This window comes from Saimiri boliviensis, chromosome 1 (genome assembly GCF_048565385.1).
Source record: "Saimiri boliviensis isolate mSaiBol1 chromosome 1, mSaiBol1.pri, whole genome shotgun sequence".
NCBI classification, from domain to species: domain Eukaryota; kingdom Metazoa; phylum Chordata; class Mammalia; order Primates; family Cebidae; genus Saimiri; species Saimiri boliviensis.
Genome location: NC_133449.1, coordinates 238,376,841 through 239,530,273, shown reverse-complemented (window position 1 = coordinate 239,530,273; position 1,153,433 = coordinate 238,376,841). Strand labels below are relative to the sequence as shown.

At 40.3% G+C, this 1,153,433-nt stretch overlaps 2 protein-coding genes, 1 long non-coding RNA gene, 2 other non-coding genes and 4 pseudogenes across 13 annotated transcripts; 4 read left to right on the top strand and 5 right to left on the bottom strand.

Moving 5' to 3' along the window:
* Window positions 1-190,688: 190,688 nt before the first annotated feature.
* Window positions 190,689-190,794, bottom strand: LOC120365688 (U6 spliceosomal RNA). Its single transcript, XR_005580570.1, has one exon. It is a non-coding gene; the product is annotated as a U6 spliceosomal RNA (small nuclear RNA).
* Window positions 190,795-223,781: 32,987 nt separating this feature from the next.
* Window positions 223,782-226,650, top strand: LOC101028048 (eukaryotic translation initiation factor 5B pseudogene; annotated as a pseudogene).
* A 21,179-nt stretch (window positions 226,651-247,829) lies between these two features.
* PIK3R1 (phosphoinositide-3-kinase regulatory subunit 1) lies at window positions 247,830-333,108 on the top strand. Of its 7 annotated transcripts, none has more exons than XM_039465926.2 (16): window positions 247,830-248,026; window positions 259,865-260,584; window positions 306,352-306,444; window positions 306,890-306,964; window positions 311,225-311,356; window positions 312,161-312,362; window positions 312,555-312,634; window positions 323,939-324,041; window positions 324,767-324,865; window positions 324,970-325,150; window positions 325,379-325,504; window positions 326,223-326,365; window positions 326,598-326,774; window positions 326,870-326,938; window positions 327,619-327,789; window positions 328,867-333,108. In XM_039465926.2, the coding sequence occupies exons 2-16, from the start codon at window positions 260,251-260,253 to the stop codon at window positions 329,054-329,056; spliced, it is 2,175 nt and encodes a 724-aa protein (XP_039321860.1). In that variant the 5' UTR covers window positions 247,830-248,026; window positions 259,865-260,250; the 3' UTR covers window positions 329,057-333,108. The 7 variants fall into 7 exon arrangements, with proteins under 7 accessions (XP_039321860.1, XP_039321780.1, XP_010334855.1 ...); XM_039465846.2 differs by having other exon boundaries at window positions 259,865-260,593; XM_010336553.3 differs by lacking the exon at window positions 247,830-248,026 and adding an exon at window positions 248,954-249,122 and having other exon boundaries at window positions 259,865-260,593.
* A 43,594-nt stretch (window positions 333,109-376,702) lies between these two features.
* On the bottom strand, window positions 376,703-1,052,433 carry LOC141581078 (uncharacterized). Of its 2 annotated transcripts, none has more exons than XR_012513564.1 (5): window positions 1,052,245-1,052,433; window positions 998,477-998,624; window positions 651,105-651,137; window positions 570,155-570,236; window positions 376,703-376,947 (listed from the first exon to the last, which is right to left on the bottom strand). It is a non-coding gene; the product is annotated as an uncharacterized LOC141581078 (long non-coding RNA). The 2 variants fall into 2 exon arrangements; XR_012513566.1 differs by lacking the exon at window positions 1,052,245-1,052,433 and adding an exon at window positions 1,012,358-1,012,649.
* Window positions 482,704-482,806, bottom strand: LOC120365697 (U6 spliceosomal RNA). The gene has a single exon (XR_005580578.1). It is a non-coding gene; the product is annotated as a U6 spliceosomal RNA (small nuclear RNA).
* Window positions 598,347-599,365, bottom strand: LOC101027735 (receptor-interacting serine/threonine-protein kinase 2 pseudogene; annotated as a pseudogene).
* Window positions 821,837-823,721, bottom strand: LOC141581075 (ferritin heavy chain pseudogene; annotated as a pseudogene).
* Window positions 1,052,434-1,110,016: 57,583 nt separating the features above from the next.
* On the top strand, window positions 1,110,017-1,110,442 carry LOC101053605 (small ribosomal subunit protein uS8-like; annotated as a pseudogene).
* Window positions 1,110,443-1,110,866: 424 nt separating this feature from the next.
* SLC30A5 (solute carrier family 30 member 5) lies at window positions 1,110,867-1,153,192 on the top strand. 2 transcript variants are annotated; one of them, XM_074385198.1, is made up of 16 exons: window positions 1,110,867-1,111,209; window positions 1,117,505-1,117,627; window positions 1,120,312-1,120,378; window positions 1,121,887-1,121,972; window positions 1,126,579-1,126,666; window positions 1,132,049-1,132,136; window positions 1,133,339-1,133,415; window positions 1,134,427-1,134,597; window positions 1,135,089-1,135,377; window positions 1,135,572-1,135,780; window positions 1,136,567-1,136,724; window positions 1,138,109-1,138,238; window positions 1,141,643-1,141,844; window positions 1,144,682-1,144,884; window positions 1,148,851-1,148,979; window positions 1,151,195-1,153,192. In XM_074385198.1, the coding sequence occupies exons 1-16, from the start codon at window positions 1,111,127-1,111,129 to the stop codon at window positions 1,151,363-1,151,365; spliced, it is 2,274 nt and encodes a 757-aa protein (XP_074241299.1). In that variant the 5' UTR covers window positions 1,110,867-1,111,126; the 3' UTR covers window positions 1,151,366-1,153,192. The 2 variants fall into 2 exon arrangements, with proteins under 2 accessions (XP_074241299.1, XP_039326699.1); XM_039470765.2 differs by having other exon boundaries at window positions 1,144,658-1,144,884; window positions 1,151,195-1,153,190.
* Window positions 1,153,193-1,153,433: the final 241 nt, after the last annotated feature.

Here is a 1,153,433-nt window from a genome sequence, read left to right as displayed (position 1 = left end):
TACGTGATGGGTACCGAGAAAAATGTCTGCTGAATGGACATAAGGCTGTCTGTGTTGATCACTGAGTTAGCAAAGGATTGGGGCTTCATTCTGAGAAATGGTTACACTTTGCACCAAATAGGAAAAGCACTGAGCAAAATCTACATCTCACATTGTTTCCTTAATAACTTTTTACATTTTATATTCAAGTTCTCTGTTTTTATCCTAAATCAATTCAACCCATGAGCAAGTGTAAGTTTTATGGAAGAATAAAGAATCCAGTTTTCTGAATTATTTTCTGGCCAGACACAAATGAAGCACACGATACTGGTGCTGTTAGTGTTAAGCTGTGCCATCAATGCTGGAGGAAAACCTGAGACAGTGGCGTCTCTGGAAGCTTTAGTGATAATTAAGTTCCCTGTTCTCAGGTTTCTTGTCATCTTCCTTTTAGCCGCCAGCACAGCGAGTTTCAGTCCTGACTGCTGAAGAACTAACTGAGCAGCTGGTTTTGTTCCTGTCCCTTCCCCCTCTCCCCGGGCCCCACCTCCTTTTCAGTCGCTCCCTATAATTTCTGGTCACTCTGCAGCTTCCCCAGGGGCACTGGGTTGAACAGCGCTGGTATCTCTAAGCATATTCCACCATCTCCAAGGCAACATTTGCCTTCACAATTGTGTGGCTTCCGGTTTCTGAAAGATACATATGCTGGATGAGATCTGGGAGAATAAGATTTCCAAAGACTAGAAAATGTGCTCCTTTTGGGAAACTGAAATGAGAGTAATTATCACCTTCAACCAACTGACTTTCAAGAGGCTGATGCCCGAGGAGTAAAGCAAATAAGTGAGGAAGGTGGAAAATGGCAGGCCCAGGGCCAGAAGCCCGGCCACCTGGCTCTGGCCGCAAGTGCCCTGCCTCCTCCACCTACATACTTACTGCAGCTGTTCTCCAGTCTTGCAACACTGAATGTACAAACCTTGCTTGAAATTGAGAATCAGAAGTTCCATTTCAGTTGGTCACAACTGTAATTTTACAAATATTATGGATCATCTGTCAAATGCATGGATACTATTAGTTTTTTTTTAAATCAATAAAAGACATAGCTCCTGCCCTTGAAAACCTCACAATAGGGAAAGCAATTTTAAAGCTACAGTCTCATTATTTAACAAAGGAGGAAAGGGTCCTACTGAAGGAAACATGATCTCCAAGTTGAATAGCTCATTGGAGGAAGAGCTGAGACTAAACCTCAGTCTCCTGACTTCCAGCCTGATGGGTATTCTACAATATCCTACAGGCTATGTGAAACCACAGTGAGAACCATGTAGGGAAACAGGAGCTGGGCCTTGTGGTGCTGCACACTGACTACACCTAAAAGGAAAGGGGATGAAAAATATGGCAAATATTGGGGTAGATCCTGGGAAGAGGTGAGTCCTGAGCAAAGATTTACATGAAGGTTGCATTTGGAGAGGAGACACACACACACACACACACACACACACACACACACAGAGAGAGAGAGAGAGAGAGAGAGGAGAGAGAGAGAGAGAGAGAGAGAAAGGGATGGAGGGGGATCATTTCAGATGGACGCAAGAGCATGAAGTCAAAGGAATAAACCAGATAACTTCCAGGGCTGCTACAGAGATCCATGTGCCTGGAATTGAAGTGTTTCAGGAGAGTACAGAAGTTGCATAGAACGAGTGGGGTCAGCTCAAAAGTTCAACACATACAACTGAGTACCCTATGTATGCCAGGCACTGCATTAGGCACTGGGGATAGACAGATGAATGAGACATGTCATCCTATCGTAGTGGTTTTACCACTTTGGCCACTAGAATCTTTATTCTAAAAGCCAGGTAGGGTTTGCCAAATCTACCTGCAGAAAAACAAAACCCAAAGGGAACTTTAAGAACTTTATGAAAGATGACAGGATGGTGTGATGAAAATGGTTTTGAAAACATACCTTGATATAAGATCAGATAGTTCTTGATCTATACCTGGGGACAACAACATCTAAAAGATAGACATTGATGCTGATGGCCAGGCACCAGTTCCTACTAACCCAGGCAGGCAACCACCCTCAGCCAGTGGAAATCAAAGAACATTTTCTGAGCTAGGCTCTTCCTGCCTCTCCCCTGGCTCCCCTTGGTTCTGATCACATCTGAATGGGGATGTTTATTCCTTGCTTCAGAAGCCTCATTCCTAAGAGGTACTTTGCCTGATTTTTCTTTGCTTGTTCTTTAATGCACTTGCTTGCTAGTCAGTTGATTTTGTCTTTCCAGGGTACTCTGCAAACTGCAGTGAGTGTGTGATACCAAGCTACATCTTTTCTTCTGGCTGCCAGATACTTTACAAAGAATTATCATTATTCTGTCTGCTGTGTTGGTGGGAGGTTTCTCGGTTTTTTGTTTTTAATTCTTGGAGAAAATGTCACTTCCTGTATGAAGGACTAGATTAAAACAAATGCCACAATAGCCTTTTTGCTACACCATTTAGCATCCACTGTATTCAAGACAATGTGGTGGAGATTAGAAAAATCAGTTGAACTCAGTGATTTGTTGGGTATGAATGAAGAAGAGGAAGGGATGGAAATGATCGAACAGTTCAAAACATATGTCCTGCTAGTTTCTCAGGCCAGATAAATTGTGACTTTCCTCTCCTGTTTCAAACTCTACTCTCAGATGCACAGGACACGCACTCCCCCGAAACACTCAGCAAAGGACACAGCTGCCTGGGGGAGCTTATGAAGGTGCCCTCTTCAGGAAGTCAAAGCCATCTGGCATGATTAATTGAGCTCTGTACATTCAAGTTAGAAAACAAAGAATGTGCCACAAGTCATAAGAAGTATAAAAAGGAAAAGACTTATTTTTAATATTTTTTCTCATTTATTTTTTTATTATGGAAAAATTTAAATATAAAAAAGTAACAGCTTAGAAAATAAAGTTCATGTACTCAAATATATTCATTTTTATTTCACTCTTTTTATTTATTTACTTTTGAGACAAAGTCTTGCTCTGTCACCCAGGCCGGAGTGCTATGGTGCAATCTTGGTTCACTGCAACCTCCGCCTCCTAGGTTAAAGCAATTCTCCTGCCTCAGCCACCGGAGTAGCTGGGATTACAGTTATGCACCACCATGCCTGGCTAATTTTGTATTTTTAGTAGAGTAGGGGTTCCTCCATGTTGGTCAGGCTGGTCTTGAACTCCCGACCTGAGGTGATCTGCCTGCCTGGGCCTCACAAAATGCTGGGATTACAGGTGTGACCCTTTTTATTCTATTTCACACTTTATTTATCTGTTCATTTATTTTAATAATTTTAACTTTTATTTTAGATTCGGCCAGGGTACACGTGCAGGTTTGTTACATGGGTATATTGTGTGACACTGAGGTTTGGGGCACAAACGATCCTGTCGTCTAGTGATCATAGCACCCAATCTTTTTTAATCCTCTCTCCCCTCCTTCTCGCCCTGCTCAGTCATCCTCATGAGCACCCAGTGTTTAGCTCCCACTCGTAAGTGAGCACCTGTGGTATTTGGTTTTCTGTTCCTTCGTGCATTACTTATAATACAAACAATACATACAGTAATCCATTAGATAACTTACATCAGGTGTCCCCAAACTTTTTACACGGGGGGCCAGTTCACTGTCCCTCAGATTGTTGGAGGGCCGCCACATACTGTGCTCCTCTCACTGACCACCAATGAAAGAGGTGCTCCTTCCTGAAGTGCCGCGGGGGGCCGGATAAATGGCCTCAGGGGGCCGCGCGGGCTGTAGTTTGGGGACGCCTGATTTACATATTATATATATATTTGAGAAATATGCTCAAAATGTTTTATAAATAGGTTTATTATATCAACAGTATTTGAAGACAGTTGTGTTAACAACGGTCAGTAGGCATGTTTAGGAGCTCTAATAAGAAATGGTAAAACGTGTTGATGCTTACCTGCTCCAGGCTCAGTGTAAATGGCTACCCTGTGAGGCAGTGTCAACTAGGCCTGGACTGTGCACTTTTCCTCTAACTGGTGTAGAAAATCTGAACTGATGGCCTCAAATTAGACATTCAATATTACCTCCAAAAACCAAGAATCATTCTAAACACAAGTGCCAACCTTCTCAATATATTTTTTAAAAATCTAAGTTCATATAACATTCATATTAAATAAATAAATAGTACCTTGGGGAAGGCACTGTATATTTTTAGAAACTGTGTTAGAATCTGAAAATAAGGGAGCCAGAGTGTCTATGGTATTTAATATTCCTCCTAGCCCTACCATTTTACTAGCCATTTCTCTGAAGCTGTGAATTGCAGGGGCCGAACAGCCCAACCAGTGCATTAGCTATTATTATTATTATATTTGCTTTTTTAGCAGGAGGCTTGCACCTGCAGCATGCTGTTATGTGAACCTTTATCACAATTGTCAGCATTTATTGAGGGCCTCTGTTCTCTGGCAAATGTCACCAAACATTACCAAGAATGAAAGTGAAGGCCACATTTTACAGATTCCGTTCATAACTCTGGCAATCTCAGACCATACACAGCCTGCCAGTGCCTGGTCATGCCATTGTCCTCCCCGGCACCCTCTCCCCTTGGTAGGAGTTGCCTTGACATGTGGAGGCTGGCACCCTGCTCAGCTGGCTAGGGAGCCTTGTAGCACTTAGAGGGATGGGCATGTGGGCTAGATTCCTTTGGGTAAAGTGATAGGCATGTCACACTCTGGTGTTCAGGCTCTGACATGCCGCAGATTAGCAGGCGTGCCTCTGGTAAGAGGCGTGTGACTGACCTTTCAGTCCATGCCCTGAAACCCTTGAATTCTCCCTCACATTCTGTACAGCCATGTCTACCCAGTTAGAGCCTTTTTTTTTTTTTAATGCTTCAAGTGCAAAAAATGAAACTGTGTAACAGTGACTATGGGTCACTGACTTTTGAATGCCATATTTCCATTTTTCCATTAGACGAAGCTTAGAGAAGCTGCAGAGACTGAGAACAGTGATCTTAGGAATAAGTTCAACGTGCTCAACATAGAAGACCGTAGAGCATAGTGGTTTTTAAAAATGGGCTTTGGTGTCAAGCAGACATGGGCTTGATTCTCATCCCTACCATACTCACTGGCCATTTTACCCAGGGCAAGCTTATTTTTTATAAGATTAGAATAAATACTTATTTTATGGGGTTGATGATAGAATTAAATGATTTAATACATGTAAGTTACTTAGGAGAATACTGGTATCTGGTAAGCATTAAAAGACTAGAATTAGTTGCCACCATCATTGATAAAGCCTTTACTGAGTTATAAAGCCAAAGAGTCTCCCAAATGTTTCAGTGGCAAATTCATCTTAAATATTGATTGATATAATCAATAATTGCAAAATGAACGGTTGGGTGCCAGATGCATATGGCTTGTCCTGCTCACCTCTGAGCACGTCAGCAAACAGGGACCACTTCACCTACAGCCACTTAGACCTCACACAGAGCTGATCGACTTGAGGCCCAGCTGCCACTCGGTTCCCCTCAGTATGACCCAATCAATACTACCTGTCATCACATGCCACCTCTCCACTAAAGATATAATGCAGATTTATAATAGGATTGTTACAGAGACCTCTAAACTCAATAGTTCAGATAAATGTCCTGAAAGAAGAGGCAGAACGAATTGCCTTTGCAACATTTTCAGTTTAAAACTGTATTTTCGTGTGTGACCCAGGGTCTCTTAATTGACCAAGAACTCCTGTCTATAATCTTTTTGCTCTTCCATTCTGTTCAGATCAAAGGAATTTTTAATTGACACCTAAGAAAAACAATCATATGCTCTAAATAAATAATTGGTCTGCCAATCTTTATGAAATACTCCTCTACCAAGTTCATCTCTTGACAGCTCATTGGATAACGGGGGGGGGGGTGGTTCTCATTATATATGACACGGTACCTACTTCATTGGAGAATTGAACATGTTCAGTAGAAACAGACAGAAGACCCCACTGTTCTTTAATTTGTATTAACCATAAGCATCTGGAGAAAATTTCAGCTGAAGCAGTGGGCCTGATATCCTACTGGCCTTTTGCTTAAAATAAGAGAGACAGAGATGACTGTGGGAGTTAGTCCAGGTACAAGTCGTATCATCTTCTTGTGCAAAGAGATTGCCTGGGGAGAGGTTTCCAAGCCTTTTGGTTTATAGAAAATGCAGAAAAATGATATAACTGTATATATAATACATAGGCAGAGAGATGAGGCTGCTCATGAGTGAGGTGGCCATCCTGGGAGCTCTCAGCTTCTCAAACCTGAAAATTTTGGCACATTTGTAACCAATAAGAGGTACCTTGGGTGAAAAGCTTAGGGGTTTAGGTTAACACTAAATCCATCTACTCTGGATCTATGCATAACCCCAGGAGAAATGTTTAAAAACTGAGTTATTTTGGGGTACATTAAAAAATTAACGGCCGGGCATGGTGGCTCACGCCTGTAATCCAAGCACTTTGGAGGTCAAGGTGGGTGGGTTACCTGAGGTCGGGAGTTCAAGACCAGCCTGACCAACATGGTGAAACCCCATCTTTATAAAACAAACAAACAAACAAAAACTAACAAAAAGAAAACCCAAGCAAAGAGAAACAGGTTTCCCTGCCCCCTGTACCCTGCCCCCAGGTGTCTAAAAGATAAAGGAGGTGCACTATAATGCTTAAAAGATTTGACTCTGGACTGAGATATAAATTTATATCCCATGTATGACACCAATTAGCTTTGAGACCCTTGTGCAAATGACCTAATCTTGCTAAGCCTCAGGTTCCTGTTCTTTAAAATGTCATGTGAACCTCAGTGACATGTTAAAAAAATTAAATAAGATAATGCGTGCATAGTACTTAGTACAGCAAACGAAGTTAATCAAGTTCTGCTTTTCTTACGCATGTCATTCTGAAATAATGATTTCATGGGACTTTTGCTTTACACCAAGATAAGCATAGGTCAAAGGAGATACAAAGCAAAGAAACAAAGCAGTCACTGGCTTTGCTCACCTTCGCCTCAACCAAGAAATGAAAGCAGGGTTAGTTATCCTTCATATTCTGACTCTGTTTTCCTGATCCATGCATCAGTTTCAGTTCTAGGCATGGACACGTGTGGACAGTTTAGTTTGCAAAGGTAAATCAGATTTGCATTCAATTCTAATCCCACATGTCTAGCTCCAGAATCAGAGGCTAAGGGACTTTCTGGTTTTGTTGCCAATGTGCACAGCAAATTAAGTCCAAGGAAACACGAGGTTGCAGCAGAGAAAAAGGTTTAATTGTAGGGCCTGCTGAAGAGGAGGTGAGGGAACCCTCAAATCCCTCTCCTCAGGAGTTTGAAGCTGGGGGTCTTAAGGGTTTTGAAGTGGGCCAATATGTGGAGATTGTTGATTGGTTGAAGAGTGCAGGGTGAAGACACGGGACAGAAAGATTAAGACATGGTATTCTCAAGCTGATTCTCTAGAGGGATATTCAAACTGGTTGCTATCAGCTGTTTCTGCTGTTTCTCTAGAATTTAGAATCTGCAAGCCATCTGAAGCAACTCTTAAATAAAAGTCTTATGATTCTAATGTCAGGAATCCTATCCATCCTAAACAAAAGCCTCATGACCCTCTTGTCAGAAATCCTATCGATAGGATCGATGAGCGTGCTCAGGGTCAGCATGTAGTGTTATGTGACTTTCGGTTCCAAGGAAGTAGGTCAATGTGCAGCCTGATTATTGTTTAGTTGTCACTGCATTTCTATCTAGAATTCCCGTTAGCTCTGTGAGGATGCTTTAGTTTGAGGTTCTCACAAGAAAACCTGTCTCACAACATGGTTTTGATGGCACACTGTCCTCTCCTGACTTTAAATACCTTATGACACTCCACTTGTTTGAACCAACACCTGTCCAGCCTCCCAGGGGACAACCCTTCTGCCCCCCAGTTGCTTGAAAGGAGTAGAAGCTCTGCAGTCCTGCAGCTCCTTTGCAACGTCCCAGTGCATACCCCTTGGCAGCCCACATCCCTTACCCAGGGCTGGGCTGAAACAGGCTCTGATCCAATTTCTGCCTTCTGAGTGAAAACCGGACAAACGGGTTCCTTGAAGCTCCTGTTTCCTCCATCCATAAGGATGTTTTACTCTGTTCTTTGAACATGAGAGCTAGTTCTTTGGAATTTACAAACTAAAAATTATCTGAGATAGGTCTCAATCATTTTGCTTATTTTGCCAAAATTAAGGACATGCCTAGAAGAAAAGAACATGGGTCACAAAAACGATGTGTCATCTGTGCCTTTCTCTAAAGATGAATTTGAGGGCTTCAGTATTTAAAGGGGAAAAGCCGGCTGGAGGGGAAAGACGGAGGGTGTATAATCCACACGTTGCAAGAGAAGAGGAGCAGGTAAGGGAACAGTCAGCTATGTATTCCTCTCATGCTCAGTAAATTGACACCTTATGTTAAGTAAGGTGAACATAAGAGCTACACTTGTGGAGATATTTAGCCTTTTATCTGTAGCTATCTGCTTAGGGACAAAAGGAAAGGCAGTTTCTTGCATGATTCCGTGTTCAGCTTCATTTTTTCCTTTTGGCATAGCCAGTTGGAGTCCCAAGTTTTTACCTTCCTTTTACTAAGTGCATTGCAGTTTCACATGGTTCTATAACAGCCACATCAGTACACTTTTGATAACCTCTCCACATTTGTGGTTTTATTGGAAATGACCCTTATGGAAAGAAACTTCTCCCCAGCTGGCATGAGACTGTGTGTATCATGGGACAGGCATGATCTTCTTGTCCCTTGTGAGCCCTCTTGCCACAAAGTATTAGGAAAGAGATTTGGTTAGCAGGAATTTATTGTAGCAGATTTGACACAAGTTGGAAAACAGGTATGCGAGAATTGCCACATTTGATTACATCTTTACATCTTTATTTTTTTAAAGTTTTTATTATTACTTTTTTTAGAGACTGAGTCTCACTCTGTCACCCGGGCTGGAGTGCAGCCATGCAATCTCGGCTCACTGCAAACTCTGCCTCCCAGGTTCAAGTGATTCTCCTGCCTCAGCTTCCCAGTAGCTGAGATTACAGGTGCTGGCCACCACACCTGATTAATTTGTTTATATTTTGTAGAGACAGGGTTTTACTATGTTGGCCAGGCTTGAATTCCTGACCTCAAATGATTCTCCAGCCTCAACCTCCTGAAGTGCTGGCATTACAAGTGTGAGCCATTGCACTCAGCCTGGTTACTTCTTTAAATCCAATTAAATTCTACTCTCCACCCAGACTAGGACAACATTCAAAGGCAGTCATCACTGAGGCTCCCTTCCCCTCCAACATACACCTCCCCAAAGAGTCTTATGTATTCAGAGAAATCCCTCTGGTCTCTAATCCACTCCAGGCACTTTAGAAATGCAAATTCATTCAGTTGGCATGTTTCTTTGAAGTCCAGTAGCCTGGAGCCTCTGACTCCACCAACTGGTTGAGCATTGCTAGCTGCCCCTATTCCTTTCCCACCCCAGGGCAATGTGCAGGAGCAGACCAACACATGAGACCCACAAAGCCCTGTGTCCTCTCTGGTGGCCTCCCCATTTTGCTGCTCTGATTCTGTCTCACTTTCTCCTCTCTGGTTTAACCACTTCAATATGAACTCACTTTCCAGAAAACAAAAGCCAAGGAAGACAGTTCTTAGGTGGCAACTTCTGCTTCCTGTTGTACAACACATACCTCCCCTAAGGCAAGGAAGCCTGCCCATTTTCTTGGAACAGGCGATAACACACAAGGAAAACAGAGCAAAATACCTCAGTGAATTACCATGCTACAAGATAGAAGAAATTTAGGCTGTTTCCAGGTTTGGGTTGTTCATTTGGTTGGTAATGGCTATTATATAAAAGGGTAATGAACATTCTAGTACATATATTTATCTATTTATGATGAACTCCTTGAAGTAAATTCTTAAAAGTGAGATTGCTGAGTCAGAGGGTATACACAAGGAGCATTTTAATGAATATTGTTAAACTAAACTTTCAAAAGTAGTAATTTTCATTCCCACTAACAAGGCATGATTGCTCATTCCCCAGGATCTTTATCAAACCAAGTATTGCCAAGCTTTATCTTTTTTCCTTTGTTTTTTTCTGAGCTGGAGTCTCGCTCTTATCGCCCAGGCTAGAGTGCAGTGGCGTGATCTCGGCTCACTGCAACCGCCGCCTCCTGGGTTCAAGAGATTCTCCCGCCTCAGTCTCCCAAGCAGCTGGAATTATAGGCATCTGCCACCACGCCCACTAATTTTTGTGTTTTTAGTAGAGACGGAGTTTCACCATGTTGGCCCGGCTGCTCTCAAATTCCTGACCTCAGGTGATCTGCCCACCTCAGCCTCCCAAAGTGCTAGGATTACAGGCGTGAGCCACTGCACCCGGCCATTCATAGACATTTTTAAAATCTTGATTTTGTTTGCATTTCTTTGATTGTCAGTGAGGCCAAATACTTTTTCCCATATAGTATTTAGTCATACTAATTACCTATGTATATCTTGTTTGTCTGATGGGGTATTCTTATTATTGATTTGGATGACTTTTGGTATATCAAGGCTATTAGCCCTGATTTAGTGCCGTTCCCTAAAGTATAAGAGAGTCCTCTAAAACTCCGTAAAGTTAGACATCTTCCTCTTCAATTAAAATGGGGCAGTTACTTTGACAGAGCAGTGATACCTGTATTCGGTGAAGAACTTCAGCTACGGAACCTGGACCTGCCAAGCTCAAAGGAGACTCCAGTCACCCAGGAGCCCAGGCCCTACCTGGCTTTCTCACCACTTGCTGTGCTCACCTTCAGAAGGGAAAACGTTCTGTGTTGTTCATAGTGCTAAAACCCTCTACACTCACCTAATAAGTGTAGAGCTTTGGGTGGGGAGTGCTGGTAATAAACAGGCGGTGGCTCATGCCTGTAATCTTAGCACTTTGGGAAGCCAAGGCAGGCAGATCATTTGAGGTCAGGAATTCAAGACCAGCCTGGGCAATATGGTGAAACCTTGTCTCTACTAAAACACAAAAATTAGCTGGGTGTGGTGGCACACACTTGTAATCCCAGCTACTCGGGAGGCTGAGGCAGGAGAATCGCTTGAAATTCAAAGGCGGTGAGCCGAGATTATGCCATTGCACTTCAGCTTGGGCAACAAGAGGAAAACTCTGTCTCAAAAAAAAAGAAAGAAAGAAAGTAGTGCCAAAAATCACAATTTCTTTTGCATCAACCCAATAGTTTGTTTCCTACATTCATAATGGAAAGAAATGCCAAGTTTTATTTGGAATTATTGGAGGCTAAAGAAAATAAGATATAATTTTTTTCCTAACCAAGTTTATGGTCATTCTGAATGCTGGGGGGTAGGTTAAGAGCCTTTTTATAAGAGGCAGAGCAACTAGTGTTAGTTCAGAGGAGAATTCTGCTTCAATGCTTCCCTTGAGAAGGCCCTAAAACTTGTACTTACAATGTTTTGTGCTGTGCAGATGTTTTACATTTCTAAAGATTCTAATTTTAACTTCATAGCTTCCATTTTTCTCACATGCTCCTGCTTTTTTGGTAGATGGATGCTTTTGCTCCAAGGTAAGCAAGGGCAAAGCTGAGACAGAGCTTCAGGAGCCTCTGTCCAATGGCGTCATTGAGGCTTACAAGAACAGGGCATGAGGCAGTCTTCTGGAGAGGTGTCTGCAGCATTGAGCAGAACACGACAGCTGAGCAAAACTGGAGAAGTTATAGACAAGGGCTGATACTTAATAAAGGCTCTCCCCAACCAACAATTATGTGTGTCTTTTTCCATTGGACAGTCACTTCTGGGTCCTTGAAGTTTCTCTTTAGAATCTTCCCAAGGGCATTTCTGACTGTACTATTGTCATAAGATACCCTATTCTCAATCTTATGACTAAGCAACTAGTCCCCTACCTAGAATATGGTCTAGTTATGACCATCTTATATACATAAGCATTCTAATTTTATTCCATATTTTGAAGAAAGTATTATTAAGAGAAATTATGCCTTAAATGTGGTCATTGTAAATTCATTGGAACAATGGAAATTACCAGGTTTTGTCTTTGACAAATGTTCCCTCTGACCCCTTTTCCTTGCTATCTCATATGATTTCTGATCTCACCTTAAATGCCACTTATTTCTAGAGTGAATAGGTCCGCTATTACACTATGAGGACTTATCATATTTTAATTATATGATTTTTAATTTAATGATCAGCCCAACGTTGATCCCTTTTGCTAGATTCTAAGTTCCATGATGATAGAAACAATGTTTGCTTTGCTTGCTTCAATATCCTCAATGCCTAATTTGGAACCTGGCACGTGGTAAGAGTTCCATAAATCTTCCTTGATTAAATAATAATTATTGTTATCTCTAAAAAGAGAAACAGCATAATATCAAGTCAAAAGCTTGGTTTGAAGTCAAAATGCCTGGATCTAAATCTTTCTATACCACTTACTAGCTGTGTGACCTTGGACACATTATTAAGTTAGTCAGTACCTTAGTTTACTTGTTCATAAAATGGGAACAACAGTAGCAACAGCATAAGTTTTTATGAGGATTAATCATACAATGTGACAACAAAACTCAAAATCAGCTATTATAACAATCATCATTGGAGGAGGGTTATTTGAAAGAAAATAAAGATAAGGCATTGAAAACATTAAAAATCTCACTTCACATCAAGTTCTTTCTGAAGATAAAAAAAAAAAAAAACTAAAAAATAAAAGCTTCAAGGAAGTCATGTTTGGCAAAGATTTCTATAAGCATCAACTCTCCAGTAAGTGAGAAGAATTAGACCTACACCTTTTTCATACATGAGATTTTATTATTTTAGCCAAAAATTCTCCCATTGGAAGAAAGTTGCATGCTCATAAATGGACTTCTAACAATACCAGCAAATTCTCTGATGTAGCAGCTCCTTTCTGCCAGAGTCATAGCTAGACTGAGTAAGAGAGGTGTTAGGACAATGGTTATCAGATGCCTTGCATTTGCATCCAAACTGCTGGCTGGCAATATCAGTCATCATTTCCAAATTCATGCCATATGCAACAGTGTGACTTTTAAGAAGCATCATCTTTGTTCCCATCATTGCATCTCAACTAGTCATGTTTACCAGTTGTTAAGCACCTGCCAGTTGAAACATCATGAAGTTTATTTCATGACCTATGAGCTCTTTCTGTATCCCAAGGTATATCTGATTCACATACCTGTGCTTGGCTTGGCAACATTTCTGCGACCAAAAAATAAAAGCCAAAAATATCAACTCTTCAACCACTAAAGAAATGAGCAGTTTATGACCACTGGAATAAACAACATATATATCATTCGGATGAAAAGATAACTACCTCTTCTCCGATGTATCTTTCTATTACATCAAAATTCTTCAAAAACTAAAAGTAACAGTCCTCTTACTGTCTACCTGAGAAGCCACACCTGTTTCTTCCTGCAAATCTACTCAAGATGCTTCCAGAAGACTGAACTGATCCTGTAAGGATATCAGAGTGACTCAAACACAGTACTCAGAAGACCTAGTTCTTCCTGATGGCTTTCAGTGCCTCAGGCATTTCTTGTAATAAATGGTTTCCACACTCAGAAATAGATAAAAGCCAGGTCTTGCACCTTTCTGGAGTCAGGAAGAGTGATTACAACAGGTATAGATAAAAATTCAAGACCATAAAAGGAAAAAAAAAACAAAGATGGGTAAGCACTGGAAAAAGCAGTAGAGAAAATAAAACGTAGAATACCTCAGAACAACAAGAACCTGGTTTTGCTTAAAAACATAGAGTGGAAGCAGTTTGAATGACGAGGCAGTAAAAATAGGAGACAAGCCCTCACTGCCATTGAATTTGCCCTTTCTGTTTGTGTTTGCACATCAGCCGAATTCAAAATGGCAGTGAGCAAGGCTGTGGAGGCCTCCAGAAAGCCAGACAAAGCCAGCTTCCTGCCGCAGGGAGCCGCGATGAGCTTCCCCATTCGAAGGACTCATTGACACCTGAAAACCATCATCCTGCAGGGGTGACCCCCACTTTATACAGAACAGCCCTCCTGGAGTACCTCAGAGAAGAGGTTCTTTAAGTGGCAGCAACCAAAATATATCAAGATGACAAATGTCACCCTTCTCAACTGTGACCTGCCATTCCTAGAGATACAGATTTGGAGTCTCTCTTGTAAGACAACAATTGCTATGACAAGTGTGATTCCATACATCTACAGTTCTTTGATGGGAAAGAAAGGATAACTGAAAGAAGTTACGTGCCTGGATTTCTTATGACTTCAGAAATGTAAATATTTGAATGACTATCCAGGATCGGTGATGCCAGCAGACAGCTTCACTGTGAAGAACACAATTTTGCCTTTAATTTTGTTTGAGCAACTTAGAAGTTTAATAGTCTTTTTACGAACTGATTTCAACATTTGTTAATTATTTGTAGGTGTTAATGCAGCATTGAAGAAGCTATTGATTTTGAAGTTGTGGTTTTTTTCGTGAGTTGACTCTTTTACATCATGATGCAGAGGTTGTAACAACAAATACATGATTTCATACACATTTACTTCCACCTTAGTGGATGAGAAGCTCAAATCTAAAACTTTAAAAAAACAAGTAAGGAGGAGGAGGAACAGGTAGGTATAAGAGAGGTCTCTACCAGGAAGGAAAGGGGTGTATTTGAGGACAAGGTAGTACAGGCTACTTTTGGAAGGTGGGTGAAGGAAGTGATATTGTTGAGAAGAACAGACATATTTTCCAAGCAAGCCAGCTGGAGGAGGACTTGACAGGTTGCTGTGAATTTACTTCTGGCAGCACCAAACCTTAGAACAAGAATTTCTTTGGTTGCCTTTGGGTAAAGAAGCTACAGCATGACAGAGCTTAGTAACTAAAAAAAAAAAAAAAAAAAAAAAAAAAAAAAATAGGAAAGTAGTCCACTCTTCTGAGCCAGGCCCTGCAGATAGCAGTCCCAGTGAAGAGCGTGACATCTCTGGGCAAGAAGCCAGCTTCATGCCCCCAAAAGTCACCAGCACTCACTAAATGTTAAAAAACACAAATACTGGAATCACTTTAAAAATATCTCACTGTTTCTCTTCAATTGGGTTGAACTTCATTTCGCAATATGAACTACATTCCTGCCAATTTTAAAGTTTACAGCTCCAGCTGTTAGGGAGTTATGTAAGAGCAAAAGTGATCAAAGAGCCTCAAGAGTGGAAAATGCATTTTTCCCCCTTGGTTACATAACTCCTCGAATGGAACGGGCAATGCAAAATGCAATAGAAATATCATCTGCCCACTCCCCTGCCCCTCATTACCACCTTCCCAAGAAGAAAAGAATTCACCTTGGAGAGACTGAAGAAGAACATGAGAGATGTGGTTGGACTCAAATTTAGCATGCCCAAGCATTTTTTAAAATAAAGCTACAAGTAACTGAAATAGGTTTAACCTGAAACGAAACTCCTCTTAACTCTAGGCACATTCCCTGAAAAAAAAAAAAAAAAAAGAACCTAGTGCATTAAAGAATATAGTTCTTTATAGCCAGCACAATATTTTAATGCTGTTATTTTATGAATGTCTCTCCTCCTATTAGTCTTTTAGTTAACAAATGTTGAAATCAGTTTGTAAAAAGGAAACATCTTTTTGTCTTTGCCTTCCCAATTTCTGGCATAAAATAAGATCCAATAAATAATAAATATATGAATAACAGTTATACAAAATGTGGCTTTAGCCATATATATAGACTGACTACCTGCAGAAATCTAGAGACATGATGCAATGACAACTTTTGGAAGTAAGAGTCAGAGACTTGATAAAGGCCAAACGTGCTTTCTTACCCATTTTTCCCTTTTCCTTCATGGCTCTGATTGCAAAAAGAATAATACTAAAAGCTAGGTTAAAGTCAAATTGATATGGCTTTGATCTGTGCCCCACCCAAATCTCCTGTCAAGTTATCATCCCCAGTGTTGGAGGTGGGGCCTGGTGGGAGGTGACTGGATCATGAGGTTGGATAGTTCGTGAATGGTTTAGCATCGTCCTGTTGGTACCGGTCTCATGATAGTGAGTGAGTGAGGCTTACAAGATCTGGTCATTTAAAACTGTGTAGCATGTCCCCACTCTCTCTCTTGCTCCTGCACCCAACATGTGAGACGCCTCTGTAGTAGTTTGTTCTTGAATTGCTGTAACGAAATACCTGAGACTGAGTAATTTATTTTAAAAGAGGCTTAATTGGCTCATGATTATGCAGGCTATACAGGAAGCACAGCCGCATCTGCTTGGCTCTTGGGAAGGCCTCAGGAAACACGATCTTGGCAGAAGGTGAAGGGGAAACAGGCATGTCATAGATAGCCAAAACAGGAGGGAAAGAGAGTGGTGGGAGGTACCAAACTCCTTTCAAACAACCAGATCTCATGAGAACTCACTCACGATACGGTACCAAGGGGAAATGATGCTAAACCATTCATAGGAGCTCCAGTCCCATAATCCAATCACCTCCCACCAGACCCAACCTCCAACACTGGGGATTACAACTCAACATGAGATGTGGGTGTGGACACAGATCCAAACCTCCCCCTTTGCCTTCTACCACAAATAAAAGTTTCCTGAGTTCTCCCCAGAAGCTCAACAGATGCCAGCATCATGTTTTCTACACAGCCTGCAGAACTGTGATCGAATTAAACCTCTTTTCTTAATAAATTACCCAGTCTCGGGTATTTCTTTATAGCAATGTGAGAACAGACTCATACACAGATGACAGAAGTGGACAAAGGTAGAAGTTTCTGTAAGCCATTAGCAACAATTTCATAATGTCTCTGGGGTTTCAGATGCCAATGGTCCACCTTATTCGTTTCTAAAAATGTCAGCTACCATACCATCATAACCCCTGCCCAGAGCCAAGATAGGTATGAACCGTGATAAGCTCCAGCCTGAAGATCCCACATGCTCCAAGAACGGCCCAGTAACCACTTAGCAAGTGATATTCCCAGATTCAGGATATACTCAGTCATTGGACAGTGTGATTCCAATTTATAACACCTCCTACCAAAATCTAGGGAGCTACAGCCTCAATAGATAGATTCTACTCAAGTAGGAGAAATGGGAAGCTAGAGAGAAATTACAAAGAACTGGCCAAGGGTATGGGAAGCAGCAGGACGAGAAGACAGGATCATCCTTGCTCACTTTAAAAAGACACTTCTCACTTTTTTATAAAATTCGCACTCACTGCATTCTTGGTGTTTCCACTCCATCATCCTTTTTTGGAACTTCCATTTGTCTGGTCTTTTTATCTATCAAAGAGAGTAAAGGAGGATTCATGCACTGGAAAAATGTTGAATTAGAGAATTACTAAGACCCTTTCAGTTCTCAGACACTTTAGTGTACATATATTTTGGTACCCTTCTCATGCGTCTCTATCTGCACTTTGTTTCCCTTAGGCCTCCTCCCCAGTATATAAAGTCATCAGGTTACTTTCAGTGTTTGACAATGTCCTGCCTACCTTCTCCTAACCTCCTGAAAGTCTATACCTCTTTGCCTTACGATCAGAACACCTCAAACTGTGGTCTAGCCCTTCCTCTTCTGCCTTTTCTCTGTTGTCTAGAAACATTGGTCCTTTCTGAATCCAGCCCATATTTTAACATCTAGCCCTAGTACTTTATCTAATTTCTCTAGGCCATAGCAATCTCTCAGTCCTCAGAGGTCCCAGGGGATGTATGGTTTCATAAGGAGGCTCAGGTGCTCGGTTTTCTCTTCCTTGCTGGCACCATGGGTCAATTCTTTATGTGTAAGCCACAGTGGCTTCTAAATGTTGTGGAGCTTGAAGGGATCTCCTATAGTGAGAAGAGCACTGATATGGAATCACAGGTCAGAATCTCAGAGCCAATTTGTCTATTTAATGGCCCTTCGGTCTTGCACAAGCGATTTATAGTCAGGTGTAGAAAGGGACAGTTACACTGTTCAGTAATGTGCCAGAAATCCGTGATCACAGATTGTTTTTAACCATATATTAAATATTGTAATTTTATGTTTTAGAACACAAATTATTTTTGTAACAAACATTACAGAAAGTAAGGTTTGACCAGGTCTTGGCTAAAGAGTGCCTTTAGAAATTGACTTTTTTTTGAAGTATTGATTATTAATTAGAGAGAAAAGGCTTGTTTCCTTCAAGGAATGGAGTAGATTAGAATTTCTAGGGGACATGAGATTTTTGTGGTTATTAAAAGTGTTAAAAGTTTCAGAAAACTGGAAACTTACTGTATCTTAAGTATTATTTTATGTAATATGGAAAAAATAATCATGGGGTTCTTGTAAGAATTAAGTGAGACAATGTCTGCGAAAATGTTTGTAAACAGCCAAGTGTTATTTAAAGGAACATATGAGCCTATATAAGAGGTTCTTATTACCTGAGGTTTCTGGTTAATACCAGAAAATGACAGCTTAAACTGAATCAGTTTAAAACAGAGACAAATGTGGACATAGGATACAGTGGGGAGAAATGAAATATTTCATTTGAGTATGGCTGTGAACATTAAAACTAAGAGTTACAAAGATGATTTATTTCCCTTGTACTTAATAAACTTTAGAATATTATCATGCCTATGCATTAAATCTTAGGACAAATAATTCACATAATTTATCTATTAAAATTGTATCATGGCACAACATAACTAATTTACCCCATTTGGGTTTTTTCAATATGCTCATAATGAGGATGATCTTTGAAAAAGCATCACTTTTCCTGAAGAAAATTTGCTTTCTCTTTAGAAGCCACAACATGTTATCACGTTTGTCAGTTTTTCTTCAATAATTGATAAAAGCCTGCCAGATTTTAATTGTCAATAGCATTATACCTGATTGAATATGTCTCCAACATCAATTTCATCATTCTTACCAAATACTATATATTTTCTGAATTTGTCATTCGGCTTCTTTTGTTGCACTGTTTTTCCAGTGTATTTTTCCGCCATTTATAATAGCAGTCATCAAAAAGCTATTAACAAATACATTGATATTATGAATGGAGGTAGACATTAGAGTTAAAGAATTCTGAAGTAGATGGGTTCGTTTTATACATGGTCTACTTATGAGTTTTTATGTTATGATAATTTGCTTTGCTCTGCCACCTGGCACCGCTAGGCCTTAGATGATGAATTGTTAGGTTAGTAATGAGAAGGTTATCTCATAGTTTGCATTTCTAATAACGCCACCACGTTGCCTTACTGAGATAGGCTCTTGGTTGACTGAATAAGTAATTGATTGATTGAGAGGGTGAGTGAGTGAGTGAGTAAATGAAGAAACTGGAGAAAGAAAGAAACAGCCAACAGCTCTAGACTCCTACTATAGATTTACATTTTAGCAAAAAAAAAAAAAAAAAAAAAAAAGCAACACAAAAGAATAGCTAATCTCAGTAAATTAAGATAAACACAACACGGGAAATGAAAATGAATGGAAACAGACCAATTTGTCTAGGGTTCAGGAGCAAAGTGTGCAGGTTCTCACTAGGTCTATCCCGAAGCAGGGATGTAAATAAATAATATCTACAAAAATGACAATAATTGTAATCAAAGCTGCCACCTAGCCTGTGTTGCGCAGCCACTTTGTACCAGAGGCCTTATATGCGTTATGTTCAAGATTCTTCCATCAGGGAGTCCCAAGGGATCTATAACGTTATAGGAAAAAGACAATCATCTCAAGGCAGAATTTTACTTAAATATTTGCAAAGAAGAATTTTCATATTCTTTTTATCTTAAACACAAACATATTTTTGAGTAGACTAAAAATGAGCCTTTCATTTTTGCAATAAAACTTGAGTTTCTCAGACACTTCACTTTTGCGGAAGGTCTTGAGGCTCTCTCTGCAGTGAGCATCCCGCCATGCATCCTTTTGATTCCCCCGAAGTACATGTTGATGTTCAGCTGTTAGGAACACCTGGGTGGGAAATTTTAGAAAGCTCTTTATCATATCCTGCCTTCTCCCAGCAACTCCATGACACACGTCTTTGTGACATGAACATCATATTTGTTTTACATATGAAGAAAATGAGCCCCAGAGAAGTTATGAATGAAAGCCTGCAAAACTACATTGTCCAGGAGGCAAGACGGTCTTTCATTTTCTCCTTTTTGCACTTCCTTCCTTTGACTAAACCTCCTTTCCAGATGCCCCATCTCTTTGATGTCTCATTACCTAGATTCATAGACGAATACAAGCTGATGATTTGTCTTTACAAATCAGGGTTCTAAAGGGGTTAGGCAATGGAGTAGTTGCTTTTCAGTAGAGAACTGCTAGAATAGAGCAGTGCTTATCCAGAGAGCTGAATTGCCCTTAGTGGAATCTCTAGCTCCTCATAGACCAATTAGGGCAATACATTAGGTGCCAGTGTCCTTTCCAGTACTCCTCAAATGACACTGAATGAACAGCTTCAGACATGCCAGGACAGTTCTTTCTTAGAGGGCTGGCCAACGAAGACATCCATGAAGTAATGTCATAGCCCGCCGTGCCAGCTTTCCAGAGGGGGATGGCAAGAGGTACGAGGTCTGCTGGCAGTGGAGAGTGGAAGTTTGTCTATTGTCTCATTCAATCAACTCATCACGAGGCCCATTTGACAAGAAACAGATACTCTTCCAGCCACCAGAGTGAAAAAGGGTGAATCCGTGAAAAAAGATGAACTGTATTTTTGAATAGTCCCAAGGAAAGTCTTTGCCCTGAGGGGGAACTGAGATCTGTTTCAGAAACTTGTGGCCGTCTGTCATCACAGCATTCTACAAAACTGACAGAAAACATAGTCTTTCTCCAACATCTCTGTGATATAGAACAGAGAGTCATTACTTTAGGAAGTTGGTCTGTCTGTCATTTGACTCTTCTAAAACACAGAAATTTATGGGTTGAAAACAGTCTTAGAATCTTCAGGATTGGCCCAGAACTCCAACTTGTGGATAAGCCACAACAGGACATAATAGTCTTTCCTGTTAAGCTTCTATATAATTCTGGTTTGAATATGTCCATACTTGTGGTTTCTATTTCTGCCCCAGTTTTGCTTCCTAAAGTTCAGAATGTCTGGTTCTCTCTCTCTCTCTCTCTCTCTCTCTCTCCCCCGCCCCCCTCACTCTGTCTCCCTCGACACACACATACCACATTGTATTTCTTTCACTGGGATTTATTTTTCTATGACAATTAAAGAATTGCAAAAATCTAAGGCCAGAGGCCTTATCTGACTAGTTAACTAAAGCCTTCTAAGGAAAATCTGACAATATTTTATGATCTGAAGTTTGTCAGTATAATTAAGCATGTGTGAGACTAAACTAAGGCAATAAGATAAAGCACAAACTACAATTTGTAAGAGGAACTGTGAGAAAAGAGCAAAATGATCAACAGAAAGCATCAGTACATGACAGGTACCTTCCCATGTGTTTTAAAGAATCTCGCAAGCAACCTCAGTATATTCTAGGGACTATTGTTATCCCCATTTTACAGATGAGAGAGTTGAGGCACAAAGAAGTTAAAAAATTTGCTTAACACATAGCTAATTAATGGTAGAGGCAAATTTGAGCTGAGGCATTCAGGCTGCCTAGTTTATGCTTTTAACCACTACAGAGACCTGCCTTCTAATAATTGATAAAACTGTATTTACTTCTTCATTCATCCTCTATTCTTTTTTCTTCCCTTTCTTTCATTCTTTCCTTTTTCTTTCTCTGTATCCCACTATTTGCCCCAACATGAAACCAGTCCTTTTTAAATGCATTTGCCGTAGTTAAGATAATATGGCAAGTTGTTCCTCATGCATTCAGCAGATAGAGGACACTTCCATTGGAGAATACTCAGAGACAGAAACAAAGTTTGCTTGCTTAGAACACACACACAGCAAATAAGCATTTCCTTCTCTTTGTGTGTCTCAGGAGAATTTTTCTTCTTAGGGTTAGTAGAAACCTCCCTACTTTGTTCTTACTCTCTGGGTTGCAACAGCACCCTTAAGATTTTGTCTTTATCAGTCCTCCTTAACATTTTAAGTGCTTTGAGTTTGATCCATAGGTTTCTTAATGGCTGGGATCAATCCATCAGAAATTCTGTAATCCACATGTAACCCATTGAGCTAGAGCCATTGCTGATTCCTTATTTTACTACTGAACTGTAGTTTCTATGACAATTTTCTCATTATGTGGTATGGTTTTCTGAGATTCTGTTTTTGAGTTTTCCATCTAACGAAAAGCAGATCTATCTTTTCCTATTCTAGCCCATCCTGTCCTTTTAAAGAGAGGGTCCGTTCTGAGGTGGGGCTAGTTTTCATCCCCTGCTAGACTGTCAGCTTGCTGAAGGCTGAAACTTACGATAGCATATTTCCCTGCAGGTGCCTAACAATATCTAGCATGTAACAGCTGCTTAGTAATTGCTGGTTACATTAATGAAACAATGAAGACACACATTCTTTCCCCTATTTTGGTCATCTCTGTATCTCAGACTTTGAAGAAAACATCCCTCCTCCTCCAATTTACCCAAGAATTCTTTCCCAGTGTATATTTCATTATTAAACAGAATCCTGAACGACAATGGGTAGATGATGTAAATCACAAACTCCTTTATACTTTAAGATGTCCTCTGACAAACCATTCCATCAAAAATCTGTCCCAAAATGTTGCTAACTGCTAAAGCACAGTGATAGGTATATAACAGGTTATCATATTATTTTCTAAACTTTTGCATACATTTGAAAATTTTCTTAACTTTTTTAATCTGCCTACATGAAATGTTACAGTTTAATTAAGATAATAGTACTTTAAAAGTAGTTTAGTTAGAAAGCTAGTAAAACCATTTTAATTTAAAACTGGATGGCTCCTCTGGAAATAATATTTATTTTTTCTCTTTCTTATGGAAAGTGGTATTTGTCTTACCACAGAGTGACCTATCAGCTCTAAGATGCAGAAGAAATCTAGGTAATAATGCTAACATTTTCTGAGGACTTAAATATAAAATTGTACCAGCGAGAAGATAAACTAGAACCTTTAATCATGTAAGATGACTATCTGTATGCATGCTGTCTATAGATATAGACAAATATTTATACTGAGAGATACTTCCACTAAAGGTAAATGAGAAAATTCTGGCTATAGCAATTAACATTAATGGCTCAGAAATATAGAAACAGCAGGGGTTTGTTTCTAATAGACTGTTCTGTTTCAGTTAGACATTGCTATTATACAATTGTGTTAACCAGCTAAAGGCATTAGCATACCTTATCAATGGAAATATATCTATTTCAAACAAACTAGACTACGGCTTTTTATGGTAGTGTCCATCTTTGGTATATTAGAATGTTTTTAAATTTATATAATTTCTACATAAGAAAATGAAGTAAACTTAGGCTAGAATTATTTGGTATTTGTAATTTTTAGAAGTTGAGATTCAGATTCAACACACTGGCCTAGAACCTGACACTCAAATACACTCGCCTTTCTCCCACTGCACATGTTTCTGACGTTCTCTGGTGTCTCATTTTCCCAGTTTGTTTAATGTGCAGAGATTATTCAAGTTAGAATTGAAATTCATCAATTTAGAAATTCAAAGATTGTTCTTAACTTTTTCATTTGGCGTTTCTTCTCAAATATACAATATCTGAAGAAACTGGTCCAAACTCCTTAAGACAACAACAATTATTTCTACTTGAAATTTAGTTCCTGCTTTTTTGTTTAAAAAGGCTTGTCTTCGTTTGATAGCTCTTCTTTTTATTTTTATTTTATTTTTTTACCATTTGAGCTTCTTTGGTGTAAATAATGTTTAAGAAGCTTCTGAGATTCAGTATTAGCAAGAGTACATGAATACCTACCTAACTCTGAAGACTGTGGCATCAAAGAAGAATCTGTAAATTAACTTAGTTAAGTTATGGTTGGCAATAATTCTGGTGAGACTAATACTGCACTTAGGGTCCAGGTCCTTGACAGAGAATACACCTGAGAGAGCCACAGCCATCTCTTTAAGATTATTCTTTAAACAGGGAGTTTCAATTCTCTCCAGAATAAGAGGTTGGCAGAGTTTGGGACCAGCAAAGTGAATAGCTCATTTTCAGACACTGCACACATCCTACTGGATCTGAATTGATTCAGTATGGTTTATCCAAAAGAGCTTAAACACAGTAAATATTAAGCTGATCTTGTTGGATGAGCCAAACCCAATTAATTTTGGTCAGTGTAATCCTAACAAACTAGGATGCTGTCAATGGAACATTCTGAATTCTGCTGAGACACTTCAGATGAAAGTATTTGCAGCTGAAGCCAATGCTTGACTAGCTGGGCATTGTCAGAATTATTTGTTTTAATGTTACTTTACTGTATGTCTCCACGTTAACCATATGCCCAACTGTCTTTGGTCAACTAGTCTGAGGCTATAACATGCTAAAGTACATCATTCAACTGTTGGTCTTTGAGGCAGGGCAACCTTTGATCACAAATCCCTTTGGCCAGCCACTCTATTTTACCAGATCAAAAATAGAGGTATTTATTTCATTTGGCCTGGATTGGAAAATTAAATCAACACATCACCAAACACAAGCTCTCCAGAAGATGTGTCTCAGACAAGGATCCTAGAGCAGTCCCAGAAAAATTTTTATGGCACATAAAGTTTTTATTATGCATAAACTCTAAATTTACTTTTAAATTTTTTTCAAGGCTGTCAGTGGAAGGATTGGTGAGCCTATTGCAAATTGCAGATTATAAAAATCTTTCCACAATGAGGCAACATCTTTTTCCACAGTGACTGTGATCCAGGTTCTCACAGCAATGTTCTTAACACACTGGGTCCTGGCCAACTACCTTGGAGGTTAGACAAATCCAGCCAACTAAGGAAATCCTAAATGATAGTTGTGTCCCAATGTCCTTTGCCATCCCCCTCCCAGACACCAAAGCATTGGCTTCCTTGCCACTGGGCCAGCACAGAGCCTCCTCTCCTGCCCCACTTTCTTGCACAATGGCCAGCATTCTGCATTGCTCCTGGCCCAAGGTTTGGCCCATGCTCCCAGGGCCTTGGAATTCCTCTAGAAGTGAGGCTTTCATAACTCAAACTTCCTGTGCAGACTTCAAACACACACACAAGCACCAGGACCAGCTCTCATTGAGTGAGAAAACAACACAGAATACACAAACCTGATTTCATACCTGCCAGCAACATCTCAATAAATCCTCCACTGTTGTCTTAGGTGGAAGAAACACTTCTGGGATCACTTCTTCTCTACTTGGGGAATGAAGCATCCTCCAAACCCCAAAAATGTGGCCTAGATTCTTTGGAGGCAGACTCTTTAGTAAGCTCCAGATAGTTTCTGAAATAAAAGGTCACTTTCTGAAGCTATTAGCAGGAGTCTCCCTCTTTTTATAAGCACTCAGAATTCATTCTCCCTAAACCCATACATATATATTACAGAGGAAATATATATGTACAAACAATCATAATATAAGGCTTCTTTGTATTAGAAAATAAATTTGTAAGACTCAATTCCTTCTGACAATTAAGCACTAACCATTAAACTTTCTGCTAAGAAACAGAAAAGCTTCCTTGAGGAAGTAAGATTTTAATTAAATCCTAAAAGCATGATGGATTCAACCATGAGAGTCCAGGAAATGTTTCTCCTCCCCCCTCCCAAATCATCCGAGGAGAAAGTATAAACTTTGCAGAAATTGCAAGAATTTGTAGCCGAAAGTCAGCCATATGAAGAAGAAAGAAAAGCTGAGATTCCACTAGTCCATACTGTACAAAGTGTTTGAATGCCAAATCTTGACCATCTCTACTGATTTCCCTTCTTACCCATATGTATTTTGGCAACAGCTTTGAGTTCCTTGCACAGTTCTGTTGAATAGATCTAGCCCAGGCTGTAGGCAGGAGAAGTCAAACAGTCTTCATTTTCATTTGTCCTATTCATGTTTTCTGTTCAAGGTAACTGAAGTGACAAGTCTATGGGAATGCTCCCACTTCCCCCTAGGGTCAAGAAACGTCTTTATTTTGTTCTATGGGGAATTTCTAACCAAAGACCCTCAAAGATTTCTTCAATTCTGGACCTATCTTGTGGCAAACATGAAATTCTTCCTCTTTCTCTAGAATTGAAACTTATGATATATTTAAAAACAAATGAACTCTGGCTAAAGTAAACACACTTTCTATTTATGGACCAATAACAGAAAAAGTCATTGAAACCCAAGTATATCTAAGAAAATTAAAACCCTGAGGCAGCAGTTCCTCAAAATGACACAGTATGCAGCAAACCACCATGAGTCATACTTTCCATCAACAAAAAGTTTAAAAAACTCATGTACAGTAATTGCACAAAGGATCATACAGCTCCAGACAATTAGAAGAGCACTAGTTCCCAGACTCTAAGATAACTAGAAAAAGATGAATACATTTGAGCAAGCTTCTCAGAAGTGTGCTGAACCAAGCATGGTGTTAAATCAAGTTTAGTCTAAAACTACCTCCTTACATATTTTAAGTTCAGTCAAAAGGTTTCTCTGTACATCAAGAACTATAACCTAAATGGAACTGTAAACAGACTATAGCCTACTCTTGTGCCAATCAATGAGTTTGGGCCAATCAAATGTGGCCAACTCCTCAAACCATGTACCAATTAGGCAAACTTCAAGTTGTAACCAATCCAGCTGTTTCTGTACCTCCTTCTGTTTTTTGCATATCACTTTATTTTTTCTGTCTGTAAATCTTCCACCACAAGGCTGCACTGGAGTCTCTGGGCCTACTCTGGCTAAGGAGGCTGACTGATTCGTGAATCCTCCTTTGCTCCGTTAAACTCTTTTAAATTTAAGTCAACTGAAGTTTTTCTTTTAACTATGGTTAACAACTAGGTGGTGTTTTTAAGGCAACACAAAGTGTGTGTGTTGCTTAGGACCAGAGACCTCTCATGGGTCTTCTTAGGTAGCATGAATTAGGAAGACCTAATTTAAAAAAACAAAACCCTTTAGCATTTCTACCAAGATAAATAAAATTCTTGCCATAAGAGACACATTACTTGGGATTAGGATTTTGGTTATCCACTCTTTCTTTTATAAAATGTAAATACCTCTGAAAAGCAGCATGACGTTAACACATTAACAACCAGATGAAATTGCAAATTATTATCTTCCATGAACAGTGAGAAAATAAATCAGAAGATACACATTTAAAAAGAAAGATTATTTGGCTCTGTGTCAGAAAGGGGTTTGGAAGTGTTAAAACCAGGACCATCTAGAACCAGTTTAATAGGACTTCTGGATGGCCAAAATTCTAACACAAAGTAATAAATCTCTAATGATATGATTTCATCTGTCCTTCCATTACAATACCTAGACACAGGTCTCCTCCAGCAGAGGACGAGCACAGATGACCTTTGAATAACATGGGAGTGGGGGGCACCAACCCCACCATGCAGTTAAAAATTTATGTATAACTTTTTTTTTTTGAGGCATGGTGTCATCCAGACTGGAGTATAGTGTCACACTGCAGGCTCACCCTCCTGGGCTTCAGCAATTCTCCCACCTCAGTCTCCCAAGCAGCATATCACCACACCTGGCTATTTTTTGAAGAGATGGGGGTTTCACTGTGTTGCCCAGACTGTTCTCAACTTCCTGGGATCAAGAAATCCACCCACCTTGGCCTCCCAAAGTACAAAGATTATAACTGTGAGTCACTGTGCCCAGCTTCTTGTATAACTTTGGACTCTGAAAACTTAACTAAAAGCCTAGGAATTCTGTCGATCATAATCCTTACCAATAACATACATAGTCAATTAATACATATTTTGTATGCTATATGTATTATATACTGTATTCCTGGAATAAAGTAAAAAATGTGATTAAGAAAATCATAAGAGAAAACATATTAACCATTTATTTTAAAAAAATGGATCATCACAAAATCTTCATCCTCATCTTCACATTGAGTAGGCTGATGAGGAGAAAGAAAAGGAGTGGTATGTCTGGCTGTTTTAGGAATAACAGAGGCAGATAAGTGGAAAAGATGGAAAGGGAGGCAGGAGAGGCAGGCACACTCATTGTAATTTTTATTGAAAAATGTCCTCATGTAAGTGGACCTGCACAGTTTGAACCCATGCCGTTCAAGGGACAACTGTAACTGCAATTGGATTTAAAAATATATATATATATATATATATATATATATATATATATATATGATTTTTAAAATATATGTATATACAGGGTTTCACTCTGTCCCCCAGGCTGGAGTGCAGTGGCCTGATTGTGGCTCAGTGCAACCTGGACCTCCCAGGCTGGCGCAATCCTCCCGCTTCAGTCTTCCAGGGTAGCTGGGGCTACAGGCATTCTCCACCACGCCCAGCTAATTTTTGTATACTTTGTAAATACAGGATTTCACCACAATTTCACCACATTTTCCCAGCTAGTCTAGAACTTCTGGACTCAAGCCGTCTGTCCACTTTGGCCTCCCAAAGTGCTAGGATTATAGGCGTGAGCCACCACACCCACCCTGCAATTGGAATTTTTAAAACGGGGTGTGTGTGTGTGTGTGTGTGTGTGTGTGTGTTTGTGTGTATGTGTGTGTGTGTTGCTTTCAACACGTAAGCCTGCTGTCTCCTCTTCAACCAGCAGAAGAGGAGACAGTTTCCATCCTACCTCATTCCAGCCAAAGGTTAAGATAAGCAACTGCACTGAAGGTACCTCAGACATCAGAGGCCTGTGGATAGCAATTACCTCAAACCTTCTCTTTTCCCTCCAGGCCTTGCTGCTGCTTCTTGTTCCTGCTGTCTGCCAGTTCTGCTCAGACCTGATCCTCTGGCTGTGTCTACTCTCGCCCTCTGGATTTTAAAAGTAGATTTTGTTTCTCTGCTTATGTTTCAGACCTGGCTTGAGTTTACCATCTATCAGTTTTGATTCTTGAGCTCTGGATGAAACTGCCACATCACTGGCTCCAGTGCTGCCCAAAGGCACCTGGGGAGGCAGGGTTTGAGGGGTTCTCATCCACATGCCTTGGGTACTGGGATCATTGGCTGCCCCACATTACATATTCATGACAGCCTCTCCTCCTGGTGAAGGAATAGAGAAATGTTGGCTCCCAACTAACATGAGCACTAAGAAGCCTGGAGAATATTATAGCAAAGTAGATTACAATGACACTTTTATTTTTTGTGCCTTTCTTTACCCTAATTACAAAAGTAATGTACTAGTGTAGAAAATTTGGACAATAAAGTTAAAAACATAAAAAAAAAAAAGTTTAATTATTCATCACCCATAACGTAATTTGTGTTAACATTTTGATTTATAATCTTCAAATACTATTTCTTTTTTTGTTTGTTTGTTTTTGAGACAGGCTCCCTCTTATTGCCCAGGCCGGAGTGCAGTGGCATAAGCTCGGCTCATTACAGCCTGTGCCTCCCAGGTTCAAGCGATTCTCCTGCCTCAGCCTCCTGAGTGGCTAAGATTACAGGCACACACCACCACACCCAGCTAATTTTTGTATTTTTAGTAGAGACTGGGTTTCACAATGTTGGTCAGGCTTGTCTTGAACACCTGACCTCGAGTGATCCACCCACCTGGGCCTCCCTAATGGTTGGGATTACAGGTGTGAGCCACCTCACCCTGCCTACTATTTCCTATATATGAGACATGTTTACAAAGCAAAATTAGTCACAGTAGTCATTTTATTTTGTCATTTTATTTTTACTTAATATAATCAATGAACATTTCCCAGGACTTTAAGTGGTTGTATTAGATTTGAAAAGGCTTTTACAAAAAACTATGAATTCAACACAAGTAAGTCAACTAGAGACGACTATAAAGCACAATTTAAACATGGTGATCTAATGTTCTTGGTGATCTAAACTTAAAATTTACTCTGAGTCAGCATCACTTAGGAGTAGTGACTCTCCACAGAAAACCCAGACCAAAAACAGAGACAATGTCACTCTAGAGCATTGAACTTGAAGTCAAAAACCCTAGTTCAGGTTTAAATCAGTAGGACATTCTTTAACAATTAGGCTGGCCTTTCTTAGACTGTCTTCCAATCTTTAAAATAAAGTTTATAATTGTTACTATTTAGAATTACTGTGAGGATAAATGTGATAATGCTTTGTAAACTGCGAAGTGCTGACTAAATACAATGAATGGTTCCTTGTGACTGGAGTGTAAAGCTGATTAAGAGTGTTGCCATTGAATTTCTATTAAGTTCACCTGAGTGCTTTAATAAGGTAAGAGAAAGCTTTCCAAGAACATCTCCAGATCTCTGAATTCTCTCCCACCTAAATATCACCAGCATCAGCGTGGTAGATAGTTCTAATTTTCTCCTCACTTAGATCAGCAGAGTGGACATGTCCTAACCTTTCTTTCCTTCTCCAAAGGTCATCTTTCAAAAAACCAAAAAACAAACATAAAAGTAAAATGAAACAAAATAAATTTAAAAACACTAGTTGAAAAATCTTATATGCCTCCACTAGCTCAATATCCAGGATATTAAATGTAAAACTCTCTACCTAAAAAACAAAAATAAACTTTTATTACAAGGCAGATTTAAGAAAATGACCTAAAAGTAAATACTCCCCAATAACATGGAACACAAGCCTCTGAATTGTTACCTTATGTGTGAAAGTGGGGGTGGAGGGCTGTCTAGAAAACCATAGAAGTGTGAAAATGAGCAATTTTTGACATTACTCTGAGTAATGTCCTTCTCTGCCTAAAGGACTACAAAACACTTTTTTTTGAAACAGTCTTGCTCTGTCACCCAAGCTAGAGTGCAGTGGTGTGATCTTGGCTCACTGCAACCTCCACCTCCTGGGTTCAAGCGATTCTCCTGCCTCAGCCTTGGGAGTAGCTGGGACTACAGGTGCCCACCACCATACCCTGATAATGTTTGTATTTTTAGCAGAGATGGGGTTTCACCATGTTGGCCAGGCTGGTCTCAAAACCCTGACCTCATCATCTACCCACGTTGGTCTCCCGAAGTGATAGGATTACAGGCGTGAGCCACCACGCCTGTTCTAAAACACATTTAAAGTGGGATTTCATATTAAACATCACAAACTAAAATGAATTCACTGATAGTGACCAGTTACCTCTGGTCTTGCAAGTTCTGTTTCATGTGTATTAATTTTTGGTCCTGATTCTAGCCTAAATGAGGAATGTAGTGAGGACAGGGTACACTTAGAACACTCTGTGGCCCCCACAGCTCTTGTCACCACAGAAGCAGCCCATTAAAACCTATTGATCCAACAGGGCACGGTGGCTCATGCCTGTAATTCCAGCACTTTGCGAGGCTGAGGAAGGCAGATTACCTGAGGCCAGGAGTTTGAGATCAGCCTGACCAACATGGTGAAACCCTATCTCTAATAAAAACACAAAAAGTTAGCGGAGCAGGGTGGCAGGCACCTGTAATCCCAGCTACTCAGGAGACTGAGGCAGGAGAATCACTTGAATCCAGGAGGGGCATGTTGCAGTGAGCCGAGATCGTGTCACTGTACTCTAGCCTGGGTAGCAGAGTAAGACTCCATCTCAAATAAAAAATAAAATCTGTTAATCCAAAATATACCCCCAAAGATCTTGAAAAGTCAACAATTAAAAAAAACAAATATCCCAACTAAAAAATAGGCAAAAATGGGACTAGTCAATTAAAAAGCACCAAAAAATTACTGACAAGATGTACAGAGGGCAAATAAGCATATAAAAGATGTTAGTGCTGGTGCAGTGGTGCACGTCTGTAATCTCAGCTATGCAAGAGGCTGAGGCAGGAGAATCACTTGAACCTAGGTGGCGGAGGCTGCAGTGAGCCGAGATCGTGCCACTGCTCTCCAGCCTGGGTGACAGAACGAGACTCCGTCTCAATTAAAAAAAAAAAAAAAAGTTAAATGTTATGCAACACTAGGGAATTACAAATTTAAGCAATGGATACATTATACACCTACTAGGATGGCTAAAGTCCAAAACACTGACAACACCAAATGCTGACAAGGGCATGAAACAACAAGAACTCTCATTTCCCACTTAGGAAAAAACGGTACAGCCACTTTGGAAGACAGTATAACAGTTTCTTAAAAAACTAAACATATTCTTACTATATCATCCAACAAATACACTCCTCGGTATTTACTCAAATGAATTGAAAATGTGTGTCCACACAAAAACCAGTGCATGCGTGTTTATGGTAGCTTTATTCATAATTACCAAAACTTGGAAGCAACCAAGGCGTCCTTCAAAAAGTATAAGCAAATCGTGATATGTGTACACAATGGAACATTATTCAGATATAAAAACAAGTGAGCTATCAAGCCACACAAAAGCTGGAGGAATCTTAAATGCATACTGCTAAGTAAAAGAAGCCTGTTTGAAAAGGCTGCATACAGTGTGATCCCAATTATATGACATTCAGTAAAATGATCAGTGGGTACCAGGACTCAGGGAAGAGAGGGAGAGAGAAATAAATAGTTGGAATGCAGGGGAATTTTAGGGCAGTGAAACTATTCTGTATGATATTTTAAATGGTGAAAACATGACATGACATAGTTATCAAAACCCATAGAATTGTACAAGGCAAGGGCTGAACCCTAATGTAAACTACAGATGGGTTAATAATAAAGTATCAATATGCATTGGTCAATTGCAACAAATGTGGCACACTAATGCAAGAGGTTAATGATAGGGAAAACTGGGTCTGGGGCAGAGGAGGGAATATACAGAAGCTGTCTATACTTTCTGCTCAATTTTTCTGAAAAAGTAAAATTGCGCTAAAAACTAAAGTTTATTAATTAACAATCTTTTAAAGCTCCTATTGATTGACTATTTTCCTTTAATAGTGAGAAATGGAGCACCTCTGAGGGTCTATATCCTGTTTCTGAACAGGAAATGCTACTGATGATTCTTTGATAAAACAATGAGAACATCTGGACTCAGGGAGAGGAGCATCACACACAGGGGACAGTTGAGGGGGTGGGTAGGGGAGAGACAGTGGGGGAAGGGGAGGGTGGGGAGGGATGACATGGGGAGAAATGCCAGATACAGTATGCACCTAAAGTTAAATAAATAAATTTAAAAAGTAATAATAATAATAAATTGGAACCGTGAAAAATCTTCCTACTGCATACTAACTGCAGTCAATATGGAATATAAATTTATGGGGCTGTTTGCCAATCAAGCCTCTTTCTTCCTCTGAGCCTTGATCTTTTCTAAAATAAAATCTTCCAGAAATTTCACACGCATAGAAGCAGAATGGTTCCTCCCCACAATCCCATGAGGGAATTGCCCTTGTGGCCTTGAGCATAAACACAGACAGGGAAAGGCAGATTGAATAGCTCCCTTGCTCTTCTCCTGGGAGTCCCTGTGCTGTGCAGAATCATGAGTAACTTCCCAGACAGCTGAAAGGGACTTTCTACTAAGCCAAGGGCAATTTAATGTATTCGCCTTATTAATCTTTGAACCCTCATTAAATGGAAGATGTGTTAAATGGACCTGAGATGTGGAAGCTGAGAGAATATTCTGGGCTATGTGGAGTCACACTGGAAAAAAATAAATGAGGGAGGGAAAAGAGGGAGAGAGAAAGAAAGGCTGGGATGGCAGGAGGGAGGAAGAGAATATCTTTTCCAAAATCTTAAAGCATCAATGTTTAAATACATCATGATGTCTCTGAATTTACATGTGGCAGAGTAAGGTCACATGCATGTATGAAAAAAACATAGCTTCCTGGGAGTACTGATGCATTAGCCCATTATTTTTACACTCAATCTCTTATTTTCACTTTTTCTGAACCATCTCCTTCAATCTAGGGTGCTTTTCTAACATTTCTTTCCTGTGATGACTGTAAAGTTATAATTAATTAAGAACCACCTTCCCTCCCTCTTATAAACTTTTTCTCAGTGTTCATGTTTTCCATAAACACTTCTCTAAGAAGGACAATTTTCTATTATGTTCATTGTAATATGAAAGGTACCTGATAAGGTAGCTAATAGACACAAGGCATCAAAATAAGACTTCAAGATTCAAAAGCAAGTAAGAATGTCAAAGCTGAAAGAAACATAAGGGTCCTGGAAACTTGTTTTCTTTTTTTTACAGGTACGAAAACTGGGACTTGAAAGGGTTCAGTAGCTTCCTTTGTGTCATATAGTGTCGGATCTAGGATTAAAGCCCAAGTCTCTCAGAATCTGTTTTATCTATAGAGCAATACACTTTAAGCTGAATACAAATTTTTTCCAATACTTTAAGTAAAACATTATTTTAACTACAAAGCAGCAGTGATTTATTTATTCATTTTCTCTACAAATATTTTTAAGGCATATCCTGCTTGAGCCCTGAGATAAAGAGACCAATAGAACACACACGGAGCCTGCGCTGTCCAGCAGATGACAGGTTCAGCATTTTCAGTATACTAAGCGGGGTGGTGGATAAATACATACATGGCATTCAGATTCAACCCTCATGGAAACTAGGATCAATCAGAGGGCACATAAAGGGATACAGAGAAAATAGAATTCAAGGTTCTAAAGAGGTTAAAAATAGATACCATAAGATTTAATTGCCTTGTTGTTGAAGGTGGGTTTCATTCTATTCAAAACAAGGAATCATTGGAGGGTTTTAAGCAGAGAATACATGTACTAAATTCTCTACAGTGAGAGAAATGAGAAGGGCCTGGAGCAGGGCAGCCACCACTGTGTGCTATACCAGCCCTCCCCTAGGCCACACCCTGCACAAGGCTAGCCCTCTGCATCAGAGCAGCAGAGAGCTGGGCAGTTACTTCCAGAAAGACACAGTTCCTATGCTCCAAAACCTCTAAACCTCTATTACCTAAAATGGCCACCACTGGCATCATCCCAGAAAAGAGTCATTTGTAAGGTAGAGTCATTTCAAACCTCAAAGCTACTGAACAAGTAGTAAAAAAAAAAAAAAGCAGAATTACAGATACAGTGGCTGCATCCTTTAAATAGTAGGGTCAAGACCCAGGTCCCTACTGATTACTTAAGTAGAAAAGAGCTTCCAGACTCTTCCCAAAACAGGACACTCTGATTTGGAGGATGAAGCGACGCAAATACTAATTAAAAGAATGCACTTTGATTTCCTATCGCAGGGGTAGGCAAATTTTTTCTGTAAAGAGCCAGAGAATAAATATTTTAGGCTTCGAGGACCATACCATTTCTGTTGCAGCTATTCAATTCCGTTGCCATAGACAAAATGTAAATCAACGAATGTGGCTGTGTTCCAATAAGACTTCGGTTTCCAAATAGGAAATGGGCCAGATTTAACCTACAGGCATAGTTCGCCCCCACCCTTCTATCCTATAAGAAATCACTTTCTCTGTAATTTTCCCACAGGACATGTTTGCTTTGCTAATTCCTACTCATCCCCAACAAGTAAAAATATAGTATCTCAGTAAGTTGTTCTTATTATTTCATTCCCTGCTTCCTTTTTGCAAAGCTGATAAACATTACATTTCTTTTTTAAAAACATAAATTTTTACTTGATTTAAAGCATTTGTAAGCAGTGGAAAATAACGGAAAGTCATAGCATTAGAAACTGAGAAAGGGTTTAGAGACCCAATCCCCTTTCTCAGCACGATAATCTGAAGCTAATGAGGCGAAGTGACTTGCCCAAGGTCATACAGTCAGTTTGGTGCATAATCTCAAATAGTTGATATGAATTGATGGAAATACTGTGTAACAGATGGACTGCTTAAATTGCCCCGTTGCAGGTCGGTGGACACCATGTCTGGAGTTTTCTCCCGCTATGCAACCACACTCATATGTACATGCTCGCTCTTCCTTCAGTTACTTTACTTAATTTTGAAAAGCAAAACAAAAATAGTCTTTCCACAATGAAGAAGCCCACCCGACAGCAGCCCAAACCAGTCGGCAAACCTCCCACCTTGGGGCTGTGGTCAAAGAGGTACCATTTGCCAAGCAGAAATACCCAGATATCAGCAGGAGCCTGAGACCATTCCTGAAGTTCCTGTTCTGGCAGGAGGTTGATTTTCCTGCCATGTGCAAAAGGAGCAGATTTGTGTTACTCTGTTCAGGGGCAGCCATTCTTCTCTTCTAGGATCATCAAGATTAATTTGACTATTATTTTAAAAGCCAATATTTCAGACAAGACCTTCAATGCCATTTGAACTTGCTGAGCCCTCTTATTGGTGGTGGAAATACCTATAAATTGTCCAGAAAGCTGTGAGCCCTGTTAACATCTGTTAGAATGGGGTGAACCCAAAAGGTTAGGGAGGAAGTGCCAGGAGCAGGAGTCTCCGATGACATTTCCTTTCCTCTATCTCCACCTTCTCTCTAGGATTCCCAGTTTGCAACAAGGCCCAGGTGGGTATGAGTAGGAATACCATATGCTAGTGCTGAATTTAGATGTTCGAGGAGGAACATTTAGACTTGGACTGAACATTTCCCTTGAATGCAAGCCATAAAAATAAATTGCACAATGTCCATGACTGACTCATTTGGCAGTGGTTCTCACAGAGAGATCAGATTAACTGTGTTCATTCCCTTAATATACTTCCACTCAACACTATGTCCAGTTGGTATCTGCATTTTAAATGTTCTGAAATCTTTTTCATGTACATACTGTTCCATTGCACAGAAAGATCATAAATTCTTTGTCAGTTGATAGTGTCTTTTATTTGTTTTCCTTTGTGTTTTTCTTTCCCTCCCTCTACCAGAAATAATTTAGCCACCAGCCAACCTAGATTAGTATCGACTTGCACTCAGATTTCTGGGGCAATTTAAGAGAGTAAGCTCTTTTGAGCTAGAGATGGATGGTCCTAAAGACTTCCAAACTCAATTAGATCCCTGAGTTTCTACTCCCTAATTTTGCTTGCTATATGCCAGGCTCTGTGTGAATTATCACATTTAATCCTCCAACAACCCTATGAGATAAGCACATAATTTTAATAGCTCCACTTCACAGAGAGAGATTAATGTTTAGAAAAGTTAAAAGAAAATTGCCTAAGCTCACAAAACTAATAAGTGAGGAACCAGGGATTCTAACCCAACTTGTCAGCCAACAGAGTTCACCTCTCAAATACCATGCAAACTCTTCCAACTTGCCAAATAATGCCACAATCCTTTTTTGTAACATGTAAAGCAGATAATATTACTCTTGTACTCTGAAAACTTGAATAGCTTTTTATGTCTACAGGACATTATTCAAAATGTATTTTCCCTAGAATGGCATTTTGGAGCCCCCCTCTGCCCTCCTGTCTTTCTTACCTTATTTTTATTCCACCTGTTCTTCTTCTCCTGGCTTACATTCTATGTACCAAGCTGCTCGCGTGTGAATAAGATGGGCTACCGCACTTCTGCTTTGCTCAAACTGCTCTCTCTGCCTAGAGAACTCTCAGCCTTCCTGGGAGGTACCTGTTCATCAGCATTTGGTTCACAACCATCTCCTCCTAAAGACTTTTATAAACTTTCTCCCAACTGCCTTCCTTCGGCTCCTATCTTACTTTGTGCAGATTTTTGTATATATGTGTATATCTATATATGTGCATATGTACATGCATGGTAGGTTCAATTAAGCCCTTGAAGACACAGAAGCTACTGTAGCTTGATTGTTGCTCAGAGAGGTTATATATGTTGTCTAAAGACATGAAACAGGAAAATGACAAAGTGAGAATTTGAACTCAAATTTGACTTGACTCCAAAAAGAAAGAAGGTGAAAGGAAAAGGTGTATAATCTCAAATCAATGATATGATTGATAGAAGTGCTGTCTATCAGATGGACTGCTTAAATTGCCCCATCAAAAGATGAACAGTGTATTTTGCAGATGCAGACAGCAGCATTGGAGGATTTGTGTTGGAGGCTTAACTGGTAGTATCCTTTCTGTGGGAAAAGAAAGGATGTTTATGCCTGTTGCCCTAAAACCATTTGCACAGTCACACAGCTAAGAAGAAAGCAGAAAAGACAAGAGAGAAGCTCTTTACAAGTATAGTCCTTTCTCTGCAACTGTCATTCTCTCTCAACAAATTAAAAAGGAAAACCCTATAGCAAATTGAACTAGAGAAGGAGTTTCCTAACCATTTTAAAAAAATGAAAACTTGCCTTCCACTTTGTAAAGAATCCCTCCTTAAGTTAGTCTAATTTAAGTGTATCATCTGTTTCCTGCAGGTGTCCTGACTGATACAGATAAAAGCATCTAATTCCCAGACGAAAAAATCTAAATGGACAAAAAATATGAATATGTAAATGCATATTAAAACAACCAATGGGAGAGCATGTCATGACTATTAGACTGGGAGTAATTTCCAAGCTTCACAAGAATTTGGGGAGAAGGGGAGTTGGCAACTCTTGCTGAGAGTATTAGCTGGTACACTTGCTTTGAAGAGCAATTTGGCAATACATCCCAAAGTTGAAGATGTTCTTGCACTATATCTCAGAAGTGCTTTAGGGAAATCCTTGCACAAATGGACTAGGAGACACGCACAAAATGTTCGTAGCAGCATGATTTGTTATAATTATACATGGAAATAACCAATGGATGCATAATTAAATAAATAATAGGATATTCAGATTATCAAATTTTGTATAATACTTGAATGCATTAGATCCATATGGATAGGTCTCAAAATTATGCATTTAAGGGCAAAAAGCAAGTAGCAGACTGATAGAAACAGTTTGACACTATTCATGATAGGAAACAACACTATTTTGCTAATGGCTGCATCTGTAGGTAGTTAGCTCATGATAATATAGACAGATCTAATATTCACCAACCTCAAGGTAGTAGTTCTCTCTAAGTAGGGGATAAACAACTATAATGTTTTGTTTTTTCATTTGAAATAAATAATGCGAAAGGTTAATCTTTGTTCCTTTGGGAAGATAAGTACCCGGAATGTTGTTTTATGAATACCTGTTACAGTTTGTTTGAAAAAATTTCAAAATAAAAAAACGATCATTAAAAAACCTAATCCATGAGCCCAGCCCTGTAGGAAATGTTATCTGGACATGTGTGTTCATACCTGTAAAGCGCAATAATGCATAATGAATGCACGCCAGAGGAGCTCAGGGGGGCTGCAGGCATCCCATACTCACCCATGAGAACAGTGGAGTCAGCCCTTGGATTAACTATCTAGCTACACATGTTGTTAAGAAACAAGCCGACTCCACAGAAGGTGGCTGGGCTGCTAGGTAGTGATACAGCAGCAGCCTCGGTCTCCAGGGTTCTTCCATGATCCTGGGCCCTCCTCAAAATCAAAACCAGGGGAAGGAAAAGTACTTAGGGCTTGCTTAGTGAGTGTTCTTGGTGTTTTCTTTTCCTTTTATGAGGGTCTGATGGTATACATTACTGCTTATTTATTACTTTGTAACATTTATAACAAAAAAAAAAGGAGAAATAAGTTGACATAAAACCATCATTCCTGTTCCTAAAGGAGAAAAAAATTCTTATTTTGTAGAAAGAAATCCTGAACTGAATGACAAATCCCAGTCTCCAAATCACCTTATCCTTTGGGATTCTTCCCAGCTGAGTCTGGAGGACAAATGATTTTTAAAGCTGTTGGGTCACTAGCAGACACTCTTCATGACTTCTCTCACACACTGTTAATTTCACATACCAAATATGAGGCCCTCTGATGCAGGATAACGGTCACAGTTTCCTCCACCTCACACCCAACTAAGCCAGCCGGAGGCTGCTCCAGGTTGCCCGACTGCGGTGACCAGCTCCCCGGCCTCCTGGCCATTCTGCTCTGTTGTCCCCTCTGCCTGTGCTGCTTCAGGCCAGGTGCTGTTTGGTTTCTCCTGCCCACTTCTGTTCCCATTTCTTCATCACTAACCAAAAATTGGGATTCTGTCCCAAACTGTAAGTGGAATGGGGGACCCTAGAACCAATGGTGGGGAGTCACTGCCCCTTCTGAGAGCAGCCTGGAAGGCCAACTCAGAAGGTTCTGCATCTCTGCCATGGACCAGGCCTATGCTATGGGTCATTCCGTGTCTTGGAAGAAAGCCAAAAAGCAGCAAGGCCTCCTGGGCTACAAGGCCAGTGTTTAAAGAGAAATGTCAAACCCTGATGTGATCAGGGCTGATGACACCTTGAGGAGCTGCTGAAAGATGGGGGTAGCAGGGCCATGAGTTAGGAAGGTTAGCCCATTTTGAACCAGGACAGCAGTCAGAAGCTGGAATATTGGATACAAGTCTATTCCCTCAGAGGATGAGAGTGATCAACTGTGTCACATGCCAAGATGGCTTGCAGTAACAGCATAATTAACCCCCAAGAAGGAAAACAAAATGCAGTTCAGGAAACCAAGGCAGAAGAGGCTCATTTGTATGGCCTGGAACATGGTTCAGGAAGGGCGGGTGATTGCAGAGTGATGGCTGTAAGATGCCAAGAGTTCATCCCTGGCATGCGAACTCTGGGCTCAGGGAAGCCAGGCTAATTCCAGACCCCAACATGTAAGGACTGAGCCAACTGCCATTTGTCCACCTGGGTCAGAAATCGCAGGACTAGGCAGGGCTGAGCTTCCAGGGTAAGGATTCTCAGGGCTGCAGCCTGAGGGGCTACGGAAGGCACATACTGACCATCATGAATCTTCAAAGCGTGGGGAACCTGAGTTTCCTTCCTGCAACTGAAAAATAAATTTATTCTACTGTGAAGGTCGAACCAAGTATGCCTATTCTAAATTAAAAAAATAAAGACCCCATACATCTTACACTATGAAAGGTAGAAAAGACAGTCTCCGTTGTTGATAATTTTATGTTGGAGCTATGAAATTGCTATTTTTATACATAAAAATGTGTCAAATATTGGCCATTTCATAGGATTCCATCTTAGTCCATGTCCTACAAGCCTTGGACAGTGTGAATTCGTTCAGTGGGAAATACAGTGACCATTTCAAATTGTCTGGTAGTGAACTTTTGTGGTGGCTTCATTTTCTCCACCGTAAAATGAAGCCAGCAACCCACACTGCTCAGCCTTCAGCAGAATTGCTTTAAAAACATAATAATAAAAATAATAATCAGTCCTTAAAAGGGAACATGAGGTCATGCTAGAGAACACGAGGCTACTGCCATGCTACCTTTATACAGTGAACATTATATAATAACACTTCCGTATGTCATCATAATTAAGATTAGTGTTAATGAAAACAAGCCATCAAAGTCATGTCCTTCCACTCTTTTCCCCAATTCGTTCTACTTCTTAGCATCCAGGTGCTCCTGCTCTGGGTGCAGGCTAATCATTTTGGAACAGAGGTTACTCAGAACCAGGCTTGTCTCTAATGGCCACCTGGGTGTCTTGTGTCTGGTGATCCTGGGTACCCTGCAGCCTTAGCTCACCTTTTGTATCACAAAGACAGGGCTATCAAAGGGCAAAGGGGTAAGGTCTAAAAGGAAGCTCTTAGAACTTTCCAGGCCAGAAAAGAATCTCCCTTCTGGGCAGGACCAAAACCCTGTCCTCATATGCTGTGTTCCCTGCTTAGGCAGACTCTGGGACATTGGAAAGGCATGTTAAAGCTGGTGGCCCTGTGTGGATTATTCTCCCCATTTATTTACATTACCCATGACAGATGCCAAGTCAAGCAGTGGAGGAAGAGCAGCCAGGACAGAGTGTCACTCAGACAATCCCTTCCCTGCCCTTGCCTTTTCCACTTTCCATGAGGAGGCCAGCAGACACTGTGGGGCTGCCGTCAGCCTTCAGTTAAACAGCAGCTCAGTGACAATGACAGCAAAGCTGCATTCCCCCTGGCAGACACACCATGTGGGCATTTCCTCAGGTCTGCTGGGAAAACCAGAGCATCATGAGCAGACCCTGCCAGAGTCACAACAGGAAGTGACCAGGCGCAGGCTGGGCAGTCCTTCTTCTGTCCCTGAGTCACTGCCACACGTAGAAGAAGGGAACTCAGTCCAGGCTAGATAGAAAAGGCGGAGGCTCAGGCAAGAGGATCAGGAAGACATTTAGATAAAGAGGATGACTAGGTTAACACAACACCCACAACCCCACGCACACACAGATTTACACTCACACATGCACTTGGCATCTGTCCTCAGTGCAAGGCAATTAAAGACACACACCCTCAGATTCAAACAAGCAAGGATTAAATGGATTGCAATTATTCTGGAACAAAAATAACTCCAATTTGTGTTCCCAGTATCTATGAAGCAAACCTGAATTTCCTAAACTACCACCAACTTCCTTTTTATTACACCCAACCCACTTTCCTATTTCAATACGGTCCCCGAGATACATGGAATTTGGATATATATTGATCCCATTCTTTCCTCCTTGCATTTGCTTTTCCCATTCCTCCCAACCTTCCAGAAAATATTTGACTTGTCTATCCAAATCTATTCCTGGATTCATGCAGTATTTTTTGAGTATAGTGAGCAGCTATTACATGCCAGGCTCTAAGCTCTAAGGATGCAGCAATATTCAGAAGATACCAGAGCCCTGCTTCCACAGAGTCTGTGATCTTAATGCGAATTTATTTATTTTTTTTTTTTTTGAGATGGAGTTTCATTCTTGCCCAGGCTAGAGTGCAGTAGCGCAATCTTGGCTCACTGCAACCTCTGCTTCCCGGGGTCAAGTGATTCTCCTGCCTCAGCCTCCCGAGTAGCTGGCATTATAGGTACCCACCACCATGCCCAGATGAGTTTCACCATGTTGGCCAGGCTGGTCTCGAACTCCTAACCTCAGGTAATCCACCAGCCTCAGCCTCCCAAAGTGCTGGGATTACAGGCGTGAACCACTGTGCTTGGCTGCAAATTCCTGTTTCTACTGTGTCCTCTCTCAACTCTTAACTCATCGCAAAATTCCCATACCAATATTTGCCGATTAATACTCTGCTTTATTTTTGTTCATTGTTCTATTGTATTGTTATTTAACACTTTGTGGGTATCTACATGGTCTTATTAAATGAACTCTTCAAGATCTACGAGGACAGTGACCTCATTTAAATTTTTCTTTGTATTTAATAGATGTTTTGGGGAGCATGGTGAAAATAAAAATATGTAAAAAGATAGCAAGAAAGAATGGAGGTCTTATCATTCCTTATTTCACTAGCCAAGGCTTAACCCAGGGTTTCTCAACCTCAATGCTATTAATATTTTGGACCTAATAATTCTGTGTTGAAGGGGTCTCTCCTATGTATCACAGGATGTTCAGCAAAGTGCCTGGCCTCATTCTATTAGATGCCAGAAGCACTCTTTCCCCGTGTCACAACCAAAAATGTCTCCAAACATTGCCAAATGTCCTCAAGGGTTGAACGGGAACAACACTAACCACTGGCCTACAATATGTCTGATATGTTGGGCTTCCTTTCTTGTTTCTATGTCATTAAATTCATATACATATGTGATATTGACATTGAAACAAACACAAATTTAATTTTATGTGTGACATATTTTCCCAAGCATTACAAAGTGATTGAGTAAGCTCAGTACACTAAAAGGCAGCCCCCAGGACCTAAGAGTGAGGAAGGCAGATCCAAAGGGCCAGAATTTGCTCCCCAAATCTATTTTGTGTCTTTGGAGAATTTCTCTAATATTCCAATGGCTGTAAGTCTGTAAAGCCCACGAGACAATCTCCTGGGATAATTAGTGCCTGTCTATTTAACTAGAGATAACTGGAATTCATGGTCAAATTGCCCTCATCACATCCTTCCTACAGTTCGTAGTTCTAAATTCCCATCCCCCATGACGGCAGCAGTGCAGCCTCCTCCTCACATGATATGGGAGTAGACTAGGATCAAGAAGTCAAAGGGAATGCCACCTTTTCCCTTCATGTGGGTTTGCTAGAGAGGCAATGTCAGCTCATGCTGAGGTTGAAAACTCTGCCTCTGAAAGATGGCCTTTCAAATTTGCCTTAGGAATCACTCTTTTTCCTTTCCTTGAAACAGTCTTGCTCTGTGGCCCAGGCCAGAGCATGTTGGTGCCATCTTGGCTCACTGCAACCTCTGCCTCCCAAGTTCAAGATATTCTCTTGCCTCAGCTTCCTGAGTAGCTGGGATTACAGGCATGCACCACCATGTCCAGCTAATTTTTGTATACTTGTATTATTAGTAGAGATGGGGTTTCACCATCTTGGTCAGGCTGGTCTCGAAGTCTTGGCCTCAAGTGATCCTCCAGCCTCAGTCTCCCAAAGTACTGGGATTACAGGCATGAGCCAACAAACTCAGCCAAGAATTACTCTTAAATAAGATCTGAAATTACAGAATATGTCTGTCCCTGGCATTCACCATTTAATAATAATGTTTTTAAACATTCTTATAGATTTTTTTAAAAACTTCCTTCTGGATTTTTTTCAAAAGTAAGAATGAAGTCACAATTAATTGGAACCTAGAGACATACACTTACAGGCTTGTTAGGACACTACTGGGTGGTTTTTATGAGGAAGCAGAGAGAGGACTGGGAACTGTGAAGCCTACTTGATCATAAGGTCCCTGAAGGCAGGGAGTGTTCAAACCCTCCCTCTCTCAGTACCTCCAGCACTTGGTACAGTGGTGGGCTTTTATAGGTAATATTCAGTTCAATAAATGTCTGTTGATTAAATCACTTCAATAAACATATCTAATTTTTTGGTCCTAGTTTGAGATGTGATTTGATATAAATAAATTTATATTATAAAACATTATACTTTATACTTTAACATACAGTATATTTATATTATATAAAATAAATTTATTATAAACATTTGACTAAATTATTTTTATATTTTAAGTACATAATTTAATATAAATGGAAAAAGAAATCCACATTGTGTCTTACTATGTGCCAAGCATTCTACTAAGTTCTTTCACATATGTTTCATTTCATTTAGTTTAGATTTCTGTATACATTCCCTCTTAGATCCTGAAGATGCATAAGCCAAAAAATTAGTGATTATTTATAAAGCATCTGTTCCTCTATTTATTCATTTTTTATATTCATTTGGCAACTAAACACTTACTGAATACCTGCTCTCTATAAGCCCCTTATTGAGACCTGGAGAGAGATTTTTTAAAAATGAGATAAAGCCCTTACCCGCAAGAAGCTTCTGGTCTAGAGTAAACAATAAAAATCTAAACAGATCATTAGAGTGCAATGCAGTGCACAATAAGGATATTCACAGGTATTACAGGCCCCTAAATGAGCCAGGAAGAAGAGGGAAGATGTCAGAACAGGTTGCTGGTGGAAGAGGCAACTGAAATGAGTCATTCAGGGGCAATAGAAATTAACCAAGTAAAGGGAATAAGAGTAAGGTGGGTGTATGGAATTCAGGCTAATGTAACTACCAAAAATAAAGGCATGGACTCAAAAAATATGGATAGGAGATTGCAGTAAGTCTGGAATTTCTGAGGCATTGGGTATCAGTCAGGACCTGATTTAAAGTGAGGATGGGGAAGCAGAGCTAAGGACCAGGCCATGGGGGCATCTGGGCTTTATCCTGTGAGTGGAGAACCATGATGGGATGGAAGCAGAGGTGTGATGTGCCCAGTTTGGGTTTTTGATGGTTCACTGTGGTTGCAGTGTGGCTGGGAGGGCTCAGGCCCACCTAGGGTTTTATGGGTGAGGAGGCTGTGATAAGAGTCAGTTACAAGGTGAGAAGAGCTATAACAGAATAGCTTTGGTAGGGCTGGAGAGGAGAGAGTTGAGTCAGGATATATTTGACATTAAAATATTAATCTAGGCTGCAAAACCCCATGCAGTGGTTTCTGAGACTCCATGAATCCCGACACTGAAGCATGAAGCATGTATGTTGCGTGTGTTTTTCAGTAGGAGACCATCATCTCAACAGATTTTCAAGATTTACAATTCGTAAGCATGTTCTGGAGCATAATTTTACCTTATATACAAAGCTCCTGGTTCTAGTTTCAAAATAGGATCATCATTTTGGCTAGCCACTGGTATCTGCTAGCAGCTAGTGTTTAAGATTCAGATAATTGCAGAAAATTAATTTTATTTTTACCAAGGAAGATAATCCTGTTTAGTAACACAGCAGAGAGCTGAATAACTGGGGGTCCAGTGTAGACCACAGAGTATTTATCATCACTCTTGGGTTTGCTTCTTCCACCTTTATATCATCTTCCTCAGAGAAAAACAGTCTGGCCATGCATGGTGGCCCATGCTTATAATTCCAGTACTTTGGGAAGCCAAGGCAGGAGGATGGCTTGAGACCAGGAGTTCAAAATCAGCCTGGGCAACCTAGCAAGACCCCTGTCTCTACAAAAAATAGATTGAAAAATTAGCTGGGTATGGTGGCACACACCTGTAATCCCAGCTACTTGGAAGACTGAGGCAGGAGGATCACCTGAGCCCAGGAGTTGGAGGATGCAGTGAGCTATGATTGCACCACTGTACTCCAGCCTGAGTGACAGACTGAGACCTTGTCTTGTAAGAAAGGAAGAGAGAGACACAGAGACACAGAGAGAGAGAAACAGAGAGAAGCAGGAGCAGGAGAAAGAAAGAGAGAAAGAGGAAAGAAGGAAGGAAGGAAAGAAAGAAACAAATGGAAGGAAGGAAGGAAGGAAAGACAGACAAGACACAAATAAATAAATGAAGGAAAGAAAGATCTGGTCATGTCATGGGTTCTGTTAACCTCACCTGCATTGTCAGGCCCCAGTGTTAAACATGTTACTTCATCTTTGTTCTCATGGTTTTTCACACAGATACACCATTTTCAGTGGGAAACGGTCATCTGCCTAATTGTGGTGGTGAATTATTTCGGTGAGTTCTACTCAGCTGGCAGAGTTAGTTGTGGCCCAGTTTATCAGCTCTGCCTTTTATAATCTTCATCATGGTAGATAATGAGAGACAGACAAAAGCAATGACGTATTTGAAAAGGAGCTTTGGGAAGAATATCAAGGTATAACTTTTCACTAATCTGAACAAGAGTAATCTAAGGACTCTAATTTCTGCTCGAAGGAGAGAGCATACATTGTTCCTTCCATCTCTTTCCACGCCTTCCCTGAAAGTTCTATAACCAATTACACTAACCAATGTGTAACCTTGTGAAGATGCACCCAGATCAATACGAAGGCAGCCCCATAGAATTAGGTCACTGATGGAGATGGCCCACCCACTTGTGAAAAAAACGTTCTGCTAACTGAGTCAGAGTCACAGAGCAGTCTTCAGTTTCCATGTTGGGGGAGAAGAGTGGCGGTGCAAACCACGGCTCGTCCAACACGCCCACGAGCCAGCTGATACATTCACAGGCCCCTTCTCTCCATTGTTAGTGAGAAGTCTATGCACCTGGGGGAAGTGTGCTTGCACAAAAATTCAGGGTAGAAAATAAACTCAAGCGTTTTCACTAACCATTCCACATGTAGCCTCTTGTCCATTACGGGCAGGAATTTTATTTGTGTTTGCTATTGATGACCACATCAGGCTCTGAGACCTTTGGCAGAGGGCATGATGAGGAGCGAAACACTGGTCTGGCTTAGAAAGTAACGTTATGGTCCTACCTTCTTTCTACCTACTGTCTGCATTATGCAGTCTTTTCCCTAAGTGTGTATTCAGGTTATTTCATACTTGGCTTTCCCTGCTGACATCATCTGCAAAAGTAATGGGAAGTGGCAAAGTTCCAGTTGATATTTTTAAACAAGATTACAAGTGACTTACCATTTTTGAGTGTCTTACAAACTCATTTCTTACAAATCTTAAGTGTTAGAGACTTTGTGGGCCATTTTCATCTTCTTGGAGAATCCTCTAGTTCCCCACATCTGTAATGACTCTACTTCCTAGTTAGGAGGTTGAAAAATATTTTTGAGTATAGTTATTGTTATAAAGCAGAAAATTTTTGAACTGAGAATGGGGTGTGTGTGTGTGTGTGTGTGTGTGTGTGAGAGAGAGAGAGTTGTGTGTATATATGGCATGGCTTAAGTTCCTCTCTGCCAAACTGCCTAAAAGAGCAAAGTAAGTTACTAAGAGTTTTAAACATAAGTTGAGGGCTGAGATGCTGCCTGGAGGTTGCACATGCACCCACACATGCTCACCAATATCTGCATGTGTACAGATTCATGCACATATGTGTATATATACAATTCTCCATTCTCCATGGCACACACACTATCCCTTTTAACAGTTGTCCAATTGCTATTCATCAAAGCAACTCAGTGTCTCCATTCCAAAGCTGACCAAGGGGAAAATCTTTGATTCTCTTTTCCCCTGGGCTTAAGGGCCTCCTTAAGAGCGAATTAGGATCTCAGTTGCATTACCTTCTCAGAAAGTGATGAGCTAAATGTGACCCTAGTGACTTAAAAGAGTGTGCATTTCCAAGCATCATATTCACTCTCCTGCAAAGATGAAGAACCAGATGCATATACTCAGTCTCCCCCAAACTTTTAAAGAAGTTCCTTTGGGATTTGCAGTTAGTGGGCTGAACCATAGGTTACCTTTACATATTCCTACCAAAACAAGGGCATGTTTAATCTATTAAAATTTAGTGATATTACAATACAACTGGGTTTATAGTCACCAGGCCTGGTTTGAGTTCCAGCTCTGCTCCTCACTGTAGCTGGGGAGGAGTGTCTATCTCACTTCCAAGAGTGGCGCTGAGGGTGAGAGAAGACGATGAAGAAACGAGGGCTGTTATCAGCTGAATTACGTCTCCCTGTTCCCCCACCCAAATTCATGAGTTGCGGCCCTAACTCCAAGTACCTCGGAATGTAACTGTATGGATATTCGGAGATAGGATTTTTGAAGAGGTAATTAAGGTAATATGAGGTCATACGGGTAAGCCCTAATTTGTTATGTCTGACATCCTTTACAAAGAGGAGATTGGGCCAAGTACACGTGGAAGAGACCTGGTGAAGGCAGAAGAAAACGGCAGCCATTGACATGCTATGAAGAAAGGCCTCCAGAAGAAACTGACCCTGACCATGCCTTGTTCTAGGACTTCCAGCCTCCAGAATTGTTAGGAAATGAATCAGTGCTAATTCATCAGTCTGTGGTTCTTTATTATGGCAGTCCTGGCAAACTAACACACCTACCAACCTGTAAAACTCCATATAAGCGGGAACATGAGAATCCTACCACTGACAACAAATTGTTGTCAAATGTTTTGTTTCCATACAAATACGTATGTCTAAAATTCTAATTATAAGTAATTCACATCTCTTTATTTTGAAAAGCAACTCTGACTTAAAAGATCATTAGCTCTTGCCTTCTTTCCTTTAAGCTTCAAAATAATGACAATTGAATGTAGAGTTTTCAGTGATTAACTCTAGCTTTTCATCTAATTTGTCTGAATTATTTTTGTGTGTCTTGTATGTTAGAGACAATGGGAATTGTGACCTTATTAAAATGCCACATAAATACCCAAAGTTGTGGGTGGTGTGAATTCTTGAGTTCTTGTTTATTGTATTCATATATGTGTATTTGGAGCTCTTTGTTTTTTTAAATTCTATACGCCAAGTCAATTTTACTATATGTCAATATAAAAATTTTTCAAGGTACACAATACTGACAACATAGAACACAAATAAAGAATGAGTCACAAGGGCAAAATATATATTTTATATATAAATATTTTGTATTTTAAAATATATATTTTTATGCTTAAAAATATATATTTTAAAATACACACACACACACACACACACACACACACAATTAGTCACTAATGTTTGAGAACAACCAAACAAATATATGTAGATTTTGTCACAAGAAAGAAAGCATGTAAAATGTGGTTTGGAAAGGCAGAAGAGTGAGTCATCAACCTCCAGAATAAAGGGCAGTGGTGGGCAAAGGGAGTGCGGAGAAGTCAGAATGGACCTCTTAGTCTGCTGTGGCTGCTATTGCAAAATACCACGGACTGGCTGGTTTCAGCAACAGATGTTTTCTCACAGCTCTGAAGGCTAGAAGTCTAAGACCAAGCTGCTGTCAGGCTTGGTTTCTGATGAGGCCCATCTTCTACCTTCTTATTATGTCCTCATAAAGCCTTGCTTCTGTGTATGGTATCCCTTTTTATTCTTTTTTTTTTTTTTTTTTAATGGAGTCTCACTCTGTCACTCAGGCTGGAGTGCAGTGGCATGATCTCAGCTCCCTGTAACCTCAGTCTCCTGGGTTCAAGTGATTATGCTACCTCAGCCTCCTGAGTAGCTGGGATTACAGGCATGTACCACCATGCCTGGCTAATTTTTATATTTTTTGGTAGAGAGAGGTTTCACCATATTGGCCAGGCTGGTCTCAAACTCCTGACCTGATGATCCACCTGTCTTCACCTCCCAAAGTGCTGGGATTACAGGTGTGAGCCACTGTGCCCGGCCCCCTTTTTATTCTTATAAGGAAGTCCTTTCAGATTAATTGTAACCTCATTTAACATTTGTTACCTCCTTAAAGGCCCTTTCTCCAAACATAGTCACATTGGGAGTTGGGACTTCAACAGACACATTTTTGGAGAACACGACTCAGTCAATAAAATTCTGCCTTATACCTTTCTGAAACTCATCTTTCTTTTGCGTAAAACATTTTTACTTCATCCTAATATCCCCCAAAGTTTTAAACCAATCCAGCATGAATTCCAAGTCCAAAGTTTCACTAACTGTCATCTAAATGAGGTATGGGTGAGACTTCGGGTATGATTCTTTCTGAGACAAAATTCCTCTCCAACTGTCTATCTGTGAAACCAGACAAGTTACCTGCTTCCAAAATACAATGGTGGGACAGGTATTAGATAGACATTCCCATTACAAAAGGGGGAAATTGAAAAGAAATAAGGGATGTGGGTCCCAAACAAGACCAAAACATAGCAAGACAAATTCCATTAGGTTTTAAGGCTCAGGAAGAATCTTCTCTGGCCAGATGCTCTGCCTTCTGCCCACTGAGGTAGCAGCAGTCATTACACTGGCACAAGGTGGTAGCTCCACCCCCTCAGTTCTGTGTAGCACCCCTTCAGCACCACACTGGGCAGCCTGGCCCACTGAAATTGAGGGAGTAGAGAGATGACCTTACCCGCCAAAACCTAGGAGGACAGCCTTGCCCCCAGGGTCAGTACCCTCTAGGCCTGTGGTGGGAATTGCAGCCCTGATGATTTCGAATCATCTTCAGAGTCAGTCTTCCCCTTCTTTCAGGGTAAAGCTTATTTGCAGCCAAGTAGCTCTACTGGAAGATCAGAATTCTGAAACCTTCCTTCTGTCTGTCTACTTTTGTTCATATGTGACAGTGTCTTCGCTGCTATCATTCCATTTCTCTTCCTGGCTTCTGCTGAAATAACTGATTAAAATCACAGAACTCTCCTTGTGAAGTGATTGTCCAGCCCATCCTTGGTGTTCTCTCTAGAACATGATTTCTACTTTTTGCAGTATGGATAGCCTGAGAATTCTCCAAAGAGTTCCTTCAAGTTATCTCTCTTCTCTTGCATTTTACTATAGGCAGCAAAAAGAAAACTTGGAAACTGCTCAGAAATCAACTCAGGTAAATATTCAACTTCATCACTCACAAGTTCAACCTTCCACAAAGCACTAGACCACAATTCAGCCAAGTTCTTTGCCCATTTATAACAAGAATTGTCTTTCCTCCAGTTTCCAATGACGCATTTCTAATTTCTGTCTGAGACCTCATCAGAATCACCTTTAATGTTCCTATTTCTACCAACCCTCTGTTCATGATGATATATGTATTCTCTAAGGTGATGGAAGCTTTCACTATAGCTCTCCTATTTTTCTTCTGAAGCCTCACCAGAACTGCCTTTAATTTCCATATTTCTTTCTACCAACAGTCCTTCGAGGAAATCTAGGCTTTTTCTACCATGTACCTCAAAACTTTTTCAACTCTACTCTTTTCCAAAGCCACTCCCACATTTTTAATTGTCACAGCAGCATCTCATTTAACAATACCAAAATCTGTATTAGTTTGCTAGGGTTGCCATAACAAAAAAATCACAGACTGTGTTACTTGAGCAACAAAAATTCCTGTTCACCTGATATCTAGAGGCTGTAAGTCTAAGGTAACAACAGGGTTGGATTCTGAAGAGCCCTCTCTTCCCGGCTTGCTGAGAGTTGCCTTCTCACTGTGTCCTTCTATGGACTTTCTCCTGTGCACGTGTGAGGAAAGAGGAATCTTTGGTGTCTCTTCCTCTTCTTAGTTGGACACCAGTCCTGCTGGATTAAGACTCATCCTTATTACCTCATTTAGCATTAATTACCTCCTTAAAGGCCCTATTTCCAAAATAGTCAAAAAAGAGGTTGGCTTCAACAAACTGATTTCATGGGGACACAATCCAGTCCATATCAGGACCCAAAGAGTGTATTTAAGAGCTTTGCTTAGGTATAGAGAGAGAGAAAGGATGGGCCAGAAATAGGGCTGGAATCATAACCACCTGAAACTAGAGAGAACTTTTAAGAAGTCATGTCTTATCATTTGGCTTCAGGAAGTAAATTTCCAGGAAACCCAGAAGAGATTATTTTCTATTCTCTTTCCAATTTATCTGAGTGTGGACATGCTACAACCACATTTGATGGTCTTTCTAAAGTATAGGACTTCCTTGTGCTAATAAAAATCTTTCCTCTTCTCATCCCCCACAATCATCAAGAATGATTCACACATCATGCACACAATAGGAATTCATATCAATTAGTTCCCACAGTAGAGGATTATGTAGAAGGAAAAGCCATGTTTCCTATCCTAAAGAAACCAAGGCAATCATCGAGAGGATAATAATAGTCATACAGATTGATTCATCCAGAAACATCTGTCATCAAATCACCTCTTTTGCCTTAGTGGAAACTGCATCAGATCAGAAGTCAGGAGACCTGGGATCTGGTCCCAGGTTGACCATCGCTTGGTGATGCAGACATGATGAATTTGACCCTTTTTGTATCTGCATTTCCTTGTATATAAAATGGAGGTAGTAGGAGAAAGTGGTGGCTGTGGAACTAAAAAAAAAAAAAAAAAAAAAAAAAAAAAAAAACCTCTAAATATGTTTCAATTCTTTAGGCATTTCTAATAATACACAATTGTCTATTTAATATTTTTTAAACCTCTCTGCCATAGTCTTATAGGCTCTATTGTCCAGTACTTCAATTATTTTTGTGTTTTATTTTATCATAAAGTGCAAGGACTAAAACTGGAAACTGTGTTTTAATAAATCTTCAACTAATGTTGAATATAGCAAAAAAAGTATTCCTGGCCTTGGATATAATACTTCTTTTATAACTTCTCAGTATCACGTCTCTTTTTTCCCACAATAGAAATTTGGCTGAGAATTTTGTTACCCAAAATAAGGTTGAATATAGTATGACATAAAAGCATGAAGAAACAGTGGAGAAGCCAATAATGTTTGCAACCAATCCAAAACTAAAAATGTTCATTTTTACATAAAGCAAATTAATTGAATAATTGACAATATCGCTTTCACATATTTTCTATGAAGGGGCAATGTTTCATTTAGAAGGAATTAGATCCTCTGAGGCATTTGAGAAAGAAATGAGACATGTGTAAATTATGATGTATGACAACGATCCTAATATCTGCTTCCATTGACTCTGAGCATCAGACCCAGCACAAGTAGGGAAGAGTGTCATGCAGAGTGTAACCTTTCAGAAAGACTTGTACATTACTGCATTTCTGAGGTTAAATCTGTTTGCCATGGTATGTGGACCTATGGTGCCTTGAAATTTGATTCCAAAATTTTGCATACTAAATAATATTTTTTGTGATACAGATTGTCTTTGTTTAATAATAGTAGTTCCCTATTAGAAAGATCTTCAGATGATGTAATTGCCATGTATCGTAGTGCAAGTTGAAGAGGATGAGGTTCAAGTCTCAAATTCTTAGACACTGGGTAAGGAGAGGCTAAGAATGTTACAGAAGTGATAAACCTTGGTCTTTTGGAAAGAGATCTGCCCATTTTACCTTTCAACACCTTTTGTTGGTGGATTAGACCCCCTTAATATCAAAAAAAAAAAAAAAAAAAGCTGCCTACATTCCAAAGACTGAGCATGATTAATGAAAAGGAAATCCAAAGTATTTGACAATGATAATTAGCTGATACATAAATACTATTGATAACTCATTTAAAAGTGTAAATGTGCATTTATTCTCTTCGCACAGGATGAATGCACAGGAGGACAGCATGAAAAGGTAAGAAAATCCAGAGGTAGCTCACTCAAAGTACTGGTGAAATGAACATTAGTCTTAAGTACATTATTTCAGAACCCCAATTAGACAGTAGGGAAATAAAGTTTGACAAGAGAGAACAAGAGAGTCAAGAAGCCCACCTTGGGAAGCCTGACAGAAGAAATCACCTATTTCTTACTTTTATCCTCTTGGAGTAGAATTCCTCGCAGGGGCTTCACATTCCTGGAGTTCAGACATGATTAAACACTGTATCTTTAAAAATGCTATCCTATTCCAAGCTGAGGAACATATAAATAACCACTTTCCAGCTACCACTTCTTGGCCTGGAATTCAAGCTGAGTCCTTCTGGGCTTCAGTCTGCTTTGACCAGGCTCCTTAAAGAAACAAAGACAAGAGGTCACCTTGCTGAGTCCCAGCGCATCCAGCCTGGGAATCTGCATGCTGGATGCACAGGAAGGTCGTGGTGAGCAGCAGTGGAGGCCTTGTTTTCTCGTGCCTTGACGTGTTTTTAAAGGAACAATGAAGCTGTAGCCACAAGGTAAAGTAAAGGAGGTTTGCTCCAACTCACATGGCGAACGAAGCTTCTAAAATCCCTCTCAGTGGCTAGTGTTGATGGGGACACAGGGCTTTCCTGAGCAAGCAGATATGAAGACTTTTACGTCTGTCAGAGTCAGGATGCATCAGAATTCACATCTAACGTCTTCATAGGTCACCCCCAACTGTGATCACTATGGAGAAGTTGGTATGCCAGGCCTTGCTTGGGGAGGGAGGACCGCCACTTGCCTCACCTAGTCCAGTCCTGGCCTGCCTCTCCAGTCTTGTCTCCCTCTACTACCCAGCACACCAGCCAACCCGATGACTTTTTACTCTAAAGGGGTCAGCTACATTCCTATATCTATCTTTTCCTCTCACAGTGAAGGCCCTGCTACCCCTGCTTCCTCCCTCCCTCCCTCTCTCCCTCCTTCCTCTTTCTCTGCCTCCTCCATTCCTCCTCCCTCCTTCCTCCCTTTCTTCCTTCTCTCCTTCCTTTTCTCCCTTCCTTCCTTCCTTCATTTTTTCTCCCTTCCTCCCTACAATCTTCCTTCCTTTTTTCCTTTCTTTTCTCTTTCTCTCTCTCCCCTCTCCAACCACCTCTCTTCTCCCACCCTGTCTCATTTAAGCTTCATTACTTCCTCAAACCAAGTTACAGTGTCATTGTCTTCCAAAACAATTTTCCTATAAATCATAGACCAATATTTTAAAAACTATGTTCCTCAAACTATCTGGCTTAGAATGAAATGCCAGTTTCTGAGCTCCCACCCTAGACACATAGAGTAAGACTTTCTTGTAGTGAGAACCAAGGCCCTGCATTTTAACAAGCTCCCCAGGTGATGCCAATGCTCACTAAAGTTTGAGAACCTCACCCACACAGTCTTCATGACGAAGGTCTTTGTATTTTTACCAAATTTCCCCTCGGGCTTTTAGTTCACACAAAAATTCGAGGCTAGCTGTCTTCCATTATTTGTTATTATTTTCTGACTATGGTCTGGGTCCTCCATTGAATTAGAAGTCCATCGAGGATGAAGACACAGCATATGATTTCCTGGATGCTCAGTTCAGAACATCCTGGACATAGCTGGCACTCAAGAAACAATGGTTTTGATACAACTTCAACAAAGTCTCAGGATACAAAATCAATGTGCAAAAATCACAAGCATTCCTGTACACCAGTAACAGACTTAAAGAGAGCCAAATCAAGAACAAACTGCCATTCACAATTGCTACAAAGACAATAAAATACCTAAGAATACAACTAACAAGGAATGTAAAGGACCTCTTCAAGGAGAACTACAAGCCACTGCTCAACGAAATAAGAGAGGACACAAACAGATGGAGAAACATTCCATGTTCATGGTTAGGAAGAATCAACATCGTGAAAATGGCCATACTGCCCAAAGTAATTTACAAATTCAACGCTATTCCCATCAAGCTACCAATGAGCTTGTTCACAGAACTGGAAAAAAACACCTTAAACTTCATATAGAACCAAAAGAGAGCCTGCATAGCCAAGTCAATTCTAAGCAAAAAGAACAAAGCAGGAGGCATCACACTACCGGACTTCAAACTATACTACAAGGCTACAGTAATCAAAACAGCATGGTACTGGTACCAAAACAGAGATATAGACCAATGGAACAGAACAGAGGCCTCAGGGGAAATACAACATATCTACAAACCATCCAATCTTCGACAAACCTGAAAAAAACAAGCAATGGGGAAAGGACTCCCTGTTTAATAAATGGTGTTGGGAAAACTAGCTAGCCATGTGCAGAAAGCAGAAACAGAACCCCTTCCTGACACCTTACACCAAAATTAACTCCAGATGGATTAAATACTTAAACATCAGACCTAACACCATAAAAACCCTAGAAGAAAATCTAGGCAAAACCATTCAGGACATAGGCATAGGCAAGGACTTCATGACCAAAACGCCAAAAGCAATGGCAACAAAAGCCAAAATAGACAAATGGGACCTAATCAAACTCCACAGCTTCTGCACGGCAAAAGAAACAGTCAGTAGAGTGAATCGGCAACCAACAGAATGGGAAAAAATTTTTGCAGTCTACCCATCTGACAAAGGGCTGATATCCAGAATTTACAAAGAACTAAAACAGATCTACAAGAAAAAAACAAACAAACCCATTCAAAAATGGGCGAAGGATATGAACAGACACTTTACAAAAGAAGACATACAAGAGGCCAACAAACATATGAAAAAATGCTCAGCATCACTGGTCATTAGAGAAATACAAATCAAAACCACATTGAGATATCATCTCACACCAGTTAGCATGGCGATCATTAAAAAATCTGGAGACAACAGATGCTGGAGAGGATAGGAACACTTTTACACTGTTGGTGGGAATGTAAATAGGAACACTTTTACACTGTTGGTGGGAATGTAAATTAGTTCAACCATTGTGGAAGACAGTGTGGTGATTCCTCAATGACCTAAAAATAGAAATCCCATTTGACCCAGCAACCCCATTACTGGGTATATATCCAAAGGATTATAAATCATTCTACTATAAGGACACATGCACACGAATGTTCATTGCAGCACTGTTTACAATAGCAAAGACCTGGAACCAGCCCAAATGCCCATCAATGATAGACTGGATAGGGAAAATCTGGTACATATACACCATGGAATATTATGCAGCCATCAAAAACGATTAGTTCATTTCCTTTGTAAGGACATGGATGAACCTGGAAACCATCATTCTCAGCAAACTGACACAGAGCAGAAAATCAAACACCGCATGTTCTCACTCATAGGCGGGTGTTGAACAATGAGAACACATGGATACAGGGAGGGGAGCACTACACACTGGGGTCCGTTTGGGGGAAATGGGGAGGGATGGGGGGGTGGGGAGGTGGGAGGAGATGGCATGGGGAGAAAGGACAGATACAGGTGACGGGAAGGAAGGCAGCAAACTACACTGCCATATGTGTACCTATGCAACAATCTTGCATGTCCTTCACATGTACCCCAAAACCTAAAATGCAATTAAAAAAAAAAAGAAACAATGGTTTTGGTAATAGAGTTATTGGTGATAAAGAAGATAGTGATGTGATATATTTGCTTCACTTTACGTCCTTAAATTCCTGGGCTTTTCATTCTTCTTTGTGCCCCGCAGTAAACCTGTTACCCAGTCTTCGTCAGGGCCAGCTTCATGGGCACGCAGTCTGAGCAGTTGTATGGGGCCACATGCTAACAAGAGCCTTAAATTTGGTTTAATTCCCTGCTGTAATCTCAGTAAAATTCTTACTAATTTTTAAACAATAGACCCGCATTTTCCTTTCGCACTGGGCTTTGTAAATTAAACAGCCGGTCCTAGTCTCATGACTCATTGTTTCAGATGTGCTGCTTTCTCCGTATTCTGGCTGCATCCACTCCTCCAGCCCCAGGTGCTGTTATCTCATGCCCAGGCAACTGCATCATTGTTTACCCTTCCTTTAATCGCTTCTCACCCCAGAGCACACTCAGCATGCCAGCTACTGGCCCTGAAACAACCGATCGATTCTCATTGCTGTGAAAAGTAATAAGGGACATAGGTAGTGGGACTGTAAATCGAGGCAGACAATTGGCAATTTTTACTAAAATTCTAAATTCACATACCCACGAGCCAGCAATTTTATCTTTAGGAACTTATCCTGTAAGAGCAAATTGCTTGAGGTCATACAGATGTTCACTGCATTGTCTATTAAAGCAAAAGATTACAAGCAAACTGAATGTCCATAAATAGAAAACTAGATAAATTTATATATATACAGATACATCTATATCTATATATGCTTGTGTACATGCATAAAACACTTCAAGAAGAATATGTAGGAAACTGGGAGCAGCTGCTGTCTCTGAAGAATGAGAATTGGGGCTGGGTGACGAATCACCTGTTATTTTATATCTTTCTGCTTTGTTTGAATTTGTCCTTATTTTGTCACATATTATTTTTCAGTCACAAACTTAAATTCAGTTTTTAAAACAGTAGGGCTTGATTGAAACCTCTTGTGATAGGCTGGTAAACAACCCCTCAATGATATCAGGTGCAAATTCCAGGAACCTGTGAATGTTACCATTCATGGAAACAGGGTCCTGCAGATGTAATTAAGCTAAGAATCTTAGCTGGATGCAGTGGCTTACACCTGTAACCCCAAAACCTTGGGAGGCCAAGGCAGGATCACATTTTGAGCCCAAGAGTTTGAGACCAACCTGGGCAATATAGTAAGACTCTGTCTCTCTTTTTTTCTTTTAAGTAAGTTATGAATCTTGAAATGGGATGATTATCCAGAATGGTCACAGCAATTCTACTTATAATAGTACTATCTTGGTACATTCTGTGTTGCCATAACAAGATACCAAAGATGGGGCAATTTAGAAAGAAAAGAGGTTTATTTAGCTCATTATTCTAGAGGCCAGGAAGTTCATGACTGAGGGGTGGGCACCTGGTCAGCTTTTAGTAAGGGCCTTGTGCTGTGTCATACCATGGTGGAAAAGCAGAAGAGGAAGTGAGTGCATGCAAGAGGGCACTCCGGCTTTACAACAACCTGTTCTCATGGGAGCTAATCCATTCTTGTGAGAATTAACACAGTCTCTCAGGAAAGGCATTAGTCTATCTTAATGATCTACCACCTCTAAATACCACCACACTGGGGACCAAGACTCAACATGAATTCTGGTGGGGACAAACCATATTCAAACCACAGCAAATATCCCAAACTGGGAGTTACCCAAATGTTCATCAATAATTGAATGGATAAATACATTATGGTGTAGTCATATATGGAATGCTGTAAGCCAATGAAAATAAATAATCTACCATTAAATACCACAGTTATTTATTTTTATATTTTTGGACCTGCTTAAATTTCATTTTTTAAATTTTGCCATATATATTACTTTTTCTGTCACAAATTCAGTTAAAAACTTTAAATGTATTAAGCCTAATTGATTGTTCTCAGAAACCTGAAAGAAAGCAGATATGACAGAATATATATTGTGTGATTCCGTTTATATAAAAGGAAAAATAAAAGTCAAAACCTATATGTAGCAGGGGCAGTGACTCACACCTGTAATCCCAGAAGCTTGAGAGGCTGAGGCAGTGGATGACTTGAGGTCAGGAGTTTGAGACCAGCCTGGCCAACATGGTGAAACTCTGTCTCTACTAAAAAAATTAAAATTAGCTGGGTGTGGTGGCAGGTGCCTGTAATCCCAACTACTCAGGAGGCTGAGGCAGGAGAATCACTTGAACTCAGGAGGTAGCAGTTGCAGTGAGCCAAGATTGCACCACTGCACTCCAGCCTGGGTGGCAGAGCAAGACTCCATCTCAAAACAACAACAAAAACAAACCCATATGCTTTCCAAGAACCTGAACAGACAATTCTCAAAAGAAGAGATACAAACAGCCAACAGATATATGAAAAAGTGCTCAACGCCTCTAATGACTAGGGAAATGCAAACTAAAACCATAATGAGATATCACCCCATACCTGTTAGAATGGGTCATATCAAATAATAACAAATATTGGCAAGGTAGGGGTATAAAGGGAAGCCTTGTACATTGTTAGTGGGAATGTAAATTAGTACAGCCATCTTGGAAAACAGAATGGAGGCTCCTCAAAAAATTAGAAATAGAATTACCATATGATACAGCAATCTCATTGCCAGGTATACATCCAAAAGAACTGAAATAAGTATGTCAAGGAGACATCTGCTCTGATTTCAGCATGATTCACAATAGCCAAAATATGGAAGCAACCAAAGTGTCCATCAACAGCTAGGTGGAAGAATACAATGTGGTACATATATACATGGAATACTATACAGCCTTTAAAAAGAAAGAACTTATGTCATTCAAGACAACATGGATGGAACTGGAGGACATTGTGCTAAGTAAAATAAGCCAGGCACAGAAAGACAAATTTATTTGAGACTGTATGATCTCATTCATATCTGAAATCTTAAAAAGTCTTTCTCATGAAAACAGGGAGTAGAAAAGCAGTCATCAGAGGCTGATGGAGAGGGAGAGAGATGGGGAACGGAAAGATGTTGATCAAAAGGTACGAAGTTTCAGTTACTGGAGGAATACATTTTAGTGATCTGCTGTACTGCATGGTGACCACAGCTGATAACAATGTATTGTATATTTCAAAATGGCTAAAAAAATATATTTTTAATGTTCTCACCACAAAAAAATAAAAAGTTGGTGAGATTACATGCTAATTAACTTGATCAACTCATTCTATAATGTATATATAAATCAAAACATCACACTGTACACCATACCTATGCACAATTATTATTTGCTGATTAAAAATAAATTTTAAAAATCTATATGCTGTCAGAAGATTGGAAAAGGTACCCTAGAGGGGGACCATGTCAGGGACATGGGGGTACCTATTGCAGAGGTGTGTTCACTGTGTGAAAATTCAAGCTGTACACTTACGCTATGTGCAGCTCTCTGAACTATTGCATTAAATTTTTTGAAAGATCCAAAGGTCTGATAAAAGACTCAGACACATGTATGTAAGAATGTAATGTATGTATGTGTGCCTATATACCACACACACAGAGAACATCATTTTTATTGGGGGCCTAATAAACGTAGCAAAAATATTTTATTTTATTATTATTATTATTTTTGAGACAGACTCTTGTTCTGTCGCCAGGCGCCAGGCTGGACTGCACTGGTGTGATCTCGGCTCACTGCAACCTCCACCTCCTGGGTTCAGGCAATTCTCCTGCCTCAGCCTCCTGAGTAGCTGGGACTACAGGCATGCACCACCATGCCCAGCTAATTTTTGTATTTTCTAGTAGAGACAAGGTTTCACCATGTTGGCCAGGATGGTCTCGATCTCTTGACCTCGTGATCCATAAAGCTGAGCACTGAAATTCATTGTGTCCTCTGTGCTGACTTGCCCTTTCTCATAATGTTATTTGAAGTCACACAAAATTTAGTATTTTGGTATTTCAGCACATTTCTTTTCTCTTGGTAGATGGAAAAAAGAAAATGTCACATGAATACATATACTTCAAATGCAATTCTGCAAACAGTTCTTAATTATCCCCAGTTTTCATCTCTGAGCTATTCTTCTTGACTAAGAGGGCTTATTTTTAGATAGTTGTGCAGTTGACAGTTGAGGATCAGCCTCTCCCCTCGCCTGCCCCACCTCTCTTTCAGATCCTGCTCAGTTGGGAATTTACATTTTCAACTGTCCCGTAAGGTTTTTTAATGATGTTGGGAATGAGCTGACGTGGAAAGCACTAGCATAGAATTGGACTAAAACTGATGTTTGCAATAGAACATTTAGAACCTAAAACAATGACCATTTAATTTAAAACTGAGGCATCAGAAATGAGAAACGAGCTATGAAATTTTCACCTCTAAGTCACTAGATCAAGTTATAATTCTTAGCCATAAGAAATGATTAGTCTCCAAATTAAGTATCAGTTTAGAAAAATCAAGCACCCAGCTCTGTACTATACATCAGTGGCTCCCAAAGCATGTTCCTCAGACCAGCAGCAGCAGCTGCAGCTCCTGAGAACTTGTTAGAAATGTACATTTTTAGACCTACCCTGGGCCTTCTGAATCAGAAACTGTAGGAACTGGAAAACACTATTGAGGAACAATATGAAAATAAGTGAGCGTATCAGAAACCGCCCCACAATGTGTCTCAACATGCCCTTGAGGTGATGATGATGCCTGCTGAAGTCTAAGAACAACTGCTGTAAATAAGTGTTTGTTCATAAAGAGTTAAAACAGAACCATTGTGTTACATCATGCAATTGCATTTTCCACATATTTAAATAAGTATAATAGACATTCACTAGCATTTCTTTTCCTGAATTTCCCAATAGGCCAGGCATAGTTAAAGAATTACCTGGCAACCGAAACTTCCTTTAAGCACTACAGCAGGGATGCAAGTGGATAGGTGGCGTGTCTCCATGCACATGTGCATGCCTGCACTGGGCCAACAGGCCATAGCAGCCTGCCTCTGAACATGCTGGTGTCCACTGCAACCTGCAATTCTTTCATTTGCTTAGGTTTGAAAACTGCTTTAATTTTTCAGAACTCTGCCTGTCACCTAAAGACTTTTGAGAATACCCAAAATTAGGCCTATAATTCCATAAATATGGTCCCATTAAATTCAAGGCAGCAGGTGAAAGCTTAATTTCTTTTTTCAGGGGAAATTGTGAATGCTAGAAAAAGCTCCCAGATTGGGTTTCGAAGATAATCAGCACAATGCCATTGAAGAAACCCAACTTGGGCTAAAGAGAGAGAAGCACTGAATCTAATTCCCCATGGAAAAAGCTCCACCATTTAAGTTTAAAGTTAAGCATGTACTGAGGATCTGTATGTGTAAGGATCTGTGATAGCATTTTATGCAGAAGAGCAGGCTTCTGATGGGACAGTACATCCCGACCTCCTCGGAAATATAATTCCCTTGTAACAGGGAGGCTGTTATGGTAAATGACAGAAAATCAGCATGAATTTGCTTAAGCAAAAACAGTTTAAAAAGAAAAAAGAGAGGAAAGAAAGGCATTGAGATTGCGTTGGTTCATCAAACCAAACTTTGGAGAGATCAAGGGTGGAATATACATAACAAAAGTTTAGAACCAGCAACTCAAAAACATTCGTCTGCTTCTGTTATGGCTAACATGACTCTATTTCTCTCTCTTTTTTAACTGCTTTATTGAGATATAATTTGCATGCCATACACTTGACCTACTTAAAGTGTACAATTTAATGACTATAGTATATTCACAGAGTCTTTCATCTGTCATGATAATAAATTTTAGGATATTTTCATTACTCCATAAAGAAACCTTCCATCCCTTAGCCATCAACCCTCCCCAAAACCTTACCATCACTCCCATTTCTAGGTAACCTCTAATCTATGTTCTATCTCAACAGATTTGTCTTTTCTGACTATTTCATATAAATGGAATCATAAAATACATGATCTTTTGTGACTGGCTTATTTCACTGAGCATAAAGTGTTTAAAGCACATCCAAGTTGTAGCATGTGTCAGTAATTCATTCCTTTTAATGAATAAATAATATTAATTATTATGAATATACCACTTTGTATCTATTCATCAGTTGGCTTATTTTCACTTTTTGACTGTTATGAAAAATACTAGCAGTACTTTCCTAAAACAGTTTCTCTAGGTGACAGGAATCTAGTCATCACCACTCCTACGTTCACACCAAGTCCCAAAAACTTCCCAATCAGACAGAAGTAAAATCTTCCTTACAGATTTCAGATTAAAAAAAAGAAACAGGCAAGTCATGGTGGCTCACACCTGTAATCCCAGCACTGTGGGAGGCCAAGGTGGGGAGATCACCTGAGGTCAGGAGTTTGAGACCAGCCTGGCCAACATGGCGAAACCCCATCTCTACTAAAAATACAAAACTTAGCCAAGCATGTTATGGTGGTGGATGCCTCTAATCCCAGCTACTCCAAAGGCTGAGACCTGTACTCCAGCCTGAGCAACAGAGTGAGACTCTGTCAAAAGAAAAAGAAAAAGAAAGAAAGAAAGAAAGAAGAAGAAGACGAGGAAGAAGAAAAAGAAGAAAGGAAGGAAGAAAGGAAGGAAGGAAAGAAGAAGGGAGGGAGGGAGGAAGGGAGGGAAGGAAGGAAGGAAGGGAGGGAAGAGAGAGGGAGGGATGGAGGGAAGGAGGGAGGGAGGGAGGGAGGAGGGAAAGAAAGAAAGAAAAGAAAAGAAACTAAAAGAAACAAAACAGGGAGGAAGTATGACTAGGCTGACGCAGTGCAACTCTCAACCAACTTAACTGAAGGGCCAGAGAGAAGGAGCCACCTAAAAAGACAGCCACTCCTATTCAGATCACTTGTTTAGAGCAGATGAATGCTGTTTCCCGAAAGGAGCAGGAGTAGCATAGACATGATTACTGTGAGAACTTTTAGCTGGACAGCTTCTTCCATTTTTATCTAGCTCTTTTTTGCACATTGCCTGAACTGCAGGGATATAAAGTCCACAGACTCAGCATCTTGAAATGTGAAACCATCCGGCTCTACAGTCCTTCAGAAAGACCCTAGAGCTCTCAAGAACAAAGTACACAGCCGGGTCCAGATTTAAAAGCAAAGACACTACGTTAAGAGGAATTCATCCAGTTAGTCAACTATGAGATATTTATTACTTATTTATGTACCATGAGTTAAACACCACTGTAGGTAACAAAGCCAATAAGACCCATGAAATGGTTTCAGGACTGAAGTGATCTTGCTAAGCGCTTCTTTTCTTTCTCTCTCTTTCTTCTGCTTCTCCTTTTAACTCATGGTGGCCTGAGTATAGAGGTTTAACATAGTGTGAATGTGTTCCACTGTCCATCATCCAGTTTGTTCTGTTTCATGGTATCAAAACGCAACAAGCTTCTCAAGACTTGGCTTTGGACCAGGAGAGAGAACAAAGGATTCTCGAACCTGGAACAAATCTATGCTGGAAAACCATGCAGAGGTTACCAGGCACTAGGATTTTTGTTTTGTTTTGTTTTTATCAAAGGTAAGGATTGAGCTTAGGAGGAATTTCAAAAAAGGTAAAGACCTTAGAATATGTGGTCCTGACTCCACACTGCTGCATTTCCCTTGGGACTCCATTACCACCCCCATTATTCCCCTGAGAAAGAGTCCTCTTTAAAAGTCTGGATAAACTCAGACAAAACCATTAATAAAGGTGGGTTGGCAAATGCTATTTCAGAACAATATGAAAATAAGTAAAAGTATCAGAAATAGCTCTGAAGCTCGTCAAAACTGTTGTAGCACTTCTGATTTGTGGGATCCTGGAAAATTCATTTATACTCATTTCAACTATTTCTTCTTTTCTGGAAAATAAGGTTAGTACTTATCTTAGGCCAGGTATGGTAGCTTATGCCTATAATTCTAGTGCTTTGAAAGTCCTAGGTGGAAGGATCACTTGAGGCCAGGAGTCTGAAACCAACCTAGACTACATAGAAAGACACCATCTCTGTAAAAAATATATATGCATATATATGTTTATATATAAATAATTTATAACATATATTTTAAATATATTTTATAGATAAATACAAATATATATATTTAAAATACATATTTTAGTCCTAGCTACTCAGGAGGCTGAGGCAGGAGGATCACTTGAGCCCAGGAGTTCAAGGTTACAGTGAGCTATGATCATGCCACTGCACTCCAGCCTAGGTGACAGAGCAAGACTCTATCTCTAAAAAATTTTTAAAAAGAAAATATAATACTCATAAGCTTATATCGAAGGTTAAATAAGATTTATTCACTTGACAAATGTATACTGAGCGACTAATAAGTGTCAGACACTTATTAGTTTTAAATATAGCAATGACACACATACATACACAAAAATCATAACCTGATGGAGCCTATATTCCAGTAAGGGAAGACAGACAATAAGCAATTAAATAGATGGAAGATTTGGGCTACATATATTTTACATAATATTTGCTGCTATAACAAATCACGTGAGACTGGGTAATTTATAAAGAACAAAAATTTATTCCTCACAGTTCTGGAGGCTGAGAAGTCCAAGATCATAGTGCCAACATCTGATAAGGACTTCTTACAGTGCCTTCACATGGCAGAAGAACAGAAGAGAGCAAACCCACTCCTCCTAGTCCTTTATATAGTGGCATTAATCAGTTTATGAGGACAGATCCCTCATGATCTAAACACCTCCCACTGGGTCCCACCCCCCAACACAGTTGCAATAGAAATTAAGTTTCCAATACATAAATTTAGGGGGACATATTCAGATCATACCAATGTGTGCAGACATGTCTAAGAAAAAATATAAAGAGATATAGATATAGATCTATAATTACCACCTGAAAGCCACCTGCAATTTGTACCTGTTGCTCAAGAATGTACTGTTGGAAGAAGCTGATGCTTTTGTCTGTGAAGAGCATTTCAAAGGAGATTTTGCTATCCGAAGGAAAAGACCAAATCCCATTTTACAACTACGACACTTTGGAGAATGAGGAGCTAGACAACTGTGCATAATGTGAAAGGCTGGTCTGGGACATTCAGACAGGTTGAAGGAAACTTGGCCTAAATCCAGTGAGTACAGAGTTGAGGGAAAGGGGACAGCCCCTGAGCAGGGTAGTAGACTGGGGCTCAGGAGGAAGCCACCAATCACTGATCCTTTGTGAAGGAGCTTGGTTTGTGTTTCCGAGAGTAGGAACGTCGGATATATGGTCTGAATTTTCCATTTTGGCATTGTAATTGCCCTCTGTTAGTCTCAAGCTATTTGTAAAGTATTATCATATATGAAAAATTGGTAGGTAGTAACCACCACAATTTCTAAGAAAAGGAGAAGGGTATTTGTTCACACTGAGAGTGTCTCAGGGTGAGGCGAAGCCAGAGGGGTTTACAGAAATCAAGAAGTGTGGAGAGAAATGCCTGAAAGAGAAGTTTAATGTGAGAGATGACGAAAGCCAGATCAGAAGGCTGAGGGGGCATTTTCTAGCAAATACCAGGATTACTAAGGGGAAACTCAGGAAGATGAGAACCTGTGGAATGGAGCTTTGGGTTACATTTGCTGAGAATTTAAAAGAAACTCCAAAGGCAAGAGAATTTGGGAACTTTATGGGCACGTATGTAACACTCTGGACACATAATAGACACTCAATAGATGTTCATTCCCCTCCCTTCTTCCCTCTACTTTATTTCCATGTTAAAATGATAGGGAAAAAAATCAAAGGTGTGACAAACTATTCACCCATCAAAGTAACAAGGAGATCCCAGAGTTAATTTGGCTACAAGGCAAAGTCGATTCAAAGGTTTACAGAAATTTTCAAGGATTCTTGCTTCCTAGTTTTTATCTTGCTTCCCCATGACAAATTCCATTTTCCTTTTTGCTACATAAGAGTCAGTGTCCAAACGGTCTTTTTCTTTGTCCCTATTTAGGCTTCAAGCGAATTCTCACTGGTCAACAATTTCAACATCCTAGCTCAGTTCCTGTTCCTGGCTGTAAATGTCTTCTCTCCACATAATTAAGCATTTTATGTGATGAAATGCATGGTCTTATCTCTAAGACCAATCTTGCTTTTTAAATACAGGGTAGCCTGACAATATGACCTGTATCCAAAGAATACTTCAGTAAACACAGCCATACAGCTAATGAGCCCAAAATGCTATTATCAGGGTAGTTGTTCTGACAGATGTAGTGAAAATTGTATTTTCTTTCCCGGAGCTTCTCGTGGCTCTTTATCCCTCATTTCAATGTTTCTCAGTGAAGCAACTTAAAATTTGGTTTTCTTTTCCTTCCAGTATTTCTTTTTCTGCTCCCTGTGGTTGTAAGTTACCATTTACAGGTAAGACAGTAGACAGAGTTTGGCTATAGTGTCATAATTTCATCTGTTTAGCCTCATTAGGAAGCATGCTGGAAAGATCTTAAAGGTGGTGCACATTTTGCAGGCTAGTAAATACCTTGTGGTGCTTTAATTTACTTTATAGCTTTTTTCCAAGCCTGGTGCTTGTCTGCAAGGGAAGAGTCAGCTCTTCCTTTAAGTGACGGAAATAAGCCATTCTCAAGTAGAAGGAATGCGTATTTAAATTTATGATAGCTGAATTGGCTGCAGCAGCCACATTCTTGTTCTACTTTGAGCTTGGCAGGCCACCCTAATATTGTGTTTGGTCTGTAGACGAGGGAACTCTTTATTTTTCTTTGTTGGGATCTTATAAAGCTCAAGAATATATTCTTCATTTGAGACTTTGATAAACCATGCAAAGATTATGTGAACTGTCAAGCTTTGACCAGCCTGACAAACCAGTAAACAGACTGTATTTACAGTATGTTTCTGTTTCACCGCCATGAAACTAGAATGTCTGGCCAACCACCTTCTTTATACAGAGGCAGATTTACAGTCAAACTCTAACAGCAAATTATTTTATTCTAAACTATCCGTTCAATTGGTTCAGTATGGAAGTCTGGTTTTAACAGAAATAATATTTTTAAAAGCATATACGCCCATGGTATAAGTGGTCTAGTTTAAAATCTAGAGATATTGCACTTATTTGGCTCAAGTCCACATCCTAAAACCTGGGGCAAAGTAGTGAATTATACCAATATTTCCTTCCATCTACCTCCACATATTCAAACACACTCACAAGAATGTTGTCACAACATATCAAGAGGAAATTTTATTATAAGAAACACACGAGTTATCAGTATTCTGCAACCTATCAAGAGAGCACTGTTTTTCAGACTTTAATTCATTTAATAAGTAATCACTAAACATCTATTATGTACGAGATTTGGGGGATACATGTAGCAGTAAGCCAAAAGACAAATTTTATATAATCCTGGAGCATTCTACAGGGAGGGCAAGGAGTGGGTGTAAAGAAAGAAGATAATAATCAGATGACTGTGTAATATCAAGTTAACTAGTGGTTACAACTTGGAAGAAAAGTCAGTTTCCACGAGAATCAAATGGGCACTTGTTTAAGATGCAGATACCTGAGTCCACCCACACTGAACTAGGGTATTTATTCTAACACCTCCCACTGTAACCTGGGAAGTGTCTCCAATGCCACCTCCAGTCTGGGGAAAGTTTGGTTCATTTAGACAGCCCTGGCAGGGGAAAGTAAAGCATTGTTCATTGCACCCTGCCCTCCACATGGCCACCTATGTCTAGTGGGTAATGATTAGTCAGAACTGATGATCAACCAGTAGACTTTCTACCAGCCCCACACAGCTGCAGTTCTGTCTGAGACAGCAAACACCTCTGAAGTTAACTGTGCCCTGTGCCCACTCATAAGTTTGCTGCAGGCAGGGGTCCCTTTAAAGAAAAGAAAGCGCAAGATGTTAAAGAGAAGCATTTATTATTGGAGGTGGGGAGGTGGGAAAGGTCAGTTAGATTCTCCTCCTAATAATACATGACCCAGATGTCCCAGATATCAGATCTATCCCAATCAAATGGCAAGGCTTCTCGAAAGGGAAATTAAATAGCTCGATCCATTATGTGAGCCTTAAATGGTATATGTATGTGAGAGAGAGACAGAAAGAGAGAGAGTAAAAACTACAGAGCCTCTTTAAGAGGGAGCAGCTTGTATCCCTAGAAGGACCACTGAGGTCAATAACAAGAAGGGTGAGAAGCTTAAACTTTTTATTTTTTGAGACAGGGTCTTGAAGCTTAAGCTTAAACTTTTGAGACAGGGTCTTGAACCTTAAACTTTTTATTTTTTGAGACAGGATCTTTTTATTTTTTTTGAGAAGGACCACTGAGGTCAATAACAGGAAGGGTTAGAAGCTTAAACTTTTTATTTTTTGAGACAGGGTCTTGCTCTATTGCCCAGGCTGGAATACAGTGGTACCATCACAGCTCACTGCAGCCTTGACCTCCCAAGCAATCCTCCCACCTCAGCCCCCCAAGTAGCTGGGACTATAGGCATGCACTACCACACCTAGCTAATTTTTTAATATTTTGTAGTCATGAGTTCTTGCTGTTGCCCAGGCTGGTCTCAAATTCCTGAGCTCAAGCAATCCTCCCACCTTGGCCTCCCAAGGTACTAGGATTATAGGCATGAGCCACCATATTCACCAGCAGCTTAATTTCATGCATGCTCTTATAACTTACATGTGAGCAAATGAAAATGGCATCTGTAATTTCATAGGTAAGTCAGTTCTGGAGGGAACTTTAAACATTTACCCAATATACAAGCAAGGAAAATGAGGACTAGAGGGGTGAATGATGTCTCCAAGTGTTCATGACAAGTTGAAGAAAAAGCCCGTAGAGCATGTGGCCTCCCAGTGCAACCTAGTCCATTTCATATGTTAAAGGTAAATGTTATAGCTTACCCTATATAGCCCTTTTTAAAAAATCTAAGTTTTCTGCCAGGTGTGTGATGGCTCATGCCTGTAATTCCAGCACTTTGGGAGAGGGGGAGGAGGAGGAGGAGGAGGAGGAGGAGGAGGAGGAGGGGGGGGAGGGGGGAGGAGGAGGAGGAGGAGGAGGAGGAAGGAAGAGAAGAAGAGGAGGAGGAGGAGGAAGGAGAGGGAGGAGGAGGAAGGAGATAGAGGAGGAGGAGGAGGAGGAAAGAAGAGAAGAAGAGGAGGAGGAGGAGGAAGGAGAGGGAGGAGGAGAAAAAAGAGGAGGAGAAGGAGAAGAAGAAGTGTCTCCAAAGCCACCTCCAGTCTGGGGAAATTCTGGTTCATCTAGACAGCCCTGGCAGAGGAGAGTAAAGCATCGTCCATTGCACCCTGCCCTCCAAGTGGAGGTAAGAATTAAATCAGGTATTGAGTGTTTAAAAAAAAAAAAGAGGATTTTCTAATTCAGTGTTCAGGACAAATACTTCCCTGTCATCCCAGGTGGTGCTAGGTGGAATGCCTAGCCTTACCATTCTGATCTTCCTCCAGGCCTTTCTTCTTCTTTTTCTTCTTCATCTTCATCTTCATCTCTTTTTGAGACAGGGTCCTACTCTGTCAGGCTGCTGCCACAAGCTTTCATTGTGTTCCTAAATTTTGCTGCTTCCCATCAGAATTCCCTACATATGTGTTTCTACCAGCTTGTGAGCCAGATCTCATCTTATTCACATTCATATGTTCCTCCAGAGCCCAGCCACTTGCTTGCCTTTGTAGGAATGCAAAAAATTTATTTACTGAGTTGGATATAGAATCACACTTAAAGGCTTAAAATGTTAAGGCTAGGCGTTCCAGCTAGCACCAACTGGGATTGCAGAGAAATATTGCTAAATTGTCCTAAACTCTGAATTAGAAAATCCTTTTTTTTTTTTTACAAGACCCTATTCAATTCTCACCTCTATGAAGATGTTTCTCATTACATTACTCCAGCATGTGTAGCCAATGTGGCTACCATTCACTGTGCCGAGATTCTCTGCCTTCTGACATCTCTTCTATTTTTGTCCTTTATAGCTTTTCAACTCTAATATGTTTTATTATTATATATCACAGAGATTAAGAACACAGATTTTGCTATCAAATAGATCTGAGTTCAACTTCTAAGTTGACAGTAATCAAGCTCCCTTTGACTTGCCTTCTCTCTCAGTTTTCATATCTGTAAAATGGGAAAATAGTAACACCTACTCCATAGGGTTATTGTGACCATTGAATAAGTCAATTGTGAAGTGCCTAGCATGAATCTTGGCACAATAATAAATATTATTTATTTTTACTATTAATATATAATAAATAGCTCCCAGGTTATTAGACATTTTCTTAGGAAATGGGTTCTTTTAAATATCTGATTTAAAACTCTTACAATTTGGCCAGGCACGATGGCTCACATGGGTAATCCCAGCACTTTGGGAGGCCAAGATGGGTGGATCACCTGATGTTAGAAGGTCGAGACCAGCCTCGCTAACATGGCAAAACCCCATCTCTACTAGAAATACAAAAATTAGCCAAGCATAGTGGCACATGCCTGTAATCCCAGCTACTCGGGAGGCTGAGGCAGGAGAATCACTTGAACCCAGGAGGTGGAGGTTGCAGTGAGCCAAAATCGTGCCATTGCACTCCAGCCTGGCAGCAAGAGTGAAACTCCACCCTCTAACCAAAAAAAAAAAAAAAAAAAAAAAAAAAAAAAAAAAATCTCTTGCTGTTCTCCCCTGAAAAAAAAAAAAAGATATATACAAAATTTTGCACATAATTATAGGAGAAACATGGAAGCCGTAAATCCATCCTTTTGCCTCAGTTTTGGTATAGAATGTACTTCAGTCTTCAATCATAGTATATGATTTTTGAGGGCTGAAATCATGTCTTTTGAGTTTTCTGCTCCCTATAGCACCTGTAACAGTGCCCAGGGTTGGAAAACACTCAATAAATATCTGATCATTTGTTGATGCCAAATTTCAATTCTCCATTGAATGCTGGAATTAATCTCTAAAAATTTGAAGTCATTCCCCTTATTAATAGGGGAAAAAATGAGTTTTGCTTTCATATTCTTTGGAGGACTTGATGTTAGTATTACTTTTGCCCAGAACATGAGTTATCCATTCCAAATGGGACTCTCAGTTTCCAAAGTTCTGTGGCCATTTCCAAGGAAGGACATTCAAGCTCCTAAGCCAAGTCACACTAGTTGGGAAGAAAGGGCCTGGCTAGCCAGCGTCTGAAGCAAAAGTTCTTCACATCTCCTCTCACGGCCAGATGTCATGGTAGACTACTGCAATCGCTCGTATGAGGCCACTGGCAGCATGTCAATTTATACCAAGCCTAACATTTGCAAACTAGCCTAGAAATTGAACCAAAAATTAAACAGGAACTCTGTCAATAATTAACTCACATGATTGAACACCTTTGTTAATGTAGATACATTATAAATATATATTTATTCAAAAGAATTGATAAAAGGTGTGTTTGTCAAAATGTAAATACAGTCATATGACATAACCTGGATTCTATGCCCTTCCCTCCCTTTTTCTTTTTTTTTCAGGATTTTTGATATTTTTTCTTCTCTTCTGCTTACCTCTGAGTAATAGCTGTAGCATGTTTTGGGGCTAAATATGCAGAAATAGCATATATTTTCTTGATCTGTTATTGGAATTAGTTTCTACCTTTCTTGAAGTCATCTGTTAACTAACTGTGCACTCTTACAACAATAATGTGAACTGAAAATGCAATAACAATAGCTAAAGAAGATAAAAGAAAAATTAATCTCTTTTTATAGATCCTGTCAGTATGAAAGCTCAGACTTCAACATTTTTGTTCCTTTTTATTTTCCTAACATATGTGTGGCAGATACTAAGCAGATTCTTTTCCTTGAGCTTTTGTGTTCCTTGAACTGACTGACTCTGGCACCCTGCTCCCAAGAACGCAGAGCAGGCCCGTGGGCAAGTGTTGACTGGTTTAAAACACTGTTGAGAGAATGAGGAGGGTTTACACAAGGAAATGGGAGCAGATTTTGCTAATTCTGACATACTGTTCTCCACCATCTTCTAGCCTGGAGGCACAGACTTCGTCTTCGGATCTTAACACACAGAAATGCATACAAGGCAGTCCTCTATCCCCAACAGGGAATGTGGGTGCGCGCGCGCGCACACACACACACACACACACACACACACTTCACAGTTGACTACCTAAAATACCATACACACTGTATTTGAAAGCATACTTAAAAGAAAAAAAAAAGAAAACAGGCCAGGCGCGGTGTCCATGCCTGCAATCCCAGCATTTTGAGAGGTGGAGGCGGGTGAATCACTTGAGGTCAGGAGTTAGAGACCAGCCTGGCCAACACAGCAAAACCAATCTCTACCAAAAATACAAAAATTAGCCTGGTGTTGTGGCACACATGTGTAATCCCAGCTACTTGGGAGGCTGAAGCAGAATCGCAAATCAGTGGAACCCATGAGGCAGAGGTTGCGGTGAGCCGGGATCACACCACTGCACTCCAGCCTGGGTGATAGAGCAAGACTGTCTGAAAAAAAAAAAAGAAAGAAAGAAAGAAACTAAAAGGAAAAAGAAAAGCAAAAAACAAAAGTCAAATTGTAAGCGCAGCACTTGGTTTTTCTACTCCCACCTACAAGCTAATTCTCTCTATCCTAGTTCTTCGGGACCCTTTGTGAGTGGAACTCAGAGGTGCCCCACAGACACAGCTTCCTAAGTGACTTACAGAAGTGGTCAGAAAAAGCTCAGCTGCCCCGAGCCTTTCTTCCCGTGCCCCTTGTGCGCTCTTTCTATTTGAATGCCAGCAAGAAAACCAGTGCCTCCTCCAGTGCATTCCTTTCTCCCAGACTTTGAGTGATCTCAAAGGCCCACTCTGGTTACTAATGAGTTAAACTTTCTGCCTTCTTACCCTACCCAACCCGTTAATAATCTTGCTAATGTATAACTTATCTTTGAAGACAGAGATAAGAAGACCTGATCACTCAACAACTTGTGTTTAGAACAGAGCTTTGGCTTAATAACTAGAACCAGGAGCAAGTTAGAGCAAAGAGGGAATCTGGCTTAGGCCAAAGTCTGGAGCCCCAGTTGAGGCCAGGGGAGTGGGCTTATGAGTGGATTCAAAGTATGTGAGTAGAGAAAATCAGCCCTGCTTCTGACTCCCATTAAGAGAATTAGACTCTCCACTTGGCATTCCCTGCGTAGCTCTAACAAGCACGCCAAAGCTCGGCCACAAGCCAATAAGACTTGGCCCCGCTAGCGATCGAGATACCATTTTTTCCTGGTTCACAATGTCTCCAAGTTTCTAGATAGGAACTTCCCTTCTTCCAATCCATGAGAATTACATTTGCAAAGTGAGAAAGCCTTTACAGACAGCAGGGTGGACAAAGTGCCCTGGTAGAATCTGGTGCTTAGATAGAACCTGAGCCTGGTTCTATTCATCTTGGTCCGGGGTCTCCTTCCCACCATGCTGCCCATGTGGAGCACAGTAACGCTGTGCTGGCACCAGTCTGTGTAGGTTTAGATGCAGCTGCCAGAAGGAGCTAGATTCAGGTGCCCAGGCCTCTGCTGCCTGTCTGGGGGTTTAAATGACCAAATCATGTGACTATAGGGAGTCATTCTCTTTCCCGCTCATTTCACAGCCCCTACAATTTAGTACGAGCTAGACTCACCAAAGAATTTATTTTTACTTTGGAAAGTGGAATAGTGTTATTTTGGCTAATTATCAACATGCAAAAAGACTCATCATGAAAACAAATTCACAGTGTGAATGGAACCTATGGGATTCAGTCATCGTGTTTTATATACCAAAAAAGGTGTTGTCTCCTTGGACATAGTTTCTTCAACTAGTCAGAAGTTTAATACTTTAAATAAGAGTTCATGACATTTTTGTTTTCTAATATCCTCCATGGTGGTAGGTCTGTACTCTTTCATTGTGGATTTGGTTTTTGGAGGCAACCAGAGGTCATTTAGACTTCACTCTGAAGACTACCATTGGTTTTCCAGTTGGTTACAGGCAGCTACTCAAACGGTCCCTGGAAATGCCTGCCTCCTTGTTTACATGCTATTGGGCAATCTCTTCCCCTTGAGCGAACTCACTTTTTAGAAACAGTATATAGCAAAAATGACAGTGCACCACTTCCAAGGTAAGGTTACAAAGAGTGTGTGACTTCCATCTTGCTCACACTCTCTTCCTATTCCTTAACCCCTTATTTGATTTCTGAGGGAAGCCCCTGCAATGGTGTGAGCTGTTCTGTGAAAGGCAAGAAGCTGGTGTCTCCAGCTGGCAGCTACAGAGAGCCAGAGGCTGGCTTAGAGCTGATAAGGAGTGAATCTGAAGCACATCTTCCCCCATTCAAACCACCACGTGTCTTTGGCCCCAGCAGTCACTGTGCTTGCAGCCTCGTGACAAACCCTAAGGCCAAGACCCACGTAAGCTTCACCCAGATGTCTGACCCACAGAAATGAAGAGGTAACAAATGTTTGTTTCAAGATGCGCTATTTTGGTGGTAACTTGTAACACCGTAATAGATAACTAACACAGATCATGTTATCAAGGTGTGACCATTGAACAAGAAGAATGGTTTTCTTTTTCTTTTGTTTTTTGTTTGTTTGTTTGTTTTTTAGATGGAGTCTCAGTCTGTCACCCAGGCTGGAATGCAATGGCGCGATCCTAGCTCACTGCAACTTCCACCTCCCAGGTTCAAGCAATTCTCCTGCCTCAGCCTCCTGAGTAGATGGGGTTACAGGTGCATGTCACCATACCTGGCTAAATTTTTTCTATTTTTAGTACAGACAGGGTTTCACTCTGTTGGTAAGGCTGGTCTTGAACTCCTGACCTCGTGATCCACCAGCCTCTGCTTTCCAAAGTGCTGGGATTACAAGCATGAGCCACTGCGCCCAGCTAATATGATTTTCTTTTGTTCCTCAAAACTGATGGCTCCAAATTAACTCTCATCCTGTGTTAACACGCATCTTACCTCTGGGAACCCCAATCTTCAAGACGACAAGTCTGATATCTTCCCTCTCTGCCTGACAGTGAGCTTAGGGTATGGGCCAACAGACCAAGGCTGACCTGAGTAGAAGGCTACCTAGCAGGGTGCTTAAGGAATGCCTTTGAGTCTTCCATTCTTTTCCTTTTTAATTCAAATGACTACCCTGTCCTCCCGCCAAGGCCAGGATGGGGAAATGTGTTTAAACATAGCTTCAGGTACAAGAGCAGTTCTGTCAAAGAAATAAGCAGACCAGTTTAAGTAAGCAACGAACTGAGTTCTAGAGACGGTAGGCTGCAGGGCACCAGCGCTCCCTGCCTCCCCACCCCTAGTATTAAAAATGCCCACCACCCGACCCACCTTGTAAGCAATCCCTTATCATCTCCACTCCTTATAACCAAACTCTTCTTTGTCAGCCTTCTCCAGAACGAAATCAGAGAAAACAGGTCATTCGAACTGCTCCAGAGGAATTTCTTCACACATTTAGCCTTCTCTTCCTGCCTCTTAGGAAGCTGCTGTGAGGCACATTCCGCTCCCTCAGGATAAGAGATAGAGGGAAGATGAAAAGCAAGACAGAGGCAAAATAGAAAGTCAGGGAGAAAAAAAAATAGAGGCCACCCACCTGCCCTGCCCTGCCGTGCCTGCTCCAGTACAGCCACTTCTTTCTCTGACAATGGACGGGGCAGGTGTGTGCCTGATTTCCTTGTCGTGTGTTTGATATTACATGTCACATCAGTTAGTCCAGAGAGTGAAAATTGCTCAGAATTGTGGTCACAATATATCTCCATTTCTACTTTTGTCAACAAGCTTCTCGACAAAACTGGCCAACTTTTAAGTGTCTCTGCTATTCTTTGAGTGGGAAAAGTAAAGACTTCTTTAAAATCTGGAATCACTGTCTTATGAACTCAACAAAACATTATTTGAAAAAAAAAAGGAGAGTGGGTGGGGATTGTAATTTCCATGGTAAGCCTTCCGGCCAGTAGGCCAAGTCTAATTTCTTATCTTAGGTGTTGCGTTTATATAGGTAACCTTCTAACAAAGCTATATGTGGCTTCTGGGCTCAAAATTTTATGGAAATAACTTGTGGGGTTTATTGTTTGTTTGTTTTGTTTTGTTTTCAGATGTAGTCTCACTCGGTCAACCATGCTGGAGTGGAGTGGCGCAGTCCCAGCTCACTACAACCTCCGTCTCCTGGCTTCAAGCATTTCTCCTGCCTCAGCCTCCCTAGTAGCTGGGATTATAGGCATGCACCACCACACCCGGCTGATTTTTGTGTTTTTAGTAGAGACAGGGTTTTATCATGTTGACCAGGCTGGTCTGAACTTCTGATCTCAGATGATCCGCATGCCCCCTCCAACCTCCCAAAGTGCTGGGATTACAGGCATGAGCCACTGTACCCGGCCAGTAACTTGGGCTTTGTGTCCTTTTTTGTAGTTGTTGAATAATTATGGAAAAAATGCATACTTATATTTCCATGTGAAATATTTTGCCTAATTTTAAGACTATTTCCTCAACTTGCTGTACAACAGTCTCTTTCTTTTGATGCCACCAACATAGCTCTTATCCAGAATGCTCCTTTTGCCTACTGGCAATCAGGAGATAGAAAGCCCCTGCTATGCTGTCACATGGCAGAAAGGATGGGGGAGAACCAGCGAGCTGTCCTCCTTGGACTGTGGAAAACAGTTCTCTAGAACTCAAAAAAAAAAAAAAAAAAAAAATCCAAAGGCAACTCTGATGCAGGGGAGTTTTCTTCCTGGCCCCGGTGAACATAGTGCTTTTGATGGGAACTAGGAAGGTGATGTGTCCCTTTCTCTCCTTACTGCAGTGACTAAATTCTAAATAGAGCAAGAACTTCTGTGATCTCACCCTTCTCTCTTCATCTTTCTTCCAAATTTGCAATTCTTTGCCAAGAACAGGAAATCATGTAGTTAAGATTTGCTTTGGCTTAGTGAGTTTGTGAAGAGGAAGTAGATTTGGGGTATTAGTATGAGTGTATGCATTAGAGACTCTCTCAGGTCTCCTCGTGGGAGGAACAACCTGAAAGCAATGGTAATAGCATTTTAAAACTTTAGTGTCAGGACTGCAGAGAGATGATGTTAAATACCCTTCCAACCCCATCACCATCCTGCTCCTCACACCTTCAGCAGCACTTCTTGTCTGGGTTTCTGTTTGCAGCACAGGCTGGATGATACTCGCACATGCCCCTGTCATGGGTACACAGACAGCATGTGCAAATGAAGGTTCTAAGCTAAACTTCCCATCAGGGGGAAAGCATATTAGTGAGTGGGGAAGATGTTATTAGAAGGCTGACATTGAATCTGCTATCGCTTATATTTTTAAAAATAAAATAAACCATTCACATGCCAGTATTTTCAAACACTACTGGTAGCCAACTGCCCGCTCCCCATTCCACCAGCTGGTGCAGTGCAGTGTCCTAGTATGCATGGAGGCTCTGTGTCTCAACGCTTCCTGTGTAACTTGGTGAAGCTTCTTAACCCTGAGCCTTGGTTTCTTTTGAAAAATGAGGATGATAATAATTCATAGTTCATGAGGTTGCTGGGATTGTAAAGTAAACTAATCCATCTAAAGCTTTTGGAGTTACATTAACTTTAGGAAAGCAATAATATGAATAGTTCAATTACGGAAAATGTACCAAAGTGTTCTATGCGTGTTAAGACAGTAGAATGCTGCCCACCTCACCTATTTATCTCTTAGACAACTTAGTTACCTAAGATTAAGAACATTTGTTTAGCCTGGGGTGTGACAAACTGTAGTACTGGGGGCACAAATGCAGCCCCCTTGTTTTTGTAAATAAAGTTTCCGAAACTCACTTCCTTATGTATTGTCTATCATTCTTTTCAAGCTACAACATCAAGGTTGAGTGATGAGGCAAGAGACTGCATGACCCACAAAATCTGAAATACATATTCTTAGCTCTTTGCAGGAAAAGTTTGCCAACCACTTATATAGCCTGCTGTGAGACATTAATTATATCTCAGCATAGCCTGTATTGATACGGCTTTTTTGCAGGACCAACTACATAATTTGTGGAGCACATTGCAAAATGAAAATGTGGAGCCCCTTGTTCCAACCCTCTTAGGAATTTCCAGACAGCAACAGTTTATCATTAAACCAAGCATGGGTTCTCCTGAATTGGAGCCCAGTGTGACTGACGACAGAGGTAGCACACCATGAATCCAGTCCTGCCTTTATGTTCTCCAGAGTTTACCCCTAGTGTAAATTTTATTTTCATTCTCAAAGTACTTTTGAGGCAAAATCTAGAACAGAAAAGAGAAGCATTACCAAAGTTATGCCATGAAATAATTCCAGACAAATTGGGTTTGGAGTTATCTATTGAAGGAAGAATTGTTCATATGAAACACTCTTCCTTCTCATAGCACAACGTTTTTTCTCTTGGTTCTTTGTAGTAAATTATTTTCCTGGGTTTATTCTAATTTCTTAAAGTTTCTTAACCATACTATGTACTCTATCAATACTGGCTAGCTGACCCAGGGAGAGTCATCATATTTGGTATTTGGAGTCTGACAACTATTAATGCAATTTTCCTTGAATAATAAAGAAAGCATTTGTTATTTTTAACCTTGTAGAAATAGAAAATGTGTCCTAAAGAGCAACTCTAAGCTTGTTATAGGCAAGAGTCCAAGATAGAATAAAAGTAATTACTCAAGTTTTCTTTTTCTCATTTTTTTCTGTAAGATATCACCTCCCATTCAGTTCCCAATTTATATTATTACTTTTTAAAAATAGAAATCCTATAGCTCTTTTAAAAGTATGTGCTTTTAATGCATTTGAACATTTCTGTCCCATCAATGTCAGGACTTAATCTTCATAATCCAAGATCAACTAGGAAATAATTCTGCTTCCTTTCTTTGCTGGTTATGCTGGTAAATGAGGAACAAAATAGACTCTCCCACCTCTTCATGTCATTTATGCTACAATAACACATGGGTTAAGGCACAGAAGAATTAAAAAGGTAAAGCTGGATAGACCCCTGCAGATCAGCATCCTTTCCAGACCCAGACCCCTGTTTTTTCTCTTGGATTAGCAGCATGACAGAGCCAATGGGAGCTCAGAGATGATTCTAGAAATTAGCCGAGCATGGTAGTGCCCGCCTATAATCCTGGCACCTTGAAAGGCTGGGACGAGAGGATTGCCGATGCCAAGGAGTTTGAGGCTGTAGTGAGCTAGGATCAAGCCACTGCACTCCTGCCTGCATGACAGAGTCAGTTCCTGTCTTAAAAAAAAAAAGAAAAGAAAGAAAAAAGAGTGGGTCTCTTCTCAGGCAACACTTTCAAAACCCCTTTATCCACAAGCTTTCCAAAGTCAAGAACAGGAACAAGGGGTGCATAAGGCCAGGCACAATGGCTCATGTCTATAATTTCAACTCTTTGGGAGGCAAGACAGGAGGATAGCTTGAGCCCGGGAGTTCAAGACCGGGACAACAGAGAGAGACTTCATCTATATGGAAAAAAAAAAAAAAAAAGTACAGATATGTGTTAAGTACAGGACAAGACCCTGTCTCTCCACTCTCCCTCTGTTTGCACATCTCTGGGCCCCACTCTCACACCTGAGATTCCTTGTTTTTATCCCCTTGAAGTAAGGAGATTTTGTGCAAGTTTACAGGAAGTTAGTCATGCCTTTGTATTCCTACTTCCACAACCTGTTGTGGTCTTCCACCTGCCACCAACAAATGGCCTACTCTCAGCCAAGCAGACCGCATGTCTTCTGAAGAGAGTGACCCTAAGAGGCAGCAAGAGCTGGAGACATGTCCGAGAGCCATGTGCTTGAGAGCCGGCAGTGTCCTGGTCGCGGCTGACTGGGCTGGCCACCCCTGCCATGGTCTCCCTGCAGCATGGTCTTGAGAGCTCCTCTGCTCCTAGCCTCTAGCCGTCCAGCTCATATCTTTTTTTGCCCCTAGACTTCCTACCCACTTTGTGAGATCTCTGGTATCCTTCTAGTCATTAACTTTTCCACTTTTGTTCACCGGAATTGGTTTCTGCAGTTTGTAACCAGGAGCCCTAACTAATACCACTAATCTTTTTAAAAAGCAGCATAGCAAAAGAAAGAAAAAAGAAAAGCCCAATTGTTTAGAATGGGTCACAGCTTCCGAGGGGGTTGAGGATATCTGTGCTGGCTTCCTATAAAAAGTACCTGTGGCCTGCAGTGGCTCACATCTATAATCCCAGCATTTTGGGAGGCCGAAGTGGGCAGATCATCTGAGGTCAGGAGTTCAAGACCAGCCTGACCAATATGCCGAAACCCCGCCTCTATTAAAAATATAAAAATTAGTTGTGCATGGTGGCCCGCCCCTGTAATCTCAGATACTTGGGAGGCTAAGCCAGGAGAATCGCTTGAACCTGGGAGGCAGAGGTTGCAGTGAGCCAAGATTGTGCCACTGCACTCCAGCCTGGGCAACAGAGCCAGACTCTGTCTCAAAAAAAAGAAAAAGTATCTGTAGCTCTAGCCAGTGGAGCATCTTGGGCTCAGTGCTCTGTGCAAATAGGAGTGTCTCACACTTCTGCCTGGCCACCTCAACCTCTCAGGACTACCCCTCAGGACTGAGCAGTCTTCAACTGGTAGTCAGAGAGAGGAGAGGCATCTTTAGGATGGAAGGAATTTGACTGACCACACCCTCCTAATCCTTTTTGCCTCCCTCCCCTCCCCTCAATGGTCATTACCATACCCAAAAGGAGTTTAGAATCAGAAGTAAAATGGTATCAGATAAACAAAACAAAACAAAACAAAAAAACTCTGTTTCGTTTATTTCTATTGTTCCTTCTTCAGGATAAGAACACATAGAAATTACAAGTAAGGATTTTAAAAAGTAGATGACTTGGGCTCAGATTCCAGCTCCACCATTCACTTGTTCCCTTAAACTCTTTGGGCCTCAGTTTCCTCATCAATAAAATGAATATAAAAATGATAACTACCTCAAAAGGGTTGTGAGAGTCCCACATAAAGCATTCAGAACTGTGACTGATACATTAGGTGCTCGTTAAATGTTAATTACTGCAATCATTATTGTATTATTTCAATCTCATCACAGTGCTTTGCTGCCTAGTATTTTTTCCAAGGTGGGGCAAGGTTATATGAGTGGAAAAAGTATCAGCTGATTCTTTTTAAATGCAAAGGAAATACATGTTTTTAACATCACAGTAGGATTTCACTTCATCAGAAACCCCAAGCAGAACATAACTAACTGTTTCAGGAAGTGGTGTGGGTAATTATAACTCAGTCTCATTGACAATGTGAAATAAGGCCTTTGTTTTAAAGGGCTCACTTGGCATTTTAAATGGCTGGCTGCTGCCCCTCCATTCCAAGTTTAGTTTAATCTGCCATTCTGGACCCAAATAGAGATCACCAACATATTCAAATAGACACATCTTTCTGTTTTAAATAGATTTTAGTGCATTTTGGTACAAGCAAAAGAAGTTTCACAAACATGTGGTTTCTAGAACTTCAGCCTAGTGGACCAAAATCTGCTGCCTAGTGGACCAAAATCTGCTGAGTAATCACATGACCTCAGGCTGAGGAACTCTTTAGGCTCCTAAAAAAATGACTTAAAAATGAAATTGTTGCTCACGCCTGTAATCCCAGTACTTTGGGAGGCTGAGACAGGAGGATCACTTGAGCCTAGGAATTCTAGACCAGAAAAAAAAAAAAAAAAAAAAAAAAAAACAGGTGTGGTTGTGCATGCCTGTGGTCCCAGCTACTTGGGAGGCTGAGATGCGAGTATCACCTGAACCCAGGAGGTCAAGGATGCAGTGAGCTGTGATCTTGCCACATACTCCAGCCTGGACAACAAAATAAAGTACGGCCCTTCTCAAAAAAAAAAAAAAAAAAAAAATTGAATTTTTTTCTAGAAAGAACCATCAACTGCCAGGCTTCTTTTTACCATTTGAATAATATCACATGATTGGTTCACCATGCTGGAGTGAAGCCTTCCTCTCTGGAGAATATGAACCTGCAATCACAGCCCTGCTGTGGCCAGGGAAGCATGTGGCCTTGTGTGTGCCACGGGAATTATACACGGGTTCTCTGGAAGATTTCCCTGTGAACAAAAGCAGAAACCCACCAAGAGGACAAAGAAGTTAGATTCATGACCCACAAAAGGGGAGACTGGGCCTGAGGAGTGCGTGTAAACAGAGTGATGCCATGTAAGTGGAAAGAAAGATCAGGTGCCAGGAAGGCCAGAAAGAGTCAAGGGCAAGAAGAGGGCTTAGATTGCCAGGGTTTGGATCCTGGCTCCAATACTTATAAGCCGTGTGAGTTCAAGCAAGCTGGTTGGATTATCTGTACTTCACTTTTCTCATCTGTAAAATAAAGATGAGAATAATAGTATCTGTCTCACAAGGCTATTGTGTGGATTAAACTTGTTAATATACATAACAAGCTTGTCCAACCTACAGTCTGTGGGCCACGTGTGGCCCACGATGTCTCTGAATGTGGCCCAACACAAATTTATAAACTTTCTTAAAACATTATGAGATTTTCTGCGATTTTTTTTTTTTAGCTTATCAGCTATCATTACTGTCAGTATATTTTATGTGTGGCCCAAGACAATTCTTTTTCTTCCAGTATGGCCCAGGGAAGACAAAAGTTTGGACACCCCTGATATATAAAGTGCTTAGAACATTGCCTAGCACATAGTAACACTGTGTGAGTATTAGCTGTGATTACCAACATTTGCAATGATTAACATACTGATGATGGGTCGATGGGTGCACCTAACCACCAAGGCACATGTTTATCTATGCAACAAATCTGCATGGCCTGCATATGTATCCTGGAACTTTAAATTAAATTAAATTTTTAAAATATTGAAATGCTGGCCTGGTGTGGTGGCTCATGCCTTGTAATCCCAGCACTTTGGGAGGCTGAGGCAGTCAGTTGACCAGGTCAAGAGATCGAGACCATCCTGCCCAATATGGTGAAATCTCATCTGTACTAAAAACACAAAAATTAGCTGAGTGTGGTGGCGCGCACCTGTAGTCCCAGCTACTTGGGAGGCTGAGGCAGAAGAATCGCTTGAACCTGGGAGGCAGAGGTTACAGCGAGCCAAGATCACACCATTTGCACTCCAGCCTGGTGACAGAGTGAGACTCTGTCTCAAAATATATATATATATAAATGCTTTCCAGTGTACAAAGTAATATGTGCTAGATTGATCAATGTATGTGTCTGCTAGGGCTGCCCCAACAAAGTACCACAGACTGAGTGGCTTCAACAACAGAAGTGTATTTCCTCATAGTTCTGGAGGCTGGAAGTCTGAGATCAAGGTAGTCAGCAGGGCTGATTCCTTCTAGGATCTCTCTCCTTGGCTTGTAGATGACCATCTTCTCAATGCGTCTTCACATGGTCTTTCCTCTGCCAGCCTGTGCCCCAATCAACTCTTCATATAAGAATACCAATCATATTGGATTAGGGCCCGCCCTATGAATGTCATCCAACCTTAGTTACCTCTTTGCATCCTTTCTTCAAATATAGTCACATTATGAGGTACTAGGGGTTAGGACTTCAACATATGAATTTGAGAAGATGGGAAGCACTATTCAACCCCTAACAATTGGTTATCAGTTTGGTTCATCAGGAACTGTACTGCCCTCATCTAAATGTTCCTGGTGAGAATTGGCCAGATGTGTTGAGATTTGAGACAGCAGAACAGCAGCAGTCACTGTTTTGGTGCTCATGGTGGTTAGTAGAAGTTGGCAGACAGATTCAAAGATGTCAGTGAGATCCAGCTTCTCCTGGCTCTCTTCTGCTCCCCAGCCCTTCTTCCAGATTCCTGACCCCACTGACCAGCAGTAGCCCTAAGCCTATCACCAGATATTATGCTGAGGACTCACAGACATTTCACATCCCCCTCACCATCACACTTCAGTGGCTGAATGTGCCTGGCTCCTTGGATTGGCCAGCTGGTGAATCCTCTGATCCTTCAACTGCCCCTCACCTCCCACAGCTGCACAAAATCTAGCCATGAAGTACATCTCTTATACTATAACACTCATAGTGACTCGGCTCCCATGATTGGACCTTGCTTAGCCAGAATAATATTGAATAATCATGTTCCTATTATTGTTTTCTGGGCATGCTATTACTGAACCAGAAAGAAGTCTCTGCCTCACTGATAAGCATACAAAGTTCTAATTATCTCAAGCCAGAGCTCATTCCAAAGTCCTCTGAATTTGTTCTGCTTCTGGCTCCTGGCTCCAATATGTCCCACAAGTGGATACCAGATAAAATTTCTTGAGTCACATTTATGTCATCAAGCAATGGTCAAGGGAAGTCCCAAGCTGACAGCTGAGTAGCAGGCCTAGAGGGCAACACAGTCACACTGGAGCAAAAGAACCAAGCTATGGAGGGTTCCCGACAGTGGCGTCCAGGAAAAACCAAATGGAATGAATGCACTCAAAGTATGAGAAGCATTAGAGGGTGGTTTACAGTGCAATTGGGTCACTGCGGGGAAAAAATAGGAAAGAGGCATAGAAAATTATGCAATTTTTTTTAAGGTCATTACAGTTGTCTTCCTTATCCATGGGGAATATATTCTAAGACCCTCAGTGGACGCCTGAAACCACAAATCATACAGAACTTGATTGCTGTCAGTCAGAATACATTTCTGTTCATGTCTCCCATCCACAGATTTAATTCCTTTTCCATCTTAACTAAGCACTTATGCACGCTGGTCATTATGACTTTTGCCGTTTGATATGTGACAGCAAAACTAGCATGAGTTTCTTTTTCCTTCTTCACAATTTGATGGATGAAAGATTGGTTCTTACCTTAGATCTTAGCAACCTCAACGTATGATTTTTTTTTCCTTTCCTTATTAAAATTTTCACCTTTTCACTTAAAGGAAGTACTTCGCAGCTTTCTTTTCTTTGGCGTATCCAAATTGCCAGCATTACAACTTTTTTTTTTTTTTTGAGATGGAGTCTCGCTCTGTCTCCCAGGCTGTAGTGCAATGGCACAATCTCAGCTTACTGCAGTCTCTGTCTCCTGGGTTCAAGCGATTCTCCTGCCTCAGCCTCTCAAGTAGCTAGAATGACAGGCATGCGCCACCATGCCTGGCTAATTTTTGTATTTTTGGTAGAGACAGGGTTTCACCATGTTTGCCAGGCTGGTCTCGAACACCTGACCTCATGTGATCCACCTGCCTCAGCTTCCCAAAGCAGTATCACAGCTCTTGTACTTAGGACCATAATCAAGTAGATCAGATTTACTTGGACGCAAGCACTGTAATACTGTGACAGTGAATCTGATAGCTGAGCTGGCTACTAAGTGACTAATGGGCAGGGAATGTAGAAAGTATGGGGACGCTGGGCAAAGGGATGACTCACATCCAGGGGAGGACGGAGGGACATGGTTAGAGATTTCATCACATTTCTCAGAAGGGCACGCAATTTAAAACACATGAGTTGTTATGCAGCCATAAAAAAGAACAAGATCATGTTCTTTGCAGAAACATGGATGGAGCTGGAGGCCATTATCTTTAGTAGACGAACACAGGAATAGAAAACCAAATAGCACATGTTCTCACTTATAAGTGGGAGCTAAATAGTAAGAACACATGGACAAAGATAACCAAAGAGTATTTGAGAGGGCTAAGAGGATGGACTTGAAGCCCAAATGGAAGATTGGGGTTTCAATAGGAACAGGGGTTGTGTCTTTCATTACATCAGGGGGAAGAAGACAGGTCCAGGCACAAGAAGGCTTTTGTGTCTGAGTTGAGAGGAGAATGATTTCCTTTCTCCTCGTCTCCACCTCCACTTTCTTAGGTGTGGAGTCTCAATGCTCTTCCTTAGAGCTGCCTCTTCTCTCTACTAATTGGGGAGGTCATAGGGGAGTAAAAAAGGCTTAAGTTGATGTCGGGGAGATCGTAAACCAATGCAGAGATGAACCAACTCATTGGAGTCACACGGCTAATTAGTGACAAAGCCAGAACTAGAATCAAACTGGCTCCTAGCCTAGTACTCTTTCACTACCAAATTACCATGTAATATTGAACAGATGGGAGTGATTAAGGTTTAGAGCCATTACAAAGACTAACAGAACCCGAGTTACATGAAATAAGGAACCAAACAGAAATACAGCTGAGATGTTTAAACTTCGCTTCACAGGAAGGGGTAATTTTTACCCACTGTGAGACCATGATTAGATCAGGGTGGATTCAACTGAACTGTAAACTTTTTCAAGGCACTGCCTTTGCTGTTCTCTAATCCTGCAGGACTAGGAGAAGCCCTCACTGTATTAGGTGGCGCTCAGAGGATAGAAGGGAGATAAATGTCAGCCAATAGTATTTACCAGTTAATTTACCCAAATTAACTCTTTAAATTACATAGAGCCTCTGGCAACCTTTGCCTACTCCATTCAGAAGTATGCATTAAATATGCTGAAAAGTAGAAAGTGCCTAAAAATAACAGGTACTGTTTCACACCCATGCATGTGGAGCCCCTGGCATTTGTAACTTCAATTAGAAGAGGTTTTTCTTCAAAATATTCTTTCCATAAACTTCTCTGTCATGGCATTCATGTGGCTCTTGTTTCATTTACAGCAAAAGTCCTGCATTACTGTGTATTTGAATGTCCAACATAACCTTGGACCTTGGTGTTTATTTTGATTGATATTTGGTTATCTGTCATCCAAGTATTATTTTTCTCTCAACATCAGATTGTGATATATGTTTGATTATGAATGTTGGCATTGGTCAGGTAGGTTAGTTTTGCTATTACATAACTTTGAGGATGAGGGGCAATTTGTTAATGCCCACATTGACAAGTTACCATCAGGTTATGCTAATTTGCAGTACCCTTTACAATTAAAATCCTTCTCGCTGAATATTCAGCATTTATAGTTAATAGTGACTTTTAAATATTCAACCAATGTTCACTTTTTCCACTATGGTTGAACCCCAGTGCCCTGCCCCATAGCCCAAGACAGAGCTCCTGGGCCAGGGGAGATCTGAAAGAATTCCATGGGATTCCTGATTGCTCCAGGTGTCAGAGGGAAAATACTCCAACTATTGAGATGCATTCTATTAGATTCCTACTCTTACTAAATTCTCATCATCTCACCTCAGATTGGATTAATATAATTATATGTCCAGGTCTCACTCGCACCTCACAGAAAGGCTCTGGGGCATCTAGGGACAAATGGTACAACAGACACTAGACAGAGTCCCATTCCACACCCACTTCACCGGGATGGAGTGTAATTTCCAATGGGGAAGTGATAAGATTATAAATGCAGAAGCCTTCTTTGATCAACCTATATAAAGAAAATATCACTCATATCTTTCCTTGTTATTCTGTTTCAATATCCTGTGCATTGTCTTCATTGCACTTACCATGATCATTTGAATTTCTGTTTTACTTGTTTATTATTATCTTCTTCACTAAAATGTAGGAGTCCTAAGGGCAGAAGCCATGACCATCTTGTTTCCTATGGAATCCCCAAGTGCCAGGAACAATGCCTGGTGCAGAGTAGGTACCAGATAAATATTAACTGGATGGATAGATGGATGAATAGAAATAATATGCTCTCTTCTCCCACAGTGAGTATAAGATGGGGCCCAGTGAACCCCCTGTTTAAGAGGCACCCTAGGTCTGGATAACTAGTGGGTTTCAGGTGAGTGTAGAAGAAAAGATGACACTTGCTCACTCTTTTGATCCAGTTGACACTTAAACTTGAAAGAAAATAAATAAAACCCCATAGGGAGTTGGGGGGAAACCCAACACTATAAGGAAGAAAGAAAACTTTGTAACAGAAAACTACCTGTGTCATGTCTTGGAAACCTAAGTGAAACACAAAGGTAAATTGGACAAAAGATTAGGAGATATTTAACATATACACATTGATTGACTAGTTAGCTGACAAAACAAAAGAACAAAACATAGACATACGAATTATATTCCAACCTGTGAGGGTGGAGTCTTCCGTACTCTTGAAGAGGATCTACCCTTGGTGTGAAGCAGGGAAGAGTCCTCCTTAGAGTCCACTCCTCCTCCCTGCACCCCTCACACACACAGTACTCCCACCCACATCCACAGGTTCATGTTGACATCCTGCTAATTCTGCCACCCACAGGCTGCATTCTCCATCAGCCTGCCATCATTCTGCCCACATTGCAATGTATTCGAAGAATCTGGATTTTCTTTCCCCCATCAAAAATATTTGTCCTGGATTTTAGCCACTCAAAATCCTAATGATAAATAGTTAACTGAAAACCCCTCAATAGTCGGTCATTTCCATCAGGGAAAAAAAATAATTTTTTCAACTTAAAAATAATAATTCATTGACCTCATCTCCCCTCTTGACACAGCTCCATCTGGTCCCCATTCCTCTGCTCCTCTTTACAATAAAACTCATTAAATTGTGGTCTACACTTGCCACTTCTAATTTTTCTCCTCTCACTATCTTTTGAATCGACTCTAGTAAGAGTTTTATCTCAACCATTTCTCTGAAACTTCTTTCATCAAGGCCACCAAGAGCCTCCAAGTTGCTAAAGACAGTGGCTATTTTCAATCCTCCATTTCCTTAACCTCTCCGTGGCATCTGACATGATAGAATGTTCCCTCATCCTTGAGAGGCTCTCTTCTCCGGCCTTCCAGGACATGCCCTGTCCCAGCTTCCTTGCGGTTCACTGGTCACTCCTTCTCAGCCACCTCTGCTGATCTCATCAACGTGATCTCTCAGCTCAATTCTTGGTCCTTTTCTTATCTGCTCTCACTTCCTCAGTGATCTGTTCTAGCCTAGGGGCTTTCATGGCCATTTAAAAGCTGAGGAAGTTACATTTCCAGCCTGAATTGCACTCCTGAACTGCAGATCCATAGATTCCACTGCCTAACTGATTCTTCCACACAGGTATCTACGCCTGCAGAATTTCCTCCCAAATCTGCTGGTCCCACATTCTTCCCCACATGAGTAATGGCAATTCCACTCTTCAGTATGTTTAGACTCAAAAACATCAACATCACACTTGGTTGCTTTTTTTTTTTTCCTCTCTCATATCCAGCAACCAAACACTAGTAAATATTTTAGACTATGTTTTTCAAACTATATCCAAATTTAGATCATTTTTTACCACCTCTTTGGTTCCAACCTGGTCAAAGTCATCAATACCTCATCCCGATTAGAACAGAAATTTTCTAAGGAGTCTTCCTGCCTCTGTCCTTGCCCATGTACAGTCTATTCTCAACACAGAAGCTATAGGATTCTTGCAACAGAAGGTCAGATGACGTTACTACTCTGTTCAGAACCTTCCTACGGTCTCATATCTCACTCAGAGCAAAAGTCAGAACCTTTACCATAGCCTGCCTAACCTACACAACCTGGCGCCTGTTGTCTCTGCTCATCTCTTACTGTTTTTCTTGTCATCACTTCTCTTGCCATCTGGTCTTCCTGGTATTCCTCAATTATGCCAGACATGTTCCCACAGTCTTAGCACCTACTGTTCTGCTCTCCTGCTGCTTTTCCCCCAGATCACCTTGAGGATTCCTCCTGTGTCTCCTTCAGGGCTTCACTCAAATTTCATCTTCTCAAGTGAGGCCCTCTCTGACTACTCCATTTCAAATCACGTCTCCGCTCCTACCACATCTCATTCTCCCCCTCTGCTCTATCTTTTTCTCCACAGCACTTATTATCAGCTATTTTATAACTTTTTTAATATTATCTGTCTTCCCACATTATAATGTAGGCTCCATCAGGATAGGCGTTTCATCTTGTTTGCTCATTGTCTTATCCCCAGTGTCTAAAACAATGGTAAGCAATCAATAAATCAATACAGATTTGTTGATGCAATGGAAAAGCATTAATGATTTCTAGAATTCTAATGGGAACAGCCTAGACTCAATTTATTCCCCCAACCATATATGTCTAACTTAAAGGAGTAACATAAATGGAGGGATATCAGACCACATAGAATGAGCCCATAGCACTAAATAGCCTAGTAAAGAGCTATGTTGGGGTGGCTGGGCTCTTGTGGTATCCCTCAAATTATACTGCATTGTTGACTGCTATGTGAAAATGACCTAGGCCACATGCTCAATATGAGTCACAAGAGTGGTATAGATGCCAAAAAAAAAAAAAAGAATGCAATTGTTAACTACATTAATGGTGGTATGTTTTAATGGGTATCACATTCCCATTGTTTCCTGGTCTAGTCATACCACACTGGGAGTACTGTGTTCAACTTTGGGAGTTATAGTTCAAGAGGAATGTTTGTTCAGAGGAAATCAAACAGGATAGTGAAGTAGCTAACCATGATATATGAAAATAAAACAATTTAGGCGACCAAAGGTACTGAAGGATTATATTACATTTAAGGACAGTCTAAAGAGGTGCACCATCCTTGCCACCACTCTCCTCCTCTGTCCATGGAAGACATTAATAATCAATCAGAGTTCTCTGCCTACAGTGTTTGCCCAACTCATAGCCCTCCCGGCAACCACTATGCAATCTATTGGATTGGACAACTAAGACAAAATTTATTAGTTATTCCAGCTTTAAGGCAGGTATAATTTTCTCATTGAAATATTTTAATGCAGCCAGGCACAGTAGCTTGTGCCTGTAATCCCAGTACTTTGGGAAGCCGAGGCAGGCATATCACTTGAGGCCAGGGGTTCAAGACGAGCCTGGCCAACATGGCAAAATCCCATCTCTACTAAAAATACAAAAATTAGCTGGACATGGTGGCAGGTGCCTGCAATCCCAGCTACTTGGGAGACTGAAGCAGGAGAATTGCTTGAATCTGGGAGGCAGAGGTTGCAGTGAACCGAGATGGCACCACTGCACTCCAGCCTGGGCAACAGAGCAAGAGACTATCTCAAACAAAACAAACAAACAAAGAGAAAGAGATATTTGAATGCATATGCTGTGAAATAAAACTGTTTAGTTTTTTTGTTCAAACTAGTCCCATCTAGTTCTAAAGGGTAAAACTAGAACCTCTGAGTAGTAAAAATTCAGGATCAAGAAGAATATTCTAATGGTAATAACTGTCCAAAGAGAGGTATTGAAAGGTAGGAAGTCTGGAAGACCACCTGCCAAGGAAAAGTGGATGAAATCTCCTATCTTAGGTGGGAGATTGTACTGGATAACCTCTAAACTTCATCCAGCTCTAAAATTCTGCAGATTTTTTTCCTACTTGGCTCTGCTAGGCATGGCCAGGGTCTTTTCCCACTTGGATCTGCTAGGCAGTGGAGGTGGCTGGCAAAAAAAAAAAAAAAAAGTCTGCAAAGCAAAACCATTCACCTTTAAATTGCAGTTATCTCACTGAAGAAGATAACAGAAAATCAGAATAAAAGAGATGATGGATTCAGCACAAAGAGATAAAGTGATTATGTCTAAGCTTAATAACAATAGAAACAAAAATCTTTTTGTTAGCTTTTGGACACTCTTGTCTTCCATTTATCTTAGTTCTTCCTTATTCCCAAATTTGTTAACCTCATGCCCTAATCTTTTTGGTGAGAAGCCAATTAACTCTATTATAAAAACTTGGGTAGCTGATGTCAGAAGCGTGGCTCACTGTGTTCCAAGACTTGGTAATTCCTTCCCTAATGACATAGCAGAAACTCTGTCGCCACAGTTAAGAGCAGGCTAGAGACAATTACTATATTTAAGCTGTGCTTTGCAGGTTATCATACCCACATCTGCAAGCTATTCCCTTTGTAAGGCATTTGGATTCATTGGCCACAGAAAACTCATTGCAAAAGGCCAGAAAGCAACTACATGAGGACCAAGGACTGAGACTTATTCCATGTGGCTAGCAAGAGAGAGATGCATAACTTCCTTTCAGTGACTCCAAACGCACTTCTGCTTCCTGGAGCCAGGTTCCTCTTATTGAAACAGGACATCTATAGAGGTCCAAAGAAGGGCAGGTGAGGAAAAAATGCTCTAGCAGACACTCACCCAGTGGTCTGTGAAGAGACAGAGACCAATCCAGCACGCTGGCCAGCTGGAGGGTTACTCGCTGAACAATCTCCCTGAAAGCACAGGACGCCTGCACAGGATGGCATTATCTGAAAGAAATCACAGGACTTGCTGGGTCCTTCTGAATGCTGAACTGCCGCCATTTCTGAAATGGAGCAATTTGTGGCCTGGAGTTAACAGCTGCTCTGGGCCTTGGCCTCTTCATCTATAAAATGGGAATATCAGTGCTTAAATGGCACTGCTCTGGGGAAAATGGAAAGATTAAAGTAATAGATGTGAAAGCAATTTCAAAAGCATTTTAAGAATTATCCAAATGTCAGTATTAGCATTATTTTGAGCCTGTCATGATAATTATCTGTAAGACTTCATATGATGATGATTACCCTAATACCAAAATAAAATCAAGGCCAGTGTCACGCTAATGTTTTGACATAGGACCTTTGACTGAGTTCATCTTTTCTGAGTTCATACCTTTCTAGAATTTTCAGGCCTTCTCTTGGTTAATTCTTTCAATCATCACCTAAAAATAGAGTCAGCTATCATTTGAAAGAGTGTGTTGGAGCTGAAAGTGGGGAGACAGATGGAGCAGCTGGGCAGGCATGACCCGAGAGAGAGGAGCTGAAAGCAGGGAGACAGTGTGGCCAGGCAGGTCCCTACCCTCCCCCACAAACCCCAGAGGACTGAAGCACTAACTCTAGCGGGTTACGCAGCCAGTGCCTCAGTCTGAGCTGAACCCTGAATCATCCAGCTCCATGGAGAAGGGTGTAACCCACCGTTAAAGAGGTGGGACTAGGCTTCATGTTTTAACAAAAAACACAGGAAGCCTACATAGCAACGGGAAGGTGTTCTTGACCACCCAGCAGTGCCTCCAGGTCAGGGGAAGAGGTGGGCCTAACCTTCCAGTGTAAACAAAAAAGACACAAGAAGCTTACCTAGTAACCTGAAGGAGTCCCTGGAAACCCAGTAACACCTCCACAGGCAGACAAGTGACCTATCAAACAGCTCCCTGAGATCAGAGCCAGGTAAATCCATGAAGATGGGAAAAAAAACAGCGCAAAAAAGATGAAACCATCAAAGACCAAAACACCTCTTCTAGTTCAAGGGATCACAACTCCTCATCAACACGGGAACACAACATGACCAAAAAAGAGTGCAACGAATTGACAGAAACAAGCTTCAGAAGGTGGGTACTGACAAACTTTTCTGAGCTAAAGGAACACATTCTAACCCAAAGCAAAGAAACTAAAAACCTTGAAAAAAGGTTAGATGAAATGCTAACTAGAATAAGCAGCTTAGAGAAGAACATAAATGACTTGATGGAGTTGAAAAACACAGCACAAGAACTACATGAAGCAAACACAGGTTTTAATAGCCAAATCAATCAAGCAGAAGAAAGGATATCAGGGATTGAAGATCAACTCAATGAAATAAAAAGAGAAGGCAAGACAAGAGAAAAAAAGTAAAAAGAAATGAATAAGGACTCCAAGAAGTATGGGATTATGTGAAAAGACCTAATCTACACTTGATCAGTATACCCGAATGTGACAGGGAGAATTAATCCAAGCTGGAAAACACTCTCCAGGATATTATCCAGGAGAACTTCCCCAGCCTAACGAGGCAGTCCAACATCCAACTCCAAGAAATGCAGAGAACTCCACAAAAATATTCCCCTAGAAGAACAACCCCAAGGCACATAATTGTCAGATTCACCAGGGTTGAAATCAAAGAAAAAATGCTAAGGGTAGCCAGAGAGAAAGGACAGGTCACCCACAGAGGGAAGCCCATCAGACTCACAGTGGATCTCTCGGCAGAAACCCTAGAAGCCAGAAGAGAGTGGAGACCAATATTCAACATCCTTAAGGAAAAGAACTTTCAATCCAGAATCTCATATCTAGCCAAACTAAGCTTCTTAATGGAAGGAGAAATAAAATTCTTTATGGACAAGCAATTACTGAGAGATTTCATCACCACCAGACCTGCCTTACATGAGCTCCTGAAAGAAGCACTAAACACGGAAAGGAACAAGTACCAGCCACTGCAAAGGCATACCAAATGGCAAAGACCAAAAATGCAATGAAGAAACTGAGTCAACCAATAGGCAAGAAAACCAACCAGTAACAAAATGGCAGAATCAAATTTACACACAACAATATTAACATTGAATGTAAACAGCCTAAACGCCCCAATCAAAAGATACAGACTGGAAAACTGGATAAAAAGGCAAGACCCATCAGTGTGCTGTATTCAGGAAACCCATCTCACATACAAAGACACAAATGGACTCAAAATAAAGGGAATGGAAGAAGATTTACCAAGCAAATGGAGAACAAAAAAAAGCAGGGGTTGCAATCCTAGTCTCCGATAAAATGGATTTCAAACCAGTAAAGATCAAAAGAGACAAAGAAGGGCATTACATAACGGTAAAAGGATCAATGCAACAAGAAGAGCTAACTGTCCTAAATATATATGCACCCAACACAGGAGCACCCAGATACATAAGCAATTTCTTAATGGCGTAAAACGAGATTTAGACTCCTGCACAATAATAGTGGGAGACTTCAACACTCCACTGTCAATATTAGACAGATCAATGAGGCAGAAAATTAACAAGGACATCCAGGACTTGAATGCAGAGCTGGATCAAGCAGACCTAATAGACATATACAGAAAGCTCCACCCCAAATCCACAGAATATACGTTCTTCTGAGCACCACATCACACTTACTCTAAAATTGACCACATAATTGGAAGCAAATCACTCCTCAGCAAATGCAAAGGAATGGAAATCATAACAAACAGTCTATGAGACCACCATGCAATCAGATTCAAACTCAGGATTAAGAAACTCACTCAAATCCCCACAACTAGTTGGAAATGGAACAACTTACTTCTGAGTGTTGACTGGATAAACAATGAAATGAAGGCAGAAATAAAGATGTTTTTCGAAAACAATCAGAATGAAGACACAACTTACCAGAATCTCTGGAACACCTTTAAAGCAGTGTTGAGAGGGAAATTTATAGCAATAAATGCCCACATGAGAAACAAGAAAAGATCTAAAATCAACATCCTATCATCAAAATTCAAAGAGCTAGAGGAGCAAGATCAAAAATCTTAAAAGCTAGCAGAAGACAAGAAATAACTAAGATCAGAGCAGAACTGAAGGAGATAAAGATACACACACACACACACACAAAAAAAAAAACCTACAAAAAAATCAATAAATCCAGGAGCTGGTTTTTTGAAAATATCAACAAAATAGACAGAGTGCTAGCCACACTAATAAAAAAGAAAAGAGAGAAGACTCAAATGGATGCAATAAAAAATGATAAAGGGGATATCACCACCAATTCCACAGAAATACAAACTACCATCAGAGATGGCTATAATCAGCTCTATGCATATAAACCAGTAAACCTGGAAAAAATGGATAAATTCCTGGACACTCGCACTCTACCAAGACTAAACCAGGAAGAAGTCAAACCTTGAATAGACCAATAACAAAGGCTGAAGTTGAGGCAGCAATCAATAGCCTACCAACCAAAAAAAGTCCAGGTCCAGAAGCATTCACAGCCAAATTCTACCATATGTACAAAGAGGAACTGGTTCCATTCCTTCTGAAACTATACCAGATAATACAAAAAAAGGGAATCCTCCCTAACTCATTCTAAGAGACAAACATCATCCTGATACCAAAACCAGGCAGAGACTCAACAAAAAAAGAAAACTTCAGGCCAGTATCCATGATGAACATCGACGCAAAAATCTTCAATAAAATACTGGCAAACCTGATGCAACAGCACATCAAAAAGCTTATTTATCACCATCAAGTAGGCTTCGTCCCTGGGATGCCAGGCTGATTTAACATATGCAAGTCTGTAAACGTAATCCACCACATAAACAGAACCAAAGACAAAAACCACATGATTATCTCAATAGATGCAGACAAGGCCTTTGACAAAATTCAACAGCCTTCACGCTAAAAACTCTCAATAAAATAGGTATTGATGGAACGTATCATAAAATAATACAAGCTATTTATGACAAACTTATAGCCAATATCATACTGAACGGGCAAAAGTTAGAAGTATTCCCTTTGAAATCAGGCACTAGATAAGGATGACCTCTCTCACCACTCCTATTCAATATAGTATTGAAAGTTCTAGCCAGAGCAATCAGGCAAGAAAAAGAAATAAAGGGTATTCAAGTAGGAAAGGAGGAAGTCAAATTGTCTCTATTTGCAGACAACATGATTGCATATTTAGAAGACTCCATTGTCTCAGCCCAAAATCTCTTCAAACTGATAAGCAACTTCAGCAAAGTCTCAGGATACAAAATCAATGTGCAGAAATCACAAGCATTCCTGTACAGCAATAACAGACTTAAAGAGAGCCAAATCAAGAATGAACTGCTATTTACAAATGCTGCAAAGAGAATAAAATACCTAAGAATACAACTAACAAAGGATGTTAAAGGATCTCTTTAAGGAGAACTATAAACCACTGCTCAACAAAATAAGAGAGGACACAAACAGATGGAAAAACATTCCATGCTCATGGGTAGGAAGAATCAATATCATGAAAATCGCCATATTGCCCAAAGTAATTTACAGATTCAATGCTATCCCCATCAAGTTACCAATGATCTTCTTCACAGAACTGGAAAAAACCACTCTAAACTTCACATGGAACCACAAAAGAGCCCACATAGCCAAGACAATCCTAAGCAAAACAAAACAAAGCTGGAGGCAACACACTGCCAGACTTCAAACTATACTACATGGTAACAGTAATCAAAACAGCATGGTACTGGTACCAAAACAGAGACACAGACAAATGGAATAGAACAGAGGCCTTGGAGATAACTAATGCCACACATCTATAACCATCCGATCTTGGACAAACCTGGCAAAAATAAGCAATGGGGAAAGGAATCCATGTTTAATAAATGATGTTGGAAAAACTGGCTAGCAATGTGCAAAAGGCAGAAACTAGACCCCTTCCTGTCACTTTACACTAAAATTATCTGATGGATTAAAGATTTAAACATAAAACCTATCACCATAAAAACTCTAGAAGAAAATGTAGGCAAAACCATCCAGGACATAGGCATAGGCAAGGACTTCAGGACTAAAATACTAAAAGCAATGACAACAAAAGTCAAGATAGACAAATGGGATCTAATTAAACTCCAGAGCTTCTGTACAGCAAAAGAAGCAATCATTAGAGTGAACCAACAACCAACAGAATGGGAAAAAAATTTTGCAATCTACCCATCTGACAAAGGGCTAATATGCAGAATCTACAAAGAACTAAAACAGATATACAAGAAATAAACAAACAAACCCATTCAAAAGTGAGTAAAGGACATGAACAGACACTTTACAAAAGAAGACATATATGAGGCCAACAAACATATAAAAAAATGCTCATCATCACTGATCATTAGAGAAATGCAAATCAAAACCACATTGAGGTATCATCTCACTCTAATTAGAATGGTGATCATTAAAAAATCTGGAGAAAACAGATGCTGGAGAGAACGTGGAGAAATAGGAACACTCTTACATTGTTGGTGGGAGTATTAATTAGTTCAACCATTATGGAAGATAGTGTGGTGATTTCTCCATGATCTAGAAATAGAAATTCCATTTGATCCAACAATCCCATTACTGGGTATATATCCAAAGGGTTATACATCATTCTATTATAAAGATACATACACATGTATGTTCATTGCAGCCCTGTGTACAATAGCAAAGACCAGGAACCAACCCAAATGCCCATCAATGATAGACTAGACAAAGAAAATATGACACATATACATCATGGCACACTACACACCCATAAAAAATGATGAGTTCGTGTCCTTTGTAGGGACTTGGATGAATCTGGAAACCATCATTCTCAGCAAACTGACACAAGAACAGAAAATCAAACACCAAATGTTCTCACTCATAGGCAAGTGTTGAACAATGAGAACACATGGACTCAAGGAGAGGAGCATCACACACTGGGGGCAGTGTGGCGGTGGGGCTAGGGGAGGGAAAGTGGGGAGCAGGGAGGGTAGGGAGGGATAACATGGGGCGAAATGCCAAATATCGATGAAGGGGGAATAGAGGCAGCAAACCACCTGGTTATGTATGCACCTATGCAACAACCCTGCATGATCTGCACATGTACCCCAGAACCTAAAGTTAAAAAAAAAAAAGAAAAAGAAAAAGTGTGTCAATTATTCAGGACAGGTGCTTAGCAAAGCCCTCTTACATAGAAATACCACACTTCCGTCTGCCAACCACTAGGACTCCCACTTCGAATTTCACTCCATTTTACCCCTTGTGTTACCTCATACCCATCCTCCCTCTCCCAATGAATTAGACCTAATTAGATGTGCCCATGTTTTGTCACTGCTACCAAATAGATGAGTCTGCAAGATACATGGGTACCTCCATTTTTTGATTGACTGATGATTCTAGTAGTTTATTGAAAAGATCTAAGACTTGGTTTTCATTTGCATTCATCTCTATAAATTTTAATTTTACCCCAGAGGTAGATAGAACAAATAAGATTAAAAAAAATAAACTGTTTAACAAGTACTTAGAAACGAACAGGGAGCTGGAACAGATGACAAGGAAAAGAAGTGAGAAAGCAGGATTGAACCACTGGCTAAAAGGATATTTATAGATACCATTTAGAATAACATTGATGTCGCCAATTATCACGTGTGTATTGGCTAAATCTGTGTCAAGGGAACTATTCTCAGAGGTTCTCCAAGACTTCCCAACACAAAAAATTAACGATGCTAGAGCATGATTGGTTTTATGCCTGTGAGATACAATCGTGCAATATTTATTGAACATTAGGTTCTTTACTTTTCAGTTCACTATTTTCAGTTCAGTCATGGAATTGTAAGAAACAACAAATAAAAATGAACACTAACACATTTCTTAAAGTAGTTTAACAACTAACAAAGGACAAATTTCTGCATTATCTAAAGAAACATAAGCTAACCCTACTTTTACTTTATAGGACCAAATAGAATATATAATTCTAGTTTGTGTTGCATTCAATGTTTCACAAGAACATATATATGCTAATATATTTTATTACAATAAATTGGAAGAGAAAAACACAGCAAATAGACAAATTTACAACACCTAATCTGTCACTTTAAACATCCTTAGTTTTCTTCTTGTTATAAGCATGGTGTGTAACTTGATATGACCATGTAAGGTTATGACAAATGTATCTTCGTGCATGTGTCTCACATTGATTATTCTAAATAGCAAATGAATCACACAGCATTAACCAAGAAAGGACCAAACTTTGAATATACAGAAGGAGATACATATGTATTTAAAAAACTATGATTCCAGCAATCAGTCACTAAATAGTTTCTTTTTCTTGGTCTTTTTCTACTCCTTCCAATCCCTCATTTAGCTCTGGTCAAGATCTTAAAACTTGCAGGAACTCTATAAATAGCTAGTCCCCAGGTCCATAGAAGTCTATAAAGGTGGCGATAAAAACTCATAAATTATTTTCAGTATTTCAGAAATTCTAACAGACATTATATATTTGATATAGTGCTGAGTGGTAGTTGTAGATGTCTTTTGTAAATAAAATATTTGAAACAAATAAGTAACAACTTCTCAGTAAATGTTTCTAGGTAAATTTGTGAAAAGATAGGATCCAGGTATATGGAAAACACTCCTAAAAAGGGAAACACTCCTAAAGCAGTCCTGCACTGGTGATGAAAACTTCAGAAACTTCTCAAGTAGCAACTTCTTGAGAGTAAATTGTGCAGCAGATAAGAAACAAGAATTATTGTAGGCTGATTTGACCTTTTGATACAAGGCATTCCTATCTTCCTGAGAGGGCTATTCACATACTTAATTCTTTCTCACTAATCCAGCAGCAAACTCACTGGTGATAACTATATAAATAAAATGATAATCTGCACACGGATACACAGGTAAATTTTCAGAGGAAATCTAAAAAAAAAAATTAAAATGAAAATGATCATATCTTATCTGATATAAAACATGAACCCTTGGCATGTTGTATATAGAACATGTGGAGAATCTTGGAAATAAAGTATTACTGAAGTATGGCTCCTAAAGAGCAGTTCCTTTAAGAGAATCTGTTAAAAAAATGATGTATTCCCTATTATTTGAAGGACCCAAGGTTTTCTTTATAAAGGAAAGGATAGCATGGCACAGTATCTGAGGGAAAAGTAAGAATCAGGCCCTAAAAGAAAATCGAAGAAGCCACCAGTTCAGATTTGTAACTGGAGTCCAGGCTAGTTTGCTTATTCAACAGTGATGATCTATTTCTGATGTTAAAAGTCTATCTTTGTTTTATTCATTCGTGTATTTATTCCTTTATTTTTCACTCATTTTTCTTTTTACATAATATTCAGCAAATATTTCTGAGCACCAATCATGTACTAATGTAAGTTGCAAAACTATAAAAATGAATATATTATGATCCATACCACCAAAGAGCTTACAGTATAACAAAGAATGCAGTAAAAAAAAAAAAAAAAAAAAAAAAAAAAAAAAAAAAAAAAAAAGTATCATTGAACAAGTGTCTACTGAACACCTGCTAGGCACCAGACAATGTTCTAGGTGCTGGGACACAGCAGATCAGAGCAGACACAAAGACCAGCTCTTGTGCGACTTATTTTGTAGAGTGAAGCTTGCTATGATAAAGATACGCCCAATGTGCCATGGGAGTAAGAAGCTAAGCTAACCAATCAAGATTTGGAGTCTGGAGCTAGAGTAAATTCAAATTTGTGACATCCTTCCCTCGTACCGCACAACAATCCCTCCCTTCCAACCCTCCCACAGCATAAAGCCTCAACCTGTTGAAATATCAATGGACACTTTTTGAAAAGAAAGTCATGGTGAATAAAAAATAGGTGTTACATTTTACAACATGCTTTGAAGTATTTTGATAAAGTTAGGTCCAGCTGTCTATAGCTGTTATTTCAACACATACTATTTAATCCATTCAACTGAATGTGATCTTTTCACAACTTTTTAGAAATCTAGAAAAATGAAAATTTATTTGTTTTCACTGTGCTTATCTTCCTGGAGGATAGAGTTGACCTCTGCTGTATCATCAAGCCTTAGTTTCCCCTAAAACAAGAGGTACTGGGAGGATGATGGCTGTGATTCTTTCAAGGTCATACATGTTGAGTTTTTCAAAGATTACGCATAATCTAATATGATATTGTTTATGTGTCCAAAAATTTATATGTACACTTTTATATATGTTTGCATGAAAATTAATTCAATATTTGAGAGCTATACATATCATATCAGCAGTGGTTGGCTCTGGAGTGTAGAAATAAAATTGGTAAATAGAATATTTTAATTTTTAAATGATTACATAGTTATGTTATTTGTAAAATTTTTAAATGATTTTATTAAGGTATGATTGACACATAAAAAACTGTATATATAATATATGTATAACTTGATGAGTTTGGAGATAAATATATGCCCATGAAACCATGATCACAATCTATGCCACAACCTATCCATCATTTTCAGATGTTTCCTTTCACCTTCTTAGTTTTTATTATTATTGTGATTAAAACACTTAACATAAGGTATACCTTCTTTAAAAATTTTTACATGTAAAATACAGTATTATTGGTTGGGCACGGTGGCTCACACCTGTAATCTCAGCACTTTGGGAGTCCAAGGTGGGAGGATTGCTTCAGTCCAGGAGTTCGAGACCAGCCCGGACAATGTAGCAAACCTCTGTCTTTATTTGCAATATATTAAATCTTAAAAAAAAGAAAAATACAGTATAGTTAACTATGCTGTACCATAAATCTCTATGACCAAGCTCACCTACAAATAACACCTTTTTTAAAAATAACATAACAAAATGATTATAATTCCTTCCTCTCATCCCCATATCATTGCTTCACTTATTTTAGTTATATATATGCATACATAGGCACACAGAAAATATACATAAGCATACAGAATCACATACATTGTTGCTATTATTATTATTTTGAACAAGTATCTGTTAGATCAATTAAAAGTAAGAGAAATGAAGTTTTTCTTTCTTTATTTTTTTGAGACCTAGTTTTACTCTTGTTTCCAGACTGGAGTGCAGTGGCGCTATCTCAGCTCACTGCCACCTCCGCCTCCTGGGTTCAAGCGACTCTCCTGCCTCAGCCTCCCAAGTAGCTGGGATTACAGGCACCCACCACCACACCTGGCTGATTTTGTATTTTTAGTGGAGATGGGGTTTCTCCATGTTGGTCATGCTGGTCTCGAACTCCCGACCTCAGGTGATCCGCCCACCTCAGTCCCCCAAATAGTTTTTATTTTACGTTCAACTACACCTTCAATGCTCTTTCTTTTTCGTGTAGATCCAAGTTGCAGACCTTTATTATATTCCTTCTCTCTGAAGAATTTATTTTAACATTACTTGTAAGGCAGGTTTACTGGGAACAAATTCTCTCAACAAATTACTACTTTGTATGAGAAAGTCTTTTTTACTTTCACTTTTAAAGGACAACGTTGCACGCTGCAGAATTCTAGGTTGAGTTTCTTTTTTTTTCTTTATACTACACTTTAAACATTTTACTCCACTCTCTTCCTGCTTCCGTGTTGTCTGAGAAGTCAGATCCAATTCTTTGCTTTTTCATGGGTCAGGGAATTTTTTCCTCTGGCTTCTTTCAGTCTTTACCTTGACTTTCTATAATTTAAGAATAATATACCTAGTGTCATTTTCTGGTTTTACTTTCTGTTTTTTGCTTTTTTGGGGTTTTTTTGAACGTTTATCTTGCTTGGTATTCTATGAGCTTCCTAGATTTGTGATTTGGTGTCTGACACTAATTTGGGGAAATTCTTAGTCATGGTTCCAAACACTTCCTCTAGTCCTTTCTCTTTTCTTATATTTCATTCTCTCTTCTGGTTAATCCTCCTGGTATTTCCATTATACATATGTCACAACTTGGGTAGCAGTTCCATAGTTCTCGAATATTCTGTTCTGTTTCTTCTTAGTCTTTATTCTTTTTGTTTTTCAGTTTGGAAGGTTTCCACTGACATATCCTTAAGCTCAGAGATTCTTTCCTTAACCATGTCCAGGCATTCATTTCATTACAGTTGGTTGTTTTTGTTTTTGTTTTTGAGATGGAATCTTGCTCTGGAGTGTAGTAGTGCAATCTCAGCTCACTGCAATCTCTGCCTCCCAGGTTCAAGTGATTCTCCTGCCTCAGCCTCCTGAGGAGCTGGGATTGCAGGTACATGCCACCATGGCTGGCTAATTTTTGTATTTTTAATAGAGACAGGATTTCGCCATGTTGACCAGGCAGGTCTCAAACTCCTGACCTTGTAATCCGCCCACCTTGGTCTCCCAATTACAGGCATTAGCCACTGCACCTGGCCTGTTGTTTTGCTTTTTTCGTTTTTATTTTTGTTTTGTTTGTTTGAGATATAGTTTCACTCTTGTCTCCCAGGCTGAAATGCAATGGCACAATCTTGGCTCACTGCAATCTCCACCTCCTGGGTTGAACCAATTCTCCCTCCTCAGCCTCCCAAGTAGCTAGGATTTACAGGCACCTGACACCACACCCAGCTAATTTTTATATTTTTAGTAGAGATGGAGTTATGCCATGTTGGCCAGGCTGGTCTCAAACTCCTAACCTCAGGTGATCCACTCACCTCATCATCCCAAAGTGCTGAGATTACAGGTGTGAATCACCGTTCCTGGCCATTACAGTGTTGTTGTTGTTGTTGTTGTTGTTTTTAACTCTAGTATTTATTGTTGGTTTTTTCTTAGGATTTACCTCTTTGTTTCCATTGATGCTATAGTTCAAATGTTGGTACCCCCCAAAATTCATCTATTGTTACCTAATACTCAATATGTTAGTATTAAGAGTTTTTGGCAAGTAACTAAGTAGTGAGGACCCCCACCCTCATGAGTAGATTAGTGCCCTTATGAAAGAGGTTGGAGGGAGCCTCTTTGCCCTGCCTGTCATGTCTGGATGCAACTAGAAGGTGCCATCTTTGAAGCAGAAAACAAGTCTTTCCCAGACACCACGTCTTCTGGTCCCTTGGTCTTGGACTTCCCAGCCTTCAAAATTGTGAGCATTAAATTTCTGTTGTTTATAAGTTACCCAGCCTAAGATATTTTTTTTATACCAGCAGGAATGAAGACACTTGCTCATCTGTTCCTGCATGCTATCTACTTCATCCACGAGAGCTGTTAGCACATTAATCACAGCTGTTTTAAATTTTCTGTCGGATCATTTCAGCATCCCTTCTATGCCTAGTTCTGAAGTTTGCTCTGTCTCTTTAAACTGTATATTTTGCCTTTTAGTAGGCCGTGTAATTCTCTCTTAGTAGCCAAAAATGATGTACCGGGTTAAAGGAATAGGCCTTTACTAATGCGATGGCAAGGACTGGGAAAACGGAAAGCATTCTACAGTCAGTCCTGTGATCTGGTCTCAGTCATTTTAGTGAGCCCGTGCCCCCACACTGTGAACTTCACAACTGTTTATCTTTTTTCTCCTCCCTTAGGTGATACAGGATGACTCGAGTGGATGGCGGTGTGTGTCCCTTCTCCTACGTGGAAGGCTAACTGGAGCTGGATATTTGACTTCCCTCAGGTGAATCAGGCTCTGATAAAACCTCAGCAAGTTAGACTCTGGTTAAATCATTCATCCTGATGGAAGCCTGATAAAAAAAAAAAACAAAACAGTGTTTGAAGGCCAGATGCTATGGCTCACGCCTGTAATCCCAACACTGGGAGGCCGAGGTGGGTGAATCACAAGGTCAGGAGTTCAAGACCAGCCTAACCAACATGGGGAAATCCCGTCTACTAAAAACACAAATCTTAGCCGGGAGTGGTGGCACAAGCCTGTAATCCCAGCCACTCAGGAGGCTGAGGCAGGAAAATTGCTTGAACCCAGGAGGCAGAGGCTGCAGTGAGCCAAGATCATACCACTGCACTCCAGCCTGGTCAAACAGTGTTTGACAATATTTCTAAATTGTTTATTTTCTCCTCCTGCTTTCAGAAGCATGCGGGGATTTTTCTCCAATTTTTACTGTAAGAACCAGATTGGGTTCCTAGAGGTAAATTCACAAAAGTGTGGGCCCCTGACGACTGGCTTCTATGGAATTTTTAACTCTCGGACTTGTCCACATTCCCTCCAGCAATTCATCAAGTACAGGTTTTCCTACTCAAGCACAGGTTTCTGCAGAAGTTTCTACTCCAGTAAGTTGTGATTCTCTATATACACCTATCTCTTCAATTTTGAGGGCAGAGGTTTGCCCTGTGACCTCACTTCTCTTAAATATTTAAGAAGAGTTGTTGATTTTTCAGTTTGTTCAGCTTTTTACTTGTGGTTAAGATGGAATGGTAACACTTAAGCTCCTCACATGCAGAACTGGCAACTGAAAGTCCTTTGTCTAATTTTTTAAAAACATATACAATATGCATAATGAAGGGGTTAGCGTCTATTTAAAAACAAAAATAAAGTACTACCTAGAAGTTAATTCATTTATCAGAACCACTAGGTTTTAATTGTCTAATGACCATTTCTTGTTCTCAACTGAATAAGATGTGACCATCTATTATTATTTACCCAGAGACCTTCCTGACAAGATACAAAAGCATCAGCAGGCACTTTGGGGTTTGCAGGTGTGTCAGGAACAGTGAAGCAAGGGAAAAGGAGCTCATAAGAGGATCTCTTTCTCACCCACTCAGGTTTGTCCTGCCTTTCCTTTTTGAATAGGAACAGGCAAAGGAAGTCAGAAAAATATAAAAATAAATTAAAAATGTAGAACTAGAAGAGACTTTACGGGTTATTTTTTTACCTCTAAAAAAATAAGGCTGAAAACTTTTCAATGAGTTACCCAAAGTCAGGCACTGAATAAGTATGATAGTGTGATGTTGAAATCTACATCTTTTTATGTCATGCTTTTTATACAGCACATCCCTGTCTTTTGATCTCCAAGTGTCTCATAATGTCTAATTGCAAAAGCTTTAAGATGAAAGGTTTACACAACTGCAGTTTCTTACATATAGACACCAAATCAGGAGATCCCCTCCCGTCTTCACTAATATTTCACCCCAGGTTTACCAGAAACAGGTTTTTTAAAGCATCTCTGGAAGTCCAGGCTACACTTCAACTTTAAATCCAGATGGTTGTCTTAACTGTTGGATATTTTCAGCTGTCAGGCTCTCTGGAGAGCCCACATCAGTGTTGTAACATTTGTCTTTCAGTTCTATTTAAACTGCGCCCAGTCGGGACCTGCACACTTTCATGCCCTGATGGGGTTGGCCTGGAGACTTCCACGTCCTCATCTCTTTTCCTTCCTTCTACTTTTCTCCAAAACACTGGAGGTACAAAGACAAAATTTCAATCCCTTAGTCCTAAAGACCCCTTTTAGATGACTTGGACCCCTAACCCAACTATTTAAGGGTTTATTTCTACAACTGCTCACCAAAAAGTGACAAAAAGAGGCAAAACCCAACAGCAAATTAAATTCAGAAGTGACAGTAGAAAACAAACCAAATATTTTTATAGAAAAGGTTTGTCCATTTGGGAAGTGAGAAAAAAGACTGGGATTGCTCAAGATCCCTTTCAACAGGTCCAATTTGGGACACAGAAATTTAATAATGAAATGTGGTGTTTTGAGGGACATTAAAGATGTGACATGCTGTTTTCATCAGGCACCCTGACTCAAGCACTGAATGTATTTTCTAACGTCAATTGTCAGAACCCTTAAAGCCAGTGCTATTAACAACAGCAGAGGGGTCCATGAATCACCAGCTCCAGCCTGCAGGAGAATGCCGTGTACAAACTACGTTGACCTAATTGGACTGAAATTCAGAAGCTACACATTGACCTCGGAAGTAAGTACATTAGTTGTCCTCCGGAGTCGACCCTCAGTTAACAAAGATATGCACTTGGACTAACGCACATGCCCTTCATTTCTTTGAGTTCACTCAAGCGAAGGCATTTTTAAAGATGGTCATGAACAATGCCCATTGAGCAGCGTCCTGAAATCAGCTGAGTGACCCTAAGGGCGATTTTCTGACGTCCTCTTCTGTGTCACTCATTCTTTCTCTCCAGTCAACCAAACACCATTTTCCTGAGCCCCGTGGGGATCTTTGGCTTGATACCTAATAGTCTGCTATATTTGCATCCTGCAGGTGGTTGCAAGATGGAAGATAGGGATACATCTATTTCTCAAATGTAATTTATTTTCATTTTTAATTTGAATTTAATTTTTTTTTTTTTTTGAGATGGAGTCTTGCTCTGTCGCCCAGGCTGCAGCGCCGTGGTGCAATCTCGGCTCACTACAACCTCCACCTCCCCGCTTTAAGTGATTCTTTCACCTCAGCCTCCTAAACAGCTGGATTACAAGCACCTGCCGCCAGACCCGGCTAATTTTTTGTACTTTACATTAGTAGAGATGGGGTTTCACCATGTTGCCCAGGCTGGTCTCAAACTCCTGGCCTCAGGTGATCCGCCCATCTCGGCTTCCCCAAAGTGCTGGGATTATGAGTGTGAGCCACTGGGCCGGGGCTAATGTAATTTATTTTAATACCGGGTGTAAACACTTGAAAACTGAAGAAGTCTGCAAAAACAGACATTTCTGGTCATACCATACTCCAAGAGATATTTTATAGTTGGAGTTTGTTTCTGAGCACCAATGGTAAGTATACCAGTCTCAGGAAAAAGTGAAGACTTATCACTCTTCCAAAGCTTCACCTACTTAAAAAAAAAAGCATCTGTATAAGGAATTCATTTACAGTACAATTGTCACATTGTATATTTATTTTTCTACTTGATTTTGTTTTTCACTTTCTTGCTCTTGAATAAATTTTATAAATCTACATAAATAATGAATCTTCAAATTTCAGGTTAAGATATGTTTATGTATAAAATACCCTTTTTAAAAATATATTCATAATAAATGCTATAAAAATAGCCTACAATATTTCTAGTTGCATTCAATTTGCCTAGGAGTTTTAAACTAGCAGAGATTTAAAATAAACTTAGACCAGAAAAGGTTGTTACCTTTATCAAAGTTGGGCTTTAGTAGAACCAGCTAAGTCTGAATACCAGATCCCATAACATTTGACCAAGAAATATTTTGGTCCATATAGTCAGTGTCTCTACATCCTGGTTATTATTTGAAAACTTGAGCACTGGTTGCATTCCTATTCTCAGAATTCAGAAATACACTTAAAATTATTAAAGTCTCATTGCACTCATCATATACATGGAGATGAAAATGTCTTGTAATGGGTTGTAAATTTAATCTAGTTTCCACTAAGACATTGGGAATAAATAAAACGGAGAACGTTTCTGTTCTCCCCAGTGACACTAAAGCTCTCTTTTGATGCTCATTCAGCTTAGCCTCCTCACGCTAGCTTTATTTTCATTTCACTTTTCAACTGTCTAGAGATACCAGTTATTTTCAACTTATAATCACAGTAACGTTGTGAATGAAGTTCCATTTTCATTTTTTTCTTTTTAGATATCTTACAATAAGTGGAACAAATTAAAAATGTTGAAGTTCTAAAATTCTGGTTTTTATTTTATCCAATTGTGCATCAGGCGCATGCTTTTGAAAACTTAAGATGACACTGCAAAATTCCCTTAGGGACTTTCTAAGATGACTGTCCCTTAGCTTGGTTTTGCTAGCAAATTGCTGGTCTTCTGAGGTTGCTGTAAAGCTCCATCTGCACAACAGCAACAGAAAAAGATGCGATATGGGTGAGCTCATGCGACTGCACACACACTTCCTCTCTGGAGATAGGCCTTCAAATGACAGCAGAACCAAAACGTTTCCAAATATGATTTAACGAAACCAAATATTTGAATTTTTTTAATGAATACTAAAATACTGACTCAATGTAATAGCACAAGCCAAGATGACAGAAGGTGACTAGTATGACTACAAGTCATGAAACCAACAAGCAAATAAAATTTCTGTTCACAAAAAGATATCCAAAATGTGGTCCTAGTGCACAATTTAGAATAATCCTAAGGAGCGAAACTATATTTTTTAACAGAGTTACAGATCCATGAAGTCGTTTAGCCTCCAAAAATCTCAGTTTACTACACAGATGGATTTATAACAACCTCTAATGGGTGTAACTTAAGATGGAACAGATGACTCTACCAGTGGATTAATCAACCTCTTCCAAACTGCAAATTAAAAAAGAAACAAATCAAACACTGCATTTTCCTTGCAGATGTTTAGCAAAACATATTCAGTCTTACTCCTATAATTACAGCATTAGGAGAGATTTACCAGCATCAAAGTAAATAAAAACATACCAAATGAAAGCTGATGAAAAACTAACAAGAGACTGAATAATAATTTTTAAAAATCTCACAGCCAGAGAATCTTATTGATTTCAATTACATATTCATTACTTTCAAATGGGGAACCCTAGAGTAAGAAAGAAAATGTGACTCTTGTGGGGACCTGAGCTATGTTCTAACCACAGTATCCAGCAAAATTCATCTCCAACATCTGCAGTTGATTTAAAAAAAAAAAAAATGCTTTTTTTTTTCCAGCCAAGGTTCATTTGAGCTTTTTTAGCACCAGAGGGAGGGGGGAAAAAAAAAAGAAACCAGTAGAGATACCCCAAATCCGAGATATTCAAAACAAATATTATGAATTTATCTTCACATTCAATGTTAACATTGAGTACAAAATAGCAAATTTTCACAGGTGATTTTCTATTAATGACTCTTCTACATGACTTCCGGGAAATAAAAGAGTCAGAAAGGACTAACCTCTCAAGAGATTTATTAGCATCTCATGCCCTCATTTCTTCATTTCCTAATGCTCACGTGACTTAACCACACGAAATCATGGTAGTGTTGCCTACAAGCAGACCAAGGCTGGACATCAGCTGCACTATCTCAATCTCTGAACAGCAGCCAATCAACATGCTCAATACTCTCAACTCTGCTCAAGGCTCTTGGAAGACAGAATGATAGAGGGGCGGTCAATCAAAGCTATAACTACTTCAGCTCCCGCCAGTCTGTCTCCACTCAAAGTGTCCATTTAGCTGGGAAGCACAGCAAAATTTATAGCCTGTACTTTTATTGTGCAGAGCTTTAACACTGTAAGGAACCCTATATTCATGCCTGAAAGCCTTTAAGGAGGGCAGACCCTAAATTTGTTTTAACCAATAGGCAAGTTCAATAGCTTACGCAGTGATCGGCCGGAATTTAATCAGTTTGACATTCACAAATCTCCCAAGCTATTACTTTGCATTTTATATCTGATGGTGCCAAAGGTTTAAAAAAAATAAAGCATTCATTCCATTTTTTAATACATTTTCTTTTTGCACAACATATCTGTTGAGACTTCCAGATAATGACTGTTGTCTGGAAAACACTTCTAAAAATGGCAATCTCTCTCTTTTTTAAAATTAATTTTGTGTGTGTTTTGTTAATGAGGCTAATAAAGAGGCCCATAAAAAACAAACCCACTTCTCTTCACTCCAACTTCTTCTTTCTTCTTTTTGAGACAGTCCCACTCTGTTGCCCAGGCTGGAGTGCAGTGGCACAATCTTGGCTCACTGCATTCTCTCTGCCTCCCAGGTTCAGGTGATTCTCCTGTCTAAGCCTCTCCAGTGGCTGGGACTACAAGTGTGCACCACCACACCTGGCTAATTTTTATATTTCACCATGTTGGCCAGGCTGGTCTTGAACTCCTGACCTCAGGTGATCCACACGCCTCGGCCTCCCAAAGTGCTGGGATTACAGGCATGAGCCACTGTGCCTGACCTTCTTTACTCCAGCTTCTCAGGAGTCATGCCCTGGTTCACCTCATGAAATGTCAGTGCTTTCTCCAACCCCCAAACACATGTACATCATATCCCACTTCCCATCTTTATTTTTTCTCCCTAGTAATCATCACTATATATACACTATCTTATGTATTACTCTTACTTATATTGCTTGTTTTCTGTCTTATTTGGTGGACTCTAAGTCAGGATTACCTGCATCAGGACTACCTGCAAACACCTCTGCATTGCCTGTCAATAGATTGTGATGTGGCTATGCACTCATTCAACAATTTGTTGAGCACCCACCCTGTGCCAGGCCTTACACTAAATAAACAAAACAGACAAAATTTCCTTTTCCTGACTTTTCTATCAATGCTAATGAAGCCTGTGCCTCACTGTGGGATTATTGGCAATGAAAGCCATTTTTAAAAAATTATATTCTTAGCTTGATCTTTTTCATAGGCAGTTGATCACAGGAGACAAGCTGCTTGGAAATTAAATTGATATAGGCACAAGTCAGGAAAGGGTATTTTTGTATTATGTTCATTGCTGCATCTCTAGCACCTAGAGCAGGGCCCAGCACATAGCACATGCTCAATAAATATTTGCTGAATGAAAGCATTTGCAATCATCATAATTTACTAACACAGGAAATGATTACTCTATTTCATCTACTCACTCTTAATGGATTTCTAAGCTAGAATCCCAGGGCCCTCTCCTGAAGCATCAAGCTTAGACCTCGGCTTCTCACCCCACCCATATCCCATATCCCTATCCTCAAATCTCATGAATCTAGTCCTGGTAGCTAATCTGATAAACGAAACCTGCCAAATAACAATAATTGAATATGTCACCCTTTCACATACAATTAAGGATCACTTTAACTGTGATTTAAAGCCATTGCCTCAAGCAGTGACTATTGTGGCAAATCAAGTTCCAAGTGTCCTACTCTTATCCCTACCCCTCTCCCCACCATTATAACAACATGGGTGATCATCTGGGCCAGAAGGAGTTTTCAGAGGCTTCTAATTAATTCCACAACGGTCCTCAGGTTGGGCGTCAGGCCAGTCACATACAGGGGATAATTAGAGGGCAGTTATTATACTATGTAAGTGTTTGGTAGAAAAACCCACAGTCCTCCATTTTGTCCCTCACTTCCTGGAGTCCGCCTGCAGACCCTATTCTGCCTGGTAGCACAGGGCGACCAATCACTGCTCAGCCTTAACCCGCCAAACCTAAAGCCAACCCCCATCCCCCACCCCTTGGCAGTTGCAGTAGTCTGCCTAGAAACAAGACAGCCAATAAAATTCAAACCTAAGCCCGCCAAGAGGTGACCAATCCCCTTCTGGCACGCAGAAAACCCTCCTCTGCTCTCCCTTCCACCAATCACTCCGCAACACCACGCCTAAACAGGCCGCCGCCCCTATAAATACCCTCTCCGGCAGCTGCTGGGTGCAGCTCAGCTCCCCTCCCGCCTGGGTTGCCCGCAGATCCCAATAAACCTGGACTCGGCTTAACAACTCCTCGCTCTCATTTGCTTTGGGAAGGGTCTCTGCGGGTCGCACATTTGGTGCCGAAACCCGGGAGGTGTGGGCGGCTGGTCCACCAGCGGCCCCCTCCCTTTGGCGACCCCCTTCCTCTGAATTGGCCTCCACACTCCGGATAAGGTAAGTCCATTTACTTGCCTATCTTCCCCGCGGTGCGTGTGGTGGCCTCTTTTCCTTTTGCGTCTCCCACTCCACGGATCCCTCGCCAAGCGCCGGCCGGCCCGAGAGTCAGATCCTCCAACCAGGCTCCAGGAGGCTTGGAAGTGATCAGACGAGGGATGCCTCCTCTGGTCCTTCCCCCACTTCCACTTCCACTATAGGAACGGTCAGACGGGGGGACGCCCTCTCTGACTCTTTCTATCACCCTCTAGAGGGCCTGTGGGACAGATGGGACGCCTCTTCCCACACCACTCTAGCCCAATCCCGCTAAAGGAAAGGTCCTGCCACACGCGCCATGGGGAACACGGAGTCTCAAATTCCTAACAACACCCCTCTCGGGTGCTTACTCCTCAACTTTTCTCAGCTGGGCTACTCCCAAATCCTCCTGTCCCAAGTGGCCTGGCCACAATACCAGCTTAATAACCGGCCACATTGGCCTCCGACTAGTACTTTCGATTTCAACATTCTACAAGACCTAGACCATTTTTGTCGCCATACTGGCAAGGATCGTGAGGTGCCGTACGTCCAGGCTTTTTGGGATTTGCGTTCCCACCCCGACCTCTGCTCCTCCTGCTCCACTCACCAAGTCCTCCTAGCTCAAACCCCTCCCCTTCCCAAAACCCTGCCGCCTTCGGCCAGTTCTCCCCCTCCCTGCATACCACAGGAGGAATTGTCTGACCATCTATCGTCTCCTCCCACCAACCTTGACCCTCCTCCACTTCCGCCTGCCGCAGGGCCTACCCCCCCCAAAGGTCAGCTCTCCCCCTCCTTACGAACAGCAGGAGGAGCTGCCTAACCACCTATCCCATCCCCCTCCTGCTCACTCCAACTCCCTTCCTCCGCCAGTTGCAGACCCTGCCCCTACTCCCACAGCTCCTCCTCCTCCCTCCTCGTCCTTCTCCTCCCTTCCAATTGTTGCGCCAGTTGCAGACCCTGCCCCCACTCCCACAGCTCCTCCTCCTCCTCCTTCCTCGTCCTCCTCCTCTCTTCCAACTGTTGCGGTACCACCTCCTTTAAGTTCTCCAGTTGCGGCCCGTACTCGTTCCCACCCACCGACTGTCTTGGCGCCACTTCATGAGGTGGCCGGGGCGGAAGGACTCGTCAGAGTTCACGTTCCTTTCTCCCTCCAAGACCTGGCTCTCAGCCGACCCCTCCACCTATATTAAGGAGCTTCAGTACCTCACTCGGGCCTATAGTCTCACTTGGCATGATATCCATGTCATTTGTACCTCCACTCTTTCCGCCGAGGAGCATGAGCGCATCCTAGCAGCAGCTAGGCATGCAGCTAACAGGGACCATGCTATAAACCCCAACCAGGTCCCCGTTGGAGCTGAAGTTCTCCCTAGCACAGACCCCCAGTGGATTTATCAGGAGGGACCAGGATCCCACATCCCAGCTCGTGATCGCATGCTCCAATATCTCCTACGGGGCATGGATACTGTCTCAAATAAGGTGGTAAACTATGACAAACTCAGAGAAATAACTCAGAGGCCAGACGAAAATCCCGCTCTCTTTCTCGGCCGCTTGCAAGATTCCCTTGTTCGCTTCACCCGGCTAGACCCCGCGTCCCAAAACGGGACAACTGTTCTCGCCTCCCATTTCATCTCACAGTCTGCCCCTGATATCCGAAAAAAAAAAAAATAAAAAAATTAAAAAAGGTTGAGGATGGGCCGGAAACCCCCATACAGGACCTGGTGAAAATGGCCTTTAAAGTTTTTAACGCCCGGGAGGATGCGGCAGAGGCAGCCCGCCAGGCTCAAATGATGCAGAAGGTCACTCTACAAACCCAGGCCTTGGTGGCAGCTCTGCGGCCGGCAGGAGGTGGGAAATCTGGTGGCAGTCAGCGCCCCCCCCCCCCCCCGCCGGGAGCTTGCTTCAAATGCGGAAATGAGGGTCACTGGGCCTCCAACTGCCCACAACCCCATCCGCCCACTAAGCCTTGCCCCCTTTGTCAGCTCACGGGACACTGGAAGTCAGATTGCCCCAATGCGTCCAAGGCCTCAGCCACCCTTGGCAAAGGGATTGAACCACGCGGGGCAACCCTGGATGATCCAGTTTCCGGCCAGAGCGCACAGAAGTCGGATTCTTCCTGGAGTTTCTGTCCCGAGTTGCTGGGGCTCTTAAACGACTAGAGAGGCCCTGGCTCCTCAACCCCGGTTACCCTTGCCTGGCCCAGGGTGTCACTTCAGATAGCGGGTAGAGTGTCCCCTTCTTACTTATCACAGGGGGGAAGGGGGGCTGCCCGCCCCGCACCTTTAACCGTGGCACAGCCTGTCCTTCCCAGGTTCCTGTTATGGCCGCCATAGTTCCCGCCCACCTCCAACCACCCTCTGTAACCACAAGCACCCCTTCTGTCTCTCCCTCTCTCTCTCTCTCTCTCTTTCTCTCCACTTCCCCCTTCCTCTACTCATCGTTTAGCCCACCATCTAATTTAAAACATTACCTCCCACCATCTAATCTAAAACATTACCTCTTGTTTACTCCCAAAGTCACTAATGCTGCCTCTATCTCCCTAGGAGTCCAGTAAAAACTCCATGCTGCCTACCATCCTCAATCTTCTGGTAAGGTGGAACGAGCCAACGGGCTCATCAAGGAGCAGCTCACCAAGCTCTCCTTAGAACTCCGACAGTCGTGGATCACCCTGCTTCCCCTAGCCCTTGCCAGGTTGCGGGCACGTCCACGGGGCTCATCACAGCTCAGCCCGTTCGAACTCCTTTACGGGCGCCCCTTTTTGCTGTCCACCCCTCCACCTCCAAACACAACCCCTCTAGAAAACTATCTCCCCTACTTCACCCTCCTCAGAAACCTCCTCAGGGAACACGCCAACTCCTCCTTACCTCACCCTTTTAATCCTCCTACCAGTTCCAAGGGTATCTCCCCCGGTGACTCAGTCCTCATAAAAACCCTTACCCAAAAGCCCCTAGTTCCTCGGTGGGAGGGTCCTTACACAGTTATCCTCGCCACCCCTTCAGCCATTAAGGTCGCACAAATCCCATCGTGGGTCCACCTGTCCTAAGTAAAAAGGTGCCCTGATGGCTCCCTCTCTCCCCGCTGGGAGTGTACTCCTACTGGCCCTCTATCTCTCAAGCTTACCAAAACTTAGCTCCTCTCAGTATGTCTGGAGATTCTTCCTTACTGAAAACTATACCAAAACACAACATATCTGTAACCCCCCCCCCTTACTCTCACAATCCTCTTCTAGCCACCACTGACTGCCCCACAGCGGGGTGCTCACGCCCCATACAGCTCAACTTTTCTAGGTTTTATAATTCCAAAGTCACCCACCCTGTACTCTGCTTCCATTACAGACAGCCTTCAACCTGTCAAACCTCTTCCTGGTACTCTTGTCTGGGCTGTGTCTGGTCAACCTGTAACTTGGAAAAAACAACGCCATACCCAACCAAGCCCAAGCGGTCAAACCCATCACTCACTTTTATCCAAAACTCCCACCACTGAGGGAAAAAACCAATTCACTCTAACCATCTCCGACCCTTGGGACCAAAGATGGACCAGTCCTCAAAAGGCAGCCCTTTATGACTTCCCAAAACAATCGTACCTGTCCTCACACCTGTACATATGGCACGCCTACGTCCTCACCTCTTCACCGATTCGTTCCTCCATACAAATCCAGGAGCAAATCCTAAACACTCAGCTCCAACCCCGCAACACCCCTTTTCATGGATCGCCCTCCTCAGGGAGGGATTGGCACTTGCTAACCAGTCCGGACTTACTAATTTAACCTCCTGCCTTCTGTGTGCCACTCTTGGGCAGACTCCTCTCGTTGCGGTACTGGTTCCCTTTCCGCGTAATGCTCCGGAATCATCTAACCCCTTTACTCCCATTCCTAACGTACAACTCTATGCCTTACCTGAGTCTCAGCTCCCGGCCTGCTACTCCCTAGGCCACAATTATTCCTATTGTAACCACACCAGGTGGGTTTCAACCAGCCTAACCACTCCACGAGGCATCTTCTTCTGGTGCAATGGCACCCTAACCAAAAACCTGTCCTCTAGCCAACCTCCAACCCTCTTATGCCTTCCAGTCACCCTAGTACCTCGACTCACTGTCTACTCCCCGGCTGAGTTCCTCTTATTACAGGTCCTGCAGGCTCCATCTCATCGCGCCCTAAGGGCGGCCTTCCTCCCGGTGGCTGTGGGCCTGTCCCTTACAGGCTCCGTGCTGGCCGCTGGGTTGGGAGGAGGGGCATTGTTCCATTCTCACCAAGCTCTGGCTCGCCTTTCCTCACAACTTCAGGCAGCCATCGAGGACTCAGTGGCATCTCTAGCATCTCTCCAACGACAGATCACCTCGGTCGCCCAGGTAGCCCTACAAAATCGGAGGGCGCTGAATCTACTTACGGTGGAGCGTGGAGGAACCTGCATCTTCCTACAAGAGGAATGCTGCTACTATGTCAACGAATCTGGACTGGTAGAAACACGAATTGAAAATCTCCAAAAAAATCAAAACCAGCCTCCAAAATTACAAGTTTTCAACAGAGGCCTCCGCATGGTGGTCGTCTTCCATGTACACCCTCCTATCCCCACTACTTGGACCCTTACTAATAATCTGTCTTCTTCTACTTATAGCTCCCTGTTTTTTCCAGTTCCTCCAACGTCGGTTTCAAGAACTAACCCGAGTTACCATCAACCAAATGATGCTGCAGCCGGTATCCAGCCACCCAACACCAAACTACACCTACACCCCTCTGCCAATCTCCCAGACTCCTTAAGATGGCCCCTCTTCGCCCAAGTCCAGCAGGAAGTAGCCAGAACGACTTCGTCGCCCTTTTTCCTTTTTAAGGAGTCGGGAATGTTTGGTAGAAAAACCCACAGTCCTCCATTTTGTCCCTCACTTCCTGGAGTCCGCCTGCAGACCCTATTCTGCCTGGTAGCGCAGGGCGACCAATCACTGCTCAGCCTTAACCCGCCAAACCTAAAGCCAACCCCATCCCCCACCCCTTGGCAGTTGCAGTAGTCTGCCTAGAAACAAGACAGCCAATAAAATTCAAACCTAAGCCCGCCAAGAGGTGACCAATCCCCTTCTGGCACGCAGAAAACCCTCCTCTGCTCTCCCTTCCACCAATCACTCCGCAACACCACGCCTAAACAGGCCGCCGCCCCTATAAATACCCTCTCCGGCAGCTGCTGGGTGCAGCTCAGCTCCCCTCCCGCCTGGGTTGCCCGCAGATCCCAATAAACCTGGACTCGGCTTAACAACTCCTCGCTCTCATTTGCTTTGGGAAGGGTCTCTGCGGGTCGCACAGTAAGGAGTCAGCAAACTTTTTCTATGAAGGGTCAGAAATCATGTAAATATTTCAGGCTTTTAGGGCCATATTCTACTCTGCCATTGTAGTGCCAATGTAGCCATACACTATATAGAAAAATATGTTCCTGGCTGTGTTCTGATAACACTTTATTTACAAAAAAAACAGGCTGCGAGTCAGTCTGATTTTGTCCACAGGCTATAGTTTGTTGACCCCTGCTCTAGACCCAGGTGATATGTAAAATAATCCCAAACCCTACTCTCTAGGCCCTTAAAATTGAATATGATCCTGTTGCTTAATTAATTACAACTTAATGTATCACATGTATCTGCATACCTAAGTGGTTATGTTTCATAAAAGAAAAAGAAAGATAATAGTAGCTTCCTGATGAAAATTAAGTTGTCTCTCTCTCTCCGCCCTTCTGTATGTTCACCCACCCATTCCCCAGCATTCACCCCTACCCAGTGGCAGCTATAGTACCTGCTTAGGCCTCCCTCAGGAAAGCAACTTGCCATTCACCTTCAAGAGTACTGTTAGGTGACAGTCTCCTGGGACAGTGCCATCAGGATCTGCCACAGTGCCACTCTGAGCTGTGGTCTTCCCAGGCAGCTCCCAGCCAATGACTGAGCACGGTGGAGCACCAGGACCCAGCCCTGGCCCTGGCTGGTGGTGGGCTCCTCACAGACCAGCTTGGCACCAAAACTCCCTATGGGGTTGGCCAAGCTCTGTCAGGTATGAATTGCAGCCAAAGAATTTCCCAGGCGGGTTCTGCTGTCCCCTCCTTTCCCTTTTCTAGGCATTGGCTCTTCATCACAGTCTGATCTCCCCGGCCCAATCTGGTTTTCTATCTTTTTATCTTTCAGACATTCTACAAAACAACAACTTCTACAAAACAACTTCCCCCACCCCAAGGGAAAAGAAAAGAACCCTGTACTCTTAATTCCTATAGATGAGTGCCTCACTTCCGCTTACCACGACCCCCTACTCACCTCCTATTCTGTTGAGATCCTTATATGTTCATGTTATTTTAAAAATCTCAAAGTGCGTCTGTGAATATTGCAGTGAAAACAAGAAAAAGAAAGTTCTCCTGCTTCTCAGTGATGACTTTATGTAGTTTTGGGTTTTTAGACTTATTCTTCCAAATGTTCCTCAAATCACTGTTAGGGACTCGGGGTGTAATCACAGTACCTGCTCATGTCATCCAAAGTGGACAGAGGGTCAGGGCTGTTTTAAAGGGCTGCACTGCTGAATACAGGACACACCCAAGCAGTAATTATTGTCCAGGGACCCTGAGTTTCAGTACTAGGCCAAGACCCATACAGCTAGCACCTCCCAAGGTCTAGAAGAGATGAAATCCATAGGTTGCAAACCTATTCAGATGAGAGCACCAATTAAAGGGAGGCTCTGTCACAACCACTCTGAAAACTATCTGTAAGCACAGGGGACAGAGTGTCCCTAACTTGAGTCCCTGAGCAGTAGCGGCTATCTATGAACCAGTAGAAGAAGCCAGGGCTCCCTTCCCTATATCCTGCAGGCAGAGTGCATTTCATTAGAAAGCAGGACTTGAAGCCTACTTTAAGGAGCTCTGCTCAGCTCGCATAAAAGACAGAGCGAAGTCCACAATGCCTGCAATGACACTGACAACTGGTCATAGGGGCGTATATGTGTCATTGTGACTAATAATTGGCCTTCTTACACATAGCTGACAATATAAGAACAGGAGGAAATAGGAGGAGGAAGAAGGAGGAAGAAGGAAGAAGCAGAGAAGAAGGAAAAATATGAGAAAAAAGAAGAAAACAATTTAAAGAAAGACGCAAAACAAGGTAGGACCTGAGATTTGTTGTTCAAGGCACCTGCAATTAATGAATCATTGTAATTGATCATTAACTTCCGTTCTGAGCTTCCTGATCACTCAAGGCTTAGTGGAAAGGCAAGTCTTCTGATGAGGTGAACTCTTTGTGGGCCCAGAGTTCTGGGAATCCATCCATTCATGAGAAGTGTAGCCAAGTCATTTCATTTTCCTGGGCCTCAGTCTCCTTTCCTCAATAAAAGTAGGGCTCATATTAGATGAACATTGGCTCCCATCACTGCCACAACTCTGTGATTGAGTCCAGAAAAGTAAGAGAATCCCTCAGGACTTATCAGTCACTCTTTCTCCTCCTATTCCTATAAACATATGGGAGGTTTTAGGGTCCAGGAGTGGACACGGAATTTATATTGAGTTCAAGCATATCCTTACCCCATCCGCAAGAAAGGCTGAAATAGAATTCAGCTGTGTGCCCAGGAAGACAGAACCAGTCTGGTAAGTATCTAGTCTGCAATCATTGAAGACTCTGCTTCCGCATTAACCAGTGAGAAGTAACCACTCTCCCTTTGAGCCTCCACTCTCCTTCCTTCGTGTTTCTATCACAATACCTTTAATAAAAGACTGCACGTGTGTGTCTCCTTCATCTCCTCTCATTGACTTTAAAAACCTTGAAGATAAAGCACATACCTTATTTACCTCTGAGCTCCCAGCGGCTAGCACTATGCACAGTGCCTGGTGCATGCCAATTGTTCAGTAAATACTGGTTTAAGAGAAAAAAGACAGGGGCAGCGGAGTGGGAGAGAGAGGGTGACAGAGACAGAAGTAAAAAAACTGTGTAGGTAATAAGAAAATTCACCTCTTTGTTTAAAAACTTTTAATAGCTCTCCATTGCCCAGAGGATTACATCCAAATTCCTCATTATGACACTCAAGATAATCCTTTCTTACTTCCTCAGTCTTAATCACATTACTCAATATCATGAAAACGCTTAAGTTATTTTGTTCTTTCCTTCCCTCTTATTTTCTTTTTCTTTTGAGACAGAGTCTCACTCTGTCACCCAGGTTGGAGTGCAATGGCACTGTCTCAGCTCACTGCAACCTCCGCCTCCAGGGTTCAAGCGATTCTCCCACCTCAGCCTCCCAAGTAGCGGGACTACAGGTACACGTCACCATACTCAGCTACTTTTTGTATTTTTAGTAGAGACAGGGTTTTACTATGTTAGCCAGGCTGGTCTCGAACTCCTGACCTCATAATTCATCCACCTCAGCCTCCAAAGTACTGGGATTGCAGGCATGAGCCACTGCGCCTGTCCTCCCTCTTTCTTTCATTCCTTTCTCTTTTCTCTCTCCCCTCATCTCCTTGCTCTTTCTTTATCCTACTTGTGCTCATTGACTTGACACTTCAGCACCTGCTATATGTCAGGACACTTGCCAGCTACAGGAGATACAAAGAGAAGCTGCCTTGAGAGTCTGCTGCAGATAGACTTGGTGAGAGGCAAGTGCAACGTGCCCTGCAAGCTGAGGTAGTTCCGAAGCTCAGAAGAAGAGCAACTATGCAGACTGAAGACGAGGGACAGAGAGCAGAGAAGGCTCAGAAGAGATGACAGTCTCTTATTGGATTCTTAAAGACTGAATGGGCTTATTCAGGCCCAAAATGGTGAGAAGGAAATTGCTGGCAAGAAGTATGTACCCAGGTATGGAGGCGTGCACAAGCACAGCACATCTGAGGAGCTCTAAGTACTTCCCTTATCTGCAGAATGAAAGCAGAAAGCTTTTGACAGATGGGGTAGGTCAGGAGCCAGCTCACGAAGGTAACATTATGCTAACTAAGTTTTGTGCAGAGGTGATGGGAGGTGAGGAGATGGTCCAGAGGGAGGAGTGCAGTGACGGGAAGATATCGGCCTGCCCTGAGGCAAGGGCTCTGGGACCAGAGATGCAGGTCAAGAGATATTCAGGAGAGAAAAATGGCCAGATTTTGTGATTAATGGAACAAAAGACGGGCAGATTATGGTAGGAAAAAAGGAAGGCAATTAGGTTAGCTCCAGTGGCTTTGCTCCTGGATGGCCAGCTGGACAATGGCTCCCTTCACTGTGCCGGAGGACAGGAGAAGACTAAGTCATAGGGACAATCGTACAAGCCAGTGAGGTCAATCCTGGGTCAGGTGAAACTGAGCTAGGTGAAATATTCAGAGGTGGAGATGGCAGATAGGACTTTAGGGGCGATCTTTTTCAAACAGGGCAACTTATGGCCGAAGAGGTGACGTGAATCAGTCAACTCCACACAGCCGATGAGTGGCAGAGAGTAACTCAAGGCTCGACTGTGCCCAGGTGTGCTGCTCTAGCCAGTGCTCTTTCCACTACGCCTTCTGCCTTCACCTTCCACCTTCCTCCCTTGCAACAGCATCTCAAGATGAGGCCTTCACCACTCAGCCACTGGTTGGTAAGTTACTCTTCATTTTGTTGTTGTTGTTGTTGCTACCCATTTGAAGGAAGCCCTCAGGAAACCTCATCAAAAATCAAAAATCATTTTAGATTGTAAGCACTTGAACTAATTTTTAATTGACATAGGTTAACATTCAATAATTTGAATGATAGATTCGTTCCATTTTGAATGCAAAGTATGAAGACTCAATCTACTAAAAAAAAAAAAAAAAAAAAAAAGATTTGTTTCTAATTTCTCAAAAGTCCGAGTGAATTGAAAATATCCTCAGTGGGACTCAAAATGCCAGTTTCAAGAAAATGTGGTAATAAAAACATTACTGTAGCTTTGCCTGAATAGCCTGCCTTTCTGCCTCCCTAGTTCAACTACAAAACACATGCAAATGGAAAGACTGCTCCCAGAGACAGATCCTTGCTTACTCCTATCTCCAGAAAGATGGCCTATGGGAGGTGGTGGTGGGGTTCACTTTATGGGAATTCATTGATCATCAGATTTTCCTCATAGTAAAGTCAGAAATAACAAATGTCATGAGGAAAGTCACATTTTCCAGTGTTTTCCCAGAATATCTCACACAATAACTATCCCCATGAAACGATTTTCTCTCTAAACTCCTTAGAGAGTTGTGCTCAGTGTGTGAACTTTTAGAATAATCATCTAAGAACTGAAAGCATCACCAAAATGTGCTGTATTTTACCAGTCTCTGTGTTCCAGGTCTGTCTGTGAGATTACCACTGATTAAGTGGTTAAACAGAAGCTTGAAACTGTGAGAGGTACACTCGCAAGAATTTCTCAGCCTACCTTTCGAAAGGCCAAATTTTCAGTACACTTGCTCTGTCCTTTTTTTTTTTTTTTAAGTGCTTTTTCTGTGGAGTTCTCCGGCAAAACAGAAGCATTTTGACCTTCAGCTAGAATTAAAAACTTAGTGGGCAGCAGGAGGAAAAACACCGCCTCATCCCCCCGCCACCGCCCCCCAAGCCCTTTGCGGAGAAGAGCCTGAAGTGGCTGCTGGAGGGGTTGACACTACACTCAGAGTAGAAAGAATTGGCAAATACTGAAAATAATTGGCTGTGTGTGAACCTTAATAAAAAAGATGGCCTAATGTTTACACAGCGCCTTCCACTCTGAGAACTCCAAACATGACCTCCCCTTTTCAGCAGGCCACCTTGGATTCATCAACCCACCCCTTTCCTACCAGCAGTGAAGTTCTCACCAAGTCACACTCTGTCGGCTTCCTCCTCAACATCCCAGAGCCGAGTCCTGTCTGTTAACACTCCTCACACCCTGTTGGGTTTCAGTCATTTCCCAACTCCTGATTTCTTTTGCCTCTTAGAGAAGCACAGAAATAAATGGCCAGTGGCTTGAGATTTCATTCCTGGCACAACTGTATCTCAAGAAACAGATTGACAAGTACTCCTAGGGACAATCTCCATACCTTCTGTCAAGAACCCATGAAGTCTCCACAGGCTCCCTTCAAGGTGTTTTCTCCTAAATGTTACCAGTCTAAATCACTATTGTTTCAGATGTGTCCTACTTTTTATTTACATAGGCATGAGGTCACATTATGTTGCCCAGGGCTAGTCTCGAACTCCTGGCCTCAAGAGATCCTCCTGCCTTGACCTTGCAAAGCATTGGAATTACAGACGTGAGCTATGATGCACAGCTACATGTTTGTTTTTTTTGTTTGTTTGTTTTTTTAAATGAAGTCTCACTCTGTCACCCAGGCTGGAATGCAGTGGCACCATCTCAGCTCACTGCAACCTCTGCTACCCAGGTTCAAGTGATTCTCCTGCCTCAGCCTCCCCAGTAGCTGGGATTACAAGCGCCTGCCACCGCGCTAGGCTAATTTTTCGTATTTTTAGTAGAGATGAGGTTTCACCATGTTGGCTAGGCTGATCTTGAACTCCTGAGCTCCTGATCCACCCACATTGGCCTCCCAAAGTGCTGGGATTACAGGCATGAACCACTGCGCCCAGCCACCTATTTTTATTATTATATAAGACGGATAACTGCTGGTCACCAATTTTGTGTGATCTACCTTTGTAGAATTATCTGTAGAAAAATGTTCTTATTTTTTCATGTTTCCTCTCCAAGCCAAACACCTTTGGTTTCTTTAACCCCTTTTCATATACTTGCCAGATACCATTTTCCACCATCTTTATCAGGCTTTGCTTTCCCTCCTCTCTTGAACAGTGAAGGTGTTAACTGAACACTGTCCTCTCTGAAGAGTCTGACCGTTGCTAAATATGTCCAATGTCCGCTTGGCTGCTTCATTTCACATGCCAGCCTTGAATTGGTCTTTCAAAAACCACTTTTGGTACATTTCTGATCGATGTCTAACCTTTGAGACCGATTTGTTGGACGCATGTGAAAAACAAGTGTCGCACTGGTGTAGTTGATTTTGCTCTTTGTTCCACCGTCACCCTAACCTACCCCATTCATTCAGCTTCCTACAGTTTGCCCAAGTGGTTTTGAGGTCTAATATTCCCTTTCCCTGTGGCTTTTCCCTGTTTGGGAATGTGAGCCTGGCCATGGAGAAGCAATACCCATGAAGTCCCCATACATTTTATGCTTTTCTGTGTGCCATCAGCATCCCCCAGCCAATACTGCCTGCTTCCCCACTCTTAGCTTAGGAGAATTTAGGGCCCTAAATAGAGCTGTATAATCCAAACCAGATTCTCAAGCCTTACATGTGTATATCTTTAAAAAATTAATAAGGTACACATGGTGTCTTTTTTTCTCTTCAAAATTGCAAAATGAGAGGTGAGGTCTCCTTCTGAGGTTCACAGAAAACATGATGCGAGATTTGAGGAGAGCTGAGATTAAAGACGGAACGGCCAGCGTCCCGTAATTTGTGTTCTTATCTGTCCCACACCTTGCTGCTAGAGAGATACTTCTAAAATGTGGATCCAATCATGACGCTTCTGGGCTCCCAGATTCCCACAAGATAAAATCCTATCCATAGCGTATTCTGCGGATACGCTTCCATAGTGCAGCTACCACTCATCTCAAGACTCATCAGCAGCACCTCCCCACCCCAGGTTCCAGCACCATCATTATCCAAACATGTCACACGCCAGAACTCCCTGCCTAGAATTCCCTCAACCTCACTTCTCTGCCCCAAAAATCTCTAACCACCCTACAAAATTCAGTTTAAGCATTTCTTCCGGTCAGGCGTGGTGGCTCACACCTGAAATCCCAGCACTTTCAGAGGTCAAGGAAGGATTGCTTGAGGCCAGGAGTTTGAGACCAGCGTGGGCAACATAGAGAGAGACTGTCTCTACAAAAGAAATTATAATTTTAATATTCTTGTTTTTTTTAAAAGTATCTTTTTAGTCTGGATATATCTTACTTTTTAAAATCTGTTTTCTCTGGGTATGGATTTTATTTATGTATGCACTGATTTATTTTCACTCTGTCTCTCTTAGGTATTTTTGTATGGTGTTTTAAATCCCCTTGAGAGAAATGTTTCTTCCACTAATTTAATTAGCCAATGAACATGTATTCTGCAAAATATAATGTATAACTTTAAGGAACTCCAAGGAAACAAGCAGCCATAATTCAGTGTAACCTGTGCTGTAAAGAAGGTTTGACGACGCTGCCACAGGCTTGAAGTGGAGAGAGTATGAATGCGGATGGGGTAAAGGAGGCCACTGAAGGCTTCCTACATGCATGTTTGTGCTTCTGTCTCCCACAAGGAGTTCCACAGTGAGTTCCATGAAGTCTAGGGCAGCGCCTTGTCCAATAGGGTGTCCCTGGATGCAGCACATTGACTATTACATTGTGCCTGCTCTGTAAGGTTAAGCAGGTGCTTGTATTGAGGAAGCAATTGTATAGCTTCCTACTTTCAGGACCTTACGGACTTCTGATATAATTACTTTCAGCCGGAAAGATTAATTATTCTTTCTAACATTTTGCCGCTTCTTAAAATATCTGTTCGGCCGGGTGCCATGGCTCATGCCTATAATCCCAGCACTTTGGGAGGCCGAGGAGAGCAGATCACAAGGTCAAGAGATCAAGACCATCCTGGCCAACATGCTGAAACCCCGTCTCTACTAAAAATACAAAAATTAGCTGGGCGTGGTGGTGCGCACCTGTAGTCCCAGCTACTCGAGAGGCTGAGGCAGGAGAATTGCTTGAACCCAGGAGGCGGATGTTGCAGTGAGCCGAGATCACGCCACTGCACTCCAGCCTGGCGACAGAGCAAAACTGTCTCAAAAAAAGAAAAAAAAGAAAAAATCTGTTCATGGCTATTGAGAGAAAAAAAAAAAGCCCTTTTTGATGCCATCTGAAAGTCCGGTCATACTGCTGTCAGTGTGGCCATCTGTTTCTTGCTCTGGTCTCGTTTCCCTGAATCCCTGACTCAGCTTCTCCGCTATCACGAGGTCCCTGCTAAGGGCAAATTCCTCTTCTGCAATCACAACCAAAGATTCGGCTTCTTCCTTCCTTCAATTCTTTTGTCTATGCTAATCATTTGTTGTTAAGTTGCCTGAAAAGAAATGGATGTGATCATTGTATAGGACTTTTTTTTTTTTAATAAAAAGAAAGAAAGAAAATGTTCTGCTTTCTCCTTGCACATCACTATGTGGTGCTCAATCTAGCATGACTTCTGCTTTGTATATTTGGGTTGCTAAACAAAAGAGTCATTGTTATCCGCTTAATTTGAAATCATGGTTTTTCTGTGAACCATTCTAATCTCAGCTTTTCCAGCAGATGGGCTTACACCTAAAATAAGACCAGCTTCCCGCCTACCTATTTCGTCTGCTTAAATCCTTTTTTACAGGCGTATTAAAGGGTAGGGTTGAAATTTTCACATGTTCTGTGACTACTCGTTGCAGAAATTTCCAGACTTGGAATATGCAGCTGTGAAATATACAACTGCAAAGGCCGCAACAACGAGTCCCACAGCTGTCAATGTCTTGCCAGGCCCTGGCAACGTCTACATGAGGTCTGGCGGTCCCAGCCCTGTCTTACCTGTCTTAGTACAGTGGCTGGTGATGGTTCTGGAGTCCATCTTTTTCTCCAGGTGGGAGTCATACTTTCTCCTGCCATTTCTTTCTGAACATTCAAATCTTTCAGATTGTTTATATATTCTCTTTTCCCCCCAAGAGTCATTTCTAGCAACAAGCAACTGTTCTGTTAAAATTCCTTTTATCAAATAGGAGTACATTTGGAATGGCGATATTCTTTGGAATAGCAATATAGCAATAGGGGTCTATTTGGAATAGCAATAGTACACTATTGGAATAGCAATGGTGAGGAGGTGAGAGTCAAAACTAATAGAGTCACAGTAGGCAGTCCCTGGGGAAGGTGGGTTCAATCAACTGCAGAGTTGTTGTTTTGTTTCCTTGATAAGGGTATGCAACTTCGGGATTAAAGAACGTCTCAGGACAACAGAAGATGTTAGAGCTGTCGAAGACAGTAGAGCTGCGCCTTCTTGGCTCTTTGCACAAGCAGCCTTAGGCCTTTCCTCTAAATAAGTGTTTAGCTAATACTGTAACACTGTTCGAAGGGGTGCCAAATGATTAGCCCCTCCAGAGAATCGAATGTCCTAGTTCCCTTGCTTGCTAGTAACAGCTCGGGACTCATCACCTCCTAAAACCAGCCTCTGCTGCATTTTCTCTAAGGCTCGCTCTTGTCATTGCCAGGACACAGACTCCTTGGTCACATCTTTGATGACATGTACCCTACCAAAGTTTTCTTGAGTTTTCCCTTTTTTGATTGGTACTCTATTTCTGAGGAAGATTTCATTGTGAATTCTCTTCCCAAAATTGCTAAATAAAACAGGTGTGTACCCTTTTGGGGTTCCCCACAATATGACCTGCCTGTTCACAGAAGGGCCCTATTTTCTCTGGGCGGAAGGTTGTAAACATATGGAACTCATTACTAGAAGCATTAGTTCAGGCTGTTTCCGATCCCTAAGCCAGTTCCCTCACCATGACAAAACATACCCCACAATCTCATCATGACTCATTTTTATTTTTAAATAGCCTCTGGTGTGGAACATTGTCAAGGCTTTTGAAAAGTTTAAGAAATGTTGTCCACATGCTTATTGACAACTTCAGAGAATTCTAGTAGATAAAGCATATTGTCTCCTAACAGAAATCACTGGCCGGGTTTGCAGAATAGCCCATGACTGCCCTGGAACTTAAGAAGGTGAATTTATGTAAATCCTAATGTGTGTTCATCATTGTGTTCAACTCTGGGAGGGGAGAGAAAGAAGTATAAAGGCATGGTCTTGGGTACTAAAAACCTTAAAATCAAGTCAGATGGGTTAAAGGAAGTCACAAAATGATTAGTAAAGAAGAAGATATGTGAATGTGGTGAGGTGACTAGAATTATAAAAGGAGTTCAGGAAATAAAGAAACAAGTATATTCGAGCAAGAAGGACAAATCTTCAGAGAGAAGAGAGCCCTTGAGTTGAGTCTTGAAACCTAAGTAGGCTTTACAGAGATGGAGCAAAGGGAAGACTGCAGAGAGCTTCCAGGCATTCCAGAAATAAAAGGGAAATAGCATGAGAGAAGACTTGTAAGTAGGACCGCCTGGTTACAGCAAACATGGAAAGGAGTCTGAGAAGTTCAGGATGAAATTAGCGAAAGCCTAGAACAGTAAGCCAAAGGAGTGAGAACTTCATAAGATACAGGATAAATAGTTTTTAAGGGGCTTTACAAAATATTTAGGAATTTAGTATTACAAAGAAGAGAAGGTGTTTGGAAGTGAGAAATGGAAACAGTTTATTGAAGGACTATCAAGACAATCCAAAATTGAGAGCTATTTTTAAAAAATATTTAAGGCCAGGCATGGTGGTTCATGCCTGTAATTCCAGCACTTTGGGAGGACAAGGAGGAAGGATCACTTGGGCCCAGGAGTTTAAAACCACCCTAGGCAATATAGTCAGACCCTGTCTCTACAAAAAAATTTAAAAAGTCAGTCAAACGTAGTGGCACACACCTGTGGTCTCAGCTACTCAGGAGGCAGGAGGATTGTATGAGCCCAGGTGGTTGAGGCTGCAGTGATTGTGCCACTATACTCCAGCCTGTCTCAGAAAAAAAAAAAAAATTATATTAGGATAGAGCGAACATGAATGAAGACAGAAGTGAAAGAGCACAAGGAGAAATTGAAGGTTCAAGGAATAGTAATAATGGATGTGGAGTTCTAAAGGAATCACTACTGTTATTAGAATCTGTACAAGTTTCCTGGGACTGTCCTAACAAAATGTCACAAACTAAGTATCTTTAAGTGACAGAATTCATTCTCTCACAGTTCTGGAGGACCTAAGTCCAAAGCCAAGGTGTTGGCAGGGCTGTGCTCTGTGGGCCCTAAGGAGGAAACCCTTCCTTGCCTCTTTTGGCCTCTGGTGGTGGTTGGCAATCCTCAGCATTCCTTGGCTAGTAGCAGCATCACTCCAGTTTCTGCCTCTATCTTCACACGTGTTTCTTCCAGCCATGTCTTGTGCCTCTGTATGTCCTCTCCTCTTGCAAGAATGGCAGTCACATTGGACTTAGGACACACCCTAATCTAGTATGTTTCTTCTTAATTAATTGTATCAGCAAAGATTTTATTTCCAAATAAAGTCACATGCTGAGGTTCCAGATGGACATGAATTTGGGGAGATTACTATTGAATCCAGAAAGCATATGAAGGGATTAACCTTACAGGTCCTCGAGGGAAGAGTCTCTTCCTCCAGGATTCTAGGGAAAATGACAGGCGATTCAAGGCCAGTGAGTATGAGAATGAGAAGAGAATCTGATCATCTGTAAAGCAGAACAGGCTTCTGTTGAGAGCGGACTGTGCTTATGGGAAGCAGAAACAGCAGTTTAAGAGGAAAGGAGTCTGGAGTAGTCACAGTGGAGAGTAAAGGAGAGAGGCACAAAGCATCCATGAGTTACCAGTGTCAGAGTCGGTCTGGAGGCTATGAGTGTTCAGTGAATCAGGTCATCACAATGTTTTTACTTCCTCTGACATTGTTTTCATTTTTTAAAATTTTTCATAGATTGTATTTTTTAGAGCAGTTTTAGGTTCACAGCAAAATTGAACAGGAAGTACAGAGTTCCCGTGTACCCTCTGCCCACCCCACACACACCAGCCTCCCGCAGTATCAACACCCCCACCAGAGTGGTATGTTTGTTACAGTCTATGAACTTACATGACTCATCAGTCACCCAAAGTCCGTGGTTTATATTAGGGTTGACTCTGTGTTGCACATTCTACATGTGTTGAAAAATTTATAATGACTATTTTTAAATTTTATTAATCTATCAGTTTTTCGTTACAAGAGTTAGTCTTGGTCTACAATTCCCATAGTATTCTCTCGAGCATTTCCTGTGGACAAGGGTCACACTGGGTTTAGGGGATAACAGGTTTCACATTTTGGCCAGCAGATCATACACTTGAGTCCTTCACATTTTCTGACAAAATCCTAGTCAGTGAAAATGACCTCCTTTGGGCAAATATATTTGTTTGGAAAAAAAAAAAAAAAAAAAAAAAAAAAACACCTAAAGTACATGGATAGTTTGTTTTTGTTTTTGATTTTGTTTTTGTTTTCCTCAAATGAGGTTTTAATCTAAACAGGGTACTCCAGTTTACTGTATGTATCTACTGTGGGCATTCAATGTTTCATATTTTAAGAAACACATTTATTTTTTAAGTAAAAAATACACATTCAATCCAAGAACACAATATTTTTCACACATACACACTCACATACACCAGATAATTCTGAAAGATTTAATTGAGCTCCTAAAAAATAAAATAGGAGCCGGGCACGATGGCTCATGCCTGTAATCCCAGCACTTTGTGAGGCTGAGGCAGATGGATCATGAGGTCAGGGGTTCAAGACCAACCTAACATGATGAAACCCCATCTCTACTTAAAAATACAAAAATTAGCTGGGTGTGGTCCCTGTAGTCCCAGCTACTGGGGAGGCTAAGGCAGGAGAATTGCTTGAACCCCGGAGATGGAGGTTGCAGTGAGCCAAGAGCGTGCCATCGCACTCCAGCCTGGGCAGCAGAGCAAGACTCTGTCTCAAAAAATAAAAATAAAAATAAATTAATAAATAAAACAGGACTACAAGGTACTTAATTAATTGAATTATTTTTATAAAATTTGATAATGCCATCTTGAAAAGGGTTGGGAGGGTACTTTAAAAGTTTTTTTAATGCCTACCTTCTGTTTCTAGGGTCAGAACTCCACTCAGCTGACCTATTGATTCATGGAAAGAAAACTTAAGAACCAAAATGTAGATTCACAGGTGGAACCCTACTATAGGAATTGCCTTCAAACATTGTACCCATGAAAAGAACAGGGCCTTTGGAGCCAGAAAACCTGAGTTAGAATTTAGACTTTGATCTTACTGACTCCATGACTTGGGGCAAAGCACTTAAATTCTTTGAACTTCAGTTTTTGCATTTTTAAATAAAATTAATAATCCCTACCTGTTAAGTCTTTTGTGAGAAGTCAATAATATAATATATAATATACATTTAGTTAGTGTCAATAAACTATAGCAAGAATTATAGTAACTATTACCACTGTGATTCCTCAAGACTAAGTCACATGGTTTTCTTCACATTCTGATGTTTCTAAAATGCAGATATTTCATTCAATTGATGTCAAAAAAAAAAAAACCTTGCCAATTTCCCTATCAAGGAGACAGTTTTTGCCTACATATATGCAGAGCGAACCACGTCTAAATGTTATTTATTGAATTGATATCTAACTTAAATTATTCGCATTTATGGCATCATATAGAATTGAAATTTAATCTAAATTTTGATTCCAAATTGTTGCTTAAAGCATCTTCACCAAGTTAAAACCGTGATGCAGCGTTGAGGGTCACTTGTATTTTTTTTTTATGTTTTACTTTGAAATAAGATGTGATCCCTGAGTGACTCTGCACTTGCATGACCCTGGAAGTGAGGGTGTCTGTAAATTTTGTATCCAATGAGCTCTATGCACCACAGCCTAGTCCTAGTCTTGTGTGGAAAGGAGAAAAAAGCAAGAGTGGGCAAAGGGAAAAGTTAGGCTGTCACGCAGATCTCAATGAAATCCTTGGCCTATCCCATGGGCAGTCATGAAGTGAGAAAAGAAATAGCTTTTCAGCACAGGCTCCTGCTGACCAGAGGTCAGGCCAGGACTTCTAGTCCTAGATCAGTCATTGGATTTGCACTAGACAAGGCAGCTCTCTGAAGCTGAGGTAATCCCTATAAGGACTAAAGTAATCTGTGGCTGCCCTACCAGCAGCCATCAGCAGGTTCTTCATTGAAGGGAGACCTGGGCAGGACATCACGGCATCCTTCACACTATCTAACATATCACTTAATGTATGTCTTTATCTTAGTTGTTATCTAGAATGTTAGCATCTTGAGGGCAGGGATTTTGGTCTCTTTTGTTCACTACTATATCCTCAAACTTGGTAGTTCCTGATACATTGTGGATACAAGACAAATATCTAAGAATATTCCAAATTCTTTTATGTACTGGCTCAAAAAGGGAAAAGAATTCATTTCCCCCAGCTGCTGGCCAAACTCTCAACTCAGAACTAAGATAAATTTTCTAATGGGTCAATTCTCAATCTTGAAAACTCACATTTCCTATTGAGAAACATAAATGTCTCATACTTTTTCTAAATGGTGTGTCATAAAAACATTTAAATGTTTTACAATAATTTTACTTAACTATTCATTATATACATATTTTTAATTACTCTCCCCTCATCCTGTTTCTGCTAACTTGGGGGAGAGGGAGGGAAGCTGACCTCACTCCCTTCAGCCCCTTAACTGAAGTCACGAATCCTGTCCTACCCCTTCACTAGGGGAGTGAGGAGATTGGGCAGTAAAGTACCTGCCAGAGAACACATCTCGTCAAGCAAATGGCAGTCAGGAACCCAGGCCTTTCACCTTCTCTCTGCCTGTATAATAGCCAGCTTGGTTTGGAATTCCCAGTCAGTCTCAGTAAATCATTACCATTTTTCACAGCTATTTCTGCATTGTTTTAGGAACATTCAGACAGCTGTTGTTGGTATTTTAAAGCCTCCCATGGCAGTGAGAACACCAGGTCTCCTGACGGTGTTGTGTAAATTCACTAGAACAAACAGCTGGTTCACTCGTGTTTTCCTCGTGATACTTTTGAATCTAAACTAGCTGGAACAGGTTGGCCCTGCTGTTGGCTCTGATTACTGGCACACAAATGTAAAGCCACACCAAATAACTATGTCACTGTTGAATCCATTGTGCCATCACTATCTGCCAAACACCTAACCCAGGACCCAAATTCAAGTTGTCCTGTAAGTTTTCGGAACTAAACTTTAAAAAAACCTCATGAGTTGTGGACTTTATTGCATGCATCTTTATATGTGTATAAAGTGAGGTTTAAATAAAATCTGTAGATTAACTGCCTATGTCACATATAAGCACTAAGAACAAATGGAAAACCACATGTCATTTGAGTGGAGAACCTAGATTTCTTGCATCAAATAGGAGTAGACATTTAGTTCAGCTTAAAAAATCACTCACTTCCACTGCCTTTGACCCCCAAGGACTAACATTTGATGTTTTTGATATTTCTAGAGATTTATCCAGGTCCTTATTTTTTATATTAACAGGCTTCAGTAATATTTTTTCCGGTTAATTCAGCTGATCCTAGACTCAAAAGAAAACTGTAAACAAAAGAAAAATATACAGTGAATATTGAGAAAAATCCTAAAGATAAACTTGTATCTTGTGCATGCTTGTAAAAACTTGTGTGTGTATAATTTCAGGGAGGGGGTTAGTAAGGTGTCTTGAAAATAACATTGCTTTCACTATTCAATTCTTAAAAACTCAACTATCCCAAGGTTATATTCCAATGTATTGGGCATGAACCTTGTGCATACAAGTTAGAGCACAAGCTTTTGTCAGTCCATCCAGGTTAGAAATTCTGCTGTGTCATTTACTAACTCTGACCTTGGAAGGTTAATTAACATTTGTGCATCTCAGTTTCTCATCTTTAGATAGGGTGATAACATCTAAATCACGGAATGTTGGCAATAATTAAATCAGATAATTTAGATAAATCATTTAGCACAGCCATATCTGGTACATCATAGCATCTTAGTCACTCAAATATTTTTGTTATCATTATCACATCATTACTTTTCATAATTATTACATATGCTTCTCCTTTTATCTAAAAAAAATGTTTTCCTCAAAAATAATTTTCATAGCAGTTCCAGCAGTAACTAGCAGGGTTCTAGCGAAAAAGCAGGTACCCCTCATATACTTCTGTTTTATAAACAGAACACTGCATACTACTCATTTATTCCACAGCTACTGATTGCATTTTATTAGGTATAAGGCAATGCATATGTATGTCCCAGTCCAGAATACCTTTCCCCACTTTCAGCTCGCTTTTTTCTTAAGGGATGCCATGTAGCTAAGCAACTGTGGCCTTTTATCAAAGGAACAGCATAACATTGGTATAGTTAATATACAACTGTCACATGTGTGACCTTAAACGGCTCTGCTCTCTCAGGACAAAGTGTAGTAATAGCATGTTAGAATGGGCATCAGGAACCTAGGAATGTAATCTATGTTATGCAACAAGCAAATTAGTTTTGTGATTTCAGGCAAGTCATTTCACCTTTGTTGGCTTTCATTTCCTTGAAAAATGGTCCTCCAGTTAGCCTGGTGGCTTTTAATCATTTTGGCGAACAGGACGTATAACTCAATCTAAGGATATCATTAGCTTCTCTCCAAACAAGAACATACACATGCAAACTCCTAATTCACATTCAATTTCAAAAAGTTCCTAGCTTTTCTTGAAGCCCATCTGTGAACCCTGAAGGTCCATGGATGAGAGGTAAAGAATCCTTATGCTAGAACAAGACTCTCTTCTTTACTGTCTTGAAATTCTACCCCACTACCCCCACTACCAACACATGATCTTCTATTCAAAAATAAAGGATTAAAGTCTCATCCTAGATAACATATCATTTCATACTTCCAGGATTATAACTCATCTTTCTTCACTTTCTCTAATGATCTTTTATCATTCCAAATATGCTGTTAGGAATATAATATCTCAGGAAAAAATATTGGCAATCAAAACTCTGTACAGATCTTAAATAATCACTTAACTTTAATTCCATGGAAAACTAAGAAACTTCCCTTAGGCACTCCAGCTTCCAAAGGGATTATCATGAAAATAAATTGTGCTCATATTCTTAGGCCTCCAATTTTTAGACCCAGTTATTTCCACAAGAAGAAATGTATGATTGTCTTCTTATATGAAAAGACAGCCAAGGGAAAAGTGAAAGCCTTTCAGACCACAAAATATTTTAAACTGGGAAAGAAAGAGTGGTGGGTTAAAAAAAAAAAGAAAAAGAAAAAGAAAAGCAGAAGCCATCCAAGAGCCAGCAATGAAAGTATATTCATATTTTAAAATTATGCCATTGGAGATGATCTTTGGTTTATGGACCATCTGAACTGACCTCAGAGGTCAGAATAATCCAACCTCTCACAAACTCTTACACATACACCACACCCCCAGCCCCCCACACACACACCCTCACATACACACACTATTGATAACACCTGAGCTCAAGCCAGAGCCCTGATATAAGGCAGTGGAATAGGCAGACTTCTAAGAGGATATTCAATGAATCTTATCCTATGTAATCCCCTCCCCTCAAGTGTAGACAGAGTCTGTGAATAGACAGTCATGCATCGCTTAATGACAGGGATATGTTCTGAGAAATACTTTGATAGGTGATTTCCTCCTTGTGCTAATAACATACAGTCACACAAACCTAGGTGGTGTAGCCATCACATAACAAGGAAAAGTACTATATACCTACCTATATGGTATAGCCTGTTGTTCCCAGGCTATACACCTATATAGTGTGTTACTTTCCTGAATCCTGTAGGCAACTGCAACACAATGCTAAGTACTTGTGCCTCTAAACATATCTAAATATAGAAAAGGTATAACAAAAATACAGTATTATAATGTGATGGGACCACTGTCAATATGCAGTCTACTGTTGACTGAAGAGTTATGAGGCACATGATTGTCATGAGATACCACTCCTATGACTATGTTACATATATGGCAAAATGGATTTGGCAGATGTGACCAAGTTCCCAAATCAGTTGACCTTAAGAGCCACAAATTATTCAGGTGGGTGTGACCTCATCAAGAGCCCTTTAAATCTGCATCTACAGATGAAAGACAGAAGAAGTCAGAGACTTGAAACGCAAGAAGAATTTACTGTACCATGTCATTGCAGGCTTAAAGATGGAGGGAGCCACGTGGCAAGGAAGTAGGTGACCTCTAGAGACTAACAGCAGCTCCCTTCTGACAGCAAGCAAAGAAATGGTGACTTCAGTTCCACAAACTCAAGCAACTAAATTCTGCCTATGTAGATAATGAGTTTGGAAGTGGATTTTCCCCCAGAGTCTCTGTTTGAGAACTCAGCATGGACAATATCTTGATTTCAGTCTTCTTGAGCAGAATCTAGTCATGCTGTGAAGGACATTCTGACCTACAGAGCCAGGCTAATTAATGGGTATTGTTTTAAGCCTCTAAAATTGTTATTTGTGACCCAGCAATAAAAAACTAATACAGGGAAGAAATAAAAAAGATGTTTGTAATTGGATTCTCCATAGTTAGGTACATGGAAAAGCAGACTTTCTTCCTCCCTCTAAAAGCCAAATTCATACAATCTCATGCTATACCTGATTTGCCTAAGCAGTCAAATAAAGCTATTTTATACTTTCAACAAATATTTATCGACCTTCAGGTGATACCTTGGAAACTGTGTATGTAGGAATGAGTAAAATTATTGGAATTTGATTTTTTAAAATATTTTAAACTAGTTGGACCAATAGAGAATGAGTAGAGGTTCTTACATATAAGAAAAGAAAACCTTATGGCAGCAGTCCCCAATCTTTTGGGCACCAGGGACCATTAGAGAAGTAGAGGTATAGCATTTTAAATGACTTAGTTTAAAACTGGCAGCAGCATCATAGTGTATGTCTGCCTACATTTTAATATACATGCATAATTTATTTTTATAACAATGTTTATAATTTATCAGCAGTGTGTGTGTATTTGATAACTGATATGGTTTGTCTGTGTCCTCACCAAAATCTCATCTTGAATTGTAACTCCCACAATTCCCACATGTCATGGGAGGAACTCAGTGAAGGTGACTGAATTATGGGGGTGGGTCTTTCCTGTCCTGTTCTCATGATAGCAAATGAGTCTCATGAGACCGATGGTTTTAAAAAGGGGAGTTTCCCTGAACAAGCTCTCTTTTCTTGTCTGCAACCATGTGAGACATGTCTTTCACCTTCCACCATGATTGTGAGGCCTCCCCAGCCACATGAAACTGTAAGTCCAATAACCCTCTTTCTTTTGTAAGTTGCTTAGTCTTGGATATGTCTTTATTAGCAGCATAAAAACAGACTAATACAGTAACTTTCATCATAAGTGGTTTCAACTAAATCAGTTGAACAATACACTGAACTGTGTATTGAATCTTGAGGTTATTTGGAGCATGCTCATTCACTCACCAAGTATTTGGTGAGCATCTGTTATGTGTCAAACATGCTTTTAGGCCTTCAGTGTATAAAGATTAAAATGAAAAATAAATATGGCTTGAGCTTACAGTGTAATGGAGAAGATCAACATGAACAATTATACATATATTATATACATATAATTATATATATGCACATACATAATTATATATGTATATATTCATATATGCAATTAAACTATAAGCTTCTTCATGTATATGTATATATATGAATCTCTTTTTCCTCTTTAAGGACAGACATATACCCTCTGCAATAGTGCTGTTGTAACATCAATGACCTTTAAAGACAGATACCAGAGTTTACTGCAACTAAAGACTCAAGACTCTGATCTCAATCCTAGGCCTGCTACAGGGCTCATCAGGGCAGCAATGTCAGCAGCCAGTCTCAGCCAGTCTGCTGCCTGTGTTCCAGCCAGCCAGTAGCCAACTTCCCCACCAACTCCTTGCTACCTAGGCACTGGAAGAACATCTGAATCACATGCTCGGGAGCTAAGATCACCTGCCAAAGAAACTGGCAGAAACTCTAGGGTTTGAGAATATAGCTCTAAGTGTCCCACCATCTGAGGGCCTTTTTCTTCCTATTCCGGAAGCCAGGCCCTAGACCATCAAGACTCTGCTGTCCCAGCAAATCAGAAATCAGAAAGATATGGACAGCCTACTTGAGAACACCACACCTGGGATCCTCTGGCACTTGACATATACAATATTCCTTTTATCGAATTTTTTAGTTCAAAGAAATCATTTGTTTTCTTGCTCAAGCTCAAATGACTTGGATTATTACCTCCAACGACTCCACGACAAGGAAAAATACATGCACTTGGCCTACTGGGTGGAAATATGTGAAATGGAAGAGCCATGAAAACTGAGATGGGTCAGGGGAAGAGACTTGTGGTCTGCAAACGTCATATGCAGAGCTCAAGAAAGAGGCCAGAGGTTTTTTCTTACCAGAAAAAAAAAAAAAAAAAAAAAAAAAAAAAAAGCATGCCTTATGGCAGCAGTTCCCAACCTTTTGGGCACCAGGGACTTATTTCATGGAATACAATTTTTCCACAGACCAGGGAATGATTTCAAGATAAGTCAAGCACATTACATCTATTGTACACTTTACTTCTATTATTACATTGTGATATATAATGAAATAATTATACAACTCACCATAATGTAGAATCAGTGGGAGCCCTGAGCTCATTTTCATGCAACTAGATGGTCCCATCTGGGGATGAGGGGAGACAATGACAGATCATCAGTCATTAGACTCTCATACAGAGTGTGCAACTTAGATCCCGCACATCTGCAGTTCATAATAGGGTTCACATTCCTGAGAATCTGCCACCCACTGATCTGACAGGAGGCAGAGCTCAGGAGGTAATACCAGCGATGGGGAGCAGCTGTAAGTACAGAGGGATGAAGCTTCACTCACTCACCTGCCCACCACTCACCTCCTGCTGTGTGGCCTTGTTCCTAACAGGCCACGGACCAGTTCATGACCTGGGGGTTGGGTACTCCTGCCTTATGGCACAGAGAAGAGAGCAACTTGTGGAATTTGCCAAAACCCAGTTTTCACTCAGTATTATCAATATTGATCAATTTGCCTGTTTTTCAGTTTATCAAAAACTTAATTAACTTTCTCCAAATACTATAGCAAATCATTTCCCTTAAATGGTTGCAACGGCCTTTAAGATTTTTCTTTTTTTACCATTTAGTTTATAGTTAAAGCAATTTGAAATTCACAAGAAATCTTCATTCCCCAAATCATAAATTTTAAGTACCTAAAATTCAGAACTCTGAGTGACTGCTGATAACTGAGTAAATTGACTTCGTGAGGTTAAACTAACTGAAAACTAATGAAAAGCTGTGTTTCTATGTGGTTTTAAATCACTTTACCTTTTGGTTTTGAGGGAATGTGTTCTCTTTCCGGTTCCATGAGGGGGTGTAGCTTTAAAAGCAAGAATTTCCCGGGCACCATGCCCCTCTCCCATCTCTCTCCATCAGGGAGATTCAACGGTTTAAATTTCGTAGGCACCGGAAGAAACTAAAAGTCAATCACTCCAGCGGAAGTTCTAAGAAACTCCTTTCATTGGTCCAGGGTCTTAGAGAAGGTGGGGTTTCTACCAGCATAAAAGTCCCTGCCGCCTCACCTGCGCCGGATTTCCAACTTTCTGGAATCTCCTCCCACAGTGGGAGCTCCCTCCAGGATTTTCCCCTCTGGAATCCCCTTTCACACTCTTCGTGGAAGCCTTTCTCTTCTCCTTTCTTTCTCTTTTCTCTACCTAAATAAAATCACCTTTCTGCAACACTTTTTAGGTCCAATATTCACTTTACGAGCACACGGTCCACCTGCAGTTGCCCCACCGCTTATTCTTTAAAAAGTTAAAGGTCAAAAACCCACAATCACCTGCATCCAAAAAAAAAAAGCCCAATTGCAGTTTCCCCTGTTTATCCCAGTTGCCACCACGTTGACATTTATTATTCTTTGGCAACTTATATCTGAATCCTGTTTCAATGGGGATGGCTCACAGTGAGAGAGAACCTGCCTCCTGCTAGGAAAGCTAAAAATTCCAGTTACTCCATTCTCTTGCTTTCCTTATAGCTAGGGCGGGGCTGTGTGAATTACTGTAAAAGGTATCAAACGCTACAAACATTACATGTTAAATCTCCTTAAATTTTATCAAACAGTTGGAAACATTCTTCCCCTAGAGCTTTTCATGGCTGGCTCCTTACCAATATTGTTCAGCTACTAGAGATCTTTTCCTAAAACCCCCAATCCCAGTACCACCACACACCTCCCACACCCTTGCAATGAAAAGCTGCCTCTCCTCATCCTGTGCCATATTAAATCAGTACTTAATTAATCACAATTGTAAAATTGAATTTCAATGCCCTAAAATGCTGCTATGAAAACAATGAAATGAAAACCAGTTAACTAAAGCATTGCAGAAATCATCAGAAGTTGCTTAAAAATCTCGTCCAATAGAAACCAACAGAAAGTATAGTGTATATTTTTTGGAAAATTCGTGTTTGGAGTATCTTTAGGATAATTGATTTTTTGGTCAAATTCATTTCCAGTGAATCGATGTTTGGTAACTGATCTGGAAAGCAAGAGATGCTGGATACAGCCATGTGCAAGGATCAGTTCATGGCCTATCTCAGCCAGGCTAAGGAATCCGAACTTGATTCTTAGAATATCTGAGAATCTCTGAAGGAAACTGACTTGGTCTGACTGTATTTTAGAAAGATCTGAGTGTAGTTGGATAAACTTAACAGCAGTTATATGGGGGTGGGAGGCGAGGACAAGGGAGGTACTGGGAAAATGCTAAATTATCTTTTTGTTTGGCTTCTCTAGTTTTCCAATAGTGATCCTGCAATGATTTGGTGGAGGGGAAGGAGGGAGAAAAGTAAGACAAAGAGCCTCAGTTTTTCCCTGGGTCTCGTATACAAAGAAGTGATGCTGGCTAGATACCAATTTGTACCTTTTTATACTTGTTTCTACATATTCTTACTCTATCTTCACTAACAAAAGCAAAAATTGATATTCCATTATCAGAAAGAGACTTTTTGCATGATTCTTCTAGTAATTTTGAATATTGCACTCAGCTACAGAAATACTCTCTCCTATTCATCATAACCAGCATTAATCCAATAGCTGCTCAATAATTAGCTGCTGTGGCTAAATGCTGGTTAACTGCTATCTGCAGTGTTTCTCAAAGTATGTTTCTTTGGCTCACTAGCAGCAGTTTCACCTGGGATGCTCATTAAAACTGTAAATTCCTGGACCCTGAGCCAGCCCCACTGAATCTGAATCTCTGGGGTTGGAGCTTAAAGGTTTTCATTTTAATGAACTCACTCTGTGATTTATTGTGATTCTTAAGCACAATAAAATTAGAGATCTGCTACATAGACTCTCTGGGCAGTGATTCCCTAACCAATAGCAAGCTGGGATCACCTGTATTGAAAACACAGTCCTGGATGTCTCCTAAAGATTTTCATAGGTCTGGCCTAGGGCTCTGGATCACTGAGAATCCTCTGAAAATCAGTGGATTCACCTGGTACAGTTGATGTCACTCATACAGGTGGTCCAAAAGAAATGTGAGCACTTCCCACAGAGGCCCTCTTCACTTTGACACACTGATTATCTAATCTTTTAATTATTCACCGCTACAAGGAGATTCGATGTGAATCCACAAAACATCTGTCTGCATGTCAACTGAGTATTTCTATGTATGTGAAAAACATTAATGGTAACGACAGTGAAGGTGAAATAAGCTCCAGCAACTAGAATTTTCCAAGATCCAGATGTGAATTCTCCTTGTTCACAGATAGCCTGACATACACTGTAAAATTCTTGCAGTCTTCGATCTAAGCGTAGTCTTTACTTGACCAAATTTTTTTTCAAAAATGATAACCAAAATCAGTTACAATGAATATAGCCCTAAAATATCATTTTTTCCAATGTGTCAAGGTGACGGTTAACCTAATGACATTTCAGAGGTAGTAGTCATCTTCATAGCATTAAAATGGATTTCCAGGTAATTTACTATTTGCTGGCATGAAAAATAGATAAAATTCTGGGTGGCAGATGAAAGCCAAAGCTTGAGAGGGGCCATAAACCATGGAGAGATTGGTATCAGTGAGCCATGATTAATTCTCATAGAGACTAATAAATAAAGGTAACAATATGTTTTATTATGCTTAGCACTTCCGGTACTTCAAAACTCATAATCACAGCACAAACTGAAATTCAAGTCAGCCGTCCTCACTGAGGAAGTTACCTCAGAGGTGACTCTGGACTGCTTTTTCATGAAATCAGCACTGCATGGGACGTAATCGCTGGCCTTCAGCTCAGGACAATGCAGTAATTGCAGGTGGTGAAAGGGGGATTATCAGCTTTCAGGCAGCTAAAGAGTCAGGTGGCACCAACTTTGTAAAGTGGGTCAATATTTGGACAATTGATTTCTCTCTCTTTCCTTGGTCTTCAAATGTTAAAGTGTCAAAGGAAAGCGTAAAAAATGTATTGCAACTTAAGAACAAGGGCACACTTCTGAGTCACTTTTCTTAAATTGTCATCATGAAATAACCACATATTAGTTATTAAAATTGGAATTTGAGAATTGAATGGGCAAACTAAAATCCACTTAATCCAACTTACTTCCTTTCTGGAGGTAGAAACATAAGATCTACTGAAGTGAAATTATCATTTTAATGACCATAGTGTTTATTTCTTAAATACAAGTTTTATTGCAGCTATCCTCCTGATTATTTTTAGGATTTCTTTCATTGAGATTCCATCTTTATATAAAATTCAACTTTTTTACCTGAATATATGCTGTATGCTTAAAATATAACTTTTTTAAGAAAGGAAAATGTTACATTATCAGGAAGAGACATAGAAATGACTATTTGAAAAACTCCTAAGCCATGTAAAATTCTCATGAGACATTAACTGATCAAATTGTTCTTAATCATCACCTATGTGGCTGACAGTGGGTTCACTGCCAAACCTAAAGGAACTAATAGCCCATAAAAATAAAAAAGACACCTGAACAAATATTTAATAAAGTGTTTCAGTAAAATATGGTAAATGTTACAATATTGGTACATAAATGCTGTGAAAAGAATTGGAAGTAAAACATCTTGAAAGAATAGTAATCCGTGTAATCTGGAATATTCTGTGGCACCATTTCCAAGGAATGGTATTAATAAATCACTTGAATTGCCCTTATCCAAGTCAAGATGACAAAAATAAATGCTTTATATGAAATGGTAAAAAGCAGAAAAAATTAAAGTTGGGGGGAATTTTTTATTTCATTGACTGTAATTTCTAGATTTTACTACTGCAAAAAATATTTCATGGTAGCAATAATTTATGAACAGCATAGTACTTAATGTAGAATTATGCTGGCTGCTAGAGAGACAGAATTACTGAGTTCTGTTCTTGAGAAGCTCAGCCTTCAGAAAGAGGCAGGTAAATAAATAATTATAACTGCTACCATACCTAAAGTACAGAGAAATGTTTCTCTTGAATCTGTTTGACTACACAAGATAAATCTCTTTGAAGGATACCAAAGAAAGGAACAACCATAATTAGGAGCAAAATCCAAGCCCTGTAAATAGGAAGCGAGACAGAACACACATTCTGTTGCCTATTCTGAGCTAGAGCAAACCTGGCAGGTGTGGATTTGCATCCAGGTAACCACCTCAGATTCGCACAGGTCAGCACCTGCAGCCACAAACACAGGTGGTAGTTGGCGGCATTTTTTAAACTTTAGCTACTAAATTACACTCTCCTGTTTCTACCTTCGAAATACCACCATATGTTAGTCTGGCCTTATTTTCTATCCTCCTTAAAGAGAACTAGGAATTCCAAACCTTCCAAAGGGCCGTGAAACCCAAATAAAATGAATTCCCTGCTCCAGTAGTTCTCCAACTCTGACCATCAGCTTTTTGTTTTGTTTTGTTTTGTTTTTTTAATGCAAATTGCTAGGACCATCCCACATCTGTCAGATTAAGTCCACTGGGAGTAGAGCCGGGGACACTGGTGGTTTTTTTTCAGGTACCTCAAAGGGATTTTGATATAGGTAGTTTATAAGCCTCACTTTGAGGAACACCACCTTACGTTATACGAACATGTACATGCTAGTCAGATACAACCAAGTATTTTGATCCAACAGTGAGATGATAAAATGTCTCAGTCACATTTTTTAAATGATTAAAGTTATGACAGTTTTAAGTTATATTCTGCAATTAACATGGCCATTTATCCTTGTTATACACATTCACGAATGAGGAATTACATAAAATAGATACTCTCCCCCTCCTCCTCCTCCCGCTAGGCCACTTCCCACCCCAGAGGTGAGCCCTTGGTCACTGCCTGCAGATCCTTCCAGGCCTGTTTCTATACAATTGCATATCTATAACTATGATGCAATTAAGATTTACTGTGTTTCAATTTTATAGAAATGTCAAACATTTTTTCATTTTCTACTTAACAATATATAGAGATCTATCAAGTTAGAATTTATGAATATATTTCATTATTTTTATTTATTCCAGCATATTCTAGCATAAATATACCAGAAGTTGCTTAATTATTCTCAACAGATGTATATTTAGGTTATCTCTTTCCTTTGCTATTACATAAAGCATTTTAGTGAGACATCTTTATGTTTGGCTACTTGTGCAAATGTGCAAGAATTTCTTAGAAATAGCCACATAGGTGTAGAATTTCTGAGTCAAAAGGTATATACATTCTACGTATTGATTGCCTTCAAACACTACCCTTTTACCACCGCATAATGAAAGCTAAATAAGCCTGGTATCATGACTTGAGCCTGTAGTCCCAGCTACTTGGCTGAGCTGGGAGGATCCCTTGAGCCAAAGAGTTCAAGGCCAGCCTGGGCAGCATAGCAAGACAGGTCTGGAAAAAAAAAAAAAAAAAAAAAAAAGACAGACCTCTCTTTTAGCTTTCTTTGGACCTTTGTGAGAAACAAACTCATTAAATACACGTTTTTAAACCAACCTGATGAGTGTAATTATAATTTATGAGTTTAATCTGCATTTCCCTGATTATTGACTCAATTGAGATTCTTTTTTGAGAAGCATATGGGTCATCTGTGTTATTTCTGTGAATGGCCTGCTCATATCCTTTGCCCACTTTCCCATTCATCTGTTTATGTTTATCTTGTTGATTTATGGGCATTTTAAATAGTCTTGGTGGTAATTCTATCTATGAAATAGTGATGAGAAAAGTAGAAAGAAAACCAACAATCACACAATAATGATAGAATTGGGGCTATAAATATGAAATTAATATTATAAACAATATTTCAGTTGGTCTATTACATGTGCTTTTATTTTACTTATGACGCCTACTGTCAGACAAAGCTGTTTTCTATTTTTATTTAGTCCAACCAGTCCATCATCGTGTCTAAGGGGCCTAGATGTACGTACTGTCTCTGTTGTTTCTGGATGTGCATGGGGGTGGCTGCTGGGCTGAAAAAGGGAGGCAGAGTAAAAATTGATCAGGGCTTTTAGCTTCAGTGACTTCACAGTCAGTGGTACCATAAACAGACATAGGGGATGGAGGAAGAAAAGCAGACTTGAGAAGGAAAAGCATTGTTGAGTTCTGTATGGCGTATGTTAGGTTTCTAATTCCAGATGAAGATCTTGATTGCAATACCCAGGACAAAGTTGAGAATATAGCCATCACTCACCAAAGAAGCAATCTTTTTATGGATGTTTGCAGACCTTGCCTGGTGCTCACATTCTAGTTTTGCTGTGTGAGCCTACTTTTGTTTACATGAGCTTGGAATCCAGCCATCAGCTCAAAGCACATGATGCCAAGCTTCTAAAACCACATTGACTAGGGCCTGCTGATGAGCTCACTCTCAGGGTCTATGTTCTTGCCTGGAAATACGATACTGCATACATTTTTTAAAATAAGCCCTTTGGGGCAAAAATTATTCCTAAGCTCCTTGCAATGGTTACTCCCTGTTTGTTCTAATTTTCACAGCTTTTAAGCCACTGGATAAACAGAAAATATTGGTGTTTCAGCAGCTATCAACTCTTTCTTCTTCAAGGCTTTTTACATTTTATGAACATGGACAATCTATACCTATGCATAGGCTGTAATTATCAACATGTTATTGACTTACCAGCTTGATATTTACAAACTTTTCCATAGCCTTCAAATTTTACACTGAGGCACTGAAGCTTAGAGAGATTGAGTGCTTTGCTCAACATGGTGCCACTAGTAAAGCTGTTCCTTCAGTTCTGGGAATAGTGATTAAGCCCTGAGCTCAGAGAGAGGTCTAGGCTAGAAATACAAACCTGCAATAAATGTCCCTGAAGATCTGGAGTTGAATACAGGTTTCGCTTCATGGATGTGCAACTTGCGCAGTTATAAAGGAATGCTCTAGTTTGGAAATGGTTTGGCCTCAACAAAACTCATGTGAAAATTTGATCCTCAATGTGGTGATGTTGGGAGAGGGGGCCCAGTGAGAGATGTTGGGTTATGGGGGCAGATCCCTCACGAATGAATTGGTGCCATTCTTACAGTAGTGAGCGAGTTCTCTCCCTACTGAGACTGGATTTGTTCTCCAGGAGTGGATTAGTTTCCATGTCAGTGGGTTGTTATAAAGCCAGCATGCCCCTCCGATTTCGTTTATTCACAATGTATCTGCTTTCCTTTTGACCTTCTCTGCCAGGTTATGATGCATCACAAAAGCCCTCTCCAGAAACCAGGGCCATATCCCTTGAACTTCCCAACCTACGGAACCATGAGCTAAATAAACCTCTTTCCTTTATAAGTTTTATAAGTTATCCAGTCTCAGGTGTTTCATTATAGCAGCACAAAACAAGCAGATGAGGCCATGACTGACTTAATGTTCTGTGATTACCATCTTGAAATTCTTAATAATTGTTAAGCAAATGACCCCGCGTTTTTATTTTACACTAGGACTAGGTCTCAATAATTATACAGCTAGTCCTGGGTGATTGAGGTTGTTTAAGGGATGTAAATAAATTAAGACTCATGACAAGACAAGAGACAGAATCCTAGCAGACTCAACTTGGAAGTATTGGCAGAAATAGAATTGTCCATGAAGGGAATTATTAAATAAAGATGCAAAAAGTAGAAAGAAAATCAGTGGGCAAGGGTGTGGTCATGGAGTGAAGCTGGTGTGAATAGACTATCCAGGGAAGAATTTCGGGAAGCAGTTTGGAGGTTATGCAGAGACAAGGGACAGCAATTTTTTTAATGGGAGAAATCGGAAAATGTCTATGCCTCAGGGAAGAAGAAAGAAAGGGCAAATAAGTAGAAATAAAAGAATGTATGATTCAAGAGAAATTAGTATTATCATGAGGTCTGAAGTCATGTGTGAAAGAATGAGGTAGATGATGGGCTTGCAGTTGGAGAGAAGAAGTAAAAGAAAAGAGAATGGGTACAGATAAATGAGGGAAGGGGGAAGGTAAGGAAACTTGAGGAGTTTATGCTGCAGAACCTCTGGTTTTTTCTAATTACATAGGAACAAGACTCCAAATGTGAAGATAGAAGGAGAAAACACAAAAGTCATTTCTAGTTGGAAAGAAAGCCAACCATGCATGAGTAATGGAAAAATCAGGCTTTGGGGCCACCAACTCCCTGAAATTTATGCCAGACCACATGCAACATACTCTATTTCATTTACATGGTTTCCGGAACAGTTCTGCAACAGAATTAAATGAGGAAAGTCAGTTATTCCTCAAAGGGCCATCTTTCATCTCTTCTTAGTTTGAATGAGTGGTGATAGCAGAAAGTTACCAGAATAATCAGCAGCAGTACGCAGGAATGCACCTTTTACACACAGGCTGCCTCCCTGGCACCTGTGGTATCTCATAGTGATCTATTCACACTCCCAGTGGTTTTTGTGTGACCTCAGAATCTCTTCCAAGAGCTTCACTCCAGAGTTCATGTGGCTTCTCCCACCAATAAATATTGACCTCTTGCTCCTCCTAGGTCTGGCTCTGCAAGCTTGCTAAATCAATGTCACAAGTTTCTCATCAGGGGTTAGTAACTTAAAGTGACAAGTTGCTCAGATGGTCATTACTAGGACAATAATTATGACCTTCAGTCTTATTGGAGCAAGAGAAAATGTCTAGGTTTATATATGTAATTCTGGGTATGAATATGTGTGTGTGCACATATATTTACACACACACACACACACACACAGTGCAATCTGAAATAAATTCCCCAAAGGCATGATGAAAATTGAAAGCTTCATCAAAATAAGATGGCATGAGTATTGCATGTTACCAAAGCCATGAAAATGAATGAGATAGTTACGCTCCTAGCACAGGGCCACAGGCTTAGGCTGCAGGACTATCGCAGCCCTGCTGGCTAGTCAGCAGCCCTCCAAAGACAGCTGCTATTTGATCGGTTAATGCATTTCTGTTTGGCATGTGTCCTGGCATTGTTAAATACCTGAAGCGTGTGGTTTAGCAAAGCGGACACAAAAGGATTATATTCCTATGACATGACTGCAGACATAGCTGACTAGTCATAATTTTTCTTTAGAAACCTTAGCTTGTACTATTAGCAATATTTAATCCAGCATATTTTCCATTCAAGTAATTTACCAAAAAATCAAAAATAGGTGTTTAAAATGTTCAGAGTAGCAAACCACTTTGGAAAAGAGTTTGTCAGCACCTTAAAAAAGTAATTGCAAATCTGCCATACAATTCAGCCATTCCTCTCCTACATGTTTATTCAAGAAAAATGAAAGCATATGTCCATACAAAGATTTATAGTATGAGAGTGTCCACAGCAGCTTTATTTATGATAGCAAACATCTAAAAGCAATACAAATCAGCAGATGAATAGATAAGTAAATTGTGGTACATGCAGGCAATGGAATATTACTTGGCAAGAAAAATGAATGAGCTGTTGATACAGTGAAACAACATGAACAAATCTCAAAATAATTATGCTGAGTGAAGGAAGCCAGACCAAAAAAATACATATTGTCTGACTCCATTTACATAAAATTATAGAAAGTGTGAACTTATCTATAGTGATGGAAGAAAGCATATCAGTGGTTGTCTGAGTACACAAAGAAACAAGTTCATTAACTTGATTGTGGTGATGGATTTATAAGTATACACATATGTAAAAACTTACCAAATTATACAGTGTTAAAGATGTGCTGTACCAAAACAGAGATATAGACCAATGGAACAGAACAGAGGCCTCAGAGGAAATACAACATACCCACAACCATCTGATCTTCGACAAACCTGACAAAAACAAGCAATGGGGAAAGGACTCCCTGTTTAATAAATGGTGTTGGGAAAACTGGCTAGCCATGTGCAGAAAGCAGAAACTGGACCCCTTCCTGACACCTTACACCAAAATTAACTCCAGATGGATTAAAGACTTAAACATCAGACCTAATACCATAAAAACCTTAGAAGAAAATCTAGGCAAAACCATTCAGGACATAGGTGTAGGCAAGGACTTCATGACCAAAACGCCAAAAGCAATGGCAACAAAAGCCAAAATAGACAAATGGGACCTAATCAAACTCCACAGCTTCTGCACGGCAAAAGAAACAGTCAGTAGAGTGAATCGGCAACCAACAGAATGGGAAAAAATTTTTGCAGCCTACCCATCTGACAAGGGGCTGATATCCAGAATCTACAAAGAACTAAAACAGATCTACAAGAAAAAAACAAACAAGCCCATTCAAAAATGGGCGAAGGATATGAACAGATACTTCACAAAAGAAGACATACAGGAGGCCAACAAACATATGAAAAAATGCTCATCATCACTGGCCATCAGAGAAATGCAAATCAAAACCACATTGAGATACCATCTCACACCAGTTAGAATGGCGATCATTAAAAAATCGGGAAACAACAGATGCTGGAGAGGATGTGGAGAAATAGGAACACTTTTACACTGTTGGTGGGAATGTAAATTAATTCAACCATTGTGGAAGACAGTGTGGCGATTCCTCAATGACCTAAAAATAGAAATCCCATTTGACCCAGCAATCCCATTACTGGGTATATATCCAAAGGATTATAAATCATTCTACTACAAGGACACGTGCACACGAATGTTCATTGCAGCACTGTTTACAATAGCAAAGACCTGGAACCAACCCAAATGCCCAACGATGATAGACTGGATAGGGAAAATGTGGTACATATACACCATGGAATATTATGCAGCCATCAAAAACAATGAGTTCACGTCCTTTGTAGGGACATGGATGAACCTGGAAACCATCATTCTCAGCAAACTGACACAAGAGCAGAAAATCAAACACCGTATATTCTCGCTCATAGGCGGGTGTTGAACAATGAGAACACATGGACACAGGGAGGGGAGCACTACACACTGGGGTCCGTTGGGGGGAAATGGGGGAGGGGCGGGGGGTAGGGAGGTGGGAAGAGATAGCATGGGGAGAAATGACAGATACAGGTGAGGGGACAGAAGGCAGCAAAGCACACTGCCATGTGTGTACCTATGCAACAATCTTGCATGTTCATCACATGTACCCCAAAACCTAAAATGCAATAAAAAAAAAATATTAAAGAAATTCAAAAAAGAAAATGTGAACGTGAGCCAAAGATTTTATATTCAGTAAAATCAACCTTCAAGTGTGAAGAATACAGTTATATTAACATAACATGTAAGAACTCAGAGAATATTGTTCCCAAGATTCCTCCTTCAGGAATCTGCTAAAGAATGAATTTCAGACAACCAAATAACCAGAGAGACATTGACATAAACCACTGGTGAGCATTAAACAATATTAAGTGAGAGTTAATAGGAATATACTATGATCTGACAATATAGATACAGTATTGAAAATGGGGAGATTAGAGATGGTATATGCAAAAGTTAAACTTTAAAAAATGTCTTTACAAATTACTAATTTTTGTGGGTACATAGTAGTATATATATATTTATGGGGTACATGAGATACTTTGATAGAGGCATGAAATGTATAATGATTACATCATAGTAAGTGGGGTATCCATCCCCTCAAGCTTTTATCCTTTGTGCTACAAATGATCCAATTAAACTCTTTCAGTTATTTAAAAAAAAAAAAAAAAAAAAAAAAAAAAAAAAAAAAAGATGTGCTGTTTATTGTATTTCGACTATATCACAATGGATTTTTTTAAAAGTAGAGAGTGCATGTGGGAATGCAAAGTAAACAAGATTGGCAAGAATATCCTTGCTCTATAGGAGCTGTTTGGTTAAGAAGGCACTACATGACTAACACGTAATAGAAGGTGAGGGAGAATCACATATATGCTTATTTTGCATTAGTTATATATTTCTTTTCATTATCTCTTCCTCTTCTTCTCACCTCCTGCCCCCAATTCTCTGGTTGCTTAGTAAGTGCTATTATTAAAGCAGAGGTATTTTGGTTCATTGTTAGGAATTTCAGCTTCTGTTAATATCTTTCTTCCTCTTGACTTAGGGTAGGAATTTGGCATTACAACTGTAAAAAAAAAAAAAAAAAGAAAAAAAAAAAAAAATTAGGGGTAGATGTTGAAAAAGAAGTTGAGAGAGAATAGTTAATAGAGCAGTTTAGTAGTAAGTAGAAATTAGAATTTGGGAAGTTTGCCTTGGAAAGAAGGAAGGATCCTTTTTTTAGGGAAATGGGACCAAAGGAATAAAGGAGATGGAGGGATACTAAAGGAGTTGGAGCACCACTTAGCAAACTTTTTTTTCTGGCATGTTAATGGAATAGTCTTAAGATAAATACAGGGAATATAATGAAGGGGCTGGGATTTGAGGTGAAAGAAGAATTTGGGAATAGTCCCACAGGAAATCAATAGGAGTCAACAAGAGATGGGGGGGAGGGGGGAAGGAAAACCAAAGCTTTGCTAAATAGCACAGAAGCAGCACTTGAACTCTCTTTGCATGACTTTCTGTGGAGTGCTCTCAGCATGGTTTGTAAAATTTTCAACAATATTAGTGGTATTCGATTAGAGGCACAATCAGCCTTCGTTGTCAGAAGGGGAAAAAAGTGTTTGTACCTTTAAAAAAATTAAAGTCCATTCTCAGCCAGGTAAACTATTATATTAAGAAAAATTGAGTTATGCTTTTCAAAATATTTGCTCACAAATTTTCAACTACTTTTAGTAATGTATCATATCTCTCAAACATGTACTTTATTGCATGTGGTAACTGAGTATTTTTACAACTAACTAAAAATAAACCTATTGTAACCAGCTTATCTAACATTTACTTCCTGGTTTCAATGTAGTAGGCACTATTTTAGGCATTTTAAAAATATTAACTTATTTAATACTCATAACAATGAAACTGCATGCTTCACAAAGGAGAAAAACTGAAGCACACAGAAGTTAGACATCTGATAAATGACAAAGCTAGGATTCAAGAATTTGGCTCCAGGGCCCAGTTTCTACCTATAGAATATAGTCCCTTGCATACAATTATTATATTATGTTAGTCATGTATGTCACAATTATACAAAATAGGCCAGAGTCATGAAACACAATCAGAAAGCAACGTTCTTTTCATCTCCCACTGTTCTTTCACATTTATTCAGTAGGTCTAGTTCATCCCTATTTCTGAATGAAATTTAGGGCAATCTCAGGACTTTTAGAGTTACTCTTAATAATTTAAGATCTTGTAATCAGTAATATACACATTGAGTCCAGTGCAATAACTAGCATTTAAATTTCATCAAAAGCTGATTCTTTTTTTTCCAGTACAGGCCTAATCAGCCTAGTAGCCTATGAAAATGGTAGTAGGAAGGAAGTTTGATTTTCTCTCTCTCTTTCCTGCCTTGCACTTTTATACTTCTTGGCCTGCCTTGTTGACTGTGGTTTCTGATCCCTACTTCCACTGTCAAAGGGGGAAGAGGAGCTAAAGTGGCAGTAAATGTCCCACCTAACTAACAACACCGTGGTATTAGTGCCTTCTAGTTATGGGTTTAAAGCTGACCATCTCCCAGAGGCACTTCAGTGGTTTGTTTGCAATTCCTTCCCTACTACTAGGGATTCCTCATTTGCAGTTCCCTTGAGTAAGGCAAGTCCAGCTGATCATTAGCTACTTTCTGGACTTTCTAGGTAACTGAGAGTTTCCTTCTGTTGGGGTTTTCAACCACGTAGACAGTTCTCTTGAATGAAACTTAGGTGGTCCTGTAGAGGCATTCTCTCTCACTGAACCATAGGTGATCCATGAGAAACATTCAAGCATCATTTGTCCTGACCAACTCCAGTGATCCAGGCCATCAACACAGCCATCTCCCCTTTGCTCAGCCATGTCTTTTACGTTTTCCACAAAAGATTCAGGAGCACAGTGCACCTAGAACTGAAAACTGTAGAGAACAGTTTATTCGGTTCTTTAAATCACTCATATCTTGACTTCAGGTGAAGGAAAAAGTAGCTCCCACTCAACTTTTCCATTTAGGATAAAGAACTTATAGCACACCTCTAGCTGTCTCCAAAAAATTCTATTATAATCTTTGATCCCATCTCCTTTTATTTATTTTTGAAAGTGCATTAAGAGTTACAAACCTAAATTTCTAATAATCAAATTCAGCAAGGTTGCTGAATATAATAGCACTAAACAAACTTAATAGTGTTCCTAGGTTATCAATAACCAAATATATAATATTTATAAGTATAATAAAATATAATTTAGAAACTATTCACAATGGCAACAAAAATTACAAGTCCTCTAGAAATAAATTTACTCTATGTAAGATGGTTACGGGAAGGCACCACATCGTAAAGTGAATTCCTCCAACATTGTATATAAATGCAATAATTTTCCAGAATTTTTTTTTTTTTTTTTTTTTTTTTTTCTTTTTTTTATTGCATTTTAGGTTTTGGGGTACATGTGATGAACATGCAAGATTGTTGCATAGGTACACACATGGCAGTGTGCTTTGCTGCCTTCCGTCCCCTCACCTGTATCTGTCATTTCTCCCCATGCTATCTCTTCCCACCTCCCCACCCCCCGCCCCTACCCCATTTCCCCCCAACAGACCCCAGTGTGTAGTGCTCCCCTCCCTGTGTCCATGTGTTCTCATTGTTCAACACCCGCCTATGAGCGAGAATATACGGTGTTTGATTTTCTGCTCTTGTGTCAGTTTGCTGAGAATGATGGTTTCCAGGTTCATCCATGTCCCTATAAAGGACGTGAACTCATCGTTTTTGATGGCTGCATAATATTCCATGGTGTATATGTACCACATTTTCCCTATCCAGTCTATCATCGTTGGGCATTTGGGTTGGTTCCAGGTCTTTGCTATTGTAAACAGTGCTGCAATGAACATTCGTGTGCACGTGTCCTTGTAGTAGAATGCTTTATAATCCTTTGGATATATACCCAGTAATGGGATTGCTGGGTCAAATGGGATTTCTATTTTTAAGTCCTTGAGGAATCGCCACACTGTCTAATTTTCCAGAATTTTTAATAACTACAATAAATGTTTCATGTCATTTAACAACAAATGAAAAATATATACAAAAGATTAAAGGATGGGAATGCTAAACAATTCTGAAGAAAAAAAAAATAGTGGGAAGCCTCTATGTACAAGCATGAAGGACTTTTTTTTTTCTTATTTTATTTATTTATTTATTTTAGAGACAGGCTCTCACTCTGTTTCCCAAGCTGCAGCCTTGGCCTCCTGGGCTCAAGCAATCCTCCCACCTCTGCCTCCTGCATCATGAAAACTATGGGTGTGCACCACCATGCTCAGCAAAGGAAACTATCAACAGAGTAAACAGACAACCTGTAGAATGGGAGAAAAATTTGCAAACTATGCTTCTGACAAAGGTCTAATATCTCAAATCTATAAGTAATGTAAACAAATTCACAAGAAAAAAACTATTAAAAGGTGAGCAAAGGACATGAACACTTTTTAAAAGAGGACACCCATACTTGTTGTAACTCTCTCACTTATTTCTCTCTCTGTCTCTGTCTCTCTCTGTCACACACACACACACACACACACACACACACACCACTCCCAAGAAGACGCTGCACTATTTTCTAAAATTTCTGGCTCATAAAAGTAACCCAGAAGGTGTACAAAAGTCAGGTGCCTAGCTCTACTTCAGAACTGTGGAATCAGAATCTCCAGGGAAGGGGCCTCAGAACCTGTATGATTGGCTGGACATGTGGCTCACATCTGTAATCCCAGCACTTTGGGAGGCTGAAGTGAGTGGATCACCTGAAGTCAGGAGTTCAAGACCAGCCTAGCCAACATGGTGAAATCCTGTCTCTACTAAAAATGCAATAATTAGCTGGGCATGGTGACACGTGCCTATAATCTCAGCTACTCAGAAGTCTGAGCCAGGAAAAATGCTTGAACCCAGGAAGTGGAGGTTGCAGTGAGCCAACATTGTGCCACTGCACTCCAGCCTGGGCAATAGAATGAGACTCTATCTCAAAAAATAAAAAACAAAAATAAAAGCACCTGCATGTTGAACAGCTGAGTCTTAAAAGCAGGCAAGTTTGGGAACCAGGAAAGGAAACCACATCTGAGCAAGTTCGCTAGCACCTGACTTGAGCTGATGAGGCAATCTGAGCCAAAGAAGCTCAAGCTTAAGCCCAGTATTATAATACTGATAGAATCATGTTCAAAGAAGCAAACAGACCCGGGGGGAGAGTTTCATCCGTGTACCATAGCAGGGGAGGACAAAAGGCAATAATAACACCTGTGCAAGGCACTAAAATAGTTCACAGAGGTGGGAGGCTGTGAAGACCACAAACCTCCCCTCCCATTTATCAGACTGTCCCCATTTTATTTTATATTCATTGCTTCTGGCCTTCCTAAAAGGCTCTACCTCTCCCTAGGCCTCAAACCACCCACTTGACCAAAACCACTGGAGGAGTGGGGCAAGAAGAGGCAGGAAGGGAGAGGAATCGCTGGGTGTGTCATCTGTGCCAAAGTCATAACCACTTTGTGTTCTATCACTTCAGAAAGGTGGTGGTGTTAGAGGAATTTTCGGGTAACAACAGAGGCCTGTTGCTAGCCCTCAGGAGCAATGATTTGTGTTGGAAAGCTGCCATAAGTTTGGAAAACTGCTCACATTATGAGCCTTCAAATCTCAGGGAAAAAATCATAAAGGGATGGGAGTTAGAGGGATGGGTGAACCAGAAGGACTTAGAAGCTGTTAGTTTATCAATCTGCAAATCTGGGGCCAGGCCAAATTTGGTGGCTGTCAAATCAAGTATGCACCTAAATTAGAAAGACATATCCATCTGTCATGATTCATAAAATGGCCCTTACAGAAGTTCAACTTATAAAAATTCAAAAGGATTGGCCAGGCATGGTGGCTCACGCCTATAATCCCAGCACTTTGGGAGCTCAGGTGGGTGGATCATCCGACGTTAGGAGGTCAAGACTACCCTGGCCAACATGGTGAAACCCCATCTCTACTACAAAACAAAACATTAGCTGGGTGTGGTGGTGGGCACCTATAATCCCAGCTACTGTGGAGGCTAAGGCAGAAGAATTTCTTGAACCCAGGAGGCAAAGGTTGCAATGAGCAGAGATCATGCCATTACACTCCAGCCTGGGCAGCAACAGCAAAACTCTGTCTCAAAAAAAAAAAAAAAAAAAAAAAAAAAAAAAAAAAAAAAATTTAAAAGGGTCTATGTAGTCATTTTATGCTACAAATGGGAGAGGAGTTAACTCCTAATCATATTTCATATGGCACCTATTTATAATATGTATTTTAAAGTAAATTGTTATTTTAGAAATTGAGGATAATTTTGGTACTATTGCTAAACCTGGGGAACATATAATTAGTAATATAATAATAACTAGCAATGCAGCATAGACACTAGGATAATTACGGTATGTTTGTTGTCTTATTCAGTCCTCAGAACAGCCCTCAGAGAGAGCGATTATCTTCATGTCCAGTGTACATACCAGCAAACTGGTGCCTGGAGATGTTAGATTACTTTCCCATGCAGACTGCTGTCCAGAGTTAATACAGTCAACTGTGTTCTTCATCAACTCTAGCTGTTTCATTGCTGCATTTCTTGGAGTTGTATCCCACTTCTTCGAGGTGCTTTCCTCAATTCTGTGTATAACAACATCTCCTCCACCCATCTTATCCTGATATTCACTGTGACTGTCTTTCTGCTCCTTAGTCAGACACACTCAAATGCTGCTATTTAAATCATGCTTTGTTGTTCTGTTATACCATCTTCACTAGATCCCAAGCTACCTGGGGGCTGAGATCATGTCATATTGGTTCTTTTTCTTCTTTCCTGATCTCTATACATAGCAGATATTTATCAGACAATTATTTAATACATGTTACATCACTGGCGATTATAACACTTGTTATTGTAGTGGAAAGAATAAAAAAATTACTAATGAAAAATTTTAAAAACGAACCAACTTATTTCTAGATTAAAATCTGATATTCTCAGCTGAGCATGGCGGCTCACACCTGTAATCCCAGCACTTTGGGAGGCCAAGGCAGGCAGATTACCTGAGGTTGGGAGTTTAAGACCAGACTGACCAACATTGAGAAACTCCATCTCTAAAATACAAAATTAGCTGGGCATGATGGTGAGCACCTGTAATCCCAGCTACTCAGGAGGCTGAGGTAGGAGAATCGCTGGAACCCGAGAGACAGAGGATCCAGTGAGCTGAGATGGTGCAATTGCACTCCGGCCTAAGCAACAAGAATGAAACTCCATCTCATAAAAAAAAAAAAAAAAACTGATATTCTCAGTGAAACAGTTTTCAAACATAGAGTATATGGCTCAAGATTATTTTTTTCTTAGGAGAAATAAATTTAAAAGAACCTACAAGCTTGATGGCCCATATGTAATGAAATATACATTTTGTAAATCACTTCGTTGTCAATCTCTGCTTGGTCAACCTCATCTTGCCAGTAGTTAATGGCAAGTCTATTAACTCTACTAAGAAGTAATGATTTGAAAAATGAAGATTGATTGAGCTGCAGTATCTTCAGCTATATCGTTTATCATCACTAATTACACTTCTGACTTTGTAACCATTTCAAAGTAATTTATAGGAACTACATTCATTACTCAAAAAAACAAGTGACAGATGTCAAGGATAGAGGGTTACAGCCCAGCAAGTCTCACCAATCATCATTTCCTTTCTCCAGCTTGCCTGTTGCTCAGTTTATGCCCGATCTCCGTGATCTTAGGTAAGCATTATTCATAGTAAGTCTTAGAAAAAGAAATCTGAAGGCAGTGTTCAGCAAATCACAAAAAACCTCTATCATTCAGCTCTTTCAAATAAAATATCAAAACTAAGTTTACTTGCTTTACTTCAGTTAGAAGAATTTTTCCCAAGGTATTATTAACGAAAGAAGTAACATTACCTAAATGGGCAGCTAAGCTCCCTATTATATCATTAATGACCTATGCAGTGAGATGTCCCTTTTAAGAGCCGCCATTTAATTTTTCCGAAAATGATTCTTTCTGTATCTTACATAGGATGCAGTAATTGTCTTCAGTGGAACACTAAAGCACGTGGCTTTTTAATAAGCTAGAATCCAGTCTTTTGCCATTCCAGCCCTACTTCTGTGGACTCTACTTTGGTAGAGGTTTTAAAAAGTCATAGCTTTATATGTATATTACACCCTGAGTGTCGCTATTGTATATGTTCAACTTGTCACTTAATAAGTCACCTTACCTCGATTGTCTCTGCTACATTAAATCAATTTGATATGCAAAGATGTCACAGGTTTGGCCCACTGAAATGTGAGTGTGTATGTGTGTAATTTTTTAAGAATATTTATTAGATTAAAGTGTATTTTCAAAAAGCACAAAATATATAGAGGAAATCTAATTTTGTTCACGAGAATAGTACACATGAAAATATATCTCCTTACTACAGACAGAAGTAAGTCATGCCATTTTTTTTTTTTCAAGGATGGCATGGGGAAAAATTGTGCAGGAACAGTTAATCCCAGAGAAACTGTCTCTGTAGGAACACTAGCAAGGTCAGTGTTAGTTATTCGTTGCCAAATGTCAGTCTGGTTGCAAATAATAGATTAGTCTTATATGTTGAAGGTCTCCACATATCTCTTTGTATCAAGGTTGTTCCCGACTCTGTATAATCTAGGCTTGAAGAGCAGATGCCAAAGCAGTGCATGTCTCTTAAAATCACTTCTGCTGAAAAGAGAATTCCCCTTTTTTTAATGTGTCCCTAAAAAAAGGTTTTGGGTAATGCTGCTGACACTGTGATTTTGTACGTCTGGCCTCCAGAGCTGTGAGAATAAATTTCTGTTGTTTTAAGTCACCAAGTTTTTGGCAATTTATTACGGCAGCCCTAGGAAACTACTACAGGTCAGTAACAGTGTCTTTATAATAAAGTGTCTATAAGCATCATCTCCACCATCTGATAACCAAAGGCTCCTCTGAGGATGGCTACTTTATCAAGAATTTGTCCAAAAATTAAAAGTCAACTTCTCCTCTTAAGGATTCATGACATCAAACCTAAAATAAAATGTTTATGTAATTCATGGAAAAAAGCAAACTTCAGAGAAGGGTATCATTTAGGAGAGAGATGCATTAGAAACCAGTCACACCTGGGCCACTCACTATCTGCACCTAAGAAGTCAGCACAGAGAGAAGCATAAGTACATCTTAATCCTGACCGAGGATAACTGTTCTTAACTCCTTTCCTCTACGTCAGATGTGAGGGCTATAACCGCGGCACTTTCTGATGGATTTGCAGGGCACTGAGGCGATAGCCGTTTTTCAAATTCTAGATCCTTAACAAAATGTGAGTTTAAAAACCAAATCTGAAACAGCAAATGTCACAAGGGAGGGGAATGTGGCCTATGAGAGGCTACTGAGCATTAGGATGATTTAATCCATTCATCACCCTTTAAGTAAGCATTTTGACTCACCTGTGCTGTCCCCAAACACGGTTTCCTCTAAAGTCCACTAGAGTAATCAAATGTATTTCATGTTTTCCTAGCGTTACTTGATACACAGATGAAAAAAGAGCAAGGCTGTCAGGTAGGCAGATGCATACAGTATCTCTGGAGTCCGTATCTTCCAGTGCCTGATTTATGACATGGTTGCTTATACAAACATGTGGAACCAGAATTCACCTCTCCTTTAAATTCCTCTGGTCCTTTGTATCTTTTCATAAGGCTTTGTTGTGTTCATTCATTTAACATGTGTTGTGGGCTTCTATTCGTTAGTCAGTGAGCTAGACCTTAGAACAAACAAGGCACACACTCTTCTCTTGAGGAGCTCACCATCTAGTGAGAGACACAGGAGGGAACATAAAAAAATCACAGAGCTGGAGGGTGAGAGTCATACCAGAGACATGCACACAGTGCCATGAAACAAAGAAGAAAGGGTGGCAAACAGAAGTGGAGGTGGTATCACAGAGGATACGTCAGCATCATTCGGTGAGAAGCAGCTAAGGGTGCTCTAGCAGATGCAACAGCATGAGCAAAGAGGTAGAGACAAAGTGGGTAAGAGGGTCGTGGCATACTCAGGAACTGGCAGAAAATTCTAGCTGGCTTCAGGTGCAGGTACAAAGGGTGGGGAGGGGAAGCCAATGGCCATCTCTTTCCTGGTAGTCTCTGCATCAGTCCCCTACACCCTGTTTCTGACTCAGATGAGAGCTTCACTATCCCCTGCCTCGACCTCCACAACAATCCCAACAAGCCTCAAGTCTTTCACACTGCCACCGGAGCGAGGTTTATAAAATGATTGTCGGATCATACAACTGTGCAATTCAAAGCCCATCAGTCCATTCCTAATGCCTCTGGCATCCAGGCCCAATTTGACCTGGCCCTACCAAATCTCTACAGGCTTGTATGTGTCTGCTAGGGCTGGCAAAACCAAGTACCATAGGAAAACTGGGTGGCTTAAAAACCAAATCTGAAACAGCAAATGTCACGAGGGAGGGGAATGCGGCCTATAAGAGGCTACTGAGCATTAGGATGATTTAATCCATTCATCACCCTTTAAGTAAAAGCATTTTGACTCTCCTGTGCTGTTTAAGTGTAAGTAATTGTTTCTTAGTTCCTGAGGCTGAAGCCCAGGATCAAGTTATTGACAGGGTTGGCTTCTTCTGAAAGTGGGGAGGGAGAAATCTATTCCAGACCTCCCTCCTGGGCTAGTAGATTGCCTCTTCTCCTGTGACCTAATTTCTTCTTCTTCTAAAGACACCAGTCACATCAGATTAGGACACACCCTAATGACCTCATTTTACCTTATGACCTCTTTAAAGACTCCATATGCAAATACAGTCACATTCTGAGGTCCTGGGGGTCAAGATTTAAACATGTGAATTTGGAAAGATGGGTGCATGATTTAGTCCCTACTATTGCCCTCACTCACCCCATTCACTGTTTGAGTCAATGCCACTCACACTTCCCAAAACACAGCCTATCAAGACCTTATCACACCTTGCTGAGAGGCAGTAAAATGTAAAGGTCAACAGCACTAACTCTAGAACAAAACTCCAGCTTCCAATCCTGGATCCGCCATTCAATTGTTGTGTGACTTTGAATTTATCATGTAACTTTTCTTTTTTTTTTTTTTTTTTTTTTTTTTTTTGAGACAGAGTGTCGCTCTTGTTACCCAGGCTGGAGAGCAATGGCGTGATCTCGGCTCACCGCAACCTCCGCCTCCTGGGTTCAAGCAATTCTCCTGCCTCAGCCTCCTGAGTAGCTGGGACTACAGGCACATGCCACCATGCCCAGCTAATTTTTTGTATTTTTAGTAGAGACGGGGTTTCACCACGTTGACCAGGATGGTCTCCATCTCTCGACCTCGTGATCCACCAGCCTCGGCCTCCCAAAGTGCTGGGATTACAGGCTTGAGCCACCGCGCCCGGCCTCATGTAACCTTTCTAATCTCAGTTTTTTCTCATTTGTGCAATGGCAATCATACTAACTACCTAAATTTATAAAGACAAAATTAGGAGGTGGGTTTGGTGGCTCATGCCTGTAATCCCAGCACTCTGGGAGACCAAGGTGGGTGGATGACGAGGTCAGGAGTTTGAGACCAACCTGGCCAACATGGTGAAACCCCATCTCTATAAAAATGCAAAAATTAGTTTGATGTGGTGACACACGCCTGTAATCCCAGCTACTCAGGAGGCTGAGGTAGGAGAATCGCTTTAACCTGGGAGGCAGAGGTTGCAGTGAGTCAAGATCATACCACTGCACTCCAGCCTGGGTGACAAAGCAAGATTCCATATCAAAAAAAAAAAAAAAAAAAGAAGGAAAAGAAAAGATAAAATTAGGAAATATGTGTAAAGAACTTAAGACAGTATCTGGCATATGGTGAATACTGTTTAAGTATTAGTTATTCTAATTATTGTCTTCCAGTTAACTCTTATTTGTCATGAATGATTGGGTCAAACATAGCTTCTGTAAAGCCTTCTCTGACCTCACACCCTGCTTCATGTTCTCATTGGACCATTATACCAGTTAATGTACGTATGTTTCCTCTCCCACTAGTCTGTGACTCCTTGAAACCAGAAACCTCTCTTCTTAAATATGAAAAGTTCAGTCTCTACAAACAGATAGCCCAGCCTCACAGCTAACGCTAACAAGCACTACTGTGTACCTTTCAGCAATTTTATCCAATCTTTCTAATCCTTGATTTTCTCATCTATAAAACGGACATAAGACTAATACCTACTTCATTCGGATATTTCTGAAGATTAAATAGTAGACATGTGAAGGATATATCTGTTACAGAGTAAGGACCTGTGATTATTAGCTATTATCTGTTATAAACTTTCCATATCCAGTATTTAGCATTCTTCTGAGCAATGAAAAGGTGCACAATAAAGTTTGGTTGAATGTAATCAGAAAACACTTGGATAGAGTTGAAATAGGCTGAAGCCAGATTGGTAAGGACTGAAGGTGGTCCAAGAAAAAAACGAAGGGATGGATGGTGAAAGAGGTAAAATCTGTAGAGAAATTTGCAAACTTGAATATGCTGACTGGACATGGAGAACAAAACAAGGAGGGGTTAAAAGTGACTTCAGTGATCGCAATTAGTAGACGTATGGTAATGTCATTGCTCATGGCCAGAAACATGGGAAGGAAAGCAAATCTGTATGGGAAAATAAAGAATTCCACACAGAGCTTTCCAAACATCCCAGTTTCAGTTGTTTTGAATTTGAGGTGCCAGTGAGATAGCAAAGTGTAAATGTCCACTGGGGCTAATGTATGGGTGTGGAAAGCGAGGTTATGCTCTGGTAGCCAGAATTGTATTGGAGCTGGAGGAAGATTGCCTTCAGAGGGAGACCCAAAGACAAGAAGAATAGTGAAGCCCTTGGCTTCCTGCTCTTTCCATCACACCTGCTGCTGACCCTGTCTCCAGTGTGAGGCTCGAACATTTTCATAATCAGAGTGAAGGATTCTGCACAACACATCAAAGTGAAAGAAAAATTTCTTTCTTTCTAGATCTGTGCCTATTCATCCACATCGCCATAATAAAGCTTCCATGCCTTCTAGATTTGAATCGTGGCCCAAATATTAACCTGAGAAATCCAGGAGACACACGGCCTAAACATTTACTATCAGGAAGCTAGTGACTTTACCCGTGTGGGCAGCACATTTGAGAAATTAAGATGTTTCTTTTTTAGATGTCCTATACCTAATTTCTTTTTGAAAGACCTCATTTAAAATCCACTATCTGAATTTATCGAGAGTCAGAGGAATCACATGAATGAATTAGCTTACTGCACCACTGCCACTGAAAGTATGGAGGTGGGGATAGAGAGGTGAACAAAGTGGCCAAACCAAAGCACTCTTGGTTTGACTTTAATAATGAGCTGGATTAGGTAGAGCATAACCTGGAAATAAAATCCCAAGAAGAAAGCTGAGAAGTGAATCCATGAGCAGATTGAGGGGACTTTCCTTAAGCCATCTGTGTATAATCTAAACCAATCTGACCCTCCTCACTGACAGCACCCTGCTTCCCCCGTCTTCCCGGTGCCCCCTCTCAGGAGAGGTGGAAGGAAGTTGACCAAGGCTGAGATTGCCCCAATATTGTTTTCTTTCCTTCCAATGTCTTTCTCATTTATTTTTATTTTTTATTTTTTTTGAGACAGAGTCTCACTATGTCACCCAGGCTGGAGTGCAGTGGCACAATCTTGGCTCACTGCAACCTCTGCCACCCAGGTTCAAGTGATTCTCCTGCCTCAGCCTCCCCAGTAGCTGGGATTACAGGCATATGCCACAACGCCCAGCTAATTTTTTATTTTTAGTAGAGACATGGTTTCACCATGTTGGCCAGGCTGGTCTCAAACTCCTGACCTCAAGTGGTCTGCTGGACTCAGCCTCCCAAAGTGCTGGGATTATAGGTGTGAGCCACTGTGCCCAGCCCCAATGTCTTTTTCAAAATTAATGTTCTATTATGGTCTTATCTTGTTAGAAATGGGGGATATACTCATCAGAAAACACAGCAAAAATAAATTTCTTAACATCCATAATCCTATATACCCAAAGATATCCAATGTAAACTATTTTATAGACTTTGTTTTTCTTATAAAGATCTAGACAGATATGTATAGACCTAGATCTAAATAACAAATTATAGCTATAGATACAGATGTATGTATAGATATAATTACATTTATCAATATAGACATAGCTATGTTTATAGATACAGATACCTGTCCATTTGCAGGGCTAACTCATGCAGCAGCAGAGGGTGCTTAGGGTAACAACACTTTACTGGGTGGACGGGGCATATTTTGACCCATAATCTGCCTTTTTCATTAAGACACACTTTGTTTAATATCAAATTATTTCTAAATTCTTGGTTGTTCCCCACCACTCCCAGTCCAGCTTTTCCCTCCCCAGCTAGAGTCCGTCCTTAGCTGTGACCTCTCCAGTGAACCCAGCTCTTCTGTGGGTAACCCAGTCCAGGGAGTCCTAAGATTTTCCTACCACAGAGAACTGGCTGCTCCTGTCATGTCTGGGATGAAGGGAACAAGGCCTGCTAATTTCAAGCCAGTACTTTCAAACAGCAGCTCTGGTTTCCTCTTACCCTCTTGTACACTGCACGATCCTTGAATATGTTTTCCAATAGCAAAGATTCTTTCCAAAATAAGGCTGAGTGGAGTCTTAGATGTAATGACGGTAATACTAACAATACACTAAACATTTGGTGTTATCTATAAAGCTGAGGGCTTTATAAGTAACCCTTAAAGCAACTTCTTAAAGCAAACATTGCTATTATCCCAGTTTGCAGATAAGAAAACCAAAACTTAATGATCTAACATTTAATTCAAACCCAGGATTGCCTGACTCCCTAACATGAATCATACTACACTGCTCTGTCTGCGGGAGTGTCTTGCAGGAGATTTAGCAAACGCCCACGACATGGACTCTAAGTGTGAAACTCCGCTTTCCCAAGGCTTCAGTTCTTTTTGGCTGAGCAAGAGCAAGGTCTGCAGCTATGCAGGAGCATCTTGGTGAAGGGAGGTAGGACCCCCGCTGAGCGATCATACATCCACCACAGAAGTGCTGGTGGTGCCGGCTGAGTAAACTTAAAGTTACATCCTTCTCCCTGAGATGGCTCAGAAGTTTGGCTTAGTGATCATCATTTGAATGATAGAAATCCTGTGTACCTGATAGTTTGGGTAATCCTTTTCAGAGTGCTGAATGCCAGGCTTGGCACTGAACCGGATGGGACTTTACCTAGGCTAGCTTGACTCAGGGCAATCTTTCTCCGAAGAGCATTCCTCTAGGGAAGACTTAGCAAGTACACTGAAAAACCCCCAGATCAGGCCTGTTTGTATATATAATTTAACATTGCCAAAATAGACTGATTTGGAATGAAGAGCTTCCTATTTCTGCAGATCATTTTCCTTTGTTTAGGATCATCTGAAGCTCCGTTTTTATTAACTTCCATGAACACCTTCTCTCCCCCTCTTTTCCTGTCAACAGATTGTTGACAGACTGATATCGGTCCTGATTGTTCCATGTATGAGTAAATGTGAACCTTGTTCTCTTAAATCCTAGTTTGATAAGAACAGGAAACAAAACAAGAAATTTAATAAAAAGCACAAGTCCTGGGTAGGTTAGCAATGCAGAATCCAAAATAGAATATGGAATAAGGTATTCAAGAAATTAACACATTTGTATCTCATCATACAAATCTTATCACTTGCCCCCAAATTTTTAAATAATGAGCCCATGAAGGAGATCCTAGATTTAACTGCGAGACCCAATTATAAAGAGAGATAATAGGACATAGTTACCCAAGTGATGGCCTTAAAGGGAGAGGTTGCAGAAGCACAGATTCCAGCTGACACACGGAAACCTCCTTTTTCCCCATGTTACGGTCCTATGAAAACTGCTTGCAACCCACAGGGATAAACTTCGTTCAGGGAAGAAATACCTTTTCTACTACAGCTGAAGGTGTGGAGGTAGGGATAGTGAGAAGGCAGATATTTCATAAAAAAGAGTCCTTGGGTTTCAGAGATATCATACATGATGGTTTTAATTTTTCCTATGAAATAAGGGGCAGAAGAGATGGTACGGGTGGCTTCAAGAGAGTAGTGAAAGTCTGGGCCCTGTAGAAAAGGAGTGAAGGATCTGAAAAGGGCAACTTTTTAAAAGACACAGAATACTCTGAGGACTAGTCTGGGTTTGGAGACCCTGAATGTACAGGGACAGCAATGAATAGTCGAGTGACATACAAAAATAAGAGATAGCAGGGAATCAGGCTGATCCACTTCTGGACATTGGAGACACAGGTGCAGCAGACAGTGGTTCAAGTCACATAGCCTATATTTAGTTTGGATAAGGAAGGAAAAAAGCCACAGGTGAGGATATTCAATGGAAAGAGAAAGAAGCATTTGAAGGGTAGGTATATTGAAATAGAATGAGGTTGAATAACAAACACATTGGGAATATGACAGTCAGAGAACAGAAAGGATAGGAAGTTGGTAATCAATTGATAAAGGAGACCTTAAGATATCAGAGAAGGGGAAACTCCTCTTGGTAAGACCAAGGTTGGATCTATCAAGGACAATAGACGACTGAGACAGAGAGAGCATAAATGGTTACAGATGCCAGAATCTTGAGAGGCTAGTTTATTGAAAACGTAGACCAGTAAGATTTGAAGGCACCTATAATGATGGCAATACTTTCTTTCTTCTAGTAATATTGTATCATTATTTTATTGCATGTCTTCTTGTTATAAGCCATTTCCAATACTTGTGGAGCAAGGAAGAAAACAAATAAAATAGGTAGAGAGCCAGCGAGATGAGCAAAATATAAAAGTCATCACTAGATACAGGAAGTGCCCAAAACTATGTGAAATAGGTAGTTGAGGAACCTTAATTTCTTAATATTTTAGGGATTTACAAATCTGCTTTTCTGAGCTATGGATTCATTGAAGGGAGCTCTAAGACTTATCATCTGTGCATCCTATTACAGTTCTCAGCACAGCTGCCTACACAAAGCTGTTGTTCAATAAAACTTCATTTGTGGAATTAATAGTTTGCAAATGGTTCTAATGCACCCTTAGATGTACATATACTTTATTTATTTATTTTTTGAGACAGAGTCTCGCTCTATCATTCAGGCTGGAGTGCAACGGCACTATCTCAGTTCACTGCAACATCTGTGTCTCAGGCTCAAGTGATTCTCCCACCTCAGCTTCCTGAGTAGTTGAGACCAAAGACATGAGGCACCACACCCAGCTCATTTTTGTATTTTTGTAGAGACATGATCTCCCTATGTTGCCTAGGCTGGTCTTGAACTCATGGGCTCAAGCAATCCGCCAGCCTCAGCTTCCCAAAGTGCTGGGACTACAGGCGTGAGCCACCAGGCCCAGCCATACTGCTTTGATAAATACTTATATTAATGCTCAAGTGTTCACATAATGATTTCTACATGTGCAGCTGTAGCCCACTTGCATAGTCTGAGGGTTCCAGATGGTGAAGAGAGCAAGTGTGGATGCTGTTGAAGACAGAAGATCTCCTAGAGCTTCTAGACTCCCCCCACCCCTCGAGTACAGGGCTCAAAACTTAATAAATGCCAATGCATCCAAGATTAGAAAGATGACTCTCCACCTTACAAAGATTCTGCTTCTAATGAACCAGACACTGAGAAGCAACGAATATCAGTATGACCAGGAGCACAAGCTCAACCAAGCATCTTCTGTACTGCCCACAGACTCAGGCTCAGACGATGCTTTTTTTTGCTCAAGCCTGTAATCCCAACACTTTGGGAGGCTGAGGCAGGTGAATTGCTTGTTCATAGGATCTTGCAACTAAGCCCAGGAAACATGGTGAAACCCTGTCTTTACGAAAAAAATACAAAAATTAGCCAGGTATTGTGGAACATGCCTGTGGTCTCAGCTGCTCCAGAGCCTGAGGTGGAAGAATCCCTTGAACCCGGGAAGTGATGACAGTAAACTGTGATCATGCCAGTACACTCCAGCCTGGGCGACAAAGTGAGAGACCCTGTTTTAAAAAAAAGCAGGGGTGGGGGGGGCAGAGTTGATTAACCTATTGTGTATCTTTTCTTTTGAATTATTTTATAAGTAAATAAATAAATTCCTGGGTGGGAGGTATTTACTATATTGCAGGATAATATGTTCCAAATGCTGGTGATTTCAAGTCCAGTAATGTGGTTTTGATACCATTCCACTGACTTTCTGTTCCTAACCAATCTGTGAAATTGTTGGTGGGTCAGGAATGCTTCAAGTCAGTGAAGGGACGTTATGACAAAAAGGCAAAATTCTTATAAACACTGGAGGGACAGTCCTGAACTGGGCTGGGCCTGGCCAGGCAGTCTTCCCCTTCATGAGCGCTGTGTTTAGAAGCAGCAGAACTGGAGAAGCAAGGTGTGAGCCAGGTCTGAAGCAGTGCACCAGGGTCTATAGTTTGTCAAGGCACATTTTTTGGTGACCATCTGGGGATTAAATTAACATATTTAAAGTTCAAAAGGGAATAGAAATTCATTACCAGAAAGGGAGAGGTCATTTTTTCCCTGGATCACTCCCAAACAGAAAATTGTGAACAGGATTTGTTGCAATAAAAACCCAAAGGGATTGGTATTTTCCTTCAACAAAGCCAGCAGATGTTTTCATTCTTTTTAGAGCCAACTCTCGATTAATCAGCACTTGGTTGTTCAGTTTTCAGTTACTTAGTTTTGCTTCTCTTTTTTACGTCCTCAAGCCTGAAAATAACGTCTCTCTGGTCAGTAGTTGAAAGATTCTACAGTGTGTTAGAATACCTACTACCGGTTGGACAGAGCAGAATGACAAATGAAGAGCAAACAAGGTTTACTTTCCCATTTATCAGCATTCTGGCCTCCTTCATTCGCACGTTCTCATTTTTCCTCTTTGCTATCATAGTCTCCCACCATCTCCTTCATGCCAGCATGTGGGCAGGTCCCTGGAGCCTCACTGCGCTCCTGTCCTCTCCCCAGCACCCAGAGCCTTCCCAAGAGACCTCACAAGCACCTCCTCCTCAGGTGGCATGACATGGGATAATTAGGAATTTAGGGCAGGTCCAAAAATTTTTAAATGCTGAATAACACTGCAGTGAATAACCACTGGACACCTCATTTACGAAAGTAATTTTCTGTTTTTCAATCTAAAGGTTTTAAAACATTTAGCATCAAACACACGTTGCCATTTGATTGCAGTATTAGATTTAAAAAACTGAATGGCAAGTTCATGGGCCTCTGAATGAACCCATCTTATAATCTATGCCTCTGTAATCTAAGACAGAAGAAAGAAATGTGTGCTGTACCTGCCAAGCCCTTTTAGAGCACTATTTTATTTAATTTTCTCAACAATACACTGGGATCTCAAGAGCGCCATTATACAGATGAAGAAACTAAAATTTGAAGAGATTAAGTAACTCGTCCAAGGTCAGGCAGCCGATAAGTGTCATCAGCCACCATTTAAGCTCAGATCTGTCTGGCACCAACATTTGTGCCATACCTTTACTGCCTAATTCAAGAGAGGACATATGACAATTTTAAATATAGTCCAACCTGATTTGTTTGCAAGTGTATTATCCTTTTTTCAGTGACTGTGGATCTTAGAGGCCATCCGGTTGATAAGCTCTTGAACTGATGATATCAGTACCGATTTCAAAAGGAAACTGGGAATAAATATAGAAAAGTGAAATGTGTGTGGGTGTTACATGAGTCAGGGTTCTCTAGAGGAACAGAACTAATAGGATAGACATATATATAAGGGGGAGTTTATTAAAGAGTATTGACTCACACAATCACAATGTAAGATCACACAATAGGCCATCTGCAAGCTGAGGACCAAGGAAGCCAGTCTGAGTCCCAAAATCTCAAAAGCAGGGAAGCTGACACTGTAGCCTTCAGTCTGTAGTCAAAGTTCTGAGTCCCAAAGCTGAAGAACTTGGAGTCCAATGTTCGAGGGCAGGAGGGATCCAGCACAGGAGAAAGATGGGGGCCAGAAGACTCAGCCAGTCTAGTCTTTCCATGTCCTTCTGCTTGCTTTTATTCTGGCCCAGCTGGCAGCTGATTAGATTGTGCCCACCCAGATTGAAGGTGAGTCTGTCTTTCCCAGTCCACTGACTCAAATGTTAATCTCCTTTGGCAACACTCTCACAAACACACCCAGGAACAACAGTTCACATCCTTCAATCCAGTCAAGCTGACACTCGATATTAACTATCACAGGGGTGTTTATATTTGACTATCCGAGCTAAAGTGAATATTGCCTGACATCCAGAACTGAAAAAGCAGTGGGATTTTTTTTTTTTTTTTTTTTTTTGGTTTTTGTTTGTTTGATTTTTTGCTTGCTGGCCTGAAGCATGGATAATTACAAGCAGAATTTATGACTGAGCCCAGGGTCACAGATGTTAAGGGTGATAACTATAATGATCTCATGGAAAGTACGAGATGAAAGGGATGTTAAAAAACAGCTAGTTAACCCTATCATTGTGCAAAGGGGAAACTGAGGACCAGAGGTGTTGTGACTTGTGATGTCTCTCAGAACACCTTCTGAGTAATTAAGAGTTGAACTGAATGAGGAAGTTGAAGACAAGAGCGATTAAATGAACTGCCCACACCTACAAGGCTAAACCCTGCTCACTCAGCCTGGACCAGGTCTCCATTTATTCTTGCTCATTTATTCCTTCATTTATCTGTTTGCTTGCTTAAGATACCAGTGGCTGGGTGCATATTCTGTTTATCAGACACTTTGATAAACAAGTTTATTGGGATTATCTCACTTAATCATCACCACAACTCAATGAAGCAAGCAACATTATTATTCTAATTTAACAAGGGAGGGAATTGATTCTTAAAAGGATTAGGTAACTTGTCCAAGGTCAAAAGTAAATAGCAGAGTCAGCAGCAAACCCAGGTGCATCGACCCTATCCAGAGCTCTGAATTCTTGCAGTATTTCAGAGAGAGACGGAGGGCAAGCTATTGTCACATACATTTTTTTTTTTTTCCCCTGAAGAACTGAGATCTTCAATTGGTGTCAGCAGTCTCCCCCGGAGCCCACAGAAAGTGGGAAAGCCACAGCCAGATTCAGGTTCTCACAGCCCTCCACTCAGAGCTCTTCCCTCATGCCTTGGACTAGAGGTCCACATTTTTTATATCAGTATCTTAAAAGTCTCACCCAGGCAAAGGAGCTTCCATGGACAGCCTCTGCTTTCACCCCTAAGACAACCTGAAACCATTCTCAGCCATTGAGTAAGTCCCTCCGAAAGGTCCTACCTCATAACGCAATGAAAAACATCCAGCTTTTACTGAAGCCTGAAGAAAACCAGAAAATCACCCTCCACAGAGTAGAACTCATCAGAACATACAACGTTCTTATTTTTTCCTGGAGGATTTAACCTGCTTCTAGCTGATTCTTCTATTGTCTCCCCCTGCCTCAGATCTGCCTACTGACCTTTTCTAGTGGAGCAGTTCAACTCTAGCCTTGCCCACGACCCCTTCAACTCCCCCACCAGTAACGTGAAGGCCTAGTAGTCAGCAAAACAGTACGAAGCCTGTCTCCAGAGATTCAGTTCCCGTCACTACAAAAGCCTTGCCTGGCCGACCCTGAAATCCACTGCTGTTGTACCAACAACCACCCTACATGGTCACCCCTTTTCTAACCCCCTTTCTCTCTTCACCTTCTCCTCGAGGAGGAGGAAAAGGAGTCAAGGAAGTGATTCCGAACAAGAAATTCATACATCCCTTCCCCCACCATACTCTGCCCCTACACACACACAAACACACACACATGCACACTCACACACACTTTCATGCCAGGGATACCTAGCCTTCAGAGAAATTTGAAGTTGTTTCTCCAGCTAAGCATTTTTTTCTGTTGCCAGATCACAAATAAACTAGATTTTAATGTTAAAAACTACAAAATGAAACAATGCAAGAGAAACGATACCCTCCATTCCAGAAACTGAAAGATTCTTTTTTTTTTTTAACTTTGGGAAAAAAGAATAGGTCAAATCAGAAACTGAAAAATGCAGATAATAAAACACAACATAGCAGAATCTATGGAATATAATTAAAGCAATGATAAGAGGAAATTTTATACTTACCTGGTTAAAAAAAAAAGTTTAGACAAAACAAATTTAATAGAGTTTATTCAAGCATTAAGTGATTCATGAATCAGGAACACTCAAAACCAGAAGAGATTCAGAGAGCTCCACTGAACCTGCATGAGCTGCAGGCCTTCAAAGTAATCAAATTACTTGATTGGCTATAGCTCAGCATTTGTCTTATTTGGGTATGATCCAGTGGAAAGTCCCTACTTAGAGGCAGGTTGGCAGTTTCTGACTGGTTAAGTGTAACTTTCATTTTACTATTTACATGGATTTTGGTTTGTCTACATAGGAACCCAAGGTGCTGGAGTCATCTCAACCTAATGGCCTCCCAATTAACTGTTTTAACAATATTAATAAATAATAAAGAAGTATATAATTCAAAAATTTAGAAAATGAACTACAAAAGAAACCCAAGAAAAGAATAAATGAAAATAAAAACATGAGTCAATTAATTATAAAACCAAAAGTATTATGCAATCAATAAATAAAGCCAAGATCAAGAAAAACAATAAAAGAGATAGCCCATTATCTAGTCTTTTGTTTTGTTTTCTGAGACAGCCCCATTAGTTAGTCTCATCAAAAACAAAATAGAGGCCGGCATGGTGGCTCAGCCCTGTAATCCCAACACTTTGGAGGCCAAGGCAGGAGGATCACCTGAGGTCAGGTATTTGAGACCAGCCTGGCAACATGGTGAAACCCCATCTCTACTAAAAATACGAAAATTAGCCGGGCATGAAGAATTGCTTGAACCCAGGAGGTAGAGTTTGCAGTGAGCCAAGATTGTACCACTGCACTCCAGCCTGGGAGACAGTGAGATCCTGTCTCAAAAAAAAACAGGAAGTCCTATCCAAAGGAATCAGACAAGAGAAAGAAAGGAAAAGAAGTCAAATTATCTCTCTTTGTGGATGATATGATTCTATATCTAGAAAACCCTGAAAAGTCTGTCAAAAGGCTCCTGGAACTGATAAATGACTTTAGTAAAGTTTCGGGATATGAAATCAATGAATAAAAATCAGCAGTATTTCTAAACACCAATCACATTCAAGCTGAGGGCCAAATCAAAAACATAATTCCATTTACAATAGCCACAAAAAATAAAATACCCCAGAATATATCTAACCAAGGAGGTGAAAGATTCCCATAAGGAGAACTGTAAAACACTGCTCAAAGAAATCATAAATGACACACAAAAAAATTGATAAATACTCCATGTTCATGGTTTGGAAGAATCAATATTATTAAAATAGTCATACAGCAATCTGCAAATTCAATGCAATTCCTATCAAGCTAACAATATCATTCTTCACAGAAATAGAAAACACTATTCTAAAATTCTTATGAAACCAAAAAAGAGCCCAAATAGCCAACACAATCCCAAGCAGAAAGAACAAAGCTGGAGGCATCATGTTACCTGACTTCAAACTATACTACCAGGCTATGGTAACCAAAACAGCATGGTACTGCTATAAAACAGATACAGAAACCAATGGAACAGAATAGAAAACTCAGAAAGAAAGCCACATACCTATAGCCATCTGATCTTCAACAAAGTCAACAAAAATAAGCAGTGGGGAAAGGACATCCTATTCAATAAATGGTGCTAGGACAGCTGACTAACCATATGCAGAAGAATGAAATCAGACTCCTACATTTTACCACACACAAAAATTAACTAAAGATAGATTAAAGATTTAAATGTAAGATCTCAAACTATAAGAATCTTAAGGCCGGGCACGGTGGCTCAAGCCTGTAATCCCAGCACTTTGGGAGGCCGAGGCGGGTGGATCACGAGGTCAAGAGATCGAGACCATCCTGGTCAACATGGTGAAACCCCGTCTCTACTAAAAATACTAAAAAAATTAGCTGGGCATGGTGGCGTGTGCCTGTAATCCCAGCTACTCAGGAGGCTGAGGCAGGAGAATTGCCTGAACCCAGGAGGCGGAGGTTGCGGTGAGCCGAGATCGCGCCATTGCACTCCAGCCTGGGCAACAAGAGCGAAACTCCTTCTCAAAAAAAAAAAAAAAAAAAAGAATCTTAGAAGAAAACCTAGAAAACACCATTCTGGACATTGGCCTTAGGAAAGTATTTATGACTAACTCCTCAAAAGCAATTGCAGCATAACCAAAAATTGACAAGTGGGACTCAATTAAACTAAAGAGCTTCTCCATAGCAAAATAAACTATCAACGGAGTGAGTGGACAACCTACAGAATGAGAGAAAATAATTTGTAAACTAAGCATCTGGCAAAGGTCTAATACCAGGAATCTATAAGGAACTGAAACAATTGAATAAGCAAAAAACAAATAACCCCATTAAAAAATGGACAAGCATCTACTATAAAGACACAGGCATACATATGTTTATTGCAGCACTATTCACGATAGCAAAGACTTGGAACTAACCCAAATGACCATCAATGGTAGACTGGATAAAGAAAATGTGGCACATATACAGCATGGAATACTATTATAATGAGTTCATTATACTATTATAATCAGTTCATGTCCTTTGCAGAGACATGGATGAAGCTGGATACCATCATTCTCAGCAAACTAACACAGGAACAGAAAACCAAACACCGCATGTTCTCACTTCTAAGTGGGAGGTGAACAATGAGAACATATGGGCAAAGGGAGGGAAACATCACACACCAGGGCCTGTTGGAGTGGGGAACTAGAGGAGGGATAGCATTAGGAGAAATACCTAATGTAGATGATGAGTTGATGGGTGCAGCAAACCACCATGGAACATGTATACCTATGTAATAAACCTGTATGTTCTAAACATATAACCCAGAACTTAAAGTATAATAATATAAATAAATAAATAAATAAAAATAAAATGGGTAAACAACGTGAACAGACACTTCTCAAAAGAAGACATAGAAGTGGCCAGGTGAGGTGGCTCATGCCTGTAAACCCAGCACTTTGGGAGGCTGAGGCAGGTGGATCACTTGAGGTCAGGAGTTCAAGACCAACCCAGCCTAGACGGTAAAACCCCATCTCTACTAAAAATACAAAAAATTAGCTAGGTATCGTGGCAGGTACCTGTAGTCCCAGCAACTCGGGCGGCTGAGGCAGAATTGCTTGAACCCAGGAGACAAAGCTTGCAGTTAGCCAAGATCCTGCCATTGCACTCCAGCCTGGGATGACAGAATGAGACTCCATCTCAAAGAAAAAAAGAAAAAAGAAGAAGAAAAAGACGTAGAAGCATCTAAGAAACACATGAAAAAATGTTCAACATCACTAATCATCAGAGAAATACAAATCAAAACCACAAAGAGATATCATCTCACACCACTCGGAATGACTTAATTAAAAAGTCAAGAAACAACAGATGTTGGTAAGGCTGCAGAGAAAAGGGAATGTTTATACACTATTGTTGTATAAACATATACAACAATATGTTGTAAGTTAGTTCATCCACTTGGAAAGCAGTTTAGAGACTTCTCAAAGAACCGAAAACAGAATCACCACTTGACACAACAATTCCATTACTGAGTATATATCCAAAGGAAAATAAATTTTTCTACCAAAAAGACACATGCACACATATATTCATCATGGCACTATTCACAATAGCAAAGACATGGCTCAACCCAGGTGCCCATCCATGGTGGATTAAAGAAAATGTGGTACATCTACACCAGGAAATATAATGCAGTCATAAAAAAAACTAAACCATGTTCTTTTCAGCAACATGCATGCAGCTAGAGGCCATTATCCTAAGTGAATTAACTAGGAATAGAAAACCAAATACTGCATGTTCTCACTTATAAGTGAGATCTAAACATTGGCTACTCATGGACATAGACAGCAACAATAAAAACTGAGGACTACTAAAGGGGGGGGCGGGGACAAAAGTTGAAAAACTAACTACTGGGTATAATGATTGGTACCTGGGTGATGGTATCATTCATACCCCAACTTTAGCATCGCACACTATATCCAGGTAACAAACCTGCACATGCACCCCCTGAATCAAAAATAAAAGTTGAAAAAATAAAATAAAAATAGAGAACAAAATAAAGCAAGCAAAAATATATTTAAGAACAAATGAATGGAAAATAATCAAACTACAAAGGCAATACAAAAGATAATAAACTCAACCCTAGGCAAGTAGAAATAAAAATCTGGATCAATTGTATCATTTTCTAGAATTGACTTCCAAAGAAAGCGGAAAAAATCAAAGAGACCAATTTCTGAAAAAAAAAAAAATAGGAATACATGTGAGCTACTCCCTAAAACATCCTTTTACTGTTACGGTATTTTTTTTCCTGTTCAGATGAGTTTAATAGTATTGGGGTTATCTGTTCCATGATAGTTTAGTAAAAATCAGCTATAAAGCCTAATCTGTATATATTATATCCTTTAGGCAATCAAATTATTATAAAAATAGCATTATAAATCAGTGTGGAGGAAAATGAAGATTATTTCAGTAATGGTGTAAGGAGAACTGGGTAGTCACTTGAGGAAAAAAGTTCAGTCAATGCCTTGCTTGTTACATTAAAAATATGTTTAAGAATAATCAAATATTAAATGTAAAAACTATCATAAAAATACTAAAGTAAATTACAAAATGTTTTTATAATCTCAGAGCATTAATTGCTTCACTATGAAACGAAACCTAGACTCTATTTTTAACTGAATACATAAAAATCAGAAAAATTAGAATATATAAAAGTCAAAATTTTTATATAAAATATACCATAAAGAAGAGGAATAGAAAAATTATTAACTGGGTAAAAATACTGATCAAAACATAACAAACAAAGGACCAATTTTCTTAATATTAATATTTAAACAGCTCCTAAAAAATCAATTTTTAAAAATCCAAATACCTATCAGAAAAACAAAAACACAGTTCCAAAAAAGGAAATACATGTGGCTCTTAAACACATATCATTCATCATGAGAAAAGTGTAGATTTAGGCCAGGCACAGTGGCTCACACCTATTAATCCCAGCATTTTGGGAGGCCAAAGAAGGAAGATCACCTGAGTTCAGAAGTTCGAGACTAGCATAGCCAACATGATGAAAGCCTGTCTGTGCTAAAAATATAAAAGCGAGCTGGGCGTGGTGTCGGCAGCATGTAATTCCAGCTACTTGGGAGGCTGAGGCAAAATTGCTTGAACCTGGGAGGCAGAGGCTGCACTAGGCTGAGATCGTACCACTGCATTCCAGCCTGGGCTAGAGAGTGAGACGCCATCTCAAATAAATAAATAAATAAACAAATAGAAAAAGGAAGATGTAGATTTAAACTATTAATCAGCTATAAAATTGGCTATTTTTCTTTCTTTACCTATCAAATTGGTTGTTGTGAGTTTGTGGGGAAATATGCAGTCTGTAATACATTTTTGGGTGGAATGGTAAATTAGTGCAACTGCTTTGGATGGCAATTCATGAATAACAACAAAAATTGAAATGAGGCCGGGCACGGTGGCTCACACCTGTAATCCTAGCACTTTAGGAGGCCAAGGCAGGGCAGGTGGCTCACTTGGGATCTGGTGTTCAAGATCAGCCTGGTCAACATGGTGAAACCCCATCTTTACCACAAAATACAAAAATTAGCTGGGCTTGGTGGTGAGTGTCTATAGTCCCAGCTACTTGGGAAGCTGAGGTAGGAGGATCTCTCAAATCTGGGGGACAGAGGTTGCAATGAGCCAAGATCCCACCACTGTTTTCCAGTCTGGGCAACAGAGTGAGATCCTGTCTCAAAAAAAAAAAAAAAAAAAATTGAAATGAATGTCCATATCTAGATTATGTTTAGACATGTGAAATTGACACTAACAGTTCAATTTAATAGGAAAATCCTGGTAATAACCTAGATATCCATCATGAGGGAACTCGTTAAATAAAACATGGAATATCCAACTATGGAATACCATGGAATTATTAAAAGAGTGAAAGGTCCCCTAATCTGTCAGATGTGGAGTAAGCTCTGAAGTATATTGTGTTAAGTGGGAAAAGTAAAGAGGAGTAGGATGTGTAAAATGCTACACCTTTGTGGGATTTTCTAAACCCACAAATTTAAAACTAACATACTGAATAAGTATGACTCATGGAGTGAAATCACAAAGCAACTTTTTTGTGCCCCATGGACCCACTAAAATGTACTCAGTGGGGAAGTTCTTCTGATTCTGAATGAAAATTCAGAACGTTGCATAACTTTTCTAATCACTTGAGAAATATACACTTTTATATCACTTTAGATCACCAACTTCATCTCAATTAAGAAATCAAAATGCCCAGTCTCCTATCATAGTCAAAGCTGCCAACTCAAAGTTACTCTTTTTTTTTAAGATGGGGTTTCACCATGTTGGTCAGGCTGGTCTTGAACTCCCGACCTCAGGTGATCCGCCCGCCTTGGCCTCCAAAGTGCTCGGATTACAGGTGTGAGCCAGCACGCCCGGTCTTTTTTTTTCTTTCTTTTTCTTTTCTTTTTCAGAGTTACTCTTACACTCCTCCCCCAGGTAAGGTTTCTAGCTGGACTATGCTGCTGGTTGTTTCTCACCATTCCAGGGTGAAACAAGAAGTAAGAGAGCCTGAAAGTAAGAATTTAACTGTCTTAAGATGGCTTTACACTCTGCAGGTGTGACACGTATTTAAAGCTTACATTTTTACTTAGCAGTAGGATGATCAACTTACCCTGGGTTTCCCAGGACTTTCCTGGTTTTAAAACTGAAAGTCTCACGTCTCTGAAACCCCCTCAGTCCTGGGCAACGGGGGATGGCTGGTCTTCCTACCCGAGGAACACCGTTGTTGCTTTTTGGAGGCATCTCTCTCACCGATGGAGATATTTCACCTGCATTCCCTTGATGCATAGTACAATGATGTACTTTTAGGAGCACTGCCGATTCTTCCTCCAGGGAAACTTGCAACTCACCCTGAGCGTTTAACTGCTAAAGTCTCTGGCCCAACTGTATAGACTATTGTGTATGTGCATGCCTGCTCTGGTTTGAATGTGTGCTCCCTCCAAACTTCATGTTGCAACTGCATCTCCAGTGTGGTAGTGTTAAGTGGTAGCATCTTTTGTGAAGTAATTAAGTCATGACATCTCCTCCCTGACTAATGGGTTAATGCCCTCATGAAAGGTTTCAGAGAGTGTGTGAATCTCTTACCTTCCTTTTTCCACCATGTGAGGACACAGCAACAAGGCACCATCTTGGAAGCAGAGAGACCACGCTCAGCATACACCAAACCTGCCAGTGCCTCGATCTTATACTTTCAGCCTCCAGAACTGGGAGAAATAAATATTTATTGTTTATAAACGACCCAGTCTCAAGTATTGGTATTATGGCCGCACAAATGAACTAACAACCTTACAAAACTCTCTCTCTCTCTCTTTCTCTCTCTCTCTCTCTCTCTCTCTCTCTCTCTCTCTCTCTCTCTCTCCCTCTCTTTCTAGCTCCCCTGCATGGCCCACATCTAACTGCAGGGAAATCACTCATACATATTTTGCCTTGACAAACTGAGATGCAAACTCAACTCACATGGCCCACACTCCCATGGCTTCACTATCAACAGCCCATCTGTTACCCCTGGTTCCCAGGAGATAGTGAAACATTGTTTCTTGGTGTCTGTCACTCAGTAAGGCCATATATCAAACTCTCAAAAGTACTACTATGGAAAGCTCTTCTCTCTAGGCCTGATGTTGGTGGGAAATGCAACATATAGCACAGTTTTATCCAAAGAAATTATCTTAACAATCATAGATCTATTTCACTTTCTCTTTTTTTCTTTTTTCCCACAGCCTGCCATTGCATATCCTCAAAGTTTAGCTAAGAAATATAAGGATCATGAAAATGGTTTCTGAGCATTTCCATTGAAGATTTCTATTTTTATATGGCATTCACATTGGTATCTGAATAATATCTGTCATCTTAGAGTCTTAGCTGAAAGTGTCATCTTAATATCTTATTTCTATGCTTACATCTGCATAGAATAGCACTAGAAAGATATATGAAAAATAGCGATTGCTCCCAGAGTAGGAAAGTAACTGGCAGAGAAAATAAAGGAAGAAGACTCACTTTTCACCTTCTACATTCTCGTAACATTTGAATTTATACACTATGAATATATTACCTTTGAAAACACTTAAGTTAGTTAATCTTTCTAAAAAGGGAAAGGTAGAATACCCATTATTAAACCTGTATAAATACAATTGTCAAATTTTTATTTAAAATACCCACTAGATTTTTTCTTGAAATGAATATGCAATACATAGCAACAGACTTATTTTAAATCACATTGAAAGTAATGAGTGATGGTTCGACAGTCCAAAGACTCACTATAGAAAGCACATTTTCCAGTAAAATGTAAAGATAAAATACGTTTGCTCAGGTAAAGGAAATGTCTTTTTTTTTTTTTTTTTTTTTTTAGACATAGTCTGGCTGTGTTGCCCAGGCTAGAGTGCAGTGGCTTGATCTCAGCTGACTGAAACCTTCAACTCCTAGGTTCAAGCAATTCTCTTGCCTCAGGCTTCCCAGTAGCTGGAATTACAGGCATGTGCCACCAGGCCTAGCTAATTTTTGTATTTTTAGAAGAGACAGGGTTTCGTCATGTTGGCCAAGCTGGTCTCGAACCCCTGATCTCAGGTGATCTGACCCATTGCAGCCTCCCAAAGTGCCAGGATTACAGGCATGAGCCACAGCTCCCAGCCGGAAATGTCTTTACAGCAGGTTATTTATCCCAGTGGTCCTATTCCAAGGGCTTGCTGTTTCTCATAATGGAAACAGAACTGAAACTTGAATCCTTTTATGTGCTTACTCACTTTGAGCTGACGTTAATAGAACGATATCCACAATGAAACTTGAGACAGGATCTGTTGATGAACCTGAAATTGGAAGCTCTGGTGTAAGCGCCTCCCAACAAAATGCTGTTGTGATGGGAGTATGCACTCTAATTTATTTATTCTTTCACACCCAGGTTCAGTTTTTCTAATTCCAGCCTTATAGAAGAGGACAAGAGAGATATTTTATCCAGAAAGTCAGAGAAGGAGAAAGGGTGATTGTCCTACTTTAAGTGTCAGCATCTTTCAGTAGTCAGAAATTTTAGCAAATACTATATTCACAACAGTGAAGTAACCTATGTGATAAAGTATGAATAAGGACCGCAAAACCAGTATGAACATGCTACATTAATAGTAGTGACAGTGACATTTACTGAGTGCCTATTATGTGCCAGCTGCGGTGCTATATGACTTATAAACGTTATCCTTAGCCAGAAGTAACTTTTTAAAAACAAACTTCTTCACTGATTACTTTTCAAAAAGATAATTCCATAAAAACTGATTTTTGGCCTGTCCATCATATTATTCTGAAAATTATTGCTGATGAGTACAAACATAAAGAATTACCAAGGTCCTAATATCACTTATAATTTCCCTAAGGAAATCGGGGGCTATAAATGAAGATCTTTAGGACTATGTAGTTTTCCATAGTGAAAACAAAGGGGTCAAGCACTTAGATTCCTACAAGGGGCTGGGAGATGATGATGGTGATGGTGATGATGATGGTGATGTTGACAATAACGATAATGCTAGCTAGTACTTAAGGAACAGTCACTGTATGTCAAGCACTGTTCCAAGTGTTTTACATGTATGGATTAATTTAATCTACCCAACAACTCTGTGAGGAGCTATAACCATTATCTGTTTTAAGAGAATGGAACTGAAGATTAAAGAAATGTTAAGACTTATCCAAGATCACACAACTAGCAAGCGATGATGTGAGGATGCTGGTAATTGAATGCAGGCAACCTGACTCTAGAGTCCTTATACAATACACTGTGCCAGCCAGGCACGGTTGGCTCACATCTGTAATCCCAGCATTCTGGGAGGCGGAGGCACGTGGATCACCTGAGGTCAGGAGTTCGAGACCAGCCTGACCAACATGGCGAAACTCCATCTGTACTAAATACAAAAACAAAAAATAAAAATAGCTGGGTGTGGTGATGCATGCCTGTAATTCCAGCTACTTGCAAAGCTGAGATGGGAAAATTGCTGGAACCCAGGAGACAGAGGTTGCAGTGAGCCAAGATTGAGCCATTGGCCGGGCGCGGTGGCTCAAGCCTGTAATCCCAGCACTTTGGGAGGCCGAGGCGGGTGGATCACGAGGTCAAGAGATCGAGATCATCCTGGTCAACATGGTGAAACCCCGTCTCTACTAAAAATACTAAAAATTAGCTGAGCATGGTGGCGCGTGCCTGTAATCCCAGCTACTCAGGAGGCTGAGGCAGGAGAATTGCCTGAACCCAGGAGGCGGAGGTTGCAGTGAGCCGAGATCGCGCCATTGCACTCCAGCAGCCTGGGCAACAAGAGCGAAACTCAGTCTCAAAAAAAAAAAAAAAAAGATTGAGCCATTGCACTCCAACCTGGGCAACAAGAGTGAAACTCTGCCTCAAAAAAAAAAAAAGACACTGTGCCTTGGAGTCTGACCATCCCATCTCAGAGTCCAATGCGGTGGTGGGAAGATCTAGTTATCAGAGTTTTAGAAATAGATCTTCCTCCTTTTACTAGCATATCAAAATGAGTAACTGAAACAATATTTAGACAAAATTACCCCGCACTCAAATGTGGAATTAAACAAAACTTGGGTGGGGCGTGCCTAAGTTGCTCAGGTAATTGCCTTGGGGTTTTCTTAGCCTCTTCTAGAGGACACTGACCTAGACGGGCACAATCTCTTGAGTACCTACTTTCCCTGTGACTTTAGGGCCAGATTTTCACTTTCTGTCATTGTTCTTACGCTGAAAAAGCTACTTTGCTTCTTGTCTAAATCAGTAAGGCGGTGACTGAAATGATAGCACTGTAAAACTATCTAATATACACACTAGTATACACGGAGAAATAGGAATTTCTCCTACACACCTGTATGATGTCTCCTAAAACACAGCTGAGACTCTGCAAGGTAGGCTTTGAACGGTGGCCCTCAACTTATTAGCTCTGCGATCTTGAGGAAGTAACTTGATCTCCCAAAGCTTCAGTTTTCCCATCTTCAAGATGGGGATAATACATACCTACTTCAAGGAGCTGTTAAGAGGGCCAGAGGAGACAGTGTATCTAGTTCCATTACTGGAGCATAGCGCGTGCCATCGTTGTTAGCTGCTGTTATTTTCATGGTCATCGTCTTCAGCACCTTCGTTATAATTAGCCAACACCTGCTCTCTTGTCAGCATTCTTCCATATTCAAAGTGACTGCTAGTGTGGCTGTCGTCCTTGCTTTTCATTATTAACTAGAGCTGGCCCTCGGTATCCAGGGAGTGGGATTGGTTCCAGGATCCTCTCAGATACCAAAATCTGGGATGCTCGAGTCTGTGATATAAACTGGCATGGTGTTTGCATCAAACCTATCCACATCCTCTCGTACACTTTAAATCATCTCTAGATAACTCATAACTATCTAATACCGTGTAAGTGCTATGTAAATAGCTCTTACACTGTATTTCTTTGTTTGCACTCTTATTGTTGTATATTATTTTTTCCTTGAATATCTCCACCCACTGTTGGTCAAAATCTTCTGAATTTGTGGCTATAGAGGGCCAAGTATAAAAATAATGAGAGGTCGAGATGCAAAACAAAACGTCCTATCAGGCTATTGAATTTTCCATCTAAAGCACCTTGTAAATTTGAGGGAACAGAGAAAGGGAAAACAAGACAAGATGATAGTAAGGAAAGCTCATCCCACAGAGCATCCTCGTGGCCCAAGCTCTTGCAATAAATGCAAAGCACATAAAATGGAATGTCTCCTTATGTCACAGTGAAAAACTGTAACGTAAATACTTTTGTCAGTTGATTGTATTCTACAGATATTTTTGAGAATTTGTTGTTGAAACAGCCAATTCACTCCTGAATAAAAAAACTTTTGGCAGTACTCAAAGTGCCAACTAATTAGATACAAATTATAGCAGAATATTTTGAAATGTATGCATCGCCCACGTGAATACTGAGTGAATTTATTATAAATAGAATTTCAATTGCCATGAAAGGATACAATGGCACGGGAGTAAACTAATTTGTGAGCTTCTATGAAACACCTTATGAAGAGCTCCCTTTGCAAGGGACAGTGTACAGTGGATTAAATGACGATTATTCCAATATTGTGCTCAGGGAAGGCACACTGTGTTAAGTCACAAAGCCACTGGAGGTTCTCTTTCATATGGAACTGGATTCTAATCCTATCTTGGCTGCTAACTTGGTAACGCTTGGAAGTTGCTTATCCCTTTTATTTTTTAAATTTATTTTTATTTTTATTTATTTATTTATTTATTTTGAGACGGAGTTTCGCTCTTGTTGCCCAGGCTGCTGGAGTGCAATGGCGCGATCTCGGCTCACCGAAACCTCCGCCTCCTGGGTTCAGGCAATTCTCCTGCCTCAGCCTCCTGAGTAGCTGGGATTACAGGCACACGCCACCATGCCCAGCTAATTTTTTGTATTTTTAGTAGAGACGGGGTTTCACCATGTTGACCAGGTTGGTCTCGATCTCTCGACCTTGTGATCCACCCGCCTCGGCCTCCCAAAGTGCTGGGATTACAGGCTTGAGCCACCGCGCCCGGCCCATCCCTTTTATATAAATTGGGCCCCTAACCTGTGGGCCTAATTCTCTCTGCAAACTTTTAAAAAACTGAATGTGAATGATTTGAGGTGATGCCACCCATTCTCATTCATGGTAGTCACAGTTTTTCCTTTGAGCTCAAGGAGTGACTTCACCCATTTGAGCTACCTGCTGGCTTTGAAGATGGTCAGTAACCAGAGTCTCGATGTGACCTTTCAGGATTTCAGCTTCTGTCTTTGAACAAGATGAACTTTCAGTGAGTCATTTGCCAAAGTAGATCACAGTATGTGTTACAGATGACAGAATTCTAAACTGTTCAGAAAAATAAAACAATGTAAACAACCAAGCAGACATGTCTGTCTGTTCATTATAAGGAAGAACTCTATAACTTTTAAAAACAGCCAGCAATGATTCTGCCTGTTCTGTTAGATAGTGAGTGCCCCGTTATTGGACTCTCTCATCCCAAGACCACTAACCTATCTGCAAAAGGCTTGAAGAAGAGACTTTGGTATAGATTGGGAAGTTCGTTAGTTTCCTAGAGCTGCTGTAACAAAATACCACAGGCTGGGTGGCTTAAAACAACAGAAATGTATTGTATTACAGTTCTAGAAGTCTAAAATTGGCAGGGCCATGATCCCTCTGAAGGTTCTAGGAAAGAATCCTTCCCTGCCACTTTCTCATTGCTGGCGGCTCCTGGAAATGCTGGGCATTCTTGTCTGGTAGCTGTTTCACTCAGTCTCTGCTTCTGTCTTTAAGTGGCCTTATCTCTTCTGAGTGTGTGTCTCCAAATCTGTCTGCCCTTATAAATACACCAGCGATTGGGTTTAGGGCCCAACCAGTATAACTTCATTTTAACTTGATTACATCTGCAAAGACCCAACTTTCAAATGAAGTCACATTCATAGGTATCAGGGATTAGGACTTCACCATATTGGGGATGAGGAGTAATAGTTGGAGAGATAAAATTCAACCACGCATCGGTATGACTAGTTGACTGAAATGATGATCCCACCTACGGTGAGATTTTTAGGAGTCATATAAATCCTGTCTTACCAAAATGATGTCATTAATGTGTCCAACAACCATGAACTAGCTTTATTCTCTAGTACTATTCTATTTTTCAAAAACATGACATCTTACTAATGCTTTAAGTCTTGTATTTTATGAACAATTGGGGAACCTTAGAAGATGCCTTGAGTTGTCGGCCAGGCACAGTGGCTCACGCCTGTAATCCCAGCACTTTGGGAGGCCAAGGCGGGTGGATCATGAGGTCAAGAGATCGAGACCATCCTGGCCAACAGGGTGAAATCCCAACTCTACTAAAAATACAAAAAATTTAGCTAGGTGTGGTGGCACACACCTGTAGTCCCAGATACTCGGGAGGCTGAGGCAGGGGAATTGCTTGAACCCAGGAGGCAGAGGTTGCAGTGAGCCGAGGTCACGCCACTGCACTCCAGCCTGGCGCCTGGTGACAAACTGAGACTCTGTCTCAAAAAAAAAAGAAGAAGAAGATACCTTGAGTCAAAGCCCAGAGTACAGGGTGCTAATTACTGTGTCTTTTATTTCATGTTCATATTCACTGACCTCACATTTGCTTCAGAAACACAAATGCAGATTACAAAACCAAACATGAGTTATATGTTGAACATGAGATAGAATGAACTTCGAAAACACTGTTAGTTTTCGTGATAAACCAGAGCTCAAAAGTTAGCCCTATATTTTCCTGTAGAAAATTACAGATGGAGGCCAGGAGCAATGGCTCATGTCTATAATCCCAGCAATTTAGGAGGCTGACGCAGGTGGATCATCTGAGGTCAGGAGATTGAGACCAGTCTGGCCAACATAGTGAAACTTCTTCTCTACTAAAGACACAAAAATCAGCCAGGTGTGGTGCCTGTAATCTCAGCTACTCAAGAGGCTGAGGCAGAAGAATCGCTTGAACTCGGGAGGCGGAGTTTGCAGTGAACTGAGATCACATCACTGCGCTCCAGCCTGGGCAACAGAGCAAGATTCCATCTCAAAAAAAAAAAAGAAAGAAAGAAAGAAAAAGAAAATTACAGGCTGTTCTCTCTGGTGAATCAGAAAACAGCTTTCATGACTTAAACCTAGTATCTTACGCTAATCTGTATGTGTCTTGATCTAAATATGTAGCATTTTGGATACACACACTTAGGTGATTTGGCTTCATTGTTTTGTTTTGACAGGCAGCTTTTGTGTCTCTCTTCTATAATTTAGTCTAGGGCTTCTCAGCCTCCACACCAATGATGTTTTGTGCTGGATAACTCTTTGCTGTGAGAGCTGTTCTGCGCATTATAAGATGTTCGGTAGCATCCCTGCCCTCTACACACAAGATGCCAGCAGCACCTTTCCTGCTATCTCCACCCAGTGTGACAACCAAAAATGTCTGTGGATATTGCCCGGTGTCCCTGGAGGGGAGGTTGGGTAATATCAAAAATTAGGAATTACTGCATATTTTATGAGAGTTAACTATTTTTTAAAATAGTGAGAAAATTAACATTGTTACATCATTGCAGAAACTTTGATGTCTGCATGCACACGTATGTTTATTGCAGGACTATTTCCAATAACAAAGACTTGGAACCAACCCAAATGCCCATCGAAGATAGACTGAATAAAGGAAATGTGGCACATATACACCATGGAATACTGTGCAGCCATTAAAAATAATGAGTTCATGTCCTTTGCAGGGACATGGGTGAAGCTGGAAAACATTATTCTCAGCAAACTAACACGGAACAAAAAACCAAACACAGCATGTTCTCACTCCTAAGTGGGAGCTGAACAATGAGAACACATGGACATAGGGAGGGGAACATCACACACCAGGGCCTGTTGGGGTTTAGGGGAAAGGGGAGGGAGAGCATTAGGACAAATATCTAATGCATACAGGGCTTAAAACCTAGATGACAGGCTAAGCACAGTGGCTCACACCTATAATCTCAGCACTCTGGGAGGCTGAGGCAGGTCAATCATGAAGTCAGGAGTTTGAGACCAACTGGCCAATATAGTGAAACTCCTTCTCTACTAAAAATACAAAAATTAGCTGGGCTTGGTGGCATGCACCTGTAGTCCCAACTACTTGAGAGTCTGAGGCAGGAGAGTTGCTTGAGTCCGGGATGCAGAGGTTGCAGTGAGCCGAGATGGCACCACTGCACTCCAGCCTGGACAATGGAGCAACACTCCATTTCAGAAACCTAGATGACAGGTTGATGGGTGCAGCAAACCACCGTGGCACATGTATACCTATGTAATAAACCCGCACGTTCGACACATGGATCCCAGAACTTAAAGTAAAATTTACATATAAATAAATAAACACCTCAATGTCTGGCTTAATAGAAGACACCTGGATCCTCATGTCTATTACTTCTTTCATTATGCTGATATATGTATAGTTGGAAAATGAAGGAGTATTTTAATAGATTTTCAAACAGTTGTGGATATTTTTCTTTACTGTTACCCCCAAATCACCAGTCGTTTCTTAAATGTTGCTTGTGAAATTAAAATTCTTCCATTTTTCACTTTGAATGGTTCTTTTACCTGTGCATTAATCATTTGGAAAATACTGGTTCACTGAGTTATGTTGCTTTTCCGAAATTTGACATGTTTTATCATCAATGTTATTATTTTAATATCAAAAAAATATGATTGTTAGCTGGGCACAGTCAGGTTCACCTGTAGTCCCTGTCACTGGGAGGCTTAGGTGGGAGAATCGCTTGAGCCCAGGAGTTCTAGTCCAGCCTGGGCAACAGAGTGAGACCCTTTCTCCAAAAACAATTTTATTTTTCTAAATCACAATTGTTAACATCATCAGCAATCTCATCAGCAAAGCCTTAAGTATTAGGATATTGTCAAGCCAGCAGCGGTGAATACGAATTTTCCAAAATTCTAATTTTCACTTGAAAGCTAAATTTTATCACTGGCAGCAAATACCGCCAGTTGTTTTACTTGAAGTGACAGACTCACTTCATTAATTTTTGAGAAAATGTCTTACAAATTCTCAAGTATGAATAACTATAATTTGTCTGTCAGTTGTTCTTTCAAGTTAAAAAAAAAAATGTGTATTGTGCAAAACGGCTCTTCAGCTTGTATCTCATGCAATTAAACGTGCACTTTCCCTCGCACCGACCGACACACTTGAGTATGCAGCCACAGCGTTTTCTGTGCAGATCCCATTTTGTCATACAGAATATTTTTAAAGTGTACACAATGGTTGAGATTTCAGAAGTGTTTTAAATGCTGTTTCAAAGACATTATTTTTTGAAAATATAGAAGGCTTCACAAATGTGTATGTCATCCTTGCATAGGGGCTGCACCAATTTCTCTGTATCATTTTAATTTTAGTATATGTGCTGCTGAAGCGAACACTCAAAGACATTCTTAAGTGGAACAATGAAACTGGCTTTTTTTTTTTTTTTTCTGCAAGAGCCTTGTGGTGAAGTGTGGGAAGTAGAAAAGTTCCTTTTTAAAGTTTCCTTTCTTCTTAAAGAATAAGTGTGCTACTAACTTTGTTAAACTCTGTCTTATGTAGCTGTTAGACATGCCATGCTTACAGGCACGTAGTACATTCTATGTCCTTGTACTTTAACTGAGATATCTGTGCCGGACGTGCTCACAGGCATGCCCCAGCTCTCCATTGCTTTTACCTGTTTAGAAAAGCTTCAAGTTATTAGCCAATCGGGTTTTATTTTAGATTGTGAGGGCTGGCTCCAGCCAACAGAGATCAGACACAGCAGTAAGGACAACCCTCAATGCATAATAAAGAAATATGTCTGTTTGCCTTTGTTCTCTGTACTCTCATGGCAAGATGGTGAGTGGGAGTACCCTTCCTGCAGTCCAGGAAGTAAAAATTGCATTGCTGAAAGATCCTTTGTCCCAGTGCTAATTTTTCTTTGCAGCACCGAGCATCTATTTCCAACATCTATTTCCAACACGAAGAATACAGCATCTGCTGGCATAGTTTTATGCTAATGTCATTGTTTATGCTAAAACACAAACACCATTGTTGTAAATATCAACACGATAGAAAAGGCTATTGTTAATAATACTAGTATTAATAATACTAGGGCAAACAATGTCTTAGTATTACTATAAAAACTAGTTGTAACCTTGGGGATCCCCAGAGGCCCAAAGACTACACTCCACATATAATTTGAATAATATAGAAAATATCTGCTGACAGATATGCACAATAGTAGATACATTTCATCAAAGTAGGATTTAGTATACTCTAGGAGCTGCATGTAGCATTCCAGGAACATACCTTTCACTACCAATCAAAATTGTTGAAAGATGCCCTGGCACAGTGGCTAACACTTGTAATTCCAGCACTTTGGGAGGCCAGGGTGGGTGGATTACTTGAGATCAGGAGTTCAAGACCAGGCTGGCCAACATGGTGAAACCTTGTTTCTACTAAAAACACAAAAATGAGCTGGGTATGGTGGCAGGTGGCTGAATCCCATCTACTTGAGAGGCTGAGGCAGAAGAGAATCACTTCCACCCAGGAGGTGGAGGTTGCAGTAAGCCGAGATTGCGCCACTGCACTTCAGCCTGGGCGAAAGAGACTTAGTCTCAAAAAAACAAAATTGTTGAAAGATGTTTGCTCTCTTTGTCAAGAGTCTCAGGGGTTAGAAATATTCGTACAACACTTTAGTTTGTCTTGATGGAGCTGATATTATAAATTTTCCTACATTTTTTTGAAACTGTTTCCACATTTGGCCTAGACCCTCTTGGAGTAATGCATTTTAAAACCTTGTGTGTGAACACTACTTTCTGAGATTTGTAGAAAACTTGACTCTTTTTTTTTTTTTCTCTCTCAAATAATAGGTCCCAGTTCCAAGGAATCTGGTAAAGAAGTATGCCTTCTTTCAATTTCTAACACATAGCCTTTTTCAAATTAGGCACTCAATAAATATTTGTTGACTATAAAATTTAACTGATTGACCTCTTTTATGATCTTGGTAGTTTTATGATGTGATGATATGACTTTCAACCTCATCCATCTAGACTGGAGAGGAAAGTTTTTTAGACCCCTGGAAGCTTTGAAGGTAAAAGTCAGGTTCTTTATTGAAAACAGAGGGATGAAGGAAACATCTGCATACTGAAGAGCAAACCCGCCCCTTCCCCAAGGCCTTTCCAAAACGCTGGCTGCCAGTCTTGTATGCATACCCCTACCTTCAGGCAATGGAATGATTCTGTCTGAGAAAGCTGATAAGCCCAAGAGATAAATCTTAAAGATAACTGGCCTTTGGGATTCCACAAAGAACCAGATGGGCCTTGCGTACAAAAAGGCCTACCATCTGACAAGCCCCATCTTAAGCACACAGGAGAAACAAGGGAGAGGGTATCTCATGGAAGAAAGAGGTGATGAGAATTTCTAGGATGATAGTGAATGAACTCCTGGGATAACAACTCTTTAGTAAGCCAGATTGGAATAAGAAGCTGAAGTACTCCGAGAGGGGTGTCTTCAAGGGGGGAAATGGAACATAGAAATTGCCGATTGAATTTGACAATACTGAGGGGCATGTTAGACACTTGAATGGAGAATTCGAGTATAACTTATTGATATGTAAATAGAAAATCATAAATACAAAAGAAGCAATTAACTCTTGTAAAATTTAGAAGTTATACAAGGAAAAAAAATGTGTTCACAATGTACCACATGGCTCAACTGAGAACAATACTTACAAAATCAAAATAATGTAAATGCTATACTCTGACTTGGCCAAAAATTGTGAAAGATTTATGTTGGGAACATGAAGAAGTATTTGTGTGCAGTAAAGTCTAAGGGTCATAGTTATGAAATCACTAAATCCTAATCTAATAGAGAAAATCATGTCTAAATCAAGAAGTAGCAATATAGGTATGTTTCTTCAAAAACGGAATGAAAATCTGAAGAGCCTATAAGTTCAAAGTAGTTCTTCTAGGTGGTGGAACTCAGGAATGGGCAGGGTTGGACAAGATTATTTTTTCTTGTAAATCTTACAGAGTGATCAAGTTAAAAATGCATACATATATTACCTCAAATTATGTATAAAAATTAAAAATAAGTTAGAAAGTCAAAGATGTTTTACTTTCCACATGCTGGATCTGACTGTGTAACCAAACTTTTGCCTAAAAGTTTGTGGTAAATTAACTATACTCTTTGAATTTTTTCTGTGTAGAGACAGAAAGCAGCCACATGTCAGACCTTCTTTGACCTACTCCCATAAGAATGTATCTGTGGTGTGCCCTGTCTTCTCAAAATTCCTATATAGATAATTGAATTAATAATTGGGACCAGGCACGGTGGCTCACACCTGTAATCCCAGCACTTTGGGAGGCTGAGGCAGGTGGATTACGAGACCAGGAGTTCGAGACTAGCATGGCCAACATAGTGAAACCCTGTCTCTACTAAAAATATAAAAAAAAAAAAAAAATTCCACAGAGAATTGGATTTTGAGCTATTATCAAAAATTAATAGGCAAAGTTCTGTAGGGATAATGGGAGAAAGAAATTTTAACTTTGGCCAAATGGCATAATCAAGCCATAAGAAGTAGACCAGTCTCTTCAGAGAGAATTGTTCATATGGTATTTATCAGGCAAATCAGGTTGGAAAGGAAGTTAAATCTATTTTTTTGAGACGGAATCTTACACTGTCACGCAGGCTGGAATGCAGGGCACCATCTTGGCTCACTGCAACCTCTGCCTCCCGGGTTCAAGCGATTCTTCTGCCTCAGTCTGATGAGTAGCTGGAACTACAGGCATGCGCTACCATACCTGGCAAATTTTTGTTTTTTGTTTGTTTTTAATTTTTGCATTTTTAGTAGAGACAGGGTTTCATCATTTGGCCAGGCTGGTCTCAAACTCCTGACCTCAAGTGATCTGCCCACCTCAACCTCCCAAAGTGCTGGGATTACAGGCATAAACCACTGCACCCGGTTTCAATCTGGGTGTTAACAAGCCATCAAGGTGATTTGCTCACTGAAGTGTGAGAACTGAAGATCTAGTGTGACAATGGATTAGGCATGTCAGTTTCTTCCTATAGTTCTTTTGATATTTATTTTATATATTTTGAAGCCATATTATTGCACTATATGAACTAGAGTAGCTATATCTTCCTGATTAATAAAACTTTTATACAAATATACTATTTCAGTATATTTGGTAATGCTTTCAGCCTTAAAGTCTACTTTGTCTGATACTAAAATAATTTTCCTAACTTTCTTTTGATATCTGCTTACTGTCTAGTTTTTCATCTTTTGACTTAAATCTTTCTCTGTCCTTAAGTTTTGGCTAAATGTAGCACGTGTAAAATGGAAATTACCTTTATTAAAAAAAACCCAATCTGATAGTCTCATAATTAGGGATTTTAGTCCATCTACCTTTTAATTCATTTCTACCATCACGCTTTCACAGTCTATATACTCCAGTTTTTCTGTTTTGTTTTGCTTTTCCCCATTTTAATTTTTTTGGGTTGTTTCAGATTTAGTTTTTCTTTATTCCATTTTTTCCTCTGTAGTTTTTGTGGTTATCCTAAAAATTTTAACCAGCATATTTAATTTTCAAAAGTCTAAATTTAATTAACACTTCTAATCTACAGAGTATAAGAAGCTTATAATGTTTTAATATTAAATGACATTCCACCTGACATATGATTTCTTAATTGAGCATTTTATTTTGAAACTTTTTTGCAACTCCATAAATTAGAGGTCATTGTTTTATTCCATCTTTGCATTTAGATATTAACATATTATTATTGTTGTTGCATATTGTTTTTTTCTTGAAATTGAGAACCTCTTAGATACATTTTCTTCTTTACAAAATCTATCATGTAGGAGTTCATCAACTCTTTTAAAATTTCTTGGTGGTAAACTTTCTCAATATTTGTACGAAAAACTCTTTATTTCATCTTACTATTAAATGATAGTTTTACTAGGTGAACAATTACATGATTGCAGTATTTTATCTCCAACAATTTAAAAATAGTATTCCACTGTCTTCTCACTTCCATGTTGCTATTGAGAAGTCAACTGTCAAATTAATTGTTCTTCTTTGGTAGTAAACCCTTCTTTCTTATTCTTTCTAATGGACTTTTTTTTTCTTTTTTGTTTTACTTTCATAGTTTCTCTACAAGCATCTAAGTATAGATTTCTATTTAACTCGCTTGGGATTTGTTGGGATGTCTGAATCTAAGAATTGACCTTTTAATACATATAATAACTCACTTAACATCTGTTAAATTTATTGTTTTCTTTTCAAATATTATCTTCCATTCTTCCTATTATCTTTTTAGAAATCTACTTACATTAGATTATCTCACCTCATCCTCAGTATCTCTTGATCTCTGTTACATTTTTGTTGCTTTTGAAGTTTCTCTATTTTTAACTATATTTTTATCTGATAATTCCAATATCTACCATCTTTATGGGTCTGTTTCTATAGTTTCCTGTTTTGCTAATTCTTATTCATGGTGGCTTGTTTCTCCAAGTTATTATTTGTGTGTGTGTGTGTGTGTGTGTGTGTGTGTGTGTGTGTGTACAGAAAGTAAGAGAGAAAAAATGTTCATGCCAGATGTACCATGGAATTCGACACATAGAAGTTCACTTGAGGTCTGAATTTAAGGAGCAAAAATACCAATTTGGAAACTTACTTCGTTTTTTTTTAATCATTACAGTGTCTCACTCTGTTGCTGGAATTTTGCTCTTGTTGCCCAGGATGGAGTGCAATGGTGCAATTTTGTCTTACTGCAACCTCCGCCTCCTGGGTTCAAGTGATCCTTCCAAGTAGGTGGGATTATGGGCATGTGCCACCATGCCTGGCTAATTCTGTGTTTTTAGTAGAGACGAAGTTTTTCCATGTTGGCCAGGCTGGTCTCAAACTCCTGGCCTCAGGTGGTCTGTCTGCCTTGGTCTCCCAAAATGCTGGGATTACAAGCACGAGCCACTGCCCCTGGCCAGGATGTTTTTAAGTACTATACAGATATTGGCAATTAGGGTCCAAAACCCATGTGGTTAGAAATTCTCAGAGGAAACATTTAACCATATTTTGTCCATCTTTATCTGTTATTTGTATTTCATACATTGCTTGATAGTCTATTGTACTGGGAGGCATCTTATGTCATCTTTGAGAACAGTTTAAATTGTAACCAGAAAATGAAAGGAATAAATTGAAGAACAACTAAAGGCTAGTTGATTACAACATTGGATTCTTTTTAAATAAAACTTTACTAGGATCTCAAGGAACATGATTCAATGTGCTTTGCTTTATAATAAGTGTCAGGGCACTGCTTGAAGCAATGATAGCAGAATGAATTGATTTTAAAGAATGTTAAGGCAAGCTCAAAGTCTGAGCTAGGAAAACATGGAAGTTCCAATTCAATATTAAATATTTGCATGGCAGTTAAAATTTAAAGACTTAGAAACTCAGACCTGGGTTTACTTGCCAATATGAATGGGTAGGTTGGAGTTGCACAGACTCTGTGTAAAAGAGAGTGATGAAGTTCCAAAAAATGCTAAGTGAAAAAAACGTAAATGCAGAACTGTGTGCCTAGTATGCTGCCTTCCATGTAAAAATAGGAGGAGGCCAGGCATGGTGACTCATGCCTGCATTCCCAACACTTTGGGAGGCCAAGGCAGGTGAATTGCTTGAGGTCAGGAGTTCAAGATTTGCCTGACCAACATGGTGAAACCCCATCTCTACTAAAAATACAAAAATTAGCCAGGTGTAGTGGCAATTGCCTATAATCTGAGCTATGTGGGAGACTGAGGCAGGAGAACTGCTGGAACCTGGGAGGCAGAGGCTGCAGATTGTGCCACTGCACTCCAACCTGGTTGACAAAGCGAGACTCCATCTCAAAAAAAAAAAAAAAAAAGAAAAAAAAGGAAAAAAAAGCGGTGAAAAAAAAAAAGTGGGAGAAGGGAGAAGGATCTGCAGTTACTTCTATGTGCATAATATATCTACAAAAGGATACCCAGAAAACTGAAAATATTGATTGCCTCTGGGAAGAGAAACTAGATGGTTGGGACAGAGGTAACAGATTTTTCCATGTATACCATTTTGAACCTTTGAGTTTTGAGCCATGAGAATATATTATCTATTCAAGTAAGTAGATATGTAGATGCATAGATTCATGATTATAAAGATATATGAGATGAAAAACCGGTGAATAAGTGAATGAGTGGGGGAATGACTGAATGTGCCCCTGACTGGATGTACCACTTGCTAGCTGCTGCATAACTCTTCTCTTCCTTCATTTCCTAATCTGTAAAATGGGAATAATAGCAACTACCTCAAAGGGTTATTGTGAAATTCAAATGAGTTAAAACAAGGAATTAGATGAAAGTCTAGCCATCATAAGTACAAAAAATGTTAGCTATCATTATTTTATGACTATTACCTTTGCGACTTTGGGAGCTTACTTACCTAACTAAACACAGGTTTTGTACTCAGCTATATTTGGACTTTAACCCAGGCTTGCCTCTGTATCTTCTGCAAGATATTGTGCAGGATTTTAAACTTCTCTTTCCCTCCATTTTTGTATTTATAAAGTCTGAATAATAGTAATATGACAACAATAATAATAATTCAGAAAGCTGACTCACTAACTTGATATTTGTTGATATTAGAAAATTCTTGATTTTTTTAGGTGTAATAATCATACTGTGTTTATTTTTGTTTTTATCTTTTAGAGAGAGGATCTTGCTCTGTTGCCCAGACTGGGGTGCAGTAGTGTAATCTCTAGGTTTACTGCAACCTCTGCTCCTAGGTTCAAGCAATTCTCCCACTTCAGCCTCCCAAGTAACTGGGACTACAAGCATGTGCCACCACACCCTGGCTTTTTTTTTTTTTTTTTTTTTTGGTAGAGATGGGGTTCTGCCACAGTGCTCAGACTGATCTCCAACCCCTGGACTCAAAGGATCTGCCTGCCTCAACCCTCCAAAGTGCTGACATTACAAGTTTGAGCCACTGTACCTAGCCTATTGTGTTTAATTTTAATGAGTCCGATGTTTTATAACTACAAACTAAAATATTCATTGATAAAAATATATAAGATTTGCTTCAAAATCATAAAGGGAATAATGGGTGGGGTATGAATAAAATAGAAGTGGTCACGAATTGATATTGCCGGGAGCAAGTGACAGGTACATGGGGCTCAATCCTTGATGTTCTCTGTTTTTGTGTATATTTGAATTGTTCCCAGATAAAAAGCAGTTTTTTTTAAGAGACTACAGCAAAGTGAGAAAACACATTATATAGTAGCAGGAATGCAATAATAACTCAAAAATGGCTGCTGGTAGCCAGGTGTAGCAGTAGTTGTAGTATCGTGATCATCTTTATTAGCTTCAGTTAAACAGTCAGGAACAAAGGCTGATAGGTGAGGAAATGGATTAACTGATATGTGAGAAGAATCATCCCTTTTTAAGTTCTCCTAACACAGATCTCACTTTTCTGATCTTTGAGGGAGCATCAACCCCCACAGGTACAGACGTTTGCAGAGCTCTGACATATAACATTCATAGAACTGGGCCACAAACCAGACCCTGAAACATGCTAGAATTTTCTCTCCATTGTTAAATATTAGCAGCCATTTTGCCTTCACTTAGAGCTTCAATTAAATGCATCAAATAGGGCAGGTATTTTTTTTTTTCTGCAAATATATCTTTACAATCAAATACCTCATTTTTAGTCATTCACCCTTGAAAGACTGAAAGTGAATTTCAAATAGTGATGTGTGGCCAGTTTTAACTTGGACAGTCATCAGCATTAGAGGAGTGGGGATTTGAAAATACTGCCTTAAGAAAAGTTTCTCCCTTAACTTATTTTTTACCCTTCCCACCTCTGTCTCCATGGAAATAGGGTCAGAGGCCTCCGGGAGCTCCCAGGGAGCCAGCAGCTGGGAATGAGAATTCTCACTTAGAGATTTTAGCTGAAAGCCATAAACTCCTTTACAAAGACCAGCTGAGTCTTTTGGCCAACATAGTCTCTTTTTTATACTAATAAATAGATGGCTTTTTTAAAAATTTTGTCCTTTTCTTTAGGTGTATGCATGGAGGAAGAAGAGGTGCCCTAAGTAATAACCATTTTTGCATTTATACTTGAACTTCTGAGCAATAAATCAAGATGGAGATATTCCTTAAGAATTTATTTCCAAGCTAATATGTTTAAATGATAGTGTACATGTGGAATTAAGCAATTATCACTTGCTTGATCTCTGTCCTTTCAAGTTTATGATAACACCAGATATTTGAAGACAAATATATGTGAAGTTATTCATTACATGCTTATCAGTTATAAATGATTCTAACAGAATGTCATCATGACATAATTCAAAATCAGTTGGTTAAAAGAAGAAACAAATCTCAAGATATGAGCAGTTGGTACCATTCCACACAATGTTTTATGAATTAAAGTATAATTTACTATTGGCACCTATTTTTGTTGAACTGTTATCGCTAGTCCATATTTTTTGCACTTTAAGTATTCAGTTCGTTTTCTCATAAATCATTTAAAAATATCTGAGAAGGGTGGCTACTCGACTATGACAAACACTTTGTTATTTTTATATATTATATATTATTATTTGATAGCTGAATATTTATTAAAACAATATGAAATGTGAATTTAGATTTAAAAAAAAAAAAAAAAAAAAGACCTAGCAAATTCTTTTGAAATTTGGAGCTGCAGGAGTCTGTGTTTCAAACAATTTTTTTATTTATGCCACACTTTTTTTTATGGTTCAAGGTTTATAGACTCAGTAAGGTTCAGCATTATTTCCAAGAACTTTTACAGAATTTCATCACTACTCTTACATAAAACACTGAGTTATTTTTTTTTAATCATCCATCACACAACTGCTCGGAGTTTTCCAGAACTTAGCTTCAGCAAGCATCAGAACCACAGCACCTCTCTTAGACGCTTTCACATTCTTTTTCTCTCTCTTTTTCCAGTGTTGTGGTCAGCAGTCTAATGATGTCGAGCTTTTATTCTTCAGCCTTTCCTTTGTCTTTGGGCCCTTTCGCATGTCCCTGCTGAGCTCTCTCTCTCTCTCTCTCTCTCTCTCTCTCTCTCTCTCTGTCCTGGGTTGAGCCCTTATTCCATGTTCCCCTGCTCTCAGAAGTGAAACAGAACATCGTGTTCCGAAGCTGCCCAGCACACATGCTTCATGACGCTGCCAAGTTTGCAGCTGACCAATTGGCCTACTTTAGAGGACTCACATTTATAAAATTTACAAGTCTTCATTTCCACCAGCCCATCACCTCCTCCCCACCCTGTCGAAAAAGAGTATGCCAAACGCACTGATAAATCAAGGGTTTTTTGCTGTTGCAACAAAATGAACAGTCATTTATTTGCCCCAATAGCTAGCTCTCCGCCTTGCTATTCCCTCCTGAATCAATGGAAAATATGGGTTGGTGTGTGCTACAAAGACATTCAAAAGTGGTTGCCCCTGTATTAACTAATTTCAAAAGAAATATACAAACAAAATGATACGCTCTTCTATTTTTTTGGGAGATCGGCATTTCTAAAATAATTCTCTTCCAAAAACGGATCCAGGCAAATCTGTCTTCTTCCAAATTAGGAAGACAGAGTTAGTGCCTTGCTTTTTCAATGAGATCAGGTCAAGCAAGTCTTATGGATTTAAATATTTTGAACACTCCTTATTGGCATTTGAATCTTCTAAGATTTTATAATAGATTCAAGGTCAAGTAGGAGAGGGTAAAGATTTAATGGCATAAAGAAAAGGTATAGGAATTGGTTTCTTGTAATTTTAGTGATTCCTGTTCCACTCTTCAAGAAAAGGAGCTCAGTCAAAGGTAGATCCAGGTTATTGCAAAGCTTATAAAATACAAAGCACTCTCTATGCAAAAGAATATGAAATTAAGCCCAAGATGAAACCATAACAAATTACAAGCTAAAAAGCATCCAGAAAAATTGCATCATTGCCATTAGTATTAAGAATTATGGTTACTATTATAACTTCACTGTTTGACCCACCTATATAACACTTCTTTTCCCTACTTTTTTGACTTTACCATCTTTAACCATTCCTCAAATATCCAAAACTTTATAATACTATCTTGTGTAAAGAGAATACAAAGATAATTTTGTTTTTCTTCTGGTATGGCAGATAGAAATATGGTTTTTGTTATTGATGGTTTCTAAAAGATTCTTTCGGCTTGAGAACTATTGGTCATGCCACAGCTGCAACCTCTCTTTCTCCAGAGGTGCTTTATGCCCTGAGAAAAGGCCTCAGAGACTCCAGACCTTTGATCTTGCTGGGCAGGGCTCCAACTGACCCTTTGGCCCTTGCCTCGGCAACTGATATAGCATCACATTTGGTGTCCTGGGTGGAAAGAACAGGGATTGAGACACTGGTGATGAAGCCTTTGTCTGGAGAACCCTGAGCAGAGAGTGGTGAAGCATCTCATTCCGAACCTCCTCTTTGGTGCCAGAGTTGGATTTTAGATACCTGGGGAGGCTCCACATGGTACAGGGTGTCACTGGAGGTCAGCAAAAATTGAGAGTGCATTCATCCTACCAGTCTTATCCATAGACCCAGAATGTAGAGATTGACCCTCTGGCTGGGCTGGCTCTCCATGCCTCCAGCTACACTTTAAATCCCTGAGAAGGACGCACAGGACCTTGGAAGGGGCCTGGGAAAGTAAGCAGCTGTGAAACTAAAAGTTCCTTAACTTTATGAAAATCCTTCTCTCTCTTCAGTGCTTATAATAGAGTGAACAGTTGCCAGGTGCAGTGGCTCACACCTGTAATCCCAGCACTTTGGGAGGCTGAGGCGGGCAGATCGCCTGAGGTAAGGAGTTCGAGACCAGCCTGGTCAACATGGCGAAACCTCATCTGTACTAAAAATACAAAAATTAGCTAGGTGTGGTGAAAGGTGCCTGTAATCCCAACTACTCAGCAGGCTGAGGCAGGAGAATTGCTTGAACCCAGGAGGCAGAGGTTGCAGTGAGCCAAGATCATGCCATTGCATTCCAGCCTGGGCAACAAGAGCAAAACTCCATCTGAAAAAAAAAAAAAAAAAAAAAAAAAAAAAAAAAAAAAAATTATATATATATAAATGAATTATCTGGCTAAAGTGATCCCTATTGAGTATTCTCAAAATGTTAAGCTCCACAGCTGGGGATTTTGTCTGTTTGGGTCACCACTGGATCTTCATCTTCTTCTGAATATTGGAGGGGACCAAAACTAGTTGGCAATGCCCTTCACTTTCTAGAGTTAAAATAGGGTGGCCAACTGGAAGCTACTGGCTAGTGCTCATTTTTAATGTCTTCATATGCCCTTGAGATACTTGTTCTGACATCATCCGAGCTCCTCTGCTCCCCACTTCATTTGTTGTGGGGGTGGGTTTTAAAGCATAGTTTAAGCATCATGTCATCCTTTTTTCATTTTGAGGGCATGCTCTATTGCTGCCCAGATAGTCAAATGTCAAGGCTTTTTGGCTGGGACTTTTCCAGTTATATTACAATGCTGAAACTTTTTTAAAGTAGAAAGCCTCCTTACCCTGTTTTTAAATATCAATTTAAGATATTAGAAGAAGATTTTTGAAAATATGAACATATTTTCTTGTTTCTTGAGGATTCTGAGATGCTTCTTTTGGTCTGTGGGGAGAAAATAAGGCAGTCAGTTTTGTCAATGTGAGATTATTTGGGGTCTCTTCATTTCTTAAGCTTGCGAGTCACAATATGGTATATAAACCTTCAGATAGTGAGTCAATAAGTTCTGTTCCTCCTCACTATTTGTACATTTAGAGGGCAACATTGTGACTTTCAGACTTAAGAAATGAAGAGAGCCTGAGACAAGGCATGGTGGCTCAGGCCTATAATTCCAGCACTTTGGGAGGCTGAGGCAGGTGGATCACTTGAGGTCAGGAGTTCGATACTAACCTGACCAACATGGTGAAACCCAGTCTCTACTAAAAAAATACAAAATTAGCCTGGCATGGGGGTGCATACCTATAATCCCAGCTACTTGAAAGGCTGAGGCAGGAGAGTCGCTTGAACCTGAGAGGCAGAGGTTGCAGTGAGCCAAGACTGCACCATTGCACTCCAGCCTGGGTGACAGAGTGAGATACTGTGAAAAAAAAAGAAGAAAGAAGGAAAGAAAAAAAGACATAAAGAAAGAAGGAAGGAAGGAAGGAAAAAAGAAAGAGAGAGAGAGAGAGAGAGAGAGAGGGAGAAAGGGAGGGAAAAAAAGGGAAATGAAGAGACCCAAATTAATCCACACATTGACCAAATCAACTGCATTATTTTCTTCCATGGGCCAAAAGAACTCATATATTACACAGAATATTAGGGCTGGGATGACACAATGTCTCCTCCCCTTTACATTGCTAGTGAAGAAACTGACCCTCAAGAGGATTAAATGAATTGCTCAAAGTTGTAATCATGAGTAGCATCAATTAGAAGTTCTATAAGGGAGGCATAATAAAGTTATTCTTCCAAATAAGTGTCTTAGTTCATTCAGGCTGCTACACCAAAATACCATAGACTGGATGGCTTAAAAACAAGGAAAATTTATTTTTCAAAGTTCTGCAGAATGGGAAGTTCAAGATAAAGGCAGCAGATTTCGTGTCTGGTTAAGGCCAGTGTTTCCTGAGTGCATACAGAATGCCTTCTCACTGTGTCCGCACATGGTGGAAGGGCAAGGGGTAACTTTTGGGCCCCTTATTTATTTTTTTAAGAGTCAGGGTCTCACCCTGTCACCTAGGCTGGAGCACAGTGGTGCAATCATAGCTCACTTGAACACCTGGGCTGAAGTGATCCTTTTGCTTCAGCATCCCAAGTAGCTGGAACTACAGGCTCACACCACCATACTCGGCTGATTACAAAAATATTTTTTGTAGAGATGTGGTTAGAGGGTCTTGCTATGTCGTACAGGATGGTCTTGAACTCCTGGCCTTTAGTGACCCTCCCACCTCAACCTCCCGAAGTGCTGGGATTATGGCTCTTAGCCACCACACCCAGTGGTGCCTCTTTAATAAGGGCACTAATCCTATTCATTAGGGATCCACATTCATTACCTAATCACCTCCCAAAAGCTCCACCTCCTAATATCATCACCTTGGGGGATAAAGACTTCAATGTAAGAATTGGGAGGTGTATGATGTTCGTTGTGGGCTTGCAATAAAAAAAAAAAAAAGAATTGGGAGGTGGTGGCAGGGGGGACTTGCAAACATTCAGACCATAGCAGTAAGTTTTGAAACTTCTTTCCTTATCTCTTATTTTCATTTTTCCATCAGCTCTTATCTCTAATACCATGATAACTGTGATTAACGATGTCTGAGTCACTAACATCTGAAACCCTAATACCTATATATTATGATAAGGAAGACAGGGAGTCCAAGAACACCAGAGACGTTATCTTGGACTGACTTGACATTGGCATGGTGCTGGCCACTGGAAGAACAGTTTCTGAAATTTTCTGAAATAAATTGAGGACGTTTGAACCTTGTCTTAATTGCCTACACAGTACTGCAAATGCAGGACTTATTCATTTATTAATTTATTCAACAAACATTTATTAGAGCATTGCTCTAAGCCAAGCACTTTGCTCAGAGAGGCTTATATAGATAAAATAGACATGGATCCTGCTTCCAGATCATAATTGAGTGGAGAAGCAAACACACAATGTCCTGTAATGCTCCGCAAAATAACACTTTGGTCAATGATAGCCTGCATATAGGACATAGGCATTATAAGATTATAATGGAGCTGAAAATTTCTATTGCCTAGCAATATCATACCCACTGTAACACTGCAGTACAATGCATAATATGACTCAAGTCAAAGTGTTAAAAAAAAACTAAGTTCATAACATAAAAGTGTTATAGCAAGCTAAAGTTAATTTATTTTTGAAGAAATAAAATTTTTTTTTTTTTTTTTTGAGACGGAGTTTCGCTCTTGTTACCCAGGCTGGAGTGCAATGGCGCGATCTCGGCTCACCGCAACCTCCGCCTCCTGGGTTCAGGCAATTCTCCTGCCTCAGCCTCCTGAGTAGCTGGGATTATAGGCACACGCCACCATGCCCAGCTAATTTTTTATATTTTTAGTAGAGACGGGGTTTCACCATGTTGACCAGGATGGTCTTGATCTCTTGACCTCGTGATCCACCCGCCTCGGCCTCCCAAAGTGCTGGGATTACAGGCTTGAGCCACCGCGCCCGGCAAAAAAAAAAAAATTTTTTTAATAAACTTAATGTAGTCTAGGTGTTTATAAAGCCTACAGGAGTGTATAGTAATGACCTCGGCCTTCACATCCACTCACCACCACTCGCTCACTCCCCCAGAGCACCTTCCAGTCCTGCAATCTCCATTCATAGTAAATATCCTATACAGGGTGTACTGTTTTTGCTTTTTGTTTTTTGAGACAGACTCTTGCTCTGTTCCCACACTGGGAGTGCAGTGGTGCTATCTTGGCTCACCACAACCTCCACCTCCCAGGTTCAAGTGATTCTCCTGCCTCAGCCTCCCAAGTAGCTGGGACTACAGGTGTCTGCCACCACACCTAGCTGATTTTTGTATTTTTAGTAGAGACGGGGTTTCACCATGTTGGCCAGCCTGGTCTCAAACTCCTGGCTTCAAGTGATCCACCTGCCTGAGCCTCCCAAAGTGCTGGGATTATAGGTATGAGTCACTATGCCCGGCCTATTTTTAAAATATTTTATGCCATGTTTTTACTATACCTTTTTAATATTTGGATACATAAATACTGACCATTGTGTTATAATTGCCTACGGTAACATGCTGTAGAGGTTTGTAGCCTACAAGCAGTGGGCGATACCATATAGCCTAGGTATGTAGTATGATCTACTATTTAGGTTTACATTAGTACACTCTATGATGTTCACAGGTCAAAACCACCTAATGATACATTTCTCAGAACAGATCCTCCTTAAGCAACATATGACTGTATTTGTTTCTACTGCTGTGATGCAAATTACTAAAAATTTAGCAGCTCAAACCCACACTTGTTTTTAGCTCACAGTTCTGTGGATGAGAAAGTCTGTGTACAACACAAATGGGCTCTCATTCAGGTTCTTACAGGACTAAAATCGAGGTGTGTCAGGCAGGCTGCATTCTCATCTGGAGCTGGGATCCCATTCCAAGCTCCTGTTCTTGTTACAGAACTCAGTTCCCTGAGGCTGTGGAACTGAAGCTCCTTGCTGGCTGTCAGCCAGAGGCTGCTCTCAGATCCTAGATGCTGCCCGCCTTCCTTGCCACATGGCCCCCTCCATCTCACACAAGCAATGGCTTACCGTTCTTGCATGGGATCCCTCTCAGACTTCAAGTCTCTTTTGAAGAGCCTTATCTCTTTTTAAAGCTGACCTGATTATGTCAGTCTCACCAAGGGTAATCTCACTAACTTAAGGTGAGATTTGGCATGTTAATTACATCTGCAAAATCCCTGTCATATAATATAACATCATCATGGGAGCGATACCTCTCTGGCCCTGTTCACACTCACTGGGAGAAGATTTAGGGAATCACCGGAGGTCATTTTAGAATTCTGCCCACAGCCTACAGCACATAAGAAAGAGTAAATTATAGGCCGGGCGCGGTGGCTCAAGCCTGTAATCCCAGCACTTTGGGAGGCCGAGGCGGGTGGATCACGAGGTCGAGAGATCGAGACCATCCTGGTCAACATGGTGAAACCCCGTCTCTACTAAAAGTGCAAAAAATTAGCTGGGCATGGTGGCACGTGCCTGTAATCCCAGCTACTCAGGAGGCTGAGGCAGGAGAATTGCCTGAACCCAGGAGGTGGAGGTTGCGGTGAGCCGAGATCGCGCCATTGCACTCCAGCCTGGGTAACAAGAGCGAAACTCTGTCTCAAAAAAAAAAAAAAAAAAAAAAAAAAAAAGAAAGAGTAAATTATATAGTGAAGGCAGCTACAAAGAGCTAGGGGAATGCAGAGATGGGTAAATGTAACTCTGTCTAGTGGCAGGATAGAGTTAGGGTAAGCGAAGAGGTAGCGTTGAGCTGATTGGGAAGAATGAGTAGGAAAAGAACAGGAAGGAAAAGGGCAGGCTCTGCCACGTCACTTCCATGTGTCTGCTTTATCTCCACCAGTACAGCTGAGGCCCTTGGGTAGGTGGAGCAGGCCACCTCTGGGGACTTTCTTCACCAGTCCCCAACATACCAACCATAGTCATGGACTCCTACGTAGTGTTCAAGAAATATTTTGTATTGATTTCATATCTAATTAATTTTTTAAATGTTATTTATTTAGAGGCAGGGTTTTGCCATGTTGACCAGGCTGGTCTCAAACTCCTGGGCTCAAGCAATCTACCCCACTCAGCCTCCCAAAGTGTTAGGATTACAGGCATGAGCCACCATGCCCAGCCACTATCTAATTGATTTGTGATAGTCATGTAATCATGAACCTCTTGCCTAGCTTATTCTTACTCTCTCTGCATCAGAGGTTTTCCAAAAATAAAATTTGAATTTTATAAAACGTTTTCACACACACACACACACACACAGGAAATACCTAGCTGATTTTTGATGACTGACTTCTATTAACCTCTTCCACTGTTTTCTTTCACTCATCCTACCCACTTTGCTCACCTTGCCCCAGCTGAGTCATCCCTGATCAGATGTTGTCTCAGGATTCTTCAGAGAAATAGAAACAGTAGGAGAGAGACAGATGGACAGATAGAGATAATTTTAAGAAACTGACTCATGGCATTGTGGAGACCAGCAAATCTGAAGTCTGGAAGTGTAGAGCCCACAGGCAGTCTAGAAACTCAGTCAGAAGTTAACTCGGCAGCCTTGAGGCAGATTTCATCTCCAGAAAAATCTTGACTTTTGCCCTTAAGAATTTTCAACGGATTGTATAAAGCCTCATTCCCGTTATCAAAAGTAATCCCCTTTACATAAAATCAGCTGCCAACAGATATCAACATCTACAAAATATTCTCACAGCAACATCCCAATTAGTATCTGACTGAATAACTGGGTAATACAGCCTAGCCGGGTTGACGTATAGAGCCAGCCATAGCAGATGTCTTCAGCCAAGCGTGGGCATTCCAGACCAGTCAAGCCCCCCGGTGACCGAACCCCCAGCCAACACGTGGAGTAGCAGTGATACTGACCAGCTGCACCCAGTCAACTTGAAATTCTGTGAAATAATAAAATGGTGGTTGTTTTAAGCCACTAAGATTGAGGTGGTTTGTCGGGTAGTGATAGAAAACCAAAACACCTACAGATTAAAAGGAGGCCTTGAAACACAAATCCTTAGGTACAGATATAAGACGGAATAGCTCTGCAGACAGCAGCATGATTTTGAGGCCCAGCCTTTGGAGCAAGACCATTCATGTGACTTAGCTCCAGTGAGCTCAGAACCATGTTCAAAGTTCTTCAGGTGTCCAACAGACATGTGTTTATTACCTTCCCCCTTCTTAAGAATACATGGTTTCTGTTTGGGAATCCAACAACAACAACAAAAAAAACCATCTCCTTCCCCTCAAAGATGAAGCATATGACCTTGACTAGGCCGATCAGCATCTCCTTGGATGTAGTGATTGATTCAAAGATGGACATATGACCTAAACCTCTTCAATCAGGGTGACTTTCTGAGCTTTTGCTGAAAACGGTGGCAATGATGCTCTTTCTGCCTTGCTGGTTGTCAGTTTTAAAGCACACAGTTGCTTCCAGGAACTGCTGGCAGCCAGTTGGTGACCTTGAGGGGAGTTAAGCATTAATCCAACAGCCTGGAAGGAAGAACAGAGAGAGAGATAAAGATAAACCATGTCTTTAGTCCTACCACTGAGCTGCTGGAGTAAGCATCACCTGAAGCTTACTTTCTGCTGCCTTTTTGGCAAATTTCCTTTATTATTTAATCCTACTTAAGGTGTATGTTTTTTTATTTGCATCTGAAAGCCTGTATGTATCAGGGCCATTCTTAAAGGAGAGAGAATTGTTATGAGTTCTGCAAAAACCTCAAGAGGTGTCTACAAACAAAGCTGTAAGTCCTTTTCACCTCTATCAAGAGTTGTTTTGAAAGCAGGACAATGGAAAGAGCTCCCATGACATCGCTACTGACATCAGGACTCTGGACTCTGCATGTCACCTGTTAGGAAGGGAGAATGATGGATGATGAAACTGGAACTAAAACTTACTGAGCACCTACTGTGAGTCAGGCACTGGCCTAGATCCTTCACGTACATTATCTTACCAAATATCTACAAAATGCCTTTGAGTGGTTATTCGGATCTCTGCAGATGTGGAAGCTGAAGCTCGGAGAAGATAATTAAATTGGCCAAGGTCATGCTGCTATTTAGTTTCAGGCAAGTTTCAAAGTCTTGCTTGAAGAGTTCTTTCTGATTCCAGTGCTCCTTCCCTCCTGCAAGAGTCTTTAGACTCCTACCAGAAGCACCCTCTCCTATCAGTTCTGTTACAATCCCATCCACAGTAACTAAGAGTGAGGATAAGGAAAGGAAGGCATAAAACCTTGGAGGCAGGGGTGTGGGTGTGGGGAGGAAAGAACTCTACCCTCAGCCTCCCTCTAATAGTTGCACAGACTGTCAAGCCTCATAGGCAGATGTGTTCCATATAGATTCTTCAAATGTCAGAGCAGAGTCATCTACTCCAACTTTCTCCTTTTATAGTTGAAGGAACTGAGTAAGGCCAGAGAAATCCACTGACCTGCCCTAAAGCCACACAGCTTAAGGCTGAACTAAAACCACACTGTGCTTTTGCCCCACCTCTGGTTCGTAGCATAGACTGTTGTTTGAGATTTGGAACCACATGTCCTGGGTTCTTTGCTTGGCCCTGCCACTTACTGAATGGTTTGGGCAAGTTATCGAATCATTCTGGGCCTTGATTTTCTTCCCTGTTAAATGTGGAATTTTAACAGCCTTATCTCTTGGATATAAATCACATAAAATAGCATCAGGGAAGCTAGTGAGTGTTGTGTTAACTTCCACGGATAGGCTCACAACTCACTGCCTCATTGGCACTGATTCTCTTCCCATCCAGCCTCATCTTCAGCATCTCTCAGGTGTCTTTTTACACTTTGGTTACCTCCAGTGTGATCTAAATTACACTCTGTCACTACTCTGCCTGTATCTGCTCTAGAAAAGAACTTACAATGACTATACCATGAAATCAGGGAGGGAATAGGGCAAGAGCCCTAATTTTAATCTTAATTTGTCTAGCCATTAGTTTTCCTTTTTTCTGACTGTTGGTGGAAATAGGAAGAGAAAGGTTCCTGTTTCTCTTTCCATCCTCCCACTATTGAAATCTGCCACCATGATAGGATCTGATAAGCTCATTCAGTGGTAACTTACTGATAAGGCTTAACCGGTGACTTTTGTTTTTAAGGGCATTTGCAAGTTTCATCCAAGGTCAAAGCCTAAACCAAAGGATCGCCAACGTTAAGGTTTTGGTATCAATCAAGAGTGGGACAGGTTTGCATTTTGGGTTGTTTTTGCTGGTGTTGGATCAGGGAGAATGAAAGGAAGGAAACCCAGAAGATTTTTAATAAATCCAGGTCCCACCTTCCAGGCTGGGAGTGAGCAAACCAGGTGTGCAAGTGGGAAAGGACATGTTGACTATTTCCCAGGACTTCCTGTTAGACAATCAGAATTGTCTTTGAGGGAACCTAGGGGTGGGGGTGGAGGACAGATCCACCAAGAACCCAGGCCTTTAGTGAGGACCAAGGAACCATGCGTCATATCCAAGAAACCAGAAGGGGACAATGTAATGCGTGAAGAACCTCTGCTAAGACTGAATCCAAAGCTCACACCCTTCTTTCCCTTGAGCAGGCTCTGTGCTGTGGGGTGGGGACACATTCAAGGCTTGGAGATGGATGACACTCCCTACTGTTGCTGCCCCTCTTGCCACCCTCTACTCTCAGGGTTGACACACCTTCCAAAGAATTGAGGGGGCGGGGGACAGAGAAGGCAATAACCAATGTTACCAAGAGTCTCTTGGACTTTGGAAGAACACCAAAACTCCAGCCGGGTCAAAACCATCAGCTCACGTGGTGTTCTCTCTGCATTTCCTTCTCACATTCTCTGAAGACCTGAGGAGGAAGTGGGAGTCCAGGTAGAACAACTCCTCTCCTAGAAGAGAAGACCTAGGCCAGGAACACAGGGCTGGGCATGGGAGCACAAGCTGCAGAAGTAGCAGCACATGCCTTCCTGGTGGGGAGCCCCTGTGGTCCCAGGGCTTACTACAAGGCTCTATGCAGCAAGCACTCTATACAGATTTATCAGAGTCAAAATCATGAATGTCTTCACACATATATGCCTCTGGCTTTTCAAATGTGTTCAGAAGGCTGTAGTGTGATTATGTGATTAATATCATCCTGAATTCATAATTTATAATTCTTAGTCAATAAATGGACAGTAAAAAACAACTGCTCTTGTAGGGGGACCCATAACATAATTTTGACTTTCTCTTTTTTTTTTTTTTTTTTTTGAGATGGAGTCTCACTCTATTGCCCAGGCTGGAGTACAGTGGCAGCATCTTAGCTCACTGCAACCTCCACCTCCTGGGTTCAAGCGATTCTCCTGCCTCAGCCTCCTGAGTAGCTGGGACTAAAGGTGCATACCACTATGCCTGGCTAATTTTTTGTATTTTTAGTAGAGTTGGAGTTTCACCATGTTGGTCAGGCTGGTCTCAAACTCCTGACCTCAGGTGATCCACCCACCTTGGCCTCCCAAACTGCTGGGATTACAAGCGTGAGCCACCACACCCGGCCCAATTTTGACTTTCTAAAGGGATCCTCACTCTTGAGAAGCTTGGACACATTAGGCTACATCATTGCCTTTTCCTCTCCTCTCCTCATAACCGTAGTGTGTGCCAATTATAGCTTTATGAATGGGAGTCCTTTGCCCAGCCCATTCACCACCAGAAAACAGCTATTTGTTGTCCTCTGCTGCATATTGCATTAAATTAATGAAACAAACATATCTGTTTAAAACTTCCTTTTTAAAAAGCATCAGTGTATTTTCCATTGAGAACTATCTTTTACGTTTTTCCCTGGGGTGAATTTAGCCTAATCCATCCTTCCTACCAGCTCCTTTACAATATGTTGATTTGGGAGCAGATTCTTCTGGGGAAAAACCAAAAACTGAACTCCACTTTCTGAATTTTCCCACTCACAGAAAAATTTAGCTAGATGTGACCTACAGGCAAGATATGCCTCAGTTGTCTGGGGTTGGCACTCAGATTGTTAGTTAAATATCAGTTCAAGGTCAATGGCACACTGCTAACTTTGTTCAGTTTTGTTTCCACTAAAACAAATTGACCACCAGACAATTTTTGGTTATATTTCTAACATAGCTTTTAGTTAAGTGACAAAATGTTTCAATTTACAAAAGTGTACTTTAAAACATTCAAGCAAAATAGAAAAGTATTAAGAAAAATGCCCTCATTAGCCCACAGACAGAAGTGATTACAATTTGAAATGTTTAGGAAGATGACAATTGTGCTTGCGTCTAAGAGATTATTTTATGTGTCTTTGTTTTTCTTCTCTCCTATAAATGATGTGGAAGTACAAACAAATGCATGTGTGTAAAACACTGAAGAAATGATACTATCTCCAGGTTAACCTTCTACCCCTACTCACCATCTTTGCCTTCCTCCTCCTCATCATCAAAGAATCAGCTACCTTCTGTGTTTTGTAGGGACATCTATGCCTGTTCCACTTTGAAGCAAGCAGACTATATATCCTTGGAATACAGCTCTGTGGCCTGGGACAACTCACTTTCCCTCTCCAATTTCTCTACAAAATATGAGGGGTCCTTAGAACTTTGATACTAAAACGATTACATACCTTTTATATCATTCAAAATAAAAATAAAACTAGACCCTAAAATAAATGTCAGGATATCCAACAATTTGATTTGCCCCATGATGACTGTGTCCTTGCTTTGGGGAAATATTAAATAGAACATTCTTTCAGTACATGTATTTCTGCTTCTTCTGGCTTTGGCAATTGAACCCCAAAAGAATAAGGTGCCATACATTCTCTCTGAGCTCTGCAGGTCTTTGATTTGTCAGTTATAATTTGGACAAAAGAAGTGGAGGTGGTGAGATTGAAAAACATAAATAATATCAAATGAAGCTAAATAAGAATAGATCATTTTGAGAGGTTGGGAGAAATGAACAAGAGTATTGCTAATGAGAGCCCTACTTCTTAGATGTGGTATCTACATAGTGAATTCCAAAGTATACAGTATATAAAGGGGCAAAAAAAAAGTAACTTTACAGTAGAGAAATCTGACAAACACTACTCGGTCAGGTGATCAAGTTCAACATCAACAATCATAAATCATGTTGGTAGTATAAACCCTTGATCTGATACGATAAAGTGGTATTTTACCTCTGTGGTCTTCTAAAATCCATTACCCCTAGTCTAATCACGAGAAAAACAGCAGACAAATCTCAATACAGGAGCACCTGCTTACCTCTTTCAAAATTAACCATCAGTAGTCCTCAAAACTGTCAATGTAATCAAGACTAACAAAAGTCTGAAAAACTCTCACAGCCAAGTGGAGCCTAAAGTGACGTGACAACTAAATACAATGTGGATCCGGGATGTGATCCTGGAGTGGAAAAAGAAACTGGGTAAGAACTAAGGAAATCTGAATCAATCATGATCTTTAGCTAATAATAATAGGTCAGTATTGCTTCAATAATTATAAAATATTTCATCATTAATGTCAGATGTTAATAATAGGTGAAATTGATTGGAGGGTTCATGGGAACCCTGTAGTATCCTCAATTGTTCTTTAAATCTCAAGCTGTTCTGTTTCACCTCTTCACCCAGGCTAAAGTGGCATGCAACATCCACATCACTGCAACATCCACATCACTGCAACATCCACCCTGTCCCCTGCCACCTGGGTTCAAGCCATTCTCCTGCCTCAGCCTCCAGAATAACTGGGATTACAGGCGCCTGCCACCACTCCCAGCTAATTTATGTATTTTTAGTAGAGACGAGGTTTTGCCATATTGGCCAGGCTGCTCTCAAACCTCAGGCGATCTACCCGCCTTGGCCTCCCAAAGTGTTAGGATTACAGGCGTGAGCCACCACACCTAGCCTAAAACAATTTTTTTTTTTAATGAATAAGCAATTATTTAAAACAAGAATGACAATGGCCTGGTGGCATTACACATTTTTGTACAGGCTCACCCCTACCCAGGCTAGGGTTTTTTTCTTATTCTTTACATGTTGAAAAGGGAGGCTTTTTCAACTCTGCCTAATGATTTTACTTTAACTGAATTTTTCCTGACGTTCTCTGCAGTGAAAAGTGCAGTTAGAGCAGATATTATAGTACATGTGAATTATTAATTTACTTGGCTTTTCCATGGCCAACTCACCTGTTCTAAGCCACAGCCACCTGGCGCCTTCAATTTGAAATGTATAAGGCATAAGCTATATGTTCCTCATAGAAAGAGTAAAAGTTAGTCATAACAAGATTGGCTTTCGGGTATGCCGTTTATAAGCTGTGTAATAGCGTTGGACAAATTACTTAACATCTCTGAAATTCAATTTTCTCTTTTATTAAAAAAAGAAAACCAGCAACAAAACTGTGCAGGATTGTAGTGAGTGAATATAAAGTATGTGATACCTGGAGCATAAAAGTTCTCAGTAGCAAATAATGATCAGCCCAAACCAAGAGAAGATCATCTCCTTCGGCTGCAAGGAAATAGGACTTAAGCAGCTCTTTCCTTCCAATCCGCCGTCCCACTTTCACAGGCCACACTGCAGCGAGCATTGGAAGGCTCTCTGCCAACCGCAGCGCCGGTTCGTTATCTAAGTGAGTCTTGGTCATTAAGCAAAGTCAGGGTCTTTGTTACTGGTTTCATCCCCACTGGCCTTGCAGAGAAAGCCCAAGCCACAGGGTACATCTCCGCCTGCCAATGCCCTGTATGCCTGAAACAAAAAGGCAATAAAAAACACGACAGTTAGTGTCAGACGCGGAGCCCGGGCTTGGGAGCGGGCGGGGAGGGCTCCCTTTTCTCCTTGTTCCGCAGCACCTGTCACCGAGACGGGAGATGGGGGCCCGGCCCAGGCTGGGCAGAGCCGCTTCCTCCTGCCCCCGCCGCGCTCCCTCCCGAGCGGCTCCGGCCCGGGCTCCCGGCAACGCGGCGGTGCGGCCGGCGCTGGGACTAGAAAGCGCCCATTGAGGGCTTGCAGCTGCCAGTGCCGCTTGCCCAAATCCGACATAAAGCCTGGACTTCAGTTCCAGTGAAGAAGACACTACTGTGTTCTTCCTGAGCCCCAGTCACGGCTATAAAACATTAAAAGCAAACTGGTGATTGTTAAACACTGCATTTGTTTACACCCCGAATCTTGAATCACAATGGGGCAGCTTGGGCTGCCAAGGCCCGGCTAGGCCCGGCTTTCTCCTGGACACTGGAGTCTATTCTCCGACCCAAGGGACACAAGAAAAGTTGAGTAAATATAGCACATCGCTTTTCTTTTGTTAGATGTTTGCTGACGAAGACTTCAATTGGATATTGGGGGGCTTGGGTTGAAGGACAAGTACTTGCAGAATCAAGATGCTGTCTCACGTTAGCTCTGAGGCTTTCTAAAGTATCCTGAAAGAAGAAGAAAAAAAAAAGCCGAGCTACATAAAATATATCCGGCCGAATTAAGGCGTAACTGGCATCCTTAAAAAAAAAAAAAAAAAAAAAAAAACCTACTTGGAAGAAAAAATGGGAGGGGGAAATAAACGAAATGATAATGGCAGTGTGGTTAATTGGTTAAGCCAATGGAACCTTAATTCACGATTCTACTCCTGCAAATTTGAAACAATGTTTCATTTAAAAATTTTCATTTAAAGAAGTCCCTCTGCGCTCCCCTTTTCCCAGGCTACAATACATAAAACAGATTTCCTTTTAAATGCCTCTATTTCGTTTTTAAATTTTTTAGGGTTTTTTATTTCTTGTAAATATCGTGTAAGAATTGTGTGTGTTTGTGTTTTTTCTGCTTTAAAAAGTACACTATAATTTGGTAAATTGAGAAGATGTAGAAAAGAAGTATAATGAAGAAAGTAATTATAAGTCCCATGATTTCAATTAGCAGTTGCTTATATTCTTATGTATTGCCTTTCAATCTTTACGTACACACTTGCACAGACAGAAAGAGAGAAAGAGAAAACAATGAACATACCTAAATGGAATTCAATTCTATTTAGCTTTATACCGTGGCTTTTTTTTTTTTCCCTTCTGGTAACCATTCCCCATGCCATTAGATGTTCTTAAAAGGATGGTTTGTACTGACTTTGGAATATTTCTAGGCTGTTTCTTTACACTAGAAAAAGTTCAGGCAGTTTTATTTACACCATGCCATACTTAGAAACGAGAAGAGGATGCTTATAGTTAGAGATTACAAGGAAATGTATTTTGCACTAGTATATATGCTACTTTCTTTAGAATCATTTAAGAATTGCAGCTGGATTCAGCATAATATTTGGCAAGTACAAATATAGTAGTACGATGAAATTTTCTCACCTTCAGATGTACTCCAAAAAGAGAAATGAGAAGGATGAAAATAGAGTGTGAGGATGGAGTGTGGACATGAGAAGTAGAGCCAGAGAAAGGGAGACAATGCTCAGCCTACCCCCCCCCGACACACACACATAAACACACATGCACACACACACACAAACACACCAATTTCTATAAGCCTCGAATCAGCTGACATGATCTCTGTTTCTTAAGAACCTCAGAATCAGGCTGGACATGGTGGTTCACGCCTGTAATCCCAGCACTTGGGGAGGCGGAGGTGGTGTGGCGGGAGTAGGGTGGCAATCACTTGAGGCCAGGAGTTCGAGACCAGCCTGGCCAACATAGCAAAACCCCCATGTCTGCTAAAAATACAAAAATTAACCAGGCATGGGGGTGCCTGCCTATGATCCCAGCTACTCGGGTAGCTGAGGCATGAGAATTGCTTGAACCCTGGAGGTGGAGGTTGCAGTGAGCCACTATATTTCAGCCTGGGATACAGAGTAAGACTTTGTAAAAAAAAAAGAAGAAGAAGAAGAGGAAAAAGTAGAAGAAAGAAGAAGGAGGAGGAGGAGGAGGAGGAGGAGGAGGAGGAGGAAAAGCAGCTCAGAATCAAAACTCAAAAGAATCCAGCGGAAAAATCACAAGGATTAAAGGGAAGACACATATTACATATTAGAAATGCACAGCTAACGATGTGACAGCAGACAGGGCCAATACGGCATTGCTTGAGTACGTTTTACACAGAGGGATGGACGCTGGACATGGAAACATAGAGATGAATAGATAAGTCACAGGTCTTGATCCCTTGGAGTTCACAGTCTAATGGGGAAGACAGGATATAAGCAAGTGGTTTCGGCACAGCTTTGGAATTACATGGAGAAGTGAATGAAGTGAATGAAGCGAGTGAGAGCCCAGCAGAGGAGAGACCAGTATTCACAGAAAGAATATTCCAAGATCTCAGAGATGAAGGAGGCTTGGAGCCAAGTAGAGAAGAATGAGACCTTACAAACGTAGGGGAAAAGGAGACATAATGGGAAAATTTTTAACAGTTGAACTAATTTTTAAAAAAAGACAAGTGTATTTTAAAATGTCTTTTCTTCATAGGCTTGGGAACCAATGTTATTGGATACAGACTTGGCCTTGTTTTTGTAACAAGAGATATTCCTTAAAAAGTTTGGTATATGGCAAACTGTGATATTTTAAGCATATTTCAAAAAAGAAGGGACTCACCATTTAAAGAAACTGAACTGTGAATTTGTTTGTCATCTAGATAACCACTAATTTGTCTTTTTTTTTTTTTTCTTTTTCTTTTTTAGACAGAATTAGTCTTGTTGCCGAGGCTGGAGTACAGTGACATGATCTTGGCTCACTGCAACCTCTGCCTCCCAGTTCAAGCAATTCTCCTGCCTCAACCTCGCAAGTAGCTGGGATTACAGGTGCCTGCCACCACACTGGGCTGATTTTTGTGTTTTTAGTAGAGACGAGGTTGCACCATGTTGGCCAGGCTGGTCTTGAACTGATGACTTCAGGTGATCCACCCACCTCGGCCTCCCAAATGCTGGGATTACAGGCATGAGCCACCGTGCCTAGTCTATTTGTCTTATTTCATATGGACTTTACATACCACCTGTAGTTAATGCAGTCATGAAAATAGCATCTCCCCACCTGTTCCACTCGTTAGTGTCAAACCCAAAAGGACCTTGAATGAGTTTTAGGTTTACTTGCTTAAGGCCACCCCACAATCCCCACCCACACACATTCACTTACCCTACGTATATGTGAATATTGCAATTAACATGGCAAAAGGCAGCCACAGCACAAGCACATGTGGCCATGGTGAATGCAAATGTTAAAGATTAACCTTTTTTTTCCTAAGCAAGTGTAATTGATTTTGAAAAGTATTATGTTTGCAAAGCGAATTTAGTATTGTTAATTCCCACACTGATTTTTCTTAACCAGTTTGCAGCCCCACAATCTACACGGTGACGACTTTTATTTATTTATTTATTTATTTATTTATTTATTTATTGTAGTTTAAGATCATTTTATCTAAGATCAAGAGGCTGGGAGAGGGAGGGGGCAACTACAGCACCCACCAGCTCTACCAGGGGGAATGGACCCCTCCCTACCCACTGCCCTCTAAGTAGCTCCCCTTGTATTATGGGAGGGGACTTTGTGCAAACTCTGCCCTGAGGGGGTCACAGTGACTCTTAAGGTTGGTCAGGGCTGTAATTACAATTTAACAAACAGAGAAACCAAAATGAAGAGGCAATTTTAGCTACTCTCCCAGGTTGGCCCTCAAATTGTCACCTGTTAGAATATATTTTCTGCAGGGACTGGAGCCTTCGTCTTCAGACAAGCTCTCTGCCCGTGGAGTCATGAAGCTGTCATCCTTGGGAAATGGATCATGCTCCACCCTTTAACTGAATAGAGCACTTGAATTCTTATGGTATTGAAAAAAATCTATGAATTTAAAATGCGAAGAACATGTGCCACACAATCTGGCTGGAGGGGTAGGAGGCAGGAGTCTATTCTTATCTTCCTGTATTTTTCCTCTGATCACCAGACCAGAATGTGTTTCACTGTGGTTAGAGTAAATAAAGACACAGGATAACGTTTCTTTTTTCAAACAAAAACAAAAAATTTAGTCGTCCTGAAAAGCACTGATAATGTGAAATAAGACAACTGTAGTTGTTATTTAATGGGTCATCTTGGCTTTATTTTTCTTAAATTGAATGTTGTTTTTTCAGAATACTCATGTTCCATGGATATATTTCTAGTTTGAAGAAATTTAAGCTACTTTTCAAGGCTATGCTTAAAAAAAAAAAAGTCGCTTTAAAGGTTGCATGAGGGTCTTAGGTCAATTACACTATTGTTATCTTTCTCTTCCTAACCATAGACTGTAACTATAACCATTGTAAAAAAAAATAATAATAATTAATGTTTCTATGTTAACTTTGATTGTAGATGACTTATCTTTTTTTTTTTTTTGAGACATGGTCTCACTGTGTTGCCCAGGCTGGAGTGCAGTGGCACGATTTAAGCTCACTACAACTCCATCTCTCAGGTTTAAAGGATTGTCCTGCCTTAGCTTCCCAAGTAGCTGGGATTACAGGTGCCCACCACCACACCTGGCTAATTTTGTACTTTTAGTAGAGATGGGGTTCTACCGTGTTGACCAGGCTGATCTCCAACTCCTGACCTCAAGTGATCCACCCTCCTCAGCCTCTCAAAGTGCTGGGATTAGGCGTGAGCCACTGCACGGGGCCTGGATGACTTACCTTAAAAATATTACAGTGGCTCGCACCTGTAATTCCAGCACTTTGGGAGGCCGAGGCTGGAGGATCACCTAAGGTTGGGAGTTCAAGACCAGCCTGGCCAACAGAGTGGAACCTTGTCTCTAAAATAAAAAGAACTAAAGATATTGTACTACTTATAACTACTACATAATAAATTACTCCCCCAAACCAGTAGCTTAAAATCCTCATTTTATTTTGTTCACGGTTTTCTGGGAATTCAGGATGTGCTCAGCCCAGGCAGCTTGGGTTGTCTCATGCAGTTTCAGTCAGATGTTGACTGGGGTTCCAGTCACATAAGGATCAACTGTCATAGGTCCAGCAGTTGAGGCGCAGCTCTGTCATAGGTCCACCAGTTAAGGTGTCTGCTGTGAGCCTCGCAGAGGCTAACAAGGGCACCTACACCAGCATGGCTGTCTTGGGGTAATCAGACTTCCTACATGGTGGAAGGCTTTCTCCAGAAAGGCCCAAGAGAATCAGACAAGGGCTTTTTCCAGCCGGCCTCAGACACCACAGAGCATCACTACAAGATTCAATTGGTTCCAGTGGAGTCACTAAGATTGGACCCTTCTAAATGGAAGGAGTATCAAATAATTTGCAGATGCATTTTTAAACTTTCATCCATGTGCTTTTGTGGGTTTTTTTCACAAACAACTCAGCATGTATTCTCTTAAGCTAAAGACTCCAGAAGTTTTTGAGTTCATTTTGTCCTTCCAGAACATATCACAGGGTATGTGTTACAGCAAATGAGGCCAAATATTTGTTAAACTCAACCAAAGGCTGACAAGCCATGAACTTCTGCCATCCACGTGAAGGAGGAATTTTGTGGCTGCCAAATTTTTCTTTTGATACGTTAGAAGGCTTATCATGCTGATAATGGTATTATATATATAGATAATATATTTTTTAAAAAACTTGTTTTTTTTACAAGGTAAAGGAGTCTCAGTAATCCTGTAGTCCCACGCTTTACCTTGTACCTCCCAGCCCTCCTCACCCTACCCCAGTTTAATAGCTGAAGCCTAGAGAAGTTAAGTGAACTAACCAAGTGATAAAGGTATGGTCTCTAGTTGTATTATGTTGAGGCAAAAATATTTGTGGTTTTTGCTATCAAAAGCAATTTCAGGCATCGTTTCTTGTCCATTACAAAATATTGTTTTCTCACTTACTATTTGGGGTTATGACTTTATCAAAAATTGCAGGGACATTGTGGGGGTTAGATCCTTTTTATACATAAGGGTAAGGTCTGCCAACCTGTTGATCTCAGCAAGAATTCTTTTCCTCCCTGACCCTTCTATTCATTCCATCAGGCAGATAAAGAAAAGGCCCAGAAAGATCTCACCAGGACGCCATGGGACTCCAAGTTGCTCTCCTCAGGTACAGGTCAAAAAAACTAACTTCCTGACCCTTTCTTCATGCCTTGCAATAAGATCTTGTAGTTTCTATGTGTGGGGCAGTGCTGAGTCTAGAACCCTTCCTTTGATTTACAAAAAGCTTGTGAGGAAATGGAGATGCCCCTGAGCCTGCCTCAACCTGTAATAGTGATCCACTGTATTTCCAGAAGGTGACCCATCATACTGTGATGTAAGACAGGGCCCCAGCCCTTCGGGTTCAGCAATGCAAAATGTTAAGTTATCTATTTTGCATCACACCGATGCTGTTTTGTCAGGAAGGATAGTATTTTTAAAGTGATCACCCAGTTGATTAACAATAGGAAAGAAATCACTTCTTCTCCTTTGAAGTTTGCAAGGCTTCCCTTAGCTTGTTCTAGGACCATATTCAAGACTCTTCCAATTTAGAAAATTTCATATTAAGAAAGGCAAATAATAGAACTAGCATATAGAATTAATTTCTTAGGTCAATCAACATTTCTTTAAGTCAATTCATTGAATTGATATTTGTGTGAATGACTGACTGGCTTATAGTGAGCACTCAGTACATGTTAATTTCCCTTCTTTTTCCAACAGCATTGTAGGGGGAATGACTCATGCTCACAATGTTTAGTATTTGTCTAAAATACTCTGAGTCTTCATTACCAAAAAAAAAAGTTCAGTAACATTTGACCTCCTAATTTACTAAGTCAGAAAAACCTTCTAAGCTTCTTGTATGAGTCAAGGTTCTCCAGAGAAACAGAATTAATTTGTGTGTTGGGTGGGGGCAAGAGACTTACTTTAAGGACTTGACTCATGTGAGTGTGAAAGCTGGCACATTACAGGAGCTGCAGTGAGCAAGGTGGAGATCCAGGAGACCAGCCGGTGTAGTTCCAGTCTGAGGCCAAAGCCTGAGAAGCAGGAGAGCCGATGGGGTAAGTTCTAGTCTAAATGCTGGCAGGCTGAAGACCCAGAAAGGGCCAATGTTTCTATTAGAGCTTGAAGACAATGGGGGTGGAAATCTTATGTTCTAACTCCAGATAGTGAGCCAGAAGGAAATTCCCTCTTACACGTGGTAGCACCAACCTTTTTGTTGTATTCAAGTCTTCAACTGACTGGAGAAGGCCCATCCACATTAGGGAGGGCAATCTACTGAGTCAACTGATTTGAATGTTAATCTCATCCAAAAGCACCATCATAGACACATCCAGAATAATGTTTGACCAAATACCTGGGCACCCCATGGCCCAGTCAAGTCAACACATAAAATTTACCATCATACTCCTTTTCCGTTGAGCACTAGCCAAATTGAAATGTCAGAGAATTTGTGTGGTTGCAATAGAAATGATTTTCCGGTTAACACTGTTTTACCAAATATGTGTAGTGTATCCAGTTCTCTCTAGGTTTCACTCTTTACTCACAGCATTTCATTTTAGGGCATGCAAATAATTGGAACGCCCCCTTCTGCCTGCCCCCTTCTGGCTTCTCCCTATCCCTGTGTGGGAATACAATGTTCACTCATGACATTGAACCAGAGGAGGATGTTCTATGTAACATTATTGATTCTGTGACCATCCTAGGAAGGAATGCTAGTGAGAGCTCTTCATCTTTACTCCAGAAATTAACAGACTTGTCATCAGAGGTATTACAGGGCTTGGAGTTACAAGAAAGCTTCACAACCATTCTCAGACATCAATCACATTTTGGTGCTTGCAGTTCAAAGGCAAATCATCTGTACAATTATGACATATGAAATTTAGGAATCATGAATGTGCTTTACTTTGGTCTTATTCAGAAACCAGTAGCCTTTTCTCATGGATGGTAGCAAGTTTGGCTTGCACAGTGGAGGCTGTGTGCTGTGCAGGTTAATAGCATGCAATTACCAAGGCTCCAACGGCAGCTCTACCAACACAGAAGCGAAAGTGGAAAGCATGGCAGAGTTCTTAGAGTAGAAATAGAACTATAATACTGAGGATACTGGATTGGATGATTGGGAAGCTATGGCCAGTGATGAAGAGACAGAAGAAGAAGGAAACACAGTTAATAAAGACGTAAAAGAAAACCCTGAAGAGGAGGAGGAAGAAGAGGAAGAGGAAGTTGAAGAAAGTGAAGAAGAAGAGGAATAAGAGGGAGAAAGTGAAGGCAGTGAAGGTGAGGAGCAAAATGAAAAGGGATCAGATGAAAAGGAGTCAGGGAAGACATTAGATAAAAAAACAAGTAAAAACAATGAGCTCAGATTCTGAATATGACTCTGATAATGATTGGACTAAAGAAGAAAGGGCTGGCTGGGCGCAGTGGCTCATGCCTGTAATCCCAGCACTTTGGGAGATCAAGGCAGGCAGATCGCCTGAGGTCAGGAGTTCAAGACCAGCCTGACTAACATAGAGGAACCCTTTCTCTACGAAAAATACAAAATTAGCCAGGCATGGTGGTACATGCCTGTAATCCCAGCTACTCGAGAGGCTGAGGCAGGAGAATCACTTGAACCCATGAGGCAGAGGTTTCAGTGAGCCAAAATTGTGCCATTGTACTCCAGCCTGGGAAACAAGAGCGAAACTCCATCTCAAAAAAACAAAAATAAATAAAATATAATAAAATAAAATAAAGAAGAAGACAGAGCTTATGACAAAGCAAAACAAAGGGTTGAAAAATGGAGACTTGGACATAGTAAAAATGTAAATACCAAAAAGTTAAGAGCCCTCGTTGTCTGCACACTTGGGCATGTGGATACAGGGAAGAGAAAAATTCTAGATGACCTCCATCAAATTAGTACAAAATGGTGAAACAGGTGGTATCACGCAACAAATGGGGACCACCAATATTCCTTTTGAAGCTATTAATGAATAGACTAAGATGTTTAAAAATTCTGATAGACTGTACAGATTCCAGGAATGCTAATTATTGATACTCCTAAGCATGAATCTTTCAGTCATCTGAGAAATAGAGGAAGTTCTCTTTGTGACATTGCCATTTTAGTTGTTGATATTATGTATGGTTTGGAGCCCCAGGCAACTGAGTCTATCAACCTTCTCAAATCTAAAAAACATCCCTTCATTGCTGCACTCAATAAGATTGATAGGTTATATGATTGGAAAAAATGTCCTGACTCTGATGTGCCTGCTACTTTAAATAAGCAGAAAAAAAAATAAAAAAGATGAATTTGAGAAGCAAGCAAAGGCTATTATTGTAGAATTTGCACAGTAGGGTTTGAACGTTGTTTTGTTTTATGAGAATAAGGATCCCCACACTTTTGTGTCTTTGGTACCTAGGTCTGCACATTCTGGTGATGGCATGGAAAGTCTGATCTACCTTCTTGTCGAGTTAACTCAAACCATGTTGAGCAAGAGACTTGTGCACTGTGAAGAGCTGAAAGCACAGGTGGTGGAGGTTAAAGCCCTCCCAGGGATGGGTACCACTATAGGTGTCATCTTGATCAATGGACATTTGAAGGAAGGAGATACAGTCATTGTTCCCGGAGTAGAAGGGCCCATTATGACTCAGATTCAAGGACTCCTGTTACCTCCTCCTATGAAGGAATTATGAATGAAGAACCAGTATAAAGAAGTAAAAACAGTTCAGGGGGTAAAGATTCTTGGAAAAGACCTGGAGAAAACACTGGCTGGTTTAGCCCTCCTCATGGCTTATAAAGAACATGAAATCCCTGTTCTTTTCTTTCGTTTTTTTGAGACAGAGTTTTGCTCTTAATACCCAAGCTGGCGTGCAATGGTGCAAAATCGGCTCACCGCAACCTCCGCCTCCTGAGTTCAAGCGATTCTCCTGCCTCAGCCTCCTGAGTAGCTGGGATTACAAGTGCCTGCCACTACATCCAGCTAATTTTGTTTGTTTGTTTTTGAGATAGAGTTTTGCTCTTTTGCCAGATTGGAGTGCAGTGGCAGGATCTTGGTTAAGTGCAACCTCTACCTCCCGGGTTCAGGAGATTCCCCTGCCTCAGCCTCTGAGTAGCTGGGACTACAGGCTTGCACCACCACACCCAGTTAATTTCTTGTATTTTAGTAGAGACGGGGTTTTACCATGTTGGCCAGGATGGTTTCGGTCTCCTGACATTGTGATCTGCCCACCTTGGCCTCCCAAAGTGCTGGGATTACAGGTGTGAGCCACCACATCCAGCCTAATTTTGTATTTTTAGTAGAGACAGGGTTTCTCCATGTTGGTCAAGGTGGTCTCGAACACCTGACCTCAGGTGATGCACCCACCTCGGCCTCCCGAAGTGCTGGGATTATAGGCATGAGCCACTGCACCCAATCAAAATCCTTGTTCTTAAAGATGAATTGACCCATGAGTTAAAGCAGACACTAAATGGTATCAAAGTAGAAGAAAAAGGAGTCTATGTGCAGTCATCTACACTGAGTTTTTTGTAAACTCTACTTGAATTTCTGAAAACATCAGAATGCCCTATGCAGGAATTAACATTGACCCAGCACATAAAAAAAATATGTTATGAGGGCTTCTGTGATGTTGGAACATGACCCTCAGTATGCAGTAATTTTGGCCTTTGATGTGAGAATTGAATGAGCTAGGTAAGAAATGGCTGATCGTTTAGGAGTTAGAATTTTTAGTGCAGAAATTATTTATCATTTATTTGATGCCTTTACAAAATATAGACAAGACTACAAGGAACAGAAATAAGAAGAATTTAAGCACATAGCAGTATTTCCCTGCAAGATGAAAAGCCTCCCTCAGTACATTTTTAATTCTCGAGATCTGATAGTGGCGGGGGTGACAGTGGAAGCAGGTCAGTTGAAACAGGGGACAACACATGTGCATCCCAAGCAAAAATTTCATTGACATCGGAATAGTAACAAGTATTGATATAAACTGTAAACAAGTGGATGCTGCAAAAAAAGCACAAAAAGTCTGTATAAAAATAGAACCTATCCCTGGTGAGTCGCCCAAAATCTTTGGAAGACATGTTGAAACTACAGACATTCTCGTCAGTAAGATCAGCCGCAGTCCACTGATGCACTCAAAGACTGGTTCAGAGATGAAATGCGGGAGTGACTGGCAGTTCATTGCGGAGCTGAAAAAAGTGTTTGAAATCATCTTACTTTTCCACACGGAGCAGGGACTAGAGTAAATGCAATACTGTGTTGTAACATCCCGAGAAAAACAAGACAAAAAACGGAACAGATGTATCTAAACACTGATGAACTTAAGTAGGGAAGGAAGAAAAAAAAGTGTATAAAGTGTTTTCCATGAGAAACTAAGAAACTTACACAGGTTTGACAGTGGGTCAATTACATGTCCCCACAGTTCCAATGTGCCTATTCACTCACCCCTCCTTTCCCCAAACCTTCTCTATCTGGCTGCTGTTTTAAAGTTTGCCCTTCCCCAAATTTGGATTTTTACTACAGATATAAAGTTCTTTGGATTTTATACTGATTAAACAGTGCTGCAGTATTTGATTAACCAAAACAAAATATAAATAGAACTATAAAAACAATGGTTGAAGAGGGATCTTTGTGCTTGTTTTAGATAGAGTTCATTACATTTTTAATTGCTATGCTAAACAGACTATTATTTCCATATAATCTTATAATCTTTAGACATGCAGTGAGGTAGTTACCGTTATCACCATGCTAAAATTTGAAAACAGAAACAGAGAGAACAAATGTAACTTGTCTTAAGGTCACTTTGATTTGAAAGTAGGGAGTGTGACTCCAAGGCTAACCACCAAACTAGGTGTCCTTTTGTTAGGTGAGACCCCTCTCTGTCATCGAAGCAAACACACAGCCCGCCTCAGTGATCCCATAGGGGTGCTGCCTTGCACTGCCCAGTCCTTTGGAAATACTGGGCAAAAGTTCCTTTCTGCTTTCAGGCCATACTCCTTGAATCTCAGGTAGGAGACTATGGGGGATAAATGGAAGTCCAGATCCAGTTGGGTCAGAGGCCTGTCCTCCAGATCTTCCCCTCTCCAGAGCCCTTAATTGTACAACACACCATCAACCACATGTCCCTTAGAGTTTTATACTGTCCATTCCACTCAAGACTTGGATTTCCCTTTAACATTTTTGTTGGTTTTGTAATAAACATCTTGGTGCTGAATTTTAATTCCACAACCAGCTGGGCTACCCTCAGTAACACCCTCAGTAATCATTATCCTCCCCCTCACCCACTGCTCACTTGGTCACTCAACACATAGAGAGAGTCTCCTCCATTCCCAATGTAGACTATCAGAGAGGAGATAACAGTGGCGAACAAAGGCATCATGGTCCCTGCCCTCACAGAGTTTACAGTCTAGTGGGGAAGACAAACATTATTCAAAGAGTTACATATCAATATAAAACTATACTGTGACAAATGCCACAAGGAAAAGATGCAGGGTTTGATGAGTCCAGGACCGGGAACTGACCTAGTCAGGGAGGTCAAGGAAGGCTTCCCTAAGGAAGTGGTGCATAGCTGAGAATGGAAGAAGCGGGGACGTGCTCCACAGGAAGAGCACTTTCAGAAGCCCAGTCAGCAGCAGAAACGAGTGTGGTGTGATTTTGAGGAACTGAAAGAAGACCAGCATGGCTGCAGAAGAGAGGGTGGGGGTGTGATGTGTGACGAGCAAAGAGAAGTAAGCAGCAGCAAGACTGCATGGGCCTGTGATCAGGATTCTGGCCTGTATGTCTAGAGCAGTTCTTTTCAATTTGGCTACATGTCAGAACCACCTGGGAAGCACTTTCAAATACTGGTTAAAGTATTCCATTCCAGAACCATCAAATCTAAATTTCTGGAAGTGAGAACCCGGCATAAGTTGTTGTTTTTTTGTTTTGTTTTGTTTTTTTAAAGCTTTCAGGTGATTTTACTGTGAAAACAAGAATCATTGACATATAGCAATAAGTCACTAAAATGTTTGAAGATTATGCATATGCTGTGAATCTTTAGAGGGATTTGGAAGCCACCATCATCAGATTTACATTTCAAAAAGCATTCTCTGGCTAGAACCATGGAGTTAGCAATACTAGTGATTGAGAGTTCAAAAAGGAGACCAATTCAGTGACTACTATTTTTTTTTTTTTTTTTTTTTGAAATGGAGTTTTGTTCTTGTCATCCAGGCTGGAATGCAATGGCATGATCTCAGCTCACTGCAACCTCCACCTCCTGGGCTGAAGCAATTCTCCTGCCTCAGCTTCCCAAGTAGCTGGGATTTCAGACGCCTGCCACCACGCTGGCTAATTTTCATATTTTTAGTGGATACGGGGTTTCACCATGTTGGCCAGGCTGGTCTCAAACACCCGACCTCAGATGATCCACCCACCTCGGCCTCCCAAAGTGCTGGGACTATAGACTTGAACTACTACGCCCGGCCAGTGACTACTATTGATAAACGGTGCAGGTGTGGATTAGGGTAGCATCAAGGGAGATGAAAAACATATGTACATTTACAAGATTTCTAGTGGGTCAAATCACTGAGACTGCAGAATGATGAAATGATGGAGCCTATTGAGGGAAAAAAAGAGAGTGAATGACCACCAGGGTTCTGCTCACACAATAAGATGAATAACTGTGCCATCTGCTTAGACAGGGACAAGGACTAGAACCGGAAATGGTTTGAGTGAGGGTGGGTTTTCATTTGGGCATCTGAGATTTGCTTTCATTTTGTCATGCATATTCTTTACCTCTTTTTTGTAGGTCATCCATGTTTCATTCACCAGTCCTTGCTATGTATTATTCATTAAAACAAACAACAGCAACACGATTAAACTCACTCAATCTTGAACTATTGAACATGTTAAGTCCATGTCATTGGCCTACTTAGCCCTCGATTGTAACTTAAAGAAGCTTATTGATAAGAAAATTAACTTCCCATGAAGTATAACTACTTTCTTAGCAATACTGTATCTGTTTTATCACTTTAAAATTTTTGATATTATGTATTTCTTTTTTTTTTTTTGGAGACAGAGTCTTAATCTGTCACTCAGGCTGGAGTGTAGTGGCATGATCTTGGCTCACAGCAACCTCCACCTCCTGGGTTCAAGCAATTTTCCTGCCTCAACCTCCCAAGTAGCTGCAATTACAGGTACCCACCACCACCCCCAGCTAATTTTTTGTATTTTTAGTGCAGACAGGGTTTCACCATGTTGGCCAGGCTGGTCTTGAACCTGAGATCACCTGACCTCAGGTGATCTGCCTGCCTCAGCCTTCCAAAGTGCTGGGATTACAGGCTTGAGCCACTATACCCAGCCTATTATTTATTTCTTAAGACGTATAATGCCAAGTAACAGAAACCACACTCCAGTTAGCTTAAACAAAGAGAACATTATCATAAGAATATAAAGGTTTCCAATGGAATATAAGAATAAATCTGTGGCTAGAGTTCAGGAAAAGCTAGAACCACGAACTCGTGACTTCACAGTTCCCTCTCCCCAGATCTTCCTCTCTTGCCTATCTGCTTTGTTTTTCTTTTTCTGTTCTCAGAATCTAGCTTCCATCACTTTTCTTCTTAACATGAACGAAAATATGACAAGTGACAGCTCTTGAGGTTTAAGCCCTAGAGGTCAGACATTAGAGGGAAACACTCTTAACTCTTTCAGTACAAAAATCTAAAATCCTAAGGAAGAAGCTCATTGGCTTAGGCAGACTAGCTGTCCTTCTCCAGGCCAATCAACTGTGACAGGATGTAGGAGCTGGGGGAAAAGCTGTGACTATCACACGTTAATTCATGTACCCTACTGAACTGTTGCCAAATTGGATATTTCCATGATAGTCTGAGGGGATTCCTTTAGGACTTGATTTGCAAGCCCCAAAAAAGCAGGGGCTGAGCAAAACATGCAAGTTTGCCATTACAACCCAACTAAGTAAATTAACATATGTGATCCTCAAGATCTAACTGAAGACAATTCTAAAAATGCTGATAATTATGCAAAATATTTCATCTCCCTGAACTAGTGGTTTTTTTTTTAATTGTTATGAAGGCACCTGAAATTTCCAAAATTTTGGAAGTTTTATATTTGTTAATGATGTATCCCAAGAGATTTGCGTTTGTCTATGATTTGAACTATGATGTTTGAACTGATTCTTTCAACAAAGCAATGCACTAGTTCTGAAATTATCCTAATTTTAAATATCATTTGCATTTCTGTAGATGGAAAATTATGTAACAAATTTTAGTTCTTTTCATTTTCATTTGATTAACACTAAGACTCCCCCAAGCTCTAAAAGAAATAGCAGGAGTTGAAATTTCAGTTGCATTTGGGAAAATATGTACTTTGTTCTTTTGGAAATAAAGGAGAGCATGTTAGATGACAAGTCATAAAGATGCTGGTCTCAATATGTATCCTTTTGAAGCTCTAAGATGAAATGAGGGCTATGCACATTACTGGTGATGAAAATGATCATAAATAAAGATCTCTTATGAGCCTTCTTATGGAAGGACATTGAAAAATAGAAGAAAATAATCAGGCCAGCACTTCCCTTCTGACTTCTCAGTGAATAGTCTTCTCTGCAGGGAAGAGAGACAGACTCTACACCCCATTTGGTCATGACTTATGGACTTTTCCTCAAGCAATTTGTAATCTAGTTAGGACTGAACGTATATATGGCTAATGATGTTTATACAATAATCCATTCTTAAGTATTCAGTAGGCAAAGAACATGAGTGTAAACAGAAGTCAGAGACCAGGAGTCCAAGTAGGCTTGAGTGGTCCTGCCACGTCTGGCCCTTGATGAAGCTGAGAAGCAGATATAGTTTGCCTTGGGAGCCGTTGTGCCCCAGTTATCAGCACAGACTCTGTTTCCTTCCTTTTGGCCCCTCTGTACTTAACCTTTAACTTCATTCTTCGTTTGCTGGATGGTACCTATCATTCTTTCCAGTTTTACTTCTAACTCATTTTCAACAAATCCCCGCCATGGTGCCACTTGAAACTTGAAATTCAAATGCAACAGATCTGTGGGTTGGAGAATCGAGTTCTAGTCCTGGCCTGCTCCTCTCATTCAGTGTAATTTAGGGCGATATATGTATTAATCCCCCAGGCATCAGTTTCCTTATCTTCAAAACCAATAGGGAAGAATTAGATAGATACTAAACTCTCTTCCAGTTATTAACTTGTTAGTCTATAAAACAACAACTTTTAGATGCACTTTTTTTTTTTTTTTTTTTGAGGCAAGGTCTTGCTCTGTTGCCCAGGCTGGAGTGCAATGGTGTGATCTCAGCTCACTGCAACCTCCGCTTCCTGGGTTGAAGCAATTCTCCTGCCTCAGCCTCCTGAGTAGCTGGGATTACAGGCACCCACCACCGCACCCAGCCAATTTATTTTTATTTTTTTATTTTTAGTAGAGATGGGGTTTCACCATGTTGGCCAGGCTGGTCTCAAACTCTTGACCTTATGATCCACCTGCCTCGGCTTCCCAAAGCCCTAGGATTACAGGTGTGAGCTACTACACCCAGCCCACATCCAGCTAATTTTTGTGTTTTTAGTAGAGATGTGGTTTTGCCATATTGTCCAGGATGGTCTTGAACTCCTGAGCTCAGGTGATCCACCCACTTCAGCCTTCCAACATGCTGGGGTTACGGGTATGAGCCACCACACCTGCTCTGCATTTGTATTTTTTTAAGTGAGAAAAGTACAGCCCCCATTATTCTCCAGTATAATTTACTGCAAGAGTCAGCACACTTTTTCTGTAAAGAACCAGATAGTGAATATTTTAGGCTTTGTGGGTCATACAGTTTTTGCTGCAACTACTCAGTTCTGCCATGGTAGCAGGAAAGCAGCCACAGACAACTTCAAAAGTTGTTTAAGGCAGGTGGTGGGCCAGAGTTGGCCTGCAGGGTATACTTTACAGACCCCAGGTTTAGAGGATGCTGTCTAGTGCCAAGTTGCTTGAGTTCAAAGCTCAGTTCTACCTGCTTACTAATCTCTTTGTGCCACAATTTTCTTATCTGTAAAACATCTACCTTACAGGTTGTTTGTGGGGACTAAATGAATTACTATGTATAAAGCACTCCTCTATTCATGAACTTTCTACCTGTGATCATAGATATTGTCAAACCTTTATACCAGAGCAAAACCACATAAAAGTGGCCAGTCTCCAACTATTGACTCTAGTGGCCACTTGCATGGTATTACTTTGACTCTAACACCAAATGATCTTGCAGCCTTCTGCAGCGTAACTTCTTGATAAGCCAAGAAGTTTCTGAAGAAAGCATGAAAAAGAAAAACTTGGCAAAGTCACCTCTGCTGAAGTACTGAGCCTCATGTTAGGGAGAATACTAGGTTTGGGATATTTATTTATTTATTATTTTTTGAGATAGAGTTTCACTCTTTCGCCCAGGCTGGAGTGAAGTGGTGTGATCTTGGCTCACTGCAACCTCCGACCCCCGAGTTCAAGCAATTCTCCTGCCTCAGTCTCCTGAGTAGCTGTGATTTATAAGCAGCTGCCACCATGCCCAGCTAATTTTTGTATTTTTAGTAGAGACAAGGTTTTGCCATGTTGGCCAGGCTGGTCTCAAACTCCTGACCTCAGGTGATTCACCCACCTCAGCCTCCAAAGTGCTAGGATTATAGGCATGAGTCACTGCGCCCGGCCAGTTTTGGCTATTATATAGTAATACTAGGATTGTAGTATTACATAGAAATTGGCAAGGGAATTAGGGAAATATTAAGACATCATTTTAACGGGACCCAATATGGATTGGAGAATGGAGGTGGTGAGGTGGTAGAAATGAGGGTGTGTGCAAACATTCCCGGACAGGTAAAGGGCTTTGGAACAGATGTATATTCTCTTTTCCCTCCAAATTCAGTGACTGAAAAAAGAGCAGTAATTACCAACTCCTCTGCCACAGTTCTGTGGTAAAATTATGTGGTAGAGTATTTTATAGCATTTCAGGTTTGAGTTTTGCCTTCAATTGCATCATCAGCCTGCCTGGTTCCTCCTGTTTTTCACATGACACAGTGCCCAAATTTTGTACAAGATTATTAATCTTTTACAAGGGCATTGTTGACAGTCCTGTAATCATGTATACAAGTCATAAATCTTTTCTTCAATAAGTCAATGGTGCCTGTTATATTTGGCAAGTATCTCCCCAGCATTAGCTAAACTAGAATGATAACAATGAGGCCATGGGCTAGAAAAATGAGGCCTGGATTTATTTTTTATATTACTATATTTTTTTCAGAGACAGGGTCTCACTCTGTTAGGCTGGAGTGCAGTGGTACAATCATACCTCACTGCAGCCTAGAACCCCTAGCCTCAAGCCATCCTCATGCCTCAGTCTCCCAAGTAGCTGGGACTATAGGGTATACCCTGGACATGGACTTACACTTAGATTCTTATCATGGTTTTGTCACTAGCTGTGTGACTTGAAGCATTAACTAACTTTGTATCATAGAGATAATTATCAAGCTTCCCTGGGTCTTGGCTTTCTTATCTGAAAAAACAGAGTTAAACTAGATGTACGCAGCACCTGCCAATTCTATAGTTCAATATTCCTCAAATAGAGATTAGGTGATCCCAGAGGTCTGAAACTCTGTGCTAATGATCCCAAAGCCTTTCTCTTTCAAAATTTCTCCTCAGTTTGTGGTAATGATAGATCAGTGAATAATTACAGAAGTTAGACTGAAACCTGCCTAGAAGTGACATAATGTAGAATAAGGAGCACATTAACCCAAATGGATGACTCATCAGAGAGTGAGGTAGCACATGCTGCTCTCCAAGAGTCAGAAGACCCAAGGGGAGATTTGGTTCTGTTGCTTACCACCTATGGGATCTAGGACAAATCACAGAGTTTTCCCAAGTCTATTTCTTCATCTACAGAATGAAAATCATAATATATACTCTGCTTACAACCAGGACTGGTTCATCAAATAAAACAATTCATGTAAAAGCCATCTTTTTTTTTTTTTTTTTTTTTTTTTTTTTGATATGGGGTTTCACCCTGTTAATCAGGCTGGAGTGCAGAAATGCCATCTTGGCTCAATGCAACCTCCACCTCTTAGGCTCAAGCGATCCTCCCACCTTAGCCTCCCAAGTAGCTGGAACCATAGGCACATCCCAGCATGCCCAGCTAATTTTTTGTAGTTTTGGTAGAGATGGGGTTTCACCATGTTGCCCAGGCTGGTATCGAACTCCTGAGCTCAAGCAATCCACCCACCTTGGCCTCCCAAAGTGCTGGGATTATAGGCATGAGTCACCACACCCAACCTGTAAAAACCCTCTTTAAACATTAAAATTTAATACAAAAATCATTGTAAGTGTGGTTCCCTTCTTAAAACAGAAAACATAAACTACCTTTTTCAAATACATTAATGGTTAAAGAATCTAATAACCTATAAAACATCCTAAATTATCCGTAGTCATTCCTTCTGTAGTCATTCCTTCCAAAGTAATTCTTCCAAATACAAAGTTGTTCCTTTTTGTTTATAACAACAGAAAGGAAATCCTTGTTAACATTGTAATGCATCTATCAGCAACGAGTTTAAGTGTTTCAGTGAAAAATTCTAACCCTTTAAAAAAAAAAAAATCAGTATTGTCAGAATACAGCCTTGCCTGATCCAAAGTGTTTTCTGGCACACAGCTCAGCAGGATTCAGAGAAAAGTCTATATGACAGGAGCTAGACTGGGGAGGCTGATGGAAATGTGTCTTTTTTATTCTGAGCTTGTCTGAATGCTAGGGGCCAGGTTCTGTTGGAGCACTGACAGCTCTGGGTCCCCTCCAGAGGAGGCAACAAAGGCTGGGGTTTCTTTTGAAAAATTATTTCTGAGCAGTGAGATTGTCCAACACAGTTTCCTTGATAAAGGGCTCATTATCTATCAGTATGACTTTGCCTTTAATTTTTATGCTGGCAGTGCCAACATGAACATACTCAAGCAAATCCTTTCACCCAGACAGCTGTAACAGCATCCTGATAATTTAAGCCAGTGCTCAAGGCCTGGGTGTGGAATATAATCAACCATGGGCTAAATTTCCTATTAGTCGAATCTCCAAGAAATATAATTTATTAGCTTGCTCTTCATCATGTTTATGTTCCTTGTCACTTTTCAAACGCGACCTCATTTTCAGATATGCATCGTAGAATGTTTCAGAATTGCATCTTTAGTTCAACTAATGCATTCCTTATGGATCTAAGGGAATTGCTTTCGTTGAAGAAAGCTGGCTTCAAAACTTTGGAAAAAGTAACCTTCTGAGAAAGAAATTAATACAACAATGAACTCATGATGAATCAGTCTGACAGAATCTTTAAATGGTGGTGAAAATCTGGTGTCTCCCAAATCTGAACACAGTGATTAACTTTTAGTCTCTAAAAGGTGGGACCGGAATATGATGTTAACTGAAGAAGCTGAATGCTAAATGTACTGTAAGCGTTGTAACACAGCTTTAATCAAATGGAGTGGCTATGTAGAACCTACACAAAAGGAAGCCAGAGAGGAAGAGTGAGTTCATGTTTATTAGGCAGTCCAGGGGAGAAGGTTTCTGGGATGGGGATGAAACATTCTGCTCACTAGGAAGATGGACTCCATTGGGCGACTGAGACAATTCCATAAGGTTTTCCAAAGCCAGGATGAAATATCCCTCAAGACTCTCCACCACCATTTATTCTGAATGTATGCTCATTAAAAACACTTGTCAATGAGTAAGTTCTGCCTCCAGGTTTTCCTAGTACTGGGAAGGAGGTTCTGTGAACATGATTGCAGGCTGCTATGCATGGAGGTACAGGCTGTGCACTGGACAAGAGCATCGTATGAAAGGCAGCATCAGCCACAAGACAAACCTTGTAGATTTGAATATTTCTTATTACAACTTTCTGGCAGATACCAGAAAATTCTCATTGTATTTAACAAAATCAGTATTTCCTAATAATTTTCTGACTTGATGAAATTAGAACACCATGAAGAAAATCCTTATACTTTTCTATTTTTCATATGACTTTATTGAGATATAATTGATACATAATAAACTACACATATTTAAAGTGTACAATTTAATGAGTTTTTACATATGCCAATAATCAGGAAACTATAGCCTTCACCTCCAAAAGCCTCTGCATGCCCTTTATAATTCAACCATCTCTCCACTCCTGCATCATCCCAGCAAGGTGGCAGAAACCCACTGGACTACTTTCTGTTACAGATTGGTTTGGATTTTCTAGAATTTTATAAAAATAAAACCAAACTGTATGTATACTGTTTACCTTGATTTGCTTCTTTGTATTAACATCGTAATTTTAATATTCATCCATGTTGTGTGTATCTATAGTTTGGGGTTTTCAGGGCCATGGTTGTGAAGAAGATAGAGACCTGTGATGGGAAGCTGGTGCTGAGTCCTCTGATGTTCTGTTCAAGTGCAGCCATGGCAGCCCCTCCCAGCCTACCCTTCCTGCAGCTGCCCCAGAGCCTATGAGAAAGTCCACTGTGCAAGGAGCACAGGGAACAGGAGACACACCTGAGGCTCAGCCTTAGCCCTCAGTCCACCCGGGGTGGGGAGAGGGGAAGAGTTTACTGCCTGGAGCGACTCCCTTGCCCATGCCTCCAGCCACAAAATAATTGACATGCTGCTTTTTTTTTTTTTTTTTTTTTTTTTTTTGGACCAAAATAAAACCTCTGCTAGCTCTGCAAGAAAAAAAAAAATAGTTCAGGTTTTTTCTTGCCAAGTAGTATTCCATTGTATGAGAATACCATACTTTGTTTATTCTTTCACCTGATAATGGACATTTGGGTTATTTACAGCCTGGGGCTACTAAAAATAAAACTCCCATGAATATTCAGCCACAAAATTTTGTATGGACACGTGTTTTTATTTTTTTTGGGCAAATACACAGAATAAGAATCATTGGATCTTACAGTGGATGTATGTTTAACTTTTAAATAAATGGCCAAACTGTTTTTATAATTTTAGCCATTCTAATGGGTAGGTGGTGGTCATATCTCATTGTGTTTTCTTTTTTAATTTGACAAGTATTTATTGAATGGTAGAGAATACAAATTAATGTCCCTAATGTGGTTTGGCTCTGTATCCCCTACCCAAATCTCATCTCAAATTGTAATTCCAGAATGTTGAGGGAGGGACCTGGTGGGAGGGGATTGGTTCATGGAGCCGTTTTCTCCCATGCTGTTCTCAGGATAGTGAAAGAGTTCTCTCTATATCTGATGGTTTAAAAGCGTGGCACTTCATTTGTGTGCTTGCTCTCTCCCTCTCTCTCTCTCTCTCTCTCTCTCTCTCTCTCTCTCTCTCTCTCCTGCTGCCTTTTGAAGATGTGCCTAGCTTCTCCTTTGTTTTCCACCATGTTTCTAAGTTTCCTAGGGTGAGGCCTCCCCAGACATGTGGAACTGTGAGTCAATTAAACCTCTTCCCTTTATAAATTACCCAGTCTCTGGTATTATTTTTATAACAGTGTGAAAATGGGCTAATATATTTCCTTTAAATATGTTTGGCCTTTAATAACTTTTTAAATTTTTATTGGGGTAAAATATATAAGATAAAATTTGCCATCTTAACCATTTTAAATGTACAATGCAGTGGTATTAATTACATTCACAATGCTGTTCAAACATCACCACTATCTATTCCAAAATTGTTCACCGTCTCAAGCAGAAACTGTACCCATTAAGCAGTAAGTTCCCACTCCCACTCACCCAAACCCATAGTCTCTATTTTCTGTCTCTATGAATTCATCTATTCTAGATATTTCATGTAAGAAGAGTCATACAATATCTCTCCTTTTACGACTGATTTACTTCATTTAGCACAATGTTTTCAAAGTTTATCCATGTCGCAGCATGTGTAACAACTTTCTTCCTTTTCTATGGCTGAATAATATTCCTATGTATGTATACACCACACTTTGTTTATCCATTCATATGTTAATAAACTCTTGGGTTGTTTCTGGCTTTTGTCTATTGTGAATACTGCTGCTGTGAACTTTGGCTTACAAGTATCCGTTTGATTGCCCTCTCCTTAAGATTTTAATTTGCATTTCTCTAATGACTGAAGATGTTGAGCTTCTATACATGAACTTCATTGCCATCCACGTACCTTTTTTTTTTTTTTTTTTCCAGAGACAGGGTGTCAGTCTATGGCTTATGTTGATGTGCAATGGCTGAATCCTAGCTCACTGCAGTCTTGAACTCCTAGGCTGAAGCAATCCTCCCACCTCAGCCTCCTAAGTAGCTGGGACTACAGGTGCATACCACCACACTCAGCTAATTTTTAAAATTTTTTGGAGAGACAGGATTTTGCTATGTTGCCTAGGCTGGTATTGAACTTCTGGCCCCAAGCAATCCTCAAGCTTCTGCCTCCCAAACCTCTAGGATTATAGGCTTGAGACACTGTTTTTGATTATTTGCTTTGTTTTGTCCCCCCAGCACTGGAGTGCAAGTGGCAAGATCTCAGCTCACTGTAGCCTCTGCCTGCCATGGTCAAGCGATCCTCTTACCTCAGGCTCCTAAGTAGCAGGGACCACAGGCACGTGCCACCACTCCTGGCTAATTGTGTTTTTGGTAGAGACAGGGTTTTGTCATATTGCCCAGGCTGGTCTTAACCTCGTAGGCTCCAGCACTTCACCAACCTTCTGTTCGCAAAGTGCTGGGATTACAGGTGTGAGCCACTGCACCCAGTCCTATATATCTTCTTTGGTAAAGTGTTGTTCAAGTCTTTTACTTATAAGAGTTTCTAAAACACAAGTCCCTTGTTGCATATGCATTTTTGAAAATATTTTCTCCTAAGATAGGGCTTTTCACTGTCATGACAATGTCTTTTGAAGATCAAAATTTTCAATTTAAATGAAGGCCAATTCACTGATTTTTTTTTTCTTTTCTTTTATAGTTCAAGCTTTTTCAGTCCTGATATTTAGAAAATATTTTCCAAACCATTTTTTTTTTTCACTTTTTGAAGTATTGTGTTAGCTCTTAAATTTAGGTCTAGAATCCATTTTAGGTTAATTTTTTTTATGGTAGGATATGAGGGTCAAGATTCATTTTGTCTTGCATATGACTTTCCAATTGTTTCATGCTCACAGTTTTTTTGGGGGATGGGGGAATGAAGTCTCACTGTCACACAGGCAGGAGTGCAGTGGCACAATCTCCACTCACTGCAACCTCCACCTTCCAGGTTCAAGTGATTCTCCTGTCTCAGCCTCCTGAGTAGCTGGGACTACAGGTGCGTGCCACCACACCCAACTAATTTTTGTATTTTTAGTAGAGATGGGGTTTCACCATGTTGGCTAGGATGGTCTCAATCTCTTGACCTCGTGATCCTCCCTCCTCAGCCTCCCAAAGTGCTGGGATTACAGGCGTGAGCCACTGCACCTGGCCTCACAGATGTTTTAGCACCACTTGCAGATTGGCATAATGTGTAGTCCTGTTGATCTGTTCTGAAATATGGCTGTCACTTACCAGACCCTCAGAAGGATAATCTAGATAGCACTTGCATTCTATTGCTTCAACTGCCACAAATACAAAAAACTGCTGTCAACCTTCCTTTCACCCTTTAGACCTTTCTCCGTTACTGAGGGCCCATGGTGTACGAGGAAGTCTCTTAGCTGCTGGAGTTATACAAAAATAAAAATTCACTCTTGCTTTCAAGAAAATAACTGCACAAAAATCTGTTTCTATGTTTCATATTTTATCAACTCAACTGAAATTATTGTATTTTAATTTTTTTAAGGTGAGTTTCTTTTTGCAGGTGATTTTGGGATCAAATACTGAGCAAAACTGAACTGAAAGTATCACTTAGGTGGCTCATTTGTACTGGTTGACTTATTTTCAGAGTCTTATCCTGAAGTATGAGGGCTGAAGAGCTAAAAGAGAAGAATCCCGAAAGCATATATTATGATCAGAGACCTCTGAGTGTAGGTGATTATGACCTTGCTCTCTGGGATACATTAAAGTTCTCACTCCTAATGCTTCAACATCAATAACAGCTTGTACAAGCTCAGAAACAACAGAATGGGCATTACAGTACTGCTGGTCTTCTAAATTCTTTCTCTTGTAGTATATTAGTCCATTTTCATGCTGCTGATAAAAATGTACCTGAGACTGGGTAATTTATAATGAAAAAGAGGTTTAATGGACTTACAATTCCATGTGGCTGGGGATGCCTCACAATCATGGCAGAAAGTGAAAGGCACATCTTACATGGCAGCAGGCAAAGGAAGAATAAGAGCCAAGCAAAAGGGAAAACCCTTTATAAAGCCATCAAATCTTGTGAGACTTATTTACTACCATGAGAACAGTATAAGGGAAACCACCCCATGATGCAATTATCTCTCACTGGGTCCCTTCCACAACACATGGGAATTATGAGAGCTACAATTCACCATGAGATTTGGGCGGGGACACAGCCAAACCATATCATTCCACCCCTGGACCTTCCTAAATCTTATGTCCTCACATTTCAACACCAATAGTGCCTTCCCAAAAGTTTTCCAAAGTCTTAACTCACTTCAACAGTAACTAAGAAGTCCATAGTCCAAAGACTCATCTGAGAGAAAGTAAGTCCCTTCTGCCTATAAGCCTGTAAAATTGAAAGCAAGTTAGTTACTTTCTAGATTACAATGGAAGTACAGGCACTGAATAAATTCACCCATTCCATATGGGAGAAATTGGTCAAAACAAAGGTGCTAAAGGCCGCATGGAAGTCTGAAATCCAGCAGGGCAGTCAAATCTTAAAGCTCCAAAATGATCTCCTTTGACTCCATGTCTCACATGCACCTCATGCTGATGCAAAAGGTAGGTTCCTATGGTCTTGGGTAGCTCCACCCTTGTTGGCTTTGCAGGGTACGGCTTCCCTCCTGGCTGCTTTCACAGGCTGGCATTTAGTGTCTGTGGCTTTTCCAGATGCATGGTGCAAGCTGTTGGTGGATTTACCATTCTGAGGTCTGGAGGACAGTAGCCCTCTTCTCACAGCTCTATAAGGTGGTAGCCCAGAAGGAACTCTGTGTGGGGGCTCCAACCCCCCACATTTCCCTTATGCACTGCCTTAGCAGAGGTTCTCCATGAGGACCCCACCCCTGCAGCAAACTTCTGCCTCAACATCCAGGCATTTCCATATGTCCTCTGAAATCTGGGCAGAGGTTCCCAAACTTCAATTCTTGACTTCTGTGCACCCGCAGTTCCAACCATGTGGAAGTTGCCATGGCATGGGGCTTGCACCCTCTGAAGCCACAGCCCAAGCCGTACCTTGGCTCCTTTAAGCCACAGCTGGAGCAGCTGGGGCAAAGGTCTCTGGCAGGCCCTAGAGACATTTTCCCCGTTGTCTTATTGATTAACATTTGGCTCCTCGTTACCTACGCAAATTTCTGCAGCCGGCTTGAATTTCTTCTCTGAAAATGGGTTTTTCTTTTCTTTCATGTCAAGTTGCAAATTTTCTGAACTTTTATGCCGTGTTTCCCTTTTAAAACTGAATGCTTTTAATAGCACCCAAGTCATCTCTTGAATGCTTTGCTGGTTAGAAATTTCTTCTGCCAGATACCCTAAATCATCTTCCTCAAGTTAGAAGTTCCACAAATTTCTAAGGCAGGGCCAGGATGCCACCAGCCTCTTTGCTAAAACATAGCAAGAGTCACCTTTACTCTGGTTCCCAAGTTCCTCATCTCCATCTGAGACTACCTCAGCCTGGACCTTATTGTTAATATCACCATCAGCATTTTTGTCAAAGTCATTCACAAGTCTCAAGGAAGTTCCAAACTTTCCTACATTTTCCTGTCTTCCTCTGAGCCCTTCAAACTATTCCAACCTCTGCCTGACACCCAGTTCCAAAGTCACTTCCACATTTTCAGATACCTTTACAGCAGCACCCCACTGCTGCTGTAATAATTTATTGCATGAGTTTGTTTTCATGCTGCTGATAAAGACATACCTGAGACTGGGTAATTTATAAATGAAAAGATGTTTAATGGACTTAAAGTTTCACGTGGCTGGGAAGGCCTCACAATCATGGCAGAAGACAAAAGGCACGTCTTACATGGCAGCAGGCAAAGAGAGAATGAGAGCCAAGAGAAAGGGGAAACCCCTTATAAAACCATCAGATCTTGTGAGACTTACTACCACAAGAAGAGTATGGGGGAAACTGTCCTCATGATTCATTATTTCCCACCAGGCTCGTCTCACAACATGAAAGAATTATAGCTGCTACAACTCAAGATGAGATTTGGGTGGGGACACAGCCAAACCATAACCGTCAATAATTTTTTTCATGTTTCCTCTTTTTTCTTTGTGTCATGATTTTGGCTCACTTCAACCTCCACCCCTGCCAAGGTTCAAGCAATTCTTCTGCCTCAGCCTCCCGAGTAGCTGGGACTACAGGGTGCGTGCCACCATGCCTGGCTATTTTTTTTGTATTTTTAGTAGAGACGGGGTTTTACCATATTGGCCAGGCTGGTCTCAAACTCCTGATCTCATGGTCTGCCTGCTTTGGCCTCCCAAAGGGCCAGGATAACAGGCATGAGCCACCGCACCCAGCCTCATACTTCTCTTAATATGTGTTTAACCTGGCTAACTCACAAGAGCTGCAGATGCAGATTTTAAGCTAAGTAATTCAAAGATTGGTTCCACTTTCCCACCCCCAACACATCAGTTACCAGGCAGAAAAAAGAAAAAAGAAAAATATTGCATGGAAGACCATAATGTTTTGCCCCAGGGCTGCAAGCATTGATATCTCACCTATTACCACTTCCCAGTCGTTGAATGCCTATTGTTCCATTCTGTTAGAGAACAGAACATTTAAAACACTTGAGTCTTAAATCATCAGGCTGACATTTCAACAACCCAGTGCTCTTCTTGGGTGACTATTTTTTCCAGCCCACTTTATTTTATGATGTACAGCATCATAAATTCCCATGAACCTAACTCACATTTCAAAAAAAAAAAAAAAAAAACACACGAATGTGGTCTAACCCATATTTCAAAAAATGTTGAATTCATCGTCAGCATTCAATAATTGGAAAATTGCCCATAAAAATCTGGATTTTCAGCTTCTCTAGGAAAATTGGAAAATCTGGGCTCACATTTCTCTAAGGTAACAACCAGCTAAATTCTAGTATCAGCTGCCCTCTTTAAGACCAGCCATTTGTACTCTACTCTACCCAGAGGGCTTTTCTAATGGCACCTTTCTTAAGTGGCGCCTCCAAGGCAGTGGTTCCTAAAACCTGGCTTCGTATTAGAATAATATGAAGAGCTTTAAAAGTTACTAATGCCTGGCCGGGCGCGGTGGCTCAAGCCTGTAATCCCAGCACTTTGGGAGGCCGAGGCAGGTGGATCACGAGGTCGAGAGATCGAGACCATCCTGGTCAACATGGTGAAACCCCGTCTATACTAAAAATACAAAAAATTAGCTGGGCATGGTGGCGCGTGCCTGTAATCCCAGCTGCTCAGGAGGCTGAGGCAGGAGAATTGCCTGAACCCAGGAGGCGGAGGTTGCGGTGAGCCGAGATTGCGCCATTGCACTCCAGCCTGGGTAACAAGAGCGAAACTCCGTCTCAAAATAAACAAACAAACCAAACAAAAGTTACTAATGCCTTTATTTCACCTCGGAGATTTTGATATAATCCATCTGAGGTGCAGACCAGGTATTGAGACCTTTATAAGGTCTTCAGGTATTTGCAAAGTGTAGAGAAAATTGAGAAACCCTGTCTGAGATAGAGTTTCTCAACGTTTAACTTGCATAAGAATCACCTGAGTATCTTGTTAAAATGCAGATTGTGATTAAGTATGCCTGGAATAGGGTCGGGCTTCTGCCTTTCCAGCAAACTCTTACATGGTGCCAAAACTGCTGGTCTATGGGCCTCACTTAAGAAGGTAAAGGTCTAAGCCAGGCGTCCCCAAACTTTTTACACAGGGGGCCAGTTCACAGTCCTTCAGACCGTTGGAGGGCCGCCACATACTCTGCTCCTCTCACTGACCACCAATGAAAGAGGTGCCCCTTCCTGAAGTGCGGCGGGGGGCCGGATAAATGGCCTCGGGGCCGCATGCGGCCCGCGGGCCGTAGTTTAGGAACGCCTGGTCTAAGCCATTTGTATTTCACGTTGGTTTTTTTTTTTTTTTTTTTTTTTTTTTGAGACGGAGTTTCACTCTTGTTACCCAGGCTGGAGTGCAATGGCGCGATCTCGGCTCACCGCCACCTCCGCCTCCTGGGTTCAGGCAATTCTCCTGCCTCAGTCTCCCGAGTAGCTGGGACTACAGGCATGTGCCACCATGCCCGCCTAATTTTATTTTTTATTTTTTAGTAGAGACGGGGTTTCACCATGTTGACCAGGATGGTCTCGATTCCTTGACCTCGTGATCCACCCGCCTCAGCCTCCCAAAGCGCTGGGATTACAGGCGTGAGCCATCGCGCCTGGCTCACGTTGGTTTTGAAGCCACCCTAAGATACATTCTTTTTTTTTTTTGAAATGGAGTCTGGTTCTGTTGCCCAGGCTAGAGTGCAGTGGTGTGATCTCGGCTCACTGCAACCTCTGCCTCCCAGGTTCAAGCGATTCTCCTGCCTCAGCCTCCAGAGTAGCTGGGATTTAGATGTGCATCACCGTGACCAGCTAATTTTTGTATTTTTTTTTTCCACAGAGATGAGGTTTCACTGTGTTGCCCAGGCTGGTCTCAAACTCCTGACCTCAGGTGATCTGCGCGCTTCGGCCTCCCAAAGTGCTGGGACTACAGACATGAGCCACTGTGCCCTGCCTGAACCCTAAGATACATTCTTATGTTTCAAGTCTAATGAAAGATAATTCTAGCACTCACAGTATTGATGTAAATGGAATGATGATGCCAAATGAGTATCCTACTCTACTTTGGGGGAGGATTCTTTCTCAGCTTGTGGCCAAAGTCTTTCTTGATATTGTGGGTGGCGGCGGGGGTGGGGGGGGGAGTGTTCTTGACTTCCTATTTCTGACTTCCAAACGACCTTCACCCTTATGCCTTGTATGTGACATCACTGTATCACCCCTTTTGTTGAAAATTGTGTATCTTCTGCTATTTCGAGCTCCTTGCTGGTGTCACTACCTGCCAGCCAATAGTTTGGCCATTTGGCCATTACTGACTGAACCCTCATGTTTGGGTACTTACACAAGCATTTTATTGAAGAGGTTTTCAGTCAGTGTTTCTAGAAGCCCTAGAGCAGCCGTTCTGAAACCAAAACATGCATCAGATCATTTGGAGAGCTTATTAAAACACAGATTGCTGGGCTCCACCCTCAGCATTCCTGATTCAGTGAGGACAATTTGAATTTCCAACAAATTCTCAGGAGATGCAGATGTTTCTAGTCCAAGGACCCTGAGGTTCTAGACAGAAGAAAGGAAGGGCGGTGGTGCAATGGGCCTCTTGGCCTTGCTACATGACTTCGTACCTTAGAGCAGTCATATTTTGGGATTCTAGACTAGATTTTATTAAATAAAAATATTATTTTTTAAAAAGTTTGAATACTGCTGTTTTGTTGCCTTTGGTTTTGTTTCATAGAAATCAATTGAAAGTGAAAATAAAAATGCTAATAATAGTGATATGGAAGGGAAATATCAGTTTAAAACAAATACTCAATTTATTCAGTGTATGAAAAGAGAGCCTAATTTTCTTCCATTGGGACACTCTTTAGACTTATGTGTTCAAATTTGATGAAAAAACTTAAAAGATGCAACATATGTTGGAAATAAATTACTAAAGACTGTTTAAATGAGGAGGTGCATTTGGGACTTTTACTGTTTTTAGGTTTGGGGGTGAACAGAACCCCACTGTAATAGTGCATAAGACTCTTTCCAGCTATCTCCAAAAGGAGGGGATAACTGGTAAGGTTTTCACTGTCATTTTGCTCAGAGCAGAACCTAAAGGAAATATTGTGAAGGTCACAGCAGTTTCATCTCAGCTTACTGGATTGGATCAAAGTAATTCTACTAGAAGGCAAAATACTGCATTTCATTTACAGAGAATGCATGAAGTCGTTCATTTCACACAGTAGGTGTGAAGGAGGTACCTTGGTAAATTTCATATTTGCTTTTAGATAAAGTGTACTCTTAAACATGATATGGGTAGCTGCCCGTTGTGTCCCTCTTCAAGAGACGTCTTGGAACAATAGAAACACCAGTGCCCGAATAGTCTAAAGTGGAGCTTACTTTTCTGTTAGAAGGTGAGTCACCTTTAGAAATGACATTTTTAAAGGATAGGCGATGAATTTCAGGACATTCTTCCCTCTACCTCCAACTACCACAGGAAAAAACCACCAAATTCAAAGTTTTACAGAAGCCAAGTGCTTAGGTTTTGTGTGTTTGTTTTTAAAAAGAGTTTTCTTGCAAGGAAATTGGGAGGGAGCTATAAAAGGGCTTTAGGTCAAGTAGGGTAGGCGGGCGCAGGTCTTTAAGCTGCGGAAAGCAGAATCGGGAAAGACTTTTAGGAAGCAGATTCTCACGTTTTCAAGTGAAAGAGCGGAGCACGGGGTGCTGGCATTCCATCTTACCATCGGTGGAAGGTTTGAACCAACATCCAATTTTTCTGGAGCAATTTAGGAAATTTGAAGAATTTGCATTTGAAAACGGACACCTTTAAGAGACAATGTAATTCACCTGAGCTTCCCCCACCCGACCCCGCCGACGACGCCGAGGGACCCGCGGCCTGCCTGAGTGCCCTCCATTTGCTCTGTCATCTCAGGACTGGAAGGCATCAGCCAGCGTACGTCCGCAGAAGACTCGCTTCCCTTCTCGCGGGCCCGCCTGGCTCCCGGCGGCGGCGGTGCCAGGTCCCGGAGTCAGCCAGCGGCAGGCTGCGGGCGCCCGTCCCTCCGGTTCACCTTTTCACCCCTCCTTCACCCCGGAGCGCCAGGCGGGGCGGCGCGGGTTTTCCGCCCACTCGGGAGGCTGTGCCGGCGAAGCCAGGCATCGCAGGGCCTCCCCGCTTTGACGAGCCCTGGAATCCGAGTCCTCCCCACCCCAGCCACTCAGGGCGCTAGGGGCTCGAAAAAGCCTAGGGTTGGCTGCAAGGTACTCGGATTAGAGACGCAGCCAGCCTCCACGGAGGTCTGAACTTGTCTTCGACCTCCCCGAGCCCCTGCGCCTCTGCGCCGGGAGACGCCCAGCCGTCAGGCCGGCCCGGGACGCGCAGAGCCAGTGCGCGCCACAGCGGAGACAGCCCGCCGCACTGCCGCCCGGGGCATCCCCGCGGCTGGGGGCGGAAGGCGAGGGCGGAGGCAGGAAGGGTCCGCCAGGCCGGAGCTCGCGCCCCCACCGCCGGTCGCCGGCTCGGAGGCCGGAGCGGTGCGGGCGGAAAGGGGCGGAGCCGCGGGCGCTGGTTGGTGTGGGCTCGGGGGCGGGGCGCGCGGGGCCGGGCCGGGGGCGGGGCCGGTGCCGGGCTCCGGAGCTGCCGGCTCGCGGAGAGGAGTCGCGAGCAGCTGGAGCGGAGTTGGAGGAAGCGGTGGCCGCGGCGAGGGCGGTAGGCCAGCGGTCGGAGACGCCGGGCACGGCCGGCGGGTCGCAGCCGGGCTGGAGGCGCGTCGGAGCCGAGCGGGCAGGAGGCCGTCGCTGCAGCGCGGGCCGGCAGAGGAAGGAAGCCGGCGGGCGGGGGAGGTAGGCGGTGGCGGCCCCGGGTGTGTGTGCTCGGGCGGGGGAGGCGGTGCTTGCGTGCGCGGCTGCCGGCTCTCTTCCTGTCACCGGCAGCCGCTTCGGCTTCTGCAGGGACCCGCCGGGGAGAAGCGGGCCGGCCACCAGCCCTCCCGCCGCCGGCATCTCTCGGCCGCGGGGCAGCACTACCCCGCGCGCGGCCGGCGTCCTGCGCGGTCCCGGCCACCCTGGCTCCGTTTCCTCCGTCCTCCTGCGAGCCGGTCCCGCACGCCGACGGTCGCGTTCGCCCCCGGAGCTGCCGGCGAGCTCGGGCTTCCCCCCGCCCTCCGTCGGCGCACAGTTCCGAGGGTCCCCGCTGTCGCCTTGGTGCAGTTTTCCGGGGCCGCTCACCGGGCGAGAGCGCCCTGGCCGCCGCCTTCGCGTAGCGGGAAGCAACGCTCTCTTCCCGCCGCCCTCCAGCTGCAGCCAGGGTCGCTGTCCGGGCCCTTCCCCGGGGCCGGCGAGGCGGCGGTGGTCCCCGGAGCTCGTCCCCTCACTCCCGCCTGCCGAAGTTTGCCGCACTCCTCTTCCGGGGTGGGGGAAGTGCGCCTCGGGGCGGTTGGTCGCTGGGGCCCTAACTCGGCGTCCAGTGTCAGCCAAGCTTGGGCAGGTTGTTGGAGGCTTATTGAGTGGGCTCTTGGAACCGCCCGGAAATCCAGCTTTTTGGAACGTGGGGCGAGACGGGAGGGACCTGCCCAGCAATATGGAGCCGGCTGGGGAAAGCCTAGGAGCTAGCAAGCCGGAGCTAAAATACCGTGGGCAATTCTCTGGAAACCACAGCTTTAACACTCACTTCCCAAGCGCAGAAACTGCCCCTCAGATCACAAGACAAAGAGAACAGAAGAGCCCTGGCCAGGCACCCCTGTGCAGAAACATACTTTGGTAACCAGAATTGGAGCCTGACATGCAAGGGTGTGCGCAGAATGGCTGTTACATGTTGAATGCAGAATGTGTGTCAACTGGATTTGGGGGAATTCTTCTGTTTCCCGGGGCGCTATTAATATCGGACATGTCTCACTTCCACCGCTGATCTCTTGAGCTGCAGCGCTGTTGGTGTCTGAGTGTGAGTCTGCTCTTTATTTGGGGGTTTCATGGTTTTAGGTTTTTTTTTTTTTTTTTTTTTTTTTTTTCTATTCTTTCCCTCTTTGTCAGCCAGTGCCAAGTACGAATGGATAAAGCAGTTCCGGGTTTTGAATGCAACATAAAATTGTCATTTCGGTGTGAGCGAGGCTCAAGTTTTAGTATTCAGGCGGGATATTCACAGAGCTTATTGGTCAAGGCTTGACGTAGTTATATTTTAATATTTCATTAGTTGTATTACGTTTTGGCAACCTTAAAGATGGTTAGATGTTAGCTAGGAAGGGTTAGAGTAGGCAGACAGGTTCATTTCTGAAGCAGGCTATTAGAGTTACAGATCTTCACAGTTTGAATCACTAGGAATTTGGTGACTTCTGCACAGGGGAAGGCCAGAGTATCTTTTAACATTGAAAAAGGAAGAAAAAGCAACTTATTAGCTTGAACTTTTTGACAGATTACACTGTTCTTGAACAATCGTCTAGAAGCAAGCAGATAAGTTTTTCTAGGTGCAAAAGTTGCTTAAACTTTGGGAAGCAAGTTGTTTTGACCATTATAAATAAAATAAGAGTAATGTGGTGTGTGTGTGTGCACGCGCGCGTGTACGACTAAAGTTGGGTAGAAATGTTGGTTCAGAGTTAAGGTTTAAGTTGAAAAGGCCAGTGGAGGAGGCTCCCTGCCTTGCAGAACTGCTGGGTAATGTCAATGCTTGCCGCTTAAGCTTTTATATGCAGGTAGGTACTGAGGATCATACTACTTTTTCCATGGAAGTGTGTAAGTTTTTATGATTGGAAGAAAGTTTAGTGTACGTGATACTGGCTTGCAAAGTGTTATGTGCATTTGCTTTTAACTTTCTTCTTGACTTGGGACCTGTTCTGAGTTGCATAACAGAACTCTGCAGTGTACACACTGCTGTCTGCTGTTCTATCTACTTTTAAAGAGTGATGATATAAGTGAGTCTTTTCATATCCATGATGCTATATAGTCAGCATAAAAAGCATTTTATTTCCCATTTATTAAATATGTTTTTCTTTAGCGATTTCTTGAGTTTAACTGTGTTAAGTGCAGGAAATCCTCACAGAATAGAGTTGGTTTTGGGAAACAGAAGTGGAATAGTAAGTTACAGAAAAACATATTTTGATTATTGACAGTGATGATGGTGGCTTGCTTATATCTTCTGGCAATGTCAGTTTTGCCCAAACTGACTTTTGAAGGACTTTGAATTATAAATGGAAACCTAACCCAAATTTTGTACTGTTAAAAGTACATTTCTTTAAATTTTTCCATGAATGTCATGTAATTTTTTTAAAATTGCATTTTAGGTTTTGGGGTACATGTGAACAACATGCAGGATAGTTGCATGGGTACACACATGGCAGTGTGATTTGCTGCTTTCCTTCCCATCACCTATATCAGGCATTTCTCCCCATGCCATCTCTCCCCAACTCGCCATCCCCTGCTGTCCCTCCTCTATTTCTCCCCGACAGACCCCAGTGTGTGATGCTCCCCTCCCTGTGTCCACGTGTTCTCATTGTTCAACACTCACCTATGAGTGAGAACATGTGGTGTTTGATTTTCTGTTCTTGTGTCAGTTTGCTGAGAATGATGGTTTCCAGGTTCATCCATGTCCCTACAAAGGACACGAACTCATCATTTTTGATGGCTGCATAATATTCCATGGTGTGTATGTGCCACATTTTCCCTGTCCAGTCTATCATTGATGGGCATTTGGGTTGGTTCCAGGTCTTTGCTATTGTGAACAGTGCTGCAGTGAACATTCGTGTGCATGTGTCCTTATAGTAGAAAAATTTATAATCCTTTGGATGTATACCCAGTAATGGGATTGCTGAGTCAAATGGAATTCCTATTTCTAGGTCCTTGAGGAATCGCCACACTGTCTTCCACAATGGTTGAACTAATTTACACTCCCACCAACAGTGTAAAAGTGTTCCTATTTCTCCACATCCTTTTCAGCATCTGTTGTCTTCATATTTTTTAATGATCATCATTCTAACTGGCCTGAGATGGTATCTCAGTGTAGTTTTGATTTGCATTTCTCTAAAGACCAGTGATGATGAGCATTTTTTCATATGTTTGTTGGCCTCCTGTATGTCTTCTTTTGTAAAGTGTTCATATCCTTCGCCCACTTTTGAATGGGCTTGTTTTTTTTCTTGTAAATTTGTTTTAGTTCTTAGATTCTGGATATCAGCTTTTGTCAGATGGGTAGACTGCAGAAATTTTTTCCCATTCTATTGGTTGCCGATTCACTCTAGTGACTGTTTATTTTGCTGTGCAGAAGCTGTGGAGTTTGATTAGGCCCCATTTGTCTGTTTTGGCTTTTGTTGCCAATGCTTTTGGTGTTTTGGTCATGAAGTCCTTGCCTATGCCTATGTCCTGAATGGTTTTGCCTAGATTTTCTTCTAGGGTTTTTATGGTGTTTGGTCTTATGTTTAAGTCTTTAATCCATCTAGAGTTAATTTTAGTGTAAGGTGTCAGGAAGGGGTCCAGTTTCTGCTTTCTGCACATGGCTAGCCAGTTTTCCCAACACCATTTATTAAACAGGGACTCCTTTCCCCATTGCTTGTTTTTGTCTAGTTTGTCAAAGATATGGTCATTGCAGATGTGTTGTGTTGCCTCTGAGGCCTCCGTTCTGTTCCATTGGTCTATATCTCTGTTTTGGTATTGAATGTCATGTAATTTTTAGGTTGGTATGTTGATTGAAATTTCCTTTTTTCTCTTAGGTCATTCAGGGGAGTATTGTAAAAAGGCATCCACTCTGAAAGATGGTTCACAGGGTCATTAAAATAGGAACAATTCTAGTGCAGCTTTTATTGTGTTTGCATGTTGTGATTTGCAAAATACGTGTTTTATTGAATGAAGAGATGGTGAACAAGCAGGCTGAAAAAAATGGATTTTTATGCTCAAGTAGAATATAGCCAGTTGAGATAATGTTTGCGTTGGGTTTTAGAATTCTCTCACGTTCAAGGCATACACAATGCGGAAAAAGTGGGAAGTGCTCAGGTACCAGTGTATTGTATGTTTCATATGGGCTCCTCTAGCTCTCTCCCTTTGGCAAGGGCACAGGGTTTGCAAGTGAAGGCAAGAGATTGAAGCATTTTAATGAAGCCCTGGAAGACTAGAAAGTTAGTTATCAATGGAAGGGATTATATGGTTAGTTTTTACTTTAGAAAGCAGAATATAAATTATGTCACAGCTTTTTATCAAAAAAAAAATCTAGGTTTTAATTAATTTTTAAAGTATTCATATCATTGACTGCATTTTTCCCATGCCTCCTTTATGTACACCCTAATGTGATTACTTGCCATGATTCTGCCAATACTCTTATTGAGTTACTTGCTTAAAAGAGTGGCAATTGAAGACCATTTCATGTACATTAAGCCAAATAAGCTGAAAAAATAGACTGTATAATTATAAACTTGTCTGTTTGGCTTGTTAGGTGTTTATTTGAAAGGCTAGAGTGATTGTAGTATAGCACTACTGGGAAAAAATCTACTGTAGAAACATCTTTGGAGATTTTATTCTGCTAGCATTGTTTTCCTTAAAGTAAATCAAATACTACAGGCACCTGTAGTCAAAATAGTTGTCGGGTTAATGATCATCCAAGAGAGCACTAAAGTCATAGGAGTCTAGCCAAAGTATGAGGAGACTCCACCAGTGGGTGTAGTGAGTTAAAGCCAAGACTTCTGGGCTGGTCATTACTTGCCTGTTGTCTTCCTCCCTGGATGTCCCAGTGTCCCAGCCTGGGGTTCTGCCCCAGGATCAAGGGCTGTCCCGTGAGGACACAGCTACTTAGCTCTAAATCCTGGGGATGCATACACACATAGAAACATCCCTGGGCCCCTCCCAGGGCTCCTTTGTCCTGACCTCTGTAGAGCAGTCCTCTAACTCAGGTAAGGAGAGAACTACATGAGCAAAGTCCACGTTCAGCCTTTATCTATTTACTCCAAAAAGGGTTTAAGACAGCAGGGAGTTTTATTTTAGCTTGATTCAGGATTCACTTAGAATTCTTTGCAGAGTTAAGAGGCAGCGCAGAAGAAAATTTTTTGCAAATGTGTGTTCCTCTTTTCAATCTGAATTGTATAAATGGCAGTAGGTGACATTCAGTACTAAGAGTAATAATAGTAATGGCATAGTTGCAAATTACTAGCTATGTAACTTTAGGCAAAGTATGTAACTTTTATCCGCTTCTTTTCTCATCTGTAAAATGGGGATAATAGTTGTACTTAGAGTGGTTGTAATGATTAAATGAGTTGATACATGTACAACTCTGAGAACTGTGCCTGGCACAAAGTAAGTACAATGCTCGTGTTAATTATTCTAAGCTCTTATGAAGTATGGAGCTAAGTGCTTTATATATGTCATTTTGTTAATCCTCATAATGACCCTGTGAGGTGTAGGTTTGCTTATATCTGTCACAGATGATAAAACTGTGCCACAGAGAGGCTTAAGTAACTTTCCTGAGGTTACATATTTAGGTGCTGATTGGGGCACCTGCTTGAATCTGAAGCTCAGTGTTCATACTAACCTTGCCAAGAAGTTTACAGAATAGCAACTTTGTTTTGAAAAGAAGAGAGACTTAAAATCATCCTCTTCAGTCCTCTTATTCCACGGCTGTCCCCTCATGTCCTCTCCATTGTAATGATGCGGAGAACCGGAATGGTCAGCCTCATGGCCTTTTCTGGGTGATACCATCTGTTCCTCAGGTCCCAGAAGCTACCTCACCTTTTCTCCCAGCCTCCTTGTAATGACCACTGCGTGCCTAAGCATTGCCGTCAACCGGGCCAGGGTCATTCCTCTCTGTCTCCTGCAGTGCCTTCCCACCATGATGGCTGCTTTTTGGAGAGCCCTGTCTCCTTGTTGTGTTACCTGGGCTTGTGCTGCTGCCTGCTCTTCTTTCCCTCGCCCCACAAATACAACACTAAAAGGGCTTGTAGGCAAGAATTACAGCCTATACACCGTATTTACCCCTTCACACACCCAGCCTTGAGCATGGCAGCATGCAACACGTTCTATTTAGTTGGTTGGTTTTTAAATGAATTTGATGTCTATGACTTTGGGGTTAATCTGAGCCCATTATTTTCATTTTATTTTAATCGATAGAAAATCTGCATACCATAAAATTCACCCTGAGTTCATCATTTCAAATTGAAGGCAATTTATTATGTTTACTAGGTGCTGTGGGTTGAATGTGTCCCTCAAAGTTTACATGTTGGAATACATAATCCCTCATGCAATGGTGTTGGGAGGTGGGGCCTAATAGGAGGCTGTGCCCTCATGAATGGATTAATGATATTATGGCAAGAGTGGTTAGTTATCTTGGGAGTGGGCTTGTTATAAACTGGAGGTTGGTTCCCTCTTGCTGTCTTGTCTTTGCAAGAGGGCATAGGATGAAGGCCTTCACCAGATGCCAGTGCCATGCTGTTGGACTTTCCAGCCTCCAGAACCAAATATATTTCTGTTTATAAATTAGCTAGTCTCAGGGGTCCCATTGTAACAACACAAAACAGACTAAGACACTAAGATATTTGAATTTTGTTTAGCTTGATTTTCATGATTTCAGGGATACCATGATTTGGAAGGTAAAACATTTTTAATGATTTTTTAAAAGACTATGAATTTAGGTGAGGAGCTTGACCTAGACTCTGAGCTAGCACACTGAAGTGGAAAAGATGATACGTAGAGAGATGGGCTGTGGGACCAGGAACACTTCCATACCTCCTGTCTTGGTTGACGACCCATTTTGTGCCGCCATCCAGTGCCAGTCTTCTAATTTTCATTGCAAGAGAGAATCACATGACTTGAGTATATTCTTGACGAATGTGATTTTAAAATATCCTTTATCCTTCCTCTCCATCAAGTTTTCCAAATTCTTGTCATTTCTAAAGGCGGAGTGTAGTAACTCAACAAAGTCAGAGGGCTTTTTTGTTTGGCTGTTTGCCAAAATGCCTATAGGTTAGAGGGTTACATAGAGAATCTACTTTAAAGCAGTTGTACATTACGTATCTGTGGATTGCTATTTGTCAAACATCAGAAACACTTTTGGGGAATAGAAAGAGAATTGTTAAGTAAATATGCTTCTGATTAATGGGATTACCGGCATTCATTAGAAGGATTGAAAGACAAAATCCCTTAAACAAAATTTTGAACTGTTAAATATGATATTATATAAAAATATCTTAGTTTATTTGTTACAGTAACTTACATGCATGCACTAGCTTGGAGCCTATATCACAAAACTGCCTTGGTTATTTGAAAATATTACATTGTAGATTATGTTATCCATGTATAAAAAACTTTTGCTATGTGAATAATCATGTCCAAACTGGGTAAAAATAGTTCAATGGGCAGGTATATGTAACAAAAGAGAATGGAGGTATAAGTGCGTGAATCTGAGGATATAGCCTGTGGGTCTGGATAGCTGAGGCTCCTCCAGATCGATCTCGGGGGTGGGGGGTTTACACAGGTATTGCCATATACCTCAGGCTGCTGGGTCTTCTGAGTCCTGGGAAGAATTTGAGGATGAGAGAAAAGAGAACTTGCCAGTTCTCTAGATGTGTCAGTCCTTGTGGCAGTGCCATATCCTCCCAAAGAGGGGCTGATTTGTTGGAAATTGTTCAGTGGAGGGGCCTGGGATAGTGGCAGGAGGCAGAGGTGCTAAGAGGGATACAGGTGGCAGAAGCTAAGCTCATAGAGCAGAAATAGGCAGGATTCCAGAAGTGGGCAGCCTTCCAGAAGTGGTGTGCCCAGTATTCTTTTATTCACTAGTTTATGGACTTCTTTGGCAGGGACACATTTTAATGAAGTCTCTTTGGAGGAAAATTTGCATGGCTGAGATGCTGGGTTTTGGACTTGATGGAACTGCTGCCGAGTTAAAATAGCTTTTTTGTGTGTGCAGGTGGTGTGAAAGAGCCAGATACACTATCAGCAAAACCTCTGTCTGAGAGAGTTAAAAGAGGCAGACGGACAGTCAAGATTAACCGGAGCAGTCAGCTTGTGCAGACCAGAAATCCGCATCATTGACACCAAAGCAAGTTGAGCTTGGGCAGTAGATGCTAGAGGTGTTAAAAATGGGACTTGGCCGGGCGCGGTGGCTCAAGCCTGTAATCCCAGCACTTTGGGAGGCCGAGGCAGGTGGATCACGAGGTCGAGAGATCGAGACCATCCTGGTCAACATGGTGAAACCCCGTCTCTACTAAAAATACAAAAAATTAGCTGGGCATGGTGGCGCGTGCCTATAATCCCAGCTACTCAGGAGGCTGAGGCAGGAGAATTGCCTGAACCCAGGAGGCGGAGGTTGTGGTGAGCCAAGATTGCGCCATTGCACTCCAGCCTGGGTAGCAAGCAAAACTCTGTCTCAAAAAAAAAAAAAAAAAAAAAAAAAGGGACTTAGGGAGCCAGACTGCCTGGATCTGAATTCTAGTACCTCTTCACAATTGCTGAGTATTATCATGGCAGAGATAACCAATTCTCTGTCCTTTGTTAAGTGAGACTACTGATAGTACCTGTTTTATATCGTTATCTACCTATCCATCTGTCTGTCAGCATCATCATATCATCATGTAATACTAATTTGTAGATATATGTGTACAAACTCAATTATTATCATCATCACCCAATACTTAACCAGAGCTTTATATGTATTAACCCATTTAATCCTCCAGAATGACAGACATCAAAATGGATATGGCAGTCAGGAGAAAGTGTACAATGTGCAAAAGAGTAGGGGTGCCTGCCTTCTCTGTCTAGCTAAGGCCCCTCTACACCTTATCACCATGCGATCCAGTCCCCACCCCAATAACTTGTCTGCCCTCCTCTCCTTTTTTTACAACATTGCTCTCAGACCACTTAATTGGCACTGACTAATGGCTGGCCTCGAATTAATGTCTACATCAATGGATGGATGCCCTATTTGTATCCATCTCCCTGGCCTTGCTTTGGGGTCTCAGAAGACAGCCGTGGTGTGTTCTATTTACCATCCTAAAGTCAGAGAAGATTTGTGGTTATTTTTTTTTTTATCAGATGAGGACCCAGAGTTATGCACAAGGTTCTTCTTAAACACAAAGTTAGTTTCTTCTTACAGGGGGCAAGGGAGAGAGAATTTGTAGAGACCTTTCGTTTTCTGTCACTTTTGACAGAGATTGCCTCTCTAGTGTCTAGCCTCTAAAAAGGCATCATGTTCCTCAGGTTTCTTTTTCCCTTTGCACAAATTTAGCCTCAGGCAGACTCAAGCACAGCTCTTAGGTTTGTAAAACCTTGACAAGACCTGGAGCCTTTACTTAATACAGAGCTTCCTGGCAAGGAACAGCTTCAGAGGTAAGCTGTGAGCAGGGGCTTGTTTGACGGTTCCTGGGGGATTGGAGATGGGGGAGAGTTTGTTCATTATACTTCCCATTCTATTAAGAATCCCACCAAACTGGCCCACTGGGTGGCTAGAATAGAGGAAGTGCTGGGAAGCAGCTGGCATAAAGATCTACCCAGCCTACTGGTTGAGGTTTTTTTCCCCCCAAAAGACATACATTGCCAGGAAAAGCTAACAAAAATTTCAAGGCAGATTTGGAGGAATTAAATTATTCTTAGGCATATTGCCTGGTTTCTAAGCATTTAGGGATATGTAAATGTTCGTGTTCTTTAGAGGTCTGTGTCTCTTTTGTGCAGAGTACATTAGTACTAAAAATGAGATTTGCTAGTTCTACATTTTCATGTGAATTTATGCAGTGAATATTTAATTTGATTCTGGATCTTTCACAAGGAAAAGCTTTCTTCAAACAAATAATATAGCTTATTTTCTGATAGACTCTACTGGTTGCTGTAGTTTTTTTCTCAGACAACTGAAAGGCAAAGTAGAGTACTATCTCCAATTAATATTCTTGCTCCACAAAGACTTCCAGTGTTTGTTTTTGCTTCTTTTAATATGTAACTCTCCTAAGTGTGTTATTGTATTACAGCTAAGAGGCTTTAACCATGTAAAGTTGAGTACTTTACACTTCTGAATGCCAACATAACAATTAATTTGTGATTAGATTTTGCTTCTTAAGATGCCTCCACTGAAGAGTGCCTATAATATTAAACTTCCAGAGTGTTCCACTCTTAAAGACTTATGAAAGCTGTCTTTGATATAGCCCACTGAAATGGTATGGCTATTGTTTTTATTGCTTTATTGTGCAGCCCGCTTAACTGAAACCTTTGGGTGGCTTTTACTCTTTATAATAAAGATAACATTGAGAAATGCCGGGAGTACAAAGTGTATATGTGTGCCTGCTCTTCTCAGCCATCTACTCTGACCTGGTGACTCTCTAATTCCCTTGCCTCCACTATGTTTAAGAATAAAAAAGAAAAAGAAAAACACTTCCATTTCCCATTTCCTCCATCGAGCTCTTTATAGCGTGATCTGCAGCAAACATTGCCACTTCCTCTCTGATATTTTTTAACTCCTTAAGATGTGGTTATTGCCCTCATTATTGGACTGGAATCTGCATCATGATTCTGTCATGGGGAAAGTTCCAAATTATTTAGCCTTGACTCAGTCTCTCCTGTCTGGATGCCTCTGTAGGATTTAGTTTTAGGAATCACATTTTCCTACTTGAACTCTTGTTCCTTGATTTTGGGATGTTGTCTATAGACCTTGACTTTCCCTCAGTTACATACATTGCACTTCACTATTTGGCCCTCAGATCATTTTTTTGACTTTTAATTTGTCCTTGTGAACATTCCCATTCCATTGAGTTCAGCCTTGCCTAATTGTGGCTGATTGCCAAATCTCTGGCGTGTTTCCTCTTCTGAATCACAGACCAGGATTTCAGTCAGCCACTAGCACACTTGCACGGGGGTACCCAGAATCCCCGTCAGCCCATCAGGTCACCAGGTTTCTCTTTGCCTGATAGTGTTACAAACTGTCATTCATGCAGGATCAGGCACCCTTTGCTCCTCTCATTCTTGCCTCACATTTAAGCATTTGCCGCATCCCACATGTTCTTTCTCTGGAGTGTTTATTTCACTCCTCCCCTTTCCTCACCTGCTGCTGCCACCTTGGTTTGTGTCCTCACGGTCTCTTGCCCAGACCTCGGCAGTGCACCTCTTTCATACACTGTGGTTAGGTTTGATACTCCTCAAGTGCAGGTCTAATCCTCTTGCTCACTTTTCTCCAAGCCCTTTCAGTGTTCCACATTGAGGGCTGAGTTTCTCACAAAAGTCAGCACGGGCGTATCTGATGTCTGACAGCCCCTGCCTAAATCTCGGACCCAAATCCCACTGTTCCCTCTTTGACTTCAGGCGGATTGTACTGCCTGTTCTAGCTCTTCTCAGAATATGACATTTTCTTAGTCACTTCCGTGACTAGCATCCCACCACACATTCCATTCTGTCTTCAGATTCCTGCAGTTAGTGTGGTTTCTCCCTCATCTGAACCCCAAATGTTTAGTTTCTGCCCCTCTTATGATATGTACTAGTGCAGTGGCTCTTTGTGTACCAGTCTTATCTCTGAGACATTGCCACGTGACAGCACTCCTCCCCTCTGCCCCCGCCCAGTGTTCTTGGAAGGCAGAGACTGCCTTACTAATTTTTGTTGCGTGTACTGTGTCAAGCAGTAGCACACTGGCCTGTGTCTGTCTGCCAAATCGATTAAGTACTTGTTGAATAGAAGTAGAAATTCCAATTAATAGAGATAGCAAAGTTTGTTGTTCATTCTTAAGTCTCGTTTTTTTTCATTCCTAGGTGAAGCTCGTGTGTGGAGTGCCACGGTACAATTAGATGACAGATGGACAGTGTGACAAAAGTGCCAGAAAGGATTGGGCCTCACTGTGAGAGTCAGCCTGGATTCAAAGTGTTGACAAGTTGCTGAAAAGGAAGCCAGTGGGAGGACTGTGGCACGCAGAGGAAGTAGAACCCTGTCTTCAGTCACACCATTGATGGAGGACAGATGGACAGCCGCATGGCCATTCACCTCTCCTCTTAAACCTTTGGAGAGTGGTCCTTTGTCTTCTGCTGGACACATCATAGGAATTCTGACACACTCTTTGAATTCACTTTTCATAAAAACGTAAAATCAGACTGCTCTGTACAACCAGGCTCAACTGTTTCATGGTAGCAGATTTGCAAACATGAGTGCTGAGGGGTACCAGTACAGAGCACTGTATGATTATAAAAAGGAAAGAGAAGAAGATATTGACTTGCACTTGGGTGACATATTGACTGTGAATAAAGGGTCTTTAGTAGCTCATGGATTCACTGATGGACAGGAGTCCAGGCCTGAAGAAATTGGCTGGTTAAATGGCTATAATGAAACCACAGGGGAAAGGGGGGACTTTCCAGGAACTTATGTAGAATATATTGGAAGGAAAAAAATCTCACCTCCCACACCAAAGCCCCGGCCACCTCGTCCTCTTCCTGTTGCACCAGGTTCTTCCAAAACTGAAGCAGATGTGGAGCAGCAAGGTCAGTATGGTCAGTATTGATAAGTGGCTGCTTAATGGCTCCGTTTTTTCTTCTTTTTAATGAAAAGTCTTAAGTTTGGGTTGGGTTGTTAACGTTCCGGGTGGAAGTTATCTTGACAACTGTACCCAAATTGATGTATGGTGCATAAAAGCTTGGTCAGTCATTACACAGCTGGAAATTTGTGTTTGTGGGGTTGGAAATTGTAAAAGTAGGGACACAGCATCTGAGAACCTGTTTAGTAAGTGTCTTTCAACACTATTATAGTTGTCATTGAATTAAACATCTACTATATTTCTTATTTTTGTAATTGGCATTGTAGGTGGTATTCCTAGTCCAAAAATATGAAATCTAAAATGCTGAAAAGCCCCAAACTTTTTGATACCCAAAGGAAATTTGCACTGGAGAATTTTCAAATTAAGAGTGGTCAAGTGGCATAATGCAAATATTCCAAAATCCTAAACAGCATGAAATCTAGAACACTTTTGGTTCCAAGCATTTCAGATAAGGAATACTCAACCTGTGTATATCTAATAATAATTTTGGGAAAGTGGAGGGTAAGTCTAATAATAAGTTTATTTAATATGGTTTGTATGGAAAAATGTAAAGAGTAATAAAGTGACCACAGAACTCAGCTGAGAAGAAACCATTGTTTTTATAACCCGGTATCTACCTCTTGGTTTCCTCTCCAGGACTGCTGGGGCCAAAGCTGAAACCCAGTCCTATAGTTAGTATAAAAGTAAAGGGATTTTGCTTCCTTTGTGGGTAGTGTCATTTGTAGCATTAATGCCTATAGTCTGGTTTGCCTTCATGAGGGGAAAAAAAAAATTCACTGAATACTTTTCTTAAATGGAAACCACCTTCATTCAAAAACCGCTTATTGCTTATTGGAGATGGTCCATACTTGCATTTCGGGCACATTAAGGTTTATCTTCTGTTCTGTTTCACGCAGAGACAAGCCTCATGCTCCGCTTTGCTGTTACCAGCTTTGTCAAATACTGGTTTCCTCACTAGTAAATCACAATCATTTTTCTTTTTTCTCTTGTGTAGTCTTTTTTTCTTAGGGTCTAAGAAAGGAATAGGAAGGAATGTTTAAGATGGGTGGGCCTAACTGTAGTAGTTATATATTGGGGAGATCTGACTGGCATCACAGGGTATATGAAAATTCTGGAAGAGATTGTGATACTGCTAGTAATCTATTATGCCTTCTTTAATGTTGCCTTATTCCAAAACAAGTAAATGAGACAATGAGAATAGAGAAGCGGAATGCAAGGGTAAGAGCTGCCTTTCAGTACTGAGTAATAATAGGATTGGGAATATTGTGCTATAGTCAAGGAATTTATTAATGATACCTGAAGAGCAGCTCTTTTCTTTCCTATCCCCAGTCCAAAAGGGATACTTATTTCATAAATGTTATACTTTATAATGTTCAAATAATATCTTTTATTATATTGTTCAAAACCCAAGGTTAATTTTTCTTTGCAGATGAATAAAAAAACTGTGACTCTTTGCACATACATAAGTGATTTCATCAACCATTGCAGCACTTAGCAGATTGAAGATATATACGTATTTGTTTTTCTCCACCAAGTTATGTATTTTTGACTTTTTATTTTTTTAAGTTAAAAACACTTTCTTCAGTAGGCTAATTCAAATGGAAAAATGATTTAATTTGTCCCAGAATACAGAGTTATACAGAATCATAAAAATATCTCAGTTGAATTACAGAGGATTATTTAAAAGGTGGAATGGGGCACCTCGTCAAGATTGGTTACAAAACAATTTTATAAAAGCAGTTTCTAAACAAAATTCCGTTTGATAATTGCTATCAGATGTAAGTTTCTTTGGATATGGTGTACAGATAAGCAAGTCTTTCCTTATAGGAAAAGTCGCTCTCTCTTTTTATATCCTAAACTATTTTATAATGCTTGCTTTTTCATATAATGTGATTACAATTGAGAATTTTAGCAGCTTTTTCATTTTTCTTTAATACATGGAAAGGTGGAGTGAAATGAAAATTTTTAGCTGAATTCAAGAAAAAGGCCCATGATAATGTGCATGAAAGTATTAGAGCCTGAATATAAATGAGAAATTAGGAATAACTGAAAGGTTGAAAAGAGTGTGTTGGGGGGTCGTGTGGGGAGTGTAATAGTAAACATTCAATTTTCTAGAAATGTTGGTCTTGTATTCTCATTTAAATATTCCTGTGAAGTGAGAATTCAGTAGCTCCTATGAGTTGCATGTTGAATTGATATGGAATGTAGTTAAAAGGACACACTTCATATGTTGGAAGCTATGAGACTGGTTTCTTTTGCCTCTGTGTTTCTTTGAAAAGCTTTTGCAGTGACAAATTGTGTGGAGGCAAGAAATGATAGTTCTGTTCTATTCTTACTGTAATTGAATTATTTAGTCCTTTTCTCTTTTCTTTTAACACCCTCCACCTGACTTAGCCAGTTTTTCATGTCATGCTGTGTTGATTGCATTTAGAAGGTTATTCCTCACCAACCCCCAACTCCAGGTCTAGGAACCACATGGCAGTTTTGTTTTTGGACTTGGCACACCTCGTGAATGGGCAGCAGCTTAGATAGAGGGGGCGAGGACAGCCTGCATGCCTGTCATGCGTCTGTGTCCTGCTGAGCCTTGCTACCCTCTCTATTTTAAAAGGAAATTGTCATTAGACTCTGGTCAAAAGTACATTCTGTGAGAGACTCCTCCCTGTACAATAGAGTCTACTTTTCTTCTTTGCTTATATGTTCTTAGAAATAAAGCTGTGACATTTAACTTTTAGGGAGAAAGAGTCAAAAAAAAACCCATTAGAAAATCTTACATGCAGCTCTTCTCAGGAACATGTGCTTTTTTCCAGTACATTTTGCATGCAGTTTTTTAGGAAGCGCTGGCATATAGATTGAATGAATTGTTTTAATTGGATAATCTTGGATGTTTTTGGACTTAAATACATTCAGTAAGCATGGCCTGAGTCCTTGTTTTGTGCTAAAAGATGAAATCAAGACCGAAGAGCCAGTGTGCCCTGAGATGCTCTCTGATGCCTCCCTCCCACCTTAGGGTTGTACTTTGTACCCTCTGTTCAGACAGCTCTTCCCCTGGACATCTGCCTGACTGATCCACTCTCACTTCTCTGCTCAAATCTTCTCATGGAGTCCGGCTCTACTCATGCGACTCCATGCTGGGACCTACCTCTCTGCCTTTGCAAATCATTGATTACTTAACCCACAGTATCATTTACTTACTATATTTATTGTTCATTGTCTGTTTCCTGTTAGATTTTTCAGTTCCTCAAGGGGAGGGATCTTTGTGGCCCCCCTATTATCCTAAGTATCTAGGACAGTGGTAGGTTCCCAGCATGCTGGTAAACATGTGCTGCTGCAGCTCATCATCTTAGCTATTTCACTTTCTGCGTTGCTTTTGAAATTGGCCGCATGCTCTGAGTGTCATGTGCAGTCATACAAGGCTTAATGGCCCATCGTGTTTTAGAAAATAACAGCTTATTTGTTATCTACATCCTCCACATCTGAGGCATCCTGTCTTGACCTTAACCATTGCCTGGTATGTCTCCAGAACTCTTAAATTTTCTTCACCAGGGCCTGGTGCAGGTAGTTCTGCTGGTGGGGAAGCGGGTTAAGCTGACAGTGCCTTCAGTCACTGAAGCCAAGTCTGTAGAGGGTCTGTCACGGTCAGCGAGTGTCCTCAGGGCAAATTCTGTGTCCTTTCTCCCATCCTTTTATCTCCTTCCCTTTGCATGGGGGCTAAAATTGCCAATATGAGAATCACATTTTATTTCATTTTTCTCTGAGCCAGTAGAATCCTATGTTATGTTCTTTGGAGAGAACTTCTTCCACGTTTCATATAGATAAAGAGTGTGCTGAGTGTGCAAGGTGGGTGTTACATGCCCTTGGGTGAGACAGCTATTGAAAGACAATCTTCTGGCTCTTTCTGCCTTAGGCTGCTCAGATCCTGGCATCCCATTCTGCCACATACAACCCCATTCAGCCAGGGTTCTATATTTTCTCTTGCACACAAGGAAATGAGTTGATTGAAAGTGGGGATATAGGGATATGGGAATAAAAATGTATTCCTCTGTCATATGTAAGCCATCCAGTGGGGCTATTTCTCAAGACAGTGGTTTTAACTCTTACTTTGAGATCCTTTAATTAAAGTTGTGCTAATGCAGAATATTTAGATGAGTGAGAGTCTGCCCATGTTAGTTTGTGTAGTGCATTGAAACCTGCTAACATGAGAGATTACTTATGAGTGTGAGTCCATACCCACCTCCATCCTGACCTACATAACCCTCCCTGGCTGCCCCTGCAGACTCTGACAGTGGATTTCAGCTGGTTTCAAATCTAAAACATAAAGCATGCATTTGGCATGGCTTATTTTAAATCTTGATCAAAATCCCTCTAAACTGAAAAAAAAGCCTGCAATTGGTGTTGGTTTTCATGGTTTCCCGAGGCATGCTGTTATTACATTTTTCACACTCAGCATTTGAGTGTCCCTTCCTGGTGGTTGCTCCCTGTCTAGAAAGCAGGGCTGCAATAAATCACAAACATTGACTACACTGTGCAGAGGTCACAGAAAATAGTGACCTGATACCAGATTACATACCTCTACTGAGCCCGTTGGTCAGAACCTACGGCTGTCTCCTTGTGGCAAATAGTACTAATGCAAGTAATTTGCTTTGCTTCACAAATTCCTGCTTTTATGAATTCTGTTTTCTTTCAGAATGTACCTTCTCATAACATTCTTCACCTTCCTCCCTGCTTAAATAAGCTTTTGCTGTGAACTTGGAGGTTTGTCTTGTTAAGCCCCAGAGTGATGGGGTAAACCATCCAATTTATGGTGCTGACTTCTCATTCTGCATCTATCCACCACTCTGTTGTTGTGAGCTAGTTGGGCCAGTTATGGGATCCTAGAAGGCCTTTGAGATCTGTCATGAACTTCTGACCAATCCAAAAAGTTCATCAGGGCATTGTGGAGATTTTTTACCCAGGCGTAACAATTTAAGTGTTTGTCCTCTGTGTTTTAGTAGGAAATGAAATATTTCTAAAAGATGTAATCAATATAATTGATTAAAGAGGTGTCTGGAAAAAGCAAATGTGCTAACTGTTTAAAATCAGATTAGCCTAACCACTTCTCTTATGGTCACAGAATATATCATTTGCATATTAAATTATATATTGTAACACAGTTCTCCCTCTCATGAGCATTTATATTCTCAATAAATTATTGATTTCTTAAAAACATTTTTTCTGTTAATTTTGGTTATTAACAGAAAATGTGTAAGAGAAAGTAGTCCTAATTAATAATTTATGTATCCATGGTTTTTTTGAAAATGAAATTGACAAAAAGAGACAGGATTCTCACCTTTCTTGCTTTTTTAGCAAGAGGGTTCTGACCCTGAGCTGGCCTGGCCACTTTAGGAATTCAGAGGCACGCTCTGAGGGGCCCATGAGTAGGGAGGCTGCCTTGCCCAGAGTGGAGAGGAAGGCTTTTCTCCCTCCTTCCCCTAGTCTGTTATTTGAAGGGAATGACTTGATCTTCTCTCCTAGAGCTGCAGTGACAGTGAAGTCCAGGGTTTCAGAATAAAACATTATTTGAGGAGAAGCTTTCTGCCAAGTGTCTGTTTCTGCCTCTGTCCTCTAGAATCACAGGGCTATGGTAGGCAAGTTATATTTTCTTATTTAAGTGACATGTTTGTTCAGATGCCTTTGTTAAGGCTTCTGTCTCTATACACTTCTTTGTGTTCTCTTTTCAAAAATGGGAAAAGGGTCCAGTGTCTTTATATGTACATACTAAGTAAAGCTGTCATATACCCCTGATTCAAACAGGAGTTATTTAACTAGAGGGAGGGTATTTTGTTTCCTGGCAACTAAATTAATGTTGATATTCTAGTACAGTTTTCTTTGTCATAAATATGGAACTCTTCTATTTAACTTGTCAATAGATTCTTTGATAAATTTGATGTCAGTCTTCTCTGGTTTCTACGTGAATGCATCTTTGTCTACAGGAGGCATTCAATTAGTAAGCATTTCTTCTCTGAGTTAGGAAAAAAAAATTAGAAATTCTGAAATTCAACAACAAAGGGTGCCTTCACATCTGCTAAGTAGCACTCAAAAAGGGGACAGTTTTTTACCTGTGGCAAATAAGAGTGCCAAATATGACATCATTTACATATCCAGGTTTTGATCAGTAAAAAACAAAACAAGCAGATGTTAGCAGTACAGCTGGCTCTTGCATATATGTGTATCTTTGTTGCTAATGAATTTCCGAGGAGGGATGTAGCATTGGTCTGAAGGCTCAGATAGGAGAAAATGACATGGTCTGATAGCTTGAAATGAGAAGCATAATTGCGTGATGGATTATATTTTAATGTTTTGAGGTCTTGAGTTTATAGCATTCAGTATCAAAGCAGTCCTTAGGCTCTAAGTGGAGGAGGACACAGGGAGGGGATACAGTGAGCTAGAAATAGGCTTTATTTCAATTACTTGGGTATAGTGTACCTAAAACGTCAAGTTGTTTAACAAAATATTATCAGAATACTTTATAAGTGTGTTATTCCTTCTTACCAATTTACGTAAAGGACCACAATATTTTTACTATGAAAATTCCACACAGTATACAAACAGTGTGTGGAATTATTGTAGTAGAAACATTGTTAAAATGTAACTTTGAATTAAAAACAAAACCCGTGTAATATAATGGATAACATATTATACATTGTTAAAATATACCCTTGCAATTAAAAACAAAACAAGCAGGAAACCTTTGTTTAATTATGTATGCAGAACTTGCTCCCAATGACTTTATGCCACCTAAAGCATGGCTGCGATTTTCAGGAATACCTGGTCTGGAGTGTTTCTTGCTTGGAGGTGTTTGCGCTGTGTTTGTATTCATCTGTTTATCTATCCTCAGTTGGTGGCTTGTATTATGTAATGCCTATATGTTATTCTGTCCTGTCATAGTTTGATTCATATTGAAGTTGTAACTGAATTTATTACAGTGTATTGCAGGAGACTATTTGTAATTTGATGATCAAATCTGATATCCAAGATAGTAAAGAATGTAGGCATAAGTGAAATATAAATCAGAAATTCCACATTGCTTTGTCTTCCATATATTCCTTAACTTTCTAGTCCCAGTGTTCTCTGATTGTAAGGTGAAAGTTAAATGCGGCCTGTTTTGAGTTTTGCCAAAGTTTTTATTTTAGTCCTATTCCTAATCAGAAGAATCGTTGGAGAAATAAGACCCAGAAAAGTTGGTTCTCACTAGTAGTTTTTCCCCAATAATTTGATCCAGAAACCCTGTATAGGAGAATAAGGGAATGCAGGGAGACGACTATGTGGATAAACAATCTAGGATGGTTAGAAAGATGTACTTACGTGACCTCATTGCACGATCTGATTGGAGACTGGTCCATGGATTGTATGGGATTTTTGCTTATCAGAGTGCCCACCTGGTATCAAGTTTTTGCAAATCCACATCGTGTATGGTTTTAGGATATGTTTCACCAGCGTGAAAGTTTAGGCTCCACCTCTGTTGGTGGGCAGTTAGCAATTGCTGGTATCTAAACTGGTTTGAGACTTACTACCTCCTTTGAACGGTCTGTGCAGTAGAGCTAACGTCATTGACATGATCTGTGCTTGGAGTTCCTACAGATTTTTTTCATAAATTTTTTTTTTGTTAAATTTTCGAAAGTAAGTAGAAGTGCTGGTTATGACATTTGTTTATTCAGACCCCTCTAAATCTACCTAAGAGGTAACATGTTAACATAGGCATTAGACAAGGCTGCATTGTGAAATCAGAGTGACTATCTGGGGTTGTCATTGTCATCCTCCCAGCTTTCTCCTAAAGAAGAAAACTGACATGATGCTCTCAGACTTAGCACATGGGACCAGTGCCACAGCAAGCACTGGTTCTAGCCTGCTACTTTTTCTTTTTTATAAAAAGCAGTTTTCAAAATTACTCAAGGGCATTAATAAGATTAATTTTTATGATGTTAGATATTATACTATGTTAACCTTTTAACTAGTGTGAATCCTAATTAAACACTGATGGTTTTATTTTTATTCTATTTTAAAAAATAATTTTTGAGGTCAAGTGCAGTAGCTCACACCTGTAATCCCAGCACTTTGGGAGGCTGAGGTCGGCGGATCACTTGAGGTTAGGAGATCAAGAGCCTGGCCAACAGGGTGAAACACCATCTCTACTGAAAATACAAAAATTAGCCAGGTATGGCGGTGAATTCCTACTACCCTAGCTACTAGGGAGGCTGAGGCAGGAGAATCACTTGAACCTGGAAGGCAGAGGTTGCAGTGAGCCAAGATTGTGCCATTGCACTCCAGCCTGAGTGACAGAGTAAGATTCTGTCTCAAAAAAATAAAAATAATAAAAATAATTTTCGATGCTTAAGATTTTTAAAAATTAGTAAACAATTCATTTGAAGTTTTTTTTTTTTGGATTCTTGTGTTCCAGCTATAGAAACATAGCTAAATATTTGTGGCATCATTAATGTATAATTTCAAAGGATGGCTACTTAAATCTTACCATGTTCTTTCAGGTAGCAAAAAATAAGTTTTCTTATTTTTGATTCAGAGGTGTTTGAAGAAGTTAGAAAAAGATGATTTTATTGCTAAATAAGAAGGAATATCTGTGGAGTACCAAGGAATGGGATATAATGAATTTGTTTAGAATATATCAAAGTATATATTATAGTTTTGTCTAACACTTCCCTGTGGGGCTGTTTAACTTTTGAAAATACCTTCTTCAAAACAAACCTAAACATTTGCAGACCTACTCTTTGCTGATTATTCTGCCAGGCGTTTTTTTTTTTTTTTTTTTTTTTTTTTTTTTGAGACAGTCTCACTCTGTCGCCGAGGCTGGAGTGAAGTGACACAGTCTCAGCTCACTGCAACCTCCACCTCCTGGGTTCAAGCAGTTCTCCTGTCTCAGCCTAGTGAGTAGCTGGGGCTACAGGTGCACGCCACCACACCTGGCTAATTTTTGTATTTTCAGTAGAGATGAGGTTTTACCATATTGGTCAGGCTGGTCTTGAACTCCTGACCTCAGGTGATCCACCCACCTCAGCCTCCCAAAGTGCTGGGATTATGAGCATGAGCCACTGCACCCAGCCCTGCCAGATATTTTATAGACATTTTTCAGTTGACCCTCACAACCACCTTGCAAAGATGCCATATGATAACTTTTTGAGATTAAAAAACTGAAGCTCATTTGATGTTGTAAATATTTAAAAAGAAAGGGGACTTCATAGTGAAGGCGCATTCACAAGATTGAAGAACATTCTGGGCAAGGCAGGCAGTCGTGGGGATCTCCTTAAGTGGTTCTTTGTGAAGTGATCGGTAACTGAATTCTGCTTTTTGGGTGGTCTTCAGTTACGTCTGCTTTATCTGCTAAGTTTCACTAGTTATTACATTCATACAACTCCAGAAATTTGCCTCAAATTTATATGTGACTTAGAACATTTTCTTATCATAAATATTTGAAAGGATTGAATTACAAAGAGATGGATAAGGCCTTGAAACTAAGACAAAGTTTGGGTGTATGCGCGTAAACGCAAAATTTTCTCAGGAAGAAATACACCATGATCTGATAACTCAAAAGCCATATAACATTGATAAATAGATTTACCTTCATTCCTGTTACTTTTGAAGAAGTTTAATGTCTTGCCTTAAATGTTTCCCTGAGTTTCAAGTTTTCTTATTTTAGACTCATATCATTTTGATTAAAATGGGGTGCAGACTGGAGTTATTACTTGCTTAAAAGCCAAAAATTTGAGGGTATCCAGCATAAGAATTGTGTGTTTTGGCATGTGGATAGCGGCTGCTTGAAATTTGTGAGAGCAAGAAACCTGAAGTTGACTCAAATGAATGTTGAAGTCTTATACCTGAATTATGTCGAGGTTAGCAGTAAACGCCATTTAAAAAGACTAAGTAAATTGCCAAATTCCTTTGAATGTCAACCATATTTCTCAGGAAAGTCGGTCACTTCCAAATTTATAACATTTGTGTTTCTGTTACCTGAATTCCAAGGGGAGAGGGGTGGATGAGGGCATAAATGAAAGACACAGGTGATTTTATTTTCAGGTGTCTAGTAGGACAATGTGACGTCTCTCAGAGGCAGTTAGTGTCAGCAGAACTTCTTGAATGCGTTTATTTTTGCTTATTTATGCATGTTTTCCCACTGGAAAAAAATTTTTTTTAAATGTTTCCGAGTTAAAAAGGCCTCTGACTGGTAGTCCTGACACAGCTTCTCGAGAGTTCCTGAGGGAGCCTCTTCTCACTACAGTCCCTAAGAAGATAGGAAGAAAACAAATTCTAAACACATACAACTAGAATTAGTGGGGAGAAATGCTTACTGTAAATTCAACAGAACCGGAGTGAAAAAATATAATAGGATGAGTTTTGACCAACTAAAAATTGCGGGACAGACCCATCTCCTCCCTAACTCTCTCTATAATTCAGAAAGGGCCCGTGGAACTGTCCTCAGGAATTGCGTACCCGCCGCCCCAAGCCCCATGTCCCTCCCCACTCCATCCCATACCTCTTCTCTCTGACAGGGCCTTTCAAATTCGTAAGAGGTCACAATTCAGAAAATAACCAGAGAGAGCTAGAATGGTAAGTACATCCCAAGAATCTGATCCATGAAGATAAAGTACTGGAGGTGGTGTAGAGTTAGAAAGACTTGCGTTCACTGAGGGTTTTGAGTATTACAGGCTCTGCATCATTCAGAGCCTCAAAAAGCCAGGCGGTGAACGCAGGAGAATTTTCTCTCAGACTCACCAAAACTAGGTTGAAATGAAAACCACTTTGGGATTGGCCTGTTCATCTCAACCTGCCAACTGTAGGTCTAAAACCAGCACCCAGTGGATCCCTTGGCTCAGAGCAGTCACCAGGTGTGGGTAGATCTTTCCTCGTTTAGTGAACGTAACCAAGCCTGCTTAACTAGATCCATCTATAAAAGAAAAAGGGAGACCATATTGGAGATTTGAAAGAAGAGCTGACCTCCAGAACTGATTTATTATGATTTATTTCTGTTACAATATTTCTGTTTTTTATTATTATTATTCGTTTTTGTCCCTCATGAAAGGGACAGAAAGTAGAAGGTTATGAGTGGAAAAGACAGTAGGATAGGATGAAATCGGAGTGAAACAATAAAAAAAGACTAAGTTAAAACTGTAATAGCACATTAAAATTCATGTGAGGGGGGTAATGAGCTGAAAATAAATTCTGTGTTGTGAGGGAGAAACAAGAAAAAGCTCTTTTAGAATCTAAAGGATAAAAACATAAAATGAAAGAGAAGATGTACAGAGAGAATATCTAATAGGAGAATTACAAGTGTTTATAAACAGGAAACCACCTCGAGTGAAATAGAACATCATTATAATAAGTTTTCATGCATGTGTGCATTTTTGAAAGCGTTCCCCATATTTCTGATGTGAAATCAATGAAAAATAGGAGCATTTCTTTTTAATAATACTAAAGTACTTTGCCAAAATAACTGGCAAGCTATTTGCTGCCAGGGAACAAAGTTGTTTTTCTTCTCCTTTCTAGCAATAAATGCCAAAAAGATAGTGCATTGAATTTAGTAGAGCTTTGAGGAGAAAAGAGGGTGACTTAAGAACTTACTGAGCTTCCTCCTTATATTTTATGTGGAAAGGCAAATTGAGAGGCATTCGCTGATAAGCAGGAGCTCATTTTCAGATGGGAGGACCTAAAGGTTGCCTTTTTATTGTTAAGTTTTGTGATTTGAAAAGGTATAAATTTAAAAGTAATTCATTTTGGTTAACTTAAAAAGTAATTACCAAAATAATAAAACAATAAAGTATATGTCTTCTAAACACCTAGAAATATATATTCCAAAAGATAGGCAACAAAGAAAGCATAAAAATATTACAGACAGGGAAAATGTTTACTGTGTATGAATATTAAAGAAATACAGACATAAACATAGGCATGTACATATATACACATACATACACACATATAAAATTGACCATATACCTATATTTCTTCAGCACATTATTTTTCAGGTACTGTGCTAAACGTTTACTCCATCGACTGGTTACTTTTTCTAAGAATTCGATGACACTGGCCTTATCATACCTGTTTTAAAGATAAAGTTTAGTTAGATGCTGGCCCAAGGTCACACAGCTAGTGGAGGAACTGGGATTTGACTCCAAACAGTCCGACTCTCGAGCTAGTGCTCGTAGGCAACTCTGCAGTACAGCGAAAGGGGCGGCGGGGGTTAAGTTCACACTGCTTGATGTTGCTGACTTCTCAGCAGCCACAGGGCACCCTGGAGCCAAAGGCAGATGACTCCCTGGCTTGCCAGTGACGTATGATGCGGTCTGATATGACAAAGTGAGTTAAACAAGCAGATTTTTCCTCTCAGGAAACAGACCCAAGAAAAACTAAAAAGAATAAAGCAGATGTGTGAGTTACTATTCCTTACAGCAAAAGAACCTCATAAGAACCACAGGCTGGAAAGAGATGATTCCTTTTAAAGGGCAGTTCATTTCTTCTGCATGTTGAAGCCTATGGCGTTTCACTGGCTAAAACTGTAACCTTCGGTGTAGCCCTCACTCGGCTTGCACATCTTAATGTTGTAGATAACATTGTAGATCTATATAATATTCAACTTTTATATATATATCATATATAAAAATACGTATCGTGTATTTGTATATGATATGTAATATGTGTTTGTATACGATAGTATAGAATATGTATTTAATATATACATGATTTTAATATATATGTATATAATATGTATTTGTATATGATATATAGTAAATGTTATATTTGAACCATATCTGATAGTAAGGCAATATAGAAAAGCCATTATTGGGTGCACTGTACAAATCTGCCTTTATAATTGAATGTGCTGTTTCACTAAAAGCAGTGTTAGAGAAAGGATTGAAAGCTAGCTCTAACTCGCCACTTCACTAGCCTTCATTGTTTGGATTGGCCTTACATGTACAGTTATATTGTAACTGTCACTTGTGGTCTAATCTTCCCCTTAGGGGAAACTTGAGAAACCTGGTCAGCTTTAACATTTAGAGGAAGTTTAAACATAGTGGAGCATAAAATTCACAGTTGTTTAACCAAAGCTCCAGTTCTTGTCAGACCACATCTCTCCAGCCCTTCTGTGATTGGAATCATCTAACTTTGGCCCTCACCAAGGAAAAATTTGACAAGATGCAAACAGTGATTACTCTTGTTTTTTCTTTGCCAGGATCCTGAGTCTGTGCAACAGACTCTGAGACCTCTTTGCCTACCCCAGTATGGTCACGGAAGTGCATTGTCACTGTAACTGTTCTTATTCCTGTAACTACTTTCAGTGAATTCCAACCTAGTCATTAACATCCCTTTAATATTTGGGGTAATTATGTTCCTTAACTCTAAAAGAATGAAAATATTTTTTCCTTCCCTCCTGTCTTCTTTCCTTCCTGGTTTTGTTGTGGTGTAGCTGTGAGACTAGTTGCCTTTCATATCTTCTAGAAGGAAGGGGTGAGTTTCACAATGGTCTTTTTCCAAAATACAAAACCACTGCCCCTCTCCACCTCCCAGGCAACCCCACTCATTCTGTTTTCTAGAACACATTAAAAATATTGTTGAGGGTTTTGTTTAGATGATGACTAGTCTCTTGATTCAGTGAACTCCCAAGGGACCATCTTTCACCAGTACCAAATGCTGTTTAGTTCACATATTGAAATGTTTTAAATTATAACTTAGCAAATGTGTTAGTAATCTTCAGATTATTTGGTCTCACATTTAATGTATAATTTCCTAAGAGAAGGAAATGGACTGGGTGGAGTTTAATAGTTATAGTAGCTATTAATAATACTGATGACTACTAGTTAATAGTAATTGAAGCCTCCTAAAATGAGAGGAAAAAAATCTTTTGTTTATAAGGGTTAAAATGAAGAGTTGATACTTAATATTTTTTGTAAAACCAGTGCATGTTTGATTAATTTTGTTACCTTATTCTGAGCCTTTCATTTATGGATATGTAGTTGAATCATTCTGAATTTTTGATTTGCTGAAAAGGTGGAAGTTGCAATTTTTTTTTACATTACTCTTTTTAGTTCATTACATCTGGTTGCTACATTTTCCTTTTCTTAAATACATGCAAGGTGAAATGTTTGACCTCTGAGATGAAAAATTTAAAATTTCTTCCACGTGGCTCCTTACTCACACATTTGCAGGCCTGCATCGAGCATTTGCTTCGTGCCAGGCACCATGCGCTTTCTGCTCTACCTGCCTGATCTCACTTAGTCCACTTAGTCCTGTTTACAGGTTGAGGCTTAGAAAGAAAAAGAAACTTGCTCTAAGTCCAACACTAGTGGCTGGTGAAGAGTGTGTCTTTGCATGCAGACTCTCTCACTGAAGGATGGTGCTTCTCAGCCTCACACTGTACCACCCTCAAAGTGAATTGCAGGAGGAAAGGACCCTCTAGCTGTATTAACTAAATCTTAGCAAGTAGTTGCCTGTAAATTGTAGATTTTTAAGTACAATCTTGCATTTCTGTGATCTTTACCCATACACCAGTTGCCTTCAAACTAATTTAAGAATCTTACAGATATTAAAAATGCTTGACTGACCAATATCTCATTTCTGTCAAAATCGTGTCCTAGAACCACGTATCAAATCAGAGACTTATGTGACAATTTGCATGCACATTTGGACAAAATGCATCAACTTCTTTCAAAGTTTATTTGAAATAAAAACGGAAGAATATGAAGTATTACAGGTTAAAGCAATGCCCTCATTTCATTTAGATAAAAGTCTTGTGCTATTTGGATATTGTTAGTTTGGAATATGGAGTCACACTTCCGCAATTCCAACCTAGAAAAATGTTTCTGTTTTAATTGATGGGTTAGGCAAAAATTTAATCTTTGCATAGAGGAAAGAAACAGCTCTTGGAGCACTCGGAGCTACAACATGCATCAAGTATCTGAAGTTTTTCATGTGGCCTCAAGTTGAATCTTGCTCAGAGAATACACAGTGGTGAAACTTTACATCCTACTCATAATGTATGAAGCCAAAGAAAAGTCCTAGTTGCTGAGTGGTTCCGTTAAATCATCACATGTTTAATGATTTTTTTGCAAGCATGACTTCCAGTGAGGCAAGGCAGCCGGCCCTAAAAGAGGTCTTCCATGGGTAGATAGGCACTCAAATGCTTTCCCAGGCTGGACCCGGGAGACGGTGTAGCTACCGTGATATGGCTTACCGCCAGGCCAGATCATTCTACCCCTCTAAGGAGTTAGGATATCCCCGGAGCTGTGATGGGGGGTGGAAAGTCACACCTGTGAAATGGAAGGTATGCTGGGTTGAATGGATAGTCCAAGGCCTGTCCATGTGCTGAGCCATGGCCAAGGATTTCTTAATTCTAGAGGCCTCCTTCTTGAGCTTACCTTCTTTTGAACTTGGCCTTCAGTGTCTTGGTAAGTTGGAGCGTGACTACCCAGGGAAAGCCCCTGGTTTGTGTTTAGTCAAGTTTGGCAGAGAAAACTGGATCTAAACGGGAATAAAATTTGCTGAACCCCCATCTCAGAGGTTAACGTTTTCATTTATGTTTTGCATGACTCATTTTAAATTACAGTGCTCTACAAGTATAGAGAGAAGCCTTCCTCTTCCCACCTTCCCCTAGACACCGCATAATGGAAAAAGCAAGAATTTTCTGCATAAGCAAAGCCTTAAAAAAAAAAAAAAAAAAAAAGCCAGCCTCTGATGGGACTTCTTTCCTGTTAGAATTCCCACTGGTTCACTGTCGCAATTTTTACGAAAGGCCACGATGAAAGAGGAAGGCCCATTTGAGCCCTTCGCTTCTGCATTATGTGAAACATACGTTGTATTTCTGTTCTTGGTATCAGAAGCATTGTTGTTTTGTGAACATGTAAAATCTAGGCTCTCTGACGGTTCAAGTATAATTTTGATTAAGAAAAGATTAGTTTCAGCGCTGTGATTAGACACATAAAACTTTGAAAGGTTTTGATGTTCTGTTTCCTGTTTTAAAAAAAAATATGTCCTCTCTTTTGAACTCTTAACTATATGAGAGGATTTTCCTCAGAGAAAATTCAGCCCTGGGAAGAACCATCTATGGAGGTCATAACCTAGAAAATTCTTCATGGGAAGTTCCAGTGAATTACAAGAGGGTGGAGCTAGAAAGTTCTGTCTACCAAATTTGTGTGAATAGTTATACCTTTCTTTCTTTCCCAGAATGGTCACTGGAGAAAATATGTGTAAACCAACTGCAAACAAGTATATCCATTGCAGCCTTTCTTTTCCTTTAGTGGCAGTTCAACTCGTTAACAAAAGAAGCTACTGTAGCATCAAGACTACCTCCCAGCCCAGGGCTTCAGCATAAAGTAGCTGCTCAATTAATTTTGGTGGATCAGGAGCAGAAATAAGTTACCGTTGGGATGCAGATTTTGAATAGTCTGCCATGAAACGATTAAATGAATGAGAATAATGAGGAGCTACTTAATTGGAACTATGTAAAATGCCTCCTTAAGCTTCATGGACAATTGAGTAACTTCAGTTTCCTCTCTTCACTCTTGTTTACTTCCTGCTCTTCTAGAATCAAGTGTTAGGTATTCTGGTCTCTTACAATGAGAAGATTAAACAGCTGTAGTTTAAATTAAAGCATGAATCTGGAGTGTTCTGTGGCTGCATGATATTCTCTACTAAGATTAAATTGCCGATGCATATAAGCAGCAATATATGTTTATCCAGGGCAAACCAGAATTCTGTTAACCAGCCATCCTTAGTGACTTTTTATTTATATATAAAAACGTTTTTAAATTGACATAATTTAACTGATTTTCCCCCCCAGTTAGGTAGAAGAAAAAAAGAATCGGATGCAGAAAACAGTTGTATGGAGTGTATTTGTATAGGTACAGGACTTGAGTGACGGTAAATTCTTTTTTTTTGCCCCAGTGGGATTTAGCAGAAAGCATATGTTTGAAAGTCTCTTGACAAAATGGGTCATAATTAAAGACTTTGGGATTTATTTATGGGTATTTTAATTAGAAACATTAAGTTTACTCAGTGGTTCTTGTGAAAACTTTTTTCTAACTACCTATTTTATATCAAGTAATAACAATTTCTGTGTGTATGAAGATGAGTTTTAGGGCCACCGGTTTCTCCAGGACCCCTCTCTGCTGCAAAGAGCTTTTCTCTTTCTTTTGCGTATTAAACCTCTGTTCTGAACCTAAACAAAACAAAACAAAACAAAACAGGAGTTTAAGCTATAACCACATTGTAATTCTTGCTGAATGTATATGAATGCTGCTGTTCACTAAATAGTTAACTGCTCACATCCATTGCTAATTTGGAGTATTCTTCCTTTGCTTTGGAATAATAGTTATAAGACAACATGCGTTTTGGAAAAATGTACTTGTTCGAACTTCTCAGATCTAATGTGACTCTCTGGGACTAGATGTTAAGAAACCATAGCTTTAACCGAACATCATCTATGATATTACATCTCATAACATGTCCCATTGGTTTTATGGACAATTTCTAAGAAATCCAAAGTAGCATGGAGTTTTATCAACCTCTCTGCATCCCTTTGCATAAGGAATAATTTTTCTCTTATTGATGGGGCAAAACGAGGTGGGGGGGGGTGGTAAAGGGACTCAGTTAATTGCCAGATTAAGTCAGGGATCCAAGTCACTCTGCTTTGGGTTGATTCTCTGAGACTCAGCTGCTGACTTCAAAAGGAAGAAATCGATTTCAGCATTGGAGAAGAATACAGTGTGGAATATGTGATGGGTTGCATTAACTGTCTCTTATTTTTTAACCCAAAGAGCCTCTTAGTTGGAGGAAAAAGATTATATTTTTATAATTCTTTATTGCATTATGTGTAAATATATTTATTGGTGGTTGTATGCCTTAGAAAGTTTAAGAATTTAGACAAATATGCTTTAAAAAAGCTGGTTGAGTTTTGAATATGTTGTTTGGATCCTATGAGCATGTGAGAGATATACAGGATAAAGAGTTGTTACTGATGTTATGGTATCACCAAAGCAGCATTGCACTTTTGTCCTTTTCCATTCATTGTTCCTGCTTACGTGGAGCACTTGCAAACAGACTGGACATCTCAGAGCTCTGAACAATGCCCTTGGCTAACCGTTAGTCCTAATTGCTGTGACTAATGTGCTGTGTGACCTAAAGACGGTAACATATTTAACCCTGGTTTTCTCATCTGTAAAATAGAATTGATGACCTCTATCAAGCCAAGGATTTCAGTGAGGCACTCAGAAATAAAAATTAAAAAAAAAAACAAACATTTGAGGCAAACAAGAAAAAAGGTTGTTTAGACTTAAATGATGCATTTAAACCTGAAGAAAAGGAAAAGAAATTGTTTAGCCATGGAAAATAAAGACCAAGGACCAATTTAAACAGTTGAAAATTATATGAAGCAGTGTTTTATGGAGAGTAGTGATGAACTCTTCTTCACCTTCTTTGAGGCTGTCCAAAGAAGAAGTTAAATTATTGCAGGATTACATAAGTTAGTAAACATGGTAAGACTGATTAGTTTTTTCTAAGACACATACTTGAGTGTCTTCTTCAGTTGCAATGAAGGGGAACAGTGAATTTGCTGAGCAGCTGTGTACATGTTTCCCCAAAGAGATCACTGGAATAAAGTTTTGTTTCTTGAGACAGAGTTTCCATTGCATTTATACGTCTTGTCCCTTGAAGGATGTTTTCTGGTAAACACCTGTATTCTTTTTACATTATGTCTTCACTACCCGTGCAATTTGGTTGTGAACCATTCAAGTCTTTAGTATGCTGTATGAGTGTATTCTATACTTTGTCTTATTTGGAAGTCATAGTACTGTCAAAACCATGCCTAGCCATCCCCTCCCCTGCAGAGTCTCTTTTGCTTTGTCCACTTGGTGTGTGTCTTTTTTTCTTTTTTTTTTTTTTTTAAGACAGAGTTTTACTCTTATGGCCTAGGCCACAGTGCAGTGGCTTGATCTTGGCTCACGCAACCTCTGCCTTTCAGGTTCTAGGTATTCTCTTGCCCTCAGCCTCCCAAGTAGCTAGGATTATAGGCACCCGCCCACCATGCCCAGCTATTTTTTGTATTTTTAGTAGAGATGGGATTTCATCATGTTGGCCAGGCTGGTCTGGAACTCCTGACCTCAAATACTCCACCTGCCTCAGCCTCCCAAAGTGCTGGGATTACAGGTGTGAGTCTCTGCGTCCAGCTGTGTGTGTCTTTTTAAAGAGATTTCTGGGACTTCTTTTTCTTTAACAAAGACAAAATTGCAGTAGCTTAATAAATAACAAATATCTTGGTTTTGTGATTACTATCAAATAGCTCATTAGTAAGAGAAAAAAAAAATGCTGAGCCTTAAAAGGAAAGAGGAAAGGCAGTTTTTCTGAAGCTGAATACTTTGCCTAAATTGTCTTAGCAATAAAGATTGCCACCTATTGGTAAAAAGGAAGAACTAAAATTAAAAGGTGTTTGCCATTCTTACAGGTGTAGTAAGTAGTGTGATCGAAATAGAATTCTTTTGATTGTACTCTTGAATAAGGTACTTGGAAATATGTGATTTGACAAGGAACTTTTACCTGTGCTTTGAATTGATAAATTCAAGTATTCTGTTCTCACGACGCTCTTAAAATTACTTTTTTGAGCTAGAATTCTATCTTAATGGGTAAGTGGATTTTAATTGGACACATTTTAGAGGCTTCATGATTGATTTTGAAAATATTTTTTCTTTCTTTTTTTTCTTTTTTTCTTTTTTCTTTCTCTCTCTCTTTTTTTTTTTTTTTTTTTTTTTTTTTTTTTTTTTTGAGATGGGGTCTTGTTCTGTTACCCAGGCTGGAGTGCAGTGGTGTGATCACGACTCACCACATTCTCAATCTTCTGGGCTCCCTTGATTCTCCAACTTTAGCCTCCTGTGTAGCTGGAACTATAGGCATGTACCATCATGCCTCGTGAACTTTTCTATAGAGATGGGGTTTCGCCATGTTGCCCAGGCTGGTCTCAAGCGATCTGCCCACCTCAGCTTCCTAAAGTGCTAAGATTACAGGTGTGAGTCACTGTACCTGGCCTTTTTTTTTTTTTTTTTTTTTTTTGAGACGGTCTTGCTCTGTCACCCAGGCTAGAGTGTAGTGGCACGAACATGGCTCACTGTAGCTTTGACATCCTGGGATCAAGAAATCCTCCTGCCTTAGTCTCTGGTGTAGCTGGAACTACAGACTGAAAACATTTTTCTAACTCTGTTGTTAGTTCAGGTTTTCCTTCATTCTAGCTTCTGAAATCCATTATTTCCTGCCCAACTGAAATAGGACAGGCCAGTGGTGACACTGGGCTTTGGTGCCAGGGCCTGTTTTCCCAGACCATGGGCACCATACAAAGACCACTGCCCTAAACACCATCATTTCTCCAGTCATTGAATGTCTTTAAGGTGCATTTGATCAAACAAAAAAGGTTTTTGTTTTGAAAATTCTCAAGTATTTCCATACTGGGAAAACGTTCTCTCTTTTTTTTTTTTTTTTTTTTTTTTGACAGGATCTCACTCTCGCCCAGGCTGGAGTGCAATGTCATGATCTCGATTCATTGCAACCTCTGCCTCCTGGGTTCAAGCGAGTCTTCTGCCTCAGCCTCTCCAGTAGCTGGAAGCACCAGCACATGCCAACAATCCCAGCTAATTTTTTTTATTTTTAGAGATTGGGTTTTGCCATGTTGGCCAGACTGGTCTGACTCTTGACCTCAAGAGGGATCCGTGGGCCTTGGCCTCCCAGAGTGCTGGGATTACAGGCATGAGCCACCATGCCTGGCCAAAAATGTTCTTTTTAATGGGGTTTTCTGCACTAATTGAATGGCTATGTAAATTCAGTTATTAAGATGACTTAGATTTAAATATAAAACCCCAGCATAGCAGTTTATGATTTTTAATAATATATTATCTTAAATCCACCTCCCCTCATTGTCCCTTGTATCTAAATACTCTTCAATTCTTGAGAAAATTAAGATTTCCATTTATTAGTATTCTGTTTGTGATTGTGTGTGTTGGTAGATACCCTAATAAATTTATGAGTAAAGCCAACATGGTTTTGTATGGTGCCCTTATTTTTTCTTTACATCTGTTCATATTTGGAATTCTAAGCTTTTTTATATGAGGCACTACCCAAATCATTTGATACCCTTTGTTGACATTACATGTTTGGTCAATTGTTTTGGCAAAAATTATTTGTCTGCCACTGGTAACTAAGCACTGTAACAGCTAAAGAAAGAGGTGGTGCAGGAGAAATTGGAAGACCCATATGTTATTTGTTTCAATTTTTACGTAGTACACCTATATATGTGTGCACAAAAATGTAAACTGTTACAAAGCAACATATTGATGAATTTAAATGAGTAGAGCATAATAAAAGCAAAACCCAAACAGAAGAGTGGTTGGAGTGAGGCCATAATAAACCAAGAGATATTTTCTGAAGGAAATGAAACATGTTTGTATTTTCTGGCAGACTGCTATGGATGTCAGCATTAGGCTCATACCTAGTATTGCAGCATGATTTGAAAAGGTGAGATAGAGGGGAAATACGATAGCTTTGTAAATATTACCAAGGAATTAAGACATGAGCATTTTTATGTAGGGAAGTTGAAATGCATTGTTATAATCAGGTCCTGTAATTTCCTTCTGTCAAGACCTGCCCATTTACCAGTAATGATACCTTCTTTCTCTTCTATTTTTGTCTCTTCCTTTAGGAAAAGGAATATATGCTTACTCATTATTTAAAATTCAGAGTCATTTTCCTGTTCCAGTTGGTTTTGTTCTTACCACTAAAGAAGAGTAGAATTAGGTGCATGTGAAATGTATCACTCTTTCATTTCTGCTTTTTCTATTCATTCAACTTTTATCCCTTTTTAATTTTTTAGTCTGTCAACCATCAGTTCTATATTATGGTAGCTCTCCGTGGTCTTTTTGTATTGTATTTCTATAAAACCAGATGTACAGGGTTTTAAAAATACTGCTTAGACATATTATCTACCCTGGCACTAAGTGGTTCTGTCACGAAATCCAGTTAAACACACATTGAAGTATTTACATTCTTTCTTTCTTTCTTTCTTTCTTTTCTTTTCTTTTCTTTTCTTTTCTTTTCTTTTCTTTCTTTTTTTTTTTTTTTTTTGGAGATGGGATTTCACTCATTTTCCCAGCCTGGAGTGCAATGGTGCAATCTCAGCTCACTGCAACCTCCACCTCCTGTCCTGGGTTCAAGTGATTCTCCTGCCTCAGCCTCCCAAGTAGTTGGGATTATAGGCATGAGCCACCATGCCTGGCTAATTTTTGTAATTTTGTAGAGATGGAGTTTCACCATATTTGCCAGGCTAGTCTTGAACTCCTGACCTCAGGTGATCTACCCACCTTGGTCTCCCAAAGTGCTGGGATTACGGGTGTGAGCCACTACACCTGGCCTAAATTGTTTCATTTTAAAATAATATCATATTGGGCATTGGACTTCGTAACTAAACAATTTCTTTCATCAAACGACGTTGGTTAATTGAACAAGCCATTGTAGGAATTCTGTTAACCCAGTAGCATCTACCACTGTGCTACTATGGTAGCTTCCCATAAAGCTGCATTTTAATAGGTGTTTATAGTCACCACTTACCAGATATTTCAACTACTCTTTGAAAGGAGACTGCCTGTGGTGGGGTGGGGGTGTTAACATAGATACCCTCTCAGTCAAGCAACCATTTGAATTTTTTCTCTTAGAAGACCGTTGATGGACTATTTGGTGAGTGAATGAATAACTGGGTGAATACCCATCTGGAAATCCCTAAAGAACTGGAGATCATTTCCTGTCACCACTGTTCAGCCACCTATTATGTGCTTACTCTATGCCAAGTGATGGTCTGGATTCTGGGGTCACCAAAGGGAAGAGAAAATCTCCACTGCCTTGAGGGTAGCTAAAAACCTAATGGAGGGAAGCTGAGAGCATGAGCGAGTGTGCCACCCCAGCTGGGTAAGCAGCACACCTTGGGAACAGCCGGGTGACACCCAGTGGTGCGTGTCTTCCTTCGCCCCCAGCCCTCGTTCTTCTCCAGCTCACTACATTACTCTTCTCTGGGATCTAAGAAACTTGGGCTTCATTACCTGCTCCTCAGATTGTTGGAGCAGAAGCAGGGAGTGGGTGCCTCCCACAGGACATGGGGTCCTAGAGACAGGCCCCAGCATGGGAATGCAGTAGAAACCCAGGCATTGTTCTCTGGCATTGCCACACCTCTTCTGCCGCCTGCCTCCCAGCCCTTTGCTTTTCCCCAGCTCCGTCAGCTCCTTGCCTCTGACATCAATTATGAAAATCAGGGGTGGAGGGATGAGATTTTTCCATTAGTCTTGATAGACTTAGACATAAAATAGAAGCTATCATAAGTGAGTTAGGTTTCCATGTTTGTTTACTAAAGTTTATATTACCCTTTATGTTACTGAAACATGCCCGTTTGCAGTCATCGCCAATGTAGTCATTCAAAAATCACTTGAGTGAAAGAGACTTCAGGGGGTCTAATCTGGGGACCTAACCACCACTTATAACGTTTTTTGAGGGAAAATGTGTTCTGGATTTCGCAAAGCCAACTTATAAATGAGCTTTGGAAACGCTATCCACATGCGAGTTGGAGACTTCTATTATGAGCATTCAGCCCTGGGAGGAGAGCCCTTGCTTTGTCAGCACGCCTGTGCGTCCTCAGCCCTAAGTTCCTAAAATCAGCGTTGCCTGAGGTGCTTGAATGGGCGCTCTTGGAGTTCTTTAGATTAGTTATGAGACTTCAGAACCTGCATACCAGCAGTACCGAACTTTTGAGGAAACCTAATTCATATCCTTCAGAAGGTCCTTTTAAATCATAGGAAAGTTAATCTGGTGCTCCGTGCCTGTTTTGTGACTCCCCAAGGGAGAAGGGAAGGGAGGGAAATGATTGATTTCCAGATAGGATTAAAAACCTGTCAGCACACAATGGGTTACTGCCACTGCTTTCTGATAAGGACTCTACTTCAGCTATCTGAGGAGATTCTTCAAGGTGGAGGAATACAGTGGTTATATGAGTTACTCTCACCCTTGTTATTGTGGAAGGTAAAATATGTGGATTCTAGATTTAATTTTAATATAGCAATTTAACAATGGTGGAAACTTCTTGAAAAAGAAAAAAAAAATCGCAGCACATCTGTGGTAGTCCTGTGCTTGAGATGACATTTAGGCTGTCAGTTCAGAAGGTGGAAGATGTAAACTATGTTTATGAGTTGTTTTTTTTAGTGTACCCTGTTAGGTTCATTTTAAAACAAAAATAAAAATTTTTATAATGAATATGTCTTTATGAGCCCTAGCAGCCCTCGAAGCTTTTACTTGTTTGGCAAAGCTAAGGGCACTGGACATTTGTAAGCCGTTCACTGACACAGGAAGGGCATCAAAGGGTGCTCAAGTCAGTCTGTAGGTGGCGGGGGTGGGGTGGAAAGAGGGAATTCCTGTAGGCCTGGATGAATCAGCCACTGATTTCTGATGGTAGCCCTAGCTGCAAAAAAGTAGGAAGCTTTTTTTGTGGACAGAACTACAACTCCTTTCAAGTGTTTCAGCTTTTTCACACTTTTCCGTTCTTCAGACTTTGCAAGCTTTTAAACAAAGTCTTTGTATATCCACAAAGGAAGGTGCACCGTTGACTGCATTATGAGAGGGACAGGCGCAAACTCTGTCTCATCTGAGGAGGGGCTCAGATCAGGAGTTGCTTAGGGCCCTGGCCCGGTTGGGGGTGGTGGAGCCTTGGCTGTGTGAAGGAGTGACTGTTCTTGGAGATGTTCTGGTTGGATCATGAGTTTGGGCTTGGAAAGCACTGCCTCAAATGCACTAGCAGGAATGAGGCGGAATTCACTACTTGCTGTCTTAAGACCTTTCTGTCTGCCAAGTGTTTGAGCAATCACTCACATCTCCCCCTTGAACTAAAGAGCAATGACTGGTCAAGAGCCCAGCAGGGATGAAAAAGGTTGGCCTCTTACATCTCTCATCTGCTGTTTAGACTAAGGGCCGCATTCTAGACCACTCTCAGCCACGCTGTCCTGAACCCGAGGATCAGCAGAATTACAGGCCCAATTTCAGGCAGACGTGAGCTTGCATCTGATGACAGGCAAGTACCTACATGTGTCTTTCATTATTCTGTTGCCTTAGGAGATGCTGTTTAAGTTGGCAGATACACTTATTGAAAGCAAAGCTTGTTGCTGGTGAGATTACTGAATTTACAGGAAAAAAAAAAAAAAAGATCAGATGCCAAGGGAGAGGGAGGGGAGTGTGTAGCATTTAAAAGTGTGGTGAAGCCATCAAGTTAACAAGAAAAAGTAGAATAAAATGTGGTTTTAATTTGTTGTACTGGGCTCGAGATGATAATATTGCAATAGTAAACTGTAGGGATGTGTGCGTGCAAATGTGAGCACGTTTGCTTGCTTTCTGAATTTCAAAATCCTAGACGTTATTTAGGAGTTCTAATTTTAGTTCCCAATTTAATGTCCTCTGATAGTAAATTAGTAATTTTCAAGGGATTTAATGATAATCAGAACAAAGGTTTGCAATTTCTAGGCCAGAGATCCCCAATTTTGAGGCGGGGGAAAGAGTTACTTTTTATTTCCCTGAAACCTTGAGTTACTGGGGCCGAGTATGTAGGGCGGATATTGAATGACCCATCCTAACGCTCTTGGCAACTTTGCTAAGTAAAACCCCGCTGCCATCCAGTGGCAATTGGTTATACAGCATGGTAGCTGTAAAATATACCCTTTTCTGCCTTTTCTTTCTCAGATTCCACCTTTCTCAGATGCTCCCAGTTTTGTCTTTTCCCAGATGGCACCTGACACAGTACTTCACAGGAAAAATTGACTCTATGTCTGGCTTAAGTAATTCAGGGCAATGTGCATTTATTCACCTTGCCTCTTCTCCTAGCAATGCTAATTTTTATCTGCATTGCTTTTTTATTTTCTCCTCTGATATGTCATAATACACATACTTTTTTCCTTGAATATTTTTGTTACCTAAAGAATAATGCTTGGTGGTATTTCTGCTTGCCATAGTTTTACTTTAGAGTGGATTTTGCTTATATCTTTGTATTTATGCTTTGAGATGTGGCTTACGAGCTTTCTAGCATTTCATGACACTTACCCTACATTTCAGACAAGGATTTATGTGTCCCATAGGGTTCAAGCTGGACTTGGAGAAAGAGCCAGCTAGCAAATGGAATTATTCTGACTTGTGAAAGGTTCCAGCCTTTTAAAACTAGGCTCTGAGAAATTAAAAAAAAATATATATTCTTGGGAAGAAACTAGGTTTGTGAGTACTTGGCTAGAAATTTTAGGAAAGGAAAGAACATTTCCTCTGGGCTCAGGAGCACATTCAATGTGAAATACTGCTGCCTTTAAAAGAGCCAAACTTAAATTTCTCTTTGGGTTATTTATTTGACTTGAAAATAAACGGATCTAGTCCTTTTTTTTCTTTTTCTTTTTTTTTTAAGGTTCAGAATCCTATTTTAAATAAAATGACATTCTAGTAAGTCATGCAAGATGCCCCCAACATGAGCTATTAATTAAAAACAGCCAGAACTTCTGGAGGTGTTTGCAAGTACCTACCATGAGCTTGGGGATTGGCAAATTCTGGTACTAGTTAGTTCCAGCTGCACACATTTACCTTATTACAGTTCTTTATGGTAAATGAAATGCATACTTCATACATCCTTTGGTGTAGTCATATTCTCTTACCACTTGACTAAGCAGGTGGAAAGTTTATTTAGTCAGAGGGTGACTGAAAACAGTGAACTATAAACCCATCTAGATCCACTACAAGAAAGAGCTAATAAATGTCATCTTTTTAATTTTCCCATGGATCTCATTTTTTTGTTTTGTTTTTGTATTTTATAACCTTTCCAGAATCTTGAGTGATTTTTAAATGTTTGCCATTGGGTCATAAATGCAGCAAGTAAATGTGAGTCTGCACACTCGAATGTTATATAAATCAGTTGACCAGTCAGTGTTAGAGCAAACTTCTCAGGATTGCTCTGTGAACTCCCTGTTCTCTGGTATAGTTGCCAGATACAAAGACAAACCAGGAGAGACTTACTCCCAAGAAAAGAATGATTCTGCATCCTAAACTTACATGTAAACTGTTGAGATGTTTCCTTGATTTGTATGGTCAAGCCCCTTCTCTTGTTCCCTGTCTTCATCAGTGAGTATGGAAAATTGGAAGTTTACCGAAAAGAGTTTTGAATCATGGGATTTTAAATTTGAAAAGGACCAGAGAGATCATCTACTCCAACTTGCCAAAAAATAAAAATAAAAAATAAAACCCCACAAAGAATGAATGATACATTGCTGGGACATTGGAATCTCTCTATAAAGGAGAAATCATATTAAGGTATTTTCATCTTAGGCCTCTAACCCCAAGGGTATCTTTACAAAGACTTTATTTTAGTGAAGGCTTCCATAAAAAATGACCTCATGTCAAGAATTCTAAAGAGAGGGTTATGGAATATTGGCTTAATATTTAAGTCATTCTTATCTTGGAGCTGGCCTGAATGGACTGATAAGTGGCCAGTCACCAGTTGTAACTTACTTTTACAATTTTAATGTGATTTAAGGGAAGACACTTTTGGAAATGCTTAGTTATTGTTCATGCCCATAATCGTATTTCTTTTAGACCTTAAAATTTTATGTAATACAGGGGAGTAGATTGCATCAGTATAGTCTTTTTTTTTTTTTTTTTTTTTTTTAAATGAGGCAAACAAAGTAGTATCTTAAATTAAATCAGGGTTTCCTAAGGTTTGAGATTCTTATTCCTAAATTTTCCACTGAGTAACCTCCAAGTTCTTCTCCTGCCTTTGTCCCTAGTTGACACGTCAGGTCACAATTTTTTTTTTTTTTCCTGCAAATAGTCAGATGCTGCTCAGAGGCTATACTTACTGGTGAGAGATCCTTCAGGGGAAATGAATCAGGAATGGCCTGGAGCATTTTTCGTTGGGTTGATCCGGATCTTTATGAGTGCTTCTGAGATTTCTAAAGTAGGTGATGAAATTTAGCAGCCTCTGATTTTCTAAAATGATCAAGAGAATTGTTTCAGTCCCTGATTTGCAAAGTATACACTTTTTGGTCCTCTCAAAATTTTTGTCAGATTAAAATTTTTCCATGCTGCGGATGTAAGGAATAACCCACTCTTACTGATAAAGGGAAGTTAGTGTTGTACAGGAACAAATGGTAATTCAGGGCTCTTGGGAGTCTTTGGAGGTATTCATTCTCGACTGAGCTATATCCCAATAGCATCATTATCTGGGTCAGCTTCCAATTCAGCCTCATCCTGTGCTTCAGCAGTGGGATAAACAAATGTCACTTGTTAGCTGCTTCTTCATGACCTTTATAGACTAAGCATTAATTTGAAGCCCTGCCCCCAAATAATAGTCCTTGGGGAGAAATGAGTTAGTGATTTTATGAAGATAATGGGAGTTGAGGAAAACACTGAAGTTTGCTTTTCTGAGCTCTAGCTTCATTTCACTTCTCAGCCTCACTGTTTCATAGTCTCCGCTGTTTTTCTCACTTGGAAGGAAATCAGATGGCAAAAGTGAAACATACTGGCTGTCAATGCGAAAATGCTACTCCCTATAGTACTGGAATTCTCTTGTCATTAATTGCCCTTATAATGGACAGATTATACTATACAGAGTCATAAATATTCTTATTGCCATTTGGAAAATTACAAATTCCCAAAAAGTGGCGATTATTTGGGGCTTTGGGTCTGCAAGACGTTTCACATTAAAATGCTGATAGTATCTTCAAAAACCACAGAGCCACGGGCCTTGCAGGCTTGGTAACTGATTGCCTTTGTCGTGTGGTTTTCTTCTTTCTCCTGAAGCACCTGGTTGCAAGGAGTGGGACGCTGAATTCATAGGGGTGTGTTCGCAAAAATCCTTAACACCAAGTATCTGTTTATTCAAAATAGTGCATAGTTCAAAGCAATGCTTTTCAAAGTTGATTCTTTCAACTAGATGTTTATCTGTTCTTTAATGAAAACAGCCTCAATGTGGTTATTAATCTGGGTCTTTCTCCATTTTGACCACCTGATTCTGCTTTCTCTTTGAAAGAATTATAAAAGAAGTATAAAAAGAAGTATAAAAACATTTTGAAATTTTTTAATGTGCTACGTAAATTCAAGGTATTATTGGTATATTTCTTTTCTGTTACCTTATGAAGTTGATTGTTGTTGAAGCACCAACAGTATGCATGCATGGGTATCCGGAACAACCACGTAGTCTCAGCTGTGCAAAATCCACTACTCATGCTGGGTGCAGTGGCTCACGCCTGTAATCCCAGTACTTTGCGAGGCTGAGGCGGGCAGATTGCTTGAGCTCAGGAGTTTGAGACCAGCCTGGACAACATGGTGAAATTCCATCTCTACAAAAGTTAGCTGGGTATGGTGGCATGTGTCTGTAGTCTTAGCTACTTTGGAGGTTGAGGTGGGAGGATCATTTGGGCACAGGCAGTTGAGGCTACAGTGAGCCATGATCATACCACTGCACTCCAGCCAGGAATGACAAGAGCAAGACCCTGTCTCAAAACACACACACACACACACACACACACACACAGACATACACACACCAAAATCCACTACTGGCTGGAGCATTTTAATGATCTTAAATAGACCCATTCTGATGATTTATTCATAGCAAAGTACTAAAGAGCTATGTTTTCAAGAAAGATTGTCCTTGAAATTCTACAATTAGAATTTGGCTTGAGGACCTGTTAAAATCAACAACATCTCTGTGATACAACACATAAAGCGTCATTGGTCATTTTTCCATTTTATTTTTTTCATTTCAGTGTGATTGCATTTAACAGACTCTTCCCTAAGAGGCTAGCTTTTGACTGGAGCAAGACTAGAGAAGACTAAGGCACTACATAGTCTCATGGATTGAGAAGGGTAATTAGCAAGAGTGTGAGATAATGGAGAAAGAAAAACAATACCAAGCTGGGTTAAAAACAAAGTTTGGAAAAGGAAAAACAGGTGCCTAAGACAAGCCTCATATTTTTCAGTTTGGCCTAGCCCTATTGAAAAGGTTAGTACATTCACCTGGCCAGTTGTTGCTAACTTGATCACCTGGCAAGTTACGGAGATACAGTACGTTAATACTTGTCCTGTGGCACAGAGCATGCTTCTCAGGGTGTGGTCATTCCAGGGAGACGGAAGACATGCTTTATGGGACCTCCTCAGTCATCACTGTGATATGTGCCACCAGGAACCCTGCACGGTCCAGTCTGAGGTGGGAGTACCACAGAGGCAAGAGCTGCCTGGCTCAGCCAAGTCCAGATTACCCTAAAATCTTAGTGCTTTTTTCCCTTCAGCATTTTACATTATAGGAGCAAGTATAAGGATATGTAACTCAGGGCAATATGAACAGGTGGCTGATAGGAGCTGCTCCATCCAGAGGAGGAGTCATGAAGTTCCCTATGCCCCAGCTTGTCTACCAAAAAGCCTGCAGAAATGCAGACATAACCATGGAGGAGTAACCCATGAACAAAGGGCTGGTAATTACAATTTAATGTTTGTTTTACCCCTTTGGCTGGCTGGTTTAGCAAAGGCAGGCCCCGCTGGGGAGTAATGTATTTCTGACAGCCAGTTGGGGTGGGGAGAGTTGGGCTGTACTACACACTGAATTTATTATGTTCTGTTAATACTTAGACACATATGCTATAAAATTATGTTTTCCTTTTTTTGTTAGACAATTTTTGCATTTTTAAACATTGACTATGTATAGCATTTTTTAACATTTGCTATATATTTAACATTTTCAAACATTCACTATATATAGCATTTTTTAAATCTAGGAACTGCCCTTTCCAAAGAAGATTCCATGTCTGTAATATTAATTCCCTGTCCTCTCCTCATTGCCTTTTCCAGACATCCACTGTAGATAGCATCTGTTCCCCAGGAAGTAACATTTCTAAAAGAAACTCCCTTGTCTATAATTCCCTGTTCTCTTCTTATTGCCTCTCCTGAATAATAATTTTTGATTCAGTACCTTTTAGCTATTTATGTTACCGTATAATCTGAGTTTGGGAACTGCTTGCCACTTACAGTTTCTGATACCCAAAACACATTTTATGTTTAGAGAAAACAATGGCATCCCGACTTTTTAGAAGACATAATTTCTCTTGGGTATGCAAACTGGAAGCAGATATTTGAGCTGCGAAACACATTTTTTCTTGGAAGAGTCCATTAAGAGCTGAGTTGAAGCTTCACAGTCTGTGCACTTAGAGTCAGGTTTTAGGACTAAGAGCAAGCAGCATGGGCACCTGTTGCAAGAAAACATCTGAGAGCACGAGGTGTTTAAATTATTTCAGTCTCCATAGCTCCTGGGGATGCTGCCTTTTTAGCAGGAGTTTGAAGCCCAGAATGGACTTAATATTGTAACCAACACAGTTGAAAAATAGGTTCCATGTTCTGTAAGAATGGCTTCATTAAACTGCATGTTCTGGAAGAAGAATGTATTAGAGACTTTGAATTTGAGGACTCTGTGTTATATACATCTCTGAGCCATCTTATCAGAAAGAAAAGCATCTTATTACGGTGTCTGCCTCTGCCTCTAATACTAGGTAGGTATTTCGACCTCTACCCTCTTTAGTTTAAGTTCTGTTTATTTGTCTTGTAGCCAGTATCAGACACGTTAATGACCACTAACTTTATAAATGAAATTATTGCAACTCATAATGTCAAGAAGTGAACCTAAGCAGACCTTAGGTTTTCTGACTTAATAGCCGAACCATACCAGTCTTTCCCTGAAAATTAAACCTTCTGTCATCTGCAGTCAGCAGACAGTCTCTAACGGGAGGTGCACAGACACTTTTGATGCTTATTTTAAGGGAAGCCAGTGGCAGATGGAGAGGCATCAGATGAAACTGTTATTAATCATGGCATTTCTGAAGATGTTCTGACTCCTCACCCTGCATTGTGCCAAACGCCAGGATACCAAGTTCCTAGTATTCCAGCAGGTTCTTAGTATATAACAAACACTTTCGGTGCCCCCAGCCCCCTGTCAACTCCGACTAAATGCCTTCCAATAGAGTTAAGCTGTTTTTATCTAATACATGCTAACAGTAAAAGGACACAGAACTCTTATTTGACCCTGTTAGCATCTAAGGAATATGGTTCTTTTTTTTCTTTATACTTAGCTTTGAATTTAAAGCTAACACATTCTCCACATAATCAAGTTCACACTAAAGAAAAATTGAAGGTCATCTTCTACAGCCATACTGCTCAGTGTAGAAGCCACCAGCCACATGTCAGAGCCACACTGAGCCATTGAAAGGTGGCTGCTCTAAATTGAGATGTTCTATGAGTGTAAAACAAGAGAAGAATGAAGACTAATATATCTGCTTAATAATTTTTATATTGATTACATGTTGAAATGATCATATTTTGGATACATGGGGCTTAATAAAATATTAAATTTCACCTGTTCTTTTTGCATGTAATGTGCCTAATAGAAAATGTAAAATTACACGTGTGGCTTACAGTGAGACCCCACTATATACTGAGCACTGAAAGTCATTCTTCCTCTTTATTCCTCATCTAAACTCTACTCATTCACTATTTAGTGTATCTGTGTCTTTTCTTCCAAAATGAACGATCAACTGTTAGAGGGCAGGACTGTGGAAACAGTTTATCTCCTACTGTGATTTTTCAAGAGTGAGGAAGGTTGCTTGTCACCATGAGGGGGAGGTGCTTTGTTCTCATTTGGTACACATTAAGTATGCTAAACATCCCATAGAATATCTTAGAAAATTATAGTAAATAGAGAAATGAGGCAGAGAGCAGCTATTCTTCAACTCTGTACTTTCTAGGTCTTTTCGGCTAGCAAACTCCTTTTCTAACTTTTTGCCTGGCTCTTCACAGTCAATTTCCAAAGTAGTACACTGGGCTGGCCCCCAAAAGGGGTACAGTTTTTAAGGAAACCATATGCCCCATGGGACCTCATGGGATGACACTCAATTAGTACAGAAGGATCTCTCAGAAGGGAGCTGCCTTTATGCCCTCTAAACCAGGTCATCTCTTATCAGTTCAATCCTGGTGCTGACTAGTACAGCTGTGTGAGCCTGGACAAATCACTTCTGAGCCTGTTTTTCCTCTCTGTACAATGAAAATGATGATAGAACCTTTCTTATATGTTGTGAAAGATTATATTTTCTGAGATAATTTTAGTAAAGTAACTTAGCTGACAGAGCCTGATACATAATTAAGTACATTGTGTATGTTAGTCATGATTATTATTGGCTTCTTGGTAATGAGAGCCTCAAATACTAAGGGCATTTTTAGTATATTCTTTCTGATCTTGTGTGATTTGGGATTATTTCCCACTACCACGTTTTTAAGAATGTATTATTTTCCAAAGAATTAAGTAACTCTCAGAGGGGAATGGATAAACTCACAGAGGTTTTGGGAACGGAGCAGTTTCCTCTAAGTATCATGACTTACAGTTAAGCCCCTTTCTCTGTTTTATCCCTGACATTTGTACTCACTGTGTGGATCATGAGCTAATTTTGCATGGACTATGCCCCCCTACATATCTTAGAGCCCAGCAGTGCTGTGCATGCATTAGTTAAAAATCTCCAACTGTCAAAATGAATTGCATTTGTTAGCAATTTAATGCTGAAACTCAGGGAGAAGAGGGAAAAAAAAAAAAAAAAAATCAAAGCCGAGGTGGAAAGAGAAGGGCCCTTGGATCCAGCCAAACAGGGGTTGTAATATCTGCTAAAAACTAGGTAAGTCATCTTGGTGTAGTCACCAAACTGAGTCTCTTTCCCACATACAAAATGAGGTTGATGTATTTCACAATGCTGATATCATGACTCAAGGAAACAACCTAAGTGACTAGGGCAGTGACAGTTCACCTCGCTCTCCTCATGCTGCTTTCAGTTTGACGATCTCCTCCTCCCTGCAACCCTATGATTTATAGAAGCAAAGTTACAGTCTCTGATTTATAGCTGTTGTAACTTTGGAATACATTGTCTTTTGTTAGACACACATACAGAAGTCACGGAAATGTTTTCATCCTTTTGAATTTTACTGTTCATCCTGGCAAAGTGAAAATTTATACCAAAACACTACTTTAAACCACCCACCACCTGGGTTAGAAATTATAAGTTAGTGTGGCCCAGTGAAGTATAATTAAACGTTGCCATTCTCCCATTTATTTAACTTCCTCCCCTCCATATTTGAAGTAATTTTTGCTTGGTGCCAACTTCAGTCATTCTCCAGATGCCTGTAATTTCTTCCAGGTTTTCAACACATAGTGGCTAAAGAGAATATAGAGTTATTTTTTAAGTAATTTGTGATTAAATGTAAATTTAGTAATTTTAAACATGCAATCTCCTTGACATGTTCTTCAAAACACAGAATTTAAGAACTAGAAATGATTTTAGAACATCTAGCTAAACCTTTACCACTTCACTGTTATGACAGTGAGGCCCAGAGACATTAAATGTTTTGCCCCAAGTTACCAACATGTTGTTGGCAGAAAAATCTGAACATATGGCTTCGCCCATTGTCTCCTTTTTTTCTACTAGTCCACAGTGGCTTTTCAATTGCTTTTCATATGATACAGTGACAGTCATGAATAGGTAGGGCATTTAATGAATACTCTTAAAAAAAAAAAAAAAAGAAGTCACAAAAAGAAACAATTGTATTGAAAACCCCTTTCTAGTTTCTCCGGGAGCATTAAATGGCCCCAAAAAGTAATTTATGGGCTAAAATGGATGTCTTCAGAAGGCTAATATAAAAGGTGACCAACAGGGGGAAACCCAAAAATGGTTTTAGATAATTTGCTTAACTTGTAGCCCCTTTTAAAAAAATTACTCAAACTCCTATTAGAGCCAACAAAAAACATCTGTTGTTTTATTTATAGTCACAATTTCTAAGAAGCATATTCTATAGCAGATGAAAAAGTGGTTGACAGCTCATAATTCATAAAGTTACTGAAGCCTAATCTGATAGAACAAAATGTACAAACTCCGTCCCGTGGTTCAGGCCCTATCACTTCCCTTTCAGCTGAAGACCGAAATGGTGCAACGGAGAAGTGGAGCATAGGTTGTTACGGTTGTTAAGAAAGAGGCAACTCTGAGATAATAATGTAGAAAGGAATACCCCGCAGTGATAAATGATTGCTTTCACCTCCGGACCATCCAGCAGCCTGAGTCACTGCTACTTTTTCATTAACAGCATTGTACAGATTTTCATTATAGAAAGCCAACAGTTTGCCCTGTTCAATCTACCGCCTGTTAACAATGTATTTCCATCAGGAATCTAAAGTGTTAATTAAAATGACTGATTGAATAGTTCCCTCTCTGAGTAAAGCTTTTATTTTGCACCTTTCTTTCACCAGTTAGCTCTAGTCTACATTGACATAACTTTCTCCCTGCTGACTCTTAGGCAATTATTAGAGTTCACTCACCACTCAAATATCACCTTCTCTGTAGCTGTTGGCTTATTTCTGAGAATCTTTTTGAGAACAAGATCAGGCTTCTTTCTATAATCAGTATATATATATATATATATATATATATACATATATATATATATTTCTATGTTTTGGTTCTGCTCTATCTATAGGGCTTTCTGTATATCACAGAAGTGTGTATGTGTGTGTGTGTGTTTGTGTGTGTGTGTGTGTAAGTGCATTGGCTTGGCACAAATAACTATAGTACTATTTATTACCCTGAGCTTTTTTGAGAATGTAGTGATAGGGTCCAACATCTGCCCAAATTGACCCATCTAAAATTATAATTCTAAAATCATAACCGGAAGAAGCCCATTAATTTCTTTAGCAGAGAGGTGAGTAGCCTCTGTTCATTTCCCTACTGATCATAGTCTGTTGTGAGATACGAAGATTTATCAGCCAACCAGAATTAATCACCTTTGTCTGAGGTAGTGAAAGTATATTGCTTCACTTTGTTAAACTCTGATTCCTTACACAATTGTTAAGAATTGTGTTTATCTCAAAAATTGTTACCTTTTTATATATATAGCCTTATATCAGTGATCTTTTCAAACTTTTAAAATGAAGTCTGAATAAAAGCTATCTTTTGTTCTTATGCATTTCTTCTGCACCAGCTGATAGGGAATTTTCTGTACAATGTTTTTGGGCCTCTTGCCTTTCTTACCTTTTTCTTCCCAATTCCACACACAGGTCATTGCTTTCCCTTTCTCTCCCTCTTTGATCATGGGTGCTTTAATCCCCTTCATATGTTTGTTAAGCATATTTTACTAAGATTTCACTTTGGGATGCTTGCAAATATACTATATATATATATATATATATATATATATATATATATATATATATAAAAAGTGATTTGCAGGGCCCTTGCTCCACCTGATGATTCACTGGAAGAATCTGTTATACCTTGCTAAAAGTGATAAGTTAGCCAGCTATATTTAGCTGCATAAAACCCATTACATCTTTGGAGAAGAATGTGCTTTGTTTAGTTTTATGAGAAAATATTTAATAAATGCTGTCTTGAAAATATTTAGCCTGGCTGAGTGGGCTGGCAAGGCTTCAGTCCTGATAAAAAAGAGGTGATGGTGAGAAGCTGGCCTGGCAATCCAAGCTGAAGTTGAAAAACCGCACCTCTTGTCACTAAGGGTTGTAACTGTTGCCAAGTGCTTGTCCATCAGTGTCATGTAAAGATGTTTTAACCTCACAAATGGCGACATGCAGTGTGTCTGCCTAAAAAGGCAACCTAGATTCACAAAGTGGTTACAATTGGCTTTGAAGTCCCATCTTTTCTTTAAAATCCTAGTTTTATTTCTTACTGCTGGTATGACTTTAGGCAACTTGTTTAACTTTTCTTAATCTCAGTTTTCTCATCTGTAAAATGGGGACAATGATAATTCCTTAGAGCATTGTACAGATTAAATGAGATAAAACGCTGAGCACAGTTTCTTATGGGGATTATCTGTAGTAGTAGTAGTAGTAGTAGTAGTAGTAGTAACTTGTACTTAGCCTTTCTAACAATTCCTGTTCTCCCTTAACTCCTCCTTCCACCCCACAGGAAATAGAAAGAGCAACGTCCTCTTGAATGTGGCCAGATGGGAAAGGCTCTGGTATGCACATCAGGAGGCCTGGGACCTTGGCTTGGACTTCCTGTGGGACCTTGGGCAGGCTGGGGCTCACATGATCCCTCCTCATCTGTACACAATGAACAGAGCAGCAGAGCTTCCGACTGCTAGTCTTTCTCTTTTGATACTGAATTCTGTGTGCTATCACACCAAATTTGATTTGACAGCTAGACCCTCTAGTCCATCAGCATCATCTGGGGTCTGGTGTAAGACCAGCCTGTAAAACTCAGGCATGTAGGCAACAGGTTACCAGTAAGAAGGTCAGTCATTGGGATTCTGTTTCCCACAGCGATACGAATTTTCTCTCTGTGGCTGGTGGGCTTAGCCTCAATCCCTGCTACTCAAAGTGTGGTTGTGATCTGAGGACCAACAGCATGGGCATCATCTGGGAGCCCACTGGAAATGCAGAGTCCCACACCACACCCCGACCTCCTGAATCAGGCTATTCACATGTACATTAAAGTTGGCGAAGCACTGCCTTAGGAACATTCTGACATGCAGAGGGTATTTAGTAAATACTTAAAAAATTTGTGTTTGACATTGACATTTTCTAGACAAGGTTCCGTTCCTCCTTTTGGGTGTAGTGTACTGATGTGTTAGATCAGGGTTACCGTAACAAAACAGTGGTGTTTATGTCTGTACCACCATAGACATTTCGAAATCTGTTTCTCACAGTTCTGGAGGCTGGATGTCTGAGATCAGGGTGCCAATGTGGTTGGGTTCTGGTGAGGGCCCTCTCCCTAGCCTCCAGGGTGCTGCCTTGTCACTGTGACCTCACATGGGAGGGGTGGGGAGAAAGCTCTCTGGTGCTGCTGCTTATAAGGGCATGAATTCCATCATGAGAACACTTGCCCCCATGACTTCCTCTAAACTCAGTTGCCTCCCAAAGGCCCCATCTCCAGATACTACCGCATTGAGGGTCAGGGCATCAACATGAATCTGGGGGGAAGGGACACAATTCTGTCCGTGGCAACTGACTTCTGCATCTGACTTTAAAATGCATCTTTTTAAAAAAAAGACTGGTAGATAAATATGTAAATAAAGCAAATATGATAAAATGTTAATCGTAGAATCTAGGTGAAAGATAATGTGGGCGTTCACTAAACAATTCTTTTAACTTTTTAGTATGCTTTAAAATGTCAGATTTAAAAAACCCTACTCTCTGTAGTTATTGGAATAGAACCTGGTGGTGCTTTTTTCTCCTGATTTCCATCCAGGCTTTGTTAAGAGTGCCTGTTCGGTCTAGCTGGACAAACTTGCCTTTTTGGCAGTTCCTCTTTCTCTCTTTCCACTCACTTTCTCCTTGGTCAGCCAGTGTCCTGCTTCTGCACTGTCGGTGAGTTCCCAGGCTGGATCCAAAGCTGCTTTCTGGTCTCCAGTCTGCCAGCAGCATCTTCCTGTCCAGTCGCTCTCCTTCCCCTGCCCTCTTCTAATCAGGGCATCCTTTAGTTGCTTGTGACATCACGGCTTGTCAAGTTACATTTTAAAACTCTGCTTTATTATTTTTAAGCATTTCTAACGTGACATTGTATTAGTTTGACTCCGAAATGTATCATCACATGTAAGTAGGAGAGAAGGTGTCTCCACAAGTTTGCCCTCGGTCAGAGATAGTGTGGTTCATCTGGAATGCCCCTGGCTTTCTCTGGTTATTAACACGGACGACTCCTATTGCTTTTCTGTTTACAGTGTTAATTGTCTGCATTTCAAAGTAGTTCATAATGAGAGAGAGAGAATATACTAACTTGCTATTTGGGAGGAAGTACAAAAACTGTTATTATCAAGATCATTTAACTTGAACGTAATCAGAAAGTATTAAGGTTATTCCCTTCTGAGATATCTGTGTGTCACACAACACTTTTATTGCAGATACCTTTTAAAGTAGGGAGGCTTGCGGGAAGTGTTGGGGAACTTATTATAAGTTTCTTTCCTTGATTGGCACGTGTACACTCTGGCGCAGGGAAGGCAAGCCCAAACTAAATACATAGACACTACTTAAGAGCTTTGTAACATTGGCCAAATAATTTCTCAAAGTCTCAGTTTCCTTGTCTTTAAATTGGGGATAATAGAGACTAAACACTTTTGAACTGCTCTGAAAAACAAATGAAAATATTTTTGTAAAATACTTACTGTGGGAATGTGGCTCCTAGTTGATGTTCAATACTAGTCATTCATTCATTCAATCAACAAACAGCCTAGCACCCACTGCATGATATGACCTGTGATTTTTCTTCTTTCTTGGGGCTTCTGGGTCATACTTCATATGAAATCTTTCTTAGCACAGCGAAAGACCAGCTTTCCTTATAAATCATGGGCTTCAAAAATCCTGTGGACTCAAGCATAAATTATTTTTCTGGTGAGGAGAGGAGGAAGTCCATTTCTTCCCCATTTACATCCTGCCTAGCGTTTTAATTTGCTGTACACTGTAAATTGTAATCTTTAGAATCAGACTCCAATTTAGGTGATAAGAATCACAATTAATTAGGCTAGCCCATCAAAGATTAAATGTAATCTTGCATTTCAGTTACCTCTTAACTCCGAAGCTTTAGCTAAGGCTGTCAGAAACAAAGATGTTATGTCTGCTTATGTTTAATAAGAAGATCTTTGCCTGAAGTTTGTTTCTATACCAGTCTGTTGTCTAGAAATAAAATGAATGGGCAGAGGACCTCAAATCCCTTTCATTTGTCTTTAGCTGTGCAGCAGGAGAGATAAATGGGAGAAGATAAACTTAACGATATTAAAGACTAATTAGGGTATCTGAGGAGATTTGCAAACTTCGAGTTTAAATCTGTTGGCAACTCTTTTAATTCCCTCCTGCTAGTTATCTCTGAAAATAATGTAGTTATGGCTGAAGATTTATTTCCACATCAACTCTTTGTACTCTCATTTTCATTGCCCGTAGTTTTTTTCTCTCTCTTCCTCCAAAAAAGGTTTTTATTTCCACCAAGCTCAGTATAATTTAGTACACAGTCGTTCCAACTTCGTTTTTCCTTCACATTCAGAAAACTGAAGTCTAATAACTCAAATATATTAGTATTGTAGTCCTTTTGGGGGAAAATGTGATAAATTGAAAATATTTTAGTTTTGACTTCTGAAGATTTTGAGTATTGTTTATATATAGAAAGGCAACATGCAAGTGTTTACCAAATATGCTTCCATAGAAAAGTATTGAGAAGATTCGGTCTGTCTTATGTATGATAATTTCTGGTCTTAAAATCTGCTTTGCAATGAGTATTTCCATAATCTAAACAATAATAAAGATGACATTACTAATTCTAACAATAATAACTACCTGTTAGTTTGTGCTTTCTACATACTGGGCATGATGCCTGTCATGTTCATATTTATTCTTCATTTAATCCTTATTACCATACATAATTATTCCCATTTTACAGATGAATAAATGGGATTCAGGTTAATTAACTTGCCCAAGATTACTGAATTCAGTAAGTGGCAAAGCAAGGATTAAAACCTAAGCTTCTTTGGCTTTAAAGCTCTGCTTCTAATCACTTTTTTACTACTGATTAAGCAGATGTGTCCCAAAATTCAGGAACTCATCTCTGGATTTTTCTTTGCCTTTGCTTTTAGCTGAATTATCTTAGTAAAAGAGCCAGGACATCATTCGTTGCAGTGTTGCCCATAAAGCTTAAGAAGTTTAAATCAGGGTGTTAATCATTATAGGCGTAAAGTATGAATATGCCTAAAAGGTTTATTGAAGAATTGGAATTTATTAGATTTGCCCACTAGAATATACATTTTTCACTTGAAGTCCTGAGAGAGAGTGTTTCAGACAGAAATAGTTTTGACTCAGCAGCAGTTAGACAGACTAACATCTTGACAGAATATTGATCCATACCCTGCATATACGTTTTCTTTTCTTAGTATTGCATTTTTAGAGGTAAGTGGCAGCTTTTCACACATTTCCAAGCTGCTTCCATCAGTAATAAAATATTTGGCTTGGGCGGCCTCTGGAGTCCCAGTGTTGTCGCTTAACTTTCCACTCGGCCCTGCCAGGCACTAACTTCAAAATACCTTTTTTTAATGGAGAATGCCTCTTGAAGGTGCAGCTGTGTGCTGGTTTCATTTTGCACTTCATAACGGTGTTGGCACCACTTAGCGAAGAATGCCACTGTCTCCCACACACCGCTGGTGCCCAAGGACTGTCGAGGCCTGTCCATGTTAGGGGTTTGGGAAGGGCTGAAGTTTGAAGAGAAGCCTCTTTTTCTGTTCCATGTGATTGGCTGTCACCAGGGCAAAAGGGGAAAACTGAAACTAGTGGAAAATGCAGCATCAGATGTGTCACCAAAAATTCTTCCTACAACCTGGAACACCTAGTTCATTGGTGTCCTGGTCAACATCGAAGACTGATTCTTTTGAAGTCATGCGTGTCTTGGATTCACTACTTTTAAACTTTCTTGCTGATCTTTATCCTTTTCTTTCTAAGCAATACTGATTTCTTTCAATGAAAAATGATTCAGCTAGTGAAAAGCCAGGATTGGATTGTAGTAAAGGAATCAACAAATTTGCCCAGATTCTTTAGAGTGGACTTGGTTCTCCACACTTATACCCTGTGCTACAGCAAGCTCCACAACCAAAATCCATTACTTACTCAGGTATAAAAAGCAAAAGATGAACCCCAGTGAGAATTTATATGTAAACTGTGGGAGGATGGTGCTCTGTTCATTTGTGTTTGCTCCATACCCCACTCTATATAATTGATAGTTTTTGCATCTTTTCGTTTTTCATTCTATTATGTTTTGGTTTATCACACTTTGTAACGTACTTTATCATGGACTTTTCAAAGAACAACTTGCCAAATTTGATAATTCCTAGCAATTGCCGTTTCCTGTTGGAATTTCTTAAAATGGAATCTAATGGAAAAGTAATTCTTGACTTTGTGTATTTAGTAAAATTAAAGGCATAGTTGATTTTAGGGTTGCTGTAAAAATTAATACTTTGTTTTAAAATACTTTTTAGACTTTTGATGGTAATTGATCCTGTTGCTGGAAGTAGATGATATAAACTTTAAAGCTTTTGGGTAGAACTTTCACATTCCCCATGTCTAAATATTTTAAAGAGGAAATGGATTGACTCACAGACATTTTGTACTAAGAAATGGGAAATCTTTGAATTGTTATTTTAAAAAAGTCCTTGTAAAACTTACCATTTTAAACTCCAGTTGCAAAATCCTGATCAGCTGTGATGATTCATACATTTGAGTGATAAGGCTTTTTGGTAAGTCACTCAATATATTACAAAAAGATTACTTACACTTCCTGGTACATATGTGTAGCTTTTTTTTTTTTTTTTAAAGCAATCTGGTGTGCATTTTGAAAAAAAATTTGTGTTCTCACAGATACCTAACTGGTAGCACAGTGCTTTTTAGAAACTTCGTCCAACACCTGAATGAGTAATAAGTAAAACAAATGAAATTTTGTAGCTCAGGATACTGCAGGTAAACTAACACTTTTTGCCAAAGAAACATTGAAAAGACAAAAGAAAATAAGGAGGTTTTGCCTTTTTTTTTTTTCCTCAGTTTTTTTCAAGCTTAGTAAAGAAAGAGCTGGAAACCCTTTTGTATGGAGCATTTGCCAGCCCAGCAATATAACAACTGTTGGGTGCGTATTTCAATCACAGTTAGATGAAATCTTTAATTATCATTTAATTTAACTTTCATATTTGCCTGCAGAAATGATTGTGTTGATAAGACTGGAATGAGACAAACCTTTATTAAGTAATTCCATTTTCAGAGCCAACATTAAAGGTTTTTTTTTTTTTTTTTTTTTTTAATTAAAAAAGCCTGTGTAATTTATGAGAAAAGGGGAAGAGGAATTGGCATGTTGGTTGCATGAGAGTTGCATGGATATGTATTTACTATTTCATCTTTAGCTTTCTGAGATTTGGGGTGTGCTAAGTCCTATTAGTTGGACAAGCCTAAGGAATGACACAATAGTGGATCTTAATTAATAATGATTTTCTACATAATTTCTCTACTTTTATATTTCCCTTCTGTTATACATGCTGATAGGATGATATTTCATTGCGTTCAGTGTAGAAGGTGTTTGTGAGAGAGGATACTTATGTGAATTGATGTTAAGGCAAAGAGAGGTAGCTTATAATTTATCAGAGGAAATGAAATGGTATGCTTTCATTTTATAATATTCAAAAATTTTATAATGCTTTTAATAGACTGAAACCTTTAAGATGTTTGTATTTTAAGTGCTTTTCAGATATATTTACATTTTAACATAGAGAGATTTGAGAGATGTCATTGCTAGACTTTTTCATGGGATCACTCACATGAATTTTCTTATCAATAGAGTATGTTCTATTGATAACCGCAAACACATTATTAACCCCAAACAGATTACCAGCCCATTCCTGGATGTTCTGATTCTGAGGACTTAGGGTGGTACCTGAGAATCAGTATTTCTAGCGAGTTCTCCAGGTGGTGCTGAGCTCTGGCAGGTGTGGGAAGCACTGGAGGGAGATGAAGTTCCCACCCAGCCCTCTGCACAGTGACTGGAAAGGACATGGCCAGTTGTTTATGCTTTTATGAAATCTAAAATATGTTAGAGTGATGTTGCAGTAAGACAAAGTCACTCAAGAAATTGAGAGGTAAACACTGCAGGGCTTTGAGTTCAAATATTGATTAGCTCTATGTCAAGATGCCACATCTTCAGGGATAGCTTTAGATGGAGTCTCTAATAACACAAAGCTGACTCGGGTATCCTTCATCTTCCATTGACAAAATTTGCCCTTATGCTGGCAAATAAGACTGTGGGCAGTAGCCGAATATGGTTATTTCTATTTAAATCAGCTAAAATTAAAAAAAAAAAATGGCTGCATTTTACTCAATAGCCAGTGTGGCTGGTCGTTGCTTTATTGGAGAGCACAGCTGTAGAACATTTCTATCACAGAAAGCTCTCATAGACAGTGCTGCTATAGGGTTTTCCCTCAAAATTTAGCTCTTCTCTTTTTATCCTGAGTTGTTGCTATGGCTAATAGAGTTAAGTAGCAAGATCATGCATCCATCTACGTACTGCACATTCCATACTGCAATCTGAAAGAGTGTTTTTGCAAAACAACTTAATCATACTTTGTTCTCCGAGATCACAATTTAATTACATTACTTTTATAGTGTGTTCTATGTTGACTTTTAGTGCTTGAAATACAGGCTTAATTGAAATTTGTTGGCCACGTGCAGTGGCTCATGCCTGTAATCCCAGCACTTTGAGAGATTGAGGTGGGTGGATTGCTTGAATCCAGGAGTTCAAGACCAGCCTGAGCAATATGACAAAATCCTGTTTTTACTAAAAATACCAAAAGTTAGTTGGGAGTGGTGCTGTGCATAGTAGTTCCAGCTATTCAGGAGGCTGGGGTGGGAGGATCACATGGGCCTGGGAAGTCGAGGCTGCAGTAAGCCATTATCATGCTGCTATACTCCAGCCTGGGTGTCAGGGAAAGACCCTGTCTCAAACAGAAAAAAAATTGTTTACTGTAGTATATGGCTTCTAATAAACAGCTATACTGGGGAAATCTCACAGAAACAAAATTGCAAATATTTAGCCTTTCTTGGATTACATAAATTATTCCTACAAAAGACTGTAAGCAGTGAGGGTCATACACAGGTTGTATTTATATTTTCATGATGACTTTTCATTTACCTTTATTTTGCAGTTTCACACATTTAAGATGAATATATTTAGCTCCCTCTTCTGGCATAAATTGAGAATTTTTTGCCTACAATGGTTTATTTATTTTTGGACTGAGAATAAGGTTATCAATGTAATGTTGAAGAATGTCATCTTATGAGTGTCATCCAGTTAGGTTTTTTGGTATCGTTACAAATGGTAGAACACATGGAAAAAGTTTATGAAAACACCACATTTTTTAAAATTACTAACTGACCAAAAATATAAGCAAATAAAGGCTTTGAGAGCAGTTACACAGAAATTTAATTTGATATCAAATGGGCAGCGATCATTTATATTGGCTTCTGGATCTGATGCTCAGCCCACACCTGGCATTTGTGAGGCCTGGGACAAGAATGCAAAAACAGGCCTAAGTACCCTGTGTCTATATATTTTTGTTATAAATCATGTCAACAAACTGTTCAGTAAAATCTGTCTTATCCTTTCTGGGCAGTTATTTCTTCCTAATGACCAGGAGGACAGATGTGAATTCAGATTCTTGGGCTCCTGAGAGTTCTGCCCTAGAGTTTGGTATTATGGGGAGAGCTGGATCCTGATTCATCCCTTCCATCCCACCCCTTTCTTCCGCCACTTTGGGGCCCAGGGATATACCTAGGCAGTGGGGGTTCGTCCCGGGGAGGATGGACTTCGGGGAAAGGCCGTAAGAGGCCATTTAGCAGGAAATTATGGGGCATTATTCTGAGTAGGCCCTAAGTGAGAAGAAGTAGGCATGTCACTTTGACCTGGAAAGGGCAGAGCCCAGAGTAGGAGTTCTTGCTCTGGCCTGAGTTTGCAAAGGTCAGATGTAATTAATTTACTCTGTATGTCCTTCATTGTGTTCTTATGCATTCAACTATCCAAGTTAAATACCATGGTGCAATTTTGTTGTTTGCAGCTTTGACTCTTCCGGATCTTGCAGAGCAGTTTGCCCCTCCTGACATTGCCCCACCTCTTCTTATCAAGCTTGTGGAAGCCATTGAAAAGAAAGGTAAGCAGACTTCTAGAGGGCATCAGTTCCTTCCTTATACCCTTATTTCATGGCTGTTATTATTTATATTTGTCTCTTGTGCATTCACTAAGTAAATTTCCTACCGCCAGCTATGTGCAGATACTGTGCTGGACACAAACTGTTTGGGGCTGAGTACTTGGGGAAAATGTCTTGGTCTATAATTTCTAAATCTAGATTAGATTTATGTAGTTTCTGTATGGAAACTATTAAATTCTCCATAATTTAATAAGTACGATTAAAGGCCAGATGGTTTTGCCAAAATCATTGACATGCCAGATAAGATTAATAGTAGGAGTTGATTTCCAAGAATATTTGGTACACATCTAGAACAGATACTGGATGGAAATTGGAATGTCTCTGGCAGCAGGCTCGCAGGTTCTCCAGAGAGCTGTGTTTTGCATACATGGTCTGTTTTGTGTCCTAGGTCTGGAATGTTCAACTTTATACAGGACACAGAGCTCCAGCAACCTGGCAGAATTACGACAGCTTCTTGATTGTGGTGAGTGTCACAGAGCTAGAAATACAAATGGGATAGACAGGTCTTGGCTTTCTGTTTCATGTAGTGCACACAAAAAACTGAATTTAATCTATGCAACGTTCTAAGTTTAAAGGAAACTCAGAAATCATGCAGAGTTTCCCCTGCCCTGTTACGGTAACAGTGCAAACCTTTGACATTTGCCTCCTGAGTTGGGCTTGTAAGTGTGCGCATGCCTGCCTGCAGGCATGTTGGTCTTCACAATAGCCATCAGGCCCTGAGTCCTGCAGAGGAGAGAAACCACACTCTGCATATCTACCATCTTTCTTTGACCCTGAATTTGGCTACATCTAATTCATCTGAATCAATTAAAAAATATTTTTAAGCCTATGTCACTTAAGAAATGTCTCTTCTGACATCCTTTTCCTTTTATTACCTTTCCATTCCATTTTCCTTTTCCCTTTCCTTTCTTTCTGGCTTACTTTCTTTCTTGCTTTTTTTGTGTTGAGTACATTCAGTAACATCGTGATACTGTTAGGTTCAGTGGTGTGCTGATAAACCAACTCTCTAGGAAGAAAAAGCCCCTGGTTTGTAGTGTCTGCCCATTTTTGTGGCATGAATATTCTCACCAGGATTTGTTTGAAACTAACCAACATGATGTCACTGGATGTGGAATTGGGAAGAATTGAGGACAGTTTGGTTAAATGACACTAATTAATTTAGCCAAGAGGGCTTTAGTATCCCACACATCCACCTCCCTCCTTTGGCATAGAGAAAAAACTGCACAAATCAATGTACTTGCCAGCTTTCCAGCAAATCATCTTCTAGATTAACTTCTAGAATCTCTCAAGATCCTTCATTCCCTAACAATACTTTTTTTAAAAAAATTATATACTGCCTCACATCACTTTCACTGAACTTAGCTGTTTAAACTAAAAAGAGCAAAACCTAGTTTTGGACTCATTCGGAGGTATAATTGCACAAAGAATACCTACATGATAGTAAACGAGAGTTTGAAGCATGAGGCAGTTTCAAAATGAGGCAGCTTCTGAGACTTTCTAGAAAACAGGTTTTTTGGAGAAAAGGAGGAGACTAGACCTTTATCAGTAAATTCTTAACTTGAAATGTTCTGACCAAATGTTTTAAAAATTAAAAAAAAAAAAAGGTTTAAGTTTATTTTTCCTTTGTACATGGAGATCAGTTGCATGCGAACAGGGCACATCCTGTCTGCTGCTCTGCCTCCTGGATGTCCCACAGAGTAGGCCATTAGAAGTGAACATGCAGAACACTCAAGGTGAAAAGGCTTGTTTTTTGGTATTTGACAGCTTTTATCAGGGTGTTAAGGAAACGCTGGATTTTGTCCTTAGCCAATAGAAATAAAGACACATGCTTTGGTCAGGAAATCGGTCAAATTATGAACATGTGTAGTCATAGGAAATGTTTAGACATCAGAGTCTGATGAAGTGGAAGTTATTTGAGAAATAGTGGTTAGGTTTATAATGTGACCAACACACAGTGATGCAGTTTCGCTATTAAAAAAAACTCTTCACACCACTTGTGAGATAGTCAACAACCAAGATGCACGTCAACAGTACATTTTGACATTTTACTTCCTCAATGAGATCAAAACATATAGAAAACTGGTTTCATTTGGAGTCTGTGCTAAAAAAGTGAATTTTGTGGCCAAAAAATATATAATGTTGTCCAGACTTTGGAATCGATCTGCCAGGGCTGTTTCTAACTCAAATATTTTTCAGTACATAAAAATATTGTATAATATCCTGGAGGAAGCTCCAAAATAGTCACTTCCACCTAAAAAAAATATATATATATATATATGCACTTTAACCAACCTTGTGAATTACCAGTGTTTGAAAAGGACAGACATGGCAGTCAGCAGCCCACTTTTATTAGCACCTGCTAAGCTGTTTTATCCACACATTTACCTTGTGGTGTACATCTTAGTAACTTTAACTCACCAGAAGAGAAAGCTGAGCCTCATAAATGATTTCTTTCACATTTTTCATTGGCTGGGGTGGCACCTTTTTCTGATTCCAGGAGTCCTTGATTTTTTTCTTTTTTTATTTGGCCCCAAGATGAACTGTTTCTTTGTCTCATACAAATTTTAATGATTCAGATTTTCTCCTGATAGTTTTTGGTTTCTTTTAACTTGACTCTGGTTTTCTCAGCCTTGGCTAGCTAATTCTTTGCTGGAAGAGTGGGAGCCTGCCCCGTGCATTGTGGGATGCCTAGCCACATCCCTAACCTCTACCCTCGAGGTGCCAGCAGCATCCTCCCCCAGTTGTGACAATCAGAAATGTCTCAGAAATTGCCAGATGGCTCATGGCGGAGGGCAGATCACACCTCCATTGGGAACCACTAACCTAGGGAGAGACCCGAAGAAGAGAAGACTCCAGGGAGGCAGGGGGTGGGGCAGGATAAGTGAAGGGTTGGAGAGTTTACTGGGTACCTGTCATGAGTAGACTCAGTGAAAAGTGAGGCAGGAGAGAATGCAAACTCCTCCAACCCAGTCCTAAAGATTATGCAGCTCTTCAAAAGTCATCACATGGTGTGAATAGCTAGTGGAAGAGCTTGTTAGGCCAGTGTCAGCACAGAAAGGATTCTTAGAGACCTATCATACTTTGCTCAAGGGTGTCTAGGGTACCACCTTCTCCCACTCACTTATACTCAAACACTTTGCAGTAAACTTTTATACCTCCTCATTCTCTCCTAGGCCACACAGTCCAATGTAATCAATCACCGAGTTATATGAGGTTTCAATAATATCTTGCACATGTCTAACTGCATTAGAATTCAGACCCCCATCAGCTTGATTCAGAGAACTAAAACTGGTATTTTTACTTCTAGCAGCACTCCTTTCTAGTTTATTCTTAACACTGTCATTAGTAAAGCTGTTGCAAATGTAGTATCTTGCCCATCAGCCCACCTCTTCTCCACTGAGTCCACAAGTCCCCAGATCACTTTCCTCAAGTTATCCTTCACAGTGCTAGTGTACAACCTTCAGCAGCAGCCAAAGACCTCTCCTTTTTTAAAGGCCTGTGGTCACCCCTGCCCCCAGATCTTTGTTTCTAGCATCCTTTCTTTACGCTGGGCATTGTGTCTTTCTAACCCAAGTACTCAGAGTGCCATGCATGGTGAGTGCCTGGCAGGTGGTTTTGATTAATATTGCCCCCATTATTGAACTGCTTCACCTGTTTCCCAGCTGAGGGATTTGCTGGGCAGATATGCTCATCTTAATTTTCTGAGACAGTCTGATGTCCACAGGTTAGGTTAGTAATAGTCAGCCAGAATCAGGGAGAAACATTCTAAAAGTGTTGAAATTGTTTTCATGGATATTCTTGAGATTGGTTTGTGAAATTCTGTAGTATCTTACTGTTGAATCCATCACTCTGTTGGTGACATTTACATGAATTCTGAGATATATCAGCTCAAGTCTTAGGAAATATGGGAATATGCATTTTAAAAATTTTCCTGTTGAGGTTTTAGGAAATATTTGCTATATGACTAACCATTCCTAGCTAGAGCCCTTCTCAGTCAGGGCAGAATCCCCCTCAGAGTGTGTTAGGAAATGTTTGGGCTCTGTATTTGTTGGCTTGGGCAGTTACAACAAGCTACCACAGACTGCGTGGCTGAAAAAGCAGAAACTTACTTCTTGTGGTTCTGGAGGCTAGGGGTCTGAGATAAAGGTGTGGGCATGTTCGGTTTCTCCCGAGGCTTCTCTCCTTGGCTGTGGGTGGTTGCCTGCTCACCGAGTCCTCACATTGTCTTTCCTCTGTGCCTCTGCATCCCTCGTGTGGCTTTCTGTGTCCTCATTTCCCCTCCTGGAAGGATATCAGGTGGGATTAGAGCCCACTCTGATGGCCGCGGTTGAACTTAAGTGCGGCCACTTTCTGAGGCACTAGGGGTTTGGGCTTAGAGTGGGATATAGGGTGGGGTAGGTAACCACGGAAGAGGCAGCCCAGTTCAGCCCACAGCAAGGGCATTATTTTTTGTTGTCCCATTGTCTGGAGTTCTGCTACTGACATCGGGGGCAGGGGGTCAGGCAATATATTGGAAAGACCTCCACAGGAAAAATGGTTCTACCCCAAATGCTAGGAGCAACCCCTATAAGAAATATGGCTAACAAATACTTTGTGTCTTATATCATCATATTGCCTTTTTTTTTTTTTTTTTGTCATACTTGAGTCAGATGCTCAGAAAATTGGCCCAACTGTTGTATTCTATAAAATAAATGTCTGAAATATTTCTTAAAATGTTTCCTAGATGCGGCCTCTGTGGACTTGGAAATGATAGATGTGCACGTTTTGGCAGACGCTTTTAAACGCTATCTCCTGGACTTACCAAATCCTGTCATTCCAGCAGCCATTTACAGTGAAATGATTTCTTTAGCTCAAGGTTTGTTTTTTCTCTTCTGAGAACCTCATTGAACATATGTGGAGATGTAGATGTGCTTGTATATGTGTTGCATATAGAGAGAGAGTGGTTAGAAAATAGTAGTAGTAACCTGTCCCTCCCCCCGACACTGCCACCTCAAATTTCCTCCTCCACCCAAGCATCCAATAGAAGACCCAGATTCTCATTTGCTTAGGAAGCCCATCTGCATGTCAGAATCAGAAATGGCTCTTTGTCAACCTTTAAGCTATCGGTCTTAACAAAGTTTGCTACATCATGAAGGCCCTGGTTCCAAGTACAAGTGTGGGATTCAGAGAACTGGGACTAGGATCTAGTGATGGGGGATGTTCTTGTCATCTTCCCTGGGTGGCTGTAACAGAATGTGTTGAGGGAAGAAGGCTCTCAGTTTTAGGAGCTGAGGCTTAGTTAAGTGCTCTGGGGACAGGAAACTGTGGTTCGTAATCTTCAAGGTTAAAAACTGTTATACTTATCTGATTCTCCTCTGAGTTAGCCAATCACACTTGAAGCTGCTCAATACTGGGTAGGTTGCCACCAGCACACCCTGAACAGCTTGTGGTTTTTTTACACACTGAGCTTCTTGCATTTCCATTTGACCTGAGATTTCTACTTTCTCATAATGCATTTTCTAATGAGAAGGACATATGTACTGTATGCTTCTCTCAACAACTTTTTAAATTACTCCTGTAGCTTGAGGAAAGAACAGAACTTTTCTAGATGTTTATTCACAGATACCTAGAAATAGTCTCTTATTCGTTTCTCTCTCTCTTTTTTTTTTTAAACTTGTAGAAGTACAAAGCTCTGAAGAATATGTACAGCTATTGAAGAAGCTTATTAGGTCACCTAGCATACCTCATCAGTATTGGCTTACACTTCAGTATTTGTTAAAACATTTCTTCAGGCTCTCTCAAACCTCCAGCAAAAATCTATTGAATGCAAGAGTTCTCTCTGAAATTTTCAGCCCTATGCTTTTCAGATTCTCAGCAGCCAGGTAAGTGAAAGGAGACAAACATGTATTTTGGGGTGATGAGGGTAAATGGATTGGTCATTAAAGTGTATTCTAAATATACTACTCCAGAGGTGCATGTGCAGATGCTATCATACACATTCACTTGAGTGTATATAAATGAAAATGAGTGTGCTTTTCGGGAAAATGTTTCTAGTAAAACTGTCTTTCTTGCAGCTCTGATAATATTGAAAACCTCATAAAAGTTATAGAAATTTTAATCTCAACTGAATGGAATGAACGACAGCCTGCACCAGGTAATGCTTTTTGAACATTTAACATTCTCTCATTGTTCATTTTTTAGAGCCTTAAAAAATGGTGGCCATAAACTTCCTCTGAAGTAACACCAGCTTCTTATGGAATTACAATTGGTAGTGATATGTTACCTTGTGATTTAAAGAAAAAATAACTGAGTGGTAGTGTATGTATTAATTATTATCCGAGTTTCAAAATTTGTGGATTTTAAATTACCTTGGTTTTAGGTGAGAGTTGGGGGAGAGTTCCCTGTACCCTTCAAAGTTTATGCTTCAGGTTGTTGAAGAAATTTATGGAGTTTTTTAGTTGTTGACATTTTTGTTTTTCTTTCTAATACTTATAAAGTAGGGGATTTATAATTACTATATAATTGAAAGTATTTTAGAATGTGTTTTTTGGAAGTGGGTATGCTGAGAAATGCCTGTCAAAATAAACACCTTCAATAATGCGAGCAGTATGAAACCAGAGTGTTCACTGCAGCAGGTTCGAGCAAGCCAGACACTTCTTTGAAAGCAGGCTGCTGTTCAATTAGCCATTTAACAAAGCAGGAAATGTAGACCATGTTAGCAATGCATTTAATTTAAACTGATGTATTTTTCTTCTGTGGAAACTCTAAACAACCTCATTTTGCTATATGCCAGTTAAAAGTTAGCTAATTGACACTGGTCATGTAGAATAGTGATTAGAGTCCTATACATGAAGTTTCAGCACCAGTAGAAGGTGTTGCTTGTAGTCTTAATTTCTGCCTGGAATTTACATGAAACTGCATGAATATATTCTTTACTATAGGTAATCCACGCAGATTATGTATGAGCAGGCATGGGGACTCAGTTTCATTATCGTGCAATGGAGAATTCAGTTTTGCTTTTTCTTAATTGGGTATTGCACAGCCAGGCTTGGTTACTTGCATCTAGATGGGGCAGACAGAGAGGTCAGGGCCTAGATTCAAAACCCACCTGCAGTGGGTGGGATAGAGAATGGGGTAGGTAACCACTGAAGACACAGGTATTGAGAAAGGCTTCTGTGGACAGACCCAAAATATGTTACCAAAGGTGAGAGAGGTATCAGGTATAGAAGATAAGGCAAGTATGGGATGTTCCAAATCACAGCAAGCAGAATGTTTAACAGGGGTCCCCAGAATTCTAGGTAGACTATGTTAAAGAAGACTGTCACTAGGACTTCAGTCCAGGGGTGGCCAAAAGGCTTCATCTCATGTGAGTACACAGGTCACTGTGAATGGATTTGGGAGCTCTGTGCTGGTGTTCAGAGGCTGCCTTTGGACTCAGTGGAAACAAATGGAGGTGGGGTGTGGTACGTGGCACTTGAGTTGAGGTTTATGTTAGAGACTAGGGGGAGCTGGACCTTGCTTTCAGTGGAGGACTAGTGGGGGTAGTCCTGGTCTTTTCAGTGGCCACCTCTCTAGAGAGAGGAGACACATGGAAGCCAAAAGCCAGAGAGGGTTTGACAGATACCCATAAATGTATTTATCACATGGAGTTTTGAAAAATTTCTACTACACAATGTATAGTAGAATCAGTGGTAGAGTTTCATTAGCCTGACTGGTGTCAACTGGTTAAATGTCTTTGTTAGTTTCAGCCTAATTCCACCAAAGTAAAAACAGATATCTGCACTATTTTCATAATGCCATCCAGAAAGCTGTTTGATATGTCAAAGGACCCTACGTTTCTCTACTGAGCAATTGGTGCGCCAGTTTCTAAGGAGGATTAGTTCCATCAGCTCTGCTAAAGAATGACAAAGCCTTGAACATTTGCTAGATCATCCCAGTATTTATGTGGCCTCTTCAAAAAAATTAAATCCAAGTACGTTTTAAACTCTAGTTTGAGCTGTTTTCCTGGGAACTTTGTATGATTTGTATAAGCCCTTTGGAATTAAATGGATGTTTTAGTATCTCTCGTGCGTGCATACATTGTACTGCCCATGCCAGGAACAAAACATCCCCATCCAGAACATCTTTGTATTCAGGAATGGGTCCAGTGCAAAAGACTGGTAGGGCAGCCTGTTTGAAGAAATTATTCTTAGGCTTGGTTTAAAAAAAATGCAGTAATTTCCTAGAGTCCTTCAGCATTGCCACAGCATGCGCTAGTACCAGGCAGAGAACTTTGAAAGCACAGCACCTTCCATCTCCAGCGAATGGCCATCAGTCAGTCACTTAACGCCAACATTGCTGTTAACACAAATGCGTACCTGAATGATATTTAAGGGAGAAAAAAACAAGACTCAGTTATGGGGCAGATAAACAGCGTTTCTAATTATTACCAGGTAGAACTTGAAATGATAAAGCTCATGATTTTTGAGGCAAAATATCAGTTTAAATAAGACCCATTAGCACATAGTATCTAATTAAATGCTAGATGGGAGTACACATACTCTTAAGTACAAAAAGAACTTTAGAGTTGCACTTGGTGACTTTCTAGGGTAATGGAGTAGACAGAAAAGGTTTATGGAAGAAATAGGGCTTGAAATGAGTCTTGAAGAATAGGTACAGTTTGAATAGGGAAAGGAGAAATAGTATTTTGATGCATGGAGTTTAAAAACATTCAAAATAAATTGCAAAGTACAAAATAATGGCTTGGTATTTTGCAAAAGCAGTAAATATTTTAAGTGATAGTATCACAAAGAAGCATCATTTTAGAGTTGCAAGCATTATCCAACTTTACCAATTTGGACATGGGGAAACTGATAGGCTCACAAATAGGGGTTCAGTCTGTGCTCCCCGGGCAGTATGGGCCAAAACCAGGTCTGCTCAGGAGCAGCCCACTAGACTTCAGCCCGGTCTATCTGCCATGCCCTGCTGCCTGGGTTTTCAGAACCTTTGTGAGCAGTGAGACTGCTTTTAGTTTCCAATCAAAAACTCCTCTCAAGTTTCCAGCATGCAATAAACTAAAAATATGTGAAATCAGCCCCTGTGGTTCACATATAGTAAACAATATCAAGGCAGTGTTATAGTTTTCATGATAAGGCTCCAAATCACTCCATGAGATATGGAGTGGAAAAAACAGTGGGTTTCTTACTCAGGTGGATCTGGATGGGAATCTCAACTCTTGAGCAACTCCACTTTTCCAAATTATTCTCCATACTGTGGAATGGGGAAAATGCCTCTCTCCTGGGGTTGGTATGAGATTTAATGAACTGATAATTTCTACTCTCGCATCAGTTCTAGCTTTTGAGGCCTTATGGGAGCTGGCCTCATTTCAGCAGGTCTTACTTCTTCAGGCCATCCATTCCTTGTTAGTTGTATGAATCCTGTCAGGCCATTTTCCCTACTGACACCCCGTTTCCAGCCAGCAGAGCTAAGGCTTCTAAGAGCCTGTAGGGGCTAAAAGTGACACTCTGGGAAGTTGCCACCCTGAGGTGGGTACATTGCTTGGAGGGAGGAAGGTGCCTTTGTATGAAGCCCTTCCTCTCTCTGTGGCTTGGTGACTGGAGCAGCCTAGATTTCAGTACCACTGCTGCATCTTGCCCAGGTGCCTCTGCACAGTGCATGAAATATATGACCATATGTATCTGCCCCAAGCAGTGCCATCCACTTTATCTGCACTCAGGCAGGTCCTCCTCCTGTTTTATGTGCAAGTTACATCTACCTATTCAATATGTTTATGGCTTTAAGCCCCTTGTCATCTTATATTTAACCGTATATAGTTTTTCCTATTAATCTACTTAATTACATTTCTAAAGTCAGGGATAAAGGCTTTTTCTCCTTTTGAGCTCTTCCTAGCAGAGAACTAGGTACAGCATAATAATTATCTAAATAATTTATTTTTTGATGAACTTCCAAAGAATAGTCACACATCAACACATCTAATGCATCCAGCACTCCTGTGAAATAAGGATTCTCCCCATTTATGGAGGGAAGCTAAGATTTGGAAAAGGTAGGGCACAGAGTAAGCTCTCTGAACTTTCTTGATAGTTCTGTTTGTGACTAAAAAGGACTGAAAATGTTTAAAGCTAAACAAGTTTTCGTGAATCATTGTGTCGTCTTTACCCAATTAATACTTAGGTAGGTAAAACAGATTTCTGCAGAGCAACCAAGGTAAAACCAAGTCTATTTAACACAGGGTGCCTTTGAACGAAACTTATTATAGGTGTATTTACATATTTCAGATTTCATGGATATATTCAGAAATATTAATGTATAATTGAAGTCTAATATTGCACCCTCATGCCCTGAGTGGAAAAGAAATGACTCTTTCTCCCCCTTGCCCTTCTACACCTGTCAAAGTTAATTTTTAACCACTGGCACATTGCAAAACATTCATCCTGAAGAGCCTGATTCATAAATCTTGTTTTAAATGCTCTGGGTTTGGTTCTCAACCCAGACCAAAGGCAAGCACTAAGGTAGATGGAAATGACATTCAAAGAGTTTTACTTTTCTCTCATTTAATTTTTATTGAGTTTAAAATGTGGCCTCACATTAGAGGGTTGTTTCAAAGGTGAGAAATAAAACTTTGAAAAATTACATGTTTTTTTAAGATGTGTAGAACAGGCAGGCAGGCAGGCAGGCAGGCCACACTAGGGTTTTATCAAACAGTAGTTTTATTTGTGCTCTGAAAGAGAGACACAGGTATTTTGGTATGTATGTGTTGGAGGAGTATAGTCAGTTTTACTTTTGTTTTCACAGTGCAGACTTCTCTCTGTCTCAAGGTACAAGAATCTGAGGGAGAATTTCAGGGGAGGAGTTCTTTATTTCACTAAGCAATGGGTATGCCTTTTCAGAAACCTTGTAGAATGTGTCAGATTTTATGCACATATGTAAACCTGGGTTTATTTATATACTTATAATGGACGTTTTCCTTAGTACAACATGAATTAAGACCAGTGGATATGGAGCAAATACTTTGAATTACCCTAACAGGCCCTCTGTTCTAAGTTGTCTTAAGTTAAAATTCTGAAGGGAGGTATTCATTTAACCCTTAGATGAAGATTTTAGTTCATGAATTTTTGTCGTCTATTCTTCTCTTCATGGTCTTTGTTCATAAATGATGTCTCGCAAAAACAAGAAGTTTTCTAGGCTGAAAGCTATTTGTGGGACATTTGCCACTTGACGGTGATTTGCACATATGAAATATAGGGTTCAGTTTGTAACTTTTGAACAGTTTAAGGATCAAAAGACATTTTCCTGACTAGACTATATCTGCTGAGAAGTGAAATAATGGCCTCTATTTTCCTCTGAAATGAGTTTCACAAAACTTTGAGGAAAGGAACAATGATATTCTTTTAAAGAACTCAGAAGATCAAGTTAGTTTTCCAGTGTTTCTAGGTCTTTGAGGTCCCAGAAAAATGCTTACATTAAAATACAAGTTTTCCTAAAAGACTAGCAGCTTTGTGAAAAAATTTCCAAGTTATTAAGACATCTGTACTTTTGATTTACTAATTATTTGTTAGTCATATAGATCAAATGACAGTAATACAACAATGTGCATTAGCTCATGTCAAATTTAGACAAACGAAATATACAGAAAGTTGGTTTTCTCCCGAAGCAAGAATTACTGATTCAGTTCTACCAGCAGAGGGCTCCCTTTTTTAAGCTAATGAAGAGCATGTGTCTTGCAGATCACTCTTCAAACATGAAAATTCAACGGGAAAAAGATTCAGCCCACACTTTCGTAATAGGACCTCTGTGGTAGATGATTGTACATATTGTGAGAAATTTGTTAAAGGCAAAGTTTTTCCAATCTATTTCAAGACTGACTTTCTGTACGTTGAGAGAGTACTGCTTTCCAGTGGCTCATTTTCTTCTGAAACAGAAATATACTGTTGGACTTAACAGAGCATTTTAATCTTAGAATGTTTTGACATGAAACATCATGTGGATCCAGACAGGTATGCTTAGGAGACTGATGTTCCCAACGTTTCTAGCTTTAGAAAGGCTATTTTTAAAAGTAGGGCAAGATTATGCAGCTCAGGATGCAAGGGTATTCTCTGAACTAACCATATGTCCCTATGATCAGATGGCAGATTCACTTATAGACTGTTATTTCCATTGGGAAAGTTTTTCAATATATCAGTTGCACGAAAGGAAAGTTTGTAAAATCACTTTCATCATGGGTTTAACAGCACCTGCCAGCTATTTCAGTTAACCCTGAAGGTGGTTTCTGCTGTTGGCCTGTGTGGACTCCATATGACCGTTGGATCTCTTTCCCATGTGGAGTATGAGGCTGTTACTGAAAAAAACCCATGTCTTCAAAGGCAATGAAATGTACTTGTTTTGTTTTAATTTAAGCAAGCTAAAAATACAAAACAAACCAGAGTTTTTTGAGGGGTGTGAAATTTTGTGCATGTGGCTTAAAAGATTAACTTCAGTTTTGTCCATTTTTTTATTTCTCTAGCAAAGGGAAGTGAGGAGCAGGGACAGTGAGCAGAGAAGGGCATTTGAAACCATCTGAAGATTGGGTTCTAGTCTTAGGGCTATAATCTTGTGCAAACCACTTCACCTCCCTGGGTCAGATTTTTCCCCCTTTGTAGCATGAAGGAATTGAGTGATCTCCAAATTATTTTCTGGTGTAAAGTTTGGTGATTGGTGATTTCTATATTGTGTTACAATTCCCTGGATAACCTTAAAGCTATCTATGCTGATGCAACTGAAAATTCTCTTAGATAAAATTCTAATTAGTTCAATAGTAGTCAATAATCACAAGTCTGGTCCATTGCCACTTTCTCAAATAAAGGGCAAACATCCACTAGAAAGGTATGCCCTTCTCTGCCCTTAAATCCTTTACCTCATTAGCTGGCACATAAACCTAATGTAGACACACCTTTTAAAAAGCAGGTCATATGGACATTTAAATGCGAGTTGCAATCGACTTCATAAAAATAGCAGCAGTTTTTTTTCTGAATCGTCATATGATTATGGCGTATAGTATGTATGTGGTGTGGAGTTGAATAGTCGTCCTGAGGATGCGCTCCTACTACTTACTATTGAATATTTTTGTCATCTGCTCCCTCCCCGAGTTGCTCACAAGGGCTTTCCTGTTACACCTGCGGGGCTGTCTGTCCTGGTTTGAGAGGAGGTGCAGGAGGTGGACACACGAGCGAGGCACTGGGTTGTTCTGAGAGGCTCAGGCCTTTACAAGCGAGGCTTTGATTCTATTTTTTGCTGAACTGGCTCAGCCACTTCCTGTGTTTGGCTGTGCATAGTGCCTCGCTTCACTGTCGGCTGCTTGAGCCCCGCGAGCCAGCCAGCGCGCTCAGCAGCCAGTGAGACTATTTTAGGTCCCTTCACAATGGCCTTCTCATTTCCCAGGCGAAAATGAGCAAGTTGGGCTTGCATTGGCCACTTGTCAGCCGATGACAAGTTTGACTGGGGCTCCCCTCCCCCTCCCGAAATCCCTAGCTCAGCAAATATTTGAACCTGCCCAAGTTAATCATGAAGCTGCGATCTTTATCTAAGGGAGACGTGCGAGCGCCTGGGCTCCTTTCCTCCCCAGTACAGTAGCGAAATCCAGTTGGCTTCTCAGTGAGGAGCCGGCAGTGAGCAGTGGTGGTGGCCCGGACGGACGCGCTGCCGGGCGGGGCGTGGGGTGGAGGGACGAGCCCAGCAGCGGAGCTGGGCCACCGTGCTCGCCCGGAGGGTCCTAGCGGCGCCCCTGCTCCTGCGCGCACTCGCGGGCACTGGGCACGAGCACTGGCCGCAGGGAGCCGGCGGGGGGGAGGTGCGGGGGGCTTGGCCCACTTGGTAGAAGAACGGCTTTGGGGATTTTTTTTTTTTCACTGTCGGATACAGGCACTTTAAAGGGAAACCGTTGAAATGCATAACCTGCAAAGTAAGTTGCTTTGAATTTGTGCACTTCTCTGTTCCTTCCCTGTGGTTTATCTGAGGGGTCCCTTTCTGTAGTTTGTCTTGGAGTGCGTGTGTGCGTGCGCCCCTGTAAGCGTTGCCTGGGGTGAACAGATGGGAGATTAAGGGAGACACTCCCCCCCCCCCCACCCCCGTCCTCGAGTGGGCAGTGGAAGGGAAAGATAGGGTTTAGGTTGGAAGTTCAAGAAGAAAGTACTAATTACAACGTGCTTGGTTCGAAGTTGGTGCCAGGCCAGGGCTTGGAGAGACCATGGAAAATCACCTGTCTCCCTGCCTTCTCCCTGGGTTAGTTTGCCACAGGAGATACAGCAGCCAGACTGGTTCGCACCAAGGGTTCCCAAATGCATGGACTGGCCCTCTGGGCTGTTACACCGGCCACAGCTGCTCAGAGAACTTGTCTTCTTGCTTTGGGGGAGGGGTGACATTTTTATTAAACTAAAAAAGAATTTTTTTTCTGAATCTTATCTGAGAGCATACCACCACTTTTATCATTTTTATTTGAATTTGAATTCAGGTTTATCTAAACTTAGGCAAATAGAAAAGTGTAGGTGGGAGAGGGTAGGAGGGGACAATAATGGGAAAATGAATTAGACTAGACAGGGGATGTCAGAACAGAATGCCTTGCCTTTGGTCTGCTTTTTAAATATACTTTATGATCTCAAATTTTACAGAAAGTCTAAATCTCAAAGGTTTCTATGTTTTTTTAAACGGTCCTACAAATATGTGACATACACCGCGTACCTAGATCACAGAGCCCACTATAGTTTTTTAAATGAGCCACGTTTACGTGGGAGAAGAGGAGGTACCCCCATCATAATATTGTGAATGTAAAGAGATTAGTTCACAGTGACAATGTACAGTAGGCTCCTGTAAGGGTGACAGGAATTTATGCAGAATGACTTTGAAGAACCAAAATTGATCACTAGATTTATAAAGAAATTGACTTCCTTATATTAAGTGGTGCTAAGAAGCAATATTTGTCCCCAGAGCGAGGCATTTGAGATAGAGGGGAAAAAGCCAAAAAAAAAAAAAAAGTGATTACATCATCTTCCCCTTCCAGCAGTATTAGAAGTGACGATGGGTTCATTGGTGAAATATTTTGCATAGATAAATATACCTCTACTCTGCATTCTGACCTATAGCCCCCTTCTTTTTGGAAGAAGCATTTTCTTTGCCCAGTTTTATTAGGGAATCACATTAAAATTTTCATAATGTTGACAATTTATTATTTCTACTAACAGGCATCTGCATTCCTATGTCGAATTTTCATTGTTTATATAAAGTCTAGTTTTAACTTTGGAATGTTTGGTAGAGGAGGACATTGTATCTCTACATTTTCTTTTAACTGTCCTTTCTAATGTGGTACATTTGTGACAGTGTTATTTAAATTCTGGGTTTTCAGTGAATTATGGAGGACTGAAATTAAATGCCAGGAGTAGTCTGTTCTACTTTTATTATATATGAGAGATATCTAAGGACTATAAAATACAGCTTAAGTATACCCTTTTGATACCTTTTAAGATTGTTAAACCAAGGAATGACTGGGCTATATACCCAGATGCACTAGGAGGGGGAGAAAAAGCTCGGAGCTGCAGCATATCAGCTTTTGTCAACCTGCCAACGGCAGAGCGTACCATGCTGCAAGGAGTAATAAACAAGGAATTAGAAAACTCGCTGCTGGAGGAGAATAGTCAAACACCTTTTTGAAAGGATGAGCATGTATATATTGCAGTTCTGTTAAATGTAGCTTCTCAGGAAGGTTGGGATTATGTTAAGGCTGCTATAGAAGAGAACTGATGAAGCAGGAGTGGTCTGGTGACATTTTTCTGACTTGATTGGCTGGGGCGTGTGATGTAATAGGTTTCAGTGCAGCCCCTTATAGGTTTTAAAATGAATTCCAAGACACCATTACAAAGAAAGCCGGACTCTTTTCTTATAACTGAGCTCAGCCAAGGAAACTCTTGCACAAATGTACAATACTGTTTGGAATATGGAAGACCTGGATTTAGAATATGCCAAGACAGATATAAATTGTGGCACAGACTTGATGTTTTATATAGAAATGGATCCACCAGGTAATACTGCGGTATTATTGTAGAGAGCTAGTTAATTTCATGGCTAATTTTTTTAAAGCTACTGTAAAATATCCTTTTTAGATTTCTGTTTTTATTAATTTGTCTCATTGATAAAAATTAGTTTGTTCATGGCTTAAAAATTAAACAGATTGTTTGACTGCCTGTGGAAGCACGCAGCTCAGGCTGTGTGTGGTAAACGCTTATTCTTACTTGAACGGATATGAATTGAACTCCAGTTTTTCACTGGTGTCTTTTGTTAATCAAGATCCTTCCCTAGGTGAGTTATATTGTGGTATATTGTCCCTGTAATTAAAATGATGCCTCCTTTGTGCTGCTTTTCTCTGTTGCCAGTGGATGAGAACAGTGTGGCACTTTGTAGTGATAACACTTGGTACTTTAGAAAGCATGTAAAATGTAGCAGTGATTACAACTCAGTTCTCTAGATGTTGAGACGTTGCTTGCTGTCTCTTATATTAAGATATTATAATGAAAAAAGAAGTTGACTTTCCATTATCGAGTGTTGGTCTTTGTAAAATATTCTTGGTAGATACCTGAAAGCATTTTTGCGTAAGTTAAAATAGTAACAGTGCTTTAAAACTTATGACAGGATTTATCTAAAAATCCTGGATTTATTTGTTTCCTAAGTTGTTTTATTCCAGTGTTAGCTCTCCCCCCCATTTAAGATATTCAGGAATATTGCATTCTTTTATTTGTCACCAGTTTGTATATATGAATACTGATTTGACATTGAGGGAGGGGGATATGATTTTTAATCAGACCTGGCATATAGAGCATAATTTATCCAACAGAATATTAACACTAATACTAAAGAGATTTAGGGCACAGATGAGTTTCTTAAAGTGGCTTTTGGCAGAACAGTGCCTGAAATACTAAGATTGGAGAAACCCAATTCCTCCTCTTAAAACATATTGCTGTAGATGAGCCTTTTTATTACTGCAACAGCATTTGTGGAGGACACAGACCAAATTTGTCTTTTATAATTAAATAAGAAGAGGAAATTAAAGCCAAGTCATGTTATTCCTGCTACTCATATGTTCATAGTTTCTTTGGATGGATTTTACCAGGCATGAAACTTTAACATGTCTAGAATCTAGAAGTACCGAATGTCATGACTCTGGATTTACTTTGAAATTTATTCACATGGCCAGTCCAATTTATTTGTTAGTTTCTAAGGCGCTCTCTCTTCTTTTCAGTTTCGTTTCTTTTTGAGCCGTGCTCTGAAAAAAAAATTTTTTTTTTAAGAAAAGTTTCTTCCATGTTGCATGGAATTGTGAATTAATGCTATATATTTCAGTTACTCTAATTTTTCTGTTTTTTAAAAGTGAAAGTATTCATCTAAAGAAATTTAGTTCTAACGTAGTTGGGATTGCAAACTTTTTCTTTTTCATCTGCAGCACTGCCTCCTAAACCACCAAAACCCGCTACTGTAGCCAACAACGGTATGAATAACAATATGTCCTTACAAGATGCTGAATGGTACTGGGGAGATATCTCGAGGTAAGGCTATAGAAACTTCGTTTTCACTAGATACAGAGAGTTTTAGATTAAGAGAAAGAAAAGCACCAGCTTGCTAAGTTCCATTTTTAGGATGTCATCCAACATAAGCATGAAGCATAGTTGGTTCTCTTCCAAAGACGACCAGAAAAAGTCACTGAGCACTGAAAGACTGTGGGTGCTGGATGCCACAGGAAATTAAATACCCGGGAAGTTTCATTATTGACAGAGATGTCAGTGAAGCGCCAGGGTGAAGTGGCCCTGCCTAAGAACAGCGTGTGAAGGCACTCTCTCTATTAAGCACAGCTCTGAGAATTCTTGTCTTAAACACAGACAGAAAACAATGCCATTTTATGTTAGCTTTGAGAAGGGGAAGGCTGGAGAAACCTTTTTGAGATCATGAGTTTCTGTGCCAATTTGTCAGATTGCAATGTTTGGTTTAAAAAATAAAAACTCAGTTCCACAGATACACCAATAGTGAAAGTGATATGCACCTTTTTGTAATGAGACTGCAATTACTAACATTTCTATTTAAACAAAATATTAGTAATCTCTTATTAGCCCTGAAAATGCAATTACTTAAGTCTATGTGGGCAAGAGGAATATGGGCACTCACTGTACTTTCCACTTGATTTTGCCGTGAACCTAAAACTGCTCTAAAAAATAGTCTGTTTAAACCTATGGTCACTAAACCTCAGGGTGAGCATTGTCTTGCATTTTTATTTCAGGGAAGAAGTGAATGAAAAACTTCGAGATACAGCAGATGGGACCTTTTTGGTACGAGATGCGTCTACTAAAATGCATGGTGATTATACTCTTACACTAAGGTAAGCCAGGAAATATAGCTGAAATTAGGGTGTTTGGGCTGATATTAAAACATATTTCTTTATTAGAAAATGTTAATACATTTATTTTTATATTGTTTTTACAGGAAAGGGGGAAATAACAAATTAATCAAAATATTTCATCGAGATGGGAAATATGGCTTCTCTGACCCATTAACCTTCAATTCTGTGGTTGAACTAATAAACCACTACCGGAATGAATCTCTAGCTCAGTATAATCCCAAATTGGATGTGAAATTACTTTATCCAGTATCTAAATACCAGCAGGTAATAAAAACTGAATTATCCAGTTATGATGTTTAGACAAGATACTTTCAATGCTGAGAGAACATTTGAAATAGGTGAATTGCATGTAATCAAGTCTAAAAAACTTTATACTTGTGATCACATAATTGCAATTTTAAAGATGCTTCCATGTCAGGTATTTTGTTAAACAATTCTTAAATACCTTATCTATTGAATTTATTTTTTCCCTCTGATTTTTAATCTTTCTAGGATCAAGTTGTCAAAGAAGATAATATTGAAGCTGTAGGGAAAAAATTACATGAATATAACACTCAGTTTCAAGAAAAAAGTCGGGAATATGATAGGTTATATGAAGAATATACCCGTACATCCCAGGTGAGTTTTCTGTGAAAATCAGATTAAAAGTTTAGAACTCTTAGTTTTTAAAAGACTAACATGGAAAAAAGGATTTAAAAGATTGAGAGTTTTTATGAATGCAGTGGGGGCAAGATCATTTATTTATGAATCATTGTTGATTATTTTAGCATAATATAGCAGAACCTTTTAACCAAAAATTATAAGTATCAGAATAATTAAGTTCACATGATAACCACCGAAACAGCCATTGAGTTTCAAGTTAATTTAGTTACTGATAGAAGGATCCTATTTAGATTGGAAGTTAGTAATAACTGGAAGTTTCACAGACTTCTCTAATCCCTGAAATGGAGATTTAGCGATTAGCACATATCCTGCCATGAAAAGGAGTAGCTACATTTACTGCCATATTTTTCTAGACCATTACTCTTTGCTGATCATTCCTGTATCTGGAAATGCCAGAGGGAGTAGAGGACAACAGGGATGCTATAAACTACAGTAGCTTCTTACACTACCTTTTAAGAAGACAAAAACTGGAGGAAATTGCCAAGCAATCATTTTTCATAGATTGAGAAAATTCTCCAGAGGAAATACTTGTTTCTGGGATACTATTTTAATGGGTTTTATGAATTCAAGTCCCATCCTGCTAATAAGACAGATCAAATGTCCTGGTAGTGTCTTGCAGTAAGAAATTGTTCTGTGAATGGTGTGACATTATCTTTTTAAAATTATGTTGCAGGAAATCCAAATGAAAAGAACAGCTATTGAAGCATTCAATGAAACCATAAAAATATTTGAAGAGCAGTGCCAGACCCAAGAGCGGTACAGCAAAGAATACATAGAAAAGTTTAAACGTGAAGGGAATGAGAAAGAAATACAAAGGTTAGTGAACCATGAGTGTTTCTCTTGTTCTTGAGCTAGAGATAACCAAAATCCTCTAAAACCATTTAAAGATGATCTTTCTTTCTGTGCTTTGAATGATTTAAAAATGATGGGAAGCGAAGCCACGCTTCACCTGAGGAAAACTGCTGGGAAATCGTAGTGAAACTTTTTAACAACTTTGGGGACCGTTTGTGATGTACCCAGGTAATAAATACATTTCTCTTGCCTGTAGGATTATGCATAATTATGATAAGTTGAAGTCTCGAATCAGTGAAATTATTGACAGTAGAAGAAGATTGGAAGAAGACTTGAAGAAGCAGGCAGCTGAGTATCGAGAAATTGACAAACGTATGAACAGCATTAAACCTGACCTTATCCAGCTGAGAAAGACGAGAGACCAATACTTGATGTAAGTACTTGAAATGGAACCCTATACAAGAACAATTGGTGATTGCTACAGTTCAGGATGAGTTAATGCGTTTTCTTTTTAAAACTGTTTTTCAGGTGGTTAACTCAAAAAGGTGTTCGGCAAAAGAAGTTGAACGAGTGGCTGGGCAATGAAAACACTGAAGAGTAAGTAGTTACTAAAGATGGTGATAGAAGATTTTTCTCATTTTAGGAAAATGCATGACTTGCTTTGTTTTTAGAACAAGTGAGGAATTTTACTGAGTTTGGAACATCTTGTAGGAGAAAATGTATAAACTCTGCCATTATCCAGAATTTAAAAAAAAGAAAGCTTAGCTAAGGAGGACTAGGATTTATTTTTTACTCATAATGCTGTGAAACAACTCTCTGTCTGTAATGATGTCCATGAACATCTGAAAAATCCCGAGATATTTTTGGAACAATCAGAGACAAAATAATTATGCTTAATATATTTTAAAGCTTAAGTATATACAGTGTTTGAATTATTCAAAAACTGGCAATCTTCCTAGTCAATTTCCTGATCTAAACTGGATCAACAAGATTGTTTTAATACCTTCCACTCAGCCCAGGTACCTGAGTGTGGTTGCTTGAAAACAGAAATAGTACAACTGATTGCTAACTCTTTGTCCTGGGAGGTTGCGCTGGAGGCCGAATACCAGGAGAGGAAAATTCAGGGCAGGCATGTGATGGCCAGTCTGACTGGCTTTGTAGGGGACAGGCAGGAGCCAGGAGGAAAGTGAGGGAGGTATGGTATGCCTAGGGAAGGCAGCAAGGCAGACGAATGGCTCCTGCCCTTGGTTTAGAAACTCTCTCTCCTGTTTGCCTAGCCAATATTCGTTGGTGGAAGATGATGAAGATTTGCCTCATCATGATGAGAAGACATGGAATGTCGGAAGCAGCAACAGAAACAAAGCTGAAAACCTGTTGCGAGGGAAGCGAGATGGCACTTTTCTTGTCCGCGAGAGCAGTAAACAGGGCTGCTACGCCTGCTCTGTTGTGTATGTATCTCCAGCAAACTTTTCTTTACAGCATCTCATGAAGAGATGTTTCATTCACTCGTTGAGTTTTGGAGGCAAAGATTGGAAATAGTTTTAGCCTTGAATAAGCCTACAGTACATAATGTAGAAGAGCCAACAAAGCAAACATGCCATTTTAAAGTCTAGCCAGAAGTAGATGTTAATACAGTCTAATAGAAACCTGTTTCGTTGGAAGACTAGGCTTCGGATTCCAATTCAGTGCTAATTAATCATGAGAAGTCGCAAAGTCTTTTTCTCCTCTTTAAAATGGAAGTGGCAATGCCTGCCTTTTTTGCCTCTCAGGGCTACAGTAGTTAGAATCTGAGGTACATTGAGAACACAACCGACAGGAAAAATACTCATCAGGAGCAGGTCAAAAAGAAAAGATTCTGATCATTATCCTTGAGCTATGTACACAAACATTAGATCACCGACATCACCATTTCAGAGAAATAAATGTCCTCTCAAAGGGAATGGTTCTGTAAGTATGTTATACTCCATGATCACCTTTCACTGAATGAGAGAAATATTCCTACAGCAAAGAAGGCTACTTTGGTCCTTACTTTGCATAAGGGGACATGCAGAGATGGAGAGTTGTGCAGCCAGAAAGAAGGAATCCTGTGAATAATCATTAGGGGAGTAATAATAGTAATACTGCTCGTCATGGGGCAGTGCTGATAGTTGTCCTCATGATGGCTGGAAGCTACCATTTGTTGCATGCTTACTGCATTCCAGACAGTCTCTCAAGTATATTGCAGGCATGGTCTCATTTCTCAAAGTAACTGTATTACATTTTACTATTGTCTTCCCTTTAAACCATTTAAAAAATGAAAATACAGTAGGTCAGTGAAGCTGGGTTACCTACCCAAGGCACTTGGCCAAATGTGTACAGCGTGACAGGGCCAGGAGTCTACAGTAACCTAGGACCCTTTCCCCAAGTTGAGGCTGGCCTGTGTAGAGTAGTACTGCACAGTGATGCTTTTTATTAAAAATGCCCTGTAGAGTTGTGAATTGTCTTGGACAAGCTCAAAAGCCAGTTTTTCCTTCTCTCCTCTCTAGGGTGGATGGCGAAGTAAAGCATTGTGTCATAAACAAAACAGCGACTGGCTATGGCTTTGCCGAGCCCTATAACTTGTACAGCTCTCTGAAGGAACTGGTGCTACATTACCAACACACTTCCCTCGTTCAGCACAACGACTCCCTCAACGTCACACTAGCCTACCCAGTATATGCACAGCAGAGGCGATGAAGCGCTTACTCTCTGATCCTTCTCCTGAAGTTCAGCCACCCTGAGGCCTCTGGAAAGCAAAGGGCTCCTCTCCAGTCTGATCTGTGAATTGAGCTGCAGAAACGAAGCCATCTGTCTGCGGATGGAACTAGAGCTTTCTTTCACAAAAAAAGAAGTAGGGGAAGACATGCAGCCTAGGGCTGTGTGATGACCACACGTTTCTAAGCTGGAGTGCTTATCCTTTCTTTTTTATTTTCTTTGGTTTAATTTAAAGCCACGACCACATACAACACAAAGAGAAAGAGAAATGCAAAAATCTCTGCCTGCAGGGACAAAGAGGCCTTTAACCATGGTGCTTGTTAATGCTTTCTGAAGCTTTACCAGCTGAAAGTTGGGGCACGGGAGACCAGAGGAGAGAGAGGCAGAAGAACCCTGGCCTGAGAAAGTTCGGTCCAGCCTGGCTTAGCCTGGATGTTGCTGTGCACGGTGGAGCCAGACACGTCGCACTGTGGATTATTTCATTTTCTAACAAATGAACGATATGTAGCAGAAAGGCACTTCCACTCGCAAGGGACACTTTGGGAGAATGTCAGTTAACGTATGTTCAGAAGAAATTGTGTCATAGAAAGTGCCAGAAAGTGTTTAAACTTGTCAGAAAAACAAAAACCCAGCAACAGAAAAATGGAGTTTGGAAAAGACTTAAAATGACATTCAGTATATAAAATATGTACATAATATTGGATGACTAACTATCAAATAGATGGATTTGTATCAATACCAAATAGCTTCTGTTTTGTTTTGCTGAAGGCTAAATTCACAGTGCTATGCAATTCTTAATTTTCATTAAGTTGTTATTTCAGTTTTAAATGTACCTTCAGAATAAGCTTCCCCGCCCCAGTTTTTGTTGCTTGAAAATATTGTTGTCCCGGATTTTTGTTAATATTCATTTTTGTTATCCTTTTTTTAAAAAAAGAAATGTACAGGATGCCAGTAAAAAAAAAAAAAAATGGCTTCAGAATTAAAACTATGAACTATTTTACAGTTTTTCTTGTACAGAGTCCTTGGCTGTTAGCCCAAGGTTAAAAAGTTCCTAACAGATTTTTTTGGACTGTTTTGTTGGGCAGTGCCTGATAAGCTTCAAAGCTGCTTTATTCAATAAAAAAAGAAATGAAAAATATATATGAATATGACAAAGTATTGCTGAGTCCAACAATGTTGATTTAAGACTCAAAATACGGTACCTGGCAATGTTTATTTCATAAAGAATTGTGAACTTCTTGAATCTAGGGAGGGGGGGATGTAGTGAAGGGATGTATCGGGTGGGGTGGTGGGCGGGGGAGGCAAGGTTGTATGCACTTTCTCTTTCTCATGATTTAGAGAGGTGAATAACTGCAAAGTGAAGTTGCTTCTACTTCAGTCTTTTCTCACTTTGATTTGCTAGTTGTTATCAATTAATTAATGACAATTACAAACCTACTGTAACTCTAACACAGTGTGGCTGGTCAGGTATTTCAGTTCTTATGCAGGAAGTGCCGAGTTTGTTTAGAACACTGGTTTAAAGGGATAATCTCTGTCACATTAGACTCTCCATTATGACCAGCAGATACTCATCTTAGGAAAAGCATGATCTGAAATAATACTTGTAGTGGGATGTAGGTTACTTTCCTAGCTTTCCATTCGGTTTAGAACATAAAGCAAATAGACACAATCGTACTGTCACTGCTCTGGGCTGTGGAGCTTGCTAACGTCATGGCCATTGCAGGAACCCAAGGCAGTCCTCATTCATCCAAATCACTGTATGTGCTTCACCATGGGGAAAAGGAAGCGTTAGCCTAATCCTTCCAGTTTAGGGCAAGAGAGGGAGGTCTCTCTCCCTGATTTAGATAGGCAAAAGCTGGTATGTTCAGTAGGAACTGTACATGTGTTGGGATAAAGACTAATTAGCAACTGTAATCATGCTCACTACCCTAGTAGGTTAAATGAAATCCTGCAATTTCAAATTTCCCTTTCTCCATATTAGATGTACCCACAGCTATGTTTCTGTTCAAGTACTAGGGTGAGGGTTTTCTGTTACTTTGTTTTTTAATGTTGTTTCTTTTGAAAGGATCAGTCTTGGAGCTGAGTGAATCATCTGTAGAATGTATTATTTTTCCTCTTTATATGAAGCTACTCATACTTAAGCAAGAGTCAGTCTTACAGCAAGACAGTCCTCAAACTTGACTTTACTGATCTGACCATCTCCCTCTCATCGCTGGACAACTGACGATTTCCCTGGTTTTAGTCTGTGTCTCTGCTCTAAAATTATTGTGGTGATATCCTTCCAGATCACACAGAAGTCTAACAGTTAATTAGTGGATAGTTTTTAAACTAGGTTTGTGGGTATATTTTTTCTTTTTTGGTAGCAAATGTATGCTATTACATACAAATATGTTTTCCAAAATATAAGATCTGGGATTGAATATTTTTATTAAAAGCTACAGTTTTGTGAGTGTTTTTGCTTCAACATTCTTTGCAAGATGACATAGTATTTAGGCAGTTGCCTTAGTTTTAGGCAGTTGCCTTACTCACAAACGCAAGTGCAATAGATCTTTCATTGAACAGCAAAGTAGGATCCATCATTCCATGCGACTGAGTTACACCAGACCTAGCCTGCCCAATGCCTTGGTTGCAGTGTAGCTTGCCCACAGCATTTGTCTCTTTAGCTATTTGGCCAGCCGGGCACTCTGGGTTTTATCAGACAGCCCTCCTAACAACACCATCTGAGCGGCTGAGTATGAATAGACACAGCAGAGGCACTCCTGATACATGATTTTATCCAGGCATCAGTTTTTCCACCCAGTGTAGCATCCTAAAGATAAAGCCAGAAGCTAAGCTGCCGTGAGGCTGTGATAGGGCATAGAAGTAGGAGCATTGGAACCTCACGTTACACACAAAGAGATCATAACCACGTGAAAAGGCAAAAAGCATGTGTTTGCAACAACTGACAACTTCACGGCCTTTGATATCTGTATATATGTATATGTGCATGGACTGTGTTTCCAGTACACCTTTCAGCCAAAACAGATCCACAGTAGTTGAGTTCAAGTACATAACAAGCAAATGTCTAGTACAATTCTTATATATGTGTATGGGCTTTTTTCCCCTTTGAAGTTGCTTTGTTTTGTCTTACAAAGATGAAAATTGTTTGCAAGTGAAGTGAGAAGTTTGTATTTCTTTGGCTTTTTTGTGTTTTTAAAAGCTACTCCTTTTAGGGAGCTGGTCTGGATGACTTGCTTAGCTTGGAAATCCTTGTTCTTAGTGTGTCGAGTCAAAATGTGTTTATGTGAGCTGTCACTGTGGGGAACCAATTGCTTTGTCATATAACTGGTTATGAACTGGTAACATGTTTGGGAAGTCCTACTGATGTTCCTCTGAAAGAAAAATTCTGCTGGTTTAAACAACTGTGCTTTTGCTATGCATGGTATCCAGGTTAGTTGAAAAGCAGACCCTGAGATCTGTTTTCAGTTTAGAGTCATTTTAGAAAGGGGCAGTTTAAAGCACAACGTCTCACATGGGACAAAGTTCCAAAATGCTAAATTCTTATTTTTAAAAAATCTAGTGCTATAAAATATTGGTATTATGGGTGGGGAGGAAATGGAATTGAGTCAATTAGAATGACTATCCAACTTAACATGAAACTTGTCACCATGAGATAGCATTAGCTGCCCAGGATGCTGCTATATATATATATATATATATATACACACATATATATATATATATTTAAAAAAAAAAGCAAAACAAAAAAACTCATTTATACCTGTGTATTTTTTAAAGCTACAATCTGTTCAATGTTTTTACAAATCTGTTTATATGACATTGTTAAAATAAAGTTGGTCTTTTGACGAGAGGGAGGATGTCACGGTCAGTTGTAATTTTGCCTTCACAAGGCAACTGGGGTGGGGGGTGGGGGTAGTGTGCCTCCTTGACATTTCGTTCAAGTTATAGATTCAATGGAGCTACGTCTTGTTTTCAGTTGCTTTAATGCATTGTATTAGATCTTCAAACAGAATAAAGGTTGTTTTGAAACTTAACTTTTGGGTTGAAATTTCACCTGTCACCTAAGAAATCTTTCTGAAACAGTTCTGTCTTTTGGCTTATAAATGTTGCTGCTATTTCTATTGTCTCCTACCCACCCTCTTCTTTGATTGCTATTACAGTATCTCATTTTTTGTAAAGTGAAAAGGACATTGGTCACATGTAAGTAACATTGACCTATTCATAATTTCACCATCTTAAATGAGGAAATACCTCTGGGTGATATCCCTTCAAAGTATGTTCTTGCTACAGGAAAACTAGAATGCCCATCATCCCTCAATTCTCCCCTCCTCCGCATTCATCCCCAAACCTTGAGAATCATCCAATTATGTCTCTGTTGTGTGGTCCGCATATTTTGAATACTCAGAACAGGGACGGTAAGTAGAGGAATGACATGGGGCTGTAGACAGGGAGCTGAGCTACACCCCAAATGCAGCTTTTACTCTGTATCACCTAGTCAAGATAGACAAGTCTTACTATGGATAACTTCCCCATTTGTTTTTACTGCTTAGTGGACTTAAGGCAATACCGCTTAGCATGTATATGATGCTCAGTTTACATGTAGGCACAGTGAGGGCCTAGGCCTGAAGACACGGTCTGGTAACAGAGGGGAGAGGGACGTCAAATAATTACTGTCAGGGCAATAATCACTAATATTTCTCAGTATGGCGGTAGCTCCAAGACTGATTTTCTGCTTTCGCCTGCTGTGTTTGGTACCACAGAGAACTGTATTCCCTGGATCTTTTGCCCTTGGCTTAGGTGTCTCACCCTAGGCTCTTGCTCCTGCCAGACAGACCCTCATTTTCAAATCTGTGCAAAGCCCCTCTGTTCTAGCTCTCAGGAGAAGGCTCTGGAAACATTGCTTCCTCCCATTTTTACTCTAGCCCAAGAAGTGGTTGCAACTTTATGCTGTTGCTAAATCTCCGGTTTCCCTCACCCCCAGAGAGGGCGGTTTCTGAGCCCTTCCCTCCCCCAAGTAGTTCATTCTTATCATTCAACTCTTCCTGTAAAAGCTAGGGTAATGTTTCTCCACCACTACCCCGCCGCCCTCCCACCCCCACAACTGGTCTCTGACATATCAAGGGATTCTTGTCTATTAAACTCTTTATATTTCTTACTCTTTCCACAATTACACAGGTAAGATAGTGATATTCCCATTATTTAGATGAGAAAACAAGCATAGATGTGAAAAGACTTGCTCAAGATCATGCAGCATATGACAGCAGAGTTGAACGCGTAGGCTTCTCACTCAAGCCAGAGCTCTTTGCCCCTGTGCTGTCACGTAATAGCCTTTCAATGGAAAATGCACAAGAGAATGCAAAGAAAAGTTCACCGGTGACTTTGCTGGGGAGGTACCCATGTGGCTTTCAATTAGTAGGCAATGCACAGGTGGCCAATGATGAATGGCAGGAAATAGCCTGGGCTTGCTTTAAACCAGTGGTTCCCAAAGTGTGGTTCTCAGGCTAACAGCATTCACATTAGCATCACCTGGAAACCTGTTGGAAGTACAAATTTACAGGCCCTACCCCTGACCTACTAACTGAGACTGGAGCCCAGCAATCCGTTTCAACAAGCGCTCTGAGTGATTTTAATGGATACTAAAGTTTGAAGGTCACAACTTTAGATCACCTGCTTACTGAAACAGTACTTCTAGTATTTTAACTAAAAACCATTACCACTAGTGAGTGGAGTGATATGTTACTTTATAATTGATGTTCACCATATAAACCATAGAAAAAATAGATTGATTTGCCGTTTAGCGGACCCAGCCTGGTCTTTTTATCTGTCCTTAAACAGCTGTGGGAACTGGGCCAATTCAAGGCACCTTCCTGGCCTCAACTCCTTATCTGCGAGATAAAGGTCTGGGCCTCTGGGACTCCTAGAGCATGTGCTGTGATTAAGTAAGCTGAATGAAGCTTCTCAGTCCCCCAATTCTGCATTTACAACTTGACCACCAATTTTAACCCACAACTGCTGGTCCTTTATGTTGCCAGTGACTAGGGCCAAGTGAAAGCATGCCCAGAATTGGGGTATGCTTTTCTTGCTGACATCTTAAATGTGACACTTGAGGTGAATCTAAATTGACAGCCAAGTTCTTGACTGCGGAAAGGAGTGTATTTGGAAATGACACTCTGCCCATCTACCTGGAGCATGAAGCGCTAAGAGATTGTGGCCTACCAAACCCTCTGAGACACGATGGGAAGCAGACAAGCAGAGCCTGTTAAGACCTGATACAGTGTCAGCCAATTTAAGAAACATTTTTTTCCCAAACCTGTCCCTTAAAAAGTCTATTTAAAAATACAAATGAGTTGCAATATCTTAAATAGATAGAATTGATTATTCACTATCCAAACTTCAGATTATCTTCTCAAAAGATAGCACTCTGCAACCTCCAGTTTGGAATTGATGTCATAAATCAACTCAACAGAAAACCGCTGAGATGCTTTGGGGGAGGGGGTGTGTGGAGGATAAATGAGTAATCACCAACATGCTAATCTGCATTTTGCTTTCCAGAAGGAAATGAGAAATTCCCTTTTCTCTCTAGCACTCAATCATAACAGTCTGAAGCATGACCTCAGGCTTAACTTGTTAAGTAAAATATTCTAAATCTATACCTGTCTTGACAGGTGTAAAGGTTTGGCCTATAATATGAGAACAGGACAGTCAACCTCTAACCACCACCACTAATCACATTAGGAAGAAAGTTACAAGAGAGCTCTATTCATCACCGGGACTGCTCATTAGAATTATAGTTTTGACTGTAAAACATACCATACATTGTAGGACCAGCTCACTGGAACCAATTTATTTATGGAGCTCTCATTTCAGAGCTTGATGATTTATAGTCCAGCCCTCACAAATGAAAAATTATGGATAACTTCATCACAATGGAGACGATGTGCTGATCACTTTATGTCAAAATTTACTGTCCTCTAACAGAGGCCCACTGCCATATGCTTAAAACTATTTAAAATAGTTTTGTTGACAGTGGTGATGATCTGTTTCTTTGGACCTGCAAGGATAAGACATCCGAAGAAATGTCTAATGTATTTAGAGCTTTATTGAGCACCTACTATTTGCTGGACACTGTATTTCCCTCTGAAGATCCAGTGATGAGACAGGTGAAATCAAAGATTACAGTCTGCTGGTGAAAGCAAACTCAAACAACTGCTCTCTGTCGTAAGAGATAGAGAGGAGTGAACACTGAGTCTCAGGTAGGCCTGCATTAAGGAGCTAGGCAAAGCTTCAGAGAGCAGTTGACCTTTCACATGCTTCCTAGTCTAGAAAAACAGGCCCATATACTCCTGGTAGTTGCTCCTCCCACCAGCCTACATGGAAGCTGGTTCTGTTGAGACTAGACCATCGTACTTCTTTAATATAATCACTTTTCAGGTGACATGTTTGGTTTTTCAATACTGTCAAAGGCATTATCTCCATTATAAGTTCTCTAGAGTTGAATGTTCCCAGCTGCAGGCAGATCAGACAGCTGACATCACACACCTCAGCTTCAGGCATGCCACTTTTCTCCCTGTCCAGGGACAGATGCCAGGGCTTCAACTGGCTCTTTGCCTTGGCACATTAGATGTGATCTGCATGCAACTGTGCCTTTTCCTTTTATTTTAGATGAGAAATTCTCAACCCCTAGCTGAACATTAGAATCACCTGAGTATCAATTTAATAGAAAACCTGACTTACTGGAGTCTCTAGGGGTGAGGATTAAATAAGATGTACAGAATGCACCTGCAACACGGCTGGCATTTAATAAATGGGAGGCAATACATACGGTTGTTAGTAAGTCTTGCCTATTAAGGTTAGATTCCCCAAAACTATTGCTTTCGATTTACTGTAGTTCTTACTATAGGGCTGGCTGGACATATGGTAAACCACCCAAAATCTATTAAGAAATTTCTATTTATTCATATCTGTACCTACTTCCAGAAAGTATTTACATTTATTGGCTCTTAGGTACACAGCATTGATTTACTCATCATCCAGTGGACTAAAAATCACTGACTTATGCATGGCTGGCTGTTCTATTATTCTAAAATATCATACAGCATTAAATACAAGTATGACAAGATAAAAAAGTAACCCCTGCAAAATAGACACAAAACAAGTAGCAAAGGAAGAAAGGAAGGGAGATGTTATTGAAAATAAAGACAAATTATGTCTAAGGAATGTTCCAATAATTGAAAGAGAACAAAGCTTCCTATTAGCCAGGCAAAAGATGGGCCACACAATGGTTTCATAGTTCCAGTGATCTAGGAGGAGGAACTTGTCAGTTCAGTGTGAACTAAACGATCCTCTTGCCCTGACAGTTGAGAGGAATCTGTAAAGGGACCTCTGTAAGTGGTAGTGCCTCTTACACAATGTTCAAATAGAAATGGTTCTTCAGTTATATTCTCCATATGGCGCTTTCTTATTCAGTCTCTGGCAGAAACAGAATATTGTTCTAGCAAGGAGGTTCTGTGGCTTTGGCTCCAGAACTCTGCTCGAGGTGCATCTCGTCTGTTTCCCAGCACTCTTTGGGCTGCACCCACTTCAACACGCCTAAGAAAGCTGCCCTGCAAGTTGTACAGAAGGAAAGGCCAACACAATCAGGGCCGCTGCTTATTTGCTAGACTGTTCCAGGCCAGCAGCTCAGTGGTGATTCTGTTTTCGGGAAGTCCTTGTGACATCTCAGGCAGTGCCAAGTCTCCAAGCTGTGGGGGACTGAACACTCCACTCTCTCAGACAGCCAGCAGCTCTGTCTGGTCTAGAGCTCAGCTTCATGTGGCACTATGTTTCGTTCATTTTCCCCACAGAATATACTAGTTCTAGTTCATTTTACTATTTTTTAAATTTTATCTCCCAAAGATAGATTCCAATGATATGTTTTAATAACACCCCATGAAACTGGAAGTTCAAGTTTTCTGGCTTTTTCCAAAGAAGAAGTGTTATCATAAATATATGGAACTTTTGAGGAATTTCTGCAAAAGTCTGTAATCACAGTAGAATGCAGGAAGTTTTAACCAGCCTATAATATATAAGGGAAAGTAACTCTGACATGTGACATGTGACTGTAAATCCTTAGCGGAACTGCATGATGTATTCCCACATCTCCTTAGTTTAGAGAAATTGACGCTAGGGCTGAGGGTGAGCCAGCAAGGGCACACTAGAAAACGTTCAATCATTAGCTCTTCTGCATGTCACTGAACACAGAGTTGGGAGGAAGTGCACAGTAGCACACCGATATATAGTATTGCCACCATCCGGATGCAATTGATGAAAAATAATCTCCAGTGTTGATAATAAAGTAAAACAATTTGGAAGTGATGAGTTTTTAGTATTTTATTGTATGCTTATGATTTAATTTTTAATGATGCCTCTAATTATAATTTATGTGATTAAGCTTGTATCATTCAATATTTGATAACAGCTGTGTATAACAACCAGCTCACAAAATACAGAAAGCAAGAGAAAAGAGTTGAGCATGGTAAGTAAAGAGATGACCTAGAGAATAGATTGAAAAGATCTAATACATGTACAGTAGGAATTCAGGTGAGAACTGAGCAGGTGAAGAAGTACTAATCAAAGAACTGATAGAAGAAAATTTTCTTGAGCTAAATAAGGATTGAGCCTACAGATATCAAGGACCCACTGAGTAGCATAAAATAATGACTCAAATTGCTTGGTAACTTTTCTTATGGTTCAAGAAAAAAAATTATAAGTAAACAAAAACAGGCTACTATTAAAATTTTTTAAGCTAAGTACAGTGGCATGTACCTATAGTCCCAGCTCCTGGGGAGGCTAAGGTGGGTAGATCACTTGAGCCCAGGAGTCCAAGTGCAGCTTGGGCAACAGAGCAAGACCCCCATCTCTTAAAACTTAAAAAAAAAAAAAAAGGTTAATAATGACTTTCCTTTATAGCACTTAATGATAGAAAAAGGACTGTGACAACAGCTATTTGATAAGTTAAATAACTGTTTATGTTTGGAGGCAACAAAAATTTAAGACATAATGCCAAAGAGTACTCACTTTTACCTTTTCAGAGAAAAAAAAAAAAACTAAAAATCTTCCAGCCAAATGAAAAGCAAATGAACACAAGTATAAGTTGTCTGTTAAAAATGGTAAAGAATAATAGCAGTAACAGAATATCCAAATAGTTAAAATATTTCTAAAAAATAATGAAAGACAAATTATTGAATGAGAATATCCTAAGATAATTGTAAAAGTTCAAATTGTTCCAATAGTCCTGAGAGCTGGGAGAGAGAATGAATAATTAGGCAAGTGTATGAATATTTAGGGGCAATAATGCTTATTAGTACATTCCTTTTAATATTGAAATTAATCTAAATGATTTGTTGAATAAATAATAGTATTAGAAGGAAACCATCAGCAGTTAAAAAGTTATACATTCATATCCTATTTATTGGCATGTAAATTTATATATATACAAAATATATATTTTTAAACAATGAAAAAACATGCCATTTTATTCAACATATGTATATACATCTGTATCTCATAGAGCATGTTTATGACAATTCTGGAAGTCTATTGGGTTCAGTTAATAAAATTACATGGTTGATTTCTTTTTCAATGTATGTTTTTCCTCAGTGAGCATGCAACACTCACAGAATTTGAAAAGTTAAAAACAAGTGTCTAAGGAGTGGTAAACTTTAGTTGGAGTGTCAGAAAGTCTTTTATGAGGTCCCATAAATAAGTGAGGGAAAAAATTTTGAAAGGCAACCAGACTGCAGCAGGAAAAAAGGTGTGGAGGTATGCATGTGTGTGTGTATGTGCACATATGCAGCCTCAGAGGTCCAATTGCTTACCTGAGGAGCCAGTAACTGGGTTAGTGTGGGGGAATTTAAGAGTTCAAGAGCACATTCAGATGATACCTTCCACATTTCTTCTTGACACTCTATCTTTGTCCTACCTCAACCTTCCCTTGTAGTCCCCATCCTTTGCTGATGATAGAGACTGAGCACAAAACAAAATGGTCTTACCAAAAAAGCCAGTTTCTTGCCCTTGAGTTTTCCACAGTGTGCCTTCAAGTCCAAACTTCTTTAGAACTTGCCAAAGTCCAAGTCAGTTTACTCCAGACAATGGCAACCCTGAAACCTTCACTGAGTCTAAAGGTCATTGTTTAAAGTTTTCATCTTCTTCCCTTAACATAATTCTTGTATCTTCTGCTGGGGGTAAGGGTTGGAAAAGATCACAGTGATTCTTAGCTCAAAAGTCTACTAAAAGAGCTTAAAAAAATAACAAAATGCTGTAAGTTATTTGCACACTCCAGGCAAACTCGTTTCAAAAAAACTTTCTCAAGGATCCTCCTTAACATGTAATACAGCTTTGAGAGATGACATTCCCATTTGATTCTAGAGGTAAGCAGGCATCCTTATGGTGGCATGTAAAAATGGATATAATAATTAATATCTGATCACAATAATGATAGTCATAAGCACCACTCAGGCTACTGAATGCTTACTATATACTAAGCACTTCACATATGTCACCTTGTTCAATTTTTATTGCCCCCAACTTACAGATGAGGAAGCTGAAGCTAGGTTATGCAGCAGGCTCAAAGTTATATAGCTCTTTTGTGGCAGAGCTGGGACTCAAACATAGGTCTATCTAGCACAAGAGCCTTTTCTAGGACATACAATGTTCTGCTGCCCTCAATTATGGAAAATGGCCCAGCCTCCTGTCACATCTTATGGATCAAGGACCTGCAACAACCTTGTCTTCAGAGGTATAGATTCAGTGATAAATTATTGGTGCATCCACTTTGGAATGCTATTCTTCACCACATCTACTACATTTCCATCTATTTAAGCACTCCCCACTGACCCCAATTCCACCAACCAAGCCCTCCCACACCTCTCCAGCTCTTGCTGAATTGAGCTCATTGATCTTTCAGTGATTTACTCTCTAACACTCTCATTTGGCCTTACATTTAGTCTTCAATGGGAATATATCAGCAAATACAAGGAAAAACCACCTAAAAGTGGCTTAAATGAATACTACTCAAAGTCTGGAGGTAGACTTGCTGGAACTGGTTTGGAAGTACAACAGTGCCACCCAAGACTGTGGTTCCTTTTATGTTTTGCTCTGTGTATGGGATTTTCAGCCAAATGTTTGCTTCGTGACTGCAAGGTGACTGCCCCGCTCCAGTCATCACATTTGTATTCAGGCAGGAAGGAGAAGGAGCAGTGCCAGTGAGCTTTCCTTTCACACCTTTCTCTTTTATAAGGGAAAGGAAGCTTTCCCAACTGCCTCCAGCAGCCTCTACACTTCACTGACTGGACGGGTTGATGTAGTCACTCCTAGCTTCCAGTGAGGCCAGGAAAGCAAATAGCTCACTTCTGCGTCTATACTGGGAGGTGGGTACTGAATGCTGCTGGGCCAGACTGTCAGTAGTATCCGCCACTGTTGTATTTTCAGCTCTTTTTCTTTATATATATATATATATATCTTTACAAAGATATATATATTAATAAATTTATATATTATATAACTATATATATTTATAAAGATATATATGTATAAGTTTATATATAATATATATATCTTTATAAAGATATATATTTATAAATTTATATATATTATATATCTTTATAAAGATATATATTTATAAATATATATATATATTTATAAAGATATATTTATAAATTTATATATATTTATAAAGATATATATTTATAAATATATTTATATTTTTATAAATTTATATATTATATATTTATATATATTTATAAAGATATATATATTTATATATTATATATATTTGTAAAGATATATATTTATAAATTTATATATATTATATATAATATAAAAATATAAATCATAAATATATAAATATATATATGTATATATATATATATATATATATATAAAGAAAAAGAGCTGAAAAATACAACAGTAGCAGACACTACAGTCTGGCCCAGTGGCATTCAGTACCCACCTCCCAGGATAGATGCAGAAGAAGTGAGCTATTTGCTTTCCTGGCCTCACTGGAAGCTAGGAGTAACTACATCAACCCGTCCAGTCAGTGAAGTGTAGAGGCTGCTGGAGGCAGTTGGGAAAGCTTCCTTTCCCTTATAAAAGAGAAAGGTGTGAAAGGAAAGCTCACTGGCACTGCTCCTTCTCCTTCCTGCCTGAATACAAATGTGATGACTGGAGGGGGGCAGTCCCCTTGCAGTCACGAAGCAAATATTTATATAAAAAAATCTATATAGATATAGATATAGATATATGTATATATATATAAAGATATATATCTTTTTATATATTTATAAAGATATATATCTTTATATATTTATAAAGATATATATCTATATATTTATATATCTATTTATAAATATATATATATATATATATATATATATATATATACACAATTGCACTTTAGGTTCTGGGGTACATGTGCAGATCATGCAGGATTGTTGCATAGGTACACACATGGCAATGCGGTTTGCTGCCTCCATCCCCCGTCACCTGTATCTGGTATTTCTCCCTATGTTGTCCCTCCCCGACCTCTCTACCCCCAGCTGTCCCTCCCCTATTGCATCCCCAACAGACCCCAGTGTGTGATGCTCCCCTCCCTGTGTCCATGTGTTCTCATTGTTTAACACCCGCCTATGAGTGAGCACATGCGGTGTTTGATTTTCTGTTCCTGTGTCAGTTTGCTGAGAATGATGGTTTCCAGATTCATCCATGTCAGCTCTTTAATGCTTTATCACCCCTAGTAGACTCTTCATCATGCCCCTCTGCTTCTCACCATTACCTCAGTGTTCTGGGACGCATTACTGGTATTGTATAAATATCTGTAAAATTTAATTAAGCGCAAAATACATATCCTAGAAATATAAGGAGCATTCTTTTGACATTATTTGATAGTCTTGATTGAGACACAATCTTTGAGTTGTGAAAAAACACTGAGAAAAGCTCTGAGAGATTGCATCATGACTTCATTGTATTTCCCCACTGCAGAAGAAAAAACTACAATGAGTGGTGCAGAAAGGAGGTTGCCCAGCCCAACACCTTTTGTTCTGGCCACCTTTTCTATCCATTTCTGGGAAGGCTGACCCCCTTACAGAGACTGGGCAGAAAAAGGCAAAAGAAGTCAGGCTTACATTTGCTTTTTGTTGGCAAGGTTGCTTAAAGGTCTGCTGGCGTGGAAATTTTAAACTATTGACTCTAACTACTTCTGTCATATAACAAGCAGAGTGAGGGCTGGCCATGAAGCTGCTGCCTTAGAGCACCTGAAGCTTTTCTGAACCTCTGTACTAAATTCACAGCCTGTCCTTGCCTCCTCACACCTATTACCTGCATTCATCCTGCTCTCCTAAATGGCCTTCAGAAAAATGCATTTTGGAATCACCCTCAGAGAACAGAAAGAGATACTGGACTGAGAAACCACCTGAATGTCAGCCGAAGTCTTTTCCTAAGATAGTAGTTCCAGCTTAAAGCAACATTCTCAGAACAATAAGTCTAATGATGACACCTGCAGTAGCAGCTTATCAAATGGCCTCTAAGATGGCTCCTAATGATTCTGATTTCTGGTATTCATGTTCCTATGTACTGTAAGGGGCTGACTTACATGGCCAAGGGACGGCCTGCTGAGGGAAGCCTGTTATAAGTCATGAGAACACCAAAGCAGCTCTGTAGAGAGGTCCACATGGTAAAGGACTGAGACTTTTTGCCAAAAGCTAGCATCTACCTGCCACCACATGACCACACCATCTTATAAGTGGATCTTCCAGCCCAAGTCAAGCCTTCAGATGACAGCCCTGGCAACCATCTTGACTGGAACCTCATGAGAGTTCTCAAACCTAAAGCACTCAGCTAAGCTACCCCCAAATTTCTGAACTAATGAACCTGTGAGATAACATATATTTGTTATTTAAAGCCACTAATACGCTCATTATCTCAGTGTTCATTACATCAGCTGATCCTCATCAGTACCTAATATGAAGCAGAAAGAATCAGTGTAACAATCTATACTCCACGGATGAGAGCACATGGGCTGAGAGAGATGAGACAACATGGTCAAGATCATATTGCTAATACATGATGGGGTCTGGCCAAGGACCCTGGTCACCTGATTTCTAGTTTGGAATGTTTTCTACTGTGGCCCTCTGCTGCACCAGTGGGGCATAAGGAAAATGGCAGAGTCTTCATTTAATTCCCTGCCCCAGCGTAATGGATCACTATCTTAATAGACTGACACCAGCTTGGATCTCTATTCCCTCAATGGGATCAAAGATATAGTCTTCTCTGATCATCTTTCTCTCCAAAGAGGGTTTTGAAGTAACAAGGGGAAGATGATGACTCTAGATGCTTGGTCTCAGCCCACAGTTACATTTGTGGTATGTCACTCTCACATGGTTCAAGACCTTCTCAAGTATTTGGAGTAAAGTTTTCTGTTTTCCATAACTCCCCCTCCTATTCTTTCCCCATCAATACCACCTCCACTTCCAGAAGATCTCCGGTTTCAGGAGATAAGAAATACTATGTGGCCACTAAATTATGTTCACAGTTTAAATCCTCTGCTTAGAGAGCACCTCTCCAGGTTTTAAATGTTGACCATATTTACTCAGCACAGACTGCATCAAGGAAAGGACCATAGACATAAGAGCTTTAAGCAATCCCTTTCTTCAGGACAATAAAACAGGAATTAAGTTGGGCATGTAGGTGATAGCAAACTATTCTGGCCACCTTCCTGCAGCTGAGATCTGCCATTGTGGTAGAAAATGTCCAGCTAAAGCCTGCTGGACAATAACAAGTCAAATCCCCCACTAGTCCACTTTTCTAATAGGTAGGTTTGGTTTCATATTCACACACAGGAGCAGAGCAAACACCTAGGGTCAAGTAAGGTTTCAACGTTTCTAATGCACATTGCTTTGGATAATTATAGCTGTCACACTTGGAAAAGTTCTTAGCAGTATAACTCAACCATTGCATTTTACAGATTAAGAAACCCAGGACTAAAGAGTAAAAAGAAGCACCTAGGGTTAAATGATAGAACAGGACTGTAGTGTTCACACATCACATAGCCTCACCTGTAACCTATTCACTTTGCTAATACACAACTCAGAAGACTTTCTCTTCTACCATCCCTCTACTTAAAGCTCAGTTTGAGAATTGCCTGCATCAGGGGTTTGGGAGTAACCTGCTCTTGGTCACTCCTTGATGGAAATCAATGTATGGCAGATGCATCTTAATAACTTAATGTAAGCCTACCTCAAGAATGACCCTATAGTCAAGAAGAACGTGTGTTTGGAGTTCTAAGTTAAGGAATCTAGGAATGACCAACCCAGAGATTAATTTCTTGTCTAGGAGAAACATCTGAACCTCTAGCCCATCCCCCAGAATGCAGGCCATAAAGGGGATTGAGGCGCGTTTTAGGTCAAATGAAGGTTGTCAGGGGCAGTTTGCTAGGTGGAAGGTCCTAAGTGAAAATGCTATATAAACTGCAGGCTTTTTACAAAGAGTAGTGGTTCTCCTTTGCAGATCGCTGCCACTGGATCACCCTTTACATAATCCCCTCAATTAACCTTATATCTTGTTCACCAGCTCCAGGTCGCCTCTTCAGGCTCATGAACCTGGTGCCATTTCTACTGAACCCAATAAGGGTCTGGCATGAAAATCAGCTTCAGTATTCTGGAACTACACTTATTCTGGAAACACACACTTTTACTTAACCCCTCTGTGACACACCTTATTCATCTATAAAATGGGTACAATAATAGTGTGTTGAAGTTTTAGAAGGATTAAATGAGAAAAAAATCTGTAAAGAGCCTGACACACAGAAAACTCCCAGTAAATGTTAGCCATGCATAAGAATAGTCACAAAGAAAACTTCCTAGAGAGTAGCCAATATTCACCATGAAGGAAGGTGGTTTTAGGAGGGCATTAATCTTTCAGGGGAACAGCAGTTCTCAAACTTTGGCCAAGTATCAGAATCACCCAGATGCCTCACTACAGATTGATGAGTCTCACCCTCAGAGTGTAAGGTTTAGTAGATCTCAGAGTCCAAGAATCTGACTTTCTAATAAGTTCCCAGGAAACCACACATTGAGAACCTCTGGTGTAGAACATTAGGAAACAGGAGAGAGGTGTTTTGAGACAAAATTTTGCTCTTATTGCCCAAGCCAGAATGCAATGGTGCAATCTCAGCTCACTGCAACCTCCACCTCTTGGGTTCAAGTGATTCTCCTGCCTCAGCTTCCTGAGGCTCTGAGATTACAGGCACCCACCACCCGGCTAATTTTTGTATTTTTAGTAGAGACCAGGTTTCAGGAAAAGCCTGTTGGCCAGCCTGGTCTCGAACCCCCGACCTCAAGTGATCCACCTGCCTCGGCCTCCCAAAGTGTTGGGATTACAAGTGTGAACCCAGTCCATGAGAGAGTTTTGAAGATGTATCAGACCATACAGCAAACCATACCATACTGCCTTACATGGGCTTCTGTCACTCAAAAATGAAGCCCTCATCAAAAGCTGAGCTGGCCATATTATATTTCCAGATGGCTGGATCAGGCCAAGGGGAGGAGTCAAGGATGAAGCAGCAAACAAGTGGGAGAAAAACGGTGGACAGAATGAGCAAGATGGGAAAACGAAAAGGAGGACTAGACCCAAGTGTTGCGCTGCGTTCTCCCGCACAGTGAAGACAGCCTTTACCTTCCAACGCACCCAGAAAAAGCGGCCCTAGGTCCGCTCTGTGACAAGGCAGACATGAAGGAAATGGAGACGGCAGGGTCAGCGAGCTCTCGGGGCTACCCACCTATCACCAGCACTCCCTTCAAAGTAGACACAGGGCTGGGGCGGGCCCTGAGGCCCTGGCACTTCCCCAAGGCTGTGTCTCAGCCTTGGCCACGCCCTCCTCCGCAGGCCTGCTGGACTGCCTCGGGGTGTGGCTGTGGGCCCCCGCCTGGAAGAAAGGGTGCGGGAACCGCCTTTATTCCCCGCAGCCCGCTGCGAGCCCCACCCCAGGCCTGTCCGCCTCGACTTAGCTCTGTAGCATTTTTTTTTTTTTTTTTTTTTTTTTTTCCCCAGGAAAACAGCTGAAGCAAGCCGGTCTGAATCCACGGCTTTTTGTTGAAAAGCTGCGGGGACATTTGTGGGTAATGACCAGGTCTTAGCACCAACTAAGTAACTTTGGCAAGTAGGTTAGCCTCAGATGCCACATCGGTAATGTGAAGTGAATAAGACCCTGCTGTTATCCCAGGGAGGGGGTATGGATCAGTGAACTGTCCAGAGAAATTCCCTTGGGGTAACAGGTGTTGGTTAAATGCCAGCCATGAGTGATTCACCTGCAACTCTCCAAGAGAAGTGAAAGAGAGGGAGAGGGGAAGGGAAAAAAGGAGAAAGAAAGAAAATAATTTTGTAAAAATCTAAGTTACTCCACATATAAGTGGAAGTCATTCCCACTCTCTCCAGCCTCAAAATCAAGGCTTTGGCTTGCTGCATGGCCGACACACCTGGCGGGAGTCACTGACGCAGACCCTGAGGATGGCCCTGCACAGCAGATGTACCTGAATGTGTGTTTGGAGTTCCAAGCTAAGGAATCCAGGAATGGCCAACTCAAAACGTCATTCCTGCTCTTTGAGGACCACCTGAACCCTGTCTTGTCCCATGGAACGTGGGCCTCACAGGGGATTGAGACCCTGTGTTTTGGGGCAACTGAAGATCATCAGGTGAAAGTTGTTTGAGGAGAGTGTTAAGTGAAAATGCCATATACACTGAATGCTCTCTCTTTAAAAATCATTTATTTTAGGGATAGTCTTCCTCTGTCACCCAGGCTGGAGTGTATGGCGTAATCATAGCTAACTGTATGGGCTCAAGCAATCCTCTTGCTTCAGCCTCTGAGTAGCTGAAACTACAGGTGTGTGCCATCACACCTGGCTAATTTGCTGTGTTTTAGATATAAGGTTTTGCTATGTTGCCCAGGGTGGTCTCGTATTCCTGGCCTCAATCAATCTTCCTACCTTGACCTCCTGAAATCCTAGGGTTTTGGGCATGAGCCACTGTGCCCAGCCTAAACTGCATGCTTTCTGCAGGTCGTGGTGGTTCTCCTATCCAGCCTACCACCACTGGACTGGTCTGTATGGAGGTCTGTTTATGGAGGTTCAAGTGGTTGCTGTATAGCAGACACACCTGGCAGGAGTCACTGACGCAGACCCTGAGAATGGCCCTGCGCAGCAGATGCACCTGAATGTGTCCAGGAGGTTCTCCTATCCAGCCCACCACCACTGGACTGTTCCCCTCCATAAACCCTATGTCTTACTTGCTGGGTCCAACTCTCTTTTTTGGCCTCTTGCAGCAGGTGCCATCCCTAGCAAAGTTAATGGGGGTCTGGCCCAACCCTTTCTGCTCCCAGGAAAACCCTCCGAAGAGTAAGGAATCCTGAAGGATTTTAGAGGAGCAGCCAACTTGATTCTGCCCAAGAGGCATCTGCACATTCTTGCTCTCAAGACAATCTCCCTCTCTGGGTAAAAGCAACTACTTTTAGGATGGTGCCAAAGAGTTTTGGGTGTGTCAGTCCAGCTGTTTGCTTGAGCGACCAACCAGCTCAGTGGAATGGAGAAGCCAGCAGGATGGTACCGTTGACCCCAAAAGAACTGACTCTCAAAATTCTTTCCCACTCTCTAATGTTCTACACCAGTGGTTCTCAAAGTGTGATTCCCTGGGAACTTGTAAGAAAGTCAGATTCTTGGCATCTACTGAGACCTACCAAATCTGAAATTCTAACAAGCCATCCAGGTGATTCTGATGCTTAGCCAAATTGTGAGAAGTACTGTTCCACCTGAAAGCCCAGTGCCTTCCTGAAAGACCACCTGGAAGGCCCAGTGCTCCTCAAACTTTCACATGTCTACAAAGCCCCTCAGACCTTGTTAACCTTCAGGATTCAGTTCAGAAAGTCTCGGTGGGTCCTGAGACCTGATAGATCTATCAAGCTTCCGGATGTTGCGCATGCTCTAGACTCTTATTCTCACTCTCAGGAGCAAGGTCCACAGCAGCGAGTCACATGAGAATTCACGGGACACTTACCTGGGGGGATTTTCAGAAGTTATCTGGCATTGCATCCCAGCATTGGCAGTTAAAAAAGAATAAATTCCCAGGTGATTCTAAGCTGAGTGAAAATGGCTGCCTGCACTTTCAGCTTTACTGCGCTTAGTTCGCGATGCTTCGATTCCTGCTTTCACAGTCACTCAGTATATGCATTTTAAAAAGTTGTTACCTGACCACTGTAAATGCCTATCGATGTGGTAGCTCCCTCGTGATGGAGGGGCAGAGAGAACACAAGGCAGTGAAGAAGGATGGAAACTGTGCTGAGGTGGAAGGCTGCAAAGAAGGAGGTCTGAGGATCCAACGGAAGTTCTTAGTTGTAGAAGGTATCAGGAAACATTTCAAAAGACTGAAAGGGGCAAAAAAACGATGCCTGGTGTCTGGGATGGCAGACTGGGTTATCTGTTTTTTGATAAAACCATAGCTCTATAAATTGTAGAGTGCTGATGATAGTAATGCAAACTATTTTGTTCATAAGAATGTGAATTGTGTGACGTACTCAATCAGTGTCCCATATTGACAAATTTACATCTGTCTGTAAATTCTTTCAGCATTTCTGATGGTCTTCAGATGTGTGGGAATTTTTAATTTTCCTTTGAAACAGTTGTATCATTTTAACAGTTCCTTAATGAGTTAAACTAAATCTGTGACATGTTTGTTTTATATGTATATGCAGGTTGTGGCTTTACCACTAAAAACAAAAAGTTAGCCTTTAACAAAGAGCATGAATTTCATTGAGTAGTTGTAGTAGGCTGCATAATTACCCCCCCAAAAAGATGTCCATAATCATAATCCCTAGAACCTCTGAATATGTTACTATTTTTGGTAAGAGATTTTTTTAGATGTGATTAAAGATCTTTAAATGGGAGGAACATCCTGGATATTCGGTAGTAGGGGGGAATGTAATCACAAGAGTCCTTGTAAGGACAGGAGGACCATAGTCAGGAGATATGAGGACAAAAGCAGAGGATAGAGTGAAGAGCGGTGGGGCCACAAGCCAAGGGGTACAGGAGGCCTTGAGAAGCTGGAGAAAGCACGGACACATTCTCCCTGAGAGCCTCCCGGAGGAATGCTGCTCTACTCACACCTCGCGTTTAGCTCGTAAGAACCATCTTGGACTTCTGACCTCCAGACATTAAGATGATAAACTTGTATGATTCTAATTGGTTGCAGTAGAGATAGAAAACTACTATAAGAGTAATCAGATATCTGCTTTCCATGCCCCCTAGAGGTGGTGGGTTTGTGTGGGCACGTTCACCATTGTCTTTAACACAGAATGATACTTCAAGCTGTGCTCCTGCTTCTGGCTTTCTATGGCTGACAGAAGCCTTGGCTTATTTACTCTGACTTTTCCTCTGGCTTGGTGTTCCAGGTTCCAGACTGACCCAGTAAATGCCAACCCTCCTCTGATGTCCTTGAAGTTAATCACCTCTTCTTCCCCTCTCAGTCACGCTTACCAAACTGACACTACAGTACCGAGGTTTAAACTCTCAATTCTTAGAGGCTCTCTGAAGCCTTTCTCAGTCTTATCTCACCGCTGTAAAACTCACTATTATTCTTGCCATTTTTAAATAAGGAAATCAAAAGACCACAGTACAAGTGACTCACCAAAGGTCAACAGGTGAACCTCACTCATCCTCCCTAGAAGTTCAGCAGCCTCGGACTCCTTGTTTAATGAGTGACTCTCCACACAGACTTCAGTCTTTGAAGGAATGAACTGCAAAATGCTGCTTGGTCCCTCAACTTCACCGTCTCATTCTCATGTCCCAGTCCAGATATTTCTCTTACTTTTCCAAATCCTATTGGAGCTTTAGAATTCTTCACTTCTTCCTCACTTAGGAAAGCAGCTACAGAAACGCTAATGTGTTTTGTCTTAGCTTGATAGGGCTGCTGTAACAAAACACTTGGACCAGGTAACTTATAAACAGGATTCGTTTATCACTCACAGTTCTGGAGGCTGGGAAGTCCAAGAACGAGGTGCCAGCAGAGTCAGTGTCTGGTCATCTGTCCTCACTTGCCAGAAGGGGAACGCAGGCTTCCTCGAGCCTCTTTTATAAGGGCACTAATCCCATACACAGGTGTGGACCCTCGTGACCTAATCACCTCCTAAAAGCCCCACCTCTTAATACTACCACAGTGGGGATTTGGTTTCAACATGAATTTTGGAAATACATAAACATTCACAACATAGTATTCTGTATGAAACGCTACAACAAGAGAATCGTGAAGAAATGCAACCCTTAACCCTTGGGCGTTCACAATTTAAAACATGGACAGGATAGGTCACTGAGCCTCAAATAAACATTAAATGGCGAAGAGACAGGAAAGAATTTACCCATTTAGGTCACGGGTAAGTGCGCAAAGGGCAGGGAGCCAGGCTAAATGAATAGCTGGGGTGGGGAGGGAGGGAGGGAGGGAGGAGGATCTCAAAGTCCCAAGTCCAGGCAAGTAAGGAACTAATCTATCCTCCAGTGGTCGGTGCTGGGTATAGTTTTGTGGCAGGGGTGACATTTCAGGGACATCAATGAACACCTTCTGAGGGAGCAGTAAGAGAAGCTCTATTCCAGACACCTGGAAATTCAGTGGGTCCCCAGGAGGCCAGCCTAGAGGGGTGCTGGCCTGAAAAGCTTCAGAGCAGAACAAGTCAGCAGATGCTATGTGCTAATAGGAGCCCTACAGACAGCCCTCTCCAAGAGAAGCACAATCAAGTTCCAGCTGTATCACCTATGATGGCTAATTTTCAGCCAATTGCACCTAGAGTGAGCTGGAAAAGGTACCAGTTAGCTATTTTGATTTAGCAGCACTCTGAAAAGCAAGCTGAGTGAGCTCTGTGTATCTCCAATCCCAACTTGCTGTTTTCCTCATCTCGATGAGTAGAGAGATGACAGGGCTGCAGGAAGCCTCATCATCCTCAGGCCTGTCAATCCACACACTCTCACCACAAAGTCGCCAAGAGGACCATGCCAAGACCTGAACAGTTCATCAGGAGAAATCCACAGGCTGTGCTCTTGCCCACCTTCCAAGAAACAGGGCTAGAAGCAGGACTATTTCTACACATCTGAACACAGGAAAGCTAATGACAATGTTATTGAAACAGACCTGTTTTCAATAGCAACATTAATTAGGAAGCTTCAGTCAGTCTCTCTCTCTCTCTCTCTCTCTCTCTCTCTCACACACACACACACACACACTCACACACACACACACACACACACACACCTTTGTTCCCTCCCTCTAACTTCACAGGAACTACAACTCATTTAGTGTCTTTGTCTAGGCATGGTGAATCAGAGTGCAGCTTCAGGACTGGGTAGTTAGAAAGCCTCCTGAAAGCTCTCTTGTCAGAGATCTCTGTTTGCCTGACCTGCTTACTCGCTTACTCTCTCCTTTCCTTCCTTCCTTTCTTTCTTCCTTTCTTCCTTCCTCCCTCCCACCCTCCCTCCCTCTCTCTCTCTCTCTCTTTCTTGGCTTTCTTTCACTGCTTACTGAAGTCTTTATTGACTTCCTGGCTCAGGTGATCCTCCTGTCTCAGCCTCCCAAGTAGCTGGGATTGCAGGTGTGTACTACCACACATGACTAACTTTTTTTTTTAATTGCATTTTAGGTTTTGGGGTACATGTGATGAACATGCAAGATTGTTGCATGTTCATCACATGTACCCCAAAACCTAAAATGTACTCTTTTGTAGAGATGAGGTCTTCCTATGTTGCCAGGCTGTTTTAAACTCCTAGGCTCAAGTGATCCTCCTGTCTCGGCCTCCAAAAGTGCTAGGATTACAGGCATGAGCCACTGCTCCTGGCCCTGCTTTCTTTTAAATCATGTTTTTTTCTTATCAAAATAATACACGAACATCATCTAAAAAGTGAAATGATAATGGATAAGATGTATCAAATATCTCCTATGTGCCAGACACTGAACTAAATGTTTTACAAGGATAGTCTCAGTTAATTCTCAGCACGCCCCAGGAGTTGAGTACTATCTGTGTCATCCCCACTGTACTGATGTTAAAACTGACTGAGGCACACAGAGACAATCGTCTACTTTCTTAAGGTCACAGAGTTAGTAGGTTAGTAAGTAGTGGCATTAGAATTTCAACTCCAGCAGTTTTTCTTGGGTGTGGAAGTACACACCTGTGGTTCCAGGTACTGGAGAGGCTGAGGTGGGAGGATCACTTGAGCCCAGGAGTTCTAGGTAGCACACTAACAGCATACCTGTGAATAGCCACTGCACTTCAGCCCAGACAGAAAAAGCATGACCAAGTCTCTGCAAAGAAAGAAAGAGAGAGACATGGTGTTATGATATTCTCCTTCAAGAAAGTTTACAATAAAACTCTAGATTCCAAGTGCACACACACACACACATACACACAAAACGCACACACCCTTCACTGTCCCACTCTTCAGAGGCATCTACTTTTGATTTTTTTGAGGTATGTACCACTCTAGTTCTAAAGAATATTCATAGACTGATATATCTTAGTTTATAATTTTGGCATAATTTATTTAATTCTTGTTATAGTAAATGAGCATTTTAGCTCTCATATCCTTCAGTATAACCATAATTTTTTGTTAAATTCATAATCAGTATTTCTATTATTTTAGATGATGGTTCATTTCTAAGTTAAGTGATGTACACTGTCGACATTTCCGATCTTATATACGTTTTTGTTTTTCCTGGACTTTTACTAATTTTGATTTGTTTAGGTTATTGTTTTTTAAGTCTATAGCATGTCTTCCTATTGCTATGTATGATGGCTTTCCATAGAACTTTTTACATCTTCAAACTCATCAGGTAACTGTGCTTTAATATCTTTTTCTGAGCACATTCCTCCCAGAACCCTCTGTTCTGCTCCACTTGGGGCTGATAGGTCGTTTTTTTGTTTGTTTGTTTGGTTGGTTGGTTGGTTGGTTTTTTTGTTGTTGTTGTTTGGTTGGGTTTTTTTTGAGACAGGTTCTCACCCTGTGGCCCAGGCTGCAGTGTAATGGCATGATCTTGGCTCACGGCAGCCTTGACCTCCCGGCTCAAGCAGTCCTCTGACTGTTCTTTATTCTTGCTGCACAGCTGTTGTTTGGGGACTTCCCTTTGCCATCATCCTGGGATTTCCCTTCATCTCCTTCCTGTGTGAGCTCCTATTTTCTGAAATCCCTGTCTTCCTCTCTGTTAGGTTATTCCCTGTTTTGGTCAGGACATCATCCAAGAGTTTCCTGATAAAAGGGATGGGAAGGTAATTTGTTTCTCTGGAAGTATATTTTTCTGAGTGCAGGATGGGGGTGGAACTCAGGCTGTGTAAGTAGTTTTTATGTCTCTTTTAACCACAGCCTCTCCAGCGTCTCCTGCCCCCAGTCTCCTCCTATATTTTACAAAACTTGACATTACCAATTTTGATGACTTTCTAGAGTCCCGTGGATGAATTTATTTATTTCAGTTCTTCCTCTGTTGATTCCTAGTTTTTTTCTTGTACTGTTTAGCTAAGTCATTTAGCAATCTTTCAATTGCTTTTTGTCTCCATATCTCGTGTTTTAGGGTTTTATTTGGCTTCTAGTATCATGAAATAGAAAGTGATGCTGATGTTTGTAATTCTTGTTATTAAGGGAGTGAGTTTTGAGCTGAAAGTGGGCTTTACCATTGTTACTCTGCTGCTGTTAAACCCTATGCCCTTTGATCACCGGGTGTTCTACGGAGTTGATATCATGCAAGGTTGATCCTAAGATGAAAAGTGTTCTTTACTCAATTTAAATGTCATACAAAGCCACTCATTATTATCTCTCTGCTCAGTTGATGTCCTGAAGGCCTAGGAATTAGAATTGTCTTATCAAACCTCAACATGCAGGCTTGCTTTTGTCTAGCTGCAAGTCCGCTTTGATCCTAGAGGGATGCTCTTTCTCAATCTTTGGATGGATGCTAATCAAATGTTCAAGTGCCTAATAATCACTTAGGGTACTTATTCAAGAAGAAAGAAAGAAAGCAAGGAAGGAAAGAAGGAAGGGGAGGAGGAAGAAAAAGGAGGAGAGAAAGAGGAAGAGGAAGCAGAAGCAGAAGAAGAGGAAGAAGAGGAGGAGAAGAGGAGGAGGAGGAAGAGGAGAAGGAAGGAGAAGGATAAGGAGAAGGAGAAGGAGAAGGAGAAGGAGAAGAAATAATCATCAATTTCCAGGGCTTCTGAATCAGTAGGATTCAGGCATTTACATTTTTAAAAGTGCCCGGGCAAGCGGTCCTCAGACTTCACTTTGATCAACACTTCTGATAACTTTATTCACATGCAGATAACGGGCTGCTGCACTCTCTCTGCAATTCTGTCAGTCCTCGCATTTGCTTTACTTCCTATTTGATTTTTTTTTTTAACTAAAGTTGTAGCGTAATAATAACATGGTAGTTTCTTTGTAAAATAGTCACTTAGCTTATGCCTGTAATCCCAGCACCTTGGGAGGCCGAGGCAGGAGGATTGTTTGATGTCAGGAGTTTGAGGCCAGCCTGGCCAACATGGTGAAACTCCATCTCTACAAAAGATACAAAAATTAGCTTTGTGTGGTGGTACAAGCTTGTAATCTCAGCTAGCTGGGAGGCTGAGGCACGAGAATCGCTTGAACCTGGGAGGAAGAGGCTGCAGTGAGCCGAGACCATGCCACTGTATTCCTCAGAGTACAGTGAGACTGTGTCTCAGGAAAAAATTATGTCTCAGTCTTGTTCTATAACCATGTTACAATTTGTTCTTATATATAATTATCTATTATTTCTAGTTGTAGCTTGACTCTAGTCCCCAATATTTCCAATGAACACTTGAGAAGTTCTGGAAACAATAATAAATAAACATTGATTGAGCATTTACTATGTGCCAGGCGTTGTTCTGAGTGCTTTAATATTACTGACATAATTTCACAACCCTACAAGGTAGGTAACTATTATTATCCTGATTTTTTAGGTAAGGAAACTGATGGTTAGAGAGTTAAATAACTTAGCCAGATCACACAGCTAGTAAGATGAAGCACTGGAAGTGACTGAGCTGTGAAGAGCTGCAGGACCTTTTGACGATGGCACCAGATCCAAGCAGAAACGTCTCATCTGCTTCTACAGACAGTCGGCTTCCTGACTATCACACAGGTGTTCCCCTGCAAAACAGGCGGCAGGACTGGGGGCCATGCAGGAAGTACTAGCAGCCGTGGCTGACGGAAATGCTCAAACAATACAGGTAGATCAAATCTGGGACAGTTATGATGGTGTGAGACACCCAGTACCGAATCTGCACCGAGTGCCTCTGAACTCGCTCCCAGTGGGAGCGTAACGATCCCAGCAACTGAAGCTAACTAAACGTAAGGCTATCAGTCTCAAAAGCGTGGTGGAAGTGGCCACAAAAACAAAAGAAATGACAGGTGAGAGTCTAGTAATGGGGCAGTAATAAAGCTTCCAGCAATCCTCTGAGAAATGGCCTCTTTCCAAGCCTCTCTTTCCCCATTTGTCAAATGAAGATAATATAGTGTACCTAATTAACAGCTTGTAAGGATTAAATAAGCTGATATGTAAATGGTGTACCATAGTACCGGACACCAAATAAGTGTTCAAGAAATGTTAATTATTCTTAAATCTCTTTGCACATTCAGGTCTAACGTGCATAAGAGCCAAAATATAAATAGCATTTTTGAATTTTATTTTTGTAATTTGGTCTCCACTTCAACCAACTGTGGGATTTTTTTCTCTCTAAAAATAAAAACATCTCAATTTATAATAAAACAATCAAATCAGGCTCCTATAGCCACTGCAGGCTGTAGGAAGGTCTTCTTGCCTTCCAGTAGCATACTTTACCCACCCTATTCACTGGAAACTTACTGAACAACAGGAGGCCACATATTTGGCCTTCTGAGCAAATGTCTCTTCCCAAACACTGCTTCTCCCTTCTCCTCATCCTGATTTTGAGATCCTTAGGGACCTTAGATAACTTTTTTTAAAAAATTTCTTCTGAATGTCCCCAGCCCAAGTAGGTACCAGATATTGTTTTGTGATGAATAAGTACTGTCACTCTGAGAATATTCTTGTCCAATATGAAAAATAAGTGCAAGCACTAGTCACTTTATTAAGACCTCTCCTTTCTAGTAACCCAAGCCGGACCTTGGCCTCTGTCCTTCCCTGCGCACTAGAAGGTCCCTTGGGGTCAGTCAGCACATGTTGAGTAGAGACATTTCATATCAGGCTGAATCAACAGGAGACTTTTTCTTCTGGCTGCCTCCCGCTAGTCCAGACCCTCACACTTGACCTCTACTATAGTGCAAAATGCCCAGTACAGTTGAGCCTCATGTCTAGGTCTCTTTCCTCCATGCTGGCGTGTCCCTGCCCAATATATTTCCAATGGCACAACTTGCACGAATGCACAAGCTTGTCCTAAAATCCGTAAGTGGTTAAAATCTAAGCTTATCACAAACTAACCCCAAACCACCTCTCTCTCACTTCTCTCCTGCATGAACCCAATGCTTTCAGCTGGAAGGGCTTATTTATTGCATCCCCTTCTCATATGAATGTGACACGCTTGCATCCTGGCCTTGCTAAGATGCTCTTAACAACCACCTCTCCTCCTCCATGCTAAGACTGGAAAAACCCCACTGCCTCCACAAGGAAGAATTCCTCCTCTAATTCACAGTGATCTTTTCCCCTGTAATTTGCCAGTTACCATTTCATATTCATGATATGCTACCTGATTTGGACAGTTGTGTTTTTATCTGCAGATTTGTTTTTCCTCCTAACTGTAGTATTTGGGTGCTTGCTCTATGCCACTCACTCTACAAATGCTTTATATGGATTAACTCTCACAACAAACCTGTGAAGAAGGTCTTGTCTTTAGCCCCACATTAGGCTGGGGAGCTAGGACAGAGAAAGGTCAGTTATTTGAGTGTAGTAAGTGGTAGAGCTGGTAGAGGTAATGCCCATATGTTCAGCCGTTGTGCTGTGCCCTGTACTTGGTAGCCATGCAAGAAATATTTGTTCAACCACTTACACACTGTGGGTGGGAATATAAATTAGTTCAACCTTTGTGGAAAACAATGTGGCGATTCCTCCAAGACCTAAAAACAGAATTGCCATTTGACCCAGTAATCCCATTATTAGGTACATACCCAAAGGAATATAAATAGTTTTATCATAAAGACACATGTACGTATATGTTTGTTGCAGCACTATTCACAATAGCAAACACATGGAATCAACCTAAATGTCCATCAATGGCAGATTTGATAAAGAAAATGTGGTACTTTTATGCACCGTGGAATACTCTGCAGCCATAAATGATTATAAATCATTCTGTTATAAAGACACATGCACACATATGTTCACTGTGGCACTGTTTACAATAGCAAAGACTTGGAACCAACCCAAATGCCCATCAGTGATAGACTGGATAAAGAAAATGTGGCACATATACACCATTGAATACTATGCAGCCATAAAAAAGGATGAGTTCATGTCCTTTGCAGGGACATGGATGAAGCTGGAAACCATCATTCTCAGCAAACTGACACAAGAACAGAAAACCAAACACTGCATGTTCTCACTCATAAGTGGGTGTTGAACAATGAGAACATATGGATACAGGGAGGGGTACATCACACATCAGGGTCTGTTGGGGGGGGACTAGGGGAGGGATAACAGGGGCTGGGGGTAATGGGGAGGGATAACATTAGGAGAAACCTAATGCAGGTGACAGGGGATGGATGCAGCAAACCACCATGGCATGTGTATACCTATGTAACAATTCTGCATGATCTGCACACGTACCCCAGAACTTAAAGTATAATAATGAAAAAAAAAAAAAAAAAAAAAAAAGGAATGAGATCTAGAAATACCATTTGACCCAGCAATTCCATTACTGGTATATACGAGAAGAATTATAAATCGTTCTATTATAAAGACACACGTACATGTATGTTTATTGCAGCACTGTTTGCAATAGCAAAGACTTGGAACCAACCCAAATGCTGATCAATGGTAGATTGGATAAAGAAAATGTGGCACATATACACCATAGAATACCATGCAGCCATAAAAAAGGATGAGTTCATGTCCTTTGCAGGGGCATGGATGAACTGGTAACCATCATTCTCAGCAAACTAATGCAAGAACAGATAGCCAAATACTGAATGTTCTCACTCATAAGTGTGGGTTGAACAGTGAGAACACACGGACACAGGAAGGGGTACATCACATACCAGGGCCTGTTAGGGGTGGAGGGCTAGGGGAGGGATAGCATCAGGAGAAACACCTAATGTAGATGACGGGGTGATGGATGCAGCAAACCACCATGGCATGTGTATACCTATGTAACAAACCTGCATTTTCTGCACATGTACCCCAGAACTTAAAGTACAATTTTAAAAAATGAATGAGATCATATCTTTTGTAAGAATATGAGTGGAGCTGGAGGCCATTATTCTTAGTAAACTAATGAGAGAACAGAAAACCAAATACCACATGTCCTCACTTATCAGTGGGAGCTAAATGATGAGAACACAGGGATACATAGAGGGGAACAACACACACTGGGACCTTACGGAGGGTGGAGGATGGGAGGAGGGAGAGGATTAGGGAAAATAACTAGTAAGTACTAGGCTTAACACCTGGTTGATGAAATAATCTGTACAACAAACCCCCACGGCATGAGTTTACCTATGTAACAAACCAGCACGTGTACCCCTGAACTAAAAATAAAAGTGAAATTTAAAAAAGAAATGTTGTTCATCAAGTGTTGATTTCCCCACCCCTCTTCTGACCCAGTCTTGCCTATACTACCTTCTCAAAGAGAGCCCAGCTTGGGAAGATGGTCAGACATCTCTATTGTGTTGACCTCCTCGGGAGGAAAGAATTTGATAAAAACAGTTGAAACTGTTTTATTTTGATTCTGTATTTTTTCACTATGGTTTGTGATTCTATTATGATATTCTTTGTAGACAGAACTCCCAGATATACAGCCTCCTGCAAAGTTATTATTTCTGATATCAGAAGGGTTGGGTTATTTCTGTTTGAAACATTGTCTATTTACATTCTTCAGTTTAAAATAGTCTGAAGTGTCATTATTATGTCTTCATGTTTCTAATACAATTTTATGATGTTACATCAATATTCACAAGTCCCCATGAAGTATTTTTGCCCTCTCGGGCTTTTGGGAAAGCGTATTATGATAATGACTAAGGTCATGTTTATAAAGTGATGCCAGTATATCTTTCCTCAGCATGAGAAGGAAGATAGAGTGTGTATGGAATTAAGTGCTTCGCATTGTGAAAGAATAATCTGCCCCCATTAGAGCAGTAGTTCTCACACTTTCTCCTCACAACTTTCTCATGACAGCGTTGTGGTTCAACCCACCACTTCTGATTTTACACTGGCCCCCAAAAGAAAACCAGGCCCCTAGTCAAGGCCATTCCTGTGGGCCTGCAGAACCCAGAACACGCTATACTATGTAAGCTCCTTTATTTTCTCCTCACATTATTATTGAGACAAATCGTAGTTACAGTAAATATATCAAGGACATTCTGCAGGAGGAAAAATCATAAAAACTCATTCTGACAGTGTGTGAAACAAAAGGAGGGTGCTTTGTTGCCAGTCACAGTCAGATCACAACTCTATGGCCTGCTGTGTGTTCATGAATTTATAATAAAGCCAAGGAAAGTGTAGAGGGTGGTTTATCCGAGTATTTTTAAAAGCAAACATATCAGAACTTATACATTTATGTCAATGTGTTCTTAAAAGTAGTCACATTAGCAAATTGAGTACTAATCCCAAAATCCTATCATTGTTTATATATTTGTTACCTCTTTTTCAGAATTGCCGTTAGGATAGTATATAATAATATATCATGCACATTGGGGCACTTTGAGGAAAATGGTGGGTGCTATTCATAAATTACATTGGGATAATCATCAAAAACCCAGACTGGGTGGCTAGGATGCGTGATTACTTTGCACCACAGCTATGTACGAAAATCAGTTTTAGTCCCTTTTTGATCAGAAATGTCATTCAGGTGATAACTTCTAAGACTTGACTTATAATTACTTTTGGTTATCTTCAAAATAAGCCTTTTCTCAAAAGGTGACTTCCCTGCTCTGATGATAGTCAAAAGAATGTGCTTTTGGTTTTAATATAATTTTAGAAGTATTTTCATCAAAAGCAGCATCTTTGTTATACATCAACTCCAAAGGGAAAGCATTCTGGCTGCACCTGTTCTATTGTACATGACTTATACAAACACACACATACACATACACACATGCACATATACATATGACACACACCCTGGGCTTGAGAACCTCCAGGCCTATTTTGAGTCAGCTGTCAGGGCCACCTCCTTGACCCCCTAGCCAACTCTCCTCCCTGAAGTGATGGTTCTAATTTCCCTTTTCCTGGAGACAGCTCTTCTTTTAGCACATAGCCTAGACATCACTGCTTCAAACTCCTCCCTGGACTTTTGTGGTGCTTTCTCACCTTTCTCTTAGTTATCACTATAGACCTTAAAGCTTTCAAACTATGAACTTGTGAGGGAGTACATACAAGGGCCAGGCCTTGCAGACAGAGGCCAATTCCTCCATTCATATGTAACCTGAACAAAGCTGGGCTCCCTTAGGATCAGTCTCAGCAAGGGTTATATCCAAAATAAAGACAAATCTCACTCCAAAAAGACCTCAAAGAGTAAAAGAGGAAAATAAAATGCTGCTGTAGATGGATTGTCCAGAGAGCTCTCACGTGAGAGCACCAAAAGAAAGATATATATATATGTGGATATCAACTGCAACATTGTTTTAGTGACTGTGATACACATAATAATGGCTTCCCCAAAGAAGCCAACATTCTTATCCCCAGAACCTGTAAATATGTTATGTTACATGACAAAGGGGAAATACAGCTGCAGATGGAATGAAGTTACTCAATCAGCTGACCTTAAAAGAGGAAGATTATCTGGGTAGGCCCAATGTAATCACAAGCGTCCAAATTAAAAATGAACAAGGAGGCCGGGCGCAGTGGCTCACACCTGTAATCTCAGCACTTTGGGAGGCCAAGGCGGGCGGATCACAAGGTCAGGAGTTTGAGACCAGTCTGGCCAACATGGTGAAACCCATTTCTACTAAAAATACAAAAATTACCTGGGCGTGATGGCACATGCCTGTGGTCCCAGATACTTGGGAGGCTGAGGCAGGAGAATTGCTTAAACCTGGGAGGCGGAGATTGCAGTGAGCTGGGATCGTGCCATTGCACCCCAGCCTAGGTGACAAGAGCAAAACTCCATCTCAAAAAAAAAAAAAAAGTGAATAAGGAAAGCAAAAGGAGAGAGTCAGAGAAAAAGATCTGATGATGAAAGTGAGTCAGGGAGCTGTCATGCTGTTGCCTTTGAAGATGGAGGAAGGGGAGCATGGTCCAAGGAATGAGAACAATCTCTAGAAGTTGGAAAGGACAAAAATAAAAAAAGATTTTTTCCTAGCACCTCCAGAAAGACTTGTAGCCCTGCCAACACCTTAATTTTAGCCTAGTGAGACCTGTATTGGACTTTGAAACTACAGAGCTGTAGGAGAATACATTTCTGTTGTTTAAGTCACTAAGGTTGTGATCATTTGTTCTGGCAGTAATAGAAAACAAATACAGTATCTTAGCCCAATAAAGGAATAAATAATATGTATAGTATTTGTTGAAGACATGTAATATAGCAATTAAAAACCAATCAGCTAAGACAGAAAATGAAATAGAGATTACCAAGGGCTAGAGAAATGGAGTAATAGGGAATTACTTTTTAGTGGATACAGAGTTTCTGTTTAGGGGAAGTGAAAGTTCTCAAAGTAGATAGTGGTGATGGTTACATAATGTGAATGCCTGTAATGCCACTGAAATGTACACTTAAAAATGATTAAAATGATAAATGTTATATATCTTATACCACAATAAAACTGAGATTAAAAATGTGCTACAGCCCTATTTCTTGTTTTTGTTTTTGTTTTTTTCCTCTAACATGGATCATAGGAAACAATATTTCTTGTTATGGATAAATTTGAAAATTATAAATCATAGAATGGTAATTGAGCTCCATGGCGTTGCTGACAGTGCGGGTCCACAGACCATACTTGCAGTAAAGAGGCTTGACAAAGTAAGGGTTGGGTAAGTATGGGAAGGGCACATAAGTGCCTACAATTTCAACTTTGTATATTTTCCCTGCCACACCGACACACATCACCTGCCACTCAGTGACCCAAATGTGGCCATTGTGGCCTCTCAGTCTGATTTTTTCCACTTTCTTGAAACTTACTTTCTATACTTGCATATTAAATCTAAACATAATGTTAGGCTCTGTATCAAAGGGAAGCAGGTGTATCAGTCAAACATTTACCATAATAAACTCAGGTTGTCAGGAGTTTAGACATTATATTCTGATGATATTTATAATGCTGCCTCTAAAAGGAAAAGAATTGAAAAGGTGAAAATTATTGCATTAAATAGCATTTTATTAGTATTTTTATAACAGTTAACTGCCATTCATTTAGAGGTATTTTTAAAATAATCTCTTTGCCTCATCACTGTTCTTTACACTAAAGCACTAAGAGAAGAATTTCTTGTTTCTGATGGTCTTCCTACTAAGCCAAAGCCAGGCCTAGAGGAAATGACTTACAAAGTGACTTAGGAAACCCGAGTAAATAGTAACTCATTTCCTCATTTCAACCAGCTGAGCTGCTGTGACCTGAAGCTGTTGGCCATTTCTGTTCAAAGGATGAAATTTATAGGATGACGGATTTCACCTCACCATAAAGAGAAGTTCTGAAACAATGGCCACTATCTTAATATAGCTAACATTATTATCCCCATTTTATGACTGAAAAAAAGTAAGGTACAGAGAGGTTTAGGAAACTCGCCCAGGGTCACAGAGCTAGTGTCAGGAAGCTTATTTCCAAAGTCCACTTTCTCACTGACTGCAGTGGAATAGACTGTATTTTAGTTTGGGTTCCCTCAAAGTTAGGGCCTGAGGTAAGGGTTTGAATGCAAGCCACTTATTTGGGAGGTGATCCCAAGTAATGAAAAAGAGGGGACGGGGGAGTATGACAGGAAAAGAAGAACCCACTGTAAGCATGCATTATCTAGAGACCTCTGAGAATCTTGCAGAAGGCCTCCCAGAATCACCCCACTGAGGGAAGGTAGACTGCCGTACCGCCTGGAGGCTCACAGATGGACGGGTTACTTCCGGGCTACACTTGCATGGTAAGCAGTTTGGGAGAAGGTCTTAGGCAGATGTGGACATAGTTGGAGCATCCAGCAGCTGATGTCAGACACTATCAGCTCAAAGTGAGTCTGGTCTGGGCTGTGGCTGAAATCCAAGGTGTGCAGGGTGATGTTTGGGGGCACTAGCAATGTCTGCTGCAGATGGTCTCTGGAAGAGCAGCATTCTAGGGTGGTAGACGGTAGTGGAGAATGTTGCCAAGAAGACTGGAGCATGTAGGCTAGAGAATTTCTTCACATGGATTTCTGTAATTCTCTAAGTAAAAGTACATAGGGACCATCACATCTTGTCAACGAATACATATATTGTTAATATTACAATTATCAGGAATAATGAGAAGTATAATTTAAGGAAATATTGTCAATAGCATCCTACTCCTTTCATCCAAGTTAGACATGAGCCCAACTTAGTAGTACTTAAAAGGAAGAACTGAATTCTTTTGAAATGAGTGTTCAGGTATTCCAGCTTTGATCAGTTGTATGGGGAAAGCTGAAAACTCTTCACCAGAGGCTATCAGGACTAAGAAAGTGAGATTGGCAATCTTCTAATTACAATTTCCAGGTCAACAATACATATTCACACAGAAATATGTATGTATGCTCCCTTGGTAAACAGAAACAATCAGTTAATAATAGGTTTTTTGGAAAGCTGAACTTAATATTCTGTGCCATCCATCTTAGAGAGCTTGCTGAATTCCTGAGTTGGTATTAGAAGGATACTTGACAAAGACTCAGTTTTATCCGCTGACTCACAGCTGTGGTCAAAGTTGAAGAAATTCTGAATCTGCAGCCTACAGGCCACTGGCTGTTTCTAAGTTTGGAGGTTCTGTTTGGTCGACTCAGGGCACTCTGAGGAAACATGTGTTAGGATTTGTCGGGGGTGGGGGTCAACTCAGCCTAGAGAGCTGGTCAGAACTTGGCACAACTGGTTAAAACTTGGCTCTGAGATCAACTTTGGTGGTTTGACCCCTCCGTGGACCTTTTGTCCTGTAATTCTACCACCACAGACTCTAACCTCTTTCCAAGAAGTGGTCTCCTATATGCCTCCTTTTGGGTTCAGACAGGGAACAAGAGAGATGCTGTGGATGAATCAATCAACATTCATCATCCCTTCAGGGGGGAAACCCCAAAACCTTTGGTCTTTTCCCAAAGGCACAAACTAATGGTTGGAAAATGCATAAAGGCAAATTAATGCCTAGAGAGAGTATTATAGTGGAATAAGGGCAGCACCAGTTTCTCTGTATTGTTTTTCTTTTCATTTCTTTTTTTTTTTTTTAGAGATAGGGTCTTCCCTGCCATCCACTCTAGAGGACAGTGGCATGATCTCACGACTCAATGTAGCCTCCACCTCCCAGTCTCAAGCAATTCCCCTGACCTTAGCCTCCTGTGTAGCTGGGACCATAGGCACATGCCACCATGCCCAGCTAATTTTTACATTTGTCTTGTTTTGTTTTTTGGTAGAGATGAGGCCTCACTATGTTGCCCAGGCTAGCTTCCAACTCCCGAGCTCAAGGAATTCTCCTGCTGTAGCCTCCCAAAGGGAGGGCTTAGGTGTGAGCCTCCACACCTAGCCTCCTTACTGTTTTTACTTGCATGTCAAGATCATCAATATTTATTTTCTTTTTGTTTTATTTTTGATTACTGGTGAATTTTTCCTTCAATGATTTGGTAATTAAAATAAAGCAGGAACAGTTTCAAGTCCCTGCTGCTGGCTGTTAACACACTCTTCCTTCTCAGGAAATGGAAAAGTGGAATGTAATTACACGTCTACAGGGGGAACATTCATATAGAATATAGAAGAATTATAGCCTCCGGGGCAACCAAATGTGTTAAGGGCCCCAGTCTGATATGCAGGAGTCTTGCTTTCCATGGGAAGGAGTCCCTGAGAAGAAAAAAGATAATTCTAGATTGTCACATGAGCCTGCAGAAAAGGCTATGATTGCAAGGACTCTTATTGCGAAGGACAAAACATACCTGAAATCAGCTCAAGCAAAAACTGGAATATCTTTCTGACATCAGTGAGAGCTTCAAAGGGTCATGCAGGCTTTGTGTTCAAATACATCCAAGGATTCAAATGAGGTCAACAGGATTCTGTTTTCTGATTCTCTTGGTTTTGCTTGCTTCTGAGTGGCTTCATGTTCAGATAGGCCCTCTCCTCATGTAGGCAAGATGGCCGCCAGAAGTTCCACACTCAAAATGCCTTTACCGCTTGCAGTGCTAGAGAACAAAAGAGGTGGAGTCTTTCCTGAGAGCTCTGTAAAGTCTCAGGAAGCCCTCTTACTGGGTTGGCATTAGTCAGAGTCACGGGTTATGTTGTGGGCACAATCGATCCCAAATCTCAGGCTTACCACGCCAGCCTCTTTCTCACTCATGTTACATGCCCAATGTGTCCTTGGTCATTAGGGACTTGGGATGATGAACATGCCACCATTTGTAGTTCCACCATCTGGAACTTAATATTTTCTTTATTGCTATAGTAGAGAAAGAAAAATACTATAGAATTAGACGTGGATTTTCACTGCATCAGTCCAGAGTGACCCACAGCACTTCCTCATACATTTTATTGGCCACAGCTAGCCACACAGCAAGATGAGTAGGAATGGGAGGGAGGATTTAGAATGTTAGACTGGGATTACTGCCTCTGCCATACCTGGCTTGCATCATATGTTCGTCTTTAGGTGAGGACTGTGGCCAGAGGATTGAATGCTTTGATTGTTGGTCCTAGGACATTTGCCATCCCTAGGACTAGTGAGGGAAGCACAACCTAACCACTTTAGACTTATCAATAACTCCTAGGTCTAAGGCTGATAATCTTTTTGGAGCAAACTAAGGAATCCTTAGAATCAAATTGATTCCCCCCTCCCACCTTTGGCATGCTACCCATGTGCAGGTAGCATACCAATAGGGTCAGAAGAATGAGGTTTCAATCACTGGCTTCAGGCAATTAGATGTTTAAAGCCTTGGAAAAAGTTGTTCACCCATGTGTCCCCCAAGCGAAATTTCCATACAAGGTAGAGTTTGGTGAACTGGTCACAGGATGATTACTGAGAACACAGAGCATGTGTCAGCTGAAAGGGAAAGGACATTAGAATCCCTGGAAGCTGATTCAGACCACATGCCTGGGAAGGCAGCCAAGGGAGGCTGATCGCCATCGTTTATCAATGACCAGAAGGAGAGAGTTCAATGGGCAAGGCTGCCCTAAGTCCAGCATGTGACCAGCCCTGCTTTCAACAATGGTCCTATGCAACCTCTTCCTCATGGAAAAAGTATGAATGTGTATGGTATGCAAAATCATGACCCCCAAAGGTGTCTACCATCTGATCCCCAGGACCTATAAATATGTTAGGTTACATGGCAAAATGAATTAATGTTGCAGATGGAATTAGGGCTACTGATATGCTGACCTTGAGATGGGAAGAGTATCCTAGACTATCCAGGTGAAATAAATGTAATCACCAGGGTCTTTATAAATAGAAGAGAGAAGCAGAAGAGAAAGAATAAAAGAGATGGCAGTATAAGGCCTCAGCCTCACCCTGTTAGCTTTGAAACGGAGGAAGGGGACCATGAGCTATGGAATGTGAGTGGCCTCTAGAAGCTAGAAAAGACAAGAAACTAGATTCTTCCTTAGAGCCTCCAGAAGGAATGCAGCTCTGCCAACACCTCGATTTTAGCTGAGTCTTTTGTGAGGCTTCTGATCTCCAGAGCTACAAAATAATAAATCAATTTTGTTTTAAGCCACTAAAGTTATTTTAATTTGTCACAACAGCCTAGGAATGTAACACACTGTGGCTCAGGCTTCTAGTACGTTCACCCCAGGAAGCACAGGGACAGAGGTGTTTAGACATGACTGAGGCCTTCAAGTTGAGGACTGGGCTGGAGAGACCTCCTAGACTGACTCCCAGAGATGAAAAGGGATACTGGGCAGACAAGGCAGGCAGATGACATGGTTTCTATAACGGGGGAGTAAACCAAACACAAAGAAGGTACCAGAGAACAAAGAACAAAGCCTTCTTGACCCCTTGTGTCCTTCCTGGAGTCAAGGCAGTCCAGACTTTGGGTATCATTTGGCTGCCATTCTCGCCTGAAATATAGATGTTGATTTAGAACATGCTAAAACCAAAGTAAAACACATGAAAACAACTGGATATTTTTTTTTACCAGGACAAGTTGGGTGGGGCATTGCAAGAACTCAAACTCTGCAGGCCAAGAAGTCAGGACCAAACCCACAGACCTAGTAAATGAGCCCAAGTTGACAGGCACGCACACAGCCTGGACTTGAGAATGGAGGTTTTTCTAACAGTCTTCACATGAGTTGACTCATGGTATGCTCCATATCATGGTCGTATAGAGGGAGACAATTATGAGAACAGTACTCCTTTAGGGGTAACTTATGAGCTTGCATATATACCCATGTACACACGGACAGAGAAAGCTAAAACTTTCTAGTCTCTTCAATTACCTTGTCTGCCAATAAGAAGTGAGCACTAGCAGGAAAGTCTTGGCTCCTTAGAATCAAATGGATTCCCCACTCCCACCTTTGGTATGCTTCCCATGTGCAGGTAGAATACGAATAGGGTCAGAAGAATGAGGCTTCGATCATTTGTAATGGGACCCACAACTTGGTGTTGTCTGAGAAGCACAGTGACTGAGTGTTGTGATCCTTTCCCAGAGACTTGGTAGCCCTCATACTGTGAGCTAATGGCCCCGGTCTTGTTCTTAGGTGACCATGTGTTCACATTAAGCTTGAACTTTAGTGCTCCCACATCTATTCGTTATCAGCATCCAAGTCATTCAAAGCAGACAAACCACTCCAACATTTGGACTGAATTAACACCCTTACTGGCAAACCTTACAGTGGGAATCAATCTCTCTACAAAGGCGAAAGTATTTTCAGTGCCCCTTCTAGGAACAGCTCTGCTTTCGGACAGCTGAGGCTGAGAACTGCTGAGATGCCTGGCCACCCTGCCAAGTATCCACTGACCCTAGTTTGTGGGCATGAGAAGGCTTCATGACCCCAGGGCTTTGGTTACAACTTTGTCAAGTGCTTATTTGTCAAGCTAAGGCATGAAGCAAAGGAAACCCACATCTATTGAACATTGATTTGCCAGGTGCACATCTATTATTGAATTCAATCACCACAGCAGCACTATGAAGTTGACACTGTTATTCTTAATTCAGAACCTGGGAACTTGAGAAGCTCCAGCCTAAGAAGGTTAACTTGCCCAAGTTTCACAGCCAGCAGCAGGAGAGCTCACATCTTTTCATGATCCCCTTGGGCATCCTAGTTGGTTATGCATTCAAGTCTCCTTTTACAAATTCCTATCCCTCTTGCTGATTTTCTGTATGGTCTGAATAAACTTTCTTTCCATCTCTGGGATACATTTTTTCTAATAATTGAATATGGGAGAAGGCAAGAGTATGAATTTTCATTGGGCACTTCAAAGATGACGGATATAGATTCCAGTGTGGTTGGGTAAAATGAGCTGTGAATATAGTTTAGAAGACTAAACTCTTCTCAGCTCTTCTCTTTACGAATTTTAAGGGTAAACCATTTAACTTTGCTAACCTTTAATGTAATCATTTTTTAAATGAGGAAAATAATATCTATAATATACTATGGGACTATTATAAGGATCAAATGGAATGGCAGATACAGAATTGCTATTTACCTGTAGTATTTTGAGCTCCCAAGAGCAGGAATATAGACATCAAAACTCTATTATTTTTGAAATCATACAGACCAAAAGTCTATACTTTTTATATAACTAGGTTCATCTTTAGACATTCCAGTAACTTTTGGAAATGAGTTCTAGAGTAGTTATCATAATATTAGCTACCTTTTTTTTATTTAAAAATATATATATATATTTGTTATTGCATTTTAGGTTTTGGGGTACATGTGAAGAACATGCAAGATTGTTGCATAGGTACATACATGGCAATGTGGTTTGCTGCCTTCCTCCCCATCACCTATATTGGGCATTTCTTCCATGTTACCCCTCCCCAACTCCCCACCTCCTGCTGTCCTTCCCATCGTTCCCCCCCACAGACCTCAGTGTGTGATGCTCCCCTCCCTGTGTCCATGTGTTCTCATTATTCAACACCCGCCTATGAGTGAGAACACGTGGTGTTTGATTCTCTGTTCTTGTGCCAGTTTGCCGAGAATGATGGTTTCTGGGTTCAACCATGTCCCTACAAAGGACACAAACTCGTCATTTTTAATGGCTGCATAATATTCCATGGTGTATATGTGCCACATTTTCCCTGTCCAGTCTATCATCCATGGGCATTTGAGTTGGTTCTAAGTCTTTGCTATTGTAAACAGCTACCATTTATGGAGAGCTTCCCCTGCATGCATTATTTCTGATCTTCACATCTCATTCTTTCAAGCAGATATTACTTCCCACAAATAAATCTTAAGAAACTGAGGTCCAGAGGTTAAGTAACTTGCTCAGAGAATTGGCAGAAGCAGGATGGGACACCAGGTATGACTAATCCAAACTCTGTCTTTCCTGTCTTACATTTTGAAGAAAAAAGAAATACTAAGAGGTTATTAATTTATAATGAATTTATTTAGTACTATTCATTTACACATTTACTAATTTATGTAGAATAAATAGCCTGTGGGCCTGTCACAAAGAGTTTGCACCAATTTCTAGGAACTGTTGTATTTACTGCTGATTCTTCATTTCTGTTCTCTCTCTTTTTTTTTTTTTTTAACTTGGTCACAGAGACAAACATTACATACAGGATGACATGGATCAGATCCTGCCAAAACCAACATATCCATGAGGTGGTCTGTGCTTGTGTTCTCACTGAACCTTGCCCTGGTCAGCCCTGGCGAGGGGCTGCCTGTGCTGCCCTGAGGTCATGTTGGGGTACAGGGCAAAGGGCAAATTTCATGGCAGGCAGGCAGGCTCATTCAATTTCATTAGTAAATTCTCCAGCTTCCATCCTCCCTACCAGACTTCCTACTTAACCTTCATTCCAGTCCTTTGAACAAATGGCTGAGGAAGGAAAAACATTCCAGCTAGATCACAGGATGGAAATACAACGTACGTAGAGGATAGAATGTCTTCAGGTAGAGGGTAGCGCTGAATTGCCTTACTCCCCAGCCCCGGATCGGTATGATTTCAATGGGAGAGAGCATAGCAGAGTGGTAAGAGGAGGATGATCTGTGAAACATGGCTTATCCCAACACAGCCACTTTCACATTGTGTCTAGACAAATTCCTTAGCCTCTCTGGATATTTTATCATCTCTATGAAGGAAATAACCTCATCAAGTGATTGTGAGGATTCACTGACCCATGTTAGCCCCAACACAAGAGCTGATACATAGAAAGCATTTAATAAATGCTGCTATTAGTAGTTAGTAGATGGAGTGGCTGGTTGGAGGATGGACCAGAAGCATCATATTCCCACAGAAGTGTCCTGGTATGAACCAGAAATGCCTTTCTTAATTGTCTGCTGAAGGGCAACCAGACCCGGCATGACTCACATTTGAGAGATTCCCCCCAGGAATGGTACCCACTGCCCTGCATGCCATTTCTGTTTTCTCAAATTGTGGTATAAGGGCCACCTGAGTTACAATCACATTGGTGTCTTTAAAAATACACGTAGCTGCACTCCACCCAGATCTACAGACCCAGTACCTCTTGAGTAGGGGGGTGGGTGGGAATTTACTCCTGTCTTTGTCCAGAGCCAAATGGGATTGACCACGCTGAAGATGGGCAAGAAGAATGATGGAATGAGACTCCAGAGCAGTGGCATAGCTGAGCAGACTGCTGAATGCCTCCTCCACCTCCCAGGGGTGAACTCTTGCCTCTGAATTCCCAAGGACAGAGTTAGCCCATGGTCTGCAAGCTTTTTCCTCCACAGAAGAGAATCCTGGAGGATAGGGTACTTTCTGACAAAGAGAGGAATGTTCCAGGCTTCTTTCTTAATACTCCTTGGTTATTCTAATAATTTTGTTAAATAACATTTATAGGAGGTCATTGGTTTGGACTGAGCCCCAGCCCTAAGCCCCACAGACTAAACTGAAAAGAGTTTCTCTTGCTGAAGTTTCATACTACCAAGCCTAAACTAAGATCTTTATCTGACCTTCAAGAAATGAGAGAGATAGTAGCCAAACCACCAAATAGGCAGCTTTAATCTACAAAAAGAAGTCTTTTCTGCTTTAACCTTTACAAGAAAAGTAATTTTGAAATGACAAATTTGTCATTTGTTTCCTGTTTCTGCTCTCCTTAGATGTTTTCTGTCTATAGAACCAAACTCCTCACCAGAACATTCATTTTATTTTATAGAGTGAGTGCTGTCCAATTTTAGAATCACAAGTAAAAGCCAGTTTAAGATCTTTAAACTAAATTTGTTGTCATTTGCCTTTGGATAATTGTAAGTAAACATTTAGTGTTTCAGGTTCTCACTTAACATCTTCATGTCTTCCATGAGTTGCAATTCCAAGGACGAATAACACACAATCCCATATCTGAAATGCTTATAGACAGGTGATCAGTTGGCAAGACAAGGAAGTCCTCACGAAAGCAATTTTGGAGAACACAGATTGCAACCAAATTGTGATTGGCAAAAGTGGCACCAATGCAAGGTACAACACGGTCTCTCTCCCATGTGGTTCACCCCATGCTTGCTGATAGCCCACTTCTTTAACATTTAAACAAGAGCAGTGAGGATGACCTGGCCAAGGTAAAGTCCTGGGATCTAGGGGTATGGGTTTTTTTGGAAGCAGGGTGTTTTAAAGGTCATGAGCTTTGCATTAGAAGACTCTGTGTCCATTGGAGAATGAAGGACCATAGAAGGAAGAAGAAATGGATTGCAGATGCCTCCCACAAGCCAGATACACGCACACAGGATTCTTCTAGGTTAAGGGGTAAGGGCCAGGGAAGAGCCACTGTCCATTTTCTCCCCAGCGCCCTGGACACTGTGCTGAAGAGAAAAAAAAACAATGTTTCAGCTTAATCCCAAATCCACTTCTAGACACCTATTTAACTTTGAAAAAAATATCCTCGCCTCTTTGAGGTTCATTTTTCGCATCAACAAAATGCAGATTATATATCTATCTTTTACCTTGCAGGTTAGTTATGAGTAACCAACGTGCATAATTTACATGAAAGTGCTCTGTAAACTCCAATAGGCCATACATATTTGTTCCGAAGGAGTTCAGGAAATCCCACCCCAAATATGCTGCTTTGGTGTGCTGCTGACTTCAAATTGTATTTGGGGAACAGCTAATGCAAGGAGGGGCTTTCTCTGAACTTCCCTTACCTGCCCAAAGACAGATCCTTCGAAAGAACTCAGTCATCATGAATCCTGCACTTAGCCTGCCCACTACTGCCCTCGAACCTCATCTACCACCCATTCATCTTTCCCCCAAATCATTTACTCTTCCCTAAGTTACCTACATTCTCCCTCCCCTACAATGAGCCATGTAGACTTCTAGATTTCACTGGGTTTTGCAAGATTCCCTTTTCTTTTCTGGGATGCTGTCATGTACATAACACATTTGTATGCCTGTTCTCCTGTTAACGTGGTTGCTGTCAGTTTATTTTATAGACTCAGTTATAAAATTCTCAGAGGGTAAAGGGAAAGTCTTTCCTCCTCTGCGGTTCTTATTATGAAAAAAATCTATTATTTAAGAAGCCAGAATATATAGCTCCTATTCCACATCCGATGATAAAGGTTTGAAGTGTCATTTTCGTTATTGCTCACAGCTTTTAACACAATGTCGTACCCCTAGTGGATCCTCAGAATATGTTACCAGCCAATACTGATCATCCTCTCATATGCTATTCTTTTCTTTTTTCTTTTTTTTTTTTTGTATTTTTAAAAATATATATTTTATTGCATTTTAGGTTCTGGGGTACATGTGAAGAATATGCAGGATTGTTGCATAGGTACATACATGGCAATGTGGTTTGCTGCCTCCATCCCCATCACCTATATTGGCATTTCTCCCCATGTTATCCCTCCCCAACTCCCTACCCTCCACTGTCCCTCTCTTAGTTCCCCCCACCAACAGACCTCAGTGTGTGATGCTCCCTTCCTGGTGTCCATGTGTTCTCATTGTTCAACACCCACCTACGAGTGACAACATGTGGTGTTTGATTTTCTGTTCTTTTCAACACTCCAAAGAAACATTCTGCTCTGTTAATAGCTCTAGGCCAGGAGCTTGGTGTTTGAGAATACTTTCCAGAGAAGTAAACATTTCAGAAGACCTGGCATCATTAAAACCCGTCTCTAATCACCTACTCATAGTCTCTTCAGTCAGAAGGAACCCTGCCTTGGAAGAGGTAGCTCTGAATTGGAATGGTCAGAGGAGAATAAAAGTGTGTGGTCAGGTTGGGGGGCGGGGGGTGCATTTTCAGCGAAGAAACCTTTTAAGTCATCTGCTTCCAACAGAGAACCCAATCTGGGATCCTGATGCATGGACCAGCCCTGTGATACCTCGAGTGTGCAACTGTTTACAGTGTAGGTCCTAATCCACTGAGCCACAGTGAAGTATCCCAGAGAAATGGGTCTTTATCTGGCTTCAGAGACTCCCTCCACCTCACCACTCATACTCGTCAATGCATGGGGCTTGGGCCAGAAGCAATAGGGACCTGTGACAACCTGATCTGGTTCTCAAGCCCACAGGAAAGGCCATCCCAGGCGTAGTTCATTGTGCCACCTGACCCTGATGAATGAGCTCAAGCCAGCTATTGCTGCATATCAGAATGTTCTTGAGAAAAGGCTTTCCCTCTGCCAGGCAGTGACTGGCTGCCTGACTAGAGCTAGAGATAACTCCTGGCAACTGTGAAGGCTGATGAGTCACCAGAGAGGTTTCCAACCTATTCTTATACCCTGAGAACAGCAGTGATCACTGATTTGCATCAGCACACCTCTATTTTGGGTAGGTCTTTCTTGAAGTTGGGGTTTCCTCTAGTGTACCATGAGCTCTCGGTCTCTCTTGACATACCCTTCTCTCAGATTTGGCATCTTGGGCCTGTTGAGTTGCCTTAGCAACATTACTTACTCATGATGTCAGGAAGGGGAGGGACTCACAAACCAAGTTTTAAGTAATCACTTTCTTACTCAAGTTGTTCAAGTTCTCATCAATGGGATAATAGAATTAAATGTTGACAGCTAGGCATTGTGCCTGGGGTATAATAAAGACTCTGTCAGTGGTAGTTCCTTTTCCCTTCCCTATTCTAGGGATCAAACGTTTGAAAAAGTCCAATGGCACATGCACATCTGCTCTCCTATCTGCTAATGGTGGCAGGTTGTCATGAAACTATGTGCTCAGCTTGGCTTAGCAAGGTTCTTGCTATTCAAGGTGTGGTCCATGGAACAGCAGTGTCTGCTGGAAATGCAGAATGGGCAGCCCAATCCCAGATCCACTAAATTCAAATCTGCATTTTAATAAGATCTAGGGTGGTATATATGAATGTTAATGTTTAGAAAGCACCAAGCTAAGCCACTTGGGTGTGTCTACCCATAGCTCCAAAAGGAGCAGCCCCGGGTTCCATGAGTTGGCACTAAACTATGTATAATACCAAACACTGTGCCTATAGTGTTCCACAGGGCAAAGAAAGAAGGGCCTCTTAAGGCAACCTTCTCTCATTCATTAGAAGCCTCAGACAAGTAATATGATGCCATGCCACTTGACCGACCATCCTTGGCATAACTGATTGAATAAAACAATAAATGCCCACCCAGAGCCCTGCCATGAACCCCGGACATCTGGCAGTCTCTTTGCTGCAAGAGGAGGTTGATCATTGCACTAACACAGCAGATAGAGTTTGAACTTGCTGAGTCATCACAGATGCCTAGAAGCCATGTCCTTGTTTTAATGACACACCTACAGAAACCACAGAACTGTTTGAAGCAGTATCAACTCAGTGAGAAAATGAACAAGGGCCCAAGAAAAAATAAAGGAGAAGCATGGATTGGGAAGAAATAAAGGAAAAGGGTCAAAATGTTGTGGGCGAGATTGCCTCTCTTTTTTAAAAACCGAACATTTAATTTCCTTTTACATTTTGACTGCCTTTAATTTGCAGGATGTGACTCCCATTTTCTCAATGGTTTTCTTAATTATCATTCAGCTCATAAGATGCTTTCTCACCCATGCACAGAAACTCAGCCTCATTGTGTGGGGGAAGGCACAGATCTGGCTGCTGATGTCATCAAGCAGCACTCTTCAGACAACACTGTGAAGAAAGACTTACTATTGTTCAGATGTGCTGAGATTTCCCATTTTCTTCTAACTGCCTATCTCACAGGAAGACCAAGAATAGAGATTGTGTATTGTGAAGTACTCTCAGCCCAGAAAAGAGAAAGTGAAATAATAAGTGTAACAATGACATTGTCATAAAAGCAGATTTGTGTATTATTCTTCCTGGTAACCTACCTGTTGCCACCAGCGGTGATCTGAGACTGGGTGGACTGTGGCTCAGCAATAGAGGAGCCTCAAGCTTCTGGTACACATTGTTCACTACAGCTCACGCTAGTGGAGTCACAGCTCTGAGGGGAATGCACAGACATCCCTGATTCATCCTCTTGACATCTATGGAAAGATAAAAGGAGATAATGTTATTTTATGGGTGACTGGTATCAAATTTGCTAAATAACGTCTTCCTCCAACATCATCATGACCATCATTGCTATCATGGACAACGCATGTTTTTTGAGGGTTGACTGTGCTGACAGAATTCTCATCCTGAAGGAGTTTATATTCTGGAGATCTGAATTAAAATAGTTCCTTCATCGGTAGATTAGATTGGGCAAAATTCCAGAAGGAAACAAGTTATAATCTTTAAATGTAGCAAAATCTATTTTCTGATAATGGTATTTGGCTGTGCCATTTTTTGTTCATATAATTACAAGTCCACAGATAACCAAAGAAACCAAATCTCTCCTTCGGGTCTTATCAGCCTGACTTGAGTCGTGTGTCCTTTCCTGGGACTGTCTAACTGCAGCCACATAAGGAATGTGCCTGGTAGAAGCCTACTTCCATGAAACAGCCACGTGGTAGGGGAAGAATGAAGTTCCCAAGATGATGGAGCTAGGAACACAACCTAAATACTACATCCAGACATCCAAGGGAAAGGCTGTCAAGGGCTAACTGAGATTGGTCTTTTCCTTTTCCTTCATGTTTATCCAGTGGAAATTCATTCTTCTATACCCTGCACCATACCCCCACCACAATTTCTCTTTTAATAATAGACTTTATTTTTAGGAAAGCTGAAACTTATAGAAAAACTGAAAGCAGAAAGTAGAGCATTACCATTACCCCGTCTTCCTCCTATGCATAGTTTGCCCTATTATTAATATCTCACATTAGTATGTTACATCTGTTATAACTGATGAACCAATATCAATATGCTATTATTAACCCAAGTTCATAATTTATATTAGGATTCACTCTTGGCATTGTACAGCTCTGTAGGTTTGGACAAATGTATTGTCAGTCTTCTGCCAATACAGTATCCTACTGAATAGTTTTACTGCCCTAAAAATCCCCAGTGCTTTCCCTGTTCATCCCTCACTACGCTGGTGACCACTGATCTTTTTACTGACTTCATAAGTTTTACCTTTCCTAGAAAGTCATAGTTGGAAGCAGATAGTATGTAGCATTTTCAGACTGCCTTCTTTTGCTTAGCCATATGCACTTAAGTTGCCTCCATATCCTCTTGTGGCTTGATAGCTCATTTCTCTTTTATCACTGAAAACATCTCATTCACTGTATGGATATACCAAAGATTGTTTATCCACTGACATATTAAAGGACACCCCCATTTCTTTTTTACTTCTCTATTCTTGGATTAATCCTCAGGACTATTATACTTCAATTTGGTACCTTGAATAGGCAACCATACATTTCTCGCTTCTTTATATTAGCATATTCAACTACTATTTCAACATAAAAATTGCAGAGCTTACAGAGTGTTTGGTTGGCAGCTTCAATATTCAGGTGGTATAACTGTATTAATTGGCTCGCCTGTTTACCTGGCAAGTGATACTTGAATATGTACCTGAAGTCAGCGGAATATATTTTAAATATGTCATGACTGAGCAATGTTGACGATAAATATGCAATTTTATTTGTCATTAAAATTTATAAAAATGATTTTCTTAGAGGCATGTTATGAACATTTCTTTCTTCTGCAAATACCCTTGTCTCATCCACCATGAAGCAGATGCTGGCACCATGTTTCACAGTCTGCAGGACCATGAGCCAAATAAACCTTTCTTCAAGTTACCCAGTCTCAGTTATTCCTTTATGGCTCTTTTGTGGAGTGAGCTTCTTCAGGCATTTTTATGTGACCCTATTGCCCTGGCTGCTATTGGATTGGTCTAGAAGAGGTCAGAACTCATAATGGGTCAATTAAATGCAGAGGAAAGATTCAGTCTTTTTGAGTGTGACCAGATTTGGAACAACTATGCTTTCATGCTTTTGCAGGCCATATTTTATGCCCTGGGCATGAAACAAAGTCTGTCTTTAAGTTGAAAAAAGTAAATATATACGGAAAATAACATGGTTTGGATATTTGTTCCCTCCAAATCTTATGTTGACATGTGACCCCCATTGTTGGAGGTTGGGCTTGATGAGAGGTATTGGGTCATGAAGGCAGATCCCTCCTGAATGTCTCAGCGCCCTCCCAATGGTAATGAGTAGTAATCAGTTCACACGAGAGCTGGTTGTTTAAAGGAACCTGGCACCTCCTCCTCTATCTCTTGCCCCCTCTCACCATGCAAAACACACCAACTTCCCCTCCACCTTCTGCCATGAGTGGAAGCTTTCTAAAGTCCTTGCCTAAAGCAGATGCTGCACCATGTTTTACAGTCTGCAGGACCATGAGCCAAATAAACCTTTCTTCAAGTTACCCAGTCTCAGGTATTCCTTTATAGTGGTACAAAATGGACTAATACATAAAATGGGTACTGAAGAGTGAGGAGTTGCTGTAAAGATACCTGAAATGTGGAAGTGCCTTTGGAACTGGGTAAAGGGCAGAGGTTGGAAGAGTTTGGTGGGCTCAAAAGAAGACAGGAGTTTGGAATTTCTTAGAAAATTGTTGAGTGGTTTTGACCAAAATGCTGAGAGAAATATGGATGGTGAAGACCAAGCTGAGGAGGTATCAGATGGAAATGGGAACTTATTGGGAACTGAAACAGAGGTCATACTTGTTATGCCCTAGCAAAGAATTTGGCTGCATTTTGTCAATGTCCTAGGCCTCTACTTATGGAGGGCTGAACTTATGAGTGATGACTTAGGGTGTCTGGTGGAAGAAATCCCCAAGCAGCAAAGTATTCAAGGGTTGGTCTGGCTTCTTTTAACAACCTATGATCAGATGTGGGCAAAGGAGTGACTTAAAGTTAGAACTTATAATTAAAAGAGAACAGAGGGTAAAAAATTGCAGCTCTCCCTGTAGTAGAGAAATAAAAAGTGTTTTCAAGAGAATAATTCAAGTGGGTTGTGGGGAAAGCACCAAGGTGAGCCAAGTGCTAATATCTGAGATAATGGGAAAATGGCTTTGAAGTTATTTCAGAAATCTTTGAGGCAGCCCCTCCAATCATAGGCCCAGAGGCCTAGGAGGGAAGAATGGTTTCTGGGGCCAGACCTGAGGTCCTGCTGCCCTGCCCAGCCTCTGGACACTGCTGCTCATATCCAGGCTGCTCCAGCTCCAGCAGCAGCTCAAAGGGCTCCAGGTACAGTTCAGTCTGCTGCTCCAGAGGGGATAAGCCATAAACATTGGCAATTTCCACATGGTGTTAAGCCTACAGGTATGCTGAATTCAAGAGTGAAGGAAGCTTGGCAGCTTCTACTCAGATTTCAGAGGCTGTATGGGAAAGCCTGGATGCCTAGGTAGAAGCCTGCTTCAGGGAAGAAGCCCTCACAGAGCATCTCTACTAGGGCAGTGCTGATGGGAAATGTGAGGTTGGAGCCCCCACACAGAGTTCCTACTGGGGCACTGCCTAGTGGAGCTATGGGAACAGGGCTACTACCCTCTAGCACCCAGAATAGTAGAGCCACCAATAACTTGCAGCCTGATGAAAAGCTGCAGACACTCAACTCCAACCTGGGTGAGCAGCCAAGGTTTCTGCACCCTGCAAAGCCACAGGAGCAGAGCTGTGCAAGGCTTTGGGGTCTCACTCCTTGCACCAGTGTGCGCAGAATATGGGACATGGGATCAAATATTATATTGGAGCTTTAAGGTTTAGTGTCTGCCCTGCTAGGTTTTGGACTTGCATGGGGCCTGTTGCCCCTTTCTTTTGGCTGATTTCTCTTTTTTGGACCAAGAATGTTTACCTAATGCATATACCACCATTATATATGGAAGTAAATAGTTTGTTTTGGATATTACAGGGAAAGAACTTACCTTGAGTCTTAAATGAAACTTTGGACTTTTGAGTTAATGCTGGAATGAGTTAAGATTTTGGGACTCTTGGGAAGGGATGGCTATAGTTTGCAATGTGAGAAGGACATGAGATTTGGGAAGTCAGGGGTACAATGATATGGTTTGGATATTTGTCCCCTCTAAATCTCAGCTTGAAATGTGATCCCCAATGTTGGAGGTGGGGCCTGGTGGGAGGTGTTGGGTCATGGGGGAAGATCTCTCATGCATGGCTCGGTGCCCTCCCCAGAGTAATGAGTGGTAATGACTTTACACAAGAGCTGGTTGTTTAAAGAAGCCTGTTATCTTCTCTCTCGCTCCCTCTTGCTATGTGACCCACCTGCTCCCTCTTTGCTTTCTGTCATGAAGGGAAGCTTCCTGAGGTCCTCACCTAAAGCAGATGCTGTCACCATGCTTCTTGTATAGTCTGCAGAATCATAGCCATGTAAATCTTGTTTCTTTATAAGTCACCCAGTCTCTGATATTCTTTTATAGCAATACAAAATTAATGAGTACAGGGGAGAAACACAGAATCTTCTTCTGTTTTCTGGGTTCTGTTTCTAAGCATTTTTAAAGAAGTGTACATTGTGGTTGTCTCCTCAACATTTGTCTTTCCTTCTTTTGGGAACTGCCTTGGTTTCCACTCTGATATCTACAGCTAGCTAAGCAGGCTTTGGAAATGAGCAAATGACTGCAGCCTAGATTTTTTATAATCCTATTCCCTGGGCACAAGTGTTGGTTCAGAGACAAGTTGGGCTACTAGGTAGAGAAAAGGAAACTGGGTTTATTAGTCTATTTTCACATTGCTTTAAGGAAATATCCGGCACTGGGTCATTTATTTTTTAAAAGTTTAATTGGCTCATTGTTCTGCAAGCTGTACAAGTATGACGCCAAAATCACTCAGCTTCTGGGAATGTCTTAGGGAGATTTTACTGATGGCGGAAGGTACAGCAGAAGCAGGCATATCACATGGCAAAAGCAGGAGCAAGAGAGCAAGGAAGGAGGTGCCACTTGCTTTTAAATGACCAGATCTCACAAGAACTCACTATAGTGAGGGCAGTGCCAAGAGGCATGGTGCTAAACCATTCATGAGGAACCACCCCCATGATCCAATCACCTCCCACTGGGTCCCATCTCCGACGTTGGGAATTACAATTCAATATGAGATAGGGTTGGGGACCTACATCCAAACTATGTTACAGAGTAAGATTATTGTTGGGGGATTCCAGGAAAGACCTCTTTGCCTTGTCCGACTGCCTCTGGAAAGGATCCCCCACTCCAGATGGGGATGATGCATTGGGCTCATTTTTTTGTTTTGTTTTGCCTTGAATTGATTTTTTGAGATGGAGTCTCACTCTGTTGTCCAGGCTGGAGTGGAGTGGCTCGATCTCAGCTCACTGCAACCTCCACCTCCCAGGTTCAAGTGATTCTCCTGTCCTCATCCTCCTGAGCAGCTAGGATTATAGGTGCCTGCCACCACGCCCAACTAATTTTTATATTTTCAGTAAAGATAGGGTTTCATCATGTTGTCCGGACTGGCCTTGTACTCCTGATCTCTGGTGTTTCACTCGCCTCGGCCTCTCAAAGTGCTGGGATTACAGGCATGAGCCACCACTCCTGGCCTGGGATCAGTTTACATGCCATCCCAGATCTATGCACTTGCCTTGCTCATAGCCCAGTCAGGTACCAACAGTCTTGCTGTACCCAGGATTATGGATCTCAGCCACCGTTGCTGCCACTGCAATTGCCAGAGATGGAGAAGTTGGCAGAGAGATTGCTATGCTTCTGTACTGCCTTCTCAGCTTCTGTAGGGGAGCTCTGGCTTTCCCGAAAGCTGCCTGGAGAAACCTGGGGACATAACTAGTAGGAATCAGGTTCCATGGGGATGACTATAATTAGTGGAAAACCAGGGCCAGAAAGTTTCTGGTAGATAAATCCTTTTCTATTTCTACACTCAAACAGATGGTCCTGGGATACAATAGCTTATGCAACCTTTCTGCAGGCTCCTGTTTTATTTGCTTTCTCACCTTTTCTACCTCATTCTCCTTTTCCCTCATCCTATGTCTTTGAATCACACTCCAGTTCCTAATAAAATGTTAACACATCAGCTTTTGTCTCAGTCTCTAAGAACTCAGGCCAAGATGGACAAGGAGGCTTTAACCTCGCAAACTGTTAGGAACTCTCCTGTGACCAGGGAACATGGAACATAGTATAAGGATGAAGCAGGGATTGTGAAAGCCAAGTAGAGAACTGAGGGACACTTGATCCCATCACTGACCTGCTTAATCAAAGCAACCTAAGAGCACTTCCTACCCCTGGTCTTCCAGCCAGGAAGAAGTCCATTATACCTAGTTTTCCATGACTGGCAACTGAATACATCATAACTGATAACCTTCTCTAGGCTCACCTGTTTTTGAACATTCTGGGAGATTCACCTCCCTCCCCCACCAATTTGCACCATAGCCTTATAATAAATTCTCTTTTTAATCTTAAGTTAACGTAAGTTGGTTTCTGGTACCTGCCATCAGTCTAATCCTAACCAACACACCTTCTCTCGTTTTTGGTACTAATGAGATACCTTTAGAGCCCTTTGTTGGAATTCTTTCCTTTTTACCGTTTAAAAAATCAAAATTAGTTAAAATGTATGGAGTGTATAGCCATGTTTAAAACACAGGTTATTCCTGTTTTAAACTTTAAAAACAAAAACATACAATGTTCTTTAACAATTCTTAAAGTTCTCTCAAATAAAAACTAAAACCACAATGCCCCCAAATAAGAATAGTTTAAGGATTAATCTCTAGCAAGCCAGCTTTCCCCCAGATGATGGATTTGTTAGTTAATAATTCTGAAGCCAGGATTACAGCACAGTCAACAGTTTAATAAACCATTCATTTCCTACACTACTGAATAGTTTTGTGGGCTTTTTCTCTTTGCCATAAACAGGACTATAAATTGTATTAGCAATTGTTTTTAAAAAGGATGTCAAGGCTTCCGTTCTAAGACGCTGATTTAAGCCTGCATATTTAACTGTTCCCTTTCTTCCCAAGTTCCTATAGAAATGGCCAAAAACATATTTTAGAATATAGTTAAAAAATTATTCTGAAAAACAGTGAAGCGTGCTATCAATAGGCCAGTAACTAGAAGGAATTTGGCAAAACAGTATACATAGGTGCAGATAGATGGAAGAACCGATTATCTTAAGATTTAGCTAGAATAATGCAAGAAAAAAGCCCACCCGAACGTGAGCAGAAGTGTCTAGCAGAATCTTGAGATATCCTAGAACAGGGGAAAGGCTGGCGGTAATGGAATATTTGGGGCTGCAATGCAGGATGGTCCCTGAAGCAGTCTTTCCTTGGAAGTCACTCTGTTCCTTTGAGGAGAAGATTGAGGCCCAGGTAACTTCAAATCACCACAGTAAACACAGGAAAAATTAAACCATAAAAATAAAACAGGAAAGAGAAGAAACGAACAAGGACCTGCAGAGAGTCTGGGCTTCTCCAATTGCACTCACTTCCTGTGGTCATTGTTGGATACAGGAAAACACTTTCTAATCATTTGCCAGGGGTTGCTGAGCAATTTTCTTCAATCAGGAAGCAGTTTGAGCTTTGCTGATTACATGAAAAAGACAAAACCATACTAGACCTGCAGCTCTCAGAAACAGAGAGCCCTTTTGCCATGCAAAAGTTAAAGTAATAAGATCCCAGGAGTTGATTGAAGTTTACTGATTTTCAATTGATGAAACATTGATAACTGCATCTGGTGGTGAAATTCCACCTTTTAGCTCAGAGAATATTGTTTCTCATCCCAGATTCATTGTCAAGGTTGACAAGTAAATCGGTTTCTGGTAAACATTTATTCTATTTTTCAATCTGGACACTAAATTGGTATGTAGCAATAATGTCAGGGTAATTATAGGAGTCTGAAGGACCTGAAATCTTGCAAAAGCCTAAGTGTTTTAGAAAGCCGGCTGTTCCTTTTGCTTTTGAATTGGCATTAGACTGTTCAAAAGGAAAATGCATACCAATGGACTGGATTCAACTCAATTCAAAAAATATGCACGTGGGTTTTCTGTGAGGCAAGGTACAGTGCTTAAGCTCACTCTGATAATGTCATCTTTCTCATTATCTCCCTTATCCTCCTGTTTAAATACCTTTCCATTAATTCTATAACATCCACCAGAGACTTCTCTGCTCCCTGGGGACTAGCCTTTCTCACTTCATTTGAAAACAGCTCTTCACAACAGATGATTAAGTTTTATTTCCCCATGCTGTTGGGGCAGGGGTGAGGAGGTAAGGAACTCTTGCTCTGAACTGATTTCTCAGCATCCCACGTTGTCTTCCTCCTCCATATTCATGAGCCGCCCCTTCCCGTCTCTCCTCAAGAATGTTCTGTGGCAAAAGTCTAGAGGGTACCATACAAACAATAGTGAGCCTTCGACCTCTGAAGCTCAGTGTCCGTAGCTGCAGAATGGGGTTAATAATTTATCCTCAATGGGTTTATGTGAAGAACTAAGAAGACAATGAATATCAAAACATGTTTTAAAGCTAGCATACTGTAGAGAATTCAGAGAAAAAATGAAATCTGAATCCGGCAGCCCCATCTATGGTGTGACTCTAGGCAGATTATTTAACTGCAATCTTTGTCAACCACCCTATCTTTAAATGGGGATATAAATGCCCATCCATTTCATACAATGTGCATGAAAATTAAGTAAGTTACTGTGTGATAAGTTCTTAATATACATTAGCATAAAACAAAAGACATTGTTATTTTAGCATAATCTTATACACAAGAGGTTTTCTACGTCCTCTAGAATGTGATAATGTTTAATGTAAGCAATGGCCCATTTGGAGGGGGTTGTTATGTGGAAGGAAATGCAGGTCAGACACAAAATCCGGTCTCCGCATTCAGGAGGGGTCTGAGTTTCACATTGATGTGAGGGGAGAGCTCTCAGGTAAAGTACGTGAAATTAAGGAAAAGGTATTGAAACTGAAGGATGGAACCAACTGAATGTGCACACAAGAGCAGCTCTAGGCGATGGAGAGGTGGATGCCATTCACCACCCATTTTAGCCCCTTCTTTCTTGTCCTGAGCTCCTGTTGGCCCCAGGCCCTTATCTTGTATCTTGAAAATTCTTGTGTGTACTATCATCTCCTATGCTGGGTTAACTACTAAGAGACTGTTACCATCTTAGAGATACGAATATAACTTCTTACCCTTTCAAAGAGGGATCTCTATCATTGGGTTTAGGCACGAGGATAGTCCAAGGGATTTTATGTGAGCTGGAGGGCTCATAGGATAGGAGGATATGCAGGTGTTTGAGGCCAGATTTGGACCGGAGGTCCCAAACACATGTTCCTCCCCATCCTTCCCATGTAATTCACAGTAAACTTTATGCAGGACCGTAACACACAAACACAAAGCGTACATGTATGCTGAAACTGAAATAAATTCATTTTAGATTTTATGGTTTCAAAATTCTGGGTAAGTTCATCCAAGCCAAATGAATCACAGTCTCCCTGGTCCTGCTTTCTAGTGCCATCAGCTGCTGTCGGGCATTGAAGGTGTTGAAGCCCCACCACCTTCACATCCCTCTGCTGTGGTCACCAGCCACGTCACCTCCCCCAGCTTTCTGAGAAGGCTCGTCGGGCCCTTGCCAGGCTCTGCCACCAGGATCATCCTACCTCTTTCCCCTCATGCAGAACTTGTGGCTCTCTGTGCCACTGACTGTCCTTCACTTTGCTGATGAAGCCTAGCTCCTTGAATTCTCACCCCAGGGAATCATGACAACTAATACCTCTCTCGCCAAAATGTTGTCCAGAGTGTGTTCTGAACTGGGGAAAAAACAGCAGAGTGGGTTTCTGCCTCTTTTGGAACTGTGCTGGGGCATCAACCCAGCACGGGAGAGGGAGTGTAACCCCCACACACCCAGATTCTCCAACAGTGACAGCAGAGAAAACTGTGTGGTGGTGAAGGATATAGGTATTGGAGCCACAATCTCGGCGACTTCACCTTTGCAGGGCCTATTTCTCTGACGATGAGCATAATGAGAACAGGATGATGCAGTGATGCTCCTTAAAGAGTAACTGCAGTGATGCAGGTTGACACAATGCCTGGTTCAGGGCAAGCATTTAAAAGCGGCAGCCTTGACTAGTCACAAGGTGGGTTCCTGTGACTTTCAGAGGCAGAGGCCACTCACCCAGTGCATGTATCCTAGTGATTCCTGTTTCCCTCTCAGTGAACCCCCTGGAGAAACAAAGGTAGGACTGGGGACTGACAAGCACCTTCAGAAAGGGAGCCCCCACACTTTCTACAATTTGTCGCCAAGTCAGAACTCAATCAGAATACATACCTGTCGTGTAGCTCAGGAGGAAACAGAGCCCTGCCCTGCCCCAAGCTCCTAGAGACCACTTTGCTTTCCAAGGCCAAATAACCTCGGAAAGGAGACAACGATGCCCTCCAGCCTTTCAAGCAAGATTTTCCAGCTGAATCCATTGCATGTAAAGAATCGCTTGAAATTTGACTGTCTGGGAGAGTAGAAATAGCCCCTCTGGCAGTTTTGGGTCTGTGGCTTTTGCTGAATTTTTTTTTTTTTTTTAAGAACAGTTTAAAACCCAGATAATATCCTTCAGCATTCGTTTCTACTTACAGTAGTCCCCTACCTATCCCAAGACCGCCAGTGAGCAGATACCTAAAACCATAGTACTGAACCAAATATATGTTATGTTTTTCCCTTCATATTCAGACCTAGGATAAAGTTTAATATATAAATCAGGCACAGTAAGAGATTAGCAACAATAATTAATAATAAATAGAATAGTTTTAAAACTATACTGTAATGAAAGTATGTGAATGTAGTTTTCTTCTCTCAGTCAAAATATCTTATTGTACTTACTGTACTCTACTGAGTAACTGAAACCAGGGAAAGTGGGACCACACGTGAGCAGTCAGGGAGAGCCACTGTAATTGCCAAGTGTCAAGTCCACAGTCAAGTGGCTGCTTAAGGAATCGGCATAAAATGGATTCTAGAACATTTTGGGTCCCATAAGATCATAATCCAAGAACTAGTCTGGTCCTTACTTTCTTGATTCCTGATTCCCTCAAAACTTTACAACCATAACCCCAGTCAGGGCCTGCTTCGGGGTGAGTGACCGAGGCGGTCACATAGGACCCAGTACTTAACTATGTCCCCTTGCTTGGTTTAATGTTCTATTGTCACTTGCTTGACATTATGAATAGTTTTTGTTTTTTTGCGACAGAGTTTCGTTCTGTCACCCAGGCTGTAGTCCAGGGTACAATCTTGGCTCACTGCAACCTCTGCCTCTTGGGTTCAAGCAATTCCCCTGCCTCAGCCTCTCGAGTAGCTGTGATTGCAGGTGTGTGCCAGCATGCCTGGCTAATTTTTTTATTTTTCGCAGAGATAGGGTTTTACCATATTGACCAGGCTGTTCTTGAACTCCTGACCTCAAGTGATCTACCCGCCTTAGCCTCCCAAAGTGCTACGATTACAGGTGTGAGCCACTGTGCCCAGCCCTGAATATTTTTTGAACAAGGAACCCTGCTTTTTCATTTTTCATTAGGCCCTGCAACTTATGTAGCTGGTCCTGGCCCCAGTATCTGGCCTGGTGTCTACTGTATAGTAGATGTTTGTTATTGGAAGAACATTATTAATGTATAATATGCTTCCTAACTCTTCATTAGTGGTACACTCAAGCCATGGTCCATAAGGCGTTTCAAATCCTCCTGTGTGAGACAGCATACACAAAGGCAACATCAAGCCTAAAAACTACTTTAAACTTAGAAACCCAATTTGAGCCATTAAATAACAACAATCACGAGATTTCTTCTCAAACAGGAGCAATTTACAAATCTTCCTTTTGCTTGATAGTGACAGCTTCTGCTATTCAACGTCTCAGGGGAATAACGGGTCAGAAGTGTTGAGTACAGACAGCTGTGAAGGCAATGTGCTAAGGTGCTGAGGCAATGCTATTAAATCCTGAGAAACAGATATTCAGATCTCATTCAAATGAGTTCTCAGGGGAAACTGCCCTTTATGTAACAATTGATTTTTTTTTCTAAACTGAATTATCAGTTGCAGGATATTTACTCCGGTTTGTTATTTGGGGACTTGGGGACACATCTGAACTACATTTAAGGAGAGAGAGATGAAAAAGCAGGGCAGCAGGCAGAATTGCAATCAGGTGGTTGATGATAAAGCCATTAAAAGACATGAGGCAGGCTGGCAAGGTGGCTCACGCCAGCACTTTAGAAGGCTGAGGCGGGTGGATCACAAGGTCAGGAGATTGAGACCATCCTGACTAGCACGGTGAAACCCGGTCTCTACTAACAATACAAAAAATTAGGCATGGTGGCGTGCACCTGTAGTCCCAGCTACTTGGGAGGCTGAGGCAGGAGAATCACTTGAACCCAGGAGGCAAGGCTGCAGTGATCCAAGATAGTAGCATTGCACTCCAGCCTGGGTGACAGAATGAGACTCACACACACACACACACACACACACACACAAATAAATAAATAAATAAGAGAATTCAGCTAAAAGTACAACACAAAAACCTGAGAAGTAAATGAGATTGGGAAGATGTAATGAATTGAACCTCATCTTCCATTCAAAAGGATTAAATTAGCAAGGACACTATTGGTGTATGTTACAATAAAAATAAAATATTCTTGTTAAATAAAATATTCTTGTTAGAAAACAAGGTGGTGATGGTGGGAGGTGATTGTAATATTCTACAACAAAGGATAGTAGGAAAAAGATGCAGTGTTCCTTCTGAATGTCTTTTCTTGCATCTATCTATGGACTTGTATCATTGACTCTTTCCAGTCTTCTTTCTCTCAGCTCCAGGCAGCAACTGAAAGGTTTCAGAGAAAAGGAAGGCAAAGGCTCGCTAGCAACAGCAACTGTAGGGACTGCAGCATAAATACAGCCAGGAATAGAGGAGCCAGATAGGAAAGGAAATGAGAGTCTAGATTGTAAGAACTAATTCAATAATTATTTTGGAAAAACTATGTCCTGTGCTCATGAGACCTGTGCGAAGGATTGCAGCCAGGGGAATATCTGATTGTGCTTCACCAGAAGCATGAAGTCAATAACTCCTGAAGGAGTCTTTTTCAGGATGGATTTAACTCCGAGGTTGTTTCCTCCAGCCACAAGCCAAAGGACAGAATATAATTCCTCTCAGCTAGAGCACGTGCACAAGTAAGAGAAAAAAAATAGAGAGATTATTTAAAGCAAAATGCTACATTTTGTGAAGCCTGAATGATTGCAGATGAAAAGACAGAGTTCTTTGTAACTGGTGTTACAGTCTTAGAATAAGGAAACTATATGACCGTAAAGATTAAAAATAGGAAAGGAAAGAAGAGAGTCAAACACTGAGGAGGGTAAAACAAAAGAAAGCAGGTCAGTTGAAGGCCGGACAGCAGTTCAAATACCAGTTGGCTATTTAAAATGATATTCTTCTACTTTACAAATTGCTTTATCACTGAATATTCTTCCAAAATAGTATTTTTAAATGGTAGCATGTAATTCAATACCATGGATGTGACACTTTTACAATGCAGTGTCCTATTGTTGGCTGTTTAAAATTAATTAATATTATTGCCAATATTTTACTATTCTAAACTATTATAAACTATTTACTATTATAAACTATTATAGGGCTAAGCCATATTTATATTTGTATATTTTAATACACATGTGATTGATTTTCTTATAAATACACTGAAGTCAAATTACTATATAAGAATCACAAATGTAAGGCAAAATTGTGCAGCTTTTTGCATGTATTTTTTGTGACGCGCAGAAAGCTTTGCAGAGGTTTAACATGCCTATGTTCTTGCACCCTTAGTCACTCTGGGTAGCACAGTTCTTCTTTTTTCAGTGATGAAGTTAAAAAATATATAGTATTAGAATTATTAGAGATTGTCATAAAAATAAGTAAATTATCTGATAGCTGATAGTTTAATGATCATAATTAATGTCAACTGCTGAAAGTTTGAAGAAAGAAACATCAAAACTTGACAACAGAAATTCCCTTAAGCTTTCATCAATGAATCATTCCAAGTTCATACCTTGCTGTTGATATCTGTGACTGAGCATCAGCCTCAAAGTAGCAGTGATTTGACATATTTTATAGGTCCGGGTAGAATGGTCCAAAAAGTAAAAAACAAAGATATTGAAAGCGTTTCAATATCAAAAAAGCTCCAGTTGAGCTTATGGTCTCATTCATTTGCATCAAGGCAAGAGGATTGTTTTGAAGAACTGTGGGTTAACAGTGACTATAAAATGACACTTATTATATTTAAAAGGCATATCCACTACTCCCCTATACTCATGTTTTGTTCTAGTCAGGCTGGTCAGATCATGTTTACCAAATGTTTGGGTTTTTTTTTCAATTTCACAAAAAATGTATTAATACTTACCTTTAAAAATACTAAAATTTACAGATAGGAGACTGTCACTTCCAGCTACAATGAAATAACTAGTATCAGATTAATTCTACCTTGAAAATGTATAAACCTAGATAAATTTTAAAATGCAAAAGTGAAGCTCTTTGAAAGAATCAGAAAGCAACCAAGGCAACTAGGACTTCAAAGACCAAAGTCCTGGATAAAAGGTAAATGCACTGACATGAGTCAATATGCTTCACTCACCGAAGCTTTATTTCCCTCCAGATATTTGCTGAAGAGAAAGTACTATAACCCAAAGATTGCTACAGTCTCACTTGCTGGAGAGGTGAAAATTTGGAATTCAGAGCTACCAAGAGTATATGTGCCAAGATCCCAGAGAAAAGGCACACAGAAGTGAACCCAATATTTTCACCTGGTGTCCTTTGGAAACATTTACTGATTATGAAGCTGATTACTAAGTACATCGTCAGGGCCAGAACTGAGAAACCAAACAGAACGCAGCTTCTAAGACACCAAAAAGCTAAGCAGCAGTTTTGAAAGCATCACAGTATAGGAGAGAGGAAAACTTGTTCAGAGCCTGTTGAGGAACGGTCCCAGTAAAAACCATACATTTTCCATTATAGTCCCTGAAGAGCTCTGCCTGAGAGTTACACAAACTAAACTAGCCAGGCTTCATAAAGCCTGAAAATGTGTTTGACTGGATCAATGTGATCTTCCTGGGCTATCTTTGGCTGCCAGAAGAGAAAGAAATTTTTTCTAGAGGAAGATAGCATCATCCAGAGTCCCTACAATTTTTTTATATAATTTCCAGAATGTAATAACATAGATTCTTTAAAGCAGCAGGAAGAAGAAAAGGAAATAGACGCATTATTTTCAGAGAAATGATAAAAAGACTAACAACTGTTTCTTACGCAGAAATAACGTAAACCAGGATATAATGATATGGTTTTTTTAAAGGGTTAAAAGAAAACAACTGTTAGTCTCAAATTCTATACCCAGTAAAAATATTATTCAAAAATTAAGATGCTATGAAGACAGTTAAGAAAAAAACCTACACTAATTTATCAGTAGCATACCTACATTAAAAGATATACAAAAGGAAATTCTACAGGCAGGAGAAAATGATTCCCAATGAAAGAATTGTAATGAAGAATTCTTCATTACAACGAGGAGCACTCTAAAAGATAAAAACCTCGGTTAAATCTGAATGAATTTTGACTGTTAAAAGCAAATATAATAATCATGTTTTGTGTGATTTAAATTCTGTAGAATTAAAATACATGGCCAAAAATAGCACAAAAAGCATTTAAAACAGAGTTTTGTGTGTTGAAAAGCCTTCACATTGTTCTGAAATCAGTGAAAGTATTAAGTTATATTACCTTAAAGTAACTCAAGAAATTGTGTGTAATCTCTAGGCTAATAACTAAAAAGAAGTTAAAAGAATGTGTAACAATGAAATAACAAAGAACAAAAATGAAATAATAAAAATGATTAATTCAATAGGGACAAGAATGTAGATTAATAATATGCTAGAATAAACAGAAAACAAAAAGATGGTCAATTTTGACAAAATTGCATTAAAAATTATATATAGTTAAATGGCTAAATATTCTAATTAATTGACAAAGATTGTAGATAAAACTACAATTAAATATTGCTCATAAAAGACACACTTTATTTATCAGGAAAGAGAAAGATTGAAAGAAAATAAATGAAGGAGTGAAGATAAACCAGTTAATACCAAATAAACTGGTAGCTTTAATTATATCACATACAATAGACATTAAAGGAAAAAAATGAGATAAAGGCATACATTTGTATCCATCTAATAACATGTTATTATATATTCACATGTAATACACGTGAGAAAATGATAGAAATAAAAATAGGAACAAACTCTAAACTCTCAAAATAAAACGTATAACTAGTAGTTTAAAATATCAGTGAAGATAGAGAAGATTTTAAAAACACGATGATATATTTAACCTGACTGACATATAGAGAATCTTGCACCTAATAATTGCAGAATGAGCACCCTCTTCAAGTAAATATATTTGCTAAAATAGACTATATCCTAGACCATAGTAAAAATCACAACACATTTCAAAGAACTGAAGAAAATAAAAATTATATTCTTTGATTTTAGGAGAAATTAAGCTAGAAATCAGTCATACATGCACACAAATCACTAAAAAAAATCTAATGTTTGAAAATTAAGCAATAATCTACATATTGCATTGATGAAAATAATAAATCGCAATGGAAATTAGAAAGTGTTTTTAATCAAATGATAACGGGATTATATTTCATATCAAAATTTCTGGGTTATAGCTAGTTTTAGCTAACTTTTGCTATACAACAAACCATCTTCAGCTTTAATGGCTAAAAAACAACGATTTTACTTTTTTCAGGATTCTGTGGGTCAGCTGGGTGGTTCTTCTGTTCTGGCTTGGCTGATCCCTGCTGGGTTTTCTTGTGTCTGGGGTCTGCTGAAGAGTTGACTATAAGCTAGGAAAACCTAGGATGGTCTTATTCACATATCCTGTTGCTGGCTGGCTTTCAGCCAGGGTGTCTTAGTGCTTCTCCACTGGCCTCCAGCAAGCCAGCTTGCTCTCATTCACATAGTGTTTTCAAGTTTCCAAGCACAAACTGAGAAAATACACTCCTCAGTGTGCTTTCTGCTTTAAAAGCTTTCCAAGGCTCTGTTTGCTATGTATTTGCCAATATCACATGGCCAAACCTAGATTCAAGGGTAGACATTTCTAGATGAAAGAAACTGCAAAGTTCTATTACAGTAAGGAATGGAGACAAAGATAGGAAAAATCTGTAGCTATTGACAATCTACTACACAGTAAATATTCTGCTCACAGTTAATATTGTACATAAATATATATATTAGAAAAGAAGAAAGATCTGAGTTTTTATTTCAAGAAGCTAGAAAAGAAATAGCAAATTAAACCCAAAGAAATTAGAAAAAAGGCAATAATAAAGAATAGAAATAATTGACATAGAAAATATATAATAGACAAATTCAAAAAACCAAAAGTTTGTTCTTTAAAAATATTGGTAAAATTGATCAACTTTTATTTAGCAAGACTAAGAAAAATTAGAGAGAAAGCACAAGTTTTCAATAAAAAAGATGAAATAGAAAACATTACTACCAATATGTCAAACCTGAGAGTATTTATGAAGAATTATATTCCAATACATCTGAAAGTTTTGATACAATGAAAAAACTCATTGAAAAATACAGTGTATCAAAGCTGACAATAGAAGAAATAGAAAATTTTTTATTTATTAAAGCAATGGTATTTATTGTTGTTGTTGTTGTTGTTGTTTTGGTTTTAGTTTTGAGCAGTCTCACTCTGTTTTCCAGGCTGGGGTGCAGTGGCTAGATCTTGGCTCACTGCAACCTTGGTCTCCTGGGTTCAAGCAATTCCCCTGCCTCAGCCTCCCAAGTAGCTGGGATTACAGGCCTGCACCATCACACCTGGCTAATTTTTGTATTATTAGTAGAGATGGGGTTTCACCATGTTGGCCAGCTTGAGACCTCCTGACTCAGATGGTTCACCCTCCTTGGCCTCCCCAAGGGCTGAGATTACAAAAGCAATGGTATTTGTAATGATTTTTTTTTTTTTTCATAAAGAAACCTAGACCCCCGTAGCTTCACCAATAAATTCTTCCAAATAGTTAAGGAATAATACAAATCTTACACAATCATTACCAAAGAGTATGAAAAGAGGTAACTAGTCTTTATACTCTTCCCAACTACTTTTACAAGGCCACCAAACCCTCATGCCAAACATTCAGGAGAACACTGAATTTATGGCTAATCTCTCTTATGAACACAAAAGAAAAATCCTAAATAAAATATCAGCAAATTAAATCCATAAGCCAATTGGGCTTGTTTCAGAAAGGTAAGTTTGAAAAAACTAGAAACTCAATCAATAAAATTAATGAAAGAAAGAAGGAAAATTATGTGACTATACTCTTGCTATACACAAAAAAAGAATTTAAGATAACTTAATACTCAGTTGTGATTTAAAAATACTTTTGGTAAACCAAGAATAGTAGGGACTCCTTAAATTCATAGAGGGTATCTTTTTAAAAACCTACCTGATAAATACAAAATTACAGCTGGATAGAAGGAATGAGTTCTTGAGTTCTACTGCACTAAAGGGTGAACATCGTTAACTGTAATTTACTATCTGTTCTCAAAAAGCTAAAAGACAGAATTTTTTTCTTTTTATTTTATTTATTTTGTGGCAGAGACAGTGTCTCCCTGTGTTGTTCAGGCTGGTTTCAAACTTCTGGGCTCAAGTAATCTCCCACCATAGCCTCCCAAAATGTTGGGATTACAGGCATGAGTCACCATGCCTGGCTTAAATTAATTTTTAGGTTCAATATATCCCAATCAAAATCCCAGCAGACTTTTTTTTGTGGAAATTAACAAATGGATTCTAAGATTTAAATGGAAATGAAAGGACTAAAAATAACAAAAGACAAACTTGAAAAATAGGAAGTTGGAGGACTTCAGTTACCAAACATCAAGGTATTACAAAGCTTCAGTTATTTAAAAAGTAAAAACAACAGTATGGTATCGGTGTAAGCATTAAAAAAAAGAATAAGAAAGAAAAGCAGTTTTATATATATATGAAAGCCATTTTTATAATAAAGATTCCACACCACTGAAATGAGAGAAAAAGGGAAATTTTTCAAATTTTTCAATAAATGATGCTTGGTCAATTGCATATTCATAAAAAAGAGATGACCCCGACCTGGACTACACATCATACACAAAAACCAGTTCCAGACAGATTACAGATCTAAATGTGAAAGGTAAAAAATTAATTAATTTTAAAAAACCTGAAGCTTTTAGAAGGTAATAAATCAGAATATCTTCATAACCTTGGTAACAGAAAACTGGACTACCACCCCTATTTAAATATCTGGCTCAGATGTATATATCTGATCTATTTACACAGTCTTCTCCATTTATTCCAACCTATTCTGATTATGCTCCTCTCTTCTATTTATTTCTCTTAAAGTTACCATCACATAGTTTTGGTTTTGGTTTTGAGTAGTCTCAAAACCAGGGGCTATTGTAAATTGCACTCAACATTTTATCAGGGGCTATTGTAGATTGTACTCACATTGTGGATTGCCCTTACTTTTTGTCATGTGTGGTGCTCTTGCAAGCTTTATCCTCTGATTGTTACGTTCTACTTCTTTTTTCAGTAGTGCCCGAGTTAACGCTGGAGCTGCACAAATAATAGACCCTTCATTAGCAGTTGATAACTTCAGATGCTCCCAAATCTCTCTGAATATCTGCTCTGCTCTTTGCCCTTTCAGTGACATTGTACTCTAATCCCTGCATTCATCCAAACATTTAATAATAAGTCTAACTAAATGATGCCTGAAAACACTGTGCTTACGTCACATATGCTGCAAATTTGTGTAGGTCTCATTTTATGATATAAAAGAGTTTGTAGCCTCTTAGAGGAGGTATATGAACAAGATAATTATTTTATATTTCAATGAAATATGGGGTGAATGTCATGGAAATGACCATAGTATGAAGTTCCTAAAGAAGAACGGATTATATCTGCCTTGGCTAATCTGGAAGGGCCTTTTGAATAATTGGCATCTGAGATGGGTTCTGAAGATTATAATAGGGCATTCCAGGCAAAGCGAAAACCAAATGAAATTGTATGAATTGAGGCAGTATATTTCCTGAATAACTGCGCAAACAGATTTCTCCTGAAATAGTTAAACTGACTGAATAGCCAGAGAAGAGAGCTTGTCAAGACCATGAGGCGGGTGCTGCTGAAAGAACAGAATGGATGAAGTGGTTGCTTCTGCGTGAATTTTATGGCTTTTAAACTTTCCGGAGGATTATGTTAGCAGAAATGCTTATCTTTCCTATATGTGAGATGTCTTTTTTTTGCTGGTCCCTTCCAGCTCAGGGGAAGAATCTGCTTTTGTGTTTTTTATGTCTTCTGCAGACTTCGAGAAATTGAATAAAGAAGTTGCATTGTATTTTTAAAAGAGTTGAAAGAAGAAGTCAGAGCAATAAGAAATCCAGATTAGCCTTAAGAGTCATGTCAGAGATTAGCAGGAATTAGGAAGAGATGGGAAGTCCCTGAGTCCCTTGCTGTTACTATAGTGTAGGGCCTGGGCTGCAAACTCAAACGGAGCATGAGGATGAAAGAAGTGGGTGGGTGAGTGGACTAACTGTAAAAGTACCAACAGCATTAATGTGATGAGAAATGGCAACTAACTCTTGGACTGTAAAAAACCAAATTCTCATGCCTTACCAAAACCTACCAAATCAGAAACTCTGGGCTGGGGTTCAGCAGTCTCTAAATGGTTCCAGTCAACAGTAACACCTGAGAACTATTGCAGTACGGAATAGTGAAATAGGCAAACTGGTGTGCTCATGCCCCAGGCAAACAGCAGGCAGACATTTTTTAGCTAAGTTGATTTTTGCCTTGCAGGATATGGAAACTATGTTGTCGGACCTGCCAAATGTTGTAAAGAAAAGTCACACATCTGAATTTTTATGTTACATCTTATAATTTTTAAGTATTAGCCATTGTTAAAGATGTTCTGGGCTGGGCATGGTGGCTCATGCCTGTAATCCCAGCACTTTAGGAGGCTGAGGTGGGTAGATCCTGAAGTCAGGAGTTCGAGACCAGCTTGGCCAACATAGTGAAACTCCATCTTTACTAAAAAAAAAAAACAAAAAAAAAAAACAAAAATTAGCCATGCACGGTGGTACACACCTGTAGTCCCAGCTACTCAGGAGATTGAGGCAGGAGAATCGCTTGAACCTGGGAGGTGGAGGTTGCGGTGAGCCGAGATTGCACCACTGCATTCCAGCCTGGGTGACAGAGTGAGACTCTGTCTCAAAATAATAATAATAATAATAATAATAATTTGGTGACCAAATGTAAATGCGACCAACACTTTACTGGGGCTATTAATTTGCAATCTCTAATTTCTAATATACTGACTGAAAGCATAAGCTCCAGATTCAGTGAGTATTCAGTTCAAATTCCATCTCTTCTTGCTACGTATGTGTAAATGGGCATAATAAATACCTACTTCGTTGGGTCTTGGTGAAGGTGGAGTGGGGTGATGCTTACAAAGCACTTATTCAAGGGTCTGGCACATACCACGTGCTCAAGAAATGATACTTTTATAATAGTCAGTTCAAGCACAGGATATGCTGGATCTGCTGGGGAAAGGAAGGGATCTGAGACAGGGGAGTAGGGAAATAGCTGGTTTCTTTAGGCAGAGCTAAGTGATCCTACACACAGTGTCCAGAGCATGTGGCATGGTAGCCTCACACAGGGACCAGGCTATGCGAGTAGTATGAAAGAGATTAGTTTGATGGATGTGGTCCAGTAGTAGAAGATTCACATAATCCTCAATGTCATTATGGGTAATGTGCTCATATATGGCCAGAACCCAGCCTGGGCAAGGAATAAGAAACCTGCCAATTCTTAAAATCCTGGGAGCCTCAATAAGTAGGTGATTTTCAAAGCATGAATATGAGAGCAGACAGGTAACTTGTGGCAGCAGCTCAGACCTGTCCATGGGCCAGTATGTCTGAGGATACCAGGAAGAGCGAAATGAGAAAAAGATAGCAAGAGGCACATGTGACCTGGAGGCTAAGTTGGCACCCACAGCTTATGTGAGGCACAGCAGATACCAAGTCTGTGGGCAGCCAAGATAAACCCCAGGCCCCACATCTGGAGGGGTTGAGGCAGCTGATATGCTTCCTATCCTAGCCTAGACTAGCTCAGCTCCTAGGCATGAATGAGCCCAAATGCGGAAGACATTGGAGGCTCTTGCTGTGAGTAGCAAGAAAGACAAAGCTTGACAGATGCTGGTGCCAGCAACCTGGCATCACTTATTATTTAGGAGGCAAGGTGTCATGATGCTACATTAAAAGTGTCAACTTTGGGTCACTGTATAGCATGCATTGAAAGAGGAGTCAGGGAAAAAGCAAGACTGTTGCATTTATCTTGGCCAGAGATGACAGAATCTCAGCATTTGGACCACAGCTACTCTTTCCTATACCCATGACAGACACCTGTGATTGATTAAAATATGCTCTCCTGCTGATCCTAGACAAGGCACTAGAATTTTTTCAAAACTCTATTCTGCCTAGACAGCCACTCTGACAGATAGAAACTGGCATGCAAAGCCCCTGGTCTAGGGGTCAGCTGCTATGAGCTGATGACAATTGGGAGAATTCTGTGAAAATAATCAATAGGAGTCAGCGCCTAAATTTTTGGTGGGGACAAAATAGGGCAAGTATGAAGAAAGTCAGGCTCAAAGATCATAGTAAGGCTTCACTGAAGTCTTAGGATGTAGGAGAAAATGTGCCATTAAGAAAAGTGTCCTTGGTGAGGTGTGGTGGCTCATGCCTGTAATCTCAGCATTTTGGGAGGCCGAGGCAGGTGGATCACTAGGTCAGGAGTTTGAGACCAGTGTGGCCAACATAGTGAAACCCCATCTCTATTAAAAACGCAAAAATTAGCCAGGAATGGTGGCAGGCACCTGTAGTTCCAGCTGCTCGGGAGACTGAGGCAGGAGAATTGCTCGAACCTGGAGGCAGAGGTTGCAGTGAGCCGAGATCGTGCCGCAGCACTCCAGTCTGGGCAACAGAGCAAGACTTCATCTCAAAAAAAAAAAAAAAACAAGTACCCTTTCTCGAAAGGCAAAATCACAAACCACCCCCCACCCCAAGAAATTCAGAAAAATGAGCTGGTTGGTGGAGAAAAGATGATTTTTTAATTCCTGAGGCCCTGGCAACATATGCAGGGAGAGGTATCAGCCCAGCAGTTCAATCTGCTGGATATTCTTCAAACAGTAACTGCTTTTAAACTTACTGTCTCAGCGTGTGGATGGGTGCTTTGGGAAGACACAAAGAATGTGTTGGATACTTTGTCCTTGAGAAGTTCAGAAGATAATAGCAACATAGGGACACCCACACATGACTAATAAGGACATGTAAAACCAAAACAAATCAAACAGAAACCACAGGCCCATACTTAGGGAAGGGATGAGTAAGTGGGGAAAGGGGGCAAGTCATGGAAGATGAAGGTAGAACTCAAAGAAGCTCTGAGCATGAACACACCCCTGAAGCCAGAAAACGACCTGGACTACTCCGTGTGCTTATCTAATTGTCCCAAAAGGCCATTCTCATCTTGAGAATGCAAAAACCGTCACTAATGTCATTATATGACGGTCATTTATTATCAGCCATATTCTGGGCATTACGGCAGTGGTCAGAAACCCTTTGCTCTTAAGGAACTCACAGGCCTGTGGGTGAGAGAGACGTACCAAGTTATTACAGTAGAGCACAAGAAATGCTGAGATATGAGTATGCAGATGCAGAGAACAATAGAGGTGCACATAGCAGGGTCTAATGCAGCCTGAGGGGGCAGGGCAGGTATCCTGCCCCCTGGAGGAGGCTGGAAGTTGTACCGTCAAAGCAAAATAGAAAGATTGATTCATTTGTCCATCACTCTCCATTCACATGCCAAGTTTCCCAGGCCCCTTGGGCAGTGCCAGCAGAACAGAGAAGTGTGTAGGTGTGGAGTACCACTCAGGGTGGGCACTTTAATGCAGCTCCCCAGGCTTGATTCTGGAAACAGGCCAGAGAATTTTGAATCACCTTTTATTTATTTAGTCATTCATTCTTTTTTTTTTTTTTTTTTTTTTTTTTGAGAGAGAGAGAGAAGCATAACAGAGCACTTATATCTCAACTGTTGTACTTTTTATATGCCGGCTGGCTTCCAGAATAACCAGACTAAATAGAGTCACAAGCTTTTAGAGCAGGCACTCCAAGGAATCCTTCTCCTGTGTTGATGTTCCTGAGTCTTCTCTACCAGGAAAATAAAAGGGAAAGCGATCTCATAATGTTGTTAAGATGAGGGTTTGTTGTTGTTGTTTGTTTGTTTCATTACTGTTAAGGTCTCCTATCTTTAAGAAATTAATATTTTGTAATTTTTAAAATGTCTGATTATGGTAAAAAAAACTGCACACATAACAAAATTTACTACCTTCACCATTTTTAAGTGTATAGTTCAGTACTGTTAAGGACATTCGCATTGTTGAACATGCCATTTTTTGGAACTTTTTCGTTTTTCAAAACTGAAACTCTATGTGTGTTAAACAACTCCCCATTTCCCCCTCCTCCCGGTCCCTGGCAAGCAGCATTCTACTTTCTGTTTCTATGAATCTGACTACTCTAGGTACCTCCTATGAATCATACAGTATTTGTCTTTTGGTGATGGACTTCTTTCATTTAGCATGTTTCCAAGGCTTAACATTTGTCATAATTTCCTTCCTTTTTAAAGCTTAATACTATTCCATTGTATGTACATTCCCCCTTTGGTTTCTCCATTCAATTTGCTGATGAATATTTGAGTTCCTTTTGCCTCTTGTCTCCTGTACGTAATGCTGCTGTGAACATGGGAGGCAGATGTCTTCTCAAGATCCCGCTTTTAATTCTTTTGGGTGTATAAAAATTGGAATCGCTGGATCACATAGTTCTCTTTGGATTCTTTGAGGAGTTTCCACAGTGCTTTCCAAAGTGGCTACACCATTTTCATTTAGGGCTCCCTTCTTTTTAAAGGAGGAGCTCATAACCTCTGATGTCAGTCAGGGCTGAGCGGACTCTGAGTTTCTGAACCCCCTTTGCTTCCAGGCCCAGTCCTTCCATCAGTCCTCAGTGGAGAAGGAGGCAGCTCACCTGTAGATACCATTAATGGGTGGAGTAACAATCTTGCAGAGAAATTGAAGCATAATGTGAGGTCCAAGCATAGAATGCGCCCACCTAGCAGGCACCATTTCTCCTGCTTGATTGCCAGCTGATCTCTGGTTCTGCGGGACAACAGTCTGTCCCTGTGTCTGGGAACCCAGCTCCATTTGAGAGCTTGCTTCAGCTCTGTCATGCCCTTAGCACTGAGGACACCATGATCCTTGATTTCCAGTAGGATCTCATTAAATTTCCTTTTTGCTGACCCTCCAAGGCTGAACCCTACCTATCGCTATTCCTACTGCCACAGCACCTGTGATGACATTAATGTCCCTACAGGGAGATTCCTCTTTGCCTTAGAAATGCCGATCTAGAAACCCTTGAGCCAATCTGTCCCCTGGGAAGGAGGAAGGAGCTCTGCCATCAGGATGAATTAGGCCTTCCTCACCTGGGGTGAGGAGAGGCAAATGAATTAAAAGCTAGAGAAACATGAAATATTTTTACCCAACAAATGTCAAAAGGCTGAGGATCTCAAAATGTTAGACCTCTTTTAGAATGGGACAGAACAAGGAATTAAATGTAAACACTTAACCTGACAACTTCATTTGCATGCAAGAGGTTTTATAGGACAATCCAGGGTTTGGGGGCTTTTGAAAATGGCACATTTGCCCATGTAATCTGATCAATGCAAGAGGAAAGAGCAGACCTGGATGTTATGCTGAGCTGCCAGAGAATATTGTACCTGGGTTGCTTAAAGACATCCCAGTCGGGCCTACCATTCTGACAAATCAGACCTGACAGTTCCCAAGATACCTCATCCTTCAGTTGAGGCCTCATAAAACTAGGTTAGAAACTGACCCACTCACACAATCTTTTAGAACTCACAGCAGCAAGTTTGAAAAAGGCAAATTGTTATGTTTTTCCTGATCCTGGGGGCTCTGTACACTATATCTTACAATGACTGAAAATCCCTAGCATTCTGCTTTCTGCTCAGGGAAGGTATAGGTCCTAATGTGAGTGTGGGATGGGGAGGTGTATCCACCAGTTCTGCTTCAGTTTCAGTTCCCAAATGCCTCTGACAGGGTCAGCATCTTCCTATAGCAAATGTGCTTTTACATTTAAAGATATGTATTTTTTATTTAACCTAGCCCCTGAAATGCACTGAGGAAAGAGTCATTGGTTCCAGTACTGGAAGAAAAGCTGTTTGTGCTGGATTTTTCAAGAAAGCATGTGTCAGTCTCTAGCACGGAGCCCTCTTAAGGGGATGTAAGCATAAATTTCATGTGACCTCTGCCTGCTGATTGGACTTTAGAACAGATGCTCCATGTTAGTTACAACCCTGCTGAAATCAGCTGTGTGACTCTCACTGTTACTTAGTTGTCCTGATGCTCAGTTTTCTAATCTATGTATGGAGAGTTGCACCAGGTGAGCTCAGCTATTCCTTTAAATTCTGTGATTCCACTTGAGTAGAGGAGGAGCCATAGGCAGTATCAGTGCAGGGGCACTGCTGAACAGCGTCTGCCCTTTATTCCCTCCTTACATATGCCTTCTAGACAAGCAAGAGGGAGAGTCCCCAGTGAGAATACACGCTAAATAGCTTTAAATTTGGGGTCAAGGAGTCTTCCAGCATCTGCAGAGTCTCACTGTTAGATGGTTCATTGTTCTTTCTGTTAGAAAAAGTCTTCTTGACATTCATCTTGACTTGCCCCCCGTTCCCTTCACCTCTTCATCTAAATCCTCTCCGCAAGGATTCTGTGGAACTAACCTACTTGCTCAGGGTGCATCTTGGTGTGGTATTTTGGTACCGAGCATGTGTGTTTGTGCACACACTAGCACCTTCATATTGCATCCCTGCTTTGTCATGAGGTCAGTCTCAATGCCTTGGTGTGTTTTACAACACCAGAAAGACCAGTGTTGTGAGTGAGGCTGATGTAATTTGGTGAAGTACGATTTATGCAAACTATTTACAGGTTAAATGGGAGAATGAAGGAAATGGTTAGCAAAGACAAGTAGTCAGTGCACACATTCTTTCTTTTTTGATTGACTCATAATCAGCCACACATTTATTGCAAAAAAATGTTCATTTTCTCCATAGTAGGAAAATTTTTCCCCAACTCTCTCTCTCTCTTCTTTCTTTATCCTTGTTCCTCTTCCTATTTTTAGATCAGGCTTTGGCTCAAAGCTAGTCTCAGCCCCACTACCAAGTAGCCATGTGACCCTGGGTAAGTTTCTTAACCCTTCTACTCCTTTTTTTTTTTTTTATTTTTTATTTTTTATTGAGAGAGAGAGTCTCACTCTGTCGCCCAGGTTGGGGTGCAATGGTGTGATCTTGTCTCACTGCAACCTCTGCCTCCTGGGTTGAAGCAATTCTCCTGCCTCAGCCTGCTGAGTAGCTGGGATTACAAGCAGCCACCAGCATGCCTGGGTAATTTTTAGTAGAGATAGGGCTTCCTCATGTTGCCCAGAGTGATTTTGAACTCTTGGCCTCAAGTGGTCTGCCCACCTCAGCCTTAGCCTCTCAAAGTGCTGGGATTACAGGCCTGAGCCATCGCGCCTGCACTCCTCCTCCTTTTCTATGAATGAAGGCAGAATAATGGTACCTCCACGTGTCACATTTGGAAACTGAATATGTGAGGTGACATGGCAAGTGGAAATTAAGGGCACAGATGAAACTAAGGTGCTGGCTTTGAGATGGGGAGATTATCCAAATTATTGATGCGGACCCAACTGTAATTGAACAATGCAGTTCCTGATGCTCACCATTTGCAGAGTCCAATTAACAAGAGTGAAGTCCGGTACAAAGAAAGTGAATTTATTAACCAAAACTAGTAAAGGGGAAGCAGCTGTGTTCCTATCCAAAGTGACTGCTTCGATTTCGAGGGAAAGGCAGGGGTTTCAAATGGGAAGACTTGGTCAGGAAGGCATGCAAGCATCAGGCTGAGCACAACGTCTGTATGTCTTGTTCTGCCGGCTGCCTTGGGTCCCAGTCCACCTGGTACCTAGGACCTGGGACCTCAGGTTGACATCACAACAATGGCCAGGTTGCTAATGAGTCACCTTGAAGTAATCTCTGGAACTTTGCAGCTGGGTCTCCAGACTTGGTCTCCCTGTTTCCAGATTAGCCCCTGGGACTTCTGAGAAGACACTTAATTAGATACTAGCGTAAGTGTGATAAATGTGAAGGGAGTATAGAAGGTGAGAAAAACATGGAGTCTATTTTAAGGCTAAGGAAAAAGGCTTCTGCTCTTTGCCTCAAGGTTATATCTTGAAACTCAAGTGAAAGCGAACAAAAAGTTAAGAATCCCTTATGAAGTTAAGCTGCCCAGTTATACAACGTAATCACTCACATTCTTACAGGTGGAAGAGGGAAGCAGAAAAGGTCAGAGTGACGTGATGTGAGAAAAATTCAACCAGCTTTTGCTTCCTTCGAAGATAGAAGAAGGGAGCCACAAGCCAAAGAATGTGAGTGACCTTGGCTGGGCGCAGTGGCTCACGTCTTTAATCCCAGCACTCTGGGAGGTCAGGAGTTTAAGACCAGCCTGGCCAACATGGCAAAACCCCGTCTCTAAAAATACGAAAATTACATAAAAATACAGTGTGGTGATGCATGCCCGTAGTCCCAGCTATTTGGGAGGCTGAGGCATGAGAATCACTTGAACCTGGGAGGTGGAGGTTGCAGTGACTGAGATCACACCACTGGACTCCAGCCTGGGCAACAGAACAAGACTCTGTCTCAAGAAAAAAAAAAAAAAAACCCAGGAATGTGAGTGATGTGAATGGCCTTTACAAGAAAATTCTTCCCTATAGCCTCCAGAAAGGAATGGAGCCCTTCTGATGCCTTCGCTTTAGCCCATTGTAGTCAGTATCAGACTTCTACAGAATCATAAGATAATAAATTTGCTTTGTTTTAAGTCACTAAGTTTGTAGTAATTTGTTACAGCAGCAATAGAAAATGAATACAGAATCTATTAAATGTCAATAATAGTACCACAGAATGGTCACTGAGACAATGCAAGTAACATGCATTACTTAATACTTATCGAATACTCAGTATTTAGATGCTATTATTTGCAATCCTCCTCCAACTTTCAAAGTCAAGAGTGATGGTACATTGGTGGTCCCACTGCAAATCCTTCTATGAATACGCCTGCCAGCAGTAACTCTCCTAGAGCCAGTTGACAGCAGGAGAAATCACAGGCCTTTCAAATCCATTTGGCCAGGGCGGAATGTCTGCCAGTTTTCTAAAGGGATTTTCATTTTTAAATTAAAGTGATAGATCTACCTGTCTGTATCTTTACGACTGTGGAAGCAAGCTTCTGACCAAAGAGCCAACTTTGCTTTTTCTATGCATTCATTTCTATTTTAATTTTTATTTTACAGAACAAGCCATGAGTACCGCAGCTTTAAAGCAATGCCTTGTCTTTAAAACTGCATGGGGAGAACAACAGCTCATATCATGGACAAGGTTAATGAAAAGCAATGGCATTTCCAGGACGGTGGAGGATAGATCCAACAGTTTCTGGGAAACCTCTGTCTTGGCTCTGAGCCTAACCACCAGGCTGTCTACCTACTCCCCCTCTTTTTGCAGTTACCCCAATATTACAAGAAATTGCCCAATTCTAAGGACTTTCAAAACTTTAATTCCAAGTCTAGTTCCATGCGCCTTAGGTATAAATAAACAAAAGGACTAAGTCCTTAGAAGAATAACTTGTCTCCCACGAGTTACACAAAAAAATATTGATGTAACATTTATGGTTAAGACTTTACATGCATAAAAGTCAGAAAAGCTTTACTTATGTCCTGCACAGCGGTTGTGAGGTCTTGTCTCTTTCTAGTTGTTTGGAGATGATCATACAGGCAGTTAACCTTAATGCTATGCTAGCACTTACTTGGGTGCCTCTAATACCAATTACACCTCACCATTTGCATTTGTTGTCTTTGGCACAGATAATAAAAAGAGAAAGAGAACCATTGTTGATTGTACATTCCAATTAACACAGCATTCACATGGACTTGGGTGTGGTGGCAGATGCAAATCAAAAAGTCTGGTTCCTGATGGGTTGGGGATAGAAGGGGAGAGCGGCAAACTAATTTATGTGGGGGGTTTCTTTTTTCTTTTTGGATGGGTCAAATGTTTCAGTTCCTTTCATGCTACTGATGCACGCAGGTGTGTGTTCGTGCAAGATCAGCATTTCAGAGAGTGGTGCAAATTTTACATTTTATTCCTGTTTCTCTTTTTCAATAAGGAGAAGCAATAAAAAAAAGTCTCTCAAGATCATTTGCTTCTTTCCCCCGCCAGCAGCCAATTTAGAGGGCTGTCAGAGTCACAAGGGACTCCTCATCTCTAGTCCCAGTCCATGGAATCTTTATTTGCACAACGCGTTCCATATCTGGGACGTATAGAGAAGGCAGGATGGAGCCAACTAGGACGAGCCAGGGAAGTAGATAGCAAAAGTGAGGAAAGACTTTGGAAATGAGCCATACCTGGAAGGAACATGGGAATGGGATGCAATTGTATAGAAAGAGAAGAGCTTTTGTGAAGAAGCCTAATTACAAACTGGAGGGAGAAGAGGGTGCTTAGTGTGTATTGTCTGAGTGGCAGGGCATACTCACGCTCACTCCCCCTCCAGGAGACCCAGCCAGAAGAAAAGGATTTCCATGGCAGGAGAATGGGTGGAGAGTTGAGACATAAAAACTTTTCTGACCATATGGATTGAGAAAGATTGTTTCAATTCTTTTTCCAGACCATTAATATACTGTGTATTTTAGATGAGCAGTTTTCTTTCCATTCTGTCATAATGCATTTCAGACTAGATATAAGCAATGAATTAGTCTCTCAATTGCCCTTCCAAACTTTTCAGCCACAGCATGCACTCCATCATGTTTAACTTTTTAAAAGATTCCATATATATATATAATCTATAGTTATGATATATATAATATATATTTAATCTGTAGTTATGATATATATAATATATATACAAATATATACAATCCATAGTTATTATATATTATATAAATACATAACCTATAATTATGATATATATTATATATATAATCTTTTAAAAAGTTAAACATGATGGAGTGTATCATGTTTAGAAACATATATATAAACTAAAGGGAAGTAGGACAGTTTAGCAACACAACATACTGAAATATTTTATTATCTTCATTTTAAGAAAAGGGAAAGCAAAACCTTAAAAGCTTAAATATTCTTCCTGCTGCCCCTACTTCAACATATAAGCAGAATAATAATAATAAAAAGCTGTGTGCAGGCATAGAATTTTCTGTTATTGACTCTGGATTTGAGCTCTGAAAGTGAAGGCAAATATAACTTGAATTTTAAAATTACCATACCTAAATGATTCTTAGATATAATCACCTCTTTATCAAATTATTTTCTTTTGCTAAGAATGAGTAATATCCAAGGCAATCTTATAGCTAACCATTTCCTATTTTCCAAGACCTATCACAATACCAGAGTGGCAAAATCAATATTGTTCATTTCAATCACGTTGCTGACTATGGAGAGATATAAGATAGAGGGATAGGTTCTGAGATGGTGGGAAGGCTGGTAAAACTTGAGGTGGTCAGAAAAATCATGTACCTAGTGTAAGATAATATAAAGGGTTTGTTTTTAAAAGTGGCTGGGCTTCAAAATCAAGTCAACACTTACTTATTAAGTCCCTATTGTGTATTTTAGACAAAAAAAGAAAAAATACAACAACAAAACCAATATGGCAGCTGCTATTAGAAATTGCCGTCTGTGAAACAATTGAAGGCCAATCCAGGATTCAATCCAGGGGATAGGTTGGCAGAATTGCCTCTTCTTCCCTCTCTGCACTCATAACAACGGTGTTACAACATTATATAGATTTGCCTCCCTGCCATGAAAGTCGGAATGCAGTGGACCTTTGCTTCCAAAACAAACATGAATTTAGTTTCCCAGCATTTCCCATCTTTTCCAGGAGCTCGGTTTTGAGCAAGATTAAACATGCCCACAGCTGAAATCAAACTGGCTACTATGGAAATGTTGAAAGAGTGTACTTAAATCCTAGCTCCTCAGGACAGTCTAGATTCATTCCTCAGCAAATATTCCTCACAGCTGCTGCTCTTCTGGTAAACAGAAGAGAGAAGAAGAAATAAGTTATGATCTGCCTATTTAAATTGTCCCAAACTGAGAGGCCAACAGGTAGTATGGGTGACATGCAGCATGAGCTTTTTTCTACAGGTTTTTTATTTGTTTTTGTGGGTTTTGTTTGTTTGTTTTAGTTTTACCTGACTGGACCTTGCCTTCTGGAAACCTTAAGCTCTAAATGAAGAAAAAAATAATCTTATTTATTAAAAATCCAGTTTTGCTTCTCTTTGGACACCTCTATAGCAGAATTAAGAGTTTAACCAGGGTCCCTTTCTCCAACTTGAATTCCCCATTCACCAAGATTCCTTGTATGTACTATTGGCCACTGTCATATAAGAGAACCATTTTTATATCTAGCAAGACCTCTTTGTCATCTTTAAGGATAAGATTGATTTGGAGAGAAGAGAACCAGGCAATGTGCATTTGGGAACTTATTATTATCCTCGAAGTTCTGGTTGTCTAAGCCTCTGAAAGATGACTGATGCCCTGAACTCAGCTCAAAATACAGAGATGGTGTGTTTGGCGGGAGACACCTCAGAGATCTGCTGACTAGCCTCTTCATTTATTATAATTGAGAAAAGTGAGGTAAGGGAGGCATCATGTTCTTCTAGCATTTTCCTTAGGGTGATTTAGTTTTGCTTCTCAGCATGGGACTTAAATGACTCAAGAAGTCTTGCAAACAGATGTGCCCAGGTAGCAAATCCATGACTAGCCTGGCTACCGGCACTGACCACAGAGCCACAGAGAGGCAGACAAGGTGGTCATCGTTGAATTCAGCTTAGACGTAGAATAAGGGCATTCTTAGCACAGATTGCTGCAGGAAAATGATTTATCCACAAAGTCACTACTCTGCAATAGGTTATTTTTAAGGGCCCTGTTTGAAAAGCCCATAATTTAGAAACAAGGCTAGATTAAGAAGCACTCCTATTTTCAGATGTTCCCAGGCATTTGGTGGTGGTCTCGATCCCCAGACCCTGGGTTTTGAATGATGTTTCCCAAGCAAAAAATTGACTTGCCTTCATGTGTAAGCACCATACCTTTTCGGCCAATAGTCATATCTACTGTTACTGCAGGACCTGAGATTCAAGCACAATCAGAGTCTATTCCAGGCTGACAGAGAAGGACAAGAAGTGGCAGTCAAGAGACAGCCTGTGCTGAGATAGCAGGAAGCCACAGAGTGGCAAAAGAGTGGGGTCTTATCTGGCCTTGCTGTTCACTGTGACTTCTACAGACAGCATCTGCCTCTTCTGGGAGCTCCTTAGAAAGGCAGAACTTGCACTCTGGCAAGCTTTTCAGGTGATTCTTATGCATATTAAACTTTGAGGGGCAGTGCCCTGTCCCACTCCCAGAGAGTCTGATTTAATAGGTCAGGGTTTGTGGCCTGGGCACAGAGACTCTGAAAGGCTCCTCAGGGGATTTTAAAATGCAGTCGTGGTTGAGAACCACTGCCCTGGATCTCGAGGTTATGGCCACAAGCCCTGGATACGAGAAAGCAATGGGCAAATGAGCTTGACCTGAGCAAGGGCAGCTTATATTTTTGTTCTGTTTTTGATGCAGAAATCTCCATAGGAGTTTAGAGAAAGGGCTTTTTCAAAAGAAAATAATGGAGAGACAAGACAGCAAATCCAAGAAGAACTGGGGAAGGAGGTAAGGGAAGGTGTCTACAAACAACAGTAACTGAGATTCAGTGAGTTCATACCTGCAAAGCAGTTAGAACAGTGGCTCACGCATAATAAAGGCTTTATAAATGTAGGCTTGTTGGCCAGGTGTAGTGGCTCATGCCTGTAATCCTAACACTTTGGGAGGCTGAGGTGGGTGAATTGCCTGAGCTCAGGAGTTCAAGACCAGCCTGGGCAATACGGTGAAACTCCATCTCTACTAAAATACAAAAAATTAGCCAGGTGTGGTGGCATGCACCTGTAGTCCCAGCTACTTGGGAGGCTAAGGCAGGAGAACTGTTTGAACCCGGGATGCGGAGGTTGCAGTGAGCTACTGCACTCCAGCCTAGGCAACTAAAAAAAAAAAAAAAGAAAAAAAAAAGAAAAAAAAAAAGGCACGTTTTTGTTATTGGTATTCATGGAAGATATGAGCTTGAAGACAGAGATGCTAGACAATACTGGTCTTCTTTTAGTATCTCCTAAGTGCCCACCCCTTTATATTCATTATTTCATGTAATCCTCGTAACAGTCCTTTCAAGAGAGTATTATTATACCCATTTGGCAGGTGAGAAAACTGAGATCGTACTACCCAAGGTCACAGTTCAAACCCAGATCTTCTTGAGTCTAAAGCACCACTTAACTTCAACCAGGAGGAAGGTTATCATCGCCATCTTCAAGAATGTGGAGACCACCATGTGGCTGGAGAGTAGAAAATGGAGGGGAAGTAGGAATGATCTTGATAAATCCCAAATGCTATGTGTTTACTAGGTCCTGCTTCCTCCCCATTCCCAGGCTGTCACCAAGACTGCTGCCCAAGAAGCAGTTATAAATTATTGCCTTTGGAATAAAGCAAAACTTGGTCATGCCAGCAAAGCTTGGTCATGCCAGCAAAGCTCATCACTCCATTCAAGGGAGACATCTTGCCCCTCCCTGGCTTAGCACACGAAGGTTGGGATCCAGCTAGTGAGCGTCCCCAGACAATTACAAAGGACGGTGGAATGCTAAGAATTATAAAGGGGTGAATACTGAGCTCAACACATCTTATTACCCAACTGTTAGAATTAGAAGAGGGTGTATATCAGATGGGCTAAGAAAACACTAGCAAGCACTTGGGCTGCAGAAGTGCAACAGCATTTGCAGTAACAACAGAGTCTGATAAGACTTAGCTAGCATGAATTTGTGAGGGCAGCCCTAGCTTGAAAAAACTGTTTTAGTTTTTTTTTTTTTTTTTTTTTAGAGGAATTACTGTTACAGGAGACAACAGGAAAAAAGGCTAGGATTATATTTACCTAAAATTTCAAGAAGTTATTTGATAAGGTTGTACCTTAAAGTCAATTGCACCAGGTAAGAAATTCTGGTAGGGGGAAACTTAGCTTAATGGTAGGATAAAATGTTTCCCAAACAGGAAACAAAAAAAGAGGTGATAAAAGTAACATCTTTGGCTGGAAAAAAAAAAAACATCTACCCATGAGCCTTCTCCTTCCCAATTCTTCCTTCAATAACTATTTATGGAATGTCTCTGTTGTGCCAGGCACATCTCAATGTCATAGGCACTGAGCTAGTCAGTGAACCAAAGAGACAAAACTTCTGTCCTTCTGTAGTGGGCATACAATAAGTTGTGCACCCAGTGCTGTTCAATTTGGGACATGAACTTCTATGTCATAAGTGCCACTGTACCCCTGAAATGTTGCCACAGTTCACTTAAGAAAAATCAAAGGGAAATCGTTGGACAAACTCTAGGACCATTTGTCAGAAATGTCTCCTACCCCACCAGAGGCTACATGGCAAGTAGGAATTCTTGAATTCCTTCATTTCCAGGTTATAATCAAGGGATACTTAAAAATATAGTTGTCCCTTGGAATCCTCGGGGAATTGGTTCTAGGACCTTCCACAATACCCAAATCCAGCGATGCTCGAGTCCCTGAAATAAAATGGTATAGTATTTGCATATAACCTACACATTCTCTCCTATACTTTAAATCATCTCTGCATTTCTTATAATACCTAATACAATATAAATGCTATGTAAATACTTGCTATACTATTTTGTTTAGGAAATAACAATAAGAAAAAAAAAGTCTGTACATGTTCAGTAAAGACACAAATTTTTTCATTTTGTGTGTTTTTGATCTGTGGATGGTTGAATCCTTGGATGTGGAACCCACAGATAGAAAGGACCAATGGTATTTAGTCCTTCACATAGTGTATTCCTGCATGTTTGCCCCAGTAGAACTTAAAAGTCCTTGAAGACAACAATTATGCCACCTCTTTTGTTTCCTACATCTCTGGGCTTGTGGGAAACAATGGATTCTCTACCCTGCAAATGTCATTGACTCAGTCACCGGTTTCCATAAACTAGAGGAAACCACAGAAATAGTCACAATAGCATCTCTAAGCACACGAAAGATTATTATGATAAGACTATGGTAAACAGCTCTCCATCTTCATGGAGGCCAGAAATGGAGAAAATGGATGTGAAGGTTGCTCTGTGCCAACAAAGGTCTATAAGGACATCAGTAGATTTTTTTTTTTTTTTTTGTCTACAGATGCTTAAAATGAAGAAAATTTTCATGAGCCGTAAAAGGTTTGGGGATGGAGGCTCAGGCTCATAAAAATAGATCATGGTAATAATTTCTCATGCCAATCCAAACTTTTGATAACTACTTTAAAAAGGTGATTCTAGCACCAGGAATTTGAGTTTACGGCAGGTTTTTTGGGAATTAAGTCCTCTAAAAAGGAGCCTTGTCAAGGAGGCAGGTGTGACGTCTGTCTGGGAGATGGAGCTATGGCATGACTGAGCCAGACTATGCAGCTGATTGAGCGACCGTTGATAAACTATAGTGACTCTGAAGCCCTGTTGGCCAACATAGGATGGCAACTGTAATAGGGTTCTAAAACCATCCTTAAAGTTAGTCCTGAGACTATTGAGTCTTCACTTTGGGAAAAAGTATCCAAAAGAATGTGGACATGATCCATCATTACCCTAGAAAAGTAGGCAACAATACATGGTCTTCAGCTTAAAGCAAACCAGATGAGTGCCCCCAAAGACAGAGAGGATTTTCCACCTAGCATGCGTATAGGCTGTGATGGTGGAAGACACACAAGACTTCAAGTGATGCTACTTAGTTCTGAGCCAAATGTCCAAAGGCGTAACAGTCAAATGTGTGCCTTTCTTCTCTCCCTTCATCCCTGCTGAACTCTTTGTCCTGCCAAGCAACACACACACCCAGCTGAGTAGCGGAATCCTTGAGAAACTGACATTTCTTCGTTCAGTACACTCAAGCAGATTTCCTGATCAGTTATGACACTCTGATATCTGTTTACGTAATACTTCAAAACAGCAAGTCTGTCCATAATGATCTTGTCTTTGAAACTGTCCACTGTAAATATTACTGTATAATTTCCTTGTGTCTACTTCTGAAGACTGAAAACTTCCTAAAACAGGGTATGGAAAGTACACTGCAGTTATGATTGGTGTGCTTGCCTAGACTATCAGTGCAGAAGTTACTTCTTGAGGCCTCTCTTCTGGGCATCTCATGTACCATATCTTCCATATATCAGAGGATGAAATTGGAGCCCAAGTCTTGTAACCCGATGGCTGGTATTCTTTCTACAACATCATAGTGCTTTCAAAGTTAGCAACATTCTCCTTAAATTCCCTGCTAAATCATAGTGTATTTCTTAGTTATGTCATCATGAATTTAACATTCTCCTCCCTCTACATCAATTTTTTTCAGTCTACATTGGCAAGCCATCCTCTGCCCTCAGCCCTAAGAGCCTAGAATCTCATGGCATTTTACCTTCACAGGATTTTCCTTGTGTCATTCTTCCAGGCCAGGAACAACGATCTCTTTGGACCTTTCTGTTCATGAAGTCACGGGATGCCTGGGCTGGTGAGTTCCTCAGACATCATCGTGCCAAATGACCCATTTCACATTGGGTGGAAATCAAATACAAGGAAATACTCAGTTGCACATGGTCCATGACTCACAACTTACATACTTTCTACTTTACCAGGCCATCTTTTACAACTCCAGCCTCAACTTGAAATTATCCAGAGTACATTCTCTGTACTCTGTTCTCTGATTGCCACGATAAAGGTAAAATACCCAGAGAAAAATTCTAAGTGGTACATTTCCTCCATAATATATTGTCACTCTGAAATGACAATATCTTAACCCAGTAAAATGTGCTACTGCACAGATGAATAGTGTGATTAATATTAGTGGTAGGAATTCTGGGTCCCGAGGCCAGAATTGTCTATCTGGAAGAGAGTCTACAGGTTAAATGGCTCTTTTCAATCCTTCATTCACACCCTTGGGACTCACAGAGTATTGCTAGAGACCCCTAAACAAGAGGTTTCTGTGTTATTTCTTTCTAAATGTAGAGAAGGCATGATGTGCTAGGAAAGGGTAGTCAGCCCAGGAATCTCAGCTTCTCTTTCACCAAACATTTTCTGTAGGCTTTAGATATGTCTCTTAATTTCTCTGGGACTATATCACTGGACTCTGGACTTCTATGATGAACTTCTATAATGAACATTAGTTTATTATAGAAGTCCAGTGTTGCCAGATCTTCTGATATTTTTTTCCCGAGAAAATCCCCCAATTCAAAGTGAACGGTGTTGATTTTTAATGTTGGCAATTCAAATGTCAACAACAACAACAGAACTTGTGGGACACAAAACATCTCTTGCCCTCAGGCTGTGAGCAGTCCTGACTGAACCAGGAGATCCTTATATGACCAGAGTAGTCTGGAGCTCTATGACCAAGGGATGTTGGCAGGTGCACAGAGGTGTTACAGAGAATGTCAATGTGCACCTTGGAAGTATGTTTCTGTGCAGGAACAAAGAATTACTATACCATAATTTCCCTTGCAGAGGCTGGGGACTCCTGGGAGGGCTCAGAGATTTAAAATTCCTTACCTGGGTAGCCCAAAGATCTCAGAGCAATTGGGCTCTTCCACGTGCCCCAAGGTTCCTGGTGCCCACAGTTCAAAAAGTGCCTGCTGTTAGATTATAGCTCTACTTGGAGGAGTGTGAAAGTGCCTAGAGGTTATCACTTTACAATCCAGAGAAAGGAAGAGGACACCATTCCTTCACTGCTTTTTAGGGGAGAAGCCGGCAACAGCCTAGCAGTGAAACCTGGGCACAGAGAAATCTGTTCAGAGAGGCAAAAAGATACTGATGAGGTGGGGTCCATAGATAATTAAGGCACCAAGGACCAAGCCCAATAATAATAACGACACTAATCACAGCTACAATTTATTGACCACTGGCTCTGAGCCAGATACTGTGAGAAGTATTTTACAGGCATGTTCTCATTTAATTCCTACAGAGACTCAACAGAGATTAAGTAATTTGCCCAAGGTCACCCAGTAAGTGAGAGAGCCCAGAGGCAAAACTAAGCGTGCTTAATTTCAAGCCCAGGTGAAGAGCTAGTGGCCAGTGTAATTTAGAGGAGCAGAGATGGGCCAGGTACCATGGGCTGCTGTCTCAGTAAGGAGATGCAGGCTGCATATGTTTTCATAATATTCATTTTTCTTTTTCCCACAGAAAAGACCCCCATAGATTTCTTTCTGACCAAGTCGAGGCTGTTCTCTTTTCAAAACTCCCATAGTTCTCTTGCCTCAGAAAGTAATATTTAGTGAAACTTTTGAAAACTGAACTTGTGTGTCTGTTTCCTCAGATCTATGAGGCAGTGTTTTATTACATGTGTATTTAGTGACATGATTCCAATCATAATAAGAGAGCCATGGCCCATAGAACGACCTGATTTTTCAGAAAAGCTTTTGCCGATACAGTAACTGATTTTATTTTCCTATTAAAAATGAAATTGAAAGTCTCCTTTAGCAGATTGCTGCATGGATGACCATCACCTTGGTCCTACTCAACAGCCATATTGATCAGAGAAAACAGTTCCAGTAATGACTGCAAATGAACCCAATAGACAGGCCTGGTACCTAATGGTATATTAAATTATTTGACATTGCCAAGGTCACCACTTCCTGCCATAGAATCAATCTTTCTCTTAATCAGAAAAGGCATAAAGGGTCACAAGTTCCATTCGAGACAATGGTTACTTGGCCAAAGGAAGGAAAGGGGCAGATGATTTATCTTTATGTGCATTTATTAGATAGAAATTTCCATGCATTTGCTGTTATTAATCCACAGTGCAGACAGACAGAGGAAGGGGAGGCTTTGACGGGGAGGAAAAGAATGAGGTGAATGGGACTTATCTAGTAAATACAGCTTAGCCACAGAGGGCAGTAAAATAATTCAGCGAGTCCAGGAACATGATCAAGCATCAACCCTATAGTTAGTTTCCAGTGTTCTGGCTTTGATTGTTTAAATGTGGGGCCTGGAATCTCAGAACTTGTACACAATCAGGGAACCTTCACCTTTGAGTTTGGATGGGCTTATGCATATGGGCTCAGTCCTGCATTGAGCTGATTCCTTGTTAGGAGCATTCTCACTGAAGTCAATACTGCAAAAGCAGGTCAGCTCATCATTGCAAGTGCCCAGTGACCACTTAGGATTGCACTAGACCCTGTGTGACACTGTAATTGAAAGGAAAAGGAGTTATAAAAGCATTATATCCGATCCCTGCTTTCAAAAAGTTTATACTCAGAAAAAAATATCAACACAGGAAACAGCCGGAAGAACCCATTCAGTGTTCTGAGGATATGGACTGAAGATTGGTATTTACACAGTAAATGCTACCAGCCAGAGGAAGAAGGGAAGATGTATGTGTGTGAGCCTGAGCAGTCCCATAGTCCTGTTGGCTCAGCAACTTAATGTCTAGTGAAAAGCTCAACATTCCATCTTTTTTGCCTTTTCCCCAGGCCTATCATGAGGCATTTTAGAGTATGTGGAAAGAGTGTAAAGACCAAGAGGTTCTAAAAGTAAAATACTTACTAGTTTTCTACTGTGAGTTGAGGAGCCAGCAGCTAGTTACTGACCTGCTGCTGTTTGTAGTCATGCTAGTTATTTGCAGAGAATAAAAATTTGGGATCCAGACAATACATGATTATTCGGGTCTTCTATCTTTCATCATATTTTTAACAGACTTCTTTAAAAGTCTTTTAAGGCCGGGCGCGGTGGCTCAAGCTTGTAATCCCAGCACTTTGGGAGGCCAAGGCGGGTGGATCACAAGGTCAAGAGATCAAGACCATCCTGGTCAACATGGTGAAACCCCGTCTTTACTAAAAATACAAAAAATTAGCTGGGCATGGTGGTTCGTGCCTGTAATCCCAGCTAGTCAGGAGGCTGAGGCAGGAGAATTGCCTGAACCCAGGAGGCGAAGGTTGCGGTGAGCCAAGATCACGCCATTGCACTCCAGCCTGGGTAACAAGAGCGAAACTCCGTCTCAAAAAAATAATAAATAAATAAATAAAATAAATAAAATTTTTAAAAAGTCTTTTAACATATGTTTTGCTTTTTAAGAAAAATGTTAAATAGTACTCTCTATAGAGATTATCTAATCTAAGAGTTGTCAAAACCTGCACCTACAGGAATCAGGCAGTTAATATGAATGAATCATGATGGTAGGCACAAGGAGGACAATAGGTGGGACTTCTAGGGTCCTGGAGAGGAGGGCAGGATCCACCCAAAGAGGCACCTACTACCCAGGAACACCACTACTGCCATGTAGAGATATGGCCCAGTATTGCCAGTGTCTATGATCATGAAATGATCATTTCTATGTGAAATTTACTGATTACTATGGCTTGAATGTGTTCTCCAAATATCATTTGTGGAAACTTTATCCTCAGTGCAACAGTCTTGAGAGGTGGGACCTTTGAGAGGTGACTAAGAATGGATGAGTGTCATTACCTCAGGAGTGAGTTAGTTATCATGAGAGTTTGGCCCTGTCTTACTTGTTTGCTCTTGTGCTCTCTTGCCCTTTTGCCTTCTGTTACAGAATGATGCACAAAAGCTTTTTCAGATGCTCTTGGACTTCCCAGCCTTAAGAATCATAAGTCAGATAAACTATTTTTTTAAAATCAATTACCCAGTCTGTGGTATTCTGTACAGCAACACAACACTGACTAAGACACTGATATTTAAGTCATTGTCTAGCTCTTATACACAACTTACACATGCATACCCAAGCAAAATAACAACAACAACAACAAAAAACCCATCTGGATCTGGTCCGTGCATCACTGATTTAGAATACCTGATTTGCAGCAACTGTACATTTCACGGATGGATAAATAAGATTTATAAAGGTCACATGACCTGGCCAAGGTCATACAACTAGCTATTGAAAGGGCTAAGACTGGAAACTCAGTCCTCCTGACTCTTCAATCCCGTCATCAAATATATGTGTGGGACTGCCACGTGTCTGCATCTCAAGTCCTTTTCAGCTGATTGTACCTTTAGGATTTTTCTTGACAATGGCAATGAGAGAGTATTTGGGCCATCTACAAAGGAGACAAAGTACCACGCCTCGATTTAACTTGTTGGGGAGTTTCAAAAGAAAACTCTCCAGTGCTTAGGCTTGTAGGCTGCTATAGACTGCACTGCAGTGCTTGTAGTCCCAGGGCCAGCAAAACCTTCACAGTTTATCATTTGGAGTAGGAATCAGCAAGTCCTAGTTTCATTTCCTACCAGCAATAGACAAAGCCTCCGCAAGAAAATCATCCCTTGATGGCTGATAAAAATAGAATTGCAATTTATGCTTCCATCGACTCCCTCTATCGTCAGGCTCTTAAGGTGTATTTTCTGTCGTAATGGCTGATTTAGATGGATTCTTGGGGTGCTGCATCACTGCTGATGACATTAATGGTCTTGGGCTCCTTGAATTTTGATTGATTGCTATAATCTGTGAAACTATTTCAGGACATAGATTTATTGTTATTAAGCCTACAAAATGGTGTCAGGGTCAAAGCAAACTGACAATGTGTGTTGTGAGCCAAACATGGCCAAGGGGTGGATGCCACCGTTTAATAGAAGTGAAAGGCAGGAATGAACAGTATTTCATCCTCCACTGGTGACCTGACTCAGGCCCTCTCCAAAAGGGGTACTGAATTTGAGCTCCAGTTGCCCTAGGCTTGTAAGAGCAGGGGTTAAGAAGGGGATGGAAAGAAAATGACTGTGTACTATCAATTATCTGCCTAAAGCTTTGAATTCCCTAAAGAAGTTCTGATAGAATTTTCATTTCAGTTCACTTAATACGGAAATGAAAATTTAAAAGTGGCTAGAGATTTTTCACATGTTTCTCTGGCCTCCAGACAGTGTCTAGCTTTCATAGCTCAAACCTGTTGTTTTTGGACTCTGAGAAAAACATTGGTATCCCACTTAACCTCTGTCAAGGAGAGAAGAAAACACTAAGCAGGGAATTATATTATAGCTAGCTTATCCTTCCTTTCTTCTATCTCTTCAGAAAGCTTCTGGTTCCAGTATTAAGAGCAAGGAAAAGGATCTCATATTAGGCTGGGTTCCAGAAAAATGTTCTCAGAATCACCATTTCAAATTTCTCTTTAGATGGGAGGGAATTATTCAATAAAATAATAATTCATACTTTCAAATTACATATGGGATACGGAAAGCTGGCAAGTGCTCCAATCTCATTCTTACCACAATATAAAGTCAGACAATTGCATATTTATAACATTTTACAAATTTATCAAACAGCTGAGGCCACAGGGCAATCAGCTAACTCACAATTTAAGGAAGACGGGTGACTGCAAGAAGAGATGGGTTATGAACACTCTCCTTTTTCCTAGGGCTGATACAATGAACACCCAGCAAGAAGAATTCAGCTAAAATTATTAATGAATTGATTGACAGTGACCAATGTGAACTAATGAGAAAGTATAGAACTCTGGGGCCACAGTTAGAAGAAGAATTCATGAAGGATCTTCTCCACTGACCTCAGCGTATGCTCACAGAAAAGACTGAAAGAGTCCTGGGAAAGCATCCCTGGGGGTGCAGGTTGGGAGAAGGGAAGAAGCCTTTCTCCAGAAAGGCTCCACACTTTGCCCAGTTTTTTTCCTCAGAGAACAAAGTTTTAAACTTCTGTAGGGGAGGAGGAGGAAAAAAAAAACTCTGGAGCCCATTGCAACTCTGATAAGAAAAAACCCTCCTACTTCTGGGTTAGAAGGAGCATTGCATAATAATAAAGAAGTCAGTTACCTAAAAATTCAATAGTCCTAAAGTTGAATTCACCTAACACCAGAGCATCAAAATACTTGAATCAGAAATGGACAGAAATGAAAGGAGAAATAAATAGACCATTGTATCTGAAAACTTCAATACTCCACTCTCAGTAATTAATATAAAAGTAGGCAGAAAATCAGTAAGAATAAAGAAGACCTGAAAAACACTATCAACTAACTTGACCTAATTGACATTTATTATACTCCACTTAACTGCAGCAGAATAGACATTCTTTGCAAGTGTATATGGACCATTCACCAGGAGAGGCAGTATACTGGGTCATTAAACAAATCTTAACAAATTAAGAAGACTAGAAAATTATACCAAGTATATTTTCTGAGCATGAGAGAATTAAATCAGAAATCAATAACAGAAAGATAGCTTGGAAAATCCACACACACTTGAAAATTAAGGAACATATTTCTAAGCAATCCAGGGCTCAACGGGAAATTAAAAATATCTTTAAGAGAATGAAATAAAATTAAGACATATCAAAATTCATGGGATACAGTTATAGAAGTACTCTGAGGAAAATGTGTAGCATTATATACTTATACTAGAAAAAAAGAAAATTCTCAAATTGATAATCAAAGTTTCGTATCCTCCCCCAAAAAAAAGGAGAAAGGGAAGAGTAAATTAAACCCAAAGCTAGAAGATGGAAGGAAGTAATAAAGAGGAGAAATCAGTGAAATTTAAAATAGTAAAACAGTCCTGGAGAAAATCGTTTCCCCCATCGCAGGGCTTACTATGCATTATAGGTCCTGTCATTCTAAAATACCCTGAGAACATCAAGGCTAATATTTTTTTAGAGTGGCCTACAGATTCCCGTGAGACTAATCTTCCCGGGAAGTCAGCCAGGAAGTAAGTTTGGATGTCTATGTCTGGGGCTTGCACTATCCCCTGTGGTGGTGCCCAGGAGAGAAGATAGCCAGCAGTGTAGGTCTTAACCAGGACAGTTGCAAGAAGACCTCTTCAACAATCCCAAATGCAATGTACCCTGCCCACAGGAAGCTGCCAAGCTGTCATGGGAGACAGGCAAACATTGCTTACCATTGTGATTAAGCTACAAGGTGCTATGATGGGCATCAGCACTAAGTCTGTGGGAAACGAAGGGGGAAGTATCACAGCTGACTAGAAGGTGAGGTTCCTTTGCCAGACACAGTGCCTGAATACAGTGATGGATAATGTTCTGTTCTGAAGGTGGAGAAAGCATTAACATGAAAAAGAAGTAGAAGAAGAACTCACATAAATCAGCCAGAATTACTTTCATGTTTAACGTAATAAGAGCAGTTGAATGGAACAAAATATGCAGAACTGAAATTTTTTTTAGTTTACATCAAATACCTGCTTTGAATTCCATAAGTAGGGTATTGTACTATTCACTCAGGCCACTGCTACAGGACTATGCCTTGAAACTTTATGAATGCTAGCTTCTTAATAACTGCTAAATCTATTTGATTTTTCTTTTTTTTTTTTTTGTAATTGTATAAGAAAGAGACAGGTATAAATGAATAACAAGAATTACCCTTTCCGAGGTAAGGGGTTGTTGAGGACATAAGGACTCTGAAGCCAAGTTAAGGTAACAATTTATCATGTTTCAGTAAATTGAAGAATGGTTACCTGCATAATGGCATGCACATATAAATAAACAAAGAAGTTATGTATCCTCACAAAAATTTAGTGTAAAAGATGCTTAAACACTCTGAAATTATCTTCTTAGGCACTATACATACAGCGAATCAGATCCTGATACGCTAAATGAGTCCAAATTTCTGTATATCCAAGATTTTTCATGTGAGATGCAGTTATATTTAGACTTATGCCCAAGTTCAAAGCATTGCACAGATACTGAATAGTCAGCTTTCATAATAACCGCACGTAAGTGAAAATTCTATGGCTGTGTATTTGTGTATGTGTAGGTATATGTGTCCTGGAAAGGATTCCCCAAGCAGATGGTTTGCCCCCCGCAACAATAAAATGAGTGACAACAATAGGAAATGAGACTCAGGGAAGCCAAAACCTACCTTGAGCTGGAACAGGTATTTGTTCTGCCTCAAGAAAAGCCAAAAACTGAAAGTGCATTGAATAATCATTTTGAGCAATCCTAAAGGGAAAATGTATGAGGGGTGAGGAACTTAGGAAAGGAAGAGAGAGGTTAGAGCTGAAATTTGCTCTTTGAGGACAGGTTATGGTTCAAAAAGGGAATCAAATGCCTGCTGGAAACGAGTGTGCCTCCTACACCGTCTCTATCATACCAACATGTTCTAAAAGTTTTTGGTTTTGTTTTAAATAAGCTTTAATCTTGTCCCTTGAAAGGAAAAGTCTGTTGCCCTTTGAGGAGCACCTGGCTTCCAGGTCAAGTGGCTTTTCTCCTGAGGCCTCTTTAGGGCACAACCTAGCCCCAGATGTGCTGGCTTGTGTAGTCAAAATAGAGGATTCAACAAAGGAGTCTAAGCGAAGTGTGATGTGTGTGCATTTCCTGAAGAGTTAGAGACATTGTCTCAATCTTAAACCTCATTGAGCACTATCTCCTGGTCTTTTTACAACATTTTCCGTGGTAGGGACCAGACATATGTATTTCAAAACAATTCGTTCCATCATTCTGCCTGCAGCTCCATGAACACCACTGTATAAGAAGAGACATTCTGAAAGAGCAAAGACTGTATTGCTCTTCTCTATTTATTTGTTGAGCATCTACAACAAGCCAATAACCATTAGGATTTGGGCTTAAAATAGTAAGTAAGAGAGACATCTTCCCTACCCTCATGGAGCTTTTATGGGGGAGTCACATGCTAAAAAATAATTATAGTTAATTAATATTTGCAACTAATTGAAGAATTAAAAGGTGAAAGAAAAACTTCTGTATTTCAAGCATCTGGCCAAGCACAGTATAAATACACAACTAATATGAGATTTGGGCGGGGACACAAATGCAAACCATATCAGGATATCACAAGTACTTCTCTCCTGCAGCATCCCAGGGAGCCTAACCATCTTGAGATATTTTCTTTTGGAAATGCTTTCAACGGATTTTCAGGTGGAACTTCAATGCTTCCACCTGAAGGGGGAAAGTGCCTTTCTCTTCCATTGCCAGCAGCTGGGCCCTGAAGAGTCTGATGCTGACCTGGGTTTTCTCTGGTAACACAGTCCTGCCCCTGGCCTAGGAAACACTCTCTTTATGCCACCCAGATATGGAGAACAAGGAATAGCACACAGCCAGATGATCACTTACTCAGGGAAAATGAAAAAAACCTTGATGCATTCAAGATCTGAAGATGCAGAAATAAGCACTGCAATCTGAGTGCCTGGTGACTTTGCATAGTACCACCTGGAGTTCAAGGTTGGGGCAAGGGTGCACACTCATGTCTGTTGAATTTCCATGAGAACTTTTGGCCACCAGCATACTTGGTAGTAGGAACAGGAGGTATTTGCTATGCTATGCAAAGTGACATGAAATTTAGCTGCAAAGGTTGAACTCAGGATTTATCCACACTGAAAACATAAATCCATTGTTCCTATTTAGGGTTCCATGGGGCATATTTACACTAAAAAGTTATTTGTTGTTTATCTGGAATTCTAACTTAAATGGCCATCCTATATGTTTATTTGCTAAGTCTGGCAACGCTACTTCGGTGCCTACTTGCTCTGGCTACTATGAGTTCTGCCCGTGAGTGCTGGACTTTGAATACACTGAGAAGGGGCTGAGAAGGCTGTATTGTGGGGTGCCAACCCTGTTAGCTGCTGTGCAGATGTACAGGACAAATTTTACTGGGAAGCATTCCTGCTGCTATCACATTTGGCTAGTTTTCGCTGATGGTAAGCAGGTGAATTCCACTCTTATTTCAAAACCAAGTATAAAGAGGTGAGTTTTGCAGTCTTTTGTGGTATAGAACAGTAGAGCAGTGATTCTCAACGGGGAGCAAGCTGGCAATGTCTGGAGACAGCTTTGGTTATTACAGCTGGATGGGGAGGGGACAGTGCTACTGGGTTCTAGTTGGTACAAGACAGGATAAACGTCCTGCAATGCACAGGACAGCCCCTGCATCAAAGAATTATGTAGTCCAAAATATCAATAATGCCAAGGATTAGAAATCTGGACTAGAGGAAACTGAACCATGTCCTAGAAGCAAAGCTAACCCTAGCAAACTTTTTAAGAAGACAAAGTTGGCCGGGAGCAGTGGCTCACATCTGTAATGCCAGCACTTTGGGAGGCTGAGGCAGGCAAATCACAAGGTCAGGTGTTTAAGACCAGCCTGACCCCATCTCTACTAAAAAATACAAAAATTAGCTTCAGGTGGTGGCACACACCTGTAATCCCTGCGACTCAGGAGGCCAAAGCAGGAGAATCACTTGAATCCAGGAGGAGGAGATTGCAGTGAGCCGAGATTGTGCTTACACTCCAGCCTGGGCAACAGAGTGAGACTCCATGTCAAAAAAAAAAAAAAAAAAGAAGAAGAAGAAGAGAAAGTTTTAGTTTTCAATCCCTAACCTTTTTTTCTTTCAACAAGCGGCACCCTCAAAGATTTCAGTGTCTTGATGTTGCCCTTGGTTCTTTTAGCCATGGGAAAACAATACACGCCTACTATATCCCAATTATGTATTAACGTAATATGCTAATCTCCCAAAATATGTAATTTTCTAAACCATCTCCTGTTCAAAACGGTGTGGCTGCCATTGCCAATTCCCTACTTCCAAGCTGATCTCTCCTTTTTCCTTGCTAACAGAGCCCCCAACTTTGTCTGGGGAACCATTGTGCCCAGGTAAAAATACCGACCCCCTTAAACTTTCTCTCACAAGTGAATATGAGATGGATTTGGAGGTTTCAGGAAGGAACTGTCTTGCCTAATACACAGACAGATTTAGCTCACTCTGAGCTTTGCTGCTCTTATTCTTTCTCCTCACTCTCCTAGAATACAGGAGTGATGGGTAGAAGAGAAGTAGCTGCCATTCACAACGATGAAGCCAAAAGCCACACACACGAAAAGCTTGAATAAGAGGCTGGAAGGGGCCTGGGTGCTTGGCAATTTTCTCAGGGTGGTGCACCATTCTGCATTAGTTACAATAAGATTTCTCATTACATTTAAAAAAAATAAGTAACTTGGTTAATCCTGTAAAGCTGAGTTTCTGTAACATGCAAGCAAGCTCAGTCTTAACTGATAAAAGTCCTGGAGAGGAATATGCTTAACCCAAGCATTGAACCTAATGGTGAAATCCTAAGAGTGCTGGAGATCCTAAGGAGTGATGAAATACGCAAGGACAAAGATTTTCCCACTCTCCTAGCTCACCCAATGTGACACTTCTGTATTTATGTAAATGCCCTCATTCTGACCCAAGAAGCAGGTTAGATATTAGACTATTACTAGTGCTAGTCATTGCCACAAACAGTAGAGAAAGTTCCAATGGGGTAAATGATTACAGGAAGCATTCTTGGGTGTCCCCCAGAGGGCCCAGCACAAATGACAATTGGCCAGCCTTGATTTGGACCATATCTGTTCAGTAGCAAAGATGCTTTTGACCATACTGACTTCTGAGAGAAGAGGGCCAGTATGGCTCCAAAAAGAGAGAGTCTTAGATCCACCTTAGAACTGATACAAAGCATTTTATATATAATCAAGGTGAGGATTATAATAAGGAAAAAATCATCCTCAATATTAATGGCCTGTTTGCAAACAGAAGAAAAGGTACATGGTCACTCCTGCTTTTTGAAGAACTTGCCTAGCCATCTAGCCTCATGGGGATGGATGCTGTAGTGAGGCACTCCTTCACCTGTATATTCTGGACTTAATCAGAGAAATAGCCTCTCAGGCCCCATTCATACCTGCTCCTTGGCCTCTTTCCCTTGCCAGGCGCTTGTCAGTGTGTCCCAAATAGGGTAAGGCTAAGCCAGTGAGAAAAGGGAGAGTAGCAGGGACACCAGGGACACTTGTAGTGAGGCCAGCCCCCTCTCCTGTCTCTATGTCCTTTCATGAGCACTAGCCCTGAAGCTGCGCCTTATTAGGACGTGACTTTGAACGTGTTTCTTGATCTCTCTGTGCTGGAAGATTCTTCCTCTGCGTAAATGCCATCATAGTACTTACTGTTAATCAAGGTTAGCCTAAGGCTGCCGGCTTACATATGTAAGATTGGCTTAAAGGTTTTTTTGTACGTCGTGAACTGTAACAAGTGGAAGTGTAATCTGACCACATGTTGCTCATGCCTGTGCCATTCACTGAGTTTTAGCCAATCAAATGTAGCCAACTGTTCAAATCATGTTCAAATAAGGCAAACACTAAGCTGTAACCAATCCAGTTTTTTCTGTATTTCATTTCCAATTTTCGAATGTCATTTCCCTTTTTTTTTTAAACCTCTAAGTCTTCTTCCATCACGTGGCTGCGATGGAGTCTCTCTGAATCTGCTGTGATTCCAGGGGATGCCTGATTCACGAATCATTCTTGCTCAATTAAACTCCTTTAAATTTAATTCAGCTGAAGTTTTTATTTTACCACTACTTCATAGGGTTCTTGTGAGGGTTGATTGGGATTATCCCCATGAAGAACCTGGCCCTGGCCTTGGTCCTGGGCTGAACAACTCTGAGAGCACTCTTTGAATGTCAGCTTGCATGACGTCATATTATCCCACTAGAGTTTCATCATGTGGCAAAGAAGTGAGGGGATTTCCCCCCATCTGTATTAAGGGAGGCAGCTTGCTTGTATTCTTCTGAAGCATGCATGAAGAATCAGACAATGTGTTATTTTGTTATCCGATTGTCTTGGGCAATCTGTAGAGAATATCCAACAATCAGTCCTAGCTCTCAAAAAGCTAGAAAGTCACCCCTAGCAGCCACTGAAGCAACTACCTCCTTGGGGGTGGGAGAGGTGCTGCTCTGAGCTATTTACTCACCACCCACCCTCGTGACTCTTGGCTAGACCTGAACCCTGAGAAGGGCCCTGAAGGCTCAAAGTCACAGGAGAAGCCAGCCCAGCTCTAGGGGGAGGAGACAGACAGTGGAAGAATGAGGAAGGGGGAGGGGAAAGGAGGTCCTCTGTGCGCAAGTTTTAAGGTCTCCTTGAATTCAGTCTGCGCTGAGGGCCAGAAGCAGCCCTCGGGTTGTTCCCACCTAATGGAATGTGTAGGTTTAAATGGGAGGACTTGGGCATGTAAACCATTAACAGGACCAGCCAGGTGACAATGATACAATATGCCCTTGTTTGGGAGCCCTGCCTGAATTATGCCTTTGTGTAATATAATCTGTGCAAACTGCTTCTGGGCCAGAAGCCACTGTAAGCAGGCTTTGTCTCACCTCAGGTTTTTAACTAAAAAGGCTTACCTAAGAAACACAATAGCCCAAGTTGACCTGGCAGTGATCGCTTTTAAAGGTGTGTGTGCACATGTGCACTGAGGGGGAAGGGAAGCAGGTAAGGTAACCAAATAATTCACTTGCATGTAAAACTCTCATTTGTAAAATTCATAAAGAATAAAGAAATGGACATAAAATGCAGCATCGAAATCAAACGTAGAGGGAGATTTCATTAAACGCTGCCTCCATGAAGCAGTGTCCTACACACACGTACAGATCGTATGGTGTCTGGGCAGGGCATTTGTCATACTGGCTAGCACTTGGTTAAAAAGTAATCAGGTTCCAGGCCCTCTGTTCTTCCCAGAGAGAAGAGGCCGCTCCTGGATGTGGGCGTACCTGGCTCTCTGCACACTAAGGATCCCCAAGCAGTCTGTAAACATTACCTCACTGGTTAGGCAAGCTCTTGACCCCTGCAGTGTTTAAGAATAATGGCAAAGAGCCAACCAGGGATCTACCCTATTTCCTGGTCAGAGAGTGACCTCAGGTTTCCTTATAAGCCTGAATAGAATCCTGCTGAAATACTCCCAGACACAGCACTTCCTTCACGAAGAGATCATCTCCAGTTTAATAATAACAGCATGGGGCATACCCGAGAGCCTCCCTGAGGTCCCTTTGTGTAATTCTGCACACATGCTGGTCTAAATGATCCCCCTTTTTTCTTAAAGTTTATACCTTTATGAAATTATGTATGCCATTTTAAATATTTTGACACCAATTGAAAAGCCATAAATAGAACAAACTAATTGTCCATCAATAGGATACTTGTTTAAGTACAATATGTTATTACCAAGAACAACTATGCAGTTGTCTAAAAGAATAAGGCTACATGTATTGATACAGAATTATCTCTACAGTGGGTTCAATGAAGGCTTCCAAAAAGATGTGTTCATGTCCTAACCTCAGAACTTGTGAAGAATCTAACGTCATTTGGAAAAAGGGTTTTGGCAGATATAATTAAGAACCTTGAAATGAGATTATCCTAGATAATCTGTATGGGCTCTAAATCTGATGACAAGTGTCCTTATAGGAGTCACAAGAGAAGGCACAGCAGAGAAAACACAGAGGACAAAGCCATGTGAAGACAGAGACTGAAATTAGAGTGATGAGGCCACAAGCCAAGGAATGCCTGGAGCCACCAGAAGCTGAAGAAGCAAGAAATAGACTCTCTCCTAGAGCTTCTTGAGGAGCTTTGCTGATACATTGATTTTGGATTTCTACCCTCCAAAACCATGACAGAATAAATTTCTATTGTTTAAGCCACCTAGTTTGTGGTAATTTATAAAAGCATCCCTAGGAAATGAATGCAATCTCCAAGATGGATTTAAGAATTTAAAAAGATACAAGACACTGGTAACAGCCTTATCTCTGGGAAGAGGGGTACTTGTGTTCTCCTTTGAACAGCACTCCCTAAAGTTGGGCACTGCTATGGACAGAATAATTGCTCCCCAAGGATGTACTCATCATAATCCCCAGAACCTATGAATGTGGTAGGTTACGTGGAGAAGTGGAGTGCAGGTTACAGGTGGAATTAAGTTAGTTAGTTGAGCTTAAGATAGGGAGATTTTCCTGGACTGTCTGGGTGGGCCTGATGTCATCACAAGGGTCTTTAAAAGTAGAAGAGAGCTACAATAGAATATTATTTGGCGATTAGAGGGAATTAATTGACAGATGCTACAACATGGATGAGTCTTGACAACATTATGCTGAATGAAAAAAGCTAGTCACAAAGACCACACATTGTTTGGTTCCATTTATATGAAATATCTAGAATAGACAAATCTGTAGAGACAGAAAGTAGATTATTGGTTGCCGAGCACTGGAAATGATGGAGGGTTGGGGTGTGGGTGATAACTCAGAATAAGGGGTTTAACAGTGATGAAAATTATCTAAAATTAGTTGTGGGGATGAATGAACAATTTTGTGAATATACTAAAGCCACTGGATTATTATACTCTTCAATGGGTAAATTATCAGTATGGCAATTATATTTCAATAAAACTTTTTAAAAAGTAAAAGAGAGGCAGAAGAAGAGAAATAAATGAGGCAGAGGTCAGAGTAATTTGACTTGTCATTGATGGCCTTGAAGATAGAAGGGGGCCACAGACTAAGGAAGGCCAGCTACCTCGAGAACCCGAGAAACAGCAAAGAAATGAAGTCTGTCCTAGCACCTCTCGAGGGATACAGCCCTGCTGACATCTTCAGTTTAGCTCCCTGATATGGTTTGCCTCTGTGTTCCCACCCAAATCTTATCTCGAATTGTAATCCCCATGTGTCAAGGGAAGGAGGTGATTGGATCATGGGCACAGTTTTCCCCATGCTGTTCTCGCTAAAGTAAGTGAATTCTCACAAAATCCGATGGTTTTATAAGGGGCTATTCCCCCATCGCTCACTCCTCTCTCTCCTGCTGCCTTGTGAAGAAGGTGCCTGCTTCCCCTTCCACCATGATTGTAAGTTTCCTGAGGCCTCCCAAGCCATGTAGAACTGTGAGTCAATTAAAAGTCTCTCCTTTATAAATTACCCAGTGTTTGGCATTTCTTCATACAGTGTGAAGACAGACTAATATACTTCTTGAAATTTATTTTGGACTTCTGATCTCCAGAACTGCAAGAGAATATATTTGTATTGTTTTGATTCACTAAGTTTACAGTAATTTGTTGTAGCAGTCATAGAAAATGACATTTCTTGTACCCCTTTTCCTTTGAATTGTGTGCTCTGTACATATATTATGTACTCAAAATTTAAATGAAAGCAAAACAACCTATCATACAATGATTCAATGGCATCTGGCAAACATTTTAAATATCTATAGCACTGCTGTTCAACAGAAATACAGTTGAAGCCACAAATGTGCATCATATATTGTAGTTTTTGTTGTTGTTGTTGTTTGAGACGGAGTTTTTTGCTCTTGTTACCCAGGCTGTAGTGCAATGGTGCAATCTCGGCCCACCACAACCTTTGCTTCCTGGGTTCAGCCAATTCTCCTGCCTTAGCCTCCTGAGTAGCTGGGATTACAGGCACACGCCACCATGCCCAGCTAATTTTTTGTATTTTTAGTAGAGATGGGGTTTCACCATGTTGACCAGGATGGTCTCGATCTCTTGACCTCATGATCCACCCGCCTCGGCCTCCCAAAGTGTTGGGATTACAGGCGTGAGCCACTGCGCCCAGCCCATATATTGTAGTTTTATATTTTCCAGCAGCCAAATGTTTCAAAAAAGAAAAATAAACAGGTGAAATTAATTTTAGAAATAAATTTTGTTCAACCTAACATATCTAAAATATTCCCATATGTAATCAGTATGAAAATTATTATTTTACATTTTTTCTCATGCTACATCTTTGAAATCTAGTATGTATTTTACACTTATAGCACATTTTTACTGAGACACACCATAATGCAAGTGCTTAGTAGCCACATGTGGCTAAGGATTACTATGCTAAAAAAACAAAAATCTAAACATCCAGCAGGAGTGAGGGGTAGGGAAAGGGACACTTATAAAAACAATTCAGGTGGGCCGGGTGCGGTGGCTCAAGCCTGTAATCCCAGCACTTTGGGAGGCCGAGGTGGGTGGATCACAAGATCGAGACCATCCTGGTCAACATGGTGAAACCCCGTCTCTACTAAAAATACAAAAAATTAGCTGGGCATGGTGGCGCGTGCCTGTAATCCCAGCTACTCAGGAGGCTGAGGCAGGAGAATTGCCTGAATCCAGGAGGCGGAGGTTGCGGTGAGCCGAGATCGCGCCATTGCACTCCAGCCTGGGTAACAAGAGTGAAACTCCGCCTCAGAAAAAAAAAAAAAAAAAAAAAAAAAAACAATTCAGGTGAGAATGGGAACTGCAAAAACTTTTTTGGAAAGGCACTGTCTAGTAAAATTTGAAATACGTATCATTTTAACTTAGAAATTCATGCTACATCATTATATAAAGATGAGGCTACAAAAATACTAGAGTATTGCTCAAAAGGCAAAACACTGAATACAACCTAAATAATCTCAAATATGTTACAGGCACACCATGGATGTGATGAAAATATCACAGAAAATGAGCTGGAGCTTTATGTAATGACTATAGAGTATTGACCATGTCCAGGGTATGCTGCTATGTGAGAAAAGCTAGGTGAGAAGTGCTCTTTTGCACATTTTTTTTTGGGAAAAAGACAATTAAGATATAGACATATATAGAATTAGTCACTCTACACTGTTAATATTGGTTACTCTGTGAAGTAGTATTGGGGTGTTATAAATACTATTGTTGACTTTCTCCTCATATACATTTTGTTGTGTATTTCTTTGCAGCTTATAAAGAAAACCAACATACACATGTGATATTGGTATGGATATTTGTCTGGATATTTGTCCCTCCCAAATTTATGTTGAAATGTGATCCCCAATGTTAGAGATGGAGCCTAGTGGGAGAAGTTTGGGTCATGACTGTGAATCCCTCGTGAACAGCTTGGTGCCCTACGTAATGAGTGAGCTATGAGTTCACAAGAGAGCTGATTGTTTAAAAGACCCTAGTACCACCTCCTCTCCTGCCCTTTCTCTCACCATAGGACACAATGCTTCCCCTTCATTTTCCACCATTATTGTAGGCTTCCTGAGGCCTCACCAGAAGAAGACATCAGTGCCACACTTGCACAGCCTGCAGAACTGTGAGCTAATATAAGCTCTTTCCTTTATAAATTACCTTTATAGCAACACAAAACAGACTAACACACGTATATTTTACACACATTATACACACACATATATATACATGTACATGTATCAATACTTTAGGAGCCACTCCAATGGTCACACCATTGGCAACGCATCAGTGACCACATCAAAGACCTCTTCCCAACAGTAAACTTAAATGAGACTGACCTTCCTTTTAGCAGATACTTTTTTACTAATTAGAGGGAGCATCTCAAATATGTTCTATGAAACAGTACTTCTTAACATGCACACTAAATTGCTATGCCTTTAGAGTCTATCAGTCTGTAATAGAAACCCATATATTCTGCCATTCAGAGAAACATTTTTTGTTTTCCCAAGTTCACAGCCCCACAACCCTATCTAATAACCAGGTAGTAAAGAGTCTTTTAAAAGCTTGAATTTGCAGGAAAATTAATTATGGAGCAAGGAATCATCATGAACTGAATACTAAATATAAATTGATAGTTTACACACATGGATTTAAATATCTCAGAAAGAAAGTTTATAAAACATTTCAGACATAGGTGTCTCTTCCACATTCAGCATTTGGTCAGTATTATTTGTTAGACAGTGTCATGGTTAGTATATCTGTTAGATGGTATGTATTAGGCTATTCTTGCATTGCTACAAAGAAATACCTGAGGCTGAGTAATTTATAAAGAAAAGATATTTAATTGGCTTACAATTCTGAGGGCTTTATGGGAAGCATGGTGCCAGCATCTGCTTCTGGTAAGGCCTCAGGATGCCTATAATGACAGATGGTGATGGGGAGCCAGCATGTCACATGGTGAGAGCAGGAGCAAGAGAGAGGGTGGGGAGGTGCCAGGCTCTTTTAAACAAGAGGTCTTGTGTGAACTGAGTGAAAACTCACCTATCACCAAGGGCATAGTGCTAAGCCATTCATGAGGGATCCACCCCCATGATTCAAATCACCTCCCACCAGGCCCTGCCTCCAACACTGGGGATTGTATTTCAACATGAACTTCGGAGGGGACGAATATCCAAACCACATCACGGTACGCGACAGTTTAGCTTTCTCATCCCAGCAGGTGTGCTAGGTTTGCGTCGCTGTATCAGTGGCATGTAACTGGCAACCTGGGCCCTGCAGCAGCCCTATGCAGCCTTCAAAGTCCAAGAAATGAAACTCTTCCAGTCTAGGTAATTCAAATGTGAGCTTAGTTCAACAGCACAGTGCCTGTGTTAGGTAGACCCTCAAACTGCCGCCTTCAGAGTCTGTCATTCAAAAAACCCAACTCAGAAAGCTGCACAAAGGTGCTCCTTGGACTGCCTGTGTGGCTGAGTCCCTCAGAGTATTCTCTCCAGGGCCCCAAAAGGCTGCCACAATATTTATGCTGTATGCTCTCATTTTTCTATGGCAGATAACATTCAAAAAGTTAGCATGCCCCATTCTCCTTTCGTCTTCCTTTTCCTGCATTTTAAGAGTGTGTGTATGTATGTGTGTATGTGTATGTGTGTGTGTGTGTGTGGTATGTGTATGTGTGTAATGTTTGTGTGGTATGTGGTGTGCAGAGGGGAACCCTATGAAAAAAGCACTCAAAAGTAGGTGCTGGCTCTCATAAACATTCTTCCCCTGGCCCTACAGATTAAATTACAGAATAGCAGGGAGGTTAGAGGAAATCACAAATCCATTCACTTCAACCAACATTTATTGAGGGGTCATTTTGTTCCAGGTCCCAGGGACACAAAGATGATGATATTAGTTGAAATATAAATTTGGTTACTCTTAAGTCAATTGGACTATTTTAAATCATACAATAATTGAACATAGTCAAAAACAGAGAAATAGTCCAATAAACTAAAAAGGTACATATCCCAGAAATCCTTTTTGTTTCTATATTGCTTTAAAAAGAATACTTTTGAAAATATAAAGTACATATTGAAATATGAGGCAAATATTTATATAGATACTGTATTAGTCCATTTGCATTGCTATCAAGGAATGCTTGAGACTGGGTAATTTATATATTAAGAAGAAAGGATTAATTGGCTTATGGTTCTGCAGGCTGTACAGGAATCATGGCCCCAGAAACTGCTCCTGGTGAGACCTCAGGAAACTTACAGTCGAAGTGGAAGGTGAAGGAGAAAGAAATGTGTCACATGATAACACAAAGCAAAAGAGTGGGGAGGTGCCAGGCTCTTTTAAATAACCAGATCTCACACCCTGAGGACATTATCATAAGGACAGCATCGAGCCATTCATGAGGGATCTGCCCCCATGACCCAAACACCTCCCATGAGGCCCACCTCCAACACTGAGGGTCACATCTCAACATGAGATTTAGAGGGGAAAAACATCCAAACTGTATTCGTCCATTCTCACACTGCTATAAAGACATACCTGAGACTGGGTAATTTACAAAGGAAAGAGGTTTAATTGACTCACAGTTTCACATAGCCAGGAAGGTCTCGGAAACTTGCAATTATGGCAGAAGGTGAAGGGGAAGCAAGGACCTTCTTTATATGGTGGCAGGAGAGAGAGAGAGAGCCTGAGGGGAGAATGGCCAACACTTTTAAAACATCAGATCTTGTGAGAACTCACTCACTATCACAAGAACAGCATAGGGGAAACTGCCCCATGATCCAATCACCTCCCACCAGGTCCCTACCTGGACACATGGGGGTTACAATTTTAGATGAGAAGCCTAAATTGGGGCACTCTTTGTGGGGACACAAAGCTAAACCATGTCACAAACCATATCAAATACATAGGTGACAATCAGCTGTTTACTAATATTAATTTATTAATAAGATATCTCTACCTTAATTATGTTTCACAAAATAATCAATTTAGAAACCTTTCTTTTTTCTTTACATCTTATAAAGTAATTTTATTTAAACCTTTTAACCCCACTTTTGATATCCCTGACTTTGTCATTATGGAAACCAGTTTAAATAATCTTACAGTTTCTGGAGGGTATCATGTTCAATTCTGTCCAAATTGTTTGGGACAAATGTATGACATTGAAACTAGAAATTTTATTGCAAGCAATAGGTGCCTGTTTCTGTTAAGATTAGGGGAGTATCTTCCCTCATTTATTCTGTGGATACATTTACTACTTACTATTTGACTTTTTAAGGTGATCTTTAAAATATTTTCAGTGGTCTAGAACAGTTATTGCTGCAAAGTCATATTCCAAGAATAATGACTAAAACTTCTTAAATTTTCTTTACTTCTTTTTCACTGATCTTATCAGATGACCTATCTAAGCATTCTCAAACAAGCCAATATTGAATTTGTTTTGGGTTTATGTCTTATACAAGCAATAGTAAAGTCATCTATTATATGAACACTCAAATATAAGGACACTCTCTTTTTTTGAGGAGTAATTTTTGGGGGAATTGCTAATATTTTGGGAATATTAGTAAACAGCTGACAATCACCTATGTATTTGGTATGGTTTGTGACATGGTTTGGCTTTGTGTCCCCACCCAAATCTCATCTCAAATTGTAACCCCCATGTGTCCAGGCAGGGACCTGGTGGGAGGTGATTCTTATATTTAGGCATATATATTCCAGAGCAACTTAAGATTATAGCTAGCATACAGAATATGTACATTCACATTGTTCTTCAAGCTAAAACACGTTCTTCACAGGACATGTGGCAGATTGTACTTTCCAAAGATGACTGCACCAATATATTCCATTCCACCTGTTCTTCTTAGGATGTGATGTTGACACTCCCCCAGGGATAAGTGGGGGGTTATATTCCTTTCTTTTAAATCCAAGCAGGCCTATGACTATGAAGAAATGACACTATATAATTTTTAAGGCTACGTCACAAAGGTGAGTTCCTGCCTGGGACACTTGCCCTTGGAACACGGCCATCATGTCGTGAGCACACCAAGCAACCACATGGAGAGTCCACATGTAGGTGTTCTGATTGACAAGCCCCACTAAAGTCCCTCCAACAACCAGCATCAACCTCCAGACATGTGAGTCGTGAGCTTGCAGATGATTCCAGCCCCCAGTTTTTAAGCCGCCCAGTTGATACCGAGTAGAGCAGAAATGAGCTGTCCCTACTAAGCCCTGCCCAAATTGCAGATTCGTGAGCAAAATAAATGTTTTAAGTCTCTAAATTTTGAGGTAGTTTGTCATGCAGCCATAGATAACCAGGCACCACAGGTTTTTTTGCAACTTGCATATGCAAAAGCTATTTTTACAGAAAAACGAAAGACCTTTTACTTATTTCTGATAATGCTCATCTTAGTAGTTTTAGGATGAAAACTGCTGAGATTATGGGAAACTTTTATGGTCATCTAACATATTACTTTTCTCGTTTGTATTTTTTGTAGATGTTACATATTTAGAAAGCATGTTAGGCATTCGTACTATGTAGGCAGAAGCCTAAATCGGGGCACTCTTTCTGGAAGGCAATTCATGCTCCCCTCAAAAAGAAGGAAAATGCATTAAAAATGTACATGTCTTATGTCCAAGAAATTCTGTTTCAGGAATTTATCTTGAGAAAATGCAATGGATATGTGCAAAGAATAGCTCTAAGGATCTTTGGATTATTTATATTTTTTAAATATTGGAAATAATCTAAATATCAACATGGAATTAGACAACAAATTATGGAATATTATTTAGCCACAAAAGACTCAGAAGATGAAGATTTACCAACATGGAAACAGGTTGAAAATAGAGTTGTCCCTCAAAATCCACAGGGGATTGGTTCTAGGACCCACCAGCATACCAAAATCCTTGGATGCTCAAGTCTCTAATATAAAATAGTGCAGTATTTGCATATAATTTATGCGCATCCTCCCCCATAGTTTCAACCATCTGTAGATTGCTTATAATACCTACTACAATGTAAACTCTATGTAAATAGTTGTCACCCAGTATTGTTTAGGGAATAATGACAAGAAACAAAGTCTATACGTGTTCAGTATAGATACAACCATTCTAGGCCTAGCTACATTTTTAAACTTGTTGTTGCTTATACCTGTGGATGTGGAACCCATATACACAAAAGTCTGACTATATATTATTAAGTGAAAAAATTAAAACTGCTTATAGAAAAATATAAATTATAATTCCATATTCACACTACTTAGTACATATGTATAAACATATTAATATACACAAAGATCTAGAAGGATATACATTAAGGTTCTTAAAAGGGATTAAAGTTGGGAGGATTATGGATCTTGTTTTTTCTTCCTTTTTTTTTTATCCCTACCTCGCTCCCATCATTTTTTTATTTCTGGCTTATCTCTATTTTCCACTCAATTTTTTTTTTTTAGACACCTAGGCTAGAGTGCAGTGGTGCAGTCATAGCTCACTGCAATCTCAACCACCAGGCTCAAGTGATCCTCCCACCTCAGCTTCCTGAGTAGCTGGGACCACAGGCAGGTGCCACCACACCCAGCTAATTTATTTTTTATTTTATTTTTTGTGAAGGCACAAACTTACTATGCTGCCCAGGCTGGTCTTAAACTCCTGGGCTAAAGTGATCTCCCTGCCTTGGTGTCCCAAAGTGCTGGGGTTACAGACATGAGCCACTGCACCTGGCTTCATTTTTAATAATGTTACTTTGCTTTTTACAATTAAAAGAACATTAAAATAACTTTAAAACATTTTTACAGCAATGTGTTAGTCAAGTCTCTCCTGAAAAATAGAACCAAATGATATGTATTTATATATTCTTAGAGAAAAACAGGGAAAGTATAAGGAATTGGATTGTGTGGGTATAGAAGCTGACAAGTGTCAAGATCTGCAGGGTGAGTCAGCAAGTTGAAGGCTCAGGAGAGCCAATGATGTCATTCCAGGCCAAAGGCCAGAAGGCTTATGACCCAGGAAGAGCTGATGCTTCAGTTCAAGTCCGAAAGCTGGAGAAAGTTGATGTCTCAATTTGAAGGCAGTCAGGCAGGAAAAATTCTCTCTTACTCAGGGGAGGGTCAGCCTTTTTGTTCTATTTAGACCTTCAACTGATTGGATATAGCCTACCCATAATTAAGGAGGGCAATCTGCTTTAGTTATTCTATAGACTTAAACATTAACCTCACTCAAAAATGCCCACCCTGAAACACCAGAAAAATGTTTGATCAAATATCTGGGCACCCTGTGGCCCAGTTAAGTTGACACATAAGACTAGCCATCACAAACAAGAAAACAAAAAGGTATTTAAACCCCATTGAAAAAAATCAAGAGAAATCAAGAGAAAAAAGGAGATTCTTTTCAGACCAAATCTTTTCTGAACCTCTTACATCACTTGTCAAGGCAAGCTGTTTTCATTTTTGTTTTTGAACATCATTTTATTGGATATGCATTGTGGTCTATATATATATTGGGCTTGATAAAAAGTGTATATACATTGTTTCCACTCCCAAAATTTTGATTATATTCATAATTCGTATTTTGGGAGCTCCCAAAATAGCGAGTGCCTGACTGGTCTGCATTGCAAAGATTGCACTCCTTTTTCCCATGTACTCCCATGGCCCTGGTGCTGACCTCTGTCACAGCATTTAACCTCATCATACTGATTCACAGGTCTAGGCTCACCTAATTCTGAACAACCTCAGCCAGAGAACAGGACTCAGCACAAAAGCTGTGCTTAATTAACATGTCAAATTGGAATAAAACGTTTTTATCCATACCACTGACGAAAATGTTCAAGCAGGCAAGGCTGAGTATTGAGTCCTGTCTTGCATCACAAAACACTTATCTCCTATTTTACAACTATTCTTAAAATCAACTGCCTTTGAGCAAGATTTTTCAGTTAGATAATGGATAATATGTCAAAATTTTAAAATGCAAAATGTAGATTATTATCATCTGGCACTACTATTTAGCCCAGTGTTTTCCAAACTGCAGGGCTGCAACTGATTAATGGGTTGTGAAATCAATTGAGTGGGTTGTCAGTAGCCTTAAGAAAATGTACAGAAAATATAAAAGGGCTGCTCATGTTTTAATTACAAGTATTGTTTCAGGAAACTTTTGTTGCAGAGATATACAGGGGTGTGTGTGTGTGTGTGTGTGTGTGTGTGTGTGTGTGTGTATTCTGAGTCACAATGTAAATTGTGCTCATATTGTTTTTACTGTGGTTGAAATCTAAAACATTTGAATGCCATTGATCTAGCCCATATTTTTCACAGCAGACAGATGTCTTTCTAAAATTAAGATAAAGCTAGGGAAAGCTTTATGGGTTTGATAGTTGTTCCATTGATCAGTGCAGTTGCACAAGGCTCTGCACTTGCAAGGGCCCACACTTGGCTTAATGCTCTTCTGTCACCATTGTAGAATTCTTAATAATTCTCAGTATTTGTGTGAGCAGAGAAGATCTACCAGACAGCAGTGAGCACACACAATTGCAATCCAGTAGCAGCTGTGCTGAGCACAGCAAGCTGCACACTCCAGCAGCTGGCCTGTTTGTCTAGCACCTGACTAGCCTCCAGGCAGTCCAGGGCACAGTGGGGCCAAAGAGGTTGTCTGGGGCTCGATTGGGGTCCAGATTCATGTCATCAAACAACAGCAGCAGAAATATCTGCACAATGAGTCACAGCCCCAGAAGAAAGGAAAAGCTTCACCTGGGGACAGTACGGAGACCCGTGCTGGGAGGCTAGCTTGTCTGTCTGTCCCCAGGGCCGGACCCTGCCTTGCCTACACAAATACTAACTCTTTCACTTCTTAATGCTGAAACAGGAACTGCCAGCGTGAAAGCAGTAAGTTTTTAGTAAGTTATTATAAAACAAAAGCGAACATAGGAACATCATAATAAAGCACATCAGGGAGTTATATGAATTCTTCAAAGCATCTAGAACCTTTGGTTTTAAAAACTGCTGCAACATTGCAAAGCGAATCTCTATAGGTTTAGAAATAGAATATAAATATTATAGTGCTAAATGAGAAGAACAAACAAGCAAACAAACCACCCAGCCACTATTTTCACATGACACTTTAGATGAATTATTAATGAGGAAAGCAATGTTAAAGCTAAAAATTTTTTTGTAACTGAAGATATGACAACAGAATGCCAAAGTATGTGTTTTGGTTCATATACAGATTATGAAGTCACTTGTGGTTTATTATATGACCTCCACAAGTTTACAGGAAATGTCAGAGGAAACATGAAAAGGCCATTGCAAAATTTACATACATGATTAAATTTAAACTTACACAAAACTAATATATATGAAGAGTTAAATTATTTTAGAAAAATTATTCCACAAAATCAGTTCTAGATGTGTTAAACAATTTATATTTTGAAATTATCAGAAAGTGACACTTATATTATCATAGTCTATAAAGAATTCTTAACTTCAGTAAGTTGTATCCACAGATTCTTAAAATTAAAAATTATCAAAAATTATTTTTAATTTTTAATATGTCCAGATGATATTATTTTCAATATGCTTTAAAATTAAGTTGCTAAAAGTATAAATTCGATGATGTATTAGTCCATTTTCACACTGATATAAAGAATGGCCCAAGACTGGATAATTTATAAAGGAAAGAGGTTTAATAGACTAACAGTTCTGAAGGGCTGGGGAAGCCTCAGGAAACTTACAATCACTGTGGAAGGGGAAGTAAACACATCCTTCTTCACATGATGGCGTGAAAGTGAAGTGCCAGAAAAGGCAGGGAAAAGCCCCTTATAAAATCATCAGCTCTCTTGAGAATTCACTCACTGTTACAAGAACAGCACTAGGGGACTACCCCCAAGATCTAATTATCTTCCACAAGGCCCTCCCTAAAACGTGGGTCTTAAAATTTAGATTACAATTTAAGATGAGATTTGGGTGGGGACACAAAGCCAGACCATATTAGATGACTTAATAAATTTTTAAGAAAGTGAGCCAAAAACACCTTATGAGTAGTCAAAATATTAGTTTATTGAATTACCTTCTAATTTTTATTAATTTGTTGTATTTGTTGATTATATAAAATTATGGCACCAAAAGTATTTTTTTGCAATTTATAAGTTTGTGTTGTTACTCATGTATCACTATTACTCCTGTGTTTGGCAAGTAAAATTTTTTTTTAAGGAAATATCTTTATACTTTAGAACTTTAGTATCATTCTCCATCTAAATTCTGACTTCTTCAGAAGTGTTAGGCCTGGGTCCCAGTTTCCATTTACCTGCATTCCCAGTCAATTTGCAATCATATGGTTGGTTGTGTCAGAAAGGAAATGCCTTGAAAGAGCCCTTCTCTAGTACCAATAGAATGAAGATAAATTGTGGAATAAGTCCAGATCTGGCCTATTCTATGCTTCTATACATAAGTGTATGATATACTATTTGATATCCTTCCATTTAATGTCATCAGAAGTTTGTATGTATCCTCAGTCGAATTCATGCATCACTCTAGGTCTATTCACTTTCCTTGATTTTGGCCTTGAGTAGAGCAACAGCTTGTGCTCAAGGAGCCGTCATTGCTGCCTCAGCCTTGACTGCAGACTGCTTCATTGACTGTTCCCCCACACCTGCAAATGACTCAAGGACACACCCCAACAGCACTGTACTTCAGTCCACGCTTCAATCTTCCTGCCTCATGTTTGAGGAATTTTCTGTCGCTGCTGAGATATGAGATGCCTTGGAACCCACTTGGCATCCATGTACCCACAACCCAAAAAACACAGGCAAGTTAAATACCCTTTGGAACAACCTTTACCAGTGGGGCCAGGAATTAGCAGATAAATCTTCCCTACCTTCTATTGAATGAGGTATTCAGAGATGAAGTATCTTTGCATAGCTTTTCTGAAGACATTCTCTGAGACCAAGCAGTTTTCTGGGAGCTATGGGCAGCTCAGTAGGGGTTTTACTTCTAAATGAAATGAATAAAATTAATGGCTTAATAGATTCACAAGAAAGTGAGCCAAAAACATCTTGTAAGCCATCAAAATATTCTATTGATATTAAAATTATATTAATAGAATTTCTGTTCCACTAATACACAGTTTTGGCTCAGGCTTGGTTTTTTAGGGAATGTGGGCTGAGATATTAATATGCTACAGTGGTATTTCTGACATGAACACTTCAGAAGCAGCATAGAAACTGACTGAAAGCACAGACTCTGGCCACATTTCCTGCGTTTGAATCCCAGCTCCTCCATCTGGCCCCTGTGTGACACAGAGTCCATCACTCAGTCTCCTTTTCTCCGTTTCAGTCACCTCACATAAGTACATTATACCTTCTTCAATTGGTGTCACAGGCTTGTCTAAGCATTCGCATGTATTTACTCTTACTTATATTTGAGAATTAAGTGTATAATTCTGAGAGACGTGACAGAGGAGATGAAAAGATAATTAAAACTAAACAATGAAAAGATGTTGAATCCCCAACTGGTTGGAAATTCCAGCGCTGCGTCATTAATGTTGATGTCATCTACTTCATGCCTACTTGAGCCACATTCAGTTCCTTGCTCTCCATCCTCGTTTTAACCGCCTTTTGCAATTTGCTCACGTCTCTTTTGTCTTGAGCAGTCTCTCCTCCAATATACTTGCCTCATTTCTCACTAGCCCTACACATTGCCAAACTCCTTTTTATTTCACAGATCTCTGTTTATATATCACTTGGGGACTCTCCCAATCTCCAGAATCAGGAGGCAGTTTCTGTGCACATATTCCCACTGTAACCAACATTTTCTTACTTCTCATCAGAAAAGCCAGCTCACTGTATTTCTTGTTTATCATTGAATCCCAACATTAATTTTTAGTTCTTGGCCTATAGTAGATGTTCAATAAAAACTGATAAACTATAGCTTTCATTTATTTATTTATTTATTTATTTATTTATTTATTTATTTATTATTTTTTTGAGATGGAGTTTCACTGTGGTTACCCAGGCTGGAGTGCAATGGCGCGATCTCGGCTCACCGCAACCTCCGCCTCCTGGGTTCAGGCAATTCTCCTGCCTCAGCCTCCTGAGTAGCTGGGATTACAGGCACGCGCCACCATGCCCAGCTAATTTTTTGTATTTTTAGTAGAGACGGGGTTTCACCGTGTTGACCAGGATGGTCTCGATCTCTTGACCTCGTGATCCACCCGTCTCAGCCTCCCAAAGTGCTGGGATTACAGGCTTGAGCCACCGCGCCCGACCATTTATTTATTTTTTAAAAATAGATTTTTAGAGTAGTTTTGGTTCAATGAAAATTGGGCGAAAGGAACAGGTATTTACCATATACTCCCTATCTCCACACATGTATGGCTTCTCCCACTATCAACATCTGTGCCAGAGCAGTATATTCATTAAAACTGATGAACCCACGTTGGCACGTCATGATCACCCAAAGTTCATAGTTTACATCAAGATTTACTCTTGGTGTTGCATATTCATTCTATGGTTTTAACAACCATATAAAGATATATATCCACCATTATAGTATCAAAGTAGATACAGAATAGCTTTACTGCCATAAAATCATCTGTGCTCTGCCCGTTCATCCTTCCCCCAGCCCTTGGAAACCACTGATTTTTATACTATCTCCGTAGTTTTGCCTTTTCCAGAATGTCATGGCATTGGAATTATGTAATATGCCGGATTTTCAGATTGGCTTCTTTCACTCAGTAAGATGCATTTAAGTTTCTTCCATGTCTTTTCATGGCTTGATAGCTCATTACTTTTCAGTGCTGAATAATATTCCAGCATCTGGATGCACCACAGTTTTTTTTTTTTTATGCATTTACCTACTGAAGGACATCTTGGTTGCTTCCAAGTTTTGGCAATTACGAATACAGCTGCTATAAATATTCCTGTGCCGGTTTTTGTGGGGACATAAGTTACCAAGGAGCATGACGCTGGACCATATGGTAAGAGTATGTTTAGTTTTGTAAGAAACTGCCAAACTGCCTTCCAAAGTGGCTGTGCCTTCTTGCATCCCCACCAGCAAGGAACAAGAGTGCCTGTTGCTTCCTTTACATCCTCACCAACATTTGATATTGTTAATGTTTTGACTTTTGGCCATTCTAATAGGTGTATAGAGAAAAATTTATTTTTATTCTCTATAATTTCTAATATTTATATTTTGAATATTTCTATTTCTGTAGAAGGCTTATTTTGCTACAGAACAGCATACTAGCAAAAGTAAAAAATTCACAAATGTATCATGAATAGTTCAGGAATCTGCAAGCCAGCGTCTAATGAATGCTATAGACAGGTGCGTATACTGTCACTAACACTGAGTATTCACTTCCTAGGAAATAATGGAGGATAGGGCAGGCTGAGAGCAAAGGGCCCATTTCTGAAATCTCTAATCACATATAAATACAGATGGGTCCTCAGACAGCACTGTGATATCAAACTCACTCCACGGCAAAGTGGCCATTATTATCACTTAGGCCGTGTGATCCTCTATTCCAGAATATTTCAAGGAATATTTTATGTTTTTATCAGATAGGAGTTAGCTGTGCATATTGGAAATTTAATTCAAATAGACAAGGCTTTCATATACTCTGGCTTTGAACCAAGGAGTCAGTCACGAATGGCAGCTATACTCAAAAAGCTGTCATCAAACCTAAAGATTTGAAACTCAGAGCTAAATGTATATATCTGCACTATGATTTTCTCTTCCTCATTGGGCTTTTATTTTGGAGGGTTTCCTCAATAACATCTTGTCTCAAAATAACCCCCTCCCTAGAATCTTCTCTAAAGTGAAACAGCACTGGTGTTTGATGTCATTTTAAAAATTACATTATGCCCTTAGAATCTAGTCATCACATTTTTCACTGGAATTGAGACATGTTCATCTTCATTATCCATTTCCTACCAGAACACAGAAAAACATATACTTCCCTGGATTAAATAGAAAATTATTTAATGTGATCTAAGCAAGTGCCTTTTTCGAAAATGATGCTTATCAGTATAAATCAAATTATTTAATTCTCCTGCTTAAAACTTTCCAATTAAAAAAATTACCAAGAAGAAAACCCAGAATCTTACTAAGTCTATGAGGGCTACATGGACCCACATGATCTGACGCCTGCCCAGTTCTGGCTTCCTTCTTCCCTTTCAGCCCTGCCCGCTGCGTCTTCAATCATGCCATCTTTGCAGTTTCTTAAATACACCAAGCTTACCCTTACTAAGGATACTATCCTTATCCTGTGCTTGGAAAGAGCCACATGTTAGCTCTTTTTTATGTTTACGTCTCGGTTCCAATCTCCCCTTTACCTGTGAGGTCTTCCATGGTACCCAATTAAAATAGTGCCCATCTCTCCTCCCAGCACCACCTGCTCTCCATCACAACACCCTGCTTTAGGAAAAATCCCATTTATCATTATCTGAATGCATCTTTATGCATTTATTTTTGAATCTACTTTCCTCTGGGTTTCCATGGATGGACACTATAAACCAGAAGATAGAAATCATGTATGGTTTTCATAAGAGCAGGAACTTTGTCAATCCCTTGTTCACATTCCCAGAGCCTAGAACAGACATAGTAGGCATGTGGGAGATACAAATGAATGGCTGACTCAGTTGAGGTCTGAACTCCTTTCTGCTTCATGATCCACCATCTTTTCAGAGACAGATGTAAACGATGCAGCTTCACCAAGCCACAGACCTGCCTTAGTAGAGAGCAACCCCCACCCATACACTTCCCAGGGAACCACTGTGTTATAAAATGCTAGTACCCGAAATACCTGGAGACCTGAAATGATAAAAGGCTCAAAGGTGTGAAAACCTTCTCCCTTCCATATCCTGGAGAGCATCATTGCTTTGGGTTTGGACACTATTCCTGGGAATCTCAAGATTCAGAATGTTCACCAATTTTACGAATATGCTGTGCTTTGGGCTGTACCTGTGGATGTAACCAAGAAGTAGAACTAAGATGCAATCCTTCTCTAAAAGGGAGTCACTCACATTTCTGGGGAAACAAGATAAATTGAGGTAAAGAATCAGAAGAAGGAAGGTGTCATTACTGACATCTAAAATGCTTTTTTCACATGACTTACATTCTGCCTAATAAGCATCATTAGCCTCAACTTGAAAATATTGAGGAGAAAAGCCACACAGAACAAGGTTCAAATCTCAGTTTCTCAACTAAGATGTTCTTCAAGACTCTCCAGCTCCAGCACTTTTTCTTCTGCATCACAAAAGCCTCATATGAGTTGCCTGAATAGCAGCAATGAAGGGTTCAAGAGAGGGACCTGGACAATTACACCATTAACCCCTTAACTCTTGACCCAGTCCCAACATATGCTCTCTGCAGGACATGTTTCAAAGGCTTCATTACTATCACTTTATGTCATCATCTTATTTGATAGGCTTTTGGGCTAAGCCTGAAATCTCAAGGTTTGAAAGTTTCCATGAAGACTTCACTGTTCATAGTAGCATGTTCTTCATTATAAGAACTGTGGTTTTAGCCCCCTGCTCTAATTTATATTACTCCTAGTTTTATTTGAAAATCATGTACAAGCTACCATATCATTGTATTTCTGTTTCCTATAAGCTAAAAAAGTCATTGTAAAATAAAGTATAAAGAAATATAAATATATTACACAATATATACGTATTGTGGTACATGACAAAAATGGCCATGAATTTTCATTCTTCTCTATATCCATGTCCTTTGCCATGTAACTTCTCAGCTCCTTCCAATAAGAGGTGAATGTATTTATCACCTTTTGAATCTAGGCTAATTTTATGACTTGCTTTGGCCAATAAAATACAGCAGAAATGGTAATGTGCCAGTTCTGAGTCTAGGCTCAAGGTCTTGCATTTCTTTCTTTTGGATCTTTGAAATCACCATGTGAATAAGCCCAGATAGACTTGGAAGATGAGAGACATGGGGGTCCCACTGTCCCAGGCAACAGCCAGCCATATCCCAGAAGCAGAGATACCGAGTTGATCTGTCACTGTCTCAGGATTCCTGAGGGAGCCCAGTACAAATCCAAAGAACCACTATGCTGATTGCAGCCCAAATAAGCTGAATAAATGCCTGTTTTCTCAAATAACTAAATAAGCAAGAGCTCCCTGATACACCTATACTCATGAAAGCTATTCATATATGCAATATTGTAATAAGTGACTTACTTATATAATCTCAGCCTTCAAGCTTAATACCATCTTCATTTTATACCTGACCCATACAGAGGTTTAGTGACTTACCTTTTCTCTTCTCCTATAGAAAGTAAACCTATCTATTGTATTTTATTGTTACTATAGGAAATGTTAGTTGGAGCTCCTTAGCTGTGAGCTTTATATTTTTTTTTTGTTATACTTAAATATAAACCCCTTCTCATTTGGCCTCCGTTAAGCAGACTGAAAAATATAAAGCTTGAAAACCCTTTTGACAAGTTATTCTTCATATTTTTTGCTTAAAAGGCAACCTTAGAACATTGAAAGGAAGAAACAAGCTCAAGTTGCACAGAAGAGCCAACTTACCAAGGGAGGTTTTGCCATGCCCTAGCAGATGTTGACAAAGTGCTGAGGAAACCACGGGTCCTCTGAAGAATCCAGCCTGGCCCTGGTTGCCTTAACATCCCCAAAGGTTACTCTGTAGCTCACTCCTCAGAGGGCCTTTAATAATACAAATTACTCACTTGCAAATTTATAGCCTAGTGTGTCTTGAGAGTGCCTTTGAAGGTACACAAATGAACGCTCTGTTTCCCTCACTACAAAACTCAGACTGTACCAAGTCATGGGCCAAATTCTGTTGATTCTACTTGTCTTTGTTAACTAAGCATCCCTCCCCAGGGGACTGCTATAGATCAGCCTTCCTAGCGGCCATGTGTAACAGCTTCCTGAGAGGGTGGGGAAAAGGCAGGGTCCTCTCATGTTGGCTCTGCAATTCATAACCTGTAAGACTCAAGATCTCCAGCAAAAAAAGACAGTTTAGGCAGTCCAGCGGTTGGCTGAAAGTTGTATTATTTTGGGATGTCAGTAAGGTGAGACAGAACAGAAAGCTGCTCAACAAGCACATCTGTGTTCCAGAAGGAGAAATGCAAAGTCAGAAATGAAAATATGTCATTAAAAAATTTCTACTTGATATCCAAAGAAAATAAAATGCATTTAATTTTTCTCTCACCTTGCCTCCAGTTTTTGTTTTGCTTCTTGTTGCTCCCAAGTATTTTATACACTTTATCAACACCTTCTTTTCCCAAGGGCTGTGTGTATTTGTGTGTGTGTGTGAGTTTAAGTGTACACACATGGAGGCAATGGGCTTTGGGGACAATAGAGGGAGGAAGGGATGTAGCTAAAGAATGAGAGGAGGATGTACCCATGAAAGTCAAGGAAAATGAAAAGCTGTTTGATAGTAAAATATATACACAAATGGATAACAAATTTAATTTATGAGGCTAAGAAAGCCACAGAATTATAATAGGCCACATTAAATTTGATTATTGGAAACTTTCAAAAGAACTCTTCCAGTTCCTACAATGACAGTTCCAATTCAGTTTATTAAATGATCGTTCTATAGGATTGGCCCTGAGCCAACCAACACCTGCTTCATCTCTGCTTTCTGATGTTGAATATGAATTACTGTTCTTCATTTATTGTACCTTGTTTATTAAACTAACCTTCTGACATTTCACCAGGACTCATTAGGGTAAAAGTCTGTCTTCTATGCAGAAAGGGTGACTTTGAGTTAGATGAGGCTCAGGCTGATTGGGTTCAGCTGTGGGGCTCCTTAACAATTGTGGGAGGGAGGCAGGTGGGTCTGAAAGTTCCGGTGGGAGATGATACTGAAATGTGGACAAGGGAGACACTAACAGTTACCCTTCTAGTCTGTGTTTTGCAAACTATTTGTATGGTCTTTTTTTTTTAAGGAAAAATTTTCCATTTCAGGATTTTCAGTGTTTTATCATTTTACTTAATTACAAAAATGCTTATAGGTACTGAACACATGTATACACCTGTAGAACAACTGTAAATCCCAAAGAAATAAGCTATAAAAATTATAAATTCAAAATAGGAAAAGGAATTTAATAAGGATGGTTTTGTTTTACTGAAACGCAGTCATCTAGATTGATTTAATGAAAGCCAAACACATTTTCGTGCTTTCTGTCTCATTTTTTGGACTTGATTCTTTTGCCTTTGATAAAGTATTATTTAAGACATTATTGATACTTTTGTTTAAAAAAGTAAGTCATTTTAAACCAATTCGGTTCATGGGCCATTTCAAACTGTGTTCCAAAATGCAATTCTAGGAGGAAAAAACCCATTGAATAAGAAGTTTTCCACTGTCTTTTTATAACTACCTGGACTGCTCCCTTATGAACTATTCCAGGTGCTTGAGTACAAAGATGGGTGCCCACTAATATGTTTGCTAGCAACAGGGGCTTCATGCTGACCCCTATGACTGAGTCTTTTTGAACTAGGCTTGACTGGGCTGCCAATTGCTGAGGTATTCAATGTCTTCACTATTTAGTTTCCTCATTTAAATTGTGAATGCTTCTTCTACTCATCATGCTGTGAAGTCTTTTGGTCTTCAGTAGTGCTAAACGGATAGAAAGACAAATGCAAATTCAGACATGGAAACTGAGTAGCAGCACTCAATTACAAGGTAATTGTTTCATGTCTAGAATTGCTTGTAGTAATATATAAAATTACAAAGCCAAAACTATCACAGGATTTCTACACATCAGAGAACACATCCATGTTTGCACACCATCTTCCTAGTTTATTGTTTTGCCTGGGGCTATTTGACCTTGTCTAAATAGAATCTAAATCTAATAGATTCTGCCTAAACACAGTTAATAACTTTTTGGGATTTAGAAAGGTACTGTAGAGGACTTTTATGATGGGACAGTGGAGAGCTGAGTCTTACAAAAACATCTGATCATCACAGGTAAAAAGATTTTTTTGCTAAGGTGCGCTCCTAATTGAATTCTACTTTTCTCCTTTATCTAACAAACTAAAGTTTTTAAAAATGTAATGATTTTTAAAAAGATATCATGATTTTTAACTTGACATATCTTCAAACCAAAATCATTCATAGCTATTTTCAAGTTTATGTGTTTCTGGTCAAGCCAGAGGCTGCTCCCTTGCAGCTTTTAATATCTTTGATGGAAAATAAAATAAATCATTTCTTGTTTGATATAGAAAAGAAAAAATAACAAAATTAAATAAAAATGTTTTATGCCCCTTGAAAAAAGTTAACGTGAAACCCCAAAAGATCATTTTGATTTCTGTTGGATAGAGACTATCATCCAAGAGGTAGGTTGGCGGACAAGAGCACCAGAAATTTCTATTAAGTGCCTGATTTCATGTAGTGCTTCATTAAATTCCTGAAGACAGATTTCTAGTCTGTACAAATACCAACACACATGTATTCATACCTTCCCCACAGCTTGATGAAACTTAGGTGTCAAAGTCTCCCCCAATAGATTACTCTTCAGTAAGGGAATATGCAAACTTACTAGTCCGTGGGCCATTGTTTCCTAGCACTAAGTTGAAATAATTCTGGCAACTGGGATCCCAGAGATATCAGAGATTTCATCATCTGTTTACTGGCTGAGCTGCTCAAGGTCATTGACTAACTTAATGGCTCAGAAGATTATTGCCATCCTGAAGGAAACATTCCAGAACAAGTCATTCCTATTTATAGAAATTGCTTAAAAAATGTTCCCAATAAACCCTTTACTCTGACTACTTGACTTAAAATATAATTCTATTGCTCAAGTATTTACATATGTAAATTTGTGTGTTTGTATCTGGATAGGTAATGATTTTCACCTTAGGACAAATCTTTGGTTTGCTTCTTAGAAATATATTCTCTTCATTCTACCAAAAGCCCTCCAAAATGTATTTTTTGAAAAACTTGTGGCAGAGCCTGCTACTTGTCCTCTACTATTCATTTTCACCTTTTCTGGTAATATAATTTTCGGCAGACACAGGATTGCCCTAAATAAAGGCCATGTTGCCATGTTACCCTGCCTCCCTTGCCGCTAAGTGTAGTCATGTGACTAAGTCATGCTTAATGAGAAACAAAAATGTCAGCAACTTCTGGGACCCTCACATGAGAGCTGGCTGACACGTGCTCTTTGCCTTTTCTTTTTCAATCCTTCACCCCTCCTGCTGCCTGGAAACAGATAGCGCCTTGGACCATGATGATGAGGTCACACCATACCGGTAACAGGATGGTGGACTATTGTCTGAGGATTTCCAGGAGCAGCTCCCCCTTACCCACCCTGTGCTGCATTTTTTCTACTCTTTTACACAAGGGAAACCCACTCATTTTTCTTGAGCTATTTTGCTGAAGATGGTTAATTTTGGAGTTTTCTGTTCCTTGCATACAAACCTAAAATTACAGAATGCAATTTGGTAGGAAGCAAATTGCTTCACTCCCCTCTTCCCCCACCCACCACCCTCACTCTGTCACCCAGGCTGGAGTGCCGCGGCACAATCACAGCTCACTGCACCCTCATCCTCCCAGGCTCAAGGGATCCTCCCACCTCAGCCTCGAAGTACAGGCACGTACCACCACATCTGACTGTTTTTTTAAAAACATTTTTTATAGAGACAGGATCTCACTGTGTTGCCATAGCACTGATAGGGATGATCACACAAAGATATGCTAACATATAAAAAGAGTGATTACATCTATGCGTGAACAATAAAGAATTCATAGCACATGCATATTAAAGCTAGGTAGATCATTTAGATAGAGAACGGAGAATGAAACTATGTACCAAATCTGCATAAGATAGGGTGAGGGAAGGTCAAATGTTAAGAGCTGTTTGAACAGCTTGGTGGACTAAAATGAGATAATCCAGACCCATAGCCTCTTGGGAATAAACTTAGAGGTTGAAAGGAAAGAGCAGACGGAGGCGGCGTTAAGAAAGTATGTGGTCAGGCTGACAGCAGCCCAGCTCACTTTCCATGAAGCTGACTCAGCTTGCCCTGCTCCACCCTAACCTCTGACCTCCTATGCAGTCCCACATGGAGGAAAGCCCTGGGCAACTGCACTTCTTGTTTCTTTAATGCCCCTACTGCAAAAATAACCTCCAGCTGCTCCAGTAGTGCTAGAGGCCATGGGCAAGAACCTGACCCCACTCTCAGAGCCCTTTTAGAGGGAAAGGCAGCCCACTCAAGCAAGCATCTGAGGCCTGAAGATTCCTCGTCCTTCTCCGAGTGTGGCAGCTGCAGTAAGAAAAGAGGAGGCCAACATGAGACTTGGTAAACACATAGGAATGGCAGCAGAGGAGGTAGCCATTCCTGGGGGCCCAGGCTCCCCTCAGGAGGGTGTGAAATTGATATGAGCACCAAGCTAAAAAAGTCCCTGGAAAGCCCCCACCTATGGAGAGGTTGGGATGAAGCTGGAGCAGGCTCCTATCTCTCCCAGAGTCAGCACCAGGAAGAGACAGCTGGTGCGACCTGGGCATAATAACAAGAAACAAAGCTGAAACTAAGGAAGCAGGAACTGGAGCCCAGAAATGTCAAAGAAGTGTAGAAAAGCCACAGGGCCCCACTGGAGACAGGGGTGGGATGCAGGAAAGGCTAAGCGATTGTCCAGATAATCCAGGTGAAATACAGGTGTTTACAATTCTGAGCTATTTCAAGGTAAAAGAAGTTTGTAGAAGCTGATTCAAGTCTCTGCCTCATCATTTTCTTACTGGGGCTCGGATCTATTCCTCTCTGCAGTAGTGACACACGTGTGTGTTCCAGCACGTCTTTCTCATATGGGAGACTCATCCAAATTTTGTTCTCTAGATGCCACACTAACGACATAAATCCTGACAACTCTTTACATTTCTCCACCTGCTGGTCCCCCACCCGCTAATTTGTACACTGCTTCTGTGGAAGTGACCAGAGAATTTCTGCCTGGTAGGCAGAGGAGTACTCAAAAAACAGAGGGTGAGGCAAGGCCACCCAGCAAGATGTTGGCAGACTGCCTGATTCGGGGTGCCTGCGTCAGCATGATAAGCCCTCCGAAGCACCACGCTCACGGGAGGGCAGGGCCAGGGCTGTAGAGGTCAGGGATGATGCTGATGCAAATGCTGTTAACGGACTCAGCCAGTTTTTACATTCACTTGTCTGAGTGTCTAGAGACTTGAATGTCTTTTCTCTCTCTCCTCTCTCCTCCTCTCTTTGGTCAGCTTGTAGATTTGAGGCACCAGGCCATTGGACCGCATTCTTTCAGATTCTCTCCAACAAAGGTATTGAAGAGATCCCTCATCCAGTACCATACAATATCAGATCATTTCCTGTGATTAGAGTCATCTCTGTCTGCTCCTCACCCCAAACTGAGTTCTTTCAAGTTTTCTGAAATTAAAAAAAAAAAATTATCAGACACATATATCACAGGTATCAATGAGTGCAATGAGATTAAGAAGGTTCAGTGGCTATCTTCAAGGAGCTCATATTCTATTTGCAGAGGACACACATGGATGCAAGTCCACACATGCACAAGGTAATTGTTCAAAGACAACGACCAAAGAGAAGTAATCATTTTTGTCATTTTTCAGAATGAATGGGCAATGATGGCTGTTATTATTTAAATGAGGAAGAGAACTTCAGCCAGTCATAGAGAGGAGAAAAGACAGCAGTAATCAAAGAGGACTGTGACAGGCTAGTGTTACGGGTCGAATTATATCTCCTCAAATTCAGGTTGACGTCCTGACCCCCTGTATCTCAGAAGGTGGCCTTATTGGGAGATAGGGTGTTTACAGAGGTCATCAAGTTAAAAATGAGTTCATTAGGATGGGCCTAATCCAATGTGACTGGTTAGTTATAAAAAGGGGAAATTTGAAAAGAGACACATATAAAGAAGATGGCCTTCTACGAGCCAAGGAGAATGGCCTTGGATCCTTCCCTCACAGCCCTCCATAGAAACCAAACTTGCTGACACCCTCATTTCAGACCTCTAGCCTCCAGATCTGTGAGATGATACTTTCTGTCATTCAAGTCACCCGGTCTGTGATACATCACAGCAGCCTGAGGAAGCAAATATGGCTTGATGCCAGGGTTAGCTCTGAGTAAGCAGAGGAGGATGGGGAAAGGCTTAACGCTAGAGAAACAGGACAAACAAAATAAGCCCATTGGAATGCCAGGCACATTCCGAGAAAACCAGTTTACCTGAAGCCAAGCGTTTATGTAGGAGAGCGGCAGAGCGTAAGGAGTCCTCAGGACTGTGCAAACTGGGCTGTGTTCTAGGCTGAGTTTGCGATGTGTTCTAAGGGCAGGGGGGATCATCTTTGGCACTCAGAAGGTTGCCATAAGACACAGGGTGTGTAAAGAAGATGGTTAGAAAGAGGATTGAGGCAAGTGTGGAGAAAGGATGCTCAGTCACAGAAGTGGTTCTCGAGCTTGGCTGCAAACTAGAGTCCCTTGGGTGACAGGCTGGCACCAGCCCCATGGTTATCCCAGCCTTAATCCTGGGAACCTGTGAATGTTTGAGTATGTGGCCAGAGACTTTGCTGATGTTAGGATCTTGAGAGGAGGAAATTACCCTAGGTTATCCAAGTAGACCCTAAACGTAATCACAAGTGTCCCTCTAGAGGTAGGCAGAAAGAGATGTGACTGACACCAGAGGAAGAAGGCTGAGCGGCAAGGAAAGTAAGAGGAGACGGGGCTATGAACAAGGGTGGAAATGTAAGGAAACGCATTCTCCGCTAGAGCCTCCGGCAGGCAACACCTCAGTTTCAGCCCAGTGAAAGCCATTTTGGACTTCTGGCCTACAGAATTACAACCACAGGAGAATAAATTTGTGTTCTTTTAAGCCACTGAGTTGGTGGGAATCTATTACAACAGCCATAGACAGCTAACACACCCGGGGAGACTCACTAACATCTGTTGCCTCCGTCCCATCTCAGAGGGGCTGAATCTGTTGAGAGTGAAGCCCTGTAATGTCACCCAGGTGTGCAACAAGGTCAAGAACCTTAGGAGGCTGCAGTCCAAGCGTGAGGTCCCAGGAACCCAACCAGCGGGAGCAGCAGGACAGAGGAAGAAAGGAATGCAAAAGGCATCACGAACAAAACACTGGGATGAGGAACTGCTCAGTTACTTCATTTAGGGACTAAAGTAAGAGTCAAAAATGAAATGGACTCAGAATCTGTATATCTGGAGAGCACCAGACTCTTCATGCAGGGGAGGAAGGGCAAGCAAGCTGGGTTGGGGGTGGTCCTGATTTTAACTGTCTGTTTGGGGTTGTCCAGCAGGAAGTTGTAGAGATATATGAGGGCGGGGGAGGGAGAAAGCAGCGCTGAAGATAACATTAGGGCATTATCCACAGAGATGGAAGTTGAAGCTTGACCATGAGTGAGATTTCCAAGGGAGTTTTTTGTTTTTTTTTTCTTGAGACAGAGTCGGGCTCTGTCACCCAGGCTGGAGTGCATTAGCACAATCTTGGCTCACTGCAACCTCGGCCTCCCAGGTTCAAGTGATTCTCTTGTCTTAGCCTCCTGAGTAGCTGGAATTAGAGGTGCGTGCCCCCACACCTAACTAATTTTTTGTATTTTTAGTAGAGATGGGGCTTCATCCTGTGGGTAAAGCTGGTCTTGAACTCTTGACCTCTTGATCCACCCACCTTGGCCTCCCAAAGTGCTGAGATTACAGATGTGAGCCACCACTCCCGGCCCAAAGGGAGTTTTAAAATGAGAAAATGAGAGTGAGGAAGAACAGAACCAGGCTTTCCATACAATTGTAAAGAGCCGGATGAGTAAGGAGACAGAAGCAATAGTGAGAGAGACAAAGAAGTGCAAGAAAAAGCTCAGTGCATGTGTGGGGAGGGAGACGACAAAGTCACACCCTGCAGAGGAGGTCAAGAGAAGAATGACTCATTTCCGGGGCCCCAAACGGTATCCTCTACAGCTGCTTCGGCATTCTCCCCACCCACTCTCCCCAATAGACCAGTCATCTGATATCTGTCGCCACCTCTTAAAACAGGGAAACCGTTTTCTCAGAGGTCACCGATGGCCTCTAATCTGCCATCATTTCTTAGTAATTAATGCCTCCACCAAAGAGTTGTGAGAGTTAGAGGAAATACAGTAGGTGAATTGCCTATTTTTACTGCTTGGCACAAAGGAGGTACCCCAAACTGATACGGAAATGAATGGATAGATAGAGGCGGAGATGTACAAGAGTCCAGAATCCCAGTTTCCTATAAAATGGGTTCCCAGGTAAAAATACAGGACTCAGTTAAATTTTAACTTCAAAATAGAAGTAATTTTTAATATAAGTGTGTTCCATATATTGCATGGACCAAACATACTAAAAAATTCTCTGTTGCTTGTATTCATTTTCTATTGCTGCTGTAGCAAATTATCACAAATTTAATGGCTTAAAAACAACACAAAGTTACGGCCTTACAGTCCTGTGTTCAGAAGTCTAATATGCATCTCTCATTGCGCTAAAATCAAGGTGTCAACAGGAAGGGCCCCATTCCTTTCTGGAGGTGCTAGCAGTTAATGTGTATTCTTGCCTTTTCCCACTTCTGGGGCCACCCACACTCTTTGGCTCATGGCCCGTTCCTCCATTGTCAAAGCCAGCACTGTTACATGTCTCTGACCCTTCTTCCTTATAGCTCTCTGAGTGCGGTTGGCAAAAGTTGTCCACTTTTAAGACCTTATTTGTTTAGATTGGGCCCACTTGGATAATCTAGGCTATTCTCCCCTTTCAAGGTTCATGTCTTTTTTTTTTAATGAACACTTTTTCTCTTTATTGAGAAATGAAATATTTCTCTTTATTAAGACTTGGGTACATCAAATAAAACCAATTTCTGCGGGGAGCAAGGTTCAGCTCTTTAATCACATCTGACAGTCCCTTTTGCTACGTAAGGTAATATGGTCACAGGTTCCAAGGATTAAAACATAAACACCTTTTGTGGAATATTATTCTGCGTACCATATTGTTTATCTGAAATTCAAATTTAGCTAGGTAACCTGTTGTCTCTTTGCTAAATCTGGTAATCCTACCTGTAAAACTTTGATTAACTGGAAGGAAAAATGCTAATTTTCCCTTCCCATAGAGCCTCAACTATACCTTTTATTAATTCTTATTTCCCTTGTATGATTCCTCCATATGTATCTCCCCCTATGCTGTGTTATGTGTTTGTGTTTCAAATTTTATTCTTTTTAAATAGAATTTTAGCCTTGGAATTCCCAGGCTCACCCAATCCCCCTACTTCAGCTTCTCAAGTAGTTGGAACTACAAGCATGCACCACTGTGCCTCACTAATCTTTTCTATTTTTTGTAAGGACGGGGTTTAGCTATGTTGCCCAGGCTGGTCTCAAATTCCTGGCTTTAAGCAATCCTCCCACCTCAGTCTCCCAAAGCACTGGGATTACAGGCATGAGTCACCACACCCGGCCTAACGTTGCACATTTTACTGAGGTCTGTAGCTGTTTGTGAAATATATATGTGTGTGTAAAGAGAAATTCTACTGTATCTTGACTTCCATTAAATCGAAATGAGATTTAGACTTAGGTAATCAGAATTAGGAAGGGAAAACAGAAACCACTCTAGGTATTTCAGGCAGGAAAAGAATTCAATACAACGAACTGGATGCATACAAAACTCCTGTAAGGGCTATGAAAAGTCAAGGGTGAAAGTTCAGGGAAGGAAGTTCAGGGAAAGCCACAAACTTTCAAATTTGCTGCTCGCTTTAGAGAAAGAACATGTCAGGGACTACAGGAAACTGCTGGTGATGGTATCATCTGCTTCTAACGCTGACGTTGATGATTCACAGGGAGGTGTCGGGAGCCAATACAAAATCCGGCATTTGCTGAACCCATGCATTTGCTCTCTTCTACAGAGTAGCATTATGTGGCTTTGACCTCTCTTGTACCTTCTTAATCTCATGTTAGTTGATGACCTGGAACTCTGTTAGCAAGGATGCTGGAAAATGTGGTTTCTAGGCATCCAGCCCCCAACAATGAAAGGAAAGAAGGTAACAGAGAAGCTGGCAGATACAGCTAAAGAAATAAACAACTCCAGAGGCTGGAAGGGAGAAAACTTTTGCCAGAGAAAGAGATTTTTTAAAATGACCAGGGCGTAGATTCCTGATTATTATAAAATATCTCCCACTCTAAGTGTTTTGTACCATATGCAACTTCTCTTTGAAGATAATACTTTGAGCCAGGCATGGTGGCTTACACCTGCAATCCCAGCACTTTGGAAGGCTGAGGCAAGAGGACTGCTCGAGTCCAGGGGTTGAAGACGAGCCTGGACAAGCTGGCAAAACCTCGTCTCCATAAAAAGCACAAAACTTAGCAGGGCATGGTGGTGAGTGCCTGTAGTCCCAGCTACTTGGGAGGCTGAGGTGGGAGGATGGCTTGAGCCCAGAAGGTTGAGGCTACAGTGAGCTGAGATTCCACCACTGCCCTCTAGCCTGGGTGACAGAGTGAGATCCTGTCTCAAAAATAAATGTTTTAAAATAATACTTTGTTAATTTGTTGTGGCTGCCTCATTGTTTCCTGGGCTTAGCCTAGCTATAAGATTTCATTGACTATATGCTCTTGATCATCAGAATTTTGTTTTTCACATTTAAGGTGGCATCATGTACAGAGAGAAATCTTGATAAATATATTTGTCTCCAGGGCTAATTACCAAACTATAAGAATATGACCATTTTATTATCTATTGTTGTGAAACAAACCATACTCTAAAACTTAGTGGCTTAGATCAATAATTTGCTATTTCTCATAATCTAGGGGTTAGGCATTCAGGCAGGATTCAGCTCGCTCTTCTGTTCCTGTGATGATGGCTGGATCACTCACTCAGCTACATTCAGGTGGTGGCTAGCCGGGCTACGAGATCCAAGGAGGATTCCCACACCTGTGTGGTGCCTTGGTGCTTCCCCATGTGGGTTCTGTCCATCCATGTGACTAACTTCGGCTCTGCACAGTGCAGTCTCAGACAGGCTCTTCACACTGTGTTTATACACACACACTGTATACATATACTACCGACAATGTGTTAAGTGTTAGTCAAGACTAATTTTTTTTTAATGGGCATAAATAGAAAGAGAAGATCTTATATTGTGGGGTTTTTTTCGTTTTTGTTTTTGTTTTTTTGAGACATAGTCTCATTCTGTCAGCCAGGCTGGAGTGCAGCGGCACGATCTTGGCTCACTGAAACCTCTGTCTCCTGGGCTCAAGCAATTCTCCTGCTTCAGCCTCCCGAGTAGCTGGGATTACAGGTGTGTGCCACCACCCCCAGCTAATTTTTGTATTTTTAGTCGAAATAAGTTTCACCATGTTGGCCAGTCTGGTCTCAAACTCCTGACCTCGGGTAATCCACCCATCTTGGCCTCCCAAAGTGCTAGGATTACAGGTGTGAGCACCCGGCCTTATATTGCTTTCATTACACTTCACTGAGGCAATCGCTGATCTACTTTTCCATTTCAGTCTCATTCCTTTCTTAGTTTTCTTGCTAACTCCCTACCCTAATCCCTTCTACATCCCACAAGGTGACACAGGGATCTTACTTCACCTTTGTATCCTCTTCCTGTTGCTTGGATTTTTCAAATCTCTGATAAAGCTTGGCTTTGTTCCACACTTCACAGTAGGTATCCAGGAAATACAGATATCATGTACTCAGACCTGAGCACTGTAAGAGCTTACAGCTTGTAGTTGGGTAAAGTGGATTTGTTCTTCTATTTTGTTTTGTTTTTGTTTGTTTGTTTGTTTTGAGACAGAGTCTCACTCTGTTGCCCAGGCTGCAGTGCAGTGGCACAATCAAGGCTGTCTATATGCCTTGTGATACTTGACCTCCCAGGCCCAAGCCAACCTCCTGCCTCAGCCTCCTGAGTAGCTGGGACCACAGGTGTACACCACCATGCCCAGCTAACTTTTTAAATTTTTGTCTAGAAAGGGTCTTGCTATGTTGCCCAGGCTGGTCTCAAACTCCTGGACTCAAGCAATCTGCCCACCTTGGCCTCCCAAATTGCTGAGACTACAAGTGAGAGCCACTGCACCTGTTCTTTTCTAAATGCTATCAAGTACACGTTTAGATCCCTGACACTTGTGTAGATGTATACAGATACACATCCTCACACCGCTAAAAAAACCATTTGGGAATTAAACACTGTTAAGAATTATTTGTATTCTCATATTGAGAGGAAGTTTGAGGATAACTTAAACTTTTAGGAAGCAAGTATGTGCCTTTTCATCTTTGTGTCTCCAAAGTTCTACCACAGGGACTAGCAAATAAGTGTTTGTTATACTAAAGGTGCTTAATAAGTGTTTGTTATACTAAAGGCTGGCCATTTTCATTTAACTAACCCAGCACATAATGCGTTTTTTTTTAGTTTGCAAGCTGACATGTATAATTTGTTCCGCAAATACTTATTAAGAAATTCAGAGACACACAGTAGATGCTTTTTTTTTTTTTTGAGACAGAGTCTCACTATGATGCCCAGGCTAGAGTGCAATGGTACCATCTTGGCTCACTGCAACCTCCGCCTGCTAGGTTCAAACGATTCTCCTGCCTCAGCCTGCCAAGCGTCTTGGATTACAAGCTTCTGCTCCCACATGGGGCTAATTTTTGTATTTTTAGTAGAGACAAGGTTTTACCATACTGGCCAGGTCTTGAACTCCTGGCCTCAAGTGATCTGCCTGCCTCAGCCTCCCAAAGTGCTGGGATTACAGGTGTGACCCACTGCACCCGGCCCAGTCGATGCTTTTCATAACATAAAAATAAAACTCAAATTGTCATAAAAAATATTGGATAGAAATTGAGGCAGAAAAAAAGAGATTGACCATTGCATTTATAAGTGCTGTATCCTTTTAGTTATGAATACAAATTAATTTTCTTCAAGTCTTTAAAAAGCCGTGTGTGGGAGGGTGGAAACAGAAGGGAAGGACCTGAGGCATAAGCTATGGTGGAGGGATTCTAAGTGACCCGTTGTGATCCCCCATGCATGTGTTGGCCAGGATGCTCTCCAAACAGCCCTCAGCAGAAAAGAGGAAAGAGTCCAGCTTCCTTTCTAATCAGACCCGAAGCTCCTGTGTGCAAGCCCCACAGTCCAGGCTGCCTGCGGGCTCCTGATAGCTCAGGCAGAAGCAAGGGAGAGGCTGATAATGTGGCAGAAGCCTTGGGAGCCGCTAGGTAGCCCAGGGCCTCCCTGCCTGGTAATTCTTGTGCCAGGTGTGATGCACCCCTCCAGGGCCTGAGCGAGGGCTGACGAGGGCCTCTCACTTTTTCCATCATGTCTAATCGAACCCAGTTTCTGCCTGGCGCCCCTCAGCTTCAAACGGGGGACCGAGCAGTTTGCCGACGTGACAGTCCTGTGGCACTTTCTCAGCAGTGTTTTGAAAGCAGCACTGGAGGCAGCGCCTCATGCTGAGAAGCATGAAATAGGCGCAGGGGTGTGTGTGGGTGTGGGCTTGGAAGGGAACCTGGGCTCCGACTGGATGCCATTTGCTTCTTTTATTTCAGGCTGCTGTTCTTGTTGTTTTTACGGAGACATTTCTCTCTCGCACATGCAAAAGCTCGAGCTGTGCGGGCCATCCGTCTCTGCCCCTTCACACAGACAAATCCAGGCTGCATGGTGGCTTGGCCTTTCTCTGCTGGGAAGCAGCCCCAGCTCACCCCACAGGCTGCCCCTGGGCTGGCTGGCAGAAAAAAAGAGGCCTGCTCACGGATGCCAATTTCTGGGGGTGTTGCCAGAAGGCACTGGGTGCTTACCCTTATTGAGGCTAGAGAGAAAAAAAATACAGGATCTTGCTAAGTAGTTGCAAGCCTGTGTAGCAGTCACAGAAGAGACATTCCTGTTACATTTTTTCTAGCTGAAGGCTGTGTTCCCTAAGCCAGGCCCTTCTTCCAAGCGTCGGCTCAGTCCCTCTCTCCACTGCGAAATGAAAAGGCTCAGCTGGGGGTGTCTCGTTGCTCCCACTTTCTATCATCCCATGACCTCCTCTGGACTAGGAGTGGTGGGGGCCATTAGAAGCCTGGAAAACCCAAAAGAATGGAAAACCCCCAGCTATATTCTTTTGGCCTTAGAGGAGAATGTGTGCATCTAAATACTGAAGCCACACCACCAAGAACTGACCCCGAAGCTTCACCCCTGCCTCCATCCTGCCCCCTGCTGAAATCCTGAAAATGTCTCTGCTCACCTTTCTAAAGGAATATGCATGACTGTTTCTGCATTGGCTACACTCCCATCCCACCCGCAACTTCTCTTTCTCATTTGTCTATCTAGTTAGCCCTATCTCTGATTGCGAGAGAGATGCTTGGTTTAAAAGACTTCTCTGCAGGAAAGTTCTACAGTTCATCTTAGCAGGAGAGCTCAAGGGAAAACAGAGAGGGTAATATGTCAATCATGTTTTAAAATAACCAAGGTGATACATATAATAACATCATACCAGCTCACATTTTGTTCCTCTTACAGCTCTGTGTAGGGAAGATAGATATTCATATTCCCACTGTACAGATGCAAATACTGACTCCGTGAGATAACTGAGTTGCCCAAACTTTCAAGGCCAGTTAAAGGCAGAATGCAGACTGAAAACCAAATCTTCCAAGTCTTAGTGCCCCATTCACAGAGCTGTTTAAAATACAGATCATCTTTCTGGAGGAAACAGCTTTGCTACCTTCTCTCCTCACTTGTTCTTGGATTGAGAGGGTAGAGGAGTGAAGGAAGTGAGGAGAAGTCATCTTAGAGTTAAAACTTTTCAGAACCATTTGACTCTTGCTCTGCTATGCTTAAAAGCTGCTTCTGCATCGAGGGTTTACCCAGAAACCCATCATCACAAAACCAGTAGCTCCTTTTGTCACATGTAACTACTTGAAAGCATAAAAGCAGGCATGATCATCCAATGACAGTTTCAGCTTTCCTTTGTCTGAGATAATAAAGCTGCAGCATTCATGGGTTATGAATTGGGTGGGGCACCCGCTAGAGTGGCAGCCTCTTACTGGCCATCTTCCCTGCTCTGATCACATCCTTTAGTAGCTGTAGAAATGTTGCAGTTCTTGCTACTGACTAATGGGGCTATTTCATTTTGAATGTGAACAGAGAGAAACTAAGAAACTTGGATAACTATAACTGGAATATGAGTTTGGAAAATATTTAGATGTTCTCATTTATTCTCATTCAATCCTTTAAGACAGGCATGGCTTCGGTTCTGATTCTGCACAATTTACTGGTGGGTTTATGGGGAGGAACCCATCTTGATTTGTTTCAAAATTTACTTTAAAATATTGCTTACTGGTTTTATTTGGGGTTCATGTCAAGTTTTTCTTCATGGTTTTGTTTTGCTGAGGTCCTGGGAAGGACCATGAATATTTGGAGTATGTAGTAGAGCTGTCGAAAACACAAACAAACCTCAATAATGCTACCATGTTTTGAAAAATACTAAACAATAGGCTTCTGATGTTCATTATTTGAACAAGATGAACTGAAAGAATGTTTGTCAATCCATTTTGATTTGAAAAATTCAAAATCCTTCTTTCTTAAAGTTTGAATAAGCATCTCCTTTACAATGCATTTTTCTACCCAAAGTGTACCATCTCATCCTCTAAAAATGTAGCTGATGTGAACTTTGAACTACTGTGGCAGAAACACTTTCCAGTTTTGCATTTCAGAGGATTGGTGGGGGAGGTTTCTAGAGAGGTCACATTGAAAAGTCTGAAATACCCAAGAGTGCTCAGCAGAGCTCTTCTCGTAACTGGAAGGCATATAAAGCTGAAGGGCAAAACACAAAGATGTGCCAATGGGAATTCTATTTTAGGGGCATCCCTACCCTTCACCAAATGGGTAATTTTTAGTACACTTACCAGGTTATATTCCTTGCCAAAAACAGTGCAGTGGTTTCGAGTGTCTTTTTTTCCCCCACTTGGTTAACTACTTCTAACCCAATATTTCTAAACCACAAGAGTTCAACCAAATGCTTTGAACTATGAACACCTCTTAACATTTCTTCATCACACACACGCTCACTCTCTAATGGGAACCTTCTCATTCCTTTTAGCCTTCACCCCAGTAATGCTGGTCATTTGGATATTATGTTTAACTGAATTGCTTCATTTTTGTTAAAAATCATTTAATGCAATCACTGGAGATGTCTATTTCTTAGTGATCTATTAAAGTAGCAGCTTTTAATTCAGATGGATTTCAAAGGCTATCTAAGCTTAGTTTCCTCAACTAAAAAAATGGGCATAGTAACAGGACCTCTCTCAAAGGAGCCTGAGAGTTAAAACTGAAAGATGCCAGTGAAACCCTTAGTAAGTGTCCAATAAGCAAACGATGTGATTGTCCTAAGTTCAAACAGGCATCTTTCATTCTTTGGACCAGGGCTTTGCTGGAGTGGTAAAGGCAGGCGGGGATACTGAGATATGTGTCCTTGGAGAACTCTGAAAGTGGGTGGGGCAAGAACTCAGTAACTCACTCTCAGGGAAACTTCCAGTCTCCCTCAGTTTGTCACAACTGCAGAAGCATGTTTTCCCTTTCAGATCAAGAAATAAAGAAATGTCTTCAGTGACCCTTTCTCCTACGCCTATGTCCCAAACTCCATACTGGCCCACTCTTCAAGCGGAAAACTTGAGCTTCCTCCTTCAAGTCAATTCAAATCGTTCCATTCAAGTAACAAACAAAAAGCACGCTTTCTCTTCATTTGTTAAATTCTTAAAATGTTTTCATTGTGATAAAATACACACAACATAAACTTTGCCATCTTAACTATTAAGTGTACCATTAACAATGTAAGTGTTAAGTATACTCACATGATTGCACAACCAATAAAACCTCCAAAACTCTTTCATCGTTTAAGACTAAAACTCTCTACCCATTAAATAACTCCTCATTTCTCCCTCCCTTATAAAAGTCTGACTATGCTTGATATTTTACAAAAGTGGAATCATACAGTGTTTGTCTTGTCGTGACTGGCCTATTTCACTTAGTATGGTGTCCTCAAGTTTCATCTATGTTGTAGCGTGTGTCAGAATGTCCTTCCTTTTTAAGGCTGGATAATATTCCACATCGTGTGTATTTCACATTTTGTTTAGTTATCTATCAAGGGACACTGGGGCTGCTTCAATTTTTTTGACTACTGTGAATAATGCTCTATCAACATGGTGTACAAATATCTGTTGGAGTCCCTGCTTTCTACTCCTTTGGGTATGTCTTATATCCATAAGTGAAAATGCTGGGTCATAAGGTAATTCTTTTTTCAATTTTTTGAGAAATGCCATAAATTTTTCCACAAGGGCTGAACCATTTTACATTCCCACCGACAGTGCTCTCTTCACTTTTATGAAGTGGCCACTCTTTCAGAAGGAGAGGAACTCTGGGTAAGATACGTGTCTAGAAATAGAATAAGATCAATCAGCCTTGATTCATGGAAGTAGCCTATTCCAGCACCACCTTGCCAGGTGAAGTGAGTCACAAGCTCCCTTTCCGTTTCATTGTCATTGGGGGAAGGAAGTGATAGAGGTGGCTTCCAGCCATGCTAGGATGCTACATGCGTTTGCTGCTTGAGGAGGGACTTCCCATCTTTCCCTTGCCCTCTTTCCTCACACCTACTGCTAGGGCACCTCTGATACAAGCCCACCTGCAACTTCCTCAAGGATCTGCTTCCACTTTGCCCCAGGAGCTACTTTTCCCTTTATGGTTTTCTTTCCTAGGATCTGAAAATGGTCTAGCAAAAGGTTGTTTCCTTGTTATTCTCATGCTGTTGCATCCATGTCAAATAGGGAAAATGAGGAAGTTAATGGCTGTCTCTCTCAGGAACTCAGACCAACATGAAAATAAGACTTCTGAACTTAGAGCCTGTTTTGTCCACAATATTATCCAAACTGCAACAAGCACCAGAACTTGCCTGAGATTCTGAGATCCTAGCCAGTGGGCATACACCAAGATTCAGCATGGAAGAAGTGAAAGCGGCATCAGGATTTCAGAGAAGAAGGATCAACAAACTAACCTTAGCTCCTTCCTTTCAAATACACACCAGAAAAATAAAAATCTGTTCTCACCCTAAGCCACAAAGCTTGATGCTTAAGAGGCAGACAGCTTGGGGGTATGATTCACCACCTGCTGGCTGCATGACTGTGAGCTCAGGACTGTAACCTCTTTGTGCCTCAGTTTCCTCACCTGTAAAAGAGAAACAAGAATTGTACACCTTATAGCATTCATAGCAGTTTCATCACCTCACAACAATAAATTCTCTCACAATAGAGTCTACTAATCATCCTGGCATGAAAAAAGAGAAGGATCTTCAAAATTCAAATTTGGTTCAGTATTTAGGTTCCTGTAAACAAATCCAACACATTCTCCTTCTGCATCTTTGTTGAAGTTTCTTGTCTCTCCTGGTTCTCTCTCCTGGTCCTCCTCCCAGTCTTCCGCCTCTTTCTTCCCTTTCTTTCTGTGGGTTTAACTCTCCAAGCCAGTAAGAATCTGTCCTGCCATATCTCTTATTCGAGCTCATTTTTGCTCTTTCTCTTACTGTGGCCTTCTCACCATAATCCAGAGCTCCAGAACGATTTATGTTGTATTACCCATAAAGGCAGGCACATTGCTAGGCACTCGCTGCAGACATGTTGCTGATGCTGCTTTTTGAAGAATGCAGAATGCCTGGTTTAAAGAAACCTACTTTCTTAGAAAAGTTCCAGCTTAGAGCAACCACCTCGTGATCACCCGCATGGAATCTCGGGCTGAAGAATGTGGTTTGCAGATCCCTGAGCACGGGCCTGTGAAATCTGGGAAGCAGGTCTGTGCTGTGCGCAGAGGCATTCCAATAATAGTTTCAGTTGCAGAGGACGGGAGGGCTGCTGTGACTCATGTCCCCAGCGCACGCACATCTCCAGGCAGAGGGGGCGTGGGCGGGGACGTTCACCCTAGGCCGAGGGGAATTACCTGGCGAGGCCAGGAAACCGGCCCCGGAGCGCAGACAGGAGCCTGGCGTGCACCAGGGCAGCTGTGCTGACTCACACAGGAAGGCGAGAGGGTGATGACCAAACGTGAAAAAGCAAGTCGCCTATGTCAGGGAAGCCCTTGGAGAAACAGGAAGCATGATCAGCTGGTTTCAAGCTTAGAAAAGGAAAATTCAGTGTGTCCCCATGCCTTTGTTCGCACTGAAATTTATCAAGATGAGAGTCTGCTGAGCCCAGCACTGTGGTTCTGAGAAATGAGAGTCAGATACCTCCTTCAACAGGGCCCCCATAGAGCCCACACAGTTCTCTGTTTGCAAGAACTGACAGAGGGAAAGACTCCTGGGTTGGCAGGTGCAGCTCTCAACCTCCCCCCACCCTCACGTGTAATTACCATAGCAAACATGTATGGACAGAGCCTCCACCTTCAGTTTTATGGGTTGTAACCAGCCAAAGGATGGCTAGCTGAGGGCGCAACTCTGCTCTCCAAGACAGGAGCCCACGCACCGGCCTAAGCCAGCCCAGAGGAAGGGATATCTTTTTCTAATGTGTCTACCCAAATGAGCACGCCGTTTTCCAATTACCACAAAGACATTCTGCGTGCCAGCTGTGGCCCTGTCCACGGAGCACTTATTATATGCCAGGCTCTGTTAAGAATCTGGTACACATTGTTTCATTTAATTCTTACAGTGATCCTAAGAGACAGGTTCTTTTATTACCCCTGTTTTACAGATGAGGAACCGTAAGCACAGAGAGGGAATCTGTCTAACGCCACACAGTTATTTGTATCAGATTTGAAATTTGTACATAGGGCATGCCGCTTCCTAGGATGACTTTGTTTAGAACTAGATAATGATGATGATCGTGATTATTTAAGTCTTAGGTAGTTGAAGCTGCTCTGTATTCTCAGGGATGTCTCAGTCAGCCTAATGTGCCTCTGGGATAAACAGAATGGTGGAGTGTTGGGAAGTTCTTGGAGAGGCTGGCTCCATCTGTCCAGGGCCATGTACCCTAGCTGAGTAACTGGCCTCTCTTCTATGCAAGAGCTTGGTGTATGCCCAGGTGGCTAGGATCTCTGGATCTGAGGATCTCAGGCAAGTTCTGGGGCTTATTGCAGGTGGGATAATCTTGCAGACAAAACATAGGCTCTAAGTTCAGGAGTCCTGTTTTCACGTCGGTCTGAGGTCCTGAGAAAGACAGTGGTGAACTTCCTCATTGCAGCACAGGGCACTTCCCCCGCAGCACAGGGAAGGGACCCCCATTCATGAACACAGGCTTGCCACCACCCTATTTCCCCAGCACCCTGAGAGTGGGGGGGACTTCTGCCATGCAGGAGATTTGTGTATAATTCTCCAGGTAATGACAGACAGGATAACCTGCCACTCAAATGGAGTTGCCACTTCACGAGAAACAGCAACCTTTAGTCCAGAAATTCTCAAGCATCAGTGCCCTTAAAATCATATTCTCAGCCCGGGATTGACATGCTAACAAGTTCCCAAGTGAGTTTGATACCTGCAGTTCTTCGGATGATTCCTCCTGAAACATCGCTTTGGGCCTTTCATGCTATGAGATGTAGGTCACCATCCCAACTACATGAAATAAGCAGAGCTAACACTGAAAATCCTTTTGTCCAATAAAAGCTAACAACGCCAGTATCTTGGCCAACCACCACATCTTTTAAGAATCATTTTATTTTTAAGAAGGAATTGGAAAGTTGGCTTGCAACAGCCTCGGGTAAAGGTTCTGTGATGACATGAATTGCCATGAGGAAAATCACAGGAAGAAAATATATAGGTTTGAGTGACCTGGGCCATATTTCTGGGGTCCAATGATTCTGCAAAGCTAAAGATTTTCAAGTAGAAACACAAATCTTTGGAAAATGAGAGTAGATAAGGATTTGTGTTTCAGAAGGGCCCCTTACACCTCCGAGTTCAGGAATGAAAGGTTCTTCAGGCCCGAGGGTGCAGTGCATTCTCTAATTTCCCACCCAGACTCCCTCTTTCCTACAAATGTAGCAGGCATGACCTGGGTTTTGATCTGAAAAGCATCACACAGGCATGTGGCCCAGAAATGTCTAATCTGCCTGACACTTCATGCCTCTGTGGCTTCCCTTTGGCTCCGGAAGAATTGGGAACTGTGAGTCAGCCCACCTGAGACAGGCTAAGTCCCTGAGAGGGAAGCCCTTAATCTATTAGTCCTCTGCCATTTGGGGAGGGATTCCTTATCAAACCTAGCAGCTAGCTGAGATAATCAAGGTAGATAATCAAGGTAGGTAAGGAGGCAGCACCTGGATAATGGGATGGGAGAGGGTTAATGAGATCTGACAGGATCTCACTGGGAGTGGGGGATGTGGTTGCAGTTTCACATGCCAGAGGCCAGGTCTGCTGGTCTTTCTTCCTTTATCCTTATGATTAGAGCAGGAATGGTCCCTGTCCCCCGCCATCAAAACCTGAGCACTATACCCCCAACTTGTCCCATTACTTAGACTCAACACTCTCTAAGAATCCAAACAGCTGACTACATCACATTTTCTGGCTTCTTCCTGTTTTAAAGGAATGAGGGCAAGTGTGTGTGCCTGTGTGTGTGCACACGTGTGTGTGTTTGTGTACACGTGTGTGTGTGTGTGTGTGTGTGTGTGTAGAAGGCACGTGGGGCTCTATAGCTGCAGATTTCCTTCCCTTTGTATGCTCCTTGGGCTCTCCCAGCTTCTACCAGTTTGAACAATCCCAGGAACTGCACAGAAGAAACAGCTGGCTATGAACATCCTCCGCACGGGAAGCCGACTCCTAGGCAGAGCTGAAGTTGCAGCCAGTCACCCTCAGAAAGAAGCTGCCTCCCTGCAAGGTGTAAAGCCCAGACCTTGGCCATCTCGAAGCAACATGTGTTTCATTTATTGGATTAGCCGGTCACAGTGGGCAAAAAGCAAGGAGGACTGGCCTTCCTCTGCTTTCCTCCCAGCTGTGAGCAGACACACGGGTCCCCAGAGCTTGCTGGAAACGAAGGTAAACAGTGACGTTAGGCAATGGACAGCTTCTTTGTGCCTCAGTTCTGTCGAATGTAACACACATCACTTGACCATAGAAGTTCCCTCTGGCTCGAAAGCTGTATAATTCTATCAGATGTTACCACTGTTAGTCTGGCACACATTTAGAGGTATACATATGTAGAGAGACATTATATAGGTGTTTAACTTACATGAATTCAACTATGCAAGTTCTCTTTTGCATACTTAAAAATAAAAATGCTGTAAAATTAGATTTTATGTACACATACACAGTATTTATACAAACAATACTGGGCAGGGTTATATGCCCAGAACCTTTTATAACTATACTTTATCAGTGACTTTCAGTTTTCTAATTTACCTTTGATTGCACTTAATTTTAGAACCTAACCCCACAGACGGTGAGAGATTCCACTGTAATTATTACTGTGTTGCTAAGGAGGCAGCGGAGTATAAGGAGAAAGATGTGGGTTTGGAAGACAGATTGAACTGGGTTTGAGTCCTGGATTTGAATCTCGGCTTTGTTCTGTATTAATTGTGTAATCTTGGGTAAGTTGCTTAAGCTCTTTCAACCCCAGTTTATCATCAAATAGGAAGACTAATGCCCATCTCACAGGATTATTGTGAAGGTTAAATGAGATCATGTATGTGACACTTATTACATTGCCTGGGACAGTGTATCACTCAGCATGTGACATTTATCACACATGATTCGGCCCACATACATTTACATATGTAATGTTATTTTGTAGAGCAAAATCAAACACTTCAGTATTCGTTTATGCAGAGCAAAAAACTTCTCTGATGCTCTACAGACCACGCTTTCCAAAGTTGTGCTCCAGATTTAGCAGATGATTCTGTGACCATATAAATTTGGAACATTTTACATGCATATACTTCTCCTTGAGACTCATGATGTATTAACTTGTTTAAGAGTCTGAGAAGTCCCACAGCAAAAATACTTGATTAACTTGGTTTAACTCAGCCCTCTAACACTTATTAAGGTCCCTAGGGTCAGGTCCCTAAAGTCCAAAATACACTTTGGGAAGTGTTTTCAAGTGTCATAGGTCACTGTGGGCACAGGTTACTCTAGCTTCCAGAAACCCCTGGCAAGGCAGATGGGCTTATGTGTGGTTGTTTGGTATCTGCACAAAGAAGGTCAGTATTGCTGGGTTTCACTAGCATCACAATCACCTGGGGAGCTTTACAAAAATGCAGACTTTTTTGGCTCCACCTCAAAGCTGCTGAATTAGACAAGAAGGTTGGAAGCGTGCCTTTTAGATAGGCATTACAAGCGTCAAAGTCAATTTTAAGATGCACTGGGTAGGTGCTTAAATTCAAGCAAATAGTAGGAAGAAGATCTCACATACTTCTCCCTCTCAAATCTCCAAGTTTCTAGAGCTAATTTAACATGTGATTCAATGAACTAAAATGAATCTTTCTGTGCTTCTTCACATGAACAGCACTAACAGGTAGGCTGGGGGGCTGCCATCATCAGAGTTTAATGTAGCTTCCTTTAATCAGATTGCTTTCCTCTTTCTACCTTGCTGGGACCCTGGCCCTCAGGAAATGGGCATCTTGATCTCTAAAGGAGCTGTTTCTGCTAAAGGAGGGTGTCACTTGGGAAAACCACACTGTGTGACCTGAGTTCCAACCACAGATGCTTCTACACAGAAGTACTCTGATAATGGGTGGCATTGAAGGAGAAAGCCATGGAGGGCCACATGCAGCCTCTGGGTTGGAGGTATGAAAAGGGACAGTATGTTTTCTAACTATGGAAGAGGTGTATATTAGAAGTGGATTCTATTCTTATGAACATTTCTGTTATTACTATTAGTAGTAATAAGACTCTCTTTGAAAAATAGTAGGCTTAAGTCCTTGTTCTAACCTTTTGGAATGTAAATGGATCTTTCCAGGGACAAGATAAGCCCAGTCTCCAGTTTTACAGAGATGTCTTCAAGGTCACTGGTCTCATAACCCAAATGCAAACATGTACCTCTGGAGCTAACCTGAGAGTATTGTTTGTCTTTTGAGGATATGGGAGATGCATTATTGTTATTTCTTCTGCTTTGCTGCATACATTGTATAAAATTTCATCCTGACCTTGTAGCCTCTTGCCAGCTACTATATGTGTGTGCTGTGTTGTATGAATTCATAAATTAGTGGGGTTTTTTTTTCCCACAGAGATGTGGAGAGGTCTCTGTTTTTTGGCTAGACTGAATTCCCTAATAGTAGGAATGGCAAGTTGGACTTCAATTGTATATTCTAGGAAGTAATGTGAGGTTCTTAAAATTATAAAGACAGAGTAAATTCTACCTTTGCTGCACCCAATGGGAGCTATCCGGGGAAAATTAGCAAGGAAGGAAGAAGGAGCTTGTGAGCCTGGAGCACAGTAAGAGTAATGGTGAGGAGTGGGGGCGTGAAGACCCTCCCAGTGTAATTGCCTAGCAATTTCTTCCTGCCCACTGCACAGGCAAGATCAATTCACTGATACTGTAGTATTGCAGTAAAAAAAAGTGTTTAATTGATGTGAGGCTAGTCACATGGGAGAACTGGAATTACCACTCATATCAGTCTCCCCAGAGGCTCGAGGTTAGGGTTTTTCAAGGATAGTTTGGTGGTCAAGGGACTAGGGAATGAGTACTGCTGATTGGTTGAGGATACAATGACAGGGGTGTAGAAAACGGTCCTTGTGTGCTAAATCCATCTCTGAGTAGGGGGCCATTCAACTGGTTAAGTGCTGACTCGTGATTCTAGGTGAGGTCAGTATGAAAAACATCTCAAAACACCAGTCTTAAGTTCTACAATAGTGATGTTATCTACAGGAGCAATTGAGGAAGTCACAAATCTTGTGACCACTGGTCACATGACTCCTAAGCAGTAAGGGACTATAGAAACTATGCCTACATTTTAGCAGAATTCAGGCCCCTTACATAATTATAATCTTGTGGCCTGTCATTAGTTTTACGAAGACAGTTTCAGCCCATGAATAAGCAGGAGGAACTATTATTATCCTTGCTTCAAACCTAATTTATAAACTAAATTCTTCCCCTGGTTAACTTGGCCTATGCTCATTCCTGGGCATTTTTATGTTTAACAAATTTGGAAGTTACTGGCAATTCACAGGAATTTGATTCCCCTCCAGGGATGATCTGCTTTGTAAAATGCAAAGGGAATGGAACACTGGGAGAGGCTGGGGCCCTCAGACCACTCCCTTGCCATTCACTTCTGGCCTCTTCAGATGCTTGTCAAGCAAAATTTCTGGTTGAATCATATGGCTTTGATTGAGAAAAAGGAGGTTGGTATGTGGGAAAAGAGCAAAATTGTTTACAATGGCATTATTACAATCTTGATCAAATACACCAAGTAACCTGCCCTTCCAAGAGTAACTGGTCAAACTCTTCTGTTTGACCTCCACTTCACTCCCCCACCATACACACTAGCTGTTATGTTTCTCCATTTGGCATGACACAGGATAACTGGTCAGCTTTCCATATAAGGGCAAGACATTTTTTTCTTTTAGCTAACATTTCCCTTTAAGGAACAGAAAGAAAAAACAACTGGGGTCTCACATTCCCATAGCTCCTATCCACTTTCCATCACGCACTCATGCACCTGCTAAACAGAACTCAAGCAACACTTTTAGACCACCATCATGTTCTAGCTGCCCCCGATCTGGATAGTTCTGTCTTGTGTTTCTCCCTGTTGCTTGGCTATCTTTGACATAGTGACCCATTTTACCTCTTTCTGTCCAGAAGTGGCTATTCCTCAGCAGGGATGAATCACTTTGTACCCATAATAATGCTGGCAATCCCCAAACAGTAGACACTTTCTACTTGTTCAAAGTCCCTGAACAGCCTTTGAAAGAAACTTAACAAATAGTTACCCCTGGGTTAACACCTGGTGTGAGGCTGTATAGCTTGAAATATAACTTTACAAACCACTTCAAAGTCTCCAGAGTTACAGGTTTGGAACTCTAACCACATTTCCCTCTAACCACTACAGCATGTTTCCTTCCAGCCAAGCAGTAAGCTCCAATGTAGGATTCCATAGTCTTCCTGATTTAGCACACTGCCATTTTGTCATGGCTCATTTTGATCCCTCTCATTAGTCAGCCCAATGTTACCATATCTAATAAATCAGGTATAGACTGGTTGCCTCCCAAAAGGAAGAATTTGCCTTCATTTTCTGCGCCACACACAAGCAAGCAGTAATTATACACTGCCTGGAAACCAGTAGCACAAACGCTGATAAGTAAATGTTCAGCTGAAGCCAGACTCCCCGATTATTCATGAAAGGAACTTGGATGCCCACTCTCAAGTGTCAATCATCTTGAATCATGCTGCTGTTGAATTTAGCTTTTTTTTTTTTTTTTTTAACAGAGTAGCATCTCCCATTAAGCCAAATGATGCCTTTGGGCACATTTTTCCTTTAAAATGTTGTACTGTATTTGAATAGAAAATAACTGAAATGTGAAAAAAATATAAGTCTATTTGGATGGTTGGTTATATAGCCAGGGTTAAGTGTTTATATTTTAAGTTACTATTTTTAATTGAAAGTTTTCCAGTAATTACAGCCTAAAGGAAACCACAGTAAAAATGTTAACCAGAAATGTACTCAATGTAATGGATAATTACCAAAGAATAAATAAATCATATTTAGGAATAGGAAAGAAAGAAGAGTGACCTTGTTAAAAGTTGTCAGCTTCAAAGAGGTGGATGTCTTCTCCCGGCTCTCTTCCTCCACCCTCCTCATCTCTCCTTCCATTTCAGCCAGAAGGTCAGTGACCTTCCACACTTTCCCTCTGTTTCTCTCTATTGAAACTTGCCCACGGGAAAGATCCAAAAACTCATTTCCATTATGACATAAATGATTGATAACTTACATGTTCCATGTTTTCAGATTATTCATTTATTTTAACAGACTAGATAATGCTTTTAACTAAAGATAGAAGCTCTAACAGATGTCTTAGCAGCCAGAAAATGGGTAAAGACTAGTTTTTGTCAGTAAGGATGGTGGTACTGAGGCATCGTCTTCCTAACCTAAGTGAGATTGTAATAGAAGTTTTGAAGCTATTAATGAAATGTAATAACATGAGATAAAACTACATGGTTTGAGAGGTGTATATATATATATATATATATATATATATATATATATATATATATATATAATGTTATATTCTAGGAATTTCAGTGGCTTCACCAAATGGAATCAGTCTGACATGTAAGGTCTGGGCATTTGGGAAAATGAGCAAGAATGAACCCTGAGGAGATACACATACATAAACATTTTAAAAGAGTGCACTATGGTCATACAGAGAAATAGGGCAGAGAAAGCATCTAAGGTTCTTGGAGGGCCTTGAAGGACCTGGGAACTATAGGACTACAGGACCCAAGGCCACTGCTCTCAGGTGCTGCAGACATCTGGGGAGGAAGAAACCTGGAGAAAGGTTATAATATTAGGTAACTGGCAGGACATGGTGACTTTTTGTGAAGATAATACCAAAAGCTATTGTTCTCATGTTAGAGACCAAATATGTAAGGTTCTGAAGAAGCAGCCCCTGCCTTCCTCTCATCTCCTTCCACTACCTCCCATCCCCACACCAGCAGTTTGTGCTACAGTCAAAGGCCTCTGTACTTGAATCACCCAATTTGAGACACTCTTACATTCCCCCAGTCTTCTCTAGTTAACGTTATCCTGCAAATCCTTCAAGTTTCAGTATGATGGTTACACCCTCAGAGAAGCCACCATGTCTCCTTGGACACAAAAGGCTTCATTGCTCTCACAGATCCTGTACTTTGCTTGAAAACTACTGGTTCTACTTTGTAATTATGTGTTGATATGACAGTTGATATATGTCTGTCTCCCCACTGCTCTGGACACACTGCAAAGATGGGATCATATCTTGGTGGTTTACCTTTATATTCCCAGTGTGAAGCACAATGTGTGACACATAATATGTGCTCAATAAATGTTAATTAATTATTTGAATGGATGAATGAATGAATGGTACTTCTCATCAAGGCAATTCAGGAAAATCAACAAGCTGTTTAGCCTTGAGCAAGTGGCTAATCTCTCTAACCTTCTAGGTCTAATACAGCATTAGTAATAGCACCTATTTCCAAGGTTGTTTTGAGAATTAAATGAAATAATGCATGCAAATCACTGAGTACAAATCTAGTATGTAAAACACAATAAATGTTTACGATTATTACTGTTACTACCTACATCTTTGCACCAGCTTTCTCATCTATAAACTGATGTTTTAAAGTTTCCTTCAGCTTTAAACAGGCTATGACGCCTACCTAATCTTAAAAGAAAAGTTCTTTGTTCTCTGGATTTGTCAATCTGGCAACTCTAACCATCAATATATTAACATTTTTTTTCCAGTTAAAAAAATTATGCAGGAACCAGCAATGATTCATTAACTTGTAATAACATGCATGAATTTAAGACATGGCCATAATTATTTTATGAACTTGCATGTAATGTACCAAAGTCTTCACTGTTCTAAGATTCTGAGAAGTAGAAAGAGAGGGTGATTTAGAATGACAAAGCTTCTTTTTCATCTACATACATTAAGAGGGGTGTTGGGGTGTTTTTTCTTTTTGACGATCTTACAATAGGGTATCCTTGAAAAGGAAAACCAAAAGTAAGGTATTTGTATTATACAGCCAAAATATTCAAGAGACCTGTGTTCCACTCAGCATTGTCCACTCAGCATTTTCTACCTCTATTCTATATCTTTCTGAATTTCAACTGACATGAAAGAAGCAATATTTATTACCTAGTAACTGGATAAACTATGTATGATGTTTTACTTCAAATGCAAAATGATACATTCTATGATCTTACAATGTACTGGAGAGCTTTATGTCCATTTTATGCAAGAGGAAGCTGAGGCTTCGTGGAGGAAGATAATGACCTAAAACCCACACAGCTATCCAGACCTGAAAACAATGCCAAGCAGCCTCAAAGGTTTGGGCCTCATGATCAGACACCCCACTTTGCTTTGCTTACTTGCCAAGTCCTGTAAGTGTGAGCTATACTTCATGTTTGTTTCCCATAAATACATCATTATTGATAATGTCAATAAAGTAAATTTCATCACCCACTTGGAATGGCTCCATCCTCGTCCTGGCAGTGTTTTGCCTTCCAGAAGAAAGGAACAATACGCCACAGTTTCCAAGTGACTTTCATTTGCCACTGGGGCCTTTGCTATTTGAATCATACTTCCGCCTTCTCAGACCTTAACAAATAAAATATCTTGGTACAACCAATTATCTCTGTAATAGAGGGAATTGCAATGGTAAGCACCTTGTACCTAAATTCCTGTGAGTATTCACTGCTTTATTTTAGGTTGACCTATACTGTCTAAAAATGTTTCAATGACATCTGAAGCTAGAGGGCAAAAAGGTGTCAAGAAAAAAAATTATTAAACCCAACAACCAATGTTTGTATAAAGTATTTATATAGGCCAGGTGCAGTGGCTCACACCTGTAATCCCAGCACTTTGGGAGGCTGAGGTGGGTGGATCACGAGGTCAGGAGTTCAAGAACAGCCTGACCAATATGGTGAAACCCCATCTCTACTAAAAACACAAAAATTAGCTGGGCATGGTGGCACGCGCCTGTAATCCCAGCTACTCAGGAGGCTGAGGCAGGAGAATTGCTTGAACCCAGGAGGCAGAGCTTGTGGTGAGCTGAAATCACACCATTGCACTCCAGCCTGGGTGAGAGAGCAAGACTCTGTCTAAAAAAAAAAAAAAAAAAAAAAAAAAAAAAAGTTTATATAAAGTATAGTTTACCAAGCATCAATACTATAGAGTTACTGAACTTTCAGCAACCCAGTAAGGTAGCTAGGGCAGGTCTTATTATTCCCATTTTACAGGTGAGGAAAATGAGGTCCATTCTGATATTTTACTTAAAATCCTATCCTAAAGTTACAACTCCTCAAATTTCTTGAGTACCTTATTTATTACTGTTATTGTTACTCTTACCATTCGAAACCAGAGGGACATTCACCTAAATTTTCATTTGCACGAGCAATCAAAGAAAATCAGAATTGAAAGCACCTGCCAACATTTACTTAAAATAAATTTACTTATTATTTTCCAAACATCCTTTGGACGAGTTATTTTAAACACAATTGTACATCAGTAAAAATCCACAAGAACAATGAACACTCCATAGGCTTCTGACTGAGAAAGTGACTAGGGAACAGACCTTGTAATGGTGTCAGAATAAAACAATGCCTGGGAAGGCTCCATTACTGTTCCACAAACAAAACTAAGGAAATGGGAGAAGAAAGAAGAAAAAGTAAAGTATATTTATGTGCTGCAGGGCTAGCACTCTAGCAGGAAATTCTGAGTGAGAGCTCTCACCAGTGCCCTAGCCCTTGACCCTGAGGTCGTGGGGCTTTTTCATGACTATTTCCAGCCAGGCGTTGGTTGGCCACATCCACAGACTCCAGAGGCTCAAGGGGTGTGGGCCTCACTAGCCTCTCCCATGTCCCACAAAACCTGGCCACTCTGTCTGCAGGGCAGCCTCCCTTCTTGTTTTAAGCCTATGGATGGCAGGTTTAAAGCAGGAAGAGCTGCCACTCTCCCTTTACATTTTACATCCCTTCTACGCAAGTCATTCACTCATTCCTGCCTTAGTAGGTAGGAATGAGTGTTTGTTGCCTGTTGAATGAAAATGGACAGCTTAAAGAAACATATGATGTGCTTGACACACACAGCAAATGTTCCCAAACTTTATTACCTAAGAATCACTTGGGAAGCTCATTTACAATGCAGATTTCTGGCTCTTATCTCTGGAGATCTATCTGGTAGGTTTAGGATGGGGTTCCAGACCAGGATTTTTATCAAACAGCCCTGGTGATTTTATGTGGGGAAGCCAGGCTCACACTTTCGAAAATACCATAGGGATTGTGAAATGATTACAAGAATAAATGGATGATAATATTATGAAAATCAGTAGTTGCTTCCCAAATTTGCCTTACTGAAAGAATCACTGGGACTGCTATCAAAAATAGCAGCACTGTTTACAATAGCAAAGACCTGGAACCAACCCAAATGCCCATCGACGATAGACTGGACAGGGAAAATGTGGTACATATACACCATGGAATATTATGCAGCCATCAAAAACGATGAGTTCGTGTCCTTTGTAGGGACATGAATGAACCTGGAAACCATCATTCTCAGCAAACTGACACAAGAGCAGAAAATCAAACACCGTATGTTCTCACTCATAGGCGGGTGTTGAACAATGAGAACACATGGACACAGGGAGGGTAGCACTACACACTGGGGTCTGTTGGGGGGAAATGGGGGAGGGATGGGGGGTGGGGAGTTGGGGAGAGATAGCATGAGGAGAAATGTCAGATATAGGTGAAGGGGAGGAAGGCAGCAAATCACACTGCCATGTGTGTACCTATGCAGCAATCTTGTATGTTCTTCATATGTACCCCAAAACATAAAATGCAATTATAAAAAGGAAATAAAATAAAATAAAATATGCCAATTAAAATTTCAAAAAAAAAAAAAAGAAAGAAAGAAAAGAAAATACTGATTCAGAGGCCTACCCCAGGCAGACCTACTAATCACAATCTCTAGAGAAGATACCCGGGAATCTAAATTATTAAACACCTGCCCCCAAATAAGTCTTCTGATGAGGCCCATTTGGGGAATATCACTATAGGCTGTGGTCTCCGCAGTTCTCACAGTATTCGTTTTTTGTTCTTCAAAGCATAACTTGGTGTGACCACATTTGAGCGGGTACCCAAAGCTCTTATTGTCTCAGTAAAACTGCTCCTTCCGTACAGTACCATTTTAGAGAAAATTGGACATCTCAGTCAGACCCCAAATGATACTTTTGATACATAACCTATAATTATGGATCCAAATGAGTTTTAATAAAATCAGATTACAAAATATTCAATAACTGATGTGACATGAGCACCAACCAAGATGGATAAACAGTATGTTGTAAATGACCTGCATTTACTTTCTATTATCAGCTCCTAGTATATTTTAAATGACAGGTTTTCAATTGTGACAGCCTCCTAGAGCTTGGGAATACTTGATTTATTTCAAGACCCCCTTCTACTTTATCTCTCCCATCCCTATTATAAGAGCTTGAGACTGGTAAGTATCTTCAAAGTAATGCTTGGTAATTGTGCCTGGGCTTGGTTAATATATTTTCCCCTGTTTAATTTGTTGCATGCTCCATGCCCTGACATCTTATTCCTTACCAGACCAGAAGTTTTCAAATGCACAAGCCTATTGTGCCTGGGGAAAAATGTTGAACTTTTGCCTTTGTAATAAGATATGCTCCAATTACCAACTTTAGCAATTTAATATAGTTGAATAATAACTGAATGGGACACTTTGTCACTCAGGCATTATTCAAGCTTCTACTAGGGGTGGAATGAGCAGTTGCTGGAGGTCAGTCTATTCCACAGGGAGCTCAGCCTCGCAGATCAACACTGAGAATTTTTTAAAAAGTGATGTTATAAAAAACAAAAAATTCTAGGAAGTATATGTCAAACTATAGATTTGTAAGATGCTAGAAGAGCTTGGTTTCCATTTTTAAGAACAGCCTGGTGTTTAAGTTAAAGTAATTTTATATGTGGAACACATGGTGGAGAGATAAAGCCATCACCTGGATAATTCAGTCTAAGAAGCACTTTGTGGGTAGAGATGTTGCAGATAGATGAGGTCATTTTCACCTGGATCAGAGATATTATACATTTTCCCTTCCCCTGCATTGCACATAACCTCGCATTCAGAAGATATTCTAGTACCTATGACAAGCTTTAAGCACCTATATCTTGCTTTGATGTGCACAAGACACTTCTACTGAGAATTGTTAAGGTCTCTTGTTTATAGACAAAGTTTGAAGAAGCCAAGTGTATTTGTGTTAGTCTAAGGTTTGCTTGTGTGTTTTTTCAGATGTACTATAGGGCAGGATTTTTCCATTTTGGGACTGAGATTTATTTGCCCATTAAGAGACTATTACATGCAGACTTTTAATTTATGTAATTAGTATATATGTGTACTAAAGTCTCAGGAAAGTTAAGCAAGAGAAAGCCCAGGGGGCCTGGCAGCCTTCAGGAACTAGAATGTAGTCATTCCAGAAGGCTGCCTCTCCCTCTAGAATGACACTTTGTTTGGACATGGCTGAGCCACAGTCTGGGGCCTGTGATGGCCACCTCAGTATCACAACAGAAGGCAACTCTCAGGAAAGATGCGGCACTCTTCCAGGACATCCAAGCCCTGACTCCTGCAATCCAACATCCTCGTTTTACTCTCTGTGTGGACATTACTACCAAAGAGGTCATAGAAGCTTCTTGATCTCATATCTCTACAGCAAAGGAAGGATCTCACCTGCTACCTAGACCAGAAACATTTTTCCCAGGGATGCTTAGAAGACTCAGAAGAGTTGCAGAATAAGTTCTGGAAAGAGTTCTGGAAGATGTAGGGGTTCTGAGAGACATGTACCTCTTCAACACAGGGCTGAAGATCTCATGGTAGGCCTCTCCATCATTCACCTGCTCTCCTCCCACTAGCCTACTATATGCCATCCCTAGGGCTCTGTAAGCCACAAACCAGGTTGAGGGACCAACCACAGGTCAAGAGAAGCTCCAGATCTGCAGCTAATAAATTGATTTAGGGAAGTCGAAGGGTTTTTACAATTGTTGATATACTCAAGGACAGTGATACCTATTATTAGTTCTGTTTCTTCCTCCTCCTCCTCTCCTCCTCCTTCTCCTCTTCTGCTTCTCCTCCTCCTTCTCCTTCTTCTCCTTCCTCTCCTCCTCCTCCTTCTCCTCTTCTGCTTCTCCTCCTCCTTCTCCTTCTTCTCCTTCCCCTCCTCCTCCTCCTCCTCCTTCTCCTCTTCTGCTTCTCCTCCTCCTTCTCCTTCTTCTCCTTCCCCTCCTCCTCCTCCTCCTTCTCCTCCTTCTCCTTCTCCTTCCCCTTCTCCATCTCCTCCTCTTCTTCCTCTTTATCCTCCTCCTTTTTATCCTTCTTCATGTCATCCCTGCACAGGGCCCATGTTAATCTTCTCAGTATTGTTCCAGTTTTAGTATATGTGCTTCTGAAGCAAATACTCCTTATCAATGGATATTTTTACCACTTTGGGGGCATTGTCAGTTCAAGTGCTTGTAAACAGGCAAGTGTTCAGTATAGTAGATACATTTCTTAGATAGTGGTGCCAGTTCAGTGATACGCTTCCTAAAAGTCACCAGAGATCTCTCTCACACATGGATACAGATATAACTTGAAGAACACTTTTCCTAAATCACCAATTTTCTCATATCGACATTCTTAGATATTGCATGATAGAGACCTTTCTCCAAGCCCTATGAATGAACAGAAATCTGGATTTTCCTGAGAGTTCAGCTCAGGATACAGCACTGCTTACCCAGACTCAGTGGCCCTGATCCAAAGAATACTCAGCTTTTGTTCCAATGGAACCTTTAACCCCCTTTCCTTGCCCTGGCCCACCACACACCAGGTCTAAGAGAAGAGGTAGATTGATTTCCTTAAGTGGAGCTGCTGAGAGACTCTAAGCCGTGCTTCAGCAAATGAAACCCTCCATCGGCCTGATGGCCATACCCACCTCAACAATCAGCGCCAGCCCAAGTTCCCCCTCTGGCCCATCCCATTTTGCCTAAGAAAGTAGGGTCACTTTCAGACTTTCCTTTTGATTTCATGTACCCCACCAAGCCTTTGTCTAGCCCACCATAGCTGATTATTCAGGCTGAGCATATATCCACGGGCCCAACCCAGGACTATACCCATCAGGAAGGCCTAACCCCATCCTAGGCCCTTGTGCTGGCTCATGGCCTCCAGCGTCTGTTGCACAATTTGGGCACCACAGGGAGCACATGACTGGCACCCACAAAGACAAAGATGGAAAATATGAGCTATCCATTTGGCAACAATGTTGGCATCTTCCTCGATTCATGCTGCCAAGCTCTGACCAGAAAGATCTTGGCCTGTTTACTGCCCGACACAGTCAGTCCAGACTCAGGGTGGCTCAGGTCATGGTGGTAGAGCCAGCTATCATGAGATTTATACATGCAAGAAAAAGACAGAGGAAGGGATCCAGACTCCATATCAGACACAAGCTAAAATAAATGCTAGGAAACCTCCATGAAATCAAAGAGGGAAGGTTTTTAAAATTTAGAAATTGGCTGTAAATAAACATAATATTCTGCTTTTCCTTTCTATTTGGTTTTCATAGGAGAGGCTGTGTTTGCTGTCAACATAAAGTGTATACAATCTTTTTCCCAGAATAAGGGGAGCAGGAAAATAGGAAAAGAATATCAAGTAACTGGAGGATAGTATGTATTATAATGGTGAAACAGCTGTGTCATTTGCTGCCTATAAAGTACTATTAATAATTTTTTTGCCCAAATAATTTCAAAAGTGCTTTAAAGAGAAGTCAGAAAGAAAAGCACTGGTGCATACATGGATCTCATCTTATCCTCCCCACAAATCTTTCAAGTTAAGTGTTATTTCTCCCAGCTTGCAAATGAGAAAACTGAGGCAGCCTCAAAAAGGCTAAAGGATTGCTCAAGATCACAAAACTAAAGAGACTGAGTTAGGAGAGGATTCCTGTCCATCAGACACCAAAGCTCACAACTGTCAAGGACTGTCATTAATTTAGACAACTGTCTTTTCCCTGAAGTGTATACTAAAAGAAGTTCACCAGCATTCCAAGACAATGTCATCAGGGAGACAGCATGGTCAGATTACTATTGAAGGAGTCCTTCCAGTCCATTTCCCAAAACTAAGAGTTGAAAGGTGAGTTTTGTAACTGGTTCGCTTTGAATAGATTATTTTAAGCTGCCTGGTCTGGTGATGCAATAAGCGGGGGAAGAAGCTTGGTTTGAAGATAGATTTCTGATATTCTGGGAAATGTTTCCACTTTAATAAGCTTTGATTCCCCAAGGAAATTCCTAAAGGCATTCAGTCACGACCCACTGGGCTGCCAGGTCTCTGTAAATACAGGCATACGTGCGCACACACACATACAGGAATAGATAATTTTGTAGTCACGACAGTGAATGCTGCTGACAGTCAGCAGGGAGGAAACTATTGGGAGGAAGATTCAGTATGAGTTTCTTCTTACAACTTGAATCCAGTGGTTGGGGGTTTACAGATTAAGTGAGATAGATTAAAGAGGAGAAAAGATGGCTGGGCACAGTGGCTCACACCTATAATCCCAGCACTTCGGGAGAGTGAGGCAGATGGATCACCTGAGGTCAGGAGTTCGAGAGCAGCCTGGCCAACACAGTGAAACCCCACCTCTACTAAAAATACAAAAAATTAGCTGGGAGTGGTGCTGCACACCTGTAATCCCAGCTACTCAAGAGGCTGAGGCAGGAGAATAGCTTGAACCCAGGAGGCAGAAGTTGCAGTGAGCCAAGATCATGCCACTGCATTCCAGCTTGGGTGACAAAAGCAAGACCCTGAAAAAAAAAAAAAAAAAAAAAAGGGAAAAAAGACATGATTTATTTATGCTTACAGGCAGGAATACTCAGTGATAAGTAACTCATCTATTAGCCAGAGGGAAAAAGGTTGTATACCAAACTTAACCAAGAAGTAGGGGGAGTGGTTAGGGAAAGTATGGAAAGTTCTAGTGGACTTTTAGATACTGTCTCCATGGCAGTTGAATTTGTAGGAAACTTCCTAGGAGGAGGGTTAGTGGCAGCTGTATTTTCTAGAGGCTCTAACTTAATCAGATAAGACAATTTCAGATAAGATTTATTTCCAAATCTTCTTTAGCTCCAACATTTTCATTTAAAAGTTATCTTTATATCACATCTAGGGGTCCAAGTGGATCCCCACATGTCCTTTATCTGAAACTATTCTGGACATTTCACCAAAAAAGAACAAAAAAAAAAGCTAGTTTTATTGCTGTGGAGAGTGATTTATGTTAGAAATAGTGAGATACGAGATCTGCAAAGGGACAGAAAGAACAAAGATTAAAGGTTGGAACCGAGTGGAATCAATTTCTGAGCACAGAAGGCAGCTAGTCCAGTCCAGTCCAGGTTTCTAGATGTTGAGTCTGAAGCCTCTTTAGTGGTGATGGTAGTGGGAATGTCACAATAATGGTTGTTTGCTGGAGCAGGGCATGGAAGACGCACATGCTCTAGTAAACCTTCTGGGTGCCACACGGCTGTGGTGGTGATCCGTCTCTTGAAGCTACATCAAATGGTCCAGCTTCAGCACCCAGAACTTCAGGAAACAGGCAGTGATAGCTCTCAGCGATAACAAGTCAGGAGAATGGGGGGAAAAGGAAAGTACTAATAATTGACAAAATGTGCAAGATGGCAGAATCCAGTTTAGAAAAGATGAAAAATAGCTCAAAGACAGTGAACAGAACTAGAGTCTGATAACCCACAAGGGGTTATAATTTTCCATTGAAACATAAAATTTTTCTCCACAGTCACCTCCATTTTTATTAAAGATAAAGTAAGATTATTCTTATTTACAAAATAAGCCTAGCCTCATTAAATATGTCCCGATTATTTAATAAGTGAAGCAAGTATGGTAATTGACCACAAAGGCCTTTTAAATTTTGCTTTGCTGGGACTTTTATGAGGAATCTCAGATTGGACTTTTAAAAGCCTTTCTTGGCCAGGAGGCCGAGCCAAGAACTTGTCATCAGAACTTTATCTGCAGTACCTATAGATCAGGGTGAATTCCTCTTCTCTTGAGGTGTCTACAACATTCCGAAGCTCCTGAGCCTGCCAGGAAGTGACCTTCATTACTCATCTGTGAGGCTGGGGACACTGTAAGCCAGTAGAAGGCCAGTTCTGCTAAGAGGGCTTTGTGAACACTGGCTCCATAAAGTCAACCTTAGTTCCTTAAAACTGCCTGGTCATGGTCGGGCACGGTGGCTCAAGCCTGTAATCTCAGCACTTTGGGAGGCCGAGGTGGGCATATCACGAGGTCAAGAGATTGAGACCATCCTGACCAACATGGTGAAACTCTGTCTCTACTAAAAATACAAAAATTAGCTGGACGTGGTGGCGTGTGCCTGTAGTCCCAGCTACTCAGGAGGCAGAGGCAGGAGAATTGCTTGAACCTGGGAGGCGGAGGTTGCAGTGAGTTGAGATTGTGTCACTGCACTCCAGCCTGGCACCTGGTGACAGAGTGAGACTGTGTTTAAAAAAAAAAAAAAGGCCTGGTCATGTCTGTTTCTATGCACATCATTCTCAAATGTGACATTTCGGTTAAAGCCTTGATGATATAACTAATTTCCTCAATTATGTCCTGTTACAAGGAGAATAGATACTTATGGAACTTATGCAAAAAACTGTATTGCCATAAAAATATGAAAATTCAGTATGAGTTTCTGAATTCTGTAGAAATTCGTTAAAGAGAAAAAGATAAATGTTTCATTCTTGTATATAAGATATAATCTACTAAATTATTGTTAATTATAAATAGGTTAAGAGAAAAGACAAAAGGATTCCTTACATCCAGAAAATGGAATACTAAAGAACCAGCAATGTTCCAAACAGAAATAAAACCCATAAAAATTATAATCAATCTTCATCAGTTCATTCAGTCCCAGGTAATTTATTTTTGTTCTGCTCAATCTTGAGTTAGCAGCTTTATGAACCCATCAGCGTCTCCACTAGAATTCTGGAAATTCTTACTCAGTCCAGTGGTATGATCTCAAAGTCATTCATGCAGAACCAGCAGAAGCCTTTACCTTAGATAACCAGTCATTTTTATGGGTCTCTGAGATAATCTTTTCTTTCATCATCTTTTGCTGAAGATGATGTACTGTGCCTTATAGCTTATTGTAAGAGCTTTCAGGAAAGCATCAGAATAAAACAATAACTCCCTGTGAATGAAAAAAGACTTAAAATGGCAACCAGCAATCCCATTACTGCATATATATCCAAAGGATTATAAGTTGTTCTATTATAAAGACACATGCGCACGTATGTTCATCGCAGCACTGTTTACAATAGCAAAGACTTGGAACCAACCCAAATGCCCATCGATGACAGACTGGACAGTGAAAATGTGGCACATATACACCATGGAATACTATGTAGCCATAAAAAATGATGAGTTCGTGTCCTTTGTAGGGGCATAGATGAACCTGGAAACCATCATTCTCAGCAAACTGACACAGGAACAGAAAATCAAACACCGCATGTTCTCACTCATAGGTGGGGGTTGAACAATGAGAACACATGGACACAGGGAGGGGAGCATCACACAATGGGGTCTGTTGGAGGGGACTACAGGAGGGACAGTAGTGGGTAGGGAGTTGGGGAGGGATAACATAGGGAGAAATGCCAGATATAGGCGATGGGGATGGAGGCAGCAAACCACATTGCCATGTATGTACTTATGCAACAATCCTGTATGTTCTTCACATGTACCCCAGAACCTAAAGTGCAATAATATATATATAATTATTTTAAAAAAGGAAAAGAAAAAGAAAAAAGACTTAAAATGGCAATGGCTAAAACTTTGATGAGAATTTATTATAAAAATAATGCAATTGACAAGGAAATTTGCTGGTTTTGATTACATAAAACATTTATGATAACTAGAATTATGACTCCTAACATTATATTAGGACATAAGGACAATGAGGGTTTTAACTCATATACTTTCTGAAGTACTTACGTTCGTAGCATTTACCCATACAAATCTAATATAGGGAGGTTAAGTATACCTTCTCATTTGATAATTCTTCCCTTTCCTAATGTCCTGATTTCTTTAAAGTATCAGCAAAGATCTTGAGATAAACAGGAGAGGCTTTGGGATTGATAAGAAATACAGGTGGGCTTCGGGTTATCTTTAGATCCCTGTTACCATCTTTGTAAAGACTTGATTCACAAGGTGAGGACAGTATTTGTAATTCTTCAAAGAATTAAGGACGAACATCTTAGTCTATTTTGTGTTGCTATAAAAGAATATTCAAGACTGTAACTGCCCAGTGTTTCCTTCTTGCCTGTTGCTCAGATAGAGCTGATTTATCAAGACAGGGGTATTACAAAGGAAAAAGGGTTAAATGCACACAGAGCCAACTAAATGGGAAACCTGAGTTTTATTACCCAGATCAATCTCCCCAAAAACTTGGAGACTAGGGTTTTTAAAGGATAATTTGATGAGTTAGGGACTAGTGAGTGAGGAGTGCTGATTGGTTGGTAAGATATGAAATCACAGGAGGATCCAAATGGGTTGTTCTTGCTGTCTTCTGTTTCTGGGTGGGATCGCAAAACTGGTGGAATCAGATTACCAGTCTGGGTGGCACCAGCTGGTCCATCAGAATGCAGGGTCTGAAAGGTATCTGGAACACTAATCTTAAGATTTACAATAGTTCTTTTAACCATAAGAGCAATTGGGGAGGTTAGGAATCTTGGCTGCATCCTATCCTGAACCATAATTTCGAATCTCATGGCTAATTTGCTAGTTTTAAGAAGGTAGTCTGCTCCCCAGGCAAGAAGAAGACTTGTTTCAGGAAAAAGCTGTTATCATCTTTGTTTCAAAGTTAATCTATAAACTAAATTCCTCCTATAGTTAGCTTGGTCTATGTCCAGGAATGAACAAAGGCAGTTTGGAAGTTAAAGGCAAGATACAGTCAGTTAGGTCAGATCTCTTTCACTGTCACAATTTTCTCACTGTTATAATTTTACAAAGGTGGTTTTATGACTGAGTAATTAACAATAAACAGAAAGGTTCTGTCACACAGTTCTGAAGGCTGGGAAGTCCAACATCAAGCTGCTGGCGTCTGACAAGGACCTTCTTGCTGCATTATCCCATGGTGAAAGGTGGAAAAGTAAGAGAGAGGACACGACGGAGTCATACTCATGCTTTTATAAGGAGACCAATACCACCCATAAGGGCCTGATCATCTCTTAAAGGTCCTAACTCTTAATATTGTTACAATGGTAATTCCATTTCAACATGAGTTGTGGAAGGAACAAACATTCATATCACAGAAGATCACCTCAAGAATAGCATTAAGGAACTGGCCTGCCTATCCAACTATAGTATTTCTAATTTGTTTCTTTATACTGGAGATAAGATTTCCAACTAAGGTGGAAACAAAGAGATTTTCAATGATCCAGAACTCTGGATTTAGAGCTCTGTGTCTTCCGAACGTTTTTATAAGTCATTCAACAAAGACTTCAGGATGTAATCCTTTCCTCTGAGTACATTGCTCCACTTTAGCCCAATTAACCTTCAGAGTGGGAGGGAAGAGAGATTCCCAACAGGCCCTAAATGTTAGCCTCCAACTGAGCCATTTGCAGGAGGAAGGTGATGGTGCAGGGGAGGGGGAGAGTTTATGCTGAGTGTAAATTTCCATTTTTATTCTAGATCTGATTTCTGTTTTTTTGTTTTGCTGAGGGAGTCTTTTAGGCTAGCTGTGATACTTTTATTTTTAATGTCCTTTCATTCTGATCCTCCCATATTGGTAATAGGACATTTGTTTAGGATGAGAGCTTTCTGAAAATCCTCTCAAATATAAAAGTTGTTTCAAATCAAAGGATCTGCTGTCTGGACATTGATGATTTAGCATCTCCAAAGGTATACTTTTTCCAAAATGTAACTCAGAATGAATAAACCTATTTTATGTCTTAATCATGGACACAAGAAACACCCCCGTTGAGGGTACAGATGCAGCTCCCATGATCCCAAAATCATTTCCAAAGACAGCCAAAGAGAACGAAAGCCAAGATCGCCATTTCTATAGGCAGTAAAAATGATATATGTGAAAACTCCTTTCTCTACTTGGCCATAACATGGAACCTACGAATCCATGACTCTGGGCAGGTCATACTGAGATGGGACTTCTCTCTACCAGCAAGGCAAGAGGAAAGAGAAAATAAGGGCTTTTATGGGCTGAGACCCTTGATTTATACTTAGACAAACCCCCTTAGCATTGGAACAGTCAGCACGATTCCAGCTGAAAATGGGATGCCCAGGATACCCAAATTTCTCTCCAGCCAACTACAAATCCTTGAGCCCCAACCTGACAATTGGCCACTTCTGCGCACAGACCGGACAATCTGCACCCCACAACATGTGGAAAGCCAGAGAGTGAACACTCTGACTCAATCCAAGCCAAACTATCAAGACACAAAATGAGACAGAAAGGACACAATAGCTGTCCCTGTGAAGGAAAAGAACTATTTTTAAAAGTATTCAAACCAAGTCACAATACAGTAAAAATAAGTTCCTAGTGTTTTCTCCTGCTGATCTAAATCTTGGAAAGAAAAGACAAAAAGATGCTCTTACCATCCTCACTTGACGGGATTCTGAGCAAAGATCTTGGAATATGGCTGCTAAGAAATTGATCTTTGTCAGCATAGTCAGAGATCCTGAAATCTTAGCTGCAGTTTCTGAAGGAGCAGAGAATCTCAACCATCCCATCCTGGTCACCAAAACTATTGGGAGAAACCTCATCCAATTTAGGTCCAGTGGTTGGAGGCCCATAAATTAACTAACAACAGACAGATTAACTGGAGAAAAGACAGGTGATTTACACATACACAGGAGTTCTCAGAGATAAGAACTCACTCAGTAGCCTGAGATTAAAGGAATCATATACTAAACTTAACAAAGAGGAGAGGGGTTAGGGCTTCAGTGAGAAGGTATGGAAGGTTGTGTTGAGGTTTTTGATGCTAATGCCAGTGGGCATTCTGTCTCTCTGGTGAGTGAATTCCAGAAACTCCCTCAGACGGGGGTCAATGGCAGCTGTATTTTCTGGAGGCCTTGCTTAGTAAGGTAAGTGAAGTTGAGATAAGATTTCTTTCTGTATCTTTTTTAGCTCTAATGTTCTCACTTTAAAAATCTTTATGCCAATTCTGGGGATCGGAATGAATCCCCCCAGGACCCAAGACATGAACTTTTAAAAAGGAAAACTTCCTAACTCCTTTCTAGGGCAAATTTTGAGATAGACAATATTTCTGTGACATGCTTGAGAGCTTCAGGAAGGCTCAGTGAAGTTCCTGGTGACAGAGACATCACTGCCTAATACAAATGCACTGTGGGGTTATGGATAAGGTCTGCCCAGGATGACATCATCCTGGGCCTCGTTCCAGCACTGTAAGCTGTGGCTTCTGTGCCCAGAGTGAGGACTGCTGTTTCACTTCGTTAAGTTCTCAAGATACAGAGCCTGCTACTTACCTTCAGAAAATCATTGCACAATATTTCAAGAGTGAAGTAATATCAGGTTTCTTTTTTCTTTTTACTTTTGCCTTTTACTCATCACAAACAGGAAAAAAAGTGGACCATTTATGTTTTTGTGTCACAAATTGATCTTATAACTCCAAACACTGACTTCCAGGGAAATTCTGTTACCAGTGGAAATATCTAGAAGAAAAGGTGAAAGTCAAAGCGCTAACTTCAAGAGGCAGTATTTTTAAATCTATATTACTTTATAAGTAATATGAATTAGTCCTATTTGTCTATAAGGAAAACATGCTTCTTGTTCAGTAAAGTCATCTTCACAACTTCAGGAACTCTGCCATTATTGAGATAGTTAAGATCATCTTCTAAAAAAATCGTTGACTCAGGTTCATCATTTCAAACAACTGACACACAATACAAAATGTAGAAATTAAAGATAACTTGGCTGGGTGTGGTGGCTGACACCGGCAATCCCAGCTACTCGGGAGGCTGAGCTGGGAGGATCACCTGATGCCTGGGAGGTCAAGGCTGCAGTGAGCCATGATTGTGCCACTGCATTCCAGCCTGGGCAACAGAGCAAGACCATGTCTAAAAAAAGAAAATAACTGAGCCACCAAGTGATCTTATCTTAGGAGACAGAAAACCCCATAAGAAGAAGGGTAGGTAAATGTCCGCAGTCTAGCCTCTGGGAATGAAATTTCTTAAGGATGGGCTTCATGGATTTGGGGCTCGTGAACCTGCAAGAATACTGGCAATCAAGAGAGTAAGAACATAACCAGAAGAGTTCAGATCTGGGGAAGCTTCTACATAGCACTAACTGAGATACTGCTAATTAGTGGCTCTCCAAAATGTTATTAAAACAATCTGATGATACGGGATAGTCTTTATTGGGAGAGGAAGCTGTCCTGTGCATTATCGGATGTTTAGCAGCATTCCTGACTCCTACCCTTTAGATGCCAGCAGCAGCCCCAGTCATGACAACCAGAAATGTTGCCAGAAGTGGCCAAATATCCCCTAAGAGGCAAAATAATCCCCTGATGCCTTAAAGGTAATGGAGGACACTATTGACAGAGTCTCAATAGAGTCTCAAGGTAGGGGTAGGGGATGGAGCAAAGTTGGGAATATTTTTGAGATTGTGAAGTCTGTTTGTTTGTTTGTTTGTTTTTCTAATGTGTATCTTTCAGTGTGGGAGCCAGGATGTTCTGGTTAGGGTTGAGTGAGGACCATAACATAATCACTTAGACTTGGTGGACACAACAAGGTAAAGATTTTGAGAATAAAAACTCAAAAATGCTCAAATTTTAATATTTTCTTTTGATGTTTTCTATTGATGAGTTGATGCATTTTTGGGGAAGTTCCTGGAATGAATGATACAGTTATTTTTAACTGTTATCTTCTGAGGAAGGGTATTCTGGAACAGTAAAGTTTTGCTGATGAAGACTGTGGAATAGTAAAGTCATGTTAACATAGATTGTGTGGATATAAATAGTTTCAGATTTCAGTGTATTCCTTAAGTTCCTTGATTTTTTGTCTCTGCCCTTTTGCCCATTATTACCACATCCAGAAAAGCCAATAAAATACAAAAGAGATGAAAGAGGTGGCAGGAAGGAGGAGGGGCACAGTGTTGCTGCTGGGCTCCATGCTGGCTTCACCACACTAAGTCTTGCATGACCTGGGCGAGCAACATACTTTCTCCAGACCTCAGCCCCTCTCTTAATATATGGAGGTTAATAATCGTGTCTCCTTCATCAGGTTGTGGTAGAGTATGAATGAAATAATACATGTCCAGTGCCCTAGACATACTATGGACTTAGTGGGTATAAATCAACTGGGTAAAACTAGGAAAAAGTGCCATCACAATGGTGCTTCTGTGCTTAGATCAACATGCCTTGACTGGGTTTAAAAGGAAGCAGAAGTGTTCTCTCTACACCCCAGAAATATTGTGTAGGGAGAGGTGGCTAACTTTCTTCAATCCTTCCATCCGTATTCTTAACTGAGCATGCTCTCGGATCACCACTAAAATGCATGGGGGAATTTAGGCTGTAATTTAGTAGTGCCACTGCTTATAAAAGTAGAGGAACAATGAGAACACACCATGGCACTAGCTTGGAGTAGGTTAAAAACTACTTTTCTGAAGCTTATCCACTAGAATGTTTATCTAAGCTATTTTTCATGGGACGTTTTAAAGACAATACATTCCTTTAATAGCCATGACCTTGAATTCATTACATTGTGGAATTCTACTGCTTACTCTCTCTTAATTCTGAAAACTGGCCATATTCTTCAAGTGGGAGACTCACTTGTACAGTGCCAGGTGCTGATCTAGGCACTTCATATGAATTTTCTCCTTTAGTCCTCAGTCTGTGAGGCAAATACTGTGATGAGAAATCCGATACTCAGAGTCAAGTAATATAGTGAGGAGACCCAGCTGACACATGAGTGGAGACAGAATTTAAGCCTTGTCTAGTGGACTCCAAAGTTGATGATTCTACTATGGCATGTTACCACCTACACATCTGTTTCTCAAAATGACAACAAACAGAAAAACCCAAAGATAACACATCAAACATCTAGTCATGGTTTTACAGAGCGTGGGTCCATGTGCAGTATTTGAACAGATAAACTGGTTTCTAGTATGTTGGCAAGGAAAGGGCAATCCTGCAAAGTGGATAGATCTAATCTGATCACAAGAGGACTGAAATAACCAGACACTAGCCTCAGGGAGCCACATTGCTTGTCTAATTTTAACCAGTGAATGAAGTAGATCCAATCCATTGGTTGACACTTAACTGCTGTTGATGGGGTTGTGAGGAAGAAAAAGAAGTCCATCCCCAACTCTTGTACACCATCCTGTCCCCCAGGGCAATTTGAGGGCTGTGTAAATTTGGCAAAAGATGTTTACTCAGCAAAGGTTATCAACAAAATGGTTATGGGTTAGGGGAATTTCACTGAATAATCCTGTGGATATGAGTGACATTGGAATTAATTGTTTCCTAGGAAAGTGTCTTGAAGAGAAGGTTTCCTGGGATGGTCTACTTGTTTTATGGTGATGGTGACCTTTTTATTATTTTTAGAGGTGATTCATTAAAAGAACAACTAACTGCAATTCAACTTCTAGGCCACTGTAAGTTTTTTGGGTTTTGTTTTTGTTTTTTAACATGAATCAGAGTTCTTTCTTCCATCTCAGCTCTGTGCAAATGCCAGCTGTGTGACTCTGTGCAAGTCCCCTAATCTCACTGGGGCTCAGTTTCTTCTCTGTAGAGAGGGATCCACCACGTGATCCCTGAGGTTCCTTCTTGCTCTTAAGTCAAACCGATTCAGATGTTGTTAACTGACTAGTGCCCTCTACAGGCAACTTCCTCCACCATGTAAGAATCCAGGAAGAGGATATTAGCAAAATTCTCTTGATATATTAAATGCTGTGATTTAGTATGCAATATAATATTTTGTTATATAATAAACCACACTGTGAAGCAAATAAAAATATTAGATTTTGCCTAGATCTAATTTTACAGATAAAGCATATCAGGACCACCATGGCTGGGAATTTTTCCAATTCCTTTGGGATAAGGCTGGGGCTTGGTAACAGATCCTTGATATTCAGCTTAATAGTGTCCAGTCATGACCTTTCTAGTCTTCCATGGTTTTCTTTAAAACTCTCTTTCCTTCACTTCTCAGATAACATTGAAACTCAGCATTTTCCAAATTTTCTACGTATGAGCCTTAACAGTTGATGAACTGCGGATTTTTCTACTAGAGTGGGAAATGGCTGCTTAGAAGTTGCCTGGTGATTATGTGAGCACTTCCTGTAAGGGTTACTTTATTGTAACCTCTTCTGCTGCTGATGGGAAGGTCCTTTACTGACATTGCCAGTGGAAAATGTATGCATGCTCAATATCTGATTGATTCACTTTTAGTTCAAGGACTGAGAAAATTTTTAATCCTTCATGCGGAGATCTACTCAGAAGTTGGGACACACTATTCTTTCTAAGGTGGAGAACATAGAAAAAAAAATGTCCTGGACAGCTTTCAGTAAAAATCTGGGTCTGCTTAAGCCTACTTTAAAATTTTCTAAAATGAGTTCATGTTTTAATTTTTATTATTTTAAAAGCAGCATTTGTGCCTTGTCGAAAGTTATACATTCAGATAAAGAAAAATAAGAAAATGATAGCACCATATTCCTACCACCCCTAGATTACCACTGTTAACACCTGTGTGTATATCCTTAAAGCTTTTTCTATGCGTGTATAAATATACATATACATATTTTTACCAAAATGAGATCATGTTGTACATGCTGCTTGTAACCTGCTTTTTTTAGTTAATGATCTCCATCTTTTCTTGCCAATAAATTTTCATCTTATCTAAAACCCAGTCTGTATTCAAATTCCTCCTGCTCGTCCCCAAAAATGTCCTTTCCAGTTGGTTTGTCCAAACCAAACTCAAACCTAGGGCCTTGCATTGCATCTAGTATTATATCCCTGAAAGCTCTTCAGTCCAGCATGGCTTCTTCCCTCCTTTTATTATTCTTTTCATAAAATTCCTTGCTGAAAAAAACAGGGAAGCTTTCTTTTTTTTTTCTTTCAGATTTTATTCTTTACATAAACCAGATTTTTTTTTTAATTGCCCAACTTTTTGCCGTATCTTCACCTGCAAGAGATACTGCCTTAATGGTATAACAGATGGTCAACTGCTGAAATGTAAAGCTTCTCATCTAAAATGAAATCTGTAAACCTGCTCAAAAGCCTGTAAAACATCTCTATTTTTCTTTAAGTTTCCCCTCTGCCTGTCCTTCCAGCCAGGAACAAAGGAAAATCAGTCAGAACTTACATCCAGCCCTGTGATAAGCTGTAGTGGTGAACCAAACTACCATAGTCCCTGTCCTCATGGAGCTTATAGTCTAGGGAGGGAATCTGATCTCCAGTTAATCATTAACATTAAAGGCTTAATTAGGTGATGACAAAGACAAATGATGAAAAACAAAGGATAGGATATAAAGTGTCCAGGTGTGAGAGGTGGCTCAGGGAAAAAGGGGTCTTGTTTGGTATATTACAGTAGCCTTCTCCAGAGAAATGGCATTGAAATTGGAATTGGTTAAGAAGAGAGGAAGGAGAAGGCTGTTTCAGGCAGTGGGACCAGCATTTGCCAAGGTGCTGAGGTTTAGGAGTAGTTTCTAGCATGGCTGGGATAAAAGGAATTAGGAGGAAAACGGAATTCGATAAAGCTGGGAAGGAAGGCATGAGGCAACTTGTTCAGAGCCTATAGGCCATGTGAACAATTTTGGACTGGATTTTGTGGGTAAGAGGGAATGATGAAGAGCTTTGAGATTTGTATTTTACCAAGATCAGGCTGACTACTGGATAAAGAGTATGCATTAGTTCGTTTTCACACTGCTGATAAAGACACACTAGAGACTGGGTAATTTACAAAAAAAAAAAAAAAAAAAAAAAAAAAAAAAGAGGTAATTATACTCATAGTTCCATGTGACTAGGGAAGCCTCATGATCATGGCAGAAGGCAAGGAGGAGTAAGTCATGTCTTACATGGATGGCACTAGGCAGAGAGAGAGAGCTTGTGCAGTGGAACCCCTCTTTTTAAAACCATCACATCAAATGAAACTTATTCACTATCACAAGAAGAGCACAGGAAAGACCTGCCCCCATGATTCAGTTACCTCCCACTGGGTCCCTCCCACTACAAATGGGAATTCAAGATGAGATTTGGGTAGGGACACAGCCAAACCATATCAGAGGCCATGAAAGGGGCAGGGCTGGGTACAAGGAACCAGTTAGAAGGCCATTGTGGTTGAGCAGCTGAGAGATGATAGCTTGGCCTAAAGTAATGGCTGGAATGGATTGAAGAGGGGTGATTTGAGAGATATTCAGTAAATTGGCAAGGGGAACCAAAAAGACTTGGGGACTGATTGGATGAGGAGAAGTTAGGGAAAGGTAAAGGAAGGAGAGAAGCTAAGAATGATATATCTGTCAGCGCTGTTTCTGTACAGGTGATTGTAACCCCACTCAAACTGGCTTAAGAAAATGCATTGATTCCAGTGAAGGAAAAGTCCTGAGGGTAGATAAGATACTTCATATATGGCTGGATCCAGGAGTTCAGATGATGTCTTCAAGAGTAGTTCTCTTTCCAATTCATTATCTGCTGTATTGGCTTCACTCTCTCTGGAAAACTCTTTCCTTGTGGTGGAAAAATAGCTGTTGGCAGCTTTAGGTTCACATCCTCAGAGGTTAGCAACTCCAGAAGAAGGCAACCACTCAATATTTTTAGGAAACTTCCTAGAATGGAGGCTTATTGGCTAGTCCTGGGTAACATGTTTACCCACGGAGCTAAAAGGTAGGATTAATCTCACTGGAGTAAATACACTGTGAGCAGGAAAGGAAATTTAAAAAACTATTCCCAGTACAAAGGCAAATGGGTGCGAAGTAGGCAAGAATGACAATACTAATAAGGAGTCCAGGTAACTCTGAGGATTTTTATGTTTGTTTTTTTGTTTTTTGTTTTTTGTTTTATTGTTGTTGTTGTTGTTTTTGAGTTGGAGTCTTGTTCTTGCTGCTCAGCCTGGAGTGCAGTGGAGCGATCTCAGCTCACCACAACCTTCGCCTCCTGGGTTCAAGTGATACTCCTGCCTCAGCCTCTAGAGTAGCTGGGATTACAGGCATGCACCACCATGCCCAGCCAATTTTTGTATTTTTAGTACAGACAGGGTTTCTTCATGTTGATCAGGTTGGTCTTGAACTCTGGACCTCAGGTGATCTGCCCACCTCGGCCTCCCAAAGTGCTGGAATTACAGGCATGAGCCACCATGCCTGGCCAGCTCCGCAGATTTTTATAGGCACAACTGAGTGGATGGCAGAGGGATGGAGTGGGGAGGGTGCATTCACCAAAGGAAGAGTAGAGTGTTGGGGAAAGATCACAAGGTCAGGTCTGCATGTGTTCGTTTTGGGTCCTGTTATCCCATGGGGATATCAGCTGGGCAGATAGATCCAGGGGTCTGATACTCAATGGAAAGTTCTTGGTAGTAGTTCAAGGTTCCGGAGTTATAAGTGCACAGGATATGGACAGGATCATCTGAGGAGGGTGTCAGATGAGAAGAGAAATTTAATATCTGGGTAGGGGAAGAGGGAGAGGCTTCAGAAGCGAGCATAAAAGAAGGTCCGGTCAGCTAGTTAGAAGGAAACATAGTGGGAATGGCGTGGTCAAAGCCAAGCATCTGTCCTGACAGTGAGTGTGGAATGATTAACTATATGCCATGCCTCTGAGAGAGAAAATCAGATGCAGAAATGTTCCTCGAATGTAGCAACGTTGAGATGGTTGGTGACCTTAGCCAGGGGAGCAGGTGTCCTTAGAGCATTGGGGAAGGAAGCCAGGTTTGGTAGGCGGCGGAACGGCGAATGAGAATTGAAAATATGACAAAGATTAGAAATTTGCTATAAAGAAATGGAGATAGACAAAAGAATGGCAAAAGTAGGCAGATGGGGATCTAGGAGGGGTTTTTGTTTTATTTTTTAAAAGAAACACTTGAACTTATTGATAGTAAAGTTGGAAACTCACAAGTTAAAAGACAAAAGATGAGATTCACAGCACAGGTGGTTGGAGAGACGTTGGAACTGAGAGGGACCACGTCCTGCACCGTAACTGGAAGCGAAAGGATGAATACAAAAGCAGGAAGGTGTGTACAGATCTCGTGGCCAGAAATTCAACTTGTTTCTGTGTAATGGTTTCTATTATTTCTGTGAAGTAGGAAGGTACACTATCTCCTTAAAGCAAGCAAGAAATCTGAGGTTTGAAGAGAATAAAGAGACTTGAAACAGTGTCGAAAGACAAACCAGAGGTAGAGCAGGATTTCAGAGCAGGGCCTGTGGCCCAGCAGGGGAGGAATTGGCCTAATCAGATCAGTCGGTGATTTCCTGCAGCAGTGCCCAGCAGCCTGAGTGCTGAGCCCGAGAAGATGAACGGTGAGTCATCCAGATATGAAAGAGCACAGGAAGAAGGAGCTGATGGTAGAATCAAACCCACCACAACATTATATGTGAGATATAAAAATTGAATTGCATGAAATGGAGAGCGTTGTTGTAACTCAATTAGTGAAATGAGGATGTGGTTGGGTGGAAGATGGGAGCCGACCGCCAATGACAGGCTGCAACTTCGCACTGCCACAGGATGTGCCATTGTGGGGGTTTTACTAAATTTGCAAGAGAAGGATTGAAAGGATGAACCATGGAGTTCATATTAAGGAGGAAGGGAGTGAGGAAAGGTGGGTGCCGAGGACAGGAAGGAGGAGTTGACAAGAGAAGATTCCAAAGAGGTGGAGGAACAAGCATGGAAAACATAGAGGGCCGGCCAGCAGTGACACAGAGTCAGGCTTGAGAGGGAAAGGTAGCCCAGAGCCATGGAAGCATACTGACTGAGGTGTTCAAAGACTTAGGTTCTAGTCCCAACTCCACCACTTATTACTCATGTGGCCCTGACTTTTGATTCCTCATTTAAAAACTGGGAATAATGGCATCTTTCCTGTTCGCCTCACTGAGCCTTCGTCACCAATTATCTGAAGTGCTTTAAAAGTGTGAGCTGCGTTAGAAAACAGACCCAACAGTCTCTCGTTTCCTTTGTGGCAGAGAGGGTGTGTATGGAAAGGGAGGTGGTTACCCACGGACTCACCACTACGGAGTGCTGGTCTCACGTGTGTGCTGTGCTTGGGTTAGGGAAGGAAAAACAGACTTTGCATCCTCTGCCTTTAGCTGCTACTGTTTATTAACAAGCTGTTACCTCAGCAGTGTTGTGGTTCTATTTTAGTTTTTAATTGTTTGTTTTTATTCCATAACAATCAGATCTTCATGGATCATTCATATACATCAAAACATCAGATCAGAGACACACAGCCCAAGGCACTGATGCCTGGAGTGATACTCTGTAGGAGGCCACCCCACATCTCCTCAACATTGGTCCTGTGTTTTTACCCTTTGTTCCTTTTATCTTCTCCTCATTCTTCTTCTATTAATCCCCCACTTTGGGGGGAAAAATCCCTTTCTTTCTGTGGCCATCCATGTTTCAGTAAATGGCACCGCTATCTATCAAGCTGTTCAAGTCAAAATGTGAGTGTCTTTCATGATTTCTATCTTTCCCTCATATCCAATTCATTGTCACATCTGGTTGACAACTTCAAAGAGAAAGTCACTTTTTACCACCTTTGTGGCCATTACCACAGTCCAGCAACCAGCATCTCTCTGTTTTGTTTTTAAAGGACAGGGTCTCTTGCCCAGGCTCGAACACAGAGGCACGATCACAGCTCGCTGGATTCTCGAACTCCTGGGCTCATATAATCCTCCCATCTCAGGCTCCCAAGTAGCTGGGACTATAAGCACACACCACCATATTTCATTAACTACAGACTTTTTTTTGTAGAGACAGAGTTTTGCTATATTGTTCAGGCTGGTCTCGAACTCCTGGCCTCAAGCAATCCTCCTGCCTTGTCCTCTCAAACTATTGAGATTATAGGCGTGAGCCACCACACCCAGCCAGCATCTCTTGTGTGGACAACTGTGATAACCTCTTATCTGGTCTTCCTACTTTTGTGTTTACCTGCCTCCAATCCATTGTCCCCACAGTCCATTCTCTAAAGTCTTCTTTTAAAAACATATGTCAGGCTGGGTGCGGTGGCTCAAGCCTGTAATCCCAGCACTTTGGGAGGCCGAGGCAGGTGGATCATGAGGTCAAGAGATCGAGACCATCCTGGTCAACATGGTGAAACCCCGTCTTACTAAAAATACAAAAAATTAGCTGGGCATGGTGGCGCGTGCCTGTAATCCCAGCTTCTCAGGAGGCTGAGGCAGGAGAATTGCCTGAACTCAGGAGGTGGAGGTTGCAGTGAGCCGAGATCACGCCATTGCACTCCAGCCTGGGTAACAAGAGCAAAACTCCATCTCAAAAAAAAAAAAAAAAAAACGTCAGATGCCACTGAAAATGAAATCTGTCCCTCCCCAAAACTACTTCAGTCAAGCCACCTGGGTCCTTTTGTGGGTCCTCGATCTAGCCAAGCTTGTTTTAGCCTTTGCCACAGCTGTCCTCTTGCTTTGAAGAATGTTGTTCTCCCTCATCCTGGTTCTTTCTTGTTATTCAAATCTTAGATTTAATGCCACCTCCCCGGAGAGACTTTCATCAGTCTCACAGAAACACACACATCTTTTATATCCTGCCATGTCTTGTCAGCCTCTCTTTCCCTCATCCATTCTTTAAAATGTTCTCTTTAACCCACTTCTTAAGTTAGCCTGTGGCATATATTAGACATCACTTAGGATTCTCTAAGCTCCACCTGTGTGGCTAAATTCATGGAGCAACTATATTGGCTTGGGAGTCAAACGTATCCCTCCCTTCCTCCCTCTATCCCTCCTGCCTCCCCCATCCCTCTCTTCCTCCCTCTATCCCTCCCTTCCTCCCTCTATCCCTCCCTTCCTCCCTCTATCCCTCCCTTCCTCCCTCTATCCCTCTTTTCCTCCCTCTTGCCCTGTTTCTCTCCCTTTTTCCTTCATTCCTTCTCTCCTTTCCTCTCTCTTTTTGACATAATTAATTTGTAGGCTCCCTTGAGCTATCAGACTCGTGTTTTTAAACATCAAGGCAGCTACGGTCTAAGGACAGAAGTATCAGATTTGAAGTCCAAAGACTCAGGAGACTCAAGGGAAATTCTGTTTCTCTCCTATTTGTTTGTTTCTGAGCCTCAGTTTTCATGTATTTGAAGTGGCAGTAAAACTACCATTTTACAGGTGTTATTGCATGAGACGGTAGGTGTATCAGTCATTTACCACCACAGTATGTAACAGACCTCCCATAGCTTAGTTAGTGGCTCAAGCCCGCCATTGGTTGTTTCTCATTTGTCTGTGGGTCAGCTGGGAAGTTTTGCTGATCTGGACTGGGCTCAGTCATGTATCTGCAATCAGCTGCCCACTCACCTGGGGCTAGCTGGCCTAAGGTGGCCTTCAGCTGAGGCCACTCAGCTCTGTTCCAGATGGTCTCATCTCTCCCAGCAGGCCAGTCTGAGTCTGTTCCTGGTGGTGGCAGGGTTCCAAAAGAGCAATCGGATGCCTTTAAGCACATTTCAAGTTTCTGCTTGCATCAAGTTTGCTACCATCCCGTTGTCTAAACAAGTCTCATGGCCAAGCCCACTGCCAAAGAGTATGAATAATGAATATAGGGATATATGCAACATCCTTGTCCAATAACACAACCCACCAACATGGAATTGGATAATAGTGATGTGGTGCTTCCTCCTCTGGTAAGTCTTCCTTGATCTTCCTCAGCAGCCTTGAGCACTCTTTCTGATATGCTTTCATCATAGAAGTTATAAACATTTATTACATTCCTAATATTTCCTAGACTCTATGTGCTGGGGTACTCCAGATACAGCAGTGAATGTACAAAGTCTATTACATTTTAATGGTGAGGAAGAGAGAGTGAATAAGCAAAGATAAAAAGATACACAGCTCCACATACTGACGTCTGCTCTTAAAATATTGCTTTACATTTCTTTGTGTACCTTCCCCACTATACCAAGAGCGATCTCCTTTAGGGAAGAGACTAAGTTTTCATCTTTGCACCTCAAGTCTCTAGCATGTTGTCTGACTCCATAAGTGTTCAGTAAATAATAAACCTGCTGGTGGGAAGGAGAGTTCTGCAGAGGGCGAGACAGCGAGGGGTATGTAGCATGGACTCTACCCTGGCAGCAGCTACATGTTTTCAAGAGCTCATTCCTGTCAACTCTCACGTCTTCCCATGGGAAAGGACTTCCCTTTCTCCGTGACATGCCCCTCTCTCGATAAGTCTCCATAGGGACATCCCGACTTGAATGTCTACCACAATGATGATTCTGACAAACGGCTCGGGCAGCATTTGCCCAGAACTGCGTCTCTCCTATAACCGAAAGAAGCTCCCCTTCTCAGGCACTTGTATGTCTCCTCACAGGTAACTGGTAAAGTCAGAGAGGACAAGGTATAGGTAGGCCTAGGTGTTTTCCACACTTCCATGTGGGATTACAATGCTGGAAAAAAATCATGTTGAGTAGAAAGGCTCCATGTTATCCCACCTCTCTTAAGGTGAATGAGAGGGACACTAAAATTTATGAATTTTACCATTAATCATGAGAGTTCTTTCATCATCTGGTTTGATGCTAGATCTTCCATTTACACGTTATTCAAAGCCAGGCATGGTGTGGTTCATGCCTGTAATCCCAGCACTTTGGGAGGCCAAGGTGGGAGGACTTCTTGAGCACAGGGGTTTGAGACCAGCTTGGGCAACGTGATGAAACCCCGTGTCTATAAAAAATACAAAAATTATCTGGGCATGGTGGTGTGCACCTGCAGTCCCAGCTACTTGGGAGGCTGAGGTGGGACTTGCTTGAGCCTGGGAGGAAGTTGAGGCAGCAGTGAACCAAGATCACACCACTGCACTCCAGCCCAGTCAACGGGAATGAGACCATGTCTTAATAATAAATAGATAAATATTAAAAAGAAATGTTATTCAAGGCCTCTTTCCATAGACTAGTATGCCTACTTGAAGCCACTGACTGGTTTATGTGGCTACTTGGCAGGTTTTTGACTGTTTAGCTGCTGAACCTCCTCCTCCACGGGGGGCATCCCCACAGCATGAGTCTCGGTAGAAGACAGAACCTGCCTCCCGCCCTAGAAACTAACAAAGCCAGAGTCTAGCTTTCCTTCTCCTCACTGGCAGAGTGTGTTTGTGAGCAGGCCTAGCCAATCAGATGCTCCCACCTGGGGCAGTGGAGCATTCTTCTCCCAGTGACCAAGGGAGCAGGGGTCACAGTACCAGCAGGAAGCAATATCTCATATCCAGCACCTGGGGGGGGGGGGCTCTCAGTTATGGATTGAATTTTGTCCCCTACCCCCTAAATTCATATGCTGAATACCAAACCCCAAGCATCTAAGAATGTGACCAAATTTGGAGATAGGGTCTTTGCAGAGGTAATCAGGTTAGAGTGAGGTCATTGGGGTGAGCCCTAATCCTACAGGACTGATGTCATTATAAAAAAGGGAAACAGACACAGAGACATACACAGAGGGTAGACATGGTGAAGAGACATACAGGGAGGATGCCAAGTGAACGTGAACATGCCACTTCCAAGCCAACAAGCAGCCTGGATCAGATTCCCCACAGCCCTCAGAGGGGATACTTTGACCTTGGACTTCTGGCCTCCAGGGCTGAGAGAATGTCTCTTATTTAGGCTACCCAGTCTGTGGCACTTTGTTACAGCAGGTCAAGAAAACTCAGACACCATCCTTACCAAAAAAGTTTCGTGGTGTGATTTTAGCTCTGGTCCTTCCTGACTGTCCATTTTAAGGCATTGTGAAGCTATTAAATATCTTTTCAAGAAATTGTATGTTTTAGGAAAATCTGACCAAAATTTGTTGTTTCTACTTAAGAAAACCAGCAAGTACAAATACGATGTTTTGAAGCATTCCTCTTCTATAGGAACCTCTGGATTCTTTTTCCTCCCTCTTTCACTGAAACCATACATGCTTCTGAGCTCCCTGGTCCAGCCAAGGTTTTGTAGAATTGGCATATCTGCATTTCTTCTGTGGTTAGTGGGCTTTTAACTAATCTAGTCCTGCTTCTCCCTTCAAATTTTATAATAAAAATGCAGCTTCCTTATCCAAGTCACCTCAGGGTTAACTGATTGTTGACTCTTTATTTAAATCATCCAGGATCGATGATCATTCAAACTGTGCCACAGAGGGCAAATGCACCTCCTACAACCTGGCACATTCGGCAAATATAAACAGGTTATTCCTGGCCCCAGCCCTTCGGGTTTTCCAGCATTAAATGGAACAGCAATTTTATTCCTGTGTCAGAATGTGTTTTCTGAGTAATCTACTTTGCTCTCTTTACTTTGGATTTGGCCACATTAACACCATAACTTGAACTCCCTGTTGCTGATACATTTTGATACAATGTCCAGATTAATAGTGTTCAATTTCTTGTACGTATTTGACACTGAGGAAGTGAAACCCACTGAGGAGGTGGGATTTTCTTGTCTGATCATTGGTTTGCACAGGTTCAAAATGCTGGCGAACTGAAGTTTTATTTCGTTGGCTTTTGGGATACCTCACAATTCAAAAGATTTTTTAAAAAGAAAAACAAAACTATAATAGGAGTGGAAATTAGTAAGCCCAGGTTCTATTTCAAGTTCAAAGGAGAGAAGGAGGAAAGACGAAAAGACAAATAGAGTGTGGTGCCAGTGTTTTCCCTCACTTTTATTTTCCAAAAAAAAGGTAGAGAATTAACCTTTGTTAGGAAAGAGCCATGTGCTAGGTATGATGTTGACTGCTTCACAAATGCTATCCCATTTAATTCTTTAACCCCTTGAATCCTGGTGATTTTATCTGTAGAGATGAAGGTCCCCGGTGTGGCTGACAGCAGGGGCCACCCAGACCCCCTCTTCCACACCAATGGAGATACATCACATATTGCTCTTGTGACATGCATAATTATCTACTAGTATAAATATATGCCTTCAAGAGAGCCATCCTACAGTGGGAATTCTTCTGAATGGCATTTGTGGTTGGTAAACAGCACCAATTTTGGGAGTTGAGAGAGATCAGACATCACTGCCTGCAAGCTCACTGTGTACGTGCCACTGGCCACATTCATTCACTATATTTCAGAATTAGTCTCTTGAATCTTTTGATTTCCAAATTACATAGGAAGAAAGTTTTGCTTATAGCACCTTCAACACCAGGACATGAAGTACACTTTGACCTGAAAGTGCAAAGCACGGTAATTGTATAAGTGGAGTTTGACTTATTCATTTTTAAATCACATCCTTCCATTTTGGAGGTTCCAAAGTCACTGTGGGATGTTGTCTAGAAAATATTTTTGATATATTTGAACTTACTATTGAATAAATGAAGCAAGAAGCTATACAAAGCCTTTCTCACACTACTCTCCAGAACGCAGTAAGAGCCTTCCCAGTGAGGCACTTATTTGGATTGTAGATTTGAGCCTATGATCATGAGACAGGTCTCTGTTAGGGGTGAGAGAGAGTTACATCTCTAAGGATGCTGTAAGTTACCAATGTGGTGTGAACTGAAAACTTTTATTTCCCTTCTCTCCATGGAAAAGAGAAGATGAAGCCAACTGATGGATAAATACTTCTCTGGGTAGCAAAGGGAAAAACCTACTCTTATGGTTGAAACTTCCTTTTATTATACCCTCCTTTGCTTGGAAACAGGGTTGGGATCTGGAGCTTGCATGGAGAGATGCTAACCAGAATTTTTAACTTCCAATCGTACTAGGTTTCCTAGTGAGAAACCGATATTGTCTTCTCAACAAAGATTGTGGTAGTCATGGTGGCGGTGCTACTAGTGACCATAGCAACAATGATAACACTTAACATTAACCAGGTATTTACATGTTCCAGAAATCTTTAAGTGCTTTTTGTACATTAACTTATGTAATTATCACAATAACCATATGAGTTAGATGTTATTATTATTTGATTAGCAAATGAGAAAACTGAGACACAGAGAAATAAAGTATCTTCCCCAAAGTCACAATATTGGTGGAGTTGGAATTTGAACGCAGGAAGTGCAGTTCTGAAGCTCATACGTATTACTCACAACACAAAAGGCCAGTGATACTCATTTCCTAGGGAGTCTCCCCAGCTCCATCTCTGATCTGTGACTGAGAATGATACCTGCTAGGCTCACTGAAGTCACTCCTAGTGGATCCTCTCCTTGGACATAGTTCTATTCTAGGAACCACTCTCAAAAGGTGCTTCATTGGGGTAGTTTCTGCCATTGGAAGTGGCTTCCAGCATCATCTCTTGTCACTGCTGCTGCCAGTGAATGGTGGCTCTGGGCATCCACTCCTGCCAACATCAGTTTTAGTGCCTTTTTAGTTTCTATTGCTCCTCTGGCAATATCCATGGCTCTCAGTCCTCAGTGCCATCTCTAGAGTGTAGCTTAACAAAGCTACAATGCCTTACTGCAGGGTCTTAAAGATAGCATCAAGGAAACTACTCCACTGATGCCCTTACATCCCCTTTGTTCTTTGAGAACAAAGGGCTCATAGGACCCAATAATTATATATACCTGTGTGTATATTACTTTTGGATTTACAAAGTTCATTTAAAATTTATTAGCTAATATAATTCTCAACCTAACCCTGCAAGTGAGACTATTATAATCCCCAGTTTATAGATGAGAAAATTGAGGCTCATAAAGCTTAAGTGGCTTTCCTAAGATTTTATACTGAAGTCAGAACCAGGAGTAAACCCAATCTTAGAGTGTTCATTTCACCATACCATTGCCAAGGCTATTGTCAGTCTTTTAACAGACTCGATAGGCAAAACAGTATTTCCTTGTTTTAACTGATGCTGCTTTGACTATCTATCAGGCTCTTTTCCAGTTATTTCTTACCTGTTGCCTATACCTATTTATTTTTACTTTTGGTGGAAAGAATGGTTATCTTTTCTGAGTTGAACAATAAGAACTCTTGCTATAATAGTGATATTATCTATTATATATTTTGCAAATATATTTTCCTCTTAGTCCTGTGTCTTTAACTTATTTCTTGTTTTAGGATGTAGAGACATGTAAAATGTTTGTGTTGTCAAACTACCGATCTATTTCTTCATAGTTTCTGCCTTAGAAAAGCTTTCTCAATCTAAAATTACATACGTTTTTTAACCTAGTTTACAGTTTTATATTTAATTATTTAGCCTACCTAGAATGTATTTAAGTGTATAATGTGAGCTAAGCTTCAACTTGCAGTTTTTTCAAGTAAATAATTATCCCAGCACTATGACTAAATAATGCATTTCTCCCCACCAATTTGTTCTTCATTATGTTTTAAGTACTACAGATACTTGGGTTTGACTCCAGGCTTTCTATTCACTTCCTTTGATCTGTTAATGCTGATTCTAGTTACAGTTTCTCCCTTCTCTACCCCATGACCCCCCCAGGTGCTAAAGGTCTATCTCAGCATCACTCTACTGTGGGCACCCAGGGTCTTGGCAACGGCATCTAATGCTTTGTCACTTGTGCCCTCTAGGTAGAAGAGACATAGATTCTGGGTCCCAAATCAGGATGAATGAGGGGGAAAAATACTTCCTTCAGTTATAAATGTGTGCATGTATATGCATGTGTGTGTCTCAGGGCTATTTCCATGTATCCCATGGCCCATGATTCTCCGAACCCGAGAGCCACCTTCCACCTATAACTTGTACTACCAAATAGAATGTCTAGAATCTCAGGCTGACTTCACAACTGTTTCCATTCAGAAAACTCTTTCTTATTCAAGAAAAGTTTTGCTCCACTTAACATGGGGTTTTATGCAGAAAATTTTGCAAACTTCCTTTTCTTTTAAGGTGTATTGGTCATAAGGAAATGCGGAAATACATGAACATCTGAGATCTAAGCAACTGCCTGTGTAGAAGTTAAACACTAGTCTGGGAAGTCAAAGAACAAATTTCCTGTTCTTTTCAATCTCTGTAACATACCCCTTTCTGTGCTTCTGACAAACCCATTTGTGGTTTGTTCAAGTCACTTAAAATGATAAAATTTTGTGACTGAAATGGATCCTAGCGATCTTCTAGTCCTACCTCCTTGTTTTTACAGATGTAGCAACTAAGCCCAGAAAGCTTACGTGATCTGCTCTCAGACCAGAGCCAAAGCTGAGAGAGGGCATCTCAGTGCACTACCTCTGCTCCATCTCCTCGATTAACAGGGAAAATTTAATTTAATCAAGCAATTCAACCTATCATAATTGTATTAAAATCCAAAACTCAAATCAGGACATATGCTGAAAGTAGAACAGTCTTTCAAATGAATTGATTTAAATACATCTTAGATTGAAAAAAAAATCTATACTGTAAATAGTTGGGAGCAAACAGTCTCCCCACACTTTCCTTTTCTGTCTTTATTACACTTTTCTCCACTCTCTCTCACTCCTTTCTTCTTCCTTGCCTTCACCCACCTTTGGAGCCTCTCCTGCCTGAAATAAAACTTGTGGCACAGGCTTCTCATTGGAGCCCCCACAGTCCATTTGGTTGTAATGAATGTGCCTCTCTTGTGTAGGTTGCAATCATTTTGCAGCCTCTGCTACCAAGCTGTGGTTCTGAGTTCCAGAATTCAGGCAGGAATAGGCAAAGTGGGTTAAAGCAAAGTAGGACGTGGACAGGATGTGCTCGCGAACACAGGGAGTCCAAGTCTGCAACCCAACTAACCAGGACTTCAAACAAGCTGTATTCAAAGCCTTCCTCTCCAACCTCCACCGCCCTCCCACACATTCTAGTCACCCTTGAAAGAAAGACAATGATGACTGCAATTACTCAGGCAGAAAAGGGGACCAATGTTGCTTCTGGCACAGGGAATTAGAGGAATTACGATCTTGGGTTCGTGCATACTCTCTTATTGGTCTTTGCGAGGTCTCCTTTTATTCAGCTAGTTAGTTCTTTAATCAGTTGTTAGTAAGACAGTAATGAGAACCCAGAACTGGCCATTCAAAATAAAACCTCAGAACTCGATGCTAATCTACATGTAACCTACCCCACACCTGCAGTCACCATCATCCTTTTAAAAAAACTTTTTTATATGCTTTAATGGCATCTATGTATTCATGAAAGTATTTCTTAATTTTTAGCTGATTTTAATATTATACAAATGTTCTTCCATTATGTCTGAGATTTTCTTCCAAATAATAAGGGAGGGGAAAAACAGGTAAGAGGTATGTATGGATGAAGAAAGATTGGCTAGGATGGAAGCTAAATGCAGGATACCTGAGGGAGATGACAATGTTCTATTTCATATATGTTTAAATTTTTCCATATAAAACTTTTTAAAGGGTGTCATGCTGTATGTAACACTTTGGGAGGTTTTTAAACTGAATATTGTACTACTAAGATTCCTGCCTCTTGTCTGTTTTGATTTCTGTATAATGCTCGCTATTGCAAATAGATCACTGTTTATATTTTATGATAAGAATTGAAGCAAAGGAAAATTTGGTTAACCTAAAAATGCAGTGTGGCAATATTTTCCCTTTTCCCTCTGATTGCAGTTTCCTCAATGTTTCTCGTGCTCCTCTCCAATTCTGCCCCGCTCCTGAGTATACCCATCCCCTCCACACCCCACGCCAGGATTCCATGAAGCAGATGTGGCTCCACTTGAGCTTTGGCCAGAGAACTTTGGCGTTTCAACTTTTTCCCATTGGATTTGGCTCTCAGTCACCACTTAGACCTTGGCTTCCCCGAGGTGTGGCCCTCCCAGTGGGAGGCCTTTCTCCCTTCTCTCCCCATGTGGCCTCTGGCCTGGTGTGGAGGACGCAGCAGAGCTCTAAGGGAGGGCTGCGAGGGGGTGCCTCCTTTGTGTTTTTGAGTCTCTGCAGTCGCACTCTACCTCTTTGGCCCTTCTGCAGCAGGACAGACTCACTCTTCCAGGGACCATCTCTGAGGGCTTTCCTCCAAGTGGATGGGCCTTAGCTGGAGCCAAACTTGCAGTCTTTCATGCAAAGTCTGCTTTGGAATCAAACCCAGAGACAACAGAGTGTGTCTCTCTTTTGCCTTGCTCAATGACTTTTTTATCCTTTTGATTTTTCATCCATGTAACATAGAATGCCACTTTCAAACACGCTTCTAAACAGCAAAGGTTGACTTCCTTGGAGCCTTAGCAAAATCTCTCTTTCCAGTGCTTGTTGCATGTGACTAAAATGCCAATCATTTCTTTCATTCATCAGATATATATTTGTTGCCTATGTTGTACCAGGCACCATGCAAGGCTCCGTGTGTACAGTGGCAAATAGGATGTTATCTTCTGCTTTCAAAGAGCTCCCCATTCAGTTAGGAACACAGAAAAGAATGTGAGCAAATATCACAGAGGCACTTGCAGTCTGGGTTGCATTGTAACTTCCTAATATTTTGCCTTTGTCAACCCCTTCTTCCATAAAAATATCAAAAATTATATTTCATGTTTATACACAGTGCCTAAAGACAAATATATTGATAGTATATATTAAAACACTTTCTTCAGTCTAAAAGTTAATTTCCTCTTTTAGTTTTAAAGGAAATTAAAACATTTTCATGGGCCCCTAAAAGAATTGTGGACTCTAGATTCTTTGCCTACTTTGCCTAATAGAGAAGTTACCCATGCTTACCATATACATTTTCTTCCCTATTTTAAGATAACTCAGCCCCACTGTTTCATTTCTTTCATTCATTTCTGGAATGAGGACTCCTATGTGATGACAATTCTGCATTTGGTTTCCATCAACCGAAACTATGCATATTGACAAAGAGTCACAGTGAAATCACTTTTAAATGAATGTATTTTAATTTATCATGACAGCAGTTTCAAATATGTCTGTCAAACAATAACAATGGCTAAATGTACTGAGTCCTAACTACGTCAGCAGCACTGTTCCACAGATATTAACTCTTTTAAGATAACAACCCTATGAGGTGATATTATCACCATTATCTCTGTTTTACAGATGAAGAAACTGAAGTATTCAGAGGTTAAATAACTTGTTCAGGGCTACACAGCTAGTAAGAGACACAGCTGGCATTTGAACCTAAAATGTTAGTCTCCTGAGCCTTCCTTGCTATGTTAGATGACCTAGGACACAATTGTGTGAAACCTTACCCAGGCGGTTTCTACCCAGCTGTGAATTTCCCACTCTTTACAAAGCTGCAGCTGCCTGGAGCTCACAGTTCACAGGCTGGAAACATGTACTTAGGGTAAAGATTCTAACTCTTCTCATAGCATTAAGCTGTCATGGGACTCTTTTAGTACCTGAGATGTTTCTATTTCAGGGAGCCTATTATGGGTGCCCTAGAGAGCTCCCTCTGGTAGCTGTACATGGTCAACTGAACAAGAAGCTTGTCTCTCCCATCTAGGTTCTCTCTACCCACAGAATGATCTAGGCGCTCTGGACTGCCCTAGACTCTTGCATCGTCCATAGACTTGAAGATTGGAATTAAAGCCACTGCCTCCCTGGGTTGCTTCCTCACCAACAATGTAGATTCACAGAAAAGGAATTCAGGTTAAAAAGATGATGTCTTAAATTCTAGGCCCACAATGACACAACAATCCTCATTTGCCAAGTAGAAATTTATGTAATCACAAGACTAAAGACACTTCTTATTTCCAAAATGTTTTTGCAACCAACATAATAATTCCCCTTAAGTGACTGCCAAAATACTTTTCACTAAGTCCTCTTAAGTGCTTTGAGTTGCTAGAAAAATATGCTCTTCAAATTTTACAATTAACTCTGGAGCTGAAGCTGTGCTACATAAGAAAGAAAGAGAAGGGGACATTTAAACCATGAAAGATCATGGGAGAAGGGGAGATAATGGTCTGACCCATACATAGTTTTCTGGTCCACAAATATCATTCACTCAACAAGACTTTTAGGACAGTATCAAAAGCAATTGGTAGAAAACTATGATGGTTTTTCTGTATTGGAGAGACAAAGCTTCAGAGCTTGTCCTTTTTTTTTTCATTCGTACAAGTTGGAGGTAACACACATGCTGTGCCTAAATAACATCATATACAATTAATGGAGGGAAATATATGAGAGCTGACTCAGAATAGTCCTTCAGTCGGTGACACTTGGACAACAAGCTGACAGATTAAAAAGATCATGTGGCCTTCTAATACATTGCCTTCTCTCTTAAAAATAACCAAAAAATGATGTTTTTAAAAATAAGCTTAAATACCATGGGAGTCTATCCCTAAGTCCCTGGACTCTGTATAAAGAAGTGTCTAATCACTGAGCTGGAGTTTCTGGAATGGGATTCCAGGCAGAGGCAAATGCGTCTGTCAGGGCCTGTGGACAGGTGACAGATGGTGGATTTTCGCCTTTCAGCACATAACTGTAACCTCATGCACTGTCTGAGTTTATTTTCAACCCCCTACACAAGGGCTTATTGTTTATAATAAGCTGTCCTCTAAACCCATTTCCAGGAAAAGATTCTCCATGTGTGTCATCCTGCATCACTTCCCGGGCTGCATGGTGACCACGAAGACTCCAGGCCAAATGTCAACTGCCAGCATGGGGGAGGGGGCAGTAAATTTTCCAGCCTTTGTTCTAATTTACATCAGCGCCCACTCAGTCTCAGGTGTGTCTTGGAGCACATCACTTAGAATTTACAGCCTCACTTCTACTTTCTCACCCAGAATGAAAACCAACACACATTTCACCAAGCCATTTCCACTTGTTATAAAAAGAGGGAAGAAAGGAAAATTTTGTCTCACAGGTCAGGTTTTTATCTCAAAGTGGGAAAACTCAGTAATTTGTACTCAGAAAGTAAACAAGCGACACCCACTCCCAGCCTACGAGGTGTATAAACACTAAATGGGCAATTCTAATTTTATTCTCAGAACTGTGTTTGTATTCTGAGTCAACTCATGCCTTCTCTTTATTTTGAAGGAAGAGAATGCAGGCCTCTGATTTTATCTGAGACCCTGTAATTCCACTGGGCTTTTCAGAAGAATGGGGGTCAACACAGGGACATGAATCTGAATGAGCACAAACTCTAGCTATACGGCCCCACCTAAAATGTGAGGCAAAGAACAGGCCTGAGATCCATGAACATCAATTTACTTCAGGGAGAAGCTGGATAAAACTTTGAATTTGGTCTCAAAATAGCCTGAACAATTTTAGTTTTCTGACAGCATTTGGTGGCAAGCCTGTTAGAGAACACCATCTTGAAATTTCCCATTTGTGTGCTGTAGATAGCATATCATCTGGGCACACCCAGAGCTTCAGAAGCATTAATCACGGAGGTACACCTGCCATGGAATACAGGTCTCAGGAAAGAAAAGGAGAGAGTTTTCTACGGACCCCATACCTTGTGTTGCCTACATTTTTGCCTATTTGATTAGCAACTCATCTAATTGCTAATCCAGGAAGGCACTGGGGTGCAGTGGTTAAGAGCACAGACACTTGAGTTAGGTCTTGATTCAAATCTCAGCTCTGCCATGTACTGGCTGTATGATCAGGGACAAGTTTCTTCTCTGAGCCTTAGTTGTCTAATGAGACAAAATCTGGTGGGAACTAGCAAAGTACCTGTGCATAAAGAGACTCAAGCTCTTTCTCTCCCACCCTTTTAGTTCCCTGAGTATTATTAAGAAGGATAAGTATGAAAGTATTCAGCATCTATGTGTCCACACTAGCTCACTAAACATAAATGTGGCAGATATTCTTGCGATGGTACAGGAAGAGGCTAAGAATAGAGACCTTCATCCTTGCTTTGCTTCATATAGGCTCAGGGGTGCCATATAAATGGACTGGCTGTACTAAATTTGTCGTTTGGTATAACTTGAAATCTATGGCCCAAAGCAGGAAAAAAATCTCTCTCCTTATATAGAGGTATTTATGGTAATAGAATTGGCCATTTTATAATGTGATCCATATTAGTATTTTTTACCTGATAATCTCAAAGAAATTTTTAGCATCAACACTGACCTTGATGACATTGCCAGTGAGTGAAGAAGATAACAAAACATTTGCTCCCCAGTTGTGCACTTTAGCTTCCAGCATCAGCTGTGTAAGTGAATCAAAAGGCCAGTTGCAGAACCTGAATATAGACGCCCATCCCTCACTCTAGCATTCCTACCAGCAGGCCTTACATCATCCTTGCTGGGCAGTTGGGCGGATGGGGTTTAGGGGAGCGTGTGAATTCAGGTGACCTGCTTGGCTGGTTCATAGAATTTGGCCTGGGTAGAGCTTTAATTTTAAGGAACAACTTCCTGCTGTGGACTTGAGCTACAGCATAACTAGGCTCTAGTCTGCTGGACTTGAATGAGCCCAGTGGAAAGGAATGGCCAGTGTGATCATAGTGCCTTTGAGACATTGGACACTCACTCACTCCCCTATTAAAGGAGGAACAAGTCTTAGGAATCACGCTTCCTTGGTGCTCATACACTCACTAAGCTCTTTAGGAGATTTAGGTTAGATATCTAGATCTTAGCAGTCCTCCAAACCAAACGGCTTGTTTTGCTGATGAATGAACCAGCCTAAAGTCACGCAGATCATAAGTGGCAGATCCATGACCAAGATCATGATTTCATGATTTCTAATTCTCTAACACCCTACCCTTCCTTATGTAAAGACAAATTAGATGAGACTTTGTCCTGAAGGAGTTCACAATCATGCAGGGGAAATGAGGCTGGGCAAGGGAACAATGGTTATCTCGGCATGAAAGTGTGATAGGGAGGGGGCCGAGAATTAACATAGGTAGGAACACCTACCATGTGCAAAGGGTTTATTATACATTTTCTCATTTAATCCTCATATCAGTGTATGAGGAATACATTATCATCCTATTTTATTGATAAGGAAATGGAGGCTCAGTGATTCTGCTGTAGCCTCTCTACATATCCACTGCTCTGGAGACCCAGATTCAGTGAACTCCCAAGGAAGGGTGGTTCAGTATGAGAAGGCTGCTTGAAAAGATGAGGTTTGAGTTGGTGCATTGCACTTGATTAGGTGCAGAGAAGCCTCAACAGATGGAGGAAACACAGATGGCCTCCCCATGATTGCATCACCACCCAGAGAAGGTTGGAAGCAGTTACACGCCCACTGCTTTTCAGTCTCAAATGTAAACTGCCTAGAAAACTGAGCATGCTGATGAGAAGTTTTGTCTTAAACCTGCAGTGCTCCTATTTACAGATGGTCTGTTCTGAGCAAGGAGTAACACAATATATAGTGAGGAGTTCCTGAGGACATAGAAGACCCTGATGCCCCTTTTGTGAGTTTATCATTTCATGAAAAACCAGAACTGACATCAGTGAAGGGCAGAGGGATGGACAGCTGGACAGCTGGACACAGCCATATACAAGTGCTGGGGGAAGAGTTGGGGAGAACAGAGGAATGACAGGTGGCATGATGTGGTGTGTGGTGAATTTAAGGAGGAGGAATAGCCTGAGGAATCATTTGAAGAACCTGGCTTGGCAGAGAAGGAGGGTAGGGGGTAGGGGAAGCACCTGAAGGAAGGTTTTGAGGTGAAGAAGGAAAATTTCATGCTTAGCTGGAGCAGAGAACACAAGACAGAGTATGGCAGCTGGAGATGAGGCAGTTTGGTAAGGAATAAATCAGGAAAGTTTAGAAATGTATAGATTCAACCACATTAGCCTTGATCACCTGTACACAGAACCTCAAAGACCTCCTTCCACTTTAAATACCTTTGGGTGTCACTCTGGTGTCATCATATCCCCTGTCCACGTGGGGCTCCTGTGTTAGAAAGAGAAACAGGGAAAAGCCTTCTCAGAACTGAGATTTTTATTATCCCTTTTTTCTAACAAAAGTAGAGGCTTAATGCAAGAGATCAACTAGATTCAAGTAAACACAATTCACATTTTATAAAGGGGATTCAGAATGCACATAGACGTTCAATTAAGATGTGCAGGGAAATTAAGTCAGTAACCATCAACGGGCATGAGTTGCTCCTTGAGGAATCTCTATTACACATAACCTGGGGGAGTGCTCAAATCCACTGGGTGCCAAATTTTCTGAACTCTCTGTGGTTATAAAGGTGAACACTGGAATTTGTGTTTAGCAAAGCCTCTCATGCAGGAAGAAAGTAAAAACATTCTTCTTGAGGAAACCCTGGACAAATGGAAATACCTAAAAGCAGGTGCTTCAGACTGAGATAATAAATATACTGTTTGACAATAAAAGACTTGGAACAGATCACTGTGTTTATTTCTGCAAAAATAATATTTGTTGCCTGATTTTTTTTAACTTCTTCTGGTGGAGAGAGAGACAGAAGGCTAGATCCTTGATCTCTGGGGAATAACCAGGGTCACCATAAACAGTGGTGCAGGGAGGGCTCTGCGAAAGGTACCTGCTAAGGGGATAATTGGGGGCTGAAATCCAGTTACCTCCATTAGAATGTGAGTTCCATGTAAGGTAAGGGTCTCGAGGTCTTGATTTCTTTCATATCCCCAATGTCTAAAACAGTATTTGTTGCATGGAAATTGATCAAAAAGTATTCATTAATTGCATGAATAAAGAAGAAAAAAACCCACGATCTCAGCAATATGGTATTGGCATAGAGGATCAGGAAGAAGGTGCCCAGGGGGCTACTTCTCCCAGGGAGACACAAGGCCACTACTGAGGTATAGTTTTGGATTTTTCCTATTTCATAGCTAGGAGATGGCCAGAGATGGCCAGACATGGCCAGTGGGGAGTGGTTTAGGATGAAACCTGGAAAGAGTGAAAGACACTGCTGGGTACTAAGCAGCCCATCTCCCCTTTTCTTTTCCAGCCATATTTGTATTTTGTTTTAAATAGGAATTCACCTTGCTATAATCCTTGCCTTCCCAACCTTCAGAAAAGGCACTGACACTCATTTCAAGTCATTGAGATGTAATTAAAACTCAGCTGGGAATTTCTGGGAAAGTTTTGCTTTTCTGCTTCAGGGGTTGCCCCTTGATCCTTTGCCCCTTCTTCTATCTGCTGAGAGCAAGGACATGAGCTTGGAAAACGAGCAGCTATTTTGTGATCATGAGGCAACAAACCACATGTGAAGGATAGAGGGAAAAAGTATTGATGGGGCATGGAGCACCTAGGACTTTACAGAGCCCTTGCATTGCTCACGTCCAGACTTTGAATACATGAGAAAAACAGCCCTTTTCCTATTTGATTAAACCACAGCAGTTGAGTTTCTGTGGCATGCAGCTGGACCTAATTTCTAACTGATACAATAAGCAACCACTAGGAATGTAAAGCATACCGGATGCTTAGAAATACTTGAGTAGGAGATAAGTCTTCTTGTATTCAGAATGGAGACTTGGACTATGATCGATGGACATTCAAGGACATTGTGACTCCTCAGGAGGCTAGAGAATATGGGTTACAAAGTAAAGAATTTTACAACAGTGAAGCCTTTGGATTTACTGAAGTATACTATGAAGGCAGCCTACAGACCCTGAAGTATGTGTTTTGGGGATTTCTATTATACTGACAGCAGCAGAAATGACCCCTTAGTTGAACAATGCCTGAAAGAGCCATCTGTCCAGAAGTACAACAAGCTTGAGCTGCAGTTCTCACACCAGTTTGAGAACTTCACATTCTTTCTATTGCCTAACGCCACTGAGTTGAAATGACCCAATTTACTTTGAATGGTTGCTTTTAATTTGATCTCCAAATTACTGGTTGGTAATTTTAGTGTCCATGATCTGAAAGTACCCTGTGATTGTAAGGAGGAACAGTTGATATAATCACTATCATCAAAATAACAACCTCATTTCACATGCTAACACCTTGAGTTTGTTGACATGGTTGGTAACTGTGGTATACATCTATCCTGCTTTACACAATACTGGTGTGAATTAGTGTCCTGGAGAACTGTGGCTCTTTGAAGTACATTTGGAGACTACCCTTAGCATCCAAGCAGCTAGAAGCAACAGAAAGGTGTTGATTGGTAGATATATTTTTAGTCAGATTACCTCAGCCCTAAACAGAAAGTGCTTAAGGCAGTAAATACTGAAGTACATCTGATTAGGGCTCATAAACTTTGTTCAGAACTATTTCTATAGCTACAGGACTGGCATGATATAGTGTGTCTGCATGTATATGTATTTTGGTTAATGCCTTTAGGTGATCAGCTCTCATATTAAAAAAATAATAGATTCCCATTTTTATCCTATAGGGCTTCAAAATTTAGTTTAAAAAAATAGCTTTCTCCATTCATCACAGCTATGTGAGGTAGTTAGATGTCTTAAGCAAAATACCTCCACCCCTTTCAAATGAACACACTAAAAGTAAGCTTTGATAAGAGGCCAGTTTTCAACTATTTCTGAGAAAGGTCAACAACTTAGATATTATATTCAGATGTACAAAAGTAAACATAGATTCTTCATTGTCTCACATCTCATCTTCTTTGAGAGTACGTCATCTCCAAAGATAGCAAAGAAAAGTTAACATTTTCACATTGTCACTCAGGGTTACTCTGTTTCTACTGTTCTTTGAACCATTCCACCTCTTCAGCTCTTGACTCTGTTGCCTTCACTTGCCTCCAGTGTGATGCAGCTCATCTCATTTGCCATGGTATTGAGGTAGAAGTTTAGAGTTTCTGTCATATTCTCCTGTCATGAGAACCCAGCATCATGAAATGACCTTCTCATCTCCCCTCTCAGACTGTGCTCTATCCCTCTCTGGTCCAGTGCCCTATGGCACTTCTTGATTTATTGAGGAGCATGGAGATGCTGAATCCCTGTCCAGGCCATGAAGGCTACCTCCCACCTTTCTAAACTCCCTCCTGGGTGGCACCATGTTGCTCCCATACCAGGAAGAAAACAGGAAGCTTCCCTAAAGGGAACCAATATTATCATAATTTTTATGTTAAAATGTTTGAACTATGTCAACCTCCCCTCAGAATTTCTCAAAACTTTCTTCCACCAGGAATTTTGATCCAGATAATGAAGTTACGTTCCTCAATTCTGACATCTTGCTCCTCTTTATTCTCCTTCCTGGGATCCTATCTCTGGAATCTGAAAGGTTTTTTTTTTTTACTTTCAATGAGGTAATTTTTTTTCTTACATTATATCCTTCTTCCCCTTTTTACTACAGTTTACAGATAAATCTCTGAAGTTCAAATCTACCAGGCTTGACTCTTATTCCCTCCCCACAATAAGCTCTATTAAAGTATAATTACAAATACCAATTATATATATTAATGGTGTATAACATGATGTTTTGATATATGTAAATATTGTGAAATTATTAAGTCAAACTACTTAACATATCTACTACTTCACTACTTATCATTTTTTTGTGATAAGAACATTTAAGATCTATTCTCTTAGCAATTTTCAAGTATACAACATATGATTATTAACTATAGTTACCATATTCTCCCTTTCTTACTCCCAGCCCCTGGCAACCACCATTCTACTCTCTGCTTCTGAGTTTAACCTTTTCAAGATTCCACATGTAAGTGACATCATGCATTATTTGTTTTTCTGTGCTTGGCTTATTTTACTTAGCATAATGTCCTCCAGATCCATCCATGTTGTAGCAAATAACAGGATTTTCTTCTTTTTTAAAGGCTGAATAGAATTACATTGTGTATATAAACCACATTTTCTCTATTTGTTCATCTGTTGATGGCCACTTCAGTTTGATTTCATATCTTGACCATTGTGATAATGATGCAATTAACATGGGAGTGCATATATATTTCAACATGCTGATTTCACTTCCTTTGGATATATACCCAGTAGTGGAATTGCTTGAGCATATGGTATTTCTATTTTTAATTTTTTGAGAAACCTCCATACTGTTTTCTGTAATGGCTATATTAATTTACAGTCCTACCAATAGTGTACAAGAGTTCTCTTTTCTCCACATTCTCTCCAACACTTGTTATCTTTTGACTTTTTGATACTAGTCGTCTAACAAATGTGAAGTGATATCAAACCGTGGTTTTGATTTGCATTTCTCTGATGATTAGTGACATTGAGCACCTTTTTATGTTCCTATTGGCCATTTTTATGTCTTTTTTGAGAAATGTCTATTCAGGTTCTTTGCCATTTTTAAATAGGGTCTTTTTTTGGCCATTGAATTGTGGCAATTTCTTATCTAATTTTGGATATTAGTCCTTTATCAGATTTATGGCTTGCAAATATTTTCTTTTATTCCATAGGTTGCCTTTTCATTCTGTTGATTTTCTCTGCTGTGTAGATGCTTTTTAGTTTTATATATTTCAACTTGTCTACTTTTGCTTTCATTGCCTGTACTTTCAGGACCATCTCCAAGAAACTATTGCCATGACCCATGTCAAAATTTTCTCCTATATTTCTTCTAGGAGCTTTGCAGTTTCAAGTCTTACATTTTAGTCTTTAAGTCCATTTTTCAGTTGATTTTCATGGATGGTGTAAAGTAAAGGTCCAATTTTCTTCTTTTGCATGTGGATTTCCAGTTTTTCCATCATTTATTGAAGAGACTGTACTTTTTCCATTGTTCAATCTCGACACCCATGTCAAAGATTAGTTGGACTATGTGTGTGTGAGTTTATTTCTAGTTTATTCTGTTCCATTGATCTATATATCTATTTTTAAGGTACCATACTGTTTTAGTTACCATACCTTTGTGATACATTTTGAATCAGGAAGTGTGATGCCCACAGCTTTGTTCTTCTTTTTCTAAATCATGTTGGCTATTGTGGGTTTTTTGTGATTCCATGTGAATTTTAGGATCATTTCTTCTATGTCTATAAAAAACTGGGATGTTGATGGGAGATCACATTGAATGTGCAGATTAGTTTTGGTAGTATGGATATTTTAACAATATTAACTATTCTTATCCTTGAACATAGGATGTCTTTTCATTTATTTGTCTTTAATTTGTTTTAACAATGTTTAAAAATTTTCGGTATAGAAGTCTTTCACCTCCTTGGTTAAGTTTATTTCTAAGTATGCTATTCTTTTTGGTGTTACTGTAAATGAAATTTTTCTTAAATGTGTTTTTTAAGTAGTTCACTGTTAGTGTACAGAAACACAAATGATTTTTGTACATTGATTTTGTGTCCTGCAACTTTACTAAATTCATTTTTTAGTTCTAAAAGTTTTTTGTGGAGTCTTTTGGGTAAAAGATTTTATCATGTGTAAACAGATGATTTTACTTATGCCTTTCTAATTTAGATTTCTTTTATTTTTTAACTTAATTGTTCTGGATAGGACTTCCAGAATTATGTTGAATATAAGTGGCAAGAATGGGCATCTTTGTCTTGTTCCTCATAGTAAAAGAAATGTTTTCAGTTTCTCACTACTGAGTATGATGTAACTGTGGGCTTATGATACATGGTCTTTATTGTGTTATGGTACATTCCTTCTATATCCAGTTTGTTGAGTGTTTTTTATCATGAAAGGGTGCTGAAGTTTGTCAAATGCTTTTTCTGCTCTACTGTGATTTTTATCCTTATCATTCTTATGATTGTGATCATGTGATTTTTATCCTTATTCTATTAATGTAGTATATCGGACTTGACTGTTAGTAAGTAAAGGGAAGTTTTACTATGTAGAATATTCTTATCTTTTCAAAATTTTGGCTTTCAAGGTTATTGTCACACTGTGGACTTGAAAATTGAACATTTTTACTCAGAGCAAAATAATAAACTGAGTATTAGTGTGTGCCCATCATCTCTTTCCCTGTGGCAACCAACTGTAAAAAGGAACCCAGGTAAATAGAATTTGTCAGGGAATTTCTTGAAAGGAAGGATAAGAAAAAATAATTTAATACCTTAAAAATATCCTGCACTGAGTTTATGGAGAGTAAACTGGTGTGTGCTAAGCATTCACCAGGCACTATGTGTTTCTCATGCTTTTTCTTATTTAATTCTCACAGTTCCCAATGAGTTCTTCACTATGAGGACACCAAGTCTCAGTGAGGTTAGAGATCTTGCTGAAAGTCATACAACTAATCAGAAATGGAGTCATGATTTGAGCCTACTTGTTCAACTTTATCTTGAAAGAGTCAAGACAACTTGTAAGAGTACTGACATGTGTCACAGTGTTAGAAAAGACATGGGGCATGGACAAGAAAATACATGTTAAGTTCAAGAGTGTACCACAAATCTGATTACACCTGTTTTCCCATGCTTTTTGCTATGATTTTTATGCCCCATGAAACACAAATCCAAGTATTGCTCACTAGAAGGGTGTTTCACAAAGAAAAACTAGCTGAATGTTTGACAGGAGGAGATGGAGGAAGGCATGGAATGTTTACAAAATATCAATTTCTAGGAAACAAACCTACTGGGTAAGTTTATTAATTTTTCACCTACACCACTTTGAAGAGAATTTTAATGAGCCATTATTGGGAGTTTGTAAGGGGCCTATATTTTGAGTGCTATATTTTTATTGGTTTCCTTTTTATAAAGAGGCAAGACCAAAGTACACAGTGTTCAGATGACTTGCTTAAAATGGGAGGCATCTGAGTCACAGAAGTAAAGTTAAATTCTCTAAGCTTCCGGTCCCATAATATCTTTCCTTAAATATATTTTTTCCTCCAGCTTCACTTTTTCAACATCACAGGATGATTCTGTAGGAAGAAGAAAATCCATCTGACCTGCCTACACTCCAGTGAGGCAACCTCCTTGAAATCCATTTCTCTTCGTATTCCAGAGAAATCATGTTTGAAAAAACAGAGGTGTCAGGACTTTGAAAAAAGTGAAAGTCCAATGATCTTTTAAAGATCCAGAAGGCAATGTTTCTTTAAGATAAAGATCAATAGCAGAAGACCATATTTTAATACTGTCATGTTTACCCACTCATGATATTTATACCTTAGTATGTGCTGTTAGGAGTGAAGGAAAGCAAATAGTCAAACTGGTCTAAAGAGAAATGACAATAGATTCCAAAATAGCAGGGAAAACAATTAAGATTAGTAGCTGATGCAAATGAAAACATCTTAGGTTACTTAAGAGGGGTTCTTTTATATAATCAAAGGTAGTAAGAAGAGATGGAATTAATACTCCAAACAGAAACAAATTGGGGGAAGTATGAAAAAAATGGAGCAAGAAAAGTTTTGAATATGTAAAGAGGAGGAAGCCATAGGAGGTCAACATGCCTGTTGAGTGAGAACTCAAGTACATTTTCACAAAAGTGGGAGAAGTAGCTTGAGAAATGAAATGGCTTTTTGTCTAGGTGTGTGATGCAGGATCACGGGGGATAGATGCCAGATACAGACACACTTCCCAAGGGAGGAAGAAATAGAAAACAAAGTGGGTTTCCTGCCAGAACAGGTGGTGTGTTGACATGTATACATCTGACAGCCAGGCTTCTGAAGCTCTCCAAGGGTCTGAGCAGGCCAGTCTGAGTTGCCTGTAAGACGTCAGGGAAAAGCAACACAGGGGAGTTTCAGTAATGTGGTTTCAAATGTCTTTGGACACATGAGACATAGCAGTTGTGGGTAAGAAAAGTAACGGAGTATCCTGCTATTGAGTACAAGGCTGAAATCTGAGTTAGACTCAGTCATAGCTCATGGTTTGATATTCTCAGCCATCCATTATAAGGAAGGAGACAAATGTCAACTTAATTCAGGTTCAGGGAGCTATTAACTCACTAAACTCCCCTTGACCTTCTCAAATATTGGAAAAGCATTATCAGGACTTTTTCTTTCTTCTTTTTTTCCTTTTAGGGGGTAGTAGTGGTAGGTAGTAAGTAGGAGGGTGGGCCTGAAATTGGGAAAGAATATAGAAGGTGGGACTGGGAGGCTAATGTACAATGTTTCTGCAAAGTTTAGAACAGGCGTCCCCAAACTACGGCCCGTGAGCCGCATGCGGCCCCCTGAAGCCATTTATTCGGCCCCCTGCTGCACTTCAGGAAGGGGCACCTCTTTCACTGGTGGTCAGTGAGAGGAGCACAGTATGTGGCGGCCCTCTAACAGTCTGAGGGACAGTGAACTGGCCCCCTGTGTAAAAAGTTTGGGGACGCCTGGTTTAGAATCTTGCTTTGTTTAAATAACAGGTTTTCCTATGCTCTGTGATTGGGATTCTGTAAGTGATACTTAAGCAATCATAAACATGACAGTTTGGGGCTAGACTTGGAATGAAACTATCAAACCAAATAGCGATGACTTGAGAATAATGTTTTTGACCCTGAATTGTAGTTGAAAAGCAGTAGTCATGGTTATAAGCATAGGCTAAGGATCAGATTGCTTGTTGTTTGAATCTCTATCCTACTTCTTCATTAGGTGATATTGGGTATCAAACTGTGTGATCTTGTGTGACTATCCCTTAATTTCCTCCATTATAAAGCAAGGATAATAGTAGTACCTATCTGTGGCAGAAAAAGTGTTTGTGTCTGCCCTCCTGGTTCTCCTCTTTCCTGGGACAATGGAAAAACACATTTCCCATTCTTTCTCTGCATCTATGTGGGACCATGTGACTGGCTCTGTCCAGTGGGATGTGGGGATATGTGGCTAGCTATGTCAGTACTAATTTGACCTCTAAACTTCCCACAAGATTTTTCAAGCCTTTTCTCTCCTCTCATTGTCTGCTGTCTAGTTGTAGAAGACCCAGGAGAGGAAGACCTAGGAGGAAGCAACAGCTTTAGGGTCCAACTGAAGCTCTTGCTGCCTCCCTGAAACATGGCATGAACATTTGTCTTCCAACCATCATATTTACTGTGATGTAAGAAGAAATAAATCTTTTCTTGTGGGAAAGCACTAAGATTTGGGTGGCATTTGTTATAGAAGTTAGCCAACTCTAATACTATTTCAAAGTATTAGTCACTCTTGACTAAAAACTGTATCTTGAGGTTGTAGTAAAGATTAAATGAGTTACTGTATATAGAGAATAATATTATAGAATGGCATCTGGCATGTAAGTTATTGATAAATGTTATCTTGCATATTATAAGTGTGGAATTGGCCAGTTGGGTCCATCCAAGAACGCCACTCGGTCCATTAACTTGAAGAAATACTATTTGCATCTTCTTAGCAAACTTGAACATAGACTGGGCCACCCATCCCTCATAGTTACTACAGGGTTCTATGATAAGCTTCACAGAATCACTTTGGGTCAGACTGAGCATGACACTATGTTTGAATGGTTGGACATCTGTGAGGACTTCTATGTATCAGGCATTCGACTATTCAAAGGTATCTTTTCATAGGGGCCTAAGATTCAGATGGACAACAACAGGCCTTCTAGGTTCTGTTCAGTAATTTTATAGACGTCATTACACAAACTGAATGCTTATGATGAAGGACTCTGAGAAGGCTTAAAAAATACTATATGCAAAGGGCTTAGCACCAAACCTAGCTCAGTTTTAAACTCATGCTGGGAATGTAATAAATGGTAGCTATAACAATAACAGTAATAATAAATAAATACATAAACCACCACCACCGCCATCATCAGCACCATCATTTGAATACCTCTTTTCTTCTGAGAACTTCAAGACTGTATCTATATCACACTTTCTACCTTGGACACTCTGGAATGACATTTTATATTCTGACACAGTTATGGCCTTGCTTATTACATAATGCCATCTTTTCTAATATTTTATCTACCTCTTGTTTATTGTGACCAGAGGCCATTACTTGTTCTTATATTTGCTTGACCTAATGAGGCGAATTTGTCCTTGCCGTCTTTATAACATCCTTTATGTACCTGCTAATTCCACACTGCTTTGCTATTGGATATCATGCATTAAATATGCAATATTACACATTGAGACCTCAGTAATAATTAGGCAGGGGAAGGTGATTTTTTTGAAAGAAATGTTAGTTTCAACTCTGATATTCCCTTTCCTTTAGTAGGTGCAGGTCAATAGGTAAAGATCTTAATGTTTCTTTAATGTATAGATGAGCAAACCTAACTACTTTTAGGTTTGGCAAACTTTATCTGGCTATTTTTCAAGTATTATATGGCTGGCAACTCCTCAGATGTATTCTGCCAAATGCTTTCTCTCCTTAACCTCTGTGTGTGTATATTTCAAAGGGAATTTAAGCCACAAATTTCTGATTCATTCGTATTTAGCTGATCAAAGATGTGACGTTTGTCCTAGTCAACACTTAGGAGGTTCCAAATTCTGTTTCTCTGACCCAGAAAACCCGGAGAGGTTGGCAGCAGCCACCTGCTAAAGAACAAACCAAACGGTTTGTCTGAGCCTGGGAAGAAGCTAGCCCACATCTTTAGTTTAGACAGGGTTTTAAATTATAATTTTTCCCTTGGAATTCTCAGAGGTGAAGAAAAAGATATGTTTATGAATCTCTTAGTTGATATCAACCTGAAATGAAATCAGTCGCAGGTATTCTAAATGGAAGAGGTTTGAGAGCAGCAGTGTAATTGAAGAGTATTGACGTAGGTGTCTGGTTCTGGAGCCCAGTTTACATAAGTCTTTACATAAGATGGAGAAAGCATCTACTCTCCATATCAAGGAATGTGTGGAGGTAATGGAGTGGGGAACTGGGAAGGAGTGGAATATGGTGGTCATGGGGAATCTTGGCTGCCACTACTCACTACTTTTGACTTGACAATACCACACTTTGGATCTAATATCTTGAGGGCTAAAGTTTCCAGAATCAACAGGAACCACTCAAATACCGATTAGGCAAAGAGTGGCAATTAAAGACAAACTTTTGCTAAAGGGTGTAAACCAAAAAGAAAATTCCAAGGCCCACAACTAACTGAATGGACCGCCTCTTCTCAGCCAATGACATTCTAACATAAACCTAAAAACCTGAATTCAGGCATGATAGCAATGGATGGTAGGATGTGCCTCATTATATCTTTCTCCCTTCAGAATTCAGACACAGCTGACCAGCGTTAACATTAAAACAGACCTTAAGACTGACAGAATAGACTCTGTAAGTCTGATAAAGAACATTTATAATCTGTTCTTTCTGAAGCAACTACCTGGAGGGATCATCTGCATATTAAGAACCTTGGTCTCCACAACCCCTTATCTTAACCCAAACACTCCATGGTATTGATTCCAGGTCTTTAGATAAATTATTTTAACCAATTGCCAATCAGAAACCTTTGAATCCACCTGTGACCCAGAAGCCCCCTACCTCACCCTTTGAGTTGTCCCGCCTTTCCAGATCAAATAAATGCACATCTTACATGCATGAATTGATGTCTATGTCTCCCTAAAGTATGTAAAACCAAACTGTAGTCAGATCACCTTGGGCACATGTTGTCAGGACCTCCTGAGGCTGTCCTTGGGCATGTCCTTAACCTTGGCAAAATGAACTTCTAAATTGACTGGGACTTGTCTCAGATGCTTTTTAGTTTATGAGACGTAGGGACATCAAACATGCCTGCCATACTCATGAACTAGTTAAATGCCCAGGTTATTTTTCTGTGATTCATTTTTTTCTGTTTTGATAACTTTTACAATATTGGCTTTCTTCTGAAAGATGACAGAGCATCTGTGTGTGTGTATATAGGACATTCACTCTGCAAATATTCCAGGGGAAGGCATGTCTCCTAGAAAAGTAGGTTGGAAAATTCAGTAGATTTATTTGACTATATACTACAGAGCGGCATGATCTTACCTGAAAAAGATAGGAAGTAGTCTTGGTACTGTTGTCAAAAGCAACAGTGGTGCAGTTATTTGTGAGTTTAAAAGCCAGTTTTCAACTAGTGTTTTAAAAGATGCATCTCCCTCTCTACCTCCAGAAGATACCCATGGAGAATAAAGTAAATGTATTAAAGAAAAATGTTTGAGATCTGCTTATGAGCAACCACTGAATTTTATGACTGTAACTTCCAAAGACAAATATATTTTCTTTAATAAAACCAAGTATAGACAGACTCTAAGCTAGCCCCATGATTTCTGTGTCTCCCCTTCCCTAAAGTATGGGTGGGGCCTGTGAGCTACTTCCAACCCAGTAGAATATGGCAAAGGTGATGGGTTGTCACTTCCATGATGGTGTTGCATTACCTGAGACACCATCTAGCTAGCCAACTGGCCCACAAGTCAAGAAATGAGGGCAGCTTCTAGGGCTGATGGTGGCTGAGAGTCAGCAAGAAACTGAGGCCCTCAGTCCTATAACTGTACAGAGATAAAGTTTGCCAACAACTTGAGTGATCTCAGAAGCAGATTCCTCCCTAATTAAGCCTTGAGACACTGATTGTGACCTTGTGAGACCCTGAGCTGGGGACTCAGCTAAGTGGTACAGGGACTCCTGACTTACAGAATCTGTGAGGTAATAAGCTGTATTATTTTGTTATGCAGCAATAGAAAACTAATACAACATGTGGCTATCAAAATTGTTTGTTACTTATGAGTTTCATATTAATGTGTGAAAAAGAAAGCTGAGTTATAGTCAACTGATATTATTGAACAGTACAATAAGCCATAACTTTACTAATGCCAAGTTACTACCAGCATAAAATGAGAAACATTTAATTGGGATTTGCCTTCCCCTTCTTTCAGGATAGTTAGAGAAAACTTCTGTCCCTCTGGCATTTAGATGCTGCACCAAGGGACATGTTTTGTTAGAACAAATAGAACCCAATACACTGCACCTTTCCTACCCTAGAGGCCACTATTAGAATTGTCTTCAGGACCCATCCAAATGTATGAAATTATTAGGGCAGTCTATATGCATTTGCATCAACAATTCACTGTGATTTGCAACTGGGTACATGCAGCTTTCAAAATCTCCTGCTCATAATGAGATACATACTTCTTACTGTGACTTACAAGGCTGCAGAATCTGACACATCCTTTGTCTCTGGACACCTCACTGACCTCCTTGTTGAGTATGTTTGCTCTACCTGACACACAGACCGAGATCGTATGCCTACTTCCCAGGCTTCTGCCTGGAATGTGGTCCAGCATTCTCACAGCTGACTCCTCTGATTTTAGTCTCAAATATTCCCTCCCTCAGCAAGGCCTTCCCCAACTTCCCTGAAGTCCCTTTTCCTCCTAGTCCTTCCTTCCTACTCTCTTCCACATTAACTTCTTGTGTTTCCTTCCAGACCCTTACAGTAGTGGAAATTACTTGTTTATATATTTATTTATGTGAGAAATTAATGTCCCTCTCGCTAGAATATAAGCAACATGACAGCTAGGACTGTTGGGCATCTGCAGCAAACTAAAGATTACCACTTAGGAGTAATCTCAAAAAGTAATGCTCAAAAAGTATGATGTAAAAAAAAATGTGATTATAACAACAAGACTGTCATTACTTGACTTAGTTTTCTTCTTTGCCCCTTGTACACCCTCTCACAGGTTCAATGTCCACAGCAGTTTTGCCATTAACTTGGCCAGCATTTTTTGTATATCAGTACTCCCAGCACTATGGAGGGTATTTTAAGGAAGACAGAAATTGAAATTGTAGAAGACCTAGTTCTGCCCTTAAATCCTATACAAATTAACTGGGTGGGAAGATGCAGCTGCATAAATTGATCAAAATCTAATGACAAGGCATTTACTCCATCAGTATCTGGGCCAAACTAAATATGAATTTGCTTAGAGAAAGAAGGAAGAGAGTGATTAGAAAATTTCTTATAGGAGCTGATTCTTGAAACAGGCATGTCAATGGGGGAGATGTGTCATGAGCATTCAAAGCAAAGTTAAAAAAAAAATAAGGAAAAGCTACAAAACTTTCAGAGTTTATGTGTCCATCTCCCAGAGCAATGTATTTCTAATCCAGAGTTTGCCGGTGCTTTAGAATCACTTATCTGAAAGACCAACTCTGGCCTCTATTTAACTGAAGACATTACTTTTGTGTTCAATCTCAATTAAATCAGAATCTCTGAGGGGTGGGTTTGGAATTGGCATATTTTACAAGATCTACAGTGAGTCTGATGTGAATCCAGGGTTGAGATCCTCTGCTCATAGCCTGAAATGGTATCATAGGGTTAAACCAAGGAGAAATGCCTCATAACAATAAGGGAAGCAGTGACACATGGTGGTTAAGGCGCTGGCCTAGGTTTAAATCTAGACTCTGCAAGTTACCTGCTAGGTGGCCTTGGGCAAGTGATTTCACCTCTCTGAATGATATGGTTTGGCTCTGTGTCTCCACCCAAATCTGATCTTGTAGCTCCCATAATTCCCATTGCTATGGGATGAACATGGTGGGAGATGATTGAATCATGGGGAGCAGGTGGTTTCCTGTGCTATTCTCATAATAGTGAATGGGTCTCATGAGATCTGATGGTTTTAAAAACAGGAGTTTTCCTGCATAAGCTCTCTCTTTGCCCGCTGCCATCTGTGTAAGATGTGACTTGCTCTTCCTTGCCTTCTGCCATAATTATGAGGTCCCCCCAGCCATGTGGAACGGTAAGCCCAATAAATCTCTTTCTTTTGTAAATTTTCCAGTATCTGGTATGTCTTTATCAGCAGCTTGAAAACAGATTCATTCAGTAAATTGTTGTCAGTAGAGAGGGGCACTTCTGATAAGATAACTGAAAATGCGGAAGTGACTTTGGAACTGGGTATAGGCAGAGATTGGAAGATTTTGGAGGGCTCAGAAGAAGACAAGAAAATGTGGGAAAGTTTGGAACTTCCTAGAGACTTGTTGAATGGCTTTAACAAAAATGCTGATAATTATATGAACAATAAGGTCTAGGCTGAGGTGGTCTCAGATGGAGTTGAGGAACTTGTCAGGAACTGGAGCAAAGATGACTTTTGTTGTGTTTTAGCAAAGAGACTGGTGGCATTTTGCCCTGCTCTAGAGACTTGTGGAACTTTAAACTTGAGAGAGATGATTTAGGGTATCTGGCAGAAGAAATTTCTAAGCAGCAAAGTATTCAAGAGGTGACTTGGGTGCTGTTAAAGGCATTCAGTTTTATAAAGGAAACAGAGCATAAAATTTCAGGAAATTTGCAGCCTGACAATGCAACACAAAAGAAAATCCCATTTTCTCAGGAGAAATTCAAGCAGGCCATAGAAATTTGCATAAACAACGAAGAGACAAATGTTAATCCCCAAGACAATGGAGAAAATGTCTCCAGGGCATGTCAGAAGTCTTCATGGAAGCCCTCCACCCCCTGCTCAACACAGGCCTGGAGGCCTAGGAGGAAAAAGCGGTTTCATGGGCCAGGACCAGGATCTCTGTGCTATGTGCAACCTAGGGACTTTGTGCCTTGCATCCCAGCTGCTCTAGCTGTGGCTGAAAGAGGCCACCATAGAGCTTCAGCCATGGCTTCAGAGGGTGCAAGCCCCAAGTCTTGACAGCTTCCATGTGCTATTGAGCCTGAAAGTGCACAGAAGTCAAGGATTGGGGTTTGTGATGTATTTCCATGCCTACATGCCCAGGAAGAAGTTGCTGCAGGGGCGGAGCCCTCATGGAGACCCTCTACTAGGCCAGTACAGAAGAGAAATATGGAATTGGAACCGCCACATAAATCCCTACCGGGGCACCACCTACTGGAGCTGTGAGAAGCGGGCCACCATCCTCCAGATCCCAGAATGGGAGATCCACTGACAGCTTGCACCATGTGCCTGGAAAAGCCACAGACACTCAATGCCAGCCCATGAAAGCAGCCAGGAGGGAAGCTGTACCCTGCAAAGCCATAGTGGCAAAACTGCCCAAGACCATGGGAACCCAGCTCTTGCATCAGCATGATCTGGATGTGAGACACAAAGTCAAAGGAGATCATTTTTGGAGCTTTAAGATTTGACTGCACTGCTGGATTTTGGACTTGCATCGGGCCTGTAGCCCCTTTGTTTTGACCAATTTCTCCCATTTGTAATGGCTTCAATGACCCAAATCCTGTACCCCTATTGTATTTAGGAAGTAACTAACTTGCTTTTGACTTTGCAGGCTCATAGGCAGAAGGGACTTTCCTTGTTTCTGATGAGACTTTGAACTGTGGACTTTTCAGTTAATGCTGAAATGAACTGAGACTTTGGGGTACTGTTGGGAAGGCATGACTGATCTTGAAAGGTGAGGATATGAAATTTGGGAGGGGATGAGTGGAATTATATGGTTTAGTGGCTCTTTGTTACCACCCAAATCTGATCTTGTAGCTCCCATAATTCCCACATGTTGTAAGACAGACCTGGTGGGAGATGACTGAATCATGGGGGTGGATCTTTCCCATGCTGTTCTTCAGATAGTGAATGGGTCTCATGAGAGCTGATGGTTTTAAAAACAGGAGTTTCTCTGCACAAGCTCACTATTTGCCTGCTCTCATCCAGGTAAGATGTGACTTCCTCCTCCCTGCCTTCTGCCATGATTGTGAGTCCTGCTAGCCATGTGGAACTATAAGTCCAATAATCCTTTTTCTTTTGTAAATTGGTAGACTGGTATGTTTTACATACCAGAGACATACCAGTCTCTAGTATATCTTTATCAGCAGTGTGAAAATGGACTAATACAATGAGCCTCTGTTTACACATCTGTAGACTAGAAATGATTAATGTAGTTACTGCATAAGAACAATGGAGAATTAAATAAGGCACAAAGAGCACTTAATACAATGTTTGGCACATGGTCAGAGCCCAAATGTTTTTCATTATCATTATCTCTCTATGTTAAAATTTTCTAATCTTCATAAAGGCACTGGTAAATTTAGTGTACATTTCTGAAATTTTTGCATCCATCAGCTTCACAAATTATAACTCTGAAGCATAGCCTTAGCCAAGCACATTGCTGAATTCAAGCACCTTTAAGAAGGGCCCAAAGAAACAAGACTGATACTGAGATAAGTCATCCTGGGAGCAAATGAGCATTTTCCTAGAAATTAAAATCATATACAGAAGCAGAAAATGAGCTAGGTGCAGTGTCTCATGCCTATAATCCCAGCCCTTAGGAAGGCTGAAGCAGGCAGATTTCTTGAGGCCAGGAGTTCAAGACGAGCCTGGCCAACATGACAAAACCCCGTCTCTACTAAAAATACAAAAAATAGCCAGGTATAGTGGTACACAACTATAATCCCAGCTGCTACTTGGGAGGCTGAGGCAGGAGAATGGCTTGAACCCGAGAGGCAGAGGTTGCAGTGAGCCAAGATCATGCCACTGAATTCCAGCCTGGGTGACAGAATGATACTCTGTCTCAAAAAAGAAAAGCAGAAAATACATCTGTAAAAACTGACAAAATTAAAAAAACAACAACTAAAGTAATTAGAATCATGAGTGATGGGTTCAGCAGCCTTGCCTGACAAGGCAACAAGTGAGGAGCTTGCAATGCCAGAACCACCATTTCTATAAAACTTTATAGGGCATTTAAATAAAACAGAGTGAAGCTTTTTTCACATCATTTGTATTAACAGTACCATCTTTCTCCCTAATTAGTGGGGACTCCATTCTAGAATAAATCAAAAATCATAACTGAATTACTCCACCTTACCCTGATCACTTTACTCCATAGTTCCCTAATATATGTCCTGCCAAATATTTTTAGGAGAAGTCATTTGAAAGTTTTCTAAGTGTCTCAAAAATTAGCAATGTGCCAAGAATGAGATCAATTAGATCATCTAGACTTATCAGAAAAGCAGTTTATTTCTTTGCATAAGCATAGAGAATTCACTGCATAACTAATTTTGCTGTATTATGATTTTTAAGATGTACACCTTGTATATTGCTAAATGCATGGAAAATAAAGTCTGGAAGAATATCCTCCAGTCTTTTGATGGAGGTTGTCTCTGGAGGAAAATTAAGGGTGACTTTGTATTTCTGCATTGTTCTCTTTACTGCCGTTTGAAATTTGTATAATGAGCATTTATTATTTTCATACTACTAAAAGATAGCCCTTTTGAAAATAAGTGGGTTTTGAAAATACCAAAAAAGTTTCAACTTAATAGAAAAAAGGGCTGGCACTGAATATGAATTTAAAGTATTTAGCGGGGTGGAGAAAACCTTCTGCAATGGAAAGAGATGATGAGCAAGGCTCCTGAATAGAAAAGGATAGGCTTTTTGACTTCCACTGGGTAGCTTTGAGCATCTCGGTTCACCTTTCAAAGGCTAACTTACCAGGTAACAGCAAATACACCATTGCACATGTTTGCGGAGAACACAGTCCAGACTTCCAAGGCTGGCCTGGAAGCATTCTCCCTAGCAAAGACTTAAATCTTCATCTCACAAACTGAATCAGTGCTTTTCATGATTCCGAAGGACCACCGTTCAACTTCTTTTTCCCCTTCCATCATTCGACTTGGAAAGATTCCTTTTTGTGGATTTTCATGAACTCCAGCCCAACACCAGGTGCAAATTGAAAAAATCCCACTGGCCAAATTTAGCATAGGGAGGCCTACTGTTCTTTCAACAGAGTCCCCCTTTCAGGCCAGGAGTTCAGATCTTAGCCCCTGGGCATACAAGTCAGGGGTTTTGCTTTCATCCACAAGCATCACTCATGAAAAATTCCTTCTCTGTGGTGCTTGCCTCTCCAGACCCCCCAGCCTAGAGGCTCAGATACATGTGCTTGTGTGAATCTGGGGATTTGTGGGAGAGGAAAGCCAGAGGGATTCCTCATTCATCTTGATCTCTAAATAGACAACTGTCCCCAGCTCAGACATGTAATTTTCCACACACTGCAGATTCTGTGTGGTCACCATTTTCACTTAGCAAATACAGTTGGCCCTCCATATCTGTGGGTTCTGCATTCATGGATTCAGCCTACTGCAGATAGAAAATATTTGAGGAGGTAATTCCAGCACTTTGGGAGGCTGAGGCAGGCAGGTCAACTAAGGTCAGGAGTTCGAGGTCAGCGTGGCCAACATGGTGAAACCCTATCTCTACTAAAAATACAAAACTTAGCCAGGCATGGTGGCATGCACCTGCAGTCCCATCTACTTGGGAGGCTGAGTCACGAGAATCACTTGAACCTGGGAGGCAGAGATTGCAGTGAGCTGAGATCATGCCACTGCAGTCCAGCCTGGGTGACAGAGCGAGACTCCATCTCAAAAATAAAATAAGAAAATATTTTGGGAAAAAAAAAAAAACTGCATCTGTACTTAACACGTACAGACATCTTTTGGTCATTATTCCCTAAACAATATAATAGAACAACTATTTACATAGAACTTACATTGTATTAGGTGCTGTATCTAATCTAGGAATGATTTAAAGAATATAGGAGGATGTGTGTAGCTTATATGCAAATACTATGCTATTGTACACCAGAGACTTGAGCATCCATGGATTTCACTATGTGGTGGAGTTCTGGAACCAGTCTCCCATGGATACTGGTTGATGACTACACTTTATAGTCCAGTTGCTCTCCCTGATTTGCAATTGAGAGGCCATTACATGGCATTCCCCACTTGGGGCACTCCACCAATGTCCAAAGAAGAATATGGTGCCTTCAGAAACTGTCTGGTTCAAACAGTAATTCAATTCTGGTTTCAAATCAGTGCTCTACAGGGCTTGTGGCTTAAGCAATCATCTGATTATATTCCATTTTACAAGCATTTATTGAGCATCTAGTTTGTGATTTGGGTTGCCATAGATAATTAATCTAAATGCCTGTTATTTAATTGAACTGCTCCCTTCTTCTCTGGTGGTGGGACTGGACTACCAAGATTGGTTCTCTACATTAGCTGCTACATTTGCCTTATAAATGTTTCATCCTCTGCTAATAAGCGTGGGGGACACCCAGCTAGTGAAGTTCTAATGTTAGAGTTTTCCTAATCTGAATTGACTGGATTTTTCTCTGTGGACTTGGTGAATGAACATGACATTCAAACACCCCATCTGAGGTGCAGTGGTGGGGAGCTTGGAATAATGTTTTCTGGGGTTATCATCAGGCTCAGTCTACCCATTTGACAGTTCACAGACACAGTACAGAGAGCATCTTGGAAGAAAGACACAAAATTATCAGATTATAAACACTACAAGAAGTTCTTGATCTACTCTGAAAACTAGGTGTATCAGTCAGTCTTATAGAATATGGATGCTCCACTCATATTGAGCAATTCATGAAACAAATTAGTGATTCTTCAGAAAGGCATGGCCAGGGTTTCAGGAAACAAGGGCAGTGAAGTTTGACTAGCAGCAACTGAGAATTGCTGCTACCACCAGAGGCCCAAAGAATCGAGGAGGGGAGGGCATACCAGAACAAAAGCAGGCAGCTACAGAGGGCTGCCTAGAAGAAATTATGGAAAGATCTGTAGATGCCTGCTTTTGTTCTGATCTTTCTAGATCTAGATAAACCAAAGCAATTAGGGAGGAAGGGAGAGAGCCAGGAAATAAATACCACAACTCTCTTCTCCTCCTTTTTGAACTCCTGCTGATATTTTGCATTAGCTGAACCCTACTGGGAGCTGGAGTACAAGGGAGCCAAAAGTCCATATGGGCCAGCCTCCTAAGGTACAGAGGAGGATGAAGAAGAGGGAAGAGTGAATCTGCAGGGACAAACAAAGAAATCTGGCATATCGAGTTTTTGTAAGGGAAGTGATGACACAATGAAGCGTGCAATAAATGTATTCTTTCTGTAAGCTAAACACAAATGCATAATTAGAGATTTGATGCTCTAGCTGATTCTAGTACAGGTAAAAGCCTGATATAGATGAAAGGGAAAGACACTGTGGGCTGAAAAAAAAGCTTTCAGGAAAAGAGCTTTAGAAAACGGCTACATGGCCAGAGCCAGGGGCATAAACAGCAGTGGCAAGATAGCAGCCTGGAGAGGCAGAGGGTTTGGGCTGTGGAACCCCATATGACAGGTGAAGGCATAGGAGCATCTGATGGACATAGCTTCAGATCCACATTTTAGAAAGTCTATTAGCTCTCTAGAGTTGGTATTCATGATCCTACGGAGCTTCAAACCCTTTCCAGAAACAGGTAGGACAAAGAAACTAGGTAATCAACATAAATAAAATAATTCTTCTTGATCATGATAGTCCCCAAACCTTTGGTTTTGGTCACAGCTGAGAAGGAGTCAGTACAATCATCTTCCTTTATAACCTAAACAGTGATTATGCTTAATTATCTTCTCCACATATAGTCTTCCTCTAAGTTCTTTGTATTCTTTCACAGAATCTATGGACATTCTTTAGCTGCATCTGGAACACACTGAACATATTTCATAGAAGGGCCAAGTTCTTTTTTGTCTTAAACGTCTAAGGAGCCTTCCTTGGCACAAGAAGGCTGACTCTTCTGCTGAACTCCTACACCACTTTAAATGCTGCCACATTACTTCACATGCAGTTATGTACATGTTGTAATTTTCTCTGAGTTTGTTGTTAATTTTGATTAATTAGATTTCAGCCTCGTTGAATGTACCATGCCTAATCCCGCTGTGTGTTCCTCACCACCACCTCCAGTGCTAAACATGCTCTGAACGCAGACAGTGTTTGTTTCTTCAAGAGCAGGTAGTCATTCTCTACCCAGGAAGCAATTTGTGCTTTGGAAGGAGAGTTTCCTTACAATGCATTGGAGTGTCTTTCTACACAATAGTCTATGCCTTTAAGCACCCATGGTTCATACTTTGAGCCCACAATAAGTATTTATTCAATCAGAAAAAAAGTATGTTGAGCACTTATAGTACATAAGGGCTAGCAGATAGTTAAATAAATATGATTATTTGGAACATAAAAAAAGAAAATTTGGGATAATGCATTAGTCGCTAAAATGGCCTACTGTGTTACCCTCAGCAGATCATATTTACCATTTTGCAGAGTCCTACAAAGCCTATTCAAAGATTAAATACTGTAGGAGTGTTAAACACTACAGCAGGGCTCACAAGGGAAGTATTTTTGGTTAGGGAAGTCCTTTAGCATTTGTCATCTTATATCAATTACAACATGTCAGAAGACTGGATTTGGGAGCACAAGCTCCTACTCTTCTTTTAAAGCTCCTACTCTTCTTTTGAACTGTGGAGGCTCTCTGGATGCCTTTCCACACAGTCCTAGAGAGTCATTCCAAGCTAGCTATTCCTATAGCTAGTGCTTCTTAAAATGTTGTTCTCAGACCTGCTCTTAAGAATAACCTGGGGGATCTTTTTAAGCCTGCACTCCATCACAGATCTGCTAAGTCAGAGTCTTTGGACATATGGCCCTGGAATATTCCATGTCTAACCCACTCCTTAGTCGATTCTTACACACACTGACATTTGAGAATTACTGCTATGGCCCTTTGTATACTATCATTAGTTTAAATCCTGAAGTTTCATATACATGTCTATTATTTTCATTAGACTGTGAATTTGTGAATTTCTTGCAAACAGGAGCCATATATGAATAGCCATATTCTACAAACTGGGTACAATTCCTGGAACATAGTAGATTTTTTGCTACATATGAGATCCATTTCTCACAACTGTTAAGAGTTCCCTATATATGACCATATCAGATGCCTATACCTTGACCCCAACCAACATATTGTATTTCTCTATTGCCATATAACTACTTACCACAGAAACTGGCACAGTGTCACTTCCAATTGATTCTATTCGTCAAGCAATCATAGAGCATGTCCAGATTCAAGGCTGGGGGGACACAGACTCCGTTGAAGGAATATTGAATTGTGGCCATCTTTAATCTACCACACAGCCCTGCCAAAGTATTAAAAACAGCCTGGGTATAATTCTTTAATCTGACTTTATGGGCCTTTCAAAGAGGCAAATAAATAAACCAACCATCTTTTGTGGTCTAGGAAATAAAGAGAGTTCAGAAGACAGAGAAAAAGTATTTAAAAGAAAAGAAAGAAAGAAAAGAAAAGAAAAGTCCAAGGATATTTCTAGTGCCCATGGCCCTTTATAGCTTAGTCCAATTATCTTGGTCACAGGGTTTTTGAACTACATTGGAGTCCCATTGTGGCCTCCAATAGTTCCTTCCCCAGAAGGTAAATGGACATTTCAATGGTGGTGAATGAAATAATTGATATCCTTTATCAGTTTTAAGATGAGGTCAGAAATTGGAGCTGCCAACATTTTGGAAAGTTCTAGGAATAGGACCAGGGTATTTAGCCCAGGAATCTTTTACTATAGGAATACCCTTAATTTGTTTTCTTGGAGTTTGCAAATCTGGATGTCTCTTAATTGCTGATTTTCCTTTTTCTTTCTTTTGCGAGCTCGCTCTCTCTCTCTCTCTCTCTCTCTCTCTCTCTCTCTCTCTCTCTCTCTCTCTCCCCCCTACCCTCCCTTTCTTTTTTCTATTCTATCCATATGCCTAAATAAGGCACCTGGTCTTTTCCTCACCCATCCAATTCTATGGCTGGACAAAGTACATGGCCTAGCAAATAGACATGAAATCAACCAAGATGGTAAACTATAAGGTATAGAAAAGTGAAGAATGTTACTTGGTCAACACAGAAACTGAAATAAGCTTCACAAGGAGAAGTGAAGCTAAGTTAACAAATGGCAATTCAGCTAAAAGCTCTTTTGTTGAGCTTGAAAATTCTTGACTAAGGGGTAGGAGTCATAAAGTGCTTTATGAGTCATGAGAAGGTCAAAGATCACCTTTCAACTTTTCAAACTAGCCCTGGCTACTTACGGTAGCTTTTCTTTTTTTCTCCACACCCCCGCCCCCAACCCCACCAGCCTCATCGTCTGTGTCCACTTCACAGTGTATCTGTAATGAATTTGGATCCAGTTCAAAGAATACACAGAAAATCTTCAGCTCCCAAAGCAGGCTGCTCTGTAGGAGGGAGAGAGTAAAGAAAACACCCTGGGGCAGTTCTTTATTTCCAAAAGATTAAAAATAATTAAACATTAAGATATTCAACATGGATTATTGCAGACAGTGATGAATAGCTCTTCTCCCTCTACTGATGCCCTTCTTTAAGCTAATGTTGTCCAACCTCATTTCAAAGAAAATGTTGGTTAACACTTGATTTGTTTCATTCCACATACTCTTAAGTAAATCAGGGTTATGATGGCCCTGACGTTTGTAACAACCAACTGCCTCCCTCGCTGCCTTCTTGGAATAACTGAGTGTTAAAGAAAGGAGATATTTTCAGAGGCATTAGGACTTATCTGAGAATTATCTATCTACTCAAGTCAGGAAAGCAAAGACCAGCCACTATACCTCTGTTGGAAGCCAGAGGTCAGAGCATGAGCATCTTGCAGGCAGGGTGTCTAGCACTGTCTCCATCACAAAATACGTACTGGAGAAGTATTGGCTGACTGTAGAAACAATGTGTTTCCTTTTTCAAAGTGGAAAAGTGAGTCCTGTTCATAGGGACACAGACTAAGGTAAAGCAGAGGCAATATTGTTGCTACTGATCTTGTAGGATTACTCAGATTTCATAGGGGCTTGTACATTTATTCAACAAGCATTTGCTGAGCACCTACTATGTGCTAGAATCTGGATTCCATTGTTCTAGTGGCAGTGGCAGCAAATTGTAAATAAATAATTACTCTGTGAGACAGTAGATAGCAGTTTTGTCCCACTTAGTGCTTAGAACATTGAGATACTCCAGAAATACTAGTGGAGTGGATAATGATACTAAAACAACAGCTACAGATGATTTTGAGCATGACACCTCCAAAACTCATAGCCTTTCATTTTAATGCCACAGTCTCTTGGAAGCCCAAGGCATTTTGAGGGAATGGTGGGTATTCTTGGGTCATTTAATTTTGACAGAGAAATTTAACAAAAGCATGAATTGTAGCCCTATGTCTTTCTTTCTCTTAGTGTGGCCATGCATAGAACTTTTTGCACTGGGAAAGTCAGGAGATTCATTTGAAAGACGACAATTTACCAAAACCATATAGAGGTTTTCCTAAGCTTATGATAAATTTAATTTGAAATAAGCCTTGACCTTTGACTTAATTATGAGATTAATATTAAATTGAGCAACTTTCCCTGCATATTTTGTGCTATTTCCCAAACTTATCAGCTTCCAATTTGAATTTCCCAGCATGAAGAAACTTAGGTTTTATTCTATAGCCCCACCAGTAGAGCTGCAAAAATAAAGGTTCATTCTTTAATAAGCTCTATCACTTATTAGACACGTGATGCTGGGTAAATCATTGCATTTCTTTTTGTGTCACATTTATCTGTGAAATGGAGATAATACAATCTACCTCATAGGAAGTTATTGTAAGGATTCCATAGGATAAAATCTCTGAAGCACTGGTACTCTGGAGGGTGAAAGAGAGGACACTAAGGGGGTGTTGGAAGGACCCAGCATCTGTGAAGATGTAATCAAATCCACTTGGTTACATCTTCTTTTAATCACTCAAGCTAGAAGTTTTCCATTTGGGTAATGGTGATTCCCCTTTCTAACACATAGTAATCAAGGAAGCCCTTGGAATGATGGGCTCAGAAAGGCTGAATGGCCACAGTGTATGTAAGTTTTAAATTTCGCTCTTGTTACCCAGGCTGGAGTGCAATGGCGCGATCTCGGCTCACCGCAACCTCCACCTCCTGGGTTCAGGCAATTCTCCTGTCTCAACCTCCTGAGCAGCTGGGATTACAGGCACGCACCACTATGCTCAGCTAATGTTTTGTATTTTTAGTAGAGACGGGGTTTCACCATGTTGACCAGGATGGTCTCGATCTCTTGACCTTGTGATCCACCTGCCTTAGCCTCCCAAAGTGCTGGGATTACAGGCTTGAGCCACTGCTCCCGGCCTCACAAACAAACTTCTATCCTGTTCAGTTGCTGTCAAAAAGCAACTAAATGCAGGCTCTATGTAAGTTGGAGCTGGGCCCCTGAGCATCCTATCCCAAATGTAACTCCCTGATCCTCTGACTGAAGTCCCTGTCTCTACATAAGCAAGAAGCCGATCCTACAACCCAAAGAATGCTCTGTGGAGCAAAAGAAAGGTCCCCTCCAATAATGACAGCAAAGACTCCCATGGAACTGTCATGTTAGTAGATACAGAAGCACTAGGCTGAGTGTCTGTTGAGATATTATCAGTACTGTCATCGATCACACAAATCAGATTTCTTAAAGGATCAAGCTTCTATAAACAGTAATCTTTGTATGTCTACCCAGGTGCCTACTTTATTGGTTGCTGTCAGTGCCTACCCAAATTTTGGAATTCAGTAGGTGGGTCAATAAGGGAGAATGAACACTTCTGTAACAAACAACCCCAAACTGTAATGGCTTAACAAAATGTTTAATTCCCACTCATGCCAACGTCTATGAGGGTTGGATGACTCCTCTGAGTAGTTCTCCTCCATATGATGACTCAGGGATCTAGGCTCCTCATAGCCTGTGTCACTATTATTCCAGCATATGAATTCCTTCTCTACATGAAAGGAGAAGAGTGAGCAAAGAATATTATCTTGAGAAATTTATGTGAGGCTTGGAAGTACCGTATATCACTTTTTGTTCCCATTTCATTGACCAGTACCTGGCACATATCTCCAACCTAACTGCAAGGAAGGGTAGGAAATTTAGATTTCCAAGTGCGCCTCGAAAGATGAAAGGAATTGGTGAATATCCCCCTAATCTCTGCTCTCCTGTTTATGCCTTAACTAACAGTATAGGAAGGCCAGGTGTGGTGGCTTACACCTGTAATTTCGACACTTTGGGAAGCCGGGGCAGGTGGATCACTTGAGGCCAGCAGTGCAAGACCAGCCTGGCCAACATGGCAAAATCCCCTCTCTACTAAAAATATAAAAATTACCTGAGCATGTTGGTGCATGCCTCTAATCCCAGCTACTCAGGAGGCTGAGGCAGGAGAATCACTTGAACCTGGGAGGCAGAGGTTGCAGTGAGCCAAGATTGCCCCACTGCACTCCAGCCTGGAGAGAGCAAGACTCCGTCTCAAAAAAAACAAACAAAAACCCGTACATGGAATAGTAGAAACAGAAAGATTGTAACATGTTAAAGAAAAGATTATTCTATGTAATGTTTCCTGTGGTATACCAGCAAAAGAATACAAAATTAAAAAGAAGGAGGGTGGCTTAGTGGTTAGGAGTATGCATTCAGGAATCACCATGACTCAGTTTATATCATGGCTCTACCACTTATTAGATGTGATGTTGGGTAAATCATTGCATTTCTTTTTGTGTCAGATTTATCTGTGAAATGGAGATAATACAATCTACCTCATAGGAAGTTATTATAAGGACTCCATAGGATAAAATCTTTGAAGCACTGGTACTCTGGAGGCTGAAAGAGAGGGCACTAAGGGGGTGTTGGAAGGACCCAGCCTCTGAGATGACATGAGATGGGAGGTGCTAGTATATATATGGCAGGGGAAAGGGGTATTAGGAAAGCATCCTCAACTGGGACCAGGAATTCCCTGGATTTCCAATAACATGGGCCTGTCAAATCAATGATGTCAAATCAACTCGTAAAAGATGGAATTGCTTTTTTCAGAAGCAAGTAGAAGTGCACTCTTGTATGGATACAGAAATGTCTCAAGCACCTCAAGGATAGGGAGAAAACTGAATCTCAGAACTATTGAACCTAGGGACTAGAGCCCATTAGGGAACCAGAAAGTGTCTTCTTTCCCTCTCTTATCTTTGCTTCTTTATTCACATTTGATTCTTTTTTTTTCCTTTCTGCAACTGACCTTCTTTGCCTTGTCATGGAGAAAATGGCTACTATCAACATTTACATATATTTTATTTATTTGTTTGTTTGTTTACTATTTTTTTTTTGAGACAGAGTCTGACTCTGTTGCCCAGGCTGGAGTGCAGTGGCACAACCTTGGCTCACTGCAACCTCTACCTCCTGGGTTCAAGTGATTCTTCAGCCTCAGCCTCCCGAGTAGCTAGGATTACAGTCATCTGCCACCATGCCTGGCTAATTTTTGTATTTTTAGTAGAGACAGGGTTTCACCATGTTGGTCAGGCTTGTCTCGAACTCTTGATCTCAGGTGATCCACCCACCTCGGCCCCCCAAAGTGCTGAAATTACAGGTGTGAGCCCACGTGCCCAACCCTATGTCTATTTTATAAAGAAGGAAAAACAAACCAGAATGGAACTTACACAAATTCCAAGTTTCTATGGAAGGATCTGATTGGCCCAGCTTGGTCAGGTGCCACCCTGGGTCCATTCAACTTCTGCCAGGCAGGCAGGTTTACATACCAGTAACATGACTTATATAGTAATCCTGTATATCAGGACAGAGATGTAATGTTTCTCAAAAGACAGGCAAGGTAGACCCTTTCTTCAGGTTTGTGATTATGTATTGCCTTCTGACATCTTTTTTGTATTGTTATTTCCATTATTTTTTACCTTAGTTTTTCAGGTACCTTAGTTTTTAGCTTTTGTATCCTTTCTCCACAATTAGGTTATAAATAACTTAAGAATTGTGTGCTACAATTTCTCTGTTCTACCTAGTATAGTGACCTATACTAGATAGGAAAAAATAGTTATTGAATGAAAGAATAAATAATTATCCCAGGGGAGTGACTTGCCAACTCGATGGCTTTAAGAGTTAGGGTAACACCTATGTATGTCTCACCTCCTTAAAGAAGGTGGTAGTGTCATAAAGAGATGGCGCAGAAGAGACTCTGATGCTTCCCAGATATTTTTAGCCCTCGTTGCAAATAACTATTTTGAGTCTGTAAAAACTACTAACTACTGCCACTAACTACTAATTACTTTTGCTCATCAGTCCTTGGTTTCAGCAGCTTTGTTGAATACTTTGACACTTGCCTCTTCTTGTCATCACTCACTCCTAAAACTGAACTTCAATTGTAAGCAGTAAAAAGAATATTTTTTATCTGCATGTCACCATTATGGATACATGTAGTAATTAAACTGCTCACTCAGTGTATTTGTTGCTATAGCACTCAATTATCTCTTCAATCCTCCTTGCTGCTAATTCGTTCATTCACTCATTCATTGAGTAACTATCTTAGCATCTCCCATGCACAGTGGGTATTCAGCACTGGTTAAAACCCATTGCTTCCCTCAAGGAGCTTACTATTAGGAGAAGCAAACAAGTCAGCAGGCAGTTACTGAGAAGGCTAATATCCACCTTTTCCAGATTTGTGGTTCTGCAGACATCATCTGGCAAATGAAGAAATTTACAAAAAAAAAAAAAAAAAAAAAAAAAAAAAAAACCTTTCCTTCCATAGCATCTAAGTAAAGAGAATCATTTGGAATCATTTGGAAGGCTACAAGTATGTCATGGTAAAAATGTATACCTAATTTAACAAATGCAATTTTATGCATTCTCTATTTGTAGTAACCACAGTCTATATTTCTTTCCATCTGTTTTCAAGTTGAAGTGTGACCACTGCTAAAGTGAAGGCCCACTTCTTTTTTGTTCTTTCTAGTCTTTTCCCTCCATTTGATTTACTCTCATTGACCCAGAGTTCACTTCCCAAAGGGCATATTAATGAAAGTGAGCTCCACATAGGACTAGGGAGTGGTGAGCATGGCAATGAGAGATAACAGTAGTCTTAAAGGTCAGCAAAAGAGGGATGTACATTTAATTCTACTCCCTTCCTTCAGTACAGGGAAAAGTCTGAACTCCTTGGAGAAAATCACTTGTGGAGGAGAGAATCTGGCCCTTTACCTTGGCTATTAGCACTTATTCCTTACACCATCATCCAGTGAGAAAGAGAAGTCAATTACTAATTCTGTCTGCTCCCTCCACCCCCTATAATTGACAAGAGATCTCTTTGGAAACTCAACATAATACAGTCAGATCCAGGTTAAAGACAGAGGTAGATGTCAACCTTTTTTGTACAACTCTATGCAAATACTCTATTGCCCCATCCCTTCTTTATAATGTAACTGGAAGACACAACCAACCAAAAAACTATACAACAACCTAGGTGCAAATGGAAGACTCTTGGCATTAGACGAAGGATTCCAGTGTGAGGGGTTTCCAAGCTTCTTGCTGGACCTCAAGATCTCCTAGTGCATATAAGCATGAATTCTGGTTTTGCAGTAACTTGTGGATCTCAGAAGGCTGCAGAATTAACTTGCGGATCTCAGAAGGCTTGTGTGAGAATGTTATTCCATTATTTACTCACAGTAGACACATGGAAGCCCACAGGAGCTGTCAAAGCCAGCATTAGACCAGGCTTGCAAGCAGAACTGTTCTTTCTTACATCTTCTTCAGAGGCCCTTTCTAAAGAAAGCATCACCACATATTTTAAAATATGATGGGCTTGGTCTGATTTCATTTTGGGCGGTGCAAAGCTTTGTCCATTTTTTTCCAACTTGGGAAAATTAACTTGGCATTGCAGTTAACCCTGGGAGTTTCGCTGTTTACTCCCTTCCCACATTTATAGATTGTTCCGTGCTTACTTAGTTTCCTCTTCCAAAAGAGTGTGGATTGTGTTCCATCATGACACTTTTCAGTTTCTGCCAGTTAAGTGGTAACAAATTTCAACTGTTGCAGTAATGGCTCTTTTCAACTTCTAGAGCCATTTATCACAATTCTGAGGTTGCTCATCATCAGATTACAGCTGGGATTTGTCTGGTCTAGACTTAGGCGTCAAATACATGGAGAATAAAGAACAGCAATAGCCAAGACATTCATAATATCCTTGTAGACTTCTAAACCTTAGTGATTTAAGTTATAATCCTGTTAGAAATAATCTGCGAGTGATTTTCTGAAAAATATTTATTAAGTTTTAAACAATTGCATTTGTTAAGACAAGCATACATGATGTGTTTTCTTCCCCAGAATCTATGACAAAGAAAAAAGGATGCCAAAGATGACAAGGTAAACTGTGTCCTATCATAAGCAAGAATGTAATTTGTGTTTAAGTGCCATTTGTAACTTGTTTCTTTCATACTTGCAGCCTGAGTTGCAAAACTTCAAAAATTAAATGTTTAAAAGCTGCTCAAGGATTTTATAACATCTGAATTTTAGAAGAGTATGTACTTTTTTCACAGTTATGTTTAAGTAGTCACTTAAAAAAAAAAAAAACAGTAAGAGTAAAGGGAGTTCTTAATATACCCCAGGTAAGGTAAAGGTCATTTAATGGCTAGGGACACTGAGACAGAGGTCTCAGTGGACAAGTATCTCTGTTTCCTTTGAGACTCTGTTTCTGGGATTGTCCTGGCCTTCCCGGAATCTCTACTATCAAGCTTGGGGACAAGCCATACAATTCAGAAATTAGCTTTTTGGCCAGCAAGCACCTAGATCTATTCTGTATACCATCTGTACCTCAGTTGAACAGCATTTGGGGGAAGCTTTTAAAAATGGGAACTGAACACTTTGTCTGTTCTAAGTCAAAGAACTGAAGAGGCCACCTTCAGCAGAGGCTGAGTCTCCTTGCAGGAATGATGCACCCTAACCCCGAGGAGTATTTACTCTTCAATGCTGCCTGGATCTCCTGCCCGAGATACAGATGAGGATACAACCACATTCCAGCTCACTCTCTAGGTCCCTGAATTCTCTTTTGAGTGGTTCTTTGACATTCAGAGTGACTGATATTAGACAGACCTGAGTTCTACTTGAATTCTACAACTTACCAGCTGTGTGACCTTATGCAGGTCACTTCTTTCTGAGCCTCTGTTCCTTTATCTCTAAATGAGGATGATAATAATGGCACATAACCCACAGAGTTATTACAAGGATTATTGAGATGATACACCCAAAGTACTTTGTACAGTGTCTAGCATACAATAAAAGTCCAGCAATTGTCAGCAATTATTATAGTAATCAATATGCATCTAGGAAAGAGTCCTTTTGCTTTGCAGGAGAAATCATTAAAGTCATAGATTCCCTCATTTTGACACAAAACAAGTATGGATATTGGGAATGGCAATGTATTTGTCAGGACAAAATTTGCTTCTTTGATTGAACTTAGATTGAATTCACTTCTTTGATCGATTCCTGAACTTAGAAATGAACTGTCAGTGCACATAGGGTTGGAATATCGCACCTTCCTGATTCAAAAAGCCCAAGTCCTCAAAATCAAGGTAGCTTGAAAATCTAATAGTTCTCTCCCATGAGAGCCCACATCAGTTCTTCCTTTAAAAGGGCTCTTGACTCAGTTCCTTCACCTTCCTCATTGCCTCCATAGAACTGTGATGGCCTCTTCCGCATCTCCTTGACTGGTACCCCTCTCTACCTCCAGGCAGGTGAGATAGAAAATACTCAATGGACTCAAGAATATAGTCATTTGAAAATCCACATTAAAAATTTTTCATTGCTGTGAGTTTTCTTTGTCAAAATATTCACTGTATTTGTTATTTCAAATAACTGTAAAGGAGTAAAGCAGATTTGTGTGTTTGTCAAAAGACAGGAGAGTTGGTTAAGAAAGGACTAGAAGTTCTGCCTTAGCAGAGCACACAGGGCTACCACTAAGCTGCCTTACCAGGCTTACCTGTTGAGACTCCCTCTATGCAGTCCATCATCAGCCTCACTGAATTAAAAATTGCATGGCCTAGTCCGGCTCTTTTCATCTTTGCAAGCTTAGTTGCAACTGTCTCTGGAATAATCTGCCTTTAGCCCCTTATCCAATTATAAAGTCTCAATTCAAATACCATCTCACAAGAGGAATACAGTTGTAGACAGAAGAATATGGGTTTGAATCTTGACTCTGCTCTTTCCTGGTTCTATGACCTGAGCAATAACTTTCAGTTTTCTCATCTGTATGGAGTCCAAAGAGCTCAAGCTCCACGATGCTGGGAGTAAAAATCTAGGCACTTAACATAAATCCCCGAATTGAGGATGATAATAATGGCACATAACGCACAGTTATTGCAAGGATTATTGAAATGATACACGCCTTCACCCTGTCCCTTCCCGAATCAGTTCAGGGGCTATTTAGTTTGTCGTTATTGTTGTTTCTAACAGATGCTCCCTCTGCAAATATTGTTGGGAACTTTTAAGGGAGATTGTTGAACAGACTCTAACTCCAGACCCAGCTGGTCCACAAAGTTCACTTGGAGGCTGAAATCTTGCCCTTTTTGTTACTGCTACCATCATCTCAGTCACCTGAAGGCAACTGACTTTCACTGCCAGTTAGAGCAACTGCCTGCCAGTCAGGAGAAAAGTCCACTGCCATCCTTGCTGCCATCTTGTTCCTCCATGCTCAGGCCTTTGGGCAATATCATCACTGTTTCTTAAGCAGTACTTTTTGAAACAAAATAGAAAGCTCTCATCTTTTGGTCTATGAAGGATTGCCTCCAAACAATGCTTACTGAGCTTCAAAGTTTTGCAGCTTTTCTTATTCTCCAGATTCTATTTGATTATAAACTCATGTACTCTCTAAGCCTTAAACCTTGGTCAACCTTTAACTGAGTCAACTCAGTGGGCCAGAAACCTGTTCCCCTTTGTGCACTTTTCCTCCTGAGAGGTCTCCAACTATTCCCACCAGAGACTTCGTTGTTCCCACCTGAGTTTAAGTCCTTCTTCCAACTGAGCACTACTGGGCCTCCTCTGCAAATCAGCATATGCAAATAGTTGCTTGGGAGGTGCAGGGACAGTATTTTGTCTCCTCTCAACATTAAGGATCCCCTACCATCAAGGGAGAATCCATGCAACATGTAAAACTATGGTAATAATGCATACCTAACAAGGGTCTGGGAATGAGAAATTAGATTATACTAAATGAGATACCATATTCAAAGTGCCTATTCCAGTCGCTAGTATGAATTAGAGTTTACATATTTAGTACATACAGTGCAGTTGCTAGTAGCATGATAGTTTATTCTTGGGCAGATGCAAGCAACTAGTTTCCTGAACTTCACAGTGAAGGAGCTCCCTTCTCTGTGCTCCCACAGGAATTAGTGGGTTTCTCTGTGTGGCCCTGATCATATTGTGTGTAATGTATCTCTCTCCATTACAGGGCCCATGTCTTCTCACTTCTGTATTCTTACCACTCTCCCTACCCTTGGCGCAGCACAGTGCCAGGTATATCACAGCCCCTTAGAAACTCTAGAGTGAATGAGTTAAGAGAGAAATAAGCTTAAAATAACTAAATTCCAATTTTTCTTAGAAAATAATGATATCAGCACATTTTTAGAAGCCTGTGCCATCTTTCCCAGCTACCTTGTAAGTGACTCCAGGTGAAGATGTTTAATTATTTTTGTGTCTCTCTTACTAAGCCCCAGCATCCCACACATGGTACACTTGATGGCTGTTTGTTGATGATGATAATTAAGTTAATGCTGCCTCAATTGTCTAACCCATGACACCACTCTAGGCATTATCATTAACCCAAATCCATAAATGCCTAGCTCTCAGATAAACAAACACAAATGTCTGCAGCACCTTATTGCTGACCCCACCAAGTGGTAGTGCAGAGGATATGGGCCTGTGGTCTGGCTTGCAGGTGAATCTCCTCTCCCATTCTGTTTCCCCAGGGAACTATGTTAGCCCAGAGCTGGAAGGAGGCTTCAGTTCCCAACTTAACCCCCATGACAAGAATGCTTTCAACATGGGAATCCAGACAGTCATATTATGGAACCAGTGGCTGCATGAGCACTCGAGAGGTACCCAGCAGCGTTTCCCACGCCTGGATCAGCAGGATCGCCTGGGGAGTGTACTAAAACAAACATAGACTCTCTCCCCACCTCTTCCCCCTAAGCTTTAATTCAGTAGTCAGGACATGGGCCTATGAGTCTGCCTTTTTTTTGAAATGGAGTCTTGCTCTGTCACCCAGGCTGTAGTGCATTGGCACGATCTTAGCTCACTGCAACCTCTACCACAGGTTCAACCGATTCTCCTGCCTCCCGAGCAACTAGGATTACAGGTGTGCACCACCATGCCTGGCTAATTTGTGTATTTTTAGTAGAGACGGGGTTTCACCATGTTGGCCAAGCTGTGCAAACTCCTGACCTCAAGTGACCCGCCCTCCTCTGCCTCCCAAACTTCTGGGATTACATGTGTGAGCCACCGCATCTGTGCCTTTTTCAAAAACTCCCCAGGTAGTTCTGATACAGATCAGACTCTAGTGGGTAGACTGTACTTTGGAAACTTTGACCTGGGTCATCCATCAGGGCTAAGATTTTTCTAAACAGATTGGTCTATTGTGTTACAGGGGATGTGGAACCAAGGAAGGGGAGAAGGACACCCACAGGAGTGGTGAGGCAGCATTCTCAGGAATGGGATCTGTCAGTGGGAGGGGGATCTGAGAGGCAGAGATGAGTAGGGTTGAGGGTCACAGAAGGTGAAGATGAGATCACACACCTTTTCACTGAATTCAGGAAACTCAGGAGGAATGTGGGGCATGACGTGAATAATGACGGAAAAGTGACTGTAGAAACAAGGCTTTGAAGGAAAGGGCAGGGGGCAGGCAGGAAGTCTGAGGAAGCTACACAACAATTCAGGAAAGGCTGCAGCGGCAGTTCAGCCCTGGGGATTTCCAATGTGCATGGCAGGAGGGACTTCCAAGTGAGGATAAGTGGTTCCTGCCTGAATACGGGAGACAGGGTCACGGCTGGGTGCTTTCTTGTTTCACTAGGAAAGTTGTGACGATCACCAGGAGACAGAAGAAGTGAGGTGGCACAGGTGCAGTATCAGCCACTTCGGACACCTCACTCTGAGCCTGCAGAAATAGTTTGAGTCTATTTAAAGAAAAGCAAAATAAGAGGACGCAACTCAGAATGATCTCTTAACAGTAAAGAGATTTGATGCTGGTGGATGTTGGCCATGGCCTCATTAGATGTTTTTATAGAAGTGGAGGAAAAGATGCTAAAGCCAAATGGTACCCAGGCCTTTGGTTCTGTACAGAGGGCCAAGGGTGAAGCCCTGAAGGTACTGGGCATGCCAGATGGGTGTTCCCCAAAAGCAGCAAAAAGCAAGAACTCAGGTATGGGCACAAGCAGTCCCCTGACACAATGGAGTCTTCACGGGGATGAGCAAAGCTCAGCTCCAGGCTGTAGCGAAGACACAAAGGAGCTGGGAATGTTCCCAGAGAAAGGAAGACTCATGACATTCTACTCCAAACTCTGTGCTGGTCTGCTGGACCGTGCAGCTCCTTTCACCTCTTGCCAGGGCATGTGGGAACCTCTGCATGTCTGTATGCCCTGCCCAGGCCATAACGAATTGGAGATGCCACAGCAAGCTCATCAGCATGAGCCCACCAATGCTCTCAGTACCAAAATGCACTGGGTGTGGCACTGAGCTCAATGTAGGACTTCCCTAGAGACTTAGAGCCACCCATGCCATGCTGCTAGAAGGAGGCCACTGACCCTGATAACCTCCAGGCTGCGTTTACCAAACCGAATGCTTCACAGTTACCCCATCCCAAACTCCCTTTGAGGTTTGGTCCTGAGGTACACACTGGTTACCTCCTCCTTCCTTTCCTTCTGACAGAACCCCAATTTTATTCAGGTATTCCCCCACCATTAAACACAGCTCATGTATCTGGAAAAAGATGACCTTATTCCCAGCCCCAGGCAAGACTGAGTATAAGAAAAGTCTTATTTTCCTTGTCTTTTTGTTCAGGAATGGTATGTGACCTAATTCCAGCCAGAGACACCTGAGGGGAAATCATCTGAGTACTTTTGGAGAAATTTACCTCTCTTCCAAGAAAGATCTGTAGAAAGGCATATTCTCCTTCCTTCCTCTCCAGCATCGCCATGTCTGGATATATTTCCAGAACTTCTGTAGCCACCTTACTACCGGCATGAGGATGAAGCCAACATCAAAGATGGGAGACAGGAAAGCTAGTAAGAGGATGGATCTTTTAAGATATTGCTGAGCAATTGAATCAACTAGCTCTGAAGTCCACTCCACCCCTGGATTTTTAGTTACCTGAAATAATACACCTCTTTATTGTTTAAATCAAGTCAGTTTCTTCTCATTGCAACTAAAAGCATTCTAATTGTTAAAGTTCTCAACTGGAAGGGCAAGCATCTGAATAGATATTTTCATTCATTTCCCTGAACCCTCAAAGAATGAAAGAGTGGCTTTCACTGGCTATTTCAGTCTGCTGGGGGTTCCTCCTGTCATACCTTCCACCTTCCTGAATTGGAGTTTGTTTCTCTTTATATCTGCAATACTTGCACCATGGTTAGCACTTCTGTTCAGCTGATGTAAATCCAAAAGAAAAAAGTTGTTTGATGCTGCATAATACAGGAAAGGGAAGCAGAGGGCAGGAAAGATTGTGGATGACAACTAACTGTACACAATCAAAGATGAGAACTGTGCACAACTCAAGATGCTGAGGCCAGGCGCGGTGGCTCACGTTTGTGATCCCAGTACTTTGGGAGGCCGAGACAATCAGATCACGAGGTAAGGAGATTGAGACCATTCTGGCCAACATGATGAAACCCCATCTCTACTACAAATATAAAAAATTAGCTGGGCGTGGTGGTGTGCATCTGTAATCCCAGCTACTCAGGAGGCTGAGGTAGGAGAATCACCTGAACCTGGGAGATGGAAGTTGCAGTGACGCGAGATCGCGTGCTATTGTACTCCAGACTGGCTATAGAGCTCGGGTCCGTCTTACAAAACAGAAAAAAAAAAAAAGATGCTGAATGTGTGGGAGGGCCGTGGCACACATTCCACAGTGAAAATCAAGATGCCTTTCAAACCTACTGTCTCATGTCCCAATGTCCTTTGAGATCCTTTCTATGGAGCTATGCTGTCCTGTACGGTAGCCATCATCAATTAGCCACTTGCCGTAGCCACTAGCCATAGATGGCTATTTACATTTTTAATTAAAATTAAACTTAAAATTTAGTTCTGCAGTCACGCTAGCCACACCTCAATTCTCAGGAGCCACATGTACCTATCATACTGGACAGGATAGACAGAACATTTCTATTGTTGCATAAAGTTTATTGGGCAGTGCTGTTACAGAGGCACCTCTTTATTCAAACAGAAATAACTAGAAGAACCAACCCAGGCTTTGAAATCATGAAAGATGAATGCATAGTGGCAAGGACACAATTTTGTAGTGAGTTCTGGGTTTAAGTCCTGGCTTTTCCACTTACCTAAACTGTATGAACCTTCGTTTCTTTATAAAATGAGGAAAATAAATTGTATTTATTTTGGAGGAGTATTCTGAGGACTACAGTGATATATATAAAATACTTAAGGAAGTTTCTAAGCATGTTGTAGATGCTCAATGACATTAAGTGCTATCCCTGGTTTCCTTCCTTGGGGATGAGCTATATAAAATTCTGCTTTGTCCCTACAATCCTCTATACCGATGATGGTCCAAGTGTGGTTCACAGACTTGCAACTTCAGCATCACCTGGGAATTAGAGAAGCAGGATCTCAGGCCCTACTTCAAAGCTATTAAAGGAGAATTTACAGTTTAACAAGACCCCAGGTGATTTGTATTCACATTAAATGTTGGGGAGCACTTGTTTATTCAACATGATGATCAAAAATTCAAAATAAGTAAACTATGTGACCTACAAAAAATGATTTTGATAAGACTATGGAAGTCTAACCATAACTGAGATGCGTCAGTTTGAAGACAGTGGCTGAGCCCGGCCATGATGGGACCTGGGTCAAGAAGGAGCACCAGGACAGAGACCTCTTGCATTGTTTCAGCAAGATAACTTCAAGAAGCAGAAGTTCTCACTTCCCTGGATGGGACAATCCGGTGCATCCCTAAATCCTCCCAGGAGGTAAGCCATTGCTGCATAGCAAATCACCCCCAAAAGTTATGGGCTTAAACGATAGCAAGTTCCTGTTGATAAGAAATCCAGACAGAGCACTGTGCCTGAGTCCTCAGCTGGAAGACTTGTAGATTGAGGACTGGAATCATCTGAAGTCTCATTTAATCTCTTGGTGTGGCCATTGATGCTTGCTGCCATTTGGGAGCCTCACTGGCACTGCCAGCTGGAACACCCACCCATGGCCTCTCCTTGTGGCCTAGCCTTCCTCAGATCATGGTGGTTGGGCTCCAGGGACAAGCACTGAGAGAGAGAGAAGGAGAAGAGAGAGAAAAGGGGAGAGAGATAGGGAGAAGAACAGAGAGAGAGAAGAAAGGAGAAAAGGAGGGAGGCGGAACCACATGGCAGCCAGACTGCGCTCTACAACCTAGCTTTGGAAGTCATGCAGCATCACTTCTGCCATCTTCCATTGGCCAAGACAGCTACAAAGTTCTGCTTAGGTTGAGAAGGAAATGTAAACCCAACCTCTCAATAAAGGTGAGTCAATGTCACATTGTAAGAACATTATGTGGAAAGAGATATTTTTGTGATGGCCCTATAATTGCGACCACCTTTGGAAATTCAAATCTACCACACAAATATTCTTTTAAATTCAAGCTATTCCAGATCTGAAGATGCTGTTCCCACCACCATCACCATTAACAACTTCTTATTTCATGTATTCCACGTGCAGGGCATCATATTCTGATTCGTATTTATTTTACAGCAAGACTGCAGGGAATTCATCTCCCTTTGGTGTACCATGTTCTTGGGAATGGTTACAATTTTTTTTTCCAGGAAAAATAGCTTCAAAGCTAGTTTCACTTTTCATTCTGTCTTGTTCTTTTGCATTATTTCATTACAGTCAAACTCTTTGAATGTGACATCAAAGGACTTGGAGAATGAAGTGAGAATAAGTGGAATCGGTAAAGTTAATGGCTCATTCACTGGTACTGAGTCCCCTAATAGGTTTTTGGTTGCTCAACAGCTTGAGATTCATTGGTAATAGCAAATAAAATAATTACAACAAAATGTGGCTATGCATTAAAATTGTTGATTTCTACTTTTGGTAGATATCTAACTACCTTACATTTTCAGACTAAAACACTCCTCTGTGCATTTTCATCATTATAGTAAAACTTTCTTGGCAAGATTGATCTCAATCTGTTTGGTGGTTCTTATATTAGAGCAGAATCAAGAAAAGGGGAAGAAGAGATATAGTTTTCTACATATGACAAAATAAAAAATACTAGTGTTTGTTTCTCATGTAAAAAAAAAAAATCAGAGGCAAAAACTACAATTGGATCTGGCCTATAGCCACTCATGCTAAATAATGAAGGAAGGGAAGCATAAGGCAACCGGATATAGACTTGGCACAGACTTGTAGGTTTCTAATTTTGTAGAATCTTCTGTGTTCCCTTTCACCAGAAAGTCACATTCTAGCTTTGTGTGGTTAGACGCTTTGCCCCTCTGATAGTCTTTTCTCTCCACCCACCTCCTAGCTGCTGTTAACATCTCAATGTTCTCATTATTTCCTTCTCTCAGAAACTTCACATGTTAGTTCACTGCGTATCATATGTACACAGTCACACACACATACACACACAAGCTTATACACAGTCATGCACGTGCACATACACAATCACTCCTAAGCACATACACAGACTCTCAGGTTGCCCTAGCGCAACCCACTTCCTGACTCTGATCACCTGTGCAACTTCCTGACCATCTCTTCCCTCCCTTGAACATCCCAGCTTCACCCCTAAGCATGAGGAAAACCTTTCATTTTGGGGGACCTATATGATAATAGTGACACTCACATTCAAGACACTCCCAAAACTCAGAGTCCTGACTTTTCTAGTGTCAGCACCATATGACTCCACTCCATTCTTTTCTGCTAATCAAGATTATCAGGAAGCAATTAAGAGTGAAATCTACATAAGGGTAAACCTCAAATTTGTTTTATTTTTAATTTCACAAAATTCTATAAGTGATTTGAATCGAATTGAGCTCCTTAGAAAGATATGTTGAAATCCTAACCCCCATGCCTGGGACTGTGATCTTACTTGGAAATAGTCTTTGTAGATGTAACCAATTCAGATGAAGTTACTAGGGTAGGGTCTAAACCAGTATGACTGGTCTCTTATAAGAAAGGGAGAAGACACACAGGCAGGGAAAATGTCATGTGACGATGAAAGCAGAGACTAAAGGGATGCGGCTACAAGCCAAGGAACAGCAAGGATTGCCTGCCACCGCTAGAAGGCAGGCAGCAAGGAAGGATCCCACTCAAGGTTGCTCAGAGGGAAATGGCCCTGTCATGGCCCTGATGACATCTTGATTTCAGACTTACAGATTCCAGAAGGATGAGAGAATAAACGTCTACTGTTTTAAGCCACCTAGTTTATGGTACGTTTTTATGGTAGCCCTAGAAAACAACTGCAGTAAGTATAAATATACTCCTCCTAGTGAGCCTCATGACTGATGAGAAACGAAAATGGAATGTTAGCAAGGGCAAGCGTGGGGAGAAATCACGGGGGCCAGGCTGGGCGCCTGACGCCTGAAGGCTGGTCCTCTGTCCATCTAGACCCCCTGAAGTCTTCTGCAACGTGCAACTTGTTTAGAGACCATATTTGCTTCAGCTCTTCCAGGAAATTTAAGGTTCAGCTATGATGATCTGTTGCTTATAAAAATATAAATGCTTATGCCTCTGCTCATTTGCATGTCTATTTCTTAAAGTTTTAGATATAGCTGTGTATGTTCTGCATGTTTCTTGCTGAACACTAGTCCATAGAATGTTTTCCTGGTTATAGTGAATTTCCTGTTTTTGATGTCAGCATGGCAATTGCTGTAGTTGGTGGTATACCTTGGGTATGTTGGTACTACCCCTTTATGTGAATTGGTTGCTAAAGATCCACACCAGAAAGAAAAGGACTTATTGGAAAGACGTAGAGAGCAGAAAAGCAGCTTCCAGATGAGAAAGGGTAATGTATGTTTAACAAGAAGGGAACAGAAGAAAGTGCTTATTAATTATGTTAACTATACTTACATGCCAAATATTTCACATCTGTATTGCTGTCTAGTCCTAACAACAGCCTTAGGCATAGGTGTCATGCCCATTGTAGGGACGAATTGGAGGCTTGGAGAGCTTAGTCTGCTCAGTCACACAGCTAGAAAATGGGAGAGCCAGGATTTCAATCCAGTTGTGTCTGTCTCTTATTTCAATTTGCAGTGGAAACTCAATAACTATTAGGTCACCCTTGAGAAGAGCTGTTCAGACTTATCAGAATCATGAAGGAAGTTGGATTATTTAATTTCCAACCTGAAATTATAAGTAGTCACATCTTTTTACATTGCATATAATGGCAGTCTTACTTTGATACTTAAGAAGGCTACACAGTATGCATTGTTGACATATTCTTCCACTGAAAACTAAGATCTAGGAAATGACAATGGCAATTTTATTATCTTCTTTCATAGTAATAGAACCCAAATTTCTAGCTGGGCTCATGGCCACATTTCTTGGTTTTCTTTGCAACTAGATGTGTCCATATCACTAATTTCTGACCAGTAGGAAATAGGGGTGTCATACAGGTTCAGGAACCTTCCTAAAAGAAAGCTGAAGCATACCCTTTGCCCCTTTCCTCTCCATCCCTTCCTTCATTATGTTCCTGGGAACCTGGATGTGATAACTTGAGCTCTAACCACCATACTGGATGACAAAGGTCTCACTCTAACGATAGCAGAGCAGCAAGTTGAAGAGCCCAAGTCTCTGAGGACTTTGTGAAGCAGAGCTGATATTTCAGTTCTGGACTTCCCACCTTCTACTTGTACAAAAGAGAGAAATAAACTAACTCGTTTAAGCTACTGAACTGGGGCCTTTGTTATTTGCAGCCAATGTTCATTCTAACTGACACAGGTTCATCATAGAGGCACTCAGCTGATCACAGAAGACAGAACAGGGATTGCCATGTTTGAGCAGCTTCCCATATTATGGTGACTTCTGTCCCTTTTTTTAAAAAAAAAAAAAAAAGGATGCTGACGTCTCTTCTTTGTGTTTCTAGTTGTGTCTTCTTTTCTTTTTCTTTTTCTTTTTTTTTTTCTTTTGAGACAGAGTTTTGCTCTTGTTGCCCAGGCTGGAGTGCAATGGTACAATCTCAGCTCACTGCAACCTCCGCCTCCTGGGTTCAAGTGATTTTCCTACCTTAGCCTCCCAAGTAGCTGGGACTATAGGGGCCCACCACCATGCCCAGCTAATTTTTTGTATTTTTAGTAGAGATGGAGTTTCAAATGTTGACCAGGCTGGTCTTGAACTCCTGACCTCAGATGATCCACCTGCCTCAGACTCCCTAAGTGCTGGGATTATAGGTGTGAGCCACTGTGCCTGGCCCTCTAGTTGTGTTTTCATAGACCTACCCTCCTCTTCAAAAAGCCTAAAGCTGTCAAGTGAAGTATTGGGCACCCAATTCCCATCTTTTGCCAATAAAATCAATAATACTTAAGTTTTATGTTTTTCTCCATTCTTTCACTTTCTTTTTCTCAGTCACTATTACTTTTACTTGTACATGCTCTAAAATTTGTTTTGTCAAACTTCTCTCTGCTCTTCCAAAGCCGTCATTATACATGTTCAGAGATGATATACTGCAATACTCTGCTGTTTACTTTTATCTGCTCCTCATTTTTACTGACGTAAGGCTGACAGATCAGAACAGACCCAAGGGCAAAGAAGAAATGAAATGAAATGCTCTTAAAAACTCACAGGGAAGCTTTGTCTAACCATACCTGATACATCTCTGTGTTACACCTCTGCATTCTGTCTTTTTTTGTTTGTTTGTTTTGAGACAGAGTCTTGCTCTGTCACCCAGACTGTAATGCACTGGTGCCATCTTGGCTCACCGCAACCTCTGCCTCTGCCTCCTGGCTTCAACAATTCTCCTGCCTCAGACTCCCTAGAAGCTGGGATTACAGGTACACACCACCACGCCTAGCTAATTTTTGTAGTTTTAGTAGAGGCAGGGTTTCACCATGTTAGCCAGGCTGGTCTTGAACTCCTAACTGCAGGTGATCTGCCCACCTCAGCCTCCCAAATTTCTGGGGTTACAGGCCTCAGCCACTGTGCCTTGCTGTTCTGTCATTTCTGATAAGAATATAAATCCACTGCCCAGGAAACCTCCCTACATCTTCCATATGCTGCCAACACCTGAAGGGTGTTTAACAAGCAATTAAATAGTCCCAACAATAAGGGAGAAATCCAAACTCTGAAACTCTAATCATCACAAACCACCATGGCACATGTACACCTATGTAACAAACCTGTACATCCTACACATATACCCTAGGACTTTAAAGAAGCAGATGAAATTAATGTTAATAAAGACTCTATTCAACTCCCCCCCCCCCAACCTCCACCACAAAAAAACCCTCTAATCTTCATTTATGACATTTTATAATTCCTCTGAAAGCTATTCTTTGATTCATTTGACAGTGGCTGAGAGAAGCTTGTTACTTCAGCAGGAGCTGGTTCAGAGGAGAGAACTAGGGAGATGTTGGGGTGGGGTCGATGGTGGAGGACGTAGTAGACACTCTCAGGGCCATCGCTCCTACCACCCTGGACTCACACACAGTTCACTCTCTACTGCAAACCAAACTCCATGCAAACTTCACCTAGAAGCTTCTGTTTAGCTTCCCTGCCTCTGTGAGTCCCATGACAGTGTGGATGGTGGCACTCACAGCACTTGATAGGCAAGGAGAGAGGGATTCTCCAGAGGTCTTCCCTGGAAGGAAGTGGGAACCGCTTCTAAAAGATGGGTCCCAGAACTTCCGAGAGACAGAGATTTAGACTTTGTAAAGCCAATTCTTCAAGATAAGGGAGTGGACAGGGACAGGAGATGTTCCCTAGAATTGCACTATTTCCAAGTTTGGTTTAATTAGTTCTCCACAGCCACTCTACATAACCAGGGGTGCAGAGCAGCATCTACTCCCTGAGGGTTGCATCTACTGTCATTAACCCCACCCACTTTTCTCACTGACAAAGCAGTAAAGTGAGCTTGTAAGCTGCTGGCTTTTCTTGCTCCTATCTCCGACATGCCCAACAGCAGACAGCCTTCAGGGGCCTGTTGCATGACCCCAGGTCCAGCAAAGACATTTCCTCTGTGTCTTCGAGGCTTGTCTGGAAGATGAGCTCAAAAAAGCTCTTGATGAAATCCATTAGGCTATTATCAAGATTTGACTGAGACATACTTAACTAGCATAAACCAACTGCTACTAACAAAAAAGTTAAATGATGAGAAGTGATGGAAATGAAGGGAACTCTGAAGCAGCGTGAACTAGCGATAGTCAAATTACAGTAATAGCTAATATTTAGTGAGCACTAACCGGGACAAACTTTGTGCTATATGCTTTGTATGTTTTAGATAACAGTCCTTTATCTCATATATCTTTTGCCATATTTTCTCCTAGTCATGGCTTGTCTTCTCATTCTCTTGTATTTGCAGAGCAAAAGCTTTGAATTTTAATGGAGTTCAGCCTATCAGTTGTTTCTTTCATGGGCAGTACCTTCAGTGTTATATCTAAAAAGTCATTGCCAAACCCAAGGTTGTCAGATTTTCTCCTATATTATCTTCTAGAAGTTTCATCGTTATGTATTGTACGTTTAGGTGTATGATCCATTTTGCATTAATCTTTGTGAAGCATGTGAAGTCTGTGTCTAGATTTTCTTTTGTATGTGTGCACAGTTATGTAGTTATTCCAGCACCTTTGTTAAAAGACTATCCTCTCCATTGTATTACCTTTGTGCCTTTGTAAAAGATCAATTGACAATTTTTTTTTGAGATGGAGTTTTGCTGTTTTTAATTTCAAATTTAACTTGTTTATTGCTAGTATATAGAAGAGTGATTGACCACCCTACAACCTTGCTTTGATCACTTATTAGTTTCAGGAGGTATTTTGTTTTTTTGTGAATTCTTTCTGATTTTCTACATACAAAATCATGTCATCTGAGAATGGAGACAGTTTTATATCTTCTTTCCTAATCTGTATATCATTTATTTCCTTTTCTTGTCTTATTGCATTAGCTGGAACATCCAATATGAACTACTGAAAAAGGCTATCCTTATCTGTGCCTAATCTTAGCGGGAGATATTATGCTATAATACATGCATACCTCAGAGCATCCTTACAAAGACCCTGTGAGATAAGAACTATTTTAATTCTCATTTTTCATGTGAGTTTATTAAAACCCAGAGAGGTCATGCCCAAGGTTACATGGCTTGCAGTGGTAGAAATCAAATTTGAACTCACATTTTCTGTCCCCAGAGACTGGATTCCTATTCACAGGCTCCAAAGATTAGGACCTAATGTCTTTGGGGGCTATTACTCATTCTGTTACAAAGACATAAGCCAGCAAGCAGCCTGTGGGGAAATAGCCTCCTGATTAGGTCCCTAGAAACTTATACTATCATTCTAGGGAGAGAACGCTACTAAACAATGGCTCAAATTAGAGTGTAACATGTAAAACTGCTATTTAAATGCAAATTTTTAAGGTTATTAATATATCTAAGGAAATATAGATTTACTCATCATTCAGCTATCTTGCATTATATAGCCATCATTTGTTTTTTGCTGGAGCAAATAATTTGCCTCAAGCATAATTTCAATTTAATTAATGCCATGAAAATGAATGTGAGCATATTTATGGGGAATTAAGTTACAAAATGCTAAATTTAGTATACATTTTCTGAGGCGTGGTTCACTTATGACTTTTCATTCCTATCATCTTATGTTTGCACAGCTGGTAACTGTAAATTCAACATGAAAACTGTATTTGAAAATCAGCAGCATTTCACTGAGGTTGGGAGTGAATTTGTTACTGCTGAATTCTGTGATGATCTATATTCTTAGTCTGTTGACTTTGGCGGGTGATAATGGCTATGATATTACTCACTTAGGTGTCCAATATTGGCCCAGCTTGTCATAGTATGAGATACTTGAACCACGTCCAGTAATTTTTTTCTGTTGTAACCACAGAGAAGAACATTGAACCATACCACTTACTTAAGGAATAGGTATAACCCTGGCACTGGGGAGGGGGGCCTCTGAAAGTTTATAGTTCAGCTACAGCTCTGGTTAACCTCAAGCTCAGAGGTCTGGGGAATGGGGAGGCAAAAAATATTACAGAAAGCATCAGACCGACCCTCTCTCTATTTTAGTGTTAATGAAGACTCCGGGTTCTCTTTCCTTTCACCCCATAGCAGCAGTTAGTACTTAGCACATTTTTTTCTAATGGCCCAGACAAGGCATCTCAGCTGTAAGAGTGATCATGTGCACAGACAGAAAAGCATTACAATGAAAAAGCCTGACTGAGTACCTCCTTCTTGGTTTCTGAAAGGCTTCGAATGGCTTGCAACAGAAAATGGATCTTCAGCAGCTGCCCACAAGGTCACCAACAACAGCAACCAGCTCTCTTCATCAGCCCCTGCCAACACCACAAAAAGTACATATTCTCCTTCACAAGGATCCATGAGGCCGCCATTCAATGGCTGACAGAAATGGAAAATCGATTCCAGATTCATCTCCACGGGGAATTAAGTATATTCCTTGGAAAAAATGAGTTATGAGGTCATTGAGGGCTTGTTCTTTTCCTGCTTGCAGAGACATTTTAATTTTAGAAGAAAGAGTGACTAATGAACAGGACATTCTAATTCCGGTGATGTGCTTTTTCCCAGTTTAATGTCAGCTGAACCACAAAAATGTTAATATTTCTCTCTTCATTACTCCTCATGGTTCAGGAAGAACACTGTCGCCAAAGGGAAAAAAACTGGGTAACTCCTGATCCCTCCACCCAGTTTCAAAAAACAAACTAAGGTGCAGCTCTGGTGTCAGCCAGCCTGTTGTCACTGCTCTTAGTGGGGTCATTCTACACACCAACAAGGTTCCCCACAAAACAACATTTTCCGCACTTCTTCGACAGTAGTAAGATATGAGGAAGACAATGTTGTTCAGAACCCAGGACCTTCAACAAGGTGAACAGAGATTTGAAATGCAAAAATAAGAAATTTTCTTAGTAAGTCTCTTATCAAGCAAACACACAGCTCATTCCCTCCCCCAAGTTTATAAGTACCATCTATTGAATGCCAGCTATAATTCTGAGGTTGTTAAATTCCTCTTTACAGGCATTTTCTCGTTTAATACTTGTAACAGCCCTGTGATGTCACACAATTAGTAAATTGCAGAACTGGCATTAGAAACCAGGTCACATAGCCTGTAATCTTAAACCCTGTGCTCCAATTCAGTGGCTCTCATACTGAAGCCTGCATCAGAATCTCATAGGGGGACTGTCATAACGGATTGCTGGGCCCCACCCCAGAATTTCTGATTCCGTAGATCAGGGGTTCAAACTCTGAGAACCATTGCTCTCATGCTTCACTATGATCACCCACAATCACACTCTTAAAAGGCTATTCAGGGAAGAACTTCAAATACAGAACACTATTCTGACTCCTCCCTTCCCTACTTCCTAAAAGAGAGTCTGAGGACAATGGCTGATGTGCCCAAGTCCAGGTAGGGAGACAGAAAAAATAAAGACTTAGAGGTATGTTTTTCTCTTGTAACAATTTCCCAATTGAGATAAAACTTCTCTAAGGTGACCCAGGACATCCATGACACACATCCTTAATTGTGGCTCCCCACTTTAAAGTGAATGCCTCCTTCACGTGCACAGGACTTGATCTTAGTGTGGTGTGGTTCTCTCCACCATCACTGTTCTAGGGCAGGTTCCCAGAATTTAGACTAGTTTGCATTTCTGTGTCTCTTGAGAAATCCTGGCCCTATCATTTCAACCCTACAGAGAACCTGGCCACCAAAACAGCTACAACCTCACTACCTGAGTTTGAGTTTTTCTTTCTCTCTGAGGGTGTGTCTCTGTCTTTCTCTGTCTCTCCCTGTCTTATGTTATTGCTCACAATTTACTTATGGATTAACTGACCATTGATTGATTCAATAGTAAAGCTAATGCAGTGCAATAAAATGAAATACAGTCATGTGTCACTTAATGACAGGGATACATCCTGAGAAATGCCTCATTGGGTGATTTTGTTGTCATATGAACATCATAGAGTGAATTTCCATAAACCTAGCCTACTACACACCCAGGCTAGATGGTGCAGCCTGTTGCTACTGGTCTACATACCTGTATAACATGTTACTTTACAGAATACTATAGGCAATTGTAACACAATGGTATTTGTGTATCTGATATGATTTGGCTCTGCGTCCCCACCCAAATCTCATCTTCAATTGCACTCTCATAATTCTCATGTGTTATGAAAGGGACCCATGGGAGATAATTTGAATGATGGGGGTGGTTTCCCCATACTGTTCTCATGGTAGTGAATAAGTCTCACAAGATCAGATGGTTTTATCAGGGGTTTTCACTTTTATATCTTCCTCATTTTTCTCTTGCTGCTGCCATGTAAGAAGTGCCTTTCACCTCCTGCCTTGATTCTGACACCTCTCCAGCCACGTGGAACCATAAGACCAATTAAACCTCTTTTTCTTCCCAGTCTCAGGTTTGACTTTATCAGCAGCATGAAAACGGACTAAAACAGTATCTAAACATCCCTAAACATAGAAAAGGTGATAGGTTGTGCTATGATGTGATGATGGCTATGATGTCATTCAGCAGAAGGAATTTTTCAGCTCTATTATCACCTTATAGGACCACCTCATATATGCAGTGTGCCACTGACTGAAATGCCATTATGTGGCACGTGACTCTACCTGAAATAGACAAAACCACTGGGCAAGGAGCTAACATGACTCCTCTTCTCCACTCTTCTTGCCTTCATAATAGCCGTGTCTTGGACCTTAAACAGCCACTCCTCTCTTCTTTCCCATTCACCTGGGACAGTGAGGACTTTCAGAATGGGGTACAGTTACACCCAGTGCTAGAGCACACTTCTATGGTTTGCCTGAGCCTCTAGAACACAAGGCTTCTCGTGCCTCCAAAGCCCTCACAGAGCTGCTGTGTCCTCAACGAGGAAGTCTGAGGTGACCAAAGCCTACTTTACTTATAGACCAATAATTTTTTTGTTTCAATACTAAAAAGTCAGAAGATAACAAAAATGGGAAATGAGTCTTCAGGTTCTACCTGTTTATATTGAAAGACTCATGGAAATTTATGTCTTCATTAAGAAATTATAAAATGAACAGGGTTAGCCTAAAACAGTAAAGGGAACCTAACATTTATGGTTCAATATACCTATAATATACCAGGCACTGAGTTAGGGGCTCCAACTATGCTATTTAATTTAATCATCATAATACCTCCGAGAGCTGGGCTTTGCAGTTTCCATTTCATAGTTGAGAAAGCTGGGGCTAAGAGGTTATGTAATTTGCTTCAGATCTAATTGAGTCAAGGTTGGAACCCAGAGTTATCTTTCTTTTAGAGTATATGGCCCTTTTTGGAAAGGCACATGGTAAATAAAAGATGGCAAAGTAGAGGAGAAAGATAAGCAAACTTGAAAGGAAAATCAAGAAAGAGTATATGTTGGAAAAATAACAAAGGCATTTACATGAATTATAGAACCAGGGCATTTAAGACCATTAACCACAAGGAAAAATGTTTAAATGAAGACAGATTTGAGAAGTAATGAGAAACACATATAAAGTTTCAGGGTAGATTAGAGTACAACCCAAAGAAGGGTTGCACAGGAGAATAAGCAACAAACGCCTGTCCATGAACACTCTATAACAGATATTGAGGGACACCTGACCAAGGTGATCGAGTATAGGGATGTGGACAAATAGAACGCAAGTAGAATATTTCTTTAGTCTTCTTCAAAATGAATGGGACAGGAAGTGCAAATAAGCATGAGATTATATAAATGGTAAAAACCTTAGAAATGTGTAAAAGAATTAGAAAAATAAACTGACAAAAGCAGAAAGAGAGAGAGAGAGAAGAGAGAAAAGGAGTTGGAGAATGAGGAAGTCGGGAAAGGAAAAAGGAGGAGGAGGTGAAAAGAGAGTGAGGAGGGGAGGGGGAAAGGGCCTGGGAGAGGAGAACAGCAAGACACGGGAGGAGGAACAAAAATGTTTTAAATGTTTCCAGGGAACAAGTATGCAACTATTCTGATGTCTGCAGAAATACTGATTTTATGCTAAAAAGGGAAAATACAAATACGACACACCTTTAAAAATTCAAAAATAAAATCACAGAGATGAGTTAAAGTGACAATATCAGGAAGGGGTTCTTCAGAGAAAGGATCTACATGAATTGAAAAGCTGGACTCAAATCTTTCCTTCAAGATACATACAAGAATGCTGGCGAATTCATCTGCCTTTCTTTCCTTTTCTCTGGCTCATTACTGAGGTACAGCAAAATGCTGTCACATGCCCAGGCAATAAAGGGTTGGTTGGGAGGCACACCTGCTACTCTCTTTTTATCGCTGGGAGCAAACAATGCCAGTTAGGATTTATGGCACATCTGAAAATGCCCCAAACACAGTCACCATCTATTGGAGAACAGTAAGGAGAGCCCAGACCTAGATACGAATCCCTCACGGACCCTGTTCCATGCAGCTGTTTTTATGGACTATAGGATAATAATTGAGGTTAATTGCCACTGAAAGACACACACCATATGATCTTTTTACCTCCGGTTAGTGAGATGGTTCCAGCCTAGAGAGATTTTCCCAGGGGCACCACAGTGATTCGCTCTCAGCATTTCCCTGCACCTTACATTTATGGGTTATGCACAAGCTAATGGGGCTAATTGTTACTGCTTCAGGGGAAGCCCCTTTCGCTTTCCCCACCTCCTGCCTAAATGTCATGTCCATTGTCTTTTTGTGCTTTGCCTTGTACACATTTTGCAGTCCACATTTTTCTAACTGCTGTTTTAAAAAAAAAAAAAAAAAAAAAGTTACCACAAGTGGAGTTTGGCAGCCTTGACTGTTGCTCTCTGCTCAAGTGGGATTTTGTTTTTCGACTCATAGAAGAAAACGATTTAAGAAAAAAAATCCTCCGCATTCAGGCTTTGCCTTCTAGCTTCAAAGCCTTTTACAAGCTGCAATTCATTAAACACAATAATCATCTGAGGCCAGTGGACTGACCTCTGCAGGGAGAGAGGCCAAGCCCTCCCACCCCACCCTCTTTCTCTTTGTGTTCTCAGCCACAGAAAGCAGGAGAGGGGGTGGAATGATGATGGTCCCAGCAGGCGCCTCCAGCCCAGGCTGTTTCTCTCTCCTCCTTGCCAGGGCTCCACGCTCCACTTAGCCACTGGGTACAGGCTCTTCTCTCATCTGGGCCGCGTTTGTCTGCCTTTCACAAATAGACAGGCTGCCCACATTTTTATTTGCTTTAGATAAATGAAGAGAATTTCCTAGCCACAGGGCCAGCCAAGCCTGATATGTGCTCCATGGGATGGATTCCTCCTGGCCCAGCTCCTCCAGGCTGAGCCGGGAGGTATCGCATCCCTTTGTCACCAAGAGACAAAGCCAGGGCACCCCCACAACATGCCGAGCTCCTTGTCCCAGCCAGGTTGGTTACCCCTCGGGAATTCTCCATACACCACTGCTTCGCAGTTGCCTCTCCAGGGAGGGGGTGGGCATGGCTGGGGGTCTGTGGCTTTGGGGTCACTGGAATGAGAGGTATGTGGGCCACTGAGCTCCCCTGGGTCATTCCATCATTTAGAGTCCCTGTTTCTTTTGCTTTCTGTTCTTCCGCATGGACCATACCCAGACCTTTTCTTAGAGACAAGGAGAAAATAATAAAGTACCCACAAGGCCCAACCACGGCCAGTGAAATTTCATACTGCAATGCTGAATTAATTTTTAGAGTTCTTCTTTCTATTTGCCATTGCTCTCCTCTTGTCTGCCTACTAGTTTAAGAAAAAACAAGTATAACATCCCCTTAAGACACTAATGAGTAATTCTATTTTAAGGCAGCAGATTTGGCGTTTAATAGCTAATCATTTCCTAATGGTACTGAAAGCTTTCAGGAGTTTCACCCACAGAACAACCTTAAAAGCAGAAACTTGGGCCGGGATCTTCATGGGCTGGAGTTCATGTGGGTGAAAGATGTGGACCTGCCCCCTGCCCCACCACGCCTTCCCCGTACTCGGGCTTTCTTTCTCTTCTTCACTGTCTCTACCTCTCACTCCAACCCTCTGCCTTTTCTCAAAGTCTTCCCCCAAGGCACCTGTTTCCTCTCCCTGCAACGCCCTGCTGGCTTTTCTACCAGCTCCAGAGCACATGGATCACTCTTTCCTTCAAGTTCTTAAAACATCCATACTCAGTGGTATCAAAACTATAATTTTAAACTTGGCAGGAACCTGAGATGCCAGCCTCTTCATTTATGGAACAGGAAATCCAGTCATTGTGAGCTTAAGAGACTTTCTCAGTGTCACACAGCTAGTTTGCCGAAGGGACAAGAATCCAAGTCTCCTGGCAATGACTTGCCTTCTTACCTCCCCACACGAATGACTGCTAGAGCCAGGGATGTCTGTAGATCACCAAAGGCCATCACTCATGGCACATTTTGTCTGCCCCCTGCAAAGAAAAAAAAATGGAGACAAGGGGGTCACTGCTTTCAGCAAAATTCATTCTATTCCATTGTGAACCAGATTTCAGCCTCCAACTGCAACCTTGAGACTGTCAGTACTTCCTATTCTGAGTGTCTCCAGGAAGTTCTGTTTCGACCCCCACTGCTCACTCTCCCCACTTCGCCCAGTTTTGCACTACTTCACTGCTCAGGTTGCTAGCTGAGCCCCTCTGGTCACAGAGCACTCAAATACTTTCACTAACATATTCAAAAGCCAAACACCACCACTTACAGTGATGCTAATTGGTACCAATGGCAATAAAGACAAACTATATGGCAAGATTTGGTATAAAGAGGAAGTCCAGATGACTTGGAATATACTCATGTTAATTTAATATTTTTTAAAATAATTTCAAACACATAGGAAAGCTTCAAAAGTACCAAGGACTTTTCTCCCCCTAAACTTTTTGGGAGTAAGTTGCTGACGTGATGTACCACCACCCCAAATACTTTAGTTTGTAATACCTACAAATATTTTCCTACATAAGCATGATACTAACATCAACACTGAAGCATGCACATTGATACATTACTGCCATCTAATCCACAGACCCCATTCAAGTTCCATCAATTGTCTCAATTCTTTTACCTTAATGGTAAAAGAATCCAGTTCAGGATGGTGTGCTACATTGAATTGTCATGTCTTTTAATCCCTATCGATCTGGCACAATTTGTCAACCTTTCCTTGACCTTTATGACTTTAAGAGTTTTAATCTTAAGATTACAAGCCAATTATTTTGCAGACTATCTCTCAACCTCAGATTCATCTGGTATTTCCTCACGATTATATCAGATTATACGTTTTGGCAGAAGCAACACAGAATTGATACTCTCATTGCATCTTATCAGATGGTACATAATATGTCCCATTATTGGTGATATTTTTCTTAGATACAGTAGCATGTCAGTAACAGAATAACACAGCATTGAAATCCATAAAGCAAAAGCCTAGAACATATGAAATAATGTACAGAAGAAGGATAGTTTGGAAAAACTCTAATAAATTTCTGACAGATCAAGGGCAAAAAAGCAAATAAGAAGAAAGAGAATTTGATAAATATAATAGATATGGCTTATTTTATCTCATTTGACTTCTGGATCCCATTGACAGATTATTGACATGCTTTATATCACAGAGAAAACAGCAATGTTTTCTGAGCAACATATCTTATATTTTATTTGAATAATAAAAGTATAAAAATTTTAAGCTACTACTTGATTATTCAAGGACACTTTTAAAGATAACGTCTGGGAAAAAGAAAATATCAAAACTATAATTAAAGAATACTTAGGAATAGCATTAGGAGAAATACTTAATGTAGCTAACAGGGTGATTGATGCAGCAAACCACAATGGCACATGTATACCTATGTAACAAACATACGTTAACTTCTAGAGTACGTGTGCAGAACATGCAGATTTGTTAAAAAAATAAATAAAATAAAATAAAAGTTTAAAAAGGAAAATATAAAATTTAAAAATAAAAAACAAAAGAATACTTTGGAAACAATAATAATTAGGATATTATATTTTAAAATTTATAGTATGAAAACAGTGTTGTAATCAGGAGCAAATCTATGATATTAAATGAATTTTTAAATAAAGGGGGAAGGGAAGATATATTAAGAATTCTCTGAACACATTATAAAGAAATCCAAAATGCCGAAATAAAGAGAAAAGGATTAATTCAAAGAGAAGCAAAAACTAATAAACTGACATTGAGAGAAAAAAAAGGATACATAAATATAAGGATAGGATAGATCTATAATCACTAAAGTAGTGTAGCATTGCTTCAGAACTGTACAGGTAGATCAATGAAATTATGTAAAGCATTCAGAAATAGTGTTCATGCATAAGTATTTAATATATCAACAAGGTAGCATTTTATATCAATAAAGATGACTCTATTATACAATAAATGATATTGAAAATAGATTAACCTCTGGGGGAAGAGAGAAGAAGCTAAATGCTTTACTTTATACCATAGGTCCACAAAGTATAAAAGGATTAAAGAGTTCCTTGTAAAACTGAAATATTATTTCTAAATTTGGGGCAAAAAATGACCGTTATATACCATAATGGAAACAATCTTCCTAAACAGCATCAAGCATAGACACTCTAAAGTAAAAAGATCAATACATTTGACTATGTAACATTCAAATAATTGTAACACAAAATTAGAAGGAAAAGACAAATTAGAAATATTTGCATTATATAAAACAAAGAGAAGAGATTTCAATATATAAATAGCTTTTCTAGAGCAATGAAAATTAGAAAGACTCCACTTATTGGCAAATACCAAATCACATTAATAAGGAAAAAGACTGAAATTAAAATAAAGAGACAGAACTTTGTGTTTCTTACCTTGACAAAGATTCACAAAGATATCGTCTGCCCAGTGTTAGGCAGAAAGGACAAAGATACATTTCATATACTGCTGGTGGAAATAAAAATTAGAACAGTCTTTTTGGAAGAAAAACTGACACTATGTATAAAAAATTTAATGTGCCTATTCCTCTCTAGAAATGTATTTTAAGGATATAATTATGAAGGTGAGCAAAGACTTATGTGCAAAATGTATAATTAGAAAAAATTAGAGACAACATAAATGTCCAACAATAGGGGTTTGATTGAATAAATTGTGGTACAGGAAAAAGATGGAGCAATATTCAGCAACTAAAATCATTTTATCGAAAAATATATAATGCTAAGTGGAAAAGGCAGGATGTAACACAATATGATTCTTCCTTTAGTTAAAAAAGTATGTATGCACACATATATGATTTCTGCAGTATGAAGAAAAAAGAGCTCTGAAAATGCATACCAAATGTTAACAGATTAACAGCAGTTATCCCTGTTTGGGTAACTTTTGTCTTCTCATTGGTGATTTTTGGGTTTTCTCTGTTTGCTACAGTAAACATGGATGTTTTATAATCAGGGAAAATCCACTGTTTTCAAAAGTGATTTGAGTCTTTTCATGACAGTTACTAAATTTTTTTAGTTTGTTTCCAAAAGGTGCTGGTAATGAGTCTGGCTCCAAAGCCAAAGCCGGGTCTACTCAGGCTTTCTTGGCCTTACCCCGTCGCTGCCCATCCACCCACCATGCCTTGTATCGTCGCAGGGCTTCTCTGTATACTTTGCCCACAACAAGCTCTTCCCTCAAGCTCTTTCTTGGATCCCTGAAGTAAGGAAAGGGAAAGTCCCACCAGGACTTGGGGTCTGAAGGCCGCTCCACTCCTCATTCCTAGACCCTGGAAGCAGCCTATACCCTCCAGCATAGCTCTCATCCCGCTCTGTTCTCAACTGGCTCAGCTCTCATCCCACACAGCTTTCCTGAGTCCCAACCAGCCCCAGGACAATGAGCACTTCCCAGTTTCCACGGAACAGAGGCCAAGCTGGGAGCACAGCATGGTCAGACCAAAGTGTCTGAGATACAGAGCGGAAGGTGGCCTGTGGCAATTGTTGTCACTGTGTGTCCAGGGCTCATAGAACCCCACAGCAAGGCAGTGACTAACCAAAGCATCTGAGGCCAGCTTGGGATGAATTTTTTCACAATCGGACAAGAGTCTCACTGCAATAACCTCAATTAATTGTGCAGAACAAGGCTAAGAAGACATCAGGATTGTTCCCCCATGTGTGTGGCCTGGGCCAGCCTAGTTTCTCTGGGCTTCTGCAAGGAAAGAGAGAGAGGCTATGGAGTGTAGGTAGAGTGGGTTCCAGGCCACAAAACTGTGTGATTTTGAAAGCCTCTCTTAGCCTCTAAATCCTTCTCCAACAAGCTTCTGTCAACTAAAATCACTTCTGTGGTGATCTAGAGACTTGCCCATTAGAAGCCTTAACACAGTTAGTCCTTAGCAGCCTGCATGAGTGGATTGCTGCCTTCTCCCTGGAGAGCCCATTTGAATGGGTGGATGCATTTGTTTTGAGGAAGAGGTAGCAATGATGAAGGTGTTTTTTGAGTGAACAAATCTAGGAGGAGACCCTGAGTGAAAAAGCAGCCACTTGGCCAGGAGCGGTGGCTCATGCCTGTAATCCCAGCACTTTGGGAGGATGAGGAGGGCAGATCACGAGGTCAGGAGATCAAGACCAGCCTGGCCAACATGGTGAAACCCCATCTCTACTAAAAACACAAAAATTATCCAGGTGTGGTGACAGGCGCCTATAATCCCAGCTACTCGGGAGGCTGAGGCCAGAGAATCACTTGAAACTGGAAGGCAGAGTTGCAGTGAGCCGAGATCACACCATTGCACTCCAGACTGGGTGAAAGAGCGAAACTCTGTATCCAAAAAAAAGAAAAAAAAAAAAAAGCAGCCATTGCAGGGCTCTAGGTGTAGCAAGTAAGACAGAAAAACAAAAAGAGGGAGTATCTAAAGCAGGTGAATGGTGGTGGATACACAGTTTCCCCCATCTTTTGTCCTGTGCCAGCCCTTGGTTTGGGGTTTCTGCCTGTCTTCCAGCACCTGTCTTGGTGGTATGGTATAAGGGGAGGAAGGGGCTTCTTGTTTCATTGGCATGTAAGTCAGGTTCAGGACAGTAGTACTCAGCTGAGATCCACCAAATCCCTGCTCTGTACTCAGGGTGATAGTTGGTATAGCTTGGTTACATGGAAAGAAATTTAATATAAAATCCATATGGGTTACCGTTCTGAAAGGTCAAATCATTTTCACATGTTGAGATCTGAAGCTTTTGCATAAGTGCTGTGCACTCAACCCTGTTCGTGTCTCCTTTGCCATTCAACAGAACTTCCCTGTGCAATGTCCCAGTTCTGCTGAAAGCACCCTTCTTCAGGGAGTGAAAGGTGGAGAGCGGCTGGTGTGATAGAGAAGCCAAAATTGTTGAACATCACCAGGTACCAATGTGTTGTCACATGATCATTGTAATATGGTCCTGATTTTAGAGGTCATATGATTTTTACCTAACCTAGTGGAGAAACGGACTTGGATCATAGCACTTGGCAATGTGGTATTCATTTCACCCAGAAATAAAGAAGGCTCCCAAAGTAATTATAGCTCATTCTTATCCTCCAAGAAGTCTCAGAAACTCTAGGCCACTCCAGACAAAGTACATTAGGAGCTAAGGCCACATCTTCTCAACATGACTCCAGAAAAAGTGCTTTTATTCAATATTCAATATAGTTGACTTACATTTCTTCCATGAGTTTCTCCTCTTATTTGTCTATGTGAAGCTAATAATACAGTACACCTTTGAGGAAGCAATCTCACCACTCATATTCTACAACACATAATTTGGTAAAGGGGACCTTTCAGGGAACATCTCAAGGGACTTCAGTAATGTCCAGATGTCTTCCTCATCCTTTGCATGTTGTGCTAAATCATGTCAGAAATCAGGCTTGCTATATTGTTGTCATTTAAAACAGCAATTGTATAGTTGATGCTATATCCATTTTAGAAAGAATCATAGAGGTTGGTTCTGTCTGTATCTGGAGAAAAATGACAGATCCCTGACATATTACAAACTGGAGAAAGAACGGAAGGAGTGAGAAGACAGCAAAGCTAGAAGCCAGTCTCCTTCATCAAAGCAGCTTTGTTTTTGTCTTTTTTTCCTCCTAGGAAAATAAGAATTTTTTTCCCTTATAAATGACAATATTTTAGAGACTTTTTCATTAAAAAAATGGAGGTTCTTACTAAATTAATTCCAAGTTTATATTCCTTGATGAGTTTGGACAGGTAAGGAAGATGGATATTTTTTCTAACTGACCACCTGACTCAGTTCTCCCACCCTCTGCTCCCCCCAACCCCTCCGCCCCCAGCACGCCCCTTGTTTCATACAACTCTCCCATTTTTAAGGGCTTTCACCTACTAAAGCCGGGCTTCTCTGCATGACAGCCATTATAGCCCTACAGAGTTCTCCTCTCATGCAAATTATCTCTTAGATAACTGCGTTTTTTTCCATTTCTGTTTGTGAGGAGGAATTGCTTTTAAAAAATACAGTTCAATTTCTTGAGCCCATTTACACTGATTCTCTTTAGACAATCAGAATATCAAAATAATCAAAATCAGTAGTAACCACTGACATAAGGATAGATATAAAGATAGAATTGAATTAAGATAAATAAACCCTTATATTTATAGTAAGCTGATTTTCAGCAATGATGTCAAGGAAATCTAACAGAAGAAACAATGGCATTTTTAGCAAACAATACTGAGAAAATTGCATCTCCACATGTAAAAAGGTAAATTCAGACCTCACATCATACACAAAAATGGGCTTAAAATGGATGAGAGACCTAAATGTAAAGCTCAAATACAAACAAAGCTTTTAGGAGAAAATCTTCAAAACTTTAGGTTAAGCAAAGATTTCCTAGATTTATAACACCAACAGTTTGACTCATAAAAGAAAATAACTTTTATTTTGGACTTCATTAAATTCAACACTTTTGTGCTTCAAAAGACATCATTAAGAAAATGAAAAGACACACCACAGGCTGGGAGAAAATATTTGCACATTATATACCTGTTAAAGGACTGTATCCTGAATATACAAACATCTCTTACAATTCAATAAGATGACAACCCAATTAAAAATGGATTAAAGATAGGAATACGCATTTTATAAAAAAAAAAAAAAGATCTATGACTAGCTAATAAGCATGCAAAAAAAGATGGTCCACATAATTAGTTATTAGGGAAATGCAAATCAAAAGCATAAGGAGATTTATATAATATATGTTAGAATGGCTATAATAAAAAAGACATAATAGCCAACATTGTCCAAGATGTGGAGAAACAGGAACTTTTTCAGTGCTGGTGGAAAGTAAATAGTAAAGATGCTTTGGAAAAAAGTTTGATAGTTTCTTAAATGTTAAACATAAATTTACCATATCACCAAGCAATTTCAGTCCTATGTATCTAACTAAGAGAAATGGCAATGTATATCCACACAAAGATTTGCACACAAATGTTCATACCAGCATGATTCATAGGAGCCTAAAAGTGAACATAATCCAAGTGTCCATAAACTGGTGAATAAATAAAATGTGGTATATACATACAATAGAATACTCTCACCAATAAAAAAGAATGAATTATTGATACATGCTACAACATTAATGAACCTCAAAAACATAATTTTAAGTGAAAGAAGCAAGACACAAAAGACTGCATACTGAATGATTCCATTTATATGAAATGTCCAGAAAAGGCAAATCTACAGAAACAGAAAGTGGATTAGTCTTTGCCTGGGGCTAGGGATTAGAACAAGGATTAACTAAATGAATAGAAGGGATCTTATTGGAGCGATGAAATATTTTAAAACTGTGTTATTGTGATGTTGCCCAACTCAGTCAATCTACAAAAAAATCATTGACTTGTACACTTAAAGTAAGTGAATTTCATTATGTGTAAATTACACCTCAATAAATTTGTTAAGTCAGTAGCTATCAAAAGAAACTCAGTGATTGAAGTTCTCAATTTCAATTTAAAATGTGTTTTATTATTTATTAACCTATTCCCCTAAGAGAAAAAGAGGAGGATAGTTCCCTAACCATAAACAATACAATAGAGAATGTCTTTTCTGGAAGCACAAAATAGTTATACTTCACCAGACCCAAAAGGAAAGCTAGATTTATTTTGCACATTTTCTTTGTAAAAGGTATTCCATTTGAATAAAACTTGATCCCATCTCACAAAGAATTGGTCCTGAATCAGATATTTTATAGTCAGATGTTTGGACAGTTCTCCATCATAGTTTCCCATATGTAAGAAAATCTTTTTCCAAATGGGAGAAAAGGAAAGAAACAAAGGAAGAAGAGGTGGGGGTAGAGGGAGAAAGCGAGAGAGGAAGAAAGAAAAGCAAAAAAGCAAGAAGGAACAAAGTATGTGAGATCTGGAGAACCTCAAGCCAATCTTCGAGTCTGGAAACATTTCACAAAATTGATGAACCAAATTCCCATAGCACCCAACTCGCAGAGAAAATTTTCAGGGAGAAGAACCCACTGCTATTCCCCTCCATTAGCCTACCTGCTCTTTTACGTTCTACAGTTGAGTAAATACACAACATGCAAGTTATATAAGAAAGCACTAGCCAGCTGCCCATAAGTTTGATGAACTCTAAAAGCCGCTGAAGTAACCAAGTGCCTCACCCTCCGATAGCCAGAGCAATCTGCAAACCACTATCCACTTATGGAAGACCTGATTCTGAGCAGAGTGCAGCCTGTCCTGTGCCTTCAGCGTCTGAACCTCACGCAGATTATGCTTCAGACAGTGGTGTGATTTAACATTTCCTGTTGCATTTTTTCCTTTCGGCTGAGTGGTTGCTGATCACTAGACAGTCAAAATTCTTCTAAAGAAGGTATGTGAATGGTGAGGTTTCAGACCATGTGTCTGCAGAACCAAAACCTGTGGCTGCTTCTGTCCAGGGTTAGCCCAGAAATATGGGATGATAAGGCATGTCTGTGTTTAACTTAGGGTCAACTCCTGTGGCAAGATCCTCATCCATGCTGCTTTCTTTTGCATTCAGTTAGAAGAATTCAAGTCAGGCAGGACTTGCAGAGAAATACTGGGGAGATGACATGGGTCTAGTTCTCTTTTAAGATCTGGGATATTTTCTCTGGTAGAGCTGGAGAAAAGGTGTGAGAAATGAACCTCCTGCTGACACAAAGGAAAGGGTTCTGGTAACTGTTCACTTTACCCACAAAAGCTCTGAATGTCTATGAGACAAAAGGTGGCTTGTTCCTTTGCAGACTCAGTGGTACTATGGAGTTGGCTGAGGTGGTGCCAACAGGTATTTGGCCAGTACAAATGCATGAGCTTGGAGAAAGGCTTGCCAAAACCTGTTAAGGTTTATAGAAGTCAAGCAGCCATGGAATGCCAGCTCTGATCATATTTCTCAAGTTCGGCTTAAGTTTTGTGCTTTGCAGTTGACTAGCTTTTTTGTATTTTGATTTTCATTAACACAGAAGGCTTGCTGTTGGCAATCACGCCTTGGAACGTCCTTGCTACAGCTTAGCGTTTCAGCACATTTTGCCTTGCCTAATGATGGAGCTGCGGTTTGCCAGGAAGGTACTTTAACGCTTTCTTACTAGAACTGGGGAGAACTATCCCCATGCAAACCTCAGCTAGTTCAAACAAAGCTTCTGTAATGGCAAAGGGAAAGAAAAGCTGCTATAAATACTTTTATAGGCTGCATAGGTGATTTACAACCCGCTTTATTAATCCTATAAAAAGGCACAGCTGAACGCCTTTAAGTTACATGCATACAGATGACTAATTAAATACACAGTTAAAAGTCTTGACCTAGCACAATTTTGACCATTAAAGAAATAAGTCTTGAATTTTCCTCTAGGCAAAAGTTTTTGGATGAATATGTGGGAGGAAGCGGGTGGGAGCAAGGTGGAGGGGGAAGTTGACGCGGATGACGGTGGCAGGTAGAGAGCAGAGAGAGGCAGTTTGTTTCTGCTGGCTCATGTTTCCCACCTTCGCTACACACGCTGATGACGACGCAGCAGCCACATGAATGCCCCACACTGCCAGAGGCCGCTTCCTCTGACCTCTAACAATGACAAGGCCATGGTTAGCTTGCGTGAGGATGAACTCAGGTGCCTTTGGAAATGGAAAGAATAAGAGAATCCCAGCATTTACGCTGGGAAAGAGCTCAGCAGTTGATCACCACCCTACCCCAAGCCTCCCCCACCCCTGCCCTTGATCTGCACTCTCAGCAACAGAGACTCAGGGATGAGAGGTGATGTTTTTCCACTCACAAGACTAGTTAAAAGGAAAATCAGGACGAGGACCCAGAAGCGACCTCTAGAACATTAACCTTTCAGAGACACCATTCATTGCTCAGACTGTGTTGCCAGGAGACACAACATATTTAGATGGGGGGGTCGCTGGGGGAGGAAGAGGGGATTAGTGGAAGGCGAGTCAGGTAGGATATGATTCCAAAACTGAAAATGTTTGCCAAACCATTTATCAGAAACATAAAAGGCTCTTTCAGTTTTCAGGTTCTTGGAAGGGTTTGGAAGAGGAGGGAGTGGCCTTTCCCATCAGGAGACAGGCCCCAACAATTCTTCCATCAGCTCAGTGGGATTTTCTTTGTTGATTGGCCCCCTCACAAAACATTTTTAGAGGCTCCCACATCAGACTTGTGAACGTGTGATATGAGAATACTGGGTCAGGAAGATTGGGTAGTGTGCCTGGGGGCCCGCCAAAGGCAGCCAATATTATTTCTCCCGCATTTAGTCCTGAGGTGATCCACAATGTCAAGGTCACCTCCATACCTCCAGGCTGCCCAAACAGGGATTGCTGCTGAGCATTTTTTTTTCCATTGGAACAGCTCCACCTGCTTTGCTTGGCTCCCTTATAAGCCTGGGGCCATTTCCTGAGCTCCAAAATGGAAGACACATTTTCTTCCCTCTTTATATGTGAAGCACAGGCCTAGCCGTTGCCTCTGCATGGAAACATTGCCCTCACTGTCTTTCATCAATTTTCCACCCACTTCACCAGCAAATTCTGATTCATTATTCAAGTTTCGGCCTAGATGTCACTTCCAATCAGGGAAGTGTTTCCAGATCCCAAGAACAAGTTGAGGGCCCTCTCCTCTGTTCCCACAGAAGGCTACACAAACCCTGTCACATAAAGCTCTCATCATACCATCTTACAATTGGGTTCAGGTTAATTTTTCTTGCCAGACCGTAGACTCCATGAAGACCACAGGCACGTTGCTTTATTCACCATTGTGTCTCCGGCACACACCATGGTGCCTGACACACAGAGGGTTGATTGAACAAGGCAAATATTTGTTAAACACCCTCACCATCTCTCCATAATTTTCTACATCTGAAAACACTTTTATAGGATATAATTTTTTTGAGGTAGAATTTAAAAATTGGCCTGGCATTGTGGCTCATACCTACAGTCCCAACTCTTTGGGAAGCTGAGGCCGGAGGACTGCTTGAAGTCAGGACTTTGAGACCAGCCTGGGAAACATAGCAAGATCCTGTCTCTACAAAAAGTTTAAAATTTACCAGGCATGATGGTATACACCAGTAGTCCCAACTACTTGAGAGGCTGAGGTGGCAGGATCACTTAAGCTTAGGAGTTTGAAGCTGCAGTTAACTATTATTGCACCACTGTACTATAGCCTGGGTAACAGAGTGAGACCCTATATCAAATGTCTATATTTCCATAGATATATGTATATATATTTGTATATATTTATATAAACATTATATATTAAACATATTATAAATTATAAATGGGATGTATTTATATATTAAACATATTTATATTATATATTAAACATATTTATTATATATAAGTATATATATTTATATATCATCTTACTCTAGACACAGGGATGTGGAAGAAAATTACTGAATATGAGGATTGAACTCATTTGCTAGGGCTGCCACAGATGGGGTGGCTTAAACAACAGAAATTGATTGTTCCACTGTTCTGTAAGTTAAAAGCCAAAATCAAGGTTGTTTTGGCTTTTAGGAAGCCAAAGGCAGAAGGAACAGGGTTGGTTCCTTCTGAAGACTGTGAGAAAAGCATCTGCTCTGAGTCCTGTCTCCTTGGCTTGTAAACGTCTGGCTTCATGTTCACATGGGGTTCTCCCTGTATGCCTGTTTGTTATCAAATCTCCCCCCTTTCTGTAAGCCAGTCACATTGGATTAAGGCTGACTCTGATGACCTCATTTTAACCTACTTAGGTTCTGCAGAGACCTATCTCCAAATAAAGTCAGAGTTCAAGGTACCAGGAGTTAGGACTTCAACACATGAATTTTGGGGGACAAAATTCAACACATAACAGAAATAGTAAAAGTTATTACAACTCTAGGTGGCCACTTGAAGGGCTAAAATCAAAACAAAGTAAAAATGTCTCTTTTTCTGGAAATGATTTTCCCATAGGGCTTGGAAAGCCAGGCTGGGTAACATATTCTAGGGATGGAATTGTCTCCAGATGGGGAGGCTTAGGATTTATAAGACTCCCCAGCAGAGTGTTCTATCTGAATACAAGGTGTTCTAGAAATGCCTTGTATACAGAAACCCCCTTCTTCACCTGTCACAGTGAAAAACCATACTCCCTCTCCCCACCAGCGATTCCAATGATGATGACAAGAGCAAAGGGAGACTGAGTTTCCTAAGCTCGTGATGGGATTTTCCATTCCTTGTTCTAAATTTGCACTACTATTCCCAGAATAGCTGTGAAATTAGAATCTGACCATAAGCCTGGTGAGTAATGAGTTCAGGTCACCTAGAGCTAAACTGTACCTCTGCTTGTTTCTTCTCCATGTCTCCCTCCCCTCGCAGCAAGGCCAGAAACAGACATCTCTAAAGCAGTCTCCTGCTGCCTTCTGTTTCAATTTGCACTTGCTTAATTGTCAGTGGTTTGAGCATCTTTCTATAAGTTTATAAGGCTGTTGCATTTTCTCTTTTGTAAGTGCTCTTTATATATGAAGGAATGTTTTCTCAATGTGATCTATTTTCTCCACGTTTCCAAGTTTCAGCTTTGTTTATAAATTTTGTCCTGCCAAAATTTTAAATCCTTGTGTCGTTAAGTAACAAGTCTTTTGTTTTTTTTCTTTTACACTTCTTAAATGTTTTCCTCAGGAATTTCACTGATTCCCTGGTGGCATTCTGTCCCTGTCTCCTACACCAAGAATTGTATATGTCTGGCTTATTTACAAGTCCTGAGAAACTTCACAGGCTACTTAAGTGATAGGTTTTATGTTCTCAGGGGTGGCTTTGCAATATCCTGGTTTAGAGACCTTTAATACCATCAATTAACACTTCCATGATAGTGTTTATCATACTGTATATAATTATCTGAGTAGATATCTGTGTCTCCCACCAGACTGACCCTCAATGAAGGCACAGATTGTGTCTCATTCACTGCTGTAACCCTGAAGCCTATCAAAGTGACTGGCAAACAATGAGTGTTCAATAAGTGTTCTCTTGAATGCCATCCCTCGGCCTCCCCTTCCCTTAGTTGGCCCTCACCCTTTAAGTGCCATGTCCCGAATACTAAGTTCTACCAGGTTGTGCAGAGCTCAGCATCTGATAACATCGCTAGCCATTGGTAACAGGGCATTATGACAGTCAAGTGTGACCTCACTCCAAACACATTTTTATCATTAAAAATGTACGAATCCTTTGAAACCACTCAAATTCTATCTCTATGCCTGTTCTGTTACATATATGATTGTGAACCAGATTAAATGACCTTTTTCACCCCAAACCTTGGCTATTTCTTAAGTGAATCTTTGTTTTTCTTAAGTTTTCTTAAGTTTTTCTTTGTTTTCTTAAGTTAATCTTCCCTCTGAGTGGGAAGGAAATAAACAAAATCAGTAACAGCCAATCAGTGGCTTCCATTTGCCTGTTACTGTTTATAGTAAGGAAAGCTTGACCTCTTCTGGGAAACTGATGCTATAAAAAAGATTTTAGACACCTTTTCATGTGGCCAATAAATGGAATAATAGTGGAACCTATTTCTCAGAGTATGCAAGTGGCAACCCCTATTCTTAGCCACTTCTTTTTCCACTCCACTTGCCACTGCTAACAAAAGAGACGACACATGCTTATTAAACTACTTGAAAGCTAGGAAGCCAAATGTCATGATTTTGTTGGAGGAAAAACCCGGCTTTATGTTTTTCAGTTCCACCTTAGCAAAGTTAGGGCTGGTACTCAGGACTGAGCGAGCACATGAAGGGAAAGAATGGGAAGAATGAAGTAGGATGTGTCTGTCGAATCCTGCACAAGCCTGCTTTTGGATTTGCTATGAAAGTGACTCATTTTCATAAACAATACAGCCGCTAGAGGAGGCAGGCCTGTCAGATTTGATGGATGGCCGTGTATCCCTAGGTCTTCTGCAGTTGTTGTGTGCATAGGCTTCAGGGCCAAGCAACCATATCAAATCTATCTTGAGTCAATATGAAATATGAGAACTCTTCCCACCAATGGTAAAAATAAGGCAATGTTCCATGAATTCTGGGACTCTGTACCTACTCGACACGCTGACCCCAGCCTGCCTTTTGACCACAGCTTCACATCTGACTTATCTGAGTGCCTGTGCTTTGCAAGGGGAATTCTGGAGAGTCATTCTCCCTTTCACAGAGCAAGGTCAATCTCAGCTGGTTCCCAAACAGCAGAGGCTCTTTGGGAGAATGGATATGTGATAGCTGTTTTGAGGAAAGAATGGATTTCTGGCAAATGTGAGTCTGAGAGGACAAATCCATGAGTTAGATAGTGACCATTTTGCTTATTTAGCATGGCTCTAGCCCCTTGACCCATTTCTAGCAGAATCACTGCCAACAAAACAGTTGCTAGAGATCTCAAGCAAAGAAAGCCGAGAACAACCATCATGGACTGTTTGCAGATAAGAGGGCATGACCAGTGGTGAGCTGAGCTCTACCTCCACTCAGGCCTAAGGGACACTAAGTCTGTTCTGATCTCCCAACTCCTAGAAAGCCTGAATCCTGGCTAGGAAAAGCACTGATTTTGACAGAGGAAATGTGATTGGAAGAACTCTGGAAAAGTCTTCTCAGTTCATTACATCTAAATATCTCTCCCACCTCTCCTGGTCTCTGAAAGCACCATCACAAGACATTTCTTTGTATTAACACATGAAGGTATCTGGGAAAATACAGTCATAAAGGGGTAAATATTAACCTTGATCCCCCACACATACATTAGTTCTAAATAGTTTATCACAGTGCCCAGGTATTTTTAACTACCTCCAGGCTGGGAAAACAGAAGACGTAAGTGTTGATGCCAAGTTTGGAATAGAAATTTTGGAAAAGGAGTGCACAGACCAGTAGGGTGGCTTCTAATTAGGCCAATATCAATGGGTGATCCTAAGTAGAGAAAAAAAATGACATAAAGAAACAACTCAATGTGGCAACGGACATAAAAGGAGACTCGAGGGCAGGTTCAGTGACTCATGTCTTTAATCCCAGCACCTTGGGAGGCCAAAGTGGGCAGATTACTTGAGGTCAGGAGTCTGAGACCAACCTGGCCAACATGGTGAGATTGCATCTCTACAAAAATACAAAAATTTGCCAGGCATGGTGGTGCACACCTATAATCCCAGCTACTCGGGAGGCTGAGGCAGGAGAATCACTTGAACCCGGGAGGCAGAGGTTACAGTGAGCCGAGATCACACCACTGCACTCCAGCCTGGGTGACAAAGCAAGACTTGAGATGAGTGGAATTAACATTCCCCATGGCAGCCATGAACCAAAAGCTTTCCCAGATGAATTGCCCATCAGTGGCAGGTAACTTTTCACTTCTACGATGTAGGCTTTCCTTCATTCGTATACCCATTTAACAAGCATGTTCACAGTATAAGCCCTGAGAGAAGTATGTGAGGCAGAGCACACACAGCGTGGTTCTTGCCTCCATAGAGGCTCCTTCAAACTCCAGCCTTTCCCTAAGGCTGGCTCCTCAGGTGTTCTTCCTCACCTGGTCATGCTTCTGCCCAGGTCACCTAGCGCCTCTGACCACACCCCTTTCTACTACAGTGTGAGAACATTTCTTGGGCAACAAGCTCTTTGCTGTGCAGGGAGACAGCAAGTTCCATTTCACATGGCCCCTGAAGCTGTCCAGAGCTAAAGGATCATACCGCCCTGAGGCCTCTACCTCCAGTGTCTAACCACCCAGGCCAAATCCCAGGCCTCTCATCCAGACGTTAGCTCTGAAATTCACAAACTCATCTTCCTTCTTTGCCCAGGCTTGAGCCCAGCTCTCTCTTGCAGCCTCTTTTTCCTAGAGAATTAGACATCTCTATTTCCTGTCCTGATTCCAGGTCCTTTTCACTTTTGGCCTCATGTCAAAACTCTTCTATCAGCAATCACCTGCTCCACTGATTTGGCTTGGGCCTCCTGGCAGGATGTTGCCAAATAAAGTTCTCCGGGCTGAACTGCCCTGAGGAACATACCTACCTTCACAGCATTGTCTCTCCCCTCTGTTCTCCCACCCTCTTTTCTACCACATATTTACTTCTTCGACACACCTCACTCTTAAGGGTGTGGCTGGTTTGGACCCTTGTGATTCAGTGTCTGGCCGAGCAGGACTGGCCTCACTCAGAAGCTTTTTAGAAATATAGAACACTAGGGCCACACTGGAGAACAATTTAATCAGAAAGTGCATTTTAGCAGGTGATTAATATGCATATGAATGTTTTGATGGTCCAGTTTTAGACCTCTTTCCCCAGAAAACTCACTCAGGGACATTCACCCTTTGTTCTCTTAAGCTGAAACTTCCCCTCCATCCCTGAGAGTTCTGGGTCTATCTGACCAGTCCGGCAGTGTTATCAGCCTTCAGGTGCCAAATGGCTTTTCTCCGCAACTTGCATTGGCTCATCCTTCCACCTGTGGGAGGCAGCCTTTATCTTGCGCTTCAAGGTGGTATGGGGCCTGGCAATTCCCCTCAGCCTGGGCTCCCCCTCCTCAACCAAGGAATTGTACCAGGTATTCTTTTAAAGAGACTTTGCTTTTAAAAACCCAATATGGTATATTCTTTACAGAATCCATTTACTACGTCAATGTGCCAGGGAGAAGGGGCATCTCAAGGGCTTGCTCTACATTTTTAAAAACTTTTTATTTAAAGAAAATTGTATGTTCACATGCGATGTTAAGAAATAGTACAGAGAGATCCTTTGTACCCCTCACCCAGTTTCCCGCAGTGGTAACATCCTGTGTAACTATGATTTAATATCACACCTCAGCTATTGACATTGATATAATACTTCAACCTTATTCAGATTTCACCAGTTTTACTGGCACTCATTTATGCATTTTCTTTTATGTGATTTTTATCATGTGGGTAGACCCATGTGACCACTACCACCATCACATTATGGAATGGTTTTATCATAAGGATCCCTCATGCCACTCTCATTTAGAGCCACAACCACTTCTCTCCCCACCCCAGGCAACCACTAATCTGCTGTCCATCTCTATACTTTGTTATTTTTGTAAATACACACACACACACACACACACACACACACACACATACACACACACACACGTAAGCCTTAAACACCATGGAGGTTAGGACCATCGACCCCCTACAGAGTAAAAGAAAATTCTACCAGTAACTTTTGACTCCCTAAAACTTAAAGTTGTTATATACTGTATTCTTAAGACAAAGTAAGCTAGAGAAGAGAAAGTGTTATTAAGAAAATCATAGGCCGGGGCAGTGGCTCATACCTGTAATCCCAGCACTTTGGGAGGCTGATGCGGGTGGATCACAAGGTCAGGAGTACTAGACCAACCTGGCCAAGATGGTGAAACCCCATCTCTAATAAAAATACAAAAATTAGCCACCTATAATCCCAGCTACTTGGGAGGCTAAGGCAGAAATTGCTCGAACCTGGGAGGCAGAGGTTGCAGTGAGCTGAAATCATGCACTGCACTCCAGCCTGGTGACAGAGTGAGACTCCATCTCTTAAAAAAAAAATAAAAATAAAAATAAACAGAAAAAAGAAACAAAAAGAAAATCATAAGCAAGAGAAAATACATTTACTATTAATTAAGTGGAAGCGGATCAAAATAAAGGTCTTTATCCTCATCCTCTTCACATTGAACAGGATGAGGAAGAGGAGAAGGGGTTGATCTTTCTGTCTCAGGAGTGGTAGAGGCAGAAGTAAATCTGTGTATAAGTGAAACCACATAGCTCAAACCAGTGTTACTCAAGGGTCAACAGTGTGTACATACACAAAAATATATATACATAAACAAGGATCCTGGGTTTTGTTCCAGACCACTGCAATAAAACAAATATCACAATAAAGTGAGTCACACAAATATTTTGATTTCCTAGTGCAATAAAAGTCACGTTTACACTATAATATGGTCTACTAAGTGTCCAATCATATTATGTTAAAAATGCAATATCGTGATTTAAAATACTTTATTGCTAAAATATGCTAATAATCACCTTAGCCTTCAGCAAGTTGTAATTGTTTTGCTATGAAGGGTCTTGCTTCAGTGTTAATGGCTGCTGACTGCTCAGGGTGGTGGTTGCTAAAGATCAAGGTGGCTGTGGTAATTTCTTAAAATAAGACAATGGTAAAATTTGCCACATTGATGGACTCTGTATTTCACAAAAGATTTTTCTGTAGCATGTGGTGCTGTTTGATAGCATTTTTCTCACAATAGAACTTCTTTCATAATTGGAGTCAATCCTTTCAAACCCTGCCACTGTTTGATCAACTAAGTTTATGGAATATTCAACATTCTTTGTTTTCATTTCAACATTTATATCACTTTCACCAGGAGTAAATTCTATCTCAAGAAACAACTTTCTTTGCTGATCCATAAGAAGCAACTTCCCCTGCATTAAAGTCTGATCATGAGATTGTAGCAATGGTTACATCTTCAGGCTCCACTTCTAATTCTGTTTTTTTAAACATTTCCACCACATCTGCAGTTTCTTCCCTCATTGAAGTTTTGAATCCCTCTGAGTCATCCATGAGAGTGGGAATCAATTTCTTTTAAACTTCTGTTAATGTTGGTATTTTGACCTCCTCCCATAAATCATGAATGTTCTTAATGGCATCTAGAATGGTGAATCCAAAGATTTTCAATTTACTTTTCTAAGCTCTATCAGAGGAATCACTATCTAGGGCAGCAATCACCTTACAAAATATATTTATTAAATAAGAAGACTTGAAAGTCAAAATTACTCCTTGATCCATGGGCTACAGAATGGATGTTGTGTTAGTAGGCATGAAAGCAACATTAATCTCCGGTACATTTCCATCAGAGCTCTTAGGTGACCAGGTGCATTGTCAATGAGCAGTAATATTTTGAAAGGAATCTTTTTTCTGAGCATGAGGTCTCAACGGCAGGCTTAAAATATTCTATAAGCCATGCTATAAACAGATGCTCTGTTGTTCCATTTATAGAGCCCAGGCAGAGTAAATTTAGCATAATTCTTAAGGGTCCTAACACTTTCAGAATTATAAATGAGCATTATATATGTATATATACTATGTATATTATATATAATGTATACATAATAAATATATACTATATGTGTATATATATGTAAAACATGTGTATATTATATATATAATTATAAGGTGTGTAATCTTTAGATATTAGATTTTTCATGTAGCATAATTCTCTGACGATTCATCTAGCTGTTGTGTGTAACAGTAGTTCATTCTTTTATATTTCTAAGTAGTATTTCATGGTATGAATATACCACCGTATGTTTAAAAGCTTACCTACTGAAGGACATTTGGTTTGTTTCTAGTTTTTGGCCATTACAAATAAAGCTGCTGTGAATACTCCTATAAAGGTTTTTGTGTGAACATAAGTTTTCATAATTCTGGCATAAATGCCCAAAAGTGCAATTTGCTGAGTTGTATGAGTTACATGTTTAGTTTTGTAAGAAACTGCCATACTCATTTCCAGAGTGGCTATACCATTTTACATTTCTACCAGCAATGCATGAGTGATCCTTTGCTCTACATTTTAAACGTTTTTATTTGGCTAAATGTCAAAATCCAATTATTATCCATCGTTTCCTTTAAGCACCCAAAGAAACAATAACAAAAAAGGAAATATTTGGCCTCCCTGAGTTGCATGATTTAAGCCTCTGCCCCCTAAAAGGCTCTGTCTGCCCACGCTCACTTTGATTTTGAAGCCTGCCTTCATGTTTTTCCCTCCTTTGGGTGCCTTCCAAATTGCTTATCAACATTGGCTGCAATTTCTTTATGTCTTGTTCTGATCATAATCTGCTAATCCTCCCCAGATGCCACGCCAAGTCCCAGGGGTGCAGTTGGGCCTGCAACCACTGCTTATGACTCAGCACCTTGGACAGAAGAGCTAAGGCTCTGGCCTCAGGCACCCAGGCCAGCACTAGCCTCTCACTCTTTCCAAGCCCAAAGTACATATCTGTCTTCATTCCTATTTTGCTAGGAGCAAAGCAGAATTGTGGGAAGTGTGAAGAGTCCAGAAAGGAATTGAATAAGACTAGGGCAAGAAGATATTGACAGGGATGTCCAAGCAGGAAATGGGCACAACCTTAGCACTGGGGACTTTGCCATTTGAGCCAGGTCTTTCCTCAGTTCTGAACATCATAATCATAAAAACGCTAGTTATCACTTATTGGGTATTTCATGTGGGCCAGGAACTTTTAAAATACACTTTCCATGCACTCTTTTACTAAACCCTCGTTGCCACTCTATAAAAGCAGATCTGTTCTCTTCTCCATTTTACAAGTAAGGATTCTCAGGCCTGAGATCACACAAGAATTTAAATCCAGACAACTTCAGAGCCCTCGTGTTTAACCCCATTGCTCTATTCTCTCCCAAATGTTTGGATCTTTACAGCACAACATGCTACAAACCTTAAAAATAGAGTTCACAGGTCCTGGGTTCTCTTCCCACTAATTCATACCCAAATATTTGCATGCCAGAAAGAAGGGCCCTTGTGGAGGTGGAGAAGTATGTCACAGGCAACAGCTTGTGCAGCCTGTTAATAAACCTTTGGTTCTTGTCTTAAGAATCAAGTGACAGTGTCCAGTTCATATAAACCAATGCATTTCAGCAATTCACAAATTCTAGGATAAAAGAAGACAACTAAAAAGTTGGTGCCATCTAAAAATGTTGGAAGAAATATGGTATGCAGCAAGCTTCAGGGAAGCAATGCAGGCAAGCGTGTCTCTCATCCACCTGCTCATGACCCTGTGGATACCACAAACTAGCAAGGACACAGTGCAGCTTCATGGAATACCAGGGCCCCAAATGCATATTTGTCACATGCCATTCACTCTGGCAACATGCATTCCACATGCCCCAGAATTCTGCAACTTGTGCTGTTTTGCCTTCTGATAAGACAGCTCGTTCACAGTAAACATTTCTTGTTAGAGGACCTCTGCTCCCAAGCTGAATGTTATTTGACCTGTGTGTTAAATTCTTCCCCCCTTACTGTTAAGCCACACCTCTGTATTCTCCACATACCCCATCTTGCATAGCCTGCTAAATATTCTGTCTCGTCCCAAAGAGGACTGCCTTCTAGATTATTTCCTGTCTCCTTAAATCAGGCTTGTCATAGGACCTCCTGACACTTAAGGCTGCCAAGAACAACTTGCAATTCTTGCAGTCAACACACTCCATTCTTGTCCTGGCCTTTCCTGCCACTCAGGGAGCCCCACCTTTCCTGGGCACATTCCATCCCTACTCATACTACTCACTCCTTTTTTATTCCTTCATTGGGTGGTACACTGAAGCTTGCAAACTGCTCTTTTCCTTTAGGCAAAGGATTTGGGCTTGACGGTCTTATCTGTTCTATGTGGTCTAGGGCAGAAAGTTAGGATTTAAGAATCCAAAAGTTGTGGCTTCCAGTCTTGACATTCCCAGGTACCAGTAGTGTTCAAAATCAGCGAGTTACCAACAACCTGCGTGGAACATAAAATCCCTGGCTCTACATTCATTACTAGGAACACCCTCAATGTCAATTTTACCTCTCAACACCTTATTTCACTGCCTGGAAACAACAGATGTCTCCTTTTAATTTAATGCACCCTGCCTTTGCTTTATTTTCTTCTTTCATCCTGCTTTTTACAGCTGCTGTTCTGTGTGTTTCATGTACCTTCATAAATTGGTTTCAATTCTTTCTGATTACAAATGGTGGAAAGAATAAAGGGAGAAAGTGAAGAAAGGAAAAATAGAAGGAAAGAGGGAAGGAAGGAACAGAGGAAGAAAAGGAGAAAAGGAAAGAAAGAGAGAGGAGAGGAGGGAGGAAAAGAAGGCAAAAGGAAGAAGGAAAGAAGGGAAGGAGGGAGAGAAGAAAGACAAAAATGCAAACAAAGTTTTATAATTCCAGATAGAACTCCGTCCATAACAAATAAGCTCAGAATACCTTAGCAAATTTAGCTTTTATTTCTAAGCAAAGCAAGAAGCAACCAGAGGGAGGGAGCATCTAATAGTCATAGATAAGAAATTGAATAGCTCAAATTTCTTGCATTCTATGCATAACTTCATAGGTGAGTTAAACTGTCTAATTCTTTCTCAATCTGTAAAATGAAGTAGGAATGAAGAAAGTAGACCACAATAACTAAAATAGGACATTCTTTTATAAAATACTGATTTTTACAAATAAAAAGTAGCATTATTAGGATACATTAAAAACTCTCTTCCAAGCAGTATGCGAATTATAGGAACAAAAGAATCATTTGTCACTACTATTTATCTAGGCAGATTCACATATTCTTATTTCAGTTTAAAAAGTATCCTTTCTATTTCTGATTTAAAAAATACTTGATAATTATAGAAGTGAGTACAAATAGCCCAAAGAATGCCAGCAGCTTTCCTCACTTTTGCTCTGCTCAATTCCCATAGAAAAGCACTGACACTGGTGCAATCTATTTTATATTTCAGGGCTCTGCTAGGCCTCTTAACCTCTCTGTCTTTGATACTGCTGATTCTTCTTGAAACTCTCTCATTGGCTTCTATGCCATTATTTTTGCCTATTCTTCCTCAGTCTTCCCACTTTCTGTTCCTAGGTCCTCTCCTGTCTGAACTGTGGCCTCTTCTCTGCTCACTCTGCACCATCTCCCTTCCAGGGCTTCAGTGTTTCCCAATGGAGACACAACTGGTTGGCATTTTGAGTGGAACAATTCATTGTTTGGGACTGTCCCTTTTATTTCAGAACATTTAACATCCTGGTCCCCTCTCATACCTGCCAGCAATGCCACCCCCAGTCATTGTAATGACAAAAAAAAATTCATATATTTCAAAATGCCTTTTCTAGTGGCAGCACCACTCACAGTGTGTGAGAAATTCTCTGCCATTTTACCATACCCAGCCCAAATATCTCCCCTATGCTTTAGTCCATTGTCGACTAGATATCTTCAGTTGGATGATGCAAAAAACCTTCACAACTCTGTCTGAAACAGAGCCCATCTCCTGAAATCTGATTTTCCTCTTGAATTTCTATCTCTGTTGGTCATGAATAATCACCAGAGCCAGAAGCCTAGATGTCAAATTTGACTCCCCCTCTTCTTCAAATCCTGATCAATTATTCTCCAGGTCTTTTCAATTGTACCTCACGAATAACTTTTGCATCTATCATTTCCCCTTTATTTCTACATAATAACTATCTCTTCTAACCCACTGATTCTCAGTGTGGGATCTTAAGCCTGCTGGCTGGCCATGAAAGACCTCCCAATAAGCTACAGGATGATCATACGTATATTTAAACCTCTAAACTCATATTCTCCTCTTTTGAGTAAAAATTGCTCTATTAAGAGTCTTTGTTCTCTAAATTCTTTTATTATTAGAGAGTGAAATTCCTGGAGTAAGTGTATTAACGTATTGTTTGTCTCACCTACATGGGTCAGGGTCCAAAGAGTCTGGGTCACAAAGACCCAGACAATAAGCCCCTCAATGTGCAAACTCTAGTTTTTCTTTCATCAGTCTTCTCCTTACCAAGTCCATAGTCTCCTGCATTTTCAGAATTACCTTTCTAAAATATTAACTTGACATTGTCACTTCTCTGCTTAAATGTATTCCATAGTTGTTTATCACCTAAAACACACACCTCAGGCAACCATGTGTGAAATCTCAAGATATACTCCCTCTCTTTCTCTTCAACTCAGTCCCTAAACTTTACACAAAGTTCTACCAATACCAAAATATTATCATTTCCAAAGGATACTTTGCTACTTGCTGCCCTTCTGCTTTTGCACATGTGTCTTTCTTGGCCTAGAGTTATCTGCCATTCACTTGACTTGAATTGTATCTTAAAAGTATCAATCCTGGTATTGTGTAGAGTAGGGGTCCCTAACCCCCAGGCCATGGACCAGTACCAGTCCATGGCCTGTTAATAACAAGGCCACACAGCAGGAGATGAGTGGCCAGCAAGCAAGCATCACTGCCTGAGCTCTGCCTCCGGTAAGATTATCAGCAGCATTAGATTCTCGTAAGAGCGCAAACCCTGTTGTGAACCACTCATTCGAGGAACCTAGGTTGAGCCCTCCTTATAAGAACCTAATGCCTGATGATCTGAAGTGGAACAGTTTCATCCCCAAACCATCTCCCTGACCCTGGTCCATGGAAAAATTGTCTTCCACAAAACTGGTCCTTGGTGCCAAAAAGATTGCGGGTCTGCTGGTGTAGAGAATAGATTTCAAGGGCACAGGGAAGAAGCATAGATACCAAAGCTGATGGTGGTTTGACCCATGATGATAGCACTGAAGGTGTAGAATAATGCTCAATTCTCATATATTTGTATTCATTTTACATATTTAATTTAAAAGCCTACCAAAATGGTTTTCCTAGTTGACAGGTAGCAAAACTGAGCCATGAAGTCATTGCCTTAGTCCATTCAGGCCTGCTAAAACAAAATTCCATAACTGGGTGGCTTATAAACAACAAAAACTGCATTTCTCACAGTCCTGGAGGCTGGGAAGTTCAAGATCAAGGTACTCACAGATTTAGTGTCTGGTGAGGGCTCACATCCCAGACAACCATCTTTTCACTATAACATTACCTGGCAGAAAGGACAAGGGATCTCTTAGGACCTCTTTTTTTAAGAACACTAACCTCATTCACGAGTGCATCACCTCATGACCTAATTACCTTCTACAGTCCCATCTCCTAATATTAATTATCATAAAGATTTCAACATATGAAAGTGGGAGGAGGGGTACGAGCATTCAGTCTATACCAGTCATATAGCATCTCATCAGTATTGTACCTGAAAGTCCCAGAATTCATTTCCTCACTTAAAGAGTTATTTTCCACTCAAAAAAAACCTGTTTGTAAACTGAGCAGAGCTATAATTTCTGTCTCTCTTGAGAATCTTAAAAGATTAGTGCATATCTCAATTACCTTGAAAAGAATTCCCCACTTTCCAGTTTGAGGTTGTTTTTGTTGTATTGTTTTATTTTATTTTCAGTAATGCTAGTAAGAAAAGCCATGACATTAGTAATGTTTCAATCTTGCTTTTGCTCCCCTTTCAACCCTCTTCTCTTAGTCTTAATCTTACCATATACCCATGCCTCATAAGGTCCTTTATCCTAATTGTTCTGTTGGTAATAGTAATTGTTGCTGCTGGCACTGGGAGTAGAAATAATACTACAGTGCATTAACTCAGACTCACAGAATCTTGACATGCTAAGGGTTTACATGGATTAAACAGCAGGCCCAAAACGTTTTCTAACAAAGAGCAGCCTGTAAAGTTGAGCACAGACATAGACAAGCAAGCTAGGAGCTTGCATGGGTGAATGCTGGCAGGAACTAAGGACAGACATTTTCAAGATGGCGGCTTCGTCTTCCTGTCTCTGCCAGCCACATGCACTGTAAGGAGCAGACAACATGGTGCATTTCAACTAGAAAGTCTATTCCCATAATAAGATTAGGGTGGGACGACCAGCCTTTCCCGCACCCTATGCAAACTTCATGCCTTACCGGAACAAAACAATCTATGAGCCCTATGTAAATCAGACACTGCCTCCTCAGAGTGGACTATAAAATTCAGTGCATTCACCACCTTTTGTCTCAGAAACCCCTCTCTTTATAGAGAGAGCTGTTTCGCTTTTTCTTCTCTTCTCTTTATTAGACCTCTGTTCCTAACCTCCTCGCATATGACAGTGTCCTAAATCTTCCTGGCATGCAACAATTACCCAGACAGTGTAGCCACTTCATTACTATAACTGTCTTTAATTAAAACTTTCACATATGTCTGATTATTTCTTCTGAATAAATACCTGAAAGAAGAATTTCCAGTTCAAAAGTAAAAAAAAAAAAAAAATTAAGCTTTTTATTCTTTTTTGCCAAAATACACTCCTAAAGATTGTTCTAATCTGAATTTTAACCAGTAGTTATTTAATGTGGCCTGCTTTTATACATTCTAGCTAATACTATTTTTATTATTTGGAGTTGTTTTCTTTTTCTTTTCATACTTCTTCCCACTTATTTTATTATTTTATTCATTTTTTGAGACAGGGTCTCACTGTCATGCAGACTGGAGTGCAGTGGTGCGACCTTGGCACACTGCAACCTCTACCTCCCAAGCTCAAGTGATTTTCCCACCTCAGCCTCCCAAGTAGCCATGTATTTTAAAATCAGAAGGGGAAGGGCTTTTGCTTCCTTTCATGAAGGAGTAGTAATTACATGGTCTTTGCACACCCACCCCCATAACCCATAAACAACTAGAAAACTAAATGAAACATATAAAATGTCTGTTTTCCAACATTCAACAAGAGGCAGTATAGGTCTATGATCCCTGAAAGCATGACTTGCAGCTTGGAAGCAATTTTCTAACCTCAGGGCAGGAAAGGGGGCCCATGCAGAGCTTGGCAGTTTCTCTGAATTGAGGAGAGACAGGAGCTCAGAAAAGCTGAAGTGGCTGGAAATTACAGGGCAGCATTCCAGAGAGGGAGGAGCTACAGGAAAGAAGAATGCCAGAAACCTGCATAAGAGTCCCATTGAGTGGCTAATCCAAAACTGCACAGGTGTAAGTGAACTCCACAAATCCAGGCAAAGAACAACTGCTGGGGTTTTCTATCTGAGCAATTCTCTGAGCTGAGTCAGGGCTGAATGACATTCAACTTGTTATTCCTTGGAGTGGAAAGACTCCATTTGAATGTGTAGGTATTCAATAAAGACTACAGAAAACTTAAGCCTTAGTAGTAGGAATAAACTAGCCCTATAGTAAGACTACCCTAGACCTATCCTAACAAAGCTTAACAATAAGTCTCCAAAGGATAAAACTAATATGCAAGTAACTGCCTGCCAAAGCAAACATCAACACTCTAAAAGAAGACAACAGAATTTAAACAGTCAATAATATAGCATTTCTAATATCTAACATCCAATAAAAAATCACTAGATATGCTGAGAAGTAGCAAAATGTGACGCTTAATCATGACAGAAATAAGTGAATGGAAATAGACACCAAAGTGGCTGAGATACAGAATTAGCAGACAAAGACTTTAAAGGAACTACTATCAAAGCTTGGCAATTTAAGAGAAAGCAAGGATATAAATAAAGAAGTTGAATATATGAAAAGGAGCCACACAAATGCTCTAGAATTCAAAATTAACATCTGAGATTAAAAAAAAATTCAATTAATAGACTTAACAGCAGAGCAGACACTAAAAAAAAAAGGTCAGTAAAATTAATGATATCGCAAAAGAAACTATCCTAAACTGAGCACAGAGAGCAAAAAGGCTGGCGAAAAATGAATGAAAACTTAGTAAGATGTCAGACAAGCAGTCTAACATACATCTTGAAGAAAGAGCAAATCTGGGTGCCTTATATACCTGATGTCAAGAATTATTACAAAACTACAGAGTTCAAGATAATGTAGTGTTAGCATAAAAGTAAACATCTAGAAAAACAGAATGGAATACAAAGTCCATATAGGGATTACACGCATGTGATCAATTTGCTTTAGCAAGGGTACCAAGACACTTCAGTGGCAAAAGAAAAATTTTCCAACATATGGTGTTGAAATTACTGGACATATATGAAGGAAAAAATGAACATCAACTTTTATAAAACACAGCATGAAAAGTCATGGAACTAAATGTAAAAGCAAAAACTGTAAAATTTCTAAATAAAATTTTTATAAAGAAAAATTTCTTATTTACAAAGAAATAGGAGAAAATCTTTATGACCTTGAGATACACAAAGATTTTTTACTTAGTACATCAAAATCACGAATTATAAATGAAAAAATGATAAATTAGACATCATCAAAATTTAAACTTACTATTCTTCAAAAATCACTATTAAGGAAACAAAAAGGCAAATCACTAAACAGAAAAAATATTTGCAATACATGTATCGTAAGGTATCTAAATCTGTAATATAGAAAGAACTCATAACTCAATAATATAAAGGCAAACAAATTAAAAATGAGCAGTGGATTTGAATAATAATTTCATAGAAAGTACATGAGTGGCCAGTAAGCACATGAAAAAGTGTTCAACTTTGAGTAATGAATTGTACACTTTAAAGAGTGAATTGGATGGTATGTGAATAAGATCTCAATATAACTTATGTAAAAAATGAAACAGTGAAGCTAGGAGTGGAGGAAGAAGTAAATTGCAAAGGTATTTTTTTTTTCTTATTTATATGCTTTTATTTTGAGGTAAATTTAAAGATGGTGACCTAGAAACCACTAGTATTTCCGAGTAAGGCTGAAGACCCATCTGTTTGTTATCTTTCAACTTTTGTACTATAACTTTGGCAAATTCTTCTCCTTGGATGTCAGTAGTGTCTAGTAATTGTCTGACTTTTGAGGTCCTTGTAGGCTTGGTACTAACAAGTTCATAGTCTTCTTCCGTGATCAAGTCCCTGGACAGAAGGGCATCTAGTGACTGGTTAAGACAGGCTTCCATCATTTGGTTCACAATGTCTTCCCTTTTGCTCTGGATCCACTGCTGGGCTATACCAGGCTGTAGACGTTCTGAGTTTCCTCTAGTTGAGAGTGGATTTACTATTGCTGAAGAGCATGGAATGGTCTTGTGATCACAGAATGTGGCCCTTTGAGATGCAGAAATGGTACTATCCCAACTGTGATTTACTGAATAGTCATGCAGCCTCATAAAAGAAGAGTCTTCAGTTTTTCTAGATAAAAAAAATCATTGTCTTGAGGAGCTGACAGGGACCTTGAAGTTCCAGGGGAACCACTATTTTTATGGGGCTGAGAGGATCCACATGATTCCTCCTGTGGACCATGATTTACAGGTATGTTTAGAGATAATTCCATTTTCTTCTTGTCACATAGGTGAATGGCACTTGAAACACTCTGTAACTTTGTTTTCTTTAGCTGAATAACAGCTTCAAGAAAAGTTATCTCTTCAAATGTTCTCAAAACTGGTTCAAGTTCTATTAAACATTTTAAGAAAGACGGTCTTTCATCTGGATTTTGTGCCCGTCCACTTTCTATTAGAGAGATCATATGTGCCAGGTGAGGTGGCAGATAGGAGGCAGGACTAACTTGTAGCTCCCACCTGGACAGAGAGAGCAGCATGTGGAGACTCACATTGTGAACTTTTGCTCCAAGAACTCCTGCAGGAACATACAGGGAAAGTCGAGAGAATCCACAACCCCTTTGAAGGAGGTGGAAAGGCACGGCAGGCTCCATAAGACAGCAAAGGAACTGTGTCCACCTTCTTTCTCACCTGGGAGGCTCATAACATGGGGCAAGTTCTCAGCCTTGCTCATTGGTTGCCTGGAAATAAATTCAGTGCTGTTTGAGGGAGCATGGTGGGAGTGAGACTGGATTTTTGGGCTGCATGAGGGCTTGTGGCTTCCAGCTTTCCCCCACTTTCCTGGCAACCTGTGTGATGCAGCAAAGGCAGCCATAATCCCTCTGGGGCCATAACTCCAATGGCCTGGGAAACCACACCCCCATCCCCCACAGCAGCTGCAGCAAGCTCCACCCAAGGAGAATCTGAGCTCAGACAGTCTAACCCTGCCTCAAGATGATGATCTTTCTCCACCCACCCTGGTAGCTGGAGATAAAGGACTTAATCTCCTGGGAGCTCTGTAGCCCTGCCCACCACCTTATGATTGGGCAATTCTTGCATTCTCCCTGTATTGCTGCAGCTAAGGCACTTTTGAAAGTGCTGCCTTTCAGCTGGAGGCTAACCAACACAAAATCAGTGCACTTAAAGATACAACCAAGGACCCCTCACAGAGTCTATCTCTACCAGGGCACGTGCTTTTATCTATGGCTGAAAGACCTGAAGATGGATAACATCATAGTACTCTTTGCATGTATTCTCCAGTAGCTCTGCTGGGTGGCTAGATCCAGAAGAGAAATAACGATTGTGGCAGTTTGGCTTTCAGAAAGCCTCATCCCTAGAAGAAGGAGGAAAGCACCAAATCAAGGGAACACCTCATGAGGCAAAAGAATCTGAACAGTAGTCCTTGAGTCCCAGATCTTTCTTCTGGCACAGTCTACTCAAAAGAGAAGGAACCAGAAAGACAATTCTGGTAATATGATAAAACAAGGTACTTTAATACCCCCAAAAGATTATACTAGCTCACCAGCAAAGATGATCTCTCTGAATTGCCAGGAAAAGAATTCAGAAGGTCAATTATTAAGCTAAACAAGGAGGCACCAGAGAAACATGAAGTCCAACTTAAATAAAAACAATGATATAGGATATGAATGAAAAAATCTCCAGTGAAATAGATAACATAAACAGAAGACAATCACAAATTCTGGAAATGAAGAACACACTTAAAGAAATGCAAAGTGCACTGGAAAGTCTCAGCAATAAAATTGAACAAGTAGAAGAAAGAACTTCAGAGCCCAAAGACAAGGCTTTAGACTTAAACTAATCCAACAAAAACAAACAAAAAAGAATTTTAAAAAATGAACAAAGTCTTCAAGAAGGTTAGAATTATGTTAAACAACCACACTTAAGAATAACTAGTGTTCCCAAGGAAAAAGAGAACTTTACAAATTTGGAAAACATATTTGAGGGAATAATCAAGGAAAACATCCCTGGCCTTGTAAATCTAGACATCCAAATACAAGAAGCTCAAAGAACACTTGGGAAATTTATTGCAAAAAGATCATCAGGTTATCTAAAGTCAAGACAAAGAATCTTAAGAGCTCTGAGGCAAAAGCATCGGGTAATCTATCAGATTAATGGCAGATTTATCAGCAGAAATCCTACAAGTTAGAAGGGATTGGGATCCTATCTTTAGCCTTCTTAAACAAAACAAGCAACAGCCAAGCAGCTTGTATTCAGTGAAACTAAGATTCATAAGTGAAGGAAAGATACAGTCTTTTTAGACAAGAAAATGCTGAAAGAATTCATCACTACCAAGCAAACAATACAAAAACTGCTAAAGTGAACTCTAAATCTTGAAATGAATCCTCAAAATACACCAAAATGGAATCTCCTTAAAGCATAAATCTAATAGGACCTATAAAGTAATAACACAATGAAAAAAAATGCAAGGTATTCAGGCAACAAATAGTATGATGAATAGAATAGTCCCTCACATCTCAATACTAACATTGAAAGTAAATGGCCTAAATGTTCCACTTAAAAGATATGGAATGGCAGAATGGATAAGAATTCACCAACCAACTATGTGCTGTCTTCAGGAGTCTCAACTAACACATAAGGACTAAAATAAACTTAAGGTAAAGGAGTAGAAAAAGATATTCCATTCAAATGGACACCAGAAGCAAACAGGAGTAGCTATTCTTACATTAGACAAAACAAACTTTAAAGCAACAATAGTTTAAAAAAAGACAAAGAGGGACATTATATAATGATAAAAGGACTACCCCAACAAAAAAAGTCACAATCCTAAATATGTATGAACCTAATACTAGAGCTCTCAAATTTATAAAACAGTTACTACTAGACAGCAACACAATAATAGTAGGGGACTTCAATACTCCACTGACAGCATTGGACAAGTCATTAAGTTAGAAAGTCAACAAAGAAACAATGGACTTAAATGATATTCTAGAACAAATGGACTTAACAGATATTTACAGAACATTCTCTACCCAACAACTGCAGAATATACATTATATTCATCGGCACATGGAACATTCTCCAGGATAGACAATATGTTAGGCCACAAAACAAGTCTCAACAAATTTAAGGAAATCAAAATTATAGCATGTACTCTCTCAGACCACAGTGGAATAAAATTGGAAATCAACTCCAAAAGGAACCCTCAAAACCATGCAAATACATGGAAATTAAATAACTTAGTCCTGAATGATTGTTGGGTCAACAATGAAATCAAGATGGGAATTTAAAAATTCTTTGAACTGAATGATAATAGTAGCACAATTTATTGAAACCTCTGGGATACAGCAAGGGTAGTGCTAAAAGGAAAGTTCATAGCATTAAATGCCTACATCAAAAAGTCTGAAAGAGTACAAAAAGACAATCTAAGGTCACATCTTAAGAAACTAGAGAAACAAGAACAAACCAAACCCAAACCCAGCATAAGAAAAGAAATAAAGATCAGAGAAGAACTAAATTAAATTGAAATGAAATATATATACGTCAAAGATAAATGAAACAGAAAGCTGGTTCTTTGTAAAGGTAAATAAAATTGGTAAATTATTAGTGAGCTTAATCAAGAAAAGAAGAGAGAAGATTCAAATAAGCTCAAATAGAAATGAAACAGGAGATATAACAACCAATACCACAGAAATACAAAAGATCATTCAAGGCTACTATGAACACCTTTATGCACATAAACTAGAAAACATAGAGAAGATGGATAAATTGCTGGAAATACACAACCCTCCTAGATAAAATCAGGAAGAAACAGAAACTCCCAACAGACCAATAACAAGCAATGAGATTGAAAAATGGGAATTAAAAAGTTACCAACAAAAGAAAGTCCAGGACCAAACAGATTCACAGATGAATTCTATCAGACATTCAAAGAATAATTGGTACCAATCCTACTGATACTCTTCCAAAAGATAGACAAAAAGGAAATCCTCCTTAAATCATTCTATGAAGTTAGTATCACCCTAATACCAAAACTAAGAAAGGACATAAAAAGAGAAAACTACAGACCAATACTCCTTGTGAACATAGATGCAAAAATCTTCAACAAAATACTAACTAGCTAATGGAATCCAACAGCATATCAAAGAGTATCCACCATGATCAAGTGGATTTCATACCAGGATTCAGGGATGGTTTAACATACTCAAGTCAATAAATATGATACACTGCATAAACAGAATTAAAAACAAAAATCACATAGTCATGTCAATCAATGCCAAAAAAAAAGCATTTAATAAAATCCAGCAACTCTTTATAAATAAAACCTTTAGCAAAAATCATCATAGAAGTGACATACCTTAAGGTAGTAAAAGCCATCTATGACAAACCTACATCCAACATTATACTGAACAAGGAAAAGTTGAAAGCATTCCCCCTGAGAACTGGAACAAGACAAAGATGCCCACTTTCACCATTTCTATTCAACACAGTACTGGAAGTCCTAGGTAGAGCAACCCAACAAGAGAAAGAAATAGAGGGCATCCAAATCAGTAAAGAGAAGGTCAAACGGTCAAATTGTTGCTGTTTGCTGGTGACATGATTGTATACCTAGAAAACCCCAAAGACTCACCTGAAAAACCCCAAGAACTGGTAAACGAATTCAGCAAAGTTTCAGACTACGAAATTAATGTACACAAGTTAATAGTTCTGCTATACACCAACAGCAATCAAGCTGAGAATGAAATGAAGAACTCAACCCCTTTTACAATAGCTGCAAAAAAAAAAAAAGAAAAGAAAAGAAAAGAAAAATACTTAGGGATATGCCTAACAAAGGAGGTGAAAGACCTCTCTAAAGAAAACTACAAATCACTGCTGAAAGAAATCATAGATGACACAAACAAATGGAAACAGCCCCTATGCTCATGAATGAGCACAATCAATATTGTGAAAATGACCATACTGCCAAAAGTAACCTACAAGTTCAATACAATTTCCATCAAAATACCACCATCATTCTTCACAGAACTAGAAAAAAAAATACTAAAATTCATATGGAAACCAAAAAGGAACCTGCATAGCCAAAGCAAGGCTAAGCAAAAAGAATGAATCTAAAGGCATCACATTACCCAACTTTATACTATAAGGCCATAGTAACCAAAACGGCATGGTACTAGTATAAAAATAAGCACATAGACCAATGGAACTGAATAGAGAACATAGAAATAAAGCCAAATACTTACACCTAAATGATCTTTGACAAAGCAAACAAAAACATAAAGTGGGGAAAGGACTCCCTATTCAACAAATGGTGCTGGGATATTGGCAAGCCACATGTAGAAGAATGAAACTGGATCCTCATCTCTCACCTTATTTTAAAAAATCAACCCAAGATGGATCAAAGACTTAAATCTAAGACCTGAAACCATAAAAATTCTAGAAGATAACACTGGAAAATCTCTTCTAGACATTGGCTTGAAGACTTCATGACCAAGAACTCAAAAGCAAATGCAACAAAAACAAAGATACATAAATGGGACCTAATTAAACTAAAAAGCTTCTGCACAGTAAAAGAAATAATCAACAAAGTCAACAGACAACCCACAGATTGGAAGAAAATCTTTGTAATCTATACTTCTAACAAAGGATGAATATCCAGAATCTACAAGGAATTCAAACAAATCAGCAAGAAAAAAACAAACAATGTCATCAAAAAGGGGGGCTAAAGACAGGAATAGACAATTCTCAAAAGAAGATATACTAATGGCCAACAAACATATAAAAAAATGCTCAACATCACTAATGATCAGGGAAATTCAAATCAAAACCGCAATGCAGTATCACCTTACTCCAAGAATGGCCAAAATCAAAAAGTCAAAAACGATAGATGTTGACATAAATGTGATGAAAAGGGAACACTACTACACTGGTGGTGGGAATGTAAACTATTACAATCACTACAGAAAACAGTGTTGGGATTCCTTAAAGAACTAAAAGTAGATCTACCATTTGTTTTTGTTTAGTTTGTTTTTTGAGACAGAGCCTCACTCTGTCACCCAGGCTGGAGTGATGTGGCATGATCTCAGCGCACTGCAATCTCTGTCTCCCAGGTTCAAGTGATTTTCATGCCTCAGCCTCCCCCCAAGTAGCTGAGATTACAGGGGTGTGTCACCACACCTGGCTAATTTTTGTATTTTTAGTAGAGATGGGGTTTCACCATGTTGGCCAGGCTGGTCCCAAACTCCTGACTTAAGGTGATCTACCTGCCTCAGTCTCTAAAGTGCTGGTATTACAAGCATGAGCCACCAGGCCCAGCTAGACCTACCATTTGATCAAGCAGTACCACTCCTGGATATCTACCCAGAGAAAGAGAAATTACACAAAAAAGATACTTGCACACAGATGTTTGTAGCAACACATTTTGCAATTACAAAAATATGGAACCAGCCCAAATGCCCATCAATTAATGACTGGATAAAGAAAATATGGTATACACACACACAAACACACAAACACCCCATGGAATACTATTCAGCCACAAAAAGAAATAAATTAATGACATTTGCAGCAGCCTGGATGGAATTGGAGACCATTATTCTAAGTAAAGTAAATCAGGAATGGAAAACCAAACATTATGTGTTCTCACTTATAAGTAGGGGCTAAGCTAGAGAACACAAAGGCATAAGAATGATACCATGGACATTTGAAACTAAGGGGAAAGGGTGGGAGGCCAGTGAGGGATAAAAGACTGCATATTGGGTACAGCATACACTGTTCAGGTGATAGGCGCATCAAAATCTCAGAAATCACCACGGAAGAACTTATTCAGTACAAAAAATAAATAAATAAATAAATAAATAAATAAATAAATATTAGGGCTTGGTGATGGGGCCACTGTAAAAGATGTAATAGCAAAAAAAAAAATACATTAATTAAATCATACAACTTTTTTAAATTGTGAGGAATCTTTTAGTGATGATTAAAATGTTCAGTATCTTGATTGTATCAGTAGTTTCATGGGTGTATGCAATTCTAAAAATTAAACAAATTGTACACTTTAACTGAATTCAGTTTATTGTATGTAAGCGATGAGGTTGTTTTTATAAGATGTATGAACTGAAAAGTCTTCAGCATTTATTTTCCATCCCCAGATGTAATTAGCATTATTAAATACTTGTATATTCTGTGGACATTTTATGCATGTGGAAATATATCCTTATATACATTGCTTTCCCTTTCTTAAAACAAATGGTAATATGCACACTCTTAGACATCTTGTGTTGTTTTCACCAAATATACTTTGAAAATAATTCTCTATTAGAATATATTAGAATATATTCTCTATTAGAATAATTCTCTATTAGAATATATATCCATTATCCTTTTTTACATCTGCTTAGAATTAGGTGATATGGATGTACTATGCTTAACCAGTATTTTATTAATTTATGTCTATGTTATTTTCACTCTTGATATTACATACAGTGTCAAAGTGAATAGATTTGCACATATGTAATTTCATATATTTATCCAGAGACTAAATATGTATCCAAAAGAAGGTGAGAACAAAAAATATAAACCTTTGTAATTTTGATAAATACAGAAAATTATTGTATAAATTTATACTACCACCAGCAATTAGGTTTTTAAAACTTTTACAATATTATAGGTGAAAAACAGTATCTCATTACTTGAATTTATGTTTCTCTAATTATGAATAGGATTGAATATCTGCTCAGTTTCCAGACTCATTACTACTGCCTTTTCTGTGAACCAGTGTTTATAACCTTTCACTATTTTTTCTATATTTTTTAACGTGGACTTATCTACTGGTAGAAGCTCTTTCTATATAAACAAAGTATTCTTTACCTCTGTTGTGAGTTGCAAATATTTGTTAGTTATTTATATTTTGACTTGATTAAAATGAACTTTATCCATTTTTTTATTTTATAAAATTCTAATTTATCATACATTTCATCTTGACTACTGAGTTTTGTGTTAGACTTAGATCTTCCCCATCTCATGACAATAAAAACTAATTCTCCCAAGATTGCTAAGGCATGTTTATGGTTTTACATTTTATGCTCAAACCTTTAATCAACTGAGAATATATTTTGCTGTAGCATGCTAATTACTCAAATTTTTCCCAGGTGGCTACTCAATTGTTCCAATACCATTTATTGAATAATCCATACTTTCTCCATTGATTTGAAATACCAGCTTTATCATAGACTATATTCCCATATGTATCTGGATCTATTACTACACTTCTGCTCTATTCTACTGATCTGCCTGTCTCTTTATTTAACTATACTAGAATATTCTCATTGTTATAGCTTTATAACAAGAGTCCATAGCTAGTAGGGCTAATTTCCCCTGCTTTTATCTTTTTTCATCAAAATTTTTTCTGGCTTTCCTTGTTTGCTTCTTTTTCAATTTGAGCTTCAGAACCACTTTGTATAATTCCACAGAATAAATCCTTTTGATATTTTATTGGGACCATTTAAAGTTCATAGACTACAGAAGATTGACATATTTCTGATTTTGATTCTTTCTATTCAAAATCAATTACAGTATATCTTTTCATTTCTAAGTCTAATTTTTACTAGTCTTCAGTGCTAGTCTTTTACTAGCATTTACATTTTTTCTTTATATAAATCATGCATATTCTCTTTCCAGTTGTTTTAACCTAATTGCATTGACTAGACTCTCTTAGAACTTGCTAAATAAAAAGCATCGTGTGGCTGGCAAGATAGCCAAATAGGAACAGCTCCAGTCTGCAGCTCTCAGGGAGATCCACACAGAAGGCAGGTGATTTCTGCATTTCCAACTGAGGTACCTGACTCATTTCCTTGGGACTGGTTAGACAGTGGGTACAGCCCACAAAGAGCAAGGGGAAGCAGGGTGGGACATCATCTCACCCAGTAAGCAGAAGGGGTCAGAAAACTCCCTCCCCTAGCAAAGGGAAGCCATGAGGGACTAAGCCATGAGGAATGGTGCACTCCATCCCAGATACTACACTTTTCCCATGGTCTTCACAACCCACAACCAGGAGATTCCCTCTGGTGCCTAGGACACCAGGGCCCTGGGTTTCAAGCACAAAACTGGGTGGCCATTTGGGCAGACATCGAGCTAGCTGTAGGAGTTTTTTTGTTCACACTCCAGGGGCACCTGAAAAAATGATACTGAGACAAAACTATTCACTCCCCTGGAAAGGGGTCTTAAGCCAGGAAGCCAGATGGTCTAGCTCCCATGGAGCCCAGCAAGCTAAGATCCATTGATATGAAATTCTCTCTGCCAGCACAGCAGTCTGAAGTTGGCCTGGGACACTTGAGCTTGGTGTGGGGAGGAGTGTCCACCATTACTGAGGCTTGAATAGGCAGTTTTCCCTCACAGTGTAAACAAAGCCAACAGGAAGTTTAAGATGGGTGGAGACTACCATAGCTCAGAAAAGTCACTGTCTCCAGATTGCCTCTCTAGGCCCCTCCTCTCTAGGAAGGGAATCTGAGAAAACAGCCAATATCCCCAGCCAGGGGCTTATAGATAAAACCCTCATCTCCCTAGGACAGAGTACCTAGGGGAAGGGGCTGCTATGGATGCAACTTCAGCAGACTTAAACATCCCTGCCTGCTGGCTCTGAAGAGAGCAGTGGATCTCCTAGCACAGCGTTCAAGCTCTGCTAAGAGACAGACTGCCTCCTCAAGTGGGTCCCTGATCCCTGTGCCTCCTGAATGGGAGATACCTCCCAGCAGGGTTTGAGAGACATCTCATATAGGAGAGCTCCAGCTAGAATCTGGCAGATGCCCCTGTGAGACAAAGCTTCCAGAGGAAGAAATAGGCAGCAATCATTGCTGTTTTGCAGTCTCAGCTGGTGATACCCAGGAAAATGGGGTCTGGAGTGGACCTCTAGCAAACTCCAGCAGACTTGCAGCAGAGGGGTCTGACTGTTAAAAGGAAAACTAACAAACAGAAAGCAATAGCATCAATATCAACAAAAAGGACATCCACATAGGAACCCCATCGAAGGTCATCAACATCAAAGACCAAAGGTAGATAAATCCAAGAAGATGAGGAAAAACCAGCTCAAAAAGGCTGAAAATTCCAAAAACAAGAATACCTCTTCTCCTTCAAAGGATCACAACTCCTCACCAGCAAGGGAATAAAATGGGACAGGGAATAAACTTGACAAATTGACAGAAGTAGGCTTCAGAAGGTGGGTAATAACAAACTCCTCCAAGCTAAAGGAGCATGTTCTAACCTAATGCAAGGAAGCTAAGAACCTTAAAAAATGATTTGATGAATTGCTAACTGGAATAACCAGTTTAGAGAAGAACATAAATGACCTGATGGAGCTGAAAAACACAGCACAATAACTTTGTGAAGCATACACAAGTATCAATAGCCAAATTGATTAAACAGAAGAAAGACTATCAGAGACTGAAGATCAACTTAATGAAATAAAGAATGAAGACAAGATTAGAGAAAAAAAGATTGAGAAGAAACTCCAAGAAATATGGGACTATGAAATAACCAAATCTATGTTTGATTGGTGTACCTAAAAGTGATGAAGAGAATGGAACCAAGTTTTAAAACGTACTTCAGGATATTATCCAGGAGAAATTACACAACCTAGCAAGGCAGGCCAACATTCAAATTCAGGAAATACAGTGAACACCACAAAAAAATACTCCTCAAGAAGAGCAACCCCAAGATACATAATCATCAGATTCACCAAGATTGAAATGAAGGCAAAAATGTTAAGGGCAGACAGAGAGAAAAGTCAGGTTAATCACAAAGGAAAGTCCATCAGACTAACAGTGGATCTCTCTGCAGAAACCCTAAAAGCCAGAAGAGAGTGGGGGCCAATATTCAACATTCTTAAAGAAAAGAATATTCAACCCAGAATTTCATATCTAGCCAAACTAAGCTTCATAAGTGAAGGAGAAATAAAATCCTTTACAGACAAGCAAACGCTGAGAGATTTTTTTCACCACTAGGGCTGCCCTACAGGAGCTCCTGAAGAAAGCACTAAATATGGAAAAGAACAACCAGTACCAGCCACTGCAAAAATGTACCAAATTGTAAAGACCATAGACACAATGAAGAAATTGTATCAAATGACAGGCAAAATAACTGGCTAGCATCATAATGACAGGATCAAATTCACACATAACAATATTAACCTTAAATGTAAATGGGCTAAATGCCTCAATTAAAAGACACAGACTGGCAAATAAAGAGTCAAGACCCATTGGTATGCTGTATTAAGGAGACCCATCTCACATGCAAAGACACACACAGGCTCAAAATAAAGAGATGAAAAAATATTTACCAAGCAAATGGAAAGCAAAAAATAAAAAAAAATTTTAAAAGCAGGTGTTGCAATCCTAGTCTCTGATAAAACAGACTTTATAGATCAAAACAAGACAAAGATCAAAAGACACAAAGGGCATTACATAATGGTAAAGGGATCAATACAACAAGAAGAGCTAACTATCCTAAATATATATGCACCCAATACAGGAGCATCCAGATTCATAAAGCAAGTTCTTAGAGACCTACAAAGAGACTTAGACTACCACACAATAACAGTGGGAGACTTTAACAACTCACTATCAATATTACACAGATCAATGAGGCTGAAAATTAACAGGGATATTCAAGACTTGAACTCAGCTCTGAATCAAGAGAACCTTATAGACATCTATAGTACTCTCCACCCCAAATCAACAGAACATATATTCTTATCAGCACCAGTTTGCACTTATTCTAAAATTAACTACATAATTGGAAGTAAAACACTCCTCAGCAAATGCAAAAGAATGGAAATCATAACAAACAGTCTCTCAGACCACAGTGCAACCAAATTAGAACTCAGAATTAAGAAACTCAGTCAAAACTGCACAACTGCATGGAAACTAAACAACTTTCCCCTGAATGACCACTGGGTAAATAATGAAATTAAGGCAGAAACAAATAAGTTCCTTGAAACCAATGAGAACAAAGACACAACATACCAGAATCTCTGAGACACAGCTAAAGCAGTGTTTAGAGGGAAATTTATAGCACTAAATGCCCACAAGAGAAAGCAGAAAAGATCTAAAGTCAAAACCCTAAAAACAAAATTAAAAGAACTACAGAAGCAAGAGCAAACAAATTTAAAAGCTAGCAGAAGACAAGAAATAACTAAGATCAGAGCAGAACTGAAGGAGGTGCGGACATGAAAAACCCTTCAAAAACATCAATGAATCTAGGAGTTGGTTTTTTTTTTTTAAACAATCAACAAAATAGCTAGATGGCTAGGCAGAGTAATAAAGTAGAAAAGAGAATAGAATCAAATGGACATAACAAAAAATGATAAAGAGGATATCACCCCTGATTCCACAGAAATACAAACTACCGTAAGAGAATACTATAAACATCACTATGCAAATAAAGTAGAAAATCAAGAAGAAATAGATAAATTCCTGAAAATTTATACCCTCCCAAGTCTAAACCAGGAAGGAGTTGAATCCCTGAATAGACCAATAACAAGTTCTGAAATTGAGACAGTAATTAATAGCCTACCAACCAAAAAACATCCATGACCAGAGAGATTCACAGCTGAATTCTACCAGAGGTACAAAAAGGAGCTGGTGCCTTTTTTTTTTTTTTTTTTTTTTTTTTTTTTTTTTTTTTTTTCAGAAACGACTCCAAATAACAGAAAAAAAAAGGAATCCTCCCTTACTCATTTTATGAGGCCAGCATCATCCTGATACCCAAACCTGGCAGAGACACAACTAAGAAAGAAAGCTTCAGGCCAATATCCCTGATGAACATCAATATGAAAATCCTCCATAAAATACTAATAAACTGAATCCAGCAGCACATCAAAAAGCATATCCACCACAATCAAGCTGGCTTTATCCCTGGGATACAATACTGGTTCAACATATACAAATCAATAAACGTAATACATCACATAAACAGAACCAATGACAAAAACCACATGATTATCTCAATAGATGCAGGAAAAGCCCTCAATAAAATTCAGCACCCCTTCATGCTAAAAATGCTCAATAAACTAGGTATTGATGGAATGTATCTCAAAATAATAAGAGCTATTTATGACAAACCCACAGCCAATATCATACTGAATGGGCAAAAGCTGGAAGCGTTCCCTTTGGAAACTGGCACAAGACAAGGATGCCCTCTCTCACCAATCCTATTCAACAAAGTACTGGAAGTTCTGGCCAGAGCAATCAACAAGAGAAAGAAATAAAGGGTATTGAAATAGGAAGAGAGGAAGTCAAATTGTCTCTATTTGCAGATGACATGACTGTGTATTTAGAAAACCCCATTGTATCAGCCCCAAATTTCCTTAAGCTGATAAGCAACTTCAGCAGAGTTTCAGGAAACAAAATCAATGTGCATAATTCACAAGCATTCCTAAACACCAGTAATAGACAAACAGAGAGCCAAATCATGAGTGAAGTCCCATTCACAATTGCTACAAAGAGAATTAAATACCTAGGAATACAACCAACAAGGGATGTGAAGCACCTCTTCAAGGAGAACTACAAACCACTGCTCCAGAAAATAAGAGAGGACAGAAACAAATGGAAAAATATTCCATGCTCATTGATAGCAAGAATCAATATTGTGAAAATGGCCTTACTGCCCAAAGTAATTTATCAATTCAATGCTATCCCCATCAAGCTACCATTGACCTTCTTCACAAATTTTTTTAAAAACTATTTTAAATTTCACACGGAACCAAAAAAGAGCCTGTATAGCCAAGATAATTGTAAGCAAAAAGAACAAAGCTGGAGGCATCATGATATCTAATCTTAAACTATACTACAAGGCTACAGTTACCAAAACAGCATAGTATTGTTACCAAAACAGATATAGACCAATAGAACAGAACAAAGCCCTCAGAAATAGCACCAAACATCTACAAACATCTGATCTTTGACAAACTTGAAAAAAAAAACAACAAGCAATGGGGAAAGGATTCCCTATTTAATAAATGATATTGGGAAAACTGGCTAACCATATGCAGAAAACTGAAAATGGACCCCTTCCTTACACCTTATACAAAAAAAAAAAAAAAAAAAAAAAAAACTCGAGATGTATTTAAGACTTAAACATAAAACATAAAACCATAAAAACCCTAGAAAGAAACCTAAGCAATAACTTTCAAGACATAGGCATGGGTAAAGACTTCATGACTAAACACCAAAAGCAATGACAATAAATTGACAAATTAAATCTAATTAAACTAAAGAGCTTCTACACAGCAACTATCATCAGAGTGCACAGACAACCTATGGAATGGGAGAAAATTTTTGCAGTCTATCCATCTGACAAAGTGTTAATAACTAGAATCTACAAAGAACTTAAACAAATTTACAAGAAGAAAACAACCCCATCAAAAAGTGGGCAAAGGATATGAACAGACACTTCTCCAAAGAAGACATTTATGCAGTCAAAAATATATATATTTTAAAAAGCTCATCATCACTTGTCATTAGAGAAATGCAAATCAAAACCACAATGAGATACCATCTCATGCCAATTAAAATGGTGATCATTAAAAAGTCAGGAAACAACAGATGCTGGAGAGGATGTGGAGAAACAGGAACATTCTTAAACTGTTGGTAGGAGTGTAAATTAGTTCAACCATTGTGGAAGACAGAGTGGCGATTCCTCAAGGATCTAGAACTAGAAATACCATTTGACCCAGCAACCCCATTACTGAGTATATACCCAAAGGATTATAAATCTTTCTACTATGAAGACACAGGCACATATATGTTTATTGCAACACTGCTCACGATAGCCAAGACTTGGAAGCAACCAAAATGCCCGTCAGTGATAGATTGGATAAAGAAAATGTGGTACATATACACCATGGAATACTATGTAGCCATAAAAATGGATGAGTTCATGTCCTATACAGGGACATGGATGAAGCTGTAAACCATCATTCTCAGCAAACTGACACAAGAATGGAAAACCAAACACTGCATGTTCCCACTCATAAGTGGGAGTCAAACAATGAGAGCACATGGACACAGGGAGGGGAACATCACACACTGGGGCCTGTTGGGGGGTGGGGGAGGTAGGGGAGAATAGCAGTAGGAGAAATACCTAATGTAGATGATGGGTTGATAGGTGCAACAAACTACCATGGCACATGTATATCTCTGTAACAAACCTTCACGTTCTGTACATGTATTCCAGAACTTAAAGTTTATATATATATATAATATATATATATATATAATATAGATATATATACTTTATATGTGTATATATGTATACATATACACATAACTATGTCTTTATGTGTCTTTATAAGACATACTTTATATGTATATATGTCATACTTTATGCATGTGTATGTATAAAGTATATATACTTTATATGTATATATGTCATACTTTATACATATATACATATACATACATATATACATGTGTATAAAGTGAAATATATAAAGTATGTTTTTGTATGTATATATGCATATATGTATATATATGTATATATATACACACATATATATGTATATATATACACACATGCATATATGGGATTACAGGCATGAGCCACCACATCCAGAATGTATTAATTTTTTAATATGCTGCTGAATGCTGTTTGCTAGTTTTTTATGTGGGATTTTACATCAATATTCATAAATGAAATTGATAGTCCAAATTTGTTTTTCAACTTTGCTAGATTTTGAAATCAGTGCTAGTTTCATTCTAAAATGTTTTGGAAATGTGTGTTGTGTGTCTGTGTGTGTGTGCATGTGTGCGTGTAAAAACAGTTTAAATTGTATTGCAGTTCTCTAACCCTTAAAGGTGTTGCAGAGTTCCCCTGACTCCATCAAGCTTAGTGATTCTTAGAAGGAAGTTGTTTTCTCCATTTATTTTACCTATCATAAATGGCAAGATGAAATTTTTTTCTCTCTCTGGGTCAATTCTGATCATTCATATTTTTCCATAAAATTATATATTACATCTGGATTCTCAAATTTATTTCTATAAATGTCAACACAAAGTCTTGTGAATTCCTTTTTTCTGCATATTAGGCTCTTTTACTATTGTAATTGCTTATTTTCTATAGATGTTTTCTTGCTTTTTGTCTTAAGTTAGCTAGATTATCCATAATTTTTTTCCCCCACAGAACAAGCTGTAGGATTTGTTATACATAACGTTAGCCACTTTAAAATTTATTAATTTATGTTTTATCCCTATGTTTCTTTTTCTGCTTTCTTTAGTTTTGTTTCACTTTTATATATTTTTTAAATTACACTTTAAGTTCTGGGGTACGTGTGCAGATCATGCAGGATTGTTACATAGGTATACACATGCCATGGTGGTTTGCTGCATCCATCCCCTATCATCTACATTAGGTATTTCTCCTAATGTTATCCCTCCCCAATCCTCCACTCCCTCCTATCCCTCTCCTAAGACCCCCAAACCCCCAACAGGCCCAAGTGTGTGATGTTCCCCTCCCTGTGTCCATGTGTTCTCATTGTTCAACACCAACTTATGAGTGAGAACATGTGTTTGGTTTTCTGTTCTTGTGTCAGTTTGCTGAGAATGATGGTTTCTAGCTTCATCCATTTCCCTGTAAAGGACAAGAACTCATCCTTTTTTTATGGCTGCATAGTATTCCATGGTGTATATGTGCCACATTTTCTATTTTTTGAAATGTATTCAGGTATATCTTATACCCTGAAATTTGGTTAATTTTTATAAATGTCTCATTGGTACAAAAGAGTGAATTTATCATCAGTTTTTATTATACAGAGGTTAGATATATCAGTATAATCTTCCTCAGTACTTTAATATATGTTTCATTTCCTTATTTATTTATGAGCATTTGTCCTTTCATAAATAACTAAATTTCCTCCTCCTCACTGAATTATATGAATAATTTTTCTATTTTTCCTGTTTGCTTTAATAGCTTTATGATTCTGTTTATATTACTTGAGTTACTAGCTTATTCAATGATCTCTAGTTGTTTTTTTTTAATGAGAAAATTTGGAACAACTTTACTAGCAGCTTTTGGCAGTGCTTCCTCTTATTTTATGGTTTTGGGTTTCAGATTCCTTTTTATTTCATCATAATGAAGCTTTTGTTTTTGTTGCTCATGATCTTTGTTGCTTTTAGATAAATCCCAAAAAAGAAAAGGAGTTCGATTTTGTGCTATACTGTACATAATTTCTACACTTTCAGGTTTTATATTTTTATTCTACTGATTATCTCCATTTATTTTTATTTCTTCATTCACCTACTTGTTAGCTAAAATTCTTCTGCCAATCTCTTCAGAAATGGGTCATATGAAGAAAATTCTCTCATTTTTTTATGTTAAGAAATATTTTGTTGTTGCTGCTCTTGTTGTTGTTTTTATATGCAAATGACAACATGTCTGGATATAATATTCCTCACTCACACATTCTTTCCTTCAGTGTTTTAAAAGTATTACTCTACCTTCTCCTAACATTGAATATTGCTGTGAAGTCTAAGGCCACCATTGTTTACTCCTCTTATAGTGACTTTATCTTTTTACCTAGGTGCCCCCAAAATTCTTTGGCTTTAAATATAGAAACTTTATAAGGAGATTTTGGTATGATTGTTCTATGCCATTTTTTTCCTAAAACATGCCCTTATAATTTCTGGAATCCAGTCTTGAAAGTTTTCTTGAATTATATTTTTATCTTGTTTTCTACTTTATGGGCATCAATTATACATACTTTGGATCTCCTTTGCATTTCTTTCATGTCTATCATCTTCCTTTACTTTATAGCAGTATGCTGAATTACAGTTTTAATCCGTACTGTAATAATACTTTAACAACAAATATTTTTCCCATCCAACATTACTTTTTCTTGTTTCTTTCCAACTGTTTTCTTTATTGTATGTCTATATAGATCCTGTGGTGATTTCTCTATTATTATCATTTATTATTATTATTATTATTACTGCAATTCACCTTTGGGTAAGATGAGTAATTCTTGAATCAGCCATTCATAGTCAGTGTGTTTAAGGACTATTAACCTTGTTTCAAGGTAAATAACTCTCACAACACAGGGCCGTGTATATGAGTGTGATTGTTGAATCATTTCTTCATCTTAACTAACAAAAAAAAAAATCATACTGTATTACTTATCAAGTAAATCAAGAATGGCTTCTTTCCAATCTCAACAATAGACTACCAATGGTAAATATGACTTATTTGATTCATTTTTCAATCTTGACTTCTCAGCTTCTCAATATCTCATTCCACATGTAATCAAGAAACCTTTATCTGCCAGCCTCCTCATCCTATCACCATCGTTACACATAAAGAATTACTGCTTTATACCTCAGGCTATACCACGTATTTTAAAGATGTGTGCTTTGCTAGCTTTCAATGAAATACACAACTTAAAGCATTTTTTCTCTGTGTCTTCTTGAACTTGTGTTTGACCTTCACTGTTTTTTGGCAGTGCTACCTCTTATTTTATGGTTTTGGGTTTCAGATGCCTTTTTATTTCATCGTAATGGAGGTTTTGTTTTTGTTGCTCATGATCTTTGTTGCCTTTAGATGATTCTCAAAAAAGAAAAGAGAAGTTCTGATTTTGCTCCAAACTTTATATATAGTTACAAAGTTTTTAAAGTATTAATCACACCCTCCATGGGAAGTGTTTATTTCAGACTCTTGAAAAATCAACAAAGTTTATGTTATGTCTGTAGCCATCTAAGCTGGCTGCAAGATCACAAATAGGTAAACCTATTACCAATGTGTGTGTTAATCTTTTTGTCATTCTCATACACTCCCTACTTCTCATCATCCACTAAAGATCAAGCACACACTCCTTACTTATCTACTAAAGATCAAGCACTTGATGATAATAGCAAAAGTACCAGATTGAGGAAATAGGCTTACTGCCCCTAAAAATAGATAAATAAGTCTCTAGCAACTTCTTTCCACTCTTAATATTAGTATCAATCTATGTTCATTTTAGTTGTATGAGAAAGAATATTCTTTTCAGTTAAATTGCGTATCAAAAACTGACTGAGCACACCTGCATGAAACCACTCTGATAAAAACTTTTGAACAAAGAAATTGTCAATCTGTAGACTTCCTGAGAAGCAAGAATTTCACTAAGCTGAATAATCCTTGGAGGCTCCAACTTTGTTAGAAAGCATCTACAGAACAGCCAAAAGTGTCTTTGTTTTTAGCTATTATTAAGATCTAGTTTTAATAAATTATAATCAGAAAGTGTTAATTGTAATATTTATTCTAATTTAAAAAACTTATCAAAACTAATATCTAATTAATATGAAATTAGTGTTTGTGAAATTTTCATCAATGGTCCATGGGCATTTAAAAAGAAGCTATATTCCCAATCATTGGTTCCTACGTATAGGTCTTATTTACCATATTATTTGTGTTACATTGGTCTTTTTTATCCTGACTTTTTCCCTCTTGTTTTAGTCCTTTTTCTCTGTATTTCCTGTTATTTCTGTGTCATTAATGCTGTTGATGTGTTAATTAGAGATAGATTTTTCTAGCTGATATCTTTCTTGTGAATTGCATTCTGTAGCATTAAGTGGCTTTCTTCTTTGAAATGACTTGGGTTCCTGAATTCCACATTGTCTGAAATTAATACCAGGATCACAGCTTTTTTTTCCCTTCTAATTTGCTCCATTATATGGTATCCCTTTGCTCACTCTTTTTTTTTTTTTTTTTTTTTTTTTTTTTTTTTTTTTTTTTTGAGACGGAGTTTCGCTCTTGTTACCCAGGCTGGAGTGCAATGGCGCGGTCTCGGCTCACTGCAACCTCCGCCTCCTGGGCTCAGGCAATTCTCCTGCCTCAGCCTCCTTGCTCACTCTTTTAGTTTCACTCTTTTAGTTTTGCTCATTATGGTATCCGTTTGCTCACTATTTTAGTGATTATTTTAGCTGTTTCTCCTCTACATAATATCAAATTTAATTTAATTAAAATATTTTTCAATTAATAGGTCAAGCTTGCTTACGTTTATTGATATGGCAGATATTTAATACTATCATTGCTATTTTATTTTTTGTTCTTCTGTTTTGTACAGTTATTTAAAATTTATTTTATTATGTGGCCTGTTAACATCTATCTATACATTAATTTTAAATCACACTACTGAACTAGTCTTTTAGCTAGTTAGTTCTTTTGAACTTTTAAATATATCATTTTTAAATAAAATACTTCTAAAAAAATCATCAGTGAAGACAGCCTAAGCATTATGAAATATGTGTGTATTTTAGCCCCAAAGCCATGTCATGTTCTATGGGGAATCCCTGCCTGCATTTGCATCCTGGTTAAGAACAATAAAAAGATGCCCATTATCACCACTGGCACAATGCATTATCTAAGGAAAAATAATAAATCACATAAAAATTATATACAAGGAGATAAAACTGTATCCCTGGAAACCCCAAAAGAATAAAATGAATCAATTGAAAAACTGCTTTGAGCAGAAGTGGTACTCAAGTCCTGCAAAATAGAGATTTAATGTAAAGGGTGTCTAAAGAGAAGCGGGTGCTGTGAATAAAGGAACAGAGGCCAGAATACTAGAGGTGCTCAGGAAATAACAGAGTCTGGTTTGATTAAAATATATGGTATATTTATGAGAAGAGTAGGAAGGAAGTACGACTAGAAGTATGGGGCCATGTTGGAAGGATCTTGAATATATCGAATATGAAGTCTTGGCCAAGAGGTTACAAGTATGAAGGTGCAGACTCTTCAGTCTCAATAGTTTTATCCTGAGTACTTAGCATAATGCTTGGCATGTTCATGTGTCCAGTAAATATTTATTAATCAAATTAAAGAATAGATGAATAATTTCCAAATTTTCTCTTTTATTATTTTAGAATGTGCTGATAATGCATAACAGAATATCAGCAAAGATTGATCATTCTGATTACTCTCTGATCTTAGAAAGAAACATTTTCAATAAACAATCTAGGCATGTTGGCATTCTGCAAATAAATAGGGCAAAAAGTATCTATTTTGTCCATCTTCCTGCCTTTAATCAAGTTCCAGACTTCAGTTTCACAGTCCTCCCCACAAAACTCCTTTATTCCCTTAACTTCCTGCTTCCAATTATTACAAACTTACAACATCTCATCCCATTGACTTTCTACTAGGTAGTCTTATATTTAGTAACTCACCTTAAATTTAGTTTTTCTGAAAGGAAATTCTAAATCAAGAAAGAATCAATTGAACTGATTTTTTAAAAAATCCTTTCTTATAGAATAGACTGAAATAAATTTCAGATAGATTAAGAGTGAACTGCTTAAAACATTCAAATCATAGAAAAAATGAAATCATATAGCTATCAAACATCTGAAGAGAAGATGACTTTGTAAGCTTAAAAGCATTACAAGATGTTTGAAAAGGGAAAATCATCAGACTTACTACTAAATCCTAATGACAATAAATGATTAAAAAACAAATGTGTTAAAAAAATCTTAAGAGATAAAATAAATTTGTAATGTATGTAACATACAGAGTTAATATTTTTAATGTAAAAAAGAGTTTAAACCAATTGTTGCAAGAGATACTAAGCTATTTCAATGGACAAAGGAAAAGACCATCCTTAATAGAAGAAAAACTGCAAAAAATCTAGAAAGATGGTCAATCTCACTAGTAATAAAGTGAAAACTAAAAATAAGAGACTACTGGGAAAGTTATCTAAACAAAAAGTATGAGCTGTCTAGTGCTGGAGAAGATATAGTAATGGTTGCACCCATTTCTATAGCTGTCAAGATCGTAATTGGTACAGTCCTTTCAGAAAGCAATTTGGCAATAAGTATTAAGAAGTATAAAAATGTATTTAGTTTTTTATTCAGTAATTTTACTTCTGGGAACCTGTCCTAAGGAAACAATCCAAAATATGGGGAAAAAATTATTTACCAAGACATTTATCATGGCATTATTTGTAATTACAAAAATAAAAACTATCCAAATGTCCAATAAGGGAATAGTTAAGTCAATTATAATGTGCCATTTGAGGGATTTTATAGGCCATTAAAATTATAGTTGAAAAGAATCTGAATGGAAAAATGCTTATAAGAAATATTCAAAATATCACATATACTAAGATAGCAACTAACCAGAGTCATTGCATAATTGACAAAATAGGGTGTTTTAAAATCCCCCCCACTGGCCAGGCATGGTGACTCATGCCTGTAATCCCAGCACTTTGGGAGGCCAAAGCGGGCAGATCGCAAAGTCAGGGGTTCGAGACTAGCCTGGCCAACATGGTGAAACCATGTCTCTACTAAAGATACAAAAAATTAGCTGGGCATGGTATGTGCCTGTAATCCCAGCCACTCAGGAGGCTGAGGCAGGAGAATTGCTTGAACCCAGGAGGCAGAGGTTGCAGTGAGCCAGGATTGAACCATCGCACTCCAGCCTGGGTGATAGGGCAAGATTTTTCTCAAAAAAAAAAAAAAAGAAAGAAAAAAATCCGCCCCTCCATCATTGTAAGAAAAATTACTGGTCATGACAATTACCCACCTTAAATAGCCAAGTGATCAATTCCTTTCTTAGTGCAGACATGGCAGAAAACTCAGTTTACATGACACTCTCACTCCTGGGTTGTTTGAAAGCACAATCCCCCCGTCCCCTGATGCTGACATTCCTCTCCCTGCTGCTGCACAAGTCATTCTCTTACTGCTGTGCTTTAGACTCACGTGAAGGAAGGTCGGAGTCAGTCCGCCCTTCTGCCAGACTCAGATTCTTACCTAGCCACAGTGAGGTCGTGGAGAGGCAATTTGCTTAGGACAGGAAAGGAACTAACTTGAGGGTCTCTACCCTTTATGATGAGCTTCTCACAACACCACTACTGCAGAGGAAAGAAGGTGAATATTTGGACCCAAATTATCCTAAGTACTAAGAATGTATCTCAGACATATGACCTACGTTGTAAACTACACATTACACCACACAAAGGCTAAGGTTAGGTAGGCAGTCCTTGGCCTTCCCTAAGTAAGAGCACACTCTGTAGGTAGTATGTCTATGGTGTAGTTCTACTGCCATGTCATCATCCTGAAAATGAGCTAGAATAAATAATGTAGCTAAACTTCAAGTGTTTACCTTAGGCCTGGCCCTATGTGCTCAATATGTATTAACTCACTGAATACTCACAACAGTCCTACAAAGTATGTGCTGTTATCATTCTAATTTTACAGATGAGAAAGCTGATATACAAAGAGATTAAATACCTTTCCCAAGAGCACTTGGGTAGTAGATGGTGAGATCAGAAATGCAATCAGCACTGTGACACCATAGCCTGTATTCTCAATCACTGTTTTATAAATGCCTCTGATAATCTAGTTTCTACTGCTTAATTCATTTTGATGCTCATTTCTCAGGCTTCTATGAGTTCTAATTATTGACCAGTGAAGAAAACCATGAATCCCACTTGCCTCCTCTCATTATGAAAGGTATCTGTTATGGATTGAATTGTGTTCCCAAAAAATTTCTGCATGGAAGCCTTAATTCTCAGTTCCTTAGAATGTGACCTTGTTTGAAGGTCAAATCTTTATAGACATAATTAAGTTTCAATGAGGTTATTAGGTTGAGCTCTAATTCAATATGACTGTTGTCCCTATAATAAGGGAAAATTTGGAGACAGACATATACACGCAGGAAGAATACCATGTGAAGATGAAGACAGAGATCAAGGTGATGCTTTTATAAGCCAAGGAACAGCAAAGAGTGCCAGAAAACCACCAGAAGCTACGTGAAAGGCATGGGACCTATTCTCTCTGTCCTCAGAAGAAACCAACCTTGCCAGCACCTTGATCTTGGCTGCCTAGTTTGTGGTTGGAGGAGCCTAGGAAACCAGTATGGTATCTTTTCCTCTTCCTGTTATCATTGTCTATCTATACAACGAAATTATTTTATTCAACCAAACAGATGCAACTAAAATGGATGATAGGGATCAGGTAAAAAGCAGAAATCAGGGATGGCATTGTTTAGGGCAGTAATTTTAAAACATTTAATGAAGCCTTAAGATTCCACATAGTTACCTGAAAACTTTCTATGAGCCCAAAGAAGGCACAGAGAGCCCATCCCCTTCAGACAAACCCTGCCTTTAGTGAGAGCCAGTCTACATTTCCCTGTTGTAATTTGTATTTAAACAAAGATTTTTGTTTGAAGAAAAATTTCCATTGCATTTTTGAAAGTCAAGAATGTTTATTTAAAAACTGATCATGTTTCATTTCTTCACTTGATATAATTTTATTGAGCCAGTACTACGTACCAGGCAATGTTGTCTCTCCCATGGACTACTGTTTTTTCTCTTTTTGAAACAGCATTTCGCTCTGTCACCCAGGCTGGAGTACAGTGGTGTGATCTCAGCGGACTGCAACTTTTGCCTCCCATGTTCAAGTGATTCTCATGCCTTGGCCTCCCAAGTAGCTGGGATTACAGGTGTGTACCACCATGCCCAGCTAATTTTTGTAATTTTGGTAGGGGCAGTGTTTTGCTATGTTGGCCGGGCTGGTCTTGAACTCCTGGCCTAAAGTGATCCACCTGCCTTGGCCTACCAAAGTGTTAAGCCATTGCTTAGCAACCCATGGACTAACTTTATGGCCCCCAGGTAGCCTGTGTTTTAAAACACTGAGTCAACAACAACAAAAACAGAAATTATTAGGTAATCCTTAACTAGCTCATTTTTATTAATCAAAACATGCAATAGCCAATCAACATATATTTACCCACAAAGCTGTAAACATCCCCTAATAATGTCATTGTCCAAAGATGACTTTTGGAATTGCCTTCAGCATCTGCAACATTTTCTTTTGAACATCCTCAAAAGCAGTAAATCACTTTGGGCAAGTTATTCAACTTCTTTCTTTGTGCTTAAAATGGTGATAACAACGGTATCTGCCTCAATGAGTTTTTGTGAGGATTAAATGAGCAAATCTATCAATAGTTCTTAGCACAGTGCTTGTACTGGGCAAGTATTCAGCAAATGGTATTAGTATTATTAATAATATAACTAGAATTTTCACAATTCTTGGAGGATGTGTAATTTTATTGGAGTGTTGAAAAGCTTTTGAAAATAAGCCATAAATTAGATGGATGATACAACTGGATAACAAAATTTCACATTAGCAGCAAGAGGGGACTACAGGGCAAGGAATGTGTTGTATTTGTGTAGTCTACAAACTGTTTTTTTTTTTTTAGTCTCAAATATGTGTGCAATAATCTCTGTATCCTTAAAATAAGCAATGCATCCCTAATGTGACTACTTTGAAAGAAAAAAAAAAAAGAGAGAGAAACTTCTTTCAATGGAAGCTTCATGGAAATGAGTGGTTTCACCATCAGTCTTTGTATTCAGCATCATGCCTGGTTCAATCTCAAAGGAGTTGACAAACACAAAGATGTCATGTGCAAACTGAAATAATACAAACAAGCACCTGTGCACTCATGCTTTGTAACACTCTCTAATTTTATCTCCTCCATGTGCTGCTTGTCTGTCTCTGAGCCTTTGCAGAGAAGTAAAAGGGGATTTTTTAGAAGGTTCAAACATCTGTGTTATTTATTTTTGTGTCATTACACATTTAAAATTAAGACTCTAAATTATTTAGGGTAACACAGAACATGAGTAGGGTTTCTTTTTATCCACTCTTCAACTTGCTACTGGTTGTATGTTTCAACTCTTCAATTCTAGTTAAATTCTAGAAGCACTTAAGGAGCGTCTGTTACATGTAGGGCCCTGTCTTTGTAAACATGGTTCAAATCACCAAGAAGCTTCCTGTCAAATATGATAGATGAGATTTTAAACCCACATGAACCAAATCATGATACCAGGCAACTTGTGGTTAACAGAAAAATCTCAGGAACAGGTAAGTGTTATGGGATATCAAAGGAAGAGTATGGGAAAATATCATGGAAAAGGTAGGATTAGATGAGGCTTAAATTTAATTTTCTGATTGCAATAGGGGGATAGTTATCCATTCATTCAACACTTGTTCTTGAGTGACCATTGTTTGCCAAGAAGATCTTGACACAAAAATGAAAAACCACCTTCCCTAACCTGAAGAAAATTTAGAATTTGGCTATACTATATAGAAAAATGGACACAAAAATAACTATGCTATGGAGTAAAATGTAAAATTTGCTATGAGTTGAAATCGTTATAAGATAAAAGTAATTTATATACATGTATCATAGCTAAAGGTTTAAAGACACCAAACTGTTAATTGAGAAATGTTTACCTTTTACTCCAAATGCTGTGAATTATTTAACTATTTTTCCAATGGACATATGTTCATATATTATGTACATTGTTTTCATAAAGTAATTTAGGAAGTACTTGGAAAAAAAGAAATTCTGACTTTGGGGATTCTGGGAGGTTGCATAGGAAGACAGATTTTGAGTTTCATCCTGAAAAATGGCTGAGGTTACAATAGTAACACTGGCCAGCACTTACTGAATACATGTTGTACGCCAGACTCTATGCTAAAAGATTTACAAATATCTCAGGTAAACATTAAAAACAAAACCACTTAAGTTATTTTATCCTTATTTCTAGATATCACAAATCTGAGACTTAAAGAGTTCCCACATTAAGTGACAGAGCTGAAGTGTAAACACAGGTTGTCTAGCTCCAGAATCAACACATAGAACTACATTAAAAAGCTTCAAGTGGAAATGTAGGGCAAAATTCTCTAGCTTCAGAGAATGAAATCAACTGAAGACAAGGATGTGAAAGAGCAAGACATGTGTAGGGAACGCTGGGCATCTTCGTGTATGAACTATTTTTCATTTGAAAACTTTTCCTTCTATGGAGTAGAGTTCCTCCATAAATGGCTAAGAATATCTTGATAAGTTACAATTGTTCTTAACTAGCCTCCCTGACTCTAATATTTCACCCTTCTAAGATATCTTACCCATTAATGCCAAATAAATATTCCTAACTGGCAGTTATTCACCCAGTTAAATACATCAATGAATCCCCGTAATGTGTAGAATCATTTCCAAACTCTTTAATACGTGGATCAAATTGCTGTAGTATCTAAGCCCAAGAGATTTAGTAAGTTCCCAACATCCTTTATACTACAAATAAGAAGTTCCAGATTTATTTTTTAAGCCACATTGGTTAAGGGTTATATATATTTTCTTGAAAAAGAATAGAAGATAAATATCACAATTGGATCTTTTATAAACAAATAACCAAGCACAGCAACCAATTGAGTTTTTGTTTTTCTTTTTTTTTGTTGTTGTTTTTGTTTTTGTTTTTGTTTTGTTTTGTTTTGTTTGAGATGGAGTTTCACTCTTGTTGCCCAGGCTGGAGTGCAATGGCACAATCTCAGCTCACCACCACTTCTGCCTCTCAGGTTCAAGTGATTCTCCTGCCTCAGCCTCTTGAGTAGCTGGGATTATAGGCATGCACCACCACACCCAGCTAATTTTTGTATTTTTTAGTAGAGACAGGGTTTTTCCATATTGATCATGCTGGTCTCAAACTCCTATCTCAGGTGACCCGCCCTCATCAGCCTACTAAAATGCTGAGATTAAAGGCATGAGCCACTATGCCCAGCTCAATTGACTTTTTCTATGATAGGTACAAACATATTTTCAGACCACAAATTGATACTTTTAGTGTCAAAGATGGAGAAAAGTTCAAAACTACAGACAATATTATTTAAAAGTTGTGCTCATCAGAAGAAATAGAGGTTCAAAGTCCTATTCCCAAGCTTACACAACCAGCTACAAAGTTGATGGCAATTCTTATTCTCAGTGACAGGTTTTTGCAAATTCCTATACAAATGTAATGGCAATGACCACTCAATGGTTGGACAGAGAAAAGCTCCAAAGCACTCCTCAATGCCAAACTTGGACCAAAAAAAGGTCATGGTCACAGGTGGTCTGCTGTCGGTCTAATCTACTTTAGCTTTCTGCATCTTGGAGAAACCATTACATCTAAGAAACATGCTCAGCAAATCAATGAGATGCCCCAAACACTGCAAAACCCGCGGCCAGCACAGGTCAACAGGAATGGACCGATCCTTCTCCACAGCAACGCCCAACTGCATGTTGTACAACCAATGGTTTCAAAGTGGAACCAACTGGGCTAGGAAGTTTTGCTTCATCCACCATATTCACCTGACCTCTCTCCAAGTAACTACTGCTTCAAGCATCTCAACAGCTTTTTGCAGGGAAAATGCTTCCACAGCCAGCAGAATGCAGAAAATGCTTTCCAATAATTTATGGAATCCCAAAGCATGGATTTTCATGCTACAGAAATAAACAAACTTATTTCTCATTGGCAAAAATATGTTGATTGTAATGGTCTCTATTTGGATTAGTAAAGATGTATTTCAGTCTAGTTATAATTAAAATTCATCATCCAAAACCACAATTACATTTGCACCAAAACCTAATATATATATATAACCATATATTATTTTATATTATAAATTATATTTACATTATATATAATACATAAATATATTACCAAATATCAAAAATATATATAAATATACATTTACCAAATATATATAATATATATTATATACCAAATATAAATACATATTATAAATATATATTTACCAAATATACATAATACATGCATATATATTATATTTACCAAATATAATATATATGTAATACATGCAGATATATTTGGTAAAACAAAACTATGAATGAACCTAAAACAAGACTTGGCTTATACACAGTATATTTGTAAGCAACAAGTATTTGATACATTTTTAGATTTTATTATTGAAAACCCAGGCTACAGAAGAAAGTGTTTGTTTGCTTGATTTTGTTTATTACCACTTTTCAGGGGGAGTTATATGGTATGGACTGACAAATGTGCACTTGGACTAACAATAATTAAATACCAACTGACTGAACAACAAGGAATGGTTTTGTTCCATGAATAAAAGATGTTGCACCCAAATATAGGTCCACACACTGGCTTATTTATAGAGAGCAGCTAATGGTCAGCAACATACCTCTGGCTCTTGATTCCACGTTGAGGGTCCTAGTGAAAATTGTTAATACAATCAAGACCTGACTTTAGGCAAGAACTAGGAAGAAAGTTCAAGATTACAGTATTCTGTAAGCATTTTTTAGGTGAAAGGTGAGATAAAAACATTTCAGCATGACTCTGACCTTGAATGGTGTGTATCAGTGATAAAGGCAACATCTTAATTGGTAGAACCCATTACTTCAGGGTCAAATTTTCAGTTTTTAATGCTGTGTATAAAAGAGTAGAATTTCTGTGACTCAAATGGCTCAATATCTGAGTTTGACTCTTCAGTATTTGATCATTTTCTCCACACGGCAAAGAAAAAAATCTTTGAGCACATCATTGAGTGTATTTTTCAAAAAACACATCCAAATTTTACCACAGAACTTGAAAAAATTCTTTAGAGAGACTGATACTACCAAAGAGTGTATTCGGAATCCATTTACCACCATCTTCCAAGTTAAATCATTTAACATTCAAGTGTCCTAGTTTTGCGTTTCCATCAACATGTGACGGAAAACTCAAAGCAGTCTTCAGTAAGAAACTGTTCCATAATAGCTCAATCTAAATACCAAGGACTACCTTGCTGTCGTTTTCAAGGATCTGCGATTTTGCATTAGGGTGTTTTAATTAAGTAGAAAGGAAAAGAAAAAGGTAAGCCACCTGGATGTAAAATCTGGCCTAAAGCTCCAGCAATCTGATATTGACATAAAGCTATTCTTATTATTATTAACTTTAAAATATATTTTATTTTTAAAACATCATGATTCTTTTAAAAATTTGTTTGACATCAGTAATCTATTTAAGTGGTTTCCAGATGTCAAGCTTTTTCAAAACTATGCCTTACAGAATGCTGTCTTACTAAGGTTTATTTCTCTGCTTCGAATTACACCTTATCTATACTTTCCCTTCATAATTTCAAAATTGCTCCGTAAGCGGCTTGCTCAGCATTTCCCAGGCCCAAGTGGGAACCTTGTCTGTCCCTGAGTAAATGCTGCCGAGCAATGGTAATATCGCTGGAACATTAAAATCAATAATCCTGAAACATTAGGGATATTTTTCTACTTAAAAACCATGTCTTTTCTGGTTAGTTTATCTTTTCCCTTGGAAGCTAGAGTCTATTGGAAGTTTATTATCTATAACAAAACAGAAAATAAGAGAGAAGGATGAAATGAGAAAGAGCAGAGTGCCTTGGTAACGAAGCCCATTGTGAGACACCTGGGAGGGTGTGGACGCAGCTCGCCCGTAGTGCTTGCCTACCAAAGCCACTGCTCCCATGAGAATATGCAGATTCTCAGGCTCTGTGTTTGGTTTTCCCAGGGCCAGTGTTTGTCTTTGATAGTAGCAAGTTTAGGAGACACTAATAGTAACTCTAAAAATGATGCTTCCATAGGTCCCTTTTCAAAAAGGAACATCTGTGTCCTAGCTTCGTGGACATATTGTGAATAAGGAAGATTCTGAGAATATGTGAAATAGCCAGTGGGCACTGATTGTATTTTCCTTCTGAGCTTTGCAATAATTCCCAAGTGAGTTAAATCACAAGCTAGAAGAATCTTATAGCTGTGAGAGACTGGAGGAATTTCCTTTATCACACAGATGAGGAAACTAAGGCCCACACAAGGCAGGCCACTATCTCAGAGTCAAACTAGAGTTTATGCATGGGTTCAAGTAAGGACAAGACTCACTTGCAGAGCACTGCATTGTCTTCAGCCTCTCCTTTCGACTTCTCAGTTTCCCTGTGAAGCAGAGACATCTCTGCCCACCCTCACTCCCGAAATCTCCTAATCAGCTTCATTAGAGAATTGTCCTACATTAGAGAGATACAGAACACTTAGCAAGGAGTTTGTAAGTCTCTCTAGAGAGAGTCTGGAAAGAGAAGAAGCTCTCTATTAAGGGAATGTTTTAAGTGCAGTCTTTATTGGAGGCAAAGGCACAGAGTAGCCGTCTTTTAAAGTTCCTTTTATGTCCTAAGATTTTTCTCTCCTGCTCTGTCCCAGGAAAATAAAGCACTGAGAAGCCTCCTTGCAAGTTGACATCAAAATGAGAATTACATCTTAGATAAGAGGCAGAACTAATCTTTGATTTAATCCTACTAAGCCATGTGCCCAGTTTCTTCGGCTTGGTTTGAGTCCAAGTAGACAGAGGTTAAACAAATTAGAACACACGTTGACAGTGGGAGCAGGGTTTTCAGAGCTATTTGAAGATTATGTCTACCTTGCCAGCCCAGGCTTGCATCAAGTAAGTAAACTTAGATTAACCCTAGATTAATCCAGAGACAAAAGAACCTTAGGCCAAGGGACGAAGATAGGGCCGAGGGAGAGGGGGAAGAAAAATATGCTATGTCCTAATCACCAGGAAAGAACAGGCTGTTCAAGCCAATTCTGTTCTGATATATAATGAGATCAATTGCATCTGGAGCTCTTCGGGCACTGGCAGCAGGCACAGGGACAGCAGGGCAGCAGGGAGGAAGGATTACCTCATTGAAGAGAGCAGCCAAGGCTGCCACCTCACTCTCTGACCCTCCTTTTCTGAGTCTGCCCTCCCACGCCTCAGCCACCACTGAGTTGCCAGTTGCCCAGTGAAGCATAGTTAGTCTACAAAGTAAATATAATAATATATTGTACCCACAGTCTATTTTCCCATTAGCCAACTAAGTGTCTTTCTGTTCAAATTTACCTTAAACTTTCAGTGAATAACAATTATCCACCTGCTTTCAGATGATTGCTCTGCTTTTCTCCCAAACTATCTCTATAGATGATATTTAGGGGAAACTTTTAACTATCTCTTTTATTCTTTTTCAACATGGAATGAAACCATATAAACGTGGGAAGATGGTTCTTCATTCAACCATTCCATGGCCATAGAAACTTAAGTTATTACAACTTACGTCTAGGTCACTAGGCTCCCCATCAAAGGAAAAGCTAGACCAGGGGTCCCCAACTGCAGTGCCACAGACAGGTACCCATCTGTGCCTGTTAGGAACTGGGCCACACAGTAGGAGGTGAGGGGCCAATGAGCCAGCATTACCACCTGAGCTCCACCTCCTGTTCCCCAACCCCATCAGATCAGCAGTAGCATGAGATTTTCATAGGAGCAGGAACCCTGTTGTGAACTGAGCCTGTGAGGGAACTGGGTTGTCACTCTGTGAGAATCTAATGCCTGATGATCTGAAGTGGAACAATTTCATCTGGACACTCTCCCTCCCACCCCCATCTGGGGAAAAACTGTCTTCCACGAAACGAGTCCCTGATGTCAAAAAGGTTGGGGACCACTGAACTAGAGTGTCTTTCTTTGTTCTTGTCCTCCCTTTTACTTCTTTTCTTCTTCAGGCAGCATAGGAAAGCAAAGTGGACGATGTCTCTATGAACCACTTCAATTAGCCCTCACTTCAGAGTGGAACTGGTGTGGATGGGGAGTCAGAGAGAGAATACAGATAAGGTTTGAGTCAGATGATGACTGGGACAACAGAACTTGCCAATTCACTAGACTAATGTTGCTCAAAAAAATAAAAGAAAGAAAGAAAAACACTGGGGGAGAAAAGGTTGTGCTGGCTTATTTGAGAAAAAAATGGCATAGGAGGCCTCTTGGACTTCAGCTAACTCTTATAAATTATTTTGATGGATTAAGTGCAAAAAATGAATCAAACATATGGATTAAATTTTCATTAAAATATAAATGGGGGGGTTGCTATCAAATTAAGTAAAATGTTTGGCAAAGTAGACTTGGTTTTGGCCAATCCCAGAACATTTGAAAAATGCTTTTGAGATATTCAGTGAACTGAACACAAAGCCAGGTTTACCCATCCCGAGAGTTTGGAAAAATGAAATTTGGCTCATCAAGATTTGATTCAGTGTTAAACATATCTGTGTGGAAATAAGTTTCTGAAACAGCAAAATTGCCTACGTGTCTTGGAAATGCCGTTGAAATGCCCAATAGTTATTAAGTAACTCAGTCTGCCCAGCACCATAAAAGGCAGAATCCATTGACCTGAGCTAAAGGTGAGTAGCTCCCCTCCTCCCCCACCAAGGTATTAAGAACTGAACCAAAGCCAGTCTGCCCTGCATTTTCAACTATGCTGTCTAATCCAGAAAATTAGCACAAGGCAGCAAATGAATAGGAAACGCTCATTTGTGAGAAAGGTGATCAGTATAGTTGGACAGCAGACAGGGAGTTTTACTATCTGCATTAACCAGAGAATTTTAAAAAGCAAAAGCCAATGAGTATTAATGAAAAGTGAGTAGAATGTTTGGAAATTTTTTGCAGGTATTAAAAAATTCATTTTACTTATTTGAAAAAAAACTTCCAAAGAAATACATGGAAATTGTTAGCACTCTTCCATCAGTCCATTTGAATATCTTTCCATCAACCGATGGGTTACTGGAATTTCTTCTAATCCATCTATCAGCAGCCCATCTGAACATGACTATACATGAAATTTTAAGTTTAGTAATCTTTTGTTCCTGCACATGGCCATTATGAAACTCCATTCTACTGATGGTAAAACTTCATCTTTCTGCCAGTGCTTTGGGGAAATGGGGTCATGAAAAGCCAAAATTTTGGGGTTACATTAAGTATCAAGCTACCAGCATCAAATCACTAAGGGGTTATATTTAAACCACTTTGAGTAAAAATATTTGTAAATCTTTGATCCACCTTTTTTTTTTTTTTTGTATTCTTAAATAAAGGACTACATAGTATTGCAGGAATACTCCAAAGGTGGTTGAGATGAATAGAGCTATTTGCCTCCAAATTACATGAGCTCAGCTTGCAATACCTTTTCAACACTGTATGTTCTCTGTACAGAATATAAGTCAAGAAAATAGAATTCCTCTATGTATTTAAAGCAAGAAGGGATTTAAAATAGGGATTTAGAAGTTTATGTTATCAACAGAAAGGCTAGGTGGTATGAAGATCAGGGATACCACTGCCTGCTAGCGCTCTGTAATTCAGGAAATGCAGGCTTCATAGGAAACTTCTATCAAGGATCTTAGCTGACTGTGGTACCAGAGGAGGTGATTCTCAGGGGGTTACCTGAAAGTCCTTGGACAAATTGTATGCCTGAAGATGTCCATGTGCCTGCCCACAGCTACAGCCAGGAGATGGCCTCTCTCTCTTTTCCACATTCCACATCTTGTATGAACATCTCTCCTTGATAAAAATCAAAACTTGAACCCTCCTAATAAAAGGAAATGTAATTTCCAGGCTTCCAGTTCCTGCACACAGGAGAGAGTTTGGAAGGGACAAGGTGATGTTGAGCAGCAGTCCCCAACCTTTTTGGCACCAGGGCCTGCTTTCGTGGAAGACAATTTTTCCACAGATGGGTTGCAGGGTGAGAGGATGGATTCAAGACAAAACTGTTCCATCTTAGATCATCAGGCATTAGTTAGACTCCCATAAGGAACACTCAACCTAGATCTCTCGCATGCACAGTTCACAGTAGGGTTTGTGCTCCTATGAGAACCTAATGCCGCTGCTGATCTGATGCGAAGTGGAGCTCAGGTGGTAATGTTCACTCGCCTGCCACTCACCTCCTGCTATGTATCCCGGTTCCTAACAGGCCATAAACCAGTACAGGTCCAGAGCCCGGGGATTGGGACTTTGTTAAGTATCATCAGCAGACATTATTGGCACATGAGGTTTTCCTGGTTTTTGTCTACGGCTGAGTACTCAACCATTTATTTGGTGGATTTTCATTGGCCATTACTCTTCATTCCTTTGCATCTTTTACTTTTGTGGCACTTGATATTGGTAACAGCCAAAAAATCTAATGCCTACTTTATTGAGAATAACAGTCCTGAGTGAGGACCTTGAGACCTTAAAAAAAAAAAAAAAAAAAAAAAAAAAAAACAGTATAGTTGAATGGTAGGTGCTGAAACACATGCATTAGCCCAGCTCTGCCAATTATTAGCTACATTATATTAATATTTCTGACTACAGATTTTCTCATCCGTAAAATGAAAATAACAACTGCCATGCCTACCTTTCCCAAAGATGTTGCAAGTATACAATGAATTATACCTGTGAAAGCTCTCCACAGATTGTAGAGTATTATGAAATATAATTCACTCTGTCACTCACTCAGCATATTTATTTAATGCTTTGTCTAAGACAAAGAATTGGACACTTCAGAGGTATAATATAAAGACAAACAACAGTCTCTGTGCCCTAGAAATGTGCCACTTAGTAGCATAACAAAATACATAAATACAAAACCAAAATAGGAAACAGAAAGTTACAAGGGCAGTAAGGAAGAAACAAAGGATGGCAATTTTGCCTAGGAAGGAGCTATTATTTCCATATGAAGAAAGTAGGAAGGCTTTATGACCCAGATCTCTCCTCCACTTTCCTGTTCTTCTATCTGATCCTTGAACTCCCACTCTCACGTACTATACTCACAATCTTCAGTGGTTGTCATTGCCTTAGTTCCGTCAATCATGCATCTAATTCCTTTTTCTCCATTCCCACTGTTTTAGCTTGGAGTCTTATCACCAGTGTAATACCTTCCCCACTAATCTATCGGCCCCCACAGCCTGCCCTCGCCATACTCCCCACCCCACCCTATCCAATCTACAATCCAATATAAAATTAATCTATTCTCTGCACTGCTCTCATAATAATCTATCCAAAATAAAAATCTAGTCACATAATAATCTGTTTAAAATCCCTTCAAAAAGTAACCCTTACTTTTAGGATAAAGGTAGCACCCAAGGCCCTCCATGGTCTGGTCTGTTTCCCTCTTGACTTACATGGGATGTGCCTTTGTGCATAAACTTCATGACACCTATCTATAATACTCAAAACAGCTTTCTCTTTTTTCCTTCCCGGTCCATGATGGTGTTAAGAGTAACATAGCTGTGGTCCTTAAAGTGAAGGAATGGAATTAGGAGATTGTTGGGCTGAGGAACAAAGGAACTGGCTGAAGAGAATACAAGAGGAAAAAGTATGATTAAAGAATAGAGAGATGATATTGAATGTGGGAGTCAGGACTCAAGCTGATTGTCAGGTAAGGAAAGTTTCACCGGGAAGGGGCACTCAAAACTGTGGCCAAGCAGATGAGATTCTTCATTATAGAAGGGCCTGAAGCCAAGAACTTTCTGAACCTTTTTACAAAGGAGAAATCAGTTTAGGGAGGTGTCTTACTGACCCTAAGAAGTTCCACTATATATACTGTTCTCCAAATATTTTCTAGTGGGGTGCATTGTTGAAATGATGATAATGATTATCTAACATTTATATAGCACTTTTCAGTTTCCCAAATGCTGCCACAAATACCTCATTGACAGGCTCTCCAAATTAAAGCACAGTTTCCAAAGGGTTTCCAGACTACTTGTTTGGCTAACTAAAATGGTTATCATATACTATGTTTTTATAAAGTCTTTGAACTCTCTATTAACTCTTGGTAAAACTAATGTGTTTAATTGAGTGTTACCTAATGTTAACATGGTAACATGATAGTCTAAAAACTACTTAAATGAATGAATAATCACAATCATTTGTGCTAAGAACTCAGATCACCTCTGCAAAAACAATCCGCTAGTGCAGTATAGAAGATTAAAGAGGGGAGGTAGTAGAAGAAGACACGAAGGCAGGTCTTGACGGTCAACTTGCCTCTATTTGTTCTTTTTAGCCATCAGACTGGTCTCAGTGCACTCTTGTGTCTAAAGGAGAAGGTGGGAAACAGGTATGCAGGAAGGAGAAGCTCCTTTTATTTTGTAGTTAATAGATTAATTAACCTTTTCTGAATATTTTGCTTAGAGAGTTCAAGGCCCGCAGTTAAATCTTGTGTTGCTGAACTAGTGATTGGTTTACATCAAAGATATTAAAAATTAACCTTTCCCTAAATCCTTTCCCCTTCCTGACTCCAACACCAAAGTCTTGTCATATCTACTTGGAGAAACTGACTCAGACTAAATGTGTTTTAGCTCCCAAATTGAAATTTGAAAGGATAAGACACTGTAAACATAAATAATGCTTTTTGATTACTTCACAAATAATTGCTCCTTCTTTTTCCACCCTTCTGAAGTTCTCTTCTGTAATAACTAGATCGATGTATCCCTAAGCTTCTGAAGTTTCTGGCAGGAGCCATAAGACTTGATGCAATTCAGATTACAGGACTAATACCCTGCTGGGGCAAAGAGAAAGCCAGAGACACTTTCATTTAGGACATCTGGTCACCTAGTCTTATGACTTTTTCATAAAGAGCATTGTAGTCCCCAAATTGCACATTCTTTTGGAGAATGATGATGATTTCTTCATTTATATTATATCCTTATAGACAAGAAGAGAATATTTCATAGCTCCAGGCTTCTTCATGGAAAACTGAAACTGTTACAGTGGCCTTAACTTAGCAATCTCTCATGCTAGAGATGGCTAATTAGGAAAAAGATTAAAAAATAACATTTGTGAATTGCTCCATAGCTGGTCTTTATAATTTTTCCCCCTATGGTTGCTATAACAAGTTAATCAAAGTTGGTGGCTTAAAACAATGTACATTTGCTCTAGTACAGTTCTGGAGGATGGAAGCCTGGGGAAAAATTAAAGTATGAACAAGGCCATACTCCCTCTGGAGCCCTAGAGGAGAATCTATCTCCTTGACATCTCCACCTTTTACACCTGTATTTCTTGCACACCTTGGCTCATGGTCCCTTTTTCCAACTTCAAAGCCAGCCATGTGGCCTCTCACATCAGCGGTCACATTGCCTTCTTCCGTGTCAAATTTCTTTCTGCCTCCCTCTTATAGGGACAACTGTGTTTGTGTTGGGTCTACCCAGATAATCCTGAATAGTCTCACTCTTTAAAGATCCTTCACTTAATCAGAGCTGCAAAATCTCTTTTGTCATTTAAGGGAACATCCACAGTCCCCAGGGATTAGAACCTGGATACCTTTCGAGGGGGCATTATTCTACCCACTACTTTTGCTTGTAATTCTCAAATCCCCACCACCATCATCACGCAGACATTATTATCTCCATTTTACAGATGAAGTTATCAAGCAAAGACAGATTACAAAATGTATTATTTTAGGTAATAAGTGGCAGAGCCGAAGTTCAAACCCAGTTCCTCTGGGCTTATGAAAAAAAAAAAAAAGAGGGAAAACTAGGGATACAAGGAAACACTGATGAAACTTTTTCAAATCTTTTTTCTTAAATTCCCTTCCAGTTCTCCTGCACAGCACAGGTAGCCCAATAGTGACCCTCTATATCAGCCTGACCTTGGCAGAAAAGAAAAATCTCAATTTTAAAACTTGTAATGAGAAACAAATGGTGACTGACAATCGGTTGAAACTGAATTCCATAATATTTGACCTGAACTTCTTTTTTCATCTGAGATGTGAAGATTTGAAAAATAAATAAATGAACCTTTTTTATAGTTTTTCTCACTTTCAAGTTGTATGATAGGAGAAATTTTTCAGTCGTTTCTATGTGTTTTTACAAGTATCAACTCATTTAACCCTCACAATACCCATACACTGTAGGTGCTATCGTTCTTCTCATTGTTTCCTTTCATAGATGAGCATATTGAAGCACACAGTAGTGAAGTAATTGTGGTCAATTTTTCACAAGCCAGGATTCGAGCCCAGGGATCTTTAACCACTAGAAATCTTACTATACTACTTACAGTCTAATGCTTTCCATGAATTTTAACCTCCCTCTAGTTTGTAAGTTCCGTAAGAGCAGGCTTTACTCTAATTCTTTTTTCCATATCACTGAGCGTGTTTATTATCCATAACAGGCTGTTAGGTGCTGAATAAATGAGTGAATACTGATTGTGATTGAATCTCTTTTCCCCAAACATTTGCACTTAAATATATTCCTTTAGAACCTTGCTATTCAAAGTGTAGTCCCCAAATCCATAACATAGGCATCCTGTGAGACATGCAGAATCTCAGGCCCCATCCAAGACCCACTGAATGAGAATCCGCATTGCAATACATTTCTCAGATGATTTGCACGCACATTAAAGTTGGAACAGCACTCTTTAAAGCACATGGGTAAATTTAACAAACTTAATCTATTACATCCACATGGTTCTCTCGCCTACTGACATACTTGAACACCTTGGCTATGGCCTCTTCAAGTTCACTCTAGGTCTAAGAATTGAATTGAATTGGCCAGTTCCACAAAAGCTGTTTCTTTTATAAGCACTTGTTTCAATATGACAAGAGCAACATTACTCAAGGGAAGCATTAGTGGCTAGCTAGCTGGTACTCTTTTTTCTTTGTTTGCTTCAAAGTTCTCAACAGCAAGCACACAAGAAGCTCCCCTGTCCCTGGAAACACACACAGACTGCACTTCAGTGGACTGCACTGCAGGTGAGCTGGGAAGCTGCAGCCCGGGTGGAGGAAAGACTAGCAGCCTCTCCCTGGCACAGGAAAGGAAGCTGCTCATCATGGTGACATAAAGTAAAGCTTCTAAAGAAGCTCATATGTCTCGACCATCAGGAGGGTTTTATAGCAACACATCTCATCTTCCCTCTCTCATCTCCATGCCCTGCGGCACCTGGCTGTGAAAACTTTTAAATAAAGGAAGCATTGACTTGGTGCGGCGAAGGCAATGCTTTTGAGAAAATCTAAAGAGCAGTTTGTGATCCCAAGATCAGGGCATCTCTTTTTAAGAGCTGATATTACCATATGAATAATAAAAAGAAAGTACTCACTTAGCAGAAAAGAAGATGAGATCACTGCAGATCCCCACTTCGGAAAATGAATATCAGCCTCATTCTGAAAATGGTTTGGAAAATTGAACTCTAAAGAAACCAACAACTTTCAGGTGATCTAATCTACTGCACCTTCAGAATGCAACAAATCTAGATTAGGGTTTGACTGCATGAGACTTTTTATTTTAAGATTTTAATTTCTACCTACATAAAAAAATACTGGTGGGGAATTGCTATAATTAATATGCTATCCTCAATCTGTAATATAAACAGAGGATGCTGATACCACATTAATAAGGGGCATTTTTGAGTATATTAAACCTCAAACTTTGGTTTTAAACAGTACTCCATTCCGGTCACATTTAACTGAGGACTTTTGCTTCTGGTCAAGATAGAGTAACAGAGACAGAATGTATCATCCCTCCTGAAGCAACCAAAAATTAGACAAAATATATGAAACAATGGTTTTCCAGATGTAGGATGTTAGGCAACAAAGAACAGAAATCTCTGAGAAATACAAAATAAGTGAAGTGAGCCCTACCATTACCAGCTTACTTCCTGGAAGGAGATTTTAGGCTGCAGCAAATGAAGAGAGAACCCAGGTAGAGCTTGGTAGTCTGTCTGAGTTGAGATGACAAAGCTAAAAGTATAGGGAGGCTACTCTTCAGGGCCGAGTGCTCGAAAAGAGAGCTGCACATAGAGAAGACCCTGGAGATCTTTAGAAAGACCCCTTTCATATTCAACTGAGTACTGACCAGTACAGGTAGATGAGAAAACTACCAGAGGCCAGGGAAAGAATCACTCAAAATGATTAGAGAATAGAAAACTCATAGCTTACACAGGACGGGGGAAAGGACCTGCTTCCATTAGATAGAATGGAAAATCTCATAACACACAGGACATGGGATAGACTACCGTATTAGTTTTCTATTGCTGTGAAACAATCTATCATGAATTTAAGCAGCTTAAAAAAATACTCATTTATGATTTCACAGTTCTGCAGATCAATGGTTCAGGTATTTTTGACAAGATTCTCTGTTCAAGGTCTCATAGGGCCAAAATCAAGCTGTCAGTTAAGTTGGGTTCTTATTTGGAGGCTCTGGAGAAGACTCTGTTTCCGTGTTCATTCTTCTTATTGGCAGAATTCAATTTATTGTGGCTGTAAGAATGAAGTTCCTATTTTCTTTGGGCTATTGGCCATGGATTGCTCTCACTCCTAGAGGCCACTCAGCTCTCAGATCCTTCTCCTATGATCCCTTTCAAATTCAAGGCAATGACACATGAAGTCGGCCTAGTGTTTAGAATATTTGACCTATTCTTCTGCAATTATCCAGAGAATCTGCTTTATAAAGTACAGACTAGGTCCACCTAGATAATAAAGTCAACTGATTAATAATATTAGTTACACGTGCAAAATCTCTTTTTCCATGTCTCATTTTAAAAAATCATGTTAATACCCAGGGGAAAAATACAGAGATTATCTTAGAACTCTACAGACTAAAAGTACTCAGAAGACTCTAGCTTCAGTAGTTGGATTAAAATTGCCCTCCATGAAATATGGTCCTGAACCATATTAATAAAGTTTAAAAGCAAGACCCAAAAAGATCAAAGTATTTCCAAGTATCTTGACCACCATAACTTAACCATTCCAGGTCAAAACTCTAGAACACCTATAAGAATACAAAAATAACTGGCAGCCAAAAAGTAAAATTCACAATATCAGGTATTTAATAAAACATTACCAGGCGTGTAAATCAGCAGGAATAGGTGACCCATAATGACGAAATAAATAAAACAATAAAAATCAGCTCAGAACTGACAGCAGTGATAGAATTAGTAGACAAAAATCTTACCATAAATATTACATTTATAATATTTCATATGGTCAAAAAGATAGAGGAAAGACTAATCATGTTAAGTCAAAACATGGAAGATATTTTTAAAAGACACACAATGATCTTTTAGAGATGAAATACGTTATGTGGGACTGATGTCAGATTAGACACTGCAGAAGAAAAGGTAAGTGAACTGAAAGACACACCAGTAGAAACAATCTACAATAAAACACACAGAGGAGTAGGGAATTAAATAAATAAATAAACAGAACACCCATGAGTTATGGGCAAATTCAAATGTCTACTATATGTATAACTGGAATCCTCAAAGGAAGATAGAAGCAATATGAGAAATAATCACTGAAAATTTTCTAAATTCGTTGAAAACTATAGACCCACAGACCCAGGAAGCTCAACCAACCCCAAGGACAAGAAGCATAAAGAAAATTACACCAAGCAACATTTTTATGAACTTGCTCAAAATCTGTGTTTTTAAAAATCTTAAAATCAGTCAAATAAAAAAAATTATGATATATACAGTAATAAATATTAGGATGAAAACATATTTTCAACAGAAATAATGCAAATGAGAAGATAATGGAGCAACATCTCTAAAGTACTGAAAAAATAATTGTCAACATAGAATTTTATACAACAGTAAAAAAGATTTCTTAAAAATGAAGGTGAAACACTTTTTTAGACATATAACAGCTGATCCATTGCTATCAGATCTGCACTACAAGAAATGTTAAGAAAATCTTTCAGTCAAAAGGAAAATAATACCACATAGAAATATGTATTTACTCAGAGTAATAAAAAACATTTGAAATGATAACCACGTGGGTAAATGTGATTTATTTCCTTTGTATGTTTATTTTTATTTTTAAAACTTATTTTTAGAGATAGGGCCTCACTCTGTCATCCAGGCTGAAGTGCAGTGGTGATCATAGCTCCCTAAGCCTTAGACTCCTGGGTTCAAACAATCCTACTGGCTCAGCCTCTCAAGTAGCTGGAACTACAGGAATGTACCACCACATCTGGCTAATTTTTAAATTTTTTGTAGAAACAGGATCTCATTATGTTGTTCAGGTTGGTCTCAAACTCCTGGCCTCAAGCAATCCCTCCCCTCTGTCTCCCAAGGCACTGGGAATATAGACATGAGCAACCATGCCTGGCTTATGATTTATTTCTTATTATTGGGATGCCTTTTAAAAATAATTGGCTATTTAGAACAAAGACCAATAAACTTTTTTTTTAGGAAGAGTCAGATTGTAAATATTTTATGACTTGTGTTTCACACAGTCTTCATGACAACTATACTCAACTGTACTGTTATATCATAAAAGCATTCATTAAAATATGTGAATAAATTGATATAGCTGTGTTACAGTAAAATTTTATTTACCAAAACAGTTGGCAGGCAGGGACTTAGTTTACCAATCCCAGAGTTAAAGAAAAAACAATAATAAATATAGTATGAGAATTATAATATAGGTAGAAGAGACAGGTATGACAAATATAGCATGAAGGCCAGAAGGTAAAAACTGGAAACATGCTATTGTTCTTATAGTATATGTAAAGCAGAACAATGTTACTTGAAGGGAGACTGTGCTAAGTTAACTACAAATTAACTGTGCTACGTTAGTTATTTAAGTATGTTATAAATCCTAAAAGCAACTGCTAACAAAACAAAGAATTACAGTTAATATGCAATAAAGGAAATTACAAATGAAAATGTGGAATTATAAGTAAAATTCAAAATAAAGTAGCAAAAAGCAAGAGGGAATAAATAACAAATGAAATAAACAGAAAACAAATATCAAGAAAATACAACACACTGATTAAAATGTCAATGACAATAATGGAAGAGGGGATGACACACAAGGGCAGATGGGTAATTTTAGTGGAGAGATGAAAACTCTAAAAGGAATCAAGTAGAAATGCTAGAAATAGAAACACAATCATAGACAAGGAATGCCTCCTATATGCTCATCAGTAGACTTGACACAACTAAGACCAAAAAAAAAAGGGGGAACCAAGATAAGTCTATAAAAATAACTTAAAGAAAAACATAAAGAAAATAAGAGCTATAGAATATTATCAAATAGTCTAATAAAATTAATGATAGACTGTAAATCACATATCCAAAAAGCTTGGAAAATATCAAGCAGGACATTTAACTACTGAAAAACAATGATAAAGAAAAAAAATTGAAAGCAGCTAGAGGAAAAAAAGCAACACATTAAGTATAGAGAAATAAAGATAAGAATTAGAACAGACTTCATCAGAAACCATGGAAGCTAAAAGATAATGCAGTGATGTCTTTAAAGGGCTGGAAAACAAAACAAACAAAAACAAACAAAAAAACCCACTGTCAATTCAGAATTCTAAACTCAGAGAAAGAAGAAAAGAGGAAAGAGGAAATAAAGGCATTCTCATACAAACAAAAGCTTGGCCAAGTTATTGCCAATAGACCTTCACTACAAGAAACGTTAAAGAAAATTCTTTAGTAGAAAATATATAACACCAGACAGAAATTTGGATCTACACAAAGAAATGATGTGCACTAGAAGTGGAATAAATGAAGAAAATATCCATTTTATTTGTATTACTTATAATTAGAACTGGGATTAATAAACATTTTTTCTAGGAATAGTCAGATTATAAATATTTTATGCATTGTGGTTCACACAGTCTTTGTGACGACTACTCAACAGTAGTACTCTAAGATGTAACTACCAAAAGCAAAAATAATAGTACCATTTTGTGCATTTAAAGCACACATAAAAGTAAAATATACAATGATACAAAAGATAAGATGAAGAATTGGGAATATACTGTTATAAGATCCTTGTACCATAGGTAAAACAGTATAATATTATTTTAACTCTGATTAATTAAATACGTATATTGTAAATCCTAGGGCAACAACTAAAAAGGATTCTTAAAAGTGATATAAATAACAAGCCAATAGTAGAGATGAAAAAGAGTCATAAAATGCAATCAATCAAAAATAAGAGAAAAATAATAAATGATACAAACAGGAAACATTTAGTAAAATGGTAGATTTAAAATTAGCCATATTGACAATGACATTAAATGTGAAATATCTAAACACACCAATAAAAAGAGATTATTCAACTGGATGAAAGTCAAAACAAGACCCAGCTACATGTTGTCTATGATAAACCAACTTTAAACAAACATTCACTGATAGGTTAAAAGTAAAAGAATGGAAATATAGATGGCATACAAACACTAATAAAAAGAAATTTAGGGAAGCTATATTGATATCAGGAAAAGTAAACAAGAATGAGGACTATTATAGAGGATAAAGCAGAACAATACATAAGAATAAAACGGTCAATTTTCTACACAGACATAACCATCCTAAAGACGTATTAACCTAATGACAGGATTTAAACATACTGAGGCCAGATGCAGTGACTCACATCTGTAATTCCAGCACTTTGGGAGGTCAAGGTGGAAAGACTGCTTAAGATCAGGTGGTTGAGACCACCCTGGGCAACATAGCCAGATCCTGTCTCTACAAAAAAGTTTTTAAAAATTAGCCAGGCATGGTGTCACACACCCATATTCCTAGCTACTTGGGAGGCTGAGACAGGACAACTGCTACAGCCCAGGAACTTGAGGTTTCCATGAGGTACCTTTGTGCCACTGCACTCCAGCCTGAGTGACAAAGTGAGATCCTGTCTCCTAAAAAAATTAAAATATGCAAATACTGTAAGATAAAAATACCTAAAAGAGAAACAGACAAATCCACAATTATATTTGAAATCATCAACACTCTTCTTTCAAAAACTGATAGAAAAAGTAGACAAAAATTAAGTAAGGCTATAGAGGAGTTGAGCAGTACAGTTAACCAAGTTGACCTAACTGACAATTATAGATCAATCCATCCAAGAACAGCAGAATACACACTTTTCTCAAGTACACATGGAATAGTCATCAAAGCAGACTATCTTCTGTGCCATAAACAAACCTTAACAAATCTGAGAATCAATCCATTCCGCCCACTGCACTCTGTACCTATGTGCACCATAGGGCAGCCTGAGGACAGGCCAATGCCACTCACAGACTTCAGCAGTGATGACCATGCATGCCATGCAGAGGCCTATGAATAGACTTGCCTGGTTCATTGCCGTCATCACTAGAGCCCTACCATACCATCTGAGGGCCTGGGAATTGATTCATTCTGCCACTGAAGCTGGCACTCACACACAGCATCAGGGAGCATGATGACATGCATGCCTCAGCCACTACCACCACTGCCAGTGCCCATGCATGTTATTCAAGGCTCTTAGGATCTATCCATCCCACTTACCACCACAAGTACCCACATGCATCATCAGAAGGCTAGAGAACAGGCCGATTCCACCTGCAACCACTGGTCACAGCACATACCTTCTAGGGGCCTGAGAATGCACCTATCCCATCTGATGCCTCCAACTAGATGCACATCTCAGGGACCCAAGGACTAGCTTGCACAGCCTGCCACCACCACTGCCACCAGTACTCCCTCACATGCACCACCTAGAGCCCTGGGGACTGGCCTGCTCACCCTACCAGTGCCACTGCTGGTACCCACATGTGTCACTCAGGGCATGAAGTCTGGCCCATCACCACTCCAGCCATGGCCAACACCATGAACACCACTCAAAGGCCCAAGAATACACGAATTTGCCTGCCAGGCCCACTGCTGTCACTGGAAGCACCCAAGCAACCTGCCTGGAAGTCTAAGAACTGGCCCACTCAAACCTGCTACCACTGATGTCAGCATGCACTGGCCAGGAAACCAAACACCAGCACACCTGGCCTGCCACTATTACTAGTGCTCAAACATTAGCCCACCTGGCATCACCATCTCACCAAAATGCTATCATCGCCTCCACTAACATGTACTGCCTAAACCACTGAGGAACTCAAACACCACTGATGCTGATTACAGTTGAAGAAGTCTACACTCCTCCTACCCAGAATCAAAGCCAAAGTACTGTACTCAACCAACACTATAGATATATCTATAGGGAAAATATTTTCCTGAAACAGTCAATCCATAAAATTAGAAGAAGTGATTGTTATGTAAGATGCATAGATATCTTGTGTAAGGACAAAAGAAACATGAAAAAGCAAGGAAACATGACACCTTCAAAGGAACATAGTAATTCTCCAGTAAGAGATCCAAAAAAAGGGAAATCTATGAAATATCGGAGAAAGAATTCAAACTAATGATATTAAATATCATATATATATATATATATAAATATGTAAAAGAACAAGATAAATAACACAAAGAAATCAGAGAAACAATTCAGGATATGAATGAAAAATTTACCACAGAGCTAGATATCACAAAAAAGAACCAAACAGAAATTCTGGAACTGAAGAATTCATTGAATGAAATAAAGATACATTCAAAAGTTTCAACAGTAGACTAGATAAAGCAGAATAAATAATTTCTGAACTCAAAGATAGGTCTTCTGAAACAATACAGTCAGACAAAAATAAAGAATGAAAAAGAATGAACAAAGCCTGTGTGTTATATGGGACACCATAAAGTGACCACATATTCAATTTTTTGGTGTCCAAAAGGCAAAGAGAACAATCAAAGGTAGAGAAAACCAATTTTACAAAATAATAGCTAAAAACTTCCATAGTCTTGCAAGAGATTTACACATTTAGATACAGGGAAGTTCAGAGATCCTCACATAGATGCAACTCAAAAAGGTTTCCCCCATGACACATTATAATTAAACTGTCAAAAGTCAAAGACAATGTGAGAATTCTAAGTACAGCAAGGTAAAAGTGTCTAGTTACTTATAAAGGAACCCCATTAGAATAACAGTGGTTTTCTCAGTAGATACTTTACAAGCCCGGAGAGAATGAGAGGATATATTCAAAATGCTGAAAGAAAAAAAGAAACCGCCAGGGAAGAATACCATTGTCAGAATAAATAAAGTCTTTCTCAGACAAGCAAAAGCTGAATTCATCACCACTAGACCAGCCCTAGAAGAAATGTTTAATAGAGTGTCCTAAACCTTGAAGTAAAAACACAAATTCCACTATCATGAAAACACACAAAAATATAAAATCCTCTTGCTGGTAGAGCAAACACCCAAATAAGGAAGAGAAAAAACTCAAATGGTACCACTATAGGAAATGACCAAAACACAATAAGAAACAATAAGATTGAAAAAAAAATGATATATAAAACAACCAGAAATCAATTAATAAAGTGACAGGAACAAGCCTTCACATATCAATAATAATCTTAAATGTAAACAGATTAAACTTTCTATGTAACAGATATAGACTGGCTGAATGAATTACAAAGAAAAAAAAAAACTCATGACCCAACCATCTGCTACCTACAAGAAATTCATTTTACCTGTAAAAATACATATAAACTGAATATAAAGGGATGGAAAAAGATATTTCAGGCAAACAGAAACCAAAAGTAAGCAGGAGTAGCTATACTAATAACAGATTAAATGGATTTTAAGTCAAAAACAGGAAAAATAAACAAAGAAGATCATTATATAATGATCTCCTTATATATAATGGTGTGTGTGTGTGTTAGCATGTGTGTGTGTGTCTGTATGACGATATATAATGATAAAGGGATCAATTCAGTAAGAAGATATAACAATTCTATGTACCCAATACTAGTGCACACAGGTACATTGAGCAAGTATTATTAGATTTATAGGGATAGATTCATACCAATACAAAAATAGTTGGGGACTTTGACGCTCCACTGTCAGCAATAGACAGATAGTCTAAACAGAAAATTAGCAAAGAAACATTGGATTTAAACTGGACTTTAGACCAAAACACCTGACAGACATTTACAGAATAGTTCATCTAACTGCCACAGAATACATATTCTTCTCATCAGCACACAGAGCATTCTGCAGGGTAGACCATACGTTAGGCCACAAAACAAGTCTCAAAAATTTTTAAATTTGAAATCATGTCAAGTATCTTCTCAGGCCACAATGAAATAAAACTAGAAATCAATAACAATGGGAACTTCAGAAACTGTAAAAATACATGGAAAGTAAACATGCTTCTGAACAAAAAAGTGGCTCAATGAGGAAAGTAAGGAAGAAATAATAAAATTTCTTAAAACAAATGAAAATAGAAGCATAACATACCAAAATCTATGGGAGACAGCAGAAGCAGTGCTAAGAGAGAAGCTTATAATAATAAATACCTACACCAAAAAGGTAGAAAGATTTCACATAAATAATCTAATGATGCACCCTAAGGAACTAGAAAAGCAAGAACAAACCAAACCCAAAAGTAGTAGAAGGAAAGAAATAAGATCAGAGCAGAATTACATGAAATAGAAACAACACACACACACACACACACACACACACACACACACACACACACACACACACACGAAGGATCAACAAAATAAAGAGTTGATTTTCTGAAAGATAAACAAAATCAATAAATCACTAGCTACACTAACAAAGAATAAAGGAGCAAAGCCTCCAATAAACAAAATTAAAAAAATATGAAAGATCATCAGAGACTATATGAACAACTATGAACACTAACAAACTGGAAACTTTAGAAGAAACAGATAAATTACTGAACACATACAACTTACCAAGATGGATCCAGAAAGAAATAGAAAACTTGAACAGATCAACACGAAAAATCAAGGAAACGTGATGCCTTCAAAGGAACACAATAATTATTCAGTAAAAGATCTCCAAGAGAAAGGAAATTATAAGTCTCCTAATGAAGAAAAGTCCAGCACCAAATAGCTTCACTGCCAAATTCTGCCAAACTTCCAGAAAGAACTAACACCAATTCTCTTCAAACTATTCCAAACAATGGAAGGGGACGGAATTCTCCCTAGCTCATCCTATGCGACCAGCATTATCCTGATATCAAAACCAAACAAGGATACAACAGAAAGAAAACTACAGACAAATATCCTTCTGAACATAGAGGAAAAGAATCCTCAACAAAATGTTAGGAAGTCAAATCCAATAGCACATCAAAAGTGTAATACACCATAATCAAGTGGGATTTACCTCAGGGATGCAAGGATGGATCAACATATAAAAATCAATACACATAACAGATCACATCACGAGAATGAAGGACAAAAACTACATGATCATCTCAATTGCTGTAGAAAAATTATTTGATAAGATTCAACCTCCTTTTATGATAAAAACTCTCAACAGATAAGGCATAGAAGGAGCATACATAATAAAGGTCACATATGAAAAACCCCAGCCTGGCCAACATGGTGAAATCCTGTGTCTACTAAAAATACAAAATTAGCTGGGCATGGTGGTGCATGCCTGTAATCCCAACTACTCTGGAGGTTGAAGCGGCAGAATTGCTTGAATCCTGAAGGCGGAGGTTTTAGTGAGCCAAGATTGCACCACTGCACTCCAGTCTGGGTGACAGAGTGAGACCAAAAGAAAGGAGAGAGACACAGAGAGAGAGACAGAGAGAGAGAGAGAGAGAGAGATCCATAGCTGACATCATACTGAATGAAGAAAAGCTCAAAGCCTGTCCTCTAAGAACTGGAACAAGCTAAGTATGCCTACTTTCACCACTCCTATTCACTTAGTACTGGAAGTTCTAGCCAGAGCAATCAGGCAAGAGAAAGACATTTAAAAAAAAAAAAAAAAAAAAAAAGCACTCAAATTAGAAAAAAGGAACTCAAGCTGTTCTTTTTTTGCAGATGGCATGATCTTATACCTAGAAAAACTGAAGACTCCACTTAAAGCTCTTAGATCTGATAAATTCAGTAAAGTTGCAGAATACAAAATCAACGTACAAAATTAGTAGCATTTTTAAACGTCAATAATGAACTAGCTGAAAAAAGAAATAAAGGTAATCCCATTTACAATAGCTACAACAAATAATACCTAGGAATACGTTTAACAATGAGGTAAAAGTCCTCTCAAGAAAAACAGCAAAACATGGATAAAATAAATTAAAACAACAATGGAAAGACATCTCATGATCATGAATAGGAAGAATATTGCTAAAATGTTCCTAAAGCAATCTACACATTTAATGCAATTCCTATCAAAATGCCAGTGTCAGTTTTTTACAGAAATATAAAGAATAATCCTAAAATCTATATGGAACCAAGAAAGAGCCCAAAAGCAAAAGCAGTCCTGAGCAAAAAGAACAAAGTAGGAGGCATCACACTACCTGACTTTAAAATATATTACAAGGCTATAGTAACTAAAGTAGCATAATATTGGTATAAAAACAGACACATATACAAAGTGTAACAAAATAGAGAATTCAGAATCAGATTTATGCATTGACAGCAAACTGATCCTCAACAAAGTTGCCAAAAATATACGTTAGGGAAAGGATGGTCTCTTTAATATATAGTACTGCAGAAATTAGGTGTCCATATGCAGGAGAATAAAAATGGACCCCTTTCTCTCACCATACACAAAATTCAATTTAAAATAGATTAAGGACTTAAACATAAGACCCAAAACTATAAAACTACTAGAAGAAAACACACAGTAAATGCTCCAAGACATTGGTCTAAGCAAAGATATTATGGCTAAGACTTCAAAAGCACAAATGACCGAAAGAAAAATAGACAAATGAGACTATATTAAACAAAAAATCTTCAGCACAGCAAATGAAACAATCAACAGAGTGAAGAGACAACGTTGAAGAAAATATTTGCAAATTATTCAGCTGACAAGGGACTACTGTCTAGAATATACAAGGAACTGAAACAACTCAACAGTTGCTTGAAACAAATAATCACATTTTTTAATGGGCAAAGGATATGAAAAGACAGTTCTCAAAGAAGATATACAGGTGGCCAACAGGTATATAAAAGAATGTTCAACATCACTAATTATCAGGGAAATGCAAATCAAAACCATGATTAGATTTCATCTTACCCAAGTTAGAATGGCTGTTATTAGAAAACAAAAAATAACAGGTGCTGGCAAGAATGTGAAGAAAAGAAAATTCTTATACACTTTTGGTGGGGATATAAATTAATTCAGCCACTATAGAAAACAGCATAGCAATTTCTCAAAAACTAAAGAAAAAGGAATGCCACATGATTTGGCAATTCCACAACTGGGTAGTCACCCAAAGGAAAGGAAGTCAGCATATGAAAGAGATACCTGTACCCCCATGTTTATTGCAGCACTGTTTACAGTAGCAAAAATACAGAATCCACTGAAGTGTCTATCAACCAACAAATGGATAAAGAAAATGTAATATGTTTATACAATGTAATACTATTCTTCCATAAAAAAATGAAATCATGTTATTTACAGCAATGTGTATGGAACCAGAGGTCATTATATTAACTGAAATAAGCCAAGCACAGAAAGACAAATATTACATATTCTCATTCATATGTGGGAGTTGATCTCATGGAGATAAGAGTAAAATGATGGCTCTCAGATGCTGGGGATGGGGATGGGGAGTTGAAGAATAGCTGGTTAATAGGTACAAACATACAGTTAGATAGAAGGAATAAGTTTCAGTGCTTAACAGAACAGAAGGGCGACTATAGTTAACAACAATGTATTGCATATTTCCAAATAACTAGCAGAGAAGATTTGAAATGTTCACAACACAAAGAAATGATAAATCTCTGAAGTGACAGATAACCTAATTACCCTGATTTGATCATTACACATCAGATGCATGTATCAAAATATAATGTGTTCCATAAATATGTATATTTTTATATATTAATAAAAATTATATGTATATATGCACACACAATAGAAGCCTCAAGGAAATTATTAACATATTCTGAACTCAATGAAAAAATATAACATATCATCATTTTAAAATTAAACATATACATACCATATGATCCAGCCATTCCACTCAGATATTTACCTGCAAAAATAAAAGAAAACTATGTTCATCAATGGCCTATATATGAATGTCCTTAGGCTCTTTATTTGTAATTGCCAAATATAGAAACAACCCAAATATCTATCAACAGGTGAATAAATCAACAAAGTTTGGTATAGTCACACAATGAAATACTACCTACAATGAAAAGGGATATACATATTCATTAAATTTAATAGAAAAGAATGAACTATTAAAATATACAAAAAATATAGGTAAATTTCAAAACTATTATGCTGAGGGAAATAAACCAGGCAAAAGAAGTAAATATGATTCCATTTTATAAAATTCTAGAAAATGCAAATTAATCTATAGTGACAGATCAGTGGTTGCCTGGGAATGGAGAGTGGGGTAAGGAGGGGAGAGAGGGAGGGGTTACAAAAGGACTCAGACTTTTAGAGGTGAGGGTTATGTTCACTCTCTTAATTATGGTGACAGTTTCATGGGTGTATGAATATATCAAAATGTATCAAAATTATGTATTTTTAAATATATGCAGTTATTGTATATCAACCTACACAAAGCTGCTAAAAATAAAAATGAATCAGTGACATTCATGTGAACTTGTACAATCTGAGTTGGTTTTCAAAAGATCTTGCCGAACTCGGGATCTGACCATAAGCAACCTCTCTACCCTCCATCCACTCCACTCCTCTATAGCACACACAAGAATAAATATAAGAATTTTATCAGAGCTAGAGTCCTTCATAAAATTTTGATGGAAGGGCTAAAGCTTAAATTGATAACACCAGCTTCTAAAAAGAATCCCAAAGGAAATAGCCTAAAAGATAAATACAATCCAAAAAATAACTGTCATCCCTAACCTTTACATTTAGCGTTTTTCAGCCTATTCACTATTTCTCTCTCTGGACGATAATTAGCAGCAATGGCATCAAGTTCTCCATTATGCCATAGGATCATTTTTTAAAAATTGCCTGGATCCTCTATTAAAATGCTGGGCTGCCTCATGATTACATCATTTTCACTTTTTATTCACAATAAAAAGCTCAGACTGGGCAGTTTTATCACTTGCTTACTTTACATCTAGGGAAAAGTCATCCCCTATTTGGCAGCAAAAATAGCTAGTAACGCATTTCAGTGCTGCAGCAGGCCTTGCCTGCTAGTGGCCACACCCTGGCTTCAGGAAGGCTTTGGATATATGAAGACCATACGTGGCCATGACTCACTCAAATAAAATAATGAACCAGGCCATGAAAACTTAGAGAGAAATGTATAATTCTGTAGCCTATCTGCATCCGTTCAATTACGTTAGCATTCATGACCAATGTATTCAATTGAACATCATAATGACATTTGCTGTTCCTGGTTTTGAGTTGATTTCCTTACAGAATTAGCATTTTGTTTTTCTAATTTCAGAGCATATTGAGAACTGTTCATTACTTAACTAATCCATTATTATGAATTCTTTTTCCTAATAAGGCAGCCCCTTGTGCCCCTCCCCACATTAGATAATTCAGTTTTAAGAAAATAAATGCTTTTCAGCTTAGTGATGGGGATCAGGCCTTATGAGTACTTGAGCATTACAACCCCACCTTTCACACACAGTGAATTTCTGGTGCCTTTACACTCCTCAGCTTTTGCTGGATGGCCAAGGGAATTGTTGTGGTTAATAGTCACACAGTAATCTTTGGCAAGTGATTATTGCCATTTAGAACCCCAAGTCTCAAAGGTATTGCATTTTTCTCTTCTCATTGTTACTACTGGAGCTTTATCCCATAGTGTGTTGTGGTTATTATTACTTTTTAAAACAAGAAGTTGCTATTATCTGGCTTTGATTGAATTTCTTTAGCTTGTTCTTTCTATTGCCACATTATTAAAGGCACCAGGAAACGCTTTGTGTTTATCCTCTCTTCAACGTCAGCTTCCCCTCGATGCTGGCTGCTCAGATAAGTGAAATTTTCCAGTATTGATGTTCCCTAGTCTTCTCATTTTTTACTTCCCAGCTAATTGATCTGTCATCCTTCACTCTTCTTATTTGCAATGTCTAGGACATTTCTAAAAAGTAAAACAACAAGGCCTAAAATGAACACTTAAGAGAAGTTATAATTCTTCCCCTCCATTTTACTGGAAAGGCAGTACAGAAGGATTTGATGGCAAACTATGTTTCCATTCTTCTTAGAGAAAGAATCAAATCCCTTTGGATGACTATCTTAGCTGTAAATTTAGGTATCTTCTTCAGAATGTTACCTCAGGTTCTCCTGTAGTTTTCCTATTGGTATTGATAAAATCAATCACCGGTTCCTTGGTCAGCAGTTTATTACGCATTTGTAGAACTCTGATTTGAAATTTGCTTCTTAATATATTTGGCCGGTAACTTAGGGACTATTAGAACAAGAGATACCCTCTAGGATTTTCTGAAATCTCTATTTCTTTTAGCGATTCAGTAACCACATGTAGGGCAAAGTCATTTGCTGACCCATGAGCGTCTCAGACTGAAATTGGGCCAGATAGATGTAGACTCAATCCTGCATATCTGTACCCCTGAAACAAATAAAAATATACAATTGGACATTTCCAAAATCAGTGCCAAGCAGTTGTTTGTTAAGAGAGGGTTACTTTCGGAGATAGCTGTAGGGTTTGGAATAACACATCCCAAACTTCCCTTTCCCTTCCAAAACACAAGATAATGGACCTGCCTTACATTAATTTATCAAAACTTTTCCTAACCATATTTATATTTTCAGTCTGTATGAACTCCTGGGGTAATGGATTGAGAACCACTGTTTAAGAGGATTGATTGTGTTGCTTTGCAGGAAAGTAGAAATGGAGTGAGATGAATCATTCAGGCAGAATCATTGTGCTGCAGGCCAGATCGAAAGGCTCAGAGAGAACTCATGCCCCTCCCTGTTACAGAGCATCTGGTCATGCCTAGTTTTGGTGGGCTAAAGTAAAAATACAACTTTCTTCCAGCCAGCTGTGTTTTCCATCTTAAATGAAAACTTAACACTGAAGATATAGCTAATATGCTCAGCTAGGCAATGCAAGCCCTTAGCCTTTCTTTTGGTACAAGAAGCTGTTGACATCTTTCTGGAAAAAATATTTACTACTACCTGTGAAGTTGCTTTGTACTACTTGGTGATATCCAAGGTAAATAAAAAAGGTGTGGCTCTTGACCCTTGGGGAACTCAGTGGGTAAAAGAAGACAGACAAACAGAAGTTTACAATAGATATAAGAGATCAAGTAGCTATGCAGAGACATCAGTAAATTAAGAAGAGATGACTACATATTTACCATATATACCCTTCCTTGCAAGTACCATAGTTAGATGGATGGGAGGAGAGAGAAAGAGAGATGTTCTCTACATATGTTAAAAAACTGGGAGAAAATTTCAAGAAACTTGCTTCTAAATCTGTTAATACAAATGAAGAGATGAACAGTGTTCAGTAGATTTGCTACAAGAGGAAAGTACATACTGGGCATCACATTTTAAGAGAGTATGACATGGAGAAATAGGCAAAATCAAATAAAAATAACTGTAATGGAAATAGAAGAGGTGGAAGAAACTGCTAGTAGGGCTGTGTGTATATGGGAGAGGAGGAGATAGGAAGGATCTGGGATAATAAAGATTTCTAGTAAAGTTCTTGGGAAGTGGAATACAAGCTGGGCATCAGGACTTTTCAAAACCCTCCAGGCAATTCTAATGTGCAGCCAAGTTTGAGAACCACTGATCTGTACCATCCTACTAATGGCCACCAGATCAAGTTCTTTATTGCTTTCATTTTATTATTTCCTCTACCAAATGATCTCCCATCTTTTTTTTAACCAATTATTGGATAGATATAATCTATTCTTTATTCTTTTAACAAATAAACAGTAATAGCCATAGATAATCGCTTTATTGCTTTGAGTCTTGGGCTTTGATCTGTATGTTGAAAATAATAATAACTACTTGTAGTTTTGCTTTAAAGGTGAAAGGAGGCAACGTTTATAAATAAAGCATTTAACACAGTGCTTGCTATGGAAAATATGCAAGAACAGTAGCAATGACTGCTACTAATTCTCAACATTCTGACAGATGATCTTGCTACAGTCTTCACTCTACCCCATGAAGGCATCTTGCTAACTTCCTCCGTATCTTTGCCCATGTTGATCTTTTCCCTGATAACTGGTCCCATTCCTCAGTTTAATCCCTGCCTTTCTGAAGTTCTAACTCCTTGAAATCTTCTTAGGTCCCTATATACTTTGTCTTAAACAATCCTACCTTGTTTTAGTATCCCTAAAGACGAATTTCCCTCAATTAAGTTGGTCTTAAATTGTCTCTTCATTTTACTATGCATGTTAAGCACTGTCTCTGCAGTTACATTACAAATTTCTTGGGAGCAGATATTTGATTCTGTCATCCATGGCTGGACATAGGAAGCCTATTTATTGTGTTTAATGAAATGGTCATTCATATATAAGAGACACTTAGAAGATGGCAAGTTCCATGTGAGCAGGAACCCTGTACGCAGGATTCATCTAAATCTCCCCATGACCTAGAATAATATCTGATACATAACAAGTGCTTGTATTAGTTTGCTAGATCTGCCATAAAAAGTACAAAGATGGAAGACTTAAACAACAGAAATTTATTTTCATATAGTTCAGGAGGCTAGAAACCTGAGATCAAGGTATCAGTAGGATTGGTTTCTTCTGCGACCTCTCTCCTTGGCTTATAGGCGGCATTCTTTCTCTGGGTTTGTATCTTAATCTTCTCTTCTTATAAAGGCACCAGTAAAGTTGGATTAGGGTTCACTATAATGGCCACATTTTAACTTCATTACTTTTTTAAAGCCCCTATCTCCAAATACACAGTCTGAAGTATTGGAATTTAAGACTTCAAAACATTGAATGGACGTAGGGGAAGTATACAAATCTGCCCATAAAAATGCCCAATGAATAGTTGTTGAATGAATGAATGCCCAACATATCCTCCTTGCCTAATCCAGCATTACTGCTTAGTGTCATCTGACATTTATTAAGCAACTATTATGTTACTATCTTATGAAGTTGTGGTAGGAAGATGAGTAAGCTATGATTTCCGCGTGAAGGAGTTTACATTTTAATGGCAAAAAAACACTGCACATGATTTCAATAAACGGGAAAATAATTTAAAAGTATGAACAGGGGATATAGAAGACAGAAAGAAGCCATCTAGTCAAGCTAAGAGTTCAAGGAAGGCTTCCTTGAGGAGATAATTTCTTAAGTGAGTTTTAAAAGATGAATGAGAATTTCATAGGAAAGGCAAGAGGGCATTGATTTAGTATTAGGTGATCACACTGTCTGCAGAGTGGTAGATGGATTTAAGTCAGGGGCAGTATTAGAGGCATGGAGGAAAACAGACATAATTAACAACAGTTGAGGTGAGAGAAGAAGGGATTTGGCCCATGGTGGCAGTGCAAAGGGGTCGGCAGGTATAAGAAGCATTTACAGGATAAAATCTGCAGGCTTCCTTGGTAAGTGAATATGGGGGAGGTGGAGAAGCAGAGGCATAAAGATAGACTAGCTCAAAGAAGTATTGAAGAATTTGTGGCCATAGTTTAAAACCACCACAATTTGCAGCACATGGGAATGTGTGAGAAATGCAAATTCTTAGAGTCCATCTAGACCCACCAAATCAGAATCTCTGGGGGTAAAGCCCAGCAATCTATGTTTTAATAAGCTCTCCAGGTGATTCTGACACTGCTCACAGGCCCTGCTCTCATAATGAGAAATTTTCTCTATGTGTTCAAGAAAAAATATTTTCTTACTGTAGCTTCTTTCTAATAACTCTCATTGAATTATTCATGCCCCAGTTCTTGCTGAATATCTTCAAATCAATTAGTTGAGGGAAGGGAGACATTATGGGGGTGGTTGGGGTATGCATTCATGCGTGTGTGTGTGTGTGTGTGTGTGTGCTGGGAAAAAAAGTGGGGAGAATGCCCAAATACAAATGATTGCTATGCACCAAAAGATTTTTCAAAATCTGGTTTTCATCATTTATTTACTTAAATTTAATGTATGATCAAGCTTTTCTAGTAAGGTTTTTCTAGTAAGGTTGCAATTAAAAGAAAATATAAGCAGATTACAGAAAAAGTCATAGTTTGGGGCAGGATTTGGAAAATACAAATTTATTTACTTATTTAATTTGTTGTCACTCACTGTGCTACCCAGGCCTACTAAAAAGAGGATGCATTAAAATAACTAGCTGGTCAATATCCCCATCGATGTTTCAGCATAACCCCATGGTGGGATCAATAATCATGACCCTAATGCAATGACCTTTGAAGTTCAAACTCTTCTGCCTCACAGGTTATTTCCAATTGACTTAATAGAAAAGGTTCAGGTGCAAAACCAAGTGGTTCAATTCCTGAAAAATCATTAGTAGTTAAGTAATTAAACACTCACTCACTTATTAACTTTTCTAGGTACTTTGGTCACGCTTGACAATACCAAGATTGCCTGGTAATTATGTAAATTTTTCCTATTCCCTGTTTAGTAGTTACCCAAAAAATTTATTTTCATAAAGAATATATAATAGACAAGGACATAACCTTTAAAGTAGGTGTTGGGGGAGTAGAAATAGGGTGACAAATTCTCCAAAGAAAGAATTGCTGATTCAGAAAACATGTTGGGAGCAAGTGGTGTGACGTGATTAAAAACAACAATGATTTGTTTCCTGTATTGTTTGAAATTTTAGTAATAAGCATGAGCATTTCATAATTAGAAATAATAAAGTTATTATCATTTAAAATTAAAATAGAAAGGAGGGGAAAACCCGGGATGAAGGAAAAAGCACAGGGATCAAAGTCAGAATGTCCTGGTTCAATCCCTGCTTCTATCACTTATTAGCTGTGTGATCTTATGTCAGAGATGTTTGAACTAGAGCAACTCCATCTTGAATAGAAGCTGGGTAAAATAAAGCTGAGATCTACTGGGCTGCATTCCCAGGAGGTTAGGCAAAATAAGTCACAGGATGAGATATGAGATAGTTACAAGATACAGGTCATAAAGACCTTGCTGATAAAACAGGATGCAGAAAAGAAGCCAACTAAAAAACACCAAAACCAAGATGGCAATGAGAGTAACCTCTGGTCATCTTCAAGGCTTATTATACGTTAACTTTAATGCATCAGCGTGCTAAAAGACACTCCCACAAGTGGCAGTTTACAGATGGCATGACAACTCCCAGAAGTTACCCCGTAGGGTCTAAAAAAAAGGAGAAGAGCCCTCAGCTGTGGGAATTGTCCAGCCTTTTCCCGGAAAATGCATGAATAATCCACCCCTTGTTTTGCATATAATCAAGAAATAACCATAGAAATGGGCAACCAGCAGCTCTTGGGGCTCTTGGGGCTGTTCTGCCTGTGAAGTAGCCATTCTCTATTCCTTTACTTTCCTAATAAACTTGCTTTCACTTTACTTTATGGACTTGCCCCGAATTCTTTCTTGCGTGAGATCCAAGAACCCTCTCTTGGGGTCTGAATCGGGACCCCTTTCTGGTAACGCCTGGACATGCTACTTAGCTACTCTGGGCTTTGGTGCTCTTATCTTTAAAAGAGAAATGCATACTTCCAATGGTTGGTGTAATATCAAAGGAGCTATTAATAATATATGTAAAGCACTCAGCATAATATCTGTCAAGGTGTTCTTTCTGGAACTTCAGGATGGTAGAAAAGCATCAACCATTTGGCCATTTTTTTTAAGTTATTCTATTCTGTATGACTCCCACACACATTAATAGCTTTGTGTGCCCTTTCTTCTATTAATCTCTTTTGTCAGTTGATTTTTAGCAAACCTTCAGACGGCAAGGGGGATGTTTTCCATTTGCCCCTATGATAAGAACTGGATGAATAAGATGTCATAAAAATACAAAACCTAAGTGATTAGATGTGGCTATATTAATTTAGTTTATTTAGCATCTGTATGGCAAAATATATATATATATATATAAATAAAATATCAAATGAGACATGAAAAAATTGCAATATGTATGGCAATCTAAGCATTAATGCTCTTAATATTGTATACAAAGAGCATTTGCAAATTATTAATATGAAAAGGACCAGTATCTCATTAGAAAAAAAAGTAGGCAAAGGATGTAAAGAGGACATTCAGAAAAAAAGACATACGAAGGATGAGTAAACAAAGGAAAACGGTCAACCTAACTAGCAAACAAATAAAAAATAAAGTTTCATCAGATGGTTGAAGGTTTTACAAACTGAGGATATTTGGTGTTTGGGATGGCGTGGAAAATGGCATTTTGTATACTGTTGATAGAAACTTTTAGAAAGACAGCATGTATTTGGTAACATGTACCAAAAACTTAATGCACATATCATCTGATCTCACAATTCCACTTCTAGGAATTCATCCTAAGATAAATGTATATAAAAGGATATTTGCTATGGAATTGTTTATTAGAAAAAAAGGAAAACAAGCTGAAACTCTAGCAATATGTCATTGATTAAAAACAATAATGAATCAATGTCTTATCCATACAGCAGAAAACATACTTTCATTGATTATATATATCACAGAATTATATCTATTGGGAATAGGTAGCTATCCAAGCAGAGAAGCCAGCTTGTACAAAGGCCCTATAATGGGAAGGGCTCCAATTCCACATGGGGTTTTGCAGTTTTACCTTCGCAGGAGTCTGCCCTAAGTAAAGGCTGAATGTGAAACTTCCCTAGGCAGGGCCCCCATCTTTTGTGTTTACTGCTATCTGTCAAGTGCCTTGCACAGCCCTGGTACAATACATGCCTGTTAAAATTCCTTGTGTGCCATCTCTATAGAAGTGTTTCTCTGTGGGCATATGGAAGGATGCTCACCAAATGTTAACAGTGGTGACCTCTAGGGTGAAGGATTGGGGGGATGCTTTCTTCTTTCTGTTTTTAATGTGTTGCTTGAAATGTTAACGACAAGCATGAGTTGCCTTCATAATTAGAAATAATTGTTCTTTTAAAAGTCTATGAAGAAAAAAAAGATCTGGATGCAAGAGAAAGTACTGCTAGCCATTGAATTCAGATACTTTTGGCTACAAACAAGACAGCCACACCCCACTGTCGGTGGGTGAAAAGGCATCTGACACCAACACAGACTGGGGACAAGCAACAGTATTTGGCCCACATTCAGAGAGAAGCCGCCCCCAACCCCAGACCTGCAGTTTCGGATGCTCCTCCGTAAAAAGGAATGTTCTTCCTTCCACCACCTGGCAGCAACACACCACTTATCCTTTTACTCCCAACTCAGCCTCGCCTCCTCTAGAAGCTTCCTCAATCCTGGTGCTTTTCCTCTATGTCCCTACAACACTCTCTTTATTCCTCTTGCATCACCATCTCTCTTGGGTTCTAAATGATCCATTTACCACCTGCCTCACTCATTTCTCATGAGTGCCTTGAAAGCAGGAAGGCTGTTTTACTCTATAGTTAATAGTTTTATGCTATTTGCAGGTCCAGCCTATTACCCAACACATAGCAGAATAAGCTCAATAAGTACTTGTGAATGAATTAGCAGGCAGTAGCAACTTTATCCTGAGCTTTGCCATACAGCTGTAAGTATGCCCTAAGAAACTTTCCCACACCCAAAGTTCTTTTGCAGCTGGCTTGGCCTAGCCCGGCAGCTGCATCAGGCACTCTGCAGATACCAATTCACGTGACTACATCCTAGTCTGAGGGATGGAGGTGGTTTACCTCCCAAACATCAGGGAGGCCAAAGGACGCCGCCTTTATGTACCCTCTGACTGCCTCAAACTCTGTGTTCAAATAAAAACAAAATGGGAGACCAGTTTGAAGGCAGATCAAAGCTTCTGAGGCTTGTCATGTGTCCAGACACCAAAGCATTCTGAAGGAAAAGGCAGTATTTCTTCGATCCACGTTTTACCAGTGAATAGAAAACACACACTGACCCTGATCCTTGACAGCTTACAAGCAGATCTTTCTCACACATGAAAGGGCTCTGGGTAACTCAGCAGTTACATATTCTTACTCTGAACCCCTCCGCCATGAGCTTCCAGGTGGGTATATGCCAAGCAAGCCCTGGGCAGCCCAAGTTATAGAAATGTTACTGGAACAAAGAGGAAGAACAAAAACTGGGAAGTTATGTGTGTTGACAGACTGGCGATGTTTTTATCTGATTCAGTGAGTTTTTCTCTGAGGTTTAGCAGGAATTGCAAATGCTAAGCTGTTCCACCTGAGCTGAGCTTTTAAAATGCTGCTGCTTTGAAATCAGAACTGTAAGAAATAATCATGTTTCCATTAACAACAAGAAACAGTGTTAAAACAGTATCTTTCTAGTACTTCAAAAGCAGGACAGGGTTCAGGAGTGAGACTCTTGGGGAGTACACAGCAACATTGGCTTCCAGGTCATTCTCTCCCTGCCCTCTTCATGCCTAACAGTGACTTCCTTCTACGAATATATTTCATGGAAAAAGTCAAAATACAGGAGGATCTTGCATTGTTTATATTAGGAAGAAAGAAAGGGAGGGAGGAAGGAAGAAAGAAAGAAGGGAGAGAGAAAAGGAAGGAAGGACGGAAGGAAGGAAAGAAGAAACAATTAGTCTAAAAACCTATCATTGACAGATATTTAAGCAATTGATGTAATTCTAGTGACTAGTTTATTGTGACTCCATTAAAATTATTCTAAAGAGCTTGTAACAACATGAAAAATGCTTACTATATGACTTTAGGAGGAAACACAGAATACAAATACATTATAATCACTTAATTTTGGGAAAGACAGAAAAGTATAAAGAATGAAAGTAAAACAAAAATGAACAATTCAATCACCCAGGGAACTATTATTAACATGAATATTTTTGTCCAGTCATTTTTCAGTTCATGTAGGTACATAGATACACTAACATGTATTTTAATAAAATAAAATTGAGATCTCAAGCTGTATACTTACCTTTACATCCTACCTTTTTAATACAACATTTTATTCATAAGCATTAAATAGTCTTCAAAAATATGATTGTCAATATTTGCATAGAAGTCTATCATATGAACATCCCACAATATGTTACGTTGAGCCATATAAAAATGCTGCATTGTGGGTCGACATTCTATATGATACAATAATTTTATATCAGTAATTTTAAATGGTTTCACTCATTATCTAATTCTCATTTGGAACACTTGGGTTGTAATAATTACATTGCTATCATAAATATTCAGTGCTTTTTCACTTTTTTCTATAAGGAAAATTTGTAGCTAAGCACATTTTTGAAGGTCCCTCAAATGTTTTATCATATTTCCCTTCAGAAAACTTTATCTACATTCCCATAGCAGTCCTTGTCATATTGTTTTACTGCACCCCAAATGCAAGAAACTGCTTACTTATATTTTCTATTTAACACATGATGTTCCAGAAATAAAATTGCCATTTTCCCTTTCTTGCTATTTAAGATAACAGTTTCCCCAGAATAGAGCCTGTTGGCGGGGAACGGGAGGGATAGCATTAGGACAAATATCTAATGCATACAGGCTTAAAACCTACGTGACGGGTTGATGGGTGCAGCAAACCACCATGGCACATGTATACCTATGTAATGAACCTCCATGTTCTTTGCATATATCCCAGAACTTAAAGTATAATAATAATTTTTAAAAAAAAGTTTCCCAGGAATAGTTGTAAATAATTTATCTCATCAAAGCTTGAAGTCAAGAGAAAGGACTTTCTGTTGAAGCCTTCTATCTGGACAGATCAAAATTGGAAATCACTTCTGAAGTCAGGGGTAAGAAAAAGAGAGGTTATGTGCTGAGGCAAAGCAAATATAGCAATGGGGGGAAAAAAAACACAGGGAATTCGAAATTCCAGAGTTAGGTTTAGAATTTTCAAGGTTAGAATCAAGTGAGGTTATGGAAGCCCTCTAGTTCAGATTGGAACAGAGTGAAGCGTAAAAGGATGATCACCAATAAAAGAGAATTATTGGATGTCTTTGGTGTTTCTTTGGTTGTGGCCAGTGATGTCTCCATCTCTGTCAGAGTAACACCTGCATCCCAATCAGCCTTTACTTCTCTACAGTGACCTGACACCTAGCTGTCAAAAACCCACAGGGTGACATGGTATTGACTGATGGGTAAAGTCTGAGGGAATAGAAATTATAAAAAGATGGAGGGGAGATAACTTAGAGGATGTCCTCTTAGGGAGATTTCTACTAGCTCCTTTTAATGTAAGCAGTAAATCACTACTGGTTCAGATAAATATCCTCACAAGGGTAGTAAGTAAATCCTTAGCCATTCCAACCATCTTTTCTGCAAAAGAGAAAGGAGAATATTGGGAGGGTTACAGAGGCTTCCAGGGCCCACTACAGCCAGGGGCCTCCCTGGGACCTCTGTAGAGAGAGCTGAAAGAATGACTTTGTTCTTCAGGAAACAATCTAAAGAAAAGGTAGAAACTCTCTCACAAAGTGACCCGAGGCCAATTAAAACATGAAACTGAATAAAAATATGGAGACCTTTCAAGGGAAGGCTCCATAATGAGCAGTTGCAAAAGCTTCTTTGAGCCATGGTAAGTCCCTGGTTCCCAATAAAACTCCAGATCCTCCAAGTGTGCTTGGCTGGGGACTCCTCTAGCAAGAGAACACAGAGCTCTCCTGGAGTCTGTGAAAGACATTTTCACAGATTGCTATATACCAGCAGCAAGTACACCATCAGCAGAGATGCTTAAACCAAGAAACCAGCATAGTCTAGCTCATGAATGCACCTACGTGTAATTTTTTTTCTCCCAATCATTGACTCTACAGACATTGAAGTTGCAATAACTTAGTTTCACACATCACCAGCAACTAAGTTTCATACTTGTCAAAGATTAATGAATTATATTTGAGCTGTGGGTCAAGGTCTGGACCTGACCCTCGTCTCTGTGCAGTTTCCCTTCCTTTCAGTTTCTCAGATGCCTGTCCGACAGGGCAACCAGCCATAAAAACAGATAGAAGACAGAAAGCGGGCTCTGAAGCTTCCACATTTCAGGAAAGATCAAGAAACTCAGCTTTCATTTCTCTTAAAAATATTCCTCCTCCTACGTCTGATTCAGAAGGCATGCATGCAGAACTAACCCCACACAGAACTTCTTAATTATATATAATAACTTTTCCTTTCACAGTTTCTCTTCATATAGAAGTTTACACCAGTGGCTCTCATATTCTTTCCACAAATACTTATTTGAGACATATCTCCATACAGAATCATTTCCCACTGCCAACACTGGATTCGTGTACATTAATATTACTTTTTCTCTTCACAGTCTATGACCAGTATTTGAAAACTTCATCTAAAATGAGCTTTGGGGGTTTAGGGTTTCTAGGAGACCCACTTAAAGCCTTAGAAAGCATTTTTGGGGCTGGTACCTATTTTCAGGAGCCTTGGACAAATTTTTTGTCTTCTATTCTTAAATGTTACATCACAAAATTAAGACTAGATTCCTCCTATATTGTTGGTGAGTTTGAAATAGAATTATATCTGAAGGGGTTTTAAAAAATATATTTTATGTTTTTGTCTAGCTGTTTATATAGTGGTGATATTTACAAGTGAAACCCATGGTGGAGCTTAACTGAGTTTGTATTTTTTCCAAATATACTCTTAGCCTCAAATTATTGAACTCCCATGGGAAATGGTCAGATCACATTTTTTCCGTTTCAGAAGAGAAGAAATTAATTATATTTTAAATTATATTTTCACTTCTAGCATAACCAAGAAAGTTTCTACCAGACTCTACCATCCAGCAGATAACAACTACAAAGAATGGACAAATTATACAAATGAAAATCAAATATTCAAAAGTACTAGAGAGTAAATTCAAGTACTCAAGCAGGAAAATTCTGAAAGGAAGCTGAGATTTGATAGAAGGGATTGCTGCAGGTAAGTTAAGAGTTTTTATGCCTTCTGCTGAAAGGCTGGTCAAAGTCAATGCCACACACAGTAACTAAAACTCTAATAGAAAAACCAAGTCTTTTAGACTAAAGAACCAAAGGTCAGAATTTGGGACAACCATAGTTACTGAAAAATAGGCAGGAAAATTAAAAAAAAAAAAAGTGAGCTAGTGAGGGGAAGCCCCAAACTGTTTACATATATTCTTCCTAAGTATCTGGATCACCCCTGAATCACATAGATATTTGGTGGACTCAAAGCACCTCAGCAAAGAAGAAAGAAAGAAACAAGAAAAGCTAAACTGGCCAGGTGCAGTGGCTCACACCTGTTATTTCAGCACTTTGGGAGGTTGAGGCAGGGGATCACTTGAGCTCAGGAGTTTGCAGTCATTCTGAACATTACAGTGAGACCCTGTTTCTATTTTAACAATAAAAAAGAGAGACAGTATACTATGCAGTTTGAGCTACAAAGGTAATTGCCTACAAAGATCACTGCCTGTTGAAATAAAACATCAATAGTCTTCAAAGGAAAGTAATAGAAATCAGAATACCTGGCCAGGAGCAGTGGCTCATACCACTTTGGGAGGCTGAGGTGGGTGGATCACAAGGTCAAGAGATCAAGACCATCCTGGCCAACATGGTGAAACCTCATCTCTACTAAAAATACAAAAATTAGCCAGACGTGGTGGCACACACCTGTAGTCCCAGCTACTCTGGAGGCTGAGGCAGAAGAACTGCTTGAACCTGGGAGGTAGAGGTTGCAGTGAGCTTAGATTGTGCCACTGGTCTCTAACCTAGCAACAGAGTGAGACTTCACACACACACACAAAAAAAAAAACAGAGTATCTATAATCAATCATTCACAATGTCTAGAATATAGTATGAAATTTGTTACCATATGAAGAAACTATCTTCAGTAAAATAAAGAAAAATATTCTTACAATGAATTCAAAGATAATAAATCTCTACTGAGAAATGAAAACTATAAAAAAAAGAACTAACTTGAAATTTTACCACTGAAAATCACCGTATCTAAAAGTTAAAATTCACTGAATATGCTTCATAGTAAAATGGAAAATACAGAAGAGTCAGTAAACTTGAAGACAGATAAATGGATATGATCAATCTGAAAGACAGAGGGAAAAAGATTGAGGAAAATGGGACAGATCCGCCTAAGCTCATGAACCTACGGAACAATAACTAAAGTTCTAACGTGTGTTTCACAGGAGTCTCAGGAAGAGAAAGGAGAGTTGACAGTGAGCACTAAAAAATATTTAAATGTATAATGACTGAAAGATTTTCAGATTTGGTAAAAGACTTAAACTCATAGATCCAAGAAGCTTAATAAACTCCAAAGAGGAAAATAGTATGTAGTTTCATCATAGTTAAACTGCTAAAAAACAAAGATAAGGAAAAAAATCTTGAAGACAGATAAAACCATATATTACACACAAGAGAACAATGGTTTAAAAATACTGACTTCTCACTTAAAATTATGGAAGCCAGAAGAGAGTGGAACAATATCTTTTATTTGTTTTCTACTCTTTCCATTGTACTTTAGGTTCTGCAGTACAGGTGCAGATCATGTAGGACTGTTGCATAGGTATGTACATGGCAATCTGGTCTGCTGCCTCCATCCCCACCTCCCCCCCACCACCCGCCCCCATAACCTATATCCGGTATCTTTTAAATAAGTGAAAACAGAACAAACAAAAATCTTTTAAACCTGAATTCAATATGAAGTGAAAAGATCTTTCAAGAATGAGGCAAAATAAAGACCATTTTCATATAAAATAAAACTAAAAGAATTTATGGTTAGTGATGTACACTGTAAGAAAAGCTAAAAGAAATTCTGCAGGCTAAAAGGAAACAAAACCAAATGGAAACATAAATTTATAGAAAAGAATGTAAAACATCAAAAATAGTAAATAGCTTGGCAAATATAAAAGACCTTTTCATCTTTATTTCTTTTAAATTCATAAGGTTTAAAAAAAAGTAAACATTGTCTCATGGAGGTCATAATGTATGTTAGCATAATGCATGTAATAACTATAGCACAAAGGAGAAAGGTAGAATGAACTCATACCACTGAAACCCCTAGAATAACCATTAAAAATAATGCACAAAGGTGTATCTGAAAATACAATAGACATTTTGTGTGTGTGTGTGTGTGTGTGTGTGTGTTGTTTGTTTTTTTTTTAGAAACTGGGTCTTCCTCTGTCACTCAGGCTTCAGTACAGTGTTATGACCATAGCTCAATGCAGCCTCAAACTCTTGTGCTCAAGTGATTCTCCTGCCTCAGCCTCCCAAGTAGCTGGGACTACAGGCATATACTGCCATGCCAGGCTAATTATTTTCTTTTCTGTGGAAAAGAAATATTTTATTTTCTTTTGTTGCCCAGGCTGGTCTCAAACTCCTGGCTTCAAGCAATCCTCCTGCCTCGGCCTCCCAAAGTGCTGGGATTATAGGTATGAGCTGCCACACACAGCCTACAATAGACATTTTTAAAAAGCAATCCTAGAGAAGAAAAAAGGAAAAGCAAAAAAACAACAAAATAATAATAGAAGTGTAGACCTACATCCAACCATATCAGTAATCTCATTAATTGTTTAAAGACCAAACAGAAATTGTCAGAATTAATAAAAGAGAGAGAGAGAGACAGAAGATCCAATTACTGGAGATACTCTTTAAATCCTACAAGGAAGCCAAGAAGCATGTAAGCAGTCCAAGCCATAAAACAAAAACAAAACAAAAAGCAGATTTATGAAGAAACCTTGAAAAATCTCCACAAAAGTCTATGTTTGAGAAAATAGCCTCTACGAAGTTTTCAAACCTTATGCTTCAGAACCAAGTATGCAATTTACTGATTTTAGCCAGACAGCAAGATAATTTTCTACATTCAACTTTATCTCCATTAACATATAAAGAATTATTCCACATGTGAGATGTCATCAATTTTATTCCTATCCTTCCAACTCTGCTTTGAGCAAAACATTCCTAAATTCAATCACAAGACAAGTGTATATCCCTGTTTTCTTCTACATATTCTAAAAATTCTTGAAACCAGAACAAATTCTTTATTTGAACATTACATTCTTAGTTGCATCTTGAGAGGGGGTAGGAAAGGTGGGCTCTGATTAGGTTTTGAGAAGTATTTCTCAGGTATTTTGTAGAATGGCTCTCAATTTGGGTTTGTGTGGTGTTTATCTCACAATTAGAGGAATTAATGAGTTTTTCATTTTCCATTCTCCATTCTTTAGAAGTAGGTCACTAACTCTAGCCCACACTCACAGTGGAGGAAATTAATTAAGTTCCATCTCCTGGAAAGGGTAGCATCTACTTAAATTATTTGAAATTCTTCTAAATTCTTCTTGAAATTCTTCTTTCATTTCTTTTTTTCTCTATTTTTCAACCATTTATTTATCAGTATGGACTCATGTATTTATTTTGTCTTTTGAGTTATAACACCATGCCATTTCTTTTTCAGTAAAATAACTTTCTGTGCATAGAGCATTTTTTAAGAGACTTTAAGTTTTAGAACAGTTTTAGGTTCACAGTAAAATTGAGCAGAAGGTACAAAGCTTTGTCCACTATCAACATCCCCTACCAGAGTAAATCTGTGGGGCATGTTGGTAATGGACAAAGCTATGTACCTTCTGATATGACACATCATTATATGATAATCACGTCATTATATTCAGAGTCCATTGTTTACATTAGGGGTTGCTTTTGGCATTGTGCATTCTATGGTTTGGGACAAATATATAATTTTTCTATGTATCTACCATCATAACAGCATTGAGTACTTTACCCTAAAAATCCTCTATGCTACACCTATTCAGTCCTCCCTCCCCTGTAGTCCCTGGCAACTACTGATCTTTTTATCATCTCCATAGTTTCGTCTTTTCAGGATGTCATATAGCTGAAATCATAAGATGTAGCCTTTTCAGACTGACTTATTTCACTTAGTACACATATTTAAGTCTCCTCCATGTTATGCTGTGGCTTGATAACTCATTTCTTTTTAGCACTGAATAATATTCCAGTGTCTAGATGCACTGCAGTTTATCCAGTCACCTACTAAAGAACATCTTGGTTGCTTCCAAATTTTGGCAATTATGAATAAAGCTGCTATAATTATTTGTGTACAGGTTTTTGTGTGGACATAAGTTTTCAACTTCTTTGGGTAAATACCAAGGAGCACACACTGTGGGTTTTATGGTTAGAGTATGTTTAGTTGTGTAAAAAGTTGCCAAACTTTCTTCTAAATTAGATTTTTGCATTACCACCAGCAAAGAGTGAGCATTCCTGTTGCTCCACGTCTTCTCCAGCATTTGTTTTTGTCAATGTTTTAGATTTTGACTATTCTAATAAATCTGTAGTGGTAGCTCATTGTCATTTTAATAGGCATTTCCATGATGACATATGATGTGGAGCATTTTTTCATATGCTTCTTTGCCATCTATATATCTTCACTGGTGAGATGTCAAAGTCTTTGGCCCATTTTACAAATCAGGTTGTTTGTTTCCTTATTGCTGAGTTTTAAGGGATCTTATATATTTAGAAAATAGTTCTTTATTAGATGATGTCTTCTGCAAATAATTTCTCCCAATCTCTGGCTAGTTTCTTAGTCTCTTAATGTTGTCTTTTACATAGCAGAAATTTTTTATTTTAATGATGTTCAGCTTATTAATTCATCCTTTCATGAATTGTACCTTTGTTGTTGCAGCTAAAAAATTATTCCAAACCCAAGGTTGTCTAGATTTTTCCTGCGCTATCTTCTAAACGTTTTTTAGGTTTATGTGTAGGTCAGTAATCGATTTTTAGTTGATTTCCATAAAAGGTATAAGGTCTGTGTCTAGATTTATTTGTTTTTTTTGCATTTGAACATCCAGTTGTTCCAGCACCATTTCTGTCTTGATTGTTAACTGTAGCTGTAGAGTATGACATGAAGTCAAATAATGAATATCCTCCAACTTTGTAGTTCGCCTTCAATATTGTGCTGACTTCTTCAATATCGTGCTGACTATTCTGGATCTTTTGTGCCTTAAATAAACTTTAAAATGAGTTTGTCAATATTCACAAAAATAACTTGCTGAGATTTTTATTGAGATCACACTGAATCTATATATCAATTGAGTCTATCTATGAACACAGAATATCTCTCCATTCATTTAGTTGTCCTTTGGTTTATTTCATCAGAGTTTTGTCATTTCCCTCATGTAGATCTTGTACATATTTTGTTAGATATATAGCTAAGTATTTCATTTCAAGGTGTGCTAATGTAAATGGTATTATTTTTAATTTCAAATCCTGCTTATATTGCTGATATATAGAAGAATGACTGACTTCGGGTATTAACCTTGTATTCTACGACCCTTCTATAACTATTTACTAGTTCCAGGAGATTAGTTTTGTTTTTGTTTTTGATTTTTGTCAATTCTCTTAGATTTTCTACACAATCATGTCATCTGAGAACAAAGACAGGTTTTTTTTTCCCCTTCTCCATTTGCATGCCTTTTATTTCCTTTCTTGTCTTGTTATGTTAGCCAGGACTTTCAGCACAGTGTTGAAAAGCAGTGCTGTCTTTGTTTAGTTTTGGTATTAGGTTAATGTTGGCCTCAAAGAATGAGCTAGTTACCCCATGAAAAGTGAGTCTCTAGATGCGGATGAAACCATAAGAGGCAGGAGCCTCGCTTCTTTTTTTTTTTTTTTAAAGATGGGTTTCACCATGATGGCCAGGTTGGTCTTGAACTCCTGACATCAGGTGAACCACCCACATCAGCCTCCCAAAGTGCTAGGATTACAGGTGTAAGCCACTGCATCTGGCCTGGCCAGGAGGAAGCTGGAACCCTGAATAGACCAATAACAAGGGCTGAAGTAGAGGCAGCAATCAATAACCTACCAACCAAAAAAAGTGCAAGTCCAGACAGGTTCACAGCTGAATTCTACCAGACATACAAAGAGGAGCTGGTTCCATTCCTTCTGAAACTGTATCAAACAATACAAAAGGAGGGAATCCTCCCTAACTCATTTTATGAAACCAACATCATCCTCATACCAAAACCCAGCAGAGACTCAACTAAAAAGAAAACTTCAGGCCAATATCCATGATGAATATCGACCCAAAAATCTTCAATAAAATACTGGCAAACAGATTGCAACAGCACATCAAGAAGCTTATCCATCATGACCAAGTAGGCTTCATCCCGGGGATGCAAGGCTGGTTCAACATGCACAAATCCATAACTGCAATCCATCACATAAATGGAACTAAAGACAAAAACCACATGATTATCTCAATAGATGCAGAGAAGGCCTTCAATAAAATTCAACAGCCCTTCATGCCAAAAATTCTTAATAAACTAGGTATTGATGGAACATGTCATAAAATAATAAAAGCTATATATGACAAATTTACAGCCAATATCATACTGAACGGGCAAAAGTTGGAAGAATTCCCTTTGAAATTAGGCACTAGACAAGGATGCCCTCTCTCACCACTCTGATTCAACATAGTATTGGAAGTTCTAGCCAGAGTAATCAGGCAAGAAAAAGAAATAAAGGGTATTCGATTAGGAAAGGAAGAAGTCAAACTGTATCTATTTGCAGATGACATGATTGTGTATCTAGAAGATCCCATCATCTCAGAAATCTTCTCAAACTGATAAGCAACTTCAGCAAAGTCTCAGGATACAAAACCAATGTGTAAAAACCACAAGCATTCCTATATACCAATAACAGACAAACAGAAAGCCAAATCAAGAGTGCATACCCATTTGCAATTGCTACAAAGAGAATAAAATACCTAGGAACATAACTAACAAAGGATGTAAAGGACCTCTTCGAGGAGAACTACAAACCACTGCTCAACGAAATAAGAGAGGACATAAACAGATGGAGAAACATTCCATGCTCATGGTTAGAAAGAATCAATATCATGAAAATGGCCATACTGCCCAAAGTAATTTATAAATTCAGTGCTATCCCATCAAGCTACCAATGACGTTCTTCACAGAACTGGAAAAATACACTTTAAACTTCATATGGAATCACAAGAGACCCTGCATAGCCAAGACAATCCTAAGCAAAAAGAACAAAGCCAGAGGCATCACACTGCCAGACTTCAAACTATACTACAAGGCTGCAGTAATCAAAACAGCATGGTACTGGTACCAAAACAGAGACACAGGTCAATGGAACAGAGCAGAGACCCCAGAAGAAACACCACACATCTACAACCATCTAATCTTTGACAAACCCAGCAAAAACAAGCAATGGAGAAAGGACTCCATGTTTAATAAATGGTGTTGGAGAAACTGGCTAGCAATGTGCAAAAAGCAGAAACTGGACCCCTACCTGTCACCTTACACTAAAATTAATTCCAGATGGATCGAAGATTTAAACATAAAACCTAACACCATAAAAATACTAGAAGAAAACCTAGGCAAAACCATCCAGGACATAGGCATAATAGGTAAGGACTTCATGACCAAAAGCAATGGCAATAAAAGCCAGGATAGACAAATGGGATCTAATTAAACTCCAGAGCTTCTGTACAGCAAAAGAAACCATCATTAGAGTCAATCAGTAACAAACAGAATGTGAAAAAATTTTGCAATCTACCCATCTGACAAAGGGCTAATATCCAGAATCTACAGAGAACTAAAACAGACATACAAGAAAAAAACAAACAACCCCCTTCAAAAGTGGGCAAAGGATATGAAGACACTTTTCAAAAGAGGACATATATGAGGCCAACAAACATATGAAAAAATGCTCATCATCACTGGTCATTAGAGAAATGCAAATCAAAACCACACTGAGATATCATCTCATGCCAGTTAGAATGGTGATCATTGAAAAATCGGTAGACAACAGATGCTGGAGAGGATGTGGAGAAATAGAAACACTCTTACACAGTTGGTGGGAGTGTAGATTAGTTCAACCATTGTGAAAGACAGTGTGGCGATTTCTCAAGGATCTACCAATAGAAATTCTGTTTGACTCAGCAATCCCACTATTGGGTATATACCCAAAGAACTATAAATCATTCTGCTATAAAGACACATGTACACATATGTTCATTGCAGCCCTGTGTACAATAACAAAGACCTGGAACCAACCCAAATGCCCATCAATGATAGACTGGACAAAGAAAATGTGGTACATATACACCATGGAATACTACACAGCCATAAAAAACGATGAGTTCGTGTCCTTTGTAGGGACTTGGATTGGATGAATCTGGAAAACGTCATTCTCAGCAAACTGACCCGAGAACAGAAAGCCAAGCACCGTATGTTCTCACTTATAGGTGGGTGTTGAACAATAAGAACACGTGGACTCAGGGAGAGGAGCATCACACACAGGGGACAGTTGGGAAGCATAGGGGAGAGACAATGCGGGGTGGTGGGTGGGGGTGGGGAGAAATAACATGAGAAGAAATGCCAGATATAGTATGTACCTAAAGTAAAATAAATTTTAAAAAAAAAAGAATGAGCTAGAAGATATTCCCTCTGCTCTTATCTTTTGAAAGAAATTATAAGTAACTGGTATAATTTCTTCCTTAAATATTGGTAGAATTTACCAGTTAACCTATCTGGGCCTGGCATTTTCTGTTTTGGAAAGTTAGTAATTATTGATTCCATTTCTTTAAGAGATATAGGCTTATTCAGAGTGTCTACTTTTTCTTGTGTGGGTTTGGCAGATAAGGTTTTCCAAGAAATTTGTTCATCTAGGTTATTAAATTTATGGGCATAGAGTTGTTCAGAGCATGCCTTCATAATCTTTTTAATGTTCATGGGATCTGTGGTGATGTTCCTTTTTTATTTCTGATATTAATAATTTGTGTTCTTTTTTTGCAATTAGTTTGACTAGAGGCTTAATAATTTTAATGATCTTTTCAAATAATCAACTTTTGGTTTTGCTGATTCTATTAATTTCCCACTTTTAATTGATTTCTGCACTAATGTTTTTATTTCTTTTTTCTGCTTTGGATTTAATTTGGTCTTCTTTTTCTAGTTTCCTATGGTGAAAGCTTAATGATTGATTTAGACCTTTTTCTGTTCTATTAATATATGCATTCATGCTATAAATTTTCCTCAAGCATCACTTTTGTTACATCCCACTAGGTTTTATTTTGTTTTCATTTCATTCTGAAACTTTTTTATTCACATAATCTCTACTGTATGTTTCCAGATCAGCCTAAGTAGATCTATTTCACTTTAACTGGTATATAATATTACCTTGTAGGGATATTTCATATTTTACTTATTTAGTACTATTTTATAAGATATTTGTTTTAATTTTTATTCTTATTCAAACAATGCTTAATAAAATTCCTGTGTATATCTTTGTATATTGCAGATTTATAGCACTAAGATAAATTCCTAACATTGGAATTGCTTAGTCAACAGATACGCATACTTTCGAATGTGATAAATATTGTCTAATTGTTTTCCAAAAATGTTGTACCAGCTAATATTCATGGTGAGCTTTCAATAGGTCATTGCCTTTGTAGGAGCAGATACACTCACTTTTAGTAATTGTAAAGCATAGTCACCTTGCCTGATTACAGCAGGATATTATACCTAACTGTTTTGCTGTAGACACATTAACCTAGAGATGTGGGATCTAAATGCTAATCTTAGGTGCTTTAATGAGTAAGAAACTGATTTTAAAAAAAAAGCCAGAGACATAATGGGAGAAATAACTTGAGGCTTGCTGCAACACAGGAACAGAAAATAAGAATCAAGAGAATAACAGGAGGGGGGAAAAAAAAACAAAAAATAAAAACAGAAAAAGGGGGAAAGAGAGAGTGAAGAAACAGAGACTGTGGTTAATCATCAACAGGATGTGCCAAATTGGGGACGTGACCAATATTCTTGACATAAAATTTTGAGGAAAATAGATTTCACAGTGTAGGCTTAAACCTAGGAATCATTCTTCATATTTACCCAAAAAGGCCTATTGCACTAGCAAGTATTTTTCTCAGGTTCTAGTGATTGGAAGAGAGGGAGATAAAAAGGGGAAAATTAAAATCAAAAGCCTAACTTATTTTATGCAAGAGATAGCTGATTTCTAAAATTTTTGTTTTTGTTTGGTTTTTTACCTTCTCACGAGCCTAGCCTTAGGATTTCTTTCACCATAAATCCTTTCATAGAAGGGATCCCTGTCTACTATAGCAGATCCTACCTCTGAGAGGCTTGAAGTGACCTCTACCTCACGCATGAAAGAAGAGACTCTTCTTTTTATTTTGGGGGGAATGTAGTGATTTAGGACTGTAGTATTCCTCTCAGAGTCTCTGCCTAGAGGTTCTACTATCATTTTTGCTCTAAGCAGAGTAGCCATATCCACATCTCCCTATCCCCTCCATAGCACAATTAATATTAACTCATTCATAACAGAGGAGCAGCCTCTTTTCCAATCACAGTTCTGCTGATTTGTTTGGGATTGGTTTGGGTTGAGTCACTAAGAAACATATTAAATTAGGGCACTGGTCTTTTTAATAATGATGTAGAATCTCCACACCTCTCAAAGAGACCTCAAGTCTGGGAGCCATTTGTTTTCATTACCCTCTCTTCATGGGAAAAATTGAGAACCCCATTTATTTATTTACAACAACAATAAGCTGAATCACTGTTGCTATTTAACTTCTTGCTTTTAGAAAATATTCTTTGTTGTGCCTGAAGGCAATGCTCAAAGGAAACAACCATTTTAAAAATAGGAAAGATAAATTAAACAATACCAATTTACAAACAAATTTAAAATCAAAACAATCACCCCTACACACTCTTTTTGGTCAGCTGTGCCTCACTCTAAGAGATCAACGGTAAACAACCTTCTGTTAGCTCTGTTTGCACACATGAATCATTAGGGGAGAGGGTGGGTGTTTGGGAGTAGTTGGGAAAGGGAGTGAAACAATATTTTTACACCAAATAACTTGATCTCTCCAGTTTGATGAGTTTATGACCCATGGATCTCACAGGCTGCTTCTTTGTAACTTAAGGAACCACAATGACAATTCCGAAGGCTACATTAATTTCTTTTTAAAATAAAAGGAGGGTCTGCTGAGAGTGGATGTTAGGAACTGAGCTACTTCCGTTACCTTATTTTAAGTAAAGCACTAGCTAGAAAGCCCATGTACCAGCTACCACTAACTCCTAACTTCAGAAACTCATTTGCAATGAGCTTTCCATACCTCTCCGGGTGGGAAATGTACTATTGCTTCTCTTCTCAACAAAGCTATCAAGAAACACGCTTCAAAAAAATTCCCACGAGACACATAATCATTCTTTCAAAATAGCTATTTGGCTGCAACAGCCTTCTTCCCATTCAGCTAAACAAGTTTGTGAATGGTAATGGAGACAGCTAATGCCTTTGGTTTTGCTGTGGGCAGGGGAACCTTACCATCATATGTAATTAGTAAGAACCAGCAGAAAAAGACAATTGTTATAGAAGTCACACTGAAAATACTCTAACAAATATTCTAAGCAACATTCATTGAGTCCCTTTGGGGGTGGGGCAAGGGGGGTAATTTTCTGGTGTTAAGAATGTCATAAGATTGCCAAGGTAGTAAATGAGCAGAACTTTACAAGAACCCTGGGAAGAAGAGGAGGCAATTCCACAAGAAAATGACAGGTGCTGCTTTATTTCCATGATCCTTTTATACGTGCCAGCTCTTTTTTCTCAGTGAACACACCTGATGTCCCCACTTACCCCAACAACAATGACAATAAAATAAACTTTAATAAGATTCTTCATATTAGCCATGGGCTTACCCACCGTGGACCAGGAAGTTCTCTTCAGGCCCTCACCTGCTATGAAAGAATTGATTACGCGAAGGTTTCCGAAACCCACAGCACAGCTCTCCTCCTGCTGGGCTACGAATGGGGAGACAACGGACTGGTGCCAGTGAGGGCCGTCCGGAAGAGGCGTGGATGAATGCTCTGCCACTGGCCAAAATTGGGTCTCACCTCTTCTCCCATGCTCCCCATCAAGCCCCTACAATAACATTCTCCGGGAAGCCCATTGTCACTGTTGCCTCCAGACCTTTGCTCTCCTGTTTGTCTGGATGGCCTGGGAGCCCTTCTTCTAAACCCATCCTAGCCTAATTTAAACTCAGTTTTCAAGAACCCATCTCTTCCTTCCCAGTTTATAGTCCATTTTCTCTCATTTCAGCCGACACTGCACTCTCTTTTCTCTGAATTCTTATAACACTTATAATCTCTATAATAATAGTAACAACAACTATATTTTAGTTATTTATTGAGTACTCACTACATGCCAGGTCCTATGCTAAGCAGTTTATATAGTCTCTTATTTAATCTTCACAGCTATCCCAACCTATGTTACATTATTGAAAACCGTGCTTACGTAGCTAGCAAGTGGCAGGATGGGATTTGAACCCAGGTCCATCATTCATAAAGTCTGTGTCCTTCCACATGGTCCATGCTTCATCTTTTGGGCTACCTCACAATATACTTGCACTGCATCCTTTTTCTATTATTTTCTATTTCATTCTATGTGCTTGTGCCTCATCTTCACAACAGAGTTTATGCCTCTGATGAATGGGGTTGCTTATTAGATGTCTGTATACTGCCCGTTTTGTAAAGCATGGGACCAAGCAAGGAGTAGGTGCCTAATATTTGTGACTGGATATGGAATGAATAGGCATGCATCTTTCTTCGATGCTCTCAAAGGGCTTTGTAAGAACAATCACACCAGACGGTGGTATATGGAGGAGAGTAGCATAGTGGCCAGGTGTGAAAAGGGTCCCAGAATAGTCAATAAACCATCTTACTCAGGTTCATTGTGATCCCCTTAACCACTCAGTAATAGGCAAGGCCACGTGAAGCCTGGCACACATAGAGCATCAGAGAAATCCCAAGAGATGCAGCATCCCTGCCACAATAGCAGTGTGGCTGTGGCAATCACTGCTCCTAAGGCCTTTCTGAGGATCCAAGATCACTTCAGCCAATCAGCTCCAGGACAGAAAGAACTTCAGGGTTTTACTGGGCTTCCTTGCCAAGCTTTAAATAGCTTAGTTACATCATTGAGAACCGGTGCCAAATGACAGTCTTTCTGATTGACCTGCTATTAGGAGGCCAGTGCATTATATAAACCTTCAAAGCTTTAGCCATAAAATAATTTCAAATGCAGTGTCAAGAGAAGAGTTGGAAGATGTATAAAAATTAAAGGGTGGGTCAACTGGTTCAAATGGCATACAAATTTAATGTGAGTGTCACAGTCTAATGGAAAAAACAGCATCTCAGAATGCAAGGGCATTCATATCAATTCCAGCTTTGCCCTTCATGTAACCTCAGCCATGTGACTTCATCTCTCCATGCCTCAGTCTCCTCAGCTGCACGACAAAGACTGCAAACTCATTCATGCTCAAATTACATGCTGGACATCATCTGAGATTCACATGATGGTATAAGCTTCCTTTCTCAAACCTCATGTAAATACATACCATGTGTTTCTAAAAAGTTCTTGTTATGCACACCTCTATTACAGAAGTATATCACTCAGCAAGTTCTGTCGAGGTAACAAGCCCCATTTTTAAGAAAAAGCATGGGAGGGAAATATTATTTTCAGGGTCAGAGAAAATAAAACCAGAAATATACAGAAACAGGTTCCAGAGATCCAATCTTCTGCTGATCCATGGAGCCATGCTACTTTCCTTTACGAAGAGAGTACTTAAAAGAATAAGGTTCTACGTCTATTCTCATCAAGGAGAGCAACATCTTTGTAATGACTTATAAAGTGACTTGAGAAAAATACTTTCTTATCACAATTTCCATGTAAATTCAAAATTACCAGAATTTCCATGTCAATTCAAAATTAGGAAAATACTTAACACATTTTCTTAATTGTACAAATGCCAGGGGAATGGAGTCCAAGACTCATTGTAGAGGGGAAAAAACCCAAGGTTCTCACAGAATCTCCACCCGCAGCCCACTTGGCTGGTTTTCTTACTCTTTACATTCTTGTGTCTCTACTCCTCATGGGTCTCCTCTTCCTCTTTTTCTCTTGTCACACTGTCTGCTATCTCTCCTGGCTGCCTCGAGAAGCCAACACCCTCATCCTTTCCCCTTTCTTTGCTTGTTGTATCTAACTTTTAAGGGGCTCAGAAGCAAGAGGCCAAAGCCTGTTAAAATCAGGAATAAAGCATCAAAACTAGAGAAGGTCTGAGCTGCCTCCTTGAGAAAAGCACACAAGCATGACACCTGCTAGTTGCTAAGTCGTCATCTGTCACAGGTAGTGGCAGAGGTCTCTCTTTCAGAGTAAAGAAGCTTTGCTTGATTTAGAAAGCAGCGTCATTTGGGATCTCGACTTTGGGAGAAGGAATCTTTCTGATATGACACATGAGTTAATTCTTATTCCATGGAGACAGTAACCATGGCATAGTTAAAGCACTATAGTGAGAACAGGTAATGAATAGGGTCACTTTCCTGAGTGGCATCTCCACTGAGATCTTTCATCATGTCAGACATTTGTGACCCAGCCAAGCAGAAGTGGCCAGTTCAGTCCTATATAATAAATAATAGGAGGTGGGGGTGGACATTTGAGCTTAGCAAGGTTATAATCTAACCTTCTGGACTTTGATCATAAATGGAACAAAGTCCTACAGAGACCACACTGGGTGTTAGGGAAGAAAATGGCAACTTCCTCAAAGAAACATCCAGAAAGGAAGCATCCCAAGCTATATCCTGAAAGGCTCTACCCTCTGGGACTGAATTAGAGTCATCAGAACCTTTACCTAGAAATGAGTTGTTCATTTTACTTACGCTACCAGGACCCTCATTCGTATCTGTTCTTCAACTTCACCCATGAGTTACTCCCTTCAGGAAGCCTTCTATACACTCCTTCTCACCTGTGTTAATGCCTCTCCTCTGACCCACAACATCCTATCACACTCCTGACTAACTTACACAAATATACTGTACTATAATTGTGTGCTTTTCTTCATCTGCAGGCTCCAGGTCCATTAGGACAAGGTTTGTATCCCTTGGCTCATAACTTTAGCACTTAGAATTGTGCCTTATGCATAGCACATGTTCACTGTATGTTTGAATGAATAAGTAAATCAATGAAACGAATACATCATTGTATATTCTATAATATAGTCCAACTTCCACCAAAGCACTCATCTTGGCACGTTCCCATCATGCAGCCAGGATAGGGCTTTGTGACCTCACTCTAAGATAAGACAAAAGCACAAGAATAGGTATACATAAGAGAGGCAAAGGAAGCTGTCCTCAGGCAGGGTCTGATACAGGTTTCTTCCTGTCTTGAGGATGAGTGAAGAAGCCTACAGCCACATGGCTATTTCATAGCTTCCCATGGGGAAAGGTTGACCTGGATAGGTAGATGATACATGACCTTGGAAGCACATGGTTTTATTGTGGGCTAGGGCCTTAAAAAAGCAGGACTGGACCTTGTGGCAGCTCTGGCCTCTGAAGCCTGGAAGAATGAGGTTGGTCCTCCACATTATGGCCCAAAGAACTGTGTGAGCTGTTTCTTGAGCACATCGTGAGATGTCCATGCCTAGACACCAGCCCAGGAATTCAAGCCCTGTACAGTGAAGCTCTCTTATACCTTTCCCAGGCAACTACTTCAATTTTCAGGAGAGGAAAAAAAAAGGAACAGCTGGCATTTTCCACTGATAGCTCTGAATAAAACCAGAAATATTCTGTGCTTTTTGGATTGGGAGGTGGGGTAAGGTGAGCTACTGAGCTGTGGCATATTCTTAAACGGGCTATGCAGCCATAGGAAGAGCCATCTAAGAAGGTATGTTTTCATCAGTCCTTCTTTTAAAGACTTACAAGATTTTAAAAGAACCACATGAATTCTGTTTTTAACTAGCATAAAAGCCTGAAGTTAATTTTTATGAGCAGATTTCAAATCCCTGAAAAACAGGTTTGGTAATATCTCTGACACAGCTTGAACTGCAAGGTTTAAAGAGACCTCAGGAAAAAAATGGACATTTTTATGTTCTCTGTACCTTTTCACTGAAAAGCTGTGTCACATTTTGGTAAATAATATTTAAAGGACAACAAATCTTTCTTAACAACACTCCACGGAAAAAGCCAGCAATGAATGACTTTCTACTGACTTTTAATGGTTAGGTTGAAACCATCAAAGCCAAGGCTAATGACTTTCAGAAAACTATGAGTTTTCTTGGTTTCTGATAAGTGATGTTGAAAGAATAGTCCATAAAACACACCACCAACTCCCACCTCTCTCCCATCCCTAAAATGCCTCATCCAGTCAGAGTTCCTATTTAACAAATAAACAGAAGACATGAGAAGGTCGACTGCACTCCCTTGTGCATCTGCTGAGCTCTGACTTGGTCTGTGTCTACACATGCAAGCTAATTAAAACAAACACATTTAAATTTTTTAATTTTGGTGGGGAACAGCATTTCACTAGGCTGGAGTGCAACGGTGCAATCTCAGCTCACTGCAACCTCTGCCTCCCGTGTTTAAGAGATTCTCCTGCCTCAGCCCCCTGAGTAGCTGGGATTACAGGCATGCACTACCACACCTGACTAATTTTTGTGTTTTTAGTAGAAACGGGGTTTTGACATGTTGCTTAGGCTGGTCTCAAACTCCTGACCTCAGGTGATCCACCTGCCTCAGCCTCCCAATGTGCTGGGATTATAGGCATGAGCAACTGCACCCAGCCTTAAATTTGTTTTTCTAAGTCAGCCATATAATTTATTAGTAGCCTTAGAGTAGATTAGTTAATTAATCCTAATTTTCCTCAATTATTTATGGTTTATTGAAATTATTGGTATGGATCAGTAATACTCCTGACAGGTTAATGTCTGTATAAATACAATACAAACCTACTAGTCCTGGAAAATGAAGGCAGATGATTTTTTTCTTCTCACATTTTCTTTAGCCTCAATCCAAATAGAATGGAAGGTCAAAATGTGGCAATGTCTTGGTCACTTTTCAAGAGCCAACCCAGCATATATAATATTTCTGCAGGCCTGTTACACTACCAGGATAAACAGCAAGTCAGGAAGCCAGGACCAGAACACAGCACAGAGCTGTGATCAAGAGGTAGAAATGAGAGCTCAGAGTCAGGGCACTGTGTCTATGTCTTGCCACCGGACACCAGCAGTAGGAAGTCAGGAAATGATCAGGGCTTGGTTCCAGCCAAAAGGAGAGGTTCAGAATCCCTTCTATCTCCTCTAGACCCTTCCATTCACCAGCCACTTCTTCCCACCTTTGCCCACCATCTCCATCCTGGAAGCCAAGCCTCAAAACACGCTATATCTGGAAACTGCTTACCTTGTGGACAGGATGTGAAATATTTTAAACATCCTAATGCTACATCAACAGTGATCAGTGGTTTTATTTTATGTCAACACTGAAGTGTGAGAACCAAATGTAAACAGATTTTTAATCATAACATTATTTCCGGAATAGCAGAGGAATTTAATTTTAGGATTTGGGGAAAAGGAGTTATTGTTAAGAATCTCAGAAGAATCAAGATTTGGGACCAGTAAGTGAAGACTGATCCAAATTAAAGATTGTGCTCATTTATGCAACCATGTGTACTGCAGACAAGCATGTTGGGGTAAGTGGATGGCTTCCTCCATAGCAGAGTTAAGACAGCTTGGGAAGAAAGAATTAAGCCATTATAAAAAGTATAGCAACCTTCCTCCTTCCAGCCTGACTGCATAAAGTGACCATGCAGAACATGCCATACCTGTATACAATCTCCATTTCAAACATGTATAAAATCCTATTCATATATTTCCAAGTATTTCTTGAGAACAACTGATTCCACTACAATCCTGGAGTCCTAAAAACTCTTACGTAATCTACTCCAACTTTTTCAATTGACAGATGAAAAACTCAAGTTCCCGAGGGATAAAGTAACTTTCCTCCAAATTTTAGAGTTTGCTCTTCCTCTAAGAGTGTAATAGGACAAAAAGTAATCATCTATGTGACTTGGGGTTGGGAGATCAGTGTAATGTCGTCTGTTTGGATCTTGGCCAACTGCATGATCTTAAGCAATCTGATTTCTCAGAGTCTCCGTTTTCTTATTTCTAACAACTGATATAATAATTGCACCAACTTCAGAGGTTTTCGTGGTGATTAAGTGAGAGAACATATTTAAAGCATTGAGCATAGTGTCTGGTACCAAGTAGGTACCAACAAAAGGTATCTATAATAGGTATTGTTATTTGTATTATTACCATGCTAATAACATAATGGTTGATAGAATTAAGAAGTCAGGAGTGAAAATAAATTATAATGATTATTATAATAACAATAATATGATTAACATTTCTTAAGTACGTGCCTGCGTACTTTAATTGTTGCTTTAACCACAGTATCTCACTCAGTTCTCTCATTTCTATAGATAAGGAAACTGGCCCCTAGAGAAGCTTAAAATTTTGCTCAACAGCTGATAAATCATGCTCCTAGGATACAAACGTAAGTCTCACAGATTCTAGAATTCCTGCCATTATGCTGAATTAAGGATAATCAACTAGAGATGAAGGAAAACTTTAAAAAAGGAACATGTTTGATTGTATGAGTGAGGTCCTTTACTTTTTTCCCAACTAAAACAGAGGAAAGGCTACATTTTAGAGCAAGATGGGCCAATATCAATCACTTCACTTAACCATGTCGGACTTTTATGATAAATGTTACGGCTGAGTGTGAGGTCACTCAGTGTCAGCTCAATATCCCTTTAACAGGGAGCTATAAGTCAATCCTGCCATCTTAAGATTTATCTCTGATGTACACTAAAATTGGTTGTTTTTCTATCGATTGGGCATTTGAGATACAAAAGCTTGAGGACTGGCTGCATTTTATTTGATGCATTCCTGTATCTGTCAAACTTGTAGGAGTGTTATCTGCTGTTTTAATGTGGCTTAAAGCTTCCCAAATCTGGCTTCTATAATTGTTTGGAAATTGTCATTTGTTTGAAAAATGGGGGTAAATTGAGGGCCTCTCTTTTTCTATTTGCAGATATTAAGAGATTTTATTTATGCAAGCTGTTAACCAGGTTAACATTACCCACCCCATCCCTAGGGATGAAGTAGGAGTTGGAGTGTGGGTGAGGCATATTTCTTAAGGGTGCTCAAAGCCTCTGAAAAAGTTACATCTTCAATAAAAAGCCCACATATTGAAAAATGTTGGAAGGAGGGTGCCTTAAATTGTGAAATCTTCTGTGAGGGATCTCATTTTTCTGGAACTCCCTGACATCTGAGCTCTCATGTTGCTGGAAGGATTCCAAGAGCACCATAAAATTAGGGCTGGTCCTGTCTGAACTGAGTCCAGATCATTTCAAAGTGACTCAAGGCAGGGGAATAAATATTGAACCTAGTTAAATGTTGCTTGAGATTATGCTTGGCACTGGGTGTCCAGTCACTGATTTACTCTTAGGTTACAGGGGTTATTTTGAGCCGAAATGGATGTTCCAGGGTGGATTCATTCAATGGCAGCAATTATTTGCAAGCACAGTTGCATTTCTGACATGTTTAGCGGAATGTAATGTAGAGATTTATGTGATGGTGTTGGGTGGGTGTAACAGACATTTAAGTCCTCAGTTTCAGGCTGCTTTACTCAACCCTGGATCACATTTGGCTTTTCCCCATTCCTTTTCTCCTTTTCTATGTCTTGCTTGAAAAAAACTGATTTCTTTCTTTTCTTTCTTTTTGCTTCCTTTTTCTCTTTCTTTTTCTTTCTTTTCCTCTTCCCTTTCCTTTTTTTAGACAATAACTTACAAGTCTTGAATAAACAACAAGAAATCAGAATCATACGCTGGGCGCGGTGGCTCAAGCCTGTAATCCCAGCACTTTGGGAGGCCAAGGTGGGTGGATCACGAGGTCAAGAGATCGAGACCATCCTGGTCAACATGGTGAAACCCCGTCTCTACTAAAAATACAAAAAAATTAGCTGGGCATGGTGGCGCGTGCCTGTAATCCCAGCTACTCAGGAGGCTGAGGCAGGAGAATTGCCCGAACCCAGGAGGCGGAGGTTGCCGTGAGCCGAGATCGCGCCATTGCACTCCAGCCTGGGTAACAAGAGCGAAACTCCGTCTCAAAAAAAAAAAGAGAAATCAGAATCAAAGAGATCAAAAGAAAGAGCTGTCATAATGTTCAGCTCACCCCACTCTCACTTTAAACCACCCAAAAAATGTGGGAGTAGCTACTTGGAAAAGAAATGTTTTAAATGGCCAGTTACAAGTTTAAAGAACAGATTTTGAAGCACAGGTGCCTATAGTACACATGCACTGTGTACAGCCACACAGTTTAAATCCTGTTGAGTTGGCCTGTGACATGTTTCATTTAGGACTGATGTTAGGTCTTGTACCTCAGTGCCACAGGATGGAAGTCACATACAGTCCCAGTCCTCTGCCTCTCTTTTTTTCAGCAAGAGGAGGACACTCTGTAGTGCCAAGTTTGGTCTCACTGTTTGGTCCGAGGCTCTGGCTGCTGTCAAGAACAGCTGGGTGAGACACTGGAGCAGCATTTTGGGAGAAAAGCAACCTTTGGGATCAGACAGACCCATGTGGGACTCCTGATCTGCACTCTATTAACTGTTGATCTTCAGCAATTGACCTAAAACTCTCTGAGCTCAGTTTTCTTATCTGCAAGATGGAGATGATAATAGCTCCTACCTCGCAGTACTGTTGTGAAGATTTAATGGGGTAATGCACATAAAGTTCTTGGGTCAGCACCTGGCATACAGCAACACTACATGGTAGATAACATAACAATTCCTCAAATGTCAAACCACCTCTCTTTCTAACAAGCATGCAGACTCTGGGCACAGATGTGACCCTAGCCTCAACCTTCTACAGACCTGGGCATAGAGATGAGACAGCTCAAAAGCTTGGCAGGGGTACACAATGGGGCAGGTCAGAGGTCCAGCATGGCAATCAGGCAGAAACCACTTTCCCAGGACATACCCCCACCTCTTGGGTTACCCTTTGCTTGAGTTCCGATCTGTTTCTACATTGGCATGGCAAGGTGCATGGTCCTGCCAAACACAATGCCAAGCACAGGCTTTACTATCTTGCCCATATCTTGAAAAATTAGACAGAAAACAAAAGTGTATCGATTAAATCCTGTTAGAAGAAAAATCAATAAGAAATATCTGTTTAACAAAGCCCCAGACTTAGACCATCTTCTTGCAATAACTATTCGATCAAACTTAAAACCAGAAGCCACCATTTTCACATATGTTAAGATTTTATAGTTCCCAAAGCCCCTTCCCCATACCTTATCTTATTTGAGTCTTCCCAAAACCTTTCAAGGTAAGTATTATCTCCACTCTACAGATAAGAAGCTGATGTGCAGAAAGTTTTAAGTCAAACCCAAGGTCACTCAGCTAATACCTGTTTATTTCTTGATTCCAGATCTTCTGACCCCAGCATTCCCAGCACTACACTGCTCACCTTTTTCTATCCACTGATGACTTGTCACCAAAACCTCTCACATCCCAGCACTTGCCTCCACAATCTGTCTCTGATTAGAAACCTGCTCAACATATAGGCTCTGAAAAGGGACACAAGTTAAACAAGGCATGAAAAAAAATCTCTGCTTTAAAATATGATCATGAATAGGCACCATATACAAAAGAACTTAATGGAAAGAAACAGAGTCCAAAAATTCAAGGGGGCTTCTCACTCTTCCAGCTTTAAGAAGCAAACTGGACATAATGGTGATGTACTTTGTGAACCAGCTAATACAAATATTATGACAATTTTAATGATAATATGTCCCATAGACATTAGGGAGAAAGCAATATTCTCACCAAAGGTACAAATGAATTCGGATTTTATGAACAGAGGCAGATCAGTTACTCTGCACAAACTATGCTCCCAGCTACACTGATTTATTTCTGTCCCTTCTAATCTAACCTTTCCCGAGAATCCTCATGCCCCTTTCTTTGCTAAGTGGGGAAGAAAGACCTAGCTGGTCATAGAAGCAGTGCTCATGAGGAGAGGACAACAGACCTAGTGATGTTTCTTTCACCCTCCCCACTTCCCACCACCTGGAAAATGAAGACTGACAACTATTAATGACTCCTGATAACCACGTATGGATTATTCATGAGATAAAGCATGTTTTAACCCATAGCTAGGAAATGATTCTTTCATGTCCCACATAGACCTTTCCCAGCCAGGCCTGAAGCTATGGGGATGGAGGTGGATGTATGGGATTAACCAGGGATGCTGCATAAAATGTTCAAAGAACCCAACTCCTTGACTGTGGGGAGCACAGACAGAGCTGATGGGACGTCAGCTACACTGGGGAACACAGGACATTGCCTATTTTTTAGAAAACGTTCCAAAAAAGTGTTTCCCCTCCTCTTTAGCCCAAAGTGAAGGAAGGTGTTTCCTATGCAGAAAGCGCAACCTCCCCCAGCCCCTTACCCGGGTGAGAGAAGGCTCAGCACCACATCCTCACTGAGCTAACTGAACCAATGGGGCTCTCCACAAGTGCTCACTAGACCACAGCTGAGGTCGACTGCAGCGTGCCCAATGACGTCTGCAGATCCCAAGATATGATTTCATTAATTGCTATGGATAAATCCGTTGGGCATTTGCTGGCAGTACTTAAAATGCCATGATGGGTCAGATTAGAAAGCTGCTAGCACTAAGTCCAAAGGTGATCCGGGAAAGGTTCTTGGCTTCCGCCAAGGGTAAGATCCCACAGCGGCTTGAGTTGACTCCACCAGAACAAAGTGAAGCCTCTGCCAGCAGGCCCATCGCTCCATCGAGGCAGGTGTGGCCTCCTGCCACAACCAGGATACACATCTGTAATATATCCAGAGACAACCAAGGCACCCTGGGCTGGAGGCAAGGCGGGGTGACTGCAGTAGCAGAACCTACTTCCCGGACATTTGATGAAGTTCTTGAGCAGTGTAATGGTGAAAGACAGGTATTGGAAGTTGAACTACCAAGGTTCGAATCCCAGCTCTGTCCACCAACTATGCAATCATGAGAAAGTCACTTATCCCCACTGAATCTCAGGTTCCTCCTCTGTAAAAGAGAATAATAGAGCTCCTATATAGCCACATAAGATTGTTGTGAGGATTAAAAGACATAATTGGTGTGAAGAGTTAGAACAATGCCTGACTCTGAATCAACATGAAGTCATGTTCGATATTATTTTTCCTTTAGTGGCCTCCAACTTCCCCTTTCCCTTGAAACCTATCTGCCCTAGTGGGGCAATTCCTTGTTCTCTGGGATGCTCCTCTCTTTACTCTGACAGAGTCCAAATCACCAGTCCACACAAAGCTTAATGTGTTGTTCTTAGGAGCATTTGTCTTCAATAGGAGGGTGGAACTTCAGCTGCAAGGAGCAAACTCCCAGAGGGAAACTTCCAGTATTATTGGTCTGCAGGTGGAAAAGGGTTATTCGCATCATGAAGGAGAGTACCGAATAGGAAAGGAGGAAGTAGACCAGGGTCTCATAACCTGGACATTGATTTCAGGATAAGAAGTTCATATATAAAGGTTTCATAGGTAGAGTAAAGAGCAAGCATAGGATAAATGACACTACAAAGTTTTGGCGAAAAAATAGGATTGAAAGGGAACGGAACCAGTGTTGCCAGATGGAGGCCAACGTGGAGATCCTGCTTGGAGCACTCACTAGCCTAGAGCCACCTTGCCATGGGATGGACCTGCAGCCTCTGGAGTCCTTGACAAGGGATGGCTGAACTGAGCCGAGTGTTTGCTTTTGCATCTCTTCATACACTTTCTTTCTCTCTCTCTCTCTCTCTCTGTCTCTCTCTCTGACACACACACACACACACACACACACACACACACAGAGTCCCCCTTTCCAGGTCTGAGAAGAAGGTAATAGACAAAACACAAACCCTAGGAATCAAATGCAGACGTGATGCTGGCCAGGTGCAATTGTACGTACCCTCGGGTAAGGCATGACTCATCACCAAAGTCCCCACCTCCTTTGCTCTCTGAAAACACTCTGCCTTCTTGCAGATGGATGGTGATAGTCCCACTCCTTTCTACCTCATACTGAGGCTACCTTGAGCATGTGGCTGGCCATGCAACCTTGAAAAGGACAATTGACCAGCAGGGACTAAAGTAGAAAAAGGAAAGCCAGGCACTCCAAAGCTGCAACATCACCCTCTGGCAGTTATAATTGCTCCCTTGCAGTGAGGGAATGTCCCTGCCCCCTACCCATCAACCAGGTAGTTCCTGGAAGGTTCAAGGTCCTGGAGGAAGGGCCTTGGCATGTTTCAACTAACTTCATGCAGCTCAAAGCCCAGCCCATCCCTCTGAAGCTCTGGGCATTTAACAAATGCTTTTAATGATGATGATGCAACCCTTTCAGCTTAGGTCTGTCAGAGTCCCCTGAGAAACATATATTATCTGAAGCTTTCCCTTTTGCTTAATTACATTGTACTAATGTTCTTTTTCCACTAGATTTTTCCTCCCCCAACTCTCCCATCCAAACCCTGCTTCGCTGTGGGTTGGATTTACATAAAAGGCCAGCACATTATAATTGTGATGATTGATCACCAAAGTTTCCCTGGGTTCAGATTGTTTCCTAATGTGGGTCATTTTTCATCATAAAGAGTTGGCTGATAATGATGTCATTTCCATTACTTGAATTTTGAGGCAGTGGTCACATATCACGGAGTTTAAATGCCTGTCTATAGGGCAGCAAAATTGTGTCATTATCAATTTAAAGCAGTTGCTGCTTTACTCCTGGGGACAAAACAAGAATTGGAGCCTCCTAAAACCTCACCAAAGAAAGCACGATGCCAGGAACACAAATCTGTATCTGGGCATGGGAAAAGGGGAGTGGGAAAGAGGGGTGGTAGTGAAGCAAACCTGTTTTTGTGTGAGGCTGTGTGCTAAGTATCAGATAAAAATGACAAAGTCATACTTGACAGAAAATAAGTCATATTGCTGATCACCAAATACCTCTGATGTGCTCTCCCACAATCCTTTAACTGTGATTCCACAGCGAGATTAATGAGCAAGAATTGAAATCACTCACAAAGAGAAGCTTTGGATTAAAACCCATCTGCTGGACAAGCCCATACATGTCCCTCTCATCAAGTGATTGGGACTGGGATGGAGCTGGAATATGTCCCTAATGTTGCATGTGTAAAGTATGGATATGAAATGAAATGCTGTTATATTTGTGTTTAAAACAACTAGCTGCATTGTTAAAATCCCAAGGCTTGCAGACCCTAAATCACTGTGAGTGAGCTCCTGCCTCAGATGCTCTGTTTTCTGCCATTTGCCTCCAGCCACCTTCCCATGCAGCATGTCCTTCTGAACCCTCTTGGATACTCTGCAGATGTTAAAAGCTTACAGTGCAGCTCCAGCCCTGTCTTCCACAGTCTTTATCATGCAACCTATCATCCCACCCCCAACTCTTCTTTTTAAAATACTCTAACATGGAAAAATTGCAAGAACAGTAAAATGAACACCCATATTGCTCACCTACATTCATTATTTTTATTGTCCTAAATATGCTTTATCTCTCTGTATACACATATGCACATTTTTAAAAATTTTAATCATTTGAGAATTCACTATTTTAGCTTCCCATACCTCAGGATACGTCACTCCTAAATACTTAGGTGAGTATTTTAACAAAAAGTTCTCCTCACTTCATATCATACTCCAGAAACTTCATGTTGACATAAAACTATTCTCTAAAATGGTCTTTTTAAAGTTCAGTTGTCCCTACACAGTTTTATGCAGCTGATTTAAGTACATGCATACACGTACACACACCCACACACACCTGCATACACACACACACCTCCAGGATTTAATCAAATATCTCACATTGCATTTAGTTGACATGTGTGCTTTTTCATTTGTTTGTTTTGTTTTATGTCATTGAATTGCTCCTAGCAGTATCAATATAAACTTATTTTTATTTCAAAAATTTATTTCTTAGGAAGATGGAGATATGTCAAGAAGACACAGAATTCATCTTGAAGGGATTCCCACTGGGAAAACGGATAATTCAAATAGCAAAACGACAAACGACAGATGTAGTTACAACATATTAGAGGAAGCAAATATGTATTCTGATATTCTGAAAAATTAAGGTGGAAAGAAAAATGAAACACTCTTCTTTACAGAAGAATACCAACTAATAAATGAGTAGGAAATTTAGAAACAGAAAATTGTCATTTTGTAACCATCATAGTGATAATTGATTCAGTCAAGGGTCATTACCTCCCAGTCCACGTTTGCACCTCTCTTTCTCCACAGTGAGAATCCAGGTTCCCAACAACCCTGCTACATTTACCCATTTGCCCAGTCCTGCAGAACCCACTATCAGCAACTTTAGAGTTAAAGATTTCTGTACAGTTTCATTTTCGGTCCTAGAAAATGTTACCCTGGGTTGTACAATCAGCATACTTTGTTCAAAAGTGACTTATTTTTCTAATGTGTGATTTTTATCTATATCATATAATTTTGCGTTCTTTTTCTGTTTGAATTCAATTTTCATCATTTTTTCCATTTCTTATTTAATTTTATTTTTTGGAAATGTAAATCCTAACACACTTTGAAACTCAAAACCAAATCAAAAGGGATCCTCAGAGAAGTTCCATCTTCTTCCCCACACCTTGCACCTGGTTCCCACTGACCCCTGGAAGTAACTAATTTCATTCATTTCTAGCTTAATTTCCTTTTTTTTTTTTTTTCCAGAAAAATAAGTGAATTTACTGACAACTTTTTAAGCCATTAACATTTGTGTCCTTTTTCTAACAATTGCATTGGAATTTTGGAAAAGTATATGAGAAAAATCCATAAGATGAAGTCACGCCAAGAACTACTTTTTCATTTCCTGATTAGAGTTAAGTGAATAATTTTTGTTTCAGGGAGAATAATAGAAGCCAACCTAGTCATATTGCACCTAGGGGACTAAGCGCTATCAAATTCCTCAAAACGTGGATTTTTTTTTTGGTCTCAGTAACAAATAAGCAAGCAAGCAACCATTTTAATTCCATACTGAGTCTCTTATGGATATGATCAAATTAGCCAGCCCAGCAACAGCACTTCCTAGACTCAACATAATTCTGATCACTTTGCTCTGTAGTTTAATACCCTTCCATGTCTTCCTTTATTCTTCGGAATAAATCCCAAACTTGCAAAGCCCGTAGGCTGCCCTCTCCACTTCGTACAGGCACGTGCGCACGCACACACACACACACACACACACACACACGGGCTCCTGAGTCCCAACTGTTTACTTCTTTTCTCATCCTCTGCTGTTTGCTTTGCTCACACTGAGCCCTGCATTTGAAATGCTCTTCCCACCGAGGATGAGGAAGTCGGGTGGATGGGTGTCACCTTCACCAACCCCTTGAGGCAAGCCCGTTTGTTGAGCTCTAAAGACACATCTTACGTTGCAGTTTCCCATGTCTGAAACCTGGGGGTTGGGTTTATAACAAGATCTCCTGTGACTACAACCGTTTGGAAAGGCACGATGGGAAACTGTGCTTTCCAATTTAGTCTTGGAGCCAAGGGCAGGAGCAGGAGGCTTATTGCTGTTCCAGAACAGAACTTGGGACCCAGTAGCTCCTTTAGCCCCAGCCTCTCGGTCCCGCACTGTGGTGTGGCCCTCAGCCCACCGAAGGTGAGGACTGTACCCCACCCTTTGCCTTTCATGCCTCAGGCCTTCCGAGTTCTGACCCTGCAATTGAATGGTTCTGTCTGCCTCACCTCTGTTTCCGTGGGTTGTATTTCCAACCAGGCTAGTAAATTAACAGTCTCCTAGGGGATCTCTTTCTTCGACTCTCTTCTTGCATTGCTGCTTCCCGGATCCTACATCAGATCCTACGTGGCTCTATAACAATCCCATAAAATCCAGCATTTAATCTGGGTCTAGCTCCTTCTATTGTCTTCAACTCTATGCTTCCACTTGAAGAGAAGCTAACGCCCAGTGACTTTCAGGCTTGACTGTGAAAAAGAATCACCTGAGACATTTCTGACTCGGTAATCTACAGGCAGGGCACTAGAATCTGCATTTCCAGCATGTACCTCGGGGACTGCCAGGACCTCCTTAAGAAACCCAGTAGGCAGGCAGTCTGGGTGCTTCACCCTAACTGGGCCCTGCGAATGCTAGAGATACTCTCTCCTGATTACTCAGAATGATCCATTCACCAGACATCCTTAGTAAACTCTTGGCTTCCAAACCGGCAATCGCTCTCACCAGAACCACTGCCCTCAGCTGGCCCAGACAGGAACTACAGCTCTAAGACACTCCCTTCTCTCGACCCCAATTCCCTTCTTGCCCTAAAAAAAATTTATCTTTGAACTGCGAGTAATAGTATTTTTGCACTCAAAAAAAAGACATTATTATGCTGCCTACTCATGCTCTGTTTATTCATACCGATGTAATTTTTATTAAAATAGAATAATATTTACATATTTCACTTGTAAAGGTGTTTAGGTAGTAGGCATACTTAGAATTCTCTTTCCATCACCCAACTTGTAGAAAATAATTTCACTAACACCCAGCTAATCAATATTTCTTTCCTAAGAAATATAATAAGATGAAATTGGGCTTGACATCTATGAAGCTGGTACAAATTAGTGAGAATTATCTCCACCTGGCAGAAGAGTGGCTAATACACATGGTAGAAGGTGTCCTGGCCATTTATAAACAGAGGCTGGTGGAGGTGGCCACAAAGAACCAAGTCCAGTGGAGGCACATGACAGCTGGTTAGGGAGGGGTGCTGGGGAACTGTTTTCCTCCAGCTCTTGGGACACAGGTGTGTTTGTCTTCACTTCTGAGGATGTTAGCAGCTGCTTTGGCTGAGAGTACGTGTGGTCTTACTTGCAAAGCTGGTTTTTTGTGGGTTTGTGTTTGTTTGTTTGTTTGTTTTTACAGAGCCTTGAAAGAAATCAGAAGAGATTCTGAGAAGGTAGCTAAGGAATCCCAGATCACTCACCCTAAGAGTTTGGAAAGAAGAAAGAGGGCCTGGCACACCCAGGGGAATGACACCTCTGCGCCCCAGCCTGGCCCATCTCACAAGCACAGTAGCAGCTATGTGCGAGGCTCTGGGGGCTTTCTGCTGGAATCCTCCTCCTGCTCTGCCATGACCAGTTGTGATTCTAGGCAATTTACTTAGTCTCTGTCAGCCTTCCCCACCCACTTGAGGAGGGATAGTTTTAACCCATGTCACTGACGACAACTGCACTGATGACATCAGGTATCTGACACAAAATAAGTATTCAATAAACATGCCTACTTTTTTACTGTGGTAAAACAGACATAACAAAATTTACCATTTTGGCCATTTTTAAGTGTACAGTTCAGTGGCATTAGTACATTCACACTGTTGTGGAACCATCACCACTCTCCATCTCCAGAACCTTTTCATCACCTCCAACTGAATCTTTATTCTTTTTTTAATCCATTAGCTGGATTTAGTCACATTTATAAATTTCTTAACATGGCATCTAGCACATTAACTGTCAGTATCACATCAGGAAACACGAGATCCCATTTTAGCTTTCGGATTTTATTTTTCAGAAATTTATTTGTAGTGATTGATATTTCATCACTTTTACTTTTTCTTAGAAGTCTTCCAAATAACAAAAGAAAATTTACTTTTTATAGAATAGAATAGAAGAAAATAAAATTCATTCTATGTTGCAATCTTTTGTATATCCAAGCTATATTATGGAATCCTAGTGATTTTCTTTTTCCTATATCTTGAAACATTTAGCTATTCATTATTCTAGTCATTATTTGATCATTACTCACTTATTATTCCCAACTATGTTTAAAAACACTAAAGTCATGTGAAATGGAAAAATGATGTAATTTCATAAAAGGTTGATGCAATAATGAACTAAACCATGGCTATTACATCACCCTTCATTTTCCTGTGAGTTTTCAGATGACAATATCCTAAATGAATTTTTCCAAAGTCTGGAATCAATAAATGGACACTATATTTTTAAGGACAAAAATGAAATATAGTGTTCTCAATGAGTTAGTAACTCAACAGGAAGAACTTTATCATGCAGTGTTTTGTGATCAGAGCTTAGACCATCCTGTTTTGCAAAAAAAAGAAAAGCAACAATATTCTTTTGTGTCTTATATGGTTGTACACCAAAATTTGCTCAACATGGGTCATAAGTGTAGTAGGTGGGTGTGTACTGAAAGGGGAGTGGAAGAAAATAATGAGTAAGTAAGAAGAAAACAGCTTCAGATTTCTATGTATCAATTAAAAATACATTTGATTTTTTAAATTAGTAAATGTTACCCGCTGGGTTTGTCCAATCTAAGAGAAAGCTTCCCAGCCATAAGAGTAATTCCCCCAGTGGAGACAAAAGTGAACACAAGACAGTCACTGATACCCATGTAGGCAGATATTCAAGTAGTGACCAAAGAATCACGTGAAAAGTATGCTGTAAAAACTATTCCTAAGCTGGGAGGGAGGAAACCTGGATTCCTTTAAGGTCTTCTTCCATCTCAATGCAGGATAAAATAATAGTTAAAACAAAGGATCTTGGAATCAGAGTGTCTGGGTTCAAATCCCAGCTCAGCATGTACAGAGGGACACTATTTAACCTTACTAAACCTGGCTTTGACCATTTGTAAAACACGGGGCAAGCTGAGGCTGAGGGAAGAACGCTGATGACAGTGGTACCTACCTGTGCTGGTTTGCCCAACAGATCCCCTTATACCCTTCACTATTCTTTCTGCCCCCGGAGACTGACCTGGATGAAACTCCTCTGCAGCCTCCTTCACTGACTCCAACAGCCTGCCCTGGTTGCATCCAATAGGCTCCTGCCCCAGAAAGAGACTGGAGGGAGAAAAGAGTGAGTACAGGCTGTTGATGCCCTAGGCTCCCTGTGCAGTTCTATCTGACTGGCTGTGTCCTCCAACTGAAGGTCACTGCTGCTCTCAAGGCAGCCCCATCTGCATAACTCTTTCTTTCTGGATTCTGGAATCTCTCTTCCCTCAACATTTCAGGCCTAGAGGTGGGAACCACTTCTTTGTCACTAGCCTGGGACACTGCACTGTCTCTTACAGATCCCTACCACTGGCCTTACTCTATCAACACTCCATTTATCAAACCCCCTTCCAATTATCCTAATTGGGGGGGCCATCTGTGCTTGGCTGGGACCCTGACCCTACCTCAAGGATCACTGAGAGGATTAAAATGATATTGCACATCAAATACCTGGCACTTAGCAAGTAATCATTACAACAATATTATTATTCTCCTTTCTCTTATCTCTCATTCCCCTTTTTCACCCATGGTTAAACCTTCTAGTCAGCTCCTCCTCTGATTCTTTAACACAGGAGTCACCATACCTTTTTCCGTGAAGGACTAGATAGTAAATAATTTAGGCTTTGTGGGCTACACAGCCTCTGTCCTGCAACTGCTCAGCTCTGTCACTGAAGAAGTAAAGCAGCCATTGGCCAGCAATGCATAAATGAATAAGCAGGACTGTGTTTCAATAACATTTTATTTATGAGCACCAAAATCTGCATTTCATATCATTTTCATGGGTCATGAAATAGTATTTTTCTTTTGATTATTTTTCAGCCATTTGAAGATGTAAAAACCATTCTCAGCTCAGAAGTTGAACAGTAACAAGTGGTAGGCAGGACTCAGCCTTCAGGCCACAGTTTACCAACCCTGCTTGAACAAAGTTCTAAGATTTAGCATTTCTGCTGCACCAGAGAGCTTTTATGCCCCACATTATGATTCTATACATTTTCTACTTTCCTTTTTTATATTAAAAAACACTAAAAATTCATTTGTTGAAGCAAAAGCTTGCTTGCCCTTACCTATAATATTTGCCAAGTGGCTTTTGAAATCCCCTGCCATAGCACATTCAAACCATCTCCACTATAGTACCTTCCAGTGGCAATGTCCTTGAAGCTGTTTCCACACTAGAAACCCATTTCAGCATTTTCATCTAGGAAAGGGCACATCCAAGACTAGTCCAGAGTGATTTACTCCATGGAAATAATAACAAGAACTGTGATGTATTTGGGCAAAAGCTTGCCTGGGCAAGGCTGGAGAGAAGGTGAGGTTTGTCTCTCTGCAGGACTCCACCCAACTGTGTCTACCCTGGGCTTGCATGCACATGGGCCCTTTACCAGCCTTGTAGTGATGCCTCTCCATCCCTTTCTCACAGGACCAAACTGAACACTCTGCAAAAATGCAGATCAGATGCAAAGGCATATTATCTATTCCAACAGACATACAATGATGTATAAGAGTCTTGATTTTTGGATCTGATCCAAGATGGCCAAATAGGAACAGCTCTGGATTGCAGTTCCCAGAGAAATCCAGAAGATGAGTGATTACCACATTTCCATACGAATTTTTACTGCCCACAGACCAGGAGATTCCTGGGCAGAAAAGTGCCACAAGTCTCCAGCGCAGCTGTTTCAGCCGGCACAGTGGATCTTCACACAAAAACTCACACAAATCCGGGCTTCGTTTCAACTGGCAACTGGAATGCCTGGGAGACAGAGTTGCCCGTTCAATTGAAAAACAAAAGAGACTGAAACAGGGAGCCAGGTGATCTGGCTTGGCTGGTCCCACCACCAAAAAGACCAGCAATCTGAAACGCTCTGAATTGAGAGTTTCACAGCAAGCACAGCTGGACCCAGGATGGTCCAGCTCTGTGGGGGGAAGGGCTTCCTCCATTACCGAGGCAGTCCACCACTAACAAGGCAGTCTGCCATGACTGAGGTAGTCCGCCATTACTGAGGCAGTCCACCACTACCAAGGCAATCTGCCATTACAGAGACAGTCTGCCATTACTGAGGCAGACCACCATCACTGAGGCAGTTCTAACTATACCACTATAAACAAAACTGCAAGGAAGTTCACACATCAGCTGGGCAGAGCCCACAGCAGCTCAGCAACACCTCTGCTGGCACACTGTGACGAGGCTACCTCCTCACCAGGCAAGGCATCACTGAAAAAGGGCAGCAGAATAATAGGAACTTATAAATAAAGCCCCACCTTCCCAGGACAGAGCACCTGGGGAAAAAAAGGCGGTTATGAGGTCCACTGCAGCAGACTTAAACATACCTGCCCAGCAGCTCTGAACAGAACAATGGAGCTCACATCTCAGCACATGAGCTCCTATAAGGGGCATACTGTCTCTTCAAGCAGCTCTCTAACACCCATTAACTAAAGAGACACCTCATAAAGGAGAGCTCAGGCTGATATCTGATGGGTATCCTGCTGGGACAAAGATAACAGAAGAAGAAACTGGCAGAAACTCTTACTGTTCTGCAGCTGCTGCAGGTAATCCCAGGCAAGCAGGGTCTGGAGTGGACCTCCAGCAGTCCTACAGCAGAGGGGCCTGACTGTTAGAAGGAAAACTAAGAAACAAAAAGAAATAACTTCATCAGCAACCAAAAGTATGTCCACTGAGAGACATACTTTTTGTTGAAAGTATGAAAGTCATTAACTTTCTGAAAGTCATTAACCACAAACCACAGGTAGATAAATCCACAAAGATGGGAAGAAACCAGTGCAAAAAGGATGAAAATACCCAAAACCAGAATGCCTCTCCTCCTCCAAGGGATGACAACTTCTCACCAGCAGGGGAACAAGGCTGGATGGAGAATCAGTGTGATGAATCGACAGAAACAGGATTCAGAAGGTGAGTAATAAGAAAATTATCTGAGCTAAAAGATCATGTTCTAACCTAATGCAAAGAAACTAAGAACCTTGAAAAAAAGATTTCGTGAAATGCTAATGAGAATAAAGAGCTTAGAGAAGAATGCCTCTTCTCCTCCAAGGGATGACAACTCCTCACCAGCAAGGGAAGAAGGCTGGATGGAGAATCAGTGTGATGAATTGACAGAAACAGGATTCAGAAGGTGAGTAATAAGAAAATTATCTGAGCTAAAAGATCATGTTCTGACCTAATGCAAAGAAACTAAGAACCTTGAAAAAAAGATTTCATGAAATGCTAATGAGAATAAACAGCTTAGAGAAGAATATAAATGAATTAATGGAGCTGAAAAACAAAACACAAGAACTTCGCAAAGCATACAGAAGTTTCAATAGCCAAATCGACCAAGCAGAAGAAAAGATATCAGAGATTGAAGATCAACTCAATGAAATAAAATGAGAAGGCAAGATTAGAGAAAAAAGAGTAAAAAGAAATGAACAAAGCCTCCAAGAAATATGGGATTATGTGAAAAGACCTAATCTACTTTTGATAGATGTACCTGAATATGATGGAGAGAATAAATCCAAGCTGGAAAACACTCTTTAGGATATTATCCAGGAGAACTTCCACAACCTAGCAAGGCAGGCCAACATTCAAGTCCAGGAAATACAGAGAACACCACAGAGATATTCCTCAAGAAGAGCAACCCCAAGGTACATAATAATCAGATTCACCAGGGTTGAAATAAAGGAAAAATGCTAAGGGCAGCCAAAGAGAAAAGTCAGGTTACGCACAAAGGGAAGCCCATCAGACTCACAGCGAAATCTCTCAGCAGAAACCCTACAAGCCCAAAGAGAATGGGGGCCAATATTCAACATCCTTAAAGAAAAGAACTTTCAACCTGGAACTTCATATCCAGCCAAACTAATCTTCATAAGTGAAAGAGAAATAAATTCCTTTATGAAGAAGCAATCGCTCAGAGATTTCATCACCACCAAGCCTGCCTTACAAGAGCTCCTGAAAGAAGCACAAAATATAGAAGGCAACAACCAGTACCAGCCACTCCAAAAACATACCAAATGGTAAAGGACATTGACACAATGAAGAAACTCTGTCAACTAATGGGCAAAACAGCAAGCTAGCATCAAAATGACAGGATCGAATTCACACATAACAATATTAACCTTAAATGTAAATGGGCTAAATGCCCCAATCAAAAGACACAGACTGGCAAATTGGATAAAAAGTCAAAACCCATAGGTGTGCTGTATCCAGGAAACCCAACTCACATGCAAGGATATATATAGGCTCAAGATAAAGGGATAGAGGAAGATCTACCAAGCAAATGGAGAGCAAAAAAAAGCAGGGGTTGCAATTCTCGTCTCTGATAAAATAGACTTTAAACCAACAAAGATCAAAAGAGACAAAGAAGGGCATTACATAATGGTAAAAGGATCAATGCAACAAGAAGAGCTAACGATCCTAAATATATACTCACCCAATACAGGAGCACCCAGATACATAAAGCAAGTTCTTAATGACCTACAAAGAGACTTAGACTCCCATGCAATAATAGTGGGAGACTATAACACTCCACTGTCAATATTAGACAGATCAATGACACAGACAATTAACAAGGATATTCAGGACTTGAACTCAGACCTAGACCAAGCAAACTTAGTAGACATTTACAGAACTCAGGACCCCAAATCCACATAATACACATTCTTCTCAGCACCACATCACACCTACTCTAAAATTGACCACATAATTGGAAGTAAATCACTCCTCAGCAAATGCAAAAGAATGGAAATCATAAGAAACAGTCTCTCAGACCACAGTGCAATCCAATTAGAACTTGGAATTCAGAAACTAACTCAGAACTGCACAACTTCATGGAAACTGAACAACTGGCTCTTGAACGTTGACTGGATAAACAATGAAATGAAGGTAGAAATAAAGATGTTCTTCGAAACCAATGAGAATGAAGACAGAACATACCAGAATCTCTGGGACACATTTAAAGCAGTGTCTAGAGGAAAATTTACAGCAATAAATGCCCACATGAGAAGCAAGGAAAGATCTAAAATTGACACCCTACCATCAAAATTGAAAGAACTAGAGGAGCAAGATCAAAAACACTCAAAATCTAGCAGAAGACAAGAAATAACTAAGATCAGAACAGCAACTGAAGGAGATGGAGACACAAAAAAAAACCCTTCAAAAAAATCAATACATTTAGGAGCTGGTTTTTTGAAAACATCAACAAAATAGACCACTAGCCAGATTAATAAAAAAGAAGAGAGAGAATAATCAAATAGATGCAATAAAAAACAATAAAGGGGATATCACCACAGATTCCACAGAAATACAAACCACCATCAGAGATTACTACAAACAACTCTAGGCACATAAACCAGTAAACCTGGAAGAAATGGATAAATTCCTGGACACTTGCACCTGCCCAAGCCTAAACCAGGAAGAAATCAAAATGCTGAACAGACCAATAACAAGGGCTGAAGTTGAGGCAGCAATTAATAGCCTACTGACCAAAAAAAGCCCAGGTCCAGATGGGTTCACAGCCGAATTCCACCAGACATGCAAAAAGGAGCTGGTACCACTCCTTCTGAAACTATTCCAAACAATCCAAAAAGAGGGAATCCTCCCCAAATCTTTTTATGACACTAACATGATCCTGATACCAAAACCCAGCAGAGACTCAACAAGAGTAGAAAACTTCAGGCCAATATCCATGATGAACATAGATGCAAAAATCTTCAATAAAATACTGGCAAACTGATTGTAACAGCACATCAAAAAGCTTATCCATCATGATCAAATTCCATTTGACCCAACAATCCCATTACTGTGTATATATCCAAAGGATTATACACCATTCTATTAGAAGGACACATGTACATGAATGTTCATTGCAGCACAGTTTACAATAGCAAAGACTTGGAACCAACCCAAATGGCCATCGATGATAGACTGGACAGGGAAAATGTGGCACATATACACCATGGAGCACTATGCAGCCATCAAAAACAATGAGTTCGTGTCCTTTGTAGGGACATGAACCTGGAAACCATCATTCTCAGCAAACTGACACAAGAACAGAAAATCAAACACTGCATGTTCTCACTCATAGGCAGGTGTTGAACAATGAGAACACATGGACACAGGGAGGGGAGCATCACACACTGAGGTCTGTTGAGGGGGACTAGGGTAGGGTCAGTGGTGGGTAGGGAGTTGGGGAGGGACAACATGGGGAGAAATGCCAGATATAGCTGATGGGGAGGAAGGCAGCAAACCACATTGCCATGTATGTACGTATGCAACAATCCTGCATTTTCTTTACATGTACCCCAGAACCTAAAAATGCAATAAAACATATATTTTTAAAAAAAGAGTCTTGAATTTTAACTGTCTTTTCAAAATAACATAAAGCAGCGGTTTTCAACCTGGCTATGTGTTAGAATCACCTTTTCCAGCATTTAAAAATGCCATTGCCACCAGACCATGATTGAAATTTTATCTGCAGTTTTAAAAAGCTACCCAGATGATTCTGGTGCAAGGTGAGTTTTGAGGGTCATGGACTTTGACGAATGGCTAAGGGAGACATTTTTAGACAACTGAAGGAGGCCAGGATGCATCCATTCAAATAATGATTTCTTCTAATTTTCCTTACTGTCCCATGCAAAGATTCAGAAAAGAAGACAATTGGGAGGATAGGATGAAAATAAACATTATTGTGCATCTAGTTTGTATTTGGATTTTATTCATTACTTTTCATGTGTGTATTCATTCATCCAACATCATTCATTAAGCTACTACTGTGTGCCAAGCCCTCTGCTGAATACTGCAGAAACAAAGGTAAAGAAGATAGGCATGATTTCTGTCCACGTGGAGCCTATATTCATGTGATGGAAAGAGTAGGGGGAACTGAACAACTCATTATACTATTATTATTTAATGGCAATTGTGGGAAGTCTTAGAGAGTTCAAAATGCACCTTGGGAGGAAATATCACTTAATTGGAAAAGATCAAGGAAGGCTTCCCTGAGGAAGTGATGCTCTGGTTGAGCTGTAATATGATCATGAATCAACCAGACAAGAGTGGGGAAGGCAGAGGGAACTACATCATAGGCAAAGGCTCCGTAGTGGGTGCCTAGGAGCTTGGAGCTTTTTGAAAAGCTAAAAGAAGGCAATGTGGGTGAAATTCAGAGAGCAAGGGGAGAATGCTAGGGTGGATGAGGATAGGGTCAGACAAGGCATTGGAGGCCTTATTAAGACACATGTTCTCTCCTCTTCATTAACACCCTCATTCTATGAACTCTGAGCATTAGTGACATGCTCAAGCTTCCATCCGTGGAAAGAGGTAAGGCCAGCACTCAAACCCACTTCTGCCTGACTCCATCTGTGGTTCCATCCGCCTGTGCAGTTCCTGCCACCTCCAGGGGTGAGATGTTTCACCAGAAACAGAAATTATAAATCAAAGTTGAATTTCTATATAGAATCTCTCCACACAGAAACAGAGTATCTATGCTTGTATATAGATAGGAAGGAATGAAAGGAACAGACTAGAAAGGATCAAAGAGATCAACTTTAGGGAAACTGACCTTCCTTTATAAGGGAAAAGATTTGCCTGCATCTCCTCCCCAGTCCTTTGCAGAATTCAAGAGCTCCTATTGCTGGATCTTAGTACAGGTCAGTGAGATAACTTCATTCATTGATTCTCTGGCATTGACTAAGTATTTATGTGTCAAGTATAAGAGACACCAATGAAAATACCAGATCCCAACACTTGGGGACTTCAGTCTTTCCTAGAAGAGAGTAGAGATGCAATAAACTTAGCCCAATTCAAAGTCAGAAATTCCTGAAGATTAATAGGAGATTAGAGAATACAGTAGTTTTCTTTTATGCTTAACATTTATGTCTATGAGAGTTAATATCTTTCTCCACAACTCTATCATCCCAATGTTTCTCAAAGACGACCACACAAAAATGGCAAGATCAATAAAAATCACCAGTTTTTAGTAGCTAGGAATATCACATTATGAATAATATTTAAGCAATGGGCTAGGACATTCTGGAACATGGTCAATGAGGGAAAATTGTATAAATCTTCCAAAAAAAAAAGTGTGACTCTGTTCCAAAATCAAAGATGTACATGAGATTGATCCAGTCCTCTTCCAGATGGTTTGAGGAAATCTGAGCTGAGTCCTTGAAGTAATGGTTAGTCTAAGAGATACAAAATGAGCAAATAAAAAACTTCATTAAAATCCAAAAATAAAACTGAAAACTCTGCAGCAGATGGTATGGATCATAGATAGTTAAATGTCTGACAAAGGCAGTAATGATTATTTCTTATCAGCAACAAGGATTTGGGAGACAGCCAAGGAGATTGAGTTATAGGAAATACGGTATTGATTTTTAAAAATGGAAATAAGATTGATTCCATCTAGTACTTCAGGTAAACTTCAATCTCTATTAAAATATTCAGTTCGTGGAGTCACCTCAGCAGGCTTTCTTGACACCCAGGGCAGGTGGTAGGAAAAAAATGTCCATCTTTCCATTTCTCCTCAAGAATCCCTAAGGAGCAGTCATCAATGTGCTCAGAGTACTCCTACCCCATGAGGCTGAAGGACCAGCACACTTGCTCCGGAGTGAAATCTCCAACTTCTCCAGGCTCCAACACATCGCTAGGGGAGATGGCTGAGTGGGAAGCCCCTGCTAAGCGCCACACATCAGTATCCCAGCCACCAAAAGCACATCGCTGTGTGTATGTGTGTGTGTGTGTGTGTGTGTGTGTGCGTGCATGCACACACATGTGCAATGTTCACATCAGCTATCCTCCTTTCTTTTAGGATTGATTTCTCCTGCCCTTCATTGCAACCAGAACTTGGAAAAAGAGAGCGAGAAACTCTAGCCATCACAGCTCATCAGAGGCATCTTCCAATATAGCCCCCAAAACCAAGATCTGGAATTTTTGCCTTGTCTTTGGAGGTCCGTAGGTCAGAGCTGGGCCTAAGAACAGACTTCTCTTTCTCCCTTTCCAGAACCCTTCAGAGGCCATTGCCCCTCACATTCCTACATTCACCCTTCCCTCAAGTAAGATGTTAAAATGTCAGGAGACCAGAAGAACTTTGCTTTAAAGGAAAACAAATTTTTACCATATAACACTTAGTGCCAGCCCCACCTCCACCAGCTTACTCATACTAATATAACATAAATCCCTTTCTCCTCTTCCCCTTTATGTGACCTGCCAATGTGTCAGCTCCCTAGTTTTGAGCATATTTTAACTGTCTGTTCCTCATGTCCACTGTGATGAATGTGCTGGGTGAGCTGTCAGCTGCCTTTGATGTGTAACTGTGTTCTAGACCCACGACTCAAAGCTCGGTGCCTGGATTAACAACTTCAGCATCATCTGAGAGTTTCCTGGAGAAACAGAATCCCAGCCCCACTCCAGACCTGCTGAATGAAAATCTGAATTTTAATAGTATTCCCTAGGTGATACTAATGCGCATTGAAGGGAGTTCTGCCTAAATTGCAAGACACTTATCGCATCCCTGAAAACAGGTTGGCAGTAAGTCACTAAAGGTTAACTCTGTCACTTGAGTGGGATTTTATAAAGAGAGAGAGGGAGAATATAAGGGAGAATTGTCGTTACTATTCACAGCTCATCAGAATTTACGTCCTTTATATGAAGCACTTAGACTCATAAGACCATGCACACACATGGTGTAAGCATCAGGGAAGCTCAAAGAAAGGAGAGCCTGATGCGGGATTGCCAGGTAGCGGGGATATCATGGAGAAAAAAGAAATTGAACCAAAGATAAGTGGGTAAGATCTTGTGAAAATCACTACATGGGAAATTTCTAAATCTAAAACAGTTAGTTATCAGGTAGTACTTACCAGAAATATAAAGTTCTGGTAGCACTAATCAAAAGCTTAATAAATCATTTTATTATTTTTATTTCACTTTAATAAATCATTTTATTATTATCATGTGTTTTCTCTGAAAATTAATAAAACCAGGAGGGTGATGCTGATGGGTGTCATGGAAACCATCAGATGGAACTAGCTCTAACTCAGCCAGACTGTGTCACCTTGAAACAGTTTCTTTCCCTTGCTGAGCCTCATTATCCCACAGAAACATGAAAATAATACCCAAGGATCAAGTAAGAGAAAGTAGACGAAGCTCCCGGTATAGTGTCTGCGTCTGTAGCATGGGAGGCAGTCAACCAGTATTAATCTACCTTTCCTCCTCTCTTCCCTCTGGCACAGAGTTGGGCCCAGACGAATGTTAACTAAACCTGGACCTGAGTCAGCAAGAAAGTCCTGAAGCGTTCAGGCTTGATGCAGCAGGAAGCACGAGTCACTGTGCAAAGGTGAAAACAGTATTTTAGGAAGACCAGCCTAGCAGTGGTGTTCAGAATAGACGAGAGAGGCAGGTAAGGCTGGCAGTGAATTGGCAAGCTCATTGAAAAGACAACCACGTAAAGGACTTTGGGCCAGGCTTTCGAGGCACACCTGACCGCAACTGTGTTGGTCATTTGGCCCTTTGCTCTTAGCTCCACTGTTCTCACTTCCGCTGCTCTACTCCATACTTAGGAACTGGATTTCTTGTCAAGTGGCTTCAAGGTAAGGTCAGCCAGTGAGAGGCTTGCCAGCTCATCAATGGAGGAGGAGAAAGGCTAAGATGTATAACTTTTTCTCTCCCTGCCTGGGTAGCATCTTAGGCAGTGCTGTTTCTCTAGACAGCCTTCAACTCCAACAGGCAATCCACTCCTCTGTGCTCCCGGTTCCCAGCTCTGCCCAGTAGCCCCAGCGCTGGGCTGTGGAACACTTCCCCCTCCTGTGCTCCAACCTTGCTAGGAGTGGTAAGAGCTTCTAGCCATTCCTAACCTCTGGGGCGTTTCACCAGCTCCTCTTTGGCTTCTCAGTTTTAGCATCGCCTGAGTAACCAGTTTCCTGTATTATATGTCCTCTCCTGAAAGACCAAAAGTTGTTTCTATTTCCTGACTAGAACTTAACTGACGATATCTGAATCAAAATGTATTCCAGATTATTTCTGTATGACTATGTGGGTTTTTAAATCTTGGAAGATATACAAATAAAAGCTTCATAATGATTTATCTGCCAGTGAAGAGTAGGCAAGGAATTGGGCTTAGAATTCTCCAACTAAAATCTCTAGTAGATCCATTAATGCAGGGTAATTATTAATCCGTGAATGTAGTGATGGCCATAGGCATGTCATTTAATTCAGCTGCATGGGTGATCTGCAAAGGTGAATAACAGATGCAGAAATTATTGGGAAGTATTGCAAATATCCAAAAGGAGAAGGAAATAACGTATTAAAACCCAAACTGGGAGTTACAGAAGTATGTACAGGATAGAGTTATGGAACTCATAAAAATGCATAGCTGGATCAAATAGCAAAATAAGATACTGCCTGAAAAAAAAAATGTGTGGTTGTATAGGTAAGAGAAAGTAATCAAAAACACAGACACTCGACAGGAAGGAAAAAAAAAAAAAAACAAGAAATGAATATAGGGAAGAAGACTGAGGAGAGACAGTACAATTTAGATCTAATTTTGAAATAAGATGGAAAAAGCCTGCTTATTTTGAGCTTTAAGTATAGACACTTTATGTTGTTATTGTTGTTTTGAATGATGTTCTTTCTCTCTCCAACCTCCAATCATGCCCCCCAGTTTATACAGTATTGATTAGGCTGTACTTACCATACCTTACCTATTCTGCACAACAAAAATGAGAAAAATAGTAAGAATTGCAAGAATTTGGGGTAACAAAATCTGAAAGATAATGGGCTGGAGGACATGACTCATAAAGGAAGTACAAAGAGCCACATTGCCTGAGCAATCATATTTCTAGCACCGACAGACCCACAGAAAACTGGGCATATTGTGTGGGAGAAACAAATTCCAATTAAAGAATACATTTCAATGTAGACCTAATCATCTAATGTCCAGCTCCAATTTTTATGGGATGAATCCAGGCAAGCAAAGTAAATTCTTGGAGATAAATCTACTCTTTCTAACAAGGAAAATTACTTCTTTCCCTGGGAAGCTCCAGATGATCAGAAAACAATACCCTAGTATTATTTTTGCTCAATTTGAACCTTAACTATCACTTCTATAATGACAATATTGACTTCTAGGGGTTCAGATGATGTATTTCTATGTGATCAAGAAGGGTTTTCTTTTGGGAAAACAGAAGTTCAAAACAACAAGAACTCTCAACTCCGAAAGGACACAGTCACCAGTAAAAATCACTTGCTCCCACGTAAATTATTAGGTGAAAGAAGAGTAAAGGATTAAAGCTAAATACTCACAGCTCCTTGTTAAACTGGGGCTGTTATAATCTAAGAATTCATGAGAAACCATTTTCAAATTTAGAAGGGGGTGGGAGAGAAGCGACTATAGTTGACTGTAATATAGTAAGGATCTGTCACATGATCTAATTACAGAAATGAAAGCAACCCAGGAATTATGTGGTCTATTCAAGCCTGCAAGGAGTATGAACAAAGAATATAATTATACATCAAGCCTGTTGATTAAACAATTACTATTTAAAGCAGATATAGATTTTAAATTAATTTGCTTCTGCATTCTGAGGATTTGGGGACTGAGATAAACAGTGTTTGAGGTTTAATTATCCGTGCGTAAGATGAAGGGGCTCATCTCAATTTGGTTAGCTCTGCAGAGCATTTTGGATGGTATAAAAGAATGAATCCAACTCTGCTGCAAGTCTCAGCACTGCTGAAATGTGTGATTAAAGTGAGCAAGGCTCGCTCAGCCTAATTCCCACAGAATGTGGTAATATCACAGGAGGGATTGTGCAATTGCAAATTAATATTTAAATGAACACTAGTTTGAAGTTTACCTGGAGGGTGAAACACGCTATCTCCAAAAGAACAGAAGAAGACCAACCAAACAGTTCCAGGCTCCACAGCAGTGAAAGCTGAGGAGCACAGACCTTCACGCATGTTTGAGCAAATAGGACACCTACCTGCCAGCAACACTGAATGGAGTGATTCTTATCGGAGGCCACGTGTACAGAGTCCCACAGCAGAATTGCAGGGCTGAGGGGTGGGCAGGGTGAAAGGATGAATTGGAGTTGGAGTGAAAGACAATAAACAGAGACAAGAAAATTCCAAAGTTAAAGAGTGATTGTCGGGATGCAAGGAACCGTGTCTGTGTTCCCACACCGAGATCAGAACGTGTGGGGACAGAATTCCCAGACCTCAAAGCCAACTCAGCAGCTTCCGTGAAGGGAAGGTGTGCTCCAGACCTGGCTGTGCTCAAAAGAACAGGAGGATGCCACAGAGTGGTGGAGTTCAGAGAATGGACTTCAGAATGAGAAAACTGAGTTTCATTCCCAGCTCCCCCACTTTTCAGTCTTGTGACCTCAGCAAAGCGTTCAGCTCTCTCAGAGCCCTCCGTTGCTTCAGTAAAATAGCTTTTATTCCTTCCTCACTGGGTAGTTGCAAATATTAAATATGGTAATGAGGGCAGCCTAAAAGTGTACTTTCTCTACTGAAAATCCCTCTGTGGCTCCTCATTGCTTTTTGGGTAAAAATAAATCTCTTCAGCACGGCCTGTAAAACCCTGAAATGGGGTGGTGCCCACTCACTTCACCTGCCTCTCTTTTGTTCTCTTCCCCAGCATTTTCTCCATCCTGGTCTCACTGGGCTTTTTTCTTTTTTCAGTCCTCCTTTATCCTCTTATCCTGTTTTCAAGGCCTATCCATCGCTTTCCCACTGTCTTGGAACATTTTTTCCTCCCCTCTTCACCTAGTTGATGTCTCTTCATTCTTTAGATCCCACAGCAAGTTGTCTGGGCTGATAATTAAAAGCTCAGGTCCTGAAGACAACACGTTGTGTTCAAAACCCAAGCTCCATCACTTACTCTCTGTATGACTTCTGCCCATGTAAGATTCCACTTCCTTCTCTGCAAAGATTGAGTTCTAGTACTTACAGCATGGGTTTGCCATGGGGCCACATGAGTTAATGCAGGCTATGGTCTCAGAAGTGAGGCCAGGAGGCCAGCTCAAAGGAAGCCCTGGAGAACTGCTTTTGTAGATCTCCCTTCCCCAGCACCTAGCACACTTGCAATGTTCTGCTGTGTGATTGTTCTACTACACCTCTCTCCACCAGAACAAAGGCTCCACGGGGGTAGGAGTTTGCCGGTGTTTAGCCCACATCATAGATTCTGTTCCTAGTAGAACAGACACTCAAATATTTGCTGAGGACTAAATCAATGAAAATGCTGAGCAACACCAATTGTTAAGTGAAAAATATTCTATTGTTATTTACTTTGCCCAGTGGTTCTCAACTGGGAATGTTTCTGTCCCCTAGGCAATGTCTAGAGGTGGTGGGAGTGCTACTGGCATCTAGCAAATAGTCTCCAGGGAGGCTCTAAAATCCTACAATGCACAGCACAGTCCTCCCACCCCAGGAAACTATCTGGCACAACATGGCAATAGTGCCAAGCTCAAGAAACACTGAATTTTGCCGTCTGTCATTTTTCTTTGTGGCTTAATTTACCGGTTGAGTTACAGCAACAAATCAGCCTAACATAGTTACTCTTGCCCTTTAGCCTATTATTCCCATGGGTGCGAGGTCACCCCTGCTTCTCCCTCACTCCGCCAAACTCTACTGGCCTGTCTCTCTCATTCCTCCTCATCCCTCTGCCAGGTGTGAGATGGAAATGCAGGAACATGGGTGAGGCTGAAGGAGACTGCACACTCAAGACACCCCTTTCCCATTTGTTCACTCTTCTCATCACCCCTGTATTCCTATTTTCTAAAGAGCTTTCAACAGAAACAAGTGTGAGCACCACTACTTGGCTTTCCAGATCACGCTCTATTGCAAACATTATGCTTTTAAAAATATCTATATAGCCAAAAAAATAGGACAGGGACCAACATGTATAATCCCTTGTGTCTAATACAGAGATCACTCTAAGACAAAAGAGAATTCACTCCACCAATAAACACTGTGTTCAAAAATTCTCAAAATGTAAAATTATAGGAATAAGTTCCAGAATCTCAGAAAAAGCAGAGTAATAGAACAAAATTATTTCAAAGTGGCAAGCCAGATAATGTCGAATGCTCCAGAACATGCAAATGTTAGAGGTTAATATCAAATTTAAAATCTAACATTTAATCAGTTGCATAAAATGATGTGTACAATGGTTAAAAGTATGTGAAATGAAAATTACAAGTGTTGGCTAAGATGTGGAGATGTTGGAACTATCCTATATTGTTGGAATGTTAAATGGTTTTGCCACTATAAAAACATTTTGTTGGTTTCTCAAAAAGCTAAACATAGAACCACTATACAAACCAGCAATTCAGCTCCTAGGTCTATACTCCAAAGATTTGAAAACAGATGCTCAAATAAGAACATGTACATGCACATTCATAGCAACACCAGTCACAATAGCCAAAATGTGGAAACAGCCCAAATGTCCATCAGCAGATGGATGGATAAACAAAATGTGGTATATCCATACAATGGAACATTATTCAGAATATCACTCAGCTATAAAAAGGAAGGAAGTACTGATACCTACCACAGCCAACATGAACGTACAAAAACAGCATGCTAAGCAAAAGATCACATATTGTATAATTTCATTTATGTTAACTATCCAGAATAAATAAATCCATAGAGATGGAATACAGATTGATGGCCGCTAGGTGCTTGGGGAAGGGGAAATGCATAGAAATGCAGAGAAACTGTTTAATGGGTAAGGTTTTACTTTGAAGTGATGAAAATGTTTTGAAACTAGAGAGAGGGAGTGGTTGTAAAACACTGTGAACGTACTAAATGCCACTAAATTTTTCACTTTAAAATGGTTAGTTTTATGTTATGTAAATTTGATCCCAATAATTTTTTAAATTACGTCAAAACTATGCACACAAAATTGACAAACACTGAAAGAGAGGATGCTTCAAAATGGAAATAAATGTGGTAGCCTGGGGGAATTATAAGCTATTTATTTTTACAGTTTTAATCTGACCTTATTTTTCTGAAGTAATATGTATTGGTTGTAAACTTTTTTAAAACACATAAAAGCAGTAAAAAGGAAATCGAAGTCACTATCAACAATATTTCCAGTTTTTAAAAATATTTTTTTGGAGAGGATACCCAGATAGGAACCCAAAATATTTTTTAATGTCAATGTTAAATTACCTTTGAAATGAAAAAATCACCACCAAAAAGAACAAACCCAAGACATTATACATTAAGGAAGATAAACCCATACAGTCGAACATTTATTTCTAGCAAGGTTTTTGCTGTAGGCCTATTTTTCCCTGTGGGCAAAAGCGAGGCTGGGAGACCAAGAGATGTAGGGGGTTGGTGGGGAAGCAGATAAGTCTGTGACTTTTTGGCTAAGGCCTCTCTCCCATCCTCCCATCCCTCCCAGACCAGCATGTCTGGCATTCATCAGGCTGGCAAAGCCTGGTCTCTGTGGGACAGAATTTGAGAAAGTCTCCTTCTCCCTGTCCGTGCCATCAACTCTCCATGAAAGAAACTAGAATATCCATTCCTCTTGCCTGCATAGCCTCTTCCCCTGCACACAGCAATGGTCTCCCCTAATTATTACTACCGTAAAGCTCTAGGAATGAGGAGGTGGGAGTTTAGTACCCTTGACCTCCTGAAGATTTGCAAATGATAGTGAAACTGTAAGTCTCTTCTCCAATTTTTCTAAAACTGTTTGAGCATAAACATAAATAAAATAATAAGAAACAAAAATAGGAAGAGAAATTTGGGGTTTAGCTCAGTGTAAAATAGATAAGTTAGCAGTGAGTCAACCACTGTCTATCAAGGGTCTGTGTTGTAACCAGCTACTATAGACTAAAGGTTTGTATCCCCCAGAATTCATATGCTGAAACTTAATCCCCAGTGTGATAATATTTGGAAGTGGGGCCCTTGGGGGTGATTAGGTCATGAAAGTGGAGTCCTCATGAACGAGATCCGTTCCTTTATAAAAGAGACCCTAGAGAGGTCTCTCACCCCTTCTACCACATGAAGACACAATGAGAAGACAGCCATCCAGGAACCAGGAAATAGGCCCTCACCAGACATCAAACCTGCAGCATCTTGGTCTTGGACTTCTCAGCCTCCAGAACTGTGGGAAATAAATTTCTGTTGTTGATAAACCACCCAGTCTATGGCATTTTGTTATAGCAGCCCCAACAGACTAAGATACCAGTGCTAGGGAGGTACTATCTTTATGAAAATATTCAAGAACCTCATCCCGATTCACAGATTCAGAGCTTTTGTGTTTAAGTATTCACTCTGCCTTAACCTATCAATGGCCTCTTTTGCAAGTCAGTTGAATCATCCAATCTGCAGTTGCAATATCCTCCTCTTACTTGAGAAGTTGCTTCTCTTGTTCTCGCAGCACTGCCCTGAGTGAGGTACCTCACTTCTTGAAAAGAAGACCAGAAGATGTTAAAGATAGGTAAGTACCCTAAAAACATTCCCTTCCTAAAGGAACTAGTAGAATCAAAAGAGCTCCAGAAAAAAAATAAAAATAAAAAGGTAAAAGAATCAACATCAGAATTATTAATGTTGAAAACAAAGTCTAGTGTATTTTCTGTATATGGAGTATCCTACAGCTGTTCTCTCTGACATGGGAAGGCTATCCCATAATTGATGGAAGGTACTGATTCCTTTCCATTTCCTTCGGGAATTTAGCATTAATGGTCTCCCCAAAAACAGCTGCTTAAGGAAAAATGATCACAAGCAAGTACATAGAAAATGCCTAACCATCTGGCCTTGCCTTAACTTCTTGCTGTGCATTTTATGCAGACATACAAAATGCCCTCAGCAAGGTCCCTCAGAGTAACACAATCAAGAGAGGCAGTGGGAGGGAGAGGAGAGACAAATCCTTAGTCAAGTGATTCGTGTTCTCTTGTTCTGGCTTGCCATAAATATGCAGACATGAGATATCAATAGAGACAGAAAAAGAAATGAGTTCTGCTCCTTATACCAAGCATAATTCAGATTTTATGGTTTCTGTTTCAACCCAAAACCTGCCCTGGCCAAGGCTTTGGAGCTCAGTTGCCTAAAGTGGGGCCTGATTCTTCTGTGGGGCATGCAGAAGCAGCTGTGGGCCTGAAGTAAAGACGCTGCAGAGGTGGAATTGCAGGCTTCAAAAGGTGTATTTCCATAGATACCAAAGCAAGTGGCCACCAGATATGAAGGACTCATACCCCACACTCTGAAAAACAAAAAAGTCAAAATGCCCTCTTGAAAAGTCTGGTATCATTGAACCGGAATACTCTGCCCTGCCTGTAAATATCACCAAATCCAATTCTAGGTGGCTTCTTCTGTAACAAAGCAAGTAATCAGGATTTATTCAGCTCAACATCTGGAAGCATGCATGTTCCACACAGTTAACTCTAAAAAAGGGAAGTCGTGCCCCAGGACTTTACCCCACCCACCCCTCCTCTACCAGCCTAAAAACCTTCATGGCACAATATGTCTCTCAAATGCCTTAAGATAGCATCACAAAATTAGACAATGACTGGCAGCAATTATCTCCCAAACTTGCCAGACTTGGGGTTTTTTTAGGGCAGAAAGCAGCTAATGGCTATGAATACTTCATTTAGCGCTTCTTTTTTCTAATGCATTGCAAGACGTTGACTCTACAGCGCTGGACTCTGCCAAGTATCCCATCTCAACATCCCATTCAACTTCTGAGAAATTCCATCCAAATCTTTTATAAGCCCTTCTCGAATGTTCAGAGTTTGCAAAGTACTTTGCAATAGTTCAGTGATCCAGTACCCTTAGGTTCCGCAATCCAGATTCCACAAGCCAGTACCCTTCCCCCAAGTCACAATCTAAACAAAGATGCTTGTCCTCTCACTATTAACACTTACTTTGCAGAAAAGGCCCTCAAGGCCCTAGGGAGGTTTATAGCTACTTGCCAAGATCTTTCTGAAGTCAGAAATGAAGTACAAGTTAAGACTTTTAGATCCACACCCCCCAGGGCTTGTCCCACATAAACACAGAAGGGAAGGCCGACTCCACTGGTAAGGTGAGCAGTGACAGAACTATCTTTCCTTTTGGTCTGTGATAGTTCTTGAGTTTCTCATTAGTGTTATTCCTTGGGAATCCTTCCTGTACAGACAAAGCCTATATTGCAATGGTTTAAGGCAGCAGTCCCCAACCTTTTTGGCACTAGGAACCAGTTTCATGGCAGACAATTTTTCCTGGGGAGGGGGTGGAGGATGGGGAAAGGGCTTGTGATGAAACTATTCCACCTCAGAACATCGGGCATTAGATTCTCATGTGTGTGCAACTTTGATCCCTCACATGCCCGGTTCACCGTAGGGTTCATGCTCCTATGAGAATGTAATGCTGCCACTGGTCTGACAGGAGGCAGAGCTCAGGCAGTAACGTTTGCTCAATGGCCACTCGCCTCCTGCTGTGTTGCCAATTCCTAACAGGCCACGAACCGGTATCAGTCTGTGGTCCGGGGTTTGAGAATCCCTGCTTTGAGGTTTTGCTCAACAGGGTGAAGTAATGTAAGTTTTAGCTGGCAGACTGATACATGTTTCTTTCTTTTTTTTTTTTTTTTTTTTTTTCTTTTAAACGGAGTTTTGCATCTTTTGCCCAGGCTGGAGTGCAATGTCATGACCCTGGCTCACTGCAACCTCCGTCTCCCGAGTTCAAGCGATTCTCCTGCCTCAACCTCCCAAGTAGCTGGGATTACAGGCACCCACCACCACACCCGGTTGATTTTTGTATTTTTAGTAGAGACAGGGTTTCACCACATTGGCCAGGCTGGTCTCGAACTCCTGATCTCAGGTGATCGGCCTCCCAGTGTGCTGGAATTATAGCCATGAGCCACCGTGCCAGGCTATGTTTCTTTATGTGGAAAAACCTGGTGTCACTGACAAAGAGAACAGGTCCTGAAACAATGGGACTCAGGACAGGTAAGTTTAGATAAGTAGGCTAAGAAGGAAGAGGAAAACAATCCAAAGTATGAGGTTGTCTAGGACCAGAATACATAAATAGTAAAGGGAATAGCAATGGGGGTGGGAGAAAGGGAATTAGAGTAGCAGACACTTGGCTGGCTTTGAAATGAAGCAAAAGGAACAGAGGAAATGAAAACCAGACTTGGCTGAATTTACCGAACTGCCCGAGGCCAGCTCTGCTTCCCAGGGGAGGAGAGACCAGTGGAAAGGGCGATCTGGCTGTTTTTAGGGTAATGTCTTTGATACCCTAACCTCATTGGCACCACTCCTCAGGGAAGAAGCCCTCAAAGAGCTGTGAGACTGGGCGTGTCAGGAGCAGGAGAAAAATATAGGATGCGTCAGAATTCCTCCAGGCTCAGAGGAGTGGAGTGGGGCAGAGGTCTTGGAGTTTCCCATTGGGTAACTATGCGCAGGCCCATCTCCTGGGGAGGCAGGTGTGCCTGGCACAGTTCAAATTGTGGCTGAGCATCTGTATGTGCCTATTTAAGCCCACCTGGGATCTCTGATGTCCTAGGGGAGGAAGCATGTGACAAAGAACTGGCAACATCAGATGGACCCGTCCTGACTCACACACGAGAAATATGTTCATCAATTTCATCAGCACGTCCTGCTGCTTGTCTCTCACCCTGTCTCCTCCTTGGTACCTTCTAGGATGGTTAAGAGATATGGTTTACTTCTTTGATCAAACGTAGTTATTTAGTAACGTGTTAATACATCTTACCTCAAAAAATATTTTTAAGTTAAATATGAAAAGATGTCAATGAGTTTTCTTCTACATCCAAACACTTCTCAAATTTGAGCTTCACAATTTCTCACGGTCTCACCCTTACTTTCTAGAATGCCCAAACCTTCATGCCAATCTCTGGCTGCTTTAGGTTCTAACAGGATCCACCCACAAGGATAATCTCACCCTTTTCTGACAAGCTTTTCTTATCACCAGCCCTTACCTGTTCTCTGGTTCATTCCCTGAGGGCTTTGTTCACTGTTATCTATTCTGATAAATCAACCCATGCCAAGAGGAAACAGTTGCTTAGAGTTTGTAGAGAGAATCAAATAAGAGAAATCAATACACACTGGTGAAGTCTTAATATTATTTCTATCAGTACATTAGTCCTCATAGTTAACAAACTGACATTAGTAGGGATTCTCAGAACATTAATCTAAATCAATGTCTCTGTTCTAGGGAATTGCAAGCATCAGGGCAGGCTGAAGTTGGGGAGAGGATGAAAGGGGAGAGGCTGCAGCTTTGGGCTCTCCTCCACACACATTTTCTAAGCCAGTTGCCCACTCCCCCTGAGGTTGCAGCCAATCCTACGGCCAGACCACATTTCGCTTCACTCACTTGCATCTACAAAAAGTCTAGGTTGATCTATAGTTAATAAAATAAACTGTTCAGAGGATACAAGAGTAGTACTGAACAGGTAGTACCCAATTATGGAAAACAGCATTTCTTAGGGCCAAATATCCTACAAAATCTCCCACAGTTGGGAAGAAATCTTCTTGAGGGACTCAATCTCTTATCAGGGCAAAATTGCTTTTGTTCTGGGGAGTCCGCCCTGCCACCGCCCAGCTCTGTGGGATGAGACAAGCTGTTTAGTCTCTCGGAGCCTCAGGTGCTTTATTTATAAAAGGAGGACAAATACATCTATCTCATCAGGTTGTGAGGATTCGACTTAATATTATGTAATATGTGCCAACCATGTAACTCAAGGCTTGTTACACAGTAAATAAGCGGAAATTGTAGCCACCACAGTAGCTATGCCCACACATTTTGAGGGGCGGTATATTTGGCCTCCCAAAGGTACTTGAAGATAACTATGTGGTGTACATATTATTTTTTAAAAAAATTAAAAGGCACGAAACTAGGAAAATAATTTGGGCTTGGGAATTTCTCATTGTCCTTTGAGACAGCTGGCAAAACCTTGAAATGTCTCAAGCTCAGGGACAGGAATTTCTACCCTAGAGATAGACATTACCTGTCTGGCAGCTCCCAAAGACAGAGCAGAGGGCCTGGCCACCCCAAGAGACGACTTCTCCCTCCCAGTAAGCTGAGGGCATCCCATTCCCTGTCCTTTCCCTCACCTCACCCTTTTCCACCCACCAGCTCCCCTCCCAGCTGTGAGAGCCTGCAGGAGCCTGCCTAATCTGAACTTGGAGGCTGCTTTTTTGCCTTTAAAATGCCTTGCCCAGCTTAATCAGTAACCAGCGATCCTCTAACTGCCGGTTAGTCTCCTGCCCTGACATGAGCTCCTTCTCCTGCCAGCCGGCAGATGTGACTTTTTTAGGAAGATTCAATTCCCAGCCTTCGTCCTTCCTGCCAATGACAACTTCCCTCTTTGAAGGTTACCTGTCGCCGGCATTCTTGAGCATGAATGCAAACTAAAGAGGGTGCTTGTCCTGACCTTGGAGAAGCACATCATTCTGTATATGAGTTCTAAAAAAGCGCATTTGACATTTGCTGTCTTATGTGTGTCAGGACTGAGAAAAGGAAGCCCCACATGGCGGGATACCCTCTTAGGTCCACGGTTCTGGCTTGTGAATGGCACTTGTCAACTAAACCTTACAATGATATTCAGCAGGCATGATGTGAAGGAAATGTTAATGAAATCCTGCCTAACCGAAGGAACACATTTGAATAGAATCAAAGTCATATGTGGGATTTTTTTTCTCATATACTGTCTTCTCTGCATACATTAACCTTTTGCCAGCTTTAAAAAAAAAAAATAAAAAAGGCACAAAACTAGAATGAGTCACTTATTTAATCATTCTTCAAACACTTATGGAACACCCATTATGTACCAGACCCTGGTACTCAGAATAAAATATTGAATGAGATACATATTATTTTAGGCAAATAATCTATTATTCAGCATTTTATGGTGAGAACACGACTTCTCAGTTTGTTAAAAAATAAAGTATTTCGAATGACCCTTTGCTTCGTTTGAAAATAGGCAAAGGGAAAGGTGGAGCTCTTTGAAAGAGCAAACAGAGTGTTACTTTAGCTAGGACAGGCTGTGGACTTGTGAAAATTTTTTGAGCAACAAAAGTATGTTGGGTTACGGGAAACAGTCATGCAAGCAACCAGAAGGGATGAGATGATCTTGGGCACTCTTTCAGGCGAGTGCCTAGACATGCCATTGTTTGTGAAATTGTCTTTCCAGCAAAAAGAACCTAAAATGGCAAAGCGAGGCTAGTCCTTTCTTGTCCAGTCTCTTCCTCACTGCCTGACACCACTCACAGAGAAATTCAGCTGAGCAATGCTCTGCTGACAGTGGTGCGAGGCACTCCACTTAGCAGAAGCTTTCTGATGCAGAGCTTTTAGAGCACTCAAGGACTTGCTCTGTCATCATCGTAAGTGCATGTTTCCATTGCTGAGTCAGAAGAATGAAATTGGAGCTGGACCAGACACAAATGGGTGAGTCAAATGAAAGACTTGCTGCAGAGCAGGCCGCGCTGCTGCTAAGATTGCTGAGGTGTGGTGTGGCGAACCTCTGCAAATGCCGAGGGCACATTCATTCATGCGACAAATGGATATGAAACATCTTGCCTGTTTTGAGAACTGTCCTAGGTCCTAGGGGCAGAGCATTCAACCAAACAGACAAGGCAACACCCACAGGAGGCTTATATTGTAGTGACCATAAATGAATGGTAAATTTAAATTATAAGAGTGAGGGAAATAACAGAGGATGAGCTAAAGAGTAACTTATAAAAAAGACTTACATTGGTCCAGACTGTATTGCAGATAACAGAATCCACTCTAGCTAGTTTAAGCAGAAAGGAATTCCATGTAGGGAATTCAGTGATTATAAAATTGTTAGAAGGGCTGGAGGAGGAGGCTCTAGACCAGGCGTCCCCAAACTACGGCCCGGCCCGTGGGCTGCATGCAGCCCCCTGAGGCCATTTATCCGGCCCCCCACCGCACTTTAGGAAGGGACACCTCTTTCATTGGCAGTCAGTGAGAGGAGCACAGTATGTGGCAGCCCTCCAACGGTCTGAGGGACAGTGAACTGGCCCCCTGTGTAAAAAGTTTGGGGACGCCTGCTCTAGACTGACCTCTCAAGAACAATTCCCAGCCTATGCACAGTCTGTCATAAGAAGCTGTTGTATGGTGAGTTCTAGAGATATCTGGAGGAGGAAAGGCTGTTGTATTAGGTAAGGTGCCATACCCCTGCTGACTGCAGGACCATACTAGCCCCCAGTGCAACCAAAATAGCTGACATTTCTTTTGCAGAAGCCACTGAATCAAGAAGCTGCCTCTTCCTGCTACAAGTCATAGCCACAGCAATGACTGCTTGCTCCAGACTCACACCACTTCTGCCAGCAGAATGACACTTGGTCCTATCAAAATGGAGATCCCGTGAACCACAAAATCGATGCCTTGCACATTGTTGGTGGAAACTAAATCATTTTTCTAGTATCCAAACTTCAAGACAGTCTGGCAAATGCGAGTTTTAGCTTTGCATTCTTGATATAGGATAAAGAAGTTTGAAGGGATGTTAGACTACCCAAGCCATAGCAGCTACTGAACCGCTTTGAGGATAGTCAGGGCATGCCTCTGGGGTAGGTGACATTTAAGCTAAGACCATGTGAAGGACTGATAAAGAAACAGTCCAGGAGATACAACAGTAACAACTCTGGACTTAGTAATTGGGGGCAATAGAGAACTTAGAGAAGGTAGCAGAAGCTAAATCAAGCAAGGCTTTGAAGATCATATTTAGGAGTTTGGAGTTTAATCACAGTGCAAGAGAAAGTTTCATGAAGGGGATTGGCAAAATCTGATTTGTATTTCTAAAAGAAAATTCTGTCTGCAAGGTGAAGAATGAATTATCAAAGGGCAAAAATTGAGCCAAGAAGGAAAGACAGAAAATTATTGAAGATTAGAGATGATGATGCCTTGGGCTAGATGTTGTCTGCAGAGATAAAGTTGACACTTTCTGTATGTTTTTTAGGGAAAATACAGGGTTTCAGAATGAATTAGATGTGAGGAGTTACAGAATGAAACATTTAGGATTGCTTCCATGTTTCTGATCTAAACCAAGGGTAGGTGATATTTCATTTGCTGTGTTGAGGAACAGTGGGTAGAACATGTCTACAACTGACCAAAACACACAATTCTTGATGTTTAAAAGAGATCCGTCACATAGGCAGGATGGAGGTAGACTCAATCGGAAATCTTCAGGTTTTACTCTCCCAGCTGGCCACTAATTTTATTCTTCAGATTATTCTTGAGGCTCTGGAGAAGTGGGTCTCCAACTTTAGGTACATAAGATCCTGACACAGGTGGGATCCATACTTAAGGACACGTGGAGTAGTATAGAATTGTTTGGGGGACTGCTGTCTTATCTTCATGAGGAATAAAAGTCATAAAATAAAGAGTCATTTGGAGATAAAAAGCTGAGTTCTGAAAAGTGATATAAATTTAGGACAGTGGTAAGTCAAAGCCTCGTGCTGCCATTTTGGCACAGCAAAATAATCCTCAGGTCACCTGCCCTCATGCCTGTCCCTTTCTTACCTCTATTCATTTCCATCACTAAAATATTTGCTAGAATCACTAGCATAGGATGCTTACTGGGTTTTAGGAACTAATAATGAAACGTTGAAATGATGTTTAAAAATGCAGATTACTGTCTCTTTATAAATATAAATACTGTAAGTGATCAGCCTGGGAGTCACTCTTTACTTGGAAAAACCACAGCTCCAGACTCTGCTAGAATCTCTTCGACAAATAAATAAACCAACAAAAATTTTAAAATCTCAGCAAGAGACAGAAGGGGAGGCCACGCCTGGGCCCTGCCTCTCTTAAGCAATCAGAGATCTTAGAATAGCTCTGTTGCTGAGGCAGAAGCAAATCATCTTTTGCTCTCCCTGAGCATTAAATCTTCCACGTCTTTAGTACCCTCCGTGAGCATACTGGTGCCAAAGGAGAAAAAGATTTAATTTCATGTTGCTGGTTTTCACAGTTCTGCAATTAATTAGAAAAGTAAAAGGAGGGGGTTAAAATCATTTATTCGACCCACTTCAAATCATGCCAAACTACAGAATAAAACAATTCCTAACTTGTTCCCAGCTCCTACACCTCAATCACTTTCAAGGAAAGTGCTTCTGAAGGTATTTCACACTTACAAATGAAAATATTTTGCCAACATGGCCACTCTGAGCTCTGCAGAAAAGAATTTTGGAGTCGTTCTCCTACCCGATAAAAGACCTAAGTATATGATATCGTAAACTCAAGAGTAAAGTTGCCAGCTGTCAAACTGAGGATTTGTGGGTGACAGAGACAGATACCCAGTGCACTCAGGAGTTAAAGGTTAAATCAGTGGAATATATCACTTGATAAAGGGAAGTTGGTGTATATAAAAAGAGAAATTGAGTTTTGAAGGATTCTATTTAATAAAATAATTGGTTAGTAACTACATGGTTGACTGAATTTGGCCAGTCTCCTTGTATTGGAGCCATCAATTTGGGCTCAGTTTCCACCATTGGTCCTCCTCTCTCTGGCTGTGCTGGGGTCTCTGTTAAGTGCTTATACCAAAGGGTAGGGAGGAGGACGCAGGAGGGACCTGAGCCACAATTTGTTAATTTCTGTCACCTGTTAGGAAAATGGATTCACATGGAACTTTTCTTTAGAATCTCCTGGTTCTGAGCAGATGGCAGATATTTAATACATGTCTCTTGAATGTGTCAATGAATCACGGTATCCATCTGGTACGGGCAAGTTCAACACTGGGCATTGCGGTTTCTGCTGTAACGTGTATCCCACTTCTGTCTTACTGAGAAAAAGCAGTGGTGTCACAGGAAAGACCCTCAGTTAAAGAGACAGGCCTGGATGATTATGGGTAACCTCAACCTCTTTTCCAGAGACTGATTTAAAAACTGGTCGTGTGATCGTTGATTCTGGCCAGGGAGACAGAAAAGAAATGCTTCTGGAAATATTCATCTGGTTCTTCAGAGAGAGAGAGAGAGAGAGAGCAATAGGAAGCTGGTTTTCTCTTCCTTGCTGTGTGGGAATAAGGAGGCTTGCGCCCTGCAAAAGCTGCTGGCAGCCATTTTATGAACACAAGGAAAGCAGCCTGAGAATGAAGCCAAGGACTAAGACAACAGAATGCAGAAGCTGAGAGAACCTGACCCTTTGATGATGTTTTTTAAGTCATCGAATCAAACACAAAGCTTCCTCTACCTCTGAACTGCCTGTTATAAGACCTAATAAATATCCTTGTTGTTTAGCCACTTTGAATTTTGTATCTTGCAGAGAAATTTAAATGTGAAGACTGCCCCATTTTCAAAAGCAGGTTTTGTAAAGTATCTAATTATTTCAAATATCCAGTGTATCTTTCTTTGAAATGGAAAATCAGTAATTGATATTTCTAGAATATCTTTAACAGTCCCTTCTCACTATGAAGCTGATTTTCTTTTTCTTTTTTTTTTTTTTTTTTTTTTTTTTGAGATATTGTCTCACTCTGTTGCCCAAGCTGGAGTGCAGGGTCACCGCATCTTGGCTCACTGTAACCTCCACCTCCCAGATTCAAGCGATTCTCCTGCCTCAGCCTCCAAAGTAGCTGGGATTACAGGTGTCTGTCACCATGCCTGGCTAATTTTTATAATTTTAGTAGAGACAGGGTTTGATCATGTTGGCCAGGATGGCCTCCATCCCTTGACCTCATGATCTGCCTGCCTTGGCCTCCCAAAGTGCTGGGATTACAGGCTTGAGCCACCACACCTGGCCCCCTGTAAAGCTGATTTCTTAAGAATTAAAAGTTTACAAAAGTAATAGGAAATCAGGGCCAACAGCAGATAGCTTCAGAAATTATGCTCTCATTTATGTGAGTGTTTGAAAGCAAATCTTATACTCTAAGTGTAGTTTTTAGTTCATGCCATTTGGTTATATTTAGATGAATCTTTTTCTTTTATGTTTTATTTATCCCTGGAAATTTCTAATCAAAGCCTATACAAAAGCAACTTAAACCAGGTTATAAAATGGAAAGCCCCACCCAGCTATGCCCCCTGCTCTGTAATCAATTACCCCTTCTTCCACACATCCAGTAAAACACCCATTCTCTCACTGGGTGATAACTGGGTATGAGATTGTCCATTGCAAGATAGGATAGCTAATAAGAGTGTGGACTCAAATCTTGACTGTGTAATTTATTAGCTGTGTGTCTTTGGATGAAATATTTGACCTCTACGAACCTCCATTTATCCTTTCGTAAATGAAACAGTAATTGTATTTACTTCATTATTACCATTGCCATTATTATGTGCATGATCCAGGATAACTGTGCATGAAACACTTAGCATAGGGTCTGCCGTATAGAAACAGCTCAAGAAATGTTATTAATATTCACTTTGAGGTACAAGTGATCGATGAGTTTTACCTGAAGGGAAGATGCTGGCATTTTTAAAGTGCAGCTTGACAACCCAAATTATTAACTAAATGAGTGGGGTTTCAGAGAGTGCTGTCTAAGCCAGAGCAGGTGGTGTGGGCTCCTCCTCTCCAGGTACCTTCCTAACACTGGCCTTCTGCCCCCCTGGCATGGACTTAGCCTGCAGCCCTCTCCCTCCACAACACTCAAGAATTAACTCTGATTCTTTCTCATGAAGCTCAGTGTAGTTAAAAAAAAAATTGTAACAGAGTATGATAATGACATCATAGCTTGATATAGAAACTCTCAAAGTTGTCTTTTTAAAAATCTGGAATATAAAGAATGACTAAATTCACAAACAAAGGAAAAGGGAAAAAAGCAATAGAACCTGCTTGTGTTGGTTCAATTCTAAGACATTCAAGAAACTGCTTAAGGGTGTGGTGGAAACAGCATTGCTGTCTCCAGCTCAGTGTGACCTTGTGCAGGTCACAGCATCAGTTGGGACATCAAAAGCCTCATCTCTCAGATGAAGAGCTTGGACAGAAGCCAATGTTTTCAACCTGTGCTTCCTAGCACCTCTTCAGGGTCTGTTGTTGGTGTGAGTGAGAGGGGAGGGGTGGAGTGGGGGACACAGGAGCATACGGAGCTAGTCTTTGTGGTCCCCTCATTGGCTCTAACCACAGCAGTTTCATGGTCACCTGTTTTATCTACTGCTTTTCTTTTCTTATTTTCCTTTTTGAGACAGAGTTTTCTCTTGTCTCCCAAGCTTGAGTGCAATGGCACCATCTCTGCTCACCACAACCTCTGCCTCCCGGGTTCAAGCAATTTTCCTGCCTCAGCCTCCCAAGTAGCTGGGATTACAGGCATGCGCCACCATGCCTCACTAATTGTTGTATTTTTAGTAGAGACGGGTTTCTCTATGTTAGTCAGGCTGGTCTTGAACTCCGAACCTCAGGTGATCCACCTGCCTCTGCCTCCCGAAGTGCTTGGATTATAGGCATGAGCCACCATGCCATACTCTATCTACTGCTTTTCAATAAAAAGTTTAAGCAAGCACACAAGAAAGTTTAACTCGATAGGCTCCCAGGTCCCTCCCAACTCTGACTCTCCAAGAGTCCCCTCACATGGCTCTGATCCCCAGCACTCCCAGCCCAACCCAATGTTTCATTTCCACTAAACGGACAAAGGGGTGCTACCAGTTTTGCTGCCTGCACACTCTTTGTGTACCAGGAGGACCCGGGAGACCACAGCTTCACTCTCCTTGACCAGGAAACCTAGAGCAGGTATTAAGGAACCCTACAGAGCCCCCTGATGAGGAGAGGTTGTGAGAACAGTAGGAACCTGATCCTGAGAGCAGAAACAGAGGTGCTTAGTCTGGCTGAATCTTTGAGGTTCCTGAGTGGAGCTTTTCCTGAACCAATTTTCTTTTCCCCATTCCATCCCCAGGGTGCCCAGAGAAGAAAGGCTAAAGCGATCATATCTGATCACTCTCCATACATTTAATTTATGTGTGTTCCTCTAACTTCTTTCAAAGCCCTCGTAGAGTCTGAGAGAGAGCTGACAAGTCTAAACGCTGTTGACTATGTAAAATTAGGCTTTGTTGGTCAGAAATAAGGATTTGTGACTTTAATTTTTATCAAACAACAATAATATATTTTTCTTTAGACAGCCCATTTGTATAAATTCCTTAATTTTTTCTTTTATTAAATTATGAAGTAGTTCAAGCATACCAAAAAGTATAGAAAGTAAGATAACAAACATTCATGTATTCACCACTCTGTTTTGTCAAAGCTTAAAATTTTGCCTTATATCTTTAAAGCTTCCAGGATTTTTTAAGGGAAAAAAAATTAGATATGATGAAAGCTCCTGTGTGTCACTCCCCAATCCCATTCTTCTGCTTCCCACACTCCCCTCTGCAGAAGGAATTACTATCTTTAATTTGGCGTTTTTCACTTCCAATTATGTTTTCATAATCTTCCTGCTCTATATATATGTTATATATTCATAAACAAATATAGCATTATTCTGTAACTTGATTTTTTCTTTCTGGTTCACGATTTTGCTTTTAAGATCCACTTATGTTGAGACATACAGTTCTAGAAGGATCTTTTGGCTTCCCTAGGCCACACTGGAAGAATTGTCTTGGGCTACACATAAAATACACTAACACTAACAATAGCTAAGCTAAACACACACACACACACACACACACACACACACACAAAAATATCTCACAATGTTTTAAGAAAGCTTACGAACTCAAAGCTATGCCACATAGCCATGCTGGGCCACAGGTTGGACAAGGTTGCTCTAGAGATCATGTTAACTTCAGTAGAATATAACTTCGCATGAAGAAACCTCAGCTTACCTATTCTTCAGTAAATGGAAATTAAAGCTGTTTCCAATTTCTATCCATTACAAATGATGTTACACTGAACACACCCACATGTGAACACATTACACTGTAGTAGAGAATCACTGGAGTGAAAATTAACCATAATTTAAATTTTATTTGATATTGCCAAACTGCTTTCCAAAGCGGCTTCAATTTATACACCCACCAGCAAATTATGAATATTTTCTTGCCCCAAATCCTTATCATCACTTGAAATTGGAATACTTCTCCATTTTTACAAACCTGATGGATATGAAAAATTATTTTACTGTAATTTTAATTAACTTTTCCATAATCACTGAAGAAGTTTTACAAATTTTCAAATGCCTATTACCCATTCATGTTTCAAATTCTGCAAATTGCCTGTTCTTATTTCTTGCCTATTTTTATGTTTGTCTTTTTCTTGTTTTATGTGCATTAAGTATTATAGATATTATTCCTCTATCATTACATATATTACATATATCTTCTCTTATATATGATATGTCATTGCATTTTGTTTAAGTGGTCTTTGTCATATTAAACTTTTAATGGACTCAAAGTTATCAGCATTTTCCTTTATGATACATGGTTTTCAGGCCTTGCTTACAAAATCCTTCTCTACCTCAAAATCATAAAAGATATTACTATATATATTCTTATAAAAGTTTAGTGTTTTATAATTTAAACATAGCCAGTTTAATTGAAATTGAAATTTTATACACGGAATGTGGCAGAAATGTAATTTTATCTTTATCTTTTTCCATGTGCCTTACCTAGGGTCACATCCTTTTCCTGGGAAATCCCATATGCAAAGACTGATTGGCAGGGAATAAAGACTCGGCCCCATTGCACAAACCTGGGACAACTCTGAAGAGTCATCCTAGTTCTAGAGCTCTCCTACTAAGGTCTTCATTTAGATTATATCTCAGCCCATCTTCTCCATTCAGTTCTGTTCTTTGCAGTCCTGTCCACAAATATAAACCTCAAGAACATGCTCTAATAAACTTCTAGCACATGAATCCCTATCTCAAAGTCTGTTCCCTAGAATAGACACAGTCCATGAAAACAGATGCTAAAGAGGAGATTTTAAAGTCAAGTCATTCTATGTCTGATCGACAACCAGGGCCCATTACCATCCTGGCATAAGGTACTGGCAAAATTGCTAAAACTTCCACCAGTGGTAAACCAAGAAGGTATTCTGATGAAAGATAATACACAAAAGAATGTGATTTATCAGGCATTTGAGAAATATTGGACAAATTATAACTAGAGAAACAGTGGAGTGCGTGGCTATAGCTAAGATTTATTAATCCTTTGAAAAAGATGGCAAAAGGCTAATAGAAATTAAATTGGTAATTAACAACTACATTGAAAGCCAAAAGATCTTCATTGTATCATATAAAGTAACTCTCATATCTTAGAGTCTGAGGAAAGGGTGAAGGAGGAATGCTGAAGACCAGACCCAGGACTTAACCGTAGGAGTAGCAAAACGCCAAAGAAAATTAAGCTTTCAACTTGCACAGGTCACCTATGTAAGTTCAGAACCTTTCTTGGGAAAGAATGAACCTTATCACAAGGATGCAGACATGTGAATTAATGTACCTCAAACTGTTAAGCCGCACCCCATGCCTCTGAACCCTCTGAGCTTGCAGAAGTGACCCACCCTCCCTGTTAAAGTTTACTTCTTTCCCTCTTACTTGCAAAGGTGAAGATGTCTCCCCTCTGCAGGACAGCATGCATCCCCCTTGGGATCTGCCTCTACTTACTCTCCTGGCAACTAGGATAATAACTAAAGTCAAGTCACAAAATAACTCATCCAGGGACATGCTGAGCCTGATAAAGAAGCAAAGAGAACATGCCAAAAAGGAGCTGCAGAACCTAGCAAACATGTCCCAGCAAGAGACCAGGAGAGTATGCACCGAACTGGATTCTGAGGATGCTGGCTCAAGGGAGGCAGAATATCAAGTTAAAGAAGGAAGAATGTATTGATTTGGGGGCACTCTGGCAGGACGCAGGATTTAACATAGGTTCTGATTAGGGCCCTGGGAGATTTTGCAAACATGCTGCTAGGATGGCTCCCAGAGCATGAAAAAGTGATGGCCCAGCAGGGGTTCACACACTACAGTTTGCTGGCCAAATCTAGCCTGTGGCTGATTTTTGTACAGCTCACAAACTAAGCATGCTCTTCACATTTTTAAAGCATCGTAAAAGATAAAGAAGGTAGGCAAACAAGGCTGTTTGTGTCCCACAAAAGCCTAAAATATTTACTATCTTGCCCTTTATAGAAAAAGTTTGCGCAACCCTGGCCCACACTAAGTGAAGGCAGAAATGCCTGAATTGCCAAGGTAGAAAGTAGAAGAAATTATTCAAAGAGAGAAGTGGGCATACAAGAGCGGGCATGCCATATAAGACTAGAAAATCTGCAAGATGATTATCCTCCATAGGAGGGCCCAAAGCAACAAAGAATGTGCTCCTGTGAGGGGACCAGCCTCCCTAATTTCAGTGGTGGCTCCCCCTGGAGGCCAGGGATGACAGTAGCAAAGGCCATAACAGAACTGGGCTCTTTGATAGTAATGGGAATACCAGGCTCCTGAAAACAATAGATGAGTGGCACTTAACTGTTAAAAACCCAAGGTATAAAATTCCCATAATAAATAGCAAGTTTGGAATGGCAGAAGTATCAATGATGATTATCAGAAGACAGGGTTGCTGTTCTATAATCTGGACAAGGAAGACCATAATTGGCATCCTAGTACTTGTGTACTTCTTGGTAATTTCTTGTTCATTTTCATGGTAAATGGACAGTATAGAAATCCTGGCCTAAGAAAGGCACAAGTGACCAAGATCTCAGGCCTCTCAGTCATGAGGATCTGGGTCATTTACCAGGTGGGCCACTGAGACTAGCAGAGGTGCTAGCTAAGGGTTAAAAGGATCTAGAATGCATAGTAGGTCAAGGATCAGAGAGTGTCAAAGGCTATTAATGTGTATCCTTTGTAGCCCCAAGACCAGCTACAACAATAAGAACTGTAGTAGTCCATCTCACTAATCTTCCTCTTATAACTCCCTCTGGAATCCTGAAAGAATGGCTCCCAGAATAAGTAGATCCCAGTACCTTCAAGATCCCACTTTAGAAATGAAAAACTTATTCCTCTACATGCATGAAGTAGTGCCAGCAGCTAGATCTCATCTGTCAGCCCTCTTAAAGAAGTGTCTTGGCAGAAGAGAACTGCCAAGCCCACAGTCACATTCCTTCCCCAGGCATTCTCACGCAACACTGGTCAACATGGGCATACAAAGACCTGACCTCCTCACCCTAACTTGCAACAATTCTGAAGGGACTTGCCAGCTTCAGATCTCCCCATGGGGTTTTCTAGGACCTACTTCAGAATTGCATTATAGCTCAACTTTTCCCTCTGCCCAGTTCTTCTTCATTCCCTTTCTTTTCACAGGTGTTGTTATTAAGAGCATTACACTAATCTCCATCTTAGAGTCAGTTTCCCAGGGAATGCAACCTACAACGATCTTTTATCCAACAATTGCATTACTTGAATTATTTGATAGTTTCTCTTGCATATGTGCATTGTTTGAAAAATAATCAAAATCATTTTCTTCCTTTTCTAGTTCTTACATCTTTCATTTCTTTTTCTTGTCTAACACCATTGTCTAGTACCTTTAGTACCTTGGTGAACAGATGCCATAATGACCGGCATTCTTGTTTTCTTTCTCTTTTGAAGATAATACCATAGAGTATAATGCTTCCTCTTAAATTTTGGAAGCTATCCTTTGTCAACTACTTCCCCCTTATTCTGTTTTGCTAAAAAAATTTTACTATCAAAATACATTAAATTTTGCCAGTGCGTTTTACCCTTCTATTGAGGTGATTATATATTTCTTCCCTTGTTAATATGCTTAATTACATTAAAAGAGATTCTACTGTTAAATCATCTTCATATTACTTAGTAAGCCCTATTTGGTTTACACAACACAGATGCACACACATACATATAATGCTCATAAAGATATAACTGGATTCTGGCTTGCAAATATTTCATTTACTATTTTTGGTCTTATGTTCATTACTGATTATTGGTCTGCAAGTTTCCTTTTTTATAGTAACTTTTTCTGTTTCTAGTATCAGGTTTATCTGATTTTCTCTAAATGTTATACTAGTCCCATAAAATGAATAGGAGAGCATTCACCTTTTTTATTCTTTGGAACATTTGCATATTTGATAGAACTCATCTGTAAATGAGGATTTGAGATGTATAGGTGTGTGTATATATATGTGTAGATAGGAATCAATTTTTATAAAATATTGATTATTGTTAATGATTATCATCTGTTTCCTCTTGAGTCAGTTTTGGGACATCTTGATTTTTCTATGAAATTGTCTGCTTAAAGTTTTTAAGTTTATTGGTATTTGAGTAGTCACGATATGCTCTTTTTATTTTTTAGTTATCTACTGCATCTTATCAATGTTTCCTTATTTACATATAAAAGATTTGTGCTTTGCATCTTTCCTGCCCAAGTTATAAACAAATTGAGAAAACAAATAAAGGAGTGTCTTTATTACTGGTAAAGTCTAGGTGGAGGTGTTAGCTTAATATGAGAGCCAGACTTAGACTCATTTGCTAACTGATTAAGCAGAATTTCCCAAAAGGGCTGCTCTGGTAAGATCTATGGCATGCAGGAGCAGAGGAGGCTGTCCTGACTCCAGATAGGTTTGCTCTGGAAAAAGAAAAAGGGCAGGACTGAGTTGAGTAACCTCAATTTATTCTTCTCAGATCTACCAATTAGATGCCTTTCTAGAGACAAAGTGCATAAAAGAGCACAAGGAGGTCAGTTCTTGGATTTTCGTGAACCATCCTATTTCAGAGCTTTTTATTTGATTGGTTTATGTTCCCAGCCTCAGGATTTTCTTCCTTTTGATTCCTGTGGGTTACTATGTTCTTTTACTAGACCTTTAATTCATAAATTTCTAATTTTCTTCGTTGCTAATGGAATGTAATTGGTAGCTGTAAAGTCTTCTATTAGAAGAGCTTTCTTTATTCGTTGCTTTGTCCTTTCTTTGCTGGTTTGGAAGTTACACATTTAATTTCTATTCTTTTAATGGTTATCCTTAAAGTCTTAATTTGCATACTTAACTAAGTCTAAAGTTAATCAGTATCTCTATCTTCCTCCAGAACAATACAAGAACTTAGAACACTTTAAATCCAGCCAGTGCCTTTACTGTTTTACATATTACTTTTGTGCAGCTTTTAATTATTCCTTGTCTTTTTACCTCTAAATCATGCCATTGTTGAAATTTTTATTTTATAGAGTCAATTCTAACTTAGATTTATCCCATGCTTACTAATTTATTTGTTCATCATTCCTACCTGTATCTCACTCTTAATTTCTGGATTTAATATGTCAATGTAAAATTCTATATTCAGCCAAATTATCATTCAAGAGTGGAGGTAAAATAAACAAAATTTTATCTAGGCATTTTGAAAATATTTGTTATTGAAACATTTGTTGTCAGTTCTTATAAGTAATAAACTGTGTCTTTGTTATTGTTTCTGAGATTTCCACTTTGTCTTTTGAGTTCTGAAATTGCTTTTCATCAAGTCTATTGGGTTTTTTAAAAATTTAATCTACTTGGGATTTGTTGTACTTTCTGAATATGAAGACATAGATCTACCCTAATTCTGAAAAAGTTTTAATCATTGTCTCTTCAACTATTACCTTTCTCCTTCTCCCTTTATTCTTTCTTTCAGGAACTATGTTTAAAATATATAAGCTTTTCAATTCTATTCTACAATGATTTTTATGTAACTTACATATTTCCCATTTTTTATCTTCAATGTTAGTTTTTGGATAATTCTTTTAGATCTACTTTTCTGTTTATTATTTCTCATCTCGATTGCATCTAATTACATTTTATTCTATAAGTTCTAAGATGTTTTGTTATTTTGTATATTTTTATTTTTTATAATTGCTTGATTTTTTCTATTTTAAATTCCCAGTTATATGTCTTTAATAATTTAAAACATTATTGTAATAGCTTCTACACAGTGGCGCTAATATCTTAAATTATTGGCAACTATCTAATTCTAAATTGCTTTCTTATGTCTGGTAAAGATAGATTTCTTGTGTATTTTGCAACAGAATATCATGAGCTCATGTTCAGCAGGCATTTATCTGTGAGAATCCTATGAGACCCAGATTAAGGGTTTATCCCATCATATCAGTTTTATGTTTGTTTCTTCCAAGCACCTAGGAAATAGCTCTTTTTATAAAGATTTCTCATTTTGAAAGCTTCCCAGTAGTGCAGGCATAATAAAATCAAATGTCAAACAGACACAGGTCCATGGCAGATGTTTTCTCTTGTCTTTCTAGCAGTATCTCATTAACACATAGAAAATAAGTGAATCGTAGGAATCTCTTTCCATTTTCACTCATAGTGGATAAACTATCCTCTTTCTTACCCCTTTCCCAATCTTCAGGTACAGCCAAAATAATTCCCTAAATAGCAGGTTGGGTGCGTTTTTTTTTTTTTTTCCTCTAGTAATCATCAGAATGTTTTCCACTAAGAGGAACTGTATTAGTGCGGTTTTCACACTGCTATAGAGAAACCTCGAGACTGGGTAATTTATAAACGAAAGAGGTTTAACTGATTCACACAGAGTTCAGCATGGCTGGGGAGGCTTCAGGAAACTTACAACCATGGTGGAAGGCAAGGAGGAAGCAAGGGCCTTCTTCACATGGCAGCAGGAGAAAGAAGTGCAAGCCGTGGAAATGTCAGATGCCTGTGAAACCTTCTGATCTCATGAGAACTCTCACTATCATGAGAACAACATGGGGGAAACTGCCTCCATGATCTGTTCACCTCCCACCAGGTTCTGCCCTCAACATATGGGGATTATAGGGATTACAATTCGAGATGAGATTTGAATGCGGACACAGCCAAAACATATCAGGAACTAATTGGCTAAGGCAGAGTTTCCAAAAACAGAGCAGACCCATACCCCACTTTAAAAGCAAAATTTTTTATCAGCTTCAAGGTTGACATCTACTAGCATATTAATGAGGAAAGTCAACAGGAAAAGAAAAAAAGGAGGAAAATAGAGGGAATCAGAGAATTGATGTTTCTTGAGCACTGATAATATATCAGTCTTCAAAACCACTTTTCATGGCAGATTTTCCCTCAATGTTAAGATGCTGCACAGCCAGGACTAGGATCTAACCAATGTCTCCCTGAATCCCTTCCTCAGAAGGGACGTCCATGAGCCAGAAAAGGGGACCCATGGTAAACATCAAGAAAACAGCTTCAAGTGAAGGATAGCTTTAAGCAGGTAAAAGTGCTGTTTCTAAATAGACCAGGGGGCTTGCTCTTTTCATAAACCCTACTTTTGCCCATTAGTTCCTTCTGGTCATATTTCCCCATTTCAATTTTTCATTTCCTATCCTCTCTAACCACACCTTCTCCATCCCCCACGTCTCCAATGGTAATCATGCTGATTCTCTAGGCTGGAAAGCTAAGACCATAATAAGGAGGGAGCAAATGGTACAAGAAAGGTTTTTCCAAACCTCCCAGTGTCAAAATATCTGCAGCATTCCCCCTGGAGAAGGACTTCTTTCCCTGAAGGCCAGATATACCTGTGACATACAGCTGCAAGATAATGTGATTCCAGGATTCAGGCCTTCTGGTGCTCCAGGACATTTTTAAAAATCATATAGTCATCAAAAAGCTCCACTCCCAGCTGTGTGGAAAGTGACTCTGCAGCTCTCACTTAATTTTGGTTGCATTACCTCATTCTATACATCATTCATGACAAGTAAGGAACCACAGGGCTCCCTTTGCTGAATCTTCATGTCCTTGACCCAGCTCTAATTTACTTGTCCATTTACTTCATAAATGTGGTAAATCCTGTAGCTAAAAGAGGTTGTGCAGAAGTTTAATGCAGTGGGTCCTTGCCTGGTTGCCACAACAAGCAAAAGAAGCCAAGGCAAATAGGAATCCTGACCTACTACCATGTTCTCGTCCTTCCCGTGTGATTCACATTGCCATCACTCTGGCAGCTAGGAGGGAAAGGGTGAGAAGACAGGAGATTTTTAAAAATTGTCTTTGGATGGGCTATTTATGTCTTTCAACCTGGTACTTTTCCTTGAACTCAAAGAGAGCACCAAGACAGACTGCAACGTGACTCCTCTACCCCACATAAATGAATACATTTACACTTCATCAGCTGTTTGTATTGGGAAGGAACTAGGAGTCTCCATGTGCTTCATGGGCCTGTATAGGTTTCCTTCATGTCAAGGCAGAAGCTTAGGGGCACAGGGCCTCAGGCCTGAAAGTGAGGCAACACCTAGTCATTCCCCAGGAGAATCGTTCTGTAAGGATTTTGTCTGGTTTGTAAACACAGCTCTTCCACCAATCTTCATCATCAGAACTTTATAACTCTTTTACAATGAGATAATAAGGAAGGAAAAGATTCATTCTAGACATGCTAGAAGAGTAGCAGTATTTGGGGCTGGAGTCTGCAGATACCTTGAAATGAACCAGGAATTCCAATCTGTCTCAGGATTCAGACACAATTAGATAAAGGAAACTTCTCAGCCAAAGCTTAGACCCATTACAACCTTGTGTACCCTTTACCCCTGCAATAAAACATTGTTAGAACTGAGGGGCTAAAAGACGCTGAATCATCAGAGCAAGATTAGATCATGATCACATACTGTGCCGAAACCAAAACGCAAATGTAGACATTTTAGAACGGGTTTCAACTTCAAGAGTCAAAGCAAACGAAATTTTATATTTAACTAGGAATTAAGCATAAATTCTATTTCCCCAGAATCCCAGTAACAGAGGTTTTATTTCTCAAGTGTTTGGGGACACTGTACAGTCTTTGCTTGTGAGCTGCCACAGTAGGATAAATATGCAAGACATGAAGGCACCAAGATTGACTGGAATTTCTCCCAAATTATGCAATGCTCCTTGAAAACTAAAAGAAGAGACTAGCAAAAAGATACATATTACTCCATTTTAAAAGGATTATTTTTATATTTGTTTAAGGAAAAGGGAGCCGGAAGAGGAGTTCACTCAACTAGACCATCTCTTGAGTTATCTTCTCATAGAGGCCAGCTAATCTGGTATATCAGTCTTGCTTTCCGCCTACACATGGGTCCTGCTGAGCTCCTTAATTCTTGTATTATGGAGATTTGAAAACCAATCGTTAAAGAAAATATCAAAGAAAGTCTCAAAGTCAGCTTAAGGTTAATTTCCCGCAAGAAATTCTTGGCTTTTCTTCTTTCGGTGCCTCCCTGTCCCCACTTCTTAATTGCCTCTGTCTTCCTCCAGCCTAACCCCAGCTTGATCTTTCTTACCACAGTTTGCCCCAGGACTGGCAGCACAGACAGGATAGTTCTTTAAGAATATAGAGTTGACTATTAATAGCAGTGACACAGACCATTGAGAGCCAAGGCAGCCAAGCAAGGAAATCTGTCAGCCTGGATTAGCTTTCCAGCACCTGGGAGGTAGGACTAATTTATAAGTAAAAATAGACAACAAAAATGTCTGGCCCTTCACAGGCCCCTGATGTCTGAGAAGGCTTGCATGGATCCAAGTCCAAGGGCTTTTTCCAGCTGTCCTCCAAACCTAGCAGCAAACTTTTTTAAAAAAACTAGAATCAACAAAAAGAAGGCTTGTTTCAGTCTGAATCAAAATCCATGCCTATATGAACAATGTACTTTTTTCCATGGATTTCTGACCACTTAACTAGGTCCCCAATAACCTAAAAGAAGAGTCATGTATGTTACAGAACAGGGCAGGATTCACTTATCAAGGTTTTTAATTAGTTATTTACTAGAGTACAGTTTTGCCTTCTTCTTTCCTCTCTGGGCCTCCAGGCATCCCTCATGAGAGGGCTACACTTTCTGTACCTGAGGTCTAAGCCTCTACTTCTCAGCCCTGGTAGAGTTCCTTTGCTCATCACAGAATGGACTGTGAGAATCAAATCAAAATCTTTTGAAAGAAGTTTATATTTTAGAGGAACATGTTGAGGTTAATCTACTAAGTCTCTGTGTTCCATAAGCCAAAATTCGAGCTGCATGCAGACACTTGCTGCCAAGTTTAGAGGTTAGGTGACCACATAATTTATTTTGATCAAGTAATGGAATTATGAAATACTCAGATAGGCCCTATTCGTGGGGCCCTATAAATTAGGTGACTTTGTACTGCAATAATCTCTGTTCCAGAGAAGTTTACAGTGCCATGGCACTGAAAATCTTTTTTCAAATATCTCAGGTAATTGTGTGTGTACACACACACACACACACACACACACACACACACACAAACACACACACACACATCAGATATCCCTGAGATGTGGCAGTCCTGTTGTGTAAGCTAATACAATTGGCCAGAGCATTTTCTTATGCTATCCAGTCTTTCAATTCCCATCTCTTACCTTCTAATTATACCACCTCCTATTATAAATAAGTCTTTTTTTTTCTAGGGTGTCAGGAACTAGTAGACTCTTGCCAGCCCCCTGTTAGCCATCCATACTTAGTTCCTTTAATCCTTCCTCTAACCCAATTCCCTAAGGCCTCCTCCCCTCCAACTACCCCTTCTCCTTGTGCTTCTCCAAATTCCTTAAGAATCTCTGCCCCTAACTCAAGCTTTACGAAATCAAAGTGATATTCCAGATGCTTGCTCACTGAGGAACGGAGAGACCAGCTGTCACCTCTGCTCTCTGTTACTCCGTGACTCAGGATACGGTCCCAAAATAGGTCTGGCCTTTCATGCCGCCCTCTCTCATTGCAGTCTGGCTTCACGTTACCTGTCCACCATCACCCCAGTTCCCCTTTGGCATTCCTGCTTTCCAGGTTTCTCTTCCCCATGAAGTGTACATGTTTCAGATTATTTCCATTCAAACATGAATATGCCACTGGTCAGCACTCCCAGAAAGAATGTGTCTTACTTTCATCCTGGTTTGGAATTAGCCCCAACGTCTCCATGAACATTTCTACCAAAGGAGCTCTTATAAGGCCTTCCAATCTGGAAGGAGAAAGTAAGAAAAAAAAATTATTCATGATTTTAGATTCCATTAGTACTTCTAACAATTTTCTGGAGAAAGTAACATAGCATTCCAGGCAGGATCTGCCTCAGAAAAATATTCGACAGGCTTATGTACCACACTGGAGCTAAAGAGAGGAAGTTTTTCCCTACTAAAGTAAATTCCCCTGAGCTTACATGGAACGACCATGGGCTTCGTGGTGCTTTGTTGCTTGGGAACCCTGCTTTCTTCTCTCCTCCTCCCCCAGAATCTGTCCTACTCTCCCTTCTGGGAACTCAGCTATGGCAGGTGGCAGGAAGGGTGTCCAAGGGGACGGAGGGGCTCCACCCTCCTCCAGGAAAGCGCAGGGGCCCACACTGTGCCCTGGGGAAGTCCAAAAGGCCCTCATCTCAGGAACTCCCAGACTCACAGCACTAATCCCCACGGCTTCAAGGGGAAAGAACATTCCTATTTTAAGAGCTCCCGGGTAACGTTGTGTTCACTGAGATCTGAGTCACTGCTCTTCTTTAAAGTTTTTGAAAGAAGTCTATTTCTCAGCCATTAGCTTTGCATGTTTTTATTATGCCTCAATGATCAACTGGTTTGCCACAAAACGTAAAAAGGGTTAGTAAAGGAGTGGTAACCAAGGAAGCCATGGTGTCTAGAAGTGCAATAATAGACAAGGGCGGAGCTAAGAGTCAAATAAGATCTAAAAATAAGTCACTAGCCATATCCCACTTCCTTTAACACACATACACAGGTACCTAGAAGAGAAAAGTTTAAACGAATTCATAAAGAACACTGAAATTAACCACAGCCCACCCTGGCCCAAGAAGTGTCCCTACCCGCTTAATTAACAATCTTGTAAGCAATGAGGATATTTCATTGTAAGCTTATTTGCCATTACAATACTTGAGGCTACAGAACCACCATATCAGCCATTACAGTAATTACAAAAGAAGGTCATATCACAACCATGGCATTTGTTAGCCATTGTGTAAACTACTGCAAGGGGAATGTGAGTCCTTCCACAGAGTTTGCCTAAAAAAAAAAAAAAAAAAAAAACCATGCATTTCTTCCTTATCAGCAACCTACTGTTTAGACAATTTAATGTTTTCACATTACCATCAATAATAAAACAGCTAATATTTATTGTACCTTTATATATAACCCATTATTACCTCATTTTAATCATTACAACAACCACATGAAGCATCCCCTTTCTACAAACAAGAAAACAGAGGTATAAAGAGATAAAGTAACTTGACTAAACCACACCATTAATAAGTGTTAAAGTTTAAATTTAAATTGAGTTCTTCCTAGCTAGTCACCTCAATAAATTAACCACATTTTATACTGTTATTTACAATTCAGAATTTGAATGCCGTGAGTTCCAACCTTATTTTAATGGCAAATTGTCTTTCTCCCAGCTAGTTAAGCTGAGTTTTCACATATGTAAATGACTTCTATTAAAATCCAATTTGTACTCTTTTCTCAGACTTCTATATTTAATATCACATTTTGGGTGTGGCTCAGCAACAAATGAAGGTAACCCATTCAGAAAATAAACACCCAGTTTCCTCTTCATTCTTTTTCCTTTGAGAAAAAGAGTAGCTGGATCTAAATAGAATGACCCTGGCCCCAGATTATAAGTTTCCATTCCTTGGGACTCCCTTGGTATCTGCAGTAGTTTACCAGGACTGCCATTTAATAAAGTATCACCTACTTGGTGGCTTAAACAACAACAATTTACTTTCTCACTTCCGGAGGCTTAGAAGTTTGGCAGTGTTGGTTTTTTCTGAGGCCTCTCTCCTTGGCTTGGAGATGGCTTTCTTCTCCCTGTGTCTTCACATGGTCTTTCCTCTGTATGTGTCTGTCTTAATTTCCTTTTCTTTTAAGGACAAAAGTCACATTGAATTAGAACCCACCCATGTCACCTCATTTAATCTTACTTCCCTCTTTAAAGATGCCCATCTCCAAATACAGTCACATTCTGGGATACTGGAGGTTAAAACTTCAACATATGAATATGGGAAGCAGCAATTCATCCCATAGCACTATCTTACAAGATTGTCTATGTGGCATAATATAAATGTCTTTGATCCTGACAACCAGGAGGTTAAATCACTGCTTTTTCTAAATGCTTTATGTTACCTCCCTTTGATGACACAAACAAGATTTTCCTTGACCAAACCAAACCATATTTTTTATTCAAGCACTGGTATCAGCAATACCAACCGTATTACAGTTTTCATCTTAAAAGATATCATTAATTTTATTTGTAAAGAAAATCTATCAAAGATGTATTTATCAGTTATGAATTATCAATTGCCAATTAATAAAAATAAATTCTAGATTTTTTTTTAAATGCGAGGCCAAAAACATCTTAAATTGCTATTGTTATACACATGGCACTTAAAAGTGCATCACCTCTAGTCAAGATAGTGCCCGAAATAGCCTACCCCAGGCCCTCAGCATATGTCTCATTCCTGGTCATCCCACATGAAGATTCAAATGACCTGATAAGAAGTGATTCAAATGTGTATGTTACATCAGTGTAGAAGCTACCACTTATGGAATACCTACTGCTTTCCCATACTGTGCTAGATGTGTTATATACATTAAACCATTTATATGTCAAAATCTCTGTGGGAGAGATATTACTGTCTCTGCTTTACCAGTGAATAAACAGAACATTAGAGAGATTAAGGAAATTGGCCAACGTCACATAGTTGGTCAGGACAGGTCTTAGATGTGACTGCAGAACCTTTCTTTGTTTTTGCCACCAAATGTTTCTTCTTTGACTTCTTAAGAGACATAGTGGTGGAGTCTACATGGCTCAATGACTCAGTAATGCAGAACTTTTCCTAGGCCATAAAAATATCTAATCTGGTCTCACCAACTGTTAGTTTGGATAAATAAACTGACAACAGTATCTTTGTTTCTATGTTTTAGCTGAAAAATAAATCATGAGGTATTCACCATCAGAAATAAAATCTACATCTGTCTTTGGGGGATGATGAATAAGGTTATGTAAAACAATAGATCCATCTATTTTTCTAGAAAAAGTTAATTATATTGAGCAAACTCAATTAGTAATAACAAGCTGCTATGTGGCATCTCTGGGACTGTGGTATTGCATTCTTACAAAACACTTATTTCATTGTTTAATTTTATCTGTTTTGTGTCCTGGCTTCCTAGTCAAAATGTGCTGAAGGCAGGCAGGAGCCTTTTCTTCTTTCTTTCTATTGTCTTGCAATGCTGATCACTGTCCCTTGCACAGAGCAAGTGCTCATTAACATTTCATGATCGGCTTTGAAGTCTCTACAAAGTGACCACCAAGAGAAGCACCTGCGGGATGGGTAATAAACCTCAGTTGTACAACAAGGTGGATAAGAAATCCCTCAAACCACTCCCCAGACCTTTTATTTATAAACCCAAAATGTCTGAGTGATGGCTGATGGTGCTGCTGAGGAGTGCTTTTGTAGTAATTGTGCAATTCTATTTATTTATATAAAGTAGGGGGTGTCACAATCTTAACAGGTCCTAATTGGGGCCCTGAAGGCAGTTTCAAACAAAGCAGGATTCTGTGTGGGCTGCTCATCAATGCACCTGAGTGATCCCAACTGAGCAGTGAGTCGGGCCAAGCCTAGCGGCAGAACTTGAAGTACCTTCCCCTTTCCCCCTATTGGTCATGTGTCTTTTTTCTTAGCAGGACCTCTTTATCTTGACCAGAAAGTAGATTACTGAAGTTATACAAACAAGCAAAAAAGCAAAGTACCTATAGCTAGAGCCTTACTCTAAGAACTACATAAAGAGCCACATTATACTTCTTTAGCTAGCAGTAAAAATTAACAATAACTCAAAGAAACATATAAGTACACTGAATACTTAAGACTGAGCCACAGGGCCCCTTGGCAACTGTCATGGAAACCCTGATGCCAGAGATAAAGAGGCCTGTCTCAAAGGAAAGCATTGTCCTCAAAAGATAGAACTAACTGTGAGAACATGATTGGATAGATACCAGTAGATCTGGTCCCCAGGACAAAAAGCCATTCTCAGGAAGCCTGCTATGATGAACAGAACCTTTTTTTTAGTCTGGCATCAACTTTTGGTTCAGGATATTTGTCTTCAAGTCTGCCTTTGGCCCTTATATTTGTCCCAGAGTGACTCTGGGCACCTCTTCTAGAGCTTTCTATACCTCAAAGAACTAAGAAAACTACAAAATTATTCAGCCTATGGAGAGCAGGCTTTGAGAATGGCTAACTGACGGAGATGAGCTTATGGATTTACTGATCCTTTAAGGAGGCAGAGATATTGCGATGTGGAGTTTGAGGCAATTTGAAACCAAATAAGCCCCAGGGATTGAGGTGGCTTCCCCTGAGATTTTTGGCAGCTTGGGATGTCTCAAGACTGATATGAAGCTCCTACTCCTTTGCCTAGGGAGCCTTTGGCTGCATCACAGCCTTAGGTTGGTTAGAAATGCATTAGCATCTAGCAGCAGAAGCAGAGTTGGAGGGCAATTAGCTACTATCCCCTACCCAAATAGGTCTCTCTGCTAAAACTCCTCTAAATCTGAGTTATCCTTCCTCAGAAGACGCAGATGTGCATAAGACACTGATTTAGGTTACGGAAGGAGGCCATGAGTTTGGATAAGCAAAACAAGTATAAATAAGAAGAAAATGCAAAGTATTTTAGAAGACAAAACCTGGACTACCCAAGCCACCACCAGTAATGCTTGTGAATGCATTATCTTAGTGTGAACTCATTATACGGCCTAGTACCAAGCATTCCTCCTAAAGTGAAAGAGGACACTAGAGCCCCAGAAGTGAGTCACATCAAAGCCATCACTACACAGCTAACCCACCCCTTTCATCAAGCAGAAATGATTCCATATGAGCCATAGCTTCTATGATCTCATTAGAAAAGATATTAAAAATCTGCTATTCCTCTAGGAGGGAAGATTGAAGCCGTGCCACAAATTATTTCACCCAGGACATTTTGCCCTGACTGGATGAATGGTGATGGGGAAAAACTCTCTCTCTCCATGGCAGTTTTCCTTAATCCTTTTGGGAGGGTACTTATGTGATGGAAAATGACATACCTCCTGATGTGTGTCAGTCCAGGGAAAGGCCTAAACTTAGACTTGAGACACATTCATTGCAAGTAAGCAGCTGGGAAAATGGGCCTGCACAGACTAAAAGTTCAGGAGTGGATCTGGTTTAGTGCACAGATGAACTCAGGACTCAGATAATATGATTAGGGCACGGCTTTTTTTCCCCTTCAATTAGGCCTGCCTTCTTTGGTCTCAATTCCCATATGGCTGCATGATGATACTGGCACCATGGGCCTCTCAGCCTCTCAGCATACAGGTCCTGCACACAGAAATAAGAGTGCTATTCCCAGTAAAAGTCTCAGACCATCTGATTTGGTCACATGTTCACCTTCAAACCTGGGCTGTGGCCTGGGTCATATAGCACTGAGGAATGAATCATATATACCCCAAAGCCACATGAACTGAATTAGAAAGGGGGACATCAGGCTATGGATCATAAAAAGAAGTGGTGCTGAGAAGAATGCATATTATATTGATTTGGGGTACAGAGTTCTGTAGATGTCTATTAGATCCACTTGGTCCACAGCTGAGTTCAAGTCCTGAATATCCTTGTTAATTTTCTGTCTCATTTATCTGTTTAATATCGACAGTGGGGTGTTAAAGTCTCCCACTATTCTTGTGTAGGAGTCTAAGGCTTTTTGTAGGTCTCTAAGAACTTGCTTTATCAATCTGAGTGCTCCTGTATTGGGTGCATATATATTTAGGATAGTTAGCTCTTCTTGTTGCAATGATCCCTTTACCATTATGTAATGCTCTTCTTTGTCTTTTCTGATCATTGTTGGTTTAAAGCCTCTTTTATCAGAAGCTGGGATTATAATCCCTGCTTTCTGCTTGATAAATCTTCCTCCATCCCTTTATTTTGAGCCTATGAGTGTCTTTGCATGTGAGATGGGTCTCCTGAATACAGCACACAGATAGGTCTTGACTCTTTAACCACTTTGGCAGTCTTTGTCTTTTAATTGGGGCATTTAGCCCATTTACATTTAAGGTTAATATTATTATGTGTAAATTTGATCCAGTCATTATGATGCTAGCTGGTTATTTTACCCATTAATTGATGCAGTTTCTTCATAGTGTTGATGGTCTTTACAGTTTGGTATGTTTTTGCAGTGGCTGGTCCTTTCCATATTTAGTGCTTCCTTCAGGAGCTCCTGTAAGGCAGGCCTGGTGATGACAAAATCTCTCAGCATTTGCTTTTCTGTAAAGGATTTTATTTCTCCTTCACTTATGAAGCTTAGTTTGGATGGACATGAAATTCTGGGTTGAAATTCTTCTTTTTTCTTTAAGAATGTTGAATATTGGTCCCCCACTCTCTTCTGGCTTGTAATGCTTCTGTAGAGAGATTCACTGTTAGTCTCATGGGCTTCCCTTTGTGGGCAACCCGAACTTTCTCTCTGAAAGGACCTCTTCAAGGAGAGCTACAAACCACTGCCAAAGGAACTAAGAGAGGACAGAAACAAATGGAAAAACATTCCATGCTCATGGATAGGAAGAATTCATATCATGAAAATGGCCATACTGCCCAAAGCAATTTATAGATTCAATGCTATCCCCATCAACCTACTATTGGCTTTCTTCAAAGAATTAGAAAAAACTACTTTAAATTTTATATGAAAGCAAAAAAGGGCCATATAGTCAAGACAATCCTAAGCAAAAAGAACAAAGCTGGAGGCATCACGCTACCTGACTACAAACTATACTACAAGGCTACAGGAACCAAAACAGCATGGTACTGGTACCAAAACAAACATATAAACCAATAAAATACAACAGAAGCCTCAGAAATACTGATACACATCTACAGCCATCTGATCTTTGACAAACCTGACAAAAACAAGCAATGGGGAAATGAATCCCTATTTAATAAATGATGCTGGGAAAACTGGCCAGTCATATGCAGAAAACTGAAACTGGATCCCTTCCTTATATCTCATACAAAAATTAACTAAAGGTAGATTAAAGACCTAAATGTAAGACCTAAATCCATAAAAACCCTAGAAGAGAACTTAGGCAATACCATTCAGGACATAGGCATGAGCAAAGACTTCATGACTAAAACACCAAAAGCAATGGCAACAAAAGCCAAAATGACAAATGGGATCTAATCAAACTAAAGAGCTTCTGCAGAGCAAAAGAAACTATCATCAGAGTGAACATGCATCCTACAGAATGGAAGAAAATTTTTGCAATCTATCCATCTGACAAAGGCTAATATCCAGAATCCACAAGGAACTTAAACTTACAAAAAAAAAAAAAATCCCCATCAAAAAAGTGGGTGAAGAATATGAACAGACACTTCTCAAAAAGAAGACATTTATGTGGCCAACAAACATATGAAAAAAAGCTCATCATCACTGGTCATTAGAGAAATGCAAATCAAAACCACAATGAGATACCATCTCATGCCAGTTAGAATGTTGATCATTAAAATGTCAGAAAACAACAGATGCTGGAAAGGTTGTGGAAAAATAGGAACACTTTTACACTGTTGGTGGGAGTGTGAATTGGTTTACCCATTGTGAAAGACAGTGTGGTGATTCCTCAAGGATCTAGAACCAGAAATCCCATTTGACCCAGCAATCCCATTACTGGGTATATACCCAAAGGATTATAAATCATTCTACTATAAAGACACATGCACACGTTTATTGCAAAACTATTCACAGTAGCAAAGACTTGGAAACAACCCAAATGCCCATCAATGATAGACTGGATATAGACCTGATAAGGAAAATGTGGCACATATACACCATAGAATACTACACAGCCATTAAAAAGGATGAATTCATGTCCTTTTCAGGGACATGGATGAAGCTAGAAACCATCATTATAGCAAACTAACACAGAACAGAAAACCAAACACTGTATATTCTCACTCATTAGTGGGAGTTAAACAATGAGAAAACATGGACACAGGAAGGGGAGCATCATCACACACTGGGGCCTGTCAGTGTGTGGGAGGCTAGGAGAGGGATAGTATTAGGAGAAATACCTAATATAGATGACAGGTTGATGGGTACAGCATACCACCATGGCATGTGTATACCTATGTAACAAACCTGTACTTTCTGCACATGTACCCCAGAACTTAAAGTATATAAGAAAAAGAAAGGGAATACTGAGTTCCAAAAACAACAAATGCCCTCTGTAATCAGTGAGTATACTTGAAGCTAGTGTTGCAGAAACCTTTTGTCTTAGTTGGGTTTTTCCCTAGAAAACAGGACCTGAGTTCAAGGCTTGCATGTGAGTCATTTATTTATGGAAATGAACCAGGAAATGTCTGAGAACTGGAAAGAATGAAGGAAGAAAGAAGGAAAATCAAAACAAGGTACACTGTGAAGGTACATCAAAGAAGGAATCAGAAAAAGGGCATTTATTGACCAGCTGTCATCATGTGTTGGTCAAAGATCACCCACAGATGCTAGATCTCACTTCCAGACTTATGCATGCATGAGAATGAACTAGAGGATTCCTTCGGGTGTCCCACACTGCAAAGTCAGAAAATCCCAGAGACAGAAAGGAGATGGTGTATCTGGTTTCCATGGCAACAGCCAGGGTGAAAGGTAAGGCAAGAGGATGTGAGGTGGGCACAAGAACTGTCCCATGTACTTTTTCTCTTGGATACTTAAATTGTCTTTGTTTTTTGTTTCTTGTTCATTTTTTAACAAAGAACAACTGTAAAGGGCCCCAGAGCATCATTTAGTCAATTAACCTCTCTATCAACAGAACACAGACGCAAAAAAAAAAAAAAAAGGAGAATTATTAGTATGTAAAGTCATACTGTCACCTTATTAAAAATATTATTTTCATTGCTACCATTCTTAATAACAAAGAAGCCTCCATAAATTTTAAATCATGCATGCAAACTTTTATAAGTATCAAACAGACTTTTATAAGTGGCCTTTCTAACCACTTCCATTTCCCCTGAGTTTATGAAGTTTGCAATTCATGGTGTTTAAAACAGCATCCAACTCACTGCAGAACCAAACGGTGTACATACCACACCAACAGAAAATAGAAGCTGCCACATATCATTGACATTCCTGTAGGATACATCATCAAAATTTCCCCCAAATTCTAATCTCATGAAGAAAACGTATCACCCATTATCTTTCAAAACCCACTTAATCTAACACAAAGGAGGGGTTATTTTATATCCCACATGTGCTAAGTCAGTTTCCAGGAATTTAGAAAATATATGTACAATACATTTGTTATCATTGACAGCAGCTTGATGTCCAAAAAACTACTTTCTACATTTTATGAGAAATATACTGGGAAAAAAATGCTGAACTCAAACAAAATTCCAGATTATTAGTGTCACACTACACTGTAGATATAGCCAGGACATCTAGCCACAGTCTACCCTTCAGTCCCTAAGACAACAGTTCCAGCCGCAATCCTCTATTTCAGTCCTGCATGGTTTGGTAACCCTGAATCTCCTCAAAGTCTTCTCTCTATGGGCTCATGAAAACCCAGGAACTGAGTATCACTGATCAGTTGCACTGTCCTCTGACTATGGAAGAGTCTAGCCTCTTAGGGACTAAATGTAGGAAGCAACCCTTCAGTCTCTTTAATTTTCTCCTTCTATCTGGCTTTAATCCTAAAGTGATTCAAATGTTTTCAGCAGAAAACCAAACCATCCCTGGTTGAGGTTGGGCAGAGATGGCTCCTACCAGACTCCTGTGAGAGAAACACATAAATGCTCAATTCTCCTTTAGTTCCCAAACTACCTCAACCTCTACATCAAATTACAGCATTCAAGACAGCTAGATCCAATTGCCCGAAAGCAACTTGATTACAAATCAATATCTGCAGGTGTTTAGGAAACATCTAAAATTCCTCTTTGAGCTATCCTCATGCATCCCAAAAAGGTAAATTTCATACTTCGTGGATTTCACATGGCCTCTATTTTAAGTCGGACCATCTTGTACGCTTTGAAAATGCAATGAAAATCTATCCAGCCATTTCTCCATCATGTACTAATAGGCAAACAGACAAATTTTTTATAGAGAGGAAAAGAAACCAACAAGTAGATCATACCTGTAAGAATTTCTTAGCTCAAATTTTAGAAAAAAGAGAAATAGGAGGATGATAGAAAGTTTGAGCAAAACCATAACTGAAGTATTAAGGAGCAAATTCTAATGCATGGGGGAGGAGAAAGGGGACTCTCAGACAAGTCGCATACATGAGGATAGCAGGGCACTGGAGGGCACACATCTTTAGAATGAGAGCAGCAGCCACTCCATTCTTATTGCTTCTGGCCACATGCAAATACTAACCCAGTGTTGCCAGGTTTGTCTCTATAAGCTCAAGCACGTTTCATTCTGAGTCTCATAGTTCATATTCTTGAAAAAATATATATCACTGATCAGCCCAGCCTATGTACTGGTCTCCTGAGAGCAGATGTCTACTCCTGTTCCAGTTAGCTGTGGCTAGGGGACCTGAGTCCGGTCACACAATCTACTGCCTAAATTGGAGGAACTTGGAAATGGAGGGCTGATTTATGAGAAAGGGGCTGTGGGAGAAACTGGTAGAGCAAAGCCTGCCTTTATAGACCAAAAGGGCAAATGTAGACTTATTTGCTGTTGTGGTTTCTATTGGGGAAGAGATTCTTTCTCACAATTCCCAAATGCACAAACGGGTACTATATTTGCCTCGCTGATCTTTTGTTGCTTATTTAAGCCAAGGTGGGTCTATTAGGCCATTCTTGTATTGCTGTAAAGAAATACATAGGTAGGGCATGGCAGCTCAATTCTGTAATCCCAGGCTTTGGGAGGCGAAAGAAGATGGATCTCTTTGAACTCAGGAGTTTGAGACCAGCCTGGGCAACATGGCAAAATCTCCTCTCTATAAATAAACAAATAATAGCTGGATATGGTGGCTCATGCCTAGAGTCCCAGCTACTCAGGAGGCTAAGGTGGGAGGATTATCTGAGCCTGAGAGACAGAGGTTGCAGTGAGCTGAGATAACACCACTGCACTCCAGCCTGAGCAACAGAGCAAGATATTGTTTCAAAGAGAGATAAGTGAGACAGGAAAGAGAGAGAAGAGAGACAGAGAGAGAGAGAGAGAGAGAGAGAGAGAGAGAGAGAGAGAGAGAGAGAGAGAGACCTGAGACTTTGTAATTGATTAAGGAAAGAGATTTAATTGGCTCATGATTCTGCAGGCTTTACAGGAAGCATGGTACAAACATCTGCTCAGCTTCTTGAAGGCCTCAGGAAACTTACAATCATAGCAGAAAGCAAAGAGGAAGCAGACATGTCACATAACCAGAGCAAGAGGAAGAGAAAGAGTGGGTGGGAGAGGGTGCCACACACTTTTAAATGACCAGATCTCATGTGAATTCACTCACTGTAGCAAGGACAGCAAAAAGGGGGTTGTGCTAAACCATTCATGAGAAATCCACCCCCAAGATTCAATCACCTTCCACCAGGCCCCACTTCCACTGGGGGTTGCATTTCAACATGAGATTCGTGTGGGGACTAATATCCAAACTGCGTCAGTGGGGGTGGGTGTAAATAGCAAGGCTTCACCCTTGTTTCTCTATACCATTATTAAAGGCTAAGCACACTTAGCCAAGAAGGAAGCTGCCTCAGAGTACGATTGAAGATGGCTCCAAATATGCCTGTCACAGAAACACTATTGCCACCTTCAGAATATGACATTTGTGTCAGGAGTAATAAATTCCTTTGAAATATGGCAGCATATATTTAAGAGTGTCTTGCTGCAAAGAGAAACATCTCCAAGAAAGTAATGAAGCTATGAATACCAACCTAATCCAGCTTGGAAACCTGAGATGGGTATATTTTGATCTGGAGAAGGATGGAGAAACCTTTAGTGGTATGCCTCCCAAGACAGTATAATCAGGATCTCACTTCACCGACAAGAAACTGAAGCCCAGAGTGGTTTAGAGTCTGGTGTCTTCAAATAGAATATGAGCCTTACATCCAGTCAGGGCTCTTCAAATGTTTGTAGCAGCTCTGGGTTTGAGGGGGGAGAACTGGAGAGAATGGGACACAATTCTAAAAGCTCCATTTTTCTATAGTAGACTCCAAACTAAAGACATTTTTCACTTCTCAAAAGTAGACAGTGTCTTGAAATACAGTGATTGAAGGGCAAATGCTCCTTGACTTGACAGAGTCTGTTTATAATTACAGCATTAGGATAGACACACTTTAATTAAAAATCATGAAAATGACCTTAGCTGTACCGTGAAACCTCCATTAAAATCCTGGCAGAGGAGCTACTTTCTGGCCAAGCTTCTATTTTCAGATACTTGCCCTTTACTAAAGGATTTCCTGTAGTCTAAAATTTCTTAGACTTATTCTTTGACTGCTGATGACTTTTTGGTAATATCCAAAAAAGAAGAAACCAAAAAACTACATCCCTTAAACCTGAACCGATAACATCATTCTGTCTCTAGTCCAAGCAGCTACAGTTGAGGGGCAGAGTAGTCAAGTACAAAGACTACTTTCTACCTGGCGGGAACTTGGGGAGCGGGTATTATCATTGGTCCTACAGACCATTCAGCCCAGCTCTCTCATTTTACACATGAAGCAACTGAAGCTCAGAGAGGATAAGTGACTGTCCAGGGCCACCACCCAGTGGTAGGAGACCTGGGACATACCAGTATCCAATCTAGATGATCACTTTCAGGAAGCTGAGCTGCTCCATCAACTGAAAGAGACAGAGTTCTGAGATTTTGAATACTATCACCTATTAGTTCCCAGGCTGCACTCCCCCCCAAACACCAGTCCTCTAGATACTTCATTTAGCAAATAAAAAAATAGAGGAAGGAAGGAAAGAAGGCCATCCAGGGCCAATAAACCTGGGAAATGCTACATATCGTATTTCCTTCTTGAAGATTCATATCATACACTAGCAAACCTGAGTAAGAAGCCCAGCAGTAAAGAAATCTGTTTAATTTAAAACTTTTTTTCCAAGTGACATCTATTAACATCCTGCAGACCTGATGTTCTAGGAAACATACATTGGGACATTCTGGCTTAAGGAGAAGACAAATGAATTTCAAAATAATTGGGCTGGAAACTAAAGAAATTGAAACCATCCAGCTCATGTCAAGCAAGAGTTCAGAAATGCTACCATGTCATCTTTATTTTCTTCCCCTGGGTCTTTTTATCATGGGAACTTGGAAAGAAATGGAGGATAAGGGTGTTTTTGAATAGCAAAGACAAAGAGAATAAACTTTTATCTTTTGCTTACCATTCAAGGTATGTGTAAAAAAAAAGTGCACACATGCAGACCCTACCTCTACATACTCTTCTCCATGGGTATTTAAATTCCCACCAGAAATGTAATGCTTAGAATAGTATTCCCACATATTTATAACTTCTTTACAGTGAACTACCATGACTGTTCCCCCTCAAAGCTGGTGAAGTTACATTTCTACCTCAGAAACTGTGAGGAAATCAAATTTGGCCTTTAAATCAACTAATTTGAAAGGTTTGAAAAAAATATTAGAGACTTTAAAAAAGGAAGAGGGGACTTGAATATCCCAAAGTGTGAAAATGCCACATTTTTATACTCAAATGATTCAAAATAGATGAACAGAATGCTTCCAAACTTTCCAAAAATATGCACCTTCAGGCAATAAAAAAAATCAATCTAAAGGGTCATTTATTTCAAGAGCCTAAAAGCCCAATTTAGCACTCCAATGAGCCCCTACAGCTGACTGGATACAGGGGACAGGGCTGAAGGAAGGTCATTCACACTCCTCCCTAACTCCTTAATGATATGTTTAGCCGGCCTAATTTTAGACCTGTCGGAAGCTTTTGATTCAGTTAACCATAAGGTGTTGGTAACAAGACTGTGGTCAACAGCAGGCGTGGGCTGCACTCCTTTTGAAGTCAGTGGGTGAGTTCATTCCTGGAAGGCGGGTGCCAGTAGGTAGTCACAGAGAACTGCTCAGTTTCCTGGGAGGTCTTTTGTCCCTGCCCTATTTACCCAACATGGGCAGGAGGCTCTGGGACCCATCTGTGGAAGCAACATCTTGATGGCATCCATCTCATTATCATCTTCTCTATTGATCGATTCAAAACCATCCTATCCTTTGACTTGGCTCATGGTTATTTTGGTTTAGGCAGGAAGTAGCAGACTTCAAGTCAACCTGAATAGGCCGAGTTTGTCATCTTCAGTCAGAGGAAATGCTTTAAGGATGTCAGAGGTGGAGCTGCATCATAGCTATTCAGGAATGGAGGCTCATTGACAGGTCTTTTAACAGGAGCTTCAGCATGGACAACAAAAGCCCTTTTTTTTTTTCTTGAATTCAGAGATGCATATGCCTACATCAACTTCCAGAAAAGGCTACGCCTCCAGTGCCTATGCTTCACCTGAATACCCACCCTTTTCTCTACTTTACTAGATTTTACAGGGGAGTTTTATTACCCTAATTCATTTTGCCTTGTGACTTTTTGTACCAATCAATTCACAGGCTTTCCACCCTCTCAAGATTTACTAGGAATGGATTTTATTTGGTGCTATGAAATTTTGTTCTATATATGCTCTGTAAAGGTATCTGTAGCAAAGAAAATGTCAATGTTCTACTCAGAAACTTACCAGCCCAAGTGATGGGAAAAAATGCTTTTAGTACTGTCTCTTACTAGATTTCAACAGATTCTTATGCTATAAGGAAAAGCAGGGTTAATCCATCATCACCCTCTCATTTTATAGAATGAGAAAGCAGGACGTAAATTTTCTTAACTCACATAATAATTTAGGAGAACAAAAAAAGTTCCATGGAGCAGGAAATCTAATACTATATTTCCAGATTTTATTCATCACTCATGGTCCTCACTACGGGTCAAAAAGTGTGGAGAACAGGAGGAAGGCAAAGAGGGTGGGAAGGAAACAAAGAAAAGGTGAAAAAACGGTGAGAAAAAGGGCAATTAGTAACTGGCTTCCTGTCATCTCTTTATAATTACCCTCTTCTTTCCAACCCTATATTATGTTATTTTTGACCTCCTCAGATAAACCAGATATCCTTGGTCATCCACATCCAAGGGGCAGAAAGAGGCAGAGATAGAAACATCTAAATGAGCCCCATTTCCCAGCTTTGGGACTATAGATGCTTCCTTGGTTAATATTGCAACTGAAGATTTTAATGCTCATTTCATTGATTCGACAATCATCTACTGAGCATCTGCCATGTGCTAAGAAACATCCTGCACATTCTAAGGGACATAAATATGAAGGAGACATAGTCTTGCTTCTAGAAATATACCATTTAATAAGGAAGAAGAAAAATATGCCTTCTGGTTGCAACATTCTAAGACTGTGATACTGCATTATCAACAACAATGGCATAGGGAGGAGTCCCATAGGTACCTAAAGACAGGCTTAACCTGAGTATTGATGGGGTCCAGAGAGGGAGTCTGTCACTTCCAGTTGGAAGGATACAAGAAATACTTATCAAAGAGGTAGGTTCTTGAGCAGGGACTTGAAGGATGGAAAGGACTTAAACACAGTAAACGTTACTCAAGAGCAAGCTTTTTGGAAAAGGAAATTGACCAAAAAAAGGTGAGGGCATAAAAACAAAAGGCCTGCTTAGGAACTAGCAAGTAAACCAGTCTGGCTAATATGTGGGAGAGATCAATGAAGGGAGACACAGTTGGAAGCTTGTTTTGAAAGCCAAGTTGCAGAGTATCAAGAAGAAGCCAGAAAGCTTGCTGTAAATTCCTTAAGTGACAGGCAGCCACTGACCATCCTTCAGAGGGCCTGTCTTTAGGCAGAGTCATTGGGCCTTGATGAATTAGAGACCAGAGATGAGAGACACTGGAGGAAGGAATCTGCTTATGATCATCAAAGTAAGAGATAAAGAGTGAGAATGGAGAGGAGGTGGAGTCACCAGGCTCCACGGATTCAGGAAGAGCAGGAATCATTTGATGTGAGGGCTGAAGGAGCAGTTCGTAGGGTGTCTATGATGAAAATAAATTTCTACCATATCAAGCAGACATTTCAAAGTGTGAGATTTTGAACTTACCAAGATTGATTGATGAACGATTTTGTTATAGGTTAAAAATGTTTCATTTGTGTTGAGTGTTTTAATTGTATTGTCTCTTCTATATGTTTTCAGAGGGTAGAAAAATAAAATAAGCAAACAGACATTAAATATCACAGATATCTCATACTGAAAAAGAGCACAGGAGGTCTCCATCTCTTTTCCGTTGTGTAGTCATTTTGCACATAATCATATAGGGTGGGCCCACAACTATTGAATATTTAAAAAGATCATCTATTACAAACTGCCCAAATCAATTCTTCTGCTATGCCATATTCTTCCTGTCTGTCAAATATATTCTCCTGTCCCCATTCATTTTTATTTTTTGTAGAGATGGGATCTCATTATGTTGCCCAGGCTGGTCTCAAATTCCTAGACTCAAGTGATCCTCTTGCCTCAGCCTCCTGAGTATCTGGGACTACAGGCATGCACCACTGCATCCGGTTCCCCATTCCTTTTTATATCAGTGATTTTTTTAATTGACATTATTGAATTAGTAAGAAACTATTCATTTGCCCCATGGAATACCTGGCTTAAAGATGGGGCTCATCTCTACCTAAGCCTTGGGGCATCTGAACACTAGTGCTCCATGGTGGTTACGACAAGAATGCAGTGCCAGATGGGCCACATACTAAGTGTACAAACATGACAAGTTATTTAAACCTTCTGAGCCTCAGTTTTCCTCCTCTGTAAAATGGAAAGGATCATACTAGTACCTACCTCAGAGGGTTCTGGTAAAAATCAAATGAGACAATTAACACAAAGACTTTAAGATAGCACCTGCTATACACTAAAAAGCACCAGCTAAAAATTGTTATGATCATTAATAGTATTAGTATTTGACCCAAGATCAAGCCTGCAAATGACCACCAGTGGCTCTGATGGTGACCATCCTTTTAGCAGGTAAGAATAAAAAGACTGGCTGGCGCTCCACAGAAAGGTCTAGAAAGCGATGCCATTTCAGTTTGCATGTCACAGCAGCAACTCCTCTTCAGCCTATATGTCATGTTTTCTGTTTTATTTCTCTCATTTTCTTATACCAGAAAATTTTCATCTGCTCCCGATGTTTATCCCCTATTTAAAGACACAGTGGCAGTTTGTGAAGCCAGCAGTTCTCTGCCAATGCTGTCACACATACTCCCATTCCTCCCAGGTCTGTGGCTCTGAAGGTCTGATCTTCAGCAAGCAGTGACACAAAACCACTACTGTTCCATCCAGAGGGAGTTGCTCTATGCAGGGCGTGTTACAGGATCAAGCCCCAAGTGAGGAACATAAGAGAAATCATAGAAGGCAAGTAAAATAGAAATATGTTCCTCATGCAAACACTCTGAGCAATTAAAAATAAAATGAAGGAAAGCATGAACTAAAATAGAAAACTGTAGTGAGGATGGGATGGAATGCTTTAGAAATCAAAGATCGTGCTTCTTTCCTTATTCTGTGAAACCCTACATCATTACTTAGGTGAATTTATGTCTGTTTTCAACAATCCTGTTAAACACGACAAAGAACTGGACCCTAGTTGCTGGTTGCCAGGCAGGCTACACCCTAGGAGGTCAGAATGCATAATTAATCCAGGGGAGGCTGCAGAAGATTGGTTATCGGGGAGCCTTAGGTTTCTGTACACAGACTTCTGCATGCCAGAGCAGGTTGCACCTAATAAAGTTTTCAAGGTGATTCTGACTTTCTTCAATGCTGCTCAACCCCAGTGTCCTCCTAGGCATTTCCAGCCTACTTATCCCAACATCTCAGGAAAGGCATAATCTCCTTCAAACACCACACCCTCTCCTCAAACATTATCTGCAGAAACAAATTTGAAATTACATTATAAATTACATCACCACGTCATGCAGATTACAGACCCACACAACAACTTCCCACAAGGGCCAAGGTGATCCAGGGAGCCTGGAGTACCAGCCTGTCCAAATGGGACGAGGGTACGGCCTCTTGCTGAGCAGGTGCTCTTGCACCCAGCAGATCTAGGAATTCAGTTTCATTTTTAAATATTTTTGCCTTTAAAAATGCAGACAGGAATATCAGACCTAGAAGTTTTCTGTGCTGTACAATTTATGCTAGCTCATTACCTCCTGCTAGACTCCAAGGCTTTGTAACAGAAGTTGGCTCTGATTTCTGCGATGGGCATTACATCATAGTCTTCTTTTAGCACATTATGTCATCCCTGCTGAGACGCATTATCTAGGGTTGGCTCAGCAGTAGCGATTTTTGTGGGCCGACTGCAGTGTTCCCAAAGAACTGCTGGGAACCACAGATTGAAATCTGAAACATTTATCTTCTAAAAAGCTGAAAAGGGGGAAAGATGTTCACACTGGACCCCATTTATTTTCCTTAACCCTCTCCTGTCTCAGCTCCTTTTAGATGACATTGCAGTAAATGGCCATAAACAATGTGCTGAGTCTGTGCAGGAATGATCATTTTGAGATAACCACTATTAAGGATGCCTGAAATATTGCTCCCCAGTGAGGGCTGATATACCTGACACTTGCCATGGTTGTATGTCAGGGCACGTTACAAAATGCTAGAAAGAAATCACCTGGCACTCATACTGATAACATAGAATTGCTTAAATCTTGGGTTAAGAATTTCTTTTCACGATCAGTTTATAAATACACATGAATGAAGACTATATGTACACATATATACATGCTTATCCTTCTGACTGTGTTGCAGTGACAAAGGCAAACTTCTAGAAGGTTTGTATGAGAAATAATTTTTATGCAGGGAACTGAGCTGATACTATCTCTTCTCACTTCAACCATGAAATTAGAAGCCCATTTTGTATCACTCCATCCTAGGCAGGATTAGAAACCACTGCACAGAGGGAATTGACAGGTGCTTTTAGGATAAAGCAAAGATATTCCCAAACCCCAGAGAATCCCAATACCTCTTTCATCGCAAAAGCATAATTATGAAAAAAAAAAAGTCTCAAAATACCGAAAGGAAATGGGATACATTCAACCATGACTAAAGTACAATTCATCCCTTATGCATCAACTAATGAGATTGTTGGGTGGGGAATAAGGGCAGGGGGGAGGGACTAGAATAAAGGGCATGATGCTTCCTTCCTCCACCCACCTATGTGCAACTTTTTCACTCATTTTAATAGCATTTTTATGCTCTCATTTTTTGTAGCTCTAAAATGGTAGCCACATCCAAGTAAACCACCTCATCATTAGATTGGAGGCAAGTGAAGTCATCATCTGGCCCAGCCCAAGAGCCTACCCTTGTTCCTCTTCCAGTTTCAGCAATTTTTCACCACGTTCAATTCTAGTGCTCCCCTGCCATGGGTTATAAAGCAAGATGGCAGCCTTCACTCTTTTACTCAGTCCATGGAAAGGCCCTGTGAGCAGTCCCAGCGTTCAAAGAGGAGTTGGGACCACTGGCCCCGCACTCATGGTAGAACGCTACTTGAGTGACATTTGGCATCCTACTGACATCCCCACCTTCCTTCATATTTCAAATCTGCGGCCAGTTGCCTTTATTCCTGCAGGGGGACCCTCAGAGTGCTCCAAGACTTTCAGATGGACAGTGCTCTATAAAATAATGTTAACAGCTAAGGGTATTTGCAAGAATCCTCTTACCCTTCTTCCTTTCCTTTGTCCTTTCATCTCCACCCTTTCCCCCTAGCTCTAGGAATTTCATGATCTCAAGGCCAAAATGCTTTAAATCTTAATAACTACATGTGCCACTGGGGACACTGAAAGGAAACTACATATACTCTTTACTTGACTCGTTGCAAGCTTTTACTGTAGCCAAAGTAATTGCTGCACCATTTAAAAACTCCACTGAAAAAGCAAGTAGCCTTCCACACGTTAAGCCGATTTTCATATAAGTTGTAAAATATTAAATGATCAGAACTTCTATCTAATATTGAAATTACCTGACCCAATCACCCTGTATCCCCTTGCAGGAGGAAAGTAGGTGGATTCATAAGCCCTGAAGTATATACACCTGCCCCTAGATGTTGACTGGGTGGCCACCAGCTTCTGAAGATGCCCTGGGGCACAGGGCTGAGCATACTTTTCCATCTTCCTCCAGGGACCTGTGTGTTCCAGTAGGACATGTCCAATCCTACAGAAAAGGCCTTCAGGATGCCCATCAGCCCTCAGTCCACTCCCCAAGCAGGACAACTGTGAAACAGAGCTGCTGGGTTCTTGGCCCTGTGAAAAAAACAACTGGCTGTGAGAGCCTATGGGAGGAGCCCTTCTCTTACAGGGAAGAAGAAACCACACTTATATGAAAGAGGAAAGTATGTAAGTATCTGTACATACTTTCTAAGAGTGAGTATATAATGGCAGGACTAGACTGTACAGTGAGAAATCAATTATTCCCTGATGGATAGGTGGAGGGCAGGGGCAGCCAAATCAGAATGAAAGATCATGCACCCCGCTCTCTGTCTCCTGACATTACAGTAAAACCAGGGCTTGGCATATGGAGGGAATTCTGAGCCTGGCTTCATCCTCCTTCACCAGTTGCCTTAGCACCAGTCATCACACTTAGGAGGTTGGCAAGAGGAGAATAAGACACTGGTCCTTTCAGGCTATCCTGTGCCAAGGGTACATGAAGAATTGGGATAGCCTCCCTTGCCTCACCTGCCTTCCCAGTGTCACTATCAGGATCACCTAGTGCATTTTTTTAAAAATGTTCTATCAATGAAGGGCTCCATCCTGTCCTCCAGGCAATGCCAGGATACCAGCTGTCCTCACCGCTTGTTTCTCTGGATGTCACCCCAGAGTCTCATTGCCAATCCTCTGGGGCCTGTGGCATTTCCTAGGATGCAGAGACATCCCTGCTTCTCAGAGTAAGCCCTCAACAGTGTACTCTCAGGCCTGCCTTCTCAAGAGTAACAGAATACTTCTTTTCTACAAATGCAAGCATGTCATGAAGAAACAGACCACAAGCACATCAAGGATTGTAATCCAGAACATCAGGGTTACAGAGAGGTCAGCTTTATCTGGTTTAGGGGGGAAAATCACACAAGTTCCCTAACAACGCAAGCCCAGACTATTGCTGATCAGTATCCTCTTAACTTCTAGGACGTTTGCACTCCCTTTACCTGTATTTCTAGTCCAGGCTCTGCCTTCCCCCTAGGAAGGTTTTTCCTTCTCAGACACCAATTTCCCATTCCATTTCTCCTCCATGACCTGAGAGGTGGCTCTTGTTTACCCCTTAATAAAAATACTAGATCCTCACTAGTCCTGGACAGTAGAACTAGGTAGGGTTCAGTCATTCATTCACTATCTATTAACCAGTGGCAGCTATGTCACAATTATTGCAAGAAGTTTTGTGAGGATGCATCAGACATGGACTCAGCCTTTCGGAAACAGCAAGGATCTCAGAAAAATGACACAGTTGGCCCTCCACATCCATGGGTTCCTCATCTATGACTTCAACCAATCATGGATCAAAAGTTTTTGGAGAAAAAAACTGCATCTGTCCTGAACAGGTACAGACTTTTTTCTCACCATTGCTCCCTAAACAACAGTATTATATGCAAATACGGTATCATTTTGTATCAGAGACTTGAGCATCCATGGATTTTGGTATCCAAGGGATGTCTTAGAACCAATCCCCCTTAGCTATTGAGGGAGGACTGTATTAATAATATGTAGCAGAAATTGCTAGCCTTTCACTCAAATACTTTTTTTTTTTTTTTTTTTTTTTCTGGAGACAAGAGTTTTGTTCTTGTTACCCAGGCTGGAGTACAGTGTGCAATCTTGGCTCACTGCAACCTTCACCTCCTGGATTATCCTGCCTCAGCCTCCGAAGTAGCTAGGATTACAGGCACCAGCCACTACATCCAGCTAATTTTTTGTATTTTTAGTAGAGATGGAGTTTCACAACAGTGGCCAGACTGATCTCAAACTCCTGACCTCAGGTGATCCACCCGCCTCGGCCTCCTAAAGTGCTGAAATTACAGGCATGAGCCATTGTGCCCAGCCCATATTCTTCTTGTTCCTGTGTCTAATACACAACTAGACATGCTTCCCAACTTCCTCTAAAGTTAGACATGGCCATGCACCTGATTCCCAGCCAATGAAAATGGATGGAAAGGGTATGCACCACTTCCAGACCCAGCCTGTGAGATCCTACATGCACCTTCCATCTTCAGGCTGGTTGGGATGGGTGTGATCACCAGCATTTGGGAGCACATGTTGAACAGATTAGCCTCGGAACATCTGATCCCCGAACACCCACCTGGAGAAAAGCTGCCCTTCTGGCCCATGCATGTTCAGGATTGGTAGAAGAGCAAGAAATAAACTTCTATGTGGATATATCACAGATTGAGTCTATTTATAATAGCAGCCAGGTTACTCCAATTAATACAAACTGTAAGATAAGGCAGCTCAAATTGTTGAAATTATTTATTAAAATGGAAAGATATTCATTGTATAGTACAGAAGAACAGACTGAAAAAAACTGTCATAGTGTGATCCTATTTTTTGAAAGAATATGCATATGTATAGATACACACGAAGAGAACGTTCTAGTATAGAACAAAGTATAGGTGTTTATCTCTGGATAGTGGTAGTATAGGTATAGCTTATCTACATTTTCTGATATGTGAGGCATGAATGAATTCTGATATTATAATGAAAAAATAAAAGCTATGTTTAACATTAAAAAGGAAAGAACATCTTGAAATGTATATATAAAAGCATAGCATCTCAAAGCAAGAAACGATTTCCTGAGAGAAATTAGAAAAGGTTTCTCAAATTAAGCATCCATTAATGACCCTTCCAACACTGAAAATCTATAAATTAGCTACAGCCTGAGAAATAGATCAGTTCAATTCTACAACACACCTGGTTCCTAGCCTTTACATATGGAGTATTCAATGGAGATCAATTCAGCAGAAAAAATGGAAAAGATACATTTTTCACCTTTAAAAAGTGCCCAGAAACTCTTAGTAGTTGTATGGGGTGGAGTTGTTTATGGAAATAAAGAGAAAGGGAGGTTTTGGGGGTTGGATGCAGGAAAAATAGCATACTTAGACTGTTTCACCTTCTGAATACTGCTATATGCATTTAATACCTATTCAAAACATTCATAGTTCTAAAACCTTTTATAAATATTACATCAGAGATTCTGGTTGAATTGGTCAAGAGCAGAGACAAATGCAGACCATAATTTCCATGTGTAATTTTACCAACTCATCAATCTAATTGGTAATTGCAGCAAAGTTTCCTTTTTTTTTTTTTTTTTAATTTGGGAAGAGCCTAACTAAATCTATTCTTCCCAGATACTGAAGGACAAGGGGCAATCAGTGAAGACTCATCCACTCCCCTCCACACAATCTTCACAAGTGCCTGGAGGATTTTGTTGTACAATAAGAATCAGAAATTGCAAAACATGGTGTCAAAAACTCCACCCCCATTCTGCTGTCATGAAGTCTTGGAGGAATGGAGTTGACCTGAGAGAGGCAGGCAGGCCTCCAACTCTCTGGATTGAGGAAGTGCTGTAGGTTGAGGTTCCTGTGAAACAGACTGAGACGGCGATTTGGCTACAGGTGGCTTAATGGGGAAGACTTTGAGTATAACATGAGTGAGGGAGTAAAGGAAGAAAAATGAGGCAAAAAGAGGAGTTGAGCTGTGAAGCAATCACAACAGTGTCAGGGGATGCCACAGGGCACTCTGGGGCTGGGATGGCCCTTCAGAATTGTCCCAAGCTGGGGCAAGGGCACCAAGCCTTTACATGCCCCCGTGGTCTTGGAAAAGCAGCTCTCTTCAGCCAATTTTCTAAGAGGGACTCAGCTGTGAGACATCAGGAGGCAATACCAGCAGCATCTGAAAGGACAGGTGCCCAGGATCAAGGGTCACACCACAGCTCCACTACAGAGCAGCAGGAGGGGCTCACCTCTTCTCCTGATCACTCCATATCTAGTTGGCAAACAGATCACACCAAGGTCTGCTCCTGCCATTGCTCTTTGAAATTCCTCAGCAGCTTTCCATTGCCCCTGGAAGCAAATAAACCCTTATAAGCAAGCCCTTGGGCCCCCTGAGGCCCAGAGGCCAAGCCTCATGTGGCAATTCCACCATGAAGTAGAGACTCCAGCCTCATGGGGCTGCTTCCCAGTCGCAGGAGCTACCATTCTCTTTCATGGCTCTGAGCCGTCATGCTTGCTGGTCCCTCTGCTGGAATGCTTTCTCTACTCTTATCTTTTTAGAAAATCCCTAATTATTCCTCAACCCCCAGGGTAGTTTCCACTGAGAAACTTCCCTGGCTCCCCTGGGCCACTCGGCCTCCCTTTCCTTCACACTCCCACCCACACTGTGTGTACCTACACTACCACCCTCACCAGCCCCTGTAGGACGCAGCAGTTTTGCACACCCCATCTTCACTAAACTGGGGGCTTCTGGAAAACAGAGCCAGGACTTCCATCTTTGTTCCCCTGATACATAGAAACTATTGGATTAAATGTGCATTGAATGGATAAACAATTCAATGTGAAAGACATATGGCTGGCGAGGAAAACAGGATGAATTCCGATCAACTGGTGGGAGAGGGACAGTCACTAGGGACCAGGGGAGAAGAAGGTGTTTGTAACCAGCCATGTGCCAGAAAAATGTGGCTGTTTTGCCATCTTTGGTTCTTGACATCTATCGTCAAATCTTCAGTTTCACAGAATGGAGAGTATATCAGGGGGCCTTTATGTGGGCAGCAAAATCGCTGTTAGGGTGCAAACACCAGAAACTCTCCCAAAGGTAACTAAGAAAGGAGCATTGCACTGCATAGATCCCTGGCTGAGGCTATTTCTAAATGCAATGGTGGGATAAGCAAGCAGCCCCCTCCCTTTGTGTATTCTCTGTAGAATCTCTGGATCCACTACACGTGCACAGCACACTATATTCATCAGTATTCTATGTGATGTTGATCAGCTCTTCTTAATGAGGTAATGAGCAATGGGGCTATATGAACCAAGACTGTTTGCGACAAAGGGGAACAAGGTCCCAGAGAAGGGAAGAAGGAGCCTTGGGTCATCCTGGAGGCTACCTTGGAAAGGGAAAATGGAAATGCAAGCTCCCATTTTTCTTTGCCTCTCATCTCCTACCTATCCTCAGCTCATACTTCCATTCTCAGGAGGAATGGAACTAACCCAAACTATGATGAAAAGTGATCGTAACTTAGTTATAGCTTAAGCAAGTAACATTGTTTTAGAATCCCTGATTTAAACATAATACTCTGAGTAATGAAGCAAAATTATCCAAGGTCATTGTAAGCTGGCATCAAACCAAGTCTGGCTTCAATCGAGATGAATTTTAGGTATATAGTTTTTTATTTTCCAATCTTACTGTCTCATTATAGAACGAGGGAACTGTCTGGGAGGGAAGAGAAAAATATTCTATTTCCTCAGAAAATGCCAAGAGGCCACAAGTCTTCATCTGCTCCAGCCAGACTGGAGGCCGGGGGCTCATTCAAGCACGCAAAGTGTACCTTCTCACGTTTCCTTCTGCTGATATCCCAGGTCCTCCTCGACCAAAGTTCAGAAGGAGATGTTCCCACACCCAAAAGGAAGACTGCCTGGCCAAGCAACTGCTCCGCCCACCTGAAAACCTGATTATGATTCCATTTGAACGTGGGAGTCGATCTCTAAATTTAGCCCTGAGAGCAGCCTCCGCCATCATCTTTGTGCTGTAGTTTTTCTCCTTCCAAAATAATAAAATGGGGTGGGTGGTCCATAGGCATTTTCTCTGGGAGGGCAGCTTGGGGTAAGGAGACAAAGGAGACCAGTCCTGTGCTTAGGGCAGCCTTCTACCCCGGAGTCGTCCCACGCCTTTCCACTTCCCCACTGGGTCCCTCTCCAAGTAGACATGCCCTGAGGTTGGTCAGTTGTCCCAGGGCACTGATGAACCTCAGGGAAATCCTTGGAGGTGTGTCTCTCTCTCTGTCCCTGACCCAGGGCCCCTGCTATAAAATTCTGAATCTCATTACCTTGGGTGCCCCTCTGCCAGGCTTCAACACACTCTGTTCCTAGCTATGATCATTCTTAGTTCACTGGATGGCAACCTAATAACCAATCAATATCTGCTCCACCATTAGTCTTCTCACTCACCCTGAGATCCCCAATGGCAGTATCATGTCTTTCCTCTTCCATGGACCTTCAGCCCCCATCACAGTGTCAGGCACATAATAGACGCCCAATAAATGCCGAATGAGTGAGGAGTCGGCCCAGCAACGCTCTTGGAACACAGAAGGAATGATAGGAACACAGTGCAAGAAGCTTGACTGCAGCTCTGCACTGCAGCTCAGGCAATGATACTTGAACCCCACGGGGAGCTCTGGGGGCTCCGAGTCCAGCACAATGGTGCTGTGGCTCCCACACTCTGGGTCATCTTGCCCAAAACTAAATCCAGCTGGGGATGAGGGTAGGTGCTCCGTAGCAGGCCCAGAAAGAAATCCAACTGGAATCACCTGTGGAACACAGACACACTAACAGAACCTCAAGCAGGGTTTTCCTTTTCTTCACCGGCTGCTCCCCTCCGGAGGAGCAAGGGGTGGAGGCAAGGTTCCCAGGCTGCTGACAGCGAGCGGGCAGGAGCTTATCACTGAAGTCTCTACTACACCATTGATGGCTCATCCCAGATGTGGCTGAGGAGGGCCTGCAGCCAGGGGAAGCCCATGGGTTGTATGTTTCCTTGCTGCAGATGGGCTGTCTCCCCCTGAGCAAAGCCTAAGGGACCATAAGCCTTTCTGTGGATGGTAGTTGGTTTTGTGGCAATGCCATTCCACTGTCTGACTTGTTTCCCGGGAAAGGAGATCCTTGTTATCAAATAGAGACTGCTGAGCTCCTCTAGCACTGACAGGTCTCCTCTGGCCAGAAAGGGAGAGGCATCAGTGCCAGGGTACCTTGAGGTGCACAGAGATGAAATTAAGCAAAGGAAAAATCATGCTGGTGCCAACTAATACTCACAGTCAGAGTTCTGCTTCTGTCAAGTTCCATCTTCTGAGAAGAAAGGGGCCACCACTTCTTTACCCACCCTTTACCCACTGAGCCCTCCCTGGTAGGTAAGTATCTGACCGGCCCTACCCATCTAACAGAGAGTGTCCCTGTCCTGCCGCGGTCTCTCATCTGGCTTCTGCTTGGTGAAATGACGATTGCAAGCCTAATTGAAACCAAAGAAACCACCCTTCACGGAGGTTGAGGCCTGAGACTTCCTGGCAACACCTGCCACTCTGTTTTGCTTTAATGACTAATTTTGATTAAATCCAAAGCCAGGGGGTTTGGTCTCTTGGTTTTTGAGTGTTTTAATTGACTGTGAGATAAAGAACTACATTTCTATCATGATTTTATGGAAAACTAGCCTGACTACACACAAGTAGAAAATGTTTCTACAACAGTGAAGTCAAGAAGAGCAGGCTCTTGACACCTTTTGAAAAAACCTAGGTGCCTGCTATAAGGTGCTTCATTTTATTTAATTTCACTTGATCTTCCCAGCAACCCCACGAGGTAAGTATTACCTTCTTCAATGTATGATGAAACCAAAGTTCAGAGAAGTTAACCAATGTGCCCACAGCAAACAAGTGGAAATCTTCCCTTACTGCTCTGCCTGTGGTTTTCAGCCCTGGCCACAGAGTAGAATCTCCTACAGAGCTTTAAAAGCAACAGGTGCCCAAGTCATGCCCAGAGCAGCTGATTTAATTCATTAAGAATGGGCCCCAAATCTTATTGGTGGACTATACCATGTTCAAATAGAGGGCACCTAGATGCCGGGAGAAATAAAAATGCCTTCGAGTTTTCATTTCATCTTTACTCCAACTCTGGGAAGTCAACCCATGTGACTGTCACTTACCTATGTAAGCTATGCCAGTAAGTCTCAGCTAGGGTGGAAAAATCATGCTGACAACTGAGCATTTCCGTAGCTCATAAGTGCTTTTAGCCTATCTACGAAGTTATACCAAGTCTCCTAGGTAACTGGGACTGTTTTCATTAAACTAGGAAATATTGAGCAGACTGGATAGCAGAACTTGAGTTGAGATTTTCGTCTCCTGGCAGTTCCCTTGTTAGGGGGTTGGAGGTAACTTACCTCTCTGTGATTCAGCATGCTTCCCCAGTCACCAAACGAGGAGGAAAGGCTCAGCAGCCTTACAGGGAACATTTGGAAGCATGAATAAATTAGTCCATGTTTATAAAGTGCACAGAGTTCCTTGAGTAATAGCGGAGTGTCAGAGCCTGGTATTATTAGGGTTCACACGAGTGCCAAGAGTAATTGCTTCTCTCAACGTCACTCCCCAACTCACGAGTTTTGCTTTGTGTCCATCTTAAGTTACTTTCCTGGTAGAAAGCAACATGGGGGCTGGAGCTCTCCCTGTGGAGAGGGGAAGGGGGTGTGCATCCTACAGCAACCCTTCTGCTCAAGGTGGACTCCTTTGAGCTGGAATTCACCTGCTGCTAACTCCTTGGCATTTAACACAGGCCGAGGAACCATATCAAAAACTGATGCTACAGTCAGGTGCATGCTGTTTATAACTAGGCAGATTCCTTTTATAAAGCGCAAACTTCAAATCATTAGGCAATCAGGGCCTCAACAGGTGGAAAGGGTCTCCACTTTACAACTGCACGCCTGACTCTTTAGCGTCATCTTCCCTTGCTCTTCTACTTCAGCACAAAATCAACAGAAAAGCAGTTGCTTTTCATAAGTGAAGCTATTCCTTTCTTGAAGCGCATTTCCTGAACAAAGAATCTAACAATAATTAGCATCTCACAATCAAGTGGGAGTCTCGAATATGACCAGCCTCATGACAGACTGCTGTTTTGTTAAGAAAACCATTGTTGAATGTGTTTGACTTTGACAATATATAGTTTTAAATTCAAATCCAGATGATTTATGTATTTGTGTCTATTGTAGAATCTAAGGATGTTAAGGTGAGAAGGCAGTTTAGAGACCAATCAAAGTTCCTCATTTTAAGAGAAAACTGACATTCAGGAAAATGAAGCGACCCATCCAAGATCGATCTGAGTGTCCTTGGGTCTCCTCTTTTCCTTATCCCACTTTCTCGCTCTAGAAATTTCATCCAGTCCCAGGTTTAAATGCTATCCACCTGTTACTGACTCTCACCTGTTACCGAGTCCCAGACCTCTCCACAGAACTGTTGCTTTTCTATCCCAAGCCTCTCCTCTTACCCCTCACCCCAAGCCTTCTCCATCCCAATATTTCACAGCACTACTCCATAACTTCTCAGGTCCAAAGACTTTCCATTATTCTTTAATGTTCCATTTTTCATGTACTCTATATCTAGATTGTCATTTGTCCTAAATTAATTCAGGATATGGGGTATGTGAGAAATGGAACCTCTACTCCCCAAATTAATTACAAATTCAACCCTTTTCTTTACTCCTCTGCTACAACTCTAGTTCATACCACAGTCAACTCCTGCCTATTTTATTTCAATAGTCCTGAAAGGCTCTCCCACCCCTCACTCTTTCCCTTTCCAGTACATCTACCATGTGACAATAGAGTGGTCTTTCTAAAGCATCACTGCATTATCTCACACCCCTGCTTAAAACCCCTAACACTTCAAATGCAACTGAACTCCTTACCTGGCTTTCACCACCCTACACAGTCTGATCCCACCAGGCCTCCACTTCAGCCTCCCGACTCCTCCCTTTCCACCTCAATCCAGCCACACTGGCCATCCTCATTCCTTGGATCGACCATCTTCATTACTGATTCTGTCTCTGCCCAGCAGCTCCTTTTGCTCAGAATGCGCTCTCCACAGGCCTTTGCACAGCGCTCACCTTCTCTTCACTTGTGTCTTAGCCCAGAGGGCCAATCACTGGCTACAGCAACCCCTCAAGTCACTATTTTACATTCCCATCTTCTTAGTACCACCTGCCTGTGGCTGAAATTATTTTACTTCTTTGTGTGCATGCTGACTGTCTATCTCTCCTACAAAATGTAAATGCCTACAGAGCATATCTTTTACCGCTTCCCTCACTCCTGAAAAGCTCAGAACAGGCACTCCGTATACACTTGTTGACTGACTAATGCCAAGCGAACGCAACAGAGCCTCAAGTAGAATCTGTGTATTTCAGCTCCCATTCCATGGCTGTTCCAGTCTTGTTCTTTGGTTTACTAGAAACAGAGATCCCCTCAAACTAATTGAAATAAAGGAAATTTTTGTATGGAGTGACAAGGTACAATGTCTCTGAAATCCAAGGAAAGGCACCGTAGTAGGGCTAAACCCCATAGAGACCAAAGCTGGAGGGGGGCCTTGGACCCTAAATGGTCCTGGAGAACTTCCTCTAAGGGAACTTCCTTCTGGTCCACCATGAGCACCATTAGCACAGACTGTGCATCTGCTTCTTCCTATCCTGTTCCAAAGAGCACTTATTTGTTCCCTCAGCAAATAGTTATTGAGCGCCAACACGTGCTAAGCCATGCTCACTCTATTTACCATTGCTGGTTCTCCTTTATTTCATCTCACACATGGCTTTGGTTTTCCACATTCCCGTCAGCCTTTATCATAGCATTTTTTCATCAATTCCCTGTTAGCTAGGCAATCATTCCTAGTACTTAGTTGATATTCCCAAGATAAAATCTAATTGGGCTTGTTCATCTTTTAGAGCTGGGTCAAACATTGCAGGTCACGAAGCTTATGAATGGCAGCCCTTGGGGGCCAGAGACCCAACACTGGCCCAACCAGGCATGCTCATGTGTGTTGCCCAGCAAGGGCTGCGAGTTTGACAACTTCTGTCAAAAGGACAGATGGCAGGGTAGACATGATCCTATTTCTAGGATAAACTTTAGTGAGGGGACATGTAGGCAGTAAGAAGGGACACATTTGGACATTTCTGTTAAAATATTACCACATAAAATTTGCCTAATTCAGTGAGTAGTTTGCTGTCATTGAACACTTCAGATCAGAAAAGCAATATGATCAGAGCTTTGCTTTGGAAAAATTAGTTTTTCAGAAACGTGTGGGATATATTGTAAAATGAAAAGACAAGATGAGAAAAAAATTAAAAGTGAGCTGCAGTACACTGAAGCACTAACTCATGAGAATCTGACTTGCACAAGCAGTGCAAGGGGTAGCGGGGATAGCTGAGTGGATTAGTCCCGCTCACTCTGCTATGAAGAAATACCCAAGACTGAGTAATGTATAAAGAAAAGAGGCTTAATAGACACAGTTCGGCAGGGCTCGGGGAGGCCTCAAGAAACTTACAGTCATGGCAGAAGGCACTTCTTCTCAGGGGGGAAGGAGAGAGAACGAGTGTCAAGTGAAGGGGGAAGCCCCTCATAAAACCATCAGATCTTGTGAGAACTCACTCACTGTCATGGGAATAGCATGGTGGAGGCTGGCGTGGTGGCTCATGCCTGTAATCCAAACACTTTGGAGGCCAAGGCGGGTGGATCACCTGAGGTCAGGAGTTCAAGAGAATAGCATGGCAGAAATCATCCCTATGATTCAATTATCTCCACCTGGTCCTATCCTTGGCACATGGGGATTATTACAATTCAAAGTGAGATTTGGGTGAGGACACAGAGCCAAACCATATCACTGGGAGGGACCACAATGAGCAGAAATTGCACTGTAGCATCAGTTCCACACATGTGAGTGCATACTATATACAAGGTCCTTTGCTGAGACCCTTCTATGTATCAAACATCATGCTAAACAGTACATTTAAGCCTTGAAAAAACCTACAATAAGATGTACATGCTTTTATATAGAGTATATGGATAAGGAAACTTCAGGCCACAGAACGAAATAACTTTCTGAAGATCATACAACCAGGAATTGCCAAATCAGGATTCAAGTTCATATCCTAAAGTCTCAAAAGTCTCCCACAATCTAGGTCCTGGGGGAACACTGAGCCCTCAGAAACTTCCACTGAAGTTAGTGAGATAGGCAGAGATATGTCCATTGACAAGAAGAGGAAAATCAATAGGGAAGCTGGTTTCAAGGAGGCGATGTCGCGTTTAGTCTAGCACATGTTGACTTTGAGGTGTGGATGGAGTGTCCAGGTGGAGATAACTATGGACCAGAGAGAAAAATGAATGGGAAGGCCAGGAGATAGGCCAAAGCTGGTGCTGCTGAGACATGGAGATGGGAGTCAGGTGTCTGCAGGTAATTATAAACCCCTTAACAAGAGGTCAGGGAGACAAGTAAGGTGATCACCCATGCCTAGGACTGTCCTAATTTTAGCACTGGGAGTCCCATGTCCCAGGAAGCCCCCCAGTTCCAGGCAAACCTGGACCACTTGTCATACCAGATGACAGTATTGAAAGAGAAGGCATACAGGCTAAGTAAGGAAACTGGAGAACATATGCTTAAGGGAATAAAGATGGGGAGGAACTTGCTAAAGAGAGTGCAGTCAGAAAGGTAGACGAAACCAATGCTTGCTGGGCTCTTCCTGCTGTGAGTTTGGGGCTGGGAATTCAGGTGGAAGGCATTGAAAGGAGAAGCCTCCATCACAGAGGGCTGTGAGGAAAGCAGAACCCTCAGATAAAACCTGGATTTCCATTAGGGCCAGGCAGGGAAAGGAACTTTGTGGAAAGATGGAAGACAGGACAATTGGAAGGCACCAATAATTATACCCACAAGAAGGCCTGAGACTGGAGAAGTGTTGGGCTGAGTAGGGAGGAGACTGCAGGAAGGCCTGCTTTTCTAACTGGGCTGAAGGGCGGATCACAATGGCATGGAGGAAGGAGCCAGGCTTGGGCCCTTTGCCTTGAATCTTGTCCCCATTACTCAATATCTGCATAATTTGGGGCAAATACTTTCCTCTCTCTGACATTGAATATATTCTACTGTAAAACAGTGATAATAATATCCACGACCTTGCAATCCTAGAAACAGGATTGCAATGAGGTCTAGGTAGCAATTAGTGATAATGTACAAAGCAAGCTGTCAATTAAAGGTTTCATTGCTGGGCTATCTTTTTATTTTTTATTTTTTTTTTTACTATTATTGAGAGATTTGTCAGGCGCAACATATAAAAAACAGAAGAAATTAACTAGGCAGCATTCTGCTGCTGAAGGAGTTTCAGGCCTCATGTTTCTGCTTAAGTATCACCAGGCTGACTGTGATGGAATGGTGAGGCACCCGGCTGATCATTTCTTAGAAGCTCGGTATAAGGGCTGATGGTAAGACAGGTCTAACTTTCAATGTCAAATGATCTCATCATTAGAGTTAAACAGTCTGGATAGGCTTGGGGAGGTTAACTCTGCTTCCTATACTCTGCACACCCTAGAGCTAAGTGCCCAGAGCTGAAAGTGCTGCCAGCAAAGTGAAGCTGCTCTCGAGGGGAATACACTTGGCAAAAGGAATGCTCATCAGGAGCAGGTGGGAAAACTCCACTAAGTTAGTGAGAACATCTCAAAGCCCAGAATCTAGGCTTTAAATATTAATTTGACTTCAGTAAGAAAGAGCTAGTTTTTACCCATTAGCTGAAAAGCACTTCAGCTCCTACTTGTTATTTTTAAGCAATAATGTTTTTTTAAAGAGTCAAATTCTGCTCCCCATAAGGGAGAGGACTAGCTTGAGCAAACCCCAGTGGTCTCTGTTTCTTCAGAGTGTGGGAACAGAGAGTCAGTTGGCTATCATTCGGCTTGTGCCTTCCCCAGGTCACCAAGCCTGGTGCTGGTTCAGAGATGAGATTAACCACAGTTCAAGAACAAACTCTCTCCACAATGCAGGCTGGAATGGCTCCATGAGCCAAACCACTTGACAGAGTTTTAAGAAACAGGAATCTATTGCTGCTTCCTTTCTATATTTGAAATATACAAGATATTGAGGCTACTCAACCCCCAGGCCACCAAAAATATGTGTATGTTCTGTTGCCATCTGATGCCATCCTACCCCACACGCACAACGCCAGGGTGGGGGCTACAAAGTTCCTCGGTGCCTATTTTAGTCATTTAGGCCATTCTAACAAAAATATCATAGCCTGGGTGGCTCATAAGCAACAGAAATTTATTTCTCACAGTTCTGGAGACTGGGAAGTCCAAGGTCAAGGCCCTAATCTTGGTCTCTTGGTTTCTGGGGACAACCCACTTCCTGGTTCATAAGGCAGCAGTCTCGTTGCTGTGTTCTCACATGGCAGAATGGGCAAGCGACCTCTCTAGGGGCTCTTTTCTAAGGGCATTAATCTTATTCCTGAGGGCTCCACCCTCATGCCCTAATCACCTCCTAAAGGCCCCACCTCCAAATAACCTTACATTGGGGATGAGGTTTCAACATCTGATTTGAAGGAGACATAAACATTCAGTTTAAAGCAGTGCCCCAATTCTGGATTTTTTTCCTCTCACTTTCAGAGCAGAACCCGTCTGAGTGAGAATGATTACCTTTTCAACTAGATGTTAGTTTCATTTTAATCAGGGCTTTGGAAGAGAATCAGGGGAAGAGTCTTCTCGGAAAAGGAGTCTGAAGGAAGAAGTTGGCAGAATTCCAGCTAACATAGGAGTTTTAAAAAATATAACATCATGAATCTGTTCACTAGCGGGAAAGAAAATATATTGTATTTTCAAGGTAGGGGAACAATGTTGTATAACTTAGGGTTGGGGGGTTTTCATTCATTTTACAGTCTATGTGAATGGTGCCCCCTAGAGTTGTACAGTGCACAGCCTGTGCACCCAAATATGAAAAGCCCTGGTTCAGGATATCCAAGTCAGGAAAGTACCTAGCTTTCCACACAGGTATGAAAGCTTTAGGCTATGGAAAAATTTAAGTTGTGATAGACTATTCTGTGGAAAATTCTTAAGACACACAGTGGAACCCAAATTTCCCACTGAAGAGCATCCTAAATTATAACCAGCAGGGACTTGGAGGTCATCTAGACCATCACTTCATTTTGCAGATGAGGTGACTGAAGACCAGAGACATATGTCTTGCCCAAGGCTAGCCAGCCTATGCTAAAAAAAAAAAGTGAAACAGACTTCCCCTGCTTTCCAGAGATGGCAAAATAGGCCACTGTGCTGTGAATGGCATTCAGTCACCCAGACCCCAAACTGAGTCTAATTCATCATTATCATCACTCGGCACTTACTGAGCACCTTCCAAATACTATGCCTTTCTTGAGAATACACAAAAAGTCTCTCCAAAGATCCTAGGCCATGAAGCAACAGTAGGGCAGAGCTTTGCATCAATCACACATCCTTTGGTTCAGGAAATGAAGACTTTGCTAGAAACATTTCCAGGCACAAAAGTAGCATACGCCTCTTTGAGCCATGAATGGTTATGGTCTGGTGAACAAATCCTTATTTAGGCTTTTCTTTCTGAAGAATGTCCCCGCTGGAGTTGACTAACTTCTTTGAAGCTGCCTTGGTTTATTGGTTAAATATTTACTCATTCATACATTTAAAAGCCATATTTACACAATAGATTTGGAACCATTCTGGACTATTGGGTAATTATTACCTATTTAAAATCAGACTATCCAAAGCAAGAAAACTGCTGGCCATTTACAGGGAGAATGGGGAAATTTACAGGTTACTGAGGTTGGGCTTTAATTTAAATTTTATTTTTAACCCAGTCATTCTACTCTTTCTAATGGGAGTTTTATGTGTTTGAATGTGTGTGGTGAAAGTAAGGTGGGAGGAGATAGGAGCCTTTTTACGAAAAACCAGAGCAATTAAACTGTTTTATGGACAAGCTCTCTGCCAAATTTCTTGTGGAAATCAAAGACACCTTTGAGTTTGTTATCCAAGAGCAGGGCAAAAAGCACCTGCAGTCACGTCTGTTTCTCATTTTGTACTCGTGTAACTCAGATGCCCTGTGGATTAAGTGGAATCTGCTCCTGAGTCGAAATCGTGTACACCACGTGTCAGCTCAGCTTGAATTTGGAAACAGGAGCTGAGAAGGTGCCATTCAAACATGTGGCTCTGGTTTGCCCCAAGTGTAACTTGAACACAGGAGTCACGTTATGGGGCCCCTAACCCAGCTTCACTCTAAGTAAGAGATACAGCAGGACCTTGTTTCCATTTAATGGTGCTGTCCCCCACCCTTCACCCCTATATGAGTGCCCATTTAGGCTTTCACGAGGGAAGGTGGAACACAAGTGCTGTGAATGTGCATCTTGACAGTTCATGACCTGTGCATGAATTTACAACCGTGTCCTGACACAGAGAAAGGAAGACAACCGAAATGCGTGACCAAACATCCCCAGGCAGCCAACACAGATCACTTCTCTGTGCAGATACTGTTTGTGCCCTACTTAAATGTAGAAAGGATTCTCTGGGTCTGGAGAGATTGTGTTAGGGTAAAATAAGTACTCAGCTTTTATGTTAAGACTCCAACCAAATTCTTTCCGGTTTTAACCCAAAGAGGCCTCTTTTAAATATTACACTGATAAGGAATTCTGAATCTTGTCTCTTTGATCACACGTTAAAATATTAGCTTCTTGTCTGCTTCTTCATTCACTCCATGGATTCAACAAATATTTAATGAGTACCTGCTATGTGCTGTCAAGCATCAGCAGCTCATAAAACAGCAAGGACTTTGCTTTCATGGAGTTTCCTTTCTATCTGGGGAGGGGAAGTATTGGCTTTGAACTAGCTTAGTGAATATGTGTTCCAGTTAAAGTCAAGTCTCCATGTGGCATTCCAGATTTACACAGGATAAATTGGGATGTGATAATTTGCTTCAAAAAAAGATTCAATATTTTACTTAAAAAAAAAATCACAGAAGGATTCCCTTTAAATCTAAAACTCCTGTAGCGCCCCCTCCCAACCCAGTCATTTTATTTATTCTGCATTTTTGAGGACTCCATGTATTATTAAATGGCCTACCCTGTGCTGTTCTGAAGAACATCCCCTAATCACCACCATGGGTAGACAGTTACCTCCCGGGGAGGATCAGACTGCATAAAAGGAGTTCTTTATGAAAGCACTACTTATTCCAAAATAAAAACTCAACCTATTCGGCAGGAGGCTAGCGGCAGGCCCAGAGAAGAAAAACTCTCAGTGACTTCTCTGCCAGTGGTTTCCCCAGAGCCTCTGTGCACCCTTGGTATTTAAGAACTGAGTCAAGCACAAAAAAAAAAAAAAAAAAAAAAAAAAAAAAAAAAAAAAAAAAAAAATCTAGAGTCAAGTTGGGGGGTTTTCCTTTCAGTTTTTCTGGATTTTTCTCATTAACAAAAACAAGGGTAAAAGAAAAACAAGCTTAACTAATACAGTTTAAAAAATCAACCTGGTGTGGCGAAGACATCACTTTTCTCTCCTGACACTTTCAACTACATGAATACTTCATTATCTGTCACCAGTACCTCTCCCCCTAAACACCAGCAATTTGGCCCATTAGCATTAGTGAGAACAGTGACTCCACTAAGCTTTTGTGTGAGAAAATAGAGAGCCGCCACACAAAACAAACAGACTTAGAAGAAATGAGAGACACTGAAAAGAACACTGATAATATTACAGTGGTCCTCCTGTTATTTTCCCCATGTTGGGGTTTTATTGATCGGTGACCACATTTCTCCTTGGCACATCGCACTGCCAGGAAGCTTCCCGGTCCAGCTGCACAGTGGTTAGTTGGCATTTAAAAATAAAAAAAATTTAAAATATTAAAATAAACAGGTTTTTTTTTTTAGAAAAGTGAATGCCATATCATAAATTTTAGTTTTATGAATCAGAAGCCCATCCACTTAAATCAGGGAAGGAAAGTGAAGCTAACCTTGGGTGGTGGTGTTCATCTGCTCAAGGAGGATTCATACTAAAAAGGCATCATATTAATTAGGTAAGTTTAGCAGACACAGGTACAACAGGGTATTCAGAAGTCAAATTTGCCATTCTTCAATTTGAGAGCTTTGCTTTAGAATAATTGTACTCATCGTTTCTCGGCCTTTTGGCTAAGATCAGGTGTAGAATAATTGTGCTCAGTGTAGTCACTGTCACTTAAATTAGCCCAGGAGAAAAGTTTTCTTAAGAAAGAGAAGAATATATGTACAAATAAAATGAGATCAAGATAGGAAGAAATGGAGTGCTTTTTCTGCCCCAAGGTTAGATCAGTCTAAACAGACTATAGCAAAAGCCAAGCCTCATCCACAAGCCACAACCATCAGTCATCAAGGCATCTCCTGGCCTCAGCGTTTGGGTCTTCATTGTCCCAGAGGCCAGGTCCAACACTCACTCTGTTACTTTTTCAGACGAAGGCTTTCCGATTCCTCCAGGAGAGACTGTGATAGCTACCATCTGACACATCGCAGAATTATAATTGACTTTCTGAGGAGAGCCAGGTTCTTTTTGCTGCTGCTTAGACACAGCACTTAGAGTTTGTCTTTGGCTGGGATTTGAACTAAACTGCAACTATGCAGCTTTCTAGGCAGAATATGAGATGTAGAATCAGCATGCAGGTGAAGGAAAGAAACTCAGTTTTCCTTTGTCTATAATAGGCTCTCCTTTAAGCACTGAGAAAACTATGCCTGGGCTTCTCATGACAAGTCACCTGTCCAGGCACATCCTTCATTCATGCCACCATTTTCCTCAACTGATTTATTTAAATGAAAATAACTGAGGAATATTTTCATGAAGAAAGAAAATGTTTCCTCAAGCATACCCAAGTTACTGGCAACTCCCACCATGGTAGTAAAGCCTGGAACTCTTGGTATCCAGACTGTATAGACCACATGGAAGCCGAAATAAATCTTTGAAAAATCACTCACAAAAGTCATCAACATCTTAAAGCCCATCTATTAAAATACAATCCCTTCTAAGGCATTAACCACACAACAAGAAGGTAAATCAATGGGTTTATAATGACACTATGGCTATTTGGAACTGCCTGCCAAGGGTCTGGTATGATACCCAGTGCTGTGTTGTAAAACCTCTCTTCCAAGTAATCACTTAGATCTTAGGGTGAGATAAAACCAAAAACAGACATATCGAAAGGGAGAAGGTAGACATTTGACTTCAACTCCATTTTCCAATTAAAACCTGTCAAATAAATGGTGGAGAAGAGTACAGAAAGACCAACGGCACTCAATGGTAACAGTCATCTGGAATCCATAACAGAAGTGCAAGAAGATAATGAGAAGATTCAGGTTTAGAGTAGAATATATAGATGTGTGCTTCCGAAATGTGGCTTATTCATTTACTTTTTCTGTGATTCTGTCTCTTCTGTATGGACTAGTGGAAGCTGATGAGTTAGATTTCCTGAGATTTCCCTGGAGATCATTTTTAAGATCTTGGGCTTCTTGCCCCTATTCATGGTTCCAGGTTCCTCTATTGCTTTAGCACAGTTTTTCAGTGCCTACTTTTCCAAGACGCCAGCATCAATTAATTCACTCTGAAATGCAAAAGTTATTGAAGAGCTAGGGTTGGGTTTGTTCTGTAATGAAGGTGTACCAGGGCTTTTTTATTTCATAAACCGTCCCAATGGAGTATAACTGTAGAACACTGTTCTGAAAATACTTAGAGATTTAGGACATACTACTCAGAGATTCTTGAGAATAAAATTCTGCCATCTAATTGATTCTAATTACCAAACATTTTTTAAAGCTTATAAACTCTATTATCCATATTTATGCAAATCCAAATCTAAAGTATTTCCTAGCTCTAGAATTCCATGATTTTGTAATTCTGGTCATAAGTTTTTTCCTCCCTCTATGCTTTTGAGAAGATCGTATCAGTGAGGAACTTCACTTACTATCTCCGTCTCTAATTCCTTCTCTTTAGTCCTCTGTGTATCCATTAGAAAGAAGGACCAACACATTCTTTTTTATGGCCATTTTCACTTTCACGGAAAACTCCATTTACAGAAAACTCCATTTTCACAGTGGACATTATTTTTAAGAACTGTGAAGTAGTTGCCATCAGTACATCTGACCACCTCATTAAAGAGCTACTGCTTCAAAAGCAGGTCAATCCAAAGGAACTCCTGGCCTAACCTAGAGACAGCCTAAGGAAAGAGTTACCTGTCCATTCTACAAACGTCCTGATGTTCATTAAATATTATTAATGACTACTTTGGAATTATATTGGTATCAATGTCAACAATTTTAGACCTACTTCACATGTTTGCTAGTGTTGCTTAAAGGATTTGGCAAATTACAAAGATAGCATGAATTCTGAGGTATACTTACTTGATGATTTTTCTGCTTTTGTCCTAGAATGCTGAATGTGATGTGATTTTTCATGAATAATTCTGCAAGATTACCTACAGAAAATCCATACACAGTACTACAGGGCTCATAACAGTCTTGGATTCAATTTAGCCAAATCACAATCAGATTCGACATTTGTTTACTGACAGACCAACAAACCCATATTCAGAGGCCTTTTTCTTTTTCATAGTTCATTAACACAGGAGAGTTTTCATTTCTTTGTCTCAGTCATGCAAACATTTGGTGAATTTAACTGATGCATAGAATCACACTAAAAATCCAAGTCTCAAAGGTAACATGCTCATATTTGTGCATTTCTGTGAGGAAAATGGCCACTTTCATGGAGCAGCCTACAAAGCACAATGCTTAGGTTGCTGGTACCTGGAGTAGGATCTTCAGGCTCTGGTCCTGGGGTCAGCCTTCCTAACAGCGATCTCTACAACCTTGCTATGGAGGATCTCACCTATCATTACCCCATACGTCAGTTCACTCATTTGGTCAATGACAATGAAACATCGTTATTTCTTTCACACCTCTGGTGATTTATTTATATAACTAACAATCATCACTTTATACCAGGTCCTGTGCTAGGCATTGGGATCCTTTATGTATATAACTAGCTCTAAGGTAGTGAATGGGAATCAGAGAAAGAAGAGAGGAGGGGGACAGTCAGTGCACAGTGTGGGCTGGAAATATAATTAACCAGCTTGAGATTTCCACTGCGCTATAATGCAAATGCAACCCACCAGATTCTGTCAATCTCCAGTTACACCCTTACTTAGAGAGAAAAAAAGATCTAGTTGAGTAGGGGACAAATGCTGACATAGCTCATTGATTTGTAAATGTGGAAATGACAGTCATAATGATGAAAACTATATACATTTATATAAAGATTATGAAGCAAAAGTTTTCCCCCCAAATATCCTATTTAATCGAGGAAAAGAGTTTTTACACCATTTTATACTTTGCTGCCCACCACTTTTCTCAAAATTCTTTTAAGCCTGAATGTTCTCATCCTTTCATTTCACCAGTGTCTAGGATACAGCTAAGATAGCTCAACAGTAATAATGCATCCAAAAACAAAATTCAACTTAATGGGCATTTATAGCATGATTCTCTATGCCAATACTCTTACCTAAGTTTAATAGCTTCAATTTAACATGGCACTCTAACTTGGAAGGATTTTATATATAAAGTTTCAGGGCTATTCCTCCCTTATTGGGAAAGTGTATAAGAACATTTATTTTTGAGAGTCTTTCATTTTTACACTAAATAAAAGACCATTTAAATAAATAAACAATATTCCTGGTCATAACAAAATTGTAAATATTTAATTATTCTAAGACAAAAAAGCTTAAAGTTAAGGAAAATATATTCAACAAATTCTTAAATGAAAATTATATACCCCCAAAGAACAATTATTTTGGATACTTTCATCCCACTAAATGTAAGTCAAATATATCCTGATTAAATACCTATTCTGCACAAGGCACATAATTACTAGAAGAAAAAAGAAATGACTTCTCCCTTACAAAATAACATTTTAACAAGCAAGTTAACCAGCTGAACTTTCAAGCAGAGTGCTATTCATGCTTTTGAATAAATGAGTCTGAATATTACCATAAGAATAAAAAAAGTATTTGATTTTGCAATTTCCCAATGGAGCAGACTTGTTGTATCATATCCTAAATGCAAGGTCAAAACATAAATTTCAGGAAACATATATTCCACATGATAGATCAGCCTGTATATGGAAAGATGCATTCAAAATTGAACTTTTACTTCAATTATATTGATCACTGTCTAATAAAAGGTCTTAGAGAAAATATGACCACACTTTCATTTCCCTAAGCAGATATCCATAATGATAGAGCAAATCAAAAAGGAACACAATTGCAGAATAGGTAAGTGATTAAGCTAATTAAAATTATTACTAAAAAAGAGTTCAGTCACTGTGGAACAAATTAATCAACATTAAGTCTAAACCAGAAATCTATGCCATGAAATGGTATATCATTTTGCCTTTCCCTCTTGAATTTTGAAGGGAATGATGTGCATTTGAAGAACTTCTCAAGTGAGTAATATCAAAAATACAAAGAGAGATTTCTGCAACTCTCATTTCTAAAATAACAGTGTACAATCTGTTTTGTATAAGAAATGTTTAATGAAGTTTTTCAGTGGTGATTTCAATAAAATTAGAGCATTTTTTCAATTTATACTGTTGTTACCCTGTCCTTAAGTAAGTATATCTGAAGTTTGTTCATTATTATTAGGCTATGCTGTAGACTCTATAAATAAGTATGTAACATTTTAGTAGGCTGATAATCAGCCATGTAATATGTTGCTAACTACATATGAAAATGCTATCAAATGCAAATATTTCTGTATGAAAAATGCTCTGACAGTTAAACTAATAAAAGATTAAGTACAAAAAAATTCAACAGGCTTACATTATGTTCGTGGTTTTACTTAACCAGCACTGTGTATACTGTTCCCATGTTTTGAATCCGTTAAGGTAGTTCAAATCCCATCACAGCCAACTCTACAAGATTGCCCCAGTTCTTTTGTTAGATTGACAATTTTCCATGTCAAATATAACTGGAAATAAATGAGCCATTTTACCACCCTTGGATTTAACTTTATTATAAAGAGATAATTATAATGATTCCTGTAACTAGGTTTGCTATTTTGAATATGAAGGTATAAGAAGCTTTTAACTACTTAGACTTCTAAGAAGGGTCCAAAAAGGTGCATGTTTAGTTTGTACACCATAGTCAGATTTAAGCTGACATACATTTTGATGCTGAACAAAAAATCCCTCTATTTTATTCACTTAGGTAGGAGTAGTGGACAGTAACTAAATCAAAGAATAACTGACCAGTGGTACAGCTAGAGCCGGAAAAGGAGTATTCTCTTTCAGAGCCCCACTTTTTCCAATATGTGGCTATTATCAAAGCCTCAAAAATAATCCAAATGGCCCAAAAATCTCCCAACAGTTTAAGTCTCTGACAGGTAACAACTACAAATTCTGGATGAAAACAAAAACAAGAAAACCAACTCTGACGACACAGAGCAGGCAGATTCTAGAGGGCAGTTGACAGTGACAGAAGAAAACAGCACTGGGTGGAGTTCCTATGTTCATGGCTTCCATCATGAGGGCAGAATTCCAAGATGTGGAGAGCCAGAAATGGGAAGCTCTAAATTCCATGTACGAACTCTTCCCAAATCTCTGGCTGACCATCAAACCACACATGTGAGGGCAGGCTTCTAAGAAGCCTCAGTAAGAATAAGACAACCATGCTGAGGTTGGAGCTGTTGCCCAAGAGGCAGCAGTCACAGTTTTTGTCCAATTAAGTTAATTTCCTGTTGTAACAAAAGAAATCAACTCTATTCAAAGAAATATGCAATATCCAGGGGTTCCACAACACATCAATCATCATCTTCAGGATATGATCCAAAAATACTCAGCAAACAGAAAATGCCACCTATTCTCGTGAAAAAAGACAACAGGATGGCCAAGATGATGGAATGATCAGAAAAGGACTGTAGAGCAGCTGTTGTAACTGTGCTCAATGACATAAAGAAAAATGTGCTTTTCATAAATTAAGACAGGAAATGTCAATACACAACTAGAAATTATTAAAAAGAACCAAATGGAAATTTTAGAATGGAAAAATAAAACATCTGAAAAAAATTTAGAAACAGGATTAACAAAACAGAAGTGACAGAGAGAGCAGTCAGTGAACTTGAAGACAGAGCAATAGAAATTTTCTAATCTTAAAAAGAAAAGAGAAAACAGATTGGAAAACAATGAACAGGTACATATAGGACAATATCAAAAGGCCAAACATACAGGTAACTGGAGTTCCAGAAGACAGGAAAAAAAAATGGAACAGAAAAAAATTTTGAAAAATTAAAAGCCAAAAATTTTATAAATTCAGTGCAAGACATAAATTCACAAGTTCAAGAAACTCTATGATCCCCAAGCAGACTCACTACAGATAACACCACAGCTAAATATCATAGTTAAACTACCAAAACCCAAAGATAAGGAAAAAATCTTGAAAAAGTATTACAGAGAGAGAGACAAACATTCAAATGATAATTAACTTCTCATCACAAACAAGTCAGAAAATATGAGAACATACTTAAAGTTCGGGAAAAAAAAATTGTAAACACAGAATTTCAGGTTCAGCAAAAAAATCCTTCAAGAATGAAGATTAAATAAAGACATTTTCAGATCAAAGGAACAAAGAGAATTTATCACAGTAGACCCGTACTGTAAGAAATGGTAAAGAAAGTTCTTCAGGCTGACAAAAACTTCGATCTTCAGGAAGGAATGAAGAACATCAGAAATGGTGTGGAGTTGTTCGTGATAAAATGATGCACAAACAAAAAGTAAAATCAACTGTAAAACTGAAACTTTACAAGTCTCAATAGTCTAGTCTAAAAGTCAGAATAATAAAGCTATGAGAAGTAAATCAAAAGATAAATGAACATTCTTTGTTAAAAATTATTATTAAAAATATATGCTGTGCTTATACACATGCCCAGAACCAGGGAAAAGTCACAAGACTTTAGTGCTCAGCTTGGCATTTATGCAACAAGCATTTATTGAATGGCCATTATTTGCAACATAATATGCTACATGTGTCAGATTTTCTGCCTTAAAAAAAAAAAGTGGTTTTAATTTCCAAACTAATTGGATAAAAATTCTTGCCAAACAAGGATTTCAGGGGACTTAGGAACAAAATGTAAAATAGCCAAAAATGTTGAATAATCTGCACCTTTATTCTAAAAGCCATCTCCAAAAAGCCCAGTTTTAGAGAGTGGATCTATGTTTGTATATTACCTACCTTAAGGTTTTACTTAATTTTTTTCTTGCAAAACAATGCAAACCATGTTAAGTTACCAAATTGCCATTTGCCAACCCATTTTCCCTTCAAGATACTCAAAGGTTACGTATCTCAGTGTAACCTAAATTACACAGAGAGTAAGATCAAGGAAATCAAAGTGTTTTATTTCTGACACCTAGAAATTTGCATTTGCAAACCCATGGAAAGGCAAATGGCTACCCAATTACCTACATTTGTGATACTACAAATAAAGAGAAGATTTATATGTACATAAATATAATGTATAGGAAGATTATAAGCATAAAGTTCTGAGTATCTTCAGAAATGTTGATTCTGGAGAAAACTTCAAACTTCATGTTTATTAACTAGTTCTAAAAGTCTCTAACTTTTAGAAATTTATCTTTCCCTTCTCATTCAGCGTCATAAGCTATTTCTACTCTTACTTGACTCCATACCTTGACAGATTAGGGTCAGAAATTGCACATATTCCATCAGAGATTTCTCTATCACACATCACTGCGATATCACTTAAAGAAAAAATCATAAATGAATGTCAAATATCAGAGTTTTAAATTAAAGTCCTCTTTGCTTCCTCATATTTCTGTTCTTCATTCTGTTTCTGCACCTTCTTCCAAACTACTTTCTGACCAAGAAACAATTCTTTGCCTCAAATTTGCAGAGATATCTTCCTGTCCTAGTTGAAAGAGGAATTGGGGACCAAGCTGGTGTGTATGGTGGTCTAGCTAACCAGCTTTTATCTTTTCACTTGAGTCTGCTGTGTGGAATCATGCCTTTTTCATTTGTAGGTGGAAGTTCATGTGTTACAAGAGGAAGGAAAAGGATAATTCCGTATAAACACAGGTGTCCCTGTCAAGATTTGATTGTCAATCTGGCTTATTCATATCCTTGGCAAACAGAAAAAGGATATTTATGGGCCATGTGGTCGTTGAGCGAACTAATTTTGCAAAGCAGTGACTAGGACCTATTCATGCAGACAGGACAAACTATCTGCCTTAGGATTCTATTTTGCCTACAAATCCAGTGAAAATCTGACCCACCCAAATATTTTGTACCTTTTATATAAATGAGTTTCATACAGTACTATTCTATGAATGCACTCTACTTTCCCAAGGCAACCCCTTTGGATTTCTTAACGCTAGAAAATTAAATCCTTCTATAATATATTTCATCTTCATGTTTTAAAGAGCCAGCAAAGCCAAATGATCATCATCCAAGGGGCAGTCCACTTAGCTTGCTGTTACACTCAACTAGAAGTATATTAGTGGTGGTAATTGCCCAACGGATTGGGACTGAAAGGATGGATTGCAGTGGGGAGCCTGCTTAACAAACATCGCAATTAACACCACCAAAGTGTTAGAGGGTGAGCAAGGTAATAAACAAAAGAGTAAATTAATATGCATGTTCATTCCCCAAAGATAGCCAGATGGCTGGCTGCAACATCAGATGTTTCCTCCTTTCCTTTGCAGAGAGAATCACTCCTTTGTGCAGTGAGTGGTACAGTTGACATTTTCTGTGAGCATGGGCATCTGATGGTGGATGACAAGAGCCATGAAGCAGCCTAGCTGGGATGCCCTGAGGACCTTGAGCTCAAAGCCATGCCAGTTGTCCCCAGGGATCAGGAAGCACAAGGGACAGAAGCACAAGGAACAGTCATAAATTGAATAAAGAGCAAATTTCACAAGCATAGTGGTGACCCACACTGTCCAGGGAAGAAAAGAGGAAATAGAAGAGTTGCAGAACTAGAGAGGTTGATTTTCTCTCTGCCTCAGAAGCTCGCAGTGTCCACGGTTCCCCATTCTGTGTGGTCAGTCTTTGAGCAAAGCCACATACATAGAGTACTTCTGTTCCCACTTCACTGTTAGAAAACAAACAGGTCCTTATTTCTCTCTAATGTAAGCAGCCATATCCACAGCTTTTGTCATATTCCAAAACCAAAAGGTGGTCACCTACACAAAGCTCTGGGCAGTGGGAAAGGTCTGTCTCAGTGGTCAAGACTGGGCCCACTGGACACATGTGCCACCAAAAACGCCTTTCCAACGCCCCCCTCACTTCTTCTTTCAGCTTATTTTCTCCTTCCTTCTCTCCAACTGCTCCATTTGTGTTTTACCAAAATTTTTCCAACAAATAACTAAGCAGCCAAAAACAAAACGTCCAGGGAACAGCACATGGCATCAGGACAGCAGGGAGTGTCCCTGTTGCGCTCTACCCTCTCCCCAGGGACTGGAAGACAAACAGCACACTGTCCTGCTGACCACCTAGGCTACCCAAACCTCCATTCCACACCTTGTGCTTGATGCCTTTCTGTGGACGTGGGAGGAATGCTCTCCTCATTCTGCAGAATTCATCAAGAGGTCTTCTTAGGCAATGGAGGCCAAACACATTGGAGCTTGAAAAACTAAAACACCGTGGGCATTCTTGGTTTACTCAGTAAGTACAGACCTTCCCAGTTTTTAATAAATCTTGATTTTGTAAATCAAATTCTATCTTAAGACCCTAGAAGAGCTCATAACTTAGAGTAACACTGTAGTATGTTAATTTGCTAACACCTGTTCTCTAAAGGAGTTCTAAACCAGAGTCCATGACTCCCAAGGTATGTGTAGATAGATTTTACAGAATACATGAATTTGGATGGGTAAAAATATTCATCTTTATTTTCAATAATTACTCAAACTTTGTACTTTCTTTAATCATGACTGTAGGTACAAAACCGTAGCAACAGTCCTAGTCAATAATTGTGTCATCAATTGAGAACTTAGATATTTTCATATTTAGTGTTATTGCAGACACATCAAAATATCACTTAAGCTCATCAACTTGGAGATTACAGTCATTATTAGATTGCCTCTAGACCTTATTTATTCCAGTACTAATGACATACTTATATTACTATATCATAAATTTGTGTATTTTATTGATGGCTTTATTTCAGTACAATTGCTTTCTCCTGTAATCCTATTATTTTTATTTATGCACTAAAATATTATACTAAGGCTTCACCAGACTGTCAAATAGGGCCACGGCACAACAAGAGGTTCAGAAGCCCTGCTGTCAACGAAATGGACATCTCACTCATCCTCCAAACACATTCTACACTTTAAGCCAAGGCAACTTCCACTTTCAGAATATCTCATTGACTTCCTTCGTTACCAAAAATTAAAACCTACTTTACCTGCCCCTCAGTGTATAGGCCAAATGCCACTACCTTTAGAAAGCTTCCCCTGATTCCCTTCAACTGGTCAGATGGTATTTTCAATCTCTCTTTTCCCATTATCACATTCTACCTGTAACTATTTGTGTACAATTTTATTTGACTCAACTAAAATTTCCTGGTGGGCAGGCACCTGGAGTTCTTCATTGCTGAGTGGCCAAAAACAGTAGCTTGAACAGGTCGTCTGCCCTTGCTGCCCCATTCTCTACACTGCCTTCATTTCTCTATATCTCTACACTGCAGTTCTGTTCGTGAGACTCCCCTTTTATTTTACAGGATAAAACCAAATTCCTCGGTCTGGCATTCAAGGCCCTTCCCAATGCCACCTGTGGTTGAGGTCTTCACTCCTTCAATCTCTGAGCCCTATGTTCTAGTCATTCCTCAAATTCCCATACTGTTTTGTACTTCTGCACTTTCATGTCTAATAATCTGTCTTCCCAGAATATTCTATGTCCTTTTTCACAGAGAAGATAAAATGGCAGCCCCATTTCGAAAGGAGCATTTATTTTCATGGAGTTCCTACTCAGATGCGCACAGACAGGCACTTTGCAAAGCTGGTTGCAGCAAAGTGAGTTTGAGTCTCATTATTGAGAAAGCCTGAGTTTCATTACTGAAAAACTTGGTCACAAAATTCCATTCTAAAATGCCATATATATGTGTTATCACTTTGTGATGGAGCTCCAAATGTTCCAGAACCATGAGACAGGTCGAAACTACTCAGCCCTATCACCTGTCACCACCCGAACTTCAAAGCCATTGCCCAAACTGCCACCCCCTTTTGCTCTGGGCCTCCCACATGACAGCCTAGCCTCCAAAGTTGACCAACCACCCAGTTCTTTCCACTGATCCCTATAGAATTTCCTTGGCTAACAGATGGCTCCATTACCACGGAAGCATATCATGGAATGTTAACACTAGATCACTTACAGTCATCTCTGGGAGATACTATGAAGGCAGATAGTAATGTAGGCATTCTCCCAGCCCACCACTGATCCTTGCTGTCTTTGATGAAGCTCATGCCATTTAACTTTGCCACCTTCTACCTTTGCCTTATTTCAGTCTCCATTCCTCTTCTGGGATGATCTGGGTCCCCCATTGCCTGGTCTTACAGTTCCTAAAGCTTCTAGACTCCATTTCTCACTTGGAGCAACTATGCACATGGTTCACACAGGACCTTATCTCCGCCTGCTAAATCATTAAGGCTGATGTCCCCTTCTCTGAGCCTCAAGATCCATCTACCAGTACTAACAGTTTGTCATTCCATCTAAATATTCTCTCCTATCTCATAGAATCCTCTTGGCCCTTTATTTACTTTCTTTGAATCTAGAAACCAAACAAAACAACACATTTCCTTAAGATTCATTCTTCCCTCCAGAACATAATTTTGTGCTCCCATTCCACTCACTGAATCCCACATAAACCATAAGACTCCTTGACCACATAGACTTCTCCCTCTACAAGTAAGACTGACACAGGGCCTTGAAAGGCAGAGCCCAGAGCAGGAGACCCAATGCAAGGGTCTAGTGGTGATGTTGCCATTCTGCCTGGAGTAGAAGCATTGTACCCTTGCCTACCTTCCTACTAGATTGTCAGCTCCCTGAGGTGTAGGAGTTTTCCATCCTACTTCCCAGAAAAATGAGAGAGAGGGTGCTCTTTTTAGGCTTCTAACCACACAAAAGTATGGACTTCACCCAGGAAAGCTTGCTTCTAAGAAATGCTGAATAAATAGTTGTTTTGTGAATGAATTAACAAAGACTCCTTTTATACTTGGAACAATTAACAATTCTATCATTTGGGCTGTTTATTATTAAGTATTACATTGTTGCTCAACCTTATGGTCCTTCATGCCTTGTCTCCCCTAAAAGATTTTAAGTTCTTAACAGGTTTTCTGTCTCCCATAAAAATCCCAGTGTCCTAAACAAAATCTGCACTCAATAAATATTTGTTGGATTTTTTATGAGTCATTTTCATTAACATATTGAGGTTTTTATTTTCCCCATCATCTCAGTAGTTATGTTGTGAGTCATCAGAGCCCAAATGGTAATAGTGACTATTATAACAGAAAGCTTCTGAGAGTCATTTCAACTGGCTATAATAACTTTTAATTTTAAAAATAAACTGTAGCTGTAGCTATTTTACTAGTAAAACACACTAGCTACTGTTAATCATGCTAAGGCAACTGTAAACTAACAACTAATCCATGCTAATGACTCAGAAAACAAAAGTGAAAGAAAAAATGATAGGTTTAGAAGACAGAATTTGAGATACTGAATTTGTGTGTAATTGTTGCAAAAAAAAAAATGGCCAAAGAAAAAATTAATGATGATCCCCAGAGCCAGGACTTCTCATAACTCCAGGAGCAATTTGTCAACTCCATCAAAATTAAAGCAGCCTCTTATTAATAAATGGGTCTTTTGAGAAGATCATTTTAAGGAAGCAGGGAGACCTACATAGAGCTTCCTGAACATGACGTTCTCCAGCCCCAGAAAAATGAACTCCTGAGGAGCATTCATTCCATTGATACTGCCTTGCAAGTTTCCTTGAACTTCTGTAAATCTAAGAAACCTGACCAGAATGAGTTTTTTTGTCCAGGAGAATCAGGAACAATCTAGGCAGAAGAGTGAACAAGCCCCTTCTGTTCATTATAGAGTTTTTTTTTTTAATAACAACTTTATTGTGACATAATTCACATACTATAAAATTCACCCTCTTAATGTGCATTTCAATGGATTGTACTAGGTTCACCAGGTTGTGTACATAATCTAATTCTAGTACATTTTGTTTCTGCAAAAGAAACTTCATATCCATTTGTAGTTACTCCCCAATCCTTCTATCCCCTCCCCGCTAAGCAAACATAAATCTGCTTTCTGTCTCTATGGATTTATCTGTTCTGGACATTTCAGATAAATGGAATTATACAATAAATGGTATTTATGACTGGATACTTTCAGCATAACATTTTCAAGGTTCAACCATGCTGTAGCATGTATCAGTACTGCATTCTTTTTATTGCCAAATAACATTTCATTGTATGGAAAGACCACATTTCTGTGTCCGTTGGTGCTTCTACCTAACCTACCTTGAAAGATCTCCAGTTTCTAGACACAAGGATACATGATGGAATAAGTTCTGTCAGTGTATAAACTTCACAGGTTACTTCTCTAAGCTTCAATTTCCTTACTTGTAAGGTAGAAATAATACTAGTACCACTTTGTAGAGTTATCAGGATTATTATAATTTATTAAAGACTGGTACAGTGATTTCCCACAGGAATAACAGTAATCATTAGATGTCATGAGGACATAAAAATGTTAAAATCTCTTTTAAAATTGATTGGGTTTTTAATTACAAAGGAGATGTATGTTGATTATAACCAATAAAAAAACACAGAGATGAGTTTTTAGGTTCATAATCTTTCTCTCAGCTCTCTATCCATCCTCAGACATTGCCAGTGTAAAGTGCAGTGTGTATCTTTTCACATCACTCTCTGTGCTCATACAAACTCACAAAATCTAAAGGCACATGCAGAGAGGTTTTTCCCTTCTACTTTAATATAAACTATACACATTACTTTGCAATTTATCTTTTTTAAAGCTAAAAAACTTGATTATTTTTTCCAGGCAAATATGTGTCTATCCTTTTCTCTTTAAAAGCCATTCCGGATTCTCCAAATACATTCAACTCATCTACTGCTGATGCGCATTTAAATCATTTTCACTTGCCATTATAAAAATGCTGTGATAAACTTTCTTTTAATGAAAAAATAATCATAACCACAATTTTGATGTCATCATTATATCCATCCATATCTTCATATTCTCAAGGCCAATCTAGGCCCATCTTCTACCTCATGAACACCAAGAAACAGGACTTTCATGAACCAAGAATGGAGAACCAGATTATCTATAACAAGGAATTTCAAACAGAAGGAGTTTGAAGAAAAAACTAATTCAGCCAATGGACAACTACAGAGACTTAGACCCTCAAAGAAGATACTACAGGGCATTCTGAACAAGAGAAGAAGGACAACTGAGGAGAAGGCAGAAGAAAAGATTATCAGGCCAGAAGAGGCAGAACCAGTAAGCTTCCTACCGAAACTCTGCTCCAGCCCCAGGAAGAAGGTGAATTTTTGGCCCTCTAGCCAACCCAGTTATTTTCCTTAGTGTCAGAGATAGCATCCTCTTTTAGATTACTGCTTTCTGGAAATGATTTTCTAAATTTTAATTAAAATTAAAATCTTTACAATGAAGCCTTACTACTGCATTCTAAATTGAATAAATAAAAACATATATCCAAGTGTATTTAAAATGGGGCAATAAAAGGATATGGTAAAGCTATGTGACATATGAATGGATTTTAATGTCGTCCTGGAACGTCTCTGTATGTAGTGATTTTGTCCATTTCATGGGACAACCTGCCGTTGAGCATATATGCTCATAAAAGCCTCTTGATGAACTTCCTTCAATGGGTTTTAGGCACTAATGTACTAAAATAAGATCTGAAAATGATTAAATTGCAAGGTATTTCAACCATGGCTTTCTCATGACACAGGCTCTGCTTTACCTTACAGCTGGTTCCACTGTCCACGAATGAAAATACTATGAACCTCACACATGCTACCCCCTTCCCACAAGCCAAACCAACTTAGAGAGAACACAGGAAAAATGATCCTTTTCTTTATTTCTGAAAATACATGCTATGTGGAAAAAGTTTCTATCCAGAGGGAAAACTTCTGGATTTTACTGGCTCACTGAAATATAAACCATTTAGTGGTTTTTTTTTTTTTTTAACTCAAGATTAAGCTTTCTTTCGTGTGTTTGCACATGTCAACCAAAAATAGCAGAGTATATATAAGAAAAACACTGTTTGTATAGAAATGAAAAAGTTATACCCCAAAAGCCACAATCTCCTTTTGCTGAAGTGTTGTTTCATGAATTTTTTTTTATTCAGGTGGTTTATTAGATTTCTGTAATAACATGAAAGAGAATAGTGATTGCCTATCAACCCTAAAAATTCTCACAAAATTTGCAAGGGAATCACTAAAGATAAGTGACTGCTGACAGCTCAGGGCTAGCAATTGCAAAGAAACCCAGCCAGGTAAACAAATATGTTCACTGAAATTTAATATTCTGTTACAGGATAGAAAAGTTAATAACTTTTAATTGACAGATTCTTTATTTCCTTTTACCAAGGTATAGATGGCCCCCTAAATAACCTCTAGATGTATTAAATCTTGGCAGCACACAGCTATTTCCTCTGTGGTCTTCAAGGTCCTGACACCCTTCGTCTTACACAAGGCAGCACATTTAAATCTTTCAAGGGGCCTTTTATAACTGGGCCACCCTGTTTCTCTTCACAGGAGATACTGAAAGCCTATTTGTCAGGGGCAATAAGGGACTTCTGAAGGCCTGCTGCCAGGCCAACAGGAAGCCCACCTGCTCAACTCCTAACTCAAGGATTATGTTTCCATTGGTTGCAGTCTTTCCAACAATTTTGGAATCAACATTTCACACCTATCCTTGATCATCTATTTCAGCCATAAGTAGGTAGCCATTTAGGATGAAGAAGTTGTCGATTTGACACAAATTCACATTTCATAATGACATGTAGTAAAGCCCCTGTCAATAAAGTAATGCCATTGCATCATTCATGCAAGTCAGGAGTTCAAGGCAGCATGCCTTTACATTGATCTAGCTCTGTGGGTTCCTAAGACTTAAAGCAGTACACCCAGAAAAAAAGCCGTTCTGTCTACCTCACCTCCTGCCCCCTCAATCCCTCCCAATCAGCCCTGCCTATTCAGGTTCCCTTCCTGATTTCAGTAGTCTTCTTACATCCACACCTACAAACCTGATGTTTCTCTTACTAATTAAGATCTCCCACAGTGAATCCACACACAACCTACCTGAGCTGGGTCATTTTTCCCAAATAAAGACCCTTGAATACCTTTTTGCCATAGGTCACAAATTATTTGATGGCAGGGACTGTATTTAATTGACCTTGCTTTCTCTAGGGCCTGGCACTGGTATATAGTAAGTGCTTAATTTTTTAAAAAAAAAATGTTAGCAGTAGCAGTAGTAATAATAAAGATAGAAGAACAAACATTTCTTGAGCACTTATTTTGCACCAAAAACTCTGTTGACCTTCTTATTTGCATTGTCTCATTTAGTCTTCACAACTGTACTGTAAGAGAAGCAGCATAATTATCCACAACTTACAGAGAAATAAACAGGTTTGGATAAGTACTTTGCTCAAGATCACCCACATAAGTGGGCAAAAAGCAGTTGAAATCGGGTTCATCTGACCCTAGAGCCCAAACTCTTTAGCCCAACCATTATTGCATTTTGACAAATGAATTTAATTATATGTCCAGCTACATTAACCTTTAGATGCTGTTAACAGGGATCCTGCAGACAGAAAGAAACAGTCCAGTCCTTAGGAACTTTTTGAGCTATTAAGATTTCTCTTTATCACTGATAATTTGTGGTACCAGAGAACTCTGCTACCAGGAGATAATGTTTATGAGATCAGCACTTATCTATTTTGGGGCCATGTAGGAGTGTACCAAACAGTGCACATGTAATTTTATACTTTGCTCTTCTTATGGTGGGCTCCAATTTAACCAATGCTTAACAAAGGAGAACTGAACAGGATCCATGCAAGGAACACACAGTAGCAACTCGGTTCTAATTCATCCAATAATCAGGACACCTTTCACGTGGTGTTTATTCTGCTCCCATTTGCCTCTCTTGCATAATCATCATCAATTTAGTTTCCGGCAGTTCTGCATGCTTAGCAGGTGATGAACAACTTCCAGGTACTAACTTCAACCTGCAAATGGTCCCATCAACACTTCCCCACACATAGTCTCTTATGACCCCAGGTGTTATGTAAGTTCAGTTACTAAGCTTTCTGGTCTGTGAGCTGCTTGTCTTCCTGGAACTGCATACGCAGGAGGGGAGAACTATAAGCTATTGGCTTGCTCCTCATATTTGGAGACATAAGGCCTAACTGACGTTTATTGGCAACGAGGTTTGTCTTTATTCCAGATCCTTCCAGCACTGGCCCCTGCTAAGTTCTTTGAGCACACTTGCTTTTTTCCCATTTCCCAATCCACTGAAGTTTCATTTCTGGGACGGAATCATAAATTACCAGGTGTAATCTAAAGGAAAACATTTATTTTGGAGTCTCATTAACAACTCAGAGGAGAGTAATAGTGTTTATTCCCAGCACGATGCAGTAGACTCCTGCAGATGCAAAAAAGGCCAAGCCCTCTTTCTAATCCTTAAATACACACAGACACACACACACACACACACACACACACACACACACACGGTCAATATTCACAATAGCGAAAGTACCACAGATAGGTACTCCTCCAGAGAAAGTCTCTTACTATTCTGTTCAAACATCAAGTTTGAAGCTTCTGTCAGTGATTTACTAGCAACTGTACATCATTATTCACCCTATGTGTCCGTTTTTACGATATTGTCTCTTGGCCCCAAAACTCGGCATTCTACACTTTGTGATTCTAAGGCCAAGGCGCTGCAAACCACATCGCTCCTTTGCCAGGAGACTCTATATTTGACAGCCAATGAGCCACACCGAGGGAAACTGCAAGAAAGAAGCCAGAAAAGCAACATGGTCCTTCCTGCTTGCTCCCTACTCCTGTTAACATCACCCAAATGCTGGCCCTTCATCCTGGAAGTGACCACTGGTTTTAGTCTACGACTTCTTTCTACCCCTTCAGAACCACCTTCATCACACCTCACTCCCACTGACCTCTCCCCCAAGCTGCTGCAGTGTCTGCACCAGCCAGGTGGTGCCCCTCCCTCAGAGGTCTGAGTCTTGGCCTGGGAGGGCCGCCTCTGAGCTTCCAGGTTATGGTCAACCCAGCCCCTTCCCTGTGTTCCCCAGCCAGCTCTGCACTTGGTAGCTACTTCCTGTAATTATTACCTCAGTGTTCCTTTTGTGCTGTGTCTGAAACATGTTTAACCAATTCCCTGTATTTGATCTTCTCTGTTGAAAGACCTGTAGTGGCTTCTGTTTTTCTGGCTGGCAACAAGGGGTACTCCCTGTTTTAGTCACACCTTGTTTTAAATCTACCTGCCTGACCCCCATCCTAATCATTTTGCTCCTGCAAAACTTTTCTAACTGTAATATTTTCTAGTTTTCACATCCTAATACCTGGGTAATAATTGATGTTAGTGGATGGCCTGGAGGAGAGGGCAAGGCATCAGGAATCCTATTAACTCAAGAACTGGAAGCAATCCAGTTTAGCACCTGAGCAAAACACACAACACATGTTACATCAGACACTCATGAATACGAATCCTGGATTTACCACTTTCTAGCATGAGACTAGGTCAAATAACTCAGTTTTTGACCCTGAGCCTCAGTTTCTCCAGCTGCAAAATGAAGGTAATGATCTTTCAGTATCTTTATAAGGAAAAGATCTAAGATATAGAACCCCCTTGGTGTAATGTCCTGGCAGGCATCACTTGGCAGTGGAAGTTTGTGCTAAGCCTGTCTGGAGGGGGCTCACATGTTGTCTCAGACTCTAGCAAGCTCCTCTCTTTTACTCTTTGAAACAAGCCCAAAACCCTCAGCCTCAGTTTTTCATTTTCCCTCAAAGCCTTCTACTTCTTATCCTGCTCCTAAAGGCTTTTCTCCACTCTCTCCAAGGTCACCTGCAAAGGGAAGCATTCACCCCAGCTCTTTCACTTTCTTGTCACCTCAGAAAATCATCACGTGGTATTTGTTTTCCTTTTAGAAGTTTATGGCTAAGCACCACTGGGATGGGAGGAAACACAATTAACAAGGTGGGTAAGGCTCAAAGACCACAGAATTTTCACTGTGGTGATCTGTAGTTTCTGACTTGCCTGGGAAGGTGACCCTGGGTTTCTACCCTCCTGTCATATCTGTGGGTGAAGAATGGAATAACCGATGCTTTCTCTTCAGTGCCCTTCCTTTCAGGCTGAAGAGGAAGAGCAACATACATGTCTTTGGTCTCCAGAAGGCAATTGGCATCTCCAAGGCCCTGCTCCAGGATGACAGAAAAAATTCATTCTCCAGGCCTCTGCCCTGCCCAGGCCAGAACCCCTAGGGCCATTACTTACTGGCGATATCGTATGTGTGGCTCTGGGTAGCCTGAAGAAGAGGAATTTGCATTTGGGAGAAAAGAAGAAAAGTGTGGCCAACAATGGAGAGAAAGACCCTCAAAAGCTACCCTTGGGTTGCTTCCCAGTTCTCCTTCAGGCTGCCACCTGCAAAGGATCTGATGCTGCCCTCCATCCCCTGCCACCTTCTCATTTATGACTCTGTTTCAACAACCACAAAACCAAGAGCATAAGTCCAACACTTACTATGTTCCAGGCACTCTTCTAAATGCTTTCTTGCATTAATTCCCACAGCAACCCATAAAGTAGTTGTTATTACCCATTTTACAGATGAAGGAATTTGGGCCACAAGAAGACAACTCATCTGCAATCCCACCCTAAGGAAAGGGCAGAGCTGGGATTTTAACCAAGGCCTGTCTGACTCCAGACCTTGAGTCTTTATAATATTATGCTTTTCCAATATAGCCCTCTCCCCAGCTCCCCAAGACAGGCTCTTGCTAATCCTTTACAGGATCTCCTAATCCTTGGCAGAATACTCTTAGAATGTTTGCCATGCAGTGAGAAAAGAGTGAGCGCCACCAAACAAATTTCCCAGATTTCTTCTTCTCACTCTAGCTGGAGCTTAGATATGCCTAAGTTTTAAATGTAGCATTTGAATCTCAACAATGAAATATGACACACAAAAACCCATGTACTTTGGAACAGAAATTAAAACTAGCCTGGGGAGATGCAGGCAGAAGGCAAGCTGAGGGTGAGGTCATTGACTCATGTACTCTCAGCCCTTTATTTGATGCCTGGTGGGCTCAGACCTTGGGACTAATCTCCCTTCTCCTCTAAGCTGATGAGCTTTGCAGGAATCTGCTCATTGCCTTGGAAAGGGGAATGGTAATAGGAGGTAGAGATGAAGGGGTCTGAAATTCTTCGGTTTATTTTTTCTCTTTGTCCACACATTTTTTAATTAGTTTGTTGTCTTTGGGGTCTTGATATTTTTAATGGACAATCTTGTTACTTGGCTTTAATTCCCTTCAAAACTGGGTCACCTCTGAGCAAATGGATCAGAGGCTTCTTGAGCTCCTTGCAATCTGTAACTTCGGGAAAGAAAAGGGTTTTTCTGTATTAGTTGATGTCTTTCTCTCTCCCATAATCCATGCCAAAATAGCACTGGGGAGAAGCTTGTTTTAAAAGACTGGGCCACAGTGGTCCTGGCTACCAGCCTCTTGCTTACCAGCTCCATTTTAACCTGCCTTTGTTTTCAGCGTCTACCTGCACCCAAACAGGGACGGGCCCCAGCTGCAGCTGAAGGGGAAACTCTTGCCAGCCCTTCCTGTGGAAATAAGCAGCCCTGTGAGACCATTTCAGGACCACAGTCAGGTCGAAAACAACACTCTGCTGCTGGCCTCCTCTCACCTCATGTCCCTTCTCTCCCAGCTGGCTGCTTGAACACGTCACCTCTTAGCTCGCTGTTTACCCACTTCCACTTCAAAGAGACAATACCTGTTCCTTCTGGTCTAATAAAATTTCATCTGCTTTTCCAGGCCCCCAAACAGGAGAAACTTTGGTAACCTTTGCCCAAGAGCACAAATCTAATGCAAAAGAAAAAAATTTAACATTCTGAATTTCTTTTTGGACCTTCCTTGCCTTATTCAATTAATACTATCAGCATTTCTTTCCTCTTCTTAATTCTAGAAATATTTATTGAGCCACTACAACAAATTGGGTACCATGCTAGGCACTAAGAGGGTACCCATGAATATGGCATGGACCCTAGCCTGAGTGAAGAAATCAACTCAAAGTGGGGGGAGAAAACATGGCTAAATAATCTTCACCATATGTAGCTTGCCTGTCATCAGTAATAGTCACCAGACATTTTCTGCTAAAACACTAAAATAGTCCTACAGTGAGGCATTAATCTCATCTCATAGGCCATATTCAGTCGGCCCTGATCTTGGCTGTTGATTTTCTCACATATCCAGAATCAGAGCAGAGCTGATAATAATGTCTATTAAGATATATCACGGCAAAGTGCCTCTTCTAGCAGGCAAGTGTGGAAGGTTTCCATTACCCATTGCACGCACTGACGGTTTTTCTGATCCAAAGCAGCTGGGGCCCTGAAAAGACAGGGCTGTGTTTTGATTCTGCTTCAGTGCCAATGAAGAGCCTTGCCTTTGTGATGCCAGCGCTGGCACCTTCTTCTGTGTCCCTCATTGGCATCTTCTCATGTGCCCTTTTTCTGTTTATGTACAGCCTCCTAACAGCAGAAGGGGCCTGAAGACAAAAATCAAATCCACATGGTCTGGGGAAGCAAATATTAGCACGGAGGCCCTCCAGCCCCTGGTCTTCACTGCAGTGAGTGTCCCACAGTGGCTTCAGAGCAATCCTCCACTTCATGTATGCACAGATAATTAATGAGATTTTTGGAAGGGGTGAGTATCTCAACAACTGTCAAGGCACTCAACAAAACAGAGCGAAGGCAGAGCCCCAGCACCTTGAGGAACTTACAATGCACAGCTAAAGGACCTACATGCATGAATGCATTCAGGCTGCAAGGCAGAGAGAGGCAACTATGCTTTGAGGAGATGAAAGGGAAATTATACTTTAGGAATAATGATCACTTACCCACCCCTACCTAATGAGGTAAATGCACAGCAGTATACACAAATTACGTTGGAAAGGATAGAGTAGAATTAAAAAAGAAAAAGAGCTTTACCACATGCTCTCACTTGCAGTTTATTTAATTCTCCTAGCTACCATATGCAGTAGGCCTTTCTATCATCACCATTGTTATGGATGAGAAAACAGAGAGTCAGAAATAGCAACTAATTCACCTGAGAGGCCACAGTGCATGGGGTCAGCACTGGGGCCTGTCGTGCACAGCCTCCTGCTGTGCCTGCTGTCCTGGGGAGCACAGCCCTGGAGGATCTGCAGAACAGGACCTCGTGTCCTGAGAGTCACATGGAAGACTCTAGCGAGATGGTCAATGAAATGTATATGGAATGGCAGAGGGAGGATTTACTTTACCCAGATGGAATAAGACAAGGAAAAGGGCAAGAAAGAGAATGTAGAGAAAAGATAGCCAAGGGGTGATCAAAGAACATCTGGTTTTATTTCAGACTTGGTTGCACTTGTGACTGAGACTCTTACCTTGCCCTCTTGTCCACATTCATTCTCTCTCCCTCTTTTTTCCTCCCCCACCCCTGCCAGAGACACTCTGTCTCTCTCTCCCTCTCTCTCCTCTCTCTCTCTCTCCTCTCTCTCCTCTCTCTCTCCCTCTCTCTCCTCTCTCTCTCTCTCCTCTCTCTCCTCTCTCTCTCCCTCTCTCTCCTAGAGCTACCCTTGACCTTTCTAGCACCATATAGTCATATACTCACATAGCAGGGCATATAATTATAGTCAGATTTAAATGTAAGTCTTCATTTCTTCCTATGGGCTCAGACTTTGAGTAGAGGACCTCGAAGAAATAAAGCCATAGTTCTAAAGATGCTGGACCACACTTGCAAAACTTATAACTTTCTTCTAAGAAGTTATAAGAAAGTTAACTTCTTTATTACTTTAAGATGGGGATGTGGATATGGCCCTAAACCTACCTCTACTCCATAAAAAAAAAAAATGCTCAAGTTTGGAGTTGAGGAGAGAGGATTTCTTTGGAGAGCTGTCAGTGCCCTGCGTATTTCCCACACCCACCTATCTCAACAGAAGAGACTTGAAGGGGAACTACTTGAGAGCTTGGCCTGTGTTCTCTGGAGTTTGAAGGGCATAGAGACTGGTCTACACTGCACACTTCTGTTAGAATACATTCCATGCATATATTAAAAGTCCAGTAAATATTTGTTGAATGATGGAATAGAAAGGATGATGAAAGAATGAGTAAGTGAATGAATGAATACTGAAAAGAGTAAAAGTCAGAGGCCGTGACTAGAACTAAAGAGAAGAGATAGGTATATGAGCTACACAACAGTGACAGAAAGTATATTTGCATACACTGTGCACAAGTTTATGGAATGAATGAATACAGTGAGGAAACCAAGGCTATGTTAGCTAAATATGCCTTTCCTCATACTAGACAACCCAGCTGGCAGAAAAGCCCATCATGGCCAAGGACTTCTCTATATTGTCCTTCAAGGGCCCTGGCCTCAAGTCTATCCCTAAAAAGTGGACCAGAAAAATATAGGCAACATCCCATATGAAAGAAATCTCTAGAGTTAAAAGTCATTTGGGTTCTATATTTGGCTGATAAAAGATTCTGGTTCCTGGGTCTATTTCTTTACTTCTGTCCTTCATGTCATTGTTTCTTCTACTCTTGAGTTCATCCCTTTAACCTTAGACCAGTCTTTGCTTCATAACATTTGACAATAGAAGGAAAAGGAAATATTGGCCCACTCACCTCTCTAATCAGCATACTGAGTGCTTTCTCCATGTGCTGATCTCAGTATCTCAGCCCAGAGACCCAGGTAAAGTGCCCACTGCTGTTACAGCCATGAGCATCACTTACTTGTACACTTCAGGACTTCTAACATGGTCAAAATCCTCCATGCGATTAGGTGGTAAAACTGCATTTATAATCTATCCTAATGCTCCAGCACAAGTTCCTGACTTACAGACCTGGTGTCTGTGCTCCACCACTCCCCATAAAAGACAGCATGTGATATGATTTGGCTGTGTCCCCTCCCAAATCTCATCTTGAATTGTAGCTCCCATAATGCCCACGGACTGTGGGAGGGACCCAGTAGGAGACAATTGAATCATGGAGACAGTTTCTCCCATACTATTCTCATGGTAGTGAATGAGTCTCACGAGATATGATGGTTTTATAAGGGGTTTTCCCTTTTGCTTGGCTCTTATCCTCTCTTGTGTGCCACCATGTAAGATGTGACTTTCACCTTCCATCATGAGTATGAGGCCTCCCAAGCCACATGGAGCTGTGAGTCCATTAAACCTCTTTTTCTTTATAAATTACCCAGTTTTAGATATCTTTATCACAGCATGAAACAGACTAACACAGCATGCTCCTGGAAACACAATTAACACAGCCATAGCAATGAGAGGGAAGTATGAGACAGAAATATGGATGTTCAAGTGAACACATACATTTGAAAGACCAGGTCCAAAGCAGAATCATCACAGTGGACCTTGAACACCTTCCCCAGGATGGATTCTCTAGGACTCCTGATGCTTTTCTGAAGGAGGATGATCAAGCCAGGTTCCGAGCAGTGACCGAAACCAAATCCCACCATGCTTCCAAGATCCAAGTTATCAAATGAAAGCAGCCAGGGTCACCAAGCATGGCAGTGTGATTTGCCAGATCTATTTATCCTGTCCTATTTGGAAGAGGGTGGGATTCCAGAGCAAGGAAATTCCAGAAGACTCCATATGAGAAGCCAAGCCTTTGATACAAATTTCTGTCACTCCTTGCTTCCCAGTGCAAATCTCTCATTACTCCAACCAAATAACTTTCAAAACCACAGCTTCCTCTGTGTCTTGCCATCAGAAAATCTGTGCACTGGTATTGGGATAAGCAGTGTGCTGAGTACCTGCTCTGCCCCACACCATTTGGAGAGGAGGCTTGAACTCATCAATGGCTCGGTTCCATCTGTCCCTGAATGGGAAAGGAAGGATCAAAGGGCCAGAAATATTCATTTATGAGGGAAAAGTAGAATAAGAATAATTAAATGTGTAGAATATGCCAAATGATGCCTGAAGGGGGATATAAATACCCATGAGCATTTGAAGGGTATAACTAAACACCACAAGGAAGAACTTTTTTTTTTTTTTTTTTCTTTTTTTTTGTCAGGAGGCTGAAATGCAGTGGCACGATCTCTGGTTACTGCAACATCTGACTCCCGGGTTCAAGAGATTCTCCTGCCTCAGCCTCTCAAGTAGCTGGGACTACAGGCGTATGCCACCATGCTCAGCTAATTTTTGTATTTTTAGTAGAGACAAGGTTTCACCATGTTGGCCAGGATGGTCTTGATAGCTTGACCTTGTGATCCAGCTGTGTCAGCCTCTCAAAGTGCTGGGATTACAGGTGTAAGCCGCTGCACCTGGCTGACTTCTTGTTTTAAAGATGGTTCAACTGGCTTAACTCGGGGAGACCTCAGGAAAGCAAAAAAAAATCTGAACCAGGTCTTATGAAAATTCTGCTCTCAACAAGGGTTACCATAGAGAGGGAACAGGCATCAACACAACCTCTGCACTGAAACTTAAATTCTCTAGAATTTGTGTCATGTCTCATTTCCAATCCATTTCTCAGATGCATTTGTTTGGACTTAGAAATATAGGCAGTCCCCTGTGTCTATATTTTCTGCGTACATTATCATCTTTCATGTCTGTTTTCTATGCACTTTTTGGCTACTCTCCATGGCATAATCTGTAAATGCCCTGGTCTTGCGGTCCTGTGGGGCAACACGTGTGCATCCTTCGTCAGATCAAACAGTCTTAGTGATGGTGATTTTAGGAATAAAATAACAAACAAAGAATCCCTCCATTTTAGTGACTTCAATGCCTCAAATAGATCTGAAGTTCTGGAACAGGTCTAAGTGCTTCTCGGTCTTCTCCAAGTTCTCTGGAGGGAAGAGGGATCAAGTCAGCTGAATATAGTCAGAAAATCCATCTTGACAGTTTTCTCCTGAGATGCACTATATGGCAAGTCCTTCTGGAATTTCTAGATGGAAAGAAATATGTATGGTGAGAACAGCTTTTCTGAGAGTCTTTCGACACATTTATTCCCAGATGGGTTCAGTGCAAAAGTGAAAATCATTTTTTTAAGGAGTGAAGAAATTTCAACAAAGCTTTGGTTTGAATTTAAACTACAGAGGCCACTCCATCATACGAGTGGTTTATGAGGGGCTCTAAGCTTCATTTACAGCTCTTACTAGGCTCATGTTCTACTGGAGAAGGGCCCTGACCTGGTGGTCTGTAGAGTTTATATCCTTCCCTAATCATTTATATATCTGGATGATCTTGGATTAATCAACTTCCTACTCTGGATCAGCTCCCTGACATAAAAATTGGACTAGACTGGGGGAGTGTTGGTGTTGTTTTTGTTTGTTTGTTTGTTTGTTTTCATGTTTTTTTAGGCGGCAGAGGCCCTTTTTAAATATAATATTGCACAAAAATCCAATAATAGAAGCAAGATAAAAATATAACCTTTCTGACAAATGGAGTACCCTCCACACCCTCCATTGTAGATCCTGACCCTCAGTACCCCCTCAGGAACACCTGGGGCACCTCCAGGGGACAGTATCCCTCTCCAAAAAGAATATTTTAGTAGCCAGTGGAGTCCATGCTCCCTCAGATCTTTTCCAACTCTAGTTCCTTATGAGTTTAAATGACAGCAAGCAAAGAAATAAGCCAGGCAGCAGTGACACAGCTGATCCTAAAGGCAACAGATTAAAATGACTGCAAAGTTGGTGGTTCAAAATCTAAAGAAAACAAACCCAGAAGAGCACTGTGTGAGCAGAAACAAGGAAGTTAGCATCCTTAAACTTTCTCTCTCACTCTCTCTCTCTCTCACTCTCTCTTCCCTTCACAACCCCCACTTCCCCCTCTCTCTTCCCCCTTCCCATTTTCTCCCTCCTCCTCCTCCCCTCTTCCTCACACTCTTCAGACAAAGACCCAGTGAGGGTCCAAATGTCCAAAGGCCTGAAGTCATGACTCATGAGAAATAACAGAAGAACATATACATTCAGGAACTGGAGCCAAGTAAGCCAAGGACTTGCAGAGTAGAATCACAGGGAGGCTCTAAACCAAGCACAGAGGATGAACCAGGAAGGAGTGCAGCTGCCCTCTGGATTTCTGGTGCCTGCAGCCTCAGGTGTGAATGTACTGGGAAGAGGAGGATGCCCAGGGCAACCGCGAGCAGAAAAGTCTGAAGGCTTCTCCTCAAGGCCCCACCCATCAATTTAGGCTGGCTTCACAGGAGAGAGTGCTCATTAACCAGTCACCCAGCTTAAAGTTGATTCTCCTACACACATTTGTTGGGCATGTCCAACCCATCAGAAGACAGTTTGGTAGCATCTATCAAAGTCCAAAGTACGCAAACCATTTGAAACAGCCACTCCACTTCAAGTGGAATCTCTTACAGGTAGACTGGCATATGTGCACAAAAATATCTCCACGACAACATTCATTGCATCATGTTTGCAATCACGAAAGACTGGAAACTGCCTAAGTATTGATTGACTGAGATGAGATCAATATATTTTGGTTTGCACATACAATGAAATATTCTGTAGCCATTAACAAGAATGAGTCAATTTTATACTGATAACAAGGAAAGAGCTGTAATATCTAATGTTAAGGGAAAAAAGCCAGGTGTACATATTATGTACAATGTGGTATTGTATGTCTTATGTAAAAAAGAATATGTACACATATATGCATGTATTTTCATAGATTATTTGTAAAAGGATATACACAAAGTGATAACAATGATTGCCTTTAGGGACAGAAATCAAGGTGGGTAATGGGGAGCTAAAGAAAAAGGCTTTCTTTAAATGCCCATTCATATACTGATTCAATTTCTTTCTAATGTGCATATGGCATTTTTTTTTTAATTTTATTTTTTTTATTGCATTTTAGGTTTGGGGATACATGTGATGAACATGCAAGATTGTTGCATAGGTACACACATGGCAGTGTGGTTTGCTGCCTTCCGTCCCCTCACCTGTATCTGTCATTTCTCCCCAAGTTATCTCTTCCCACCTCCCCACCCCCCTGCCCCTCCCTCATTTCCCCCCAACGGACCCCAGTGTGTAGTGCTCCCCTCCCTGTGTCCATGTGTTCTCATTGTTCAACACCCGCCTATGAGTGAGAATATACGGTGTTTGATTTTCTGCTCTTGTGTCAGTTTGCTGAGAATGATGGTTTCCAGGTTCATCCATGTCCCTACAAAAGACGTGAACTCATCGTTTTTGATGGCTGCGTAATATTCCATGGTGTATATGTACCACATTTTCCCTATCCAGTCTATCATCGTTGGGCATTTGGGTTGGTTCCAGGTCTTTGCTATTGTAAACAGTGCTGCAGTGAACATTCGTGTGCACGTGTCCTTGTAGTAGAATGATTTATAATCCTTTGGATATATACCCAGTAATGGGATTGCTGGGTCAAATGGGATTTCTATTTTTAGGTCCTTGAGGCATCGCCACACCTTCGACAAACCTGACAAAAATAAGCAATGGGGAAAGGACTCCCTGTTTAATAAATGGTGTTGGGAAAACTGGCTAGCCATGTGCAGAAAGCAGAAACAGGACCCCTTCCTGACACCTTACACCAAAATTAACTCCAGATGGATTAAAGACTTAAACATCAGACCTAACACCATAAAAACCCTAGAAGAAAATCTAGGCAAAACCATTCAGGACATAGGTGTAGGCAAGGACTTCATGACCAAAATGCATATGGCATTTAAAACAAAACAAAAACAAAACTGTGCTAGAAAAAATCCTGTCAAATTGATTTAGCATCCAGCAAACCACTGTATATTTTAAGAGTTCAAAAGTCAACAATCATTCATCGGAAATGAGAATCAAATCGTGAAACTGACTGGGTCATTAAGACCATTACTAAAAACCAGTTTGACCATGGTGTGCGGTGAAAAGTTCTGAACTCAAGGACAGGAGACCTGGTTTCTGGGAGTGTCCTCATCTCCTTGAACAAATTACATACACTCTCTCAACCTATTTTTTCATCCGTAAAATGACTGCATGGGCTAGGTGATCTTGTAGCTTCCTTTCTTCCTGTCAGATGTATAGTGTCTGGCATGTCATACACTTCTAAGATGAGCAGTGTCTGATGTACTAGGCCCTTCTTGCTTTGCCACAGAGAAATACCTAAGGCTGCGTAATTTATAAAGAAAAGAGCTTCAATTGGCTCATAGTTCTGCAGGCTGTACAAGCATGGTGCCAGCATCTGCTCAGCTTCTGGGGAGGTCATTTTACTCACGGCAGAAGGCAAGAAGGAGCAGACACTTCACATAGCAAAGGCAGGAGCAAGAGAGAGAGATGGGGGCAAGGCCACACTTTTAAACAACCAGATCTTATGAGAACTCCCTCACTACGGTGAGGACAGCACCAAGCCATTAGGGATCCACCCCATGACCAAAACATCTCCCACCAGGCCCCACTTTCAACACTGAGAATTACATCTCAACATGAGATTTCAAGGAGACATCCAAACTATATCACCTGTTCATAAATTCAAGCTTTGGAATTCTAATCCCAGCCTCCGCCCCGACCTATTATTTGTGTGATAGTGGGTAACGTATTCAATCTTTCAAACTTAAATTTCCTGGCCAGGTGCAATGACTCACACCTGTAATCTCAGCATTTTGGTAGACTGAGGTGGGTGGATCATCTGAGTTCAGGAGTTCAAGACCAGCCTGGCCAACATGGTAAAACCCCGTCTCTACTAAAAATACAAAAACTAGCTGGCTCTGGTGGCACACACCTGTAGTCCCATCTACTGGAGGCTGAGGCAGGAGAATCACTTGAACCTGGGAGGCAGAGGTTGCAGTGAGCTGAGATCATGCCATTGAACTCCAGCCTGGGTAACAGAGTAAGACTCTGACTCAAAAAAAAAAAAAACGACAACTACAATTTCCTTATTTGGAAAACACAAATATTTCTTTCTGCTCTGTTGAGTTTTGGGGAATTTAACAGGAGAGAGCACTAAAGCACTTAGCACAGGGACACTCTCTGGTATGCTCATCCCAGACATCCTCAACTGAGAGTTCCTAGCTCAAATGTCACCTTCCTTCACCACCTGTTGGAAATTGACCTCTCTGGTTACTTTCTATCACACCACCTTGTTTTCTTCCTTTATTGCATAAGTCACAATTTTTTAATTACCTTGAATGTTAGTTTACTTTTCTCACTCCAACTAGAATGTAAGGCCTATGAGGTTAGTGATATTTTTTGTGCTTACCACTCTGTCTCTAGCTCCCAGCACAGCGGCAAGCTCATAAAAATTTGTTGAATGTGAACAAATAAAAAAAACTGTGTTAGCTACTAGCTGCTGTTGATCCTCACAACAACTCCAAGCCAGAGGAGACTAATGATATCACTCTCCTAGAGTGGCTGTGAGACTTACTAATCCCACTTTATGGAAGCTCAAAGCACTTAAGCAATGTGCCCAAAGTTATCTAGCTCATATGTGGCAGAGCCAAGATAGAAATCCATCCATTTTTTTACTTCAAACTCTGTTCTCTTAAACAGTGGACTGAAGACAGAATTCCCTCGACTGGAGTTTATACTTACAACTCCTGCCTAGTTCCTGTTGAAAACGCGTGCTTTGAATGAAGACACCCCCCAAACAGGCTTTGTATGAGCAACATGGCTGTTTATTCACCTGGGTGCAGGTGGACTAAGGCCAAAAAGGGCATTAGCAAAGGGCAGTGGGATAGGAGTTGGCTTTATAGGTTTGGGATGGACAGTGGAAAGTTACAGTGGTGGTAGTAGGGGCAAGGAGTATACATTACCATAAGTTCAGTTACAATGGTGGGTGGAATAAGAGTATTATCATAATAACAGTTAAGATGGCAGGGTGGGGTGAGGGGCTTGTCTGGGGAAGCTCCACTGGATAATTAGGGACAATGGCAAATGTTGGGGGTGGGGGTGGGAGACGATTCAGACTTTCAGGCTCCAGGTTTGCATATGGAGACCTGACAGCTCCTAATGACATGCCTCAAACAACAGTCATGTCCAACCTTTCAATTCTACATTGCCTGAAACACCACTAATGGGAAATCCTGTAATGAATGGGAAATCTCACTAATCTATGGCATAACACATTTCTCCCCTGCAGTCCCCTCCTGCCAACACTTTAAAAATCTTTGCTGGAGGCAGAAAACCAAAGATATTCTTGAGCTATTCAACATCCCAGATGAAACTCAGAATTATTCGCAATTACCAAAGAGCAAAAGTGACCCGTTGTCATTTGACTATCACCAAACTCAAAAGACATGGTCACACGGAAAGTCTTATTACATTTGGAGAAGGAAACAGAAGCAACTGAAAAGAAACATTAAAATCTTAGAGGCCAATTAATGGCTCACTATGTTGTCATTTTGAGGTTATGTAAAGTTTATGAGTAATACTTGCCTTAATGCTGTTATTGTTATTGAACTAGTCAGCAAATGTAAAATTCCTGGCTATAAAGCACACAAAAATACAAGTAGCCATAAATAACTCCTTTGTTTTTAGATAGAAATTCTACCATTGTTAAGCAGAAAAAACCTTTTAGACACAAAGCTTTGGAGAGAAAGAGAGAGATGTAACACCGTCTTGGCCGAGGTACCAGTAACAAGTAGCATTGCCCTGAGAAGAGCAAGTCACAGGATAAGCAAGCACCTGTTGTTGATTAACCAATCACACACAAGTTCAGAGGCAGATGGCTTTGAATACTAGGTTGAAACCATTCAGTTAGAAAGCACTTCCACACTTCTGTTTTGCTCTTTTGCAATGGAAGGGGAAGACAATAATTTCTGTATGCATATATATATGTAGATAGGTTTGTTCCCAAGTAATTGAGGGTTTTGCCATAACTTTCATGGCAAAAACACTTTTACTTGGGCACCAACCTAATACTTTCATTTTCCCAGTGAACAAGAACTATGGCTTTGTCTTTACAAGTCAATTCATTCAAAATCTGTACTTAGGCCAGACAAGGTGGCTCATGCCTGTAATCCAAATGCTTTGAGAGGCTGAGGCAGGAGGATCACTTGAGCCCAGGCATTCGAGGCTATAATGAGTCATGATTGTACCACTGCACTCCAGCCTAGGTGACAGAGCAAGACCCCATCTCTAAAAAACACAAACTCACACACACACACAATAACAACAGCCAAATCTGTACTTAATACCGTCTCCAAAGAAGTCAAACTGGTTTTGATTTTTTTTTTATTTTTTATTTATTTATGTATTTATTTATTTTGGAGACAGGGTCTGGCTCTGTCATCAGGGCTGGAGTGCAGTAGCACAATCTCAGCTCACTACAACCTTTGCCTCCTGGGCTCAAGTGATCCTCCCACCTCAGCCTCCTGAGTAACTGGGACCACAGGTACACACCCCCGTGCCTGGCGAATTTTTGTAATTTTGGCAGAGATGGGGTTTTGCCATATTGCCCAGGCTGGCCTCGAACTCCTGAGCTCAAGCAAACCGCCCACCTCAGACTCCCAGAGTGTTGTGATTACAGGCATAAGCCACCACGTCCAGCTTGGTTTTTACTTCTGTAGTTTTTTCATCCTATAAGAAAAAAAAAAAGCTCAATGGGGTGTTATTTTGTATACATATAACTATGGCCACCAGTAGGATCCATACATACAGGTTATACAGATTCAAGGTGAGGAAGGAGACCCAGGTGTCTAGGATCACCTCCCCCTTGACTTCCACACTGCATTTCAATAGAAGAAAAGGCTGGCCGACTGGCGCCTCCTGAATCACCTTCCTGTAAATAGCAGGCATAGTGTGGGGGAATCTCTGGAAGATGTGTTTTTACTTAAACAAGATCAAACCTGCACCCCACTCCTCCTCCACCAAGACCCTTTCATATGTAATCTCTAAAACTGTAAACCCAAGGCCCTTTCACATGTGATTTCTAAAACTGTAAACCCAAGATCCTTTCACGTGTAATATCTAGAGTGGAAGCCTATATAAAGGCAGAGCTTCTCTTTGGTAGGTGAACTTGGCTGTTTAGACAAAACATAAAGCCTCGCTCCCGGGCCGTAATAATAAACACCTCTTCCTTCCTAGTTCAGTTTCCACGAGGTCTGTTTCTTGCAGCCAATCCTTCACCAAAGCCACAAAATACACTGGCATCTCAATTAAATGAGTCTTTCAAGGACAGAGATCTTTAATAACTAAAGAAAATGTCAAACAGCAACTAAAGCTAAACTATTCTATGATAGTGTTTTTCAAAATATGGTCTATGAACACTTTTCTCACAAATATCTGGAAAGCATTTGAAAACACAAATTTCTAAGCCACACCCTAGTCCTAGAATTCCATGGAAAGGATTCATGACTACTATGGTGCAAAAACAAGAACAAACAAACAAAAACTTCTTCCCAGATGGTGAATCTTTTACCCTTTAAGGTTTGAGAACTATGGGATTATAAAAATGAGGATACCTGTTCAGGCCAAGGAAACTAGACTTCTCACATCACACAATGTAAAGCAGGTTGCAGACAGCAGCAAAGAGGGAGATTATTTCTACTTTGATGAAAGCAAAAAGAGAAAATTATATGAAGAATTATCAAAACTATAGTTTAAAGATATCTCATTCCACCTTTTCTTTTTCTTCCTTCAATAACACAGAGGGGGACTTTTTCAAGAGCAGAAAGCCCCACTCCTTGTGCTATAGGAAATGCATGTTCATTTCATGTACATAAAAACTAGTAAAAAGTAAGAAAAGCAGAATTGAAGACACAGAGAAATGAACAATTAAGTCCTGGACATTGACTTATAAAAACAATAATTAGTCATCATTTTCAGTTTGAGTAGTGTAGGGTCATCCAAGTAGAGTTTTCCTGTGGGCAGCTAAATATCCTAGTCTCAAGCTCAAGGAGCAATCTGGAGTAAATAGCATGGAATTGACACTAGAAGCCTTGAATATAGAGGATATAGAATGGCAGAAGAAGGATGAGCACAGAACCTTTGAAAACATCAGAAAGAAAGTTTTGCAAAGTCAAATAATGGATAATGATGATGACTTAGGAAGAAGAAATGCTGAGAGCCAAAGAAAACATGTCAAGAAAAAGGAACAGTCAATAGTGAAAAGTACTAAAGAGAGAACATGTAATATAAATCCAAAAAGTACCTACTCCATTTGACAACTGGGTTACTGGTAATCTCTACAAGAAATACTTTCATGTAGTTCTATAGTGTGAAGCCACATTGCAGAGAATTGAGGAGCAGTAGAGAGATGAAAAAGTCAATTCAGTTGATGGGAACAATACTTTGAAGATGTTTGGCTGGAAAGGACGAAAGTATAGTATGAGAAGAGGGACTTTTAAAAAGAATTAGGCACTTGTACAGCAAGAGAAACAATTAGTGAAGAGAATAAAAAACAGATATAGAATGAAATGAGAATAATTTGTGGACAAGTTCTTAAAGAAAAAAGAAGTGTATTAGCCACCTTGGGCTACTAACAAAAATCTGTAGACAGTGTGGTTTAAACACAGGTCTGGAGGCTGGGAAGTCCACAATCAAGTTGCTGGCAGATCCAGTTCCTGGTGAGGGCTCTCTCTCTGGTTTTCAAATGGCTGCCTTCTTGCTGTATCCTCATATGAAAAAGAAAAAGAGGACTTTGGCCTCCTCTTGTTCCTAAAAGGATGCTAATCCCTATTACCCAAAGTGATCTACAGATTCAGTGTAACATTTATCAAAATATCAATGACATTCTTTACAGAAATAGAAAAAAATCAAAAATTCACATGAACCCACAAAAAAAACCCAAATAGTCAAAGGCATTGTGAGAAAAAGGAGCAAAGCCCGAGTCATCACACTACCTGACTTCAAAATATAATGTAAACTAGAGTAACCAAAACAGCACAATATTGACATAAAGACACATAGACCAATGGAACAGAATAGAAAACCCAGCCAACTGATTTTCAACACAGGCACCAAAAACATACAATGGAGAAAGAACAGTGTCCTCAATAAATGGTGCTGGGAAAAGTAAATATTCATATGCCGAAGAATGAAACTAGATGTTGCATCTTTCAGATATACAAAGTTAACTCAAAGTAGATTAAAGACTTCAATGTAAGACCCAAAACTATGAAACTACTAGAAGAAAACAGGGGAAATTCTTCAGAACATTTGTCTGGGCAAAGATTTTTTTCATAAGATCTCAAATGCATAGGCAACAAAAGCAAAAATAAATAGGATTACATCAAGCTAAAAATTTCCTGCACAACAAAGGAAACAATCAATGGATTGAACAGACAGCCTGCAGAATGGGAGTAAATATTTGCAGACTATCCACTCAACACGGGATTAAAATCCAGAATATGCAAGGAACTCAACTCAACAGCAAACACACACACACACACACACACACACACACACACACACAATCAAAAAATTTGATTTAAAAATATACAAAAGGCCTGAATAGACATTTCTCAAGAGAATACACATAAATGGCCAACAGATATATGCAAAAATTTTCAACATCACTAATCGTCAGGAAAATGCACATCAAAACCACAATGAGATATCATCTCACCCCAGTTAAAATAGGCCAGACACAGTGGCTCGCACCTATAGTCCCAGCACTTTGAGAGGCTGAGGTGGGCAGATTAGGAGATTGAGACCATCCTGGCCAACATGGTGAAAACCCATCTCTACTAAAAATACAAAAATTAGCTGGGCTTGGTGGCACATGCCTGTAATCCCAGCTACCCAGGAGGTTGAGGCAGGAGAATCACTTGAACCAGGGAGTCAAAGGTTGCAGTGACCTGAGATCACACCACTGCACTCCAGCCTGGCAACAGAGCAAGACTTTGTCTCAAAAAAAAAAAAAAAAAAAAAAAAAAAAAAAAAAAAAGGTATTATCAAAAAATAACAAAATCTGGTAAAAATGCAGAGAGGGAAAATTCTTACACTCTGTTCATGGGAATGCAAATTAGTACATTATGAAAAAAGACATGAAGGTTTCTAAAAATACATCTATTATATTAACCACCTATCCTACTACTGGGTGTATATCCAAAGAAAAGGAAATCTTTATGTAGAAGACATATTTATGCTCCCATATTTATTGCAGCACTAGTCACAATAACTAAGATATGACATCAACATAAGTGTCCATCAACAAATGAATGGATAAAGAAAATGTGGTACATATACACAATGGAATTCTATTCAGCCACTAAAAAGAAAGAAATCCTGTTGTTTGCAACAACATGGATGGAACTGTACATCATTATGTTAAGTGAAACAAGCCAGCCACAAAAAGACAAATACTACATGTTCTCAATCACATGTGGGAGCCAAAAGAGTTGATCTCATAGAATTAGAGAGTAGAATAGTGGCTACTAGAGACTAGGAAGGGTAGGGGGAAGGGGAATAGGGAAATGTTTGTTAACAGGTACAAAATTACAATTAGATCAGAGAAATAAGTTCTAGTGTTCTCTAGCACAATGGTGTGACTATAGTTCAGAATAATTTATGTTTCAAAATAGCAGAAGAGAAGATTTCAAATGTTTCCAACACCAAAAAATGATAAATGTTTGAGGTGATGAATATCCCAATTACTCTAATTGATCATTACAGATTGTATTCATGTATCAAATTATTCCATGAATATGCACAATTATGTATCGATTAAATATTTTTAATAAAAAATCTTTTAAAAGGACACTAATTCCATCATGGAGGCCCCACCCTCATCACCTCTTCTAAACCTAATCATCTCCCTAAGGTTCCCATCACCAAATACCTTGGAGATGCATGCTGAAGCCCTAAACTGTAAAGGGCTGTAAACAAAATTCAACTGTAAAAACATATGAATTTTGGAGGAGCACAAACATTAGTCCATAACAAGGAGGATTTGTGATATAAAGCATGAGGGAAGAATTGCCATTAAATAAGAAAGGCAAATTTTGCTTGGATACTAGATTCAAGGCTACAGGAAAGTCAGGAGCAGATAAGGTTCCAGGTTAAGAAAGTACAGAAATGGGTAAGGTCACAATTGATAATGTCAATGTCCCCTATGAAATAGGGAGAAAAAAAAAAAGATGTCTATTTAGACATAAAGTGATGGGATTAGAATAGACCTGCCTGAGCAGATTAGAGGACTGAGAATGGCTATGACAGGACATGGAAATGAAAACTTGCCTGGGCAAGAGAAAGGACGGATGAGCTGAGTTGAGATCCACTTAAAGTCTGAGATCGTAAACTATCAGTGGGACCAAATGACAAGGTTATACAATTTTCTCCAGCAGTACTCAGTATCCTGGTAATAGAATTAGAGAAGGTCCTGACAGCAGGTACCTTAAGTAGGAGAGAGGTGAAGGTCATAGAAGACAAAGAGGCTAAATATTTCTAGATGGAAATGTTAAACAGAAATTGAAATCAATCAAGACTTGGAGCAAAAAGTAACCCATAAGCGTGTTGGATACAAAGTCCTCATAAAACCAACATTTATGATAAGGAGGGAATAAGTGGAATAGCTAGATTGCATAAAATCCAAAGGAAAATCAATGTTTGCATGGGGATATAAGAGAAATGGTTTAGTGCAACACGTAGAAATACAAACCCCTTCCTTGGCCCAGTGACATGCAGTATATGAAGGAATGTCCTTCCTTACCTCAAAAGGGTCACGAGGAAGCAGGTTAGTTCTGAGGAGGAATAAATTTCAGTTAAAAGAAGGGGTGAAGAGAGTGTTCTGTAAGAAACCTGAAATATAGGAAAGTTAATTAAAATAAAATGAGCTCAGAGCGGGCAGTAGAGGGGTAGGGAGGGAATTAAAAATGGAAGACGGGTCAATAAGGAGGGAGTCCAGGACAATGGGCAAGCGGTTGGAAGTTCTAAAGGATGTTCTTGTTCTTAGCCCCCAGTCCATTTGATTCTGGCCAGCTTTGAAGCCTGTGGTGTGCCCCTCACTATCAGGCCCTAGCCCTGCCATTGCCCTTCATCATGACTGACCTTAGCTTCCTAACTTAAATGGGAAGGCTTTTTCACCTGCATATTTCTGGCAACCCAGCCCAGCCTCTACCCACCAGGGTGCCCTGTTTCCAACAATCTCAGGATCTGAGTCCTGTTCTTTGTCCACCGTCCTTCCTTAACTTCTTTAAAATCACAGTCTAAGCCCCAGACAGTTCTGTCTTCTCCCTGTCATATGATTCTGATCTCTGACCAAGTTTCCCTGGAACATGATACCAATTCAACTCAACAGAGGCCTGCCTCAGAATGGCTTCTCACAATGTATCCTTAGGACTGCTGGCATAACCCCACACCTTCAGAGGACCATAAATTATACCCTTTCTTGTACCCCACTGAGCTGTAGCTCATTGTCTTATATCCAACTCCCTTCAAGGATTTTTTTCTTCTTTCCTTTATTCAGTCTTCTAGCACCTGTGGGCAAAGATGTGAACCCCATGCTAATTATGACATTGAAGGACCCAGGGTTCGTCATTCTGATATAATCAATCAAGTGTTGGAGACAAAATGAAACTCAAGACACACGGTCAGGACATTTAATTGTGTGATTGTCAGGAAGATAGTAAGTGGGTATAATCAGATATGTGCCATAGACTTTAGAAAGGCAGATTCTAAATCCTCAGCTAACAGATCAACATCATCACATTGTCTGAGATCCTTTATAGACAAGAAGGAGCAAGAGGATTAGGAAACTTCTAACAAAAGACAATTACAGATGCATGTCAACACACAGGCAACTTATGAAAAACAAAATACAAATGGCCGTAAACATGGAAAATGTTCATCTTATTAGCAATCAAAAATGCAGATTATAACAATAAGACATTACTTTTTTACCTAGACAACTGACTGAAAAATTTCAGTTGTTGTGTTGAGAAGAATGCAGAGAAATCAGCAATGGTACTCTTAAATACTACTGATAGAAGAGTGCACTGTCATCTCCTTTTTAGAAAACAAATTAGCATCCAGGCATGGTGGCTCACACCTGTAATCCCAGCACTTTGGGAGGCTGAGGCGGTCAGATCACTTGAGGTCAGGAGTTCGAGACCACCCTGGCCTATATGGCAAAACCCCATCTCTACTAAAAATACAAAAAAAAAAAAATTAGCTGGGTGTGGTGGCATGCATCTGGAGTCCCAGCTGCTTAGGAGGTTAAGGCAGGAGAATCGCTTGAGCCCGGAGGCAGAGGTTGCAGTGAGCCAAGTTCGTACCATTGCACTCCAGCCTGGGTGACAAAGCGAGACTCCAGCTCAAAAAAAAAAGAAAAGAAAAGAAAGAAAGCAAAGTAACAATATGTGTCGAAAGTTTGAAAATAATTTGTAGTCATTAACAATAATGTTAAGAATAATGTTCTAAAAGAAAAAACATGACAAACAATCATGGTATATTTATAGGTGAAAAAAGTTTACAAAATGACATGTGTGGGCCGGAAGCAGTGGCTCACACCTGTAATCCCAGCACTTTGGGAGGCTGAGGTGGGCAGACCACAAGGTCAGGAGATCAAGACCATCCTGGCCAACATGGTGAAACCCTGTCTCTACTAAAAATATAAAAATTAGCGGGGCATGGCAGCATGTGCCTTTAATCCTAGCTACTCGGGAGGCTGAGGCAGGAGAATAGCTTGAACCTGGCAGGCAGAGGTTGCAGTGAGCAGAGATCATGCCACCACACTCTAGCCTGGTGGCAGAGCTAGACTCTGTCTCAAAAAAAAAAAAAAAAAAAAGAGGCATGTATGGTATGATCCCAAATTTGTAATGATAGTGTATACTTACATATATCTATGCACACCCATACATATGCACATATAATGTTTGTACAGATATGCATAGAAAAATGATGGAAAGACATCAAGCAAAGTGTTAATATTAATTATCTCTGAATCCTAGAATTATGGTAATTTTTTTCTCCTTGATGAGTCTCCCTACTTTTATATTTTCTACAATGGAAATTTAGTACTTTTGTATTCAAAGGAAAAAAATGTTTAAGTTGATATTTTAATAAAGAAAGAATAAGAAAGACAAGTTTACAGCCTGATGAGGAAAAGTGGGGACAGGGGAGAGAAAATATACTTCCAGATGCCAATATGGATATAAAGGAACTTACTTATATACTCAGGCCTTTAAAAATAATTCAAAAGATGTGGAAAAGAAGATACGCCCAGAGAGGATTATAAAAGGCTGAGACACAGGATCAGGAAGTGGAAACCCAAAGTCAGCTCAGGCTTGCACTGAATGGAATGACAGCAAAAAGAACCATTTAACTTATGTTTAGTCTAAGAAGAACAAAAATGGTCTAAGTGCTGTTGGGACAAACGGGGTGAAACTAATAATTTGTTATTTCCCACCCCATGCAAACAGGAGAATAGCATAATAGAATAATAACAACAAACACAAAATAGTATTCCTCTGGCTTCAACTCCACCCATTCTTGCAGAGTTTCTAACATACACATACGCACTTGTGCACGCACACACGCACACACACTGTTACCCTTCACAAAGTTCCTTTCACATGGCTTTAGGAATGAATCTCCAAAGGTAAATAACGATAATACCAAATCATCCAGGTTTCCTTGCTGTACTTTCCATTTTTTTCTTTCTTATTCTAACCCCATGTGTAGAATTCTCAAGTTACGGTCACCACCAAGGTGGGAGTTATTGCTGTCACTAAAAGAGTAACCACCACTGTCCACCTCCCTCCTGCCAACACTAATGCCTACTTGCAGTTTGCACTCTCAAAGTCCCACAAAATCTACACAGAAATAGTCCTTTTGGCATTTACCTGCTTTTGTAATGGCCTCCTCACCCCTAGACGCTGGTGTGATTTCCCGGGGTCTAGATCAGAGGACAGTTGCAGAGACACATGTTAGTCTGTGCTCAGAAGTGCCGTTCCTTCTGATAACTGACCATTCTCCTCGGAACAACTTCTTGGCCTCCACTCTCACTTCCTTCTGTTCTTTCTGGTAATTCTATCCCTGAAAAGTCCTCAGACCTTCAAGTCAAGAAACCCTGTAAGGCTGGGAAAGCCTTTCCCATGTTACTCTGGGAAAGCAGGCTCACCTCTAACTTCTAGAACAACTGCTCTTTGGGCTACAGCTAGGATTCTTGCTATGCTAATGAAGGACAGTCAGAAACCATGACACTTCTGCTCCTATTTTGCTTCCAGCTTCTTTGTCAAAAAAGAGCTTCAGGAATTGGTGGGATAAATCTCACTCAGAGGGAATTAAAACCCAAGGTAAGTGAAGAGAACATGAGATGTCACCTAGCTGTTGGGAATTAGCTATGGACCTGGCTCCAACACATCACACACTTCTTTTGTGAAAATCTGCAGATAAAATGACCACAATCAGTAACCAGTGAGGAACCTCAGAGAATCACAGGAGAGGAGCTAGGGATAGCCAGTCCCATTTCTAAGCAGGGAAAAGAAAAAGAATCCACAAATGAGCAATGGTGAATTTGATCACCATGCAGGCAATAGTCTGGATTTTTTTAATGTAGTAGCTATTCATCTTAGTCCACTGACTAAAGAGCACAAGAAATATAACTTTCTTGATTTTTTATAACAACTTAATTTCTCAGTCTGAGCCCTATTTCCAGGCTAATGGAAAAACCTAACCTCAGTCCCTCTGGAGACTGCTCCGTGATCCCTGGGTCTTCTTCAGAGCCAAGATGGGAACAACAGGGGAATCAGACCCCCTAGTTTCCACTGAGACATCCCTTGCCCCTGCCCTTGTGACCTCTTTGGATCCAAAAATGTTCATCTCTCAGGAGAAAAAAAAAAAACACTGATGACTGGAAAATTCCTTCTGCTGCACCAGCTTTATTGCATGGTATAAGGATTATAATCATGGTATCTCCAGTGTACCAAGATTTTAATAGAATAATTTAAAAGGTTATTTTGATGTTTCTGAAAAAAAAAATGGGTAAATGAGGTCTAGATGCTGGTATAGTGAAGATATTCAGAACCCAGCAAACTATGATAAAAGATAAGACACAGTCTAGTGCAATTGCTAAGGGCACAGATTCTAAAGCCTGACGGTCTAGGTTCAAATACCATCTATTTCACTACTACATAGGTCCAAGGAAAAGTCCTCAAACTTTCTGCACCTCAGTTTTCTTATATATAAAAATGGGGACAATGATTTTAACATAGTGACAGGGTTTATTAGTGTTCACTAAATATCCAGTGCTCTATTTATTAGCTCTGGTGCATCTAGATGAGGTCATGTGACTAATACAGGCCAATGGAATGTGGGTAGAAGTGATGAGAGCCAGTTCCCATATTGGTCCTTGAAAACATCCACCAGGTTCTTCCTCCATCTCTCTCTCTCTCGCTCTCTCTCTCTCTCTCTCTCTCTCTCTCTCTCTCCCTCCCTCCCTCCCTCTCAAAGACACACACTTTGCAATGGCAGCCTTGGCAGCCACATGCACCACGTAACCTACTTACAAGATGGAAGTGGCCTAGATTCCCACATCACCACTTGGAGGAAGAGCTACCCTGGAGAGTCATCCAACTCATACTGAACTCTGATGTGAATGAGAAATAAACTTTTATTGTGTGAAGCCATTGAGATTCTGAGGTTTATCTACTGAGGTTGGGAGAGCTAATTATTCTGCCCAATAGGATAGTACTGAACTCGCATCACTGCCTGCCACATGAAGTACTCAATAAATGCATTCCCAGTTGAACTCCTCTCAAGTTTCAGATGCTCCTTTTCTCTTCTCTCCTCCTCTGCTGCGCCATCCTGCTGCTCTTCACTCTTCTGTTCATCTGCTCATCTGCTTACAGAGCCTTGGGTTATTGGGTACAGGAGAGGGGGTTGTGGTGGCCCAAACATTTGAGCACAAAAACAGGAATGCCTGTTCCCAGTTAGGGCTGTGGGTTTCCAGACTTGAGGGTGGGGCCTTTGCTGGGGAACCACCCTCTTCTACCCAGTATTTCTTTGCCTCCTGTCCATACCATTAGCAATATCTCTTTTTCTCCCTTTGACATGAGAGAGGCGTATCCCAGATTGGGACCTCTCCTTGCTGGCCCTGTAATGAAGACAAATGGAGCAGAGTGGCAGCTGAATCACAGTCAGCGCAAATTGTGAATAAGAAATTAACTCTTGTTGGAAGCCACTAAGATATGGCAATTGTTCGTTACTGCAGTATAATGTAACTAAACTTTAGCTAAGTTATATATTAACCAAAGGGAACCGACTAATAGAATAATGTTAATATAGACATAGGCATCTGGCAATTGGTCCAGTTTTCCTTCCTTGACATTTTTTCTAAACAGCTTTTATTAAATATGAAGAGGAAACAGTGCTCAGGTAGGCATATGACAAGCTCTTGAGGTTAATAGCTAATAGTTTTCATAACAGAATCAAGAGCCAAAAAGAGAAACAAGCTGGAACAATGGTTTCCCAAGATGCCACTTAACTGGGAGAAATACAAGGTCTTCCACACAGCTGCAGGATAAGGAAGACAGCAGTTCTCGTGAAAATAATGTAAACTTTTATTTTACAGTCAACAGAATATAAGGCAAGAGGGTGAAGTTGTTGCCAAAAAAATAGACTTCAGGTACATTCACAGAAATGTGGGACCCCAAATGGTTACAGTTTTAAGTATCTTCACAAACATAGTCACTTTACTTTGAATTCCCTCTTGGTTGTAGAACCTAAACTGAAAAGAATCAGATTTGGTTTAACTCCCAAAAAACAGTGACTAAATTGTATAAGGCTCGTGTACATCCTGTAGGAGAGGAGAGTAGGAAAACGTAAGAGAGGAGAGAAAAAAGAGGAGGCTACCACCTTAGGAGAGTTTAAATATATGAATTTAAGCATTTGAAAGCCTGTCTTTTAAAATAAGCATTAGAATTATTCCGCGTGACTTTGAAGTACAAAACAGACATGGAAGGGAAAAGAAAGGGATTTTCAACAAATAGATCCTCTCCCTCACCCCGATTTAAAGGGTCTGCTTTGGGTGTGCTAGAGAGGAGATCCACGTGTGAGTACAAATAAAAATTAGTCTCAATGATAGCAAGAGTCTCTTCTAAATGTGAAGGATCAAAAAGCAGAGGGCAAGACTGGATTAGTCCAGTGGAATATCTTGGGGAGCTATTAATAATTTATAATTTGCAGTTCATATTGGAAAATAATTTTCACTTACCAAGGAAAAGTGCAAAATTGGTATTGTTTAAGATGGTTCTACCCTCACAAAGCGGGGAATCACCCTCACTCCCCCACAGCCAGGACCACCAGTGTGCATTTAGATTTAGGAATGGGCTGGTCTGCCACGCGCACACTTGCTTTCTCTTGTCAGCAAAAGAAAGACACATCTTTGGCAAACTCTCTGTTTTAAACCTGGCATTTCCATTTTTTATTTGTCTAAAACAGAGAGAGGGAAAATAGCTATGAGAATACAACTAGTCCCAACTGGTAAAAAGAAAGGCAAGTGGCCAACATAAATATTATAGCATAAGGCTGAAGCAGAGAAGAAATGAGAAGAAAAGATCAGCCCCTCCGAAAACGTTCTCTCAAAATAAAAGGCCATGCCAAGGAAAGCCACAGGGGCAACACCACAAGCCCAAAGAGAGCTTTAATCAGGAAAACCTGGCCTCAGGCACGCGCATGCAGCTTCCTACCCGCCTTTCTGCGTGCCATTTTCTGAAAATTAGGAGACAGGAGGTTTGTTCATGGCCAGATGAAAAAGCAAGGCACACTTCGAATGGCAGCCCTGGTAGGACTCATGTTTCTACAGGTTTTTTTCCTCTACCTCCCATAAATCTCATGCTATATAATCTCCCAGGGCCATCTCGCCTGATCTTATGGTTTCAGTCATAAGACCATGGTAGTCTTTAAGCTATCCACCCCTAAATCTAAATCTGCAGATTAAATCCACCAAAGGCATCAAAGACATTTATATCCTATTGTTTATTAAATAACTCTCCCTGGGATTTCCTACTGACACTTCACATTTACAAGGCCTCAAGCTCCCACATTTATCATCCTACTGATGCAAGATTTTTCCTTGACCCCTGGCAGAACAGGGGTGCTCTGTTTATGCCACACATCACACTCAGCTCCTCACAGGAGGGAACACGCAAGTGAGTGAGTGCAGCAACCTGCCAGCCACTTTGGTGCCAGCAGAAACAAACTCTGCGCAGGCCCCACATCAGCATCCAGGTAGGGGTGCCTGTGATCCCAAGGCCCCAGAAGGTATGTTACAATATTTTCTTAGCTCAACTATCCATGGAGAGCAGTGTGCTATCAGCTCAGTGGGCTCTTTGCCTTGTCGAGGGGAGTGGCTACCTCCTGCCAGCAAGAGCAACGAGCCAGTGTGACAGCCTTCTTGGGTACCCACACTTGGTGGGTCCCAAATTCTTGTCCAGTACCCAAGAAGAATGAGATCATGCAGACAAATTGAAGGATGGTGAATGTGGAGAATTTTATTGGTGATGAAAGCAGCTCTCAGCAGAGAGGGAAGCTGGAACGGGGATGGGGAGGGAAGGTCACTCTTCCCCTGAAGCCAAGTGGCCTCTCTGCCTTTTCTGCCAAAGTCAAGTTGCCTCTTTCTGATGTCCCTACCTGCCTAGAGTAAGTCCTCCTCCTGCCTCTATCACTACTTATTTCCATCTCAGGGAATAATAGATAGCAGGGTCAGGAGCGTGGAAGTCATATTCTTTATTTTCCTCTCTCCTTCATCATCTCCTCCATTTATATTCCACCTTCCCTCACCTCCCACCTCCCCATTCCCGTTCAAGTCCTGTTAATTACAACCCCCAAGCATTTCTTCCATCCAGGTGAGCACTATCTGAGTTCACCACCATCATCTCTCACCTGGATTACTGAGACAAACTCCTGGCTGGTTTTCATGATTCTAATCTTACCACCCTCTCATCTGTTTTTCACAAAGCATCCAGAATAATCCTCCTAAAAGTGCAAACTGATATTACTCTCCATTTAAAACCCTTCAAAAATTCCCTTTGGCCATCAGGATAAAGTTCAAAATTGCTAATGTGGAATAGAAGACTCTCGTATTCTATCCTGTGCCTCTTCGCTGACCTCTCTCTAGCCTTTTAGTCCTCTTCCCACACACACCCAAAACAGCTTCAGCATGTCACTGAATTTATCATACTCCCCTTTAATCTTTGTACATTCTACTTTTTTTTGCCTGGAAAGGTCTATCTCTGTAGTGGCCACACACAACCAGTAAACTCTTAAGCAAAGTTCAGGTCCATTGAAAAGCCTAGCAGACCTTGTTAATGTTCCCCTCTTCCCCTACCCCCAAACAGTACCATTACCATCTGAGCCCTCTTCAGACTGTCCCCCCACAGACACACCAATAGTTTCTTGCCTAAGTCTTGCCGCCTAAAGGAACATTCTAGTCAGGAGGTGGTTCTCCATGCACCTGTCAGGAAGCTACCCGAGAAGCGACCCTCAACTAATGAGGGTTAGAAGTTGCTGGATAACTTGCTTATCCCTCCATAGGACAGCTCTGAGATGTGCTCTGTACAGTTTCTTAGAGGGTCCCTAGAGGGACCAAGTCCTATTTACCCATAGCAGAAACCTGCTCATTAATTCACCCAGTATCGGCTTCTCTTCCTTCCCTCTCTTACTTTCCCACTCACTCACCATGCTTCTTGACTCCTCCCCTAAATCAATTCCCATAACATTAGGGAAAGCTGGATGAGAAGTCTACAGGAACTCCCTGTACTATCTTTGCAACTCTTCTGTTAGTCTATAATTGTTTCAGTATCAAAAATAAAACAAAAATAAAGTCACCTTTTTCCTATAAATACCAGAATTGTAATAGCATGTACCCCTGCTGGTTTTATTGGAAAACTCTGGTCCCTGGTCAGGCATAGGGGCTCACACCTATAATCCCAGTGCTTTGGGAGGCCAAGAGGGGAGGATCACTTGAGCCCGAAGTTCAAAACTTGCCTGGCAACATAGCGAGACCCCATCTCTACAAACAAAAAATCAGGGCATGGCAGCACATGACTATAATCTAAACTGCTTGGGAGACTGAGGCAGGAGGATCACTTGAGCCCAGGAATTTGAGGTTACAGTAAGCTATGATCATACCATTGCACTCCAATCTAGATTACAGAGAGAAACCTTGTCTCTAAATACATATATTAGGTCCCAAAAAATGTCCTCTAGCTTTTTCTAGGAGTTCCTTCAGTTTTCTCTTACAGGTGCTCAGCATTGCTGCTACCTCTACTGTAAATAATGCATATTAAGTCATTACTTCACTGGACACAACTACCCTTCACCACCACCTGTTGCTGCCACACTGTTTACCCTTAAAGGAAGCAAAGGAAGCTCTTCCCTTAGCTACTCCATCTCAGGGGTGTTGCAAGTTTTTCGCTTAATTTATCACAGCAAATTGGAAAGTAGAGTAGAATGTTTTCTTCTGGAAGATTTATGGCCTCGAGTTCTATTTTTCACTAAATTTTTTCTCACTTCATACACTAACAACAATTTTTTTTTTGGTGGGGGTACAAAATTTCTTTATTTGTAGGGCAAAGAACTTAAGTGGATGTTTTGGTACAACTTATATAAAAGGTAAAGGAAACCCCAACATATGTGCACTGCCTTGGTGGCCAAGGAAGTCACCCTGTGGCTAAGGTGATATTAGCCTAAGGCTTGGCTTTCACTATCACTGTCTCCAAGGGTGTGCTTGTCAAAGAGATATTCTGTCAAGCCAGACTGGGGTGCTCCCATCTTTTGTAAGTTGGTCATGTGGTCACCCAATTTTTTAGTGGATTTCACCTGCTCATTCAGGTAATGTGTCTCAGTGAAGTCACACAAATGGGAGTCATTTTTGTCAGGTGCCAGTTTGTACAGCTCCAGCAGTGACTGATTCACATTTTTTCCTAATGTAATGCACACTCCATTTCATTCAGCCCGCTCTCACCGTCATCATGGTCTGGTTTCTTGATGTCCTGAAGGAAGATCCGGCCACCTTGCTGGTTCTGCAGCTTCCTCAGTTTCTCAGCATGTTCCCTCTCCTCATGAGATTGGTGAAGAAAGTATTTGGCAAAGTTCTTTAAAGCCACACCATCGCAGTCAAAGTAGTAAGACATGGACAGGAAGACACAGGAGGCATAGAGCTCCAGGTTGACCTGGCGGTTGATGGCAGCCTCTGAGTCCTGGTGGTAGCTCTGCGCACCTGTGAGGGGGATGCGGTCCTCATGGTGGCAGCTAAGGAGAGGCGGCGGTGGCGGCTGCACAGCGCTGGAGCAGCGGCGGGGTCCTTGGGTGGTCCGAGGGCACGGTGTGGAGGTGAGGGAGGTCTGGCTATGGGCAGCCGGCTGGGATGGGGGACCAGCACCGGTTCCGTCCAAGCACTGTTGAAGCAGGAAACCACCGTGACTCTCGGCGGAGAATGTCTAACAATGATTTTTTAATGGGTCATATGCTTAAACATAAAACCCGGAACTATTAGTCTTCTAGAAAAATAAATAAATAAATAAGAGAATGTCTTTCTGACCTTTGCATAGTGAAAGCTTTTTGGACAGGATGCAAAAAGCCATACAAGAAAAAATTGATATGTTGGACTTCAACAAAACTGAGAATTTCTACTCGTTAAAGTATGCCATTAAGAAAATAAATTAAGTCACAAACCAAGAAATAATATTTGCAGCACATATATGTAATGAAGGCCTTTAATACAGAATATGTTTTAAAATATCCTGCAAATCAACAATAAAATTACATACAATTTAATAAAAAGTTGGTGAAAAATGAACAGACATTTCATAAGAGGTATGAATGGCCAATACACACATGAAAAGGTGCCCCACATCACCGGTCATCAGATAAAGGTGAATTCACACATGTAAAATACCATCTTAGCCCCCACTAGAATACCTAAGATTCTCAAAAATACTGCACAAAATGTTAATAAAGATGGACAGCAACAGGAATTCTGATAAGAAGGTAGAGTGGTGCAGGTTTGGAGAACTACTTCGTAGACAAGAAGGGCATGTCCACAGAAAGATTTGTGAAAGAATATTCATTCATAATAGCCCAAATTAGAAACGGCTCAGTGTCTGTCAAAAAGAAAAGGAATAAATAAATTGTGGCATATTCATGCATTGGACAACCGCTCAGCAATAAAAAAAAAAAGAATAAACTACAGACCAGGTGTGGTGACTCACATTTTAATCCCAGCACTTTGGGAGGCTAAGGCGGGTGGATCATTTGAGGTCAGGAGTTTGAGACAAGCCTGGCCAACACAGTGAAATGCTGTTTCTACTAAAAATACGAAAATTAGCTGGCCATAGTGACACATAGTAGCTGTAGTCCCAGCTACTCAGGAAGTTCCAACTACTCAGGAGGCTGAGGCAGGAGAATCACTTGGACCCAGGGGGCAGAGGTTGTAGTGAGCCAAGATTGCACCACTGCACTCCAGCCCAGGCAACAAAACAAGACTCTCCCTCAAAAAAAAAAAAAAAGAATGAATGAACTACTGATTCATGCAACAACATGGATGAATCTCAGATATATTATGTTAAATGAAACAAGAAGAAAGAAAGACAATCAGCTGTAAGAGGCAGTGCTATGGCACTACTTTATTTCTGAACTATCCTTGACTAACCCCAAGGCCAAAGTAAGTAAAGTGAATTCATTAGCAAGCATGGCTAACACCCAACCAATACCATGTGTTCCACCCATTCAGAGTTCTGGGCAGTCAGGAATTAACCCCCAGTGGGTATTATTCATCAAGTATTAATTACAATTACTGCTTGCTCAGATTTTTCTGGAGATAGGATAGGACAGCCCAGATTTCATTCAAATCCCAGAGGAACATTTCCTCTAGAAACTGGACCCTGCCACATCAGACATGACAAGACTTCCAAGCAGTGGATAAGGCAACCATCCAGGAGACTGGCAGTCACTGGCTGGCTCTGCCAATATCCCACGAGGCTGTCAGCATGACGGGACAGAAAGGGGCAGCCCTCCTGCAGCTCCAGCAGAAGCCACATGTTGTATGATGGGTCAAGAGCCACTGGAAGCAGGAGAGGGCTATTTCAAATTATGAATCGGGAGCAAACATGGTAAATTGTGGCCTCGTTCCTAAGCAGGAGCAAATTCATTCTGGCTACCAACAGTGCCCAGCCCCACTGCCAAGATTGCGTAGATTTTCAGTGGGAAGAACGTGCTGCTTGGTGTTTTAATGGCCCCTAAGAAGGGGAAGGAAATGGGCTAAGAGAATGGTCAGCAGATTTTTTCCTGTCTGTCCGGGCAACACAAACAATGCTATTACTAGACTCCCTGAAAGGGAAATGGCCACCCAGCCGCCCCTTCCTGAACCCAGGCCTGGGGCCTGAGGCCTGCTGGCCAGTGGGCAGCCTGATCAGTATGTTGTTTCCAAAAGCAGCTGAAAGCTACAGCATGGGTAAGCCTGGAAGACACAGCACTCAGTGAAATATGTCAGTCACAGAAAGGGACACGTGCTGCATGATTCCACTTACACAAGGTACCTAGGATAGTCCAATTCTTAGAGACAGAAAGCAGCACAGTGGTTGCCAGGGATTAGGGGTAGGGTGGAAGGGGGTGGGTCGTTTATTGCCTATGGGGTTTCAGTTTGGGAAGGTGAAAAAAAATTCCCAGAGATGGGTGTTGGTTGTACAATGATGTGAATATATTTTATGCCACTCAACTTAAAAATGGTTTAAATAGTAAATTTTATGATATGTATATTTTACCACAACTTTTTTTAAAAAAAATCAGACGGGGAAGGGACATTCCCAATCATGTCTCCCATGCTATGAAGTCATCTTGTCCATCATTTCTGCTCCTTGGACTGTGTCCTGACCCAGGTCTGCCAGTAAGCACACTCTAATTTCTCCAGAATGTACATTTGGGCTTAGAAAGGCCCTTCTTCATCCTTCTCCCAGCATACCTCCTCATCACACACCTATCAGGGAGGTGAGTTTGTCAGTAGAATCATACTGAGGGATTGAGCCAAAATATTTTTAAAAAAGGAAAGAAAGAAAGAAATTCAGAGAGATGATCCTGACCAAGATGGCAGGAAGAGGGAAGTAGATGGCCATCCCCGGGTGGCACAGCCAGTAATGTTTCCATGTTTCCTACGGGACTCCTCATTCCACTGCCTCCTTTCCTTACCAGACATTTCTTCCCCAAACCTGGCCTCAGGTCTCCTGCTCAAGAAAAAATTCTGTTTTTAGGAAAGAAGCTCAAAACTCATCCATGGAGATACAAAGTAAATGTTTTAACTTGTTAATTCTAGCAGGGCTATTGTATCTGTGAACAGGTGTCAGTAGAAGAAATCTAGCTATGGGATTTTAGGGAGTAAACAGCAGGCTGGTAGAGCAGGAGGTACAAGAAGGTCTTCAGAAACTCCTGAAGGAGTATTTGATGATGTCTACTCATCAACTACAGGCAGCCTTGAGATTTCCTCTGCAAAGATTTGTTTCTATGACGGCCCACTCCCAGATTCCTGAGCAACTGAATCTGAAGAAAAAGCAACTATTCGGGAAAAAGTAAATATGATCGCTACTTTTTGTTAAGCATTTACTATATAAAATACATTATCTCATTTAATTCCTCCAGCCGCCTTATAAGTGAGGACATTGTTATTTACATTTGACAAATATGGAAACTGAGACTTTGAAAGAGAAAGCAATTGCCTTTTTAAAAATACCTATATAAACACCTAGATAGTTTTGGAGTTGTTTGTTTTCATTTTGGGGTTCGTTGCTTTTTTTTTCTTTTTGCCACATTTTCACACTGCCATTTCCCTCCATTGACAACTCGTCTCCTGGACGCAAAATACCAGCACCCCCAGGCAGGAGATTATAGGAGTCAAGAGCACAATTTGGAGTGAGAGAACCCCACGTTTGAATTCATCACTTACTTGTTGAATCCTGTTGAATAATGTGTGTGTGTGTGTGTGTGTGTGTGTGCCCATCTGTGTGTGTGTTTGCAACATCAGATCATGTCTGAGAGAGCATGCATGTGTGTAAATCAACCCCATCTAAGGACTAGTCTTAATGGAACAAAATGAATCATCTTTAGAATAAAAATCTTTAAAAAGATGTCTGAAAACATGCATCAGAACTGAGCACTATGAACACACTCTATCTAGTTAGGCCTTCATCAAAGAACATGCTTTTGACAAACCAGATTGTATATACCCCTCCAATATTTATGATTCTGTAAGCATTCATTCAACAACAAATATGTGAGGCACCTCATGGGATAGCAATAAAAAAATTAATAGATTCAGCCCTCACCCTCAAGTAGTCCACAGTCCAGTAAACGATATAGACAGGAGACGTGTCAATGAGTGGCACAGTAAGTGATATGATAATACAGAGATGGATGCAGCGCTGTGGGGTCACAAAGAAAGGGGTGCTAAAATGAGTAGGAACATGCCAAGGGAAAACGATAGGAAAAGCTCTCCGAGCAGAAGGATGATTGTGTGCAAGGATACAAAGGCTTAATTAATAAGTTGCTCCCAAAGAACTGCAATAGTTCACAGCCGGTACACAGGTAAGGGCTGTGGCAGGCGACAGGACCAGTCCAGTGGGCCAGGGCAACTGGAATGCCTCTTCAGTCTCGAATGAGTTTGGATTTCACCCTGTAGGCGACAGGAAGCTGTTAAAGGTTTTTAACTCAGTGGTAACATGATGCAATGTTCACGTCGCACAGATAGCTTAGGCCATCGCTGTGAGGAAAATGGACTGGAAGGGAGTGGAAACACGGAGACCCATGGAAACTCCTGCAGTGATTCAAGTGAGAGAATATTGGAGCTTGAACAACAAATTCAAGAGACCCTGACGGGGACATTGGACAGAATTTGGTGAAGAGAGGAGTATTAAACAGGAAATTATTTTAAATGATTCCAGTGTTTTGGGCTCATACATTAGCCAACTGTCTGGCAAAGAAAAGACACACTTTCTCCAGGGAGCTTAAGAGCACATCATTAAAGCACACAAATCATCTAAAGCCCTGTGAGTCCCCATCTACAAGGTTAGGGCACCACATAAAAGCAAACTTTCATTCCTGTCATCTGCTCCCCTTGCTGCTTTGTCTCCCATCCTGCTCACAAGGGTTTCATATACAGAAAACCCATCTTGAAAGCTGGTCCTTCTGCACACCCTGCTGCCCATGCCACCCCTGAAGGCACAAACACAAGTTTTGCCCAATTCATTTTTGTATGCTTCTGTAGAATTCTTTTCTTTGGGTTGCTAAAATATAATTTCAAGCAACTTGTCATCATGGAGCAGCGCATCTTTATTTTTAAAGCCACAGTGAGTGCATCTGGGCCTCTAAAGAATCCTGAAACCCATACATGTCCTTAATTGATCCAGAGGGCCAGTGCTGCCAGGCAGTCCACGTGGGTCAGCTCAAACACCCACATGTGGTTTGCCTGCCCCAGCCTAAGCCGTGTAGTTCGCCAAGTCTGTCAGTGATACCCTCTGGGCTCAAGTGTCTTTGCGACTAATTGCCTGCCAGTCACAGCCAGACAGAGCACATTTATTCCTCCTACCTGGGGGAACATTTAATTTTATGAATCTTTCATTACAGCCTTTATCTCTAATAAAGATGTACATGAATATTAGCTACAAAATTGTTCATCAAATCATTGTAACAGCAAAAAGTTGCAACTCATCCTGTTGGAAACAATAAGATATGATTAAATTAAAATCTATCAATACTAGGGAATAATATGTGACTCCAAAGAATGCTGCTTCATAAAAGAATCTATTAATATGAAAAGATGCTCACTACAGAATGTTTCCTAGAACGTAAGTTCCATGTAGGCAAGGGCTTTGTTTTCATCAATGTACTCTCTGTGCCCAGAGAGGGCCAGGCACATCGCAGGCATTCGTTAAATATCTACTGATGGAATCAATATAAGTAGAAAAGCAAATGACAAAATAATATGGTTTCATTTCTGTAAAAAGAAATATACATGCACAGAAAAAGAATATCAAAGGAGCCCATGGCCATACTACCCTGAATGCACCAATCTTGTTTGATTTTTGAAGTTAAGCAGGGTCCAGCCTGGTTAGCACTTGAATGGGAGACTGCTTGGGAGTACCAGGTGCTGTACACTTTTAAATAATAAATTAATTTAAAATATAAATATAAAAATCTAGAAAGATATACATCAAAATAAATAAATTTAAAATATAAATATAAAAATCTAGAAAGATATACATCAAAATAAATAAATTTAAAATATAAATATAAAAATCTAGAAAGATATACATCAAAATAAATAAATTTAAAATATAAATATAAAAATCTAGAAAGATATACATCAAAATGCTACCAGTAGTTTTCTCTGCACGGGTGAGCCATTTTATACTCGGTTTTGTCTCTTCTTTCCCCCTCTGTGAGCAGCACAAAGTGCTATTACAAGAGTCAAAACATAAAAGAAACTCTTTGGGGGATAAAAATGCCATTACAAACTCCATGCTAATTTTCCAAGGTCATCTATGAACCTGCTGACCCAAATAATATTACATTATTTATCCATGATCCCACATGTAACCCAAAGCACTAATTTGCACTAACACAGAACAGAATCCCTGTACCCTGCATCTGGGTTGACCCTTTAGCTTTAGCTTTAGCTTCATTATTAACCTGAGTTCCACCCATTGCCCTCAGGACCCCCATCACTCTCGACAGAGCCCCATCCTAGCCTCTCCTTACTGAGTTCTGCAAAAGCATCTAATTCCTCTCAAACAGGAAAAGGACATTTTACCACTCTCTTCATATAAACAGATTGTCCATGTTTGCAGTTGGACTCCTCTCCTTACTACACCAAGCATGAGAGTGTGAACACTTTTCACCCAGTTTCTCCACAGGCAATTTTAAAAGTACACAAAGACGTCACCTGCTGGGGCCCAGCCCCAGTTAAACTGTGACTGCCCTGGAGGAAAACAGGGCAAGCAAAAACATTGAAACTTCATAAAATCAGCTCAGATCAATTGCCTGGTACCAAAACCAGTGCACATAATCCTCTCCTGGCTGAGCTAATTGGCTTAGCTTGCTGATGATTTTACAGCACCAGAAGCTGTTCTCTGATTGTAGGAATGAAAGTTGCCAAATGATCTTAAACCACAGCCCAGACGGCGCAGCGCCACCAGAGGCATATCTGGGAAAAGTGCTATTTTAAACGAATGCTCCTGTGGGTATAAGGATCCTTTTCTGTCTAGACTCCTGCTAACACCTGTTGCTCACTCATCCTGCCCCAGTTCACCTCCTCTTCTTCAACAGCCATGTGGCCAAAACAAACCGCAGCCCCCTGACAGGGCCTTAAATGCGGCCACGTGAACAGCAGATCCAGGCAGCCCAGGCATCACATGCTCTGGCACCGTCTGCTGGGCCCCAACAGCAGTGCCGCCAGGTGTCAAGGAGCCATTTGCAGGCAGAGAGCAGACCTGGCAAGGCAATATTTCAAACTTTCAGCATGGCCGGGGAAAGGAGACTTCTTTCAGAGACTCTGCCATGCAAATCAGCATCAAGCAAGGAGAACAAGAATATGGCTGCATTTTGGTCCAACCAAACCCTTCATACCTAAGGCCCCTTTACCACATCCCCAGTAGGTAGTTGTCTAGCCTATTCTTGAATCCTCCTGGTAACCAAAAAGCTCACTACTTCATAAATAGCTCATGAGGCAGTCTTCCTTATACAGTGCTGAATTCCTTCCTGCAGCCTTTGCTCTTCTTGTTACACTTTAGAAACTTGTATAGAGTGACTCTTATATGTCACTCATGCAATTCCATTCAATTCAATCTATATTTCTGCACTAGGTACATAAAAAAGTTCAGATCCATAGGAGTAAGTGAGCACTGGAACCCTGGGGGAATTTTTCAATTCCTGGAAGTTTACAGCCTACGTTTTAGTAAGACCTGGGGATAAGAGACTAAGCCTGGGCAGAGTTGGAAGTCAGATCTGAGATCGCTGCATAAAGCCAGGATTCTAAAAGGGCAGTCCTAAGAGGGAAGAAAAAAAAGTTTCATATCAAAAGTCAGTAAAGATCCTGTTTGATTCAACCTAAATTCTGGACAGAACAGGGAAAAACATTTTCCCAAAAGCTTCCCAAACATAAGTTCATAGTCTTTGAACAAAGTATTCACACTGCATATGTAGACCGAAAAACTCAAGCTGAAATCTTCATTCAAAATGGTCTAGAGTTAGTAATAGAAAAGCAAAGCAAATCCACTCTGAAGGACCACACTTTAAACCCAAGCCCTAAAGAATTATGAAAGATAAAGTTTCAAGTAATATCATCTCAACATCAAAAACCACCAAACATGTGGAATTTTAAAGAGTAAAAAGTATCTACCATTACAAAGAGTAAAAAGAAAGAAAAAACTGCAGAATCAGAACCATACAGATTTCAGATATTATAATTATCAGAGACAGAGAATAAAGTGTATTTAATGTGTTTCTTTTAAAGCTTTTTTAAGGTTTTTAGTGTATGGCAAAGAAAAAAAGAAAGCTTATCAAAATTAACAATTCAGATTGGAAAAATAACAAACTCCTACAAAATTTTTTAATGTAAGAATTGAAATTATAAACTCAGATGACGAGTGAGACTATAAAACTGGAAAGACAATGAGTAAATCAGAAGACAGGTTTGAAAAAGTACACAAAATGAAGCACAGATATTTAAAAAATTGCAAAAGATTTTAAGAGATACAGATAAAATGAGAAGGTCCAACATAGGTCCAATCTGAGATCTATAAAGAGATCACAGAAATAATGAGGTAGAAGCAATATGACTGGGAATGTTTCCAAGTAGAAATTCACAGATTCATGAAGCCCAGTAAACACCAAGGAACATAAGAAAGGAAGGAGGAAAAAAACAAACAATCTCAACCCATCATAGTGAAACTGCAGAACATCAAAAGCAAAGCAATATTTAAAACAACTAGAGAGGAATAAAAACAGATTATCTATAAATAATTCACATGATACTGACAGCTAATTTCTCAGTAACAACAATGTAAGCCAGAAACCAGTAAAATGATAAGCTTAAAGCACTGATGAAAAAAAAATATCAACCTTGTACTATATTTTCTACCAAATGAAATTTACTTTAATAAATGATAGTAAAATGAAGATATTTTCAAATAAATCGAAATTAAGAGAGTATGGTATGAGCAAAAACTTACTAAAGAATTTTCTGAAGGAGGTAGTTAAGAAAGAAAATTATCCTAGGAAGTAAGTCTTAGATACAACAAGCGGCAGCCAAAGAAAATGGTAAATATGGAGGTAAGCCTAAACAGTGACTATGTAAATAATAATTATAGTAACTACAGGAACTAAAAATCAATGCATAAATAAATTTATGGCAATAATAATTGATGATTAAAGAAAGGGAAGGAAATTAATGTTAAGGCATTTGATTTCTCATATAGAAAAAGAATAAAAATAGTAATTACCTTTAGACCTTGTTAAATTAAATACACCTCTTAAAATTTCTAGGGTAACCATTAAAACAATTGAAATAGAATATACAATTTCCAAACTAGTTTAAAAATTGTTGATAACTAGTGTTAATACAAAAGTCAATAAAGGAGAAATAAACATTGAAGAAGTGGGGGAAAGTATTAAATAAGATAAAATGAATTCAAATCAAGCAATAATCATGATTTAATGCATACAGATTAAATTCCCCATTAAAAGCAAATATTGTAGTTTTTTTTAATCTAGCTATATGCTAACTGTAAAAATAGAAAAGCATAAGGATGCAGAAATATAGAAAGCAAAAAGATAAACTATGCCAGCAAATGATAATTAAAAGAAACCTGAGACTGCCATATTTATAGCAGGCAAAATATGCTTTAAGGCAAAAAAAAAATTATTTAGAAGCTAAAATGATCATTGCATATTGATACAAGGTTCTGTTCACTAAGAAGATATAACAATTGTAAACCTGGATACCTAGGATTATCATATTTATACCAGATGAAATATATCTTAAGGCAAAAGGTACTATTTAGAAGCTAAAATGATTATTGCATATTGATACAAGGTTCTATTCACTAAGCAGATATAACAGTTATGAACGTGCATGCCCTAAAAGGCAAAGGTTTGAAGGAAGTACAAGAAGAAACTGATAGGTTTACCATCACAGAAGGGAATTTGCATACATCTCTCTTGGTGATTGACAAATCAAACAAACAGAATTGTATCTAAGAACATGTGGATTTTCTCACTCAGCATCTACCCTAACCTCTCTCTGGTATGTCCTTCTGTACTGTAAGGCAAGAACCCTCAAAAACTACATTTTCCAGTCTTTTTTGGACAATCCAGTTTTCCTGGGACAATCCTAGTTGATCCTCATTGTCCTGGCATAATTATTAACAACATTCCCTTTTACCTTTGAACATATCTGGTATAGATAATGCATTTTATTGTTACTCTACCTGTATGTAAAAATACCATAAATGCAAAACGTTCTTGCAAGTTTGCTGCATTGGTGATTCAAATATCAAAAACCACATTACCTTCAGTGGTGTAATTTTTCCAAACAAGTGAACAACTTTTCTAAATAAAACAAAGTAGAATTCTCTTGGATTTACATGATAGTCGCATTTCTGGAAAATTCAATGTTAAAAAAACATGCAAAAAACACTCAAGGTTTACACAGAAAAAGGAGATCAAGACTGGCCTTACATTATTTTAAACAGGTTTTCCACCTAAGTTTAGGTTCTACCTCAGTTTAGGTTTTCTAAAGTACAGAAACACTTTAAAAGTCATGCAGGCCGGGTGCGGTGGCTCACTCCTGTAATCCAGCATTTTGGGTGGCCAAGGCAGGCAGATTGCTTGAGCTCAGGAGTTTGAGACCAGCCTGGCCAACATGGCAAAACCCCTGTCTCTACTAAAAATACAAAAATTATTCAGGTGTGGTAGTATGCACTCGTAGTTTTCACTACTTGGGAGCTGAAGTGGGAGAATCACTTTAGCCCGATAGGTGGAGATTGCAGTGAGTAAAGATGGCACCACTGCACTCCAGCCTGGGCAACAGAGTGAGGATTTGTCAAAAGGAAAGGAAAACAGAGGAGAGGGAAAGGGAGGGAAGGTAGGAAGGGGGAAGGGGGGAGAGAGAGAAGAAGAAGAAGAAGAAAAAGAAAGAAAGAAAAAGAAAAAGAAGAAAAAGAAAGAAAGAAAGAAAGAAAGAAAGAAAGAAAGAAAGAAAGAAAGAAAGAAAGAAAGAAAGAAAGAAAAGAAAGAAAGAAAAAGAAAGAGAAAGGAAGAAAGAAAGAAAGAGAAAAGAGGGGGGGAGGGAGGAAGAAAATCATGCAGGATGAAGGCATAAGGGTGATATAATGGACTTTGGGGACCTGGCGTGGGACAAGTTGGGAGGAGGTGGTGGATAGAAGACTACATATTGGGTACAGTGTACACTCTCAGTGACAGGCGCACTAAAATCTCACAAGTCACCACTAAAGAACTTATCCATGTAACAAAAAAACACCCGTACTCCAAAAACTGTTGAAATAAGCAGAAAGAAAATCATGCAGGATGTGAGACAATCCTTCACCGTGTGCCGCTGTTCCATACCCTGCAGGACACTGAGCATTTCCCCCAGTTGTTGTGACAAAATCAAAACACCACCTAGATTTCATATTCCAGGAGATCATCAAGAACCTGAATAATAACATCCCAGGAGCTTTTAGGCCTTTCAGTATATACCATTTTCCTACAAATAAACTGCTCCGAAGTAAGTTAGACAGTGTCTGTGGGCCTGGATTTACCACATCTCAACCCCAACAGGCACTTCCAAAAGTTTCCTTTCTAAAATAAAAATACACTTTACTTTAGAACCATTTTAGGTTGATAGGAAAACATTAAAAAGATGATACAGAAACTTACCATATATACCATACCAAATTTTCCCTATTACTAATTTCTCACATGAGTGTGGTACGTCTTCCAATTAACGAGCCCACATTGGTGCATTATCATTAACCAAAGTGCATAATTTCTTCAGATTTCCTTAGTTTTACCTAATATCCTTTCTCTGTCCTAGGATGCCACGTTATGTTTAATAGTTATGCCTCCTTAGGCTCCTCTTGTTGACGAGTTTCTTAGCATTTCCTAGTTTTTGACAACTTTAATAGCTTGATAGAGTCCTAGTCAGGTATTTTGTACTGAATCCCTCAATCGGGATTTGTCTGATTAGACTGGAGTTCTAAGTTCTTAGAAGGAAGGCCCCAGAGGTAAAGGGCCATTGTCAATGCATCATATGAAGGATGCACACCGTCAACATGAATGAGTGTTGTTGATGTTCATGTGAATCACCTGGCCGAGGTAGTGTTTGTCAGGTTCCTCCACTATAAAGTTACTATTTACTCCCCTTTTCTATGCTGTGCTTTTTTTTCTTTCTACTCTTGTCCATTTGTTTATTTACACAATTTTTTTTTATATCAGTTTGGTGTCATTCTCATGGATATTATATTGTGGGTTATAATCCAACACTGTTTCCTTTGTTGTTTTTGTTATTGTTTTGTGGTTTCTGTTTGGTTAATTTGTTGGGTTTTATTTGTTTTAGGGGTTTGAGTACTTCCTTCTTTCTGGCACTACAAGATGTTCCAGGATCATCTTGTATCTATCTTGCTCCAGTCTTGGAATCAGCTATTTTTCTTTTTTTCTTTTTTTTTTTTTAGTAGAAGATGGTGTTAGAAACCAAGATCTGGGTGCTACCTGTGCTTGTGTTGCTATAGGGGTGTTGTTTCCAGGTCTCCTCAACTAAAAGAGGAAATACATGTGTGCATACTAACTCATGTATATAAACATATCTAAAAAATATCTACATGTATTCATATGTGTTTATAGTAGGCTAACTATGAGTTCATACTGATATCCCCAACTCTAATCTGTATCTACAAAGGATCATTCTAGCCTCTTCCCCTTGCTTATCAAAAATGTCCCACTACAAAAGGGAGAAAACTGACTCCCACCACCCATCATTCGTTTACTTAATTATTTCCATGTCATAAGGGTGCAGCAGTTCATGCCTGTAATGCCAGCACTTTGGGAGGCCAAGGTGGGAGAATCTCTTAAGCCCAGGAGTCCGAGATCAGCCTGGAAAACACGGTAAAACCCCATATCCACGAAAAACTACAAAAATTAGCTGGGCATGGTGACACGTGCCTGTGATGCCAACTATTTGGGACACTGAGGTGGGAGGACTACCTGAGCCTTCTGAGAGGCTAAGGCTGCAGTGAGCCATGATCATGCCACTGCACTCCAGCCTAGGTGACAGAGTGAGACCCTGTCTCGAAAAAATATATACTCCTTTTCAGTATACATGTGCTTTCATAATTGTTAAGGCATGTTCCCACAGGAAACATGTTTCTTAACTAGAGTACGGTGCTTATATACACTTCCATTTGTCTTTAGTCCTACACACTCATTCCCAGCATTACTTAGATCAGTACCTTTTTTCTCCATCTCATTCAAGGAGGTTGTTTCATATGTTTGTAATGCAGCTAGAGAGTTTTACCACATTCTGCTTTGCATCTGGGGATCCTCTGACTTCCTAAACGATGTTTTGATTTAGACACATTGAGGTTCACTCCTTGCACTATGAAGTACTATGGGTTTTGACAAATGCTAAATGTCATGTATTCACCATTGCATGATTGCAGTATCCTACCAGAATAATTTAACCACTCAAAAAAAAAAAAAAATCCCCTGTGCTTCACCTATTCAACCCTCTCTCCACCAATGAATCCCTAGCAACCCTGACCTTTCAGTATCTCTGTAGTTTTACCGCTTCCAGAATGTCATATAATAGGAATTATACCGTGTGTAGTTTTTTCAGAATGGTTTCTTTCACGGCAATATATTTAAGATTCATGTGTGGCTTTTTGTGACTTAATAGTCCATTTATTTTTATCATTGAATAATATTGTAATGTGTGGATATACCACAGTCTCCTTATCCATTCACCTATTGAAAGACATCTTGGTTATTTCCAGTTTGGGGTGATCATGAATAAAGCTGTTATAAACATTCATGTGTAGGTTTTTGTGTGAGTATAAATTTTCAAATCAGTTGTGTAAATACCTAGATGCATGCTTATTGGATCATATGTCATGACTATCACTAGATTAGTAAGAAATTATCATTCTATCTTCCAAAGTAGCTATGTCATTTTGTATCATTGATCTTTCCAAAGTAGCTATATTAAGTGCAATAAGAGTCACTGTTGCTCTTCATCCCGGCCAGCAACTGTTATTGTTCATTGTTTGGATTCTGTCCATTCTAACAGGTCGTTGTTTTAATTTGCAACTCCCTGATGACAAATGTTTGCCACCTTTTCATATGCTCATTTGCCATTTGTGTATCTTTTTCGGTGAGATGTCTGCTCAGATCTTTAACTTTTTTTATTGGTTTTTTTTATTGTTTTTTTTTTTCTTATTGTTGAATTTAACAGTTTTTTGTATATTTTGGATACAAATCCTTTATCTGATATGTGTTTTGCAAGACACGTGTTTTATCAGGTATGTGTTCTACCAGTCTATGGCTTGTCTTTCTCCTAACAGCATCTTTCACAGAGCAGAATTATTGACTGATAGAAAGTTCATGTCTTAGTCTATTTTTTGCTGCTATAACAATATTACAGGCTGGATAATTTATAAAGAAAAGAGTTTTATTTTGCTTATGGTTCTGGGAGCCAGGAAGTCCAAGATTAAGGGGTTGCATCTTGTGTGGACCTTCTTGCTAAGTCATAACATGGCAAAAGACAGAAGGGCAAGCATGTGTGCAAGTCAGAGAAAACATACTGCCAAAGCCCCTTTTTAAAGGCATTAAACCCACCCATTAGTAGAGAGCCCTCACAGCATAATCACCTTTTAAAGGCACCATGTCTTAATACTTTTACAATGGCAATTAAATTTCTATATGAGGCTGGGCAGGGTGGCTCATGCCTGTAATCCCAGCAATTCAGGAGGCCGAGGCAGGTAGATCACCTGAGGTCAAGAGTTCGAGACCAGACTGATCAACATGGTGAAACCCTGCCTCTACTAAAAATACAAAAATTAGCTGGGCGTGGTGGCACATGCCTGTAGTCCTGGCTACTCAGAAGACTGAGGCAGGAGAATCACTTGAACATGAGAGGTAGAGGTTGCAGTGAGCCGAGATTGTCCCATTGCACTCCAGCCGAGCAACAAGAGTGAAACTCCATCTCAAAAATAAATACATAAATAAAATTTCTATCTAAGTTTTGGAGGGGCTATTTAAACCCTAGCAGTTCAATTTATTAATTTTTTAAATTGTACTTTAGGTGTTGTATCTAAAAACTTACAAACAAACATAAGGTCGTCTAGATTTTCTCCCATTTTTCTTCTAGAAGTTTTACCTTTTTATACTTTAAAATTAGGTATATAATGCATTTCAAGTTAACTGGTGTGAAAGGTGTAAGGTCTGTGTCTAGGTTCAGATTTTTGCATTTGGATGTCCGGTTGTTTCAGTAGTGTTTGTGGAAAGATTATCTTTTCTCCATTAAACCGCCTTTGCTTCTTTGTCAAAAATCAGTTGATTAGGCCAGACATTATGGCTCACGCATGTGATCCCAGCACTTTGGGAAGCCGAGGTGGGTGGATCACGAGGTCAGGAGTTGAAGACCAGCTTGACCAACATGGTGAAACCCAGTCTCTCTACTAAAAATACAAAAATTATCCAGGCATGGTGGTGTGCACCTGCAATCCCAGCTACTCAGAGGCTGAGGCAGGAAAATCACTTGAACTCAAGAGACAGAGGTTGCGATGAGCCGAGATGGTGCCACTGCATACCAGCCTGGGTGACAGAGCGAGACTCTATCTCAAAAAAAAAAAAATCATTTAACTATATTTGTGTTGTCTATTTCGGGGCTCCAAATTATGGATCTCTGTGTCAACCTTTTAGTATCATGTTAGCTATTCCATACAAATTCTAGAATCAGTTTGTCAATATATACAATATAGGTAGCTGGAGTTTTGACTGAGTCTGCTTTGAGTCTGTAGATCAAGTTGGGAAAAACTGATGTCTTAATAACACTGAATCTTCTAGTCCACAAACACAGAGTGCCTCTCCACTCATTTAGATCCTTTCTTTCCTCAGAGTCCTACAGTTTTCTGAATATAGTTCCTGTATATATTTTGTTCGATTTATGCCTATTTATTTTTGTGCTTTTGTAAATGGCATTTTTAAATTTTAAATTCAAATTGTTTTTATGTACATAGGAGTACAGGTACCTTATAAAGACAATTTGTAATTGCTCCTTTTTACACCTTATGACATTGCAATCATTCAGTTTACTTATCCATACTATAATCATCAAATACATTGTTACTGCTAATACTTTAAATAGGTGGATATTTTAAATCAATCAAGAAAAATAAAAATAATATCTTTATTTCTTTTTCAACACTCTTTATTTCTTTTTCAACACTCTTTCTTCAGACAGAAAGTGATATAGGTCAGAAACTATATAGATCTGAGTTTCTGACCTGTATCTCTTTCTGTCTGAAGAACTTCATATTTTTTGTAAAGAAGATCCGGTGGTCATAAATTTCCTCAGTTTTTATCGTAGAGTGACCTTATTTCTTCTTCACTTTTGAAGGGTAATTTTAGTGTATATAGAATTCTAGGTTAGTGGGGTTGTATTTTCTTTCAACACTTGGAGATAGATATTTCATTCCACATTATTCTTGCTTGCATTATTTCCAATGAGAAGTCCACTGCAGTTCTTATCCTTGTTCCTCTTTATATAAGATGTTTTTCCCTGTTTTCTTTCAAGACTTTATCCTTGTCTTTTGTTTTCTGCAGTTTAAATATGATATGCAAAGCAGTTATTTATCCCGCTTGGCATTTTCTGAGCTTCTTGGATCTGTTCTTAGGTGCCTGTCATTAACTGTGGAAAGTTCTTGGCCATTATTACTTCAAATATTTTTTTTCTCCTCTGCTCTCTTTTTCTTCTCTTCCTGGTATTCTAACTATACACATTACACCTTTTGAAATTTTACCTACCTACTGATGTTGGGTAATCAGTTCTGGGTTTTGTGTAAGTTTTTTTTTCTTTCTTTTTTCACTTTGCACTTCAGTTTTGAAAGTTTCTATTGAGCTATGTTCAAACTCAATGATTCTTTCCTCGGTTACGTCCAGTCCACCGATGAGCCCATTAAAGGCATTCTTCATCTCTGTTACAGTGTTTTAGTTCCTAGTACTTCCTTTGATTCTTTCTTAGAACTTCTATTTCTCTTGTTATGCTACCCATATGTACATGCATTTGTCTACTTTTTCCATTAGGTCCCTTAACTTACTAGTTATTCTTTTAAATTCTGTATCTGCTAACTCTGACATCTGTGTCATATCTGAGCCTGGTCCTGATGCTTTATCTCTTCAGACTATTTTATTCTTGCCTCTGGCAAGCTTTGTGATTTTCTGCTTAAAGCTGGACACACTGTATTAGGTAACAGAAACTGGAGTAAATAGGCTTTCAGTGTGAAGATTTATGTTACTATATCTGAGAGTTAGATTGTGTTTAATGCTTGGTATAATTGTAGGAGCCAGAAGCTTCCATTTCTCCAGTGTCCTTGTTTTTGCCTCCCCTCTAGACTTGGGGCTTCCCTAAATATTCCTCTGAGAGGAGTATGTGAATCTTGCGTTTACTTCAGCTGTAGTCTTTTCTTATTATACTGGAGCCCTACTGGTGTAATGGCAAGGTATGGGGGGAAGAAGGATAATCATATGATTAAATCTCAGTCTTTCAATTGGCCTGTGTAGTTGGGCTGTGACTTTCACAAGCTCCAATGCCATAGCTTCCCCACCCCTACTTAGACGAGAAAGGAAGGCTGGAAGAGGCTAGAGTGGGAGGGATGCCCTTTCCCTGGTGAGGTAAGGTTCTGGTATTTTCCCTGGACAGTGGGTCTTCGTTAGGGAGAATGCTCTTGATATATATCACAATGAGTATCTTCCCCTCCCCCTACCAAGGGCACAGAGGATCTTTCTTGGATCTTTACCATGAGAACCTGGTGGACTTCCTGGAAGTAAAACCCACAAAAGTGTGATAGTCTCCTGTGATGGTTAATACTGAGCATAAACTTGATTGGATTGAAGGATGAAAAGTTTTGATCCTGGGTGTATCTGTGAGGATGTTGCCAGAGGAGATTAACATTTGAGTAAGTGGACTGGGGAAGAAAGACCCACCCGTTATCTGGGCGGCCACTGTCTAATCAGCTGCCAGTGCATCTGGAATACAAAGCAGGCAGAAAAATGTGAAAAGACAAGATGGCCTAGCCTCCCAACCTACATCTTTCTCTTGGTCTGGATGCTTCCTGCCCTCGGACATCAGACTCCACGCTCTTTGGTTTTGGGACTCAGACTGGCTCTCCTGGTTCCTTAGCTTGCAGATGGCCTATTGTGGGACCTTGTGATCATGTGAGTTAATACTTAATAAAATCATATGTGTGTGTGTGTGTATATATATATATATGTAAATATGTAAATATATATATAAACTCATATATATCATATATTCTCATACACACACACACACAAACACACACCCCAAATAAGTATTCTCACCATAGAATGTCCATTTTCTCTGCCCAGCTTAAGCCTCAAATGCTAATTCTATTAATTCTGGGTCTCTATATGTAACTTGACCTCTCCATTTCAACCTCATAGCACATTCAGTCACCTCACTTTTCATTTGCTCTTAACATATATCCATGGGTGTACTTCACTTTAGGCTATTGATTAAGCCATCAATATTTGTCATACCCCTCATGTCTTTGTCATTTCCCAGAGTCAGTGTCTCTAGATTCACCTGTCTCTCTAGATTTAAGGGTGATTTGTCCTGCAACTTCATTTCTCTAATGTATCTCAGAAAAGTCCTGGATTTTCCATTTTTTTAGTTTTTTTTTTTCTTCTTTTAAGAATGAGAGTGATGACTTCCAATCTAAAGAGTTTTCAGAACTGAAATTGAAAGTCCAAAAATTATCTTTTTAATTTAAAAAATTTTAAAACAAGATTGGAAGTAGCTGGGTGATAAATTAATAGGGGTTCTTTATAAAATGTCTACTTTTAGGTATATTTGAAATGTTCTACAATAAAAAAATTACGTTGAAGAATCTGAAACAGGGTAGCTTTAAACAATAGGAACAGCAGAGAAAAAATTAGTCAGCAATATTTGAGTATCTACTATGGACCAGGGACTTTACGAAGGTAATTTGGATATAAGAATGAAGACTACTATATCCTGCCCTCATGGAGCTGTCAGCTTTGGGAGAATGACATTAAATAAGTAATTATGACTTAATTGCTTAGGATAAGGGCTACGAAGGAGACAAAAATGGTGCTGTGGGAGCAGATAACAGAGAATAGAGAATCCAACCTCATCTGGAGGGTTGGGGAAAGACATCTCAAAGACCACCAGAGGAGAGGGTGCCACCAGAAGGCATGCTGTACCTGTTGCCAGGAGACTCAGCAGCCTGGATCAATGATACAACCTGAACTTAGTCAGGCTGGACCCAGGGGCTGACCTCCAAATTTCACACATAGTAACAATAATGTTAAAGGTAAGAAGAGAGAGAATGTTGCAGAAGAAGGCAAGCTTTCCATAGGTCGGAATCCCCCATGGACTCTTAAATCCCTGACCACCTGAATTTAGGTGAAACAACCAAGTAGGATTTTCAGAATTCATTCTTCCTTTCATTAATATTGATCATTTTCACAAATCCTTCTTCCTCACTCATTCAAATTCTCTTTAGATACCAGTAAACTCTGCGTTTGTTGGTTTGTTACTGGAGTGATGCCATAGGAGAAGGATTGTAACTTATCACACTTGACAGAGCAAAAGAAACAGGAGCCAGGCAGAGGGGAAAAAAACATGATATTTTGGAGTTCTGCACTCAGATATGCCATGATTTCAACATATAAGTTAATGTAAATCACATGATTCTTTTAACATTTTTCCCATCCGGAAAACAGAAATGCCACTTACCATCTCTAGTACAGATTATTACTAAGCAAGTTTAACAGTTATATCTACATAAATGTTTACTACTGATTTATTATACAGCTAATGATAATTAATGATGGTAATTATTAAAATACAGACTGATATTAGCATTTAGAGCAACAGCTAAACTTTCCAAATTGTCATCAATTTATAATTCTAAAAATAATAGCAATTAATCATTATTATGGTTAAATGATAATGCTTTATATTATTATATGTTTTCTACAAATAAGAGAAGCACTCATCTATTATGGTGAAGGTAATAACACTAATAATGGCAGAGTCATGATTGCTAATCATTTCCCATTATTGATATTAAAATGTACAAATCACTCAGTATAACCAAAAATCTGCAAAATAAAAACCTAGTGAAGGCATATGATAAAATAAGCAATCTATAGTCAACAACCCTACCAAGTCAAGATTCCGGGCCCTGGTCACAACAGTGGCTGTCCATCAGAAAAGACTAGGGACTTTTCAAAAAATCCCAAGGCCCACCTCACTACCCAGAAAATATGATTTAACCAGTCTGGGGTGTGTCTGATTTTATGAAAGTTCTCTAAGTCTAACGTGCAACCAGAGTTGAGAGCCACTGCTCCGGGTGTATGATTTTTAAGCTTGAGAATAAAGACATAGTTGGTCCTAGGGGCAAAATTGAATTGGGAAACCCACTTGCCTAGCCTTTGTCAATCAGTGCTGTGTGTAGCAGAGGAAAGACTTGTTAGTTTTCATTGTTAGGGAATTTTCTTCATAGAAAAGTACATTAAAATACCAAATTACAGTATTTACATATTTCATGTATTTTTCCCAACTGTGTTCCCATAGCAACTAAATCCATTTGCTCCCTACTTTCTTCTGAGTTATTTTCCATCGTGAGCCATGCTTTATTAGTGAGGCAAGCAGTCTGTCCTCTGAAATGACTGTTTTGCTGTTTACTATTTCTTTGCCAGGGAACACAACTCTGTTGTGTCTTCCTTACTCCTGCACTCCCTGAATTTGATACAGTCGGCTTTGCTCGTTTGGGCAGAGATAGTGTCTCTGACTACTTTCCTCAATCTGGAACAGTCCCTGTTTTTTTCCAATGAGCTGACCAAAACCAAAAAGCAAAAAAAGTTCCCTCAGGGAACCTGTGACTGGGAAAGGATGCAAGGAAGGGAGTTACTTAAATCCCAAACAGTGACTAGTTCACCTAAATCAACAGTGGACAAAGGATAGCCCAGCTCTCTGGGACCTCACTAGGCTTATCAGGTAGGGTCAGTGGTTAGACATCACAGCTTTGGAGACAGTCACCCCCCAGCAAGCAGGAAGAAAGTCAGTCCTACCGCAGCCTAGGGCCCAAAGGAGACCTAGGACACTGAGATTTCTTTGTGATTTCACCCAGACGACTTGGCAGACTTCAGGGCTTGTTTGTTTGTTTGAAACTATGGCATTTCACTTGCTAATGAGGCTCTGCCTTGCAAGGGGACAGGGATGCCAAAGAATACTGCAGGAGGAGGCAGCAGGCCCAATGCTTCAGGGCAGCTCTCCTTGTGGCCGCCTGACGCCAGGATGGACCTGGGCCGCCAGTGCCAGAGGAGAAAGAAGCGGCACCAGAGACAAGGCGATGCTTCAAAATCATCTGTTCTCAGTTGCTGACTCAGATGCCTCCTTCTGTGCCAGAAGCACTAATGAAGAGGACTTACTTCCTCCTCTCTCTCAGGCTCCAAATAAAAGCCAGAGTGATGGTGCAATGGCTCCTGGGCCAGGGGACAAGTGATCTAGGCAGTAGCTCAGAATGCACTAACAGAAACCACACACAGCGAGAGTGTTCCTCCCATCTGCAAGATCTGGTGCAACTGACATAGGTACATCTGTGGCATTGCTTGCTGCTGGGTTCTAGGGGTCACAGTGAAGTCCTTCAGTACTCTTCCACCAAATAGCATTTATTCAAGAACAACTTCTTCTATCAGTTAGGGTTCCAGCAGGAAACAGATGGCACTCTCAAATTGGATTATTTGAGGAGAGTTTAATTAAGGGACTATTTACAAAGGTATGGGCAGGATATAGGAAAGACCATAAGAGATGGTGTATTACCTCAGAGCTAGCAACAGCAGGGCACTGTACCTCCCCTCGGCCTAAACAGCGAATCCAGAGACAAAGCCGTGAGTAGTGACAGGACTGAGACCTTCATTTGTGGGAGATAGCCAGCACACCGTGACCACACAGGGAGGAAGCCAGGAAATAAATACCTGGACCTCATTCTCCTCCCTCCCTTCCATCTGCTGCCAGTGCCGCCTGTGGCCAAACTCGTCCAGAAACTGAGGGCCTGGGAGCCCTCACTGCTGCAGCCCATACAGGTCATCCTCCTGGGACACAAAACAAGATGGAGAAGCGGGGATCGAGGAGGGCAGATAAAGACATCAAGCAGCTTCTCTTACATACCAGGGCAAGTGAGATACCTCATGACCAAGGATCTATTTGTTCTGCCACTGCCAGAGCCCTCCGAAATGCAGCAAATTCTGAGATAATAGTGTCCGAGGGTTGGAAGATAATATCGAGAGCTTGCAATATGTTTAACCACAGAGAAGGCAAGTAGAAGCCCAACCTCCTCAGGGGCAGAGAGGTGATACTGAGAACACAGATAAGCATCCCAGCCCTGATTCAATGATACATCCCAGCCATGTATCACACTGTTGCTCTCCTGCTCAAAACGAAATCATGAGCACCATGATATGCTCACTTCATATGGAACATTTTGCCTGGTTACCTATTTGCACAGGCAGGTGGAAAAGGTAATCTCCATTATTCTGAAGCTTGGCATCATTTGTGCTGAGGATGTACAGAATTAGAAATAGCATACTGGCCAGGTGTGGTGGCTCACACCTGTAATCCCAAAGCTTAGGAAGGCCAAGGTATGAACATCAGTTGGGGCCAGGAGTTCAAGACCAGCCTGGGCAACACAGTGAGACCCTGTCTCTAGGAAAGTAAAAAAAAAGTAGCTGGGTATGATGGTGCCCTGATGTCGTCATATTTACTCAAGAGGCTGAGGCGGGAGGATTTCTTGAGCCCAGAGGTTTGAGGTTGCAGTGAATCATGATCATGCCATGGCACTCCAGCCTGGGCAGCAGAGCAAGAATCTGTTGTTTTTTTTTTTTAAAAAAATGCTTTAAGAGTCTAACCAGATATACTTGGTTATCAAAAGTTCTGTGTTGAGGAAAATCAGCAGGATTGGTTTCCACTCTGATAGAGCTGGGAGAAAAGCAGATATTTGAAATGAATGTACAGAAGACTAGGTGAGATAATAGCAAGATGCTCTTTTGCTACCTTTAGAGGGTGGTGGAAGTGGAGAGGCAATACCAATTATAACATCTATTCTACCTGATTTAAGAGACTCTGTCACACATTCTATATTTTGGCATCTGCTTATAAGGAACCTGAAGAGTAAGTGCTATGTACAACTCAAAAAAAGATGGTCTGACCAAATATTTATGGCGATGGTGGGAAGTACCACAGACTTTCTAAATTCATGTTTATATGCAAACTTGATGGATCATTCTCAACTGCTATTTATTCATAAAATATCAAGATTTCACATTCTAGATTCTAAACCTAACACAAAGATTTATGCTTATATCAGTTCAACTCTAGAATTGTTCCACTTTAAGGTTATTAAAAAGAAGACAAAATTTACCAAACTGCTGAAAAGAAGGGAACTGAGGTGGTAGCATTAATTTCATATCTCTGTGCTTTGCACTGTCTTTATTCAGTATATTAAACTTTTCCTAATTATTTGCTTAATAAGGCACTCCATGCATTCTCTTTGTAGTCTATAGCTATGGTGATCATGCAAATATTTTCCCAGATAGATATTAAGTATTTTCCCAAGTAAATATGACAACTTACCACCTTCACACATGCGAACCTGGAAAACATATGATCACTATGGTTATGATACACATAGTGGCACACTATGGGTAACAGCATCCACAATAGCCAAAAATAGTCTCTCAAAAGCCTTTCTTTCACCCATGAACCTGTTCTCCATGAAACTTGATTCTTGTGATTATAGCGGTTCAGAGTAAATTTAGACAAATGGAGGCATTTGTCCTTTCCCTTGCACTTTCACCCTTTTGCCTCCCCATAGCCACCAACCACCCCCTTCAGCCGCACAAACAACAGAGCGAACATGCAGAAGACAAGCCAGTATGCTCCACTCTGCTCTTGAGCCATGGAATTTCTCCACTGTGCTCACTGTATACAAGCAACAGTACTATTTTCAGAACGATACAATACTTCACCCAGACAGCTGAGACCACAATTGTTTAGAAAAGCCCTTCAGTTTCCAATCTTTCATCTGTTCTCTACAATAATTGATGTGCAGGTCTTCAGAGTTATAGTCTCCTTCTAAGACCAAAATTAGTAATAGGGGGCACTTGGAGAGCTCCCCGTTGTCTCCCGTGGCTGTAGAGCAGGTTTCAGGAAGGAAAAATAAGACTTGCCCCAATTGGCGGGGAGGGAATCAATCATCCTCCATCCTCTGGGTTTGTGGTTGATTCAAAGCCAAGAATTTTTTGACTTCCCCCTATAGAAAATGGGGAGCTGTCACAATTTTGTAAGCGGGGATGTGAATTAATCAATAATAACTTTGTTGAGAATGTAAATGATGAAATGGGAGGAGTAGAGAGATAAAACTGCAGTAAAGACATCAGATAACAGGACTTTAGCTCAGGCCACTAAAGCAATGGTAGTAGTGAAGACAGAAATAGAAACTATCTAAAAAGAAAGCCTTTCAACATAGTCAAATGCTGCGGAGAAGTTCAAGAGCATAAAGGATGAATAAGATTTCTTTGAATGTGGCTGTTTTTCTTTGTGGTTGCTATTACGAAAGCTCCAAGGACATAACCCCTTTTCTCAGAAAACCTTCACTCTAATTGAGGGGCCCAAAATGTCACTGAAAAGTTAAAGTATCTAGAACATAGTTTATGCCCATGAAATGTTTAAGTGACTAGGAAGGTATTCTTCCATCTTTTCCTTCCCACCTTTTCGTTCTTCTCTTCTTTACTTCCTAGAGACCTGATTTTTCCCAAATGACAAAAGATCACCACAAAAACAATATTTTCATTTATAGTTTCCTAATTTAAAGTTGTTTTTCTTTCTTTGAGCTAATTCTTACCTCATCTACCATGTTAAGAAGTGGGTTTGACTGTATTTCTTTAAAAGACCATTCCACTATAGAAAAGAGAATGGACTAAAGGCGAAAGGATAAGGTAAGAGGAATTCTTGTTTCTGGTCACTCAAGATGGCATCTCATCCTTCAGGTGCCAAAGGATGAATATTATTTCTCACAAGCAAATTCGAACTCCACTGGATCAAAAATGCAAATACACAACTACAAACAAAATTCTTTCCCCAAAACACAAGGCTTAGAACCAGCCAGTCAGCTTAATTCTTAGAAGGACAGGATTCCTCAAAGGTGATCCCAAGGCTGCCACAGGAAGATATAATAAAGCTCAACACATGCTCTGGCTTAAACAATTTGCAATTAAGTTCAAAATTCATAGGTGCTCAGGGTGCGAAGACATTAAACCTCAATATTGATTCTGCAGAACACACAGGAACAACGAAAAAAGGAACAAATCCTTTGTGATATTTATGAAGTAACTCTCCAATCTCATAAAATCCTCTCACTCTTCTGTTTTCTGCTATGAGCTTCATTTCACTAAAATACCCCCACACGACCACTTTGTGGACGTGTTTTACATGTCAGCAACGGAGCAAACAGTAACTAGAGTAGACAAAGAGACATTTATCTCAGACTTACAGGTTTATATATAGTGTGGCCAGACATTCTTCTCTTTAGTTTGCCCTTCGCACTTGCATTCTCTAGATGGTGTGTCTAGTTGTTATGTTGTAAGCTCAAATGCCTCTGAATACAATATACTACCTTCTCTTGAAACCCACATGGTTCTCTCCCTGGCTTTTTGGTCATCTTCCCATCCTCTATGACTAGTGTAGTGGTGGGGTTTGCTTTAATTCCAATCAGCTACATACCCTGAATTCCAACCAGAGCACTTATTCGCCTGGCTTTTGGCATCTTCCCACGTGCGTCTGCATTCCTGTAAGGGTAACATCTTCATCCTTTTCCATTTCCCCTCTTTTCCATTTCCTATGGTTTTCTCTGTTTCTGTTCTTTGGCCAACCCTCCCTGCAGCTACATGTGTTTTTGAATCTTCTCTGTGTTTTTAAATTATCTTGGCATTCTTAGCCTTTGGGCTTTCAAGACTTACTCAAACTCTCTCATCTTTTCCTCTGCCGCCTTTCCAATTATTTCTGGGTCTCATTTTGCATGGCCTACCCATAGCTTCTTTTTAAGTAAACTTTACTTTGTAGGCAGTGAAATGCTTTACTAGGGTAGATGGTTTCTGTAACCTCTCCTTGCAACACAAACTTCAAAGTCTTTGAGATGAGTGATTCACATAGCCATTTTGCTTCCAGTCTCACTTGTTCAGAGTTCTAGCTTCTCTTCTGCCATGCACTGTTAGAAAATGTCCCAGAATTGGGAAACATGCTAAGAGTGGGATGGTGCCAGTGGCAAATAATTTGCATGTCTCCTAATGTCCTACATAATCTCATCATCCTTCCCCAAAGGATTTTCTAAATTTGCACTAGGCACAGACACATACCACACAGATTCACATTAGAAACTTGTTAATGAAAATTAACCAGTAATTATCCTACAATCCACGTGGTTCTCACTGTCTTCCTATTAGACTTGCTGGTCATTAGTTATGTGACTTCAGCTATTCAGGATTCATTTTCCTTCTCCCCTCTGTGGACTGACACATCTTAATGAAGGGCCTCATTTAGAAGGGCCAGTCGACACATTTCTATGAGTACAATATAAGATCATGGTTTATTTTTAGTCCCAAACACAATTTTTAAGTGCCACAAAAAGCAGATGCATGGATCATTCTACCTAACGCTATGCTTATGGTAATGAACTATGGGCATGTTCTAAGATATTCCTACTTTAAAAAGGGACTATAAGAAAATTCATTGTAAGATGCCAATTTGAATTTATGCATTAAATTTCCTTCCCTCCCATAGTCCCTCTGAAATGGCCAAAATGTTAAAATAAGAAAGAAAACATTCACGTCAGCCCATGGAGACAGAGAAAGTTACACAAATAGTCCAAAAACAGAAAGGACGTTTTTCAAGATATAGCATAGGTGGACTGGATTTAAATACCAATAAAGAATTATGGTTAATATTCTGAAAGAATAATGGTATTTGTCTTATGCTAGGATATATATGCTAAATTATTTAGGAGTGAAGTGTCATGGTATCAACATACTCTCAAATAGTTCAGGGTGAAAGAAGATGTAGGTAGAGAGAGATAAGCCAAGTAGAGCAAAATGTTGATTTTTGAAACTTGAGGTGAGTATGTGGATGTTTAATATACTACTCATTCTTTTCTTCATACTTGAAATTTTTTATAATTAAAATTTGGATTAAAAAACTGAAAGAAGTACTGACATTCCTGTGACTCAATCCATGCCAAAGGAAGGCTGCTCTGACAATACATAGGCTGCCCTACCATGAAAACTATCACCCTCTCTTCCCAAATAAATAAACAGACAAATTCAGGGAGTCTGAAAGTTTGGGGAAGGAAATACCACAAATATGAAGACCTGGATCAAATGAGGAACAGGTAATGAAAAGAAAAAAAAAAATCAGTTTTCCATCCTACTTTCACATATATGTTAAATATGAAAGATAATGAAGCAATGCATATAGAATTTTGAGGATAAGTTAAACATAGAAGTCTGCAATTATATAAGCAGGTAATCAAACATACAAGAACTCAGAAAATTAATCACATGGTCTTTTGACAAAATTATTTGGAAGAATATTCCAGCATGCTAGGAAATAAATTCATAAACAGAACTCAAATACAGGTATGTTCCAATATAAAAAATTGCAACAGTGGACAATGGAACCAATTTCTATTAGTTTATCATTAATGTCTACATAACCAATTTACAAAAGATTTTGAGACCTAATAGAAATGCTAAAAAGTATTATTTTAGAAATATTTGCTAATGTATAAAAGAAGTTAATAAAAATAATCTGAATTTGAATGGTTAAATATAGTCAAATGCTGTGGAGAAATTAAAGAGAATAAAGGATTAATAAGATTTCTTTGAATTTGGATATTTGGATCTAAAGAGTTGGTGGATGAAAGCAAGAAGGAATGAAGATGTAATAAATCATTCATTTTACATGTCACTGAGATTATTTCATTCTTGGTAGACAAATATGAGTTTACACTCTTTAAATAATTAAGAATAACCACTGGGAGACTAGAAATAAGTAATTTTCAGATAATATACAATAGAAGGGCAGAAAAAAAGACCAGGGTTAGGTAGAACAAAGTTGGGGAAAAAGAAAAAGAGAGCAGGAAAGAAAAAAAGTTGGAAAAATATGTAAAATAAAGTGACAGAAATAAGACTAATACATGTGAGTGGATAAAATTCACTCATAAAGACACATTGGATCAACAATCAAAATTCAACTATATATTATTTACAAGGCACATATTTGAAGCAAAATGATATGAAAAAGTTAAAAAGAGAGAGAGAGAGAGAGAGAGAGAGATGAGCAAGGATATGCCAGGGAAATGCAAACAAAACAAGAATAATATTAATGAACAAGCAGCATTGAAGCCAAGAAAAATTATTAAATTAGACAAATTTGTCAAACAGAAAAAAGTAAAATCTACAATGAATATATAAAAGCTAAGTATAGCACTGAAATATTTTTAAAACTATTAAAAATGCAAGAGAAAATTAACAGATTAACATAGAAGATTTCACATTCCATTGGAAGATCAAATAGTCAAAAGTAAATAAGAATATTCTTAAATTGATTAATACAATTATAATACCAGAAATTTAAAACAAAATAATAGACAAAGAAAATCAAAATACTTAGAAATTAAAAAGTACTCCTCTAAACTCTTCAGTCAGCAAAATAGTATAGATTCTAAAGAAAATACTATTAGCATCACATTATATTATCCATGGTTTATGTGATGTTTGGCCAAAGATACACTTAGTAGAAAATCTATAACATAAATATTTTCTTATTAAGCAATAAACAGTAAAAACTAAGCATTAAAAATTAAAACTAAAAAACTGATTATTATATAGAACTCTAAGCTATCTAATTTGAAATCTTTTTTAATTGATCTTTTTTACTAGAAAGAAATAAAATAACAAAATTGACTTAAGTTCTCAACCCTTTTTTCTTTTTTTTTTTTTTTTTTTTTTTTTTTTGTTGTTGTTGTTGTTGTTGTTGTTGTTGAGACAAAGTCTCACTCTGTTGAGGGAGTGGAGTGCAGTGGCACTATCTCAGCTTACTGCAACCTCCACCTCCCAGTTTCAGGCATTTCTTGTGCCTCAGCCTCCCAAGTAGCTGTGATTACAGGCGTGCACCACTACGCCCAGCTAATTTTTGTAGTTTTAGTAGATATGGGGTTTTGCCATGTTGCCCAGGCTGGTCTCTAACCCTGGCTTCAAGGGATCTGCCCACCTTGGCCTCCCAATGCGCTGTAATTACAGGTGTGAGCCATTGTGCCTGGCAATTACTAATATTATACCTAAAGATATAACTATAGGGGAATGCTGGGAAGATGGCCGCCTAAGAACATCTCAGGACTTCAGCTCCCAGTGAAAGTGCAGAGGGTGAGTGAACGCCGCATTTACAGACGAACTCTTATTGCCCACAGACCAGGAGATACCCAGGCAGAGGGGTCGCCAGTGTCGCAGTCCCAGCCGGTGTGGCTGTTTTGGCCCCTGTGGGGCTGATTCCGCCCGCGCGGCGGCTGTGACCACTCCCTGTTGCTGCAGTTCTCCGTACAAAAACCACTGGTCTGGGAGCCCTCTTACCTGACGAGCAGAGCCCTGAGACGGCAGAGTGGGCCATTCATCTGAAATAGCGAGTCAGGCCAGGAGATTCCTAGGCAGAAAATCCACCAGGAGCCGGCGCCGCAGTCCGAGCCGACTCCGTGAGTCGCAGTACGGGAGATCCCGGCGCCTTTTCAACAAGCGACCGGAACTCGGGGTCGTTCAACTTAAAAGAAAAGACTCGAAGTCAGGGAGCCAGGTGATCAGGCTCGGTTGGTCCCAGCCTTCCACCCCCAACAACAACCAAAACAAAAACAGTAATTGGAAACCCTCTGGGTTGAGCCCTTCAAACCAAGCACAGCTGAACCTGGACGACCCGGCTCGGTGGGGGAGGGGCTTCCGCCATTACTGAGACTCTCCACCGCTACGGAGGCAGGCTGCCGTTGCCGAGGCAACCTCCCACAACAGAGAGAGTCCGCCATAACAGAGGCGGGGCCACCGTTGCCGAGACAGTTCTAACTACGCCCATATAAAAAGGACTACAGGGAAGAGCTCAGGGCAGCTGGGCGGAGCCCACAGCAGCTCAGCAAAGCCCCTGCGGGCAGGCAGTGGCTAGGCGTGCTGCTAGCTGGGCGGGTCAGACCTGAAAGAAAAATCAAAAAAAGGCAGTAGTGCAACGGAAACTCATAAAGCTCCAACTCCCTGGGACAGAGACAGACAACAGGTGGATAAACCCACAAAAATGGGAAGAAACCAGCGTAAAAAGGATGAAAACTCCCGAAACCAGAACACCTCTCCTCCTAAAAGGGATCACAACTCCTCACCAGCAAGGGAACCAGACTGGATGGAGAAGGAGAGTGATGAAATGACAGAATCAGACTTCAGAAGGTGGGTAGTAAGAAACTACAGCGAGCTAAAAGAACATGTTCTAACCGAACGCAAAGAAAATAGGAACCTTGAAAAAAGATTGGACGAACTGCTGACGAGAATGGACAGCATAGAGAGGAGTATAAGTGAATTGATGGAGCTGAAAAACGCAACACGAGAACTTCGTGAAGCATGCACAAGCTTCAACAGCCGAATTGACCAAGCAGAAGAAAGGATATCAGAGGTCGAAGATCAACTCAATGAAATAAAAAGAGAAGGCAAGAACAGAGAAAAAAGCGCAAAAAGGAATGAACAAAATCTTCAAAAAATGTGGGACTATGTGAAAAGACCTAATCTACGTCTGATAGGTGTACCTGAATGTGATGAAGAGAATGAATCCAAGCTGGAAAATACTCTTCAGGATATTATCCAGGAAAACTTCCCCAACCTAGCAAGGCAGACCAATATTCAAATCCAGGAAATACAGAGAACACCACAAAGATATTCCGCAAGAAGAGCAACCCCAAGACACATAATCGTCAGATTCACCAAGGTTGAAATGAAAGAGAAAATGCTAAGGGCAGCCAGAGAGAAAGGTCGGGTTACCCACAAAGGGAAGCCCATTAGACTCACAGCAGATCTCTCAGCAGAAACCCTACAAGCCAGAAGAGATTGGGGGCCAATATTCAACATCCTTAAAGAAAAGAACTTTCAACCCAGAATCTCCTATCCAGCCAAACTCAGCTTCATAAGCGAAGGAAAAATAAAATCCTTTGTGAACAAGCAAGCGCTCAGAGATTTCATCACCACCAAACCTGCTCTACAAGAACTCCTGAAAGAGGCTCTACACTTATAAAGGAACAACCAGTACCAGGCACTCCAAAAACACACCAAATGGTAAAAGAGCATCGACACAATCAAGAATCTGCATCAACTAACCAACAAAACAGCCAGGTAGCATCAAAATGACAGTATCAAAATCACACATAACAATACTATCCCTAAATGTCAATGGACTAAATGCCCCAATCAAAAGACACAGACTGGCAAATTGGATAAAAAGCCAAAACCCATCAGTGTGCTGTATCCAGGAAACCCATCTTACATGCAAGGATACACAAAGGCTCAAAATAAAGGGATGGAGGAAGATCTACCAAGCAAATGGAGAGCAAAAAAAGGCAGGAGTTGCAACTCTCATCTCTGATAAAATAGACTTTAAAGCAACAAAGATCAAAAGAGACAAAGAAGGACATTACATAATGGTAAAAGGATCACTGCAACAAGAAGAGCTAACGATCCTAAATATATACGCACCCAATACAGGAGCACCCAGATACATAAGGCAAGTTCTCAATGACCTACAAAGAGACTTAGACTCCCACACAATAATAGTGGGAGACTTTAACACCCCACTGTCAATATTAGACAGATCATCCAGACAGAAAATCAACAAGGATATCCAGGACCTGAACTCAGACCTGGAACAAGCAAACCTAATAGACATTTACAGAACTCTCCACCCCAAATCCACAGAATATACATTCTTCTCAGCACCACATCACACCTACTCTAAAATTGACCACATAATTGGCAGTAAATCACTCCTGAGCAAATGCAAAAGAACAGAAATCATAACAAACAGTCTCTCAGACCACAGTGCAATCGAGTTAGAACTCAGAATGCAGAAACTAACTCAGAATCACACAGCTTCATGGAAACTGAACAACTTGCTCTTGAATGTTGACTGGATAAACAATGAAATGAAGGCAGAAATAAAGATGTTCTTAGAAACCAATGAGAACGAAGACACAACATACCAGAATCTCTGGGACACATTTAAAGCAGTATCTAGAGGAAAATTTATAGCAATGAGTGCCCACATGAGAAGAAAGGAGAGGTCGAAAATTGACACCCTATCATCAAAATTGAAAGAGCTAGAGGAGCAAGATCAAAAAAACTCAAAACCTAGCAGAAGACAGGAAATATCTAAGATCAGAGCAGAACTGAAGGAAATAGAGACACAAAAAACTCTTCAAAAAATCAATAAATCCAGGAGCTGGTTTTTTGAAAAGATCAACAAAATAGACAGACCACTAGCCAGATTAATAAAAAAGAAAAGAGAGAATAACCAAATTGATGCAATAAAAAACGATAAAGGGGATATCACCACAGATTCCACAGAAATCCAAACCATCATCAGAGATTATTACAAACAACTCTATGCACATAAACTAGTCAACCTGGAAGAAATGGATAAATTCCTGGACACCTGCACCCTCCCAAGCCTAAACCTGGAAGAAGCCGAAACCCTGAATAGACCAATAACATGGTCTGAAGTCGAGGCAGCAATAAAGAGCCTACCACCCAAAAAAAGCCCAGGTCCAGATGGGTTCACAGCTGAATTCTACCAGACATACAAAGAGGAGCTGATACCATTCCTTCTGAAACTATTCCAGACAATCCAAAAAGAGGGAATTCTTCCCAAATCATTTTACGAGACAAACATCATCCTGATACCAAAACCCGGCAGAGACTCAACAAGAAAAGAAAATTTCAGGCCAATATCCATGATGAACATAGATGCAAAAATCTTCAATAAAATACTGGCAAACCGATTGCAACAGCATATCAAAAAGCTCATCCACCATGATCAAGTAGGATTCATCCCGGGGATGCAAGGCTGGTTCAACATACGCAAGTCCATAAACGTAATTCACCACATAAACAGAACCAAAGACAAAAACCACATGATTATCTCAATTGATGCAGAGAAGGCTTTTGACAAAATTCAACAACCCTTTATGCTAAAAACCCTCAATAAACTAGGTATTGACGGAACGTATCTCAAAACAATAAAAGCTATTTACAACAAACCAACAGCCAATATCATACTGAATGGGCAAAAACTGGAAGCATTCCCTTTGAAATCTGGCACTAGACAAGGATGCCCTCTCTCACCACTCCTATTCAATATAGTACTGGAAGTTCTAGCCAGAGCAATCAGGCAAGAAAAAGAAATAAAGGGTATTCAAATTGGAAAGGAGGAAATCAAATTGTCTCTATTTGCAGATGACATGATTGTATATCTGGAAGACCCCATCATCTCAGCCCAAAATCTCCTGAAACTGATAAACAACTTCAGCAAAGTCTCAGGATACAAAATCAACGTGCAAAAATCACAAGCATTCCTGTACACCAGTAATAGACTTCAAGAGAGCCAAATCAAGAACGAACTGCCATTCACAATTGCTACAAAGAGAATAAAGTACCTAGGAATACAACTAACAAGGAACGTAAAGGACCTCTTCAAGGAGAACTACAAGCCATTGCTCAATGAAATAAGAGAGGATACAAACAGATGGAGAAACATTCCATGTTCATGGTTAGGAAGAATCAACATTGTGAAAATGGCCATACTGCCCAAAGTAATTTACAGATTCAACGCTATTCCCATCAAGCTACCAATGACCTTCTTCACAGAACTGGAAAAAAACACCTTAAACTTCATATGGAACCAAAAGAGAGCCCGCATAGCCAAGTCAACGCTAAGCAAAAAGAACAAAGCAGGAGGCATCACACTACCGGACTTCAAACTATACTACAAGGCTACAGTAATCAAAACAGCATGGTACTGGTACCGAAACAGAGATATAGACCAATGGAACAGAACAGAGGCCTCACAGGAAAAACAACATACCCACAACCATCTGATCTTCGACAAACCTGACAAAAACAAGCAACGGGGAAAGGACTCCCTGTTTAATAAATGGTGTTGGGAAAACTGGCTAGCCATGTGCAGAAAGCAGAAACAGGACCCCTTCCTGACACCTTACACCAAAATTAACTCCAGATGGATTAAAGACTTAAACATCAGACCTAACACCATAAAAACCTTAGAGGAAAATCTAGGCAAAACCATTCAGGACATAGGTGTAGGCAAGGACTTCATGACCAAAACGCCAAAAGCAATGGCAACAAAAGCCAAAATAGACAAATGGGACCTAATCAAACTCCACAGCTTCTGCACGGCAAAAGAAACAGTCAGTAGAGTGAATCGGCAACCAACAGAATGGGAAAAAATTTTTGCAGCCTACCCATCTGACAAGGGGCTGATATCCAGAATTTACAAAGAACTAAAGCAGATCTACAAGAAAAAAACAAACAAGCCCATTCAAAAATGGGCAAAGGACATGAACAGGTACTTTACAAAAGAAGACATACAGGAGGCCAAAAAACATATGAAAAAATGCTCATCATCACTGGTCATCAGAGAAATGCAAATCAAAACCACATTAAGATACCATCTCACACCAGTTAGAATGGCGATCATTAAAAAATCGGGAAACAACAGATGCTGGAGAGGATGTGGAGAAATAGGAACACTTCTACACTGTTGGTGGGAATGTAAATTAGTTCAACCATTGTGGAAGACAGTGTGGCGATTCCTCAAGGACCTAAAAATAGAAATCCCATTTGACCCAGCAATCCCATTACTGGGTATATATCCAAAGGATTATAAATCATTCTACTACAAGGACACGTGCACACGAATGTTCATTGCAGCACTGTTTACAATAGCAAAGACCTGGAACCAACCCAAATGCCCAACAATGATAGACTGGATAGGGAAAATGTGGTACATATACACCATGGAATATTACGCAGCCATCAAAAAGGATGAGTTCACGTCCTTTGTAGGGACATGGATGAACCTGGAAACCATCATTCTCAGCAAACTGACACAAGAGCAGAAAATCAAACACCGTATATTCTCACTCATAGGCGGGTGCTGAACAATGAGAACACAAGGACACAGGGAGGGGAGCACTACACACTGGGGTCCGTTGGGGGGAAATGGGGGAGGGGCGGGGGGTAGGGAAGTGGGAAGAGATAGCATGGGGAGAAATGACAGATACAGGTGAGGGGACGGAAGGCAGCAAACCACACTGCCATGTGTGTACCTATGCAACAATCTTGCATGTTCATCACATGTACCCCGAAACCTAAAATGCAATAAAATAAAATAAAATTAAAAAAAAAAAAAAAAGATATAACTATAAAGTCATCCTCATTAGAATGAGAAACAAGACAGGCATACACTTAATATTTAGCATCATTCTAGAAATGTGCGACAATTAAAATGTACACAGAAACAAGAGTATCAGTATTGAAAAAGAAGAGGCAAAATTACCATTATTTCTTGATAATTTGATTGGTTAAACTGGAAAACCTAAGAGAAACAACTGAAAAACAGCTAGAATCAGTAAGAAAGTTTGTCAGGGAGGCCATTTAAAACAATAAAATATTTTATAAGCAATAATTTTCTTATATGCCCTAAATAAGCAGCTAGAATAATGGGAGAAAACCATTCACCATAGGAGTAAAAAGTAATACTAATAATTTTGTGGACCTAATAATCTAGTTAATAAGAAATATGCAGAACAAATTATTCATAAAATAAGAAAATTTTAATGAAATACATGAAGACTTGAAAAATGAAAAGATATACTGTTTCTAGATAAAAATCACTGCATATTATAAAGATTTCCTCCAAATTAATCTGTAAACTTAATGTAATTACATTTAAGATCCAATGGGACATTTTTAAGTTGAGAAAAGTATTATAAGCATAGTAGATAAACATACAGGAAAATCCAGAATTCTTTTAGCAGTACAAAATTGGTTAAGGAAATTATAGCGCATCAGTACAAGGCAACACATAGCAGTCACTTAAAATGTTTGTGTAGCTCTAAATTTATTGACATGGAAATAATATCACAAAATATCAGGCTGAAAAAGCAAATTGCAACTTTGCTTATCTTAGTTTTAGCCCATTTGGATAAGTTAAATACATAAACAAAAAAAAATAAAGTCCTGAAGATATACACCAAAATATCAATAGTTATATTTAAGAAACTATAGATTTTTTTTAACTTTTTAAAATTTTGCTTACATAATTTTTCTAATTTTCCTACAATTAATATGTTATTATTCTGATTTACAACAAAAATTATGGCCTATTTCTTACACATGCCCTCTACAAGTCTTACACCCTTGAGTTTATCTAAGCCCTTCTTAAATTCTACCATATTTTGACCTATCTCTTAGAATAATAAGTAAAACCACATTTTTCTTTTGTCTTCAAACTACCCTCAGTATGTATTCTTTGCTCTTATTTTTCTGAGTGGTTTTTTGCTAGGAAAATATTCTCACCTGATTCATTTCCTTCATGACACTGTAAATTTTTTATCACATCCTACTCCACCTTCATCCTTCCAGATTGAGAGCATTAAGTAGTCAGCTCGTGCTCATAAAGAAGCACTCATTTGCTCCATCTCTATTTTTACTACATCATTAAAATGACCACATGGCCAGAATTGTGCAGTATCTTCCCAGTTTATTTTTCCCTAACTTCCACTGTGTAAGAGTTATTCTCCCAAATGTAAAATATCATCTTCAATATTATTTATAACAACATTCATTGAGTCAAATGTGCCTGTGGATTACTTCTCCACTGCCCACTGGGAAAGCAGAATCTCTCTTAGGTCAATTTCAGTGACAACATCTATAATACTATAGCTTTTTACCTCCCAAATAGACATAGATTTGTCTAGACTGCACAGATGAATTTGCATCCACATTCACAAGGAAGGCCTTTTGTGAATCAATAAGTGCTATCCTCATGTCATTTTTCTTGCTGTCAAAATGCCACAGTAAAGGAAAAAAGGTCCCAGCTCAGCCTGTGTAAATTGTTAGTTTTAGGCTCTTCCCAAATTACTCTGTGTGGCCATGCAGGCACATGTGTACACTCACAGAATGTCTGAAATGGTCAGATTAAATGTGCAGCATCACCAGGAAGAAATGGAAAATCTACGATTTAAATTTGGATAAAAGAGACTGGGAGTGGGAAGGGAAAAGGGTAAGACCAGATAGTGGGCAAACACAGAGAGCTGAGGGAAGGAATTGAGGCCAGGATTCACCCGCTCATCAAGTCGATATAACAGTGCCTGGGTGGAGGAGGTCAGCTATGGAGCAGCGAGCCATTTTGATTATCATTATGAGGCTGCTTACACGGACCATTTCTATGTTCGCTCTTTTGCGTCCACCATTTATTGTCACACAGAAAGGGAATATTGATATCACACTTCCCCTTCATTTCTTCTCACCCAAACTGTCACACCCTCCCAGTACAGTTCCTTTCCTCTCCACTTCATCTTACACATTGGTGTCAGAGTGATATGTTTAAAGAAAGTTCTTAGGTTGTCACTTTTCTGGTTTAAAAAAAAAGAAAAAAAAAAAAAAAAAAAAAAAAAAAAGAAAGCCGTCACTTGGTCCCTATTGCTTCCTCTGAAAGCCTTCCAGAATAGAGGAAAATCCCATTATGTGGAATTTGAAGTCCCCCTAAGCCAAGCACAGCCTCCTTTCCAAAATGCACATTATTCCAGCTCCTAAATTCTTCCCTCCCCAATGAAGCCCTCCCATCTGCCTTTCCTGGCCATTCTTTCTGTACGGAGTCTCTGGCTTCTGCTTCTACCTGTCCAAATATCACCCGTTTTTAAGACCCTCCACAGTTGCCCCAGCTAGGGACGACATCATTCCCTTCCTCCTTTTTTCCTTTCTGTTCTCCAAGGACTTTTAGTGAATCTCAATAAATCCCTTAGCACGATAATAAAACAACAAGCACATGAAGAGAACTCACTAAATCTTGGGTAGGGTGCCGAACACTTGAAATAGGAGATCCTTTGGTTGTAAGTGGAAACAAGGGAAATGGATTTTATTATTGAAACTCAAGGAACCCTGGGCAAAATGTATAATCAGGAAATCAAGGAAGCACTGTCTTCTCTCTCTGTGTCCCTTTCGCTTCCTTGCTGTCTTCCAGCAATGTCTCTTCCTTGTTGCTGGACGGTACCGTGGAGACATTGTGAGACACTCCCTCCCTTCCTCCACCAGCCACTACAAAACCACAGAAATGACTCAACCTCTAATCTATGAATGTTGAGTGGATATTCTTTATATGAGCAGATTATTATGTATAAAAATGATTACTAGCAAAATAACAAAAGATTATTTGTAGGTAAATATACCCCATTTAATCAAGTCTAAGATACCACCAATTGTGAGATACCTCTCTGTTTTAGGTACCAACAAGAAAACAAACAAACAAAAAAAAAATGCCCCCTTTCATACTGGTTAAGAAGCTGTTGATTGTAAGAGATATCCTTATTTTTAGAGATGTTAAAATGTAAAACAATGTGATTTTTTGTGCATTTCCCATTTATATTTAACTATATTTCGCTGGTCTCCCCAATTTTCCCCCTATCAAACATGCACATAACCCATCATTCTCTGATTTCTTTTCATCTCTAGCTGTTTCGTCTTGATCAACTACTTATTTTTTATTGCTATATAATAGTTGTACGTATTTTGGGATACATTTTGTATGTATTTTGTGACATTTTGATACAATGTATATATATAATGATCAAGTCAGGGTAACCAGGATATCCATTGCCACAGACATTTATTTTTTCTTTGTGTTGAGAGCATTACAATTCTTCTCAAATACTAGAACTTATCCCTTCCATTTAACTGTATTTTTGTACTCCTTAACCAACTTCTCTGCATCCCCTTCCACAATGTGATTCTTGAAGAAATGTTATGTGTTAAAAACAAATTCTAAACTTGCCTTTGTACTGTACCTAAGATCGTAAAAGGAGAGGTTGTTTAAACCATTTTCCAAAGAGAAGCCCCAAATGACCAGCTTAGACCCCCAAATGGACCCAGCAGGGAGGGCTCCTACCAGAAGCTATCAGGAGCTACATTAATTTACCTCAAAGATGGTATCAATGACAGTATACCAGTAATTAAGTCTTTTGGGTCAGACCATATAGACTACCCAGATAAGAATTGCAAAGAGCTGGTCATAGGTTTCTAGTGCTGAAGCAAAAAAAAAAATTCCTCACTGTCTACTCCCTATCCCTCTGAGCCAACTCAGTTCAGGAGTCCAGATGTTCAGGCAAAGGTTTGCTCTCAGCCTTATCACCAAGATGAATATTTTCACTCTGCACTGCTCTCCCTTCCCTAGGGTGACTAACATGAAGGGTCTGGAACGGCAACTCCTACTGCCCAGCTCAGATTCTGCTCTCTGCTTGTATGATGGCCAAAAAGTGGGCTGCTGTCAGGGCTAGCTCCTGATCTAAGGTCCAAGAGGACAGCATATAAAACTCTCCATGGAGTCCAACTGCCTGGAAATCATTATTCTTCCTCAATATTGCCTCTAAGATCTGTTCCCACTGTTGAATATACCTGTGGCTCCTCCATACTGACTCCTGCTTACTACTCTGCCATGTCAACGCACAATGCAGTCGCTTATTTTCCTATCAGTAACATTTGGCTTACTTTCTTTTTTCTCCTTTCTCATTATAAAGGTCTGCAAAGTATATACGCAAATGTTTTTCCAGAGCATATACCTAGACACGGAATTGCAAAATCTTAGGCTCCATTCATATTCAGCTTTATGCCAAATTATTTATCCAGAGTGGTTGTCTTAATTTACATTTCTATAGAAGATATATGAGTTCCCATTACTTCAGACCTCACCAACAACTTAAGATAGTCAGAATTCTTAATTTCTTTGTCCATGTAGGGGAATGAAGGAGACAACATAGAGTACATTAATTATAAAGTTCAAAAAATTGCTCAAAAATAAATTGTTGGCTGAGGCAAGTGGATCACAAGGTCAAGAAATCAAGGCCATCCTGGCCAACATGGTGAAACCCCGTCTCTCCTAAAAAAATACAAAAATTAGCTGGTTGTGGTAGCACGCACCTATAGTCCCAGCTACTCAGGAGGCTGAGGCAGGAGAATTGCTTGAACCCAGGAGGTGGAGGTTGCAGTAAGCCGATATTGCGCCACTGCACTCCAGCCTGGCACCTGGTGACAGAGCAAGACTCTGTCTCAAATAAATAAATAAATAAATAAATTGTTTAGGTATATCTATACTTGTGATAGAAAATGATAAACACAAAATTCAGGATAGTAATTACCTCTAAAAAGAGGTCAAGGAATGTGATTATGTTTATACATACACATTTACATATATATTGATCTTATTTCAAATAATACATAATAAAATAATATTTTTAATTGCTTTATTCTCTGTTCCCACAACACTGAAACAATGGCTGCAGGCACCCTTAAAATTACTTTTTTCTTTTTTTTTTTTTTGAAATGGAGTCTCTCTGTCACGAGGCTGGAATACAGTGGTGCAATCTCAATTCACTGCCAGCTCCGCCTCCAGGGTTTAAGTGATTCTCCTGCTTCAGCCTCCCAAGTAGCTGGGACTACAGGCACAGGCACACACCACCACACCTGGCTAATTTTTGTATTTTTAGTAGAGACGGGGTTTCACCTTGTTGGCCAGGATGGTCTCGATGTCTTGACCTTGTGGTCCGCCCATCTTGGCCTCCCAAAGTGCTGGGATTACAGACATAAGCCACCACACCCAGCCGAAATTACATTCTTAAAGACTCATCATATATATATATATATATATATATATATATAAAGTTCTTCCCTTCTAGCTCCAGATAGAAAAAAATAAAATCTCTGGGAAGGAAACTGATTGGCCCAGATCAGATTCCGTGTCCATCTCTGAACCAATCGCTGTGGCCAGAGATAATAAAAACTAACTGACATATCGTGGGTCCACTTCTGTGGTCAGAGGACTAGTATCTGTTGCCATAAAGTGTGAGATGGCACGGAGGGGTGTGATAGGGCCAAGCATGACAAAATCTTATGAAGTATCAACATCACCATCTTCTAAAGGTCATGAAATGCTAGGTGGCAGGGCTGGATTCAAACCCAGATCTGCAAGACTCCAAAGCCTAGGCACTAATCACTTCAGTTCCAGCTCCTGCTGGATGAAAATACGGAGTTTTCTTTAGTGTTATGCCAGGATTTCCTTAAAGGCTGGGATCCTGTCTTACTTATCGGCTTCCTTCCACCTGGTACTTTTTGGTGTCTTGTAGAATTAATTAAATCTCCAAACCACAGATTGCTTACTCAAACATATTCTTATATCAATGTGGATGTGACCATGTCTGAGACCAGCTGTGTGGGTCTTGTGCTCACAAGAGAACAGATGGGGATTTGAAGAGTGGGAAGGGGTGGAACATTTTAATTTCAAGAACATTTTAGCATCACAAAATTCAAAAGAGAAATAGCAATACTAGAAATTTTATGTTCAAAGTTGCCTGATAATCAAAAGTGACAAAAGTGAGCATAATAAGAGTGGTAAGGCATAGCTAGCATGTATTTTTCTTATTGAGAAAATTATGACCTTCCAGATTTGTTATTTCTAGTATTTTTTTTTTATCAACACTTTGAACAGAAAGTGGGATTTGGTGGGGCCAAAGAAGGGACTTTTCTTTGACTGTATCATTTCAATCGTTATTTTGAAAAATTGTATTCATGAGATACCTGCAAATTTCAAAACAAAAAATAATTTAAAATTTACTGCCTAAATACATATTTTAGGTCTGCTGGCAATAATTACCAGTTTTCCATCTCTTTCCACTTTCCCCAGGCATGATGTGAAGATATTGTTCAAGAAATGATCTTTATCTTCATTTATTTTCACTTGGGTAATGTTAGTTTCTATCTTTTTTCTTCCCTAGAATTACATCTTTTCCTGAGACTTGTCTTTTACGTCCGTGGTGAAGCCTAAAATAAGACAAACAAACACAAAAACATTTCTTTCAGTGCAGTCTTCTCGCTTCTCAATGTTCATTCTGTCTCGCTTTGGAATGCTTCTAGCCTCCTCAGGATTTGGGATGCACATATTTAAACTTTTTATCTTCATTTTAGTCCTTCAACCCTTTTGTTCTCTTTTCTTTTCTTTGTTCCAGAAAAAAATAATGCCTCATTTTAAGTGACTCACCATTGTATTGCTTTCCTGGCTTGCACAGCCATTAAGTTGAACATAGTCTATTAATTTAGAGTTGTGTGTTGTGTTGGTTCAGGCTGCTTCTAATTTTGCTAAAGGATCTGTTATGTGGCTGCAATTAATTTATTTTTAAACATTTTCTTTCTTTCCCTCTGTCCTCTTCTCTGTATTATCCAATCTGATATCCACCAGAGCATTATACTGTGATCCAAATTTTGCCCCATTCCAAATTTCAAAATTTTTTTCCCCTCCCATTAGACTCATTTTGTTTCTAATTATAATCAAACTACCCACAGGCTTGTTTCATGAGAGGCCATAACGCTAGCTTTTATTCAAGGGATTTTTGAAGCGAGTTTCATCCTGCATTTACTAGGAAAAGGGAGTGGGGAAGGGAGTACAGAAATAGAAAATAATAATTGTTTCAATCTTGAATTCAAATATTCCCTATTGACTGTGTCCACTGCTAGGATTCTCTGGGCCCTTATTTAATCTTACTGTTGCTTTTCCCTTACTGACTTGTACATACAGTAGTCTCAAAATAAGCAAAGACGACCCAAGAACCCTGACCCAAGACTTCTCTTCCTTCCCCTAATCCTTTTCCCTTACCTCTCATTAACAAACACTAGGTCCAAATCTACCCTTGTTCTCGGGACAAAAGAAATATTTCCATTCGCCTTCCTCTCCAGTCTAGAAGAGGTAGGCAAAAAAAGAGTATGGTCTAGCTAAAGCTGGGGCGTTTTTTGCCATGGCATTACTGTCATGTACCAAAAGTGAGATCTTAACCCACTTTACTCACGGAAAGCCATGGTTCAGGGAACAGAGAATGGTTATTTTGTGGGGGTTAATTAAATCTCCAAACTATACATTGCTTATTTGAACACATTCTTCTATCGACATGGATGTGATCATTTCTGAGACCAGCTGTGTTGGTCTTATGCTCACACAGAACAGATAGGAACGAGAGCTCCTCCCCTGGAATATCAGAGAGAATGGGACCTTCAGGAGAGTTCCTGCTCACCATGGTCTTCTCGGGGCTACCTGTCAGACATGGGGTTCGTGTGACTACAGCCATGGACAGAATGACTCTACCTCCCAGTATGAGATCAGTAGCCTCAATGGTAAAGAACTGAGGCTCTGTACCTCTACCCTAACTATGAATCCAGTACAATGCCTTCTCTGCCTCAGGTATCAGACTAAGAGAAAATTTGGGATTAAAATCTCCAACAAACTTTTCTCTCATGTCTTGTGGAGACATCAAAGGCCTGTGGAAAAATAGAAACTTGACATCAGATCAGAGAAAAGTTGGATCCTAATGAAAGAGCTCTGGCCATGCAGGCCTGGTGCTCTGGGAGAGCCCTGACTGAGAAACACATCTGCCTGTCTCGCTGGGCACCAGACGTCAACGGAGGTTGGAGTAAGCGGATGCATGCAGTCCGTCTCCCAGTCACAAAAGTTTCCACCATCACCCCCACCACGATTCACTGACCCAAGTCTGGAAATTCCAAGTACGGAACCAAACCTCACAGAAAAGCATGAAGATGTCCCCAAGTCTTTTCCAGGCAAAGCTAACACTTCCTGTTGGTTAGAACAGATGCCAATGAGGCCAAGACTTAAGCAACGCATGAAACAGTTCCTCACAAGGAAACATGCCACTCCAGGGTCAGAAGCTAACCCTGTAAGCCTAGCCAGCCAAACATTTTGCAACCATGACCATAATAAAGTCAGTTAATTTTCTGTTCGATTTTCTACTGTGTTTGAAAGGATACTGTCACTTTAAATTCTGTGTCAGAGGCAGTCTCTAAAGAAGTTGGTTCCTGGAACAAAGTAGCCAAGGGCTGTAGATGAAAAGCAAGATGGAAAAAGATTGCTCCTGAGGAAGCAGAAAAAATCTAAGTAGCAAAATCAGAAAGGCCTCCTATGATTACAGCAAGCCAGACACAGCCGTATTCAAATCTCTGTTCTATAGATGCAAAGGAAAATGTATGTGCTTCATGGTAAGAGTCTAAATTCGGAAATGAGAAACTGAGTTAAAGAAAAACCAGAAACGATCGGTTGCTCTCCTCTCGCTGAAAACCATCTCCCTCACCATGAGCTCAGGACATCTTCACACGGATAAAGAAAGCAAGATACAAAAGAGAAACAACCAGAGAGATGAAACCAAGATAAGGAGGGGCAGTGGGTTGAGAATAGAAAATGATCTCATTCACTGTGGATGGGAATACAAACTGGTACATTTCTGGAAAAGAGTTTGGCAGCATAGTTATCAAAATGCTTCAAAATATATATCACCTTTGACTTAGTATCCCTACTCCCAGGCATCTGCCCTAAGAAAATCCTAAGAAAGGTAAGGAAATATGCATGTCACAGAACTATTTATAATGGTGGATAGTTAGACATCTACATATACAATAGGAGAATTCACGCTATAGAAAATTATGCAGTTATTTAAATCGCTGCCTTTTAGATTAGTCAATAATCTGAGGATACACTCATAACATGTTAATGGAAAAGAACAGATACAAAATAAACAGGTAGAATTATCATAGGTTTGTTATCACCTATTTTTGGAAGGAAATGCAATATTAATAGCGGCTATCTCTAGGCAGCAGAATCGCAGTTCATATTACCAATTTGCTGCAATGAACCAGTACTACTTTTACAATCACCAGGAACTTACTTTAAAAAGAAAATTTCCAGGTTTATGCTATAAATTTTTAGGGGACGAAAGGGAAGCAGAATATAAAATTCTATGGAAAAAAAGGCCTAAAAATATTTAATATATGAACGTTTGTCATTTTTAGATTATAGATCACTGTATAACTTTTTGCCTTCTACTTTTCGGTATTTTCACTTTTGCGGGGGCAGGGGCAGAGTCTCACTCTGCCGCCCAGGCTAGAGTGCAATGGCACAATCTTGGCTCACTGCAACCTCCGCCTCCTGGGTTCAAGCAATTCTCCTGCCTCAGCCTCCTGAGTAGCTGGGATTATAAGCTCCTGTCACCACACCCAGATAATTTTTGTATTTTTAGTAGAGACAGGGTTTCACCATCTTGGCCAGGCTGGTCTTGAACTCCCGACCTCGTGACCCACCCACCTCGGCCTCCCAAAGTGCTGGGATTACAGGCGTGAGCCACCGCACCTGGCAATTTTCACATTTTTTTTTTAAAGAAAATATAACATGGGAAGAAATACCAGATATTAGGTGACAGGTAGAAGGCAGCAAACCACATTGTCGTGTGTGTACCTATGCAACAATCTTGCATGTTCTTCACATGTACTCCAAAACCTAAAAAGCAAGAAAAAAAAAAAAAATATATATATATATATATATATATATATATGAAAGAAAATATGCCCCTTTTCCCCTCCCACCTGGTGGGAGCCCCCTCCGGGATTTCCCCTCTGGAATCCCCTTCCACACTCTTCGTGGAAGCCTTTCTCTTCTTTCCTTCTCTTTCCCTACCTAAATAAAATCACCTTTCTGCAACCAGAAAAAAAAGAAAGAAAGAAAGAAATAAGAAAGAAAGAAAGAAAGAAAGAAAGAAAGAAAGAAAGAAAGAAAATATGCCCCTTTTATACTGAGAAAAACTTTTTAAAGAGAAAAAGAATACAATAAACAAGAGCTTGTAGAGATTCTCGCTAAGAAGAACTAAACACCTAAGAAGTATAAAAGGGATTTCGATTTGTTCTTTTATGGAAAGATATAGTCGAATCAGAGGAACTTTTCATGTTGTTCCCAAAATTGGCTATGAAACCCAAATTAGTAACAAAGAACCATAATGATACCATACTTTAAAGAGGGCCAATAATAAGGTGAGGGATCGATCCGCCTCTTATGACAGAGGCTGAACTTGCTGGGCTACCCCATCCAGCCCTACCACCTCTCTCCAGTTTAAACACACAGACAACTATGAGGTATAGGCAGTTTAAGGAGAATCTGAAATCATGAGTCACTGGTGTCACCTACGGAAGAGCACTGGAGTCTGCAGTCGTGATGGCCATGAAAATGTGCTCTCAGATCTCCTACTGCAGAGACCATAACAGCCCAGTGCTGCAGACTGCCATCTACCACTGCATTGGAACCAAGTTCATGCTTCCCTTCGGCTGCTCCCAGACCAATGACTGAGTGTAGCAGGGACATGAAGCCAGGCTCATTCCCAACAGCCTTGATGGAAGTATCTTCGAACAGCACTGTTGTCTAATACCTTCCTTCTTTTTTCTTCCCTGTCTCCTTCACAGGGGTCAGATCAACATCACAACCTGGTCGCACTCTCGGCCTCCTCCATTTCCTGCTCCTTCGCCTTCACAAGCATTTTTCCCCCAATAAATCCCTTGCACATCTAATCCCATTTTGGCGATTAGAGATACACCTAGAAGTGTTGAGGGGTTCACACTTCCAGAAGTGTCTGGCATCCTTTGAGCAGTGAGAGAAAGGAGACAAGAAAGACCTGGCAGATACATTCTGTTCTACTCTTAGAGACACAGTGTCTCTAAGGACCTGGATGAGTACAGGAGCACCCCACTCACTAATAGAGAGCCCATGCCAGCAGAGAGTTTTCTCTGATGTGCAACAGAAGAGGATTTGAGCATAATGGGGATGTACAATGAGAAATTTTATTCCCAGCTTCAATGTTATGAATGGGCCTGTGGATAACCAGTGAGAAGGCCACTGGCAAGGGAACGTGAGAAGCTTCTAGGAGACGACAGCAGCCCCCACTGACAACCAGGAAACAGGAACCTCAGTCCTACAGCTGCAAGGCTGTGCTGCCCATAGCCTGAATGAACTTGGAAGGCAGCTCTTCCAAGATCCCTCGGTAAGTGCCCAGTTAGCTGACTCCTTGAGTGTGAGACCCTTAGCAGAGAACCCACTTAAGCCATGCTAGACTTCTGACCTACGGAAACTGTGATGTTAGAAATGGGTATTGTTTTAAGCTGATAATGTATGGTAATTTGTAACACAGCAATAGAAAAGTAATACAAAAAGATTTATGGCGTATATTTGATAACAGTAACTAGAAAGAAGCAAACCACTTGTGCGACCATCAAGTTAAGAATGCTTAAGAAACTGATTACAAAAGTTTTATTATCAGCCTTGCCTTGTATTGTTAAATGGATACATTCAAGTGTTTCATAAACAAATTATATCAATTATTGTACAATGCAGTGGCTTAAAAACTCAGTAATCTCTTTCCTTGGATTGTAACCATTTAGAACCAACCTGATCATCCCCTATTGTGTTGTTTTTAAACTACCATGTACGTGCTACATACCTAAATTAATGGCATGATATTTGAAGTAATCAGCAATTTCCATACACTGAATCCGATATCTCTATCAGTATCACATTATGGCTTGCAATATTATATGGCATTGTTCATTGAAGGCATACCCATTCCCATGAGTGAGAAAGCAGGGTTAGTAGCTCCACTGTGATATATAAGGAGCTGAAAAATATTCTTGTCTTAGCCCAGGTTTCCTAGAAAACCGAGCCTCTGAAGTAGAGCTTGTGGGCTAACGCTTTATTAAGGAGTGCAGTCTCAGGACAGTAAGAGTAAGGGGGAAAGGGAAGGGAAGCAAGAAAGGTGGGAAAACATGTAAATGTGGTTCATCACTAGAAAATGCAGCTGGTTCCTTTCTTATGCAGGACATCTCTAGAGAGATGCCAGTTGCTTCTCACGACAGTCCAGAAGACAGAGGGAACAGAATGTATCTGCCAGGTCTTTCCTGTCTCCGTTCTCTCACTGCTCAAAGGATGCCAAACACTTCCAGAAGTGTGAACTTCCCAACACTTCTAGGTGTGTCTGTGTTAGCTGAGCTCTCCAGTCAGCCACTGGGGAGGTCAGATCCTATGCCACTTCCCAACGCTTCTGAGCCTAGGCATGATCGAAAGGTCCAGGGTGGGGTTGCCTCAGTTCTGCCCAGTAAGCATAGGGAAGCCATGCAAAAGCAGGGTCCTAGTGGGGCGCAGTTGCTCAGGCCTGTAATTCCAGCACTTTGGGAGGCCGAGGCAGGCAGATCACTTGAGGTCAGGAGTTCAAGACCAGCCTGAGCAACATGGCAAAACCCTGTCTCTACCAAAAATACAAAAATTAGCCGGGCATAGTGGTGCATGCCTATAGTCCCAGCTACTTGGGAGGCTGAGGTGGGAGGAATCTGGGAGGCCAAGTTTTCAGTGAGCCAAGATCACGCCACTGCACTCCAGCCTCAGTGACAGGGCGAGATTGTGTCTCAAAAAATAAAAGGGGGGTGGGGCAGGGTCCGCACCCTGGGGAGGCTGGGACAGCTGACAGTATTAAGAGATAGGGGAACGTAGTGGTGAAGACTTCTCTGCTGAGCAACTGGCCAGCACCCAGAGGCAGCTGGAGCAAGCAAATCTGGAGAAAAGCAGTAACACGAATCACATAGTCCCAAATCTTATGTCATTTACACTACACTACCCTTCCTCTTATACTAGTATCTTGGCAACTAGGTAACAGAAAATTGACACATCTCCCCCTACCCCCTTGCCCCACTGCTTCTAAGAAACAACTACTTCTTTCCTTTCATCATCATCCTTAATTTTGAGTTTTCCATCTGGTTCACATTTCTTCCCAGAAAGCTCTTGATGCCCTTATTTCCAAATCCTTTTCTGTACATGAAGCTATTTCTTTCCCACCAATTTTTGTAATCCATTCTGGAAAAAACACCCAAAGCCCCTGGGCTTCTGCCCATTCTGCTTTTCATTATTGCAATTGCAATGTGGTTAGACCAGTAATGTCAAAACCGTGTGTGTGTGTCTGTGTGTGTGTGTGTTTGCAATGCAGTCTCCTCCAAAGCTGATAAGAATGGACTTAAACACAGGCACACACACACACACTTACACTTTTCCCCTGGGTAGTGCAGTTTTTGAACAGACATAAGATTACATCTCTTGGAAAGGAGAAAAGGCCTTGATCTGAGGAATAAGACTTCCAATTTTAAAATGGGAAATATTGCAAAACCAGTTGCACTAAGCCCTTATGTGCAGGAGACTAAAACCTTATGAGGGGCATGAAAAATTTAAAAATAGTCCATTAATAAAGAAAAGCATTTTTCCCACAGATTAATTGGGCTTTCAGTTCTTTATCCAAGGCCTTCTTTTAACATTTCAGGGATTCTTGTATTTAAATTCAAACTCATCAGAAATGGTCTTCAGGTGATCAATCACTTCTTATGGTTTTTCTTCTTTCCTCTCGATGAGTTTTTCTCTTTAGATCCTTGGCTGACTGCTTTGCTACTGTTACCAGGACTGAAGTTCCTACCAGGGTTAAAAGAAAGACCCATGTGTAGCAATGCTGTGTTCTCACATTTTTCATCCAGAGCAGGAAAGGACCATTTATGGACTGATCTTCAATCAGAAAACCATGTCACCCAATCTCCCTGCTCTGCAACTTGCCACAAGATTGATGGTAAATATAATATATATGAAAATGAAGGAGGAAAATGTATGCAAAGCTTCAGTGGTGGTGCAGGGGCTGGAAACGATGTTGTGCAGTACATCATTTCATCGGAATTTCTCATTTTCAGGACATTGACTCTAAAATTACTGCAGTCGTAGTGTTTAATGCTCCTGCATTGAGATCCAGGGTTTAAAAAAAATGATTTGAAGCCAGAAAAGCAAGGCTGACTTATTTGGGCCCATGCTGTAGTGTGACCCAAAAAAAATTGCAGGGAAATTTTTAAACGCTATAAACACAGACACACACACACATACAGACACACAAAGATGAAGGGGGGCGGGGGCCAGGGAGACTCACTGTGAGCTTAATATTCTCTCCAATAGAGCATCAAGCAGGTTGCCAATAAAAGAAGAAACATAATAACAGTAAACTAATGAAGCTTAAGTTCAGTGCCCTGAGAGGGGACCCAGCAATGGCCTAGCAACATGGTCAATATTTTTACAAATTTTTGTAAAATTTAAGTTCTTTTAACCAAAATGCTTAAGATTGCTGTCTCTCTGTACTCCAATTTCCCTTCTATATTGGGTGACATTAGATAGGCACTGAGCACTGGGAGGATTCAGCTAAGAGAAAGGTGAGTTGAGGATATTTCATTAGGGTTTGGTAGAAAAGGAGGCTATATTTAGGTGGATCTCAGTCACTTCTGTTAGTTATGTGATTGACAGCATCCTAACACTGGCTTCTAGGAGCACTCCTCTGGCTCCTGAGTCACACAGAGGTGCAGGGCAAGAGATCACATCTCAGCGTGAACATGAACTTGAGTGCCCAGCACCAGGAGTATGTTAGGTAGTGGAGGAGAAACCAGAAGACAGCCAGAAGTTAATCATTTGTGGGAAATTCTTTTAATCATCAGATCCACTGACACAGAGAATTCAGGTTTTGCTGATACCTCAAAAAGACAGAAGTTCTCTCCTCAATAAAAGTTTTTCCAAATTTGATATCAATCCTAAAAATTTATGTGATATTAACCTAAGTTGGGACACTGAAAAAAAAAGATTATAAACTATCAGTGATTTTTTAAAACTTCCATCAACCATGCTAGAACAACAAGTTATCTCTCTATTCTCTCTCTGAAAAACATATTATAAAATTGTTGATATATGAAGGGGCAATCAAAGATTACTAAGCCAAAGAATGTATTTTTAATGTGTGTGATATTTGTCAGCTTTTCAAATTTGTAATTGATTGCAACTCTTTTCTCATTCCAAGTACATGTTCTTTCATAATTTAGTATTCATGACTGGTTACATATAATCTCTTACGTTTTCTTCTGAAATGTTTATTATCTTATTGTTTACATTTAAATCTTCAGGGCATCTGGGATATATATATATATATATATTTTTTTTTTTTTTGAGATAGTCTCACTCTGTTGCCCAGGCTGGAGTGCAGTGGCACAATCTTGGCTCACTGCAACCTTTGCCTCCCAGGTTCAATCAGTTCTCATGTCTCAGCCTCCTTAGTAGCTGGGACTACAGACCTGCACCACTGTCCCCAGCCTGGAATTTATATTTGCGTATTTTGTGTAGTAAGGTCCATCTTTATTTTCTTCAAGAAAGATAGTTACACTGACACTATTTATTAACGATTTATAATGTTACCATTTGTTAATGGTATATTTAATAAATATGTCATTCATTTCCTACTGCATTGAGGTACCATCATTGTCATATAGTTTGGTGGTACATGTACATGTTTGTTATCTGGGTATATTGCATGATGCTGAAGTTTGAGGTACAATTGATTCTGTCATCCAGGTACTGAGCATAGTAACCAATAGTTAGCTTTTCAATCCTTGTCCCACTCCCTCTCTCCCTGCTCTAGTAATCCTCAGTGTCTATTGTTACCATTGAGATGTATTCTTGATTCTATATTCTATTCTGCTGATTTGTTTATTCTGTGCTTATACCATATTAGTTTTTATTATAGTAGCTTTGTTGAATATACTGATATCTAATAATAAAAGTATCTATTTTTTAGATACTTGTATTATTGTTTTGGGGTGTTTACTTTTCTATATTAAATTTGAGATTATTTCATCTATTTAAAAATGGCTTGAGATTTTATTGATATTATACTAAATGTATGTAATAGTTTGGGGTAATTTGACATTTTTAGGATATAATGTCTCCCCTTCTAAGAATGTGGTATGACCTTCCAGTTGTTGAGATTTATTGCATGTTTTTTCATATAGGTTCTTCACTTTTCTTGCTAAATTTATTTCTAAATATTTTGTAGTTTTATGTCATTATTTTGCATAAAATACTTTTCCTACTTTCATTTCTACATTTTATTGATAGCATGGAAGAAAGCTTTTATGTTCTCTAAATTATTATTGATCCAATTATCTTTCAAAAATTATATTCTTATACATTTTTATTAGCGTCTCCTGGGTTTTCTGGAAATACTATTATATCATCAGCAAAAAAAGAGATAGTGTCATTTATCTCAATTTCTCTGGCACTGAGCACAGTGTCTAATACTGTTAGGCACACCAAAAATGTTTTCAGAATGAACAAATGAATTAATGAATGAACAAAAAAGTGAGTCAGAGATTATTTACATGGAGCATCAAGTTTCTCACTATTGTACTTTTCCAACAAATTCTTCATCTTCCTTTTGAATGCCACCACCATTTCTTTCATTGAAACTGCAGAAGTTTCCAAATCTAGTAAAGTAGATGATGAATAAATCTGATGACCAAAGGGAACATGTTCCTGATGAGTGAAGGATCTTCCTGAGTGAATTTTAAGGTATGTTCTTTGAGTTTCCCTTTTCATTTGAGCTGAGACAGAGAACACAAGAGAGGCTTTTTTATTCTGGCCAGGAAAGAAGCAACAGGCAGTCACTGCACTTCTGAAAGAATTAGAAGACATAAGGAGGACCAGGCATGGTGGCTCATGCTTGTAATCCCAGCACTTTGGGAGGCTGAGATGGGCAGATCACCTGAGGTTGAGAGTTCGAGACCAACCAGACCAAATGGAGAAACCCTGTCCCTACTAAAAATACAAAAGTTGGTTGGGTGTGGTGGCACATGCCTGTAATCCCAGCCACTCAGGAAGCTGAGGCAGGAAAACTACTTGAACCCGGGAGGCAGAGGCTGCAGTGAGCCGAGATCGTGCCATTGCACTCCAGCCTGGGCAACAGGAGCAAGACTCCATCTCAAAAAAAAAAAAAAAGAAGAAGAAGACATAAGGAGGCAAACAAATGTTTTTTGTGGATAAAAACAGGGAGCTAAGGCCAGGTGTGGTGGCTCATGCCTGTAATCCCAGCATTTTGGGAGGCTGAGGTGGGTGGATCAACTGAGGTCAGGAATTCAAGACCAATCTGGCCAATATGGTAAAACCCCATCTCTACTAAAAATACAAAAATCAGCTGGGAGTGGTGGCACACATCTATAATCTCAGCTACTCAGGAGGCTGAGGCAGGAGAATCAGCTTGAACATGGAAGGTGGAGATGGCAGTGAGCCAAGATCATGCCACTGCACTCCAGCCTGGATGATAGAGTGAGATTCCATCTCAAAAAAAAAAAGAAAAAAGAAAAAGAAAAAATGAAAGAACAGGGAGCTACTCAGAGGTTTGCCAGCAGAAGCATTTCAGTGAAGGGTCCAGAAGCACAGATAACAAAAATCAAGACAGCCTGGATAGCTTTCTAAATCTAAGAAGAGAGTTTGTTTTGTGTTGTTTTGTTTTGTTTTTGTTTTTTTGTTTTGTTTTTTGTTTATATATATATATTTTTTATTGCATTTTAGGTTTTGGGGTACATGTGATGAACATGCAAGATTGTTGCATAGGTATACACATGGCAGTGTGGTTTGCTGCCCTCCGTCCCCTCACCTGTATCTGTCATTTCTCCCCATGCTATCTCTTCCCACCTCCCCACCCCCCCATCCTTCCCCCATTTCTCCCCAACGGACCCCAGTGTGTAGTGCTCCCCTCCCTGTGTCCATGTGTTCTCATTGTTCAACACCCACCTATGAGTGAGAATATACGGTGTTTGATTTTCTGCTCTTGTGTCAGTTTGCTGAGAATGATGGTTTCCAGGTTCATCCATGTCCCTACAAAGGACGTGAACTCATCGTTTTTGATGGCTGCGTAATATTCCATGGTGTATATGTACCACATTTTCCCTATCCAGTCTATCATCGTTGGGCATTTGGGTTGGTTCCAGGTCTTTGCTATTGTAAACAGTGCTGCAATGAACATTTGTGTGCACGTGTCCTTGTAGTAGAATGATTTATAATCCTTTGGATATATACCCAGTAATGGGATTGCTGGGTCAAATGGGATTTCTATTTTTAGGTCCTTGAGGAATCGCCACACTGTCTTCCACAATGGTTGAATTAATTTACATTCCCACCAACAGTGTAAAAGTGTTCCTATTTCTCCACATCCTCTCCAGCATCTGTTGTTTCCCGATTTTTTAATGATCGCCATTCTAATTGGTGTGAGATGGTATCTCAATGGGGTTTTGATTTGCATTTCTCTGATGACCAGTGATGATGAGCATTTTTTCATATGTTTGTTGGCCTCCTGTATGTCTTCTTTTGTAAAGTATCTGTTCATATCCTTCACCCATTTTTGAATAGGCTTGTTTGTTTATTTTGTTTTGTTTTTTTAAGTCTGTAGATAGTGATGATAAACCAAAGTGATGCCAATTTATACAAGGTATTCATGTTTATTTCAGTCTTGGTGCGTATATTACAACCATACTTAAGCCTCACTAATGCTGCATAATTGAACTGAAAGCATGTGCTCACCTATCTAATCTCTGTAAGTCAATCATATGTGATAGAGCCAAGCCACTAGGCCTAAAATCATAACCACTGCCATCCACCTTATGGCAGCTATTAGAGTTTGTAGAGTTGTAGGCATAATTTATTACTGAGGGAATTAGCCATTATGTTGCATACTTGAAATTCCAACTCAACTAAGTGTCAATCTGAGTCATAATAAATAATAAATAGGCCCCAAATGCCAAAAGCTTCTGACTTGGCATCATAAGAGTATCTCTTAATCCTGGAAGAGGTTTTCCAACAAACCACAATAGCTCCCTGATCTTTTGCAAAATTAAAATACACGTATACAAATTTATGAGTGCACATGAAGAATTTTCCACTGAAAGAAATATCTTTGTTTTCAAAACCAGAAAATGATGATCACCAAGCTGGAGAGCATGTTGCAAACTGCTCGCCATAAATTAGCAGCAAGAACACCACATACTAAGACAACCAGGAGAAAAGGGTTATGTTCAAGCTATGGAAATAAATCCAAACTCTGGCGCAGATTACAAAGGATGGTTATCTGAAGGATATCCAAACTGTTCTTCTGGGGAAAACAAAATGTTTCTATTAGGGAGTCCCTAATAGGGAAATCACTTGAGAGGCAGCTAGAACACCAACATAGTAATTGGCTAGATAATCCCAAATACTGCACTTGAGCCGACAGCACAAGGCCAAATGAGGAGCAGCAGATTTCATGCACACCCCAGGCTACTAGGGAGGGCTGATGCTTTGAAGCATCTTTTTGTGTTTTTAGTTGGTGAAAGGTTTGTAAAGAAAATGTGTCCCTCTAAATAAGCCTGGCCCTGCAAACACACAAATGCATTGGTGATGTGGCTTGGGTCTTTAATTTGCTTTGGATAGCAGCTGGCACCCTGTTGTTAGGCCTTTGCTCACATGCTGGTCCTGATGGAAGAGCTCTTGCCCTTCCTCTCTGAGGATCTGCATCTTTCTCATCCACTGTGCATCTGCTAGACTTAGAATCACTCTCATTCCTGGGCCAGGCCATACTCAGTTCTTTTGATCACAAGATAGAATATGAAGACATTAAGAGATAGACCTCTCAACAAGTTTCCTATGACCTTAATTCCCTATCAAAGGCAATGCTAGGAAGATCCTGGGTGTTACCCATATTATCATACAGTCTCTGCCCAGCAGTGAAAATCTTCAATCATCCAAGTGGCCCTGATCCCTGGAGCCAGCCTTCTTCACTCAGCAGTTAGGACAGACAATAATGAGTTTTTCCCTGCAGCCCAAAACAGGGCCCCTGAAGATGACCAAGAGAGCAGACCCAGCAAGCAGAAGGAGTGCTCTTTACTTTCTCTGAAGCAGAATTATAAGTTTAGATTAATTGAAAGCAATTATAACCTCCCTTAATTTATCTATAGAATGACCATTAAGTCATGCTTGCCTCCAACAATCCTGGTTTATACCTATTGTCTCTGACTCATTATTTGTAGTGCTCCCTTGCACTCTCAAAGTTGTCACACTTTGGAAAATAAATGATATTGTCAACCCACTTATTTAGGATACCAAGGACAAGTTCCTCCTTGATCCATGCAAGGTAACATATGTATCAACAAGGGCAAGTAAGCAGGATGCCAAAGTCAAGGGACTTTAAGCAGAAGGCTGGAGATTTAGAAACGTTACTCGTTCTCCTTTGGCACAAATATCAAGTTTATCTTTCTGTAAAGGATGTAGCAACTTTGCATACCTTGCTGGAGAAAAACAATCATAATCTGTTGGTTTCATCTCTTCCATTAAAATGAAAATTTGTTACACAGGTGTGTTGTAGCTTCCCAACAGAGAGCAGATGACCCACCTAAACTAGCATAATTCAAAGAGGACTTGTTTACAATAGTGTGAATGTAGGGGGACCACAGTGAACAGTGCAGAAATCTGATGCTTGGTGCCAACCAAACTGATATCACCGTAGGTCAAAGCAAGGAGAAGAGGGAAAGCATCTTGTGAATTGACTGCTGGAGAAGAGGAGAGAACCCTCTCATGATACAACTCATGTTTCCCTTCTTTTATAAAACAAACACCACAATCTCAGCCCATGAGGATCCCAGCCTAAAGCTCTAGCACAAACTGCACTATGCATCTGGCACTCACACAGATGAACTTGTGTCCTCACACCTTTGCACAGTACAGGTTGAGTACCCCTTATCCAAACCACTTGGGACTGGAAGTGTTTTAGATGTCAGATTTATTTAAATCTTGGGATATTTGCATTATACTTACCAGTTGAGCATCCCAAATCCAAAAATCTGAACTCCAAAATGCTCCAATGAACATTTTATTTGAGCATCATGTCTGCACTCAAAAGTTTCTTACTCTGGAGCATTTCAGCTTTCAGATTTTCAGGTATGGGATGCTCAACCTGTATGGTTTTTTAACAGAGGTCATAAACTCCACGAAGGAAGGTAGAGACCACGTTTCTTACCTCTAGATCTCAAGCATCACAACACCAGTGTTTCTAAACCATTTGTGTTCTCTCTACAACACATGAAACCAATGACATTGCATGTAAGACGTCCCCCAAAGGTATTCACTGGGTTATGCATAATTCTTGCCATGCTCTCTCCCTTATCTCCCACTCAAGAAGGCATAACAGAATGTAGGTGAGTGAGGTCAGGTTATTGTACAGGTAATGTTGAATCTACTCCAACTTTTTGATGTAAATTGTATACAAACTTTATGTTCTGTTACTATTAATTGGCGTCTGGCAACACAGCTCACAAACTCTCCTGCACACGGTGTGTCATAATGGCACAAACACATAAAGTGCTTGATGGTAAGGAAGAAGGATTCAAAAAGTAGACAGGAAATGTGGAGGAAAAGGCTTGTCTGTCACTGTGGACACAGGCATAGACCTGTAGAAGAGACCCTGAGACCCAGCATGCTATTGTTGGATCTCGGACAATATTCCACTTCTACAGTCCCAGAAGAATGCAGTCAACTTGCCTTACATGCTACCTAGCCCAAGGCTGAATTTTATAGATGAAGAAATTGGAATATGCGATCTAACCATGAGCACACAAAGTACGGATCAAAGTGAGGATAGAGCTCATAAACTAAGTCAAAGACATTCAAGGAAAAATAAAAACAACACTTGTTTCTTACCTGGAAACTAATGAATTCATTTGTATTTACTGGTTTCAAATATTTTTTGATTGTTACCTTGTCCAAAGTAATGAGACTGCTCTAGGTAATGAGGATACACAGAAAACAAAACCAAAAATGGTCTGTTCTCATATCTATGGGTCAGGAAAAGCTTTCTGATGTGGTACCATTTGAACCGAGAGGTAAAGGGAGTGAGGGAGTCATGTGTGTCTTTAGGGTAAGAGTGTCCCAGTCAGGCAAATGAAACAGAACAGCATGTACTTAGCATGTTCCAAGTAAGGAGGCCATGGTGGCCAGACTGGAAGGGGAAGAAGAGGAGAGTGGCTGGAGGTGAGATCAGAAATATGGAAGAGCGGCCAGATTATGTAGGGTCTTGGGTTTTACACTGGATAAGATGGGAAATCATTGAACAATTTTCGTCAGAGGAGATCCATGACAATATGTTTTTAAAATATCACTCTGGCTAGCATGTGGAGAAGAGACTGGGGGAGCAAGAGGAGAACCAAGTGGGAAACGATTGCACAGATCTAGAAGAGACACAGGCAGTTTGGATGAGGATAAGGGGCATGAGGCAAAGAGTGGTCAGATTGTGAACATATCGTGAAGGAATCACTGACAGTTGAGGACCGATTGGATTTGAGCTGTGAGAGGAAGACAGGAGTAACAGATGAGGCCTAGGTTTTTGACCTCAGAAACTGAGAGATTAAAGTGGACATTTACCAAGAGAGGAGAATGAGGGAAGAGCAGGTTTGGGGAGGAAAGTCAAGAGTCTGGTTGTGTTGCCAGGTTAGATCTGCCTTTTACAAGTCTAAGTGGGATGTCCAGCAGGCAACTGCACACAGAATGTAGAGTTCAGTAGAGAAGCTGGGGTTGTCTGCCCAGAGGTGGTATTTTAAGTCATAAGACAAGATATGAGAGCAGACAGAGAAGAGGGCCTAGGACCAAGCTCAAGTTCAAAAACTGTGTTGCCCTTCCCATACATCACATTTCTTAGACTTTCTGCAGATAATGCCTCTGATTCTCCTTCAACATCAGCTGAAGGACGATTTACTGCTTGAATGTCAATGAGCCTCACCTTCCTATTCAGGGAAGCAGCACTTCCCTTTCCGGCTGTTCGCCCTTAGCAAGCAGCCAGGGGCCTTTCACAGAAGTGACACCAGCAGAAAGAATTGTGAAGGGGTGAAATGTGGGGGTGCTGGGAATGCAGGGAGAGAGAACAGGAGTACTGCCACTGTCAGAAGGTACATCAAAGAGAGAGAGATGCCACCTCGTGGGCCCCTCCCAGACATCGCTCATGAAGCCATCCCAAAACAGAATGGGCAAGGAGAGAAACAGGCAAACCAAGTGGACAGCAGAGCAAGCTTTTGATGAATGGCACATCCGGATGAGGGTGGGACTCTGACCACAGCCCTGAGTTGCAGTGATGTGTCCTTCAGGATATAGGAAACGATGACTGGCTATGAGTAGAATCCAGGCTGGGAGTCACAGATATTGTGGAGCTGAATCATTTTTGTGGCCAAGAACAGAGTGATGACAGCAAGTCTCAGCATTCAGCTGAGGCAGGAGGTTGGCACTGGGAAACGCCTTACAGATGATTTGACTCCTCAGATTCGGTTTTCCCTCCACCATGAATTGGGACTTGTAACTAGACCACCTTTACAGAGGAAGTTTTTCAGAAATAGCTTGTGGAGAATTATTTTCCAAGTAAAAATAGCAAGCACCACCACATTAAGTTTTAGACAGTTAAAATAGGTAAACTCTCGTTGTGTTGAACTCAGGGAACTTGCCAATTATTTTAATGAAGTAAAATAGTTCTAAAATTAACACGTTGTTAGAAACCAGGTTCCAAGATGAGGAATCTGGAAAAGAAAGAATGCCAGCATCTGGCTTCTGCTTAATAAATCCATGAGCTAAAGGAACTCAGCCCAGCAGGAGGAAAGAAAGGTCACGGATACACAAGCACCTATATTCCCCCTTACCCTCCTTAGGTGTGAGAATTTTATGATACGTGGATTTTTTAAATCAATTATTTGGAACATGAGGTAGCACCAAATTAGATGGCTAGCTCTTCCAGGTGAAAAATAAGAATTACTGAAAAAGGTTTTTTTTGTTTTGTTTTGTTTTTTGTTTTTTGGTTTTTGGTTTTTTTTTTTGAGGCAGAATCTTGCTCTATCACCCAAGCTGGAGTGCAGTGGCACAATCTCAGCTCAATGCAACCTCTGCCTTCCATGTTTGAACAATTTTCCTGCCTCATTCTCCCAAGTAGCTGGGATGACTGGCACGTGCCACCATGCCCAGCTAACTTGAAAAATCACTTCTACTGGAAAAACTAACCTCCTAGGAAGAGCACAGTTATCTTCTGTAACCCACAATGCAGGAAACATACAGTCATTTCTCTTACTATTGGAATGTCTATAATATAGACAGGCATCCCATCAGATTGTGATTACCCCTAACTGACTGAAGCCAGGCCAACAAATCTTTGTTTGCAGAGTATAACACAATGACCATGAGCAACAATTTTGGAATTAGAGATGTAGGTCCATATCCCAGCTCCATAAATTTCCAGCTCTGTGACCTTGGGCAAGTTACTTTGTCTCTCCCATGTCTTGGTTTTCTGTTCTGTAAAAATGGAAATTAACCACCGGCTATAAGGGCTGAATAAGTGTACATCACTTAGCACATACCTAATGTGGCTATTAACCATCAACATTCATATAATGGATTATTTAGAACATGAACTTGACTTTATTGTCTAGAAAGCTTTCCTATAATGGTATTTCTTGTGATGGAATTTAAATAAAAAGGACAAGCAAGAGACATCTAAAAAGCCAATGCAGCTACCCAGGGAGTTCTCTGATAAGTTCTGTCTCTAACAGGCTTTTATAAAAGGAAAGAAGGATACAGAAGTAGAGCAAGCTGATTTTAGTAGCATTAACCTAGTGCTTGGCAAGATAACATACAAATGAACTGAGGTTTATAAGGGAAAAGTGACAAAGACAACAGAAAAATAATGTTAAAAATTCCCTTTGAGAGAAAGAAGTACGTGAGATTGATGAAGTACTCTACGACACTATTAATGTTCCAATTAAAGCTCACAACTTGAAATTTTGAAGATAGAATGACATAAAAGTAAAAACAAGAATTGGAAAAACTGGTTCTGTGGCAGAAGTCGAACACATTTGTCCTCAATATCCTGGAGAGCAGTAAGGCTCTTCCAGCATAAAAAGGCCTGACAGTGCCTGTTTCTTATCACATTCCAGCAAGGAAGGTCTGCTGGCTGCTGGGGAGAGGCTTGCATGGCAGGCAAAAGGATCAGTGCACTATGATTCATGGAGCTAAGATATGAGGATTTTCCAAAATCATTGTAGTGGAGAATCCATTCACTATTTTCTTATGAATTATGTGTTGATTAGGGTTGCCAGATTTAGCAAATAAAAATATAGGACAACCAGCTAAATTTGAATTTCAGATAAGCAAGCAAATAGTTTTTAGTTTAAGTATGTCCTATACAATATTTGGCAATTCTAATTTTGGGCTATCAGCGATTTGTCACTTCAGCAAGGCCTGAATTTAGGAAGGAAGGGACTCTATTCAACTTTGGCAAAGAGCACAGGTTCTATTTGACAGTTTTTCCCCTTGCTTCTGAGAAAGGCATCTATCACTGATGATTTTTATTAATCTAATCCAGTGGTTTTCAAACATACACACACACACACACACGCACACACACACACACACACTTCTTCAGAAAACAAATTCTCAAGTGGAATCCTAATATAGTTGACCCTTGAATAACATGGGTCTAAACTTCCTGGGTCCACCTATAGGCAGGTTTTTTACAATAAACATATTGGAAAATTTTTTGGAGATTTGTTACAATTTGGAAGAACTCACACATGAACCACATAGCCTGGAAATATTTTAAAAATTAAGAAAAAGCATGTCATGAATATATAAAATCTATATAGATACTAGCCTATTTTATCATTTACTACCATAAAATATACACAAATCTATTATAAAAAGCTAACATTATTAAAACTTACACATAGAAATACCATACATGATGCCACTAGCAGTCAAAAAAGGTAAACAAATGTAAAAATGAAGAATAAATCATAACTGCATAAGATTAACTGTAACACATACTATACTACTGTAATAATTTTATAACGACCTTCATTGCTATTGCAGTGAGCTCAAGTGTGGCAAATGTCTGCTTAAAATGCTGTGTGATGCTAATCATCTCCACATGAGCAGTTCTTCTCTCTAGTAAATTGCGCATCACAGTCTAAATGGAAAGCTTGCAGTTCTCACATATTTTTCATCATGTTTGGTGCAATACCGTAAACCTTGAATAACAACATGGGACCTATTTGAAGTGCTGCTGGTGATGCTGGAAGTGCTCCCAGGAAGCAGAGAAAAGTTATGACATTACAACAAAAAGTAAAATTGCTTGATATTTTCCATAGATTGAGGTCTACAGCTGTGGTTGCCCACCATTTCAAGATAAATGAATCCAGCATAAGGACCACTGTTAAAATACAATAAAATAAGAAGGATATTCATGAAGCTGTCACTCACTGCAGCTACACCATCAGGCACAAAATCCTTATACTTTTTGTGAAACATCTTTTTATCTCATATTGAAAATGTGGGTATAAGATTACTATAAGAAAGGCATGCCTATGGACTCTAATACAATTCAGGAAAAAGAAACGTCATTATGTGATAACTTAAAGCAAAAGGGAGGTGAAGGATCTAAAGTTGGAGAATTTAATGCCAGCAAAGGATGGTTTGATAATTTTAGAAAGTGGTTTGGCTTTTAAATTGTCAGGATAACAGAAGCAGCTTCTGCTGACCAAGTGGCAGTAGACGAGTTCCCAGACACCATTAAGAAAATAATTAAGAAGAAAGGGTATCTGGCTGAACAGATCTTTAATGCAGATAAAAGTACCCTATTCTGGGAGGAAAAATGCTGCAAAGGACATTTATTAGTAAGGAAGCACCAGGATTAAGGCAGAAAGGGATAGGTTAACTCTATGATTTTATGTAAATGCAATTGGGTCTATGATTAGGACTGACATTATCTATAAAGCCACTAGCCCCTGAGCCTTGAAGGGAAAAGGTAAACACCAGCTGCCAGTCTTTTGTTATACAAGGTCTGGACAATTAAAACTTTTTTTCTCAATTGGTTCCATCGATGGCTTTGTCTCTGAAGTCCAGAAGTACCTTGCCAATAAGGGATTGCCTTTTAGTGTTCTTTTGATGTTGGATAATGCCCCTGATCACTCATAACCCTAAGAGTTCAACTCCAAAGACACAAAGTGCCCTACATTCCTCCAAACAGTAGTCCTGTAATTCAACCTTTATATCAGGAGGTTGAGGAGCTTTAAAGCTCATGACACACAGCATTCTGTGGAAAGGATTGTCAACATCATGGAAGAGAACCCCAATATAGAGACATCATGAAAGTCTGGAAGGATTACACCATTGAAGATGCCATCATTGTTATAGAAAAAGCCATGAAAACCATCCAACCCAAAACAATATATTCCTGCTGAAGAAACTGTGACCGGATGTTGTGCATGACTTCTCAAGATTTATGACGGAGCCAATCAAGGAAATCATGAAGAGATTGTGGATATGGCAAAAATAGGTAGGGGTGAAAGGTTTCAAGACAGGGATCTTGGAGAAATTCAGGGCTAAAGACACCACATCAGAAGAATTAACAGAAGGCAACTTGATGGAGACTTTCCAAACCAGTGCCAGGGAATAAGGAAGATGTAGAAGAGGCAGTGCCAGGAAACAAATTTGACATTAGACAATCTGGCATAAGGGCTCCAATTATTCAAGACTGCTTTTGATTTAATTTATAACATGGAATTTTCTATTATATGAGCACTGAAACTAAAGCAAAATGTGAATGAAAGATTAGTATCATATAGAAACATTTTTAGAGAAATGAAAAAGCAAGAAAGTCAGACAGAAATTATAATGATTTCCATAAAGTTATACCAAGTGTGCCTGCCTCCACCTCTTCCACATCCTCTACCTCTGCCATCCCTGAGACAGCAAAACCACCCCTCCCTCCTCTTTCTCTTCCTCAGCCTACACAAGGTGAAGGCAATAATAAAGACCTTTATAAGGATCCACTTATACTTAATGAATAATAAATTATAAGCAAGAGAAAATGTATTTAATTTTCTATCTATCTTACTTTACTGTAAGAATACAATATATAATAACTATGACCTACAAAATTATGTGTTAATCAACTGTTCATGTTATCAGTAAGGCTTCCATCAACAGAAGGCTACTAGTAGTTAAGTTTTGGAGGAGTCACAAGTTATACATGGATTTATGATGGTGTTGAGGATTGGTACTCTTAATCTCCATATTGTTCAAGGGTCAACTGTATATAATAGAATTGCATTGCAGTTCATAGGTATTCTGGCTCAGTTTTAGGCCACCATAGTAAAGTATATATTGCAGTAAAGCTAGTCACACTAATTTTTTTGTTTTCCCAGTGAAAATATAAGGTTTGCTTATGCTTTACTATAGCCTATTAAGTATGCAATAGCATTATGTCTAAAAAAATGCACATACCTTAATTTAAAATTTTTTTATCACCAAAAATTGCTAACAATCATCTGAAGCTTTAGTGAGTTATAATCTTTTTGCTGATGGAGGGTCTAACCTCTATGTTGAAGGCTGCTGATTCATCAAGGTGGTGGTTGCTGAAGGTTAATGTGACTATGGCCATTTTTTTAAACTTTTATTTTAGGTTCAGAGGTACATGTGTAGATTATTTGTTATGTGGGTAAATGCATGTCACAGAAGGTTGTTGTACAGATTATTTCATCACTCAGGGACTAAGCCTAGTACCCATTAGTCATTTTTCCTGATCTTTTCCCTCCTTCCACCCTCACCTCTACAGTAGACCCCTGTGTCTGTTGTTCCCCTCTTTGTATCCATGTGTTCTCATTATTTAGCTCCCACTTACAAGAAAGAACATGTGCATTTGGTTTTCTGTTCCTGCATTAGTTTGCTAAATATAATAGACCCCTGTTATATCCATGTTCCCACAAAGGACATGATCTCATTCTTTTTTATGACTGTACAATATTCCATGGTGTATATGTACTACGTTTTATTTATCCAGTCTGCCACTGATGGACATTTAGGTTGATTCCATGTCTTTGTGATTGTAAATAGTGCTGCAATAAACATAGCATGCGTGTGTCTTTATAACTGAACAATTTATATTCCTTTGGGTATATACCCAATAATGGGATTGCTAGGTCAAATGGTAATTCTGCTTTTAGCTCTTGAGGAATCCCACACTGCTTTCAACAATGGTTGAACTAATTAACACTCTCACCAACAGTGTATAAGCATTCTCTTTTCTCTGCAACCTTACCAGTATCTGTTATTTTTTGTCTTTTTAATAAAAGCTATCCTGACTGGTGTGAGATGGTATCTCATTGCGGTTTTGATTTGCATTTCTCTAATGATCAGTTATATTGAGCTTTTTTTCATGTGATTGTTGGTCATGTGTATGTCTTCATTTGAAAAGTGTCTGTTCATGTTCTTTGCCCACTTTTTAATGGGTTGTTTTTTCTTGTAAATTTGTACAAGTTTCTTATAGATGCTGGATATTGAACCTTTGTTCAGACGCATATTTTGCAAATATTGTCTCCCATTCTGTAAGTTGTCTGTTTATTGATAGTTTATTTTGCTGTGCAGAACTTCTTACAACTAATTAGACTCCATTTGTCAATTTTTGCTTTTGTTGCAATTGCTTTTGGTGTCATCATGAAATCTTTGCCAGTTTCTACTTCCAGAATGGTATTGCTGAGGTTGTCCTCCAGGGTTTTTATACTTTTCCCTGTTGCTTGCTTTTGTCATCTTTGTTGAAGATCAGATGGTCCTGGTGTGCAACCTTACTTCTGAGTTTTCTATTGTGTTCCATTGGTCTGTATGTCTGTTTTTGTGCTAGTACCATGTTGTTTTCATCACCATAGCCCTATAGTGTAGTTTGAAGTCAGGTAATATGATGCCTCCAACTCTGTTCTTTTTGCTGAGGATTGCCTTGGCTTTTTGGGCTCTTTTTGGTTCCATGTAAATTTTTAAATATTTTTCTCTAGTTATGCAAAGAATGTCATTGGTAGTTTGACAGGAATATCATTGAATCTGTAAATTGTTTTGTATGGCCATATTAACAATACTGATTCTTCCTATGCATGACTGTGAAATGTTTTTCCATTTGTTTGTGCCATCTCTGATTTCTTTGAGCACTGTTTTGTAGTTCTCCTTGTAGAGATCTTTAACCTCCCTGGTTATCTGTATTCCTAGGTATTTTATCCTTTTTGTGGCATTTGTGAATAGATTGTGTTCCCGATTTGGCTCTCGGCTTGGCTATTGTTGATGTATAGAAATGCCAGTGATTTTTGTACATTGATTTTGTATCCTGCAACTTTGCTGAACTTGTTTGCCAGTTGAAGAAGCTAAAGACCAAGACTATAAGGTTTTCTAAATATGGAATCATGTCATCTGCAAACAGGGATAGTTTGACTTCCTCTCTTCCTATTTTGATGCCCTTTATGTCTTTCTCTTGCCTGATTGCTCTGGCCAGGATTCCCAATACTATGCTGAATCAAAGTGGTAAGAGAGGGCATCCTTATCTTATGCTGGTTTTCAAGGGGAGTTTTTCCAGCTTTTGACCATTCAGTATGACATTGGCTGTGGATTTGTCATGGATGGCTCTTATTTTGAGATATGTTCTTTCAATATCTAGTGAACTGAGAGTTTTTAACGTAAGAGACATTGAATTTTACTAAAAGCCTTTTCTGCATCTTTTCAGATAATCACATGGTTTCTGGCTTAATTATGTTTAAGTGATTAATTACATTTATTGATTTGCATATTGTTGAGCCAACCTCCAACCTCGCATCCCAGAGATAAAGCCTACTTCATCATTCTGGAATAGCTTTTTGATGTGCTTCTGGGTTCAGTTTGCAAGTGTTTCACTGAGGATTTTTGCATAAACGTTCATCGAGGATACTGGTCTGAAGTTTTCTTTTTTTGTTATGCCTCTGACTGTGGCAATTTTTAAAAATAAGACAGCAATAAAGTTTGCAGTATCAATTGGCTCTTCCAATACAAAAATTTTCTCTGTATTATGCAATGTTATTTGATAGCATTGTGCCCACAGTAGAACTTCTTTTGAAATTGAAGCCAATGCTCTCAAACCCTGCTGCTGCTTTATCAATTAGTTTTATGTCATATTCTAAATTCTTTCTTGTCATTTCAACAATGTTCACAGCATCTTCACTGGAAGTAGATTCCATCTTAGGAAGCCACTTTCTTTGCTCTTTCACAAATAGAAAATTCTCATTCATTCAAGTCAGATCATGAGATTGCAGGAATTCAGTCACATCTTCAGGCTTCATTTCTAATTCTGGTTCTCTTGCTATTTCCACCACATCTGTGTTACCTCCTCCACTGAAGCCTTGAATCCCTCCAAGTCATCCATGAGGGTGGGAATCAACTTCTTCCAACCTCCTGTTAATGTTGGTATTCTGACCTCCCATGAATCACAAATGTTCTTAATGGTATTTATAATGCTGAATCCTTTCCAGAAGGTTTTTCAATTTACTTTGCCAAGATCCATCAGAGAAATCACTTCCTATGGCAGCTATAGCCTTACAAAAATGTATTTCCCAAATAATAAGACTTGAAAGTTGAAATCACTCCATGATCCATGGGCTACAGAATAGAGATTGTGTTAGCAGGCATGAAAACAATATTGACCTCGTTGTACATTTCCATCAGAATTCTTGGATGACCAGGTACATTGTCAATGATTGGTCATATTTTGAAAGGAATCTTTTTCTCTGAACAATAGGCCTCAACAATAAGCTTAAAATAGTCAGCAAACCATGCTGTAAACAGATTTGCTGTCATCCAGTCTTTGTTATTTCATGTATAGAGCACAGGCAGCATGAATTTAGTATAATGCTTAAGGGCCCTAAGATTTTCAGAATGGTAGATGAGCTTCAACTTAAAGCTACCAGCTGCATTAACCCCTAACAAGAGTGTCAGCCTATCCTTTTAAGTTTTGAAACAAGACTTCTCTCTAGCTGTAAAAGTCCTAGATATCCTCTTATTCCAATATAAACCTATTTCATGATCCTAACTAGATTTTCTAGATAATTTGCTGCAGCTTCTCCATCAGCACTTGCTGCTTCCCCTTGCATTTTTATGTTGTGGAGACAGCTTCTTTCCTTAAACCTCATGAACCAAGTTCTGCTAGATTCCAACTTTTCTTCAGCTTATCTCTCAGCCTTCGCAGAATTGAGGAGAGTTAAGGCCTTCCTCTAGATTAGGCTTTGATTTAAGAGAATGTTATAGCTGGTTTGATCTTCTATCTAAACCACTAAAACTTTCTCTGTACCAGCAATAAGCCTCTTTTGCTTTCTTATCACTCATGTGTTCATAGGAGATGCTCTTTTAATTTTCCTCAACAGTTTTTCCTTTGCATTCAGGATTTGGCTATTTGGCACAAGTGTTCTAGCTTTCAGCTTCTCTCAGCTGTTGACATGCCTTCTTCACTAAACTTAATCATTTCTAATTTTTTAATTAAAATTAGATGTGAGAGTTTTTCTTTCACTTGAACATGTAAAGGTCATTGTAGGGTTATTAACTGTACTAATTCTAATATTGGTGTATTTCAGGGAATAGGGAGGCTTGAGGAGAAGGAATGAGATTGGGGAATAGCCAGTTGGTAGAGCAGTCAGAACATTCACACCAGTTATAGACTAAGTTTCCTATCTTACATGGACATAGTTCATAGTGCCCCAAAACAATTACAATACTAACACCAAAGATCACTAATTACAGACCATAACAGATGTAATAATAACGAAAAGTTTGAAATATTGCAAGAAATACTAAAATGTGACACAGACACAAAGTGAGCCATGCTTTTGGGGAAAAAATGGCCCTAACGGACTTGTTCAATGCAGTGTTGCCACAAGTCTTCAATTTGGAAAAACCACAATATCTATAAGATGCAATAAAGTGGAATGCAATAACATGAGATTTGTCTTGTTTTAGACTTTTTCTCAAAAGAGAGAAAGGCTCTCTGGTTGAATGGAGAAGTTAGGGTAAGATGGAGGAAGATGGAGAATCTAGACCTCTGACCTCTTGGCTTATCCATTTTCTTTGCCCTTGATGGTACCTGCAAAGGATCTTCTTGGAACAAAGGAACTCTAGAGAGCAGACATGAAACATCAATCATTTGATCAGTCTCTCTGCCCATGCCAGGCTTTTTGTCACAGCAGACAGTATCATCCAATTCCCATTAAAGAAACAATGGAGTTCTATTTGACTCATTTTAATCCTTCTTTTACCATAATCAATATGTTACTGCAGCATGCTGTTTTTTATTTTATAACTGTGCTTCTGTGATATAAAATAAGCAGCAAAAAATGGACAAAGTCACCCAAACAACTCACTTATATAAGAACAATAATCCAAGAATTGAAATAAATTTCTAGATGCTTTGACTAATTTTCCACTTATCCTCTAGATATCACTATCATACAGATAGAGGCAACACTTTTCCATGTCAGCCCTCCCTCTCTGGGTTGGTTCAGAGGAATGTTCCATATCAGGAAGAACCACTGCTGTGACTCATAAGCCTTCTCCCTGCCCCATTATTATGACTATCTGTAAGTGTGCACAGTACCTCCTGTAGCGATACCTCCATTTCGTATGTGAGGAGTGCCCTTGGATAGACTTTTCATATTAACTTAAATTCTCATAATTCTTGCCCACCAGTGGATATCTTTGACATACTCCCTGGCTTTTACCTGGGAGTATTAACATATTTTGATTTTTCCCCCAACCATTCTCCATGAAAGACCCTTTATTTTGGAAGAATCACCAGAGAGCCATTCTCAGAGCACATAGAGGACATCCATGATGAGGAGAAGAAAAAAAAAAAAAACAACTTTAGAACAGGCTGACAAAAGCTATTTTTCATCCACAGAGATTATCCTGACAAGTAGTTGCATCAAAAGTTAGTCACCTGTAAAAATGCTACAAAAACTAATAAATGAGTTTAGCAAGGCAATAGGATTCAAGATCAACATACAAAAATCAACTATATTTCTGTATGCTGGCAAAAAATAAATCACAAACTGAAAAAAAAAGTATCATTTGCAAACCATCCAAACAAATGAAATATTTAAGGATAATTCTGAGAAAAGGTCATGCATGGCCTGCACTGAAAATGATAAAACATTGCTAGACTAAGTGTAAAAGATTAAATAAAAACCATATCCATGACTTGGAAGACTCTATAATGTTAGGGTCCAAATGATCTAGAATCAATGCAATTCCTATCAAAACCCCAGAAATTAGCAAACTAAAATTCATATGACAGTGCAAGGAACAGTATAGCCAAACAATCTGATGAAAAAAAGAAGGAAGTTGGAGGACTAGCAGCACTATTTTCAAGGCTTACCCTAAGCTCGTAATCAAAACACTCTGCTATTGGTGTAAAGACAGACAAACAGATCAATGGAACAGAATAAATAATCCAGAAATTGACCCACAAATATACAGATTTTTTTAATGGGCAAAGGCAATTTGGTAGAGAATGTGTAGTCTTTTCAACAAAAGGCACTGGAATTATTGAATTACTATATGCAAGAGGAATAGGAGGAGGAAGAGAAAGAACCTTAGTCCATACTTCACACTGTATACAATAATGTTTCGTAGACCTCAAACTATATGAAAATAAATCTACTACTATAAAAATTCTGGAAGAAACCATATGATAAAATTTTTGTTATCTTGAGTTAGACAAAGATTAAACATGACACCAAAAGCACAATTCATGAAAGGAAAAAAAAAAATAAAACAATAAATTAGACTTCATCAAAACTAAAAACATCTGCTCTTTAAAGGACGCTGTTACCTGGGTGACAATATGTACAAACCCCCATGGCACGTGTTTACCTATGTAGCAAATCTTCACCTGTACCCCCAAACCTAAAATAAAAGTTAAATAAATAAAAGACACTACTAGGTAATTAAAAGACAATCACAGACTGAAAGAAAATATTTACAGTCTGTTAAAGGACTTTTAACCAAAATATGTAAGGACTCTTAAAATCAATAAGAATACAAGCAACTCAATAAAATGGGGCAAAAGATTTGAACAAAGAAGATATATGGAGGAATGCTGGGAAGATGGCCGCCTAAGAACAGCTCAGGACTTCAGCTCCCAGTGAAAGTGCAGAGGGTGAGTGGACGCCGCATTTCCAGACGAACTCTTATTGCCCACAGACCAGGAGATACCCAGGCAGAGGGGTCGCCAGCGTCGCAGTCCCAGCCGGTGCGGCTGTTTTGGCTGATTCCGCCCGCACGGCTGCTGTGACCACGCCCTGTTGCTGCGGTTCTCCGTACAAAAGCCACTGGTCTGGGAGCCCTCTTAGCTGGCGAGCAGAGCCCTGAGACGGCAGAGTTGCCCATTCATCTGAAATAGCGAGTCAGGCCAGGAGATTCCTAGGCAAAAAATCCGCCAGGAGCCGGCGCCGCAGTTCGAGCCGACTCCATGAGTCGCAGCACGGGAGATCCCGGCGCCTTTTCAACAAGGAACGCGGGGTCCTTCAACTTAAATGAGTCAGGGAGACAGGTGATCAGGCTCGGTTGGTCCCACCCCTCCACCCCCAACAACAACGAAAACAAAAACAGTAATTGGAAACCCTCTGGGTTGAGCCCTCCAAACCAAGCACAGCTGAACCGGGACGGTCCGGCTCGGTGGGGGAGGGTCTTCCGCCGTTACTGAGACTCTCCACCGCTATGGAGGCAGGCTGCCGTTGCCGAGGCAACCTGCCACAACAGAGAGAGTCCGCCATAACAGAGGCGGGGCCACCGTTGCCGAGACAGTTCTAACTATGCCCATATAAAAAGGACTACAGGGAAGAGCTCAGGGCAGCTGGGCGGAGCCCACAGCAGCTCAGCAAAGCCCCTGCGGGCAGGCAGTGGCTAGGCGTGCTGCTAGCTGTGCGGGTCAGACCTGAAAGAAAAATCAAAAAAGGCAGAAGTGCAACGGAAACTCATAAAGCTCCAACTCCCTGGGACAGAGACAGACAACAGGTGGATAAACCCACAAAAATGGGAAGAAACCAGCGCAAAAAGGATGAAAACTCCCGAAACCAGAACACCTCTCCTCCTAAAAGGGATCACAACTCCTCACCAGCAAGGGAACCAGACCGGATGGAGAAGGAGGGTGATGAAATGACAGAATCAGACTTCAGAAGGTGGGTAGTAAGAAACTACAATGAGCTAAAAGAACATGTTCTAACCCAAAGCAAAGAAAATAGGAACCTTGAAAAAAAGATTGGACGAACTGCTGACGAGAATGGACAGCATAGAGAGGAGTATAAGTGAATTGATGGAGCTGAAAAACGCAACACGAGAACTTCGTGAAGCATGCACAAGCTTCAACAGCCGAATTGACCAAGCAGAAGAAAGGATATCAGAGGTCGAAGATCAACTAAATGAAATAAAAAGAGAAGGCAAGAACAGAGAAAAAAGCACAAAAAGGAATGAACAAAATCTTCAAGAAATGTGGGACTATGTGAAAAGACCTAATCTACGTCTGATAGGTGTACCTGAATGTGATGAAGAGAATGAATCCAAGCTGGAAAATACTCTTCAGGATATTATCCAGGAAAACTTCCCCAACCTAGCAAGGCAGACCAATATTCAAATCCAGGAAATACAGAGAACACCACAAAGATATTCCTCAAGAAGAGCAACCCCAAGGCACATAATCGTCAGATTCACCAGGGTTGAAATGAAAGAGAAAATGTTAAGGGCAGCCAGAGAGAAAGGTCAGGTTACCCACAAAGGGAAGCCCATTAGACTCACAGCAGATCTCTCAGCAGAAACCCTACAAGCCAGAAGAGATTGGGGGCCAATATTCAACATCCTTAAAGAAAAGAACTTTCAACCCAGAATCTCCTATCCAGCCAAACTCAGCTTCATAAGTGAAGGAAAAATAAAATCCTTTGTGAACAAGCAAGCACTCAGAGATTTCACCACCACCAAACCTGCTCTACAAGAACTCCTGAAAGAGGCTCTACACATATAAAGGAAGAACCAGTACCAGCCACTCCAAAAACACACCAAATGGTAAAAGAGCATCAACACAATCAAGAAGCTGCATCAACTAACCAACAAAACAGCCAGGTAGCATCAAAATGACAGTATCAAATTCACACATAACAATACTATCCCTAAATGTCAATGGACTAAATGCCCCAATCAAAAGACACAGACTGGCAAATTGGATAAAAAGCCAAAACCCATCAGTGTGCTGTATCCAGGAAACCTATCTTACATGCAAGGATACACAAAGGCTCAAAATAAAGGGATGGAGGAAGATCTACCAAGCAAATGGAGAGCAAAAAAAGGCAGGAGTTGCAATTCTCATCTCTGATAAAATAGACTTTAAAGCAACAAAGATCAAAAGAGACAAAGAAGGACATTACATAATGGTAAAAGGATCACTGCAACAAGAAGACCTAACGATCCTAAATATATACGCACCCAATACAGGAGCACCCAGATACATAAGGCAAGTTCTTAATGACTTACAAAGAGACTTAGACTCCCACACAATAATAGTGGGAGACTTTAACACCCCATTGTCAATATTAGACAGATCATCCAGACAGAAAATCAACAAGGATATCCAGGACCTGAATACAGACCTGGAACAAGCAAACCTAATAGACATTTACAGAACTCTCCACCCCAAATCCACAGAATATACATTCTTCTCAGCACCACATCACACCTACTCTAAAATTGACCACATAATTGGCAATAAATCACTCCTGAGCAAATGCAAAAGAACAGAAATCATAACAAGCAGTCTCTCAGACCACAGTGCAATCGAGTTAGAACTCAGAATGCAGAAACTAACTCAACCGCACAGCTTCATGGAAACTGAACAACTTGCTCTTGAATGTTGACTGGATAAACAATGAAATGAAGGCAGAAATAAAGATGTTCTTCGAGACCAATGAGAACGAAGACACAACATACCAGAATCTCTGGGACACATTTAAAGTGGTCTCTAGAGGAAAATATATAGCAATGAGTGCCCACATGAGAAGAAAGGAGAGATCTAAAATTGACACCCTATCATCAAAATTGAAAGAGCTAGAGGAGCAAGATCAAAAAAACTCAAAACCTAGCAGAAGACAGGAAATAACTAAGATCAGAGCAGAACTGAAGGAAATAGAGACACAAAAAACTCTTCAAAAAATCAATAAATCCAGGAGCTGGTTTTTTGAAAAGATCAACAAAATAGACAGACCACTAGCCAGATTAATAAAAAAGAAAAGAGAGAATAACCAAATTGATGCAATAAAAAATGATAAAGGGGATATCACCACAGATTCCACAGAAATCCAAACCATCATCAGAGATTATTACAAACAACTCTATGCACATAAACTAGTCAACCTGGAAGAAATGGATAAATTCCTGGACACCTGCATCCTCCCAAGCCTAAACCTGGAAGAAGCCAAAACCCTTAATAGACCAATAACTTGGTCTGAAGTCGAGGCAGCAATAAAGAGCCTACCACCCAAAAAAAGCCCAGGTCCAGATGGGTTCACAGCTGAATTCTACCAGACATACAAAGAGGAGCTGATACCATTCCTTCTGAAACTATTCCAGACAATCCAAAAAGAGGGAATTCTTCCCAAATCATTTTACGAGACAAACATCATCCTGATACCAAAACCCGGCAGAGACTCAACAAGAAAAGAAAATTTCAGGCCAATATCCATGATGAACATAGATGCAAAAATCTTCAATAAAATACTGGCAAACCGATTGCAACAGCATATCAAAAAGCTCATCCACCATGATCAAGTAGGATTCATCCCGGGGATGCAAGGCTGGTTCAACATACGCAAGTCCATAAACGTAATTCACCACATAAACAGAACCAAAGACAAAAACCACATGATTATCTCAATTGATGCAGAGAAGGCTTTTGACAAAATTCAACAACCCTTTATGCTAAAAACCCTCAATAAACTAGGTATTGACGGAACGTATCTCAAAACAATAAAAGCTATTTACGACAAACCAACAGCCAATATCATACTGAATGGGCAAAAACTGGAAGCATTCCCTTTGAAATCTGGCACTAGACAAGGGTGCCCTCTCTCACCACTCCTATTCAATATAGTACTGGAAGTTCTAGCCAGAGCAATCAGGCAAGAAAAAGAAATAAAGGGTATCCAAATTGGAAAGGAGGAAATCAAATTGTCTCTACTTGCAGATGACATGATTGTATATCTGGAAGACCCCATCATCTCAGCCCAAAATCTCCTGAAACTGATAAACAACTTCAGCAAAGTCTCAGGATACAAAATCAATGTGCAAAAATCACAAGCATTCCTGTACACCAGTAATAGACTTCAAGAGAGCCAAATCAAGAACGAACTGCCATTCACAATTGCTGCAAAGAGAATAAAGTACCTAGGAATACAACTAACAAGGAATGTAAAGGACCTCTTCAAGGAGAACTACAAGCCATTGCTCAACGAAATAAGAGAGGATACAAACAGATGGAGAAACATTCCATGTTCATGGTTAGGAAGAATCAACATCGTGAAAATGGCCATACTGCCCAAAGTAATTTACAGATTCAACGCTACTCCCATCAAGCTACCAATGACCTTCTTCACAGAACTGGAAAAAAACACCTTAAACTTCATATGGAACCAAAAGAGAGCCCGCATAGCCAAGTCAATTCTAAGCAAAAAGAACAAAGCAGGAGGCATCACACTACCAGACTTCAAACTATACTACAAGGCTACAGTAATCAAAACAGCATGGTACTGGTACCAAAACAGAGATATAGACCAATGGAACAGAACAGAGGCCTCAGAGGAAATACAACATACCCACAACCATCTGATCTTCAACAAACCTGACAAAAACAAGCAATGGGGAAAGGATTCCCTGTTTAATAAATGGTGTTGGGAAAACTGGCTAGCCATGTGCAGAAAGCAGAAACAGGACCCCTTCCTGACACCTTACACCAAAATTAACTCCAGATGGATTAAAGACTTAAACATCAGACCTAATACCATAAAAACCTTAGAAGAAAATCTAGGCAAAACCATTCAGGACATAGGTGTAGGCAAGGACTTCATGACCAAAACGCCAAAAGCAATGGCAACAAAAGCCAAAATAGACAAATGGGACCTAATCAAACTCCACAGCTTCTGCACGGCAAAAGAAACAGTCAGTAGAGTGAATCGGCAACCAACAGAATGGGAAAAAATTTTTGCAGTCTACCCATCTGATAAGGGGCTGATATCCAGAATTTACAAAGAACTAAAGCAGATCTACAAGAAAAAAAACAAACAAGCCTATTCAAAAATGGGCAAAGGATATGAACAGATACCTTACAAAAGAAGACATACAGGAGGCCAACAAACATATGAAAAAATGCTCATCATCACTGGTCATCAGAGAAATGCAAATCAAAACCACATTGAGATACCATCTCACACCAATTAGAATGGCGATCATTAAAAAATCGGGAAACAACAGATGCTGGAGAGGATGTGGAGAAATAGGAACACTTTTACACTGTTGGTGGGAATGTAAATTAATTCAACCATTGTGGAAGACAGTGTGGCGATTCCTCAAGGACCTAAAAATAGAAATCCCATTTGACCCAGCAATCCCATTACTGGGTATATATCCAAAGGATTATAAATCATTCTACTACAAGGACACGTGCACACAAATGTTCATTGCAGCACTGTTTACAATAGCAAAGACCTGGAACCAACCCAAATGCCCAACGATGATAGACTGGATAGGGAAAATGTGGTACATATACACCATGGAATATTACGCAGCCATCAAAAACGATGAGTTCACGTCCTTTGTAGGGACATGGATGAACCTGGAAACCATAATTCTCAGCAAACTGACACAAGAACAGAAAATCAAACACCGTATATTCTCACTCATAGGTGGGTGTTGAACAATGAGAACACATGGACACAGGGAGGGGAGCACTACACACTGGGGTCCGTTGGGGGGAAATGGGGGAGGGGCAGGGGAGTGGGGAGGTGGGAAGAGATAGCATGGGGAGAAATGACAGATACAGGTGAGGGGACAGAAGGCAGCAAACCACACTGCCAAGTATGTACCTATGCAACAATCTTGCATGTTCATCACATGTACCCCAAAACCTAAAATGCAATAAAAAAAAAGAAGATATATAGGTGGCAAATAAGCACACATTCAACATCGTTAATCATTATGGACATAATCATTAAACTCACACTGATGTGCCACTACATACCTATTTGAATGGCTAAAATTAGAAAGACTGAAAATACCAACTGTTAGTGAGGATGTGCAGCAAATTGAACATTTATACACTTCAAATGGGAGTGTAAGATAGTATAATCACTTTGAAAAACAATTTGGCAGTTTCATAAATAAACATATACCTACAATATCATCCAGCCATTATGTTCCTAACTATTTACCCAAAAGCATATATCCATAAAAAGACATGAACATGAATGTTCCTAGCAGCTTCATTTAAATAGTCAAAAACTGGAAACAGCTCAAATATCCACCAACAGATAAACACTCTGTGGTCTAGCCATACAATGGACTACTACTCAGCAGTAAAAAGGGATAAACTATTAATATATGAAAAAACCATGAATTTCAAAATAATTATTCTGAGTAAAAGGAGCCCAACCCTTACCCCTCAAAAAAGAGTATATACTAAATAATTCTACTCACATAAAATTCTAGAAAATGCTAACTAATCCATAATTACAGAAATCAGATCAACAGTTGCCTGGGGACAGGAACAAGGTAGGGGATATACAAGATTCAAGAAAACTTTTGAAAGTGCTGTATCTGTTCATCATCTTGATTGTGGTAATGTCTCACAGGTCCGTACATGTCAAAATGCACCTAGGTGTGTACTACAAATATGTGTACTTTATCTGTTGGTGCTACTGTGTCAATTATACTTTGATAAAGCTGTGCAAATAAAACTGAAAAAGTTCAAAAGGAAGTATTTAGGAAGGATAATTAATTTTATTTGCTCTAGTCTCTGCAGTGTCATATGTAAACAGTTGTTTGACAGCCAAGGATTAAATGACAACAGTCTTCATCTTTAGTGAGGCTGTTGAAAAACATCAGATGGAACCCAGTTCGTAACCTATAGCAAAACACCTTCAATTCACCATCTCCTCATCCTATTTATCTTTCATAGATGCCAGGGACTGCCCCGAAAAGACTCTCTTTCCTTCTCTCTCTAAACATCCTGAATCCTCTCTTCAGCCTTGCCCTGTGGTCATTTTCCCCATCTTTCCCCTACCTTCCTAGAGGTATTCTCCAGTCACTCTGTCACCGCCTCCTCCAGCACCTTTATTCTTCTCCACTCTGATCTACTACTCCTCCTCGATCAGCAGTTTTCTATCCCTTATCCTAAGCAGCATAATTGAAACCCCAGAGGCCAAAAAGTAAAATAATCTTCTTTGGAAGCAGAATGAGTAGAGGTAGAAAGGAATGCTCATACATTAATAACTTTTTTAATTCTAACAGCTGGGTGGTAGAGGAGACTCTCTTATTTTAAAAAGAAAAGATTGGTCCCAAGATCCTGGTCCCCTCTCTGCTCAGAGATCCTCTCTCTGCTCTCGTCCTTCTTCATTCAGTCTCACAGGCAAAGGGACCCAGTTTGGCTCCATTCAGTCTTCCATTCTGACTCTAGATTGCATCCCTATGCCTGAAACACATCGCCCCTTCCCAGCACACCGTGCCCATTCTCTGTCTACTGCTGTTTTAGGTTGTTGCTGTTGCTGTTTTTATTTTGCCTCTTTTCAATCCCTCCCAAGCCACTAGAAGAGAAATGGCCCATTTCATCCTTTTAAGTAGCTCTCTCTTCACATGTATCTTTGGACTTGTAGATGAAGCAAATTCCTTATGAATTTAAATTTTAAGGGCTCTGTTTGTTAAATGTCCATTTGTCTGCATATAGTTAATATAATTAACCTGTCTGTCTGCAGCACTGCTCTCTGCAGAAGACTGTAAAGTCTGTTTCATCACTTCTTCCAGGCTTGTTATCATGGTGGCTGCAGTGTTTGCCCACACTGAACCGTCTGCCACCACTTCACCCACTCCTCCCACTTGCCCCATTCCCCTCCTCCTGCTTCATGTTCCAACATTATCAAACCACTAAAGTCCCCAACTTTACATCCCTGGAACACCATCACCTGGGAATTACCCTCTGCCTAAAGCAGAGGTCAGCAAACTTTTTCTGTAAAGGACCATATACAAATATTTCAGGCTTTGCAGGCCCTGTGGTCTACTCAGTTCTGCCATCCATCATCGCACAAATGCAGCCACAGGCCATACATAAATGAGTAAGTGTGGCTGAGTTACAATAAATCCTTATTCCCAAAAACAGCCAACAGATTTGGCCTGTGGCTGTAGTTTGCCAAACCCTGGTCTAAAACATCCTCCCTTCCCAATCTCCACCTGGCTACCTCCTAGTTCTCCTACAGGACTAAGCACCTTACCTCTGGAGTGTGCTTTCTCCTATGACTGGTCAGGTTCGTCCTTTGTACTCTCATAGGAATATATGTGGAATACATTTTGTAGGGGGAGGAAAAGTTCTTCCCAAAGACTCATGGTTTCTTCCATGAGGAGGGAGCTCATGGAAGGAGGGAGCTCTGCTATTAAAACACTACTGGCCTCTCTCTACTCCTACTCACTCCTCCCTGTGGGAGACAGAGACACTTGAAGGAGTCTAGCTCCTCCTTTCACTCATGGGAGCAAACTGGCTACAGAGAATGTGTATTTCTGCTGCTTTTCTATGTCACAGAGGGTACTCTCTGCCACTCTTGGGAAAGGCCTGTCTGCCAGTGCTACTGTGCCCAGGCACATAAGTCTGTCTCATTCCAGAGTTCTCTGTTATTAGTTTAACCAGTAACAACAGTAACATTTTTATCGCCATCAATCTTACTTCCTGATTATCTCTTAATTGGTTTAGAATTCTAGAGGGAAACAGAAATGCTATTTATAAGGCAGCACTGAACTCCAATGTGCACCAATAGCTGCAGCACTCAACATGTTGCTTGGAAATTTTCTTTGTGTATCTTCTATCACCTCAGTTCAGCGATTCCCTGAGTGGACTACAGTCAACTAGAAAGTCCTTCCAATTGTCACAAACAAATCCAGAAATGCAAATCTTCCTTTCATGTTGACAGCAAATGACGCCATTCTGTTAGCTTTTATCTTTACCTACAATCGAATATTGCTTACTAATAACCTGTTGAGTGCCATAGTTTGGATATATTGTTCCCCAAACCTTATGTGGAAATTTGACCCCCAATGTTGGAGGTGAAGTTTAATGGGAAGTGTTTGGGTTATGGGGGTAGAGCCCTCATGAATGGCTTGGTTCATCCTCAAGGTAACGAGTGAGTTCTCACTCTCATTCCTGCAGGAGTTGGTGTTAAAAAGAGCCAGCATGTGATCTCTGCGCATACCAGCTACCCTTTTTCTTCTGCCATGTGTGGAAGCTGCCTGAGTCCCTCACCAGAAAAAGATGATGGCTGTATACTTCTTGTACAACCTGCAGAGCCCTGAGCTAAATAAACCTCTTTTCTTTATAAATTACCCAGCCTCAAGTATTACTCTATAGCAACACAAATGGACTAAGACAGCAAGTTAACAATAGTTTCCAAATTGAAAGTACTAAAAAAGTTTACTAAATATTTAATTGCATATTCAGTTAAGAAATATGGCAGCCACACTTTTGGAAATCCTGGAAAATTTTATTAAGCATGAGCACATAAGACAGAATTTCAGTAGTTTTCAGGAAAGACAATTTGTGAATAGTGTTATCACTGATGCTATATTCAATTGATCATGGTTTTCAACCACTGTTATTCAAAAGTATTCCACCTGTCCTCAGTAGAAAGTTACTCAGTAATAGCAAAGAATTAAAAATTTAAAAATATTTTAAATGACTCAGGAGTTCTAATTCTATGGATATACTCCAAAAAATATTTGGAAATGTTCATCAAAAGACATGTATAAGAATGTTCATAACAGTTCTGTTTTATAATAGTTAAAAATTGGGAACAACCCTAATACCTATCATAGAAGAATAAATGGTGGAATATTTATGCAATTGACTATTACACAACAATGAAAAAGAACAAACTACTTTTACATACTTTTATGTGGAGCAACATGAATGAATCTAACATACATAAAGATGACCAACGGATTGCCAGCAAGATGGCCAAATAGGAACAGCTCTGGTCTGCAGCTCCCAGTGAGACCAACACAGAGATGGGTGATTTCTGCATTTCCAAATGAGGTACCTGGCTCATCTCATTGCAACTGGTTAGACAGTGGGTACAACCCACAGAGGGTGAGCAGAAGCAGGGTAGGGCATTGCCTCACCTGGGAAACACAAGGGGTTGCGGAACTTCCTCCCCTATCCAAGGAAAGCCATAAGGGATGGTGCTATCTGTCCCAGATACTATGCTTTTCCTATGGTCTTTACAACCTGCAGACCAGGAGATTCCCTTGGGTGCCTACACCACCAGGGCCCTGGGTTTCAAGCACAAAATTGGGCGGCTGTTTTGTGCTATCTGCAGGAGTTCTTTTGGGTTTGTTTTGTTTTGTTTTGTTTTTTCTCACGCCAGTGGTGCCTGGAACACCAGCAAGACCTAACCGTTCACTCCCCTGATAAAGGGGCTGAGCCAGGGAACCGAGTGGTTTTACTCAGTGGATCCCACCCTCACAGAGCCCAACAAGTGATCCACTGGCTTGAAATTCTCAATGCCAGCACAGCAGTCTGAAGTCAACCTGGGATTCCCAAGCTTGGTGGGAAGAGTGGCGTCCACCATTACTGAGGCATGAGTAGGCAGTTTTCCCTTAACAGTGTAAACAAAGCCACCGGGAAGTTTGAACTGGGTACAGAACCCACCGCAGCTTAGTAGAACCCACCACTGTAGCCACACTGCCTCTCTAGATTCCTTCTAAGCAAGGCATATCTGAAAGAAAGGCAGCAGCCCCAGTCAGGGGCTTCTACAAAAAACTCCCATCTCCCTGAAACAGAGCACCTGGACAAAGAGGCAGCTGTGGATGCAGCTTCAGCAGACTTAAACATTCCTGCCTGCTGGCTCTGAAGAGAGCAGTCAATCTCCCAACACAGCACTCAAGCTCTGCTAAGGGACTCACTGCCTCCTGAAATGGGTCCCTAATCCCCATGCCTCTTGATGGGGAGAGACCTCCCAGCAGGGGTCAACAGACACCTCATACAAGAGAGCTCCAGCTGGCATCTAGCAGGTGCTCCACTGGGACAAAGCTTCCAGAGGAAGGAACAGGCAGTAATCTTTGCCGTTTTGCAGCCTCTGCTGGTGATACCCAGAAAAACAGGGTCTGGAGTGGACCTCCAGCAAACAGCAGCAGACCTGCAGAAGACGGGCTTGATCATTAGAAGGAAAACTAACAAACAGAAAGCATCAACATCAACAAAAAGGACAACCATGCAAAAACTCGATCTGAAGGTCACCAACATCAAAAACAAAAGGTAGATAAATTCATGCAGAAGAGGAAAAATCAGCATAAATAGGCTGAATATTCCAAAAACCAGAATGCCTCCTCTCCTCCAAAAGGTCACAACTCCTCACCAGCAAGGGAACAAAACTGGACAGAGAATGAGTTTGAGGAATTGACAGAAGTGGGCTTCAGAAGGTGGATAATAACAAACTCCTCTGAGCTAAAGGAGCGTGTTCTAACCCAATGCAAGAAAAGTAAAAAACCTTCATTAAAGGTTACAGGAACTGCTAACTAGAATAGCCAGTTTAGAGAAGAACATAAATGACCTGATGGAGCTGAGAAACACAGCACAAGAACTTCATGAAGCATACACAAGTACTGATAGCTGAATCAATCAAGCAGAAGAAAGGCTATCAGAAATTGAAGATCGACTTAAGGAAATAAAGCAAGAAGACAAGATTAGAGGAAAAGGAATGAAAAGGGATGAACAAAGCCTCCAAGAAATATAAAACTATGTGAAAAAACCAAACCTAGGTTTGATTGGTGTTTCTGAATGTGACAGGGAGAATGGAACCAAGTTGTAAAACACGCTTCAGGATATTATCCAAGAGAACTTCCCCAACTTAGCATGACAGGCCAACATTCAAATTCAGGAAATACAGAGAACACCACAAAGATATTCCTCTAGACTAGCAACCCCGAGACACATAATTATCAGATTCACCAAGGTTGAAATGAAGGCAAAAATGTAAAGGGCAGCCAGAGAGAAAGGTCAGGTTATCCACAAAGGGAAACTCATTAGATTAACAGCAGATATCTCAGCAGAAACCCTAGAAGCAAGAAGAGAGTGGGGACCAATATTCAACATTCTTAAAGAAAAGAATTTTAAAGCCAGAATTTCATATCCAGTCAAACTAAGTTTTATAAGCGAAGGAGAAATAAAATCCTTTACAGTCAAGCAAATTCTAAGGGATTTTGTCACCAGCAGGCCTGCCTTATGAGAACTCCTGAAGGAAGCATTGAATATGGAAAGGAAAAACCAGTACTAATCACTGCAAAAAAAAAAAAAAAATACCAAAATGTAAAGATCATTGACATTATGAAGAAACTACTCAATTAATGGGCAAAATAACAAGCTAGCATCATAATGACAGGATCAGATTCACACATAACAATATTAACCTTAAATATAAATGGGCTAAATGCCCCAATTAAAAGACACAGACTGGTAAATTAGCTAGAGTCAAGACCCATCGATATGCTGTATTCAGGAAACCCATCTCACTTGCAAAGTCACACATAGGCTCAAAATAAATAGATAGAGAAATATTTACCAAGCAAATGGAAAGCAAAAAAACCAGGGTTGCAATCCTGGTCTCTGATAAATAGACTTTAAACCAACAAAAATCAAAAAAGACACAGAAGGGCATTACATAATGGTAAAATGATCAATGCAACAAGAACAGTTAATGATCCTAAATACATATGCACCAATACAGGAGTGCGCAGATTCATAAAGCAAGTTCTTAATGACCTACAAAGAGACTTAGACTCCCACACAATAATAGTGGGAGACTTTTAACACCCCACTGTCAATATTAGAGAGATCAATGACACAGAAAATTAACAAGGATATTTAGGACTTGAACTCAGCTCTGTACCAAGCAGACCTAATAAACATCTACAGAACTCTCCACCCCAAATCCACAGAATATACATTCTTCTCAGTGCCACATCACACTTACTCTAAAATTGACCACATAATTGGAAGTAAAACACTCTTCAGCAAATGCAAAAGAATGGAAATCATAACAAACAGTCTCTCAGATCACAGTGCAATCAAATTAGAACTCAGGATTAAGAAACTCACTCAAAACTGCACAACTACATGGAAACTGAACAACCTGCTCCTGAATGACTACTGGGTAAATAACGAAATTAAGGCAGAAATAAATAAATTATTTGAAACTAAAGAGAACAAAGACACAATATACCAGAATCTCTGGGAAACAGCTAAAGCAGTGTTTAGAGGGAAATTTATAGCACTAAATGCCCACAAGAGAAAGTGGGAGAAATCTAAAATCTACACTCTAATATCACAACGAAAATAACTAGAGAAACAAGAGCACACAAATTCAAAAACTAGCAGAAGACAAGAAATAACTAAGATCAGAGCAGAACTGAAGGAGATAGAGGCAGGAAAAAACTCTTTAAAAAAAAAATCAATGAATCCAGAAACTGGTATTTTGAAAAGATTAACAAAAGAGATAGACTGCTAGCCAGACTAATAAAGAAGAAAAGAGAGAAGAATCAAATAGACACAATAAAATATGATAAAGGAGATATGACGAGCGATCCCACAGAAATACAAACTACCATCAGAGAATACTATAAACATCTCTACCCAAATAAACTAGAAAATCTAGAAGAAATTGATAAATTCCTGACACATACATCCTCCCAAGACTAAACCAGGAAGAAGTCAAATCCCTGAATAAACCAATAACAAAGTCTAAACTTGGGCAGTAGTTAATCACCTACCAACCAAAAAAAGTCCAGGACCAGATTGATTCACAGCCACATCTACCAGGGGTACAAAGAGGAGCTGGTGCCATTCCTTCTGAAACTGTTCAAATAGAAAAAGAGAGACTCCTCCCTAATTCATTTTATGAGGTCAGCATTATCCTGATACCAAAACCTGGCAGAGACATAATGAAAAAAGGAAATTTCAGGCCATTATCCCTAATGAACATCAGTGTGAAAATCCTCAATAAAATACTGGCAAACTGAATCCAGCAGTACATTAAAAAGCTTATCCACCACAATCAACTTGGCATCATCCCTGGGTTGCAAGGCTGGTTCAACATACACAAATCAATAAACATAATCTGTCACATAAACAGTACCAATGACAAAACCCATGATTATAGATGCAGAAAATGCCTTCAATAAAATTCAACGCCCCTTCATGCTAAAAACACTCAATAAACTAGGTACTGATGGACCATATCTCAGTAACAGCTATTTATGACAAACTCACAGCCAATATCATACTGAATGAGCAAAAACTGGAAGCACGTCCTTTGAAAATTGCCACAAGACAAGGATGCCCTCTCTCTCCCTACCTATTGAACACAGTATTGGAAGTTCTGGCCAGGGCAATCAGGCAATGGAAAGAAATAAAGGATATACAAATAGGAAGAGAGGAAGTCAAATCATCTCTGTTTGCAGATGATATGATTGTATATTTAGAAAACCCCATCATCTCAGCCAAAAAAAAAAATCTTTAAGCTGACAAGCAACTTCAGCAAAGTCTCGGGATATAAAATCAATGTGTAAAAATCACAAGCATTCCTACACCAATAATAGACAAACAAAGAGCCAAATCATGAGTGAACTCCCATTCTCAATTGCTACAGAGAGAATTAAGTATCTAAGAATACAACTTATAAGGGATGTGAAGGACCTTTTCAAGGAAAATCACAAACCACTGCTCACAGAAATAAGAGAGGACACAAACAAATGGAAAAACATTCCATGCTCATGGATAGGAAGAATAAATATCATGAAAATGGGCATACTGCTCAAAGTAATTTACAGATTCAATACTATTCCCATCATGCTACTGTTGACTTTCTTCACAGAAGTACAAAAAACTACTTTAAATTTCATATGGAACCATAAAAGAGCCACATAGCCAAGACAATCCTAAGTAAAAATAACAAAGCTGGAGACATCATGCTACCTGATTTCAAACTATGCTACAAGTCTACAGTAACCAAAATAGCATGGTATTGGTACCAAAACAGATATATAGATGAATGGAACAGAACAGAGGCCTCAGAAATAACACCACACATCTACAACCATCTGATCTTTGACAAACCTGGCAAAAACAAGCAATGGGGAAAGGATTCCCTATTTAATAATGGTATTGGGAAAACTGGCTAGCCATATGCAGAAAACTGAAACTGGATCTCTTCCTTACACCTTATACAAAAATTAACTCCAGATGGATTAAAGACTTAAACACAAGACCTAAAACCATAAAAACGCTAGAAGAAAACCTAGGCAATATCATTCAGAACATAGGCATGGGCAAGGACTTCATGACTAAAACACCAAAAGCAATGGCAACAAAAGCCAAAACAAACTATCATCAGAGTGAATAGGTAACCTACAGAATGGGAGACAGCGGTGATCCAAGACAGTCAAATAGGAACAGCTCTGGAGTGCAGTTCCCAGTAAGAACAACACAGAGGGTGAGTGATCACCACATTTCCAAATGAGTTATTACTGCCCACAGACCAGGAGATTCCCAAACTGAAAAGTGCCACAAGATTCCAGCATGGCTGTTTCAGCTGGCACAGCAGGTCTCCATACAAAAACTCACACAAATCTGGGCGGCCATTTCAACTGGCACCTGGAATGCCTGGGAGACAGAACTGCCCATTCAACAGAAAAAAAGGGGGCTGAAACAGGGAGCCAGGTGATCTGGCTCAGCAGGTCCCATCCTCACAAAGACGAGCAATCTGAAATGCTCTCAATTGAGAGTTCCACAGCAAGCACAGCTGGACCATGGACAGTCCAGCTCTGTTAGGGGAAGGGTGTCTGCCATTATCAAGGAAGTCCACCACTACCGAAGCAGTCTGCCATTATCAAGGCAGTCCACCATTACCGAGGCAATCTATCATTACCAAGGCAGTCTGCCATTACAGAGGCAGTCCGCCATCACTGAGTCAGACCGCAATTACCCAGGCAGTTCTAACTATACCTCTATAAACAAAACTGCAAGGAAGTTCACATAGCAGCTAGGCAGAGCCCATGGCAGATCAGCAATGCCTCTGCTGGCAGACTGTGAGTAGGCTACCTCCTAGCTGAGCAGGGCATCTCTGAAAAAAGGCATCAGCACAACAGGAACTTGTAAACAAAGCCTCACCTTCCCAGGACAGAGCACCTGGGAAAAAAGGCAGTTATGAGTTCCACTGCAGCAGACTTAAACGTACCCGCTCAGTAGCTCTGAATGGAACAACAGAGTTCACAGCTCAGCACTTGAGCCCTTATAAGGGTCAGTCTGTCTCCTCAAGCAGCTCCCTGACCCATGTATATCCAAAGAGACACCTCACAAAGGAGAGCTCAAGCTGACATCTGGTGGGTATCATTCTGGGATGAAAATAACAGAAGAAGAAACTAGCAGCAACCCTTGCAGCTATGCAACTGCTGTGGTGAACCCCAGGCAAACAGGGTCTGGAGTAGACTTCCAGGAGTCTTACAGCAGAGGAGCCTAACTGCTAGAAGGAAACGTAAAAAACAGAAAGAAATAACTTCATCATCAACAAAAAGGAGGTGCACTCAGAGACCCCATCCAAAAGCCACCAACCACAAAGACCACAGGTAGGTAAATCCACAAAGATGGGAAGAAACCAGCACAAAAAGGATGAAAACACCCAAAACCAGAATGCCTCTCCTCCTCCAAGGGATCACAACTCCTCACCAGCAAGGGAACAAGGCTGGATGGAGAATGATTCTGATGAATTGACAGAAACAGTCTTCAGAGGTGGGTATTAACAAAGCTGTCTAAGCTAAGAGGACATGTTTTAACTCAGTGCAAAGAAAGTAAGAACCTTAACAAAACGTTTGATGAAACGCTAATGAAAATAAACCGCTTAGAGAGGAATATAAATGAATTGATGGAGCTGAAAAACACAACACCAGAACTTTGCGAAGCATACACAAGTTTGAATAGAAGAATCAACCAAGCAGGAGAAAGGATATCAGAGATTGAAGATCAACTCAATGAAATAAAACTCTTTAGAGAAAAAAGAGTAAAAAGAAATGAACAAAGTCTCCAAGAAATATGGGATTATGTGAAAAGACCTAATCTACGTATGATAAGTGTACCTGAATGTCACAGAGAGAATGAATCCAAGCTAAAAAACACTCTTCAGGATATTATCCAGGAGAACTTCCCCAACATAGCAAGGAAGGCCAACATTCAAGTCCAGGAAATAGAGAGAACACCACAAAGATATTTCTCAAGAAGAGCATCCCCAAGGCACATAATCATCAGATTCACCAGGGTGGAAATGAAGGAAAAAATGCTAAGGGCAGCCAGACAGAAAGGTCAGGTTACCCACAAAGGAAAGCCCATGAGACTCACAGTGGATCTTTTGGCAGAAACTCTACAAGCCAGAAGAGAGTGGGGGCCAATATTCAACATCCTTAAAGAAAAGAACTTTCAAAATAGAATTTCACATCCAGCCAAACTAAGCTTCAGAAGCAAAGGAGAAATAAAATTCTTTATGAACAAACAATTGCTGAGAGATTTCATCACCACCAGGCCTGCCTTACAAGAGCTCCTGAAAGAAGCACTAAACATAGAAAGGAACAACCCATACCAGCCACTCCAAAAATGTACCAAATGGTAAAGGGCATTGACACAATGAAGAAACTGCATCAACTAATGAGCAAAACAACCAGCTAGCATCAAAATGGCAGGATCAAATTCACACATAACAATATTAACCTTAAATGTAAATGGGCTACATGCCCCAATCAAAAGACGCAGACTGGCAAATTGGATAAAAATTCAAAACCCATTGGTGTGCTGTATCCAGGAAACCCATCTCACATGCAAGGCCACACATAGGCTCAAAATAAAGGAATGGAGGAAGATTTGCCAAGCAAATGGAGAGCAAAAAAAAGCAAGAGTTGCAATCCTAGTCTCTGATAAAATAGATATTAAACCAACAAAGATCAAAAGAGACAAAGAAGGGCATTACATACTAGTAAAAGGATCAATGCAACAGTAAGAGCTAACGATTCTAAATATATATGCATCCAACACAGGAGCACCCAGATACATAAAGCAAGTTCTTAATGACCTACAAAGAGACTTAGACTTCCACGCAATAATAGTGGGAGACTTTAACACTCCACTATCGATATTAGACAGATCAATGACACAGAAAATTAACAAGGATATCCAGGACTTGAACTCAGACCTGAAAGAAGCAAACCTAATAGACATCTATATAACTCTCCACCCCAAATCCACAGAATATACATTCTTCTCAGCACCACATCACACCTACTTTAAAATTGAAGCCATAATTGGAAGTAAATCTCTTCTCAGCAAATGCAAAGAACAGAAATCATAACAAACAGTCTCAGACCACAGTGCAATCAAATTAGAACTCAGGATTAAGTAACTAAGAACTGCACAACTTCATGGAAACTGAACAACTGGCTCTTGAATGTGGACTAAGGAAACAATGAAATTAAGGCAGAAATAAAGATGTTCTTCGAAACCAAAGAGAATGAAGACACAATGTACCAAAATCTCTGGGACACATTTAAAGCGGTGTCTAGGGGAAAGTTTATAGCAATAAATGCCCACATGAGAAGGATGGAAAGATCTAAAATCGACACCCTATTATCAAAATTGAAAGAGCTAGAGAAGCAAGATCAAAAAAAAACTCAAAAGCTAGCAGAGGACAAGAAATAACTAAGATCAGAGCGGAACTGAAGAAGATAGAGACTTCAAAAAAATCAATACAACCAGGAGCTGTTTTTTGAAAAGATCAACAAAATAGACAGACCACTAGCCAGATTAATAAAAAAGAAAAGAGAGAATAATCAAATAGATGCAATAAAAAATGATAAAGGGGATATCACCACCAATTCCACAGAAATACAAACTACCATCAGAGATTACTACAAACAACTCTAGGCTCATAAACCAGTAAACCTGGAAGAAATGGATAAATTCCTGGACACTTGCCCCCTCCCAAGCCTAAACTAGGAAGAAATCAAAACCCTGAATAGATCAATAACAAGGGCTGAAGTTAAGGCAGTAATCAATAGCCTACCAAACAAGAAAAGCCCAGGTCCAAATGGGGTCACAGCTGAATTCTACCAGACATACAAAGAGGATCTGGTACCACTCCTTCTGAAACTATTACAAACAATCCAAAAAGAGGGACTCCTTCCCAAATCATTTTATGAGACCAACATCATCCTGATACCAAAATCCAGCAGAGATTCAACAAGAAAAGAAAACTTCAGGCCAATATCCATGATGAACATGATGCAAAAATCTTCAATAAGGTACCGGCAAACCAAATGCAACAGCATATCGAAAACCTTATCCATCATGATCAAGTAGGCTTCATCCCAGGGATGCAAACCTGGTTCAACATACACAAGTCCATAAATGTAATTCACCACATAAACAGAACCAAAGACAAAAACCACATGATTATCTCAATAGATGAAGAGAAGGCCTTCAACAAAATTAAACAGCACTTTAGGCTAAAAACTCTCAATAAACTAGGTATCGACAGAACATATCTCAAAATAATAAAAGCTATATATGACAAACACACAGCCAATATCATACTGAATGGGCAAAAACTGGAAGCATTGCCTTTGAAATCTGGCACTAGACAAGTATGCCCTCTCTCACTACTCCTATTCAATATAGTATTAAAAGTTCTAGCCAGAGCAATCAGTCAAGAAAAAGAAATAAAGGGTATTCAATTAGGAAAGGAGGAAGTCAAATTGTCTCTATTTGCAGACGACATGACTGTATATTTAGAAGACCCCATTGTCTCAGCCCAAAATCTCCTGAAACTGATAAGCAACTTCAGCAAAGTCTCAGGATACAAAATCAATGTGCAGAAATCACAAGCATTCCTGTACGCCAATAACAGACTTAAAGAGAGCCAAATCAAGAATGAACTCCATTCACAATTGCTACAAAGAAATAAAATACCTAGGATTACAACTAACAAAGGATGTAAAGGACCTCTTCAAGGAAAACTACAAGCCACTGCTCAATGAAATAAGAGAGGACACAAACAGATGGAGAAACATTTCATGCTCATGGTTAGGAAGAATTAATATCATGAAAATGGGCATACTGCCCAAAGTAATTCATATATTCAATGCTACCCCCATCAGGCTACCTATGAGCCTCTTCACAGAACTGGAAAAAAACACCTTAAACTTCATATGGAACCAAAAGAGAGCCTGCATAGCCAAGACAATTCTAAGCAAAAAATAACAAAGCTGGAGGCATCATGCTACCTGACTTCAAACTATACTACAAGGCTACAGTAATCAAAACAGCATGGTACTGGTACCAAAACAGAGATATAGACCAATGGAACAGAACAGAGGCCTTGGAGGCAATGCCACACATCTATAACCATCCGATCTTTGACAAACCAGACAAAAACAAGCAGTGGGGAAAGGATTTCCTGTTTAATAAATAGTGTTGGGAAAACTGGCTAGCCATGTGCAGAAAGCAGAAGCTGGACCCCTTCCTGACACCTTACACTAAAACTAACTCAGATGGATTAAAGACTTAAACGGAAGAACTAACACCATAAAAACCCTTGAAGAAAACCTAGGCAAAACCATTCAGGACATAGGCATAGGCAAGGATTTCATGACTGAAACACCAAAAGCATTGGCAACAAAAGCCAAAACAGACAAATGCGATCTAATTAAACTCCAGAGCTTCTGTACAGCAAAAGAAACAGTCATTAGAGTGAACTGGCAACCAACAGAATGGGAAAAAATTTTTGCAATCTACCCATCTGACAAAGGGCTAATATCCAGAATCTACAAAGAACTAAAACAGGTTTACAAGAAAAAAACAAACAAACCCATTCAAAAGTGGGCAAAGGATATGAACAGACACTTTTCAAAATAAGACATTTATGAGGCTAACATATGAAAAAAAATGCTCATCATCACTGGTCATTAGAGAAATGCAAATCAAAACCACATTGAAATATCATCTCACACCAGTTAGAATGGTGATCATTTAAAAATCTGGAGACAACAGATGCTGGTGAGGTTGTGGAGAAATACGAACACTTTTACACTGTTGGTGGGAGTGTAAATTAGTTCAACCATTATGGAAGACAGTGTGACTAATCTCAAGGACCTAGAAACAGAAATTCCATTTGACCCAGCAATCCTATTACTGGATATATATCCAAAAGATTATAAATCATTCTATTATAAAGACATGCACATGTATGTTCATTGTGGCACTGTTTACAATAGCAAAGACCTGAAACCAACCCAAATGCCCATCAATGATAAACTGGACAGTGAAAATGTGGCACATATACACCATGGAATACTATGCAGCCGTAAAAAACGATGAGTTTGTGTCCTTCATAGGGACTTGGGTGAATCTGGAAACCATAATTCTCAGCAAACTGACACAAGAACAGAAAATCAACCACCACATGTTCTCACTCATAGGTGGGTATTGAACGATAAGAACACATGGACACAGGGAGGGGAGCATCACACAGGGGTCTGTTGGGGGTGGTTAGGGGAGATGGTAGGGGTAGGGAGGTTGGGGAGAGATAACATAGTGAGAAATGCCAGATACAGGTGAACGGGATGGAGGTAACAAACCATGTTGCCATATAGGTACCTATGCAACAATCCTGCATGTTCTGCACATTTACCCCAGAAGCTAAAGTGCAATTATATATATATATATATATATATATATATATATATATATATATATATGAATGGGAGAACATTTTTGCAATCTACCCATCTGACAAAGGGCTAATATCCATAATCTACAAAGAACTTAAACAAATTTACAAGGAAAAAACAACCTCATCAAAAAGTGAGCAAAAGATATGATCAGACACTTCTCCAAAGAAGACATTTATGTGGCCAACAAACAAAAAAATAGCTCATCATCACTGATCATTAGAGAAATGCAAATCAAAACCACAAATAAGAAACTATCTCATGCCAGTTAGAATGGCCATCATTAAAAAGTCAGGAAACAACAGATGCTGGAGAGAAGGATGTGGAGAAACAGGAACACTTTTGCACTGTTGGTGAGAGTGTAAATTAGTTCAACCATTGTGGAAAACAGTGTGGCAATTCCTCAAGGATCTAGAACCAGAAATACCATTTGACCCAGCAATCCCATTACTGGGTATATACCCAAAGGATTATAAATCAGTCTACTATAAAAACACATGCACCCATATGTTTATTGCAGTACTATGTACAATAGCAAAGGCTTGGAACCAACCCAAATGCCCATCAATGATAGAATGAATAAAGAAAATGTGGCACAAATACATCACAGAATACTAGGTAGCCATAAAAAACAATGAGTTCATGTCCTTTGCAGGGATATGGATGAAGCTGGAAACCATCATTCTCAGCAAACTAACATAGAACAGAAAACCAAACACCACATGTTCTCACTCACAAGTGGGGGTTGAACAATAAGAACATATGGGCACAGGGAGGGGAACATCACACACCAGGGCTTGTCAGGGAGTTGGGGGCAAGGAGAGGGATAGCATTAGGAGAAATACCTAATATAGATGTTGGGTTGATGGGTGCAGTAAACCACCATGGTACATGTATACCTATGTAGCAAACCTGCACACTCTACACATGTATCCTAGAAATTAAAGTATAATAATTTTTTAAAAGATGAGCTAAGGAAGCCAGATGCAAAAGACATATCATGTGATTACATTTTTATGAAGATTCAGCTTATATGAATTTATATGAAGTGTATTAGTTATAGACAAAACTAGTCTGTGGCTATAGAAGTCAAAGTCATGATTATCTCTGCTGCAGAAATGTAAAAGGGCAAGGGAGAGCCTTCTGAGAAATGGGAAATTGTCTACAACCTGATTTGAGTGATGATTCATCAGTGTGCACATGTTTGTTGCTGTGAGTGTGTTAAATTCATTGAGTTGTACAGTTAGGATCAATGCACTTTACACCATATGTATGTATACTTATACATATATTTAAAGAGTGAGAATAATTTCTGCATGCCTGACATTTAGCTGGGCCCTAGAGATATGTTAACAAAACACACGGTTTTATTCCCCTCAGTATTGTGTAGTCCTGGTGCCAGTTCAGTGTCTATACAGTATATGGTTGGTAATCTGAGCTTTCTTTTTTCACACTAAATATATATAAACTTTAAAAAATATATACTATTGCTGATGCTAATAGCAACAGTAGTGCTTCACTTTTCCTTGACAAACATGTTTTGTTTCATTTCAGGCTTTTTCAATCCAAGGTCATCCTGATGCCTCATTATGGAAAAAAATCCCAGAACTTGTCCTCCCTCCAGCAAAGGAGCTACATGTACTTTCATCCTGCAGATTTCAGAATTGATTCTCCGTGCTGCTAGCATTCTCCATATCCCACGGAGTCGTGCGCTAAAATCCAGAGCAGTGAATACACCTATGAAAAATGATGCTTTCGAACCTGCCTCATGGTGCAGTAAATTTAAAAGTACTCTTAATAATAATAAGAATCAACATTGACTTTAATGGTCCTCAAGCCCATCACCTAATTTCATTAGCCGCCCAGCACAGATGCAAGCAGGGGTGATGTCATACTTTTTCCCCTTGCTCTGAAACCTGAGTCAGGCACCAGAGATGGAAACCAGTTTTACAGACTCTAATCGGATTAGATCTCCTGGCAGCCTATAATCAATAGGTGGTCGCTGGAGGAATCTCAAAATGTTCACAGCCCTCTCTGGCCTCCTCATGGGCACGGCCTTGCTTAAGCCGAAAGGAGGTTCGGGTGGTCTCTTTCTGCAAGTGAGCAAACTCTAGATGGTATGTCCTAGGGCACTGTGTCATTTGCAGTTTTCCCCAGGACTCAGGTCCATATAGGAAAGAGTCCCCAGGACTCCAGTCACTAACACAACAGCCTCAAGCTTTCCTTTCTGATCTTACCTAAAGGAAACCTCTTAACTATTCACACAACGATCATATAGGAAACTAGCAGTTACGATCACAGGTTTTGGAGTCAGGCACAGCTTGACCTAAAACCCAGCTCTTCCACTGACTAAACAACCTCTACCAAGCTAGCCTACCTCTCTTAGACTCAGTTTTCTCATCTATAAAGTGAGGATAGTAACACCTACCTCACAGAAGTGTAGCGAAGAAGAAGAGAGTTAATGTGTACAAAGGGCTTATGACATAGTCCTTGGCCTGTGTAGTTACATGCTCAACAAATGATTGCTATTAACAAAAAGAAATAAGCTACGATTAATAGCTACCAATGATCATTACAATTCTTAAAACTCTGCAATTCCCTCTCACAATCAGAGAGAATTCTTTTTTGTCATTATCATTTTACTTGCCTGAACTTTCCCACCTCTCCAACTTAACACAAGTGGGAAGCCTGTGCCTAGATGTGCTCATAACCTCCAGGTTGCTTTAACAAGAACTTCAATAACACGGCGAAATACAATGACCTCATCATCCCAATGTTGCAGAAGTAAAAATCAATGCTACTTTAAAAGCCTGACAATCAATCAAAGTCTAGCCAGATACCCGTGGAAGTCAAACAGACTCACATAAAAATCGGATTCACCTAGGGATCTCATTAAAGTGCTACAGCAGTAGTTCCGTGATGTAAGCTGGGAGTTTTCACTTGGCTTTCTTTCTTTTTTTTTTTCAAATATGGAGTCCCGGTGAGATCAGGGCTATATGTCTCCCCAGCAGCTGGTTCAGGAGCACTTTTATTGGCTGGATCCCCTCACTGGAATTACCTCTGCAAACGGTCATTCATATGTCAATGTCATCCCATCTTCCCATGGTGACACAGACCACCTCCTCCTACTGAAGCCACATGCTGCTATAGTCCAGAATAAGCTCTTGAAAAAGTAATAAACACACTTTATTTTTATTACATAGTACAGTAGGGGTTAAAGAAAGCATAATTTTAAAATAATGCATTTCTATTCTATGGGCTTCTTTCTAAAACCTTATAATTCAAACATGAATATAACACAAATCCCCTCTCTGAGCTCAGGTCGCTTTAAGAGATAACGCCTACTATGGGCCAGATATTCTTCGAGGCACTAGAGCAGGCGTCCCCAAACTACAGCCCGGGGGCCGCATGCGGCCCCCTGAGTCCATTTATCCAGCCCCCCGCCACACTTCAGGAAGGGGCACCTCTTTCATTGGTGGTCAGTGAGAGGAGCACAGTATGTGGCGGCCCTCCAACGGTCTGAGGGACAGTGAAATGGCCCCCTGTGTGAAAAGTTTGGGGACGCCTGCACTAGAGAGATGAAGATGGATAAAGCATGAGCCTGCCCTTCTTAGGATTCTATGAGACCAGCAGGCACAGATCTCCCTAACTGCAGATCCAGTCCCCAAAAAAGGACCCACAGGATACACAGCATTGAGGTGATGGCACACACCATTGAGTCAAAACTTTTTTTCACTCCAGCAGTAAAGAAGATGACTAGACTCTGGATTATCCACCCCAGAACAATCAACTTAGAGTGGAAACTTAAACTACTATGAAAAAAAATGGTTGAACCAGAATGAGAAGGGCCACTGTTCCCAATAGCGCTGGCAACTGATTCACTTATAAACTCAGTAAAAGTCAACTCAGGAGCCCAATTCTTAGCCAAACTCGTATTCCGTGCATACATGGAGGGGAAGGGAATAGTTTACACAATATAAATTGTGTCTTCTGGCTGGGCACAATGGCTCATGCCTGTAATCCCAGCACTTTGGAAGGCCGAGGCAGATGGATCACTTGAGGTTAGGAGTTTGAGAGCAGCCTGGCCAACATGGTAAAAACCAGTCTCTATTAAAAATACAAAAATTAGCCAGGTGTGTGGTGGGTGTCTGTGGTCCCAGCTACTTGGAAGGTTGAGGCAGGAGAATCACTAGAACTGAGGAGGCAGAGGTTGTAGTGAGCCAAGATCACACCACTGCACTCGAGTCTGGGCGACGGAGCAAGACTCCATCGGAAAAAAACAAACTGTCTTCTTCAGCCCCTCGGGAACACACCCTCATTTCTTTAATTAGCCTCCCTATTTGTAAGTATAATATTAATTCCTCCCTCCTGGGGATGTTGTGAGGGTTAAATGAAGCAATATTTTTTTTTTAGTCTAAAAAAGCACCTGGCTCATACTAGGGACTCACTGAATGATAGCTAATAGAAAAATTCAGTACGAGGATCCCAAAAAGCAGTTTGACCACAGACACCATGCCCCCAGGCTAGCTTGTTTTTTCTTACTTTGAAGCAGGAAAAGCAGACATCTTTCTAGCCACATCAGCCTAGAAAGCGCTAAGCTGAGCTACTAGTTCAAGAAGATCACGGGGCAATGATTCAACCTTGACAAAAGATCTAGAAACATATCCAACAGAAAACACAAAGATGACAGGAATATCAATAATCTCAACAATTGTAAATAGGTTAAGTTCCCTTATTAAAAGAACTTTCTGAAATACCACAGAGGGATTAAAAAAAAAAAAAAAAACAATAAATAATAAAAGAACTTTCAAATTTATTTTTTTAAGGCAAGCTCCAGCTATATTTAAAAAGAGAACTGTGTGACACAAAAGAATGCAGAAAGGTTGAAAACATGTAGATGCCCAAAGAGAGACCCAGTGCTATGGTCTGCATGATTTTGTCCCCCCAAAATTCATATGTTAAAATCTTAACCCCCCAAGGTGATGGTATTAGGAGATTAAGGCATTTCAGAAGTGATTAGAGCATGAAAGTAAAACCCTCATGAATGGGGTTAGGGCTCTTATAAAAGTAACCCAAGACCCATTTTCCCCTCCACCTTGTGAGGACACAGTGAGAAAGTATTGTCTACGAACCAAGAAACAGACCGTCCACAGACACGGAATCTGCCAGCACCTTGATGTTGGAATTCCCAGACTCTGAATATGTGAGAAACAAATTTCTGTTGTTTATAAGCCACCTAGTTTATGGTATTTTGTTGTAGCAACCTGAAGGGACTAAGCAGGCAAATAAAAACAAAAAGAAAACAATATGGCACTATTAATATTATCTCAAATAGAATTCAAGGCAAAAAGCTCTAATGCAGGCATCTCCAAACTTTTTACACAGGGGGCCAGTTCACTGTCCCTCAGACCGTTGGAGGGCCGCCACATACTGTGTTCCTCTCACTGACCACCAGTGAAAGAGGTGCCCCCTCCTGAAGTGTGGTGGGGGGCCAGATAAATGGCCTCAGGGGGCCGCATGCGGCTCGCAGGCTGTAGTTTGGGGACACCTGCTCTAATGGGACAAAGAAAATTGTTTTATATTGATAAACAGTAGATTCATCAGAATAGATAGCAACCGTGAACATACAGAGAGAGTAATTACAACACATCAAGCTCAGTTGTAAGGTCTTTGCATATAGCAACTCATAATCTTCCCAAGAACCCAGTAAAGTAGATGATGTGATTTTACAGTTGAGGAAATGTGTCCAAGGTCTGTCAACTCATGAGGGTGGAGCTGGTATTCAACCCAGGCAGCCTGGTATTAGTTAGTATCAATGCTCTTAATTTTTTTTTTACTATATTCTCTCCAAAAAGTAAAAAGAATTGTTAGAATTTTTTTTTTAATTGGCTAGCTGTGGCTCACACCTATAATCCCAGCACTTTGGGAGGCCAAGGCAGGAGGATTGCTGGAGCTCAGGAATTCAAGACCAGCCTAAGCAAGACAGAGAGACCTTGTCTCTTTTAAAAGAAAAAAGAAATTTTAAAAAATTGTCAAACCCGGGCCGGGCACGGTGGCTCAAGCCTGTAATCCCAGCACTTTGGGAGGCCGAGGTGGGTGGATCACAAGGTCAAACGATCGAGACCAACCTGGTCAACATGGTGAAACCCCGTCTCTACTAAAAATACAAAAAAATTAGCTGGACATGGTGGCACGTGCCTGTAATCCCAGCTACTCAGGAGGCTGAGGCAGGAGAATTGCCTGAACCCAGGAGGCGGAGGTTGCAGTGAGCCGAGATCACGCCATTGCACTCTAGCCTGGGTAACAAGAGCGAAACTCCGTTTCAAAAAAAAAAAAAAAAAAATTGTCAAACCCATAAGTATAGTGGGAAAAGTTAGAAAACTATTCCCAAAATTTGTTGTGTCATCATGACAAAAAATAAATACATAAAACATGTGAATAATATACATTATAAGCTTAGATTGATAGCAAATTATGATCTCTCTAAAAATGAGACACGTTCTTTTTAAATGTTCATGAAACATTCATTTAAAATATATAAAGAGAAATCACTTACTAGGTCACAGAAAAATGTCTCTAAGTTTCTGAAGGTAGAGTTTGTATAGGGTCCATTTACTGATTAAAATGGAATTAAATTCAAAACTTCATTGTTCTAAGTAAGTCTGTGTCAAAGAATAAATAAAAACTTAATTTATAAATTATTTGAAAATTAACATATGTTGAAACACTAAATTGAAAATTCTATGGAAAGTAGCCAAAGTGTACTCCAGAAAAATATAATATCCCTAAATAGGTTTTTTCCTAAAACAAGAAATGTCTAAAATAAATATTTTCAGAGCATTAGACTCAGCAGCTAGAAAAAGAACAACAAAAGAAACCAATGGATTAGAAAGTTGAACACAACTAGAATTGTTGAGTAAACCCAAGAGCTAGTTCTCTGGGGGGGAAAGAAAAGGATTAAGGGATGTCTGACAAATCTGACAAAACAGAAAACTATTTGAGAACACATACATGACACTAGCAATGAAAACATAAATCTAACTACAGATAGGTTAAGACACTATTTTTAATAAAATACAATTTTTATCTTTATGGCAACAATATAAAGCCAAAAAAACTATTTTCTAAGTTACTATTGAAAAAACAAAAAAACACTGAAATTGAAATGATTAGTGAAATCAACTTTCCTCAAAACTTCCAGATGCTAGATTTATTTAAAGAGTAATATAATGCTTTCAAGAACTCATTTCACAAGGCTAGTGCAAGCCTGATAGCAAAAACTGAGCCAGATAGTGAAAAAAGAACCAAAAGTCAAATTCATTTATGAATACATATTATGCAAACACCCTAAATACAATGTTTACAAATAGAATCAACAACACATTAAAAGAACAATATAACACCTTTAACTAGGATTTGTTTTAGAAATTCAAGGATAGGTAGGTAGAAAAAATATGCCATGTAATTCACTAGGTTAATAGGTTAAAAACCAAATGGTCATTTTGATAAATGCAGAAAATGCAGTTGATTAAATTCTAAATCCATCCTGGGTTAAACTTAAGGGTAAACTAGGAATAGAAGGAAACTTTAATATGATACACGTTTTTTTTGGAGACAGAGTCTCACTTTGTCATGTGGAGTACAGTGGTGCTGTCTCAGCTCACTGCAACCTCCAAATCCTGGGTTCGAAGTGATTCTCCTGCCTTAGCCTCCCAAGTAGCTGGGACTACAGGTATGCCCCACCATGCCTGGCTAATTTTTTGTATTTTTAGTAGAAACAGAGTTTCACTATGTTGGCCAGGCTGGTCTCAAACTCCTGAATTCAGGTGACATACCCAGCTTTGGCCTCCCAAAGTGCTAGGATTACAGGCATGAGCCACCGTGCCCAGCCAGTGACTTTAAAAAGTCACTATTACTTAAGGAAAAAAAAACAAGGGGCTGTTCTTTACTAAAAAGAAAATAAAGAGACCTAAACACCAAAAGCAATGAGTGAACCTTTATTGAAACTTTGGTTTTAAAAATAAATAAATAAAAGCAGCAATAAAATAAATTTGGGGGAGAAAGTATGTACCATAAAGAGCAGTGAGCAGTGAAAAGGTTAGTATCTCTATCTCAAGAACAGTTCTTGTAAGTCAGTATTATTTATTTATTCATTCATTTATTTTGAGACAGGGTCTCACTCTGTCACCCAGGCTGGAATGCAATGGCATGATCATGACTCACTCAGCCTTGACCTCCCCAGACTCAGGTGATCCTCCCACCTCAGCCTTCCGAGTAGCTGGGACTACAGAAACACCACTACATCCAGCTAATTTGTATGTTTTTTGCAGAGATAGGGTTTCGCCATGTTGCCCAGGTCTCGAACTCCCAGGTTTAAGCAGTCTTCCTGCCTCAGCCACACAAAATGCTAGGATTACAGGCGTGGGCCACCACACCCAGCCATCAATCCATATCTTAAAAAGACAAGTAATCTCCTCTTGGCCCCCAAATAAGTAAAGAATCATGAACAGGACAATTTCAAAAAAAGAAATGCAAATTGCCCCAAAAAATTATTAAAAAGTATTTGGCCTGATTAGTAGCCAAAGAAATTCAAATTAAAGTAACAATCAAATACCATTTTTCAGTTTCAGATTAGCAAAGATTAAACAGAACAATGATATTGAAATTTGGCAAAGGTGTAAAAATACTCTACTGGTGAAGTACAAACTAGTTCAACTTTTTGGAGCTCATGGATTAGATAATATACAGTAAAATTTTTTAATTGAACATAAATATTTCTTTTGATCTAGCTGTTAAACTTCTAGAATCAGTCTAAAGGAAATAAGCAAGTAGGTAAAGATGACTATATATGATTTCTTATTGCAGTACTGTTTAGAAATTTTTTAATTAAATCTAAATGACCTATTAAATAAGTTGTGCCAGAGCCATGTATAACCATATACTCTTAAGCACTTGGAAAGAACAAATACTGTAACTCTATGTATTAGCATAGAAAGAGGTCTGAAAAATATTTTAAATTAAAACAGCTTATAGAAGAGTAGGTATGATTTTATCTAAAAAAAAATGCATACATGCTAATACATGTGTTTACAGATGCATAGAAAACCTGCTGGAAAAGTAAACAACAAATGATAACAGTGGTTATATCTGTGGGGTAGATTTCAGGGGACTTTCTACTGCATGTCTAAAATTTTAGTGTTTTATAATCAGCATATATTATGTTTACAACCAGAAAAATAATACTAGTACATTGCAGAGAGAAAGAAAGAGGGATCCTATGTTCTCCTTAATAAAGACAAAGTCCTTGCTCCATCTTAATGGGCTCCTCAAGAGACACCCAGGCAAAGCCAGTGGGCTTGGGGCAAAAACTCAACCAGCACTGTGAAAATCAGTCTTGCAGGGTAAAGCTCCACACAGCTGAGGCTTGAGTCACGTCGGAGAATGGGCCTCTTTTAAGTCATCCTTACTGCTACTGAAATAACTACTCCACATCTGGGAACGAGAGTACATTTCCCCAAGGAAGCCCCTGTTTCCAAATCTCCACCCTAGTTTACCATCAGCTGAGACTCTTGGCCCCTCTTGGACCATCTGCTCAGCAGACCTCTGATCTAGTTAACAGCTTCATTATTTTTAAACTGTCTCTAAGCACAGATTCAGAAGCAAGGGCAGCAAGAATGTCTCCTAAGTCTCTGAAATAAATCAGTCCCTGTAATCTGCTTCCCGTGGCCCTCTGTGACCATGAGCATGACAGGGGGTTTCATAATCATCATAATATCTTTGCCCTGAGCATCAGCACATAAAAGCAGGTGCTTAGCATGGGGTATCTGCCAAGTCAATCCAAGCCAGAGGCTAAGGGAGGGCTTTGCCAAAATGATTCTGAGTGGCACAGAGATGTGTCTGGGGCTTCAACACCTGAGGGTGAGTCAAGAAATAGGTTCAAGATGCTGGGTTAGCAAGGAAAGACAGACTCTGGGTAATCACATTCATGACTTGAATACCATGTGTGAGTAATTAATAATCTATAAATGTCCTGAATGAGTGTACATATTGAGTTAGTTCATCATTTAAAAAGGTGGCAATGTTAATGCAGTTCCTCTGTAGGGTTCATTAAGTGGAGAGAGTGTCAAGTCAGAGTGAATTTATTTTTTCATTTCTTCCATTTCCTTTTTATTTGGTTCCCTTCCATTGTTCATAAATAGAAGTGGTAATTATGGAGGATGAAGGGGCAGCGTTTCTCAATTATTGTTGCTGGATATTGTAGGGAAAGGTAGGAATTACCTGTAATCATCTTGCCAAGTCTGCAAGAAAACTAAGTGAAAGTAAACAATTAGCTGGGAGATTTTGAATTTTAAGGTACTTTGAAAAACCTAAGTTCTAATTATTAGAAAGCTGTTGTTTTTCATCTTGCTCTGTGTATATCTGACTCAAAGTGATTTTTAGGCTGGAGAAATCACTATGCAGGACAATTCAAAAGACATTAAACTCCCATCTTGCCACGGAGGACTGCGAGCATCTGTAGAAAAGTTATCTATACCTAAGCCTCACCTCAGAATACCACGTGCTGCCCCAGCATCTCTGAGGATGAGCGGTCAGAAGAACCAGGGAAATGAGGCTGGGTTCTAAGAAAAATGGAACCTTAGAGAAATGAATAGATGGAAAGATGAATGGGAGAACAGATGAATGAAAGACTAGACAAGTAGAAAGACACAGACAAATTGATGGATAAGTAGGCAGGTGCGCCTCTCCCTCACTCCCTCCCTCTCTCCATGCCTGTCCATCCAAACAAAGACCAGGGAACATCTCCTACCTCAGAGAAAGAGGTGGCCAAACTGCTTCCTGGGACCAGTTCTTCTCTGGTCATCTTGATCACACTCCTTCTTCCCCCTCCCAAATCTTATTCCTCATCTATAGCCTGTCTCAACTAATCTCTCTCTCCACTGAATATTCAGCTTACAAACATCTTCAATTTTCCTGTATGCTGATAGATATATACATATTCATATAGATATAGATATAGGTATTCCCCCAACCAGCTTCTCATCAAGCTAAATTCAATTTCATTCCTTCACAGGCTTCTTCTGGACAGAGTTCTCCATATCCTACCATCTATGCTCAGTCACCTCCACCCACTGCAACTTGGGACCCACCCTCCACTCTATGCTCCTTGAAGGTCCCCAGCCCCCTTTCCCATCCTAAATCCCATGGTTTCCTCTCCCTGTAATATCTGGATCACAGTATTTGCCTTGAAACTTTACTCCTCTGATTCTTTTTTCCCATATCTCCAGCAATCTTTCCTGATTCATTCATTATTTAATGTATTCAATAAATATTTATCGAGAACTTATTTTGTTCCAGGCACTGAGGTAGAGATGTAGGGAATACAAAATGGCCAATTCCTAGACCTTACCCTCAAGAGCAGGCGTCCCCAAACTTTTTACACAGGGGACCAGTTCACTGTCCCTCAGACCGTTGGAGGGCCGCCACATACTGTGCTCCTCTCACTGACCACCAATGAAAGAGGTGCCCCTTCCTGAAGTGCAGCGGGGGGGGGGGCGGATAAATGGCCTCAGGGGGCTGCATTCGGCCCACGGGCCGTAGTTTGGGGACGGCTGCTCAAGAGCCTAGAAAGAGAGCTAGCTATGTATGCAAGTGAGTTACAATTACACAGGATCAATGTAAACATTCATTCATTGATTCAAAAGGATTGTTGAGCACCTGCAAGGTGACAAGTACAGTTCTAAGAATTAGGGATACAACAGTGAACAAAATTGATAAAGATTCTTCCCTTATTAAATATATACTAATGAAGGAGAAAAACATTATATGAGTAAAATATAGAGTAGGTCAAAATATAATGTGTTATGGAGAAAACTTAAGATGAAAGGAGAATAGGGAGAGCCCTGGGGAAGGGAGGGTTTGCAGTTTGCAACGGATTGGTCACAGAAAAATTTACTAAGACAGAGATATTTGCACAAAGACTTGGCCAGGCATGGGGGCTTACACCTGTAATCCCAGCACTTTGGGAGGCCAAGGCGGGCAGATCACCTGAGGTAAGGAGTTCAAGATCACCCTGGCCAAAATGCCAAAACCCTGTCTCTACTAAAAATATCCAAAAAATTAGCTGGGATGGTGGGCACCTGTATTCCCAGCTACTCAGGAGGCTGAGGCAGGGAGAATTGCTTGAACCTAGAAGGTGGAGGTTGCAGTGAGCCAAGATCCCACCACTGCATTCCAGCTTGGGCAACAGAGCAAGACTCTGTCTCACAAAAAAAATAAATAAATAAAAAGAAAAAGAAAAAAAGACTTGAACAAGCTAAGGGAGTAAGCCTTGTACATATCTGGGGGAAAGAATTAAAACAGAGGGAACAGCAAATGGGAAGGCCCTGAGGCAGGGGGGTGTCCAGTGTCCTGGGACAGTGAGGAGGGTGAGAGATCAGAAATGTAGGGCAAGGAAAGGCAGAGTATAGGGCCTGTAGTCGCTCAGAGGACTGGGAGTTCTGCTCTGGATGAGACAGGAAACCACTAAACAGTTGGAACAAAGGAATAACGCAATCTAAACTACATGCTGAAAAGATCCCTGTTCGGCATGTAAAACAGACTCCCAGAACACAGGCAGAAGCAAGGAAACCCCCTCACAGAAGACCACCAGAGTCATGCAGGATAGAGTTGGGGGTGGCTTAGAGTAGGGGAAGTGGTGGTAGGATACCAAATGGTTGGATTTGGGGTATAAAACTAAGAGATTTAGTGCTGGATTCCAAGTGAGAGTTCCCCGGAGGTAGGAGTACCCAAAGAACCCACAAAAGTGCCCCCACAAGACAGTCAGCTTCAAATGCCTGCCAGCCCAGGTTCAGCCGCCAGCTGGCAATAGCATGTGTCCACTAAGGCCTATCCTGGCTCAACTCCCCTCTCCCCAGCCCCTCCCACCTTCTCTCTGGGAGATAATCCAAAATGATGGCCTCATTCTGAAGATAAGGGAGGAGGAGTATGAAGTACGTTGAAGAAAAAAAGAAGAGGCCAATCAGGCCTCCTTTTGCCAAATGCCAATGGTCAACCTTCAGTTGGCCCAAGCTAGGGGAGGAGAAGCAGCATTAACGTCGAATGAAATTACTGATTGTATTATTACACTAGCCTGGACATGCTAATGGAGGACCTACTGCTAACTAAAAGTGATCAGAGGCATACAATGATTTGCCCTAAATTTTATCTTTCATTTAGGGACAGGAAAAAACTAGTTCCATGGAATAAATGTCAAGGGACAGAAGACAAAAATACAGTTTTTATTATGATAAAGTCATGCTAGCTCAATGAAACATTTACTTTGGGAAATCAAGACCAAAATGGTCAACAAAAGCTCTTATGGAAAGGCTGGTTTTAAAAAAAAAAAAAAAAAAAAAGCAACCTTATGTCTAATTGATGATATATAACACCAACCCTAAGCAGAGCTTTCAGGAGCCCTTCTTTTAGGGTTAAATCTTCAGTTAAAGACACAGTCCACAAGAAAAGCCTCTCTCTATGAAACAAAACTGCTAGAATCTGGCAGGAAAACAAAGGGTTTTGTTGTTTTTGTTGTGGTTGCTTCAGGTGCAGTGCTGTTGTTCAGTAGAAGTCCTTAGGTTTTAGGAAGCAGAAATCCTGGGCTAAATTTATGATTTGAATAGATACTCCCAGAATAAAGATCATCCTTCATTTGACATTTCTTCACTCGATTGTTTTTTCCATATTGTTCACATAGAGCCTTGCCATTTGATTTATTCTTACCATAATGCACTTGTACATTTGCTGTTTTGATTATTATCTCATACTTAAAGCTGAGTTGGCACTTTCTTCCAGGGCCCTCATTTCCAGTGGCTTATACATTTTATGAACAAATTACTTTTTATTTATCAACTCCTTCCTCTGCCCAGCAGTGAATTTTTTGGAAGGTTGGCAGGGAAGGCACAAATGCTATTTTTTAAATAAAACATCCTAATGAAGAAGGCTGTGGTATCTGAGGGAGAATAAGCCAAGATAATCCTTTCTTTTAAATTACTGCATTACTCTAAAGTAAAGAAATAAATATAATTTAGGAAACATAATATAAAGCAAATACATGTGCTAGTCCTCCAAAAACAGAATGAATTCCTTGGAGGAGGTACTGTGCCAGAATCTCATTTGTTCTGGTATATAGCTTCTATGTTGGAATGTTTCCAAAACAGTTATAATTCCATAACCCCATCAAGTTATGCAAAAAAAAAGTTGATAAGTTTATTATGATTTCAAGAATGACACTTGACTTACATAGGAGCGAGAGCTGTCAAACTCTGGATTGACAGCATCCTCTATCAGCAGCACTGTAAAAAGATATTAAAGTCACCACAGGGGGATAGTGTTGGTGCACATGAATAAACTCCACAGAAGAACGGATTCAACATTTACTTAGGCTATACAAAACAAGCATTATTATCCCCACTTTGCAGAGAAAGATATTGAAAATTCAGAGAGGCTGAATACCTTGCCCAAGTTCACACAGTCAGTGTTACGGCCTGGATCCAAATCTATCTCTCCAAAATATCACATTTTAATTTTAGATAATATTTTTGAATCTTCTAATCCTTCCCACCAAAATACGCTATCCATCCTTCTAAAAATCAGAAAAGTGGCCAATTTGGGGAGGTGCAATAAATACTAAAAAGGCTGAAAGTAAAAAGTGTAGGTGGTTTGATTTCCGGATGATGGTTTTGGGGGCGAAAAGCACAGCAGAGCCCAGGAGTCAGGAAATTCTGGTTCCCTGTCTATTCCACCTCTCCACTCTACTGGACATGTCAGCCACTCTTCCAACACCTGAGAGAGAATCCAGCCTGTGAAGAAATACTTCCATTTGTTAAAAAAGGAAACTGAGAAACATCAATTGCTCAGATTTATGCAAATGCTATTCTGACTTCTTAACAGCTAGATAATGGTAAACTTGAATTAACTCATATCCAGAATTCTAGACCTCATAATTATCTAGTACTAAGGAAATTCGGTGGAAGAAAGAATGTCCAATTATGTCTGTAGTCACAAAAAAAAAAAAAAGCAGCACTGATCTTTAATGGTATATATTCTGAAATTCTACCAGATAACCAAAAGAAAAAAAAATCCCATAAAGCTAAAACAAGTAGCTCTAGGCACTAAAATAAGAAAATATTTTTAACAGTACCTAAGAAGCCAAACTTCAATTATAAGAATATTGAAGATTTTTATTGAGGATAAGAAAACATCCTAGGAGATTTCGGCTTTTACTCAGTATCACTTCTGCAAAAAAGGCAACTATATTATGCTGTTAGCAATTGCAAAGGCTGCACTCCACTTCCTTGAGGAAGAAATGAGAAATTGGGCTCATATAAAAACATACGCAAGAAAGTAAGTGTCAAGATTTGTCTGGGAATATTACATATTTAACCTAAAATGGGAGTCTAATGTTCACCTTAGCTTCCCAATAGGAACCTCTTTGTTTTTGTTTTTGTTTTTTTTTCTTCAACTTTTAAGTTCTGTGGTACATGCACAAGATGTGCGGGTTACACAGGTAAACGTGTGCCATGGTGGTTTGCTGCACAGATCAACCCATCACCTGGGTATTAAGTCCATTATTCATTAGCTCTTCTTACTGATGCTCTTCCTTCCCCCACCCCTGCAAAAGGCACCAGTGTGTGTTGTCCCCCTTCGACCCCATGTCTATGTCCTCTCATCATTCAGCTCCCACTTATAAGTGAGAACATGCAGTGTTTGGTTTTCTGTTCCTGCATTAGTTTGCTGAGGATAACAGCTTCCAGCTTCATCCGTGTTCCTGTAAAAGACATGATCTTGCTTATTTATGGCTGCATAGTATTCCATGGTGTATATATGCCACATTTTCTTTATCCAATCTATCACTGATGAGCATTTGGGTTGATTCCATGTATCTTCATAATAGAATGATCTATATTCCTTTGGGTATCTACTCAGTAATGGTATTGCTGGGTCAAATGGTATTTCTGCCTCTAGGTCTTGGAGGAATTCCCACAAGGTCTTCCATAATGGCTGAACTAATTGACATTCCGACCAACAGCGTAAAAGCATTCTTTTGTCTCCATAACCTTACCAGCATCTGTTGTTTCTTGACTTTTTAATGATCACATTTCGACTGGCATGAGATGGTATCTCACTGTGGTTTTGTTTTGCATTTCTCTAATCATCAGTGATGTCGAGATTTTCTTCATGTTTCTTGGCTGCATTGATGTCTTCTTTTCAGAAGTGTCTGAGGAACCCCTTTCTTTGGGGAATTCCATAGTGTTTGAGTTTTGATGTGGAGAGAAGATGGACAGTCTCCCCCTAGAGGAGCTGAAAATGTTAGACAGTCCCTTGCCACATGGGCACATTCATAAAGCAAAGTTTCTGCTGATCAGAGAAACGCACCAGACTTGGCGCAGAAAATTCTTTCACACTAAGCAATTTCAATCTTTCTTTTTTCTTTCTTTTCTTCTTCCTCTCTGTGTCTTCCTCCCTCTCTGATGCTAGTGGCAGCAGCAGTAGCTGCAAGGCAAAGCTCCTGGCACAGAAGCCACTCTTAAAACTGTACTGCCCAGGAGAAAACATGTGCAAACCATACACCTGATAACGGGTGCGTATCAAAAATATATTAGGACCTCAAACAACCCAATAGCTAGGAAACAAATAACTTGATTACAAAATGGACAAAGAAGCTGAAAAGACATTTCTCAAAAGAAGACATACAAATGACTAGCAGGTATATTTTTAAATGCTAAACATCACTAATGATAAAAGCAAAACTTCAGCTGAATTAAATTCAAAGAAGTTTAACTGAGCAACAAACAAGTCATGAATTAGGCAGCCTATCCTGCCAGAGTGGACCCAGAGCAGGCATCCCCAAACTAAGCGAGGGCCGCATGCGGCCCCCTGAGACCATTTATCCGCGCCCCCCCCCCCGCCGCCCCCGCTGCTCTTCAGGAAGGGGCACCTCTTTCATTGGTGGTCAGTGAGAGGAGCACAGTATGTGGTGGCCCTCCAACGGTCTGAGGGACAGTGAACTGGCCCCCTTTGTAAAAAGTTTGGGGACGCCTGACCCAGAGACTCCAGCGCCCAGCCATATGGTGGGAGATTTATAGACAGGAAAAGGAAAGTGAGGTACAGAAACAGCCGGATTGATTACAGTTCAGAATTTGCCTTATTTGAACACAGTTTGAACAGTTGGCTACACTTGACTGACCAAAACTCAGTGATTGGCACAAGTGTAGGTTACAGTGTGGTTACACCTCCACTTGTTATAGTTCACAATGTACAGAATACCCTTTAGGCTGAACTTAAAATATGTAAGGAGGTAGCTCTAGGCTAAACTTGATTTAACACTCATCCTCAGAAAAAGGCAAATTAAAACTACAAGAAGATATTCCCTCACACCTGTTAGATTGGCTATTATCACAAAGATGGAAAATAAGTGTTGGCAAGCATATAGAAAAAAGAGCACCCTCGTACACTCTTGATGGGAATGTAAATTAGTATAGCCATTATAAAAAAAACAATGTGGAGGTTCCTCAAAAAATTAAAATAGAGCCACCATATGATCCAGCAACCCCGCTTCTGAGTATAGATCCAAAGGAAATGAAATCAGTGTGTCGAAGAGATATCTGTACTTGCATATTCATTACAGCATTATTCACAACAGCCAAAATATAGAATCAACATGAATGTCCATTGACAGATGAATGGATAAAGAAAATGTGGCATATATATGCAATGGAATATAATTCAGCCTTAAAAAGGAAGGAAATTCTGTCATTTGCAACAACATGGATAAACCTGAAGTACTTATGCTAAGTAAAACAAGCCAGGCACAGAAAGACAAATACTGCATGATCTCACTCATATGTGGAATCTAAAAATTTGAACCACAGAAGCAGAAAGTAGAACAGCAGTTGCCAGGGACTGGGTGTGGGACAGGGAGAAAAAGGAGAGATGTTGATCCAAAGATACAAACTTTCAGCCAGAAAGGAAGAAGTAGTTCTGGAGGTCTGTTGTACAACATGACAATTATAGTTAATAATAATGTATTGTATACTTGAAAATTACTAAGAAAATAGATCTTAAATGTTCTCACCACAAAAACACAAGTATGTAATGTGACAGATATATTAGCTTGATTTAATAATTTCAAAGTGTATCCACAGAGCAAGACATCACATTGTATATACCATAAATACATATTTTATTTGTCAATTATATATTAATATAGCTGAGAAAGGATTTAAAATTTAAAAAAAACAAAACTGCACTACCCAGTACTCAGTGGCTGCTGTGGTGGTGCTTTTTTTATAGGGCCAGGCCTATGGCTGATATTTAGACATTTTTTCCCAAAGTTCAGCCTCAAGACTGGGTGTCTCCAGTCCTCTATATATTTCTGTGAGCACCCTCTATTCTTAATAAACCAAAGTCCATTTCTTCTGTCTGCAACTAAGAATTCTGACAGAATCAAAACCCAGCTCTGACAGCACTTGCCTGTACAATCCACCAACATTCTTTTTTAATGGATAACCTACATCATGAAAGAAAGGTTCAATTATATTTTCTACATTCTGATTACTAGGATATAGAGTGTGGACTATAATTTTGGAAATTTCCATTTAAAAAAGAAAGTTAGAATAAATTGTTTTGCTAATTAAATGAAATCATCCAAAACAACAATGCTATTGTCTTAATATCTGTGTGCCCCTAAAATTCATATGTTGACATCTAATCACCAATGTGATGGTATTAGGAGGTGTGGCCTTTGGGAAGTGATTAGGTCATAAGGGTAGAGCCATCATAAATTTAGAATTAGTGCCCTTATAAGAGAACCCAGAAAGCCAGCTCAGCCTTCTCCCCATATGAGCATGCAATGAAAAGCCACCATCTATGAACCAGAAAATGGGCCCTTAGCAGACACCAAATCTGCCATCCCCTTAATCTGGTACTTCCCAGCCTCCAGAACCATGAGAAATACGTTTCTATTGTTTATGAGCCACCCAGCCTATGGCATTTTTATTACAGCAGCATGAAGACAATCATCCAAACACTTTATGCCCAACCATGCTAGGCTCCTGTGGTATTACTGTGATATGATGTATGATACAATGCATAACATATTCCACACTAAAGAAATGCTGAGGAATACCCAGGAAGCATGTGTAAGGCATGCATTTTATGTTTGTATCTGGGGTGGAGGCAAGGGGTGTGAGAAGCAGAAGCAAGGAAGTGGTCATAAACATCACCACGGTTGATTTAAGTTGGTTTGAATAATTTTTAATAATCCCAAATTTGCAATGTGATGCTACCTTGTAGGTTGTGATTACTAATAACTAATTTGAAGGCCAAAGTAGGATGGAAGTTGAGGGAAAGATTGTCATTATTGTCTCTTTTTACAATGCATACTCTGGTTTTTAAGCAGAGATAAAGAAAAACGCCCACTTATGTAAGAGTCTAACTGGACCACTTAACTTGATTATATGAAAAAAAAACTGTTTGAAACAAAGGGGAAGAAATTGAATCAAAGGGTATTTAAAAAAACATGTATTATGAATGTACATGTATATAGCATACATTAGGTTGGTGCAAAAGTAATTACAGTTTTTCCATGAAGAGTCATGGCGAAAACCACAATTACTTTTGTACCAATGTAACATAAATTACTTTTAATGGCAAAACTGCAATACTTTTGCACCAACCTATTATAAATACATTTAAGATTTATTTCATTTCACCACATTCAATTCTACTAGGCAGAGAGCTAAAACAAACAAAGCCTTGCTGTCCCTTCAGGTAGCAGGAGTCTATGATGTAATCTAGAACATATTCTCTGCTATATTAGTAAAGAAAAGGTCATATCTCAAAGGAGCTTGATCAGCTTGAAACAAAAGAAAGGGGAAGAAATTGAATCAAAAGAAAATGAAGGAAAGTCAGGAGAAAATGTAAACTTCCTTAAGACAGAATACAAGGCAGATCACCATTGATGGTTGTTAAGACTGTTTTGACTGAATTCATTAATTAAATTGATCAAACAGTTCAATGTCATCTTAAAAAAAAGATTTAATGCTTTTGATGAAACTGAATAGATATTAACTACATAGACAGACAAAATAGTCCACGCAGGTATGTATTGATACAGCAAGAGGTCTTAAAGAAAAAGATTTTAAGAGTAGGACAAAACCAAATGCATTTATGCTGAAAAAACAATGCTCAGAAACAGAAAGACAGCAAGCGACAGAGCAACCGCTCCTCTAAGGCTGTAAATTATATTGGGTAAATGAAGGCTTCTGATTAGCTTCTGGCTGTGCTTCTAATAAGGGAAAATTCTTCAGATTACTTATGATTACAGCAATTTTCAAAGCATTAGAATGTGCAAGAGACAAGTGAATGATGGATTTGAGGGGGTGAATAAAGAAAAAGAATTTATAATATATTTTGAATAAAAAATGAAGGTGGAAGCCAGCCATGGGATAATGTCATGAAATAAAAAATGGGGTGGCAGAAGGGGTACCCTGCAGCCCAAAAAGGAAACACTTTCAGTAGCAAGAAATAGACTAGCTCATAAAGAAAAGCCTTCCCCCACTCTTTTCCAGCTATGTTTCAGAACAAACACTTTAAGATAGTTAATTTGATTTTTTTTAATGCAACATGTCACACAGAGATATTTTCTGATGGCAAATGTCTAATTACATGAGATTGAGAGATCACGATGAGACTGATACTGCTTTTGCCTACCTTTCTTTTCCTGTGTCCTTAATGTAAGATCCCCTACATAGATCCACACAAAATTTACCAGTCTGCAGTTAGTCAATATATATGTACTGAGCACCTACTATGTGGCAGGCATTCTTCTAGGTGCTAGGATTTCAGCAGTAAACAAAACAAAAATCCCTGTTCTTATAGAGAAAATATTCTAGTTGAGAGGGGAGAAAGACAGGCAAATAAATAAATAATATACACGGCAGGTCAGATTGTCACAAATACCCTGGAGAATGATAGAGCAAGGTCAAGAAAACCAGAACAGTTGGAGTGAAAAGCTGCCTGATAGTCATACACATGAATAGACCTGAAAAAAGACCTGGGGTCCTGGACTTTTGTTGTTCTTTTTTAACAGCATTAAAATACATATAACATAAAATTTACCATCTTAATCATTTTTAAGCTTACAGCTCAGTACTCTTAAGTACATTCACATTGCTGTGCAACCAATCTTCAGAACTTGCAAAACTTCAATCTTCAGATCTTATAAAACTGAGACCCCATACCCATTAATAAACTCCCCATTTCCCACTCACCAACACCCCAGTCCCTGGCACCACCATTTGACTGCACTAGGTGCCTCACAGAAGAGAAATCAGACAGAATCTGTTCGGTTCTGGGCTTCTTGTAGTGATCACTGCAAACTGCAATACACTGCCTGCAGAGATCAGTCCTGAGATGAAAAGAAGTCAGACTAATCCCAGCTCTTTGGGAAGCCAAAGCAGGAGGATGGCTTGAGCCCAGGAGTTTGAAAGCAGCCTGGACAACATAGTGAGACCTTGTCTCTACAAAAAAACTTAATAATTAGTGGGGCCTTGTACAGTGTGTCTACCATCCCAGGTAATCAGGAGACAGAAGCAGGAGGGTTGCTTGGGCCCGAAGTCAATGCTACTCCATGACACTGCACTCCAGCCTGGGTTACAGAACAAGACCGTGTCCCAAAAACAAAACAAAACCCTAGTGAGGCTCTGCAGGTTAGAACTGATAAGGGACTTTTCCAGGTGCATGCAGAGTTCTAGGACCTTTCTACATTCCTGCCCACCTGGCAGACTCCCAGCCCTCAGGCTCTTCCCTGGCCCCTGCAGAATAAAATGTGAAAAGCCAAGCATCTTCTTACCTGAAGCAGATGAAACTCCTGAGCTCCCTCTTGACTGCCCAGATATCCAGCTATTGCAGGGCAGGCAAAACACTCCCATAGTGCCTAGCACATGAAGTACATCCTCCAGAATGTTCTGCAGAAGGTTTAATTTAGTGAGAGTACTCGGACCTTCCTTCCAAAAGGAAGCCCAGTTTTTTTACAAGGGAATCACTCTGCTCAACTGCCAAGGGGCAGGTCTCCTTATATCTGCTCCTCAGAAGACCCAGCGTGCCCATCCCACAAAGATCACAGGTCACTGCACTGAGGCCACATGCTCCCACTCCAGGATCCTGCTGCCTGGGCTCAGCTCTGCTCCTTCTCACACTTGGGCCGCAGTCATTGCATCATAGGCCCCTCAGCGACTCAGAGCAGGGCAGGCCTTTCACTCACCCCAACCCCAACACACATACACCTCCCTTAGCATTCTCACTCATGCAGGAGTGTGGTCAGACACTCCCCTGGCCTCCTGAGCCATGCGCCGGCACACCATCAGTGACACTGGAGCCACCAATGTTAATAAGTTTCTTACTGGTGGAAGACAAGCGTAGATGGATCAATTTCAGATAAGTTGCCTTCATCCATCACCCACTTTTGGTTTGCTTTTGTATCTTTAATAATTCTATACAATATAAATAAATAATGTCTATTTTTATTTCCTAAATAATTTATATTTCTTATAGTAAAATTAGAAAATACAGGTAGACTAAAAGAAAAAAGAACCACACCATTCAGAATTAATCATCATAAATATTTTGACATTTAGCCTTCTAGATTCTGCCTGTATTAATCATACAAACTGTAACAACAAAAACAGATTCAACCTGTTTTTCATCGTTGTATTGTGACTACCTTCATATATCCCTAATTTTAATTTTACAATATCCTCTTTCATTAATAGCTGCATTGTATTGCATCAAACAGTTACAACACAATTTATCTCAATTCCCCACTGCTGACTTTTCATGTTGCTTTCAGAACTCTTCTTAATGTTGCTGTGAAAAGAGTTTCTCAAAGGTCTAGCTTCAGGCATACTTGATACAGGTATTTAAATGACATCACCTGGGATCAGTCTCTCTCCAAATTCTTTGGTTTCCAATGGGTACACTTTACTATTAGTCAGGATCTCCCCACGTGGCTGCAAGAGGGCCAGCAGCAGCTCCAGCCCTGATTATCTTGGCCAAACAAGTTTCAGAAAGTCTCAAAGCACTCTCCTTTGCCACATGCCTAGGCCTCACACAATCTGTGTGGTCAGAGAGATAGAACACTGATTGGCCAGCCCTCAGTCACAAACCCATCCCTGTGTTCTGGAGGTGGGGTCAGTCCCATCCAAACCACAAGGACAAGGTGGAGAGAAAGTGTGGAATGGAAGCCGAACAGCAAAACTACAGATGTCCATTACAACGAGCTACATGGAAAGCACTCTCCTCTCCTCCCATGAGCCACATCCTTTCACTGTGGCTCCAAGTGCTGAGGAACCACCCTCTGAGTGCTCTTACCCACCTCCCAGCCCTCTCCCACCTCCCAGAAATGCACTGGGGTGGTGAAACTGTCTCTCTGCCCTCTAAAGGTGCTGTTCATGTCTCATGTACCATAGTCAATCTGCACTCCCAGAGGGAGCCTTGCCGAAGCTCCCAATTGACTGTGACCTTCCTTCCTCTGTACCCGTAGAGTTTCTACTTAGCAATTCGTTATGTAATACTCTGTCCGTGTCTTATAATTTTTGTTTAACTTTATGTGTATGAATCTTGTCTCTCCCCAGTTAGTCTTTAAAAGTGAATTTTTTAAAAAGCACACATAATTTTTAAGGGCCCCCTCTAAACTAGACGGTTTGCCCAATTAGACATATATCTAATCTTTACATTCCCCTCAGTTTGTCTCTTTTTTCCTTTCGGTTCCTTTCAGTAGAGTGAGCCACATTTGATTTATACAAGCTCACAAGAACCTGACTGTCAAGTTTTCAGGAACTTTGCAAGCAGATTGTTAAATCATTGGCAGTTCAAAATCTTCCATGGCAGGGCTGTTTACACCACAGAAATTGGCAAATATTAAAAAAAAATTTTCAGAGAGCCGCTTGTTCAACATTTGCCAATACCCCACCTGTCCCTTCTAACAGTTGCCTTGCATTCAAATGATGTTTTAGATTTTGCAAAGCCCCATGTGTCCCCATCAGATCCTGTGGGTTATGAAACAAGCAAGCTGAATGAGATTATAGCAAAAAACTAGCCAAAGCTCAGAGCAGCAAGAATCCACACACACGTATACAAGACATCTCCTTAGGCAATCTGTGGGTGAGGATAGAAACATAGATTTCTTGATTAAAGCAGGCCTTCTCATTCCAATGTCCAGGGCAGGTCTTTGCTGACTTAAGTCAAGCCTCCAAAGCTGCAGAAGCAAGGCCTGACTCGCTATGTTTAGCTTTTATTCTGAAGCAGTCTTCTATAACCTATCCTTTCTGTTGTTGCTTACGTATCTTTTGATCTTTCTAGAGCCAGTCTTTGTTCCCAAGCCGCACATGTGGAATGTGATTATTTGGTGACTCTAAATCCCTCTGGATTATCTGTATAGTCCCTTCATTTGGGGTACAAATCTGTCTCTTTCCGAAATTTTTTCTTAGTAACCCAAATCTTTAATATGATCCCAAACCCTCATCTTTCACCTTTACATTTGTTCACGCAGAGTCATGTCACACCCCCGTGAAATCTATAAAGCAGATTTATGAAGCCCATTTTATGGGTGGGGAAACTGACACCCAGAGATTTACTCAGGCTCACATAACAAGTTAATGGCAGAGCAGAGACTAAATTTCAAGACTCCAATGCCTTCAACTCATTCATTAACCTATTCATTGATGTATTCATTCAGTAATATTTAATAATGTTATCATGATGGCTATTACTGCTCAGTTGGGCTAATGAGAGTCTTGGCTTTATTATTACAGTCTGACTCTTTCCCACTAAGAATTGTTTCAACAATACATTCAATTTCTATACCCTGTATGGGAATTTCCCACCTCAGGAAGCTGACCTCTCCATCCCTGAGTGTTCCACATTTCCTAAAATCTAACTTGGAACCTGCAGCCTACCCAAAAAAACAGCAGACAATAACACCTTGGCTGTGCCAATCTCTCTCTAAATCCCAATCCCCTGTAAATCTCCCAAGTATCAGTTTTACAGCAGCATGGCTAGAAGCAACAGAAAGCAACTCTGGCATCTTTAATAAATATTGACTCCACTGGTAGGTTGTGGAATAGCTTATAGAATCAAAGAGACCTGGAAACCCAAGCCTCAGAAAGAACTCAAATCAGGGCAACAAGTCCAGGGATGCAGACGGCAGGTACCGTCACCACCACAACTGGATTCTAACCATTTTTAGTCATCGTCTCACAAGACTCAGTATCCAAATCCCAAAGCAATCAGTTTGCATGCCTTCCCATGGTGAAGGGAGCTCTCTAGTCTAGAGCAAAATTGGGATGCTGTCAGGCAAAAGAAGGAAAGAATCCAGCATAGCTAATAACCACAGAGGTTAACAGGTATATAGTTCGTTAGAGTCTACAAAATACTTCTCCAAACAAGAGCTTTTATATGGACTCTATGAGATAGGCTGGACAGATGGTGCTTTCCCAATTCCAGAAGATAAGAAAGTTTCAGAGAGGTGAAGTGGCTTTGCCAAATCACTTATCATTCCTGTTCTCTTTCTCCAAAGACTTCAATCCACCAGGCCACAAAAAAATACAAGTGTTTACTAAGCCCTCATCTCTCTCCCAGACCTCTGCAATAAGCTCCTTATTGGTCTACCTTTTTCTCCCAATGGCATTTTTTTTACACAGTAACCAGAGTAATCCTTTTAAAATACATCAAATTATGTCACTCCCAAGCTCACAGCCTTCTAATGGCTTTCTATCACAGAATAAAACTCAAAGTCATATGCGACCTATAATGCCTCACGTAATCTGACCCACAGGCATCTCTTCTACCTTATCCCCTACCATTCTATCATTTTCTCCCACACTCACTGCACTCCAGTCACATTAGACTTCTTTCTGGACTTCAGCAGGTAGCAGACATTGTCATTTGAAGAATGAATCCTGAATCCTACCTCAGGACCTTTGCTCATGCGGTTTCTGCTGCCTGGAACACAACTTCTCCCAGACATCCAAATGGCTCTGTCCCTATTCAACAGAAGCCCTTCTGACAACACTACTGAAAATGCATATCCTGCCAGGCATAGTGGCTCATGCCTCTAATTCCAGAAACTTGGAAGGCCAAGGCAGGCGAATCACCTGAGGTCAGGTGTTCGAGACCAGCCTGGCCAACGTGGTGAAACCCCGTCTTTACTAAAAATATAAAAATTAACTGGGTGTGGTTGTGCATGCCTGTAATCCCAGCTACTTAGGAGGGTGAGGTAGGAGAATAGCTTGAACCCAGGAATGGGAGGTTGCAGTGAGCCAAGAATGTGCCACTGCACTCCAGCCTGGGAGATAGTGAGAGACTCCATCTCAAAAAAAAAGAAAAAAAATGCATATCCTATGCTCTCTGCTCTCTTGTGAGATCATTAATTTCTAAACCCAAACACTTTTGAGAGTAAAAGGAGATGTATTAATAATTACCCCCAAGATGACATAGGATCACCTAAACCAATTTATTTATCTTCATGGTATCTATCAGTATCTGTAACTACGTTATGTATCCATGTCTTTATGTTTTCATTGTCCATCTTCTCCACTAAAATGTAAGTTCTTAAACATCAGGGCCTCTGCCTTGGTAACTGCTCTATCTCATAACCTAGAATAGTACCTAGGCATAGGTACATAACAGGCACTCAATAAATATTCGTTGACTGAATTAATGAACAAATGACCCTTGTTTTCTGCTTAATAATGTTTTAAGTGCTGTGGTAAAAATATCTAGACATCTGAAACATTTAGAAAACAATACAATTTCAGATTGGATGCTACTGACCACAGGTCTTATTTACAACCACCCTGGGTGGCTATTACTGAGAAACAATTAGCAATTTTGATAAGGGAGGATTAAATGTAGTGATTTCACAAAGACACTACAGAAAGAAGAGATTTGAGCTAGGCCCTAAAGGGTAAGTACGTTTTAAGCAAGAAAGAAGGAAAAGGATGCCCTCTCAGGTTGTTAAAAATCTTAAAAAGCATGGCATGGACAAATGACCATGAAAAGCCCTTCCCAAAGGTCTTCTTTTACCTCTTTATATTATCTTCCAAGGAGTTTGATTTGGGACATGTTGGGTTTGAGGTGCCTGCAGGAGATGTCTAGCTTGTGTTTAGAAATCTGACTTTGGAGCTTAGCCTAGAGATTCTAGAATTGGAAGTTATCCACATAAAGGTAATAACTGCCATGGATGCCATCCAAGAAATCTCAGCTCTCCTTAAGACTTATCCTAATACCCTACAGCTTTGGAGCATTCAAACAGAAGATAGTATTCATGTTGAGAAACAATCCACACATTCAATGTCAAATCTAGCCAAGTAGCCATATTGCAAAAGCAAGCAGATCCAGACTGTTCCTCAGGTTTGTGCCTGCCCAATCTTACTCAAACACAGACACCAGAGGCCAGTTTAGACCAGGGTGCAGGAGGCAGATGACCTTACAGCTCAGTGTGCCTGGGACCATTCCACTGTATACCTAATTTCCCATTATAATTATTAATAGCACCCCTTTTCATGCTCAAAACTATTCCAGTTTAGAGGTTAGTTGATAAATTATATGCTCAATCTACTAATTCCACAAATGACAAATTGCCAAAATAAATAATTTCTTGAATGACCCATTCCCTAAAGAACCTATTTGCCTAAGGTAATTGTTTCATGTAACTTTCTAGTTTAGTTACTTGGTTTTCATTTTGTTTCCATAATACCAGTTTGAGAAAGTCTATGTTTAGGCTGCTTCTTCCCCAGCTCCCTAACACTTTAGCTGGAAACTTAACTTCTTCATCTGTGCCTCAGTTTCCCCCTCGTTGCCTCTGATTCTGTCCCTCAGCCTCCAGCAGCAACAGCAGGGAGCTGGAGCAGAGAAAAATTGAGCATGTTCTTCTTATGAATATATACTCCTCATGAATATATTGTTTAATGAATATATTCAATGAAAATATTCTTTTTATGAATATATTCTTTATACTGCCTTCTTGCATATATTCTTAAATATGAAGAGTTCATATGAATGTATTATCCTTATGAATAATAATGACTTAATGAAAAATATATTTAAAACAATTCTTCCTATTCAAGAACATATCCTTATGAACATATTTTTATCATGGTCCTCGAGGCACCTCTCTCTGCTTCTCAATGTTCCCTGCTTCTGTTCCTCTGGTTCTTGAGCCTGACTAATCAAAAAACTGTTGAAAAGTTCTCAAAATGCTATTAGAAAATCAAAATGAAAACCAAAAGTAAATCATACAGACAACATAAATAAGCTTGGTGAACTCCTCTTTCAATGAACTGGGTCAGGTAACAAATTAGGTTCAGCAAATTCACTTTCCGTTAGTTGGCTTTTAGCAACCTGATCCATGGCCTTCCTGACCAGCCCCTCTAAAATGGGTCTGCCATTATCCCACCCATCACCTCAATCCCACCAAAATTCTCTACCAGAGGGTTTATTTCCTTCACAGTTTTATCAAAACCCAAAATAATTGTGATTCTTTATTATTTTTCATATCCCCACTTGGAATATCCTCATGAGGGCCAGGGGCCTATTCAGTTGTGTTCACCAGTGATTCCACAGCCCAATCACAGTCTCTGGCACATAAGTAGGAGCTCAACAAATATTTGTTGAATAAATTCAGCAATGAGTCAACGAGTGAAGGAATGAACAAGGAATCCCCAGAAAGTCCCTAGATTCATGATGAAAACAAGGAGGATCAACCACGTACTAATCCCTACTTCAGTTCTGACCAGTGTCACTCCAACCACCCTCCTTTCTCACTGAAAAGTAAACAGAAGTAGTAAGCAAAACTTTTTTAAAATTGGGCATGAAAGGAAGGGGAGGAAGGTGACTCAAGAGATGAACAAGCTTTAAACCACTTTTTAATCAAACTGAACCTGTTTGACCATCTCAAATCAGAATATCTGGAGAAAATTTCTCCCCCAGATGTTACCACATCACCCATTTAGTGCAGCTCTACTTGAGAGCAGATGGCGATGAGTCAGGATTTAACAAAGACCTTAATGGCTCTTCTGCCAGCCCTGGGCCTCGTTTGCATAGGAAGCAGATTTGGCTTGGCTGCCGATGGTGATCGCCTCTTACCCACTTGGACGTGACCTCATTTTCACAGCTTCATTTTCCATCTCTGCCATATGCAGTCATAAGCTTCTGGGAAATACTGTGCCACAAAATATAAAATAAAAGCAAATCCTAATCATTTGAAGCACTATTTTAATTATTATTTTACTGACATACCACCTCATTAGAAATTCATTTTTAACCAGTCTAACACATTTGAGTTAGTATGACATGGTTTCCCTTTCACCGATTTAATATCTCAAGTCCAGAATTTACAGCATTGCATCAGGGTAATTACATGAAGGGAGCCAGTTTTAAAGATGCATATAATTTTATTGTGCATTCACACTGTTTATGAATTAGGTTTATAGGCCTCACCTCATCTCTAGACACACTTACAATCATCAGAAGGAGAGAAAGAAGACATTTCACACCTGAAAACATAACCTCTTTCCCATTTGGAAACAAATCACCCGACCCTAACAAACACAAAGGCGTTTATTTACAGTTAGACAATTTACCTGGGGGAGGGCAGATGGGAACAAGGTCTTCATTTATCTGCCACTTCAATACACTGAGCTTCAGCCAACAATGTATTTCCTCAGGAAAGGGCAGGAGACAGAGGGGCTGGAGAGTGATATTATTCATTGTATTTTCTGAGAGCAGGAGTTCAAGGGACACAGCAGGAATCTTGGAAAGTCTCACTTGTTTTCTTTCAAGTCCCTCAGAATTCTCCAGCCCAAAGTTCCAATAACTAAGTCCCATCATTTTCCAGTTTTCAAATACCCAGTGTTCCATACCACGCCCTTAAGCTTTAGCCTACCTCCTCCTCTGAGTCTAGAAGTCTTAAATACTTAATGTACCAAGGACGAAGAGTAACTTATACACACTTGAACGATGTCCCCTGTTGCTGACTGCTGTCCATAAGACTAAAAGATGCTGGTTTGAAATTGCAATTCAAAACCCAGGGAAGGTATGTGTTTTTAATGAAATAGAATATAACAATAGAACATATTAGCATGTATTACACATAATAAATTTCTGTTTCAAATATCACGTGTGTAGAAGTATATGCGCACTGAGTCAAACATAAAAATATTATTAGCACACTCATGGAATGTTTAATATGTGCCATGGACTGCTCCAAGTACATTTACATGTATTAACTTATTTAATCTTCAAGATCATCCATGAGATGGGACTATTTTTACCCTAGTTTTATACTTGAATAAACTAGGCACTAAGAATTTAAGTAACATACCCAAGATCATCCAGCTGGCAAATGACAGAGACAGAATTCAGACCTGAGCAATTGGTTGCTAGAATCTATTCTCTTAACCACTGCACCAGCCTGCCTCTCCTAAATGTATTTTCTGCTATGAGTTTTGGTTATTTTAAAACAAAGTTTGATAAATACCAATTTAAGGGGATTAGATATAATGCATATCCTAGGTTTGTTCCAATTTCAAATATTCCATGCAGCTGTCCCAATACCCTCAGGCCATATGAGGTAACGTTTTGCTCAGGAAATGTGTTCCCTGTGTCATATATTCTAGTGTCACTAGTGATACCACTCTTGGCACTAATCATAAATCAGAAGTTTTCTGCCTTGATCACCTGCCCCTGGGATAGGGCCAGTTCTTATGTTCCATGGCCCCAAGCCCTGCGGCATTCAAGTTTATTTTAAAAACCCAGCTGCTTATATTATGGTAAAACTATTACACTATCCTCAGTGAAAGCTAAGTTTTTGAGAGACTAGTCTTTGGATGTCGGGGTGGGGGGACTGTAGAATTATGTCATAAAATAACCACCGCAAAGTTGATTTTCCTTATCCTAGTTTACAAAGAACTGTGCTAACTACAAGCAGATCACATAATCCAACAAGAGCAACCTGAAACTTCCAGGCACAAAATCTGGCCTCTATTCTGCCACATTTATGTAACTCAGGCAAATCACTTATTAACAACTGCTTATGTGAGTTAGAATTGTATGATTTCCAGAGCATGCTCACATGCATGGTTTTCAGGCGCCAATAACTACCCTCTGAGGAAGGCAGAGATGACTTTTGGAGATGGGGTGTCTCTATCCTCCCTCCCCATGCTTCTATCATCTCCCTCCCTCCCTTCCTTCCCTCCCATCCATTGAGCTCCCTCCCCCAGAAGAGAAACAGTCACGTGGGTCAGAGCACAGCACAGGCCCTGATGACAGCCAGCACCCCATAAGGCACACTCTTTCACACTCCTTGCTCTGTGCAGGGAGTCCCTTAAAAACATCCTCTTCTCCCTGGCTCATCCTCTCCATCCAGAAACATCCTCTTCTCTCTGGCTCATCCTCTCCATCCAGATTGCCTTTGGTGCTCTGTACCAGTCCCGTGCCCCATCCTCCAATTTCTCTGTTCTGCTTTGCTCCTAGGGTGGAGTCCACCACCTTCTTCAGAGGATTAGTCTGGAGCCACTTTACCCTGATATACGTATAGCCACAAGTGCCCAAGAGTTGATGTTCCACCCACCACCCCTGTCCCCAAGTCACTCTCTAGCCAGTGTCTGAATACACAGAAGTAGAAAGTCACAACACCCACACCTCAGGTAAAAACAACCCGCGATGTCAGTGACACTCCAGAGCTTCCCACAATATCAGGCTGAGTCTGGGAGCTCATCTGGAATGTGCCCTTGCTTGGCTCTGCCCCTCCCTCGTCTCTTCCTCCACTCCCTTGCAGGTCTCCCCTGGGGGCCCTTCCTTAATAAGTCACTTGCACCTGTATCCTAGCCCAAGAGTCTGCTTCTGGAATCCTCACCTAAATTGTTCCTCTGTTGTAGGCCTATGTCTGTCTGACAGGATGGCCTCACCAGGCTTTCTGCATCTCTGTGTGGCCTACTCATCATCTACAACGAGGCTAAGGTAGGGACCCCTCCACAGAAACGTCAGCCATCTCAGAATCGAGAAGGAGGGTGTAGCAGCCTCGCTTATGTCCTCAGGCCTTAACCATATTCTCCAACTCAGCTTCTGCCAGAGCCATGCTTTGGAGGTCAGTGTTCAACTGGTCAGCTATTAATATAGCAGAGATTCCATATCCATTTAGCTACTGTTCTTAAACAGCTCCTCACCTAGAAAATTGAGGGGAGGAATAGTAAGTGGAGTCAGGTATTCCTATTTCCCTGGTCCTAAAACCAACACAATGCAACAGAAACCTCACCTCTAACTTTCTACAGCTATGTTGCCCTGGGGATCCCCTTTTGGATACTGAAAGTCATCCCATAGAACTTAAGAGGTGGAAGAGACCTTTGAAATCTATCCGTTAGTGTACAGATAAAGCAACTGGAGCAAAACCAGGCATTTTCCTAACAGCATGTAATTGACGGTAAAGCTCTTCACTGAATATGAGTCTCTGGGCTTAGAGCAGAGTGGTGGGTACTAGCACCAGAATGAGGCTGCAGAGGTAGAGGAGAGGATGGAACACTGGGTCAGTTGACCGTTGTTCTCCCAAATCTAACTCCCTAAAAGCATCTCTAGGTATCTGTAAACATATTCATGGCAATTGACTGGTTTTAACCCCTTAATCTTTTGCCTGTTAAGATATATAGCTTGAAACAAAGAGTAACTCTTATCATCTGCCTTCAAGAAAACTTAATCCATATACAGTCATCCCTCCATATCTCCAGGGGATTGGTTCCAAGACCCCTGTGGATACCAAAATCGGAGGATGCTCAAGTTCCTTAGACAAAATGGCATAGAGTTTGCATATAACATATACACATCCTCCCATATACTTTAAATCATCTCTAGATTACTTATAATGCCTAATGCTATGTACATGATACATAAATAGTTGCTATACTATATTTTTTGTATTGTTTTATTGAGGCTTTAAAACATTTTTAATCCTTGGTATGTTGAATCCAAGGATACAATCCCTGTGGATATGAAGAGCCAATTGTGGCCAGTTCAGTAAGGAGACTCAGACTATTAGGCATTACTCCAAATTTACCAACATATTATTATTTACATTTGACAGATAACATTGAGGCTTAGAAAATTTAAATACTTTGAGTATGTTTCAAAGTTATCAAATGAAAGAACTAGCATTGAAGTCATTACCTACCTAAGATCAAAGTCTAGTGTTTTCTCTACTTCCTACAACCTCCTTATGTAGCCATGTGCTGCCTGTATTATACCTTGGCCCTCTTAGATCCCCCAGAGGACAATATGGAGACTATGTCATTCTCTCTGACTTATGGTCCAAGTCTGGATTGGGAAGAGGGGCCTCCTTAGGTTACATTTGGGGTTTCATGCTCAGAGGATTTTGAAACCCTGAAATACCATCTTCCTAAATGCTCTTAAAGGAATGAACATGCCTTAAAGCCTTGAGCTCCCACAGTGGGACACGTTTCAGGTGGCTGTTATGCTGGCTTGAGCTGGAACACTTATAAGATCCAAAGAGCTAAAGGGAAAAAGGGGCGTGGGCTAATAGTCCTGCTGTTGAATGAGGGCCAGGACCTGTTAAGGTCCATGGGTCCCAGGGTTCCTAATTTACAAAATTCATCTTTCAGTTTTCACTTATAAACTTCTCTCTCTACAGCCTGGCTGAGTTAGGAAAAAATTTGAGACAGCTCTTCACTGGACAATATTCGTTCTCCCATTGCATACCAACTTCGCAGTCAGGCTTCTTCTAGACATGGGACCTAGAGTAGAAATAATGAAGGAAGACGTCCCTGATGTTGTGAAACCTTCTTTTCTGGTCAGTGAGAGAAATATGATAAATAAACAAAGAAAGCAATAAGTAAGATCATTTTAGTAGATGATAATAAATGCCACGGAGATATACGTTAAAGTGTGAAGGAGTATCTTTTTATAAGAGAGATGGGGTAGGGAGAGCATCAGTTCAGATAAGATGATCTCAGAAGGTCTCTCTGAGGAGGAAACTTTGATTAGAGGCACAAATCACCATGCTCTTTGGAGATCTAAGATTTGTTATCATGCCCGGTTGCTCCTGTCTTCCTAAACAATTCCTTCTCCAAAGACTCCTTAATTTATAACAATTTTTTGGCAAGACTGTCCTACCAATTCAACACATGAGCCCAGACCTGCTCCGGGCTTAGACGAAAGTTGGCATCTCTTTTACAGCAGCTGCTGCGTCAATATTGTAACTATTACTATTACTGTAGGACCCCACATCTGCTTCCCAACTACAACAAAGAAAGAAAAGGAACAAACCAGGAAGAGCACACGGATATGGGCTTCCTAAGGCAAAATAAACAGTAATAAAAGCAAGTTTTGTTGAGTCAGCCAGAATATGGGTATCTTCAGAAAGGTCAGCAAGAAGATATCCACTCTTTGTACGTATGAACCAAGATCCACGCTAGCAAATGATTCTGCAAGGAGATCCAGTGAGAAAACTCTCACAGGGTAAAATCTGGGTTTTGGTTTTTTTTTTAATATCTAGAGGAAATGTTTTTAAAAGGCAGAAAAGGGAAGTGAAAAAGGTAAGCTGCCCCCGAAGTCAAAACCACTTAACATCCTTCCTCTCCTGTGCTCTCCCAGGTCTTGGAGCTTCCACTCTCTCTACCCAGCAAAAGGAGGACTGAGGAGACACTAGCTGGAATTCACACCTGTGATAAGGAAATGAGGATGTTTGAGGCATACGAGGAGTGGGGACAGAGAGATGGAGACTTCTGGAGACAAGGAAGAAACAGAGAAGAAGGTCCGGCTGAACGCCCTATCCTAAGAGAGTGCCCACGTGGGAGCATCCCAAATGTCTGTTCAGGGAAGCCCTCCTTGTTTGTAGAGCACAAAGATAATTTAACCAAAATAAAGCTGCAACCTCTCACATTTTGTTTTCACCCCTACTATGCCCTCTCTTTATACTCTGAATACTCTATTATCATGAACTTGGAGTAAAGAACTGAAAAAAATTTCTTTAGGGTTTTGTGTGTTTGTGTTAACTCCCAGGGAGAGGGATGTAGCCCACCCCCTATGATTCCACAGCACCCAGTCCCAGAAGCACCCGGGACATCTTTGGCGACCAAGAGAGCCATTCGCAGCCATCATCTGACGAGGATAAAGGTGATTTTCATGATCTACTTCTTTCAACCCAGAAAAGACCCACAGATTACCACCCCTTTCCACTCCACTCCACTCCACCTCACGCACTCCCACTCCCACTCCAGCCCAAAACGGGACAGTGGCAGATAACGTCATCTTTGTCATTGTCATCATAGGCATCATCTTCTCTTTTTCCTGTTTATTTTCCCATTTTACCAATTAACAGTCTTTAGGGGATTTTCTCAAGTTCACAGTGCCAGCAGACAGCTGAACCGAAACACAAACTCCAATCATTCAATAATTCTTTTTCCAACTTCCTTATGATGACTATTTATATCAGATTTAAATCCATTAGCATAATAGAGTCTCTCTATGTGGTTATGTTGAACTGGGCAGCAGTCTTGAGCAATTATTCTGCTACTTTATCTACTATAACTCTGTCATACAATTTGTGGTATTTTTATTTTTTATTTTGCCTTCATAAAATTTACCATTTTAACTACTTGAAGTACAAAGTTCAGTGGCATTAAGTATATTCACATTATAGTCAGGTGTGGTGGCTGACACCTGTAATCCCAGTACTTTGGGCAGCCAATGCAGGCAAATCACGTGAGGTCAGGAGTTTGAGACCAGCCTGGCCAACATGGCAAAACCCTATGTCTACTAAAAATACAAAAAAAAAAAAGTATATTCACATTGTTGCAAAATCACTATCACCATCAGTCTCTAGAATATTTTCATCTTCCCAATCTTCCCAAATTGAAACTCTGTACGCATTAAATAATAACTGCTAATAACTACTCATTTCCCCATTCCCCAACCCCTGTTCTGTTCTACTCTCTGTCTCTATGGATTTGATTATTCTAGGTACGTCTTATAAGTGGGGTTATGTAACATATGTCCTTTTGTGTCTGGCTTATTTCAACTTAGCATGAGGTCTTCAAGTTTCACTCATGTTGTAGCATATGTCAGAATGTCTTTCCTTTTTAAGGCTGAATAATATTCCATTGCGTGTATATATCACATTTTGTTTATTCATTAATCTGTCCATGGACATGAGTTGTTTCTACCTTTCAGCTGTTGTGAATAAGGTTGCTGTGAACATGGATGTACAAACATCTGTTCAAGTCTTTGCTTTCGGTTCTTTTGTGTATATACCCAGAAATGTCATTGTTGGGTCAAATGGTAAATCTATGTTTAATTTTTTAAGAGAGGAAGAAAATATCTGGCAAAATATTCTTCTGTTTGAGAACTACACTATATTTAGTTATTCTGACCCTCAATTTTCCACTGTAAAAAATGGGAGGGACAATATTTACTTTCTATTGTAAATTTAGAAAAAATAACATATGTAAAGCAAAAACAAATTCCTTTTTTAGGAACTGCCATACTGTTTTCTATAGCTGCCGCACCACTTGACATTCCCACCAGCAATGCACAAGGGTTCTAACTCCTCCGCATTCTCACTGACACTTGTTTTCTGTTTTTTGATAATAGCCATTGTGACGGGTGTGAAGTAGTATAAAACATTTTAACCCAGGATAATACAAGTGGTCTCTCATTATAATTCTTTGTCAAAAAAATGTTTTGGCCATTTTTTATTTTTTTCTCCAAGAACAATTTCAGTATTATGCGTAAGTCCCCAAAATATCTTATACAAATAATAATTAGAATTCTATTAAACATGTTTTTAAAAGTATAAACAGAATTCATAACTTTAAAACTTTTAACCCCAACCCCACCAAAGAACATAAAGTCTCTAAGTTTACAATTTTCTTCATATTGGACCTAAACATTTCTTGTTAAGATTATCCCTAAGTATTTCATATTTTTGTGCTATTGTGAATGGAATAATCAGCCTCATTTTAGAAGATAATTTTTGGAGGAATAAGCGAAGCCCCGTAATCAACAATAACACTCATTTATGAAACATCTGCTATTTTAAGGTCAGTGATAAAGGTCAACAGTGCTTGTCTTCTACATGGAAATTTACTATAAGAGAAAAAGAAAACCCTGGTTAAAACTTCATTGGATTACCTGTGTTAAAAGCCCAGAGCATTTAAATCACTCCTAAGGAGGCCTGCAAAATTGTAGATAATTTAGTGTTTAATCAATATTTGTTACAGCTATCATTACTTTGGGGTCAAATTCATGAGGCATGTGTTTTCTCATCTCCTACATGTGCCTTACATTACATTGGCCTCTCCTTGTGGATATATACTCATTTTATTACTTTATTAATTTATCATCTAAATTATTATGGAAATCTACACCTATAATCTCTCCCTTTTAATATATTGATATGGCTGTGATTTTCTTACTATCAACTCTTCAGTTAAAAAATAATAATCTTTTAATTTACTACATCTCCTAGGAGAAAATGTGAGTCACTTTACAATTTACGTAAGACATTCCACTTTACTATATGGTTCTTTTGCTCATTACATAGAAGAGCTTCTATTGGCAAAATTCCTCCCTGGTCAAGGGAAAGAAATTGTCAGCTCTGCTCTATGTATTGAGTGCAGAGTGGGTATATACTAATACCCATCAAAAATATAGAGTTTATAACTTTGCATATACATATCCTCAGGAAATGTATACAAATTTTCCTGTTCCCTTCCAAAAACAGCCTAAGAATGTTAAAAAAGAACAAAGCTACCACCTAATACATCTTCCTCCCTGATGTTTCTCCCCTTCACAAGGGGATAATTTTGTCAATAGAAGCAAAAGCAGCAAATAGCCCACATTTTGAATCCTGATGAGGTTGCACACCAACCCTATTTGCCCCCATCCTCCCTTGACCACCACCACTGAAGGGCTCACGGAAAGCACATTCGTTGTGGCTCCTCTGTTTTTTAAAATTCATACTTTGACCAACAAGAGCAACAAAGGCATTTTTGTATTATCCTACCAGAAACAAAAAAGGAAACAGACTCTCATCCAGGTGAACAGTGGACCGCAGTCAACTCATTATACACCTTTTGGCTCATGTCACCTATTTTAATATACTTGTGCTCCTCCCCCACCGGCAGCTCTGCTTACTTTCCAAGCCTTCATTTATACACACAAACAGGCCAGATAACAATAACATAAGCTCCTCAAAGTTGGACAGAAAAGTGTCATAACCACTGTGGACAATTCACAGCATTTTTCCATGCTGCTACTGGGTCTTCTGACTATTAAAATCTCTGTCCTCAGAAGAAGACTCATTGTATGTGGGACATATATCCCAATTTGGGGCCTGGAATTCGAAACAGATAGTATTACTTATTACTGATTAGAGAAATGAAAAAATATATATCTAAGTCAACCATTAACTTGTTTTCAGTGCTTAATTCTTTCTAAAAATTACTACCAAAATTCTATCTATTGGTATTAGAAGGGTAATCTCAAACTAATGACAACTCAGTGGAATAAGGCAGGAAAGAAAGTCATATGAAAGATGCAAACCCAGCTGGGTGGGTTTGCTCACACCTGTAATCCTAACACTTTGGGAGGCCGAGGCGGGTGGATCAGGAGGTCAAGAGTTCAAGACCAGCCTGGCCAACATGGCGAAACCCCATCTCTACTAAAAATATAAGAATTAGCCAGGATGGTGGCCAGTGCCTGTAATCCCAGCTACTCAGGAGGCTGAGGCAGGAGAATTGCTTGAACCTGGGAGGGGGAGGTTGTAGTAAGATAAGACCGCCATTGCACTCCAGCATGGACAACAGAACAAGACTCTGTCTCAAAAGAAAAAAAAAGAAAGAAAGAAAGAGGCAACCCCATCTTCTCAATTTCCAACAATTCTAGTAGCAAAAAAAATCTTGTGTCTGCTAAATTATGTTTCCATACTCTGTTCTTGCTACCCAAATCCAGTCAGACAGTATTCTCATGAAATGATCTTGGCTCTATGTAATTTGATTTGTCTAAGAGCATAAACTAAATAGTAAAAGAATCTTAACTTGGAAAAGAAAGAATTATTGTTGTATAAATATAAGCAAACAGTATAAATCTAGCTTAAGGCTTGGTATCACCCATGAGCTTTAGCCATTTTTAAAAGTCCACATCTCTCTAATAGACATTTTATATAGCCAAGGCCTCTGTGCAAGTAAACTGCACCATCTCTTCTGTGTCAATATAGATAAGCTAAGTTCTGCTGTGATAACAAATAATCCCAAAATCTTGACAATAATATCTGCTAATTTCTTGCTCACGTGGTGTGTCCACCATGAAAAGCTGCCATGCTGCCCATACTGTCTGCACTCTGGGAACACTGAGTGTCACAAAGCAGGAACTGACTTTTAGAGCTTCTGCCCCACATTTAATTGGCCCAAGCAGGTGACATACCACCGCCTGAGTTCAGGAGGGCAAGGATATGTAGTTGTCCTCCCACAGCCTCTTAGCTGGTCTCTCTTACCTCTAGTCTACCTCCTGTCAAAGCCATACCTTTTGCCCCTCCCCCACTCCCTGGGGTCCCTCTTCAAATGGGACCATATTCCTCCTCTGCCCAGAAATCTCCACAGCTGGGCTTCTCCTGTGGGTATGCTTATCACCAGTGGAATCTATGGCAATGTGCCAGGAGAGTTCCAGGATAAACACAGTGAATTTCCCAGAATGCTGGTTTTACTTGAAGACATGGAAATATATACTTGCTTAATAACATAAACTTGAATGTATGATTAGACAAAATTTAAAAATGTCTTTCTCTAAAGAAAGTTGGTGTTTCAACTAGGTCTCATCAGCTACCCTACATCTACTGCTGCCTGGGTGCAGGCTTATCTACTCTCAAGGGTACTTTAGTAGAAGAGGTCGAGAAGTCCTGGGGCCTCCCTTAACTGGCAGTACCCACCTTCTAGAGCAATACTGTCCAATACGGTAACCAATAACCACATATGGCTACTGTGCACATGAACTGTGGCTAGGGTGACTGAGAGACTGAATGTTTAGTTTTATTTATTTTAATTGGTTTAAATAGCCACATGTGGCTAGTGTCTGCTATATTAGACAGCACAGATACAGAACATTTCTATCTGTGGTAGGCAGAATAACAGCCTTCCAAAGATGTCCAGGTCCTAATCCCCAGAACATGTGAATATGTGGTTACATGGCAAGAGGAATTAAGGCAGTGGACAGCATTAAGATTGCTAATCAAGTGACCTGAAAATAGATTATCCTGGGCTACCAGCCTGGGCCCAGTGTAATCACAAACATCCTTAAGTGATGGAGGGAAGCAGAAGAGTCAGTGCTGGAGTGACTCAATGCAAGGAAGACTCAGCCAGCAATGCTGGCTCAGAACGTGGAAGAGAAGGACGCAGGCCAAGGAACTCAGGCAGCCTCCTGGAACTTGGAAAAGCAGGAAAATTGTTTTTCCATGAGAACTTCCAGAAAGAAACACATCCCTGGTGGCACTTTGACTTTAGCCCAGTTCAGCAAGACCCATTTTGGGCTTCTGACTTCTAGAACTGAGATAATAAATGTGTGTTATTTTAAATCACTAATTTTGTGATAATTTGGTACAGCCTCAAAAGAAAGCAAATACACCATTGTTGCACAAACTTCTATTTGACAGTGCCAGTCTAGAATCATTTCTCTACACCCCCGAATGCAGTCAGTTACGTGCAGCAACTCTCAATCATCTGTTGTTCTCCATACACACCATGCAATCTCATGCTGTTCCATCTGCCTAGAACTCCTTTCCCCCAACTCCTCCCCATGGATAACCCCTTTGGGATTTCATCCTTTGGGATTTAACTCAGGTGTCAGCTCTATAAGGAAATCTTTCACTACATCCTGGCCTAGGTTGGGTATACCTTTTCTGTACTCCTGAAATCTATGCATAGCTCTGTAATATGTGTGAATTTCAACCAAATTCAGGTGTATAAAAATATCTCTATCTTTGCCAGGCATGGTGGCTCATGCCTGTAATGCCAGCACTTTAGGAGGCCAAGGCAGGTGGATCCCAAGGTCAGGAGTTCGAGACCAGTCTGGCCAATATAGTGAAACCCTGTCTCTACTAAAAATGCAAAAAATTAGCTGGGCATAGTGGCACGCACCTGTAATTTTAGCTTCTCTGGAGGCTGAGACAGGAGAATTGCTTGAACCCAGGAGGCGGAGACTGTGGTGAGGTGAGATCACACCATTGCACTCCAGCCTGGGCGAAAGAGCAAAACTCTGTCTCAAAAAAAAAAAAAAAAAAAATCACTATCTTCACTTTACCTACATGAAATGAAACCCAACTCAGCATGCATCTTAATGGACTGGCAGAAGCATCGGCCTTTGTTCTGGTCAGGAATTGCCCTCCCCATTGTTAGCAAACCATCAAGAGAACCCTCTCATTATTTTCACTCTGCCCATATGGGTGGGTGACTGGTAAGACGTCATTGTCCCAGTCCTCATAGCCTCTCTTCCAAACCATGTTTGGGGTCCTGAAATCTGCAGCCAGACTTCGTGGACACCGGGTGCCTCAGGCCCAAGGCCCAGGCACCCCCAGGTGCACCACTCAGTCCAGCCTCTGAGACACCCATCTTCCACAGGGAGCTGCCTCTAAGCCAAGCTCTGCTACCTGCTGTTTCAGGACCCACCTGCCTCCTCCCATTCCCAGTGTCTCCTAAAACTTCTCTATCTGACCCCTCCTTCCCAAGACTCCTAATTCAGAGTTTCATGAAAAATAGGACCCTCCCTAAGACAAAGGGACACAAAAAGGGCTCAGCTTTCTGTTTGAAAGAGTGGGGGAATAGAGAGAGAAAACGCCATTTAAATCTCAATTAAGTATCTTCCCACATCTTCATTATAAATAGCATTTAAAGCAGTGAATTGAAAATGTGTCCAGGCAGGAATCACAGAAACATTTACACCAAGGTCAGCACCAACACAGCAACAACCCTGCTTGAGGACTCACTCCATTTTTTCATTTCACGTAGCATCAGTTTCATGAGGCGAGTATTATTATCCCCATTATATAGATGAGAAAACGGAGATGCTGAGTTTTAGTGATTTTGCTCAAAGTCACACGGTTATAAAGTGACAGCACAGGGCTTTAAATCCAGATCAAAAACCCAGTACTACCTGGCACCTGAATCTCCAGCAGGCAGGGCAAGTGCTCAGTCAATTGAACTGAGTCACTCTGACCCACATCTACAGCCCCTGGGTCTTCCACTATCATTCTTCCCTGAGACCAAGTCCAGAAACAACACCCTTTCCTTATTTGCCTTAATATAGTTGAGATAAGCGGTTGGGTTCAAGCAGCATTTCCTTTTAGATATATGTATATAAAATTGCACTTTAGGTTCTGGGATACATGTGAAGAACGTGCAGGATTGTTGCATAAGTACATACACGGCAATGTGGTTTGCTGCCTCCATCCCCATCACCTACATTTAGCATTACTCCCCATGTTATCCCTCCCTAACTCCCTACCCCCCACTGTCCCTCCTCTAGTCCTATAAAAAACAAGATACTGGGGAAAATGAGTAAAGAAAATGCAAATACGATCAGACAGCAACATAAAGGAGTCTAATCTCAAGAATCTTAGTAAAAGCTTGAGAGCTCTTTACTGAACCCCAAATCTCCTCCCTGCCAGTAACTGCTGTCGAAGCACAGACTACTTACTTACTGCATATACACCATATTATTTAGGGTATTTCTCTCTGACTTCCCTGCCCTCGGGTCAAAATTGCAGCTTATTTTTATTTCTCAGTATGTGAGGGCTATCTATGGAAGTGCTCCATCTAAGCACACCGTCTTCTCAACTACTATCAGAGGAGCAAACTGGATTTGAGTTTCTCCCTTGGGATACAGGGGACCCCAAGGAACGATCCTACACAGGCTGGTCAGTTATCACCTCCACCCACCCACTCCCTGGCTCTGTCACTCATCCCTCAGGGCCGAACCCTTCCCAAGTCCCCACATGGTCCGCCCTTCAGGGAAGTGGTCTTTTATAATTAGAGTTTTAATATTTAAAACTAGCTTATGCATGCGGTGACCATAACACAAATAGACTGCAGGTTATTCTCTCGCAAGGCCTTTCCTGAATATTTATCCAAGTCTTCCTAATATAACAGCCTGCTCTAACAAGGGTGGACCAAATATCTTTTAACCCTTTAAGACCTAGTAGTGTGCCTAGTACTCACTCTTACCCATTATCAACCAAGATCCCCATTGGACATTACTTCAAATGAAAATTTTCAAGCAAAATCTTTAGCAAAATATCATTAGGCACTATTCTTATTTTTACATATAAAAATATGGTTATTTAGCTTTTTCTTGCATTCCAAATTGACTAATTTTCCTCCATAATAAAAATAAGACTATTAGATCATACAGATCGAAATTACTGGGTTTAGAAAAGAATATAATTTTTAAAAGAGCTAATATGCACTAACCCTTAATGTCAAAGCCAGAGATTGAGATTCCATATGAATGCATGAATCCATTAAGCAGAAGTCATTTTCAATTATCAAGAAGAAGAGATCTATATTCTTTGTAGAAATTAGAAATGGCAGAAAATAACATAAACATTCACAACTGCTACAATTAGGACCAATAAAATTTTTTAAAATCAAATTAAAATCAGAATGATGATAATAAGAGTAATGAAATTTATGTACCACCATGTGGCCCTATTTCCTCAGAGAAACCCCCTTCCTATTTTGTAGGAATGAAAGAAATCAGTAGTCACTGCTTGCTTTTTCCAGGAGGCTGGACTAAGGATTCACCTGCTCCAATAGGGAAATGTACCAAATGTCATCACAGCCCTGTGGCTGCTGCCTCTCCAGCTCCTGTGACACCCAGCCCCCTCGGCTTTGCTTGTTAGGCAGTTCTACCAGGAGCCAGAGCACAGTGTGTTTTTTTTCTTTTTTTATTATCGTATAAGTTTAACGGGTATAAGTGGAAGGGGTTTTGGAGTTGTTTGTTTTGAAACAGATTTTTGCTCTATCACTCAGGCTGGAGTGCAGTGATGCCATCTCAGCTCAATGCAACCTCCACCTCCCAGGTTCAAGCAATTCTCCTGCCTTAGCCTCCCAAGTGTCTGGGACTATAAGCATGTACCGCCACATCTGACTAATTTTTTGTATTTTTGGTAGAGATGGAGTTTTATCATGTTGGCCAGAATGGTCTCGAACTCCTGACCCAAGTGATCTGACCACCTCAGCCTCCCATAATGCTGGGATGACAGGCACAGCCACCATGCCCAGCCAAAGTTTTTTTTTTACATAGAGATATTGCATGATGGTGAAGTCTGAGCCTTCAGTGTCACCATCACCTAAATAATGCACATTGTACTCATTTTCATCCCTCACCCCCCTCACCCTTCCAAGTCTCCAATGTCTATTATTCCACACTCTGTGTCCATGTCTATATATTATTTAGCTCCCACTTATGAGAACATGCAGTATTTTATTTTGTTTCTATGTTGTTTCACTTAATAGCCCTCAGTTCTATCCATGTTGCTGGAAAATACATGATTTCATTCTTTTATGGCTGAATAGTATACATTGTATATGTAGATACTACATTTTCTTTATCCAATCATCCACTGATGAACACTTAGTTTGATTCCATATCTTTGCTGTGGATAATCCATAAATAATGCTGTGATAAACATACAAGTATTTTTTATATGATTTATTTTCCTTTGGGTAGATACTCAGGAGTGGGATTGCTGGATCAAATGGTAGTTATATTTTTAGTTCTTTGATAAATCACCATACTTTTTTTGATAGAGATTATACTAATTTATAGTAAAAGCATTCTCTTTTCTCTATCCAGCCAATGTCTGTTATTTTTTGACTTTTTAATAATAGCTGTTCTGATTGGCATAAGGTGATGGCTCATTATGGTTTGCATGTCTCTAATGATTAGTGACGTTGAGCATTTTTTCATATACTTGTTGCTCATTTGTGTGTCTTCTTTTAAAAAACACTTTTTCATTTCCTTTGAAGCCATGGCAGACTGAGCCTAGGAAACGCCTGATTCTTAGTTCCACATATCCCCTGCATTCATTTGACATTGATGAGTCCCTATCCTGGATAACCTGATACATAGGGGAACAAGAATCAGAAGGGGCTTTAGAATGAGAAGTCAGGCTGGGTGCAGTGACTCACACCTGTAATCCCAGCACTTTAGGATGCTGAGGTGGGAGGATTGCTTGAGCTCAGGAGTTTGAGATCAGACTGGGTAACATGGCGAAACCCCATCTACAAAAAAAATATGAAAATTAGCTGGGTGTGATGGCACAAACCTGCATTCCCAGCTACTCAGGAGGCTTGATGGGAGGATTACTTGAGCCTGGGAAGCAGAGGTTGCAGCGAGTCAAGATCATGCAATGGCACTCCAGCCTAGGTGACAGAGTAAGACCCTGTCTCAAAAAAGAAGAACTAAGAAGTCAGATTTGTATAATTTAGCACACCCATGATGGCTATAAATATTTGTTTTTAAGGACTTATCTTGAAGATCCCATCCTATCAACATAATGCACATTTTTCATAATCCTAAAATCCAGAATCAATAATAGGTATTAACCTATTTAAGCCCACAAATCACCTTGAGAATCTGATAGATGTCTCAAACCCTTTTGCCAAAGAAAGTATATAAAAAGTACACAAAATACCAAAAAAGCTATAAATATTTTTAAGGACTTATCCTGATGATCTCACCCTATCAATATAATGCACATTTTTCATAAACCTAAAATCCAGAATCAATGATAGGTATTAACCCATTTAAGCCCACAAATCACCTTGAGAATCTGATAGATGTCTCAGACCCTCTCACCAAAAAAAGCATACAAAATTCACTCAAATTTTTTCATTCAATATCAGGAGGTTCGCAAGCCTATTAAAGCCAAGCCAGACCTCAGGGGACCTATGAGTTAATCCAAAGCTAAGAAACCTGCTTTAGGGTCTTTTTGCATTTCTTTGATACTCAGGATTAAAATTAACTGGCTTAATTTGAAGTAAGAAACTAAAGTGCTAAACTAATATAGGCTGTTGCTTATTAATGTTATTATGTATTTGGGGCCATATCAAGACAGCCAGATATGTGGCCCCTACTCTGGGATCACTCTTAGCCAAATATGAGCTTGAAGAGAAACGAAATAGCTCTATAGAACTGTCACTGGACTGAGCATATAAGTTTTATTCTAATGAAGTCAGATGCACTGTCCTGATGCCTTTTCCTGACCCTAGTCTTAAGCAAACCTAGCAGAGAGAAGACATGAGTATAGAGAACATGCGTGCTAGGATGTCCTCTCATTCAAGAATCAGAAGCATGATGTGACATCCTGACAGGTTCTTCTTGCCTGCCTCCCAGGAGAGCCAATGCACCGAGAACAGAAGGTTTTGCAACAAAGAAAGAGTTTCACAATCACAAGGCCAGCCAAGCAGAAGGATGAGAGATAATTCTCAAATCCACCTCCCTGAGAGCTCAGAGTCTAGGGTTCTGAAGTGGATTTTATGGGCAGAAGGCTATGGAATGAGTGCTGCTGATTGGTTAGAGATGAAAACATCAGAATGTCCCAATTGTCTTTGGATTCTGAGTCCATTTCTAGGTGGTGAGTCATAAGGCCAGTTGAGCCATAGGTCCAGGTAGAGTCAGTCAGTTGCCAGAATGCAAAAGTCTGAAAAATATTTCAAAGACCAATCTTTTTTTTTTTTTTTTTTTTTTTTTTTTTTTTTGAGACAGAGTTTCGCTCTTGTTACCCAGGCTGGAGTGCAATGGCACGATCTCGGCTCACCACAACCTCTGCTTCCTGGGTTCAAGCAATTCTCCTGCCTCAGCCTCCTGAGTAGATGGGATTACAGGCACACGCCACCATGCCCAGCTAATGTTTTGTATTTTTAGTAGAGACGGGGTTTCACCATGTTGACCAGGATGGTCTCGATCTCTCGACCTCGTGATCCACCCGCCTCGGCCTCCCAAAGTGCTGGGATTACAGGCTTGAGCCACCGCGCCCGGCCTTCAAAGACCAATCTTAGGTATGTTATTTATGGGAGCAATTAGGAAGGTTGCAAATCATGTGATCTCTGACTATATGACTCTTGACAGTAAACAATTTTAGAAAAGCAAGCTGGGAAACAATAGCTGCTTATACCTACATCTCAGAATTCAGACCCCTCCCATAATGCTAATCTTGTTGCCTTTAATTAGTCTCACAAAAGCAATTTTGGTCCCCAAGCAAGGAGGTGGTTAGTTTTGGCAAGAAACTGTTACCATGTTTGTTCAAAAGGTAACAAAGGCTATTAGCTTGTGAATTTAGAAACCAGATGGATTCAGTAAGGTCAGATTTCTCTGCTATAATTTTTTCAAAGGCAGTTTCAATGACAAGAGTACTTTATGAAGAACTGGACATACTACAGGCCCTTAAAAAATAAACATAATAAGTCGTATCTAATTTGATATTTAAAATATAAAGAAAAATGCTTTTTTATTGCACCTGAGTATCATGGAGCCAATTCATACACAATTTAGGGACTTCTCACCTAGAGTCTCTTTCTGAACTAAGAAATCTTGGAAAACCATGAATCAATTCTCTCTTCTTTGTGGGCCTTGGTTTTACACATATCTTTCATGAGTCCACTTCAGTTCTCTTCCTCTTGTCCCGACGTGAATACAAGCTACTGACAAAGAATTCATGAGTGATGGAATCACACAGAGAGTAGAGTGAGAAGATATGATGGTGGTACCCATTCTCTGGGCAATTTCTCAGCCCAGGCTAAAACTGTGAGAAGAGGAGGAAGAGAGGGTCCTCAGGAAAAGCACATTAGCAGTGGGGGTATCCGAGTCACTGGAAGCATATCCACACAGGTCTGCAGCAACCTCAACTATTGCCTCCTCAGAAGAAAGAATTTGACTGAGGGGCATAAGGCAGAAAGAGAGACTAAGACAAGTTTTAGAACAGAGGTGAAAGTTTATTGACAAGCTTTAGAACAGGAATGAAAAGAAAGTACGCTTGGAAGAGGGCCACACGGACATCGTGGAGGACAAGTGCAGAGTTTCACCTTTTGACTTGGGGTTTTCTTTGTTGGCATTCTTCCAGGATCTTGCATCCCTTGTCTCTTGATTATTCCCTTGGGGTGAGCTGCCCATGCATGCAATAGCCTGCTAGCATTTGGGAGGTGAGAATATGCAGCGTGCTTACTGGAATGGTATGCATGCCTACCTGAGGCATTCTTCGGGAATACCTCTTGAAGGTATAATATACCAGTTAAACTCTACCATTTTGTCTCTTCATGTGTGTGTGTGTGTGTCTCCAGAAAAATGTAACAGGTTTATTTATAATTATTACAAAGTTGAACCACTGAAACTTGTCCACTGAAACATTTTAACTTGCATTAATGCTTTACATCTCTGTATTTACATTTAAAATTCACACACAGGCCAGGCGCGGTGGCTCATGCTTGTAATCTCAGCACTCTGGGAGGCCGAGGCAGGTGGTCAAGCGATCGAGACCATCCTGGCCAATACAGTGAAACCCCATCTCTACTAAAACACAAAAATTAGCTGGGCATGGTGGCATGCCTGTAGTCCCAGCTACTCAGGAGGCTGAGGCAGGAGAATCGCTTGAAGCCAGGAGGCGGGGGTTGTAGTGAGCCGAGATCACACCATGGCACTCCAGCCTGGTGCCTGGCGAAAGAGCGAGACTGTCTCAAAAAAAAAAAAAAAATTCACACACAAATGAAAATGGAAATACTGCCAACACCTGATTTCTGTCCCCTATTTTTCCACTCGCAATCATGTACTTAGGTGCCTTTTGACCCCATGGGAAAAAATACCTAATGTTCAGTACTACCAATAACAGGAAGAAATTTTTTTTTTTTGAGAATGAAATGTTTCCCATCACAGTGGATTCTTAAGCACATTCTCCACGTATGCGGCGTGCTAGCTCTACGTCTTTTGGCATAATTGTTACACATTTTGCATGGATGGCACACAGGTTGGTGTCTTCAAAAAGGCCAATCACATAGGCCTCACTTGCCTCCTGCAAAGCGCTAATAGCTTCACTCTGGAAGCATAGATCTGTTTTTAAAGTCCTGAGCAATTTCTCACACCAGACGCTAGAAGGGAAGTTTGCAAGTCAGAGGGTCAGTGGACTTCTGATAAAGTCTAATTTGCCACAGTACCAGGCCTGTAATAGTGAGGTTTCTTCACCCCTCCAGTAGAGGGCACACTCTTGCGAGTGGCTTTTGTAGCCAGTTGCTTCCTGGGTGCTTTATCACCGGTCGATTTGCAAGCAGCCTTTTTTGTACCAGCCATGGTATAGAGACTTCCTAACTTACCCACCTTCTCCTTTGGCTGGAGCTCGGCAAGCGAGAGGCAGCGCTGGCATTGGAGAGCAGCCACAGCCCATTTTGACTTTTAATGTGCATGATTGAGCCCATTTGCCTAACTCCTGAGATCTTACTTTACCAGTGGAATACCTCTTGAAGTTCATAATATACCAGTTAAACGCCACCATTTTGCCTCTTAATGTGCATGCTTGAGCTCATTTGCCCGACTCCTGAGATCTTTTTGGGAAGCTGCTGATCACCAATGTCAGGTGATTCAAAGGCAGTTTCCCAATTGCTGAAAATATTGACAATGGGCAGATTAACAGGAGAAAAGGCATACTAATTTATTTAATGTACATAAACTCAGGGGAATTGCATGAGAATGATTCCCCAACAACCCAGTGGGGCACAGATGCTTATATACCCTTCTTCACAGGGGATGGGGAAGTTGGGGAATGTAGGCAATTCTTTTAAGGGGTAGTAGATGATTATTAGGGAAAATGAATGGACCAGGGAGACAAAAATTATTGGAAAACTGCCTTTCCCTGGCACTGGCTGTGACCGATTATTATTTTAGAGAGACAGCTTAACAACTGCCTGTCTGTCACCTGAAGGCTGCCTGCCATTCCTGCTGGGGGTGAGGGCCCTCTCCTCCCTGCTCATGTCTGACTATCTACCTACCGTAACAAGCATAGCTACCAACAAGATTCTTTAACATTGCAGCCTTGCTTATGTCTTCCTTTTTAACTGTTAGATCTCTCCAAATGACTCTAGTTATTTACATTACTTTTTTGTGGCATTTCAAGTTGTTTGCAAGGAAACACTATATATACAGGTGAAGTAACCCAGGGATTTCCACTCCAAAATATGGCACCCTGGTATGCTGATATTTTAAATTAAAGGTCCTTGAAGTTCAGCAGATGTTGGAGGAGGCTCTCCTCTGATATTCCCTTATCTACTTTGATCTGTCCGTTGTCAGTATTTTCAGCAAACCTTCAGAGGATGGAAGAAGAGCTTTCCTTAACTCTTACAGCATAAGTCTAAGCATAAAACAAGAGAAACAAAGCAAAAACAGAGCTCAAAAGGGGGATGCAGGTAAGACCAACAGGATTGCTGGAAGCAACGTGCTCCTCTTACGTTCAGGTGGTATTAAGAAAGCCCTGCTGTGGATGTTTCTTTGAGCGTTGAATTTAAAGTGAAGTCACTTGTGAAAGAATAAGACATACCCTCATATCAATGATAAGTCCACTAGTCAGGATTAATGACTCTTATTTATGGACTCCAGTTATTTCAATGCCTCATATTAAATTTAGCCCCAAATTCTCAAAGGTAAATGCCTTTTTAAATTTTAACAAGAATAGATATTAAAGTTTTACATACTTTCAGTTAGATGATGTCCTTACAAACAAAAAAGAGGGGGGGTGTTGCCACACCAAAAGATTTTAGAATTCCTGGTCTAGAAAGCCCTTGAGAGAAGCAGTTCACAACACTGGCTGCACATTGGAATCTCCTGGGACTCCCGCCTAAAAAGTTTTATTGAATTTTTATACCATATACCCAGGAATTAGTATTGTTAAGGTTGAGAAATAGTTCTAGAAACTTGTTATAACAAATATGTACTTTTTTAAATATCCCCAGAATCCCACATTCTTTTTGCTCTTAACTCCTTACAGCAGGTGTCTACATCCTGAAATTATCAATATGAGAGAAAAAATACATGGGGCCTTCCCAGACTGGTGAAGCAGGAGATGACCTAGAGGCAGAGAACGAGATGTATGATTTAGTCCTACATAGTAGACACACCTGTCAGCAATAACTTGCGCATACCCTAAGAATGACCATTATTGCCAATGCACCAGACAGCAACAATTTAAGAAATTAGGGCTGCCACCAGGAGGTTGCTAGGGAGAGGGTGCTAAGTGAAGGTGCTACATATACTGCATGCTTTTCCCAAGTGGTTATTTCTTCTGTCCAGCTCACTGCCTCTGGACTGTCCCTATATATTCCCTGTATGTAAGTTCCCCCAAATGAAACCTTATGTCTTGTTTGCTGGCTCCAGGTCTCTTCCTCGGCCTCTTGAACCTGGTGCCATCCCTAGTAAAGTTAATGGGAGTCTGGGCATCTGGGATGACAGGTTCCTCCCCAACTCACATTCCTGCTCACACCTGCCCATAGTCTCAAAAAAGGATGTGATGACTGAAACTCATTTACATCCCCACTATTGCCGCATTATCATTGTTTGTAAATGCCATTTTTCTTTACCCCTGCCTAAAAGAGAAATGAAGGCTAGAGGAGACAAACAGGCTAATGCAACATTCCAGTAGAATCACAAAAGCAGAGCATGGGACTGCCTTATTAACTTCATTGTAGTGATGTGTTATAAAATGCAAATTGCAGAAAGGGGACAGTAATTTGTTAATAAATATGTTAATTAGGCAGAGTAAATGCCATACTGCATGGAGGAGGGAAGAAAATCACTGATTGTAAACTCCATGCACAGCAGATTTCAGAGGGCAAGATGTAGTTAATAAAACTACCTTTATGTTTTATATTGCTGCTCTTTAGCATAAATAGCTAATAAGCAATTTACATTAATGGTGTGGGCACAAATGTAAATCAGCCTCTCTTTGATTTATATTATTGCAATGCGGTCCTAATACTAAAATGTTGCATTTGGCAATTTCATTAAGGGAAAGATCTGAGAACCCCATACAGTCATAGGGCCCGCTTCAAGGGATTTTAATATGAAACCAAAATTACACTGCACATTCTTGTTCGCCACTTGGGAATTTCCAGAAGGGGCTCTGCTATCAAATATTTCCCCTGTCCATGGCTATGTCCACAACTGTGAGCTCCTGTGTGTGTTCAAAATATCCTGCTCGCCAAAAATGCCTCACAGCCCTGAGGCTGCAACAATACGGTCTTGTGCAATTGCAGTCTGGACTTCTGCTCGACTCTCTGCTTGCCGACTGGTAGCAGCCCTGACTAAACTACAAACAAAGAGACCCTTGTTATCACAGGGACTTTCACAGGTCCAGGTGGCTGGAGGAAAGACTTGAGGAGGACTTGCAGGACCTTCTGAGTCTATATTCCTGCTAGCCACAGAGATCGAATGCAAGTCCTAGCAAGTTTCAACGACACACATTTGTGCTGCTTGAACCCATAGAAGTTTTTCATTTCTGGCCTCATTCATCTTCGACCTCTCCTACTCACAGGGTCTTTCTTTAGTCATGCTGTGCAAGCAGTTACTGTATATACCAAAAGTTAATTTTACTACACACTTCAGTGTGTCGCCAGAGGGGCAATAAATCATGAACCAATTTCCAATTTTGTTACGCCCTACTTGATAAGGACGTGAAGCATTCTTTCTCCCAGGATACATGTTTTTAAACATAAGGATTAGAGGCAGGAACACATTTCTTCATGTAGAGTGAAATTTTAGCCTTCCTTTACAAGAGAAGTTGACCCCTCCAGGTCCTATTAGAATAAAACATCAGCTTGGGTCCAGAAGCTGCCTACAGGCCTTTAGAACACCTTGTAAGAGAAGTTTGGGTTCGTTTTTTGTTTGTTTGTTTTGCAACTTCAGCAAATAGCTTCCTTTAGATGAAGTACATGTTGTTAAGGCCGTTTTATTCTGATTTGTGCTGCCTTTTTTAAAAGGTATAGAATCATATGTATTGAAAAGTTCGTAGAATCCTGTTCTTGGAGATGGATGAAGAGACTTTAGTATTCCTTCTACAAGTTTAACTTTTTTAATTTGCAAGTAAAAATTGCTTCTGTATTTATGGTATATAATATGATGTTTTGATATACATATGGAATGGCTAAATCAAGCTATTTAACATATGGTAACATATAATGACAACTAACCTTCATATTAATTCCCTTGCTGCTTTGTCTATACTCACAATGACAATAAAGCATATTACTTGAGGTTATTCTGAGGTTTAAATAAGATTACACGTCACTAGTTGACAACCACAATAGTCATAACTGTTGTTCAGTGGTAACCATCAATGGATACTAAAATTAGTGAGTAACACTTGGATGAGAAATAGGGTGTTACATAGTCTTAAAAAAAAAAAAGTCTCTACAAGAAAGAGACCCACCAAAAACTTGCTGGGTAGTTCATCTAGTGAACAAAATGAGACTGGAGTGGGAAGAGTTGAACAGGGGACACATATTACTTGGGTCTCAAAAAGAAATGGAATTAAGATTTAGACAAAGTATGAGGAAAATAAATGCTCCATTATAATGTAGCGAGGAAAGAAATATATTTTCTCATCTATCATTAGATTCATGGCTAAGCCTCCTATAAAAAAAGAGAAATTAACAAGAATAAAAGCATAAAAATCTACTTAATGTAAGTCTTACGTGACATGGGGGCCTTCATAAGGAAATGAAGACCTGAAGAAATGGGTAAATCTGTGTGTTTTTTATGCTACGTTTGATGAAGTGGACAGTCGTAGAGAAATACAACTGGACAAAGGGTATGATGTAATGGTAATAAACTGGGGAAAACTTAGCAAGACCTAGGTGTTAGATTATTCTGTGTCCCTGTGTCTTTAATACTAAGGGGCTCCCTCCCTCTGGATATAGGGAGGCTGCCTCTCACATGAGGGTCTTATGACTTGCTTCAGGGAAAAGTCAGAGAATGCTTACTAGGTTTATGATTTGTTTCAGAGGAGAAGGAAGGGGGAAGGTGAGAGTGACCCTTTGGCTTCTGCTGTTTTCTCAAATGCCAAAATGCCATATTTTGTTGTAGTATGTCCTGAATCCCATCACGAGCAAAAATCAAAGGGAGCCAAGGATTAGGGTCTCCTCCACAATCACACAAAAAAAGTATAACCCAAGCTCATAGTTTCATGTAGGTTCAAATCTCATATGCGAGGACATAGGAAGCCTTCAGGTAGAGGAGACAAAATATGAAGCAACAGAAAGTGCACAGAGTTTGAAGTAGAAATCTTAGGTTCAAATCCCAGCCCCACCTCTTGCCAGAATCACATCTTTTGAAAGAAATGGACATTGGTAAATAAATCAATGGAATTCCAAATCCAATACAATTCCAAAATTTTAACTCTATTATACATACATACCACTCTCGGTCAATACATACATTTTCAAAGGATACATGCAATCACTTTGGAGAAGAGTTTGGCAATATCTATAGAGAAGTATAAAATACACATATCCTATGACTAAGGAATTTTCTTCCTAAATACCTTAGAGAAACACACGCTCTTACATCAGGAGGTACATATAAGATTGTTCATTGCTATATTGTTTATGGTAGCAAAAACTGAAAGCAACATAATCAACAAAAAGAAAATTAATGTATAGATTGTGATATATAATGAAATAACATATAGCTGTGCAAATGAATACAGTAAGAAGCTGTATATATCTATTAAATGGGAGAGTTCTCCGACTTAAAACAGGGGTGGCTCATTTACTCAGCCACCACACTCAATCCCATATGGGAGGGAGCACACAAGTGGATAAGTGCAAGAACCAGAGTGAATGAATGCTGGAACCGGCCGATCACTTCTCTCTGGCGGGAGCAGCTCGCAGCAGGCTCCGTGCAGCTCCCATGGCAACATCCAAGCGTGTTATGATGCTCTCTCAGTTCTGCCATCCAGGAGTGGGTGCCTGCAACCCCCAGAGCTCCAGAGGGCATGTGTTACAATCAGTGCTCTTTCAGCATTTGCTGTCTGCAGATAGCTAGGTGTTAACCAGCTCAGTGGAATTTAGGGTGACAGCCTTTTACACCCTGCCCTCTTGGTACTTGAGTTCTTATCCAGAGTCCAGGAAAAATCAGGTCACATGAACGAATTGAAGAGTTGTGAATGTGGAGGACTTTATTGAGTGGTGGAAGTGGCTCTCAGTGGAAAGGGAAGCTGGAAAGGGAGTGGAGTGGGAAGATAATTTTTCCCTGGGTCTAGCCATCCCTGACAAAACTCTTCTCCAACCATAGTCTCCAACATCCAGCTGCTGCTTCTCCTCTCATCATTCAGACATTTCTCTCTTCTGTGTGAGTCTGCTGAGTTTGGGGTCTGGGGCTCTTAAGGGCACAGGATAGGGGGCAGGGCAGGTGGGCCAAAAGGCAACATTCTGGTGGAAAAACAGGAATAGTTCTCACTTTGGGCCACAGTTCCAGGCTTGAGGGTGGGGCCCTTGCCAGGGAATCACCCTCCTGCCTCTATCATTGTGTCATCTACATGAATGACTCTTATAATACTGAGTGGAAAATCATGCAGCATGATTTTTCATGCCATATACACTATGATTAGAATATGTACAATGTGTAGAATATATAAAAGATAATTCCATAAATATATTATTTTAAAACATTACAGTTATGCATCACAAAGCCTTTTTTTTGAGGGGGTCAATGACAGACCACATATAGAGTGATAATCTCATAAGACTGTAATAGAGATAAAAATTTTCTATCACCTGGTGACTTCTTGATAATCTTGACCATATGTAGTCCTAGGCTAGTGTGTGTGTCTGTATCTAACTTTTTAACAAAAAAAAAAAAAAAAAAAAAAAAAAAAAGCTTAAAAGGCAAAACTTAAAATTTTTTCAATAGAGAAAAAGTTGGCTCAGTGCGGTGGCTCACGCCTGTAATCCCAGCACTTTGGGAGACCAAGGCAGGCAAATCACAAGGTCAGGAGATCAAGACCATTCTGGTTAACATGGTGAAACCCCATCTCTACTAAAAATATAAAACTTAGCCAGGCATAGTGGTATGCACCTGTAGTTCCAGCTACTCGGGAGGCTGAGGCAGTAGAACCTCTTGAACCCAGAAGGCAGAGGTTGCAGTGAGCCGAGATCGCACCACTGTACTCCAGCCTGGGCGACAGAGCAAGACTCTATCTTAAAAATAATAATAATAATAAGACCGGACACAGTGGCTCAAGCCTGTAATCCCAGCACTTTGGGAGGCCGAGGCGAGTGGATCACGAGGTCAAGAGATCGAGACCATCCTGGTCAACATGATGAAACCCCATCTCTACTAAAAATACAAAAAATTATCTGGGCATGGTGGCATATGCCTGTACTCCCAGCTACTCAGAAGGCTGAGGCAGGAGAATTGCCTGAACCCAGGAGGCGGAGGTTGCGGTGAGCCGAGATCGCGCCATTGCACTCCAGCCTGGGTAACAAGAGCGAAAACTCTGTCTAAAAACAAAAAAAAAAAAAACCTGATAGAAGAAAATGTTTTTGTACAGGTATGCAATATTTGTTTTAAGCTAAGTGCTATCCCAAAAAAGTCAAAAGTTAAAAATTAAGTTTATAAAGTAAAAAAATTACAGTAAGTTGAGTTAAATGTATTACTGAACATTTTTATAAATTTAGTGTAGCCTAATTGTACAGTGTTTACTGTAATAGTGTACAATAATGTCCTAGGCCTTCACATTCACTCACCACTCACTCACTGACTCACCCAGAGCAACCTCCAGTCCTGCAAGCTCCGTTGATGGTAAGTGCCACATACAGGTGTTCATTTTTTATTCTTCATACCATATTTTTACTGTACCCTTTTCTCTGTTTAATACATACATGCTTGCTGTTTTGTTACAGTTGTAGTATTCCGTACAGTAACATGCTGTATGGTTGTGTAGCCTAGGACCAATAGACTCTACCATGTAACCTAGGTGTGCAGTAAGCTATACCATCCAAGTTTGTATAAGTATACTCTGATATTTGCACAATGATGAAATCACTAATGATACATTTCTCAGAACATACTCCCATTGTTAAGCAACTCATGACTTTCTATATATTGTTTAGGACACATAAATATATCATAAAAGCATAAGGAGTGAGCACAGGAACCAAATCAAAAGAGCAATTACCCCTTGGAGGAAGATGGAATCAAGAATGGGCTTCAACTGTATTGGCTTTATTTATTAAATTAAAGGGTGAGAACACATATGCTCATGGCATTATTCTTTATACTTTTGTCTTAAATATTGCTTAATAACTAAGTATCTAATTTTCAAACAAAACTATTTACATAGAAACAAATATATGCATAGAAGATTGATTTCTGCAAGGAATCAGAAAGAAACTACAGGCAATATTTCCCCTCAGGAAGTGAACTGGGGGCTTGGGGTGGAAGAGTCACCCTTCACTATTAGGCAGTTTAAATTATACTGTTTGAATTCACACCACATGAAACATTATTTTCAAAACAATAACGATTTTTCTAACAGCTTAGCAAACAGGAGTCACTTAACAATATCACAAGGGCTTTTGTGCTCATTGTGATCTAGCTCATTGCCTCATGTATCTAAGCAGTTAATAAGTTCAACTCCCCTTTCTCAGGAAATGAGATGTTAACTCTGTAGAGTGATATGGGCCACAGATGTCATGAACTCAAGGCACATTAATACTGCATTCTATTCTATGTGTAGTACTTTGCCTCTATAAAATCCTGAGTATGTGATCTTACAAATCTTCAGAAGAGTGAAAGGAATAATTTCAGTATATAGTCATGTTTCGCTTAACGGTGGGATATGCTCTGAGAAATGCTTTGTTAGGTGATTTTGTCATTGTGTTCTTAAACAAACCTGGATAGTATAGCCTACTACACACCCAGGTTATATGGTGTCATGCTAAGTGTCAGGTAAGCATGGGCACAAGCAAGCCATGGGCACAAGCCATATGTACAGTGTCAGCAGGGTAATTATATCTTTTACAGACAGTAGTGGCTTCAAGTCAAGCATAAGCTCAAATAAGTAATCACCTAATGCACCTCATGTGGTGTGGTTACATGATGTGCCTCATGTGGCATGGTTATACAACATATGGAGTTGTGCACCTGCGCTCCAAACCCACTGAGTCATGCTGTGCCAGGAAGCTGCCTCAGACTACTCCTGACTAAAGCACAGCCATCTCCCTTACACTCCACCTCCTAGGTCCAGGGCATCCTCAAGACAGGGATACGTGCCCATAGGGTAGAGTCCTGAATTCATAACCCACAACAATACAGAAAGCAACAGCTCCAGGTTATGGCAGGTAACCACTTCATGGTGACATTACCCCAATGTTGCTTTATACATTAAGCCAGGATTTTATTTCCCTACCTTTAGAGGCCTCGGAGCAGGCAATGACATATTACTGTTCATTCCCATACCTGGTCACAGGAAGTCATCCTTCCTCCCATAGGTTTGCCACATGGCTTGGCCCCACATGGGCCAGTGATCAGCTAACCACTTTTGTAACTTCCAGGTAGGTAACCACATGGTTAAGCTTCAATAAACTACCCAGCTATCAGCAAAGATCATAGGTGTCACCTCCTTGGCAGTCAACATTCATACTGCTCTAAGTTCAGCCCATTGGCTACTTTGCATACCCCTAGTTTCAAACCATATGGTGTCAGTACTAGGCTGGACTGTGACAGTGGTGCAGGCAGCAGGAGCACCTTGGTTAGACCCATCTGTGTACCACGCCTCATCAGGAATGAGAGAACACTCTTTCTTAAAGGGTAAAGGCTCAGGGTCTAGGGGTGCCTTAGGCTCCGTGGCCTTATCTTGCATTAGGACTACAGGTCCCAAGACCTCTTGCAATTGTTCTGCTAAGGGACTTGTACTCAGCGTACTCTGCTGCTCTGCATAGGTGTCCCACTTTGCTAAAGTGGAATATCTACACCATCCCAGTCGAGGGGGTCGTTATCCATAAATGCACTCATCCTGTTATCGATGACTATAGCCCATCCCATAATGCTCCCATGAGCCTGAAGAGGGGCATATGCAGTTACTAACTGTTTCCCTGTCCAAGGAATTGTTATCCATGAATGCACGCATCCCACTATTAAGTAAGTCATTCACACAATGACTACAGCCCGTCCTGCCATGCTCTCAGGAGCCTGAAGGTCAGCATATACAGTTACCAACTCCTTCTCTATCAGTGAATACCAGAGCTCAGCTCTCTTCCTCAGCTGGGACCAAAAGTCCATCGGCATTCTCAAGCACTCCATGCACTATAGGCCCCAGCCAACACTATCTGTGGTCATATGCACATCCAGCTTGGACTCCCCTGGTCAGCTACCTGCAGGGCTTGTGCCTGCAAAATAGCCCATTTGGCTTCCAGGAAGGCAGTCTCAGCCACACCATCTTAATTCTAGGCAAGGGGAGCATTGCTGCTTCTAAATCTGCAAGAGAATCAGAGGTTGGCATAATACCATTAACAAGACCATGACATATGGTGAGGTCATGCATATAGCCCTGTGACAACACTGTAAAAGTCCGTTGTTGCCCTCCCATGAAGGCAAACAGTTGGTGGCTCTCTGGAAAAGAATGCATTAGCCAAGTCCACTACACAGTGGTACTGCCCCAGTTCTGTCAAGCTGTCCATCAAGTCCATGATAGATGGCACAGCTGCCAAGCCATGTAAAATATCCACCCCCAGAATGTATTTACATGTATTTGCAAAGATACAGGTTTCACTTTCATTGGCCAGCTTTCATAGCTGTCTATGCTACCTTGCTCAGAAACTTATCCAGGTTCCCATAGATAAGGCTACAATCTGTGCTAGTATCTATCAGTAAAGTACCTGTTGTAGAAATTAAACGTAAAAGGCTCTGCACCCCGCCTGGCTGCAGTACGTAGCCTTTGAGCTGAAGCGCCTGGGCAGGACCAGGTCATACAGCAATGTCTTTCTGCTGCTTGGTCATTTTATAATTGCTGCTCCAGAGAAAACTGTCTCCACAAAGTTAGAAGTACTTCACAAGGCTGCTTATCAATTTTCTCTCAGTTAGCCCTGGCCAAAAGCAAATCTATTCACATTTGTGAGCATGTCACTCATTGGGGCCCCCTTTTCTCCTATGGAGGGGGTCCCCTGCAGGTGGAGCATCCTCTCCTTATTTACGGCACAGACCTCTTGATCCTCCCAGTGGCTTCCTCAATATCAGACCAAGTAGGGGTCTCCGTCCAAGAAGACAGACTCAGGCCTGCAGTCACAGCAGCCTCTAATTCCTTATCCAAGCTCTGTAGCCAGGCCTCTAGGCACCCCACCTGCATCTGAAGGTCCCCATTCACAGCAGCTCCTAACTCTGTTTCCAAGCTGTGTAGCCAGGCCTCCAGGGACCCACTTATGCCTGGAGAGCCCTTACTTCTTCCGCATCCCTCAGAGACTGGGTGTGTACTTCTCATAGCATAGTGAAAAACACCATCCAACTCTGCCAGCAAAAGCTTGCTTTTTCTTGGTGCTTTGTGCATCCAGCTGCTTCAGTGCCTCCTCCATGCTCATGGGACAGCTGTCTACTATAGCTCATGTGTCCACTGGAGCCCATCTGATCAGCACAGCTCAAGATCCTTTTGTGATGCCAATTGTTAGGTTGTAACTAAGGTCCAAGGGGAGTTGATGGGGTGGTGGGTAGCTAGAAAAACACTCGAGGAATTGTAGAAAGTTTCAACATGGCTTTACTCTCTCTGGGCATGAACGAGGCTGGGCACAAGCCTGGGCACAAGCAAGCCATGGTGTAAGCCATTTGTACAGCGTCAGCAGGTAATTATGGTATGGTTACTTGCTGTTCAGAGTTGTGCACCTGTGCTCCAAACGCGCTGAGTCACACTGTGCCAGAAAGCCTCCTCGAACTACTCCTGACTAAAGTGTGGCTGTCTCCCTTATGTATGAAACAATCTGTTGCTCCAGCCACCATTGTATATGTGGCCCATCATTGACTGAAATGTCATTATGCAAAGCATGAGTATTATTTTGTGATAGTGACCATTAATATTTTTGGCCACACAATGGAGTCTACTGCCATTTCAAATTTAGTTCAATTTAATTCAAAAAATAGTTATTGAGTTCCTACTGTGTTAGAGAGTGAGATAGAAACATGAATAAAACACAAGCCCTGATCTCTAGAACAGAAGCTGGTACTCTAATGAAGTACAATTGGCCATACTTTATCTTCAGAACTAATAATCTGAACTTACTTGTTTTGAGAAAAGATTCATCACCATTGCTTACATTTCTCTTTCTTCAACCTGTCAATGAATAGCAAGCGCCTTCCAATATTACCTCCATTGTTTTCAAGGTGTGAGAAAACGTCCATACTATGTGACCAACTCACAAAGACAACTGAGCAGATGTGCACATTGATTAGCATTGCAATCAAATAAATCTTACATCCAAGTTGATCTGCCACACATTTGACGATATGCATAATCGTTATCATGCAGCCTGGTAATTAAGGATAATTGGTAAATAATTCATGTAAATTACTGTAATTGTTGCAGCTCTGCAGTTAAGCCAAGCATTTCTAGGGTCAGCTGAGTGGAGTAAGAAGTAGTAAGCGGGCCCCACTGAAAACCCCCGGATCAGCTAATGCAGAGGAGCCCATGCCTTCACTTGCCCGACAGAGGTCTTCCACTATCTTGTTTCCCAGGAGCCCTAAGCTGATGGCTGCACCCACCCCACTTCCCACCACAGATTCCCAACTCTGACACTTCCAAAGTTTACAGTTGAGCTTGGTTTCCTTTAGTTAGTGGAGTTTTTTCCCATTTATGAAGGAAAAAAAGGTCAAAAAGGCTAACTCAGACCTCAGGCTTTGAACTAGAAGCTTGGACAGAAGGCAAAGGAAGAGGATTAACTCTTTTCTCCAGCATTGTGAGGGCCAAATATGGGTTTTCTACGGGCTGTCACTGCAACTTCCTTTTACCACTTTTTTTCCTCCAGTTTTTAAGTTCCAAGGTACATACACAGGATGTGCAGCCGTGTTACATAAGTAAATGTGTGCCATGGTGGTTTCTGCACAAATCAACCCATCACACCTAGGTATAAAGCCCAGCATCCATTAGCTATTCTTCCTAATGCTCTCCCTCCACACACAAAAGGCCCCAGTACATATTGTTCCCCCACCCCATGTGTCCAAGTGTCCTCATCGTTCAGCTCACTTGTGAAAATATACAGTGTTTGGTTTTTCGTTCCTGCATTAGTTTGCTGAGGATGACAGCTTCTAGCTTGCTCCGTTGGTGTTCCTGCAAAGGGCATGATCTTGTTCCTTTTAATGGCTGCAGAGTATTCCACGGTACCAATTCCTTCTTAAGGACAGGCCCTCATTAGGGAAAACTGTCTAAGAACATGACTCCAAAACAAAAAGGCTCTTCCTAAAGTTTCTCCTCTGAAATCCTCCAGTTTGGGAGGCTTACAGACTAGTAACCTGGAAGTGCAAAGGGGGCCTTCAGTCATTTGCACCTTGCACCTCAGGGTGCTTTTGTTTACTCGGCTTGGTTTCCCTACCCAGCTAGGAGTAGAACAGTAGTGGTAACTCTGATGGGGTTCTTGCTTATGAATCATAAGTGGGAAATCATCCTGAAGGAAAGGAATGTGGCAGAGAACAGGACCTAGGTGAAGGCAAAGTGGTCACTGGGTGCCTTAGCAGCAGAGAAGCAAAGAGGCTAAAAGAGAAGAGGAACCGAAACACACAAACTCCTTGAAAAGAATACACATACTGGTACACACAAGCAGTAATAGAGTATGATTTTTGTCTTAATTGCATAGACTGAGCTTGTCTGCTTCCTCAGCTCACTGTACAACAGAGAGTCATATATGTGTCCTGTTTGCTGAAAAAAAAGGCCTCCGCAGGCCTGTGTCCCAGCAGCACTGAGGCGAGCGCAGGTCTCTCAGGTGTGTCCCAGTGTTCATCTGCTAACCCTTGTTATTATCCCAGACGTGGAAAATCTCTCTGTATGGTTCATCGATCCATGTGTATGAACAGAGTTCTAGGAATATACCTCAAGTGCCTATTGGCTCTGGTTTCATGTCATTGATAATGCCAAGGAATGTGCCTGTGCTTTTGATGCCTAGTGGAAGAACTGCTGTGACCTAGAAGTCCACAGAAAGCCCTAAGGAAAGAATAACCTTTCTAGGAATGTTGGAAAGCACAGTCCTAGAACACTGGAAAGGCAGTGAGACTGAGGGCAAAAGAGGGTTCCAATGAGTTCAGCTTACAGGACAGAAACAAGCATTGTCCCTCCATGAGAAGACATCAAAACCTGTTCTTAAAGTCTCCTAGGTGTGGACAGTAATGTGTCCTCACACAGCTACCAAAGATTTTCCAAAGAGCATTCATAAGAATACTAGTTCTATGGGATGTTAGTAGGTTCAGTGATCAAATAAGTTTGGGTGACTCTGGTTTAAACAAATTTAAACTCATTTTTTTTCTTATAGGATGATATACTTTGGATCTGTGTCCTCACCAAATCTCATTCCAAGTTGTAATTCCTGTTGGAGGTGGGGCCTGGTGGAAGGTGATTAGATCATGGGGGCAGATTTCTCATGAATGGTTTAGCACCATCCTCTTGGTATCATCCTCATGATCATGAACTCTTGAGAGATCTGGTTGTTTAAAAGTGGGTGTCACCTCCCTCTTCTCTCTCTTACTCCTGCCCCTACCATTTGAGATGCCTCACTTCCTCTTTGCCTTCCATCATAACTGGAAACTTCCTGAGGCCTCCCCAGAAACAGAAGCTGCTATGCTTCCTGTACCACCTGTAAAACCATAAGCCCATTAATCCTCTTTTCTTTATAAATTACCGAGTCTCAGGTATTTCTTTGTAGCAATGCGAGAACAGACTAATACACAGGACTTCTCAGAGCCTTTGCTATGTCAATGTATGTAGACTGTGGAAGTCCAAGAGAGGAATAAAATAGGCAGTGTTTCACAAACTCATGGATAAAATAATTTTGTGAGATATTAGTGCATATTTTCTCCCTGTGCTTTTCATTTTCCCTTTCACCATTAGAGTAAAGGGAAGGCTCCACTCTATCTTGCCTCTGGGGAGAGGGACAGCAGGGCTTCTTGATTCTTATTCCCAAATCAAGGTAGTTTAGAAGACAGAGAGGTTTAGAGGTCTTAAGAACAGAGTTAATGCTCCCTATTCCCTAGTTTTTCCAAAAGTCAAATCTTTGGGGCTTCTAACCTCATCAAAGACCCTGTGCCCCAAGCACAGGACAGAGGTAGCAGCGAGCCCACCTGCAGGGACTGTGCAGGTTGGTAGAGTGAGCATCTCCACAGCAAGCACTGTCAGTAGCATTTCTCCATTCCTTGGCAATTGGTAAGACCACAGATTCTTGGCACAACCCCTTGGAAGGAAAAAAGGAAGAACCCCAAGTTCGTCCAAGTTGAAATGTCCCATCAATCTGGAGGGATGGCAGATCACAGCTAAAATCAGGTTGATTCATGAAAATAAAAGCATGTGATATTTAGCTGTATAATTAAGTTTGTGCCCTGAGAAGCATATCTGCAATAAGTATTGTCCATGGAGCCTCTTTTTTGTATATTATCTCACAGGACTAGTTTTTTGCAGAACATACCTAAGAAAAATGCTGAGGCAGATTATCCCATTGGAAAAGAGACAACCACTGATCAATATTCTTGACACTTGGCTGTTGCCTCTACAGAAAAGCTGTGATCTCTGAGTAAATCAGAAAGAGAATACCCAGAAGACCAAGAGGAGAGCAGGAGGCCCTTCAAGGAAATGTGTTGATGGAAACTGTGATGTTTGAGACCCCACTCGTTGAAGAAATAATTTTGAATGCCTAGAAAACAGCCAAAATTTTTAACAAAAATCCTAGGAGACACCAAGCAGATGCACACTGGAAAGAAAGGGAAACATCAAGGTCAAAAGTGGCTCCTCTTAACTGCCCACCGAGCCAGCTCTGCTCAAGCCCGTGAGTACCACACAAGGAGCAGAGCTCACTTCCTGCAGGCACTGGGGCCTTTCAACTGGGGCCCTCCCTCGCTGTGGTTAATGTGAAGATTGAATGTTGATGATCTTGTAACACAGAATCTCTCTCCATTTGTTTTTCCATCGCAGCATTCTTCACAACAGCCAAGATATAGAGTCAACCTAAGTGTCCATCCACAGATGAAATAAAGAAAATGCGGTATATGTTCACAATGAAATACTATTCAGCTTTTGAAAAACAGGAAATCCTGTCATTTGTGACAACATGGATAAACCCGGAGGACATTATGCTAAGTGAAATAAGCCAAGCAGAGAGAGACAAATACTGCATTCTCTCTCTTGCATGTATTATGGAATCTAAAAAGGTTGAACTCACAAAAGCAAAGAGTCGAATGGTGGTTGCTAGAGACTAAAGGTGGATGGGGAAATGCAGAGACATTAGCTAAAGGGTACAAAGCTTCAGTTAGACAGGAGGAATATATTTTTAACAGCAATTGCACAGTGTGATGACTATGGTTAATAACAATGCATTAAATACCTCAAAATTGTTAAGAGAGTTAAGTTTTAAATGCTCTCACCACAGAAAAATCATAAGTCTTTGAGATGATATGTTAATGGATTTAATCATTTCACACTGAATATATGTTAAGCATTAAATTGTATCCATAAATATATACAATAATGATTTATCAGTAAGATTTTAATCCTTTTTACATTCACAACATTTTATATATTTTTGCTGGATATAAAAGTGTATATTTTCTTATATTTATATATAAACATATTTTTTATTGTATTTTAGGTTTTGGAGTACATGTAAAGAACATGCAGGATTGTTGCATAGGTACATACATGGCACTGTGGTTTGCTGCCTCCATCCCCAACACCTACATCTGGCATTTCTTCCCATGTTGTTTCTCCCCAACTCCCTACCTCCCACTGTCCCTCCCCTAGTCCCTCACCACAGACCTCAGTGTGTGATGCTCCCCTCCCTGTGTCCATGTGTTCTCATTGTTCAACACCTGCCTATGAGTGAGAACATGCAGTGTTTGATTTTCTATTTTTGTGTCAGTTTACTGAGAATGATGGTTTCCAGGTTCATCCATGTTCCTACAAAGGACACAAACTCATCATTTTTTATGGTTGCATAGTATTCCGTGCTGAATATGTGCCACATTTTCCCTGTCTAGTCTATCATCAATGGGCATTTGGATTGGTTCCAAGTCTTTGCTATTGTAAACAGTGCTGCAGTGAACATACGTTTGCATGTGCACTTATAATAGAATGATTTATAATCCTTTGGATATGTACCCAGTAATGGGATTGCTGGGTCAAATGGAATTTCTATTGCTAGGTCCTTGAGGAATCGCCACACTGTCTTCGACAATGGTTGAACTAACTTACACTCCCACCAACAGTGTAAAAGTGTTCCTATTTCTCCACATCATCTCCAGCATCTGTTGTCTCCAGATTGTTTAATGATTGCCATTCTAACTGGCATGAGATGATATCTCAATGTAGTTTTGATTTGCATTTCTCTAATAATCAGTGATGATCAGCATTTTTTCCTAGGTTTCTTGGCCTCATATATGTCTTCTTTAGAAAAGTGTCTGTTCCTATCCTTTGCCCACTTTTGAATGGCTTTGCTTGTTTTTTTCTTGTAAATCTTTTTTAGTTCTTTGTAGATTTTGGATATAAGTCCTTTGTCAGATGGGTAGATTGCAAAAATTTTTTTCCCATTCTGTTGGTTGCTGGTTCACTCTAATGATTGTTTCTTTTGCTGTACAGAAGCTCTGGAGTTTAATTAGATCCCATCTGTCTATTTTGGCTTTTGTTGCCAATGCTTTTGGGGTTTTGGTCATGAAGTTCTTGCCTATGCCTATGTCCTGAATGGTTTTGCCTAGGTTTTCTTCTAAGGTTTTTATGGTGTTAGGTCTTACATTTAAGTCTTTAATCCCTCTAGAGTTAATTTTAGGGTAAGGTGTCGGGAAGGGGTCCAGTTTCTGCTTTCTGCACATGGCTAGCCAGTTTTCCCAACACCATTTATTAAACAGGGAATCCTTTCCCCATTGCTTGTTTTTGTCAGGCTTGTCAAAGATCAGATGGTTGTAGATGTGTGGCATTGCCTCCAAGGCCTCTGTTCTGTTCCATTGGTCTATATCTCTGTTTTGGTACCAGTACCATGCTGTTTTGATTACTGTAGGCTTGTAGTATAGTTTGAAGTCAGGTAGCATGATGTCTTCCACTTTGCTCTTTTTGCTTAGAATTGGCCTAGCTATGTGGGCTCCCTTTTGGTTCCATATGAAGTTTATGGTGTTTTTTTCCATTTCTTTTTTTTTTTTTTTTTTTTTTTTTGAGGCGGAGTTTCACTCTTGTTACCCAGGCTGGAGTGCAATGGCGCGACCTCGGCTCACCGCAACCTCCGCCTCCTGGATTCAAGCAATTCTCCTGCCTCAGCCTCCTGAGTAGCTGGGATTACAGGCACACGCCACCATGCCCAGCTAATTTTTTATATTTTTAGTAGAGACGGGGTTTCACCATGTTGACCAGGATGGTCTCGATCTCTTGACCTCGTGATCCACCTGCCTCGGCCTCCCAAAGTGCTGGGATTACAGGCTTGAGCCACTGCGCCCAGCGTTTTTTTCCATTTCTGTGAAGAAGGTCATTGTTAGCTTGATGGGGATAGCATTTAATCTATAAATTACTTTGGGCAGTATGGCCATTTTCATGATATTGATTCTTCCTAACCATGAGCATGGAATGTTTCTCCATCTGTTTCTGTCCTCTCTTATTTCATTGAGCAGTGGTTTGTAGTTCTCCTTGAAGAGGTCCTTTACATCTTTTGTTGGCTGTATTCCTAGGTATTTTATTCTCTTTTTAGCAATTGTGAATGGCAGTTCATTCTTGATTTGGCTCTCTTGAAGTCTGTTATTGGTGTATAGAAATGCTTGTGATTTTTGCACATTGATTTTTGTATACTGAAACTTTGCTGATGTTGCTTATCAGTTTCAGGAGATTTGGGGCTGAGATGATAGGGTTTTCTAGATATACAATCATGTCGTCTACAAATAGAGATAATTTGACTTCCTCCTTTCCTAATTGAATACCCTTTATTTCTTTTTCTTGACTGATTGCTCTGGCCAGAACTTCCAATACTATATTGAATAGGAGTGGTGAGAGAGGGTGTCCTTGTCTCGTGCCAGATTTCAAAGGGAATGCTTCCAGCTTTTGCTCATTCAGTATGATATTGGCTGTTGGTTTGTTGTAAATAGCTTTTATTATTTTGAGATACATTCCATCGATACCTAGTTTATTGAGAGTTTTTAGCATAAAGGGCTGTTGAATTTTGTTGAAGGTCTTCTCTGCATCTATTGAGATAATCATGTGGTTTTTGTCTTTGGTTTTGTTTATGTGGTGAATTATGTTTATAGACTTGCATATGTTGAACCAGCCTTGCATCTCCAGGATGAAGCCTACCTGATTGTGATGGATAAGCTTTGTGACATGCTGTTGCAATTGGTTTGCCAGATTTTATTGGATTTTTGCATCTATGTTTATCATGGATATTAGCCTGAAGTTTTCTTTTCTTGTTGAGATTCTGTTGGGTTTTGGTGTCAGGATGATGTTGGTCTCATAAAATGATTTGGGAAGGAGTCCCTCTTTTTGGATTGTTTGGAATAGTTTCAGAAGGAATGGTACCAGCTCCTCTTTGTATGTCTGGTAGAATTCAGCTGTGAACCCATCTGGACCTGGGCTTTTTTGGTTGGTAAGCTATTAATTGCTGCCTCAACTTCAGTCCTTGTTATTGTTCTATTCAGGATTTTGATTTCTTCCTGGTTTAGGCTTGGGAGGGTGTAAGTGTCCAGGAATTTATCCATTTCTTCCAGGTTTACTGGTTTATGTGCCTAGAGTTGCTTGTAATAATCTCTGATGGTAGTTTGTATTTCTCTGGAATCTGTGGTGATATCCCCTTTATCATTTTTTATTGCATCTCTTTGATTATTCTCTTTTCTTTTTTATTAATCTGGCTAGTGGTCTATTTTCTTGATCTTTTCAAAAATCCAGGTCCTAGATGTATTTATTTTTTGAAGGGTTTTTTGTGCCTCTATCTCCTTCAGCTCTGCTCTGATCTTAGCTTTTTCTTGTCTTCTGCTAGGTTTTGAGTTTTTTTGATCTTGCTCCTCTAGCTCTTTCAATTTTGACAATAGGGTGTCAATCTTTCCTTGCTTCTCATGTGGGCATTTATTGCTATGAATTTTCCTCTAGATACTGCTTTAAATGTGTCCCAGAGATTTTGGTACGTTGTGTCTTCATTCTCATTGGTTTCTAAGAACATCTTTATTTCTGCCTTCATTTCATTGTTTATCCAGTCAACATTCAAGACCCAGTTGTTCAATTTCCATGAAGTTGTGTGGTTCTGAGTTAGTTTCTGAATTCTGAGTTCTAATTTGGTTGCACTGTTGTCTCAGAGACTGTTTGTTATTATTTCCATTCTTTTGCATTTGCTGAGGAGTGATTTACTTCCAATTATGTAGTCAATTTTAGAGTAGGTGTGACGTGGTGCTGAGAAGAATGTATATTCTGTGGATTTGGAGAGCAGAGTTCTGTAAATGTCTATTAGGTTTCTTTCATCCAGGTCAGAGTTCAAGTCCTGGATATCCTTGTTAATTTTCCGTCTTGTTGATCTATCTAATATTGACAGTGGAGTGTTAAAGTCTCCCACTGTTATTGCGTGGAAGTCTAAGTCTCTTTGTAGGTCATTAAGAACTTGCTTTATGTATCTGGGTGCTCCTGTATTGGGTGAGTATATATTTAGGATCGTTAGCTATTCTTGTTGCATTGATCCTTTTACCATTATGTAATGCCTTTCTTTGTCTCTTTTGATCTTTATTGGTTTAAAGTCTATTTTATCAGAAACTAGGATTGCAACTCCCGCTTTTTTTCCTCCCTCTCCTTTTGCTTGGTAGATCTTCCTCCATCTCCTTATTTTGAGCCTATTTGTATCCTTGTATGTGAGATGGGTTTCCTGGATACAGCACACTGATGGGTTTTGACTTTTTATCCAATTTGCCAGTCTGTGTCTTTTTTTTGAGGCATTTAGCCCATTTACATTTAAGGTTAATATTGTTATGTGTGAATTTGATCCTGCCATTTTGATGCTAGCTGGTTGTTTTGCCCATTAGTTGATGCAGTTTCTTCATTGTGTCAATGCTCTTTACCGTTTGGTATGTTTTTGGAGTGGCTGGTACTGGTTGTTCCTTACTATGTTTAGTGCTTCTTTCAGAAGCTCTTTTAAAGCTGGCCTGCTGGTGATGAAATCTCTGAGCAATTGCTTGTTCATAAAGGACTTTATTTCTCCTTCACTTATGAAGCTTAGTTTGGCTGGATGTGAAATTCTGTGTTGAAAGTTCTTTTCTTTAAGGATGTTGAATATTGGCCCCCAATCTCTTCTGGCTTGTAGGGTTTCTGCTGAGAGATCCACTGTGAGTCTGATGGGCTTCCCTTTGTGGGTAACCTGACCTTTCTGTCTGGCTGCCCTTAGCATTTTTTCCTTCATTTCAACCCTGGTGAATCTGATGATTATGTGCCTTGGGGTTGCTCTTCTTGAGAAATATCTTTGTGGTGTTCTCTGTATTTCCTGGACTTGAATGTTGGCCTGCCTTGCTAAGTTGGGGAAGTTCTGGATAATATCTTGAAGAGTGTTTTCCAGCTTGGATTTATTCTCTCCATAACATTCAGGTACACCTATCAAACATAGATTAGGTCTTTTCACATAATCCTGTATTTCTTGAGCCTTTGTTCATTTCTTTTTACTTTTTCTCTAATTTTGCCTCCTCATTTTATTTCACTGAGTTGATCTTCAATCTCTGATATCCTTTCTTCTGCTTGGTCAATTCGGCTATTGAAACTTGTGCATGCTTCGTGAAGTTCTCGTGTTGTGTTTTTCAGCTCCATCAATTCATTTATATTCCTCTCAAAGCTGTTTATTCTTGTTAGCATTTTGTTGAACCTTTTTTCAAGGTTCTTAGTTTCTTTGCATTGGGTTAGAACATGATCTTTTAGCTCAGAGAAGTTTGTTATTACCCACCTGCTGAAGCCTATTCCTGTCAATTCATCAGACTCATTCTCTATCCAGCCTTATTTCCTTGCTGGTGAGGAGTTGTGAGCCCTTGGAGGAGAAGAGGCATTCTGCTTTTGGGTATCTTCATCCTTTTTGTGCTGTCTTCTTCCCATCTTTGTGGATTTATCTTGTGGTCTTTTTGGTTGGTGACTTTCAGATGGGGTCTCTGAGTGGATGTCCTTTTTGTTGCTGAAGTTATTTCTGTTTCTTAGTTTGCCTTCTAACATTCAGGCCCCCCTGCTGGAGGACTGCTGGAGGTCTACTCCAGACTCTGCTTGCCTGGGGATCACCTGCAGCAGCCTATGCATTTTGCTGGGAACTGCAATCCAGAGCTGTTCCTATTTGGCCATCTTGGATCCTTAATTTTTTTTTTTAACTGTTACGTTCAGGGGTACACATGCAGGCTTTTTACATAGGTAAGCTTGTGTCATGGGGTTTTGTTGTATTGATTATTTCATCACCCAGGTATTAAGCCTAATACCCATTAGTTATTTTTTCTGGTCTTTTCCCTTTTCCACCCCAAACCCTGACAGGCCCCAGTGTGTGTTGTTCCCCACTGTGTGTTCATGTGTTCTCATCATTTAGCTCCCACTTATAAGTGAAAACATGTAGTGTTTGGTTTTCTGTACCTGCATTAGTTTGCTAAGGATAATGGCCTCCAGCCTCACCCATGTTCCTGTAAAGAACATCATCTCATACTTTTTTATGGCTGCATAGTATTCCATGGTGTATATGCACATTTTCTTTATCCAGTCTACCATTTGCAGGCATTTAGATTGATTCCATGTCTTTGTGATTGTGAATAGTGCTACAGTAAACATATACATATGCATGCAATAAACACATGCAATGCACACATGCATGCATGCTTTATGATAGAATTATTTGTATTCCTTTGGGTATACACCCAGTAATGGAATTCCTGGGTCAAATGGCATTTCTGGTTTTAGGTCTTTGAGAAATCACCACACTGTCTTCCACAATGACTGAACTTACAGTCCCACCAAAAATGTATAAGCATTCCTTTTTCTCTACAACCTCGCCAGCATTTGTTATTTTTTGACTTCTAATAACCATTCTGATGTGTGAGATTGTATATCCTCATGGTTTTGATTTGCATTTCTCTAATTATCAGTAATGTTGAGCTCTTTTTCAGATGATTGTTAGCCACATGTATATCTTGTTTTGCAAAACATCTGTTCGTGTCCTTTGCCCATTTTTTGGTTTTGGTATTGCCAGACTGACCCATTGGTAGACACTTTGCCCACTTTTTAATGAGGTTGGTTTTTTTTCTTGTAGATTTAAGTTCCTTATAGATGCTGGATATTAGATTTTTGTCAGATGCATATTTTGCAAAAGTCTTCTTCCATTCTGTAGTTGTCTATCTATAAAAATATTTTTTTAATTTTAATATGATGATCCTAAGGCATTTAGCAGAGTTCTTGGACTATAGTAAACAAAGCAGGGTGGTAGTGGTGGTAATGGTGGTATTGGTAATGGTGGAATCACATATAATTAAAAAATAGATGGACTTTCTCTTGTAGCAAACTCCCTAGGGGAGCAGTAATACTTAAGATGTGTTAAAGCTGGAATGCCATTACCATTATAGGAAGAGAGAGAAGTGTTATCAGAACTGGCAGCCAACTATCCCAACTCAGTCTCTAACTACAGAAGAAAGGGCACCTAATGAAATTCCTCTCTTCCAAGAAGCATTTCAGGGTGTTAGACTGTCATTACTAATGACCTTAGATATTATTACTCATTTGTCAGAAATAAATCTTCCTTTGAGAACATAGAAACTGCAAATGGATTCTAATAGGGATTCTAATAGGATGAATTCCTACACTTCTAGATGACATATCAAGCCTGCATGAGCTGTGACCACATAAACATTTCTGATCCAATGGCTGTACAACTTTTTAAAATTAATTTCTTGTTCTTTGAAATCCCTCAAAAGTGCAATAATGAACTTACCTTTTTCCAGATTCATATATTTGAGAAAATAGCCCCATTACTATCCAGTAACTATTAGTATTATTTTTAATATGCATGTTCCCTATTTTCTACCTTCCCTTTCTCCTCCCAACAGTTTTTCTTGCCACAACAAGCCACCATTACCTACTCATTTCCATACAGGGCAGCCATCTGGAAGGGAATGCTAAGGGAAGATATTGCTCTTTCAGAAATCTCCCTCCCACGCAAGATATGTGAAATGCAGAATCGATATTTTTAGCTTTTACATCTCCTTATCAGGAGCCTCTCATTATCTAAGTCATCTGTTCTGAAAAACGTGCAGCCACATCAATAATTTTATGGCTTCCTTTGGAAATCAAAATATGTTCAAAACCCATAAATTTTCTTTTGTGAACCTTTCTCCTCAAAACTGACAGCCTCAGAGTCACGTATGGGTTGTTTAAAAAGCCGTTAAACTAGCTTTTCTTTTGCAAAATTTCAGCCACAATACTAGGTTTGATTTAGTCTTGTCTATGCCTTGTTCCCTTGAGCAATGGCCACATTGTTGAAAATCAAACATGTAAGATGATATTAGATGATTATTTAACAAGAGGCAATAGAACATTCTGGTCAAGAGCTCAAACCAGATCTGGCCATATCCCAGCTCTGCCACCTACCAACTGAAAGACTTGAGCAAGTTACTTCATCTCCCTGGGCTTCACTCTCTTTATCTACAAAATGGGGCTATAAAAGAACCAATTTCAAAGAATTGCTTTGAGGATTAAACAAGTGCTAACTAAAGCACTTAGAATAGTGCCTTGCACATAGTAACACTCACATTTTAGAACTGGAAAAAACCATTCCAAAATTTATAGGAAATAATAAAAAGTCCAAATAGGCAAAACAATCCTAAGCAAAAAGAGTCAAGTCAGAGTCATCACATTGCCTGACTTCAAACTATATTATAAGGCTATAGGAACCAAAAGAGCATGGAACATGCAAAAACAGACACGTAGACCAATGGAACAGAATAGAGAACCTAGAAATAAAGCCGCACACCTATAGCCATCTGATCTTTGACAAAGTTGACAAAAATAAGCAACATGGAAAGGACTCATTATTCAATAAATGGTGCTGGGGTAGCTGGTGAGCCATATGTAGAAATGAAATTAAACCCCTATCTTTCACCATATACAAAAATTAACACAAGATGGATTGAAGATTTAAATGTAAGACCTCAAACAACAAGAATCCTACAAGAAAACCTAAGAAACATCATTCTGGACATTGGCCTTAGTAAAGAACTTATGACTAAGAGATCAAAAGCAATTGCAACAAAAACAAACATTGACAAATGAGACCTAATTAAATGAAGAGTTTCTGCACGGCAGAAAAAAAAAACTATCAACGGAGTAAAAAGACAACTTACAGAATGGAAGTAACTATGCATCTGACAAAGGTCTAATATCCAGAATCTATAAGAAACTTAATTGAACAAGCAAAACACAAATAACCTCATTTAAAAATGGGCAAAAGACATGAACAGAAGACATACAAAAGAAGACATACAAGCAGCCCACAAACATATGAAAAAAAGTCCCACATCACTAATCATCAGAGAAATGTAAATCAAAACCATAATGAGATACCATCTCACACAAGTCAGAATGGCTATTATTAAAGAGTCAAAAAAAAAAAAACACAGATGTTGGCAAGGCTGCAGAGAAAAGGGAATGCTTATACACTGTTGGTGGGAATGTAAACTTGTTCAGCCACTGTTGAAAGCAGTTTAGAGATTTCTTAAAGAACTTAAAACACAACTACCCTTCAATCCAGCAATCCCATTACAGAGTATATGCCCAAAAGAAAACAAATTGTTCTACCAAAAGACACATGCTCTTGCATGTTCATCACAGCATTATTCACAACAGAAAAGATATGGAATCAACCTAGGTGCTCATCAACAGCAGACTGGATAAAGAATATGTGGTACATATATACTGTAGTATACTATGCAGCCATTAAAAAGAACAAAATTATGCCCTTTACAGCAACATGGATGCAGCTGGAGACCATTATCCTAAGTTAATTAACACATGAACAGAAAACCAAATAGTACATGTTCTCACTTATGAGAGGGAGCTAAACATTAGGTACTCGTGGATATAAAGATGGCAACAATAGACACTGAAGGCTACTAGATGGGGAAGGGAGAAATGGGGGAAATGACTGAAAATATAACTGTTGGGTATCATGTTCAGTACCTAGGTGATAGGTTCATTCATATATTCATACCCCAGACCTCAGCATCATGCAACATACCCAGGTAATAAACCTGCACATGTACCCCCGAATCTAAAAGTTGGAAAAAATTAAAAGTTAAAATCCAGGATTATAATGTGCATTCCTCAAATTCTAACAAGAAATAGAAATATGAACATGTTCTTTCATGTTAGGCTTCTAAAAAAATTAAAAAAATAAACTGGGGTTAATTGTGGTACTCTGATAATCAACTTGTGAAAATTAAACTGGATCCTTAGTAAGTATTTGTTAGTGAATAAAACCAAAGAATGCACACAATGGTCACATATTAGCCTCTGGCACAGAGTAGGAGTTTAATAAATATGATCTAATAATATTCAAATATCAGAGCCTGTCCCCTTGAGATCTAGTCAGCTTGGGCAGAACCACCAAGACCTATGAAAACCTGAAGTCCTTACCTGCTTTCTGCAAATTCCCAGGGGCTTTCATCCTCATGGTCTCTGTCTCCTGGCAACCTATGTCATCTCAACAGTTGAACTCCACCCACTTCCACTTACAATACACACAAAAAACCTAACTTTCACAAAATACTGGTAAGCTTAGCAGACTTTATGAAAGACTGCACCAGGAGCAGAGGAAGTCAAGTAGACTCTGAGGACATGAAAAATGAAGGTAAGTTCCCCTTATGGCAAAACACACAATTTTATTAAATCAGGAATAAATCAAGGAGCACCATGGTTCTTAAAATGTCCTTTGCCCCACAACCACCACCTTGTCAATTCATTGGCCTCATTGCCCTCCTGCTTCCCTCCTTTTTGCTAACCCCTCTTACCTCTCCTCCCTTCTCTTCTTCTCACCTCGTTCTTCTTTCTCTTCTAAAAAGAATGGAGCTCTCCCAGTACCCACCTACCCCTCAACTCCTCTTGCTAGATTTTCACAACCAAACTCAAGACACTAAACAGGAAAGGGGCATTCCCTTTAACCAGACCCAGAAATTAAAAGAATGAAATTTCTGTTCCTATAACATTATGTGTATAAATCCCAATGAGGATGAATTATTACCTTCATTTTACATACAAGGAAACTGAGACTAAAAGAGGTTAGATCCTGGCCAGGCGCGGTGGCTCAAGCCTGTAATCCCAGCACTTTGGGAGGCCGAGGCGAGTGGATCACGAGGTCAAGAGATCGAGACCATCCTGGTCAACATGGTGAAACCCCGTCTCTACTAAAAATACAAAAAAAATAGCTGGGCATGGTGGCACGTGCCTGTAATCCCAGCTACTCAGGAGGCTGAGGCGGGAGAATTGCCTGAACTCAGGAGGCGGAGGTTGTGGTGAGCCGAGATTGGGCCATTGCACTCCAGCCTGGGTAAAAAGAGTGAAACTCCATCTCAAAAAAAAAAAAGAGGTTAGATCCCTTGTCCAAGTCAAAGGGTAGAGTTAGAATTTGAACCCAGGTCTGCATAATTCCACAGGCAGCACTCTGAAACATGGCACTACCAAAAAAATATCCAAGAGGCTATTTGGCACTATTCAAGTCTGTGGCAACAGTCTATCCCATAACCTCAACCAGCTGTCTCTCAGAGATATGCCAGCACTTTCAAGGGGCTTGGGCAAATAGCATGAATTATTCAGCATAAACTATCAGTCCCATTACAGAAACAATGCAACAAACATAATCCGCCATCTTCTATGAAGGGTGATTTTCATAATCATTTGAGATGCCATATTCTTTTGATGTTATTTCTTCAGACAAGTTATTTGTGAATGCAAGCTCTTAGGGTCTCTTCTACTTGGAATTATAGGATGTAATAATTCAGTGCATAATGGAGTATGTGTTCAATTGGAGTTTGATGATTAACCAAATGAATGGCAATGTTTCCATCGTGTGCAGCAGATGTGGGTAGCAGGGGGTATAGAGGCCATGGAGTGGGTAGATATCTATTATTGAAGGTATTTTCATCTCAATTTCACTTCAGCCCAAAGAAGGTGAATTCAGTCTTCATTACTTAATAATGGTTCCACAGATCCAAACTCATGTTCATTTTACCATTCTTCTGCAAGGATTCATTTATTCCAAAGACAATGTATTTGTTTTGTTTTTGTCTTTCTTCTCAAAGAAATTCCTTAGTCACTGAGTTATTTCAGGCCCTAACAGAAAAAAGCAGCAGCATTCAAATGACAGTGAGCTGAAGGCTTCAGTAACATTGATCTAAGACCACTAGCTCTGAAAACATCAAGAATGCAGCATCCCTGCCTTGACAAAATAAGATCCTGGGGTCAACATCAATCTTTACCATGTACTTTGCTCTGTGTTTAGAATCAATCACCACAATTCTGAAAACATTTGCAAAGGAAGAAACATTCAGTGGGAAAAATTTAAATTTTGAGAGTCTAAAGTAAATTTTTACAAAAGTACCTTTTTCTAAGGCTACTGTTCCCTAAAATGTCTTCATTAGATCCCCTACTTTGGTCAATTTCCCATTGTCTTCATCAGACACCCATCCCCTTTGGTAAATTTCCTGAGAATTATAAGAACCTTTTAGACACTTAGTGACTTAAAAGAATTTTTGCATGATATTCAGTCTGTTTTTATCCCACACGTGCCACAAATCAGCAGTGTGGCTTTAAGCCGTTAAACGGCCGTAGGCCTCAGTGGGTAAGATGAGAGATTGGCACTCCTGTTCTCTAGAGCAGTCTTAGTCCACTCAGGCTGCTACAACAAAACTGTCAAAAACTGGGTAGCCTGTAAACAACAGAAATTTCTCACAACTCTAGAGGCTGGTAAGCCCAAGGTCAAGGCACCACCAATTGTGTGTCTAGCAAGGGCCTGTTTCCCTGTTCATTGATGGCACCTTTGTGCCACATTCACACATTTCTCATAAGTTAGAAATCTTAGTGGTGCAGAGGCCACATCTCCATCTCTGGACTCAGATTCCCTCCTAAGTTGGACAAGTTGGTCCTGCACAAGAGAAAGAGCCAGGGCTGCTCTGTGACTTGCACATACACAGGCAAGTTGCCTCCGCTCAGAAGGACAGTCTCTTCCTAATTCACTTTTAAAAAATTGTTCTGGGCTCCTTTAAAAAGAAAAACAACTAAATAAAAACATAACCTTTAGGTACTACCCTATTTGATAAGAGAATAGAAGACACAGGTACAAGAAGGCCTGTAATTTCTTCATTCCACTTAATTAAGCAACAACAACAAAAGCTAACTTTAAACAAATGAAAGGATACTCCTTACAAAGATTCAGGAGAGAAATCAACATAGGATTTTAAGGACAGTTATTGAATGGACCTCAGAAGATACTGAGAATTGGATTTAGAGGATGTGTCCTTAATTTCAAGGCTTTCTCTGATGTGTGTCAGACCTTCTAAGTACCCAGTCTCCACGTCTCTCCCCCTCAGTCCTGCCATCACTCTCCTCCTATTTTAAGCTTTATTCTTAAGCCTGGGAGAACTCCGTAGTAGTCCCAACTGCACAGTGAATGGGCCCAACCTGACCCAGCATAGGCAGGAGATACGGAGAAAGCAGGAGGCCAAAGGGGAAAGCGGGAGGCAGCTGTTGCTCTACCATCCACACTGCTCAGTTTAGGACCAAAGTAAGGGGAGCCTGATTTCCTCCTCCAAGACCCTGCTCTGTTTGCCAGGATATCAGAGAAGGCCTCTGGCGGCAGCATTTAAGCTGCGGACAAACTGATAAGGAGTCAGGCCTGGGAAGTATAGGCACAGAACATTCAGGCAAAAGGAACAGCATGACATACAAAGCAGCCTGGAATGTCTAGAAGCGTAAAGAAGAGCAGTGCAGCTAGGAAGCAGTCTGTGGGGTACAGTGGCTCTAGATGAGCTGGACAGGTGGGCAGCCCAGACCAGACAAGACCTTTGGCTTATGTTGGGTTCCCTACATCAGACCATGTGCAAGGATTTGAACACAAGCAGTTTATTTTGGAGGAAGTACAGAAAAGGCACAGGAAAGTGAGGCAGGGTGGGAGGGAAGGCAATACACGGTACACTAGCAAGCGGTTTATCTCTGTGGGCAGCCGGGGCTCAATCCCGTGGGAGCCCAGTGGAGACCGCAACAAGCACACCTCAGAGTTCTACCACCTGGGGGCAAGTCAGCGGGGGCATTTATCCACCAACTCTTGTCCATCACTTACTGAGACCTGCTCCTGGGGCATGAACTCCCAGAGACTTTTTGTCTGTTAGTAGCAAGGAAACCTCAGATGGGGAGTTTTGGGTGGTCACAGTAGAGGACTGCCAAGTATTCACGTACAACAAATCCTAAGAGGGATTCGGGCAGGACACCAGCAGTCTTGCAGCAGCCTTGTAGACAAAGGTAAGGACTTCGAATTGTATTCTAAGCGCAATAGGTAGCAACTGAAGGATGTTAGAGCAGGCCTAACACTTTCCAATATACATGTAAGACGATTGTGACTGCTGTGTAGAGAAAGGTTGGAGGGAGGGTAGCAGCACAAGAGTGGAGGTGTCATTCATTCCAAAAACCCCGTGTAGTTCAAGGTTAAGTAGTTGTCCCAGACCTCTCTCACACAGGCAAACCCCAAGCATCTCCCAACCCTCTCCATCCTTTCAGCCATCCCCTCCTGAAGCCTCCCTTCCCTTTTCTTTCAGACAATCTGATTTCAAATCCTGACTCTTCCCACTTAATTCCTATGTGACCTGTGCAAATTACTTAATGTTGCCAAGTTTATAAAATGGGATAACATTCTTTCCATAGAGAGCTTTTTGAGTAATAAATGTTAAAGGCATAGCACAAGTACCAGCACACAATAAACAGTCAACTAATATATGTACAGTTCAAACTGTTATTAATACACAATGAATATTCAAGTCTGCCCTTATAACAGAGTAGTCCCCTTATGGAGTCAGAAATAAAGCTGAAACACACATGCATGCACACATGTACATACACACAACTTTGTTTGTTCTGATGATCTGGTTTGAAGTAATCGAAGCCAAATTTTTCTCCCGTTATCTTGAAAAATTGAGCACTGGCTGTATGCATGCTCCCTGAAATGTCTAAGAAATAATTTGACTTATTGTCTAGGCATTTCAGAATGTCAGCATGAAGAATGTCAAGCAAAATTTAAGGAATATTAAGCAACCACCTGATATTCCTAGTTCCAAAGCCAAAGATGAACAATTTGTTCCTATTTTAAAACTATCTGATAGGGAGAAAATAGTGATTTTTCTCTAGAAATTCAAGTGCTATGAGGAAACAATATAATGTCAAGGACTGGGTCCCACCCACTCTTCCCCATTTCAGCAAACAGCATGACTTTGGCAGCAATTAAAAGCTAATCGTTTGCCAATAATGAGCTCCTCATCAAAAAGATAAACTAAAAGCTATTTGGGACTTGTTCGGTTTTGACTAAAACCCATTCCCTAGTGTCCCCAATTTAAAATGGGCCGAATACCACATTCCTCATTTCTTTAAATGAAAGTGGAAAATTGCAATCCTGACCCACATATAGATTGACCTTTTTGAACAGGTATTACACCTGGAAAACCAGGGGTGAAGGGAAAGCATCTTAGTCCATGCCTCCCCCTTTCCCTGCCATACCCCGTGATTACTAAGCATGCAGACTGTGTAGAGACACTTCTATTAGAGAATAATTTAAGAGCATTGAACCTGGAATCAGGAGACTCCATCTCTGGACTTCAATTTTTTCATCAGTAAAATGAGAGTGTTGAATTACAGACTGATAAGAAATCTTACTGGACTTAAATATTCTGTCAGGCGCTGGTAAGGCAACTGAACCAATGTTTTCCCCCCGGGGGAAAATGCAGGTGACGGGAGGCAGTTCCAAACTTTCCCAAAGAGGAATCAAAGTGGTGGAAAATGTGCAGAATCAAGGCACAAAGGGAGTAGGAAACAGTAGCCACTCATGCTAAGAGGATCTCTGGAACCCCCTGTGAAGAAGTACATGGTATAGATGAGGAATCAGTCTTGAGACACAACCAAGATGAAAAGTTGGTCTTCTCTACAATTCTAAAATAGTCAAACTTTACAGTGCATATTCAGCTTTCAAAGTAATTTCAAAATCATTTCAATCCTTGTCAACACTCTAAGCATCCGTCTGAATATCTAATAAATTTAGTAGCTTCTCCCAGAGTTTATATGTCTAAGCACATACCTCCCTTAGTGTTTTAGTTCAAGATGTATTCTGTCTCTGCACACCCCTACATTACAAGGACTGTGTTCTTTTAGATTGCATTCGACAGCTTCTTCTCTCAGCTCCGTGCTCATGTAGACCCATGACATTCTTTTGCCAATTCCATGCCCTGTAGGGAGGAAAAGCAGGATGTCTTAAAAATTGAGAGGGCTGGTCAGCTTTAGCAAATACTCTTTTTCTCTCATCAAACCCACAAAGACATGACAGATGTGGAGGTACCACCAATATGTCCCTAAGACCAAGCTGTCAAAGAAAGAGCTGTAGCCACCACACTGTACCAATAATTATGCCTGATGTTTCCATAGTTGTCTCGTTCCTGCCACTTTGACGCTAATATTTAGGACAATGACTCTCAAAATTAAGGGTGGATCAGAATCACCTGGAGGACTCTTTTTTTCCTTCAGCTTTTAAGTTCAAGGTTACATGTGCAGGATGTGCAGGTTACACGGGTAACATGTGTCATCGTGGTTTGCTGCAGATCATCCCATCACCTAGGTATTAAGGCCAGCATCCATTAGCTCAGGCGTCCCCAAACTACGGCCCGTGGGCCGCATGCGGCCCCTCGAGGCCATTTATCTGGCCCCTCGCCACACTTCAGGAAGGGGCACCTCTTTCATTGGTGGTCAGTGAGAGGAGCACAGTATGTGGCGGCCCTCCAACGGTCTGAGGGACAGTGAACTGGCCCCCTGTGTAAAAAGTTTGGGGACACCTGCTTAGCTGTTCTTCCTGATGCTCTCCCTCCCTCACCTCCGACTCTGACAGGCCCCAGTGTGCGTTCCCCACTCCATATGTCCATGTGTTCTCATCATTCAGTTCCCACTTCTGAGTGAGAACATGCAGTGTTTGGTTTCAAAGGACTTTTTGAAACATAGATTGTTGCCCTTCACTCACTAAGTCTAGGATGGGGCCTAAGAATTTGCATTTCTCACAGGTTCCCAGGTGCCTGACGCTGGGTGACCAGCACCCACACTTTGAGAATCACAGGTATGGAGAAATCTGTGAGCAGTCAGTCTTTTTGGAATCTGCACTTTCCTTAACTCAAAAGAAGTCAGAGAAGGAAATCTGGGTTCATTTTGTTTCTTCATTACATTCAGATCCAATTAACATTTACTGAGTTATACAAGGCACTGGGTGAAATGCTTTCCAACACTTTTAAGTCTCATAACCTGTGCTGTAGCTATTGTCATCCTCAATCTAAAGAGAAGCAAATTGAGGCTGCAGAGAGATTAAGTTACTTGCCCAAGACCACAGAGCTAGTAAGTAGAAGAGCCAGAATTCAAGGTCAAGTCTATGGACTCCAAGCCTCTCAGGTAACTTCAGTGATGCTATAAATTCCCATTCCCTATGAGGCAGCCATGAGGCTTGGAGTAGGAGTTGTAAATGGCATTGATGGAGGATGGGCCCTTCCTGCAGGAACTGCTCAGAAGCATTAAAGGAACTCTCTTCACATGCACATCTGGCTAAGTGGGCTAAGACACACCAATTCCTTTCCCTGTACCTCAGCTCTGCCAACTGTGAAACAGGCGACCAAAATAGTTGCCACCTACCCCCCAGCTTGTTCTCAAGAATGAGATAAGAGCTCCCAGCTATTACATAAGAAACACTTTTCTCTCCAAACTCTCAGTTCGCTGAGTAGTCTGAAAGGCTCCAAGCCTCCTGAAGGATGAGGCTCACCCTCACCCTCTCAAACCTACTGCAGTGGGTCACCCTTTCCCCCATCCTCTGACCTCCACCCCTCCCTTCTAATCTTATCATTGACAGGCTGGGAACTCAGAGTTCAAAACGTGTTCCCAGAATGACATGTGTATTTCACTTGTTCCTGCAGAGTGACTGTCGGAGAATTTCTCTGACAGTCCAGTTGGATGCATTTTTAGGTGTTCTCCAGATTCTGCCCCCAGTCTGTACCTTGCAGGCCCCTAAGGCATAGTATGCTGGAGGCTCTGCCTGCCAGGGAACTGGCAGAAGGCATGTCACACCTATTTTGTAAGCTTAGAAGGGCTCCTGTCAAGAGCCTCATTCTCTTGGAATTAAGATTCCTTTGCTGTGCTTCACCGGTCCCATCTAATGAACTGAGAGAAATGCTCAGGTTCCGCATTAGTCAACGACAGAACCATCCAGAGAATACATAAGTGTTGTGGAGTCAAAGTGAGCAAATAAAAGTTTGATTTCTTTTTGTTTCCTTTTCTTGGCTTCGTGTCTCAAAGGGACGGCCAAACTCCCTTCTCCCCAGTCCCTCCTTGTGGGTGTTTGTTTATTAATGGAGTGGAGGAAGACCCTGAAAGCTGTGCCCTTGTTCTGAAGTTCTGATTGTAATAGAAACAGTCACCAGGGGGTGAAGTGTCACCGAGGTTATCTACTGATCAAGGACAGCATGTCTGAGAGAGAGAGCAGCCAAAGTCTCTGCCTGTCAAGACATGCCTCATTCCGCCTCCACTCACTCTGCCCTGCCAGTGGCTAATTGATTTGTGAAAACGCTTGGAGGTAGTCTGAGTGAGAAAGACACTTTATATCTGCTTACGACAAATCCTCAGAGGAACAAAAAAATCCATTTCATGCACACATTCCCCTGCTTCAGTCTTTCTTCCATTCAATTCCCAATTAGCTAAATCTTCAGTACCCAAAGAACTAAGTAGATGAAAAAAAAATCTCCTGATGGCCAGCTCCTGCCAGAGAGGATGGCAAATACAGAAAAGAAACCTGCATCAACGGTAATAAAACAAAAATGAGGAACAGAAGAGCAGGCAGTGAGAAAGGAAAGTGGCTCTCTGGCCTTTAATCTACAATTTAAGAGAATAGCTAAATCCAAAGTCAAGTTCTAACAGTACTAGTAACAAGAAAAACTCACAAAAAGCCAGAATCCTGTAGTGCAACCTCCTGGGAACCTCATTTAATACAAGTAAATTCTAGTAGACTGATTTTCTGTTTTCCTTCACCAATCAGGCTAGTGCTTCCATGCATAGACTCAGAAGTATGGTCGGTCTTCTATAAATCCATCCCCCACAAAATGGATCAAAGCATTGATTTGGGATTTCTTCCTGCCCGACTGGGGATGGAACCTGCCTTCTGACTTTCCAGTTTAGCTTCTGTGTACAGTATATTTGCTTTTCAAAAAGAGTCTGCCAGGGCTGCTGAAAAAGTTGAAGGAATATTGATAACAGAACTGAGTTTTTATCAAAAGCTGGTTCTCGTAAGTGAACTTGGCTCAAACTCAAAAGTTCTTCCCCTGTTGCCAATTGATCCTCAGGTACCCTTGGGTAAAAGCCAGTAAAGTCATTCCTAAGCCTTTTTTATGTGCAAGTATGAAATGTTTTTGAACAGCTGGGATAACGAGGCTAACTTCATTCATTTATTCACTGTCAGTATTTATTAATTACCAGAAATGTGCCAGATTCCTAAGTAAAACTTACTCTTCAATCACTAATTGTGATGTTTGTTGTGTCGAAATAACCACTCCATTGCTTTAGAGCAGCATACCTTGAGAAGGAAGAGAGGAAAATAAAGGAACCTACTTTTTCCCTTCTTCACAGCCTCTAAGTTTCATGGGGCAAGGATAATAGAAAGAGTTCCAGAGCATTGAGCTATTTTCAAACTGCTAACTACATTAGATTACTTTGGCAACTCCTGTTTCAGTGGTTTAAATCTGGTACAACATAGCACAATATATAGCTTTCCAGAACCATCTACATCCAGAACTCATTAAGTACAACCTCACTAAGACATTTTCTAAAATACCCACTTATGCAGCTGAGAATTTATTATTTATGTATTTATTTTGAGACAGAGTCTCGCTTAGTCAACCCAGGCTAGAGTGCAGAGACACAATCACAAGTAATTGCAGCCTCAACCTCCTGGGTTCACATGATCCTCCCACCTCAACCTCCCAAATAGATGGGACTACTGGTGTGCCACCACACCAGGCTAATTTTTTATCTTTATATTTTTGTAGAGATGAGGTCTCACTATGTTGCCCAGGCTGGGTCTCAAACTCCTGAGTTCAAGCAATCCTCCCATCTCAGCCTCCTGAGGTGCTGGGATTACAAGAATGAGCCACTGTACCCAGCTGAGAATTTTTTAAATGGATTTTAGAGATACTTGGAGCCTATTCTCCCACCCATTGCAGGGCTCTCTCAATCCCCACTGGTGTCCAGGCAAGACCAACATCAAAAACAAGTCAAAAAAAAAAAAAAGACTGCTCTTTTTAACCTCTTCCAAATTCAATCTCTAACTGCCATCATTCTTGTTCTATAAAATTGATAGATCAAGGATTTCTTGTCCAGCCTCATAGGCTTTAAATCTGTCTTTCCTTGCTGTAAAGACAAATAAATACAATTATAATTAAATAAAGAAGTTATTGGTACCATCCTTACTGGTTTATAAAACATTTTTATAGTTTACAGAAGCATTTTTATTTAATTAAAAGAACATTAAATATTCATTCAACAAATACTTTTTTACACCTACCCACACTGATAACCCCAGTGCCTGGCATAATACTTGGCAAATAAAGAATAAGACGTATTCTCCGCCCTCAGGAAGTTCAGAGTCCAGTGGGTGGGAAAAACAAGTCAATAATAATTAAAATCAGATATAAGCACAATCGAGAAATATAAAGGTATAGTGGTAGGCAGAAGAAGGAAAATAGATACATTAAGAATTCAATGGGCCGGGCGCGGTGGCTCAAGCCTGTAATCCCAGCACTTTGGGAGGCCGACGCGGGTGGATCACGAGCTCAAGAGATCGAGACCATCCTGGTCAACATGGTGAAACCCCGTCTCTACCAAAAATACAAAAAATTAGCTGGGCATGGTGGTGCATGCCTGTAATCCCAGCTACTCAGGAGGCTGAGGCAGGAGAATTGCCTGAACCCAGGAGGTGGAGGTTGCGGTGAGCCGAGATCGCGCCATTGCACTCCAGCCTGGGTAACAAAAAGCGAAACTCCGTCTCAAAAAAAAAAAAAGAAAGAAAGAAAAAAAAGAATTCAAAGTGTAAAATGGTATTGGGGGTCCAATTATAAGTTTCTAGGCAACAAGAATATCTAAGTATATATGCATAGATAGAAACATCATAAAATGGTTTTGATGGTGGTGGCAAGGCTGAGGGTGGGGGAAGGGCCGCTGGTGATAAAGGTGATGATGACGGTGGGTTTCAGAAGATATGGATATTTACTGGGTGATCGGAATTGGTATCCTTTCTTGCTGCAGCACCAATTCCCAACCATCCCTGAGACCTCTCTCTTCGTACATTCCAGTGGTCCACCACAGAGCCAATATCCACCCAGCCACAGCAGCAACAACCACAGAACGTTAGCGGCAACGGCCTATTTGGTAACAAACCACGTGCTGAAGAGCTGACAGCCTGTGGCCACTTAGAGACGCACCCAAATGCCAAGAAATCAAAACTGAAGCCCTCTGCTCAAACCTGCCTTAGATTAGTTGAGTGCCGTTTGCATGACCAGGAAAAACAACAAGAAGTTTGAGGAGGGTGAGAAAGCCAGGGAGGGGAGAAAGAAACTAAACAGGAATTGAAAGCAGACACAAGCCCCTGGCTCAAGTAGTCCTGCAAGAAAGAGCATGAAATAAGTTTCTTGCAGAAGGATGACTATCAGAAAGAAAATTAAAAATGACTGCAATAAATCCTAACCAAAGCCAACAAAACAAAATGTTGGACACTTTGTTGGATAAACATTCAGTAAGGCTGATCCACCTCGCTGAGTTGTTGTAAAGAACAGCTAATAAAAGATTGTCAAGGCACTACAAACCTAGAACTAACCAACAATAAAAACATTAATAATAGGGGACGACCTAGGAATAAAACCAATTCGATCAAGATCAACAATGTTGAGCAACTAGCACAGAAATTTAAGAAACAGATATGACTCTCTGGAGGTGGTCCAAACAAACAAGAACCAAAACTACTTTTTGCTCTTAATTTTTAAAAGAAGACAAGTTACTATAAATAAATATTGGCCAATGGGCTCTTCTTTTCCCTGGAGACAGGTCCCTTTGAAATGACTTCCTGGATGGAGAGGGTAAGGAAGTTGAAGGCTCCTACTCTCCTCCCCAGAGCTCATGGTCCATGACAGGAAGACTTCCCTTCTTAGTCTCTGAAAATTTGGGATTGGGGAGGGAAGAAAAAAAAAAAAAAAAAAAAAAAAAAAAAAACCTCACACTGGAAGGAATCCAAAGCTGTGGCTCGTTTCATTCTTTCATTCCCATCCTTTGCCAAATGCTGACAATTACAAACAAATGTTTTCTCCACAAATGCTTTCTTCTAGATGAACATTCTGCTCATTTCGGTTGCTTATGTGTAAGTGGCTTGAGAAACACTTTCTAAATCCCCAAGGTGACAGGATTTCCAAGTAATGATAATGATTATTTAATGTCATCATCACAATGGGCTGCCTGGGCAAATGAAATGCTTGCTGGGTCTAAAGCATTCACTCAAGTGAGGTAAATTAACGCTTTCCAGGGTACCAGATTTCCCGTTGGGGCCCTAAAGAAGATAATTCATTACCCATGCATTCTCCACCCCCAACACTGCTGTCTACCAGCAAGTTCTTCAGTTGCTTTAAACTGTCAGGCTTCTCAGCCAGTGCAGGGAAGTCCAAGAGAGAGAAGAATACGCTGAGAAGGTGCACACTAGGTGGATATTTTTAGTCATCTGAAGATAGTCCAGGAGTGATAATCATCATAATAACCCACGTGACACAGCCCATCTTCCTTGTCAAAGCACTTTCATTATTAAATCATCCCCTTTGATCCTCACAATAATCCCTGAGGTATGCAAAGCAGGTATTATTAGAGTCAGCACCTGGGTATAGTAGCAGGAAGGACATAGACAAATGGCATGGAGGTAAGCCTCAAAGACACAGGAAAGTGAGAGAGGGTGTAGCAGGAAGAGAGAGCAGGCCCCAAAACCGCTAGCATCAAAAGCAGCGAGGGTCTGGGACCAGGGTCCCTATAGAGTGAAAACACACATTAGCACATGGAGACAAAAACATCAAGAGGCTTGAGGGTCTGATTGGGTAGACTGAGTTTAAGAGATGATCTTGTGATTATTTACTGTTTAAAAGATTATTGTTTCTAGGGCCAAAATCAAGAAAAATGGAAACGAAAATGGACTAAGTGCCCATTTTACTATTTTACTATGTGTCAGGTGTTGTTCTATAAAATAAATACTAACTGATTAAGTCTACACAACTAATCTATGCAAGACAGATATTATCAACCTCTTTCATATTACAGATGAGAAGACTGAGGCCCAAAGAAGTTGTGCTGTTTGCCAAAGGTCACATATCTGCTAAGTGGTGCCGATGAGATTTAGGGACTAGGGGAAAGAGCAACAGAAGGTTGGGGGCACTGGCTGGGAATAACCGAGCCATAGCTTTAGGAAGCAATGGCAAGAGCATACAGATAAGCATTTGAGAATAAGGAATGAAAGCTTCCTGAGCCCTGGGCTCTGTGCCCTTTCTGCCCAGAGCATTGCCTGCTCTTGAAGCGTATCAGAGGCTGGGCTCACAGAGCCTGGCGAGAGGGCCATTCGACTCAGGTGGAAGAGAGAGGGTAACAGGCAAGATTATTCCTGGCCATTAGCCCCCTTTTACAGAGGGGGAAGCTAAGTCCTAGAGACGAAAGTTCACGAAACAGCTGGGAAGAAGTTGCTTTTCTCCTGCAACAGCAAGGGGAAAGTATAATGTCTGAAAACACAGAAATCTGGTAGCATCATGGTAACCAGCAAGCCATTTGCCTAAAGGATTAGGTTAATGTTGGTGGCAGCCAGACATGGTGGAAGGAAGTAGAATGACCAGAGCCAAAGGAATATAAGAGAAGGCACAGGGTAGTGGAAAGGAGTCCTCTGCACCGGATTCCTTTGCTAGGACACCTCAGACAATATACTTCTCTGAGCTCCATCTGCAAAACTGAATCAATAAAATCCACCCTGTAGTGACTCTATATCAGGCGTCCCCAAACTTTTTACCCAGGGGGCCAGTTCACTGTCCCTCAGACCACTGGAGGGCCGCCACATACTGTGCTCCTCTCACTGACCACCAATGAAAGAGGTGCCCCTTCCTGAAGTGCGGCAGGAGGCCAGATAAATGGCCTCAGGGGGCCGTAGTTTGGGGACACCTGCTCTATATATACACATCATCATCATAATATATAGTCTGAGTGCCCATTGTTAGTCTTAAACTTTTGAAAGAAGTTTTGATATCGAGGTAGATGGTCTCCAGGGAGGGTAATGTAACAGGCAAGAATTTAGACTTGGAATGACCCTCTTCTTTGCAGTGAATAAAATATTTCTATTGAAAACCTACTTTCACCAATCTTTATGAATTCAACCTATGTCATTAGCAGGACTTGATTCTAAGAAGCACATAGAAAGCCATTTCAGTGACCTTTTCCTTCTTCAAGATTTATAGAACATGTTTCTTCTGACAAGCCATGAACCATTATCCTTTAAATAAAAAGATTCCTCCCGGAGGGAGAATTAATCAAGGGCAATAACATTCTGCCCAATCTTCTTAGCATGTAGGGGTTCCATCCAGTAACAGTACGTGAACACTTCAAACAAACTGCCTCAGTCTTTCTGAAAGATTTGCCCAACAGAGCCAGGCCAGGCATGGTGGCTCACGCCTGTAATCTCAGCACTTTGGGAGGCCAAGGCGGGTGGATCACCTGAGGTCAGGAGTTCAAGACCAGCCTGGCCAACATGGTAAAACTCCATCTCTACTAAAAACACAAAAATTAGCCGGGCATGGTGGCACACACCTGTAATCCCAGCTACTCAGGAGGCTGAGGCAGGAGAATCGCTTAAACCTGGGAGGCAGAGGTTGCAGTGAGCCGAGATCATGCCATTGCACTCCATCCCAGACCACAGAGCGAGACTCTATCTCAAAAAAACAAAACAAAACAAAAACCACAGAGCCCATTGTGCTTATTTCTGCAGAAACTTCAGGCACCAAGAGAGCAGTTACCAAGAAGGAAACATAGCAATTGTAAGCAATGTTATTTATAGAATTATCTGCAAAGGTGCTTAGAAAGATACATCTTAGAAGCCTGGAATAATTCAGAGAATCTTAGAGGTGGCAAGAACCTTGCAGACCACTGGGCCAAACTCCCAATCTAATCCCACTGTTCAATGTCCTTCCAGAGCTAACATGAGGCTTCTTTGTATAGACCTGGGTTTGGGGAATTTATTTCTAGAAGTGCTCAGAGGACTCCTGGAGCCGAATATAATAGTACCAGAGAGGCTGCCATGTGCGAAAACATGGATAAACCTAGATGACATTAGGCTAAGTGAAACAAGCCAGAGCAGAAAGAAAAGCACTTCATGACCTCACTTATATGTACAAACTGAAAAAAGGCATCCAATAAATAGATACAGCAGAAAAGTGGTTCCCAGAGCTGGGAAAAATAAGGGGATGTAAAATGGAGAGCACAGAGTCGTATTATGCAGGATAAATATGTCTAGAGGTCTAATATACAGCAGGAAGACAATACTTAATAATATTGTATTGTATACCAGAAATTCCTAAGAGAGATTTGAGGTACTCTTATTACACAAAAACAAAAGTATCTGTGAGATAAGGGATACGTCAATTTGCTTAACTGTAATAATCACTTCACTATGTATATATGTACCAAAGCATCATGTTGTACAACTTAAAGTTATACAATTTTTTAAATGTGTAAATGCAATAGTGATAGTACCAGGAGCCACTAATTGACTCATACTCTAATCCTCTTAGTCTTGTGTTATTTCTGAATAGCTATATATTAATATAGTCTTTTTTTTTTTAATTTTGAGACGGAGTCTTGCTCTTGTTGCCCAGGCTGGAGTCCAGTGTCATGATCTCAGCTAACTGTAACCTCTGCCTCCCAGGTTCAAGCAATTCTCCTGTCTTAGCCTCCTGAGTAGCTGGTATTAACAGGTACCCACCACCATCCCCGGCTAATTTTTGTATTTTTAGTAGAGATAGGGTTTCATCATGTTATCCAGGCTGGTCTCAAACTCCTGACCTCCGGTGATCCACTCGCCTCAGCCCCCCAAAGTGCTGGGATTACAGGTGTGAGCCACTGCACGTGGCCCAATATAGTCTTATGATATGCACACAGCCTAGCAGTGCCTAGCCCCTCTGTGAATAGGCCCAGCGTATCCTCTTCACCTTCTCCCCCTCTGCCAGGTCCCCTCCACAGGCCACAGCCCTGGCTCACCCTCCAAACACAGACCCAGCATGAGCTGAGAACACTAGCCGTGAGATGATCCTCCCTCCATGACCTCTCATCTGCCAAGTGAGGACAGGGCAGGGCTGATGCCTAAAACCAGACCAGCGAGTCTCCAACTCAGCTCTGTCCCTGTCCTTTGTCATCCAGCAGCATTCTGTCACAAGGCATTGCAAGTGCACATCAGTTTACTTAAGATTCAGAGTGGAAGGCCACCTGGCCACCAGAAGTTGAAGAAACGAGGACTCCTGGCAGGTTACAATCAGCCTGCAGCAATGCCCGAGGACCTGAAAGGGGCTGCAGAATAAACCTGGGCTCCTCTCTGTCCGACGTGATGTGGGATGCATGGTGCTCCTGTCATGGCATCAGGCAAACTTCACGTGTGGCTGTCAAAGTAGGGAGCAGGCCTTGCGCCCTAATCCATCTGAGAGATTAGCCAGAAAATACCGCTAAAAACAATGCATGGAATTTGTTTTAAGGTTCCCAGTCAGACAAGCTATTAAAATGAAACACAGTCATTGCTTGCTCCTAAGTCTTATCTTTCTGTCGTCTGAGGATTTCCCATGATAATAGGATAAGGTTTGTATAATGTTTGCTTCAGGTGACTTAGTCATCACAAGAAGTGGAGAAGCGGGGGGGCGGGGGGTAACCCAGTGGGTTATTTCTGACTAAATGCCCCCCAAAGCCACCAGCTTGGCCCGGCTTGACTCGAACAACTAGAACAGTGGTTTCCTTTTTCTTTTTTAGAATGGGTGGCTCTCCAAACTTGAAATGAGGAGAGAGGCCTGAAGATGCAGTGGTATGACTGAAGCTACCAAAACTCTCAGCCAGTACCATCCTCCTCTGTTTCAACACAAAAGAGAAGCAGTTTTGAGAGCACAACCTTAGAATAAACTGTGTGAGACCTAAAGGCTGCAGGGAACTGGAAAGCCTAGCTGAACTCTCCCCGGCAGAATGAGAAGCGGCTAAACCATTAACTAGCAGTTCTCTCCTGCCCCCCAGTGCCCTTGGCTGCCCAAAGGCCCCCTGAGCCGAGACTCGGGATCTCTCCTTTCCTCCAGCTTCTTCTGTGTCCTGTTCCCTCAGGGCAAAGCACTGTACTCTCCAAGGTAACACCTAGCTTATCTAACATAATCTAATCTGAAAGACTTAATGAGTATTATTGGATTAATATGCTATTACTCCTAGAGAATACAATTTGCATTCTAGAGACACACAGGCTTCCACTGAAGGAGTGGGAATTTCCATTACACTGGCAGGAGAGGAGCGAAGGCAATTTTGCAAGGGGTGGGAATTTCAAGACCAAACTTTAAAACTTAAAACAGCTTTGCCTATTCCTACAGCTGGGAAGGTTTTGAGTTTCATGATTTAAAAGCTACCAACCTGTGCCTCTACGGAATCTTCTTTCTAAATTTCCCCCATCTCCTCAGTATTGATGTGTTTGGAGGCTCTGGGCGTTCTTTTAACCTGGGTAACAGTCATGGCTGGTCATGCCAGAGCTGTACTTCATCAGTGGGTTTTTTTTTTAATATTTTAAAAATAATACTACCACCCCAGTTATTTAAAAGTAACCATGCCTTACATTTAATCCTTTTAATTTTGGCCTATTTTTTAATTAACCTAATAAGCTACTTCAAAGATATGCAAGAACTCTTAGAAATAACTACCACTTATTGTGTGTGTGTGTGTGTGTGTGTGTGTGTATGTCACTATAGTATACAATAGATACTAATCCAATTATTTATGTTGTCTCACGACACACCACCCTGTAAACTATATGCCACTATTTCTATTCTTCAGGCAAGAAAAACAATGTTCTGAGAATTTTAATAAATGTAGCCAAGATCACATCGTTGAAGTGTTGGAGGAAGAATTCAAACACAATTCTGTCTGCATTCAGAGCCTGCCCTCTTAATTATGACCTTTTTCTACCAGCTAAGGGAAGGAGGGTAGGGACAAACAACAGTACTTCCACTAGCTGGAGCTTAACAATCTTACAGTAACTGAGGTAGTAGCTCTCCAGGTGTGGTCCTTGTAGCAGCAGCAGCATCATCCCCCAGCAAACTTGTTTAAACTGCAAAATTTAGGGCCCAGACTTTAAAAATCAGAAACTCTGGAGATGGAACCCAGCAATCTGTGTTTTAAGACACACACTTAAGTTTGAGAACCAATAAACTAAGCATCTGTATTAGTCCATTCTTACACTGCTAAAGAACTACCTAAGCTTGGGTAATTTTTGAAGAAAAGAGGTTTAATTAACTCACAGTTCCACAGGCTTAACAGGAAGCATGACTGGGAGGCCTCAGGAAACGTAATCATGATGGAAGGTGAAGCGGAGGCAAGCACCTTCCTCTCGCGGTCGCAGGAGAGAGCGAGCGAGAAAAGGCGAAGTTTCACACACTTTTAAACCCTCAGATCTCGTGAGACCTCACTCACTATTACGAGAACAGCAAGGGAGAAATCCGCCCCGATGATCCAATCACCTCCCATCACGCCCTTCCTCCCATTTGACTTGAGATTTGGGCTGGGTACAAATTCAAACCATTATCACCATCACTATGAATACTTTGGAAATGGATTAACCCTAACTGCTTTTTCAAGCATCCATTTCTTGAATAATTCTTTTTCAGTTAGAAATTTGCACTTAGTTTTATTGTAACTCCAGAAAGATTTGAACAAACACTGTTGTCACATGCCTGACAGGTGTTTGACATTGTGAGTGGAAAAGAGGTAATCAAAACAAAACTGTTTCTCAAACTCCTGCGAGGTAACCTGGTAAGACTGACTTTAAAAGCAGTGTAACAGGTGTTTCTGAGTTTTAAGAGATGATGACGTTATCTAAGTTGGGTTGAAGTTATCTAAGTTGTATAATGCCTACTCAGTTCCCAGTAGCCTGCTCCCTGTCTGTGCAAAATTACAAGGAACGGTATTAAAAGCACCTGTAGAGCTCATTTGATGAGCATCTAAACAGCCTGCCTCACCCTTTCTCTTTGCTCTGTGCTGCTTCTTTCTCCATTCAAAGTAAGGCAGGCGCCGGGCATGGCAGCTCACACCTGTAATCCTAACACTTTGAGATGCCGAGGCAGGTGGATTGCTTCAGCCCAGGAGTTCAAGACCAGCCTGGGTAACATGGTGAAATTCTCCCTCTACAAAAAAAAAAAAAGGCATAAAAAGCTAGTGGATGTGGTGCTGCATGCCTGTGGTCCCAGCTACTCAGGAGGCTGAGGTGAGATGACCACTTGACCTGGGAAGTCAAAGCTGCAGTGAACCATATCATGCCACTCCACTCCAGCCTGGGAGAGAGAGTGAGACCCTGTCTCAAAAAATAAAAAATAAAAATAAGATAGGGAGGTCACCTTTGGCCTGGGTGACACCACCAGTTTGAGGCTTCCACTCCCTCTAGCTGGAGAACCTCTGGGCAACAGCCCAGTGTGCAGGTGCTCCGTGCATCTGCCCTGATGACTCATGTCTGGGAATGGACCATTTTCCAAGAGGAAGGCTCTACATTCAGGTTCTTAAACCCCTTGTGTCTTCCATTTCCTTGAAGCTTGTTCAGTATTAGCCTAGGTGTGTCCTGAATAAAAGAAAATTGAAATCCATGGCATCATTTTATCTTTACCTGAAAACAAAAAATGATTTGAGTTGGTTTTCAAACAGGGCCAGAGGTCAGAAGTCGAGGGGTGACTTCCTTTCTGGGGCTGAGTCAATGTCTTCAACCTTCTCAGACCAGGGTTCAGCCGTGCACAGCCTGCTTCCTGCAGGGAAGGAGTAGTTCTGGTAGAAAACAGTTTGGAGTCTGCAATCCTATTAGCCAGTGGTGCAATTCCAGCTCAGGAACTTGCTAGCTCCGAAGCAGCCGTTCTTCCACGTGTGACTTTGGGCAATATGCTTCACGTTCTTCAGCCTGGTTTCCTGAACTGCACAGTTTGGGATGGAAAGGGCAGGAATAATATCAACCCAATGAGAATGACGAGGAGTAGGATTTAGTGACCTAACTTCACTAGATTACCTCAGGAGATGCTAAATTAATGTCAGCACTACTAGCCGGGCACTGTGGCTCACAGCTGTAATCCCAGCACTCTGGGAAGCTGAGGCAGGTGGATCACTTGAGCCCAGGAGTTCAAGACCAACCTGGGCAACATACTGAAATCCTGTCTCCACAGAAAATACAAAAATAGCCAGGCACGGTAGCATGTGCCTGTAGTCCCAGCTACTCAGGAGGCTGGGGTGGGAGGATTGCTTGAGGTAGAGGTGGCAGTAAGCTGAGATAGTGCCCCTGCACTCCAGCCTGGGTGACAGAGTGAGATGCTGTCTTTTAAAAAAAAGGTGTGGGGGGCTGTCAATGCTTTTCCTCTTCCCCTTTAAAGTAATGAGATAGATTTTTGCTGGATTTTTCGGTAGCACCAACCAGAAAGAGCAGTCTCACCAGGGTCATATAAACAAGGGTTTAGGGCCTTATCATCTCACAAGCATATCCCAGAAAACTGGGATATATGTGTGTGGTTTCTCATCTTGAAACACAGGACAAGGCCAGGATGCCTCATACCCTACAGAAGGGAAAAACTATAATCCCTGGTTCTGGATCAAATCACAGGTTGTCTCCTCAAACCTCTGGGGAATGCTGGACTCTCTTCGTCCCCACAACTCCCCAGACACAAACACACTCAAAACACAGAGAAATGCAGTATTCAGCTAATCCCTAATATTCAAGGGAGCGACACACCAATCCACTGCAGAGAAGAGAAACACCACACTCGGTGTCCCCGTGTGAAGTTTTAAACCTTTCCCAGAGACATCTGCATTTTTTCCCAAAAGAAGAGCGCCCTCTGCTGGTGAGTGCGCGCTGCGCTGGGGAAGGGCTGACTGGACTGTCCACGTTAGTCACCTTTACGAGCTGTGTGCTCCTTTTCGGGCAGCAAATGTGTGAGTTATTACCAACTGGCTAAGTCTTCATCCGTGGTAGGAACAAATTCCAGTATTATTTAATGAATGTTGATGGTACAAAGCCCAAATCCCGTAAAACCCTCTTGGCTGGCCTGATCACAGTTTACTACAGCAAAAAGCGGGGATAAAAGAGGATACAAGAACTTTTTTTTCAGCTCCTCCGTAGTACATGGATAACCTCCTAGAAATGTTTCATGGCAGATGGCTCTGCCCAGTATTGGGGCTGAAAAACATCATGTCAGACAGTTTGGAAGACGTTGGAAACAACCTAAATGTCCATCAAAAGAAAATGAGTAGATAAGGTCCGGTGCATCCAAACAATGGAATACTATGCAGTTTAAAAAGAAAAAAAAAAAAAAAAAGTAAGGAGGTTCATTCTGTACGAATATGGAAAGATCGCCACATCTTTAAGTTTACAAAGGAAAAGTATAGAAACAATATGCAAAATATACTGTCATTTGTGTAAGAAGGAGGAGATATGTTTGTGTTTGCTTCTACATGCATAAAGTAAAATATCTCTGAAAGTTTGCACAAAAAACTAATACCAGTACTTACATGTTTACAGGGGTGTGAGAACTATAGGAATGGGGGACACAGGGAAGAAGAAACGCTTCGCTTTGTTATATATTTTGACCTTTGATGTGACTATTTTAATCAAACATTAAGTCATTTTTTAAATGACAGCCAGAATGGGCATGAAGTTTGCCTTTACCCAACACTTTGATAACAACTAACTTTTATTTAGCACTTACTATGTTCCAGGCAACATGCCAAATGCCTTATATGCACTAACTCATTTATTTAACCCTCACAACTACCCTATAAGGTAGGAACTATTCTTGCCACCCACATTCCAGAGACAAGGAAACTAAGGGACAGAGAGGTGAAGTTATTTGCCCAGGTTCACACAGAGAACGCCTCTCAGCAAGCTGACTCCGGACTTCTGAACCAACACTGTTCCATGCAGCTGTCCCAGAGAAAGCGTCACCAACACAGTATAAAGCTGGTGTCAGAGAATATTGTCGGCTAAAATTCCAGGCATCCTAAAGTTTGGAGAAATCCTTTTCTAGTGGCCTCAAACATGAGATTTTCTTTGATTAGACAAACACATACAACATTACTCACAAACATACACTCAGATTCTAACACACTCAAACACGCATACATTCCCACATTCACACATACACATCCTACAATGCCCACACACATAGATCCTCACACACTCACACACACATCCCACATACATTCACACTCATACATCCTCCCACACACACACACTCATACATCCTCCCACACACACACACTCACACTCATACATCCTCCCACACACATCATCCCACACACACACACTCATACACCCTCTCACACACTCACACACAACGTCTCACACACACACTCATACACCCTCCCACACACCCACACACATCGTCTCACACACACATACATCCTCACACACACACATCATCCCACACACTCAAACACACCATCCCACACACTCACACTCATACACCCTCCCACAAACTCACACACATCCCACACACTCACACACATCATCCCATACACACTCACACTCATACACCCTCCCACACACACACACATCATCCCACACACTCACACACAGCATCCCACACACACACACTCATACACCCTCCCACACACACACACATCATCCCACACACACACATTATCCCACACTCACACACATCATCTCACACACACACACACACTCATACACCCTCCCACACACACACATCATTCTACACTCACACTCATACATCCTCACACACACATCCCACATGCATTAACACTCACAGATTCTCTCACACACTCACACACATCATCCCACAAACACATTCATACATCCTCCCACACACTCATACACATCATCCCACACACACACAAATCCTCTCACACACTCACACACATCCTCTCACACAGACACATGCATACACTCACACACATATTCTGCAACACTCAGACATATAGATCCTCTCACACCCACTCACATCTTCACATGTACATTCTCACACACACATACACTGATACATTCTCACGCTCACACATTTTTACGCATGCACATTTCTCACACACACACACACACACACACCCCTCATCTCACACAGTCATGCATCCCCACATACACTCATGCCCACTCCCACACCCACTTGCCAATGCAAACACACCCTCATGCACACAATGGTGGCCTTCTCTGGCTCCAGCCTACTCCCTCCTCTGCCCTGCCCCGCACAGCCCCAGTGCGTTGGTCCTGGTACACTGCAGCCCACGGATTCCTGGGCCTCTCTCAGGCCCACTCTCCCTTTTCCCACTCTCAGGATCTCCTCTCCACCCATCAGCCTCTCCTGATTTCTCCGTATTTCTGTATTTCTGTTCCACACAACCCACTTCTAACTCCTAAACGTGCTCCACACACATTTGCACAAAGAACACATAACAATGATTACTATCATTCATGCTCCATGCTATCCAATTCCAGCTTCATTCCTCCTGACAGCAAAGATTTCCCCTTCCTCAGGATCTTAAGAAAGAAAGATTGTTTTTCCATTCTACTTATACTTCCAGCTTCACTGCTTGCACAGTGAATGAAGAATTTCCTACAATTTGATTTTTGACCAGAAAGAGGTACAGCCTTCCATCTGTCTCAGGACAAGCTGCAGCACATCCCCTCCCGGTGCTGGAGCATGCGCAAGCACTGTGGGACCAGCATTTTGTTCTGCCAACAAGCCATTTAGTGTCCCTGGAGCACTGACCTGCAACTATGCTAGAGGCAAAACCATTTAAAAGGGAGAATGAGATACAGCATTTGACACATGGACTTTTTATTTCTTTTTGGGTTGGCTTCCACTTTAGAACCTAACAGTTCTTGAACATTTTACTGCAGCCTGATCATACTTGTTCTCAGTGAACACTCAAGAGTAGGTTCTGAGGGCCTTTCCCATGAGTAAAATGCCCACACCTCAGTTCATCAGTTCATTGGGTCTGCTTCCTTCCAGCTGTCCAAGCTCCCTTTTCTAATCCATTGCTAATAATCTACTCGATGTTTGGACCTTGAGAGCTTGTTTGGAGGTTCTAGCAAGGGGGCACAGATGCTTGTATACCCTTGACCAAAGACGGGTCCTCTTCTATCCAGGATGGCCATCCTCTTCAACTGAGCACACAGATTCAGGAGGGACACGTGTGGCACAGTAAGGGGGGAATCTCACCTAGCCAGCCAGATCAACCAAATCAACCCTGGCCATCAACGGGGTGACAGGTGTCACAGCCAGATCACCCCCACGTGAATCTGCTGGGTGTTTGGAATCCACTGATCACACTTGATCACCCCCACGTGAATCTGCTGGGTGTTTGGGATCCGCTGATCACACTTGTTGTTTTCAATGCACACTCAGAGCAGGCTCTGAGGGCCTTTCCTATGAGTAAAATGCCCACGCCTCAGTTCATCAGCTTGACGCTGCCTATTTTCCTCAGTCTTGTCAGCTCATTTCCTGGTTCTTGCTGTGTTCTAGGCAGATGATTCAAGAGACGTTTTAGACAGTCTCAGTAGAAGCTTTTACTGCATCTGAAGTCATACCTGCGAACTAGACTTAAAATATAATAACTCTCCAATGACCCCTGAAGGAATGAGTGGGTGATTTGAGAGGAACGCACTGCTGTAGCAAAGATTGGAGATTTTAAAAAAGAAAAAGAAACGTAAAGAAAACAGAGAGTAAAAAGAAGATTTTTATATCTTCTTTTTTTTTTTTTTTTTTTTCCTAGCTGACTAGTTGCTCCAGTTTTTCAGATATTTACATCCTCATCTCAACCCTGTTCCGTAATCTCAATAGAGGATAAAGAAGACCACCAGAATACATGATGGAAATTGTGATAGAGATAAAGATGATTCCAGACATAAAAGTAGGCATTATATATTCTAATTCATTCAATCACTTGGACCTAAAAAAATTCTATTTTGTTTCAGTAACTAAGCTGGATAAAAGGGTGAGACTTGTTCCTTATGAAACCTGATACTGCCAGGTTTTCGGAGTTTCACAGATGCCTTCCTTACAGACATAAAGTTGTGTTTCCAAGTTGTCTCCTCAGAGACTTCAGAGCCGATTTTTTAATCCATCTTACCAAAACTCCTCATGCTAACTTTGACCTTCGTTCACTTAATAACACTTACCCAGGTCTTGCTACATGCCTGGTGCTTCCCAGGGCATGATCCCAACAGTGCTTCCCTCAGTTTTCTGTCTCTTCTTCGATTAAAGACAATCAGAATGCCTCTAGAACTTTGTTGTTAGAATTCTTCCCAGCAAATGAACATAAATATACATAAGCATGTTCACTGCAACAATGTTTAAATAGAAAAATGTTGAAAAGAATCTAAATCCTCTAAAACGGGTCATTAATACAATGGAATATGTCATGTATCCATAGTTATTGACCCAAGAACACATTCACTTTGTATTAATGAGTGAGAAAAAGATTTCTTTTACAGACAGACCAGTAACTACAGCATAATCACTTTTATAGAAGTCTATATTACTTATAAAATTAGAGATGCATTTTTTTAGTTAGAAGAATACACACCAAAATAGGTGACAGAATTGTGTTTGATTTTCCTCCTATTTTTGCTTATCTGTATTTTCTAATGTTGTTCTAAGCAATTACAGATTTTTTAAAAAATAATTTCCTCTGATCAAGAGAAACAACCCCATTGCCCTGTCAGTCACTGCCAACCTTACTAAAGCATGAGAAAGCCTCTCCTTAAAAACAAGTGCATTAAATCAAGGAGACAGAAACAGAGATCTCAATAATCTGCATCAGAAGAATCCCAAATGTTATGGCCCAGAACGACTGGAATTGGTGTGCAGAGAGGATGCAGGCAGAAATGTGATAAGAAAAGAGACAATTCACCAACAAAGCAAATTAAAGAGGCTCAGGTCCCAGGTACACCAGTGGGCAGGGATGAGATACAAAGCAGAAAAGAGAGGAATGAGGGTAAGGTGAAGTTTCTGTAACAGCAGTTGCTCTGCCTCTTCTCTTCTCACTCTCAGGACATAAGACTCCGTATAGTACAAGTCAAGGCTCAGGGATGAACCCACAGAAATTAATTGAAAGTACACGCAGAAAATGATTTCACTCCAAATCTTTCTCCTCCACTCCTTTAGAACCTGTCCAATCAAAGGGTTATCTCTAGCTGGGCGTGGTGTCTCACACCTCTAATCCTAATACTTTGGGAGGCTGAGGCAGGTGGATCAGGAATTCGAGACTACCCTAGTCAATATGGTGAAACTGCATCTCTACTGAAAATACAAAAATTAGCCAAGCATGGTGGCAGGCACCTGTAATCCCAGCTGACTGGGAGACTAAGGCCAAAGAATCACTTGAACCCAGGAGGCAGAGGTTACAATGACCTGAGATCACACCACTGCACTCCTACACTCCAGCCTGGGCAACAACTAAGACTCCAAAGACTTTGTCTTTAAAAAAAAAAAAAAAAAAAAAAAAAAAGGGTGGGGGCTATCTCCTGAATCAGGAGATCAGAAGCCTCTTCTCTGAAGTACCAATGGAAGGAATTCCACTCGCTGACATCAGGGGAATCTCCCATCTAATGAGTCTCCTGGGACAATGATGTAGAAGCAAACCCATCATTCAACAAGCTTTACGAGCCTGCACGAACTTCCTATTTGCTTTTTAGTGCCTCATTCTTAATATGAAATGGCAACCTAGGATCACCAGACTTATGAGAAAACTCCTAAAATGAAAGAGTAGTACCTAAAATAAATGAAGCAAAAGCAACTCAGAAGAAATTTAAATAATGCATGGGGCAGAGACGCTTTTTTTTAATGCTGATTAATACCCTCAAAGAGGCCGGGTGCGGTGGTTCAAGCCTGTAATCCCAGCACTTTGGGAGGCCGAGGCGGGTGGATCACGAGGTCGAGAGATCGAGACCATCCTGGTCAACATAGTGAAACCCCGTCTCTACTAAAAATACAAAAAATTAGCTGGGCATGGTGGCACGTGCCTGTAATCCCAGCTACTCAGGAGGCTGAGGCAGGAGAATTGCTTGAACCCAGGAGGCGGAGGTTGCGGTGAGCCGAGATCACGCCATTGCACTGCAGCCTGGGTAACAAGAGTGACACTCTGTCTCAAAAAAAAAAAAAATACCCTCAAAGAGACTTCATAAAGCAAAGAGACAGGGCAAGACAGCAGAATAGAAGGCTTCATCAATTGTCCCCCCCACCCCCACAAGGACACCAATTTGACAACTGTCTACCTGCATTAGAACCAAAAATCAGGTGAGCACTCATAGTACCTGGTTTTAACTTTATATCACTGAAAGAGGCACTGAAGAGGTAGAAAAACCAGTCCTGGATTGTCAACGCCACCCCTCCCCCAACCCAGGCATCAGCTGGGTAGCCCAGAGAGCATTCTGAGCACTGCCAGTGGGAGAGCACAGCAATTGTGAGGTACTAAACTCTGCTGTCCTATTAGAGAGGAAAGGAAAACCAGACCAAATGTAGCCAATGCCTGCCCACAGAGGGAGCATTTAAACCAGACCTAGACATAGCAGAATCACCAATCCCAGCAGTCCGAACTTGAGTAAACTTGAAAGGCAGTCTGGGCCATGTGAACTGAAAATCTTAGGCAAGTTCAGGTGCTGAACTAGGCCCAGAAATAGTGGAATCAGAGGGCACATGACATACTAAGACACTAGCTGTGGCAGCCAAGGAAGTGCTGAAATCACTCAGATGTCTGTTTCTCCAGGATTAGTCTGTGGTACCTTATTTAGTTCCTTCGATGAACTAAATAAGGTTTTCCTGGATGATGTTGAGGCTAGTAGATGTTCTTCAGTGTCTAGACAGTAAAGAGTTAGATGTTTATTGCAGACTTCACTGTTTGGGCTTATTTGTACATTCTTTTTGTGAAGGCTCTTCAGATATTTGAAAAGACTTGGCTGTTTTGACCTACCCCCAGCTTTAGGTGGCTCAGAACAGAGAAAGAGAGACTATTTGTTTAGAAGAAAGTAGTGAAAAGAACAAGAGTCTCTGCCCGGTAATCCAGAGATTTCTCCCATATCTTGTCTAAGACCAAAAGAATACCTCTATGAGTCTACAAGAACTACAGCATTACTGGGCTTAGGGTGTCCGCTAAAGCAGATACAGCCTAGGTCAAAACAGCCAAGTCTTTTCAAATATCTGAAGAGCCTTCGCAGAAAGGGTGGGTACAAATAAGCCCAGAAAGTGAAGTCTACAATAAATATCTAACTCTTTACTGCGTAGACACTGAAGAACGTCTACTAGCCTTAACACCATCCAGGAAAACCTTATTTAGTTCACCAAAGGAACTAAATAAGGTACCACAGACCAATCCTGGAGAAACAGACATCTGTGATCTTTCAGACAGAGAATTCAAAATAGCTGTATTAAGGAAACTCAAAGAAATTCAAGATAACATAGAGAAGGAATTCATAATTCTTTTTTTGGAAGGATTCATAATTCTATCAGATAAAATTTAACAAAGAGATTGAAATAATAAAAATGCATCAAGCAGAAATTGTGACACTGAAAAACTCCATTGGCATACCGAAGAATATATCAGAGTTCTTTAATAGCAGAATTAATCAAGCAGAAAAGATACTTAGTGAACCTGAAGACAGGCTCTTTTTGAAAATACACAGTCAGAGGAGACAAAAGAGAAAAAGAAAAAGAAACAATAAATCATGCCTACAGGATCTAGAAAATAGCCTCAAAATGGCAAATCTAAAAGGTTTTGGCTTTAAAGAGGGGATAAAGAGATAGGAGTAGAAAGTTTATTGAAAGGGATAATGACAAAGAACTTCCCAAACCTAAAGAAAGATATCAATATCCAAGAAGAGAATTAAACAATACTAAGGAGATTCAGACTACCACAAGGCATTTAATAATCAAACTCCCAAAATTCAAGAATAAAGAAAGAATCCTAAAAGCAGCAAAAAAAAAAGCAACGAATAACATGCAATGGAGCTCCAATACATCTGTGAGAAGACTTTTGAGTAGAAACCTTACAGGCCAGGAGAGAGTGGCGTGGCACATTTAAAGTACTGAAGGAAAAAAATTTAACCTAGAAGAGTATAACCAGCAAAAATGTCATTCAGTCAGGAAGGAGAAATAAAGACTTTCCCAGACAAACAAAAGCTGAGGGATTTCCTCTACACCAGATCTGTCCTACAAGAAATGCCAAAGTGAGTTATTCAATCAGAAAGAAAAGAATGTTAACGAGGAAGAAGAACCATCTGAAGGTACAAAACTCACTGGTAATAGTAAATACACAAAGAAAAAACACAAAATATGATAACACTGTAGCTATGGTATGTAAACTACTCTTATCCTATGTAGAAAGAATAAATTATAAACCAGCCAAAAATAATAACCACAACAACTTTTCAAGACATAGTCAGTACAATAAGTTATGAATAGAAACAACAAAAAGTTAAAAAGCAGGAGGATGAAGTTAAGGCATACAGTTTTTATTGGTTTTCTTTTTGCTTATTTGTTTATGCAAACAGTGTTAAGTTGTTATCAGGTTAAAATAATGAATTATAAAATAGTATTTGCAAGCCTCATGGTAACCTCAAGCCAAAAAACATCCAATGGATAAAAAAAAAAATTAAAAGCAAGAAACTAAATCATGTCAATATTGTTCTAGCTAAGAACTTCATAATGCTATGTCATTTACATAACATTGAATGTAAATGGACTAAATTCTCCAATCAAAAGACATAGAGTGGATGAATGGATGAAAAAACAAGACCCATTGATCTGTTGCACACAAGAAACACACTTCAGCTATCAAGACATACATACACTAAAAATAAAAGGTTAAAAAAAGGTGCTCCACGCGGACAGAAACCAAAAAAAGAGCAGGAGTAGCTATACTTATATCAGAAAAAACAGATTTCAAGACAAAAACTACAAGACATGAATGGGCATGGTGGCTGATGCCTGTAATCCCAGCACTTTGGGAGGCCAAGCCAGGTGGATCACAAGATCAGGAGTTTCAAGACCAGCCTGGCCAATATGATGAAACCCCATCTCTACAAAAAATACAAAAATTAGCTGGGCATGGTGGTGGGCAGCTGTAGTCCCAGCTACTCAGAAGGCTAGGCAGGAGAATTGCTTGACCCCAGTAGGCCAAAATTTCAGTAAGCCAAGATCATGCCCTTGCAATCCAGCCTGGGAGACAGAATAAGACTCCATCTCAAAAAAAACAAACAAAAAAAAAAAACTGTAAGTGACAAAGAAGCTCACTATATAATGATAAGGGGTCAATTCAACAAGAAGATATAACAATTATATATGTACCCAATACTGGAGCACCCAGATATATAAAGCAAATATTATTAGAGCCAAAGAGAGAGATAGGCCCCAATACAATAATAGCTGGAGACTTAACACTTTACTTTCAGCATTGGACAAATCTTCCAAACACAAAATCAACAAAGAAATATCAGACTTAATCTGCACTATAAACCTAATGGATCTAATAGATATTTACAGGACACACATTCTTTTCCTCACCACATGGATCATTCTCAAAGACAGACCATATGTTAAGCCACAAAACACACCTTAAAACACTCAAAAAAAATTGAAATAATATCAGGCATATTCTCTGACCACAGTGGAATAGAACTGGAAATTAATAATAAGAGGAATTTTGGAAACCATACAAATATATGGAAATTAAACAGCATGCTCCTTAATGACCAGTAGATCGATGAAGAAATTTAGAAGGAAACTGAAATTTTTCCTGAAACAAATGATAATGGAAACACAACATACCAAAACCTATAGGACACAGCAAAAGCAGTACTCAGAGGGAAATTCATAACTATGAGTGCCTACAACAAAAAAAAAGGGAAAACTTCAAATAAACAATCTAATGATGCATCTTAAAGAACTAGAAAAGCAAGAGCAAACCAAAGCCAAAAATAGTAGAAGAAAAAAATAAAGATCAGAGCAGAAACAAATGAAATTGAATGATAAGTAAAAAACAATACAAGGCCAGGTGTGGTGCCTCACACCTGTAACCCCAGCACTTCGGGAGGCCAAGGCTGGCAGATCACCTGAGGTCAGGAGTTTAAGACCAGCCTGGCCAACATAGTGAAACACTGTCCCTACTAAAAATACAAAAATTAGCCAGATGTGGTGGCACGCACTGGTAGTCCCAGCTACTGGGGAGGCTGAGGCAGGAGAACCACTTAAACCTGGGAGGTAGAGGTCACAGTGAGCCAAGATCATGCCAATGCACTCCAGCCTGGGTGACAGAGCAAGACTCTGTCTAAAAAAAAAAGAAAAAAAAAAAAAAAAAAAAAAAAAAAAAATATATATATATATATATATATATATATATATATATGTGATCAATGAAACAAAATGTCGGTTTTTTGAAAAGTTAAACAAAAATGATAAACCTTTAGCCAGACTAACAAAGAAAACAAGATAAATAAATAAGATTAGGCATGAAAAAGGAGACATTACAACTGATATTGCAGGAATTCAGAGGATCATTAGTGGCTACTCTGAGCAACTATATGTCAATAAACTGGAAAATCTAGAAGAAATTAACAAATTCATAGACACATACAACCTACCAAGATTGAATCAGAAAGAAATCCAAAACCTGAATAGACCAATAACAAGCAACAAGATTAAAGCCATAATAAAAATCTCTCCATAAAGAAAAGTGTGAGACCTGATAGCTTCACTGCTGAATTCTACCAAACATTTAAAGAAGGACTAATACCAATCCTACCCAAACTATTCCTAAAAATAAAGGAGGAGGAAATACTTTCAAACTCATTCTATGAGGCCAATATTACCCTGATACCAAAACCAGACAAAGACATATCAAAAAAAGAAAACTATAGGCCAATATCTCTGATGAATATTGTTGCAAAATTCCTCCATCAAATATTAGCAAACACTTCAACAATACATTAGAAAAATATCCAACATGACCAAGTGGGATTTATTCCTGAGATGCAAGGATGGTTCAATATATGCCAATCAATCAATGTGATACACCCTATCAAAAGAATGAAGGATAAAAACCATATGATCATTTCAATTGGTGCTGAAAAGGCATTTGATGAAAGTCAAAATCCCTTCATGATAAAAACTCCCAAAAGACAGGATAGAAGGAACATACCTCAACATAATAAAAGCCATATATAACAGACCCACAGTGAGAATCATAAAGAATGGGGAAAAACTGAAAGTCTTTCCTCTAAGATCTGGGACATGGCAAGGATGCCCACTGTCACCACTGTTATTCAACATGGTACTGGAAGTCCTAGCTGGAACAATGAGACAAGAGAAAGATATAAAAAGCATCCAAATTGGAAAGGAGGATGTCGACTTATTCTTGTTTGCAGATAATATAATCTTACATTTGGAAAACCCTAAAGACTCCACAAGAAAACTATTAGAACTGATAAACAGGCCGGGCGCGGTGGCTCAAGCCTGTAATCCCAGCACTTTGGGAGGCCGAGGCGGGTGGATCACGAGGTCGAGAGATCGAGACCATCCTGGTCAACATGGTGAAACCCCGTCTCTACTAAAAATACAAAAAATTAGCTGGGCATGGTAGCGCATGCCTGTAATCCCAGCTACTCGGGAGGCTGAGGCAGGAGAATTGCCTGAACCCAGGAGGCAGAGGTTGTGGTGAGCCGAGACCGCGCCACTGCACTCCAGCCTGGGTAACAAGAGCGAAACTCTGTCTCAAAAAAAAAAGAACTGATAAACAAATTCAGGAAAGTTGCAGGATACAAAATCAACATACAAAAATCAGTAGCATTTCTATATGTGAACAGCAAACAATGTAAAAAAGAAATCAAAAATGTAATCCTATTTACAACAGCCACACATAAAATTAAACACCTAGGAATTAACCAAAGAAGTGAAATATCTCTATAATGAAAACTATGAAACACTGATGAAAGAAATTGAAAAGGACACCAAAAAAAGGAAAAATATTCCATGTTCACAAATAGGAAAAAAATCAATATTGTTAGAAATGTCCATGCTACCCAAAGCCATCTACAATCTACATATTCAATGCAATCCCTATCAAAATACTAATGATATTCTTCACCGAATAGAAAAAACAATCCTAAAATTTGTACAGAACCACAAAAGGTAAGCTGTTGGCCTTTTGCAGTGGAAGATTAAAAGAAAATAAAAAATTTAAAAAGGACCAAAAAAGGCCTAGACTAACCAAAGTCATCCAAAGCAAAAAGAACAAAACTGGAGAAATCACATTACCTGACTTCAAATTATGCTAGAGAGCTACGGTAACCAAAACGGCATAAAAACAGACACATAGACCAATGGAATAGAATAGAGAACCCAGAAACAAATCCGTACATCTATAGCAAAATCATTTCAACAAAGGTGCCAAAAATGCACACTGTGGAAAAGACAGTCTGTTCAATAAATAGTGTTGGAAAACTGGATGTCCATATGCAGAAGAATGAAACTAGACCTGTATCTCTCACCGTATAAAAAATCAAATCAAAATGGATTAAAGACTTAAACCTAAGTCCTCAAACTATGAAACTGGAAAAAGTCTCCAGGATGCTGGACTGGGCAAAGATTTCTCAAGCAATACCCCTCAAGCACAGGCAACTAAAGCAAAAATGGACAAACAAAATCATATAAAGTGAAAAGCCTTCTGCACTGTAAACAAAGTGAAGTAATCAACAAAGTGAAGAGACAACCCACAGAATGGGAGAAAATATTTGCAAATGACTCATCTGACAAAAGATTAATAATCATAAAGAGCTCAAACAACTCTATAGGAAAAAAAATCTAATACTCTGATTTCAAAATGAGTAAAAGTTCTGAATAGATATTTCTCAAAATAAGACATACAAATGACAAACAGGCATATAAAAAAGTGCTCAACATCATTTATCATCAGAGAGTGCAAATCAAAACTACAATGAGATATTATGTCACCCCTGTTAAATGGCTTATATCCAAAAGATAGGAAATAACAAATGCTAGAGAGGATGTGGAGAAAAGAGAATGCTTGTACAATACTGGTAAGAATGTAATTTGGTACAACCACTGTGGAGAACTTTTGGAGGTTCCTCAAAAAACTAAAAATAGAGTTACTATATGATGCAGCAATCCACTACTGGGTATATACCCAAAAAAAAGGAAATCAGTATATCGGTGAGATACCTGCACTCCTGTGTTTGCTGCAGCACTGTTTAGCTAAAATTTGGAAGCAACCTAAGTGTCCATCCGCAGATGAATAGATAAAGAAAATGCAGTAGATATTCTCAGTGGAATACTATTTAGCCATAAAAAGTAATGAGATCCCATCATTTGTAACATGGATAGAACTGGAGATCATTATGTTAAGTGAAATAAGCCAGGCACAGAGAGACAAATATCACACATTCTCACTTATTTGTGTGATCTAAAAATCAAAAAAATTAAACTCATGAACGTACAGAGTAGAAGGATGGTTACCGGAGACTGGGAAGCTAAGTAGTGGGGGACTCGAAGGAGGTAGAGATGCCAAGTAAAAAAAATGAAAAAAAAAAATGAATAAGACCTACTATTTGATAGCACAACAGGGTGACTATAGTCAATAATAACTTTTTTTTTTCCTTGAGACAGAGCTGCAGTCTTGTTGCCTGAGCTGGAATGCAATGGCACGACCTCAGCTCACTGCAATCTCTGCCTCCTGGGTTTGAGCAATTCTCCTGCCTCAGCCTCCCAAGTAGCTGCAATTACAGGTGAATGGCACCACACCCAGCTAATTTTTCTATTTTTAGTAAAGACAGGGTTTCATCTTCTTGGCCAGGATGGTTTCAAACTCCTGACCTCAGGGAAACCACCCACCTCCGCCTCCCAAAGTGCTGGGATTACAGGTGTGAGCCACCACGCCCAGCCAATAATAACTTAATTATACATTTTTAACTAACTTAAAGAGTATGTCGAATTGTTTGTAACTCAAAGGATAAATGCTTGAAGGAATGAATACTCCATTCTCCATGAGGTGCTTATTTCGCATTGCATGTTTGTACCAAAACATCTCATGTACTTCATAAATAAATATACCTACTATGTACTCACGAAAAATTTTTTTAATTTTTTAAAGGCAAAAAAAATAGAGACTTCATAAAGATGTTGTATAATAACATAACAGGGAGGTATGAAAAAAGAAAAGTAAAAAAATAAGAAAAAGCACCTGGAAGTTAAAAATAAAATAGCCTAAATAAATAAATAAATAAATAGCCAAAGGTAAAAGTTCAACATAAAGTTTGGGAGAGAAAGTCAAGATATTCTCAGAAATATAAAAGCTTAAAAACAAGAGGCAAAGCATGAGAAAAAACACAATAATTGATGCTTATTGAGTGCTTATCTTACATCAGTTCTAAGAGTTTTGCATGCATTCATACATTTAATGTTTCACAGAATTTTGAGATAGGAACTACTCTTATTATAATCAACCCATTTTACATATAAGAAAACTGAGGCATGGAGAGATTTAATAACTTGCCCAAGGCAAACAGCTAGCAAATGAATGGCACAGCTAGAATTTGCAACCAGAGCCCTCTGCCCTTTAACCACTGTGCTATACTGCCAGATGAAACATGAAGATCGAAGTTCATGCTATCCTGATTGAAAAAATGGAAGAAGGATTCAAAGTATAATTACAAATGTTGTCAAACAATATATTGTAAATGCACTGAATGATACCCTAGAGAAATTCAGCCATAAGAGGTTGTAGTGAGCCAAGATCATGCCACTGCACTCCAGCCTGGGCAACAGAGCGAGACTCCATCTCAAAAAAAAAAGAAAAGAAATTCAGCCATAAATTTCCAACTGCAAAAGCCAAAACCTTTCATTGAAGATGGCACCACTAAAGAGGATCTACATTATTTAGCAACCTCAAAAATACAAAGCTAGAAACTAAAGCATAAATAACTGGTTGAAAACAATTGATATCTAACAGCTGGGTATTCCTGTATTGTAAGTCGCAAAAGTTAAGAGAAAAAAAAGCTTATAAAGTCATCAGAATAATAGTTGGTAAAACATAATAGATACTGATTTCATCAAGAAAGGGCAATGAGTTCATGCTTTGATTTCCTTTTTATGATCCAAATATGTGAAAATATGGGATAAAATATGTAAAAGGAGAAAATGTGTCATATTCAAAAAAAGATAAACATCTCCATGGAACAGAGCTGCAAAACTGAGAGCCAGGCTGAAGCTGGGGCTGTGGTGGCCAGAAGCTCAGCTCCCTAGGAGTTTTTAAAGTTCTATAGATAAGGCAGAATCAGGCTCGCTGCTTAAGGAAGTAGACAGAAAAAAACATAGCCGACTTCTGCTTAGAGCTGTTGCAGTGTTTCTCAACTTTTATTTTCATTATTATCCCTCTAAAAAGATACATGTTATTTAAATTTTTCCTAGTGAAAGAAATTAAATGCTAAGGAATATAATTTTTAGGAGGTAGGGTTGTGCTTTGAAGATCCACAAACCATTGTAGTATCTAAGATTATTCACTTTCTAAGAATCAAATTTTAACTGGTCAGGAGCAACATTGCCCCTGTGGAGAATGCATACATTATAGCTGAAAAACCTGCAGCCTTGCTGCTAAGAACTGAGCCAAACTGCTCCATGGCCATATGACCGGTTATTGGGTACTCTACCATCACTATAGGGCAGGCACTCCAACCAACCAGCAATTAATTTAAAGCCTCATTATAGATTTAGGGTTCTGAAAGACGTTGTAAGGGAGAACTGCAAAAAAATGTTGAACAGAGAGGCAGATGGGTAGAGATGGGAGAAAGAGAGACAAATGAAAAAACAAAACCAAAAAATGCCTTATTCAAAATTACTGGTAAACCAAAATTTCCAAAAACAAAAATAGGGTGCTACAAAAGAAAGCCAACAAAATTAACAATCATGCATTCACTCTGGAAAATTCATTTTCTTGGACAGCTGAACAAAGACTTTAAATTATAAACAGTGAACATTTGCAAAAAAGAGAAAACAAAAGAATGCAAAATTGTTCAACAAAAACAGGTTTTTAAATGCCACAAAAATAAGTGAACATTTAAAAGAAACAATTAGAAATTTAGAAAATAATATATATTGATTGACTTTTAAAATTCAAAAATGGGATTGGGCAACATGGCTCACACCTATAATCTCACTACTTTGGGAAGCCAAAGTGGGAGCATCACTTGAAGCCAGGACTTTGAGACCAGCCTGCGCAGCATAGTGAGACTCTATCTATACAAAAAAATTTTTTAATTAGCCAGACATGGTGGCATGTGCCTGTAGTCCAGCTATTGGGAGGCTTAGACAGGAAGATGGCTTGAGTCCAGGAATTTAAGGTTACCATGAGCTATGATCATGCCACTGCATTCAAGCCTGGGCAACAGAGAAAGGCCTTGTCTCATAAATAAATAAACAAACAAACAAACAGAACTATACTGTCCTCCCCAACTTTTAGACAGAGATGACAGAGAGAGAGGGAGAGATGACAGATAGATAGGTAGAATTTAAATAGCAGTGTATGAAATGTGAAAGATAGATTGAGAGATTTAAATATTTTAATGAATAGGATTTCCAAAGAAGAAACTGAAATGAATGATAAGGAATAAATATTTGAAAAACTTGTTGTTGGATGGGTTCATGCCTGTAATCCCAGTACTTTGGGAAGCCAAAGCAGGCAGATCACTTGAGGCCGGAAGTTTGACACCAGCCTGGCCAATATGGCAAAGCTCTAGTTCTACTAAAAATACAAAAATTAGCTGGGCATGGTGGCACATGCCTATAATCCCAGCTGTTTGGGAGGCTGAGGCATGAGAATCACTTGAATCCAGGAGGCAGAGGATGCGGTGAAATTGCTTAAAAAAAAAAAAATGTTACTGATAATTTTCCAGAATTAAAGAAAGAAAACCCAATTAATCATCAGATCAGTATAATGCAAATGCTAAGCAGAATAAATACAAATAAAACCAAGCTTGGACATACTGAAGTGAATGTTGAAATCAAGGGTAAAGAGACAGTCTTAAAATTCATCAGTGAGAAAAGACAAACAACCTAAAACAGCGTGACAATTGTATTGACAGCAGATTCCTTGTTAGCAAAAGTAGATATAAGAAGTTAATGAAATGATATTTTAAAAGTGCAGAGAGATGGTCATCCAAGATGTTAACATAAGGACAAATATGGGTGAGGAGTACACAAAAACTCTGTATTATCTTCGCTACTTTTCTGTAAAGCTAAAATAATTCCTTTTAAAATGTTTATTTTTTTTAATGTGGTGAAAAGAAAAAGAAACAGTTAAGCTAGAATTTTATAGCCAGCTAATCCATCTGCCAAAGACATGAAAATAATTATATGAGAATATAGAAAAGCAAGAAGTGCCTCAAACACAGTGAAAAGTTGTAAGATTACAAAAAAAATGACTAGCCTGGAAACTGATGCCTGTCTTCCTTTCTTCCTCCTTCCTTCATGAATAATTCAGTCCAAAATCAATTAGGTAGGGCCAAGCAAGGTAGGTATCTGCAGGCTGTGGGGAGAAAAGTAGCAGCAGCAACTCAGCATGGGGTATCAAAGCTAGAACAAAATGAGATCATCTGTGCACCCATTTAGCACCATGCTAAATCTGAACAACCCAAATTTAGCATGGGTTTTCCAAGCTAAATCAAAGGAAGAGAGTGTCTACTCAGGAGAGAGGTGATCATAGCCTAGCACAAAATGTCAAAAGCCAAGTAGAGTGAGATCATCTGTGCAGGGGGAACAGTGGTGGTGGATGAAATGCTAATGCGAGCATTTCAGAGTTTGGATTTTTGGATTCGGAAAGCTCAAGCGGTAAGTATAATGCAAATATTCCAAAATCCAAAAAAATGAAAAAAAATTAAAACAAAATACTTCTCAGTCCCAAGCATTTCAGATAAGAGATACTCAATCTGTAATAAATAAATATGTTGAAAATGATAAAAGCCAGGTTTTCACTTCAGAGATGAGTTATAAATAAAAGGAGAAAAGTAGAATGAACTCAATGATGTTGGCTTGGAATTGGAAGCATGGGTGGGAATTCATGGTTTCCAATATGTGTATGCAGGTATATTGTGTACAGAACTTTGTCAATTCAGAGAGGCTAAGGGGATCAACACCCAAAAGGTCTGAGCACACCTAGTGCCCAGATCTTCATTTCTGAATATCATTATTTGCTAAAAAAGAATCAGGGTTTCTTGGGAAAATGCCTGTTTCCAAAGATGGCGGGGGGAAGCTCAGAATATTGGTTTAGTCTACATTTAAGAAGTGATCAAAAAGTAATGAGAAGGGCAGGCTAGAGAATGAAGTTGGATTCTTATTTCACACCATTTTCAAAAAATTAACTTAAATTGGATCAAAGATCAAAATATTTTAAACTTTAAAACTTGGCTGGGCACACTGGCTCATTCCTGTAATCCCAGCACTTTGGGAGCCCAAGGCGGGCGGATCACAAGGTCAGGAGATCAAGACCATTCCGGCTAACACGGTAAAACCCCATCTCTACTAAAAATATAAAAAATTAGCCGGGTTTGGTGGCACGCACCTGTAGTCCCAATTACTCGGGAGGCTGAGGCAGGAGAATCACTTGAACCCAGGAGGCGGAGGTTGCAGTGGGCTGAGATCACGCCATTGCACTCCAGCCTAGATGACAGAGCTAGATTCAGTCTAAAAAAATAAATCAAAATGAAATTATAGAAGGACACATAAAAGTAAATCTTCATCACTGGATTTGTCAATGGTTTCTTAGATATGACACCAAAAGCACAGCAACAAAAGAAAAAATAGATAAATTGGACTTCATCAAAATTTAAAATGTTTTATGCATCAAAGAGAGAATCAAGAGTGAAAATACAACCTTCAGAACAGGACAAAATATTTTCAAGCCATCTATCTGACAAGGATCTAGTATCCAGAATACATAAGGAATTCATGCGATTTAACAACAAAAAAAGAAACAACCCTATTTAAAATGAGTTGAGTATTCATTTCTTCAAAGATATATAAATGGCCAAAAAGCACATGGAAACAGTTTCAACATCTTTAGTTATTAGAGAAATGCAAATCAAAACCACAATGAGATACCACTTCACACTCGCTAGGATAGCAATTAAATATGGGGGGGGCGGGAATCAGTGTTTGTGAGGAAGTGAAGACATTGGACTGGAACCCTCACATTTTGCTGGTGGGAATGTAAAATAGTGCAGCCACTGTGGAAAACAGTTTGGATCTTCCTCAATGGGTTAAAGAGAATTATCATATGATCCAGCAATCCCACTCCTAGGTATATACCAAAAATTATTGGAAACAGCATTCAAACAAAAAAACATGTATGAATTTTTATAGCAGCACTATCCGCAATAAGCCAAAAGATGGAAACTGCCGAAATATCCAACAATAGATGAATGGATAAACAAATTGTGGCATATCCATGCAATGGAATATTACTGAACTATAAAAAGAAATGAAGTACTGGTACATACTACAACATGGATGAACGCTGAAGGCATTACACTAAGTAAAGGAAGAAACAAAAGACCATATATTGTATTACTCTATTTATATGAAATATCCAGAATAGGCAAATCCATTGAGACAGAAAGCAGATTTGTGGTTGCCAGGAGGGCAGAAATGGGGAATGAATGCTTAATTCTTAACAGTATGGGGTTTCCATCAGGGTGACAAAAATTTCTCAAACTAGATATTAGTGATGATTTCACAATATCATAAAGGCACTTAATGCCACTGAGATGTCAAAATAGTTTAAATAACAAAACTTCTAATTAAAAAATAGAATGGTTATAACGGTAAATTTTATGTTATACGTATTTTGCCACTATAAAAAAAATTAAATGATCAAAATAAAATTATGGAGACATGTCAAAGTACATAGAAACCAGCTTGAAGCACTTCCCACTGGCCTGTCTGGGAACATTTGAACATCAATAAGTAGTAATAGAAATAGACCCATTGAATAAAACAGAAATCCATGAAATTCAATATAAGAGTCCAAAAGAGGAAAGAAAAATTTTCCTTACAGTACAATTCAAAATAATCTTTGTAAAAGGAATGATGAAACTCACCATTCGGTAAACATCATAGTAAAAATTAATTCAACCAAGAAGCATCAATGGATAAGAGTCAATAAAAGTTTGATGAGGAAAGAAGTATACGTAGTCTCAAAGCTTAGCAAAGTCTCTGAGGCACAGAAAAAGCCCCAGACCTTTCAAGCAAGGCACTCACACATCCCAATCACTAAGAGCATCTTCAATACGGAGAAGAACTCTCTACTTGGCTGAAAGTCACAAAACATTTTATAATTACGAAAGGAAACGGAATAACTTTATAGGAAAAATACTTGACAGACACCACCTTAATCAAGTGATCGAACTTAAGATCATCAGTAATGGGACAAACCAAAATCGTGTACCACCTGACAGGCTGCAGTGAGAACATAGCATCTCTGCCATCAATCAGATGTATGAACTTGGGCAAATAATTCACCTCTTTAGACTTCTGTTCCTTCGTCTGAAAAAGTAATTAAGTAGAGTAGATAATATCTAACATCCTCTCCAGCTCTAAATTTCTACTATACTAACACTTACTAAACTCATCTAAATATATGTCTTCATGTTCAGAAATTGGCAGGGGGAGGTAGAAACCTTTCTCTCAGCTTAAGAGGTTGATGTTCTTATGTAAGCAAATTAGGTGGAAATTGCACAAAATGACATACACAGTAAAACTTTCAAACTTGAATAGTTTAAATGGCAACCCAAAAAAATCCCTAATTTCATAGGGACTATTGGAAAAGTCAAAATTTAAGAGTTTTAAAAGCAATCATAATTATTTCTTTCAAAGGAATACCTGTGTTTAAGCTAGGGAAGGAAAACAATTCAATGGAAATGAGTGCTTACATAAACAAGTGCTTGAAATGCTTTTCTTCCCTTAAGAAAGGTGAACGTGGCTAGTCCAACTGGTCAACCCCATTAAGAAGCTTAGCAAAGTCTCTGAGGTGTGGAAAAAGCCCCAGATTTTTCAAGCAAGGCACTCACATCCCAATCCCTAAGTGCATCTTCGATACAGGGAATAACTCTCTACTTGGCTAAAAGTCACTGCTTTCTGAAGGGTAAGATTAATATCATTTAGTTAAGCAGGAGAGAATGGTTCTGTAAAATAACTCAAGCCCTCACAGGGCAATTCAAATGATCAACAACCTCATAAATAAATGCAGTCATATCAATATTCAACTGGCAAACCATCAAAATGTGAAGTCTGAACCAATCTTATACGATTTGGCTTCAGCTATCAGCTTTTATACAAACAGAAACACATTCGTTGGTTAATTAGTAATCTTTTAAGGCTGGAAGAGCCAACTCACTATAATTATTTTTACTAAATTTTTATTATCCCTTCCACATACAGAACAAAGTATATAAATTGAAACTACCAGAGTTTGAATGGTTCTGGCAAACAATGAGTTATCAACTCATGGGTTTTTTTTTTAATTATTCTTATTATTCACACACTAAAAACATAAACTAATTGTAGTGCTCTTGGGCCTCTTTCCTCTCTGTCATCACCTATATCCAATCTGGTCACAACATTATACCGGCTCTTCCTTCTGAAGTGTTTCTAGAATCCAATCCTCCACTCCCACAGCCACCCTTCTAGACCAGGCCCTCATCACACCAAGCATGGTTTAGTACAGCAGACTTCTACATACAGCATCTACTACGGCTTGTCAGGTCTTTCAAAATCTACTAATCAATCTGACATAGGAACTATCTCTCCACCTTTGTATCGCTGCAAATCTGACCAAATTCTTTCTACTCAGAATATGTTTAACCAAGTTCATGGGACAGATGCAAGACTTGAGGTATTCTCCTACAGATCTTCAAGTTTCCACCAGTTCATTCTTTGACACTACTTTGGAACACATAGTTCTAACCCACCTGCCTGCCCTACGATCCAACCCACATTCTTCCATATTCTGTTCTTCCATTATAAATTATTCTATCAAATTACTTGCTAAAACCTCAATAACCTACATCTTCAGAATACTCCCCTGTAATAACTTCTGGGTCTCATTCACAGGTACCCTCTCACCTGCCAGCCCTCCAAAAGATGGAGTGCTCTAGACTCAGGACTCAGCGGTCTTCTTCTTTCTATTTTCATCCCATCCCTAGATGAGCTCATCCAGTCCCATAAATATCTTTAAACTGACAACTCCCAGATTTACATCTCCAGGCTTGCTTTCTTTCCTGAGCTCCAGACTCAAATATCCAACTGTACACTCAGAATTTTTCCTGGGCATGTCAAACACAGCCACCAAAGATTTCCACATCTCAGTACATGGGGAACCATCCACTCAGTTAATTAAAAAGTTTGGATTCACTTTTTGCCCTTCCATTCACTTATCTCCCAATATCTAATCCAATAATATATTGCTCTCTCTCTCCAAAATATATCCCAAATTCAACCTATTGCTGTTACCATAGTCCAATTCATTACATTTCTCTCCCGGGTTATTGCAATAGACTCCCAACTGGTGATGAGGTCCTGTCATTCATTCAGATGTTCAGTCAGAACAGGACCTCTCAAAAAGCAGGTTAGCTTAGTGTGATGTACATTTCATGAAACCCATTGCTATTGGAAATGAACACCTTGTTTCTTCTTTTTCTCATTCTTTCTCTCTACTTTCTTCTCTATCATTCTCATTCTCTTCCCAACTCCTCTTTCTCTCTCCTTTTTCTTCATTCCCTCTTTCTCTCTTCCTCTCCCTGTTGTTTTACTGACCAACTAGGTACATAGTACAGTAGAAAAATGCTAGGAGTTACACTTAGAAGTAAAAGGTTTATTCCTGTGGGCTGTTATGGTCAAGGACGGTGATTACGATGAAGTCAGTTTCTATTTCTGGCCCTCAGTCATCTCATTTATTAAATAAAGAAATTATACTGGATGGTCTCTGAGGTCCCTTAAAGTTCTAGAAATCTATTCAAGGTATTTATTGAGTAAAGGGCTATGTTTCTTGTTCTTTAAAGTAGGCAAATCCAATATTTTATATTTCCCTGAAGGAAAAAAGCAAATTAGCTTTTTTTACAAGGCCTTTAATTGATCCTTTTCTATCAGGGGTCAGTGGCTCTCAATAGAAAAAAATGCACCTTTCCCTTGGTATAGTCTGAATATTCAACACCTCTGTAGTTATTTCTGTCTTTGGGCCCTTTTGGAACAAGCAGTTTCCAAGAAGAGGCCAACAGGCCACTTAGTATGAAGGCTATCATTTATATTGGGCGTTTTTTTGTGTTCCAGGCTCTGTGCTAAGGCTTTTTTTCTTTTTTTTTAATTATTAATTTTATATGTTTTTTTTAATTGCACTTTAGGTTCTGGGGTACATGTGCAGATCATGCAGGATTGCTGCATAGGTACATACATGGCAATGTGGTTTGCTGCCTCCATCCCCCTGTCACCTATATCTGGCATTTCTCCCCTTGTTATCCCTCCCCAACTCCCTACCCCTCACTGTCCCTCCCTTAGTCCCCCACAACAGACCTCAGTGTGTGATGATCCCCTCCCTGTGTCCACGTGTTCTCATTGTTCAATCCCCGCCTATGAGTGAGAACATGCAGTGTTTGATTTTTTGTTCTTGTGTCAGTTTTCTGAGAATGATGGTTTCCAGGTTCATCCATGTCGCTACAAAGGACACAAACTCATCGTTTTTTATGGCTGCATGGTATTCCATGGTGTATATGTGACACATTTTCCTTGTCCAGTCTATCATTGATGGGCATTTGGGTTGGATCCAGGTCTTTGCTATTGTGAACAGTGCCACAATGAACATATGTGTGCATGTGTCTTTATAATAAAACAATTTATAATCCTTTGGATATGTACCCAGTAATGGGATTGCTGGGTCAAATGGAATTTCTATTTCTAGATCCTTGAGGAAGCATCACACTGTCTTCCACAATTGTTGAACTAATTTATCCTCCCAACAACAGTGTAAAAGTGTTCCTATTTCTCCACATCCTCTCCAGCATCTGTTGTCTCCAGATTTTTTAATGATTGCCATTCTAACTGGCATGAGATGGTATCTCAATGTAGTTTTGATTTGCATTTCTCTAATGACCAGTGATGATGAGCACTTTTTCATATGTTGGGTGGCCTCATATATGTTTTCTTTTGAAAAGTGTCTGTTCATGTACTTTTTTTCGTTTAATCCTCAAGAAAAGTCTATAAAAAGTAGATATGATATCATCATTCATATTTTATAGAAGAGGAAACTAAGGTACAAAAAGTTTAAGAAATTTGCCTAAGGGCACCCAGCCACCAGATGGTAGAGCCAAATTTTGGACCAAGATCTGACTTAAAAGCCCATTCTCTCAAAGATGACACTATACTTCCTCCTCCTGAAATGCTGGAGTCCTGCAACCTAATTTTCAGGTCTCTATTGCCTCCAGGACTAACAAAGCATATGACCTCTGATGTCCTGGAGTTCACACCCTAGCTTCTGTAACTACAGTACAAAGGTTTTAAGAAGAGAGACTCATAGTTTCTCATGGTATCTGGTGCTAGCCATGTAAGCACTCAGTAAATGCCCTTGACTGAGGAAAGCCATAATGAGAATCAACTTATACAGCTACAACTGTCTAATGCAAACTTGGGTGATGCAAAGTAAAAGGTCTGGATGGGAGAGAGATTATAGTGAGAAAAGCATATGGTCAGGCATCCAATAATGTCTAATTTCTATAATCTCATTACCATTCACAGAAATTTGAGAGAGCTATTGATACACCTAGAGAATTGCTTTAGAGAATGAATGAAAATTGGCTTAATTAAGTCTGAAAGCATTTAGGTGAAATATCAGGTCAAAGCATTTATGAAAAAACTTGCCTTTTGAAAATGCTTTAAAAGGTCTTCAGAAGTGGGGTTTAATTTGCATCATCATCTTCTGAGCAGCATCAGAACAGAATTCATTCTCAGGGAGTCTTTGTACCTGAGGCATTTATGGGTTCTTTGGCCAAGAGGACCAATTGGCAATGTCTCTAAAACTCTACCCCAATGTCTCCTAGAAGCATCTTTAGATATATATAGAAAAACCTTCCTGAAGTATGAGACTATTGAACACCAGATATCTTCTTCAGACAGTGGTTTGGTGTTGATAAATGGGAAAGCCATTTAAATACCCTCAGCCCTAGGACTGGTCATCTAAAGCTTCCTGAAAGTTTTAGAAGGACACAGAGATACAGACTATTGTTTGGGGTATTCTAAATTTAGAGAACAACACTGGAGGAAAGTGAGGGGGTTCAGGACACAGGCACTGCAAGGCCTTCAAGGCGATAGGCACAAACTCCCACTGCAGCCACCAATCCCCAAAGGAGAGAGCAGCATTGGCAATAGCAGGACAGATGTTTGAGAGGCAAAGTCTCCAGGGAGAATATGTGCATCATCCAGGATGAGGCGAGAGAAAGTGAAAAAGCCTGGGAAGTGGACAGGAAAGAGAAAGACTGACATCTCAAAAATTCTGCCTGGTAAGTGATCAAGGTCAAAACCATGTGTGGCCATCACCCTCTCCTTGGCTTTCCAACCCTGTTCCCTCAGATTGGTGTAACTTGGAAAAACCAAGGTAGAAACATTATCAAATAGCAGTATTTTTTTTTTTTTGAGACAGAGTTTTGTTGTCGCCCAGGCTGGAGTGCAGTGGCATGATCTCGGCTCACTGCAACCTCCACCTCCCAGGTTCAAGTGATTCTCCTGCCTCAGCCTCCCGAGTAGCTGAGATTAAAGATGTGAGCCACCACACCCGGCTAATTTTTGAATTTTTAGTAGAGACAGGGTTTCGCCATGTTAGCCAGACTGGTCTCAAACTCCTGACCTCAAGTGATCTGCCCACCACAGCCTCCCAAAGTGCTGGGATTACAGGTGTGAGCCACCATGACCAGCCAAATAACAGTATTATATCTGAAAATAAAAATGTTGATTATGGGTGGCTCACACCTGTAATCCCAGCACTTTGGGAGGCTGAGGCAGGCAGATCACGAAGTCAAGAGATCAAGACCATCCTGGCCAACATGGTGAAACCCCATCTCTACTAAAAATACAAAAATTAGTTGGGCATGGTGGCATGCGCCTGTAGTCCCAGCTACTCGGGAGCCCGAGGCAGGAGAATTGCTTGAACCTGGGAGGTGGAGGTTGCAGTGAACTGAGATCGTGCCACTGCATTCCAGCATGGCACCTGGCGACAGAGTGAAACTCTGTGTCGAAAAAAAAAAAAAAAAGAAATGTTGATTATGGATATTTCTATTTTTTCTTTTTTTTTTTTTTTTTTTGAGACAGGTTCTCCTTCTGTCACCCAGGCTGGAGTGCAGTGGTGCAGTCATGGCTCACTGCAGCCTCAACCTCCTGGACTCAAGCAATCCTCCCACCTCAGCCTCCTGAGCAGCTGGGATGCCAAAGGTGCACACCACACCCAACTAATTTTTTTTTCTTTAGAAAGATGGGGTCTCCCTATGTTGCCCAAGCTGGTCTCAAACTCCTGGGCTCAAGCCATTCTCCTGACTCAGACTCCCAAAGTGCTGGAATTAAAGACATGAGCCACTGAGCCAGCTTCTTCCTTTTCTTACACTTTCTTGGTAAGAACATTATTTTCCCAACCTATTTGAAAGTCTGCTTCTGATTTATCTTTGCTAGTTAACTGCAACACACAGCTAAAATAAAAGAATTCAACCAAAAAAAATGACAACAGACATTAAATTCAGGTAAACAAACATAGTTTTCCCTTCTCTCTACTTAAAAAAAAGGTAATATTATTGACTCTACCCACCAAAAGAACATTAAGTACTTTATCCATCCCACAGATCTCTCATTTTTCCTTCTTTTCAAAATGAACTTTTAAGTTCCAATTTTCTTGAAAGTATATTGAGACATGACATTTTAAGCAATCACTGAGAAGTGTAAAGGAGAGTGTAATAGCCATAATTAACACTGTTTATATACCAGACAGACTTACATTTTGCTATAAATATTCCACACAAAAATCTTTGAAAGAGGGACAATTATGCTGAGAGGTTTATCTGTATGGCATTTGTCAAAAGCAGAAAAAAATATGCTGCATTTCCTATTTGAAAAAAGTATTGCCTGGAATAATGCAAGATTGTACACTCACCAAAGGGGAAAAATGAGTCATCATCTTGAGTTAAAATGATAACACGCATCCACTTTTTAAAGCTATAGGCCTCTGCTCCTGTACGCCAAGCTGTCATTAAAATGCAGAGCACATGCAAGGGTATACAAGCTCATCTCAACTGCAGTTCCACACTAGCACTGGTCACTGATTGAACAGGCAAAAACAGAAATCTCACTTTCACGTGTGCTCTACTATAGGAAAAGTCCATTTTGCTCATTACAGCTCAAAATGAAATTACCATTTGAAAGTAAACTCTTTCTTGCCCTTACAGGTCTTACCTAGAATATGTTGCATTCATTGTGTTCTTCCTCTGCAACTTGTCACATAACTGTTTATCTTCCTTTTGACGGGGAGAAAAACAAAACTTTTCAGTATTCCTGTTTGCTTTTCTATCTCTTTTGCCCCCAAGGCTCTTGATTACAAAATGGGGCCTTCAATCTAATGTAGCAGAAATTTGCATACATTTTCGAGTTAAAACTTCTAGGATGTGGTCCTTTGGGGTCCTGAAGTCCTATTAATCCAATCTGGAAAATCAGTCTCTTTTTTTTTTTTTTTTTTTTTTTTTTTTGAGACAGCATCTCACTCTTGCTGAAGCTGGACTGCAGTGGTATGATCTCAGATCACTGCAACCTCTGCCTCCCCAGGCTCAAGCTATTCTCATGCCTCAGGCTGTAGCTGGGACTCATGCCTGTAGCTGGGACTACAGACAGACATGCGCCACCATGTCCCACTAGTTGTTGTATTTTTAGTGGAGACAGGGTTTCACCATGTTGGCCAGGCTGGTCTCAAACTCCTGGCCTCAAGTGATCCACCCGCCTCGGCCTTCCAAAGTGCTGGGATTGCAGACATGAGCCACCGTGCCCAGCTAAATTTTGTATTTTTAGTAGAGACAGGATTTCACCACGTTTGGCCAGGCTGGCCCTTTCTGTCTTTATCTTGATTGATTTATCTGCAACATTTCTGCCTATTGACCAGTTCCTCCTCCTCAAAATTCTCTCTTTCCAGGTCTTCTGACATTTTCTCTTGATTTTTCTCATATTTCTCTTTCTCAACCTAATAACCTTTCCCTTTCTCCAGGAACCTCTGAAACACTGGTAGCTCCCAGATCATTGCCCTGTCTACGGTGTCATTCAGAATGATCACTTCCATTTCTGTCCCTGTATCAATGTACGGTACTGCAAATGTGCAAAACTAAACTCAGCTTTTCCTTTAAATCTGGTACTCAGCCTGTTTCCGATCTCAGCAATTACGGCAGCAACCAGTCACCCAAACCAGAAATCTCACGATTGTTCCTAGCTTCTAATTTCCCACTAATCCCCATAGTCAATAGCTCAACAAATAAATCCGGTCTGTTTCACCTTCTTGATGTGTCCTGAATCTTTCACATCTGCTCCCTCTTCACTGATACAGCTTCAGTTCAATCCCTAACATTTCTCCCGTTCCTCTACCAGCTTGCCAACTGGTCTCTTTGTTTTGTCTTTATTATTCACAGTGGTGCCAGAATTACCTTTCTGAAATGACTGCACACACACACACACACACACACACACACACAAACACAATCTAGGACTTGCCTTCTCCTATAAATGCTCACAGCCCTCTGCACATACTTTTATTATGACACTTACACAGTAGTCTATTGCAGGGGTCCCCAGCCCACAGGCTACATAGCAGGAGGTGAGCAGCAGGTGAGCAAGCATTACCACTTGAGCTTCACTTCGTCAGATCAGCAGGGCCATTAGATTCATAGAAACCTGAACCCTGTTGTGAACTGCGCATGCAGTTTGCATGCTCCTTATAATAATCTATTGTCTGATGATCTGTCACTGTATATATTACATGTAATAATATATACATGTATACATTATATATTACAATACAATGTAATATAACGGAAATAAAGTGCACAATAAATGTAATGTGCTTGTATCAACCCGAAACCATCCCCCCAATCCTTGTCCATGGAAAAATTGTCTTCCACAAAACCAATCCTTGGTGCCAAAAAAGTTGGGGACCGATGGTCTAATGTGTTGCGTTATTTGTGTGTCTTCCCAGCTAGACTATCAACCGGTTGAGTGCAGCTTCCAGGTCTTAGTGAGCTTTGGTGATACCATGTCTAATGTAGCAGATGCTCACTTAACATTTGTTGAACGAATCAACTGGAAAGCACTACTAATATTAAATAAGAAGACTTGAAGAATAGGGAAAATATTTTTTATAATCTGGGAGCATGAAAATTAAGCCATAAAATAAAAGGACTAGCAATTTGGCTACATATACTTCTTTACAATATAAGACAACATGGACAAAGAAAAATGGCTCAGCTGATTGGGCACAATGGCTCATGTCTGTAATCCTAGCACTTTGGGAGGCTGAGGTGGATTGCTGGAGCTCAGGAGTTGGAGACCAGCCTGGGCAATGTGGCAAAACTCTCATGTTTACAAAAAAATACAAAAGCTAGCCAGACATGGTGGCACACACCTGTGGTGTCAGCTACTTGGGAGGTAGGAGAATTGCTTGAGCCCAGGAGATGGAGGCTGCAATGAGCCAAGATCACAACACTGCACTACAGCCTGGGCAGCAGAGCAAGACCCTGTCTCAAAAGAAAGAAGGAAGGAAGGAAAGAAAGAGAGAGAGGAAATAAAGAAAGAAAAAAAAGAGAAAGAAAGAAAGCAGGGAGGGAGGGAGGGAAAAATGACAAATGTCTAAATTTCTAAAATATGTGAAGTACATAAAATCCAAGTAATTTGTATTTAGAAAATAGTGACTCTAAGTCAACAAAATAAAAAACAACAGAAAATGCACAATGAACAAGAATAGACATTTCACAAACAAATGCAAATGGTCAATTAGTAAGGAAAATATGTTCAACATTTACTAATCAAGGAAATATAAAACAATTAAGTCACTCTTCTTTAGCCTCCATATTGACAAAAATTATCAAGATTAAACATACCCAGGGTTGTCAAGGATGTAGGAAAAATAGATACTCTTATACACTGATGGTAGAAATAAAAATGACTACTTTTTTAGATGGCAATTTGGCAGTATCTGTCAATATTGTAAATATACATACAGTTCTGCCCGGAAATTTCACGGCCAAGCCTCTCTTCTAGAGAAACGCTTACACCTGTGCACAAAGAAGCACCAACAAGGATCTTCACTGCAGTGTCGTTTACAGTAGAGAATGTTAAATCTCCACATAAAAGAGAATAACACCATGGTTTAAAGAACAAAGTTGATCTATTTGTACTAAGACATATTGCTAAATAACAAGACAATGTATGCATTATCGTCCCAGTTACTTTCCACACTTGAATGCATACATATATTTGGATGTGAAAGGTCGATATACGCAGAAAACAGAAAACAGTGGTTACCTCTGGGGAGGGAAGTAAAATTCAGGGGAGATGAGAAATCAGAAAATGTTTACTTTTTTTTTTTTTTTTTTTGAGACAGTCTCACTTTGTCACCCAGGCTGAAGTGCAGTGGAACAATATCGGCTCACTACAGCCTCCACCTCCCGGGTTCAAGCGATTCTCCTGCCTCAGCCTTCCTAGTAGGGGGGATTACAGATGTACACCACCATGCCCAGCTAATTTTTTGTATTTTTATTACAGATGGGGTTTCACCATGTTGGCCAGGCTGGTCTCGAACTCCTGACCTCTAGTGATCCACCTACCTCAGCCTCCCAAAATGCTGGGATTACAGATGTGAGCCACCACATTCGGCCCAGAAAATGTGCACTTTTTATTCTATATTCTGTTATGTTTGAATATTTTGCAACCAGGCTAGATGGGGGTGGAGCCATTGTTTAAGGGGAATATTACATCATATTGACCAACTTCTTCATTCATTCTGGCCTCTGAAATTTCTCACAGTTTTTTCTAACTTGTACTGTTCACTGACATTTCATATAATTCACAAATTGTGTGTGCTGTCTCTTGGTTCACACCAGAGCCTGTGACTAGTATGGACACCCATCTCCAGCCCTGCCTTGGGGTCGGAGAGTCACATCACTGGCGGCCTCATCAAGAAGCAGGAGACTTCTATGACACCTGAGAAAGCCTGAGGTCCTGCTTCTGCCATCTATGTTGTTCTCTTTGAGGATTTTTCAGAAGAATCCATGATTCTGTAAAAATGGGAAAGGTCAGCGATAGGTCTATGTTGGGTTGTATATTAAATGGCATTATTCCTGACATGGCATATGGGCTGTGAAATAGGTATGTTTATGAGAATATTCTCATAACCTAATGGGAAACAGAAATGATAAAATAAACCAAATGATAAAATAAACCACAGGAAAGCACTGTGGTCATCTGCCATTAATCCCTCAGCATCCTTGGAATTCACCATGAACTTCATCTCTGGATTTCCTCAAAATAATCAGCTTCTAATCCATGGGAGTTTTTTCCCTCACACTTAGAATTGCCAGGTTGAGTTTGTGGCTCTTAGAATACGTTTCACAGAGAACGCTTTAAATGCCTAAATGACACTGTCCTGGTCCACCCCACCTACTAATCAGTTAACACTGCAGCCTCCTAATAAATTTAAATATATGTATAACTGCCCTGGTTTGTTCCTGTGATCAAACACTTAGACAAACGTTTCTGATTTACCATCTAAGTCAGCTAGATATTCTTTAATATTAATGCTTTTTGTTTGTTGGTTGGTTGGTTGGTTTTGAGACAGAGTTTTGCTCTTGTTGCCCAGGCTGGAGAGCAATGGCATGATCTCAGCTCACCACAACCTCCGACTCCCAGGTTCAAGCAATTCTCCTGCCTCAGCCTCCTGAGTAGCTGGGATTACAGGCATGGACCACCATGCCTGGCTAATTTTGTATTTTTAGCAGGGACAAGATTTCTCCATGTTAGTCAGGCTGGTCTTGATCTCCTGACCTCAGATGATCTGCCCGCCTCAGCCTCACAAAGTACTGGGATTACAGGCATGAGCCACTGGACCCAGACAATGCTGCTTTTTTAAAATCGTATTTCAATCTTTATTATTTTCAAAAACCTCAATATGTTTCATGTAAATAAAAAGAATTACAATAATACATGTGGGGGGTCGTGCTTCAGCATTTAGGGTAATATCACTGTTGGCATCTCCATTTTATGAATAGAAGACAGACATGGAAAGGCTTAGATTCCTGGAATTCCCAGGAAAATGAACTTGGAACTCTTACCACATTCATTTTTCCCTTTGCCATGTATAGAAATGTTGGTCACACAGGCCCCAAGTGTATTTCCATGGTAATCACCCCAGATTGCCACAGGCTCAAGCCAGGCCTTGCACCCTTGCACAGGTGTTCACCAAGGTATTTGTTGGGTGTTGGTAAAGTACAGCTGGCGCCCCAGGCTAGGAAAAACATAGAACTCTAGGCCTTTCACCTTTGTTTCTTCTCCCAGACCTGGGCCCTTTCGGGGCGGAACACTGAAGGCAGTGCATTCACATAGAAGGAAACAGAAATGTCCTTTTTTCCATGTTTAAAGCCAGCTAGACAATGCATTCACCTAGTCTACCCCCATAAACACAGCTAAATTGTGTGCTGTCAAGAGGCACCTGTGGGTCAGATGCTCGAGCACTCTGAGTCCTATCTCATGAGGTATCCCGGGCTCTTGGGCTACAGAGTGATTCACTGGAATCAGAATCCATTTTGCATGGTGCAGCTTTACGCATGCCTCATTGAAGAAGGTTCCTCTGTGCAGGGTATGTTATTATAAGTGACGTGCCCACAAAACACAGATTTTAATGCATCCTAGAAAGCAAACTACTGGCAACAATAAATTATAAGTATCCCTGACTGAATTAGTTGGTTATTCAACTGAAGACCAACAAACTCAGCCTCTACTGAGCCATGAAGGAAAGAGAAAAACATCGAACAATTATATAGATATTCTATAATTGGGGGTTGGAAACTGACTACATGGAAATACTTTCCTTAGCACGGCTTAACTGCAAAAGGTCTGGGGAGGTCATCTGGTCCAGCTGCTGCCTCATCCTGCTGCAGACTCCAGGGAGCCATTAGCATAGTCCAGCAGAAAGAAAAAGATAGATACCAGGAAAGTGTGTGTCTTGTTGCACATTTGACAGCTATGATTTTCCTAGGGCTATTCCACTGGAAGAACAAGATGTCAAGAATAACTTAGGAGACGTTTTTAAAAAACTGTCCTAGGGATATGTAAGAAAGTTGGCTAAGCCACAATAAAAAGAAGTAGAACAACAGAAGGCCCCCCCTTCAGCCAGCTCAGATCACCCCTCACCTGGCCAACGCAGGCTGCTCAGCCAGCAGATGAAGGAGAAAACAGGGTCTGGGAGATATTTTTCTATTTCCATACTTTTAATTATTCTTAATGCATACTCCCTAGATGGCTTAATCACTAACAGGCTGAAGCTATGGTCTGGCATAACACTGGGTTAATTATGCTTTTGGGGTTACAAAGGACAGAAATCAATTCACTTAGGCTACCTCAAGTAATGAGGGTTCACTGTTCAATTACACATGACACTATATGTGGCTTCTTCTCTCTCTACCTACACGCCCCCAACTCTTACCAACCCCTAACCCCCAATCCAGCTGGCTGATCCTCTCCATTAATTCCCAGCTCAAATTCCAGAGTGTCTGTTTCATCAGCGTAATTACCTAATTCCCACTGGTCAGAGCTTTTCCTGTCAGACCGCCCTTCAAGCTACTTGCCAGCCTATGAACTGGTTGCCCTTGGGTCGGGTGGCTGCCTCTGGTCCCATCATCAGGCATCTACTGCACGACGTACAGTTTAGGGCTACTTCCTTCTGAAAGGGGCTGTGTACCAAGGCAGCTTTCCTTAGGAAAGGGTGTGGGAATTTCAAGCCATGTTTATGTCAAGTGACCACCAAATACTTAAGAACAAATAAACTACTGATTTGGAGGCAAGAGTCTTTATGGGAGCAGGACCAGCTTTGCAGACTTACCACCTGTGCAGTTACACAGGGTCCCTGTACTCAAAAGGGCCCACACTTGGGTAAATGCTCTGCTGTGGCCATCTTTAAATACTTCATAATTTTTGAACAGGGGACCTGCATTTTCATTTTGCACAGGGATTTGCAAATTAGGCAACTATTCCTGTATAGGACTTTTTATTATATTATAAAAAGTGAAAGGATTTTTATAGAACTGAATAATGTTGGATCCAGTGATTCTTCTAAGATCATCTACTACAAATATTCATTTGATAAATAAGAAAACTGAGGTCAAAGAAAGGATAATTGGCTTAATCAAGATCCACCAGTGAGTACTAGCAATGTCAGACTAGAAACAGATTCTTACCCCTCCAAGTCCAGACTTCTCATTCTTCCATGGGACAGGCTTTCTCCTGGCAAGGACTACCTGATGCTGGTCCATTTTGCCAGGATATTTGGTAAGCTACTTAGAAATCTCATAAAATAAAGGCTGATGTTAAAACACAAATGTGGATCTTTTCTTGTTCAATCTTGCAGCTCGTTTCTTAATCTTTGACCCCCTCAGAATAAATTCCGCCAGCAATCCCCAGAATCTAAAACAAAAGCTGAGTGGCAGAATATAAACTAATAGAATCTCTACAGAGGATCATTTGCAATAGATATCAAAATTACAATGTTCATACTCCTCAACCCCACAATCCCATTCTAGATATAGCTGCACATATGCAAAAATATGCATGCCTAAGACTATTCATTTTTGTGTTATTCATAATAGCAACAGATTGGAAATAACCTAGATAATCATCAACTGGAGACTAGTTTGTTGTTGTTGTTGTTGTTGTTGTTGTTGTTGTTGTTGTTGTTTTAAAAAAAAAAAAGGATGATGAAATAAAGTATGTAGCTCTTGGGGAAAAAAAGAAGTTAATCTATATTTACTGATACAGAACAACTTCCAATACATCATTTCATGAAAAAGCAAGGTACAAACTGTATACAATATGCTGCTGTTTGTGAGCAAAAAGGATACATAATCAGGTATCCTACAATTATGCACACACACACACACGCATGTGCACGTGCACACACACACACACACACACACACACAGAGTGGATATTTGTGTATGTATAGAATTTGTCCAAAAGGGCAGGGCACGGTGGCTCCCACCTGTAATTCTAGCACTTTAGGAGGCCAAGGTGGGCAAATCACCTAAGGTCAGGAGTTCAAGACCAGCCTGGCCAACATGGTGAAACCCCATCTCTACTAAAAATAGAAAAATTAGCCAGGTGTGGTGGCATGTGCCTGTAATCCCAGCTACTTGGGAGACTGAGGCAGGATAATCTCTTGAACCTGGGAGACAGAGGTTGCAGCGAACCAACATTGTGCCACTGCACTCCAGCCTGGGCAACAGAGTGAGACTCCATCTCAAACAAAAACAAAAACAAAACAAAAATTATCCAGAAGGATATACAAAAAGGAGCAATTGCCTCTGAGGAAGGGACATGAGGGACTCAGGAATAGGAATCAGGGGGCGGAGGAAGATTTTTATTCCATGCCCTATTGTTCCCTTAAAATGTGTACTACATGCTCATATTATCTCTTCAAAAACTAATTAAATGAGTGCCTAAAAAAGGACCCCATGATGCTGCCAGTATTACATCATGTCCACAATAATAAGCAACATAATATATTGCTGTTATTTTTACTAAAGCTTTTGCTGAAGTCTTGCATATCAAACTTAGAGACCAAAAAAAATTAAATGTAGTTAAATTAGACTTAAAAAACCAATTCTCTCCCCCTCCCCACTCTGCTGTAAACAAAAAGAAAAACCTCAAAAGTTTTCAAAACTTGCGTAATCCATTGCTTGTTTAGTCATTGGCACAGCTGCATGAGACAATGGAGAAAACAAGAAATGGTCCCAATTCTTCCTTTGGAAATTTGCCAATATCATCTCCAAAGTATCCTCAGATGTTATCCACTTATGTTTTTCCAGTGCACCTGCCAGCAGAGTGCCTAAGCACTTTAACAAGACCTGTATTTTGAACTACAAGCATGACGAGGGATACAAACCTCAATATTGCCCTAGTTTAGCAAAACATTTGCCTTGGGTGACAGCAGAAAAAGAAGCTTAGTCCTTCTGAGGCCCCTGCTTCCCTTGGGAAAACTATGATTTCTACCTAGGAGAGACAGGAAATGTGTTTCCCAGACATATTTTCTTTGCTGCTTCAATCACACACATTTTATATTTATGCAATCCCCATGTGGTGGATCAAAGATGGCTACAAATTCTTTGACACTTCTCTCCTGTGGAGAAGGAATCTGTTTCCATCATTCTTGATTCTGGGCTGTCCTGTGACTGCTTTGACCAATGGAGTATGACAGAATTGGTACCATGTCAATTCCAACCCTAGTCTCTAAAATAACCAGCAGAGTCATGAGTGACCCACTATGTAAGAGTCCAACTGGCCTTCTAAAGAGAACATGTAGAGATGCTCTAAGACTACATTGAGAGGGAGAGGGGCCCAAAGCCTGTCAGCCATTCCTATCAAGACACCAAGCATGTGAGGGAAGCCATATTGGATGGCTTCAGCCCACACCAGACCATTAAAGCCAGGTGAGGCAGAAGAATCACCCAGCCTAGCACTGATCAAATTCCTGACCCAGGAATTTCTGAAATAATTAAAATGTGGTTTTAAGACACTAAGTTTTGGAGTAGTATGCATTGCCACAATACAGAATCAAGATATCACACTATCAAAAATTAAACACTAGCATCTATGAATCTTTTATACTCAAAATTCAATCTTTCCTAAATTATCTTAGATTATTGATAGAATGATCTCATGCCAGGCAGCTACAGCTACTGGGAGAAGAGGCTAGGTTCCAGTTAAGACAACAGAAGAATTTTCTAACACCTCCTTGCTATAGTACCAGAGATAAGTCTCCACTGGCCAGCGCTACTTGACAGCACTCCAGAGATCATGGCCAGGGAGCCTGGAGTTTGCCAGCTCACACAAGAACACCATTCCTGAGGGCGTCCTTTGACCAGCCCCATTCACTACCGTACTCTGCCCATGTCCACCAATGCCATGTCCACCACCTCATGGATGTCACATGTGATTATTCTTGGAGGTAGGTTAAGAACCAGGCCCTCAGCTGGGCATGTTAGCTCACACCTGTAATCCCAGGATTTTGGAGGCCAAGGCAGGCAGATCACTTGAGGTCAGGAGTTTGAGACCAGGCTGGCCAACATGGTGAAACCCCATTTCTTCTAAAAATACAAAAAATTAATTGAACATGGTAGTGGGCACCTCTAATCTCAGTAAGTGGGGGGCTGAGGCAAGAGAATAGATTGAACCCAGGAGGTGGAGGTTGCAATGAGCTGAGATTGAGCCACTACACTCCAACCTGGGTGACAGAGGATACAACTTTGTCTCAAAAAAAAAAAAAGAACCAGACCCTCTACTCCAGTCCTTGCCCTTTCAGGGTGGGCTGAGGGAAGGAGGGCTAAGTCTTGGAAGGAGAGATTCCTGGATTAACTTCCTCAGCCCACAACGACTGGCAGTTGCCACCCACTGCAGCCATGTGCCTGTTCTCACCCACCCACAGGGTTGCCAAGGCCTGAGGGAGGTGGCACTGGCAGAAACCATAATTAGGGATTTCATCATATTCTTTAGCTAGAATTGAGAACAAATTCTTCCTTACAACATGCAAATCTATTGTTCGACTTTCAAATATCCAACTAACTTTCAAACACATTTTTGGGAACCCATTAGATACAAAAGTAAGACACTACCTCTTCTGAACTGTAGACATGGCCTTGAAATTCAGACAAGAACATTTCCAGGGTTGACACAATAATGGAAGATTCAGAAGACACATGATGGAAGAGAACAAGGAGGTCAGCAAACCTGGTCCAGCGAGGTCCAGGTTGCGCCGAGGCAAACATGGACCCAGAAGCTATGAGGGAAGGAAAAGGGGAAGTGCAAAGAGGGTCTTCACCCCTCCTGTGTCCCTGGCTTCGAAGGAGTAAATGCCCATTCAATTTCATAAAAGGCTTTTCACCATTGCTTATACAGACAAATTAAAGCAGCAAGTTGACCATCTGAATAGTCTATTGTGATAGATCAGTGTATGGATAGTACTGGGGGAGAGAGGTGTTTGGCTTTAAGCTTTTTCTCAAAAGCTAAAGTAACAAATTTTAGGATTTTCCCAAATTATCTCAATAATTTTTTCAACCCTTCACTTCAGACAAAATATTTAAGGAAATGCTATTTCCATAGTATTTTTGGGTCATATCTATACAGCCACAGCCCAGGGAGGGGCACAGGAGGGAAGAAGGAGGGGTAGAGTCACCCAGATTACCTGTCTGGTTGCTTAGAGTGGTCCAATTTCACTAAGAATCACACAAACCTCTTCATTCCTTCTGCTTTGTTCACCTGACCTTTTTCAATTTCTTTTTCCTTTCTCCATTTACCCTAAGGGAGTAATCTAGCCACTCTGGCTTTCTTTGCATGCAAAATGTAACAGTGCCTTCTTTCTTCTTTCAGATAAAGGCAGTCTTGGGGAGGGGAAGTGAAAAGCGCCTGGCTTCTTCAAATTAGCTCTGAAATAAAAGTCACTGCCAGATGTTATATAAAAGGTGACGTAATCCTAAAGTGCTTCATTACATATGCAGCTCTGCTCTTCAGCCCAGGAGGAGTTTATTACATTTTGTCGATCCCATTTTCTATACCCACATCATTTTTACATAATTTTTCCTGCCTGACAGACATCTTCACATTTTCACAGCAACCCATCAAGACAGCGTTACAACAGCACAGGGAACTGGGATAGCAGTTTACAAATAACAGTGCTAATAAGTCAGATTTGTCCCTGAGATACAAATCAGGAGTAAATGGTCTATCCATGTGTGTGAGAAGCACATCTATTTTGGAATAACAGGGAAGAAAGCAGAGCACTGTTTCAACTGACACCGTGTTCTTTCAGAACATGTACCAAACCTATTCTACAAGTAGGAAAATGGGGAATTGTCCTTCTAAAGTTGTTCTTGCAATTCTCTTCGTTTTCCTAATAAATTCCTTGCTCATAGTGAAATAGATGGCCATGGCAAATGCATGAAGATTAAACTTCCTGCCTTTTTGGATTGCACAAAATTTAGAAGAAAATACACCATTTGTACCAATGAAATATCTAGCTACTGAGATGCTTTAAGTGCAAACACTGAGAGACACTTCCTCCCACTCGCCAGGTGCTAAGCATCCTTCCCTATCTCCCCGGGCACTCATGGCCCCACTGCCCCCTGATGGTAAAAAGCTGCAGTGCAGGCTGAACCATTCTTCCTCAGGAGGATTGTCAGACTGGAGTGGACGGTTCAAAGACATTTGCCTTAAGGTCAGTGTGAGAAGCCAAGGACACAGAGTTCTTACTTACCAGTCAGAAACAAACTTATGCGACTCAAAATTCCAGTGTGAAAAGAAAGTGCCTTTGACTTCTACCCCAAGGAAATATACATAGGAGGAAATTTCATATTTAGAACCTCCTTCAGTCTTACGGAAAGATCCCTATAAAAATGAACTTTATGTTTTTAAACAGTAATTATAAACTTAAGGTAATGGAGGTTTTTAATTCTTTTTTAAGAGTGGGACTTGAATATAGCAGAAGGGGAGATATAAAGGCTATAAGGAGGAATTTTGACCCCTCCCTGCCACCCCTACCCCCTCACTGCCCAGAAAACAGAGGTACTGGCAACTAGCCCCAAAATAAATGTATCTAATGTCATACTGTTATCCAAAGTCATCACATGCCTTAGTTCTACAAGTAGCTTGTTTCATAGGTTCAAATTTTCTTCTTTTTAGAGCAGTTTTTCTTTAAAGCAAAGTAATTCATGCACATAATATAAAGAGTCAAATCGTTCTAAAGGAGTCCAAGCAGTCCCTACCTCCTGTTTCCTGCTCCCCGACGGCAGACACTTCCAGCTCTTTTAAATGAACCATTTACTTTTTACCTCTGTGTCTCTAAACAAAATGTTCATCTTGCTGCCTCTTGATTTTTTAGTTTAAGCATCATATATTGACTCTGCTCTAAGGAAGATGACATCATAAGTACCCACACATACACACACAGCCCCCACCACACATATATACTTCCCAGTATGTTATAATTTTGGTAAGAACAGTAATCAATATTTATAGAACTATGACTATTAAATTCTTGACAACAAAACCATGTGGTATATCCTGTTCACCTCTCCTTTCCTGAACAAGTTTATGTTTTCCCCAGAATTTTAAAAAAAAAAAAAAAAGTCACAGGGCATGGTGGCTCAGACCTGTAATCCCAGCACTTTGGGAAGCTGACATGGGCAGATCACTTGAGGTCAGAGTTCAAGACCAGCCTGGCCAACATGGTGAAACCTGTCTCTACTAAAAATACAAAAAAATCATCCGGGCATTGTGTGTGCCTGTAATCCCAGCTACTCAGGAGGCTGAAGCAGGGGAATTGCTTGAACCCGGGAGGTGGAGGTTGCAGTGAGCCGAGATCACACCACTGCACTCCAGCCTAGGCAATGGAGCAAGACTCCATCTCAATAAAATAAATAGATAAATAAATAAAAATAAAAAGTATTTTCTTCACATGCTACATTTTCTATATATTTTTTTGTATTAGTTTCCTAGGACCACCATAACCAAGTACCACAAACTGGGTGGCTTTAAAGAACAGAAGTATATTGTCTGTAGTTCTGGAGACTAAAGTCTAAAATTAATGTCTCAGCAAGGCAATGCTCTCTCTGCAGGCTCTTCCTGTCCCCTCCAGCTTTTGGCATTTGCCGGCAATCCTCAACACGCCTTGGCTTGCAGATGTGTTACTCCAATCTCCACCCTGATTGTCACTTGTCATATGTCACTTTATTTCTTTTTTCCTTTTTTTAACAGGGTCTCACTCTGTCATCCAGGCTGGAGTACAATGGCACAATCATGGTTCACTGCAACCTCAACTTTCTGGACTCAAGCCATCCTCCTCCCACCTCAGCCTCCCAAGTAGCTAGGAGTACAGGAACATGCCACCACTTCCGACTAATTTTTACTTTTTGTAAAGACAGGGTCTCACTATGTTGTCCAGGCTAGCCTCAAACTCCTGGCCTCAAGCAATCTTCCCGCCTCAGCCTCCCAAAGTACTGGGTTTACAGTCATGAGCCACTGCACCTGGCCTATGCAGCCTTTTTCCATGTGTGTTTCTGTCTTCACATGGCATCTCTTCTCCATGTGTGTCGGTCCCTCTGTCTCTTCTCTTGTTATAAAGACCCCAGTCATCTTGGATTAAGGGCCTACTCTACTCTTGTATGACCTCATTTTTAACTGACTACGTAATTATGTCTACAAAGACTCTATTTCCAATAAGTCACATTCCCAGGTACCCAGAATTAGGACATCAACAATTTAGTTGGAGGGGGTGGGGAGAGCACAATTCAGCCCACATTGATCTTCGCTAATTTATCCCCAACTCTGCCCAACTGTCTAAGTCTCCTCTGAGTATATTATCTGTTTTCCATCAATCAGGTTTCATCTTCTGTGTCAGTTCACTCTCAAATGAGCTTTCTCTTTATAATTGGCTACAACTGCAGCACATCTCCTTTTAGGTTCAAGTGGAAAAACAGGACATGTTTCCCGCTCTGGAGTCTCATCACATGCCAGTCTCCAACCAGTCGTTGCAGGCAAGAGAAGACTGCACTCACGTGACTTGAACCTGGGTTATACGCTCCCTAGATAGAGCTGGGCATAAGACCAGCTTTATTTCACTAAATGACCTGAGCGTGGAGAAGAGAGGATCCCACACGGGGTGAATGGATGGATACTGAACACCGAAACCAATGAACACCCTCTACTGCCGTCTGTTAGAAAATACTTTAAGAGGGGTCATTTTCTCCCCAAGCTTGGAACATAGCTTTTGTCCTTCTAGAGAATTTTATAATAATCTCTTCCTTCCAGGAAGTTTCAGAAAGCAGAAAAGACATTGAACAAAAAATACATTCAGATCTACATGTTATCCCTTTTCTGCTCTTATAGAGATTAATCTGGTAATATCTGAGGAAAAAGTACATGTCACTTCAGTACATTTTTGCATTCTAAAATGTTTGGAGAGAAGGTACTTATTATCCCAAATACAAAATCTCACACACAGAGGGAAATACCCCCTGGTCAAAGCCCCATGATTTCAAATAGAATGATGCAGAAAATAAAAAGTTCCAGCCAGGCAGGCAATAACCATCCTGTTCATAAAAATGCTCTCCTGCTGAGATGCCACAAGAAGTTTTCTTCAAATGAGCTTTCACACTGCAATCTCGTTGTCCAACATCATCTCTTGCCATCTGTGAGGAGTTTGGAAAACAATGGCCTCATTCCCCTCTCCACCTGACGGTATCTGCCTCTGTGAAGGAGTTCAGAAATGGTGAAATTTGGGTTTTCTTTTCACCCATTTTCCTATTTTTTTTTTCTGTTTTTAACCTAATTTTTTACATTTTTGAACCACAGATCACAAACTTTTAACAGTCACCTTATTCATTGGAACAGACTGCTTGAACCTAAGAAAAATTAACCATCTTTTCCCATCAGAGCACTTCAATTGAAGCAAAACAAAGAATATAAGAGCTAGATGACAAGATTGAGAAATGGGAGAGGATGGGGTCAGAAGGAAGCTAGGAAACCAGGGAATTTTTTTAAAAGTGGATATGACTCAGAAACATTTAAAATAATTTTTTTTAAGTGGAGGAAATAAAAACAGATGGTAAAAGCCTAACCTAGGCATGAGGACCTGCACTGCAGGCAGCTGCTTCACCCCAACCCTGTGCACCTGTCTGGGTGGTCTCTCTGGGCCTCAGTCTCCCCCACTGCATGGAGTGATCCAACACATCTCCTGAGCCCCTCAGTTCCAAGACGCTGTGATCTTGAGTCTTCCACAAGGGCTGTGGAAGAGATGGGAGCCACCCACTCAGTTAACACTCACATAGCAGGTGCCTACCCGGGATGGGCACCACCTGTGTGGAGATCGGCTGGCTTTTGTGCTGCCTTTGCCGATAGAGCTGTCTTCTGCTGAGATCAGAGGGAGGTCTGATGGGTAGCTAAGTGCTGGATGTAAAGCTGCCAAACCAGCAGGCTCAAGAGAGGCACTCTAAGAGGAGTATTTCCTAAAAACGCAGCATTGCAAATGACACATCTTGACAACCCATTCCCAGAACCCATCACCTCACCTCCCCTGGGGTTTTAACCATTTAAAAAACAGTGAGCTCCCTATTCCAGGTGATGGTAGTAACAAGGCCTAATTCCCAGACCAATGACCTCCACCAAATACACCAAAGCAGAGATGTAAGATCTTCTATAACTTATTCTCTCTTCTATTTGCTGTCACCCTGCATGTAAGCTCCTGAAATTTGATAACACATTGAGTATTGAGATATTTGGGCCAACAGTGATTTTCAAACCTGAGACATGTAGCTCGGCTAGAGAGTTGGTTTTTTTGTAGTTTTTTTTTTTTTTTTTAATATAGATATCTAGTCCCCTTATTCAATTGGTCTGACAGGGCATTCAGGCATCAGCCTTTTTAACCACTTCCCAGGTGATTCCAATACAAGGCTAGCATGAGATCCACTGGGCAGAGGAATTGCAGCATTCCAGGGGTTTCCAAGTAGCAGGGACAGCTTCAGACACATCTGTTTTACATTCCCATTGTTAAAAACTAACCACTATTAGCAGAATGGAAATTCCACCCACAACAGCAGTAGATGCTGTATACTTTGGTCTGGCTTCTCTATCTCCCATAAAACCTGCAGCTGGTACAGACATTCCCCAAGCAAGCAAGGGTCCTAGGAAGCTACCCAGTTCTTGCTAAACCAGTGCCATTTTAAACTTAGCGCTGACATCGCCACATCAGAACTTACACCAATAATCTACGTACCTCCATGTAAGGGAATGTATTTCAATACCAAGCTCTTCTGGTTCTGTAACATATTCATCAACAAAGCTACATCTTAGGGTAGTAGAGAAAGTAGAGTCGATGCCCATATGTTCCTGAATATTAAACTTTCTCCAGCATTCCTAAAAGTCTGACTCTCTATGAAGTTTAAAAGAGCTATACCCAGCCAAGCATGGTGGCTAATGCCTGTAATCCCAGCATTTTGGGAGGCCAGGGTGGGCGGATCACCTGAGATCAGGAATTCAAGACCAGCCTGGCCAACATAGTGAAAACCTGTCTCTACTAAAAATATAAAAATTAGCTAGGTATGGTGGTACATGCCTGTAATCCCAGCTACTTGGGAGGCTAAGGCAGGAGAATTGCTTGAACTTGGGAGGTGGAGGTTGCAGTGAGCCAAGACCACGCCACCACACTCCAGCCTGGGCAATAGAGTGAGACTGTCTCCAAAAAAAAAAAAAAAAAAAAAAAAAAAAAAAAAAAAAAAAAAAAAACTTGGCCAGGCTCGGTGGCTCATACCTATAATCCCAGCACTTTGGGAGGCCGAGATGGGTGGATCACAAGGTCAAGAGATCGATACCATCCTAGTCAACATGGTGAAACCCCGTCTCTACTAAAAATACAAAATTAGCTGGGCATGGTGGCGCATGCCTGTGGTCCTGCTACTCGGGAGGCTGAGGCAGGAGAATTGCCTGAACCCAGGAGGCGGAAGTTGCAGTGAGCTGAGATCGTGCCATTGCACTCCAGCCTGGGTAACAAGAGCAAAACTCCATCTCAAAAAAAAAAAAAAAGTTAAAACCATTTCTCCTGAACACCATCTTACAGTATGTTGTGAATTTTTGAAGTAAATTATCTGGCTTCTGTGGCCACCCATTTTCACTTTTTGAAATTTGGCAATGATAATCCTTACTGTAACCTACCAACTACATATTTGGCTCTTACAATGTACCAGGCACCATATTAGGCACTCTAAGCTCTAGTATCTAGAGACGGAATAACCCCACAAAACAAGCCCCATTTGTCCAGGTTTTCAGATGAGAGATCTCATGGCTGGTAACTGTCAGAGCTGGGATTCAAATTCAAACCTGCCTGGCTCCAAAAACAACAATCTTTTCACAATGCTGTCCTGCCCACAGAAACTCTGTTGGAAGGTCAGTATCACAACAATAAAAGGAAATATTTGCATAGCAAATAACAGCATTACCCCAGTGTTCTTTCCTATCCTGAGCCAAAGAAAGGCATTTTTAAGTCCCAGCCTTCATTTCCTCAGTCACATCAAAGAAAAGTCTGTAAAGCATCCAAGTCCTTTGAGGACGGAAATACTTCCTGGTTAATTTGTAGGGTGTGTTATAAAGTCACTTCCAAATTGCTACACAGGTCCTATAGATACTGAATTTTTATGACCAGTAGAGTGGGAACCGGAAGGTCCAAAAGACAGACGGACATATTTGCAGTCAAGTAGGAAAGACAATTATCACCAGGCAATGCCAGTTCCTATGCAGGCCAGGCTGCCTGAGAGGGAAAGATTTTGAGCATATGTCAGGAATATTTACTCAGCCACATTCAACGCCAGATACGCTCAGTCCCTACCCTCCTCAAGCTTTCAGTTCAATGGTGGGGTATTAACCAAATAATCTCACAAACATGATTATGTGAAAAGCACTAGGAAAGATACGCACAGTATTTTTTGACAGCATATAATGGAGCACTTGACCTAAATGGAAGGCAAGGAGCAGTCACATGTAGTGAAGAAAGACTTCCCTGAGGAATTTTTATTTTCTCAGTAAGAGTTAACTGTTCCCAAATTAGCTGATGCGCTACATTCTGGGTTATGTAACAATGATGGCCAGACATGATCTACTGTCCCACCTCTGTCTTCTTTTTTTTTTAGATTGAGTCTCACTCTGTCATCCAGGCTGGAGTGCAGTGGTACAATCTCAGCTCACTGCAACCTCCGCCTCCCAGGTTCAAGCAATTCTCCCACCTCAGCCTCCCGAGTAGCTGGGATTGCTAATTTTTATATGGTTAGTAGAAACGGGATTTCTCCATGTTGGCCAGGCTGGTCTCAAACTCCTGGCCTTGAGTGATCCGCCCACCTCAGCCTCCCAAAGTGCTAAGGTGTGAGCCACTGTGCCCAGCCCACCTCTAACTTCAAAAGCCACCAACCAGCCCCATAAGATAATGGATACGAGCCCTCCAAGTTGTGCGCACCTCCTGATTTTTCTGGCCTTCTCATCTTTCAAGGCTTGAGTTTCTAGGTTTCAGTCCTCATGGCATGGATCCACACCCCTCCCTTCTCCTGCCCTACTGTTCTCCTCTTCCTCACTCTTAACACCCAGCCTAAAAACTGCAGAGCCAGGAGCTAATGGCAATTGTCCCATATCTTCAAAGACAAAAATATTAGGGTTCTTGCCAGCCTTTTTGGAAAAAGGAAAGCTCACCACAGGTCTCTACAGGCCATGTGAGTTGACTACGTACCTGTAATATTTGGTCAGCTACATCCAGCCAGGTTTGTCTTATGTAAGCAAGGAAAGCATCACGATCATGTGCAAGCCCCTACCTTGTTGGGTAGGTTACACAAACGCTGGAAGGATGTTGTACTTTGAATATAGAGACGCAAGTGGAATTGGCTGTTCTCACAGACAACCCAGACTTAAAGAAGGGCTGTCCTTCTCTTCTATTAGTAGGCAGCAGCCGCCTCGCCATCCCTTCCAGAGTTGGGAAAGGCTATTATCTACCTCATGGATTTAGTGAGGCAAATAGAAGTTTGATTTCTTTTCAGATAAAAGAGATGATGCAAATGAGAATTTTATCTTGCATGGAGGAGTGACAAAGTAGGAGAATGAATCCTACTTGATTACAATCTTCCATCATTCTGATTTTATAATTACTGAATGGAATCAATCAGCTTTCAATTGTTACCTTGGTGAAAGATTAAAACATCATTACTTGTCCTACATATTTCACACTTTAGCAAATTTTAATAAACGGAATGCATAAGAAATGGTTATATTATGTTTCATGATATTGGTATGATAATGACATTTCTATTGATTTTAATTCACATTTGTTGGTCAAAATGAGTCATTCTCCAGTGAGGCGTGGCATCCTATAATCAACACTAACAAATGGAGACCACAGAACATTGAAATGGCCCAAAAGAAATCATTAATCAGAAATACCATAAAATGATTGCCAAAAAAACTAGGGCGGTCTTATCTTCCTAATGAACATCTTTCACAGTATATTGATTCATTTGTAACTTTTTGCACATTGGTGATTTCTCTATTAAAATATTTTAAATACCTATATAAATAGCATTTCAAAAAGGCAAAATTGGGAGCACATCAATTTATCGATGAAGGGGATCATAGGCACCTCCATGTAAAAGATAAAAATGACTCCTGAAGATCATAGAGTACAAATAACTATTCCTTAAAACTATTTGAGTCTGGAAACCTTGTAGCCCAATATGGAAAAAGACCACACAGAATTATCAGATAACGTAATACAGGATAAGAATTAAGGGCATAGGTCTTATAGTTAGATATCAGGGCTTCAAATAACTTTGGCTACTTTACTAGTTTGTGCCTCAGACCTCTCGTCTGTAAAATAGGGATAAAATCACAAAGGTGGTTTCAGTTATGGACAAAAAAAAAATAAGGATGAAATAATAATACCTTAAAGTGCTGTTCTGGGGCTGACATATGATCATGTTTCAGCACACTCCAGTCAAACTGCATTTACACGACTAAAAACAGCATTAGGCCGGGCACGGTGGCTCAAGCCTGTAATCCCAGCACTTTGGGAGGCCGAGGCGGGTGGATCACGAGGTCGAGAGATGGAGACCATCCTGGTCAACGTGGTGAAACCCCGTCTCTACTAAAAATACAAAAAATTAGCTGGGCATGGTGGCGCGTGCCTATAGTCCCAGCTACTCAGGAGGCTGAGGCAGGAGAATTGCCTGAACCCAGGAGGCGGAGGTTGCGGTGAGCCGAGATCGTGCCATTGCACTCCAGCCTGGGTAACAAGAGCGACACTCTGTCTCAAAAAAAAAAAAAAAAAAAAAAAAACAGCATTAAATTTCATATGTGTGAAATTTTATTTTGATTCTCCCAAATTCTCTGTTTCAAATCTTTCCAATACTTATTCTTCTCAATAGCTAGTAAATTGAACCACATTTCCAAGGAGGCCAATCAAGTCTGGGAGGGCCAGGTATGCAGAGTTCAGACCTGCAAGAGGTAAAGAGTAAGGGTGATGACATGAGAGTGAGCAAACGGTTAAAGGCTCGACAATGTGAACCTTTATCCCACAGCCCCAGTCTTTAATAGTCCTATAAAAATCATGATAGGCTGGGCGCGGTGGCTTATCCCAGCATTTTGGGAGGCCAAGGCAGGCGGATCACCTAAGGTCAGGAGTTCAAGATCAGCCTGACCAACATGGAGAAATCCAGTCTCTACTAAAAATACAAAAGTAGCTGGGCATGGTGAGCGTGCCTATAATCCCAGCTACTCGGGAGGCTGAGGAAGGAGAATCACTTGAACCTGGGAGGTGGAGGTTGCAGTGAGCCGAGATCATGCCACTGCACTCCAGCCTGGGCAACAAGAGCAAAACTCTGTCTAAAAAAAAAAGTTATGATAAATGCCTCTGTGGAATTCAATTTCTTGTAAAAGGTGGAAAAGGGATTGTTTTGCTCTAAGAGGATAAAATATAGACAGCCCTGGAAATACATGACAGTGGAAACTACGGATTCCAGCTGTGTAAGAGCAAGGACCCACAAAGTTGCTGGAAGGGTGCTGATGGCATGCGAGCTGAGTCTGCTTGACTCTGAAGGAGACAGGCAGGGCAGAGATGACAATGCAAGTCCCACGTGACACCACCAGGACTTCAATATAAAATCAATCCCTCAAAAGCCCCATTTTCTCAATTTAAGGTTCAATGGACTTCCTTTCCATTCGGGTTTTGAAAGAACTTGGTGACACCAATTCAACACACTGTCCTTCAAATTCCAGTTAAATTCATTATGCCACCCTTTTTAATCAGCTTTTTATTATCCCACAAATTCCTTTAAGATTTTTGAAGCTAAAAGGCTGGGCATGGTGGCTCACGCCTATAATCTCAGCACTTTGGGAGTCCAAGACAGGTGAATCATGAGGTCAAGAGTTCGAGGCCAGCTTGACCAATATGGTGAAACTAAAAAATACAAAATTAGCTGGGCATAGTGGTGTGCACCTGTAGTTCTAGCTACTCAGTAGGCTGAGGCAGAAGAATCACTGGAACTCAGGAGGCAGAGATTGCAGTGAGCAGAGATAGTGCCACTGCACGCCAGCCTGGGCGACAGAGTGAGACTCCATCTTAAAAAAAAAAAAAAAAAAAAAAATCTGCCTGTAGGCAAGCATTAAAAAAAGAGAGAGAAAAAAAGATTATTTGAAGCTATAATGAGATTGAGATTTTTTTAATCAAAATGCTAAGTCAAAGCATCCCTTGTATCTGATTTAGAAAAACATGTAAGCCATTCATGCCTTCTCAATGATGACAAACGTAGTGGTTATTGTTTACGGAGCGCTAATTATGAACCAGGCATCATGCTAATTGCTTTACTTACATTATCATATTTAACCTTCACTACATTCAGACAAAGTAGGTTCCGTTATTAGATATGAGGGAACTAAAGATAAGAGAAGTAATTTGTCCAACATCATAAAGTTAATGATGAAACCAGAATTAGTTCATTCCTTTAGCAACTATATATTAGGGGTATAATGTATCAAATAAGCCATTTTAAAAAAATCTAGATTAAACAAAAGAGAAATGCAGTTATATTTTTTAGGTATATTATCCACAAGAGCAATGCTCTCAACAAACTGAGAGCAATCACAAATAAATAGAGAGCTTCATATCAAAGACTTTGGAGTAGATTTTATTTTTCAAAATGAATCACATCCATACTTTCTATCTGACATGCCCTTAATGTCATTTTAACTGTGCTCACCTCAAGATATGGTGGGCTAGTGTCCCTTCCTTGTATCTGGAAGGGCTTATGACTCTAATGCAAGTGACACTATGTACTTCTAAGACTAGTTCACAAAAGGTTCAGTTTCTACCACATTCTCTTGGGATGCTGCTCTTGGAACTCAGCTACCATACTATGGTGAAGCTCAGCTATCAAGAAGCCAGTTCTAGATGTTCCAGCTGAAATCTCCAGCTGAGGTCTCAAGTCAATAGTGAGCATCAACCTCGTTCAGTAGTGAGACATATGAATGAAAGAGCTTTTGAATGGCTTTAGACCCCAGCAAACAAGCTGCCCCTGAATCTGCAAGTCTTCCCAACTGAGGCCCCAGTCATCATGGAGCAGAGATGAGCTGTACCCACTGTGCTGACTCAACCCTTCTGAATTTCTGACCTACAACATCCATGAGCATGATAAAATAGTTGTTTTACAACAAATTTTGGTGATATGTTACACAGCAATAGTATCTATTGAATGTTGAGCAGCATTCAACAAACATCATTGGTGTTTACTAATTAAGCACCAAAGAATAGAAACATAAAATAATGTTTTTATTTTAAAACATAGCCTAGAAAATCTTGTTCACATTTCAACTTTGGCCAAGTTACTCTTACATTCTTCCAAAAAGAAGAGCCTCTAAAACTTAATGGAGAGTTTCTGAAATATTCCTTAAAATAACCATGGTGGATACTACATTAAAACAAGAAAAAGGATTCTGGTATGATATTAAGTGGAAAGGAAGAAGAATATCAATTTTCTTTCATGTTATGATTATTCTGGGTAAATGTTATGTATGTACATGGAAAAAAAGTCTAGAAGCCAATATGGAAGCATTAAGATAATTGATTGGTATTACGGTAATTTCTTTTTTTTTTTTTTTGAGACAGAGTTTCACTCTTGTTACCCAGGCTGGAGTGCAATGGCACGATCTCGGCTCACCGAAACCTCCGCCTCCTGGGTTCAGGCAATTCTCCTGCCTCAACCTCCTGAGTAGCTGGGATTACAGGCATGCGCCACCATGCCCAGCTAATGTTTTTTGTATTTTTAGTAGAGACGGGGTTTCACCATGTTGACCAGGATGGTCTCAATCTCTTGACCTCGTGATCCACCTGCCTTGGCCTCCCAAAGTGCTGGGATTACAGGCTTGAGCCACCGCGCCCAGCCATGGTAAAATCTTATAAATTTTTTTCTCACAATTGACCTATAACTTCTGTATTGTAGATGGAAAATATGTTAAAGTAAAATCACCAGAGAAAGCAATTGGGCGAAGTTTCACTTTCCTCCTGGAAACTCATTCACATGACTGGAAGCAACTTTCTTCATTACGTGGAGCCTCTCTGCCTCATTTTTTTTCCCCATAAAATGATAATAATAGGCTGGTCCAATGGTAGTGGGTTATCAGAACTTATTAACATTAGTGTCACTAAAGTTGGTATACAACCCCCCACTGTTGAATTTGACTGGCAAAAAAAAAAAATGATAATAATAGCACTTATTTCATAGGGTTATTGTGAGAAGTAAGTTAATCTGGTAAAGCCTTAAACAGTGCTTGCCAGGTGTAAGGGCACACACCTGTAATCCTGGCTCCTCGAGAAGCTAAGGCAGGAGGATTGCTTGAGCCCAAGAGTTCAAGACCAGCCTAGGCTACAAAGCAAGACCTTGTCTCAGAGAAAAAAGGGGGAAGGAGGGTGTGCAAGATTTGAATTAGTGGAAGATTTGAATGACACATAGAGATTAATAAATGTTAGCTTGTGTTATTCTCTAATTCAACTTCTAATAATGTAGATTGAGATTATCTCTATTAATTCTGTCTTTAATTCTCAAACCCTGCCACCAACAAGCACAAGAAGACAGGACGACTAGAAATCGTGAGATCTTCATCCTGTGTCAAGTAAGGAAAGCAGCTGTGTGACCTTGATCCAGTCTCTTGGCCTCCACTTCCTCATGTGAAAAATGTAGTTTATGCCTACCTTTCTGAGTTCTTATGAAAATCAACTGATATAAATGCCTAAGAAAAGATTTTGTCACAGTCCAAAATACATGCTATTTGTCTATCTTCTTATTTTATCAACTGTATTAGTTTGCTAGGGCTGCCTAACAAAGTACCACAAACTGAATGCTTACACACAGAAATTAATTGCCTCACAGCTCTGGAGTTTATAAGTTCAAGATCAAGGTTAGCAGACTTGGTACCTTCTGAAGGCTGTGAAGAATGTTTCCTGCCGTCTTTTCTTCTAGTGGTTTGTGACCATTTTTGGCATTCTTTGGCTAGTAGACACATCACTCTGACCTCTGCCTCAATGTCTACCTGACGTTCTCCCTTTTTCGTATCTATGTACAAATTTCCCTTGTTTATAACGACACCAGTCATATTGGATTATGACCCACTTTAATAATGTCATTTTAACTTGATTACATCTGCAAAGATCCTGTCTCCAAATAAAGTCATATTCTGAGGTACTGGGGGTTAAGACTTCAATATATGAATCTGTGGGGTACACTGAACCCATAACAGCAATGAAGACATGAGGATCTAAAATGGATAGGAAGGTCATTTAGGGAGAGCGAGACACAAATCCAGCAGACGATAACAACGTGCTTGATGTGTAGAGAGAAATGTGCGAAACACATCTTCTGAAATCCCAGACTAAGCAACTCTGGCTGGATCACTTTATGAACCTCAAATTCAGCCCAGATTCATAAATCCTTGAAGAAAATTCAAGCCAATTTCAGAGTTTCCGACAAGCTCCAGAGGCTGGATAGATCAGGCAGAATTTCATTTGGTATTTGGGATTATTGAGTCTAACCTGAAACTTAATGCAAATTCATGGAACACAAACTCCTTACAAATTGAATAGATGCAAATACAAAGGGCTTCCGAGCCATCTGGACTGCACATGCTGGATGCTGAGGTTTTTCCATCTCAGTAACATGAGGGAGGCAGAGAGAACTAGGTTGGCAAGGTCTCCCCATCACCAACTCTGCAACATAGTACCTTTGCCGCTCCTGTGAATCTGCCTGATTTCAAATAGTGCAATACATAAAGTAATAATAATAAAGTTTCACTTTGTGAGCAAAATTTAAAACATATGAATCTTTTTAAATGTGGAAATGTGTCAAAATTTGCAAAATTTCAAGGTGGGCATGCTGAGAGGTTTGAGAACTGTGTTTGTGTTACTACATTGGACAGTGTCACTTTAATGGGTTACAGAAATACCTGCCATCTTTAATCAACAAGCACTGTTGTGCACCCTCAACCGCACTTCAGCCAATGGTCTTGGTGGCCATCAGCTCTTATTTTGAATTTCACAGTGGCTAAGAATTGAAGTCTTTTGAATAGTCTATAACAGTGTCATCCAACAGCTCATGTAAGTGATGGCCCTACTGCTGAAAAACATGCTGGAAAATCAATAGCTGTGGACTGGAAGGTAGATGTGATAAAAAGTTATGAGGAAGACCAGATATCAGCCTTGATATGATCTATTGTTAAATTAAGAGTGAGCACTGTGTAAATGATGTAAGGCTGAGAAAACAAAGGCAGTTAAAGCAAAAATAGAACACAATAGGTGTGGGGTTTTGTACTTGGAAGACACATCCCTTCTACTTTACGTCTATTTCTATGGGAACATCAACTTGAAATTGTGCAAGATTTGAATTAGGCAAGGTCTTTAGGAGCATGTCTTTTGAATTAAAGGCCACCATCCTGTTTTTTGTTTTCTTTTTTTTCTTTTTTTTTTTTTTCTTTTTTTTTTTGAGACGGAGTTTCGCTCTTGTTACCCAGGCTGGAGTGCAATGGCGCGATCTCGGCCCACCGCAACCTCCGTGTCCTGGGTTCAAGCAATTCTCCTGCCTCAGCCTCCTGAGTAGCTGGGATTACAGGCACACGCCACCACACCCAGCTAATTTTTTGTATTTTTAGTAGAGACGGGGTTTCAACATGTTGACCAGGATGGTCTCGATCTCTTGACCTTGTGATCCACCCGCCTCGGCCTCCCAAAGTGCTGGGATTACAGGCTTGAGCCACCGCGCCCAGCCTCCGTTTTTTGTTTTCTTTTGTTTTGTCATTTTGTTTTGTTTTGCTTTGCTTCGTTTTTGAGACAGAGTCTTGCTCTGTTGCTGGACTGGAGTGCAGTGGCACAATCTTGGCTTACCGTCACCTCCGCCTCCTGGGTTCAAGCAATTCTCCTGCCTCAGCCTCCCGAGTAGCTGGGATTACAGGTGGGCACCACCATGCCCAACTAATTTTTGTATTTTTAATAGAGACGGGGTTTCACCATGTTGGCCAGGATGGTCTCAATCTCTTGACCTTGTGATCCACTAGCCTCAGCCTCCCAAAGTGCTGGGATTACAGGCATGAGCCACCACGCCTGGCCATCTTGTATTTTCTTAATAACTTTACTGAAATATAATTTATATACCATAAGATTCACTCCTTCTACCTGTATAATTCAATGATTTTTAATAAATTTACTGAATTGTGTAATCATCCACACTGTCTAATTTTAGAGCATTTTTATTACGCCAGTAAGATCTATCGGCCGGGCGCGGTGGCTCAAGCCTGTAATCCCAGCACTTTGGGAGGCCGAGGCAGGTGGATCACAAGGTCGAGAGATCGAGACCAACCATGGTCAACATGGTGAAACCCCGTCTCTACTAAAAATACAAAAAATTAGCTGGGCATGGTGGTGCGTGCCTGTAATCCCAGCTACTCAGGAGGCTGAGGCAGGAGAATTGCCTGAACCCAGGAGGCGGAGGTTGCGGTGAGCCGAGATCGCGCCATTGCACTCCAGCCTGGGTAACAAGAGCGAAACTCCGTCTCAAAAAAAAAAAAAAAAAAAAAAAAGATCTATCAATGCCCATTTATAATTAATCTTCATTCCTTCCTCCGACCCCAAGCAACCACTAATCGACTTTTTCTCTACTTAGATTTATGTTTTTGGACATTTCGCACAAATGGAATCATGCAATAAATGATTTTTTTGGTCTGGCTTCTTTCACTTAGCATGATGTTTTTGAGGTTAAGCATCCATGTTATCACATGTATCAGTATCTTGTTCCTTTTTGTTACTGAATAGCATTCCACTACATGGATCCTGTAGCAGGTTTCTTTTGTTTGTTTTGGTTTGGTTTTTGGCTTAAAATTAGATGGCCCAAAAGTATAGCCACTTCTTACTGTGTGCCAGATGTGGCTATGAAAATGTGTGGCAGATACTAATCAAATATGACCTCCAACAATTCTTCCCCTCTCTGTATATACAGATTGAGAAGTGGAGTCTATTTCTCCTCCCCTAGAATCTGGACTGGCCTTGTCACTTGTCTTGTCCAAAAGATGTAGCAGCAGTTGGTGGGGCGTGTTGGCTCATGTCTGTAATCATAGCACTTTGGGAGGCCAAGGCAGGCAGATGGCTTGGGATCAGGAGTTTGAGACCAGCCTGGGCAACATGGCAAAACCTCATCTGATAAAAAATTTAAAGAAATAAGCCGGGTGTGGTGGCACATGCCTGCAATCCCAGCACCTTGGGATGCTGAGGTGGGAGAATGGCTTGAGCCCAGAAGGCAGAGATGAAGTGAGCCAAGATTGCATCACTGCACTCCATCCTGAGCAACTGAGTCAGACCACTAAAGGGAAGGAAAAGGAAGGGAGGGGAGAGGAGAAGAAGGGAGGGGAGGGGAAAAGAAGGGAAGGGAGAGGAGGAGAAGGGAGGGGATTCTGGGACTTATAAACCCAGACCTTAAGAGAACTGCAAATTCTGCTTCCTCTTCTTGGAAGCCAGCTATCATGCTGTAATGAAGCTCGGGCTACCCACAAAGGTATGTTGAGTTGAAGTCCTTACTTATTTTTCTTTTTTTTTTTTAAGACAGGGTTTCACCATGTTGGTTAGGCTGGTCTTGATCTCCCAACCTCAGGAGATCCGCCTGCCTTGGCCTCCAAAGTGCTTGGATTACAGGCATGAGCCACCACACCCAGCCGGAGTTGAAGTCCTAACCTCTGGTACCTATAAACATGAGCTTATTTGGAAATAGGGTCTTTACAGATGGAATCAAGTTAAGATGAGGTCATTGGGGTGGGCCCTAATGCAGTTTGACTGGCATCCTTATAAGAAAAGGAAAGTCATATGAAAACAGAGATGCACAGCAAGAATGTCCCTTAATGACAGATGCAGAGATGAAAGTGACGCAACTGCAAACCAAGGAATGCCAAGGATCACTGGCCACCACCAAAAGCTGAGAGAGGCATGAACCAATTCTTCTCCAGAGCCTTCGGAGGGAGCATGGCCTTGTTGACACCTTGATTTCAGACTTCTGACCACCAGAATTGTGAAAGAATTGATGTCTGTCATTTTCAGCCATCCAGTTGTGGTGTTTTGTTAAGGCAGCCCTAGAAATTCATACCCCTGTTCAGGAGCTGGGATTTTACTCTGGGTGCAAGAGAAATGCCTGGAGCTCCAAGCAGGGTTGTGGCATTTGATTTACACATGGGAAATATATGTGCGTGGTCTCAAGAAGAGCTGATCAGATAAAACAGGGAAGCCAACTGGAGTTATACATTGTTGGTGACCATAATCAGGCGGCAACAGTGGCCTTGGTAAAAAATGCACAGATTTGGAAAATATTTTGGAGACAGATCAGCAGGACTTACTGGTGGATCAGAAGTGGAGGATGAAGGAAAGAGGCCTCAAGGACACATACAGATTTTTGAATGACATCTAAGGTTTTTGCCAGTTCTCAAAGTTTATGGCATCCATGAGTACAGTGTTTCTGTGTCTGGCGATACCATAGATAAATTCATGGATGGTGCCAGGAGTGAACGTGGGTGCATCAAAAAATGTCATACACCTGGGCCCCGCTGTTTGGTTCCCACTGTGAGCCAGTGCTAGCTGGTCTCCCTCAGTCCTACAGCCCAAAAGTAATAAATGATCCCTTCATATTTGTCTCATCAATAAATATCTTCTTTTTTGGAAAAAAAAAAAAAAAAGATGAAGAAGTTGAGGTAGACTACTGGATAAGATATCACAAAGAGAAAGCTCTGGAGAATATGAGGCCATCTTGGGTGTCCCATCTCCAGGCAAGCTCCCAGCTGAATACAGCTGCATGAATGACCAGAGCTCCACCACATGGAGCAGCGAAATCACCGAACTGAGCCCAGTCAACTCACATAATCATGAGAAATAATGCATGATAGTTGCTTTGAGCCATTCACTTTCAGTTTCGTTGTTTGTTTGTTTTTTGTTTTGTTTCACTCTTGTTGCCCAGGTTGGAGGGCAATGGCGTGATCTCAGCTCACGGCAAGCTCTGCCTCCCAGGTTCAAGCTATTCTCCTGCCTCGGCCTCTTGAGTAGCTGGGATTATGGGCATGGGCCACCATGTCAGGCTAATTTTGTATTTTTAGTGGAGCTGGGGTTTCTCCATGTCGGTCAGACTGGTCTTGAACTCCTGACCTTAGATAATCTTCCCACCTCAGCCTCCCAAAGTTCTGGGATTACAGGCATGAGCCACCACACCTGGCCAGTCTTGGTTTTCTTGTGGTTTTTTTATGCAGCAATTGGTAACTGAAACATTATGATTTCACCGAAGTCTTTCTCTTTCCCTTAATTCTTAATTATGTTCTTTTTTAGTTTTTATAGTTTTATTTCATTCTATGGAGATTTCTAATGGATCCTAAATTCAACATCACTTTCTTGATGTTTGTAGTACACTGAAGAGTTTTACGTCAATCTGCTTCCTGATATTCATATGCTGAAATCTGGGGACAATATTTTTTAAATGGTCTAAAAAGAATCGCCTGGAGAGCTTTATAAAAATTGATTCTCCATTCTCCCCTCCACACCCTCACCGTGATGGATAAGGAACTGGTATCCAGCTGCTCTCGCAACAGTGTACAAGTTAATTTGATAATCTCACCAAGAAAGCTATTTCAATAACTCAATTAAGTATTTCCTGAATTTTGATTAAAGGAAAAACCAGCATGCTAAACCCTATGCATAAAGATACAAAAACTAACAAAATAAAACCCTTACCCTCAAAATGTTTATAATTAGATTGCAAAAAAGAAATGCATGACAATATCTGATTAACATTCAATCAACCCGCCCTTCAATTTCCATCCTCAGCCTGCCCTTCAAGTTGCCCAACTCTAGGGGGCACCATTCACAAAGAAAACCACATGAACAGTGCCTCCCTAGAGCTGCTTAACAGACTGCATTCAATAGCAATGTTAAAAAGGGCTGTGACTATTCCTGCATATCCTTCAAGAGTTGGAACCTTGTCGTTCATCTTTGTCAATTCACATTCTCCGCCCAGCACCTGGCACAACACGGGTACTCAATAAAGCTAAGTCAGTGAACATCCCTGAGGTGACAAAATTTCTACGGGCTCTGGTGGTCAAGGAAGCCTTCATGAAGGAGAGGAGAGGAAACTGAAGTCCAACACTGGGGAAAGGGGTGCATCATAGGAGCTAAACAGGCCTAATCAAGTATCTCTTCCCTTCAATGAAGAAGAAATCTTCAATGTGGAACTAGATGAATACACTGGTCAGCAAATATCACTGGATTCATGCTTACCCAGGAGTCTTAAAAACTGCCTTCCTCAATTCCAATCATCTGCATGCACCTCAGATAAGATACAAACAGGAAAAAGGTACGTGCTGCAACCGTAACAACACCCCACATGGAAGGGTCTGTCTCCTGCTTTGAGTGACATCCTTCTCTAGAATCACAGAGCAGGGGAGTCCAAGGACTCTCTTTACAGTTCTTTACATTGGAGTGAAAAAACCACAGAGCTGCAGTACTGAGCTGTGTCTCCGTCTCATTGCACCTCTGCTGTATCTGAATGGGAGCTCCCAAAAATGAGACTAATTCTAATTTTTCATCTTCTGATATCATCAGAGTCTGTAGAGGACTTCAGGTGGCAGAGAAACCAAGCGAAGTCTGAAGAAGACATGTGTTTGAAGCAGGAGGCACCCAAGGATGGTCACATAACTGTAGTTGGAGCCCCCAGCACTCAGTGGCAAAACAATGCTTCCATGCTGATTTGAGAGCCTGCTCAGGCACAGGTCAGAAGAAAGTGCTTCAGGAAAATATGCAAATTGAAATATAAAATATATCCCACAACATGAGCCCTCTGTGAGCCGGCTGATATAGGCTGCTACCACGTCATATCAGTGGCTAGACTGTTAAGTATGGGAAGATCTGAAGCAGGGGTACCTTATTGACTCATGGATTTACAGAACCTTCCTACAAAACCGACAAGTCCCTCAGAAGGAAAAACAAGCGTAACTTTCTATTGGTCTAAGACCAATAGTACAATTCAGCCATGGACGACGTTTTGTGCAAGTGCCATGGACAAATTTCTACAGTGTTCACGAATCTAGAGTGGGAGGAGTAGGTGGGAGAAGGCGGGCCCTGTGCAATTTGGATACATCACAAATGTGAATTATTTATTTAAAATGTATTTATTATTTGTCCCAGACAAATGTGGCCAGGCCTGAGGTATTACAAATAAATATCTTAGAGGAAGTTGTTGTGTTAGGCACAGAGGTTGTGACCAGGACTGGCCCTGGAAGAAATGAAATGGGAAGAGACAATCAAGCCTGTATGGCTGAGCCCTTTCTAGGGACTGAATCTTTCTTTCAGAGTGGCCTCTTCTTAAGAAGTAGGCATTGTTTTCCACACACAGTAAGTTGCCACCCTGTGGTGCTGGCCCAGATCTGCCTATGACTCTTTGAGTAAGTGTAAGTTTCATTCTCCAGTTACCTGTATTAGGAACAAAGCTGTTATTCTGATCTGCATCCATCTATTCCATGTTTTATTACCCAGGAAAGACAGGTGCTGTGTGTGCTCCTTCCAAAGCCCAGAATGACCTTTTTGCCCTCCCCTGACTTCTGAGAAAGAATCTGTCTTTGCTCTGTCTGGCTTTAAGAAACTGTTGCAATGATCTCAGTGTTGGGTAAAAGGAAAAGCCGGAAGAGCTCCAGAGAAAGAGTATGGAGCTCATCTGGAAAGAATATAATAGATCTCGGAGGCAGGAGGAAAAATCAAAAGGCTAGAGTTTACAGAAAAGAGGCTGCAGAGAGACACTGAGAAGCAGCTAGGGAGCTGAGGTGGACTTTGGGAGGAGAAATGTATGAAGACGATGGTGGGTGATGCAGTTAGCCTTTTGCTCCCTCTTCGAGAGTCATCTGTCTTGACCAACATACATTGTTTTACAAGGTGGGTTATTTTTTTAGCCAGACTTGGATTTCCTTTGGATGTCTCAGTATGCTGAGACTGGCATATAGGACAGTCCTGTTTCACTCAAGCTATAATACATTGAGACGGGCTAAAAAGAACAAGGAAGGGGAAAATTTCCCAGAGTGTTTTGCAGAACACTGGTACCCACCTGGAGATTTACAGTGGATATTAACATTCCAGTCAAGTTTCTGGAAATATGGTCAGCAAAAGAGCCTATATAATTTTAATCTAGCAGCTCCCAAATGTAACGTGCCACAGAGCTCTTTTCATATAAGACACCTTGAGAAACCTGGCACAAAGGACAAAACCATAGGCTCAGAATTACTGCTTGGTGATATGAGGAGACAGTATGTTGAGTATTATTAAAAGGAAATAATAAGGCCGGGTGCAGTGGCTCAAGCCTGTAATCCCAGCACTTTGGGAGGCCGAGGCAGGTGGATCACAAGGTCAAGAGATCGAGACCATCCTGGTCAACATGGTGAAACCCCGTCTCTACTAAAAATACAAAAAAATTAGCTGGGCATGGTGGCTCGTGCCTGTAATCCCAGCTACTCAGGAGGCTGAAGCAGGAGAATTGCCTGAACCCAGGAGGCGGAGGTTGCGGTGAGCCGAGATCGCACCATTGCACTCCAGCCTGGGTAACAAGAGTGAAACTCCGTCTCAAAAAAAAAAAAAAAAAAAAAAGGAAATAACAGCAATCCTACACCTGCCCATGAAAAAACTGTTTTTACTTCAGCTTCAGGTAAAAGTTAACTGTTGGCCAGGTGCAGTGGCTCACGCCTGTAATCCCAGCACTATGGGAGGCTGAAGCAGGTGGATCACCTGAGATGGAGAGTTCGAGACCAGCCTGACCAACATGGAAAAACCCCGTCTACTAAAAATACAAAATTAGCCGGGTGTGGTGGCTTATGTTTGTAATCCCAGCTACTCGGGAGGCTGAGGCAGGAGAATTGCTTGAACCCGGGAGGCAGAGAGCTTGCGGTGAGCCAAGATTGTGCCATTGCACTCCAGCCTGGGCAACAAGAGTAAAACTCCGCCTCAAAAAAAAAAAGAGAGAGAAAAGTTAACTGTTTTCATGTTAACTTCAACCAAGAAGAACTCCTGTTATGAATGAAATTGGAGGGAGGAAAGGAAGTTGGTGGGGAGAGGGGAGGTCACAAGAAATCATCTGCCATGGCCACAGAGAGCGACAGAGCACAGCTCTTGCAGAAGAGCTAAAGACACAAGACTCCTGCTTGTTGGAGGGACCAGAAGCTTTGCACAGCCAGGGGAGGCTACATTAGAGGGAAACCTTCCATGAAATCAACAGAGGAAAACACAATTACTTGAAGACTGCATAAGCAAAGATTAGAATTTACTAGTAAGATCTTGAAAGCAAGAAAAGGCTGAGACAAGAAGAAAGCAATACCTACAGAAGATCTAAACCAGGCCATAGCAAGTCACGCAACCTAAATGCTCTCCCCAGTTCTTCATTGAAGTGGCCCTGGAAAATAATATGAATAGCAAGGCTGACCTTAGAACTACTGTTATCATTATAGTTTATTGCATATTGACTGCTACAGGGACTATGTCAAATAACTTATATATTCTTCTCATAACAAAGTGTTTTTCTCAACTTCATAAAGTCCTGAGTTAAATAAACCTATTATTAGGTGAAAATGTGAATAGATCAAGCACTGCAAAAAAAAAAAAAAAAAAATGAAAATGTAATCAACATTGTAATTTCTAAAGTGGTGTCTGGCCTAAGAGAGTTGTTTTCTATGAGTTCCACCAAAACTTTAAGAAACAGGTGATGTGCCCGGGCATAGTGGCTCAAGCCTGTAATCCCAGCACTTTGGGAGGCCGAGGAGGGTGGATCATGAGGTCAAGAGATAGAGACCATCCTGGTCAACATGGTGAAACCCTGTCTCTACTAAAAATACAAAAAAATTAGCTGGGCATGGTGGCGCGTGCCTGTAATCCCAGCTACTCAGGAGGTGGAGGCTGCGGTGAACCGAGATCGCACCATTGCATTCCAGCCTGGGTGACAAGAGTGAAACTCCATCTCAAAAAAAGAAAAAAAAAAAAAAAAAAGAAACAGGTGATGTTTGGGTTTTCTTTTATTTCCACAAGTTATCAAAAAAAATGCAGGTAACCTGAGGACCACCATTGGAGAACCACTGTCTTTGTAGAATGCTGCCTTAATGAAGCATATTTTGATCTGTATGTGTTTCAGCTGTTAGAAAAGGAGAACTCAAACTCTAAACATGGAAGACAATCAGGGCAGCAACACAGAAAGGAATTCTATGAGGAGCTCCTTATCAAAGTGGCCTGGCAAATAGGGTACAATGAGATGCAACAAAGTTAGACAGACCAGTCTTCCTAAAGATCCAGCTAAAACCAAAGAAGATCATTTGGAATTGGACCAGGATAAGATCCAGAAATGAGGATTTCTGAGTTAAAGAGCAATCATCATATATATAAGGTGCATATGAGATGCATATATGTGACACAGGAAGGAAGTGGCTCAGGTCTGTCTATTAGGGATTCCTTCAGCAAAGTCTCAACTAGGATCAAGTCTTGTTCAAAGTAAAGGCTTCTTCCTAAATGCACTGACCTCTGTTAACTGTCATTTTGTTCTCTCTCTTCTCAACTACGCTGTTATTGAAACTTCAGCTCCTGGGACATCCCTTGTCTTGTTTCACAGATTTGGTTTGGTTTGGTTTAGTTTGGTGTGGTTTTTGCTTTTGAGACTGTGTTTCACTCTTGTTGCCCAGGCTGGAGTGCAGTGGTGCAAACTTAGCTCACTGCAACCTCCGCCTCCCGGGATCAAGCGATTCTCCTGCCTCAGCCTCCCGAGTAGCTGGGATTATAGGCATGGGCCACCACGCTCAGCTAATTTTTGTATTTTTAGTAGAGACAGGGTTTCACCAGGTTGTCCAGGTGGATCTCGAACTCCCGACCTCATGTGATTCACCTGCCTCTGCCTCCGAAAGTGCTGGGGTCATAGGCGTGAGCCATTGTGCCTGGCCTTGTTTCCCAGTTTTGTTCCTACCTATGTCTTGCCAGGATTCAGAGGAGTTGGGTTCTAGCCTTGATTAAAACCTTTTTAATTGTGTCATCTCATTAACATCTTGTTGGTCATCTGTTTATACCTCTTCAATATCCATTCCCCATACTCAGATTGACATGCACCCCCACCTTTGCCTGTGGAGGATCATCCCTGACCCGATCCATGCATTTAGCTCGGGAGTTACTGTCTCCATCCTGGCTAATCAGAGTTAACCACATACTAGGAAAACAGAATTGAGAGATGCTGAGGGAATCTGGGTCCTGATTCTTGTTCAAGGCACACTGAAAGCTCATTCTAGTCCTGAGCCAAAACACAGAGACAGAGACAGAGATAGAAATACATACCTCTTATTGTGCAATCCACTTTGAGTTTTCTGTCACTTGTAAATGCATCTTTCTCATCAACAAAATGAGGATAATACTTGCTACCAAGCTTCAGTAGGATGTGAGTATTTTGGAAAGTCTAAAGCCTAATTGAATATAAAGTATTATTCCTAATTCCTCTTTTATGTTCTTGCCTGAGTTCCTCGCATACTAATAGTTTTAAAGCATAAAACATAATACCACACCAAAAGAACATTTTCATTAACTGATATTCCTGTTCTGTGTTCAGGGACTTTTGATCCCATTTGTTCCACAGAATTTTTTACATAATAAAATTCTTTGAAACCAGACCAGCAAAGTTCTGTTTCAATGACCCATTTGTTCCCTAAGCCACAAAAATAGCTTTTGCAAATAAACCCTATGTTAAAAATGGTGTTTGTGAAAACCTCATTTTACCTGTGATACATGTGAATGTACTTTGAAAATAAATTTGCCTTGTAAATTTGTTGTTGATGTCTAGTAAATTTTCATTAATACTAATTAGTTAAATTCTTAATTCCTCCTGATTTCTTGATCTTGGGAATTGCTGTTTAAAAAAGGCACTGCCTCTGGACAGCTGACAATGAAAGATCTTGGGTCTTTATTCAAACAGCAGATTTTCTTTTCAATAATCTGCAACTCATTTTACTTCTGTGGTTCTTTTTTCTTCACTTCTGCTTCTCCCTCCTTTTCATGACTCTTTAATTTGGCTTGAAATTTGATTCTTTGATTTAATCCATCTGCAATATTTATTCCTCATAGCTATTATCAGTGCCTTTGCAGAAAGTCATCTGTTGCCTGAGGAATTAGAAGACAGGAAGATATTAGGGGTTTGAGTTGTAGTCTAAAAAATTAGGGAACAGAAGCAATATATTGGTATGTGAATCCTATCTCAATAAAGCTGTTACTTAAAGAGAAAAAAAGAAATGAGTTAATACTGGCCCACCCCTCAAGAACCCATGCAGAGTCACAAACTGATCCTCCCCTGAAACAAACCATTTTTCAGTGTTCATCAGCATGAAGGATGATGGCATTCTTTTCTTGGTACCCAAATAAAACCCAGCAAACCCTTCTTCAAGTGTTACCAATGAAGCTTGTAGAATCACAGTAAGGGGATTTCACTGATAAAGACATTTTATTTTCCAGCATTTAAATGTACCCTTTAAAAACTAAAATCAATTCCAACATCCCTATTTATACACACATGTGTATATATATAGCATACCAGCCATGGGGAAAGAAGCTTTGCATCTTTCCACATAATCCAAAATAATGGCAAATTATGATGTGGTGATTAAATCAAGACCTTTCATACAAAAAAAATATATTGTGAACTGGATCTATTCAAAGCTACCTTTTTTTTTTTCAATTTTACTTTCTATTTTTTATACTTCATTCCACCTTACCAATGTACTTTCCTTATAATTCATTCTCTAGCTCAGTTGGACTTACTGCTACTTAGAATGGCAGATACAACAGTGAAAAGATGATGTCACCCTTTAGCCAAATTGCACTATTATTCCAGAACTGCGTGTACTCTCATTTATCTCTGCTGACATTGCTCCACGGGAAGGTTTTCCAGGGCAGATGTGTGCTCCCTTGGCAACAAAAGTAGTGGGTCCATTTTAAGTATGCATCCATTTTAAAATCCTGAAAGGTAGATTTTAGTAAATCTTGACTTTTTAAAAATGTGTTGTGAATAAAAGAGGCATCCATTGTTGTCCTCAAAACTGTTCTGATTAAAAACCTCAAAGAATCTTGAATGTGAAACAACTCTCGAAATTGATTCTCATTATACAAATATTTTCTTCATTTAAAGGCATGTCTTAAATGCTGAATTTAAAAGAACTGTGCAGATTAAAGTGATCTATTTTGTAAGTATGCTCATATATGCTAAGATGTAACTTTATACTTTAGTGAATATTTGATAAGGATTCAGGGCAAAAATTAGTGAAAGATTATTATACAGGATTCCATCCAAGTGTGCTAAAACAGCTTTAAAATCAAGTGCAAGCATTAGAGATAGGAAGAGACCTTTGAAAGAGAAAGACAAGCAATTGCAGAAATGGTATAAAATAGAAGAGGCAACATAGGAATAAGAGTGAAGAGAAAATCCAGGAAAAATCGGGCTGGGTACAGTGGCTCACAGTCATAATCCCAACACTTTCGGAGGCTGAGGCAGGCAAATTACTGGAACCTGGCAGGCAGAGGTTGCAACAAGCCAAGATGGCACCATTGCGCTCCAGCCCAAACAACAAGAGCAAAACTCCATCTAAAAAAAAAAAAAAAAAAAAAAAAAATTAAGTTTTTAAAAATAAAAACAAAAAAGAAAAGCAGTTTCACCCCACAGTATAGTACTTGCCAAGGGCATTTGTTTGAGGCTGCCCCACACTTTTTGAAATGCCTTCCTATGTTTGAGAACTTCCCAAAGTTTAAAGTCCACTTCCCCAATACTGAAATCAGCACTCACCTCCCCTGTCTTGCAGCTGACTCACACTTAGTGCAATTATCAAGAATAGAGCGGCTGGGCTCAGTGGTTCCTGTCTGTAATCCCAGCACTTTGGGAGGCCGAGGCAGGCAGATTGCCTGAGGTCAGGAGTTGGAGACCAGCCTAACCAACATGGAGAAACCCCGTCTCTACTAAAAATACATAATTAGCCTGGCGTGGTGGCGCATGCTTGTAATCCTGGCTACTCGGGAGGCTGAAGCAGGAGAATCGCTTGAACCTGGGAGGCGGAGGTTGCGGTGAGCCAAGATCACTCCATTGTACTCCAGCCTGGCCAACAAGAGTGAAACTCCATCTAAAAAAAAAAAAAAAAAAAAAAAAAAAAGGAATAGAGCAACACGAATAGGCAGGTACTGCTTGGAATTCATTTTCTGGCCAAGAAGGAAGAGAATGACCAAGGGAGCCACAGACGCCTGTGCTGAAGGTAGGGTGTCCACTGGATTGGTGTGATGGTATAAGTTCTGTTACTTGCATCAGAGAACTCAGACTGATAACTTCCTACACATTCATTTCTCTTTCCCTCACAGGCTCCATTCTACTCCAACCCTAAAGAGACTCAATCAAAATCAGAGAAATGCAAAAGAAATCAAGAGAAATGTCATTTTTTACCAACAGATTGTCAAAAATGAAAACGTTTAATGTAGTGAATGGGGGAGAGGTGTGGATGATTAATGGGTACTAAAAAATAGTTAAAATGAATGAATAGAGCCTAGTATTTGATACCACAACAGGGTGATATAGGTAACAATAATTTGATTGTACATTTTAAAACAGCTGAAAGAGTATAACTGGATTGTTTCTAACACAAAGGGTAAATGCTTGAGGGGATGGATAATCCATTTTCCATAATGTGATTATTATGTATTACATGCCTGTATCAAAACATCTCATGCACCTCATAAATATACACGCCTACTACATACCCACAAAAAATTACTTAAAAATTATTTAAATCATAAACCAATAAAAAAAAAATCTGATGCACTACAATGGTGAGAACATGGTAAAGTATACTGCTAGTGGAAGAATAAAGTAGTACAACTTCCACAAAAAGAATGTGGACATAACGATCAAGTAAGAAATGCAAAATCCCTGACCCACCAATTCTACTAGTATGAATTTATCAGCTGGGAGCGGCGGCTCATGCCTGTAATCACAGAACTTTGGGAAGATGAGGCAAGTGGATCAGCTGAGGTCAGGAGTTGGAGACCAGCTTGGCCAGCATGGTGAAAGCCCATCTCTACTAAACATACAAAAAAAAAAAAAAATAGCCAGGCGTGGTGGCGGGCACCTGTAATCCCAGCTACTTGGGAGGCTGAGGCAGGAGAATTGCTTGAACCCTGGAGGTAGAGGTTGCAGTGAGCCAAGATTGTGCCACTGCACTACAGCTTCGGCAACAGCGTGAGACTCTGTCTCAAACAAACAAAAAAAAATTGTATCCTATAGCTCAGAGGCAAGCAAACTTTTTTAAAAGGACCAAATAGTAAATATTTTAGGCTTCTACATACATCACTATCACAACTATTCAACCCTGCTGTGGTAGCATGAAAAGAGCCATAGACAACAGGCAAACAAATGGGCATAGCTGTGTTCCAATAAAACTTTATTGGTTTTAAATGGCAGTTGTGTGTTGGAACCAAATTATTTTCTGTGTGCAAAAGAAATAAAAACAAATAAATAAAAAATACATGGCAGGTTGAATTTAACCCACAGGCTATCCTTTGCCAACCTCTGCTAGGTATTCTATCACCTATAAACAAAAACATATGTACGTGTAATTATTGTATTCATCCCTGCAACAGCCTAAGAACAGCAACCATCTTGATGTCCATTAAGAGAGGACTAGACAAGTAAATGATGGCACCTCTATTCAATGGAATACTTGCTGTCACTAAAAAGGAGATAGCTCTATGTGCATTTATAAGGGTTGGTATTCAAAATACATCAACTTTTTTAAAAAGCAAGTACAGAACAGGATACGGTATGCCTCCATTTTTATTGAAAATGTATACGTGCATATGTACATATTTGCTCATTAAGCATAGCATGTATCTGAAGGACAAAGAGATTGGGGAGGGGAACTGCATGGCTGGGGGACAGGAGCATGAAACCTTTTGTTTTTTCACTATGCCCTTTTGTGCCCTTTGAATTTTATACCATATGTGTTACCAGTGAATGACAAATAAATACAACTTAATGTTTTAAATGCATATGTTGCAGTAGTGTTTTAGATTACCCAGTATAGACATAAAAATAAATTGGGGTTCTGGACAGCAGACTATCTATTTCCAAAGTCCTCTCCTATGCCCAGAGGCCAGGTGGAATTCATCAGAAAGCATCATAGTGGGAATCGGGAGACCCGGTTTCAAGCCCGGCTTCAAGCCCGTGCTGTTACCCACTCTCTGCACTGCCCAGGACAGCCACCTCATCTCTCTGATCACCCCTTTCGTCCTCTGTGAAATGGAGGCAGCAGTACTTGCGAGCTATGTTATATAAAATAATATTACTGTTATTGGGAAAATCTCAATGCCACTGGGCCTATTTCTTGATCTGCAAAATCAGAAAGTTGGAAAAATGAGCCTTTTGACTCTAAAATGCGTGATTCTGTCAATAAACACAATTGTTATTTGTAAGAAATCAGGCAAAACCATAAACTTGGTAAGCAAGTGAGGACTCTTTTTGCTTATCTTAAGAAAGTGATCTCCAAGTCCAAAAAGAAAATAGAAGACATGTTTGAACTTAGACATCAAGTCCGATCTGGATGCGGAGAAAGGCTGCCTTCCTCCAAGAATACCGCCTCTTCTTTCCTCGGCCCAACTGACCCAGTCATGGGCAACCAGGCAACATTTTTTGAGCTACCACTGGATAGAGAAAATACTCTTTAGGAAAAAGTTTAGGAAATGTCACTCATAAAGAGGGATACACAAATAGAGTCAAACAGTAGACTCATGAAGGCCAGTGGGACAAATAAATGAAAAGATTGGATGAGGGGGCCATTCAGGGAGAGTCCCCTGCCCCCTGACCTGACTTCTGGCCTCGATAAGGCCATCATTTGTATTGTTTCAAGAACTCCAGGGAGATGACAGGACAATAACAAGGAAAAGTAGTGTGGCACTATTCTCCTTTTTCTTTTTCCTTTTTTTTTTTTTCTCTCTTTCTCTCTCTCTCTCTCTCTCTCTCTCTCTCTTTTTTTTTTTTTTTTTTTTTTTTTTTTTGACACAGAGTATCACTGTTGCCCAGGCTGGAATGTGGTGGCAAGATCGCAGCTCACTGCAGGCTCAACCTCCCCTGGCTCAGATGATCATCCCACCTCAGCCTCCTGAGTAGCTGGGATCACGGGCACACTACCCTGCCTAATTTTGTATTTTTTGTAGAGGTAGAAGTTCACCAATTTGCCCAGGCTGGTCTCCAACCCCTGGGCTCAAGTGATCCACCTGCCCCAGCCTCCCAAAGTGTCCACTTATTTCTGAGAATTAAGAACAGGAACTGGTTGTTGTTAAAAATTTGGGATGAGTTACACTGACAGGAAGTGGCGCACATGATGAGTTATAAGGTGGTAAATGTAAAATCCATTTTCAGGCAAAGCCAATTAGATGAGAATGCACTGATGTGACAAGGAGCAGAGCTCTTAGTTCTGTGTCACCTGGTAGAAAACTCTTTTCTTTCCTTCCTCACTTCTGTAGGCTTGGGTGTAACTCTCCAGACCCTTTGAAAATAACGTTGCAAAGACTTGGTGTTCCTGGCTCTCAAGACCTTTTCACACCCAAATAAACCATTTTTGCCCTCTCAATCTTAGAACCAAGGTAATCCAGTCAAATCTAAGAGAATTTAACAAATCATAAACTCTCCCTGGCAACACAGAGAGCGGCAAGGATATAGTCCCAACGATGATGGGATGAGGCAAGGGCAGGGAATGTGGTACCCTAAGTAAGCAGAAAAAGAGGGTGAGATTTCAAGTATGAATTTTAAAATGCACTTACTCTTAAAGAGGTGGGAGATAAATGTTTATTGAAAATAAGATGCAGCTGGGCACTTTGGCTCACAGCTGTATTCCCACCACTTTGAGAGGCGAAGGTGGGTGGATCACAAGGTCAGGAGGTTGAAACCAGCTTGACCAACATGGTGAAATCCTGTCTCTACTAAAAATACAAAAATTAGCCAGACGGGGCCAGGCATGGTGGCTCACGCCTATGATCCCAGCACTTTGGGAGGCCAAGTCAGGTGGATCACAAGGTCAGGAGTTCAAGACCCACCTGGCCAACATGGTAATACCCCATCTCTACTAAAAAATACAAAAAAATTAGCCAGGCATGGTGGCACATGCCTGTAGTCCCAGCAACTTGGGAGGCTGAGGCAGGAGAATCACTTGAACCCTTGAGGCAGAGGTTGCAGTGAGCCAAGATCGTCCCACTGCACTCCAGCCTGGGTGACAGAGCGAGACTCTGTCTCAAAAAAAAATAATAAATTTTTTTAAATAAAAATAACACAAAAATAAATAAATAAAAATAAAAATAACATGCAAGATTTTAGGGTTTGGTAACAATTTTGGTGGAATATGGGAACAAGAAGAAATAGAATGAAAAAGGGAAGAGATAAAGGAAAACAAGGATGGGCACAGTGGCTCACATCTATAATCCCAGTGCTTTAGGAGTCCAAGGCAGGCAGATCATGAGATCAGGAGTTTGAGACCAGCCTGGACAACATGGTGAAGCCTTGTCTCTACTAAAAATACAAAAAATTAGCCGTGCGTGGTGGCAGGTGCCTGTAACCCCAGCTACTCAGGAGGCTGAGGCAGGAAAATTGCTGGAACCCGAGAGACAGAGGTTGCAGTGAGCCAAGACCATACTACTGCACTCTAGCCTGGGCAACAGAGGGAGACTCCATCTCAAAAAAAAAAAAAGGAAAACAAATGAGTGAATTCAGTACGAGAAAAATTTGCTATGTGCCCACTCTTTGGGCTGCTTAATGAGGAATCTCCTGAAGCAGGGCTTTGTGCTAGAGAACAGGCAAGCCTTGATGGGGCTGGGGCCTGAGAGAGATTATCTAAAGGACCAGCACCCAGAGTGCGAGAAGGGGACCCAGCAGCAAGATGGCCATTTTGTTTCCTCACCAGTCTCAGTCCGCTCAGATTCCCTAGGGCAGCAGTCTCCAACCTTTTTGGCACCAGGGACTGGTTTTGTAGAAGACAATTTTTCCACAGATGAAAGGCAAGTGGATGGTTTGGGGATGATTCAAGCACATTACATTTATTGTGCACTTTATTTCTATTATTATTCCATTGCAATACATAATGGAATAATTATACAACTCACCGTAATGTAGACTCAGTGGGAACCCTGAGCTTGTTTTCCTGCAACTAGATGGTCCCATGTGGGGTGATGGGAGACAGTGACAAATCATCAGGCATTCTCATAAGGAGCACGCAATACTAGGGTTTGAGCTCCTATGAGAATCTAAAGCCACCACTGATCTGACACGAGGCAGAGCTCAGGAGGTCATGTGCGCAGTAGGGAGCAGCTGTAAGTACATACAGAAGACGCTTGCCTGCTTACCAGACACTCACATCCTACTGCCCAGCCAAGTTTCTAAATTAGCCTATTTCCACCATGCCAATCAATGGGGTTGGGTACTCATGCCCTATGGGGAACTGTTATCATGAATTAGGCTTAGTCTTTCAGTCTGTGTTTTGCTGCATATATACCTATCTGCAAACAAGATACTCTTCTTTGTGTGTTAATTTCTACCCAAGTTGGAAAAAATAGTAGCATCTAGTAACTTTCTTCCACCTGCTTTTAAAAAAAAAAAAACCTCGGCCAGGCATAGTGGCTCATGCCTGTAATCCTAGCACTTTGGAGGCCAAGGCGGGCGGATCACCTGAGGTCGGGAGTTCAAGACCAGCCTGGCCAACATGGTGAAACCCCGTCTTTAAAAAAAAAAAAAAAAAAAAAAAAAAACCTCATTGCCTCCTAATATATATTGATTGAGTTCATTCAACACTTTGTATCATTTCACCATATAAATATACCTTGATTATTTATACATTCCCTTTTTGGTGGACATTAGCTTATTTCCAATTTTCATATTTTGCAAGCAGTGTCCCAATGTGCATTCTTCTACATGTCTCCTAGTCTACAGGTGGAAAAAGCTGTAGACCAATGAATACCTAGAATTGGAATTGTTGGACCCTGTAACATGCTTACATTCGATTTTACAAAATATTGCTAAATTATTTTCTAAAGTAATTGTACCAACTAGGCACAGTGGTTCACACCTGTAATCCCAGCTTTTGGGGAGGCCAAGGTGGGAAGGCCACTTGAGGCCTGGAGTTTGAGACTTGCCTGGGCTACATAGCAAGACCCCATCTCAATTTTAAAAATAATAAAAATATAAAATGTATGTAAATAAGCAAAGTGGATATATCAATTTACACTTGTACCCACTCCCCAAAGACTACGTTATGACTTTTGTTTTGTTTTGTTTTGTTTTGAGACGGAGTGTCGCTCTTCTTACCCAGGCTGGAGTGCAGTGGCACATTCTCGGCTCACCGCAACCTCCGCCTCCTGGGTTCAAGCAATTCTCCTGCCTCAGCCTCCCAAGTAGCTGGAACTACAGGCGCATGCCACCATGCCCAGCTAATTTTTGTGTTTTTAGTAGAGATGGGGTTTCACCATGTTAACCAGGATGGTCTCGATCTCTTGAACTCATGATCCACCCGCCTTGGCCTCCCAAAGTGCTGGGATTACAGGCTTGAGCCACCACGCCCGGCCATGACTTTTTACTTTTGCCCTTATAATGCATATGAAGTGCTATCTTGTTTTAGTTCACATTTTCCAGATTACTAGGTGCATCTTTTCATATAGTTTCCATCTCTGACTTGTCTATTGATAACCTTTGCCCATTTTTCTGCTTCATTTTTTGTCTGTTCCATGTTGATTTGTAGGAGTTCCTTATAGATTCTGGAAATCATTCCTGTGTTTCATATACCTGTTTTTTGTCCAACAGTTTGGAAACCAAAGTATCAGTTATCATTTCTGGAATATAGCATTCAGTTATATCAGCATTATTATGAAATAAAATACCACTTGGTTTTCCAATCTAAAAAATTCATAAACTATTTTCTGTCTTTGACTCTGATGCACCAACAATTTTACAAAGGGTCAGTTACTGGAACGTCCAAGAATAGTTTATCACGTGGTCCCAAAAAACTAGATACAATAGAAGAACTTTCTCTCACACTTGTTTTAAACTTCCTGTATCAGTCCAGTTCTCTCCACCTCAAAGAACAAAAACAGATGGCACGCACGAATTAGGAAAATTGGAGGAGGTTTTATTCACAGAGGGTCTAGTCACAAAGGGGTGACTGGGGATAGCAGAGCAGTAAGAGATAGTGGCAGTGGAGCTGTCACCATCTCCAGAGGAATAGAGTGAATGGGAGCTTGCCAGAACTCCCCGAAAAAAGGGTGGTATAGAGCAGGCCACCTAGACAAAAGCAGTGACATTCTGTTGAGAGACACAGCAGCTTGTATCAACCTCATAGGAAGGAACCGAGGAAATATATGCACCTACCCCATGTTCCCCTCTCACTCCCTCCCATCTCCTGCAGAAACTCAGAAGGCATAGGTACTTTGCTGTGATCCATACAGGACAGCCTCCCAGGATAGAAAATTATGGAGAAAGGTGGAAAATGAATCTAAAAGGTCAAATTGAAGAAATCCAACAAGCTTGCCTAGCCAAATAACTTCAGATTCTATACCACACAAAGGAAAGGCAGAAACTTTTAAATGTTAAGAGTGACTTAAAGCACTTTCCAGGCTGGGCACAGTCCCAGCACTTTGGGAGGCTGAGGCATGTGGATCACATGAGGTCAGGAGTTTGAGACCAGCTTGGCCAACATGGTGAAACCTCATCTCTACTAAAACAAAATACAAAAATTAGCCCTGCCTGGTGATTCATGCTACTCAGGGGGCTGAGGCAGGAAAATCGCTTGAATTCGAGAAGTGGAGGTTGCAGTGAGCCAAGATCATGCCACTGCACTCCAGCCTGGGCAATAGAGCGAAACTCCATCAGAAAAAAAAAAAAAAAAAAAAAAGCACTTTCTGGAATTATACAAGAGTAATAAGAAAAAGGAAAAGGAAAGATGGATAATAGGGGCAGATATCACTTTTTATCTCCTATTTTCTATCTTTCATTTCTGCCAAGGAGAAAGATTACTGGCCAGAAAATCAGCAAGCATCCAGATGAGAGACCTAAAAATCCAAACTGGTAGAAAGAACCTAAGAAGGCATCCAGGTTCTCTACATCAGTGTAAACCTGGTCCTAGCAAACTACATCCTAGCCTATACCTAGAAGACATTGGTGATAAATTGAGCTGTTATTCGTTGTCATAGAAGAATTCTAGAAACTGAGGCAGGAATGAATAGTGCAATTCTCAGACAGGTTATCCAACGTCACCTTGAACACCAAGAATGGGGAGCATTTAATTGTGCATAAGATTCAGATAGGAAAAGTCATTATTTAACGAATTAACAGCACTTCCCTTTTTATCCAAACTCTGCCAGACTAACAAACCAGAAGAAGCTGTGTCAATACTCAGCTTCAGCATTTGAACTCAGCATTTGACAGAGACTTTCACCTTGTGAACAAGACAGAAGAATGTGGCCCAGATGATCACAAAGATAGGTGATAATTATGAATCAATGTCAGCCCAGAGTTTCTAGTGTCAAGGAATTCTGTTTGCAGTCTTGCCCTGCTCATTGAGTAAATAGCTGAGTGTACAGTCAGCTTGCTAATGCATTTATCTGGCTGCTGGGAAAGGTAGCCGATATATTGAATACAGCATAGTGAAGATCCAAAGGCTTTAACAATAAGCCAAACTTAATAAAATTTTAACTGAAATAAATGTAAAGCCCTATGCTTACACTGTTTTCATGCATAAGAACAGAACCAGAAAAACATGACTAGGCCCCTAATTAAATATGATGGGGTTTCTTGCTTGCTTGCCTTTATTTCTTCTCTTCTCCAAAATCTATCAAAATGATAATAAATGAATTTTTGACAAAAAGTAGAAATCAAAAAAAAAGAGAATGAGAGAGGAGAAATAGAGGACAGAAGATGTGAGCAATAATTTGAAACAAAGAAAGTATACAGTAACTTGATTTAGCAGAGCCTACCCTCAATGGGTCTGCAAAGAGGAATTCCAATGAAAATGAAGCCATGAAAATTCCAATGAAAAACCCTGGAAAGATCTAGCACCAGGTACTGCAGGTCTGCCCAGCTACTGCAGAAGGGAGTGGTGAAGCACTCAGTGAAAAGTAATAGTGTGTGAAAGTATTAATATTAATAGGATGAGCTGCTTAGTGAGGGTGTGTTTTCATTCACTGAAGATGTTTGAACAGAATTAAACAGTAATCAAATATGTGATCAAAGTGATTCAAATTTTAGGCACAAACCTGACTCCAGTAACGTTTCGATTCCCACCACTCTGAAATCCTATGATTCTAGAATTTATAGTTACAGTACTTATAAAATCGTGTAGACAGGTTTGGGGTACTTCCGGGTGTATTTCTATGACCGTCCCATAGGTGGCGCTGTGGTATAAAATGAGACTCAGTTAACGTAACGACTAGAATGTTTGGTTTTTTGTGTGTGTGTGTGTTTGTTTTTGTTTTTGTCTTTGTTTTGGAGACGGAGTTTCGCTCTTGTTACCCAGGCTGGAGTGCGATGGCGCGATCCCGGCTCACTGCAACCTCCGCCTCCTGGGTTCAGGCAATTCTCCTGCCTCAGCCTCCTGAGTAGCTGGGATTACAGGCACGCGCCACCATGCCCAGCTAATTTTTGTATTTTTAGTAGAGACGGGGTTTCACCATGTTGACCAGGATGGTCTCGATCTCTTGACCTCGTGATCCACCCACCTCGGCCTCCCAAAGTGCTGATTGTTTTTTAATCAGCATTCTAAACCCAGAGATTTAGAACACCTAGGTTTCATAGTTATTGTGGCTCATGAGCCTTTGTGTGCTTTAGTTTGTCATCCTCTGTTCTTCTGTCTTACTCTTATCTAAGCTGTGGCACTTAACTTCAATGTTATTTGTCCTTGTTGGACAGCAAAGTAAATCAAACACGAAACAACTCCCCCTTCACGTCCCGGGTGCCCTGCCTCAACGCGTGTACCCTTTATCTCAGGCCTCTGGGTGTGTGGGGCTCTACAAGCGTTATGTCCCTTTATTTAAAAACAATAATAAATAAAAACAAGACAAAGAACTTACTGTTCCACCTCAAGTTTAGATCAGTACCTGGACGATTGTCTCCGGCTGTCCTCCCTTTTCTGCTGATTAGGAGATTCATGTTTCGCTTCTTTGTTTTTGTTTTTGTTTTGATTTATTAAGTGAATTCCTTCCTATCACAGCCAAGTTCAATACGATTTGCTTCTTAAAAGCTAATTACTTAACAGAAAAAGAAAAAAAAATTACTTAATATCTAGCTCTTCTTGACAAACGTTGCCATTCATCAAAGCTGTAAAACTTGGTTTCTTCATTTCCCTTTATCTGCTTCAGATTTACAAAGTCCCTGGGGAATTTCTCCTCCTCATCAAGGAATGCCTCCATCAACTCCATAGATTCAGATAACTCTGTTCTACATTCAAGACTCAAATCTAGGAAAATTTCCTAACATGCGACATCTGTAAAGCTGTCAAATTCACTCCCTTGGCAAAACCTGTCTCTCAGGGTTTTTCAACTTACTTAATTTTTTTGTTTTCATTTTAGCTAAATGCCATTAGTCCACTCAAAAAGCAAGACTGCCTTTTTTTTTTTTTTTTTTTTTTTTGGATGGTGTTTCACTCTTGTCGCCCAGGCTGGAGTGCAGTGGCTCAATCTGGACTGGCTGTAACTGCCTCATCCCGGGTTCAAGAGATTCTCCTGCCTCAGCCTTCCAAGTATCTGGAATTACAGGCATTCACCACCACACCTGGCTAATTTTTTGTATTTTTAGTAGAGACAGGGTTTCACCATGTTGGCCAGGCTGGTCTGGAAACCCTGATCTCAAGTGATCCACTCACCTCAGCTTCCCATAGTGCTGAGATTACAGGCATAAGCCACCATGCCCGGCCCAGTTCTGATGCTTATACCAACTTTCTAGACTTAATCTTTCTGTTGTTCTCTGGAAAAGACAGAAATATTTAGAGCAGTGAATAAGCACTTGTGGAAACCTCTGAGCTGTTTGTCTCACAGAAGGAGGAGTTACACCTGACTAATAGTCCTCCAGCTACTTCACTACTATAGTTTCAAAACGTTCTCACATTTTCCAACGTCATTGTTATAAGTGAACACCCACCCCACCCCAAATCACAAAGTAAAAAAAACTTTCAAAGGAATATTATGAATTTGTCATACAGATTCTCATGTTTATTTTAAATTTATCATCCATAATGTTTAGTCTGTTGAGTAGCTTATAAGATTGGGTTGGAAGTAGTGCTCTAGCAGTCCTTGTAATCTGCTGTCAGGCAAATTGCAGAGCCTATTGCAAAGGAAAAAAATGTCAACTTTGTGGGTTTGAATTCAACATACAAGCCCCTATTCCAGCCACATTCATTTATGCTGTGATGAAGCTGTGTGCTGGGAGACCCTGTAACCAACCAATGGGTTCACCTTGCCCACTGCCTAGACAGAGTAGATTTATCAGGACAGGGGAATTGCAATAAAGAGTAATATTCACACAGAGCCAGCTGTGCAGGACACCAGAGTTTTATTATTACTCAAATCAGTCGCCCTGAGTATTTGGGTATCAGAGATTTTAATGACAACTTAGTAGGTTGGGGGATGTCAGTGAGCCGGGAGTGCTGATTGGTTGGGTGGGAGATGAAACCACAGGGAATTGAAGCTGTCCTTTTGCACTGAGTCGGTTCCTGGTGGGGGCCACAAGATCAGATGAGCCAGTTTATCAATCTGGATGGTGCCAGCTGATCCATCAAGTGCAGGGTCTGCAAAGTATCTCAAGCATTGATCTTAGGAGCAGTTTAGGGAGGATGGGAATCTTGTAGTCTCCAGCTGCAGGACTCCTCAACCATAATTTCTAATCTTGTGGCTAGTTTCTTAGTCCTAAAAAGGCAGTCTAGTCCCCACACAAGAAAGAGGTTTGTTTTAGGAAAGAGATATTATTGTCTTTGTTTTAAACTGTAAGTTCCTCCCAAAGTTAGTTCAGCCTATGCCCAGGAGGGAAAAAGGACAGCTTAAAGGTTAGAACCAAGATAGAGCCAGTTAGATTTCTTTCACTGTCTCAGTCATAATTTTGCAAAGGCAGTTTCAGCCCTAAAGATGAGGCACACCAGTGTCTCTGTAACTCAAGCATCTTAAATATAGATGTGATTGCCTCCCTCCCACCAGGACAAAGGGGAAGTCTCTAAAGCCAATGAAAGAGCTGCTCAAGAAAACATGCAAGGCCAGGCGCAGTGGCTCACGCCTGTAATGCCAGCACTTTAGGAGGCCAAGGTGGGCGGATCATTTGAAGTTGAGGGTTTGAGACCAGCCTGTCCAACATGGTGAAGCCCCGTCTCTACTTAAAATACAAAATTAGTCGGGCATGGTGGTGCGTATCTGTAATCCCAGAGAGGCTGAGGCAGGAGAATCACTTGAATCTGGGAGACAGAGGTTTTTTGATCTGGGAGACAGAGGTTTCAGTGAGCCAAGATCATGCCACTGCACTCCAGCCTGGGGAACAAGAGTGAAACTCCAGCTCAAAAAAAAAGCATAAAGTTTTTTCTTTTTTTTTTTTTTAGTTTTTGGTTTCTAAAGCAAAATAATAATAATAAACTTGAGCCTATACTTGCTTCAAGAAAATTTTCAATGAGATTTAAAACAAGTAACAACAAACAAAAAACCCATAACAGATGCTACAGAATTAATTTCTCATTAAGGAATCAAGCAGTCCAGCATAGGTCTCTCCAATAATCTACTCAAGCCCAGGAAAATTTCCCCAAATTCCCTCTTGTTACAGTTGTGATATTCCTCTTCTGATGCTTCTAGTAAAAATATGACCAGTTATATGAAGATAAAAACTGACTTGGCCAGGTGCAGTGGCTCACGCCTGTAATCTTAGAACTTCGGGAGGCCAAGGCAGGCAGATCACTTGAAGTCAGGAGTTTGAGACCAGCGTGGCCAACACAGTGAAACCCCCTCTCTACTAAAAATACAAATATTAGGTGGGCATGGTGGCGCATGCCTATATTCCCAGCTACTCGGGAGACGGAAGCAGGAGAATCACTTGAACCCAGGAGGCAGGGGTTACAGTGAGCCAGAGGGTTACACGCCACTGCACTCCAGCCTGGGGAACAAGAGCAAAACTTCGTTTCAAAAAAAAAAAAAAAAACTGACTATACTGCTATGAGATTATATCACCTGAAATATGCCTTAGCTCAGGCTGCCTTAACAAAATATCATAGGCTGAAGAGAAACAAGGGAAATCTATTCTCTCACAGTTCTGGACACACTTCCCAGAACTGGAAGGTGCAGTGCTGCCGCAGCAACAAACCCAAATCACCGTGCTGACTCTTCAGCAGCTGTGTTCATTGACCCACCACCATCATGGTGACTCAGCAGCTTTCTTTCTCTGCCCCTCCAGCTCCACCGCTACCAACCTCTTTGATAGCAACTTCGAGTATTTTATCTCTACCTCACAACATAACTTCTGCTAGTCCGTGGCTTTTACAGCCTCTTGCATCTGTGTACTGCATCTCTGGAGAGCCCAGATCTGCTTCCATTACCAACTGCCTGCCTCTTGTCCTTTATTAATCACCAGTACAAATTCTTAAGAGAGAAAACCTGATTAAGTTAGCAGGTAACTGTAGGCTTCCTCATAGGCCTCCAGCCCAGTGGTTCTCAATGTGAGCATGGAATCAACCTGGAAGGCTTATTAAAACACTGATTGTGGCCAGGCGCAGTGGCTGACGCCTGTAATACCAACACTTTGGGAGGCCAAGGCAGGTAGATCACTTGAGGTAAAGAGCTCAAGACCAGCCTGGCCAAGATGGTGAAATCCCGTCTTTATTAAAAATACAAAAAGTAGCCAGGCGTGGTGTCACGCACCTATAATCCCAGTTACTCAGGAGGCTGATGCAGGAGAATAGCTTGAACCCGGGAGGCAGAGGTTGCAGTAAGCTGAGAGTGCACCGTGGCAGCTCTCCAGCCTGGACGACAGAGTGAGACTCCGTCTCAAAAAAATAAATAAAAGAAAAAACACACAGATTGCTACTACCCTCAGAGCTTCTAATTAAGCAGATCTCCAGCAAAGTCCAATCACCCATGTTGCTATAAATTTCCAGGTGATGCTGATGTTTCTGATCTTGAGACCACACTTTAAAAACCACTGCTCTAGCCTGTAAGTGGATAGTCCTCAGGTGAGATGTCCATCAGCTGTAGGCTAAGGAATATGTCATATGGTTGAGGATGTGGCCACCTATGGATAAGGATAATAAGCCTTTCAGGGGATTCCATGCTCATATTTGAGAACCAATGGGCTGGAGGCCTATGAGGAAGTCTATAGTTCCTTGCTAACTCTGTCAAGTTTTCTCACTCAAGAATATGCACTGGTGATCAATAAAGGACAAGAGGCAGCAATTGGTCATGGAAGCAGATGTGTCTCCAGAGATACAGTACAAAAATGCAGAAGGCTGTAGAAGTGTCCATTTCCCTCAACAAAAGGCTCTGGACATTTAAAAAAAAGGTTTTTGTTTTTGTTTTTGTTTTTGAGTCAGGGTCTCACTCTGTTGCCCAGGCTGGAGTGCAATGGCACAATCTTAGCTCACTACAACCTCTGCCTCCCAGGTTCAAGCAAATCTGTCTCAGCCTCCCAAGTAGCTGGGATTGCAGGCACTTTCCACCACACCTGGCTAATTTTTGTATTTTTAGTGGAGACAGGGTTTCACCATGTTGGTCAGGCTGGTCTCGAACTCCTAACCTTGTGAACCACCTGCCTCGGCCTCCCAAAGTGCTGGGGTTACAGGCATGAGCCACCACGCCTGGCATGGACATAAAAATTTAATACGGCCTGTGGACAGGCAAGCTGTCCTCTGACATTTTTCCTATTCTGTCTTTTACTAAGAGAAGTCCACCAGGCTTTTCCTAAGTGCCTGCTACATGCCAAGCTTTCATTGTGCTAAGCACTGGAGGTACAAAACTCAGCCATTGTAACTTGCAAACACAGAGAACTTAACTAGATAGATTTTAATGACTTGTAAAAATTAAGATAAATGTTTTGGTTCCCTTTTAAATAGAAAGACACATCATAAGATAACTACAGAAATTCTCAGAAGTTTCCACTCAAATCATGTTGTGAAAAAAACAGAAGTGTGAGAGGTGCCTAAGTTTAAAAAGCACATTCAAAAAATCATTCAGTTAAAAGAATTAATTATGAATTACTCAGAATGTTTAACACAGAGCAAACCAACATATATTATGTTGAAAACAAACTAGCCTCAGTGCTCTCAAAATCCAGATTCATGCCAAGAAATCAAGCCAACATTTCTGAAAAGGAAGAGGTATTCAGCAGGTCTGCTAGAAGCAGGAAATAAGTCAAATTTATACTGATTTTTTGGTAAAGGCTAAAAATCTGCTTCCATCTGTAAGTCATTCATGTTTCAGTGCCCATCCTTCCTGTCTCCGAATTTTGGCATTTGCCCTGCCTAAATTCAGGGTGGATTGCGTTGTATTATATCGTCCTCTAGTGGTTTCAAGATTTTCTTGTCTCCCTTCTCTCAGGCAGTGCTTATCACAGAGCCACACAGACACTTGGTGTGTAATGAATGTCTGTTAAACGAGCTGATGGATGACATAGGCCCCCCACATCATACTCGATGACTGAGACTGAGTGACTACCTATGTCAGCTTCACTAGGAGAACGAGCATACAAGTATTTTAGGCGCAAGCTACTTATGCTGTCATTGATTGTCCTTAAAAATAGACAATGAGGCCAGGTGCAGTGGCTCATGCCTGTAATCCCAGCACTTTGGGAGGCCAAGGTGGGGGGATCACCTGAGGTCAGGGGTTCAAGACCAGCCTGGCCAACATGGTGAAACCTCATCTCTACTAAAAATACAAAAACTTAACCGGATGTGGTAGGGCACACCTGTAGTCCCATCTACTAAGGAGGCTGAAGCAGGAGAATCACTTAAAACTGAGAGGCAGAGGTTGCAGTGAGTCGAGATCACGCCACTGCCCTCCAGCCTGGGTGACAGAGCAAGACTCTGTCTCAAATAAATAAACTTATTTTAATTTAATAGACAATTTGTCATTGCCCCTGTGTCCCTGAAAAATTCATATGCTGAAGTCCTATCCTTAAATGTGATGGTATTTGGGGGTGGGGCTTTTAGGAGGTAATTAGGTTTAGATAAGGTCAGGAGGATGGAGCCCCTATCAGGGGATTAATGCCCTTATAAGAAACGAAAGAGGCAGTGGGGCATAGTGAAACCCCATCTCTACAAAAATACAAAAATTAGCTGGGCATGATGGTGGGTGCCTGTAATCCCAGCTACTCGGGAGGCTGATGCAGGAGAATCACTTGAACCCAGGAGGCAGATGTTGCAATGAGCTGACATTGTGCCATTACACTCCAGCCTAGGTGACTGAGCAAGACTCTGTTTCAAAAAAAAATTATTAATTATTATAGGTACATAGTAGGTATATATACATTTATGGGGTACATAAGATATTTTGATACAGGTATAAAATGAGTAATAATCATATTAACGTAAATGGGGTATCCATCAGCTTGAACATTTATCATTTCTCTATGTTACAAACATTTCAGTAAGTTTTTAGTTATTTTATTTTTATTTTGTGTTTTTTTGGTTTTGTTTTGTTTTGCTTTGCTTTTTGACATAGAGTTTCACTCTTGTTGCCCAGTCTAGAGTGCAGTGGTGAGATCTCAGCTCATTGCAACCTCCGCCTCCAAGGTTCAAGCAATTTTCCTGCCTCAGCCTCCTGAGTAGCTGGGGTTATAGGCACACGCCACCATGCCCAGCTAATTTTTTTGTATTTTTAGTAGAGACAGGGTTTCACCATGTTGGTCAAGCTCGTCTCAAACCTCTGACTTCAGGTGATCTACCCACCTCAGCCTCCCAAAGTGTTGGGATTACAGGAGTGAGCCACCACATCCAGCCCGGTTTTTAGTTATTTTTAAATGTGCAGGCAGGTCACAGTGGCTCACACCTATAATCCCAGCACTTTGGGAGGCCAAAGCAGGTGGTCACCTGAGGTCAGGAGTTCGAGACCAGCCTAACCAACATGGCACAATCTGTCTCCACTAAAAATACAAAATTAGCTGGATGTGGTGGCATGTGCCCGTAATCCCAGCTACTCAGGAGGCCGTGGCAGGAGAACCGCCTGAACCCAGGAGGAGGAGGTTACAGTCAACCAAGATCACGCCATTGTACTCCAGCCTGGGCAACAAGAGTGAAACTCCATCCTCCCACCAAAAAAGACAACAACAACAACAATAAATTATTGCTGACTATAGACACCCTGTTGTGCTATCAAATACTAAATATTATATTCACTCAATGTAACTGTATTTTTGTGTTCACTAACCATCTCCATTTCTGCCCACTTCCAACTATCCTTCCCACCCTCTAGTAACCATCCTTCTACTCTCTGTCTCCACGAGTTCAATTGTTTTAATTTTGAGCTCCCACAATTAAGTGAGAACATGCAGTTTGACTTTCTGTTCCTGGCTTATTTCACTTAATATAAAGTCCTCCAGTTCCAACCATGTTTGCAAATGACTAGACCTCATTCTTTTTATGGCTACATAGTACTCCATTGTGGCCTGGCACAGTGGCTTACGCCTGTAATCCCAACATTTTGGGAGGCCAAGGTGGGTGGATCACAAGGTCAGGAGTTCAAGACTAGCCTGACCAAGATGGTGAATCCCCATCTTTACTAAAAATACAAAACATTAGCCAGGTGTGGTGGTAATCCCAGCTACTCGGGAGGTGGAGGCAGAGAATTGCTTGAACCCGGGAGGCAAAGGTTCCAGTAAGCCAAGAGCAGGCCACTGCACTCCAGCCTGGGTAACAGAGCAAGACTCCATCTCAAACAAAAAAATAATAGTACTCCATTGTGTATATGTTCCATGTTTTCTTTATCCATTCATCCATTGATGAACACTTAAGTAGCTTCCAAATCTTGGCTATTGTAAACAACGCTGCAATAATCATGGAGTGCAGATACCTCTTCAATATGCTGATTTCATTTCCTTTGGATAAATACCCAGTAGTGGGACTCTTGGATCATATGGGAGCTCTCTTTTCAGTTTTTTGTTGACCCTCCAAACTGTTCTCCATAATGGCTGCACTAATTTACATTCCCACCAACATTCCTTTTTTCCACATCCTCATCAGTGTTCATTATTGCCTGTATATTGCTTAAAAGCAATTACTTTTCTGGGGTGAGATGATATCTCATTGTAGTTTTGATTTGCATTTCTCTGATGATCAGTGATGTTGAGCACCTTTTCATATACCTGTTTGCCATCTGTATGACTTCTTTTGAGAAATGTCTACTCAGATCTTTTGCCTTTTTTTAATCAGATTAATAGATTTTTTCCTGTAGAGTTGTTTGAGCTCCTTATATGTTTTGGTTATTAATATCTTACCAGATAGATAGTTTGCAAATATTTTCCCCATTCTATGGGTTGTCTCTTTGTGGATTGTGACCTTTGCTGTGCAGAAGGTTTTTAACTTGATATGATCTCATTTGTCCATTTTGGCTTTAGTTGCCTGTGCTTGTGGGCTATTACTCGAGAAATCTATGCTCAGACCAATGTCCTGCAGTTTACCTACTGTTTTCTTTTAATAGTTTTATTTTTTGAAGTCTTAGATTTAGGTCTCTAATCCATTTTGATTTGATTTTTTTATATGGTAAGAGACAGGGGTCTAGTTTCATTCTTCTGCATATGGATATCAAGTTTTCCTAGCATCATTTATTAAAATGACTGTCCTTTCCCTAACGTATGGTCTTGGCACCTTTGTCAAAAGTGAGTTCACTGTAAATGCAGGGATTTGTTTCTGGGTACTCTATTCGGTTCCATTTGTCTATGTGTCTGTTTTTATGCCACTTCCATAATGTTTTTATTACTGTAGTTCTGTAGTATAATTTGAAGTCAGATAATTTGAGTCTTCCAGTTTTGTTCCAGTTTTGCTCAGGATGGCTTTGGCTATTCTGGGTCTTTTGCAGTGCCACGTAAATTTTAGAATTATTTTTTCTGTTTCTGTGAAGAATGTCATTGGTATTTTGAGAGAGATTGTATCAAATCTGTAGATTGCTTTAGGTAGTAGGAATGTTTTAACAATATTGATTCTTCCAATTCATGAACATGGAATGTCATTCCATTTTTTTGTGTCCCATTCAATTTCTTGCATCAATGTATTATAGTTTTCATTGTAGTCATCTTTCTCTGCTTTCATTAAGTTTATGTGTAGGCATCTTATTTTATTCTTAGCTATTGTAAATGGGATTACTTTCTTGATTTCTTTTTCAGACTGTTCAGTGTTCACATATAGAAATGCTACGTATTGGCCAGGCGTGGTGGCTCACGCCTGTAATCCCAGCACTTTGGGAGGCTAAGGTGGGTGGATCACGAGATCAGGAGTACAAGACCAGCCTGGCCAACACAGTGAAACCCTACCTCTACTGAAAATACAAAAATTAGCTGGCTACAGTGGTGCGTTCCTGTAATCCCAACTACTCAGGAGGCTGAGGCAGAAGAATTGCTTGAACCAGGACCCGGGAGGTGGAGATAGCAGTGAGCTGAAATCGCACCACTACACTCCAGCCTGGGCTACAGACCGAGACCCCATCTCAAAAAAAAAAAAAGAAAGAAAGAAAAGAAATGCTACTTATATTTGCATTGATTTTCTATCCTAGAATTTTACTAAATTTATTAGTTCCAGTAGTTTTATGGTGAAGTCTTTAGGTTTTCCAATACAAGATTACATGATTTTCCAATACGAGATTACATCAGCAAACAAGGATAATTTGACTTCTTCTTTTCCAATTTGGATGCCTTTTATTTCTCTTATCTGATTGCTCTAGGTAGGACTTCCAGTACTATGTTGAATAACAGTAGTGCAAGTGGATACCCTTGTCTCATTCCCAATCTTAGAGAAAAGGCTTTCCCTTTTTCCCCAGTATTGTACTAGCTATGGGTCTGTCATATATGGCTTTTATTGTGTTAAGGTATGTTCCTTTTATACCCAGTTTTTTGGGGTTTTTTTAGGGACGTTAGATTTTATCAAATGCTTTTGCAGCATCAATTGAAATGATCATATAGTTTTTATCTTTAATTCAGTTGATATATCACATTGATTGATTTATAAACATTGAATCATCCTTACATCTCTACAATAAATCCCTTTTGGTCATGGTAAATGATCTTTTAAATGTGTTGTTGAATTTAATTTTCTGGTATTTTGTTGAAGATTTTTATATCAATGTTCATCAAAGATATCGGACTGTAGTTTTCTTTTTGGATGCATCTTTGTCTGATGTTGGTATCAGGGTAGTATCAGCCTCATAGAATGAGTATGGATGTATTTCCTCCCCCTACATTTTTCAGAATAGTTTGAGTAGGATTGGCTTTAGTCCTTCTTTAAATGTTTAGCAAAATTCATTATTAAAGCCATTGAGTCCCAGGTTTTACTTTGCTGGGAAACTTTTAGTTACAGCTTCAATCCTATTACTTGTTATTGGTCTCTTCAAGTTTGAGATTTCTTCATAGTTGAGTCTGGGTAGGTTGTATGCATCTAGGATTTTATCCATTTCATCTTTGTTTTCCAATTTAATGGCATATAGTTGTGCATAATAGCTTCTAATTATCCTTTGAATTCCTGCATAATCAGTTCTAATGTCTCTCTTCATCTCTGATTTTATTTCTTTAGGTCTTCTATATTTTCTTAGTCTGGCTAATGGTTTGTTGATTTTATTGATCTTTTCAAAAAGCCAGCTTTTTGTTTCATTGATCTTTTGTATTTTCTTCATTTCAATTTCATTTATTTCTGCTCTGTATCCCAGCACTTTGGGAGACTGAGGCAGGTGGATCACCCAAGGTCAGGAGTTTGAGACCAGCTGGATCAACAAGGCAAAACCCCATTCTACTAAAAATACAAAAATTAATCAGTCGTGGTGGCATGCATCTGTAGTCCCAACTACTCAGGAGGCTGAGGCAGGAGAATCGCCTGAACCCCGGAAGCAAAGGTTGCAATTAGGTGAGATAGTGCCACTGCACTCTAGCCTGAGCGACAAAATGAGAGTTCATCTCAAAAAAATAAAAATAAAATAAAGTGCTATGATCCCAAGAGGATTATGTATCCGAGTTTTTCTGGAGTTCATGTGTATAAGCTTTTTGTTTTATTTCAACTCTTTATAAAACAAGTCAAGCAAAAAAAGTCTAGAAAATACACTAGGTAATATAACAAACACCCACTCAGTCTAAAACAAAACATTTATAAACACAAGAGACTCTTCTCCCCACCACATTTCCAGTACAATATCTTTAATTTAGCATTTATGTCATTCTCTTTTATGTATTTATACTTTTATATATTTATGCATTTATGTCATTCTCTTGCATGTATTTATATTTTTACTACACAATATGCATTGTTTCTTTTCTTTTTTTTTTTGAGACAAAGTTTCGCTCTTGTTGCCTGGGCTGGAGTGCAATGGTGCCCTCTCGGCTCACCACAGCCTCCACCTCCTGGATTCAAATGATTCTCCTGCCTCAGCCTCCCTAGTAGCTGAAATTACAGGCATGCACCACCACGTTTGGCTAATCTTGCATTTTTAGTAGAAACAGAGTTTCTCCATGTTGCTCAGTCTGATCTTGAACTCCCGAGCTCAAATGATCTCCCCTCCTCGGCCTCCCAAAGTGCTGAGATTATAGGCATGAGCCACCGCACCTGGCCAACAAGTATATATTTCTTAACAAAATATAATATTGTTTGTCATGAGTTTTGACTTTACAGAAATTGTATAATACTGTATATGTCCTTCCAAGCTCACTTTTCTCACTTGTTTTTTTTTGGGGGGGTTGGGGGGCTTGTTTATTTGCTTTCTGAAAATTCCTAAGTCTTATCACTCAAGTTTATTTAGCTTAATACACATAATTTTAATTCACTCATTTTATCTGCTATATAGTGTTCCATGATATTAATATATAATTTTTCATCGTGTATCATATTGATGAGCATTTAAATTGTTACCCCATCTATTCTATTACCATCAATGCCAAAATGACCCCCAAATCTGACTTATTGCAAGTATTTCTCTAGGCCAGTGGTCCTCAAATTTTAGAAAGCATTAGAATCACCTGAGAGTTCATTAAACAATAGACTGTTGAATCCCACCCCTGGAGTTTCTAATTCATTTCTAACAAGTTCTTTTTTTTTTTTTTTTTTTTTTAATAAAGACAGGGTTTCACTATGTTGGTCAGGCTGGTCTTGAACTCCTGACCTTGGGTGATCTGCCCTCCTTGGCCTCCAAAGTGCTCGGATTACAGGTGTGAGCCACCACACTCGGCCTCTAACAAGTTCTTGAGTGATGTTGCTGCTTCTGGCCTGAATACAGCACTATTTTTTTTTTTTTTTTTTTTTTCCGAAACAAGAGTCTTGCTCTGTTGCCCAGACTAGAGTGCAGTGGCGTGATCTTGGCTCACTGCAACCTCTGTCTCCCAGGTTGAAGCAATTTTCCTGCTTCAGCCTCCTGAGTAGCTGGGATTACAGGCGTGTGCCACCATGCCCGGCTATTTTTTGTATTTTTAGTAGAGACGGGGTTTCACTGTGTTGGCCAGCCTGGTCTCGAATTCCCAACCTCAGGTGGTACTCACATCTCGGCCTCCCAAAGTGCTGGAATTACAGGTGTGACCCACCACGCCCAGCCTAAAGACCTCACTTTTAAAACCACTGCCCTAGAATGCTAATCCTGGAGTAAAACTGCTATCAAATAATCGTGCATCTTCCACTTTACTAAATGATGCCAAATTTCTCTGCAAAGGAATTTTAAAGATGTGCTCTCTCAAAGAAGTCAGTTCTCTTTCTCACATCTGAAACCGCCTTTGCAAAATTGTGACTGAGACAGTGAAAGAGATCTAGCTTAATCAACTCCATCTTACTTCTAACCTCCAAGCTGTCCTCGTTCATTCCTGGGCATAAGCTGAACTAAATTTGGGAGAAACTTAGTTTATAGTTTATAGTTTGGAGCAAGGATGATAGCAGCCCTTTCCCAAAACAGACCTCCTTCTTACCTGGGGACTAGATTGCCTTTGTAGGACTGACATTAGCCACAAGATTAGAAATTATGGTTTAGGAGTCATGCAGCTGGAGGCTACAAGATTTTGACCCTCCCCTAGACTGCTCCTAAGATCAGGGCTTGAGATATTTTGCAGACCCTGCACTTGATGGATCAGCTGGCACCACCCAGATCAAAAACTGGTTTATGTGATCTTGTGGCCCCCACCCAGCAACTGACTCAGCTCAGGTGACAGCTTTGACTCCCTATGATTTCATCCCTGACCAATCAGCACTCCTAGCTCACTGGCTTCCCCCCACCAAGTTGTCCTTAAAAACTCTGCTCTTCAAATGCTCAGGAAGCCAGATTTGAGTTAATAATAAAACTCCTGTCTCCTGCACAGTCAGTTCTGCATAAATTACTCTTTCTCTACCGCAGTTCCCCTGTCTTGAGAAATCGGCTCTGTCTAGGCAGCGGGCAAGGCCCACACCACATGTGATGTCGTAACACTTCAAAAGTTTTGCCAATCCAAAGAATATGGAATTATATTTCACTGTGGTTTTCATTTGAAGTTCCCTGTTACTAATGGGGTTGAGCATCTTTTTATATGGCTATAGCCATTCAGGCTAAATTATACTGTCTCTTATCCGTTCATTCCTTTGCCTATTTGCTATGGGGGTGTTTGACTTTAATTTATATCAAAAGACAGAATTACAGGCTGGGCATGGTGGCTCACATCTGTAATCCTAGCACTTTGGGAGACCGAGGCAGGTAGATCACCTAAGGTCAGGAGTTTGAGACCAGCCTAGCCAACATGGTGAAACTCCTTCTCTACTAAAAATACAAAAATTAGGCCAGGCGCAGTGGCTCAAGCCTGTAATCCCAGCACTTTGGGAGGCCGAGGCGGGTGGATCACAAGGTCAAGAGATCGAGACCATCCTGGTCAACATGGTGAAACCCCCGTCTCTACTAAAAATACAAAAAAATCAGCTGGGCATGGTGGCTCGTGCCTGTAATCCCAGCTACTCAGGAGGCTCAGGCAGGAGAATTGCCTGAACCCAGGAGGCGGAGGTTGCGATGAGCCGAGATTGCGCCATTGCACTCCAGCCTGGGTAACAAGAGTGAAACTCTGTCTCAAAAAAAAAAAGAAAGAAAGAAAGAAAAATACAAAAATTAGCCAAGTGTGGTGGCAGGTGCCTATATTCCCAGCTACTTGGGAGGCAGAGGCAGGAGAATTGCTTGAACCCGGTGGGGGTGGAGGTTGCAGTGAGCCGAGACTGCACCACTTCACTCCAGCCTGGGTGACAGTGAAACTGTCTCAAAACAAATAAAGTCAAAATTACAACAAATTTAGTTTAAAAATCCAATTGGCTTTTATTTGTGATTCTAGAATCAGGCAACGTATGAAACAGAATGGGTATTCTGGCAGACAGAGCAGAGGAGGCTGGCTTTGTAAGCCAAAAAGGGCTGAAGAAAACAGAAACAGGGACCAAAAGGTAAATTGGCCATTTCATAGTTACTTTCCTTCTAGGTTTAAAAACAGAGGGGACTGGCAGGGCGCGGTGGCTCAGGCCTATAATCCCAGCACTTTGGGAGGCTGAGGTGGGTGGATCACAAGGTCAGGAGATTGAGGACAACCTGGCCAACATGGTGAAACCCCATCTCTACTAAAAATACAAAAATCAGCAGGGTCCCAGCTACTAGAGAGGCTGAGGCAGGAGAATTACTTGAACCGGAGAAGTGGAAGTTGCAGTGAACCAAGATCACACCACTGCACTCCAGCCTGGTGACAGAGCGAGACTCCATCTCAAAAAAAAAAAAAAAACAGAGAGGACTTCCTTATTATGCTGACTAAGGTTGACTGGAATCTCCTGTTTTGGTAAACTGGCCCATTTCAAAATTTGGTGTGATTAGGTGGCACTTAGCGTAAGTCACTCCATTCTGGTTTGGTCTGGTCTTCTGGGGCCTAGGGCCCCAAAACAACAGCCTCCTTATAAACCTTACTTAACACTTCTGGAGTTATAGTTACTAAACCATCATCTTTAGCACATAATGAGGAAAATGCATGTGTAGCACATTTTTCAGAAAATTCAAGACATACATTTATACAGAATTTACTGTAATACAGAAATGTCTGTGTTCTGTTATCCTAAAAGGGTGAAGCTGAAGCAAACTTAACATAGAGAGTTAATTTGGGCCCAGGTTGAGGACTGCAGCATGGGACACACTTCCAGCTTGCTTCGGAGAGTGCTCTGGGGAACAAAGGAGAGGCTCAAATCCACAAACCAGGAGCGGACAATTACTAAAGTAGTTTGTCAGGAAGTCACCTTGGTTTACAGAAATAACACTGGTTAGCAATTGGCTATCCATTTTTGAACTGTAGTCTAGCACCCAGCATAGCAAGTGGCTTCACCAGGTAATTATTCACCGCAAGGGGGAGTGACTGCTATTACATTTTAAATGCCTCTCTGGGCCTGGATAATTTAAAGGGGCTTGCCTTCCTCAAATAAAAAGATGCTTATTTCTTTCTCAGTTATAGTAGGAGAAAAAAGAATACAAAGTTGTACATGTACAACTTATATTGTATAAGTATATAGTGTACATGTACACAATATACAAACTAAAATTCCAAAACACTATCCTTAGAAAAGAGACTAAAAGGAAATATAGGTTAGAGATAGGTTTCTTATTTTATGGCTTTAAGTGTGTAAACTTTCTTCCAATTTCCTATATTTTCTGTTCCTTTATAAAACAATGGAGATTCAGTGCCAAGCCAATACATAAAACAAAAATCATGTATGCAATATTACCCCAAACATCCCTTAAATTAGGCCATCTCAGCCAGGAACGGTGGCTCATGCCTGTAATCCCACCACTTTGGGAGGCCAAGGCAGGCGAATCACCTGAGGTCAGAAGTTCTAGACCATCATGGACAAAATGGTGAATGCCATCTCTACTAAAATTATACGGTGGTGCAGGCCTGTAATCCCAGCTACTCAGGAGGCTGAGGCTGGAGAATCGCTCGAACCCAAGAGATGGAGGTTGCAGTGAGCGTAGATCATGCCACTGCACTCCAACCTGGGCGACAGAGTCAGACTCCATCTCAAAAAAAATGGAAGTCCAATAGTGATTTAATAAATGTTCAGGATAATTTTGCAACATGGCCTATTTTTTCTCCTGTCATTGGAATTGTTGCTATTTGTTTAGTTGAGCACCAGATGGAACAACAGAAAAGCAACTGTCTACATGTATTTCTTTTTAGAATCACACTTACTTCTGGTAAAGATGACGTTATTAGAGGCACCCAGGAACTAGGACCAACTGCAGGAAAAGCAGATTTACACATCCCATCTCATGCCCAGCCTAGAGTTCACTGAGTAAAATGCTAGGTAGAATCATGCACCATTTACATTGCCACTTTCTCCCTCTCTTATTTTTGTGGGGTTGAGTTAATAAGGTTGAGTTTGCATATGGTAAATTTGTATGTGATGAGACTCCATTGAAGATAGTTCATTTATAATAGAAGAAAACCTCTTTTTAAGAAGGAACAGATTTCAGGAATATATAAAGATATACACACTTTCTGTTTTCATCATTCGCTTACTCTTTCAACAAATACTGTATCTGCAATTTTTTTTTTTTTTTTTTTTTTTTTCTGAGATGGAGTCTCACTCTGTTGCCCAGGCTGGAGTGCAGTGGTGCAATCTCGGCTCACTGCAACCTCTACCTCCCAGGTTCAAGCAAATCTCCAGCCTCAGCCTCCCAAGTAGCTGTGATTAGAGGCCTGCACCACCACGCCTGGCTAATTTTATATTTTTAGGAGAAATGGGGTTTCTCCATGTTGACCAGCCTGGTCTCGAGCTCCTGACCTCCAGGGATCTGCCTGCCTCAGCCTCCCAAAGTGCTGAGATTACAGGCATGAGCCATCTCGCCCAGCTATTTTTTTTTTTTTTTTTTTTTTTTAAGACGGAGTTTCGCTCTTGTTACCCAGGCTGGAGTGCAATGGCGCGATCTCGGCTCACCGCAACCTCCGCCTCCTGGGTTCAGGCAATTCTCCTGCCTCAGCCTCCCGAGTAGCTGGGACTACAGGCACGCGCCACCATGCCCAGCTAATTTTTTGTATTTTTAGTAGAGACGGGGTTTCACCATGTTGACCAGGATAGTCTCGATCTCTCGACCTCGTGATCCACCCGCCTCGGCCTCCCAAAGTGCTGGGATTACAGGCTTGAGCCACCGCGCCCGGCTGGACTGCACTACTTCTTGACTTCTCCCTCGGCTAAAGTATGCTTTCTTCCCCTCTCTTTCCCAGTTGTTAGTCCCAAAAGCACCCTTCTCCACACTAAACTCCACGTGAGTCTGCTTCTGGAGAACTCAGCCTGCAAGAAAAAGGATAAGGAGGGTCTGAATGAGAAAATGTTAAGGTAAGGAGTGTTAAAAGAAAGGCTTTAGCCAAGTTAACTTTAAAATAATTTAATTGAGCAAAGAACGATTCATGAATTGTCCAGCCTCTCGAGCCAAAGTAGCCTCAGAGACTCCAGCACAGCCACGTGGTGGAAGATTTATGAACAGAAAATGGAAGTGAGGTATGGAAAAAGCCAAATTGGTTACAGCTGTGTTTGCCTTATTTGAACACAGTTTGAACAGTTGACCACCTTTGATTGGTCCAAACTGGTGATTGACACAAGAGTAGGCTACGATCTGTTTACAACTCCATTGAATTAATAGTTCGAGATGTAAAGATAAACCTTTAGGCTGAACTTAAAATATGTAAAGAGGCAGCTTTAGGCTCAACTTGATTTAACAGGAGTGTTCTAGGGCATAGAAAACTGATCACTGCCTTGTATCAGAAGACAAAACAGCACAATTGAGGAAGGTGCAAAAAGAGCTAGTGGAACCCAGTGAGCAGGAAACGGCTTAATGTGAAATGAAGCTGAAAAGGTGCTTTGGGGCAAAACCATCCAGGATGTTATTGGCCATGATAATGATTTGAGTTTGTCACAATGACAATGTCTGGAAAGGCACTAGAAGGCTGGGGTGGAGTGTGATGGAGTGGGCAATGCATTGTAAGATTTGCATTTGGAAAAGATTACTATATTATGGCAGAATGTGGAAACTAGATTGGATAAAGGAAACTGTAAACTTGGAAGGGTTAGTTAGGAGATGATTGTAGCGTTAAAGACGATGGCCACCTAGACTTGATAGTGATGGAGAAAAACATTTTTGGATTGATTCGAGAAACAGAAGGTAAAAAATGATGCAACCTGGTAACAGATTACAAGAAAGGGGAGGTGTTAAGGATGATAACTAAGTTTTTGATTTGCTAAACTGGATAAATGGTGCCATCCAATGAGATAGAAGAGGATCAGGCTTGGGAGAAAGATTGTAAGTTTATTTTAGGACACAAAGAACTCAAGCTTCCTTTGAGACAATCAAATGCAGTATTCTGGAAGCCAAGGAAAGAGAATGTTTCAAGGACAAGGAAATCAACTATGTTGAAAGCTGTAGAAAAATGAGATAATATACAGCTGAAAAGTATGTAGGCCCCTTAGCTATGGTTTTGCATTCCACAATTTCAGTCACCTGTGATCAACCACAGACTGAAAATATTAAATGAAAAATTCTAGAAATTCATAAGGGTTTTTTGTTTGGTTGGTTTGCTTTGTTTGTTTTTGCGACAGTCTCACTTTGTTGCCCAGGCTGGAGTGCAACCCCATCTCAGCTCACTATAACATCTACCTCCTGGGTTCAAGCAATTCTCCTGCCTCAGCCTTCTGAATAGCTGGGATTACAGGAATTTGACACCAAACCTGGCCTCCTGATCCACCCGGCTCGGCCTCCCAAAGTGCTGGGATGACAGGCATGAGCCACCACGGCTGGCCTGAAGAATGCTTTCTTTCTTTCTTTCTGCTTTTTTCCCCCCAAAAGACAGGGTCTTGCTCTGTCGCCCAGGCTGGAGTGCAGTAGCATAATCATGCCTCACCGCAACCTTGACCTCCCAGGTTGAAGCGAGCCTCCCGCCTCAGCCTCCTGAGTGGCTGGGACTACAGCCATTCACCACGCCTGGCTAATTGCTTCTGTAGAGACAGGGTTTTGCCATGTTGCCCAGGATAAGAATTTTTTTTTTTCTTTAAAAATCTGGAAATTGGCCGGGCGCGGTGGCTCAAGCCTGTAATCCCAGCACTTTGGGAGGCCGAGGCGGGTGGATCACGAGGTCGAGAGATCGAGAGCATCCTGGTCAACATGGTGAAACCCCGTCTCTACTAAAAATACAAAAAATTAGCTGGGCATAGTGGCGCGTGCCTGTAATCCCAGCTACTCAGGAGGCTGAGGCAGGAGAATTGCCTGAAGCCAGGAGGCGGAGGTTGCGGTGAGCCGAGATCGTGCCATTGCACTCCAGTCTGGGTAACAAGAGCGAAACTCCGTCTCAAAAAAAAAAAAAAAAAAAAAAAAAAAAAAAAAAAAAATCTGGAAATTGCCTTTAGGTTTCCTTGGGAGTGAGAGAGAAGGCCATGAAGATTCCCACATAGTCACTCCTAGAAAATTGCCCTGGGATAGGTTGCAGAGAAGGCCAAAAACACTAGTTTCTCCTCTCCAAAGTCTATCAAAGGGTTGTTGAAAAGAAATGGCTATACCACTATTTGAATCAATTCTCTACAGCTTATCTCCTGGCGGGCGGTAGGGGGGACAGGAGGGGCGGGGGGGTGGGGCACACGAACTTTTAATACTTTAGGCCTTCTCGCCCGTCCTCTTTTCGCCATCTTTCCGTGCCGCCACAATGGTGCGCATGAATGTCCTGGCTGATGCTCTCAAGAGCATCAACAATGCCGAAAAGAGAGACAAACGCCAGGTGCTTATTAGGCCGTGCTCCAAAGTCATCGTCCGGTTTCTCACTGTGATGATGAAGCATGGTTACATTGGAGAATTTTAAATCATTGACGATCACAGAGCTGGGAAAATTTTTATGAACCTCACAGGCAGGCTAAACAAGTGTGATGGGATCAGCCCCAGATTTGATGTGCAACTCAAAGATCTAGAAAAATGGCAGAATAATCTGCTTCCGTCCCGCCAGTTTGGTTTCATTGTATTGACAACCTCAGCTGGCATCATGGACCATGAAGAAGCAAGAGGAAAACACACAGGAGAGAAAATCCTGGGATTCTTTTTCTAGGGGTGTAATACATATATTTACAAATAAAATGCCTCATGGACCAAAAAAAAAAGACTTTAGGCTTTCTCATAAAAATGATCCACACTCACAAAAACTTAGAGGCAGAGGGTATGTTAACCCAGATTAAGAATCCCTACCGCAGAGGGAGACTGGTGAGCTTGGTTGTGAAATCACACGCGCTGCGCACTTTCCACGCCCCCTCCCTCTGCGCTACAGAAATCCGCTGTACCTCTGACGGCCCACAGGTGGCAATGCAGGGACAGGTAAGCACACCGGCAGCGCCAACCAGAGCGGCCCATAGGAGGCGGGGCTTCAATGCGTCAAAACGTGGCGGGAGGAGCCTAAGAAGGGGCGAGGAAAGGCGAGAGTTCTGCTTGCGCAGGCGCCGTGCTGTGCACTCCCCCGGGAGTGAGGGTTGCTGGGCCTGATGACGTGGCTTGGCAACGTCCCTACCGGCGCTGCCTCCGAGGAACCGAGCGCCGCCGGAACTGCCCGCGGCCTAGTCACGACGCGCGCGTGCTTGTGAGCCGCAGCCGGGGACGGCGGCAGCGGCGGCCCGGCCTGCAAGAACCGGACGGGGCCGCTGCCATGGGGGAGTGACGAGTCTGCGCCCGCTGTTCCGCGGCAGCGGCGAGACATGCGGAGACCCCGCGGGGGTGGCAGCGGCGGCGGCTCCTGAGCCCCGGGATGGAGGAGAAATACGGCGGGGACGTGCGGGCCGGCCCCGGCGGCGGCGGCGGCCTCGGGCCGGTGGACGTACCCAGCGCTCGGTAAGGGACTGATCTGGAAGGCAGCCACCGGCCGGACCGCTCCAGATCCACCTTCCCCGGCCTCCCTCCGGGCCCTGCTGACACCCCGGGAGTCCCGGGGTCGGCGCGCCCTCTCCCTCCGCCTCCCTCCCTGCGCGCAGGCTGCCTCCGGGTTCCCCGGGCTCCTCGGGTGCCCGCTGCAGAATGAAGGCGCGAAAGCCAGAAAGCTTCTGCTTGAATTTCTGGGTTTGAAGGCGGTCAGTCAGTCTTAGAACTGCCCGCCAGTTCGCGTGAGAGGTGTTTCTGATCTGTGAGAAGCCTTTCTCTTGGCTGCGTCTCCATGAAATAGTCTGGTGACTACTTAGCCGTTCTGACGTTTCCCTGCATAAATTAGGGGAAGGTGTCACCATCATCTCTCTTCAGGCAACGAAACCAAAGTACATGTGTGAACTTGGATGTTCAGGTTAACTCAGCGCATAAGAGTCCAGCCCCATTTTCTTTTTGTATTTTATTCTTAGATAAGAAATGTGGCCTCGTTGTCAAATTTAAACAGCACAGCAATTCATAGAGTAAAAAGTGAAAATTCCCACTTACTCTCGCCAATTCTTCCACCAACCCCAAAAGTAAGGGAGCAAGTGATGCAGTGACCACTTCAAGTGTGTGTCCTTCGAAGATAGTGTCCAAAATGAGTTCTGAAATCGTGTCCAAAATGCGCAAAATATAGCCCTGCAACTTGGTTGGAACTGGTGTTCATTACCTCCATTTCTAATGGGTTTTTCTCATTCTGGAATACTTCCTTTCATATTTAAAGAAAGTGATAAATTTTGCTGAATTCTTTAGAACTGTAGTAATAGCATTATAACATAACCAATTTTTATGAAAAGAGAAGAATGCCTCATATAATGGAATAGAACTTAAACCAACTGCATTTTTGTAGCATAAATTTAATTTTCTAATCTCTTGAGACATGACAACTAAATGCAATAGGCAAATCTCGTCTGATTTGGTAGTAGGGGATATGTACTTTAAAGGGCGTTACTGGGTCAGTTGACAAAATTGGACTATGGACAGTAGATAAAAGTATCATATCAGGCCTGGCTCAGTGGCTCACACTTGTAATCCCAGCACTATGGGAGGCTGAGGTGGGCGGATCACCTGAGGTCAGGAGTTCCAGGCCAGCCTGGCCAACATGGTGAAACCCCACCTCTACTAAAAATACCAAAAAAAAAAAGTCGGGTGTGGAGTGCCCCTGTAATCTCAGCTACTCAGGAGGCTGAGGCAGGAGAATGGCTCAAACCCAGGAGGTGAAGGTTGTGATGAGCTGAGTTTGTACGATTGCACTCCAGCCTAGGCAACAAGAGTGAAACTCCATCTTCAAAACATATATATATATATCATATCACTTAAATTTTCTAAAGTAGACAACTCTGCTAGTTTTATAAGAGAATGTCCAGAGAGAGAGAGAATAATAAATCACATAGGATGATACATAAACAATCAGGGAATCCAGGTAAAGAATATACTTCTCTTGTAACTTTTACCTAAACTTGAAATTATTTTTAAATGAGTAGTTTAAAAGCGTTATTTATTCAAGAGTGTACTGTCTGAGGTAGGGAAATGTGGTACGCAACCCTTTGCTATTTTATTTGTACTATTAGCAGAGTTGCCCTTCTATTGTAGTTTATTGCAGAATCAAATTCAACCCAAGACTAGTTGAATTTTGATGGATTCCAGGTTACAAGAGTAAAGGAAGGATGAGGTCCTGGATTGAAAATGTGGAGATTAAAAAAAGCTTCCCCTCTTTTTTTTTTTTTTTTTTTTTTGAGATGGAGTTTCGCCCTTGTTACCCAGGCTGGAGTGCAATGGCGCGATCTCGGCTCACCGCAACCTCCGCCTCCTGGGTTCAGGCAATTCTCCTGCCTCAGCCTCCTGAGAAGCTGGGATTACAGGCACGTGCCACCATGCCCAGCTAATTTTTTGCACTTTTAGTAGAGACGGGGTTTCACCATGTTGACCAGGATGGTCTCGATCTCTCGACCTCGTGATCCACCCGCCTCGGCCTCCCAAAGTGCTGGGATTACAGGCTTGAGCCACCGCGCCCGGCAAAGCTTCCCCTCTTACCTCTGCCTCCCATTCCCTCATTTAACTCCAATATCTCAAAAGCCAGGCTTCAACCTTCTGGGAGGACTCTTCTGGAAACCTTACTAAACCTCCAGCAGTTGTCCAGGTATAAAGTAAATAGAGGCTAAAGCAGGAGGATCACTTGAGCCATAAAATTAGAGACCAGCCCTGGTAACATAACGAGACCCCCATCTCCACAAAAAATACAAAAATTAGCCAGGCACAGTGGCAGTGCCTGGAGTTCTAGCTACTTGGGAGAGTAAGGCAGAAGGGTCACTTGAGCTTGGGAGGTCAAGGCTTCAGAGAGCTATGATCCCACCACTGCTCCGCAGCCTGGGTGACAGTGCAAGACCCTGCCCCACCTCCCCCCTAAAAAAAAAAAACAAAAACTCCAAAAAAAATGACAACAAAAAGTAAATGTATATGTACTAGAAAAAAACAGAACATGAAAAACACTCTTAGAGATTTTAGTGGTTTCTTCCTTCCTTTCTTCCCTTTTTCTTTCCTTCCCTCCCTTTCTTCATTTCTTCCTGTCTTCTCCTTCCCTTTCTTTTCTTTCTGACAAGGTTACTTCCTCTGTTGCCCAGGATGGAGTGCAATGGAACCTTCATGGCTCACTGCAACCTCGAACTCCTGGGCTTAAGCAATCCTCCCACGTCAAGCTCCCCAGTATGTGAGTCTACAGGTGTGTGCCATCATGCCCAGTTCTTTTTTTAATTTTTAGTAGAGATGAGGTCTTGCTATATTGCCCAGGTTGGTCTCGAACTGCTGGGCTCAAGCAGTTCTCCCTCGTCAGCCTCCCAAAGTGCTGGTATTAGAGCCATGAGCTACCATGCCTGGCCTGGATTCTTTGATTTTTAAAGTTGCAATTAATGACCTGTTGGGCTAAAGATGAAAAACCAGGCTAAGTAAGCACATATGGATAAGCGGATAATCCTAGTTCATTTTATGAAGGAAAAACAATTAAAAGCTTCAGTTTATCAGGCGGTGAAGACAGGAGAGAAGAAAGGGAGACTAATTTTTAAAAACTTGTTGGAGACAGGGTCTCGCTATATTGCCCAGATTGGTCTTGAACTCCTTCTGCGTAGGCTTCCCAGCGTTAGGATTACAGGCATGAGCCACTGTGCCTGGCCCACTCCACCCTCCTCCCCCCACTAATTTATAAACCATTATTTGCTGTTACCTAGTCTCATCAAAGGTTATCACTGGTCTTTTCCGTGAAGGCTTAGAAAATTCCCTGCTTCTGTGCCAGGCAGGTGGCTCACACCTGTAATCCTAGCATTTTGGGAGGCCAAGGCAGGAAGATCACCTGAGGTCAGGAGTTCGAGACCAGCCTGCCCAACATGGTGAAAACCCATCTACTAAAAATACAAAAATTAGCCAGGTGTGGTGGTGGGCGCCTGTAATCCTGGCTACTTGGGAGATTGAGGCAAGAGAATCACTTGAACCCAGAGGGCAGAGGTTTCAGTGAGCCAGAGTAGTGCCAATTTACTCCAGCCTGGTGAAAGAGTAAAACTCCATCTCAAAAAGAAAAAAAAAAAGGAAAGAAAATACCCTGGTTCTCTAAACCTGGAATTACTGAAATTTGGGTTTAGGTTCAAACCCGCCTCTTGGGCTTTGCCTACTTCAGTAGCTCAGCAGTTCTCTGGCTAAAAAATAAAAATGTAGTTGAGGTTCAGTTTATTCGATAAATATTCAAGTGTCTACTACGTAGAAGGCACTATACATGGGATTTGAAACAACTCGGACTTCCAGCTCATTTATTACTTGTATGACCTTGGGTAAAGTACTTTTCTATGATTTGGTTTTGTGAAACCAGGATACCACTTCTTAGTTTGCAGAATTGTTGTAAGAATTAAATGAGATGGTATGTTCAGACCACTTGGAACATAGCAGGTGCTCAAGAAATGTTAGCTGTGACCCTCTGCCCTTCCCAGCCAAGAGGACTTAAACCAAAATAAAAACATTTGCTTAAAATAATCCATATTTGTGAACGACAGCATAAAAATACCCACAATTGAAGGACTTGTCAACGAGTTTTTGTTGCAGATTAAAACTAGTATTTGATTTTTAGTCTAAAGTAAAACTCTTGCAACCTGGAATCCATCAAAATTCAACCAGTCCTGAGTTGAATTTGATTCTGCAATAAACTATAATAGAAGGGCAACTCTACTAAGTAAATAGTACAAATAAAATAGCAAAGGATTGTGTACCATGTTTCCCTACCTGAGAGACTATACTCTTGAATAAATAATGCTTTTAAACTACTCATTTAAAAATAATTTCAAGTTTAGGTAAAAGTTGTATAGTATATTTACCTATACAACAATTGAGTAATGTATTTACCTAGATTCCCTGATTGTTAATGTATCATCCCATGTGATTTATTATTCTCTCTTTCTAAATGCACACACACACAGGTATTTTTTCCCCCTGGACTATTTGAGAGTAAGTTACATACTTCATGATTCTTATCTTTAAATACTTGTTTTTCCTAAGAACGTGGACATTCCCTTATAAAACCAGCAGAGTGGTCTACTTCAGGAAACTTATTTTTTTTCTTTTGAGACGGAGTGTGGCTCTTGTTATCCAGGCTGGAGTGCAATGGCGCGATCTCGGCTCACCGCAACCTCCGCCTCCTGGGTTCAGGCAATTCTCCTGCCTCAGCCTCCTGAGTAGCTGGGATTACAGGCACGTGCCACCACGCCCAGCTAATTTTTTGTATTTTTAGTAGAGACGGGGTTTCACCACGTTGACCAGGATGGTCTCGATCTCTCGACCTCGTGATCCACCCGCCTCGGCCTCCCAAAGTGCTGGGATTACAGGCTTGAGCCACCGCGCCTGGCTACTTCAGGAAATTTAAGTGACCTCGCCAGAGTCTAAGACTCTACTGACTCCTATAGCGGTTGAGGAGAGATGGTTGCCTGCCTGCTGGGCAGGAACCTGAGGATCTGATTCCTTGGAGATCCTTCTCTTTTCAGCTTCTCATTCCCATACTGAGGTGGTTCCAGTGCCTTAGCCTTTTTAGGACTCTTAAGTTCAGTCAACTGACCTTTCAACCACAACTCTCACTGTAGTCACTTAGCAAGGCAGAGGAGGCGCAAACCAAAAAAAGTCATTTACCATTCTTCCTATATTGTGGTCTTTTTGTTTCATAACAGAATAGTTTTTATTTTGTTCTCCTTATTTGTTTTGAGGAGTTGCTAAGTTAGAAAGCAGATAACAAAATAGTCCAGCAACTCCATCAAGAAAATTTTCATTTCTAGTCTGGCATTTTTTGTTAAAGTAGACTATATCTATACATAATCATTCACAAACATTGAAAATAAACCAGAAGTATATATGCCAAAATGTTGTGGTTGGTTGGTTAGTTGGTTGGTTGGTTTTGAGACAGAGTCTCGCTCTGTTACCCAAGCCGAAGTGAACTTCTGCCTCCGGGTTCAAGAGATTCTCCTGCCTCAACCTCCTGAGTAGCTGGGACTACAGACATGCACCACCATGCCCAGCTAATTTTTGTGTTTTAGTAGAGATGGGTTTTCACCATGTTGGCCAGCTGGTCTCAAACTCCAGACTTCGGGTGATCCACCTGCGTCGATCTCCCAAAGTACTGGGATTACAGGCGTGAGTGCCTAGCCTGTTTGTTTTTTGAGACAGGATCTCACTCCATCGCCCAGGGTGAAGTGCAGTGGCATGATCACAGCTCACTGCAACCTCAACCCTCCAGGCTCAGGTGATCCTCCTACCTCAGCCTCCTAAGTAGCTGAGACTGCTGCCATGTACCACCATGCCTGGCTAATTCTTTGTATTTATTGTAGAGGTAGGCTTTTGCCATGTTGCGCAGGCTGGTCTCAAGCTACTGCACCTGGCCTCAAAATGTTAACAGTAGGCTGGGCATGGTGGCTCACACCTACAATCCCAGCACTTCAGGAGGCTAGGACTGGAGGATCACTTGAGCCAAGGAGTACGAGATTAACCTGGGCAACATAGTGAGACCCCATCTCTAATTTTAAAAAAAAGTCAGTGGTAATTATCATGTCATTGGTGAGTTGTTGGGAACTTTGTTTTGTTTCATTTATTGTTTATGTATATTTCTGTGGGTTCAGTAATGACCTCTTGTTATAATTAAGAAAACCAGATTGATAAGCTGCTTGTAATTTCAGTGATACTAAAAATTGTTTCTGCTTTTATTTTTCAGATTAACAAAATATATTGTGTTACTGTGTTTCACTAAATTTTTGAAGGCTGTGGGACTTTTCGAATCATATGATCTCCTAAAAGCTGTTCACATTGTTCAGTTCATTTTTATATTAAAACTTGGGTGAGTGTGTGGTTTTATTTTTTCTTGGTATTTTTTATTTCTTTAAAAATCCTGTTTTAACAGAGTATCTTTAAGAAACTTTACATAGAATATTTTGTTTTGTTTATTCCTCCTGATAAGTATTTGATAAATGTTTTTAACTGGGAGGATACTTAAGATTAGAGGTACAAAGAGACTGAAAAGAAAAGGGATTGTTGTGCTCTAACACTTGCCTAAACAAAGACTTTGATGAGATTTTTTGCAAATTTGTTTTAATATCTGGCTTAATAGAGGATAGCCAGATTCTCATAACTGCTTCAGCGTTCAATACTGCTGTAGTATTAGCAACTTCTCTCTGCATTCCTGGGAGAATAAGAGTGAAAGGGACAGATAATGTCTTGATGTTTTTATGAAAGTAGTTTTAACCTTGGTGACTCCCTCAAAGGGTCTCAGGGACGCTAGGGATTCCTAGACCATTTGACTGACACAGCCTAATCTGCAGACAGGCACAGGATATTACCTGAGACCTGTCTTGGTACAAATATTCCTTAATTTCTTTTTTTTTTTTTTTTTGAGACGGAGTTTCGCTCTTGTTACCCAGGCTGGAGTGCAATGGCGCGATCTCGGCTCACCGCAACCTCCGCCTCCTGGGTTCAGGCAATTCTCCTGCCTCAGCCTCCTGAGTAGCTGGGATTACAGGCACGCACCACCATGCCCAGCTAATTTTTTTGTATTTTTAGTAGAGACGGGGTTTCACCACGTTGACCAGGATGGTCTCGATCTCTTGACCTCGTGATCCACCCGCCTCGGCCTCCCAAAGTGCTGGGATTACAGGCTTGAGCCACCGCGCCCGGCTCCTTAATTTCTAAGTTAAACCATGCTGCCATGTGTTCACTACATAATCCTTTCCTAATACAGAGTCCTCATGCAGTATGAACGTCAAATTATTCTACATGTGAGAAATTCTAAATAAAGAATTCTTGGACCTCAAGATTGTTAGTGTCCACCCTCTGTGTTAATAAAAACCTTAACAGGTTTTTATTGGGAGTCAGGGTGGTGGCTCATGCCTGTAATCCCAAATTTTGGGAGGCTGAGACAGGTGGATCACCTGAGGTCAGGAGTTCAAGACCAGCCTAGACAACATAATGAAACCCCATCTCTACTAAAAATACAAAAATTAGCTGGGCATGGTGGCACATGCCTGTAATCCCAGCTGCTAGACAGGGTCTGAGGCAGAAGGATCACTTGAACCTGGGAGGTGGAGGTTGCAATGAGCTGAGATCATGCCACTGTACTCCAGCCTGGGCAACAGAACGAGACTCTGTCTCAAAAAAAAAAAAAGACTCTTCAGAGTATAATTTTGTAATTGGGGACAGAGATTGTTTGTTTGTTTGTTTGTTTGTTTGTTTGTTTTGAGACAGTTTCACTCTTATTGCCCAGGCTGGAGTGCAGTGGTACAGTCTTGGCTCAGTGCAACCTCCACCTCCCACGTTCAACCAATTCTCCTTCCTCAGCCTCACAAGTAGCTGGGATTATAGGCACGTGTCACCACACCCAGCTAATTTTTTTTTTTTATTTATTAGAGGCAGGTTTTCACCATGTTGGTCAGGCTGGTCTTGAACTCCTGACCTCAGGTGATCTAGCCACCACACCTGGCTGTGAAAGAGATTCTTGACTAGGAAATTGTTTGTTTGTTGTTTGAGATGGAGTTTTGCTCTTGTTGCCCAGGCTAGAGTTCAATGGCGCAAGCTCGGCTCACTGTAACCTCTGCCTCCCGGGTTCAAGTGATTCTCCTGTTCTCCTGCCTCAGCCTTCCGAGTAGCTGGGATTACAGGCATCCGCCACCATGCCTGGCTAATTTTTTATATTTTTCTTAGAGACAGGGTTTCACCATGTTGGCCAGGCTGGTCTCAAACTCCTGACCTCAGGTGATCCACCTGCCTCTGCCTCCCCTTCCAAAAGTGCTAGGATTACCAGCATAAGCCACTACACAAGAACCTTTTTTTTTTTTTTTTGAGACAGTGGCTCAGTTGCCCAGGCTGGAGTGCAGTGGCTCAGTCTCAGCTCACTGCAACCTCTTCCTCCTGGGTTCAAGCAATTCTACCTTAGCCTCCCAAGTTTATAGGATTACAGGCATGTCACCATGGCCGGCTAATTTTTGTTTTGTTTTGTTTTGTTTTGTTTTGGAACACATGGGGCTTTGCCATGTTGGCCAGGCTGATCTCTAACTCCTGACCTCAGGTGATCCGCCCACCTCGGCTACCCAAAGTGCTGGGATTACAGGCTTGAGCCACCACATACAGCCAAGTTGCATGCATTTTTATTTAACTGTTTTAGCCATGTCAAAGATAGGGATGTATAATTAGTAATTTCTTCATTTTCATTATACTATTATAAGATTTATTTTTACTAGATTTTACGGAAAATAGGAATTATTTTCTTTGGTATTCTAAGATATTTTTTAAAAGTTGTGACTCCTTTACTTTTGTGGCTTAACTCGTTCTGAAGACAGAAAATAAGAGTTCTCAAAATGTTACAGTAGGATTCTTACAAAAATAAGTATAGTTTTCCAGTATGATTTATTCAGAGGATAACACACTTTTCAAGTTCTGGTATATTTATTTAAAATAAGTGTCTTTACTTAAAAACATATCTTGTGTTTAATATTGATTAATATTAATATATTAATGTTTCAATATTTACAGGACTGCATTTTTTATGGTTTTGTTTCAAAAGCCATTTTCTTCTGGGAAAACTATTACCAAACACCAGGTAAGATTTTTGCAAAATCTTTTATTCCTAGCAGCTTCTCATTTAGTGGGCCAGGATGCAATGCTTATTTTTTGATAATGGGTGCTTAGTGAATGATTTAAGTATGCTGAAGAACAGTTTTAGAGTTAACTTGCTCTTGTCTTTTCAGAATAGAGACTTAAGAGTAAACTGTAAAATACTAAGATCATGGAATAGCTTTAAAAAACAGAAGAGGGTTAAAAAAAAAATTATAAAGCATTCATGTCATTATTTTCTTTAATACATACTTCTTATTCTGAAAGATTTACAAACTGGACATGCAAGTATGCCTAAGAACCTAGTACAAATGTCACTGGAAAGCTGACAAAGCATAGGAGTTAAGAGTGATGTTTCTGGAATCAGACAAAGTCATGTTTTTTCTGTCTGTCCTTACTGACCCTTACTTTGGGCAAGTTACTTGATTTCTCTCTACCGTAATTTGCTCACTGTAAAATGGAGGTAATAGTAACTTCCTAATGGAACTATGAGGAAGAAATGAATTAATACTTAAGAAGTTCTTAGAATAATGCCTCATCATCATTGTAGCAATGTGACACCCTCATCATCGTCACTGTTCTCTTTAGTCAGCTGTGGTTCAAACCAGAAATGTCCTACATTTTGCATAATCATCTCCCATCATCACATCTATCACTTCTTTGGGCAGCAGTTATACCCCACTACATGTTTGCTTTATGCCATGACTAAGAAACCTGTGTCATAATTTTTTTTATTAGAAAGACAAATTTAAGTACTTCTGTGTCAGAGACCAGGAACATTTTTAAAAATAGGGTTAGTAGTCTAAACCCAATCTTAACTTTTTTCTCTCCTTTCAAATAATTGGATCACTAAAAATTTTTGGTGGAAAATAAAGACAAAAAGTTAAATGATCCTAGGAAACTACTGAGTAAACAGAAAATTGTACTCTGAAAAAAAGATTTCAAAATCTACCAGCAGACAGTAATATAGATAATGGAAAACAGAATACAGTCTTTTTTATTTATTTATTTATTTATTTTATTTTGAGACAGGGTCTTGCTCTGTTGCCCAGGCTGCATTGCAGTGGCATGATCTTGGCTCACTGTAACTTCCACCTCCCAGTTTCGAGCAATTCGCCTGCCTCAGCTTCCCGAGTAGCTGGGATTACAGGCGTCTGCCACCACACTCAGCTAATTTTTATATTTTTAGTAGAGATGGGGTTTCACCATGTTGGCCAGGCTGGTCTCGAACTCCTGACCTCAAGTAATCTGCCCACCTTGGCCTTCCAAAGTGCTGGGATTACAGGCATAGGCCACTGCACCTGGCCCAGAATACTGTCTTGCAAATCTAGAATTAGTCAAGGGATCTTACATTTTCTATTTAATTTCAAAATAAGTAATTCACCTTTAAAATATTTGTTGTTATTATCTTTCTATGTGTATTTTATTTAAAATTGGGATATATGGCAAAGTATATGTGACTGAAGTTTTTAATTTTTTTGTTTCCATTTATAGTGGATCAAAATATTTAAACATGCAGTTGCTGGGTGTATTATTTCACTCTTGTGGTTTTTTGGCCTCACTCTTTGTGGACCACTAAGGTAAATAATAACGCATATTTTGAATATATGTTTATATTTCTTCATTTCGAATTATTATTTTAGTTCCATTGTGTTTTATGTCAAATATTTATCTGTACAAATGTGTCTGTCACTTTTATAGCATCGGAGAGAATTCAGCAAATAGAAAGAAGGAATCTGTTTAGATTCTGGACTAGTTCTTTAGTGAATACCATTAATATATTTATTCATGATTTGTCATAGATATTTTACTAGTTAGAATTCCAAGTTTTGGAAAATTTTTAGCATAAATGGCTTTTTTTTTTAATATAAATGGCTTTTTAATCATTTATTTATGATCCCTGTTAACAGCTAACTTAGAAGCTATACTAAAAGGCCCAAAATGGTAAATAAAATCAGCCAGTAAGAAGGAGAGCAAAATCTCTAAAAGCACTCTTTTTTTTTTTTTGGACACAATTTTGCAAGTATTCTCATAAATAAATGTCTCAGAAGTAGTATATCAGTTAACAAATTAAACGCATGGTAGATTTTTTTTTTTTTTTTTTTTTTTGGAGACAGTCTCCCTCTGTCTCCCAGGCTGGAGTACAGGGGCATGATCTTGGCTCACTGCAGCCTCCACCTCCAGGTTCAAGCAATTCTCCTGCCTCAGCCACCGGAGTAGCTGGAATTACAGGCACCCACCACCACGCCTGGCTGATTTTTGTATTTTTAGTAGAGACGAGGTTTCACCATGTTGGCTGGTCTCAAACTCCTGACCTCAGGTGATCTGCCCACCTCAGCCTCCCAAAGTGCTGGGATTACAGGCATGAGCCACCTCATCCAGCCTACATGTGGTGGATTAAGTAAACTACTCCCATTTCATATTTCCCTAGCTCTATATAGATTAATCTTTTTCTGCAAGTGGGATGGTTTAAGGAGGAAATGCTGAGGGACCACTTCATAGGAATTGTATTGTGCATCTGTGTGTGAGCATTCTTTTTTTTTTTTTTTGAGACAGAGTTTCACTCTTGTTACCCAGGCTGGAGTGCAATGGCATGATCGCAGCTCACCGCAACCTCCGCCTCCTGGGTTCAGGCAATTCTCCTGCCTCAGCCTCCTGAGTAGCTGGGATTACAGGCACACGCCACCACGCCCAGATGATTTTTTGTATTTTGAGTAGAGACAGGGTTTCACCATGTTGACCAGGATGGTCTCAATCTCTTGACCTCGTGATCCACCCGCCTCGGCCTCCCAAAGTGCTGGGATTACAGGCTTGAGCCACCGCGCCCGTCGTGTGAGCATTCTTTTAACATTTCTCCATCTGTAAAAGATTTCACTTAGTAAATAAGTGTAAGAAAAAATGCCATGAGAATGAGAGGTAAAGAGTGGAATGAAGAATGTTCTTAGCCGGCACAATGGCTCATGCCTGTAATGCTAGCACTTTGATGGATAATTTGACATTAGGAGTTGGAGAGCAGCCTATCAAATATAGTGAAACCCCGCCTTTGCTATAAAAATTAGCCAGAAATCACCTGAACTTGGGAGGTGAAGGTTGAAGTGAGCCAAGATCATGCCACTGCACTCCAGCCTGGGCAACAGTTTTTGAGTATCTTTTGAGATGCTTGTCTCAAAAGAAAAAATAACAATGTTCTAAAGGAGGGATTTCCCACCCCCTGGCTACAGATCAGTATGGCTTCATAACCCATTAGGAACCAGGCCACTGAGCAGGAGGTGCAGGTGGGGGTGGGGCAAGCATTACTGCCTGAGCTATGCCTCCTGTCAGATCAGCGGTGACATTAGATTTTCATAGAGGCATGAACCCTGTTGTGAACTGTGCATGGGAGGGACCTAAGTTGCATGCTCCTTAGGAGGATTTAATGCCTGATGATATGAGGTGGAACAGTTTCGTCCTGAAATACTCCATACTGCTGCTGTCTGGAAAAATTGTCCTCCAGGAAACCAGACCCTGGTGCCAAAAAGGTTAGGGACCACTGTTCTAAAGGATCTCACTCAGAATATTGAAGTGAACAGAGTGAAAGTGAAGGGTTAGAAGTGTATAAATGCTTTGTGAAAAGTTCTTTCCTTTCTCATGGCCAATAGAATAGCTTCTGCATTGAGATCCCTTTGGTTTTTTTGCCATGTACTTTGTCAGATACAGAGTAGCTATAATTGGAAATGTCGTATCTCTAGCCACAGTAGCAGCTACAGCTTGGAGGGATGGGAAAGCTAGTTGATTTCCTAGCTTGGGAAGAGCATTGTTTATCATCTGCAATTTTTAAATTTGTTATGCATGAAATTATATTTCGGTTCCTGTGTTACTAAATCACTGTCCTTTTGTGTTGGGATAAGGAGGGAAAGAGGAAGTACTTATATTTTTGCTTGACTCCTTATTTAGTCATCTACCTCCTGACCTTATCACTACCAACACTGCCCCCTCATTCTTCTTCTAAAACTATCATGGAGTTTCTCAATTGCAAAAACTTTAATCCCAGCACTTTGGGAGGCTGAGGTGGGCAGATCGCTTGAGCCCAGAAGTTTGAGACCAGGCTGGGCAACATGACAAAATCCCATCTCTAGAAAAAATACGAAATATTAGCCTGGCATGGTGGTGCCTACCTGTAATCCCAGCTACCCAGGAGACTGAGGTGGAAGAGATCACCTGACCTCAGGAGGTAGAAGCTTAACCTTAGTGTATTTTACTCTTTTGTAAAAACAGCTTAAAACACAAGCTCATTGTATGACTGTACAAAAAGATTTTCTTTCTTTATATCCTTATTCTATAAGATTTTTTCTATTTTTAATTTTTTTCAACTTTTTTTTTTTTGGAGAAAGGATCTTGCTCCGTCACCCAGGCTAGAGTTTATGGCACGATCTTGGCTCTCTGCAACCTCCACCTCCTTGGTTCAAGGAATCCTCTCACTCTTCAGCCTCACAAGTAGCTAGAACTACAAGAGCCTACCACCACACCTGGCTGACTTTTGCATCTTTTTTGGTAGAGAGCAAGTTTCGCCATGTTGCCCAGGCTGGTCTCAAACTCCTGGGCTCGAGGATCCACCCTTCTTGCCCTCCCAAAGTGCTGGGATTACAGGCATGGGCTACTTCTCCTAGCACTTTTTTGTTAAAAACTAAGACACACACACATTAGCCTATACATACACAGAGTCAAGATTATCAGTATTACTGTCTTCCACCTCCACATCTTGTCCCACTAGGAAGTTTTCAAGGGCAGTACCATACAAGGAGTTGTCATCTATGCTAACAATGCCTTCTTCTGGATACCTCCTGAAGGACCTGCCTGAAGGTATTTTAGTTAACTTTTTTTTTTGATACCACTATTTGAAGTCAAAGGACATAGTTACCTTTTTTCTTTTTTTTATTTTTACTTGCCATCCTGTAACAACCTTCTTTCTTTTTCATAAGTAAAAGTGGCCGGGCGCGGTGGCTCAAGCCTGTAATCCCAGCACTTTGGGAGGCCGAGGCGAGTGGATCACGAGGTCAAGAGATCAAGACCATCCTGGTCAACATGGTGAAACCCCGTCTCTACTAAAAATAAAAAAAATATTAGCTGGGCATGGTGGCGCATGCCTGTAATCCCAGCTACTCAGGAGGCTGAGGCAGGAGAATTGCCTGAACCCAGGAGGCGGAGGTTGCGGTGAGCCGAGATCGCGCCATTGCACTCCAGCCTGGTTAACAAGAGCGAAACTCCGTCTCAAAAAAATAAATAAATAAATAAGTAAGTAAGTAAAAGTGACCAGGCACAGTAGCTCACGCCTGTAATCCCAACACTTTGGGAGGCTGAGGCGGGCAGATCACCTGAGGTCAGGAGTTTGAGACCAGCTTAGCCAACATGGTGAAATCCCATCTCTACTAAAAATACAAAAATTAGCAGGGCATGGCGGCAGGCTCCTGTAATCTTAGCTACTTGGGAGGCTGAGGCAGGAGAATTGCTTGAACCTGGGAGGCAGATGTTGCAGTGAACGGAAATCACGCCATTGCACTCCAGCCTGGCAGACAAGAGCGAGACTGAGTCTTAAAAAATAATAATAAATAAAATTTAAAAGTACATTTTAAAATAATTAAGTGTAGGGTATAGTAAATACCTAAACCAGTTGCAGTCATTTATATGTTCTGTACATAATTGTATGTAGTATATTATATGACTGGTAGTGCAGTAGGTTTGTTTACACCAACATCAACAGAAACACATGAGTAATGCATTACACTAAGTGATTGAAATTTTTCAGCTCCATTATAATGTTAAAGGACCACCATCATATATATGCAGTCCATCATTGACCAAAATAATACTATGCAGCACATGGCTGTATATTGCCTGTATTTTTTGGCTTACTGCAAACAGTGCTGATAAATGAGCAACTTTGTAAGTGTTACCTGATACATATATATATAAGAATAAGAAATCTGTATGATGTAATTCTATGAGTGGTATGATTGGGTATTTTTAGCTTCAACCTTTTAAGATAAGTAATGCCAAACTATTTTCTAAAGCAGTTGTACCTGTTTATTTTTCTTATACTGTTTTGTGAAATCAAGGGGAAATGTTTTCCTTTCTCTAACTCTAGTTGAATTCATGCATCTTAATAAAGATAGAATACTTGTCACAGATGATAATGTTTTATTTTTGTAGGACTTTGCTGCTATTTGAACACAGTGACATTGTTGTCATTTCACTACTCAGTGTTTTGTTCACCAGTTCTGGAGGAGGACCAGCAAAGGTAGAATTTCCCATTATCATTTTCATTAACATTTCTACTTGGAAATGGAAAGTATGTATGTCAAATATTATCCAAAGGAATAAAATGTTATCTTTCACCATTTAAAAGAATGCAGGGAGGCCGGACGTGATGGCTCACGCCTATAAACCCAGCACTTTGGGAAGCCGAGGTGGTTGGATCACATAAGATCAGGAGTTTGAGACCAGCCTGGCCAACATGGTGAAACCCCATCTCTACAAAAAAATACAGAAATTAGCTGGGCATAGTGGTGGGCATCTGTAATGCCAGCTATTCAGGAGGCTGAGGCATGAGACTCGCTTGAACCCAGGAGGCAGAGATTATGTTATAGTGAGCCGAGATCATGCCACTGCACTCCAGCCCAGGCAATAGGGTGAGACTTCAGTCTCCAAAAAAAAAAAAAAAAAATGCAGGGGCCTTTTTTGCTGGTTTTATATTTTTGTTACAAAGTTTTTTGTTTTGTTTTTGAAGAATTCTGTAGGTTTACAAAAATAGATATTTGTAAAAACATAACACAATAATCTGTAGATGGAGAAATTTCTGAACATAAAAACAGTGGGAAATTATTTTGAAGTGATTATAGATTCCTAGGAAGTTGCAAAAATACTAGAGAGAGGACCCTCACCCTTCATTTAGTTTCCCCCAAAGGTAGTTTCTTAACCAACTCAAGTGTAGTATTGAAACCAAGCAATTAGACCTAGTATTTCACATCACAACAGGGTGACTATAGTCAATAATAATTTAATTGTACATTTAAAATAACTAAAAGTATAATTGAATTATTTGTAACACAAAGGCTAAATGCTTGAGGGGATGGATACCCCGTTTTATGTGATGTGATTATACACATTGCATTTCTTTTTTTTGTTTGTTTGTTTTGTTTTGTTTTGTTTTGTTTTGTTTTTGAGACCGAGTTTCGCTCTTGTTACCCAGGCTGGAGTGCAATGGCGCGATCTCGGCTAACCGCAACCTCCGCCTCCTGGGTTCAGGCAATTCTCCTGCCTCAGCCTCCTGGGTAGCTGGGATTACAGGCACGCGCCACCACACCCAGCTAGTTTTTTGTATTTTTAGTAGAGACGGGGTTTCACCATGTTGACCAGGGTGGTCTCGATCTCTCGACCTCGTGATCCACCCGCCTCGGCCTCCCAAAGTGCTGAGATTACAGGCTTGAGCCACCGCGCCCGGCTACACATTGCATTTCTATATCAAAACATCTGATGTACACATACACCTACTATGTGCCCACAAAAATTAAAATCAAAAATTAAAAAAAAACAGGAACTTGACATTGGTACAATCCATAGACGTTATTCATATTTTACCAGTTTTACATATGATCATGTGTGTGTATGTATGCATGTAGGTCTATGAAATTTTGTCATATGTATAGATTTGTGTAACCATCATTACAAGCAAGATAGAGAACTGATGCATCACCACAACAGTCTCTTTTATGTTGTACTCATGCACCTTTCCCCCAACCCCACTGCTCATTCTTAACCCCTGTAAATCATTTTTGGAAAATAAAAACTTGTTAAATTTAAATTATGATGAACACTTATTTATCCAACATTTTGCCACCTAAGCATTCCTATTCGTCCTAAGTGATTCAAGTATTATCCTTTTGTCAAATGAGTTACCAACCTACAATTCCAAACTGTTAGGACTATATAGTGTTTCTCTTTTACAGAATTAAATACTTCCAGTGTACAGTGCATTTTCCTAGACAGAGGAAAGGAGAAATAAAGACAAATAAGGTGTAATAGTCCCTGTTCTAAAAGGGACTTTCAGTCAGAGTAATGGAGGGAGATGAATGAAGTGAACACAGTAACATGCCAAGTAGAACAGAGTAAAAGAATACCGCCACCTGTAATTTCAAACTGAATCATTAGTTTTAAAGCATGGGCCACTATTTAATCCTTCCCCTCACTTCAAAATACATTTCCGGTGGATTGAAGAGTTTTGTGAGTTTACAAAAATAGATATTCGTAAAAACAGAGAATAAAATATGTAGATGGAGACAATTCTGATCATAAAAGCAGTGGAAAAAAAATCACACAGAAAACATTATGTTTGGCTTCATAATGATTATAAACTTAATATAACAGAAATCAGTGTGTAAACAAAAAACAACAAAAATTGCCACAAATAAGTTTTACATTTCTTTCAAAGTATAAATCACCCATTTCATTTTAAAAAATGCTTAAGATCCTTGGCAGGAAATGAGCAAAAAACAGGGAAAGACAACTCACAAAAGAAATAAAAATACTGCCGGGCGCGGTGGCTCAAGCCCGTAATCCCAGCACTTTGGGAGGCCGAGGCGGGTGGATCACAAGGTCAAGAGATGGAGACCATCCTGGTCAATATGGTGAAACCCCGTCTCTACTAAAAATACAAAACATTAGCTGGGCATGGTGGCGCGTGCCTGTAATCCCAGCTACTCAGGAGGCTGAGGCAGGAGAATTGCCTGAACCCAGGAGGCGGAGGTTGAGGTGAGCCGAGATCGCGCCATTGCACTCCAGCCTGGGTGACAAGAGCAAAACTCCATCTCAAAAAAAAAAAAAAAAAAAAAGAAAAGAAAAGAAAAGAAAAATAACTTGAAAACATTTTTTAAAAAAAGTTTTCCTTGGCCGGGCGCGGTGGCTCAAGCCTGTAATCCCAGCACTTTGGGAGGCCGAGGCGGGTGGATCACGAGGTCGAGAGATCGAGACCATCCTGGTCAACATGGTGAAACCCCGTCTCTACTAAAAATACAAAACATTAGCTGGGCATGGTGGTGCGTGCCTGTAATCCCAGCTACTCAGGAGGCTGAGGCAGGAGAATTGCCTGAACCCAGGAGGCGGAGGTTGCGGTGAGCCGAGATCGCGCCATTGCACTCCAGCCTGGGTAACAAGAGCGAAACTCCGTCTCAAAAAAAAAAAAAAAACAAAAAAAGTTTTCCTGCTTAAGTAAATAGAAATGAGAGTATAAATCTTGCATATCCTCTTATTAGTGTGAGAAATGAATCAGGGCATCAGTTCAGGACTTGATGATTTTTTTTCTTAATTATGAAACTGAAGCGCTACAAAATTCTCAGTTACCTTCTTTGTTAACAAAAGATTAAACTATGTTTTCTGTGTTTGTTGTTGATGTTGCCATATTTTAACTCAATGAAAATTTAAAAAATTTTAAATTGCATGATTTTTCTTATGTGTTGTAATACCCACCACACTAACAGAGAATTTATCCATTGTAGTGGTAATCACATTATAAATAGAAGAATATTCTCACTTTGTATTCTGAACTTTTATAGAAGTATTGTATTATACTTCCATTATAGGTATATATAATATACTTATGTATCTATATGTAACTGGTGTTTTTTTAGTTTTGTTTTGTTTTGCAACAGAGTCTTGCTGTCACCCAGGCTGGAGTGCAGTGGCGCAATCTTGGCTCACTGCAACCTCCACCTCCCAGGTTCCAGTGATTCTCCTGCCTCAGCCTCCTGAGTAGCTAGGATTACAGCTATGTGCTACCACACCCAGCTAATTTTTGTATTTTAAGTAGAGATGGGGTTTCACCATGTTTGTCAGGCTGGTCTCCAACTCCTGACCTCATGATCTGCCTGCCTCTGCTCAGATTGCAGGTGTGAGCCACCGCACCAGGCCAATAATAGGTATTTTACAAGTATATGTATCATACAAGACATATTATACCTGTAAATTTGTAAATATAGAATGTATAGTAATGCTGTTTAGCCAAGGGCAGTGGCTTATGCCTGTAATCCCAGCACTTTGGGAGGCCAAGACAGGCATATCATCTGAGGTCAGAAGCTTGAGACCAGCCTGGTCAACATGGTGAAACCCCGTCTCTACTAAAAATACAAAAATTAGCCGGGCGTGGAGACACGCACCTGTAATCCCAGCTACTCGGGAGGCCGAGGCAGGAAAATCACTTGAACCTGGGAGACAGAGGTTGCAGTGAGCCAAAATCACATTACTCCACTCCACCCTGGGTGACAGAGTGAGAATCTTCTCAAAAAAAAAAAAAAGAATATATGGTAATACTATTTAGATCAGGTGTCCTTCAAACTACAGCCCGTGGGCCACATGCGGCCCTGAGGCCATTTATCCGGGCCCCCCATCCCCTGCCGCACTTCAGAAAGGGGCACCTCTTTCACTGGTGGTCAGTGAGAGGAGCATAGTATGTGGCAGCCCTCCAACGGTCTGAGGGACAGTGAACTGGCCCCCTGTGTAAAAAGTTTGGGGATGCCTGATTTAGATGACTTTTGTACCTACCATTCTGAAATATTTACATAAACTAAACTATTATGTCCTTTCTATAATTTTCTTTTATCAAAACCTTTTTCCTCAGCCTGGACAATATGGCTAGACCTCATCTCTACAAAGAAAAAATTGACCCAGCATGGGTGGCACATGCCTGTGGTCCCAGCTATTTAGTAGGCTGAGACAAGAGGATCGCTTGAGCCCAGGAGTTGGTGGCTGCAATGAGCTTTGTTCACGCCACTGTACTCCAGCCTGGGTGACAGTGAGACTTGTCTAGAAAAAGAAAAAAAAAACCTTTTCCCTGGGGTGAGAACATAAATTTTAAATTTATCAGCTTTGTAAGTACTTTATGCCTTTACTAGATATTTTAATGTGCTCTCTGGATTATTTTTCTCTAAAGGAGTAGTAGCTAAAATTTTCTCTTTCTTGCACATTATAGAGTAAACAAAGTTTCTACTAATTTTTCTTTAGCTACTCGGACTTTTCAACCAGAAGTAAAGTAGCATTTAGGAAGATTGATTCTGTGAACAGTAACAATTTGTGCATAGTAATATGCCTAGCCATGTTAGCAAGGAGAAATTGACATTATCATTAGTTTATATCTCTGTGATTTTTTTTTTTTTTTTTTTTGAGACGGAGTTTCGCTCTTGTTACCCAGCCTGGAGTGCAATGGCCCGATCTCGGCTCACCGCAACCTCCGCCTCCTGGGTTCAAGCAATTCTCCTGCCTCAGCCTCCTGAGTAGCTGGGATTACAGGCACATGCCACCATGCCCAGCTAATTTTTTGTATTTTTAGTAGAGACGGTTTCACCATGTTGACCAGGATGGTCTTGATCTCTCGACCTCGTGATCCACCCACCTCGGCCTCCCAAAGTGCTGGGATTACAGGCTTGAGCCACCACGCCCGGCATCTCTTTGATATCTTACTGTTAATACTGTAAGCTAATATAAGAGCTTTAATGTCAGATGTTCTTTCAGTTTTTTAGTGCATTTTTGTAAATGCTTACTTAAGAAAATGTCTTTAGCATTTATGTAGTTACCATCTTAAAAATCAACCCTAGAAAATGGTCATCCTTGATGTTATTTTTTTTATTTTCAGACAAGGGGAGCTGCTTTTTTCATTATTGCTGTGATCTGTTTATTGCTTTTTGACAATGATGATCTCATGGCTAAAATGGCTGAACACCGTATCCTTTTGGAATAGATGAGAGTTATTTAAAGGCAGAAAAGTAGAAGACTGGAACAATGGAAAAAGAAAAGATGAGTGAATTAAACTGATCAATGATGAATGAAACTTCCATAGATTAATGTAGATATTCTAAATCAGTATTCAAATGATGAACAAACTCATTCTAAGTTAAATACTTTATAGCATCTCAGTATCATCTGCAGTACCCTAAATTTTCAGAAATGTAAAGACATTAAAAGAATATTTTGAATGTACTGGTGCTAAAAAAAAAAAAAAAAAAAAAAGTGATTTGCCACTCAGTCAATGTGTTTGCTCGCATAATAATTTAACAATTTAAATGCTTGTAAATGAAAAACCTTTGGCATCTTCTTGCCTGAAAGAAAATGTTCAAATTCCCTTACCTAGTATTCACCGTCTTGCTCTAAATTATCGTCTCTAGCTCAGCCGCACCTCTTCTCTTCTAGAAACCCAACTTTCCAGTCAAATATGTCTACTCATTTTACTCTACAAACATGTCTTTTTTTCTATTTCCTATTCATGCATCTTTTCCCATTCTGAGCAGCAGAACTCCAAGCACCAGTTTTTATTCTTCTGTTACTGATTCTCACTGCCCTAAAACTTATTAGGAAACTAATAATAATTTTCTTTGTTACTATGAGGGAGGAGAGTATGACTTTAGAAAAGCTCCAGATTGCTTGTGATACAACCTTTATTCCCCACCCTACCCCACCCTCTTTGGCTTCCCACATTCTTTGCTGAGACTTACGTGGTCAGTGACCTAGAAGACAGGTTTAGGACTCATCTTACATGTCAGTCTTAAAGGGCAGCCTTAATTCCACTGGACAGGAGTGGTCCAGGGAGATTCCTTGCCCTTGTCCCTTCGTTGTACTTGTACATATGCAATATGTCTTTTAGAGGTTAACTACTAAAATCTGGCAACTTTATCTTAAGCACTGTTATTGTTTTGGAGACAACAAAAGAAATACAGACATTCCAATTTATAAATGAGGTCCTGGAATTAAATGTTGGATTGTTTTATTTTGTTTTGTTTTTAAGCGAAACACGTTATTGAAGGTAATTAGATTTGGGGCCTCCAGGTAAGTCTATATGCAATCCAGAATAATGTGACTAAAATTTCAGGAGAACTTGGGATTTCACAGTGACTTTTTGGAATTTCTTCCTTTACTTCACCTCACTTAGCTGAAGGACATCATGACAGTGCTCTAACTCATATGCTTTACACAGCCATTGCCTTCTTAGGTGTGGCAGATCATAAGGTATGTTTTCTTTATTGCTAACAGGATCAAAAGATTCTGAAAAGTTGTAGCAACTATAACTATAAAAGTGTATTTAAAATAAATTATTGGCCGGGTGCAGTGGCTAAAGCCTGTAATCCCAGCACTTTGGGAGGCCAAGGCAGGCAGATCACCTGAGGTCAGGAGTTCAAGACTACCCTGACCAACATGGAGAAACCCCATCTCTACTAAAATTACAAAATTAGCCGGGCGTGGTGTTATATGCCTATAATCCCAGCTTCTCAGGAGGCTGAGGCAGAAGAATCTTTTGAACCCGGGAGGCAGAGGTTGCGGTGAGCCACGCCATTTCACTCCTGCCTGGGCAACAAAAGCCAAACTGTCTCAAAGAAAAAAAATTATCAGCATATATAGTATTGCCTGCCATTTAAGTAGTTAAGTAATTAAGTATATGGGAAAAATATACTAGTTTCATTTCTTTTTTTTTTTTTTTTAAGACGGAGTTTCTTTCTTGTTACCCAGGCTGGAGTGCAATGGCGCAATCTCAGCTCACTGCAACCTCCGCCTCCTGGGTTCAGGCAATTCTCCTGCCTCAGCCTCCTGAGTAGCTGGGATTACAGGCATGCACCACCATGCCCAGCCAATTTTTTGTATTTTTAGTAGAGACGGGGTTTCACCATGTTGACCAGGATGGTCTCGATCTCTTTGACCTTGTGATCCACCCGCCTCAGCCTCCCAAAGTGCTGGGATTACAGGCTTGAGCCACCGCGCCCGGCCCTCATTTCTTTAAATATTATGTTAGCCAGGTGTGGTGGTGTGTGCCAGTAGTCCCAGCTGCTTGGGAGGCTAAGACAGAAGGAGCTCCTTGAGCACAGGAATTCAAGGCTGCAGTGAGCTGTGATCATGACACTGTACTTCAGCCTGGAAGACAGAGCAAGACCCCATCTCTGGGGGGGAAAAAAAAACAAAACATGTATTTAAGGATTAAATACTGGACTGTGTTTCTAATGAGACTTAATCTCATTTTACTCACAGGGTGGAGTATTATTGCTAGTACTGGCTTTGTGTTGTAAAGTTGGTTTTCATACAGCTTCCAGAAAGCTCTCTCTCGACGTTGGTGGAGCCAAACGTCTTCAAGCTTTATCTCATCTTGTTTCTGTACTTCTCTTGTGCCCATGGGTCATTGTTCTTTCTGTGACAACTGAGGTAAGATAAGAGCAAGAATTTATTGCTATTAAATTGCTATTAAATTTTTAATTTACTATATTCAATAAATTGTATTTTAATTTGAGGTTGAAAGAAGCTTAAATCGTCTTTGCTTTTTCTTTGTAATTTTTTTTGATTTTGGAGTTAATTTTATTATTTATAAGAAATACAAATCAAATGCTGTTACATTTACATATCCCTCACATACCCATGGCCCAAAGGAATCATTTGAAGAAACAGCAGTTAACCATGTGCTAAACTTAAGGATTGCATGTCACCTAGTGTTTATCGAACTATTACACAATAATGCTTTTGTTTTTTAAAACTGGAGAATACTGAGAAAATGTACCAATATCTTATACCTTTTATATGTTGGCATATCATGAATCATATTGAATCATGTTTATATATTAAAAGGTTAACAGAAACATCTTGTAAGATGTGAACTTTATAAATATATAGTCTTGACTATTCTTTTTTTTAATTTCTAGAGTAAAGTCGAGTCTTGGTTTTCTCTCATTATGCCTTTTGCCACGGTTATCTTTTTTGTCATGATCCTGGATTTCTATGTGGATTCCATTTGTTCAGTCAAAATGGAAGTTTCGAAATGTGCTCGTTATGGATCCTTTCCCATTTTTATTAGTGCTCTCCTTTTTGGAAATTTTTGGACACATCCAATAACAGACCAGCTTCGGGCTATGAACAAAGCAGCACACCAGGAGAGCACTGAACACGTCCTGTCTGGAGGAGTGGTAGTGAGTGCTATATTCTTCATTTTGTGTAAGCATTTTCCCCCTTGTTCTTGTTTTAACAAATTTCTATTTATGGATTTTGATGGTCAAATCCATCAAAAGATGGATTGGAAGAATTCGGGAAATTCTTCAGTGGTTGCATTTAGTGCTGACAGTTACTGTGTTAGTTTTGGTAGCTTAAGCTTCTAACATTTAAACAATATTCTTTTTTTCTCTCTGTAGCTGCCAACATCTTATCATCTCCCTCTAAGAGAGGACAAAAAGGTACCCTGATTGGATATTCACCTGAAGGAACACCTCTTTATAACTTCATGGGTGATGCTTTTCAGCATAGCTCTCAATCGATCCCTAGGTTTATTAAGGAATCACTAAAACAAATTCTTGAGGAGAGTGACTCTAGGCAGATCTTTTACTTCTTGTGCTTGAATCTGGTAAGATTTTTAAATGTTAATTGGCATATCCTAAAAGCATAATATTTTAATTTTGACAGTTCTGGTATAAGTTTAGTACTTCCCAAATTTCTGGTAATAAGATGGGCTAAAATTTAAATTTTTCTAAGTATAATAGCAAGATTATGGGATCATCTTCAGACTACCCAGGCGCCCCCAAACTACGGCCCGCAGGCTGCATGCGGCCCCCTGAGGCCATTTATCCGGCCCCCCGCCGCACTTCAGGAAGGGGCACCTCTTTCATTGGTGGTCAGTGAGGGGAGCACAGTATGTGGCGGCCCTCCAACGGTCTGAGGGACAGTGAACTGGCCCCCTGTGTAAAAAGTATGGAGACGCCTGACTTAGGCAGTCCTTAAGGCATGAGCCACCATGTCCAGCCACTTAAGCAAACAATTTGTGAGGCATTTTAGAAGTATTGATTTACTATGTTCTTTCAAATCAGTAAATATAGTAGCATCTAAAGAGTTTTAATAACTTAGAGGTTCTCACTATTAGCAATCAGTGTTACAAACCACTGATTTGCTAACATTTTATAACCTAGTTTATTATTTTTTATAGACATATAAGTAACTCTTTTTAAACAGTTTGTAAAGTGGATTTATCTTAGTGTCTTATAATTTGTGTGAAATAGGATTTCTAAGTGACAGTTAAATATTAAAACTATTATAACGGATCTTCAAGTAGATTTGGATAATTTAGGGTTAAAATCCTCCTAATTGAAACATAGTTCCCAACATACTCCTCCCTTTTTTTTTGTAACATTTTTAGCTTTTTACCTTTGTGGAATTATTCTACGGCGTGTTGACAAATAGTCTGGGCCTGATCTCAGATGGATTTCACATGCTCTTTGACTGCTCTGCTTTGGTCATGGGTCTTTTTGCTGCCCTGATGAGTAGGTGGAAAGCCACTCGGATTTTCTCCTATGGGTAGGTACATTGACTATGGAGCTGATATATCTTAAGTGCAAATTTCATCTTAAGGAATAGAATTATATTACTTTTAATACAAATAATTTCCAAATCTTCATTTTTTAAAAAATGTGAAGTAAATAAGGGGATGATATGAACCAGGCATTTGATAAATACTGAATGGAAGTGAACTCAAGATTATGCTCCCTTGGCCAGGCATGGTAGCTCATGCCTGTAATCCTAGCACTTTGGGAGGCTGAGGTCGGTGGATCACCTGTGGTCAGGAGTTCGAAACCAGCCTGGCCAACATGGTGAAACCTCATCTCTACTAAAAATACAAAAACTAGCCAGGTGTAGTGGCCAGCACTTGTAATCCCAACTACTTGGAAGCTGAGGCAGGAGAATCATTTGAACCTATGTGGTAGAGGTTACAGTGAGCCCAGTTGGGCCATCACACTCCAACCTGGGCAACAGAGCAAAACTCTGTCTCCAAAAATAAATTTTTTAAAGCATATATATATGTCCTCCCAGGGAGCAAACATCAAGTAAAATCTTGAGATCTTTGTCCACCGTGTTTCTTTGAGGTAATGGAATATCTATAGTCATTCACGTCTTTGTTAAAAAGAATATTCAAAATTTGAAGTTGCTATACATGAAAATATCATTTCATTAAACAAATAATTCAATAATTAGAATCTCTTTTTGTGTAAAACCTACTCTAAATTAATAAATTTGGCTCTTATTCTCAACTGTTTATATGAGCCAAAAATACAAATAATTTTGGTACAGAGCAGAATCTGTATGCCATGACAGAAATACAGAGCACATCAAAGGTTTAAAGGAGGAATAAATGACTTCTTGCTAGGAAATTAGGAAAGGCTTTGTATAAGAGAAACAATAGGCCAGGCGTGGTGGCTCACACCTGTAATCCCAGCACTTTGGGAGGCTAAGGTGGGCGAATCAGCTGAGGTCAGAAGTTCGAGACCAGACTGCCCAACATGGTGAAACCCCATTTCTACTAAAAATGAAAAAAATTAACGAGGTGTGGTGGCACACACCTGTAGTCCCAGCTACTCAGGAGGCTGAGGCAGGAGAAGCGCTTGAACCCAGGAATTGGAGGTTTCAGTGAGCCAAGATCGTGCCACTGCACTCCAGCCTGGGCAACAGAGCAAGACTCTGTCTTAAAAAAAAAAAAAAAAAAGAATGTAAAGAAGGATTTTGATGAATATATAAAATTTTAACAAACATATATGTAGGACCTTCTAGCACTAATAGAATATTTAAAATATTGCTAATTTTCTAATATTGTTAATTACTTAGTAGTTTGAAAATTTGGACTTGGTTCCTCATTTATAAAGTTTATACTTTAAAAATATTTGTCATTTTTGTTTTTGTTTTTTAGGTATGGCCGAATAGAAATTCTGTCTGGATTTATTAATGGACTTTTTCTAATAGTAATAGCTTTTTTTGTATTTATGGAGTCAGTGGCTAGATTGATTGATCCTCCAGAATTAGACACTCACATGTTAACAGTAAGTCTTTTTATTTTCCTATTTGGATTTTTAGTCATATAGTTTTTTTCTGTCCTAAAGTTTAACTGTTGGCAGTTATTGCTCAAAGGTTTTATTTTCTTTTTTTTTTTTTTTTTGAGACGGAGTTTCACTCTTGTTACCCAGCCTGGAGTGCAATGGCACGATCTCGGCTCACCGCAACCTCTGCCTCCTGGGTTCAGGCAATTCTCCTGCCTCAGCCCCCTGAGTAGCTGGGATTACAGGCACGTGCCACCATGCCCAGCTAATGTTTTGTATTTTTAGTAGAGACGGGGTTTCACCATGTTGACCGGGATGGTTTCGATCTCCTGACCTCGTGATCCACCCACCTCGGCCTCCCAAAGTGCTGGGATTAAAGGCTTGAGCCACTGCGCCCGGCCTTATTTTATTTTTTACTTACATCAGTATAACTTCCTATCTTGCTGTTTACATTTATACTGCTTCCTCTTAGAAATTCTCTTTTTTTGAGACAGAGTCTCTTTTCTAGGCTGGAGTGCAATAGCACGATCTTGGCTCACTACAGCCTCCACCTCCCAGGCTCAAGCGATTCTCATGCTGCAGCCTCCCAAGTAGCTAGGATTACAGGCATGTGCCACCACGCCCAGCTAATTTTTGTATATTTTGTAGAGACAGAGTTTTGTCATGTTGGCCAGGCTGGTCTTGAACTACTGACCTCAAGCAGTTCTCCCGCCTTGGCATCCCAAAGTGCTGGGACTACAGGCATGAGCCACTGTGCCTGCCCAGCTATAGCAACTTTTAATGTTCTCCTTATACCACCAAAGCTTTACATATGCTATTTCTTGTAGTTGACATGTCCTTTCCTTACTTCTGCCCTCAGCCTCTGTCAAGATTTTGCTTATGTATCTCCTCTAGTGGAATTCTTTTTTTTTTTTTTTTTTCTTTTGAGATGGAATCTTGCTCTGCCACCCAGGCTGGAGTGCAGTGGAATGATAACGGCTCACTGCAACCTCTGCCTCATGAGATCAAGCGATTCTCCTATCTCAGCCTGCCGAGTAGCTGGGACTGCAGGTCTAACGTGCCCAGCTGATTTTTTGAAATACTTTCTTTTAATCCCTCTCTTCTCTCCTCAAAGTTTGTGAGATTCCCCTTCTCAGTATTCTCATTATGTTTTGTGCATTCTTCTTTTAGAAACATTGAGTTGCAGTTGTTTAATTTGTCATTCTTTCACAATTAAGATTTAAGTATCTTCAGGACCTGAATTTTGTATTGTTAACTCTTAAGTTTTAGCTTGTAGTAGGAAATCTGTTAGTTGTTAAATGACTAAAAGCAGCTCTGAGGCTTGCTGGTGGAAGCATACATTAGTAAAATGTTTCTAGAATAGTTTGGAAAAAATAGACTTTTTTTGGATTTTAAATGCTTGTATCCTTTGACATTTAATATTTATCATACACAAGCATTCACACAAATATATAGAAGAACATGATTCAGGCTGGATGTGGTGGCTCATTCCTGTAATCCCAGCACTTTGGGAGGCCAAGGCGGTTGGCTTATTTGAGGTCAGGAGTTTGAGACCAGCCTGGTCAACATGGTGAAACCCCATCTCTACCAAAAATACAAAAATTAGCCAGGCATGGTGGTGAATACCTGTAATCCCAGCTACTTGGGAGGCTGAGGCAGGAGAATCACTTGAACCAGGAGGCAGAGGCTGCAGTGAGCCCAGATTGTGCCACTGCACTCCAGCCTGGGTGACAGAGTGGGAATCTATCTCAAAAAAAAAAAAAAGAGTACATGATTCATTGTACGCTTATTTATAATAGTGAAAAAATGGAAAGAATTCACTGTCTACCAGTGAAAAAAGTAATTAAAATTTGTTATCTATGTAATAGAATACTGTGGAGCTACCGAAAAGAATGAGATATATCTATATACTGGCATGAAAATATTTACCAGATGTACTAATGAAAAACAAGTTGTAGGCCAGGCGTGTTGGCGGGCACCTGTAGTCCCAGCTACTTGGGAGGCTGAGGCAGGAGAACCACTTGAACCTGGAAGGCAGAGGTTGCAGTGAGCTAAGATTGTACCACTGCTCTCCAGCCTGGGAGACAGAGCAAAACTCTGTCTCAAAATTTTTTTTTTAATTTTGAAATGGTATTATGATTATATTATTGCTTTTAAAGGGTGTTATGTGTATGTATGTTAGTTCATAGATGGAAAATACACCCTTTTAAGAGTGACTAACCCTCAGTGGTAGAATTATAGGGGACTTTTACCTTCTGAATTTTATTTTCCTGATAAAGTACACAATGATGAAGTATTTTTCAGTAGGGGAGAAGGAATACTTATGAGACGATGGAGTTTCTGTAAGCAGTACTTGGTTTCATTCAAAGTCTTTAACCATCTACAAGCTTATAAAGCCTAATGGTCATTTTAAAATCTGGAGACAAATGTTCTGAATCATAGGAAGAAGTAAATAACCTCCCTACACATTTACTAAAGTAAATCTCTTACTACTTTTGAAAAGTAACTAAAAGTATTTTGCCTTCTCACTTTTATATTTTCCTTTTGTAAAACAAATAGATTGCTTCACATTGTAGACATAGGCAATTAAATAACACCCTGAGCTACTGTTCAAAATAAGAGCAGATAATCAAGCATAAGTAACTTTGTTTATCCTTTGGAGTGTTATTGTGGCACCATTAAATTAAGGTAATTTCATTCACTTTGTTAAGAAAAAAATGAGAGGCCAGGCGTGGTGGCTCATGTCTGTAATCCCAACACTTTTGGAAGCCAAGGCAGAAAGATCATTTGAGCCCAGGAGTTTGAGGACAGTCTGGGCAACATAGTGAGACCCTGTCCTACCAAAGAAAAAAAAAAATTTTTTTAATTTAAATAAATAAATTATTGTTTTATGTTTGTTTTTTCATATACTTGTTTTACTTTGGAAATTTTACTATATTTAAGACATATTAAGACCATATTTGGAATATACTCATTAATAAATTATAATCATCAGCATATAAACTGTTCAAATTTAACTAGTAATATAAACAAGATTTCAGGTACAGTGTATACTTGCCCTAGTAAGCAGTACTTTCAAACTCTATTTAAATAAACAAAACAAAACATTGCATCATTTATTTATACTTAAACCACAAACCAAGTACATACCATTCTTAATTGAAGTAAATCCAAATCCCTCTACTTACCAATTTTGCTTGATATTTGAAAGTTAAAATATTTCTTCTAAGATGTTCTAAAATTCATGTTTTTAAAATTTTGGACTTACTGAAACTTAGTAAGGTTTTACTGTGAATACGTTCAAAACTGTAAACAGAAAAGCATATATAGCTGTATAGTAACTTTTAAATAACAAGTTTATTTTTAAATTACTAATTTAAGGATTTTTTTTTTCTCCCTTTTGCTAGCCAGTCTCAGTTGGAGGGCTAATAGTAAACCTTATTGGTATCTGTGCCTTTAGCCATGCCCATAGCCATGCCCATGGAGCTTCTCAAGGAAGCTGTCACTCATCTGATCACAGCCATTCACATCATATGCATGGACACAGTGACCATGGGCATGGTCACAGCCACGGATCTGCAGGCGGAGGCATGAATGCTAACATGAGGGGTGAGTCCTTGCAACATGTTGTCCTGCCTTTTGACTGTTCTACATTGGCCCTCTGTGTTTATTTGTATTAAGTTTGGGGCTTCTGGTATGATATGATTTTTTTTTCTTTTTTTTTTTTTTTTTTTTTCTGAGACCGAGTTTCGCTCTTGTTACCCAGGCTGGAGTGCAATGGCGCGATCTCGGCTCACCGCAACCTCCGCCTCCTGGGTTCAAGCAATTCTCCTGCCTCAGCCTCCTGAGTAGCTGGGATTACAGGCACGTGCCACCATGCCCAGCTAATTTTTTGTATTTTTAGTAGAGACGGGGTTTCACCATGTTGACCAGGATGGTCTCAATCTCTCAACCTCATGATCCACCCGCCTCGGCCACCCAAAGTGCTGGGATTACAGGCTTGAGCCACCATGCCCGGCCTTCTTTTTCTTTTATACTCATTTTCTTCCTATAGATATGATTCTTAAAAAGCAATCTGGTACTAAAAGGTCTTAAGCTATCTGCTATAGAAAATATTCTTACCTGGCCGGGCGCGGTGGCTCAAGCCTGTAATCCCAGCACTTTGGGAGGCCGAGGCAGGTAGATCACGAGGTCGAGAGATCGAGACCATCCTGGTCAACATGGTGAAACCCCGTCTCTACTAAAAATGCAAAAAATTAGCTGGGCATGGTGGCACGTACCTGTAATCCCAGCTACTTAGGAGGCTGAGGCAGGAGAATTGCCTGAGCCCGGGAGGCGGAGGTTGCAGTGAGCCGAGATAACGCCATTGCACTCCAGCCTGGGCAACAAGAGCGAAACTCTGTCTAAAAAAAAAAAAAAAAGAAAGAAAATATTCTTACCTGTATACACATAAAATGAAATATTATTCATCCTATTAAAAAGAGGGACATTCTGGCTGGGGACGCAGTGGTTCACACCTGTAATCCCAGCACTTTGGGAGGCCGAGGCAGGAGTTGAACCACCTGAGGACAGGCGTTCAAGGCCAGCTTGGCCAGTATGGTGAAGCCCTGTCTCTACTAAAAATAGAAAAATTAGCCGGGCCTGGTGGCGGGCACCTATAATCCCAGCTACTTCGGAGGCTGAGGCAGGAGAATCACTTGAACCTGGGAGGCAGAGGCTGCAGTGAGCCAAGATGCACTCCAGGCTGGAAGAGAGAGTGAGACTCCATCTCAAAAAAATAAAAAATGAAAAGGGACATTTTAGTGCTTGTTTTGGCAGCACATATACTAAAATTAGGACAGTACAGCAAAGATTAGCGTGGTACCTAATTTGAAAAAAAAAAAAAAAAGGAAGTTCTGTAATATATGACAACATAGATGAACTTTAAGGACATTATGCTAAGTGAAATAAGCCAATCATGGAAAGACAGATATTGCATGATTCCACTTACATGGGATGAAATTCATGGAACCAAAGGGTAGAATGATGGTGGCTAGGTTGAGGGGGAAAGGAGGTCACTAATCAACAGGTATAAAGTATTAAGCAAGACGATCAAGTTCTAGAGATGTGCTGTACCACGTTGTACCTAGAGTCATTGATAATGTTCTGTACACTTAAAATTTTCTTGTTGATTGTTCTTTTTTTTTTTTTTTTTTTTTTGAGACAGAGTTTCGCTCTTGTTACCCAGGCTGGAGTGCAATGGCGCGATCTCGGCTCACCGCAACCTCCGCCTCCTGGGTTCAAGCAATTCTCCTGCCTCAGCCTCCTGAGTAGCTGGGATTACAGGCACGCGCCACCACGCCCAGCTAATTTTTTGTATTTTTAGTAGAGACGGGGTTTCACCATGTTGACCAGGATGGTCTCGATCTCTCGACCTTGTGATCCACCCGCCTCGGCCTCCCAAAGTGCTGGGATTACAGGCTTGAGCCACCACGCCCGGCCCAAATTGTTCTTAACACAATAAAATTTAAAAATTTTTCGTGAAAATGGATCCTTGCTGTAGGACAGAGAAAAAAATTAAAAATGAAAATATAGCAGGAATTCTAACATCACAGAAATTTTTAAAAAAAGAAAATGGGACCAGGCACAGTATCTCACATCTCCCAGCATTTTGGGAGGCCTAGGTGGATGGATTACCTGAGGTCAGGAGTTTGAGACCAATCTGTCCAACATGGCGAAACCCCGTCTCTACTAAAAATACAAAAAGTAGCCAGGCGTGGTGGTAGGCACCTGTAGTCTCAGCTACTCAGGAGGCTGAGGCATGAGAATCACTGAAACCTGGGAGGCAGAGGTTGTAGTGAGCCAAGATTGCACCACTTTACTCCAGCCTGGGCAACAGAGTGAGGCTCTGTATCCAAAAAAAAAAAAGAAAATGAAAATATATTTGTTCTTAAATGTCAATTTTTAAATGATTATAGAGTCCTTTTCATAGTGACAGCTGAATAGATATTAGTTGCAAGGTAAATACTGAGTGTGCTATTATGAACCTTCACTACAAAAAGGAAATTCTTATTCCTTTTTTGGAAATTTTTATTGCATTATAAAAAATTGGAGGAAATACTAATCATTTATTATACTAAATTATTTAATGTAAGTAATTTGGGTAATGTCAAAACTTGGCTCAAGCATGCTTTTTGGGAAGCCTTTCCAGACAAAGTACACCATAAAATTCACCACACTGTGTCATGAGTGCCCATGTCCTTATCTTTTTGCAACTGTATTCTGAATTCCTTCAGGGCAGTGAACAGAAAGGCATTTTGAAGAACTAGCCAGTAGCAAAGTATGTGTTGCACAGTAGATATCCAGTAATATTGGTAGAATGTATTAAAAAACTAAATTAGATGTGCCTTAATTTTTAATGTCCTTATATATTTGATTTGTAGGTGTATTTCTACATGTTTTGGCAGATACACTTGGCAGTATTGGTGTGATTGTATCCACAATTCTGATAGAGCAGTTTGGATGGTTCATCGCTGACCCCCTCTGTTCTCTGTTTATTGCTATATTAATATCTCTCAGTGTTGTCCCACTGCTTAAAGATGCCTGCCAGGTTCTACTCCTGAGATTGCCACCAGAATATGAAAAAGAACTACATATTGCTTTAGAAAAGGTACTGTACGTAATTTCTTTACTACTTTTTTCCTTGAAAATAACATTTTTGAAGCCTTTGCTGGAAATAAAACAACCAAATAAATAATAAAACAAGAAAAGGTCTAAAAAATATATAGTAGCATTTAAAATTTAATAAGTTGACCTAACAAGAAATGTGCAAGATAAGAATGAGAAAAATACAGTTTTACTTAAAAGACATAAAATAGTGACAGAATAGATGGAAAGAGATATTTTCTTGGATGAGAAGACTCTTTATTATAATGATGTTGATTTTGTTTTATTTAGATTTCAATTTAGTTGCCTTCATTGGATATTTTTGTTTATGGTTTCTGATGTTCCAAAATTATTTGGAACTTACTTGGAGGAGTTAATGCTTGAAAATAAATAAGAAAACATACATAAACTTACAGAATTAATTAATGGGATCCTACTTTGCAATTTTAAAGTAACAGAATTAAGTCACAAAACTAACAGTTTGGTCCTTGTACAAGAATAAAGACATAAATCAACTTTTTAAAAAAATAATTGGTTCCCATTCTTGTAACCTGGGATTGTTTCCTGGGCAGCACAAAAAAAAAAAAAAAAAGAGAGAGAGATAATAATATGTTGTCTGTAAAAGAAGAAATAAAAAATAAAAATAAATGAAGAATTATGGTATTAGTGTAAAAGAAAAAATAAAAACTAATAGGTTGTCCAGAAACAGACCCAGGAATTTATGGAATTCAGTATATAACAAAGATGGTATTTTAGATCACTGGGGAGAAAATAGTTGACCTAAAGCTTTCAGTTAATTAGTTCTCTACTTGGTGGGGGGGAAAAGCTGTTATCTCTATATCATACCATATAAAAATACATTTCCAGTGGATTAAATATGTAAATGACAAAAATATTATGAAACTACTAAATAGAAAAATATTTTTTGTTTGTTTTTTGACATGGAAGTCTTCCTCTATTGCCCAGGCTGGAGTGTAGTGGCATGATCCCAGCTTACTGCCACCTCTACCTCCTGGGTTCAAGCAATTCTTCTGCCTCAGTCTCCCAAATTGCTGGGATTATAGGCATACCACACCCAGCTAATTTTTGTATTTTAGTGGAGATGGGGTTTTGCCATGTTGGCCAGGCTGGTCTTGAACTCCTGACCTCAAGCGATCCACCCACCTCGGCCTCCCAAAGTGCTGGCATTACAGGTGTGAGATACCACATCTGGCCAGAAAAAAATATTTTTTATAATCACAGAGGTAGGGAAAGTCTTTTTAACATACTTGAAACCAGAAGCCAAAAAGGGAGGATAAAATTTACAAATTTGACCAGTGCCAGTTGGTGGAAGATTTCACTAACAAATATAAAACACAAAAGGCAGACCAGGAGAAAATATTTGTAGCACATATAAACAGGCAAAGGCTTACTATCCATAATCCTTTAAGTCAAGAAAAAGACAGTCTTAGCCTGGTACAGTGACTCCTTCCTGTAATCCAGCACTTTCAGAGGCTGAGGCAGGCAGATAACTTCAGGCCAGGAGTTCAAGGTCAGCCTGGCCAACATGGTGAAAGCCCATCTCTACTAAAAATACAAAAATTAAGGTCGGGTCCAGTGGCTCACACCTGTAATACCAGCACTTTGGGAGGCCAAGGCAAGCAGATCATGAGGTCAGGAGATTGAGACCATCCTGGCTAACATGGTGAAACCCCATCTCTGCTGAAAAAACAAAAAATTAGCAAGTTGTGTGTGCCTGTAATCCAGCTACTCAAGAGGCTGAGGCAGGAGAATGGCTTGAACCCAGGAGGCAGAGGTTGCAGTGAGCAAAGATGGTGCCACTGCACTCCAGCATGAGTGACAGAGCAAGTGAGACTCTGTCTCAAAAAAAAAAAAAAAAAAAAAAATAGCTGGGTGGTGGGGTGAGGTGGCTCTTGCCTATAATCCCAACACTTTGGGATGCCCAGGTGGGCGTATCACATGAGGTCAGGAGTTTTGAGATCAGCCTGGCTAACATGGTGAAACCCCATCTCTACTAAAAATACAAAAATTAGTCAGGTGTGGTGGCAGGTGCCTGTAATCACAGCTGTGTGAGAGACTAAGACAAGAGAATCACTTGAAGCCGGGAGGTGGAGGTTGCAGTTTTCTGAGATCCCACCATTGCACTCCAGTCTGGACAGCAAGAGTAAAACTCCATCGCAAAAAAAAAAAAAAATTAGCCGCATGTAGTAGCGCACATCCATAATCCCAGCTACCTGGCTGGCTGAAGCATGAGAATCTCTTGAACCCAGGAGGCAAAGGTTGCAGTGAGCCAAGATCCCACCACTGTACTCCAGCCTGGGTGACAGAGCAAGACTGTCTCAAAGGAAAAAAACCAGACAGTCGTGTAGAAAATGAAGGTGAGAATATAAGCCAGCAATTCCTAGAAATATACAAATATAAAATAGACTGTCTTTCACCTTGTGGTTTACTATATCATTGAAGTAATTGGGATCTGCTGATGAAAAGATGTCATCTTGAATATTTAAGCTTATCATCTTAACCTATTGTTTTTATAAATAAAATTAGTAAAGTTCTCTCATCTCATAATTCAGGCATCCCCAAACTTTTTACACAGGGGGCCAGTTCACTGTCCCTCAGACCGTTGGAGGGCTGCCACATACTGTGCTCCTCTCACTGACCACCAATGAAAGAGGTGCCCCTTCCTGAAGTGCGGTGGGGGGCCAGATAAATGGCCTCAGAGGGCCGCATGCAGCCCTCGGGCTGTAATTTGGGGATGCCTGTCATAATTAGTGAATAGTACATCATGGGTTTTTTATTTTAAGTTTTTGTTTGTTTTGTTTTGTTTTGTTTTTAAATAGAGCCGGGGTTTGTTTCTCCATTTTACCCAGGCTAGTCTTGAAATCCTGAGCTCAAGCCTCAGCCTTCCAGAGTGCTGGGATTATGGGCATGAGCCACCTTGCCTGGCCTAAAGTATTTTTTATTTCAATAATAATATATGTCCATTGCAGAAAACTTCAAAATATAGAAAAGTGCAAAAAAGAAAAAAAAATCACAGCATTTTACCACCTGGAAACACTTTTGTTTCTTTCCTGTTCTATAAAAAGCCATGTAAGGCCGGGCGTGGTGCTTACACCTGTAATCCAAGCACTTTGGACGCCAAGGCGGGCGGATCACCTGAGGTTGGGAGTTCAAGACCAGCCTGACCAACATGGTGAAACCCCGTCTTAAAATATATATATATATATTTTTTTTTTCTTTTAAGCCATGTAAAGAAACACTTTTACAAGTTGTTTTTCCATATTAAATTTTTGAAAATAAAAATGACAAAAAAACTTCCCTGTAGTGTTTTCTAAATTTTCTTCCCACTTAGTAATATCATGTTGATTAAATCCTAATACATTGTTAATGACTGCAGTATTACATTGTATGGGTAGTCAGTAATTTACTTAACCAGTCCTCTGTTGAACATTGAGGATATCTTTTGAATGTGTTATCTCTATATAACAAATAATGTGTATATGAATGTATCCGTGTAAAGGAAACCTTGTAGTTCATTGTGTCTAGGAAATGTTAGAATAGGTAGAGTTGTGCTGTATCAGTGAAAATAAGGGTACTGCTGTTGATAAGAGCCCATTTGGGGTATAAAGATACCTGTAACACCCATTTGCCTTCCTACTCAGAACTGGCATACTAGCATCATTCCTAGGTGAGATTTTCCCCCCAACACATCTATAGCCTCGGCCTTAGATCAGAATATTTTAGGCACCTTTACTTTAAGCTAATTTCCCCTCTCCTCTTTCTTCCTGCTTCTGACTTCTCATTATGGCTGGTTTTTTGTTTGTTTGTTTGTTTGTTTGTTTGTTTTAATGAGCTTAATAGTGATCCCGGGCCAAGGAAACTGTGTGTTTACTTTCTATCGGAAAGCATCTCCATTGTGTTGTGTAAAGTAGCCTGTATGACCATTTATATCACCTCTTTTATTTGACAGATACAGAAAATTGAAGGATTAATATCATATCGAGACCCTCATTTTTGGCGTCATTCTGCTAGTATTGTGGCAGGAACAATTCATATACAGGTGACATCTGATGTGCTAGAACAAAGAATAGTACAACAGGTAATGATCTTTTGTTTTTAAAGTAATTTCAGTTGAGGTAATTCGTACACAAAAATTGTACACATCGTTGTTATATGGCTCAGTAGTCATTTATTCAAAACTATCAGTCTTCCAACTCTTATTTTTGTTTGTTTGTTTTGTTTGTTTTTGAGACAGATTATCACTCTGTTGCCCAGGCTGGAGTGCAGTGGTGTGATCTCAGCTCACTGTAACCTCTACCTCCCAGGTTCAAGCAGTTCTTCCTGCCTCACCCTCCCAAGTAGCTGGGATTATAGGCACCTGTCATCACACTGGTGTTTTGTTTGTTTGTTTGTTTGTTTTTAGTAGAGACAGGATTTCACTATGTTGACCAGGCTAGTCTCAAACTCCTGACCTCAGGTGATCCCCCTGCCTCAGCCTCCCAAAGTGCTGGGTTTACAGGTGAGCCACCATGCCTGGCCTAATCTTCCAACTCTCTAAAGGTAATATAACTTACTTTATACATCTAAATTTGTTTTATATCTAAAAATTGCTAAAATAAATGAAGTTTTGTGTTTAGAGGATAAGCTTAAGTTAATGTAAAAAAAATTCATTTATGAATTTGGTTCATCTTGGTTCACAGTAGATTATCAAAAAATAAGTTATCATTTATATATTCCTAAATTAGTAATAATCAATTTGGCAGTGTATATGCTATGTTTGGAGATAGATAGCAGAACAGTTACTAAAGCCCTATTCTGGATGTGCCAAATTGGAAACAATGGCTGTGAATGTCACATTTCTACTGTGAATGTCAAATCAGGAATTTACTGACCTAAAAGAGTCTAACATTTGCTGGGCACTGTAGCTCACGCCTGTAATCCCAGCACTTTGGGAGGCCAAAGCAGGCAGATCACCTGAAGTCGGGAGTTCAAGACCAGCCTGACCAACGTGGTGAAACCCTAGCTGTACTAAAAATACAAAATTAGCTGGGTGTGGTGGCACATACCTGTAATCCCAGCTACTTGGATGGCTGAGGCAGGAGAATCGCTTGAACCCGGGAAGCGAGGTTGCAGTGAGCCGGGATCGTGCCACTGCACTCCAGCCTGGGTGACAGAGCGAGGCTCTGTCTCAAAAAAAAAAAGAGTCTGACATTTTCACTAACTAAATGATAAACATTACTTTGAAGATTTATCTTGGACTACTGTAACTGTTTGTTCGTTTGTTTGTTTACTCATTTATTATAGAGACAGGGTCTCACTATGTTGCCCAGGCTGGTCTCAAACTCATGGGCTCAAGTGATCCTCCTACCTTAGTGTCCTTGGGCTACTTCACCCAGCCTGTAACTATATTAAAAATGTGGGCCGGGCGCGGTGGCTCAAGCCTGTAATCCCAGCACTTTGGGAGGCCGAGGCGGGTGGATCACGAGGTCAAGAGATCGAGACCATCCTGGTCAACAAGGTGAAACCCTGTCTCTACTAAAAAATAAAAAAAATTAGCTGGGCATGGTGTTGTGTGCCTGTAATCCCAGCTACTCAGGAGGCTGAGGCAGGAGAATTGCTTGAACCCAGGAGGCGGAGGTTGTGGTGAGCTGAGATCGCGCCATTGCACTCCAGCCTGGGTAACAAGAGCGAAGCTCCGTCTGCAAAAAAAAAAAAAAAAAAAAAAAAAAATGTGATACAGGCCAGGCACGTGGCTCCGCCTGTAATCCCAGCACTTTGGGAGGCTGAGGTGCGCGATTCACGAGGTCAAGAGATCTAGACCATCCTGGCCAACACGGTGAAACCCCGTCGCTACTAAAAATACAAAAAAAATTTAGCCGGGCATAGTGGCATGCACCTGTCGTCCCAGCTACTCAGGAGGCTGAGGCGGAAGAATCGCTTGAACTCAGGAGGCGGAGGTTACAGTGAACCAAAATTGCGCCACTGCACTCCAGCCTGGTGATAGAACAAGACTCCGTCTCAAAAAAAAAAAAGTGATACAGGTTTAATATTCCTCATCCAAAATGCTTAGAATCAGAAATGTTTTCGATTTTGGATTTTTTTTTAATACACTTACCAGTTGAACATCCCTACTCTGAACATCCAAATCCAAAATACTCCAATGAGCATTTCCTTTTAGCATCATCTTGGCACTCAGATTTTAGGGCATTTCAGATTTTATATTTTCAGATTAAAGATACTCAACCCATATCAGGTATGTACAACATATTAAGGCGTGTACTAAATGCTTCACAATGTCTGGATTTTTATAACAGGTTACAGGAATACTTAAAGATGCTGGAGTAAACAATTTAACAATTCAAGTGGAAAAGGAGGCATACTTTCAACATATGTCTGGCCTAAGTACTGGATTTCATGATGTTCTGGCTATGACAAAACAAATGGAGTCCATGAGATACTGCAAAGATGGTACTTACATCATGTGAGATAACTCATGAATTGCCCCTGGAGTATGAACAATCAAGATTAAATGACTCAGTATTTGTAATACTACCAGAAGGATAAAAATTACACATAATTGTACAGAAACAGAGTTCCCTACTACTGATCAAGAATCTTTCTTAAAGGAAATTTAAATATAGAATGAAGCATTAATGCTACAAGTAGAGTAATTATTTGAATTATGTGTATAAAAGGAATCAGATTTTGAGTAAACATGATGTATCACATCATCTTCAAAAATAGTTATGATGGATTCTGGTGAAGACCAAAATTACTTCTGTTTACTTTTTATCAGAAAGCATCTCCATTGTAAATATGTATTTACATGTTTATTACAAAGACCCAAATGAAAAATTTTTAGTCCATTTTTTGCATAGCCTAAAGATAAAATAGGAATGAAAGTTCTATATTTATGGATTTTCTGTATATAAAACTGGTTTCTAATTGTAACTTAAGTCCATTAAGTAATATCTGTATTGCCACTTCAAATGTAAACTAAAATATTTGGGAGAAACTTCAACCACTGATATGAGATAAGCAGTGAGAATAGGGAAGTGTATAACATTACAGTTTTTTGATGTGTTACAAAAACCACTCTCTAAAATAAATTTTTTTTTTACTTTTGGTAATATTTGCAAATGAATAATTAATTTATTAGGGTAAATACTAAGTTGTGTCCATGTTATTCATTCACTTATATTATGTTAAGGTAGAATATTTCATTTCTTATTATACATTTGGCATTTCAAGCTGCTTATCAGGCCGGTGTATCCAAGCAGTGGTAAACTTTTATCTTTTCTTAGCTCCATAATGTTGTGAAACAGCCAGTTAAGAGAATTGTAAAGAATTGTCAGCTCACAGTTGAATTATCTGCCCATGTAGATAACTTTTTCTAATTTCTGGAACACATAGATACATAAGAAATATCAAGGAATAGGTAGTTATTTCAAAGTTTAGTAAGTAAAACTTGTCCATAAACATTTGAGCACCATGAAATCAAAATACCATATAACTACTTTCTATAGTCATATCTAATTTATATTTTTTTCATTTCCAGTTGTAACTAGGTATGTAGTAAAGTCTGAAAAGACTTTACAATAAATAGATAATAACATGCAGTTTTATGAGCACCAAAGAATGTTGTCCAAAAGAAACTTTTTTAATACCTGTCTTTATAGCCACCTGAATATGTTCATTCTTATATTAAGAATTTTGATAAATAGGTTGAATTTAGTATGAGTACTGTTTTCTTATATATACCACAATGGCAAACATGTATTATAAATCGTATTTTTGTCTTACCAATTTTAATATATGAGGGGTTTTGCAAATTTGTTGTAAGTTATTTTTATATTCCTTGTCTTCTCTTTGCACATTTTTTGGCCAAAATCTTCAATACATATTAAAATTTTTGAGTGGTGGGAAAATAATTGCATATTGATGTTTTAATGCAATTTTTCTATATTAAAAAAATTTTAAGTAGATAGGTGCAATAAATATTATACCAAAGTTAAAATTGTCATTTCCCTTAGAAGACATATAAAGAACAAAAATAATAATAATATGATTAGGAGATACTAGAGTGAGAGAGAGGGTGGGGCTGAAGGTTAGGGAGATGCAGTTAGAAAGTATGGAAACTCGCCGGGCGCGGTGGCTCAAGCCTGTAATCCCAGCACTTTGGGAGGCTGAGGCGGGTGGATCACGAGGTCGAGAGATCGAGACCATCCTGGTCAACATGGTGAAACCCCGTCTCTACTAAAAATACAAAAAACTAGCTGGACATGGTGGCGCGTGCCTGTAATCCCAGCTACTCAGGAGGCTGAGGCAGGAGAATTGCCTGAACCCAGGAGGCGGAGGTTGCGGTGAGCCGAGATCGCGCCATTGCACTCCAGCCTGGGTAACAAGAGCGAAACTCCGTCTCAAAAAAAAAAAAAAAAAAAAAAAAAAGTATGGAAACTCTTAATATTGAAAGCACCAGGGTACTGTGTTTCAGCTCATGCCAACCATGTAACTAGACCAGGTGCAGTGTCTCATGCCTGAAATCTGGCACTT

Excerpts from the sequence above, each read along its gene's own strand:
- PIK3R1 (XM_039465846.2), top strand. The coding sequence starts at position 260,251 with ATGAGTGCTGAGGGGTACCAGTACAGAGCACTGTATGATTATAAAAAG. Across the intron at positions 312,363-312,554 it reads TTCAGATTCTCAGCAGCCAG|CTCTGATAATATTGAAAACC; the intron begins GTAAGTGAAAGG and ends TCTTTCTTGCAG. Across the intron at positions 326,775-326,869 it reads ACGAGAGACCAATACTTGAT|GTGGTTAACTCAAAAAGGTG; the intron begins GTAAGTACTTGA and ends ACTGTTTTTCAG.
- SLC30A5 (XM_039470765.2), top strand. The coding sequence starts at position 1,111,127 with ATGGAGGAGAAATACGGCGGGGACGTGCGGGCCGGCCCCGGCGGCGGC. Across the intron at positions 1,121,973-1,126,578 it reads ACTCTTTGTGGACCACTAAG|GACTTTGCTGCTATTTGAAC; the intron begins GTAAATAATAAC and ends TTATTTTTGTAG. Across the intron at positions 1,134,598-1,135,088 it reads TTCTTTCTGTGACAACTGAG|AGTAAAGTCGAGTCTTGGTT; the intron begins GTAAGATAAGAG and ends TTTAATTTCTAG.